Source organism: Mustela putorius, unplaced genomic scaffold (assembly GCF_011764305.1).
Source record: "Mustela putorius furo isolate JIRA1106 unplaced genomic scaffold, ASM1176430v1.1 tig00003834_pilon_pilon_pilon, whole genome shotgun sequence".
Taxonomy (NCBI): Eukaryota; Metazoa; Chordata; class Mammalia; order Carnivora; family Mustelidae; genus Mustela; species Mustela putorius.
The window spans coordinates 23,365,140-24,315,394 of record NW_025421987.1 but is presented as its reverse complement, the minus strand read 5'-3'; the positions used below and the strand labels follow the sequence as shown (position 1 = coordinate 24,315,394).

Sequence of the window (950,255 nt, the reverse complement as noted above, 5' to 3'; positions counted from 1 at the left end):
TCTCTCTCTCTCTCTATATATATATATAAAATATATATGTAATAATACCAGGTCATGATAAAGTGCAATAAGAAAAAATATAGCAAAATAGAATAGGGAAGAGGTATAGATTCACTAGTTTGAATACAATAGTCAGAGATGACATTTCTAAGGGTATGACGAGTGAAATTAGGGAGTGAGGCATGCAAGGATCCAAGGAAAGGCATTCCAGGTAGAGGAAAGAATATAATGGTCTTACAGAGGAAGAGTTTGCCTCATTCGAGAAACAGTAAGCTGGAGTGCAGTAAGTGAGGCCAACCAGTTATTAGGAAGGAGGCTAAAGACAGAGTTAGAACATGTTTGGTAGAAATGTCTATAGTTTTGGTAATATTTTGGATTTTATATGATGGAAGCTACTATTAAAAGGTTAAGGATAGAATGACAGGATTTATTTTTTAAAAACGAAAATGACACTGGTTGCTGTGTAAGGGAGAACATTGTTGGTAAGGTAGAAGGGAAGCAGAGGGACTAACGAGGAAATGAGTTTAGAGGTCCAGACAGCTTACCATAGTTTGGACCAGAACAGTACTAATGCGGGTGGTGGGAGATCAGAATCTGGATTTCTTTTTTAAAAACAGAATTTGCTGATGAATTGCAAAAGGGACATGACAGAAGAAATTATATCTCTTCTTCATATTTTAATTGTTATGATTATTGATTTTTTTGGCATAATGGATAATTTGCATTGTGTCATTTTTATTTCTTTGCTATCAATGAACCCATTTTTAGTCGCTGATATTTTAGTTGGCTAAATGGACTAATGCAAGTTGATACATCACATATAGGATATTACTACTTTCATTTGCAAATGAAATGGAATATTTATTATAATGGATAAATTCTGATTTTGACAAGCTTATATAACGTAATACTGTGATTATTCAACTCTCCCACTTGTTTATATACCTTAAATTTAGGACTGGATACATGATGCCATTTACCTTTACATAACAGCAGGAAATGAAATTGATTATCAGTACTATTGAAATACAGCCACGCCAGGTTTCTAAAATGTGCATAAGTGAAATTTAAAATTTTGTGGAAACCTCACTAACAGTTTTAAATATATTATCTTGGTATTTTCAGACAATGAATGTTCTATGAAACTTTAGGGTATCACTTGTATTAGTAAATTATGATTTCTAAGTAGAAATACAAAGAATATTCTTTAAAACTAATTTTATAAAAGATCATCTATTTTTTCAGTGTCCTAAATGTCTTGATTCAAACATATAAACAAATATGTGTTTATATTGGTATCTACACACACCCATGTAGTCAAAACAGTAGGAGAATAAGAAATAATACAATACTGTGATGCACCACCTGATTTATTTATTTGAATAAATACCCAGTAGTGCAATTGCTGGATTGTAGGGTAGTTCTGTTTTTAACTCTTTGAGGAAACTCCATATTGTTTTCCAAGTGACTGTACAAGTTTGCATTCCCTACCAACAATGTAAGAGTGATCCTATTTTTCTACATCCTCCCAACACCAATTGTTATGTTGCTGATTTTAGCTGTTCTGACAGGTGTGAGGTGATATCTCACTGTAATTTTTATTTGCATTTCCCTGATGGTAAGTGATGATAAGCATCTTATCATGTGTTTGTTGGTAATGAGTACGTCTTCTTTGGAGAAATATCCGTTCATGTCTTCTGCCCATTTTTAAACTGGATTATTTGTTTTTAGGTTGTTAGGTTATTTAAGTTCTTCATGTATTTTGGATACTAATGCTTTATTATGTCATTTGCAAATATTTCCCCCATTCCACAGGTTGCCTTTTAGGTTCACTGTGCAGAAGCTTTTCATTGTGGTATTGTCCAAACTGGTTACTTTTCCCTTTTGTTTCCCTTGCCTCTGGAGACATATGTAAAAAAAAAAAAAAATTGCTATGGCTGATGTCAAAGAAGTTACTGCCTGTGTTCTAGGATTTTAATGGTTTCAGGTCTCACCTTTAGGTCTTTAATCCATTTTGAATGTATTTTTGTATATGGTGTAAGAAAGTGGTCCAGTTTCTTTCTTCTGTTTATTGCTATCCAGTTTCCCCACCATTTATTGAAGAGACTTTTTCCTATTGTGTATTCTTTCTTCTTTGTTAAAGATTAATTGACCATACAGTTGTTGGTTTATTTCTGATTTTTCTATTCTGCTCCATTGATCAATGTGTCTACTTTTGTGCCCGTACCATATTATTCTGATTACTACAGTTTTGTAATATAACTTGAGGTCCAGAATTGTGACGCCTCCAACTTTGCTTTTCTTTTTTTCAAGATGGCTTTGGCTTTTCAGGGTCTTTTTTGGTTCAATACAAATTTTATTTTAATTTTTTAAAAGATTTTAATTAATTAATTAATTAATTAATTAGACAGAGAGAGAGATGACAAGTAGACAGAGATGCAGGCGGGGGATGGGGAAGCAGGCTCCCCACCGAACAGAAAGCCTGAAGTGGGGCTCAATCCCAGGACCCTGGGATCATGACCTGAGCTGAAGGCTGAGGCTTAACTCACTGAGCCACCCAAGTGCCCCTCCATACAAATTTCAGAATTGTTTTAGTTTTGTGAAAAATGCTGTTGGTATTTTGGTAGGAACTGAATTTAATGCATAGATTTCTTTGGGTAGTACAGACATTTTAATAATAATAATATTTGTTCCCTCAATACATGAGCATGGGATACCTTTCTACTTCTTTGTGTCATCTTCCATTTCTTCATCAGTGTTTTAAGCTCTCAGATTACAGGTCTTTTACCTCTTTGGCTAGGTATCTTACTATTTTTGGTACAACTATAAATTGGATTGTTTTGTTAATTTCTCTTTCTGCTACTTCATTATTGGTATACAGAAATGCAACAGATTTCTCTAGATTGATTTTGTATCCGCAACTTCACTGAATTTGGTTATTAGTTCCAACAGGTTTTTTTGGTGGACTCTCTGGGTTTTCTATATAGAGTATCATGTCATCTGCAAATAGTATAAGTTTTTCTTCTTTCTTACCTTTACTTCCTTTTCTTTACTTTTAAAACCCCACTTACATCAACGGACAGATCATCTAAATAGAAAATCAAGGAAACAATGGCTTTGAATGACACAGGAACAGATGAATTTAACAGATATATTCAGAATATTCCATCCTAAAACAGGAGAATATGCATTCAAGTGCATATGGAAATTCCCCCGAATAGATCAATAGATCACATATTATCCCACAAATTCAAAGCTCAACAAATTCAAGAAGATCAAAGTCATACCATGCATCTCTTCTGACCACATGCTATAAAACTAGAAGTCAACCCCAAGAAAAAATCTGGAAAGACCACAATATACAGAGGTTGAATAACATGTTACTAAACAATGAATGGGTCAACCAGGAAATAAAAAAAAGAAATAGAAACGTACATAGAAACAAATGAAAATGAAAACATAATGGTCCAAACTTCTGGGATGCAGTAAAAGCAGTTTTTTGTTTTGTTTTGTTTTGTTTTAAAGCCAGAGGGTGAGTGGGTGGGGTGGGGGTCCAGAGGAAGAGAGAGAGACTCTTAAGCAGTTCAACACCAGGCACAGAGCCTGATGCAGGGCTTGATCTCATTACCAAGATCATGACCTTAGCCAAAATCAAGAGTGGGATGTTTAACTGACTGAGCCACCCAGGGTACTCCACAAAAGCAATTCTAAGAGCGAAGTTTATAGCAATACAGGCCTATCTCAAGAAACCAGAAAAACATCAACTCAACAACCTAACCTTGCACCTAAAGGATCTAGAAAAGAACAAACAAAACCTAAAAGGAGCAGAAATAAAAGGATAACTGAGATTAGAGCAGAAATAAATAATGGTGAATCGTTTTTTTATTGTTGAATTCAGTTTACTAGTATTTTGAAGATTTTTCCGTTTGTGTTCACCAGGGATATGGGCCTATAGTTCTCTATAGAAACCCAAAAAACAATAGAACAGATCAATGAAACCAGGAGCTAGTTCTTTGAAAAAGGTCAGTAAAATTGATAAACCTCTAGCCAGACTTATCAAGAAAAAAAGAGAAAGCACTCAAATAAATCACAAAGGAGAGAGGAGAAGTAACAACTAACACCACAGAAATACAAACAATTAAAAGAGAGTATTATAAAAAACTATATGCTAACAAATTGGACAACCTACAAGAAATGAATAAATTCCTAGAAACATATAAACTACAAACTACCATAACTGATACAGGAAGAAACAGAAAATTTGAACAGACTGATAACCAGCAAAGAAGCTGAATCTATAATAAAAAAACTCCCGACAAAGAAAAGTCCAGGACCAGATGGCTTCCCAGGGGACTTCTACCAAACATTTAAAGAATTAATACTGATTCTTCTCAAAGTATTCCAAAAAAATGAAAAAAAAGGGAAAACATCCAAATTCATTGTATGAGGCTGGCATGATCCTGACACAACTGGATGAAGATACCGCTAAAAAAGAGAACTATAGGCCCATATCCCTGGTGAACGCAAATGGAAAAATCTTCAAAATACTAGCAAACTGAATTCAGCAAAAAAAAAAAAAACAAAAACTATTTACCATGATCAAGTGGGATTTGTTCCTAGGTTGCAAGGGTCTTCAATATTTACCTGTCAACAATGTGACATATCACATCAGTAAGATAAAGAGTAAGAAACATATGATCATTTTAATAGAAGCAGAAAAGGCATTTAACAAAGTATAACATCCATTCATGATAAAAATCCTCAACAAAGTAGTTTTAGAGGGAATATACCTCTATAATAAGGCCCATATATGAAAAACCCACAGCTAATATCATCTTCAATGGGGAAAAACTGAGAGCTTTTCCCCTAAGGCCAATAAGGCAAGGATGTGCACTCTCACATTTCACAGAATATTGAAAGACCGTGCTATAGTAGCCAGACAACAAAATGAAATCCATGTCATTTTTTTTTTTTTAATTTGACAGAAATCACAAGTAGGCAGAGAGGCAGACAGAGAGAGTAGGGAGGAAGCAGGCTCCCTGCCGAGCAGAAAGCCCAATGTGGGGCTTGATCCCAGAACCCTGGGATCATAATCTGGGCTGAAGGCAGAAGCTTTAACCCACTGAGCCACCCAGGCACCCCAAAATCCATGTCATTTTTATGTCTTAATTGAATCTATCCAGGGAGTTTTTATTCCAGCTACTGTATGTTTCAGTTTTTAAAATGTTCATTTATCTTTGTTGTTACATCTTCTGGTTCTATACTGAGACTTTATATTTCTCCATTTGTTTCAGGAATGTTCATCTCTACTTTGGGCATTTTTATAATAGTTATTTTAAAGTTAGATAAATATAGAGTGTCTGGGTGACTCAATGGGTTAAAGCCTCTGCCTTCGGCTCAGGTCATGATCTCAGGGTCCTGGGATGGAGCCCCACATCGGGCTCTCTGCTCAGCAGGGAGCCTGTTTCCTCCTCTCTCTCTGCCTGCCTCTCTGCCTACTTGTGATCTCTGTTAAATAAATAAATAAAAGTAAAAATAAAGTTAGATAAATATGTTAGATAACTCCAACATCTGTATTATATTGGCATTGGCATCAGCTGCTTTTTCTTTTCCCATGTGAATGTTTTCCTGGCTTTTGCACACTTAGTAATTTTGCATTGTGTCCTGGACATCTCAAATATTATGAGTCTGAGTATTCTTTAAATTCTGTGGAGACTGTTGACCATTTTGTTTTAGAAGGCATTCAACCTGGTTGAATTCAGGTCAAAAGTTCCAACCAGCGTCATAGCAATTATAGTTTCAATGTTATTTCTGTTTTCAAAAACCTTTGTGGTTTTATTCAGATCTAGTCCATGTATGTGCCACCTAAGTGGTCAATCTAGAATTTGGGTTGTCCATATCCTACAGTTCAGGTCTCAAAGTATACACATTTATGCTCAGACCATAGTGAAGTTAAGGCTGAAAGTCCACAAACAACTTTATGGAGTAGCTTTGTTGATCTTCTGCTTCTCCCAATCTCCCCTACACCTTCCAGTTCTCTGGGGCTCCCTTTTTGATCCACCATCTAGAAAGCTGATGCTTTACAAACCTTATTTTGCCATACTCTTTCCTTGAATGTGCTCTTGTCTGGGGCCAAGTGGTTGGAAAACAGAATAAAAGGAATGAGCATTTGCCACAACTTCTTAGGACCATAAGGACTCACTGTAGAGGATGGTTTCTCCTTTTCAGAATTTTAGCTATCAGTTACCCACTGCCACTGTTGCTACTGTTGAGTACTTGAGATTGGGGGGTTCATGCACAACAAGGGGTAGAAAACAATTAGTATTTCCTTAACTTTTGCTGATTGTTAGCAAACTCCTTTCCCACTCTGAGCTGGAATTTCCTCCTGGAGCTATGTCTGCACAGATGCTTAGTTCTGGGTTTTAAGCTGCTTTAAGCCAAAGTAGTGGGGACACCACAGGGGAAAAAAATGGGCATAGTCACTGTTGGATCATGGCACATTAAATTCCAGTCTTCTTCAGTCTTCCCACTACTATTTCCTTCTCAGTCCTCAAGTAGCTGCCCATGCATTCAAATAGCTGGTCTATGCAGGTTTTACCATTGCATTCAAAGGGTGGACATGGTGGAGTGTGCTTACTCCAAGTTACCCAGACCTAGAACTTCCAAGGTAGATTTCTTAGAAAAATAAAATAAAATAATTTATTTTAGAGAGGGAGAAACAAAGTGAGCACCCACGAACAGGGGTAGGGGCTGAGGGAAATTGAGAGTGAATCTCAAGCAGACTCCCTGCTGAGTACGGAGCCCCATTCAGGGCTTGACCTCATGACCTCAGCTGAAACAAGAGCTGGATGCTCAACTGACTGAGCCACCCAGGCGGTCCCTTCCAAGGTCACATTTGATCAACTGACTATCACTACGCTTACTTGAGGGTGGCTTTTATGTTCTTCAAAATCCTAGGGTTTTGGGATGTGTTCTTAAAAAATCTTGTCCTGCTATGCATAAATAAAATTATTCATAGTACAGGGGTTTTAAATGTAAAAAGGGTAAGTTATATTTTGTGAATGTATAAATTAAGCTTACTGAATTAGCAGATAGTATTTAAGACATCAATAATCTAGCATCTAAAAATATATTAAAACTCTATCAAATAAATAATAAGGTTTCCAGAAATGACAAGAGCAGATATATCACATTTAAGAGTTATAAAAACAAATAACAACATTTTTTTAAAAACCCTAAAAAATGGTAAGAATAACATTTGCAAGATAGATCTACGAATCTGCCCAAGAAAGCCCAAGGAAAAAAGTTAATGATCACTGGTGAGTGAAGTGTGAGCATACACACACACACACACACACACAGAGTACACTAAGGCTAAGAGAGAGCTTGAATGTACAATTGGCTTTAACTGCCAACATTAATGATTTCATTTAACTGGAAGACGCATAAACCCATTTCAGTTTACTACATTAAGGTATTCCATAAAATACCTGGAAGAATTTATATACTTTTCCAAAAGAGAATGAGAAAGAGAGAGAGAGAGAGACTAACTTAGGGCCTCATACTTTATGGATGGATATATGTTATATCACCAGTCACATGGCAAAAATTTAGAAGATGGAGGGATAACCACGAAGTTTATAATCAAGAACATATTTTTACCTATAGTTGTTACTCGTAATCACTTAACTTAAAATGCATATCCACGGGGTGCCTGGGTGGCTCAGTCGGTTAAGTTTCCAACTCTTGATTTCAGCTCAGGTCATAATTTCATGGGTCCAGATATCGAGCCCCACATGGAGCTCCCTGCTTGGTGGGGAGTCGGCTTGAGATTTTCTCCCTCCATCTGCCCCTCCCCCATCTTGTGCTCTCACTAAAAATACATAAATCTTTTTAAAAAAACACATATCTACAAACTGAATCATAAATGTTCCCAAATTTTACCATATGTATTTCAAGACTATCAATACTACTTATCATTTATGTCAAAATATACCGGTAAAAGTAATAGGGAAATCTGGAAAGTCAAAGCATGTGCTTAGGGATAACCTGTGTGTGTGATTATACTTTAAAATATTAATGTGTGCAGGGGTGCCTGGATGGCTCAGGGGGTTGTGTCCGACTCTTGGTTTTGGCTCAGGTCGTGATCTCAGCATGATAAGACTGAACTCCACATCAGCCTCCATGCTCAGCATGGAGTCCACTTAGGACTGTCTCTCCCTTTCCCTTCGCCCCTTCCCCACAATATATGCACTCTCTCTAATAAATAAATAATTCTTTAAAATTTAACATGTCTGATGTTTCAGAATCTGCCCAATGTGTTGCTACTCATTTAAAGAAAAGGAAGGAAAAACACTTCAGAAGGCGAGGACATCAGTTTTACCAGGGGAGAAAAAAAGATTTCAAAGAGCATTACTTTGTAGGCATCTGAATCTAATTTTTCATACTTAATATAATTATTTAAGAAAGAAGTGACTTAAAAATTGTTCTATTCCATTTTAGAAAATATTTAGCTTTTTGACAAACCTCATAGAGGTTAAGAACATACATTCTGGAGCCGGATTGTCTAGACTCAAAATCCAGAGTCCTGCTTATTTGCACTGTAACAGGGGTCAACCATTTTTATGTAAAGCCCCAGAGTATAAATAGTTTTATGCATTACAGACCACATTACAGTATCTATTGCTCTTTTTTTCTTAATTAATCCTTTAAAAATATAAAATTATTAGTTCGAGGGCTATACAGAACCAGATTGGTAGTTTGCTGACACCTGATCTATGTAACAGAGATGAGAACACCTATTTCATAAGGTTGTCAAGAGGATTAAATGAATTAATATATGTAAAGTTCTTAGAAAGCTCCTGGCACAACTAAAAGCTATAAAAATGCTTATTATTACTACTACATATCTAACCAAATTTTGTTTTCAAAATACCTACTATTCCTCTATGACTTGTATGTAGCATTACTTGGTGACTTCAAATTTGGAGAAAGATTTAATTTGTCCCTCTTGGTTTACTCTAAATCACCAGAAAAAGTTTAGCACTGTACATTGATGAAACTCCAAGTGTGGCATTAAAATTGAGTGATCAGAAGGAAGAGTCAGTAATGGTCCCGAGGAAGTCACTTGTAAATCCCAGCAGAAGCATCCTTAATGAGAAAGATTCACTATGAATATAATAACTAAGTTACCTAAAACATTCAATTAAACACAATAACCAATTTTCTATTACTGTAGTATTTCCCCCCAGCCACAGAAATGGACAAACCTATTTTAAATCCATTTAAGTGAACATTTAATCTGCTTTATTTATTTTTAATCTAAAAAGTAAGAGAATAATCAAAAAGCAGAAAATATTCATAGTTAAAATGCTACAGCATTTTAACACACCACAGTTACATGTAGGAGGTATCTGCCTTAAGTATTCCCAAGAGTAACTGCATATATTTATGGAAATCACAACGTGTTATGCCAAGAATTCTAAAGAAAAAAAAAAACTTAAGCAATCAAAAAATAATTCACAGTTTTTAGCAGACAACCTATAAATGAAAAACAAATTTATATAAAACTGAACTCTTTCGTGATTTACAAGGCATGGGCTGAATAGGGCCACATATAAATACTTAAGTACAATACATACAGTAAGTTTTGAATATTTTATGAAGTGTTTATATTGAAATATAGAACTTAATGAATTAAAATTGCAACAGAGTGATGTCTAAACATGAAAAAACACTTGCTTGAGTTTTAATGAAATAAATTTTAATTGTATACCATGTTAAATACAAATGTAATAACCTCAGCTTATCCACACTTTTATGGCATCCTATAGTCCAATGTGCTTCTACATAATCTTCACATGAAAATGTACAGTAGAATAGATGTTAATAGAGCATAAACTAGATTTGGAGATCATGGAAACTAAGGAAAAAGTACTTTTCTCTCTTCTAAATATTTGCACAGGTATGAGTTACAGCAGTTTGTGCAGTACTCATTAATTTAGTATCAGTGTAGTTTTAAAAAGTATTTTTATTACTCATTTATACCCAGAGTTGAAAATCTGAAGTATTCAGAGACTTAAAAGAAGAAACAATCAAAAACAAAATAGTAGTCACTTTTCTCTGACTTTCCCACCCCCATCCTGGTCTCCCACCCCAATGAGAGCCTTTTCAATCCTTTTCGCTATCCTTGTGGCAGATAGCTCTGTATTTCTATTATCTGTAATACTCTTGTCTCTTGAATTCATCTATCTTAAACAGATGGTTTGGTTCCAAATCATAGCACCAGCATTTACTAGTGCCATTTAGCAAGTAATTTTTTCAGGTCTCTGTTTCCTTGTCTATGAAATAATAAAACTTACCTACCACACAAGGTTATTGCGACAATTAAATAATGCAAAATCCAGTATGTGTAGTAATATCTAGCTCAAAATATAGTGTTCATATAGTGATAGCTATTATTATTATTGTGATAGCTATTATATATTGTTCATATGGTGATAGCTATTATTATTGAAGTATTACAATCGTTCTGGTGGATAAGGATTTGAACTCTAATATACTCATCCTCCTAAACTATTCTCCTATCCTCCAGAACAACAGAATATAAGTATTTTGTTAAACTACATTCAGTGTTTTCAGGTCCCTTTTATATTTGAGGCAACTCTAGATTAATGAGAATCTCACTTTGTATCCTCATCAAAACAGAGGCCTGTAAGCTGGCTAAAATGCTGGACTATTCAAATATTCTGGATAACTTTTAATTTATCAGATTCCAAACCACTGGGATTTTTGGCCTAAGAGAAACTGAATTACAGAACTTTACTTTTAAAACTATTTCAATTCAAATCTCTATGGCATATACAACCAGTACCACAGTTACAGTAATGTACCTAGTATTACTCACTTATCTTTTGCCTCCTTTTTAATTTTTATTTTCTTTAAATATTTTGTGTATTTGAGAGAAAAGGGCAGGAGCTGAAGGCAGTAGCTCAACTGACTGAGCCACCCAGGTGCCCCTTGCCTCCTGTTTTTATCATTTTCACAGCTAAGGACATGGTAAGATGTTTTCCACATGTATATTACAGTTGTTCTTTATATGTAGTGTTTTTCAGGATTGACACCCTTGCTCTATATACTGTTTTCTAGTGGTTAATTTAAAATGAAAGCTTCTACTCAGAGATCACAATTTTAAGTGGTCTCTAATTAAGTTTTGAGAACTAACACAATTTGCATAGAGAAGATACCTGAGATGTGTCTAAAATTCTAAACAACATTTTTTTTATCAGTTTATGCTCAGGAAAAATACAGTTTGGTGAGTCACAATTTATTTTAAGAAAGTGCCATAGTAATTGGAGGCATTTTAAAGAAATAAGAAGTCAGTTAAAGTAATTATTTAAGAATCATTAGTTCATTTGCATACCTCTTAATCTTAAAATCCAAGATAGTCATGTAGCCAAAAATAAAATGATACTATGTTTGAAAAGGTTCTCAAAATCACCCTCATTAATTTTAAGTTCTCTATGGATAAAGAATATGTCTTGATTTATTTACCTTGTATCACCATTGCCTGGGACAATATCGGACTAGTATAGGTACAGAGAGGTTCAATACACATTCATGGGATAAATAAATTCAGCTTAATTTGGTCTCAGAAAACTTACAAATGCTTGACAGTAAAACACTAAATATTACATTAACACAGCATTATTCTTTTCAGTGCAAACAAAGTACACTAGTTAGTACATTGTATATTGTTTATTGATAGTGACATATAGTAAAAATTTTATGTATATATTAATTACCCATAGTCCCTTATAAATATTTAAAGTTCTTTTTCCAAACACAATCATACTGCAAAGTCATACCATAAACTAAACTTTGTAAGACAATTTGAAAAAGATGCATTAAACATACTATAAATCATGATGAGATATTGAGGTGGCTTATAGCTCTCAGTTTAAACATTCTAATTACAATCAAATGTAGACTTTTACTAAGAAGTTGATAATTCTGGAGAAGGAGCCCTTCTGAGGAATGATTTAGTTTTAATAAAATTAATGGTCAGATTAGCATACCTGAAGTCCTATGTTCTTAAAAAGTTCATTCAGAGTCCATAAATGCAAGCAGAAGATTATGAAGTATTCCTAGATGCACAAACATCTTTTAAAAAATATGAAGTATTCAGTGTGCCTTAAGATACATTCCTTGAATTGAAAACTGTTGAGGTTTCCAAATGCTATCTTTTCATGTCTTCACAGCCTGGATCTGATCTGATAACAAAAACCAAACAAAAAATTATCAGTCTCCACAGGCAAAATCCATTTTCTAAAGTAATCCAAGAAAAATCTATAAAAACACTGTGGAAGCCTATGCACACAACTGTTTGTTTAAAGCACAAACACATTGTAGCTTTTGATTCTGTCATTGTACATGCACACAGTTAAGAGCCACCTAGTTCTCCAAGGCTTTTATGAAAAATAGCAATCCCTTGGCTCATCTCCTCTTTCTTAGGCAACCATTTCTAACACCTTTTCGGAGATTTACCTCTGTATCTCTAAGTAATACACTTTTTAAAAAAATTACTTTTTGAAATATCAGTTCCTTCAATGTAGTATGAGGCTTCAGTTCTCACTGTGCTGTCCTGCAACCACTATGCATCCAGCACTCCTATTCTTCTACCACAGTAATCTAGTCATGTGATGAATCTACATGCTACTCACAACTGAGACAGGTTGTATCTCCCTCCCTGTTATTCTTCCTTTCTTCTACATTTTGTTTTCCCTGTTTTAGTAAGTGTGCCTTATTCTCTAGTCTTGTCTTAGTTTTTCAAGATACTTGACACTAATTCATTGCCACTAGTCTCACACTGTTTAAACCTTTATTACTATGAAACACATTACATAGCCTATGAATTCCACTTTCTTGAAGAACTCTCCATTAGAGTTTCTTCCAAAACTCTCTAATGTGGACCAGTTGTTCTCTATGTTTGCCCAGCCATCTTCATAAGGGATCTCTCATTACCATTCTAGGATTTCATGATCTTTCATGATCATCCTGAGGATCCTTCACACAGGCTCTTATGCTGGTTTTCCTGTTTCGTGGTCTCTTATTTTCACCTCTTGGTTTATTCCCTTGTCTTTTAAGAGTATACCTCCCAATGGCTACTTTAGTAAAAGGTATAGAAAGTACATTCTTGAGACTGTGCATGGCTGAAGATGTTTAATTTCTACAGTCACAATAAACTGGCACTGCCTGCGCATATAATTCCATTATTTTCTTCTTGGACTTTTCCACGGCCCAATTATCTTACAGCTTCCAAATGTTGATTAGAAATATAATGCTATTTCTGCTCCCTTATCCTTAACATGAAACTATTTTCTTTCCAGGAAGCCTGTAAAATCTTCCATTGTCTTCAGTGTTGAAATTAAATAATGGTGAGCCCTGGTGTGGGAATGTTTTCATTCATTGCACTGGGCTCTCAAGAAGCCTTTCAACTAAATCCATCATTCAGTTCTGGAAAATACTGTTTGGTGATTTACTTGGTAAATTTTTTCCCTTCTATTTTCTCTTCGCTCATTCTAAAATTTGTATTATTTGGATATTGGGCCCCCTCTTTCTTTTCTTTCCAATTTTACCTTTTTGCTCTACTTTCTTGAGAGAATGCCTTTATCTTTTTATTGAGTTTTCAATTTCTTCTGTTCTATTATTTTCTAAGAACATCCCCCCCCCCATTTGTCCTTTCCAAGTAGTATCCCTGGTCATATTCATGAAAGTAATACCTTTTCTTATCTCTTTGAGAATACCCCAATAGTTTGTTTTGTTGTTGTTGTTTTTTTAATATTCTCCCTAAATAAATACTACTTCCTCTATAACCCACTTTTTTGGTATGTTGATGTTCCCTTATTTTTAATGTTTTGGTCTTCAAATACCTGATGATCCTTTGCCATCTTCTCATAAGTATGAATGAACACTATAAAGCTGACCAAAATTTCAATATGTATGTGAGGCCTATAAAATATGATCTTTATTCTAGTGTAGCTAGCTACACCATTTTCTCAGGAATCTTTGTTGTTAATAGCTTTAGATCTTTTCTCTCGCTGGTCTGATTCCTCAAAGATGATTTTCTATATCCTGCCTACTGACAGTGTCTTCTTGGAGACGTAGGAAAAGGTGGAAGATGATTACACTATGTGGTATAAAAACTTTCAGTTATTCTTCATTTTCAGATCAGCACTGCCACACACAGTTGTGCTTGGTATTCCCCAGACTGGAGATACTCTCTCTCCAAGAATGAATCTCCAATCTTTCTTGGGGGCAAGAAAGTTTAACTCTCTTATCTTTTCAGCCCCATCTCATCCTTCTTTCCACCTTTCATCAATATCTGAGACTTTGAGAGGATCTGCAATGTAAAGTAGGATGCTTTCCAGCTTTCCTCAGTGCTAGTTTAGAATTCACCGTCCTCAGGTCTCTTAAATCATCCAACATTCATCAGACATCCAGCTTTTAAAATTTGGTTGCCATTTTTGTCATTTTTTTTTTTTTGTCCCTGTAGGGTTATGTCTTTAAACCAAAGGCTCCCCCCTTTAAGTTAGATTTGAGAAGAGGATGAAACCAAGCGTGTGTTCAGTCCTTTATCTTCGATTGGAATGCCCATATGCATATAAAAGTCTTACTTTAAAATCTTGGAAACATTAACTTTTCCCCGATAAAGTGATAAAATTAGTATGTTTCACTAGTCATGTGGAAATATTTCTTTTCATAAATATCTCATTTGAGGGGTGCCTGGGTGGCTCAGTGGGTTAAAGCCTCTGCCTTCAGCTTAGGTCATGGTCCCAGGGTTCTGGGATCGAGCCCCGCATTGGGCTCTCTGCTTGGCAGGGAGTCTGCTTCCCCCACTCCTCTCTGTCTGCTTCTCTGCCTACTTGTGATCTCTGTCTGTCAAATAAATAAATAAAATCTTTAAAATAAATCTCATTTGAAAGTTTCAGAGCTAGAAAACAACTTATGCCTCTGCAATGGTTTCTGTGTAGTCCTTGGTAGTTTTAAAAGACATTTCATAGTCTACCCAGGAGTTCTTGTCTTTGGGTTATAAGATATAGGTAATTATTGAAAATCCTTTCAAAAGAGAAGGGGATCATGACATAATATATGTCATTTAATATTTTACTCAAAAATTTTCAACATTAAAATAGTAAGATTAAACTGGTCCAAAACGAACCAGAGACTTTCTTGTTTATCATACTAGGAAATTTCATAATTCTGGAAGCAAAATGAAGAGATACAAATTCAGAATATCTTTCATAGCTAAATTTACATAAAAATCAGTGGCTAATAAATTAAGTTACAGGCATGGATTAGTCTCCTATATTTACTGCTACCTAATTTGCAAAATGAGTTTTTACCTCTTTTTAAATCCAGAGAGACAGTCTGGAGAATCAAAATGTAAACTATTTATTACATAGGAAAGATGAACAAAGGATCTCCTATTCAAAACCAAGCTGATAACATCTATGTACTAAGTTTCCTCCTCTCCTAAATAGAGAGCACTTAGGTAGAAGGTGAATTTAACATTTACTGGTTTTTTTTCTTATCTGAGACACTTTAACACAGTGTTTTATTTAATCCATATAATTTCTGACTTCTTATTTTTTATTTGTATAGGTGATGAAGATTATCTTCAAAAGAAAATAACATACAATTGTTAATAGAAAGTAGTAGAATAAATCTGCTAGACTCAAAAGCTCAAATATTTTTTATTGCTATTCTATATTCCCTACATAAGATAGGGAAACAGTTCACGGAAAACTGCTCTAAAAGTTACATAAAATATGGTAACACAAAGGCTCAAAAATATTTCCAATAGTGTATCCTCCTTACAAAAGGGGAAGTAAGATACAAAGATAATAAATCAGACAAATCAAAGACACAAAAATTAGTAATAAGAACAGAGTTGGCAAGTGGAACTGTGATGTTAGATCGTTACTGACACCTAGTGGCCATGTTATTACAGACAAAATATACCAACAAAAAAAGGAAGCGAGAACTACAATTTATCAACCTATTTTCAGTAGGTACTATATTTTTATGAGCAACAGTAGGGTTTTATCCATGCTATATCTTCACTGTGAGCAACAGGGACTGGGAAAATAAATCAAGGCTGAACATATGCTTCTGATCTTCTGTAGAACATTGCTCCTTAACCTTTTTTATGGAGAATAAGTCCCATAAAAGCATCAGAAGTGTAAAACAGTTCTTTATCACCATTAAAGGTTCTCAATTATGTTTTACTTAATTGTAAAGTATGACTATAACATTCTTTATAGTTTAACGGTAAATGTCATGATGTCTACACAAAAACAACAAAAAAAACCAGTCTGTGCAGTTTATGAAAATACCACACATAACACATAAAAATATTTATCAGTTATACATTTAATACTCTGAACCAAAGAGATAGTATGTCTCTTTATGCATGGTCAAGCAGGCTATTCTTAGATTCACCAGGATATGCATAAGAGAACGCAAAATTACATATATAACTAGCATTAAAAGGTCAGTGTAGAAGAAATTAAACTTATAGCCACAAGACTACAAGTAGAATTAATAATATTTTGTTATTTATCCTTGTTCAGGGCTGGGAGATTCTTGATAGGAATGATCCCCAGTTCTGCTCACAAATGGACATTTTTCAGCCTGACTCATGTCCTGTAATAAAAGAACCCACAGGACTTGGTTTCTTTCACATCTATGGCTCTGTGTGGGTCACTGTTTGAATCCATTCCTATGGTTATAAACAATGTAATCTTAGAGGAAATGATACATCTTAATTTATTCCTTGATAATGGTAAAATACTATACCAATCAATGATAGCTATTTTAGATAACAAAACTGAAATATACAAAACATCAGTAGAACACTGGTATCTACAATACTAAATGAGTGTTAAAATTTGTGTAAACATGTATAAATGGAACTATACAGAGTTCAGCATGATTCTTAGGAGATATATGCCATTCAAACTTATTTTTAATTATTGACAGTTAAGGCCTGGAATTTGTCCCAAAATTCAAATGTGCTTCTGTCACTAGATCTGACAGAAATTTGTTGCCATAAATTTAAATTTTCTAGAGTTGCCATGTATATTGATTGTAAAGATGCAAATTATTTATTTAAATAAACCCTTCAGAAAAATGTAATAGAAGTAAATGTAGCCTGTTACAAGAAGAACAGAGTCTTACCAAACTTATGTAATTTACTATGATTGCCATGGAAGAAAGAATATTTACTGGGACCTTTTGAATTCTGGAGGATTCAGGTAGATAAAAAAGTTAAACGCTTTAATTTTTTTTATTATTATTTCTGTTCTTGTAACAGGACACCATTGGAAACATTGGTTATTTTATCAAGGCTTTGACTGGAATATCATATTTGAGAGACAGACCTAGACTCAGATATGACCAAACGGCTTTGAGGAACTAAGGCTGACTTCACAGAACATGGCGCATAAAGCCCTTTGGAAATACCTTGCTTTCAGAGTTCCCAGCAGCATCACCAGGTGAGCAAAGAATGTCACTTCTGGGAAGTACAGGAACCTCAGGATATATTGGGCACCTTGTGAAGAGGAATCCGCCTAAACCTACAGGAATTGCAGGCATGTCTGATGGCAAGTACTTGACTTGGCTTCTGGCCAGGAGAGGCTACTTATGTAAATAATTTGGCCAAGTTTATTAAAATTGGACTTGTTTTGCAGACAAATTCATCTTGATTTGGCTATCTCTGGAAATGAGGGTTATTTTAGAGAGAAAAATTATGTGTCAATAACCCACCTCTACAGATCTTAAATCCTAGTTTTGATTGTTCTTAAATGTTGTTTGCTTAAGCTAGACAACTTGAGGTAAATTGCAGAGATATAGTTTTTACATATTTACTATACAACAGCTCATATACAGATAATCTTATTGCTTGTTATGCTGTGGGAATAATATGAGGACCTCCATGTGCACATTATTATTTAAACAACTGGAAAATGGGATTAATCCCCGAACAACTGTATAACTCAAATGTTATCTTGACCAATTTCCTTATTTAAGGAAAATGAAAACTTTTTTAAAAGCTGGAGCCCACTCCATGAGGTTAATTACAGACTTGTGGAGATAATGGATGACCCCACTTTCTCTATGATTGGACTGGATGATGCACTCGGGGATGTACTTGCCCTAATCTCTTGAGACAAGTCTCTCACTTGACAGTGATTCCTTGTAATTAGGATACTGTTAAGGCTGGACCTCAAAGAAAGAGGGCTTCTTAATGGTTTTTTATTCCTTAGTAATATTTGTCTAGGAACTACCTCTATTAATGTAAAATTACAAGTAGAGACTTTAGCCAAGCATACAGTGACCATCTTTAAGCCTGACATGGCAGTCACCAACAAATTCAAAAGTTGGCCCTCTAAAACTGAATAGCTCTTGATATCTTAACACCAGTTAAAGGATGCCCAAAATTATATGACTAGGCCCTAACAAAACCCATTGACTATGTATTTCTAACTTGTGTCCCAGGCTGGATAGGTTGCCTTACTTTGGGTTTCCCCTGAATGCACAGACACATTATTAAAATTATTACCAACCCAGCGAATCTTCCAATTTTAAAACAACAGTGGACACATTTTGTGTTACATTGGTATGACCACCTAGCATCCATCTTTGTTCCCTCTTTGAGACTGGAGGATGTTTTGCACATGGAAGCTCTTAATTAGTACATGGTCAAAGCCCTAAAGGACACTCACAATAGCATTTCTCCATTAAATACTGAAGTAACACATATGCATGAACCAGTTTTACAATATAGAATGGCATTAGATGTTTTCACTGCTACATTAAGGTGAAACTTGTGCTAAAATAAAAAACAAAATGCTGTTTATATATTCCAGATTACCACAAAAATAAATCTGGGTTTCTAAATGAATGGATACTCAAATTAGCACTTTAAATGATCTCTCTTTCCTTTAGTGATTGCTTTACAGTCCTGAACTAGAGGAAAATTATCAAAGGTCAACTATCAAAGCTCTTTTATTCTGATTTTTCTTTCTCATTATAATATTAATCTTATTCTGCCATTTCTGGTGTCACCCTGCCTAGTGTCAACTTCGCTGCCTAACTTCCAGCTGACATGAACCTCCATGAGATGATCCTTTCTACTCATGGAGGTTCATATATGTTGACCACATTGGATTCAGCTGCCTCCCCCTTTTGTATCTCCTTTATCTGTTCCATAACTGACCAATACTGACCCATAGGTAGGGACATCTCCACACCCCATTCAGCAGGAAGAACTTAAAGAAGATGAGACCTTCCATCTTCAACATATTTAAGGATCAAAACTGTTCATGGGGAAAATGATGATAGAGCAGAAGGCTTGCTTAAGACAAAGCAGAAGCAGACACCCTGCCATCTGCCCTCCACCACACTCCTCCATAGGCTATGTGACACATTCTTCCAGGAAGCTCCTAACTATCTTAACTTTAAAGCCTTGCTAGAGGGAGAAACAACCTTAACAGGACAAAGGCAAGGCCTCCCTTATCTTGTAGGTCCTCTTTAGCATATAAAAGTTCTTTCTAAAACCTCCCATTTCCCCTATTTCTCCCCACCTCACAGTATATAATCAATTGCTTCTCACAACCCCAGTATAGGTCTTTTCTGCCCATTGGTCCTGTCCTGTCCAAAAAAACAAAACAAAACAAAAACCCCAAAAAACAAGAAAATAAACCAAAAACCAAGTAACAAAACAAACAACAACAACAAAATACATGTAGTAAGGTATTGGATACTTACTCGATTGTTTTTTCTGACAGCAGAAATAAACGGAAATAAGAAAGGCAATGATATAGTAAAAATGAAATGTAAAAAGGGAAAGAAAAATATGAATAGAATGGGAATAAAGGCTGAAGATGCACGGTATTTTGTGATGTACCTTGAAGCCAGTCTACACCTTCTTGCAATCCTTCTCCTTTTATGGCATCACTAGCACTGAAATAAAATCCGTAAGAAACATATCCATTTCATTACTTCATAAAACCATAATAATAATTACAATTTTGCTATATGGCAAATTATTATAGTCTAATAACCTATATTTGAGCAAAACTGGTAAGTGCTGAAACTGAATATAAACAGGAAAAAGTCTGAGTGCTCAGAAAAGACATGAGAAATTTATTCATGATTTATAATAGACATTTGGAAAAGTGTTATCACTAAAAAGTTATTATTCTACTTTGCCCAGCTCCAGTGGCTCAATAACATTTATCCATTAGAAATGCTTGACTTAGGTTGTAATTTAGGCACACGACGGAGTGACTTTATTTGAAATGGAATTTTATATCTATAAGGTATAAACCTGTAATTATAACTTTGGTAAACTGGGAGAATAAAAAAAAAAATCTCAGATTTCAATCATATCCTTATATCTAATGGCTTCAGGAGCCTGGACAGGCTATTCAACTGTCTGCCTTTATTTGTAGCATCTATAAAATGGTGTTGAATAAACTAAAATAATAAAATGCAGAGGATTTTTATACTATCAAATGTCTTTCAAAGACATAGACTGATAGCAATTAGTATAAATAATTGGATTTTCTCAATGATTAGGGCTCCTTTAAGTGTGTACATAGTTACCTGAATAATTAATTTGATTCTAATCAAAACAAATTACTCTCAAGGAATTAGATTATGAATATGACTTATCATAAAATTATTTTAAAATAGAAAGACAGAAATCAACAGCATGTGATATATAATTATTCAAAGTAAATTATAGATTATCCATATCAGCAGCAAAACATTAGTAACTGCAATGCTTAAATCAAGAAAGATCAATGTATTGATTTTTATCACACACTTATAGTCCCAAGCAAGACTAAGGTCTCAACCAAACAAGTAATAAAATGGAAAAACTTGTTCCCTTTACTGGTGGCATTAGTGCCATACTAAAAACCCTGCATCTTTTCCTAATTCCCAAATGTTTGAATTCTACTTTTCCCTTTGAATACATCATCAGACCTGTAACTAGTATAAATGCCAAAGTCTTTACCATGTCCTACTAGGACCTGTGTGATATGGCCTATGGCTATTTCTCAATGGCCTCATCTCCTACAACTTCCCCCTAGATCTCCCTCCTCAAGCCAGCCTGCACTGTTTGCTATTCCTGGAACACATAAGGTACATTCTCATCTAGGAGCCTTTTCACTTGTCTGGCCTCTCTGTCGGGCAAGCTATTCCTCCAAACTTTTGCATGAATTTCTCTCTGACTTCAGTTAGATTTCACAGAGGGAGCACCTCTCATTCTTTCTCTTATTGTCCTACTCTACTCTTCTTCATCCTTCCAGCTGATATTTTATGTATCTATTTATCTGATTTGTTACCTGTTGCCCTCATAAGAGAGTAAATAAGCAAATATGTATATACATATTGTGCCAGGGACTTTGTCAAAAACTTTTTTAAAAAAACTATTAACAAAATCAGAGCCTAAAAATCAGAGTTGGCTATATATTTAGTACAATGATTAAAAATAAAGCACAAAAGTATTCATTTCTCTATAATCTTTATTGTCCAGTAAATTTACTTGCACTTAAGGCAAGAGAGATAGAATATTTTATATGGGGGCACCTGCGTGGCTCAGTGGGTTGAAGCCTCCGCCTTCGGCTCAGGTCATGATCCCAGGGTCCTGGGATCAAGCCCCACATAGGGCTCTCTGCTCAGCAAGGAGCCTGCTTCCTCCTCTCTCTCTGCCTGCCTCTCCGCCTACTTGTGATCTCTGTCTATCAAATAAATAAAAATCTTAAAAAAAAGAGAATATTTTATATGCACACCGAGTGTTACCTTTATTCCTAAAACTGGAAAAGAAAAATAAGTGTATTTTCAATTTTATACATGCTTTAAAAAATAACAAAAAATTAAAAAAACAAGCTTAACAAATGAAACACTAGAAATTAGTGAGATACTATTTGAATAGTCAAAATTATAAACAACTTTCAAAGAAATACTTGGCATTCTTCTATAAGTTATACAGAAAACATAGGAACCTGGCAATGTAATACTACACATCCTTATAGCATGAGGACATTACCTTTTCTCTCACTGAGAAGTATTTAGATGTCACAACTGAATAAAGAAATCTGTTAAAATCCAACTGCTGATGATTTTAAGTAGAAAGAGATTTTTTTCCACTTGCAAAATTAATTTCTATTTCAAAATTAAAAATAGGACTGCATCTTTTACTATTAATTAGACCTATGGCTTTTAATGTACTTTCTATCAATTTAGTACAATGCAAAAATTAAAAACTAGTCTACTTTGAGCATTACTAATTTAGGTATGATTTAGAGAGAAATACAAAGGTTCACCTTAAGATACTTCTCTACCTAAAATCCCTCCTTTCTTTACCAACCAAGTATCACAGAACCACAATTCTAAATCAAAAGACATTTCATAAAACTGACTCTTCTGATTCCAAAGTAAGGAGGATTTTACTCAAGATAGGTATATAGGGTTTCACTCCTGGGTAAAGGAGCTGGTGGCCCTGAGTACTGAGGCTTTTCAAGGGCTTTCTAAGGCTCTCACCTAAAAGTTCTTTTTTGAGCTCTAGAATCTCCTTGTTCCGTATTCTGTTTCTCTTCTAGGGGTAGTATACTTTTCTGCCTCTTTGTTAGGGCTTTCTCCATAATTACCTTTTAAAAAAGGGAGAACTGGCAAGAGAAGGACATCTTGTAGCAGAGGGAGTAAGTGGGTGGATAGAAAGAAGTTTAAATTAATATAAGGTAGGCACTAAAATACTATCTAATATATAACTTCTGGTTATCCTTATTGGAATATTTTGGCAGAAAGGCACACCAGAGTTAAATATATCCATAAGACACTGCTTTCCAAATAAACATGTATAATAATTTCAGATGCTAAACACTGAAGAGTTCAACTGTATTAGTATATCCAAATGAAATTAATATTTACATTTCTATATAATCATATACACCAGTGTTTGTTGTGTACATGATAAGTACCCCGTACTATTATCATTCTAGAGGTTAAGGAGTGAACGAAACTGATAAAATGCCAGCTCTCATGGTACTAATGCAGTAGTATAGGAAGACAGACTATAAAGCAAGCAAAACCCAAAGAGGACATGGCAAGAGAAATATAAAGCAAAGCATATAAAAAAACGAGAGACAGGGGGGTAAGGTATAATATTTTGGAGGGTTATGAGGAGAGGTTTCCTGAAGGAAGTACAACAGCAAGCCAGGAAAATCACTTTGGAGACTGATTCAGACAAAGGGACTAACAAGTGCAAAAGTCCTGAGATGGGACTGTGGTTGCTGGATTCAATATGCAGAAGGAATTTAGTGGGCTTGAAACTGGGTAAGTTGGCTAGATCTTTTAAAGAGTTGTTTCTATTTCATATCCTCAGAAAGATTTGAATTTTTTTTTGTTCTTTTTTTTTAAGATTTATTTATTTAAGTAAACTTTACACCCACTGTGGGGCTGAAACTCGCAACTCTGGGGTCCATAGCTGCATGCTCTGACTGAGCCAGCCAAGCAGGCCAAGATTGGAAAAAATTTTAACAGTAATATATTCATGAATACCTGCACTGCTACAATTCTAATACAACTAAATCCTTGGCTTACATCCTATCATGTTAGGTGTCTTACACATAAGCTTAGCAAAGAACTGAAGCTCGGAGATTTTTTTTAGAATGCTGTAATGAAGAGTAAGTATAAAACATTACCAAATATGCCATGGTTTATCTTTGATGTTCTCTAAACACAGCAGCTGAGACACTTTTACAGACGTCACTGCATCTCTAAGATCCATTTTGTTTGCAAAAAATAAGATTGGTATTCGGCGGTGCTTAATATCTAAAAGACAAAGTAAGACTATCATCACCCTTTCAGCTTTTTGGTCATTTCCCTAAATTCTTCAAATTGAAATTCACTAAAACTATTTTCCAACCACTTCTTTCTGTACCACATATACACAAACATTTAAAGACATATACTGTTAAGAATGTATCTGAATGACAGGAGAATTAACAAAATACTTTTTCTTAAGACTATCCACCCCCTGGGATGCCTGGGTGGCTCAGTCTGTTAAGTGTCTGACTTTGGCTCAGGTCATGATCCCAGGGTCCTGGGACAAATTCCCTCATCTGGCTCCCTGTTCAGGGAGCAGCTCTGCTGTTTCACTCTGACAAAAAAAAAAAAAAAAAAAAAAAAAAAAAAAAAAAAAGACGACACCTGCCCTCTGGTTGGAGCTTTAAAACAAAGATGAGTGTGGTGGGAGTTGGGGCTCAGTAAGCAGTTACTGAGAAGTATCTACAAAGGGATCAAATATTTAGTTTTGTTTTTTCTGTCAAACTTCAAAATGAAAGGAGAAGGGAGACAAACTAGATCTTGATTTTAAATTTAGACACTTGTTAGAAGTGACAAACTAGATATTTTAACAAGATATTTTAGTTTGTTATAACTCTGGAAAAATTTTTCATTGTTTTGAAGAGTTAATTCATTTAAATAGTTCAAAATTCAGATGACACAAAATGGTATACAGTAAAAGAATTTCCCTCCTACCTGTTCCAGGCCATCTACTAGTTCTCTCTAAAAGTGTTAACGTATATCACCTATCACCTGGCATCTTTTTAGAAATATTTTCAAACACTTATTATATATTATTCTTTATACAAATAATAGCAGACTATTCAGTTTGATATCTCCTGCTTTTCACTTACTTTCATATTTTGGAGCTTGTCCCATACCAGTACATAAAGAGCAGTTTCTTCACTATTTTAACAGTTGTAGAATATTCTGCCTGTTAGTACTATGTACCATAATTTGTTTAATCAGTACCCAGTGAGATATACTTGTATTGTTGCCAATATTTAAAACTATAAAAAATGCTGAAATGAATAAAAGTGTACACCGTAAATTTTGTACATGGGCAGTATGTCTGGTAGGGTAAATTTGGGAAGTAGAGTTGCTAGTTAAAGGATATGTAAATTGCACCTAGGTGGCTCAGTGGGTTAAGCCCCTGTCTTCGGTTCAGGTCATGATCTCAGGGTCCTGGGATCAAGCCCCACATCGGGCTCTCTGCTCAGCAGGGAGCCTGCTTCCCTTCCTCTCTCTCTGCCTGCCTCTCTGCCTACTTGTGATATCAGTTAAATAAATAAATAAAAATCTTAAAAAAAAAAAAAGATACGTAAATTGCTATTTTGTAGTGATTACTGCAAGGCCTTCCTTTAAAAATGTATCAATTTATGTATCAACAATAATGTGTAAGAATGAACATTTCCAGTACCCTTGCCAAGAATGTTATCAAACCTATTGACCTTTTTATGATTGTGGATAGGTAAAAAGTATTATCAGAATGTTTACTTTGTTTTGAAAAAGGTCAAGAATTTTTGTATATATTCAAAAGATGGTTCTATTTCTTTTTTTAATGAACTATCTTACCCAAGCTTTTTCCCATTTTTTTTTTTTTTAAAGATTTTATTTTTTTGAGAGAGAATGAGAAGGAAAGCATGAATGGGGCTGAGAGGCAGAGAGAGAGAAGAGGACTTCCCTCTGAGCTGGGAACCTGACTCCAGGATCCATCCAAGGACCCTGGGATCAGGACCTACTTTTAACTGACTAAACCACTCAAGTGCCACTCTCCATTTTCCAATTAAGTCTCTCTCTCTCTCTCTCTTTAAAATTTTATTTATTTGACAAGAAAAGGAAACACAAGCAGGGGAAGTGACAAGCACAGGGAGAGGGAGAAGCAGGCTTCCTGCTGAGCAGAGAGCCTGATCCAGGACCCTGGGATCCTGAACAGAGCCAAGGGCAGCCGCTTAACTGACCGAGCCACCCAGGTACCCCTAAGTTTTTATTTTCTTAGGATTTGTAGGAACACCATAAGTAATAAGGAAAAAAGTCCTGTAGCTCTGATATGAACTGCAAATAACCCACTTGCTTGTCATTTGCCTTTGACTGCTCATGGTTTGTTTTGTAATTAAAAACTTTTTATGTAGTCAAATTCATCAATCTTTTAGGATTCTGGTTTCTGTGTTATAGTTGGAAAGGCCTCCTCTTGCCCCAGAATGATTTTAAACTTCTCCCATAGTTTCTTCTACTGCTGCATTGGTGTGATTTTTACATTTAAATATTTAGTCCAGCTAAAATTTACCCTGAAACAGAGAATGTCAGAATGGGTAAAAAAGCCATACATAATCATACAATGTTTATAAGAAACACACTTTAAACATAAGGACACAGACAAGCCAAGAGGAACTGGATAAAAACACATGCATACATTTAAATGTAAGAAAGCTTGCATGACTACATTATTATTAGACAAAGTAGTGTTCAAGATGAAGGGAAAAGACAGATACTTGTTGCTCTCTGTGCAGTTTATTATATGTCAGTGCTTTTTAAAAGTTTTTATTTAAATTCCAGCTAGTTAACATACAGTGTAATATTAGTTTCAGGTATACAATCTAGTGATTCAACACTTCTATACATCACCACTTGCTCATACAACACCCCCTGCTTATCACAAGTGCGCTCCTCAATCCCCATCACCTGTTTAGCCCATCTCCCACCCATCTCCCCACTGATAACCATCAGTTTCTTCTTTAAAGTTAAGAATCTGTTTCTTGGTTTGCCTCTTTCTCTTTGAAAAAGATAGGCATTTAAAAATTATGAAAGTGTCACTCACTCAAAACAACAAAATAATTTTAACTGTATATGCACCTAATAAATGAATACTATAGACCTTTCATCCAACAAAAGCAAAATACGTATTTTACTTAACTGCAGATGGAACATTCACCAAGCCAGACCAACATAAATACTGGCCCAATATTTCTAAGGATGAAATCTTACAGAATATGTTATTTCATCAAATGGGTTTAAGTTAGAAATCTGTAACAAAAAGAAACCTAGAAAATTCCCATAACATAAATACTGGCCCAATATTTCTAAGGATGAAATCTTACAGAATATGTTATTTCATCAAATGGATTTAAGTTAGAAATCTGTAACAAAAAGAAACCTAGAAAATTCCCATATATAGAAATTAAATAATACACTACTAAAAAATCTAAGGATCAAAAAAGAACTCACAAGGTAAGTTAGAAAATACTTCACACTAAATAAAAAAGGAAACAAACATCGAAATCTGTGACATGTAACTAAATCCTTAGAGAATATGTACTGCTTTAAATGCTCATATTAGAAAAGGTATAAAATCAATGATTTCTACTTCTATCTGAAAAAGGTAACAGACAATGAGAAACAATATATATAGAAAATTCATAATAAAACAAAGAAGAGAAATTAACAAAATTTTTTAAAAGCACCCAACAGAAGAAATTAACAAAGCCAGAGTTCTTAAAAAGTTAATAAAACCAATACACTCTTTAAAAAATTGAGCAAGAAAAAATGGGGGAAACAAATGATCAATATCAGAAATGAAGGAACATACACAGATCTTACAGACATTAAAAGGATAGTAAGAGGATAATACAAACAGTTTTATGTCAGTACACTTGATAACATAAATTAATTTTAAAATCTGGTCAAAAATTACCAAAAGTAACCTAAGGAGAAATGCAAAATTTTAATAGCCTTTTATCGTTTAATGAAATTTAACTCCTAATTCACAGTCCCTCTTACTCCCTTATATTCCCCGCCAACACACACAAAATCCCAACCCTGAAAGCTTCTATCAAACATTTAGGACAAAATAATACCAATTCTACCCAATCCAAAAAATAAAGTAAAAAGAGAAAGAATAAATATTTTCCAACTCATTTTATAAGACCTCTATCACCATGATGACTAAAGCATTTTAAGAAAGTTATAAGCCAAAAACCTTATGAGCACAAAACCAAAAATTTTTACCAAAATGTTAGCAAATCCAACTCAGTGATATATCGAAAGGTTAATACTCAAATGAGGTTTAACCCAGGAATATATATTTGGTTTAATAGATGTGAATACAGTGTAGTATTATTGCTGTAACAAATGTAGAAAAAGTATTTGGTAAATTATAACACAAGGATATAATGGAACCTTTTGAAAAATTAGGAATAACAGAAAGTTTCCTTGACCTAATAAAGATATAAGCAAACCCTAGTGAGCATCATAATTAGTGGTAAAATAAATGTAAAGAATGGGAATAAGGTATAGAAACAACTTAAGTGTCTATCAATGGATGAATGATAATGATAGTGAACAACAAGGGCTTGAATTATGCAAGTCCACTTACACGTGCCTTTTTTTTCAGTAAATATATTGAAGAATATTTGGGAGAAATGCAACAATTTGAAAAATCCTGTAAACAAATCATGAAGCTTAGAAACCCTGAAGGAAAATTAAGAAAAGGTTAGGCATTTCATGAATACATAAAATATATATAGAAATGAGATGATTTTACCACTAACTACCATAAAAGATAAACAAATTTATTATAAAAATTTAAAATTTATCAATACTTATGCACACATAAACCAAATATGGTAGCATTCACAGTTAAGAAAAATGCAAATGAGTAAAGGATGCAGTATTAAATCATAACTGCATAAATTGTAGTAATACTGTACCACTGTTAATTTCATAGCCATCTCCTGTAGCTACTATTGCAGTGAGCTCAAGTGTTGGAAGTATCTGCTTAAAATGCTATGTGATACTAATCATCCTATATAAACAGTTCCTTTCTCCAGGAAATCGTGTACCACAAAAAACTATCTCTCACAGTTCTCACATATTTTTTTATTTTGTGTAATACTGTATATCCTGAATTAAACCACGGGACCCATACAAAGTACCACCTGTCATGCTGGAAGTGCTCCCAAGAACCACAGAAAAGTCATGTCATTAGAGGAAAAAGTGGAATTATTTGATAAGTATCACAGATCGAGATCTGCAGTTATGGATGGCCACCATTTCAAGATAAATGAATGCAGTATAGGGGCCATTGTGAAAAAATAAAAGGCAGTTCATGAAGCCATTGTTGTAGTTACACCAGCATGCAAGAAAATCTTGTACTTTTCATGAAATATCTATTTACCTCGTACTGAAAATGTAGCTTCTGTGTGGGTGCAGAATTGCTATAAAAAGGCATTCCTATAGTATATATTCTAACATGATTCAAGAAAAGGTGAAGTTACTATATGAACATAAAGCAATGGGAAGGTAGAGAATTTGATAGTTTGGTAATTTCAGAAAGAGGTTTGCCTTAGAAAATGTCAAAATAACAGAAGAAGTAGCGTCTGCCAACCAAGAGATCCAGACAGAATTTCCATATGCCATTAAGAAAATCCCTGGGGAAAAAGGTCATCACCTGAACAGGTTTTTAAAGCGGGGGGAAAAGTGCCCTATTGCGGAACAACAACAACAAAATGCCACAAAGGACATTGATTAGAAAAGAAGAGAACCAAGCACCAGTATTTAGGACAGGAAGAAAGTGGGAATAAGACAAAACTTAGCATTTCTATTCAATATTGTACTGAAGGTCCTAGCCAGTGCAGTGAGATAGGAAAAAGAATAAAAGGCATAAAGGTTAAAAAAGAAGCAGTAGAATTTCTGTTGATGTTGGGCTTTAGACATAGAAAATTTGAAGAAATATACAGAAAAACTATGAGAGTAAATATATTTAAAAAACTCCCAGAATACAAAGTCAATATTTTCCCATACTAACAATGAACTATTAGAATATGAAATAAAATATACTATTTAGAGTAGCTTCAAAAATATAAAAAACTAATGGGTAAGCTGAATGAATGATGTGTAAGACCCCTACAGACAACCATAAAGGACAGGGAAATTAAGAAAAGCATAAACATATTAAGTGACATACCATGCTCATGAGGTGGAACATTCAGTGTTAAGTCCAATGTTAAGATGTCAACTATCCCCAAATATGATTAAAATAAAATCTCAACAAGTTTTTCAAAAAAATTAGTAAGTTGATCTAAAAACTTATTTGAAATATGGAACACCTAGAACTACCAAAATCATCTTGAAAAAGTAGATCAAGTTTGGAGGATTTATCCTATTTGACTTCAGGATTTATTATAAATCCACGGTAAAAGGCCAAATGTGAAAAGCCATAAAGAGATCAATCAAATGGAAAACAGAGTCCAGAAATTGGTGTGTGTGCATATATATATATATATGTTTTTTTTTCAAATTAAATTCAGTAAGTATGAAAGTCAGATGATTCTGACAAGTGATTCAGTGAAAAAAAAATTTTTTCAAACAAATATTTTGGGATAATTGGATAGCTGTATGAAGGAAGTACAAAAATTCAGGATGGATCTCAGATCTAAACATAAAAGCCAGAACTATGAAGCTTCTAGAAGAAACCATAGGAGAATATGTTAGAAAACTTAGGTTAGGCACAGATTTTTTTTAGCGAGTACACAGAAAGCTTGTATTTAAAAGAAAAATGGATAAATTATACCTCATCAAAATTAGATGTATCTATTCATTAAAAGATACTGTGAAGAAAATAAACAGGCAAGATACTGATGAGAAATCTTCAAAACACATATATTTAACAAAGGTCTTCTATCTAGAACTTATAAAGAAATGTTAAATTTCAATAATAAGAAGACAACCAAATTAATGAATGGGCAAAAGACTTAAAAAGGCATTTTATAAGAGAATGTACAAGACTGGCAAACAGAATATGCAAAAGTGATCAACATTAATAATCATCAGTAATAAACAAATTAAAAGCACAATGAGATCCTATTATATACTCAATCAAAAGGCTAAAATTAAAAAAAAATCAATCATTGGAAAGGAGATGCAGAAACTGGAACTCTCATTTATGTTACTAACTATAAAATAGTTTGACCACTTTGAAATTCTTTAAATATCCCCCATACATCTATCCTATGACCCAGCATTATCATTCCTAAGAATTTTTTGAAGAGAAATGAAAACATGTCTATAAAAAGCCTTTTACAAGAATGTTTATATCAGGTTTATTCATACTAGTCCTAAACTAGAAACAGTCTGGATGTCACTGAACAGGATACTGTACAAACAAACTATGGTATAAATACATAATAGAATGTTACATTGGAATAAAAAGGAGTAATCAAGTGATATATACAACAACATAGATGACTCCCCAAAACATTATGCCAAATAAAAAAAACCTATGCACGAAAATGTATGTGCTCTTACTCCCATTTATATGAAACTGTAGAAGAGGCAAAATTAATCTGGTGATAGAAATCAGATTAGTTCCCTGGTATGAGGTGTGAAGTATTGATTGCGAAGGGGTGTGGAAGAACATTCTGGGGTAGTGAAAATGTTTCTTGATAGGCAGTGTAGTTATATGAATGTATGCATTTGTCAAAACTACTGAACTATACCTTAAGACCTGAGCATCTGACTATGAACTGCTTATATTTCAATTAAAAATGTTCATATATAGGGTGACCGAATGGATTAAAAAAACAAGACCCAACTATATATTGCCTACAAGAGACTACTTCAGAACCTTAAGACACAGACACAGAAAATGAAAGCATGGAAAAAGATATTCCATGCAAAAAGAAGCAAAAGAAGGCTGGGGTAGCAGCACTCATGCCAGATAACATATATTTTAAAACAAAGATTATAACAAGAGACAAAGAAAAGCACTGCATAATGATAAAGAAATCAATTCAACAAGAGGATATAACAATTGTACATTGTAAATACCAAAGCACCCAACATAGAAACACCTGAATATATAAAGTGAGTATTAACAGACATAAAGGGAGAAATTGACCATAATACAAGAATAGTAGGGGGCTTTAAGACCCCATTTACATCAGTAGATAGATCATTTAGACAGAAAATCAATAAGGAACTTTGTTCAGTGGCTTTGCATGAACACCAGGTGGATTTAACAGATATACACAGAATATTCTATCCCCAAACAGCAGAATACATTCTTTTCAAGTACAAATGGAATATTCTCCAAGACAGATCACATGTTAGGCCACAAAACAAGTCTCAATAAATTTAAAGGGACTCAAATCATATTAAGCATCTTTTCTGACTACAACGGTATAAAACAAGAAATCAATTACAAAAAAATGAACAGAAAAAACACAAATACATAGAGACTAAACAACCAATGGGTCAATGATGAAATTAAAAAAAAAACTTAGAGACAAAAATGAAAACATGATAGTTCAAAATTTTACAGAAATAGCAAAAAGCAGTTCTTTTTTTTAATAAAGATTTTATTTATTAATTTTTATTTAAGAAAGATTGGCATAAGCAGCATAGGGAGAGGGCAAAGGGAGAGAGAGAATCTCAAGCAGACTCTACATTGAGTGCAGAGCCTGATGCAGGACTTGACCTCAGAAACCCAAGATCATGACCTGACCCAAAATAAAGTCGGACACTTCACCAACTGACCAATCCAGACGTTCTGCAAAAGCAGTTTTGTTTTTTTTCTAAGACTTCTTTTTCAAGATCTCTTTTTGAGAGAGAGAGAGAGAATACACAGAGGAGTAGAGGGGCAGAGGGAGAGGGAGAAAGAGAGAAGCAAATGCAGGGCTCACTTCCCACATCCCACGAGAGAATTACCTGAGCTGAAATCAAGAGTCCAACACTTAACCAACTGAGCCACCCAGGCATTCCTCACAAAAACAGTTCTAAGAGGGAAGTTTATAGCAATGCAGGCCTACATCAAGAAACGACAACAAAATCTCAAATAAACATTATGATTCTTTGCCTAAGAGAAATAGAAAAAGAACAACAAACAAAGCCCAAAGTTACTAGAAGGAGGAAATAAAGTTCCAGGAGAAAATAAATGATATAGAGACTAAAAAGCCAACTGAAAAGATCAATGAAACCAATATAAATAAAACTGATACACCTTTAGCCAACTCATCCAGGAAAAAAGACATAAAGAACTCAAATGAATACAATCAGAAATGAAAGAGGAGAAGACTGAAGACAAACCACAGAAATACCAAGAATTATAACAGACTGCTATGAAAAATTATATACCAACAAATTGGACAACCTGGAATAAATGGATAAATTCCTAGAAACATACAATCTTCCAAGACAGAATCGGAAGAAACAGAAAATCTGAACAGACTGACTGCTAGTAATAAAATTGAATCAAAAACAAAAGATTCCTAAAAAATAAAAGTCCAAGACCAGTGGGCTTCACAGGTGAATTCTACCAAACATTTAAAGAAGAGTTAATACTTACCCTTCTCAAACTATTCCAAAAAATAGAAGAAGAAAGGAACCTTCCAAATTCATTCTAAAAGGCCAGCATTATTCTGATACCAAAACCAGAAAAAACACTCTAAAAAAAGCATCTGACAAAATATAACATCAGTTTATGATAAACTCTCAACAAAGTGGGGTTAGAGAGAACATACCTCATCATAATAAGGCCACATATGAAAAACTCATAGCTAACATAATACTCAATGGTAGAAAACAGTGTTTTTCCTCTAATAGTAGGAACAAGACAATGATGTCTATTCTTGCCACTTTTATTGTGGTTACTGTTGTAGCCACAGTAATTAGACAAGAAAAAGAAATAAAAGGTATACAAACTGGCAGAGAAAAGTAAAACTGTCACTCACTGCTTACAAATAACATAGTATATACAGTAAAACCAAAAGTTCCACCATAAACTATTGAAACTAATAAATGAATTCAGTAAAGTTACAGGATACAAAATTAATAAACAGAAATTTGTTGTATACACCAATAATGAAGCAGCAAAAAGAGAAATTAAGAAAACAATCCCATTTACAACTACACCAAAAAGAATAAAATGCCTAGGAATAACCTTAATCAAGGAGGTAAAAGACTTGTACTCTGAAAACTATACGGCACTGATGAAAGAAACTGAACACAACACAAACAAATGGAAAGATACACTATGTTCATGGATTAGAAGAATACTGTTAAAATGTCCGTACTACCCAAAGGAACCTACAGATTTAATGCAATTCCCATCAAAATACCAGTAGTATTTTCCACTGAAATAGAACAAATAATTATAAAATTTGTATGGAACCACAAAAGACTCCAAATAGCCAAAGCAATCTTGAGAAGAACAAAGTTGAAGGTATCACAATCCCAGATATGAAACTATAGTACATAGCTACAGTAATCAAAATAGTATTGCACTGGTACAAAAATGGACACACAGATCAATGAAACAGAATAGAGAACCCAGAAATAAACCTATGCTTATATGTTCAGCCCATCTACGACAAAGGAGGCAAGGAAAATACAATGGGAAAAGACAGTCTTTTCAATACATGCTATTGGGATAACTGGATAGCTACACGCAGAAGAATTAAACTGAACCACTTTCTTAAACCATATATAAAAATAAACTCAAAATGGATTAAAGACCTAAATTTAAGACCCAAATCCATAAAACTCCAATAAGAAGACATAGTAATCTCTTGGATATCAGCTGTAGCAACATTTTTCCCTCAGGTAAGGGATATAAGAGAAAAATAAACTACTGGTACTACATTAACCTAAAAAGCTTTTACACAGTGAAGGAAACTATCAACAAAATGAAAAGGCAACCTACTGAATGGGAGGAAGTATTTCCAAATCATATATCTGATAGGAGATTAATTTCCAAAATATATAAAGATCTCATACAACTAAATACTGAAAAACACTAATAATCCAATTTGAAAATGGCAGAGGACCCGAAAAGATATTTTCTGAAGAAGACATACTGATGGCAAATAGAAAAGATGTTCAGTATCGTTAATCATCAGGAAAATACCAACAAAATCTACAATGAGGTATCACCTCATACCAGTCAGAATGGCTAGTATCAAAAAAACAAGAAAATCAAGTGTTGGTGAGAATGTAAAGAAAAGGGAACCCTAATGCACTATTGGTGGGAATGTAAATTGGTTCAGCCACTATGGAAAACAGTATGGAGGTTCCTCAAAAAATTAAAATTCTTAGATATACCATACAAGCCATTAACTCCAGTACTGGGTATTTATTCCAAGAAAACAAAAATGATTTTGAAAAGAAATATTCACCCCTATGTGTACTGCAGCATTATTTAGAGTAACAGCAAACAGAAGCAACCTAAATGTCCATCATTAGATGAATAGATAAGAAGATGTGGTAAACAATTAATAGAATATTACTCAGCTATAAGGGACAAGCTCTTGCCATTTGTGACAAGGTAGACAGACCTAGAGAGTGTTATGCTAAGTGAAATAAGTCACAGAAAAACAAGTACCATGATTTCACTTATATCCAGAATCTAAAAACCAAACAAATGAATAAAAACACAACAAAACAAAGACTCATAAATATAGAGAACAAACTGGTGGTTGCCAGAGGAGACAGGGTGGGAGGGATGGGTGAAATAGGTGAAGGGATTAAGAGGTACAGACTTCCAATTTTGAAATGAGTAAGTCTTTCCTATTCTCCAAGAATAGGTAGATGCAGAAGAGTGTAGAGAATATGACCCCAAATTATAAGTAATAACAAGAAAAAATACCAAATTGTTAATACTGGTATTTTGAAAAGAGGGTAGGGCTGGCAAGTATAGCATAAGGAATATAGTCAATAATATTGTAATAACTTTGTATGGTGACAGTAACTACACTAATCATGGTAAGCACCACATGATATATATAATTGTTAAATCACTATATTATATACCTGAAACTAATGTAACATTGTATGTCAACTATATTTCAGTAAGAAAGTAAAATTAAATTAAAAAATTTTTAAAGTTCATGTATACCTCAGCTGAGAAATCCTTCCTTGGGAATAATCTCCCCCAAAATAAATTCATCAGTACATAAAGATAACTCACTTGAACAAGTCTTCAGCTAAGGAAACCAAGTTTTCCATTGTATTTGAAGCTGATTTTGTAGGAGTCATTTCATCTTTTTGGCAACATTATAACAGTATTTGAAGAAAAGTGGAAAGATTAACACAAAGGGAATGCATGATCAAAAATGCATTCTCAATCCAGATAATCCAGTTAAAGACATAAGTTTTTAGAAGTGCAAGAATCACATAAAATGTACAGTCTAGATAATTATTACCCCAAATATATGAATAAGCTTAAGGTTGTTCAATAAAAATAACAGTTATTGTGGTTAAACAGGAAGAACTGTTAGAAAGCCTCACATTATTTCCATTCTATTCCTAACAAATACACACTTCTTTTAAACCATCACCTCTTCCTAAGTCATAGCACAAAGACCACTTAAATCTTCTCCCATGAATCAAACTAGAAATGCAGAGTTCCACAATACTTACTGGAGAAATGTATTGTAGAGAAAAAAAAGAATATCCAATAATAGGTAAAATAGAATAAATGGTCGCTATTCTCATAGTACAGCTTATTAGTCACTATTAAAAGAATAATTACATATATACATTGATTTAAAAGGATTTCCAGGGGCGCCTGGGTGGCTCAGTGGGTTAAAACCTCTGCCTTTGGCTCAGGTGACGTCACGATCCCAGGGTCCTGGGATTGAGCCCTGCATCTGGCTGTCTCTGCTCAGCAAGGAGCCTGCTTCCTTCTCTCTCTCTCTGCCTGCCTGCCTACTTGTGAGCTCTGTCTGTCAAGTAAATAATAAATAAAATCTTTTTTAAAAAAAAGGATTTCTGGCATTTAGTGTTCTCCAAGAATAGGTAGATGCAGAAGAGTGTAGAGAATATGACCCCAAATTATAAGTAATAACAAGAAAAAATACCAAATTGTTAATACTGGTATTTTGAAAAGAGGGTAGGGCTGGCAATTAGAGCTTAAAAACAGAAAGAGGGGCCCTGGGTGGCTCAGTTGGCTAAGCATATGCCTTTGGCTCCGGTCATGATCCCAGAGTCCTGGGATCGAGTCCAGCATCAGGCTTCTTGCTCAGCCGGGAGCCTGCTTCTCTCTCTGCCACTGCCTGCCACTCTGCCTGCTTGTGCTCTCTCTCTCTCTGACAAATAAATAAAATCTTTAATAAATAAATAAATACAGAAAATATCTGTTTTAGAAGAGTTCTCGAGTAAATATGTAATATTTATATGCATATATAAATATGCATATATATATATACACATGTCTGCAAACATAGTAACCAAAATAATTCTAATGACAGTTGAAATACATGGATATTTACTTCTTTCTTTTTTCCCTGTCTTCATTTTTTGCTACTGACACACATTATTTATGCAATCAGAACATAAAGGTTGGAGACCTGGAAAACACTGCTTTGAAATTTAAAAAATACAAGATGCTATCGGTAGATATGAATTCTGAATAATTACTGTATTTTAAAATTCAAAAAAAAAGGAAGTAATACATTCATTAATGTAGAGAGCTGTTGAATCATTATATTGTATACCTGAAACTAATAGAACACTGTATGTTAATTATGTTTCAATAAGAAAAATTTTAAAATTTTAAATAAGAGAGAACTACATAGAATACTTCTGCCAATACCAAAGAGCAAAAAAAAAAATCTTATATAAACAGACCCTAAAGCACAAATATCACAGACACACATACCTGGATGATTTAGCAGAGTATCAAGTTCTTCTTTGGCCACAACCATTCTTAATCTATCACTACTATCAATGACAAAAATAATGGCTTGTCCTTCTCTGTATAAAGAATGAGAAAAAGTAAAGGTAAACTTACACATTTTTCCATGTGTAGCATTCATTTGCATTTCCTACCCTCTGTATTATCTTTTCATTACGTATTAGTTTATATGAGTGACTAATATGTTACCATTAGTCATATTTCATATAAAATAATTTCTTTTAGGTTGGTTGATAATATGGTACATTTAATGCTTGTTTCATAATTTTTAAAAATTGTAAGTGAAACTATAATCCTATTACATAGATGCATTCATTATTAATATTCTCGGGTAAATCAATTTTGTTATTTTTTTTCTGTATATTCACATAGGAGTACCTACATTTGTACTTAAGTGGAATCTTGCTGTTTTATACCTTGCCTTTCTCACACACATTTCCTTGATCTTTTTTTGCAGTATAGTTTGAACTACTTTTTAATGAAACATTAAAGTTCTACACCACTGTTTCTAAAATATTTCTTACCATAACCATAGTGAAAAATACATTTTATATTGGGATGCAGTAAACATGTAAGTATATGTAACTACATTTGAAATAAGTTTCCAGAAATAATACTTACAAATAGCTTTTATTTTATTCTATTTCATTTTTTTTTAAGCTGATAACCAGCCACTGAAATGGCTTTAGCATTCATTTACAGATCACAGTGGCACTTAAAAAAAAAAAAAAATCACTGATTCCCTCTGCAACTTTCTTTTAATTATTATAAAATATCCCATTGCATGGATATGTCATCAAATACTGTGAACTTAGAGATTATTTTTAATTTTTATTACTGTGAAAAACTTTGGAATAAAAATCCTCCTAAATACATTTTTAAAATTTCTAGATATCTTAAGACTTGTAATTAGGAATTTCTAGGAATACATACCAAATTTAAAGTTTTAGGTAAACATTGACAAACTGTATTCCAGAAATACTTTAACAATATATACTACCAGTACTTCTCTCACCCCCTTTCCAGCACGGCTCTTAACATCCTTTTCCATTTTTGTCATTCTAACAACATAATATTTTATATTGTATTTCATTAATTGCTAGTAAAGTTCACTATCTTTGCATATATTTATTGGGCCTTTTACCTATTTCTGTGAATCACTTATTCCATTCACAAACTAAGAATTTAAAAGTTCAATATCATTAGCAATTACATGAATATAAAAATAAAACACTTTTGAGTACCACTTTCTCCTATCATTTAAAAAAAATGAACATAGGTTATCACCAGTCATACATTAACTGTAGCCACAGAAACAGAAATGATTGGAAATATCTGCCAACAGTTTTAAAAATGTTCAATCTCTTTGAGCCAATAATTACATTTCTGGAATTTATGCTAAGGACACATGAACTATGACAAAGATTTATGCAGCAAGGTGTGTTAACTGGAGGATTATTTATAATCTTCAACAACTGAGAACAGCTTTTATGTCCAAAACCAGAATGATTAAAAAATAGGCATAGGCATATGAAAAAATAATAAGCAGCCAGTCATTACTTATATTCTTTGTATGTTTTTATGTTTTTCCTGATTTATTCTGATCATTTAATGTTATCTAAAAAAGCAGGGTAAAAAACTATATGTGGTACATAACTTAGAAGACTCTTTTCTCAATTACGTAAAGTATATATTTTATATTTCAAAAGGAAAAACACAAAAAGATTAACAATGGTAAATTTATTATAAGTGAGATTTATAGAAAAAAATTTTATATTCTTTTCTACATTTTCTAAATATTAAAAAATGTGTACTCCTTATATTTTATACTTTATTTTTCATATTATAAAGATAATAGCAATAATTATATAATAAAGTTACAGTATCAAATAAATAACAAAGTAAACTTCCCTTCTAATCTTAGTGTTCCAAAAACAAATGTTATTAATGGTTTCGTGCACATGCCACTAAATTATTTTTCTTCTCTAAATATACCAAGTACATATTTTTGTTAAGAGTAGTAATATTCTTTTTATAATTGAGATATGTCATTATAAGCAGTGTTCAAAACATTTTCTTCTATCTATATCTTTGTCCACAAGTGCTAGTCATAGGATACTTCTTCAAGAAAAAAAAATATGGCTAGAGAGCAAGAAAATTTTTCATTTTATAAGATACTGATAAATTTCTCTGAAAAAGATGTTACATTCCTACCAGTGGCTTATTTTGCCATCGTAGACTTAATCTTTTTAACCTCTTTCAGTCTAATAGATTAAAATGCACTTGTTCTTTCATAATTAGAAAAAGATAGATATAGTCTATTATTGTAGATGTCTCCATAGTAACCATATTCACTATTCAACCTACAATTTAGCTACAGTGTTCCTAATTAACTTCTTCCAGTAAGGTTTTGAAGGAAAAGGAATTAAAATCTGAAACGTTTCCTTTTCTTGAAACTATTTTCTATGTATTTTTGTTATCTGTAATTAAAATAAATGTTATTTTTAAAATAGTAGCTAAAATAAATACATTTAAATAAAAAAGAATTATCAACTAACTGGAGGAAGAAAAAAATCCTAAACTAAAAACTCAGGTTTCCTAAAAAACAAAAAACAAAAAAAACCAACCCCCCCCCCCAAACAATTCACATTTCCCCCAGAGAATTTAATGTAAGGTACCATAAACATGCCACTTTTCTTTTACCAAACTGACTCTCAAATCTGAAGAACTCTTTTCTCTGTATCTCAGAGGTCCTCTAGATCTGTACAATTTAAACATGATTTCAATCTATTAAATCACTCATTGAAAAGAATATCTGTAAAAAATCTCCTTTGGCTGAGGAAACACAAAGTTTGTTCTCACATTAGCAGGAAAGAACTATTCAATAAAAATTAAATTATGACCTGGCAGTCATCTCATAACCATTCCAAGACAAGAATTCCTAATGACAGTTAGTCAAGGGATACTGGTTTTAAGTTTCAGACTCCAAAAGTAAGTTACATTGCTTTTACATGAAGAGTCCTTGCAATATGGACAGTTAACGTATTTGTTTTACTACCACACACAAATCCTGAGAGGGCAAAATAATCTGGGTACAAGGAACTTGACCATTCTTAATCTGAAGTAACTAGTGAGCACTTTATTAGCATATGCTGAAAAATATCTTGTTTAGAACTGCTTTTAGAACAAATGGATCAACTGTTAGTTACTACTGTTATTTTAACTAAATTTGTTTAATAAATACTTACTGATCTATATGCCTGGCATCATACTTGACCTTGAAGAAATAACCTGAATAAGAAATAATGCCTGCTCTTGAGCAGTTCACACCCTCCTTAGAGAGGTAGCTATGGTACACGACTTGAAGACATGTATGGTAAAATACTGTGTGGACACTGGGAACAGAGTAACCGGGCAAAATGGTGGAATTTCACAGAGGAGGTGACTTCTGAGTTAACCTTAAAGCATTACTATATTAACTTTAAACTGCAACAAAATAGAACAGGATATTAAAAACAGAGAGAAAAGTATATGCAAAGATGCAAGGTCATGAATGGCCTGAAAAATCTAAGAAACAATATGAACTATGATTATACTTTTTCATTAGAAAACATTTTCACTTTTTCTTTAGAAAATGTGCTTAAATTATATGAAAAATAAATAGTGCAACCTAGCCCATTTAATCCTTTGAATTTGTTGATCATTTTTATTAAAATGCATTCACCTAATTAACCAACACTTATAAACATACTTACTTATAATAGTGTTCCCAGAGATTTCTGTATCTTCCTTGACCTGACATGTCAAACACTGTAAAAGACAAACTACAGAAAAAAAACAAAAAACAAAACCAAACACCGAAACAAAACAAATCATGACTACATTATAAGATACTAAAATAAGGTATCACTTTTACTTAAAATTTTAAATTGTTTTCAAAGAAACCACCCTTGAATATACAATATTCAACTTGAGCCAATTTTCAAGTATGAGTCCCACAAAACAAATTTTGTAATATAAATATGATTTTGTAATGAATAACACATAAAAAAAGATGTTTTCCTTGCTAGTGAGATTATCAGAGTTTGTCTAAAGTCTAAATTCTAAAAAATAATCCGGAGGTAGTGGTACAAATAATTTACCATCTATGGACTTCTGAAAAAACAAATTACTTTTTCTAAGAGTAGAAAGAATGACTAGGTAGATCTAATATTATCACTTTTCACCCACAACTTCTTAGTCACAAGTATAATAAAGTGAATTACCTGGATGATTTGAATTTCTCTATGCTGAATCCTATGGTTGGAACTATATCTTGTGATTGAGCCTTCAAGAGAAAAGATAAATTGAGAAATCTGCAACTACAAAAGATGAATTTTTCCTTGGGCTAAAAAAAGCATCCAGGTTTCCAATTCTAAAATTTGTCACTGAGGAGATGACAATTAAACAAAACTATAATTTTTGCAGTGGGATCACTGTGTGTGAATTCTTTACAGAAGCTTAAGGTTTACTAATTATGAAATGTTTATATCTTAATTCACATTTTGTGGCTTGCTGCAAGTTCCCATAGCTGTACTGTGGATTCATGAGTCATTCTGAGTTCACATATATGTATAGTTTATACATATATACTGCGGACTGTTCTTATATCTAGATGGTGAATCTACATGGTCCCTGCTTTCATGGAGCTTATTATCTAGAGAAAGTAAATAACAGTAACCAAGTAAACTACAAGTGAACATGATTTCAGACAGTGCAGTGAAAGGTGAATTGGGGATGGGAGGCGGTGGGGGAGGAGCATTGGTATGGGGCATGGGCAAAGGATGCTGTGAGAAAAAGTCTCTCTGAGGAGGTCATATCTGACCCAAGAGTGAATATGAAAAAGGAGAAAAGTTATGACAAGATCTTGGTAAAGAACATTCCAGTCAAAGGAATTAGCCAGTACAATGACGCTAATGCAAGCAGGAACTTGCCACTCAGGCAAAGTATAAGGCCTGTATGTCTAAAATGTCCTGAGTAAGGCAGACAGCTATATGTAACAAAGAGCTGTGGAGCCTTGAAGGCCATGGTGGGGAATTCTGTATGGAGAAGAGATTACAAGGGGGCAAGAGTACACCAGGAGATCTGTTAGCAAGTCCCACAGGCAATTAAAACACCTTAAACTGACAAGACATCAAACCCCTCCTAACACTTCCACCATCAAAACTATTCCTCCTTTTGAATAAAAAACACCATCTACTTTCTGATAACCTATGAGTCACTCTTGACTCCTCCTTTTCTTACATTTTTTTTATATAAACATTCTCAAGTTGGTCCTATCTCACTAACTTAGTTCAGGCCCTTATCATTTCTTGCTTTGATTTACTATAAAAACCTACAAAAACCTTCTAATTACTCCTAATCGTTAATGTGCCTCCTTAGACTAGCTACTCAACTTCTCCAAACCTTGGTTTTCTCAAATGTGAAATCTATTATTATCTTTAACTTTTAAAGTTATCATGATAATTAAATGAGTTACTGAATGCAATATACTCAACACAGTGTCTGGTCCATTGGACATACTCAGCAAATACTAAACAAAATACCATAAATATACTGTCATTGACTTCAGTCTTTCCAATTTTCTCTATACAGCCACAGTACAACTTTAAAAGAAAAACAAAAAACAAAAAAACCTTTAATTCATTATGTTGCATTTGTGTGAAAACAGGAGTAGAGGGTAAATTGTTGCTCCAAACCATTATGTTCAACTTGGTAGTCCACTTCTGGAAATTTAAAATTCAAATAAAAAGACAGCAGCTGAAAAGTCACTGGAACTTAACCACCTTAGAAGTAATGTAGTAGTGAAAAGGCCTCTCTGGAGATGCCTGGTTTTGCCTTTCTAAAGCTTGTTTATTCAGCTTTTCTTTCCATCCTGTGAGCTGCCTTATTCTTCCAAAAATATCATTCTGTTTATGTTAGAATTTATTTCCTGCCATTCAGAGTCCTGCCTCAGTCCTTACGGTTTCTTCACTGCACAAAAACTTTGGAATAGTTTCCTAACTTTTGTTGTCCCAAAATACTCCACTGTTTTGACTTTTGATTTTGATCACAATTGTGAAAAAATCACCAGTTATTACTATTAGCAAAAAATACTAGTAATAAAAAAGTGAGGAAGTTAAATGTTTAAAGAAATCTCAGAAAATATACCTCAAAATAGTAGCCCTATCTTCACTGAACTGTAATTAGAACACTTGTCTAGCCTCCCCACAATCACCCAACTTCTTCACAGACTTTTTTTTGCTTCCCAGAGCTTCTCTTTTAACTTGCTGTTCTACTTAAGGATAAAATTAATCAACTTTCTTACCATCACTTTTTTTTTTTTCTTTTAAGGACAGAGAGAGTATACATCAGCAGGAAGATAGGGAGAGGGAGAGAACATAAATCTGGGTGATGTGGTAGTATGACAGGATTTATGCTGGCAAAGGGAGGTAATGCAAATTGGGGAAACAAGGTACTTATAGAGTACATTTCTAAGAAGATACACTTAAGACCGGATTCTTGAGTCATCAAGTTAAAATATCTCCCCACCCTCATTCATCAGTTTAGAAAACACCAGCAACCTCAATACATTGACAATAAATAAGCATTAAGATAGCCTAAAGCCAGTTTGGGTCCAGAAGTATCTAGTTATCTAGAAATTGATTTTAACCCACAAAAAATAAGAGACACAAAAAATAAGAGACACAACTATAAAATGAGTTATGTGATTTTTTTTGCATTGTAGATTTCTGTAATTAACTTAATTCATTAAAAATTATGTTTCTAATAGTGGACGTAAGTTCACAAGAGATTTCTTCAGTTCAGATACATGAGGAAACAAGTGTTTTATCTATACCTGTGTGATAGAAGTTTTGAGGTCTTTAAGAAATTCTATTTCAAGTGGTCTTTTGGCTATCAGCACCAAATTAAAAACAAAAACAAAACAGAAAAAAAACCGCAAAGCAACTTACTGTGCTCTCAGAATCTAAAGGATAATTAACTAAAGATTAAGTCTCAGGAAGTGGTATCAGAAAATAGGTGATCCCCTTAAAATAGCCCTATAGCAAGTCTAGGCTAGTTCCATAATTTACCAGAGATAACAGAGAAGCAGGGATGTTGGAAAGCACTGGAAGATTAATTTAAAAAGCCTTATTTATTGGCTGTGCACCCAGGTTTTCCTGCAGGCTCTCCCTAACTAACGTGGTGCATTAGACAGGGTTAAGAGGTCACAAGGCCAGTCTGAAATGGGGGTATTAGAGTATTTTAAGATCACAGAGTATATGGTATCTCCTCTTTCTGCCCCAAATCCCTAGAAATGACAAAAGAAATTATGAAAAAAAAATCAGAGCAAGTGTCTTTAAAAGTATATCCTTGTTCAGAGAAGAAAGGTATTCCCATTCATATCCAAGATTATTCCTATGGGAATAACCATGTCTTGGAAAATCACTATACTATCAGGGATGATGGTAAGAGACTGTAATTTCTATGCTGTTTTTTGAATGTTATTTCTGCCAATTTGAGTACAGCAGACATTGGGGAACTGGTCCATTTTGTGGCTATATATTATTTTTAAGAGAAGGAAAAGTGAGGGGGTGGGAGAGGGAGAGAGGAAATCCCAAGCAGGCTCCACGCTCAGCACACAGCCTGATGTGGAGCTCAACTCCACAACCCTGAGATCATGACCTGAGCCAAAAACAAACAAGAGTCAGATGCTTAACTGACTGAGCCACCACAGCACCATTTTGTGGCTATTAATGGTGGCTCCGGTTTCAGTTATATTCTACCTATTTGAGAGTAATTTTTTTTTAAGATTTTATTTATTTATTTGAGCAAGAGAGAGAGAGAGGAGGGGCAGAGGGAAAGGGAGAGAATCTGGAGCCAACTCTGTGTTGAGCTCAGATCCCGACAGAAGGCTCAATCCCAGGACCCTGAGATCATGACCTGAGCTGAAATCAAGCATCAAGACACTTAACCCATAGCCACCCAAGACTAGTTAAATTTTTTTTTTTTTTTAACTTTTGAGGCAATTCCTTAATGTAGAGAAAAATGCAAACCCCTCTGATAGAATAGGCCCTTAACCTAAAAATACTTCCTTATACTCTTGCTTACTGCTGATAGGTTCACCTACAGAAGTTCAGGTCATCAGTCACTGAGATTCTTAAGCATTAACCCAGCCTGATCTGCTCATAGCTGATCTACAGTACTGATTACGGACCAAAGCACAACTGGGTATGGTTCTACTTTCTTAAGTTCAATTCTGGACCCCATTCAACTGTGTAGGATGCTTTATCTCCCTCTTAAGAACTGATAAATTTCTTGTAATCACCTAAATCAGGAGACAGATTTCTAATGTATGTGGGCTTTTTTAACCTTTCCCCCCTATTTCACATATAGAAAAAACTTCATTAAATGATATTTCTCTAACTCACCTCCTTCAATTTATTCCTCTCCATGGGTAGAGAATTATTCCTTTGTTCAGTTTGTGGGATAGAACTGAGCATTCTTGGTTCTGCCTCTCTCTACTCTCTCATTTGAGTGCCATATGCCTATCACAAGCATGCACTCTCATCTGATCTTAGCCAAGAAATGGATCTTTCCCCAAGCAGTAGGATCTTTCCTACTGGGAAACCCCAAAGTTTTGGGAGGTCAATCTCAATACAATCGAGTGTTAGCAAGTCCTCTAAACAGACCTAACCTTTGCCCTCCAAAATTAAATAAAGGTGATATTTTTTATCTTTGCCTGACTTCAGCATGTATACCTCAGCTGACTCCCAATTCAGCTGAGGAACTCCTTAAAACACCTAAATTGCCTTCCAAATCCATTTTCAGTTTCTTATCCTGACCATCTCACACTAACTCCCACCTGAAAATACACCAGCAGTTAGCTATTCTTATGTGGTAAACTCCTCTATGTAGAAGGGAATAATGACCAAGGGAAAAAAAAAAAAGAAAGAAAGAAAGAATGGTGTTTTTGTATTTCAGAGCAATCTCCAAAGGTAAAACTGAAGCTACTGCAAAAGAAAATGGAGTAGTAAGGTTGCTTGTTCTGCCCAACCCAAAACACTGTTTGGAGGCAACTACCATATTTAGGAGCAATTATTTCCCATTCTATAGCCATTTACTCATTAATGGTATCAGCTTCTTAGTTTCTGCCCTATCTGTATGTAGTTTATATTATTTTTTTCCCTCTATATTTTTCATTAATTCACTAATGGCTTTTGCCTAAATAAGTGTATTTACAACTGTAAATGTTAGTTGTCTATCCAATAACCATACTCCTCTTCTTCCATAGTTATAAGACCTCTATTATTTTTGGAAGCAGCAGTATGACCTGCTTTTAAAAAAAAAAAAATCCAGCTTCATTTACAGATAAGGGTAGCCAATGAGACAGAAGTTAGGAATCATTACTTGGTGCTTCTGGGTAAGTTCTTTAAAGAAGGCTTATTTAGCAAGTGGGCCTCTTCTTTTGCCTTGGTTCTTTTTTCCTCCGTGTGACTTAGAATACAGGTAACCAAGGTGACCATGTGGAGATCTTGAAAACGGGCACTTAGAACAGCAGGAAAGGAAGATAGAAGATGCCTAGATGTCTCATGACTGACTACATAGATGCACTACCAGCCCTGGAAGACCTCCTCTGGACTTACTTAGATTAGAAAAAGAAGGTTCTATCTTATTTAGTCTATTGTTATAAGGGTTTTCTTTTTAGGTAGCAAAAATCCATCTTCTATGTACCATGTGTTGAATGTGCTAGCTTTATTTATTTTTCAATTATTAAAATTACATGTTCATATACTTATTACTTAAATGACTTCAAGTCATTCTGCATATTATCACTGATATGCATACCACACTCCTGGGAAGCTGCTAATTATCCACTGAACCCATAAAAATGATTCACCATTCCCTCTGCTTTGTTTCTCTTGTAAAGAGGGAGCCAAAAAGAAAGCAATGCTACCTAAAAGTGAATTTCACAAATTTGTTAGGATTTTTTAAGAAAAAAAAAAAGACATTTGGAAAATATTCCAGATTAAATAATCAAGACTCACCTATATATCTGCATAAAATACACTGTAAATTATGTCTGATTGACATTTATTACTTTAAGCTACTACAAGTTAATAGGATTTCAAAATATGACTATATGAATAATGATGGCAATAATTACTGCAATAACATGCAAAAATATTTCTGCATGTTAACTTTCTCTAACAGAAAATACATAAAGCATCTAACAAAGATACTTACATTTGAAGGTTTAAGTTTGTTAATGATTGTTGTTTTGCCACTATTATCCAGCCCAAGGCACAAAACATGAACCTCCTTCTTCTTTAGGCCAAGCAAGCCTGAAAGTCTGTCTAGCAATCCCATATTGTGATTCAAATATTTACAAACCAGCTACAAATTAGAAAGTAAAAAAGATATATCAATCACAAACTTAGGTCTGGAAAATATAAGCACGAGCATAAAAAAATTTAATAATTTAAAGACACAATCAGAAAAACCATGTCAATGTAGCATTGTATTTACTAAACAAAGTTTAAGCTGATTAGCACAAAGGACCTTATCTGAACTGCAGATTGGCAGCTTATATCCCTAGGCAACACAAAGAACAATGCCCTTGAAATAGATGTATATGTCTTCTGGTAAATTATAATATTTAGGATAAAAATATTGTTAAACTCAGTATAACATGGGAGTCTGGCACTTGTGATCTTGAAAGTATCTGCAGCCTTTCTAGAAATCCAGAACAATGTATGGGCAAAGGAGTCCACGTACAGCCTAATGCTAAAGTTCAGAAAATAGAAGGCAGATCAGAAATGAGAAAAACTAAGATTTTGGTTATACTATTTGAGTTAAATAAATCTTCTGAAGCCAACCCCACTGTTGTACTATGCAATAATCTAAAGCAATAACTATTAAATTCACTGTTTTTGTTTGTTTGCTTGATTATATCTGGTTTAAGTTGCATTTTCTATCAAGTGAAACAAATACTAACAGATATATTTACTTTAATATATACTATATTGCTACAAACATCACTTGCTCATAACCTGCTATGAACTTTCCAAATGAAACTTTCTAAAGGGGTTCCCCTTGGGTCCATCACTCCCCAAAACATTATCATGGGAGAAGAGAGATATCCCTGTTGCCAGCCCTCAACTGGTGCAGGGACTGCTACAGCAATGGCTACAATCTGCCTATATCCCAAATATTTCCCATTACTCTCCTAACCACCATTTTCAAAGTTCTCTAAATATTCATCTAATTTGATTGATTTATTCTCCTCTCCATCTAAAGTTCCAGAAGCCTGTCATCCCACAACTCTTTCATTATTTTTTACCTCACACTATCCTAAGCAAGGCCCATACCTTGAAGGATGTGAAGCTGCAGCAACTTAAATGATGAGGTTTCCAAGACAACGCATCAAAAGGAAGCTGCATCATGGATTTTTGCTAAGGCCCCTTGGGGGAGCATACTGATAGAAATTTCAAAACCAAATTTCAATGATGTGCAGAAAAGGGCAGGCACAGTGCCCCACAAGAGCATGGGGCCTATGAGAGATTCACAGTTGTCTTATCTAAGGGATGGGTTTGATTTCAGGTTCTCCATTTGTACCACTTTTCTCCTTGTGTTGGAGACTCAAATCTCACTCAATCCATTCCTTTAAATCTCAGCTTAAGGAACATTTGTAGAATCGGCAATACGTTAGCCTTCTAAACCAAGAAATAACTTCTTACACAGACTACTTTAGTTCAAAAGTAGATTTGCTATCCTCACTTTGCTATTTATTGTACTGAACATATTGATAAGAAGATAATATCTTACTCCTGAAGCAAATAATACATTATTCGTTAACTTTTTAAAAAAAATCTTGTTTTCCATTTTCCATACAATTTTGAACAAATTTTTTTAAAAAATGACCACTTCTCACATCATCATCCTCTGGGCATCCAGTAGAAAGCCCTGTCAAACACTTGATACTTGAATATTCACTTTACAAAGAACACTGGATTGTGATTTTCCAGCCCTTTTTCATGGATTATTAAAACTAATGCTTGTTAATGAAATATTTTGGGACATACACTTTAGAAGTCAATTGCTCTAAAAGATGTTAATTATAGCCTTATACATATATGTTTCTATTTCTTAGTAATCATACATTTCTGTAACTTTTTACTTTTCCCATGTACAAAAGGAGGAAAGATAACAATTTAAGCCACTCAACATTTGTTCACCATGCCCTACGCGCACAATGGGAGATAAAGTTTTATGTAGCTCCCTATGCCTAAAGCCATGATTCGCAACTTTGGCTGCACACTGGAATCAACTACTGAATTAGTATTTCTGGTGATGGCATTAGGGCATCAGTATTTTTAAAAAACTACAAGTATTTCTGATGTACAGTTAACTACGGAGAACTGCCTGCTTTCAGAACCAAGTCCACGTGCAGTTTTTAGGGTTCAATCTGGCTCTGCTCTATCCTTAATTTTTTCTTATCTTACTGTTTTACTGCGCACCAGCCAATCAAATTCTCCTGGTTGTTATCTGAGAAACTTTTTTTCTTTCTTTCTTTCTTTTTTTTTTTTTAAAGAAGAGAAACTGCTTTCTAAAGGATTACTTGTTACCAGAAAAGTCTTGAAGAATTAGGATGTTATCCACAGTAAAGAGCTTGGAAGGTAGTAAGCCGCAGACAGTGGCAGGGCAAAGAAACACACCATGAATGGTACTGCGTAAACTTAAAAAAAAAAAAAAAAAAAAAGTTCCTAGAGTGCATTATAGCACATTTTCAGTACTTCAAACATTTTTATTGTTTGTTCTTGATGAAATTTCAAACATTTCCCACACACTAAATAAAAACACGAATCTGGGCGGTGATAAAACCGAACAAATTCGCCCAAACCATGAGCCTTCTGAGATCCCTAGTACTAACCGCACAAATCCTCTGTCCTCTTCCACCTCTTTAGAAACAACGGTACGGAGTGAAAAACAGTAAAGAGCAAAGTGCAATTCCAAAACGCGACAGGCGCGGTGCCGGTGGCGGCGGCGCTGGCTACAAAACAAGGGCGGAGGGAGCGGGAAGATACCTGGTTTTTGAAGTCAACCCTGCGGACCCAGGGGCTGAAGAGAACAGGAAAGGACCACTCGCTCGTATCGGTTTGTGGGATAAATATCGGGCGTCTCTCAGCCTTCGTCTCTATGCCGCCTCTGTAAGAATTCCTGCTCCTGAGCAATGCCGCTTCTACAAGTTGGGTGAAGCGGCTGCCTGTGCCTCAGCCCGAGCATCAGTGGCTGGGCCGGCGCCTAGGCGCGTGGGGTTCCCTTGGCAACCGGACGTTCTTCCGGTCCCTAAGCCACGCCTCCTTGAACTTCTGGGCGTAGCCTTGGTGTTCTTGCTTACGGGATTGGAGAGCTCCGAGCTCCGGAGAACGTCAGAGGCACACAGAGGAGTATTAAAGGTGTGAAGACAAGTGGCGGGGTGAACGGCCGCCTTTTTGCGAAGAGAAGCGGCGTCCGAGTGGAGCATGATGGGAGTTGTAGGCGTGCGCATAGCCTGCTGGGAAATGCTTGGCGTCGCGTTTGCTGCGTGCGCTTCTTTCCGCCCACGTCTTTCTCAGACTCGCAGGAAAACATCTGCAATTCCAGCACGCTGGGGTGGGGGAGGAAGAACCTCTGCGTTTTTACCGGGCACGCGCAGAGCGTGGTGGCAACGGCCGGAGAACACAGCTGGAGACGCGTGCGCCAGTTTCCCCGCTGCCCCTCCCACGGAGGCTTTCGGGGTCTTACAGGCCACAGACCCTGGAGCCCTGAAAACTGTTACTGTGGGTAGGGAGTGGAGATGACACTGGTGTGAAAAGTCGGAAGCGTGACTTGGCAGAGGAAGTATGCCTGTAACCTGGCTTCTTAGCTGTGTGCTCGCCGAAAGAGATTTACACTAGCCATAATCGGTGATGAGATTACTGTCCCCAGAATCACATCTGTAGGTGGTCAGGAGGAGAATAGTCTGAATGCTCAACGTTAACTACCTTTTAAAATTGCCCTGGGATTTTACAGTAGCAGTGATACTCCAGTTGAAAATATTTAGATTTACTTATTTGTCCACATTTTTATAACCTCGTTTTCCAAGGGACAGACTACATTTGGAATAATCTTTCAACCTACCTAGCCTCACCCTTCCCACCACCCACACCAATGAGTGGTTTTCATGGATGAAACCCTTCCTCTTAGAAGTTTCCTTTACAGTTTCCTTTTTGGCCGGGAGTATGGGACACCACCCCCCACACACACCTCCACCAAACAGACACACACTAGCTAGGCTTATGTTTTTACCACCCTGCCTGATCTTTGGCCCATTAATTATACCTATTAAGCGGACTAGGACGGTGAAAAAAGACTACAAGAATTATATAAAATTAATGAGGGAAGTGTTTATGTGGATGATTATAGGGGGATGTTTTTGTTGTTATGTTTCCAAATTTGTAACAGCGGTTGTTTTACAATGAAAAACAGTATGGTTCTGGGTAAGTGACTCTTGAAAGGCTAAAACTAACAAAAACCCAATAGTTCTATATTCCAAAATGTTTACAATGTCCTTAAAAAAAAAATGGGAGTATGGATATATTCTTCCTAACTGTGTGGCCTTAGGCCATTTAACACTTCATGCTCATGCTTTAGCTTCCTCACTTTCAAAAATACACTATCTCATTTGGTAGTTTTGAGGATTGAATAGATTTAAAAAGTATGTTGTTTGGCACATAGTAGGTGTTCAGTAAACAAGTTCCTGTCTTCCTTTATCCTGAAATTTTTATTATATGGATAGGATTTGACCCAATTCCTAAATATTCTGGTTCATTAACTTCTGACTGTAAGTCCATTTTCAGGGAAGTACTGATTTATTTTCATTGTGTCGGGCATTTGTGATTCATTTTGATGAGAAATGGAAGCTAATTTCCTTGTAGCCTGAATATGACTTTTTTTTCTTCTTAGAGTTAAGTAGAAATCTTATGTTTCAGAAAGATTTATTTTTTCCTGTTTGGAGTTGGTATTTTCTGACCTTAGGTTTTCTATTATTGCTTAGTACAAAACATTTGGTGAAAACTGGAAATCTGATGGGGAGATTGGATATTCAACTTTTCAGTAAATTGAGGCATATACATAATTCTTTGACAAAAAAATAGCTAAGTAAATTGTTATCTTAGATAAGTGTAGTTGGTGTGATGGTTTATCATTAGAGATGAAATAGTGAAACCCACAGTGTACTCAATAACATAGAAAATGCTAGTTTTAAGAATACGTAAAAGTTTAAAAACAAATATTTCATATGGTTGAATCTGCGTTTTGGTACTTTGTGAACTGAAACTGCTTTTGAGTACTGAAAAGCTCAGCATAAAATTTTTTCTACTTGATTTAATAAGTTAGTTTGGCTGTCTTCATTTTATTATAAGGGTAAGAAGATTTTAAAATGGCATGTAATTTTCTGAGGCTACTTAAAATACCTGTATAAAAGAAGGAAACTTCAGGTATTTTATAACCAGCTTTAAGAAATGTAGTAGAAGAATTATAAAGCAGTTAAGTCTAAAATGATGACAACAACCCTATTCTGATTAACTGAGGAACTTTTTATGTGTTTTCTTACCAGCAGCTTTTAAAAGAATATAGAAAGTCCCTGATTCATAATTTATTGCACATTTTTGGAATGAGTGCTGAGGTGTAAAGCCATGAATAGTTGGACATTATGTATGTTTTTTGGTCATTTGCAATTTATGTACAGTATTACCTCTGCAATGAACAATTTAATTTATTTAGGATCACAAAATAGTTTGTCAGTATTAAATCACTACAAAAATGTGTATCCATTTATAGTGATTTATGTGATTTTATGCCTTGACACTAATGATGTTAATTATTTTGAAAAATTACAGCTATTATTTTGCATCCAGAATTATATATCTAAAGAGCGTCTAGATTTAAGAGATTAAAAAATGAATTATATTTAATATTCATTAATACAACAGTACAAAAGAGTCACAGATTTAACCACCAGAACTGTTACTTTTATTTGCTAATAGGTATTTTAATAAACAGGCTTACTCCATCTGTAGGACCCTGGTAATGCCTCTTAGGAAATCATAGAAAAATAAAATACAATAATTAGTAATTTGTACTTTGTACAAAAATCTTATTATGTTGCTCAGCAGGTAGTTTTGCTGAACACCATATTCTTTCAGCAAATAGATAGATGACGTATGTAATGCAATTAACCACAAACAATCCCTCATTGAGAGCTGAGCATTCTATAACACTATTACTTGTAAGCATGCCAGCACATGAAAATTTACATGGAACATTGTAATATTACAGTAGATTTTTATAAGATGAAAACAATGCCACCTTGAAGTAAGTCTGGGCTACTTCACTGCTATAGCAAAGTAGATAATAGGTAGGATTGCAGTTCAATTGTTAACACCCTTTTACTGTGTTTATCTCTCTATAATCTTGTTTTACAACCAGAAAAGAGAACATAGTCTGTGTAAGGAACCTGAGTGGAAGGCATATATTGAAGCTCTAAATAGATACCAAAGAGAAACAGTAATAACAAAGAGAAAAAAATACAGTGCTGTACTTCCTTATTCTCACAAATAGATCTTTTCCCCCTTTTATAAGAGGAGATGGGTACACTGCTAAATCCATAATTAGTGATAATTAACTTTATGACAGGTTACAGAGAGATACATTTTAAAAATCATATTCATACTTCTAGGAAGGAGAAACGTTTTCAGCTGCAGTTTTTCATTAGTCAAATATTGCTCTTTGAGGGATTAAATGCCTCAGCCTAGACAGATGTTATCTAGGTATTTTATTTAAATGTACTATTAAGTATTAAATTAAACTTTTTAGGATTTGTGCTACAAAGAGTTTTATAACTATTTTATTTTTAATTCACTGCAACTGTCGACATCTACCATTTAATATTTGACATGGCCATTTAAATATTAAGTGTTTAATCAAATACATATTCATATGTACATGTACATCTTTATATTTTTGTCTATGCTAAAACAGCAAAAGAATGGAGAGCAATCTTATTCCATTAATCACAATCTAATTTTACATCAAATCCATATGCACCTATACATTCAACACATTGAATTACATACATCCTATCCAGAAATAAAGATCCAAGCACAGTTAAAAGATCACATCCTTCCAATAGGATAGAGAGGGCACAATGAACAAAACAACCATATTGCCCATGTGTTTCTCCTAAATGACAGATGATCCTGATGATTTTCATATGAACACAAAACAAAATAAAAGTATTGTTTTACTAAATGGTTAGAGCCTGTTTGCCTCCTTTTTTTTTTTTTTTAAATTCAGATGGGAGCTCAAAACTCTCCCCAAAACGTATTTTAAGAAAACTGCCAGCTTGAGTATATAATACACATCTTTCAAGATTAAACTAATTTTAATTTTCATAGGTTTTGAATTAGAATAGCTACAAAATATTTCTGCCTTTTACTCCGTGATAGACAAAAATAAACAACAAAACATGAGACGTATGTATGGCATTGAGAAGTCCTCACTTAATTTCTACATTATGGAAAAGAGAACGCTAGAGTCCTCAGAAAGCACAGAATTATTTCGGGTCCTTCAAATAAGATGTCTCAAAAATATTCAGTAAGAATGGCTTTAAAATATTTTATACATCTTTTCCCCATGGTGTATTACATACACACAAATACCCACTCACTGTGTTTATGTATATATGCACGTGTGTGTGTGTATATATACGTACACATATATACATATACATACATATATACACATATATGTATATATAGTTCACTTTTCCCCTTTCCAACTACTTATACCTCTCTTCCAATCTATACTCTTCCCATTCTGCATATTGACTTTTATGTCAATGGTAAATAGAACTACTCACATAGTAACATTCTTACCTTTCTACCACACATCTACCAACCTATCTGCAATTTTGTCTTCCCTCCTACTGCAGTTCTGTCTCCTCCTATTGAAAACTAATCTCCCTACTTACAGTATGAATCCTAACCCTTCTACCTCTCAAGATATTTTCTATTATTATATTTTTTCTTGCATAATCATAATTAGTTTTCCCCTATCTACCAGATCATTCTCATTAGTATATAAATACACTCTAGCATCTTTTCTCTAAACACACACACACACACACACACACACACACACACACACACACCAAAAAACCTCTCGCGACTCTGTATCTCCCTCCAGCTACTGCCCCATTTCTTAGAGTAAAATTTCTTGATAAAGTTGTTTATAGATACTGACTCCACCAGCTTTCCTACAATCTCTTAATCCACCTCAATCAGATTTTGACTACACTATTTCATAGAGACTGTCCTTGTCAAGGTCACCAATGACTGCCATGTGCCAAATCTGTGGCTACTTATAAGCATTTAATCCAGATGACCAGTTGGATTTCTTTTTTCTCTACCTTACCTTATACTCCTTAGTGTCCCAAGGTTGACTTCCAATTCTTCGTCGAACTTCCACAAATGGGAATGCCTTAGACCTCAATTGCAGCCCACTTCTCTACCTTATAGACTTTTCCCAGGTAATTTCAAAATTTTAAACACCATTTATATGTTAATGACTTCCAGATCTTGATGTCTATCCCTGATCGCTCCTTGGAACTCTTATACACATGTTCTCTTCATTTGAATATCTAACAGGCATCTCAGGCATTATGTAGCTAAAACCTCACTTTTGATTTTTCCCCTTCAAACCTGATTCTCCCCAGTAGAGCTTAGTCTCTCACTCCCCAAATAATATAATTTATCTTTGATTTTTCTTTCTTTTTCAGACCTCAAACCCAATTCATTAGGAAGCCCAGGGTTCAAACATAGCCCAGTTTCCACTTCTCTCTATCTTTACTACTTCCACTTTAACAAAAGCCAACTTTTTTTTTTTTTTCCTGCTTAAACTATTGCCGTAGCCTCATAAATGTTCTTTCACAGCTGTCTTATTTTGCCTTTCCTTCAGTTCTTCTGCTATGTACCAAGCACACCATTCTCTCTACCTTCAAACACTCCAAACTCACACACATTAAATTGGTCTTTCTGCCTGGAATGTTCTTGCCTCCAATCTTCTCTTGACTGGTTCCTTCATACTTTTCAGACAACAGTTTAAATGTCACATTCTCGGAGAAAATTTCTTTTACCAATTTAATGTAAAAACCACAGTCATGCTATGTAACTTTATTGCTTTTAATTGTCAACATAACATTTCTTTTTTGAGTACCTCTACCACTGGAAGATCAGTTCCATGAGGCAGGGGCTTTTGCTTATCTTCGTCACTCTGTATTTTCACTGCTTAAAAATCAGGACACTGATAATGACAGTGTTTAATGAACATTAGTTAATGGAACAGACGAACTTATGGATAAATATACTTAAAGTAAATCAGTATGTGCTAATCTTAAAATTTAGGAATTGTATAATTTTGGACTAGCAAACAGATAGAACTTCCTTAATTTTTTTTTCTTTTGTTTCATTATATCTGTTTCTCCTAGTGTCAGACCTTTGACTGGAGAAATCATGCTCTGTTGTTATTTTTTATATTAAACTATAGTTACCTAATTTTTTATTTAATGGTAGAGAGAAATTGTAAGTTGGGTAAAAGGAATGTTTTGCTTCCTCAAAGGGATTTTTGGAGACTCTGAAAGCAGTTTGTACAAAAATTGAATGGCCTTTCACTTTTGTTTGTGGTATCCCATCGGTGAAATTTGAAAAACTGAATAAACAGTAAGTAGTGAAAATTAACTATAAAAATATATGTTCACTATTTTGAATACAAAAAGTCCAATATAAGATTTTCTTTTTGTATTTCTATTCATGAGAAACTAAGAGTTTGCCTTCTCCAGCAGACTTTATGAGATATCTGAACCACATTAGATAAAAAAAAATAAATAACTTCAGAAATAATAACTTCTAACCACTGTGTTTTGGCATTTGGTTTTAATTCTTTGAGAACTGGAAAGTTATAAGCATTACGAGACTGAATGGAAATATAATATATAAAGCAGCTCTTTTTTATAATACTAGTAACAACTGAAAAGAGAAGGCAATCTCCTTGAAAGAATATAAGCACTTGGACATCATATCATATAACGTAAAATTAATATGCAGATCCCACATTTTAAACATTTGAAACTATGTAAAATTTATATAATTGCATAAAAGCATAAATTGATTTAAAAGACTACTTTTCTTTTAACTCAGTTCTTTTTATCTGCATCTTATATAAACTTTTCACATTTAATAATATCAGAAGAAAAAACTCTTATTAATGAGAATGATTAATTGATATGTATAAAATGCTTTGACTGTCCAATATTCAATGTATTTTTTTACAAATTGTTTTATTATATATAGGTTTTAGAAATGAAAAGAATTAGTAATATGGAAATGTTAATAATTGTGATTATTTGGTTTATTAATAAATTTTTAAAAAATAAATTTTATTTTTGATATTTTGGCAAAATTTCTGATTTTATGTATCACTATATATTTTTAAAAAATTAATATATTTATTTAGAGATTCCCATCTTCAAAATGCATTTTAGTTCCAAAATTACCAAGATAGATGTATGACATAACTTTTGATCACTCTTTTCTGATAGTTTTTTTTAATGTGGTAATTAATAGTTTTGACAAAAAAAGAAAAGAACCCTTCTGTTTGTCTTAGCCTTTTGTCTTTTCCTCAGTTTTAATGGAAATTGGTTTGTTTCCAAGTTCTGCATTAATGCTCTGCCTCTGAGTTTTAAAAAATAAGGTTATTATAGAAGGTATTACATAACCAACATTTTAAGAAACATTAAGAAACTATTAAAATAAAAATTAAGCTGTCAAAATTTGTACTGAATATAAAATTAAACCCAAGTATGGTTTATGAAAAATGTCCATAGATATTTTTATCCTGTAGTTTTTCAGATTTTCAAAGAAACAATCTAAGATGGGATGTGATTAAGAAAGTGATTAATAATGTATCAGAAATAAAGCACATATAGTAATATTTAAAGTCAAATGTTACTCATTCATATTTGTTAGGACTGCCAAATATTATGCCTTACCAAAAAATATTTAAAAATGCTCCTATTTCACATTTTTTTTCTCTTAGAGGCCTAAAAAAACCCCAAATTATATGAAAACTCTATATTTGTACGATGATGAGGTTTTTGCATAGTATAGATATATTAATATAATTTTCTTTGAATGTGTATGATGTGGGAACATCACATTAAAGCAAATTAAGAGCTTCAACGATAAACATTTATGCACATTAAGCCTTATTTTTCAAGCAGTGCAGGAATTTTAAAAATCCCCAATCGTTGTTTATTGTCATATTGTCTATGAAATTCAGTACTATTTTAAAGATAGTTTTAAAGATATTGAAATAATAGCTTTAGATAAAATACCAATGAATATTCAAATAAGTTAGATTTAACAATGCTCACATCAATCACATGGACAGGAAAAAATAGCTCATTCAGTTATAAATGTTAGCAAATGAGTAGCCATTGATTTTGTCATAGAGCTTCTAAAGACCACAATTTTAAGCAGATTTATTTCTTAGATAAAAATATGTGGCAGTAAGTAAAGCATGTACAGTCAAAGAAAAATTTTATTACAACTTAAATGATGATACTACTGGGTAAATAATTCTAAAGAGAGCAAAAGTTACTACTTTGCATGAGAAATGAGCTAATAGAATGAATTATATTCTAGCTTCTGAGTGAAGATGTGTTTAAATAAAAATTTAACAAAAGCAATTTCTAGCTAATGCATACATTTTATTCTACAAATTACTAAATGTAGAAGAGAGATTTAGTTTATTATAAAGGCAATAGAAGAGGACATTTTAAATTAGGTAAAAATCTTGTAAGTGCATTGTTTACTCATCTTTATGATTTAGTACTATTCACTCCATCTATCATTATTTCAAAAAGTTAAATGATACTTGATTTTTCTAGAACACAGGCAAATGAAGACTGTTCTGAGGATGATGATCTATAAATGTGGCAAAACTCATAGAAATGTTTACATCGATATTGCTTGCATGTAAGCTCATATTTAAGTATGAAAACAAGGACATCTATCTTCAAAGTTAATAATGTCTAACTATAAATTTTGGATATATGAAAAATGAAGGCTCTTGTACCTTGAATTTTTCTTTATTATAATATATCATTTTGGAATAAAGACAGTTTTCCCTTCATTGAGGGCTAATGAGCTAGAGACTGGGCTAACTAAATAGGAATCCTGAAGTAGGTTGTTCTTCTTTTGTTATTTTGTAGAATACTCTAAAGTCATATCTCAGTTGCCTCATTTATTATTTGAGTGGATAACTTATCTTAACCAAAAGTGAGTTTCTTATAACAAAATAGATATCCAGAGGTTAAAAATAATGGAAAAATATAGGTAAGCAAAGAGCTTTACTTGAGAGAAGATTTTTCACTGAATTTGATACCTTTCTAATTTACAACTCCAGGAAATTGTGTTGTTAATCTGTACTTCATATTCTAATCGAAAGTAGGAACTGCTTCTTTATATCACATTTAAGAACTGTCTTTCATACTCATCTATCATGTAGTTTTCCTGTAATGCCTTTGTTATTCTTCAAGATGAATTAGGTATGTCTAAGGAGAGTGAAATTCTTCCTTGAGATTTTTCCTCTTCAATGAAACAAATCAAAAGTTCTCTTAATGATATAGAGATCTGGTGCTGAAGTTAACCAGCATGGCATGGAAACTCAAGTGAGAACCTTTCTTTGTTTTGAAAGAAACTTCTTTCAGTGGGAAAGTGCAAAAATATAATATAATGAAAGTGATTTGGTATCACTAAGAGATACATAAAACTTTGTATTTTCCAGAATTTTTTGAAAGATGAACTTTATATTCATTTGGTAGTGCTTTGCTACCCTTAGTAAATGAAAATTTTTCTTCCTATTATTTTTGTTTCATTTTTAAAATTCAGTAATTTTGAATCAACATTGATTCAAAGGTAGACTTTAAAATCTATTCTAAAATCCTAAAAAAGCAAATGCCAACCAACCAATTTTTGTTTTGAATTCAAAGCAAAGAACCCAAGTTTTTTTTTTTTTTTTTTAAGTAGGCTCCATGCCTAACATGGAGCCCAACATGGGATTTGAACTCACAACCCTGAGATCACGACTTGAGCTGAGATCAAGAGTCGGACACTTGACCTACTGAGCCACCCAGGTGCCCCCCAAATTTTTCAATTAAGATGTAAACATCCTTTTTTTATACATTTATATAAATCCATCATGAACTTGAAATTCAAAGCTAATTATTAGAAGAAAGAGGATTAGTGTTATATTTTGATGACCTGTATCTTCGGATCTGTTGACCTTTTTATCCTGGAAGTGTCACATCCCATATAACATACAAGATTCATTTTTATCCTGTGAAATCTTTGAAATACCTGACTAATATTTTGTTTTTTAAGGAAACAATAAGAGGAAGTGGGCTTATTTATGCCTCTGCAACTTAAGATTTTTCCTTTCCTTTATTTCATCTAGTAATATGTTAGATTTAGGCATGAGTAATCATCTCTTTCTCTTGTTATATGTATCATGTTTGAAAGAATTTTATGCAACTATTGCAGGTTCATAATTATTATTATGTTTACTAACCCCAGTGAATTGACCTGGGCAAGAAATGCTTCCAGAGTTGTTTTGAAAAAAGGCTAATATTTCCTAACTGGAGGCAAATTTGAGGTAGTGAATCTGTGCACAAACTGAAAAGTTTGCCCCTGGACAAGAAAAATCTGACTCCTAAGGAGAGAATGTCTTAAGAGAATTCTCCAAGTATGCTCCTCTATTCTGGAGGAAGTGGGGGGTGTTCTATGAGAATTTGAGGTACAAAATAAATTTCTTCCCATAAAGATTGCAAACCCAGGTCACACTGGACAAGACTTTATTAATTTTTTTTAATGTATTTTTATTCTATGGAAAGAGCTGGCCCTTAGTGACTTGGCAATCACAGGAAACACAACAGGCTCCAATCTCTAAGTTTTAAGCTTAAGAGTTATTTTGAAGATAAGGACAGTATAGCCGAACTCACCTTTGCCATAAAAATCTTATGTGTGTAGGAGACACTTCACAGGTATTTGTTAAATTGAACTAAATAAAGTTTATACTGTCTTTACTGACCATTATAAAGGTTGAAAGTTGCTGAAGTGTTAATCATAAAAACCAAAAGTTAAGTGATTCAGTGGCCGGTGTCCAAATGAGAGACTAATATCAGTTTGACTCAGTGTATTCCTCTACCTTTTGGAGTCTTCATATAAAAAGCATGAAAATATTTTTGGATTGAACATGAAGTGATATGAGTCTTTTCTACTAAATGGAATCTTAAAGCTTGGAAAAGCTAAGCTGATGATATTAAAAGAAGTGATATATTTCCTTCTAGTCTCTGTTATATGTACATGTACACCAACTGTGAACTGATAGTGGTTTTTGATTCTTAAAATACAAATTTTTTAAAATTAATAATAAACTTCCTTACCTAAAGCTATAGAAAAGGATCTTCATTATCCATTTTGAAATTACTTTCCAAAGCACTTAATTCCCAGTTAATAAAAAGCCAGAGTTCATTCCTTCTCTGTGAGTGCCAATGCTCCCATTTATGTGGTGGGGCCCCAAATACTAATGTCTGAGTTCTGCATCATTCCTTTCTTCCCTCCATCTTCGGCCTCTTCTAAAGGAGAGTGGTAAGATTTTTTTTTTTTTTTTAGATTTTCTATGCTCTTTTGTCAGTAGGGATCAGGGTAGAATGACAGAAGCTGAGAAGGGAAACGAGATGGGATGGAGGAATAAAGAGAGAAAAACAGAGAGGGTGAGGAAGGAAGTTTTAGAAAATTTAATGAAGGAACAGAAAAAAATAAACCTAATGTTGGTGAAAATTTTGGAATAAGAGAGTTAACTGAATGATTTATAAAGTAGAAATTCAGTAGGGAAAAGATATAAAAAACTGATTTTTTTAAGCAGTATGGTTAAGGTTAATTCTTCACCACCTCTTCAGAAGAATTTTTGTAAAGACTTTGCTTTTCAAGAATTGAATTTGGATTTTTTTTCCCTTTGAGGACCAATATAGGTCTTAGAACTGTGGTTAGAAGGCTGTTTTATTCAGGTGATAGCTGGATATATTTTAAAGAGTAATGCAGAGTATTCAGGTATACAATTTTTTTTTATTATGGCATGCATAACTTTTTATCAACAGCTATAAGATAACTCAGTGCAAAAGTGCTGTAATTTTTTTATTCTTGTTAATCCAAGAGCTTTGCAATTTCTGATTGCTTTTTAAATGATTTACATACCTAATCTCTCTTCTTGATTGTGCATTGTTTTTACATATTTTTCCCAAATATGCCTTATACTATGGGATAATGAGTTGATTATAGACTGTAAAATGACCACTCAGGAAATAAAATGAAAATGGTTTCTTCAACTGTTTGATTTACAAAATCCAAAAAGCTCCTCAGTAGTATAGATTAGAAAATTTAAAATAAAGTAGGTACATGAATGTATATGCATACTGAAGTTATCAAAAATCATTACTGAAGGCTGTGATTTATGTAAGTTACTAATTTTCTTTCTAGAATTAAGGTCTACGCTTAAGCATTTTAAACAGTGTTAATTACTAAATATGTGCACTAGTAAGTCTCAAAATATTTCACATAAAATTTCCAAATAAATTTAGCAATTTAACTGTTAGTATTCCTGGATCTTATAATATCCTTGGGATCAGGGGTCTGTGAATGGTAGGCAATTAAGAAATAGATACCTTTGTATTTTTTAATGTTTCTGCTTAATCGTGCACAAATATTTCAACCACGTGTACACACAACATCTCTGACCATGAGGAGGTTCAAAATTACACGTAGGATTATCATGTTTACAGTTCTGAAAAATATAAATGTAATTATAAAGAAATTTTAAAGAGCATTTGGGGTAAGGGACGAAGGGGAAAGGGAGTTTTATAATACTGTAGAAAGGTATTAGGGAAGAAAAAAAGAAATATAAATTAATCAGATATAGAAAAAGATCTCTGTATTTTTGAAGAAAAAAATTCTTAACTGTGAACTTTAATCTTGCAAGTAGTGAATGCCCATCTCATAGAAGTTTAAATACTTTATAGAATTTATTTCAACAAAGTATACAGATGTTGCTGACAGAGTCCTATGGAAGACCATAATTATTCTATTCCTTATTTTTCTAAATACTTTTTTGTTGTATTATAAAAATAAATATATATGATTAATAAATTTAATCTGTTTTATATTTGTTCTTATTTAATATATATTTGAAGATAGGTAAATGTGGAAGTTTTATATTTCCTCTACATGTAACCAGATCTGTGTAAATGTATCAAGCAAACTGCTGATAGTGTATGAGTGATGCATGACCATGCACATGGTGGCTAGAAAATGTTGCTAGCTATTTCGGACACACTTACTTAAAAAGTGATGCATTTCTCACTTTTTTTTCTTTTTTAGTATACTTTAAGGAATACTTTAAAGACTCTTCCTTCTAGCTCTATACACTTTTTTTTTTTTAAATGAGAAAAAATTAAGCTGTGGTAGACAAAAGTCAGGAGATAAATCAGCAAAAGAATGTGTGTGGAAGGCTCTAGTCTTATGGGATAATCAACAAACCTAAAAGAATAAAAGAAAGTGCGTCTCCTTTAATAGCAAGACAGCTGCTATTACCAAAAAATGTGATTTAGGTGGGAACTGGAGAAGTGGGTTGGGCACCTTTACATCTTAAATCAAAGAAAAACCGATTTATTAAATAAGCATCTTTAGACAGCCTGCTATTTTTAAAATCGCTCTCTCTCAACACATCTTGCCTACTCTTCCAAACTCACCACAGGAGCCATTCTGTATTTTCACAGTCAACAGCTGATTTTACAATTGAACTTACTCATAAAGCAACACTGTTTTGATAAAATGACTCAGCTTAGTTCCCTGAAAAATACATTTGCCTTTTTTTTTGCAGCCTCTGAGACAATTATGACAACATACCCTAGCTGTGTTCACATTTTTATGTTATTGTGTTATGGGTCCAGGTTGACACACAATTTATATATGCTCATGTGTTAGGTCTTTTCATATCCTCTTTGGAACATGCAGTGGCATACTTGTCTCTTGAAAGGTTTGGAAAACAGCTCAGCATATTCATGTAACTTATACTTTAGGAACAAAATACAAAAGTTCTTAAACTTGCAAAATGCACCAATAGCAGACATTCAGCTAGATATGTTTATTTTGGGGGGCCACCATATAGCTATCATAAAATTGTGTTTAAACTAAATTAATTACTCTTTTTACATTAAGTCTAAGATGATAATCTTAGATTTTTTATTCAAAGCAATTCTACTGAAAATAACTAATTTTCTCAGTGCTTTGATAAAACTGCTTTTGCAAACTTGTGAAGGTGAACCAAGGGAATAGACATGGTTTTATTTCATGCTTCACTCTATGAAATCCTTTCAAAAACTGGTCTCACTCTTACCCTTTTTGGGGTGATCTTCATAAGGTTGGAGAGAATATTTGGAGAGAAATATACTATAATTAGCAAAACGTAGAAGGGAAAAGCCTCTAAACTACCACTTACTACTAAATATGTAGGACACTATAAAGTCAATTAAAAAAAATAAACAAACCCAGCCTTAGAAGATTGAAAAGCACAGTATGTTTCTCCCTCTCCCTCCCTGATAACCTCCTCCTAAGTGCAGTTACACCTGACCAGAATTCACCAAATGACATCACTGGTTATTTCTGCAAATAATTCTAACAACATCAGGCAACAATAGTTAAATAAATATAATACAAATAAATACACATACAAATAAAACAAATAACAATATGATCCATAGAGTTGAATATAATTATCTAAAATATTCATGTCAGTTTGGAAGCTACTTGATCACAAAACATGAAAGAAATGTCAACTATTTCTTTTTCATCTACCATCAAACTCTAAATACATCATTAAGGAAGCCACACCTGGGCAAATTCCTTTGGGTTAAGTTCGTGAACACTTTCCAAATACTGTTGTACAAAGTTACACATCCATGCTGAGTAATTTACCATTGTGTAGTGATAATCTGAGGTGGGCCAGGGTTTTATTTGCAGATTATTCAGAGAGGAGCTATGAGGCATAATTTTAACATCCAGGTTGGAAGCATAAACAAAAGGTGCGTGCCCGTAGTCTGAACAGGAGACTGCAGTTTATGAAGTGATGTTTGGAGAATCAGAAGAGAGAGTAGTAGAGAGGGTATCTTTCATTTTAGAAATGCTGAGGCACAAAACACAAGTGCTTGTAGTACTTTCATACATGAAATCCTTTCTCCTGTATATGCATCATTTGTAAACGTAAGGTCTGTATACTGCTGACTATCCGTCTCTGGTGTCCAATGAGTAGGACTCCAATTCTTCTAATATCACTGTGAGAGAGAAAAAGATGTAGAGATGGGGGTGGGAGTGGAGGAGAGAGAATATGAATATTTAGATCTGGTAAGTACAAGGAGATAGGAAATGAAGATTTACATATGGTAAGTGTGTCCCATGTCAGATTTGCTTATGAATTTAACAAAAATTGTATAGCTGGTAAAATGAGAGTTTAAGCAGAGATACAGGTGAACAGTTACATTTTTCTTCTCCCTGGTGCCAGATAATGTATCAAGTCTACCTCAAATTTAAGGATACAAAGGAAAATTTCACATTCAGGTACCAACGTAATGTTCAGACATTCCATAGACCTAAAGGGAATACAATTTTTAAAAGATTTATGTATTTATTTTAGAGAGACAGAGAGGGAGAGAGGAGGGGCAGAGGGAGAGGAAGAGAATGTCAGGCAGACACCCTGCTGAGTGCGGAGCCCACCTAGGGGCTCAATCTTATGACCCTGAGATCATGATGTGAGCCGAAATCAAGAGCTGGATATTTAACCAACTGAGCACCCAGGTGCCCCAGTTAACACTGTTGAAAATTTTTATCATTATCTAAATTCTACAATTTAACTGTTGAAAATTTTTATCATTATCTAAATTCTACAATTTAGATAACTATATCTAAAGTGTTAGCAAAATAATATATAGGGTAGAAGATACAATGTAGACTGTATCTGAGCCCTATGGTCATTAAATAATCTGAAAAAAATATTCTTGTATTAAGTTGAACTATATAAAGTTGCCATTACTATTTCAAACTAATGGCAATCTCATATGATTCAACCAACTAGTTTTAGTATCTACCTTTTAAGCACATGTTTTACTGCACCCAGCCAAGGAATAAGAACTTTTTATAGCACCCAGGCAAGGAATAATTTTTGAGACAATGGAAAAATGTCCAACTTGTATAATATAGATAAGGAGCTCTGAAATTACATGATGATAATGTACTACTGCAATTACTCCATTTGATGAAGGTAATAGGAATTGATTATGCAAAATTAGTATATGTGAGTCATAAGTAATTTGCTTAGGTAAACTGTGCTGATGTAGTCTAGGATGTGAATGAGAGTAATATACATTTCAGAAAGCATTTACAAATTTTTAAAATAGCTATTCGAATTAAACATATTCTTCCAAAGGAAAATAGTTAAAAGTGTAATGTCCAATTACCACTAGAATGATAATCAGAAATGGTGAGGAAAGACGTGGAAATGCCATACTAGCATTAGGAAATGTAGTTGAATCATGGTGTTTTGATCCGGTATTTGAATTTGTAACAACTTGAGTGGACTGCTAAGCATAATAATAAACCTAGGACCACTTACTCAATGCTCATTCTTGAAATTAGGTCAAAAGTCGTAAACCCTGCTGCCATGAAGTTATTTTTATATTGCCCCATCTTTATAGAATCCAGCCATTCACCAACTGTGACAAACAAAGGATATTCCGGAACTTCACCAGGGGATTCTGGCATTCTACAAGAAAAGAAACAAACAAACAAACAAAACCCATGGTGACCATTTAAAAGTCAGAGACAGCAAAAAATATCCAAGTCCCTTTTTTTCCTTTTACAATATCCTTGCCTCTAATGTTTTCATACTCCATTAAAAAATAATCTCTAATTTTCCATTATATTCAAATCAGCCACTTTTATCTGGTCAGTTTCACTTATCACTTTGTCTGTTTCTGCTTTTTTGCTACTAACTGGGTTTTATACTAGATATAGCTTGAGAAAACCCACATCTTGTGAACTGCTATTTACTTTTTCCTCTTGCATAAAATTGTGTTTTCAAACCTGAGGAATAGCCCAGTCCTCATCCCCAAAGGACAGTTAGTAGCCATAGGCTGTTTACTCTTATACTTTCTAACCTGTCACCAAATCCTTGCCCTTTTGCCTTTTTTACATTTGATATGACAGTCCTTTCTCCTTTTCACAGTGAATTCATTGATCAAGCCTCCATTTATTTATTCTCAAACATTCAACAAGAATTTATTATTTATTAAAAAATAATCTCTGCTGTTACAGAGCTCAGTGGCATGAATAAGATTTACATACATTCAAGCCTAGAGTAAAACAGCCCAAAGCACAGATATAATATGGCATAAAACAAAGCAAAATCAATGCAAGTTTGGGTTAACAAGAAAAGGGAATCCAGCATTAATGGATCTTAATGTAAGTGAAACAGACATCTGTATTTTTGTTTCTAATATTTAATGAAAGGGCATTGCAGTTGGGGATATTTTTGTAGTTTTATTTTCTTTTTTTCTTTTTTGAGAGGCTGGGAGGTGGGGAAGGGGCAGAAGGGGAGAGAGAATCCTAAGCAGGCTCCACACCCAGCACAGAGCATGACGTGGGGCTCAATCTCACAACCCTGAGATCATGACCTAAGCCAAAAATCAAGAGGCGGACACTTAACAAACTGAGCTACAAACAGGAGTCCCATATTTTTGTACTTTTAATATAAAAATAATATAAAGGTATTATTTTGGAAAGGCTAGCAGATGTGTGTGTATTCATACATAAATATATACATTATATATGTATATATATACATATATATACAGAATAGTTTTATATATAAGCTAAAGATAGAATAAGCATGGAAGTAACCTTAGAAACTATAGTAAAATTAACTAAGAATTATATATTTAACTGATTCTGGCAATAAACTATATTATTCTGCTTTTACCTGGCACTAAAAAGTGCTTTTATAAGCATTTTATTAGTCTTCTAGGGTAATATATACATCATTAAAAGTTATTAGGTCTAGAGTTTATATTAAATAGTAGGGCAGTAACCTTTTTTGTGATGGTATTTGAGTCAAATCAGTATTTTATAAGTAATGAAAATATTCCCATTAAAAGTTAGAAGGTTAATCCAAATTTCATTTACTTTGCTTTTAATTTTTTATAAAATTAAAGAAGGAAAGAATCCATGGGGACTTAACTAGATCCATAATTTTAACATTCGTATTTGGAATATTTGATTATAATCATATTTACCATTCATATTTGAACTATTTCACTTTAACTAGAAACCGATAGTGTATGAACACTAGTATATGAATGACAGTATATGAACCACATGAAATAAGAAGAACTCCATTGTGAGACAGAATGGAGTATGCATGTTGTATAACTCTGGTATTGTTTTGTTAAAAATATATGAGAATGGGAGTTAGGCTATAAGGTTAGTGCACAAGGTAAAACATAAAAACCTCTAATAATCAAAATTACCCATAAAAATCCTTTAAATTACCCTTAAATCATCAGGCCCTGTACATTGTACAACTCTTGAAGACTCTGAAAGAGGTCACATGGAATTTTTTAGGACAAAGTCCCCACTAAAGGCCTCGAGTTCATTCTTTGGTTTTCCTTTGATTGTTATGTTGACTTCCCTTTTCCCAGACTGGGGTCTAGTTGAAGATGGGGATGAAGATGAAGAGAGAAAATGAGGAAAAAATAGGGGTTTTGCTTTTAATATATAATTCAAATGTGCATAAATTAAATGCATGTATCTTGTGACTACATAGTGGTTCATATTGAGTCCGGTAATTCTTAAGAGTGATTTGTATTTTTTTTTACTAGTAATCATTTCTGTTACTATATTTCCAATTTGGGAGGCTGATAAAAGCTACATGCTTTTTTCTTATACAATAAATTGCAATGCTATTTTGATTGTGGGCTGATTCATCCAAATTAATATTGGAGGGATTCATGATTTGACCCTAATGAAGATTAGTTATGTCCAAAGATTGAAAACCTATCATAAATACTTTATTATTGCCATATTTGTTGCTTCCTAGAGATGTTAATATCAATAAGTATTATAAAATAAGCAAAATTCATATAAAATAAAAACTAATAAAGGTATCCACTGCAAACAGAGTTAAATAGGATTTTTAAGAGCATTTCTCCAAGTCTTCACTGTTCTAATGTACAATGTGAACATACAAGAAAATTAGCAATGGCATCTACATTATTTTCCTAAATTATCTGACTAGTTTCTATAAAACGTAGTTTAAGAAATGCTGCTATAATTTACTAAGTTTAAATATCAAAATGATCAGGGTACCCTTTTGCTTACTAACATAAAGCCACACATGCTAGGAAACTGAATGTCCTATTTTAAAACAAGGTGGCTCCCATATCTTTTAATTACTTGTCAAAGAAGTTTGTTGACTGAACAAAATTAAAAGAATGTATTTAAGTGACTTTCCCTTCATAGTCCCATGCCAGACTTGATGCACAGACAGTGTCAGGTGACTTCTACTTCTCTCTCCTGAGATAACTCTGGAATAACTCTCGAGCGTTCACAATTTATAATCCGTGAGTGGAAATGTAATTTGCTAATTTTATGTCCTTAGTATAGAAAGGACATGGAAGGACATTCTGTATACCAAATGCCTTAAGTGGCCTATTTCTCTGTTGAAAAGCATGCACTATTTGCTCCCAGAATGTTTCAATACCATAATTCCCTTTCTCTCCACACATCTTTAGTAACCTAGTTACTCTTTGGCCTTTCTACCACTGCACTGGCAGGTGATTTAGTAAGGTCAGGATCCCCTCATTGTTCATAGCCACTGTGCAATAACTCTTCTTTCACCTTATCTTATAAAGAAGTTGAAAAATGCTGCTATTTTCCGGCTTTGAGGGCTGGGTACCATCACCCTCACATGAATTCTCTGGAATATTACCTAATAAACAATAAACGCCCTTTCTTATCAACCATGTACAATGATAAATTCAGTCTGCCATTTGCTGAGCACATAGAAATTTCTGCTCTTTGGTGATTAGTGGGAGCTGCCCACCTGAGAAATATCTTTACAGCAAAATCTGCAGCTCATGTTGAAAAAAAGTACATATTGTAGAACAGAAGGTCAGGGGTCTCTCACTTCCCTCAGAAAAATGAGGAAGGGGTAAAGTTAGGAAATTATAAATGTATAAATGATGGTCAATTTAGATTAGAGAGAGGGCTGGAACATAGGTAGAATAGGTAATGACACAGTTTAAGGTTCAATAAATATATACTTGTAATACATCTAAGTATGTAAAAATGAGTAGCACTGATAGAGCCAATAATTTTTTACTCTAATGAGCCCTTTGAGTTCATAATAGTACTATTCTTTTTAAGATTTATTTATTTATTTTAGAGAGAGAGGATGCCTGCAGGGGGTGTGGGGCAGAGAGAGAGAGAGAGAGAGAGAAAATCTCCAGCAAACTCTCCACTGAGTGCGGAGCCCCATGTGGGGCTTGATCCCAGGACCCTGAGATCATGACCTGAGTTGAAACCAAGAGTCAGATGCTTCACTGACAGAGCCACCTGGGTGACCCAGTACTAGTCTTTTAATTTAGAAAGTTCTTACATAGATAATCAATAGATATGGAAACTGCCAGTAAATAGCAAGAAGGTTTTTATTTCCAAAAGTTTTCCATGTTTTATATTTATCATGCAAATATAATAATAATAGATTTATTAAAAATGATTCAAGAAAAGTTATACTTTGAGAAATACTATTGCAAAGTAAGATCTTGTTTTAATATGAAACCATCACATGCTTAAAGGCTTTTCTCTCTTTATGACTCCAAGATAACTTTTTCCCCCTAGCTGTTATACATGGTTAGCGGAACTGCACAGATTAGGTCCATTCTATTTTACATTGCCTTTATTTCAGTTACTTATTAATAATTTGAATGTTTCAGTAGTATTCATAAATATTAATCAAATGAGTATATAATGATCTACATTTTGATACTTAATGATTTAATTCCCTGAAGTTAGGCTCCTACGGGGCTAGCAATATTCTTTTATTACAGATGACTACTCAATCTTATAGTATGTATCTTTTTGTTTCAGTTAAATTACTTCTTTGGGAAAAATCTATAAGACAGAAGAATTTTTTAAAAAGGTTAAGTTAAAATTCCCTGATGGCAGGGACCAGATTTCACATATATTTCTATTTTCTGTAGGCCTTAGCACAATGCTGAAAGTTTTATAGGAATTTTAAATAAGTGGTGATTTAGACTTGAGTATTCTGTATAGAAAAGTTTAGTCCATGACATAATGGCTGATTCATGATGAATGATCTATTTTGACTTAGTTCCCTTAAATTGAATAGTAAGTACATATTGATGGTGCTTGCTTATCCCTGCCTTTGTGGGTTTCAGAGTGGAGAGAGAGGCAGCTATAGGTGGAGTGAGGTAGCCCAGGGTGAAGTGATCTAGAACAATAGCAACAGTGTTCAACTTATTCAATATCACCACTTTCACGTGCATTTCTGATCTCATAACTCAGGGATTACACTTCACACTATTTAGTTAATCCATACATAATATACAAATTATCTACCTAAACTTTGAAGGAAGAATTTGTTTTATCAGATGAAAAAGAAAACCTTGTCCTCTCTATAGTCAGGTGGGATAGCAAACTTGAACATAATCTTGAACATGGCTGAACATTGTAGGAGGATGTTGAGGGGATATACTGACTAAGTGTTTGTTACTTATTCCCATGAACGAGGGCATATACTCTAACTCCTTGGATTTGCTTAGTAGAACATAAAATAACAGGCTGTGCTCCACTGCAAATTCTTTTTGGGATTTTAATATACCCCATCCAGGAAGTCTGATTAGTTCAGAGAAAATCTATGTGGAAATATAAAAAAAAGTACTTTTCTTATAATCATATTTCTAAAACAGTGCCATAATGGGAAGAACCTTGCCATTTTGCATGATTGTACACTGTGTGGTGGACATAACAAGGACTTTGCAGTTGGTGGACCTTGTTAAAATGTCTGATCCACTAATTACTTTCTTTACTCTTTGAGTTTCTCTTTCTTAATCTGAAGGATGGGGATAGTAATAGGGTGGATTAAATGATTTTATAGATAAAAGTACCTAGGTACAATGACTGAAACACAGTAGGCTTTCAACAAATGGCAATAAAAGTTATTATTGATGATATATATTGGAATTTTTATCAGTATTAATGTTGGTATTAACATCAGTATTATCATTAGCTTGTGCCAAGAGCTCATGTGAATTAAGTTTAGATTATCTAACAGGTAGAAGTTTCTTATTTCCTGATTAATATTTAATATTCTGTCTTCCTTCCACAGAGTTTTGATAATCAATCAATTACAACACCGATTTTGGCTAGCCATTCATTTCTCTCTCATGGGAAATACCATTAAAACTTCTAGTTATAGAAATTAGAACAAGTCGTCTATGACCTGGTAGAAACAACCAGGCAAGTGCTGATTATGTGTAGCCTAGACAGCAATGAACAAGATCTTCTTGAAATCAATGGAAAAATTCATATCCAATTGTTGAAAGTTCCTGTCCTCAGAAGACAGCATTAGAGGTGCTTTATGAATTGGATGGAGGAGGTAGTACCATTTAGTCTTAAAACATTTACTTGTGGTTTTCTAAAGCAGAGGTTCTTAATTATGATACTGGTTTGAACTTTTCCCTATCCTCATGATTCACACATTACTGATACCCAAGTAGTTGGAAGTTCAACAGAGATTTATGTGTACTAAGGAAAGTGGTGGTTCCAGTTCCTAAAAGCTGAAGTTTTAAGATCCTTAACTGTGGCCCCATGGGTAAAGAAACTATTCTTAAGTGTCTTGGCCTGGGCAGAGCATGATTTCTGAAGCAGGTGATTGCCATGGACTGTCCTTCTGGTCAACTGCTGCCCATCCCTGGATGCCCCTTTTTAAGCTGATCTCACCAAAGAGCCCATAATCTGTAAAAAAGTTTTTGTCAGTGCTGGGGATCTATGGCAGAGACTAGAGAAAAGTATTATTTTCCATTACATGGTCACATTGGTCAAAAAGGCACTGCCAGCTGACTTCAATGTAGTGCTTTGGTGTGTGAAGGAATCAGGGGTGAGAGTTGAAGAGGTTGGAGAATAAATGTGTAGAATAACGTGGGTGGGGTGTGGAAGGTCGGGCCGGGCGAAGGAACACTCATATAGTCATTAATCTATTACACTATTAAACCACTGGACCTCAGATGTGACCCTGGGAACCATGGGGATATGTTTGACTTGGGATTGAGAGTAGCTATAGCATTTATCATGAGGGCCAAAGGAAAGGGAGTGAGTGGTGTTTCAAAGGTCATGGCCAGGCCCTGCTCCTGATGTCATTCTCCACATAGACTTGGCTTCAAAGTTGGCCTTTTCGCCCAGGGGCTGTACACCATGTGATAGTTACAAATACTTTAAAAAGGAGGTTATAAGGTAACATTGTTGAATGAATAAAAGTGAAGGTAGTTCGAAATTCACTTTTATGAAAGGGTGATTACCTATATTAACAAGGTACTTCTGCAAATTATTTTTTAAATCAATTAGATTTAAAATGATACTTATAATATTGCTATGTTCCCTTATACATCCATATACTTTCTTGAGTAAGAGAGAAGAACTGAACAGAGCTCTGAATATTCCCACGGGAGTGTGCCAGGCCCAAGAACATCAGCATTATTCAGAACAGCTGCTCCAATGAAAGCTTTCCCTGACCAACAGTTTTTTTTTTTTTTTTAATCTATTGGGTGTTCTGTCTTTTGAGAAGAGAAATTACAGATACAAGATTTATAAAATTTCTAATATGCTAGTATAAAATTATTGAGCTGCGGGTTTCACAGCTTTCCTCATTTCCCCTTTGTTGCCTTAATTTTTTCCCTTCTTACTATTCTGTCAAGAGAAAGGATAAAAGCTTCTCAGGTGAATTGTTGAGAAAAAAGCAATTAGAGTGGAATAAAAGCCATGGGGACCTAGTGGATGAGAGAGTTATGTCAGTACAGAAGCGTGAGGGAATCCCAGGAGGCTGGGGAGACTCCAGAGTCTAATAAGAGTATAGGTGAGTTTAATCAGAGTTGCTGTGGATTACACCCTTAAACTCCTTTACCTGCTTGAGAGATAAATGGGCGGAGAGATTGAAATTCTACTCCCTGTCATGTTCCTTTAATCCAGCGCACTGAGACAGATGACTGGGCTTTGGGAGTTGGGGGATGGACAGTGCCACAGTTTTATAAGCACAAAACAAACCACAAATCCTTTAGCTAAATTGTTATCCTTCATACCATGTCTCTTCCCTTTATTTTTTTTTTAAATTTTATTTATTTGAGAGAGAGAATGAGAGAGAGAGAGAGAGAGCATGAAAAGAGAGAGGGTCAGAGGGCAACGCAGACTCCCTGCCAAGCAGGGAGCCTGATGCAGGGCTTGACCCCGGAACTCCAGGATCATGACCTGAGACAAAAGTAGCTGTTTAACCAACTGAGCCACCCAGGTGCCCTTTTTCCTTTAAACAGTCTCAGTTCTCTGGGATCAGGGACAGGGTGGGTGGACAGTACTGGAGGTGAAGGGGTTGGCAGGGATAACCTGCTCAGGCTGCTGTGAAAATAAGAGTGGTGATAGCAGTTCAGGCGTGTGTACCAGTAGAACTCTGTCTTTCTTTGTTTCTCCAAGAAAAGTGTATTAAAGGCAGAAAACACTAGTACATAGATCTTTGTCAGAAACAAGGATAGCAAATCAGTCACAGAAACTTCTATTTGGTTTCCCGGATATCAGACTTCAGAATCAAATCAAACTGCCAACTGTATGTAAAGTACCCAACTCTCGCCCGCGTGTGGCAGTACCATCACCGACTTGCCATCTGCTGGCCTGTCCACAGGATGGCTGCACATCCTGTTAAACCCTTTAAACCCTATATCTCTGGCCCCATGACACAAGTCCTCATACTGACTTTACCTCTGGATCATTTTGACTTTTGGCATTTTCTCATCTCAGAGTCTTCATCAGTGTTTTCCAGCTATGATAAACATTCATAGTCTCGAAAAAGCAGGGAAGAAATTGTTGTACTTGCTTTTCTTAAAAAAAAAAAAAAAAAAAAAAAAAAAAGGCTCTTACCTGCCTGCTTCTACTGCCATAGAACAGTTAGAGAGCTCTGTTGATGGGCACTGGCTGTGGGGTCCATTAACCCTATACCACAATGAGAGGCCTGGATTAAATGAGTTCAGGTTATAGAAAACCATTAACACACATTCACTGCATTAGCTCTTTCATTTCAATGTCAATGCATGCCCATCTCTTCAGTAAAACATAAAAACAAAATGAAGAAACATTTTAACTACTTCTCTTTCCCTTCAGAGACAGGCTTCTAGGTACTTTGTATTGCTTTTCTCTCTGATCTCATATTTACTCCTGCTCCATTGCCAGCTGTCTTATGCACTTTTATTCCAATGCTCTTGCTAAGGCTGCCCATAGATACCTGACCACTTTGCTGCTAAGTTCGAAGGACCCATTCCACTTTTTATCTTGCTGAAGCTCTTGTGAAGTCTTGGACGTTACACTCCTTGGAACTCTTCCCATTTTTTTGCTTCTATGTCACCACCCTTTCCCAGCTTTAGTTATTACCGGTCTGGCTCTCTTCTTTCTTGGTCTCCTTTGGGTCTTCTCCCTCACCTCATTTCTTAAATCTTGGTATTCCAGAGAACACCCTTCTTTACTTCCCTCTGTTAATTTTCATACCTGATAGTCTCCATGGGTCATCTCAACTATGCATGAATCTTTAGTTATCGTCTCTATGTTGATGATCTTCAAATCTTCAGCCCAGATCTTTCCCCCTGAGGTTCAACTACAAATATAACTGCCTATTGGACAACTCCACCTACCTGCCCCACAGGCATGTTCAATTCAGTTTACTTGAAATGGTTTCATTTCTATTGCAAAACCCTATCTTCCTTCTCTCTCTTAGTGGTAATATTATTGGCCGGCTTGTCTAAAAAGGTAACTTGATAGAATCTTTGACTCTTTTCTCTCCTCCCCCTCCCATATTCAATCAATGACCAAGACACATTGCTCTCCTTGCCTGAGAATAAATCCATCCTCTTATCTCCCAACCCCAAACTTACTCCCATTTCATGAATTAGACCCTAATCTTTTCTGGCTTGGGCTTCAAACACATAACTGTCTCTGTTTCTAGTCTTGTTCCTTCTTTTGCACTTAGTCTAAATCAGCTCTAGAGTGATCTTTTAGAAACGCAAATGTGATCATGCTATTCTCTTGCTTAAAATCCTTCACTAAGTGTCCTTAAAATCCTAGGTCACTCCCCCAACCCAAGCCCGTCCCACCCCAGCCCTTTACTGCTTCTTCTGTTGGACTGCTTTAGGGAAGATGAGCTAGAGTAATAGTTTAATCTCTAGCTATTTCATGCTTGGCTTCACTTTACTGAGGCTGCCAATTAGTGATTTAGAGGTGAACTCTTATGTGCTCTGCAGTGAACTGAGGCCTGCTTAAGTAGTCCTTGAAGAGCCTTTGGCCTTATTATCACAAAAAGCCTGCACTGACTTGAACCTATGACCTCAAGCTGAACATCTATATATTCCGTTGGCTGTCCCCTGAGTTAGGAGAGTGAGCTTTGGAAACGCTTTTGTTATTTCTAAGTCCAATTTGGCCTAAACACATATATTCTCAATTTGATAATATTTTAAATGTAATCTTTTCAGAAACAGATAAGTGTCTCTTTCCTTCTACTCTCCCCTTCTTATAATTGTTTTTTAGAGAGAGGTGAGAAGATCTTCTCAACTCTACTGACTTTTATAAAATGGCATAGGAGTGCCTTCATTTTCTTGTCTTGTCATCTGTCTTTTTCTGGTTTTAGAAATGGAAAGTAACAACAGCTGGGTGTGATCATGTCAGCAGGAAACATTCTCACTCCCGGCTGATTCACAAATTGCCCCTGTCTTGCTTGCTGTTTCAAACAGAGGGACAGAACATAGAATGGACAAGAAAATTAAAGAATCTGTAGATACAAATTCTACTTACAGAGGTAAATTCTATTTACAGGGTCAATAAATAAAGAAAGGATACACAAATACCAAAGACCCCCACAAGAAAAAAATATAACAAAAGTAACTCAGAAAAATTAGATACGGAGAGAACAAAAGGAGACACTGTTTTCTTAAGAACAACAAAAAAAAAATTTAGAAATTTTTTTTCACAGCTGGTAAATAAAATATGGTTTGTATAAAATATTCTAAAAGGTTGACAACTAGATAGTTATCATGGTAAACTTTCTCCTCTCTACCTGTTAGTCTTGTCTATAGCCTGAAAGAAATGACTGTCCAGGGGAAGAAAATCAACACTATGCATCTTACACAAGGATATCCTCCACCAGGGTGTGAAGGGCACTGGGATTGCGGATCAGTTTGTCTAGGAAGCTGACAATGTCAGTAAATTTCGGTCTGTGATTTCTCTCCTTCTGCCAACAATGGAGCATCAGCTGGTGTAGAGACGCTGGACAGCCCATGGGAGCTGGAAGTCTATAGCCTTCTTCAATGGACAGGATGACCTAAATGCAAACACACACAAGTTAGTCTCTTATTTTTTGGGACAAATAACACGACATATGCTAAGTTATCATTCTTTTTTATTCGGGAAGTAGAAACAAAAATATTGGTAAACATGAAAACTTGTGGGTACAAGCAGCCCAAACAAAGATAAATACAAAAGTTGTAAGTATCTACATTAATATCTGCTGACGTCTCTTTGAAGAAAATGTTTCTAAACATTTGGTATTCAGAGGGGAGGTTAAGCTTCATCACAATTTCAAGAAATAGTTCCTGTGTGATTTAACTGGAACGTCTCAAACCCAATTAGGGCATCAGAAAGTCAGTATAAGATTGATGTGTTTGGTGCAAACCACATGTGACAAATGTGTTAAGTAAAATCGTACCTCTGTTGAAGCACTGAACTCCTGAGTCATTTTTTATCCTTTTATAATAATGTCACTGTGTGTTCTTTTGCTGGCTATCATTCCTTCTTTCTTCTTTATTGCTTATTTAATTTCTCTTTGCTTACTTCTGCCTTTCCCTTAGTCTGACTCCAACATGATTATGAAGTCCTCTCTGAACTCCTAAGGTCATTCAATCCTTGAAATGCTCTCAGTGGCTAGCTTAAGACTACAGGGCAACAGGATCATTCAAGCCTGAGTATCCTCAGGGACAGTGCTCTCCAATAGAACTTTTTTTCTCTCTGTCCAACATGATAGAAACTAGTCACGTGTGGCTGTTGAGTGGTTGAAATGTGGCTAAAAAGACTGAGGAATTGAGCTTTGTGTTTTAGTTCATTTTAATTCATTAAAGTTTAAATTTAAATAGCCCCATGTGGCTAGCGGCTACTATATGGGAGAGGGAGGGTCTAGGGAAAGGAATCTCTATAAGAAGCCGAAGTTAAGAATAACAACGTGATGACAATAAGGTAGTTTTTTTTGTTTTGCTTTTTTGAACTCAGGAGATCAAATATAAAATAAGGCAGGATAGTTATCTATTTTTTATATGGCCCACCTGGGAATCTCCTAATAATATAACACAATTGACTTGGAATTTATATAGCTTATTTTTTTTTTTATGTGTTCAAAGTATTCATGTGGCCCTTTATCTTCTTTTTCTTTTAAGATTTTATTTATTTATTTTACAGAGAGAGCGAGAGAGAGAGAGAGACAGAGAGAGAGCAAGAGTGGGGAGGAAGCAGAGGGAGAGGGGGAGAGAATATGAAGAAGACTCCATGCTGAGTGTGGAGCCCAACATGAAGCTCGAACTCACAACCTCGATATCACGACCTGAAACCAAGAGTCAGGTGCTTAACCAATTGAGCCACCCAGGCGCCCCATTATGCAACCCTTTATTCTTATATCATCTCTGAAAGAGAGAAAGAAAAAGGAAAGGGTCCATCCCCCATTTTTGAGGTGGGAAGCTGAGGAACAGACTGATAGTTAAAGGCAGGCACACCTCAACCTCATCCCTGCCTTCATCAACAATAGATATAAAAATGCAAGTGTTGAGATTGTTAACCTGAGACCTATCTTTATGGTAGCATCAGCTACACACTTTTTGTAATTTGTAAAAACACATCTTAATATCTTTTTTAACTGACACTGTTGACAGGACTCGGAAATGTCCATAATTCATGCTAGAAGCAGTTCGCAAAAAGGAGCAATAATATGCCTGTAAGAACCTCTTAACTGCTAAGCTTTAGCTTTTTGGTACTAGGGAATTTCTTATAATCCCATCAGTGTCTTTGTGACCAGAATACTTTAACCTGTCATGACACTAGCATTTTTGTATTCATTTTATACCATTATTGAACAAGATTTTTTTCTTATCTGTTTTCTGATTATGTTTGTTATCAACTAAGCTTGGATTTTAAGACCTTTTGTGACACATTTTAGTAAAATAAGATATGTGTAAAATGCTTGTATAGCCTCAAAACTACTGTGGATAGTTCTGAAAAGTAGCTAAGAAAAATAGGACAGAATTCGATTATAAAAAGGCTTTAAAATCCCACTCTAGGAGAGCACTGTAGTTGATTTACCCCAGTTACCTAATTATAAGTACATAGAATGAAATAGATGATAAGTGAGGTTATATTTTGAGAAAAAAAATATTAGTTGCTTATTGAGTATCTATCAGGCGCTACATGATTTGCATCTTTTTCTTCACTGTGTAAAATAACTCAATTCAATAGTTGTTATTATTGCTATTATTTTTTTTAAAAATTGGAGCCTAATGTGGAACTTGAACTCATGACTCTGAGATCAAGATCAAGCTGAGATCAAGAGTTGGATGCTTAATGGACAGAGCTTCCAAGGTGCCCTTTATTGTCATACTCTTAAGTGAAAAAATTTAGACCTAGAGAGATTAGGAAAATTGCCCAAATTCACACAGCATAGGTGGCAGAGCTATCATTTAAACTGAGTTCCATTAGCTTCCAAACTTTTTTCTCTGACCACTCCCCAGAAATGCTTTTTAGTTCTCACTATAAATCTTCCTTTCCAATTTTATATCAATTAACAGGATCATAGGAATGATTTCCATGTTACATTTTGTCATAGCATTTGACTTCATTGTTTTTATTTGGATCTCAACTTTATATTCTGTGTAAATCAAACATGTATTTACTTCATAGTTTGTAAAATGTTATCTTAGCCTGAAGAGAGTGATTTCTGAATGCTTCTGAGTCTTGTACACATTTCTATTATTGCATCTATTACATTGCATTGTAACTATTCATCTGCTTTTCCACTAGGGCTATACATACTTGAAAGCAGGAATTATGCCTGTAGATTTTACATTCTTATCAATTAGTATGATGCCTAACACATTAATAAATATTAGGGAACAAAATAAAAGCTATTAGAAGAAATTTTTGAATGTATTTTGATAGAGCAGCAAATTCTTAGAAAACCTGAAGTTTTAAACTACCCCAGAGGCATTCAAAGTATGAGCATGGCAGCATTTGGAATCCCCTCCGAAGGAAGGACATGTTGATCAAAAATTGGAGCATGGCGCTGCATTCTCCAAGTGATCTCATGATCTCACTTTGGTTTTCTTGGACAATGAGCCAGTGAGACCAGGGTTTGCTGTTCCCCAGGAGAGAAGGACTGGACTCAAACTCAGCTTTCTGTGAGACTGGTGGCTTCTTCCTCCTGTCTAGAGGGGTTACTATTTCTCAGTGTCTTCATGGTCCTTTGCTGACTTTCCTAGACAACTGTGGTAAATAATTAATGTCCAGTGCAGACTGCTTAGTGCCAAGTGGGTTGCTCATAGTCTCTTTTGACAAATTGCTCTCATAATTGTCTGTAAAAGAAGAGTGTGGACCCTTGTCTGGAACCTTTACCCATAATGAGTTCAGCAATGTTGCTGGCCCCAGGATGCTTTTCTGTGGGGACAGTGGCCTTTTCTTCTGGTTGAACTCTGACTTTTACATTCCCTTAATTCTTTAACTTGTGACTTTGTAAAATTTGTGGAGCCCAGTATCATGTCAATTGTCATACATAAAGGGTCCTTGTAGGATAATAGTAACAACAATAACAACCCTGACAATAACAGCTGTTAATGAGAGCTTTCGGATACTTCCAGGTACCAGTTCTAAATGATTTACATGTATCAACTCTTTCAGTCCTCATAAAAACCTGTGAGGTAGGTACTATCACTTTCCCTACCTTACAGAAAAGGAATGTAAATAGAGAGAGGTTTAACTTGTCCAAGATTGTACCCTTAAAAGTCCTGGCTTCAAGGGAGCCAAAGGAAGAGATTTAAGCAATGTGATTCACAAAAAAGGTTAAAAGACAACTTCCTAAAGGATTTTTAAATTTATTCATCCAAAGAGATATATATTAACCATTTAACATCTACTATTGAGCATGCTATGTATAAGAGGTAACAAATGGGTAAGAAATATCTGTCTTTAGGAAACATATAATCTAGTGAAGACGACTGGGGAGTTTGAATACAGTAAGTGCCAAGTAGAACAGGGAGTTTATGGGAGCATGTGAAGAACTGCCTAACCTAGCCGTGGTTCTCAGAGGAGGTGAGCTGGATCTTACAGGAAGTATAGAAGGTAGCAGGGTCAACTGGATAGGTTGAAGGTAGACTATGGGACCTGCTCAGGGAATGAAAGCAGATTTGTGCAGCTAGAATAGAGACTTCAAAGAGAGGGATGGCATGATTTGAGGTTGGGAGGTTAAGTAAAAATAATAGTTCTTAGGGTCATGAATGGTTTTGTATGCTACGAGTGACTTTTTGCAAAGGGAAAAGGGTTTTAGCAAGTAAATTGACATTAGATTTGCCTTTGGGAAGCTCACGCTGGCTTCAGTGTGGAGAGCACACTGGGAGGAATGGGAGATCAGGAAGGAGGTTTGCAGTGATCCAGGCAAGAGATGGCCTTAGTGGAGGCCTTAGTGGAGGCAACGACTGTGGCATACAGGAAGCGGGCGATTGGACAGGAACACAGGATAGGGTTAAGGTTAGACGTGGCAGGACAGGTTTTTGGGTTGGTATCCTGATAAAGACAGAGACCACAGGAGAAGAAACAATTTTGGGGCCGGAGTGATGATGAGTTCAATTTCCTCTGAGCTTTCTGGTTTCAGATTCAAATAACATATTAACTTTGAGAGCTTATTATGTGCCACACTCTGGCTTAGCTCGCTTTATTTAGGTCTTGGATTACCTTATTATGTAAGTATGGTTATGCATATTTTATAGGTAAGAAAGCTGAAGCTCAAACTGATACATAGATTGGGTCAGTATTGCATAGCTAATAATTCCCTGAAAAAAGAACTGGTATTATCATCTTGATAGCCTCTGGATCATGGTAGTGGTAGAGAACATCTGTCCTGAGCCTTGAGCCAGATCCCTGACTTTGTGCCAGAATTAAATCCTGAGCCTCTTTCCCCATTCTGTGCACTCCATGCTGCCCCACCTACCTGCATGTGCTGGCACAGCCGCAGCTCATGCTCTGCCTTCTCTGTGGGTTTTTTAAATCTATCACTTTCAGTAGATCTTTATGACGTTGTCAAGCAGGCACCTTAGATTTATTTTGTTCAAAACTCATCCCAGGGGCGCCTGGGTGGCTCAGTGGGTTAAAGCCTCTGCCTTCGGCTCAGGTTATGATCCCAGAGTCCTGGGATCGAGCCCCACATCGGGCTCTCTGTTCCGCAGGGAGCCTGCTTCCTCCTCTCTCTCTGCCTGCCTCTCTGCCTACTTGTGATCTCTGTCTGTCAAATAAATAAATAAACAAAATCTTTAAAAACAAACAAACAAAAACTCATCCCATTCCTCCTTTGGGATTCCTGTCCTTTGCAAAGAGTACCACTGTTCTTCAGTGACTCAACACAGAGATCAAGGAGTCATTTGGGACTCTCTCTTCCCTGATGCTCAAAAGCACCTGAATTCGTGCTAATGCTACTACCTTCATATATTTTAAATCCGCTCCATTTTGAATTCTCCCTCCAAATGATTTCTTTCCTAGTTTGCTAACAGCCTCCTAACGAGTCCACTCCTCTTCCTTTCCCTTCTCCACTCATCTCCCACAGTGCAGCGGAAGCAATCCTGAGGTGGTACTGTGATCCCATTTCTCCCACGTCTGAAATTCTGTGGCTGCTTGCCTTGAGCCTGGCTCTTGGTCCTCACCTTTGTCTGTGTCCAGGCCTTTGCTCTGGCCATTCCAAAACACTTGTGCTCTTTCAGCTGGGAGAGCTGGGCCCCTCAAGGGCAGCAAATGTTTCTTTTGCCCATAGGTTCCCAGCATCTAGCACAATGCCTTGTCAAGTAAAAAAATAGAGCTTCAGTGGTCACATATGTGATCTATGAAAGCTGTATTTTATGGGAAGCTTGGGAAAACCTATATTAACCTTTATCTTCATAAACATGTCTTTGGTGAGCAGCTTTGTTTTATAGGTATTTTCTGATTCCTTAGTTAAGGGCTCATGAGGGGCTAGAAGCATATGGGATACTTTGTCTAAAAGACTAATTGAGGTTTGTTGTTTTAGGATATGAAGGAGTGATAATTAACTACAGAGAATTTTGTAACAGTTTGTGATAGGTGTAGGCTGTCATCCTTTGGAGAAAAGTTATACAAGGTTAAACCCTTATTTAAAAATGCAAGAAGAAAATTAAAATAAAGTGAAAAAAATATGAAAATGACTGCAGTAATAATTTCCATGCAGAGGTAGAAGGAATTAGATTCTGTCAGAATTTATTATCTAAAACCTGGCTGGTTGTTCCAAATAGACCATACTGGTTCCTTGTCATTGACACCGCAATTTTTAGCAGCCTAGAATCAACATAAGGCTCAGTTGGGGCACGTAGCAGACTGTTCTGCTCTTGCTGAATCTGATGAGTTTTCCAATTGTGTTGACAGTTTCTGAATCAAAGCAGGCAATGTGCACCTTTTATTAAGCCAGTCAAACAAGAAGTAGACAGTCAATATGAAGACGTTAAGACATCCCTGAACAATACCATTGAACAAGGACTGCTTGGGTTGTGCAGGGAATCACATTTTTATGTTATAAGGCTGCTAAGTATCTCCAAAAAGAAGCACATTGACTTTAGTTATTCATACTTTCTTTTAAAAGAAACTGTCTCAAAATTTTAGTCTACCGAAATGTACATTAGTAAATGGAATGTGAAATGATTTTATTCTTATCTTCCCTCTAAATATTCATCATGGCTTTGTGGAAAACCTATAGTCTTAGGTAGAAAGAAGATAGTGAGGCAAAGGGTACCAATATATACTTCCTTTTTGGGGTAATGATTACTTATATTTATTAGGATATTTGATATTTAATACAATAATGCTGAAAACACTGGTAATCTCTTTTCCTGATATGCAACATAAAGATTATGTCTACATGGGAGAGGGGAAAAGAAGGAAGGAAAGACGTAGTTATAAGTAAATAACATTTATAATCTTATACTGATTTTCTTACTCGATATTTTTCCACATCTAGGATTTAAAATTCAGTGAAAGGCAATCAAGACCCAAATGAAATTCAGTGTCTGATAAGAAAAAAGGATACAAGGGAGTGAAAAAAATAAGGTACAGACAGAAAACATTTTTTCAGAGGCTCATTTGTAATTTGTAGATCATTAGGGCATGGAAGCCTAAGATTTCCTTTTCAAGTTTAAGATAACAAATTCCTTGAAAGTCTACATTTAGGGCAGTTCCCAAACCTCACTTTTTGGAACTCACTATAGAATATCAAGGACCTTTTTAAAATGAAGAGTGGTTGTCTATAGGAGGTTACCACCTTTGAGACTGTTGAATGAGTGGACACAATGAGGAACAATATGAAGTGTAGGACTCTCAGAGGTTAAAGGTTCTTGGTAAGATTTGCCATTTGGAGAATTGTTTACCCCTAATGGTTGAAAGTCACACCTGTTGTGACAAATAACTAACATTATGTAATGATGTTTCAGTTTGTAAGTCATGCAAAGAGCATTAGCAAAGTAATCCCCTGAACTGCATCGAAGTGCTAAACTGTTGGGCAGGCCTCTATGTCCTCATTAATGAAGAAAAGACAACTGGATTCAATGCCTGCAATTGTACCGTTTAGCTCAAAAAGCTGGAGTCCCTGAAACTGAGGTCTTTATCTGTAGGGCCTTTGGTAACCTCTCTATAATCTGAGGTTCTGTAACCTCCAGGTCTAGATTTGGCCTTCACAGAATAGGACTTCCTTTCCCACAGAATTCCAAATGCAGGGAGACCAAACCCCAGACAGGGCTAGAGACTGTCCTGGCTAGATAAGACATATGGAAATCAACTTTATGAGTATAAAGAAAAGGGGGCTCTTAAAATGTCCTCTTTGTAAATGCTCCAAAGAGAGCAAAAGATGGAATAAAAATTTTAAGAGCTAAAGAATGTAAAAATATTTCAATATGTAAATATATCAAAGTTATAATTAATTTTTTATGAAAACATTACTGGCATGTATACATTTTCTAGCTTTGTGGTCACTTAGTTACAAAAAAGTTTCCCTTGAAAATTACCCTGTGGTAGTAGCATATTGGTTATTGGTTTCCTCTACTTGGAACTTTACCATCTGAATTATTTACAACGGTGATTGATTGCCTTTCATAATATTCTCTATCACTCTTGACTCTAGCAGACATGCATCATGCTAGTATAATTAGTATATATTTAATTAAAATGCTGCTATTGCCTACATACTGATAGTAGCAGTTCTTGAAAAATTGTGCAAAGGAAGGCCATTTTGGCAATTGCCTTGGTATAGTACATATTCAAATAAATGCAAAAATTCCCTCAGTAATATGGAAAGGTTGAAATAATGGGAATGGGCCTTTAGCAATTTCCTGTATCTTTCTTACACAGATCATTACACAAAGACCATTACATAATAAAGAAGAGTTTGGAAAATCTAATCAGAGACAAAAATTGGAAATGACTGGACTCTCTGAGTCATAAAATCATACTGCATTTCTAGGTAAGTGGATTCTACCCATCCACTATTCTTGGCTGAAATACTGACCTATAATTGTAAAGGTTATAGAATTATGAGGACAAACAAGAAATAGGGTAAAAGGTTATTTTCTTCCTTTATAAATTTTTGAAAAAAGAAATCAATTCCAATAAGGTCAAAAGGTTCTTTTCAACTGCATGACCTATAAAAAGAAAACCCTGAAGATAAACTCTATTTTTTTTCTTCATGTAAGCTTCAGAAAGCAATCTAAAACAAAACTTACTATTCTATAAAAGCTTTCGAAAACTAAGGAGCATAACCCCCTCAGAAAGACTGAGGCAGCATTATGTTTCCTAGTAAGTGTCAAACAAGATGTTCTCTAATACTGGCTCTTTTTTTGGAAAAATGAACTAACTTAGTAGCATATGCCTAAATGAAACCATACCCATGAGACATTTGGGTTTCAAATTGCTTCAAGTTTGTGTGTGTGTGTGTGTGTGTGTTTGTTTGTTTTTGTCTTTGTTGTTTCGTTTTGTTTTTAAACAGCATCATGTCAAGGAAAAAACAAAGCAAAACAAAACCCAAGACTCTGGTTTTGTGTTTAGATCATTAGATCAAGCCAAGTAGCCTTTCATTTATGTGGTATTAGTTTTTTTCCTACATATTAACTCTGTGGGGATTTGGTTATTTAATGTTGCCTACTGTTCATGTTTTGCTTCCATTTTCTTCTGTTAAGCACATTATACAGTGTAAGTGTTGGAAGAACCGCGGTGCCCTTGGTGTCATCTTTGGAACTTGCATAGTTCCTAGCATTACATTGTACTTCCATTGTATAATAAACAACAATTACTTGAACTTGGATGAAAATAACATAAAAAATAACCCAGCAATGCCTTTAAAAAAAAAAAGAAAGAAAGCTAGGAAACAGCAAGGAGCTGTACACCTTCAACATGTCTATGACATGTTTCTGGTAGTAGGCTTAATTTTTCCATCATTAGAATTTGATTTTAACTGACTGCTGTATATGCTTTTGAGAAATGTAATAAATTTGTTACATTTTATAAATTTTTAATATTCAGACACAGAACATTACAAAAAAGATTTGTCGCTCCAAACAACAGCAAGTCAATCTGCATTCTTTTGCTAATAGAAAACAAAAACACTTCTCTTGTGACAGATTGGCATACATAATTAAAGATGCTTTCATTTCATTATATAGAACCTCTGTAGTATAGAGATTCCTTTGAATATTAGACTTCTACAGTATAACTTAGAGGGTAAAAGCATGTACTTTGGAGTAACCAAGGGGCTTGACCTTTAGTTCTACTATTAACTAGCTAGTAACCTTGAGTAAGTTATTTAAATTTTCTGGAAAGCCTCAGTGCTCTTACCTAGAAATGGTAGTAATAATAGTATTTATTTTAGATAATTATTTTGAAGATTAAATGAGCTAATAATCTAAAATACTTGGCTCAGAAAATGGAAACTATGATTATTACACTTGATTAATTAAACACCTTCTAGGTACCAGGTGTTTTACATATACTATCTAGTCCTGCAGTTGAGTATTCTGAATCCTGTTATGGATAGCATCTCAGAAAGCTTAAACAACTTGCCTAAGATAACACAGCCAGTGAATTGTGGAGCTGGGATTTGAACCCAGCTCTTTCTAGCCTTAAAGCAGTGGCTTTTCACTGGCAGTGATTTTTGTACCCCATCTCTGACTGGCCAATGTCTGGGGCCATTTTTGGTTGTCATGTCTGGGAAGACGATACTGATATCTCAGGGGTAAAGTAAAGGCTGGGGATGCTTCAAAACACCCTACAATGTACAAGGCAGCTCCCCACAACCAAGAATTACTCAGCCCAACATGTGGTATGCCAATAGTTCTGAGGCTGAGAAACCTTGCTCCAAAGCTCTCATGATCTTGCCGATATACCAGAGGCCTCACTAGAATAAGGTGGTGCACGATGTTAATGTTTTGATACTGCAGTAAATAAAGTTGCTCTTGAAAAAAAAATTTATACCAAAAAAGGACACAATAGTATATCTCAGGCAACACAATTGCTTTCTTTTGGGGGACCTCCCCCCTCACTGCCTGTGGTTATGGCGAAACTGCCAATCACAGTGCTCATCTGCCTATGAAGGCACAGGCTGGTACATAAAGCTAGCTGGGTCAATCACAATGTCTACTTCCCTGGCCTGGTTTGGGTTCAGGGTTGGGCAGGACCCTGACAGAGCCAACTAGAGTCTTCTCTGGGATTCATATGTGAGTTTTCACAGAGGAAAAAAGTTTCATTCTGCCAAGGTTGCCAAGCTGGAATGCTGAGCCTTGGAGTATAAAGAGTATAACAAAGAGGACCTTTGCTGTAGGAGAAAATGAGGTCAACAGATCTAGGGAACCACTAAAAACCCTGCATGATTCCCTGTAGGAGAAAATTAGGTCAACAGATCTAGGGAACCACGAAAAACCCTGCATGATCCCTGGGATGCAGCACCACTAACCTTCTTAGTCTCATGAATGAAATGTTTAAAAATCTTTTTACTCAAGTTAGTTTGGGTTGAGTTTCTGTCATTTATAATCAAAGGAATGCTGAATAATAGAGTTTGCATGCTTTTTCTGACATATATTGGGAAAAAAAATAACTATGCTCCATTCACAGTGTTGTTTCTATCTTAAAAAAAATAAAAAGAAAAAAGAAAAAAGAAGGCATGAGGACTACCCTTGAGGAATGCACATTCTCTTGGGGGCAGGGCTAGGACTCAGGAATATCAGAAGTTCCCCTTCTCACCTACATAGTGGCCTCCTTGAGAGCAGGGACTGGGTTTCTATTTTTCCATCCCCGCCCCACAGGCATACCTGGCCCAGTGACTGGCACATGTTTAATAAGTAACTGCTGACTAGCTAAGCAGATGGCACCTGCTGTTATGTTTGTAAGTTCTTTTATGGTCTAATCTTGTCTACTCTTTTCTCATTTTCTTTCCCTAATGTACAATACTACTGACCTGTGGGAAACTCATTATATTATTCACTAAAACAGATTCTACAAACTCAGAATTGTTCACTGTAATAAAATATGCCATGGTCTACAGAATAGAGAGACTATTTCATAAAAACGTTCTGAAATTTCCTGAACTCATTTAAAATCATAAAACACGTTAGCATTCTGTATTTAACTAAGCCCACAGCTTAAACTCACAAAATGTAGTAAAAGTATAAAATATTCAAAAAGAACATAGTTGGATTTTTATTGTCCAAAATATTACTTTCCTTATTTAAAATGCACCTTGGCAAACAAAAGACAATACTTTGACCAAATAAATGAGAAATGTAGAACAAACAGGGAATAACTGGTATTTGGAGAGGAGCAGCTGGGAAAGTTTTGATTAAGCTATTTCTGCTTCCAAACAGAAATTCTGGTTACAGGATCCATCACAGATATGCTGACTTCCAATATGTTAAGCTACACAGAATTTCAACTCCTTACAGCAGCAGCAAAAAATAGTCACAAGATACATAAAAGATTTCAGCTCTTACCACTTTCCTCTGGTTTTGTATTGATCTGAGGACCTCAAGAGTTTGAATCCCTTTCCCACCCAGAAGCTTTTGTTCTCTTATTTTTAGATTCTTGCTTGGATACTTTTTGGTAACCACTCAGAGATGATGAAAATTTCCAGCTTAGTTTCTACCTGGTCCTCAAAAAACAGTCAAGCTCTGGGTGGAAGGAGCACTCAGGCTCAGCCCTGTGCTGCGGGCATTGGCAATCCTGAACAAATGAGAATAGCCTTAATGTTGGGAGTCAATTACTGGCTGCAACAGCTTCTTCTGGTTCCAGATATAGTCTCTGTGGCCAAATGAGGTCTAATAGACAGAATTATTCTCTAAATGATCATCTTGGCCACAGATAATCAATAACCATGGCCAGAATGGCTGGGTAAGCTGTTAGGCAAGATCCGAGAAGGGAAGGGTCGGCAACAGAGTTGGGAACCCTCTAGGCAACAATTAAGAACGATTTACATGGTCGTCTATGTTGGAAATTACACATTTGGACATTTTCCCCTCAGAGGCTGCTCTCCAAAAAATCTGGCTTGTGCTGTGGTATCTTAAACATGTACCCGCTCTGTTCTGTGGAAGTCCTGTCTCCTTCTTGTCACCTCCTCAGAGATTCTGGAATGTCCTGAACTTCAGAAAAGAACCACCTGGATCATTCCCTTGTCGACACAACTATGATAATTTCTCCAGAGATGTTAAAAATCATAGCTTATTATTGTTAAAAGGGATAGTAAAAATCACCTAACCCAGTCCTTTTATTATATTTATTGGTCATGAAGCTGAGGCACTTTGAAAATTAAGTGGGCTTTTATTGTTGAATTATAGTCCACATAATGATAGCCAGGGATACTTAATTGGCAGTACAGTGTACCCTAGCTGGTAAGATGGTAATTCAAGAGGCAGGAAAAATAATGGAATTTCTCTTTACATTTATTTATCTCATTCTACTATAAGAAAGATTATTTATAAATGTTTACAAAGAATAACTAATTATGACTTTATGACCACACAAAAATGACTTTGATGAACATATTTGGCACTGTACATAATGTATTCAAAATCAAACCCTTTGCATTTTTTATTCCCTTTTTATGTTCTTTTCCCCCAAAGCAGGGATTATCATGTTATGATACTACGTCTTTCACTTCTGACTTTGTTTACAGTCTATCTTCCTTCTGCTGGAGGGTGAGCTCCATGAAGACTAGACATCACTGGCTACATAGGGAGCTACATGGACTGTAAACCAAACCAAAAAAGAAGCAGTTATTTCCTCCTCTCTTTTTCTTGCCCATGTCTTGTTCTAGAAGGTTATTAGCATGTCCTCTAAGATCACCATCAAATTGTTAGCTATATGATTCTAGGGGAATCATGTCACATTTGTATACCTCAATTTCACAAGTATGTTGGACTTGGGCTGGACTAGATAATCTTTTGGTCCCTTCCAGATATAACATTTCTTATCTGTTCTATTTCTAGTTCCTAGAACAGAGAAGGCACCCAATAAATATTTTTAAATGAACAAATGAATATATTAGTATGGTAGTACTGTACATAATGCGCAAACAAATATATGTCAGCTGTGAATGCCTGAGAACTTTTTATCCGTAAGGGTATATTGTTTGTAGTGTTTGGAGCCTATGAATTGGGCATTTTTTATTTGAAGTCTGCTAGGGGAACTGGTTAAGGACTAAATGGGATACTAATGAAAGATGGCACTTGAAGTGAGGGCTCTTCTGTGCAGTGGAGACTTACTCACTGGGAAAAGGATTTTTTATTCTGGAGATTTGCTTGAGTGGCCTATTTTAGTCATGAGAAAGTAGGATAAGTAGGCAAGCATTATTTTGAGCTTAGAGCAGAGCAGGAACTATGGTGACTGAATGCAGGGCTTCCATTACCATGGATAATGGGTTTTTTAAAAAAAATTAGTTCCATTCAGGATTAAAGGGGCAAATTTCTGCTTCTGATATTCAGTTTTAAGAAGAACTGGACTGGCGATCACAAGTTGCTCCAAACAAGGCCCAGTGGCAGAAAAGAGCAATGAGGTCCTTCAAATAAAATTCCCTGAAGAATAGTAGACTCTTGGTAGATGACCTGCATCCAAAAGTCTTTAAGTTTTGGGAGTTGAGCCGAGGTCACGGGTTAGGGCACAGTCTATACTTAAGGGCAGATGCACTGCGGGACCTACCCACATGGGCTGTGTTTCGATGATGCTCATTGGAGAGCAATGATTGAACAGTGTGTGTGACCTCAAACTTGCTGCCATGTAGGTTTCTAGACCGGCATTCTCCAGAGTCAACAGGTCCCCATAGACTGAGTAGGACTCAGCTTCAAAAATCACACTGTCTGGCAGGGAGAAACAATCACCATGGTGAGCAAATCCAGTCTTCTCCATTCCTGGTATTAAAACTGTGTTTGTTACTCAGTAAGTCCTTTAGATCCTTGGACAACTTGAGGTTGGGATGGAATAATGAATGAGGTAGGAGGTATGGATGGAATGCCCAAGCAAATGACTGGGAAAAACAGAAACAACAACAGCAACAAAAAGAGATGTGAAAATAGATTTAGTCTGAGTATGTATAGGGGTTTTCTATGATTAAATTGCCTTTTTTTTTTTTTTAACTGTGAACATCCAGAAGCACATTAGAGGTGAGCTCCCATTAGCATTGAGGAAGGTAAATGAGTGGACAAAGTCCACAAATTCTGAGATGAGAAAGTGTGAAATTAAAATCTATTTTCAGTTCTAACAGTATACTTATTGGCATTGTCAGGTACTTATATTTCCTGACTACTGTTGTTATCTCTTCGGAGGTCATAGAGATCACATGTGTGTTGACTTTCTTGTTGTATAATATTATTAATCACCAAGGTAATTTTTACAGGTAAAACAGGAACAAAAGAAATTGCATAAAGGGTCATATATCTCAAAAGGATCATATCAAATTTCATACTGATAATACATTGCCTAAAAGTACTTGCTCTTTTTCTTCTAAGTATTATTTAGTTTAAATTAATTTGCTTTTTACAGTGGCAGATTACATTGCCCTCAGGAAGAAATGAAAGGTAAACATTATTTTGTAGGTCAAGACCGTTGCATTAGCACAGTCATGTGTGTAGGAGCAACGTGTGTAGGAGTCTCGAATGTAAGATGTGGATCAGGGATCATGCGACAAAGCCCATCAGCTGGCCCCTGTGACATGCAGTACAGCTCAGAGTGAAAGGTTACTTAGCTTCTTAAACTCAGCCACAGACCCTGAACAACTCTCAGGAAGAGAAGGGCTAATCTGAGTGAGGGCAAAAGACATATTTACTCCTCAGAGTTAACGTGTTTATACTCACAAAATGGCAGTTTAACTATTGATGGCACTTACGTCTTGGTTAGACATTTCCCAATAAGGTCTCTCTCCATAGGACATGACCTCCCACATGACAATGCCATAGCTCCACGCGTCACTTGCTGAGGAGAATTTTCTGTAGGCAATAGCTTCTGGGGCCGTCCACCTTATGGGAATTTTCCCACCCTGGAAAACAAATTGGAAATTTCTCAGCTGACTCACAAGTGTATTAAAAAATGAAATGGCAGTCCAATTAAATAACTTTTGTTAGAAAGATCTAAATACTGCGTGATAGCATTGGCATTTTAAATAAAAATAAGAGAATAAGAATAATGTTAAATGTCAGAAATATTTTTTCCTATAATAATTATTCAGTGCTAGCAACTTTAATGGGAAATAAGTCACACTTCAGAAATACTTTATTTCATTCATTGGGGAAATTTATTTTCACTTTAGATTCACACAATTAAACTCACTATCGTGCCATTTGAAGAAAGTTCTGGATTATAGAACATTAAAACTAAATATCATTCAACATTCATTAAACATTGTATTACATGTATAAATAATAATGAGAATAACTTCTAAGTTAATTGAAGATAAATGGTTAAATGCAGAACTGAGACATTCTCTGCGGTTCAATATTTATCAGGACTTTCCCTCTTTCCTTTTTATCTATGATTATATTTACTTTAAATTAAAAAATCCTTTAACATTATACAAGGGCACCTGAGAAGGGTAGTTCTTCTTTGGAACACTTTAGGCCAGATTATATTCTAGTTCTTCAGTGTTCCCTTTCACATTTGAACATATTAAAGAGATGAAATAGCATGAATTTAATCTATATTGGTCAGGTATTAAAGCCCGCTATTGTGTTATACTTATTTTTTTATCAGCATTTATTACACTTTATCTCTCAAAACACTCTATAAATCCTTTTTACTGTAATGACAAGAACAAAACAATTCATCCATTTGATGTACAATCTTTGAAATTTTTGTAGCTCTGAACAGCAAGTCGAGCGGGGAGAGAGCACCGCTGTCGCCACTAGATGGCGGAAGAGAACAACGAGCTGTGCCCGGACAGCATTTTCTGGCTTCGCGTTGTAAGCTTCTGCAGGCAGCGCAGATCTTTAACTGTCAGAAAGCTCCAGGATGGAATTGCCTCATCAATAGCCGCACTTCCACATCATCTCATTACCCACGTCTCCCAAAGTCCGGTGTCAGGGTGAGCGGGGGTGGGAGGCGATAGAGAGTGCATTCTCTGGCCCTTGAGGAAGTTGGGTCTGACACCTTTAAAAGGTGAAGCATTTTTTTTTTTTTTTAAAGTAATCTAAGCATTAGATTACTTACTTGAAGAGAAAAGCGATGCATCCGAAATGGGAATAATTGGGTTCACCAGGCAAATGAGTGCATTAATGGAATCCTCATCTTAAAGACTTTAGGCAAGGGACCTTGAGGATAATACTTTAAATTCATTCCCCTGATTTTACAGGTGAGTGACCGAATACAGGGTTTAGAGATTAGGAGATTCCTCTCCACATTATTAAATACATGTCTACTAACGTTATTATAATAGCATTATGGGGTATTGATATAAAGTTGTAAATACTTCATCGGGGAGGAAAAGCTGGGCCAAACGAACTTTAATGTTTTAACCCTGGGCATCTTATAATCATATTTCATCGTAATATAATGCGAGGAAACTAGAAGCCTGAAGTCTGGGGTGTTTACGCTTCGTGGCAGTACCACGTTAAGGCCGGGAAATTAAATTTACAAAGTCAGTGCTAGTAGTTTAAGAGGGTGATCGGTAGGGGAAGGGAGTTGCAAGAGGAGGATTCATTTCTAAACCCAGAGTAGAATTGCCAGGTCAAATGCAGGACCCACAGTTAGACTGAATTTCAGGTAAATAACTTCAGGTAAATACTTTTTTTGTTGTTGTTGTCGAAGTATGTCCCATAAAGGAATATATTTTTGTGTGTAAGGACGTCCCACATATTACATGAGACATTTACACTAAAAATCAAAATGCACTGTTTCTCTGAAATTCAAATTCAAATTCAAACTGGGCATCCTATATTTTTATTTACTAAACCAAGCAATCCAATCACAGAACACGAAAAAATAATCCAGAAATGGAAATATTGTAAATGGAAATATTGTAAATGATCCAACACAACGTTAGTGTTCTAAAAAAAACAAACCTGCGTGGTCTATACTTCTTGAGGAGACAAGGACACTCTGACTCGTGTTTGTGTACCAGCCCTCTAGCAGCCTTTGTTTTATGGCCTATTTGTGGCTAAAGCACCTTGGTCCTGTAGCTCTGCATTTTGAAGCCGCTTAAGTCAGGCTCAGGTTTGTTCTAATATGGAAGCCTCAGTTGCAGAGAATAAAGACCAAATTTGTAGTTGACTTCAGAACAGATGTAAGAGCAGCAGTCTTGTTTGACATTTCTGACTCTGGATCTTTCTTTGTCTCTCCAGCAAACAATGTGTAGAAGTGTGAATTGCTAATCTGCTGGGACTGTTCCTTTGCTAAATCTTTGTGAGTTCTATTAAGGCAGGCTAAAAAAATACAGTTAAGGGTTATTTTAGGTGCATTCTCTTATAAATGATACCTCATATAAGTGATTCACATATACATTTATACTTCATGTGGGTTGATATCACCTGTAAATAATAACCTTTCCCCTTTCCTAAGATTTTATTTTTTTCCTGTGAGGAGAAGATATTACAGAATATTTGATTAATAGCATTTCTATCTGTTATGGACTGAATTGTGTTTCCTCAAAATTCATATTTTGAAGCCCTAAACCTCAATGTGACTGTACTTGGTGGTAGGGTCTTTCAAGAGGTAATCAAAGTTAAATGAGGTCATAAGGGTGGGCCCTACACCAGTATGGCTACCGTCCTTCTAAGAAGATGAAGAGAGACACCAGAGGTGTGTAGGCGTAGGGAAAAGGCCATGTGAGGACCCAGCAAGAGGATGGCCATCTGCAAGCTAAGGAGAGAAATTTCAGGAGAAGCCAAACCTGCCCACATTTTGATTTTGGATATTGAGCCTCCAGAACTCTGAAAAGTAAATTTTTATTGCCTGAGCCAGCCAGCCTCTGATATTTTGTTAATGGTAGCCCTAGCCGACTGATAACACCACTCTTATAAAGGAAAAAAGAAAGAAAGAAAGAAAAAATAAAGAAAGAAAGAAAGAAAGATTTTTATCTAGGAGGAGCAACACTGCAAAATGGACAGTACATCTCTATTTCAAATTCTATGCCAAGAGCCATCTTGAAATGGGAAGTGAGAGCTAGAATAAATCTTTTTTTTTTTTTTTTTAAGATTTTATTTATTTATTTGACAGACAGAAATCACAAGTAGTCAGAGAGGCAGGCAGGGAGAGAGGGAGAAGCAGGCTCCCCACTGAGCAGAGAGCCTGATGCGGGGCTCCATCCCAGGACCCTGAGATCATGACCTGAGCTGAAGGTAGAGGCTGTAACCCACTAAGCCACCCAGGCACCCCTAGAATAAATCTTGAAGATGAAAAAATTATCACAGAAGTGCTAAGGTAGGGATATAATTCTAATTTATAAAAATGCATGGTAACATGAACCTGACAGTATGTACGGACTTCAGTAATTCTGAACATGTATGGAATAAAGATAAGGAAGCTTTCAAATCTTGTTTTTTTTTCTAGTGGGAGGGTATAGACAGAGTATATCTAAGCGCAAGATAAGCCTGAAAGGAAGAGGTCCTTGCAATTATGGCGCGGTCTCTATCCCCCTTCCTATTTTAGAGGAAACACGGAAGCTTAGCTTTTTTCCTTTTTTTTTTTTTAATTGAATGGACCAACAAACATGTGGCTTAATCTCAGCTACTTATTTTTGCCCATGATCTTGAATCATAGACAGAGGTAATGCACTAAATTACTTTTTTCTCAAAGCATTAACCACCAGATGTTTGTTTCAGGTTTCAGGAATGAACAAATAGTACTTTAGATTTGAAATCACAATCATTGGAACATTACATGTTGCTTTACCATATGTTTATGAAGGGAAAAAAAGTTACCAATGATGCTAATCAAAATGACTGAATGTAACTCTAAAGTTTTCTCCAGTTGCTGGCACTTCCCTTATGCCAAGAGCTTAATCACTGAGGGAACAAAGGAGAAACAGGAAGTAAGCAAACTGGGTCTGGATCTGGATGGCTACTGAGAAGATTTTTCCTGTTTTTTAAGTCCTATGCAGAGCTTGCTGTCTAAAATGGGGTCACAGCAGGAAAAGCGCTGAAGAAACAACTAGGAGCCTTGTATTATACCTGTACACCCTCTATCTTGTATTATGGTTGTATTTAACATCTGAGGTTTAGAACCTGATCCTCTAATCTTCAGCGGAGGAGACAATCAATGGAAATATAGTAAGGTTACAAAGGCTTAGTTCTGAAACCAAATAGAAACCCTCCACTAAGAAACAAGAACACTTAAATCTCTCTCCATTTCTCACGCATTGGGTTTGATGGTTATCTTAAAGGCAAATGGTTCGAATAGACAGCAATCTGCCTTTTTCTTTTTCTTTTTTCCTTGATCTGCCTCAGTGGTACCCAAACTTCAAGGAATATAAGAATTACACTACAGAAAACATATATACTATGCTTAAAGATTAATTTAAGAAATTTTTAATGGCAATTCTAACTAAATATTTTTCTTTATGAGATGAAAGTCTTCTACAATCTATTGTGTGACTTCAGGCAAATCTTAACTCTGAGTTATATTTCAGATCTGGAAAATGAAGGGATTTGAATTGATGATCATAGGGAAGTTCTATTTTTAATTTCTTGATCATCATAAAATAATAAACTCTAGTGGGTTTTAATATGTGCCTGCAGTTTCTTGGCTCCCATTAAACTGAGTAGATGGGCCATCTGAGTTTTTTCCTAGTCTATGTAGACAGATAGCCTGATGACAGACAGTAGTGGAGATAAGCACACTCATGTTTCACATCCCAGACAAGTCATTAATGGTCACAGGGATCATCCTGAGTAGTAAGGAAGGGTAAAAAATAACGTAATCACTTTTAGTTTAAGAAGGCAGGGGTATGAAAATACATATTAGAAAGGCACGAAACCTGGATATTGACTTTTCCCCCTTTTTGCTTTTTACTCTTAATGGGTTAAAATACACTTAATGAGCAACCACTGGTTATTTGGAAAACTCATTATACGGACACTTATTGAGGTCAGATGAAAGGCATTAATTTGTTTGCTGAAAGGTCATTTTACACGAAAAGTTCTTGTCAGTGGGGATTACCTGTGGCAGTGGTGGTCTGGTTTGGGAAGCTATGGTGGAGGAATTAGCATTCTGAGGACTTCCACCTTAATTCAGTATGGTGTCCTAGGAAGTCAGAGCAAATCACTCTCTCACATGCTAGTTATACAGACAACCCAACCCTCACAGGGGGGTTATTTTTTCTCTTGAGAATTACTCATCTTGAGAGGTAAGTCCATCTCTGAGCATCTCTTTCTAGTTTGTATTCCCAACTCAACCAATCATAATATCATTATGTACAACTACATTATATTGTGTAAGTCTTTTTAAAAATATATCCCCATTCCCTCTCTGAGGGATGTGTACTTCCCTCCTTCATTGAAGTTTCCTGATCTAGGACAACTTTGGTACTGTGTGAAGTTTTATCCTTTTCTGAAATAGGAGGATAATATCTGTCCTTTGAAGAAAGATGGAGGACTAGGATGGAACAAATTCATCTGTAGTCACAAAGGATAAATCTTCTTATAGATTTCTAGATAACATTTATTAAGTGGATTAAATGAGATAATATACATGAAGTCCCTCTTAGCTGCCAACATATGGTAGGCATTCTGGAAATGTTACTTGTCTCTTTAATTTATGCACTTAACATATCTCATATTTTTTGGACCTGCTTGGTGACTCCAGCCCATATCAGCATACCAGTTTTCTTATCTGGAGTCACTAGCCTACCCCTTAGAGTGTCAGGCTCAAGATAGTCTCCTCACACAAGAGCTTTTAGGAGCCAGAGGCAACAAATCAATCGTTGGTAGACAAGCTCTGACTCAGTTCTTATAATTTAGACTTGTCTTGTCCAGTTTGAGGAAATCTATTTTGGTTCAGTGCGTTCTGTTCTATGCCTAGCTTCCTGCCAGTGCACCACCAGCGCCCTTCTGAGACTGAAGATATATCTTATTCATCTCATTCTTTCATGGGTATAATTCTGTCATCAAAGAACATTATCTATGGCTAAATGTTGGCAGCCAGATTTCTGCCTACAGCTGGATCTGCCTGATAATGATTCTCAAAGGATTTCTTGCCTTTTCCCGAGTGTTTCTCTTCTCTTTGTGGGGTTTGATACAGGGGGTAAATTACAAACCTTCTCTCCTCATGAGTGCCCCTAGAAAAAAACACACACACACACACACCATGCTGCATCAGGAACATATGATTCTAGATGCCAGGTTGAGACACTCGTGCTGTAAGCAGAAGACCCTTCTTGCATAGTATTTTAAAAATATAAGTCATTGGTTCTTAATAACCAATTTTTTATAGGAAGATAAGTGCTTTAAAAATTTGTAGTAAATAGCGTTGTTTTAGGCCACAAATATGAAACAGCCATTTTAATACCTTTATCTAAGACAAAGATTTCCTAACAGTTGTTTCATGTTCGGGGCTTTCACTCCCTGTGCCAAGGACCTTTGTGTGGGTGTTCACTGAGGTCTTAGGGTCTTGGATTTTACTGAATCCAGAGCTAACCAACTGTTTAGCTTTGAGCTGAAATGGACATACAATTGGATTTTCCATGGCTAAGTTTTTTTTCTTCCCCCTAGAGTCTCTAAATGCCTTTAAACAGAGCCCCACCACTCCACCATCTCACTGAATCTTCTTCAGACACACTTGCCCTATTTCCATTATCTTCCTGGCCACTGTAGGCAGTGCTGTCTCACCTCCCCAACTCAAACTTCAATGCAACCTCCTTTTCTGATTATGAAATGAACAATGAACTACTTTTGAAATTTATTTAGACCACGTTTTTCATAAAGAATAGGACCAAATGAGAAACGATTTCAAATAAACAGGAATAGCTATGTCGCCAGTTTTGTTTTCTACTCTCTAAAAACATCCCTAACTACGGAAGGAAAGACTTTCTCATTCTCCTCTCCTCACATGATCTACCTGGAACTATACTACATTTTTATTCATTGTCTAAATGCATAAACAGCTCAGTGAATGCTAATTTTTTTTTGTTCCCGTAATAAAACAGTGCTTATCGTGCTATTCAAAGCCTCGAGAATTAGAATCCTTTTCACCTGCTTCCTCCTAAATTGCTCCTGAAAATAATTCATTGCCACCTATTTCTCAGTACTTACTCTCTTTCGATGAGAACATAGGTGCTACATCATTAAGTGAATAACACTGTTCTGGGGGACATCTGTTAAATTAGATTTTCTATGCCATCCTATAAGGCAGATAAAGTAGGACAAAATGTTACTGTAATGTGCTAGAATTAAACATATACATTATTATGAGGATTGCCATTGTGTCTGAGTATAGATGACTTAAATACCACTGACACTAGAGGTAGTTTTTTTTCAAGACAACCTATCATTCATTATGGTTTTGTGAATATACTGTATGGTAAGGTCTGAAGGGGATAGTGGATATTAATAGAGTGAAAAATCCTATTCCTCCCTTCCTGGACAGTAGCATGCTACCCTTCATCTTTTCTCGCCTATCCATCTCTCTTATTTTTTCTTTTGAATCCAGCTATACAGAAGACTGGCTACTACTCTGTTCCCTCTGCAGTGTATTTTAACAAAATTTTCTTAAGCTTCTCGTCTATACTACTTATGGCAAAGACGTATGGATATTAATGCAGAAGTACTAGTTCTAAAAAATGTACCACATAAATCATTAAGGAGAGTAAAAGATTATTTGGGCCATTAATACTGAGATACTTAATACATTAAATGCTAATTAATATGTAAAATAATACAGTTCTTCATGTATATAACACCAATATCTATAAAGAATTTTTATCTGAATGGCCTCAAATTGATGTATACCACTAAAGAGTCAATACTTTGCTTTCTTACCAAGTTGCCCTATAAGAATAATACTAATAACAGGCAGTGATTAATACTTATGCCACTGGGGCTCCTGGGTGGCTTAGTCATTAAGTCTCTGCCTTTGGCTCAGGTCATGATCCCAGGGTCCTAGGGTACAGCTCCACACTGGCCTCCTTGCTCCGCCAGAAGGCTGTTCTCCCTCTCCTACTCCCCTCTACTTGTGTTCCCTCTCTTGTGGTGTCCCTCTCTGTCAAAAAAAATAAGTAAAATTAAAAAAAAAAAACTTATGCTTTCTATCTACCTCCATAATCTGATACTATGCATTTGGGAAAAAATTCAGATCCCAAATTTTAGAAAAAGGGACTACATAAAATGAGGTATATCTATTTTTATACTAGCATTACTTACACTCTTGTTTGAAAACAAATATTCAAAGAGGATGGAGAAAGTGTAGAAGGCCCTAGGGCATACACAGTGGTGATTCTCATAAACTCCTTTAGAAGGAGAATGTACAATATAGTGAGAGAAAGTGACTTTGGAGCCAAATGTGTGTCTTCTAAACCCTCTCCCCGCCACCCACTAATTTGTTGTGTGGTGTTGGACAAGTTACAGAGTCTCTGAAGATTGAGGGTGTTGGACCATGTGATTTTGTAGCTCTTGTGAAGTTTTAATATCCCATGATTTGTTAATATGTGAATACCTTAGTGAGTTAAAACAGAAGGGACAACCTCCACTTCTGTCTAAGGAAACATAGACAAAAAGGGTTAGTTCTGTGCTCGGTGGCTTCCTGCATCATCTTTATGCCCACAAGCGGCTTATCCATTAAATCTGACTCTTGTGACAGGCCCACACTTTGAACAGATTTGAGAAACAGGTCTTCTCTTGCCACTGTCTCATCAAATGTTGTGATACATCAGTTCAGGGCAGCCCTGTGACCTCAAATTGCCCATTGTCAAAAAGGTTAGCTCTGAGCATAAACCAAAGAGGGGAGACAAGGTGACATAATGACATCTTTAGAGGCAGTCTATTTGGGACCAGATACTTAACAGAGGAGAGGGCACAATCTTCTGAATGACTGAGGAAGCTTTACTCCATGGAAAGGTTGGGGCTGAGGGGCTCACACCCAAAGATGGGTAAGAACTTGAGAAAAGGAAGTACCTGGACCTGGAAATACCAGAAATGTTTATACAGATAAATCTATTTAGAAACTAGACTTTGGCTGAAAGAATTATTAAAATGCTATTATTTTGAGTAAGTTTTAAATTTGTGATGAACTGATTACAATATGGAGGACAGTTGTCTTACGTCCTTAGCATCTTAGTTGATGAAATTTAAACAGTCAAACCTTCATCCATTATTCCAACATGGAATGATTCCATTGTTCCAACGTGGAATGCTGTCTTGTTAGTGTTTTCCTTAGCTTCTATTTTGTTCATCACTAAAGTGATTGTTCCTCTTATGCCTGCCTGTAACACCCACTGTCTGCCTCGCTCATTTGGTACTTAGCATCAGGTACCTTCTGTGTACTATGTATGATCTGGATTTTTAAATTGTACTGTCTTCCCAGAAAGGTTATAACAATCTTGGAGGGTCTTTTATTCTTCTTTATAATCTACTTTATGGTATTTAGCATGGTGCTATGATTATGATAGAATTTAATGAGTATTTGCTGAGGGGACAACAGGATGAGATGAATTAGGGAAATGATGTGACATGAAAAGCACAGTCTCAGAACCATACTGTATAAGGGGAATTCAAATTTCACTTTTTAGCTCCTTCTTAGTCATTATTATGAACTTGCTTAATGGTAAGGAAAAGATGAAAGGGCAATTTCCCAATCTGAATTTTCAGTTTATAAAGGGCCTCACTCAGAGAGGACTGAAGGTCAGTGGTGGCTTTCATTTACTCATTCATTCATTTTCTTGTTCTTTTTTTGGTCAAAAAAGTTTTTTTTTTTTTTAACAAATCTCACATGCCAGGCTTTTGAGTCACAGAGACATCCTCCTTGTCCTCAGTGAGATCATGTTACAGTAGGAGAGACTTCGATGTAAACAAATAATGGCAGCACAAAGGGTCAGGGCTCTAACAGAAGTCTATACTAGATTCATTTGACCAAAAAAAAAAAGGAGGATCAGCTGCTGGGACGACTATGGGAAGAAGCAAAAGGGTGAAATAACAGAGGTAAGTTTTGGGAAGAATTTAAAATAACTAGGAGTTTGACTAGTAAGACAAAGAGGCCAGGGCATCTCTTCAGAAGGAACAGAGTTGAAAGGCACAGGATTTTATGATTTCGGATGCATCCCTATTTCTCTATGCAAAATTATATACACTTTGATTTGATTGATTTTTGTTTTGTTTTCACTCTAATTTTGTTGTGGCTCAAAGCTCTGAATCACATGGTAAAAAGTGCAAATAAATTCTTTTAATTTTGTAAGTATAGGTGATGATGGGGGTCCTCAACCTCTATTTTGACTTGTATATTGAATGTCTAATAAAAAAATTAAATTACTTTTATTTCTTGCAGAATCACCTGCAGTAAGTATGTGCAATCATGCATCATACCAAGCAGATTGAAAGGTCTACTGTTTTATAGCAGATTTTCCCAGTGAATACATTTTGGAGAAGCAATACTTATAAAATAAGCTTTCAGCTTATTTTGTTCAGGCTTCAGTATATCACTTGGGTTTTGAAGCCTAATTCATTGTGGACAGCAGATGGCTCTGGAGGACATATCTGGAATGCTGAATGACAGAATCTGGAGGTACTTGGCTGCAAGTAGCATGAAAAAAGGCATGATCTCTATCATCTTCAAATATCACAAGCCAGTGGCAAAGTTTTAAATAACAGAGGGCCCATAGTCTCTCATGGTTCACCTCCCCTTCCAATTTCCCCCAACTCCCTTCTCCTAACTCCCCATGTCCTCCATGCTATTTGTTATGCTCCACAAATAAGTGAAACCATATGATAATTGACTCTCTCTGTTTGACTTCTTTCACTCAGCATAATCTCCTCCAGTCCCGTCCATGTTGCTACGAAGGTTGGGTATTCATCCTTTCTGATGGAGGCATAATACTCCATAGTGTATATGGACTCTGAAAAACAATCTGAGGGGTTTTAAGTGGTGGGGGGGTGGGAGGTTGGGGGAACCAGGTGATGGGTATTAGAGAAGGCACGGATTGCATGGAGCACTGGGTGTGGTACAAAAACAATGAATACTGATATGCTGAAAATAAATAAAAAATAAATTTAAAAAAATAACAGAGGGCCTATCTAGTTGTGGAGTGGGGCTTTTTAAGAGATCAACCTGCATTTCTATGAGTCCCATTTTTACCTTAAATGTCTCCTGGCCCTTTCTTACATCCTCTGTGCATTCTTCTCAACCTGTTCTCTTCCCTTTGTTCTCTACCGTCCTGTTTTCTTTTACTCTGTTCTTGCTAGTAAGTGTTTACTGTATGTGCAGAAGACAAGTTCCCTGAGGCAGGGATTTTGTGTGCTTGGCTATTTGCTGTTTTCTCAGGGCTTAGAAATGAGTCTGAGCATTATAGATACTCCATTAATATTAACTGTAGGAACGTTGGTGCTGTAGCATAAGATCATGATAGTACTTATCATCTAATGGATGATAATGACACATAATAAATGATGCTGTGAAATCTGATAGGTGCCAAGGTAGGGGAGAGTCAGGGAAGGCTCCCAACAGAAAATGATGTCTAGTCTTGGACCTTATGGAAGATGGGAGTTAAACAAATAAGAGGTGTGAGAAAGGAGGAGATAGGGTTGGGGGTAGGGAAGACTGACCTAGGTAGAGAGAACAGGTATGAAAGAGAGAACACAACAGATTTAGAAATATTGACAGAAGTTGTAACTGACTAGAATGGGAGACAGGGGAGTGGGGAGAGACAGAGGCTAGAGAAGCAAGCAGGGCATGCAATCATGAAGGGCTTCCTAATACACTTAAAGAATTTGGACCTTTTCTCATGGCAATGGAAAATCACTGAAGGGTTTCAAGCAATGGGGTAATAAAACCAGGGGTTTTGCTATCGTTTTAGATCATCTTGGCCGCATTGTGGATTGCTGTTGGGGCAAATAGAGGGAAGAAAAGAAGCAGCAAAATCTTGCCACATCTAGGGAGTTAGTAATATTATCTAATAATTCTGTAATAGTCACATATAGTACCACATTTTTTTTAAGTTTGGAGTAGTTTTATTTTCATATATACAAAAGGGCATATTAATTCATATTATTTATTTACCACATTTTTATACATTAAAAGCATTTATTTCAATTCCTCTGATTAGATATTTGCCATATTCCAGAGGAGAATGGGACGACATTTACTCTGCTTAACATATCTAAAATGGAAAGTTCAAATCAATCATGTAAACAAAGTTAAAGGAGGAATATTCAAAAACTAATTTTGGAAATTCTCTTCTCAAGGACTATCATCCACTATGGAAGCATCATTTACATATACTTTACACGAATGTATTAGAACAAATCCTCTAAGGATGGACTAATTAGACTATAAAGATTTCTTATATTTAAAATTAATAATGCAACATTTAAAAAACAATTTATCTTCTTCATTTAATCCACAATAATTTTGTGATTTGTTCCATATGAAATTTATAGCTTGAGTAGTTTACCTGAAGGGGAAGAAGGACAGTGTTCAACTCCCCCCGCCCCCTTTCTTGCTTTCTCATATCTATGTGTAGTGGGCTGAAGAAAGAACATTCACTCAGAAAGGTTGTTTTTCACTGTTGTCACTTATGAAATTCGATAGGATCAATTTTTAGTTGTTTTTTTCTCCCCTCTGAAAACAGATTTGCTCAGGGAAAAGGACTTCATATGGGCTCAATGTTATACTCCAGAGAATTCAACCCTGTTGAAGCAATTCAAGGCAACAATAACAACCGTTCTGCTTGCCATAGCTTCCTCCAGTATTTAAGCACACAAGAGGAGAATTAATTTAATTGTGTTTTGGACAGGGTGCTTTTCATCTATACCTTGAGCGTGGTATTTACATTTTATTTTGTTTTTTAGTTTTTTAGTTCACTGGTGATTTTAAAGCCAGCATTGGCTGGAAAGCTTTATGTGATGTGCAAGTTGCTACGTGTTCAGTTCTGCTTGTCATATTATTGCTCTAAGTAAAACGTCTTTCACAGCATTAAACTTGTACTCGTATCTTTCTGGTAAACAAAACTGAACTTAAAGCAGAGCTCAGAGAATTCAGGAAGAAAAAAAATATCTGCTTATAGAAAAATACCTGAGATCTTAAACCCCATAATACTACTTAACAAATAACATTCTAATTTGCAGGAAAGCGCCTTTCATTTGAGGATGGCTCTGCTCCTAGTTTTCATTTGAAACATGAGTTTGGTCCTCTCCAATTAGTTGTGGGTAGACCTTGGCTAGCAGTCCACAACCAGAACCACTGGGCCCAGTTTTACATTATTGACAGGCTCTTCCCAAACGGCTTTTTTCTGGAATCTGGAGGAAGTTTCATGTCAGCGTGGTAGTGCATTAGCGTGGCTGTCAGCAATGCTTCCCCAGGGCTCGCTACTTTCTGCCTGACTTCAGCCAGGGCTGTCAATCTTCCACTTTCATGAACCCTAATATGATCACACCCTCCCTCTCCTGTAGCTCTTATCAAGAAAAGATCAACTTTCCTAATTTAAGGAAAAAGAGACACATTGAGTAAGGTAGGTGCTCATGTGGTTGATGATAACTTTGTGATAATAGCCTAACTGTATTTAGCCTGGATTTCTGTATTTAGGATTTTTGTTTGTTTGAAGAGAAAATCCTAGACACTTCTGTTAAATGACGAAGTTCACTATGGAACCTGTAAAATAATGTAATTATTTTATATTATTTATATAATATTTATATATTGTAATTATTTTACATTATTTTAATCAACTCCATGGAGTTGAAGCCAGAATGACTTGCATGCTACCTCCTAAAAGTATCACCAGTGGGATGAAAATGATAAGGAAAATAGTGACTAACTTGAGGTCTCCATCCTAGGTTGGAAAAATGCTGAAAAATCCCTGATCATTATTAGGCCTATAATAAGAATTATATTGCATTTATATTAAATGCTAAAAGCCTACTTCCAAAAGTTTCTCTCTTTCCTTGCACTTATAAATCAGGATTCTTATGGTTTAAATTTTTGCTGAAACATGCTGCAAGTTGGAAGCATCATATTTCTAAGAAAATTCAAAACTCCACACTTTTATCCCTTTCCTAAATGCTCATCTATTTTGACCCGATGCTTAGTTTCCAAAAGTATTACGGAATTTCAACATTGCATCCATCTTCTTTCTAAAACTTTTTCATGTTGTCCAATGGGAACTTCTAGTAACTAATAAAAAAATTCTCATTAGTATTTCCCTTGTACCAAATCACTTCAGCAGTAAAGGAGAAAAAGTTCTTCCTCTATTCTAATGCATTGATCTTCACAAAGGTTGAAAGATAATAAAATATCTGATAAAAATGCATAGCTTTGACCCTTAAAAATCTGTGTAAGTGAAAGGGGAGTGAATATTTCTGAATGCTAAAATCTGTACTACAATCATATTTTCTTGGCAGCCTGATTTAAAGAGCTCTATGTGACAGTCAAGTTATACTAGCCTTGACAGTACAACTGGGTGAAAAAGATTCAGATCTGTTTTTATATTTAATTGGAGTGTCAGGGTCAGGCTGTCAGAGCAGGATACTTTTGCCAGTTGTCAGAGGGCTACCTTTGAGAGCACTAAATTAGAAATGCAGATACCTGACATTATTTTCAACTTGGCACCCAATTTATAAATTTGGGGAAATAGCTAGGTACCTCTGTACATTATTTCTATCACCAGTGGTTTAAGGAATTGATTGCATTAGCTGGATGGGGGATGGAAAGGAGGAATACAGGTGAATCCGAAAGCCAGATAAGTATGAATTATACTGCACAACAGTCTAGAAAGTAGGTAACCATTATTGGATAAATTCAAATAGTAATATTAAATGATAATGAACATTACACATATGTATACTTATATGTACATGTACAGATGTATTCCATGATCATGAGAAACATGTTCAGGTAGAGATATGTTAAAGCAGACTATTGAAATCAACAAATTGCCGAATGTTTGTATATGTTGCTAGTCTGAAATATGTATTAAATATCAGATGTAAGTGCTCAGTAAATGTTTGATGAAAGAATCTGGTTAACTGTTAGTGTACTCTAATTCTGGAAACTGGCCTGGGCATTTAATCTGACTCCCTACCCTCCACAGTCCTCTCATCTCCCTAAGAAGGAATACCCAGTCATCACTGGTGTACTAAGCTCTTTCTTAGGCCCAGGGCTGCTGTTACTCCTAGATGGGAAGCCCCTAACGCTGTAAGACTCAAAATTGAATGAGCTTTGTGGGTATCCTTGTCCATTAGCTCTTGCTTGGTTATTTGAGCTCAATCCCTGTCTACTTTGCATATGTAGATATTTGTCTTCCCGCATCTAGTTTATAGGTCTCAGCAGAATAAAGTGATACTGGTTTTCGATTCTAAAATTTATAAGCTATGCCTAGCACAGATTGTTTGTCTTCTTGGACTGCCACTCAGTATCCGCTGCCAGATGCTCCAGATACCATGTTTTGCCTACCAGCAGGGAAACCCTTCTTTAACCTCTGATACCACCCACCTGCTTCCTGGTCTTTGGCATGTGACTAGCCTGTGTAAGGTTTCCTAATATTCTGCTCTTCTTCCTGCTTTATTAGGCATGTCCTGGTCTACCACTGATAGAATGCTGGCTCTGAATACCCACATCTTTTCAGAATTATATTTCTAAAAATCCAGTGGTTGTGGTTGGATTATAATACACAGTATTGACTATTTTGTGATATCGAAGGAAATTATATATATGTTCAATATACATATGTATGTATATATGTGTATTATATGTGTGTATGTGTGTACTTCTTTTTCCTTGATAGCCTACACCCTAGGTGTTGCCATACCTTAAAAAATGAAATGGCTCTTTCTTAGTGGCCTTGACTTTCGATTCGGTTTGTCTAAGCTAAAGCTGATTTCCTAAAAGTCACACAAATGTTAAGGAACATGTCCGTTTCTATTAGTGTCCTCTGCCTCTTGGACCATGCTGCCATCCCTGAGGGCTGACTGGGCCCTTGCCTTGGGAATACCAAGTTTACCTCCACTCATTCAGGTCCATTAGCTATCAGCTCAGAATTTGTGACTTCCCTCACTTCTGGACTGGATATACCACGCTGATGAATGTGAAACTTGGCATATCATGAGGCCATGAAGGTGCCCCGCCACTCAACTTGGAAGCAAGGGGGAATTCACTCACAATTCAGCAGACACTGGCCATTGGGAAACAGGAGATGGGAATGAGTTGCATAGAGAAATCCCTTTTTTTTCTTTCTTCCCGTGAATGATTTCAAAGCATAGTTTCTCCACACGACCCATTTGGAGAAGTTCTACATAGTTAGGGGACCTATCTCTCAACTGCTGTGTTTTGTGGAAGTAGCAAGTACAATAACAGCCGGTGGTATTGCTTTACATTTTTCCGAGCCTCATTTCCATTTCCCCTCTGTCTAGGCGCCCTGCTTTTGTGCCTCCCAAATAAAGCTTCATCATTCTAACTTCTTTTCTGAGACCCTGTTTTCTAGGGAACCTGGGCTAAGACAGTTGCCACAGAATCAGTATTTCTGTCACCCTTGAAAATTCAGGGTATTTATTCAAGTCATATGCAAGTTTAGACAAACTATATTTAGTTAAAATGTTTATCTGAACACGTGTTATAGAAAATTGTTGCATAAGAGAAATAGAGGCAAAAAAGAATTAATTTCCATATGTTTTCTAGACTTTTTTTTGGTCTTTCTGTGAAGCACGGTTGTTTATTTTTTTCTTCTAGGCCTTGTGTTCTTGCTGAGTTAAGTTTTAACTTCTGTGTTGGACTTGGAAATTGCATATCAGATCTTTTCTGTGTGTCCTGTATTTCTCTGTTTACTACATGGGGCAGTGAAGTATAGAGGTTAAAAGCACAGGGCCTTCGGTCATCCTGCTTAAATCCAAATCCTGCCTCTGCTCTTCAGGAGCTCTGTGCCTTTTGGCAAATTTTCTCTCCTCCCCTACCTCAATTTTCTCACCTGTAGGGAGAAGATAATCTTAGTATCGCACCGGGCTGGTTTGTGGATTAAAGAAGAGAAGGCATTTGAAATACTTGCAACAGTGCTTAGCTCATCTGAGAGTAATTGTTAGTGTTATTTCTTTTTATGTTTAGTCTCTGTGCTAAATGTTATAGGATATATTCATCAGAAAAATTTCTGTCGTTTCAAAATGGGAAACAATGTGGTATCCCTGTTATACATTTATCTACACCAAGAGGGATGGCATCGCAGCCTTTGTTCCTGATTGTAAGAATCTGCTGGGAGGAGGGGGATGAACTTGTCCCCCAGTGGAATGCCCGGAAGTATATACGTTCCTGAAATCAACTTTTCAATATACATGTGGATGTTCTCTCTCATAGTGACTAACGCTTGTTTTGGACTCCACATACGGCAGAATTCCCAGAATATGATCCTCTTTTCCAACCTACCATGGGATTTTCCTTACTGGCCATGTAAAACGAGGCCATGGAAACTTTCTGAGGCTCACTCTGCGCACCTGTAAACAGAAGATGATAATCCATTGCAGACTTATTTACTTATTGTGAAGCATTGATTGCCAGCCACTGGACTAGGACCTGTGGCCACAAAGATGAATAAGGCACAGATCCTAAGCTCAGCTTACTAACTGCTAATAAAAACAGTTGCCACTATCTTCAGACAAAGAAAAGGGAGGTCAGCCAAGGAGTGGAAATTGTCTAGGGTGACATGGCCCACGAAAGCGTCCAATCTGAGACTTGGACACACATCTCTGCCTTCAGACCAGTGCTATGTGATACTGTTCTACTTTTGTCAAAATTCAGTAAAGTCTTATGGATATAATATTCTATAAATGTAAAGAGCTTTACCTATTAATCATATTGTGTTATTATCTTGCAATTTACTGTTTCACATTTTTAGGCACCAGATTTTCCTCTTTCAACTTCTTCCCTAAGGAAGAAGAGTTTTTAGGTGGCAAAACACAGTTTTATAAAAAACCCTGATGCCAAGAATTAGGCTGTGAAACAGCTTGCTTGTCACTAATTTCTGTTGCTGTCATTGCTGGTTTCTCCTTAAGACAATAACTCTTTCTTAGTAGATAGATGAATAAAACAAACATACCCTATCTTTAATGCTTTGTTTTTATCTTAAATATGCATTAATAATTTACTTCAATTAGCATGCCAATAAAACTAAGGCCAGGCACAGTATCTAGGAGGAGAGAAGAGTGATAGCACCCGTTCTGGGAGTGTTCTTGGGAAGTGTTGAAGGGAAGCCGTCTGGAGATGAGGGCTGGCAGCACCCTCATGTGTGGGAGAGACCGACACAATGATCCCTAGGGTGAGAGTGCCCCACACCCTGTCAGCTCCGGTGAGGATATTAGATACCTTGGAAATTGATAACAAAACCCCCAAACCAAATTGCACACTGATAGGTTGATACCAGCTTCATCATGGCATAACCAGCGGATCCCTGGAAGCACTCGAGAACAGGCCACCCTATTGAAATTGCACAAATAAATCAGCTAAAGTAAAAATCCCTTTCATGACCCTGAAACATTTCTTGAGGTCTGGAACGCATTCATCTTTTCAGGTTTTTACTACTGATACGGGAGACAGACCCACTCGTTCCTAGAAGCCATACTCTCTTGTATCCTTATCTTTTAGGTGACAGAAAATGGCCTTTATTTTCGTGAAAGAATGTTATAATTTCTGTCTCTTTCTGTTTCCGTTTTAGCCGAGGCCCAGAAAGGCCAAGGAGAAAAAAATGTACATAGTAAGTATTCTACGTTACAGATCTCTCCTACATTATTACAGGTTTGAAGAGGAAAGTAGGAGCAAAAAACCAAAAACAATGGTTTTATGACTTGTTGCTCAGTACCCAGATCACTGAGGTAGACGAGGCTGGTATGGAAATAATTATTTTTGGAGAATGTAGTTGGTATGTTGTGCCAACGTTCTTGTCAAATCTAGTAAGGGATCTTGATAGGAACACTGAGAGAATTTTTATTTACTATTGGAGTTCGGGGTAACTCAAGGCACTTGCTTTGAGTCCATGCCTGGAAAAGATTAAAGATGAGACACTGGTTGGTTGATGCCTAGTCTAATGAAAGGACACTGGTATGCAGTTCTAAAGCCAAGTTTAGTATTTGGTGTTAATACTAAATCTGTAATTTAATATCATAGTTAAAAGCATGCACAGTAAAGCTGTGACCACCAAATCTTGAGTCTTGGCTCTCATCTCTGGGTCTTGCGACATTCGGTAAATCAATGTCCCTATGTTTCAGTTTCTTCAACTGCAAACCAAGGATAAAAATACCACCATTTCCTCTTTGGGAAAGTTTAGTAAGTTAATATATGCAGCAATGCCTGACCATAGTATGCACTCAACAAAAGTCAGTTAATGTAATTGTTATTCCATTAGTATCCCGCTGTGCTTTCACTGACAACAAGCAGAGGAGTATATTTCCTGTGGATCAGATATGGGATCTTCTAAAATGGGGTCAGTTTGGTCTTTTTTTATTTTTAAGGAACTTTGTCCAAAAATGTAAGATGACATTGGACAGGTGAATAGCTGGAAAAGAGAGACTAATAAAATGACCATAAGCTCTAAAAGGCATAGATAATTAGGAAACCTTCAGGAAAGAGACATTTAGTAATCGAGAGGAGGTCTCCAAAGAACCGGTCAAAGTATTCCATGAGAAAAAAAGTCAGTTTCAATTACCCAGCAAGCTCAGATCATTAATATGAGATCAAGAACATTCCAATTAAGTGAGATCTACCCTGCTGCTCACCTTTTCTTATCCCCATTCCTGCTCTGACCATGAATGGGTTGGTGACCTCAGCATGAAAGCTGTGAGGAAAAAAGCACTAGCTTTCGCCATTGCAATAGAACGGGCAAGGCCAGGAAAAATGAAATGTTTTTTTTTTTTTTTTGATTTTTTTTTTTAAAATTTGCAACCCACAGTGTCTGGCTCTTTTAATCTAACAATTTGGTGTCAGATGTTGTTTGGTGGTTTTGAATATTGAAAGCTGTAAGAAATTCATCTGTTGAATTAAGCAAGTATGTGTGGAGCCTTTAAGGTTGCAAGGTTCTGTTGACAAGAAGATGCTGTAACAAAAGTGATCCACTTATGTCCTGAATAAACAGCCACTCAGCAAGAGTTTCATGATATGTTTGGTTGGTTCAGTGTCTGGAACATAATGCATACATATATCACTGTGAAGGGTCACTTGTAGACTGTAGAAAGCTAGGATAACTATGGTCTTACAACAGACAGCTTCTTATAAAACATTCTCCATTTTCTCAACGTAATTAAGTAGAACTAAATCTTTGTCACATGTTTGAATAAAGGACAGAGGATGACTTCTGGTTTATACTTAACTCTCCACTCTGTCTACAGTAATAGTATTTAAATTGACAGTGCTTTTATAACCTCACCTCATGGATTCATCTTTCTTTAGCTTGTTTTCTGTTTCAAAAGACATTTTAATATACCACTCTACATGAGTTCTGGCACTAGAATATCACCAACCCTATTAATCAACAGAATCTCCTTGTGGTTTTCCATGATGGTGTCATTTTTTGAGTAATATGGAATCAGATAATCTCTCACTGATGATGTATCTCACTGAATCACTCTCCGAGTGCTGATAACATAATGACAATAACATATTAGCATAATTCATCATCACATGTACCTTTGCTCTGGGGATGTTTTATTGTAATGTATAATACACTGGCTGTCACTCTGATGATGTATTGCAGCGAGACTTCCTCAGGAAAAAAACACATTTTGATGGAATACTATTCATATCAGATGGTACTGCCCAGGGATAAACAGTTGAAAAAAGTTTGACTTCATTTGCTATAGAATCCACATGAAGGTCAAAGGCACTACAAACGGTAAAAGATAGTTTGGAGACAACGGGTATCTGTCTCTCTGTTATAAAACAGTTTCTAAAAGTTCAATTTTTGGTTCTAAGTAGGTTATAGCAGGTTTTTTTTATCCCTAGTAAATATTTAATATCCACAGCACTGTGACACTGTGCAATGGAAGTTTCTGCCGCCTGCAGTACTACTCAGGGAAATGACACTCTTAAACAAGATGTGGAGCTTGCTTGGGGCAGAAGTGAAGTGACTTCCAAGGACAGATTAAAAGCGAATGCAATATATTATAATACTTTTTCTGCAATTGTGCCCCTTGAGCTACCCCACAGAATATTAGATATGAAAGGCATTCATAGGTAGCATCTATTCTGTGACCTAGAGAGAATAAGAGTTACTCTAGGTCACACGAAAGTGAATGGTAGAGTAAGACTAGAAACTAGATTTTTTGATAATTGTTTCAGTGCTTGATATAAGATAATCAAAGTTAATTGTGGACCATTTGCATTTAAATAGCTAAGTTAGGGTATAAGTCTGGGGCTAATGGGCTGAGCCCAAAGTTCTTTATTTCTTTTACATCTGATGAAGACCTTCTTCAAAACAATGTCTACGTGACCAAGCACAACTATAACCATCCACCAGAAGAAAAGAATGACGATGATGATGATGATGAGTGAGAATAGCTAACACTTACTGAACACTCTGATAGACATTTTGCAAATATTAACTTATTTTGCCTTTTCAGTTTATCTGAACACTTGCTCTGAAACACAGATTCCAGAAAACAATGGTCTCAAATCAGCATACACGATCTTAAATCTTATCAACATCATTTTTCTTCCATACAAAATCCCTGTTCAACAGTGAAAAACACAAGGCTCATTTGTCCTTGATGCAATCACTTTTGCTGATAATTACGTCTGTGAAATCATCCTAGTTATATTTGCTAAATAGTAGAAACAATTGTTCCTCAGAAGACAAGGCGTGATCCTGTTTTATGTATTTGAGAAAAATGGCTTTATTTAAACATACACTGGTGCTGCTGATCCCGACTTCTGAATCTCCCCGCCAACAATTTATGTGCCCCTCCTTGTATAGCTGATGCTGTTTAGCATCTTCCCAAGATGCCTGATTTAAATGATGAGGCACCCACATGGCAGGTACTCTGTATCTCCTTATGTTCTGTGTTGGGAAGAGCACTTCGTATGTGCTCAATCTTCTTTGCAAATGCCTATCTCACTGAACCAGATCGTATTTCCCTCATTTACCTTCTTTGCTATTACTGGCCATCATAGAGCCTTGACAAGGGCCACCTACCAACCATACCTGTCATTCTCTGAGTCATTGACATAGCAGCAATGTAAACATTCCAGCTGACCCTAAGGAACATTAGTAATATTATAGCTTTTAATATCTCAATAGATGCTCGTAATGATTTCCTTATTTCTAAAGGTCAGGTAACCACTGGTAATGGCAGAGTGCACACAGGATAATGATCTATTGGGTAAAAGCACTTTCATGTGTGATTTTATGAAGAGACTGCCTGCATGTATTTTTTAATTTGAAAAACAACAGGGCAGAAAATTGAGGTCACTGATAACTGAGCTCCAGTCATCTGGGTATGAATGGAAAAGCATAATGTTTCAGAAAAGTTTTTCAGCAACTTTGGACTAGTATGAAAGGATGTCACTGTAAATCAAAAGCAAACAAGTCACACACAGAGATGTTTCAGTACTTTTTACAAGGCATTGTAAATCATATAAATTATTCAGAAAATGGCAGTGAGGTCCAGTAGAACGCCTGAACTAACTGAGGATTCAGCACTGAAGGGTCAATCGGTTTAGGACAAGAATGACCTTTTTGAGATTTATGGCATTTCTGGCAACTCTACCATAAAAAGGCTTGAGTCAGAAAAAACAAAACAAAACAAACAAACAAAAAAAAACACAACACAAAACAGCACCAAAACCTTGTTTTTGAAATGTCCTCCAAGTATCTATTAAGAAATTCTGGGGGCGCCTGGGTGGCTCAGTGGGTTAAGCTGCTGCCTTTGGCTCGGGTCCTGATCTCAGGGTCCTGGGATCGAGTCCCGCATTGGGCTCTCTACTCAGCGGGGAGCCTGCTTTCCTCTCTCTCTCTCTGCCTGGCCTCTCCGACTACTTGTGATTTCTCTCTGTCAAATAAATAAATAAATAAAATCTTTTAAAAAAAAAGAAATTCTGATCAAATATTGATCATTTGCAAAAGGTTTACTACATATGCCAGAAGTACTCCTTAATCATTTATCATTGAATAAGACCTACATAAGGAATAAGGGAGTTAATTGTATTTGGCCAGAAAACTTTTGCATAACTATTAAGAACAAGAGGAAAAGAAACAGATGAAAATAATTTATTTTAACAAATTTGGCAGTAGGACACAATCTAAATAAAAAAGAAATTCCCGTGCAGGGAAAAATTTGCTGACAGAGAAGTCAATGTTTTATAGTATCAATTCTCTAACTTTGGGAATGAAGAAGTGAGTTTATTAAATTCTTTTTTTTTTAAAGATTTTATTTATTTCTTTGACAGACAGAGATCACAAGTAGGCAGAGAGGCAGACAGAGAGAGAGAAAGAGGAAGGGAAGCAGGCTCCCTGCTGAGCAGAGAGCCTGATGGCAGGGCTCAATCCCAGGACCCTGGGATCATGACCTGAGTCAAAGGCAGAAGCTTTAACCCACTGAGCCACCCAGGCACCCCATGTTTATTAAATTCTTAGGGCCATGCCCAGGTGGAAGTCTCTTTATAAGACCTTTGCCACCAAAATAAATTCAGATCCAAGCAAAGATCATGATTGTTGGGCAAAGCATGAAACCAACAATCATTTCCTCAGTTCTATGAATCATTTCTAAGGCTGCTCTTCTCTGGTTTTAAGGAAATGGTCACCTTTCTTTTTTTCTTGTTTATAAAACAAGTTTGCATAGTTAAAATTTCAAAGCGAGTACATCAGAAAGGGCTAGGAGTCAATTTTTTCTCTCTCTCTCTTTTTTTTTTTTTTTGCTCAAGATGTCATGTGTTTTGTGCCCTTCCAAACCTAATCATGTTCACATCGATGTTAATTTACAACTATTGCTTCAGTGGATATTTTAGTGCAAGAAGATAAATAAGATGCTCTGTGAACTGGGTGTTAGGGTTATTAGAGTATGAAATTCAAATATCTGCTTTTCCATAAGCAAGAATCTTATGAGAATATCTAAAGCTTGGAGATATTTTGGTATGTGAATATATGTATATGTATATGTATAAAAGTCAGCAAATCTTCCCTTAATCACACCCATATTATTTATTTTATGAGATAATTTACCAGGCTTCTTAAGTGTAATTCAGACAAAAACCAAATCAACAAAAAAATAAAATCAGCTAAAAGAGCTTCTGTTTTGACTCTAAAAATCAAATCAAGTTTCAAGGGACCCACAATAGCCAAAGCAACCTTGAAAAAGTACAAAGTTGGTGGACTGATAATACCAGATTTTAAAACTTAATATAAAGCTATAATAATCAAGAGAGTATGGTACTATCATAAAAATAAGGCACACAGGTCAGTGGAATAGAATCAAGAGACTAAAAATAAATTATCATGATTAAATATTTATGGTTAGTTGATTTTTAACAAAGGGTAAAGACAATTCAGTGGGGAAAAATAGTTTTTCAGTAAATGCTGTGGGACAACTAAATAACCCACATTCACAAGAATGAAGTTAGACATCTATCTTAAACCACACACAGAAAGTAATGCAAACTAGATCACAGAACTAAATGTAAAAGCCAAAACTATAAAAGTCTTAGAAGAAAACACAACAAGAGGGTGCCTGGGTGGCTCAGTGGGCTGAGCCTCTGCCTTCAGCTCAGGTCATGATCTCAGGGTCCTGGGATCGAGCCCCGCATCAGGCTCTCTGCTCAGCAGGGAGCCTGCTTCCCCCCCCTCTCTTTGACTGCCTCTCTGCCTACTTGTGATCTCTCTTTCTCTGTCAAATAAATAAATAAAATCTTTAAAAAAACAAATCATAACAGCAAATCTTTGTGACCTTGGGCTAGGCAATGATTACTTAAACACAATACCAAAAGTACAGATGCTCAAAGAAAGATAAGTTCATTTAACTTCATAACAGTTAAAACATTTTTTTTAAAAAAGATTTATTTATTTATTTATATGAGAGAGACCTAGAGAGTGTGAGTGGGGGGAGGGGCAGAGAAAGAGGGAGAGAATCTCAAGCAGATTCCCCACTGAGAGGGAAGCCCCACATGAGGCTTGATCAGGACCCCGAGATTGTGACCTGAGTCAGAGACAATCAATCAATCGAGCCATCCAGGGACCCCAAAGCTTTTGTGTTTCAAATAACATCACCAGGTTAGTGATAAGACCACTAACAGAATGTACAGTAATATTTGTATATTATGTATCTGTAAAGGAACTGTATGCAGAACATATAAAGAACTTTTATAACTCAATTATACAAAGACAACTTGATTTTAATAATAAGCAAAGGGTCTAAGTTCACATTGTTCTGAAGAAGATTTATGAATGGTTCTAAAGAAGCACATGAAAAGCTGCTCTACATCATCAGCAATTAGGGAAATGCAAGCCAAAGTCATAATGGGATGCCATTTCACACCCACTAGAATGGCTATAACCAAGAAGGCAATAATGGTGTTGCTGAGGGTGTATTGAAATCTGAATCCTCATTCACTGCTGGTGGAATTGTAAAATGGCACAGCCTTTTTGGAAAACAATTTTGTAGCTCCTCAAAAAGTTAAACATGGAGTTGCCATGTTTAAGTCGACCATGATCCAGCAATATATATATCCAAGAGAAATGAAAACATATATCTATGTATCTTGTATCTTAAACTAGTATACAAAAGTTCATAGCAACATTATTCATAACAGCTCCAAAGTGGAGACAACTCAGATGTCCACTACTGATGATTGGCTCCAAATAAGTTATATCTATATAATGGAATATTATTAGCAACAAGAAGTGAACTATTGATATATACTATGACATAGATGAAATTTGAAAACATTATGCTTAGTGAAGAAGCCAGTAAGAAAAGGCTACATACTTTCCATTAGAATGAAATGTCCAGAACTGGCAAATATATAGAGATAGAAAGTAGATTCATGGCTGCCTAGGGCTGTAGGTGAGTGTGAATGCTAATGGATAAGGGGAGTTTCTCTTGTTTAATGATGAAAATGTTCTAAAATTAGATTATGGTGATAGTTGCAAAGCTCTGCAAATATATGAAAAATTATTTACTTGTATATTTTAATGAGTGAGCTTTGTAGTATATAAATTGTGTCTCATTAAAGTCATTAAACAGAACACAGCAATATGAAGACTGGCTCACTCAGCTCCTGGAACGAGGTTGCAAGTTTCCAGCCACTCATTTGCAGCCCAGAGTGGAATGCCAGGAGGAAACATGAAAGCTTCACTTCCACCTGGAGTCATATCTGGGGAGATGCCTGCTCACCTTCCTCATAGATCTCACCTCTCAGAGCTGATATGCAAAAAACAAAATCAAAACAAACCCAGGACCAAAAAATTCCTAGCTTCCAGAAGAAAATTAATTTCTGTATATCTAGCCAAAATCAAACATGTTTTTCAGCCCATCATTGATTTTAATGGATTTGAACATACATCTTACTATGACCCTGGAAGGACCATATGTTGGCTGTGCCCTATTTCTGGGGGCTAATGAATAAGCCAAACATCACAGATGCTAGAATGAGCACAAACTATTTGGCCAATCTCTAATATAAATACCAAAGTTTACTTTATATTCTGTGAACTTTCATATGACTTCATAATGACTCATTATCTGCAGATGGCACTATTTGGCAAATTACATTTACTTCAAATGATATTCGTTGTTATAAGTTTAATGCAAGTAAACTAAACCAAAAGTTTTAAAATCTTTTGATTAGTTTAAGTTGTGAACTATTACAACAAATATATGGCATGTCAAGATTCACAGGGAGAGAGAACTTGGAAGAAAAAAGTAAAACTGTTTACAGCATTTAAAACCTGGTGTAATCTATGTATTTGGTTTACTCAATAAATTTAACAAATTTAAATAACAAATCTAAATATATTGGAAATATTTTAACATCTTCATTTATCATTCATCATTCACTTTATCCACTATTGTGGATAAAAGGAGGCAAATACCGTATGATTTCACTCATACATGGAATTTAAGAAACAAAACAGATGAACATAGGGAAAAGGAAAAAAAAAAAAGAAAAAAAAGAGGGAGAAAGACAAACCAGAAAACAGATTCTTAACTGCAGAGAACTAACTGAGGGTCCCTCAGGGGAGGTGGGGGAGGTAGGGGATGGGCTAGATGGGGGATGGGTATTAAGGAGAGCACTTGATGAGCACTAGGTGTTGCATATAAGTGATGAATCAATTCTAGTCCTGAAACTAATATTACACTATATGTTAACTAACTAGAATTTAAATAAAAATTCAGAACAACCATAAAAGGGAGCTTTACTCTTTTAATGAAATTATTATTTCTTTCTTATATTTAGAAGTAGGCCAAAGCACAAGTTAATTTTTAAAAAGTTATAATCTCATTTAGAAAATATGTAGGTAGAAGTACACTTTAACTTTTTCTTTTTAAAAAAGTGATAGCCATCTGGAAAAGAACCATATTATTGGTGGTTTATATCAATTAAAATAAATTATGGTAGAAACACATACTATTTTTTGACCTAACTTGAACTCATGAAAGACAAATAGAAAACCACATATCAAATAACAGAAGAAATATACTCCCCAAAAATAAAGGTGTTTTATCTTAAAGCACATTACAGTGCATGATTAGAAGTCACTGGCAAGGGATGCCTGGGTGGCTAAGTCGGTAAATATCCAACTCTTGATTTCTGCTCAGGTCATGATCTCAAGATCATGATCTCAGTCAGGGTCTTGAGATGAAGCCCGGTGTCAGTGGGAGCCAGTTCCAGAGTCTGTCTCCCTCTCATTCTGCCCCTTTGCCTGCTTACACTCTGTCTGTCTGTCTCTCTCAAATAAATTTTTTTAAAGATTTTATTTATTAGAGAGAGAGCAAGAATGAGAGAGAGATCGAGAAAGAGCGTGAGAAGGGGGAGGGTCAGAGGGAGAAGCAGACTCCCCGCTGAACAGGGAGCCAGATGAGGGATTCGATCCTGGTACACCAGGATCATGACCTGCACTGAAGGCAGTCGCTTAACCAACTAAGCCACCCAGGCGCCCTACAAAATAAATATATCTTAAAAAAAAAAATCTCCACTTGCAATTATCATATTCCATATGGGGAAGAAAGGGACTCACCATTGATACTTACAGTAGATGGTGTGATTTGGTCACAAGTCTTCTACTCCTTCCTGCCATGGCCACTCATCATTGTGAGGGAAAGCACAATTCTTTGCTCACTGACTTTGGTTTCAGCCTAAGACTTGCCTGGCCAATGCAACGTGTCACATCCAACCAGGGCTTTATATGATTGCAAGGTTTGGCCATCACCCTGGCGCTCCTGCCTACACCATGAGAAGGACATGACTTGGAGAACTGCTGCTCCTTCAACCAGGGTGCCAGAATGAGAAATGTGGAGCAAACTTGAACCTAACTAACATTTGAAGCAGAGCTGCCACAGCTGACCTGCAGCCTCATGAGTGAGAAATAAAGGCTTGTCTTTAGCCAGGGGGGCTGGGGGATTGCTTATTATGCAACATTATTATGAAACTAGCTCTCTTTTTTTGCTTTCCTAAGCTTTCCAGAATCCTAAAAACGTTAATAATTTCAACATAATTATACAGCCTCTGCTATAAAAGAAACTATGTGGAAAGGTGTACCTCAAGCCCAGAAAGGAAAACACTGTACAAAATAACTTAATTCAGGATCCTTCCTCAGCTGTCCTCAAAGTCTCATTCTGAAACAGGGAATAGGCTTATTATATTGCATTATATTATGATCTCTGACAACTTAAAATGAAACAAAATACTTGCTTCCGGTTTGAACTTCTTGAAAATGCTAGCATGTTTGCAAACTGGATTATGGCTACTGTATCCAATAATATTTTAACAACTACAGAACTGGTACTTCTACACAGAAAACTGAAGACACAGATTGAGATAAGACGGTTGTAACATAGCACAAATGTTATCTTTGCTCTTTATAGTGAAAGATCTATGGCAGGCTAAAATCATAAAGCACTTGAAAAAGATGTAATTGAAGAAGCAAGCAAAATAAGACCTCTGACATTAAAGAATGGAGACGGGATATCACGGCAGTAATTAAAGTTTGGAAAAATAACTTTTTATGAGCAGGAGAGAGATTGCAGGGGAAAGGACTTTCATTTGTCCTCTTCATGCACCATAAGAGACAAAAAGCCTGACACACAAATCATTGCAGGTGAAGTACAAGTAAGACTTTCTGCCAGATGGCTGTAAACAACTCTCAGAACCACAAGAGTCAGACACAGAATTCTCTCCACAATATATGGGAGGCATTTTTTGCTGTGCCACAGGTAAACAATGTATACCCTAAAGCCAGTGAAGGTAGGAAGATATTTACTAACAGATGCCAAAGAACATGGAATCCAAGATCCAGTGTTCCCTGGTGGTTATAAATGTGTCTCTTTACTATAATTCTCAGTGATTTCAGGGAAAACACTTGAAATCCTATCTAAGCATAAAGCTATAGGCACCATGTGTCAGTAAAAACAAATGTAGGTACAAAAGCCAGGAAAGATAGTGTGTATCAGTTGTAAACATAACAGTGAATGAAACCAAAAGGTCTTGTACATTAGAGAGGTGTTAATAAATCCAGAGGCTGAGAGCTGTAATAAACATATCCTGGCAAATTATAGTTTGGTCCTGCCCCTATAAAATCAGGCATATGTTTAGAGTTTGAATTTCAAAAGATTTTCAGTATGTCTCATTGAATCTTACATTGCATTTGTGCATCTCATTTTGGGCTGTGATTGTGAGTTCCTTGGAGACAGAGGATAGATCTTATTCCTATTTATCTCTCCAATTCCGAATACCTGCCACCTACCAGGACTGCAATACATTTTTGTGAAAGAGAATAGGGTGAAAGAGAATAGGGAAGTAATATGGAAAGAGGGAAAGTGGGGGAAGAAAGAAAGGGAAAAAAGAAGCAGGTTGGAAAGTCAGGGTATTGATCATTAGCAATGAGTTGTTACAGCTATTAGATGTCCAATAGATGACTCTTAATCTCCAGATAATTCCTTCCTCTAGTCAATGTTAGAGGAATTTCTTCCTCTTACCTTTCTCCATGAAACTGATGTGATGACACATCATAAATGAATAACTATATCCATTTATAACTTCTGAATGTGCTTTAGAACTGTTGAACAAATGTAATGATTGAGAATATAAGCTATATTGCTCATTAAACTAGGAAATGTGTGGCTCTTGCTTGTATTACTCGTCATAATTTTTTTAGCAAGAATATAAATCTTGGGGTAATACCATTTGCTATTCTAGAGCTTAAGGATTTACCAAAGCATGTACATCAAATGATATAGATGCATAGTGGTTAAGCTTGTGGACTCTGGAACCTGTATTTTAATCTTAACCTTATATTTCATTATTTGTATAATTTTTATCTATTTACTTAATTTTCCCCATGTTTTAGTTTTCCTATATGTCAATTAGTGATACTAATACCTGCAGTAATCATTATTAGCCGTTTATAAATACTTTTTCTTCTTCTAGGTAAATGGAGAGATCATTTTTGCCCACTTCTTTGAAGTTAGGCATGGCCATATGACTTGCTTCGGTCAACAAAATGCAAGTAGTAATGATGGGTGTCAATCCCAGTCAAAGCTTTTAAGAATCAATATACTATTTGTCATTTTCTTTCTCGTTGTTATAGTGACTGGATATATTCCAGTTGATGGAGGCACCGTCATACTAAGTCTCTATGCAACAACCAAATAGAGCACAATTTCTAATTATAGGATAGGAAAGAGTAAGCAAGAGATAAACCTTCATTGGGTTAAGCCACTGAGATTTAGAGGGTTATAATCCTTTGCTATATAATGTGGGGCATCCTGAACTTCAGCCATACCGAACTTCAGTGAGTTATGATAAATATATTTAAGGAAGTAAAAGTCTTTAGAGAGCATTCCATAGGAATTAGCTATTATTCTTATTTTAGGCTCTGCTGTTTTGGAATGGCATACCCATTAGCTACAGTTTTGGTTGTATAACTTTGCTCACCTCTTCATTTGGCAACAGTTTTGTAATTCTATAAAGAGAATACAAAGGAAATTTATCTCCCCTAGAATGGTTGGTTAAAATTAGGTTTTATTAGTAGTTTAGAAAAGCTTCCTTTCAGTTTCATAACTTTCTATGGGTGATATCAGGTACATTTCTGTGATGGCTGCTAAATATATGAAAACCTATCAAGTTTCTCTAATATATTTGCTATTAAGAATTAAGTATTAAGTATTAAACAAGTATTAAGAATACTTGTTCTTTGCCGTACTTCTAGAGAATTGCATCCTACAAACACATGAATTCTGATAAATTCTGTTTCATGAAATATACATTAAAAGTGAAAGAAATATATGTGCCACATTGTCAAATAAATACATATGGATATTTTAAGTAAGCTTTCCTCCCAGCATGGACCTCGAGCTCATGGCCCTGAGATCAAGAGTCCCATAGTCTACTGACTGAGCCAGCCAAGCACACCTCAAATATACATATATTTTTTATATGTATGACTTTATTTATATAAACTATAAAAAAAAAAAAAGGAAAACCCAAACTATGATACAAGAAATAGGATACTACAGGCAACTTCCTGGCTAACTCAGTCCATAGAGCAGGACACTCTTAGAAATAGGATACTATGTTACAAAGGGTGAATATCACTAATATATAAAGAACACATAAAATAGAGGAATAAAGGACCAAAAAACCCAAGGGAAAAATAGAGAAAACAAGTAAACATACAATTCACTAAAGCAGATATAAAAATGGCCCTTAAACATACGAAAAGATGTTCAAATTCACCTCAAATATATTTTTGACAGGACAGGACCTCTTCCAGTTGGACCTTGATAAGAACTGAATACTTAAAAATTTTACACATCTGGTGATTGAAAAAAATTTGTATAGATTAGTTTTTGGTTTCCTCCCTTTCAATCCCTATTTCTCTTTGACTATTAACATTCTTTCAGGGCTGATGTTATAAGGCATGTTTAATCCGGATAGTGTTTCTGGCTCTGTACCTTTATACCGTCTTGCAGTGATTCAGTATGGGGTGGGTGGAGGGGTATTTCTGGAAACCATTCCTATCCCAGGTGGCTAGCAATAACATCACCATATGTGGAAATGACTGTGAAATACATAAATATATCGCACTGAATTAAAAACAAATGTATCCCCAACTCAACCTTCCAGTAACTGAATTCCCCAAATGCTTATGGTCACTCCAACACCAGGAGAAATGTTACTGGAAGATAAGTCAGAGTTGAACCAACAGCAGTTAATATGTCTGTTTTTTGCAGATTTTATGATAGATGATCACAAGACTACATTTCTCTAGCTCTTCTTATGTTCTTATAAAGAACCTAAAGCTGAAGCTTTATTAACGTCTCATAAAAGCTTTTCTATCCTTATGGGTTAAATATTTACTTATTTATTTATTTTTATACTCATTCATCCATCTGTTCATTAATTGAAAGGTATTCACTGACTAACATGCACTGGACATACAAATATGAATACCATATTTGTTCCCAGGGGCCATACACTGTCATGGAGAGGTAGCCAAGATTCTAGTAAGCAGAAAATCCAGGGAGTAGTAGATCCTATTTAATGTCTATCCAATAAAAATTCACCAAACTATTTCTTCTTTCTCTGATGAGCAGCATTGTGTTGGGTAATCCAGTTTATTCCGAAATCATGTTCACAAAACCATTGGTGGTACTTCTATTCCGTGCCTGCGACTGATTTAGGAATGGATATTGGTCAGTATGACATGAGGGGCTTCTGGGAGTGCTTAGTGTACAATTCTTTTTCCTCTGGTTAGAACTGCAGGAGCTCCTTGCAACCAGGAAGAGAGCCATGCTGAATACGAGGGGGTATAGAGCAGTAATGTGGAAAGTAGTACATAAGGCATTTTGTGGGGTTGGTGAGCAGCCCAATTAATCAACCCTCAAGCTACCCTGTCCCTGGATGGACAATGCTTCAGGGAACTTAGAATTCAAAAAGAAAATTTTTAATAAGCTAGAAAGCGTCAAATTAAACTGTGACAAGCTATTTTTTGCCAGCTACTCTCCTCTCTGTAAAATGGTAAAGTTTCATTTTTCATTACTTTAATTCTGGTCCAAATATGAAAAGCAACTGAATGCCTCAGAGGGTGATTTGATTTTCCTTTTTATAGTTACTACATCTGCACTAATGTTTTGGGGGTTATTATGCTGTTTATTTTCTATAATTTTTCCCAATTAACAGTTATTACCAGGAGCTATCTTTGTTGAATGAATGTTACTGCATATATCAGAGAATGTGTAGTGATATAAGGCAGACAACTACAGAAAAGGTCTCTTTTTTATACAATGGACAGGAACTAAAATATCACCTGAACGCAATTAAACTTGTACATATTCACAGGAGCATAGTGTCAATAAAGGCTGAGTTGTCTCATATTAGGAGAATTTAGCTTAATTAAAAATTGTAATTTCAAAATATTCCAAGACCATTTTTTTTTCTTAAAGGGGAAACATTTTTCTACAGCGTTGTGACTGGAAAATGCAGATACAGCCAATAAAAAATGGTATCTGGGGAAGTGTTATAATAAGTTTATACAAATCTTATAAGAATGAACTCAGAATGGAAGGGAAGATTTTGCTCTCTGTTATTAAGATGTAGTCAGGTTGTAGTCCGTTACTGACATTTGTTACATTTTTTACTTGTAACTAGGTGGGTCATCTCTATGTTTATAAATCCTAACACTCCAATATGAGAGAATGCATTTTATTTTGAACAATTGAGTAGTGACAGGCTGTCCATAGAGTATACAGATGATAGACCAAGAGGAAAATGAGCTCTTAGATAGTTTTTCAGTGTCCTTCACTGGAAAAATAACCATGTGACATGTGTGGCGTGCACACTGGGCTTCCGAGTTAGTGTTCATGCTGCTGGAAAATGTATTGCTTGAACTAAATGCACCCTCTACTGAGCACAAATGATTCAACCACAATTTAATAGAGAGATCATTACTTCTGCAAAAGGATTTCAAGATAAGCAGTGAGGAGTCAGAGTCGACAGAGGAAATTGAGATGTAACTTGCTCAGCATTGTAAAATTGTATGGAAGTATAGATAGATATTGATCATTCTATATGTCAATAAGTAGAAAGTTCAGTTAAAAAAAAGGCATGCTTTAGGTGGGTTGTAAATACTAACATCCTAGATATCTTTATTAATCCCTGGGGATTATTTACTTCCCTTAAATCATTTAGTTTAGCTTCCAATGGTGCTCTGCAAAATGATTTATTGAAGGATCAGAGTTGAGACATTTCACCATCATCTCCACTCCTTTGACCTGTTTAAACCTATGATGGCTTTCACCACATCATTCACCTGCCTCTCCTAGATCAGAGCTGTATATGAGAGTTGGCTACCCACTCACAGCCTACCCGGTGATATGAGAAGTAGTCTATGTTAGAACGAAAGAAACAGTTAATTTAAATCATTGAATTAGATGTACCTACCATTATTAAGAAACAGTTTGGCCACTGTTTGCTCTTAAGAGTCAGTGTGTAATGCTGCTCACACCTGTGCAATTAGCTATTCTAAACTTTCAACTGCTCGGCATGGAAGTATTAAGCTGAGGAGGCTTTATACATTGGCTGTAACAAATCTTATGATTACTAGAGGCCAAATATATTTTTAAAATGACATATGTAATACATTTTTGGCACAAATGATTCAAATTTTACACAACTGTATAGAGTAAAACAGGTTAGCTCCTCTTCATCTTTTTCCCCATTAGTAACAACTGTTGGGGAAAAAAAGTAACAATTATTGAGCTTGGTGAGTATTACACAATTCTGTTTCAGGACATTTTGCTTCTTCATTTGTAATGTAGTATTTCATTCAAAGCAGATCAGTGCATCAGATATCTGAGTAGCTTAAAAAGCCTTTGCAAGTCACAGATTCATTCGTTCAATAAACATACAGAAATTCATATAAATAGTATTGTGCTCAAATTTTAAATTTTCAATATACTTCTGATTTTTTCTTTTAACGTTATGTTTTGGAGAACTTTCCAAGTCAATCCATTAAAATCTGCTTCATTATTCTTTATGTCTACATAGTATTTCATAGTATGAATGTATAATTATTGCCATTTGCAATGACATGGAGAGAGGTAGAGAGTATTACGCTAAGCAAAATAAGTCAGAAAAAGACAAATGCCATATGATTTCACACATATGTGGAATTTAAGAAATGAAATGAACAAAGGGAGAAAAGAGAGAGCAAGGCAAACCAAGAAACAGATTCTTAACTATAGAGAACAAACTGAGGGTTACTAGAGGGGCGGTGGAGGGGGTATGGGTGAAATAGGTGATGGGGATTAAGGAATGCACTTGTGTTGAGTACCAGTATTGTAATGGAAGTGTTGAATGTATAATTATTCATTTACAATTCCTGCATTGGAGGATATTCAATTTACTTTCAATTTCTCTCTATCACAAACAATGCTGTTATCAATACCCTATATGTAATTCTTTGTTCTCATGTGAAAGTATTTCTACAGAGAGTCCTTGTTAGCTAAGAGTTGCAAATTGAAATTTTGAGATACTGCCAAATGCTCTTCAAAACAGATTTATCAATTTATACTCCCACCAATAGTGTATGAAAGTGCCTATTTCCATTTATCACTGCCAGCTCTGAATATTATAAATCTTTTAAATTTCTGCCAGTACTATGGTTGAAGATACAATCTTGTTGTTTTAGTTTGCATTTTTCTGAATACTAGTGAGGTTGAACAAGTTTTCATATTTACTGTCATTTGTATTTTATCTTCCATGAATTGCTCTTTCTTTTCCATTTTTTTTTTTGTATTGGCTATTTGCTTTTTTCTCTTGATCCATGAACAAAATACCTTATCATTTTTGTCTTTACCTACTTACCTTTGCTTTTTGTTAATCCTGATGCTGATTCTGTATATTTTTCCATGCATGTGTGTGGTACATCAGTTATAAGAAATGCTTGATATGGCACGTGGGAGGCTCAATTGGTTAAATGTCTGCCTTTAGCTCAGGTCAGGATCCCAAGGTTTTGGGATCCAGCCCAGCCTTGGGATCCCTGTTCAATTGGGTGCCTGCCTCTCCCTCTCCACCAACCTACCTCCCCACCCCTGCTCTTTCTCTTTCTTGTTCTCGCTCTCAAATAAATAAAATCTTTTAAAAGAATGCTTAACAAATTTTCATTACAAAAGTAAAAATACAGAAACTTTTTACTTCTTCATTTTTGTAGAAAGTAGTTTTAATTTCATGTCTCCTTTCATTTAAAACACTTCAATGCACAATATTAAAAAACCACTTCAGTGTGCAAATATTTGGACACTGAAATTTAAACAAACCATGATGATATAGTTAAAGTCATGTCTTTTTAATTTTAGGTTCAATGCCTTTATCTGAAATTACTAAAATTAGAGAAGTTGGGGAACCCAACTATTTTTCACTTTCACATTTGTCATTCAACAATATTCAAGTATTTCTGTTGCATACAGTAGATATACAAAAACATGTATCTTTTTTTTAGATGTCTCCTTCAAAGAACTAGGAGTCTAACCAGAGAGACAGTCATGTACACACTTGTACAGAGATCCCAGAGAATACGGGCCATGGTTGGGTGAATCTACACTGTACACTTGTGGGCCCAGCCTGCCAGAAGTCTGTTTCAACAAGGGAACTCTCTCAGAGAAAGCACAACACAGGGTAATGGAGTGAGCATTACGAGACTGATGTGTTAGATGAATCCTTAGACATTAGAGAATGGAAGTGAGTCTGAGGATATGGCTGTAATTTCTTGGTCCATTCCCACCATTGGGTTTATAGTTGGGTCGTTTGTAGACTGGTGCAGGGAAAGAGGAAGGGGAAGCTCAAAGTCCAAATGACAGAGATATTTCATTAAAACTCTAAAAGATATCAAAGATACAAAGATACAAGTACTTTGGGAGCTCTATAATCAAGTGTAACTCTGAAGTAAAAGTAACTCCTCTAAGCATTTCACAGCAGAAAATCATGCAGCACCATTTCCCATAATAGGTGCCACTGAAAATAAATTGCTAGTGTAAAGCAAGCAAAAGATTGTATGGTCAAATAACTTCAGGTCACAAAGGGTTAGATGGACGTCTTAATGTTTCAGCCTTCTGAGGGCCTTTCATAAGTTAATGTGCCTTGGTGCATAGGCAACAGAGAAACAGAGAACTACAATAACTTAAAAACAGACCCTCTTTGGGGATCCTGGGAAACATTTCTCAAAGAAAGATGCTTTGGCACATTAAGGGCTCTGGCACCTCTATGTACACACCACAGATTCCCCTCTGCTCATGTTCAAGGCAAGATGAAGGCAAAAACCAAAATAGCTGAGGTTATTTACTCTTAGGTGTATTTAAAAGCAAATGATTGACTAGGGGCTGAATTAAACATCTAATTATGCTCCAGTTAATGATTCTTTCATTAAGCATGGGCCATATTATAGTACATTAATCAGGCATGAGATACTTGGTGTTACTTTTAAGCAGTTTCCTACAACCTTGTTTATCATGCCCACCAGTACCACAGACCGTATTCCACATATATCAAACAGTTTTTCCTCCCTCTGTAACTGCTCCTCTCTGCACTCTTCCTTTTTAGGTTGCCCAGAAAGCCCTGGAATTTTCCTTTCCACCTTTCTCTATTTTTTCCCTCACATCTGTGCTACAGTGAAGCTGTTGGCTCTACACTAACAATACCCTGAGAACTGCCTCACTTGTAGTTACCTCCATTTTTCTTTTTAACTCCTTCAAATGTTTTTAGAATTTGGAGAAGGCAGTCACTCTTTTACCTTTTAAGTTAAAAGACTACAGGCTGACATCTATCATAACAATATTCTATTTTGGGTGTAAGATTCAATATATCTATGTATCTACAGTCCGATAACAAGATTGGAGGAAATAAGTTACTTTTCATTTTCGTAAGGTATATAAATACATATTCAGAGATTATGGAGAACAAATGTTTCAGGTAGAGTTATCACCCTTTGTGACATAAAAGGAATTCCAAAGTTATGCTGATGAAGTTAGGTTTGATCTGGTAGGGTCCAAAGCAGGAGTCATGCTGTGTACATTTTTGGGGATGTCACGTTCTGTCGCTGTGTGGTTTTTCTTTAAACCTTCTATCCAAGGCTTACAGGTTTTGTTTAACCATAAAACCAGAACTGAAGCAGGGCTCTGATTGTTTTCTACTGTTTTTGTGTGAACTGAATGGATAACAATGTACTGCTATTTCTTCATTTGTCTCCTGCAAAGCAAGGGCCCAGAAATGTGATTTTCCTCCGGTTGGGAGCAGGACTCTCCATATGGCTGTATGTCTTGACATATTAGAATCCTGCCAAGTTCTAATTGCTCATGTGATTTCACCCCAAATTCTGACGCACACTCCTGCCTCCTGGCTGAGAAGTGAAGTAAGTAGGAAACAATTGTGCCATAGCCTTCAAATAGAGGGGACAGAAAAAGGAGGAGGCCCACTGGCTTACGAGGTTGTGGTTTCAGAGATGTGCTTTAGATGACGGCACTGAATAACAAACACAGTGGCTTGCTTCAGCAAATGGTTTCCTTGTCTTCTTTTAATTGAATCAGTCAGTTATTAGACTCAAATAACTGTTTCTTAAAGTGGCTGCAGTAAGCAGAAGCCATTGTACTGTACTTTTCAAGGACTTGATTCAAACTCTATAATTGGATTTTCCTGATTCCTCTAAGTCAGAAGCTGGTCCTGCCGAAAGAAAATTTTGTTTTCATCCTCTTTATTGAAGATGCAGAATATGGGTCCACTAATTAACAAGATGATTAAGTGAATTACTTATTGCCTAAAAAGGAAAATGGCTTCGTAGAGCAAAAGTCCCCAGATATTCTTAAAAACTGCATGCTTAAATGGATAAATCTGAATTGCTGAAAAGAAATACATTGTAACTGTTCTTGCATAAGCATGTTATGAAGCATTAATAACAGAGCCAATGTGGATCAATGTAGACTTATTAAAATCCTTAGGTGGGTCGTAGAGTTGAGACAATATGTGCACTTGGCTGGAATGCAGTTCCTGGTGCTTAGAAAGAAGCACAGCATTGTTAATATGCTCCCATTACCATTCACATAGACATTATTTCCTGGGCAATGAATCGCTACCTAATCATCTAGGTTTTTATTTTTCTTGGTATAGTGTTGTGCTTAGCTTGTAGGTTTCTTTCTGTTTTCTGCATACACACCATTTCAAGTATAGCTCTTTCTCAGAAAATGCTGCTTTTCCCATTGGAAAAAATATATATGTGTATATATATATATATATATACATATATTTCAAGTATAGCTCTTTCTTAGAAAATGATGCTTTTCCCATATATATATATATGCAGCATTTTACATATATATGTATGCATATATATATATCATATGTGTTTGTATATACATATGTATATACATATATATATATATATATATATATATGAAACTGAAGTGTAGTTGATATACAATACTATACTAGTTTCAGGTGCACAATATAGTACTTTAACACCTAAATACATTGTGAAGTGATCACCATGATAAATCTGCTACCATCTGTCACCACATAGTCATTATAATATTATTGATTATATTCTCATGTTGTACATTACATTCCTGTGTCTTAGCTCTTCTAAAACTGGAAATTTGTAACTTTTAATCCCTCTCCCCTATTTCACCCATCTCCCACCCCTACCTCTTTGGCAACTACCAGATTGTTCTCTGTATCTGTGAGTCTGTTTCTGTTTTGTTTTGTTTGTTGTTTTGTAGGTTCCAAGTATAAGTGAGATCACACTAAACTTGTCTTTCTCTGTGACTTATTTCACTTAGCATAATACCCTCTAAGTCCATCCATGTTGTCACTAGTGGCAAGATTTCATTCTTTGTTATAGCTGAGTGGTATTCTATTGTATAAATATATCTTCTTTATCATTTCATGTACTGATGGATGCTTTCATATCTTGGCACTTGAAAATAATGTTGCAATGAACATACGGGTGCATATATCTCTTCAAATTGGTGTTTTGTTTTCTTTGAATAAATACCCAGAAGTGGAATTGCTGGATTGTGTGGTATTTCTATTTTTAATTTTTGGAGGACTCTCTGTACTGTTTTCCACAGTGGCCGCACAAGTTTGCATTCCCATCAACAGCGCACAAGGGTTCCCTTTTCTCTACATCCTTGCCAACACTTGTCTTTTTGATACTAGCCATTTTAACAGGCATGAGAGAATAATTCATGGTGGTTTTGGTTTGTATTTCCCTGATGATTAGTGATGTTGAGCATCTTTTCATGTGTTTGTTGGCTATCTGTATGTCTACTTCGGAGAAATGTCTATTCCGGTCCTCTGCCTGTTTTTTAATTGGGTTGCTTGTTTTTTCGATGTTGAGTTGTGTGAATTATTTATGCATATGGGATATTAACCCTTTATCTGTTATATCCTTTGCAGGTACCTTCTCCCTTTCAGTAGGTTGCCTTTTCATTTTGTTGGTGGTTTCTTTCACTCTGCAAAAGCTTTTTAGTTTGATATAGTTCTACTTATTTCTTTTCCTTTAGAATGTTTTAAAAAAGAATTTTCTGGTAAAGCTTTTATACCCTACTCCTATATAAGTTATAACATTTAAATCAAAGGTAAAACATGTTTTTGTTAATAGTAGATAGAACTACAATTATAAATTATTGCAGGGGAAGCAAAAGACAGTTTTTCTTAGACGCGTCAGACATATTTCAAGTGAAAGTTGATTAAGATGGCCCTGACTTGCCACAAGGGGGTTATGAACCCTTTGCTCCCTTTGTACTCAGAAGTACATCGAGACCTGAGCAAACATTTCAAAAAAGATGGACTCCGTCAGTGGGCCCAGTATATAGATGCCCATGGAGCAAGGTTCACCCTGATTGGGGAGGCTTCTCTTGGGAAAGTTTGTTTTGAGGTCCTCAAATTATAGGAAACCTGTCCTTCCATAGGACCTAGAGTGGGACTAAAATCTTCAAACTGATTCTAACTTCTCTTCTACCAGATCATGAGAGGCTGCTGGCAAGGCTTCCTAGAACTCAGCTAGATAATCACAGACGAGACAATGTTCCAATAGAACTCAGCTAGATAATCACAGACGAGACAATGTTCCAATAACTGCTAATTCAGTTTGTTTTCCATCAGTGAAACGAGGATAGGGATGTTATCCATTTCAGACAAGAGTTTCATCTCCTCTCCTCCCCGGTCCTTTGCCTGGAATTTGCTGGAATATTCATGCTACTCCCTGTCCTGGGTAACACCAGTTGTTTCTTTCTCTTTTTGCTCTGTCTTCCTCTTCCTGTCTCTGTTTCCTTTCTTCCCTTAAACTTTTCCAAACTAAAGTTATTGAAATGATAGCTCAGAAATGTTTTTTTTTGCAAAGCAAATACATCCAACTCTGACTTTAGAGAAACAGAAACTGGTGGTAGAGAAGTTGTGGGAGCATAATTAATCTTTAAAGAGGTTTCTTCATTTAAAAAGAGAATTCTCCACCATACTTTGTTTAATAGTCAGTCTCCCTAGGGCCTTAACTTATGGCCAGTGTACAGGTTTTGAGCTTTACAGAGACTCAGTTCTGCATACTTCTGTGAGGCACAAAGAGGTGTTATCTGCTGAAGTTTCTATTTCTTTCTCACTACCCAGGTCATTTTCACTTTGGAATGCAAAGGCATCAAAGCTGACGTTGCAATATGAAAAATCCATTTTAGCAAAATCAATTTTAAGGAAAAATATACAGTTTAGATTTTAGAGTAAGGAATACGTTTCTGTTTACACATGATCCCGAGAGTGGTCACTTATGCAAAATGGTAGCAATAAACCAGTCTTAAATATAGTTTAAGGAGGAGTTATTCTGACATATTCAAAGGTATTTTTTTGTCCCTTCCTCCTTCCCTCTCTCCTTTCTCTTCTATCTTTTTCCTTCTTCCCTATCTCTTTTTCTTTCTTTCTTTTTTTTTCTTTGCTTCTTTCTTTTTTCCTTCCTTTCTTTCTTTTAAAACTAAAGAACAGTAGGTGGGAATACAGCAGGAAGCCTGTGTTCTCCACCAGTCATTTGGCTGTTTTGCCTCCATGTGACCTTCACAGGTGTTTTTATTGGTAGTGCAATTCTGGCTTTCTACCTAAACTGCCCCTAACTACCTCCCATCCCCCCAGCCATAACATGTAAGGATAATTATGGTAAATAAAAGTCTGATCTTGAAAGCCAACAAAACCCCCAAAACTTGCAGAAATAAGAATACTTTGGAAAGGATGGGTCATAGCAAAATAGTGTTCAGAGAGGAGATGCAGGGAGGAAAGTGTTCGGGTTTTCATTAGAAAGGCAGCAGAAAGAAGCATTCTTCAGAGTTGGAAGTTGGAATATTACTTGGTAGACCTGTAAAAGCGTTTTGGGTGATTTAATAGGAGAGAAGCAGAACTTGAAATTGGAATTGAAAAAGACTCATTATATAATTTAGTCTCTTTGGTCAAGAAAGGAATGATACAATTTTGGATCTAAATTTAATTGGGATTTAACGAGATTCTTTGAAACTTTTCCATATTTCATCTGAAAAGCACAAAGTGCTCATCCTTTCAGGAACAGTGATGGACTGCATAATCCAACAGTGTGTAGTGTATCCTAAATCAAGTTCTGAGTAGCCACAGTGGTGCAGGCAAAGGTGTTCCAACTGAAATGAGAATTTAAACAACTTTGCCATGTACATAGGCAAGAAGGTTAAACCTTTTGGGTAGAAAATGATCTGAATCAGAGTTTCTTTTTTTTTTTTTAATTTTTTATTTTTGATAAACATATATTTTTATCCCCAGGTGTACAGGTCTGTGAATCACCAGGTTTACACACTTCACAGCACTCACCAAATCACATACCCTCCCCAATGTCCATAATCCCACCCCCTTCTCCCAAACCCCCTCCCCCCGGCAGCCCTCAGTTTGTTTTGTGAGATTAAGAGTCACTTATGGTTTGTCTCCCTCCCAATCCCATCTTGTTTCATTCCTACTTTTTTTTGACATTGAAAATCTATGTTAGGATTCCATCTTTTGCCCTAAGACTCCTGAAGCAGTTTCTTAATAATTCCTGCTTACATAGGGTACTTAAAAAAAAAAAAAAAGGAGCATTAAATCATGTTGAACTGAGAGTATCCAAAGTAAAAGGTATTTTAATGTACCATCTTCCATGCAAACAATATCAAGTCTTCAGCAAGGAGACTTGATATTAAAGAATAATAAGGCAATGTGTGAATTAAGCATATTATATTTGACTTCTATCAAGGACTAGACCACTTGCATAATCCAATTGAATATGTGTTCATAAGCCCATACTTTCAAACACATAGAATTCACATGCTCATAGATCTCACATAGATCTGCAATCAAGCAACAAAAGACTGAAGCCAGCTTTTTTAGAAAGTATTAGAGTGACGGACAAGAATTTATCTCACTTGCTTCTTCTTAATGAACATACTCTAGAAGTCCATATGTCTTGTCATCTGTCATTATTCCCTTTTTCCTTCAATCCTACCTTGCCCAAATCTTCTAAGATAATAGAAATGAGAGAGAAGCAGGCAGCGATTGAAGAGAGTAGCTATTTGTAAACTTGTTAAACCCCACGTCTTCTGTTCTCGGCCAGCTTTCTGTTCTGAGGCCATTTGTGATCTAGACAGACCAAGCATAGAATGAGCCACATAAGTGGTATCATTTACATTTTTTTACAGATGGAAAAACAGACTCTGGGTGGTATACTAAAAAATGCATGGTTAGTAAATGGGCTGACACCACATATAGGCCACCGAGGACCCTGAAAGAAGCTAATATAGACCTTCTAGAAGGTCTTCTAGGATAATTTAAACTTAGATGTTTTTTAGAGGTTCTTTATCACCCCTTAGCTTCCAGCTCTGATAAGTGAAACTCTCACTGTAAAAGGCCTATGAGTTCAGAGAAGATAATAGCAGTAGCCTAGTGAAAAAAATTAGAGATGCCTTCACAAAACCTGTTCTGAAGAAACAGAAGTGCACATATGGTGGTGATGGTTTACAAAGGATCTCTGTGGAAAGGGTATATACTAGAATGCAATGAGTATGCCACATGCTAAAAATCCATTAAGGTGTTAGACACTGTTCAAATCAAAGAGAGTTTTTTTTTTCCCCTCCTGTTTAAAGGTATGATGAATACCCATATTCTGTTGTCTAAATTACTTGGAAGTGAGTGATCCATGCCATGTATGCTACAGGACCACACACTTGCTGATAAATAAGAAACTACCATTGAGTAGGAAAGTCCTAAAACATCATGTGCCTATAATCAACAGGTAGGTTTGGGTTTGGCAATAACATGTCAGGAGACCTGAGAAAACCTTATGGAAAGAAAGATGGCCTAAGAGATGAAAAAGTGTTGAAGTAGATATGTCTTTTTCTGCGAGGTACTAGAGATTCTGTTTTCTACTATATTTATGTGGATCTATCTAAGGAGAAAGGCTTACCCTTGTCTCTTTTTGTCTAATGGCTTCCCAATTTTTGCTAAAGATATCAGTCAGTGGCATTTTCAGACCCTTATGGGAAGCATTTTTTATCTTGTACTTAATTACTCTATAATCTAGCTGTATTTTTGGGTATTTATGGGTATTTATGGGTATTTATATGGGTAGTTAGGAATATGTATTTTAACTTATAAAGCTAATTATGAAGTATTTTATTTCCAGGAGATGTGTAAAGTTTTTTCTGCCTTTGTTTGATTGGTGTATATGCTAGTTCCTCATTATCTGTAGAAGAGACGGTCCTCTTAGGTAGGATGTTTATTGCACAGAAAATCCCCCAACTACATTTCAATATGCCTAGAAAGTGGGCTTTTCATCAAACTTGCTAACAAGTTGCAACAGATGAGTGATTGTTCCCCAGAGAAATAGCCAAAATGCATTAAGGAGAAGGCAGAAGAAGCTGAGAGCCGAGATAATCCATCAGTTATTTAATTCACACCTGAATAATTGAGAGTTTGCTTTCTGGTAATTGCATATTTATGAAGGTTCCACAATGTGCTGGAAAGATGTGCCAAATAAAATACCAAATAAAACCAACCTGCACACAGTTTGTGTTTAATACAGATCTTACTACTTGACTGGAACATGCAAATAAAGTGCAGTTTCAAACTTCAGTGTGTATAAGAATAATGAGCAGGAGTGTGTCTATTAAAATTGCAGATTTCTAGGTGAACCTCAGAGGTATTCCTCAGGAATCTTCATTTTTAACAATTTACACCAGATGATTCTGAAGTAGGTAGTCTAGAGACTTCTCTTGGAGATATTATCAATGTAGACAGTGACAAAAAAAAAGTTTATTTCCTAGAAGGCACAAGATAAGAAATCAGAGATAGACTGACCTATCAACTAAAGGAAGAGAAGAAGCTGGAGTGGGATGCTCATTTGCAAAAAGGAGAGCATGGGCATAAAGAAAATGAAAAAAAAAAAAGAGGGCTGTCAATTAAATAATGGTATTATAAAAGATCTTAGTTCTTAGAGATTTGTTATAATACTACAATCTCTCGAATTTACTATGAATTACTTACAATTCATGTAGGTTATACTTCAGCTGCCTTCTCACAGCTCAGTCATGGCTCACTAGCATTGTGAAAGGAAGCCCAGGCTCCAGAGGGGGCCCATACAACAGATGCAGCTATTTATACTGGATCTTACCACAAGCTTCAATAAATATTATAATGAATGTCAGAAAAAGAAATTTTATTGGTTAAATTGGTGGCTTTTTAACCAGCATAATGGGTGTTAGAAGTGTTGAAGTTAGTGGCACTCAAGATAATAGATTGGCTAAATTAATTTAGTGATTAACTATTTCTTCTTGCATAGTCAGGGTATAGAAGTCAGATAGACCTGTAGCTTGCCTATCACCTGAGGGATTGATTATAATCTCTCAATAATTTGTAAATGGTTCAGACAATGAATCTGAATCTGTCTGATTGCTGGGCCTATAAGGCTACAGAATCTTGGCCTTGGGATATTGTCTAGACTTCCTTAATTGATAGATTTACAGGCAAGATGTTTGGATATCACTTACAAGACTGGAGATTTAGAAATTCATTGATCTAACAGAACAAATGGTATTGAATTCTTGTACCAGTTTGTTAATAACTATTTGTATATTAAATGTTGATACATGAGGCAGAATTATTTTGACCTGTTCTAATTTTAACTTGAAGCAAGTTCATGAGGGTGGTTGCTCATTCTAAGTCATCTCAAATGTTTAGATGGGTAAAGTTATCTAATAAAAAGACTATGAGTTATTTGCCATGACCCGCTTGGCATAGACCAGTTCTCATACAAATGTGAAAAACTAAAACCTCAATTGTCAGAGAAATTTAGTGAACCATCTCTTGATGATCTTTCTTTTGTGAGAAAAACTGATAAAGCAACCTAGTTTTTGTGTTTTCTCTATTCATTGTCCTGCTCTTTTGGTCCCCAACAGATATGAAAGGGTCAATAGAGGCTTGGTAGAAATGGTGTCCAAAGGCATATAGCTTCCACTGGGTCACTCACTCCATGATGAAGAGCAGATGTGAGAAGCAAGGATAGAATTTTGCCTTTTCAAACCTTTGTCCACTCTGCTCTCTACGGGGCAGGATCTCCATGTTATTTTAGATATCGTCTAGGCTATTCTCTAAAAGAGATACTTTTCTTCACCTTCTTATTCCGAATGTCTCAATCTACATTCCTCTTTCCCCTCCCCCCAAGTAATTGCTGGTTTAAAAAAAAAAAAAAGAATTAAAGCTAATAAGGAAGCTCTAGTTGTATGTTCCTCAATTTTCCCTGGGTAATATTTTAAGGTAATCAGATGCTTTCAGTATATCTGCCTAGAAAAGTTTTATCAGCTCATACTGTTCCCATTTATTTATCTATAGACACTCAGATATAAAAATGTTAAAATGCATTACATGATAATTAAGTTTTCTACAGTAAAAGTGAAACTGTAAATAGGAAAAGAGAAATGTTATATCTGTATCTATATATCTATAGCAACATCTTTGCAGAGGTGATATTGCATGAAATAAACTCAGAACATGTAACCCAATACCCTTTCATGTTGTATGGTAACCACATCTTTGAGGTCCTTTCTACATATTAAGGAGTGAAATTATGGAGCACTAGATTAATTAAACTATAGACATAGTGAATGTTTAAGAATGTTACTCTAAAATGTCATACTTTCAATAAAAGTAGATTTATTCTGGGTATTCTCTCACTTCTACAGTTATATGATTCATTAGACAATGTTAACATGCAAGGAGAAATGGAGAGATACCTATAAATAACTTTGTGTATGTTTGCCACAACTTGCCAGCTAATTATCATTTTGAGATATGATATGATGGTTCTGATTAATAAACCAAAAGAGAAGCTCAATTACAAATGCATGCAATCAAACTTCATAAGTAAGCCAAAATAAACCCAACATTTGTAAGTCAGAATAACCCATTAGGGAAACTAATATGGTAGTGTTACAAGGCTACATTGGGTGGAAAATAATGCTCTCTTGTTTAATGGAAAGAGGTAGGTAGTATTTAAAAGACAAACTTGTTGGAATTTTGCATATTACAACAGAACACTGAAGTAAAAGTCTCACTTCAAAAGAGAAATGGCAATGCCTTCAGTACTTTTCAGTTGAGTTCAAGGAATAGTTCTTGGGTAACAAACTAAAGCCTTTTCTCCAGATGGCTGTTCTTAGTTCATGGAAAGACAGCCTCCCATTGCTTTGAATCTCAGAAATAGGGGATTTTATGGGTTGAAATGTCTCTCCTCCAAATTCCCGTGTTCAAGTTCTAATACCTAATACCTCAGGATATAAATTTACTTGGAAATAAGATTGTTGCAGACATAAATAGTTGAGATGAGGTCATACTGGGATTGTGTTGGTCCCTGATTCAATATATTTGGTACCCATGTAAAAAGAGGAAATTTGGACATAGAGAGTCACACTAGGAGAATGCTATGTGAGCATGAAGGAAGACATAGAGATAATGCTTCTGTAAGCTAAGGATATCAAAGATTGTCAGCAAACCACCAAAAGCTAGGAGAGAGGCATGGAACAGATTCTTTCTCTCATCCATCAGAAGGAACTAACCTGTATAGATCTTGGTCTCTGACTTCTAGTCTCCAGAACTATGAGAGAATAATTTTTTTAAAAATTTAGATTCTAGTTAGTTGATATATAGTTCAATTTTGGTCCAGGAGTAGATTTCAGTAGTTCATCCTTGACATAAAACACCTAGTGCTCATCATAACAAGTGTTCTCTTCAATAGCTATGACCCATCTATCCAATGCCCTACCCACATCCCCCAGTTTGTTCTCTATAGTTAAGAGTCTCTCATGATTTGTATCCCTCTCTCTCTTTTTCTCCCTCTTGAATGTTCACCTGTTTTGTTTCTTAAATTCCACATATGAATGAAATCCTATGGTTTGACTTTTCTGTTTGACTTATTTCATTTAGCATAATACACTCTAGCTCCATCTAGGTCATTGCAAATGGCAAGATTTTATTAGTTTTGATGACTGAGTAGTATTCCATTGTAAATATATACCACATCTTCTTTATTCATTCATCAGTCCATGGGCTTTTAAGCTCATTCCATAGTTTGACTATTGTTGATATGGCTGCTATAAACATTAGAGTTCATGTACGCCTGAGAGAATAAATTCTTAAGCCACATTGTTTGTGGTGCTTTATTCTGGCAGCTCCAGCTAATTAATACAAGGGTAGAAATAGCAATAAAAACATAATCTCTATCCTCAAAGTGCCTTGTCTGTCATTAAAGTAGAAAATCCCATTGGCAGAGTTTTGTCACTTAAATAGCAACATCAGGAGCCTGAAAGTAGAAATAGGTAAAAGGGAGATTGGATGTTACACAGGACTGAATACTGAAGAGGCTGAAGATGAAGGGGACAGGCATTAATGTCTTGAAATAACTGACCATGAGATCAAAGCAGGGGAGAAAAGTGAGGGAAAACAGTGTAGGAAAGGCGTGTATTGATGAGGTACATCAAGCACAGGAAAAGTGGGGTCAGTGGGAGAAGTGGAAGACTGGGTCGTTATAGAATTTTGCATTAAGGACTTCTCTTTTAACTCTGGATTTGGGTAGGTGTACTCTCTTTGGAGGACAAATGTGAGGACACTGGATTTTTTTTTTAACATTTTAAATATGTCAATATAGTTCTGAATGCTGATGAAAAGCAAGTAGTTGTTACATTGTCAATATCTCCAAAAATTCTTTAAAAATATTACAAAATATTTTAGACCCATAAGAGCCACATCAAGATCAGTGTAGGGATCATCCGTATATACACTGGTTGGATTTAAAAATAGGGTGCATAAACAATGAATCTTGGAGCACTGAAAAAAATTAAATTAAATTGAAAAAAATAATACAGCCCTTCTAATCCAATTTAAGCCCTAAGGTTTCCTCTTCCAGTTATCAGTTCTGCCCCTGACTCCCAGCCCTTGGCACCTCCTACTCTAAACTTGGGTGTTTATCATTCACATGCATTCTTTTTCACATTTCCCTTTTGAGTCATCAAGATCAGAAGCAAGAAGGCTCAAGTCTTTATACTAGTAAAGTTGCCCCTGTCAGTTATTGGTCCAAGGTGGTCCCTGAGGGGATGTTGATTCTCAATTGCTTTCCAACTCTTTTTGCCTGTAGGCAAAGTGGGTGTCAGCAGTCTTTAGAGCAGCCTTCCGACAAAGCCCCAGGTGCTGGCTGGTGTGGAGCAAAGGCATACTGGGAGATGATGTATACAAAGATGGTAAAGGGAGATGAGAAACAGAAGAAGCATGCTGTCAGTGTCAGCTATACGCCCCATCACATGGATATTTATTTTCTTGTTGGTGGCTGTTTAATGCAAGCAGATCTTTATTCCATTTTTTTAATATAATTTTTTATTTTTTATAAACATATATTTTTATCCCCGGGGTACAGGTCTGTGAATCACCAGGTTTAAGATTTTATTTTTAAGTAGTCTCTACACCCAGTGTGTGGCTCGAACTTACAAACCTGAGATCTGGAGTCACATGCACTACTGACTAAGCCAGCCAGGCACCCCATCTCAGTTTTTTTTTTTTTTTTTTTTTTTTAAGATTTTATTTCTTTATCTGACAGAGAGAGAGAAATCATGAGTAGGCAGACAGACAGACAGAGTTGGGGGATGGGAAGCAGGCTCCCTGCCCAGCAGAGAGCCTGATGCAGGACTCAATCCCAGGACGCTGGGATCATGAATTGAGCCGAAGGCAGAGGCTCAACCCACCGAGCCACCCAGGTGCTCCCCCATCTCAGTTTTTAATAGAAGATGCTAAGAGTATACCGTAAAACACAGGCATCTTCAAGCATTCCCTAAAGATTTATTTTATTTTTCAATTTAAGAAGTAGTATAAATCTCCCATAAAATTCTTCTGTGTGAAAAATCGGTTGAAGGAAGGGAGACTGTTTATTCTGGATTGTCGGAGATGAAGGGAACTGGAAGATGAGTTAGAATTTCTCACAGAGAGCAGCTTGCTTTGATGCCTTAGATCTGGGTGCTGCAGGCAAGCGATCCTTGCTGCAAGTGAGAACAGGGCCTGGGTCCCAGCCTCTTACCACCCTCATCCAAGAAGAATCCTCTGTTCTCCAGGGTGCTTCCAATCCCTTTTTAACTTCCCAGTTTATAGTTTGCTGAATCCTTGGCTATTTTGTTTGATGCTTTGAAACATATGTTTCACCTTTACTGTCTTTTCCCTCACTTGTTTAATTAATATTAATTTTTTAAGTTACTTTTTTTTAAGTGGGAATCAGGAGATAATTGCAAAAAGGAATAAGCTGCTTGCCCAAGCCCAGGGCAAAGTGACTTGGTATCTGTTCCTCCTTCCTCATCTTCTCTCCCCTCCTCAATCTTGTTTATTTTGAAATACTGAAAAGATTTCTATCTTCTATTTGAGGTCAGGGATGATGGACGGGACCTAAATGGAAGGCTAGGATGGCATCCTAAATCATACATAAACAATGCTTTTGACATTTCAACATATATGGAGGGAAGAAGTATACTTTAGTACCCGAAGAGCAAAGCACTTTTCACAAATTTACTGAGGAGTGGTCTTAGAGCAGTGCTGATTTTGTCCATGCAGCTCATGTGCTGTGTGTACAAAGATTACAGGGACACCCATGAGAGGAACTCTTACTGTGAAACCCTCCAACTTGTGCACATTTGAGAAATCCTGAAAGATGTGATGGGGTATTAATATTGAAGGAGAAACCCTGAAATGAAAAGCAAATCTCATTACAACTTGGCTTCTGAGATCCTTTTACTCAAGTATTAGAATTTCCCTTTTAATGGTTTGACCTGAAAATAATGAACTAACATCTAACAACCACCACAGAAAACACGAACTGATTATCTTTCAAGGGTGAATTTTACACGTCTCCTAGTTTTCAGCTCTTTAGGAGTTGATTAGTATGATGAACGGACTGTGTCCCTTCAAAAATCACACGTTGAAGTCCTTCCCGCCAATTTGATGGTATTTAGAGGGGGAGGTCTTTCAGAGGCAGTTAGGTTTAGGTGAGGTCATAAGGGTAGGGATTCGTGTGCCCAGGATGGGATTAGTGTCCTGATAAGAAGAAGAGAGATAGAGGACACCAGAGAGAAAACTGTCTGCAAGACTGGGCAAGTGCCCTCACCAGGGAAATGAATAGGCTGGCACCTGGAGGTTGAAATTCCAGCCTCCAGGAACTGTGAGAAAGAAACTCCTGCTGTTTAAGCTACCCATAGTCTATGGTTATAGACTGTGGCAGCCCAAGATGACTAAGAGAGTTAGGTCAAGAAAATTTCTAATAGGTCTTTTAGTCTGGATGTCTGCAAACCTGATTATACTACTTAAAGATTGCAGAATTTGCTGCTGGAATACCGGAGTTTTATGAACTATAAAGTCTCAGTAATAGTGCCCCATCCATCATAAACTCCAGTGTTCTAAAAAGTGTCTTGAATATTTGGAGCCAGTGGAGGAGCACTTACACTATGTTAATACCTTCCTTAAAATGAATGTAGGGGCTTGAGGCACCACCCGAGTGAGCTGACCAACATTAAGGAGCCCGATTTTAACTACAATTCTTTTCCTTCTGGACTTCTCCTGGTAATGGTACACACACATACACACACACACACACACACACACACACACACACACCCCCTCTTTATCAATATTTTCCATTCATATGAAAAATGCAGTGTATAGTATAAGGACTAGAATGGCAGGGCTATGGCACCACAAAAAGATGTTATTTTTGGTTTTATAAAGACAGCAGGGAGCTAGTATTTTCAACTTTATTATAGGAAGTAACTCGCCTCAGAAATGCAGTGAAAAGCCTGCACCTAAAGTAAACTCTCAACAAATGTACTGATAGAAATGACAAGATACAAAAAGGAGTTGTTGAAAACTGGAAGAATTCAGATTAGACCAATATAAAATCACTGTTTTACAAATATTTCTACTGAGAAAAACTTGGGGTTTAGTATTAGGATGTCATTTTCTTATATGCTGACTTGATCTATGGTTAATTTGATATATGGGAAAATGTTTCTTGTTTTATCTTCATCACCTGGGTTCAGGGTGTGTTAAGTAATCTTTTTGTCATCTAGAATTGAAGAATTGAATCCAGAATTGGAGAAGTCTCTCCAGATATTGTCAACTGTTAATACCTTTACTGGAAGACCCCCTCTGACTGTGACAGCTAAGGTTCTGGGACAGGGCAGGCAAAAGCACCTTGTTCTAATGGAGCACATTTCTGTCACATTGTGCCACACTCATATTTCATTTTTGTTTTTCTCATTCTTGTCTATCTCTTATAAATTGTGACCTACTTCACTTATCCTCTCTTCTGTTTTGTATTCCAGGCAAACTAGATTCTAGCTATGTACAGTGAGAGACAAGGGCCTTCACAGTCTGGTTCTAACACCCTTCAAATTCCAAAGTTGAGATTCACTCATGCTATGTTATCTGCCAAAGTGAATGGCAGGATGGTTATGATTTAGAGTGGAGGGATACAAAGAGTTTTTAAAAACTTTCATTAGAGGCTATATTGGAAATGTGACCTAGATTCACATTAAAAATTCAAAGTTAGAAAACTAGTAAAAAATGAATATATAGTGATATTTTTTAAAAATCCAAAGAACAGTGCAAAATACCAAAAGGAGTATAATAAGTGGTATTATATCTTAAGATGGTTACTATAATCCTCTTTCTGTCAATGTTTTATAAGTTTTCCAGCATAGGAAAAAAAAAGAAATATGTAGCCCCAAACATAATTCAAAATATCACAGGAAATGTACTATTTTGATCTTGAGACTTCCTTATATTCCCTCATTTCAGGATAAGAAAAATAACTGTTTACAAATACATTATCCTATGAGGTTATTAGGTGCTAAAATGCTTTATATTTTTCTGGGCTATTTCTAGTACTTGAATAAACTATAATAGTGTTGATAGGACAGAGAAATTCTTACTTGAATAAATGTGGTCTAACTTCTGTGTTTATATAACATAAAGTATAACTTGAAGTAAGGCAGGAACATAATTTAGAATTGTTTTATTAAAAATTAATTTATATATTACTATCCTCATATCCACAGTAGATTTGGGAAAACACATCCATAAAATCAGTACAATTTTTCAAAGTAGTGCTTGTCATGGATATTATTTCTGGTAGTTCCTGATACAATAGAAAATCCACTGGAGCATTTTATATTTTATTATTCTTTTAAAGTTTAACCCTTGGCTGTTTTCTCTCTTCATTAATAAGAGTTCGATCAGGTTGTTAGGTTTTTATCCACATTCTTCTCTTATATGTATCAGATATAAGCTACTGAGCCCAAATCTGTAGGATTTCTCATTGCTTTAAATCTCCTCCAAAAATCATCATTGCATTGCACTCTTGCCCTTAATTAAATGACCTCTTCATGGTTTCTTAAATATTCTCAAAATTATGAATTTCACTCATATGTGAGAAAACTTAGCAAAGGCATTTAAAAATGTTAAAGAAAAGTCTGCATGTCTTCCTTTCTTTTTCTTCAAGTTTTCTTCTACTCCTTTCTGTCTTCTGCCTGATTTGTTTTAAATATACATTGCTTTCATGTACCTTAACAACTTCTTTTTCTGATTTTTACATTTGATTTTTTCTTACTGTATGTTTCTACTTATACCTGAGATTTTGTAGAGGGGAACAATGATGAATCATTTTAAAGTTTACATTTTTGGAAAAGAAATAAAGTCTACATTTTTGTCTCAACTTAAATCTAAGAAATTTCTCAGTTAAATATTAGGATTCAATCAGTTTCCTCTGATCCTTCCTCTGTTCTTATAGATAAATAGTTCAGAGTTATTGAGCTTTAATCAACAACATATAAGTAAAATTGTTGTAGATCAGAGCTCATTAAAATGTATATCTTCTATCTCAGACCACATTAAACCACAAAAACAAAGTTGCTTTGCCTTGATTTCAAGAAAACTTTTCATATGTCCTGTGTCCCATTCATCACCACAAGGGGGCATGTTGATACAAATGTACCATTTCCCTGTGGTAATATCATTTGATGATGCCTTCACGAAGGTTTTGTTTTATTTTGTTTAGTTTTATTTTGTTTAGTTTTATTATGCCTTCATGTCTGTTTTTTTCTTAGCATGTGCAGTTTTTATAAAGTGACCTAAGAGTACTATAGTTTCTAATGTTAAGGTTGGAGAATGAATTTCACTTTAGAAACAGAAGAAATATTCTAGGTCAAAATCTAGGAACTGCAATTCCAGCAGTTTCTTCTATTTCCCATAAGGTAAACTGGAGTTAAGTAAAACCTAATCATTTCCAAGTACTTTTAAAACCCATCAACTTTAGATATATTAAGCAATCAATGGCATAAGTTGAAAAATACACAATTGTTTTAAGACTGAGATAAAATTCAGCAGCTGGTGCAACCAAATGACTTTGCTATTTGGACCCCCCCCCCCAAAACAAAACAAAGCTTTTCATGTTTTTGCCACAAGTTACTATATATCATAGTTTAAAGTATGTTCACAAAATGTTACAAGTCTTCAATAAATGCCCAGAGAGGGGCATACATTTCTACCTCAGTCAATATTGGAGAGAAATGACCCTTACAGATATCTTAAAGAGAAGAAACTACAACAAGGTAGCAAAAAGAGAATACTGACTCCATCAAAACCATCTTAACAACAGAAAGAAAAATTAACATCAGAGCTAACAATTCCACTTTTTATTAGTAAGCATGTTTTACACTGGAAACTATTTTCCATGAGAAACCATAAACAAAATCCTTGTTCTACATGGAATACGTATTCAAAGAATAAATGTCAGAGGAGCTATCAGTTTTGTTGTATGGTATATTCTCTTATTAGCGGAACCACAACAGCTCTAATTTCCCACCACCCACACCTCTTCCTTCCCTTACCTCCCATCCCCTTTCCCACTGTGTTGACAAATCTTTTACCCACCTGTGACTTCAGTAAGGCTGGTGGAAGAAATAATTAGATATGTGTCTAGACTGTATTACAGAACTTAATCAAAATGGAGTCTTTAAATAACCTGTTTCACAATTACCTGGTGTTTATTAACAATCCAGATTTGCAGATCATACCTTGCTATGCCTCTCCCACACCTACTGAATGAAAATTAATCTCTGAAGCTGGAAACTGGGAGTCTACATTTTTAAATAAATGCCTTAGGTGATTTTTATGCTGTTAATCCCAAAAGAGGCTATGATCCATGCTTTAGCATAATTATTTTTATTTCTAAAAGTTTTAATTAATTTATTTATTTTAAGATTTTACCTAGCTATTTTGAGAGAGAGTGAGCACCAGTGGGGCACGCAGGGTGGGGGTTGGGGTAGAGGAGAGGAGCCGAGGGAGAGGGAGACACAGATGGTCTGCGGAGCAGGGACCTGATCCCAGCATCTTTAAACCATGACCTGAATTAAATGCTTACCTGATTGAGCCACCCAGGCTCCCCACTTTACTTTGTTTATTATCTTGTTGGTTGCTACAACATTTCTATAAAGTGGAGAGTGCACAGTTTTATTAATTCTATTCAAGATGTAGAAATTGAGGCACAAGGATTTTAAATTAATGATCCATGTTTATTCACTGAATTATCACTCAACTGAGATTAAAATTACAGCTCCAAGGTGTTAGTTTCTACCATAGTATGTCTATAGAGTTTTCTCCATACATAATGATTCCATATACACTTTGGGGTATTGAAATGCCTTGATTATGGAACTCCATGGAGGGTGACATGAAGATGAGGGTACACAGCTGACCCCTTGACTTTGTTAGTTACTATTTTAGAGTACAATGTAGTTCTACTGAATCTGTGTCTTTAAGTAGCAATTATCTTTAAAGGCAAATGTATTTGCAACTTAAGTAAGAACCATAGTCAGAAGACTTTTCCAAAGAAAAAGAAGAAATCTCAGCTTTCATAAAAAAGAAAATTAAAAACATTAAAAATGTTGCCTTCCCTTAAGGAGATTTTACTTGTATGGCATATATGAAAAATAAACTTTTGAGCCACTAAAAATAACAAGGTAATGATTAGGTTTCTATAAAAAGAAGAGAATTAAGGACCAGAATGTGTTGGGACCTAAATTATGCAACATATACAGGCAAGAGTAATCTAGAAAACATTATCTTTATGTATAATTCATCTAGCTGCTGTCTATTTGTGACACATATTATACACTGATTAAGAACATGGTTAAACAACTGAATAATGTACATGCTTCATATAATAACACCCTGTTCTTATTGCAAGTTTAAAGAGGCAAAACTAGGTACAGTGAAACTTTGTGTTTATGTTAATTTGAACAAGTCATGATCTGAGTATATGAAAATATTGATGGATCGTGGATGCATCCAGAGCTATTCTTTGCAGAGAAAGCCCAAGGGAGAGTTTGGAGAAAACTTTTTGCAGTCACCTTTTCAATGGCCCTCTTTTGCTTTCCTATAACAAGCCATGGCTGCAATGTTTGTCCTATGAAAATCTAATTTGTAAGTAAGCTAGCATAATCCAAGCAAGGGATAACCAGGTGAGAAAAGTAATAAATAGGAGAAAAATATTTATTTCATTTCCTAACAAAGATACTAATACATTTTTGTAATGCTTAAAATTCAATTTTATGTCTTTTAAAAGCAGACTCCAGGATTCTGTAGTGCTTTCTCTAGCTTCTGATCTCTTAATGATTGTTTATCGGCTTAGGAGAAATTGATGACTAAGGGTCTTAATGGTAGGCCCTGGGGTAACAATGAGGGATAGGTATTAAAGTTGAAGTTCTGAGGCAGAATCTGAGGTTTCTTGGAATATTGCCCAGAATTCCATTTTAAAAATCAGTAATCATAATTTTCATTTCTTTAGTCTTATCTTTCTTTTTTTTTTTCATTTAAAAATAAATATAGCATAGTGAAATGACCTTCAGCCACTTTTTTGATTGGAGAAGTTGCATTCAAACAATTACACATATTGTTTGGTCACTGACTAATACCAAGGAGAAACTAAATATGCTGGTCAGAAAAATATCTTGGAACTCTGCCAGGAGCTATTTCTCTATTTTTATAACATATATTTTTTTAATCATAAAACTAAAATATTCATTGCAGAATAATTTTAAAAGTTCAATAAGCAAAAGATGGATCACCAAAGACTAAGAGATCAATCTATTTCTCAATCTTTAATGACTTTCAACTACTGCTATCTACTGCCTTTGGCATGGATCTCAGAGGTGAGAGATAGAGGGGAGTGTGCAAATGATAGAAGAGAAGGTGCAGTGGGAAGTATTGTAAGAGGAGGAGGAGGAAGATTCAATTGTGGGACAGACATTTTCCCTTACCACGTCATTACTGTCATGGTTGATTGACATCGTTTCCAATATTAAGAGCCATGTGACTAGTGTACACCACTTAATTTCTTTGGGCCTCAATTTCCTTCTCTGTTTAAAACACACACACACACACACACACACACACACACACACACATATCTAGGCAAAGGTATTGAAACAAGATGCCCCAAGTATCCCCATCACACTTTATTTTTTCTATTGCGAGTTTATATCACGCTGCCAGTATTTCCTGTCTAAGGTACTATAAATGAGTCTCCTTGCTCTCTCTGCCCTTGACCCTCTACAATTAATTCATTCTCCCATCCAAGTACTAACCAGGCCTGACCCTGCTTAGCTTCTGAGATCAGACGAGATTGGGCGTGTTCATGATAGTGTGGTAGTAGACTAATTCATTCTCAACATATAACTGAAGTGAGCTCTTAAAAACGCAAAATTATGTTATGTCATCACCTCCTTAGAATCTTCCAGTGAGTTCCCTTTGCAACTAGAATAAATGTCTATTTCTTTCCATGACTTTTGAATTTCTGTAGGATCTGGTTGCCCTGTCTTTATTTCTTACTTATCTCTCAACGTGTCAACCATCTTGGACTTAGTCCTACTCCTAAAATATGCCAAGCTTGTCCCCACGTTAAGATCTATATTTGCTTTCATCTTAGAACATTTGGCTTCAGATCTTCCCTCGGCTTGTACCCTTATAATTTTCAGGTCTCATTTCAAATACCATCTCATTAAAGAGGTATTTCCTGAACATGACTTCCAAGGTAGCTATACACATCTATCTATCTATCTATTTATTTATTTAAGATTTTATTTATTTATTTGACAGAGGGACACAGTGAGAGAAGGAACACAAGCAGGGGGAGTGGGAGAGGGAGAAGCAGGCTTTCCACCGAGCAGGGAGTCTGATGTACTCAATCCCAGGACCCTAGGACCATGATCTGAGCTGAAGGGAGACACTCAACTACTGAGCCACCCAGGCGCCCTTACTCACTTTTATTTTTTTAAAAAAATTATTAAAAAACGTATTATGTATCCAGTTTTATCACTCTCTAAAATGAGAGATTCTCTTTTTAAAGAACAACTTTATTATTTTTGTTCCCACCAGGCTCAAGACTGTAAACTCCATGCTTGTTTATTGCAGTATCCCCAATGCCCAGAACAGTATCCTCACAAGTAGACAGTACATGTGCTGTATAAATCTCAGATTTTAACTATATGTTCAATAGCATGAATACTTAATGTCTGTTCTCTTCCCAGATCCTAAGAAGCACTTTCAGCTCCATTATCCAACTTGTTATCTAATAATATTAAGAAATATGTTAGATGAATAAATTATGATAACTGCATCTTCATACTAACTGTATATTTACAGTTTGCTTAATCTATTAAGTTTGTTTGAAGTGATATTTTACTTAAATATTTTTCTATTTGTCATTTTTCTATTTATGTTCTTTATTAATGCAAAGGTTTTCTATCTATTGATTACTGTATCAGAATGTCTTGGATTACAAGTCATAGAGTTATAGAATGCCCACTTCTCAGGAACTCAAGCAAATAAAGCATTTAATTAAATTATAAGCAAATAACTGGAGTAAGTGGTTTCTGCTTGTACACTGCAAACGGCTGTAATGACAACAGAGGTGCAACAATTTCACCGGAGAACCAGGCTCTTTGTGGTCAAATGCCCTCCTACTGTACAATATCCCCACATCGTGAATCAGGTTCTATTGATTTTCCTTTTTGGCCATCCTCAGCTTTGGAGTTGTCTCCTGAGGCTTGTTGCTTCCTGTCTGAAAGATGGCTGTAGCAGCTCTATGCCCTTCCAAAACTATATTCAAGGAAATAAAGAAGAGCAAGGGCCAATACTAGACAGCTCTTTCTTCATTCAATCTTGTTTCTGGTAGACCTCAACTGGAAATTTTTCCCAAAGTTGTCATTTTCACTTTCCTTTCCCTTTAAGTGACCAAAGTGTAAAATTTATTTTTTATTTTTTTATTTTTTTTTAAAGATTTTATTTATTTATCAGAGAGAGAGAGAGTGAGCACAGGCAGACAGAGGCAGAGGGAGAAGAGGCTCCCTGCCGAGCAAGGAGCCCGATGTGGGACTCGATCCCAGGATGCTGGGATCATGACCTGAGCCGAAGGCAGCTGCTTAACCAACTGAGCCACCCAGGCGTCCCCAAAGTGTAAAATTTAAATGTCAAAGGAGAATGGTAAAAATATAACTGGCTTATATAAATCATGATTTATTTCTTAGGCCCAAGCTCATTATAAACATCCCAGTTTAGTAAAGATTTTATTAGCAAGCAAGGAAAAGTTGAGAAAAGAAGTTGAGTAGGCAGCTAAAAGGGTCGACTAGAAACAGTATAAGTAACTGATAACCTTTTTCAATTTATTTGCCTTTGATGTGAAGCTTTTTACACTGGGAATGTGTAAGCTTTTCCACAGAGCTTTCATGTGATTTATCCAGCATTTGTAACATCTCTCTTTCTAGTTTTTATTGTCAACAACAATAACAAAAAGCTTTCTTTCAACCTCAGGGATGAAACTCACAATTAGGCATTAGTAATGACTTCATTTCTTCAGGTGGTATCTTTGAAACTCTAGGTTTAAAGCCAGCAGCTTTGTGTTCACTGTCTTACTTTGTCTTTTTTCTGCACAAGCAAGATGGACCAGTGAGCACTGTACTTTCTGCTTGCTGAACATCTGCTGATTGATCTTTCTCAGTAAAACTATTTAGTCCTGGTTTGTTCTAAAATCACCGGGAGCAGGAAGACTAACTCTGAATTAGACAGCGTTGGATGTTGCTAACACAAAAACAAACTGCACCTGCTAATTTCCCGTGGTTCTTCAGGTTAATCATCAGGTGTATGTTGAATACTTTGAGAACTGTGACTGGCATTGATTATTCGTTGTTGATTAGCATTTAGGTTAGAAGGACTGGATGTATTTGAGGTATCAAAATTGTATGCATCATGTGATTTGATGAACCATTTGTCTTGTATCTTATCTATGCTGTAGGCATCCTTTTGTGCTCAAAGCTTTCCATGGGATGTGTTCAGAGACTTTAAAAACAGAATTTTCCCCTTTGTGAGTCTTTGTTGTAAGTGCTTCAATGTTTGTTACATTTGTTGCTTTCTATTGCATTTTTCCACCCCTTTCTGATGCATTAAGGGTTATTTTAGGTTCACTTATTTGATGGGTTGTGATTAATAGTGACCTCAGAGAAGAAATAAATGTAATTTCACTGAAAAATGTGTTCTTAGAGTTTGTCACTTTCTATCCTTTTCTTATTTTAATTATCAGTAATTAATGAAGTAGCCATTAAATAACATTATTTTAGGTATTGGAAATCCTTTGAAAAATGTAAATGATAACTCTCCTGTTCTTTAGGGTTTTATACAAACTTAAAGGAATTCATTACTTTTAATAAAACCAAACAGATTACTTGAAAGTCACACACCAAACCTTGAGAGCTAAACACAAAGTTTCTCAGTAGTCTCTTACCTTCAATAATGCATTTCCAGGTTAAAAAAAAATGCCTTTCCAGGTCTAAGACCTTAGGGTCTTGTCCTTAAAATGTATATTAGAAAGACAGAGTTCTTGTTTTCATAGATGCTTTGCACAAATGGCAAATGGAGATTTTTTCCAAAGCAAGGCATGGCTTCTTAAGGGGCTGCATGACTTAGCTAGATGGGTCTTCTCTGTCTTCCAGATTTCAGATAGGGCTCTCTGTTTGTTCAGTACTTTTCTCCTTTGTATCTGATAATCCTCAAATCTTTTTCTTTTTTTTTTTTCTTTCTTTTTTTTTTTTTACTACAGAGAACTCTGCAATGATCACAAACTGTTGTTTTCCAAGCTTCAGAGAGGAGGCTTTTTCAAGAAATGATTCTTTAAATATAAATTTCCTCTGGTATTGTTGATTCCCATTTCTGTATTATGCTCAAGATCTGCCATTGTCAATTCACTCAAGCAGTACAAGCAGAAGTTTTGTGTCCTTCTGATGACACAACTGCAGACCACTATCACTCAGATTTGGGTCTCTCAGCCTGTGATCCAAGCTGGAGTGTGTGGCATTCACCTCTTGAACAGTTATTGAAGAAGACTCTTGCTTTGCATTGAACACAGATTCTCTTTGGTTTAATATAAAGCTTTGCTGCCCTTTCGTCATCACAGTTGGGGATGTGCTATCCGGCATTTGGGCTCAAAGTGCAGAGATTCTCATTTCTGAGAATATAGTTTCTACACGTTAGATCATTAGAATTTCTTTTACAAAGAGCTTATATTGACAAAGGTAAATAAAAACGGTCAGATTTTATTCTTATGAATCTTTATTCTTATGATTTTATTCTTATGAATAAGAATTCATAAGAATAATAAGAAGTGTCTATCAAACACTTGCTGGTTCAAGGACACGTTTTTTTCCCTTTGAAATTGGGAAACACAATATTGGCACAGTGATTTCTCCCTCTTCAGCTAATTGTAATGGTCTCTGTATTAGACTGATTTTGACTGACTGCTATCATAGTGTCTGCCAAGTGAGAACTATTTTTTTTTGGTGAAAAGTCATTTAGTTGTTTTTCCCCAATGACACAATTCCTTTTTTAGTGTTGTATGTGGTTCTTCTCACCAGGATTTTATTGTTTTTCATTCTTCCAAGGTTTATTTGTTCATCATCTTTTTATTGAAAAAAATGTTATTTAGGGGCGCCTGGGTGGCTCAGTGGGTTAAGCCGCTGCCTTCGGCTCAGGTCATGATCTCAGGGTCCTGGGATCGAGTCCCGCATTGGGCTCTCTGCTCAGCAGGGAGCCTGCTTCCCTCTCTCACTGCCTGCCTCTCCATCTACTTGTGATTTCTCTCTGTCAAATAAATACATAAAATCTTTAAAAAAAAGTTATTTAAATCTCGATGTTACAGCATTCTGATAACATTGTTATTTTTCTTACTTTTTTCCTTTATACTCAGGCTACTGAATTTACACTTTCCTAGAAGAAACTACCATTTCCTTTACTTTAATTTTTCAGTGAATTCTGTGCAGGAGACTGTCCATATATTCTGTTTGTGCTTCCATATGTTGCTTTTTGGGGAACTAGTAGTAGGCTTCATAGTTGTCTACCTAAAGATCTGTCTTTGTGCCTGAAGCAGTCATACCCACTCCATTTTTAGCTTGGCTAAATCAGAAGGAACAATTGAAATAAAAATCATTCTTCAGGTTGGCTCTGGTTTGTCTAGGATAGACATAGAATATGCATTTTATCAAATGCTATATCTTAGTACAATGTCACCTCTACTATCCATGACTTGACAGAGTAGTAGGATTTCTAAAGAAAAGTTTTATTTTTTAAAATCTAAGAAATTAGAAACATTCTCCGTTCAAGTTCTTTTAGTCAGTGCATCAGATATTATATGATTTTTAATTAAAGGCATTCAATATTTTTTTACTGCCTAACTTTCTATAGTGACTTTTTAATTTAAAATATAAAAACATGAGTAAGAATTCTGAATATGTTTTATTAGCAGCTTAAGCATGATCTCTAGGTAAATTTTAATTACTCATATTAAAGCATTTAAAAGCAGAATAGTGAATGATCTAAAGTGATTTTTATCTCATCTTTATAAAAAATATTTATTCTTAAAGGTAGACATGTCTCAAGATTTAAAAATCCACTTCAGAAAGTCAAGCCAAAAAAAAAAAAAAAAAAAAAAAGAAAGAAAGTCAAGCCAATTTGTAAACCCTTGAGTTAGGTAAAGGAGGAAAGTGGTTTAGATTTCCCAAACTTTGGAATACACAGTAAAAGTCCCCCTCATGCTGCTCCATGATTCATTATAATTAGCTCCATGTTGGGTATAGACCATGACTTTTTAGATCAATATGAGATTTAACTTTTCTCATACCTTACATAGAATATGGGAGGTTAAGAGTTGGAGCTTGGGGGCGCCTGGGTGGCTCAGTGGGTTAAGCCTCTGCCTTCGGCTCAGGTCATGATCTCAGGGTCCTGGGATCGAGCCCCACATGGGGCTCTCTGCTCAGCGGGGAGCCTGCTTCCCCCTCCCCCTCTCCCACCCCCTCTGCCTGCCTCTCGGCCTACTTGTGATCTCTCTCCCTCTCTCTCTCTCTGTTAAATAAATAAATAAAATCTTAAAAAAAAAAAAGAGTTGGAGCTTGGAAGAGGTCTTATGAATGCAAAGTAATAGAATTAAGATGTTAACAGAATTGTGATTAGACAGATTATGTGTTGTCAGTTATGAGTTACCATATTGACACTAAGAAAGTAGTTATATGGAATTGTTGTTGTCAAAGAAAAAAAGCAAAATTTGCCTTGGATAACATAAAATGAACACAATTGAAAGAGTCAAAGAATCTTAGAAATTTTAGTAGATATTGTGAGACAATAATTCTTCCATTTTATTTTGATCTTTAAAATATAAGAAAGGGAGTTACTTGTTTTTTTAATTTTAAAAAAATCCATACAGTGACTGCCATTATATTTGAAATAAAATCTATCCCTAAAACAGATCAGTGTGAACCATAATATATCTTTTAATACTGTTTTTAGGTAAAAAGGACCTCATTTCCATAGTTCAGAGCAGAATGTTAGCATTTTCAAGGTAATTTTAAGACTTGTTGCTTAGTAATATTCAAATGAGAGAGTCCCTCCCTTGAACTGGATAGTAAACAGTTGTCCATGTGAATGTGCATCAAGGATTCAGAAAAGGGAGAGATTTTGCAACACATAAATTATAAACAGACAGAAGACCATGTAATCAAATGAGAATAATTCAAGCTCAGTAAGTACTGTATGATTAAGTTAGTCATATATCAATAATTGTATATGTATTGTCAGGTGTACTTCATAATTATTCACCAATCTTCCCTCACAAAATGCCTATAAGCTATTTTTAGAATTGGCATGTAAAACCAAGAACTCAGTCCTTGTCTAGATCCTACTTTTGTGCATTTTTTTCCTTCTTTCTTTAGCCTCCATTCACATTTCTTGGTTTTCATGCCATTACTAGTTCTTAAGATCCCTTTGCAAGGGCTTGGAGCCTAAGTTCATTTATATAAAGCCCTAAACATTTTAAACACAATTGCAACAGAATGCCAATGTTTAATCTACCATTATCTTGATGACTTTGAGACAGAGTGCCTGTGACCCTTTATTATAATTTTGTTTTGTAATCTAACGGCCATCTCTAATGGGGATCCTCTAAATTGATTAATGGCATCTCATTCAACAAGTTGTTCAATCCAAAAATATTGGTGTCATCTTTAAATTCTTCTTATAATTCATATCTAATTAGTTACTGAGTCTTATAAATTGTATAGTCATAATACATTTTCTAGTTCTCTACCTTCCTCTTTATTCCAAAATCCACTGCCCTAATTAAAGTCATATGGCTTTTCTCATCTATAGCAATAATGCCTTAACGGGTTTCCTATAACCATTCTTCCTATCCTTCAATACTTTTCTCTTTCACACTGTTGCCAATAATAGCTTCTAAGACATGCATGTGTTTGGTCATTCTCCCATTTAAGTAAATCAATGTCTGTCTCTTAATTGCCATAGGAAAACCTTCAAATTTCTTGATGTGCCACTCACTTCGCAATTATTCCTTAGAAACCTTGATTGTTCACTCCTTCTCTCCCCATTCCACATTTCCAACAACATGTCCATTCACTTCCCCAAATTTCCATGTCTTTTTCCTTTTTCTGTTTCCTTGATCTGAATTCCCCAACAACCTGTCTAAAGAAATTTTTTAATATTTGGATCACATTTTAGTTTTTTGTAAAGTCTTCTTCAGACCTCTGCTTTTTGATACTTCCATATTTCTTTTTCAGACCTGTATGTCAACATTTAATGCACTGAATAGATAGAAAGCACGAGTCCATTCTATAAAACCATAAGGTCTTTGAAGGGGAGAGTGGTGTTGTTTCAAATATTAAAAGTTCGTAATCATTATAAAGTCAAGTATGATAATTTGTACCCTAGGAGCCTTTTAACAGGTATTTCTGATGTATTTTTTTAAAAAGTTCTTAACTACAGTCTCTTCAACAGTGGTATTGGGAAAATTGGACTGGTACATGCAAAAGAGTGAAAATGGACCACCTTCTTATACCTCACACAAAATAAACTCAAAATGGATGAAACACTTAAATGTGAGACCTGAAACCATAAAAATCCTAGAAGAGAACACAAGTAATAATTCTTTTGGTCATAGCAATATTTTTCTAGATATGGCTTCCAAGGCAAGGTAAACAAAAGCAAAATTAAAATATCAGAATAAGCCTCCAACAAACTCATTTTAAGCCCGAAGACACCTCCAGATTTAAAGTGAGGGGGTGGAAAAGAATTTACCATGCTAATGGACATCAGAAGAAAGCAGGAGTGGCAATCCTTATATCGGACCAATTAGATTTTAAGCCAAAGACTATAATAAGAGACGAGGAAGGACACTATATCATACTCAAAGGGTCTGTCCAACAAGAAGATTTAACAATTTTAAATATCTATGCCCCCAACATGGGAGCAGCCAACTATATAAACCAATTAATAACAAAATCAAAGAAACACATCAACAATAATACAATAATAGTAGGGGACTTTAACACTCCCCTCACTGAAATGGACAGATCATCCAAGCAAAAGATCGGCAAGGAAATAAAGGCCTTAAACGACACACTGGACAAGATGGACATCACAGATATATTCAGAACATTTCATCCCAAAGCAACAGAATACACATTCTTCTCTAGTGCACACTGAACATTCTCCAGAATAGATCACATCCTCGGTCCTAAATCAGGATTCAACCGGTATCAAAAGATTGGGATCATTCCCTGCATATTTTCAGACCACAATGCTCTAAGCTAGAACTCAACCACAAAAGGAAGTTTGGAAAGAACCCAAATACATGGAGACTAAACAGCATCCTTCTAAAGAATGAATGGGTCAACAGGGAAATTAAAGAAGAATTGAAAAAAATAATGGAAACAAATGATAATGAAAATACAATGGTTCAAAAACTGTGGGACACAACAAAGGCAGTCCTGAGAGGAAAATATATAGCGGTACAAGCCTTTCTCGAGAAACAAGAAAGGTCTCAGGTACACAACCTAACCCTACACCTAAAGGAGCTGGAGAAAGAAGAAGAAAGAAACCCTAAGACCAGCAGGAGAAGAGAAATCATAAAGATCAGAGCAGAAATCAATGAAATAGAAACCAAAAAAACAATAGAACAAATCAACGAAACTAGGAGCTGGTTTTTTGAAAGAATTAATAAAATTGATAAACCCCTGGCCCGACTTATCAAAAAGAAAAGAGAAAGGGCCCAAATAAATAAAATCATGAATGAAAGAGGAGAGATCACAACTAACACCAAAGAAATACAAACTATTATAAGAACATACTATGAGCAACTCTACGCCAATAAATTTGACAATCTGGAAGAAATGGATGCATTCCTAGAAACATATAAACTACCACAACTGAACCAGGAAGAAATAGAAAGCCTGAACAGACCCATAACCAGTAAGGAGATTGAAACAGTTATTAAAAATCTCCAAACAAACAAAAGCCCAGGGCCAGACAGCTTCCCGGGGGAATTCTACCAAACATTTAAAGAAGAACTAATTCCTATTCTCCTGAAACTGTTCCAAAAAATAGAAATGGAAGGAAAACTTCCAAAATCATTTTATGAGGCCAGCATCACCTTGGTCCCCAAACCAGACAAGGATCCCATCAAAAAAGAGAGCTATAGACCAATATCCTTGATGAACACAGATGAGAAAATACTCAACAAAATACTAGCCAATAGGATTCAACAGTACATTAAAAGGATTATTCACCACGACCAAGTGGGATTTATTCCAGGGCTGCAAGGTTGGTTCAACATCCACAAATCAGTCAATGTGATACAACACATCAATAAAAGAAAGAACAAGAACCATATGATACTCTCAATAGATGCTGAAAAAGCATTTGGCAAAGTACAGCATCCCTTCCTGATCCAAACTCTTCAAAGTGTAGGGATAGAGGGGACATACCTCAATATCATCAAAGCCATCTATGAAAAACCCACCGCAAATATCATTCTCAATGGAGAAAAACTGAAAGCTTTTCCGCTAAGGTCAGGAACACGGCAGGGATGTCCATTATCACCACTGCTATTCAACATAGTACTAGAGGTCCTAGCCTCAGCAATCAGACAACAAAAGGAAATTAAAGGCATCCAAATCGGAAAAGAAGTCAAATTATCACTCTTCGCAGATGATATGATACTAGATGTGGAAAACCCAAAAGACTCCACTCCAAAACTGCTAGAACTTATACAGGAATTCAGTAAAGTGTCAGGATATAAAATCAATGCACAGAAATCAGTTGCATTTCTCTACACCAACAGCAAGACAGAAGAAAGAGAAATTAAGGAGTCAATCCCATTTACCTAGGAATAAACCTAACCAAAGAGGCACAGAATCTATACTCAGAAAACTAAAGTACTCATGAAAGAAATTGAGGAAGACACAAAGAAATGGAAAAATGTTCCATGTTCCTGGATTGGAAGAATAAATATTGTGAAAATGTCTATGCTACCTAAAGCAATCTACACATTTAATGCAATTCCTATCAAAGTACCATCCATCATGGAACTAGAGCATATCATGCTTAGCGAAGTAAGTCAAGCAGAGAAAGACAACTATCATATGATCTCCCTGATATGAGGAAGTGGTGATGCAACATGGGGGCTTAAGTGGGTAGGAGAAGAATAAGTGAAACAAGATGGGATTGGGAGGGAGACAAACCATAAGTGACTCTTAATCACACAAAACAAACTGAGGGTTGCTGGGGGGAGGGGGTTTGGGAGAAGGGGGTGGGATTATGGACATTGGGGAGGGTATGTGCTTTGGTGAGTGCTGTGAAGTGTGTAAACCTGGTGATTCACAGACCTGTACCCCTGGGGATAAAAATATATGTTTATAAAAAATAAAAAATTTAAAAAAAAGTACTATCCATCTTTTTCAAAGAAATGGAACAAATAATTCTAAAATTTATATGGAACCAGAAAAGACCTCGAATAGCCAAAGGGATATTGAAAAAGAAAGTCAACGTTGGTGGCATCACAATTCCGGACTTCAAGCTCTATTTCAAAGCTGTCATCATCAAGACAGCATGGCACTGGCACAAAAATAGACACATAGATCAATGGAACAGAATAGAGAGCCCAGAAATAGACCCTCAACTCAACAGTCAACTAATCTTCGACAAAGCAGGAAAGAATGTCCAATGGATAAAAGACAGCCTCTTCAATAAATGGTGCTGGGAAAATTGGACAGCCACATGCAGAAAAATGAAATTGGACCATTTCCTTACACCACACACAAAAATAGACTCAAAATGGATGAAGGACCTCAATGTGTGAAAGGAATCAATCAAAATCCTTGAGGAGAACACAGGCAGCAACCTCTTCGACCTCTGCCACAGCAACATCTTCCTAGGAACAATGCCAAAGGCAAAGGAAGCAAGGGCAAAAATGAACTATTGGGATTTCATCAAGATCAAAAGCTTTTGCACAGCAAAGGAAACAGTGAACAAAATCAAAAGACAACTGACAGAATGGGAGAAGATATTTGCAAATGACATATCAGATAAAGGACTAGTGTCCAGAATCTATAAAGAACTTAGCAAACTCAACACCCAAAGAACAAATAATCCAATCAAGAAATGGGCAGAGGACATGAACAGACATTTCTGCAAAGAAGACATCCAGATGGCCAACAGACACATGAAAAAGTGCTCCATATCACTCGGCATCAGGGAAATACAAATCAAAACCACAATGAGATATCACCTCACACCAGTCAGAATGGCTAAAATCAACAAGTCAGGAAATGACAGATGCTGGCAAGGATGCGGAGAAAGGGGAACCCTCCTACACTGTTGGTGGGAATGCAAGCTGGTGCAACCACTCTGGAAAACAGCATGGAGGTTCCTCAAAATGTTGAAAATAGAACTGCCCTATGACCCAGCAATTGCACTATTGGGTATTTACCCTAAAGATACAAACGTAGTGATCCAAAGGGGCACGTGCACCCGAATGTTTATAGCAGCAATGTCCACAATAGCCAAACTATGGAAAGAACCTAGATGTCCATCAACAGATGAATGGGTCAAGAAGATGTGGTATATATACACAATGGAATACTATGCAGCCATCAAAAGAAATGAAATCTTGCCATTTGTGACAACATGGATGGAACTAGAGCGTATCATGCTTAGCGAAATAAGTCAAGCAGAGAAAGACAACTATCATATGATCCCCCTGATAAGAGGAGGTGGTGATGCAACATGGGGGCTTAAGTGGGTAGGAGAAGAATCAATGAAACAAGATGGGATTGGGAGGGAGACAAACCATAAGTGACTCTTAATCTCACAAAACAAACTGAGAGTTGCTGGGGGGAGGGGGTTTGGGAGAAGGGGGTGTGATTATGGACATTGGGGAGGGTATGTGCCTTGGTGAGTGCTGTGAAGTGTGTAAACCTGGTGATTCACAGACCTGTACCCCTGGGGATAAAAATATATGTTTATAAAAAATAAAAAATTATTAAAAAAATAATAATAAATAATAATGACACTTTAAAAAATATCAGAATAATATCGAAATAAAAATCTTTTGCACAGTAAAGGAAATAATCAACAAACCAAAAAGACAACCTACTGATTGGGAGAAGATATTTGCAAATGACATATCTGATAAGGGTTTTATTTCCAAACCATAAAGTACTTAATATGACTCAACACCAAAAAAACATAAATTAGCAGAGGATATAAACATTTTTCCAAAGAAGACAAACAAATGGCCAGCAGACACATGAAAAGTTGCTCAACATTTCTCATCATTGGGTAAATGCAAATGAAAGCCACAAAAAGATATTATCTCATACTTTTCAGAATGGTTAAAATCAGAAACACAAGTAACAACAGGTGTTGGCGAGTATGTAGAGAAAAAGGAACCCTTGTGCACTGTTGGTGGGAATGCAAAGTGGTGTAACCACTTAAAAAGAAATAAAACATGATCCAGTAATTCCCCTACTAGGTATTTACCCAAAGAATGTGAAAACACTTATTTGAAAAGATACATGTACCCTTGTATTTATTGTAGGCTTAATTAAAATAACCAAGAAGCAGCCCAGATGTCCAAGGGTAAATCAAGGAATAAAGAAGGTGTGCTATAAACACACAATGGAATATTACTCAGCCATAAAAAAAAATAATGAAATCTTGCCATTTGCAACAACATGATGGATCTAGAAGGAAAATAGGTCAGTCTAAGAAAGACAAGTACCATGTGATTTCATTTACATGTGGAATTTAAGAAACGAAACAAACAAACAAAATGAATCAAACAAAAAAATGGACTTTTAAATATAGAGAGAAAACTGGTGGTTACCAGATGAAGGTGGTTGGGGGGATGGGTAAACAGGTGAAGGGGATTAAGAGTACACTTATTGTGATGATCACTGAGTACTGTATAGAATTGTTGAATCACTACATCATGTGCCTGAAACTAATACAACACTACATTAATGATAGTAGAATAAAAAATAAAAACAATTAAAATAATACTTACATTATTTACCATTCAACTGATGCCTCTTAAATTCAGAAACTTATTTCTTAATAGAGATAATCTATAGCTTTCAAGAGGCACTTTTGGGGCATTAATATTCTAGTTACCTGACTTGATTTTTAATACTGTAGTCAGATTTATATTAACATAGCACTGTTCTAGGCCTTTCAGTTTCTATAATCATATAAGATAGAAGAACATGCCTGGAATCTGGATTTCAAATCTGATACAATAAAACCTATATATTCTTCAAAATTTGGGTTACCCTGACAGTTTTATTAGTACTTTAAATTTAATGAGCTTCCCATTTGAAAATGCATTTAAAATATTATTTAATAGGAATCTCAAATACATCATACAGGCATACAAAGAATATCGTAGTTATTTCCTATTTTATGCTTTATTCTATATTATTTTGTTCTTTAAGTAGATGATATTTGTTGGAATTTTTATAAATATTGCACAAATTTTTATAATAATTTTAAACACTATTCTCCAATGTTGGAAATAATATGCATAATAGAAAAATCTTATCTACATTGTTCTGTAACTTGAAAAGTTGCTTTAAGTTACACATTTATAAAAAACAAAAAGAAAAGAAAGTCTCAAAAAATGAAAAAAATTATGACATTTTCCAATTAGAAAATGGAACTGGAAATACTGCTTTTCCTGAGATGAACAATTTATTTTCAGACATGATAGACTTTTACTTTTATGAAGGTGTTTGGTCAAATTAAAAGATCAATAGATACTGCTACCTTATATGTCAGGCTCTCAGAGATTAATTTATTTTCCTTAGCACTATATTTCTTTGATGGAGACATTAGTGGAAATATCAACAATAAAGTAATATAGAGCATTTCTATAGTACAAATATAGTCAGGGCAAAATATGTTTCACTCATAGTATTAAACTTGCATCTCTTCTGGAGTAATTGAATACAGTGAAGTTTCAAAACAATCTAACAGAAAATGAAATAAAAGGGAACTAAATAATGGATTTGCCTCTTCTATAATAATGTGTAAGGTTAGAGAAAGAGGAGAGGATAAAAACATCTTGAATAATTTTATTGACTGACTTTTCATTGAAGGTGACTGTCAAATGAGTCAATGGTGAAGGTTTTGTTTGAACAATAATAGAATAGTTCAGATAGCTGAAGAAAGACTCAGAGATTGAAATCCTTGGAACAATAACCAAAAAGCTCAGTGGAATGAACTGGTTTGGGGGCATTCAGAAATGCTTAAACTATTCATGAGTTAAGGTTAGATCATATATTCTACGGATGATAGTTTGCTTCTAAAGTTTTAGTCTTTTATTCCTGCTCATATTCTCCCCAAGTATCATTCAGAAAAAAGTTTAGAGTGTATTTATATATTTCCAGAAAAACTTATCTTGTTCATTTGTAAGTATAATCAGGTCATTCCATAACATTTGCTGTGAGGAAAAAAAAGTCATTTCATAACCATTGGTTGTTCACTAGCACGGACTTAATTGATTCACCATTGGCCTATACAGAACTCCATTTAAAGGAGATAATTATTAAGCACCAAGAATACCTCAGGCAAAGGCAGATTTGTTGTGAGGGCAATCAAAACTTGGACCTCAAGCATGATATTAAAGTCCCAGTACTATGGAAGAAAGAAAACAGTCAAATATAAGAAAGCTTTGTTGTTGTTGTTGTTGTTGTTTGGCCAGGCACTCAGATAAAGCAAATACTTCTTAGTTGAATGATAATGTTTGGGTGCCTCGGTGGCTTAGTCGTTAAGCATCTGCTTTTGGCTCAGGTCATGATCCCAGGACCCTGGGATTGAGGCCCACATTAGGCTCCCTGCTTGGCTGGATGCCTCTCCCTCTCCCACTCCCACTGCTTGTGTTCCCTCTCTCTCTGTGTCTCTCTCTGTCAAATAAATAAAATCTTAAAAAAAAAAAAAACTGATGATGTTAAATTTGGAAAATGACAGGTGTGAGCAGAAAATTAGGAAACCAAAAACACAATTATTCTTATAATATTAAAAACAATACAGGTAAGCCACTTATATTGGAAAAGGACATGTAAACTTACAGTTGTTGTATATGCAGCTTCGGGATCATCTTCTAGCACCCGGGAAAGACCAAAATCAGAAACTTTGCATACTAAGTTGCTGTTGACCAATATATTCCTAGCTGCTAGATCACGATGAACGTAACCCATATCAGAAAGATACTTCATTCCTGATGCAATGCCTCGGAGCATACCAACCAACTGGATGACTGTGAAATGGCCATCATGTTTCTGAAAGAGAATCACAATAGTTTACATTGATTTATTTTAATGTAGCATATGTGAGTGCAGGCATGCATGTGTGTGTAACCTTAAGGAAAACCTTTGAATTTATTTTACTGGATCCAATGAATACAAGCATCAAATCTGCTGAGCATGAAATATAAGAATTTGTTTGACATTTAAAGGAAAGGAAAACCTCGCTGGAAGTGATGAAGGAAAACAAAGGATAGAAGAGAACCAACCAAATTAACTGATTTCAAAAACTCTAAGTAATAAGAGGGACCTAAGTCTAATTACGTAGCAGCAATGACTACCAAAAGAAGAGAATTAACTTTCCATAATTGTGACCTATGTACAGGTGGGCAGGACAGCAGAACCTAAGACTGGATAAAAACTTCATAATAATTTGAAATGAGAAAAATGATTGCTTAGGAAAAAAGAGGACTTGTTTGCATAAATAAGAAATAAGTTTAGGGAATCTATAGGAAAGAGAGAAAAAATATATGCAAATAGAAAATAACTAGATTTTCCCATTCTTTTATTATATAGAGAGTGAATAAAAAGAAAGTTGCTGGCAACTGACTGAAAACAGGACTATTTTAGCTCCCTGTTGGGAAGAGTAAATGAAGTCATATGAATAACAAGGCATAGCACTGGTACGCAGCATTCAATCCCTTGATTGCTTATTCTTCCCATCTTGACTTAAAAATAACATTTTTGAAAGGAAAAAATTCAGTTGTCATCCATGTAAGACGTGTACACCAATAAGACCAGACACACACTACCCCAAAATTAGAGAAAAATTAAATAAAAATATATTTAGTTTGAAAAATAAAGAATATTGTTTTACATAGTTATTTGGGGACAGTTGTCCTCAAAGGAGTTATGGAGAAACGTGAAAGATTCTCAGGTTGGTTTTATACACTAGGTAACATTTATTTATGAATGCTATAAAAATGAATATCTAACAAACGACTATGGGGCTATATTACCTTATACAGTGTGGTAGATGAATAAATAAGAGTTGTCTTCAAATTTACAAAGTTATAGCAGTCTTCCTGGATATATGATTTAAAACTATAGTGTGGGTTAAATACACGGGTGATCTGACTGCATCACAGTGACACAACATTCTATACAAAGATGATTCACTGGTCAGTTAAATGAATAAGCTTATACTACAAATGAAATAAACTTTGTCTTTATATCAACTTATCTCCCTGATAGCTCTCTGATAATATCTCTCAACCAAAGTGCAGAGTAAGTAAAAGAACCCTCTTTTAAAAGAAACATTCTATAGCAAAAGTATCCATTTAAGCAGGCTCTTCTGTATAATTAATGTATAAAAGATAACCTAGCAAAGGAAATCTTTGGTGTTATTAGCTCTTTATGTTTCCAATCCATCTTCCTAGACAGTGCGCTATGAGATGAAATCTGCCTCTTCTATCATGTACCCTACCTACCTCTCCTCTATTAGGACTCTCAAAGCCTTTGAGTAGAATTCAAAGCATAAATTCTTTTGGCCTAGAAAGGATTACACTAAATTTAAAGAGGTGGCTCTTTTACCTATTAGAAATAGAGTTGCCTGGTATCACAGTTCTCATCAATGCAGAATTTCTGCGTGGTAGGAAATGTTAATGGACCATCTGAAAACTAAGGAATGCCTCAATTTTCTTATCTGTACAATGAGAATAGAATAATCTAACTCAGAGGTGCAGTGAGTATCACATAGAAAACACACAGCACATCCCCTGACTTATTTTAATAATAGTTATTATTTAATAAAACCTTATATTACAATTACATGTAGCTCATGTAATTTTTTTTAAAGATTATTTATTTATTTGCCAGAGAGAGGGATCACAAGTAGGCAGAGAGGCAGAAAGAGAGAGAGAGAGGGCCAAACAGGCTCCCCGCCTAGCAGAGAGCTCAATGCAGGCCTTGATCCCAGGACCCTGAGATCACAACCTGAGCTGAAGGCAGAGGCCCAACCCACTGAGCCACTCAGGTGCCCTGATACGAATCAGAGAATTGTCCTCCCACGTTCCTGAAAAATCAGTCGAGTAACATAAACTCCTACGTCATAAAAGAAAATTATTATTTAATTCCAGGTTGAAATTTAATTTCCTGTCTATTCTGAGAGTGACAAAAAGCACCAAGTTCTTCCTTTCCTTTTTTTTTTTTTAATATTTTATTTATTTATTTGACAGAGAGAGAGAGAGAGAGAGATCACAAGCAGGTAGAGAGACAGAGAGAAGGGGAAGCAGGGTCCCTGCTGAGCAGAGAGCCCGATGTGGGGCTTGATCCCAGGACCCTGGGATCATGACCCAAGCCGAAGGCAGAGGCGTTAACCCACTGAGCCACCCAGGTGCCCTTGTTTCCTTTGTTTTAAGAGACTACTTTTTTTTTTTTAATATAATTTTTTATTTTTTATAAACATATATTTTTATCCCCACGGGTACAGTTCTGTGAATCACCAGGTAAGAGACTACTTTTTTTTAGAGCATTTTTAGGTTTATAGCAAAAGTAAGAGAAAAGTATACCCTCTGCCCCCACACAGGCATAGCCTCCCCCATTATCATCCCCTCACCAGGGAATGATATTCTTGGTATTTTACATGCTATGGGTTTGGACAAATTTATAATGACATAAACCCATGTTAGTACCATGACGAGTATTTTCACTGTCTTAAAAATCCTCTGTGCTTCATCTACTCATCCGCCCTGACCAAACCTTGGCTATCACTGATCTTTTTACTTTTTTCATAGTTTTGCCTTTTCCAGAATGTTATATGGTGGAGACACACAGTAGGTAGCCTTTGCAGATTGATTTCTTTCCTTTCATAAAATACATTAAAGATTCCTCTATGTCTTTTCCATGGCTTGATGCCTCCATTCTTTTTAGTACTAAATAAAATCCCTTTATCTGCATGCACAACAGTTTTATTTATCCATTCACCCACTGAAGGACATCTTGGTTGTTTCCAATATTTGGCAATTAAAAATAAATAATTATAATGTTTATAGCATGTTTATAGCTGCAGGCTTTTATGTGTAATAGTATGTTTAGTTTTGTGAGAAATCCCAAACTATCTTCCAAAGTGGCTGTACCATTTTGCCTTCCTACAACAAACAACAGCAATGAAAGAGAAATCCTATTGCTTGACATCAACACTACCATTTAGTGTCCTCAGTGTTACCAATTTTGGCCATTCTAATAGGTGGTATCTCATTACTTCAATTTGCATTTTCCTGATGACATACAGTATGGGGCACCTTTTCATGTGCTTATTTGTCATCTGTATATCTTTTGTGGAGTGCCTGGTAAGGTCTTTTACCCATTTTTTTTTTTTAAAGATGCTTGTTTTCTTACTGTTGAATTTTAAGAGTTCTTTGTATATTTTAGGTTAAGTCCTTTATTAGATGTGTCTTTTGCAAACATTTTCTCCCAGTCTGTGGCTTGTCTTCTCACTTTTTCAACATTATCCTTTGCAGAGCAGAAGTTTTAAATTTTAATTAAGTCCAGCTTATTGGTTTTCTTTTTTTTCTTGGATTGTACCTTTGTAGTTGTACCAAAAAAATCTTTGCCATATCTAATGTCATCTAGCATTTCCCCCTATGTTACCTTCTAGGAATTTTATAATTTTGTGTTTTACATTTAGGCCTATAATCCATTTTGACTTAATTTTTGTAGGGGGAGTAATGTTCTCTGCCTAGTTTTTTGTTTGTTTTTAATTTTTGCTTGTGGATGTCCAGTTGTCCCAGCACCATTTTCTGAAAAGACAATTTTTGCTCCATGGTATTGCCTTTGCTCTTTTGTCAAAGACTAGTTGACCATGTTTATTACAGACTTTCTATTCTGTTCCATTGACCTGTTCATTCTTCCACCCACATCATACTGTCTTGATTCCTGTTTATGTCTTGAAGTCGAAGTCGGGTAGTATCGGTCCTCCAACTCTGTCCTTTTTCACTACCGTGTTCATCATTATAGGTCCTTTGCTTCTACATATAAGCTTTAGAATCAGTTTGTTGATACTCACAAAATATTTTACTGGAATTTTGATTGGGATTTCATGGAAAATATATATCAAGTTGGAATGAACTGACATTTTAATACATTTTAGTAATATTGCATGTCCTTATGAACATGGAAGATATCTCCTTTAATTTAGTTCCCTGCTTTTGTTTATTAGAGTTTAGTTTTCCTCATATGGATCTTGTACATATTTTGTTAGATTTATACCTGAGTATTTCATTTTTGGGGGGTGCTCATATAAATGGTATTGTGTTTTTAATTTCAAATTCCACTTGATCATTGCTGATATGTGGGAAAGCTGTTGACTTTTATACATTGTGTATTAACTTTGTATTCTGCAACCTTGCTATAATTGCTTATTAGTCTAATTGTTTTGGTCAATTCTTTCAGGTTTTCAACATGGATGCCATGTTATCTGTGAACAAGGACAGTTTTATTTTTTCCTTCCTAATCTGTGTATTTTCCCAGTATGATAGTGAAAAGGAGTAGTGAGAATGACGTCTTTGCCTTGTTCCTGATCTTGGTGAAACACCTTTAAGTTTCTTGCCATTAAATATAATAGCTGCAGGGTTTATAGATAGTCTTTATCAAGTTTAAGAACTTCCCTTCTATTTCTAGTTTTACTGAAAGTTTTTATCATAAATCAGCATTCAGTTTTGTCAAATATCTTTCTCTTCATCTATTTATATGATCATGTGATTTTTCTTTTTTAGTCGTTGGATATTATAGATGACATTGATACACTTTTGAAAGTTGAACTGTTCTTGCATACCAGGGTAAATCTCACTTGGTTGTAGGGTGTAATTCTTTTTATATAATGTTGGCTTGAATTTGCTAATATTTTGTTACAAGTTATTTTTTTTAACAGGATTATTAAGGTATGAGTCACATATCATACAATTTATACTTTTAAACTATACTAATTTATCATTTTTAGTGTATTCACAGAGTAGGTATAACCATCACCATAATCACCATTAAAATTTTTTCATGATTCCCTAAAGAAACTATATACTCACTGGCAGTCATTCCCCATTCCTGCAACTTCCTCTACCAGCCCTAGGCAACTACTAATTAACTTTCTATAGCTTTGTCTATTTTGGTTATTTCATTTAAATGTAACCATAAAGTATATGTTCTTTAGTGACTGTATTCTTTCACTTAATATAATGTTTCAAGGTTCATCAGGATTTTATATTATTTTTGCTGGTATATTATTCATTTTATTTTATTTAAAATTTTATTTTATTTATACATCATATTGTACATTTTATTTATTTATATATATTTATACATTTTATTTATACATCTATCAGCTGATAAACATTAGAGTTACTTCCACTTTTTGGCTATCATGCAATATATATATTTTGTTACACATATTCCCCTTCCCCCTTTTTAGATAAGAACATTTAAGTTCTACTCCTTTAGCAAATATCAATTCTACAATGCAGTTATTAATGATAGTCACCACTTATTCATCTTATAACAGAATGTTTGCATTCTTTTACAAACCCCTCTATCTCTCCTACTTCACCCCACCCTTGGCAACCACTTTTGTACTCTCTGTTTCGGAGTTCACTTTTTTTTTTTTTTTTTTGGCTTCCACATATAAGTGTACCATGCAATATCTGTCTTTCTCTGTCTAACTTATTTTTCTTTTTAAATTTCTTATTAACTTATAATATACTACTAGCCCCAAGGGTACAGGTCTGTGAATCACCAGGTTTACACACTTCACAGCACTCACCATAGCACAGATCTTTCCCAATGTCCATATGTCTGACTTGTTTTGTTTAGCGTAATGTCCTCTAGGTTTATCCATGTTGTGGTAAAGAGCAGGATTTCCTTTTATTTAAAGACTGATTAATATTCCATTATATATTTTCCAGATTTTCTTAACTTACTTAACCATTAACAGACACTTAGGTTATTTCTGTATCTTTCTTGTTATGAATAAAGCTGCAATGAACTTGGGAGTACAGATATCTCTTTGAGATAATGGTTTAATTTCCTCTGGATATATACCAAAAGTGAGATTGGTGTATCATATGATAGTTCTATTTCTAATTACTTGAGGACCCTCTGTACTGTTTTTCATATTTGCTATACCAATTTATATTCTTGCCAACAATGTAAAAGAATTCCTCTTTCTTCACATCCTTGTCAGTATTTTTATTTTTGTCTTCTTGTTAATAGCCATCCTCACAGGTGTGAGGTAATATCTCATTGTAGTTTTGATTTGCAGTTCCTTGATGATTAGTGATGTTAACCATCTTTTCTTCTACCGGTTGAATCATTTGTATGTTTTCTTTGGAAAAATGTCTATTCAGGCCTTTGGCCCATTTAAATTTTTTTTTTATATAATTATTGAGTTGCAGGAGTTCCTTGTAAAATTTGGATATTAACCCTTTATAGGAATACATGATTGACAAATGCTTTCTCCCATTCCATAGATTACCTTTTTGTTTTGTTGATGGTTTCCTTTGTTGCGCAGGAGCTTTTAAGTTTGCTGTAGTCCCATTTGTTTATTTTTACTTTTGTTGTCTTTGTTTTTGGTGTCAATTCAAAAAACCACTGCCAAGACCAAAGCCAAGGAATTTACCCTCTGTTTTCTTCTAGGAATTTTATGGTTTCAGGTCTTAGGTTCAAGGCTTTAATCCATTTTGAGTTAATTTTTGTGTATGGTATAAGATAGGGGTTCAGTTTCATTCTTTTGAATGTGGCTGTCCACTTTTCCTAGCACCATCTGTTGAAGAGACTATCATTTCCCATTGTATATTCTTGGCTCTTTTTGTCAAAAGTTAAATGACCATACACTCATTGGTTTATTTCTGTGTTCTCAATTCTATTCCATTGATCTATGTGTCTGTTTTTATGCCATTAGTGTACTGTTTTGAGTGCTATAGCTTTGTAATAGAGTTTGAAATTAGGAAATGATATGCTTCCAGTGTTGTTCATTTTTTCATGATTACTTTGGCTATTTGGGGTCTTTTATGGTTCCATACAAATTTTAGGATTATTTGTTCTAATTTTGTAAAAAGTGCTATTGGAATTTTGATAGAGATTGCACTGAATCTGTAGATTGTTTTGGGTAGCATGAACATTTTAATGATATTACTTCTTCTAATCCATGAATAAAGAATAATTTTCCATTATTTGTATTATTTTCCATTTCTTTTATCAGTGTTTTGTAGTTTTCAGTGTACAGATCTTTCACCTCTTTGGGTAAATTTATTCCTAAATGTTTTATTCTTCTTCAATAAAATTGTAAATGGGATTGTTTCCTTAATTTCTCCGACAGTATGTTGTTAGTGTATAGAAATGCAACTGATTTTTTGTATATTAATTTTGTATCCTGAAACTTTACTGAATTTATTTATTTCTAACTGGTTTTTGGTGGAATCTTTAGAGTTTTCTATATATAAGAGGTTATGTGCAAATAGAGACAGTTTTACTTCTTTTCTTATTTAGATGCCTTTTATTTCTTTTTCTTGACCAAATGCTCTAGCAACCCTCTAGCACCCAGTGCTCCATGCAATATGTGCCCTCCATAATACCCACCACCAGGCTCACCCAACTTCCTACCCTCTGCCCCTTCAAAACCCTCAGATTGTTTTTCAGAGTTCATAGTCTCTCATGGTTCATATCCCCCTCTAATTTCCCTCAACTCCCTTCTCCTCTCCATCTCCACGTGTCCTCCGTATTATTCCTTATGCTTCACAAATAAGTGAAACTATATGATAATTGACTCTTTCTGCTTGACTTATTTCACTCAACATAATCTCTTCCAGTCCCATCCATGTTGATACAAAATTTGGGTATTCATCCTTTCTGATGGAGGCATAATACTCCATAGTGTATATGGACCACATCTTCCTTATCCATTTGTCCATTGGAGGGCATCTTGGTTCTCTCCACAGTTTGGTGATTGCTGCTATGAACATTGGGTACAGATGGCCCTTCTTTTCACTACATCTATATCTTTGGGTTAAATACCCAGTAGTGCAATTGCAGGGTCATAAGGAAGCTCTATTTTTAATTTCTTAAGGAATCTCCACACTGTTTCCCATGTGACTGCACAAACTTGCATTCCCACCAACAATGTAATAGGGTTCCCGTTTCTCCACATCCTCTCCAACACACGTTGTTTACTGTCTTGTTAATTTTGGCCATTCTAACTGATGTAAGGTGGTATCTCAATGTGGTTTTGATTTGAATCTCCCTGATGGCTAGTGATGATGAACAATTTTTCATGTGTCTGTTGGCCATTTGTATGTCTTCATTGGAGAAGTCTCTGTTCATGTCTTTTGCCCATTTTATTTATTTTTTTAAAATTTTTAAAAGATTTTATTTATTTATTTGACAGAGAGATCACAAGTAGTCAGAGAGGCAGGCAGAGAGAGAGGAGGAAGCAGGCTCCCTGTTGAGCAGAGAGCACGATGTGGGGCTCGATCCCAGGACCCTGAGATCATGAACTGAGCCGAAGGCAGAGGCTTAACCCACTGAGCCACCCAGGTGCCCCTTCTGCCCATTTTTTGACATGATTATCTGTTTTGGGTGTGTTGAGTTTGAGAAGTTCTTTATAGATCCTGGATATCAGCCTTTTGTCTGTACTGTCATTTGCAAATATCTTCTCCCATTCCGTAGGTTGTCTCTTTGTTTTGTTGACTGTTTCCTTTGCTGTGTAGAAGCTTTAGATCTTGGTGAAATTCCAAAAATTCATTTTCGCTTTTGTTTCCATTGCCTTTGGAGACAAATCTTGGAAGAAGTTGCTGTGGCCGACATCGAAGAGGTTATTGCCTGTTATGATTCTGATGGATTCCTGCCTCACAATGAGGTCTTTTATCCATTTCGAGTTTATCTTTGTGTATGGTGTAAGAGAATGGTCGAGTTTCATTCTTCTACATATAGCTGTCCATTTTTCCCAGCACCATTTAGTGAAGAGACTGCCTTTTCTCCACTGTGTATTTTTTCCTGCTTTGTCGAAGATTATTTGACTTTTAGAGTTGAGGGTCCATATCTGGGCTCTCTACTCTATTCCACTAGTCTATGTGCCTGTTTTTATGCCAGTACCATACTGTCTTGGTGATCACAGCTTTGTAGTAAAGCTTGAAATCAGTCAACGTGATGCCCCAGTTTTGTTTTTCTTTTTCAACATTTCCTTAGCAATTTGGGGTCTCTTCTGATTCCATACAAATTTTAGGATTTTTTGCTCCACCTTTTTGAAAAATACCGGTGGAATTTTGATCGGAATGGCATTAAAAGTATAGATTGCTCTAGGCAGTATAGACTTTTTAACAATCTTTAATCTTCTGATCCATGAGCATGGAATGGCTTTTCATCTTTTTGTGTCTTCTTCGATTTTCTTTCATGAGTGTTATGTAGTTCCTCGAGTACAGATCTTTTACCTCTTGGTTAGGTTTATTCCCTGGTATCTTATGGTTCTTGGTGCTTTAGTAAATGGAATCAATTCTCTAATTTCCCTTTCTGTGTTTTTTCATTAGTGTATAAGAAAGCAACTGATATCTGTACATTGACTTTGTATCCTGTCACATTACTGAATTGCTGTATGAGTTCTAGTAGTTTGGGGGTGGAGTCTTTTGGATTTTCCATATAAAGTATCATGTCATCTGTGAAGAGCGAGAGTTTGACTTCTTCATTGCCAATTTGGGTACCTTTTATTTCTCTTTGTTGTCTGATTGCTGTTTCTAGGACTTTTTTTGTTTGTTTGTTTGTAGGACTTCTAATAGTATGTTGAACAAGAGTGGTGAGAGTGGGCATTCTTGTCACATAGCACATGTTCTTTATCCATGCATCAGTCAGTGGACACAATGGGTTACTTTCATAATTTGGCTATTGTAGATAGCGCAGCTTTAAAAATTGGGGTGCATGTATGCCTTTGAATTAGTATTTTTTAAATTAAATTAAATTAAAATTTTTGTATATGTGTTCCAAAATTCATTGTTTATGCACCTCACCCAGTGCTCCATGCAATATGTGCCCTCCTTAATACTCACCACCAGGCTCACCCAACCCCCATACACTCCCTTCCAAAACCCTCAGTTTATTGTATTTTGGGGGTAAATACTTAGTGGCATGATTGCTGGATTGTAGGATAGTTCTATTTTAACTTTCTGAGGAACTGTCACTGTCACACTGTTTTCCAGAGTAGCTGCACCAGTTTGCATTCCAACCAACAGTGCAAGAGAGTTCCCCTTTCTCTATGCTCTTGCCAACACCTGTTGTTTCTTGTGTTGTTGATTTTACATTCTTACAGGTGTGAAGTGATATCTCATGTAGTTTTCTTACAGCATCTTTGGCTTTGTTATCAGAGTAATACCGGTCTTATAAAATGAGTTTGGGAGTGTCCCATTTTTTTTGTATTCCATGCAAGTTATTTCAAAATTATTTCAGCTCTTCTTATTGCCAGTATTTAGAGAGACTTAAATTGCTTTAATTCAGTGTCATAGCAATCACAGTTCCAAGAACAGTAAGTGTAAGTGTCCTCATTAAAAATGAGAGTTTGGTATTTGAAAAGAAGATAAACCACTTTCTCCATGTTCTGTCATGGAACTACATAATGTAGAATATGTATTTCTAATTCCCATAGCCAAGACATTTCAGGGGTCCATGAGGTCAAAACTGTTTTTATGCTAGCACTAAGACATACATCTACCTTTTTTCCACTATGTTGATATTTGTACCAATGGTACAAAACTCTGGTGGGTAAAGTTACAGGAGCCTTAACACAAATTAAGGATCAAGGTAGTAGCACCAAACCAAACTGTACTAGTATCATCTATCCTCATATTCTCCACCACATGAACTAAACAAATGAATGAAAGGGGGACAATTTTGTATAAGAATGAGATTGTATTTGACAAAGCAAGTATTTGATGAAAATTTATTAATTTCACTAAACATTGATCCCCGGTTACACACTCTTAGGCCAACATCTTGGTGGGGGGTGGTGTAGAAAAAAGAAGGATTGGGCAGCAGGAGAACTTAAAATGCAGTGCATTCACAACAAAGTCCTTCATATACCCCATGGAATGTCTTGGGTCTGGGATAACTCTTCATAATTGGTTCAAATTGAGGAAAAGGAGCTGGGTCCTTATTCTTGCCACATCAATCAATCACTGGCTACAAGCTGCTCCTGTAAAGGCGCCATGATCTTGGGTATAATGGCTTTCTCTAGCCAAGGCCATTTCCCAGAGATGAACTCCAGCTAAGGATTATCAGGGCCCCAAACTCTAGAACCAATAGTAATAAGGGAGATGACCCCGATGCTTCTCCCCAGTGGAGTTTCTTTACGTGTATCTCCTTTTAGAATCTGCTTCCCTGGGTGCTCAACCTGTGATAATCTCTCTCTCTCTTTCTCTCAATTGTTTATAAAATGTGCGCTCAATGAAAGAGAGGTGCCAACCATAGTTTTATATTCTTTTAGGAAAACATACTGCCATTGTTGCCACATTATCATAGGAGGGGAAAATGCTAACATTCCTTAAACACCAGTTACAGTTATAAGCTTTTTATTATAGTCTTATTCAATGTTTGTAACAACTCTGTGATATTAAGTATAGTTATTATCTCCATCTTATAGATGGTCAAACTGAAGGACAAATATATTTAATAACCTACTGAGTAGCAATCAGGATTTGAATCCAGGCAGTCTAATTCCAGAGCCTGTATTCTTTTTAATTGGAGTTGTCTAGAAAAGAGCTGACCTAAACTTTGCCATAATGACCCAGTCTGGCCTAGTCTGGGAAGCATAATTTGGCTTAATAAAACAAGGTATATAAAAGAGGCCTGAGCCCAATAAACCAAAAACAAACAAACAAGAACACTCCAGATAAACCAACAAATGAGAATCTATTTATCTCTGTCGCTGAGTGAAATAGTCCCATTTATTTCCACATGAGGTATGGCACAAATCTCTTTCTCTACAAATGATGCGACTCTCTCCTTCACACAAAATCTATATTCCTTTTTCTAGTACTTGTCAACACAGCCTCCTCAAGTGTGGTTTAAGACATGCTGTTTATCTTGAATATGGTGGATGGTTAATAAATGGTATCTGACTCAAACAACCTTTGATACCATCTTGTAGGGCACTGGTTTTTGTTGCTATATTGTTCCTATTGTCATATATATATATATATATATATATATATATATATATATATTGTTTTCTTAAGATAGGACACCGGTTTTCTCTCTTTTATGTAGCAGTTCTATCACAGCAGCCACTATACTGCCATGCCTTGTGTCAGCACTCGATAAATATTAATTCAAACTGAATTGAATTGTTTATGAGGGGAGGAGAAAAATGTGAGAGCACTGAGATTTAATATCTTTGGGCTTCCTACTAGAGATTAATCAAAAAGAAACTATGAATTTTTTTTTATGACACATGTTTTTTTTTTTTCCCCCAGGGAGGCAGGTTCAAATGAAAGAGAGAGAATGTGGCATATTTACACACTGCATCTCAAAGCTTAGTGGCTAGAATTCAGTTTGTCTTCCTCCTTCTTTTTCCTTACTCTCTCAACCTGATTGCTGAGAAACATGGAGCTTAACCTCTTTGTGCCAGAGAGGATGGCCCCCCCTGGAAGATGGTTTCTGAAAGCTATACATACTCATGCCTGCTATTTCCAAAAACTGCAGCGGGCCACCAGACTCTTGGACCCTGGAACAAGACACCCACCAGGCCTCAGCAGTCATTGGCATGTCACACTGTCTTCATAATGCAAGTAATACAAACTCTGGATGATGTTTTTCAAGGCCTTGCCTCATAGGTGGTGCTGCATGAACACTTTAAGCCTCTCAGAGTCCAGTCATCTTAGGCTGAGCTCAAGTACTTAGTCTGTGTTGAGGACAAATGTAGGATGTGAGTGCTATGCTGTCCTGAATTCATCACACTATTAGTATTTTTTTAAAATAAATATATTCGAATTCTATGAAGACACAAGTATCAGCATATCACCCCTTTCCTTAAAACCTTTCGATGACTTTCAGTAAGAATAAAGTGTAGTACTCAATACAAGGACATGACCCTTGTTTCTATCCCTAGTCTCAACTTATTCTGATTCATTTTGTTGTGTGTGTGTTTAATTCACTCCTACAACATGTTATTTTATGTCTGATGTGCTGTGCTTATATAGTTCCCTCTTCCTGGAATGCCCTTCTGGTCTTGGTCACCTGAATTTTTCATGAGAAGTATTATGTCTTCTAGGAGGTCCTGGCTGAATCCCTAAGTTTATTCTTTCAAATAATACTCACTGAGCATCTACTATGGGTCAGTTGTTGCTCTGATTGCTGGAGTCAAAGTGGGAAGCAAATGAGAAAAGTGAACCAACATTTAACTGGAGGCACAGGGACAGAAAATAAATAGGTAAGAAATAAATTAGATTACTTTTAAATAATGAAGAACTATAAAATAAGTAAACTGGAGTGCTATGAAAGAAGAAAATAAGCTGGAGGCTGTGAGTCGTTCCTGGCAGTTACAAGTGGCTTAAGTCAAGAATGTTTGGCACACTTGAGGAATAAAAGCCAGTGAGACTGGAACTTGTTGAGGAAGAGGGAGAGGACAGGTAGGCACAGGCAAAATCAGGTAGGTTATTGTCATAAGCTCTGGCAAATAGTCTGAAATCTATTCTAAAAGTAATGACAAGTTAGAGAAGAATTTTAATTGGGGAGTGATATACTATGACTTCCATATGAAAATGGTAGCAGGGAGATTAATTTGGAAGCTCTTAGAGTAGCACAGGAGAAATAAACTGGTGGCTTGAATCACATTTGAGATCTATTTCATGGCACAGCCAGCAGTACCTTCAACAGATTGGAAGGAGATTGGGACTGGTCAGGAAATTGGAGGAATGAAGTTGGACCAAGTTTCTTTATCACTATCAAAGCATCCTGTCTACACCAACATTGACTAAAGCCTTATGTGTATGTGTCTGTCTCTCCCACTGGCTTGAACATACTGGTCATCTTTGAAGTCTCAGGACCTGGCATCATGCCTGGCAGATGACAGATATTCAAGAGGTATTCATGGGATTGGATACCTGAACTGAACTGAATTTATTTTTATCTTAATGGAGTGAAGTACTTTGGGCTTTTAGTCAGTAGGATATTTTCTTTTCTTTTTTTTTTTTTAAGACTTTATTTATTTATTTGACAGAGATCGCAAGTAGGCAGAGAGGCAGGCAGAGAGAGAGGAGGAAGCAGGCTCCCTGCTGAGCAGAGAGCCAGATGCGGGGGGTTTAATCCCAGGACCCTAGGATCATGACCTGAGCTGAAGGCAGAGGCTTTAACCCACTGAGCCACCCAGGTACCCCGGATATTTTCTTGAAGGAGTTTTCATGGAAAGTTAGAATACTATAAGAGATTCTCCGAAAAAATCAGGAGGAAATGAGAATATTGACTACACTTGCAACTGTCTTTACTTCTGAGGTTAAGACTCTGGTTTGACTCTGATTATGACCATCAGACTCTTAACATTTTCTCTGAGGAGTGAGGAAAAGGGGGATAAACTTGGTATGCAGATTTCTACTATATTTCTTTGTAGGTGTTCACTGGAGAATGGTGATGTTGATCCTATCAACAGAATAGGCTTATAAACTATCAAAGGTCTGTGGACCACAATATAAATCACTGTCCTAAAATTTTGTTGTTGAAAGTGCGCTATACTTTTTTGTATACAGAAAATAATTGCAGTGATTTAGTGTCCTGAAATACATATGAGTGATAAACAATATTACAACTGGTAGATGATAAGCTGCTATTATAGAGTAGAATTAATAAAAATTGCACATCATGATTTAGCAAACATTTACAGAGAATACAATTCACTATGCAGTGTCTTGGTTACCTTCAGCAAATAAATCAACTTCAAAGATTTCTCACAAATCTGGCATAAAAAACACTATTGGATAATGACAATTTATGCTCTAAAATGAAGTAATGAAACATTGATTCATATGCATGTCAAAAGACATTTTTGGTTCACTAACCATGAGTTATAAGGAATGGCACCAGCCTTTCAAAATGGAATGACACTAAGAGAAGGGTTAGCTGAAGCCTTGTAAAATGATTACTTCTAAAATGCTGACTTGAGCTATAAAATGGCGATGCAAAAAATGTACCTCACTAAGTGGTTTACAAAAGATTGAGGTATATAAACAGTGGACTTTGTAATCTCTAGTCCTCCTCCTGCAGTGTTTTCAGGGGCTGGGGCAGGGGGATGTGGGGAGCTACTAATCAACAGGCATAAAGTTTTTTTTAGTTGAGCAAGATGAATAAGCTCTCTAGGTCTGCTGCAACACTGTACCTGTAGTCAGTAATACTGTTTTGTGCACTTGACAGTTTGCTAAGAGAATATATATTGTGTTACTTCCAGAATAAAATTTTAAAAGAAAATTATATTTGGGCTTATAAATCCATGTAAAAGAGGAAAAATCATCTGGAGGAATTAAAATACGTGTGAATCACAGATAATAGTGAATCATAGATGATAGTTTCACCTTATATCCAGCTAAGATCTCTGGTGATGAGAGAATAAGAGCTTAGATTAGGGTGTGGTGGGGAGGGAGGGCAGTCCAAGACAGAGGTGATTCTATGAGATGGAAGAAGACCTAGCCTGTGGATAAGAGGAGGTGGGCAGTGTGTGCCACCACATGTGATTTAAAACAGTAACAGCTGAACCCAGGAAGAGGACATGAGAAAAGGGATGGATGCCCCAGGAGAAATGGCCTTTAAAAAAATTTTGCCCAAGGCAAGTCATGTAGAAGGGAGGAAAACACCCTTTTTTGTTTTTGAAGGAAAGTCCTGGCCCCTTCCTTATTGGAAGTTATAACCTTTAGCTGTGGTCTGAGTTAAAGAGGCATTTATGAATCTGCTTAGGGACTTAAGCAATATCTTTAAAAGAAATATTTACTGGAAAATGCATTTGAGTTTTCAACAATTGATTTGTAAGTGACTTGGCAGAAAACAGATCTTAGAGGGTTACTTCTATAACTTGTTTAAAGTTAACACTCAGTTTTTATGTTTCTAAATCAGAAAGTTGACCATGCTGTGACTTTTAAAAATTCTCCTGAATTCAAAAAAGAAATGTCTAAAGTTATTTATAGATTTGAAAAGACTAAGTCATTTTTGTTTTAAAATAACCATGGAACAAAGAAGAGTCAATATCTCCTTTTTACTGAATTCTCGGCTCTTATGGCCTCCCCTGTTGAAATCTTATTATGATTTCCTGTAGGATTTTTACTAAATCCTTCAAGACTTTTTCTTTTGTAGTCGTTGTAGATTTGCACTTAAGCTAGGCAGAGTTATATTTTTAGTTAAAGAAGGAGAGGCCCCCAATAACAGAATCAGAAATTTCAATCATGAGGAAACTAAAAATGTCATTTCTAATGTACATAAAAAATCTAGGAAGAAAAGTAGATATGGATTTGTGAAACATGGTCTTAAAATTTACATTTTAAGAGCTTAAAGTGAGTCTGAATATAATATAACTTTAATATAACTTTAGTTTACAAAGCTTACAAATGAATTTGATCTTTCCTTTCTTTTTTTTTTTTTTTTTGCTTAGGTTTATGAGAATGTAACCTGCACTAGCTATTGTGTGCTTCACTTAAGTGAAGCCAAGAAAATTTAAACTTTTTTGTTTGACATCTGGGGAAGGCTGTCACAGAGTGCCAAAGTCTTGACGAAGCATCAGTACAGAGCATCAGAATTACCCAAGGAAGTTTTTGTAAAATATCGCTGCTTGAGTCTGCATCTATATTTTATAAAATTTCTTTAGAATGGTGATTCTGATTTGCAGGCATGGTTGGGAACTGCAAGATTCGAGTCTAATATTTAGTTCTGTAAATCCGAAGTCTCCCGTATGGTCCAAATGGGGATATAGGATTGACCATAGAGGTGTTAAGTAAAATGTATGGAATATCTCTACACACCACTATAATTATGAATTACATACCAATTTAAAATCAGAATAAAAACCTGTATGCAAAAAAACCCCTGTATGCAAAAGAAGAATTAGTAAGGAAAGTCATAGTACAATTTCATGGTACCAGGTACTCCAAATGCCATAACGCATTTACAATATTATAATGTTAAAAGAGATAAATTCAGGCTTTTGGAAGTTGATACTCTAACTTCTAATTTAAAAATAAGAAGTTCAGCCAGTGACATGCATGGTTCCAAGTATTCCCTGCTTTCACATATTTGGATGTTTACTGTCACATTATTTTTAGAATAGTATTTGGCATTAAGCTGGCATAACATGATAAATAATAACATTCGTCTACATGAAGTTTTATATATTTTTTTGAAAAAAGTAATTAAGGGGATTAATTCAACTATAGCATTTATGGTTTAAAAAATAGTATTGGTAGGTTAATGTGACTTCATTTTTTTCACTGTTGAATATTAAATGAATGCAATGTAGATTAATTTTGCTCTCATATCCTAGCACAAATATAATTCCACACAACACAATTTACAAGGAAAATGTGCTAATAAAATACAGCTCTCATTATTAATATATAACCAGCATAAGGTAAAATGCCATCTTTACTAGATTTATAATTTGACTACATAAATATTTAAAAGATCCCTTTAATTTTTTAAATTAATATTTGTTTTACATTTGTTCAAGGAAACTCTTCAAATGACTCACATTGCCTTCGAAAGGCTGATATGCACTGATATGTATTATTTAAATACTCATATTCTTGACGTATATCTGGATTTTTTAAATGTGAAAAATATAACTATTTTTAGCTACTAGAAAAAGACAAAACAATTTTAAAACTCCTAGTGACATCTTCTGATATATATTATAATAGTACATTATATTATGGAGACTCTACTACGTGCCTAGACACATATTCTAGGAGTTTAGGTCTATTAACCATTTAATTTAATATTATATGAAACTCACAACAACTGTGGGAAGTAGTTACTGCCTATCCTTGGCCTTATTTTATGGATGACAGTTGTCCTTGAATCTTCCCTTGTGCCTGTACAATTCAGCCAATCTAATAGCAAAGTCTATAAGCTCTACCAATACAAATAATTTCTAAATACATCTCAGTTTCTAGTATTTTCCATTAGCTCAACTATAACAATCCTCATCTAAGCCACTGTCATCTCCTTACCTGGATTTTTGTTACAAAAGCCTCCAAATTTCTCTCCATCCATCTGTACTTCACTCAGAATATAGCCATAGCAATTTTTTAAAAACACAGTCAGATTATGTTGTATCTCTACCCCAACCCTACAATAACTTCACGTCTTACCCAGAGAAAACTCAAACACATTACAATGACCTAAAATGCCCCAATTCAGTGTTTTTACAACTTGGTTGCTTATTAAACTCAACTGGGGGAACTTTGAACAAATACGAATCCATGTGTTCCACCAAGAGATACCGATTTAATTTACTTGAGATGCAGACTAGAACTTGGGATTGTTACAAGCTTTCTAAATTAAATGATTATAATATGAAGCCAAGATTGAGAATCATTTTGCTCCAACATTTGAGCCCCTTTCTGCCTCCAAAAACTCTCTGACTTCATCTTCTACCACCTTCCCCTTAGATACTCTATTCTAGTCATAACCACAGGGTGACGACATATTTTATTAACCCAAGTGCAGGGTAAAAGGGTCAATATTAACAATTATGAAGAGGCAGTAAGCACGAATTACCACTGTTCTAGGCAAAACAGGCATTTGATCATAAAGCATAAAGGCTTAATTTGTAATTCTTTGGGTATAAAATACTCCAAACTTAGGGCGTTGGCCCCTGCTATTCTTACTCTGTGAAGTATTTCCTTCCAGGTATCCACTTGGCTTGTTCCTTCACCTTCTTCCACCTTTACTCATATGACACTTTTCGCTAAGACTTTACCTGTTTATTTAATTTAATACTGAAAGCTAATCTCACTTCCACCTTCAATTCTCCTACTTTTTCTCCCTGTCTGATATACCATATATTTTGCTGAATTCTTTATTTCTCTTCCCAATAGGTTTTTTATTTCTGTTTTGTTTACTTCTATATTCTGGCCTCCAGAATAGTGCCTGGTCTACTATAGTCTTTGAAAACATATTTGTGAAAAAACAAAAAAGATTTATCAGCTGTTTTTACATTGGGCAAGTTACTTATTATGCTTTGCCTCAGTTTCCTCATTGATAAAATGGGGATAATAGTAACACCCACCTCATAATGTTGCTGTAAGAACTTGGTGAATTAATGAATACTTGGGGTTGGAATAATTCCTGACTCATAGAAAGCACACATAAATGCTAACTATATTAGTTAATTAAAGATATTCACCTTCAATTTTGCTTTAGCCACCGATTCCTAGGTCCACACCAGGAAACCGTCACCCCGAAAACTGCCTTGTTTCAGAAATCTTAAGTATCAATATACTGTGTTGGTAAACTGGCCCTCTGGAGAAAAACAAACAAGCACTGATCTGTATATTCCCATAGTGTAAATAATTCCATCATGGCCAATCTCAAGCTACTAACAGCTTAACAACCAGCTCGCTAAATTCCTGGCCATTTAGTAATCATCTCTCACAAGCTGAAATAATCTGTCTCTAACAAACCACTGCTCGTATCCTACTTCTGACACACTCTTCTTTTCCTTCAGCTCTCCCACCCTCCCTCATCATACAACTATTTATCCTCTTTAACATAGCCACAGCTCCCAGCTAATGATGTTTCTATTCATTTCTAGCCAATCAGTCTCTTTATTTCCTTCTCTGTCTAGCCTGGATTCACCAGTAACTTACCTACAAGATTCATTTTCCACCACCCCAGTTCCCCTTTAATACCTGTGTGTCTTCTGTTGTACCTGCTCTACATACAGTGGCCTCTGTTATCTCCATTCTTATACCTGCGTTGAGTGTTCCTGCAGAAAGTCCTGGAAACATTCATGCCACTACCAAAACACATTCATGTATCCAGCATCAGCTGGATGTCAGTATTAGTTAATTATTTTACTTTCTCCAGGATGAAAGATGTGGTCTGGCAGAACTGGAGGAAGAATACAGGGATCTAATGACAATTACTGGACCAGTAGTCTAGAAGATCCACTACCAGCCACTGAGGGTTGCATTATCATTAAAAACGTTAGTAAACATTTTTAACTGGTTGCCCTTGCTGGGGCCCAGACAAAAGCTGTTCCTGGTGCCCAGCCTGCTCTTGATGCCCACCCATTTTATTTCCTTTGGTCTGAGCAGTGATTAGTTATTTTTCTTTTTAACTTCAGCAATTATTCTAAACATTCACTTTAAATGAAAGTTCGTTTTCAAACTCTCAAGTAAACTCTCCTCCTACTTCACATAGAAAAGCAACAACATCAGGTATCATTTCCTTCAATTTAATGCCTTTCATATATCTCTCTAGATCTATAACACATGGTCCCATGGGTCCTGGAAGATGTGGAGTCCTCTACTATTCAAAGTCAGTCCTCCACCAGGGTCCTTGATTTTGTATATTCCTATATCCTGAGATAGTTTGCCTTACCAGTGTATTTTCTTTAATTCCCTATATCCCAGTGTATAAATTATCAATTTTTTTCTATTAAAAAAATACCCTTCATGTTTCTTTTTGTCTCCTAGCATCTGATTTTTCTCTTACCTTGCTATCTCACCAACTTTCTACAAAAACAAAAAACAAAACAAAACAAAAAACAACAACAAAAAAAACCATCTCCATTATCAATTCCTGTTCATCTTTCATTCTCATTTTGCCCTACACGTTCTGACTTCTGGCTGGGATCAACCCATTAAACATGCTTTTGTGGAGATCCCATTGATGTTTTTCAGTCTTTATTTTTCTGAGCTTCTCTGCTGTATTTGATACAGCTGTATTGCTTATTTGCTCCTGCCTGGTGTGCAGGGTTCCATGTCCTTATTTCCCTCCTCCTTCCTCATTGACCACTTATTCTTAGTCACCTTTGGAAACTCCACTCTGCTGCCTCCCTAGGTTGGCACACCATAGAGTTCCAACCTAGTTCAACTCCTTGCCTTTCTCTAAAAGTTCTCAGAAAATATCCTGGTTTGGCTTTAAGAACCACTTTTATGCTACCGGCTACCAGATCTTTAATTTTAGTCATATATTTCACCTCAGCTTCAGATTTGTATTTCTTTGCTGTCTGGACATGTTCACTGCATGTTGCATAGGCATGGAATATAACTCAAATGAAACTCGGCATTTCCAAACAACCTGCCCATCCTATTCTTACTCTGTATCTTCAAATCAGTTGGTAACACCACCTTCTAAACATTCTTCTTAGTCCTAAGCATCCTTTCCTGATTATGTTTTATTTTGTTATTATTTTTTTTAAGATTATTTATTTATTTATTTGACAGACAGAGATTACAAGAAGGCAGAGAGGCAGGCAGAGAGACAGAGGAGGAAGCAGGCTTCCTGCTGAGCAGAGAGCCTGATGCGGGGCTCGATCCCAGGACTCTGGGATCATGACCTGAGCCGAAGGCAGAGGCTTTAACCCACTGAGCCACTCAGGCCCCCCTCCTGATTATGTTTTTTTTTTTTTTAATTTTTTATTTTTTATAAACATATATTTTTAGTCCCCAGGGGTACAGGTCTGTGAATAGCTAAAATCAACAAGTCAGGAAATGACAGATGCTGGCAAGGATGTGGAGAAAGGGGAACCCTCCTACACTGTTGGTGGGAATGCAAGCTGGTGCAGCCACTCTGGAAAACAGCATGGAGGTTCCTCAAAATGTTGAAAATAGAACTGCCCTATGACCCAGCAAGTGCACTATTGGGTATTTACCCTAAAGAAACATGCACCTGAATGTTTATAGCAGCAATGTCCACAATAGCCAAACTATGGAAAAAACCTAGATGTCCATCAACAGCTGATTATGTTTTAAAATATGGTTTCCTTACTCAATCTGATCTTGTTGGATCTTGTTTTTATCAATTCCCCCCAGCTTGACTCCCTGCTTGCTCAGGTGATTGTGCTTTGAAAATAATGTTTCTGTCTTTTCTCTCATATCAAAGGATTTGAGATGGCAGCAAGAGGTTGTAGCATGAACACACAATATAACATCTTATATAGAAACCAGTGGTATTAAATTTTTGCATACCTAAATTGTGTGAATTGATAAACAAATCCACAGTCAACAAATGTTATAAAATAAAGGAATATATTTTTGTGGTTGGCATATAGTATCTCAAAATTTTAACGTATTTTAAAACTGTTTTTATTTGCATTGTCTGTTAATACTGTTATAAAAATGGAAGTCCAAAGATCTCAGGGCAAGCAAATGCCAGGTAGATGCTACAAAAAGTGTTTATGAAATCCATTGAGAGAGACCATACAGGGATGATGGACAAGATGACACTTAATTCACACTACCGTATTTCTTTGGAAAAGTTAGGAATATTTGCACATGAGTGAAGTCATACATTCTGGGCAGCAGGACTGATGTTCTGCCTGCCAAGTCAGGACGCGTTTTATTTTAAAATGGAAAAGCGCGCATATAGTTACATACCCACCCACATCCCTTCTGCATGTGCTCACACATGCAAGCGTGCACACACACAAACACAGGCACTTAACCATACCACCTCTTGCCAACATATATCTGGAGGAATGTCCATAGGATCCTAAACAGTAGAAGATTTATGAATCCAGTGCAATATCACAGCCAGCCAGCCACCTCCACTGGCACAAGATTGTACTTTTGTACTTAGTTTTGCTACCACTCTTTCATATAAAACAGTAAACTGAAGTGATTTTCAAGTATGTGAGAGGCCAAGGGGAAATCTTTTTTCTTCTAGTAAGCACAGAATGCTATTAATGAGCCATGGATAGCTTCCCTACAACGCAATGCACTTAGCCACTTCCTCTGTGCTCATAGAAGCTGCGATTATCAAATTCTAAAGCAGTAGTTTGAAAAATGACTTCGTTTTTGAGAATTTGTGGGATATATATCTTTATAAATTTTATTTCTTCTTGCCATGGGGAGTTGAATATCTGCTATTGACATAAAGTTTATACAGCACTTTGAGCTTCGGGGATAAAAGAGATATGATTACAAAGAAAGGTAAGAATATTAAAAAAAAAAGAGTAAGAAGGGAGTATTTGGCCCTGTGAATTTTTTTCTCATGCATATGATTTTTATTTTAATAGAAATTTTACATGCAGACAGGATACAAGTTCACATGGAGAGATGGCAGTGAACTTATAAAAAGAAGTAATAAGCAGGTTTATTTGAAGAAGAAGAAGAAGAAGAAGAAGAAGAAGAAGAAGCAGGAGTGGTGTATGAGAACATGGCTTTTTGAGTCAGGGACCTGAGTTTGAATCTTCACTCTACCACTTACAATATGTCAAGTATTATTATATAAACTATAATAATACATGGACTCAATGAATCCTCACGACACTTGTATGCAGTAGATGTTGTTAATATACCCATTTTATAGATAAGTAAACAGAGGCGCACCACAAGTTAGTAGCTTGCCCAAGTCACAAGGTTGCACAGCTGGTAAATGACAGAGCCAAGATAAGCTAACATAATTAAGTGTCTCATAGCAGGAATAATGGTAGCGACCATCAACAGAACAGCTAATCTTTCCCAGACTGTATGATGTCTTACTGATACAGTGCGTGACAACTGAAAAATAGTTTCTAAATTTTAAATCATGAAATATACCACTTATAAACATGTTGTAGAATCTTTACAAATACATATTTTATTGATAACATATTATCATTTCTTTATAACATATTTTAATTAATTCAGGATTCGGCAGGATAAAAAGTATATCTGAAGCAAACAATTCTCTCCTAATTTGCTGTGGCAGTCATTTGATCCAATTTTCAGCAGCAATTTAGACTGAGTATGCGCTACATTATTTGCCATTATATTCAGCTCTAGGATAGAGTTGATAAAAAAAAACCCAAAACATATCCTAAACATCATTAAAGAATAAGTCATTTTGGAGTATGTCTGATAAAAATGAGCTTTGGAATAAAAATAATGGGAGAGCCTAACTATATATGCATTTCCAAGTACCATAGGTGGTCCTGATAAATTATTCTAAAATAATTTAGCACATTTACAGGAGAAATGAATACAAGCGTAAAATAACATTCCGAGAATGTCTACAGGAAAAAAACAACAACCAGAAACAAATAGTTCATGTCCCCAAACACTTACGAATTTCATTTTGCCTTAAAGAGCACACTTGGTTGAGAGTCTGCATTGTGCAAGGAGTATTGCTCTGTAATAACTGGCCAATTTTACTGAATTCAGCTTCTGGCATTGAATCTGGGCATCAAGTCCAGTTGCAGGGTAAATATATCATCACTGCTAATATTGAGAGAGGTTGGAAGAAGAGGGCATGAACTCAAGAAAAATAAATGAAAATGAGATCAAAAAAGAAAGGTGAAATGCAGAACCTGATCAAGTAATATAGTGCAAAAAATAAAGTGAAGAAAGAACACTTGAGACCATTTTTATCATATAAAAGGGATAATAAAAAACAGTGTAACACTGATGTACTATATACTAGCTAACTGAACATAATAAAAAAATTTTAAAAATAGTGTAATACATTCTAAATAACAAAAGTCCAGTGATGTTATAATTAAGAAAAGCAGCCATGTCTCTGTAGATAGATAAATATTTAAGAATACAGTGACATTCAAATATGTGACCTCTGTTGGGGATGAAACGTATTTACTGTAGCGATTATTTTTTATATCTCTGTTTTTTAAATTATCAATGAGCACGTTTGTTGCATATGATGGCTTTTTAAATAGTAAAGACATTATAAATATACTTGAAATATAACTTCATGGTGCCTTCTCAGCTCTGTTATTCTCTACTATTATATAAAACAAATGATTTTTTTAAAAGATTTTATTTATTTGAGAGAGAGAGAGAGAGAGAGCATGAAAGGGGCGAGAGGCAGAGGGAGAAGCCGGGTCCCCGATGAGCAGAGGGCCCGATGTGGGACTCGATCCTGGGACTCAGGATCATGATCTGAGCCGAAGGCAGTTGCTTAATGAACTGAGCCACCCAGGTGCCCCAAGACAAATGAGTTTTGTACACACCGTATTCTCAAGGATAAGTCAATTTAGTATATGTGCTGCTGAAGTGAGCACTAAGATAAGTCACTTTTTAAAGAGTGCTTTAAAATTTTTGTTCTGAACAGATCTCTGCTAGAGTTTTGCTGTATTTCCTTTGTTTTCTGAAAGTCAGGCAAATGAATTTAAGAGGGATAAAACCAGTTGTCTAATACGAACCTGAGTCATTATTGGTAGATACATATCAATTTAAGGGGTTCAGCCTTATAGATCGTGCATAAAACATCACACTGTATAGTTAAATGTGATAAAAGTAAAATGAATGCTTATGGGCGGCAACTGAGTTTCATTTAATCTCTTTATAACATCATTTGAAATATATATATTAATATGGCATATGAATTTATAGGCAAAATCAATTATATTATTATGTGTATATACTCCTCCCGTTAGTAACACGCTAATGTATCACAGTTTCAGAGAAATGCACCCTAGAGAAAATGTTGCTATTCTTCATGGAAAAAATCCATGAATAACATTATGCAAAAATTAATTTATGATAAATGATTTAAATCTAGAACTCAGAATAGCTTATTTAAATGCCATCAGAAAAGAACACCTCACCCGCAAAAAGGAGTCTAGGGATCCATTCTCCATATATTCCACCACAATCATTACTGGTCTGCCTGCAAAAAGAGCCAGAGAACACACAAGGATTAGAGCAATTACAGAAAGATGTGCTGCAGTTAGAGATCTCCAGCTGTGGCCGCTAAATTATTTGTGTTTTATTAATAGGAACTTCATTTTCCAACATGCTTCCACAGAAGTCTTAATATTATACATGGGCTTTTCTCCATTTTTTGTAGCATTATTTCCATTGAGTTCATAAAAGGAACACGAATTACAAAGGAATTAAACATTTCCTTTTCTAAAGCTCTGCCATCACTTGTGTAGGTTATGTTCTCTTTGTCCTAAGCTTTTCCTTGAAAGACCATCAACAAGCAAAAGTGAGGCTTTACACAGGGCAGCCTCAGTCCAACTTCTTGAAACATTAGACCGGGCATTTCTGTAATATTCCTAAGGCAAAGCAGAGGGGAGACATTTATAAATTCTCTTTAGGAAATTATAAACCATCAGTCATAGTCTGCTTATAAGGGCTTCTAAGTGGAAAACTGTCATCAGATTGATGGATGCTGGCTGCAAAGTGGGTGGGCTCTGCAATAGTTCTTGATCATGGCTCCATTGGACATAGATTAGATCAACATAACAATGGTGGCAGGACATGAAAAATAAGTAACTCTGATTTTGTAGTCTAGTAAGAAGCTAAAATCCGAAGCTGAACATCATTTATTTCTTCTTTATCATATCTATTTGCAACTGTTACAGTTCCCAATACCTCTATTAGGTAGAATATTTGGCATAAATAACTTAGATTTGTTTCAAAGAGAAGAATCTATTTGTTCTGCCAAATTGCTCAAGCTTAAAAGATAAACTCATTTCAGATGAAGGGGGAGTGATATTTACCTGAAATAAATATGTATGACACATTTACTTTTTACTCTGTATTTCTTGCTTCTCATTGAAATTTTTAGCAATTGAATCTGCACAGCGCACAGAGGTTTTCCCTCATGAGTACAAAAGAGATCTGGAAAGAAATTATGTGTACCAATGATGGAAATATTAGATCTCATATTGTAATTCATGTCCCTTTTATGAACTCAAAGCCTTATGGGTTAAAAGGGTGACTGTAACAAATTAGTACAATGTCTACAAATGCTAGATTTTACATTTGAATCTATATTTTAAAGAAAGATGTGCTAAAGGTTAAAAGTAGTAATAAAACTTCAAATATATCATGCATAGTATTAGAATCCAAAGAAATTTTCCATTTTGGTGGATTTCCATAATATTCCTCAAAGTCATTAATTTCACCCAAATACAGATACAGAACTTTATCAGAAAATACTGAGGTCAAATGAACTGTTGGCACAATTGTAGCAAGGATCTAGAAGATCCAGATTTTAAACCTGACAGGATGTCTTTTATTTGGCTATTGGATTTAGAGAGCTTGGAAACAGAAGCCTGAAACAAACACTTGGTTAGCAAGATAGGGACAATACAAGATCATTTTTTATGATTAAATATGAAAATTCTGAAACCCATATTCCAGTATCAATTATTATGGATCATGGAAGTTAAGAGGAAAAACTGGGTTGCTACAGTGACTGCCTGAGTTAGTTCACCTGCCCAGGGTCACATCTTTTTAATCTACCTCGACCATTGCTGCCAGAGAAACATATTTAGTTTAAAAAAATATATATATATGTTATATATACACATATATACACATATACATATGTATATATAATTAGTACACATATATATATAAAACATACACATACAAATACAAAAATATATATATAAAATGTATACATACACATACAAAAATCCTCTCCCTAAGAATGTCAGTCTTGATACAACAAAAAGAGCTTGCAAGCACTTCCCTTGTATTGATACAAATTATTATTAGACCTATTACACAAATAAGAAAAATTGGGGTTAGAAAATTAAAGTTCTTGTCCAGAGTCCAACAGCTGGTAAGTGGCAGCATCAGGCAGAGTGTTTCAGAGCTTAAGCTCTTAGCTTTTCTGCCACAGGGACCTCTCAGACACAATTTATAGATCAAAGCTGTAAGGTTCATCCTTCCGTGCTGGACCTCATCTCTCCTAACTAGCCCTACCATCTCCTGTTCCTAGCTTCATTATCATCTATACTGGTTCAGTTCCGTCTCCTCTGCTTTTCCTTTTGCTATCCCCTGCCAGGACTATCTACCGATTTGCTTCTCTTCCTAATCTCATTCCACATGTCCCTAGAACTTACATACTGTACCTCCTCCTTGAAAGTCCCCCATAGTGATATTTCCTATAGTGGCATTCTCGTCACATTTATTGTCTACATTATAAAATGTTGTGCCTGGCTCTAGGTTAGGTTGTTTTTCTCCCTTCACTTCCCACAGATGCTATGTATCCCCACTCACTAGGTTTCTCAAAGCCACATCCTGTAAAACTGAGCAGAGTAGGAGTTTTATTTATAGTAACAGGTAGATTTTTCTCAACAATTTTCTTAATTCCTCAGAGAGTAACACCAAAGTATTTGAGTAAGGTTCTAATCTATGTGAATACCAAGTACATTGAAATTAGTTCTAGCTGTAACTCCTTGGGAGATACTTTATGCAGCCTTGAAATTCATCAATGACAAGTTTCATCTTCTCATTAAAGATAATAAAGAGTCAAAAGAAGACTCCCCCAGTTTCGTGAATTAGAACTTTCACACCTGAGCTTGGCATCTTTTGTATTTTGTGCAGTAACATCGATTTAGAGCTGCTATTATTAAACTAAGGAGCTGTTTTATTAGAATACTGCTGGCATCTAACCTGTAATTTGTTTCCTAGTGGTTTTCTATAGGGAGGTTAGCTACACTGTGAAGATTACAAGAAACTATACAGTCTATGATCACATTTTATAATAAAAAAAAGATAAGTATGAGGGAAATTATGAAAGGATAGTATTCAAATATATGATTAGGTGACAGAAGTCTATTGGTAAACAGTAATTTGTTTTATTTTCAAATATGTAAAAATTATATAATACATTATTGCTATTGGAAAATATATTTGGAGGTGATTAATTCTCTTTTTATATTTTCAAAATATTTCAGCTTTTCTTCTCACTTTTTAAAAAAAATTTTACACAGTTTCCCAAAGACCTCATGTCACAGAATTAACTCAGTATTTGCACTGTATTGAAGTCAGTGGATAGACTCCAAGATTCTTGAATGTTAGTCAAGTGTCAAAATCCCTAGACCTTTTTTAGAAGCCTTATCAGTTTGCTTTAAGAGATTTTGAAAAGCACTTCTATAAGTCACACAAAAAGTAAATTCCTTTCATTTCCCTTCAAAAAATAGCCCAGAAATGTTTATGTATATCTTAAATTGCATTCCCATTCCCAATCAAACCCTTGGAAGAAATCTCTTACTTATATCCAGAACACAATGAATCACAAAATCTCAGATCATCTTTTTCTGTTACAGAGAAAAATTATTTTCTTTAATTGGGACTTCAGTGGACTATTGACTAATTTTTTTTTCTTCCATATTTACAGGTGCCCAATACTTGAGATGATTTTGAAACTTGGGGAGAATATTTTGCAAGTGAAATAGTATTTTTGTTTGTTTGTTTGCCTCAAGAACATTTGTGAAAGAAGAGGATTATAGGGGAAATTTAACATTTTCATAAAAGTAATGAGTTTTTGCTGGATGTAGTATTTTGTATCAGCTTAGCCATTTCTAAACAAATCTCAGTGACCTCCAAACTCTATTACAGATTTAAATAGATTCTAGTTTATTTAACATTATATCATGTCTATATTTTATCTACAATTTGTGGTGATAACTTGGCTTGATGGGTTGCTTGTATTTCCCCCCCACCCCCAGTTGCAATTCTGGATTTTTGGAGCCAGTTATTTTTAACCTATTTCTACCGCCCCCATTTCTGATGTAGGGATAGTGAATTATAGTTATAATCTCGAATGGATTTAAGAATAAATAATTTTCTTATCCCTCTAAGGCATTCATATGGATGACATAAATTTGAACAAAATTACAATATAGGAAATAACTATTTATTCACAAGATAAGTCCTAAAATTGGGGGATGATTTTCCCCTTATACTGTTGCCTGGTCATTATCAGATTGTGTCCCAAAGGAATCTTATGCTCAGGTGAATTCAAATCAAATCTTTTAACATTTCCTCTGAACTTTTTTCCCCTCCTATATTCCTGTCAGGGTTAAAACATCACCATCTATCTAGTTTGAAATCTTACTCTAATATTGGACTTCTCACTTTATCAAACCCTGTTAGTCCATAAATTATTAAATGATGCTGATTCTATATAAAATTATTGCTGCCTATATCCTGCTTTTGCTTTTACTTCCTTCACTTATTACAAAATCAGTTACTGGTTATACTTTCTAATGCTTATATAATCATTATTTCAAACATTTAGTGATGCATCAAACATTTGTTTAATGTCTACTATATATCAAGTACTCCTCTGGTTTCCAAAGACTCATCCTTAATTGGGGTGCCTTGGTGGCTCAGTTGGTTAAGTGTCTGATTCTTGATTTTGGCTCAGGTCATGATCTCAGGGTCATGAGACGGAACCCTGCATCATGCTCCTGCTCAGTGTGGAGTCTGCTTAAGATTCTCTCCCTCTCCTCCCTCTGCCTGTCCCCCCTCACATGTATGTGTGTGGTCTCTTTCTCTCTAAAACAAAACAAAACAAAACAAAACAAACAAAACAAAACAAAACAAATCCTCAATCAGTACAAGATCCTTGCTTCATGAAGTGTATAGTGGAAAGGGGAACAGAAATAGGTAAACAGTCAATTAACATAAATGGCTAAGCCCTCATCTCCTTCTTTAAAAACCCATTTTATTGGGGCACCTGGGTGGCTCAGTGGGTTAAGGCCTCTACCTTCAGCTTGGATCATGATCTCTGGATCCTGGGATCGAGCCCTGGGTTGGGCTCTCTGCTCAGCAGGGAGCCTGCTTCCTTCTCTCTCTCTCTGCCTGCCTCTCTGCCTACTTGTGATCTGTCAAATAAATAAATAAAATTAAAAAAAAAAACCATTTTACTTACTGTTTTCTTTGCTGTAGGATTAAAGTTTAAAGGGCGTGGCAATAAATTCCTTCACAGTTTCTCCTCTACCTTTGTTCTCGTGTCATTTTTACCTCCCTCTAGTCCTGTACTTCCTGTTTTTCAAATCCTCATAATTCATGAAGTATGACTTGACTTATACCTCCCTCTCTTCCCTGGAAGACTTCCTTCTCATTGTAAAATCATATACTTAAAAAGGAAAATGTAGAGCTTAAATACTGTCTCCATGGTCAATTCGATGAACACTTTCTCTTTTAGGAAGACCTGGCTGTTTGCTTTCTCCTCCCTTTACATCTTAATCAAACTACTATATGACACACTTACGGCATAGTATTGGTGTTTCTGTGGAGGTGTCTGCTGCCCCTTCTAAAATGCCCTGGACGTCAGGAATTGTGCATAGTTCTCAGCAAATTCACTGTTGAGCAGAGAACTAAGCACAGAATAGGTACTAAATTTCATTTTTTTAATGGAATTCCAGAAGGAATACACACATAAAGATATTCCCTGTGACGACCAAGAAAAGAGTTACTGAAATAACAGAACGGCAAATCAAGAAATCCTAAATTCTTTGCCTTGTATAATATATAGATTTGGAGACAAAGGAAACTTCAAATTTTAGTCTTGCTGCCTATTACATGATCTTGGGCAAGTTATTTTTGCTCTCTCAGTTTTTGCATTTATAAAATGAGGATAATATTATCTACTACATATGGTTTTCAAAGAGTTAGATGAAAAAAATGTATAGTTTTCACAGTGTCTGGCAATCGTTGGCACTTAAAAATGTTGGTATACACTTACTTTCCTTCCTTTTTGAGCACAATTATCTGTTTCTTCTTCCTTTAAAAAAAATTAACATATAATGTATTATTTGCCCTAGGGGGGGTCTGTAAATTCACAGGTCTGTGAATAATCAGACTTACACATTTCATAGCAATGTGTAGCCAAAAATAGTTTTATAAAAATGGATCATTTCCATATTTTATTGTAGCTTGGTACTGAGACAAAAAATTCTTTTATATCCTATGGCAAAGTAAAAATGACCACTAGTTACACATTTTATGTAATACAGTAAATTCCCAGTTTTAGCACTGAAATTCTCATATCTCAGGACAATTTGAATGTTTGGTTACCTTATCCTTTGTGTGCCTGAATCAGCACAGTGCAATTAGAAGTTGTATTAAAGTCAGATAATGTGACATTGAAGACTTTTCCACTTTGGTTAAGTGACCTTTCATAGCTCACTTATGTTACTGCCTATCTCCTTATTCATATGTATATGTATACATATGAATAATAATAACACTTCCTCCATTGTGTGATATGTGAGAGTAAAAGAGATGATGTGTTTAAAACAGAGAATAGTACTTTACACTAAATACCAAATCACCCAATAACAGCTTAAAGAATGAATGAATGAATAAATAGCAAATATCACATCTTACCTTACTGGCTAGATACTGAATTGTAATCTAAGAAGTGGCTTTCCTAGTTAAAAAGACTCATAACTGAAAATGACTATGATCAGTATATTTAGGAGCTTCTTTGATGGTCTCAAAGGTCTATTTAAATCCTATACACCTGATTCCACTCATATGTGAAACGTGTAAGAAATAGCACAGAAGACCACAGGGGAAGGAAGGGAAAACTGAATGGGAAGAAATCAGAAAGGGAGACAAACTCTGAGAGACTCTGGACTCCAGGAAACAAACTGAGGGCTATGGAGGGGAGATGAGTGGGGGAATGAGGTAACTGGGTGATGGATATTAAGAAGGGCACATGCTGCCATGAGTCTTGGGTGTTATATGCAAAAAATGAATCTTTGAACACTACATCCAAAACTAATGATGTACTATGTGTTGGCTAACTGAACATAATAAAAAAGAATCCTATACACCTGAAATTGACAGGTTTGAAGTTGCTTTATAGAGCAAGATGGTTTCTCCTAGAGTAGAGTAACATAATCAAAATAGGCATTTTCTTATTTTAAATGACAAGCTATCACATACAGTTTCTGGGGAATAGCTAGTATAGGAAATAGATTCTTACTCCTATCTAACAAGCTATGCTGCATCTTCTGTACTCTACATATTTATTTATATCTATAACAATATGTTTCATGGTTAATTTGCAATTTATTTTATTTTTTAATTTTTAAAAGATTTTATTTATTTATTTGACAGAGAGAGAGAGTGTATACAAGCAGGGATAATGGGAGAGGGAGAAGCAGGCTCCCCACTGAGCAGGGAGCCCAAATGGGGGGTCGCTCCCAGGGCCCTGAGATCATGACCTGAGCTGAAGGCAGATGCTTGACTGAGCCACCCAGGCACCCCTGGAATTGATTTTAACTTTAACACTATTTGAAATTTGTTCCATGCTTTGTCTTAATTTCTTTATTTTGTTTTTAAAACTTAGATGTGATCTAAATGCCCTGAGAGAAATGATGAAGAATAAATTACTTTATCCAATGACAAAACAGCTGAGCAGAAATTAGGAGGAAGGATTGCATTTATGAAAACTGTGGCATTTCTTAATCTAGATTTGTTTTAGAGTAAATGAAAGGTATGAGGCTAAAAAAATGAAATATAATTCTCCTGCCAGTTCCAGAGAGCAGTGGCATACCATCTGCATCAATTAACTTCAGTAATATTCAGTACTATCCTTTCTACAGAAAATTACCATATGGGCAAAAAGACTTCTTAATTAGAAGTGTCTTGTTGACAATAAAAGTTATTGCCAAAGATGTCTAATGTTAGATTTTGTTTCCACTATAAGACACTAACCATACTGCAAAATTTTAATAACATATGCATTTTTAAGAACGACTTTCTTGATTTTGTACTGTATCCATATTTACAAAAATATTATAATGACAATTATTAAATTAAAAGTATATGTTTTGAGATTATCTGATTTTTACTTTTTTTTGTTTTCAACCATTTTGAAAGAATTGGTTATACAATAATCAATTATTATGTGAACAATTATTTACCATTAGGTAGCAATGGACGAAATATATTAGACCATTCTTGTAACTTGAAATACTGTGTAATATACAAGTTCAAAACCAAATTAAACCAGGAGTGCCTGGGGGGCTCAGTCAGTTAAGCATCTGACTGTTGGTTTTGGCTCAGGTCATGATCTCATGGGTCATCAGATCCAGCTCTGAGTCGGGCTCCATGCTCAGTGGGGAGTCTTGTTGAAGATTCTCTCCCTCTCCCTCTGCACTTCCCTCTGTTCTCTCTTTCTCTAAAATAAATCTAAAAAAGTAAAATAAAATAAATCTATGAGTCATGCTGCCTTTGTTATTTTCTGTGAAAATCTTCTGTGTAGATGATTTAACAATAGATACTATTTCTAAATCAGCATATATGTAATAACTAATTTTTAAAAAATAAGTTTTTCAATCTGCCAGGTTCTGTTCTAAGAGTTTTACATGTGTTAACTCATTTAATCTTCATACTCTTATGGTGGATATAATTACTAGTTCAATTTAACAGCTTAAATTACAGATGCACAGAGAGTTTAACTTGTCCAAGAATGCACAGTGAGCAACTGGCAGAGCCAAGGTTTGAAGGCAGGAGATGTGGTTCCAGAATCTGAATGCTTAACCATCTTCTTATACCCCCAAATGATACTTGCATCTTCATTAGTAATTTGGAGACATAAAGTAATACCCTAAATTTCTGTGGCTCATCTTAACAATCCTGGAAAGTTATTATGGACTGGGCACTGTGCTGTTCCTAAAGATGTTTTATTCTTGAGAAGTTCTATGATTTTAAAGCCTTGTAAAGCAATATAATATTCTAAATAAAGAGGAAATACATGTTAGGAAACTTGCTGGCAAAATCTTTAGATTTTGCTTTCTCCATTCTCACACATCAATTTATGATAATGATTCTGAGGTTCCTTTACAAGAAATGTTTTAAGAGAGACTCTTGAAGCTTTTGAGAGAAAATATCATATTTTACAGCACTGTTTCAAATGCTATTCTTCATTTCTGGCTTCAGAAGTGTTTTATGGTTACATAACCAATCAAATATTCAGTTTTTTGGCCTTTTGTATCATTCACTAATCAAAATAAAACACAAAATTTAAAAATAAAGCAAATGTTTGGAGAGGATATATTTAATACTAACTATATAAGTTATTTATGGTGATATTTTAATTATAATGGAGAAAACATCTATGATATAAGTTAAACTACCAATTAGTTTCCTTTTTTCCCTCGTAGGAAAGTTACTAATTATTTTTGAGTCTTTTCTTCAATTTTTTAAAGGGGCTTAATAAAAAAAAAGAAAGAAAGAAAGTTCAGTTTTGCTAATTACACTTTCTTTAAGACCTCTGTGAACAAAACTAGGAAAAGCCAACATTGTGCCACTAGGCAACTTCTACCAAGCTTTGTCCTACAAGTCACAAGAATGAATGCTGAGATGTGATATGTTTTATAACAGGGTTTGGTCTATTCCCACTTATTTATGTTCTTAAGAGGCCCAGCAGCCCATGAGGGCATGCACGTGGCCCTGTGGGAAAGGAAAAGACATTTGAGCCACTCAATTGCTTATCATGTTTCCAATTAAGGTAAACACACACAGACACAACAATTCCCACCAACACAAAGATTAAATACTGGTTCAGCTGTATAAAGTTTTTAAAAAAATTTTCTTTTGTGAAAAGAAAATGATTCTGGGATAAATCTTTTGAAAGTGTTGACAGTTTCTTTGAATAGCATCAAAAATACACAATTTGTAATAAGAAAACATGAAGATCTCTGGAGAGTAGATATATATTCTCAACTGAGAATTTAAACAGCCATATAAAGAAGGTCCGGATTTTTAGTTGCAAACTTCTTCAAATGATATTAAGAAAAAGCAACCTTTATGCTATCAAGAATACATAGCTAAGGTCAAAAGCTAGAAGTATTTAAAGAATCTGAAAATAATGAAAAATACAAGTAATGAAGAAGTAAAAAAGAACTAGTAAAATATTTGGATATCACTTAAAGTTTCTTTTAATAATTTTCATGTCTTCTGGAAGAAAAAGAATAGAAATTCTCTTTGTAAATATTCAAGAATTTGATATCAAGTGCATCCTGCAGCTCTGTTTTTTAAAATTTTTCTTTTAAATGCACTCTCAATCCTTTATGTCAACTAAGCACAACCTTATGTAAAAAAAATTGAGTTTTTAAGAACCTGAGATCCTTCATTTATGGACTTCAAGAGGTCCAGAGGCCTCTTGAAATTGTATGTAAATATTTATATATGATCATATGTCAATTTTCTTGGTGAAGAGTCTGTTATTTTTGGCCAAGAAACAAAGTACAATCCATTAGGAATCTGAGTCCATGACCCATACTACAACATCAGGAATCCGTAAGAGTCCTTAAACTCATAAACTTCAATAGGTTAAAGTTTTTATAAACTGACTGTTTCTTGAAAGTTGGAATTATATCTTCAATTTTGTGTATGCTTCCATCCTGACTTTTCTTATTTCAAGTGGTATCTTCAAGTTGTCTTCCTTAAGCTTTAAATTATTTTCTGATCTTTTGCATATTTCTCCTCAGGTAAGCCAAAGAACCACACTCTTTAGAAACAATGACTTCAAGCAATAGAGGAAGCAGACTGAATGCAACTTTGCATTAACTGGCCAGCCCCTCTCACACAGGTTTTGGAAACTATCAGTATATTCCAAAAGGTGTTTTTAAATAATCCTCTAATATAGCAATAACAGTGTGAAAATATTTTAAAGGGGTTGTTTATTGGTGTATGACTAGAAATACAATCACTTACGTCACCTTCCTTGTGCTTCTGTTGGCTGGGTGTGGTCTCTCCTCTATCATTTTATCAGTGACCCTCTCTTCTCTATGCCACTTCTCAGTCCTGAACTAGAGTAATGTTGGTCTTCTGCCCACTCCTGCCCCAGATTCCCCATCCTAGTTTTTCTAATAGCTTAGTTCTAGTTCTGCAGAGTTTCCTTCTAAAGCATGCGGATACATAGACTTTCAAGGAGGAGAGTTCTCTAGGGAGAATTGAACAAATGAGTATTGATTAGGGCCTATTGGGTCCTATTTGGAATCACACAAATGGAAAGGAATAAAGTAAGCAGGACTTAGGAATCCAAATGAGAGGTTTTTCTTTTTTTAACAGTAATTCACTTTGAATCGTTTATTCAGGATTTTACTTTGCACATTTATTCCAGTTTTTCCTATACCTTTTATAATTAGTTTTTGGTTTAAGTAGGTGATTGCAAACACTCATTAACACACACCTCACTCAGGGTAATTGACAACATTCTCAACTGTAGAAATGTATAAAATATCAACCCTTTAATTAAAGAGATTATTTTTCCCCTTGAAGATCTCGTACTTAAAAAGTAAACCACCATCTCTTAACCTTTATGTACATTGACTGCAACAACATTTTGTTAAAGATAAAATAAGGCCAATTGTTGTTTATACTACATAAAAATATAAAAAGAATAATCATCCTCAGAAGAACTATAACCGAAAGTATAGAAATTATTTTGTTAGACATGATTAACTTTGAAATGTCAAATTATGGATCTCAAGCAAAGTTACTGACCTTTTTTAGAATGCCTAATCATATAAAAAAATGAAATGGTTTACTTTGATTTTACTGAACCATGGTTTGATTGTATTTAAAAGTTATATACTTTTCAACTATTCATTTCCCTTAGTACACTGAGTTAATGCCAATTTTCCTAAACTTATAGTCAAACTATGGCAAACTAAGTTTGCCACTTAGTCTTATATATTTGTGTTACTGCTTTTCCACAGTCCTCTATATGCATCAAAATCTGATAATATTATATTCTTAGATCTGAGATTCTCTGCAGCTTTAACCTTATCATTCCTAGCATTTCTACCTTTTAAACTATATGCCTTCTGAATAAGAAAAATTTTTGCCTGAATTATAGCGCATGTAATATTTGCCCTGACTCCATATCAGATAGGATTTCATATGAAATATGGAAAGGAAAATATTGATAATCATGGCTAATAGATTTTGAAGACATTTTAATATTGGCTCAGCTCTGTAAGTCCTTTGCTATAAAAATGGTCTAGTTGGATCTGTTATCAGTTTATAGAAAACTGGATTGTGTATTCATTTCCTGCTAATCAGGGGACACTCGTGAAGATATGAAAATGTCTGGCTATTTGAGGATAAGGCTCATCCAAATCTTTTTTTCAAATGTTAAAAAAAATCATTATTTATTAGCTTTATTAATTATATATTTGATTTCATTTAATTGCAATTTAATTGCAAATCTGGTGTTTGAGACCCAATGTTAAGACTTCTCTTGTTATCTGATTCAGTGTAAGTGGAAAGGAAGTCTCACGTGATTGATTTACTCCATCTTTGCCATTTAATTTGACCCCAACACATGGAATGCAATGGAGAGAAGCTCAGGTAAAGAAGTCAAAAGAGGTGTTTTATATATAGCATTGTATTTAAAGCACAGGTACACAAAACTATGATGGTGTTTCAGAAGAATAGTCCTTCCACAACTGAAGAGCTTCCAAGATTAACCACAAAGGAAGTATTAGGGAAATCTTGGACATTGATTTCTATCAGAATTTATCTGTTTCTAAATCCAACATGCTGCCTGTTTCCTTTGTTTTCTCTTTCACAGACTTTGATTATAATTGACAAATCATTTAGTTTGAAGTATATGTTTGAGTTTGGTCTTGATCATACAAATATATTATAATTATATATATATATATATATATATAAAATGTTTGCCTCTTTAGTGAAAAATATGTCTCCCATAACTGACAGAAAACTGCTAGAAAAATGTAACTTAGAATTTTGTTGATCTAATCGTACCCATCTAGGATGATATTTTCTGACTAATTACTAGGTAGTGAATATGCCTTTATATTTTTTATGCCTTTATATTTTACTAATAAGTCTAATTTTTAAGATACATTGTAATATTTGGATCTTAGTTTAAATTTAAGGTGCTACATGATGTTAGATACTTAATGCTGTGCAGTGACAGAAAAGACTGAATCAGTAAACTTCCATGTATTACCCCATCATTATAACTGCATAATTTTATCTCCCAATGACTTTATTATGCTGCTTTTATTTGTATATGGTATGTGAAATGAAATTGCCAAAAAGATAAAGGGTTTGGGTAGAAGCAGAATCTGTCATAAGATAAGCTACAAGTCTAAGACCCTATGTGTAATCAGTACTCTGTGGCATATAAAAATGTTCTATCCCACTTTCAGATACAGTGTGGCTACAGAATTAAGTCAAAGAAATAACTAGATGGAGCCAAGAAGAAAACTTATTACCATTTTAGAATATATGCCTGATTACATATTTAGAAGAAGGACATCGTTCTTTTCAGGGAGGTAGAATTTGATTTGAGCAGGGAAGAATACAGAAGGGAAGATTTTGATTTAAAAAATATAATAGCAGTTACATAATTCTATCTTCTCTTCTAGCTTCCCTCCTCTCTTATCTCCCCTACCCCTCCTCTCTTCTCTCCTGTGACTTTCCTTACTTTGTTGGGTAACTTCTATATGAAAGGCATTGCATTCAATGCATGACTATACTTGCTATTCAATTTTTAGCCAATTACTTTCTGGTATCCTTCTCTGTTTGGAACTAAGAATAAAAACTCTTTATTATGACCTTTCTAAAAAATAGTAAGGACATATAAACAGTATAAACAATTGACAATGGTTACATAATTTTACCAACTTCAGGCTTATCTGTTTTCTGGACCTCATGAGTCAATGATGCACTCATTATTGCAGTAAGTGTAAAATTTACTATAAAAACATTGCTTCTTGATAGCACAATATGACATGAATTTGAAGAAACTATTTTACACAAGATAGCATCACATATTTCATTTAAATTTGATTAAGATAAGTTACTGGGAATTAAATGAGCCCCGTCATTAGAATAGGTTTTTGTGATTCCTTGAACGACATAGCTAATGTCTTTTGACCCTTGAAGTACTGTGAAATATAGTCAATTGGGAGAAAGCAAATTAACTGGTGCCCCACGGACATCAACCTCTGGCTAACTATTTAAAATACCATGGTACAGGTCATGGGAGGAACTGCTTTTTTGATGATGTCCTAAACCTGAAGGGTTATGAATTCTTCTATTAGATAGCAAAGAAATACTTTTTAAAAATATAAAAGAATAAACACTTCTCGTGATTACAGATTCATGCCTCTTTACACAAAATCATAAAGGAAATTCTTGGGAAATAAGCTCTAGATAAATGGAAGAGGATAAAAATTACCTTTGAAATTGTAGCCGTCATTACTGAAAAGTGCCAGAGGAAGTGTACAGGGATCACTTATCAAAGTGATATAAGCTAGGAAAAGTGAGTTGAGTTAATTTCAGTTTGAGGGAACAGGAACAAGTTTAGATCTATAAATTTTTTATGAGGCAATTTTGTTACACCTGATTTGTATGTAAGTCATGGAAACTGAACTGAGTTTTCTCTCCTATGAAAGCTGGAGGCAAATTTGGCTTAAAGCCAAGAAGAATAGAGTGCTAGAGTATTCTTTCTGATCTCTCTCTAGAAAGTTGTTTTCTGTGTATGTGTTATAGAAACATCACCTTTCTTCTATCTTTCTCAGTGGCTAAATGACAAGGGTTATTTATTTATTTATTTACCAGTGATGCTGAATAATTCAAGTCACTCCTGAACTTCGTAATGTCATTTCTGCCAAACGTACCTAAATCCACCATGATTTGTCAGTAAGAGTTAAGAATTAAGCCATTAAACTACAAATCATCCAATCACTACAAAATTCCAATCACTGATATATTAATAATATATGTGAAAACTGCCTTTTTATATTTGCAGGTAACTCTGAGAGCTTAGCATATATGGATTTTATTTCTAGTCTTTTGTATCAACACCACCATCACCACCAACAGTAAGAATGCAACATTTCTGTGCAATTGATAGTTTCATTTCTAAAGAGGAAAAAAGTAGCACTCATTAGAATTAAAATTGCTAATTTTTAATTCACATAACTTTGGTTCCTACCTATCAGTGGCTTTGTTTGCCACAAAGCCTCAAACCATTATCAATCTGTAATTATTCAATGATAAAACCAAATTAAATCAAAGCGTATTTATAGTTTGTTATTTTGTATGTTGTAATTTAATAGACAAGGATAATTGAAAAACAACAGAAAAATGTAAGCATAATAATCTTAGGCTTTGTCAGTATAATTGTGTCAAGAAAAGCAAGAAATGTGCATGTTGGAATTTTGTTTTTATTGGATTTCCAAGTGTCTTCAATTGTTCCCAGTATTGGTTGGATGGGCCAGACCCTCCTGAATACATTGGTGTCATTACTATAATTTGTGGCATAATTATTAATTGTGATAAAAAACAAGAATTAAGATAGATAAAACTCCAAGAATCAATATCCTAATTCTATTTTGCTAAGACACATATGAAATACAAAGCAGGTTTGTGTCCTTTATACAGAAGAAGAAGGCAGCTGGATATCTTAAAAATGAGAGGAGAGAAACAATTTGTGACTCAAATACTACCATGGATAATCTGAAAGTGATTTAGTAAACTTTGAAATTGCACTTTAAAGTGCTCAATTTCTATATTTTGTTTCTCTGATTAATAAAATATAGCTTTGGTCAGATTGACATTTTCAGGGGAAACTGAGTATTAATTTTCTTTTTTCAAAAGGTTCTTCCAAATTTGCTACATTTTGGGCATTTCTTCCAATAATTTCTCTTTAGTGAAATGAAATTTTAATTAAATCTCTATAAGCTCATCCAAATATGGACTTACTCTTTCTATTAATAATGTTATTTTTAATTCTCTTTGCTAGCCAGTTCCAAGTGGCAAAATAGGTCAAATTTATCTTTATTTTTATTCCTGATTTATGAAATTTGGGATTTAAAGCTCTAGTTCTTATTCATGTAAAAATCATTCTAGAAGAAGTCCCAGCATTATGCTAGTTGGGTGTTCAGGTTACAGATTTTTCTTCCACTTCCTTTCACAACTTCTGAAGCATTAGGTATCATAAATGTGATCCCTGCAGTAGAGAAAAGTCACTCGCATTTACTTTCAACAATATAGAAATATTTATTTTTGTCTTATGGATCTTTCAATTGTGAGCACACTTCTATTGAGGTATATGGTGGCAGAAAACTTCACCTGAAATACCTACCAGCAGGAATCCTGGGGGGCAGAGATCCTCCCCCTGGCACTGGATGCGGGGCCTGGATGCTATTTAAAAACCCTGCCCTCAGGAAGCTGGGGCAAAACGTCTCCACCCCAATGGCCGGGAAGGATCCTTTCAAGAGATAAAAATGGACATTAATCAAAACCTTCTTTGTGGAGAAGCTGTTGATCATTTAAGTGGGGGAAAAAAACACCTATGATTAATAAAGACATCAAACTTTAAAAGAAGTGATAAAATGAAAAGGGATAGAATGCATTTTTATTCATAAACCTTAAAAAACCCACCTAGTTTCTGAAAAGAAAGCTACTCTAAACTACTTACAATCACACATGGTTTAAAAGAATGCTAAGATAAAATTTCCAAACCCCCATTTGACAAAGTGGATATAAATAAGTCATTGAAGTTGTCTATTTGCAGAATGCACACCCAGGGTTACAGAAGACAGCCACAGCAGGATGAGACATCGAAGGTGCATGGAAGGAACAGTGCCTTGTTTAGGTATGTCAGCAGTAGTGCGTTTTTGAAATAGTGGCAAGGAACTCAATATACACAATTCTTAATTTGTTATACTTTTCGGGAGAAGACAGAGTTTGCAAAGGTGGAACCAGATGCTTTTTCACTTTCAAGAGGGCTATTATAAAGCAAAACAAAACAAAAAACCCCAAAAAACAAAACGAAAAACAATCAAACAAAAAAAAACAACGATAACAACAAAAAACAAAAAGTAAACTACTTGGAAGTTTATCCATAAGATTATATCATGAATTGTAGAATAAAAGACTGTCAGAGCTGGAAAGGACATCAGAGATCATTCAGGTCCTCATTTTACAGAGCAGCAAACTGAGGCATGGGAAGGGAGAGGGCTGCCGGTGAGCTGGCGGACTCATAGCACAAAAATCTTTCCACTATAGATTAAAAATAAATAATGAGCCGCTTCACATTTGGAAGACTGCTATTCTCTGAATGTGAATTAGAAACCCCGCAGTTTGGAATAATAGCATTACAATTTGGTGTCTCAATGACCTGAAAGATACTAAAGTCATTCAGAAGAAAATTTAATACACAAGCACTGTCAGTGCATGGCCCGCACTGGTAATTGATATGGTATATCCAAGTTTAATCACAATAATACCCTACAAGCAAGTTACACTGATGGTGGTAAGGCACCCATATCCTTCGGGGCCTCTGAAACCCCAACCAGGACCAGCAGTTTCTGGATAAGTAGACTGGGGGAATCAATCCTCCCATGCTCAGTTTTAACAAGTCCTGAATTTTCGAAGAGACTTCATTCTGTTCCTTGACACAAATTTTGCTCCTACAATATGTTAAAATTGACAGCCTCTTTGGACTTGGGCTAGGATTAAACAGACCTGGTATACCTATCACTCTTTATACAAGTTGCTTCTCTGGAGAAACTCGTAGCTAAAGAAAAGCCAGCATTTCTCAGATCTTTAGAGATGTTTTATGAGTGAGGCCTGCCCATTGTACATTGAATTAAAGAAAGCATAGAAAGGAAATCATTTACTGTAAATAAATCCATTTTGTTGTTGATTTATGAGGCTTTAGTATAAAGGCCCAGAGGAGTTTGGGTCCCTTAAGCATTACGAGATGTGGCTATAGTGCCAAGTTGTAGGCCACAGAATGTTCTGAGGTAACTTTTGGTGAACAGTGACTCTAATTTCTACTACATGAGGGTATAGATCATTGAGCAAAAGTGTGCCCTCATTTACACATGTCCCACATTGCAATATTTCAACATTCTGGGAAAATGCCCATCGCCAAGAAGCATCACTGAATACCAGGTAGAGATAATTACATATTTATACTTCATTCTTAAAGTTATAAAGTGGGACACCTGGGTGGCTCAGTGGGTTAAGCCTCTGCCTTCGGCTCAGGTCATGATCTCAGGGTCCTGGGATCGAGCCCCACATCGGCTCTCTGCTCAGCAGGGAGCCTGCTTTGCCCTCTCTCTCTGCCTGCCTCTCTGCCTACTTGTGATCTCTCTTTGTCAAATACATACATAAAAATCTAAAAAAATAAAGTTACAAAAATAATGGTGATTTTGTTTCAGTGAAAAGAATTATATAAGAAATTCGTATTATATTATAGGCTGTTTCAAACAGAAATACTCCAATTCTAGCTGATTATGGATTTATTGAAGCCAAGTAACAGGAAGCTGGGTTAAAGAATCCTAGATTGTAAAGGAAAAGAATAACATAATCATGTACAGGAAAGACAAAGGAATATAAATATAATTATCATAAAAGAAATTGGAAGGAAAAAAGCATGTAGAGCAGACTTTAAATAATGTTAATATGCTTCACATTTAGAGATTTTTGTCTTTATATTTGCTATTTTAACCATATTACTTGAAACTGTTAACTAAGAAAAGATATCCATTATTTTAACTTCTTGAAACAAAATAAAAATATTATATTATTGCTATGATTACACTGATTGCTATTTTTGTGGTTGTGACAGCTTGTCATATTTAATAATAGCTTTCATTTTCTTAAACTTGCTGCATCATTCATTATAGCTGTGTTATGTTTCTTTACTGCAGGTTAAAAGATCTTTCATTTATTGTGGCATCTCTTCCTTAAGGAACTGTCATTTTTTATATACATATATGAAACAAACAACCAGAAAAGCAGGTGTACATGAATACATATTCAGTTGAAATATCATATTACGTGCTAATAACGTCTTATCATTTTTCTCCTTAGGGTCAGTCATGTCAGTAGAGATTGCATGAAACACTACAGCTCTGTTTTCACAATTCAATAATGAAGCTGAACTTATTCTTTGTTATAATTCTCTTATCTCGTAATCTACAAGAAATTAAGTTCAGGAACCTTTTGGGATTGGATATGAAATAATTTTAGTCTGGTTTGTTGTATTGCTTACACTGCTGTCTTTGGCTGTTTTTATTTTATTTTTTTAAATAAGTAATTGTAACACAGAAAAAAGAGAGACACACAAGCCAAGATACAGACTCTTTTTTAAAAAAAGATTTTATTTATTTATTTGACAGAGAAAGAGATCACAAGTAGGCAGAGAGGCAGCAGAGAGAGAGAGGAGGAAGCAGGCTCCCCAGCCTCAATGTGGGGCTAGCTCCCAGGATCCTGAGATTATGACCTGAGCCAAAGGCAGAGGCTTAACCCACTGAGCCACCCAGGCACCCCAAGAAACAGACTCTTAACTACAGCGAACAAACTGATGGCTATCAGACAGGAGGTGGGTGGGGGGATGGGAGAAATAGGTGATGGCAATTAAGGAGGGCACTTGCTCTGATGAGAACCTGGGTGTTGTATGGAAGCGCTGAATCACTATATTGTACATCTGAAACTAATATTACACTGTACTGGAATTAAACATGGAAACAACAAACTAAATAAGCAAGTATTGAACTTATTTATATTATAGCAAAAGAATAAACAACAGCTATTATCTGTAGCAGGATAAATGTAGATGTATTGTTTTTAGTTGCATTCAGTAGTCTGAGTTATGTGTCAGATAAAGTAGACTTTTGATGAGAATATTCCTCCCTTTCATTACAAGTTTGAAAATATAAGATGTGTCACTTCACATATGCTTTACTAATCTCAAATAAAGAGTTTCCAGTTTGTTAGTGGTCATGAGTAAGTGGGTTAAAGAAATACCGTAATAGTACCATGCTGTCTTGATGATGACAGCTTTGTAATAGAGCCTGAAGTCCGGAATTGTGATGCCACCAACGTTGGCTTTCTTTTTCAATATCCCTTTGGCAAAACAAACTGAGGGTTGCCGGGGGCAGGGGGTTTGGGAGAAGGGGGTGGGATTATGGACATTGGGGAGGGTATGTGATTTGGTGAGTGCTGTGAAGTGTGTAAACCTGGTGATTCACAGACCTGTACCCCTGGGGATAAAAATATATGTTTATCAAAAATAAAAAATTAAAAAAAAAAAAAAAGAAATACCGTAATAGGATATTAGCATTATATTGTCTCTAATATAGAGTTGCCAGATAATTGGGCATCCTATATTTTCATTTGCTAAATCTGAAACCCTACTCCAATATAATTTCAAACACTTTTGATTTTAAGACTCACTAAAGACACTATTAACTACTGGTATAAGGTAAATTAACATAAAGTCACTGGCTGCAGGTTATCTGTCCTTCCGTAGTTCAGTGGTCATTGATATCCCTTAGGTAGTACTGCAAATTATGACTAAGGGAAGACATATTTTTGGGGTGAGGGTTAGGATGTATGCTAAAGGCATTATAATAACTGGTATACATACCCCCTTCACAAAGGAGAATTTCTCTCAAAATGATAGCAGCACCACTGAGAAACACTGTATGAGAGCAAAGCATCAAAAAAAAAAAAAAATTGGTTGCTATTGACCGTGATGTAAAAAAAAGCATAGGTTGACATGATTGGCCTGAGTTTTGACATCTGATTTGATCAGTTAATAGAGGATTTTGATTATCTAGATTATTTGAAAGTAATCTGGTCTGTAGAGTTGCCAGTTTTCAGAGTTAAAATAAGATATTTAACACTTAAACTCGATGAAACAAAATCTCATTTTCATTGATTTGCAGGAATCTCTTTGAAATAACTTTACCTTGGAAATTAGATCTTTAGAATTTGTATAACAAAATGACTATGACTTTGGATTCTTCATGCCTTAATTTCCTCATATATAAAATGAAAATAACAATTCACCCTACCTAATAATACTAATGTAAGGATTAAATAAAGTAAATAATCATAAATATAAGACATTATTATCAGATGGTCCCAATTTTTTTTTTTTTTAATAGGGAGAGCAAGCAGGGCGGGGGGCAGAGTGAGAGAAAGAATCTTAAGAAAGCTCCATGCCCAGTATAGAATCTGATGTGGGGCTTGATCTCATCACCCTAATATCATAATCTGAATTGAAATCAAGACACTTAACAGACTAAGCCACCCACAGGGCCCCAAAGTCCTAATGCTTTAAGAAAAGAAACCTCCTTTTTTTTTTTTTTTTTTTTTTTTAAGGTTGTGTTTGAGAGAGAAAGAGAGCATGAAAGGTGAGAGGTCAGAGAGAGAAGCAGACTCCCTGCTGAGCAAGGAGCCCGATGTGGGACTTGATCCCGAGACTCCAGGATCATGATCTGAGCCAAAGGCAGTTGCTTAATCAACTGAGCCACCTAGGTGCCCAAAAGAAACCTCTTTGGGTGAGAAATTAAGGTAGACTGATTAAATTTTTCTAATGCAGAACTACCTGCCTCCCCCACATACATAGATTAAAAACCTAACAGAAGAAATCTCTTCTTTGAAGATTACATATCAATAATTTAACTTTGCTTGAAAAGTTTAATAAAGGCAATATCCCTATAATGGGAATTTTTTGAGACGTGATTCATTTAAATTGTCTCCATTTGGTTTTATTTTTGCAGATATCCAATTTGATCTATGTGTAGACAAAGAATATCTAGATTCAGTTAAAAGCAAAACATTTATAATTGTAAACTTAGTATTCTAAGTATTCACATGCACACATGTGACTCAAATAAATTATAAATAAAATATACTCATAATATTCCCTGTGGAGGATGCTCAAACATTTTCATTGTTAGAGGCGTGTAATCAGAGAATTTTGGACAATGCTCATTTAAGCAATAAAACAGTAAGAGAAATCCTACTAAAGACTTTATGAAGTAAAACAGTTACTTCAAGAGCTGAACAATTAGGGCAGGGCCTTGATTTCATCTGGCCCAGGGCAGTGAACCTAGAATTCATGCTGCTCCTTACACAGTGGTTCTCAACCTTGGATATACATCAGAAAATAGGTATTCAAGGTCCAAGCAAACACATAGGACACAAAATAGAAAATCTATGTCTTCTACTCTTAAAAAGAATTGTCAACTATAATGTGAAATGCCAGGATGATCTAATCTGACATGAAAAGAGATCACAAAATGTTCTAAATATATAGCATCTTATGTATATTTTGTGTGTATGGTATGATTATTATTTGAAATCAAGTATCAAAATAAGCTGAACTTGTAATCGGATACTAAATTGATACATCTTACACTGTTAGTATATAAAATGAATATTATTTCAAAATATTTAAATTTTATTCCTTTTATATTTTGTCTTAGAATAAATATAAAAGCATAACACAGTAAAACAGAAAATATATATGACTTATAAGTAAATTAATATTCAGAGTAGAGTTTGGATTCAAACATGATTACTGACAGGGGCATGACTACAATTTTGGAGAGCTAAGAATTGAGTATATATGCATTCAGAATAGAGATCCTTTCCTCAGTCTTAAGAATTCTGTATTCAGTTCTTAATGGGCACACAGTAGCTATTCCATGGCTGTGTGGTTAGGATTAATGATGGTACCTCTGAGTTATAGTAGGAATAACTTCAAAGTTTAATGATAACATAGTCTGTGAAACCAAATGCTATGTCAAGGTCTGTTTTCCCTGAGGAATGCTCACTTCAGAACCTTCCAAGATTCTCTGCTCTCTATTTATAGAAATGTCTCCCTATCTATCATCTATCTATCGATCTATCTATCAATCAATTTCACTTGTCCTTTGTCAGTGTGTTTCCCTCTACTCCGTGTGTATCTCGTGTTCTCTTTCCTGTGTGCTTCTCTTCTATTTCTGCTACAATAAATTACAGGTTACACATTCTTTCCTACACGGAGGGAAGTGAAAGAAAATAAGCCTGTTGTTTGAACACATGCTTCCGAATTTTTTGTGATATGGATGAAGCCTCAGACTCTGAGTTACATCACCACTGAAGGAAGACTAGCAACAGTAAGAAGAGCCATTGTCATGTAAGGTATTAAAAGAATGCATTCTTCTTCCATAGAAACCTTTGTTTAGGTCTCTTTATTTAATAACACATGGTCTAGGAAATACTAAGCTGCTGTGCCTAGTTTAGTAGAGAAAAGATTCCTGCTGTATCCTGATTCATGAGGTGAGCTGGCTGGGACCCCGGCATAGGCTGCTCTAACTTGATCAGAAGCTACACAGGGTAGGGTTTCAATAATGGCCAGTTGAATAAATGGTTTGAAAAAACGATCAAATGAGAAGTGACAAATTGCTCCTTAGGCAAATATCTTACTAGGATCTAAGGAAGTACTCAGACTACTCAATTGCTTCCTAGGCCTATAGTAACTTTCTAATGACTAGATGAGGGATAATTTTCAATTAGGCTTACCATGTGAAAGAGAACCATTACATTCATAAATAACTCATAGACTTAGTCATTTGTTCAGCAAGTATTTATTGAAGCACCTGTTGTTGTTGTTGTTGTTGTTTTAACTTGGCACTATAACACACGTTTCTGGTACAAAAGGAGGAAATCAATTTTTGAGAGGATACTATTATTTTCAGGAAATGATTCTTTCCCCTACCCCCCGGGAAATGATTCTAACTAAGTTAAACCAAAGTTATACCTACAGACTTTTTTTCAATTTCCTAAATGATTATAAATGGAAATATGCCTTCAATTATATTAGTATTTTCTTGTTTAGCTAACTACACAGCTAATCTCCATGAAGATTCTTCAGCACCAAATACAATTAAAGATCATGCAACCATTACTGTTTTGTTTTGACTTTTTTTTTTAATCCTTCAGGTCACTGCAATATGAATTTTACAGATTTCTCATCCTGCTGTTGTTCAATAGGTCACAATAAAAGTATTGAAGCAAAAAGGGCAGTTTCATGGCTAGATTTTTATGAGTTATTTCTGCAGTGTTTTTAAAAATAAATTTTCAGCTTTTCCTGAGTTATTTTTAAACTTGTAGGATATGTATGACGAAATTATGGTTGCTGTAATTTTATAAAACTATAGTATTAACAAAGAGAAGATATTTTGAAGCTGATCAAAATAAGACATTTATTAAAAATGCATTTTAATTTGTATTTAAAATAGACATTGACTTTTTATTTATTTACTGTTTTAAAGATTTTATTTACTTGACAGAGAGAAAGAGAGAAAGAGCACAAGCAAGTGGAGCAATAAGCAGAGGGAGAAGCAGACTCCCCACGGAGCAGGAAGCCTAATGATGCAAGGCTCAATCATAAGACCCTGGGATCATGAACTGAGCTGAAGGCAGATGATTAACTGACTGAGCCACCCAAGCACCCTGACTTTTTAAAAACAAATATTTTAAATGTCTGAGTTTTCTCATCTGTAAAATAATAAGCTTGGACCAGAACTTCCCTTAATTTCCTTTAGTTCTAAAAGTCTATTTATGTAATTTTTATTTCATTTGTTATATTGAATTAAGCTTGTATTTATCCCATATATGGATTATGTCCAGTGGTCTTACCTATGCTTTTATGTCGTAGGACTTGGAATCTTAATTACCAAAAATGTGTCCTGACTAAATCTGTAATATGCTGATATATCCATCAGGTTTTAATATCGAGACCAGAACTTTTATTCAACCATTCACTAGAAGATTCATCTTGGGTAAGTTATTTAGCTTTTCTGATACTCAATGTCTTCACTTGAAAAATGGAGCTAATAATAAATATATCACTTATATTGGTTTATTGCAGACCATATAGGAAGTGCCTATTAGTGGCTAACAGTAAGTGTGCAATAAATTAGGGATAAATATTACTTTCCATAATTCCCTAAACTTGACCTATCACTTCATGTCTCCATACCTCCATGATATCTCCTTCTCTTGGAAAGACCTTCTGTCCTTCTGGTCTCACATGCTTGACCTATCCAGAGAGAACTCATTATTCTTTCTACCATGACCCCCATAAAATCTTAGCTACTAGAATAGAGGTAGAACACTATTATAGATGCAGTATTTCTTTGTTTACAATTTTGCAATGCCAAATGCAAATACCTTTAGGGCCCATTAGTTACAATAAATTAGTATATCCAATCGATGACAAAAAATTGATTACAAAGGCACTGAGTCAAAGGTGAAAGTTCTGGCTAAGGGCAACAAATTCAGGTGTTGAAAGAACACTATAGAAATCAATAAAACACACCTCTTAGCTGACTTCAGCCTTTGGGCTGCCATCAGGTGACTTCTGTTTATATGTTTGTGTTCTCTATTAGGATTTGATCCCTTAAGAACAGGGACAATTCATGCATGTCTTATTCTTCTCTTTATGTCTAGTCCCAGAGCTTGCACATAGTGGGAGCTCAATGTCATATTTATTGAGTTGAATTAAAATCATAATTATATGAATATCAAAAGCAGTTAGACTTTATCTGCATACACATTAGACTGAGTTTTCTCGATGTCAGAGATTTAAAAATTTTTAAAAATATGTTTATTTTTAAAAATATTTTATTTATTTATTGACAGAGAGAGAGAGAGAGAGATCACAAGTAGGTAGAGAGACAGGCAGAGATAGGGGGAAGCAGGCTCGCTGCTGAGCAGAGAGCCCAATGCGGGACTCGATCCCAGAACCCTGAGATCATGACCTAAGCTGAAGGCAGAGGCTTAACCCACTGAGCCACCCAGGCACCCCAATGTCAAAGATTTTAAAATCAGCTATATTCTTTTTTTATTCTTTCTTTCTTTTCTTTTTTTTTCAAATTTTTTTATTGTTTATAAACATATATTTTTATCCCCAGGGGAACAGGTCTGTGAATCACCAGGTTTACACACTTCACAGCACTCACCAAAGCACATACCCTCCCCAATGTTCATAATCCCACCCCCTTCTCCTAAACCCCCTCCCCCCAGCAACCCTCAGTTTGTTTTGTGAGATTAAGATCAGCTATATTCTAATAATATAAATATCCTCAGAACCTGTATAATTATAAAAGTTCAATGAGTTTTGTGACTTTCCGCTTTAAATGTTTATGAAGAGCCAATATTTAGGAACCAGTAGCAACTAAAATTCTGAAAAAAATTTAAATTCTAGAGTTCCTTTCTCCAAGAAGTATTGAACGGGTGACTTGAAATTGAAAAGCATGTCTTCGTGACTGAGTCACCACATAAGGCCTTGGTCAGCAGATTGCTACTTACCCTTGTCTTTCTGGGCTCAGACTCTAAAATTGAATGTTCTTTTAAAAAATGCTTTTACACCTCAGGTGCCAAGGTGTCAGCTAAGGAGCTGCTAAGCAACATTTATCAATGTGTATGAGAGCTAGTCTATTTAGTTTCATAGGCAAAATATGCTACGTATTTAATATTTATGAACTATGGCTATATCTGTCACATTATTAAAGGGAAGTTTGTACCAGGAGTATACTTGATAAAGAGATCATGAGGCAGGCTACTTTTTATAATTTTTCATGGCTGCCTTTAGTTGGGACTAGACATTGATTGCCAGCATGTACCTGCTGTGTTGTTGTCTCTCATATACAAAGTATGAAAGAGAATGTTTTGGATTTAGTTTCACTTCCAGATATCGATAACATCGTTGCCGTCTCATCTACAAACAAACATGTTGAAACATACCAAACCTATCTTATTTAAGGCTAAGATATTTAAATTCCTATCAAAGATTTGTTAGCTTTTTAAGGCCAGAATGGTACTGATTTGGGAGAAAGATAAACTAAGAAACAGACCCTTAACTAGAGAGAAAAAACAGAGGGTTATCAGAAGGGAGGTGGATTAGGGGTTGGGTTAAATAGGTGATGGGGATTAAGGAGTGCACTTGTGATGAGCACCTGGGTGTTATATGGAAGTGTTGAATTACTATATTATACACCTAAGGCTAATATTACACTGTATGTTAATTAACTAGAATTTAAATAAAAACTTTGAAAATAAAAAGAATAGTACTTATTTGGCATCTATATGGCATAGATTAGATGGCAGGATAATTTGGTTTAGTAATTATCTTTTGAGAATTTGGTCTTGAAAATATCAAAAACACAGTAAGTCCTTAAAAAATAATTGAGAGTAGCTAATAGAGAACAAAGCTAATCAAGACCCTAATGACTTGACACCAATTCTGATACAACAAATGTATGATTGTAACAGCACCATAATGGTAGTGTTCGTGGCCAAGACATGTCTACTTTTCCAGGTAGCCACTTTGTGCTTGGAATACATGTGTGGGATTTCCTTCCATGCTGCCACCTGCATACTTTAAACACACCCCCACCCCATGCACGCTAGTGGCCCACCACCAAGGGGTCTTCATTTCCATGGAAAAGGGACTCCAAGAGGCAGTGGTGGCTGTGGCCCCCAACCTAGGTGCTCCAGGGTGGGCCGGCTGCTCATGGGGGTGGCTTGGGGGGGTCGAGGGACTTGACCACATCAACATATTTCTTTTACCCTTCTTCTGTGTGTTTTTTTTTCCCCTCCTGAAAGGAATATCATGGTTTTTGAAACACTCAGTGGGGGACATTTTGGTGAAGATGCAATATTTTTATGTCATGTGATGCTCTTTCCTCACTTGACCTTGGCCGCTTTGCCCCAACAGTCCACAGCCCCACCCTGACCCACCCCACCCCTCTTCTCTGGCACTGCAGCCCTAGGCCTTGGGCTGGGAAAGGTCTGGTGGTGGGGGAGGAGTGCCAGCAATAGTTCATAGTTGAAATCTGTGGGCTCTCAAAGCTAATTTTTTACTAAAATTTTTATACAGCCTCAAATTGTTTTATTAAAAAAAAGATTAAAAATGGTAAAAAAAAAAAAAAAAAGGACCCTGAGTCCTTCCAGTTTAGATCATGTTACTCCTCATTTAAAAAAGTCCACAATCTCTCTACTGCTGAATAAAAACCAAAGAATAAGTATAGTTTCAGAGATAGGTGGACCAGGTTTCATTGCCTCCAATCCAGGCCATGACTCTCTTCCTACTTTGCCATGGACTCATGATGCTGTTGGACCAGATGTGAGAGGAAGGAAATCAGTCTCGTGGCCAAGAAACCCTACTTTGTCAGTCCTATGAAGACACATGTGGTTCTCACTCTGATGGGAGTTTTATATATTAAATAACAAGTGGTTTAGTCTGTTTAGTGTATAGAAAAGACCAAGCTCAAGATGCAAAGAAAATTGAGAGTTCTATAGTCAACTAATGCGACTTATGGTAACCAAGGGATTTCCACAGTGTTGCCATGGGAACAGACCAACCGATTTGAAATGAAGATGGTTTGTCATATGCTTAGGCAGTAAATATCTTTTGAATTTGAGACTGTGTTGGGGCAGGAAATACTTTATGTAACTAAGTGGGCTATTCAGAAACTGAGAGATAATTTTTTGTGCTTTGTTTTCTTTAAAAAGCCAGTGTTTACTTTACTTTAGAAAGTAAAGTGTTTACTTTAGAAAGCCAGGAATGTAAATGCTTTCAGTTAAAAAGTATTTATTTAGTTTTGGAAATTGAACAGGAAATGCATCTATCCTGGAAGCTTTTTGCACATTATTTGATATTGGGCAAAATATATGACTATTCTCTGATAATTTTGTATCAGTAATTTGAAAATGGGATATCAATTCTTCCTTAAATTTGGTTAATCTGTCTTTAAAAGAAAATTAAATATAACCATTTTGTTGGTTTGATCTATTTCTTCTAAAGCATAAAATTTGTGCTGATGATGACTAACAAATATAAAGTAGAGTAGCTGGACTTAATTGCACAGCAGTATACCTATTTATGTAGCATAGTGTCCATTATATCTAAAAGTAATTGTAAAAACAAAAATGATTTATCTTAAAAGTTTATTTTAAACTTTCCAAACTTAAACTACATTTTTAAATATAAGGAAGTCATACTATCATTAGCTTGTTGAGCAAAGACTTCCTTTGAATCCAGTTTTCTGTGTTCAAACCAACTGCAGTTATTTTAAATGCATGATGATCACTATGCATGGACTGAAACCACATTACAGAAATATTTGCCACATAGACCCATTTATATTTTCTCAGAAGGGCTAAGGATTTTTGAACAGGTAAATCTTTGCATATCTCCATGACACCCCTGCCCATTTCTCTCTTAACCAATTTGTTAAGCATGAGTGTCATAACTGTTATTTCTATAGAAACTGTTGTTTCTATTAAGCTGAAAGTATGATATTATTTGATATTTATCTTATATTTGTCATCTGAATTTTACCACCTAAGTGTAATGTTCACATGTTAACTACATTAATATATTTTCTGTTTAAAAGTGGTTTAAAAAATTCTTGACTTTGGGGCACCTGGGTGGCTCAGTGGGTTAAGCCTCTGCCTTCGGCTCAGGTCATGGTCTCAGGATCCTGGGATCGAGCCCCGCATCGGGCTCTCTGCTCAGCTGGGAGGCCGCTTCCCCCTCTCTCTCTGCCTGCCTCTCTACTTGTGATCTCTGTCTGTCAAATAAATAAATAAAATCTTTTAAAAAAAATTCTTGACTTTTACTACAAATGCACTAGAATTTTCATTGTTATTTAAATGCGTTGCTCACTCCTTTCAGCACAAAGTAAGTAAGAATGCCCTATCTTGGCCTCACCCATTCTAAATGCCCTGCCTAAGTGCCACCTCTTTTAAGAGGCTTTTCATTTTTCATGGCTGGGATAACCTTGCCCTCATTTATGCTCCCTCAAGAGGCAGTAAAGCTGCCATGGAAATCATGTAGGTGCTGGAGTCAGAGGGACTCTATTTCAATATCTACCTTGTTGGATGACGTCATGCAACTCAATTCACTCCTTGAGCCTCAGTTCCCATTTTGGTAATAGGTGGTAAACACTCTTATGAGGACAATTATACAAGACAGTGTTTTTTTTTTATTTTAAAAAGTTTTATTTATTATCTGAGAGAGTGAGAGCAGAGGGAGTGGGAGAGGGAGAGAGAGCATCCTCAAGCAGATACACTGAGTGCAGAGCCTGACACCAGGCTTGATCCCAGGACACTGAGATCATGATTTGAGCTGAAATCAAGAGTTGGACGCTTAACCGACAAAGCCACCCAGATGCCCCTACAAGATAGTGTTTTAGAAAATGCCTGACGCAAAGCAGTCACTCACTTAAGTCTTCCCTACCTACCTTTCTCGACTCTTTTCCCTCTTTTGGTCATGTACTATTACATTTTTCCTTGTAGTATAATTCTTTATGTTCATGGCATAGCTTATGGTACGTTCCCTAAGGAGTTTCTCATTGTTATCCTTCTGACAGAACTTGGCATGGTGTGTTGCATAGAGGGGTCCACTGTGAAGGTAACGTACACACAGGAAGTGTAAGGTGTATCTGCGTCTCCCTAGCTCATGACAATGATATTGATGGTTCTAACAGCAGCTTCTACCAGTGGAATGACCAAATCCTTGTGATTGGTTTAACGAGTTAGTCAAAATCAGTCATAAGAATGTCATGACCTGCAAAGCCATTCTCTCTGGCTCATATGTTCTTTATTCTCAGACAGACAGCTGGACACATAATGAGACAAACAGCCAGACATGTGGCATCCATACATGCCCTTTCCTTCATTTCTTCCCGTTTTCCATATGTGCCCTCTCATTTATGTACTTAAGGGACAAAGAGAGAAGATCTCAAGGGCAGAGCAGTCTCGGGGCTTAAGCCCCAGAGAACAGTGCAGCACAGAACTTGAGATGATGTTCTCTGAGGGAGAGACTGACTCACCGTTAATTCTCTGTGGGCCTAATTCTCCCAGATTTAAGCCAGCAAATTTGACGGTGGCCTGAAGCAAACTAGTAACAGTGTGTTGGGATCTATCTCCAAATACAACCATATGTATGAAGCAGGCTTGAAAAGAGTCAGGCCTTACTCAGTTTCATGTATCTCTTAATTTTTATTGAGATGATTCCTATTTTTTAAGTGTGATACCTTTGGGAACAATATTAACTTTCAGATCTGATTTGAGGTAGCGCTCACTGCTGATAATAAGGGAGAAAAATAGAAACCAGCTCAAAGAAGCTTGATTTTTCTTCCTTTTCAGCCACATGACCTGGGCATGGCCAGATTGCCTAAAATCATATCTGCATTGACAATCTGCCAGGCCCTAGCTGTGCCACCATTTTCACTACTGCTTACTATTAGACTGGACCAGGCAGGCCATTAGACTGAGTTCAAAATGAGGGTCCAGGTACAGCCTGTTCTATGAGAATTGCTGAAGGAGATTCATGGGTTATATAAAGAGAGAAAGTGAGAAAAAGAGAACAAGCAGGTGTTGTTCACTGTTGAAAATACCCCCATTAATGTATTTTTCAGAGCCAATTCCAGAGCAATTTCAGACTCCTGTGTTATTAGATTGCTGGTTCACTTAACATACATGCTTTTTTATTACATTTTAAATATTGGCCTGGATATAAATTTGGGCAATTTGCTAAGATATTCTAGTGGTGGTGCATGATTATAGCTTCTTGGATATAGTGACAGTGTGAGAGGAATGGCAGCTTCTGACATGATGTATCTGGAGAGGAAAACATTTGGCAGCAGTTTGAGTGTGTTTTATTTCTGCATGGGCTCTTTGGGCACCCAGCCACTTTCAAAGCATTATTTAACAAATTATGGCACCACAAAAAGTATTTTATGCTCTGGATGTTAGTTTTCAAAAGAGGAACCAATAAATGTCTGGAATTAATATTTAAGAGTAGTACTGGAGTGAGTTAAAATTAAAAGGACATTTATATTTGTAAATGAAAAAGAAAAACTTCCTGCCTTCAAAGTATTACATTCCATTTTATTGCTATTTAGATAGACTCATTTTGTGTACATGTGTTAACAGTTAAAGAAAAAGATGTCTGCTTATTAATACTTTTAAGGGGCCAAATTATTATATGGTGGTGAATTTATCACAAAGTGTTACAGTTTCAGAGTTTAAGGAATGATGATGCACTTTGGTTTATATTTGATTTATAAGAAAAATCCAAACAAAATGGCTCTCATTTACCCTTTAAATACCGGCATGTGGGCTCTTAAATGGAGCAGATCATTGTGTAGGCTTATTGTCTGAGCTGTGGGGAAATACTGTGTCATATGAATCACCCTTTCTCGTCAATAAGGTTGGGCTGGTGCAGAAGTGGGGTGATGAAACTCTTCCCTGGAAGAATGCTGCTCACCCATGTGAGGGAAATTTAGTGCGCTGGCGGAGGTAATTTCCTAAATGGCACCCTGGTGCCCTGGAAGACTTAATTCACTTCAGCTGAATGAGCAGCCGGATCAAGCTCAATCATTGAGCGTTACCCATTCATACTCAAAGGCATATAGATCTCAAACAGAATGTTCTTTAATTGGGTGCATATAACTTTAGGGTAACCTGGATACAGGGTTGGGAAAACATAAATGAGTGTAGCCTAATTAGAAAGCTCCCTTTAAGCTTGCTTTTTCGGTCCCATTTTCACAACACCGAATAGCAGTGACCTAAGAAGATGAAGTACTTTCAGGAAAGGAAAAAGTAAGTGACAATATCATTGCTTAACTGAAATCACAAACTCAGTTTGGAGAGCATCCCAGAAAGTTCGTATTTAAGTATAATCCAGCAAGCTGTATTTATAGAAAAGAAGTGCTGGCAGAGATAAATAATGGAGAATGGACTAGGCTTGTCAAGAAATAAACAAGGAAGAGCAGATAGATTTTGGGGGGTAAATGACATATATATAAATCAAAGAAAAATGACTGCCTAAAGATAAAGTTGTATGTTTGTGTCCTTATGTGTGAGTGTGTTTGTAAAGTACTGATTTACCAAACTTTAAGCACAATCTCGTCCAATGAACGAATGTGAGACTTTTTCAAATATTCAGTGAGACATGAGACAAAAAAAACCTTCATTTTTCTGAGATTTTTTTTTCTTCAATTTATGTGTATCATGAAAAAAAAAAAAAGAAAGAAAAGAAAAATCTTCACTATGTGAAGAGATCCCAACTGAAACAACTTTAAAAAACTAAACCCCTTACATCCTATGCTGGGCACTCCACCAAAGGAACCACCTCAGTTCATTGTTGATGATGGAGGAAGGTGCTACATCCCTAGTCATTATCTGACCTCATCCTGGCAAAGATAGTGGCCCATAAAAATCTGCTTTTTTCTTTTTCCTACTTCAGAGCCCCTGATTTTTAGCTAGCACATGGCTGGCCAGAATAAGGACAATATTTTTCCAGCTTTCCTATGCATCCAGATGAGGCTATGTGATTAAGTTTATATGATTAAATAAGTGTAAGTGTACCTAAAAAGAGAAAATATACCAATGTTTACACTTTTCTCCTCCTCAAAGCATGGAACTTAAGCAACCATCCTTGGTAGCTGGGTGGTGTGCAGAAGCAGCCGTTCAGGAAGGAGCCTGTGTTTTTGAGAATCACGATATCCTCTTGTTAGCCATAGATTGCTTACTTCTGGAGGTTGGTTATGCATGAGAGAAATAATTTTTATTCTGTTATTTGGGATTTTCTGTTACTCCCAAAAGAATCTAACCTTAAACTGATTTTTGATTTGCCTCTTTTAAGATGCCTGGTCCCTGAATTAACTGCATTAAAATCCTATGATTATTTTATTTCATACTTTGAAACAGCCTTCATAACTATCATTTTGGCCGTTCTAGACTATTCTTGTACATCTACACCATTAGATAATTTCTATGAGGCTAATATCATGTGATCTTTTCATTGTATCCCTAGCATTTAAAAACTGACAAATGACTAAATGAATCTCTTTTCATATATTTTCTACCATTTTTAGATAGATGTTTTAATTTGACAAGAATGAATTCTGATTAATAAATGTAAGCATCCCATGGGTCATTTTAATCTAATTTTAATGTCACAGTTTTGTACATGAATGAGTTTCTATTTTTATCTTTCAACAGTAAAGCAAAGTATATAGATTAAACAAAGGTGGTATGCATTTAACTTAGAAAAGCGAGTAGTCTGCTGGAATTGAATTCTTCTTACACTTAACTTCTGTAACTTTGGGGATCAATCTGAGGGGAAAAAATATTACTGATCCAAAGAATCCATGTTTGTCAAGATTTATATGTCAATGTATACGCAGGCCATTCTGACAGAAGACATTCTTCACAATTTGTGCTCCCCCTGAACGTCAGCTGGTCAGGTTGGTGGTGAGTGGAATGGAGGGCATGTGGGAGGAGTCTACTCTAGTGAATGAGACAGATACACTTTTCTCACAATGCCACTATACACATCAAAGGTAGATGTGTCTGCTCCCTTGATCACTTAAGTGAAACATTTACTGAAAAACTCTTGTGGACTCTGGATATTTCTTGAAGATTTATAGGAATCTAGTGTATTTCAACAGAAATCATTTCCATTGACATCTTCTATGGAGGGTGGGTACTTTTTCTTGGACAAAAAGTTTTCACAGAAAATCTCTTTTGAGATAGTCTTCCTATTCCCCCACCCCAGTTCCTCAGATAGCAAAGATCAAAGGATCATATTTCTTATCATTCATCCCCCAACACACACACACACACACACACACACACACACACACACACCTCCTCTCTGTAACTCTTCACTTAGTGAATAGACTTGACCATTCAGCTAATTGCTAAGTTAGAAACTTGAGGATTGTTTAGACCTTTCTCATATTTGCCTTCTGATCCTCCTGGACATGTTCTATGGATTTCATGTAGAAAATACTTTTCTCAGTCATCTCCTTCTTGCATTTTCACTGCAACTGTACAGCTTATTTAAGTTCGCCATTACTTTTACTCTGTATTATTGCAATCCCTTTTTAAACCGCCTTCCCTAGATCAAGGTTAGCTTCCTTCTAGTCCCCCTTATATCAGCTGGCAGGAAGATATTATCAAAATGTAAATGTGTTTATGTGATTTCCCTGTTTAAACCTTTTGAAAGTTCCGCACAGATTTAAGAATAATACTTACAATTTAAATTATGTTGTAATATACAAAGATATTCTTATTAAAATTTAAGTGATTCAAAACAATGAAAATTCCCTTTTATCATTCATCTACTCTCAGCCTTCTACTGCTATCATTCTGATGTGTGCCCTCTCAGGTGTTTTTGCATGCTATGTATATTTGTGCACATAGAAATACAAATATACTTTTTTATGCTTAAACTCAATTACATGACATTGTAGACCCTGCACTGCATCGATCTACCACCTTCTTTTTAACTGCACTGTAATATTCACTAGTACAAATAGGCAATAACTTACCTAACCATCTTCTTCCTGGTGAGTACATAGGTTATTGTGCATATAGCTAGAATAGTTATATGGTTGTGGAATTTCCGAGTTGAACAATATGATCTTAAAATATGATAAATACTTTCAAACAGTCCACCAGAAATCTCTGTCAATTTATACTCTTATGACTAGTGAATGAAAAATATACTCTTATTTTCCTATACCCTTTCCTACCACTGATATTATCAATATTTTTTATTTTTTGCTAATTAGGTAAAAATCATTTACTTTGGGTTTTAATTTTCCTTTTTTGGCTAATAGTGAGATTGAATGTATTTCTTATTTTTATTGATCATTTTTGTTTTATGCAAATTGTTTATTCATATTTTTGCTCTTATATAATAGGGACTTTTAAAAATGATTCTTAGAAATTCATCATCTGATTTCCATATTAATAATCTGTTTAATAAATATTGCAGTTTTTTTCTTTATCAGTTACTTTTCACCTTGTCAATCTCTCTGGCCACATCTCCAAAATTGCTTTAATCTAATAACACTTTGCTCCCACAATAAGAAAATGCTTATGGGTTTGTAAACCTATTAACCTGTTTCACACTTCTGTAGCTTGTTCCTACTATGCTTTTTCTACTACTAATATATCCTTTCTTCACCTTTCTAACCAAGTTAATTCTTACTCATACTTCAAGACTCTGCTTAAGTGTTACTTCCTCTAAGAAAGTTTATTTTATTCTTACTTTTCTTTAGATGGATCTAATGTGCTGAGCTTGACCCTCATTCACTCGTCCATTACCTATTATTGCCCTCAACTATTAATCTTCCACATCTCTGTCACTTCTACTAGACTTATATACTCCTTGGGAGAATAGACTGAGCCTTATTTGTATTAGAATCCTATTAACTGCTCAATATATGTTTGTTGATTGAATGACTCTATAAATTCAGCCTTTAGGATAAATTATTAAAACCATTCCTCTGTTTGATAATGCAATTTGGATTTCTCTGAGAGAAGCCCACAATTCTTCTCAAAGCAATTAAGTTAGTACTTTCTTCTAAGTTGTTTAAATAAAAAGAGGGTAAAAGTGAGTTGGTGCACATTACATGATAGGTTGATAAATAAAATTAAATAATCATGTCTACTATTCATCCAAAGTATCTTAGAATTGAGAAAAGCCTGTATATTGTGGAAACCCTTTTACTGTTCTATTTGCACCTTTGTGACTATACTCTGTATCAGTCTGTTTCATTGTTGGGCTTTCTAAACTAATACAAAATCAATACAAAATTTGCCTTCATGCAACTTCTATCTACTGGTCTTAACTGTTGTATTTAACAACACATATTGTTTCTGTGGAGACCTGTTATTTTCCTTTCATTTTCTTCCTACGTTTTTGACTGTAGGATAAATATACCTTGATTTATTAGATACCTATTTTAAAATCTCACCATCTTAATCACCCTACTGTTAGAAAAAAATATACTTTGTCAATATTACCTCTGGAACTGATCATAGTACACCAGATACAGACTGTTAAAGGAGTCTTTCATTCCTTCAAAATATCCTTTTCTTATATCAGTGGAACCTAAAACATGATTATTTTTGGTAAAAGCCATGTCACACTGCAATCTATTATTGAACTTGTCACCAGCAAAAATCCACTGGGGTTTTCAGCTGACCAGCTTTAAGGCTTTTCTTATTTAATATAACGTGAAAGTACACTGACATTTATTCCTTAAGTTCTTGCTTATTTTGGCCCTTGTCAGGCATAGTGAATTCCTTGTACACAAATAAGAAGATTAAGAATCTCATCAACAGGGACGCCTGGGTGGCTCAGTTGGTTAAGCAGCTGCCTTCGCTCAGGTCATGATCCCAGTGTCCTGGGATCGAGTCCCACATTGGCTCCTTGCTCAGCAGGGAGCCTGCTTCTCCCTCTGCCTCTGCCTGCCATTCTGTCTGCCTGTGTTCGCTCTCCACACCCCCCCGATAAATAAATAAAATCTTTAAAAAAAAAAAAAAAGAATCTCATCAACACTTTCTACCCTTTAAATAGTTGAACAATTTCCAAACAATGTCATTGGGAGGCACAGTTATTCAATATAGGCACAGTTATTACTAAAAAGCTGTGAGTCTGGAATTATTCTTTACTAAGAAACTCAGCTATTTTCTTGCCTTATACTTAATTCAGCACTGTCCTACCTATAGGAGTGTAATATAACCTATATGGATTTTGTTATGAAGATGTGGGTAGAAAGTAGAGGATTTTACCTAACATAATTAAAGAGCATAAGCTTTGGAGTTAGACAGACACGAATCACAGCCTTACTTTGCCCCCAACAAGCTGTGTGATATTGCACAAGTTACTCAACATCCTTGAAGTAATCTGTTTATATGTGAAATGGGAAAAATAATAATAATTAGCTCTGCCATGTTTGTGAGGATTTATAAAACTGTGTATGAGGAATGCATAGTGTTGTATCTGGAACATAATGGGCAATCAACAGGCAAAGGAGAAGGAAATTCTATAGGGAAAATTGGTCGCTAATGAGTCAGCTATACAACAACACAATTAAAAAACATCTTACACATTCATACTGTCCTCAGATTTAAAATCTGGGAACCAGAAGGCCATGTATCATGTAGGGTATCATTTACTATGACTATGTTACCTGGCTAAGGGCTTCTATTACCACAAGTGCTTTATAACCCAACAAGCATGTTACAGTAACAGCATAAAACAAAACAGGAAAAAGGAGCAACTAAGAGATTAGTGTTTAAGGTCACTGAGGTATTAATCAGAACCATATAGATTTTTGGTCCAAGAAAGCTTCTACTTCAAATAAATTGCCAAGATTAAAAGGACAGCTTGCATATTTGGATAACATGCTGACTAAAGGAAAAAAGTAAAACTGGATTAAAATAACCTTACGGTTTTATGAACAGGAAGTGGCAGCAGAGGTATACTGGAAAGCTGCTAGTGTGTTATACATTGAAATGTTTGTTTTGAGACCAGAGCTCTTTTACACATAAGTTTCATTGACCTTCTACATTTCACTTTGACCTTGATGCTTATAAATGCTGCAGACCTTCGCAATTAGTCTTTTGTGAACTGAGAATCCACTTCTTTGTAGGTTCTTAATGTTCGATCTCAATTAAAAGCTATTTTAACAGCAAATTCATGGTAAGTCAGAGTAATAGAAAAATTGGGGTTGAGTGGGTGTCTATTTTGCAGTGTGAAATAGAGAAGAGAGTTTTGAGTTTCAGGGCAGATTCTCTTCTGGTCTTAGGAAAATAAGATTTATGACTTATAGGTAATTTTTGTCCTTTGAAGGTTATATAATAATGAGATAATAAGAAAAAATGGCATTTGAAATGATAATGCTGTAGCCAGGTCACTGAGAGAGCAACTTTTCCAAAAAGTATAAGAATTTAGCTTGCAACTCATCTTTAGAATCTATCAATTAGCACTTACATTTTAGAGAAATTACCTGACATAAGCAGTTGCTTGAAAAGATGATATTTTAACTTTAGAACTTTTTTGAAAAGGAGTATTTTTCTCTTGAATCTTCTTTTTGTCAAGTCTTATAATTCCATTTCTACCATTTTATGCCTGCCCCTTATTACCCTTAATTTTGACTACTGCAACAGGCTCCTAATTGGTCCCTTTACTTCTGCTCTTTCCCTGTTAGGGTCTATTAAATTCTTTGGGCTGCCCTGGCAGCAATATTTGAATGGAGACTGTTGCCCCAGATAACCACTCCCTACTGTGCACATGTGATATGTTTATATGTGGTAACATAATCTCACCTGGGCTCTGCCTACCGTGTGCCAATTCCATTCATCCCAGACTCTACCCCTGAATTTGGGTTTCCAGTTTCAAACCGTTTTTCCCTGACTCTGTGAACTATTTCATCTTGACCCTTCTCTTGCTGACCCTTTTTCAGTTCTTAACAGAATGTGAAGATGACTTCTTCGCTGCCACATTCTAGCTTCTTGACTCTATAACTGCTTGTGGAAGGATATTATTTCCTTGCAGTCTGGCTGGAATTTAACCTCTAGCTTATTCTGGCAATTTTGTACACCATCCCCTTCAGGAAGACCTGTCATCTTCTATTCTTCAAAACTTTCTAACCTTCAAAAACCATTCTTATTGTTAAAAACTTTCTATTACATTTTAGATAGGGTTAAAATATCATGATTTCACATTTAAGACTTTTCAGAATATGGTTTAATGCACCTTCTGGATTTTTATCTTAATTCCTCATCATGTAAACCTAAAACTATGGCATATTGAGGTGCTTCCTGTCTCCAAAACACAGAAATGTTCTTGTCTTTGTGCATTTGCTCATGTTGCTCTTCTCATTTGGAATTCCTGCCTTTCCATCTGTTTGCTTATTCAAATCCCAGACGCCTTTCTCTTCCCAATTCCTGGCCCTTTTCCTTCACAGAGTTTTCCTGACCACTCACTTCTTTGACTCCTTTACCTTTGTATTTGCATCACAAGTTCATTTTATTTTAATTTTTTTATTCTACTTATGTGGACTTCAACCACAAAATTGCTGGGGGCAGCTGGGTAAAATAAATAAAAGTAATACAATGCCAGTGCATTTTGCATACTATTTTTTTTTTTTTTGTATAGAATTCAACATGATTTGATTCAACAAAAGCCATGGAGACTTACATAACTCCCCTCTGGTTCTGCAACCCCATACAGAGAAAAATCATTAGGGAGTAATGGCTGATCACAGCAAGCATTTGCTCAACATGCAACAGGAAAGAAGGAACTTTGTTATTTTAAATAAGTGGGTATAGTGTTACATGCATATTGGAAAGTACCAGTAGTTACAGAAATACTGTTAATGGTAACATAACATTTAGTGTTTTCAATATATGCTGATTGCAAGAATAAGAATTCTTTCCAATTAAAGCAAAAGTCTCGCTCTAATCTAGTATCATGAAAAGTATTTTTAACCATGTATAACATTTACTATGTTCTTACTTAATCTTCATAAATATATTCTTAATAATATAAATATTCCATTAATTTCCTAACAATCCAATAAAGAACTATTATATACTTTTTGTTTTGTTTTGTTTTTATTTTGTTTTGTTTTTACAGAGAAGTAAAGTAACTTGCTCAAAGTTGCCTAAATAAATGACAGGACGGAGTTTCTAAATAACCTGACAACAGAGTCTATGCTTTTAATCATCAATGTATACAGAACCAAGCATTTATGCTCAAGGGAAATATTTCAACAGGGGACTGCTCTTCAATATTTACTCCTAACATTTGTCCATTCATTACTTTATTGTTTCTCTTTTTGTTCATTAATTTAGCAGATATTTATCAACACTACATGTCATATGTTGAGATATATCAAGAAGAATGCCTGTTTCATGAGGTGTTTGAAGAGATAACCGTACATAAAATAATAAGGGTAACACAGCATTTTAGATGTTATTTTGGATATTTGAGAAGGGTACAGTGGGGGGTGGGGAATAAAGTCATGATTCTATTTTAAGTGGTGAAGCCTTGGTTTGAACCTAAAAGGGAAAAGCAATACTGAGATAGAGGAGAAGAAAATTCTGTACAGATGGAGCTGCTGTAGGGAGCATGGCTCTCTCTGGGAGCTTTACGTGGTTGAATAGAGCTGGAACTTGCGCAGCAGTTAGCAAAATGATCCTAGAGAGGAGGCAAGAGCCAGATCAATGGGGGCCTTGAATACTTCACTAAAGAACTTAAAATTTCTCCATTAAACTGTGGGGAAACTTGAAAATTATAAAGTAGGGGACTAATTTTATCTGTTCTGCATTTTATAAAGATCACTCCTGCTACACTGGGTAGAAGGAGTTTAAGAGTGGCAAAAATGGAGGTAAGGGATACCAGTGATGTGATTCTCTTTAATTCAGAAAAGAGATGATGAGATATTTAATCAAGTTAGTAATAGAAATGAACAAGGGGAGAAAGACATGAGTGAACGCAGAAGCCAGGGAGTGTGGATCTGGATCAAATGTGAAGAGTAAGGGAAAGGGACATTCTATGATGGGTTTACAATGAGGGAGAAGTATATCTAAAGAAAGATCGTGACTCTTTTGTGGACATACTCTGAGCTGTGTGTTTGATATCTAGATAGAGAAGAAGAACCAGTCGTTGCATATTTGAAGCTCCAAGGATGGAGGCTGGCTCTACCTGAATTTGGTAATGCATGAATGGTCAGTGACAACCCCAGTAAAAAGAAGGTTGGGGGTCCAATAGTGGACTCCACAAAAAATGAAGGACAAAGGAAGAAGAGGACATGATAAATCCAGAAAACAGAGTAAGAAGAGAGCTGGGAGAGAAGGGTATCAAGTAGGACAAGGCAGGCTTTCTAGGAGGGAATAGGCAAAAGTGGAAAAAGTTATAGAGATATAAGTTCACCAATACTAACAAAACAGTTGCTAAATATTATTTTAAAATGTCAGTAGACTTAAAATATATATGAAACACTATCTTTCAAAAACATTAAAATACTTTCAAGTTTAAGTAACCATGACTGACTCCAATGTGACCGCATTAGCTTCCTACAAGATGCCATAAGGAGTACCATGAGCTGGGTGGTTTAAGACAAGAAAAGTTCATTTGCTCACAGTTCTGGAGGCTAGAAGTCTGAAAGCAGGTATTGGTCTTATTGATTCCTCCTGAGAGTTCTGAAGGAGAATTTCTTTCATTCCTCTGTCTTAGCTTCTAGAGACAGCTGTCAGTCCTTAGTGTTCCTTGGCTTGTAAAAATGTTACTCCAATCTCTACTTGTGTCTTCATATGGCTGTCTTCTCCCTATGTGTTTCTGTGTCCTTGCATGGCATTCTCCTCCCTGTTTATCTTTCTCTCCTCTTGTAAGGACACCAGTCATATTAGATTAAGGGTCCATTTTACTCCAATATGACCTCATCTTAAAAAATTACATCTATTACCATTCTTCTCCCAAATAAGGTCACATTCTGAAGTACTGGCAGAGAGGACATCAACATGTCTGTTTGGGGGACACAATTCAATCTGTAACAGTGGCTAGCATTAAGCTGGACACTTTCACACATTATAATATTAAATCTTCATAGCACTTTGTAAAGAAGGTATTATTAATCCCATTTGATAGACAACATTGCTACATTTCTTCTCTTGTATTCTGTGTGAATATTGTCCTTGGAAGTTGTATAATATAGCAGGCCTGAATTTATTTTTGGCACATGAGCTTTTTTTACCAGGCTTTTTTTTTTTCTTCATCAAATCATTCATAGAATTGCAATGATAAATGTATTTTTAACAATTTATGTATGAAGAAAGTAAATTCAGAAGGGCCTGGTGACCTACTCAAGGTCATACAATTAGATCTTGCTGCTTTCATTCTCAATGCTCTTTCCACAACACTGTAATATTAAGTGTGCCAGATGTGATGTCATCTTAAGAATAAAAAAATGAATCCAACTGAATATAGTAGACACCTGCTTTTGTGTGCCTGCAATCCATTTCCCTTTGGTTTTAGAAGAGCACACTGACATTCCTTAAAAACAACCTTTCCTTTGTCTCATTTCATATGGTTTCTATCCGGTAGTGGTGGAGTTTTAATCCACCTTTCTTTCCCCATTGAGCTCAAAATGAGCCCATCAGATGTCAGATCAATGAGACTCATTCCAGGACTTTGTTACAATGATTAGATAATAAAGGCAACCATTCATTGGAACTGGATGAGGTAGGGGATTAACTTCAAAGTACAGGGGGCTGCCATATAACAAGAGTTCACCCTGAGATTGAAGTCATTAGAGGATAAAGCATAGCCAAGAGATTGAAAACAATTTTTGTTTTTAGTCCTAGATTGAGCCATACCTGCAGCCTAAATTATCCTATATTTCTAGTTATAAAAGTCAACAAAATCTCTTTGGATTAATAAAATATGAGTTGGATTTCTGTGACTTCTTACAAAAACTGCCTTGATTTTGCAAATAAACTTGAATAATCAACATATAAAACTGACTTCAAGTCATTACTGTCCAAATAATCCTAAATTTAGTAATAATTAAATATGATTTTTAGCAGAATCATTCCTTAAGTTTTTGGTTTCTCACTGAAATGAAGGAGGTTTGGTTAATAGGTTTAGCACTGAAATTGCCTTCTAATATTTACTTGATAAATTCTATAAAGGCTCTTCCTATCTTTATGATGTCTTCCAGTGGCAAAAGCTTGAAAATAAAAATAAAAAAAACCCAAAAAACCTTAATAAGCATGTGGGTATTTGTATTCATAATTTATAAATTCTGATATCTTATTAAATATATCTAATACATTCAAGTTACATTCTGATATATAGCTACCATTAGAGCTTACGTGAGTTAAAGAAGTCAGAATTATTTAGAAAGCAGAATTTGAAAACTTTTCTTTAGAATTTATAAATCATACACATAGTTATTCTTTTATATATAGTCCTCTCTCTTTGAAAGCCATAATTATAGGTTATGATAATCATCTGTAAGAACAATATTGTTAATATTGCTACAATGCAGAATTACTTGACATTATTTTCTTTAAACTAATTTTCCCTGGATACCTCTAACAAACTTTATAAATCGTGGCATTTGATGAATGTAGTGGACTTCAAAGAGCTGTTCTTAACTGCTCAGACTCTTTTTGATATTCAGGTAATTTCTTTATGCACTTGTGATAATTGTCCTTTTTTAAAAAAAAAATTCATTTTGGCAGGAGCCTTCTTAGTCTTTCTTCTGGCTTTCATTACTGTCTGTAAACCATTTCTCTCTTGGTATATAGATTGGATATCATGGATATCATCCCAGGCTGAGCAAGTTGCCTCTATCCTTTTTTTACTCTCTTTTGTGACATTGAGAATGATATTTCCCCTGCCTCTAGGTACTGCATATGTCAGGCATTTACATGGACCATGCCCAAGCTTCCGTTCTAGCATGGCCTCTGATTATGCAGCACCTGGTCTTAAAGGGTGTAACAGTGCTGTCTTCTTCAGTTTTGACATTAGCTTCAGAGACCTTTGTACATTTAATAGTAATTCTTTATATTGATCAAATTCAACAAAATGTTACTGTTTTCTTCTTTTTTTTCTTTTACATGATCCAATATGTATGAATTATTTTCCTTTTGGGAAAAGAATATGTTGGTTGGCAATTTTTGTCACACTTATATATCATAGTTTTTAATAGTTAACATGAATTGAAACTTTTATCTATTGATTTTTTTTTAAATGTCAACCATGCACCATGTGGCAATATCCTGGACCTTGGAGGTACTAAGAAATTTGTAAAATTTGCCTTTATTTTAGCTGAACTGGCTTTATGGCCCATTATTGTGAATATGTTATTTTTAATGTTTGTTGTGGTTACTTACAGTAAACAAAATACCCACCAAAAAAAAAAATTGGTCCATATAGCCAGCATTTAAAATGTGTAATTTTGCCATTCAATTTAAATTTTACTGTGAAAAAAAGTAATGGTAATATTTTATATATAATCTAATATTTTAAGAGATAAAATAATTATATTTAATATATTTATTTCAATATTTAATACACTACTTTAAGTGAGTAATATAATATTTTATAATTATAAGGCCTATATAATAGAATTGTCATTATTGTTAGGAAGCATGACAAGTACTACAAATACTTCAAAATGGTATTAACAACAACAAAGTCTTCCAGACCTTATAATCCTTCTGCTCCTCAGAGGTAACTATGTTATACACTTTTTTTTTTTTAAAGATTTTATTTATTTATTTGACAGAGAGAGAGTGAGGGAGGGAACACAAGCAGGGAGAGCAGTTGAGGGAGAAGCAGGCTTCCATAGAGCAGGAAGCCGGATGCAGGGCTAGATCTCAGGACCCTGGGATCATGACCTGAGCCGAGGGCAGATGCTTAATGACTAAGCCACCCAGGTGTTCCTGCTTTATACATTTCTAATTAAAGGCTTAGATCTATTTTATCAAAGCCTTTTAAATATGATTTTACTTTCACTTTTCTTTTCTAAGTTACATTAATATTGCCTTATACAAGTATATGCAGGCAATATATACATACGTATGTAGAAGACAGAGTGTAGCAGAAAGCACAGGAAAACAGGAAAGAGGACAAAAGGCAAACAGCTATGGCACTGGGAGAGACAGGAAATAAACACATGAGGCGGAATAAGTCAGTAAAGTCTGAGATTTACTCATTAATTAAATCAAAGATAGCCAGTGGCCCAATAAAAGGCTCAGCTCTCTGCAGAACTGGAAGGTAATGACTCCCACTCCTGAGACCGACTGTGGGAGCCCGGAGCTAAGTGGATGCTCTTATCACAAGACAGGAAGTTATGTGGCAGTTAGCTGCCTGGGGGAAAAGCTGTGTGGAAATCTGGCCATTCTTGTCTGAGAAGCCTTCAGTCAACTGGAAAAAAGCCTCTCATCTCAGCTGCACAACCCTCTGATAAATCAAGTGGTCTCTCTTTTTCTGTCCGCTCCAGTTCAAGTAGATAAACTCTACACTGGAAAAGAAAGTCTGATTAATATCTTATTATTGCCCAATCTACTACTTCTTGCCCTGTACTTGTTGAGGGAACTGATCCTCTCACATGAATCAGTAAAGAAGAGGTAAATGGAGTTGAACAAAAGAGACCAAGTTGAACAACCAGAGCAGATGGCTTTTCTAAAGCAGCTACATTTGATGAAATTGAAGAGTAATTTAAAATGTATGCTAAGAATTCTTAATATAGTACAATAAGACCTTGTAAAGGAAAAGGAAAAATACACCTAAAGAAAAAAAAAGACACTAGTGAAAATTCAATACTCATTTTCAAAAATATGGAAGAACTACTTTTTAAAGGATTTATTTATTTATTTTAGAGATAGGGAAAGAACATGTGCATGGGGAGAGAGGCAGATGGACAGAATCTCAAGCAGACTCCCCTTCTAGCATGGAACCTTAGGTGGGGCTCATTCTCATCATCAGTGAGATCATTATAGAGCTGAAACCAAGAGTCAAGCCCCCCCCCCCTTTTTAAGATTTTATTTATTTATTTGACAGAGAGAGACCCAACATTGAGAGGAGACAGAAGCAGGGGGAGTCGGGGAGGTAGAAGCAGTCCTTCCCTGAGCAGGAAGCCTGATGGGATCATGACCTGAGCCAAAGGCAGATGATCAAGGACTGAGCCACCCAGGCACCCCCAAGAGTCAGACCCTTAAATGACTTAGCTACCCAGGTGCCCCAGGAAGAATTATCTTAAAATCACATGAGAATGGAAAATCTTGAGTAGTGAAACATATAAACTATCACAACTGAAACAGGAAGAAATAGAAAGCCTGAACAGACCCATAACCAGTAAGGAGATTGAAACAGTCATTAAAAATCTCCAAACAAACAAAAGCCCAGGGCCAGACGGCTTCCCGGGGGAATTCTACCAAACATTTAAAGAATTCCTATTCTCCTGAAACTGTTCCAAAAAATAGAAATGGAAGGAAAACTTCCAAAATCATTTTATGAGGCCAGCATCACCTTGATCCCCAACCAGACAAGGATCCCATAAAAAAAGAGAGCTATAGACCAATATCCTTGATGAACACAGATGCAAAAATACTCAACAAAATACTAGCCAATAGGATTCAACAGTACATTAAAAGGATTATTCACCACAACCAAGTGGGACTTATTCCAGGGCTGCAAGGTTGGTTCAACATCCGCAAATCAGTCAATGTGATACAACACATCAATAAAAGAAAGAACAAGAACCATATGATACTCTCAATAGATGCTGGAAAAGCATTTGACAAAGTACAGCATCCCTTCCTGATCAAAACTCTTCAAGTGTAGGGATAGAGGGCACATACCTCAATATCATCAAAGCCATCTATGAAAAACCCACTGCAAATATCATTCTCAATGGAGAAAAACTGAAAGCTTTTCCGCTAAGGTCAGGAACACGGCAGGGATGTCCATTATCACCACTGCTATTCAACATAGTACTAGAGGTCCTAGCCTCAGCAATCAGACAACAAAAGGAAATTAAAGGCATCCAAATCGGAAAAGAAGAAGTCAAATTATCACTCTTCGCAGATGATATGATACTAGATGTGGAAAACCCAAAAGACTCCACTCCAAAACTGCTAGAACTTATACAGGAATTCAGTAAAGTGTCAGGATATAAAATCAATGCACAGAAATCAGTTGCATTTCTCTACACCAACAGCAAGACAGAAGAAAGAGAAATTAAGGAGTCAATCCCATTTACAATTGCACCCAAAACCATAAGATACCTAGGAATAAACCTAACCAAAGAGGCACAGAATCTATACTCAGAAAACTATAAAGTACTCATGAAAGAAATTGAGGAAGACACAAAGAAATGGGAAAATGTTCCATGTTCCTGGATTGGAAGAATAAATATTGTGAAAATGTCTATGCTACCTAAAGCAATCTACACATTTAATGCAATTCCTATCAAAGTACCATCCATCTTTTTCAAAGAAATGGAACAAATAATTCTAAAATTTATATGGAACCAGAAAAGACCTAATAGCCAAAGGGATATTGAAAAAGAAAGCCAACGTTGGTGGCATCACAATTCTGGACTTCAAGCTCTATTACAAAGCTGTCATCATCAAGACAGCATGGTACTGGCACAAAAACAGACACATAGATCAATGGAACAGAATAGAGAGCCCAGAAATAGACCCTCAACTCAACAGTCAACTAATCTTCGACAAAGCAGGAAAGAATGTCCAATGGAAAAAAGACAGCCTCTTCAATAAATGGTGCTGGGAAAATTGGACAGCCACATGCAGAAAAGTGAAATTGGACCATTTCCTTACACCACACACAAAAATAGATTCAAAATGGATGAATGACCTTAATGTGCGAAAGGAATCCATCAAAATCCTTGAGGAGAACACAGGCAGCAACCTCTTCGACCTCAGCCGCAGCAACATCTTCCTAGGAACAACGCCAAAGGCAAAGAAAGCAAGGGCAAAAATGAACTATTGGGATTTCATCAAGATCAAAAGCTTTTGCACAGCAAAGGAAACAGTGAACAAAATCAAAAGACAACTGACAGAATGGGAGAAGATATTTGCAAACGACATATCAGATAAAGGACTAGTGTCCAGAATCTATAAAGAACTTAGCAAACTCAACACCCAAAGAACAAATAATCCAATCAAGAAATGGGCAGAGGACATGAACAGACATTTCTGCAAAGAAGACATCCAGATGGCCAACAGACATATGAAAAAGTGCTCCATATCACTCGGCTTCAGGGAAATACAAATCAAAACCACAATGAGATATCACCTCACACCAGTCAGAATGGCTAAAATCAACAAGTCAGGAAATGACAGATGCTGGCGAGGATGCGGAGAAAGGGGAACCCTCCTCCACTGTTGGTGGGAATGCAAGCTGGTGCAGCCACTCTGGAAAACAGCATGGAGGTTCCTCAAAATGTTGAAAATAGAACTGCCCTATGACCCAGCAAGTGCACTATTGGGTATTTACCCTAAAGATACAAACGTAGTGATCCAAAGGGGCACGTGCACCCGAATGTTTATAGCAGCAATGTCCACAATAGCCAAACTATGGAAAGAACCTAGATGTCCATCAACAGATGAATGGATCAAGAAGATGTGGTATATATACACAATGGAATACTATGCAGCCATCAAAAGAAATGAAATCTTGTCATTTGTGACAACATGGATGGAACTAGAGAGTATCATGCTTAGCGAAATAAGTCAAGCAGGAAAGACAACTATCCTATGATCTCTCTGATATGAGGAGGTGGTGATGCAACATGGGGGCTTAAGTGGGTAGGAGACGAATAAATGAAACAAGATGGGATTGGGAGGAAGACAAACCATAAATGACTCTTAATCTCACAAAACAAACTGAGGGTTGCTGGGGGGAGGGGGTTTGGGAGAAGGGGGTGTGATTATGGACACTGGGGAGGGTATGTGCTTTGGTGAGTGCTGTGAAGTGTGTAAACCTGGTGATTCACAGACCTGTACCCCTGGGGATAAAAATATATGTTTATAAAAAATAAAAAATTAATTAAAAAAAAATTAACTTTTGTTTCTCAAAGGCACATGAGAGCCAGTTAGGATTAACAGAAAGATGGCATTTTCTTAGACATATCTTGTGGTCATATAAGATGAAGAAACTATCTTATACATTTCTGAACAGAGTTTCTAGGTTAATACCAATGTCTGTGGTTAAAAACGAGTTTTATACTCCAGGTTACTAAAGAGTTAGGGACATGAATAGGCAATTGTCAGAGAAAGAGATGAAAATGGTAATGCTAGATTAACATATATAGTCAAAGATGTGCAAATTAAAATAATGTATTTTTATAGCCAATTGGATTGATAAAAATTATTTTAAAAAGATAGATAACAGGTAGAATTAAGTAAAAATCAATAAGCATTCTATCTTTTAAGGGGATCCTAAATCGATGTAATTTTTGGAAGGTAATTTGCAGTATCTATTTTAAAAGCTACCTTTTGACTTAAGAGTTTTACTTCTAGAATCTATCTTATGATAATAAAAGCATAATGTGGTATATAGCACAGTTTATAAGAAGAAAAAAAGGGAAGAATTTTATATGTGTACTGTTAAATGAAAAAATAAACTATAACCATGTAACTTAGGGCAGACATGTAAAAGAGAGATACTTACACATATTAATCTGGAACATAATATTGTAGCATGGCTATTGACCCCCAATACCTATTATTTCATTTTTCTACTGTAAAAAAAAAGCACACTTGAATTTTTTTTATTGAGATGCATTTCACATACTGTAAAATTCACTTTTTTCAAGGGTTTTAATATTTTGATTTTAGTGGTGTGCAACATTTGACACTATCTTGTAATGTTTTTAAATGTACCCAGGATTTGTTTTGATCAAGTGTGGTAAGACATAGACTGAAAATGACAGTCATGCAGAAATATGTTTTTAGTCTCAAAGACCCCTAGAAATAGGAGGCACAGCAACCTCCACAGGGCCACATGAAAAGCACCAGAATTGGTCAAGAGGGAACAAGAGTGAGGGGGAAAATGTGAACCACACCTTTGCTGGGGTTTTAGCAGGAAGGAGTGGGCAAGGCAAGGAATGGCCAAGCACGTTTATACTTGGCTAGTTGAGATGATTTCTGGGGACTTCAAGGTGTAAGGCCTGCCCCAGTTGTCTGATCCCTGGCTCTGGGGTGATTAGGACAGAGGGATAATAGTTTGGGATGGGAGAGCTCAATAAAGGAGGTATTGATGAGCTTGCATTTGAAAGGCCCAGTTGCAAGTGAGTCCTCTACCATCTCTGAGAATTAGTTGCCCTGGAGGAACAGTCTCTTTAGGATTAGCATATCCCAGATGTCAAAATATCAGAAAGTAAAAAGGCATAATTAATATAGATAACATGATCACTAAGATAAAGACTGCATTTCCTAGCCTCCCTTGCAGCTGTTCTCAGCACAACTTTTATGGAATGTTTTTTAAAGATTTTTAACAAATTTTTTTGACAGACAGAGACCACAAGTAGGCAGAGAGGCAGACAGAGAAAGAGGAGGAAGCAGGGAATGTTTTTAATGTGACCAGCCAGCAACAGCCTCCCTCCTGCTGGCTAGAGGTAGACAGAACATGGAGAACAAGGACGGCATCTTGGATTGTGAGACTGAAGGCCTATGACGAGGCGAGCGGAAAAATGAGAGAGAAAGAAACTGGCTCCTTAATAATCATGGAACTATTACAAAGCTCTGTACTGTCGCACCAGACTTTTATGTGAAGAATAAATAAATATATCTCTTAATTTAAGCCACCATGATTACAGTTGTTCTGTTACTTATCATCAGACCTAATATTAAATAATATAATGGCTAACTACAAGATATTAAAACTAACTTATATAGCATGATTCCAGTTCTGTGTGTAAAATAATATATACAGAGGCACCGATAGAAATGTGGGCATATACATAGAATATTTAGGAAGCCTATCTCTGGATTAATAGGGATTAACTCTAGGGGATGGAACTGGATGGCAGAAGAATAATCACATTTTATGTTTAACAATAATTTTTTAGAGGCAGGTTGATTTCTTTTCATTCTTCATATTTTTAATTTTTTTAAGTATAAATTTAAAAAGCAAAAAGATCCACTTATTTTCTTAGCTCCCTTTACAAGCAGCTATTGAAAGAAAACATAAAATTGTAGTTAATGAACAACATAGTCATAGTTACGCTAAACTGCTGCTGTTAACAATGTATTTGTTTTCCTAAAAGATCTGACTTTCTTCCCAGTCTGTTATTTTTTGAATTACCCTACAAATCTGATAGTGTCTACTATTGCTATATATAGTTTATACATACTAACATAGAGTTACGTTCATAACTATCAAAACCAAGCAAATTAATTGTCTAGAGGTTTTTTTTTTTAATCCATAAAGTAAACATCAATTACTTCTTTGTTGTCTTTCCTTTTGGAAAATATCCTTTACTGGTTCCAAGCTATTCTTGTCAGTCTCTCCTTCCAGAGGGGTGGTATGTGACACAGTAATGGATGGAGAACTCCAACCACCTGGACACAATTACACTAAAGATGGGCTTGGGGCCCAACTATGGACAACATAGTCAACAGATCTGCAGGGAGTCACCTTTCCAACAAGTAGAAAGAATCTGCTTAAAAAGGAAGCCAAAGGAGCATGCAGAGTAAAGTAAAGTCATCTATGCATTTATCTATCTATTGGCTGATCGATTGGTTGATTGTTCAGTGATTTCAATGTTGTTTGAGCTCCTGCATCTAGCAGTTTTGGGGTTACTATACTTTTCGGATATGAGACTCAACAAATATTTTTGATTTTCCTTAAATTAAGATGAGTTGGGTTTATGTCATAGATTAATTTACTATTTTATTTGGTGAGGTATTTCCCTCAATTGTTTCAAGGGTTCAATTATAAAAAACTTATGCATAAACATAACATTCCATTTATAGCTTGGACAAATTACTTGCAAACTGATGTTATTAGAAATGAAACCTAACATTTAGGTAGAACCATATGAAATTTCCTACATTCAACAATTTCTCACCTACAAAAGTGGCAATTTCACAAGATTGTTCAATTTAATATAAAGATTTTTTCATTACAGCCTAGAAACAAAATAATAACACAATATTTGTTTATTTTAGGAAGCACAGACAATATGCAAAATACAAAGATGAAAGCAAACAAAATTATTCTAAAACTGTAATCCAAAAATAAATCCTACTATATTTTCAGTCTGTTCTCTCTCCCATAATAAACTTGGTTTAGAAAATAATTTTATTGGACCAAAAAACCATTAAGTTAATGATAAGTTTGTTATTTGGGAAATGATTTAATTTAAAAAATTCACCTTGCTTTCCAATAAATATGCTTTATAAAATTAATTTACTTTTTAAAAATGTCCTGCCTTAAGCTTTTCTTTGAGGTTCATTTTTATTAACTAAACTGCAAACAGGCTAACCCATCTAAACTGAAAAGATGTCTCTATAAAATTCTCAACATATGCAGTGCTTGATAATTCCATTATTTGCTACATAATCCCAATGCCAGAGTATTTATATTAATTATATGCTTGGTTTATAAATAATTATAAATAGATAATCTTAGTACATCCAATTTGATGCATTATAAAAATATTTTACAGAATATGCTTTAGTTTACATTTTAAGTTTTAGACTGAATAATCTACTTGGTCTTAACAATCTGTATTTGGTAACATGCCAAAATAAAGGCATGAGTAAAAATGAGGATTCCAGAAATGCTAGTATGGTATTGTTTTAATGATATCATTGCTTAAAATGGTTCATTAATTTATAAAGCAACTCTCTGTTGAGTGTTTACTTCTGTATATGCCGGAACTTTCCTTGGTGTACAATACCTTAAGCACATCAGAATGAAGCCTACATGATTTTATATGATTATATGTAGAAGGGAAGAACATAGAGATATAGGACAATGAATATCTGGGGGACGGAGGTAGGGTTCTGCAGATGGCAGTCTAGTGAGGATATTGGGACTGTGATAGCTGTGAAGGAGAACATTTGGGGCCCTGAGGCAGCAGTGACCTTGGTGTGTTCAAGGCACACAGATGGTCTGGATGGTCCTAAGATGGCCAGGATGGTCTACACATGGACAATAGGAGGGGACGGAAGTAGAAGACAACATTTAAGAAGCAAGCAGGGTCTAGACAATTAAAGGCATTGCAGGCCAAAGTAAAGACTTTGGATTTTTTTTTCCTAAGTGCAGTTTACACATTTTTTTTTTCCTTTAAATCACTCTGGTGTGAAAAATAGGTTGTGGTAAGGCAACAAGCAAAAAGAGTAGGTCAAGGCGATTGCATTAAAGTTAGAAAAAACTGCTTTATTTAAAGTATGAGAGAGTCACAAAGTAGATATTAACATGTTCCCTAGTGTGTTCATTTAACTATAACTTCACTATTGGGAGTAATGTTTTTGCAGGATGAAGTTCAATTTTGGCCAATAAAAATGTTATGAGACATTAAAAAAAACCAAACAAACAAAAAGAAGTTAATGGCTTTTGAAAATCAGAATACAGATTTCCTTCAGTAACAGAAAATAGAGGCTTTCTGTGAAAATTTTTGAAAGCTGAAATGGTGTAAAGCAAAGAATACCTCTGCTTTCTAAACGATTGTAATAGATCACTTTGTTTTTATGAAAGATTTACATTATTATGATACCAGCATATGGTCTTTATAACTAGATACTCAGTGTTTTATTGTTTCTGTATCAATGAGAAGGTGCTTTCTGGACAATATTTGGAATCAACAAAACTAGAATTTATGGCCATACTCACCTCTAATTGTCCCCATTGAAGTTAATGTTTGATATAGGTTTGCTTTGTCTTTCCATGATTGACATCGAGATTCTAAATTGTAGTGTGTCATTTGTCATAATGTCTGTGAATAACATTATCTTTTTTTTTTTTTTTAAAGATTTTATTTATTTATTTGACAGAAAGAGACCACAAGTAGGCAGAGAGGCAGGCAGAGAGAGAGAGGAGGAAGCAGGCTCCCTGCTGAGCAGAGAGCCCGATGCGGGACTCGATCCCAGGACCCTGAGATCATGACCTGAGCCGAAGGCAGTGGTGTAACCCACTGAGCCACCCAGGCGCCCTAACATTATCTTTTAAAAAGAAAGTTTTTCTCCTATTATAAAGGAGATATTTTAACACCAGTAAAAAATACACCCTTCAGCCATTAAATTTACAACTGGGTTCCTCATAAGCTTTTGAAGGAATTCGAATTTGATTTAGAGAGAGGTTTGCTCCATTCACAGTAACTTCCCTACTAATCTTTTTTTCTTTCTGCTTTTCTGGCCAGTTCTCAATTTCTTAATTAGTAAGAAGGGTAGGCATCTATAGTTAGACTGAGGGTGGGTCTTGTTAGCTACTGAGCATTTCCCTGTAGCTAAAACCTCATGAATATAACACATGAGTGGTAATATTATTTTAACTAGAGGAACTGTTTCATTTGTTTCATCTTATAAGAAATAGTAATTGTAAGCTTTCCATGTTGTATAACTAAAGCTTTCATCATGTGATAAGCGTAGTCTTCCAAATGTTTTACTTGGAGGTAATATGAAATATTTTCTGAATCTGTTACCAGTCAACTCTATGACCAAGGTATATTGTTCCATTTAGGCAGACAAATTTGGAACATTGGAACTGACATAAGGGAACATTTTGTTTTTGTTTTATTGAATTTATTTAGCCAAAATGTAAGAAGTAGTTATATGAATTATAAATCCTCTTTTAGGGAAATGACAACTTTCTCCATTTTTTGGAACAAACTAGTAAACCCCCTAGGCTCACCCTTGATTCTTCCTTTCTTTAACTGGCCCCTCTATATGCTTGAGTTTCTGCAGCAACCTTATATTTTTCTCTAGACCTGTTTTCCCCCTGGGAATATCCTGGGATTTCTTATAATGATACATAACCTATATTAAAGAAATCATTAAATCACAGAAACTGTAGCTAATGGAAAGCCTTTTTGTATACTTTCATTTCAGTGTAATGGAATACTTCAGTGATTAGTTTCATGAAATGCTGATAGAGTCATGGAGGTGCTATTGTTTTTTGTATTTATGGACTGTTGTACCAAATACAGTGGCATGTCTCATATGATATATGGCTATGCCAAAATGAAAACTGAACTTACTTCAGGAAAATCATGTCACTAATGTTTAGGGGAAAGGTCAATGCATTACTTTCAGGGCTAAGAATCCTGAAATAGCCATTGCATCTGAATGAAAAGGAGAAAAAAAATCATTGATGTCTTTGGTTGACATTTGTGATGAGTGGAAAGTGAATAAATTCACTCGCAGTGACTGATGTAACCTAATAAAAATGTCAATAAATTCACATCATTGTTTCTGTATCTCAATCATGGGTGGACTAAGTCGTGCCTACTTTTATTTCTCAGGAAAAGGAAACATACTAGCATATTTCTTTATCCATTCCAAAGTTGGGACTGAGTGCTATGACATAGAAGACACCAACTAGGTAATGTATAAGTACATAAAGATGAATTAATCGTGGTCCTACTTTCAAGTTGATTCTGATCTATAGTAGAAAAAGACATGCACCTAAATAATTATAATGCAATGTAGTAAGTAGTAACATCTCCGAGGGTAAGAATAGCTAAAAAATATGATTGCTGTTCAGAGAAAGGAGAAACTACCAAAGAACAGAGAAGCACAATTATGACAAAAGCTGCCAATTTCATATAAATGTGACTGACATCAGAGTGTTCAAATTAAGAATTCAGCTTGATGTCTGAAAAATTAGGTTCCTTCTTTACCTTTTCTTTCTCTTCTTTTTCTTCTATCTTACCCTTTCCTTCCTTTCCTTCTTTTCTTACCATTTTCTTTCACCCACATGTACTTACAGTTTACTCTATGTTTAGCACCATGCTGGGCACCACAATAAGCAAGACAGACTGTCCTCAACAGATCATGGGTTCCTCCAAATGCCCATTCCAATATGAAGGATCTCCCCTTCTATTCAAAAGCAAATAAGTTTAAAATATATAGGAGGGGCTATATATTAGAAATTTGGGAGGAGGAGGGAGATCGAGGGAAGAGTTGAGTAGAGCTAGGATAGAAAATCAAGATTAAGTGGAGAAAACAAGGTAGCTGGTACATAGCTTAATCTTTTATTATCAGGAAATTTAGGGTTATCATAAACCAAGTGAAAATGGTCCACAGAGATTCTGGCTGCTTAGAGTACATGAGAGCAGCTTTGGTATCTAAATGAAAAACTGAGGGATCAGGGAGATAGAGAAAGTCCATTTCCTTGCTTTACTCAGCACAGGGTCCAGCAACATCAGGGATCTTGGAAGATCTCAGATAAGTGCATGAATGACAAGATTGTTTTGGTCTACTATTGGGCAATTGCTGGGCTGGGGAAAGCTATACAAGAGCTGTGGCAGGTAGCCTGTAGGTAAGAGTGAGCCCAACAGGTAACAGTTAACAAACAGGTGGGATTGTCCCAGAAAAACCCCAGGGGCATTGCAGAAGGGTGCTAGGGCCTAATATTATGGTGTAAGGGCTAAGAATATACCAGACTTCCGGGCCATGCATATAAATGGTGATTACAGTACATGTTAAGTGCAGTGCAGATGTCTAAACCACCTCAGAGATAAGAAATGATGTTTCATTTAAGTGGAATCATCCCCTTAGAAGTAGGGTTTGCTGGCTGAGTAAAGGGTGGTGGGGGTGAGGGGGGGGAATTTCTCATAAAGAAGGCCAACTATGATCAAATATGTGAAATAAGAAACAGCATGATCTGTTTGGAGGAATTACTAATGGCTCACTATTAACAGATTATACAGGAGTAGAAGAGAAGATATATTGTAATCAGGGGCCAATCATACAGAACCTTGAATTTCTGTATTCTAAATTTCTAATTTTGTTCTCGGGGTGAAGGAAAGCCATTGAAGGATTTTAGGAAAATCCTAAGGAAACAAACAAACAAAAAAAAGAGTAAAAGCAATTTCACATAACAAACAAACAAAAACCTAACTCAACAAGTGGTGATGATATGGTTAATATGAAAATTAAAAAAAGAACCTTGGCTCATACCTTACATTTAATACAAAAATAAACTCAAAATGGATCAGTGACTTACAGGTAAAGTGCAAAGCTATAAAACTTATAGAGGACAGAAGAGAAAATCCTTGTGACTTTGGGTTGGGTATAGTTTTTATTCATTTTTTTTAAAAGATTTTATTTATTTGGAGAGCAAACGCATGCGTGCTAGAGAGCAGGGAGAGGGGCAAAGGGAGAGGAACTACCAGATTCCCCACTGAGTGCTGGGCCCAACATGGGCTCATCCCAGGACCCTGAGATCATGGTCTGAGCTGAAGGCAGATACTTAACTGCTTAAAGGACTGAGCCACTGAGATGCGCCTAGGTAGTTTTTTAGATATCATACTAGGAAGCATAATCCATAAAAGAAAAAAAAAACATAAATGCATAAATTAGATATGACCAAACTCTTAAAAAGGTTACTCTGTTAAAGACACTATTCACAGAATTAAAAAAAAAGGAACAAACTACCAAGCTATGATCTCGAAAAATATCTACAAACCACATTTTTAAAAAATTATCTATTTATTTGAGGGAGAGAGAGTGTGTGTGAGAGAGAGCACAAGCAGGGGGAGCTATAGAGGAAGGGAGAAGCCGGTTCTCAGGGAGCCCAATGGGGGCTTGATCCTAGGATCCTGGGGTCATGACCTGAGCTGAAAGCAGATGCTTAACTGACTGAGCCATCCAGGTTCCCTACAAATCACATATCTGATAAAGAACTATACCTAGAAAATATTTTTTTTTTAAACTTCAAAAAATCGACATTGAGAAAAAACTAACCCAATGGAAAAAATGAGTAAAAATCCAAAGATACACTTCACCCAGAAGATATATATGGATAGCCAATAAACATATGAAAAGATGATCAAAATTAATAGTCATTAAGGAATGCAAGTTAAAATGACAGTAAGAGACCAATATTGGCTCACTAGAATCGCTCATTTTTTTTTTTTAAAGTTATAATACCCAGTATTGTCAGTAGCACAGAACAACTGAAACCTATAACTACTAGTGAGAATGTAAAATGGCATACTCAGTTTGGAAAATATTTTGGTAGTTTCTTACAAAACTGAACCCATATTTACCATCTGATCTAGTCATTTCATACTTATTCACCCAAGGGAAATGTAAAAGTGTGTTCACATAAAAACCTGTGCATTGATGTGCTGATTGATTGATTGATTGATTGTTTGATTTTTTAATATTTTATTTATTTATTTGAGAGAGAGAACAAGCAGGGGGAGAGCAGAGAGAGAAGGAGAAGCAGATTCCCCACTGAGCAGGGACCGCGATATGGGACTCTATCCCAGGACCCTGAGATCATGACCCGAGCCAAAGGCAGAGGCTTAACTGACTGAGCCATCCAAGCATCCCAAAGAAGTTTTACTAATAATCACCTAAACTAGAAGCCAACGAGATGTCCTTTAACCATTGAATACATACCCAAACTATGATACATCCATACAAAGAAAAACTGCTCAACAGTAACAACAATAAACATGAATGAATCTCAAGTGCCTTCTGTTACAAGAAAGGAGCCAGACTCAAAAGGCTTCATACTATATAATTCAATTAATAGAATATTCTGAAATATAACTCTTCCTGAAAGAAGTATTCTGATTTAAAAATGTAGAAAAAATAGAGAAACAGAATAATCACCATTAGAATACAAAGGTAATAATTTTTGTAGGCAAGATCTACTATGGATGATAAAAGTACTATGGAAAAGTTTGAGGCAAAACAGGATATTTGTATAGTGTAAATTATCTCTACCCACATATATACTAATTACAAAAAGGGAAAAGTAACTCTACAGTAGCTAATCTAGAAGACATCACCTTAACCAAGTGATCCATGCTAACACCCCAGGAAGGCATATGGACATCATGTTTCCTCCAATACAATGCACTCAGAAAGGTACATAGCTTACGTGATACTCCTGCCAAAAACACATAACTGCAAATCAAATTATGGAAAAACAATAGACACACCCAGACTGAGAGACGTTCTACAAAGCAACTGATTAGTGCTCTTGAAAAGCATCAGGGTCATGAGAAACAAGGGAAACCCGAAGAATTGTCACAGATTGGAAGATACTGAGGAGATGTGATAAGTGAGTGCAATGTGGGAGCTTGGATGGATTCTGGACAGATGAGGACAGTCGTGAAAATGCTGAGAGAATCTGAATAAAATTCTGTAGTTTAGTAAATAGTTCTCTACTGATATTTATTTCCTGGCTTTGATAATAGTCCTATGGTTATGTAAAACAGTAGCATCAGAGAAACTGAGTAAAGTTTTATGGGAACTGTATTATTTTCACAACTTTTTTTGTAAGTCTGAAATTATATCTAAATGAAAATTAGAGAAAAGTCAGAGTAATGTATCCCAACAACAATAAAATAAGCATTAAAATATTCATCATGAGATTAAATAAGGAGCTTGCTAGATTTCTATTCAATAACTTTATGAATAATTTTTTATTAGCAGTCACATATGCAAGGATAATCATTTTCAGTAATTAAGACTTATACTGGTCTAGGGGGTGCCTGGGTGGCTCAGTGGATGCAGCCTCTGCCTTCCATTCTGGTCATATCTCAGGGTCCTGAGATGGAGCCCTGCATCAGGCTCTCTGCTTGGCGGGGAGCCTGTTTCCCCATCTCTTCTCTCTGCCTACTTGTGATCTCTCTCTCTCTGTCAAATAAATAAATAAAATCTTTAAAAAGAAAAAAAGACTAGAGGCTGCTTCAGGATGAAGCTGAACATCTCTTTCCCAGCTACTGGCTGCCAGAAACTCATTGAAGTGGACGATGGACGCAAACTTCGAACCTTTTATGAGAAGCGTATGGCCACAGAAGTTGCTGCGGACGCCCTCGGTGAAGAATGGAAGGGTTATGTGGTCCGAATCCGTGGTGGCAATGACAAACAAGGCTTCCCCATGAAGCAGGGTGTCTTGACCCATGGCCGTGTCCGCCTGCTGCTGAGTAAGGGGCATTCCTGCTACAGACCAAGGAGGACGGGAGAGAGAAAGCGCAAATCTGTTCGGGGTTGCATCGTGGATACCAATCTCAGTGTTCTCAACTTGGTCATTGTAAAGAAAGGGGAGAAGGATACTCCTGGACTCACTGATACTACTGTGCCTCGACGCCTGGGACCCAAAAGAGCCAGCAGAATCCGCAAACTCTTCAATCTCTCTAAAGAAGATGATGTCCGCCAGTATGTTGTGAGAAAGCCCTTAAACAAAGAAGGTAAGAAACCTAGAACCAAAGCGCCCAAGATACGGCGTCTCGTTACTCCACGTGTCCTCCAACAGAAACGTCGGCGTGTTGCTCTGAAGAAGCGGCGCACTGAGGAAAACAAGGAAGAGGCTGCAGAATCTGCTAAACTTTTGGCCAAGAGAATGAAGGAGGCCAAAGAAAAACGCCAGGAACAGATTGCCAAGAGACGGAGGCCGTCCTCGCTGAGAGCTTCTACCTCTAAGTCTGAGTCCAGTCAAAAATGAAATTTTCTGAGTGACAAATAAATAAGATCAGATATTAAATCCAAAAAAAAAAAAAAAAAAAAAAGACTTTCACTGGTCTGTAGCTAAAAAGACCATCAGGAAGCCAGTGAAGTTTCCTGAGGAATGGCTGATTGCCTGAACTTTCAGTCTTGCAGAACAGTTCTTATTCAGTTCTATTAGATAGAATGAACCATAGCCCTTCTCCAATTTAGCATCATCAAACTTTTTGCCAGAAAAAAATTGCATCATGAATGATTTGGCAGGAATTTTTATTTTTGGAAATGAGTAAGGTTTCACCATCTAGATAATTCTATTTGATTTGATTTTGAGATATTAAAAGACAATATTATGTATGCATAAAGTTGTATTTATATTCCTTTTTCTCTCCTAGTTCTTACAGTTTACAGTGTTATCTTCACATTCTTGTTACTAGAATTTTTAACCTGTTCCATCTTATTACAGTCTACCCAATAATTAGGAGACTGGTTAGGGAGAGGAGAGAGCCGCAGGAAGGAAACATTTAAGTTAGAGACAGATCTAGGAAGGTCATTTTCTGCACGACCTTGAGAAAACCCAGATACTTAAACATGGAAAGAACAAGAATAAATTCCTCCTGAATACAGACGAAGTATATTCTCTGTTGTAAATAGGGAAGTATACTCTGGCAGAATATAAGCTGGTGATCCCAATTAGCCCCAGTGCTGCTTGAACACAGAGATTCACAGGGCTACCAGAGCATGTCATCTTGTTCCTATTTGTTACAGTCACACTTAGTTCTTTTTCTCTTATCAATATATATACATAATAATTCTGAATGGTAAATACTTTAGAGTAAATATCCTGAGAACCCACGGAGACTCCAGAAATTGCACAATAATAATTCATACTATTTTCAGTAACACCAAAGAGTAAATATTAAGGATGTTAAGAGAAGAGAGAAAATACAAAAACTCGAAATTTATTCTCTTTGTGCTGCCTCTCATGTTTCCTTTTCCCCTAGGTTGCACCGCTTTCCACTTTCATGCTATCAACGCCCCCCCCCCCCCCCCCGCCGACCCCAACCCTGCCGCCATTTGTTAACAGCATTTTTTGGGGCAGCAGCTCTGCCTTGAGCCTCAAGTTCTCTTGTGTCATGCTCACAGTCTTCCTCATTTTTCATGATCAGTTTCATTTCACACTTTTCTCAGGGGCTACTTCACCAATACCCCAAGGCCTCTCCTATCTCTTCAGCACATGATTGAAAAAAGGGAGACTGGTAACCTCAGAGGTGTCTGGGCCTTCCAGGTACCCATGTTCTTTTCATATCATAGTTCTCTATGTACCCATGTAGGGTGCACTTAGTACATTTCTTTCCATCTCCTCAGAGGTTTGGAAGAGGAAGAGGCACATGGAAGAAATGAGAGTAAGTTTTAAGATGTTTTGTCATTTAACCTGAATGTATTCTAGGAGTCAGGAGACTAGTAAAGAACCAGAGGAGCGAGGTGCATGGACCTGATCCAGGAGGACAGGAGTCTAATTATTCCCTTTCTTATTCCCTGCTAAATACCCATTGCTTATTAAAGTGCTTTCTTATTCCCTGCTAAATACTCATTGCTTATTAAAGTGCCTGGACAGAATGGTTAGGCACATAATAAATATTACTTGCATGAATGAAGACTAAACATTTGGAATGTAAGAAACCAGCATAATCTAATTTGCATTTTTAACCTACCATCTGACTACAGTGTGCACACACTTCACAGTCCACTACAGGCTGACCATCTTCAGATATGCTATAATGGGTTGTGCCCTCCTAATTGCCTCACCCAACAGAAGATTCTCAATTCTTATCTTTCTTGACTTCCCAGCTCATTTGATTCTATGGATCTCTCCCCCATTCTTAGGGGAAGAAACCTGTTTTCTCCTAGGTTGTTTCTTCCATCTCTTTCATTAGCTTTTCTTTTTCAGTCTGCCTGCTAAGGATCAGTTTCCTCAGTCTTCTAGGAAAGCTCACCCTCCCTCTAGCTTCAACTGCCAATCACTGCTCATCTGGGGACTACTTTTTAGATTTTAACCTATAGTCCAGATATCTACCCAGGTTCCAGAGGCTTTCTAGAAGTCTGTAAATGTCTTAGGCATGCCAAGCACAGCATATCCAAACTAGAATTCATTATTTTATCTCCAAATCTGTATTTCTCCAGAATTTTCTATTCCCTTACTTACATTAAACCAGAAACTTCTAAGGCATCTTGAAATTATCCCCATTCTGTTACTCTCCATGTATAATTTAGTCACTAAAGTATCCCAATTTAGCTTTGGAAACAGCTCTTGGAGCTATTCCCTTCTTCTTATATTTACTTATCTAATCTATTTTCTCATTATTTTTCACTAGGGTTACTACATGAGTCTCCATACTGTTTTGCCTGTCTATAATTTTTTTTCAATATGTAACCTGTACTGTTATCACTTTGCTCCAGATGCTTCGGATGCCTGCAATATCCTGATTTCTTATTTAGCCACAAGGGTTGAGAAGCTATTTCCTCTGCCTGGAAAATTTGCCTACCAAATCTTGGCATGGCTTGATCTTTCATTTATTCAGGTTTCTTTTCTCTTTACCTAAAATCATATTCATATATTTAATTGCTTTTGGTGTCTTCCAGTAGATAGAAGCTCTTTTTCAATAATGTATTACCAGTATCTAGAAGAGTGGGCATCCAATAAATATTTACTGAATAAGTAAATATGTACATTAATAATAACTGTATCCAAAATAACACACATCATACTGGGAAATATGGCTTACTGGTTTGTTGCTCCCAGTGGACTGATACCAACAAGTGGGCTTCTCAAGAGTATTGAGTGCTTCTTTTCTCTAGCTCTAGGTTTTAATCAGCAATAATGTCTAATACCTGGTGATACTCAGGAAATTTTCCTTGGAAAACAAAGCAAGAACAAAACTCTCAACCTACTTTAGCTAGCAGAGAAGTTGAACTCCAAAGGTAGGGGTAATAACCATCTTATTTATTTCATTAGAATCAGATAGGCAGAATACTTACCCCTTTAATGTATACTCCTTATTTCCAAACCTTGATTTTGCTTACAGGAACAATTTTACCCATACTTTTCCTCCTCACAGATGCTAAAATAAAAGTTTATTGAAGGTACTTTTTGTTTCTTCCTGAACCTCTCTATCTTCTCTTTGGATCACTGATACAAACCTGAAGTTATTAAAAAAAAAAACAGACAACAACTTGGAAGTGGGGTGATAAGTTATCATGGTACAAATTCTTTTCACCAACATCTTGTGACATTCCTCTTCCTTTGGCAAAGGAATGGAATCCAAAATATTAGGGCTAGATGTGACCTTCGCTGTTTTCTAGTCCAACCTTCATATCTTAATCTTTTTGTGTGGAGGGAAAAAATTGAGGCTTAAAGACATTGAGTGACTTGTCTGAGACTCTGTAACAGGCAGTAGGATACACACCATGGTGGAGAAACAGGTATCATAATAGTTAAAAACTTGGACAGTGTATTACTTGACAAGTAGAATTTACTTCTGGGACCAGGGAGACAATTCTTCGGTATTTACTGTACAATGTACTTGACTGGCTGGAATCTGCTCTCTGACTTAGAGTCTGTGCAAACTCACCAAAATTGTCTGGAAGGAACCCACAATATTCTGGATTATTTAAAGAGGGTTTGGGCAGATCCAGCACTTTCTGTTATAGTTGTGAGGGATATCCAACAATGAAATGAAGTTATGTTGGGGAATTTGTTTGCCATTCTGATTGGCTTCTATACTCCTTTCTAGATCTATGATTTGTTAGAGATGTAGTTGTTCTATCTAAATTTAATTATCAGCTACTAAGCTGGAAGAGGGGAACTTCATTAGTTCTCTTTTGTTTCTTCCTTCCATCATGGGTATTCAGACTGCTGGGCCTGATCTTCTGGAGTGTGGTTACAGAACTGTATTGCTTCATTATCTAACCATAGTTCTTATCTTTTTATAGAAGAGTAACTTTTTCTCTTTTGGACTATGTAATTAATGACACTGGTGTATACCTTACCAGTTACAAATTGCTACGATCCATGCTACTAATGGCTACAAGTCTGTTCTCTAGCTAATGGCTTCTATTTGCCTCTTGGAGGAAAAGTATGTGCTAAACACATGGTTTAGCTTGATTAATCCCTTTTTATACCCGTTTTATCTTAACAAGTTAATGTAATTGTGATGTGTATCAAATAAATAAGTTCAACTTTTATCACACATACTTTTTATATAATGCAGCTTTTCATCATTTAACTTTAAAGTTCAAAATAAAGATAGCTATAATACCAAATATGAAAGAGCAAAAGCATTCCCAAGAACATTATAATAGGTATCTCTCAGAGAAAAAAAGTATACATAAGATAAAAAGTATGCATATTAAGAATTTATAAAAGGATCTGATAATATTTTGATCTATAATTTTGCATTACTTTCAACTGAGAGTCTCTGTGTTTACTTCAGAGAACCCCAGGATACTCTACTAAAGTGACTGCATAAACCTATCCTGCATCTTTATCTTTGTCAATTTTATCTTTTATGCAATATGGTAGTCCTTAGGGAGCATTAATTGCTAGATATCTTTTAGCTACTTAAGGCCAATCTTGGAACAATTACCATGTATTTATGGGAATGAGGCATTCATTTATTTATTGCCTTCTCTTAAAAATCTCATAGCACTGGAGTCAAGAAGATAACAGTATAAATATGCCCACTTATCTTTGTGTGAATTACACCTTTTTCCATCTCCACCACCCACCTCAGCAGCAGCACAACAACCTTATATGGGGCTCACTTGTACAAGTTGAAACTGTAATGATGGTTGCCACTCAAAAGCATATTGAGCCTGTCCTTTCTTAATTATCTTTTTTTTTTTAATTTTTTCCTTCCTTCCCTGCTTCCCTCACTTCTTTATTTTTCTTGAAATAGAAAAAAGACCTTGAATTAGGGAGCATAAAAATCTGGCTTTGTAGAGGTCACTGTTCCCATTTTTAAGACAAGATTGTCAGAAATGTCAAACAGTCACTGTGTTAGTTGTTTGCATGTTTATGTGAAATAAATGGAGTATTTCAAACTGGCAGACAGGTGCCATAGACTATCTCATTAAACCCATTCAGCTGATTAAGATAACTAAATCTTACTACTTCATGGGACTATAATCTTTTTCCTTTTTATATACTTTTATGCATATATATGCATATAAAATATATGATAATATGTGAATAAAATACATAGGGCTATATAATAAAGTCATATAATATTATTTATAAAAAGGGAGAAAGAAAAGGTCTAATAATTTTCAATCCCTAAATATATTATTTGACACTTCTTTCCAGATATTACATGCAAAAATACACATAAGAGGACTTTAATATTATATTTAAATTGTTATTTTAAATGCTTTGCAGATATGCAAAGATGTAGAAGCCAACTTTAAAATTGTATTTTTCCTTCCAGAGAGATATAAGATGGAAGGAATGACTTGAAAAGTTCATGCTAAATTAATGACAAGGAAGTCAGAAAATAAAAACAAAATAATTAACATGCTATTTCTTCTCTCTCTTTCTGTCTCTTTTAGATTATAGTCTTTGCTAGCTATTGTGGTATAGCTGGATCTTTCCAAATTTTACATTTTAGAAGTAATTTATTTCACTAACCTAAATATTTGATTTTAAAAACTAGTACTATATCATTTTATTCAGATTGTCATTTACTTAATGCTATTTAATTCAGATAAGATAAAGATAATTAAAAGTATAAAACTGGTTCATTCACTGAATGATATAGAAAAAATATAGATATAGAAAAATATAGAAATATATTTATAGATATATATATAGATATAGGAAAAAAACCCAACACACACACACGTACACACACATAACACACACATACACAGACCCTATGGGTTTTAGAGTCAAAAAGACCTCAGCTTGAATACCTGCCATGTTACTAACTATGGGTTAGAGGTCTTTCTACAGGTTAATTAGTCAGAGCTTCAGTGGATGATAATCACAGTAGTTACTATGAAAATGAAATGGTAAACTATATGTGTAAAGTGCCTGGCACATAACACCAGTGACGGCTACCATTTAATGTTGTTTATTATAACACATCCTATGCTAAATGCTGTATACACTTACAAATTTATTTATTTATTTATTATTTATTTATTTTAAAGATTTTATTTATTTATTTGACACAGAGAGAGAGATCACAAGGCAGAGGCAGGCAGAGAGAGGGGGGAGCAGGCTCCCTGCTGAGCAGAGAACCCGATGCAGGGCTTGATCCCAGGACCCTGTGATCATGATCTGAGTTGAAGGCAGAGGCTTAACCCACTGAGCCACCCGGCACCCCTACATTTACAATTAGCAATAATCGCGCCTTGGATAAACCTAGAGTAGGAACTATTTTGGCCCTATTTTTATAGATGTGGAAGTAAAGGCTAAAGATGGCAAATAATTTAAAGCTGCACAAGTCTTGAGTGGCAAGAGTAGACTTCTAACTTTTCAAAACTTTGTGGCTTAAAACAACAGTCATTTTATCCTCTATCACAATTTTATGGGTTGACTGGATTGAGCTGGGCAGTTAGTTCCTTTGCTCTACAAGATCTCAACAGCAACTACAGCCATCTGTAGGTGGTGGTGGTGTTAGTGGGGAGAGGTTGCAATGTCTGAGATGGTTTATCTCAAGCCTGGCATTCAGGCTGTCTGCAGGGGGTGCAGATAGAGCTGTTGACTAGACAGTCTTGCTTTTCTCCTCTCTGCAGTACTGCTTGATGCCTCACCATATGGACTGGCTTTGCTCAGAACTGGAGGCTGGGTTACAAGAAGGAGTGTTGCAAGAGGACAGGCTCCAAAGTGCAGACATGTAAGATACTTCCACTTTCATCACATGTGTTAAATGTCCCATTAGCCAAGGCCAGTCACATGGACAAGCCCAGAATCGATGGAGAGAACAACAGAAGTACATAAATGCTGGCAGGCACCATTACAGTCACTAAAGTAACAGACCAGTCCAACAGCTGTCATCAAGAGAGAGGAAGGCAAACCGTAAGAGACTCTTAACTATAGAGAACAAACTGAGGGTTGCTGGAGAGAGGTGGGTGGGGGATGGGTTAGTGGGGGATGGGCATTAAGGAGGGCCCTTGTGATGAACACTCAGTGTTATACATAAGTGATGAATTACAAAATTCTACTTCTGAAACTAATATTACACTATATGTTAACGGGAATTTAAATAAAAACTTAAAAAAATGGAAAACCATAAAAAGGGAAAAAAAAGCGCTTTTGTGTCTTTCAGACTATGGAGGCTGTCGATACTCTTCTGTTCCCTTTGGTCCAAATGTTGGTCAGTGCCTTGTGAGAAAGACTTAGGAGGACATAGCCAATTAATGTTTTTCATAAGTTTTTATATTTTCCTGCTTTCAAATATGACATGAAATTTCAATTTTGTATAAATGGTTTTAAAAGAAATTTTGGTTTTCTGAAAAAATGTGTCTCAAAGATTATTTTTTATGAGTCTTTTCAATGCCATTCTCTGTTAGGTTTTATTTGTTATAGTTCATTAGTGAATAAAATAAGGAGAAATGTAGTTAAGGTTTGTGTGCTATCATTATTCAAATAAAAGTGATTATATAGCAATCTATTTCTTAGAGTGTAAGATTAATTTTGTATTTTGAAGAGACTTCAAAGGAATGGCTTTGATCCCACTATTTCTATAAAAACGGGATTTTTTCTCAAAGTTGCAATTCTTATATCCATTTTATATAAATTATAATAATTTAAATCTAATGGCATTTTGTAGATGGGTTCCATGTTTAAAAGTCTTACTTCAGATAAAACATCTATATTTGTATATGAGATTTTTTCTAAACAGAAATATTTTACTTTAATGACCCAAAATACTCAAAGTGTTTCTTCTACTCATATTAAAATTTTACAGCTTTAGAAGAAGTGAATAGCTTATGGAGATTAGGAAAAATATATAATACTTTATTTTTGATTCATTACTTCAAGTTAAAATAACAAATGATTTATAGGTAATAAATACCATTTCAAAGCTGTTTGGTGACCAGTGCAAACCCTGATAATGTCATAGCCAAATATCAAGGCTCTGAGGGATGATATCAGAAATTAAACTATCCCCTTAATGGCTGTGGTATTGCTCTTAAGTTTTTGTTTGTTTGTTTTTTAAGGAACCAAGATAGAAATACATAAAAGAAGTCATGAAGAAAATCAGTACTTACTTTTTGTCACAACACCTTCTAGTCGAATGATATTTGGGTGGTCAAACTGACCCATGATACTAGCTTCTCTTAGAAAATCTCTTCTTTGTCGATCCATGTGGCCACCTTTCAAAGTTTTAATGGCAACGGGGATCTCTCTTTTTCCTGGTGTCTTCAAACGTCCACTACAGACTTCTCCAAATTCTCCTTAAAATAAGAACAAAAGCAGTTGTTTGTTTAAACAGAATACCTACATCCGGAAGAAGTGCCTTTGTCATATGATAGCATCTTTTTGTTCTTTAACATAATGACTGTCAAGGGTGTCATTTCCACATGGAGATTTCTTTCTTATAAATTGAATTTGTAATGACAATATACTTGATCAGCATCATTTTTTTAAAGATTTTATTTATTTATTTGACAGAGATCACAAGTAGGCAGAGAGGCAGGCAGAGAGAGAGAGAGAGAGAGAGACAGAAAGGGAAGCAGGCTTCCTGCGGAGCAAGGAGCCCGATGCGGGGCTCGATCCCAGGACCCTGAGATCATGACCCGAGCCGAAGGCAGCAGCCCAAACCACTGAGCCACCCAGGCGCCCCTTGATCAGCATCATTTATAATGAATAATGGAATGCATTTTCCTATGGGGTAGGACAGGAACTATCATTGATAGTTCTCCCTGATCTCTAGAAAAATTATGACTAGCAGAATTGGTGATGTTAATTTAATTCCATAGAAAAACAATCGCTGCATAACATTTCCTGTTCCTATTCTTAGTACTGATATATGGGCCAAATGCCTCTCTATTCAGGGAATCCATCAGGCAAAGTAGTGGATTTGTCCCTGTTAGGCCATATGTCTGAGCTTCACTACCATCAGAAATCAATGCATGGGTCAATTGGTATATGAACATATTGAAATGACTACCCTGACCTCAACTATAATAGGTGATTATACAAACTAAATTACAAGTTACATGGCTGCAATGCAGATATAGTAGGATGATCTATGGCTCAACAATGATTTCATTGCATAGTAAGGAATAATAGCCAAATATTTATGATTAATTTACTACATGTATATCCAGTGATAGAGTGCTGTGAGTTTCAAAGAATACGAGTCGGTCTCTGTTCTTAGAAGCTTATAATCGAGTAGAAGAGTTTAGCTGAATATAAGTAAAGCACGTTAAGAACATAAGAACCAATCTCTGTAAAACGGTGGGTTCTGGAAGACTTCTTGTAGCAGGTCAAACTTTTGCTAGACCTTGAGTGATGGGTGCAATATTTGGATATTCAAGAAAAACAGTGACATTCCAGAGAGTGAGAAAAGTGAAGACAAAATTTCAAAGGTTGGAAGCCATAAAGACACAGGGATGACTAGAGGGATTATCGTGGGGAAGAAGGTTGGACGTTTTCTCAGTGAAATTCAGTAAGTTCAATAAAGTTTAAAATTCAAGACTTAAATTTTCTGAGACCAACTACCTTCATTTACTTAAAAGTATGATGCTTGATCACCAATTTATTAATCTGGAAAGTGAAGATACTAATAAAACCTTCCATAATTCTGTAATGTTGTAAGGATATTAGGAAGATCAAAAGTGATGACACATGTAAAAGTCCTTGTCAACTGTAAAGCGTTATTCATGTGCTTTAAGTTATATGATCTTTGGAATGGTCAAAAAAATGAAAATTAAACAATCCCCAATTGGTTTATTAGCTAGAGGTTCTGGCTAATAATTCAATGCAATGTAAATATGAGTGTAGAGGACCAAATTAAATTTTTGTAGTATCACAGATTTCAGTTATCTGTATTTTCTTTGGAGCAATTCATTATAGTTAAGCTAATATTGACTCCATATCAATATTAAGTACTTCTTGGTATAAATGCTAGGATATTGTTTAAATAAAAAACAGAAACAAAAACAATGTAAGAAGGAAACAAGCCAAAATGTTGCTTCTCAAATTATGTGCAACATGTCCATTAGAAATAGAAAGCAGTCTAACAAGAGGCTTTACTCTATACATGTTAAACCAACAAATAAGCAAACAGAAAACACAGACTACAGTGGGATCCCTAAGTTCAGAGCCTATGATATGGGAGTTTTACAAATCTTGTTTAATTTGACATCCAAACAAGAAATATCTTTTTTGCTTAATGATGCTCTCAACCTGTTCTTATGCTCACAGGGAAAAGAAGCAACAGTTTTTCAGTTTTGTTTGTAATATATATATATTTTTATTTTTCAAAAGATTTTCACTCAGACATAAAAAAATGGCAGTTGATAGAGACGTTCAACCTCGAAGGGCTCTGAACCTTGAAAGAAAAGGTATGTACATACATTTAAGTTAATGTCTGATATACCCAAGCCTACTAACTTGAAATTCCTTCTCAAATCACTGTGGTTTGTCATATGAATATCCAGAACAAGACAGGAATTTCTTCTTTTCTTTTACCTTGCCTTAGTAAGTCTGCTAGTAAATCTAAAAGCTTAGCAATATGTTAAAACTCCTCACCTGCCATGAACCAATAATCCAAGTGATTTTCTGTTAACATTTCATAATAATCCAAATAAACTTTTGAATATAGTGAAATGAACAGAAAAATCTGTTGTTATTTGATCAAGGCAGGCAGAGTGGTAATTTTCTTTGGTTTTCTGTTGTCTGAAATTCATGTATCCTATTATCACCAGGCAGGTGTTTTCTTCATGTCAAACTTTGCACGATCAAGCTGTTATCACACTTATTTCAGTGACACTAAATATGGTTGCCTCAATTAAAGATCTGAGACTCCTAGCACATTCTTTAGGAAAATCCAAAAAAATTCAGTCACAGAACCTATTAAAACCCTTATCTGTGGTAGGCCTGCCTGTATCAAACATATCAGACAGCAAGGAAAAAAATTTTTAAAATTAAATGCATAATTTAAGATATTACCAAAGATTGATCTATTATATTGTTGTCTTTGCAGCAAGAGTGGAGGCCCTGTATATAACCATAAATAAGATAAATCATTCCTCAATAAGATGTATAGACATTTATATATCCTGGTTAGTCCATCATAACTCATGACTATAGGAATATGGTGTTAACCTCAGATATTTTTCCTTTCCAATCATTTTCACCATCATTGTTACCCAGGTAGCTCTTATACAGTGCTTACTACCATGAGTCAGGTCTAAAAACTAAATATGTACTTTAACCTCGACAACAAACCTTTGAGGTGGGTACCATTATTTTCTTCATTTTACAGTTGAAGAAGCTGAGATACATGAGCTAAATGACTTATCTATGGTGACATAGCTAGAAAGTAATAAAACTATAATTTGAGCGCAGGAAGTCTGACTTCATGGTCCATGCTTATAACCACTCTTTTTTGCCAGCCGGGATGTTAATCACAGTTAACATTTTGTTATTATGCTATAACAATTAGTATTGGATTTTCCATATAAAGTCTATCTAACCAAATAAAACTGGGAGAATGGTAGAGGTAGTGAGGGACCATACATTTTGGATGATTGTCATCTCACAACTTCTTGGAGGCTTTCCAAACTTTTCTTCTCCATGTTCTGAGAGTCTGTTTCTCCCCTACCTCCAACCCCTTGAGCATCACTGAAGAAAAGAGCCACATTCCCAGTGGCTTTTTGGAACATATCTCTCAGGTCTAATGAGGTATTTTGCTCTTCACATTTTCTGTTTCTCTCTGACAGGAATGCTCTCCACAAACTGTCTCCCTTCCTCCCTGTCTCCATCCTCCTCAGTCTTTCTCTATGTGGATGGCTTAGTAGCAGTGAAGGCCAAGATCTGAGGTTCCTCCTTTAAAAAACTTCCTCTGATTGATCGATAGAACTTAATCCCTACTACCTTCCTTCCCAAATGAAAAAGAAAAAAAAATTAGCTGCTCTACAATCAGAATCTGGCCTCGCTTTCAGAGCTGGGCTATGTTATTCTCCTATCACACACTATACCAGACTTGACAAGGTCATCCTGAGAGCATGATAAAATGAGATAGGCAAAATTTTGCCTAAGCAATGACAAAGAAAGGCAACATCACGTGCCAAAATGCTAAATATGCCCACCTCTTTGCTAAAATGAGTAGCTGCTGCTTCTTTACCAGTTATAACCTTATTCTTGTTCTAGTCTCCCCTCCATGTAGATAAAATTCTTTAAGATACTGTAGTGTAAGTCCTAAAATTAAAGCCCAATATTATGTGTTGCTTTAATATCTGGTGGAAATTGGGAAGGATTCAAATAACCTTCCCAAAGTCTCTCCCTTCCACTCTGCTCCCATACATAAGGTCTTCCAGCCAAACATCCCTCTTTATCAAATGGATCAGATATTGTTTTTCCTTATCCCTGCATAGCAGGTTCCACTTTCCTATTAGTCTGTAGAATGATTCAAATAAGCCAATCACATCCTCCTAAGGGAACCAGGGGTGCCTCATTCTACATCCTGTTACAGCCCTCTGGTTATTTGTTAGGTTCTCAAGTATAACCACTAGGTGGCCCTGTATGGTGTCCCCTTCACCCCTGGGCTGAATACATACAGTTAATAAATATCAACCAATCTCATCTGCCTAATGAAAGGTGTTGTGTGTTTGGCATCCCATGGTCCTAGGGTGAGGATCTCAATCACATCAACAGAGTAAAGCACTCTATGTGGGAATGCAAATTAGCTCCGCCACTATGGAAATCAGTATGGAGACTCCTCAAAAATTTAAAATAATAGTTTGTCTCCCTCCCAATCCCATCTTGTTTCATTTATTCTTCTACCCACTTAAGCCTCCATGTTGCATCACCACTTCCTCATATCAGGGAGATCATATGATAGTTGTCTTTCTCTGCTTGACTTATTTCGCTAAGCATGATACGCTCTAGTTCCATCCATGTTGTCGCAAATGGCAAGATTTCATTTCTTTTGATGGCTGCATAGTATTCCATTGTGTATATATACCACATCTTCTTGATCCATTCATCTGTTGATGGACATCTAGGTTCTTTCCATAGTTTGGCTATTGTGGACATTGCTGCTATAAACATTCGGGTGCATGTGTCCCTTTGGATCACTACATTTGTATTTATGGACATTGGGGAGGGTATGTGATTTGGTGAGTGCTGTGAAGTGTGTAAACCTGGTGATTCACAGACCTGTACCCCTGGGGATAAAAATATATGTTTATAAAAAATAAAAAATTTAAAAAAAAATTAAAATAATAAAAATACCACATGATTCAATAATTCTAGCATTGGGTATTTACCCCCATCCCCAAATGAAAAAAGGGTACTGAAGATATACCTACACTCCCATGTTCATTGCAACATTATTCATAATAGCCAAGATATGGAAGCAACCTAAGTGTCCACTGATAGGCAAATGGATAAAGAAGAGGTGGTATATATACACAACAGGGTATTCCTCAGCTAACAAAAAGAATGAGATTTTGCCATTTGCAACAATATGGATGAACCTAGAGGGCATTATGCTAAGTGAAGTAAGTCAGACAAGTGCCATATCATTTCACCCATGTATGGAATCTAAAAAACAAAATGAATAAAGAAAAAAAGCAGAGATGGCCCTATAAATACAGAGAACTAGAGATAGCCAAAGGAGAACTGGTGGGGAGATGGGATTAAGGGAGGCTCAGGCTTCCAGTTATGGAATGAATAAGCCACAGGGATGAAAGATGCAGCATAAAGAATATAGTAAATGGTATTGTAACAGTGTTGTATGGTGACAGGTGGTAGTTACACTTGTAATGAATATAGCATAATATATACAATTATTGAATCACTATGTTGTACAACTGAAACTAATGTAACATTGTGTGTCAACTATATATGTCAGTAAAAATAAATACGATAAAAAATACTTAATATAAAAAAACCCAAGCACATACTCAATTACAGAATTGTTGCTGCTTTCTGACAGCACCTCATCTTAGAGCAAACTTCTGCTTCCTTAGATTTCCCACATCATCCAATCAAAGCCCAAATCCTATAATAGGTTTCATCTAACATTCCCTTACTGACACACACTATAGTTCTACATGCTGTGTGTTTTCCTTTGCTGAAATGAACAATAAACCCTAGTTTTCAACTATAGTGTGATTTTGCGATCTTTGCCTTGAGAGTATTAGTATAACATATTACTGTATAGCACTTTTGATTATTTGACATTCATTTTTAATAACCTTATACACTTGGTATGTATAGCTCCATTTCAAAAATATCGCCTTGACCAGGTTAACTATAAGTCAGAAAGGCATGGGCCTTGACATCTCTATCTTTTGTTGTATCCATAGTACCTAGAACATAACAAACAACTCCTTAATATTTGTTGAATGAACAGAATGAATAAATTGGGGGGGTAGATCTAGACCCATAGTTGGGATACTTTGAGTACAGGGATTTTTCTAATATAGTAACTTTTTAAAAAAAATTACATAGTCTCCTTTGCTTTCTTTTCATTGTGTACATTTGAGAGATGCCTCAATATTTTCTGCATTCAGTTTTTTTTTAAACTTAACTGTACATATTCCACTTTCCTTCCTGAGTTTGAAGGCAACAGGAAGAATATCTTTGTGTCATATTTAAAAAGACATTAAAAAAGAAGACCCATAAAGGAAAAACATATAGCTAATTTTTAATTTAATTCTAGAGGGATTTATTAGTCTCTTCAGGACCTAAGGTAAATTCCATTATTCTTAATGTTATCAGAGGGGTCAACTACCCAACTGTATTCAGGCACTTATGAAATTCTATTGGATTTCTTCCCAATACATACCTTCTACAGTGAAAGAGAACAACAATTTTCAGAAATTTTATAATTTCACACCAGTTGAAATCATATTTAATATTGAACGCTTCTGATTCAACTTCACAGAAAAATTCAACATGATGCAAGATTTCTCATGTTTAACAAGATTTCTCAGTAGGAAGAGTTGATTAAGACATGGGAGAGGAAAGGTTCTTAGAAAGTAGGGCTTCTATGTACACCTTCACCACTAATTTGTTTTGTGGTATTAGAGGAAGTCACATTATTTCTTCCTGCTTTAGTATCTTTGGGGAAAGGGGTTTTAAATATCTACCACCTAGTTACTTTTTGAGAGATAAAGATTAAGGTGTAAATACTTGCAAAGCTTTTTGAGTCCTAAAAAGTTTCCATGTAACCACTGAATCTTCTCAAATTATGCTGGATCCACAGTAGAAATGTTAAATATGTTATTCTAAGTATCCTTCATGGCGAGGCTCTTAAAATCTAGGTCAGGAAACAGGATTTCTTTAAGACCTGAGAAAGACTTTTTTAACTTCCTCATCAAACAGCAGGTAAGGATTTTTTCAGTGAATGAATTAAATAACACCTTATTCCATATTATCTATTTTTTCCCCCACACATGAGATAGCTTCTTTTTATTTGTTTTTTTTTTTAATGACATAATTCCTTCAAATTTTTGTGATGTGCATATAGTAAGAGGATGCAAGACAGCAATCCAGAAGCATTAAGAATGCAATCATTCCAGATGGCTGAAAAGTTGACTCTTGACTTCAGTGCACTCATCTCTGCCCCCTGCCCCAATATTTGGAAAGTTACATTGTATTTTCATGCTTTGTTTGTGCATGGAAGTGTTTCTCCACACTAACTTCCTAGATGATGGGCCCTTTTGTTCATAATCAGCATCCAATTTCACAGCCCAGTCAGTTGTCTGGAGTGGCCAACTTCTGTAATCACAGTCATGCCTACAGTGCTGCTTCTCAATGCACTTTCCAAACAGCATTTGATGTTGATGCATGTATGCTGTCTACTGGCAAACACATCTATTTCTGTCAAACAAAGCCCTGCATTTGATAAAAATTTGTCTTTGTTTATTTACTTGAGGCAAAAGGGGACTTTCATTGTGTTACAGGGCTTGCTTTTCAATAAAATTCTGCCTTTATTATTAGGACACATGAGAGTGAGTCAACATGCTGGCAACAGCTGACAAGAAAATATTATCTGATTGATTCATTAATAAGAATTTAAGGATGCTAGTACAATAAACATTCCTTTAAAAGTCTGAGTTGACTGCTCCTTGCTTCATGCTTCCCTGTTTTCCTGGATCAACTATGATTCTAGTGCTAGTGTCTCTTGGTTTCAACTATTAACTCATTATGTTTTTCCTTACTAACTTTAAACATCTTAAAAGCAGAGACCATATCCTTTTTTTATTTTTATATCTCATCTTTTACAATTTTCATTTTGTGTTTTAAAAATTTACATGATATATTAATATTACAGTATTAATTGTAATGATTGCGTTTGGGGAAAATGTTTAAACATTGCTGGGCATATCACAATAAAAACTAGTATTAAAAACAAATATTTACATGACAATAGGCTTCTTGTAGCATCATGATGCATCTGAAGTAAGGCAGGAGTAGCCAAATCTATGATATACTTCTACTCCAAATTCCAGTGTGTGGATTTTTTCCCATCACCACGAAGCAATTCTACACCAGCTTGGTGTCCTACAAGTCAACTCAATTCTCACACTCTTAACATGGAGATCCCACCGGGTAAGTGTTTAGTACTACAAGACTCCCCCTTTCTCTCCATTTTATTTTATTTTTTAATTTAAATTTAATTAACATGTAATGTATTATTAGTTTCAGAGGTAGAGGTCAGTGATTCATCAGTATTATATAATATCCAGTTTTCATTACATCATGTGCCCTCCTTAATGTCCACCACCCAGCTACCCCATCTGCCAAGGCCCCATCCCTTCTAGCAATCCTGTTTGTTTCTTATGATTAGGAGTCTCTTATGGTTTGTCTTCCTCTCTGATTTTGTCTTGTTTTACCTTTTTCCTCCTTCCCCCATGATCCTCTGTTTTGTTTCTTAAATTGCACATATGAATGAGATCATATGATAATTGTCTTTCTCAGCTTGACTTATCTCACTGAGCATAATATGCTTTAGCTACACCTAGGTCGTTGCAAATGGCAAGATGTCATTTTTCATTTTTTCGATGGTAGTATTCCACTGTGTAAGTGTGTGTGTGTGTGTATGTACATATAAGTATATATATATATACATACTATATATATATATATATATATATGCTTTACATCTTCTTTACTCCCAAAATATAAATGTGATCTGAAATGGCACCCCAATGTTTATAGCAGCAATGTCCACAATAGCCAAACTATGGAAAGAGCCCAGATGTCCATCAATAGATAAATGGACACAGACCATATCTTATTGGTCTTTATACTTCAGCACCTAGCAAGAGTCCTAGCATCAAATAGGTACTCAACAATTTGTTGAATGAATAAAACTGCCATATGCTTAAACTTTATGGGTACATCATCAAGGAGGGGTTGAGGATTTAATTTCATGATTCAAGCACAAGATTATTTATTATTGATTGAATTTAATTCTTTCTTTCTTTTAAGATTATTTATTTATTTGAGAGAGAGAGAGAGAGAACACAAACAGAGGGAATGGCAGGCAGAGGGAGAGGGAGAAGCAGGCTCTCTGTTGAGCAGGATGTTCTATGTGGGGCTCAATCCCAGGACTCTGGGACTGAGATGGAGGCAGACTCTTAACCAACTGAGCCACTCAGGCAACCTAAATTATTTCTTTTCAATTGAGGTATACTTGGCACACAATGTTATATCAGTTTCAGGTATACAACAGTGATTTGACAAATCTATATGTTATGCTGTGCTCACAAGTGTAGCCACCATCTGTCACCATACAACACTATTACAGTACCACAGACTTTATTCTCTATGCTGTGTACCTTTTATTCCTATGACTTACTCATTCTAAAAGTAGAAATCTGTACCTCCTACTTTTTATTCTATTCTGCTAAAACATGCTCCCAAATGCAATGCTGTCCTCAAGGAGATTAAAATTTTCTCTTCTTCTGACATCATAAGTTCAGTACATTATTTATCTACTGAATACTCTTATTCACAATATTTTGATTTTTCAAACACTGATCCTATTCCCCAGAGCACCTTTTTAATCCAGTGTATTAGTCTCTACCAGATTGTCTCTCACACCACTTCCTTTCTTGCCTGAAGAAATATTGAAAGCGTTCCTCTTTAGACCCCAAAATTTGCATTTCAAAACTCTGTGTGATGATCTATCAAAACTGATTCTCCATTTGGCATCATAAAAATAGCATGGGGGGGAGAGCAAGATGGCAGAGGAGTAGGAGTAGGAAACCAAGTATCACTTGGTCCCAGGAGTTCAGCAAGATAGCAATCAAACCATTCTGAACACCTACAAACTCATCAGGAGATTGACGAGAAGAGCAGCAATCCTACAAACAGAAAATCAACCACTTCCAGAAAGGTAGGACATGCAGATAAGTGAACATGAGGTGACAGATGGGACAAGAGACTGTGGGGGGAGGGGCTGGCCCCAGGAAAGCAGTAGAGCAATGGAACACAAAATTGGAACTTTAGAAGTCTGCTCCCCTGAGGTAGGTCACTCCAGAGACTAAGTGGGGGGTGGAGCCCTCGGGGGGGACAGTGTGGTCACAGGACCTGTAGGGTCACAGAAAGACCAGGGGTGCCTGAGTATGGCAGATTATCCATGGATCGGAGTGGGGAAACCAGTTGCAGAGACAGCTGAAGAGAGGTTTCTCTGCTCGGGCTTATCTTAAACCATGATCTAAGGCACAGTCAGGGCACTGCTCTTTGAGCAGGGACCTCACAAGTGGCAGATCTGAGGAGATGCCCTCCTTCCTCCTCTGGGAGGAGCAGCGTGGGAGTGCATGGGAGGAATCTGCTAGGTTTGGAGACTCCAAACAGGGATGTGCGCCAGAGATAGAAATGCTCGGTCACAGGGTGGGTGAGCTCAGAGTGCAGCCGCAGACCAGGGAGATAGGAGTGATTGTTTTTTCTGAGGGTGCCCTGAGGAGGGGGGCCCTGAGGTTTCAGCTTCTTTGGCCGGAGATTGGGAGGCTGCTATTTTCATTCCTGCCCTCCAAAGCTGTTCAGAAAGTGTTCAGGGAACAAAAGCTCCCTAGAGCGAACCTGAGCAGATTACTCAGCCTGGCCCCTAGGAAGGGTGATGCAATTCCGCCTTGGGCAGAGGCATTTGAGAATCACTGCAACAGGCCCCCTCCCCCAGAAGATCAACAAGAACATCCAGCCAAGACCAAATTCACCAGTCAATGAGTACTGCAAAATTCCAGAGCTACAGGAATATAGCACATAGAATTCATGGCTTTTCCCCCCACGATTCTTTAGTCTTTCAAAGTTAAGTTTTTAAAATTTTATTATTTTCTTATTCAATTTTTTAAAAAAAATTCTTTTCTATTTTAATGCTTTTTAACTATTTCATCTTATCAATAACTTCTTAAAAAATTTTAAATTTTCATTGTTATATTCTATCCCTTCATTGTATTTAATCTCACTTTGTATACATATAGGTTTTTCTTTCTTTAAAATTTTGGGATACAGTTTCTTCTAATAGATCAAAATATACCCTAAACCTAGTGCATGGCTTTGCTCTAGTCTCCAACCTGATCACATTCTTTCCTCCTTTTTTTTCCTTCAACCAACTTCTTATCAATTTCTTTTTTTAGAATCTTTTTACATTTTCATCTTTTCAGTCATATTCCATCCCTTCAACGTGTTTACCCTTACTCTTGTATATATATAAGTTTCTCTTTCTTTAGAATTTTGGAGGCAGTTTCTTGTAACAGTCCAAAATACACTCAAAATCAAGAGTGTGGCTCTCTTCTATTCAGCAGTCCAATCTGTAGATATAGATATAGATAGATTTATAGATATATATATTTATCCTCCATTCTTCTCTCCCTGGTTTCAGGTCTCTTCTGATTTTGTTAGTGTATATTTCCCTAGGGTCGTTGCTACCCTTTTAGTATTTTGTTCTCTCATTCATCTATTCTTATTAAGATAAAATGACAAGGTGACAAAACACCTCAAAAAAAAAAAAAAGAAAAGAAAAGAGAGAACAAGATGCAGTACTGACATAAACGGACTTAATCAATATGACATTAGTAACATGTCAGAACTAGAGTTCAGAATGACAATTATTAAGGTGCTAGCTGGGCTCAAGAAAAGCAGGAAGATACTAGATAATTTTGGGGGGAGAAATAAAATCTCTTTCTGGAGAAATAAAAGAATGAAAATCTAACCCAGATGAAAAAAAAAAAAACCTATCAATGAGTTACAATAAAAAATGGATGCTCTTACTTCTAGGATAAATGAGTCAAAAGAGAGAATTAGTGATATAGAAGACCAAATGATGGAGAATAAAGAAGTTGAGTGAAGGAGAGACAAAGAACTACTGGACCATGAGGGGAGAATTCTAGAGATAAGTGATACTGTAAGATGAAACAATATTAGAATAATTGGAACCTTAGAAGAAGAAGAAAGAGAGAGGAGGCAGAAGGTATATTGGGGCAAATTATAGCAGAGAATTTCCCTAATTTGGCAAAGGGAACAAGCATCAAAATCCAGGAGGCACAAAAAAAACCCTCTCAAAATCAATCAAAATAGGTCAACACCCCATCATCTAATAGTAAAATGTACAAGTTTTAGTGACAAAGAGAAAAATCCTGAATGCAGCTCAGGACAAGAGGTCTGTAACATACAATGGTAGAGACATTAGATTGGTAGAAGACTTATCTATAGAGATCTGGCAGGCTAGAAAGGACAAGCATGGTATATTCTGAACACTAAACAAGAAAAATATGCAGCCAAGAATACTATATCCAGCTAGGCTGTCACTGACAATAGAAGAAATTCTTCTATTGTCACTGACAATAGAAGAAATAAAAACAAAACAAACAACAACAAAATACCTAAAAGAATTTGCAAACACCAAACCAGCCCTACAAAAAAGATTGAAAGAGGTCCTCTAAGCAAAAAGAGAGCCTAAAAGTAACAGACCAGAAAGAAACAGAGACAATATACAATAACAGCCACCTTACAGGCAATACAATAGCACTAATTTCTTATCTTTCAGTAGTTACTCTGAATGTAAGTGGACTAAATGTCCCAATCAAAAGACACAGGGTATCAGAATGGATAAAAAAAACGAGACACAATGATACATTGTCTGCAAGAAATTAATTTTAGACCAAAAGACACCTCCAGAATTAAGTGAGGGGCGTAGAAAACAATTTACCATGCTAATCAAAAGAAAGCTGGAGTGGCAATCCTTATATAAGATAAGTTATATTTTAAGCCAAAGACTATAACAAGAGATGGGGAAGGATACTATACCATACTTAAAGGGTCTGTCCAACAAGAAGATCTAATAATTTTAAATATCTATGCCCCTAACATGGGAGCAGCCAACCATATAAACCAATTAATAACAAAATCAAGAAACACATTGACAATAATACAATAATAGTAGGGGATTTAAACACCCCTCCTCACTGAAATGGACAGATCATCTAGGCAAAAGACCAACAAGGGCTTTAAATGACACACTGGACCAGATGGACATCATGTATATATTTAGAACATTTCATTCCTAAGAATACACATTCTTCTCTAGAGCATATGGAACATTCTCCAGAATAGATCACATCCTGGGTCACAAATCAAGTCTCAACTGGTACCAAAAGATTGGGAGCATTCCCTGCATATTTTCATACCACATGCTTTAAAACTAGAATTCAACCATAAGAGGAAAGTTGGAAAGAACTCAAATGCATGGAGGCTAAAGAGCATCCTACTAAAGAATGAATGGGTCAACCAGGAAATCAAAGAAGGATTGAAAAACTTTGTGGAATCAAATGAAAATGAAAACACAACTGTTCAAAACTTTTGGGGCCCAGCTAAGGCAGTCTGGAGAGGAAAATATATAGTAATACAAGCCTTTCTCAAGAAATAAGAAAGGTCTCAAGTAGACAACCTAACCCTATACCCAAAAGAGCTGGAGAAACAACAGCAAAGAAAACCTAAATCCAGCAGGAGAAGAGAAGTCATAAAGCCCAGAACAGAAATCAATGAAATAGAAACCAAAAGAATAGCAGAACAAATCAATGAAACTAGGAGGTGGTTCTTTAAAGAATTAATAAGATTGATAAACCCCTCGCCAGACTTATTCAAAAGAAAAGAGAAAGGACCCAAATTAATAAAATCATGAATGAAAGAGGAAAGATCACAACCAACACCAAAGAAATTGAAACAATTATAAGAACATATTATGAGCAACTATACACAGGCAAATTTGACAATCTGGAAGAAATGGATGCATTCCTAGAGACACATAAACCTCCACAACTGAACCAGAAAGAAATAGAAAACCTGAACAGACCCATAACCAATACGGAGATTGAAGCATTCATCAAAACCTCCCTCAAATAAAGAGCCCAAAGTCAAAGACTTTCCAGGGGGAATTCTACCAAACATTTAAAGAAAATTAATACCTATTCTCTTGAAACTATTCCAAAAAATAGAAATGGAAGGAAAACTCTCCAAACTCATTTTATGAGGCCAACATTACCTTGACCCCCAAACCAGACAAAGATTCTGCCAAAAAGTAGAATTACAGACCAATATTCATGAGGAACACGGATGCAAAAATGCTCACCAAAATACTAGCCAATAGGATCCAACAGTACATTAAAAGGATTATTCACCACAACCAAGTGGGATTTATTCATGGGCTGCAAGGTTGGTTCAACATCCACAAATAAATTAATGTGAAACAATACATTAATAAAAGAAAGAACAAGAACCATATGAACCTCTCACTAGATGCTGAAAAAGCATTTGACAAAGTATAGCATCCTTTCTTGATCAAAACTCTTGATAGTGTAGGCATAGAGGATACATACTTCAATATCATCAAAGCCATCTATGAAAAACCTACAGTGAATATCATTCTCAGTGGAGAAAAACTGAGAGCGTTTCCCCTACGGTCGGGAACACAGCTGGGCTGTCCACTATCACCACTGCTATTCAACATAGTAGTAGAAGTCCTAGCCTCATCAATCAGACAACAAAGTGAAATAAAAGCCATCTGAATCAGCAAAGAAGTCAAACTCTCACTCTTTGCAGAAGATATGATACTTTATGCGGAAAACCCAAAAGACTCCATTCCAAAACTGCTAGGACTCATACAGGAATTCAGGAAAGTGTCAGGATATAAAATTAATGCACAGAAATCAGTTACATTTCTATACACCAGCAGCAAGACAGAAGAAAGAGAAATTAAGTAGTTTATTCCATTTATAATTGCACCCAAAGCCATAAGATACCTTGGAATAAACCTAACCAAAGAAGCAAATAATTTGTATTAGAAAACTGTAAAGTGCCTGTGAAAGAAATTGAGAAAGACACAAAGAAGTAGAAATCATTCCTGCTCATGGCTTAGAAGAACAAATATTGTGAAAATGTCCACGATACCTAAAACAATCTACACATTTTATGCAATCTCGATCAAAATACCATCAATTTTTTTCAAAGAAATGGAACAAATAATTCTAAAACTTATATGGAACCAGGAAAGGCCCTAATAGCTAGAGGAATGTTGAAAAAGAAAGCCAAAGTTGGGGGCATCACAATTCCAGAGTTTAAGATCTATTACAAAGCTATAATCATGAAGATATTATGGTACTGGCACAAAAACAGACACATAGATCAATGGAACATAATGGAGAGCCCAGAAATGGACCCTCAACTCTATGGTCAACTAATATTTGACAAAGCAAGAAAGAATGTCCGATGGAAAAAAGACCGTCTCTTCAACAAATGGTGCTGGGAAAATTGGATAGCCACATGCAAAAGAATGAAACTGGACCATTTCCTTACACCACACACAAACATAGATTCAAAATGGATGAAGGACCTCAATATGAGACAGGAATCCATCAAAATCCTTCAGGAGAACACAGGCAACAACGTCTTTGACCTCAGAAGCAGCAACTTCTTCTTAGAAACATTGTCAAAGGCAAGGGAAGCAAGGGCAAAAATGAACTACTTGTACTTCATCAAGATCAAAAGCTTTTGTTCAACATGACTCAGCATCAGGGAATTACAAATGAAAACCACAGTGAGATACCTCCTCACACCAGTCAGAGTGGCTAAAATTAACAAGCCAGGAAAGGACAGATGCTGGCGAGGCTATAGAGAAAAGGGAACTCTCCTACACTGCTGGTAGGAATGCAAGCTGGTGCAACCACTCTGGAAAACAGCAGCTATCGCACTACTGGGTATTTACCGTAAAGATACAAAGGTAGTGACCCGAAGGGAACGTGCACTCAAATGTTTATAGCAGCAATGTCCACAATAGCCAAACTATGGAAAGAACCTAGATATCCATCAACAGATAAATGGAAAAAGAAGATGTGGTATAACAACCATCATAAAACCCCAAGTCCTGCCACTTGCATGATGTGGATAGAACTAGAGGGTATTATGCCAAGCGAAATCTGTCCATCAGAGAAAGACAATTACCATATGATTTCTTTGATATGAGGAATTTGAGAGGTAGGGCAGGGGGTCATAGGGTAACGAGGGAAAGAAATGAAACAAGATGGGACCAAAGTGGGAGACAAACCATAGGAGGGTCTTAATCTCAGGAAACAAACTGAGTTTTGATGGGGGTGGGAGGAGAGGAATAAGGTGCCTGGGTTATGGTCATTAGGGAGGGGTATGTGCTATTGCTATTGGTGAGTGCTGTGAATTGTGTAAGCCTGATGATTCATAGACCTGTAACCCTGGGGAAATAATACATCATATGTTAATTAAAAAAAAAAAGAATGAAAGAAAATGTAATAAAGTTAATATACCACCAAAAAAAAAAAAAAAAAAAAAAAAGAGAGAGAGAGAGAGAGAATAACATTAGGGCACCTAGGTGGCTCAGTCAGTTAAACATCTACCTTTGGCTCAGGTCATGATCCCAGGGTCCTGGGATGGAGCCCTGCCTCTGGCTCCCTTTCCCTCTGATCCTCCTTCTCGCTTGTACTCTTACTTGCTCCTGCTCTCTTTCTCTCAAATGAATAAATAAAAAGTCTTAAAAAAAAAAAAAAGAATAGCATTAGAAATAAAATCTAATTTAAAAAATTCTCTGTGACTGAGAGAAAGTTACTCAATGTCTTCAAGTCATTGTTTCCTTGTCTGGAATCAAATCTCTGTTTCCTTATCTATAAAACATTATCTATGTGTTTTGCAGAATTATGGGGTGTAAATGTACCTGGCATTTCTACTTGTCCACCTGCCCAAGCACCCCCTACACTCCCCCCACCACCCCACATGACCAATTCAACCATCTGCCTATTCCTCCTACCACAATCAGACTGCTGAGCAGTCTGCCCTGGATAACAGTGTTACTAGAAACAAATGATTCTTTATTCATCTATATTTTCTTTTCAATATATACACCATCTATCACAGGTAATGTCTTTCACTGCCACCAACTACTGTCTCTTGGCTGTGAAGTTCCAAATCTAAACATGTAGCTCAGACTTCTTTCTTGAACATTACATTTTTGTAACCACCTGGAAGTTTCCCAGGGGCCATCTCATCATCATCCTCTGTACTAGTCGGTTTGGGCTGCTACAGAAAGTTATCAAAACCAGGGTGGCTTAAACAATGGAAATTTATTTCCTCACAGTTCTGGAAACTGGCAAGTCTAGGAGCATGGTGCCAGCTTATTCAGTTCCTTGTAATAGCTCTTTCCTTGGCTTATAGACAGCCATCTTTGCTCTATGTCTTTACATCGCTGTTCCTTGATGTGGCCAGAGAGCTCTCTGTTCTCTCTCTCTCTCTTCCTCTAAAACCACCAGTGCTATCAGATTAGGACTCCACCCTTGGGACCTTGTTTATCCTTAATTAAAACCATAAAACCTATTTTCAAATACAGTCAGGTCGGGAGTTAGGGCTTCAACATATGAATTTAGGGAGATGCTATTCAATCAACAGCATCACTTAAAACCCCTTTTCTCATCTTCAACCCTTAATTTGTTTAGTAGCCACAACTGGTTGAATTATGGCTCCCTACTTTCTAATGCACAGAACCTGTGAACATTATACCTTATATAGCAAAAGGGACTTGGTAGATGTATTATGTTAATGATTTAGATGTGATTATTCTGGGTGAGCCAGGTGGGGCCAACATAATCACAAAGGGTCTTTAGAAGAGGGAGGCAGGAGGGATGGTCAGGGAAGGAGATGTGATAATAAAAACAGAGGTGAGAGGATCAGAGAGCTATCTTGATACATGATGCTGGCTTTGAAGATAGAGAAGGGGATACAAGCCAAGGAATATAGGTAAACTTTAGAAGCTGGAAGTCAAAGGAAACAGATAAGTTCCCAGAATGAATCAGTACTGTCAACACCGTGACTTCAACCCAGTGATACTGATTTTAGACTTCTGACAGAAAAATGGTTTTTGTGTTTTTTAAGCCCCTAGTTTGTTATAATGGCTGGTTCTTAGCACAAGGCTTGTCATAGAGCAAGTTCTTAAATCTAAGCTTCTATTTAACCTGGATAAATATCCTCCTTTTAAGTGTAATTTTTTACTCTCTAATGCACCCTTTAACACTCTTCTATTAACATCACTTCTCTCAAACTCTCACAGGGGTTTTGTCTTCATTTCAATCTCCAGTGTCTATCTTAGAAAACACAATGGGTAACTAACGGTCATTGAATTCATGAGTCAACATCCTTACAATAGACACCTTTATCAGTATTTAACTGTCTATGAGAAAATATGCACTAAACATTTTCAAGTTTTATTTGAACAGCAACCATGAGAGAATATCATTTACCCCAGTTTGTGTGAATTCTTGCACTAGCACAAATAAGACATTTTGGAATGCAGTCAGGCAATAAAAGTGATCAGTATTCACAGTGGAGGGCTTGTGTTTAGACAAGCATGACTAAGAGAAGCTAGTGGATTGTCAACTGTAGTGGTCAAAATGTTTTCACAAATGAGAGAAAAAGCATCTTTCCAAATATTCATAGGTAATTATTTTGACTACAACAGCCAGTAAGTGTCCTGAATTATTAAAAATAGTATGTTTTTAATAACAATAGAAGCACAGCTTTAGTTTAGTAAACGTTTATAAATAAAATTATAATATTAGATCACTTTATTTTAAACTAAAGAAAATAGATATAATCACTTATACCTCTGTAAATTAAACCATGATTCAGAACTCTAGACATTTTAATGTGATCTTATTTACTCTCAAGGGATAATAAGAGGCAGATGTTTAATAAAACAATGAACATTTAGAAAGTTTATTTTCATGTTTTCACTACTGTAAACCTTTCTTTTTTAGGTAAAATTTTATTCAGTCATTTTTCTCTTTCAGAAGACATTCATCATATTTATCATTTTAAAAAGTTTATGCTTTTTTATTTTACTTATTCAAAAGATATTTTCACCCAGTCCTAGACTGCAGAATGTACTATATGTACAATCTAAGAAGGAAAAACTGCTGCTGATTAAACTATGGATGTTATCAAATGTAAGAAGCAACCCAAATTCAATGATATTAAAATGAGAAAATTTACTTGATCAAAAACTTGAAAGAAGAGAAGAAATCCATAGGACAAATAACTGGAATGCAATCTCATTTTGGTGTATATCTTTCTAATCTTATTTCCTAAGCATAAAGTTTAAATTTTCTTTTCATAAAGTTGTAGTCATAATATATAGTATTTTTCTGTGTATACTTAAGAATCATATTCACTGACCATCACAGTACAGTTGACCCTTGAGTAATGTGGGGCTTAGGGGTGCTTACCTCACACAGTCAAAAAGCTATATGCAACTTCTGACTCCCCAAAACTTAGCTACTGACTGAAAACCTAACCAACAACACAAATAGTCGATGAGCATGTATTTTGTATGCTATATGTGTTAGATATCATGCATTAACAATGAAGTATGCTACAGAATATAAAATATTTTAAGAAAATAGTAAGGAAGAGAGAATACATTTATAGTACTGTACTGTAAAAATATATGCTTATAAATAGAGTTGAGCAGTTCAAACTTGTGTTGTTCAAGGCTTTACTATACATGTAGTTTCCATGCTATTACATATCCTATAACTAATTTTAACAAGTCCCTTTTTAAAGAGCTTTGAAGTCCCAATTTTTTCTATTATTTTCTTTTCAATCAGCATTTACCATCAATTTTTTTATTATAAGCATTATAGAGCAATATTTTTGCAATTTGAAATTTGTTATAATTTCACTCCATCACATTAGCTGAGCAATAAGCACTTAAAAAATATTTATTTAGGGAGAGAGTGTGGTGAGGGGGGTAGAAGGAGAGAGAGATTCTGAAGCAGACTGCATGCCCAGCACACACTCAGGGCAGAGCCCAATGAAGGGCTTGAGCTCATCACCCTGAGATCATGACCTGAGCTAGAGTGAAGAGTAGGGTGCCAACAGACTAAGCCACCCAGGTGCCGTAGCACTTAAAATATTTTTACTTAAACAAAGTCAAAAGAAGTGAAAATACTTATTCAATGATACATTTAACCAAAGAAAAATGCCCAGCACATATTTCATTAATCCCAAAACACAAATCAACTTTTTTTTCAGCTCCGTTTTGTCTGAGGAATAAAATTTTAATATTCTACGAAAGAGTTTGTGTAAAACTGGATTTATCTGTTTTTTGAATTTATGTTTGGTAAAACATTCTAAACCCTCAGAGTTTGGATCTGAAATTTCCTTTGGGGGGGGGGAAGTTGCTAATGACTGATATGGTTTAAGTAATGAATATAGGGCAATGGAGGTTCCTATTCCTCCTATTCCTCATGTGTTTTTGCAATGTATAATTTTATAGAAACTTGTCCCTTTATCTAGTTTTTGCATTTACTGTCATGAAACTTATATTTTCCTACTGCTTCTAAATATTTGTTTTATCAGTAGTGGTTATCATTTTCTATCTGTAATATTGTTTACTTATACCTCATATTTATATCTGTTTTTTTCAGAGCTTAATAATATTGTTAATATTTTTAAGGAAACATTTTTATTTTGCTGCTGTTTTGCTTTTGATTTTATTGTTTTTGTCCTTTACTCTTTCCGTCTTCTACTTTCTTTGTGGTTATTGTATTTCTCTTTTTCTAAATTGCTAAGATGGATGCTTATTTGGCTCATTAATTTTTAGCATTCTTCATTTCTTTTTTTTTTTTAAAGATTTTATTTATTTATTTGACAGAGAGAGATAACAAGTAGGCAGAGAGGCAGGCAGAGAGAGAGAGGAGGGAAGCAGGCTCCCCGCTGAGCAGAGAGCCCGATGCGGGACTCGATCCCAGGACCCTGAGATCATGACCTGAGCCGAAGGCAGCGGCTTAACCCACTGAGCCACCCAGGCGCCCTAGCATTCTTCATTTCTAAACCAAGCATTTTAACGGTATATATCTACCTTTGAAGTAGATTAAAAGTGCTTTAGTTGCTCCCCATACATTTGAAGATGCAGTTTTTGTTTTTTTAATTTAAATTCAACTAACCAACACACAGTACATCATTAGTTCAGATGACTCAATGATGATTCATCAGCTGCATATAACAAGCAGTGCTCATCACATCACATACCCTCCTTGATGCCCATCACTCAGTTACCCCATTCCCCACCCACCTCCTTATCATTATTATTTAGTTCTAGAGATTTTCAAATGTGTATTAGAAGAACTCATGAAGTTTTTATATGTTATTTAATTATACTAAAATAATCTGAAATTTTAAAGGCGCATTCTAAGCTCTTTTATTTATAAAGTTACTTTTCTATTATTTATTTCTAACCTAATTGTATTTTGGTTACAAATATATTTCATAAAACCTGATTTGTTGCAAATTGCTTTGTGGCCTAGTACATAGTCAATTTTCATGAATATTTTGTGTACTTAAAGAGAATGGGATGCTGCAAATTTAGGTTTATTATTCTTCTCTATACTCATCAGACAGAATTTGTTAATTGTATTGCTCACATCCTCTAACCTCACTGATTTTTTTCTTGTTGATCTAGCAATTATTAAAGGAAGTATATTAAAACCTTCTACTACATTGGCAGATTTTTTTCAAGTTCTGATTGTATTACTACTGTTAAGTTTTGCTTTTTTTGTTTGGAATATGTTTCTATACATCTCATTGTTGAGAGATGTAAAAAGTTAAAGTCCAGAATTGTCATCCTTTATAGTGAATGCCACCTTAGAAATTATGAAAATATTGCTTACCATGTGTTAGAATAGGTAAAACTTCAGCTTCAGTCTGGCCATTTTAAAACTAGGAAAAACTTCTGTTTTTTAATATACTTTTGTTTCCTATTATGTGAAAATGATAATAACTAAATGGGTATTAGGCACAATTTTAATTATTTAATATAAATTAGTTCACACCTTACTAAATCATGAAACTTAAAAAAAAATTTAAAAATACTAGGACCTTCAAACTTCTTTAGATGATCCACTGATAATACTAGAATTAGTTAATTCAGAGATGTCCAGAAAACATCCATACATTTTGGAATATTAGTGAGAGACAAACACATGCTTCTCCATTACATCCACAAGGACCACTCTCATTGCTGGGATGGTTACTGCTTTCATCCCTTTGTCCTTAAGAATATAAATAGTACATGGAATACAGGCCCTGAATGTTCTTACCAATCTGGCATTCTTGAAACATATTTAAGCAGGTCCTTAGATTTTTAATCCATTTAAAATCTATACTTTTGGTATGGTACCTGCAACTCAAAATGTAAGGCTATATTATTTTCAATGTCTCCAAAGTAGTCATGAATATCAGGAGTCACCCAAGATTAGATGGCTCCTCTCATGTTGGAGAGGGAATATAATGGGTTCAACTCTACTACTTAAGCTCTGCAAGAGTATCTGCTAAAGCTACATGAACAACATCTAATCTTATTTATTAGATTAAAAGCTCAAGAAATGACTGATAGCTGCAATATTACCATGTTTCAAGTATTTCCTAAGTTTAACCACGTAGTATTTGGAAAAGATGTTAAGAGGTATTTTTGTTTGTTTGTTTGTTTGTTTACATTAAATTTAGGTCAATGGAAGAAAGAAGTGAAGAGAAATACATTTTTAATACAAAAATATATATCATATAACTCTTTGAAATTGAGATTAATAAACAGTAGAATTTTCAGAAACTTCCAGAAAGCATTTTTTGAAGGCATATAAGACTGCAAGCATAACAAAGAAAGATGCTAAGTATTTTTATTGTTTATTTTTCTTTGTTCTTTTTTTAAATAATGGAGGATCAAATGGTTGCTTAGGATTTTGTTGCATGGAAAACCATGAATGTGACAGTGTTCATGTTAGTGGAAAAAAAGGAAAGTTATATGTCACTTGTCATGGATGCCATGTTTCTTCTGATTAGAAAAGAGCAACAATCAGAAAAACTAAAGACTAAAATATATTCCCTTTGGTCTGCATATACAGAGAAGCCTTTATTTGATGTATTATGTAACTGGCATTTCTATACAGTAGCTACTCTCTTGAGATAAAAACAATTCATCACTTGCTTTTTATTAATTAAACATAAAGACAACATATTCTTTAAATATTTTGAATAATATAGATTATTGATTGATTTTTAATGTTTAAAGTTTATCTAGGAAGATACATAGGAAACAATTCTAATGGTCCCTTACTTCATGTTGTGAAAAACATGGAAGAGGTTTAAGGGTTAAAGATAAGGAAGAAACTCAGAAATAAATACATTAGAAATAAACATATTTATTTTTGAGGTATTTTCAGTGCTTATCTCATGACCATCAAAAATACAGTAGTCTTGGATTCTGGTTAAAGACAGTACTGTATTATATTCTTATCTCCTTTCCATCAGTGAGGCCTCTCTAATAACAGAAAAGGAAAGCACTAGGTATAAACCCTCAAGGACAAAGGACAGAAGAACATGGGACTCCAGTGGATGAGAGGTCCTCCAATTTTTAAAGATAGAAAGTGACCGAGGAGATTTAATGGGTACAGTAGGTCGTAGAAAGGGAGACAATGTTGTTCTGTTGAGAGAATTTCCCATGGTGGAAACATAGATGGACTCTTGGCTTAGATGCACTCCTTACAGCAAAGGGCAGGAGTGAGACATAGGACCCCAAATAGGCAAGGGTACAGCCTGGAAGTCCTTTAAGGAAGAGTTGACCACTATTTCCGGTGAACTATCAGAAGATTATTTTCTTTAAAAAATGATAAATACTCTGAATGAAAATACAAACCACATATTGGCATTTGAGTATCTCCGATAAAATAATCTCCCAACCACCTAAAATGACACCTACTGCAGACATGTTTACATTCTCACACAGAACCATCAAACAGTGCCTTATTTGTGAATATGAATGAAACGCCAGGAATCAAGGGACATGTGAAAAGAGTTTCTAATATGAAAGAGAGGCAAAAATAATAAAACAGAAACAAGGAAACTAAAAGAAGCAGTGACAATATGTTATATTTCATCCATCAAGAAACATCTGGATGTTGAAAGAAATAATGAAATAGAGAAATATCTGGAAATTCAATGGTAGAAAAAAAGGCTTAACAGAAGTCTTAGAAGATAGTATAATTGAAGAAGTCTGCTAGAAAATAGAACAAATCTGCCCCTACAGAGGACAAACACAAACACCAAATGAATGAGTTTAATGCTTAAGATGGCAAAAATTCAAACCAGGGGTTCCACAAATGACTAACAGACTAATAGAGCTCAGGTGAGAAAACAAAACAAAATAAAACAAAACAAAACACACAAGAGCACAGTGGGAGGTACAGGCTTCCAGCTATGGAATGAATAAGTCATGGGGATGAAAGGTAAAGCATAGGGAATGTAGTTAATGGTATTGTAATAGCATTGTATACTGACAGACGGTAGCTACACTTGTGATGAGTACAGCATAATACATAAGGTTGTTGAGTCATTATGTTGTAAACCTGAAATTAATATAACACTGTGTTTGACCATGATAATAAAAAAGAAATTCTGATGGAAATCTTTTTAAATGGAATTCACATTTTCCTGCCTTCTCAAATAGGAGAGATGGAACATAATTTATTCTAGGGAAAAAAAAAAGAAAAATAATACTAAACATTTTCAAAAAGCTAGCATCTCTGGATTGAGAGAGCCTGTATGTGTGTAGCACATTAATATGTAATTCCAAGGTGGAAACTTCCAGGCATGGAACTGGTCAGCTGCCCTGTTGTCAATTAAAAGATAGCTAAGAGAGCAGTACCTTTAAAATTCAGAGAGAAAATGTTTTAAAATTATAATTCTATGCCCAGACTAATTATTTACTGTGTTTACCTGAAAGACATTTTAAGATATAAAAGAATCCAGAAAATGTAATTCCCCTGCAAACTTTCCCCTATGAATTAGGAAGTCAGTAACAAGGTGAAGCTAGTAAATCAAAAGAAAGAAAGATCAGGGATACAGGAAATAATGGATCCAGCTTAGTTAAGTGACCAGAACAGAGGATGAGACTCAGGCGTCAGTCCAGATAGAGGTAGGAGAGCAGGCTTTATAGGAATGTTGTGGAAGAAATGCTTGTCCTGAATGATACTCAAGTTCACAGCAATCAGAGCAGGGGTTGGCAAGTTTGTGGTCAGGTAATAAACATTTTAGGCTTGTGGAAAATTCTGACTCTGTTGGAGCTACTTAATTCTATAGTGGTAGCCCCAGAAGACCTATAGACAATGAGTAAACAAATGGGTGTGGCCATGTTTCAGCAGAACAGGCGATTGGGCCTGCAAACCAGAGTTTGTGAAACCCTGCCCTGGAGAAGCTCAGCTGTGCATTTCCAGCAGCGTTAGGAATAGGATCTAGATCTACTGTGGAGAAGGCTGCATAATTTAAAAGGACCTGCACCATTCAGCAGTCAGGTCAAGAAAGGCTAAACCTTTCTCTCTTCCCACCTTAGCAAAAACTAGCATCTGAGTACCAGGAGCTCCCACAGCAGAAATCTTAGCAGAAAGGGCCAAAAAACATTTACATTAGTGTAGCACTTTGAACATAAGCTGTTTTTATATCTGCATTTTGATTACAGGTTAAAAAAAAAAGCTTTAAGTATAAAAATTACTTATATTTGTTGGAACAGTATATAAAGACTTAAAAACAATATTTAAAGTTATAAGGGAGAGGTAGGTGTTACAAGGAAGATAAATCTTTGTGATAAGAAGTCAATAGATAATTGTTATAATAAATATGGATATAACCATTAGAATTCAAAAAACCCCACAATAATCCATTAAAAAGTATTGTCATGAATGCACAGGACTTGAAACTGGATAGGCATGAAGGGAAGGGGTGGTACATTTGTGATTTTCATTACAAGTTGTTCTGTTTTAATTTTTTTAGATATAGGCAAGTCACTTGGGTTTTAAAAATTAAAATTGTTGACCACTGCTTTTGTGGCAAGTACTGTTAAGTTTCATGGAACAAAGCAACAGGTGTTATTGTGTAATATGTACTAAATGTACTATGGACATTTGTTCCATTAATCAGCAAGTGAGTCTTAATAGATTAACGCATCAAATGTAAAGACAACAAACCACATTTATTCTTTTTCATATTTAATATTTAAAAAATAAAATATAACTCTTTTCCTTTACCTCTTCATTTTTCTATCCTTAGCCAGGTATTAGCTTCTGCAATGCCTGGGCCCACTACCCAACAAGGAGCTGAGCAATGCATTCTGGACTTTGTTTACAACTTTGTCAAACAAGACATTCTGCCTGCTTTGGGAAGAACTTCATTTTTTCCTCTTCTCTCACTAGCCTGGTCATGGGTATTTAGAAAATGAGCATTGTATTTTAAGAGTTGCTTCCCATCAGGTAGGGTTCTACACTGTAATTAATCTCTTTATGATGTTCTGGTTATTTCTTATCTTCATAGGAAGTATAGATAATGGGGTAAAGAAATGTTATTTAATATGGTAAGAGCATAGCGACTTTCACATTTTTGTAGAAGTCATTTTCATAATGTCTAAACACAATTTCATACTTAGAACTGAAAATTCTAAAATAGAGCGTTCTGATTATATTCGCAAACAAAAAAAACAAACAAAACAACATCAAAAGAGCCCAGACTCATTCTTGGCTAGAAAATTACTGGAACCTTCTACATATATTTCAACATCTGAAATTTGGTAAATCTTCTAAATATCCCTGTGTTTGTTCCTGTGTTCTTATCTTAGACATTCTGGTCAGAAAACTGAGACTAACTCTGTGTGCCTTGTTCTCAGGAGTCCTTGCATTCTTACTGGTTACTCTCTTGACAATCACGGCTTATTGAAATTCTTCCTCCACAGGACATCTGAGGGGTGGTCTTAATTGTAAATCTGATTGTGTAACTCTAACATTCTTTGCTTGTTTTTCAATCTCTGCAGGATGAAGTCATCTCTTGGGTCAGCCTTCCTTGATCCTCCAATTTAGCTTGTATGCCTTTCCTCCGAGAGGCTGATATGTCCTTATCATACCTCCATCACAACACTTAACCCTGGGAATGTATAAGGTGAATTACTATCTCATTCCCCTCACTCCGATCCTATACCAGGCTATAGCCCTTCTGAGGATGAAAGTCATTTATGGATGAATAAATACTTTCATCATTTTGTACATTAGAAATTCTCTACCCATTCACTAAGGTTATGTAGCACCTACAACGTGCCAAGTATTATTTAAAGGGCTAAGGGAATAGCAGCAAATAAGAGACAGAAGAAGACATATGATAGGAAAAACAAAATGAATATATGGCACTTGGTGATAATTGCTATAGAGAAAAAGCAGGGTAAGGGGGAAAGAGTGTGGGAGGAAGGCTGCTACTTCATAAACATCCTTACAGGTCTGTCTGATTAAAATGACACTGTACCGGAAGCTGGAAGAAGTAGGGGAATGAGGAAAGAGCCATGGCTTTACTAGAGCTAGTGCTTTGGAGTCAGAAGAAACATAAGTACATAGGCCTTGAGATGGGCATACATCACCCATGTTTGAGGATGAACAAGGAATTCACTGTTTCCAAAGGGCCTTGAGTGAGGGAGGGGTTGTGGGAGATGAAGTTGGAGAGGTAGCTAGTAGATGGACCGGCTTCTACTCTAAATGAATCAAGTAACGGTTGGAAGTTGGTGAGCTAAAAGTGACACAATCTGATTTACATACGTATATGTTCCATGGCATGTGTGGAGAACACAGTACAGAGGGGCAAAGGTGGGAGGAGGGAGGCCAGGAGCGATGTTGGTGGGTTGGGGGAGGGTTGTAGCTGTGAAGTGGTAAACATGATGGGCTCTGGGATATATTTTGAAGGCAGAGCTGACAGTGTTAGCTGAGGATAGATAAAGCATATATGAACACGTGAACCATTCTTCCAATGAGGGAAATTTGTGATGTCACCCTAAAGAATAGTCTCATGATAACAGTGAGTATCCACATTAACACTGGCCCTGGTAAGCCAGGGGTTTTCAGTGGATCAGTGCACATGGGGTTAGACAGTGATGGCAGTGACAGTTCATACTGCCATTACAGGTCACCAGAACAGAGAGCAACGGTAGCACAGTCCTCATATCATGGAGTTGAGAAGTGACTACTGACACACAGATAGACAGATGGCTGGGATAAAAGCAGGGAACACAGCTAAATTCACTGAAGATATGCGGAGATTGTGGTAATGAATGCAATTTAAGGAAGAGCTATTGCACAAGTGTCAGAAGATGCTATCCTTCTGGAAAAAGTATAGATTCACAAACACAAAAGATTCTTTATAATAAAGTTAATAAGAACATGGGCTCTGAAATCAGACTACTCTGGAGCTGAATTTGATATTATTATTATTATATTAGCTGGGTCACTGTGACCATGTAATTCAATTTCTATAAGGTCATAGCCTCCTTGTCTGTAAAATGGACATATGTGACTCATGATTCTCAGCAGTGTGAGGACTTAGAGAGATGATAAATACATGTAAAGCTCGCTTCAATCATGTCAACAGTTAGTAAACTCTCGCCTACTATTAATATCAAAGAGAGACTATATTTCCTGATCAGATGTAGCAAGAAGGGGAACCACAGGAAAGATTCTGGCAGAGTATCGAATGTGTCCCTTTCAACAAAGAACTGCGATGGCCAACACATAAAGCCCACTGCTGCCAGCTCTAAACAGTCCTTACATAGCTCACGTTCTCATCCTGTGAGTATATTGACTTCACCAGGAGAGCAGTACAGGAGAGGTTACACAGATCGTAAATACCAGCCTTGTTGCTGTTTCCATCTTTCAAAAGGTCAATGAATTGTGATTTGGACCTACTTCTGAATAAAGACATATGAAATGTAAGGGCTGGAAACTTGGGAAAACTGACCATTTTCTTGTAAACTTTTTACAAAAGATTTATTTTTTATTTCAGTGAGAGAGAGAGCAAGCAGGGGAGGGGTAGAGGTAGAGAGACAAACTCAAACACACTTCTCACTGAGCAACCTAGAGCCTGAGTGGGGTTCAATCTCATAAACCTGATCTCATGACGTGAGCAGAAATCATGAGTTGGATGCTTAACCGTATGCACTACCGATGTGCCCCCAAACTGACTATTTTCATTTTATGAAACCTAAAAGAATAAGAAAAAAGCCCAAGCCAGAACTGTAGACACTGCAATTACACTTCATTAAACTTCAGGGTACAGTTTAAAAAAACTGTACATGGAATGGGTTGGATTCCAGAATCAGAGATTTTATAAAAAGGGAGTGTTAGGTGTCCATAGAATACAGAATTCCAATCATGCAAACACAGTTATCCTAACAAAGAAGAAAATTGAAGAGTGTATTAAAAAACTTGCCACAAAGGGAGTTCTGAGCTCAGTCATGAAAAAGACACATAGCTAACCTGCAAAGCAGAACAAATTCAGATGATATGGGAAAGGACCCTAATTATGCAGGCTGACCTCACTGAGATGAAAAAAGACCTGGAGAGTTTAGGAAAATCCACCTATACAAACAAGATAAGGTTTGATAGGAATATTTATTAAATGGGAATATGAGGAAAATATATGTCAGTTTGGATGGACAGAGAATATATATAATTTATATAGATATATAGTATAGGTATATAAATAAAAAATAGCCTTGCACTCACCATCCTAAAATCAGTTGGACACATATAAAAACAAGTCTGGCACAAGAGCAGCTCATCGGAGAAAGACCATTGGGGTCAAGCTGGCAACAAGCACTTCCTGTGCCAATAGTGATGGCAGCTGTTCAAAAAGCAAAATGCAAACTCAGGCTGCATTAATTGAGGCACAGCAGGAAAGGTACTAGCCCTGTGTTTTCTGCATTCATTAAAAAAAAAATGAGTATTGGGTTCAATTCTAAAAAGACTTAGAGAAAATCTCTAGTTCCCCAGAGAAGGCTTTCTGAATGATGAAGTATCTGGAAATCACATCAGATGGAAATGGTTGAAAGGTTTGGACAAACTGAGACTGGAAAAGAAAGATTTATGAGGTTCACACATTATCTTCAAACATCTGAAGGGTCATGGAGTAGAGGAGAAGGAATGGAGTTACTTTGAATAAATTCAGTTTTGCAGAAATTGTATCAGGGGGTAGTGCTCTAAGAATATACACAGTGTTATAAGGAAGCACATTTTTACTTACAGAGATTCTTGATTTATTAGAACTGTTCTCAAGGGAGTGTGCTGTCTGGTGGGGCAGTAAACACTTTCACTGGTCATGTTTTGATAAAGGTTTGATGGTCAGTTAAAATCAACTTTATTTCATCTGCTTCTCAAGGCAGGATGAAGCAAAGGCATTTTGTTTTCATTATTTGCCTAATAAAAGTAAAAATTCCTCTTATCTTTAATCATTTTAAACTTTATAGGTCATTAAAACTAAAAAGTCACTAAATCAAAAAGGTCATTGTAATTAAAAGCCAAGAAGCAGGCCTAGAGTTATATATATGTCAAGAAAAAGCAAAAGCCTAGGCTTTTAAGAGAAATTAGATATAGTAAAGAGTCAGTGACATCTAACTCTAAAATCTCTTGAAAGTTTCCAAAATTCCTCTTTATAATCTTCTTACCTCCTCTTCTACCACTGTCTATGCCGTGGTTCCCTCATCTTGGCATTTCTTATCTCTCAAAGGCCATCTTCCTAATGCAATCTAATTGCTAAGTCTGCAGTGATCTCTAGGTTCTTTGAATTTCAAAAGTGACTTATACTTATGTTTTGTTCACTTATGATGCTTCTTCTTTCTACTTCCTTTCTATATCTCTAGTCTACCTTATGTATTATACTTTCTTTCATGTCTTTTTTTTTTTTTTTTTTTAGACAGAGAGAGAGAATGGGTTGGGCAGGGGAAGAGGGAAAGTGAGAGAAAAATTCTTCAGCAGGCTCTACACCTAGCATGGAACCTAATGGAGCCCAATCTCATGACCCTGAGTTCATGACTTGAGCTGAAATCAAGAGTCAGATGATTAGCCAGTTGAGCCACCCAGGTGCCCCTCCTTCATGTCCTTCTTGGGCCAGAGCTCCTTTGCTATTCATTTCTGTAAATCTCATGGTACCTAACCCAAGTTGTATTATTACCTAGTAGTCACTAAATAAGGAAAACACGGATATCATTCATTAGGAATGCAAAGCAAAAATGGTCATAGAGAGAAAATAGGAAATAAACTCATAACCTGTTATCCATCCCAGGCTTCACAAATGATGATTCGTTTTTTTTCAAGTAATCATCTCTATAGTAGATTGTAAAACACAACTATAAATTCTTCCTGACTTTGTATGCATGTCTTTTGTGATGTGACTTTGCTCTTCCTCTCATCAAGAGGTAGAATCTATTTTTCTACCTTGTTATATCGACGGGTCTTGTGACTTGCTTTGACCAATATTAAGTATTAGCATTATGTTGTAGGAGTTCAGGGTCAAGGCCTAAAGGGACTTTACAACTCTTTTTCTTATCTGCTTAGGACACTTGCCTTGAGACTGTCACCCTAGCCTGTCCGGGAGGGAGAAGCCATATGGAACCAGATCCCCCTAGACCAACCATCTAATAGCGACTCTGTCCAGTTGAACTGTCATTCATAAGAGTGATCCCAGGTGAGACCAGAAGACAACCCCCATCTCTAGCAGACCCGATACCAAAATGCTATCACAGAGATTATGAGTAAATGAAATGACTATTATTTGAACCATTTAGTTTTGTGAAGGATTGTCACATAGCAAAAGATAACTTGGACAGGCTACAAAGACAGAAGTCATTAGTTAAACACATAGACTGAGAATATAAATATCACTATGCGAACAATGAACTAATTATCTCATGCTAAATGAACTACAGTATGAAATAAGCAAGTCATATAATAAGATTTATGATCTTAATTCACATCTCATTATTCACCAATGTAGTATGCTATCTTGCCAGCAGACTCTCTTACTGGCTTTAAGGAAATTAGCTAGCCTGTTGGAGAGACCCACATAGCTGTTCTCTAACCAACAGGCAGTGAGGAATTAAGGCCTTTGGTGCAACAATTCTCAAGGAACTGTATCCTGGAAGCAGTCATATAAATAAGCTTGCAAGTATATTTTTGCCCATCTGAACATCACATGAGACCTTCACATGTAACCCTAGCTGACACCCTCACAGCAACCTTGTGAGTTGTCCTATAGGAACTAAGCTGTGTCTGAATTCCTGACCCATAGGAACTTAAAGATAGTAAATGTTATTGTTTTAGGTTTTAGGGTGATTTGTTATGTAGCGAGAGATAAATAATGAAATATAAGGAACAAAAATTGTTGATGATGTATAGGTTTTCTTGTGGCCCTTTGCGTTAAAAGAATGTATCATTTTTTTTTCCTTTCTATAAAAGATGCACCCAAAGTTCCTCTATCTCTTTGGAGTACTTTTTTGAAAAGAAGATGTCAAGTTTTCTTCATTTTGCCAAATATTTTATCAATATTTATCAACGTGGAAAATTACTAAGTTCTTTGTAAGTAATAAAAAAATTCTTCAAAATTACCTCATCTGTTACACAAACAATAGAAAGTAAAATTACAATGTAATCTTTTCCTTAAGATTCTATTTTTCATTATGCAAATGCAAAGGCCTATAATAAGTTCTAAGAGTTTGGTTTATCAAGTCAGTTATTAACATGAAGTATTGCAACTACTATAATTCACAAGTGTTCTCTATAAGTTTGTTCTTCCTCCTTACTTTTACTTTATATATATTATGTGTTTGATCTTATATCATATTTATTGTGCTGTGCTTTAACTTACCCTCCATATTAGCATTTTTGCTGATTACCGGATAGACATAGTCATTTAAAGGAGTTACTTAGAAATTATTCTATATTCTTCTAGTCATTCACTTAATTACTCATTTATTTATTTATTTACAACCATTTCCCAAATTACTACTAACATGAGGCATCTTGCATGAGTAGGAAATGCATGTGCAAGATAGCAAATGTACATTAAATGGCTCCCCAAATAAAATATGGAGTGTTGAAATACAAGTAAATAAAATTAATTAAAGTCTATGAAATTGATATATATTCCTATCTTTAATAAATCAACCTATTAATTTTTTAGATGTTGCAGGAATAAATTGATAAGACTAGTTTACAATAGTTTTACATTAAGATATTGAAATAAATTTTCTTTTGTTGAAGTCATTTCATCATATGATTATTAAGCTTAAAGTAAAAATAAACACATAAACACACATATAATATAACTTCATGAGATACAGGGGGGATACTATGGGTTTGGCAATAGAGTTCTGTATGGGCAGATGTTTATATCAAAAATATTTTAAGAGTATAGAGTGCCATTACTCTTAGCCATTTCAACTGAATACAGAAACTATTTTTAACCCAATAGTCATGTTTCTGCCCTTTTACTGAGTGTCTATTGTATGACAGAGCCTCAGTATGTGTCATCTTTAAGTTTTACATTAATCCTACAAGATAGCTATTATTATTATTATTATTATTATTAATCCATTTTATAGGTGAACAGACCAAATTTCTGAGAAATTACTAAATTGCCGAAGGTTTTGGAGTGAATTAATAGTAAAATTGATTCAAGCCTGGGTCTGTTTGGCTCTTGTCTGTTTCTTTTATTCATATTATAATATCCAGGGAGAATGGATAAAGCCCATCTTTCATTACATCATTTGATTTAGAATGCTATGAAATTCTTAAGTAAAAGGCAACAAAAGTCTTGCCAGAATCTTGTTAATCTTATTTTCAGTCTAATTGGTTGGGCAAAGGGGTTTCTAGGAATGGAAAAGAAAATTAATCTGACCTCTACCATAAATCTTTGCAATGGATGGACAAGAACAACACTTTCATTTGAGAAGATCATCTCATCAAATACAGAAAAAAAAAAAAAAAAAACCCAAACAGGCCATAAACTCAAGCTTCTTCTCATAAAAAGTGAATTGTGAAACCGCATTTGGAACACTTTCTACACTCCTCTTGTAACATTGTGAAAAATACAATATAGTTGCAGAAGAGGAACAAAAATCATACAGGGGTTGAGATAATTCCTTTAAACTAACTAAAAAAAAAGAATAGATTTTAGAAAGGCTAGGTGGGGGATGGCAGCCGTGAATTAGAAGGGGCCCGGAAAGTAAGCACTCTGCCTTGCATATTATTAAGTCCAACCAGGACCTCAAAGGAAATGGCAAGAACAGAACCAAATATTAGGCTGAATAAATCACTGGTTTGTCATTCACTTTTTATATCCTTTTTGTTGTCCTTTTGACTTTCTTTTACCTGCAGATGATTGCTGAGAAACCAACAGTTAAAACTTCCTGAACTATTCTAGAAAGAGAAAAATGGTGACACTAAGCCAAGAAAAGAGAAGGCTGATAGTAGAGGCAATAATGAGTTCTGTACAGATAAAGAAACAGAATATGAATGACGGGGAGATACTATGCATTTCCGCTGAGCCTAGGGAAAGAGGGAAGGTCAAATATAAGAGGGTGCCCTATGGGCTTAGAGACACAAGAATGATTTTTTCAATGGAATAATGTTTCAAAATTACAGATATTCAGCAAGACAAGTTTTTCTTATAATGGTTTATGTTCAGTACTGCCCTGAAAAAGGGAGAGCCTTTTGATGACCTTTTCCAGCCCATGATTAAAATTCAATTTACCAGTTTTCTCATTATTACTCAAGATATGTGTAAAATAATGATTCTGTCCTAATCTGGCTTGGTTTTTTAGCCTGGGAATTTCTGTTTTACAGTTCTCTGGCCACAGTATTTCATTTTATGATGCAAAAAGTCAAAGAAGATAGATGATCTTGATAGTCTCCTACACAACAGAGCTGCTCACTTCATTTAAATGGAAATGTGCATTTTCATGGAAATTCAGGCCTGTATTGATGAACAAAGATAAGCTGCCACTTAAATAGGATAGTGATACACACACACACACACACACACACACACACACACACACACAAAGTGCCCTAGAAAACTCATTTAAGAAAAAAAAGTAAAATTTACAGTGAAACATAGGGAATTTTAAGTATGCATATAGATATGTATGTATGTGTGTGTGTGTGTGTGTGTGTGTATTCAGCCTAGATATTGAATAAGTTTTCTAAGGATTTGTCACATAATATTTGGGTAGTTATAAAGTTGAGAATCCCAGGACAAAGGTTGTAGAAGGCAGGTTGATTACATGTTTTTGTAAGCATAGTGACTTACTATGAAAAAGAATTAGCACCATGCCTTTTATAAGTAGATATTAGCCATCTAACAAACATTTCTCAGTGAACATGTTAAAAAACGTTAAAGATTAAAACATTTCCCATTTTTTTTTCTTTCTTAAAACTTTGATGTAGCTATTTTGGGTTTTTTTTTTTTAAACAACTAATTTTTTAACAACTAATTTAAGAAATATTTAATGATTATATACTATGTCTCCCAATTAGAAGCCTGGAAAGCATTTTTTTAAAAAAAAACCAAACAGATGCTATTTATTGCTATTTATTGCACCAACATGAGATTTGCTAATTTTTCTCTGAAACAGTTCATTTGAATTACATTGATAAGTCAGTTGCTCAAAGATGTTTTACTTATTCTGAATAATCTAATAATCTAATATTCTGAATAACTAATGAGTTAAATTAGGGCTTTTAATATTCTAGGAAGACATACCTTTATTTAAGAAGGTGAAGGCAAATTTTAGAAATGTAAATACAAGCAATAAAAGGCATTTGACAATATTGGCATTAGAAGGACATTTGTTCTTTAGAGCAAAACGCAAGGAAAATAATTCTAATAGGACCCATTGGCTGGCAGCATGTAACAGCCTTGCACAAAACAGTGTCTCTCCACCCCCACCGTAAAAACGTTTAATGATCTGCTTCTTTACTTATTTGAAGCATTATTTCTTTGGCCTCAGAAATAATTTTGGGGGTCCGTCAAAGTTGGGTTTAAACTCCAGGGCTTCCTTCTACTATGTAGTCTTATAATGTTGAGCAAGTCACTTACTCTTTCTTCACCTCATTCTATATTTATAAATGAGAATAATACTTCCTACTTCATGGAATTAGTTTGACAGTTTTACAAGGAAATATGTATAAAGCACTTAACCCAGGACCAGGCCTTGAGTAGGTGCTGAATAAGTGTTAATCATCATCATCATCATCACTGTCATCAGAATTAAAGAATCTCCAAAGGGAAGTAGTTAGGGTAAGCATTATTGTTACCAAGGGTTAAAATTCAATTTTTACAAAGGAGGTATCAATTTATATTAAGGCTTCAATGATAAAACACACTAAAGGAGACAGGTCAAGATGATTTGTTGCATCCCTTGAGCTAAATGCCAGGTGTTATGCATGTATATCTCAATTAAGTCTGGCAACAACCCCAGAAGTTAGGTAGTGTATGCCCATTCTACAGATGAGGAAATTGAAGCCCAGAATTTGGCCCAAATCATGCAGCTGTTAAATTGCAGAATCACTACTGAACTGGATTTTGTTTGACTCCAAAGCTCAGTTTCAACTTAACTTCTAAATTCAAGTCAACTTTGGGAACTATTCAAATTGGAACACTCACACTTATCTAGACCTAATCTGAATTAAGAGCATGAGCCTGTAGGGAGCATAGGCTTTACCAACCCTCATCTTTTTTTCTATTTCATCCACAATCTAATCCCACTAAAGGAACCGCAGAAGTCAGAGGCCTACCAACTCTAGCTGTTGCCTACCCACAGTCTGACTCTGTAGGCTCTTCTTTGCATAGAGTTGGAACATTTCACTACTCTGGACAGAGCCCAGAAAAGCATTTAAAAATTTTTTTCACCAAAAGCCACATATGTTTTACTGATTTTTCCTCAGTAATGAACTGTAAATTCCTCTTACACAAAGATATCCTTTGTGTGGATTACACAAAGGTATCCTCTCTATGGCTACTCTCTATGTGCAGTGCTTTAATGAGGCCTAAATATCTTTCTCCTGACAATTGCTAAGACTTGGTATCTTGCCTCTCCCATCTCACCCACTCCAACACACCTCTGTCCTGTGTCTACACTGCCACTTAAGTAATTTAATTTACATTTCCAAGGGGAATACCTAATGCACACAGATGATGAGAAAGTAAGAGTCTGAGAAGAAACAATTAAATAGGTGGGGAAAAACTAAAGTATATGAGACCATCTAAGGAAAGTATTACAGTAAAATATTGGGCAAGTAACCAGTTACATAATTATGTCATAGATGTTAACATAATTCTATTAATTTTTCTTTAGTTTGACCAAACAGTGCTTTTTTCACTCTGCTGCTGTGAGAAATGTCCACACATTCACTAGTTTTTTCCACATACAAATAGAGTTTGAGGAATATGACATAAAGGGGTTAATTAACAAAGTCCTACTAGCCAGGAATGCAAAGAGGAATGTTATGCTAAAACTTTGTCTCATAAAGCATTTTTATGATTTTTCTGAAGATGGACAGCATATTGCTTGAAAGTTGAAATAATCAAAGGTGAATAAATATAAAAAGGAGATATTGATGTATAGGATTGATTATATGGTTTAGATATTCTGTCTTTGCCGAATGAGAGGTATCCCAATAGAACATGTTAGAGGTTAGACAGGATAGGGGGAATATGATAGTAAAAGAGTCTTTTTAACAGTTAGTTTACTTTGGCAATATGTTTACTTTTTTAGGGCAAAATGTACATGTTGGCTGAAGAAAATCTAAAAACTAAAAATGAAAATAATTTATTTGTTAACACTTAGATATTTGAATTTATTTCTCAACACTATGATTTCAGACACTGACATTTAATTTGTGCACAAAGGGCTATAATGGAAAATGCTTCTACTGAATCTACATGAGGAGAGAACACTGAAGTACAAAAGGACATACCACTTTTTCTTGAGGACCAGAAGATGAAGGCCAAGTGCAGGATTATTTGGCTTCCTCTCTCCTCTATTTCTCTGCTGTCTTAAGTAAATGAATCCCCAAACTAAATGAATATAATGCAATTACTCTTTCAATTATAGCTTTAATGCCCATTGATGTGTTTTATGTTCAACAGAAGATAATAGAGAATCTGGTTTCATTCCAGGTTCTTCATCTTTCTGATAAGATAGCCTCTTCAGAAGTGAGCATTAGGATTAAGTGTATAGGCCCCTTGTGTCAGCTTTCAAAGGAAGATCTGGCCTTGCAGGAGATGAGATGATTCACTGTGCATAGGGAATAAAGTGATATAAGGAAGGGCTCTCTCCAAGTTTCTCTGGAATTTTTGTGCAGGGCTAGATTTCTATGTATTCAGGGGACAGATTCCATTTAACACAAACAGTCATACAGAGTCTTGAGTTTAGATGGACCCTATCATTTGCTCTGATGTCACTGTCTTGAAATTCTTAGTGACTTTTTAACAAGAGACTTGACATTTTCATTTTGCATTGGTCCCTGCAGACTGTGCAATGGGCCCTCTGATGAAGAAAACCTTTAGAAAGAGACAGAGGATAATCACCCGCTTTCTTTGGGCTTTGTGAAGACATGATACCTAGTTGGAATGGCCGTACTTTGGTATGTTCTGTTGTCTCCAAAGATTCCGCAGATAACCAGTATCTAGGGGAGACCAGTTCCCCTCTTCAGGATCCAGTCTCCCTTCTCTCCTTACACTTCTCTCTTTACTTCTTTGCTGCATGCATGGCTGCTCAGTCATAGATTATATTTCAAAACTCTCTCTCTTTGTGCCCAGGTAATTGCATTTGGACAATTGAGATGTGAAGACATATTTGCAATTGCCATGTTATTACCTTAAAGACAAAGCCTCCCAACCCCACCCCCCCAAAAAAATGACTGAACTCTTTCCTTCTCCTTCTAATAGGCTTGCTTTGGCCATTCAGAGGAGGATGATAGACTAAAGGAAACCAGAGCAAAGAGTGAAAGAACTTTGTCCTTTCAAGACTTCCTGAATAATAGCTCCTCTGCTAACATGGACTATACATCTAAGGTCAAAGATTTGAAAGAGGACTAAATATTCTGGGGTCTCTGTTACAATAGCTTAGTCTCTATCCTAAGTAATGTACAGCGTGAACTTCTGGGAGCCAATTCACAACAAATTTGTGTTTATCCAGAACAGCTGTATAAAATAGTGTTCTATTTGAACATTCTACATAAGGAAAATCACTAATTAGCATTGAAATGACATAAAACATTATATTGAAGCTAATTTTATCCTCAATGATTTTCAGAACACTTCTGGATCTTGCAGCACCTCAAGGTCCTCAATATAAATACTAATTATAGTATATGTCTATAGACGTTGGGACCTGAGTAAATCCATAGTAACTTATGAAAAACTCCTGAAGTTGCATCTCAAAACAAATTTCCGCATCACTTTGGTTTCATTGTAAGTTATCTCCATATTGAAAGACTACAGGAATTAAAAAAAAAAAATTGTGAATTCTCTCATTGCTTAGAAAATGAATTTACATGTTTATAATACTTAAAAAAATAACATATATAAGATAATTTTACTTTTCAGTTCTTTAAAGTTTTCAATGATTAAAACTACCAAGATTTAAAATATTATGTTGATAAACCAGCCACAAAACCTTCAAGGAATCTTATCTTCAAAAATACAGACTTTGTGTTTACCTGCCCCAATGACTCTCTCAATGCGAATTCTTGAGGGATCAATCTCCTTTGCAAATTCATGAACTGCTAGGGATGGGTCTTCATACGTATCTGGATCTATGTAAGTTTTAATTCCTGGGAAGCGCACTGCAACAGAATAAAAGATTGATTTAGTTTAAAATATTTTAGCGATTACACATATTGTGTATGTTTAAAACAAGGATTGACATACTAAAGTAGTCATTCTTGTTAATTATTTAAATTCACTTCTCTTCTCCTCACCCCCCATTAAGTCTTGAGTACTTAAAATTAAAAATTTATTTACCTGTTAATGTAAAACAACCTGGTACTATAACAGAGAAGTGAGATGATAGATTCCAGAAAATATATTTATTATATCTCTGTAAAATATTTAATCAGCTCACTTATTCAATAACAACTCATACATTGCATACCTGATCTAGCTCTGGACATGGGGGAGAAAGAAAAGAATTCCCCCCGCCCAAACAAGCAAACCTGTTAGTGTCCCTCTTGGACCTTTTGTACTAGCACTAAGCACTGGGTTTTCCAAACTCGTTCCTCAGTCCAGAAACTCTCAGGCAATGAAGAACAGACCCTATGGCACAGCAATGGACGATGACAATGGAGCCCCTCTTGTTCCTGGGTTTGCTTCCATAAGTTACATGATCCTGGAAAGAATTCACCCCTCCACCCCTGCCTATCCTGGAGTTAAGGGTGGGGATCTAAAGTCCAAATCTGGTCACTGGCAGTGTAGCCCCTACTCTCTTTGAAAGGTATGCAGTGCTCACAGTCCACTGGAAGTTAGGATGATGAATAGGGATGCCTGGAAATCTTAAATATGTGATGATATATTCATTCACAATTTCTTCTAATATCTAAAGAAGTCAGACTGCTTGTGGATACTCCTTGGTTTTGCTAATTGGTTTCAGTTTTCCAGGTTAGATTGCTAGTTTCTGAAGGACAGATCATCTCTTACACATATCTTTCCAAATGCCTGAAGTATGGTTTTATAGGCAATAATCACACAGCAAACCTTTAATAAATTTGAATTAGTAGGGATTAAAATATCAACACAAATTTGTGGCATAGTGGATGGATGATAGTAGTTTTGTTGCTTTTGATCTTGAAAACCATATAATACCCTTAGTTAAGTGTTGGCTAGGTTTCCTTAGAAACATGCTCTTGCAAGAAAACCTCAAAAACAAACAAAGAAAAAGTAATAAAGTGAGTTTAGAGGAGGTGATAAAATGCCCACTATAAGCAGAATTTCCTTCGTGAATTCTATGCTTGTTGCCTTCTTTCATTACTTTTTGCCTACTGTCTCCTGCTACCAGATATGCAACCATGAGGAGATTAGTACTTCCCAAAATAATGCCAATAAAGCATTCTAGGTATATTTAGACCTGACAATGATTCTGAAGTACTGTGCTTTTCTTGACTTCTCAAAGTTTAAATTGGAAGAAAAGAGAACAGATATTTTTATAACTTAATAGGAATTGTGGTTTTCAGATTGAAAAATCCAGTGGCTACTACTAGATGACTAGTGGTGTCTAATTGGATTTATGGCATTAATATCACTTTTTTTTGGTAAACATAGTATATGCAGTATAGGGGAAAAAACCACTTAGCTCCAGTTTTGACTATCTCGTTACTTATTTAACTTATCCATGTCTTCTTAAACATCTGTTTGTTATCTTTCTTTTACTTCTTTGGCTGCTTATGGTTATTTTCACTGCTTCTTGCTGGGCCCACCTGGTTTAGTTTAAGCTAAACTGCTAGTTGGGAAACAGATAACAAATACCTCGGGAGCATCTTTTCCTTCTGCATTTCAGTACTAAATGCCCTGCAGTGAATCTTAAGGTTTCTCAGCGTATGTCATCTGTCCAGGTGTTTGGATCCAGTTTTCCACAACTGTTCACAGTGTTTCCAGCTCATCTCGTGGTTGGTAGTGGCTGTCAGCATTCTGCTCTGTGCCAGGGCAGCAAGCCTCAAACGTATTACAAAAAAAAGAACAACTAGGGAGACCTTGCTAAAACTGTGTGTCTTGGCCCTACCATGGATCCTCTGTGTCAGAACATGGGTGAGGGAGGAGAGAACATTCTATGCAGATAGTCCGCAGACCCCTGAAAAATCTGTGAGCCTCTGAAATAGCCCTAAACCATCTCTTAAATCCTTTCTGCCCCCTTCAGCAAGTGGTATAGATTGAAAAGTCCCTTATTCCTTTTGCTCAACTTGAAGTAAAGATGAATTTAAATAGTTAAACAATGTGCCTCACACATTATCTCTATATTGCGGTTAATTAGAGAACATCCCTTTCTTGTTAATTCAGAGTGTCACGACAGAGAAACTGTCTTGACAAAGTAGTTTGCCATTTGGATGTGGAGGTATAGGTGGGCGTTGGGGAGGAGAGGGTGGCAATTATCAAACCAACTATAGTGGTAATTATAGCTTGCTTGGGAAGAGATTCTACAAATGAATATAACCTTGTAGTCAGCTCAAGGATTTCATACATATTCTAAAAGTTAAAGAGCTGATTTTCTTTTTTAGCGCTAATGAATTGTAAAATGATTTGTTATATGTTTAAAATGACAATCCCTACAAGAAGGAATAAAAATTCCTTAATATTTCTATGGCAAATGCTCTACTAAATAAAACCAACTCACATTCAGGAGCCATTGTGAGCGGAAAATGACTAGATATAAGCAGTCATCTTGTATTTTTAGCATATTCAGTCTTTGTGTTTTCCATCAAGCAGAATTAGTAAAAAAAAGTACTGTCATTTAATGAGAAGCAGGTGCAATTTCCACAAACAAACCTGGGAACCAGATGAAAACTCTTAAGGCTGGAAGTACACTTTTTCAGATTTTCTCAACTCCGTGGATGTAAGTCTAAAAGGAAGTCCCGAGGGCTGGAACAATGTAAAACAATGGAAGAGTCACTGTACTACTTACAATGCCCATTCTGCTGTAAGTGGTTTCTTCTCTTCTCTTCTGACTTCATTTTGGCCTTTATGTACCACTGGCACCTTTTAAAAAGGTAAATAGAATCTTATTTTTAGAACTGAATGAATGAGAATCAAAACCAACTAAAATACCTATCATCCATAGGCAAAGTTCTTATCATAAAGGCCATTTTTTAATGAAAATACTTATAACATGTAAAAATACTCCATACAAGGTTTTTTATATACATTGAAATTAACACTAAATGAGAATAAAATACTCCCAAGTGGATTGATTAATCCAAATGATAGGAATCTTAGAGAATATTCTATAATCAGAAATAACCAACATATTCTTCCTTATATAACTTCTAATAGCTAGAGCTGGCAAAAAGCATTAAAAGTCAAAGTGAGAACATGTTTTTTGAGTCAAAAATCTCAGGCATTTAGACAACTGTCTTCTAGTTTCATTGCTAAAGAGCATGATTTCTTTTTTTTGATGTCAGAAATTTGGTAGAGGTGTGTTCCATTCTCTCTTGGGATGATTGTGCTCTAAGAAAGGGGAGATGCTTATCTTGCATGATTTCTTCATCATGATTAAATTCATCAGCATCCATATGATTCGACAGTTCATCAAATTTCTAATTCCAAATGATTAAACAGAATACATCTGTGGTATACAATCCAATCTCTCAATGTGAATTTGTCCTCAGATCCTAAGGAAATTGAGTATTTATTCAGAAATGTTTTAGAGTTTTTACAGAATAATTTCCAATGAGTACTCCCCTTATCAAAGTGCTTAAGGGATACTCCAAAATGAAATTTTTTTTTTAATCTTGTGTAATTGAAATCGTCTTCCGCAGGATAGAAGAATAAAGTAGTTTCTAATGTCATATAAGCTGGCAAACATGGAAAGTAAAAGCTGAAAATAATTTAGTATAAATTTTTCTTTTATCATTGGATTATCTTTTTAAGTGATATTCAAATTCTGCTTCAGAAACCCCAAATAAAGATAACATTTGAGCCCAGCTCTCAAGTTTATTACGGCAAACTGAGTTAGCCTAAGGACTAAAGGTTAAACATATAGCAACACATTAAGTGTTGGTATGTTTATTTTTTTTCAACCTAATTATCATTGTGACTTTCCATGCACCAAAACTGTGTTTAATCCCTCTTCCTGCAAGACAGTCCTAGATAGGATCAGAAAAACTCTAACTTGTTATTTTTGGATTTTTGTTTTGTTTTTTGTGTTTGTGGGTTTTTGATTTGTTTTTTCTGGCAAACAAGTTTAGACCTCCACCAGGATGCATAGCGTTTTGTTTTCTTCTTTCTGTTGTTGCTGCTTTTTTTTTTTTTAATAAACATATATTTTTATCCCCAGGGGTACAAGTCTGTAAATTGCCAGGTTTACACACTTCACAGCACTCACCATAGCTGCTGTTGTTTTTATAACCAGTTCTCCCCTACTAATGACTAGGATTTTGTAGGTCCTGTTTAGTATTTGTAGGATATTATATTGAATATTCTGTTTTCAACCAAATGGTTAGTTGGTTTAAAGAATCCAAAATTTGTTTTTTGCCCACTAAAAGACAGTTGTAAAAACTGTGATGGTGGCAGGAGCTGTGAGAGGTTAGCATGAGGTATAAAGGGAGTGAGAAATAGGAGAGTGCTGGGCAATGGTGTCTGGTGATGTCACCAGGCCATGCCCAAACTAGTCCTTTCTATTACGATTAATTTATCAGTATTTCCTGCATTCTTTCATTAGATATTTTTCTTTTTTCTTATTACTATAGCTATGACTTTTCTATCATCTAATCAGTCTCCCAACACAAGAGACTCTGAGATAGTCTCTATTATAAGAGCAACACTAGGCCTATTAATTCAGAAAATATTTAAGTACACATGGGTAAATGTGTCCCTTTTACAATTAATGTCATAAAGAAGTCACCATTTCAATTCAACCACATTACAATATTCAGGTATTTCTCTTTTCCTTGATAAGTTCTATAAAAGTGGGTTTGTTACAACTAAATCTGATACCTCCAATGGGTACCAATTACAGTCAGGGAGGGACCCACCTTTGACAACTGCCTTCTAAATACTTGTGAATTTATTGATCTGCACCTTTAGCCTGCTCTAAAATTGTAGGTAATAAATTTTCCATGCATGCATATCCTCTATAATTTTAAAATTAATTTAAATAAAATATTGATACATAAGTCAAGTTTTAAAATGAACAAAACAAAAGGTGTTTATAGTTCACTGAACTATTGCCCCTGAAGGTAGCTCTTTGTCATTTCTGATTATTATCAAATATCAACATTTCCCAGTTGAGATGGCATGCTTTGGCTGGTGTCCTCATGGATGCACAGTTTTTGGCTGGCATTCTCATTGCACTTTTAGATCATGACATGGTTTTTTTAAATGTGTGTGTTTTTGAGATTATCAAGAAAACTCTTGAGGTATTCTTTTGTGCCCCTACTGATATTCTAGCAGGAATTATTGCTCCTGTTGTGGGAATAAAAATATGATGTAATCTACTGACAATATCTGACAAAGGCCTGTTGAGGCTTAATATCAAGGCTTACATAAGAAATACTACTTGTTCTTTTATGTGATTTCATACATACTATCTTTAGTCACATCTCTGTATTGTCAGTACTTGGCTCATGGTAATAATCCAATATATCAAAAAGCCAATAAATGGTTTTAATTCATTGTAATACCAAATATGTACAAAAACAGAAATAAAAGTTTTAGACGGGTGAAGCACTTTGACCAGCTAGTCAGGATTCCAATCTAGGTCTTTTGTTATGTTAAATTTATTGTTACTCTAAATTTTCATCCTTATTACACTAAAGTAGAGTAATACCAGGTTTAAAAAACCAATTAACATAATACTAATATAGATCCTTTCACTATTTAATGAATAAATATAATACATTCTGTAACACTGTTTATAAAAAGCTTTTATACAAATTCTCTGTTGAATTATTTTTCCCCCAAGAAAAATCCCTTTGATGGGATAATTTGAATGTAGCAAAGGAAAACCTCAGAAGTAACTTAATTGAGTAAGAATTTATCATTCATAGCTTTCAAAGTGTTTTAATCTAATCACTAGTTGCTTTCATATTCAGAAGTGTATTGATAACAGAGAACTAGCCAGGTGGTTCTGTTACTGTACAAACTTCATTTAGAGCAGAATCTCCCCTGATCCCTTATTGTCTCAGACCTGGTTTGTTATGTTGAAAAGCATATGAATACAAAGTATATAAGAGAACGGTTATTCACAAATCTTGGTAATCATCTGGTATGCTTTAGTTACCTCCCAGTGATTAAGAAGAACAAAGTAAGAATGACGAGGAGAGTAAATCCCCCAACAGCCGCAGTGGCTATCACGAGAATCTGTCCCTGTTCGGCCGCCATGTCAGAAGCTGAAACACAAATACAATATTAAAATTTCCCTGGATGACATTTCACTACTAAAATTATTTTACAACTTAGTATGTACTTGAAAATATAGTAATGGACACCAAAAATCCATACTGTATTTGCTTTTATTTGGCACACAGGATGCAAACTTAAAGTAAGGGCTGAAGGCTGAGGTCATAACCCACATCACATTTTCTTCTTTTTTCAGAAAAATACAAGTAAAGTAGATGGATTCTTAGTATCCCACATTTTAGGAATAAATATTTGTGGCAAATTTAAATCAGCAGATGGACTTAAAAGGATTTTATGTAATTGCTAATTTATTTCCTTAAACACTCTGATCAACAGACTAGGCTTTACCCACTGTTTGGTGTCTATTTCCACAAAGTGGAAAGACTACTGCATAATTCACTTAAGAATGAGCTTTTTCATATTTCATGGAGCTTAACTCAAACACGAAATTTAAGAACTCTCACTCTATAGCACAAGAGTGTACATGGTAAGTTCTTAGATGTCTAGCAGTAATTGGAAAAATGACATTTGAAAGCTTCCTTTTTTGAAGAGAAGACTAGATAACATATGGTATCAACATATTAACTCTTCATTGACAAAACTATCTAAAACTATATTGGATGCTTTTACTACTTCCCAGGAATCTTTTAAAATATATTAGTTCAATTAATTAATTGGCACTTCTTATTTTGTGTATTACTGAAGTTTTAATCAGATATATTTTTTATTGAATAGGATAGGAACTATTGCTTAGGAACAGAGGCAAGAAAACTGAAGCCCAGAGAAGGTACAGAACTTGCCCAACTCTACACATGATTGTCACCAGAATTCAACCTTCAGATTTTTGTTTCATTTCTCCTTATGCTATACCTTGAAGTCATAATTCAGTTAATTACCAATATTCTAAAATATTGAGTCAATCAGTCCCTTAATCTCCTTTAACTAGAATAAAGCTTGGTTTTTATTTTGATTACTGTAAAAATCTATTAATCAAATCATTTACACACAGAAAACTGAACCAAAGAAAGAATATAACTGAAAAACATTTAATTTTCTAACACAACAACTTATTAAACTTGGATACTTCAAGACTTTCACAGAAGTAGATCTTCTTCTGGGAATCAAGTATGCAGTATGCTATGTGCAAATTTATATCCAGAGTAGTAACTTCAATAAAAATGACATACCTACTAGAAAATATCTGAACATTAAAAGCTATTGTTGAGTAAGAAACTAGTCATAGCATTCAAAAGGCTTTTTGAGAAATCTAAATGTAAATAAAATTAAAAATCATTTATGCTTTGGTGAGTGCTGTGAAGTGTGTAAACCTGGTGATTCACAGACCTGTACCCCTGGGGATAAAAATATATGTTTATAAAAAAATTAAAAAAAAAATTAAAAAAAAAAGAGTGTGAAAAAAAAATCATTTATGTTCAGGTTTCAGTAAGAAACCTATTAAACCTTGGAATTAGATTTTCATCAGTATGATTTAATTAAGATATATTCAGGCATCTATTTCTTTTAGCTCATAATCTGCCCAGATAAAAGTTAAAGTGTTGCACCTTATCCAATAATGTGAAGATGTTTTATTAGATCCTCAATGAATTTCCTAATCTTCAAAATAGCACTGATATTATGGGAATTAATGTGTGCTCTAAAATGTCACATTTTCACACTGAAAATTATTGAATAACAAATTATAAAGAATAGATGTTACAGAAAACAACATTAACTCTTTGAAGATAAAGAAGATGGCATTTAAAAAGAAAACATTTACTTGGTAAAACTGTTGTATTTGTAAAATATATAATATAGTTCAAGAGTTTTAAAAACTGGAGCTTCTATTTTCACTATAGCCAGGTAGCAAATAATTTATTGGGGCCATATATTCAAAATTCAGATGGAGGAGAAGATTATGTAATTGGGCCTTTTGAAAATCAGATTACTTTATTATAGAACACTGTGTTGTTTAACTTAAATAATTACTTAGCAAATTGCCAGGTTTACTAATGTATCTTCTTTTTCACCCTTGTAATTACATATTTATGAACTTTGCTTCAATTAAAATTTTAATTGAATAACAGAATATTAAGTTATAACAATTTGAAAAATGCATATGCCTGTGTAATTGTTTTTTAAAATCTGCACCAGAAATCCTAGACACTCTTCTTTGAAGATTAGCATATTGTTGACCCTTGAACAATGCAAGTCTGAACTGCATGGGTCCACTTATATGCACATTAAAAAAAAATAATACAGCATGGTATTGTAAGTGTATTTTCTATTATGATTTTCTTAACATTTTATTTTCTCTAGCTTACTTTCCTGCAAGAATATAGTATATAATACATAACTTACAAAATATGTGTTAATTGACTATTTATGTTTTTGGTAAGGCTTCTGGTCAATAGTAGGCTATTAGAATAGTTAAGTTTTGGGGGAGTCAAAATGTGTATGTGGATTTTTGACTGCTAGGGCAATGGGGGTGGTTGCTGTCCCTAACCCTCATGTTGTTTAAATCTCAACTATATATAAATATATAAGTCATTTGAAAATAAGAGCCCATATGGTGATACATTATTATACTGGGAGTAAAATGCCATGGATTATGGGGCTGGGATGATTATGAAAATATTAGGAACATCATCGTCATCAACAGCAGGCACTATTTGCTTCATAATAAACTCTCCTCGAGCACTATGCTTAGTACTTCAAATTAAGCACTATTCTGCACAAATTCAGCATTATTCTGCACAATGATCTTAATAGGTAGGTACTACTATTATTCCTAGTTTAAGTGGTTATAGTATTAGTATAAGGTCACACTTCTTGTACACAGGGAAGCTGGCAATCTAACTCTGATTTGCCAGGCTCCAGGCCCATGCTGATGCCAATATTTTACATGACCATTTTCACTAACAGAACAAATGGCTAGATCCAGTGCTTTTGTGGGACCTCAATCCATTTTGCTTGACCATGGTGTCAGGTCTGTAGAATGAGAATGTTTAATTAAATGTCTGTCACAACCTCTCAGAGCAATTTTATTATGATACTGTGTTATCCATAAAGACTACAAATATTGGGAAGAACAAGATTTGCCTTTGAAAATAAGAGAGACACTCATGACCTGTGCTGCAGCTCTTGGTCCTTAATGGGGATAATTTCTGCCTTTTTATCATATTAGTGTTGGCCAGTCACCGAGCTCTATCTCAGGATGAAGGCTGTCTATAGTCCTTAACTTTGTTCACAAGGCTCTCTACAAATGGCTCTATATACATATTTCCAGATTAATATCATTCACTAACTATGCTGAATTTCTTCCAGTTGCTTGAAAAAGAGTGTCAAACTCTCTTTCATGGTCAAGTCCTAGTCAGTCCTCTTACTTGAACATCATATCATTTGGGAAGCTTTTCTCTGACTGTTTAGATTTGATTAGGTTCATAGACTTATGTTCCCACAGACCCTTAGACTACCTCTACCAATAAATTTCTATCATGTTTTATTGAAATCACTTCTTTTGTAATTTTTTTTAACGAATTCCATGAGGTCAGGGATTTTATTATTCACTATTATATCTATAGTAAGTTGAATGATGACATCTGCATTACCCCTCTCTCTGCCCCTACATAAAAAGAGAGAGAGAGAGAATTTGCAGGTGCAAATAAGTTAAGGATATCAGTCATCCTGTACTAGCTGGGTGGACCCAAATCCAATGACAAAGAGACAAAAGAGAAGACAAGAGAAGTCCATGTGAAGACAGAGGTAGAGACTGTGGAGATAAGCAGCCACAAGGCAAGGAATGTCTGGAGCTTCCAGGACTCAGAAGAGACTAGGAAGGTTTCTTTCCTAGAGCCTTAGGAGGGTGTATGCTTCTGGCCTCCATAACTGTGAGAGAATTTCTGTTGTGTGTGTCACTTATGACAACAGCTCTAGGAAACTTAATACAGTATTCAGCATATAAGGCCTAATACATAGTAGTAGCTCAATAAATATTTGAGGGAATGGATTGAATGATGGTTTGCATTGGGTGATTCTGTTTAAAAAAAAATCAGATTAACCTAGGGTAATCTATATCTTCACCTTCCCGTGAAGTAAGTCTACCCAACATAATTTTAATCAGAAGAATCAAATTATTCTGTATGCTTGGAGATAATACTTCCCAGAAAGCAGGAACTACTAGGAAGTACAGACTTCTACATTAAATCAAATTAATTAAGCTTAGAAATGTGACTCTAAGGTTAAGAACTCATCAGTTCATTCAACAAATGTTTATTGAGCACTTATTACATGGTGGACACTGAGATAAACACAGGAGATTCAGTGATGAAGAAAAAAGACCATCATTTCCTTCCTGGATTTACTGTTCATGGCAAAGATAGACAATAAACAAGTAATTACAAGTGTAAGAACTGTTACAAAAGGGATACATAGGGGTTGCTCTGGAAAAAGAATAAGCAGTCACTAGCAATGAGTCAGCAGAGTGGCAGTTAGGAAATAAGCTGATTCTTGGGCAGCGTGAGAATTACAGTGCCAACCCCTGCAGTTGAAAATCACTGCATAGCTTTTGACTCCCCCCAAACTTAACTACTGTTAAATAGTAATAGCCCATTATTGATTGGCAGCCTTTTCCAATAATACAAATAATTGGTTAGCACATACTGTGTGTATTATCAACAACATCCCTTCTTCCAGCCTCGGGCCACCCTCCTCTTTTCCAGTCACCACCTTTGAAATCATAATCTCAAGCCATCATTTGCCTCTGGGACTAGTCAATACCATTTTTTGAGCTTATTTCCTTCTTGCTGAGCAACCGTGAGCTCCCAGATTCATCAGAATTATTCCACCGAGGTGGAGGCTGCTGCCAACCACTTGGTCAACAAGCGTCAGCTGGCCTCCTGCACCTACCTCTCTTTGGGCTTTTATTTCAGCCTCATAATGTGGCTCTGGAGGGTGTGGGCCATTCTTCTGTGAGGTGCGGTAGGAGAAGCAGGAGGGCACTGAGGGGCTCTTGAAGATGCAAAACCAGCTGGGATGGTCACGCCCTATTCCAGGACATGCAGAAACCATCCCAAAATGAGTGGGTTAAAACCCTGGATGCTGTAAAAGCCACCATGGCCCTAGGAAGAGCCTGGACCAAACTGTTTGGGATCCACATGCCCCAGATTCTGCCTCACACACTTCCCTGTCTCTGTGACTTCCTGTAGAACCACTTCCTGGATGAGAAGGTGAAATTCATCAAGAAGATGGCAACCACCTGACTATGCTCCACAGGCTGGGTGGTTCCCAGGCTGGGCTGGGCCAGTATCTCTTTAAAAGCCTGGTGGTGAATATTAAGGAGGGCACGTATTGCATAAAGCACTGGATGTGGTGTATAAACAATGGATCTTGAAACACTGAAAAAATAAAATAAAATAAAATTACCAAAAAAAAAAAGGGCTCCAGTGCAGCTTTGAGCCTCTGGGGCTCAGAGGCCCTGATGTCAGGGCTTCTGCCTAATCCTTTCCCTGCAGCAACTATGCAGCATTTTAACCACTCTGGAATCTTATCCCAAGTCTTGGGCCAAGTGAAAACAATAAAACTTTTTGCAAGGACAAAAAAAAACCCTACTAAAATAAAATTAAATCTCTGTGTATGCAAAGTTCAAACCCGTGTTGTTCAAAGTCAACTACCTGTGTTAAGGAGGAGGAAGAGAAGGAGGGAAAAAAAAAAAGAGAAGGAGGTGTACTTTTTCCTTGGTTAGAGACCTCAAGGACCTGATTAATTTAAGTAGACATTTAGACAGAGAAACCTTAAAATCATCTACCAAATAGATTCCAGAAAAATACAGGATAGGTACAAATCCCCTGGCATGTGTGACAACCTGTTAGTATCATCTAGTCATTTTTTAATCCTAAAAAGATTATTTCTAATTAGTTTTATAGGAGAAAACGCATATCATTTACTAACGTAAATAACACCCTAAAGAGCAAATGTGTCCTTAAAAAGAAACAATGCCATCTGGGTAAGAAATGTTGATCGGAAATTTGTCCCTTTGCTTAATGGAATGAGGTCGTAGTCTTGGAAAAATACAAGTATACTAAAATAATTATTTCATTGTATGGTTTGGAAAGAGGCACACTTCCTTACGAGGAAGCAATTATCCAAAAAGAGATACAAAATTGTTCCTGACAAGAGCTTAGTACCTAGCCAATGCTTGGCATAAGTCAGGATGCCATTATAAGTGAGGTTTACTTTAGTTGTTTCTATTTAAAGAGAAAAAAAAGTGAGGTTCTTTACTTGGAATCCAAATACTTCTAAAAAATAGATTTAAGAAAATAAATTTCATGTCTTTAGGATATGAGAGAAAAGCAATTTGGCTATTTTTAACCAAAGAATTTTCTTCTACTGAGACATGATTTTTGTCTCTCTGTAATCAAGATTATTCTAGTTTATATTTACATTTCAAAGTAAAATCTGTTATTTGTATGCTGTGTCATTTTCTGTGGAATAGCTTTTAAAGTTAACTCTTTTCTGTTATGAACATCTTTTTAAAGTTATTGAAGACAGCAGTTACATAATTTTCTTTTTTTGAGTAAAGTTTTCTTAAAATGCTTGCCAGGGAAATAAATGGTGGTATATATTGTTTCGTATTTACATGTTTTATTTGTGACTCCCAGTTCTTGATGAAACATCAAAATTTCAAGTGATATTATCTCATTTCACCAAAATGATTTTTTTTTTTTTAAAGCACAGGAGAAATCTAAACATTGTAATGGAATGACAGTACCCAGTAAACTCATCTTAAGATTTATTGACAGACCATGCAGGAAATCTTTAGCTTTTTTTTTTTTTCTGGAAAAAAAAATTCTCCTTAGGTCATATACCATAATCAGGATTAGTTTAACCTTATGAAATGAGATACACATACAAAGATTTAGCAATATATAATGGAAACTAATCTATAAAACCTCAACACTATATGGTTATATAGACATATGTGTATGACATACAAATGTAAGCTGAGGATATATTTCTCCTAGACAAACAGAATTTTGTGATTTTGTAGATGATGCTGTTATTCTCTTGTCTACTTGGACTTGAAATGTGTGGTCATCTTTGATTCTACCTTTCCCTACAATTTCATGTCCAGAATCAAATCTTTATCATGTCTTACATTATTTTATGTTTATTACCACTGGCACAACCTCATTTCAGGCTTCAGCCTCCCATGATTAGACTACGTTTATATTTTTCTATTCAAATGGCTTTCTACAATATTCTTCCCAATCCATCTCACATTATGTGGTCACATGATTATTCTTCAAAATAAAATTTTAAAATATTCAGAGTCTTTCTCAGTGCCTAGAGGGTAAAATCATCCCACGGCAGTTGAAACACCATTCTTAGAGATATCCAGGCCTGAACCTGGACTCAGCCCTCCCGTAATTCTCTCCTTCGCCTTCAGGTTGATCAATTCTGCCATTCCTACATTTTTTTTTTTTTTTTTTTTTTTTTTTTTACAATGAAAGATTTTTTTAATTTATGTAATAAATATGCCTTTAGGAATTTTTTAGTATTTTCTTTTAAGCAATATAAACCTATGTCTACATTTTCCAAGATTTCATGCATGGGACAATCAACATTGATTTTAAGATATAAGTTTAATTCCATTGTTAGTGGAGTTGTACAGAAGACAGAAGTAAAGTTTCAGTACATTATTCCATTAAGGACATATTCTAACTTTTTTTTAACAGTTAAGATGTCTTTTCAAACAAACCTTCAGTCTAACATTTTTCCTTGTCAATATTCTTTTTTTTTTTTTTTTTTTTTTTTTTTTTTTTTAAATTTTTTTATTTTTATAAACATATATTTTTATCCCCAGGGGTACAGGTCTGTGAATCACCAGGTTTACACACTTCACAGCACTCACCAAATCACATACCCTCCCCAATGTCCATAATCCCACCCCCTTCTCCCAAACCCCCTCCCCCCGGCAACCCTCAGTTTGTTTTGTGAGATTAAGAGTCACTTATGGTTTGTCTCCCTCCCAATCCCATCTTGTTTCATTTATTCTTCTACCCACTTAAGCCTCCATGTTGCATCACCACTTCCTCATATCAGGGAGATCATATGATAGTTGTCTTTCTCTGCTTGACTTATTTCGCTAAGCATGATACGCTCTAGTTCCATCCATGTTGTTGCAAATGGCAAGATTTCATTTCTTTTGATGGCTGCATAGTATTCCATTGTGTATATATACCACATCTTCTTGATCCATTCATCTGTTGATGGACATCTAGGTTCTTTCCATAGTTTGGCTATTGTGGACATTGCTGCTATAAACATTCGGGTGCATGTGTCCCTTTGGATCACTACATTTGTATCTTTAGGGTAAATACCCAATAGTGCAATTGCTGGGTCATAGGGCAGTTCTATTTTCAACATTTTGAGGAACCTCCATGCTGTTTTCCAGAGTGGCTGCACCAGCTTGCATTCCCACCAACAGTGTAGGAGGGTTCCCCCTTTCTCCGCATCCTCGCCAGCATCTGTCATTTCCTGACTTGTTGATTTTAGCCATTCTGACTGGTGTGAGGTGATATATCTCATTGTGGTTTTGATTTGTATTTCCCTGATGCCGAGTGATATGGAGCACTTTTTTTCATGTGTCTGTTGGCCATCTGGATGTCTTCTTTGCAGAAATGTCTGTTCATGTCTTCTGCCCATTTCTTGATTGGATTATTTGTTCTTTGGGTGTTGAGTTTGCTAAGTTCTTTATAGATTCTGGACACTAGTCCTTTATCTGATATGTCGTTTGCAAATATCTTCTCCCATTCTGTCAGTTGTCTTTTGATTTTGTTAACTGTTTCCTTTGCTGTGCAAAAGCTTTTGATCTTGATGAAATCCCAGTAGTTCATTTTTTTCCCTTGCTTCCCTTGCCTTTTGCGTTGTTCCTAGGAGGATGTTTGCTGCGGCAGAGGTCGAAGAGGTTGCTGCCCGTGTTCTCAAGGATTTTGATGGATTCCTTTCGTACATTGAGGTCCTTCATCCATTTTGAGTCTATTTTTGTGTGTGGTGTAAGGAAATGGTCCAATTTCATTTTTTTCTGCATGTGGCTGTCCAATTTTCCCCAGCACCATTTATTGAAAAGGCTGTCTTTTTTCCATTGGACATTCTTTCCTGCTTTGTCGAAGATTAGTTGACCATAGATTTGAGGGTCTATTTCTGGGCTCTCTATTCTGTTCCATTGATCTATGTGTCTGTTTTTGTGCCAGTACCATGCTGTCTTGATGATGACAGCTTTGTAATAGAGCTTGAAGTCCGGAATTGTGATGCCACCAACGTTGGCTTTCTTTTTCAATATCCCTTTGGCTATTCGAGGTCTTTTCTGGTTCCATATAAATTTTAGAATTATTTGTTCCATTTCTTTGAAAAAGATGGATGGTACTTTGATAGGAATTGCATTAAATGTGTAGATTGCTTTAGGTAGCATAGACATTTTCACAATATTTATTCTTCCAATCCAGGAGCATGGAACATTTTTCCATTTCTTTGTGTCTTCCTCAATTTCTTTCATGAGTACTTTATAGTTTTCTGAGTATAGATTCTGTGTCTCTTTGGTTAGGTTTATTCCTAGGTATCTTATGGTTTTGGATGCAATTGTAAATGGGATTGACTCCTTAATATCTCTTTCTTCTGTCTTGCTGTTGGTGTAGAGAAATGCAACTGATTTCTGTGCATTGATTTTATATCCTGACACTTTACTGAATTCCTGTATAAGTTCTAGCAGTTTTGGAGTGCATTCTTTTGGGTTTTCCACATATAGTATCATATCATCTGCGAAGAGTGATAATTTGACTTCTTCTTTGCCGATTTGGATGCCTTTAATTTCCTTTTGTTGTCTGATTGCTGAGGCTAGGACCTCTAGTACAATGTTGAATAGCAGTGGTGATAATGGACATCCCTGCCGTGTTCCTGACCTTAGCGGAAAAGCTTTCAGTTTTTTCTCCATTGAGAATGATATTTGCGGTGGGTTTTTCATAGATGGCTTTGATGATATTGAGGTATGTGCCCTCTATCCCTACACTTTGAAGAGTTTTGATCAGGAAGGGATGTTGTACTTTGTCAAATGCTTTTTCAGCATCTATTGAGAGTATCATATGGTTCTTGTTCTTTCTTTTATTGATGTGTTGTATCACATTGACTGATTTGCGGATGTTGAACCAACCTTGCAGCCCTGGAATAAATCCCACTTGGTCGTGGTGAATAATCTTTTTAATGTACTGTTGAATCCTATTGGCTAGTATTTTGTTGAGTATTTTCGCATCTGTGTTTCATCAAGGATATCGGTCTATAGCTCTCTCTTTTTTGGTGGGATCCTTGTCTGGTTTTGGGATCAAGGTGATGCTGGCCTCATAAAATGAGTTTGGAAGTTTTCCTTCCATTTCTATTTTTTGGAACAGTTTCAGGAGAATAGGAATTAGTTTCTTCATTAAATGTTTGGTAGAATTCCCCCGGAAAGCCGTCTGGCCCTGGGCTTTTGTTTGTTTGGAGATTTTTAATGACTGTTTCAATCTCCTTACTGGTTATGGGTCTGTTCAGGCTTTCTATTTCTTCCTGGTTCAGTTGTGGTAGTTTATATGTTTCTAGGAATGCATCCATTTCTTCCAGATTGTCAAATTTATTGCCGTAGAGTTGCTCATAGTATGTTCTTATAATAGTTTGTATTTCTTTGGTGTTAGTTGTGATCTCTCCTCTTTCATTCATGATTTTATTTATTTGGGTCCTTTCTCTTTTCATTTTGATAAGTCGGGCCAGGGGTTTATCAATTTTATTAATTCTTTCAAAGAACCAGCTCCTAGTTTCGTTGATTTGTTCTATTGTTTTTTTGGTTTCTATTTCATTGATTTCTGCTCTGATCTTTATGATTTCTCTTCTCCTGCTGGGCTTAGGGTTTCTTTCTTGTTCTTTCTCCAGCTCCTTTAGGTGTAGGGTTAGGTTGTGTACCTGAGACCTTTCTTGTTTCTTGAGAAGGGCTTGTACCGCTATATATTTTCCTCTCAGGACTGCCTTTGTTGTGTCCCACAGATTTTGAACCGTTGTGTTTTCATTATCATTTGTTTCCATGATTTTTTTCAATTCTTCTTTAATTTCCCGGTTGACCCATTCATTCTTTAGAAGGATACTGTTTAGTCTCCATGTATTTGGGTTCTTTCCAAACTTCCTTTTGTGGTTGAGTTCTAGCTTTAGAGCATTGTGGTCTGAAAATATGCAGGGAATGATCCCAATCTTTTGATACCGGTTGAGTCCTGATTTAGGACCGAGGATGTGATCTATTCTGGAGAATGTTCCATGTGCACTAGAGAAGAATGTGTATTCTGTTGCTTTGGGATGAAATATTCTGAATATATCTGTGATGTCCATCTGGTCCAGTGTGTCATTTAAGGCCTTTATATCCTTGCTGATCTTTTGCTTGGATGACCTGTCCATTTCAGTGAGGGGAGTGTTAAAGTCCCCTACTATCATTGTATTATTGTTGATGTGTTTCTTTGATTTTGTTATTAATTGGTTTATATAGTTGGCTGCTCCCCACATTGGGGGCATAGATATTTAAAATTGTTAAATCTTCTTGTTGGACAGACCCTTTGAGTATGATATAGTGTCCTTCCTCATCTCTTATTATAGTCTTTGGCTTAAAATCTAATTGATCTGATATAAGGATTGCCACTCCTGCTTTCTTTCTGATGTCCATTAGCATGGTAAATTCTTTTCCACCCCCTCACTTTAAATCTGGAGGTGTCTTCGGGCTTAAAATGTGTTTCTTGGAGGCAACATATAGATGGGTTTTGTTTTTTTATCCATTCTGATACCCTGTGTCTTTTGACAGGGGCATTTAGCCCATTCACATTCAGGGTAACTATTGAGAGATATGAATTTAGTGCCATTGTATTGCCTGTAAGGTGACTGTTATTGTATATGGTCTCTGTTCCTTTCTGATCTACCACTTGTAGGCTCTCTCTTTGCTTAGAGGACCCCTTTCAAGATTTCCTGTAGAGCTGGTTTGGTATTTGCAAATTCTTTCAGTTGTTGTTTGTCCTGGAAGCTTTTAATCTCTCCTTCTATTTTCAATGATAGCCTAGCTGGATATAGTATTCTTGGCTGCATGTTTTTCTCATTTAGTGCTCTGAAAATATCATGCCAGCTCTTTCTGGCCTGCCAGGTCTCTGTGGATAAGTCAGCTGCCAATCTAATATTTTTACCATTGTATGTTACAGACTTCTTTTCCCGGGCTGCTTTCAGGATTTTCTCTTTGTCATTGAGACTTGTAAATTTTACTATTAGGTGACGAGGTGTGGGCCTATTCTTATTGATTTTGAGGGGCATTCTCTGAACCTCCTGAATTTTGATGCTCGTTCCCTTTGCCATATTGGGGAAATTCTCCCCAATAATTCTCTCCAGTATACCTTCTGCTCCCCTCTCACTTTCTTCTTCTTCTGGAATCCCAATTATTCTAATGTTGTTTCGTCTTATGGTGTCACTTATCTCTCGAATTCTCCCCTCGTGGTCCAGTAGCTGTTTGTCCCTCTTTTGATCAGCTTCTTTATTCTCTGTCATTTGGTCTTCTATATCACTAATTCTGTCTTCTGCCTCATTTATCCTAGCAGTGAGAGCCTCCATTTTTGATTGCACCTCATTAATAGCTTTTTTGATTTCAACTTGGTTAGATTTTAGTTCTTTTATTTCTCCAGAAAGGGCTTTTATATCTCTCGAGAGGGTTTCTCTAATATCTTCCATGCCTTTTTCGAGCCCGGCTAGAACCTTGAGAATTGTCATTCTGAACTCTAGATCTGACATATTACCGATGTCTGTATTGATTAGGTCCCTAGCCTTCGGTACTGCCTCTTGTTCTTTTTTTTTGTGTTGAATTTTTTCCGTCTTGTCATTTTGTCCAGATAAGAGTAAATGAAGGGGCAAGTAAAATACTAAAAGGGTGGCAACAACCCCAGGAAAATATGCTTTAACCAAATTAGAAGAGATCCAAAATCGTGAGTGGGGAGAAAGGGGATAAAAAGAGGTTCAAAAAGGAAGAGAGAAAAAAGAAAAGAAAAAAAAAAAAAAAAAAAAAAGAAAAAGAATTTTAAAAAAAGAAAACACCTAAGAAAAATGTAAAAATATATATATATATATATTAGATAAACTAGTAAAAAATCGTTAAAAAAGAAAAAGGTAACAGTTAAAAAAAAAAAAATTTTACCCGAAGGCGAGAAAAAAAAAAAAAAAAAAGAAAAAAGAAAAAATTAAATTAACTGCAAGACTAAAAAAAATCACAGGAAAAAAGCCATGAGTTCCGTGCTTGGCTTTCTCCTCCTCTGGAATTCTGCTGCTCTCCTTGGTATTGAAACCGCCCTCCTTGGTAGGTGAACTTGGTCTCGGCTGGATTTCTTGTTGTTCTTCTGGGGGAGGGGCCTGTTGTAGTGATTCTCAAGTGTCTTTGCCCCAGGCGGAATTACACCGCCCTTACCCGGGGCCGGGGTGAGTAATCCGCTCGGGTTTGCTTTCAGGAGCTTTTGTTCCCTGAGCGCTTTCCGTAGAGTTCCAGAGGACGGGAATACAAATGGCGGCCTCCTGGTCTCCGGCCCGGAGGAGCCGAGAGCCCAGGGCCCCACTCCTCAGTGCGCCCTCAGAGAACAGCGCCCAGTTACTCCCGTCTGCCTGACCTCCGGCCGCGCTCCGAGCTCACCGAGCCTGCGACCGGTTCAAGGTAACACGGAGCTGCGAGCTTACTGTCGGCTCTGTCTCTGTAGCCGGCTTTCCCGTTCCAATACCCGCAAGCTCTGCGACACTCAGACACCCCCGATCCTTCTGTGACCCTGCGGGACCTGAGGCCACGCTGACCCCGTGTGGGCTTCGCCCCGGTTTAGCCTCTGGAGCGATGTCCCTCAGCGGAACAGACTTTTAAAAGTCCTGATTTTGTGCGCGGTTGCTCCGCCGCTTGCCGGGAGCCGGCCCCTCCCCCCGGGGTCTATCTTCCCGTCGCTTTGGATTCACTTCTCCGCTGGTCCTACCTTTCAGAAAGTGGCTGATTTTCTGTTTCCAGAATTGCTGTTCTTCTTCTCTTCGATCTGCCGATGGATTTTCAGGTGTTTGCAATCTTTAGATAAGCTATCTAGCTGATCTCCGGCTAGCTGAAGCAGTCTCAGCTTGCTACTTCTCCGCCATCTTGACTCCTCCCCTGCCATTCCTACATTTTAAGTAATTCTTTGATCCGCGTTCTCTCCTGTTCCCGCAGCTGTTCAGATACTCATCACACGTATTTGAATTCAGCAAGATGGCAACTTCCATCTATGTGGAATGCAGTGGAATAATAACAACGTGGACACAAAGCCTCTGAAGAGACATTCGATAGATATTCACATACTAAAGAATGCAGGGTTTACTCCATAAAACAGCTTTGATGCCTCACACTCTTCTTCAGATGTATTTATTGATTTCCAAGTTCACAAAACAGTAGAGTAATAGTAAATTAAGTAAGTGGAGGCCAAAGGTAAGATATCTAAAGAGAAGGAATGGAGTAGAAGTGCGCGCTGCTAGGCTGACCACCAGAAGAACTGGGGAAACTGAAAATCTGACATATGATCCCAAAATATACTCTACTCAAGAGTCAGGAATTTAGGATCAAATATCCCTGTAAAATTCAGAGAGCACAGAAGGACTCACTATGTTATAACTCAAAACATCAACATGATCATATAAAGTCAATCACAGCATGCTGACTTATGTCCAAGGTATTTTGTTTAAAAAGGGCAAGAGTCTGTGGGAGAATGATTAGAAAAATATGTCTCTGAAAATACTTAAAAATAATAAAATAATACTTTTAAGGCCAAACCTTGGTCTGAAAACTTCAGTGGTCAAAAAAAGATTCACTTTCTGAGGATTTCAGGGGTTTTGGCTTACTTCAATTATACTGTAAGCTTTTTGAGGGCAGAAATAATATCTTTCAAATTTCTATATCACATGGGATTAGTACAGTGCCTTACACAATCTAAGAATTAATAAATATTCATGAGGAAGTGATAAAGAACACATTCTAGATATAAGGATTAAATGTCCCTGGCTAAAGAAGAGTTTTCATATATGAGGTATTTGGTAATGCTCCTGCTTAAAAATGTTCTAGTTATACAAACAGCCCCTTACACATTTGTTTTTTGGTATTAAATATGTTCAGAAATAAATTAATAGAAAATAGTGTGACTTAAGATTTTTTATTCAAATACCCCTGCTTAGGCTTTGAATGAAGTAAATATTTAGAGGAGAATATTTGCAATGGTATTATATTAACATGTTTCTTTTATGTTCAGTATTTGTTGCCATTTACCAACAGGAAAAATACTTCTAAGATGAGAGAGAGAGAGAGAAAGAGAAAGAGAAAGAGAGAGAGCAAAGACAAGGGATTCTGTGTTCCACTCAAGTAAACCAGTTAATATTCTCAACTGGATAGAAAAAAAAAGCCTCATGGATCATATCTATTGAAGTAGGGATCCTTAGCTGGGATTATACTTTTTCAGAAAGTGATTTCACTGCTGTGCTTTCCTCCTCAGGGCTGCAAGTTCTCCAGAAGTGATGCAATTCAGTACATCAATCTGTGGCTACATTGGGACAGAGAAGATTTCAAGATTTGCCCTTCTTGATGACCTTAGTTTATTTGTCAGATAAATATGCCAAATGACACAGGGATAATTGGAAAATGTGAGTTGGGTACATCTTGATGGAGAGGCAGAAGCAGAAGCAGGTAGTGCAGCATGAAACACATTTTGTTTTGTTTTAAAGATTCTTGAGTGCATTAATAGATGGTCAAGATGCCTTGACAGGCAGGCTTCATATGACAAAGAACAAAGAAAAGTGATTGAGGCATTTAAACATCTGGAACTCTGTTAACATTCTAAATGTCAAGGATTTAATTTGTAATTGTCTATATTTCATATTGTTATTTGCAGTTGAGATAGGTCTTTGATAACGTATTTTGCAATTGAAATACTTATGCCTTTATACATGCATATTTCATCTTTTTTTTTTTTTTAAGATCCAGTGTATAATAGAATTTCCTTACAAATTTCACAAATTCCCTGGAACAATCGATACTCAATTTCAAAAGACTATTTAATGTGCACCATAATATTAATAGTGAGTATTTGCATATTTGTAAATAGACATGCACTTGAGGCTATAGCTTCTCTATATAACAGTGTGGCTTGAGGTAAAAAGCTTTATAATTAAATGCATAGTCATTAAAGATCACAAATTTCATAAGGCTTACAAACTCAAAGGTTTCTTTAGAATCTATTTTTCATAGAAAAGTATGTGAAGAAAATAATCTTGATTTAAAGCACACATTAAACTGAGGGTTGCTGGAGGAGAGGTAGGTAGGTGGACGGGCTAACTGGCTGACCAGCATTGAGGAGGACACGGGATGTGAGCACTGGATGTTAAACGCAACTGATGAATTACTGAACTCTACATCTGAAACTAATGATGTATTATATGTTGGCTAATTGAATTTAAATTAAAAAACACTTAGAAAATAAACAAACACAAACAAAAGCACACATTGGTTATTTAGAAAAAGTTCTAGAAAATTTCTTGAGGGGCGCCTGGGTGGCTCAGTGGATTAAGCCGCTGCCTTCGGCTCAGGTCATGATCTCAGGGTCCTGGGATCGAGCCCCGCATCGGGCTCTCTGCTCAGCAGGGAGCCTGCTTCCTTCTCTCTCTCTGCCTGCCTCTCTGTCTACTTGTGATCTCTATCTGTCAAATAAATAAAATAAAATCTTTAAAAAAAAAAAGAAAAAATTTCTTGAGTGAATTCTCATTCATCAAAACAAACAAAAATATTAATCATTTAAAATGTGCTAAACACTGTGATATAGGGACTGGGGAGACAAAGAAAGCTTAATTAAGCCTGGTTTCCTATCCTCCTAGTAGTTTCTCTTCAACCAGGGTGATACTCAAACCTTAACTGTAATATGGTGAAACTGTTGCTAAAATGGAGGCATGTGTGAGGGTCTTGAGGGAAGAGTAGGAGCGTGATAATCTCAAAAAAAAAAAAAAAAAGGGAAGGAAGGCTTAAAAAGGAGTTGATTCTTTTTTTTTTTTTTAAGATTTTATTTATTTATTTGACAGAGAAATCACAAGTAGGCAGAGAGGCAGGCAGAGAGAGAGGAGGAAACAGGCTTCCCGCTGAGCAGAGAGCCAATGTGGGGCTAGATCCCAGGACCCTGGGATCATTACCTAAGCCGAACGCAGAGGCTTTAACCCACTGAGCCACCCAGGTACCCCAAAGGAGTTGATTCTTAAGCCAAATCTGAAAGGATCAGAAGAAATTTGCAAGTAACCAAGGTGATGAATAGATATTGGGACATTCTAGTGTGAAGAAATGACATTGCATATATATGGAGACAACACAGCACTTGGAGTTTTTTACATGCACTCTGAGACAGGATAGGAACAAGAGTAGGAAGGTGGAGAGAGTGGGTCATGAAAATTTAGTGACATCATCACTAAAAACATCAGCACGCTTATGTTTTTCTCAGGAGTGGAATAGAGGGAGATGGGAGTTTACTTAAAATTGCAATTCTTACTGGAGATAGAAACTCTTGCAAATGTATGGGAAGAAACTGCCAGAAGATAAATCCAATTGAGGAGATTAAAAAAAAAAAAAGAGAGAGCAGAAAGTATTGAGGCCATGTTTGGAGAGCTTGGATTTGGTCTGAATCTCACACTACTCCTTGAGTTTTTATTAATAAGGTAATAAGGTCCCACTTTTCATCAAATCAGTAGGGTTTTTATCACTTGAAAATGAGAGTCCTACTTAATGAAATGAAACAAAGAAGAGAAAATTTGGCTGTATTTGTCCATATGCATATCCTATAATGAGGGGAAGGGAAGATAAGTGGGTCTTCATATTTCTAAATTAGCTACTCATAATTCTTATTGTTTATTATGTTATTTGAGTTAGATGTTTTTAATCTCCATTTATTATTAAATTTTTATTCTATGCAGACCACAGCCTTTGCCTCAATAATTAGATGAACGAGATTGCAAGAGTAAAGGAAAATAGGGGAGGGTTACCTTTTTACTTTTATTTATTTATTTATTTATTTATTTAAAGATTTTATTTATTTATTTGACAGAGAGAGATCACGAGTAGGCAGAGAGGCAGGCAGAGAGAGAGAGGGAGGGAAGCAGGCTCCCCGCTGAGCAGAGAGCCCGATGCGGGACTCGATCCCAGGACCCTGAGATCATGACCTGAGCCGAAGGCAGCGGCTTAACCCACTGAGCCACCCAGGCGCCCCGGGGTTACCTTTTTAAAACAATCCTTTTTTTATACAAGGAATACCAAATCTTCTGCTTAGAAAAAAACCCATTTTCTTTATCTTTAATGGACTGATTGGTCCGAGGATAAAATTAGTCCTGCCTGTCCTATATTGAATGGACCTCATGCATTGACTTAATAAAATCTACATGGATGTAAAAACAAACACACCAAAAATACAAACAAATGAACAGACATTTCTGAAAATTTAGCTAGACAACATTGTTAAAATCAGATTGTGGAAGAATCTGCCCAGTTTAAACACATCTAATTATAAACCCACTGCTACCAAATCTGGAGCTGAACAAATTTCTGTAAAGATCTTTACTTAATCTTCACAGTTAATAATAAAGCAGATTTGAGGCGATGGCTGAGGTCTCTTATATGGCTTCAGTGGAAGCTTTACAAAAGCACCCACCAATGTTGGCAGTTGAGGGTAATTTCTCTTAGCTTTATGGACCCAAGCGCAGTGCTCCAACTAATTCAGATCACTGGCATCCAACAGGGACCTGCTATTCCCTATGCCAAAACTCATTTGATTATCCCCTGAAAATGAGTAACTTTTAAAGGAAATATTTTTAGATCATTGTTTGAAACTTCTCGAAGCCTGCACTGAATAACAGCAAACTGTTTACCTCAACTTCTAACTGATCACTGCAACGAAGTCTGGAGAGATTCTAACGGAGCCAACCTTGTCCCAAAAAACTATGGCTCCATCAATTTTCTTAATGTTCCCTCTATTGCTTGTGTTGTGCTTTCTCTTGAACCATGTGTGAAGTCTCCGAGTTAAATATTTTGTATTAGAAACAAGAGGGTTTGAGGCACAATATTGTACTACAACTTACAGCCATTGATTTCAAGAAAATAAGGTTCTTTGCTTTGCCTGTTGATCTTTCACTAAATTTTGGCTTCATTGCCCAGAAAATCAAGTTAACTCAAAAGTGAGGCTTAGTATTGTGATTCTGGAAATGTAGAGTAAATATCCTTGAAGAAATTAAAAAGAAAAAATTTCCTGACATATGCATTCACAATTTCATGTTCTATAAAACAGTATTGTGTCTCATTTATTTACCGTTTACACTAATATCTTCACGACATGATACTGATTATAGACAAAATGGGTGTGTGTTATCTTGTTAGAAAGATATGCCTTTACCTATATACTGATGATATGGGTTCAGCTTTCAACAACTAGAACTGATTTCTGGATACAAATAATTCTGTCATCCTACTGCTGCCAGAAGGGATTGCACATCATCAACTTTATCAAAACTAAAATCATTTTCTTCGGCACACAGAAGGTGATTGATCAAAACTCTACAAAACAAGACAACCTATTCCATTTTGTACAAGCGTATTTTTTCCACAGCTTATCCTAGAAAGCATGCTGCAAAACTATGCAGTTCAATATAACGTTTTCCATGGGAGCATTACTCCTCGGGTTTCTTTTTGATGACTTAGAACACCTGCTTTGAAAATTTTCCAGGCCAGAATCATCTTTTTTCACAGCATCCAGTGATGTGGAACTCTGGGCTTTTAATATAGAGTATTCCTAATTGCTGGAGCAGATTCAGCTCTGCTTCATGCAGACAATCTTTGCTTTGCTTCGCTTCCAGGCCATTTCAGTGCAAATAGAAGGATAGGCAAAATACTGGCTGGGTGTCTTTCCTTTAACAGTGGAAAGATTTCTTCTTTTTAAAGCATTTATACCTTCTTTTTAAAGCATTTATACCATCTATCAGTATGAAAATAGATAAATCACATTCTAAGCTCTCTTTAAAGACTAACCCCAAAATTCTTAGTAAGTTTCCTCTGAGGCAACTGTTCAGCCCTGTCTCTGAAAACTGCCTCTTCCTCCACAGCAGGGTCTTGCAAAATTGTTCTCTCTGTCCCTGGTCCTTACTCACATGAATTAGATTAGAGATGGAGACATGATTCATATTGGGCCCAAACATGATCTCTCTTCCAGAATTTTGGAATTAGGATTTATGGTCAGTTTGGTGATTTTGCTTGGAACAAACGGAAGATATATCACTGCAGACCACAAAGCAGATAGATATATTTTCCTAACTGAACATATACACGGGTAAAACTAGTCCTAGGAGAGAGAAACAGAAACGAGTAGCTGTATGGACCAAAAAAAAAAAAAAAAAAAAAAGACTAGTTGCCTTTCATTTCAAGAGCTTTCTAGTTTCTTGTTTCAGTCCTTTTTGAAGCCTAGCCATGTTTGGTCCCCATGTTTCCACTGTGGCCCTGTCAGGGACATTCTTAAATCTCTTTTTGCTTAACGCTCATGGCATACTTGATACCTGCAACCAAAGGGCCTTACGGTTTTCTGATTTTTTAGTTTCTGACCAAAGAATAAATATTTTGAAAATAAACTTAAAAAGTGATTCTTTTTCTTTCACTCCCCAGATATATGAGCTCTTTTGAAGACGGTATGCACGGAATCGTATTAAGGAAACTTTTTCACTCATCTCATTCCCAGCATGGAAATCTCCTTCCATCAGTGACACTTTACCTTGGGCCTTCTTCTATCAAAGGCTGTGGTCACAAAAGTCCACATTAAAATAAAAATAAAATAAACACACTGTTGCATGTGTTGAAAAAAAAAACTGCTTGAGGCCATTATCCCCAAATTCCTCATCTGTCTTTCCTACATTTGTGCTTCACATCATAAGAACATGAGGACATCTCTGTTCTCTAGCTGCTTCCAGAAATCTCAGAGGCAGTGATAATGTACATGTAGTGCACCTCTAGTAATAATCCTCAAAATGAGATTCTGTTCCCTCTTGGTTTTATGGATCAAATTTTCTACTTCTAGCTATAATTTAGTAAACGTTTTGTATATGTGTTTTAGACCTCCTCAACTGTTTTTAAGGAGAAGAGCAATAAAAGTCAAATAAAAGTCAACATTCCTCTGTTTAATCAGATTTTCTGAGAGGGTATCCCTATAAAAATTAAGGGGAATTTAGATAAGTTAGCATATATATGGATAAATCATGCTACTTACTGCTTAAAGCATTTAGCTTTCTTCCTAGAACATGAAATTTGACTATACTTGTAATTCTCTCTCATCTCTACTAATAAGTATTAATGACTTAGATTGGTTATATGTAAGCTTGGGCATGTTCTGTTAAACAAAATTCTTGATTAAATAATTCTGGATGATTAACAAAAAAATAGAGGTCATTCTATCTCTTTTTAAAACATGAGAAGAATTTTCAAATTCCATATACTTATTAGCTTGACTAATTCATGTGTTGCATCCCTTATTTTGGTGGGGGTGGGGGCAATGGAGGTGCATACTTTCTAGCTTCAGGTGAGGTTTTCCACATTGCTGCTTTTCTAAATATTACCAAAAGGTATTTTTCTAATTGTTTTTGTTTTCCAAACTGAGTTTTATTATTTTTCACCTGTTCTGATGCCCCAATTGCAAAAGTATAAGCTATTAGAAGTCTGAAGAGAAGGGTGCATATACGACTCCTTCAACTGTCTCCACCGTCATGGATGGAGCAGGAATGCCTCCATCTCTCCTCTGGTATGTAAGTCCTTGTGCCTTAGAGGCACAGGTCACTGGTCAGTGTAAAGGTACAATTTCCCCATCAATCTCTTATGGAATCACTTTTCACCTTCCTTTCCAGTAAAGTATCTCTCCCTCCATCTTAGGCAGTAAAAGCATTGTGAAAAATAACGACAGAGATACAGTCTCATGTGCAGAAGTTTGAGTGTGTGTGTGTGTGTGTGTGTGTTTTATGAAAATTCATTAAATTTATCTTACCTTAAGCGTAATGGTAGAGTATGATCATGAATGATATACTTTTACAATGCTTAAAAATATTGCTAAAATCAAGCAAACAGCCATTGTAAAGGTATATAACTTTTTAAAAAAATTCTCCATGGGGGCTTGGGGGGGATGTCTGGGTGGCTCAGTCAGTTGAGCATCTAACTCTTGATTTCATCTCCTGTCCTGATCTCAGGGTTATGGCACTGAGCTCTGTGCTGGGCTGGCTCTGTGCTCAGCTCAGAGTCTCTTGTCCCTCTCCCTCTGCTTCTTCCCCCACCCACAACTCAGCATGGGCTCTCTCACTATCTCTCAAGTGCATAAGTAAAATCTTAAAAAAACAAAAAACAAAAAGCTCCATGGGTATTAACTGGGTATCTTTACATTTTGTTTAACTCAATTTGATATCTATCTTCCCAGTGGGCATTTGAGCAGGATGAGAGGGAGAAAAATGACAAAAAGGTAGATTCTTTTAAAATGGTGCAGCTTCCACGATGTGGATGGAACTAGAGGGTATTATTCTAAGTGAAATAAGTCAATCAGTGAAAGACAAGTATCATATGATCTCACTAATATGAGGAAATTAAGAAAAAAAAACAGAGGATCATAGGGGAAGGGAGGGGAAAATGAAACAAGATGAAACCAGAGAGGGAGACAAACCTTAAGAGGCTCTTAATCTCAGCAAACAAACTGAGGGTTGCTGGAGGGAGCAGGGTCAGAGGGATGGGCTGGCTGTGGGATGGACATTGGGGAGGGGATGTGCTATGGTGAGTGCTGTGAATTGTGTAAGACTGATGAATCACAGACCTGTACCCCTGAAACAAATAATACATTATATGTTAATAAACAAATTAAAATTTAAAAATTTAAAAGTTTTAAAAATTTAAATTTTAATTAAATTTGTTAATGATAATAATAAATTTTAATTAAATTAATTTATGAATGAATGAATTAAAAATAAAATGGTGCAGCTTCTTTGATGGAGAAATACAAACAGGGAGAAGTGGTTTAGAAGGACTCAAAAGGCATTTGAATGCTGCTGTACAGACTAGGACAAAGCGAAGAAGAATATTGTGCTAAAGGCAATTAGATAACACTTGTCTGCTGGGGAATTTGGATTAATTTGGGAAAGAATGAAAGAATGGAAGAGCCCTCTTTCCTGTGATTATGCAAAGTAAAATGTGTCTTTATAAAAGTTCAAATGGGGGTGCCTGGGTGGCTCAGTCATTAAGTGTCTGCCTCTGGCTTAGTTCCTGATCCCAGGGTCCTGATCCCAAGGTTCTGGGGTAGAGCCCTGCATCTGCATCCCACTCCCTGCTCAGCGGGAACCTTGCTTCTCCCTCTCCCACTCCCTCTGCTTGTGTTCCCTCTTGCTCTCTCTCTCTCTCTCTCTCTCTTGGTCGAATAAATAAATAAATAAATAAATAAATAAATAAATAAAAAAATCTTTAAATAAAAAGTTCAAATATTCTCAAACCTGTATCTATTCCATAAACTGAACAAGTAAAATGCTTCCTCAAACAAGATATTCTGTGCTTATTACTTATAGAACTTACAGTATAACTAATAGTATTCTTTTTAAAAATTTTTTTATTTGTTTATAAACATATAATGTATTATTAGCCCCAGGGGTACAGATCTGTGAATCTCCAGGTTTTCACACTTCACAGAACTCACCATAGCACATACCCTCCCCAATGTCCATATAACTAATAGTATTCTGAGCCAAAATATAATTTTCAATATACAGCTAACATTTATTTTCTTTGGATTTCTTATTCCTGTGCAAGAAAATCAGTTAAATGGTTATTTATTTAATAAAAAAAATTATTGTGGGATAGGTGGCTGTACATCATTTCTACTTGAAGACTGAGAATTCCATAGAAAAGTCCCTAAGGAAGTTTTCTTTCTAAAATTACACTTTTTTTCATTAAAAAAAATTTTTTTTTTCTTTCTTCCTTAAGAAATGTAAGGCATTTATAGCACAGGCTCATACAAAATACCATTATGTACCCAAGACGTGATTGACTATTCCTCAGAATGAGGACAGTCATTATTCCAAAAAATACTTCCAGAGTGCTTATGTGTGCTATCTGCAGTTCTAACTACTTCACATATAATTTAGGATATACTTTATAGAAGGAGAAACTGAGGCACAGAAAGTTTAATTAATTTGCCATGGTTATACAGATAGAAGTGGTGGAACCAAAATTTAAGTGCAGATAACCTAGTTCAGAGTTACAGTTTCCAACCTTTATGCTATATTGTCTGTTTGTATGGAAATTTTTTATGATTTAAGTATTTAGAAGAAAAGTGGCCCAACCCATAAATAATCTGATTACCACAGACACAGGAGGGACAGTGGTTCTGGGTCCACAAGGTGATGCCTCTGGAATAGGACTGATGGAGACTCCCTGACTTGCAAACTGTGCTGGTTAAGGGCTGGTATCTCAGAAGTTCAAGTGTGGAGCTAGCTTGCCCACCACTCCAGTGCTTAGGCACCGGGAGGTCAACTCATCTGAGGAAGCCCACTAACCCTGACATGTCACCTGTAAAAATGAAACAAAAACTGACATCAAGACTAGCCAGCTGTCTCTAGGGTAAGCTAATGGGCATGAAAAATAAATGTCAAAGGAAGAATCAGAGAATGACTTGATTTCTATAGGGTGTCTAGATACAAGAAGATAAGAATATTGTTTCATTTTCTAAAGACCATTTTGAAATTGTCTGAATGGAATTTTAGGGCTGAAAATTAATACCAATAATGTCAATATTGATACTCAACATTGACTGAGCCTTAACCACACAAGTACGATATTCTGCTAAGTACTTCACATGCATTGAACCAATGCATACTCACAAGAACACTAGGAAGTAGGTGATATTCTTACCCATAGTTTTCCTTATGTGGAAACTGAGGCGAAGAGTGGTTAGCTAACTTGTACAAAGATAGTGATAGGGTCAAGATCTAAATCCAGGGTTAAGTCCAAAGGTTGAACTTTTAACTGAAATTCACTAGTTTTCTTTATCTATTTATCTGTGAAATATATATCAAGTTGAATTGCATGAATCAGATGCTATCATGAAAAATCTCCCCATTCTCTCTGCTTATTTATATCCTTCCTTTTCTTCAAGGCCAGGGTGAAGGCCCTCCTCCACAAAGTGTTTTCCAGCTGCCAGATCATAGAATTAATTCAAATTATAGTGAGAGTTAACATTTAATAATCACATTAGGAGACAGATACTCCCTATCCTCTTTCTCAGCTTTACTCTTCTCCAGAGCATCTCCCATCACCTGGCTTAGAGCGCGGACAGGTTAGGAAGTGAGGGTAGCAGAAAAGGAAAAAATGGAGCATTGAAACTGCCATCTGGTAGCTACAAAGACCTCTGCAAATCTCAAGTGCTGAGAGGACCCTTCACAACTGTCTCGAATTGAACAGTGGCACAAAGCTTTGTGCCCCACAATGACCAGACTTGGATTCTGCCCACCTCTGGGGAAAGGAAATGACTCTGGGGAACGTAGCTTCCCCAGAGCTACACTGGGACAGAGCCAACATCTGGAAAGGAATTCAGCCAGGAGCCTTTGGCAGGCAGCGCACCCACTAGCTAAGAGATTAAGTGCGTGCCTGGGTCCTGAAGGGGAGGTCTAGGCAACACACCAGAGCTCTGCATCACTTAACATTCTAAATATTTTACTCCTTGTTTGCTTATTGTCTCCCTCCTCTCTGGAACATAAGCTCTAGGACAGGACACTGAGGATCTTTGTCTATTTCTGCTATAGCCACAGCATGTAGAACAGCACTTAGTATAGAGTACAGAGTGTGTTTTCACAAATGTTTTTTGAATAAATCAGTGTACAAACAAATAAATAAATTTCCAGTTTTCTGATGAAGAAACCAAAGCTTATATAGACTAAATTGCCTTCCTTAGGTCCTAATATCTAGGTAGTGGCAGAGCTTGGTCTGGCCCAAATGCTTAACCGCTTCATTCAGAGTTTCTCTATTTTTAGAGCAAGCATAGCTCATTTAGCACATTCCCTTTATTTTACTGATGAGAAACTAATGTCTAGAGTAGAGAATGGTCATGAGCCAGGATACCAAGTGTTACATTGCCTTTACCAATTGGACCAACCAAGCAAGTAACCTAGCCTGAGACAGGTCCATCACAGCCTTGTGTGACATGTTAGTCTTGATGTCTAACTTTGCTTCACTAACATATCACCTTTATGATATCTAGATTCATGAAGTTTTCCAGATAGGTTAATTTCTAGAACATCTGCGACTGACCAACTTCTGTTGAAAGTTTGGCATGAGATGGCTCAGCTCCAGTTTTCTCAGGAGGCTCTGGTGAGCAGGTCATAATTCACTGTGTCTTGAAAGTCCAGAGACCAAATATGAACTGTCAAGGTGAAATATGCAGGCTCACATGCTGGCAGAGAGCAAGCATGTGTTAGAATTTAAATTGATAATCCCCAAGGTTCCAGCACCTTTGGTAGGAGAATTCTAAAGCTAAAATAGTCTCTAGGGAGTTTGGAAGTTACAATAGCTTTAGAGCAACAATGAAAAAGATATTTGGAAGGTTTTATTTTTAGTGTGGATAAAATGAAAGTGAGAAAATTAGATGTGTTAGCAGTGGTACCAGAGAAGTCAGTTATGGGAAGCTCATTCTGATTGGCTTGCTTGTCTCCAAACTACAGATAAAAGGAAGAAAAATAAAAACTCAGGAAGGTTTCCTGGCAAGATCAGAGACAGCATCATATGGCCCTTGCCTATCTATGACTCCAGTCACATGTCTTGTATTTTCTGTACCAAGATCATCACCCCCAACACTCCTTACCCCCACCTCTGTTGAAGCTGCTGGGTCTTCTTAGAATCACTAGGAGGGCTTGTTAAAACAGAATGTCGGATTCATCCCCAGAGTTTTTGATTCAGAAGTATATGGTTGAGTCCGAAAATCTGCATTTCTAACATTTTCTCTGGTATCGTTGCTACCGATTTTGGTGCAGGACCCACATTTTGAAAACTATGGTTCTAGCCATACTAAAATGCTTTCAGTTGCTAGAAGGTTCCATATTCACTTTCATCTGTACACCTGCACGCCTGCATACATGAAAGGGCAGAAGCTCCCTGACCCTCTTATCTTACCCCCCACATCACACTCCACCCCCCTCACTAGCATGGCCAAGTTTTATTTAACTTTAAAGTTGCTTTAAGATAGCACTTCTTCTTCAAAACTTTCCTTAACATAAGTTTGTTTGGGTTCTTCTCCTTGTGCTCCCCAAATGTCACATATAACCTCGTAAACTTGTTGAATTTTTTTAAACTTCTCACAAGCTTTTGTGAAAGCAAGGCACAAGTCTCTTCCTTTTATCTTTGGATCCACAGTGCCTCCTTCTATATCTGGCCCATGGGTTAGTACTTTTAAACCAAGTGAAAGAGTGAATGAATAAATCGAACAATTAAACATTCTGTTTGCTTTAGCTTTTGCTTCCTTTCACATGCCCTTCATTTTCTCCTTATGTCAAATTTAGAAACAAACATTGTATCAAATTTAGAAATAAACTCTCTTACTTCCCAGGATAACAACTTAAACAACAATTTTGAAGACACTGTCAATTTCATTTCTTCATTTCAAATGAGAATAGGAAGAGTGCATGAATGCAGAATATATGTATTACGTGCATGTATGTACGTATAAATATGTATGCTAAATTCAGTAAGCAATATTGCACTGATCATTGTTTACAGAAATGTTGAAAATGTTGAAAAATCATTTAGTCTGCTTTCTGGTTTTTTTTTTTTTTTTTTTTTTTTTTTTTTTTAAAGATTTTTTTTTTTATTTTTTATAAACATATATTTTTATCCCCAGGGGTACAGGTCTGTGAATCACCAGGTTTACACACTTCACAGCACTCACCAAATCACATACCCTCCCCAATGTCCATAATCCCACCCCCTTCTCCCAAACCCCTTCCCCCCGGCAACCCTCAGTTTGTTTTGTGAGATTAAGAGTCACTTATGGTTTGTCTCCCTCCCAATCCCATCTTGTTTCATTTATTCTTCTTCTACCCACTTAAGCCTCCATGTTGCATCACCACTTCCTCATATCAGGGAGATCATATGATAGTTGTCTTTCTCTGCTTGACTTATTTCGCTAAGCATGATACTCTCTAGTTCCATCCATGTTGTTGCAAATGGCAAGATTTCATTTCTTTTGATGGCTGCATAGTATTCCATTGTGTATATATACCACATCTTCTTGATCCATTCATCTGTTGATGGACATCTAGGTTCTTTCCATAGTTTGGCTATTGTGGACATTGCTGCTATAAACATTCGGGTGCATGTGTCCCTTTGGATCACTACATTTGTATCTTTAGGGTAAATACCCAATAGTGCAATTGCTGGGTCATAGGGCAGTTCTATTTTCAACATTTTGAGGAACCTCCATGCTGTTTTCCAGACTGGTTTTATATCTAGCAAATATAAGATATACTTATTTTAAAAATAACTATAGTGCAGGAGCATTTTTTAAAGGATGCTCAGTTTCCCCAAAGCATAAGAGAATATGAAATTCAATTGTTGTGAATCAGCTATTTTATATCTGGTGGTAAAGTTGCCATATTCTGCTACTTTGTCTATCTTTAAAGTGCCCTAATATGCTCATGCATGTCATGCTCCGGTTTGTGCACACACAGCTACATCCTTTAAAGGGCTCCAGCTATTCTGCCAAGAATTCTTGTTATTTAACTTAAATTCCACTGAACTACTGTTTACTTGAAAAACTAAAGTGTAATGCAAATACTTAAGCTGTCTCTTAATTCTTCAAACAAGGTTTGGTAGAGCTGGCTGGGTTTATTTTAAAAACATCTGTCCATTCAATATTGTGACTTCACAGTGAGGTACAGCAAAAACAGATGACTTGCACTGAGTGAATACAAATTTAAAAGATGTTACATTGGATAATTGAAACTTATTTTTTATTGTATCCTAGAATCATACAAATAGAAAAACTCAAATTATGCTTTCACATTTTTGACATAGGGAGATAATATTTAGTATTTGTATATTGTATATGAAATACTTTTCACCCACCTTGGATAGTTTGACAACTCTTTCATTCAACTCTCAAGTTTCTTAGCTCTAAAAATCATGGCTTACCATATGGATAGAATTCCATTGGGAAGTACTATAGCAAGCTGTGTCATCCTTGCAGCTTGGGATTTCCTAAAGGACAATTTCATCACAGCCTCAGGTGTTTCTGCCCTCTCCCCATAAGAACTAAAGCTATGTATCACCACTGGGCATCATTCCACAGCTAGCTAGAACTCCCCTCATGCTTTAGAATGCCATTCCAGAAGTAGCTACTGAATAACACAATACTCTTTATCTTGTCTTGGCCAGAGTACATAATCATGCAATCGATGGAAGTAGGAGGTCAGCCACAATTAAGAATCCCACCAGCAGTTCCAGATAGGCTGGCTATACACAGTTATATTAAGAGATTAAGTTTTCTTGACTTTGCCCTTAATGCTTTCCTAAGCACAAGAATATGACATTTTTATAAGCCACTTCAAGATTCAAATCAATAAAGCTGATTTGTCTAGTCCAAAGAATGGTTGTGATTCTTCATGTATTATATAGGGAATATATTTTTCACTAAATTTGGAGCAATTTGAAATGTCTATGGAATATTTTTGCTCTCTAGAAGAATTCAAGGTTGTAAAGTCAAGTAACTTGACAGAAAAATTCAGGCAATTTATATGATAGCTGATAGAAAAAATCCATCTCCTCTCAAATCAAGTCAAATTAAAATTAGACTTTGAGAATGGCATATATAGGAAATTCTGTTAGAAGAGTCTCTGGTGTGGCTTAGTCTAAGCTTCCTGAAGATAGAGAATGTTTATTATTTATATATTTTTTTTCCTTCTAGCTTTATTGAGGTATAACTGACAAAGAAAATTGCACATACTTATGGTGTACAGTGTAGTGTTTGGATATAAGTATACACTGTGAAATGATCACCACAATCACGCTAATAAATATATCCATCACCTTACATAGTTATTGTGCATGTATATGTGTGTGTGTGAGAATGTGTGTATGCGGTAAGAACATTTAAGATCTACTCTCCTAGAAAATTTCAAATACACAATGCAATACTATTATAGTCACATTATAGATCTACAGATCTGTAACTATTGTCTACATTATTAGATCTTCAGAACTTACTATCCTGCATAAATGACATTTTGCATCTTTTGACTAACATTCAGCATACTGTTTTTAATATACATGCACAAAAACACAAACAAGATACTGAAAATATATAAATAAAATAATAAAACACATGTGATTTCTTTGAAGTAACAGACGCATGCTAATTGAGTATTTACTGGATAACAAAAACTTATTTGATATTCACTGAAAGCCTTCTATGTGTCAGCAAAGCAATATAAAATACACAAAAATGAGTAAGAAATGGTTCCTGATCTCAAAAAAGCCTCACAAACTTCCGGTCAAAAGATGATGGCTGATATCCCAAAGAAATCATATTTTTGTATATGTTGCTGTAGGTTATTGGCTTAAAATAAACCTATATTCTATTTTTATAACTAGATCCCCCATTTTTTAATAGTTCCTTTTTTGATATGAGACCAATTGTAACACTGAATATTAATATGCACATTTTATAATTTCTAAGACCCTGTTAATGATTTTTTCCAGCTCATTTAGCAAAGTTGTGATCTTTAATATTTTTTGTTTTGGAACCCTCAGTCTGTCTTACAGTACATGAGCTTGGTTCCCATCATTTAAGGTCTTTATTTGATCCAGGCAAAATGGAAGCAAAATATCTTTTTTTAATCAAAGTCTTGTTAAGAGGAGACTTCCATTCTCCATGCAAATACTTACTCTTCATCAAGTCCCTGCTCATGTAAGGTAATCAAACTAAGTATATTATTTTGTCCCTTTAGAGTTATACTTAGTCTCCCATGTGTGCATTAGTCTAGAAATCTGTATTAAAATACACATAGCTCTTTGAACTTGATGCTTAGTGATTTATGTATAATTATAGTCTTCTGAAAATCTGTGTTTATATTCAAACACACATTATGTTAGGAAAGAATATAATTGTTTAAGGGAGGGTGAAGAATTGGAGGCAAGAATAAAAAATAATCATGTAGAAAATCAGAGCTAGGGATGCCTGGGTAGCTCAGTGGGTTGAGCCTCTGTCTTCAGCTCAGGTTATGATCTCAGTGTCCTGGGATTAAGCCCTGCATTAGGCTCTCTGCTCAGTGGGGAGCCTGCTTCCCCCCCTCTCTCTCTCTGCCTGCTTCTCTGCCTACTTGTGATCTCTATCTGTCAAATGGATAAATAAAATATTTTAAAAAATCACAGCTAATGACCAAGTTGAATAAGAAAAGTAAAAACACTGAATTGGATATAAAGGGAACTCAGTCCTAACTCTGAACATTAATATGAAAAATACTATCCCCATATAATATAATATGCCCATTCCAACACTTACTAGTAGAATGTGGTAAGTTACTAACCTTCTTTGTGTTTTGGTTTCCTGATCCATAAAATGGACATGGTAATAGTATGTACTTCAAAGGTTAGTAGCCACAAAGAATACATAAGTGCTTGGAAAATAATTATAATTCAATAAATATTATCTGTTGGAACCTCAATGTTAGAAGTTACCTTAAGATTGTATCACAACCTCCTAAACAAAGCAAGGATTTCCTTTATGATATGCTACAAATGTATCCAGCTAGTTGGCACAAATTCTTATCATGTGGGGCATTTATTACCTCATAAGGTGGGTTAGTTTATAGTTGGACAACTTAACTGCTAGAAAATTCTTCTTTCCTACTGCCGTTTGCATTTAGATAGCTATGGTTGCCAACACTGAAAGTGTGCTATTGATTAGGGGGAAAAAAGTGTTCTATTGATTGGAGATTATTTCAAATTAAAATCTTACATACTGGTATTTGTCCTCCTCTGGGTAGACTCATAAATATGAAATCTGCCTCTTGCTTGATTAATTAACTTTTTTATTACTCCACCAGGGTCAGCTGGTCCTCTTTCTGCTTCATGCTTCATCATTAATAACCATCCTCAAATTTCTGGCTGCTGTTAATAATGATGTAGCTAATTTCATCCTAAGTAATTGAAGCAGTACAGATTGGGCTTCAACCAACAGACCAGATCAAACATAATAGAGGTTTTGTTTGTTTGTTTGTTTGTTTTTTTAAGCATAATAGAGATTTTTTTCAAAAGGAAGTTTAATGAAAAAAAATATGTTTTACAACAACAAAAATATCATTTAGCTCTACCTAAAATGCCCTTAGTTTTAGAATTAAAAATTAATTTGTGATTAAAGTTCTACATACTATGTTTCTATACAACTCAAGCCAGTTACAGCCTGACTGCCCAAATAAAGCAAGCTAAAATGTTTATCTGTGGCAAATAAAAAATATTTGATTCTTTCTGTTTAGACTGGCAGGCAGCATGCTATTCTCCCAATTTCAGCCTTTAAAATTGTAAGTTATTCATTTATTTGATTAAATATACATTGGAAACTATAAGCAAGACATTTCACAAGACACAAAAATACACTAGCTATAGTTCTTAACCTTGAAGAGCTAACAACTTAGCAAATAAGATGACTTTTCACCAGACTGATCCAGAACATTTCAGGAGGGGTAGCAGATGAGCTGGACCAACCAGCTGTACTGTGATAGGTTTCTGAATCTTCCAGTTGGAAGTCATAGAAAAAGCTTAGAAATTATGCAGATTCAGAAAATTTCATGTATAAAGCATCCATACATTTTTTCAGAGTTTGTGTTAACTAGAGGGAGATGATACAAGAATGATGTTAGTTGATTAGGATTGGAGGGAGACTTGAATATTTGTTGAGAAATTCACATTTTATGTGGTAGAAAATACTCAATGATTTGGGAGCTTTTAAGTGGACAGGGTGAAGTATAGAAAAATTGGTCCAATTGAACCATAAAGAACAAATTAGGGAAGAAGGAATAAGAGACACAATATTGAACCTTAATTTCTAGAATCATTTCCCATTTATAAATTGTTAAACAATCAAATTGCTTAACTATGAAACCATACTAAAAACAGCTAAGTATTATGGATGTTTTAAAATAATTAATTGATTAAATTCATTCATTTATAACTACACTAACACTTTTTGTATACATGTGCAAGACACGACATACGATTTTATTTATTATTGGAAGGGAGAGACACATAGAAAGAGGGAACACAAGCAGGGGGGATGGGAGAGGGAGAAGCAGGCTTCCTACTGAGCAGAGAGCCCCATGTGGGACAGGATCTCAATACTCTGGGATCATGAGCTGAGCCCAAGGCAGAGGCTTAATGACTGAGCCACCCAGGTGCCCCAGGACATAAGATTCTATTTTGAAATAACTACTATGGTCGAGTAATTTATTGTTTGGTTGGTAAAGTTGATTATGATGATTTTTGTGCGGTTATGTTATGTGATATAAACTTAGTCCATTGTTACTACTTTTGGTAAATAATACATTTTAAAATGTTGACAGATGTGGCTTTTGTGCAACAAAAGTGCTTTATGTAGCTTACAGGTAAAAACCTAAGTTTGTATGTTGCTGAAGTTTAATGTATATGTATAATTAACCCTTCCAGGGGAAAAGAATGCAATGCTTCCATGTTGGCAATGTATACTTCTCCTGGGTCATTTGGATAACCATTAATGCAATGGGAGAGGTAAACTGCTAAATACTATGTGTAAATTTCCAGCTTTCTTTCAAAAATTGGCTTTAAGCTATGGATTCCGCACCCTTTTGACAGCTTCACAAGTTTTCTTCACAAATATTTAAGTAAAATGTTCAAGTTGGCTGCAATACAGCAGGATATATTTTATTTGAGTTTTAAAGGATGTGTACATGAAATTACTTTCTGCTACTCTAAAATACATTTGGATATTAGATAAGTCTTGGGGTTTTATGAGTCCTGGGTGGCTCAGTCTGTTAAGCTTCTACATCTCGACTTCAGCTCTGGTCAGGATCTCAGGGTCATGAGCTTGAGTCAGGCCTCTGGTTCTGTGCTCAGTGGGGAGTCTACTTGGAATTCTCCCCCCACCCCAGTTCTCTCTCTCTCTCTCTCAAATAAATAAATAAATCTTGTAAAAAAAAAAGTTTTGGTGATTTAAATAACCAAATGTTTAACTTCCTTATCTTTAAATTATTATTATTGCTTTTTCTAAAAAATAGTAGGTGTAATTTTAAGAAATTATTATTAAAAAATTAAATCAAAGATCTTTTTAAAGAAGTTTTCAAGGATATGGATACTACTGGCTATGTAGATAACTTTTTAATTGTTATCTTTTTTTCCATTTAAAAGAAGAACATTTTCTTCAGAAAATAAGAACAAAATTATAATAAATATAAGGTGTTTAACATTTCCTGTTGTTTCATTCATATAAGCCAAAAAGGTCTCTACTTAATCTGTGTGTGTGTGTGTGTGTGTGTGTGTGTGTTTGATAGTTTTGGGCCTAATGTAAATTCATTTTAATATGGAGAAAATTCTTATATTAGCATCTGACACCAATCTTTTACCTTTCTCAAGAAGATCCACATGTAATGTTTATATATTTTTACTTTCTTACTACTGATTATATAATTTATTGTAATTTTATTATATCCATTCTAAAAATGTGGGAGAATCAATTACAGTGCCTGATTAAAAAGACCAGTACACAATAGGTACTCAATAAATGCTGTAGGTGGACATAATATTTAGTTGTACATTCTTTATCAAAGAGAGATTAGCAGACATAATGGAATTACAGCAATAAAACAGAAAAGTCTTTTGTGGCTATATAGGAGTAAATAGGATTGATATATACATGAATAGGTATATTCATGTACATGTACATGTACATTCTTCAGACGAATGAGCCTCCTCACCTTCTAACTGATCCCTTCATGACCCATTCATGTACATGTACATGAATATACCTATTCATGTATATATCTATCGATCAATTAATTACTTATATCTACCCACCTATATGTTATCTATTTATCTCTCCATATACACATATGTAAAGAGGTTATTCTGTAGTCTTGGGGAGAGAGGAAACTAATAGGTCTAGGTCAAGTAGGCTCTTTTCATAGTGCTAGCCATCATCATTAGTGATTTTACATTTGTTTAGCTAGTTTCTACTACATAATCTGACTCTGGAAAAAAATCCAGTTTCTGGTCCAGAAGACAAGAGAGGTAACTGTGATTGTTATTCAGATGCCACTATATTTGGAGAACACTAGTGGGTTAAGACTACTATGATTTTGAAAAGGAGTTCTTTCATATTTTGTATTACTGTCTTATTTGCAAACTAAACAAGCAAAACAGATACGGCTAGAGAAAATGAAATTGCAAAGTATTTCACTCTGTTTACTTAAAAAAGAAATTGAACCAGACCATCAAATGAGAGAACCTCATCTCTCTTCCCCAATCCACCCCCACCCCTATGTTTGTACTGTAAAGTTAATTAATTAAATAGAATGCACAAGAGAGAACTTAGTTTAGGCACTACTCAGGAGACAAAAGCTACCAAAATTGAAAGATGAGCTAGGAGGGTATGAAGAGAAAAAGACTGATGCTATAGATAGGGATTCATATTATTATATACCCAAATTTATAGTAAACCTGCTCATATCCAACTATGACATTATTCACTGAAATTCTCTTCTGGATATAAACAGCATGCTTTGAAAATGCAATTTAAAACTAACCAGATAAAAAACGATCCTTTAAATGATTTTCCCCCTAGGCTGTAAAGTGACTTGGGAACCATTCTATTTTACCCAAATTCCAGATTTAGACAAACATATTTTTCAGATTCTTCTCAGAGATTCTGTCTTTTCAAGGATCTAATAAAAGTAACTTTCATGTCATTTACAAATCTGTGATTCAGAACATGTTTTTTGCTGTCTGCTGTGGCCATTGTCATATGGTTCTAGGGTTCTAGTCCTGAACCTCCACTCATTGATTATCAGGTTTTGGTAAAGCTACTTATTTTTCTAAAAGGAGAAATAATTTTGTCAGAATTAAAAAGATAATTTGTGTAAATTGCTCAGGATAGTGTCTTGCACCTGTTACTGGTCATGTTCCTTCCTAATTAAACCCCCCTCCTGGCTCCTCAGTATCTTCAGAAGGCTCAGCATCCTTCGTGGGGCAAAAGAGCACCTTTGTGTTGGCCCTTGTCTAACTCTCTGCCTTTTGTTCCCACTATTTCACCTTTATGACTCCTCACTGCAGCCACACCAAATTACTTGCTCTTCTTTAAATTTTTCATGCTATTTCAGGCCTCACTGTTTTTGCTATTCCTTTACTGCTCCTCTTTCAAGAATGAGCCTCCTCACCTTCCAACTGATCCCTTCATGACCCATTCATGCTAAATTAAAAATTTTCTTCCCTATGCTTTCAGAGCACCCTTTGCATATTTTTATGATAGTACATTCACTAACCTTGTATTTTTTATTTAAATTTTTATTTTCTTCCCACAAATCTAGACTATAAATTATGTGAAGGCTGTTGGTCTTATTATTACTTTTTTTTTTTTAAATCCCCAGAGCCTCACAGAGAATGTGGCACATATTAATGGTCCTATACATTTTTGTTGGGTGAATAAATATTATATTGAGTCATTGGTGAGCATGGGACCTTTTCTGATCAGGAATCTCAAAGTACTTGTCTTTTATATAATATCTGAAAGAATTCTAGTCCTGAAAGTACAATGAGTTGAAATTTAGAGTTAAACCAAATTAAAATTTTCATATTTAGAGTAGAACTATTTTTTAAATTAGACTAGATTGTTTTCTATAGAAGTCCCAGATAAACACAAATGACTTATCTAGATTTAGCCCTATAAATTTGTCTGAGAATATATTTTTGACTTAATGATGTAATACTCAAAAATGTCATACTTTTAAAAAGATAAATTTCTCATCAGTGAAAAACAGTAAGGAAACTTGAGATGCAGGGATGCTGTACACACAGCCTGAACAACACAATGACAGGACTCTTCCCAGGACCAAACTTTCCTCGAAACGCATCCTCTGGCTTTGCATCAAGGCAAAGTCTTGACATGAGAGCAGGGGAAAAAGAGTCAACAGGAGGGATGGCACTTTGAATATTTTTATATTGTTTTTAATTAGGGAACTATGTTTTGTGATAATTACATTCCACTCCCAACAATTTCATCTCTAGCTTGAGAAGTCAATAGTCTCCAGCAGGATTATAAATGACCATCACTGATATTACACATCCAGGTTATATGTGTTCTTTTTATTCATTAGTTTACTCTCTCTCCCTAAGCTGTGTTCCTCCTTAATTTATGCTGGTGTTTTCCCACCTTTTAGCGACAAATAGTTGCAACGAGGACGTTCTTGCAAACTGATATTGTTTGTCAATATAAAAACAACACTCCTTCCATCATAGAATTTGAAGTTCCAACAGCTTCATTTTGAGGAAGTGACATACTAGAGGAATTGTGGTCTGTTTCCTGATCTTACCATTAGCTCTTTTTAATAATTCCAATGAAAGAACTCCGTAGGATGGTGGAGTAGTTCAGAGTATAGGCCTTGGAAAAGGTAGCCCTCAGTTTCAAATTTCAGCTTAGTTTCTTTCTTTCTTTCTTTTTTTTTTTTTTTTAATATTTTACTTATTTATTTGACACAGAAGAGGGGAGAGAGAGAGAGAGAGAGAGAGAGAGAGAGAAACACAAGCAGAGGGAGTGGGAGAGGAAGAAGCTGACTTCCTCTTGAGCAGAGAGCCTGATGTGGGACCGGATTCCAGGACCCTGGGATCATGACCTGAGTCAAAGGCAGCTGCTTAATGGCTGAGCCACACAGGCACCCTATAGCCTAGCTTCTTACTAGTATCTGGACAAATTGCTCTATTTTTCTAGACTTCTGTTTTCTCATGAGTGAAATTAGAAAAATCATACTGGTGTTACTGGATGTTGAAAGGTTTAAATGGAATAATAGATATAAGGTATATAATTTCTGGTACTTATTAGGAGCTCAATAAATTGTAGCTCGATATAAGCTCAATAAATGGTAGCTATTATTGTTACTTATAAAAGAATTTTTAAAATTTTTTGCTATTCTTTAATTCTTATATAAATACGGGTATTTTAGCAATGATGGGGACAGATTATTATAATTAGATATTTGGACATTTTTCCATAAAGGAACATTACAAAAGCCACACATACTATCTTTACAAAGATAGCAGTAAGATACTTTTACGAAAGTAAAAATTGAATTCAATAGTAGAGCTGGATTTAGACTAAATAAGACATTTCAAAGCCTATGTTACATGACATTGGAATACCTCATTCCCTTTGTCTCCCATTTTGATTTTTCAACACATCAAGGCTATGGAACTAATTTGAGTTTCTAATTAAGCCCATGTGTCTATATTTAAACTTGTAATGTACATTTCAGTGGAGTTTTTCTCCTGACTACTGTTTTTTATTGATCTGAGATAACAAGCCAAAGCTGTACAATTTTGAACTAACTGCTAAATCATTTGCTCATGGCTTTGTTCCTTTCCAAGTTTTCATTAGTATCATATTATGATGCCAAAACTGGCAAACAATTAGGCTAACACCGCCCATTGAGACTCTATGCTATAGCATGAGTGATGAATTCTGCATAAAGAGATGTATTGGGGCCACGTTACAATTGTGGTAGAGTAAGGCATTTCATGGAGGTATTTAATGATATCACCGCAACATTGACCGAAATGACAATATGAGTATTTACGTGAACAGAATCCTGTTTGATGAAACTATTCACAACTGGGGACATCAGATTTTACCGATCAGGTCAGATTGAAGTAGTACTAAATTAACATCTTATTTTATATGTTTGTGTAAAACTTACTCTCATCTCCTGTTTCAAATTCAAACTTCTGACTGTAGCCACTGTATCCTGTTGCAGTCCTCACTCGGATATGAAATATGTACTTGGTGGCTGGCTTGAGACCTGTGATGATGACACTGGGTGCCTTGGACCTCGTGGAGGAATAGGTAAGCTGCTCATGCTCCTGGGAATAGAGAAGAGGAGAAAGGAAATGAAGCAGAGTTATTCCACTTTTTTCTAGAAACATTCCCAAGTTAAGCTGAGTAATTATGCTCTGAATATCAAAAATATTGATTAAAGAGAGGTGTAAGCATGGTTTTCCAAAATTTAGCACTTATTTATCATTATGATGCATATGATATGGTCTTGATTTGGTAATTTATTAAGAAAGATGATTATCTTATATAAACTTGCACTTGGATTTTTGGTGATTTGGATTTCTGATCCAACTCTAAGGAATGGTGGTGGCGTGAGAGCACGTTTACACAGAATGGCAGCTGCACTGGGAACAAAATGGGCACATCAGATCAGACCACACCAGCAGAGTGCAAGGAGCAAGGGTGGGAAAATTCAAGTACCCGCTACTCACTTCTACCCGCAGGTAGTGCCAAAATGCCGGCGCTATCCGTGGGTAGACCTGTGGGTGAAAGGAAAAATAAATTAATTGTTTTTTAAAATTTGAAGTAGTTTATCCTGAATCAATTGCTTTGTTCCAAAACTCAGTGATGCCACAGTAGTTAACAACTCAAGTTGAGTCCAACTTGAAACATAAAACTAAGAAAATTTTCCCTTAAGGGAGAACTGACTCCTCCCCCAGATATCACAGTTTATTTTTTGAAGATGCACAAGTGACACAGTCATTGTGAGGTAGATTTTAACCCACTGAGCCACCCAGGCATCCCTGTGAGGTAGATTTTAAAACAGTCTGCCCACGAAGGTGCATCAAAGTCCCAGAAAGGTACGAAAGACTACCACACCTGCAGAACTAGAGGCTAGGCTCCCAGTCACCTGCAGTTAACTGCCAGACTACTTCTCCTCACTAACTGGAAGGGTTTTCCACAGCTGACTGCATGATTTGGTCAGTCGGGGTCTTTCAAGGGGACTCTCTTGCCCATCAGCTTAGAAGAGGATAGTTCATTTAACCCGCACATAAAAGAGACTGTCCATAATATGCTGGTGGTGGAGACAAATTAAATTCAATACTGTTTTTGTACAGGGTTACTGTTCAGTAACTTTATAATGATATTTTAATAGAGTATCTAGGAAAAAAATAGTTATTTGTATGAGTAACTCTTCTAAATTCATAAGTCAAAGTAGGCCACCAGGTCCTTAAGCTAATTCTCCACTATTCTCATAAATCTAACAATAGAAATTCTCAGGGAGGGAAATGACTTTCAAGATCATTAACTGAACCACTCATTTGATGCCTAAATTCTATCTATAATATTCTCATCAAGATTTCACTTAGCCGTTCCCTGAAAATCTCTGTTGTTCAGATCTTCCAGATTTACAAACAAAGTTATAAAAATCTACACCTGTGTACAATGTGTCAAACTCCATTTATTTGCTGGGGATGTTTTAAGATTTAGAACTATGAAAATCATTTCCCTTAAGCTACTTTTGTGAAAAATATCCTATTCTTAAAGATCATTTTTAAATTTTATGGCCCTATTTGTCAGAACATTATATGCTACATGGTTCTTTTGAGTCTAGCTGAGGAATTGAATTTGCCATCTATACCCCTAATAGAACTAGTTATTGAACACAAAGTGCAAAGAAAAAAAAATGAGTTAACAATAGCAACATTTTAACTAAAAAAGACAAAACTGACAAACAGCAGTTTATATTTATCTCTAATTTTGAGTTTAGAAAGTAAGTATATACCTACCTAACATAAAATCCAAAGAAATAAAGTCTGTACAATCATTGAGGGTAGTAATCAATTAAGCGCTAAAAGGAGATAAATCAAGGACTTTACAGTTAGGGAGCTTAACAGCATATTGCATAGTGGAGGGAAAAAAAAATGCTTGGGCACTATTTCTGATGATGTTGTTTCTGGTTAGAAATTTGCCAAACTTTTTGGATTTTCAATCTCACATACAGGAGCATAGTCCACCTTTTACAGAATTTCTTGCAATGTAAGGGTGTCTTTTGATTGGTAGTTCACAATATGAAATGATGACTGAGAAAGAAGTTTTAAAGCCCTGAAAAAATAAACTTCATCTTATCCTAAAGGGAGAAGATACAGATTTGAAAAATCTACTCTTAGAATGGCAGCACGCCAATGGCACACTGTCTTTGTTCCTTCATCAAAATGTAGCTAACTAGTAATTTCTTACTTAGTAAAGTTACAGGGAAGCAAGGACACTTTTTGCAAACAACTTTTAGCATTTCTGCTGTTATATACAAAAGTATAGCTGTAGCTGCTCCATCTCTGGAATACAAATCCTCAAGCAGGAAATGTGCTTCCATGCTTCCTCAGCCTGAATCACAGCCGTGCTGTGGTGACTGTTGTCTCAACATCTTGCCACTTCTCAGCATACCAAAGAGAGGGACTCGGAAAACAGCACTCATGAAGGTTTCCTCTTTCCACTGTGCAGCAGTCCTCCTTGCTGGCGTTTCCAAGCTCTTGGGAAACTAAGTTAGCGCTATCCATTACAATCATAGCATCCTCTAGTCCCGAACTTTGGCTAATTGCTTCTGCTGATATATCAACTCCAATTCTAAGTAGCTGTCACCATCCTTTGCCACAGAGCCATCTAGACCACTGTATTCCTCCTCACAGGCTGGCTTCTGGACATGTTTGAATGGGATATGTGTGCAAGTTTTTCTGGAGTTTGTACCACAGTGGAATTGCTGGCTTTATGACATGCGTGTGTTCAATTTGCTAGGTAATCCATCCTGTTGTTCATAAAACACTTAAAGATGTTTTTCATCTTCACTAAATTTGTAGTGAAATCCTTTTTGTGTTCTTAATTTTATTTAATTTTGTATTTTTTTCCCCCTTGATCAAGCTTTCCAGAGGTTTGAAACAACTTCTGGTTTTGTTTATCTAACTGCATCTTTGTCTTCTATTACATTTAATATCTGCTCTTACTATAAATTTTCTATAAATTTTCTTACTTCTTTCTAGTTTCTTTGTGTTAATTATTCAGTCTTTTAACTTCCTGCATTTCATGCTTAATTCATTGATTGTCAGTATATCTTTTTCAAATATACAAAGTAAGTCTACGAGTTTCACTTTAAGTACGACACTGTAAGTTCCTATGGTGTATTATCAATCAGTTCTAAGTATTTGCAAAACTATATGATTTTTTAATTCTTTGTGGTAGACAAATCTAAGATTGTCACTTGTACAGTTTCATGGTTCAAGAAAAGTTTTCAGGCAGTAAATAAGTGGCACAAAGTGAAGCAAAACACCACTGGTTGCACTGAACTATGAATAAGATAGTGGATGCTGATGGCTGAGCACACAGGCAGCCTTTTGCATAATGTTTGCTGCTGAAAGTAAAACTGCTTGTTGCACTCTTTCTCCTTGGATGAGCATGAGTAATAGCACCAATTGTGAGGAAAAAAATTAGTAATAATGTATTTTAATGTATCATTATGCATATCATTTAAAAATTATATATATATATATAATTTCCATTTTATATATTTGTATCTATATATATTTTTTAAATAGTTCAGAACGAAATAGTGTGAACATGAGTCGTTGTCAAACATAATGTGTATGACCTGATCTCTAGAGATGTTGACCTCACCTCCTGTTCTTTTTCCATGATTAGGTCCTACAGGTTAGACTCAGACACTGCTCCTTCTGAGCTGCTGAGAATCAAGGCTTTGGGGGAGTCTAGTTTTACTGTCACATTCAACATTTTGTTTACCTAAACTACTGAATCTAGCTTTATCTCTGTAGATGTCAACTCTTCAAGGTAACTAAAAGGGATGTTCTTGCCAGATTCTGGATCCTATTAGCATTTAACCTAAAAACCATAACAGTGAAAAGAAATAGGCTAAGGTGCTCAGTTCATATGGCTCCATCTTTCTAAAATCAGTGGTAGGATGGCCTGTATCAACAAAAGGCAGCATGTAGAGAATTCTGGGTTGGAATTTTCTTGCCTTAGGCTTGGTCTTGGTTCTACTTACATTATATATCTTCTTAAGTCACCTTGAAGACTTTGACTTATTCATATTGCAAATTCATTCATTCCAGAGACCCTGAATGCCTACTATATTTAAGGAGGTTCTAGGGCACTCTAACAGATGTATGGTACATAATCACCAAAGCTCTAACTAAGCAATTAAATTCTATAATTATTTTTATGTCAGAAATACAAGGCCCCTCTCTTCTACTGTGACCCATTCTCATCACTCCTTATCTCACTGTTGGTTTACCACTCCCACCAGTGGAAGTAGAATCAATAGGTCCACAAAGTGGTCATCATTTAGCTGGTTTGCTTTCTCTTAAAATCTTTAGGTCCAGTGAGACTTGTGCCAGATATTTTATCTTTGTTTTACTATTTAATTTTAAATTAATTGATTATAGGTGTGATTAAAATTGTTGTAGACATTTTTTCTACAAATATTTATATATAAAGATAGATTAGCAATCATAAGAGAACCATGATTTATGTAATGTTTTGCTATACACATACTTTATATAATACTCTTAAGACTGCGTGAAGCAAAAGAACTGATATTTTTATTCTCACCTAACGTACAATGAAACTGGTCAAAAAAAGGATAAGTCACTTACCAAATAAAGTCACATAACTAGTTAAAAGTTCCCATTTAAGATGTGCTTTGTCACTATATCCAATTAAGACAGATGTGTCCAGGACAAATACACTAATAAATTAGACTTTGAGCCAAGGTCATGTCTTTACATTTTACATTTACATTTTTGATCATCCACTAGAAATAACTTCAAATTTAAAACAAACTGTGATCCAGATAGTAATGATTTGGTGGCATCAGAATATTTTATCTCCTCAATGAGAGAGACAATTCTCAACAATAAAGGTTTTAGCTAGTTTTTTCAAAGATAAAATTATTTTCTACTATGGTTAACACATCCATGCATCCTGTCTTTATTTTCATTCTCTTTTTCTTTTTTATAGTGGGTCCTATAGACAGATTCCAGGAAATACAGGGGGCTTATAACTCACCTAATCTTGCATGGAACATAAACTATTCTTGTTCAGGGCTGGGAATACAATTTATTTGATGAGGTCCAGGAGATCTTTCTAGAATTTTTGATGTATGAAGGTACCTGGATGGCTTTATTCATAGAACAGTACTAAGAGGACAGATTAAAGAACTGCTGGATTTTCTTTTATCCTTTCAAGTCATACCAAGTGTAAAATGATCAGAAATAGGCCAAAAAAATCAGCACTTTACTATCACAGCATTATTATTACTATTTACTGCTATCATTATTATTTTAGCAATGTTCTAATTAAGCCAATGGTAAAGTTCTTGTTCTATTGGCTAGCAGACTGAAGCTATGATTCCTGAGAAAATAAAACAGTACTGCAAGTGGATTTTTAACGCCTCTGTTAGGGATTACCTAAGTCATTTTTTAATCCTTTGTCTTTCTCCATATCTATGTTTGTCTTTCTTACCCTGCCTCTCATTCCCAGAGGCAAACACACATTCTTTAAACAATACGTGATAGAAGCCATTGCGACACATCTCCGCAATAATCCTCTCAAAACTAAACAGATTAAAACCACATTCGGAACATGACTTACTATCTGCGGAAAGATTTTTTTTTTTCCTGACAAATAAAGAATTGCGTGGCCTAAAAGCAAAGTTTGAATGGTTATCAAAGAATCTTTTTGCCTAAACAACGATATTAGAGAATACTTTACTTGATTAAAAGAAAGACACATGAAAAAGTGCTCCATATCACTCGGCATCAGGGAAATACAAATCAAAACCACAATGAGATATCCTCACACCAGTCAGAATGGCTAAAATCAACAAGTCAGGAAACGACAGATGCTGGCGAGGATGTGGAGAAAGGGGAACCCTCCTCCACTGTTGGTGGGAATGCAAGCTGGTGCAGCCACTCTGGAAAACAGCATGGAGGTTCCTCAAAATGTTGAAAATAGAACTGCCCTATGACCCAGCAAGTGCACTATTGGGTATTTACCCTAAAGATACAGACGTAGTGATCCAAAGGGGCATGTGCACCCGAATGTTTATAGCAGCAATGTCCATAATAGCCAAACTATGGAAAGAACCTAGATGTCCATCAACAGATGAATGGATCAAGAAGATGTGGTATATATACACAATGGAATACTATGCAGCCATCAAAAGAAATGAAATCTTGCCATTTGCGACAACATGGATGGAACTAGAGCGTATCATGCTTAGCGAAATAAGTCAAGCAGAGAAAGACAACTATCATATGATCTCCCTGATATGAAGAGGTGGTGATGCAACATGGGGGCTTAAGTGGGTAGGAGAAGAATAAATGAAACAAGATGAGATTGGGAGGGAGACAAACCATAAGTGACTCTTAATCTCACAAAACAAACTGAGGGTTGCTGTGGGGAGGGGGTTTAGGAGAAGGGGGTGGGATTATGGACATTGGGGAGGGTATGTGCTTTGGTGAGTGCTGTGAAGTGTGTAAACCTGGTGATTCACAGACCTGTACCCCTGGGGATAAAAATATATGTTTATAAAAAATAAAAAAATTAAAAAAAAAAAAAGAAAGTTCTTTCACATGACCTTAGAAGGAAAGCTTGAGTACTAGATCTGCTCAGGGTGTAATGCTTGTTTCACAAAGGAAAGAGCTACTGAATCTGGTGGATTTGATTTCACAGGTCCCTATATGAATGAGCACTACATGGAGGCAGGTACTTGTATATCAGACTCTGGCTGAAAGATTTCTTAAGATTCTTCATATCTTCACTTTGATGATGCAATCTGTTGATTGCTAATGTGGATTCCCAAGTGCTATAGAAGTAGGCATAAATATAGAAATTGAAGTATTAGCATGCCTGTAAAATAGACATTATCATAAAAGAGCTCATAGTACTAAAAAATTCATCCATCTCTATTCTTTTATTAGTTGCCTGAATTTATCTCACTGAAGTGCTGATCTAATCTTTTTAAAGATATCTTTCTTTTTAAATTTTTAAAAAAGACCTTATATATTTATTTGACAGAGAGAGAGAGCACAAGCAGGGGGGCAGTAGGCATAGGGAGGCGGAGAAGCAGACTCTCCACTGAGCAAGGAGCCAGGAGATCTGGGGCTCAATCCCACAGAACCCTGGGATCATGATATGAGCCCAAGGCAGATGTTTAACTGACTGAACCACCAGGTGCCCCTTAAGAAATATTTAAAGAGAAATAATCTTACTCGACTCTAACCAAACCTTAAGGTATACAGAAAGGTTCTTCCTAAAACATAACTTAATTATCTTATTGAAAACTGAAACCAGTATTTTTTTTTCCTTACTATGGGGAAACTGTCTTTTGTAATGATTTAACTAATAAACCTCATCTATCTGCCATGTATGATTTTCTACCCAGAACTCCCTAGAGAATTAACTGAAAAGATTCACAACTAATAAGCGAAGTCAGCTAGGTAGCCAACATACAATTATCAGTGGTTTTCCTATATACTAGCAGTGACCAATTAAAATTCTACTTTAAATATTCCAGTTACTATGTCAACAAAAACCTTATGATACTTGAGTATATGATAAAATTATGCAAAACCTGTATGAATAAATCCATAACATTTTATTGCAGAAACCAAAAGGAAAATTTCTTACGTTTCTTCTCTTATTGTAATGCTAAGATTTTAGCAGAATATTGCATAATAGAAGTAAAAGCAGGAACTTTATTTTCCTTTTTTCTTTGATGGAATGGCTATTAATGTGCAACTGTTAAGCATAATCACATCTGACTTAGGTTTCTGTTGATAACCAGTTAAGGACTTTTCTTCCTTTTTCTTATACTGTTATTGCATTTGTATTATGTTTTTAAAATGTGATATGGATTCTGAATGTTACAAAAAATTTATCTGTATTTTCCAAGTTTATTATATGTTTTTTCACCTTTCACTTATGAAGAACTATCTTTGCATTCCTAAGATAAATTCTACTAGTAAATTTTTGTTCACAAAATTTTTATTGCAATTTTGGTTGCAATTTGGTAATATTTCAGCTAGAATGTTTAAACCTATGTTTATAGGTGATCTTGGCCTAGAGTTTTCTTATATTTTCCCATTTTTATTATCAGTCTCTGGTTGTGATATTTGGATTAGATTATATTTAGAGAATGTTATGAAACTTTCCCCTTAGTAATATTCTGGAAAAATTTATATAACATGGGAATTATCTATTTCTTGAAAATTTAATTGAAATGGACCATCTTGGGAGTAGATATTAACCATTTTTTAAAACTTATTTTATCCTACATTCTGATTGTCTTCTAGTTTACTTTTGGTAATTAAGAGAAAATTATCTATTAAATTTGTTTTACATTTATTGTTGTAAATTTATATCTAGTCTTGTCTCATCATTAAAAATCTCTTTCATAAGTAACATTTTCCACCACGTTGGCAAGCTTGTTTATTTTGAGAACTTGGCTTTGAGTTTTAGAAAGATTTCATTTTTTAAAAGGAACTCAGCCTTTTAAGAACTTTGTTTTGATTTTTTTAAATTAAACACATTTTATTGAATCCATTTAATTACTGTTTAAAAATCTTAAACTTGTTAATGCCTTCTTTTTTTTTTTTCCTGTATTGGTCATATCACAAAGGTTTGAATGTATGTGTATCTCAATGTCTTTTATTTTAAAATAATTTATAATTTAAGTTTGTTACCCTTTAATAGGTGATATTTAATATTATATTTTAAATTTTCAAATGAATAAATTTTGGGGGTGAGTTGGGGAGGTTTTTAATTTTTTTTTATTTTGTTGCATGATTTTCAAAGAATGATTCAAAGAATCATGAAATAATTTTATACAACCTGGTCCCTTCTTCTAGTTATTTCAGTGTGTGTCCATACATATCTCCAAGCAGACAGCAATTTCTTCAGACATGTGGTCTGTATTTTCTTCAACAAACCAAAACCAAAAAAGCAGAGGGTTGGATGCATAGTTAGAGTTTAATATACATCTAGTGATTGATATCCACAGAATACCTAAATTGTTTAACACAGAGGGCATCTGATATAGTTCTGCTCACATATCATTGGGAACTGGATGCTGAAACTTTTGCTTCCAAGCAGGAGTGCAGCAAGGGATGGCTTCTAGCTCACACTGATTCTCCTGTGAGCAGATCAAAGCTAACCCCACCAGCTGGGGAGATGGGCCTGGTGCTCAACAAAGGTGATTGGCCCCAGAGACACAAAGAAGCTAGAATGATTATTCTTTTCTCACGTTTATTGAAGTATATAAGACAGAATTATAATTTGGAAGATGAAGGGGTTATCAAGCTTGTTGATAGGATGTTCTACACTAGTGGGTAGAGTGTTCTGACATGTTTTGTTAGGTAAAAACTGGCCACTGCTATAACAAAATTACTAATGATGCATATGTAAGAAAAATGTAGAAGCCAGTATTCTAAGCACACAACTACTTTCTGACAGCACTTTAGAAGTATCATTTAGCTTACCACAGCTATAATTTACAACAATCAACTCTTGATTAGCCCCAGTGGTCCAAAATAGGAGGTAACCCCAAATCACTTTGAAATGCATTCATGATTTTTTCTCATATTCTTACCAATATGTATCATGTTTCACCTCTAGTGAAAATTAAATGTATTCCTTGAACATTAAATGTTAAGCAATAGTAGGAGATGGCACAAATGGACACCTGATGATAGAATATTGATCTGGAATTAAACATTTAAAATTGATTATCAGAAAACTTATATGTAGATAATTAACTGCCTGAAAGAGTAGCTAAATATACTATTAGGAGAAATGGTTAAACAGTTATAGTGTGATGTTTAGAAAATACTGGTCCTAGGATGAGACCAGTGGGATTCTACTTATAGCCAGTTCATCTGTGAAACTTGGGAAGGTTATATCACCTCAAAGGGCCAAGCTTGTTGTAAGGATAAAGAAAATAATGTGTAAAACCTTTTTACAGGCTCCAGCAGATGTGTAGTATAGCACAATTTCTTTATTTTAGGACTATTATCGGGAGGTGGTACATTTAATTTGGGGCAATGATAGGTTTGTGCCTTAAGGTAATTCTGCAGATGCTGATGTGGGGTCTTTAAAGAAATTTTGTTTTTGTTTTGTTTTCCTTTTAGCCTTTATATTCCCATTGCTTAATATACCTAGAATATTATAGGCTCTCATATTAGCCAAATGATTGAATAGAGAAATTAATGAATTATTGCTCTGTAAGTTTAGATTTAAAATTTTATCTATTGGTGTAACAATTTATAAACAGCTTGCACAAGTTAATGACAATTCAAATGACAGATGAGAAAAATTGTTTTGCAGGCTTATAGTACTTCCACAATGGAAATGTAATAATATTACGTCAGTATAGCTGGCTTGGTTTTTTAAGGAACATTGTGGAGAACATCCAAGATTCTACTTACCAAAATATATTTTGCAAAAACTGTATGCTTATAAAAACCTAAGATTTTGTTGAAATATCTGTTTATACATATCTCTTAATATTTATTCAGTTTTAATGTTCCCATCTGTCTTCATGTAACCTACCTTCGTACAGATAAGATATAGGCTTTTCTTTTGTGCTCTATAACTCTATAAATATTTATAATGATATTCAAGCAAAAATTAAATGTTTAAGACTTGATAGCTGTCCCTGAACAAAGTCCTCCCACTCAAAAGTTCTTAATGATTTTTTTAAAAGTATATTATAGATATTTTTAAATTTGCAATTAATTCTTAATGCTTTTGATAATTTTGTATGAGTTTTAAAAGATGTAAATTTGGTTATAATAATGCATATACAGATAGAAAAAGGAGGAAATATATGTAATAAGACATTAAAAATCATATTTGTTAGAGTATTGAATAAATAAAATAAAAAAATAAAAGTAAAATAAGACTATTTTATCTAAAGGGAGGAAATGAGAAGGAAAAATCATAATCAGAAGAGTATTTAAGGATTATAGTTAAACTAACCATTTTTAGAAAAATTTCCAAATTCCTTAAGTCTGTAGTTTAGACCTAGTATTATGGACATTGGGGAGGGTATGTGATTTGGTGAGTGCTGTGAAGTGTGTAAACCTGGTGATTCACAGACCTGTACCCCTGGGGATAAAAATATATGTTTATAAAAATTAAAAAATTAAAAAAAAAATAAATAAAAACCAGAAGCTAAAAAAAAAAAAAAAAAAAAAAAAAAAAACAGCTACCTAAAAGCTGGTTAAAAACAACTTTGAAAATAAAATTAGGATAAGTTAGTAATAAATGACACCTAGAGAGAAAAAGAACACTAAATATCTTTGGAAACATTAATACACACATGTTGACCTCTTCAAATATAATTGGTGTTCTAAATCTCAAAGTGAATGTTTTCAAAGTTAAATTATTAGAACAATATGGATGAATGCAGTGGGATAAAACTAGAAAGGCAAGTCATGCATGGTGCCTTGATTAATTCTACCTAACTGCAATGTGAATTTAAAAAATAACAAAACTAGAAAAGAGAATCTGTTTTTTAAAAAGCAAAAATATAAAGCAGATTTTTCACAATAGTGCTAACTGAAATACATAATAGGTAAGAAAAATAAAGGATAGCAAAAGACAAATTTTTGAAAATGAGATAACTAGAGCAAATGAAGGTGACTAGTCTCTAAAACCAACTGATGGTTGCTAGATTTTCCAATAGAATGGAAGTAAACAAGAAAGTTAAAATGGGTAGAATTCACTAGAGGAGAATGCTTGTAAAATAAGGAAACAAAACAAAACAAAAATAGTTTGTACAAAATCCTCCACTGGAAACAGTATCATTTGTAAGTAGCAAGTAAAGTCTTGCATTTGTCCAAATTGGACACAAAACATGATATAAGGGCTGCTTCTCCCATTGAAAAGAAAGCAGAAAGTCATTTAAATATACAAGCATGAGAATTCCTTAACCTCACTTGGAATAAGAAAGAAGCACCTTCTGCAGATTTATTTTTCATTTTTATCTTTTCCATTTAAATAGCTTTTGTCACCATGATGAAAGTTTTAACTTTTTAAATATTTGTTTATGGTCTTAAATGTGATCTGGTGACAGATATATTTGTTTTGTTCAAAATTAAAACAAAGATATCTGTTAAGATTGATCTACGAAGCTACAAAGAGTAATTTAAGTTTCAAGGAACAGAGTCCCACCTCCCAAAAGATTTAAAACTTTCTTTAGAAGTGATATCATCTTGACTTGAAATGTATCACATTATGCTCTAAATAAGGCAATGTTCTCAGCTAATGATTTAACTCTGTCATTGATTTTGAATTTCCTCAGAGGACTGGTAATATTAAAATGTGCATCAAATGAATGCCTCAAGATTTATAGTGAAATGTAAGTTTATCTAGATACTGTGACTGAAAACTAAGTAGTATTTCATTCCTGAGAGAAAATAAGTAATATGATAGCAATAAATAGATTGCTGTCGTTGACACTTTCCCACAGAAAACATGCACACACTCACACACACACACACACACACAGATACACACACACACACATACACACTCTTCTTTTATTTCCAACATGGATATTTCAAACCAAAGGAACTTGTAAATATATCAATGACTGCAGACAGTGTTAAATAAATGTAGAGGAATTGAAGGCAAAGCAAACTCATTTCCCAGTAACATCATTTTAATCTTTATCTTTACCAAATGGTGGATATATATTATTTATTTACTCATATGCATAAACCAGTTTTGAAATCAAGTTAGAATGAAAGAAAACTACATATGATGAAGCAATAAGTTAAATTGAGGGTAAAAGGAAAAGTAATCCCAACATAGTGAAGCTGTCACTGTTCTGTGGCCACAGATGTTGCACGTTTTAAATATTTATGCAGTTTGTACTTGGGAGAGTTGGTGGTGCTAGTAATGGATGCTTTTTCCTTGGGCAAGCAGATATCTCCTTATTTCCAAGTTTGGATAATTTGATCTGTATAGCTATTTTATTTGTAATGAATACACTGACACAACACAATATATAGTCCAAATTCAAAGAACTGGAAAAACTTTGCAGAAGTTTTCTCTCTTTTTTCTTTACTTTTATGAATGGTTTTTTTTTTTTTTTTTTGCTCTGTAATATTTTTAGAGATAATTATTTAAATAGACTTTGAATTTTCAGCATTTCATACATATTCAAAATGAACAAATTTGCTTTGGCCCAGAACTGAAAAATATTTTTTTTTACATTAGTATAAATTAGAAGCAAAGCACATAATGTAATATTATGCAGGTTTAAAATCAAGTAGTATGGTGAATAAAAATGGTTACAAACTCTTTCACACTCCTCCTACTGAAAAGTCAGAACGCCCCCATCCACCTTGAATCTGGTCTAGCCTATGACTAGCCTATGACTGATTTGATCAGTAAAGTAGAAGTGATAAAACTGCCAGTTACTGGTTCAGCCTCTAACTGGCCATTTTCAACTTTGTTTTGGAACTCCATTGCAGTATAGGAAGTAGGGTTAGACTTCTGAACTTCATGAAATCCCAAGAAAACCGCATGGAGGGCCTTTGGAGAGAGAGGTCATGAGGTAAGGGGAGGAAGAGAAAGCAGGAGTGCGAGGGAAGAGAGAATGAGGGAAAGGAGATGATAAAGAGAAGATGACGCAAGGCCAGTCGCCAAGTGTTCCCAGGCCCTAGGCTATTTTCTATCCACTCAGCTGAGGTTCCAGAAACTGCAGCATTGATGGGCTGGCCCTGTTGTATTTGGTTCAAATTCCAGATCCACAGATGCATGAGATATAATATTTACAGATTGTTATTTTTAAAGTGACTGCATTTTGGGAGCAGTTTGTTATGCAGTAATGGGTAACTGGAACAAGTAGATTGAACATTAATCTGCGTTTCATAGTCCCCGATCTTATAGGAGTAGTTAATTGATCCTATTTTTTGCCACTAGATTTGCTGATGGCATTTTGAAGATTTTATCATAACATACAAAATTTACCCAACTGAAATATCTCAATTATCTGTTTCTTTGGAAGGATTTATGAATTTTTAGCTTGAAGTGACAGGTTAAATTAGTCAAAACAAATCAACTGAAAATATAAACAGAGCATAATGTAGATTTTTTTCTTAATGTTAACTCTTTGGTAGTACTTACTATGTGGCAGGCTCTGTAAGTACTCCCAGTACTCAGAAAATCCTCAGAGCTACTCTACGAAGTAAGTTTTACAAATGACAAAACCTACAGAGAGGTTTTTGCCCAGGGTCACTCAGGAATTTCGTGTTAGGGCTGGGATTTGAATCTCGAGTGTCTAGCTCTGGATTCTGTCTTACTTATTACCCTGTGTAGCTTCCAATATCAAGTATTATAATATAGCCACATATCACTAAGAATTTTATAAATTAAGTATGTTGGATATTATATTCCCTTTTTATTAATATATTGACAAACATAAATGTAAAGAAAACAGAAAACAGTTAGTTAATCTAGATTCTCTATATCATAAATAATCCACAGTCCTAACCATAGTATATGAACGTCTGAAATTCAAAGTACTTAGTCTGGCAAAAGTTGAGATAGATTACAATTTATTATTGTTTTATGGCATTTATTACTGCCAGTGGGCTCAAGACACATATTCAGTCTCTCTCTTTGCATAAGCCAAGAGGATCATTAGAAAGAACGAAAATGTTATTTCTTCTATTACAACAATGAAATTATGTATCTAAACTCACCTATGAAGGTAACCTAGAAAGAATTAGCCAAACTAAATTCTTTTATTTGTATTTTCATTTCAATTTCTTCATCATAGTAAGTTTAGGAGGACAGCTATGCTACAAATCAGAAGATAAAAGCTTTTCTAGGCTTTAAGTAGGGATTTCTAATTCTGTTACAGTTTTAACAGGATCTTCTATATATATACTGATAAACTGAGTGATCTTACAGTTTAAAGCACTGGATCAGAATGCAGAGACACAAGCCCATCTTTCTGTGACTCACAGGACAGATGACCTTCAGTGTGTCATAATACTTCTGAGCCACAGTATAATAAGATGAAAAAATGAACATAAAACCCTCAGCTCCACCCATTGCACAAATTCATTGTGATGGATCAAATAAGAATGTATATGAAAGCGATTTCTAAACTGGACCATCGTTTTCAAATGTAAGATAGAATGGTTATTATTGCTGTTGCTGTTACTAAAAAGATGTCCATGTAGTTTCTGGAAACATCTTTTTTTTATTTTTAGAGTAGGACATTTTTATTTTATTTTATTTTACTTAAGAGTTTTATTTGAGAGAGAGAGAGAGAGAGAAAGAGCATGAGAGAGAGAGGGAGAGATCACAAGCAGGGAAGAGGAGCAAAGGGAGAAGCAGACTCCTCACTGAGCAGGGAGCTCAATGTGGGACTCCATTTCAGGTCCCCAGGGACACGACCTGAACTGAAGGCAAACACTCTGACTGAGCCACCCAGGTGCCCAAGACGTAATTTTAATAATGAGCTCTATTATACGTTAGTGGATGAAAATTGCTTTTGTTAGTTAGCAAATTAATCACTCAGAACCACAGAAATTTTCGTTTTTTAGTTCAATGTCAAGTAAGTTAGTAGGATAAGTTGCCAAGTGCCCAGATGTCTGAGGCCTTAGACGATTAGGTATGTAGGTAAGACCTATATGTGAGAATAACGTTAATGTCTACAGATTTCTTCAACTGACAAATACTTTCTTTGAGTCAGTGACTTGGGCCTCAAGTCAGCTACTTGCTTCTATGAACATGATCAGTTGACTAGTTAATGTTACCTTTGCTGGGACAATGACACCAATCTGAGATTTAAAATAGTGACTTGCATGTAACAATCTTTGAATGTGACATGTTTCAGGAGCTGAGAGGGATTACACGTCTGCCAACTACCTCCATTTATTTGCCATGTTGTTGCTGGGCAGCAATAAAAGACCTTCATTATTATGCTAACCAAAAACTGAACTAAGTCTATACATGGTCATTTTGTTAAAATGTAAAGTTGCTAAACATGCTAAGATAAAAACTGTTATGATGCATAATTCACTAAATAGGAGGAAAATTACCAAGGAGTTGTTTATAACAGCAGTTGTAATAGCTAGACACATTCAGGCATAACTAAATTAGGACAGAAAGATTTCATCCATCTACCTGCTTTGATATACCCATGAAATCATAAGAATCAAGGGACATATGGAAATAATGATTGCACTGATTGTCTTCTTTAAATGTCCTTGTGTGAAATAGAAGGATTAAACATAGGTTCTGGGAGCAATTTGCCTTTGCCAACTGAAACTTGGCCAAAAACAATTAATTTATAGTGCATTCAACCATGAAGAACTGCAGAATATTTCCTCAGCTAAAACTTTACATTTTCTCATTATAGACTTACAATTTTCTATTACTAAAGGTTTAAGGGAGGATATAAATTGATTATAATACTTTTTTCAATCTGTGGAAATGTTGATATTTCTAATAGTATTTAAGTCACCCATTTCTAATTAAAATATATAGATATTTATAGGAATATAAACCTGTCTTTTTCAACATACATAAATTGAGACAACAAAATCTCAAGAATGAAAATCTAAACAAACTCAAATAGTATATAAAATTACCAAGAGAGCTAAAACCATTTAAGAAAAATAACTTCAGATATTGAAGCCCTTACAATGATCAAATTATTTTCTAATTTTCTGTTGGGATACCCAAGTAAATGGACAGATTTCTATTTTTGTTTGTTCCCCTAAAAAATAAGATTAGTATGGATTCTACAAGGTCACTGCAAATACATGATATTAAAACACAGCCAAATTCTGTAGCAACATAAATGTTTTTATGAGCAGCAGGTGTATTCTTTGAAAGACTGTAAAGCTATTAACAGCTCAGTAAGGAGTACATAATAATAGGCTGTTAACTCAGCCTCCCTTACAACAGTACCAGGGAAGGACATTTGAAACCATTAAGACAAATGCATTTTAAAAAGAATACAGAATGAATGCTTTATGAAGAGAGGTTCATTTAAACTTTATATCACTAAAGTAATGAATGTAGTCTTCTTGATTTCAATATGCCTATCCAAAAGAATTATTTAATTGCTCCAAATAAAAATACAATCATAATTGTGAAACCAAATATATTCTAGTCTTGATAAGTACTTGAAAAATGAATTCTAAATTAGATTATTTTTTTGCAAGTTTCAGAATTTGAAGTTTAATCCAACAAATATTTATAATACCTAATACAGGTGTCTGCCTCCTGAGAGTTTAATAAAACCCATTTTGATAAATGAATGAGTGATTTCCTAAGATATTTTATATATTGTTTACATTATAGTTGCTCACTTTGTAAAGTTTATTTGCGATTTAACTCCTATGAGGTCACCTCTAGGTATATGATTAATGTGTCATATCTTACAGAACTATAAATTATTTTATTTCTAAACTATTTCTATAAGTTTACTTATATCTCTACATACATTTACCTAATGCTCTGATAGTTTCCCACATTTGAATTCTAGAATTTCATCATATGGGATTCATAGTTTCTTTAGCTAATATAATATTCTTATTAGGTGTTTGAATTATTTCCATTAAAAAAAAACAGAATTGTGATGGTGATATAATCTTTATACAGAATGACCTTTCCAAATATTGATATATTTTATCTTAAGGATTTTTCTCCAAGTGGAAATACTGGGTCATAATGTATAAGAAGTTTTATACTTCTTTATGTATTTGTAGCTAGTGCTTTGGGAAAATTTAACTGTATTTTAGTGCTAAAAAAAAGTCAAAGGGATTTCGGTTTTATTAGTTTATTGGAACTATTTTCATCCGTAGAAACAAAAAAAATAAGGTTGTCAAAATGTTTCTGACTATAGGGTATTTGTGAGGTATAGAATATTTTGTGAGGCTCAATGAGTTATAACTACTTCGTTGGTTTGTCAGCAGTTTGAATAAGAGTTTTATAATAAATTATGTAATTTGATTTAGCTATAGAACTATGTAACATTTAAAATTTAATAAAAATGGAGAAAAAATATTTACTTTTAGTTTTTCTTCCTTAGAACTCTTGCTTTAAGTTCATGCTTCAGCAAAATAAATAAAACTATACATCAGAAGAACAGTTATTTATTAAAGATATTGGGAGTGATTTACTGTGGAAATGAGTATTATTTCTCCATAGCCCTCCTTCTGAAAATAAAGAAAAAAAAATTACAGGAAAGAGGGATACATATATCATTTAAAAATATTTTTTTACTATAAAAGTCTGAATGAGTTAAAGCAAGCATTTATGTTTTTATAATTTCTACACTTGGCAGCAATAAAGTTTGCCTTAAAATAGCATTTCCCAAAGGTTTTCCCATAAACAGTATTCCAAGGAATATATATTGTTAAGGTAAATTTTTTAAAAAAATTCTGTGATTGTGTAAGTTTGGGTCTTCTGGTGAACAGATTACAAATCACCCCATCATCATTTCAAAATGAAGCTGAAACTGAAGATATTTATGGACAGAAATATAAGTGTAGGTAAAATGGAAAAGAGATCAAGTAGACAAGGACAGCTTTCAGAACACCTCTGAAAAGAGAGGTGAGAAAACAGGACTGGGTAGAAACTGCCTCAGATGGCAGTGCAATTCTGAAAGTTTTAGGCAGGCATTCGGGATCCCCAGAGAGAACACTGTGTTAGAAGGGTTCCGCATTTGTCAAGAAAGGCCTGCCTGGCATATCTTTGCTTAAAAAGTAAGTATTATCGTATCTGTATGAGTGCATGAATGCCACGTTATTTAGTTTTGTAGGTCTTTGAAGTTTTCGTGAATATTGCTATACTATACCTAGTCTTCTGAGACTTGCATTTTGTTTCTAAGTTTAGCATATTGAAATTACACTGTTCATACCATTCATTTGTACATTACGTTCAAGCACATTTATACAGTGTCAATTCATTTTCACTACTATACATTACTCATGTCCCACTACACTATAATTTAGTCCCTTTCTTGATGAAATTGATTTCTTTAAAAATGCTTCCTAACAAAATCAAAAGACAACTGACAGAATGGGAGAAGATATTTGCAAACGATATATCAGATAAAGGACTAGTGTCCAAAATCTATAAAGAACTTAGCAAACTCAACACCCAAGAACAAATAATCCAATCAAGAAATGGGCAGAGGACATGAACAGACATTTCTGCAAAGAAGACATCCAGATGGCCAACAGACACATGAAAAAGTGCTCCATATCACTCGGCATCAGGAAAATACAAATCAAAACCACAATGAGATATCACCTCACACCAGTCAGAATGGCTAAAATCAACAAGTCAGGAAACGACAGATGCTGGCGAGGATGCGGAGAAAGGGGAACCCTCCTCCACTGTTGGTGGGAATGCAAGCTGGTGCAGCCACTCTGGAAAACAGCATGGAGGTTCCTCAAAATGTTGAAAATAGAACTGCCCTATGACCCAGCAAGTGCACTATTGGGTATTTACCCTAAAGATACAAACGTAGTGATCCAAAGGGGCACGTGCACCCGAATGTTTATAGCAGCAATGTCCACAATAGCCAAACTATGGAAAGAACCTAGATGTCCATCAACAGATGAATGGGTCAAGAAGATGTGGTATATATACACAATGGAATACTATGCAGCCATCAAAAGAAATGAAATCTTGCCATTTGCGACAACATGGATGGAACTAGAGCGTATCATGCTTAGCGAAATAAGTCAAGCAGAGAAAGACAACTATCATATGATCTCCCTGATATGAGGAAGTGGTGATGCAACATGGGGGGCTTAAGTGGGTAGGAAAAGAATAAATGAAACAAGATGGGATTGGGAGAGAGACAAACCATAAGTGACTCTTAATCTCACAAAACAAACTTAGGGTTGCTGGGGGGAGGGGGTTTGGGAGAAGGGGGTGGGATTATGGACATTGGGGAGGGTATGTGCTTTGGTGAGTGCTGTGAAGTGTGTAAACCTGGTGATTCACAGATCTGTACCCCTGGGGATAAAAATATATGTTTATAAAAAATAAAAAATTAAAAAAAAAAAAAGTAGAGATGAGTCAGTAAAGGAAAAAAAAAAAAATGCTTCCTAAAACAAGAAAGGGGAACCCTTTTCCACTGTTGGTGGGAATGCAAACTGGAGCAGCCACTCTGGAAAACAGTGTGGAGAATCCTCAAAAAGTTAAATATAGAACTATCCCACCATCCAGTAATTGCAGTACTAGTTATTTACTCCCAAAATACACAAATACTAATTTGAAGGGATACATGCATCCCAACAATATCATGTTTTATAGCAGAATCATGTAAAATAGTCAAATCATGGAAACAGCTCATGTCCTTCAACTGATGGATGGATAAAGAAGATGTGAGATTTATTTATCTATCTATCCATCTATCTTTGACTGATGGATGGATAAAGAAGATATGGATAAAGAAGATATATCTCTATATATCTCACATACATGCATACATGCACAACCTGGTGTTGTATGGGACTCTTGAATCACTGTATTGTACACCAGAAACTAATATTACACTGTATATTAACTGATTGGAATTTAAATAAAAACCTAAAAAAAAAAAAAAAAACCCACAACCAAAAAAAAAAAAAATGCTTCTTTAAACATCCTATGATATTGTCTTAATCACACATGTAAGATTTTTAAGGTATATACATAGCGGTGAAATTGCTGAGTCATTGGATGAAAATAAAGAGATTTATAAACTTATTATCCCAAATGATTTATCAATTTATACCCATTCTAACAACATAAGAGTTCCTATTGTTCCACATCATCTTCAATTCTTAAAAATATCAGATTTCTTAAATTTTTCTAATCTAGTGTGTATAAAATGTTAGCTCATTGTGGTTTCAATTCACATTTTCTTTATCATTAATGAAATCATGCATATTTTTAATATAGCTTGATTTTTTTTTTACTCATAATATCCATTTTATTTAGTTAGTCAATTTCAGGTTTTATAGGTTATTATTTTTATTAGGTTGTACTTTTTCTTATTGTTTTATAAGATCTCTTTAAGTTTTGTTTCTTTGTTTGTTTTTGTTTTTTAAAGTAGGTGCCACACACATTGTGATGGCCAGTACAGGGTCTGAACTTACAACCCTGAGATTAAGACCTGAGGTGAGATCAAGACTCCGATGCTTAACCAACTGAGCCACCCAGGTGCCCCTTTATGTATTTTGGATAACAATTCCTTTGCTAGCAAGATATATGGCACTTATCTTCTACTTTGGGCTTATCTTTTATAATCTTAGTTGGGTCTTTGAAAGAAAGAATTCTTAAAATAAATTAATTAAAATTATCAATTTGTCTTTTATGATAATGACTTGTATTTTATTTATGAAAACTTTTTCTTACTCAAAGTGATAAAAATATTATTCCATATTTTTCTTCTAAAATATTCTAAAAGTACTCAATTTTAAAAGTTTTTTCTTGGGGCATCTGGATGGCTCAGATGGTTAAGCACCTGACTCTTGATTTTGGCTCAGGTCGTGATCTCAGTGCTTGAATTTAAGCCCTGTGTCTGGCTCTGCTTTCAGTGGGGAGTCTGCTTGAGATTTTTTTCTCTCCTTCTCCCTCTGCCCCTCCCCCACTCACTCTCTCTCTTTTTTTCCTCTCTAAAATAAATAAATAAAATCTTTTTAAAAAGTATTTTCTTATCACATTTATGTCCTTAGAATATTTGGACTTAATTTTTGTAAGTGGTTTGATGTAGGAATCTAGTTTGTTTCTTTCTTTTTTTCTTCCAATATAGATTGCCTAGCATCATATAATAAATAAGCTATTCTTTCCCTAATGATATGCAGCGTCACCTGTGTCCTATGCTTAAGGTCTATACTATAGTAGTTCTGCTTCTGGGTTCTCTGTTAGGATACTTTGATCACGTTCTCTCACTCTATAGCAACATCACTTATCATTAATGACTGAACTTTGGAGTAACTCTACATATCTGTGAAGGAAGGTAGTCCTGACTTATTTTCATCAGCAATGTCTTGTTCAATCATTGTCCCTTCATGCCTAGCCGGGAGCCCAACCCAGGGCTCAGACTCACCACGTTGAGATCAAGACCTGAGCCAAAATTAAGAGTCATACGCTGACCTGACTGAGCTACCTAGGTGCCCCTCATTGTCCCTCTTTTATTTTCATTGCCATGTTAATTTTATAGTCAGTTTGTCAATTTCTACAAAAAGACGTGAGACTTTTTGTTAGAATTGAATTGAGTCTACATATCATTTGAGGGAAAAATGACCTCTTTCTAAGACAGTTTCACTGATCCATGAATGCAAACTCTCCATTTACTTGAGTGTTTTTAAATGTCTTGTTATAAAGTTTTATAATTGTTTTGCATTTGTTGAGATATGTTTTAGGTTTATTCCCCAATACTTCACAGATTATGTTGCTATTGCAAATGTAATTTCTTTAAAAATTACATTTGCTGTTTGTTGCTGGTAAGCAGAAATGCAACTAAACTTTTATAACCAGCTGCTTTGATACAAATTTTTTAAACATCTTGTATATAAATTTGGTGAAAATTTCTATGTAGAAAGTCGTATCTGAGATGTGAGTTTTTCCTTTTACAACTTATATGACTATGTTATATAATTTCTTTACATCTAATTGAAATAGATAGAAACTATAATATTTAGTAGAAACAATGATAATAGGCATTTTCATATAGTTCCTATTTTTAGATTTACTTTAATATTTCCTCCCTAAGAAGGATATTTTCTTGGTTTTAATTACCTTAAAGAAGTTATCTTATGTTCCTAGTTTTCTAAGAATTCCACTCAAGAATAGGTATTAGATATCAAATGCTTTTCTGTATCTATTGAGAACTTCCTCCTTTAATCTCCTAACAAAAATTATATTTATAAATTATTTTCTGCTAAAACTCTCATGCGTTATTGAAATAAACCTACTCATTTTTTTTTTGGTTTGCTTTTTTTTTTTAAATAATGTTTGATTTGTTGGCTGGTATTTAGTTTAGAATTTTGTAATTTTGTTTCTGAGATTTGCCTGTAATTATTTCTCCTATGGTTCCTTGAGCTAGGATTATTCTGGTCATATAGTGTGTGTTTCACAGAATTCCCTCTTTTTTCCTGTTCTTTGAAAGTGTTTGCATATGTTTGGAATGATGTGTTCCTTGAAAGTTTGGTAAAATGGCTTCTATTTAAAGCTGAATATCTGAATTTTTTTTCAAAGACTTTACTTATTTATGTGAGAGAGAAAGCAAGAGAGCACAAGCTGGGGGAGCAACAGAGCAAGAGGGAGAAGCAGGCTTCCCACTGAGAAAAGAGCCAATGTGGGGCTCCATCCCAGGACACTGAGATCATAACCTCCAGGTGCTTAATGACTTGAGCCACCCAGGCTTCTTATACTCTCCTTCTGGAATAATTTTCCTTCTTATTGAAGCCACCCTTTAGGCGTTCCTACATAGTAGACCTTATTTTTCTTTTTTTAAAAGATTTTATTTATTTATTTGACATCGGAGAGAGACACAGTAAGAGAGGGAACACAAGCAAGGGGAGTAGGAGAGGGAGAAGCAGGCTCCCTGCTGAGCATGGGATCATGACCTGATGATTGAAGGCAGTGGCTTAATGATTAAGCCAGTGGCTTAATGATTGAGCCACCCAGGCACTCCCATGGTAGGTCTTCTGATGGCAAACTCTGTTTATCTCTAAATGTCTTTATTTTATCCTTGTTCAATAGATGATTCTGGGTTGATGAATGGTCTTGATCAAAAATCTGAATGTAATATTCTTCGATCTTGTTTTCTGTTGTGCTAAGAAATGTGCTTTAATTCTGTCATCCTTTTGTCAACAGAATAACAGATAAGCCTCACTAATTTAAAAATTGTCCTCTTAGTTTATTTCTTTATAAGCTGCAGTTGTACTAAAAATTTCCTAACTCTAACATGAGTTATTTTTCCTATTTTAAATATGTTTGCCTTTGTGGATCCACCAGTTCTAGAAAATTCGTAGTTCTTATGAGTGTAAGTACTGCATGCTCTCCATTCCTTTTGTTTTTTCTTTCTTAGAATCCAGTTCAGTGTATATTTGATTTTGTTATTCTATTTTTCACATTTCTTTTTCTTTTATAAAATTTCCTTTAACTTGTCTCTTTGGGCTGAGTTCTGGACAACATTTTCAGATACATCTTCAAATTTCCTAAATGTCTCCTCTTATTATTGTTTATGTATATATATAAATTTTATATATGCTTACATATATATATATGCATCTTATATACATATATATATATAATTTATACATAAATGAATAAATGTTTAATCCATTGGTTGAGCATCTTTTTACTATAGTCACATTTTCATTTTCATTTCCCTTAATCTATTCTTCTCATCTCTCATTTTCATGATTGCTTTTGTTCTATATATAACTATTCTATGTATGATTCTTTATCATATTTAATCTGTGGGATTCTAAATCTGTTGCTGACTGTTTCTGATGACTCATTCATGTCTTCTTGCTTTCTCTTGTGCTTGGTGTTCTTTGATTATGATATTATTGCCTCATCATAGTCTGTGGTGTCATTGAGTCCTACATTTTCTCCAGAGAGGATTTTCTTGTATGTCTATGAGTCGCAGGGGGCTGCTGATGAAATGGTGCCACTTCAGTTTTCCTTGAGCATCTTGGCTCAGCACAGGAAACCCAGAATGAGTGCCCCCTCTTAGCTGTTGGCCTAATATTCTAATTTTTATAATGGTGCTTTCAGAATACTGAGAAATCTTCTCTCTGAGAAAGCCCATCATACCAGACTGACAGTGTGTTTCTCCTGCACTCTCAGACTATAATTATTGTTATTATTATTACTATTTTGGACAGGAAAAAACAAATACTTGAATTTTTCCTTTAGCTTTTGTGAGACCAAAATAAACATTGAGAGTACGCTTTATTATATACCTACTTATTTTGCCAAGAAGATCCTTTAGGAATACTTAGTCTGCCATCATTCTAGAAAATAGTAAGTCACTTTCTCCCGAGACTGATATAAAGCCTTTTTTCAATAGAATCCCCAAAAACATAGCAGAAAAGAAAGTAGGAGTTTATGAGTAACAAATCATTTCTTCATACAATCACTTACATCTAAACTTTTATTGAATCATTACATTATATTTGGCCAAGTACTAGATGCTGGAGATGCAAAGTTGCATCACACATGATTTCAAGATGACTCACAATCTAACACATGGAGACAAGCAGGGTCATAGAAAGGTCTACGGTAACTTGCAATTCCCTTTTGTCCCTGCAAAAATCTTCCTTACTTGGCTACTGACATATGTTTAAAATAAAATAAAATTGTAATGAAAAATATATGGGAATTATAATTGATTTTAAGATACACATCTGATCATAGATCTACATTTCTTGAAATGTTTTCTATTTTGAAATAATGCAATATTTTGCTCGGATTCATCCCAAACTGAATATTTTGGGAAATAAAATTTATGAATCAAAAGTACTATTGTAATTGCAAATGCTTAAAAGAAAGACATTTATAAACACCTTTTTTGATTTGGGCATTTAAAAAGGAAATTAAGTGGATGAGATGTATAAAATAATTAACTTCCTGAGTGATGGATTGGGTAAAAATAATGGAAAGTTTAAATGGTATTAATGAAAGACATAAAGATATTCTATAAATGTGAAAGACATGACATTTCTAATGACAGTTTATTATATCTTAAGCATATTTAACCAAATATAATGAAGCACCACTTAAAATATTTATTTATTTTATTTTAAAAAAAGATTTTATTTATTTATTTGACAGATAGAAATCACAAGTAGGCAGAGAGGCAGGCAGAGAGAGAGAGGAGGAAGCAGGCTCCCCGCCGAGCAAAGAGCTCGATGTGGGGCTTGATCCCAGGACCCTGGGATCATGATCTGAGCTGAAGGTAGAGGCTTTAACCCTTTGAGCCAACCAGGCACCCCACCACTTAAAATATTTAATATCATCCTTAACCTGAATCTGCGGTGCTAAACAGCACCACATGTCAATGTTTGATAGATATTTGTTGAATGAGGAAAGGAAGAGAGGAAGAAAGGAAGGAGAAGAGGGCCCGGGGGAGGGGCTTGCTTCTGCACTGCTGCAGTCCGACTCCTCTTCCCCCCTTTCTGTATTCAAGCTTAGTGAACTGTCTCTTCCTGGAGCGTGACAACTTCCTTGGGTTTCTTTTCTGTCTTGGGTTTTCACAAAAGTGTTCTTTTTTGCCTAGAAGGCTTTTGTCTTCCCATTTTGCCACAGTTGTTAATATTAAGTTGTGGGCTGGTACCCAAGCCAAAAACGAAAATGTTTTATCTCTTTAATTATTTAAAGTTGTATCCACAAAGGATTTTTATTACAGAAAATCACTTGACTCTAAATTCTAATGTAACTTTAGCTGCAAAAGATTCTTGGATTTAATGTTCAGGGTACAGCATGGCGTGAAAGAAGAAATTCTGGATTTGCTGTCAGACAGGTTGCAAAAATGTGTTAGCTCAGGGGCATACAATATATTTTAGTTCCTTTTTTCCATTTTCTATCTTTGCTTGTCACATTGTCCTTTATTGAAACAAAATATTGATACAGAGTAAAATGCTCATTTGTAAGAATAAAAAAGGAGTGGGTATTTTTGATTTCTGTATTCTGCAGATTACAATACTTGGACCAAAAATTGGATTCAAAAGTTGTGCAATTAAGTGAAATTGAGAAATAGATTTATTTTTTAACAATAAACAAGGTAACACTAAAGTTAGAAAATTAGATTTTTCCTCAAATATTACTCAAGTAAAAATATATGAGTGCTTTAAAAAATAAAGGCTATTGAATAAATCAGTAGAAAATAATGTCAACCAATGTTGTTTTGAAGGCAGAATATGGGCTTATATATTGCGTTGCAGACACTTTGTTTCCGATCATCTAATTTAACAAGGGATAGAGATCAGAGACTATACGTGAATGTCTTTTGAAATGTCTTTTTGTGGTCTGCTACAAATAAACACCTTAAATGAATTTCCTACAAGTCCCAGATCTTATTCAATCAAAAGACCACTTCCTTAATAAGTTCATCTAATAAAACAAACAAATAAAAAATACTTCCTGTCTATAGCCTTTGTCAAAAGGCTTTATCAAAAAACATGGTAGGATTTGTAATTGAAAGATGTATATATGATCAAATTGATGATCATTACAAAGGAAGGAGTTCAAGTTTCTTTGGCCCTTTCACAAAGTCATATCTTGATCTCAAATGTAGCATGACAAGGATGTATTTTATATCACTTTATACAGTTTGTCTTTGTTGCAAATTGTGCCTTAATTTTACAAACTTCAAGGTGGCAAAGGATAGGCAAAACAGAATTACAACCCACCAGTCACCCTGGGAGATGTGATGGAAATGGGACACTGAGCTGATGCTGAGACTGGTTCAGTGTGACCAGTTAAAAACAGAGTTGATAAATGCTGACACACAAAAACGCTGACACACATAGATTACAGGTAACTACTCCTAAAGACTATTTTAACCATTGTTCCTGTAACTTTTCAGTGACAGTAACATCATCATACATTGTTTGCTTCATTTTATGAGAACCAATGTTCGCACGACAAGCAGTGCTAATTGGAGAGGGTTCCGAGTCATCTTTTTTAGAACAAAACCATCTGGATTACTGCTTTCCCCAGAGTGACTTCTCTGTTCTGCAAAAAAGACAATCAGGAAATGCTCTTCAGGCCATTTTAATATGAAATACCAAAGCTTAGAAATCCCCTGTAAATAATTGAAGGCAACCATTAGGAGTAGAGCCAGCCATTCTCTTAATGGAGAGGTCATGAGGGACAATAGGCAGAGAACCTCTCTGAAAAGTCCAAGGAACATTTGGTGGTTTATAATTGATTTTCCTGGGCAGATTTCCTTTTTTCAAATAGTAATTATATCAGTGTCATTAATAATGGCTGTTGCAAAGGGCCTTGCTTTATTCTCCAAGGAAAAAATTATATCTGGTCAGAGAAGCCTCATAATTATTTCTACTTATTTGAAGCAGATAACAGACTTAGGTTTTTCCCCCTCATTTGAGAATCTAAGACACTTAAGCTTTCCCCTGAGGAATCAGGATAATAATAGCAGAGCCGGGAAATGAAGCAGCTTACTATACACCGCTTACTATGCGGGAATAAGCTGAAAGAGTTCTGTAATAGTTTAAGTCCCAGAGCACTTTTGTAGTAATTATATTTTTTTCTAAATTTTAGAGGTCTGATGCATTTCTTGAAGATGTTAAGTATCTTTCTAAATTAAGAAAGTAAGGCATTTTCTCAAACAAAATTTCTTTGTGAAGAGATGCACTGATTAATAATTAGAAAAGATGAGCCAAATATCAGTTTAGAGGATTGGCTGAAGCAAAGAAATGCTCAGTTTTTAGCCATGCCTTTATTAAGACATTTATTTGAATATATCAGGTAATACAAATCTAGATATAAATTTCTTGGGAAATGACCTTTCTTGATTTAATTTTACATTTACACACACACACACACACACACAAATACCCATATTCATGCAACATTTTTGCCCATTTTTTTCCATACTATAAGTTCATCTCCTAATCTTCCATGGTTCCTTATAAAACTATGTGGCACAACACTTGATACATTTTTTTATATTTTAATTAATACTTATTTGGGAAAAAGTTCAAATATTTTGTTTTTTTTAATGACGTGAAAAGGTACTGTTTTGGTTCATAAAATCAAGTTTAGAGCTCTCTTTCATAAATTAAAATTTTAAATTATTTACAAAACATTAACTACTTTCCTCTGTATCTTTATTATCCAGGAGTATTTATATAGTGAGAGAAGACTTCTGTTGTTTCTAAGGGGAATTTTATCCTTTTGTATGGCCAAGGGAATTGTGCTTTCATGGGATCTTGTCTACTTAAACTATCAGAAATCATTAAGTTTTTGCAAGAGTCAAAGCAACATATATCCTTAATTATAGCTGACTATAAGGCAAAAGGTATAAGTTTTTCTGTTTAAGCTTCATCATGAGGATTTTTTTTTAAAGATTTTATTTATTTATTTGACAGAGACAGAGATCACAAGTAGGCAGAGAGACAGGCAGAGAGGCAGGCAGAGAGAGGAAGGAAAGCAGGCCCCCGCTGAGCACAGAGTCCAACGCGGGGCTTTATCCCAGGACCCCGAGATCACAACCCGAGCCTAAGGCAGAGGCCTTAACCCACCGAGCCACCCAGGTGCCCCCATCATGAGGATTATGAATGGGTTAGTTTACTTGGAAATGTAGTTAAGTTTTTTATTTTACTTTTACTTTAGAGAAAGAAAAACAACTACATGGCTATTTTAATGACATGATTGAATTACTTGGGAAAAAAAGAGATCTGTTATATGTATGAAGTTGGGCTTTTATATTTTGAATTTTGAATAGCATAGTACAATCTTCTAATAAAATTCTGAAAAATGAAATGTCCATATCATTGAACCACCCAGAGTATGTTTTAAAAGCCATGGTATTTCAGAATAGCTACATAGTATTTCCTTGAGACAATATTTTGTTGAAGCCAAATTAAAGCACCACAGATCCTTCTGAGAAGATGGATAGAGTGGCCAACTTCTAAGATTGACCCTAACGATCCCCCTCTTCTAGTGTTTACACCATTATGCAGTCCCCTACCATGTTTTGCCAGGGTTGGTTTGTATGACCAATAGAATATGACAAAGGTGATAGTAACTGCTAAAATTAGATTATAAAAGATATTGCACTCTTTTTCACATGTGATCAAGCCCACCTGATGAGCAGGGGAAGTTTCTTCTCATATGAATGAGCTTGAAAAAAGATCCCCTAGCCTCAGTTTCAGCTGACTGCAGCCCAAAATAGCTTGACTACAATCTCTTGAGACAGAACTATGCAGCTGAGTTACTCTTGGATTTCTGATTCTTGGTTGGTATGTGAGATAATACATATCCATTACTATAAGGTGCTAAGCATTTAGGTAATTTGTTATAGAGTAACAGAAAACTAATAGTGTTGATCTTTAGATGAGGTTAGTGTTCAGTATCTTTCCCGAAAAGGTTAGCCTACTGAATAACATCTTCTAAGTGATGGTGCTTTCTGAAACAATATGGAATATTAGAGCAGATCTAGCCTTGCATTCAGGATACCCGTATTGTGATCTTGGCCAATGTTACAGAAGCCACAATTATTCTGGGTCTAGCGTGCTAATATATATCAGGTTAAATTTGCCGCAATGACCATATTTTTATTTTTTTATAAGATTTTATTTATTTATTTGACAGAGATCACAAGAAGGCAGAGAGGCAGGCAGAGAGAGAGAGAGGGAGACAGGCTCCCTGCTGAGCAGAGAGCCCCATGCAGGACTCGATCCAAGACCCTGAGATCATGACCTGAGCCGAAGGCAGAGGCTTTAACCCATTGAGCCGCCCAGGTGCCCCAATTACCATATTTTTAAATTCTGCAATGCTAAGAGTATTTTCATGTGTTCACTTTGGAAACCCCTTTGCAAAAATCTTTATTTACCACAATATTGCCTACTTTTTGATATCTGCCTATTTTCAAAAATGATTAATAAATAAAGAGAGAAGACTGCTATTTCAAGGATCATAGAAGAGGGAAAGAGAATGTTTAGTTGTCATGTATCTTCCGCATAATCTACTTTGGCCTTTATGGAATAAGAAGACAAAGAAGAAATGAGAACCAGGAGGGAAAATATGAAAAATGGACATGTTAGAGTAATGTATCCCAACTAGATAGCAATGAAATAATAAAATCTACCAAAATAAATAGAACATCATGCTTAAAGGATTGTTCTCATATATAAAAAACTTGTCTTAAATAGAAGAGCACAAATCCTGTATCAAAATATAGCCTAAGTTGTCATCAATATATTTAATATATATTTGGAAAGCATAATCATAATACAACTATTTTTCCATCTTTCTTGCTATACTACTATATTTTCTATTTAATTTTTAAGAAAAAAATTGTTTCTTATTTACAGTCCAAGATCTATGTAAATTCACATGTTAAGAAAGTGATTTTGTGATTTCCAAATTAAAATGTTATCACATTAAAATGCTTATACTAAAACTTCTGCAGTGAAAATACAATGATATTATGGGATGGTATCAACTGGTTAACATTAACGTGGATGGTTTTTTTTTAAAGAACTTTATATACCTCTTTGGCTTATTACCATATTACCTATAGAACTGAATAATTCTTTTGGTGCTGTTTAGATAAGATATCATTCTGTTTGGGTAACAAATATTTAAAGAATCTTAGTGCAGGGACTGAAACCATTTAAAGCCCAAACTGTTGCCAATATTTTATCTAATGCCAATTTTACTATGGTTAATGTATTGAATGCCTATTCTTTCTAAGTAGTAATATGGTTTATATTTAAAATTATTATTTAATCTATACTTCATAATAGCTTATTTGGTTGTTATCATTTCTCTCTTAACAGATGAGAAAATTCAAGTTTAGGGAAATAGTAATTGCTATGGTCATACAGTGAATTAGTGTCAAAGCCTGAATTCAAACACAGGTCTGCCAAAATCCACTATGATGATAGAGTATGATGTCCTTTGATTGCTAAACAGCTGAAAGGAAGTTTTAAAAGAATATCATAAGGCCACTTTGAAGTTGACCGAGGGAAATTAAGAAGTTTAAGGGCTTGTCCAAGGTCTACAACTACTTAGAGGCAGAGTTGGTAGTAGAACTACCCAGTTCAGTTTCATTTCAATTGCTTTATTTTTTTAAATTATAATACACTTTTGTTCTATGGGTCAAATATTTTATTTCATAATATCAGGGTGAATTGACCAAAGAGACACAAAAACTAAATAAGGAATAGAAGAAAAATGAACTAAATAATAGTCTAGTTGCTCTTAATGTTTTATCAATATCTAAATATATTTTTATTACAGTTTCTTATTAAGTGGCCAGGTGGAGGCTAAAATCTAAGTGGTACTCATGAAGTAGGTAGGTGTCTCTCTTTAGCTAGCAACTAATTAACGTGTCTTAAAATTAGTTAATATAGGGGCGCCTGGGTGGCTCAGTGGGTTAAGCCGCTGCCTTCGGCTCAGGTCATGATCTCAGGGTCCTGGGATCGAGTCCCGCATCTGGCTCTCTGCTCAGCAGGGAGCCTGCTTCCCTCTCTCTCTCTCTGCCTGCCTCTCCGACTACTTGTGATTTCTCTCTGTCAAATAAATAAATAAAATCTTTAAAAAAAATTAGTTAATATAGGTAGTGTATTCAATAAATGTCAGTATTTTTTTTTTCATAATCTAACTTCATTATTAACACCAAGATTTTGTTCTCTACCTTCAGTCAAGATTGAAAGTTTCAAGGGTCAGAAATGTGCACATTTTAGCTTCCAACTCTTTTTTATTTTTCTAATTTATCTGACAGGAATCAAATGTTGGTCTTGCAGTAAATAAGGACTGGTTTCCTAACTCTAAATACACTACAAATCTTGAATGTTAGACTTCCCCTCTGGCAGTAAAAAATCTGCAAATCAAGTGAAGCAGCAGAGGCACAGAGCAGCTCACATATTTCTTACAGAAAATTTTTATAAAAAGGTTAAATTTTCTTTATAATATGACAATATTTCAAAATCTACAGAGCTAATAAAAATGGTGCTTAAAATGTACAGTTTAAAAACATGTACAGATTCTTCACAAAAGTATTTATTGAAGTGAGCTATTTCTGGGAGGAAAGCCCACCAAATTCCTGATCGGCTACCAAGACAAGTTGCTATTCTGCCTTACCGTCTGTATGGTCCATATTTCCTCTGGGTGTATGCCCTGAATAAATCCCTCAAGGAAAATGAAACCAAACAATGCATTCTGTAAACTGCCCTCCATCTTTTAGGAAATAGCTCAAGATAACTCCACATGATCTTTCTTTCATATGATTACAGGTTTCTTATTAACTGCTGGATGAAAGTGAGTAGGAGTAGAATATCAGAAGAGAAAGGGTAAATTTATGAATTTGCAATTATGTTTGTACTTCTGGCCTCACACTGTAATTGTTTAAAGAACAAGCAAAAATATGGCTGTATTTTTAACTGCATTTAAAATAAGCAAATCTTGCATTCTCCCCCAGGGAATATGATTCAGTCAACTTTTTAATAAGGCCAGTGATCAAGGAAAAACTTGCTAAGGGTTAGATAACACAATATAATTGCAGCTCTTGAAATTTATATTAGAAAAGCTGGCAAGATTTAGCTACAGGCATTATATAGTAGTATTTACTCTTTCATCATTTTAGGATAGAAAGGTAGATGTCTGACTTATATATTTAATTTTCAAAAGTAGAAACATTTATTTGCATTTTCCACTAATGTAAGAGTAGTTCTTTGAAGGCTGAATACAATATGAATTCAAGGAGACACTGCATTGGAAAAACTGGTGTCTGTCAGTGAAATTTTTTGCCTGATTTTTACCAAACTAGATCAGAAATTTAGAGGAAGTTTGAATTTGTGTCCCAGAAGGGATTTTCTGAGGAATGAAAATATAAAAAAAAAATACTATTTTTGCATGCTCTAAGACTACACTGATTTTTGGTAGGCATCAGTCCAAATATTTTACCCAGAATAGTTTCTAGCATTCCTTCCCACCACCTTATCCCCACCTCCAACTCAAAGGGACATTTGTGATGCTCTGATAATTTGATATTGTAGCAGGTTTTATAACCTCTTTTCAAAGCTATATATTATACTGCATTATTTCTTCCCTCTTAACAATAACTTCTAAGAGAAGGTAGAAATTCATGTCAGTAATTAATCATTTTTAAATAATAATATTTTTCTAATATTATTTTTGTAATAAATGGATTGTTGAAGAGATTGGATGATTCTTTCATCCTTAAGGTTTTTACATACTTTCCTATAATTTTTCAAATATTTCATAGGAAACATTAAATTCCTCATTTTTTCATTACTCTTACTTGATTATCTACTATCTCCTTGCACAGCAAAGCAAGACACACTAAACATAATAAGCTTATATAATCATGGGACTTCAGAGTTGGAAAACACTTAGTTTACCCTAACCTCATCTAAAAAGAAAGACATGAAATTCAGGAAAAGTGATGAGGAAACAGTTTAAGAAGGGGAGGTACAGGAGTATTACTGTACCTAAAGCAACTGACTCTGACTTTAAAATGTGAAATGGAATTAAAACATGGACCTTAGAGCTGATCGAACTGTAACACATAAGTTTGGCAGAAGCGTGGTTAATGAATGTGCAACTTTACCTCGTACTACACAGAACATCAGGCTGTGACTGCTCTTCTCGTGACTGTATTTCACCGAAAGAAGCCCAGGCCCTTTGAGCATGATGGAAGGAGTATTGTTTTATTGTTCTCAGAAAAAGAACATACATTTTTGACACTTATTTTGTTTATGATCTTCATTTCAGTCTATAGATTGAGGTATATGCTAAAGCTTTGAATGAAGTCTATAGTTAGAATACTTTGTTCTCCCCACTTAATTTTTTACTTTTTTGGGGAGGTACCAAAACTTCCACATACTAAGCCCCAGCTTCTGTCATTTCAAATGAATCCATTTCTCAAAACAAACGAAAGATAAAGATAGTGGAACTCTTAGGAAGATGGAGATAATATAAAGCTAGAATAGTTAGTAGATACTTGGCAATTTTCATGTACTTGCAGACTCTGTGCTTGATGGAATAGTGTAAATATCTTTTAAATTTCTATTTTGATATGTGAGAACCATACAGATGCTGATTTTGATGTTGTACTGGCACCAGTCCCAGGTTTGCTTATCACGAGAATCTCTGCTCCAGGCACTGTGGGACTCCCTGGGCTCACTAAACTAGACAGGCTTCTGTGCAGTGCGGTGTTGCTGCACAACACGGAAATTGGCTATGAAATCTCCATAATAAGTGTTTGTATCTGTAAATTCCCTTGTTGTCCATTTTCTATCAGGTAATGTTGTTTTAATTAGTACCAAATGCTCGTATCCAATTTCTCTGTGGTGGACATTGCAACAAATAAGGATTACAAAAAAGAAAGGAAAAAAAAAACCCACAGAACTTTATTTAATAGCTCAGGAATTTCCTGATTTTCATTAGAAGTACTCGACTGTATCTGAAACTGACTTGGTCCTTTATTTACTGCATTTTGCTTCAAACTAATATTTTGGGTTCTAACATCATATGCATCATATAGCACCTAAAGAGGTCTTAGCTAGTTATAAAGATGAGGCATGTTTAAGTTCATGGTATGTTTAAAGGGTTGTGATTATTTTCCTTCTCTACACACTTGATAAAGTGAGGTAACAGAAAATCGGCCTCTGAAGACTTAAAATTCAAAGCTTGGTCCTTGGAGCAGCACTGCTAGCATTCCCTGGGAAACTGTTCCTGATGTAAATCTTCATTCTGTTCCACATGCTGTCAACCCACCTCCAGTCAACTGAGTCATCATCCACATTTCAAAAAGCTCCTCGTGTTCCAGGTGATCCTTGTGCTCTCCTCAATCCCATTTTCCTTAGTTCACGTGTAATAACCACACTTAGGTTTACATGCAAATTTACACTTGGATTGCAAAATGTGCAAGTTAGATATCCCTGGGTGGCTCAGTCAGTTAAGCACCTGCCTTCCACTCTGGTCATGATCCCAGTGTCCTGGGAATCAAGTCCCACGTAGGGCTCTCCACTCAGTGGGGAATCTGCTTCTCCCTCTGCCCCTCCTCCTGCTCGTGCTTCCTCTCTCTCTCACTCTGCACACACACTCTCTCTCAAATAAGTAAATAAAGTCTTTTTAAAAAAAAGTACAACTTTCAGATGACCACAGGGAAAAGAGGGTGCAAAAAATGGAGGAGGTATATTTCTATACCCAAAGAGTAGATGAAGGTAAGAGTAGCATTCATAGAAGTGAAGAGAAAGTTCTCTTCATTCCTTGGGCAAACACCAAAGTGAAGGAAATTCAACAAAAGGAAATGAGAGATGCACATTGAGCATTTTTTTTCTTAAAAAGGAAAATTCTTTTTCTTCCTTCAGTTGATTATTTCTTCAGTAATTTCTTCATATATTTTTAATCAAATAAAGATGCACATTTACTGATTTTATAACCATAGGAAAAAAGAGCAATATTTATTGAATTATTATCTGGGGAAAAACTATCTTGAAACTGTAGAATAAGACAGGAAGTGAGAAAGAAAGAGACTTGTATAAAGTTTGGTATTGAGAAGTATGTGACTTCATAAAGGACACCATGAATGCAAACTTCTCTCAAAAGAGGCTACCTAAAATCATCCCTGGGATATGAAAGTATTCCCATAATTAAAAATTTCCTACAAATCTCCTCTCCCCATTTTTTAAAAACAAACACTGTTCTCATGACGTGAAATTATAAAATTTTATACAAAACTAACAGATACTTTATTGGTACTAGGTGAAACAGTGGCAGATATGTTAATTATTTTATGTAGATAATATTGACCATGTAAACATAAGAAACGATTCCTTTCTCAAGATGAGTTCTCTTGAACAAAAATCTAAAAACTGCTGACTCTGGTAAAAATTAACAAGAGAACTTTTACGGAAAAGACTTTACCAGTCACAGTGTCTTTAAGTACTGGATGTAAGAATAATGAACTGTTATGGGGGTTCATGTTTGCAAAATGAGCTACCAGTTGGTAATTAGTGGAGTTGTACAGCACCCAGGTGAAATAGGTATGTTTTATGGCTGCCATTTTACAGATGCAAAATGGGCATTGGAGAGTAATGAAGTGTTTGGCCTCAGGGAACCCAGAAAATCAGAATCAGCAGAAAGCACTGACTTTTTGAGACCTCGAATTGTGATGCAAGTACCGAGGCCAGCATTAACAACTCCTTACTGGCTGTGTGATTTTGATAAAGTTATATACCTTTGTTGCCTTTAGTTCCTTCATCTGCAAAATGGGAAGAGGAATAGTATTTATTATCTCAAAGTGTTGTTATTTGGACTGAATTATTTGGTCCATGAAAAAACACTTTTTAAAGTACCTAGCAGTGTAACAAGCTAACTATTGTTGTCCTTGAATTATTAACTGTGCATTTCTCTGGATGCTGGGGATGTGAAAGTAGAGAGGAAATCGCTGGCCTCCTGGACTGACATTCTACTTACTAAAATAACATCTTTTTAGCTGATGGACACATGTATGGGTCTTTATTATGAAGAGGTAGAAATAGGGAGTTCTGGTGGCTTTCTCTTTTTTTTTTTTGCTTGTTTGTTTGTTTTGTTTTTGTTTTTGTTTTTCAATTGCTCAGGTAATTTCACAGTGGCTGGGTGACTTATCTCAATTTCCTATGAATGAGTTCTGAAGAAGGAGAAGATTTTTACTAATCTGTTTAGGATGACTGAAAGCAAATAGTATTTCAGTGTTAGGCACTGAGTGAGCATTGGGTGACAAAGACAAACAAGAAAAAAACAAACTTTCTTCAGACTCACACACTAGTGAGAGAGTTGGAAATATACATAAATGACTCTAATGAAGACTAGCTTTAAGGAGTGCCTAGATGGTGCATCTAGTTAAGCATCTGACTCTTGATTTTGGCCCCATGTCTGGCTCACCACAGAGTCTGCTTGAGACTCTCTGCCCCTCCTGCTTGTGCTCTCTCTCAAATACATCTTTAAAAGAAAAAGATTAACTTTGATAAATAAAATAAAAGAACAAAGAAGCAGGAGAAAGAAAAGTGCCTTGGGTAGAGAAAAAGAGAGGGAAAATATTAAGAATGAGAACAAAAAGAGTAAAGAGAGAGGGAAGAGTAGAGATAAGGAAAGGGCATGTTGGATACTCAATGGACTTTTCGGTATTTTGTGACTACAAGAAGGTTTGTAGATTTTAGAGGTGGAGACTGAGGTGGTGGAAGCAAATAATGTTTTAGTTTTACTGAAATAACATTCTAGGCCCAAGATAGAGTTGCTCCTACCTGGGGTGCCACGTCATCAAACTGAATACGATGTTTGCATCCTTAAAAATTCTGTTTGACCAAAACCGCAGTGTATCCAGTCAGCCAGTCCCCAAATGCCAAGCCTACTCGATACTTCTTTCCTCCTTCCTTATCATACCAAATAAGATTAAATATGTGGTCTCAGTCATCAGATATATTCAATTTTTCTTCTTTGTTCTTATTCTTTAACCTGTAAAAGTTTCCCGCCTTCTGCCGTTTTACAGTTCTCTGAGACTGTCCACTTCTCGAAGTGGTAAATAAATCATGTTTGTATCACCCCAATTGCCTTTTTTTTTTTTTTAACAGTTCCCTCATTATGAGTAAACTCTTCTTTGTTAGTAAGTAAATATGAAAGGATTTTTTTGGTAAATATCTGACTTTCTTCATTATTTGAAGTGTCTTTTCATGTTCAAAGTTTATTCACTTGAGTGAATAAAAATAAAACACTTTGAGTATGAAAAATGTAACTAAGAATTGGGGGGGTATAAAGAACTGAACAGATAATATCTAATTAGTTATAATCAACAAGCAATATGTTTTATTCTCCATACCCTTCTTATCACACAGAGACAGAAGACAATTTAAGTTCTTAATTTTTATGTATAATTATAATGTGAAGAATACTATTCCCTGTGGTAAAGTATTTTTTAAATGTGTATGTGTGTGCATTTAATTTCATAATTTCATGAATGCAAAACTATCGTTATTTGGGATAACATATCTATAAATTGTATGGATGTACATTCTGAAACAGCTAGAACCAAAGATTTTCTTTCTAGACACTTTTTTTTTTTTTTTTTTTTTTTTTACCGATGAAAAAACAGGACTAAGAAAGTTAAGATCTCAGCCAAAATCAAGTTTTTGAACACTCAGGCCAAGACTTTTTTCTAATACTACACATTCCCTGAGAAAAGGTCACTGATAACAATACTATGTTGTTTGACCTCAGATATTTGTAGACGTTCCACATTCTAAGCAGCTTAACTTCTTTCCTGATTTACAGAATAACGCTCTTAAGCAGAACATAAAAAACAGCATGAATTCCTGAAAGAGTGGTATAAATATTGATCATTTGTGGATTATGAGTCAGCAATACCGAGTAACTTTGATCAAAAGGAAATGAAAGGTTTAGAATACCTTAAAGACTGATGCACCAATACTAAAGACTGAAGAGAATAATATTACAATGAGCTGAGGCTTAAAATTCTTTCAAAGTTTGCTGAGCACACAAGTACCTTAGTTAATAGTTGGTCTGCCACCACACCCCCTTAGATTACATTTATGTGTTCCTGCTCCCACTCCCCCAGCGTTTGCTTTTCTGACTGTAAAGGTTTGTATCTGGCACCTTCTTTACAGACCTCCATATGCATTCCTAAAGCCACTACAGAGAACCAGAAGTGCCAAGATATATATATATACTTTTTTTCTGTATAGCCCATTAGCTCAGCTTCTTTCTCTTTACAGGATGAACTCTGAGATGTAATTTATACTCCAGAACTAACCTTGGTCACTCTGAGTTTGACTGGCATTTTCTTTGGAGTCTTGTTCCCCCTTCTCTACTGGTTTTCTCAGGAGCTTCTCTCCCTCTGCACCCCCCTTTTTTTTTTCTTTAAGATTTTATTTATTTATTTATTTTTGAGAGAGAAAGAGAGAGAGAGAGCACGAGAGGGGAAAGGGTCAGCGAGAGAAGGAGACTTCGTGCTGAGCAGGGAGTCCAGTGCAGGACTTGATCCTGGGACTCCAGGATCATTACCTGAACCTAAGGCAGTCACTTAATCAACTGAGCCACCCAGGCGCCCCTCCCGGGAGCCTTCTCAATTAATCACTTGCTTACAAAATCCTCTGTCATGATTTCTAGTTGCTTATAGGCAACTAGATACGAGAGAAAAAGCAAAGCTGTTTTAGACCCATCCATTCATCCATCCATCCATGTTTATCTATGCTTGTTACTTCCCTCTCTCTTCCTTGCTTCCATCCATGTATTTGCTTCCCCATCCCATTCCAACTCAACAAGCAATATTGGAGACAGCATTGTGTACACTCTATTCCTTTCCATATTTCTCTGTATTTATATAATTATATATATATATATATATATATATGCATACACACACAAATATAGCGGAATATTTGTATTCAAAAATTAGGATCATTTGTACATGTATTTCTTTGTATCTTGCTTTCTTAATGAACAGTATTTACATTCCTAATAAAGAAGGAAATTAGCACTTTAAGAGTTCTATTGTAGGGTGTTATAAATTTTACAAAAACATTTACTTGGAAGCAGAAATCATGTTATAGCTGTATATAGAAAAAATGCACATATCAGGGAGATCATATGATAGTTGTCTTTCTCCGCCTGACTTATTTCGCTAAGCATGATACGCTCTAGTTCCATCCATGTTGTCGCAAATGGCAAGATTTCATTTCTTTTGATGGCTGCATAGTATTCCATTGTGTATATATACCACATCTTCTTGATCCATTCATCTGTTGATGGACATCTAGGTTCTTTCCATAGTTTGGCTATTGTGGACATTGCTGTTATAAACACTCGGGTGCAATGCCCCTTTGGATCACTACGTTTGTATCTTTAGGGTAAATACCCAATAGTGCAATTGCTGGGTCATAGGGCAGTTCTATTTTCAACATTTTGAGGAACCTCCATGCTGTTTTCCAGAGAGGTTGCACCAGCTTGCATTCCCACCAACAGTGTAAGAGGGTTCCCCTTTCTCCGCATCCTCGCCAGCATCTGTCATTTCCTGACTTGTTGATTTTAGCCATTCTGACTGGTGTGAGGTGATATCTCATTGTGGTTTTGATTTGTATTTCCCTGATGCCGAGTGATATGGAGCACTTTTTCATGTGTCTGTTGGCCATCTGGATGTCTTCTTTGCAGAAATGTCTGTTCATGTCCTCTGCCCATTTCTTGATTGGATTATTTGTTCTTTGGGTGTTGAGTTTGCTAAGCTCTTTATAGATTCTGGACACTAGTCCTTTATCTGATATGTCGTTTGCAAATATCTTCTCCCATTCTGTCAGTTGTCTTTTGATTTTGTTCACTGTTTCCTTTGCTGTGCAAAAGCTTTTGATCTTGATGAGATCCCAATAGTTCATTTTTGCCCTTGCTTCCCTTGCCTTTGGCGTTGTTCCTAGGAAGATGTTGCTGCGGCTGAGGTCGAAGAGGTTGCTGCCTGTGTTCTCCTCAAGGATTTTGATGGATTCCTTTCGCCCATTGAGGTCCTTCATCCATTTTGAGTCTATTTTCGTGTGTGGTGTAAGGAAATGGTCCAATTTCATTTTTCTACATGTGGCTGTCCAATTTTCCCAGCACCATTTATTGAAGAGGCTGTCTTTTTTCCATTGGACATTCTTTCCTGCTTTGTCGAAGATTAGTTGACCATAGAGTTGAGAGTCTATTTCTGGGCTCTCTATTCTGTTCCATTGATCTATGGGTCTGTTTTTGTGCCAGTACCATGCTGTCTTGATGATGACAGCTTTGTAATAGAGCTTGAAGTCCGGGATTGTGATGCCACCAACGTTGGCTTTCTTTTTCAATATCCCTTTGGCTATTCGAGGTCTTTTCTGGTTCCATATAAATTTTAGAATTATTTGTTCCATTTCTTTGAAAAAGATGGATGGTACTTTGATAGGAATTGCATTAAATGTGTAGATTGCTTTAGGTAGCATAGACATTTTCACAATATTTATTCTTCCAATCCAGGAGCATGGAACATTTTTCCATTTCTTTGTGTCTTCCTCAATTTCTTTCATGAGTACTTTATAGTTTTCTGAGTATAGATTCTGTGTCTCTTTGGTTAGGTTTATTCCTAGGTATCTTATGGTTTTGGGTGCAATTGTAAATGGGATTGACTCCTTAATTTCCCTTTCTTCTGTCTTGCTGTTGGTGTAGAGAAATGCAAGTGATTTCTGTGCATTCATTTTATATCCTGACACTTTACTGAATTCCTGTATAAGTTCTAGCAGTTTTGGAGTGGAGTCTTTTGAGCATTGTGGTCTGAAAATATGCAGGGAATGATCCCAATCTTTTGATACCGGTTGAGTCCTGATTTAGGACCGAGGATGTGATCTATTCTGGAGAATGTTCCATGTGCACTAGAGAAGAATGTGTATTCTGTTGCTTTGGGATGAAGTGGTGTTGCAACATGGGGGCTTAAGTGGGTATGATACATATAGTATCATATCATCAGCGAAGAGTGATAATTTGATTTCTTCTTTGCCGATTTGGATGCCTTTAATTTCCTTTTGTTGTCTGATTGCTGAGGCTAGGACTTCTAGTACTATGTTGAATAGCAGTGGTGATAATGGACATCCCTGCCGTGTTCCTGACCTTAGCGGAAAAGCTTTCAGTTTTTCTCCATTGAGAATGATATTTGCGGTGGGTTTTTCATAGATGGCTTTGATGATATTGAGGTATGTGCCCTCTATCCCTACACTTTGAAGAGTTTTGATCAGGAAGGGATGTTGTACTTTGTCAAATGCTTTTTCAGCATCTATTGAGAGTATCATATGGTTCTTGTTCTTACTTTTATTGATGTGTTGTATCACATTGACTGATTTGCGGATGTTGAACCAACCTTGCAGCCCTGGAATAAATCCCACTTGGTCGTGGTGAATAATCTTTTTAATGTACTGTTGAATCCTATTGGCTAGTATTTTGTTGAGTATTTTCGCATCTGTGTTCATCAAGGATATTGGTCTATAGCTCTCTTTTTTGGTGGGATCCTTGTCTGGTTTTGGGATCAAGATGATGCTGGTCTCATAAAATGATGTTGGAAGTTTTCCTTCCATTTCTATTTTTTGGAACAGTTTTAGGAGAATAGGAATTAGTTCTTCTTTAAATGTTTGGTAGAATTCCCCCGGGAAGCCGTCTGGCCCTGGGCTTTTGTTTGTTTGGAGATTTTTAATGACTGTTTCAATCTCCTTACTGGTTATGGGTCTGTTCAGGCTTTCTATTTCTTCCTGGTTCAGTTGTGGTAGTTTATATGTTTCTAGGAATGCATCCATTTCTTCCAGATTGTCAAATTTATTGCCGTAGAGTTGCTCATAGTATGTTCTTATAATACTTTGTATTTCTTTGGTGTTAGTTGTGATCTCTCCTCTTTCATTCATGATTTTATTTATTTGGGCCCTTTCTCTTTTTTCTTTTTGATCAGTCGGGCCAGGGGTTTATCAATTTTATTAATTCTTTCAAAAAACCCAGCTCCTAGTTTCGTTGATTTGTTCAATTGTTTTTTTGGTTTCTATTTCATTGATTTCTGCTCTGATCTTTATGATTTCTCTTCTCCTGCTAGGCTTAGGGTTTCTTTCTTGTTCTTTCTCCAGCTCCTTTAGGTGTAGGGTTAGGTTGTGTACCTGAGACCTTTCTTGTTTCTTGAGAAAGGCTTGTACCGCTATATATTTTCCTCTCAGGACTGCCTTTGTTGTGTCCCACAGATTTTGAACCGTTGTATTTTCATTATCATTTGTTTCCATGATTTTTTTCAATTCTTCTTTAATTTCCCGGTTGACCCATTCATTCTTTAGAAGGATGCTGTTTAGTCTCCATGTATTTTGGTTCTTTTCAAACTTCTTTTTGTGGTTGAGTTCTAGCTTTAGAGCATTGTGGTCTGAAAATATGCAGGGAATGATCCCAATCTTTTGATACCGGTTGAGTCCTGATTTAGGACCGAGGATGTGATCTATTCTGGAGAATGTTCCATGTGCACTAGAGAAGAATGTGTATTCTGTTGCTTTGGGATGAAGTGGTGTTGCAACATGGGGGCTTAAGTGGGTACGAGAAGAATAAATGAAGGAAGATGGGATTGGGAGGGTGACAAACCATAAGTGACTCTTAATCTCACAAAACAAACTGAGGGTTGCTGGGGGGAGGGGGTTTGGGAGAAGGGGGTGGTATTATGGACATTGGGGAGGGTATGTGCTTTGGTGAGTGCTGTGAAGTGTGTAAACCTGGTGATTCACAGACCTGTACCACTGGGGATAAAAATACATGTTTAAAAAAAAATATAAAAAATTATATTAAAAAAAAAAAAAAAAAAAATGCACAGTTACAATATGAAGACATAGTTGGAAACAGTTTTAATCCTATCAATTATTTTATGCTCGCTCTGAAATGTTTGATATTCTAACGCTTTTGATTAGTTGCCTATACATTATGTTGAAAAGTTTTGATTTTTATTTAATTGGGATATAATTTCCATGCTATTGTATACTTGTTCTATGTTGTATTATATGTCAAATATTTCCTTAATTCTTTCTTAAATGATTTCTAATCCTGATTTAGTGTGCTTTTCATCTTTGGGTCTGTTTATAAAATTAATCTTTATAACCCATTAGAAGAGCTGATATCTTCATTTCCCTTTTGTAAATGTGAAGTGTGAAACATAGTTAGATTAATTGAATTTCTTGGCCACAAGCATCATGAAAGTCACAATCAGTTCATGAATTAAGAATCCCTGGCTTCCAACTCCATGTTTACTACATGTACAGTAACTCCATTAGCACTGGATCATTGCCATTTTCTTACAAAATAGACTCCTTCGTAACATTATCTATTCTATAATTAAAACAAGGAAATTATGTCAATTACCATCTTCCAGAATATTATTGATTTCTAAAATTTTGATTGAATGAATATGGTTCCCTTTTTACAGAGTCTGTATGATTTGTCCTTATTTGGAAATATTCAAGTTATCCTCATCTTCAAACATACTAAGCATCAATGACTATAAAATGAGAACAATTTTCTATGTGCAAAATATAGCCTTCATAAACCATAAAGGAGTATTCTCATTCTGAAAAGTTGCTTATATATGTGCCCATTGCCTTTTAAAATTATGATAATTTTTGCATACCTAAAGATCTATTTAATAAATAAGTAGACAGAAAATATGTATATTTTGTGACAGCATGCTAGAGGTTATAACATTTGAAAGGATAGCTCAACAGGATTTCTGGCACATCCTGGGCTGGCTAATGTGCAGAATCTGTAATCCAATTAAAACTCAATTTACCCTTTCTTAGACTGTGGAGTTATTCCCGTTGGTTCATGATAATGGCAGTTTTCATTGACTACATAATGCTGAAATTACCAGGGTGTCAAAATGGATACAGGCCGGCTACTGAGTTACCTCTCCTTTTCAAATTTATATTTGCTCAATAGCAATAGAATAGAAAAAGACAGACTTCTATTTCTGTTTTTGTACTTCTTCAGAAGAAATAAAAATTTATTTGTGATGTTCCTTTGCTTCTAGTAAGTTACGTAAGTGCAAGACTTCCTTCTTACTGTACTACACAACTAGAAATTATGTATGATTTTTACCTTATTTTTTAAATTAAGTGTTCCCTTTATCAGTATTCCAGAGCACCAGTAGCACAATGAGACATATCAGAATTGCTATGTGATCTACTATAATGCCTATAGCCACAATAACAGTGAGAAATCAGGGGAAAAAAAACATAAAGAAAAAAGTGGATACAACAAAGGTAAGGAAGTATATAATTTGGGAAAATAAAGAGCTGAGAACAATTTTAAATGACAAAAATGAAAATTAAGATTAAGTTGAATTATTAACCAGATTTATCTTGCTAGCTTCTTTAAAAAAAAAAAAAAAGAAAAAGAAAAACAGCTGACCTAAATGTAAAGAAAAATTTTAATACATCAGCTATTTCCATTTATCCCTTAAATCATCCTTCCCAAATATAGTGAACTGTAACTTTAAACTCATCAGCAAACAAAATGGGCTACAAAAACTCTCTCTTGAGGTTATAGCAATTCCATTTTACCATGTCTTCCAAGTGAATTGTAGAAAGCTGAAGGAGTTACTAACTCTTGCTATATTGGAAAAATCCCTATAGTAAGTCATGATGGAAATGAACATCTTGTGTCTTCTACTTTTATACTCTGATACAAAACAAAATGAATTAATTTAGAAAGTATAAGCATAATAGTAAATTAGAGAGTTTTCAAAGACATAGTAGGTATGAGGTTAGGTCAAAGAACAGGTTTTAAAGTAAAATAATGTAACAACATGCTTGATATATACATATATACATATATATGTATATGTAGTTTTTTAGGAAGCTTCAAATAAGACCTACTTTCTCATAGTACTTGATCTCGTAGTCCAGAATGGCTCCATTGGAAAAAGCAGGTGCTTGCCATGATAGGGCAATGCTATTTTGGGATGCCCAGTCCTTCCTTACCACACCTATCAGGGAAGGTGCTGAAAGGAAAGAAAATAACTAAGAATTAATTGGCAGGAATCATTCTCCATAATCCTTTCTTTACTATTTTGTCTTCCAAGGAAAATATAATTCTTGTTGAAGAGGATAGCAATGTTAATGTCAGATTAATAAGAAAGCCTTAGGATCTACTCTATTTAATCCAAATAAACTATTTAAATAGATTTAGAAACACTACTAGGGAACATGGGAAAAACTCAAATAGTCCAAGAATGAGAGCCAGAAGTCATCATCTTAGTCTTTGTTAGAGGAGGACATTTTTCTTTAAAATGGCTTTGGTTTTAGGCTACTGCATGAAGTACAATACATCTGGATCCTATATTTTAGCAAGTCTAAGTATGCTGTAGAAAAACACTCTGCAATTACAGGATCATTTATAGGCTTTTCTTTCTCCTCAAGACTTAGTACTTCATGAAGTCTTAGTGATTTATGAAAGTTTATAGCACAAACTTCTTAACTATAAATTATTGCATATCAACATGAGAATTATTTTTTGCATGGTTTCTGTGACATCTGAATAAAATTGAAACATTTAACTTCTGAAGTTTATTTTCAGAATCATGTCTTCTTTCCCTCAATATATCATTGTTTTAACAACCCAATCCTAACCTAATCTTGCATTAAACTTCCAGAATTTTCCTAGAATATGTATATCATAGACTCTTTTTTCATTTTCAATATTCTAATTTTTAAAAACAGGCTTTTACATAGAAGTTAAAATTCATTCATAAAAAGAGAAATATAAATGAAATATACTGAGATACCATTTCTTACCAATAAGATTGGCAAAAATCCAAATATTTGACAGCAGGCTCTGCTGACTAGGCTATGGGGAAAAGCACTTCAATACATTGTTAATGGGAATGCAAAATGGTACAACTTTTAAGAGAGGAAATTCAACAATTTAAGGCAAATTATATGTTCATTTACACTTGGGCTTTTGGAATCTATCCCAAAGACACACTGAACAAATACAAAGTGACATATTTACAAGACTACTCATTGAGATTTATTTGTAAAGATTGGAAACAATTTAACTGTCCATCAGAAAGGGACTGGTTGAAAAACTATGCTACATCCACCAGAGAATTATGGCTATCTATAAATACTATAATGGAGTTTTTTTTCAGGATATATTTTTAAATGAAAAAAGTAGGGTGGGAAAAATGTATAAAAAGCAGTGTAAGGATAATCCCAAGAATAGAAAAAGTGATAACAATGGATATCCTCAGGGGTGGGAGGCAATAGGATGGACAGTATAAGGTTGGTAGATAGAAGTCTCAGAATCTGCCTTAATAGTTAAATGGTTAGAAAGCAAATCAGTACTGAAAAAAGTATCAAAAATTAAAAAAAAGGAAAATAAAAGTAAAAGAAACTTGTGTATTGAGGCAAGACTCCAAGATTAACTACTTAAAAGTACTCTAAAAAATAGAAACTTAGCATGTATCCCAATGAGATAATTTTAAGGATTAAAAAAATCTATAAAAATTATTAAACTGTTTATAGTAATGATGTTGTAGGTAATATCAGTATAGTAATTCTGAATCTGTGTGTGTATGTTTAGGGTTAAAACAAGTGAGTAATTATTTTGGTGTTATTGGGGACTAGATGGGTTTGTTTTTCCTATGGGAAATAGGGATATAGATATCAAATCAATGGAGGTACATAAAAACTCTATTAATGATAAACTCAAATTAGAATTATCATTATGAACTCATAATGTATTCCCAACTCATTTCCAGAAATCTATTCAAATAAACCAATTGCAGGTGAGAACAGAATTTGAAAAAAATAATTCTCTACAATTAGAATGCATATGCTTTAAATTTCTAAGAAAGACTTGGGTATTAAGTTTGGTATTTTATTTCTAAGTGTTCACTTTGTATTGTAAGGATAAAGTTTTTCTTTCATTTATGAGAATGACAAGTTTGGTTCTCCTAAGAAAATAAGTACTTTAGAAATTATATTTAATACTCTTTCTAGTTGTTCAATGAAAGCATTTTTGTTGCACTAAAATATATTCCTAAGGATGAGTGATAATTACAGAAGTTGGTAAAAAAGAGAAGAGCTTGTTTTATAAGCTCAAATGGAAATAGATAGCATGGTAAAGACAAAAGATGCTCAAATAATTCACTATTTAAATTGATTCATATTAACTACTAATAACTACCAGTAATAAGTTTATTGCTGTTGGAATTTGCATCAATGTTTTTGAATTATAGTATAATAATGTATTAAATGGAGTTTTATGGAAAAATTAAAACTTTAAGGTCACTCATACAAATTACAAGTTGCCTTAAATGTATCAATTCATTACAATTTTTGAAAATATCCTTTTCATATATAAAATCTTATGCTTAAATTTCAGTTTAATGTGCAAGGTCATAAAGCAACAATATTACCAGTATACTACATTTTGCCACATAATTATTTAGCATTCAAGGTCAAGTGGCATAATCCTTGCAAAACTGATTATAAATTCAATCATGGCAGCATATTAGAATGACTATTTATTAACACATAGGTACTGTCTTTTCTATTACTAATAGCTCAATTACTAATTACTAAATTTGTAAAGGTACAGATTTTATGAGTGCTCTCCTATACTATACTATTCTATAAAATAGAAATAAAAAAAAAATCCATTCCCTAACTACCCTGGGAAGTATTACTAACTACACTATTCTCTAGCTAATCTAGTTATTGTTCCTTCACTTATACATGGACTTCAGGGTCCAACAACTATATAACCTCTAAAATCTTTTCACTTTGGACATCCCTTTCATATGTAAATATCCATATTTTACATAGTTGTAAAATATACATAATTTTTGATAATTCTATTTGTTAACCATATATTTGAAATCCTATTCCATATTTTGATATTGTCTTTATAATTATTACCTTAATGGATAAAATATTCCACTATGTTTATACTTTATCAGATCAATCCTCTAATATTGAAGTTTCCAATATTATCTTGGTAGAGTTCTCACACTTTATACACACATTTTTGATTTTGTTAAATTATTTTACAGAGAAAAGTGCTTTACATAATTTGGATTTTCTGAGCCATACTGTGTATTAATATATTGCTTTTGAAAAGAGATACACAATATATACCAGACACACATTTTAAACAATTAATGAGTTAAAGCAGATGATTTGGAAAACAATTTATAGGTCAATATACATCACAAATGCTGTATTTTCTATTTTCTGAGAAGGCTAACACCATATGGAATTTTATTTTAAAATATAGCTTCAATACATGAAACCTCAAGAATTTGTTCTGAATATATTTAATAAATCTTTTTTATTAATAACCTGAGTTTATGTAACATCTGAATTTAGCATATTGTGACCATACTGTAATAACAGACTTAAAGGGGAAAACACATTTATTCCTCCACATGAGAAAAACTAATTTTAGAACACAGAGGGCAACTATTGATTTTTACTTCTGATTCTAAAAAGTCAGAGAAGGAATTAATAGGGAAATAAGATCTGGAGTTTGTCAGATCAGAGACTGAGAGACCTGAAGGCTCAAGAAATGTTTCCGGAGTACAGAATTGTGTATTCAGTATAGTTTTCAGTAGAATTGTATTTCTGATATACATCCTTTCTTAAGCTTTCAAAATCTTAGCTTTGACCTTCAAAATAAATGATTATTGAATAGATTACCATGTTTTTAAAAATGTTTTAATACAAACCTTTCTGATTACTACATTTTCTGAATCTCAAGTAGTTTACCAAGAACTACACGGCAGAATAAGAAAAATACATAATGGAATTAGTGAACAAAGGAGTTTTTATTCACATTAGGATGAGCGTTATTTTCTAACGCTTATGTGGAAATACCCGAAATAATAGTAAATTATTCTCTTTAATTATTTTGCTCATAATTAAGACTTAATTGTGTGTGTGGTTAGGTGAAAGAGAGAGCAAGAGCACAGTCCTACGCACATGTGTTTGTGACAATGAAAATCTTGACAGTGAATGTTAAATAATAGAATCTTTAGTATGAGGATAGAACTTGTAAGTCATTTTATACACTTTTCAGCCATGCAGAGAATCTCTTAGCATATCCTTGTTCATTGATTATCCACTTTTTGTTTCAACGGTTGCTGTAGAGAGTACACCACTCCATAGGGCTACCAGTTTCTTTGTGAAAATCTCAAATTGCTAAAATATTCTTTCATGGAGTCTTTGTTTTTTTTCCTGGGACTTCAACCTCAGTCCTGGTTCTTACCTTTAGCATTAAGGCACACTTTTGCTCATCTATCAAATTCTTCTTCTCTCTTCTTCTCTCCTTTCTCTTTTCTCTTCTTCCCGTCCCTTTTCTTTCCCCTTTCCTTCCTTCCTCTCTTCTTTCTACATTTCCTTTTTTTAGTGCTTTTTTACTGTCTTTTTAAAATTCTTTTCCTTTCTTTTCTTCCCTGTGTTTCTTTTCAGAGAGATGTGTATGTTTGTGTGTGTGTGCACATGCGCATGTGTTATAGGAAATATAATCAATGACTTAATAAAATGTAAATAAAAAACAATAACATAATAAATAATATGCACTAGAGAGTGCAAATCAGAACAGACTCTTGAGACTATGAGTTTCCCTTTTTCATTGCTAATGAACCAATGGGTATAGTTGCAAAGCAAGAACAGGTAAGAGAGCTTCGTTCTGTAGATGCTCAAGAAAGGGATATGCGACAATCAATACTGTAATTAAACTTGTGAAATTCTGTAAATGTGATATTTATCATGTGAATTTAAATTTTTGAAACCTGAGAGCATACTTCAAACTATTTTTGTTCTATATCTTGTTTGGAAATTTGGTGCTTTATATACCATAATATATCCTATGAGTATCTGCCTCATGTGTTCTTCTTTTGATGTTCCCCCAGAAATCAGAGTTTAATCGTAATATATATTACCTACGTTCCCCATGTAGTTGAAGTGTGGTTATGAGTGAAATATGCATGTCATGCTTAAGGCACAACTGATGCTTTATTTTCTCTCTATAATTTCTGTCTTTTTTCCTATACCTAGAAATAACACTGTGGTATGCTAAGCCATATGACAGCTGTCATAGAATGAATAATGGCTCACAAATATGTTCACATTGAATCCCCAACCTGTGAATGCTCCTCTCTGGTAAAAGAGACTCGGCAGTTTTGATCAAGCTAAGGATTTTGAGATAGAAAGGCAATCCGGAATATTCCAGGTGGGCTGGATATAATCATAAGAAAGAGGCAGGAAGTACCTTTATAGAGAAGCAGGGCTGTGGTGAGCCAAAGAATACAGGCAACCCACAGAAACAAGGAGAGCAAAGGCACAAACTCTCCCTGGAGCTGCCCGAAGGAACCAGCCCTTCCTGATGCATTTGTTTTATCCCTGTCAGACTCATTTTGGACTTCTGATACCCAGAGTTGTAAGATAATAAATATCTGTTCTTGAGACAGTAAATTTGTGGTAATTTGTTCAAATAACAATAGGCCTCTCACAATGATTCAACTGATTTACTTTAAAGACCTTAATTTGGGATGCATTCATGGTTCTGTAGGGACCATAGTAGGTGGGTTTTAAAAAACAAGTTCCTAAGGAAAAAAAAAAAAAGTTTCTTAAACAGTGATAAAAAGACACCTATCAATTTAACTACCTAATTCATTTGATGTATTTACTACTCTAAAAAAGTATTCGATCTGTTTTTTTTTTTTTAAACATTTTGAAAAAAAATTGGATACTCTGGTTCTAAAGATTTTCTTTACTTAACTTACAATTTGTCAGGTTTCTCACTTCTCTGCTTTTCTTATTTAAAAAGGCAGAGGTGCTCCTCTTTCTGATTATACCACCTTAAGTTATTGGTGACATAGGTCTAATTTTTTTTTCCAGTTTTTCCTCAAAGTAAAGGTTGTTCTATATTTTCAAAGGCCCTTAGCTTTGAATTTCAAGTCTTTCCCAAAGAAATACTAACATCATGTAACACTAAGCTTGCTCACTCTACTTCTTCCTACCATGTCAATGTGATGCTTGTAGGGAGCTTGACAAGACAAGTAAACATTGTGGGAATATTTGCACTGTAAACTCTCATTACCTGTGGAGCCACAGTGAAAAATCACTTGATTAATAATAATTCAAAGTGGTACAGCACTGGCAGCACTTAATTGTATAGAGGAAGACCTAAAACATTATCTTTAAAGTTCTTTTCAGCATTATCTGTGCCTTTTAAATTTCTCTTTTATTAGTTTTATGAATGGCTGATTTAATATGCTCACTGTTAAGCACGTCTTTAGGCTGCTATTTAGCGTAATTTATATCATATACCTCTACTGACTATTATATCATTCCAGAGATGTTTGAGAGATAGTTTATATGACAGATGCTATAGAATGTAGTTTCTTTGAGCTATAAAGAAAAAAAAAAATCTCCAAATTAGACCAGTCTGAGATTCTGTCGAACTTATCATTACCTGTCAATTTTCACTAAAAAGATATATGTGTTGTACCCATATTTTCTAGGCATTTAGTATATGCTATTCATCAGAATCTCAGAAAGTTGGCCTGACCATAGAGAAGATTCTGGAATGTGTCCCTTTTCAGTTCAACTTCAAACAATTGCTTTATTCATAAAAATTTTATTATATTAAAATCAGGAATCCTGGTTTCTAGTGATTTTTCTAGCCAAAAGTACTATTATTTGAACTGTACAATTATGTATACTATGTATGAAAATTATATATAGTAGATTTAAAATATAATATTATAGTTATATTTGAATATGGTTTGTAACTTCTGAGCCTCAGATGATTCATCAAACAGTTTGTATTATGGGGCACCTGGGTAACTTACTCAGTTGAGTGGCCAGCTCTTAATTTGGGTCTAGTCATAGTCTCAGAGTCCGGAGATTAAGCCCTACGATTAGGCTCCACAATCAGCAGAAGCTGCCTGAGATTCTTTTTTTTCTGACCCTCTCCTCTCTTTCTCTCAAATAAATAAATAAATAAATAGAAATCTTTTTAAAAACGTTTATATCATGTTCCAGATATGGAGGAAAAAATTATCCCACTTAAATACCAACCCCCCCAAAAAGGGGGGGGGGAGTGACCAGGAGAGTCATTTATTCATAAACAACTAAAACAACTTAAACAACTAAAATAACTTTAACTAATATTGTGGAAACGACCACAAAAAGTACTAAAACTTGTAAAACATAGATCTTTAATAAATTGATAGAGCTCTACAGGTTTTATTGCTACATTTAAAAACAAAAAGTTTGGACACTTGAAAAAACTCTGTACAATACATTTTAATGGAGCTGTTTTAAAAATGACAGATCTAAGAGCATGGGAAAATAAGTTCAATATTTAAAGTGACAAAAATAAGTTGTAAATCAACATGCATGCTATGATTCAAAAAATAATTCTAAGTAGCAGATACCTCCAAATTGTATAACTAAACTGTGTAACTACTATATAACTAAATTATATAACTATCAAGACCATGTTGGAAGATTTGGGAATGAAGAAATGATGACCTGGTTTCCCTGCCATTAGGTCAGCAATACTAAAAAAAAAAAAAAAAGTGGTGCATCTGCCACAAAGATGACCCTCATTCTGAGCCTGATGTTGAGAACAAAGAAAAGCAAATAGTTGATATCCCTGTTTGAGACTAAGAATTTTTGGAAGTTAACCAAGGGGATTTTTTTGAACTTATTCTAGCTGCAAAATACTTAGACATGGAAGGGTTTTTTTGATGTTACATGTAACACTGTTACCAATATGATCAAGAGGAAAACAAATGAGGAGATCTGCAAGACGTTCAATATCAAAATTAACTATATTGAAGAAGAGGAAGTCTAGGTAGGCAAAGAGAAGCAGAATGCTGTGCCAGACACTAATACTAGAAAGACTCTTCTAAATACTAGTTGAACTGTTCTGTTTAAAACTGTTAACTTTAGACAAACAGTAGATAAATGCAGTGGCAAATCAATTATATTAGCAGAATACTGTTTCCATTGCATGCATAGTTTGAGTACAGATTCCAAACCTATGGCTGACTTTCTTCTAGATCAAAAGCTTTTTTTTCCCTTTGCTCTGAATAGAACTGAACCTTGGGCTATTAAAAATATAATGAATATATATGCATATAAAAGCATAATATCTGTACATATGCATATTATAGATTTTTAAATGAAATCATATCAAGCTATCAATAGTGGCTTTTCATGTTAGCCTAGAAAAATTAGATATAAGAGAAAAACAGAAACAAATCTAACAACTGACCAATAGTTACTGATTTCTAAATTACATTAACAAATTATATTATCCATAACTTTTGAAAGTACTTGAAAAGGAATATGATTTTATTTCAAAAACCTACTTAATCTTAGTGATAGCTAATGTGATAATCTGAAATTATTTTCAAAAATATAATTCAAAAGTTGGGGTGCCTGTGTGTCTCAGTCAGTTGAGCATCTATCTGCCTTCGATTCAGGTCATGATTCCAGGGCCCTGGGATCCAGCCCCAAGGGGGGCTCCCGCTCAAGGGGAGTCTTCTTTTCTCTCAGTCTGCCCTCCTGCCAATCATGTTCTCTCTCTCTCTCTCTCAAATAAAATTTTTTAAAAATATATAATTCAAATGTTAATAAATTTCAAAATGTTAAACCCAAATATGAATAGATTTATAAGCTATGATATAAAGTAATACATGTAGCTTATGGAAGAGTCATCAAATTTTAGTTGTTCCCTATATTTTTGTCATCCTTGAATTTATGATGATACAAAATTGGAGAGGAAGTAGTTGAAAGAACATTGACTTCCAAAGTATTTTAAACCAAGAAGCTTTATGAAAATTAGTTTTAAAAATGTTATAGATTTGCTTATTGGATGCCTCAAAAAAGGGAAAAAAATCATATTCTGTGCTGTTGGACACATAAGGTGCATAAACAGACATGAAAATTTCAGTCCCATTTTGGGGCTGTGAAACAACTCATGGATAACCTTGGGAATTTGAGAAGAAAGATTCACATTTAAGGAACTGTTCATAAGATAAGATAAAATTGTAGCAATTACCTTTTTTCCCCTTAAGATAGAACTATGGACTAGCTTAAGACTTTTTTAATCACTTCAGATAGAATTGATTTTGATGCCTGTGTCCTAAAAGATTTATTTTCTATTCCTCATTGACTACCTTTATCCTAACTTCTTGATATTCCTCTTTATAGAATATATAATATTATACTTCACTTTCACTTTTACATTATACTTCACTTCCCATGCTCTTTCACATATATCACCTAATACATATTGTGATTTTATAGGTACAGTTAATCTCATGTTAAAAGTGAGGACAGGGGCATCTGGGTGGCTCAGTCTGTTAAACGTCTGCCTTGAGATCAGGTCATGATCCAGGGGTCTTGGGATCTAGCCCCATGTCAGGCTCCCTGCTCTGTGGGGAGTCTGCTTCTCCCTCTCCCTCTGCCCCTGCCCCTGCTTGTGTTCTCTTTCTCGGTCTCAAATAAATAAATAAATAAATAAATAAATTAATTAATTAATTTTAGAAGTAAGGACATAGGTTCAAACAGGAAGCAACTCACAATTATGTAAAATATAAGGAACAGACTGTAGACTAAGTCTGGCACTATGGACTGTACCTCAGTGATTGTGGCATTCAGGCTCTGAATATCCCATAGACCTAGAATAGTGCCACACAAACACATTAGGTACCTTTTATGTGACCATCTTCCATTCAAAACTTGTTTAAATCTTGTTTCAAGGTTTATCAGACAATTGTCCTGCCTTCTGCGTTTTTGTTTTATAAATCCCCAATGGTACCATAGGAACACTGTCTAACTGATTCATATATTACATGCATATGACAATAATTTTATGAGTACATTAATGTAAAAGTAATATATAATAACATATAATATTACCAGAAAAGAAGTAAAGTTGCAAAGTGATAGAAGTTTGAACATATGGTGTTGACCAAATGGATATACTCTAATTTAATTGTATAATATTAAGATCTATCTTGCATTCGTTTCTTGAATTTTTGATATTTTCCATTATTTAGCTGTTTTATTTGAAAAAAAGTACTTAAATTGAGAAATTAAAGCCAAACCAAAATATTCTGAGTTATTTGATTATTGATTAAGAGTACTCCCAAGATCAATAGCTTTTTCACTAATTCTAAAGGCATCTTCCTCATCCCCATATCCTGCTCCACCCCATAAACTGTGCTCTCACAGAGTGCTCTAGTTACAGTTTAACACATCTTGATTGGTAAAATTCTGCTGGATTCCATAGATTTTGTAGGTTATAATCCTAAGATTCTATGTTTTCTATAAAATATAGATGTAAAATATTTAAAAAGCTGTGTTTGGGATTTTTTTTTCTCTTACTTTTTGAAAGTGAGAGCCCGTGTGTGTGTGTCCAGAAGCTATAAAAAGGGGGAAAGTACGCATACTGCTGGCCTCTTGAGGGAATGTTGAAAGATCCTGTCGCAACTGATTCAGGAGGATGTAGTTGTGTTCCTGCCAAGTCACCAGAAATGGAACAGTAAAACTGCTTTTGTTCTCTCATTAAAGAAATAATGCGATGCAACAGCAGATTCATTGGCATTGTTTCTGTTTGAAGCCAAGAGGAATAAATCTTGATTCTTCTTTGATGGAGGCAGTCTTTGTGTAGGACAAGTAGCCAGGTGCTCCCACAGCTGCTTTGAAACATTCATGACTTCCTAAGGATATGGGTGATTTTGTTCTCATCATTGATCAAATAGCAGAGTAAATCACTGACGTAAAATAACACCTGGCTGAGCTTTGTGTTTTCCTCTCATTTTCTCTAGTTAGTAATTCTTGTTTACAAATCACTGACTGCATGAGGAGGAAAAGGCTGTGTATCTTGTACTGGCTGCTAGCTCATAATTTCTACTTCACTTTCTTTCTCACAGTACCTGCAAAGGCATTCAATGCATTTTATACTTTTTCTCCTTGTTTTTTTTTTTTTTTATGATTACTTTCTTAACAAGCCAAATGGCATTGTTCTATATATACCAGAGATGTTAATAGTATTACAACGATTTTGTAAACTAAAAATGACTATTATTAATAATGAATAATGCAAATCTTTGCCACATTTTTGTACTTCATTTGAAATGTAATATGATATGCTAAATAATCTTTCTTTCTAAATTCTATTTATAGGGAAATAAGCATGTCAATAAAAATCAATTTCTTTTAGGCTCTACATTTGCAAGGTGAGCTTATGCAACCAGCTAGTGTTTGCTATCTTAGGACTAACTTACAATTGATGGTGCAGTATATATGAAACATATATAAAATGTAATATTAATTTTAAAAACTACTGAAATTCAGCAATATGTAATTTCTGAATATTTAAATTTTATTAGCTAAGTGTGGGCAAAATGATAAGATAACAAAAGAGGTAGACCTGCTGTTGAAATGCTGACATTCAGCAGGCACACATGTTGTGGCCGTATCAATGGTTTACAGCCAACAGTCTTCTATCTGGTTGATGCTTATAACACAATATTTTAAAGTATTTTGAGAATCACCCTGAATGTGTAAACTATTGTCCTTAACAATTTCAGAACTGTGTCACTTATTGTAATTTTTATCATTGTCTTCTGCTTTGACTTAGAAATCAATTTCAATTGATGGGCAGTTTTTTTTTTTTTTCTTTTTTAAATTTATATTTCCCTTTGTATTTGTAGACTTTGGTTGCATAATTTTGCCTGCTTCTTAGGGAAACTAAATCTTTGCTCAAGGTAGCCTATTGGGCAAAAATTGGCCCTTATCATAAAACCACTAAGAAATGACCCCTGTCTACTGGACAGTCTTCCCCAGATACCCACAATGATGTTTCCTTGCCCGAAGTTGTGTTTTAGAAAAACCTGAGAATAATTTGGTCAGACCAATTTCCTTACTTCAGTCACTATCTCCCCACATGTTAGGTTGTTGTTCTACCCTCAACACTTTATACACTAGTCCTCCCTTGTCCATGGTCTCACTTTCTGTGGCTTCAGTTATCTGTGGTCAGCTGTGGTCCAGAAACAAATGGTCCTCCTGACATATTTTCAGAAGGTCAGTAGTAGCCTAACTTGTGTCACAAACCTATCTCATGCTCCTTACTTTATTCATCTTGTCACATAGCCATTTTATCATCTCACATCATCACAGGAAGGGTAAACAGTACAATAAAATATTTTGAGAGAGAGCAAACATTCACATAACTCTCATTACAGTATATTGTTGTAACTCTTCTATTTTGTTGTCACTATTAATGTCTTACAGTGCCTAACTTATAAATTAAACTTTATCACAAGTATGTATGTATGTCCACCAACTGTGCACAAGGGCTCCCTTTTCTCCACATCCCTGTGAACACTTGTTATTTCTCATGTTTTTCATCTTAGCCATTCTGACAGGTGTGAGGTGATATCTCATTGTGATTTTGATTTGCATTTTCCTGCTGATGAGTGATGTTGAGCATCTTTTCATCTGTCTGTAGAAATATATCTATTCGGATCTTTTTTAGCAGGACAGTTTTTTTTTTCACTTTTTTTTTTTGTGTGTGTGTGTGTGTTGAGTTGCATAAGGTCTTTATATATTTGGAAGTTAGTCCTTTATAAGATTTATCATTTGTAAATATCTTCTCCCATTCCATAGGTTGCATTTTTGTTTTGTTGATGGTTTTCTTTGTTGTGCAAAGACTTTTATTTTGGTGTAGTCCCAATAGTTTAATTTTGGTTTTGTTTCCCTTGCCTGAGGAGATATATCTAGAAAATATTGCTATGGCTGATGTCAAAAAAATTATTGCCTATGTCTCTTCTAGGAGTTTTCTGGTTTCAGGTGTCACATTTATAAGACCACCAGAATCACCAGAGAGAAGAAGTTAACACCAAAATAAGACATCACCTAAAGACATTTTCACACAACTATCCTATCTCTCATGTATTCTGAGATCCCATTTATCTTTTCAAAAAATCATGTGTTTTCCCATAAGTACCTTTATATCGCTTCCCTTACCTTCAAGATGTGTTGGAAGTCTCAAATTCTAATCTCCTCCCTGAGACAAGTTTTTCTGTGAATTCCTATGTGCGTGCATGACTAAAATCTGTCTTTTCTCTTGGTAATCTGCCTTTTGTCAATTTGATGTTCTGGTCCCCAAACAATAAACAAAAGAGGGTAGAGAAAAAGATGATCCTCCCTGAGAGTTTCAATGCAATGGGCATGGCCCTCAAAGATAGCAGTATAATTGTGGATGGTATTTTTGGCTTAAAAGTTTCATGAGAGCCTGACTGAAATGCTTATACATATCAACATGCAACTTTATAGTAATGCATAAAGTAAGTTTAGATAAAGGGAAATTTGCAAGGAATTAGAGGGAACTCCACAGGGCACACAGTTCAGAGAGCAAAGATCTATAGTCAGTGGATTCTTAAGATAAACTTGGGCCTAAATTTCTCATTTCATTTTTTTATGGTTAGTCCCTTTAGAGTTTTCCCGCTTAGGTATGTATTATGTCTCTTTTATAATACCTTTTTGGGGTGGGAGTATATTTAAATAGGTATATGTAGAATTATTAGTATATATGTAATCTATATATGCATCTAAAGTAGGAATTTTGGAAGAAAGTCTATGGCTTCACAAGTATATTGGTAAAGAGTTAGTTCAAATGTAATTTTTTACATTCCTGTATTGAGTCCACACAAAATCATTCAAATAAGCCCCTTAGTTAAAAACCTTAAAAATCCCTCTTGGCTTCTTACGTGTAATTGCCTCCACACCAAGAGATGTCAATTTTTATGATGATGTCAGACATAATGCCAAATTTTGAGAAGATTGAGAAACATATGGTAAGCTAGAACCAGCTCTCATCTGTTTGCCAGAACCTACTGTACCCATCTTTTCATTATTCAACCTTCAAACACTTCAAACACGATAAATTAGTTCCTTTCTTCCTTCCCTCCTTCTTTTCTCTCCTTCCGTCCCTTCTTCCTTCCCTTCGTCCTTCCTTTCTTTCTCCCTCTACCTTCCCTCCCTACTTCCCTCCATTCCTCCCTTCCTTCCTTCTTGCTCTGGAGAGCCAGTTTTTAAACACTAGCATATTACTGGTCATAACTCAGTTTATCAAACTTAGGGTGGTTGTAACATTGCCCTTCAAGATGTTAATAGATGTGCCACAAAGAAGGTATCTCATGTATCTTCAAATAAATTTGGAATATGCTAGATTAAATAAAGTTACTGTAAATATCCAAAAAAAAAAAAAAAGAGGAGATAGTGTGATACTTCTCTTATTTCATATTATCTAAAATGAAAAACTTTCACTGGCACCATGTTCATAAAATATCAGAATGCTACAACACTACTTTTGGAAACAAAGTTAGCTTAACTTTGGAAAAATTTATTCTGTTGGCCATGGCTCAAGAATTTGTATTGATTACTGCCCTATTGCTGGCAAGTGTCAGAAAGATTATAAAGTGCCTTAAGCTTCTGAAGCGAAACTGGGTTTCTTCTTCACTGAGATACCTCTTCACTGAGAAAGCTAACGCTACAAATGAATAGGGATAGAGGGACAATCAGGAGAGCCTTAAGAGAGGCTCTCATTTTAAGTCCTAGCACAGTGCTCTGATCAAACACATGGGCTTTGGGGCCAGGCTGCATAACTTTGAATCTCCATTCTGCTACTCACTAGTTATGTGACTGATTAATTTACTTAACCACTCTGCTTCCTCATTTCTTTCTTCTAAAAATTGGAAATAATAATATCCATCACTGAGGGTTGCTGTAAGGATTACATATGTTATTTCATTTGAAGCATTTAAAATAATTCTTGACATATTGTAAGAACTCAAAATTGTCTATTATTATTGTTGTAGACAAAACAAAGAAGCAATTTCATTAATAAATCCTATAAAAGATTTTGTAATAGTTAATATCACAAATCTAGGAAAACCTTACATATCCCACATGCTGAAAAGCCATGAGGGAAACAACTTGTTTCTTCATGTATGAAAGATTTTTGGTAAATATCTTCCAAAGGATACTTATTAAATTTGAATGTCTTTGGTAAGTGTTACTTTGGAAATCTTTTTCCTGAAAATTTTATGTTTCAGATTTTAATAAATTGTTGCACAGTGAAAGGATTTTGTAATTAAGTACATTTTGGGGGAACATTAAATTTTAAAAATCCCTTAATAAAGATATTGTCAGAGATTTTAATGTGTTATTCTGTTTTGTAAGCAGTGAGGGTCATATTGTATGCACCTTTCCTTAATTCAACTGACCAAGGAAAAGATTTTTGAAAAGCATGTCAAGGACTAATTTTGTATAGAAACACATTTAGAAGATAAGTCCTGGAAATTTAAACATTTATCCAAACTAATATATCTTCTTGGAATTTTCCAAGATCTTACTGATTGCTATCTATGAACATACATAAATTTCATGTTCCCCATTGGTACTTCATGAACTGGAAACACCAGGTTAAAAATAATGACAGTATGCTAGAATCCTATTTTCCGGGCATTTTTTTTTTTTTCAGTGAATGATTTCAATAATATGAATTTGGCATTTTACTTGTTTTAGTTCTGCAAGTACATATTAACCAAATATGGGTAATATCCTTCTTCCAGTGTTTCTAGATGTGTCCAGTACATGTCAGAGATTTTTGGCATAAGATAAATATGATAAATATATCATATTTATAAATATAAGATAAATATTCTACAACAGAGACACATTACTTCTCATCCAGAGACATGTCATGTCAACATCTTTATTAAAATCAAATTTTCACATCCTTTATACAGAGAGATCAACATAAAAATGCTAATGAATCTACACTTTATTCCCTACATCTATATATTGAGGTCCTAATTAATGTTTTAATACCAGGAAATAAACTCCTACCTCTGGGTCTGGCCATTAAGTAAATTAGTAATTAAATGCAATACTGGTGTGGTGCCCGGGTGGCTCATTTGGTTAAGGGACTAACTCTTAGTTTCGCTCAGTTCATGATCTCAACATTGTCTAGCTCCCCTCTCAGGAGGGAGTCTGCTTCTCTCCCTCTCCCTTGTCCCCTCCCCTTGCTCACATGCTCATTATCTCTCTCTAAAACAAATAAATAAATCTTTTAAAAAATGCATCAACAGTGTCCTATGACCACAGAAATTAATGTGGTGCTTCCCTTTGAGTCAGATGATACCTTATTTCCTAAAAGGGTGTGGTGGAACAGATGGCTATTTTAGCAAACTTTTAAATCTTTAGGACATGAGTAGGTGACTTCTTGTTTACCTTAACTGCTGCTAGTTTCTGCATATGTATCAGTAGAAAACAATAGTCTATCTAGTCAAGGAGTACAAAAACTAAAGCTAGAAGCACAAATACTAAAATTGAAACTAGATTGAATCTATAGGACATCTTGTTGAAAATGATGCAATTCATGTTTTCCTGTTCATTTTCCTTTCATGATAATAAAAACTATAGTATATTTGACTGATTTAATCCTCATAAAGGTTGGGGTTTTTTGTTTGTTTGTTTGTTTGGTACATAACTCAGTTGTTGATCCATCTTTGTACAAACCATCAGGTGGTTGACTGTATGACTAGCACAGATCACTAAAGTTAAAAATGCTTTAGTTATTTGAAAGAGCACATCAATTGAGCACTACTGTGCTTGCCCAAGTCAGGGTGGATCCTAATTGCTTTGACAAATTTCCTGCTGGGAAATTGATCTTCAAAGATTTCTTAATGCCTTTTTTTTTTTTAACCCATTTACTTCATTTTAAAACTTCAAAGTCTCCCTTTCTATTAATTATCACATATACTAGAAAACACAAAGAACAAAATGCTATGTTTTATTCATCTAAGCAGAGCATCTAAACACTAAGTTACAGCAAAGATTGGAACTTATTGAAGCAAAGGTCATCTTCTGTCAAACAAAACCATAAGAGGCTTTTCTTTTAGTAGAGAATTCATGAATATTTTATCTGAACATTTCCATGAACTTGCTGTAAAAGCTATGTTTCTTGGCATTTACTGAAGATGTCAAAATCAGTTACTGTAATTTAAATATTTTACTAAGATGCTTATCAGACTCCCATTTAAAACATGCTTATTTTCCATACAATAGTTCATCTAAAACAAACATTTCTAGTTAACATTGTAGACTCTTATATTACATAAAATCAAATTCTGCTTTCTTATATTTGTACATAAATATTAGTTATGTTTAATATAACTTTGTGAGTCTACTAGAAAAAATAACACTAAAACAATGAGTGAAAGACTTTCTCTACAGATGCTTCTAGTTTTCAGCTAGTGTTAATCAGTCTCTTGGGTTCCAAATTGTGAAAGGATCTTAAATTGGTCAACCAAAAATTAACCATAGCTCATAACCTACTAAAAAGTTTTTAAATTCAATTAGGCATGATTATTTGATGCTCCAAAATACTTCTAACATGTCTAAGTCTTTTTTTAAATTTTCTTTATTTTAACATTTTATTTTTTTTTTAGATTTTATTTATTTATTTGATAGACAGAGATCACAAGTGGGCAGAGAAGCAGGCAGAGAGAGAGGAGGAAGCAGGCTCCCTGTTGAGCAGAGAGCCCGATGTGGGGCTCTATCCCAGGACCCTGGGATCATGACCTGAGCGGAAGGCAGAGGCTTTAACCCACTGAGCCACCCAGGCGCCCCTAACATGTCTAAGTCTTAACAAAATGTTTCATTTGCATATAATACATACATCAGCAAAACCTCTAAACCTGATAACATTCTCACTTGCTGAAAAATAGAAATTACTTTTGAGTACTCACACGATTGTTCTCATGAAGACATAGGAATTGAGTGAATGTAAGATGTCTGTCTCTTTAATTTGTCTGTCCTGTACGTGTGATGCAGCCTACTTAATAAGGGTGAATAATGTAAAATCCTTTAAAGTCAAATCTGGAGTTAGATTTTCTTAACTTTGAATTCTGGATCAGCAGCTTAACTCTTGACAATTCACGTATTTTCTCTGTACCTCACTTTCTCATCTATAAACTAATAGCATCTATCTAATGGAATTGGTGTAGGAAATTTAACAATATAATCTCTACAAAGTGAGTACTAGCTCAATACTTGGATATAATAGGCATCACTAGCAAATAAATAGGCTATTATTATTATTATGCTAACAAATCTTTTCAGAAAACTTTATATTAAATAGTTATTTTTTGAGAAAAAAATCTTATGTATTTTATTTATCTCAAAGGCTTTTGCATATATTTCCATTAGAAAAATCGTAGAGCAACCACTAAAAAAGGTAAAGAAAGAAGTATAATCAGTATGGAGCTCCTGGGTGGCTCAGTCCGTTGAACCTCTGATTCTTGATTTCAGCTCAGATCATGATATCAGGGTTGTGAGATCAATCCCTATATCAGTCCTTTTCATTAAAAACATTAAATAAATAAAAGAATTTTAAAAGTAGCTTAATCAATACTCTAAAAAAGTAGAGAAATATAATCACACAAAATGCTTAATTAAAAACAAAAACAAAAAAAGACTGAAGACAAAAATAAAAACAAAGAACAAGAACAACAAATAGAAAACAGTGACAAATATGGTTAATAGTAGTCCAACTATACCAGTATTCCCTTTGAATTACAAGTGTCCAACTGCATCAACTAAAAGACAGTGGTTCTCAGAGTCTATCAAACATAGTGCAAAAGGCTGAAAATTCTTTACTTCCAGAAAATAAAAACCAAATTCAATCCAATTCTTTCTGCTTTAGGGATTTAGAGAATCCTTTCAGATTCTGCCATTATGCTATTAATCCTAACTGACTGCATACCTGTGACTATTCTTTTTTTGTTTTTAAATGTACTTTATAGACATTTTAAAGAGGAACTGGAACACATGATCAACCAGTTCTATTAGCCAGATGATCTTTCAATCAGAAGCCTGCTTATTTTATTTTGAATACTTCCAGAGGTAGGTCAATCTACCTTTCTAAAATAGTTCCATACTTTTGTTTTACTGAAATTAGTACCTTTTTGGGGAAAAAAATCTGTATCATATATAAATATGATCTTGGTATCTCTCTCCAATATTTACATTTTTCTTCATTCTTGAAGTATACTGTATATATCTATATCTATATATTTATATATAATTTCATATATGTAATTAACAGTATATATTTAAGTTGTATAATTTGAGGAGTTTTGACATATGTATATACATGGGAAACCACAGCTATAATTGAGATATCAGATGTTTTTATTACCAGCAAAAGATACCTTCTACCATTTGTAATCAATTCCTCCTCCACAACTGTCCCAGACAACTACTGATCTGCTTTGTCTCACTATAGAATGTTAGCATTTTCTATAATTTTAGAAAATGAATCATACAGTATGTCATTTTTTTTTTGCATGGATTCTTTATTACAGCATAATAAATTGAGATCATCTACATTGGTACATGTGTTAGTGGTTTCTTCCTTTTAGCTACTAAGTAGTATTCCATTATTAACTTTTTCAAGTATTAATTTTATATCTGTAGTAAGAGTTCATATATTTAAAGACAATTTTGGGGGCACTTGCGTGGCTCAGTCAGTTAAGAGGCTGCCTTGGACTCGGGTCATGTTCCCAGGGTCCTGGGATTGAGTCCTAGAAGGGACTCCTTGCTTAGCGGGGAGCCTGCTTCTCCCTCTATCTCTGCCTGCCACTTTGCCTGCTTGTGCTCTCTTTCTGATAAATAAATAATCTTTTTTAAAAAAAAGACAATTTTTTTATTAACATGATAATTAAATTTTCTCAGTAAATTAAGCAGAGAAATAGTACCTAGGATATGATCATAAACTATGTCCTTAATTCTCTGTACTTAAAGTCAGAAAAAACTGATTAGTTTTCTTTATGGGTAAATAAAAGAGAGAAGAAAAGTTATATCTAGTACATCTTACTACAACAGCTTTTGTCACCTCAATTCTTCCCTCCACTCACACTGGCCCAGGAGTTGATCAGAATAGAATGTAGTAAAATTACCATTTAGCTACATAGTTTAATATACAAATAATAATAATGAAATTCCCGGATATGTTTCCAGTGATATGGAAGACACTAATCTTAAACCAGAAGCAACAGAAGTGGGTAGGGTAGATTAATGATTAGTTTTTATCCCCCCCTCCAAAATACCCTCCCTTTTATTATGCAAGAAGAAGAATAAAGATCTATGAAACAGGATGGCTAGTGTATGTACGAATCATACTATTTTCCAAACTTCATAAGTTAGCAGACTTTGTTCATTGGAGAATAAAAGGTAGTTTTACTTTGTAGAGGAAGAAGAAAAATATAGACTAAAGAGGGTGGTACATTAAGAATCATCTTTGCCTTGTTCATTGATGTGTATCTACTGCTTGCATGTAACACAGGTAACACATAGTAACTGCTCAAAAAATATCTGTCCCAGCATTAGGTCTAATCAGTATTGACAAAGACCATGCAAAGTTTCAAAAGCCAGAAAACAAGAACTTGTAAATATCATTAGAAAACAGATTATATATTTAAATCCAGTAATGAAGTATGGGAAAAAAAAAAAAAGTATGATGGGAGTAGATTGTCAAGATAAGGAGTGAATGGCATCAAGGAGAACATTTAGAAGACTGCTGCAGTAATCCAGGTTTGAGGCCATGTGGGCCTAGGGAAGACCGGTAATAAGAGGTACTAAAATGGATGGTTATTTTGGTAACTGATTCTTGGCTAGTAGGTAAGAGAGTGAGAATGTTAATGGTGAAAGAGATGAAAACAGGAGAGTACAGGATTTGAATCTGGAAGAATTAGGACAACCCCTGTGAACATAGGAATATTCTTATTTGTAAATAAGAATGGAAAGGTATATGTGGTTTAGAACGTTGCCTTAAAACTTTTACTTTAACCCTTTAAAATATAGAATGAGCCTAGAGTATAGGAAATGTTGAGAAAGAAGGAATTTTGGGAACATATCTTGTTCTCTGAAAAAGGTTTGAAAAGTTTTACTTCTAGTTAAAAATAAAAGCCATGGGTTTAACAATAGAACAACTTAATTTTTTTTCTTTTGGTTTTGAGAAATATATATCCAACAACTATTTAATATCAATTATTTTTCAATTATTTTACATAGCAAGCAACTGATTTAAAAAAAAAAACAGACAAAAGAATTTTTTTGTAGAGAAGAAAAAGTTTGTGTTGCCTAAGGGTATAGAATGAGATAGTTGTATGGCTTTTTAAATTGATAATATTATCTGAAGTTTTGAAGTTTTAGTGAATAAAGCAAGATAGTAAAAAAAAAGATCAGTTTAGAATCAAATGGCATTTTCTTTTAAAATGAACATCTTTATCTTTCAGATCACGTTATAATATCTCAAAAGCAGTATTTCTTATTACTGGTACTACTTCCTAAAAGCCTGAATAGTTACTGACTTCGTGGCTGATGAATTCAAATAACAAGCCATTCTTGGATCAATTTTCTGACTTCAAAACTAAATGGCTTGTGAAAAAATATTCTAATTTTACCTCATCTTTAAAACTGACTTACTTTCCTTATTAACAAAGAAATGGATACCATCACGGTAGCTGGGAACTTACAAATTTTTCAAGTACTTAATTCACTGGAAAAGAAGAGTCCACTAGTCTATTTCCACAGCCTGTTGTTGTGATTGATATTTTATTATTACACTGCCATTGTGAGGCTGAATGTGAGATCATAGGCAGGGTACATTTTTGAAACTGCAAAAAAGGATAAATAACTGTATGTCAGCCAAAATATTTGTCCTTAACTTTGTGATAGCCATTTAATATAAAAGCATACATTTCAATGAGGGATTAAAAATATACTTTTCACTCCAAAATTATACTTCATAAACAAGGAATTACAAAAAATGGAGACAAATCTCTTTATAATGTAAATAAAGGAAATTTTATAGTGTAAATATAATGTTCTTACAAAGAAAATTTCAAGGGCAAGCCTTCTGTTTATTTTCAAATTTCATACACTCAAACAAAAATATAATTCTATAATGGATATCCATATATCATGACTCCGTTTTAACAAATGGAAACATTTGAAGGATATGGTTTTCATCTGTTTTTGCGTAATTAAATAAAACAAAACAAAACAAAACAGAAATAACTTTCCAGATAAATGAGTCCCTTTTGTAACCTCTTTAATCAAATTTTATCCCCAAAGTATCCATCAACCTGAAGTCAGTATGCAACTTTTTCATCTAGGTTTTCATGTGTTTACTATAGACATGCATAAATGAAAAATTAATATGTTATATGTGATGCAACAACATAATATATATTATATGGTATAGTATGAAATGTAGCATTCTACCTAGGGTAATACAATATTTTTGAAGTATTTTTATTCTTTACTTAAAATGTATTATTTTATGTGTATTATTCCTTTAATTCAATTGTTCATTTTATAAATTTCTAAATTTATCTATACTAATGCATGTACATCTGGTCCATTCACTTTAACTACTGTATAATATCTCGTGGCATGACTATACCAAAAGTTATTTACTTATTCCTTGATAAAAATGCAAGTCCTTCTCAAATTACTGTTATTGAAGCCAATGTTGCATTGAACGAATCTGCTCACATGTCCCTGGGCACATATGAAGATATGTTCAAGTTTGAATCTGCAAGTAGAACTGTTAGAGAGTAGGAAGTATATATACATCTTCCATCACCTTGCTCTCCAAAGTGATTGTACCAGATGATATGTTCCCTCAGAATATATCAAAGTTTTGATTTCTCTGCATCTTGTCTATATGCTTACTTTTGAGAACCAAGTTTAAAAATAGAAAGTTTGAATTTATTGTTCTTTTAACATAAAAAACCTGAAACACTATGTTAAATTTGGTATTTGTAATAAAAAGATTTTAGGGGACCCTGGGTGGCTCAGTGGGTTAAAGCCTCTGCCTTCGGCTCGGGTCATGGTCTCAGGGTCCTGGGATGGAGCCCCACATCGGGCTCTCTGCTCGGCAGGAAGCCTGCTTCCTCCTCTCTCTCTCTCAGCCTGCCTCTCTGCCTACTTGTGATCTCTATCTCTCTGTCAAATAAATAAATAGATGTCTTTAAAAAAGAAAGATTTTAGGACCCAGGGCTCCCTCAAATAATTATGGGTCTTCTTGCATGTATTAACCATAGTTAGCTACAAAAAACTCAGCTGATAAACAATATTAGGCTGTTGATCTCTCATCCTTACTCATAATCCCAGAAATAGAAGGAATTAGAATTCTCTAGTACATAGGAGAGGAAATAAATCAGATCCATCTCTCATGAACTATATGATCTTGCACAACTTATTCACAGTCTCTAAACTTCAGCCTCCCCTTCAAAAATATGGTGATTATAATTGTAGTCTTGTGCTATTGCTTCAAAGACATAAATCAGATACTGTTTTTAACACACAAAACATAATGCTTAATGTAGAGTAATTACTAGAAAATGTTCATTCATCATCTTGCCTGGAGTGAGGCAAACTGTCGTGTTGAAGCCAATAAAATAAAATACCCTTTAATATATAATAAGAACTATGTACTTCCTCCTCTTTTTTAGAGTCTGTAGCATTTAAACTAATACTATGATATTAGCTAACACTTAATAAATATTCTTTAACAAGAACCCTGAAGTTCACTTTTGTATATACTTTGGCTTTACATGGTATCCAAATTACCAAGTACAGCTAACTTGTTGGATGCATCCATAATGTAGAACTGCTATTTGTAAGAGTGGCAGAGAGAAAAGTAGCAGACAGATGTCAGTACTACACTTTTCCCCTTTTATACTTTAAACTGTTTGGGGTCAAAACCTTCTCTTATTCATATTTATATTCCTAAAGTTGTCACATAGCCAGCATTCTTATATCATAGAGAATGATATAGAATGAAGGAATAAAGAAACAATTATCAGTTTTCTTCTTATGCTAATTTTCAGGAAAACAAAGTTGTGAAATGGAAAGAGTCCCTTGACAGAATCAAATTAACTTCTTCATTAATGAAAGCAATTTAGTCTTTATTCATGTACCAGTTAGTTATCACACATAGCAAATTATAAGCTCCAAACATCAGTCTGGTTTGAATTTGTTGCCATACCAGTCCCAAATGCCACATGGCTGAAAGTGGGGGTGGAGTGGGGTCCTGGGGTGGGGTGGAGAAAAGTAAAGGATATGGAAGGTGAAAGAATACTCCAACATATTCCAAATATGACAAATAGAAGGAGCTATAACTCTAGAAATTATTTATAACTTACAAAGTATAGGAAGGACACATATTATTAGTATATAAGTGTTACAAGGAAGGCACATAAATTAAATAACAGCCATGAAATGTATCACTGTATCCATCAGTAGGACTTGTGAATCACATAGGATGAGGAAGTCCAAGGGGCAAGGAATAGAAGCCAAGATAAGAATCATATCAGACTTAAGGCAAGAAGATGATGCTAGCCACCAATGTCAGACTGTTCATTTTCTGATAGCCCCCAGTCTTATAACTGGAACCCCCATTTACCCAGTCGCTAAAGCAGAAACTTGAGAGTCAACTAAGAGTCCTCCATTTTGCTTGATCGCACATTTCCAAACCATTGTCAGCAAGTCTTGTATGCTCTAATTTCAAGGTATATCTTGACTCCACTCACTTCTCCATCTCCATTACCACCACTACAGTCCAGGCCACCTTCATCTCTTGATGGAACTAATGAAATAGTCTTTCAACTGACTGTTTTCCTTTCACACTTGATCTCATCCAATCCCTTTCCTACATTGTAGCTAGACTCATCTTTTAAAGAGGTAATTCAAAATCTCTATTGAAAAACTTCCAATGTCTTCCAAAAAGATCATAAAACATGATTCACACTTCTCACATGCATGCTCTGGCTCCAAGGAGCCCCAAATTCCATCATTATGTCATGACACTTTGCTCCATTCACTGGAGTCCATTCACTGGAGTCCTCTGTCAAGGTATACAGAACTTTTTTTCTCAGCTCAGGGTCATATGCGTTTTCTTACTTCTAGAATGCAGTTCACATGGCTGGGTTACTCTCATCCTTCAGACATCACTTTAGATGTCAGCTCCTTAAAGAGACTCTGACCTCTGCATCCGAAATAGGTCAATCTATCTTTCATAGCAACCAGGTTATTTCCCTTACAGTAGTGATTACCATAAGTAAATACTTTTATTTGTTTATTTGCTTATCTCGTGATGAATAAGATGAAGAAAAATGTAGCAAGTATAAATCCAATAAATATACTTTGTTTGCTTTGACTAGTATGTATGGTTTACAAGGTAATAAAGGAAAGCATTAGTTATGCAATGTGGTTCATGAAAATGAAAATGCCACTTATTGTGTAGACATTTATATTTTCAAATTTAGCAAGTTTATACATGATGAAATATTGTTGACTTCTTTTGCCATATTGGTGTATATATATTTATAAAGTAAACACATTTCAAAATTATCCACACGCAATATTTTAGTAGAAGCAGAAATGTCATAGTTTCTTGTTTTCATCTGTCAATGTTGACTAGCTTACTTTTCTTTTTCAAATAATAAAATATAATGAAGACCACAGACAGAAAGTAAAATGTCTCCAGGTTGAGATTAACTGAAATTTGTCTCAGAAAAAAAGAGTAGTTTTCTGGCATTTGATTCTTTACAATATTATTAGGGAAAGGCTTAAAATATTCCAGATGGGTTCAGTGTTTACCAACATATGGTAATGTTTCCAAACAAAGAATATGTAAATTTTGAGTTTTGAAGTCAGCGCCATTGAACTTGTGAAAGTATGTATGAATTATTTAAGAAGTGTAAAAGTAATGCTACGTTAAGTAAGAGAGTAGGTTAGAAAAAAATCACAGTCAGGCTCTTGTTATGCATGGGCATGCTATATTGCTTTTTGGCTTTGGTTTTGTGTATTTTCAATGTACTAATTATTTTAAGAAATTGTATTTCTAAAGTAGTGATAGATTTTTGACTAGAGTATTATAATTGTTATTATTCTTTAACATTGATGTTTTAGTTAGTAGTTGTATTAACTTACCAGTAGTACCCGAAACACCCACTGCCCCAAATGTCTTCTAAGAGCAAATACCATACCAATTAGGTCATCAATAGGAATGGCACATTCAGATTGGGGGTAATTCTGGAAGGGTTTATAAAAGGGATTGTTTACAAAGATATGTGTAGACTGTAAGGAAAGCATAGGAATAATGCAGAGCAAGAAACAGAAAACAAAAACAAAAACAAAAAACAACAACCCTGAAACCAAAACACAACTGTTTCTGTTTTGGGATCTAATAGAAGGGAGCCAGCAGCTAACTGGGAAGGAGAGAAAAGCTGCTGGAAAAGGAGAGGTGACTTGCCATCCAGAGACATAACCAGTCAGAAGTAACCTGCAAGTAAGAGAGCCAGAAAATAAATACTGGGACCGCACTCTCTTTGCTGTTCCCATACAGTGTCTTACTGGGCTAAGTCTGAGCACATGACCTGCTTTTACCTGATTTGGGCAGTAAACTTACTTTCTGCTTACTTTAAAAATGAGTTCACACAGATAGATAAGTGTTCATCATTCACACTTTTATAATAATATTACTATGTTTTATTGACACAATAGATTGCAAAACTCTTTCATTTTTATTATCTCACATATAGCCTCATAAAAACACTCACAGGTTAAGAGCATGGGCTCTGGAGTAAGACTTCCTGGATTCAAATCTCATTTCCCACTCATAAGGTTTGTGATTTTGGACAATTTTCTAATTTATGTACCATCATTTCATCATGTGTAAGAAGGGAACAGTAATAATATCTCCTCCTGGGATGTTGTGAAGATTCAATGAATCAATACACTTAAAGTGCTGAAAATAGTTGCTAGCATGTGGGAAGTGCTTACAAATGCCAGCTCTGACTTTCATTTCACAGGGACAGAACTGAAGTTCAGTGAACTCAAGGGATTTAAGACCATATAGTTTTCAAAGAAGGGTGACAGGTAGCATTGTGATCCAAGTTCTGACTTAGGATACAAGTCTTTTTTTTTTTTTTTAATTTTTATTTTTTATAAACATATATTTTTATCCCCAGGGGTACAGGTCTGTGAATTACCAGGTTTATATTCTACATAATTACATCATCATGGCCGATATTTTGTTATTGTCTGGTTTTCCCAAACATACACTTTGTTGGCTTTGCTCATCATCACGTGCAGTTATTGCTTATCCTCACTCTGGTTTCAGTGGGCGATGAGAAATAATAGTACATTTGATGGTGGCATGCTATTCATTCAAGCCGAGATTATGCTATTAACAATCAGCCAACTTTGAAGTAACATTCGCACACATGTATATGATCACAGTGCCATTTCCCTTAATTACCTAAGTAACTCAATCTAATTATTAATTTTAAAAGAGGGGCCTACCACTGGAAAATTTTAAACTGTTGCTTCCTGGGTTTACTCAGTGCAATTATTTCAGAACTGTGAATATTGCGTGGTCCACAGTAGTCGCTGAATAAATATTTGCAGAATTAACAAATTAATGAAAGTATTACACCTAACATACTAATATTATTAATATACACAAGTTAAAAAATACATAAAGTTAAAATGCCTACAATATTAAAAGAACAAGAAAATAAGAATATCTAGATTTATTTAGATGGAGAAGGAATAGCAAGTCACAATGTGGAGTTTCTGCTGTTAGAAAGTCCTTTCAATATAAGCCAAAACTACAAAACCATACTGAATTTTCTCTGATGCAGAGACAGTCTCCCGAGTTTTCAGTTATCTTTCCATAACTGTTGCAAGAGAGAAATGCTGATGATGCAATGGTAGGTTTTAAATCCAGATTGTAGCAAATAAGAATTTTATTCCATTAGTGAGTGAATTTACTTCCCACAAAGAGTGAAATTGTTTTTTATCTTGAAAAATTCTGAAAAACAAAGTAAAACCCCTCACCTAAAGATAAGGTAGACAGAACAGATATAACTAAGAGAACCAAACCAAACCAAACCAAAACACACCAGAAACAAAACCAAGCAAACCTAAAACAATCTTTTATTTAAAATCATCCATGGATGCTTTACATGAAAACCACAAGAAAGTGAGCAGAAGCCTGTGTCTACTCCTCGATCTAGAGTGGAAAATACAATCTTTTGAAATGTTTCATTTTTTTCTATCATAATATTTAAAATGTTTTGCTATTGAAGGTTAGGATGGTATTTAGAAGAAATAAAATAGAACATGATAAAACCTGAGCTTCATCAACTGCTGACCTTCAATTGCTTTAGAATATCTCTATTCTGAAGAAAGGAATGTCTTTAAAATGTCTCTAAGTAAACTCAGTATCATGAATACATTTGCTATATCAGTTTTTAGGAAGGTTGATGTAGTTTTCAAGATCTTGATAATATCTTGCCTTGTTAACACAAAATTTTCCTTTTTTCTTTGTATTCAGTAGAGTTCTTTGAAATCTAAGTGTTAATTTTGCCTTCAGTTTAAAGCTGACAACAACCTGAAAAAAGGTATTTTCTTTAAATGGAGAAGTTAGTGATAGTTTAGTTTAAGATGGACATATAAATTCAAGTCTTCAATTTGTGCTTCACTGATCTTTTGAAGTGACTTTCAAGAAAATCAGGCCCATCTACTTTCAAAAGTAAATGCCAAACAAATTTCAAAAGAAATTATACATTACTTGAAGGGGATTCTTTCTTCTCTTCTTTTCTTTCTTTCTTTCTTTCTTTCTTTCTTTCTTTCTTTCTTTCTCTCTCTCACTCTCCCTTCCTTCCTTCCTTTCTTTCCTTTGAAAAAGTGCAATTTGATTGCACTAAGGGCAATAATGACAGTTTCTGGTGTAAATTACTAAATTAATATACATATAAATTCAAAGCATCAGAATAGTATAGAAATAAATTGTGTTTTTATATGTAACTGTTTTGTATATTCCCTTAACATACAATCTTAATCATGAATGTTAGTTTTTTTAAAATTTTTGTTAGTTGTTCCATAATTCTAAGGAACTCTAATCACATGAAAAAAAAAAAAATAGCCCTCCATCGCATGCTTTCTCACATCTCAAATTCACCCTGCCTTCTTAATGTCACTTGAAATACTTACAACAAAGTAGGGGAAAAACACTCATTAAATCAACTGAAAGAAAAAGACTAGGATGGTGGAGGGGTAGGAGGTTTGAATGTCATCATGTCCCAGGAGTTCAGCTAGATAGTTACCAAACCATTGTGAACACTACAAACTCAACAAGAGATCAAAGAGAAGAAGAACAACAAATCTAGGAACAGAAAATTGACCAATTCCTGGAAGGAAGGAAATGTGGAGAAGGGAATCTGAAGCAACGGGAAGATAGACTGTGAAGAGAGGGGGCTGGCTCCTGGAAAATGAGAGAGCAGCAGAGCACAAACTCAGAACTTTTAGAAGTCTGCTCCACTGAGAACCATTGCTCCAGAGGCTAAGTGAGGATGGAGCCCTTGCGGGAACAGTGTGATCTAAGGACTTGCAGGGTCACAGAAAGACTGGGTGTCTCTGAATGTTGCAGAGCTCCCAGATATCAGAGGAGGGAAGCTGGCTGCAGAGACAGAGCCAAGGAATGTGCTCTTAGCTCGGCATTACCTTAAACCATGATCCAGGGCACAGTCATATCTGGGGAGACTCACCTTCCTGCTCTGGGAGGAGTGGCACAAGAGTGTGAGGCAGGAATCTGCAGGGTTTGGAGACCCCAAAGGGGGCCATGTGCCAGAGATAGAAACACTTGGTAACAGGCTGAGTGAGCTCAGAGTGCAGCCAGAGACCAGGGAGATGGGAGGGATTGACTACTTTTCTCTGAGGGTGTACTGAGGAGTAGGGCTCTTGGTCCCTATGGGACCAGAGATTGGGAGGCTGCCATTTTCTTTTCTGTCCTCCAAAACTGTGGCATAAAGCATTCAGGGAACAAAAGCTAGAGAGGAAAATCTGAGAAGATTACTTAGTCTGGCTCCTGGCAAGGGCAGAGCAATTCTGCCTCAGGCAAAGACATTTGAGAATCACTGCAAGAGGCCCCTCCCCCAGAGATCAACAAGAACATCCAGCCAAGATCAAGTTCACCAATCAATGAGAACTATGGAATTCCAGAGCTGGGGAAAGCAACACATAGAATTCATGGCTTTTTTCTCATGATTCTTTAGTTTTCCAAAGTTAAATTTTAAAAATTTTTTTCTTATTCTATTTTTTCTCTTGTTCCTATGTTACTTTTTAAAAATTATTTCATCTTATTCTTACCTTTTAAAAAATTTTTCTTTAATTTTCAATGCTGATTTGGTTAGTGTAGATTTTTCTGGGGTCATTGCTACCCTTTTAGTATTTTCTTTTCTCATCTATTCTTATTTGGATAAAATGACAAGGTGGAAAAACTCACCACAAAACAAACAAACAAACAAACAAACAAAACTAAAGACAGTACTGATGACCAGGACCCTAATCAATATGGACATTAGTACTATGTCAGATCTAGAGTTCAGAAAGATGGTTATCAAGGCATTAGCTGGGCTTGAAAACAGCATGGAAGATACTAGAGAATCTCTTTCTGGAGAAATAAAATCCCTTTTTGGAGAAATAAAAGAAGTAATATCTAACTAAATTGAAATAAAAAAAAATCTATTAATGAGGTGCAACCAAAAATGGAGGCTCTTACAGCTAGGATCAATGAGGCAGAAGAGAGAATTAGTGATATATAAAACCAAATGTTGGAGAATAAAAAAGCCGAGAAAAAAAGAGGCAAACAACTACTGGACCATGAGGGGAGAATTTGAGAGATAAATGATATCATAAGATGAAACAGTATTAGAATAATTGGGATCCCAGAAGAAGAAGGGGGGGGCAGAAGTTATATTGGAGCAAATTATAGCAGAGAATTTCCCTAATTTGGCAAAAGGAACAAGCATCAACACCCAAGAGGCACACAGAACCTTCTCAAAATCAATAAAAATATGTCCACACCCTGTTATCTAATAGTAAAATTTATAAATCATAGTGGTAAAGAGAAAATCCTGAAAGCATCTAGGGACAAGGGGTCTATAATGTATAATAATAGAAATATTAGATTGGCAGCAGACCTATCCACAGAGACCTAGCAGGCCAGGAAGGCATGATATATTCAGAGCATGAAATGAGAAAAATATGCAGCCAAGAATACTATATCCAGCTAAGCTGTCACTGAAAATAGAAGGAGAGATAAAAAGCTTTCAGGACAAACAAAAACTAAAAGAATTTACAGACACCAAACAAGTGCTACAGAAAATATTGAGAGGGGTCCTCTAAGCCAAAAGAGAGCCTAAAAGTAACAGACCAGAAAGGAACAATGACAATATACAGCAACAGCCAACTTACAGGCAATACAATAGCACTACATTCATATATTTCAATAGTTACCCTGAATGTAAATAGGCTAAATGCCCCAATCAAAAGACACAGGGTATCAGAATGGATTTTAAAAAAAGAAAAAAGACCCTTTGGTATGCTTTCTGCAAGGAACTCATTTTAAACCCAAAGACACTTCTAGGATTAAAGTGAGGGTGGTGGAAAATATTTTACCATGCTAATGGACATCAAAACAAAGCTGTGGTGGCAATCCTTATATCAGATAAATTAGATTTTAAGCCAAAGACTATAATAAGAGATGACGAAAGTCACTATATCATACTTGAAGGTCTTGTCAAAGAAGAAGATCTAACAATTTTAAATATCTATGCCCCTAATGTGGGAGCAGCAGCCAACTATATAAACCAAATTAATAACAAAATAAAAGAAATGCATCAACAATAATACAATAATAGTAGGGGATTTAAACACCCCCTCACTGAAATGGGCAGATCATCTAAGCAGAAGATCAACAAGGGCTTTAAAAAACACACTGGACCAGATGGACATCATGTATATATTTAGAACATTTCATTCCAAAGTCACAGAATACACATTCTTCTCTAGTGCACATGAACACTCTCCAGAATAAATCATATCCTGGGTCACAAATCAGGTCTCAACTGGTACCAAAACATTGGGAACATTCCCTGCATATTTTCATACCACAATGCTTTAAAACTAGAACTCAACCATAAGAGGAAAGTTGGAAAGAACTCAAATACATGGAGGCTAAAGAGCATCTTACTAAAGAATGAATGGGTCAACCAGAAAATAAAAGAAGAATTGAAAAACTTTGTGGAAACAAATGAAAATGAAAACACAACTGTTCAAAACCTTTGGGACACAGCTAAGGCAGTCTGGAGAGGAAAATAATAATTTTCCTCTCCAGACTGGAGTAATACAAGTAATACAAGTCTTTCTCAAGAAATAAGAAAGGTCTCAAGTAGACAACCTAACCCTACACCTAAAAGAGCTGGACAAACAACAGCAAAGAAAACCTAAACCCAGCAGGAGAAGAGAAGTCACAAAGTCAGAACAGAAATCAATGAAATAGAAACCAAAAGAACAGCAGAACAAATCAATGAAACTAGAAGCTGGTGTTTTAAAGACTTAATAAGATCGATAAACCCCTGGCCAGACTTATTCAAAAGGACAGAGAAAGGACCTAAATTAATAAAATCATGAATGAAAGAGGAGAGATCACTACCAACACCAAAGAAATTCAAACAATTATAAGAACATATTATGAACAACTATACACCAGCAAATTTGACAATCTGGAAGAAATGGATGCATTCCTAGAGACATATAAACTACCAAAACTGAACCAGAAGGAAATAGAAAACCTGAACAGACATATAACAAGTAAGGAGATTGAAGCAGTCATCAAAAATCTCCCAACAAACAAGAGTCCAAGGCCAGACAACTTCCCAAGGGATTTCTATCAAACATTTAAAGAAGAATTAATACCTATTCTCCTGAAACTGTTCCAAAAAATAGAAATGGAAGGAAAACTTCCAAACTCATTTTATGAGGCCAACATTACCTTGATCCCAAAACCAGATAAAGACCCCATCACAAAGGAGAACTACAGACCAATATCCTTGAGGAACACAGATGTGAAAATTCTCAACAAAATACTACCTAATAGGATCCAACAGTATATTAAAAGGATTATTCACCACAGCCAGGTGGGATTTATTCCTGGGCTGCAAGGTTGGTTCAACATCCAAAAATCAATCAGTGTGATATAATACATTAATAAAAGAAAGAACCAGAACCATACAATCCTCTCACTAGATGCTGATAAAGCATTTGACAAAGTACATCATCCTTTTTCGATCAAAACTCTTCACAGTGTAGGCATAGGAGGTGCATACCTCAATATCATCAAAGCCATCTATGAAAATCCCACAGTGAATACCATTCTAAATGGATAAAAGCTGAGAGGTTTTTCCCTAATGTCAGGAACACAGCAGGAACGTCCACTATCACAACTGCTATTAAACATAGTAGTAGAAATCCTAGTCTCACCAATCAGACAACAAAATGAAATAAAAAGCATCTGAACCAGCAAAGAGAAGTCAAACTCTCACTCTTTGCAGATGAGATGATACCTAATGTGGAAAACCCAAAAGACTCCAGTCTGAAAATGCTAGAACTTATACAGGAATTTAGGAAAGTGTCAGAATATAAAGTCGATACACCAGCAGCAAGACAGAAGAAAGAGAAATGAAGGAGTCAATTCCATTCATAAGTGCACCCAAAGCCATAAGATACATAGGAGTAAACCTAATGAAAGAAACAAAGAATCTGTACTTAGAAAACTATAAAGTACTCATGAAAGAAATTGAGGAAGACACAAAGAAATAGAATTTTGTTCCATGCTCATGGATTGGAAGAACAAATATTGTGAAAATATCTATGTTGCCTAAAACAATCTACTCATTTACAATCCTGATCAAAGTACCACCAATTTTTTTTCAAAGAAAGGGAACAAATAATCCTAAAATTTGTATGGAACCAGAAAAGACCCCAAATAGCCAGAGGAATGTTGAAAAAGAAAACCAAAGTTTGCGGCATCACAATTCCAGTCTTTAAGATCTATTACAAAGCTATAATCATGAAGATATTATGGTACTGGCACAAAAACAGACACATAGATCAATGAAACAGAATAGAGAGCACAGAAATGGACCCTCAACTCTACGGTCAACTAATCTTCCACAAAGCAGGAAAGAACATCCAATGGAAAAAAAAAAAAAGTCTCTTCAACAAATGGTGTGGAAAAATCGGACAGCCACATGCAGAAGAATGAAATTGGACCACTTCCTTACACGACGCACAAACATAGACTCAAAAATGGATGAAGGACCTCAATGTGAGAAAGGAATCCATCAAAATCCTAGAGGAGAACATAGGCAGCAATCTCTTTAATCTCAGCCACAGCAAATTCTTCCTAGAAACATCCTCAAAAGCAAGGGAAGCAAGGGGAAAAAATGAACTATTAGGACTTCATCAAGATCAAAACTTTTGCACAGCGAAACAAACAGTTAACAAAACCAAAAGGCCACTGACAGAATGGGAAAAGATATTTGCAAGTGACATATCAGATAAAGGGCTAGTATCCAAAATCTATAATGAACTTCTCAAACTCAACACCCAAAGAACAAATAATCCACTCATGAAATGGGCTGAAGACATGAACAGACATTTCTGTAAAGAAGACATCCAGATGGGAGGAGTCAAGATGGCAGAGAAGTAGCAGGCTGAGACTACTTCAGCTAGCCAGAGATCAGCTAGATAGCTTATCTAAAGATTGCAAACACTTGAAAATCCACTGGCAGATCGAAGAGAGGAGGAACAGCAATTCTTGAAACAGAAAAACAATCACTTTCTGAAAGGTAGGACCGGCGGAGAAGTGAATCCAAAGCAACGGGAAGATAGACCCCGGGGGGAGGGGCAGGCTCCCGGCAAGCAGCGGAGCAACGGCGCACAAAATCAGGACTTTTAAAAGTCTGTTCCGTTGAGGGACATCGCTCCAGAGGCTAAACCAGAGTGAAGCCCACGCGGGGTCAGCGTGGCCTCAGGTCCCGCAGGGTCACGGAAAGATCGGGGGTGTCTGAGTGTCGCAGAGTTTGCGGGTATTGGAACGGGGAAGCCGGCTACAGAGACAGAGCGGACAGTAAGCTCACACCTCGGTGTTACCTTGAACTGGTCGCAGGCTCGGTGAGCTCGGAGCACGGCCAGAAGTCAGGCAGACAGGAGTAACTGGGCGCTGTTCTCTGGAGGCACACTGAGGAGTGGGGCCCTGGGCTCTCGGCTCCTCCGGGCCGGAGCCAGGAGGCCGCCATTTGTATTCCCGTCCTCCGGAACTCTAAGGAAAGCGCTCAGGGAACAAAAGCTCCTGAAAGCAAACCTGAGCAGATTACTCACCCCGGCCCCTGCTAAGGGCGGTGCAATTGCGCCTGGGGCAAAGACACTTGAGAATCACTACAACAGGCCCCTCCCCCAGAAGATCAACAAGAAATCCAGACGAGACCAAGTTCACCTACCAAGGAGTGCAGTTTCAATACCAAGGAGAGGAGCAGAATTCCAGAGGAGGAGAAAGCAAAGCATGGAACTCATGGCTTTTTCCCTGTGATTTTTTTTAGTCTTGCAGTTAATTTAATTTTTTTCTTTTCATTTTTTGTTTTTTTTCTCGCCTTCTGGTAAAATTTTTTTTTAACTTTTACCTTTTTCTTTTTTAAGGTTTTTTAACCAGTTTATCTAATATATATATTTTTTCTTTATTATATTTTTCTTATTTATTTTCATTTTTTTTAATTTTTTTCTTTTTTTTTTTTTTTTCCTTCTTCCTTTTTGAACCTCTTTTTATCCCTTTTCTCCCCCCTCACGATTTGGGATCTCTTCTAATTTGGTTAAAGAATATTTTCCTGGGGTTGTTGCTACCCTTTTAGTATTTTACTTGCTCCTTCATATACTCTTATCTGGACAAAATGACAAGAAGGAAAAATTCAACACAAAAAGAAGAACAAGAGGCAGTACCGAAGGCTAGAGAATAAAGAAGCTGAGCAAAAGAGGGACAAACAGCTACTGGACCACAAGGGGAGATTCAAGAGATAAGTGACACCATAAGACGAAACAACATTAGAATAATTGGGATTCCAGAAGAAGAAGAAAGAGAGAGGGGAGCAGAAGGTATACTAGAGAGAATTATTGGGGAGAATTTCCCCAATATGGCAAAGGGAATGAGCATCAAAATTCAGGGGGTTCAGAGAATGCCCCTCAAAATCAATAGGAATAGGCCCACACCCCGTCACCTAATAGTAAAATTTACAACTCTCAGTGACAAAGAGAAAATCCTAAAAGCAGCCCAGGAAAAGAAGTCTGTAATATACAATGGTAAAAATATTAGATTGGCAGCTGACTTATCCACAGAGACCTGGCAGGCCAGAAAGAGCTGGCATGAAATTTTCAGACACTAAACGAGAAAAACATGCAGCCAAGAATACTATATCCAGCTAGGCTATCATTGAAAATAGAAGGAGAGATTAAAAGCTTCCAGGACAAAACAAAAACTGAAAGAATTTGCAAACACCAAACCAGCTCTACAGGAAATATTGAAAGGGGTCCTCTAAGCAAAGAGAGAGCCTACAAGTGGTAGATCAGAAAGGAACAGAGACCATATACAGTAACAGTCACCTTACAGGCAATAAAATGGCACTAAATTCAAATCTCTCAATAGTTACCCTGTATGTGAATGGGCTAAATGCCCCTGTCAAAAGACACAGGGTATCAGAATGGATAAAAAAACAAAACCCATCTATATGTTGCCTCCAAGAAACTCATTTTAAGCCCGAAGACACCTCCAGATTTATAGTGAGGGGATGGAAAAGAACTTACCATGCTAATGGACATCAGAAGAAAGCAGGAGTGGCAATCCTTATATCAGATCAATTAGATTTTAAGCCAAAGAATATAATAAGAGATGAGGAAGGACACTATATCATACTCAAAGGGTCTGTCCAACAAGAAGATCTAACAATTTTAAATATCTATGCCCCCAACGTGGGAGCAGCCAACTATATAAACCAATTAATAACAAAATCAAAGAAACACATCAACAATAATACAATAATAGTAGGGGATTTTAACACTCCCCTCACTGAAATGGACAGGTCATCCAAGCAAAAGATCAGCAAGGAAATAAAGGCCTTAAATGACACACTGGACCAGATGGACATCACAGATATATTCAGAACATTTCATCCCAAAGCAAAAGAATACACATTCTTCTCTAGTGCACAAGGAACATTCTCCAGAATAGATCACATCCTCGGTCCTAAATCAGGACTCAACTGGTATCAAAAGATTGGGATCATTCCCTGCATATTTTCAGACGACAATGCTCTAAAGCTTGAACTCAACCACAAAAGGAAGTTTGAAAAGAACCCAAATACATGGAGACTAAACAGCATCCTTCTAAAGAATGAATGGGTCAACCGGGAAATTAACAAAGAATTGAAAAAAATCATGGAAACAAATGATAATGAAAATACAACGGTTCAAAATCTGTGGGACACAACAAAGGCAGTCCTGAGAGGAAAATATATAGCGGTACAAGCCTTTCTCAAGAAACAAGAAAGGTCTCAGGTAGACAACCTAACCCTACACCTAAAGGAGCTGGAGAACGAACAAGAAAGAAACCCTAAGCCCAGCAGGAGAAGAGAAATCATAAAGATCAGAGCAGAAATCAATGAAATAGAAACCAGAAAAACAATAGAACAAATCAACAAAACTAGGAGCTGGTTCTTTGAAAGAATTAATAAAATTGATAAACCCCTGGCCCGACTTATCAAAAAGAAAAGAGAAAGGACCCAAATAAATGAAATCATGAATAAAAGAGGAGAGATCACAACTAACACCAAAGAAATACAAACTATTAAAAGAACATACTATGAGCAACTCTATGCCAATAAATTTGAGAATCTGGAAGAAATGGATGCATTCCTAGAGATATATAAACTACCACAACTGAACCAGGAAGAAATAGAAAGCCTGAACAGACCCATAACCAGTAAGGAGATTGAGACAGTCATTAAAAATCTCAAAACAAACAAAAGCCCAGGGCCAGACGGCTTCCCGGGGGAATTCCACCAAACATTTAAAGAAGAACTAATACCTATTCTCCTGAAACTGTTCCAAAAAATAGAAATGGAAGGAAAACTTCCAAACTCATTTTATGAGGCCAGCATCACCTTGATCCCCAAACCAGACAAGGGTCCCATCAAAAAAGAGAGATATGGACCAATATCCTTGATGAACACAGATGCGAAAATACTCAATAAAATACTAGCCAATAGGATTCAACAGTACATTAAAAGGATTATTCACCACGACCAAGTGGGATTTATTCGAGGGCTGCAAGGTTGGTTCAACATCCGCAAATCAGTCAATGTGATACAACACATCAATAAAAGAAAGAACAAGAACCATATGATACTCTCAATAGATGCTGAAAAAGCATTTGACAAAGTACAGCATCCCTCCTGATCAAAACTCTTCAAAGTGTAGGGATAGAGGGCACATACCTCAATATCATCAAAGCCATCTATGAAAAACCCACCGCAAATATCATTCTCAATGGAGAAAAACTGAAAGCTTTTCCGCTAAGGTCAGGAACACGGCAGGGATGTCCATTATCACCACTGCTATTCAACATAGTACTAGAGGTCCTAGCCTCAGCAATCAGACAACAAAAGGAAATTAAAGGCATCCAAATCGTGAAGAAGAAGTCAAATTATCACTCTTCGCAGATGATATGATACTATATGTGGAAAACCCAAAAGACCACTCCAAAACTGCTAGAACTTATACAGGAATTCAGTAAAGTGTCAGGATATAAAATCAATGCACAGAAATCAGTTGCATTTCTCTACACCAACAGCAAGACAGAAGAAAGAGAAACTAAGGAGTCAATCCCATTTATAATTGCACCCAAAACCATAAGATACCTAGGAATAAACCTAACCAAAGAGACACAGAATCTATACTCAGAAAACTATAAAGTACTCATGAAAGATATTGAGGAAGACACAAAGAAATGGAAAAATGTTCCATGCTCCTGGACTGGAAGAATAAATATTGTGAAAATGTCTATGCTACCTAAAGCAATCTACACATTAAATGCAATTCCTATCAAAGTACCATCCATCTTTTTCGAAGAAATGGAACAAATAATTCTAAAATTTATATGGAACCAGAAAAGACCTCGAATAGCCAAAGGGATATTGAAAAAGAAAGCCAACGTTGGTGGCATCACAATTCCGGACTTCAAGCTCTATTACAAAGCTGTCATCATCAAGACAGCATGGTACTGGCACAAAAACAGACACATAGATCAATGGAACAGAATAGAGAGCCCAGAAATAGACCTTCAACTCTACAGTCAACTGATCTTCGACAAAGCAGGAAAGAATGTCCAATGGAAAAAAGACAGCCTCTTCAATAAATGGTGCTGGGAAAATTGGACAGCCACATGCAGAAAAATGAAATTGGACCATTTCCTTACACCACACACAAAAATAGACTCAAAATGGATGAAGGACCTCAATGTGCAAAAGGAATCCATCAAAATCCTTGAGGAGAACACAGGCAGCAACCTCTTCGACCTCAGCCGCAGCAACATCTTCCTAGGAACAACACCAAAGGCAAGGGAAGCAAGGGCAAAAATGAACTATTGGGATTTCATCAAGATCAAAAGCTTTTGCACAGCAAAGGAAACAGTTAACAAAATCAAAAGACAACTGACAGAATGGGAGAAGTTATTTGCAAACGACATATCAGATAAAGGACTAGTGTCCAGAATCTATAAAGAACTTAGCAAACTCAACACCCAAAGAACAAATAATCCAATCAAGAAATGGGCAGAGGACATGAACAGACATTTCTGCAAAAAGACATCCAGATGGCCAATAGACACATGAAAAAGTGCTCCATATCACTCGGCATCAGGGAAATACAGATCAAAACCACAATGAGATATCACCTCACACCAGTCAGAATGGCTAAAATAAACAAGTCAGGAAATGACTAGATGCTGGCGAGGATGTGGAGAAAGGGGTACCCTCCTACACTGTTGGTGGGAATGCAAGCTGGTGCAGCCACTCTGGAAAACAGCATGGAGGTTCCTCAAAATGTTGAAAATAGAACTGCCCTATGACCCAGCAATTGCACTATTGGGTATTTACCCTAAAGATACAAATGTAGTGATCCGAATGTTTATAGCAGCAATGTCCACAATAGCCAAACTATGGAAAGAACCTAGATGTCCATCAACAGATGAATGGATAAAGAAGAGGTGGTATATATACACAATGGAATACTATGCAGCCATCAAAAGAAATGAAATCTTGCCATTTGCGACAACATGGATGGAACTAGAGCGTATCATGCTTAGCGAAATAAGTCAAGCAGAGAAAAACAACTATCATATGATCTCCCTGATATGAGGAAGTGGTGATGCAACATGGGGGCTTAAGTGGGTAGGAGACGAATAAATGAAACAAGATGGGATTGGGAGGGAGACAAACCATAAGTGACTCTTAATCTCACAAAACAAACTGAGGGTTGCTGGGGGCAGGGGTTTTGGGAGAAAGGGGTGGGATTATGGACATTGGGGAGGGTATGTGCTTTGGTGAGTGCTGTAAAGTGTGTAAACCTGGTGATTCACAGACCTGTACCCTGGGGATAAAAATATATGTTTATAAAAAATAAAAAAAAAAAAAAAAAAAGAAGATATCCAGATGGCCAACAGACACATGAAAAAGTGCTCAACATCACTTGGCACCAGGGAAATACAAATCAAAACCACAGTGAGATACCACCTCACACCAGTGAGAATGGCTATAATGACAGGAAATGACAGATGTTGCCAAGGACACAGAGAAAGGGTTATCCTCCTACACTTTTGGGGAATGCAAGCTGGTGCAGCCACTCTGGAAAGCAATATGGAGGTTCCTCAAAAAGTTGAAAATAGATCTACCCTATGACCCTGCAATCACACTACTGGGTATTTACCCTAAAGATATAAATGTAGTGATCTGAAGGGGCACCTGCACCCAAATGTTTATAGCAGCAATATCCACAATAGCCAAACTAAAGATGGAACCTAGATGTCCATCAAAAGATGAATGGATAAAGCAGGTGTGTGATGTGTGTGTGTGTGTGTGTGTGTGTGTGTGTGTGTGTGTGTAATGGAGTACTATGCAGACATTAAAAACCTGAAATCTTGCCATTTGCAATGACGTGGATGGAACCAGAGGAATTATGGTAAGCGAAATAAGTCATTCAGAGAAACACAGTTATCATATGATAACTGTGATATGAGAGATCATAAGGGCATAAGGGCAGAGGGTCATGGAGAGTAGGGAGGGAAAAAATGAAACAAGATGGGATCAGGAGGGAAGTCAACAATAAGAGACTCAATATCAGGCAACAAACTGAATTTTGCTGGAGGTGTGGGGGGAGGAATAGGGTGGCTGGGTTATGGACATTGGGAAGTGTATGTGCTATGGTGAGAGTTATAATTGTGTAAGACTGAAGATTCAGAAACCTATAACCCTGATGGAAATAATACATTATATGTTAATTAAAAAAAAGAAAAAAAGACTAAGATTTCAAAAATTGGTTGAGGCAACACTAATCTTATCTACCATATTAAAATATAATCCCCCCAAAGAATAGTACTGGGTATTAGATTCTTTCATAATTGTCCTAATGATTTTTCTCAAAAATTTTCCACAGAGTCAAGACTTCTTTGTTATGGTAATATATAGACTTAAGATAAAATTTACTGTTTTATTTTTTAAACTTTTTTTTAAATTTTAAGATTTTTATTTATTGGAGAGAGAGAGAGAACCCAAGCAGGGGAGAGAGGGAGAAGTAGCCTCCCCAGTGAGCAGGGAGCCCCAGGCAGAGCTCAGTTCCAGGTTCCTGGGATCATGACTTGAGTCAAAGGCAGATGGTCAACCAACTGAGCCACCCAGGTGTCTCCAAATTTACTGTTTTAACTATTTTTAAATGTACAGTTCAGTGACATCAATACATTTACATTGCTGTGCAACCATTATCACTATCCATCTCTAGAACCTTTTCATCATCTCAGCCTGAAACTACATACTCATTAGGCAATAACTTCCCTTCCTCAGGCTCTAGCAACCACCATTCTACTTTTTGTCTTTATGAATGTGACTAATCTAGATACCTCAGATAAGTGAAAACATGAAGTGTTTGTCCTTTCGTGACGCTTGTTTCAGTTAGCATAATGTTCTCAAGGTTTGTCCATGTTGTAGCATATGTCAGAATTTCCTTCCCTGCAAGGTTGAGTATTCTATTGTATGTACATACCACAATTTGTTTTTCCCATTCATCTGTTGCTCATGGACATTTCCGTTGTTTCTACCTTTTGGCTATTATAAATAATGCTGTTATGAACACAAGTGAACAAGTATCTGTTTGAGTCCCTGCTTTCAATTCTTTTGGGTATATATTTACAAGTGAAATTGCTGGGTCATATGGTAATTCTATTTTTAGGTTTTTGAAAACTGCCATTCTGTTTTCTGTACCTAATTTGGGCTTAAAAAGTTTGAAATATATAAAAATCAAAAGAAGGAAAAAAGAAGTTTGTACATCCACTGTAGACTGTAGAAGTTCATACTAAAAGAGCCTTGAAATTAATCCTTTCTCTACCCCATTGTTTTATAAAAAATGCAAACTCTGCTGTCCTGATTCTAGGGAATTTGTGAGATGTGCAAACCCAGGTATCCTGATTCCCAAGCCAATGGTCTATACTTCAATTTGATGTTTAAAACTTTGTTACAATTTTAGAAAAATAAACTTAGATAACCCATAGAGGTAATTTATTTTTGCTTTGTAGCACTTGAGACTTTTCTTAAATATATTGCAGGAGCAATGTAGGTTATTTTGGCTTTTGGTATCTTCTACTGAAATATACCTGTCACCAGTTTAAGGACTGCTGTTGTCTGGAGCATTCTTAACCTTAGGATCAACACCTCCATATTAATTCCTATACTAAATAAATTACACTCACACAAAAAGCAAAGTCTACAAAGTATAGCCACAGTGAATTCTCCTGGGATACTATAAAAATGTAATTAAATTACCTCCATTTCAAACATAGATTTTGTTCTTTTTTTCAGAAGCATTATAGCAATATTAATGAACTTCCACACATCCCTCTACTAACTAGGACCATAAGCACCTTCACAGGTGCTTTTATCTGATTAAAACAAAAATGAAATTGACACCTTGACTTGGTAGTTTGCATACTTCAATAGACTTTCCTTCAAGTTAATTAATGTGTGAATACTCAACTGTGGATTCAATTAACCCATAGGGTTCTTGTTGCTGTATTTTTCATAAAACAGCATGAAACAAGGTACACAGATATTTAAAAAATGCCCAGATACATCTCCTTTCAATGAAATTAATACAATGTATTAAGGTTGTGAATTTAAATTAAAAAATCAGAAATGATAAAAATGAAATCTTATTAGCTCATAAATATATATGAATTATATTCTTAAATTACTATTTTGCCTAAGTATGTTTAAGTAAATAATAAATGCGAAATGATAATCAGATATAATGAAAATCTTAACTTTCTCATTTTATGAATTTTAATTATAAATATTGCATGAGATGGGTTTATTTATAATAAAGATTAGAGTTACAATGTATCATGGCTTTGTCATAGATACATGGTTTAAAGGAATTCTTTCCCAAATATATGTGGGCATATATTAGATATGTTGATTGGCAATACTGAATAACAAAATTATATGCATCAATCTTTACCAAACTCAGACATATTATTCAGATCCATTAGATTCTTTGAAAATGAGATATATCTAAATCTCTAAGTTATTTGCTCCTATTACACATTGAAATGTCTGTTGTATCACAGGATAATTAAATTTTAGTTAAAACTATTGTTTTTGCATATATTTATCTCTCTCCATTACCAAAATGTGCATTGTGCCAGCAGTGACCAAATCAACCTAATTTATTGCTTTATCATCAATGCATAGCACAGCCTAGCACATTTTAGATGCTTAAGCACTATTTTCTGAATGAATAAAAACATATTTTTAGATCAACTGTCTGATTTTCTTTAGACCCCCTGCCTCACTTCTTTCAGACATGGTGTAATGACTTAAAAAAAAAAAATCAGTTAGCAATGACCCATGCTAAATTGTATGACTCATATTAAATTTCTAGTGTTATTCATGGCAACTGTTCCTGCACCTGGCATTCTGCACAGCACTGAAGTTTACCTCTCAGTGTTAAAAGGAATTGATCACTCGATCGCTTTTGCAAAAGACTCAAGCTGTTAGACCAAGATTACTTTGGGGATGCTATTAGAGCCTAGCAGGTGAAAAAACAAAGCCATTTATTTAACACAGTTTCTTACTAATAGTTACAGCAACTCTAGATGCACACATTAATGAGGCAGGTTGCCTAGTCTGTGCCAAAAATGATGCATACCTATGAAATTTTTGTGCTGTTCACACACACAAAAAACCGAAATTCCTATGAGATGTGTAACAACAAAGTAATCCTTGCTCCCCATTGGGTGGAAGACTCACTACAGTGCATCACAATTATAGCATTGGGAAAACAACTCAAAAGGGCTCATCTTATTGATGAAAGGGAGCTGAGTAATGTCTCCTACAGAGATGTGTCACTCAGTGTGCTTCATTGAGCTAATAGGGCCAACATAAACATACATAGGTGCATTTCAGGGTAGACGCTAGCTAAGGTGTTAGAGCATGTATAAGGGGAGATAGTAAAGACTGACAAGCAACTTAAATATTATTGCTTGCTTACATAATTACATTTCTCCTTACATTATAAATTATACTATCTAAAATTATGTCCTTTATCACTGATTCCTCTGATCTCATTTAGAGTTTCAAACATTGTCTTAAATAAGTTTTATTTTCTCAAGTTACATTAACCAAATGCAGTTTGAGTTAATAATGCAGAGCAAAATTCATGTGGTTATAATTTTAGATTAGATGATGTGAAAGATTAGAAAGTTAGAGTCAAATGTGAAACAAAGACATGTGACTTCATTCTTTCTTCTAACCAATGTTAAAAGTGTTTTTATCAAATGGGTAAAAAATATTTAAAAATTATTAATATTTTCCAATAATATTATTTCATGGAAATAATAATTTCCAATAATTTAATTTTTCATGTGAATAAATTAAGTTGATTAGAGATTTCATACAAATCTGTAGAGCCCTTATATTTTAGAAATTTTTTTCTCATTTAAAAATTTTCCCACTTAAAATCTCTAAATTTGAAAGACAACTAGTCAATATGGGGAATTTTTACCAAACTTGTTTTAGTGTTTGAAAATGGCCTATTGTGATCTGAAAAAATCTAAAATTATCTCACACAAATATAACTGTATATTTCACCCTTAAAAGTATTAACCTTTACTATCTTAAACATTGCAATGACTAATATTTGAGAACTGATGATCAGAACTTTATAATGACTCCAGGGATTCATAGCCTCCTGTAATCCCCCCACCAGTTAGGTGTAGACAGAACCTGTGACTTGTCTCTAGTCAACAGAATGTGGCAATCATGATGAAATGTCACTCCCATGATCACATTGAGTTATATAAGACTCCTTGGCTGACTGGAAAAAAAGCGAGACTTCCTGTGGTTTCAAAGAAGTTGCCATGATGTATCTAGCTTTTTAACTTTAATTTACTGATTTCGACATTTCTTCCTTTATACTACGAGCATTTAAAACTCCACATTTTCCCCTAAGTGCCGATTTAGTTGTATTTCATAAATTTGGGGTTGATTTATTTTAATTATTCACTTTGAAATATTCTGTAATTCCCTTGATATTTTTTCTTTGGATTATTTAAAGTATATTGTATAATTTTCTTGAAATTTTTATTTTAATTAATTAATTAACTAATTGTTTTATTTATTTATTATTATTTTATTTATTTTATTTCATTTTATGAAATTTTATCTTATTGCTACTGGTTTGTAATTTAATCCCATTTCAGAGAATATCTGTAACATTTTAATCTACTTAAATATGTGCATACTTGTCTTATAGCCAAGTGTAAAAATTATTTTCTCTAATGATTCTAAGATTTTCTTTTTTTTTAAATAATGTACCAAGATTCATCTTTCTTGATAAATCCTGCTTGGGATTTGTAGATCATCTTGAATCTATAAATTTGTTTTTCACCAAATATAGGGAATTTTTGCCCCTATTTTTTCACTTACTTGTTGTTCCATTTTCTTTCTCCTATCCTCCTAAGACTCAAATATGTTTGATATTGACCCATGGACCCTTAGGCACCAGTTTTTTTTCCCTTTGTTCTTCAGATTGCAATACCATCTATTAGTCTGTTTATAAGTTCACCAATTCTCCTGTCATTTCCAGTCTACTATTAACACATTCCAGTGAATTTTTAAATTCATATATTTCATTTTTCTCTCCTATAATTTCTATTGGGATCTTTCTACACCCTTTATCACAGTTATAAGAATAGCTTTAAAATACTTAATGTGTTAATTTTAAAACCTGGGTCATTCTGGGACAAGTCTCCATTAATTATATTTCCTCTCGAGTTTAAGCTACATCAAACTATTCTTATGTCCACTTATTTTGGATTGTATTCTAGACATTATGATTAATTATAAGGCTGTGTATTTTGTTACAGTTCTCTGAACCTACTTTTTTTTTTTTTTTTAAGTCAATAACTTGGTTGAATTCAAACTGCAAACTTCCTCCTTTGTGGTGGGTATCATGTGAAATCTCAGTATTCTTCTCTCAGCCTTAGTATGGCTCTTGAAATCTGCCCCACACACATGCAGTTCAGGGATCAGCCAGAGATTAGGGTAGAGTTTACACACAGAATTTAGGGCTTCCCCTCTGTGACTCTCTCTTTTCTGCTATTTCTTATACCTCATTTTCCAGTTGTGCTTGTTCTAGTTCTGAATGTTGGTATGACTGAGGGTTTTCTCTTCCAATTTTGGTGCTCAGCATGGCACAGCTGAAGCAAAAACTGTAAAAATGGGAACTTGTCAAGTGTAGTTCACTTCCTTCCTCCAGGTCACCCCCCTAACCCCCTGGCCAGTATTTGCCTCATTTTAGATCTCCAGAACCTTCAGGTAGTATTTTATTTTTGTTGTTTTTAAAGTTTTTAAAAAATATTTTATCCAGAGTTTATAGTTGCTATTTGCAGAACAACTGGTCAATAGAAACTACTCACTTATTTATACATATAAATAATATATATGTGTGTATATGTGTATGTGTTTGTGTGTGTGTGTGTGTGTGTGTGTGTGTCTGTCTGTGTGTGTGTGTCTGTGTGTGTTTTAGAGGTGAGGGAGAGGGGCAGAGAGAATATCTTAAGCAGGCTCCACACCTAGGACAGAGCCTGATATAGGGCTTGATCTCATGACCCTGAACTGAAATAAAAAGTTGGATGCCCAGCTGACAGACCTACCCAGGCACCTCTATTCAGCTGTTACAAAAAAAGAAAAGTTCTTACTGATAACTTAAAATCTACAATGCTGATGTGCATTTTTTTCTCATTCATTCATTCATTCATTGATTCGTTCATTCATTCATTTCTTTCTCCATTCAATAAATACAGAATGCTCTTAGGGGAAATAACCATTCTGATAAATGTGTAAAATACTAAATAAGACAAACACTATATAGACAAACTTGTAGAGTATAGAAAATTTAAAGCAATTAAATTGACCTGCTCAATATCTGACCAATCGACTTCTCCTGAACATTTTCTTAATTAAGTCTAGTATAAAATTTTAGATCCTTATCTTGGTTTATGTGATTTTTTTTTCCCTTGTCAATCCTGTCTCCATGACCTATGCTATACATAGTTACAGTAATACTGGAAGTTATGTATATTACTAAATATTTCTTTCAAATATAATGATCTGTTTTTAATTGAATTATAAACCAATATAAGGTATGTTAGTTACACTATATTGTAATGGTTAATATTTACTCCCACTTTCCATTCTCCCACACCCCACAGTCCCAACTCACTCATCATAAACAACAACAAAAAAAGAGTTTCTACTTCTTACAGGTTGACATTCTTTCCAGGAAAAACAAAGCCAAATTGTATCATATATAATAATCTTCTAATGATTTTAAATTATTTTCTAATCCCAAAATAGCTACTTTAATTACTTCAAGCTAAAGATCCACCTCTGGTTTTAATTTTAAATTCATCAGAGTAAGTTGCCTCTATTTGTCATTGAAAACTATGAGTCATTTCAGGGACGGAACAAATGTTTTTAACAGATTTGTTTTCATCAATAATTTTCCTCAATGTACATTTTTCCAAAAATTTGAACATGATAAATCATAAGACCTCACTTTCTTTTTTTCCAAATTGGCAAGAGTTATAATATATTTCCCTGGGATTGCTAATAATTTTCTACTGTAAGAAATAAAAGCATAACAAAAACAATAGAATCCATTTTAGTTGAAAACCTCATGAATATTGCTCAGGATTTAGAATTTGTTTGATAATACATTTAGTCATTATTTTATAAGCATTAAATAACCTGATCCAGGTCACCTCTGAGTTGAAAGTTGGCCAGTCTATTTTTAAATTTGAAATCATTATATAAAAGCTACATTGGCATGCCAAATGAGTTTTTTTCCAGCCCATTCTCACTGTATCAACTAACATCTTTCAATCGACAAATTGCACTTTGGCATGAACAGAAGGATGGACTTCTGCCACTTTTTTGGTCCCTACTAAAATAGCTATGAACATATGCAGTGTGTTGTTCATTTTTAGAGCTTGAGGATGGCAGGTTTAATGGCACTAAAAGGCAATGAATGGATGGTGAGTTGAAGACCAAATATGCTTAGCAGGAGATGTACAAGGTCATTTAGCAAGGCCTGTCTGTATATGTGGGGCTGGAATTCTCTGACATGTCATATTTCAGTTTCATCCCACAGGTTATCATTGCCTTCCTTGTTAACCTTGCCTAATTAAAAATCTGTTAGCAAGAAAGGAGAGATTGTTTTTTTTTTTTTTTTTTTTTTTTTTCTCTAAGGCTTTAAGCATGGAACCAATATAGAGGAAGCAATAGGTACCCTGATTTGAAACGGGCTGGGGCTCATTTTCTAATGATGACAGCTGTCCAAAAATGCAATGGGATGCCTTGGAAGTGAAGTTCTATATTCATGGATGTGTATAGGCTGAGGCTGTACCATTTGAAAGAGTGGTTGTAATAAAAAGTTAGACAAATGATAGGGGTTATTTATTAGATGGGGTTGGTATTATTAGATGTGTGCTGAGGTGTCCTTCAAGGTGTCCTTTAAGTCATACTTGCACACAAAAATATGATTTTCGAAACATCTTAAAATAGTTTTAATTTATTTCCTTTTTCTTTGTGGTTTTTCTAAAATACTTTTCTTGGGGTCCCTATATTTGTAAACTAATCTAAAAATGAAATATGTGAGAAAAGATTGTAATGACAGATGTGTTGGATAGGTCTTTTAAATTGTTCTGCAGTAACTGATTACTTGGCTAATTAAGCCTTAAACAGTAAAAACCTTTATATATCTTCCTAGTGTGTTTCAGCTGTTTGATGATGTCTACAAAGCCTAGGGATTTTTAACTTTCAGTTCCACCATTCTCAGGGTGAGACTTTTTACAATGAGTCAGGCTTTTTTTGTTTCAGAGTAAGAAGACAGCTGCTAATATTCCAGAGAGCAGATCCTCACTCAGTAGTATCCAGACCTGGGAGGGTACAAGGGACAAGGCAAAACGCTTTCCCTAGTGCTTATGTCTTTTGTCATGAAGTAAAAAATTTCCCAGAAGCAAGCATAAGAATCATCTTGTACTACCATCAGTGAGAACTAGGTCACATGGCAGTTCCTAGATCAAAAATTGCAAAGGAGAACAGGGTCACCATGATTAATTTAAGACTATTGCTTCCCAGCTAGAAGTAGCACCACTCTCTAAGTGGGATTTGGAAACATTTGACAGCATTTTTTTTTTTTTTAATTGTTACTGTGCCTGGAACATATTTGAATTGTAGGGGCCAAGAACAGTAAACATGATCCTGGTAGCAGAAAGATGTGCTCAATGAAGACTTTGTGCTTCAAAAGTCTCATTGAAACCCCTAGCTTAGGAAAAAATACCTCCTCTTGGAGTTAGGCATGCTACTGCCTGAACAAAATTAAATTCATGGAGGTAAGTTAAAAAAAAAAAAAAGATTGCTTTTTGATGTGCAGCAATCGTGTCTGCCATGAAGGGGAGCAGAGTTGGTCATTGCAAAATATGCCTCTTTGGTATAATGATTTTTTCAGGCTGATTATTGTTAAGAAACAGCAGACATAGAGGGTGCCTGGGTGGCACAGTTGGTTAAGTGTCTGATTCTTGGTTTTGGCTCAGGACATGATCTCAGAGTCTTGGGATCAAGCCCCCCATCAGGCATGGATGCTCAACACAAAGTCTATTAAGGATTCTCTCCTCTTCTCCCTTTGCCCCTCCATTTGTGCTCACTCTCTCTCCCTCTCTCTAAAATAAATATATCTTAAAAAAAAAAAAAAGGAACAACAGACATAAGAAAAGCTCTGAAAACAGAGAAAAGTTACCCCTTTGTCAGAGGTTATTTACATTTATAATGGAAATCTCCATTTGTAAGGGTGTCTCCTCCTCCATACCAGGGAGAGGAAAAAGATCAGATAAACTTTCTTCAATGAAGAAAGCCTGGACTTAAGTCTGCATAACAACCATCCCCTTGTTTACTGTGCTTTGCCTGATAACTTCCATAACTGCTTCCTCCAAGCCAATATCTTTTGTCTTTATCTAGAGATGGGACTCAAGGTGATGGCTTGGGCCATTTTAGGGAGTTATTCAGTTTTCCTGGGTACCCCACATATACAAGATGTACACATGTTATTAAACTTCTGTTTGCTTTTTCTCCTGCTAATCTGTCTTTTATTATAAGGAGGATCTCAGCCAGGAACCTAGAAGGGTAGAGGAATAATTACTTTTCAGTCTCCTACAGCCACAATTTTTACACTTTCTCTCCATGACTCATTCCTTTATTTTTATAAAACTCTGAAACTACAAAGGGAATGCATATATAAAACTATAAATACCTTGTAGAAGATATTATATATCACTTTGTCTTGCTATTGTTTTGCATAGTGCTCTACATTTCTGCAATAAATATTGGTTGATGATGTGGCAATGGCATGTATGAGGGGTTATAGATTAGTCTGAAGAGAAAAGTAAGTATATCTGGTGATTATAAATGCCAAAAACATTATTCATATATTTGGAGTTAACTTTACCCAAAAGGTTTATCATGAGCCTGAACTTTGATTTGTTTCATTTCATATAATAGATGTTTGATGCTTTCCAAAACTAAAATCCTGATCAAAGATAAGTCTAAAAGTAATATTTCTCACTTTTATTAAAACCCTTTATAAGAGTGAAATGGAATTTTGATATAAAATAAATTGAAGGGGGATTTTAATAACGCATGGAAACTTAAACCAAGATCAATATTAAAGCTACATGAAGCAGTGATGGGAAATATGCTCCCATATTCAGATAAGTACTGAGTAAATGTTAGGATATAGAAACTATTTTTACAGTCAGTATAAAAGCACTATTGTGAGGAAAGTACCCAAAAGAGCTACTAAAATGTTGAACTTATTTGTTAAAGTGTTTTAATTATTTCTGATAATTTTCCATTTGGTAAATTTATATTACTGTAAGGACCTATTTAGCCAGAGTGCTTCCATCCAGTTAAACAATAACTTTGTTGTTTAAAACTTAAACTGTCCCTGCCCCCTTTCCCCCAGGGGACTTAACTTAAAAACAAGTCCCAGAAACCAATCCCAGGTAACAAAGCCCAAATACAAGGGTAGGTCAGGCCAGGTAGAGACATCTAATCAGTGGGGGGGGGGGTGCATACTGTCTCCCTAGTTACCAAGGAGTATTGGCCCCGCCCTTTGGGCACCTTTTGAGCGCCAATTCTGACCAAGATGATAGGCTAGGCTAGTTCAAATATCTACTAGGGTAAATTGTAATTCCATTGGTCACTTATGTGTGACCTAACATGACTGTGCAGCTTTCTCTATGTGTTACAATTTCATTGGCCACCTGTGGGTGGCCAAACCCAACCACATGGCCTTTGCCCTTAAAAACTAGTCTTTGAAGCAGAGAGAGGTCGCCCTCTCTGTAAGAAGCGCAGCCCCAGGCGGTTGGTTTGATTCTTGATGCTTGGTGCAGAATAAAGCTTTGCTTGACCTTCACTTTATATCAGTCTCGCTCCTTTAATCACGGACCCATTATTGGGGGACCTAACAATTACCATTGTAACTAGACCTGAAAAGGACTTCAGGTTCACTCCAATACTTCTATAAGTGCCACTCCTTTATCCATCAAAGAAAAATATCTATGACTACTCATCTGAGTTTCATCCAACTTGTGTATGCTTCCAGACTCTTCCCACTCTATTACCCACTATATCATAAACTTAATTTATCTTTGATTAGCACATGATGAAAAACTTCCTCATATTACTATATTTAATATTTTATCAAATACTTATTTTCCTGTATTTATGTAATTTCATAAATTATACTTATGTAACTATCTTTGTGTGCTCACCTATCCCAGTTATGCACAATTAGTTGCTTAATACATACTTTTTGAGTATGATAATGATAAATTAGCTTTTCAAGTAGAATAATGATTCTCAAATAACCAGAAAAAGCTACTACATAAGCAAAAAACAATCACTCTACTTCATATGTGGAAACAAGCTTATGTTTAAATAACTTGAAAGAAAATTAAATTAAATCTAGAAGGATCTGATATTTATTTTTGCCAAGTTTTAATATTCATTCCCATTCACTTGCTCTTAACCTTTGAAAGTAAACAAGAAAAAAATAATTTATAAAATCAAATAATTAGACCAGAGTCAGTATACAGATATCATAGTGATAAAAAAGAAACAACAAATTTAAAATAGAGTCATTTGCCTCCATAACAGTGAGACTTACAGTTTCAGTCTATCCCAGGAATGTGATCTTTTAATAATCTGAAGTTTTCTGGTCAGCACTAGTGAGGTAATCTGCATGATAAAAATTTTGCTGGTTCCATTCCTCCAGAAGAACAGGTCCTGGCTTGAAACAATCCTTTCTTTTGCTAATAATTCCTTGCCCCACCTTCTTCCTATAAAAACTTTCTATTTTGTATATTCCTCTTTGCATCTCTCTGCTTACTAGGTGGGCTACTATCCCATTTATAAATCCTGAATAAAGCTCATTAGATCTTCAAATTTTCTCAACTGAATTTTTGTTCTTGACAATAATCAATTAAATTTGCAATGCAATATCTGGGTGATCTTTATTATCAGATTTATTTTTTTTTCAAAAAAATAAATGTAGTATTTTAGAAATAATAATTGGCTTGTGGCACTCTGTTCTTTATAAGGAATCATATACTATCCTATGCTACTTTGTCATTTTATACTATTTTATTCATTAATATTAGCATAAAAACAATGTATATGAAATAATTTTCTTTCATATACAAACAAAAATAAAACTGTTCAAAAATTAAGTTTAAAATGTTTGTTGGTGCCTTTAACACAGGACAGTAATTTTGTTGTTACTATAAAATTTTAGAAAATTAGGTAAGACCTTAGGGTAATAAACTATACATTTGTAATTTGATGCGTCTTTTTTTTTAATTTAATTTTTTTATTAATTTTTTATTTTTTATAAACATATATTTTTATCCCCAGGGGTACAGGTCTGTGAATCACCAGGTTTACACACTTCACAGCACTCACCAAAGCACATACCCTCCCCAATGTCCATAATCCCACCCCCTTTCTCCCAAACCCCCTCCCCCCAGCAACCCTCAGTTTGTATTGTGAGATTAAGAGTCACTTATGGTTTGTCTCCCTCCCAATCCCATCTTGTTTCATTTATTCTTCTCCTACCCACTTAAGCCCCCATGTTGCATCACCACTTCCTCATATCAGGGAGATCATAGGATAGTTGTCTTTCTCTGCTTGACTTATTTCGCTAAGCATGATACGCTCTAGTTCCATCCATGTTGTCGCAAATGGCAAGATTTCATTTCTTTTGATGGCTGCATAGTATTCCATTGTGTATATATACCACATCTTCTTGATCCATTCATCTGTTGATGGACATCTAGGTTCTTTCCATAGTTTGGCTATTGTGGACATTGCTGCTAGAAACATTCGGGTGCACGTGCCCCTTTGGATCACTACGTTTGTATCTTTAGGGTAAATACCCAATAGTGCAATTGCTGGGTCACAGGGCAGTTCTATTTTCAACATTTTGAGGAACCTCCATGCTGTTTTCCAGAGTGGCTGCACCAGCTTGCATTCCCACCAACAGTGGAGGAGGGTTCCCCTTTCTCTGCATCCTCGCCAGCATCTGTCATTTCCTGACTTGTTGATTTTAGCCATTCTGACTGGTGTGAGGTGATATCTCATTGTGGTTTTGATTTGTATTTCCCTGATGCCGAGTGATATGGAGCACTTTTTCATGTGTCTGTTGGCCATCTGGATGTCTTCTTTGCAGAAATGTCTGTTCATGTCCTCTGCCCATTTCTTGATTGGATTATTTGTTCTTTGGGTGTTGAGTTTGCTAAGTTCTTTATAGATTCTGGATACTAGTCCTTTATCTGATATGTCGTTTGCAAATAACTTCTCCCATTCTGTCAGTTGTCTTTTGATTTTGTTCACTGTTTCCTTTGCTGTGCAAAAGCTTTTGATCTTGATGAAATCCCAATAGTTCATTTTTGCCCTTGCTTCCCTTGCCTTTTGCGTTGTTCCTAGGAAGATGTTGCTGCGGCTGAGGTCGAAGAGGTTGCTGCCTGTGTTCTCCTCAAGGATTTTGATGGATTCCTTTCGCACATTGAGGTCCTTCATCCATTTTGAATCTATTTTTGTGTGTGGTGTAAGGAAATGGTTCAATTTCATTTTTCTGCATTTGATGCTTCTTTAATTAAAAATATCTTATCTTGATATTTGGCTCTCAAAAAGATTCAATTTTTAATTCATTTATTAGGTGTGATAAATGCATTTACTATAGAAATTCATTCCTGAGACACTGAAGTTTATGGTAAGAGTTTTCAACTGATAAAATACTTAATAAAACCATGCAAAGTTTCAGTCAGGAAGCTCCATGCCACTGAAGCTTGTCAAAGGCAATGCCTAACAACTATGCTTTCTCTAAGTATTATTACTTTAATCTATAAACTTGACTCTAACCACAACTCTCTTCCCCTCCAAATATTTGCTTCTGGAGTGGGAATTTAGTAGAGCCAGCCTCAAATACACTTCCATTGGTTCCTCTGAGTCACTTTTATATACTGTATTACCCTTCCCAGAGCTATTTGCTCTTTCCTACACCCAAAGTAAAAAATCAAGATATTCATTCAATGATTTTATTTATCAAATTCATTTAGTTTTTTTTCCCCCCACATTTACTCTGTAATAGGCACTGTGGATGTAATAATGAGCTAAAACAGACACCTATACTAGTTTAATTTTCTCTTATCTAAGAAATGTCAATGTCCAAAACAGACCCATCCAAGTTAAAAAAGATAATTTCCCCTGGGGCACCTGGGTGGCTCAGTGGGTTAAGCCTCTGCCTTCAGCTCAGGTCGTGATCCCAGGGTCCTGGGATCCAGCCCTGCATCTGGCTCTCTGCTCAGCAGGGAGCCTGCTTACTCCCCTCTCTCTGGCTGCTTGTGATCTCTCTGTCAAATAAATAAATAAAATATTAAAAAAAAATAATTTAATTTCCCCTGAAAAATAGAGAACTGCTTACTGAGAGATCAGAGTAAATATAAGAAAATAAGTCAGGGGAAATTTTATGGATCTAGGCAGGGGTCATTGGTAAATTACACTAAATGGGTGTAAAAATGAAGAGATAAGAGCAGACATAAGTAAAGTTTAGGTGGTAAAACCTACAGGATTTTGTGATGGTGTGAATCTGCTAGGAAGGGAAATTGCATAAAGATAACTCTTAAAAATTTGGTTTGTGCAGGTGGATGGTACAGTGCAAGGACCATGGGTTAGCTCTTCAATTACCTTTCTTCTTTTCAACAGTAATTAAAATGCAAGATAGAAATTTAGTATCCCACATAAAGATATTTTCCAGCCTCCTTTGTGTAGGTTTTGGCCAAAGAAATTTAATTATGTATGCAAGTTGAGTCATATTTATAAAACAAAAGAGTATGTTCTATGGATTTCCCTTATCTTACTTATAGAATGGGCATGTGATGGTAGGAGTCGAAGCAGTCATTTTGTACCCACAGATGGAAGATATGAGGATGTGAAAGTGACCAATAAGGAGGGAAAAACACTCTCAATGGTACTATATTATAATCTAGGTTTTTAATAATTTTGTGTAATAATCTTCCTTTTTTTCTTTTGGTTTCCGAGATAAGTGCTTTAAAATATATCTTTTTATGTTTAATTGTTTTTTCAATGCTAATGAATGACTCCCTTCAAAGGAACTTCATTTTTCTCAGTTGGTTATGTAAAAACTGTGGATCTCAGCATTATAAATATGTGGTTGTAGACTCTGAGAGGGAAAACACAAAGACATTCCAGAGATTGTAATTGATCGGTTAATGAAATGGATTATGCAAGGTAAAAGAATGGAATAGGAAACCCCTATCTTCCCTGAAGGAAAAAAAAAAAGAAAAATATCAGAAGCTTCATTGGACTCTGTCTGTTAGATGGATTTGTAGTATAATGAGAGGAAGGAGCAGAATTGGGAAAATGTATTAATGTAATAAGGGGCAGGATTTAATTAATGCAATTTTTGTAAGTGTTTTCATGATGGTCTTGAGAAAGATTATGACCTGTTTTCCCAATGCCGGCAGGTATTTGACCATCAATAAAATCTACCAATACTTTCAAAATATATTCTCATTTTTTTTGCCTGATTATTCAAGATTCCAAGCAGCCATAGCTACTGTAGAAGGAGCCATCAAGATTAACAAGGCTTACATTTTTTAAAAATCTCATTGAGTTATAAATACTTTGTGGGTAAAGACTATGCCATGTGTTGTATATTTTGTGGAACTCAGGATTTATTGTTAAGCAGAAAATAGGTATCAAATATCTACTTTTAAAAATTATTAATATGATATATTTATTATTATAATTTTGGATATATTCAAATCCCCTAAATTTTGGATACTGAAATACCATCTAGTCAGTATCTTATCAGTCATCAATAACGTAGCTTGTTAGAAGTCAATACACTGTCCGTGAACTACTTGGAATCTGCTCACATTTCTAGACTGACTTCAACCAAACTAGAAGACTTGCCTTGTCATCAGTCTTCCTTTCATTTATAGAATCCTTACATGTGTCAAGCCTCGCATAAAGGCACAGGGGAAGAAAAGAGGCAAGAATAAGATATCTTAGAAAAGTATTTCACATCAGCATAGAGTTACTCTTGTTGTTTTCCTTCTCTGGCTTACATTTTAATTTCTCTGTGACTGGTCCTGACTGTATTCATGATGCCAATATCTAAGGAGATTTCTTTGGCCAGTTTCTTAGTGCCACAGTATCAAAATTTATGCTAATTACATTTAATGCATACCTCTATTTGCTTCACTATTTTGACATATCCTTGATAGTGTACAAGTGAAATATTTTACTAACAGTATTCATGTTCCAACATTTTTTTTCTTCATTGAGCATTCTTCCTTACTTTCTCTCCCTTTTCTACTTGACTTCCCTGAAGTAAACAGTGCCAAATTTATATTATTGGTTAAGCTTCAAACATTTACTTCAAACTTACTATTGGCTCGAGCACAAATATCAAATCATTTTCTTTCCCCTCTTCCACCCTTCCTCCTTTCCTCCATTCCTCCATCTTTTCCTCCCTCCCTTCCATCTTTCCTTCTTTTTCCTTCCCTAACCCTCAATCTTTCTCTACTATAGAATTCATAATATTCTTTCCAAGCTAAAAAAACAAAATCCATGTAACATCATTGGCCAACAAGTAATGTAAATTAAAACCATAAGGAGATTCCACTAGATACCTATAAGAATAACTAAAATTTTAAATACAGACAATACTAAGTGCTGACAATGACATGAAGAAACTTGAATTCTCAAAGATAATTGACGAGAATGCAAAATGATAAAGCCACTCTGTGAAACAATTTGACAGTTACTTATAAAGTTAAACACACACTTACCAAATGATCCAGCAGCTCCACTTCTAGGTATTTATGCAAGTGAATTGAGAACTTATATACAAACACTGTATTTCAGTGTTTTATTATTCATGTTATTTTTCACATTATGAATAATATTGTTAAAAATAACTAAATATTGAAGAGAAAAAAATCCAAATGTCCATTAACAATTGAACCGAGTGGATAAACTGTTGGAAATCCATTCAATAAAAGACTGATCAGCAATAAAAAGAAACAAACTACAGGTCATTGCAACAACATGAATGAATCTCAAAGGCATTATAACCACACGTAAGAGACTATACAATGTGTGACTCCATTTGTATAGCATTCTAGAGAAGGCAAACCCATAGACACAAAAATTAGAACACTGGGTGCCAAGGCAAGGGTTAGGGATAGGAGGTTAACGACAAAGGGGGCAATGAGGGAACTTGGCTAAGTTGACTACAGTGTTCTGTTTCTTGACTGCGGTAATGGCCACACAACTACATACATTTGTCAAGACTCAAAAAACAGTAGAATAAAAAAGAGATGAATTTTACTGTGTAAATTATGCCTCAACTTAAAAAAAAAAATGGGAATCAGAGGTAAGACTTATTTAAAAAAAAAACAAACATAATAAAAACATTTGCTTGGAGTTCTGATCCTGCGAATGTAGGACTATATGGATTAGGAAGCAGAAAGAAGAAAAAGAATTTCTCTTCTCTTTGCCTAAGATTAATTATAAGCAATTTTTTTGAAAGAGCCCCATTTATCTTTGAAGTCATTTCTTCTTTTCTTTATTTCTGTCTATATCCTGCTGTTTCTCACTCTAGCTTCCAGAACATATTGGAACATCTTGATGTCTTCTGTATCAAGTGTCCTCTGTGTTTTTGTCCTATAGAGTTATATTCTTCACAGTTGCCCACTGTCTCAAACTCTTCTCACACGAAAATCTCTTGTCTATGAATTTTTTTCTCAGTAATGTGTCTGGGGAAACTGATTTTGTTCAATTAACACAAATATATAAAAGCATAGAACACAAGAAGATACTTTGAGAAAGAGAATTTAGGTCTCTTAAAAATTAATCTTTTGGGGCACCTGGGTGGTTCAAAGGGTTAAAGCCTCTGCCTTCGGCTCAGGTCATGATCTCAGGGTCCTGGGATCCAGCCCCACATGGGGCTCTCTGCTCAGCGGGGAGCCTGCTTCCTCCTCCCTCTCTCTCTGCCTGCCTCTCTGCCTACTTGTGATCTCTGTCAAATAAATAAATAAAATCTCTTAAAAAATTAATCTTTTAAAAATTAATCTTTAATTGCCATATCATCAAGGAAAGTCAAAGAAATTAAAATATACTCTATAATTATAATATGTTTATAAATTTTAATATTACATAAATAAATTTAGTATATATTAAAAATCAATCAGTGAGAGAGAAAACACTAATATTTTAGTCTGAACAGAACACCACAGAATGACCAGCTGTTGAGCTAGTTCTTCTAAGCGTTTTATTTTCTCTCAGGCCTTTCATTGCCTTTAAGTTTAAATGTACAAAATCTCTTAAGTTCTAAATTGTTTTTATGTCAGCCACTATGCCCAACGTTGTTGGTTACCTTCACATTGGCATCTTCTCATTCGGACTTGCTAACACCCACTCCTTGGGTGTTCAGGTGTCTAAGGGGAGGCTGGCTCACTCTGGTTCTGGCAGGTAAACAACTACAGTGATTTTATTCCTCCTACCAGTGAATGACTTATTTGAGGAGAAGCTGCTTTTGCTTCTGGGAAAAATTTTCCTCACGTTTCAAAAAGAACAAGACTAAGATGTTATGGACTGAATTGTGTCCTCTAAAATTCATATATTGAAGCTCTGATACAAATGTGCCTGTGTTTGCAGCAAGGGCCTCTAAAGAGGTTATAAAGTTTAAGTGAGGTCATAGCATAGGGCCTTATTCCAATAGGCCCAGAGTCCTTTTAAGTCGAGTAAGAGACACCAGAGATCACTTTCTCCACAGGAGTTCAGAGGAAATCCCACATAAAAAGGCAGTGAGAAGATGGCTATCTATAATCTAGGAAGACAGCTCTTGCTGGAAACCAAATTTTCTAGCATTTTGATCATGGATCTAGCACTTGATCATTCTATTTTCTCCAAAACTGTGAGAAAATAAATGTCTGTTGTTTAAGCTACCCAGCCCACGGTACTTTGTTATGACAGCTCAAGCCGACTAATACTTAAAGGAAACACCCACTTTCTCTTTCCAGGTTTTGGACATTGCTGGGTACATATCTTAGAGCTCATGAAGAAAAAACCTAAGGGCAAAAACTGACAGGATGAGGGTAGCAGTTGGAGAGAAAGAACTTGAGTCCTTGATGACTGCACTGAACTCTTAATAAACCAAACCTGCCTCTCCCCACCTACCCAGATTGTCACTTAGCTGGATTCTGACCTTCTTATATCCCAAATGACAATGTTCCAGTGATGGTGACAGTGATGCCTCCCAACTGTGGATGGGTGTGGGAGTACAGGAGCCACAGGGACTGTCTACATAGACAAAAAGGCCTTCAGTTAGGAATAGCATGAAAACAATTTCTACCACTGGAAAACTACTAAATGTGTAACCAAAATCCTTCATGCTACATTGTTTGGAATAAGAGTTTTGTCTTTGGTAGCACTTGTCCTTAATAGACTATAAATATCCATCTCATAAATTCTTGATGTATTTTAAAATTTCATTTGGAAAAGACATTTAGACTATCACTGTTTTCACACAGACCCCAAGCCCTGTGATAAGCCAGCTGGCTCTAGCCCAGCCTATGACTTTTCTTGGCATAAAGTTTTGGTTCTTAAACAGCTCAATGGGAGCTAAGCTATCAGAATACATCCTGTTGTATGCCCTTCTGTGGCATTGATGAAGGCCACCTGTTTACCTCACAGACTTTGTCACTCAATTTAGGATGTGGGCTGCTTCTCCTAGGGCAGGTCATGAGCTCTGGGGTACTCGGGTGCTAGCTGTGAGCTGCTATTTGCCTCTGTAATATGTGTTGTTTTTCCTTCTGTTTTGTAGCTTGTGCAATAGTTGTACAAGTTTGATTTTGTCCTAGCATTCTCTGAAAAGCCCCTCTTATATCTTTTAATACTAAGAATTTCTTAGGGTAGGTATTGGTATCCCTGTTTTACAGAAATATGAAGTCACTTGTCTGAGGTCAAGAGAGTAAGCGGCAGAATCAGGATATAAACTCAGATCAGCCTGACCCCAAAGCCTGTATTGTTAAATACTTCAATCTATTGCCACTATGAAATATTACACAACAGAGGAGCTACCCAGACACTATTAATTCTTTTCTCTCCAGGATAAGATAAAAAGGACTTCAAAGGAAAGAAGAAGGAGTGAAGAAGAGATGGTGGCCTAAGGGGTCAAAGTCAACATTAAGCTAAGGAAATCTTTGATAATATAAGTACTGGATCTTGTAGGGATCCAGTCATGAAGTATGCTAGGCCATTAGAGAGATCTCTGTTTGTATCTTTCCAGTATACCTGTTCCCATTCCTCCAATAATGGCATCCTCTATCTTCTGCCACATCTGGTGATTCTGATAGGACTGCCCATCACATTTCTCCATCTCCAAAACACCAATTATTTATTTACTGAAGACAGTGAGATGTAGGCCATCTCTTTTCACTGAGATTATAAGCAGGGATGATTTAAGCCTGGATCCATAGACAATCATGTTTCCAAGTTCTTAAAAAGAACCTGTATACAGTAGTAAGAATAGGTAGAGAATGATGAGAAAGCCAGAGATTGAGAGATAACCAGAGTGGCAACTGAATTCCTTGTTCCAATCCCTGATATCTCTAGAATAGTCTTATTTACTATAGCAAAGTTTTTGATTATGTGAAATGTCCCAGTGTTCTTCCATTAAATCTCACCTACTCTTTTTTGCATTTTTCTCACTTACAATCAAAATACTACTTACTAAAGTGGACTGAATAATATAGTAATACAGTAATACCTCAAAGCAGTTTCCAAACTCATATGAAAAAGTTGCAAACTGGACAAGTGATAAAATCTCAGATATTTGATATGATGTGTGTTGTAAGGCTTCTGAAGTTTCCAGCTTGTGGCAATACTTGGGAGTCAGCTATAATGGATTTGGCAGCATTAGTTTCTGAGATTGAGAGAATGATTCACTTGAGTTGAAATAGAAATCTAGTGTCCTCAGGGCAAGGCCACAGCTGAACATGTTGAATGTTCAAATAAGGGCTGTAGGGGTACACAGCATAAAATAAAAATGTAGTCATGTGATCTGGGTAGATATTCTGGGTAGATATCTGGGCATTTCAGAGATGCCACAGGTGCCAAGCAGTTTACCTTTGGCATAATAGGTATCAAATTTGCAACAAAATGGACATAGTTCATGTCTTCATTAATTAAGTTTTAATTGCATGCCTACTATAATCAGATATTGTGACTATGACACAGGTTTGGTCTGACTGGCGTAAGATCCTGTCTGAGACAAACAAGTAGACTTGTATAACATGGGAGGGGTATGAGGGGAAAGGATCCTAGGGTATAGGCTTTCAAAGGCTAATAGGTTTTACTTGTTTGTGGAGCAAAAAAATCCAATTATCTGAGCTTTCCTTATACTTTCCCAGTTTTGGTCTCTCCATTGAGCTCCAAACTCATATGTCCATCTTCACTTGGAAATTTGAGTTATCTCAAATTTAACATGGCCAAAATAAATCTAATCCCGTTAGTCTTCCTTGTCTCAAAAAATGGCTACACTATCCATCCATTGAGTTGCTCAAGTCAAATATCTGTGAGTCATCCTTGATTCCTCTTTTCATTTCCCCCCTTCCACTCATCCAATCCATCCAGTCCTCTTAGTTCTTAGATGATTAAATTATCCCAAGCAGAGGCATACATTCATACCCACTGCTAAGAGTGAGCTAATATATTCTCACAGTATAAACTTGATTATTGTGATACTTACTGGTTTATTGACTAAAAATTTCAATTTTATTTTATTTTAATAAAACATCTTTTTGAATATTGTATTTCTCATGCTTATTAGAGTGAAAATGGTACAGATTTCTGGGCTGATAAGACTCATTTCCCCCGTAATAGTTCAAGAGTAGTAAATACGTGGCATTCCTGAAAGTAAGCTTCACACTTTCTACCATAATGGGGAAAAGTTTATAGCACAAATGTTGCACAAACACCAATAAAGTGTGTGTGGCAATAAATGTTGCTTTGTCATATATCCTCTGGGTTGTATTTTTTGAAAATATGTCCTAGATAAACCCTAGCATGGAAAAAGTAGAGTTAACGTTATTTATTTTTATTCTTTTGGTCTACTAAAATGGGGAGAAAGGGAAAATAATGATAAAGAAGAGAAATAGAGTGACTTAGTAAAATGGGTCAGACCAATTAAAGTTTAGGACTCCTCAAAATAATGAGTGTCTGGGATTAATGAAGAGAATTTTAAGGTCACTTAGGTTTTTAAACATGTAATTTACTATTTAAAACTTTTTCTTTGAAATGAGCAGTAATTTCAAAAAAGTTGCAAATTGGCTTTATAATAAAGTCAGAGATCAGGTTCATCATCTGCAGGTAAAAGTAGAGCATTACAATTTGCCTATTTCATCCTCTGCAATGCCAATAAAATCCATCAATCTGTGATTCAAAAACTCATGCCATCATCACAATATGGGTGTCTCTCTTTGTGTTTTATAAAAGTTTTTAAAATGTTGAGATATTCTGGAATTTTTAAAGTATTAATGGATGCTAAGAGAACACTATGTAATGAGAACTCGTGTGTGTGTGTGTGTGTGTGTGTGTTACCAATAAAGGTTTTATTTTGCTTGCAGTAGCTTTTTGTTAATTGCACAAAATCATGTTTTTGCCATTTAAACATTATCACACAATCCTATTCTTTTGTTAAATATCTATTTTTAACATTTCCATTCATCCTATAGTCATGGTGACCTATTACAATCACTATTGAACTTTGTCCCATCCTTGACAATCTGGACAAAAAAGCACCAAACTATTTCCTAGACCTGAGTTAAATATATGGTCCTTTCCTCTTGAATATGTAACAATGAAGAATGTGATTATCTTTTGTTTATTAATTTCTCTGTCTTTAAATAGCTATTTTTCATATAGGTCATATAGAAAGAGATCTCTAAGACACTGAACTCTCTTTGACAAGAGTTGTAAAATGCAATTGACTAATTCCTGGATCTCTTTCTTCCTCTTGAAAAATGAAAAACAAAACTTTTGTAAGCACTTTGGGAAGACTAGGCAGGAGAAATAAAATTAAACCCTCTAAAAGAGTTAATACCCTGGCCTGTCTGATATCTGTTAGAATGAAACAATCCATAAAGGCATACATTAGTCTTGTGTTAAATATAGGACTAAAGTCCAACAAGGATAAAATGTAAGACAGAATTCTTGGTTAGTTCTGCTATTTTCCTTTAGAAGTCAATGATTAAAAACATATCTAGACCATTTCACCTAACAACAGCAGAACACTCTTTTTTTTTTTTTTAAAGATTTCATTTATTTATTTACTTGAGAGAGAGAGAGAGAGAGAGAGAGTACATGTACCAGCAGAGGAAGTAGCAAAAGGAGAGGGGGGAGTGGGCTCCCTGCTGAGCAAGGAGCCTGATGTGTACTTGCTTCCAGGACTCCTGCATTATCATGACCTAAGCCAAAGTCAGATTCTTAACTGACTGAGTCACCCAGATGCCCCTGCAGAATACTCTTTATTCAAGTGCTCTGCAAATGGCTGAAATGTGTTCCTCACAAATTTACATGTTGAAGGCCTAACCCTCAACATGATGGTCTTGGAAATAGGGTCTTAGGAAAGTAGGTTTAGATAAGGTCGTGAGGGTAAGATCCTCATGATAAACATGATTAACAACTTTATAAGAAGAGATTAGGGAATGTTCTCTCTCTGTCTTTCTGTCTCTCTCTCTTTTGTCATATGAGAATATGGTAAAGAGGCAGCTATCTGCAGTACAGAAAGAGGACTCTACCTTTATCCTATAACCATTAAAGGGTTGATTTCATAATTTAAATTTTTATTAAAATAATTGTTCAGGCTGATATAGTTTCACTGGGGAATTCTACCAAAATTTTAAAGACTAACAACAATTTTATACAATCTTTTTCAGAATACCTCTTCACAACTAATTTTGTAATGTCCATATTACCCTAAGACCAATGAATTAAACACAATATCAAATAAACAAACATTCACTCTCTCTTATGAACCTTAAATGCAAAAATCCTCAATATAGCCTTAGCAAAAATAATTCAGCAGTGTATAGAATTATACACCATGACCACGTGGGATTTATTTTATGCATGTAAGACTGATTTGATGATTCAAAACCAATCAATGTAATATACTACATCAACAAGCTAAAGAATTAAAATCATATGATCAATCAACACAGAAAAAGTAACACAAATCCAACATCCACATGATAAAAACACTCAGTATAATGGAGGGAGATTACCTCAATTTACTAAAAAGCATCTATAAAAACATATAGATAACATCATATTTAATAGTGAAAACTGAATGTGTTCCCCCCACTATCAAGAATAAGGCAAGGATGTCTACCCCCAGCACTACTATGCAATATAGTACTGAAAGTTCTAGTCTCTTCAGTAACACAACAAAGAGGGAAAAATCACGCAGAATGGAAAGAAAGAAATAACAACTATCTCTGGTTGCAGAAAGCATGATGGTCTATGTAAAAAAATCTTAATATACAACCCCCCCCCACAAAACCCTCCTATAACTAATAAGTGAGTTCATTAAGATGGCAATATACAAGACCAACACATAAAAATCAACTACATATCTATATACTACCAATGAAAATGTGGAAACTGAAGTTAAAACCCCATGCTATTTCTATTTGCTCCAAATAGAATGCAATACGTATACATTTAACAATACATCTACAGGATCCTCATGTTGAAAATTACATAATGTTGGAAAAAGAAATCAAAGACCTAAATAAAGGGAGAGATATGCTTTTTTTCATGAACAGAAAGACTCAGTATGGTAAAAATGTCAATTATTCCCCAAATTGACTTGTAGGATTAATACAATTCCAATCAAAATCTCAACGAACCATTTTGAAGACACAGACAAGCTTGTTGGAAATAAGGAAAAGGTACAGACACTAGTATATGTGAAACAGTTTTGATGAAGAATCAAGAGGGAGGAAATATTCTACCTACTAAAGATTTACTTTGTAGCTATAGTAATCAAAACAGTGTGGTATTAGAGGAAATCAGACATACAAATCAATGAAGCAGAACAAAGAATCCAGAAATAAACCCACGCAACCTGGTCAAGTGATTTTTGACAAAGATTCAAAAACAATTCAATAAAAGAAGTAGTATATAGACTTTTCAGCAAATGACACTGGAACAAGTAGACATCCACAGGCAGAAGGGAAAAAAAAAAGAATCACAGCATAAACCTAATACTAACTCAAACTGAATTACATATAATATCTATGTAAATTGACTTAAATATAAGGCATAAAACTTTTAGGACAAAAACATAAGGGAAAATATTTAGGATCAAGGGCTTAGCAATGAATTCTAAGACTTGACACCAAGACATGATCCAGAAAAAGAAAAAAAGATAAATTATACCTTAACAAAATTAAAAACTTTAGCTCTGTGAAGACCATGTCCTGAGGATGAAGAGAGAAACTACAGACTGGGAGAAAATATTTGCTAACTACATACCTGACAGAAGAATAGCATTTAGACTATATAAAGAACTAAAAATTCAACAGTAAAAAAAAAAACAATCAAATCAGAAAATGGGAAAAGGACATCAAAAGACATTTCACCAAAGAGGATATACAGATGGCAAATAGGCACATGAAATGATATCCAACATCATTAGCTATGCAAATTAAAACTACAGTGAGATGTAGCTACACCTATTATACTGATCAAAGTCAAAAAATAGTGTGACATCAAATGCAAGGATGTAGAGAAACCAGGTCACTCATATTTTGCTTGTGGGAACATATAATGGCATATACACTCTGGAAATCAGTTTGGCAGTTTTTGTATTCCTAAACATGCAATTACCATAGCGCTCAGTAATTCTATTCTTAGCATTTATCCCACAGAAGTGAAAAATCATGTTCACAAAAACCCTGTAAATAAATTTACTTTGTCGTTTTATGTGTAATATCAAAAAAATGGAATCAGCCAAGGTGTTCTTCAACAGAAAAGTGATTAAACAGACTGAGATATATCTATATCTATAGATATAGATATATATAAAATACCATGAAATACTACTCAGTGATAAAAAAATTATAATATTGAGACAACTAGGATTAATCTCTAGCAGAAATTACGCCAAGTGAACAAAGCCATTCCCAAAAGGTTACATACTGTATAATTCCATTTACATAATATTTTTAAAAAATAGAATTTCAGAAATGAAAGAGATATTAGTATTTGCTGTAGGGAAGGGGATAAAGAGGTGTGATTACAAAAAGGCAATACCAGGGATGATTGTGGTGTTAGTACTATTTGGTACCTTGTTACACAAGGCTACAGAAGAGATAAAATTTTATGGAACTCAACATACACACACACACACACACACACACACACACACACACATTCCCAAATGAAGACAAGTAAAAGTGGGGAAGGCTAAAGAAAATTGGTATATCAATACCAATATCCTAGTTGTGATATTATACTATAGTTTTGCAAAACATTTCCATTGAGAAAGAAATTGGACAAAGTACATAAGCAGTATACAAAGATCTCTTTGTTATTTCTTATAGCTCCATGTGAATCTATAAATATTTCAATAAAAATGTCAATTAAAAATATAAGATTACCCTTGTCAGTAAATGCTTTTTTGTTGTTTTGGAAAGTATAATTATGTATTTATAAAGATGTTATTTAAGTTAGGATATAGTGAATTTTCTGTTATTACTAAATGGGCTCCTAAGTGAGTATTAAAAAAATAAACTTGAAAATCCTCTTAGCCATCTTTACTTCCTTCTCTGTTTATAGTAAGGAATAGTACATGTAAATTTGTAAAGTAATTCATATGCATTTTCATTTTCACTTCATCTTTACAAATAAGAGGAAAATGTCTTTTATTACAAGCATTCTGTGAAGATGTACAAAGTGGACCTTGAAATGGTGATGCATTTCAAAGAAGAAAACTAATGAATTATTTTTCTAGGAAAGTATAGAAGAATTGTACTTACGAAAACAATATACAGGGGCACTTGGGTGGCTCAGTTGGTTAAGCACCTGACTTTTGCTCAGGTCATGACCTTGGGGACCTGGGATCAAGCCTTGTGTCAGGGCGCTGCTCAGTGGGAAGTCTACTTCTCCCTCACCCTCTGATCCTCCTCCCAGCTTGTGCGTGCTCTTTTTTTTTCTCGCAAATAAAAAATAAATTCTTAAAAAAAAATAAATAAAAAGAAAGCAATTTACAGACTTAGAGTTAGTATATATATAAAATAGAGGAGGGTTGGTTGCACCACACAGTATTCTTATGTTTTATAATGTAATTTATTGCTTATTACTTTTAGCAGTGAACTTTCCTGGTTCAATCAAAAGTACCTGAATTTAAAAGTGACAGAGGAGTCCTAGGCTCAAATGTCCTCCTAAAACAAAGTCTGATAACCTCAACGGTGAGAGTGTTATTCATGGCATTTGGTGACTGAATCTACTTGCCACTGAGAAGCTACTCCATAACACTGAAATTAATGATATAAGTTCTTGTTAGAATTCATGAAACTTTGATACACAACATTGTGCTAAAGAGCATCTGTGGACTGGTTAGGCAGTTTTAATGCAAATTAAGACATTTCTCAAATTTAATTTCAGAGGCTCTGCAATGAGGCAAATCGTATTTCTTAGAAATCCCATCAGATTTCCAGTGCTTTCTTCTACAATTACAACAGTTCAACAGTTTGTTTAAAATTATTTTGTCCTTTGCTGTGGGAGAGATTTTTGCGGTTTCATGATGTGTGCTTTCAATTTCTGCCAATATCATTTGCTTGACTGAAGACTAAAAAACTGAAGCTTCTGTAAAAAGCACTCATTTCTGCCTCAAGTTATATAAATTTAAGATTCTTAAGTTCTAAGTGGTTTCTAAGGGAGTATCCTTAATTCATTTTTGCTTAGAAATGGGCTGTGGGCAGTTAAATCTCTGCACTGGGGGTAATTCCACATCTTGGTCAGATTATTTTCCTGACTATTTTTTCCTCCTTTCTGATCACTACTAAGCTAGCTAGAACCATTTATTCAAAATAAAATGTAAGATATATATTGGTTAATGTAATATTCCAAAAATAAGAAAAAAGGATGGCTGATTTATGGTGTCAAGGCCAAAGTACTCTAAATATTGTATAAAATTCTACAAAAAGCTACTAGAAGCAATTGCCTTCCTTATCTGTATGTGACATAAAGCTCAGTCATGGCACACAGTTATAACTGAAGGAATTTCCATGCAAATATTTCTAGATTATAGTATGTCTATGAATTGACTTATTTCAATTTCTGTGCCATATGGATTCTCCAATGTGACAAATTATTCTGTATATAGTGACTCTTGGGTAACTAACTTCTATATTTCACTATTAGCTCTGATCACTATCTTTCTCATACAGTATAATATACATGTAATATATGTGATATTTTATGTCCATTTCTATCAAACTGCTTGAATCTCTTTTATTTCAGTTATTCTTATCTCTTCAATTATTCTATGGTAATGAAAAAATCCTTTACGCCTTAAAACAACTTACACTAAAGTTTTTAATAAGCACAGTTGAGAACATAGATTCTTAGAAGTCTATAATTTCAGTTAAATATGATGGAATAATGAAATATTTAGTAATTAGTAAACAACAGTTTGCTTTCAAGATAAATAGGCATAGGGGAGGTAGCCACGGGATCCAGATTTGAAGGTATCTTTAAATTAAAAGGAAAAGAAAATATCCATTGGTAGAATAAGACAAAGATGCCCCAAATGATCAGAAGACACAGAGAGTAAGGCTAAAGTGAGAGAAATAGCAACACCACCACTACCAAGCTACCTACCAAGTATTATGGTGAGAGGTACTGTATTATGTGATTTACCTGAATATTACAGGCAGAATATACCTTACCCCCTCATGTTCTATGTTGAAGCCCTAAGTCCCAGGACTTCAGAATGTGACTACCAAGAAATTGGGCCTTTATAGGATTAAGATTAGGATTAAGTTAAATGGATTAAATTAAAATGAGGTGTTTAGGTTGGGCGCTAATCTAATCTGACTGGTGTCCTTGTAAGAAGACAAAATTGGGCCACCAAGAGACACTAGGGATAGGTGGGCATGCACAGAGGAAAAACTGTATGAAGATACAGGGAGAAAGGGTCTCTGCAAGCCAAAGACTTGTAATGACAGCACAAGCAAACTAATATAATGGATTAACCTCTTTATCCCTCAAATTATTCCTGTATTACCATGCTCATTTAAAAGGCAAAGACGTTGAAACAGAGAGGTGTTAAGTGACTTGCCCCAAATCATACATCAATGAATATAATAAAAGCCCAGAATTCCAGGCAGCCAGTGTGCCTCCAGAGCAACATCGCTAATCCTGATTAATACCATTCAGAATGTGGTGGCTCAGTTTAGAGACTAACGGAATGTTAAAACTCAATGATTCATCATTTATTTATGTACCAAACATTTATTAAATGTGTATGTGCAAATAACATATTTAGACACGAGTGTAATACTTATCTTTTTCCTTAAAAAAACTTAGAATCTGATAATAGAAGAAGGAAAACATGCATGAAGAAATGTTAGAAGAAAGAATGAAATATGTTACCAAACTGTGAAAAATGACTATAAAAATTCAGAGGACAGAGTATGCCTTGGCTCTGGTAGATTCAGGAAAGCTTTGGAAATGAGGGTGGCATCTAAATGGTCCCTCAGAATACCTGAGGTGTCAGCCTGTGAAGATGGGAGAAACAGGATCCGCAGGTGCACAGAGGGAGGAGGCAGTGGAAGATAAAAGGAGAGGTCTTTAGGGAGACAAACTGGAAAATGAGGGTGAGATAGGCAATGGAAAAGGATTAAAAATTCTTGGGAACTCCTGAAGCTTTCTGCTTAGTATGGAGGATCACCCAATCAACAGAGCCTCCTGCATTTTCTTTCTTTCTTTTTTAATCCACAGAGAAAAACTGCTTTAGTTCATAGACTAAGTAACTGAGAAGTGACTTCAGATTTACACTTCCATCGGAATCCTTCTCAATCTAATAATTTTAAGACATAATTTTAAAGTTGCAACACTGCTTCTAAATTCTATTCTGGCTCTTTAGAGTTCCACTAAAATACTGCTATCTTTAACTTCTCTTGTGCTTTGAAACTGTGTTTCTTTCTCCCTGTGGTACTACTGGGAGAAAGAGTTTATTTTCTTTCTGATTTTATTCTGCTTAAAGTCAATAGATCCATATACATTTTGCAATTTTATCAAACCTCCTAACATATTTTTTAGGTGGGGATTTGAATATAGAATAAAATAACATGCTTTGGAAGAGAAATTTCACAAGCTTTTAAAAAGATTTTAAATATCTTGCAAGTTTCATGGGCATAATGTTTTTGTTTAAGTCCCATGATTTAGAAACAGATCAGAGAACTGACTGATATAAACATGACCATTTCTCAACAAAGATAAGCTTATTAAAATGTTTTCCTTATAACTTTATACTCAAAATTACCTTTCAGAATTTTTGTGGAATTTCTTTTTATAAGCCCATTTTTATTATTTAATCTCTTTTTGTCAGATATCTTGCAAGGGACATTCTCAGCTGCATGATCAAATGCTTAGAAAATCTGAAGTGGCATGTGGAGTTGAGTATTTTGTTCAATTTTATACATGCAGTTCTTGAAAGCTTTTTTTTTTTTTTTTTTTTAAACTGCAAGGGAATTTGACACCCTGAGGGGTCTAATTTTCTTTGTCATCCACCTGAATAACTTCAATTAACATTAATACACATGCTAGCATGTCTGCTCTGAATATGTAAAATAAAGTAGTAAATGCTGGGATTGAAGGAAAAATCTGATTAGTTAAATAATACACTGAGCAATGTCATTAAGTAGGCCAGCTCTCATTAGGAGAATTGTTCTTCACTGAATCAAATGCCATAATTAAAACATTAACGACTCAAAAAAAAAATCTTAGTTTTTCCTTCAATTAAAGAGAGAAAAAAAAATGTGCCACTAAAAATGTAATTGGATTTTAGTAGAGTGACTTGGTTTTAAATCATTGTAAAAACTTAGGATTCAAAAATCATATGGAATAAATTTCCTAATGTATTTTATGCATAATATTTTTCTTGGTAACAATTTTTCCTAGCTGATAGAAAAACATTTCATTAATAAATGAGATATAGTCATATTATAATGTTTTCTTTCCTTTTAAATCAATCATTACCTCTTCCATAAAAAGTGGTTGAGAAAATGCAACTCAGATAATAGTTTCTTATCTGCAGTTGGAAAACAGTGTCATTTTGAGAATAGTGGGTAACTTATAAAGGTCACCTTGTGTATACTGTCATTTTCATTAACAGTTCTTTTCTCTGTAAATCTGACAACAGATGGAGAGATACTTAAACCTTTTGGAATTACCTTCCATAAAAAGGGAACGTTAGCATGAGATTGATTAAGTGGAATTTACTTTTATTTTTACTTTGCTTTTTAACTTTAGTCAGTTATACAAAATTGAAACCATATCTCTAATACAGAGACTTTAAGAAAAATATAGTCAAACAAGATGGTATTTTGTATACTTTAACATTATCTTTTTTTAAAATTTTAGTAAGTTAATGGTATTTTAGTAAATCTGTATATAGATCATCTCAGTTTGAGGTTTTCTTTCTTTAGGAAGGAAAACTGTAGTGTAAAAAGGTTAAGTTCTTCATCAGCAAATGGAATCAAAAAGTTAAATTTTCATGGATAGGAACTGGAAACAGGGCTAGTTTCAGAGGCATAAAACCTGTGCAGCTACACAGGCTCCTAGGCTTAGAAGGGTCTTGGACTTAGTTTAATGTTTGCTGTTGAAATTCTTAATAATTTTGAACAAAGTGTACTACATTTTCATTTTGCATTGAGCCTTGCAAATTATGCAGCTGGTTCTGCCTGAAAATATGATTTTTCACATGCTGCTGGCTGGTTTAAAACTAGTCTATAGTAACATAAATAATGTGTTGACTCTTCTTCCAGTTTTTATACTTAATAAAAGTCAGGCTATTTACACATAAATTATTCACTGTTGATTTGAAGTCCTCAGTTTATTTTGTAACGTGCTGCAAATGTCAGTTTGAAAAAGCTAGCTAGGCAAAAGGAAGACATATTTTCAGATGACATTTTGGTCACAGACCCCATTCAGGGTCTTTAAAACTTTATTTATCTCCCATTGGGGTGGGGGGAAGACAACATGAAGAATCTAGTTTGAAAATCTGGATACGACAAAAAATTTTTATGATGAAATTGCATTAAAATATTGGTTTCTGACCATGTTCTGAATAATGTGGCATTTGGAAATGTATTAGAGCCCCCATCACCTTCCCAAAAAATAGAAACTGTATTAACAACTGTATCATTCAAACCAGGAAGCCCTTAAATTAAGAATGTTTTAAAGCCCTGTTAGGAATTATTGACATCTAATACCCAAAGTGATAACCCAATTCACTTCTCAGGAGGGGAAAAAGAGCAATCTGGAAACCTCTGGAAAAATAAGTGTGATAACTTGATGCTGAATCATTTCAACGTTGATGAATCCAGCCTACTGCTTCTAATAGATAAGTAGTAAACCATTTCTAAGATGGCTCTTCCCAAACAATAAAAGTAAACCCTTAAACCTGACATTTCCACAGTGATGAATCTTAGATGAAATCATATGAAATGTCAAAATAAAGGCAGAAAAAAAATCAATATTTGTGTAGATGAAGCTATATAAGGTCAATAGTTTCATAATGTTTGTGACAGGCCATCCATGTGTTTTGTGTGACAATATTTTTTAATGTGCAATAACTCCAAAGCACTGAAAATTAATTTTTGAGATGGAATTATCTCTTGACAAGGATATAATTAAATTCATACTTTTTCCCCCTGAGAACACAGAATGATGTGGTAAATAAGCTGCCCCTTCAAGGTCAGAATTATGTTAGGTTTATAAACCCAGGTAAAAAGAACCATCCCTTGGGTCCAAATAAGTGTCACTTGTCTCTTTCCTTAATTCTCAGCCATGGGTCAGCAAAATCACAAACTATGCTGGATGCTCTTCCATACCTCCCACAAACATAAGTACTTGAAGGGGTTAGGTACTGTGCAGTTGAACAAGAATACAGGTTTTGGACAAGTTTTGGGTGAGTTTCCCTCTCTGAGTTTTTGAAAGAGGAAGGATGATAACATGTTTCTCTCTACAATAATTTCACTCATTGCCTCTCTAATGGAAAAGATTCACACCTTTACTCTACTCTAGAGAATACCAAATAGATTGGCCAGCAGAAGATTAGTAATTTAGTATATTTCAGAGGCCATATTCTATTTCTTCTTGATTTGCCTTCATTTTGTAACTTCTATTAAGTTTGATAGAGAAAGGAAAGAAAATTACAAGTATAACTCTTCTTTATTGTTTAAAATGCATCCATTTATGTGTAAATATTTCATACATAAATGATTTTTTCTACTCTCTAAAGTTAAAAATAAAATTATTGTTCACAAAAAAAAAAAAACCAAAATAAATGGGGAATAGAAATTATTAAGAATGGGACATTCTTAGTTAATCTGAGATTTAGTTTTCTAATGAAATTTATTGTTTGCTAAATATTTCTGTGTTTCCTGTTCTGAAATTAGACATTTTATTTTCTGAGAGTGTGTGATTAAGACTATTGTAAACCAATATCGGTCTTTAAAGAAAATGACAATGGTAGAGAAAAAGAAAAGGAAAGGATGTGAATCTGTGTGTGTGGGGGAGGGACTTAACAAATCTATTTTTGATTTTAAAGAAAGTTTTTAAATTGAAATTTTGTGAAAATGGATTGATATCCCATAGTTATCAAAAGTTTTCAAATAATTAACTGCTTGTTTAAATATCAAAACAACCCCTAAAATCATGACAGAACTAGTGGTGTCACATTTTGTATTTTATCTAAAAGTTTTAATTGTCTCATTACTTTTTACCTAATAAAATGTAGTTTGTCTTTAGTCCAGCTCAGGATATAAAAATACTTTAAATAATATATTTTTAAAAATTATAGCCTTTACATATAAAATATTTTCCTGTTTTAAAAAAAGTAAAAACAGTATGAGGGCAGTTGGAAGATGGCAGTGGAGTAGGAAGACTTTAGGCTTGTCTCATCCCATGGATACAACTGGATAACTATCAAATCATCTTAAATACCTCAGAAATCAATCTGAGGATTGACAGAACAATCCACATAACTAAAGGTAGAGAAGAGACCACACTGAAGAAGGTAGGAAATGTAGAGACACAGTTTGGAGGGAAATGGATCAGGGCCACTGTTGCAGGAGGAAGCCATGGCCACTGAGAAGTGCAAGAGATAGAGTAGTAAAGAAGGGAGCACACATGGAAGATGAATCCCCATAGCAATTGGCTTAGAAAACAAGAGGGGTTGAATTTCTTTATTAACAGATAATGTATTATTTGCTTTAGTTGTATAGGTCTGTGAATCATCAATCGGACAGAATTCATAGCACTCACCATAGCACATATCTTCCCCAATGTCCATAACCCAGCCACCCTATTCCTCCTTCCCTCCACCACCACCTCCCCACCCCCAGAAACCCTCAGTTTGTTTCCTGAGATTAAGAGACTTTTATGGTTTGTCTTCTTTCCTGGTCCCATTTTGTTTCATTTTTTCAAGAGGGGCTGAATTTTGAGAGTTCTCGCAACCAGTGTGGCTGAAAGACTGGAGTTTTGAAGGTTAGTAGGCCTGGATGGGATAGAGCCCAGAGGGCACTGGAGCTTAGAAAAAAAGTAAGGCAACAGTCTGGGGACCTATAGTGTGGAAACAGCAATCTGAAGAGTGCCTGGGGCACACGGTGGCACACTCATCTTGGAGTGTGTCCCAGAGAGGCACCATTCACCACAGAGACCCCTATGTAAACAAAAGAACTGTCAGGTGCCTTCCCCATTCAGCATAAGCATAGGAATACTGCAGGAACCACTGCAGTGTTGACACTCCCTACCAAACTTGCTTATACCAAGCCCTATATTCCCTACCATTCACCATTCACCAGAAGCACCATTCCCAGAGAGACCCCTATGTAAACAAAGGAACTGGCAGGTGCCATTTTCCTCTCCCCCACCCTTCAGCAAAAGCACAGGATCACCTGCAGGAACCAGTGCAGTGTTGACACTCCCTACCAAACTTGCTTATACCAAGCCCACCCTGTCATGTTCTGGTGGAATTTTCCTTCCTAGTCACACTTTCCCAGTGAGACCCCTATGTAAACAAAGGAACTGGCAGGTGCCATTTTCCTCTCCCCCACCCTTCAGCATAAGCACAGGATCACCTGCAGGAACCAGTGCAGTGTTGACACTCCCTACCAAACTTGCTTATACCAAGCCCACCCTGTCATGTTCTGGTGGAATTTTCCTTCCTAGTCACACTTTCCCAGAGAGACCCCTATGTAAACAAAGGAACTGGCAGGTGCCATTTTCCTCTCCCCCACCCTTCAGCAAAAGCACAGGATCACCTGCAGGAACCAGTGCAGTGTTGACACTCCCTACCAAACTTGCTTATACCAAGCCCACCCTGTCATGTTCTGGTGGAATTTTCCTTCCTAGTCACACTTTCCTGAATCTCAGGTTGATGGGATCCCTCCACAATAAGACTGGCCCAAGCCCCTGCTAACACCATGTCTCATAACCTGAGAGTTTTGCAGAGCCTTGGTTCTGGTAGTGTTGGCAACAGGTCTCATTTCATAAGCAGACCAGAGAATATCTAGTTAAAACTCATCACATTCAGGCCAGGGATAAAACACTGCCCACAACAAGCAAAGAGAACCTCTGCAGATGACTGGCCTAAAGGATAAAGTGGACATGACAAAACAGCAGAGCACATGAAGCACACATTGGAGTACTTCTTAAAGCAGGCCCTGGGAAACAGGGGATGGTACACAGTAGGGCACTTTAGGATGTCTTCTTCATAAGACGATTACCCTCAAGAATGAAAGATGTAGCTGACTTTCCTAACACAGAGAATCAGGCACACTTACACAAAATGAGAAGACAGGAATTTGTTCTAAATGAGAGGCCACAGCCAGAGCCCTATGTGAAACAGATATAATTAATATACTTGATAGAGAATTTAAAGTAATGATCATAAAGATACTCACTGGATTTGAGAAAAGAATGGAAGGCATTAGTGAGACTCTTAACACAAGCTAAGGAATAGCAAGTAGAGATAAAGGGTTCAATAAATGAAATAAGAAATATGCTTGATGGAATGAACAGCAGGCTGGAAGAAGCAGAGGAATGAATTAATGACCTAGAAGACAGAGTAATGGAAAGTAATCAAGCTGAACAAAAGAGATAAAAAAGAATTATGGAAAATGTGAATAGAGTTAGAGAACTCAGTGACTCCATCAGATGTAATAACATTAATATTATAAAAGTCCCAGATGAAGAAGAGAGCAAAAGGGGGAAGAAATAATAACTGAAATTTCCTTAATCTGGAGAAGGAAATAGATATCCACATCTAGGAGGAAAAGATAATCCCCCAATAAATCAACAAAAGCAGATCCATACCAAGCCATATTATAATTAAATCAGTGAAATACAGTGATAAAGCAAGAATTTTAAAGGCAGAAAGAAAAAGAAGAAAAAAAGAAGAAGAAGAAGAGGAGGAGGAGGAGGAGGAGGAGGAGGAGGAGGAGGAGGAGGAGGAGGAGGAGGAGAAGGAGAAGGAGAAGGAGAAGGAGAAGGAGAAGGAGAAGGAGAAGGAGAAGGAGAAGAAGAAGGCGGCAGTAACATACAGGAGAAACTCCATGAGGCTATCAGTAAAGTTTCAGCAGAAACTTTCCAAGCCAGAAGGGAGTAGCATGGTATATTCATAGTGCTGAATGGGAAAAATCTGCAGCCAAGAATACTCTAGCCAACAAGGCTACCAGTCAGAAGAGGAAGAATGATAAAAGTTTCCCAGAAAAACAAAAACTAAAGGAGTTCATAACTACTAAACTAGCCCTGTGAGAAATATTAAAGGGAACTCCTTGAGTGGCAAAAGAAGACCAAAAGTGACTCTATGAAGTCAGGGAACACAAAAGCAGTAAAAATGAATATTTCTGTAAAAAATTTTAGTCAAGGTATTTGTACAATAAAAGGATGTAAAATATGACACCACATACCTAAAATGTGGGGAGGAGAGGAATAAAGAATGGGTTCAAGCTTAAATGGCCATCAATTTAATATATACTGCTACATGCAGAACACATTATATACAAACTTAATGGTAACTACAAATTAAAACCGCTAATAAATATGTAGAGAATACAGAGAAAGAATTCCAAACATACCACTAAAAGAGACCAGCAAACCAAGAAAGAAAGAAAGACAAGGAAAGATCAGAGGAAATCTTCAGAAACAACTAAAAAACAAGGAATAAAATGGCAATAAATACAAAATTAACAAAATTTACTTTTAATATATACAATGTAATATTATTCATCCATAAAAAAGGATGAAATTTTCCCATTATCAATTACATGGGTAGAGCTGGAGTATCATCCTAAAGTGAAATAAGTCAGAGAAAGACAAATATTATACAATTTCACTCATATGTAGAATTTAAGAAACAAAATAAATGAGCAAAGGGGAGAAAGCAAGAAACAAACTCTTAATTACAGAAAAAAAACCTGATGGTTACCAGAGGGGAGGAGATAGAAGGATGAGGGGAATAGGTGATGGAGATAAAGGAGTGTACTTGTGATGAGTACTGGTGATATATGTAGTTCCTTAATCATTATATCATAAATCTGAAACTAGTATACTACTGTGTGTTAACTAACTAGAATTAAAATAAAAACTCAAAAAATAATAAAAATAAAATAAAGCAGTATGTACATTTTTTGATTCTACATTTCAAAGTAATGGTAAGAGTTTTAGAAATGCTGAAAGTGATTATATAATGAAAATTAGAAGTTAAATATACATATTGAAATAAAAAAATTTGAAATCATAATGTAGATAATGGCTTGGAAAATAAGAAGGAACAGTCATATAAAATACAAAACACTTTGAAAATAAAGAGAAACAATGTCACTCTGTACCATATCAAATCATGTTTTTAAAAAGTACATTATAGATATTCCATTATATCTATATCAGTTAGATATAAAAAGTCATGAAAGACCATCATTCTTACCATAATAATAAGAAAACACAAGTTAAACAAAACAAGTAACAGTTTTAATTTTAATATGTACAGTTAAGATTATAGAAAATATTTAGAACTGAGTAGTAATGGAAATTTATAAAATGTAATGAAACCAATAGGTAGAATAAAATTTAACTTTAGGTATTTACAGTAGAAAAGAGAGTATTAAAAGAAATGATTTAAGCTTCAGTGCAAGACCGGTCAACAAAAAATAAAAGCACATTATGCTCAAGGAAAGAAAAAGGATTACAGATATAAACAGATATAAATGACATTAAAAAATAATAATTGATTTTTACTAAGCCCAAACTACTATAGCATCTAAAAAAAGAAAAAAAAAAAAAAAACCACACACACACACAGCTATTCCCCTAGCAATAGTAAGATAATCCACCCCCACACAAATTACTAATTGCTAAATTACAGATCCTTCAAGCACAATAGATATTTTGAACAACCCTCTGCCAATAATTTGATAATTTATGAGGAATGAAGAAATCTCTTGAAAAAACATCACAGTTGAAATAGTCACAAGGAGATATAGAATGGTTGACTAATTCTATACATTTTATATAAATAAATTGTCATTTAAAGATTTCCACAAGGAAATCTCTAGGATCACATGGTGTCACTGCAGATTTCTATCAAATATAAATGACAACAACAAGAACAAAAAGAAAACTCTTTCAGAATAGAAAGAGTGATGAAACACTTCTCAAATGGCTTTATGTGACCAGTACAATCTTTTTATCATAATCTGACAAAGATGTTATAAGAAAAGAAAATTTATAGACCAGAATTCTGCCTGAATATAAATGTAAAAATCTTCAACAAAATTTTGGCCAATACAAACAATAATATATCACAATTAACTAGGGTTTATCCCTGAAATGAAAGGTTTGTTTAGCAGCCAAAATTCAGTAATGCAAGGTAAGGTTCAAAATCAGTCAAAATGGCAACAGAATAAAGAAGGAAAAAACTCACACCTCACAGATGCAGAAAAAGAAAGTGGTAAAATTCAATGCCATTTATTTAAAAAAGCAAACTTTTCAGAAAACCAATCATAGGAATAAACTTCTTTAATCTAATAGAAGTAAGTAAAAATTTATAAAGCTAATATCATACCCAACAGTGATGTTTCCCCACCTCCCCCAAATCAGGACCATAACATGGATGTCTATTATTACCATCTGTTCTGTATTTTATTGAGGTACTAGTCCATGTGATATAGCATGAAAAAAAAAGATATAACCATTAGAAAGAAAGATGTAAATCTATCTTTATTTGCAGATGATATGATTGCTTATATGAGGGGAGAAATGGTTTCATATAAATTTTAAAACTTATAAGTGAATTTAGCAAAGTTGTGGATCCAAGGTCCATGTATAAAAAAAATTGTATTTCTATATAAGGGTCAAAAGAATTGGAAAATAAAATTAGAAAACATTAGATAGGGATACATTAAATGAAAAATGTATAAGACCTCAACACTGAATTTACAAAATACTGCTAAGATAAATTCAAGTCAAAATATATGGAGAGAGACCAGAGTCACTGGAATTCTCTGATAATGGTTAATTCTACACGTCAACTTTACTGTTCTAAAGGATGTGCATATACTGGGCAAAATGTTTGTTGTGTATGTGTCAGTGAAGGTTTTTTCTGGAAGAAATTAGCATTTGATTCAGTAGACCAAGTAGAGATCAGTCCTCACCATTGTGATGGACACCATCTAATCCATTGAGAGCATTAATAGAGCAAAAAGGGGAAAGAAGAACAAATGTTCTCTCTTTAACTGCGAGCTCATCTTTTCCTGCTGTCAAACATTGGATTTACTGGTTCTCAGGACTTCTGACTCTGGAATGAACACTAATGCCTCCCTAAACTCATGTCTTTGGTCTTGGACTGAATTGTATCACTGGCTTTCTTGGTGTTCCAGCTTACAGGCAGAAGGTTGTGAGATTTCTTAATGAGGTGAGCCAACTCCTATAACAAATCTCCTCTTCATGTATCTCTCTATATATCCTATGGGTTTCAGTTTCTCTGAAGAATCTTAATACAGCTCAATATTATTAAGTGTTTATTCTCTCCAAATTGATTTGTAGGCCCAATGTATCCCCATTCATAACTTAAGTATCTTTTATTTTTGTAGAAATTGATAAACTTATTTTTAAAAGAGATATAAAAATGCAAAGTACATAGATTAGCCAAGCTAATCTTGAAAAATAATATAGATTTTAGAAACATTCCATCAAATTTCTTAACTTATAATAAAGCTACAGCAATACGTCAGTGTGGTATTGGCATAAGGAAAGACAAACAAATGAAACAGTTCAAATACAATTTAGTCATTTGGATTTTTAAATATCTTGGAAGTTGTCAATGCAATCAAAGAGAGGAAGGAAACTCTTTTCACTAAATGGTATGGGAGCAACTTGATACCTGTATGAAACACACACACACACACACACAGAGCATTGATCCAAAACAAACTATCAATTTAATTTGATGAAAGCATCATCTAAATGACAATTGAGTATAATGGAGCTGTGTATTACTAAGTCTTCGGAGAAATCAGAGCAGACAGAGACAATTATGAGAACTTGAGGAAGACACAATTATTACAAGATAGGAGAGGGAACTTATAGTGAGTGTGTTTCAAAAGTATATTTGAAAATTTGTTCAGAGTCATCCATTTTTAACCATTTTATCCCAGACAAAAGTGATTCGTGTGGCTAGAGTTCTCATCATTAAGATATGGAAACCATTTGTTCTCAACACTTCCATGTTTCAGTATGGAGAAGAAGAATAGAAGAAATATTTTCCCAGTTTTGGTACTTCAGCAACTGAGCTTGAAAAAGCATCCAGTTCACCAGAATTGAGAGGAGAGCTTGTGCCATTGCACTGGTTACACCACTCTTTTCTGCTAGATTGCTCAGCATGTTATAAAAGCAGGATATAAAAATATCAAGGGTAGCTTTCCATGGAATATATATTTCTGTAATGGTGATGGGTCTGTTCAGATGGATCTCAAAGAAAGATTGTCACTACTTTGGCCATAGCAAAGAGAAACAATAAATAATTATGGAAGATTTCTATGTTTAAAATACTTCTTGGACACTTTATAGGACCAAAAAGAATACAGCAAATTAAGCTGTAATCTAGCCTGGAGAAAATACATAAAAAATAATCAGTTGAGGACAAGTATTTGTTGAGGACTTCAAGCTTGACGACCATTTCAATGCTCTGCCTTTCCTTTAAGATACTGACTTCAAATTTACAAACAGTAGCAATAAGAACCAAGGTATTGTAAGCAGGGTTATATTCTTAATAGAGTATTAATTTTTGGAGCAACATTGATTATCAAATTGTACATGCTATTCTCAAATTCCCACAGGAAGAAATCATATTGAGCTTTCAAGTTATCCAAGACTTGGATGTTTAATGTTTAATGAAGCTTGTTTTATCTCAGCTTCCTTTTTCTCAAACTTTCCAATGGTTCTCTTAGAGATTTTAATACATTTGAGATTAGGTGGTCTGTTCTGGCTTGCTTTTTCCAGACTGAGAGTTCATCTTTTCCAAGTTTGATATATAAGCTTTCATGACGTCCACTGCCTCCTAACAACTCTGAGAAAGTAAAGTAACTCTTTATTGAATAAACATGGAGTTGAGTTTTCTGACATTTACAGTATGAGCTCTTCTGATATGGTACTGAAAATGTAGGGAGGGATAGTTTTTTTTAGAGTCCTCAGAGGAACACAGGGTGGGTTTAAGAAGTTTGGCTTATCCTAAAAGAAAGAGTCACCAAAGTCTTCTGACCAGAAAAATTACATGACTAATCTGTTCTTTGAAAATTTATTAGTGTCTTTTGGAATAAATAATGGTTTTCAAAAGTAAAATTTGAAGTTATTATTTGATAGTGCAGTGACTTATGGTGGTTACTGTAAACAGTTAAACCAATGACTTTTAAAAATGCTCATCTTTTTATTTTTTGTATTGTTTTTAAATTACAAAGGTGGTTACTAGAAGCATTTTGTTTGTTCATCTTAAATTTTATAAGACATTTTCCCCAAGGGTTTCTTTCTGTCAAAATATGTTTGCTGATTCTACCTCTTTCTCAGAACTTACTTACACTGTGTATTATTGAAATTATACTAAAACTTATCATCTAATTAGTGCAGTAGTTCTGGGAATAAAGAAATAAAAAGAGATAATTAAATACATAAGAAGTACTTGAATATGTTTCCAACAAACTAGCAGTTCTTAAATTACTTCAGCACCTAATTTTAGTGTATAGATGACAGATATTTGATTTTTATTACAAAAGTATTTTCTATGTAAAATAAGAAATTTTCACATTAGAGTTTTACACTCTTCATTAGAGTTTTGTGCTCTAATTTAGATGTAAACACTTACTACTTACTACTAAATATTTTGTATTTAAAGATATTAAATTATTTTGAATAATTTAAATTAATAATTTAATTATTTTAATGACAGTACATCTAAATCATTGAAAAGTCTCTTGTACAATACTGTACTAAATATACAGATTGGAAAAGTAATAGTGCTTTGCCTAACTTCTTATGGACAAGTAAACAAGAATATTACTAAGTTGTCCAGTATTCCTTCCAATAAATTACGCTACTACTGGGTGAAAATAAATCTTTAAATATTTTTATGTTTTTATAAAACATAGTCAGACTGTGTTTTTGATAGAAATATTAAGAGTATTTTTGTAATACATTTTATGTATTCAATTAAAGTTTCCTCTACCTTTCCTCATAATTTCTGAACTGAATATCCAAAAATTATATACAAAATAAAAATCACCTACAAATCAACTACCCAAGGACTGTATGTTATTACAATTTTGTTTTTAATTTTGCCCATATAAAATAATGAAAGCAAAATGTCAAAAAAGCAAATATAATTTTGCATACTGAAGATTATTTATTTGAGAGAGAGAGAAAGCAAATGCAATTGGGGGGTGCAGAGGAGGAGAAAGATAATCCCAAGCAGACTCCCTGCTGAGTGTGAAGCCTGACTCAGAACTGATCCCACAACTCATGAGATCATGATCTGAGCTGAAATCCCAAGTTGGGACATTTAACCTCCTGAGCTACCGAGGCAACCCTAATTTTGCATACTGATTTAAACTCACATATTCTGAAACAAATCACAAAGTTAATTTCTGTTTCACTGTAAATTCTTTCTGAATTCATGAAGTAGTCAAACTACATGTTTCATAGTTCAGAATCATTCACTGGGTACACATAAACCAGGGTGTAGAGTTCAAATAATGAATAATTGCTATTTATAAATTATTAATAATACAGTAAGTGAGTTACACATTCAAACTAACAACTATAAAACAGTGAAATAAATTCTGGACCAGAGGTTTGTTTATGATAACAGCAGAGTTCATAGAAGGATATTCATTTTATTTTTCCACGTTGATCAATAAAGATGACATAAAAGTCAAGCTTGAGCTGGGTTTTGAAAGACGCAAAGAAGTTAACAGAGGGATAAGATGGTGAAAGGCATTCTGGGGAAAAAGAATAGATATGTAAAATAATAAAATCGTATTTGAAGTAACATTAAATTTCTTCTGTGTTACTAGTTTGTAAAATACAAGAGATGGAAGAGCAGTCAGATTTGAGCAGAAGTGCAGTCAGATTTGACCAGAAGTAGAAAGGTAATAGATTTTGGTGAACCTGCTTTCTTTTATAGGTGATAAGATTCATTGAAAGGTTTTATTTGAAGGCTAGACTTTCATAGTAGCAGTTTTGAAAGGGATACATTTTGAGGGACAGGAATGGAAAAGGAATTATAGCTTATTTTTATAATCATAGAAATGAGAATTGAACTAATGAGTAGTTTTAGCAAGGGAGAAAAACAGGACATATACGAAGAACACAATTTATAAAATTATAATGAGGTGGAAATTCACATGTTGGTAGCAAAAATAAACACAAGGAGTTAAAGATGAATCCCAAGTTTCTGGTTTTGGTGTATGGTGGTAAAAGCAACAAAGAAAAGGGTATTTATTTGGAAATTGTCTTATTTTGTATTTGAGTTCAAATGACAAAACTACCAGAAGATGTACATTCCCCAGATAATTTTATTTTTATGCTAGTATTTTACATAAAGTAGTATTACATTTTTATGTAGTTACCTCTATTTCTACTTTTTTTTGAAACATAGAAATTTCACCTACCTCACGAAGTTTTGACAAGTGTTTAATTATATTAACCAAGTGTTTAATTCTATTCTATATATATACATAATTATTTTAGTCAGGGTTCTCCAGAAAAGAGAACCAATAAGATACATATCAGTTTTCTCTTCAATAGAAGAAAGATTTATTTTAAGAAGTTGTCTCACATGAGTTTGTGTCTAGAAAGTCTGAAAAGGGCAGCCAGGTAGGTTGGACATTCAGCAAAGAGTTGACGTTGTAGGGGCTCTGGGAGGCTCAGTGGGTTAAACCTCTGACTTCAGCTCAGGTCATGATCTCAGGATCCTGGGATTGAGTCCTGCCCTGGGCTTTCTGCTCAGCAGGGAGCCTGCTTCCCCCTCTCTCTCTGCCTGCCCCTCTGCCTACTTGTGATCGCTCTCTCTGTGTCAAATAAATAAATAAATAAATAAATAAAATCTTTAAAAAAAAAGAGGAGTTGATGTTGTAGTGTTGAAGAGATTGTTTGGACACTTCGGTCTCTGCTCTTAAGTCTCTCAGCTGATTGGATGACACCCATCCTTGTTATGGAGGGAAATGTGTTCTATTCAAAGTCTACTGACTTAAATGTTCATTATATTTAATATACAACTTCGTAGCAACATCTAGACTGATGTTTGACCAAACAACTGAACATCACCGCCTAGTCAAGTTGACACATAAAATTAACCATCACAGTTATATAGTTGTATTTTGTTTAAGCACAAATTATGAGGTGAGAATCTGGCATGATTATTTCCAGAACTGTTAATTGTTACAACAGCATATTCTGACTAATATTAATTTTCCTGGTCATTTGCACTACTTTTTTTTTGTTTAATCATGAATTATCTTATAATTTTCTTTTTTTTTTTTTTGGAGAGAGAGAGTGTGTGTATGTGTGCATGCGCGCGCGCACACACACACACACACACACACACATACACACAGTAGGAGGGGGCAGAGGGAGAGGGATATATACCAATCAATAGAACTTGCTGACTGAGTCTTTAATTTTCCAGGCAGAGATCAAATTGCTTGCCAAACAGAAATATTGTGGAGGTAAGCAATGTGATGTCATTTATGACATTTTATTTTTAAAATGTTAGTACCTATAATTAATGTCATAAGCCATTAGATATGATGCTTTCCTATGCTGAGACAATATGTACTACTTAAAGGTAGTTGTCATTTTTGACAGTGACTAAAAAGAATTGCCTGTGGTTAAAAATATCATTACTTAAGAAAATCTCTGTGTAAAAATATGAATGCTTAGGAAAATCTCTGTAGACAAAATAACACATAGCAGTTTAGAAACAATTTCTTTTAATTTTTAATATTGTATTATGACAGGAGCTGTTATTTTTTTTTTCTACTTCCTGACAGGTTTTGCGGAATAAACCAAAATTCAAAAATAAAAGTGTAGCATCATACTAACTTCCCTTTTGCAAAGAGAATCATTAAATTGTACATGTCATTGACAAAAATGGCCCCAACTTATAAATAGTTCCTATTCTGAAATGCTGTAAGAAAAGGAAACAGGCTCATTAACTAGCAGATGTTGAATTGGTTGAACATACCAAATTCAACATGAAGTGAAAGCAAGGAAAGTAGTCATTAATTCTCTTTAAAATGACTTAATCGGCAAATGGTAAAATTTGGTAGTAAAAGTATACTATGAATACGTAAGTTACTAGTTATTTATTTCTACCATAAGCATTTGTTATAACTTCTCTGTTCATTCTCTAATAGGTGACATGATTAAAATATAAGTCAAATAAGCAACTGTGTTGCTCAATATATATGTGAGTGATCTATAAGTATTATCAGACAAATATCAGGTTCATAGTATAATTATAAGTTAAACTTTAATCAATTTGTAGGATGATTTTTTTCCCACTGTTTTAAAGTATACTATGAGGTCATCTAAACAAAGATATGAATGTCAGAGCTTTAATTTATTTAATAAATATTGATTGGTCATGTCAATATTAATAGGGAGGAAGATGTGAGGATATTGTCAAAGCACAGTGTGATTAGAGCAACAGATCAAAATGGCTAGGCAATAGAGACTCTGGAACCAGATTGCCTGAGTTTGAAACCTGGCTCCAACACTTATGAGCTATTTGACCATGATGGACAAGGTATTTATTCTTTCTCTGCCCCAGTTCCCTTATTTATTATATGAGAAAAAATAAGTGTTTCATATTGATATAAGAAATACATGAATTTATATCTGTAAAGCAATTTGCACAGTCTGACACATAGTGAGGGTTATGTGTTTGTTAAATTGATAAATATGAGACAATCAATAATCAAGGGGATAATAGTAAAGTTTGGCTGTTTATCGTGCTGAATTCAATAAGCTAAGTTTGTAGAAGACAAGTAGCAGGGAAATAGCAGGGAAGAATTTTTTAGGTTATAGGATAAATAGGGAAAACAGAAAATAATTAAAGTTAAAACATGCTTCTTACCTAGCATTTGTTATGCTTTTTTAAATACTCTGCCAAGATTGTATTTATCTGAAAGTCATAGGAGAGTATAGGCATGAGGTCATTGCCAAAACTGGAGGCTGTTTCTAGGACTGCTATTTGGATCAATAAAAGGTGGAAATTAGAATCTCAAAGGCTGGGCAGGATGGTTTAACTTACAGTTATTGATTCAACATGGCTAGGGGTCACATGCTGCAAGTAACATTGTGTTTTCAGTGGGGCTTGATAAAAGGGAACACATCATTTCAGGACTCTCATAGGATGTAATCTCGGTAAAAATCTTACTGAGGCAAATCCTAAAAGCCATGATAACTTTACAGAGATATCACTACTCTTTTTTTCATGTTGGCATTTCTCAAATGTGCAAAGTCCTGCTTCAAGCCTATTGTCATGTAGCTCTCAATGCAAAACCATTTCCAAGAGTATACTGGCCTTCTTGCCCTAAACTTTGTCCCTCCAATAGCCCAAGCTCATCTCAATTCACTGTAGAGGGCACCTCTGACTCAGGGACATCTCCTGGTATTCAGAACTGCAAAGTAAGGTATCCAAAGCTCTTGTCACATCCCCATTACTTGCTTGACATATATCTTAAAGATGTTCCTGAGTTACCAAGTTTGACCTGCTGTCTACTATGTGTGTGTGTGTGTGTGTAAGTACATTCAAGTTTTGTGTGGGGGAAGTGAAAGTGATCATCTGTGTGGTGGGTACATATTGAGAGATTAGAGGAGGGCATGAGCACTGTCTTATGTGAAAGTCAAGTGTAATGTCTGATGGTTACTGTCCTTAATCCAGGACACCCACAAACTTTCTGTCTTCATTCAAATTATAATTATTTTCAAAATTCACAGTGGCTTTTAATACAGGCAGATGTAATAAAGCTTCAAGTACTGCAGTAACTCTTTGTATTGGTGTTAACCCAACCCAGGATCTGAAGAATTCTTGGTGTAATTTTTCTCCATTTATTTTAGATTTTTGCAGTGAAAGGCAATTACGATAAAGAGAATAATAAAGAAAAATGTTAAAGATTGAATTTATATCTAATCTTCTCTAAAGTTATGTATGTTAGTCATCCTTAATTTCAACTCTTGAGGTTTTATCTCATTTGAAATATTCCTCTGAATACTCAGTGAATAAAATGTTGTATATGTAGTGATGGAATCCTAATTTTTCTATCATACTATAAGAATGAAACAGTTGGTTAATAAATTAACCAAGGTCATACAATCAATTATTTACTAGGTTCAGTTCCCTAAAGGACATGTGTTCCTTATGAAATACGTTGAATAGAAGAATTCTTTTCTAACCTAGGCATAACTTAAAAGTCAAATGAAAATTGCTATTCTGGGTTCCTAGGAACCTATGTGTGATTTGACAATTTATTAAGAGAAATAGTTCCCTGAGATAAATTTTCCATTTAAGTAGAAAAAAAAATAAAACCATACACAAGTGACCGTTGAGCAACACAGGTTTGAACAGTAGGTTTACGTACACATTGATTTTTGATAAATATAATATAGCATTGTAAAAGTATTTTCCTTATGATTTTCTTAATAACATTTTCTTCTCTTTGGTTTTTTTTAACATAAAAATACAGTATACAATAGATATAACACAAAATATGTGTTAATTGACTATTTATGTTACAGATAATGCTTCCGGTCAGCAGTAGGTTGTTAATAGTTAAATTTTTTGGTGGGTGGAGTCAAAAGTTATATGTGGATTTTCAACCATATAGGGGTTCAGGACCCTTAACCCCTTGATTATTCAAGGATCAACTTTACATAGTTTTTTAAGTCAGACAAATATATTCTACGTCATGGGCTTTGTGTCCTCTGATCTCCCTATGATATCTTTAATGTCAATGGACTCTCAGTGCTCTTAAAACTTCCTTTCTGATAAAAATAAACAAGAAAAATACTCATGTACTCTTTTCAAAGGGCTGCTTCAGGTCTCCTCTGAAGCTCTGTAATATGAAAAGACCCTTCACCTTAAACATAAACAAAATCTTGTTTATTTCCTTTTTGTGCTGATTCTAGATAAAGCATGTTTTTCAATCCTGAGGCACCAGGCTGAAACCCAAATAGGTTTTGTTGTTGTTGTTTTTCTTTCATGAGTTTTGAAAGAGATAGTTTACCTAAATAATAAAAGGATATGTTTTCATATGGCCAGATATTCCTCGAATAAGAAAACAGTGGGATCTAAAATGAACATACATACTCACACATCAACAATAGAAATTTATCCAGTCAAAGGATAATTGTAAAGATTTTAAAAGATATTAAAGTTTGGTAGATATACAATTAAGTTTCTGTGTTAATAATAATAAGCCCCAAATCTGTAAAATTTTGTTTCAGGAAATATTATATTCTCAAGCATTGAGAAAAATTTTATAAGATCATCAGCTGGCAATGTTTTAAAATGCATATTAAATAAATGCATATAACTACTTCAAAATCAGACTGAGTAGAAAAAAATGCAATACTTTTCCCAAGTTAATCAGGAAGCCTAAAATGAAGGAAGAATTTAAATTTTAGATTCCTAATCAGATTCTATCTTTTTATTAGGAGTTCATGTGTGATTTTTTTTTCTTTCTGAACATTGAGAAAAAAATGTTTTAGTGGCTACATTGTATTTATTGAGCTTTGGTGGAAAATAGGGTTTAGAAGCAGATCAATCCCAAAATATTTTAATATATATGAGTGCATTACTGTGAGTAATGGTCACATTTATTACTAAATAGCAAATACTAACTAATACTAATACTGACTAATAATTTTTATTTTATTTTTGAAGAACAGAAAATCTGTTTGTTTTATATATTTAGTAACTGGGATTAAAACATGCATTCCAAGCACATTGTAGACAATTTAGATGTGTGTAAAGGATAAGAAAGCTATTTAAGAAGAAACCAAGAGTATAGTTCATTTTTAAAAGAAATTGTCAAGTGAGGTAGTAGCTTTCACAGTGTAATTAATAATTTACTAGGTTCTTCCTCTATGCTAGAAACAAGCAACTAAGAGCGAAACAAAATGCCATGATTCCTTCAGCACAGTGATAATTGTTATCTAACACTTGATTGTGCTCACAGGAAGTGCAGTCATAGCCATACTAAGATGGATTTGTGGAAGTCTTAACCTTGTCATTCCTTATAGAAATTAGCCATAAAACTTCATCACAATGCATCCCTAGGTTTGAAATTCTCATTGCTAGGACAAATTCAGGAGACAATGACAGGAATGGAAATTAAATGCTCTGGTAAACTCTGCACTATCAGATAGGGCAGATCTGGCATTATCTTTGAAACAAAATCTTTCAAGGGATTTGGGAAAGAAAACAAAATAGAAAATAGTTGTGTTTAAAACTGTCTTAAAATAATTATGCAAGTCATTTATTAAGATGTTAAAAGGAGACAAAAATGCTAAAATATAAATAGGTCAAGATGTTGTTCTCATGGCAAGATACAGTATGCTACCTTACTGTAATCCATCTCAAGATACAGACATGGAAAGCAAACTACTACTATTTGCTATATTTTCTTGCTGCCTTCACATTAGTATTATGCAATCTGTTGCTTCTAAACCCATTTATTTTATATAATTACAGTATGAAAAATAGTATTTGCACTTTCAAATCTAGAACTAGACAAAATATTCACTTATAAATTGATATCAAATCTAAAAATCAACTTAAGTAGAAAGAAAAAGTAGTCATTAATACTGACTGCTGTACTGGGTTCCTGGGTGGCTCAGTTGGTTAAGCGACTGCCTTCAGCTCAGGTCATGATTCTGGAGTCCCAGGATTGAGTCCTGCATTGGGCTCCCAGCTCCATGGGGAGTCTGCTTCTCTTTCTGATCTTCTCCCCTCTCATGGACTATCTTACTCTCTCTCTCTCATATAAATAAATAAAATCTTTAAAAAAATACTGCTGTTGATTGAAGAATGATCACAAATATTAGGTAGAAATGTGACTCTTTCAAGCGTTTTAATCACCATTTTAATATGCATGTATTTTTGGAATACATTTTATCCCATATATATGTATATGAATGTATAGGAATATGTTTTTGGAATATTTTTAGAATGTCTAACAATTGGAATATATTGTTTGATGGTAATATTTTAGAAGATGAATGAAACAGGCTCACTTAGGTGAGTAAATTGTTGACCTATGAGAAAGAATTTTGTACTTTTATTTGGACAAGTTTATCTCATACTCTTGTAGAATTTTCCTAATAATTTTCTTAAGTTTTATAATTTATTAATAAAATTTAAATTTTAAAAATAATGCTACAACTAACCATATGACTTAATGCTATGTTGATTTATTGTACATGTTAGATTCTTCTTAAAGGGTGTTCCTAAATATTTGGTTGAATATTTTAGAATTATTATATTGAAGTATGCTGATTGTAGAAATCTAGGCATATTTAGTTTTCTACTCTACCTGGTCCTATAAGCACATTAGAAATTTTACAAATATAAAATGAAGTTACATTTCTCATTTTACTGCTATAAATAATGACAAATAAACAAGAAAAACCCTAAACAAAATATTCTATGTACCCAATATCTTACACTCATTTAATTATAGTCATACTTTTGTGTAATTAAATAATTGACAACATTGAGATATTCAACCTTCACTGATGTCTTTGAGGTTTATATTTAAAAGATCAATAGTGGTGTTTTAAATTTCAACTATATGGACAAATTAGTGACTACCCACAGTGCTTTACTAGATGGCAGTAACCCATAGGTCAGACAAAGTTTTTGATAGGTACATAGTCAAAAATCAGGGAAAATACTCTCTTCAACAAATGGTGCTGGGAAAATTGGACAGCTACATGTAAAAGAATGAAATTGGACCACATTCTTATACCATACACAAAAATAAACTCAAAGTGGATTAAAGACTTGACTGTGAGCTGTGAATCCATAAAACTCCAAGAAGGAAACATAGGCAATAATTTCTTTGACATTGACCATAGAAACATTTCTCTAGATATATCTCCTCAGTTAAGGAAAAAAAAAAGTAAAATTAAACTACTTGAAGAACACAAAAATAAAAAGCTTTTGCATGGTGAAGGAAATCAACAAGAAAACAAAAATGCAAACTATTTTTTAAAAAAAGATTTTTAAAATTTATTTGACAGAGAGAGACACAGCGAGAGGGAACTTGAGAAGGGGGAGTGGGAGAGAGAGAAGAAGCAGGCTTCCTGCCAAGAAGCAAGAAGCCTGATGCAGGGCTCGATCTCAGGACCCTGGGATCATGACATGACCCAAAGGCAGACACTTACCGACTGAGCCACGCAGGTGCCCCCCAAATGCAAACTATTGATATTTATTTGCAAGTGATATATCTAATAAGGGTTTAATACCAAAAATAAATAAAGAACTTACACAATTCAACACCAAAAAACATGCCAAATAATCCATTTAAAAAGTGGCCAGAGGCAGGAATAGACACTTTTCCAAAGAAGACATACTGATGACCAACACACATGAAAAGTTGATCAACATTACTAATCATCTGGTAAATGCAAATCAAAATCACAAGGAGTTATCACCTCACACCTGTCAGAATGGATAAAATAAAAAAGGACAAGAAATAATAAATGTTAATGAAGATGTGGAGAAAAAAAGGAACCCTCATGTACTGTTAGTAGGAATGCAAATTGGTGCAGTCACTGTGGAAAACAGTATGGAAGTTCCTCAAAAATTTAAAAATAGAATCACCATATGACTTAGTAATTCCACAACTGGGTATTTACCCAAAGAATATGAAAACGCTAATTCAAAAAGTGTTTTCATACCCCTATGTTTGCTGTGGCATTATTTAAAATAGCCAAGATATGGAAGCAACCCAAGTGTCCTTCCATAGATGAATGGATGAAGAAGTGGTATTAAATGGATTATTACTCAGCTATAAAAAAGAATGAAGTCTTGCCATTTGCAACAACATGGATAGACCTGGAGGGTATAATGCTAAGTGAAATAAGTCAGTCAGAGAAAGACCCATATGATTCCACTCATATACAGAATTTAAGAAATGTAATAAGCTAACAAAGAAAAAAAAGATAAACAGACTCTTAAATACAGAGAATAAATTGGTGGTTGCCAGAGGAAAGAGAAGTAGGGAAAAGAATAAAATAGTTAAAGGTGATGAAGAATATACACTTCTTGAGGAGCACTGAGTAATGTATAGAATTGTTTAATAACAGTGTACACTTGAAAGTAATATAAAACTACATTAATTACACATCAATTAAAAAAATTAAAAAGGCAAAAAAAGATTCTCCTAAACTATTACACATAATATCATTTAAATGAAACTATAAAAATGTTAAAATAAAATACACTAATTATATAATTATTGTATACCTACCACTCAATTGTTGTGATAGTATGCAAATTAAGGATTTGAAAGATCTATATTTATTGGTAAATGCCTTAAGGGATTTGTTTCTCCCAAATTAATAGCAACTGTCATGAATTATTATTATAACAATAGGGTGCAACCTGGAATAGTCCACTGCTTCTCATGTCATGCTATTCCTCTTCTACTTCTCATGTCATGTTACTCCACTTCCACTTCTACTCCATACTGCTGAACAGGCATTTCAGCAGTGAGTGCCTTCTTAGTGTAGGAGTCAGCAGTCACATATTTGGAAGATGCTGTTTTTAGAAAAGCTGATTTAGCAGAGGAGTAGAGGTACTAACTGGAGCATGCAATTAAAATGTATAAACAAAAGATGAGAGAGGAAATGCAAAATAGGACTGGCTCATAGGTTAAGATAAAAAAGTAAATGTAAAGATTTAAAGGGAGAAGATGTTCTCAAAATAAGATTAAAGGTTACAAGAAAAATGGGAGTTCTTAAACTAACAGCCTTTTCTCCCAGAGAAAAATGGAGAAAAATCAATTTTAAAGTGAAACTTGCAGAGATTTTTTTAATTCAAAAGTAATAAAAGTGGACAGATTTTAAAAGTTAGTTAAACTATAAAGATTAAATATGCATTTGGGAAGAAGCATTCATTCTACTTAATGCAAAATAGGTGTACAATGTCATGAAGAGTAAATATTAAATAGTTTTATTTAAAAAATTATTAGGGCTAAACATTTCTGATTTAGGGATTTATTATTGATTTATTATTTCAATATGAATTGTCTACTAAATGCTATACTTTGAGTTAAGTAATGGGTAATAGAAACATAAAAAGAATTCTTGAAATAACTTCTTTAGCATTAGAAGAGTAGGATTATGACATCATAGAATTTATTACATTTCTAAGTAAAGATTATGGTTTGAAATATAGTCTTAAATTATATTCAACTAAATTCAACTAAATTCAATTAGTTTGTGTCTCTAGTTGATTGTTTGGATTGAAACTTGATGTTTAAAAAAAAAATAAAAGAAACCTGATGCTTTGACATATAGTCTTAAAAGATAAAAGTTTATTTATAACAAATATATATATATATATACACCAAATATCCTTTGGTATTCATCTAAATCTGACCCTGCTCAGGCCTCTGATAAAATTTTCAGTTTCATCCAAGTTTGTCTATTTTTAGTTTCTTTCTCTCTTGTAAAGGATATTTGGTTTTCCTAGAAAATCACAGTTTTCATCCAGGTTTTCAAATTTCATACATGTATTATGATGCACTCTGTTAGTGATAATTTACAAAACCTCTTTTTCTGTGCTAACTTCCTTAATTTAATTTTTAACTTTCAATTTAATCTCCAGTATTGAGAAGAAAATTCACTTGCAAGTTACTGGTCTGTATTTTATCCTTCAAAAATCAGGTATTGAATTGATTCATGCATATCAGGGCTTCTTCTGTTTTCAAATGTATCATTTGACCTTTGTCTTTCTGAATTATTTCCTTGTATATTTTTCTTTCTTTTTTTTTTTTCCTAGTTTCTTTAGTTTAATGCTCTCAATTTTTACTTGATTATTCCCTCTGGTTATGCATCTAGGTAATGCATTGCTATCTGAAATAATACAAACATGGTGTTGAAACCTCAACATCAAGAGTGATGTCAAGTTCTCACATTCCAAGGCACATAGTATCCATTTACCCCTGATCGGAGATGGCAAATTTCATCACTCTGTTGAGGTATTGTCTGTTTTATCCAGTTAATGGTTATAATTTTTCATTTTTTAATTAAGAATTTGGGAGAATATTCTTTGAAAATTTATAAATATCTCATTCCTCATCAAATCACTCCTATCCTCCAGATTCAATATTCATTGATAATTCAAGCCTGAATATATTTTTGCTATGATGATTGGAAAATGGTGATTTTTAAGTCCTTCATATCTTCTATTAGAAGACATTCTACTATGTAAGTTTCCCTTTCCTTTTATTTATTTATCTTTTTACTCATTTATTTTACTTATGTGCCTGTTTGTTTACTTTTATGTTCAGTATAACTTCATAAATTATTTTATTCAATAGGTGATCATCTGTTACTGACCTATTTTGATTTTCAGATTTATCCCAATATGGCCAGTGGAGTATATACCCATACCTTTGCTCTAATTAAGTTATTAGTTCTGTAGCAGCAGTATTCTAGAGAAATAATAAAATATTATAGTTACGAATTGTCAAAGATAAAACTAAATTGGATATACAATTAACAAAGGCTATTTATTAATAAATTTTTATTAAGTGAACCTATTTGCTGTATTTCAGCAAGGCTTCAAAAGCGTTAGAAGAGAATACTGCTATAGAATAAAAAGAGAAAATTCCAACGGCACCTGGGTGGCACAGTGGGTTAAGCCACTGCCTTCGGCTCAGGTCACGATTTCAGGGTCCTGGGATCAAGTCCTGCATCGGACTCTCCGCTCAGCAGGGAGCCTGCTTCCTCCTCTCTCTCTCTGCCTGCCTCTCTGCCTACTTATGATCTCTCTCTGTCAAATAAATAAATAAAATCTTAAAAAAAAAGAGAGAGAGAGAGAGAGAAAATTCCGAGACAGTCTCTGACTGGGCAAGCATTCTATTAAAATGAGATTTTTGTAAGTGTTCCTTGGTCTTCAGGAACATTTGGTAGTCTTTGGCTGCAAGGGTATAAATAAGCAAGTTTTAGCACATTTCTGAAGAGGAAGGATTGTACTAATTTAGAAGTGAGGGTTTTCTGTGGCTGGTCATATCTTAGAACAAGTATGAATTGATAGGGGTGCTTTTGTTTTGAGCAAACTGTCCCAATAGTCCTGATGTGGGTGGCTACCATGGCAGACTAATTTATCAGAACACCAACTTAATCCCTCCATCCACACTCACAAGCTTCATGACTCGGGTCAAGTAATTAAGATGTGCTGGTTAGGCTGATTTCACCATATGCTTTCTTCACTCATCTATGCCCTGTTAGATGCTCCAGAAAGCCAATCCATATGAACTACAACATCTGAGCTACCAGTCAGTTTGGAATATTTGTTCCCATTTGCTCCTCTCCCCCCAACCATTTTATTTTATTTCTTTTCAGTGTTCCAAAATTCATTGTTTATTCATCACACCCAGTGCTCCATGCAGTACATGTCCTCCATAATACCCACCACCAGGCTTACCCAACCCCCACCTCCCTCCCCTCTGAAACCCTCAGTTTGTTTCTCAGAGTCCACAGTCTCTCATGGTTTGTCTCCCCCTCCGATTTCCTCCATCTTACTTCTCCTCTCCATCTCCCAGTGTCTTCTGTGTTATTCCTTATTCACCACAAGTAAGTGAAACTAGATGATACTTGCTCCTTTCTTGACCCTCCACTGACTTTTGGTGGCTGCATTTCCCTACAGTTACACGGTTACAGGAACATAGGTTCCTTCCTCTTTCTCCTTCAGGCTCCCAAAGGCAATAGTTCCCTTCTGTGTTAGTGCTCCAGACTTTACCAACCCCATCCATTCTCTTAAACTTTTCTACCCTTCTATAAACTGTTCCTTCATTAAATCGTTTTTAGCTGACTCCCTTTGAGTGTGCCACCTAGTTCTTGTCAGACGCTGAGGACTCCCTTGTGCCTTAATTTGTTCAGCTATAAAATTAGGGTAATAACTATTACCACACTAAGGCAGGTTATAAAGTTCATATGTATTAATGTATGTAAAGCCTTTAGAATAGTATCTGGCCCATGGAAAGCACTGGGTAAATCTAACTCACAATCATAATGATGTTAATAATGTTATTATTACAACCTCAGATTATTTCATTTGGCTTACAAATTGAGTCTCTTTGAACTTCTTTTTGGGTATTCTACGCAATTTTCTATAGTATAGGGTGAAAATCCTTGAAATCAGAGTAAGAGATTGATTGCAATAGGCATATTTAATTAAGGAGATTAAAAATTTCTTCTCCCTTAACAGAATGAAAAATGTCTACATTTATTTAAGAGAAATGCAAATAAAAATAAAAATTTATGTAAAATAAAATATAAATTAAAATGTGATCCATCCTTTTCTTTGGCAGATACACTTTTTTGATCCAAGAGAAGTTGTAGATAATTGTATTTAAATACATAATTCAAATAAAGCAGCAACCTTACAACACACACACCTATACACAACACAGAGATCTTATCTTTACAAGTTGAAAATAAAATTCTTCTTCCTTTTTTATAAGTCATGTCCCAAACCCCCATCATGTGATGATATCTAACTTCTCTGGTCTAGCTCTCATCTTCCCTCAGGATACCTGTTCCCATCACTGTGTGTGGAGTTGTTGGGGTAGTATGCCAAATGCCTCTGTTTATGCCCCATGCACATTCTAGGAATATCAGTGTCTTCATTTTATTTATTTGAACCTGATAGGGGTGATGAAGAATAAATGTGGTTGGAGCTTATTGGTCTTAATAATGCTCTGAGGAATGCCTAAGTTTCCTAGATCCCAGACTGCTTTATTTTTTAATCCTTTCCTAGATCCATATTTCTATCATTTTTCTTAATTTCTGTGAGATCCCTATGTAGCTTAAGTAAATCAAAGCCACTTTTGTTTCTTTACAAACAGCCCTGATAAGAAAGTTTGCTTAATTTTAAAATGGTGCAGAAATTGCCAAGTAACTGAGTTATGTAGATAAAAATTCACTAATAACCAACAAAATTTCTTTAGTATTTAGAGGAATAACTGGACTATAGATCTGTACTACATCATCTGTTAGGTTTATTGTTTGTATTATTTGAGAGGGGAAGTGCATTCATATTTCTTGTCTTGTGGGACATGTTCAATATGCTCAAAAATTATGTATCAAAGAGTGACAGAGAACTAACTCAAGACTTGCTTTGAGAGTGACAGAAAATTTTGGTATTGGAACTTGCTCTCATGTTTGTACAACGTATGAAATTCACAATCTTAAGAAGAAATACATAATCAAAATATCAATACTTAAATAGTTTAGTAATATAACTCTATAAAAATGTTAAGATTATTGATGTGTAAGGTCCTAACAATTATAAATTTGCTATAAGGGACCAAAGAGATATTCTAGTTAAATCTCTTAATTTTATAAATAAACAAAACAAGTGCAGAAAAAATAAGGTGCCTTGAGAAAGGGTCATGAAGATTGGAAAGGCTGTGACCCACATATTGTGACTCTTCTCATGTTTATTGTGTTTCACCTCTTATTTTCTTAATAATCCCTTATATACTTGAATATTTTTTTGGTTTGCTAACTAACAAAAATAATAATGTTATTTAAACACTTAAAACATGCCAGGGACTCTTCTGAGAGTTTTACTTATGTCATTGTATGTAATCTTCACAACAATCCTTCAAGGGGGACACAATTTTCAACCCTTAATTTACAGGTAAGGAAATCCATCAATTAAGCTACTTTCCTAATATTTAGGCCAACACTTTCACAATTTCATCTTTAAATTTACTTCAAAATGCTTGGGAGCATATAATTTATTCATTACTCTTTAAAAGGATTAACAACACCTATGAATTGGATAGTGTTTGATCTAATATCTCTGACCTTTCTTCTAAAGAAAATTTGGAAGTGAAAATGTCATTCATGTCCTCAGTAAAAATCAACGTCAAACATTTACTCTTTGCTATCTTCTTCCATCCTTGAATCCACCTTGATCATAACCAGTTTTCATTGATTCTCTGCTTGGCTTCCTGCCTGTGATGTATTGTGTAACTAGATTTGGACTTTCTTGTAAAGTTCTCTTTCATTTTGCTTAAGCCTTACCTGATTTTAATTTGCACTTTCCCTGCTCTGACCCGCTTTACTTTATAGGTTTCCTATTCTCCTCACTTGAGCAATCTGACAGCACTCAAAAGATGTTTATGATGGCTCATTTTTTTCCCACTGAGTCACACTTGTTAGAGTGACTTTTTCTCTTTAGAAAATAGTACACTTAGAGAGTTCTAATAAGATGCCGTTTAAAAAATAATTTTTTCTAACATTCACAGTGAGAACATTGCTAATAAATCATAAATAATATCAATAGATTAAAAATACCTTTTTCCTCTTTTCAAACATTTTTTTAAGAATACATTGAAGGTCATAGCAAAACTAGAATTTTTTTTTTTTTTTTACTCTGTGATTTTTGTGTTCTCATTTTTTGAGTTGACTCTGTAACAGACATTTTAAAATGTCTAAAAAAGATCCACTGAGAAATTATGTAGATGTAATATAGATTATTATAGTGCTTTAAAACTCAGTCACTTTAGAATCATTCATATTTCCTTATCAAAGAACAAAAATGGCTTATTGTTAATCTGTTCATGAAGAATTAACAACAAACTTGCAACTTGTGCTTATTTTAATATTTCTGTACTACACTGTTTAATTAGTGATTGTAATCTTTTCTAAGGTTAGAATAAAACAAATTTAACCTGGAGGTCACTCATATTTTCCATTTGTTAGGATATCTAATTAGCATTGGGAATAAAACTTTGTTGAATTAAATTTGTTTTTCTCTGGTTATCTGATATGTAATTCTTATGGATGGGTGCTAGGACCAAAGACTGGGTGGTCACCAAGGTAGAGGAAAAGAATACTTTTAGATTTTACTGTACAAAATAGTAGTTTTCTGAGAGTGTCTAGTAAAACACCATATCCTTGACTCCAACCAAGCTGAGGATTCTCTGTTGCTTTTCCCAGTTCCATGACTCAACACACATTTTCTCCCATCAGGAACCTTTGCCAGTCAGGCCTTGGAAAATCCATGATTGCATGACCTTAGTGGGTGACCACTCTACCAATCCTTTTCCCTCTGCTCAACTGTCCATCCTCATTCAGCACATTATTAAAAAGATTTTATTTATTTGAGAGTCAGAGAAAGAGAAAGAGAGAGAGAGAACAAGTGAGTATGAGCAGGGGGAAGAGCAGAGGGGCAGGACAATGGGCAGGTGGAAAGAATTCAAGCAGATTCCAAGCTGAGCACAGAGCCTGATGCTGGCTTGATTTCAAGACCCTGATGTGACCTGAGCCAAAAACCAAGAGTCCAACGCTTAACCAACTGAGCCACCCAGGCGCCGATTCATTCAGGATTTAGAGGATAACCAAGTACTCTTATCTGCTGATAGACTCGTAATTGGGAGTACTCAAAAAATCACATGGAGGCCCTTCCCATGGCAAAAAGAATATAGACTTTCTCTACCCATACCTCATGAGCTGAGTGAGTACTAGAGCCCTCCATTTAGTGATTAGGATCTGGGCTGCCTGACAATGTGTTTGGCCATTTTGATAGGCCACTGAAAAGTAGAGGTACCTGAACTGAAAGGCATTAGAGAAGTTCTTGGGATTTTCTCCTGTCATCTTCTGGTAACCTGTGAATATTTTTCATTTATTTCTTTGGATTTGACTGGACTCATGGAAACCATGTCTTTAGACAGTTCAATATTTTATAATATATGTAGCTCTCCAGGAATCCCTTTATTCACTTGGAAGGCACTGTTCAATTTATGAACTTTAAAACATATTTGTAGGCATCCCTTTTGTAAAAATTAAAGAACTGCCTATATATGCTAAATTACCAATTGATAGGTACCCTTTATCCTGGACATACCTTTATGTCTAATGTTGCAGAATAAAATTACTAATCCTAAATTCAATGCAGTGTTATTCTTTCATATAAAATGATTTGTAACATTAAATAGGATAAAGGAAAGTAGCAGCCATTGGGTCTAAACTCTGATTTTACTTTTCACTATATTTGCTTTAAAAAATGTATGAGAAATCAAAATAAGAAAAAGAATGAAATGAGTACTTAATGAACATCCTTTAAGAAGTAGCCATTGGTTTCCTGCTATTGATGAAAACTTATGAACATATCTATGACATTAATTGGTTTAATTTAAATATTACCAAAACAAATATTGTATAAATTTTAAGAGAAATTTTGGAGGACTTTTTATATCTTTAAAACTATTAAGGATTTGAAAAGGAGAAGTCACACAAAAAACACAGTAAAATATCTAGTACATAATAAATTCAGGAGAGGAACTATAGGTTTGGTATGGTTGTACATTCAGAAATATGTCAATCTAGAAGATCACTCATTTCATCGATATATCTGTTTATAGCTAGGCTTGCCTGAAACAATTCAAGGTAATGCCTGGTGAATGATATGATTATAAAGAGCTTCCTCTATCACTTCAGACATGTCCCAGTTTGGATGTAAAGTGTATTAGTCAATTTAGTCCTTGATGACCCATCATCTGGCCTTTATTCTCTGTCACAGTTGAGAGGATTAATGAGTGCCCGGATTCCCAAACATGAGTTATACTTTGGAAGGGCTATACACACCCTTGGAATCCTCAATGGCTCCTGCTCTTAGACAACCATAGGGTTTGGGAAAATTAAAGCATTAGCTATAGATTACTTTTTGACTTTGAGAATTTAAGGAATGGTCTATAGGCTTTCTGTCATGCAATTATATTTACTGCATGTGTTTGTACTATTACATACTTGTCCATGAGTAAAGAAGTTAGAAAATTAGAAGAAAAAACATTCTGAGTCTACACTGGAGACCTTCTTCATAGTCACTGCACTGGAGAGTATCATGAAGATTCTCTAACTTGGCAATTCTGCTACTGAGTTTAAATGTTTAGGAAGAAAAAAAGTGGTTGGGAAGACTGAACAAAACAGTCAGTCTTGAAGCATTTCTGCCTTGTTTTGGCTATAGAAAGACGACCTAATTCAGTTATGCTATGAAGCTTTAAAAGCATATCTGTCATTAAGGTAAATGGAGTTGCTTATAATTTTGTCATCTAAGGCAAATCTGACTTGCTTTATAAGTATATTCTTTTGTAGCATGAAAAAATACAAATGCAATAATATACCCTATAGCAAGCCAAGATTACATGTATCATTAATTTTTTGGCGAGACTGCTAATATGCTTTAAGCAAAGAAAGAGATCTCAGGAATGTAAAAAGATTTTTAAACCTGCAAGTGAAAAAAATGATAAAAGTAATCCCTTGGGAGAGTTTCTCAACATATTCTTGGGTCCCCCCTTTTATATTCTAGAACTAGAGAACTAGAAACAAAGTTGGCAGCATTTGTAGAAGAATCAATATGAATAATTATTTTTATTCAAATTATTTTTGAGTAATTATGTTTTTTCTAATTGCAAAGTCAATCTAAATATTTATGCTTTTTAATTCAATCACTATTTTTAGACTTTCCTAAAAGTTACACTCCTATTGAAAATGCCTAGGCAACCAATATTCAAATTAAGGTCCATGTAATATTGGATTATGAAATTAGCAGTGAATTTAATGATATGCAAATTTCAGGAGGGAAGTGTTTTAATAAAAGATAATTAAAATAATAGAAGTCAAAAATTATATTATAAAAATAGCTAAATTTATGACTTAAAACCCTTAGTTTACTTAGTTTTCTGTTATTTGAACAACATGAATAACTACCATTTCTTTCTTATATACTTTGTTTCATTTAGCCAAGGGGACATGGGAGGGAGACAATGATACAAAATACAGTGCTTCTACCTCTTGGTAAACTTGGGACTTTGGTATGAAAGGGAAAAGAGTGACACCCCAAAACAGGTAATTTTGGTATATTGTTTATTTTGAAGTAAAGGTACTTGAGAAATAGCTGGTGCAAGAAGGCTATTCCGAGCCTCCTTTGTCCCTGTTGAAAGCAGAAGATGAATCCCCCACGTGAAATGTACCCTCCCTGTATTGGGAGGGTGGAATCCATTCTTATCACCAGAGAGGGAGTTCAGGGCCTGGAAGGATCTATGGACCAAACTTGTTACTTGTCCACCATTTACTATCCCAAGTCCAAACCCCTTTCTCTTGCCAAGTCTTCACAAATTCATTTTTTCTTTATCTAAAAGGTATAATAGATCTTCTGGCTTTGGTCACTTCATTGAGTCTCACATTTTTAAAGGGCTTCCATACATACAGAATAAAATTTATCATGTTTCTTTGCTGTTAATCTGTGTTGTGTCAATTTAGTTATTACACCAGCCAAAGAACCTAGAAAGGGAAGAAGGGAAATTTTTTCTTCCTCTACAGCACATAATAATTTATTTTAAAAGTGTTCATAATTTATTAAATCATTCTTCTTGTTAAATATTTATGTCTTTAATTTATTTTTTCTATTTTTTTTGTAATTTTTAATATGTTTTTTAAACAGTTTAACACACTTAACTTCCATCAACAGTATATGAGAGTTTCATCTTGCAACACCCTCATCAGTTAAATTTGTATTTTTTAATCATACTAATTTCGCAGGTAAAAGTTCCCATTTAGGGGCACCTGGGTGGCTCAGTGGGTTAAAGCCTCTGCCTTCAGCTCAGGTCATGTTCCCAGGTTCCTGGGATCGAGCCCCACATCAGACTCTCTGCTCAAAAGGGAGCCTGCTTCCTCCTCTCTCTCTTTGCCTGCCTCTCCATCTACTTGTGATCTCTATCTGTCAAATAAATAAATAAAATTAAAAAAAAAAAAGTTCCCATTTATAATGTTTGTATTTATTTTCTTACTAATGAGAGCAATTGTTTAATAACTTATAAGTAACTTTAATTTTTTCTTTTAAAATTATTTGTGTTTGGACCATTAAAACCATGATTTTAGTGTTTCTTTTTTTTTTTAAATTAATTAATTTATTTATTGTATTTTTTTTTAATTTTTTATTTTTTATAAATATATATTTTTATCCCCAGGGGTACAGGTCTTAATTGGTTTATATCTGTAGCTTAGGAAAGATTCACCCATTTTCATGCTCATTACAAAAACTGTGCCTTTTAAAGCCACTTATGTTATTTTAGATATATTGAGAATTTATTTATTTATTTTGTTTATTTTTTTAAAAAATTTTTTTTAATATAATTTTTTATTTTTTATAAACATATATTTTTATCCCCAGGGGTACAGGTCTGTGAATCACCAGGTTTACACACTTCACAGCACTCACCAAAACACATACCCTCCCCAATGTCCATAATACCACCCCCTTCTCCCAAACCCCCTCCCCCCAGCAACCCTCAGTTTGTTTTGTGAGATTAAGAGTCACTTATGGTTTGTCTCCCTCCCAATCCCATCTTCTTTCATTTATTCTGTGTGTGTGCATGTGTAACATTTGATCCTAGCTTTTGAAATTTTCCTATTGTGTTTCTTCCTTCCTAAAACTTTATGTCCTCTAGATTAGATAAAACTTGTCTATGTGTTCTTCAAAATTACTTGATGGATTCTTGTGAACATTTAAGTATGTTGTGTGTGTGTATGAGTATATATATATATATATATATATATATATATATATATATATATGGAGAGAGAGATATATATATATGGAGAGAGAGCGCTTTTATCTTTTAATCCCATGAAATTTAAAATAAGATTTTAAAACACGATTATGAAGTTGAAATCATGATATGAAGAGGAAATGATTAACCACAAGAAAAAGTACAATAAAAATAAGAATGATTGGCTAATGTGATGGACTATATCTGTCTAAAAACAATCAAGTAGTTATTCCTGTCTTTTGTGAATTTAAAAAAAATTTCTTATCATCAGCCCAACAATATATGGATTTAACTCAACTGTGTTTTGTAGATTAAATAAATGTAAAGATATCCTAAATGAGAGTAGTGATATGTTCAAGATAGGCTACCATAACTTATTATTTTCCTACCTATACTAACTAGTTGATGGTAAGTAGTATTAATCATGCAGTGGTTTAATTTCCAATATTTTATAAAGTAGAATCATTAACTATTAAGTATAATCAACATTAAAGTATATAAAACCTCTAACTTCTCTCTATAATGATTTTCTTAGAAAATCTATTCTTTATTCTTTTAATAAAATATCTCAATGTAAAGTATTTTTAAAATGCAATAGCAAAAAGAAAAAAGGTATCATTCCATTTCCCAAAATACCACTTCCAGTGGTTCTAGTATTTAGCCTCACAGTTGTTTTTTCCAAACCTAGAAATAAAATTATGATCTAAATGTTATTTATAATTCATTTACATAGTCATACTGGTTAATTTTCTCAGAATCTATAGTTCAATTAATGAACTTGCTAAAGATTATTGGGGCACACACTATAGGTTAGTATACTTAATGTCCATTTTCAGGTGTGTTCTTTGATGTTCTTTTTTCTTTGTAAGGATTGGGATGTACCAAACTTGGGGTGCCTGGGTGGCTCAGTAGTTAAGTGTCTGCCTTTGGCTCAGGTCATGATCCCAGGGTGGTGGCGGGGGGAAATCTCTGCTTAGCGGGGATCCTTCTTCTCCCTCTTCCTCTGCCTGCCCCTTGCTGTGTGTGTGTGTGTGTGTGTGTGTGTGTGTGTGTGTGTGTGTAATAAATAATTAAAATAATAAGAATAAAAAAGAAATATACCAACCATGATTTTACAGCCTATCTTGAAGGTGGGGATAGCTATATGGCCACCTTCTGACTAATGGAATCTAAACAGAAGTTTGATAGTTATGGTTTGTTAAAAATGCTTTTTCTTTTCAAATTAAAAGGGACAGAGCTATTATGTTATTTTTCTGTACATTCTTTTTTTCTGCCTTTTCTCTTGAAAAGAGATAAGCTGCCTGCATGTGCAGCTAGCATCTTTGCAGGAGGAAAGAAGCCAACACTCTGTGTGATAGAGCAGGAATATAGAAAATCCTAAAGCCATGAATTATCACTGAATAGTTTTACCACCTCCACCAAAATTCTACCTCTGTTCCTGTTACATGAGAAAACAAAAACAAATAAAGCACCCCCCTTTTTTGTTTAAGAAACTCAGTTTTTCTGTTACTTTTAGCCAAATGCATTCTTAACTGATAGAATTATTTACTCATCTTCACTTTCTCCATTTTCAGGCATGATTTCCTGGAAACCTCTCTATTGCTCAGAAAACAAAAACAGCTCTAGAGTATTTTCCTAATTATAAGAGTGAAGAGGAACACTTCCACAACTCTTTCTTGGACCTAGAAGACCCCATTTAACCTTACTCCACTGTAATCATGTTTGGTAATTTTTAGGTTTAAATACCTTTATTTTCTTCCATTTGGATCAAGAGAAGGAAATAAACAAAACAAAACAAAACAAACAAAGCAACACTTCATAAACCAAAGCAAGTAAGCTTCAAATTTAAAATATGAATAGTAAATATAAACACAAATTATTTTTCTCCTTTACTCATTCACTCATTTAGTCAGTCAACCAACATTTACTTAAAGGTCTATTATATGACACATACTGTATGTATCTCAGGGAAGATGTGGTGAATAGTATTTTTTGTGTTATTTCCTTCCTTCCTTTCTATTGATCTTAAACTATTATTCTAATAGGGGCTGACTTTGACAAGCATTATGAAAGTGAATCTAAATAGGATTATATTTCTCTCTTTTAGCGGGCAGAAAAAGGTATCTCAGACCACAGAGGACCAACCATTGTGTTGAGAAAAAAAGGACATTAAGTGATTTCCTACAAATATAGAGCTTATAGGAAGAAAAAAAGTAGTAAGAGGAAAAAGAGGGCAAATATATTACATTTGTTTAAACTGACTTGTGGGATCATTTGTGATTTAATTACTTCTTTAAATCAACACAATGCTCACAGGTATAGGCACCCATACTCAAAATTTGAATAAGCAAATAAACACAACAAAAAATGTAACCAGCTAATTTTCTCTCAACAGCAGATTAAACTCATATTTCAACATTAAAATAACAAATTACTGTGGTTACAAAACATTAGCTACAGATCTCAATAGATCTGCCTCTGGTTCTATTTTATGACAACCCTCTTTATTCCTGTTTATTTCTAATGGAGAGTGGAGTATAAACTGACCTTACACATAAATGACTTTATCTATATGCAAATAATCTCATGGAAATCTCTGATGAAATAGTTATGTACAGGCTTATCTTAAAAAAAAATTCAGATGTCAGATTTTTAAATTCTAATCTTTCTTTGTATTGTATTTGTACCACACTTTTAGCTCATTCTTACTAGTTTCCTGGAGGTTTTGTGCAGTTTGTCAAGGTAAGAAAAATGTTAGATGGAGAAAGGTTATTCTTATCTTGGCACAAATCAGTTCAATATTATAGTCCTCTCATACTACACCAGTACACCTAGGTTTTTGCCAATGGCTCTTGAATTAGATTTACTAAATTTGTAAGCAATAATCAAATAAAGTAAAAGCTAAATAGCTGGAATATGTTGTTTTTGTTAGTGGTAATAAAATCTCCACAGAAGTCCAGTTTTGTTTTGCTTTTAACGTAAAACCTCTGTAAATAATATTCATGTGATAATAATTCCTGTTAACTTGGAAATCAGCATTTTATTTTTCTCCATTAAATTTAATTTAGTTTTGTATTGCTCATCCTTAAATGAAATCTGGAATTGGAGGAACCAGGGAATTATAAAATTTTATTACTAGCCATGCTTACTGAAGGGATTATGTTTAATATTAAAATTTCTTTAAATTTCACTACTTTATGAGTACACATTTATTATATGAAAATTGATCATAATTTCATTTTCTTATGTTAAGATTAATAATGCCTCACATTGTTTTCTGAAGACTTAAAGTCACAAATACCCTTTTTCATGTGCCTTTAATTTTTTAAATAAAATTATCAGCTACTTAGACTTCAAAATGTCTTTTTTTTTTTTTTTTTTTTTAATGCTGGGGCTTGAATTCACAGCTCTAAGATTGAGACCTGAGCTGGGATCAAGAGTTGAACCTAGCCATCCAAGTAACCCCATAATGTTTATTTCTAAATAAGAAAAACAACCTAGATTTTTGGAGAATCGTTCCTATTAGATAGTAAGTTATGAGCACATTTTTTCCAGTTGTCCTTTTAAACTACTTTTTTAAAAAAAAAGTTACGAACATATTAATCAAAAGCATCCAATTACTTTATCTAAGAACATAAAAGCTTTATCATCTAGGTATGGGTTTATAAACTAACTATGCTTGTTTTTATAAAGTTTTATTAGCACACAGCCATGCTCTTTCATTTATGTATTATCTATGGTTGTTTTCCTTTACAAGGGTAGAGCTGAGTAGTCTGACAGAGAATATATGACACACACAATTGAAAATATTTACTATCTAGCCCTTGACAGAAAAAAAGTTACATTATAGGGGAATGCATGAACAGATCTAGAATCTACCTATATAGAGTCCTGTTTTTTATTTGGAATAATTATTATAAACTATCCTGTTTATGTCATAAAAAAAAGATTTGGTATAGAAAACTACAGTGATGTTTCAATTTGACTCAAATTTGTGGCCAGAATCAGAATAAGAACCAGGAACTGTGGGCCCTCAATTTCATATCTACCACATTATATTTTCTTCTTTAGCAACATACACCTTGTCTTATATTTTTTCTTATTTTGACTTTGTAAACTTTGTGTGTCAAAATTATACCAAAAGAAGGTATAACTTAGAAAACAGCTTTGAGTGAAAATGTGAAAATGTCTATGCTACCTAAAGCTATCTACACATTTAATGCAATCCCTATCAAAGTACCATCCATTTTTTTCAAAGAAATGGAACAAATAATCCTAAAATTTATATGGAGCCAGAAAAGACTGCAAATGGCCAAAGGAATATTGAAAAAGAAAGCCAAAGTTGGTGGCATCACAATTCTGGAATTCAGGCTGTATTACAAAGCTGTCATCATCAAGACAGCATGGTACTGGCACAAAAACAGACACATAGATCAATGGAACAGAATAGAGAGCCCAGAAATAGACCCTCAAATCTATGGTCAACTAATCTTCGACAAAGCAGGAAAGAATGTCCAATGGAAAAAAGACAGCCTTTTCAATAAATGGTGCTGGGAAAATTGGACAGCCACATGCAGAAAAATGAAATTGGACCATTTCCTTACACCACACACAAAAATAGACTCAAAATGGATGAAGGACCTCAATGTACGAAAGGAATCCATCAAAATCCTTGAGGAGAACACGGGCAGCAACCTCTTCGACCTCTGCCGCAGCAACATCTTCCTAGGAACAACGCCAAAGGCAAGGGAAGCAAGGGAAAAAATGAACTACTGGGATTTCATCAAGATCAAAAGCTTTTGCACAGCAAAGGAAACAGTAAACAAAATCAAAAGACAACTGACAGAATGGGAGAAGATATTTGCAAACGACATATCAGATAAAGGACTAGTGTCCAGAATCTATAAAGAACTTAGCAAACTCAACACCCAAAGAACAAAGAATCCAATCAAGAAATGGGCAGAGGACATGAACAGACATTTCTGCAAAGAAGACATCCAGATGGCGAACAGACACATGAAAAAGTGCTCCATATCACTCGGCATCAGGGAAATACAAATCAAAACCACAATGAGATATCACCTCACACCAGTCAGAATGGCTAAAATCAACAAGTCAGGAAATGACAGATGCTGGCGAGGATGCGGAGAAAGGGGAACCCTCCTACGCTGTTGGTGGGAATGCAAGCTGGTGCAGCCACTCCGGAAAACAGCATGGAGGTTCCTCAAAATGTTGAAAATATAACTGCCCTATGACCCAGCAATTGCACTATTGGGTATTTACCCTAAAGATACAAACGTAGTGATCCAAAGGGGCACGTGCACCCGAATGTTTATAGCAGCAATGTCCACAATAGCCAAACTATGGAAAGAACCTAGATGTCCATCAACAGATGAATGGATCAAGAAGATGTGGTATATATACACAATGGAATACTATGCAGCCATCAAAAGAAATGAAATCTTGCCATTTGCGACAACATGGATGGAACTAGAGAGTATCATGCTTAGCGAAATAAGTCAAGCAGAGAAAGACAACTATCATATGATCTCCCTGATATGAGGAAGTGGTGTTGCAACATGGGGGCTTAAGTGGGTACGAAGAAGAATCAATGAAACAAGATGGGATTGGGAGGGAGACAAACCATAAGTGACTCTTAATCTCACAAAACAAACTGAGGGTTGCTGGGGGGAGGGGGTTTGGGAGAAGGGGGTGGGATTATGGACATTGGGGAGGGTATGTGCTTTGGTGAGTGCTGTGAAGTGTGTAAACCTGGTGATTCACAGACCTGTACCACTGGGGATAAAAATACATGTTTATAAAAAATAAAAAATTATATTAAAAAAAATTCATTTGAACTCCAAAGAACATATATTTTTTTAAGAAACATTGCTTCTATTCCTTCTAACAATAATAAAAATCATTAAGTCAAGGGGTGCCTAGGTGGCTCAGTTGTTTAAGCCTGTGCCTCTTGATTTCAGCTCAGGTAATGATCTCACAGGGTTGAGAGATCGAGCCACATGTCAGGGCTCCACGCTGGATGTGCAGCCTGCTTAATTTTTTTTTCTCTCTCTCTCCCTTTGCCCCTCCCAGACCTCCACTCCTGCTTGTGTGCACTTACTCTCTCTCTCTCAAAAAATATTTTAAAAAACATTAAGTAGAAAGTCACTTACAGAAGAAATAGTTGTCCAGCAAATGTTTAAATACAAGAAGAACCATGGAGTGCAGGCCCAGAAAAATAAATGAGGTAGTAGAGAGTTGACGGGTCTTCTCTTTGGTCAGTAGGAGTACAGATATACATACCTAAGCCTCCTCTTCCCACATTCACTATGTAGGTACCAAGATTCTGATGCATCTGCAAAATCACTTCCTGTTTCAAACTAATGAAACTATTCTCAGAGGATGTCCCCTTTTCAAATACCTGGATTTACCCAGCCAGATGCATAATAATCATCTCCCCCCCCCTTTTTTTTACTTGAACTAATTGTTATTTGTACATCTCTATTTTCTAATATTTCCTCTGGGTATTCTGTTAAGGTAAAACACAGCTTTATGATACCCTTTCCAATCAACATCAGACTATTTGTTTCAAGATAGTAATTAACTTCCTGCTTAATTTGTCACACTTAATTTGAAATTAGGCGTGCAAAGCTATTAAAAACCGTGGTTGTGGTGTTTGCATCTGGTTGAGGCAGTAGCCACTGGCAGCCTTGATTTATCACTCTTCATTTAAATTCCTGTGCCAATGATTTTAGTTCCTAAATGCTATGACTAGCATTTATGGATTTCAAAATCAAAGTGAAAATAAGCTACAGTTAAGAACTCAACAGCTCAGATCGATGAAAAATGGTTTTATAACTGAACGCCCTGCAGTTAAATCCTAGGGGCTTGACCAAAAAGTGCTTAGTGCTCAGAGATGTTGCTATGGGAAGACAACGAGTATCCCACTCTAATGGCTGTTTATAAATCACTATCAAAACTGAGCATCTTATAACAGTGCCATGTAAATTTACTCCTAGATGGAAAATATTTTTTGCTAAGCCTATTTCCTTAAAAGAACAAATCCCACCCCCAAAAGTAAGCTTCCCTGTCTCATAAATCTCACCTTTGATATTCAAATCTTTTTATCTGGCATTGCAGAGGAAGCAGAATATAATATTGCTACTAAGACCTAATCCATAATACCACATACAAAACTGTTTCCTAAATTGAATGAGCATGATTCTATAATTTTCTTATCAAAGACTGACTGTGGTGTGAATCTTGATTCAGTGAAGCCTTCCTCAGAAATGTGTGAGAAGAATTAGGCTTTCCCACAACCCCGCGAGAAACAAATAGTGAAAACTTGTTCTTCCTGCATGCCTTCATCATCAAAAGGCTCAACCCCTCCTGGACGGCCACTCCAAACGCTGTTCTTCCTTTAAGGTAAAGCTCTCCAGGAAGTATTCCACCTCAATTAATCTTTACTCTTCTGAACTAAAGCATTCATAATCTGTATCTTACTACTGAAGCACTTAACTTAAAAAAATATATATATTATCTCTTTTCTTCTTTGTGAGCCTTTTTTAGTCTGCTAACATTGCTTCCCCAATTAAAGTAAGGTGTTTGAGGAAGCCACACTAGCTTCGTCCTTTCTTACTTATCCTGTATGATGGACTGTAGAGTACTGATCATATATTGTGGCTTAATAAATGTTTGTTCACAGCTCAGTACACTATAAATGTACTGTTTGAGACTCCAGGGATAAAATGAACCAACCAATAAAATAGTGAAAAAGTCCATCCTCGTGGAGCATAAATTCCATTGCCAAAAGACCAAATCATATTTGGAATTTATTACATATGGAATTAAGTGATGGAATAAAGAAGACATACAAACCACTTTGAAGAAATTGACTTAGGTACTGTCTTAGGAAATTGACATATGATCAAAACAAGTGGAAACCAAAAACCAAAAAGGTTGAAAGTGACAGAGAACAAAACATGAAATAAAACTAAAACAAAAGAGGAAGAGACATTTTTCCTCTTATGCTTAAATCATAACTGTTTCTACTTACATACTCAGGTTTCTTTCTTTCTTTCTTTTTTTTTTTTTAATTTATTTATTTGACAGACAGAGATCACAAGTAGGCAGAGAGGCAGGCAGAGAGAGAGGAAGGGAAGCACGCTCTCTGCTGAGCAGAGTCCATTGCAGAGCTCCATCCCAGGACCCTGAAATTATGACCTGAGCCGAAGGCAGAGGCTTTAACCCACTGAGCCACCGAGGTCCCCATATTCAGGTTTCCAATGTGACATATTTTTTTACTTTCCAGTAACCATAAAAAATTTGTCTTCTCACTGAGTGTAAAGTGATACGGACTTGAACATGGGAGGAACTATTGTTGAGATATCTTTTTTTTTAACCTTCTAAAAATAACTATAACCTGAAAACACCATGGTGAACTTTCAAGAATACTGCAAAGTATTAGTATAAAGAACTATAGCAGGAGCTGTTTGCCTGAAAAGCTACAGTAAGACTTTAGGGAAGAGGTATCTTCTTAGAGGAGGTATTAAAAACAAAAAACAAAAAACAAACAAACAAAAACCCCAAACTTTTGCATCTTTATCAACTACATTTTTTTTAAATTTTTAATTTTTTATAAACATATATTTTTATCCCCAGGGGTACAGGTCTGTGAATCACCAGGTTTACACACTTCACAGCACTCACCAAAGCACATACCCTTCCCAATGTCCATAATCCCACCCCCTTCTCCCAAACCCCCTCCCCCCAGCAACCCTCAGTTTGTTTTGTGAGATTAAGAGTCACTTATGGTTTGTCTCCCTCCCAATCCCATCTTGTTTCATTTATTCTTCTCCTACCCACTTAAACCCCCATGTTGCATCAACTACATTTTTTAATTTTATTATATCAAGTCTTTGGAATTAAGAAAAACTGATTTTAAATATAAAAAGACTGTGTGCATAGAATGTTCAACACATTATTCAATGTAATATTCTCATTTTGCAGATGAAAAATCTGAGGTCCAGAAAGATGAAATAACTGGCTTAAATTTACACAGCTGGATAGTAGCAGTTTAGGGACTAGAACTTAGGGTTGATCAGATTCTGACCAGCTGTTTCCTGTCTCTCTGTATGACTAACTACTGGACATTTCAAGAGAAAAAAAAATGGCATTATGAGCTATACATTCATGAGTATGCAGATGGCAAATAGAAGACAAAACTATGTACACAGGACATGAAATTTCAAGCCCTAGGGACCCATAAAACCAAATGGACAATAATATCTTCTGCATATATTCAGGGCATTCCTGATTAGGTTTACACAACTAAACACTCTGTCTTCTGAATATCTGTTCGGGGACAGCGAGCCTATGAATAGAATACTTACTATTGATGTCCTTAGTGAGAACTTTAAGCCTAAGGGACAAAAGTATCATGATATTAAAGCTTTAAAAGATTCACTTTGAGTATTGTAGAATTTCATGTGTTTGTGTGTGCATGTGAATATATATGTATACATATCCCCATACTTAATTCACTAATTTACGTAGTAAATATTTAGTGCATAGATTTTATTATTTTTTTTCTAAGATTTTATTTATTTGACAGAGAGATCACAAGTAAGCAGAGAGAGAGAGAGAGGGGGAAGCAGACTCCCTGCTGAGCAGAGAGCCTGATGTGGGGCTCAATCCCAGGACCCTGAGACCATAACCTGAGCCAAAGGCAGATGCTCAACCCACTGAGCCACCCAGGTGCCCCTAGTGCATAGATTTTAGATGAAAGGAACTATGTCAAGCCTTTGGGATCCAAATATTTATCAACAATCTAATAGAAAAAACTGACGTGCAACTGAAATGCAGAGCATGGTAATAAGTACTATGGCAGGATAAATATAATGACTTATAAAAGGACAATCAGGTCAGCATCAGCATCATGAAGGACATTACAAGTCACTTTAGAGAAATCATGAACCATAATCCATCACACAGAAAGAAACAGTACCAACATCTGAAAATTTTGTTACTCATTTTCTTATGACTAATGTGTACATTAATTATTTACATAATTATCTGATAACATACAGAAAGCCTCTATTGTGGCACTTAGGATATTGTGAGCATTATTCTTTTTCATTAAACTTAACATTCCCATCTTATAGACGTAATACATTTTATTTATTGTTTTTGTTGGTCATTTAGGATATTTATACATTTCCTTATTATGCATCCATAATGCATGTTTACACACATATATAGTTTTCTATATGTCTTATCTTTCCTAGATACTAATATACAAGAGGAAATTTAAAGAGTATAATAATTTTAGGGTGTTAGAAACATACTGCCATACACTTTTATAGTTACTCCTATAGTCCTGTAAAAGTATCAGAGTTTTGACCAAATCATGCCATTCACAAACATGACCATTACCATTTACCAAAGAAAACCACAAAACACAAAAAGCAAGTCCAATCTGAGTAGAAGAAAATTATCTATCAGTTTTAATTTTCATTTCTTTGATTTTTAGCAAGAATGAACTTTTTTTTAAATACACATTAGACAATTGCATTTCTTCTGAGAATTGAAAGCTCATGTCCTTTGCCCATGTTTACCATAGTCCATTCATCACAAGTATTTCCCCAGCTTATTTTCATTTTATTTATAAGGACTTTGATGTATAAAGTTCCTGAGGCACCTGGGTGGCTCAGTGGGTTAAAGCATCCGCCTTTGGCTCAGGTCATGATCCCAAGATCCTGGGATCAATTGAATCTGGCTCTCTGCTCAGCAGGGAGCCTGCTTCCCCTCTCTCTTTCTGCCTACTTGTGATCTCTACCTGTCAAATAAATAAACAAAATCCTCTATAAAAATAAAATTGCTATTAAATTCATCTATCTTTTGCTTTGTAATTATTTTTTTTTTTTCTTCATTTACTATTAGTCAATATTTACCCACATTTACATTTTCTTAAAATTTTGTATTTAATGCTTATCTGCTTAATCCTTTGTAATTGGTTTAAGGGTATTTTCTTAGTTAAAGATTAATTGGGAATGTTTTATTTTTATTTTATTTTATTAAAAGATTTATTTATTTATTTGACAGACAGAGATCACAAGTAGGCAGAGAGAGAGGAGGAAGCAGGCACCATGCTGAGCAGAGAGCCCGATGGGGGGCTGGATCCCAGGACCCTGTGATCATGACCTGAGTGGAAGGCAGAAGCTTTAACCCACTGAGCACCCAGGTGTCCCTGTTAATGTTTTAAATAATTATTTTCCTTTGAAAAATTTTATTCAATAACATATACTTCCCCCATTAATTTCAGATGTTTTTTCACCCTATGTTAAATCTTTTTTTTTATATTAAGAACTTCTTTTTTCAAGGCTATGTCTTCTTTTCCTTTGATCAGAAACTGTTTTTATCTTCTCCTTAGGAAAACAAATTAATTCCTGAAATGTAAGCTAATTATTCATTAGTTGATTTTGATTAAATATACTTTTCAAGTTTTAAGGGGGATATTCCTGGATGAGAATCCATTTAAAAAAAATGACATATCCTCATGGAGCAGCACTACATTCTGCATTTATGTAACACGTTCATTATCTTAGCAACAGATGACATTTTTAATACTGAAATGCAATGCACCAATTTTTGGAAAATATTATGAAAATATGATGGATGTTCCTTAAGAGAACTTTTACATGGAAAATTAGGCAAAATTTCAGTAACAAAATAGAATCATGAGAAAACTACCTAGTTCTTAGAAAGCAAGAATCTGAAAATAAAGGGGTTTTTATGCAAAATCTTACATAGCAAAACCATGTGTTTGTCATGTTTATAAATTAAGTTTAGACAGTGTGGAATCTGAGGGTTTGTCTGGTTATTATAAATCCCAAACATTTAGTCCTCTCATCTGTCTATTAACTAATAAATAAGTAGGCAATAATTTCCTCATCTTTTGACTCTAAAATTATAGTTTTCCCTTATAAATCAAATCCTTATTGGCCAAATGTATGTCAGATAATGGGTAATTTTCACATATTATGTTTATGATGCTTCTCACACCTTGACAAACTGTTAATGGGTTTAAAAGTCAAATGAAAGGCAGGTGTATCACCTCATTCCCTCCTCTGAGACTGTGCAGCACCACAGGGAGGAAAATGAAAATTTATGGAAGTAGATTATGAAATTTAAGCAAAAAATAAATTAATATTAATAAGAGAAATTTTCAAAAATGGAACATTTGTAGGATAGAGAAAAATACCTAGTTCTAGATCATAGTATAAGAATGAGGACTTCTACCTTGACAGCTCATTAAAACTTTGTCTAATCAGGGATGCCTGGGTGGCTCAGTCATTGAGTCTACCTTTGGTTCAGGGCAGATTCCTGAGTCCTAGGACTGAGCCACCTTTTGGGAATCTCTGCTCAGCGGGAAGCCATCTTTTCTCTCTCCCACTCCCCCTGCTTGTGTTCCCTCTCTCACTGTTTCTCTCCCCCTCTCTGTCAAATAAGTAAATAAAATCTTTAAAAAAAAATTGGTGACTTTTTGCTCTACATTTATCATCATAGCTTTTATAAATTGTGAAAATTAGGAAAAATATATTAACCATTTATTTTAAAAATTTATTTCTAACAAATAAGCCATTTTTTCATATTAGTTAGATCTAATATTTACTTTAAAAATATCAAGTTAAATGGCATGATATTTACAAGAAATTAGTCTTATAGTTTTATTAAATCAATAATCTAAGGCAAAACTGTTTAATAAGATTTGAACATGAAACTTTAAGATTTTTTCCCCATATTTTAAAATTTGGCATAAACAAATAATCCTTTTATTTTAATATATGCTACATTTAAAGTTCTAATTACTTGACTATGTCAAATGTGTTATGTGTTTTTAGCATGACCATGTTAGTTTCAGCTTAGTAATATAAAAGAAGATTCAAGCACTCTGCAATATTTTAACATGAAATTTCATATTGTGGGTTGTACAATATGAATATCCATTTTTAAAAAATGGATGATTTTTCCAGAACAAACACTTCCCTGTCTGAATGTTCTGAGTTGAAAATGTTAAGATTTTAAGCTATAAGAGTGAATTTAAACTCACTGCTCATCATGGTAACTACACGCTATTTAGAGTATTTTTTGGTTTTTTGTTGTTGTTTTTTTCATTTGTACAAATGTTCCTTGGAGCCACCATTACTGTGCCAGAATGACAGTCTTCTCTGGAGCTTAACATTGCCTAGCAGTCATATAAGAGAATGACTCTTGAGTCTCTTAGATTACCTCGAAAATGTATCTAAGGGGACACTTTCTCCTGTGGCTCCTTTAAGATTTGTGACCATGAATACATAGTACTTCTCTAGTCTACTAGACTTATAGAATTAGAGAATAGTAGAAGCAGTTGGGTTGGGGTTGATAAATTTACAAATGAAATAAGTAAGGATGACCCAACTAGAATGTGTACTGATGGTCTTCCATCTATAGACAATGATGATGCAGAGAATGGTGACCTTCCATCTTCTGAAGCACAATTTATTTTTTATATTTTCTTCTTAAATAGGTTAACAGAGAGAAAGATTTTAATGACATACATGGAAAACCATGTTAAAGGAGTCAGTTAAATGATACAAGAGGTTGGAAATCTTTCTTAGGAGATCTTTGAAATAAGAGAAAAGAACACTTATTGATAATATAAAATATATATATATATACATATATATATATAGTATAAGGTTTATATGTACATCCTGCCTGATAGCTTATAGTTGAAGTCTATAGTCTCATGAGATTCTTTAAGGCACATGAAAATTGTCATCTTGTAAAATAAGTGTAAAACTAATATGAGATGGCAGCAGTTAATAAAATTCAAATGTTGAAAAATAGTTTATTTTAGGAAATAATTTTGCATGTCAGTTATAGTTTAAATTTAAATATATAATTAAGTTGCATTTGAAATAGGGTTTAATTGTTCTGCTCTTAATACAAGTAACTCACATTTTCTAAAACAGCTAAATAAAAACAGCAGTTGAATCTTTTAAATATTCAAAACTATTCAGCACATTAAGTGTTTCTTCTTGTAAAAATAAGTACGAGGAAACTATTCCCAATTTTTAGGAATCTGAATGTGCGGTTCATATCTATAACTGACCAACACACTTATCTTTAAGAAAAGTGATTGAAAAACTTAAAAATATAAAATTGTGACATAAGACATAACTATCAAATAAACATATCAAAATATAATCTAAACTCAGAGATAGAAACAAGTCAATCATTCACTATTTATACAAAGAAGCTGTTAAAGAGGAAGTATAAAAAAGAGGTCATCAATTCTATGAACATTATAAAGTAAAAGGTAATACTCATCTTAGAACAGAGGTGTTAAATAAGTTTTTAAAGACAAAATGAAATGGAATGAAAAGTACACTTCTATCCACATATATGTATATATATTTATCATCCTTGCCATTTTATTTACTAGCTTTAATGAAAGATGACTTAAGAAATGTATAAGCTGGATTACAATTTAAAAAGATGAATATACATAATTCAAATTAATTCATAATTGTTTTAAGAAAAAAAACTTTTCTATCTTAGGGTATACTTTGAAAATGACTCAGTAAAACAATATATAGTAGAGCATAAAGGTACCATAGTCCTGGAGTCTCACCTTAGGTCTATTAGGATGTCAAAATAATTAGAATTGCATTAGGTACAATATGGAACTAACTTTCAATTATTTTGTTTTTGATCTTTCATAACTGAAAGCTTTGCTCAGTGCCTAACAAAGCAAATGTGTGGTCAAACAACTAGGCTCTCTTTCATGAAACTAGACAAGTGAAATGTCAACATTCACTCCTTCTCATATCACTATTTAATCATTTATTACTTTATACATATTTTAAGGACTTGTCTCCTGAGTAATATTTCAGACACTCAGTTCTTGAAAATGTATATTGAATCAGATATCATATAATCTTCTTTTTACTTAGGCAAACTCTCACTTCTAAATCAGAGAATGAAAGACTGAGTGTTGGCTGCTCCTCAGTGGGCATAATGTCTCAAACCCTCAAAAGCGCATCTTGTTTTCACTACCTGGCATATAGCGCAGTCCTGGGCACAACACTGTCACCAAGTATATTTTGTTTGCTGACTAACACGTAGAAGTAAATGGGAAAAACAGTGACATTATTATTTTGTAAAATGTTTGCCGGGCTTGCTTCATAAATGTGTGACTTACCAACCTGCACAGTTCCTTCACTCCACTTAGGGTTTTAATGCTCAGCTACTTCCATCTTGAAATTCTTAATAATTTTATCTTTGAACTCATGTTTTGTAAGTGAGTGTGGCAGGATAATGAGCATCCCTGAGAGCTTGGGGCCCTGAGTTTAGGCAAAGTCCAGCCTCTGGTCACCTTCTCACATATCCAAGATGTGTTTTCCTTGGCAGACTCCCCTGTTCTCTTCTATGCAGTCTTCCAATTCCTGCCTCACCCCTTCATTGTTGCTACCCTCCTCCAGTGTTGACCACTGAGGAGGCTGGATCACATTTTTGGGGCATCTCCTATGTCCAGTGGGGGTCTGGACATGTGCACAGGCAGGATCTAGGTTAGGTCCACTAGCCCTGGGGAGTGCAAAGCTGTGTGTGTGTGTGTGTGTGTGTGTGTGTGTGTGTGTGTGTTGGCCATCTGTGTTCTAAAGAGGCCACGTCTTACTGGGGCAAGTTTCTCACCCACCCTGTGCAGGTAGATTTCTAGAAAGACGGTTTAAAGACCTTAACAGTTCTTCCTTCCACTGTGGGTTGAGAAGGTCTTGGGAATCTGGGGGTGTCTTCGTTCTTCCTAAAAGAATCCCATGCAGGGGGAGTGCCCACTCACCGGGTTGGATCAGTTCCTGGTGAAACCTCTCTCTCTCCTCCCAACCTTTCTGAGTGTGACTTACATTCGTCTGCTCTGGTCTACTTGAAAAATATTTAGGGACTGTGACAGAAGAGGAGGGACTATAGGAAAAGAATTTCATGATTTTGATGATTTTGCAGATGAGTTAAATATATTTATATTTGAATTTAAAAGTGGCATTGAGCAATATAAAGATGAATGGTAAAGTTTATGCTAATGATTTGAAATTGTATTTTTTTGTTGTTGTTACTTATAAGGACATCAAATGGCAATTAAAAAGCACCATGACAAGTTGAGAGAGAAATTGCAGAAGGAAAAGCCTTTATATTTTAGTACCTTTAATGACCCCTTTTTCCTGCTTTTTGAACAAAGGGTCCTGCAGTTTCACTTTTCACCAGGCATCACAAATTATGTAGCTGGAACTGACTGTTTAGAATCCAAACCAAATAGAAAAGTGCTGAGGAACACATGGAAGAAAAAAAAAAAGCTATTTAATCTGAAGATTCTATATGGAATTTCAGTCTGATTAAGAGGTCAGCAATTATTTTTAATCTTTATAAATTAAAGTATTTAAGTATGAAGACATTTCACATTTTTAGTAATGATCAGGATAATCTGTCAACCTTGAAAATCTTTTAGTTTAAATATTACACATTAATGCTTTTCAATCCTTTATAATATTTAAAACAAGGAGGGTTTGGAAAATATATTTTTAAAGACCTTGTAGACATCAGTTATCTAAATCAGCTACTTTATTTTGTAGGGAGAGTTTAGTTATGAAATTAAATTGGCTTCTGTCTCCAAACAAAGAACTGTATTGGAAATGAGCAAATAACTGGCTAGACATATGCCTACCATAAAGTAGAACCTTATATCCTTTGGCAGATACAGATAATGCATGATATAATCATATACGTTTATCTTCACTGATAATCAAGTTTATTTTTCAGGATTTAAAATATTTTATTAACAATCTTCTACCACTAATTTTCAGTTTGTATGAACAAATGATGTTAATATTGTTAATAGAGTAGTAGAGGCGTTATAATAGCAATAAGATCTTATTAGTTTATACTGAAGAAAATAGTCATCTTTCCTGCAAAATGTACAAATGAATTCCTCAGAGAAACAGCTGCTAACTCTTAAGAGCCAACTGCTTAAAATGAGGCTTAGGATTAAACACATTTTTTCCAGCAAGTATGATCACTAAGAAAAACCATGATTGCCATTAAAGAATAGGTTAGTGTTGATTAAAACCTTTTGTTGAAAATTCTGTAAGCACAGCACCAGAGGATTTAGTGAGCACGAAATTTAGTATGTGCTAAAGAAACTATATGCAATAATATTTTCTTGTTACTTTCTAGACAAGTGTCTGCTTAAATTTAAGGCTTTGCCCTTTTTATTCCCACTGTCTGGAATAGCCTTTTATGTATTCACAGGTTTTCTCTTCAACTTGTAACCTGCTCAAGTGTTACGTTATCAAGAGAGGTAGTTTTGGATTTCCCCAAGTAAAATACCTCCTTCTTTTTCTTCCAAATCTCTTACTCTGCTTAGTTCTTCTTCATGGGATATATCACTACTTGCCTTTAGAATACATAGTAACCAGAAAAGCAGGGGAATATAACTGGTTTTTGTTTGTTTTTCTCCTTTATTTGCTATACCTCTAGTATGTAGAATAGTTCCTGCCACACAGTAAATATTCAATAAATATTTTTGAATGAATGAATTAATAAATGAATGAATGAAAGATAACTCAAACCATCTCCAATTTCTGTTAATGCAAGTCCATGGATATTTACGAAGTTATAGACAATGGAAGTTGAGAATATTCTTAGTCAAAAACACATAATCTTTGCTCTCAAAAAGTTCATATATTGGTTGGAAAAGCAAAATATGAAAAAAAATATGGTTATGTTTCAGTGAGATAGGAACATGTGAACTATTGAACATAACTGACTGGGAGCAGTTCAATTTCTGCACGTGTTGACTGAGAGCTGAGCCACTGACTAACATCAGCAAATTAACTGCTAAAGTCTAAGGGACTTTTCCAGATCATTCATTTACCCAAAAGATACATGCCACAAAAGACACTAGACTTGGAAGTAATTTGACATTTCTCAGGAGTAAAAAGTTTGCAATCATCCAGGCTCTATTATAATTTAATATTTGGCTGGACCACAAAATCATTTAGTTATGATTAACTAGACCAACATTTCAATTATCTTCCATAAAGAAAATATTCAGTGCACTTCTTAGAGCAGAAACACTTCTTGAGTAGATAGGAACATTTTATACTCAGATATAAGTAGTTTGTAGTTTTTGATATGTAATTTTCTTGTGTTTAAAAAATATGAAAAATACAAATAATACAGCATCTCATAAATTATCATTATTGGCTTTTAAAAAAAGTCATTGGCTTATAATCAGTGTATATTTAGTAAGCATTTAAAACTTTTATACTGATTTTTTGCTCACTTTGAAGAGATTTGTGCAGATTTTGGAAAAAATAATTATTAGCTGTCAAGATTCTTACAGGACTGTGAGAGATATTCAGAGATAAACTACTTTAAAATACAGATATAAAAATAAATGAACATTTATAACATCCCTAATTACCTTCTCCAGCAATGTATAAAAGGTTGGCTTTTGAAATAGACATCTCGAGTTTGTAAGTATATACAAATTCTATTTAAATCTATTTTCAATGTTAGTTCAATTAATTATTGCTGCCTGAGCAAATATATGAAATCTCCAATCAAAATGTGAGCCTAAGGCAAGACCTATACCAAATAGTCACCCAAGGGCAGAGATAGAAGTGTTATTTTAAGGATGTAGACAGCTTGGTTCTGACAATAATTGCTTTAAGGTCCTGTTAGCAAATATCAGCAGAATTGGTTTGTAATTTAGCATTTCTTTCACTTTGAACATTGTCCCTAAAGGTTTTTGCACATGTCAGGGTATCTACAAACACAATTTGTTTCAGGTTGACTATCCACGATTAACATTTTCCTTTACTGTCTATGACCTGAATAATTTCTTTTACGAACTACACACCTTAGTTTTCCTATCATGCATTGAAGATTAAAATAAAATGTTTTCTAGGTGTTGCTTTCTAAATGAAACACCTTTAAAAACCATTTAAATAAACTATGAAAATAGAAGATTGCAAAAATAGCTCTTAGGGATTGTAGAAGTCAGTTAATTAAGGTTTACTGCAAAGATTCCTAATTATGAGAGTCATAGTTTTAAATCTATAATCTTATTTATCCAACCGGAATCAGAATAATCAAGGAATGTTTCTCCTAACTACAGCTAAGTGGTTGTAAGTGATTTGGAATTTTTTATATTTGTTTAATTGTAAACAGATAGCAAACAATTAAGTCAGGGTTATTTAATATGCTCTCCTTAATGTTTCCTAAATATGAGAAAAGATATATACATATTAGCCAACTACATGAAGGAAAAGGCTATTTTATGCAGATGTCCTCATTATCTCCATGTTCTGCACTGTGCACACAAAAAGCAGTAAAAACATAATTCAGTTGTCTATACTTTTTGGTCTCTAATATTTTATTTCCTTACTTACACAAGTGTCACCTCATGAACAATGTTATTACTCTGCTGATTTTTTTCCCCTATTTGTGGCCCTAATAATATAGCAGTATCTTCTGCTAAATGGGTGATTCTCTAACTTGTCTTGATTATTTTATAGATACTCACTCCTTTATCCAAATTTTAAGTTAAATCTTCAGCTCAAATTCTGATGTACCTCTGCAATATGTCAACTTTTTAGATGCTTTTGTTATACTGGTCATCATTACCTAAACTGTCAATTGCTTAACTTTTGCTCAGAATCCTTTCCCTTGACACAGTCTTGTTTTACCTACTCATCTCACAGAGAAAAACTTAATTTAATTGCCAGTTCCTCAGGAAAACCTTATTCCTAGATTTAGAGAATACATGCTTTCAGAGCACTCTGCTCTTCTCTTTAGTGGGGCTTACTGCCTACTAATTATGTATTTCCCAAATTCTTTTTTTAATTATCTGCCTCCCCACCAGAGTGTAAGGTTCATACGGGCTCACTCAGCAATATATATATATATATGTTGAATAAATTAAAGGTCTGTGAAGAGCAAGTATCAGTTTTCCATTTTAGCTTAAAAACAGTGATCTATAACCTAAAGATAATGAGAGAAATCTTTAACTGTGGTCCTCTCAGTCCAACAAAATTGCAATGTGTTACCTACTAAATAACTTTGAAAAGTGACTTTCAAGTTGCTTCAAAGAGATCTTCCAAGGATACCCAACTGAGATGATAGAAAATGCCTTCTCAATTTGCAACAGTAAATCTATTATCTTATTAAGGCTGCCACACACTGTAACAGCTGAAGCTGGCTTCTGGGAGACTCCAGTTACTATAAGGTCCTTTTTTAATCCAACAGTAGGATATGATATTAAAAGCATAGGGGTGCTTGGGTGGCTCAGTGGGTTAGGGACTCTGCTTTCGGCTAGGGTCGTGATCCTAGGGTCCTGGGATTGAGCCCCGTGTTGGGCTCTCTGCTCGGCAGGGAGCCTGCTTCCCCCCCAACTCCCCTCTGCCTGCCTCTCTGCCTCTTTGTGATCTCTGTCAAGTAAATGGATAAAGTCTTAAAAAAAAAAAGCATAACTGATAACATGCACTGATTGAGCTATTTTATACTGTTACCCTTGCTTAAATCATCTGCCTTTTTAAAGATGTGATATTCTAATGTCAGAATTTCAGCACAGAGCGACAAGGCTTTCTTGGTGTTTCTCAAAATTGTGACATGGGGAGAGTCACTCATACTTGTGAGGCTGATCATAATACCTTTTTTTTTGGTTAGGGCCAGGTAAATGTGTTTTAATATTCAATGGCTCACTACCATCCTGTATACAGGACTATTTTTGGTGTTTTTTTTAAAGTTTTTACTTGAATTCCAGTTAGTTAACATACAATGTTATATTAGTTTCAGGTATACAATGTACTGATTCAATAATTCCATACATCAGCTCATGCTCACCATGAAAAGTGCTCTCCTTAAACAAATCACCTATTTAATCCATCCCGCCCATTTCCCTTCCCTCTGATAATCATCAGTCTTTTCTCTATAGTTTTAAGAGTCTGTTTCTTGGTTAATCTCACTTTCTCCCTCTCTTTTCCCCTTTGCTCATTTGTTTTTTGTTTTAATATTCAATGGCTCACTACCATCCTGTATATAGGACTATTTTTGGTGTTTTTTTTTAAAGTTTTTACTTGAATTCCAGTTAGTTAACATACAATGTTATATTAGTTTCAGGTATACAATGTACTGATTCAATAATTCCATACATCAGCTCATGCTCACCATGAAAAGTGCTCTCCTTAAACAAATCACCTATTTAATCCATCCCGCCCATTTCCCTTCCCTCTGATAATCATCAGTCTTTTCTCTATAGTTTTAAGAGTCTGTTTCTTGGTTAATCTCACTTTCTCCCTCTCTTTTCCCCTTTGCTCATTTGTTTTTTGTTTCTTAAATTCCACATATGCATGAAGCCATATGGCATTTGTCTTTCTCTGAATGACTTAATTTGCTTAGCATTATACTGTCTAGTTCTATCCATGTCATTGCAAATGGCAATTTCATTCTTCTTTATCATTGAATCATATTCCATGGTATGTATACTACATCTTCTTTATCCATTCATCTTGTATGGACATTTGGGCTGCTTCCATAATTTGGCAATTGTAAATAATGCTGCTATGATCATAGGGATGCATGTATCCCTTTAAATTAGTGTTTTGTATTCTTTGGTAAATACTCAGTAATGTCATTCTGGATCATAGGGTAGTTCTACTTTTAACTTTTTAAGAAATATCCATACTGTTTTCCAGAATGATTGTGCTAGTTTGCATTCCCACCAATAGTTAAAGAGGAATCTTTTTTTTCTCCACATTCTCACCAACATTGTTGGTTTTTGTCTTGTTGGTTTTAGCTATTCTGACAGGTGTAAGGTGATATCTCATAGTTTTGATTTGCATTTCCCTGATGGTAAGTGATGATGAGCATCTTTTCAGGTATCTGTTTGCCATCTGGATGTCTTTGGAGAAAAGGCTGGTCATATCTTCTGCCCATTTTTAAATGGATTATTTGTTTTAGGTGTTAAGAGTTTTATATGTTCTTTATATATTTTGGATCTTAACCCTTTATTCTATGTATCATATGCAAATATCTTCTCTCATTTCTTAGGCTGCCTTTTAGATTTGTTGATTGTTTCCTTTGCTGTACAGAAAGTTTTTTTGTTTTGTTTTGTTTTGTTTTGTTTTTGGTGCAGAAACTTTTTATTTTGATGTGGTCCCAGTAGTTTTATTTTTGCTTTCATTTCCCTTGCTTTAGGAGATGTATCTATAAAAAAGTTCTATGGCTAATGTGAAAGAGAATACTGTATATGTTTTTTTTTCTAGAATTTTTATGGTTTCAAGTCTCACATTTAGGTCTTTAATTCATTTTGAATTTATTTTTGTGTATGGTGTAAGAAAGTGGTCTAGTTTCCTTCTTTTGCATGTTGCTGTCCAGGTTTCCTAATACCATTTGTTGAAGAGACTGCTTTTTTCCTATTGGGTATTCTTTCTTGCATGCTTGTTGAAGATTAATTGACCATACAGTTGTGGGCTCATTTCTGGGTTTTCTATTTTATTCTTTTGATCTATGTATCTATTTTTGTGCAAATACCATACTATCTTGATCACTACAGCTTTGTGATATAGTTTGAAGTATGGAATTGTGATGCCTCCAGCTTTGTTTTCTTTTTCAAAACTGCTTTGGCTATATGGGGTCTCTGCTGGTTCGATACAAATTTTAGGATTATTTATTCTAGTTTTGTGAAAAATGCTAGTGGTTTTTGATAAGGATTGCTTTAAATGTGCAAATTGCTTTGAGTAGTATAGACATTTTAATAGTATTTGTTCTTTCAATCCATGAGCATGTAATGTCTTTCCATTTCTTTTTGTTGTCTTCAATTTCTTTCCTCAGTGTTTTTACAGTTTGCAGAGTACAGGTCTTTCATCTCTTTTGTTAGATTTATTCGTAGCTATATTATAGTTTTTGGTGCAATTGTAAATGGGTTTGATTCCTTGATTTCTCTTTCCACTGCTTCATTATTGGTGTATAAAAATGCAACAAATTTCTGTACATTGACTTTGTATACTACAGCTTTACTGAATTTGTTTATCAGTTCTAGTATATATATATATTTTTTGTAGAATCTTTAAGGTCTTCTATTTAGAGTATCATGTCAACTGCAATTCTTTCTTACCAATTTGGATGTTTTTTATTTCTTTTTGTTGTCTGATTGTTATGGGTAGATTTTCTAGAAATATGTTGAATAAAAGTGGTAAGAGTGGACATCCTTGTCTTTTTTCTGATGGTCATAATATTTCATTAATTTTTTGGCAATATTTTAGCTCAGTTAGGTCCTTTATGTACTTTTCAAATAAAATTTAAATATGTTTAGATTTTTCTTACTATTTACATCTAAAATACAGTTAAATTAAATTAACAATGATTATTTCTTAATATTCTTCAACAAAATGAAATTTATTGGGGAGGCCTGCTTAGTAATAGTATCCTTCCAGAATGTATAGTCTCAATAGATGGATACTATATTTTATTTTGTGCCTAATTAAACTTCTGTCTTCAAAGCAATACAGTTTTACTGAATTCTCTCATTTTAAAAATGAGAAACAGTTTATATTCTGTCTTCTGCTAAGTGAGAAAGTAGAGTAAATGAATTCTTTTTTAATCCTCGAATGAAAGACTGCTGAATGCAATATGTATGAAATTATGTAAAGAAAGGTATATATATATTTTATTTAAAGTGAAATACTGCTTTTATCACCCAAATTAATTATTTATACCCTATGGTTAAGAATGGTTGTTCTGAGTTGTATTTTTTTGACCCAGTGGGAGCCAAAATGCTTTAGATATCATCTGCTAATGTAGAGAGGAACAGAAGATGCTAATCTCTTATATCCTGAAGATATATTTGATCAGACTTTGTTGATACTATGGGAAAGAAGGAAAAAAAGAGGAAATAGGAATTCCTTTTTAAAAGCCACAAAGCAAATTCTATGATGTGTAGTTATTTGCTAAATGAAGGGTAAAACTGCATGGTATATACAAGGTGATGATTGCACAGTACTATGTGACTTTGCTTTATTTATCAGATCTATTTCTGAAAATTATCAGCAAAGTGAATTTACGTGTAACCATTTAAATAAAAGCCACATTCATTTAAAGTTTTTTAATAGAATATTAAAGTTTCTTTGTACACATCTTACAGGTTTAGCAACTTTCTAAAATTCTGCAATTATTATAGATTCAAAAAATATGTATAGTGAGATCCCATACACCATCTACTCAGCCTCCACAGTGTTAACCATCTGCGTAACTATGGTACAAAATAAAAATCAGGAAATTGACATTAGTAAAATCCACTGTGTGTGTGTGTGTGTGTGTGTAGCTCTATGCAATTTATCACATACGCAGCTTCATGTAACTGTCACAACAATCAAGATATGTATTATCACCAAAAGTCTCTCTCCTGCCCTTCATGGCCATATCCCTCTCCCCCACTTCCCAACTTTGGCCACCACTTATCTATTCTTCATGTCTATAAGTATGTCATTTCAAGAATGTTATATAAGTGAATCACACAGGATACATCCCTTTGAAATTGTCTTTTTCACTCAGCAAAGGAGCTCTTAAAGTTCATCTAAGTTGTGTGCATTGATAATTTGTTCCCTTTTATTGCTGAGTAATGAAATCAAACTTGCTGATACACTATTCTTGAATTCTAGCCTCTAGAACTGTGAGAAAATAAATTCCTGTTGTTTAAACCACATAGTTTATGGCATTTGTTACAGCATAAGAATAGTTTTATCTTTATAAATTTGTCTCACATATATATGCTCATATACAACAACACTCTCTGCTATAAGTAAACCATTTGTGTGCCCACATAATTTATGAATGCTTCTCGAAGGGAGTTTTTAAAATCTCTGATGCTTTTCCTGTATCGTGTACTGCAATAAATCATGTTATGAGGGAACTAAAGAGAATATATTCTTACAAGAATCATAGGGGTATTTGTGCCTATGTTATAGTAAAAATCTATACTGTTATGAAGGGAACATTTAACTAAAAGCAATTGGATTTTTTAAAAAGACTATTCACCAACATTTTGCAAATGATACTTAACAACAGCATTTGGATACATTTCTGGATATTTTTTGCTTTTTTTTTTTCAGAGTAGATCACAATTAAGCATGTTGGCGGCAGTTTTTACAACATAGATACGAATTATACTTAACATAAATTCTTACTATTTGCTTTATTTGATATGGAAAAGGAATGACAGCATAAGTGGAGTAACTGAGTTTCAATTCCTTTAGCAACATTTTTTTTTTTTTAGCAACATTTTTTTTTTTATCTGACATTTGTTGGTAAGTAATATGGACTTGCTCATTAAGATGTATTTGTATAGGATTATATCAAAAGCAGTGCATAAACATTGCTGAGAAGTATTATATCTAATTAACCTCACTAATAAGAAGTAATATAAAAATCTTCTGGACCTTAGAAACCAGTAAGAACAACAACCAGAAGATCACCTCTTTAGTGTATAGAGTATACAACTGCACCTCAGTGAGTAAGGCCCACCAGGGATATTATGCATGAGAAGGGATTATGGGTTTATTTAGAGAGAATACCAATGGAACTTACCATCTTGATCCGTAGTCACTGTTATAGCTGTGAATGGCTTGGGAGAAAAGCTCAACTCAGAAACTCCATTCATGGCTTCTATTTCAAAGGTGTAATTCACGTGAGACACAAAGTCAAGTACTATCACAGAATTGTTGATCAAGCCAGAATGTCTTGGGATGAAGCGGAGTCCTCCACCACAGTCCTCACACTGGCTGGTGTCTAAGCCACATTTCTTACAGATTACACTGTATGTGAGATCTTTCCTCCCTCCTGTGTCACTTGGTGGACTCCATTCCAAAATAAGGGCCGTTTCATTGATGTTAAAAGCCACATTCCTAGGAGCTGAAGGCGGCCCTAGAGAAAAGCAATTAAAAAACAAATGTACATGTGTAGGACAATGAATTAGAAGGATGCTAACTTGAAAACTTCATCAATAAACATTTGTCTTGTATATTAGTTTGAGCTTTTCTGATGGGAACCATAAAGAAATATGGTTAAAAACATCTGATTAAGCCTGGAAGTCTTGGGTGGGGGGGGAAAGTCTCTTAACTTTGGTATATGAATATGAAAATATCAAAAGCCAAAAATATCCAAAAGATATGGTAATTATACTTTGAAAATTTGTTTACTGGAATATATCATAAGCAAAAATGACTTTAAATTATGTGATGGTATTAATTACATTTTAATAATTATATCACCATTTTCAAAATTTGAAAATAATACATACATATACAAAAACACAATATTTCTTAATATTTTTCCATGTGGATCACACTGCATAGAGTACTTAATAAACTTTAACTACTCCAGTCTTTTCTTAAAATTGTGCCAATAATCTTTTACACTTATGTGAGTACTTTAAATCCCAGTTTAAAAAAACAAACAAACAAATAAACCTCATTTTGTATCATTCCTTGGATAAACATTAACTAAAGGTCTACTGGGAGTCAGCACTACACTATGTGTGAAATAATACAGAATCCTATCTGTAAGAGAATATGCTTTTGATAGATTCATTGTATAAATATAATAAAATAACAATCCTGTCATATTTTAGAATGATTAGTTTAAAGAAATCTAAAACAATTCTTTAAATTTCTGCTATCAAGAAAGAAGAAGGTGGTATAGAATTAGCTGCAACCTTCTTTTCATAGAAAAGAAATTCAAGTTTTGGTATAGGGTTCTTTTGGATCTAGAGATACAGTCATTCACTCATGAAATAAATTTTTCTTAAGTGACTGACTACTATGTGTGCCAGATAACCTGTTAGATTTGGGACTTACAGTGTGAATGTAATAAATTCCTACTTTGTTATATATATTTAAGGTGAATGGCAGGCAAACATTAAAAGAAGAATAAAATTCAAATTGTAATAAGTACAATTGCAAACATCAAAAGGAAAGGAAGTGAACTAAACATTAACAGGAGGACCATGGGTGCCTGGGTGGCTGTCAGGAGGACCACGAGTGCCTGGGTGGCTGTCAGTTGAGTGTCTGACTCTCCATTTTGGCTCAGGTCATGGTCTCAGGGTCATGGGATCAAGCTCCACATCCGGCTCCATGTTCAGTGTGAAATCTGCCTGTTCCTCTCCCTCCTGCTCTTTTTCCCCCGTTCCCCTGATCTTTCCCTCGCTCTCTCTCTCAAAATAAGTAAGTAAATAAATGAATAAATAAATAAATAATAAATAAATAAATAAATAAATGTTTTAAAAGCCCAAACATTATCAGGAAGACTAATCTGAGAATCATTATGAGAAAGCTTCATGGAGATGGTGAGGAAGAGGATGTCAGAGGAGTGAGAAGTATTAAGGGTAGAAGGTTCTTTAGTCAAGAAAGATCTGAAAATAGCCAAGGAACTGGCAGATAACCACTATGGCTAGAATGAAAAAGGAAAAAGAAAGAAGTGAGCTTTAAGGAAGAGGAAGGGGTTGGAAAGTGTAAGACCCCTAGGCTCATTGTAATGAGTCTGGATATTTTTCTATGCAAAACAGCTACAGGCTTAGAGATTTTATATATGGAAGTAAAGTGTTTAAAAAAGAACATTCGGGTTTTCTGGCTGCCATGTAGGGAATAGTTTGAAGAAGTACAGGGGACTCGTTAGTGAGATTTGTTATACAGTGTTAGAGTAGTATAACATTACTCATAAATTTACATGATTATGTGTTAGGTTTAAAATATTAGGAGTTGTTATTTTATATTTTCCTTTTTCTTTTTGCTGGATCCTGATAACAGCAGCCTGATGGGTAAGGGCCTCAGTCATCTGTACATATATTACCTAAAGCCTGACCTAGAAATGGAATGGTTAGCTTTTCTAACAGGTTTCTGCATACTTTGCTTTATGCCATTTCATGTTTCAGAGAGTTACAGAAGTATCTTTCTTCAGAAGGGAAAATATGGAAGGTATTATAAGCTAGAGGATGAGGACATGTGTAGCTTACCTCCAACCTAGACTTATGCCTGGAAGATAAAGATACATTATCATTATCATAATAAGGCCTTCCTACAGAATGACATATTCATATTGTTGCTCTTTTCTGTTATTTATAAAGGAAAACATGAAGTATTATTCACATATATATTTTCATGAATAGGAAGAATGTTATCAATTATGTTATGGGTGTCTGCAAGTGTATAACTGTCCGCCTGGAGATACTTTAAAAAAAAAAAAGCAGACACCCTTCTTACTCAAGGGCCCTTATACCAATTTGCATGACGATTAAATAGCTTTTTAATTGCTGTTAAATTATGCCAGCTAAACTGTGATTTCATGCAAATATTAAGCTGTAATGACATGCAGTGAATCATTTACTAAGATTTAGAACTTGGAACAAAGAGAGACAATTAATTCTAATCCTCAGATTCAACTAAATTATGTGTCACTGGGCTTTTATGAATGTGGCCTGATTGCTTTGTTATCATTTATAAATTATACAAATATTATGTGATATTGGGAAAAAAATTTGGCAGCAATAACCCTTTTGGAGATATCTATATTGAAAACTCTTAGGGATTGCCTTATGTTGATTTTTTTTTTTTTAGAGAAACAAGTAATTCACATAGAAGAAAGCAATCTCCACACTTCACCCTCCAAACTGACTTCAAAAGAGAAGGGCAATTAGTCTGATTTGCAACTGGACATTTTTCAAGTCCAACACATAATAAATCTTACATTAAAATCACAATTTTATTTCTACTAGTTTGTATCCAGAAAATACATCTTTAATCTTCTTTTTATTTTTTGCTTCAATTTGGGTCCCCCTTTACACTTTTAAAGAATAAAGGAATAATACTCTAATAGCAAACTTCTGAGAAGCCTAGGACAGTGCTGACTTTTCTTTTACCAGAAAAGCATTTGAGTCTGTAGCTCCCATCTTCCTTTGAGTAGCAGAGGCCAGGTGGGTTACAATTTTTATTTTGTTTTAATTCATCTTATGTAAAATGTTTTTAAACAGAATTGCATTTCCCAAAATATATCCTGTGCAGTATCTCTAATCCCATGAACTATCACACAAAAATCTAGTTAGTATTCCAATTAAGACTCCTCTGGTGGGGGGAGGAGTCAAGATGGCGGAGAAGTAGCAGGCTGAGACTACTTCAGGTAGCAGGAGATCAGCTAGATAGCTTATCTAAAGATTGCAAACACTTACAAATCCAACGGGAGATGGAAGAGAAGAAGAACAGCAATTCTAGAAACAGAAAATCAACCACTTTCTGAAAGGTAGGACTGGCGGAGAAGTGAATCCAAAGCGATGGGGAGATAGACCGCAGGGGGAGGGGCTGGCTCCCGGCAAGCGGCGGAGCAACGGAGCACTAAATCAGGACTTTTAAAAGTCTGTTCCGCTGAGGGATATCGCTCCAGAGGCTAAACCAGGGTGAAACCCATGCGGGGTCAGCTTGGCCTCAAGTCCTACAGGGGATGTCTGAATGTCGCAGAGCTTACAGGTATTAGAAAGAGGAAGCCGGTTACAGAGACAGAGCCCAGGAGTGAGCTCTTAGCTTGGGGTTAACTTGAACCGGTCGCAGGCTCAGTGAGCTCAGAGCGCAGCCAGAGGCCAGGGAAATGGGAGTAAATGGATGCTATTCTCGGAGGGCACACTGAGGAGTGGGGCCCTGGGCTCTCGGCTCCTCCGGGCCAGAGACAGGGAGGGCGCCATTTTCATTCCTGTCCTCCGGAACTCTACGGAAAGCGTTCAGAGAACAAAAGCTCCCAAAAGCAAACCCGAGCGGATTACTCAGCCCAGCCCCTGCTAAGGGCAGTGCAATTCCGCCTGGGACAAAGACACTTGTGAATCACTACAACAGCCCCCACCCCCCAGAAGAACAACAAGAAATCCAGCCAGGACCAAGTGCAGTTTCAATACCAAGGAGAGCAGCAGAATTCCAGAGGAGGAGAAAGCAAAGCACGAAACTCTTGGCTTTCTCCCCATGATTCTTTAGTCTTGTCCTTAATTTAATTTTTTTTCTTTTTCAATTCTTTTTTCTCTTCTGCTAATTTTGTTTTAACTTTTACCCTTTGCTTTTTTAACGTTTTTTAAACTAGTTTATCAAATATATATATATATATATATTTTTTACTTTTTTATATTTTTTCTTTATTCGTTTTCTTTTTTTAATTGTTTCTTTTCTTTTTTTTTTCTTTCTTTCTGAACCTCTTTTTATCCCCTTTCTCCCCCCTCATGATTTGGGATCTCTTCTGATTTGGTTAAAGCATATTTTCTTGGGGTTGTTGCCACTCTTTTAGTATTTTACTTGCTCCTTCATATACTCTTATCTGGACAAAATGACAAGGCGGGAAAATTCACCACAAAAAAAAAAAAAAAAAAGAAACAAGAGACAGTACCGAAAGCTAGGGACCTAATCAATACAGCATGGGTAATATGTCAGATCTAGAGTTCAGAATGACGATTCTCAAGGTTCTAGCCTGGCTTAAAAAAGGCATGGAAGATATTAGGGAAACACTCTCGGGAGATATAAAAGCCCTTTCTGGAGAAATAAAAGAACTAAAATCTAAACAAGTTGAAATAAAAAAAGCTATTAATGAGATGCAATAAAAAATGGAGGATCTCAATGCTAGGATAAATGAGGCAGAAGAAAGAATTAGTGATATAGAAGACCAAATGACAGAGAATAAAGAAGCTGAGCAAAAGAGGGACAAACAGCTACTGGACCACGAGGGGAGAATTCAAGAGATAAGTGACACCATAAGATGAAACATCATTAGAATAATTGGGATTTCAGAAGAAGAAAGAGAGAGGGGAGCAGAAGGTATATTGGAGAGAATTATTGTAGAGAATTTTCCCAATATGGCAAAGGGAACAAGCATCAAAATCCAGGAGGTGCAGAGAACCCCCCTCAAGATCAACAAGAATAGGCCCACACACTGTCACCTAATAGTAAAATTTAAAAGTCTTAGTGACAAAGAGAAAATCCTGAAAGCAGCCCGGGAAAAGAAGTCTGTAACATACAATGGTAAAACTATTAGATTGGCAGCAGACTTATCCACAGAGACCTGGCAGGCCAGAAAGAGCTGACATGATATATTCAGAGCACTAAACGAGAAAAACATGCAGCCAAGAATACTATATCCAGCTAGGCTATCACTGAAAACAGAAGGAGAGATTAAAAGCTTCCAGGACAAACAAAAAATGAAAGAATTTGCAAACACCAAACCAGCTCTACAGGAAATATTGAAAGGGGTCCTCTAAGCAAAGAGAGAGCCTACAAGTGGTAGATCAGAAAGGAATAGAGACAATATACAGTAACAGTCACCTTACAGGCAATACAATGGCACTAAATTCATATCTCTCAATAGTTACCCTGAATGTTAATGGGCTAAATGCCCCAATCAAAAGACACAGGGTATCAAAATCGATAAAAAAACAAAACCCATCTATATGTTGTCTACAAGAAACTCATTTTAAACCCGAAGACACCTCCAGATTTAAAGTGAGGGGGTGGAAAAGAATTTACCATGTTAATGGACATCAGAAGAAAGTGGGAGTGGCAATCCTTATATCAGATCAATTAGATTTTAAGCCAAACACTATAATAAGAGATGAGGAAGGACACTATATCATACTCAAAGGATCTGTCCAACAAGATGATCTAACAATTTTAAATATCTATGCCCCCAACATGTGAGCAGCCAACTATATAAACCAATTATAACAAAATCAAAGAAACACATCAACAATAATACAATAATAGTAGGGGACTTTAACACCCCCCTCACTGAAATGAACAGGTCATCCCAGCAAAAAATCAACAAGGAAATAAAGGCCTTAAGTGACACACTGGACCAGATGGACATCACAGATATATTCAGAACATTTCATCCCAAAGCAACAGAATACATATTCTTCTCTAGTGCACAATGAACATTCTCCAGAATAGATCACATCCTTGGTCCTAAATTAGGCCTCAACCTGTATCAAAAGATTGGGATCATTCCCTGCATATTTTCAGACCACAATGCTCTGAAGCTAGAACTCAATCACAAGAGGAAATTTGGAAAGAGCACAAATACATGGAGACTAAACAGCATCCTCTGAAAGAATGGATGGGTCAACCAGGAAATTAAGAAGAATTGAAAAAATTCGTGAAAACAAATGATAATGAAAACACAACGGTTCAAAATCTGTGGGACACAACAAAGGCAGTCCTGAGAGGAAAATATATAGCGGTACAAGCCTTTCTCAAGAAACAAGAAAGGTCTCAGGTACACAACCTAACCCTAAACCTAAAGGAGCTGGAGAAAGAACAAGAAAGAAACCCTAAACCCAGCAGGAGAAGAGAAATCATAAAGATCAGAGCAGAAATCAATGAAATAGAAACAACAACAACAACAACAAAAAACCAATAGAACAAATCAACAAAACTAGGAGCTGGTTTTTGAAAGAATTAGTAAGATTGATAAACCCCTGGCCAGACTTATCAAAGAGAAAAGAGAAAGCACTGAAATAAATAAAATCATGAATGAAAGAGGAGAGATCACAACTAACACCAAAGAAATACAGACAATTATAAGAACATACTATGAACAACTCTATGCCAACAAATTTGACAATCTGGAAAAAATGGATGCATTCCTAGAAACATATAAACTACCACAACTGAACCAGGAAGAAATAGAAAGCCTGAACAGACCCATAACCAGCAAGGAGATTGAAACCGTCATTAAAAATCTCCAGACAAACAAAAGCCCAGGGCCAGATGGCTTCCTGGGGGGAATTCTACCAAACATTTAAAGAAGAACTAATTCCTATTCTCCTGAAACTGTTCCAAAAAATAGAAATGGAAGGAAATCTTCCAAACTCATTTTATGAGGCCAGCATCACCTTGATCCCAAAACCAGACAAGGATCCCATCAAAAAAGAGAATTACTGACCAATATCCTTGATGAACACAGATGCAAAAATTCTCACTAAAATACTAGCCAATAGGATCCAACAGTACATTAAAAGGATTATTCACCAGGACCAAGTGGGATTTATTCCAGGGCTGCAAGGTTGGTTCAACATCTGCAAATCAATCAATGTGATACAACACATTAATAAAAGAAAGAACAAGAACAATATGATACTCTCAATAGATGCTGAAAAGCATTTGACAAAGTACAGCATCCCTTCGGGCTCAAAACTTTTCAAAGTGCAGGGATAGAGGGCACATCAAAGCCATTTATGAAAAACCCACCACAAATATCATTCTCAATAGAGAAAAGCTAAAAGCATTTCTGCTAAGGTCAGGAACATGGCAGGGATATCCATTATCACCACTGCTATTCAACATAGTACTAGAAGTCCTAGCCTCAGCAATCAGACAAAAAAAGGAAATTAAAGGCATCCAAATCGGCAAAGAAGTCAAACTATCTCTCTTCGCAGATGATATGATACTATATGTGGAAAACCCAAAAGACTCCACTCCAAAACTGCAATAACTTGTACAGGAATTCAGTGAAGTGTCATTATATAAAATCAATGCACAGAAATCAGTTGCATTTCTCTACACCGACAACAAGAAAGAAGAAAGAGAAATTAAGGAGTCAATCCCAATTACAATTGCACCCAAAACTAGAAGATACCTAGGAATAAACCTAACCAACGAGGCAAAGAATCTCTACTCAGAAAACTATAAAGTACTCATGAAAGAAATTGAGGAAGACACAAAGAAATGGAAAAATGTTCCATGCTCCTGGATTGGAAGAATAAACATTGTGAAAATGTCTATGCTACCTAAAGCAATCTACACATTTAATGCAATTCCTATCAAAGTACCATCCATTTTCTTCAAAGAAATGGAACAAATAATCCTAAAATTTATATGGAACCAGAAAAGACCTCGGATAGCTAAAGGAATATTGAAAAAGAAAGCCAAATTTGGTTGCATCACAATTCTGGTCTTCAAGCTCTATTACAAAGCTGTCATCATCAAGACAATATGGTTCTGGCACAAAAACAGACACATAGATCAATGGAACATAATAGAGAGCCAGAAATAGACCCTCAACTCTATGGTCAACTAATCTTTGACAAAGCAGGAGAGAATGTCCAATAGAATAAGGACAACCTCGTCAATAAATGATGTTGGGAAAATTGGACAGCCACATGCAGAAAAATGAAATTGGACCATTTCCTTACACCAGATAGGAACATAGACTCAAAATGGATGAAAGACCTCAATGTGCGAAAGGAATCCATCAAAATCCTTGAGGAGAACACAGGCAGCAACCTCTTCAACCTCAGCCGCAGCAACATCTTCCTAGGAACATCGCCAAAGGCAATGGAAGCAAGGGCAAAAATGAACTATTGGGATTTTATCAAGATCAAAAGCTTTTGTACAGCAAAGGAAACAGTTAACAAAACCAAAAGACAACTGGCAGAATGGGAGAAGATATTTGCAAATGACATATCAGATAAAGGGCTAGTGTCCAAAATTTATAAAGAACTTAGCAAACTGAACACCCAAAGAACAAATAATCCAATCAAGAAATGGGCAGAATTCGGCTCAGGTCATGGGATCGAGCCCCGCATCAGGCTCTCTGCTCGGCAGGGAGTCTGCTTCCCTCCCTTTCTCTCTCTGCATGCCTCTCTGCCTACTTGTCTATCAAATTTAAAAAAAGAAAAAAAGAAAAGAAATGGGTAGAAGACATGAACAGGCATTTCTGCAAAGAAGACATCCAGATGGGCAACAGACACATGAAAAAGTGCTCCACATCACTCGGCATCAGGGAATTACAAATCAAACCACAATGAGATATCACCTCACACCACTCAGAATGGCTAAAATTAACAAGTCAGGAAATGACAGATGCTGGCGAGGATGCGGAGATAAGGGAACCCTCCTACACCGTTGGTGGGAATGCAAGCTGGTGCGAATGCAAGCTGGTGAGAATGCAAGCTGGTGCAGCCACTCTAGAAAACAGCATGGAGTTTCCTCAAAATGTTGAAAATAGAAGTACCCTATGACCCAGCAATTGCACTACTAGGTATTTACCCTAAAGATACAAATGTAGTGATCCAAAGGGGTACGTGCACCCGAATGCTTATAGCAGCAATGTCTACAATAGCCAAACTATGGAAAGAACCTAGATGCCCATCAACAGATGAATGGAATACTATGCAGCCATCAAAAGTAATGAAATCTTGCCATTTGCCACCATGTGGATGGAACTAGTTATCAGGCTTAGCGAAATAAGTCAATCGGAGAAAGACAACTATCATATGATCTCCCTGATATGAGGAAGTGGAGATGCAACATGGGGGTTTAAGGGGGTAGGAGAAGAATAAATGAAACAAGATGGGATTGGGAGGGAGACAAACCATAAGTGACTCTTAATCTCACAAAACAAACTGAGGGTTTCTGGGGGGAGGGGGGTTGGGAGAAGGGGATGAGGTTATGGACACTGGGGTGGGTATGTGCTATGGTGAGTGCTGTGAAGTGTGTAAACCTGTACACAGACATGTACCCCTGGGGATAAAAATATATGATATGTTCATTAAAAAATTAAAAAAAAAAAAGACTCCTCTGGCCGACTTGGCAGTGAAACAAAAGTAAAACAACTTGTTTCTCTTCCTTGAATCCAAAATTCCCAAACATTTGTTTATAGAACCTTATTTTCCAAGAAGCATCTATAGCAATATTATCATTCTGCAGAACACTCTTACAGGCTAACACAGAAGGAGAGCAAACGTAAGGATCATATTTCAGTTACTACATCATAGTTGCAGATTTATATTTCATGATTATAATTGTAGAAATATGCTAACTCACAAATAAATAGGCCCTTATTGCTGACTGGAGATTGAGTACTCATGAACTGTATAGCTAATTGTTTTTGTAGATGCATTTTCTAACCTTAAAAACCATGAAAATTTGATCCAAATAACTGAGGAAATCAAGTCATAGAAGGCTACTGTTTACTAAACTATATTTTATTAGGTTACTATTTGGCAAAGAATTTTAATATGTTTGTTAATTTAATGGCTATCATAAATATAGTAGCATTTCCTAATAAAAAAGAAATTTCTTCTTATATATGAGCTTACAAATGAGAGAAAAATAGTCCTATGTTGATCTATGTCAAAGAGAACATTTAAAAAATATATTGAACCATCTAGAGATATTTAGGTAAATACTTTTGCAATGAGTAAATTATAAACTTTTCTAAAGAAAGATAAACACATAGCAATAAATGAAAAAGTATATCTCTAGATTTTAGTAATGTACTGAATATATAGGTTGTCAGATTTGCATATGGGCTTAATTTAAAACTCTAAAAGTCACCTCATTTTTTGAATTATCACTATTAACTTTAACTTTTAACTATAGGTATATTGTTAATATAATGTCCTTCCCAAATGATTTTTGAAAAATATGTTAATAGGTGTAAGTGTAAGCAGAATTTTATATTTTCCTTCTCTAAGCCATTTGTGCTCTAAGTTCTATTCATACAATAATACAATATTTTACATTTGGAAATAAATGGATGATGAGTAATCACAAAAGAGGGGCTTCATCCTCACCAGAGGGAAGATAAATCAGTTTAGTCAGATAAAGAAATGAGGTCCAGGAAAGTATTATAGTTATGTAAAGTTCACACACTGTGTTCATGATGGGATGATACCTATGTCTTCTCAGGTTTAAAAAAAATTTTTTTAACACTGCTATGTGTATTCTTCCTATAGATAAAAAAATCCTGATAAATAAATATTTAAAAAAATTCTGATAAATAAATATTTAAAGTATTTTATAGTGCTTTGCTTAGAGAGTATTGTCAAATACAAATTTTCAGAACATACAAATTAATGAGAAATTTATTGCCTTCCGACGACAGATTCTTTTTTTAATAATGTTATCTTGGAGCACTTTATAATAATGATGTACACAGAAGAGCAATTGAAAATTAAATCTTGCTATTAAATTAAGTATTGCTCAAAATACAACAGAATGCACATGTCAAATCCTTTAGTCAACATATTTTCATTTTCTTCAATATTTTTACACCAACTTCAGTAACTAAATTGATGCCAAAATTGACTTACTATTCATTAAGTGTTTTCATAGTACTGTGAATGATGACTTAGATAATTCTTTTCAGATTCTTCATTATTTCTAAAATTCACAGTTAAAGAAAACAAACATCTAATAGACCAGATACAATTCACTTCCAAAATAAAACCTAAACCTCTCAACCTTTTTACCATGTTTCTTTATAACCAGGCCTCTTGCTTCCTTTTGCTGCATCTCAATGCCTTTGTGCATGCTGTTCCTTTATGTCCCTTTGCTCTGTGGAAGATTCCTACTCATCCCTCGTGTTCCAGTTTAGGCATTACTCCCTTTGTGACACTTCCTTATTGGTCCTCAGGCAGAAAGGAACACTTTTATACCTTACAGGTATGATTTTTAAAAATAAAGCCAACATTTTTGAGCACTGATTTTGTTCTAAGATGTGTACTTAATATTCCATGTGATTTACTTAATTCAGTTATCATGATAAACCCAAAGGTAGTTAGTAATAACCATTTTATAGATGTAACTAACAATAAATGTATAAATTACACTGAAATATGTGTATCACTGTATACAAGTCTAATATGGTCCAGCTTGATCCAGAGATAATATGTACTTTAACAAAGGGAAAAAATAGAATGCATGGTTTTGTGTAATCCTCCATGAATTTTTTTTCAAATAGTGCTAATTTCCAAATATATTGGAAAACAGGAGGTTTGAGATTAAAATCTTTCCAAGAGCCTGGTGTTACTGGTTACAGATAGATTCACATGACTTGAAAATCACTTAAGAAGCAAAAGGGAATGCTTATATTATGGTAAGGGTAGTCACCCATCTCTCTATCTGTTGGGAAGGAATTTAAAACTTCTCAAAAAATAAACACAAAACTTCTCAAAATATAGTTCTGTGGACACTTAAAAACTTGAAAAGTAAACATCTGTGGCCGCAAATTTCTATGCTGTAGAACACAGATACAACTTTACCTTGGAAAAATTCCAAGAAATAGTTATAGACTACACTCATCAATTCAGAAAAAAATCTATAAACTCACAGAATAGCTAAATATATGAATCATAGAAATGTATTATAGCTGTACAGGTCAAGAGTTAAATGGCAAAATCACATATATTGATAAAAGCTCACTAAAATACAAATGAAATAATGAGAAGGCTGACTTTGGGTCTTCTGAGTCAAATATCATCCAGTTCCTTAATACCATGAAAAAAAAATTATGTATACCTACATACAGCCCTTTCTGTGTCTGAGTCAATTATTTTTAATTAAAGTCTCATTAGAAATAGAAAAGAGAAATATGAAAAGACTAAGCACAGCCATATTTGGGGAGCGAAAACAAAACAATAAATGAATAGATTAAAACAAATTAATAATCTTTCTCAAAATGTATAACACTGTGGGGATAATAATGAATGCTATCTTTCCAATTATGGATGCTTCTTGGTAATTGGTTTGTTGTGTATAAGTAATTGATATTGAATGGGACAATACTCTCTGAATTCCAATTGTGGAGTCCTGGTAGCAAGTGGTAATTCAATTCTCCAGCATCAGCAGTATGACCATTTAATATCTCTTCCTATAGAGGAAACTCAGGTGATTTCATACAAGAACCTGCTCTGCTGAAGTAAAAATTAAAGTATTTACATTCAGGAAACCCCTTGAAGCTCAAATGAGATCCTACATCAGTGACCAATATTGGGGAAACTGGGATTCATCTCCTATAGGTATTTATTCCATAAGGTAAAGGGTCATTTTAATTTTAAAAAATATACCACTGCAATAGACAGAGTGAATATTTAAAGTTATCTTCTACAGTAAGACAAGATACAATACAGTGTTCCAGAGGTAACACAATCCATCTTTGCAACTTCTCCCATCTTGCCATCTGCAAAACTGTGGTTCCTACATTGTGTTTATAATGAGCCACCTACCCAATCAGCTGCACTTTGTATTTCAATTGTGAAATGGAAAGGAAAGGAACCAGAATGAGTTCTTCATGCAAAACATGCATAGGAAAGAAAGAAGAAAAAAGAAACTTAAAGATATGAGGGAAAAAAGAAAAAGAAGAATAACAAGCAGAGCAGGGGTACCTGGGTGTGAACATTCTATATCCAACTAGAAGTGGGGGACTTGAGTAGGGAAATTGAAATGAAGATCACCTCTCCTGGGGCATCTCAACACACCACTTATTCTATACTCTAAGAATGAGAGAATCATGGCCTTTTTTTAAGTTGCCAATTATTCCATCAATAAAAAAAGTCATTTTAAAATATTAGCCTTAAATCAAAAGTAAATCAAACTTTTATACATTCATGTCAATCCTGGTCACTGTAGTTCAAATACAAAGATATAAAAACATGGTATTTGCCTTTTTGTAAGACTGATGTTTGAGGGGCCCCTGGGTGGCCCATTGGTTGAGCATCTGCCTTCCGCACAAGTCATGATCCCAGCTTCCTGGGATCAAGCCCTGCACTGGGCTTTCTGTTCAATAGGGAGTCTGCTTCTCCCTCCGCCCGTTCCCCTGCTTTTTCTTTCTTGCTCTTTCTTTCTGCTTTCTTGCTCTGTGCTCTCTTTCAAATAAATAAACAAATAAATGAAATCTTTAAAAAAAGAATGAAGTTTGAACAAACTGGTTTTACTCACAAGATACTTGATTCATATTTAGATGACAAAAATAAAGAGAGAGAGAGAGAGAGAGAGAAAAATCTTAATGATGTCCATGAGAATTATACATATAGATAGATAGAGATATGATTTACATCTTATGTTTTGAACTTTTCTAAGTGGGTAACACAAATGTTTGTTGAATGTGTTAATCTTCCAGCACCTGTTCAGCAGCTAAAAGATCCTATTGATTTAAACACATGAGAAACATCAAAGTAAAAATCATGACAGTGTAATTATATTTTGTCTAACTTTTCATGCACCCATATGTTAGACTGTCACTTCATGTCTTTTGATCCTTTCATGCTCTCTGCCTTTCCTGCTGGATAAGTACTTTTTTAAGTAATTTTTATTTTCCTTTGTTTCTTTAACCTCAGTGAGTATTTTTGCCTTTGGGTCTGGAAAAGCCTTAGGTAGTTATTTTGATAACAGATTTCTTGGCAGCAGTGGGGTCTCCTGTGCTCTCAAATGCTCTCAGAGGCATCCCTAATTGACTAAGACCTGATATTAAGGAGTGCCCTCCACAGCTCACCCTTTAAAGAGCAGAATATACATTAATTAGTCACCTGAGAAACAGAGTTTATGAAGTACATTAAAAATCTAGAGAAAATATTCAGTATTTCATTTTAAATTTCTTATTCATAATTCTGTTTCTATATTTTGCAGTTCAAGCAAAAATGACACAAGGAATTTTTTTAAAAATTGAGGTCTAAATTTAAGTATGTTGTTGATATAACTGGTTAGTGGGGCTGTTTGAGAGATCCTATTACGCTTAAAATTCAAGGGAGAGAAATAGGTCGGGTAGGACTTTGAATGTCCTTGGATTGGTTCTAATGGGTCTGGAAAATAGGGGTTGGGCTTTGAAAGACATTAGGCAGAGTGGTGATATGATCAATATGATATGATTTTGTGTCTAACAGTTTGGAATATTTTGGAGGTGTGGAAGACTAAAGAAAGGATACGTGCCAGGATATTATTAAATTAGCCTAAGGAAGAGTCAAAGACATCAACTAGAAGGATGGGACCAGGAAATGACAGGAAGGAATGGACAGAAGAAATGCTAATAGGTAGATCTGATAGGACATGTGACTACTACATGTCAAGGTCAGGGCAGGAATTATGATTCCAATCTTTCTGGCTTAGAAGTATGGGTAGATGAGGATTCACCAGCATAAAAAAAATAAAGCTGTGGTGAATAAGCAGGCTGAGAGAGAAAACAATAAATTATCTTTTACTGGTTGGATTTGAAATTATTAGTTTACTCATTCATCAAATATTTATTTAGACCCTAGTGTCTAGTATCTAGGTATTATTATTAGCGCTGGAGATACAGGAGGGAAAGAACACCCATGATCTCATGAGTCTTATACTCCAGTATGGCTAGGATGATGATAAACAAAGAAGCAAGAGTACAACTAAATCAGAAATTTCAAAGACTGATACAATACATTAAAAAATGAAATGTGACATAAAAAAGAGTATGGGGAGAAATTCTATTTTTGAATGATTGGTCAGGAAGTGCCTGTCCAAAGAGCTGACATTTGAGCCTAAAGGGCAAAAAGAAAATAGCCATAAGACCTTGAGGAAGAGTATTTTAAGTAGAAGAAATGGCTGGCACCAAGGATGACAACAAGCTCAGTACCTTGGAAGTCCATGAGTTTAATAACTAAAGGAAGTAGTGTATGAGGTAAGGTCAGACATTTGGGCAGGTTTCCACAAGACCTTTAGGTTGCCAAATCATACAATTATTTGGCTAGATAACTCTGGACTTTGGGAGAAAAGCCCAGGATCTGAATAAAAATATGGGCATCATCTATTTACAGGTGATGTTTGAAGCCATGAGAATGAGGACGTATGGAAAAATAAGAAAGCAAAGAAAGGAATGTAAGGAAAACTAACATTTAATGGGTAAGGAAAAGAAGAGAAACCATTAATGGCAATAAATACAATGGTGAGAAAATTAAGAGGATGAAAGGGAGATTACAATGTCCTACAATAAAAAGAAACAAAAGAAAGAGGGGAGGATCAACAGAGATATCATAAATAACTGAACAAAAATATTTCCAACACAAAATGGCAAAGATCAATGGTGAATTTTTCTGACAGTTTACTTTGGTAGGGGAAAAATCTGATGACTCTCTTAGAGTGAAGAGCAAAAATCTGAATATAGTAGAGTAAAAAGTTAAAAAAGTAAAAGTTAAAAAAAAAAAAGAAGTAAGCATAGCCAATAAAGATTGCTTTTCCAAGATTATTTGGGGGAAGCGGGAGAGAAAAAAATATTGGACTTGGAGTATTCTTTTAACAATAGAAGTTTGGGTATACCTATAGGTTGTGAGGAAGAGGTTAGTAGAAACAAAAATGTAAGGAAAGTAAACTAACAAGAGCCAGGCCCAATAGAAGGTTGAAGATCAGGTTCCCTCTCACCTGCCACTACTAGAGAGAATAGCTTTGAATATGAGGCATTTTTTTTTTTTAATTGTAGCTATCTTAGAAGCGTAAAAATGTTTATGTGGACACCTCTCCAAAGAAGATAGACAGATGGCAATAAGCATGTGAAAAGACACTCATCACATGTCATCAGGGAAATACAAATTAAAACAATGAGATTCTACTATATACCTATTAGAAAGGACCAAAGTCCAGAACACTGACAACACCAAATGATGGTGAGGATGTGGAGTAATAGGAACTTTCATTCTTTATTGGTGGGAATGCAAAATGGTAGTTTCTTAACAAAACTAAACATACTTTTATTGTATGATCCAGTCATCATCCTCCTTGGTACTTACCCTAAAAGAATTGAAAACTTATGTCCATATGAAACCTGCACATGCATGTTTACAGCAGCTTATTCCTGTCAAAACTGGAAAGCAATCAAGTTGTCCTTCAAAAGGTAAATAGATAAGTAAACTGCGGTACATACAGACAATAGAATATTATTCAGCATGAAAAAGAAATGAGCTATCCAGCCATGAAAAGACATGGAATAATCTTAAATGCATATTGCTAAGTGAAAGAAGCCAATCTGAAAGTCTGTATACTTTAGGATTCCAACTATATGACATTCTGTAAAAGGCAAGAGTATGGAGACAATAAAAAGATAAGTGGTTGGCAGAGATTAGTAGTGCACAGAGGAGTTCCAGGGGAGTGAAAATACTCTGTATGATGCTATAATGATGGATACATGCCCTATACAAACCCACAGAATGGGATGTGAACCATTCTAATTAGAGTGAACCTCAATGTAAACTGTGGAATTTAGGTGATTGTTACATGCAAATGCAGATTCATCAGTTGTACCAAAGTATCACTCCAATGGGGAATGTTAATAATGGGGGAGCTGTGCATATCAGGGAGCAAGGAGGTATATGGGACTTCTCTGTATTTTCTCTTGATTTTGTTTGTGAATCTCAAACTGCTCTAAAAGAATAAAATCTTAATAAAGATTTTTATGAGAATAAATCTTATATTTCAAGATTATAAAATAAAAAGATACCTATCTCTACAGTGAAAACCCAAAGAAATCATAAAACTCCTAATAGTAAAATTATATTTTTAAGGGTGTTTATTATTATTTTGATGATGGCACTAAGAAGCAGGGGAAGATTCTTGGGGTCCTTAAAATCATATCAACTATATGATCACATGCTATCCCTATATATAAAATCTTTCCCTACTAGGCCATTGACTAGTCAAATGTCCTGGTTTGTCATTTCTGATATTTTAGTCCTTCACTTTCTTTTAAACTCATACATTCAAAATCTCTTTGTCCCTGATATTAAGGAAAGAAACTGCCTCTTTTTAAATTCCTGGAAGATTCTCTGAAAGCAGTTTCAAATGTTAAGACTGATAAAAACACCAGGAAGTGGTAGCACTGACTGCTAACTGACCCAGATTCTGAGCTTTAGATAACACACTATTGGAACAAAGGTGATAAAGAATGGCTAATTCATAGATACTTCTCTAGAAGTTAAGAGAGCATATTATCAAAATTTGACACTTACTTGTGGTTAATGAAAGACGGAAAAGACTGACTGCTTGTTTGATTCTTGACCTCAAAATTTCTATTATCTCAGTGAACTTACCCTGAACTTACCCTGGTCCTCTTATCGTTCATCCTCACCTGTAACTTTTCTGATTTTTCTCTCCCAACCATCTCATTTTCCAATTTTTAGGGGCAATGATACTTTGGAGTTTATGGTCCTTACTTTTTCTGCATTTTATAATAACTGCTAGGGTCCCTCACCCTAGTCAAAATATAATTTGGAAAACCTCATCTCAGGCAATAGAGGTGCAGGACTTAAAATACTTTGTGAAAATGTAAACAATTCAGTATATTATTTTTTTCAGTTTATAAGAATGCAGATGATGGGAGCCATGAGCTCAGTATAGAAATATCTGCCATAAAGTGGGGGTGCCTGGGGGAGGGGTCATTCAGTTAAGTGTCTCCCTTAGATTCAGGACATGATCCCAGGGTCCTCTCCTCTCCGCTTGTGCTCTGTTGCATGTGTGCTCTCTCTCGCTATCTCTTTTCTCTCTCTCAAATCAATCAATCAATCAATCAAAAATTCAATTTAACCCCCTCCAAAAGTTATAACAATTTGAATACCTGCTGATCAAAAACAATTTCAAAATGAATCACAGGAGAATAGCTTTCTGTGTTAAATAAACATTTATGTAGCACCTACTATGTGATAGGTATTGTTCTTAGAACTTTTCAAAAATTAATTTATTTAATCATAATAGCTACAGAATGAGATATATGCTGTTATTATCACTATGTATGGGTTAACTGAGGCTGAGAGAGGTCAAGAAATTTGCCCAAAGTTACATAGCTATTAAGCACTAACACCAAAACTCGTACTCAAATAATTTGACTCTAAAAGATGGTTAACTTACAATACAGTATGGTAAGTTTTGTTAAAACACAACAGAAGTTCTTAAGAAAGTAGCACAGAAAAACCTTGAGAGGGGGACCTCCTGAGGCTGGACTAGCGAGATCTCACTAAAGTTTTCACTTTTTTTTTAAGGAGGGTTTTATCTTTCAGTGTTTGATGGCAATACAATATGCTATTTTCTGCCTAAAACTGCCCAATAATGATCAGAATCAAAACTTTCTCTGCCTCTGTTTAGTACAACTGCAGGCTAGTGATGAGCATGGGATGATGTGTGGAATTGTTGAGTCAACATATTTTGCACCTGCAACTAATATAACACTGTATGTGAACTGTACTGGAATTAAATGAAATAAAAATCAGCCATGAGGGGCGCCTGGGTGGCTCAGTGGGTTAAGCCTCTGCCTTCAGCTCAGGTCATGATCCCAGGGGCCTGGGATCGAGTCCCGCATTGGACTCTCTGCTCAGCAGGGAGCCTGCTTCTCCTCATCTCTCTCTCTGTCTGTCTCTCTGCCTATTTGTGATCTCTCTCTCTGTCAAATAAATAAATAAAATCTTAAAAAAAAATCAGCCATGAATGAGAGATTAATAAAGATGGCAAAAGGCCAGAGAGAAAATTAGAGTTCCCTGGTAAATTATATATATTGATTAAAATAAAATTAAAACAGAAAAGGATAAAAAAAACATAATTTATAATACAAAGTATTAGAGGAAAGAAAAATCCAAAAAACATAAAACATTAAGCTAATAAATACACATATCTGATTCAATGACTGACTAGTTTATCAGGTTTGTGGACTTTGTTGCATTCACTATTTATTTCCTTAACCAGACCCTCACTCCAAAGAACTGCATGCCTACCCTGCTACGTCACTGAAGGGTTAGATTGATGGGAACCAATTTATTCCTTCAATTTGTCAATTGTCTATTTATGGCCACCTAAGAAAATAAAAAGAAAAATTCCTGATCACTTACTTCAGAAGTTGCAGTTTCTGATACAGATTTTGAGAAATACCTTCCTAGCAGTACTGTAGCCATTTGAAATCCACCATTTACCTAAACTGGAGTAAGCTGTTCACAATGTAATGTAATAATATATAGTAACCGTTGAAGAAGGATTACATATATGTGTTAACAGCAAGGTTTTCCTATTAAAAACTCTACATAATTAGGTGAGAAATTATATTTCAAAATTTCCTTTTCTATTTATTAACTTAAAATATGTTCCCAATGAAAAAAATGCCAGGTAGTAATTTCCCAGGCTGGAACTTTCTGAAGAAAATGGTCACTCAGCATTTACAATCAGAAAGCAGAAGTTACATCTACTAATGAACGTGTTGCATTTTAATTAATTATATTCTATAAAAATATTTTATATTAAAGTCTGTAGTAATGCAGATAAATCTATAGGCTGCATCATTTACAAGAAATGGGACATCACCATCATCTCTAAGGAATATGCAACATTACATAACTCTCAATCTGTTTTTGCCTTTATGGAATTACAGAAGATAAGCAATAGTTTGGTACTAATTCATCAAACAGAAGGGCAAATTTTCACTGCAGTATATTATTTATGTATTAACAAAGGCTTTTATAGCTACCTAAAAGGTGACATTTTACTTTTGCATAGCTTAGCAATGCATTAATAAATTCACTTTTACTTTTTAATTTTTTATTTTATTTTTAAATGTACAGATAATTCATGGTATTTTACAATAAAAGAGTACAAATAACTTATAATTCTTGATGCATGCAGTTAAATGACCTTCACATTTAAATTTAATATCTACTGATTCCAACCCAAAAATTGGAAAGTGAAAGGTGAAATGCAGACAAATTCAAAAACACTTTCCTTTAAAGACAAATGTCAAGGAAAACTAGAACTTTTTCTGCAAAACGACAGCACAATGACTTTTAAAGTTCCATCTGGAAGTTCCCCCACACTAAACTTGGTGTTCCTAAATTGATGTGCCTTAAAATGGACAAGGGTGAAGCAAAGAACAAGTTTTATTTATAAATTCTTAGGTAGCCTTAAACTGCTTTAACTTCCTAAGGACAGATTATGGTTTGGAAAAATTTCCAGGGCCTCACACCAGTGCTGAGATTTTAATCTCCTGGATAAAGGTGAATTTTGAAGAATAGGCACTTCCTTTGCAAGCAGATGAAAGGTAACTATGTTGAGAGAAAGAGAAACTTTTTTCTTCACTGTTTTCAAAGTCAAATACATGGTTGCCACAGAATTTTGCACATTTACTTTTTAAAGCAATTTAGAATAAAGAGATCAAAGGGTTGAAAACAGGATTTACAAATGCAAAAATGCAGAGACTTACTGGTACATGCCATGGAAGGTGGGTCTTTTTCAGCTCGGAAGTAACCCTTTTCACACTGACAGACAGAAGTTGCTTCCTTATAGGTTAAACTGTGGGGAGGGCATTTAGAACATTTTGTGTTCCCAGCAAATGCTTTATAGAATCCTGGTCTGCAAGCTGTAAAAACAGGAAAAAATACTTTTATTGCTATTATTGCTTGCGCTATTTTACTTGTACACATACACCATATTTTAATTGATATACATTTTGATCTCAGAGTTCAGTGTCACACATATACAGAAAAGTCAATATATGTTAATATTAATGAAGTTAGTTATTCAAAATCAGTAACATAATGGTGACATCATATTTAGGCTCAGGTTGCTAATTTTGGATAGCATACCGGAAATATGCATACACAAAATAGCTGATTACCAGAGTGTGGAGATGCCCCTCCCAGGAAGTAAGGGAAATAATTTTGTGTAGTTCTAGGAGATAGAATTAAATAACATTGAATCACACTGTGTAAAATATATTTGCTTTCCATTTTTCCCTCAGTCCTTCTAAGAACTAAAAGAGAAAGTCCCAGTGTGGTGCTGGTATACCTTAACATCTGTCCTATTGGTGAATATATATATATTTTAACAAAATGAAAGTTGGCCTTAGGTTCAGAGATTTTAGCAAGATCTACCTATAGTTTCATTAACATTGTTTTTTAAATCAGTTTATTTTTATTTTTATGGCAATTTTTTCTATTATATTGAAACACATTCATTTAAAATTTTGAATTAATTTCAAAAGTAGATAAACAAAATATTAAGTCAATAAGATATATATATATGCTTATTGACAAGAACCATGAAAATTGTATATGGCAAGAACCATGAAAATTGTAAACAACAGAATTTTCACAAAAAATCATGAAAATAAAATGTAAATAATAAAAGTTACATGATGATATATTTTATTAGGCTGCATTTTCTCTTTGCTTAAACCCATGTTGTCATTCTTAGGAAACTTTTTCACAGGAATGGAAGATCTAGAAAAAAAGATCCTATGCTAAATATGCATTCAAGGTCTTAAATGTTGAGGGGGTAGTTGTTTCTAGTCTCAAAAACCACTACTGACCACTTTCTAAATTAACACATATACAAAATAAAAGTAGAATAAATTTCCAGTAACATACATTATGTTAAAAATGTTTTAACAAACTACTTCTTTTAATCTAACACATTTTCACAAAATGCTCCATTTTTTAAAAGATTTTATTTATTATTTATCTGAGAGAGAGAGACACACACAGATAGTGAGAGAGAGCACGAGCAGGGAAAAGAGAGAGAAGCAGGTCCCCAGTGAGCAGGAAGACTGATACGGGGCTTGATCTCTGGACCCAGGGATCATGACCTGAGCCAAAGGTAGACACTTAACTGAGCCACCCAGGTGCCCCCTCAAAATGCTCGATTTAAAAATATAAAATAACTAACAATAATAAACAATAATCTCCTGATAAGTCTCCTGATTATATATTCAGGAAAGAAAGAAATTTTAAGGGAAATTGGAATCTTAATTAAATGAGTCCCAATAAAATAACTATTTGTCTTTTCCTAGATACATATTTTAATATATATTTCTACAGCTCTAAAGGACTGCATTATGATTGATGTCAGTAGTATACTGTGTACCACTGACTCAGCGTCTAGGAGGCGTAAACTATAAGAGGTGTGTGCACATATATGCACACATGCACAAACACTTACGCATGTGCATCTAGACACATGCAATGACTGGGTTATTTTTGACCATTTGCTTTTATAATAATGCTTTATATGAATACCCAGCTTTTGTACCAACATAAATGGGACTGGAAGAGATTATGCTGAGTGAAATAAGTCAAGCAGAAAGAGTCAATTATCATATGGTTTCACTTACTTGTGGAGCATAAGGAATAACATAGAAGACATTGGGAGTTGGAGAGGAGAGGTAAGTGGGAGTATTCAGAGGGGGAGGCAAACCATGAGAGACTGTGGACTCTGAGAAACAAACTGAGGGTTTTGGAGGGAGGGGTGTGAGGGGTTGGGTGAGCCTGGTGGTGGGTATTATGGAGGGCATGTATTATATGGAGTGCTGGGTGTGGTGCATAAACAATGAATTTTGGATCACTGAAAAAAAATTAAGTTAAATTACACTGAAAAAATAATGCTTTATACAAATGACCTAGTAATTCAAGAGAAGTTATAATCAATTCTGTACAGTAAAATTACTTTTAAAAATCTGGTTATTTACTATCAATGAAGCTATTAGTGTTGATACATAAATATCAACCAGTCTCTTTAACATGCTGATAAATTAATTAATATTATATGACTAATTAGTAAAAACACTGTATCATCAAATAGCTCTCTAATCCTGTAAAAATTCAGAGTACATAAATAATATATATACTCAACCCCTAAAATTTTCACAAATAAAATATCTTTTAAAAAATACATAAATTTCTAAATTTAATATGCTATAGTAGTTAAAAGACAATGTGTTATAAAATATTTACCAAATCTAACATATATATTTTGTCAATTAAGTAATTATCATCTACTTAATTATGAAGTTTAAAATAACTAATTATATTCCATAGAATACATTTATAATACTTTGGCAAGTAATTCTAAATGTTGAACTCAACTAGAAATTTAATCATGTCTTGAGCTCATCTATTACAATATTTATAAATCTAATAAGCCACACAGTTTATAGAGAATGTGCAAATTTAAATGGGGAGCTTGCATTCTGCATATTCCAATATTAGTTAAAATATAATTTAAATATTATTATAACAGCCTTTTGAAATAAATTAATTAGGAATGTGAACACTATAGGACTATATTAAAGTTTATCATATGTGAAGATACAAAACCTATAAGAACCATAAACAAGAGCTGTAAATATTGACTCCTTTCTGTTATCGGTCATTCAAATCTCAGTCATAAACATTGTTTAGCATATAAAGTAGCCTGCCAATAACTTCATTTTGTGCAGCGAAACACTGTCAACTTTTATTTTCTCTGATGACTAAAAAACAAAAATTTAAATATTTTTTTATCTGAAGTGTTTTCAGCTAATATTTCACCTTCTTTTAGAATTTTAGAGTGCTTAAAGCAGCTCTTAAAATACTTAGAATAGGTTAGTGATATTCAAACCATTCTAGAGACCAGGCTGTTAAATGGTCTCAGCACCCTATCTTGCCTACTTTATTCTGTAAACAGGAGGATCTTCTAAACCAGCTCTGTCCAATAGTACTAAAAACTAATATATATATATATATATATATATATATATATAATATCTATATATCTATATATCAATATGTATCTATACATCTCTATATCTATCTATATATACATATATATGTGTATATATAGAGAGAGAAGTATATATGTACTATATATAGGATAGTACTAAAACTAATATATATGTAAGTATATATATATATATATATATATATGTCATTTCACTTTTTGTAGGAGCCATATTAAAAAACTAAAAAGAGGTAATTATATATATATTTTATTTATTTGACAGAGAGATCACAAGTAGGCAGAAAGGCAGGCAGAGAGAGAGAGAGAGAAGCAGGCACTCTGCTGAACAGAGAGCCAGATGCAGGGCTCAATCCCAAGACCCTGATATCATGACCTAGGCCAAAGGCAGAGGCTTAACCCACTGAGCCACCCAGGGGCCCCTTTAAAAAAATATTTTATTTAACATAATATAACCAAAATATTATCATTTCAACATATAAACTAGCTCTTGAAATATTTTACATTATTTGGTTTTTTTTGTATTAAATATTTTGTACTATTTAATTTGATATGTATCTTACATTCACTGGACATCTCAATTCAAACTAGCTGTATTTCAAGTGCCTACTCACTTTATATGCGGCTATGAGCTACCACACTGAATAGTGCAGTTTTGAACACAGAAATCTCTTCATTATATCTCCCTGCTGAAAAAACTTTGATGACTTCCCACCATCTCTATGTTCAAGTTTAAAACCAATTGCATTACAAGTTCCCCTGTGGTTTGACCCAGCCTGAAGCTCTAACCACATCACATGAAGCTGCTTCCCTCTCACACTCCCTTGATTAAGGCTTTGCCCCTCTACAGTCTATTCTCAACCCAGTTCTGATCCTCTCAGAACTTACATGAGATCACATTATCACTGGGCTCCAGGCTTCTGGTGGCTTTCCATCTCTCCTAGAGCAAAGCCATTGCCCTATTAATTGTCTACTAGACATCGCATGATTTTGCTCCCTTTCCCTTCCTTGTGACTCTGCTTTTCATCAACTCTTTTTCCATCAGGTCCTCTGCTCCAGCCACACTGGCCTCCCTCAGAGTCTTGCATGAAATCATGCTCCTGTTACTGAGCCTTTATCACTTGCTCTTACTCATCTCTCTGTATGATTTGCTCCCTCCCTTAGATCAGATCTTTGTAACAATGATATCGTATTAATGAAGCCTGATTCCCTTTTTAAAACTGTACCCCCTGCTACGTCCTACCACAGTGTTTTATATTGCCCTCCACTCTTTTTCCTATCTGCAAAGAACTTAACATCTGACACATGATATGTTTAACTTTTTAAGCTACTTCCTTTTAAAATGTATGCTCTGTTAGGCCAGAGATTTTTGTTTCTTTTGTATAGTGAGGTGTATTTCCAGTGCCTAGACCAGCACCAGGCATTATTTGGTCCTTCCCCAGTATTCAGTGAATGAACGAATGACTTGCTAACAGTCTCCTTTAATTTCTATGAATCTATCGTGATCTTTCTTCTTCTTGAGCCTTTTCTATTGAAAATCTCTCTTCTCCATCCCACCCCATGACCCAATCACCTTGCTAACTCCTAACCCTCTTTCAGGTCCCACTTCTTCCTGACTTTCTAGAATAGGTTCTTTAAGCACCTGTGACTTCTCAACAATAGCATACTTGTTGGTTTGCAAACTAGTGCTGTGCATGAAATGCGGGGGGAGACGGAAGAGGCAGGCCACTCCAGATTGGTAGGTGACAAGTTTCATAAGCAGGGGAACTGACATAGGAGGCTCGTTCTGGGCAGTTGTAAGATAAACAGCTCTCTGCACCTACCCTCCAGAATCTTAAAAGTTTACATAGAGGCCTTAAATGGGATGAGTCATGTATACTGTCCAGATGGTCTCAATAGCATCTTACTCTCTCTAGGTTCTGTCCTTGAAAAGAGCTCCCATTATGGGGATGATAGGCAGATCATAGAGTCCAAGGACAGGAAAGGGGTTGAGGAGCCTTCAGTTCCCTGGGTCCGGCTAGAGGGTTAATCTGTGGTGGTTGCATCCTTTTTGTTACTTTTTCAGCAATACCTTGGCCATTACTTGTTTAATGACTGTAAGGTCCTCAAGGGCGGGCTGGTAACAGTGATTACCATAGAGTAGGTGTTCGATACATTTTTTTTTTCACTGAATAGGACAGAGTGTGAGTACTTTGCTAATTAAATTCCTGCAGAAGATTATGCATTTCTACTGAAGATAGAGCATAGCATAGTTCTGAGCATAGCATAATTCATCTTACTATAAATTTATGGGTTTTGTTTTTGGCTTGCTGAATTACTCTTAAGGGATGGAAACCCTGAATAAAGATTTTGAAAGCAATTCAGTTGCAACTCAATAGTAATTATTCTAATATCTCAAGGTGAGCTGGCTATTAGAAAAAAAAAAATCTTTTCCAGTTGAAATTATCATGAATTTGAATATTTTGGCTACCACAAAAAATACAAATATTAATTGGATATTGGTACTGCAGCTCTCTCTCAGCCTTATCTCTGATTTGAAATGTCTATGTACACATCAAAATTGCTTTCAAAAATCTTAAAGTGTTGAACTTATAAAATACATTTAGATTGTTAAAATATTACCTTATTTTAATATTAAAGTTAAGTATAATATTTCATTTCAAAACATAGGATTATGCTGTTAAAAATGTTAGAAAGCCAATGTTCTAGGTACTCACATTCTCTTTATGTAGCACACATTAATGGTCTACCCCATACACCTCTCTTTTAGCTTGAATCGTATGAGATAATAATGATCTTGTCACATTTATCACCTCAGTTTCTTGGAACTGCCATAAGTCAGATGTGGGTATATATCTTTAATACTTAGCATATCTTTCACCTTTACACATGCTTAGAAATTTAATGAGTGAATGAGTAAATAGTTCAACCAAGAAGAAGACATAAATGAATAAATATCTCATGCTCATGCTCGTGCATCAGAAGAATTAATTGTTAAAATGTCCATACTGCCTAAATCCATCACAATCCCTATCAAAATTCCAGTGAGATTTTTTCACAAAAATAAAAAAAAAATCCCAAAATGTGTATGGAACTACAAAAAACCCTGAATAGTCAAAGCAATTCTGAAAAAGAAAAAGCTGGAAGCATTACACTCCCTGATTTCAAACTATCCTAAAATTCACAGTCATCAAAGCAGTACTGGCACAAGAAAAGACAGACTCACAGACCAATGGAACAGAACAGAGAGACCAGAAATAAACTCTTTCACATATGGTCAACTAATATTTGATAAGGGAGCCAATAATAAGCTATAGGGATAGGGTAGTCCTTTCAATAAATGTTACTGGGAAAACTAGAGAGCTGCAAGCAGAAGAATGAAATTGGATCCCTATTTTGCACCACCCACAAAATTTAACTTGAAATAGCTTAAAGACTTAAATATAAGACCTGACACTATAAAACTCCTAGAAGAAATCATATGAAAAAGCTCCTTGACATCGGTTTTGGCAAAGTTTTTGTTGTTGTTGTTGTTGTTTTAGTTTTTTTTTTTTTTGATATGACAATAAAAGCAGAAGCAACAAAAACAAAAATCAACAAATAGGACTACATTAAACTTAAATGATTCTGCACAGCAAAAGAAACAATCAACAAAATGAAAAGGCAAACCATGAAATGGAAGAACATATTTGCAAACCATCTATCTGATAAGATGTTAATATTTGAAATTTATAAAGAATTAATCCAAATCAACAAGAAAAGAATTAGATTAAGTAATTAGGTATAATTTAAGTAATTAAATTAAGTAATTAGGTATAGGAACTGAATAGACATTTTTCAGAAAAAAAAAAGACATCCAAATGGCCAACAGACACATGAAAATATGCTCAGCCTTACTAATCATCAGCAAAATGCACATCAAAACCATGATGTATTACCTCATACTTATTAAAATGTCTATTATCAAAGAGACAGAAAGTAAGTGTCAGAGGGGTTTTAGAGAAAAAGGAACTCCTCTGCATTGTTGATGGGACGATAACTTGTTTAAGCTGCTATGGAAAACAGTTTAGTTCCTTAAAAGATTAATAGAACTACCACATGACCAGCAATTCCATTTCTAAAAATTTATCCAAAGGAATGAAAGCAAGATATCAAAAAGAGATCTGAACTCTTGTGTTTACTGCAGGGTTATTCACAATAGCCAAGATACAGAAACATCCTAAGTATTTGTCAGTGGATGAATGGATAAAGAAGATCTATAATGAATCAATTTTTTTAGTTTCCACCATAATACTAGGACATTATGTTAAACCACCATTTCTTATACTATTGCATTTAACTCATCTGTTTGCCTCTGCTTTCTGCCTGTTCAAATCTACACCATAGTTACTGTCAGTTATATTTCTAAATGGTAGAGATGACCATGCTACTGTCTATTGTCTAGGGTAGTAGTTGGCAAACTGTTGTACTTTTACCAAATTTGGTCCACGGCCTGGTTTTGTACAGCTTGTGAGCTAAGAATAGTCTTTGGATTTTTAAAGGATTATATAGGTACATGGTAACACTGACTTTGACTCTTGGCCTGCAAAGCCCAAAACGTATACTGTCTGGCCCTTTATAGAAAATGTTTGCTAACACCTGGTCTCTAGCACAAAGTCCAAACTCAGTTGAGCATTTAAACTGCTTCACAGTTGAGCTCACACCTATTTTTTCAAACTTACCTCCCACTACTACATAAATTTTAGACTTCTTTCTATTCTCCATACCACACACACCATACTATTTTTTAACAGCTTTAGTAAGATATGAGATCTAATTTGCATGAATAAACTGCATGTAAAGTATACAATTGGTTAAATTTTGGCATATGTGTACAACTATGAATATTTAACCACAAACAAGATAGTGCATGATCCATCAACCCTAAAAGTTTCCTTGTGTCCCTTTATTTTCACCTGTTTGGATCTTTATATTTATTTTAATTTTTCTTAAAGATATTAGAAATCTCTATACCCAACATGGGACTCGAACTTACAATCTTGAGATCAAGATTCAGATGCTCTACTGAGTCAGCCAGGTGCCCCTGCATTTTTATATTTAAAGTACATTTCTAGGGCAGCTGGGTGGCTCAGTCAGGTAAGCATCTGACTCTTGACTTCAGCTCAGGTCGTGAATTAATCAGGGTCTTGAGACTGAACCCCCATGTCCAGTTCCATCCCCACCATGAGCCTGCTTAAGAGTGTCTCTCTGCACTTCTTTCTTTCTCTCTCTAAAAAAATTCAATTAAATTAAAAGTAAAGTACATTTCCTGCAGGTAGAGCATACCAGGGTCTTGCATTTATTTTTCAAAGTCCAATCTGACAACTTCTTTCTTTTAATTGGGGTGTTTAGTCTATTTACATTTAATGTGATTACTGATATGGTTAGGCTTAAGTCTATCTTGATGTTTCTTCCCCCGCTTTTCCCATTTGTTTATTGCCATTTTCTGCCTTTTTTCTTTTCTTTTTAAATAATTGCATCCTTTTCATGATCTCATTTGAATCTCCTTTGTTGGTTTATTTGCTCATGGGCAAACTCAGGTGAATACGCTGGAGAACTTTGACAGCTCTCTGGAGTTCTCTATCAGAGAGGCCCTCTCCTCTTTCATACTCTGTTTTGGTGTATCTGAATATCTGAGTCTACATGGACTTTCAGATCTGTCTTCTCAATCCACAGAAGGAGTCTGCTCACTTCTGTAAGAATCCCTCCTTCCTGCACCATGGCCTTGAAACTCTCTCAAGTGGGAACAGTTGTAGGGCTCTCCTCCTTTATTTACCATCTAGCAGGGATCACAGTCTTTCATTATCTGATGTTTTGTCTTAAAATGTATTTTTTCATATATTTTGTGTATATATTTCATACATATTTCCATATATATTTGTGATTTATTTCATATATTTTAAAATGTTTTTTTCATATATTTACTATATCATGGTTGCAAGTAAAAATCAGACTATTTTAATCATCTTAAATTCTTACTTTCCCAATTGTATTCATATTTCACTGTTTTGTTTTTTTAATTTTATTTGAGAGAGAGATTGAGAGTAAGCACAGTCAGGGAGAGCGGTAGAGGGAGAGGGAGAAGCAGACTCCTGATAAGCAGAGAGCCCAATGTGTGACTCCATCCCAGGACCCTGGGATCATGACCTGAGCCAAAGGCAGACGCTTAAGGGACTGAGCCACCCAGGCACCCCTATTTCACTGTTGTATAATGTCCTTTTCCTATCTAAGTTCACCTGCTAGTTTCTCAAAGACATATTTTAAAAAACTTACTTCACAGTACTGCAATACAACTGCCATCTACCAGAATACCTAAGGTGAAAAAGACACAATAGTAAGTGTTGGTGAGGAGATAGAGCAATACGAGCTCTCATATCGCAGGAGAAGTTTTAACTGTTGGTACCACTTTGTAGAACTGTTTGGCAGTATTTACTGGACATCCCTCCTGCCTTCCCTAATACTTGGAGCCTGGACTGAACGGCCTGAACACTTGGAAGTGGATACCAGGTCACAGACAGAGCTCTAGGGCAAGACTGCTCATCTTCATTCTGGAAGTGAGAAACAGAACTCCTAATGTTCAGGAGAGAATGTGAAAATCCCTTCCCCCTTTGGTTCTCTTTCTTTTCTCCATTTTCTTCTGCCTGTCCCTCAAGCAATCATCCAGTAGTGGTGGGGCTGGTGGTGGTCGTAGTGAAAGCCCACAGGAGTCAAAATTCTTAAGAAGGGAAAACTTCCTCTCCATTCACTCAAGCTGAGGTTCTGAGAGGGTGGAGTCAACTCCCACCAACTGCATTTCTTTTCTCTCTGTCCTTATCTCACTTGGCCCTGGATGCTTAGCCATTTGAAGAAGTGCACAGCTGAGTGGAGTAAATATTCAGCCAGGCTTCCTGCCAAGAAATTTTAAAAAGAGGAGCCACAGTAAACCAGAGAGTACTGGGAAGAACATGGAGAGAGAGAAGCTGGAGAAATCAACCCTGTAGGTTTGTTTATGAACTCCTGGTTTTACTCCCAAACTACACATATGTAGTTTTGATAGATTTGATTCTATTTAACATACCAAAGACTTTGAAGATTGAACCAAAAGACCATTACTCAGGTCTCAGACTAGCAGTGAGCTTTTGAATTTTAGGTTAGATAAAGAAGAACCTAGAAACTAAATACAATTTTTTTTTTTTTTTTTACTATGTGACATGGTAACTTATAAAAAAGAGATATATTCAGAAATCCACATAAGTTGCCATTAACAAGCATAAACTAGATATGTTAGACCTTATTTTATCTTCCACCATTTTTCTCATTCATAGACTCATAATTTATGTTAAAGATGAGTTGAAAAAGGCACATTACTTCAAGAGGTGGCTAATTGTCAAGGACAGGGCATTACTTGGATAGTGAAGTCAGAAATTCTTCAGTAGTCTGAGATTGTGACATGCAAATTTAAAATTCTAAGGATGTTTTTAGTGTGAGAGTAAGTCAGTGGAGGTAATGGAAACCAAGAGGTTTATATAAGCAGTTTTTATGATTAGATACTTTTTATTTTTATTACCACTTATTATCATTTTGAAAGCAATCTGGTAATAATACTGGTACAATATTAAAAGTTAACCAATTTTTTCCCTATAAATAACAGATCATCTTTTCAGTGTTCTAACATTCATCTTCTAATGTTATTCTTAATTAATTTATTATGTCCAGGTATATTTTAATTTTTTTTAAAGATTTTATTTATTTATTTGACAGGCAGAGATCACAAGTAGGCAGAGAGGCAGGCAGAGAGAGAGGAGGAAGCAGGCTCCCCGACGAGCAGAGAGCCTGATGCAGGGCTCGATCCCAGGACACTGGGATGATGACCTGAGCTGAAGGCAGAGGCTTTAACCTATTGAGCCACCCAGGTGCCCTGGTATATTTTAATCTTAAGCCTACACTGTTAATACTTACTTCCTTCATACTTATCACTACTTTTATAAAAAATGTGTTTATTGCATCTGTCACCATATTTCCAGATACTTTGAAATGAGATGCCACTTAACATTTTTTCCCTAATCAGAGTCTTATTCTTATTTCATGATTGTTTTTTCTAGACACCCAACTGTAATGTCAGTTTCTTTTTTTTTTTTTTTTTAAGATTTTATGTATTTATTTCACAGACAGAGATCACAAGTAAGTAGGCCGAGAGGCAAGCAAGAGAGAGAAAGAGGAGGAAGCAGGCTCCCTCTGAGCAGAAAGTGGGATGTGAGGCTCCATCCCAGGACCCTGGGATCATGACCTGGGCCGAAGGCAGAGGCTTTAACCCACTGAGCCACCCAGATGCTCCTGTAATGTCAGTTTCTAACTTTCTCTTCAATATTCTTTTCTTTTATACTCCTTAAGTCAGCCTAAATTTACTTTAGTGAATAAGAAAAACTATCCCAAAGAGAAAACATTCAGTGATTAACTGTAAGATATAGTATAATAGCTATAGCATAATCATTTGTAGTTATCGAGCATTCAGAATGAGCCAGATATTTGTGCAAAATACTTCATATATATATTTTTAGTTTTTCTTATAAAAATCAATTACAAAGGATAATAAAGAGTGTGGCCTTTGGAACTAGATTACTTGGCTCAAGTTCTGTTCCTGTATTTTACCAACTCTGTCATTTCAGTCAACTTATTTTTCTATGCATCATTTTCCTTGTCTGAAAAATGGGGATAAGTAATAGCACCTAACTCAGGGGGTGTTGTGAGAATTTAATTAATTATTATGTGTAAAGTGATCAGAAGGGTGCCCAACATATTACTACTTAGATAAGGAAACTGAAGTTGAGCGATATTAAGCAACTTGTTACAGCAGACTGTGTTTTCCAAAAATGGCCTCAACAATATCTCCCACTCTCCACCCTTCCGACAATATCTCACGGACACTCTTTCCATAAAGAGTTCAGGTCCATGTTCCCCATCTCCTGAATCTGGGTGTGCTTGTGACTACAGGGAGTCTATATGACTTCCTAGGCTAGCTAGGTCATCAATGGTGATAGAGCTGTTGCTTTTGGAATGCTTATGTTTAGAAACTAGCCACCATGTCAGGAGGAAGGCCAAGCAGCCATGGAGAGGCCCAGGTAAAGAACTCGGGACCTTAGCCTACAGCACTGACTGAGCTCCCAGCTGGCAATCAGTACCATCTTGCCAGCCAGGTGAGTGAGCTATCTAGAATGTAGATTCTCCAGGCTCCTGTATCACCACCTCAGCTGATGCTGCATGAAGCAGAGATGAGCTGTCTTTGCTGAACTCTGTCAAAATTTCACATTTATAAACAAAATAAATGAGTTGTTATTTTAAGGCATTAAATTTTGGGGATATTTTCTTATGACACACTGAGTAACTGAAAGACTTGCTTAAAGTCAAATGGTAGGAGAGCCAAAGTTATGACCCAAGTCCTTTTTAGTCTGTAGTATGAGTTCTCATCATAGAGTACACTGGTTGGCTCATTATCTGGAATGTACCTATTCTGTAACTCAGAGCAGTGAAGGAATGAACCATAACTTTTAGAGAATAATTGGTGATGGTATTTGGATTATAAATAAATGTCAAAATAAAAAATACTCTTGGGGCGCCTGGGTGGCTCAATGGATTAAGCCGCTGCCTTCCGCTCAGGTCATGATCTCAGTGTCCTGGGATCAAGCCCCACGTCGGGCTCTCTGCTCAGCGGGGAGCCTGCTTCTCTCTCTCTCTGCCTGACTCTCTGCCTACTTGTGATCTCTCTCTCTGTCAAATAAGTAAATAAAATCTTTAAAAAAAATACTCTTTTGTAGAATTTAGTCAATAGGAACAATTCTAACTAATGGTTTTATGTCTTCTTAGACACTTATCTTTTTTCCTAAGAAGCAAAACAAGTATATCTTTATTTAGGCCATTAGAAATATAAATGTATTTCACAACTTTTATTTCATAAAAGACACGTTTGTGACAACCCCATTTTATAGAAAAAAATAAGCAAGACATTTTATCTTTCAACCTAGAATTAAAGAACAGATGCATCATAAAATGGCTTGCATCATGCATGATTTGAACACTGAGCAAACTAACTCATCATTGCTCTAAGTCTCAAGTACTCTGACACCTCAGTAAAGTTTGACAACCATATCTTCTGCTGGCTTAGCAGCGAACTTATAATCCATTCTTCAATCTGACAATTGTGAATGTCCCGCTGTCATGTATTTGTGGTATTTCTGTAGCTGAATGGTGCAGAAAACTATGTAAAAATTGCTGAGTTATACACTATAAAAATTTTACTAACAAGAAAAGTGTACATGTTCTTTTTATAGAGTTATCAAGCATATCGATAATTAATATAATAATCACAATTTCTTGTCCACAATGAATTGGTGCTTAAAAACATTATTCTATTTAAGTCTTTCAAAAATCCAATGATGGGGGTGCCTGGGTGGCTCAGTGGGTTAAAGCCTCCTTCGGCTCAGGTCATGATCCCAGGGTCCTAGGATCGAGCCCCGCATCGGGCTCTATGCTCAACAGGGAGCCTGCTTCCTCCTCTCTCTCTCTCCCTGCCTCTCTGCCTACTTGTGATCTCTGTCAAATAAAATAAATAAAATCTTTAAAAAAAATCCAATGATGTAGGTATCAACATTTTCATTTTACAAATAAGGAGATGGAAGGCTTTAAGAGTTGCTCAAGGTTATATGAGCAAGCTAGGATTTCAAACAAGGTCTCTCTGATTCTTTAGCCCAAATTTTGTTTGGGACACTACCTTGTTATTATGTGAATGTAAATGTATATAAACAAACATCCACATCCACATACATATGAATATATAAATATGTTAGAAGATATTCCTGGCACACAAATTCATCTCTTCTTAAGTAATCTGTCATTGCAATTATCATCTGTATTCCACATTTTGATACCTGTTATTTATATCATTTAAGAACTATATTGTAAATTACTTAAAAGTAAGGTTCTTATATATGCTATTGCACTGGGACAATACTGCAGACATAGCAGAAGCTCAAACATCAGCTATATGGATTAGCTTTATACATAATTAATATGCTAATTAGTCAAAATTATTTGAGATATTATAGAATAAAGTTAAGAAGAGCAGATACCCAAAATATTCACCACCTTCTTTGCTTAAAAACTATAAAGATAAAATACTATAATATCATTTAACATTTTTAAACCTTTTCATTGAATCCATTTTTTCCATTAGTAAATATTCAGATAATATCTCTTCCTATTTTCTGTAGATGTTCAAAATGATTACTTATATCATTAGCTGAAATATTAATGGGTGTTTCCAATGTATTTCCACTATAAGTAGCCCTCTATAATAAAACCCAAGTGCTTGAATTTCATACTTATAGTTTGTTTTACTTTGCATTCAATATCACAGTTAATATTCTTATGTTGAATAACAACTAATGATGTTACTAAACAGTATTTGCTTTATCACATTTCTATTAAAATTTTATTTTATTTTTTTAAGACTTACTTATTTAGAGACAGAGCATGGTGGAAAGGGGCAGAGGGAGAGGGAAAGAGAGAATCTTAAGTAGATTCCACTTTAAGCTCAGAGCCCAATGCAGGAATCAATCTCATAAATGTGAGATTACAACCATAAGATTAGGACCTGAGCCAAAGTGAGAGCCAGATGCTTACCCAGCTGCCTCACCTCTGTTACCATTTTAAAACAGGGTATTGAAACCTTGGTTCACATTTCATTAGAATGTTCTGTAAATACTAAATTGAAGTAAATTAGAACAGCATCTTCTATCCAGTACAAGCAGAGTACCTACACTGATCCAGCATGGTTTAGGTATAACAGAGTCTCATGGATCATAAAGGCACGTTCAACATGCGGCAACAGCAGACACTCAAGATTCACTACCTTCAATGCATTGCTTGCAATAGCTCTATATGGCTGTGTAATCAGCAGAGACTATGATGTGCGGGTTGTACAGATGTGATGTTTCTGACCAGAATATGGTCTCTTAACTTGGTTCATACCTAGTTCCAACAGGTAGATCCATTCCATGTATTAATGCCATTGGCCTGAGACTGAATTTCCGGACTCTTTTGCACACAGGCAGATCATCTGTAAGCTAGTGCTTGGATAATATAATTTTTCACAACAAGCATGAGCTTTTCTGAAAAACCAGTTATAGCATTTCATGAACCATTTCATGAACCATCATGAGCATTTCATAATAAGTGTTGCCATTGGAAAACCTGGAACCATAAGGACAGTTTTCAATTTTAGCTATAAGTCTCATTAATCAGAAGCTATATACTCATCAAATTTTGTGTAAGTCTTTTATATCCATGCATGTATAAATATTTTAAACACAGTAGTGTAATTCTTAGCAGACTTTCCTTTATGCAGCTCCGAACTCTCTAATTAATCTATCTTATGCATTTGTGTATCACATTTCCTTAAATTGGGACATACTCATACTCTAGATACCTAGGTAAATAGTTATTGAGCCCCCAAATTTCATTATCAACATGAACAATTCGTCTTTCATGTTTGTTGCAAGTGTATATTACATGGGCTTCCATTTAAGCAGATATTTGTTTTTGCAGTGTTATGATTCTAGGGTCCTCAATGCCAATGTGTGAGCACTTGTAAGAGTAAACTATCTTTGTGTTAAAATTCTCATTTTTTTACTACAGTGGTTAGTATATATTAGGTGTTCAACAAATATTTGTTAAATGAATAACCAAAAACATTTTGGTTTTTGATATTCTTTGACTTACAAAACTAATTTTTAAATATACAGCAAATATTAATAAATTATAAATATTCTGATACAGCTTCAAGGAGGCAGAAACACTTTCAAAAGTTACCAGGAATTAACATAAAATTTTACTATGTCTGTTATGAAAGAAATATTATATTCAAGCACTGACAATTTAGAAAATTAATCCCAAATTGTAATACATACTTTTATTTTGAGGTCTACAATTTTAGAACTTTTGTCTCAAATTGCTGTATTGACAAATATATTCAGCTTCCATGTTTGACTGCATATTTTAATTTGAATGCATGTGTAATTTTCCTTTTTTGCACCTTTACAAACAGGAAAATTAATATAAAAATAACAGTGCTATTGCAAAAACCATTTAGCTGATACTGCATTTTCAAGTACAATCACCTTTGATTATTCTCAAGTGGAACAACTTTGGTAAATGCATAATTAACTGCAGTTACTATTCACTCAGCATATAATAGAGAAGTCATGGGTAGAGATTGTGTAAGATGCAGTGAAGAGGTAATGAGTATACACCTCGAGTTATATGATAATATTAGACACTATATGATTAAACCCCTCATGAATGGTAGGGATAATAAATGCCTAGACTTTCAAGAAGAAACATGTTAATAAGCAGTGCAGTAGCTAAAATCAGCCTAGAGATGTGGCATTTTTTTTTTTTTTAAGATTTTTATTTTATTTTAATTTAAAATAGAGAAAAGCGCGAGAGCAAGCACAGGCAAAAAAGAGGCAGAAGAAGATCCCTGCAAAAAGGAAAATGAGTCGATCCCAGGACGCTGGGACAACCTGAGCCGAAGGCACAGAGAAACTGAGCCACCCGGCGTGAATGTGAATAAAGGTCTTGACCATGGGAAGGTAAAATAGATATAAAGTATGTGAAAAAAAAAAAGATGGGGAAAATGAGTGACCACAAGAAACACTTAGAAAAAACCCGCTTAAGTGGAAAGGGAGATTAATAGTTTACATTAAAGAACACAGAAAAATAGCTTGAATTCATATTTACATTAAAGAACACAGAAGTGTTTGAATGAAGAAACGCAAGTGTAATTTAAATGGGAATCAGTTGACAGTGTACCAAATCTATTAAAGTAGTCTGAGGTAAGAAGCAAGGAGACCGAGTAGAAGACCAAGGAATTGATCCTGAGAAGAAATATTTAACATCAAGGTTGGTGGTGGTGAAAAGAGGAAAAAGTGACATTATGAAAAAAAAATCATTTTTAAAATATGAGGACAAAGAACAAGGTAGAGATTAAGTGTGGTTTTAAAAATAACCATTAAGTCGCGCCTGGGTGGCTCAGTTGTTAGGCGTCTACCTTTGGCTCAGGTCATGATCCTAGGGTCCTGATATTGAGCCCAGCTTGGGTTCCCTGTTCCACAGGAAGCCTGCTTCTCCCTCTCCCACTCCCCCTTCTTGTGTTCCCTCTCTTGCTGTGTCTCTCTCTGCCAAATAAATAAATAAAATCTTTAAAAATAATATCTATTAAATATATTTAATATACTTAATGATGGCAACCCTATCACTGTGGATAGGGTTTGGGGCTTTTGACACAGAAATCTTTGTTTGTTTATTTGTTTTCTTATTCAATCAATTCTGCTGAAGTGCACTAGAGTGTTTGATTAAGAAGTCTCTTCTTCATTTCTTCACAATTCCTTTTGTGGGATTTGAGTGTCTTGTTCTTTTCCTCATGATGATGGAGAATAATTTATCATAGAAATCCAGGAACTTTTTCTCTATGTTAAATTTTCAAGAATACAAGCCTTCCTTTATCAACCTCAGATATAATGTAATATTTAGAGGCAGAGACCCTAGTGCCAGATATGCTGGATTAAAATCTTGACCCATCCACTTATTAACTATGTGACCTTAGGAACATCAGTGAATGTTTCTATGTCTCATTTTCTCATCTATGAAGTAGTTGTAAAAACAGCAAAAGCTAGGGTAACTGAGGCAGAAGACAGAATTAGTGACCTAGAGGACAAACCGATAGAGAAAAAGGATCTGGAGGAGGCCTGGAACAAACAACTTAGAGACCATGAAAACAGAATTAGGGAAATAAATAACACCATGAAACGTTCCAATGTCAGAATTATTGGAATCCCTGAGGGGGAGGAAAAAGAAAGAAGACTAGAGGATATAGTTGAACAAGTTCTCCATGAAAATATTCCTCCCAATCTGGTGAATGGAAGCAGCATTCGTGTCCTAGAGGCAGAAAGTTTTCCCCCCAAAATCACAGAATCTATAAAGACCTCGAGAAACCTCACTGTGAAAATAATGAATTGCAATTTAGACAGGAGCTCTTGAAAGCAACTAGGGGGAAGAGATTCCTTATGTACAGAGGAAGGCCCCTCAGAATAACACCAGACCTATCCACAGAAACCTGGCAAGCCAGAAAGAGCTTGATGTATTCAGGGCACTAAAGGAGAAGAACGTGCAGCCAAGAATACTTTGTCCAGCAAGACTGACATTCAAAATGGATGAAGGGATAAAGAGCTTTCAAGACCGACAAAGTTTAAAAGAATATGTGACCATTAAGCCATCACTACAAGAAATATTAAGGGGGGTTTCTATAAAAGAGGAAAAAAAACCAAAGAATATCATTGAACAGAAATTTATGGAGACAATCTATAGAAACAAAGACTTCACAGGTAACACGATGTTAATAAAATCGTATCTCTCAATAATCATTCTCCACATGGATGGCCTAAGTGCGTCCATAAAATGGCACAGTGTTGCAGATTGGATAAAATGACAGGGCACATCCATATCGTGTCTACAAGAGACCCATTTTGAACCTAAGGATACATCCAGACTGAAAGTGAAGCATTTTTCATGCCAATGGGCCTCAATGGGGTAGCGATTCTCATATCAGATAAAGTACATTTTATTTTTATTTTTATTTATTTATTTTTTTTACATTTTAAACTAAATACTGTAGGCAGAGGTACAGAAGGACACTACATCATTCTTAAAGGGTCTATCCACCAAAAAGATCTAACAATTGTAAATATTTATGTCCCTAATACAGGAGCAGCCAACTACACAAGACAACTGTTAATCAAGATAAAGAATCATATTGATATGAATACATTAATAGTAGGGGACCTAACACACAACTCTCAGTAACAGACAGATCATCCAAGCAGAAAATCAATAAAGAAGCAAGACCATTGAATGACACTTCAGATCAGATGGACCTCATAGATATATACAGAACATTCCACCCTAAAACAACAGAATACTCATTCTTCTCAAGTGCACATGGAACCTTCTCCAGAATAGACTGCATACTGGATCACAAATCAGGGTTCAACCGATACCAAAAGACTGAGATTATTCCCTGCATATTCTCAGATCACAATGCTTTGAAACTGGAGCTCAACCACAAGAAAAAGTTCAGAAGGTATTCAAACACCTGGAAGCTAAAGATTACCGTGCTTAAGAATGCTTGAATCAACCAGGAAATCAAAGAAGAACTTAAACAATTCATGGAAACCAATGAGAATGAAGACACTTCAATCCAAAACCTATGGGATATAGCAAAGATGGTCCTAAGGGAGAAATACATAGCCATCCAAGCCTCTCTCAAAAAAATTGAAAAATCCAGAGTAAACCAGCTCTCTTTACACCTTAAAGAACTAGAGAATCAACAACAAATTAAGCCAACTCCACATACAAGAAGGGAAATAATCAGGAGTAGAGCAGAAATCAATGAGGTAGAAACTAGAGATACAGTAGAATGCATCAATGAAACTAGAAGCTGTTTTTTTGAAAGAATCAATAAGATCAATAAACCACTGGCCAAACTAATCCAAAAGAAAAGAAGACCCAAATTAATTAAATTATGAATGAAAAGGGAGAGATCACAACTAACACCAAAGAAATAGAAACAATCATCAGAAATTATTGTCAACAGTTATATGCCACTAAGTTAAGCAAACTAGATGAAATGGATGCATTCCTGGAAAACTATAAACTTCCAAAACTGAATCAGGAAGAAATTGACAATCTGAATAGACCAATATCTAGTAACAAAATTAGGCAGTGATCAAAAGCCTCCCAAAAAACAAGAGCCCAGGACCTGATGGATTCCCTGAGGAATTCTATGAAACTTTCGAAGAAATAATACCTATTCTACTGAAACTGTTTCAAAGAAGTAAGAGTCTGGGAGTTTTTCTTCTGCTTCAATTTTATTGAATCATTTTATTGAAATTTATCAATTTTATTGAATTTATTGAATTGAATATTCAATTTTATTTAATCAGCATTATCTTGATTCCCAAACTAGGCAAAGACCCCACCAAAAAGGAGAATTTCAGACCAATATCCCTGATGAATATGGATGCTAAGATTCTCAACAAGATCCTGGGTAATAGGACTCAACAGTACTTTAAAAAGATTATCCTCCATGAACAAGTGGTTTTATCCCTGGGTTGCAAGGGTGGTTCAACATTCACAAATCAATCAATTTGATAGAACAAATCAATAAGAGAAGAGAGAAGAACCACATGGTCCTCTCAATTGATGCAGAAAAAGCATTTGACAAAATCCAGCATCCGTTCCTGATTAAAACACTTCAAAGCACAGGGATAGAGGGAACATTCCTCAACTTCATATAATCTATCTATGAAAAACCCAAGCAAATATCATCCTCAATGGTAAAAAGCTGAGAGCCTTCCCTTTGAGATCAGGAACATGAGGATGCCCATTCTCACCACTCTTGTTCAACATGATATTAGAAGTCCTAGAAATACCAATCAGACAACAAAGAGAAATAAAACGTATTCTAATTGGCAATGAAGATGTCAAACACTCTCTTTGCAGATGACATGATACTTTCTATGGAAAACCCAAAAGACTCCACCCCTAAACTACCAGAACTCATTCAGCAATTCAGTAATGTGGCAGGATATAAAATCAATGTACAGAAGTCAATTGCTTTCTTATACACCAACAATGAAAATACAGAAAGGGAAATTAGAGAATCAACTCCATTTACTATAGTACCAAGAACCATAAGATACCTTGGAATAAACCTAACCAAAGAGGCAAATGATCTCTATTTGAGGAACTATAGAAGACTCATGAAAGAAACTGAAGAAGACACAAAAAGATGGAAGACCATTCCATTCTCATGGATAGGAAGAATAAACATTGTTTTTATTTGATCTTATTTTAAAAGATTTTATTTATTTATTTGACAGAGAGAGAGATCACAAGTAGACAGAGAGACAGGCGGAGAGAGAGGGGAAGCAGGCTCCCCACTGAGCAGAGAGCCCGATGAGGGACTCCATCACAGAACCCTGAGATCACGACCCGAGACGAAGGCAGAGGCTTAACCCACTGAACCACCCAAGCTTCCAAAGAATAAACTTTGTTAAAATGTCTATTCTGCCTAGAGCAATCTATACTTTCAATGCCATTCCGATCAAAACTCCACTGGCATTTTTCAAAGAGCTGGAGCAAACAATCCTAAAATTTGTATGGAATCAGAAGAGATCCTGAATTGCTAAGGATATATTGAAAAAGAAAAACAAAACTAGGAGCATCACATTGCCTGATTTCAAACCTTACTACAAAGCTGTGATCACCAAGACAGCATGGTACTGGCATAAAAATAGACTCAAAAACCAGTGGAACAGAGTAGGGAACCCAGAGATTGACCCTCAACTCTATGTTCAAATTATCTTTGACAAAGCAGGAAAAAATGTACAGTGAAGAAAAACAGTCTCTTCAATAAATGGTGCTGGGGAGATTGGACAGCTATGCATAGAAGAATGAAACTTGACCGTTCTCCATACACAAAGATAAACTCAAAATGGATAAAAGACCTCGGATAAAAGACCTCAACATGAGGCAGGGATCCATCAGAATCCTAGAGGAGAAGATAAGCAGTAACCTCTTCGACATTGGCCACAGCAACTTCTTTCAAGATATGTCTCCAAAGGCAAAGGAAACAAAAGCAAAAATGAATTTTTGGAACTTCATCAAGATCAAAAGCTTCTGCACAGCAAAGGAAACAGTCAACAAAACAAGGAACCACAGAAAATGGGAGAAGATATTCGCAAATGACAATATAGACAAAGGACTGATATCCAGGATCTATAAAGAACTCCTCAAACACAACACACACACAATGAATAATCATGTCAAAAAATGGGCAGAAGACATGAACAGACACTTTTCCAATGAAGACATACAAATGGCTAACAGACACATGAAAAAATGTTCAACATCACAAGCCATCAGGGAGATTCAAATCAAAACCACATTGAGATACCACCTTACACCAGTTAGACTGGCCAGTTAACAAGACAGTAAACAATGTGTGTTGGAGAGGATGTGGAGAAAGGGGAACCCTAGTCTACTGTAAGTGAGAATGAAAGTTAGTGCAGCCAGTTTGGAAAACAGTGTGGAGATTCCTTAATAAATTAAAAATAGGGGCGCCTGGGTGGCTCAGTGGGTTAAAGCCTCTGCCTTCAGCTTGGGTCATGAATTCAGGGTCCTGGGATCCAGCCCCGCATCAGGCTCTCTGCTTGGTGGGGAGCCTGCTTCCCCCCACCCCTGCCTGCCTCTCTGCCTACTTGTGATCTCTGTCAAAAAAAAAAAAAAAAAAAAGAAAGAAAGAAATTAAAAATAGAGCTTTCTTATGACCCTGCAATTTCACTACTGGGTATTTACCCCAAAGAAACAGATGTAGTGAAAAGAAGGGTCATCTGTACCCCAATGCTCATAGCAGCAATTGCCAAACTGTGGAAAGAACAAAGATGCCCTTCCATGGATGAATGGATAAGAAAGATGTGGTCCAAATACTACGGAGTATTATGTCTCCATCAGAAAGGATGAGTACCCAACTTTTACATCAACATAGACGGGACTGGAAAGGATTATGCTGAGTGAAATAAGTCAAGAAGAGAGAATCAGTTATCATATGGTTTTGCTTATTTGTGGAGCATAAAGAATAACAAGGTGGACATGGGGAGATGGAGAGGAGAAGGGAGTTGGGGGAAATTAGAGGGGGACATGAACCATGAGAGACTGTGGACTCTGAAAAACAATCTGAGAGTTTTGGAGGGGTGGTGGGTGGGTGGTTGGGTAAGCCTGGAGGTGGTTATTATGGAGGGCACATATTGCATGGAGCACTGGATGTGGTGCATAAACAATGAATTCTGGAACACTGAAAAGAAATTTAAAATATAAATAAAAATTTTAAAAAAACAGCATTTATCTTATAAGGGTAGCTTGATAATTAATTGAGTTGATATTTCTAAAGTACTTAGTATCTCTTACACAGTAAGTGCTGTGTAATGATTCCCTTATATATGATTTTATCTAATCATGTAAGGGATCTTTATATTTTGGGAGCTTAACACGTGAGAAGTGAAGTGCTATTGGGGCCCCTGGGTGGCTCAGTCAGTTAAGTGTCTGACTCTTGATTTTGGCTCATGTCATGATCCCATGGCTTATGGGGTTGAGTCCCACCCCCCCCTTTTTAAGATTTTATTTATTTACCTGCAAAGACAGAGATCACAAGTAGGCAGAGAGGCAGGCAGAGAGAGAGAGGGAGGCAGGCTCCCCACTGAGCAGAGAGCCCGATGTGGGGCTCGATCTAGGATCCTGGGATCATGACCTGAGCCGAAGGCAGAGGCTTTAACCCACCGAGCCACCCAGGCGCCCCTGGGGTTGAGCCCCTTGTCGCTGTGCTTGGCAAGGAGTCTGCTTGAAGATTTTCTCCCTCTGCCCCTCCTCCAACTTGCGTGCCTCTCCTCTCTCTCTCTCTCTCAAATAAATAACTCTTAAAAAAAATGAAATTGCTATTTGGAAAGTGGATAGTTACTCAATACATAAGGCAAATATTTTATAATTTCATCATTTCTTAAACAGTATTGCCTTTCATATGAATAAAATTTACTCTTTTCAAAGTTCTGGACTATTTTCAAGGTTTAAAATAGTTAATAATTTGATGAAAAAATTATTTAAAAAACACAATTATATAACTTTTATCATACATGTCTCACACATTTTTCTTTTTTTAAGGTTTTTTAAAATATTTTATTTATTTATTTGAGAGAGACAGCAGAGAGAGAGAGAGCACATGAGTGCAGGGGAAGGGCAAAAGGAGAGGGAAGCAAGATCCCTGCTGAGCTAGATCCCATAACCCCAGGACCAGTACCTAAGCTGAAGGCAGATGCTTAACTGAATTAGCCACCCAGGGGCCACTCACCTGTCCTTTTGTGAAGTAAAAAACTAATACAATAGGGACGATGAAATATTTAAGTTATTAGTAACTATAAGATAATACTCCACAGCCCTCTTGTTTTACAAAGGACACAAAAATTTAGAAAGATACACTCATTCCTCAGAATTTCAATTGGAACAGTACCAGGGGTGGATTTAGAACTCCTGCCTTCTGACGGCTTGGATTTCCTGGAGGAAAGATTTCCTCCACACTATAATCGGGCCTCAGAACTCTACACCTTAAATATTTCATCAGCTTTCTCTTATCTCTTTCCTTCTTCTTGAAGCATCATAATCCATGCCACCTGTAGTATTTTTGGTGTAAAAACACTATGGTTTGGTTGATGACTTGTTTTGTGGCAACTTCCCCACTTATGAACAATCTGTATAAATGTCAAACGTCTTATTTTGGCCCAACTTTGCCTTCAGCTGGCAAATCTCTACATCATTCTTGTGTCTTTAACTCCCAAATGGATGCTATATCTATCCCTTTATCTCCAAGTCCACATTGCCATCATCTTTTGCCTAAATGATTCCAATGATTCTACTTTTCACCCAGGACCTTACAATAAATTTTACATTATGGTCAGGGCAATTTCTTAAAAATGTAAGTCAGCATGTACAGGCAGAGACTTTAGAGTAAAATATTTTCACCTCACTGTTTAAACCCTTTGATTGTTAGAATTACATTTTGAATAAAATCTATATTGCTTACATAGCTTAAAATGCACTTCTGTAAAATCTGGACCCTGCCTACCTCTCCAATCCCCTCCTCTACCCTCATTTTGTCCCAGTCATACTGTCCCTCTTTCTCCTCTGGAATACAGCAGATATTTGTGCTTTAGAATTGATCTTCTAAGTAGATTCTATCACATCATGTGTTCTTATTCTCTGCATAATATTACTAGAAGATTAAATTTTGGTTTTTTTATTAGTTTTTATTGCTATTCTTGAGACCAGAAAACATCATTTTTGTTTATGACTTATCCCTTGTGCCTAGAACAGAACTTGGCAACACGAGTTTACTCAGTAAGTATTTGTTGAATGGGTGATTATGACTCTGATGGTCAATATAGGGTCAATTATCTTCCAGGTCAATTATCAGTAAATTGTTATCACTTTTTTCTGGAGAAGATAAATTCTTTAATATTCTTTCTTTAACATACCCTCAGGATGCCCCTACCAGAGCTTGGACCTTGGACTTCTTCAGAATGTTCTCAATCAATTTCAACAGTTCTCTCTTAGTTCTACAATAAACATGATCTTTGTTCTCAGAAAGAGGGACTATTTTGAGTATCATAAAAGAGTTTCTTGCATGAAGAGTATATATAAGAGTTCTATCTGAGGGGCAATATTCATTTATGTCTCTAGCCTTTTAGTAATTTTCCTTACTTCATAAAATGCAGTTTTCCCCATTACTCTCATCTCCTTGAGGCTTCTTTTGCCTTCGTGGAACCCTCAGATGTAAAAGCAATGGTGTCAGCATGTTTGGTGATGTGTGTACCCATTAGAGTGCCTAGTTAGAGTAACCTGCCAACGATGAGCAATCAAAAATTATGAGCTAGTGATGAAGATTCTGGTCCTTATGTGCCTGTGTGCCAGTATTAACTCAGGCAGTGAGGAATTTATGTCTTCACTGGGTATTGGGTATTGGGAAATGTAAGGGCTATGTGTTGCTGCATATAACAGCACTTTCTTAATTAAGATTGGAAGCCAGAATTAGCTTTATTCAATATGTATTATTGCCTTACAGATGAGAACACTGAGGCAGAGCTGCAAGATGAAAGATGCCAGCAGTTTAATTACGATATCTTAGTGTTATATAAAAAAGACAATTCTGTTCCTTTAACTTGAAAAAAAAGAGGTTATTAAATTATTGAAAAGAACTCAATATTTGCTTTCTGCAAAGTATCCTTCCTAATTAGATAATATTTTTAAACATGTTTACTTTAGACATGTTTTTTAGACATGTTTACTTTAACAATAAATAAAGCCCCAATGGTTGTATATTTTTATTTTTAATAGAAGGTAAGCTAATGTGAATCAGATGCCATGCACAGTGGATAGAGAATAAAAGTACCTGAATTAAGAATTCAAGTTTTTGTAAATATGATTAATAGATTATAGGTTTCAAGTAAATTTCAGTTTGGTTATATTGACTGTAACTATAAAAAATAATTTAAATGATTTATAAGATATTTAAGATTAAAGAAGCAAAACTAATGCAAATCAAAAGACTCCCCAAGACAATTTTCTATGTTGTCACATTTTTTATAGATGTGTTTCATGAGTAAAGTACTTCAATGATTTGAAGAGACTTTAGAGAAACTAACAAGGGTCACTTCTTGATAATTTATTGGAGGAAATGAAATTCTCATTTACTGAATTCTATAAAATATATCTTGATATCTTGAACACACTCATTTTGATATGCAGTACCAATGTCTAACTGATAAATTAGTTTTTGTTTCTTGGTTATTGAAAAATAGATAAAATTCACAAACTGAGCAATTAGACATGTTTTCTTCTATTTCCTAAGATGCAATTTGATTATAAATCATGTATAATTTTTGAACCACAGTACCTTAGGCTTTTTGCCAAATGTTTCCAACCAACCTAAAGCAGCCATTATGCTTGGGCCTAATTAAAAAATTAAACTGCACAGAACTCTCAGATTTTTACAACTTCCTTATCTCTGCCTTCAGCAGGCAATCAAAGCTACGTCCACACTGGCTTTTTATTAAGTGTTTATGAATATATCTATTTCACCCATTAGACTGCAGGCTCCTGGCGTGCAGAGACTATGTCATATTCATCTTTGTGTCCTCTTATATCCAACTGCAGGCCTCCTAAATGGTCTGCTGTGCACTAGTAAGCTCTTAGCAAACACCTATTGAATTAAATTGGATGAGAGAACTGAGAAACTATACTAAGAATCTGGGTAATGGAGACTGTCAGTCATTGTGTAACTAAGCAGCACAAGGGAAAATGCTGAGTGTGCATGCTTGCATTGCTGGAGAGAACACAGACACAGAGGCTGCCAGATTGAAAGCATCACAGGACAGAAATACATAATTTACTGAGCACTTAATATGTATCAGGTAGGCAGTGAAACACCATACATGCAGCATCTCATTCAATCAGTCACAGCCACTTTATCAGGTAGGAAGGATTTATCTCACTGCAATATACATAGAACCTAGAGACAATATGGAGTGATGATTAAAACTTAATGCATTCTGCTTTCAAACTTGAGTATGATTCCTGGTTTTTGTCAATTAAAACCACTCTGTAGCATTGACACAGGTAGGAGTCTAGATGGTAATTGGGAACTATTTCTCAGAACGTAAACAAAATTTTTTGACATTGCTATCACATTTCTATTAGTTGTCATGTGTGAATTAGAGCCTGGTATTTAAGACCCTTCACAATTTGGTCCTGGGAAGCCTTCATAACTTCTTGCCTATTGTGTCAATTAGTGTGGCCACCCTATGCTACTTTTGCTTCCCAAACATACTCTACATCCTCCAGAGCCTTTGGAAATACTGCTCTTTAACCTAGAATACTGTTGTTCAAAGTTGGCCTCGAATCTGAGTTTCTTCATGAGCTTGAGATTTTTCTATCTAACAAGACAGCTGTTGCTGCCATTGTTCTCCATGATTTATCTGCATCAGTTAAGGTCCATATTTAAGTTAACTTGTGGTCATCCCCAACCCCGTACAGTAGCTCATGAATTCCTTGAGGTCAGAGACAATTTCCAGATTCATATTTGTATCTTTTACATTGTAAATACATGTCAATATCTGGAATTAAACATTGGTTGTTTACAGAACTAATATGATTCCACACAAGTTAAGACTGACAAAGATGGCAAAACCAGGCAAAGACAGAATGCATACTGTCTTGCTCTAAATTCAATCCTCCAACACTCAACCCAAGGGGCAGATTAAAATCACCTAAGGACATTACATGTTAATAAAATAAATCACCTGAGGAACTCTGGAAGTTATTGGTGGCCTAGTCATGCCTCAGGCCAATTAAGTCAGTATCTCTGGGAAGTGAAGGTGAGGGCATTCTCCAAAGTTTCCAAGGTTATTCTAATTATTCTAATGTGCAGCCAGGGTTGACAAGTACCATGACAGGACAGGTGTGTTCCCTGTAACCCATTTCTACAATTTTGAATGAAATTAGGAAAAAAATAATACCCAGATAATTACCTTGCTTTCACCCCCAGATCATGTCCCCTTTCTATGAAAAAAGTCATAGTTCCTAGCCATCTCTCATTAATGGTTTAATAATAACAAAAAACAAATTCATTATTATATTACTCTTTTCAAGCAAGATGCTTGCCACTAGCTAAGGTGGAAGGAGACCTAAGGAGCCAGGAGAACTCTCTTCCAACTTTCTCTTTGTCTCATATTTGCTATACCAACAACCCTAATGCCTCAGGACTCTGATGTTCTGCTTGGCCAGTAAACTCAGCTCAACTGTAGGTAAGCAAACTCTTAAAGGAAACAAGAGTACTAGCCTTTTTTTTTTTTTTTAGATTTTATTTGTTTGAGAGAGACAGTGTGTGTGTGTGTGTGTGTGTGTGTGTGTGTGTGATAGAGAGAGCATAAGAGGGGGCGGGTCAGAGGGAGAAGCAGGCTGAATAAATGCCAGACCCTTCTGTGTCGCCGTTGCCATCCAAGTTGGAGGAGGAAATTATACAGACAGAAATATCGACTTTCAAACCAGTGAAAACGATTTTGTTTCTCTAATTTTGAGTTCATTCTTAAACATGAAATGTATTCAGACACTGGCACTTTCAATATTAAATCTTTGGTTTAATGATTTTTCATTAAAAGTGGCTTTATTATTTCAAGAACATGAAGCAAAGGAAAGAATAGTAAGAAAATCTCCCTTCTGTTAAGTTTGGTTTTTATCCCTATGTAAACTTAGTTTTGGTTCCTTCAGCCAATTGAAAATCTTAGGAATTAAAAGGGCCAAAGCAAAGTACTCACTCGTTTTACCTTATCCCCTTAGGTCTTCTTAAGATGCAGCTGAACAATCCTGAGTGCTATTTATATCATAGCCTATGCAGACTTAGTAAAGTGAAGCCAGGGATAGGGAGCTCTGTAGTTATTGGGTTAGAATTTAGAAGCTGGAAGTTGGAACAGCAAGCAGAGGAGAGCTCACAATTATGCTGAATCTAGAATCAAAGTTATTCCAGATATAGATGACCGCACCAGGGGAATTTAAACAGTCACAGACAGTTTGTTTGTTTGTTTGTTTGTTTTTCCCTCCTGTAATGGATCCTTACAGCTCCATCAATGTTTTCAGATCTGAGGACACCTTAAAGATGTCTTCTAACTAAAGAGTCTCCTTATTTCTCTTTGAAATATAATACCTCCTTTAAAACTGTGCTAAGAAGCTGAGTTAGGATATAGAAGGCAACACTCTTACCTTAATTGGGGTTCCTTCAGATGTTGACTCTGAAATAAACATCCAGTCTAAGTCATTTATCTGGAAAGTAAAGTAGGCCAGATCGGGTTGGGGATTGGGTGGGTAATGAAATAAGGAAGGAAGGCAGTACCTTAAAAAGTTGTTTTTAAGCCAGCTACCAGAATGGATGATTACAGAGTTTAACCCAGCTGGGAAACTTTGGGAGACAAGAGTAGAACAGGCACCTGAGAATTATCCCACCAAAGAATTGAGGAAGTTGGGATGTTTGTTCACAACAGTCATTCACTGACGGCTGCTCCTAGAGCACATTAATTCTTCAAAGAATAAAATCTAGCCTCAACAAGCCAGTGAATTCTGAAGTGGTAAGAGTGAAAGGATGAAACATGATAGTACCTATTACTAGTGTAGATTTGGTCATTGTGTAGTGTTCTTTCAGAATTGTAGCGTGTCCTCACTTAGGCCTTACAGATATTCAAATTACACAAACTCTCATAAGCGGTTTCTACTGACCCTGCCCACCACTAGTGCTTGGGTCAATTTATGAAAGAATTTATGAAAGATTCTGGTATTTCCATTCAGGTGTAATTGGATCCTTATTCATCACCCATATTATATACTGTCACCCACAGTGAGGGAAGTTCTACCAAATTATAAAGCCCTGAACTCTCTCTCTCTTTTCCCCCCCCCACCCCCAGGAAATCTATAAGCATCTTGGAAATATTACGTGGTTTGTTTGTTTTTTTGTTTGTTTGTTTGTTTTTTTGTATTGTAAAAGTAGAAATGGTTTATTTCGTAGAAGCTAAAATTTCTGAACTAAGTAGAGACCATACAATGACTTAAAATTTGAAAAGCAAACAGTAAACCTATGATTATTATAAGCATCTCTTGGAGCAAACTCTAATAATTTCCCATCTCTAAAGTCAAAAGGTTAAAAGTAAAAGGACTTTGTGGTGAAAAGTGGAGGTAGGGATACAGGATATTTTTGAGGCTACATTCATCTTTCTAAAGAGATATAATCAGAATTCCATTCTACTTTACCCATTTCTTGCCTAAATAATAACATGGAAATGCCCATACATTTAAAAAGCATTATAATTTTGTTTGGAGAAAATAACAACAAAAAATTATATGATTGTTTTTAATTTCACTATTCATTGTCCCTGCTTAGAAACAATAATAATTTAGGCAACTAACCTTACCTGACCTAGCTTCCATAGCATCTGAATGATTCTGTGCTCTGAAAGCAAGCTTGTGTTTTTCAAGGTATATTTCTTAAACAATTTAAGACATTTTAAAAACATTGTTATGGTGATAATCTTCACTCATACTTTTTGCCAGATCTCATACTATAGTGTCCATAAAGTCTGAAAACATAGATAATATTATTTAGTTTTTACAGATAGAAGTTGTCCTTCATGGTGTTATATTTTCACCTGTCCAGAATTTACAGACATCCTGTAGAAAAGTTTCTAGTATCCTCAGCAAAATAGAATGTAATAATGTCACAGTGGCAGACAACTTACAACACTGAAATTTGTTTTTTTCCCCAACAATAATATTTGTAAAAGTTATTCATGTTAAAATATATAGATGTAGTTGATTCACTGTAAATGATGTCTAACATCCAATTATATGAAAATATTATAATTTATTTCTATATTGCTGATCACTTATGTTACTTAAAACTATTGTGTTTTGGGGAACCTAGTGGGCTCAATTAGTTAAGCATCTGCCTTCAGCTAGGTCATGATCCTGGGGTCCTGGGATTGAGCCCTGTACTCGGCTCCCTGCTCAGGATGAGAAGCTCCTTGCTTCTCTCTCTGCATCTCCCCACTATGTGCTCTCTCTCTCTCTCTCTCTCAAATACAAAAATAAAAGTCTAAAAAAAAATAAAATATTTATTCTTCTCCTAATTAAAAAATAAAACAATTTGTTTTTTAAACAAGATGGGATTGGGAGGGAGACAAACCATAAGTGACTCTTAATCTCACAAAACAAACTGAGGGTTGCTGGGGGGAGGGGGTTTGGGAGAAGGGGGTGGGATTATGGACATTGGGGAGGGTATGTGCTTGGGTGAGTGCTGTGAAGTGTGTAAACCTGGTGATTCACAGACCTGTACCCCTGGGGATAAAAATATATGTTTATAAAAAAATAAAAAATTAAAAAAATAATAGTGCTGTGATAAACCTCCTTGCACATGTTATCAGGTAGGCATGTAGGAAAATATACCGGAAAACATGCAATTTCTGGATCATAGACTACATAATCTTCAGCTTTACTACATGTTACCAAATTTTTCTCTACAGTGATTAAGCCAGCTTATAGTTTCAATGGCAATGAATGAGAGTTTCTATTTCCCCACATCTTCAAAGATGGATGGTAAAATCAACATTTTGGATTTTTACCAATCAGGGATGTGTGAAATGATATTTCATACATTTTAATTTGCATTCTCTTAATTTCAAAGGAAGGTGTCAATTATTGTATAATTATTTCTAATCATTTACTATCCTAACTGCTCCTCCCTACCCTATCTACCCACTGACATTAGGTTGATCCTGTGTCTTGCCAATATAATAGGGACACAAATGATATACGTCATTTGTAAGTAGAAGCCTCAAGAGTCATTGCTTCATTCTACCATTTCTCCTTTCCTTCTGACTCCCAACAACAAATCTCAGAAAAGGGGTGGTCCTCAAACTGTATTACAGAATGAAGAAGAGCCATAGGGCTAAGCCCCATAGCAAACATATAAAGTAAACAAGAGGTGAGATAATTATTGAAGCCACAATTGATATTTTGGGCCATTTGTTTTCATAACATAAACTATCTAATGTAGAAGACTTATTACATGAATTAGTGCTAAAAATGTGGTGTTTATATTAAAGAAAAACCCAAACTCTAAAATATGTGGTGTCATCTCCTAGGTCAGGCTACAGAATAGTTACTGAGCTGGGAAGATGATAACCAATATTATATGGTGGTGAAACACTGGGTAAATTGATAACACGCCAAATGGCATTTAGTTTTAGATGAAAAGACTGGGGAATTAAATGTTACTAATGTGTTTTAAATGCTATTGGCTATATTTGACAATGTCATAAGAAGAGATGAGCTCACAAACACACACATGAAATTGGATGTTTTGCAAAGAGCAGTGGAAGTAAATAGCTACTCAAGATTCATGTCTTGAAGGGTTGAAAGAATTGGTTGTTTCTCATCTCTATCCATTGAGAAATGTTTTCAGTGGCAAACGCTGAGAAATTAACTCAAGGGCTAGACTACCACATACTTTATTAGAACTTTTGAACTGATTAATTTGGTCCCCAATAAGTCCTTTAAGACAAAATGGTTATGGGAAAAGATACTACAGCCAAGATACTTTGGCTCTCCCAAGGTCTAGGTACTGACAGTTAAATTGAGAGAGAGGCATTAGAACAAGATTTATGAGTTTAACACATGGAACAGGTTAGATTTAATGGATGAAAATATAACCAAGTTCTTAAGAGTTGTGAGCTGTACTGCCATAAAACCTACAAGTCTGTATTAGAAAAATTAAAAACTTAAAAACAACTATTGGGCCCCAAATTCTACCAACAGAAAGCAGACTGTGAGGTCAGCTTAGTTCCCGAGAAAGGCATATTTTTTTTTTTTTGAAAGATTTTATTTATTTATCAGAGAGGGGGGGCGGAGAGCAAGCACAGGCAGACAGAATGGCAGGCAGAGGCAGAGGGAGAAGCAGGCTCCCTGCTGAGCAAGGAGCCTGATGTGGGACTCGATCCCAGGACGCTGGGATCATGACCTGAGCCGAAGGCAGCTGCTTAACCAACTGAGCCACCCAGGCATCCCGAAAGGCATAGTTTTTTAATATTTACTTCAGATATGGCAAAGGAACATCTTGGTAAAGGAAGCACAATCCAGATAGTGAAACCATAGGCCATGGAAACAGTAGACTGGGAGTTATGTCCAGGGTGTAGAACTTAAAATGCAAGAACAATTCCCTACTTTTGAAAACACAACACACTATATTAATTTCTACTGCTTTAAAAAAAACCTTGAAGACGCCTCTCTCTTTTTTTTTTTATTTCTAAGAATGATAGTCAATCTCAAGATTAAAAAAAGAAAAGGAAAAGCGTAAGGGGTCTTTTGTAAAATAAAATACCTCGGCAAAGGTAGATCACTACTGTTCTAAAATAATGGTACAGAAAATTATTTCAGGTGTATACTTTTATAATTCTATCTATAAAACTATATAAAACATATTATTTTTTATTGGTACTTTAAAAGTTTTTTCAAGTAGTGAGTTCACTATATTATCTTGTGAAAAAAGACTATAACTATACCATAGAACTGAACTAATCCTACTACTGGGCTGCTGCTGAATGTATGTCAGCTGCTGCAGAATCCATTGATTGCCTCAGACATTGATTGGTTAATTTAATGGAAAAGGAAGGTCTGGAGTCCGAACAAATTTACCATGCTGACTGACGGGATCTAATCTGAAGCTATGTTCAGGAAACATACATGTATATGTGTGTGCACACATGTACACCACACACAGCCAACCAACACAGCCAAGAATAGCTAACATGTTTAATATTATAAAATGAGGTCATCACTTTCAATGAAAGAAGATAAAAGATATTGACAAAGGAAAATCCTATCTAGAATAACATACCTGTTCTTACATGAATTTGTAAAGAATATGAATAATGTATGAAATATTCCTTTGCTTTCCCTCAAAATGCATGTCTGAGAAACTTTGAACTAGGGTGATGACACTTCCAATTCATAAAATATAGTGAGGACATAAAATACAGCTGGACAATAGCGTAATTGAGTGTAGCCTCATTTTTATCTAATCTATCACAATGTTCTAATTATAAATAAAGCTATACTAATTGCTGATGTTAAAACTTTTACTCGCATTCTAGGTATTCAGAAATGACCTGTAGTTATTAAGTCATCACTCTTCACAGCATTCAAATGAAATGATATAAAAAATCTATATTTATACATAAGTGAAATAATTAAATTCTATGGGAGTAATAACAAAGGAGATTCATGTTCACTGCAAAAAATTGCAGAGTACATATAAGCAAAATTTTTTCTTCAATTAAACTAACAAAAATATCAACTAATATTATATATATCTGAAATATTTGTATATGTACACACAACATTTAATTTTATTTATGAACACATATATACATTCTATCTCAAACCATTATTTTCATTTAATAAAATGTGAACATCTTTCTGTGTTTTTTTAAAATTAATTAATTTATTTATTTATTAAGATATTTATTTATTTATTTGACAGAGAGAGATCACAAGTAGGCAGAGAGGCAGACGACAGAGAGATAGAGAGGAGGAAGCAGGTTCCCTGCTGAGCAGAGAGCCCGATGCGGGACTCAATCCCAGAACCCTGGGATCATGACCTGAGCCGAAGGCAGAGGTTTTAACCCACTGAGCCACCCAGGCGCCCCTTTTTTTCTGTGTTCTTAAGTTGATTTCTACACAATCATTTTGACAGCTGGATAGTACTTTAAATATATGATATATAGTAATTTAATTAGTCAATTTCCTCTTATTACACTTTACATTGTTTCTATTTTCTTATAGTTTTAACAAAAATATAACTAATTTTGTTGTAAAATAGCTAATGCTCATTCACGATTATTTTCTTGGGATAAACTCTTGACGGAATTGTTGGTAATCAATTATATTGTTTTTCAATATATCATTAAATTGCCAGCAGAAAGGTGTTGTTGATTCTAACAGTTTTATATGAAAGGAATAATTTTTTCTGCTGCTTACTATCCCTATTTTTATCTTAATTAATAATTTTAAGTTGTATATCATTGTTTTAATTTGATTTATTTTTATTTCTTGTGATAATCAACATTTTTCCAAAGTTATGGGATTGTATCTAATTTTTACTTAAAACTTAAGTCAATGGGATGATATTTGGAAAATTACATGGACTCTACTTGGTCACATCTCATTTGAAAATGGGTTACTATGATTACTTCTCAGATCACACATGAAAGTTAGAGATATATATGAAAATCCTTTATGAATTTCAAATGCAAAGCATTAGCAAGTGAAATTAGGAGTGCATGGGTGGTGCAGTCAGTTAAGCTCAGACTAGGTTTTGGCTCAGGTGCTGATCTCAGGATCCTGGGCTCAAGCCCAGGGTGAGGGCTCTGTGCTCAGAGCTGGAATCTGCTTGTCCCTCTTCCTCCCCTTTAGCTACTCCCCAACTCTACCCATTTTACTGGCAGATGAAAACTCTCTCAAAGTGGATAAATAAAATCTTTTAAGAAATAAAATAAATAAAACATTTTACCCTTCCTCCACAAAAACAAAAGGAAAAACTGCCATAGTTGAACATTTCTATTATAATTTTTTGTCTTTATTTCCTCTGGCTATTGGGACCTAGGCACTTTAGGTCCCACTTTGAAGCAAAACAAAGGCTGTGTCCTTAGCTTCATTACTTGCAAAATTCAAGCTTTCTCATTTAAGACATTGAATTATATAGTCTTTTCTGATATGAAGCCATATGGGAAGTAACATTGCTTTCAAATATCAACGAAGAAAACTGCCAACTCTCTTAAAGGTACTTTCTCCTAGAATAGACTTCCTGGAGCTACTTTTTCCTGCACAAAATCATCAGGACTGGTTGAAACTAGACCCATTTCTTGATTTCTTTTTGTTTCTGACAAGATTAAGATATAGTTATCTTGACTTCATTAATTTTCCATAAGGGCAAATGCTGCTTATGTCCCAGGAGAGAAACCACAATATACTAACAATAAAGAATAATAAAACATAGCTTTGAACAGCCAATTGATAATAACCAATCTATAAAAAATGTCAATGTGAAATTGACAATTCTGTGTATTTCTTAAATACATATTCAATATTGTTCCCTGTTAGGGAACAAGTCTGTAATATGGAATTAAATGACAAATTTGGGGAGAAAGTCAGTATTCTTAAGGAATTTCAGTAGGAAACAATTATTTATCTCAGGAAAATCTCAAATTATTGTTTTATGAAACTATATTAGAGAGATATTTTAATGTTATTTGAGTTGTGGACAGTATAAGCCAAACTAGCAAACAGAAAGAAAGAAACACAAGGTGCAATTTTTTGAAAAACAACTGGGACCTTCAGAAGGTCAGAGAGAGGGCCAGGTACCTCCTGAGGATCTTTTGTAGCAGAGGGAAGTGGGCCTTTACTCTGAAGTATGCCCACCAGCATGACTCATCTTCCTCAACTCTTGGCTGTTATATTTCTCCCTTTCCAAGAAGAGGGATTCTAATTGGTCCAGCTGTGCCTGCTCCTGGATAAATCACTATGTTAGAGGTCAGAGTCAAAAGCACATGCCCAGTGTCTGGGGTAGCCTCTGTGCCCTGGAGCTATTTGAATAGAGGTGATACTCAAGAGATAAAGCTTTAGGTTGCTTAAATTACATTTGGTATCCCTGACATAAATCTAGTTTTCCTATTTGCCTTTTTAAGATGAGTCATCAACCATTGTTTGTCTACTATTACTAAATCAGTTTGCCAAATATTCTAATGATTATAAATAGACTGTTTCAGATAACTTCAATTTATTAAATAGAATTTTAAAAAGTAATTATTGGGCATAAATCATTGCATGATTTATTTTGCAATCTAGAAAGTGTCTACAAACACAGAAAAGTAAAAAGCCTGGTGCATACTTGTATTTAAATGCATCATATGTGTCTTTGGCAGGAATTAATAATTTCCAAGATTATGCATTTAAATTAAATGAACTTTTATTTTCACCTCCTGTTTGAATTATGGACTATATTTGCCTGAATAAGTATTAGACTAATAATTTTATAATGATAAGTGGAAAGTTTCTGGGAGTACTTGTAGAATTGAGACTCTAGCCAATGTTATGTTTCCTGATACTATAGTAATACAACTTAATTTTCCAAAAATCTTCTGACTCTGATATCCTGGCATATTTGGGACTAGAATCTAAATAATCTAATTACAAATCTAATTCTTTAATCACTAAAATGCAGTGGCCTCTTTGTCCACACCGGGTTTACTAGATGTGTATTTCATAATATTTTTCTACATTTTTGTATGAACCTTGGGAAATGTTTTGGATGAACAGAAATTTCCACCAATAGCTCATTTTTCTGGACTGAATTGTGTTCCCCTAAAATTCTTACGGTGTAAGAATGTAACTCGGAATGTAACTGTATTTGGGATTGGGCTATAAAGAGATGATTAGGTTAAAATAAAACCCTAAGAGTGGGCCCTAATCCAATCTGATTGAGGTCTTTATAAGAAAAGGAGATGAAGACATACAAGGAGACACCAGGGATGCATAGAGAAGCAAGGCCAAGCAAGGACACAGGGAGAAGAAGCCCATCTGCAAGTGGAACAGAGAGGTCACGGGAGAAACCAAACCTGCAGACATCTTGATCTTAAACTTCTAGCATCCAAAACCCTGATTAAACCAATTTCTGTCATTTAAACTACCTAGTCTCTGGTACTTTGTTATGGCAGCCTGACCAAACTAACATGCTTACATCTTGAAAATAAAATTTTAAGACATTTAATATAAATCTTATTTCTAGAATATGCTAACATGTCACCTTTGACATCTGAATTTTAATACATTTCAAAAGTAGTTTATGGCATTTTACATTGATGTTTATTACTACTAGTAGTTTATTTAACTTCTCAAAATTTAAGTCTAGGTCTAATCAGAACCTCTGAGATAGTTCAAAACATGGTCAATATATTTATATAGCATGCAGTATGTGAAGTAATAGAAAATGTCAAAATCAAGCATGTTAGAGTAAAATATCAAATCATATTCAATAGAAATCTGTATGAAATAATTTTGTTGTTGCTGGGTATGAATAATTTTTCAAATCATCAGTTACCCAAAATCACTGTCTGCTCAGTAAAAATGTAAATACTCTTGACTCCTTGAAAATACAACAATTTGGTTGTGTTATATAACTGGTCATTTGGACAACAGGGCAGTAGACTGATGATGCTATTATTCAAAGAAAGCTAGTTAAGGTATTGATGGAGAGTAAAACCTTTATTTGTAATGCCTTTATTTTAGAGCAATTCCTTTATTTTAGAGCAATTTTAGAGCAACTCATTTAAGACATGACACTTGGAATGTTCTGATCAAAGCGGATGTACACAACCCTACAGTGATAAATATTCATGGGTCAGAAGCAACACTTAAAAATGAATCTAATTCACCGCTCCCCCCCACTGTGTTTAACTATATGACTTATTTTTATTTGTTTAAAGTTGCATCAGAGCATAAATTCATGTTTTCTCTATGTGTATATACTAGTCAAGGATTTTAGAAGGAATAAGAATCACAGTGTAATTAGATAGTTCTGATTAAGCTATCCATTCCCAAAATAGTTGCAAAGACAAGGTTTCAGGATTCTGCATAGGAAAGCAAGTAGCTTTCCAGCTGGCTTTGCTCACTATTTGTTAATTCAACACTTATTTATTAAGAGACTCTCTGTGCCAAGAACTTCAAAGCTCCACAGGAGATATACAATAGCTAAGATATAATTCCTATTCCTACATATTTCACATTTCTTGAGCAGTATATTCCAGGCAGCTCACTGCGTACTCTGTCAAACCATTGTCTCACAGAAAACTTTCACAAGAGCAGTCTATACACACCTCATTCACGACAGCACCTACCACCTCCTCAGCCCATTGCAACCTGACTTGACTCCTACCATTTCACAAAACCTGCATTATGGGTAAACAAGTTACATATTGCCTTTCTTAATTCTCCACATAAATATTGGTGTGCACGATGTTGAAAAGCTTCCTTCTTGATTCACTGCTTTGACTTGTATGATGGTATAGTCTTCTTCTGTAATTACTCCATAATTTTAATCCCTAGTTTCCCTAGTCTTCCTTGGCATCCCTTCAGAATTGATTCTTGGTGATTTTCATGGTTTTTGGCCTCTCAAAGATCACACAGCCTTATGACAAATTATTTTCTGGACATCTTCCTAGGTGGTTATTTAGCTCATTATGTCCTAAACTGAACTGACCATTTTCCCTCTCCTCACTAACAATATGATGGTCTAGTTAAATCTGCTTCTCCTCTACTTTGCTGTGATTCTGGTAGCAGAGCCACCATTCTCATAATCAATAACACTTAGATGTTGGATTTTGTCTATGCTTCCAAATTCACCCAGATACCACATCAAACCAATTCAAATGCCTACTGGCTCTATCCTTGCAATATATTTTGCATGTCTCCCTTCCTTTCCATGCCTGTTTTCTATCTTCATTATCTCTTACTTCTTCTTCTTCTTTTTCTTCTTCTTCTTTTAAAATATTTTCTTTATTTGACAGAGAGAGAGAGAGAGAGAGTGAACACAAGCAGGCAGAATAGCAGGAAGAGGGAGAGAGAGAAGCAGGTTCCCTGCCAAATAAGGAGCCCAATGCAGGACTCAATGCCAAGACCCCAGGACCATGACCTGAGCCAAAGGCAGCTGCTTAACTGACTGAGCCACCCAGGTGTCCCTATCTCTTACTTCTTATAAACATAGCTGACTGGATTCCTGGGCACCTTTTTCTCTCTCAGATTCTACCCACTGATATCACTCTCCTATACATTAATCTTACTACTTTTTTCCTCCATAACTGAAACAAAATGCAAGCTTTATCTGCATATCACCTTTAAATTCATTAGATGGTAGATAATTTATTTCTATGCCTTTGGAATAAATGTTTGTACTTAATTTTTGACATCATTCATTCATTCAACAAACACTGATTACAATTTTTTTTTTTTTTTTTTTTTTTTGGTCTCCATACCATACCAGGTAAAATCAATGCTTTCTGTTTCTTATAAATCTGAAGCTGGTATTAAACTCCTGTGGTCCAGTATCTTTTCCTCTAGCTAAGACAGAATTCTGTCCTAGTTAGTTTCTAAGCCTAATAGTGAGCTTATCACTCATTTTTGCATTATTCTCAAGAAAATAAAAGGGCTTTCAGATCCTCCAATCAGCAATATGCAGAGTGCCTATGTGTCACGCCTTTGAATTTATTTCTCTCACCTTCTTTTGGACCTGGTCCCATTTCTCCTACTCTCTTCCAAGGATAAACTTTATATTTGCAACTTTATCCATGATTATATGGCTTCATCAAGGGTTCATTCATGCAGATTATACCCAAGGTGTTAAAATAAGTTTCTTAAGAGTGGCCTCTCAGTCTATATAACGTGGATTTCTTGACTCAGTTGTGAGTACAAAAGAAGTTGGCTTTAATGGTAACAACTTTTATTTGCTTATTACCTTCAGCAATAAAACTGTCCCTCTTCCCAACTCCATCCAATATAGGGCTCTCTTACTTAATTCTTGAAGTCTCTGAGGGTATTTAGCAAGGTGCTTATAAATAACATCTACATTTTTCTTCTTGGGTCATTTCCAGCCTCTTTGTACATGTCTGTATTCCAAATCACATAAGAAATCTATTGTAGGTAAGTACATATAAGGTTAAAATCTCTACAAACTTTATTTTGAGTTGGGGAAAGTTAATTCATTTATTCGAGTGAGAGGTCTAAGATGAGGTTGAATGAGGAAAGAGGAAAGATAAGCAAGTAATTAATATATAACTGACTGTATTTTATGAAGGACTAGTGTCTACATATGTATCTGTACACTTACACTAATGTGACAGTGATTCTATACGCCTGTAAGTGAAATGGGAAGATATGTCAAAGAGTGAATCTATGATGTGGCCATAATAACCACCTAAATATGTATTCAGTGAAATCACATTAAAAATACAAGATACTGATGATATTTAAACCAGATGGAAAGAGAAAGAGTGGCAGGGGGTGAATGGGTAAAGGAAGAGAAGAAGGCAAATTAATTAATTTATTTTTTAAAGGATTTTATTTATTTATTTAACAAACAGAGATCACAAGTAGACAGAAACGTAGGCAGAGAGAGAGAGGAGGAAGCTGGCTCCCTGGTGAGCAGAGAGCCTGATGTGGGGCTCATGACCTGAGCCGAAGGGAGAGGCTTTAACCCGCTGAGCCACCCAGGCACCCCAGAAGAAGGCAGATTTAAACACAGAAGAGAATTCTACTGGCCATTTCCCTGAATAAATGTGTATTCTAGATTGAAAATGAAATAGAAGAGAATGTGTTATTGCCTCCATGTGTCTTACTGGCTAAGCTATCACATGTCTTTCATATACCTAGCCTCAGCAGATGTAATTCCACACTAAGTGTGACTTGAAACCTTGAAGATATGCATGTTTCACCCCCCAAGAGCCCCTAAACCCCAGCAAACAACTTTATCTGGAGCTCAAATAACAAAGTATCAACTGTTTCAGTGCTGGAGGAAAACCTGGCTGTGTTGGATTTTTTTTAAAGATTTTATTTATTTATTTATCAGAGAGAGAGAGAGAGAGAGAGAGAGAGAGAGCGCGCACAGGCAGACAGAGTGGCAGGCAGAGGCAGAGGGAGAAGCTCCTGAGCAAGGAGCCCGATATGGGACTCGATCCCAGGACACTGGGATCATGACCTGAGCCAAAGGAAGCTGCTTAACCAGCTGAGCCACCCAGGCGTCCCTGTGTTGGATATTTTTAGAGAAGAAGAAGGCAGTGTCCAATTTAGCACTTAAATGTGACTATATATAATAAGCTGACACCAAATGTGATCCCACTCCATGTATACTACAAAAAAAGTGCTTTGGAATTAAGAACAGAGGTGTTAGAATCTTTGATGAAATGAAAAAGGAGACATCAGAATTTACAAACATGGTATTTTGAATGCCATAAAAAGAATATGATAACTATTTTAATGGCTTTATACCAAATAACATTTCTAATTCTGCAGCAACACTATAAACAGAATTAATTGTTTTAAGGGTATATGCCATGATATAAAAAAAGACAGAATCAATAGATCTTATTTGCCTTATAAATGAAATCTAGAGTGTATGTTAATGAATAAATTCATCCAAAATGGAGTTCTTTTATAACCTACAACTACTATTTAAATATTGCTGTTTCTGAAACCAAGGGGAGAGATAAAGTCTAAAATCTTAATTAATATAGTAATAAAATAAGTAAATAAAGCTTCACAAGACTGATGCTGTGAAACTAGTAATGGGAGTTGTGAAAGATCTTCTTTTAAGAGAGCTTCTAGCCTCAATATATATTTCAAAACTTATTATCTGTTAGAATCAATTATTAATAAATAATAATGTTGACTTTAAACAGATTATATACTAAATGACTTGGATAAATTAGGCTCTTGTTCATGAAAAATATTCTAATGAATACTATTATTTAAAGTCTGATAACATAAAAAAGGACAAAAGTAATTATTTATGACACCTTAAAACTTAAAGCAAAAGGAGTTATCAGCTGGCTAGCTTCATTATTAATACTCAAAATTTTGAAGTTCAAAATTAATGACATGTCCAAGTCAATTCTCTAGTTCATTTAGATAGAGATATTTTTAAATAAAATATTAAAATATGAATATCCATTCCTCAAGATATAGTAAGGTTTTTAAAGAAATTAAACTAAAATCGATGTATAGGGAGAATTCAAACATAGTTCAGAATCTAAGTTAAACAGAAAACATATAGGGGTGCCTGGTTGGCTCAGTGGGTTAAGCTGCTGCCTTCGGCTCAGGTCATAGTCTCTAGGTCCTGGGATCGAGTCCCACATCGGGCTCTCTGCTCAGCAGGGAGCCTGCTTCCCTCTCTCTCTCTCTCTCTTTCTCTCTCTGCCAGCCTCTGGCTGTGATCTCTCTCTGTCAAATAAATAAATAAAATATTAAAAAGGGGGTTTGGGAGAAGGGGGTGGGATTATGGACATTGGGGAGGGTATGTGATTTGGTGAGTGCTGTGAAGTGTGTAAACCTGGTGATTCACAGACCTGTACCCCTGGGGATAAAAATATATGTTTATAAAAATAAAAAAATTAAAAAAAAAAAAAAAAAAAAAAAAAAAAAAAAAAAAAAAACAGAAAACATTGAGACCTCAACATTCATTCATATGAAAAAGCCTCTGGTACATTTTATTATTGTTCTCTAAAGTTCCCCACCTTATCTTGAGAGATTATACCTTTCTATGCCTTGGTGAATTGTGGTCACTTGAATTACTTTGTCCAAAAAAATATACACAGAAGTTTCTCTATTATTTCTGGGTAGAAGCTTTAGGAGCCTACGTGTGCTTTCCTATGCTTCCTTCCCCTCTGCTTCCCTGCCCCTGCTGCCACATTCATCGTGACCAGAAATTCATAATAAAATATATATCTCCAACCTAAGACCTGCATGAAAGTGACATACAGCAGAGGAACTGCTGATTAGCACTGGTCATATAGCATGATCAACAGAAAAAAACTTTGTTACGATAACCCACTCTGATTTAGGGACCGATTGTTACTGCAAAATTACGTAGCTGTTCTAAGATATATGGAGCCCTTAGAGTTATGCAGTCTGTAGCCTGAACAACTGTTTACAGCAGCCCTCAAGCTGCATTTTAATTCAATATTTTTATCAAAGATTCTTTAAAGCCAGTGATTCTAAAACATCTGCCAAATCTGAATAACTATGAGATTTTTAAACATGAGAAAAGACTTCCAACTTCTTTTCCAATTTAATTTTCCAAACTAATTTGATAATCCATGCACTTAGGATATATATGATCTCAGGCAGGGTTTCTTCTTTGTACAGAGACCAATATCCACAAGTTTGTTGCTTTTATTAAAAAAAAAAAATACATACTTTCAGCTTTTCTACCCTAGCTACAAAGGGTGAAAACATAAATGTTTGGCTAATTATTATACTTTTTTTTTCTAACTTGTAAAGGTTTAAGATAAAACTAATTGTTTACAGCATGTAAGTATTCAGGACTAAGAGCCACATCTTGTGTCCTTCATAGCAGCACTTACATATTTGCACATAATAACAACAGATGGTATTACCAAATGCTTGTTGCATTAAATGTAAAACTTCCTTTGGGAGAGTACTTGCTTTCTGCAATAAATCACCCAAATTTAATATTAAAGAAACACAGAAGTCCCTTGGAAGGCAAGACTAATCTTATAAGGAAGAGACAGATACATTTTCACAGGTATAAAGAAATCTAGTCATGTCTTTTAAATGGAAACCAAAAGTGTCTATATTTGTCAGACTGTATTGCAAACTTGCTTTGTATAGACAAAAGACACATTGTAATTTCTACTGAATACTTAAAAATCCACTTTCAAAGAAATCATTAATCATTGAAAGATAATTCCATTTCAACTTCTAGTATGAAGCTCTTTACCTACTACTTTCTAGATTATTTGTTCTACTCAATGGTGTTCACTGATGCTAGTGAAAGCTTCATTCCCTTCTGCAGAAAACTTAACTGGCAGAGTTATAATGATCCCAGGCAATAACAATCACTTCTAGCCTTTTTCACTTCAGTCCACACGCCTTGACTTCTCTGCTCATTACCAGCCTCAGACATTTTCTATTCCTCCTTAGAGCCAACATTATAAATTTATTTGCTCTGATTTCCATTTCCCATGATTATTATGCAACCTGAAACTTACCAAACACTTACATCAATGAATAAAATTTAAGAAATGTTTATTAAGGGGCGCCTGGGTGGCTCAGTGGGTTAAAGTGGGTTAAAGCCTCTGCTTTCGGCTCAGGTCATGATCCCAGGGTCCTGGGATCGAGCCCCACATCGGGCTCTCTGCTCAGCAGGGAGCCTGCTTCCCCCCCCCCCCGCCTGCCTCTCTGCCTACTTGTGATCTCTCTCTGTCAAATAAATAAATAAAATCTTTAAAAAATATTTATTAAGTATCTTGTAGCTTCACACAGTATGTATATGCAGAAGATACACTATTGGGAATAATTTATTAAACTGTTTGCAATCTCGGGCATTTGGGTGGCTCAGTCAGTTAAGCATCTGCCTTGGGCTCAGGTCATAATCTCAGTGTCCTGGGATGGAACCTATCATTGGGCTCCCTGTTCTGTGGGAAGTCTGCTTCTCCCTCTACCCCTCCCTCCACTGTACACACATGCTCTTTCTCTCCCAACATCCCTCATTCTCTCTCTCTCTCTCAAATAAACAAATACAATCTTTCAAAAAGATGTGTGCAATCTGATGTTGGAAATATAATCCATTATAAATCCCTGAAGTAGATTTTAGGCAAACTCATGTGACATTTTAGAGAATAGGAAGGTTGTATTTTGTTGGAGAGTCAAGAAACATTTGAGGAGGTCTTGGTGTACAGATAGTTATCTCCAAGGAAGAGACTATATAGGTCAGGTACAAGGAAGTAACAGCCAATGATAACAGCACAAGCAAAATGATCCAAATACAAAGATAAAGACACCATTTAATTAATAGTAAATTTACCAGTTTTGATCTAGCTTTATATATGCCAGAGGGCAGTAGCAAATACATTTGAGAAGGTGAACTGAGGCCGTAGTGTTTTATCTGTTAACCTGCGGATTTCATATTGAAGTTAGCTGGCAGTGGTGAGAAATAAAGGTTATTGCTAAGAGTTGTGTTCTTGCACGATTAAGTCAGCCTCACAGAAGTTTGAACAGAATTGATTGAAGAAATAAAGAGTCATTAACATTCCAGAAAGAGTTAATACGGCCCTCAAATAGGATTGTGGTAGTGGGAGTAAGGATACATGAATGGCATCATGAAAGAGCCAATAGGATCTGACAACTAATTGCGAGAGAAACTAAGAGTAGATTTAATTACTTCCTTATGAAGAGAAGATTGTCTCCCAAATTAGCAATATATGCCATATGAATACAATATATCCTCAACACCAAATACTCAATGTTTCCAGTTCTCAATTTTAAATAGTATTTAAACCAAGCCTGTACTTCTTTTGTAACTTTAAAGGAAACAATAAGACTAACAAGTAACAGAGGAGAAAAAAAATAAGCAAGGTAAGTAGTTAAACTTATAACAATCTAATAGTCTGTGCAAAATACATAAAAAAATCATCCAAAATAATGGCCAACGATAATATTTATATAGGTCATTTTACACAATTTTTATTAATGTGTGTGTATTAGGCTTAGTGCAGAATGTGACAGAATGTAGCTGATACAAGTGGAACAGTACTTTAACAAAAGAATATTGGGTAGACCCCAGAATTTTTGGGATACAGTACTGGATTCAGGGGCCACAATCCAACACCATGGCAAAGTACGTCTTCCAACCTTCTAACTAGATCTGGACATGAGATGTCATAGTGTGAACCACAAGCACCACCAACATGTGTCCCTAGATACTGCCAATAGAATTGCTGCTTCTGCTTTCTTTGGTAATCAGGTGTAGCTGCCTATGAAACTCATTTGCAGAAGTTACATCATGCCATGCTCCAGGAAAAGGGAGCTCTTCTCAGAGCTCTGAAAGGGAGCTCTGAAAAGTCAAAACCTGGCATTTTAATGTCTCTACAGATGTAGGCTCTACCATTTAAAAAGAGGCCTCAGATACTGGCAGACTCAAAACAATGCTAGATAAAGCACTGTTAAGAGACACGTATTCAATGTTTAAAAAGAAGTTTATGAAGTTATGTTATTCTTATTACTGTTCTAAGCAGCAAAATTCATAGCAAATGCTAAATACTTAACTAGTGTATGCATATTAGTATAAAAAATAACCACATGGGAATTTCAGTGATGTTTGGTCAAAAAAATTTTTTTTACTTGATATGTTATGTACGTGTTAGTCTAAGAGCTGTCATGAAAACAAGCCATATGTAATGGATAATGCATTTTAACAGAAATGTTAAATTCAGAAATAGGGTAAGTATCTCCTGTAACATTACTTTCAAAACTTCGGTTAAATTGTATGACTTACTGTTTATAAAGAAAAATAATAAGATGGTAAGTCTGGATGACCAAAAAAATGTATAGTTCCTGAAATTATATCTATATAGGTCTGGTTACCTGAACCACTTACTAATGCCTGAATTTATGTCCAAAATAGTTTTCTGTGTGAACATAGAGACACAGGAAATGATTTGGTTCTATTTTAAAAACTACTATTTCTAGTAATAAAGAGAGCATTGATTATCTATGGCATGATCTGACCATGGAGATGTGCAAACACATTTTCACTGGACACTCCTAAGCAGCCACTTATAAGAAGCAAGGATCTGAGTTGTTGTGTGTATGATACTTTGAATATTTTTGGCAAACAAATACAATGGCTAGTTGCCCCTAATGTCATTAAACAAAATGGGGAGAGAAAAGGATGAGCTCAGAAATTTAAATTCCCAGCTCCAGTTCTACATAAATGACCTGAAAGCTTCTATGTGATCTTTCAGAGTCATAACTCCTTTACCTGAAATGCTGAGATTACTGAAAATTAAATGCAGAATTTTATCCTGTGACTGCCTACATTGCAATGCAGCTTGAACTTCTGGCCATAATGAGAATCTTCTGTTCAAGGGAGGGCACTGATTGGGAAAAAAATGGGATACTGTAAGTTGGAACAGGGATGTGTAGAAAGACCCTGCAAAGCTGGGGACACTGAACCTCAAAATTCTGGTGTCTTTTTTGCTGGTGAAAGAGGCCTCCCCACTTCCTTGGGGAGTATCCTCCTTACCTGCCTCTGAAGACATTAACCCTGAACTGCCTGAGGAAACTCTATCAGCTCACCCCAATCAGTTGCTGTGCAAGATATAATGCAGAGTCTCCTCAGGACCCACCCTCACCATCCTTCTTTGCTTCTAGACCTGTAACTATAAACAAAACTCAGTAGGACCCTAGAGATGAGGGGAAAGTGTAACCCATGAGGAAGGTATACTATACTTCAAAGGAACTATCTGAGCTTTCTGATTTATACAAACAGAAATCTGGGGAACACTGTAAGAATAAATGTTAAGAATTTGGGTTAATCATGGAACATAATGTTGTATTAGGCTAACTTTGAGTAACAGGCTTACTCAAAAATTCTGAATTTATAGCTCAGGAAGTTTCAAAGGCCTCTGTTTGGTTGGCTAAGACTGCCTTGGTTTAATGCACAGGAAGGAATTCAAAGGCAAAGGGAGACTGGAGTGGTAAAGTGAATTTGTCATTTAAGACCCACATGCCCATAATGGGAAGGTCTAGAAAACATACCTTTCACCATGACTATGAGAAATAAATTTGTGAAAGGAACCTCACTATCCTTTGAAATGACCTCTGATTACTCTTCTCTGTAGGCCAAACCTTACAGTAAGAACTACAATCACTGAATTGGGAAATATAAATGCAATGGAAGAAGTTGGATCCTTTGGTGGCAGAGGCTGAATGGCATCACTCAACTGCTAAGTCAAGGTAGGAGTGGTTAGTATAGTGGACAGCAAAGTCAAAGCAGCAATAAGAAAAGCCTCAACTCACATACTTTTTGACTAGTTGAACATATGTTCCTAGAAGGGAAACAGATAGGAAGCCTACTAAATTCTTATTGATCTGTATAAACAGAAAAATTCTAGGTCAAATGAACAAAAGTCTAGCCTGAATCATAAAAAAAAAAAAAAAAAAAAAAAAAAAAAAAAAAAGTCATAGTTCCTCAATCAATTCCCACTCTTTTTTTTTTTTTTTAAGATTTTTATTTATTTATTTGACAGACAGAGATCACAAGTACGCAGAGAGGCAAGCAGAGAGAGAGGAGGAAGGAGGCTCCCTGGTGAGCAGAGAGCCTGATGTGGGGCTCCATGCCAGGACCGTGGGATCATGATCTGAGGCTAAGGCAGAGGCTTTAACTCACTGAGCCACGCAAGCGCCCCTCAGTTCCACTCTTGAGCCTTTACAGACCTAGAATCTTTAGAATGAAGGGGATGCTAGGTCCCCTAGAGGAAAGACCCTGACACACTTCAAAGATTTGTATTATTAATCTTTCTCCCAGACTTTCTTAAAGTGATCTGTGGACTTTTACCAGGATAAATGTGATTTGGGGAATGGAAATTATCAGACTTTTGGGGAACTACTGGACAATGCTATGAACGGACATTAATACCAAGAGACCAAACACCACTGTTGTCCATCCATCAGAGTAGGGGCTTATATAGGTCAAGGGATCAATGGATATTTAGCTAAGGTTTATCTTACAGTGGACCCAGGGGCACCCCAAACCTATCCTGTGATTATTTCCTCAATTCCAAAATGCATGATTAAAATAAATATATTTACCAACTGGTGGAATTCCCACTTTAGGTCCCTTACCTCTGAAGCTAGGGTCATTACTGTGGGAAAGGTCAGCTGGATGCCATAAGAACTGTCCCCATATAGGAAAACAGTAAACTAAAACCAATACCTCATTCTTGGAAGAATTGCAGAGATTACTGATACCATCAAGGACTTGAAAGATACAGGGATGGTGATTCTCACAACACCCTCCCTCAAATTTTCCCAGTTAGCCTATGCAGAATACAGAGAATGACAACGGATTAGGCTAAGCTTAACCAGGTGATGTCTCCAATTGCAGTTACTATACCAGATATGGTTTTAATGCTTCAGCAAAATGATAAATCCCCAGTACCTGATATGCAGCTATTGATCTACTAAAACCTTCTTCTCCATCCTGCAACAAGGTCCACCTTGTTACTTTCATCTGGAAAGACCAGCAGTACATAGTCACAATATAGTTTGAAGGAATCTTGATAAATTTTCTCCCATAAGATATTATACTGGCCATTACATTGATGATATTGTGCTGACAGGACCTAGTGAGCCAAACGTTGCAACTACTCCAGACTTACTGGTAAGTCTTACTGGTAAGGGATTTTGAAGGGTAAAAAATAAAACTGACTAAAGTCCAGGGGCTTTCTATCTCAGTCAAATGGCACCACAAGGGGCAGTCAGAGAGCTTTCAAGCATAAGAAGGATTTGACATGTTATACGTGGCTTTAAGATGCAGGCTCCAATATGTAAGCAGTCAAGTCTGACAGGAACTAAGGGCAGTCCCAACTTTGTAGACAGGTTAATCAAATATCAGTCCTACAACTACAAGGAACTGGATTCTGCTCTCAATCTGAATGAGCAAGTATTCCAGCTCCTCCTAGAGCTTTTCAATAACACCCAAGCCAGCCAGCACCCTGGTTTCAACTTTATACAGTACAAAGCCAAGAAACCAGTCCAATCAACCTGGACTTCTGATGTGAAAGAACCACAGGATTAAGAATTTGTGTTCCTTAAAGATTCTAAGTTTGTGAATATTTTTTATGGGAGCAGTATTACAATGTTTTTGTATTGAGCAATTTTCATATTTATTATGAAGTTTATTTCTAATTCTATACTGCTTATTCAATGAGCAAGATTGGTCTCAAAAAACCTGAATGACTTCTGGAAGATTCTGTTAGGCATACTGCCAAGGGACAGAGCCCACTCAGGTCAGTTAGGTTTGGGTTTAAGTTCCTTACTCTAACAAAAAAGAGAAACTGACAGTATTGTAAATTCAATGCAACATTAGAAGTTTGAATTTTCTTTCTTAATACTATATTTTTGACCCCTTAAAAGAATCTTTACTTAATGTTTATCTATTTTTATTTTAAGATTTCTAATTTCTCTCTGCTACTTAGAAAAGTTAATCATAATATTAAAAACTCAAAGTATTGAAATTCCTGAGAAAACCTATAGAACAGTGCAATGCAGTAGAACCTCTATTTCAATTACATCTTATATAGAACTAGGTTGATTTCCTTATAAAGTTATCTATTTTACATATTCAAAGGTGGTTTAATAATGTGAATGAATTATATTTTAGTTCAATTGCCTAATTCAGATGGCTATAGCATCATTCATCCCACATGATGTAAGGATTGTCTCTTGAACTTCCAATCTAGAGGTACCCAATAAAGATTGTGAAGGTGTGTTTTATTTATTTTGGTCCTTTCTCTTTTCTTTTTGGTAAGTCTGACTAGAGGTTTATTATTTAATTAATTCTCTCAAAGAACCAGCTCCTGTATTCATTGTTCTGTTCTACCGTGGTTTTTTTTGTTTGTTTGTTTTGTTTATATATCATTTATTTCCGCTTTCACAGATAAGACAGAAGAAATAATAGCCAACATCATAAAAATAAATTCAAAATGGATGAAAGACCTAAATGTAAGAAGAAACCTCAAAATCCTATAGAACACAGGCAGCAAGTTCTATGACATGAGCCATGGCAACTTCTTCCTAGACATGTCTCTGGCGGCAAAGCAAAAATAAACTATGGGGACTTGTATCAAGATAAAAACCTTCTGCATAGCAAAGAAAACAATCAACAAAATTAAAAGGCAACCTTCACAATAGGAAATGATATTTGCAAATGACATATCTGAGATAAAGTGTTATTACTCAAAACTATAAAGAGTTTATCAAACCCTACACCCAAAGACAATGAAGCTAAGTAATGGGAAAAAGACACGAACAGACATTTCTCCTAAGAAGATACACAGATTGCTAACAGACACATGAAAAGATGCTCAACATCACTCATCATCAGAGAAATACAAACCTGGTGATTCACAGACCTGTACCCCTGGGGATAAAAATATATGTTTATAAAAAATAAAAAATTAAAAGTAAAAAAAAAAAGAAATGCAAATCAATCAAATCAGATATCACTTCATACCTGTCAGGATGGCTTAAATTAACAGGAAACAACAGATTGGTAAGGATGTGGAGAAAAGGGAAAACTTTTACATTGATGGTAGGAATGCAAACTGGTGCAGCCATACTGGAAAAGAGCATAGAGGTTCCTCAAAAAGTTAAAAATAGAACTACCCTATGCCTATGTAGTAGTGCATATGCACTACTAACTACTTACCCAAAGGATAAAAAAATACTAATTGGATGGGTTTGTGTGGGATACACAAACCCATTGTTCATAGCAGCATTATCAACAGTAGCCAAATTATGGAAAGAATTCAAATGTCCACCAACTGATGAATTGATAAAGAAGAAGTGAGTGCACCAACTTGCACTCCCACCGACAGTGCATGAAGGCTCACTTTTCACCACAACCTCTCCACACTTGCTGGTTACTGTCTTGTTAATGTGGGCCATTCTAACTGGTGTAAGGTGGTATCTCAATGTGGTTTTGATTTGAATATCCCTGATGGCTAATGATGATGAACATTTTTTCATGTGTCTGTTAGCCATTTGTATGTCTTCTTTGGAGAAGTGTCTGTTCATGTCTTCTGCCCATTTTTTTGACATGATTATCTGTTTTGTGTGTGTTGAGTTTGAGGAGTTCTTTATAGATCTTGGATATCAGCCCTTTGTAGTGTCATTTGCGATCTTCTTCCATTCTGTGGGTTGCCTCCTTGTTTTGTTGACTGTTTCCTTTGCTGTGCAGAAGCTTCTGATCTTGATTAAGTCCCAAAAGTTCATTTTCACTTTTGTTTCCTTTGTCTTTGGGGACATGTCTTAAAAGAACTTGCTGTGGCCGATGTTGAAGAGGTTATTGCCTATGTTCTCTTCTAGGATTTTGATAGATTTCTGCCTCACACTGAAGTCTTTTATCCATTTCGAGTTTATCTTGTGTATGGTGTAAGAGAATGGTGGAGTTTCATTCTCTTATACATATCTTTCCACCTTCCTAGCACCATTTATTGAAGAGATTGTCTTTTTTCCATTGTATATTTTCCCCTGCTTTGTCAAAGATTAGTTGATCATAGAGTTGAGGTCCGTATCTGGGCTCTCTACTCTGTTCCACTGGTCTATCTGTCTGTTTTTGTGCCAGTACCATGCTGTCTTGGTGATCACAGCTTTGTAGTAAAGCTTGAAATCAGGCAATGTGTAAAACAGTGTGGAGATTCCCTAAGAAATTAAAAATTGAGCTTCCCTGCAATTGCACTACTGGGTACTTACTGGAAAGATATAGATGTAGTGAAAAGAAGGGCCATCTATACCCCAATTTTCATTGCAGCAATGGCCACAGTTACCAGACTGTGGAAAGAACCAAGATGCCCTTCAACAGATAAATGGATAAAGAAGATATGGCCCATATACACAATGGATCCATTAGAAAAGATGAATACCCAACTTTTGTACCAACATGGATGGGACTGGAAGAGAGTATGCTGAGTGAAATAAGTCAAGCAGAGAGAGTCAATTATCATATGGTTTCACTTACTTGTGGAGCATAAGGAATAACATGGAGGATATTGGGAGATGGAGAGAAGTGCTCAATGTCACTCATCATCACTGGGGGAAATTGGAGGGGGAGATAAGCCATGAGAGACTATAGACTCTGAGAAACAAACTGAGGGTTTTGGAGGTGAGGGAGGTAGGGGGTTGGCTGAGCCTGGTGGTGGGTATTAAGGAGGGTATGTGTTGCATGGAGCACTGGGTGTGGTGCATAAAAAATAAATTTTAGATCACTAAAAAAATTAAATTAAATTAAATTTTAAAAAAGAAAATGCTAATAGAAAAGCATGGACAAAGAAGATATTTGACTTCTTCGTGTTCTGTGGCACTGATAAATTTATAAATCAATAAATTAATTCAAGTAGTCATGTTGTAATTCACTTCTGAAATATTTACTTTGCTTTTCTTGTGTCATATATTATCTTAAGAATTAAAAATTCAAAACTGAACTACATTAAAAAATAGTGGTGTGTGTGTGTGTGTGTGTGTGTGTATGCGTACATACATACAGTAGAATATTTGCCATAAAAAAGAATGAAATCTTGCCATTTACACAATGACATGGATGGAGTTAGAGTATTATGCTAAGTGGGAAGACTGAGTCAAGAGAAAGACAAAAGACATAATACCATACGATTATGAGAGAAAGACAAATACCATACAATTTCACTGATAATGTGGAACTTAAGAAATAAATGAACCAAGGGGGAAAAAGGCAGGGGTGGGGGCAACTAAGAATCAGACTCTTAACTATAGACAACAAACTAATGGTTACCAAAATGGAAAGGGATGGGGATGGGTTAAATAGGTGATGGGGATTAAGGAAGGTACTTGTTGTGATGAGCACTGGGTGATATGTGGAAGGGTTGAATCGCTATATTGTACACCTGAGACTAATATTATACTATATGGTAACTAATTGAAATTTAAATAAAAACTTTAAAAATTGGTAAAGAGTTGGGGCTGTTGCAGTAGTGAATTTTATCAATAAAAACTCTGCTAATGCAAACAATTATTTTCCCTCCCTAATTTAAAAACACTTGTGATAAACAACCTTAAACAATCTGTTAATATCTCTCTTCTCTGCTTCTCTTGTCAAAGATTATACTTCATGAAACACAGCCCTTGCAAAGGAGCATACTCCCCAAATAAAGCTGGATTTTTGATGTCTTATTTCTCAATATTTATGGCCATTAATTTTCAAAGGTTACTTGTGTCCCCAGGCAAGCTACTTAATGTCTCTAGATTTTAATTTCTCTTTCTACATTACATATGGAAATACTAACAGAATCTACCTCTTAAAGATACTGTGAGTATATAAAGCATTTAATAATGTTTGGCACACAATAAGCAATAAGTTCTTTTTGTTATTAATAAACATACTAAATATAATTGTTTTATGTTATAAAAATTCATGAAAATTAACCATAATATAAATTATAGAATATTTTCAATATGAATCATAATAATTTTAATAATGAGGTCACAGAGTTATGTTTATTATATTGATTAAAATGGAAATAAATTATTTCACTTTTTGGCATGGAACTTCTCATGCAATGATTGGCTAGATTTATCTTTCAGTTTATTTATTACTTTTCAGGAGCTCTGAAGCTTCTCAGTAAGGCACAAAATCTAATTATAATCTTTATCTAGTTCTTAAAAATGATGTAAATAAGGCACAGACAGTACTAAACTCAGAACAGCAGACCTATGCTTTGTGTTGCTTGTGCTCCAATGGCCAAGTCTAAAGGAAGAAAATATATCAATAAGTTGCATTTGGTTGGCAGATGATGATAGTTAAAGAAAATTCTGGGGGGCACCTGTGTCGCTTAATGAGTTAATCCTCTGCCTTCAGCTCAGGTCATGGGATTGAGCCCTGCATTGAGCTCTCTGCTCAGCAGGGAGCCTGCTTCCCCCACACACACCCACTCTCTGCCTGCTGTTCTGCCTACTTGTGATCTCTCTCTCTCTGTCAAATATATAAATAAATAAAAGAAAGTTTTTGGCTTGGCTTATGGGGCTTTGGGTATTTCTCATATCTGTATTTAGTCTCTTATTCCAATTTTATTGAGCACCTACTAAGTAGGAAGCAATGTAAGGCATAAAAGATACACAGGATATTTTATGTTTCCTCAAGGGGACAAGGTCCAGTACAAGAATAAGGAATGGATTTAATGATCACAATATAAATGAGTAACAAATAAATACAGACAAAAGCAAAAATCACTTCTAAGTAAAGTTAAAAGGGAAACATTAAAAAAATTGTTATTAAAAGGATATGTAGAACATAGACTGGTTTTTAATAGGTGCAGATCCAGAAGAACAGCACTTAAGGTGCAGAAACGGACAAAAGCATGGGGTTGGAACTTAGGGGATCTATTTTGGGATTCTATCCAGGTTGCCGGAACATAGGTTCTTTGACAAGAAAAGTATAAAATAACACAAGGAAGGCTGGATACTGGAGAGTTCCAGCTTAATGCACTACAATTACCCTCAAGCTTATGGGGACCAGTTGCATAATTAACTTGCTCATAATTTTATCTTGGGTGCCTAAAATTTGAGTCATAAATGCTTTGAGATTTTTTTTTTATCAATGAATTAGTGAATTAATTAAAGTTTATACTTTAATCAATAAGCAATGGGTAGCCGTGAGATCTGAGTCAAAAAGTGGACATTAGAAACAATGATCAGTGTTATATTATGATGAATTAAAGAAGTCAGAAATTAAGATTAAAAGGAAACACTTTTTATGACTAAGGAAAGGATTTGAGTGTCAGAAACTGTGATGGGGCTGAGATTTATCCTACTTACATATTTGTCTGCCACAGTTTTCTGAACACTTGCAAAAGATAAGAGAATCCTGGATCAGAGACAAAGGACTTTATTGCTAACAGCTACAGAGGTAATCCAATACCCCCAGTATTTGTGTTGTTTTGTTAAGCCCAATTCCCACAGAGATAGGTGGTATATACATACTCAGTGGGCTGCATTATAGGAGAGGAAACTAAATCTTTTATATAAAGCGGTAAGGCTGACAAAATTTTGTTGCAGAGTTAGATGAACTTTATTATACTGGAAAGTAAACAAAGCTACTCTTTGCTCCAGAGAGACACACTCTTTTTCATCCAAGGCTGTTAACTATACAAATGTCCTTGAAATGGTAGTCCAAAACAAAGACAGCTTAAAAGATGTACAGAAACATGAGAGACCCACAGAGAATTGTCTCTCAGTAGTGAAGGCCTGATTTAGGACATGGTAGTGAAAATTACATTCAAATAATCACCATATTCATGAAGGCTTCTGTGCTTTTATTTAGCCTGCAGATCAAATTTATAACTAGAGAAAAGAGACTGCTTCTTGTTATATTGTTTTTTTTTTTTAAAGACTAGTAGAAAAGATAATTACTTTATTGCTTCTATGCCAAAGTTCATCATAACTCAGGACAGAAATGTTGTCTTCTTATAAGAATAAATTATAAGTCAGAATTGAACACTTCTGAACTTTGAAGTTGGAAGTTAAATTCACAGAATTTGGTAAGGTTATTCAAAACCTTTCTAAGGAGAGTTTCTATAATCTTTGACACACTCTGATATATATATATATGAATTATAATTAAAAACACTTATGTAGTAAAAAAAGGATGAATAAATTCTGTTATCACATAAACTAAGAAATCAAAGCCAATATTTCTTATTTTGAACTAAGAATACAGTAGCAATTTTTAAAAAAGTAAGACAGAAGTAATATGAACATACACGTATTAAGTCCTGTGGCAAAGAATTTTGCCTTATACAAAATGAGATCTGGCCCTTGCACTTGGTCTCTAAGAGGTTATCTTTAAGTCTTTATAATGCCCTTTGTGACGGGAGTATCTTTATGTGGGGGCCTTGGGCCAGCCAGACAGTTACACTGTGATTTAGGGTGGGCTTTGGGTCACATGGTATTAGCTGAGATTCAGAGGGAGTGAAGACTGAGATCAGTCACACTAAAAATCAATCATGCCTATGTGATGGAGCCCCAGTTAAAACTCTAGACATCAAAATTGGGTGAGCATCCTTTATTGGCAATACCCTGCATGTGCTGTAACCCAGTGATAACAGGAAGGTAATGATGTCTTGATGCCTTGAAGACAGAACAAGTGGAATCTCCATGTTTGGAACTTTCCTGGACTCTATTATGCCCTTTTTCTCTTGTCTGATTTTAATCTGTATCCGTTAGGTGTAATAAACTCTGACCATGAGTATAGCAGCTTTCAGTGATTTCTGTGAATCTCTCTAGTGATTTTTAAGGTGATGGTGGTTTGGGGAACCTTTGAACTTATAAGGCAGTCTTGTGTAGACTGTATTGTCTCTAACTTTGCAGAGCTCTCAACTCTAAAAAATTTATATTCAGGAGATAATATTTCAATTTTTTGTGGAACATATTTTACACTTTTGCAATTTCAACATTTTTGATTTACATATTTTAATATGTAAAGGACAACATTCCATTTTGCTTTTTACAATATACATTTAAATATATATGTGAATGTATATATGTAATTTCATGAAATTCTAGAATCTGTTTTATAAATACATTTTTAAACTTCCCCCCCAAATTAACAAGATTGACTACATTTCAGTTGAAAGAAAGCATATTAATCTTTCTATCAAAGATAAATATATATCATCCTTATGGACCAAATACTTTAGAAATTAATCACATTTTTGACTACATTTCAGTTGAAAGAAAGCATATTAATCTTTCTATCAAAGATAAATATATATCATCCTTATGGACCAAATACTTTAGAAATTAATCACATTTTACCTAAAAATATGTGTTTAAAATGATAAATTTGATCACTTTATATCATTTTACTTAAAAAGATAAATTTGATCATTTTATAATCCATCAGAGGCTAATTCTATTTCTCAAGATTTATTATAAGCTTAAAGAATTTCACATTTTGAAATCTTCATAGACAATTCTTGAATTTCCTAATTAGAAATATTATTAGTTATTGCATGGCCCTAAGGATCCTCATTAATGGAAATGTAATCCCTTGCTGGTTAACAAAGAGTTGGAAATGCCTTTCTACGGAAAAATAAGAAGGTCAAATCGACCACACTAATTTCATCATTTCTTTTTAAGAATACTCTAGCTATAATAGGGATAGACAAACTGACTGATTACAGACTCTTGCTGATGCAGTGGTGTGAAAGGAAAATTTACATGCCATTATCATGAATGAATGTTTATTATATGCCTACTGCGTGGAAGCTATACATAGAGAATTGTCAAGCCTTTTCCCCAGTAATATGGTTCTGGATCCAGTCTCAGCGGTTTTTAGCCTCAGGGCTTCATATTGACTTGGGTGGGCCATGAGCATCAAAGTCTTCTAGGTAGCCTGCATGAGAAAATATGTTCTCATTACTTCCCCTTAGCACTGTAACCTGGTGACAGTTCTTCTTTTAGTCATGGGCCAGAGGAAGCAAGCCAAAAAACCCTGTCATCTTCTAAATTCACAGCATGAGGCTATAACATTTCTTTAAGGCTTCTTCTTTTATTTCTGTCTCCTACTGCCAGTCTGACTGTCAAAGTCACAGCAGGAGATAAAAATGAAAAGAACCATCAAAGAAACCCATGTGCAGAATTTCCCTACAGGAGCTTTCAACAAGAGGGGTAAAAAAATGAAAGTGGCTACATTGACATTTGCCCTCCAGCAAAACATTAATAAAAGAGAAAAACAAATGTATGCTTGCCCACCCCTCAAAATGTCCCCGGATATCAGAAAATGGATGTTTTATTTTTGTAATAGATGAAAAGACCAATTGCTCAAACATATTTTGCTGTGAGGGATTTTAAAAGTATAAAGATTGAACATGGTCCATAATATTCAGGTAGACAAAAGTCAATATGAATTTCCATTGATTTCAAGGTCAGAGTTTTACATAAAAATTTTGACAAAAACAGGTGAAAAATAATGTCTTCAAATTTTGATATAAAAGAGATCATTAACAGTGCAGTGTGTGATAATAAAAGCATTTAGATCACCTCAATTTAAAATCAATCTTACAGCAAGTAGCTTATAAAAAAAGAAAAATTGCATTTTAACAATTATAACTTCCCACTAAAATTTTGAAAAAGATTGCATTTTTAAAAATTAAATGTTTCTTTATTGCAAGTCTTCTCTGAGTGCGCATATAATTTAGAAAATCTGTTTATTGTACTACACTAACAAGCCACTTGTTTGCATTTTTTTATTTTGGAATAATTTTAGATTTATATCTGTATATTTTACTACACTAACAAGCCATTTGTTTGCATTTTTTTATTTTGGAATAATTTTAGATTTATACAAAATTTGCAAATATAGTATGGAGAGTTAGTTTTCATATACCTTCACCTAGTATCCTGTGTCAATACCTTATATCACCACAGTAAACTATGAAATGGATGTTAGTACATTACTATTTACTATCAGACTCTATTTGAATTCTACTAGTTTTTCAGTTTCTTTCTATGATTCAATCTTGGTTGCCATATTGCATTTGGTTGTCATGTCTCTCATGGTCTGTGATAGTTTGTCAGACTTTCCTTGACAGTCTCAGGGAGTTACTGGTCAGATATTCTGTAGAATGTCCCCAATATGGGCTTTCACAGTGGCTTTTTAATCCTATCAATGTGATGCATGTTTGTATAGTTTTGCTGAAGTATAATTGTTACATAACTAATCACTTACATGAATGAATGAACAAACAACTAAGTATTTTATTTTGTTAATAAAATGGAGGCAGTTGTACTTCCAGAAAGACTTAATATTATTTTCTCTACTAGTCAAATAGCTTTGTAGTAAGAAATTTAATCAGGATGAGATCATTTCATTAAGTCATCAATTATTTATTGAATGCCTATTTTGTGCCTGGACTTGTGCTCTGCAGAGAGAACATAAAAATAAAACTTGCAATCTCTTTCCTCAGGGAAGACATAGTCAAGAAAGGGGAAAAGCCAAATAAATAAAAAAATTATTATAGAATGTGGAGCCTGGGTGGGAGTTAATGTCGAAGACACACAGAGACTGTAAATATAAAATAATCAAATGTGTTCAAATATATCTCAACACTTTAATAAATATCTGCATTTCACTCTATTTTAAAAAGATATAAAAAAAATCTGTTCAGTCATAAGAGGTAACATCCAAGATAAGTTTTATAGAAAGAACTGGGTTTCACAGGGAAAGAAGAAGACAAAAAGAGTTCTAGGAAGGGAAAAGAGAAGGGTGTGGAATTGGAGTGGGAGACAAACCATGAAAGACTGGACTCTGAGAAACAAACTGAGGGTTTTAGAGGGGAGGAGGTTGGGGAGATGGGTGAGACTGGTGGTGAGTATTAAGGAGGGCACGTATTGCGTAGAGCACTGGGTGTTATACATAAACAATGAATCTCGGAACACTATACCGAAAACTAATGATGTACTATATGGTGACTAACATAACATAATTTAAAAATTTAAAGGATAAAAAAGAGGTTTAGGTAAGGAAGCAAATATTTTAGTGTATCTGGAACCCATGATGCTACTACTAGCATGTTTTGGGAATGTCTTTAATTTTATTGCAATGAAGATGGAAGGTTAAGAAAGGATTATTTTCCCTACTGAATGAAAGTAAGAGCTTAACAAATAAGATTTGCATTTTTCAATTTATTAAAAGAACAACTTATATCATTTCACATATTGCAATTTTTTTTTTTTATTTCCTTTTAAACTTCTTTGCATTTCAGAAAGAATATTTGGGCAGCAATGTGGAAAGCAAACTGGAGGTAGAAGGAACTAGGAGTGGGGAATTATCAGAAAACTGTTAGTGATCAAGAAATAATATTGAGATTATGAACTAAGGATGAAGATATTTCAAAAGAAGCAGTATCTGCTAGATATGCATAAAATCAAATATGAAAAATAAGAATAATAGGGATAGGAAGAACCACTTTTGAATGTATACTCAGCTGATAAGGTGACTTACTGCTGTGAGTTGTCTAAGATAAGGAATATAGTACGCAAAGAGTTTGGGGGTAGGGAAATGGGAGAATATTTCGGTTTTGAACAGATTGGGTATAAAATGCCTGAGTTTGAGGACATAATGTAGGGATGCCCAAAAGGCTGGTGATTATTAGAAATGGCGCTAAGGAGAGAGACAGGCTGGGAATACAGTTTGGGAGACATTACCATATAGATGGTACTGAAAATAATAAAACTAGATTATATTCTCCAGCAGCATACAGAACGAGAAATGAAGGTTGTTGTTTGAACTGTCAGAAAACACCCACATTTAATGCATGGGTGGAAGTAGACCTACTAGCAATGGACACTAGGAAAGCATGGCAAGGAAGAGTAGAGTAAAACCAAGAAAATTTTTTCACAGAAACTGGAAAGGAAGTTCAATGTTCAAGGACAGAGATTTGAAAAGCAGAAAAAGGTGAACAGTGCTAAAGCTAAAAATAATTTCAGTCAGTGTAGATATAGTATTCTAAAGTAACTTTTCACAGGATGTTTATACTGGCTAATTTTAAATGAACAATAAAAGAGTACATGGGACATTATATTTTAAGCTAAATATTTTGGAACAAATTTGCCAATATACAAGAATAAACTAATTCAAAAATCTTTAAGAGTAATAAACTTATGGAAAAATTTGTATTTAATAATTTTTGCACACTTCACCATTTTACCACTATGTTTTATTAGGTTCTCCACAGCAATGCTTCAAATAACCAAAGAGAGTTTCCATTGAAGACAGATCATAATGCCAGAAAATTCACCAAAGCACACTAGAAATCTTCTGACTTGGTAAAAAGCAGATAACAACAATTTTACAACCAACACATTCCTGGAATTGTTGGAAAATGCTCAAGTCTTTATATGTTGCATTTTGCTACTCTCTTTTAAGCTACAGTTTGTACCCAAAATACTGTTTTGTAAAAACAAAAATCACTGCTGGATTTATTTCACCTAACAGAAAACAATCTTCACATTTAAAAAATAAATCCTTCAGTAAATGTGGTTTGAAACAAAATAAGAGACCTACACAGTAGAGTTCCAGGACTGATTAGAAATTGCCAAATTCTTCCAATTAAACCTTATTTAAAAAAGAAATGCTCTTTGTAGAAATGAGAACAAGTGGTAATTTAACCACAAAATAGGACATTAGAATAGAACACAAAAATGTCTTATTTATTGTTGTCATTTCCCAAAGCTAAAGACATTATCTTAAAGTTAAAAGTAGGAAAATCAAAAGAAATAAAAACAGATAAGAAAAATTCATATGCAGGGAAAATAGGCAACCAAAGTCTAAAATATTCCTATTTAAAAAGTTGAAAAATAAAACCCCTTTGGATTAAGGAGAAAATTAAATGTAAAAAGCACAGAATATCCAGAAAGTACTAACCAATTTAATTTTGAGTGAGACTTTCTGGACAATGGCTTAGTATGAAGATACATTAGAATGAGGGTTATATTCTAAATACAAATAAAGACCTGTAAGATACAATTGGGAAAACAAATGCAGAAAAATTAGAGTAAGCTCCTTCATGCATTAAAAATTCAGAGTGGGAGAGTTACATTTCATTCATATCGGTCTCTCTTGTTTAATTCTATTTACCATGTACAGTGAATACATTTTCAAAGTAAAATAAAATTTAAGGAAAAAATAAACTTAACATTAAGTTAAAGGGATGTTTTTTATTCCCTATTCAATACAGAATTCTGTGCATAAACAAAGATATACAAAGACTAAACATTTATGTTTCTCAACTTTATTTCTCAGCAATTCAAAAAGCTTTCTGAATATACAGACCATAAAAATAGAAGAACAGTAACAGAAAAATGTTCTACATAGCATTTCAAAACCGAGATTCAGAAGGGAAACAAGGCAAAGTAAATCCAAGAATGAGGAAAAGGTAGTCTTTTTTTAAAATTAATTAATTTTTTAAATAAACATATAATGTATTTTTATTCCCAGGGGTACAGGTCTGTGAATCGCCAGGTTTACACACTTCACAGCACTCATAGCACATACCCTCCCCAATGTCCATAATCCCACCCTCTTCTCCCATCCCACATCCCCCCAGCAACTCTCAGTCTGTTTGAGCAAAATGTAGTCTTAAGACAATCACTCTGCAGCAGACTTTAAAACAAAAGCAAAAACAAAATGGGATCCACAAAAGAAAAGTTTACAGGGTGGAAAAAAAATATATATATATGAACTATTTATGAAAAATTGTATTGAAATATAGCATATAGGATATGAAGGTAAATTACTTTCATGTTTTAAAAATAGATACACTAAAAAAAATGAAGAGATTATTAATTCCAGGTTAAAAATATTTGAAGAAAATTTTCTTTCCTTGTATGTTAATTACATGGTCCAACAGTGAACTGTAATACTTGGAGCATTGTAGCAATAGAAATAGTGAGTATGGATTTAGCAACATTTGAGGAAGGGAAAGGAAAGTTAACTGCAAGTATTAATCTACAATAATAGATAAATAAGGTCTAAAATGGAGATAGTGGCATATTCATTTTATTTAAATATATGCAGATAAAAATTACAAAAAAAATGCTTAGAAAGAGAAAAATGATTGCTTCTGGATAGCGAGATAAGAAATGAGGTGAGGGTGTATAGGGGCTGGTTTCTTTCTGCTATAAACCTATCTACCTATATGATTTTAAAGTTTCTGCATATAATTTTATTTTTTAATTTTTTTTTGTAATTTTATTTTACTTTTTTTTCAGTGTTCCAAGATTCATTGTTTATGCACCACACCCAGTGCTCCATGCAATACATGCCCTCCTTAATACCCACCACCAGGCTCACCCAACCACCCACTTCCCTCTCCTCCAAAACCCTCAGTTTGTTTCTCAGAGTCCATAGTCTCTCGCGGTTTGCCTCCCCCTCTGAATACTCCCAACTTATCTCTCCTCTCCAACTCCCAATGTCCTCTGTGTTATTCCTTATGCTCCACGAGTAAGTGAAACCATATGATAATTGACTCTCTCTGCTTGACTTACTTCACTCAGCATAATCTCTTCTAGTCCCATCCAAGTTGATAGAAAAGTTGGGTATTCATCCTTTCTGATGGAGGCATAATACTCCATTGCATACATGGACCTTATCTTCTTTATCCATTCATCTATTGAAGGGCATCTGGGCTCTTTCCACAGTTTGGCAACTGTGGTCATTGCTGCTATGAACATTGAGGTACAGATGGCCCTTCTTTTCACTACATCTGTATCTTTGGGGTAAATACCCAGTAGTGCAATTGCAGGGTCATAGGGTAGCTCAGTTTTTAATTTCTTAAGGAATCTCCACACTGTTCTCCAAAGTATCTGCACCAATTTGCATTCCCATCAACAGTGTAAGAGGGTTCCTCTTTTTCCACATCCTCTCCAACACACATTGCTTACTGTCTTGTTAATTTTGGCCATTCTAAGTGGATATAATTTTAAATGTGTAAAGTGTATTAAATGAAAATACAGAAAAACAATTCCAAAAAAGAGAAGATCTTTAAACTCACTGTTGATTACAGAAATTTAAAGTAAAGTAAGCATGAGACCACCTATACCCACTCTGCTGACAAAATTAGGAAGTTCTCTAACACTTATTATTGGTGGGGACACTAGAAGAGTATTTTCTGATATCACACAAAGCAAACTATTGACTAAACCATGGAGAATAACAAAACTGCATTTATAAGATTATAATATTTCTATATCATACTAGTTTTTGGTGAATATTTAAAAAAAATAACTTTGCTGTCTAGTATATGGCAAGCTTATGAGGTAGTTGTATGAGCAGCTGCTCTTAGTACTTTCTCCAAGGGCCTAACAGAATTGGACCACACACAGTGAAAACCTCTTCCCTGTGATACGGCACCATGAAGTAATGTGGTTGTGGTACAATCTGTAACCTACTTTATACAATATTTTTAAATTGATTTTGTAACTATTTTATATTTTAAGCAAGTTATTATTTGATTATTAATAAATGCTGAAACATAAGAATGGAGGTAGTTTTTCTTACTCATAAAAGTAGTAGACAGTAAGTAAAACATATTTCTAGACCTAGTCTACGAATGGCATTTGGCAAATGGTTTAATTTCTTTTTCACAATAAAATATCAATACAGTTTTATAAAAATTTTGCTAAATAAATTTCTATGTTAAAGGCATTGAAATATCATATGATGACTTAAAGAAAACAATATTGAGCACTTGTCATATTTCAGGGACTGAAAATCCTTAAAACAACTTTGTAGATTCAATTACTATCTACATTTTACAGATGTGTAAACTGAAAAAGGGAGAATAAATTGTCCAAGTTCAAAGGTTAGATTTAGAGTTTAATCCAAGCAATGACTCTAGCCTACATTTTTGGCAAGTAAAGGCCAATTCTACAAAATCTACAATAAGCAACCACAGGACGGAGAGAATGTAAGAAATAGAAAATCTAAGACCCAAAAGACAACAGGATGCAGGAACTGTCTGAACTCATACAAAAGGCAGGAGAATATTTTAAATTGCAGAACTCCAAGTAATCTCAAAAGTGGGTAAGTTTTTGCTACCTGTCTCCACACTGAATTCATAAATTTTGATTTATATAACATAAAATTTTAAATTACTTTCATGTATTGATATTTTTATATTTAATTTTTTTAAATTTTGAAGAATATTTAAATTTCAGATATAATTCTTTTCATGTACTACATGAATTCTTTTAATGATATTTTATTATATATAATCATGACTAAGATTGAGATTTGGATACTTTTTTATTTTTTTAGGGTGTCTTTGTCAACTTCTTGAAGAATACCATCACAGATTCCATAAATGACAAAATGCTGGTGTCGCAATTTATATACTTTTTATACGAAAGTATTGTTATTTAATCCTACCATCTTAAAGATAGTTTTGCTGCATAATTAATAATGGACTGATTGTTATTTTCTCTTAATACTTTGACTATACAATTCTGTGCATGTCTGGCTTACATTAAAACTTTTAGAAGTTTCCTATCCATCCTTTGTCCTTCTTTTGTAGGTGATATGCCCTTTTCCTCTCTGGATGTTTTGAAGATCTTCTCTCTTTGGTATGAAATTTCTTCTCAGTGTGTCTATGTGTATACTTATTTTGCTTTTTATATATGGAGCTTCCTGAATCTGTTGATTATTATCTTTAATCAATTATGGAAAATACTCGGTCATTATGCCTTTAAGCACTTTTAATTACTACAATCTGTAATTTCTGGGACACTACATAGATAGTATAACTTCTCATTCTGCTTTATATGTATCTGTATTTTTCATATACTTCTCTGTGTTGCATTCTGAGAAATTTATTCAAATCTATCTCCCATTCATTTCTCTATTTATCTTATTCTGCTATTTAACCTATTTATTGACCTTTTATTTTAATCTTGTTTTTTTTTAAAAGATTTATTTATTTATTTGAGAGAGAGAGAGAGGAGTAGACTCCCCTCTGAGCAGGGAGCCCAATGCAGGGTTCAATCCCAGGACCCTGAGATTATGACCTGAGCCAAAGGCAGGAACTTAACTGGATGCCACCCAGGTGTCCCTGTTTTTGTTTGTGTGTTTTGTTTTTTAAATTTTTTTATGTTGTCTCACTTGATGGTTTCTTTACCTTGCTTTTAAAAAATACATGTTTAAGTTCTTTAGATTTTATATAATATCTAGGCCATTGTCCATGCAGGTCTGTTTGATTTTTGTTTCTGCTGATTCATAATAGCTTGGTTTTATGAATGTTGAATACTTTTAGTTTAGGAGTCCACATTTCATTGAGTGTCATCTGTGGGAATCCTAAAGGCATAATTGGGAATGCTTTCCTAAGTAGAAAATGCATAAATGATTCTACAGCGGGTCTCTGAGTACTAATAATTGAGATCACTTAAATCCCTTCTGAGAGTTCTTGTTTCAGTGCAAAAACTTCAGGTCTAGACCTGCTACATTGCTAGGAATTGCAGGCTTTACTTATGTGAGGCAGCAGGGATATCAGCTTTGGCCTCAGAATAATCCCATATAAGATCCTTATACTTATTAGGTATCTTAAATATCTTAAGAATGAATGAATAAAAATTGAAGTTTAGGTGAATGATCTCCAACTTTCACTTAATAATCAGTGTTTACTTTCAATACCTGCTACTGGTGTGTCAACAAAAATTTTGAAATGATTTTTCAGATTTTCTGATGGAGATAATTCCAAAGAGAAATGCCAGGGGGTGGGTTCTGAGATACAATCAATAAAGTTTTAGGCTCAAGGAGTAGAAATTTCAACTGGATCTGAAATTTATAGACTTGCATAGGTTAAGTGATTTTTCTCAACTTCATGCAGCTTGTTATTGAAAAAGCCACATTCTGAATGCAGGAGTTCTTTAAAGTCAGCATGTTATATCCTCCTGGGTGCTGGGCACAGGCTGAATAAACACAAATATGTGTTTTTTCAAGTTTTTGAGTGTCATGCAAGTTTTGCACTTTTCTGATTGCACTCTCTCCTGACTTTAGGGAAATAACAGTACTTATTTTACCCCCAATTTCTTATGAAATGCAAAAGACAAAGTCAACATTCCCCATTTTCCCCAATTCTTTTTATGTTGTTATATAGTTGTTATATAGTTCAAAAATGTATTTTTGGACAAACTAAACTTAATCCATAAATGAGTAAAATGAATTAGTCATTTGTATTTTGGTAACATAAATTATAAAGACTGATGTGTTTTCATCTCAAATGTAATACTAAGCTCTGGGAAACATCAGTAGACGTGTTATTCATTTTTTTTTTTCTCCTTAAATGTCTGGTTAAACATTTAAAGTTGGCATTTTAAAAAATAATAAACCAAAATATTTAAAATTATGATTCATGTGCTCAGTTAAGCTGAAAACTCTTTTAACATATACATTTCTAAATTCAAGTGAGTGGGTCATCATTACTTATTCAGTACTATTATTTCAAATTTCTTTATTTTGGTTGTAGTCTAGTTCTTGATTTCTTTTTATTTGATTCAATACACTAAAACATCAGTAAATTTGAAATTTTATTTTCCTTTTTTTCATTATATTAATATATTTTCTTATAATGCAGTGATTTTTTTCCTAATTCAGGAAGTATTTTTTGGTTTGTCAGTTTTTACTGATACAAATATGCATAAAAGTAGTATTAAGGGAAATCATTTTAATAAGAGATAATTTTACTTTACAAACCAGGTAAGAAGCAATTCTCTTTATTTCAAATATAATATTACTTTTCTAAAATCACCTCTTAGCAGCTAATAGAATTTTACATATCATACTCAGTTTCATTTATCTACTATAGAATTAACATCTTCAGTTATACTAATACACTTAAAAGGATAAAGTTTCTAATTCCCTCTTGGAAAAAAAAATTAAACTCATTATTAGAGAAGATACTTTTGACCACTTCGATCTCCTAGATGGTACAGGCATTCCTATAGCATTCTCATCACTTTCATACTGTTAAAAGTCTCAATTATTAATATTAAAATTTTACTACAAGTTCCAAAAGGGAGCACCATTATGCCATTCCAAAACTTGGTATATTAAGAGATATTTTACAAAATACATTATGATTTATGTTTGCAAATGAGCATTTGACATAATATTTCCTGGTAATTGTAACTCTATCTTCTAACCCTTGAATGTAAACACTTACAGTCTTCAGAGTCATTCTGAACACTTTTGTCAATTGCATTTTTTTTCTACATATTTAATAAGGGTTCTACATGTACTTTTTTGTACATATCTAATAATGATTCTGATAATTTTTTTTTGTAGGAAAAAGAAGACAAAGCAGATAAGAAAGATCATTTGAAAAGTTTACTCATAATTACCTTATACCAATTTACTCAATTTGAAAATGCTTTAAAATTTGTTACTTAAGATTTGAGCAACTTTGTCAAAAGTTGACTTGACCAAATACATATGACTTATTCCAATATTCTAGGCCCAACATAAATTACTCTTCCTACTTTATCCACCTCTATTTCAGTCACAGGAAGGGGATTGCTCTCTTCCACTGGATGTCATGCCTCTACAATATAGGTCTACTACCTTTTTTTAAAATTTTTTTATAAACATACATTTTTATCCCCAGGGGTAAAGGTCTGTGAATCGCCAGGTTTACACACTTCACAGTACTCACCATAGCACATACCATCCCCAATGTCCATAACCCCACCACCCTCTTCCAACCCCCCTTATGTCTACTACCTTTTAATACAAGTTTCAACTTTTACCAATCACTGGAAAGCTTAAGAACACCAGTAATTTTTTCTCCATGCTGTCAGTGTTAATGGGCTGATTATCTAATATTCTACTTTAAAATTCTCTGTGTGTGTGCATGTGTGTGTGTGTGATTTTATAATGTTACTGTCCTATAAGCAGGAAAACTTGCCTTGAGTGGCTATAATATTCCCAAGAACAGATAATATTTTCTCTATTTTGTTATTTTTATATCAATTGAACTCAGCAGCAAGTTTAGCCCTGGGAGAAAGTATACATTGATTACTCTCTGTAAATTTACTTTGAGTATCCATTTACCTACTTTTTTTCTACATGACAATGTTCCACTCAGACCCACACCCTTCAGGTGACGCCCCATTTTGTGTAATTGCGCCTTTACTCAGCTCTGTATTCTCAACTGGCTAAGAGTAAAGTAAGCTGATAAACTCACAATTTAAGGATTGTAGAATAAAAGTTGTGAGATTGATGTGTCAAGCCCTGCAAAGTGCATTATGATTTTAGAGAATATTTATTCACTGCACCATTTAAGGCAGGGAAATAAGCAGGTGAAAAGATCATTTTGAGCAAGAGAACATGTCACTATATCCTTAAATATCATCATGAAAGGAATCAACTACCTAGCCAAATAAAGGGCTTTTCAATACAAGAGCAGAGTAAGAAATTATCAAAGAAAATAGGTTGAGTGAATGATTTAACAGTTTTCCACCTCCTATACTTTGGAAAGTACCTCTCTTGAAAAGTACTGCCATGCATTTTAAGGTCCTGAAATAGTCTCTGACACATGGTAAGTGCTTATCAATTATTTGTTTTGTGGATTAATAAGCATATGAATTGATTACAAAATGGATGGCAATTCTGTAAAGCAAAGGCTCTGATTAATTTGTTAACTCTTTAACTAATTAAATACATATTTATATATAACTTTTGCTTTCACTATTATTGAACTGTTTTGATGGCTGGCTTCTTTGAATAGTACAATGGCATTCACAGATTTTTGACACATGGGCTGGTACCATGTAATGTATAATTTTTATACACTTTTTTATACACTTTAAATTTGCCTAATCTTTTTTTTTTAATCTCTGGTGGAAAACATATCAGTTTAGTTTTAACATGGCAGGTCATTTATATTATAATTGAAACCACTATGGGCTGTTTACCTCCAGAGACTGATCTGCTGACACACAGCCTATATACTAATGTATAAGCAGACAGCCACACACCTTGATAAGAAAGCATCTCTTTTAGTATTTTTAGCAATAAGAGTACAATAACAAGAGAATATTCATTACCCCACATGCCTTGATTGAAATGAAAAATTTTCTGATCCGTTACCTGTTTGCTGCCAGTATCTTGGCAGGTGTCCTAGATAATACACCAGGCATCTAGTTGGGTCATTTTTAGCTTTCCATTTGCAAATAAGGTCATCTGTACATGATTGTCCTCTCTCAGAGGAAGAAAAGAACTATACTTCTGTGATAATATTTTGAAAAAAATAAATATTATAGAAACCCACAGATTTTTCCTATTTCATCTTTAACTTACCATTTTACAATGGAATCTGGGACCAAAAATTCAGTATTATAATTATTTTATTGCTGTAGTTTAATTTGATCATTATTATGACTAAGAAATATTCTAAGTAGGCTTGATCTATTTTCATTTTTATACAGTTCTTTGGGGATATTGACAAGGATGTATTACCTCGTTATCTATTTCCCCACACTCATCTATCCATCCATATTTATATAAACTTACATATATATTACTACTTTCATTTGTATTTCTTAAATTCCTACATATAGGATGCTACTATTGCATTCATGTAATGGAGACTTCTGTATATTTTCTTTCATATGTGTCTAAAAATTAAGCAAAACACACATTTGGGTTTTAATCTACATAACACTACTTCTCTAAATACTAGTTCTTTTCCTCCTCTGTCATTTTTAATCTGCCATTCCAGTATCAGAGCTTCACAGGTGTAAATAAACTGCACTATTGATTTTTCCCCATGGAAACATAAAAGAATTAACTACCAAATGATTTAAGACCACTTTTTGTAAATTAAGTGGCATATGAATGGTTGTAATAAAATAATCACGGTAACAATAAACTTCTGCAGCAATATATCTTCTCAGAAACAAATTTAGCCCTTCTCAGCAGAAAAAAAAAAGATAGTTTGGCTATAATCAGGGCAAATCACAGGGAGGATATCTGAAATACTTTTACTGTATATACAGATCTCAGTATATACACACTGCTTAGAATAGACAGTTTTATTAAAAGCTGTATATAGTCTTAGTATTGTTCCTATGTTCCTTAATGTTCCCCTAATGTTAGATGAATTAATTAATGTGCATATTGCCATGAGAATAGCTAGAGAATTTGTCAAGCTGGGATGATACATGAATACATAAGGAAACTGATAAATTGGGATATATTTGAGAGAAAATTCTGAAATTCATGTTGTAAAGCCTAAGATAATGGGTCTGCTTTAACTGGAATAGAAAGATGACAAAAATAGCATTCAAGACAGGGTCAGAAAATTTGACTCAATTAGAAATACCTGTATAATCAAATATGGCACAGATGTTAACAAAACAAAAAAGTTAATAGGATACTATAAAATCATATTATATCTGAATTATGGCCAAATCAATTTACAATAAAGGCAAATTATATATAACTATCCATATGCAGAGAAACTATAAATTCAGCTTGACAGATGGCAAATAAAGAACAAGTAAAAAAAAAACCTTGACATGTTAATAAAATGTAGGGAGGGTAAACAGAATACTTGCAGACATGAATAACCTGACAAGAAAATAACAAATGTTGGTTCATGAAATTAGTGATAGTTTCCATGTACTACCACTCAAGGAAAAGAAATAATTTCACTAACAAAATCCACTTTGACAGACACCAAATAATATTCATTTTGATCAAATGACAGACCTTGAAGTTCCATTATAGTTTCACTGCACACTGTGAACACATAATTTGCCACTGTACCTTTGCACACAATAGACACTTAGGAAATTATCTCTGAATAATTTTAGTTTGGTGTTTCCAATGGGAACATAATAATTCATGAAGTAGAATAAAGGAAAGTGTAAAAATATCTAAATAAATGTCTAATTTTTAGTGTCTGGAGTTTTTTCTATATCTATGTCAAGCTAATTATCAAGTAGTATAATCCAACAGAGGCAAAGTAAATTATAGAATGTCATATCCTTTTATCAAGGTTATTATGGAATGGTACTTTTCTCTATTATTATTTTATGCTTGTCATTGTTTTATTTTTTCTCAACTACATCTTTAGCTTTTTGTTGTTTTTTTTATGCTTCCTCCTTTCACTCATCCTCATCCTTATGCTCTTAATGAACTGATTTTCAATAAACTAATATTGATCATCTGAACATCAGAACTGCATGTATATACTAGTTTTAGTTCTGATATATTTAATTTTGTTCTCCCGTCTTACTTGAAATGTAGAATTCTGCATTTCCACCTTTCCTTAGTACAGAACACAAAGCAAAAACAGATGTAACATTTATAAAAACCTAGTAGCAGTGATTTGGGTGTCATGGGAAGTAATCTGCCATCTTTTGGTGTAGCATAGCAACAAAGTTTCTCTATGTCACCAAGCTCTACACAGGCTGCTCTGAATCCTTTTCTCAACTATTCCATAAATTTTGGGCCTCTATTGTCCAATTTTAGCAAGAATGCTGCTAAGTTAATTTAACTGGAACTCCCCATCCTTCATATCTGGTTGTCTTCAATGTCTGATCATATTCCTGATTCTCCACCATCCCCCAGGTGACAATGATCACCTTGACCCAGCCTTCATCAGAATCCTGTTAGGCCACTTCAGCCAAATCCTTCTGGGATGTTTCCCCTTAGTAAATTCCCATATACTAAATTCTTGACCCTCTCGTGGTTATGAATTCCCACTTTCTTTTGTGCTATTTGGAATTGAACCCGATTTTTATCTCCTATTACAAAACCCCATTGTAGTAACCCCAGCATTCTTATCACAATGATGCTCCTTGAACAGTTTGTCTTCCCATCTTTAACAAGTGTCATAATTTTTTCCTTCTTAAGAATATTTTTTAACAGTATCTCTTTCTTAACAGTATCTTAATTCCCAGGAGAAAGCTATTTAGTAGTGAGGTGTTAATAAATTATTTCTTACTATGTTTCTTTATGTAATTATTTGGAGGTAGTTTTGTGAAATTGTATTTTCATTTTGCTAAATCCCAAAAATAAAACTATCATAATTTTTTTTTTGCTTGTTTTTGGACTGAGATAGCTGTTCAGAAAAGCAAGAAAACTATGGTTTTTCTTCAGTATTCAGGGAATGCCAGATGAAGTCTCACACCTGGAGTTACCATTCTTGGATTCCTAGCTGTCTCTGTGGTAGACTCAGAGACAACAGAAGTGCAATCCCCTAGCTATTAGACGAATCAGATGGGGGTAAGAGCATGTTAACATGGTCACCAAATCTAAATCAATGAATCTCAAGCCTGGGTCAAGGAAAGAAACCGCAGTGTCTTTTCAAAAGTTTAAGAGACTAGCAATACAGTGAAGGCTAAAAAAAAAGTTGTCTTCTAAAGTAGTAGGAAATCCCATGCCTGCACTGAGATAGGTTTTTGTCATATAATCACAGCCTTGGGATGCAAGCCTGGCTTGCCATTTGATCTTGAATAAGTCTCATTTTGTAACCCATTCACTAAACCAAAGCGCAGTGGGAAATATGACTCTGATTGAAGCCGTTTCTCAGTCTCTACAAAGATGAACTACATCAATAGCCTTTACTTATGTCCTTATTACAACTGGAGTGAATACTGTAAAACAATCTGAAAGCATTTATAACTGGGCTTGGAATTCAGTGCAAGAGGGGTGTAGGCAGAAGTGTGTGTGTGTGTGTGTGTGTGTGTGTGTGTGTGTGTGTGTGTGTGTCTATTTTCTGGACTAACTGGTCAGCAGCCTTTGAGTAGACTAATAATTAAAAACTTAACCACTTTTGTGTTTAAGTAATACTGTCTGAAAATACTTTTTTCACTTTAATCATTTATTTATCAACACACCTATAAGAGCTTTCATTTTTCTATTTCTTTTAGAAGAAGGAAAGAATAACCTGATACCTACCTTTAAAATTTAGAATATTTACAATACCAAAAAGTAACATGCCTTACATTCTTACAAGCCCAAAGACAAATTATACTGTTTCATGTTGCCTTCCAATGAATACCTGCCCATATTATTGCATTAATGGAAAAAAGTAACTCAATAACAGATGTGACCTTAAATTTCTAGAGACATTTATACTTATTTATATCGTACTAGGGAATTACAATTTCACACTAATATAACCGAAAAAAACACACAACCCCCCCCCCAAAAAAAACAGCCTTGTCAAACTGGGTCAACTTCTATAGGAATCCTTCCACGTTCTGTACTTTATGCATTTTGCCAGAAACTATCACTAGAAGCATGTTTCAATAAATAACCAAACTAAATATTTTCTCAGCTAAAGGTTAACATTTGCCCTAAAACATCATTTGACTTTAAGTTCAAAGAGGAAAATAATAGTCTCTTCTGGTGGCATTTAAAGCAAAACAAAACAAATCAAAACACAAAACAAGGCAGAACAATGGTTTCTTTTTATTTTTCTTTCTTTTTTTTTTTTTAAGATTTTTATTTATTTGACAGACAGAGATCACAAGTAGGCAGAGGGGCAGGCAGAGAGAGGGAGAGGGAAGCAGGCTCCCTGCAGAGCAGAGAGCCCGATGCGGGGCTCCATCCCAGGACCCTGGGATCATGACCTAAGCCGAAGGCAGAGGCTTTAACCCACTCTATCTTTAAATCTGATAGCCCAAAGGCCTGTCATTTCGAAGAGTCCTTTATGACACCCCCCCCATTTTTCTAAGGATACAGTTGGACTTCTTCTAATGAGGTAAAATTCTTCCTTTGGCACTTGGCGGGGTCAACCTGCTCCCAATTAAGATTTGTAAAACCTTTAAAAAGTGGGTCAGTCACTTTATTTTAGTAAAGATGCTTCCAGCAAGTCAAAAGATAGATCTGGAACTGCTAATATCCCTTGCTGATATTTGACCCCTTAACTTTAAAATTTCTGAGGTCAATAAAGACAGGAACTGCCATGACTACTGGGCTTCAGTAACTCCTAGGATCAAGCACATAAGTTTGCATATGTCTTGCCAAGATCAATAGTATTATCTTAGTATGACTGAATTATATATATTATATATATATATAATATATATTATATATATATATATTACAGCAGCTAAGCCTTGGGAAGTCCTGACCTCTTCAAAGTAATGTCCAAATATGAGTCTTTTAAAGGTAATTTGTGACAGAATATTTACAAACCTTAATCTAAAAGACATTAGAGGAAGTGGCATGAAAGCAAGACTTGGAAAAATCTAGAAAGGCAAAAAAAGTTAGCATCATTCCTTTTCCCTTTAAAAAAAAAAAAAAATCAGGCTGACTCTCCAACCTATCCAATCCAACTTCTCATTATGCCTCTGACAGTAGAAATTGGCTATAGCAAGAACAAAGTCCTTAATAAAATACTCTATTATCTTTTAGGATACTACATTCATCCTCTTTATTCCTCCCTCCTTAAATTTTCTCTTGGTGATGATCATATTAACAATAAAACACACATGAAGAAATGCTTCACCATGATACCAAAAGAGCTGCCCTTCGGTGTTAGTTGGGGCTAAATCTAAATTATAAGACATCAATAAAGAAGCATAGAGACTTAAACATGTGTATGTATAAGACATTTCACATGAATATGATAAATTTCCATCCTCAGGTTCTTTATCCTTCACTTACATTGAATAGAATTGTGGCAATTAGTTGATTATTTGGGATGCTCCTTTTTGAAGGCATCTTTGGTCAAACTGTGTGTGTGTGTGTGTGTGTGTACATACTATGTAAAATGAAGATAACATAGAGAATGCCTGGGTGGCTCAGTCGGTTAAGCGTTGCCTTCAGATATGGTCATGATTCTGGGGTCCTGGGATCCAGTCCCTGAGCAGGGAAATTGCTTCTCCCTCTGCCTGCCCTTCCCCCTGCTTGTGGACTCTCTGCATAAGATAAGATAAGATAAGATAAGATAAGATAAGATAAGATAAGATAAATGCGGGGGTTTCTTGGAAGGTTATAAAAGCATTTCACAAAAATAAAGCAAGGATTTAGAACTGGGACCTAAGAACCTGTCAGTCATGTGGGGAACTACTCTCCTGCTTTCTCTCTGTCTGCGTCTGTTAGTGCCTATGGCATTGCCAGTGTTGGCTAAATGTATAATCACCAGCTCTCAGGGACAGGGAAGCTCTGATTTGGAGGGTTTGCCAGGTTCCATGGTGTAAATATACCACCATGGCAGATTTTGAACTATCAACTGAAGTCAACCTGACTGCAAAGATACCTTAAAATTAAGCAATTGGTTCTTGCAAAATGGAGTAAGCTGACTTCTGTACACTATTGCTGTAGGCCACAATGGTCTATTGACCCTTTCTGTCTATATGTTTGATCTACTCTGGTTCTCCTTGAAGACTGCTTTCTGATTTACCCTAATGCACATGCCTGAAAATGGCTAGCCCAGCCCCATCTCTATATTGGTTAACATTTCAAAGATTTTGTTCTTAATTTCAATATTTGAAGGAGTTATCTCATTGGATTAGCCTATGCCTTACGGGTTGCTATATTTAAGGAAAGGAGAGGTGTTGATGGTAATGTAATAAAGTTGGACAAAATGGTAATAAAGTTGGATAGCCAAAACCTGAGTGCTATTTAAGGCAGACTAAACTCCTTTCTTGGAATACCATTATACAAGGAGAAAAAAGAAGATGAGAAGCTAGGACATTGTACACGTGAAGAATTAGCTATAAAAGTATATTATGGCAGCATATGTGAATTTTTAAATATATTACTGAATTTTTAAAGAGAAGAATCTTCTGTTGCAATCCAAGTATAAACATAAATAGTAGTATTAGCTACATGTGCTATTATTTTACATGTTTAAACTATCAAAAATGTGAATTTATACTATTTATAATAGTATAATATTTATAATACTATTTATAATAGTATAAATTATACTATTTATACTATAAATGTGAATTTATAAATGTGAAGTTATAACTAATCTGTGATTTTCATTTGCTATTGGATAAATGATTAAATAATAACACAAATATTAATACTCCTTTGGATATCAAACTTAAAAGCAGCATAGCTTATAGTTATTTCTAAATCAGATAAAAGAAAAATATTCTGGGACAAATCTACATATACATAAGAACAATGGTTTGTAGTCAAAGAAATATAAATAAGATAGCTATAAACATTTTTTTCAAATACAACATCAAATAATATCATACCTTTTATTTTTACAAATGGTAGGAATTAACAATATATAACATATATACTGTATACATATATATTTTTATTTAACTATATAATTTTATTATGTGCTTTCCACTTTTACAGGTTTTTATATAAATAATTTTAAACAAATAACACTGTTCCTAAGTGGCTTTTAAGGTTACTGGTGACATAAACATGTATCTTCAATCTGGATGAAACAATCTCTTACAATTGGGCTTTCAGCCTTTAATCATTGTTAAGTATCCATCAGTGAAATGTTGTATGCAAGCTAATAATGAATCACTCAATTTATCTGATGCTAGGAAAATTTCATCAGCCTAAAGATATTTGCACTGCTTTCTTTCTTCCCACTGAAATACATTTTGTTTTATAAAAGGATTAACCACTCAGTAGAAAATTGGAACACATAAAATCAATAGATTTCCATGCTTACCAAATCAACATGATGTATAACAGCAAGTAATTCTGAAATCCATTAAAACAGTATGATTTTTTTTTAAAAATGTGTAAATTCAATTGAAAGCCATAAGTATTTCATTTTATGATTACATGTCAGAGAGATGATACTGTTAAGTACAGAGACACACACAAAATTCAAGCTGATTCTTCCTATAAGAACAAAGCTTGGCGACATCAGAGAACCAATTGAGAAAAGCTCAAAATGAGAGAGGACCAAATAAATTTCTACTCACTGTTTCTTGTTGTTGTTGTTGTTGTTGTTTTCTCTTTTCTTTTCAATGATACATTCATGTGAATTTTTTATTTTTTATTGATTTATTTTTTAAAGATTTTATTTATTTATTTGACAGAGAGAAAGATCACAAGTAGGCAGAGAGAGAGGGGGGAAGCAGGCTCCCTGCTGAGCAGAGAGCTTGATGCGGGACTCGATCCCAGAACTGAGATCATGACCTGAGCCGAAGGCAGAGGCTTAACCCACTGAGCCACCCAGGCGCCCCACATTCATGTGAATTTTACAATAATTTTTACATTATAAACTTAAGTCTAATATTACCAAGTATGTTAATTATTACACTTGTTATTGAAGACATATCTGGAAACAGGTTTAATTCACGGCACATAATATATGTTTTCACTGAATAAATAATTAGTGAAGAAAGACATAGCGACATCTGTAAGCATCAATTGGTTGTAAACTCCCTGAAAATGTATAGAAAATATTTAATAAATGTGCAGGTCAGACCAATACACCTAAACATTCCTGAGAGTATGAAGTGTAGAGTAGGCTGATGATTTGGTGTCCTTCAATTTATTCTCAATATATCTGTCCAGCATTATTGTGGAGCTGAAACAGATTTCTCTGCTTCAGGGAAAGTAAAGAAATGAAGCAGTGGCAGCAACAGTCATCCTTTATTCTCCGTCCTGGATTGCCGCCCTACCCTGGTATAATCCTTTCAGTAAATATTGAATCTTGCTGTTAACTGAATCCAACCTCTTGAGAGGGCAGTTATAAAGCCGTCTGTTGCTACCAGAGCTTCTGCCTGTGGGCAAGGTCTCTAGATCTGGTCACAATGGCATCCAGCCAAGAGGACAAATAAATGTGGAAAACCAATTTATATTTAGATACCTGAAGCTTCCCACCCTGTCCAACTAGGTCCACTTAAAAGGCAGGAGTATGCACCAACATGCCACGTAGTCTAGAGGTGGCCCAAATCTTTGACATCACCTCTCCTTTCCTAAGAGAATTATGAAAATAATTCTTCCAGCTATATAAAGGATAGTCCCTAAGAAGAATTCTCTCAGAGCAGTTCTTCTCTACCTCAACATAATCCTAGTGCCACATTAGTGTTACTTTTAGATTAGCACTCTGATAATTGCTCAGCGGGCCATTACTAAATCCAGCTCATGAATGGGCATTTGTGAATTTTCTGGAGCAAGGGTACATAGCTCTTTATCAGATTTGCTAAGGAGTTTATATCTCAAAATAATTGGAAACCACTCTCTTAGGATATTGTGAAATTGGGTGATACCATCAGGACTCACTCTTTAAACTGGTAACAAGGGAAATGACTACATCTTCTATTTGTAGCAGTTTATTATATTGAAAAGAATATGGACTTTGGTTTAACTCCCTTTTCTCTCAATAGTTACATGATCTTGGCTGGATATTATACTTCTGAATCTATTTTGTCATTTATAGAATTAGTAACTAATAAGCATTTAAGTATTTATCATCTCAATTTAGAATAATTGTATCTTTTGCATGTTAAATATTATTTAGAAGCCAGTGCTTTTGAAATTTATACTATAAAATCATTTAGGGCCAATATACTGTGGTATGTTTATACTTACTAATTAATATACCACGAATGCTGAAAACTCTATTTGGTTAATGGTAGTAAAATCTAATAATTATATTCACAAATCCCACGGACCATAGAGTCATGGTATTATGATACAGAAAATAACATTCTTTTAAACATATTAGTTTTTAGGTTAGCTTAAAGGTAAGTTATAAGACAAAACTCATGACCTATGAATTGTCTGTTAATAGAAACATGGCAATGAATAATAGTCTTTTAGTAAACAATCATGGTTTTTAACCAAGATGTTTCACTTTTTAAACCCATTCTACATGTCAGCTGTTTGTCTAGCAGGTTTGAGTCAGTTCATTATCTTTTTATCTGTCTAAATTGCTTGGGCAATTACTAATTTTCATGCTTCTGCACTTTCATAATCATGCAGAGTTGAGTGACTAAACAGTACAAGTAACATCCACACAAGGTTTTATAACCTTTTTTTTTAAATAAAAACATACATTTGCACATCAAGTTTTATAAAACTCAACTGTACCCAGTTTCTAAGAAGAATTAGTTTCTAAGAAAACAAGAACCATGCTATGATTTATTTTAAAATTATACAAATTATAAATGAAAAACAGGATGTCTACTTCATCAAAGCACTAAATTTTATGAGATGCAAAATAAGTATCTAAATTCATATTTTGCTTCATACAGCAAGAACATTTTTTGAACCCAGAAAAAATATCTGACATACTGACAAAAAAGGAATTTGAACTCCAAACGGGTAAGGGATTTTAAGCAGGTATCTAACTACTCTAATTTTCTTTCTGGAGTTTCTTTCTGGAGTTTTCTTATACAGACTCATTATATCACAGTGGTACATGGAGACGTTTGTGTGAGTCAATGATTTCATCAATGACCCCTGGGAAACAGTGAGACTGGGTTAAGTCTGCAACACTGGCAGTGAGCAAATGAGTCTCAGCCTTCATCTGGATTTATGTTGATCCTGAATGAAATTACCTACTATAAAAGGAATGCTTAACAGTTTCTGCAAAGGAAAGGTAGCAAACAAAGAACCAACCTGGTCTTACCCCAAACCATTTGACAGCTAAACATTTTCCCTGAATCAAAGTAGAATTAATAACTGAAATACTCCAAAAATATGGGAACTTATGTATGCATGTTCATTCTGCTTCTTCCCTTTTCACAAATTCAGATAATTCAAATTACATAGGCAAAGCAAAAATACTTCCTTTTGTCCATCAATAATAATCACTTAGAATTCTCCTGTTTTCCTCTCCCAATCTTTTTTCATTTCTTCATTTCTTTGCATTTCATTTCATTTCATTTCTTTGCAGTTACTTGATTTTTCTATGGATTTGGTACAGTAGTTGGTACAGTGCTTTTGAAACCTCAGAAGGATTGTGATTCTGGGGTCAGCTTTTTAATGTGCCTGCTCCTGGTCTTCTCAGAGACATTGGCCCACGAGCTGATGGTCCTTACTGACCTGCGCCCAGAGGGATGAACAGGTATAATCATTCTGTTTTTCAGCAATGCACTTGTTTTTTTCCTCATAGTAATTTTGTAGAAGATATGCAGCTAAAGAAATATGTTAGATTCTGCAAAGGTAAGATGAATTAGAAGTAGGTGCAAGAATGAAAGGTGCAGAATAATGGGTCAGTGCATAGTTCCCTGGTAGCCTGGCTTGCATGTGTTCCCCACCCTCGTTTCAGTGTTTCATCACTGATTCAGGAGGAAAAATCATCAAGTCCACAGAAGACAAATTTGGGAACCTAGCCAATAGATACATGGGCTAACTGAATGAGATTCTAAAAGACTGTTTAACAACTTGGAGCCACAGGCAGACTCTACCAAAAAGCATTATACCAAATACAAAAAAAAAAAAAAAAAAAAATGTGTACATGAGGGTGATATGAAAGCTAGCAGCTCTTATACAAAAGGGATTTATAATTTTCTATGACAGCTCCTTGTGAATAAATAGCATAATGACACTGCCAAGAAGCTAATGCAATCTTTGTATAACTTAGCCATATCTAGATTGCTTGAAGTGATAGTATTGATCAACCAGTGACCATAAGAAGTTAGAAAAGGAAATGAATATGCATGACACAGCAAAGGTATTGTATGGAAATATTTTAGATACTTTCATGTTTAACTCTCACAACCTCTCCGAGGTATTTGTTGCTATTGCCATTTTACAGATGAGAAAACTGAGTATTAGAGAACTTAACTTCCCAAGATTATAAGTACTAACGTTTGGAAATAGTGCTTTAAGCCACATGTGCATGAATATAAAATGTAAGGGTTTTACACCATAAAAATGGATCTGGGTTTTCAAACTGAGAGACTAGAAGCCACTGCCCCACCAAAACATGTTAAGATGAGGCAAGAGAGGATTTATGTTAGGCAAGATCTTTATATTTACTAGTCTCTGAGAGATTTAGCACAAGTTGAATGAACATTTGTGAAATGGACTATACATGTTAGGCAGGTGTTTGGACTAGGTAGTTTTAAGGTAATTTTTGACTGAAAGAATCTCTGATTCTAGAATATATATGACTGACAGGGTTCCAAAACTGAAGCAGAACACTTAAGTATGAGAAAAGAAGATAAATGATATTCCAGTGCACATCTTAATAATATGCATACTTAGTCTACACAGAATCTGAATCAGAAGTTGACAGGTACCCTGAAATGGGTTTGAAAGAAACAGAAGACTATGAAATAATCTCTTGCATATAAAGTTGCTCTGGACCACTAACTCAAAATTAGACCTTAATACAGTATAATCTCTTGATGATTTTATTCAAATTAATGAATTTGAACTCTTGGCATCCTGTTTATTTGATACAGTATTTGGAGATCAAAATAGAGCTTATAATACATAATACATTTTTCATAGAAATAGAAACTCATTGCTTTCTAACAATGTACCCAACACTAAAGAAGATGAACATAATATTAAATAATACATGGTTCTTTGTATATGAATTGACTACCAAATGTAAGAAATATATTTTAATGTCTTTTAAAAATAATTATGCTGTGCCATTCATCTAACTCTTGGCTTCTTATGACCAATTAATTTCTAAATCTTATGAGATATACATGTGTAGTTGATTGCAAATGAATGTAGTCAGGCTTGAAGCCTTGATTCAAAGAGCATGGTCCTCTAATCTAAAATAAAATATTTAAAATTAGCTAGCATTTTATAATTGGATACATGCAAATAATAGGTTTCCTAGTTTTTCCCCTTTCACTCTATATGTTCTCACTGCAGAAGAAAATCTTACAAATGAAAGGAAATTAATAAAAAAAAGTTCCATTGCTGACTCACCTCCTGTTTGCCTTTGGGCCAAAACTCAAAAACTTTTTATATAAGTGATCATCTTTTGAAACTAGGCCATTAGATACTGTGATTCTTTTTAAGGGAGTTTGGTAATAGGGTGATTCTGTTTAAAAGTGCCTATTATAGTAGTTATTTGATATATTTAGATAAAATATAGTGGTAGTGCCCCTATAATATAGTTAACTCCAGCATCCTAAAAGGCCTTTCATTCTATAACAAAATGAGAAAGTACTTAGGGCATAATGTTAAATGAGTTCACACAATGACTGTAACTACACAAAGGACATATGTCCCCAAAGAATATGACAGGAGTCCTCACTCTTTTTTTAATCTCTATTCTCATTCCCATCAATTTAATCTCAATTTTCATTTAATCTATATTCTCATAATATTCTGAGAGTATATACTCTATTCTCATTCTCTTTATTTCCCTCCTCCTTCAACCTCTTAGCATTCCCATTGATTTCAATGATACCAGTTCCTGCACACGTAGTAATGATGCTGAGTTACACACGCAAATTTGCAGCTGCCTATAGAATAAATACATCTGGTTGTGCCAAAGTCCCATGGAAGATGACAACATTTCCTTTTTTTTTTTTTAAAGATTTATTTATTTGACAGAGAGAGAGAGTAAGAGATAGGGAAAATAAGCAGTGGGAGTGGGAGAGGGAGAAGCAGGCTTCCTGCTGAGCAGGAACCCCAATGTGTGACTTGATCCCAGGACCCTGGGATCATGACTTGAGCTGACTGAGCCACCCAGGCGCCCCAAGATGACAACATTTCAAAGGTGAATTAATATTACCTTGCATTCTCAGCTTCTTCTCCTGCATACCTTACATTAGTTACTCTATCACCATGCAATCAGTCATTCAAGCTAGAAACTCCAGTCAATGTCCCACTTCTCCTCTCCTGTATTTTCTTCATCTAGCTGGCAATAAATATCTGACAGTTTTCCTTGCCTTCATTCATAGTGCAACAATTTCATCCTTGGATTATTTAAATTGCCTCTCATTTAGGCTTCCATTCATAATCTATCCTATACATACAATCAAAGCTTCCTTTCCGAAATGAAGATGCGATCAAGTAATTCTCTTTCTCAAAAACAAAACAATACAAAACAAAACAAAACAAAAAAACACAAAACAAAACAAAAAATCCTTAAATAGCTATCCATTAAATATAGGTAAAATTATTTTAAGGCTGTTTAATACCTGACCTTAATTTGGCCTCTGTCATGTTCTACTACTCACCATATAGTCCATTTTCCAGCTACTGGAAATATGTTTCATGCATACTCTATGCAGATCAGAAATCAGGCTTAGCTGACAAGGATCAGCTCAAACACAACCTCTTTCATTCACTTTTCTAGTAAATCTGTCAAGAATTAGTTTGATTTTCAATGCTCCCAATAGCATTTTTCACAGTGCCAGAGCGCTTTGATCCAATTGCATTAGATCCGCTTGTATAGAAACATCTTCCACCACACTTGTGAGAATTTGGGAAAAAAAAGCATCCTATTTATTTTTCAATCCCATATATACACAAGACAATTCCAGAATGGTTTTTAAATAAGTAAGTCCATTCATAATTAGAAAATGTGTTTTTGTCTTATGATCTTAATCAATGAAGAAAATAATAAGCTATAGAGTTAAAAGAATATTGAACATATCTTAAATCAGAAGACATAGGACCCTAGTGATTATCATTTGTTAATATTTACTGAGAAGAGACAATTTGAAAATAAAATTACACTAGACCTAGAATCATCAAAGTACATTTCCGAAATTATAAAATAATAAAAGAACAGAGCATACACAGATGCCCTTAATATATAAAATTTTGTGGTGATGAAGCTATGAGAAGACATATCTGAAATTAATCCAGTAATTTTAATGTATATTAAATTCAGTTGTGTTGGTAGTAAAAGTAAAATCCTTAATTTTAAGGAATTGTCCATACCAATTTATAACATAGCCATTTGTTATTATTTGAAAATCTATAGCAAAGTTTTTAGATTCTTTTTGATGTGAATTAAGCTTAATCATTATTAAAAAGTGGTTGGTGTGACAAGCTCTTCTAAATATGGTTCAAGGTTATAAAATGTAATTGAAGGTAGGGAGGGTAAGGGCCCTTGTTGATCAAGGAGCTCCTCTGTGATAAAACTGCTTTTGCTACATCCAATTTTCACTTTTATATTCTGAATGAACAGCATAATAGCAGCAGATGTTATGATAGAAGTAGTAATCACCTCCTCATGGTGCTCAGGAACTGGCCATCTGTCCCGAGATACCACACACAAAACCAATAATATTTCTGCAGAATTCTAGTGTAGAGAATACCTAGACTTGATCTATAAATGAAATAAAAAGTGATTAAATCTCTTACATCTCTCATGACTCTAGATATACACAAACTTTTATTTTCTTCATAGCTAAATTATAAAGAACAAGTCTATGGGACATTTTTCCACTAGATATGTATTATTAAAGATCTTACTTATTTATTTGACAGAGAGTGAGAGAGTATACGCAGGTGGAACAGCAGAGGGAGAGAGAGAAGTCCCTGAGCAGGGAGTCCCTAGATCCTGGAATCATGACTTGAGCCAAAAGTTCAACCAACTGAGCCATCCAGGCAGACCTCCACTAGATATTTTTTTAAAAAAAGATTTAACTCTGTGTACATGTCAGTAAGAAATACAGTTAGAACAGTTTCTACGTTAAAAGTACCCCTGGGGATAAAAATATATGTTTATAAAAAATAAAAAATTAATTAAAAAAAAAGTACCCTACCTTATAGTGATGAATTTAACTCATACACACTAGAAAAAGCATAATAAAATGTAAAATGCAATAAATGTTACAACAGAAATACAGATGAAATGCTATGAGGGTTAGGGGAGAGGAATACAAAAACAGAGAGAGGGGAGGGGAAGGGAGAGGAAGGGATGGGAGAGGAAGGGAGGGACTGACCTTGATCGGTATTACTTCCAGATGGAATAAAGAGAAAAGCCAGGGAAGATGTTTTCTGTAGGTACTATAGTATGCCACCCAGATCCCCTTCTATGGACTAAGTCCTTCATTACATCAGCTGCAAAGAGTGCTGCTGATGGAACACAGCTGAGTACCTCTTTGGGAACTTACCTTGAGAAAAGGAGAAGCTGCTCATATAAAGTGTGGTGTGCAGCTCATATCAATGGCTTGTTCATGAGGGGGAACAAAGATGATCCTCTTGCTTCAATTAGGGACAATTCTGAATGGCCATTTTAGTTCCAGAGCAATCTGTTAGAAGCCATTTTTGCAAATGCATCTCAATTCAACTTCTGCATCCACCCAGTCATAGGTCCCTCATTCCCTCACAGGTGTTGTTCCTTGGAGGACTCCCCAGTAAATGTCTTGAATGCAAATGCATCTTCTAGGTCTATTTCCAGGAAATCTGACCTCAATAGGATCACTAAAATTAAAAGCAGCCAGTTTATACAGGTAATTTTCAGAACAAATAATGTAGAACTATAACCATTCTGGATAACCATTATCTATAGGATATTGCTGAGCCTAAGTGAAGCAAAAGTAGGCAAGACAAGGACTTGACACATAGTGGAGACTCCAACTGATAGTTGTTTTGGAATGAGTAACTCAAAACAAGTGAAGTATGTTAGAGGTTCAAGGACAGTAAGCTACGATGTTGAACGAGGTTCACAAATATGACTGGATATAGAGAAAAATAATGACTTTCATGTGACTTATTAGGGGAATATGGAGGCTGTTCTGTCAGTTATTTGTAATGATGGTTTGAGCAGACAGAAGTATTACCTTTATGGTGGAAACTTTAAGACAAGGGGGATAAAACCTGAAAGGAACATGCATTAAGAAGTCCATACAAAGAGACATAGATCCATTCCTGAACCTTCGGAAAAAACACCTATGAAATATTTCTTTTTTTTATTATTTCTTTATTTTTATTTTTTTTTAAGATTTTATTTATTTATTTGACAGATATCGCAAGTAGGCAGAGAGGCAGGGAGACAGAGAGAGGAGGAAGCAGGCTCCCTGGTGAGCAGAGAGCCCAGTGCAGGGCTCGATCCCAGGACCCTGGGATCATGCCTGAGCTGAAGGCAGAGACTTTAACCCACTGAGCCACCCAGGCACCCCTATGAAATATTTCTTAAGCAAAGAAATTTCTCAAATGTTAGTAAAGCATCAGACTACGCTAGAAGAAACTTCCCTATGGTGTATTGTTTCAGCCGGAAAGACTATGTTGATTAAGCTTCACATACAAAGTTACCTTCTTTATGCACTTAGAGGTCGACAGAAACTATTATCAACTTTGAACCAATAAAATTCTCAAATCTTAAATAAGCTGGAGGAAAAGCACTTAGCTTTTCTCCTCCTTTCTAAAGTTTCCAATCTGATTAGTGTCCCCAAATAGGTCTAAATACTGTAGAAATGATCACCAAAGATAACGGACTTATTTCTCTAATACTCTTAACTGTAAATGACACCATTCAAGTCCAAAGTGGAATTAAATTTACTTAGAATATCAAAGGACTCATGAATAGTTGTGCTGTTTCTGTAAGCAATAACTTTCAGATAAGTTATTGCCCCAAGCTGACCTTTTAGAAGTTTTAAAATAAAGATATGCCAACACATAAAATAACAACAAAAAATCATTTATACACAAGAGTGTGAAAAGATAGAGATTAAAATTTTCTCATTGTTTGCTATTTGTGCAAATCATCAAATGAATACCTTATTTTTACAAATCACATATTGTAAAGTGATATATTGGACAGGGAATTTTTAAAACATGATGTGGAAATATAGTTATGGCAGTCTCATGCCTGCTTGGAGACAGGCAAGAGTATTACAATTAGTGATACAATATAAAATTACAAAATGGAAACAAAGAATAAATAAATGATATTTCTTATTTTACTTTGAAACTAAGTTAAAATATAGCATATTTAAAATACTGAATCTAGGGCTGCGACCTTTCTTCAGTCAAGATGAGCATTAGAACCTGGGTTAAGTGGCAGTCTAGTTAAGAGCTAAAATTCCCTTGCTTTCCAATCTGATGAATGTGGAAGAACAAAGTCTCGCTTACAGTCCTATGTACTGAGCAATTCTATCCTTCAAGGATAAATTTTAGCAAATATCATGGAGCTTTACTGAAAAATAAGTGCATACTCCTTGAACAAAAAAGAGTGACAAAAACAAAAACAAAAAAATCCAAAAGATCTTGGAAAAGTTGTAAATTGCAAGAAAATATGTTACAATAATATAAATAAGGTCTTTCAGTGTGCATCTAACCAGAAAAGCAATTACATTTTTGTTTCTAGGGAAAAATATAATTTTAACGATTCATTTAAATGATGGTGACCTGCCCACCCAGAAGCTGTTTTTCCTTCCTTCCAATTTATCTGTAGATGAAAATATGTATTACATATTGCCACACAGCTGTCACTCTCTACTTGGCAGGAAAATTGAAGCTATGATAGCACATATTGCTTATTATGCTAAAAGCTGAAAACAAGTACTTAACTAGGTACATGTCAAATACAATTTTTAAAAAATTCACTCACAACAAATGAACACTGCAATAATAGATCCTAAAAACTTAATTCAAAGGATATATTTTATAACATGCAAAGAAGAAATTCATGAATAAAAATTAAATTTTCTCACATGAAAATTCCACATTGATAAGTAGATTATCATTGCTGCTGTTCATAACCTCTATGATTGTACATGATGAAAATCTCCAGGTGTATAACTCAGAGCCTTTAATCCCTGCCTGAGTTTGGGGGAGTTTCCACTAGCAGTTGCAGATGTACACTAGATGGTATCATTTTTCTATGTAAAGCTCTCTCCAAACCTTTCTTTAAAGATCTCCAATAATAAAATTTCCAGGAAAAATGTTGCCTTCTTACTATCATACAAACCATTTAAATATAAATATACATAGTAATCATATATTCCTACAAATTATGACAACTCTGGTCTAATCTTAGTAAGATTCAGAGCAAGTCACATTATCTCTCTGAATTCCAATTTCCTCTTCTGTAAAATGAAGGACTTACATCGGTGATCTAATATTTCTGGGTTTCTAATTTAAATCAACAACAGTAATGAGTGAAATCTGGAACAATGTGGTTTAACATCGGAAAAAATTTTTAAAAAAGAAAGTGAATCAGACGCAACAATCACATAGAGTTGAGTCTGATTTCCAGTTGCCATTTAGCTGTGTAACTGCAAGCAGTTATCTGACATTTCTCCTAAGAGAGAGTTGTGTAAGAGGCAAATTGCTATCATGGAGGTAGTACCATTACCGTGTCTAAGTAATTTGTGCCCATCATCCACCCATGCCTACAAATATTTTATTAACTTTAATCCCTATGTATGAAGGTAATTCCACCTTCTCACTGAATAGTGTTAACTGAAAATGTAATAAACATGTAAAGTATCTATCTCATATAGGTAAAGATTAAAATGTTAGTTTACCTTTTCATTTCCTCAAGAAGTAAGAAATATAATGAAGAATATTTAAATGTTCCTTAATGTCTTAAAATTTCACTTTCTATTAGATCTAAAATGTGTTTCTCAACATGATGCCTCCCATATACACCAGCTCTTCCAGTGCCAATGATTGTTTTGGTTAAAACTGTTAGGTTAGCATATGATCATGTCTGTACTTATTGCAACTGTCATTAAATGATTTGAAATAATTATAACTTCTGTCTGCCCTCCATTAGACCATCTGCTTCATAAGGTCAGGAGCATTTGCCCATTCAGTTTACTGCTGTTGGCATCTGTCACAGTGCCTTGCCTATGTTCAATAAATATTCTGCAATTAATGAATAAATGAATGCTGCACATCTTCTTGACATCCCCATCTTCGAGGTCTTTCCTTCTCATTTGCTCCTAGCCGCCTTTTTGAGTATACACAAAAAAATCTCTGTACCTTACAAAAGCTGAAAACGTATTAGCTCCTACCATCTTCACTTTTTTCACTACAAATAATAGCATTATTGAAAATGATTTTTCCAAGTCTTAAAATTTAACTTGAAAATGCTAATGAAGCTATATATTTGAGACCCTAATACCACTATTCTTTCCTTGCAAGAGTGAAAGTTTCATTCTGTTTAGCTCCACTGGATGAAACTAGGTCCATGGTTAATGGTCTTATTTAATACCAAAACTAACTTTCTAAATCTACCTTTCACCTTAAGCCTAAACAGCCTTCACCCTAAATTTGAGCCATGCATGTCTAAAAAATGCTAGACTCCAAGGGCTCCATTTATAGACAGACTTCTCTGGAGAAAGAACTCATCCAAAGAAAAGTGAGTATTGACTAATTTTGGCTGAGGACAGAAACTTAGAAATATTCATTCATTCAACAAATATTTGTGAACTAAATCAGATAAATCGTATTTTTTTAAATCTCAGTCATCTCATACTTCAATAGGAAAAGCTTGACAATAAATCAATAGTTACACTTCCTTATAATTATTGTACCAAGTGCCATAGGATAAAGAGGTGGTTATGAGTATTGACCTGTCATCTGCCATCCTGGTTGCCCTATGCTCAGCCCTAGGAATGTTATAATTGCCATGGAATGGTTCTTATATTTGGTCATCATCAGAGCCTTGGACATCAACACTGGAAGCCAGAGCAACAAAGGAAATTGTTGACTACAATATCGCTGATATGAAAAAGAGTCCTCAGAGCACATTCATGTGAAGCCTTAGAAAGTTCCAGAAATAACCAAGAGTATTTGGGGAAGTCAAATCCCAAATGGAATAAGAGCAGTACCAGAAATTCATTAGCTTGTTAAGGTTTACATTGTCCACCCATTCTTGAGATAGCTTGTGGAAGAAAACTATTTAGAAATGGTATAGGCTACATTATAAGATGATAAATTCTCTGTATCCTCTCAAGCAGCGATTTTGTCAGAGTTATATGGAGTGAGAAGGTAAGCTTACTGAAAGACTCCTTTTAACTCTTATATCTTATGAGTCTACAATGTCATATGATGCAGCGTCACACATGTATTTTGGTCCCAGCATTGTGTTTTTTTCCTATGTACTGACTTTCTTTCTTGGCAGTATGGCCATGTCTTGAAGAAACAGATATATAGGGTCTATCAATGCAACGAAGTTGTGCCATTTCCAGAAGCTCCTTTGTTGTTGTTTCCTGTCCAGTCCTATACTAGAGTTAGAATAAACCAAATCTGCAAATATCAATGGTTCATGCTGACTAAGCTTATTTTGCCATTCACTGATTGATCTTAAATGGAACATTTGCTATCTAGTTGGTTTTAACTATTGATAGTAACAAGCATATTGTTTTCATGTGTTCCATTTTCTACAGAGCTCACTACTGACTTTCTCTTAATAGTCCTTTCCTACTACTTCCTGTTGTGGATAACACCATGGCAGCTTTTACCTAGCACGCAGTTTACCTAGGTTTGCACCACATGATATGGGAAGTACCAGCTAGAATTATAAAGGTTTCAGAGACAAGAAAAGGTATCCTGCTGTTTTCAATGAGGCCAAACTTAGTGAGGGAAGCTTAGGTCTCTTATGTACAATAACAGTTCTGGCACTTGAAAAGTATCATGTAGTTTTATTTGAAAACCTGAGAACACAAGCCTTAAAATTAAAAAAAGAAGTTTAAAGTATACAATACATAATTCACTTTAAAAGGAATGACCTGCTAACAAGTAAAAGAAAATCTCTAGGCTGAAAGAGCTTACAATCTACTTGAGGGAATAAAATGGAGAAAAATAATGAGGAATACCAAAAGAGAACATTCATTAAATGAATTAAGTGATAAATAATGTACAGACTCTGTTTACTGTCTATAGAAAATCAGCCTTCATAATCTGTCAGAATCACGGAAATCTGCATGGAACAAATGCACATGAAATAAGATTGGATAAGATTAGTGATGAGCATTCCTGAGCAAAAATGGCATAACCAAAAGCATGCAAATAGGATTAGGACAACTAGTACAGGAAATAGACATGAGGTTCAGCCAATTATAAAGAATTAACCTTATGGGATCTAGAGAGAAAATAGGCTCAGTTTATGAAAGGACTTTCAGTAAAGATAGAGATGTATGGACTCGATCCAGTGGACAACAGGAAAACAACATACTGTCTTGAACAAAGGAGTCAAATGAGGAGTATTATAAAACAAACATGGATAGACAATGTTATTCAAGATCACTTGAGTATGGAAGAAAATAGGAATGGATGCAGGGGCCCCAGGTAGAAAACAAGTTTGAGAAAGCCAGATGAAATTGTGAAAGCAGCTCTTCTCATTATTATTAACTTTTGGCTCTTCAGTCAGTTTCCATGCCCACCACCACCTACACATATATAAAATACATCTCAATGAAACTGTCATATAGTTGTCAATATTCCCTTATATAAAATATAGCATTAATATATCAGATCCATAAAAAGTAGTGTGGTATGAGACTAGTGCTTTAATTCATTCATCCATTCATTCAATCTTTGAGTACCTAGAATGAGCAAGACAGTTTGCTAAATCTTAAGTTAATAAGGATGGTGAATTTTGTTTAAGTTATTTCTTATGCTAATTTCTTTGGTAAGCCCAAAGGTTTATTTCTCAGTCACTTCACAGTTCAGTGTAGTTGGTAGAAGGCCTCTGTTCCCTATGACCATTCAAGGATCTAAGCTATTTTCACTTTGTGCTTCTTCATAGTCTTGATAATATGGAATGTTCCACTGGATTTTATCATAGGATATAAAATGAAAATGGGAGAAAGCCTTACAGATAATATGGGAAGACACCTAATGGGCCAGGCCTGGAAGTATATTTACTGCTTTAATCTTCTTAGTGGCCAGAAAAATTACATGACCTCACCCAGCTATAAGGAATGCTGGACAATTTCATCTAGATAGGTGGCAAAAAGAAAAAAAAAGAAAATTACATGAACACATGGTATTATTTCTGACATACACTATCTGACTGGTAAGAGATACTTCTTGGAAAATATCTAATGTTTCAATAAATTAACATCCTTAAAGAAAAAAATGTACAAATATTTGTGAATACTGAAACACAAATTATATGCGATATTAAACAGATTTCTTACAAAAATCGGTTCTTAATTTTAAAGACAAACAAGTGTTTAACATTTTAAATGATCAAAAAAGCATATCCTAGTTAGAAATTATAAAGTTGACAGGAAAGAATGTTTAAATTTTATGGTTGGCAAAGCATGATGGGAAAGTTGTGGATCAGTTTGCTGAAAATAGATTACCCAACTGTGATTAACAATAAGGAAGATTAAACTAAATTAATGAATATACATGTTGACTTTCAGCTTCAATTCACTGGAATAATTACTTCACATTAACATATCAACAAGCCTGCAATCAACAGTCTAAAGTCTCAGGTCACTGACTACTTCTACAAATATATATTTTTGATTTGTATTATTATATAGTCTTCTGCAAATTTTCTGTCCATATTGTTACATGCTTAATTGCACAGAATCTCATAAATTCTTACTGAAAGTGTTTTCTTAATGTTAATTTTATCATTATGTTAATGAGAATATAATAGAACTGCACTCTGATAGTAATGCTGACAGCAGAAGCCACCAATTTGTTAGCAATCATCAAAGAGCAGCAAACACATTTATCAATGGTGGACAGAAAAACATAACAATTATATCTCTATTTTCTGGATAAATATAGTAAATTATACTATTATAAATTATTATGTAGTCTCCAAGGTGTTCCAGATAACCAATTCCTTTTGTAGATCTATAATAAAAGTATTATCTTTTCCCACCTTACTGACTTCTTTATCATAAGAGAACCTAGAAACAATCTTAAGAGACCAAACTACTTTTTCATCATAACTTACGCAAAGATATTTCACATAATATATCCTAACCATAGGACATTAACTGATACATGTTTAAAATCTACTCAGATCCCTGTTTTAATTTATCTTGCCCTACTTTGCCTGAAATTGTTTTGTTTCTTCCATAAATTGTGTTGCCTAACCAGGTATAATGCTTAAGAAATGTAATGTAAAAAAAGCAAGAAGAGGAGTGCCTGGGTGGCTAAGTGGGTTAAGCCTCTGTGTTCGGCTCAGGTCATGGTCCCAGGGTCTTGGGATGGAGCCCCACATCAGGCTCTCTGCTCAGTGGGGAGACTGCTTCCCCATCTCCCTCTGCCTCTCTGCCTACTTGTGATCTCTCTCTCTCTCTCTCTGTCAAATAAATAAATAAATAAATATTAAAAAGAAAAAAAAAACAAGAAGATTTAAGTAATCCTACAAATCAAAAACTAAGTCAGCAATTTATGTTTATAACTTCCAACAGTCCTAGAAATTGAATAGCATCCAAATAATTTGAAATACATACAAAAACAATGTGAATTATTTAGAGGCTTTAGAGATCTGGAATACAGGCCTCTCACAGCATACACCATGGAATCTGACTCTATTCAATCTTTGGCTCTACCACTTGCTAGCTATGTAAACTTGATATTTCTGCACATCAGTGACTATATCCACCAAATGAGGACAGTTATGATGCTATCTCAAAAGATTTTTGTGAAAAGTTTGCTAGTTTCTATATATGAAGCACTTGGAAAATTCCTTAACACAATTGTTTTGTTTTATTTTTGTTTTTGTTTATTTTAAAGATTTTTAAAAATTTATTCATTTGACAGACAGAGATCACAAGTAGGCAGAGAGGCAAGCAGAGAGAGAGGGGGAAGCATGCTCCCTTCTGAGCAGAGAGCCTGATGTGGGGCTTGATCCCAGGACCCTGAGACCATGACCTGAGCCAAAGGCAGAGGCTTTAACCCATTGAGCCACCCAGGCACCTCCTAAATACATTATTAACATTATGTGTGAGTTATCCAAATTCAAATTCTTAATCTTAAGACTTATTTTACACGTTATTGAAAAATTTTAATTTGACAGGATGGGAAATGTGGCATTTTTAATGATATCATTCACATCCACAAATCTAATTTAATCACCACTGCCTACACTGAATTTCCATTTTAGATATATTAGCTGTATGCATTCTTGTTTATCTGATATGTGATTAAAATATTTTTAGCATAAACTTTGATAATTCATCCAGTTACTAAAAAACATCTGCCTATTATAAACACACATTTGACATTTGACATGTGTGTCACTAAATATGAGACATATTTCAGAATTTAAAATCTTCTGGTCTGGCAGTAAAGACATAAATTTTAGTCAAATAACTATTTTATAAAGTAATATATTAAAAGTGTCACCTGGTAATTTCATTACAAAAAAAGAGCCAATGTGATTTTATATATATTGAAATGGTAACATTTTAACATCCACAATCTTTTTTCTGGTTTTGAAATTCAGTGCTTTTAATTCAGAACTTTTCTTCTTCTTAATTCAGAGCTTTGCCCCTCTTCTTCTTCTTCCTCCTCCTCCTCTTCTTCTTTTTTAAGATTTTATTTCTTAATATTTGAGAGACAGAATGAGAGGAGAGAGCATGAGAGGGGCCAGGGGAGAGGTCAGAGGGAGAAGCAGACCCCCTGCTGAGCAGGAGCCCGACGACGTGGGACTAGATCCTGGGACTCTAGGATCATGACCTGAGCCAAAGGCAGTTGCTTAACCAACTGAGCCACCCAGGCACCCCCCACTTTTTTTTTTTTTTTTTTAAAGTTCTGGTATATCTCCTTCTTCCAGAAGGAAAGGAGTGACATTTATGTAACTGGCTATGAGTTGTTCGCTTTGACTACCAAGGAACAAAATATAGCAATGTCATCAAACTTGATGGTTCAGTCATTAAATTATTCTTTATATCATTTTTTAAAAGCTTATATTTTTCTTGGTATTTTTCCTTTTATATATTTTTATTTCCTTTTATTACTGATTTATTTATATGTTATTCTTTTACAATATTTATTTCTTAATTTGAGAGAGGGAGAGCATGTGCACATGAGTCGGGGGGGAGGGACAAAGGGAGAAGGAGAGAGAGAAAAATCTCAAGGAGACTCCCCTCTGCACATGGAGCCTGCTTCAAGGGGCTTGATCTGACCCTGAGATCATGACCTGAGCTAAAATCGAGAGTCCTATGCTTAAGGGACTGAGCCAGCCAGGTGTCTCTATTTATATGTTAATTTTATAAACCACCTAATTCTTCAAAAAACATATATAAAACTTTGAATATGCAATATGTATCTTATAAAGAATTCTTACAGGTTCTTAAACTGTATTTTCTCTCATTATAGCAAAATATAACTGCTTTAATGAGAAACATTAGTGAAATGTCTGAAAGTTGGATTTTTCTCTGTTGGAATGTGAATTTTCATTTAAGTGATTATTTATGACTGTACATATTTTCAGGAAACTACACCGAAGAAAAAACTGGAAGATGTGGGAATTTAATCTTGAGTTACTTATAATTTAAAAAGTTGGTTAACGGAGGCGCCTGGGTAGCTCAGTGGGTTAAGCCTCTGCCTGAGGCTCAGGTCATGATCCCAGGGTCCTGGGATCGAACCCCACATCGGGCTCTATGCTCAGCAGGGAGCCTGCTTCCCCCTCTCTCTGTCTGCCTCTCTGCCTACTTGTGGTCTCTGTCAAATGAATTAAAAAAAAAAAGTTGGTTAGCAGATGATAAAGGTTTTGTTTGACTTGTTTCTTTTTATCAATATAGGTCTAAATTTGTGTACAAAGTAGGAGCTTACTCTATATCCCTTATATTTAATTAAGTACTAGTTTCTGACTTTCAATTTTCAGTTAAAATAGATATTTTTATCATTTAAACCACTCCTGACTATTCAAAGCTTAAGAAATGTAAAATTGTGTAAAAAAGACCAGAGTTTACCAATGATTTTAGCATTTAAAAATACCTGAATATTTTGTCTATTCTTACATATTTCACTGAGAATTTAAATGTCTTGGTTAGTATAACTTATGACAGGTTATAGTCTTCTTTTGAGTTATATTCAGTGGTTTAGAAAATCATAAGGCATGATGTAAAAGGTCAAGCACTCTCTACACTTATGGAGTCAGTAAACCTCACTCTTAATTATTACTCTTGAACAAGTTTATGTACTGCTCTGAAATGCTCATAGGTTTAAAATATATGTATATAATAACATACTTTTAAACTACTCTAAATATAGCTTTGCTACAAAAATTCAATACTCAAGTACAAGGATATATTTGTATCTCCTTAGGGTAAAGATGCACACCAAAATACACATTTTACAAATACATTTTCCTCCATATAGTCAGATATATATAAAATCATTTTATTAAGTCAAAATTAGAAATAACAGAAATTCAATCAAAACCCATTACACTAGCTCAAAGATGTCTTAATCATTATATAATGACTTTTATATGGGTTCTCAGTCCTCAGTTTTGGAATAGGTGTTAGGCTTAAAATTCCCTGATGTATATAAGTGTTTGGGTGAAAGACTAACACTGAAACTTAAGTATAGTAAAGGGGGAGAGTGATGATCCAACGTTATTTAATACACTTACTTATTTTATATATATATATATATATATATATATAATACATTATATATTATATATTATATATATTATAATTACTTAGGATTAGGTTTGGCTAAATTTAACAAAAAATGCAAGTAAACAATTAAGAAAGTTATTTCTCTCTCACAGAAAAATATACATGTAGACAATTCATAGTTGATAGAGTAGTTCTACAGTAGTTCTCCAGCTTTCTTAACTGTATTACCATGATGAGACCCTCAAGTTTTTGGATCCAGATGCAGCACCAGCCATCATATTCATGTTCCAAGCATCACAGTACATGAAAAAACATGAAGGCAGAGGTTCCCAAAGTGTAGCTTAGCTCTTGAGCTAGCAGCACCAGGATGACCTAGCAACTTGTTAGAAATGCAAATTCTTGGTTTTGCTAAATTGGTGCTCGATTTGCTAACTTGGAGCTAAACTGGTGGCATAGTAGGAGGACCCTAGGCTTGTCTCATCCCTCAAACACAACTAGGTAACAATCAAACCACTGTGAATACCCAAAAAATGGACCTGTGGACTGAGAATGAACTCAGAATGAACTGAGGAAGACAGAGAAGTATAGAGACATGGTTTGGGGGAGAAAGGGATCATCTGTGCTGGAGAGAGGAGGGAGCCCCAATCTAGAAATACAAATTCTCAAGCTCCTCTCCAGACTTACTCAATCTGTAACTCTGAGATAGAGCCCAGCATAAAGCCCAGCTGTTTTTGTTTTGCTTTGTTTTAAGATTTATTTGAGAGAGAGAGAATGAGAGAGAGTATGTGAGCAGGTGGAGGAACAGAGAGAGAGGAAGAGGGAGAGGATCTCAAGCAGACTCTCTGCTGAGCATGGAGACTGAGTGGGGTTCAATCTCAGGACCTTGAGATCATGACCTGAGCCAAAATCAAGAGTTGAAGGCTTAACTGACTGAGCCATTCAATTACCCCACAGCTGTTTTTTTTTTTTTTTTTTAAACAAGCCCATATAATTGATGATTATACACATTAAAGTTAGAAGCAAGCTCTAAGAATGTATCCAAGAATTTATGCATAGCACTTCCTCTCACATTTTGTTAGTCAAAACTTAGTCACATGGCCACAGGTAGCTATAGAAGCAAGGGAGTGTAGTTATTGTTTTAGGTTTTTGATTAACTGTGTATTTATTGATTTCAATGACAGCCTTTTCTCTTATTCAATTTTTAAATCAAATACTATTCATAAAGAATGGGGATCATTTTTGTCCCCATTTGGAAGATAAAAAAACTGATTATAAATTATAAATTTTATACTCAGGAATTCACATACCTTCATTGGTATGTGAATTATAAATTATAAATTATAAATTTATAATTATAAATTATAAATTATAAATGTATAAAATTATATTATAAATTATAAATTTTTTACTCAGGAATTCACATACCTTCATTGGTAGGAAAAGTCAGACCTAGAAATTAGGTTTCTTTACTCAAAGTCCTTCACATTTTGCATTATATCACATTTATTTACTGAAGGTCACCCTCTTTACCTATAATGTTTATAATACCTCAGCTTTCTACTTTCTTTTCCTGTCCCCCAAATATTTTCTTCTTGCCAATCTTGCCCATAAAAATGTTGAAGCCGTTTAAAATGTAAAATCTAAAATAATAGTTTATGTAGCAAGACAAAAAGATCTTTACAATTATACTACTAATCAGAATGAGATACACTTGACATTTTCTTTTATTTCTTATTTATATTTCAATCATTGAAACATAAAATAAGTTACTGGATTTTAATAACTGAGAAATGTTAATAACTCAAGATAAATAGCTGCCTAGCACTAATATTTCTAAACTTTGATTGGAAGTTAAGCTAATAATGTGACAATGCAGTCTTTAAGAGACTAGGACAACTGACATTAAATTGTTGCTTGCTTGTTCGTCCATTAAAAAAAGAGAGAAAATATTGTTATGATGGGAACTATGAGAGTGGAAAGTGATTAAAAGTTACTGTTTACTTTTGATATTGTGATCAGAATATTCAACTCTATTCAAGTCACTGACTATATTGCCTAACGTTTTAGAAATATTTATTGGTAGAGTTGTAATAACAGAAACTGTCTGATGATTTGCTCCAGCATTTTAAAACTTCCGTATGAAAACAAAAAAGATGCTATGTAGTTTACAGATATGAAGATAAATCCGACATAATCAATGCAGCACAGTGTTAACAGCAGGCATATATTTTAGAACCCAGAATAAAAGAAACTTTACTGAAAGGCTAAATCAATTTGATGCTACAGAACACTTCTTATATTCTAACTGGCATAGGTTTTCCAATGCAGCAAGAGTCATCAGCATCAAGGGTGGTCTGCCCATGACCTATGCAAGCCCAGAGGGAACTCCTTTGAATATCACATATTCTATCTAAAGCTGCATAATTATTGACCAAAAAGGGCCGTTTCCTTAGCCATAAAAAGAATGCATTTGGTATTACTAAGCCTGTGGGAAAGAATGCTCATAAAATAAGGACACAAATAGTTGTAACTTTATAAAATTATAAGATGTACCCACTATTTATAATATTTGGAATAGAAATATTATATCACTGTACAGAAGAGAAGGAGGAGTAAGTGATCATCTTATGTATATGGAGCACAGAGCACATGATGATGAAAATGATTTTGCATATACCATATATTAAGAATTCATACTATATCTGATTATATATCAAATACTTTATGTACTTTATCTCATTTAATCTTCATTACTGATCTTTCAGGGGTATTATTCTCCTTTTCCTGTGAGGAATCATAATTATAAAAATTCATTTTTTTTGTGGGATTAAGAGTCACTTATGGTTTGTCTCCCTCCCAATCCCATCTTGTTTTATTTATTCTTCTCCTACCCACTTAAGCCCCCATGTTGCATCACCACTTCCTCATATCAGGGAGATCATATGATAGTTGTCTTTCTCTGCTTGACTTATTTCGCTAAGCATGATATGCTCTAGTTCCATCCATGTTGTCGCAAATGGCAAGCTGGGGGGAGGGGGTTTGGGAGAAGGGGGTGGGATTATGGACATTGGGGAGGGTATGTGCTTTGGTGAGTGCTGTGAAGTGTGTAAACCTGGTGATTCACAGACCTGTACCCCTGGGGATAAAAATATATGTTTATAAAAGTCTGAAAAAAAAAAAGAAAAGGTGCTAAAGAAAAATTGATAGTTGACATTTCAAAAAAAAAATTCATTTTTTTAAAGTCATACAGTTAGCTTGGTGAGATGCCTGGATATGCACAAAAAATTTGTACTCCCCTTTTCAAATGTATCACTGAAGATAGGAAGTAGCTTTACAACTAGGGATTTCATTTCTTAGCTTCCCTTTTTATGAAGGTAGGTATGTTGACTTATGTTTGCCAATGAATGAGGGTGATTGTATCACTTCTAGGTCAAGATATTTAATAAATGGTTCCAGTTGGAAGATGGTGGCAGAGTAGAAGAACTCTGGGTTCACCTTTTCCCATGGGTCAAATCATCCTAAAAACCCCAGAAACTGACTTGAATTTTGGCAGAACAACTCCACAACTAAAGGTAGAGAAGAGCTATGTAAGAAGTTTAAGAAGGTAGATAGTGTAGAGATAGGTTTTGGGAAAGAAATGAATCATGGCTTCTGTGGTAGAGAAGTAGCTGCAGTCGTGGAGAAGAGCAAGAGACAGACCAGCATACAGGAGAGTGCACAGGAGAAAGTGAAAGCCCATAGCAAGTGACAAGGTAGGTGAGAGTGGCTGAATTTCATGACTTCTGGCAACTAGCAAGGCTCAGCCTGGAGTTTTAAAGGTCAACAGTTATGGCAGGGATAGAGGCTGGAGGGCATTGTGCTGCTTTTTGAGAAAGGGTAGGTAAACAACTTGCAGCCATACAGCCTGGAAAGACTGATCTGAGGAGCTCTTGGGGGACACAGAGGAAGTTAGTTGCATATTTTATAGTGTATCCCAGAGACACAAACATTCACAGAGAGTTGGCTCCAGGAACAAAGGAACTGGCAGGTACCATTTCCCTCCCCTATCCCTCAGCATAACCATAGGGCCTATACTCACTACCAAGCTTCACTCCCAATGCTCTGGTGGAACCACTCTTCCCAGTCTCCCTTGCCTCAGTTCCAGCACAGCAGACCTCCCTCAGAAGACTTGCCCAAGCCCCTACTCGCACTACAGCTCCAAACTGGGGAGTTTTACAGAGCCTCAGTTCCAGCAGTGGTGATGACAAGTTTCATTTTACAAGCAGACCAGAGCGTACCTAGTTAAATTGGGCCTCATTCATGCCAGGAACCAAAACATGCACACAACAGGAAAAAGAGCCTCTGCAGATGACTGGCGGCCCAGCCCTGGGGAATGGGGGGTACTATATGGCAGAACACTATGAGATCTCTTCTTCATAAAGCCATTACTATCAAGAACTAGAGATGCAGCTGACTTTACTGACACACAGAAACAGGCAAAGAGACTTTGACAGAATGGAAGACAGAGAAAATTATCTCATATGAATGAACAGGACAAGGCCATGGCCAGAGAACTAAGTGAAACAAAGAAAAGTAAAATGTCTGATGGAGTATTGAAAACAGTTATCATAAGGATACTCACTGGACTTGAAAAAAGAATGGAAGTCATCAGTGAAACCCTTATCACAGAGATAAAAAATAACAAAAGATAGATAAAGGGCTCTATAAACAAAATAAGAAGCACACTTGATGGAATGAACAGTAGGCTGTAAGGAGTGGAGTAATGAATTAGTGACCTACACAAGGTAGTAATGGAAAGTAATCAAGCTGAACAAAAAAGAAAAAAAATAATTATGCAAAATGAAAACATAGGGAACTTGGTGACTCCATCAAATGTAATAATGTTTGTTTATAGGAATTCCAGAAGAAGAAGAGAGAAAGGTGAGCAGAAAATTTATGTGAAGAAATAATGGCTCAAAACTTCCCTAATCTGGAAAAGGAAACAGACATCTAAATCCAGGAGGCACAGAGAACCCCCCCACCAAAATCAACAAAAACAGATGCAGACCAAAACATACTGTAACTAAAATCACAATATACAGTGATAAAGGAAAAAATTTAAAAACAGCAAGACAAAAGAAGATACTAACATACAAGAGCAATTCCATAAGGCTATCAACAGATTTTTCAGTAGAAACTTTCCAAAACATGAGAGAATGGCATGATATAATCAAAGAGCTGAGTGAGAAGAATCTGTAGCCAAGAATACTCTATCCATCAAGGCTATCATCATAACACAAAGATAAAGAGTCTTCAAGCCAAACAAAAACTAAGGGAGTTCATGACCACTAAACCAGCCCTGCAAGAATTATTAAAAGGGACTCTTTAAGTGGAAAGGAGAGAGCAGAAGTGACAGTAAGAAGTCAGGAAACAAAAAAGCAGTAAAAATGAATATTTCTGTAAAAAGCAATCAAGGAGTTTACTAAATAATAGGATGTAAAATATAAAAGCATACATCTAAACTTTGGATAGAAGAGGAGTAAAGGATGGTTCAAAGTTAAGCAACCATCCACTTAATATACACTGCTATATGCAGAAGAGGTTATATACAAACCTAATGGTAGCCATATAACAAAAATCACTAATAAATATAAAAAGAATAAAGAGAAAGAAATCCAAATATATCACTAAAGAAAATACCAAAACCATGAAAGAGAAAAAGACAACAAAGGACCAGAGAAAATTTTCAGTAACAACCACAAAACAAGAAATAAAATGGCAATAAATAAATATCTATCAATAACTACTTTGAATGTAAATGGACTAAATGCTTCAAAGACACAAGGATACAGAATGGATTAAAAAAATAAGACCCACCTGGGGCGCCTGGGTGGCTCAGTGGGTTAAAGCCTCTGCCTTCCACTCGGGTCATGATCCCAGAGTCTTGGGATCGAGCCCTGCATTGGACTTTCTGCTCAGCAGAGAGCCTGCTTCCCTTCCTCTCTCTCTGCCTGTCTCTCTGCCTACTTGTGATCTCTGTCTGTCAAAGAAATAAATAAAAAAATCTTAAAAAAAAAAAAAGACTCATCTATCTGCTGCCTGCAAGAAACTCATTTTAGTCCTAAAGACACACTGAGAGTAAGGGGATGACGAAAGATCTATCATGCATCTATCATGTTGTTAATAGAAAGCTAGTGTAGTAATAGTTATATTGAACAAATAAGTTTAGAGCAAAGACTCTAACAAGAGACAAAGTAGAACACTATATAATAATAAATGAATAATCCAACAAGAAGATATAACAGTTGTAAATATTTATACACCCAACATGGAAACAACCAAGTATATAAAACAGTTTACAACAAAAAAAGGAGGAGCATCTTGGTGGCTCAGTCCTAAAGTGCCTTCCTTCAGCTCAGGACATGATTCCAGGGTCCTAGGATCAAGCCCCATTTGGGGTTCCCTGCTCGATGGGGTGCCTGCTTCTCCCTCTCCAACTCCCCCTGTTTGTGTTCCCTTTCTCACTGTGTCTTTGTCTGTCAAATAAATAAATAATCTTTAGGGAATAAACAAGGAAATAATTGATAATAATACAATAATAGTAGGGGATTTTAACACTCCACTTGCATCAATAGATTTAAAGAAAAAATCAACAAGGAAACAATGACTTTGAACAACAGATTGTAATAGATGGATTTGACAGCTATATTCAGAAAATTTCATCCTAAAAAAGAACAGACATTCTTTTTAAATGCACATGGAACATATTCCAAAATAGATCACATATTAGCCCGCAAAACAAGCCTCAATAAATTTAAAAAGACTAAAGTCATACCATGCAATTTTTCTGACCACAATGTTATGAAACTAGAAGTCAACCACAAGAAAAAATCTGGAAAGACCACATATATATGGAGGTTAAATAACATGCTACTAAACAATGAATGGATCAATAAGAAAATAAAATTAAAAAGAAATAGAAAGTGTGTAAACCTGGTGATTCACAGACCTGTACCCCTGGGGATAAAAATATATGTTTATAAAAAATAAAAAATTAAAAAAAAAAAGAAATAGAAAAGTACATGGGAAACACAATGGTCTAAAACCTTTGGGATGTAGCAAAAGTGGTTCTAAGAAGGATGTTAACAGCAATACAGTCTACCTCAAGAAGCAAGAAAAATCTCACATAAACAACCTAACCTTACATCTAAAGGAGCTAAAGAAGAATAACAAACAAAACCCAAACCAGCAGATTCAAGGAAATAACAAAAATTAGAGCAGAAATAAATGATACTGAAACTAAAAAATCAACAGAACATTCAATAAAACCAGGAGCTGGTTCTTTGAAAAGATCAATAAAATTGATAAGCCTCTAGCCAGACATGTCAAGAAAAAAAGAAAGGACTCAAATAAATAAAATCAACAAACGAGAGGGGAAAAATAACAACCAACACAACAGAAATAAAAATATAAGAGAATATTATGAAAAACTATATGCCAACAAATTAACAATCTAAAAGAAACGGATGAATTCCTAGAAACATAGAAACTGTCTAAAATGAAACAGGACGAAACAGCAAATATGAACAGACTAATAACCAGCAAGAAGACTGAATCAGTTATCCAAAACCCAAAAAACAAAAGTCCAGGAAAGAAGGCTTCATGGAAGAATTCTACCAAACATTTAAAGAAGAGTAAATATTATTCCAAAAAAATAGAAAAGGAAGAAAAGCTTCTGAATTCATTCTATGAGGCTAGCATTACCTTGATATCAAAACCAGATAAAGGGACCACTAAAAAAAGAGAATTACTGGCCAATATCTCTGATGAACAAAGAGGCAAAAATCCTCAGTAAAATACTAGCGAATTGAATCCAAAAATACAATAAGAAATCATTCACCATGATCAAGTGGAATTTATTCCTGGGTTTTAAGGGTGAGTATTTGCAAATCAATCAATGTGATACATCAAATCAATAAGAGGTAATATAAAGACCATATATGGTCATTTCAATAGACACAGAAAAAGAATTTCACAAAGTACAACACCTATTCATGATAAAAACCCTCAATGAAGTAGGTTTTGAGGGAACATACCTCACCATAATAAAAGTCATATATGAAAAACCTACTGCTAACATCAGATTTAATAGGAAGAACTTGAAAGCTTTTCTTCTACAGTAAGGAATAAGATCAGAATGTCTACTCTCATTACTTTTATTCAGCTTAGTACTGGAAGTCCTAACCAAGCAATCAGACAACAAAAAGAAGTGAAAGACATCCAAGTTGGCAAGGAAAAAAGTTGAACTTTCACCATTTGCACATGACATGATACTACAAAAAGAAAACCTGAAAGACTCCATCATAAAACTGCTAGAACTGACAAACAAATTCAGTAAAATTACAGATTACAAAATTAACATACAGAAATCTTTTGCATTTCCATACACCAACAATGAAGCAGGAGAAAAAGATATTAACAAAATAATCCTACTTATAATTTCACCAAAAATGGTAAGATACCTAGGAATAAACCTAACCAAAGAGGTAAAAGAACTGTACTCTGAAAATTATAAAACACTGATGAAAGAAACTGAACTAGATAAAAAGTAACAGAAAGACATTCCATGCTCATGGACTGGAAGCATAAATTCTGTTAAAATGTCTATACTATCCAAAGCAAGGTACACATTTAATAAAATCTCTATCAACCAACAGCATTTTTTCACAGAACTAGAACAAACAATTCTAAAATCTGTGTGGAACATCAAAAGACCCTAAACAACCAAAACCATCTTGAAAAAGAAAAGCAAAGCTGAAGGCATCACAACTCCAGACTTCAAATTATATTATAAAGCTGTAGTAATCAAAATATATGATATTACCACAGAAATAGACACATAGATCAATAGAACAAAATAGAAAACCCAGAAATAAACCCAAAAGTCTATGGTCAACTAATCTTTGACAAAGTAGGAAAGAATTACAATGGAATAATAATAGTCTCTTCATCAAATATTGCTGGAAAAACTGGGCAACTACATGCAAAAGAATGAAACTTCACCATTTTCTTACACCATACACAAAAATAAATTCAAAATGGATTGAAAACCTAAATTCAAGACCTGAAACCATAAAAAGCCTAGAAGAAAGCACAGGCAGTAGTCTTTTTTTGACATTGGGTGTAGCAACTATTTTCTAAATAGGTCTCCTGAGTCAAGGGAGACAAAAGCAAAAATAAACTATTGAGACGATATCAAAATAAAATCTTCTGCATGGCAAAGGAAATAGTTAATGAAACTAAAGCACCTTAAGGAATGGGAGAATATATTTGCAAATGACATATCTGATAAAGGGTTAGGATCCAAGATCTATTAAAAAATTATAAAGCTAGGGGCGCCTGGGTGGCTCAATGGGTTAAAGTCTCTGCCTTCGGCTCAGGTCATCGTTTCAGGGTCCTGGGATGGAGCCCCACATCTGGCTCTCTGTTCAACAGGGAGCCTGCTTTCCCCCACCCCCAACCCCCACCCCATTGCTTGCCTCTCTGCCTACTTGTGATGTCTATCAAATAAATAATCTTAAAAAAAAAAAGAAGTATATGAAAATTTGAAAAAAAAATTATAAAGCTCAACACCAGGGGCACCTGGGTAGCTCAGTGGGTTAAAGCCTCTGACTTCGGCTCAGGTCATGATCCCAGTGTCCTGGGATCGAGCCTCACATCCGGCTGTCTGCTCCGCGGAGAGCCTGCTTCCTCCTCTCTCTCTCTCTGCCTGCCTCTCTGCCTACTTGTTATCTCTGTATGTCAAATAAATAAAATATTAAAAAAAATGAAAATGAAAATTATTTAAAAAAAATAAAGCTCAACACCAAAAAAAGTATAATTAAAAAATGGACAGAAGACAGGAAAAGACATCCAGGTAGCCAAGACACATGAAAAGATATTCATCATCCCTTACCATAAGGGAAATCAAAACTACAATGAGGTATTACCTCACACCTGTCAGAATGGCTAAAATCAATAACACAGGAAACAACAGGTGTTGATAAGGATGTGGAGAAAAAGGAACACACTTGTACTACTGGAGAGAATGCAAACCGGTACAACCACTGTGAGAAACATTATGGAAGTTCCTCAAAAATTTAAAAATAGAACTATCCTACAATCTAGCAATTGTACTCTTGGTTATTTACCCAAAAATACAAAAACAGTAATTCTCAAAGGGATACATGGCCCCCTATGTTACAGCAATATTATTTACAATTGCCAAATTATGGAAGCATTCCAAATATCTATCAGTTGATGAATAGATAAAGAAGAGGTGGTGTGTGTGTATATATATGATGGAATATTATTTAGCCATAAAAAGAAGGAAAATGTGCCATTTGCCATTTGCCATTTGCAATGACATGGATGGACCCAGAGAATATAATGCTAAGCAAAATAAGTCAGAGAAAGACAAATGCCAGCTTACTTCACTATGTATGTAACTTAAAAAACAAATGAGTAGAGACAAAAAATGAGAGAGAGAGATCAAGAAACAGACTCTTAATTATAAAGAACTTATGGTTACCAGAGGGGTGGTAGGTGGGAAGGATGGGTTAAGTAGGTGATAGGGATTAAGAAATGCACCTGTTGTTATGAGCACTGGGTGATGTATGGAATTGTTGAATCACTATTTTGTATACCTGAAACTAATAAATCAGTGTATGCAAAAAAAAAAAGATTTTTAATAAGCTCATGGGCCTTCTTCATGTTCAACTGGATGGGGAATATCTTGAGGCGCTACAATGAGTGTAGAGTTATGAGATGGTAGGGCCTTAAATCATTTTGTGCAGTGTAGCTGCAGTATATTTCTACAGTGTTAAGTTACAGACATTTAGGATTTTTAAATTTGATTAATTAATTAATTAATTGTTTTGGCCACAGTATGACTCTAACTAGTATAGCCAGTTATTTGTGAAACAGGAAAAGAACCTGTTTGTGTGATTCCAAGATCTGTGTTGGCCCTTATATGTCCCCCTGATGTTCCCAGAAAGATCTGAATGAACTGCTTAATATAATAATGTTTTCTTTCACAAAGGAGTCACACTGAAAACTGAACAAAGCACCAATAACATTAGTAACAAACTTTTTATATATCTCAGGAAGAGTTAGTACCTCATCAAAGCAATATGATGATGATGACAATAATAGATATGTTGAAAAAATTGATTCAGACAGTTTTTGTAGACATGCTTTTGCCTACTAAATTTGTTTAATAAAACAGACCTCAAAATGTGTAATTAAGGAGAAGTATCAGGTCTCTTTTTGCTTAGGTCTAAGCCTTATCATCTAAGAAAATTTTATAGAAGCTATCTGGTCTCTATATGAACATTAATATATTTTGTCTCTAAACTTACTTGCGGTCATCACTCCCATTCCAGCAATTACATCCCCATTGCTTGTCATAAGAACAAGATGTGGATTTATACACACATTGTGAAACTAAAGAAAGAGTAATGTGGTAAGGGCTTGCAAAATCAAAGCTCTGCCTTTCTGGGTAAGTTTTATTTATTATTCATTGCGTTAAGTATGGTGGGGATGATTAAAACACACACACACAAAACCTTGCTAACCAAATAATACATGAGAGAGAAAAAAATTTTTTTTCCAGAATATTCTGTCATACCAGATTTGATTTCCCATGATAGTGGTTCTTCCATCAGAATGAACGGGTCCTTTTTTTTTTGTCCCTCCCCCAACTGCCCTCCCTCCCAACCCCAGCACATCACAGCACTGACTTGGAAGCTGAAGAGAATGGACCTAGGCAGTTCTCTTTTTTTAAAGGTTTACATTTAAAAATATATATATATATATATATATATATATATATATATTGTTTATTGATTTGAGAGAGAGAGCATGAATGCATTCATTCAGGCACACAAGTGTGAGGAAGGGGAGGGACAGAAGGAGAGGGAGAAGCAGACTCCCCTGACCAGGGATCCCGATGGGGGTTCTATCCCAGGGCCCTAGGATCATGACCTGAGCCACAGACACTTTACTAAGTCATCCAGGCACCCAGCGTTTCTTCTTTTTCTTAAAGTACTACAAGTGATGCTAAGACAACCAGACTGAAAGCCGTCCTGAAATAACAATTTATCGCCCATACCAGTAAAATATTGAAATACTAAAAAGTAGCTAAAGTTCCATGTGTGATAGGTCCATAATAAGCAGAATATGGCCATTTTTCCCTTTAATCTTCACATTATTTCTTTAACATAGATACTAGCCTAATCTTACAGAATGAAAAGCTGATGGTTAGAGACAATATATTTCCCAACGCCACAGAGTCATTATGCAATAGAACACAAATAGTTGTACTCTTGTTTTGCATAGTTTAACAGGCTTAGTTCTGGGGGCAACACTAGCTCTGATTGTGCTCATCTGAAAAACATGATCCAGTGTAGTTTTCCATAGATTTTTGTCTATTTTCAAGGTTCTGAACTCTGATCCATAGTAGAAAAGGTCTTAATGTTGTTGATTTCCATTAGTTTGGGGAGCTTTCTTTGGAAATCATGTGTCGAGTGAAAAAATGCCAAGACTATTTTCACATTCTGAGGGAAAGATCAAGGGACAATTTGTTTTGCAAATAATTCCACTGTCTGAAAATTGGTCAGGATAGGAAACTATAGAGCTCAGTTTTCTTAGGACAGTGTTATTTGTGTCTGTTATCCCAGTAAAATGGAAAAAAAGTAACGTTTTAATCACAGGGCTGTTTTGAGGATTGAATATAATAATACACATGAAGTTTTTGGTAAATGGCTGTACCTGCTAAGTACGCTATAAATGTTAGAGATGATTATAATTATTTGTGGCCATTGCCAGGTGTTATAAACATGTAGCTCTTTTATTCTCTATAACATATAATTTTGTATTTTTCTTGGTTCTAGAAGTATAATATTTATGATTTCCCCAGGTTCTATTCCCCATACTATCTAAGAAAACAATTTTAAAAAGTAAGTCTCATGTCCTTAAGTTTTTAGATATTGTGTTTACTTGTGGTAATTTTGTTTAGCCAAAGAGTCCATCGTGAATCCCAATTTCAGGTACAGAATGGTTAAAATTGAGATAATGACTCCATTATCCAAGCTGAAACACAATATTTCAGCTTTATATGTGCTATATCAAAGAAAACATGGTACATAGGTGTTTCCCTTGTGAAATATAAACAAATTAAACTTAGGTCATATGAAACAATAAATCAGAATTTGTTTTTTAGTTATTGTAAATTGCTTTTTCCCTTCCATTTCTTGAATTTTCAAATCTTGTATATGCTATAATTTACATACTTACTGAAGTGAATATATTGCTGCACATTATAAATTGAGAGTAAAAAAGAAATTCATAATGTCTAACCATCCCTTTCTTTATAATGTAATGACTGACAGGAGAAAAAAAAAGTGTGAATTTATAGTGTGATCTACAAGTAAATGTATACAATGTTCAAAGCCATGATTCACATACAAAGAATCCACACTATTTCTTTATTTTCTTTTATTGCAAAGGTTTCACAGCACTTGTTATAAAATGTCCTCCTCAAATAATCTAACCAAAACGGCAATAGAATTAGTAACTTATTTCATTTTGAAATAAATGAAGTAGCAAATAGCTTGTTTCAACCAAACTAAGACAAATTCCCTATTCTGCTTTCTAGCATGAGGAGGACATAATAATTTTGTGAAAAAGGCCCTTGATGTCTCTTTATTAGGACATAAGATATGAATAGCAATTACAATAATTAAATATAATTACATTAAAATAATTAGTACTTAAACTATCAATTGCCATGCTCTACTCAGCAATTAAACACACAGACAAAATTTCAATATAATTTATATTGCTCTGTTCCTTACTCAGGAAGTGGTGAAAATAATCTCCCTGTGTGTTTTCTTTTTTTTTTTTTTAAAGATTTTATTTATCAGAGAGAGAGAGGGGCAGAGAGCGAGCACAGGCAGGCAGAATGGCAGGCAGAGGCAGAGGGAGAAGCAGGCTCTCTGCTGAGCAAGGAGCCTGATGTGGGACTCGATCCCAGGACGCTGGGATCATGACCTGAGCCGAAGGCAGCTGCTTAACCAACTGAGCCACCCAGGTGTCCCTCCCTGTGTGTTTTCAATTAAACCAGCATCACATCAGTTTTTGAAGTTAGGGAGGTCATAAAACTTATGAATCACTGAATTTTTTAAGTGGTTGTAGTTTGATGGGTTTACCAAATGCTCTAGAAAAGTCATTTTTCTACTTCTAGAAATTCCTAAGAGGAGACTGTGACAGATTTTCTTATCATTTGCATATCACAGGGTTCAAAGCTGATACTCAGATAGGACTGATATTAGGATCCATACAATAGGCCTGAATAGTTCTGATCTCCATTTGTTTGGGTATCCTCCTTTGAAAAGAGTGTACAGAAGTAGAAAATGATAGATTTCCAAGATTCTAAAATGCTCCTCATTTTGTAGGGAAGTTAAGGGAAACCTATTTTGCAAGAGTTTCAGATCATTGACATTTTAGCATTATAAACATCACTGGATAATGTTACTACATAAAAATAAGTCCATAGACCAATGACTCAAGTACTATTTAAATTTGTAAAAATTAAATTATGTCATCAATACTTAGAAAAGTGGACTGTGAAAAGATCATATACTACTCAGCCTCTCATTAGCAAGTTTGATATTTATTGTTTTTAATAATAATTTTTAAATTGTTTTTCCGACGATTAAGAGTCAGAGCTTATATTCGGCCAGCATTCACAAGTACAACATTACAGGTTGGTAAAGTGTGAAGTATTCTCTACTGATTAGTAAATGCCTGGTAACCAAACTTAACAAGTTACCACTTTGCTACACTAGTGATTATCCTGGTTTCCCTTTTTCTAAGTTCTCCAAGATTCAGTAAATAACCCTGGCACAGAAGAAGGTATCAAGGATGCTACTACTCCCCATAACCAGCATCTATTCAATATCTTTTTTTTTTTTAAAGATTTTATTTATTTATTTGACAGAGACAGATCACAAGTAGGCAGAGAGGAAGGCAGAGAGAGAGGGAAAGCAGGCTCCCCGCTGAGCAGAGAGCCCGATGCGGGACTCGATCCCAGGACCCTGAGATCATGACCTGAGCCGAAGGCAGCGGCCTAACCCACTGAGCCACCCAGGCGCCCTCTATTCAATATCTTATTGGCTATAAACCACATACAACCTTGGAAAGATGCTGTGCTAAATCATCAGTAATTCACTCTCCAAACTTTCTTAGTGTCTGGCATGTCACAGATAGATACTGCTTTTAGCTGAAACCATTTCCATATGTAATGTTGAATAAACCAATGTTGATGGCATGAGCTGGTGTTTAGCATTTGCGGGAATCCTCAGATTGGGAAGAGATGTTAGGGACTGACAAAGCAAAAAGAGAAGGAGAAAACCCAGTGCTCTCCCAAGCAGACACTGAGATCTAAGGTGCAGAATAATCCTGAAGAGCACAAGGAACAGAGAAGCTAAAAGTAAAGGCACAGAGAACAAAACCACAACGTGTGTTCCAGGAAATCTGTGTCCATCAGATGAAGAGATGTGAGGAACAAGACTGGCAGAAATGAAGGGGGAAAGTGTATGCTAGTGCTTCAGGAGTGTTTCTCCAGAGCTCCTGACAGACCTGGCCAGTTGAACAGCTCCAGGTATCAAAGAATAAAGATAGAGTGAGTCCCAGAAAGGCTGAATGACTTTCTCATATGCATGATCCTTGCTTAGTATTTGCCAAAAAAGGCTAATGAGATCAACTGTCCAGCAAGAGGGTGTCTGGGTGCCTCAGTGGGTTAAGCGTCTGTCTTCAGCTCAGGTCATGATCCCAGGGTCCTGGGATCGAGCCCCATATCCAGCTTTCTGCTCAGGAATTCTGCTTCTCCCACTCCCTCTACTATTCCCCTTGCTTGTGCTCTCTATCTCTCTGTCAAACAAATAAACAAATATAATCTATAAAAAAATCATCCAACAAGTCATAGTGACTGAAATTCTAATATGAATTTAAAAGTCATGTAAGCTTCAACACAAATCCTAGGGCTTCCACTTACAAATTCTTGGACCTCAGAAGTGACTTAACAATAACAACAACAACAAAAAAAAAATAAAAATAAAAAAGAAGTGACTTAACATCTCTGAACATGTTTCCTCAACTGAAAAATCTTTTAATGAGAAATAAGGAAACAGGTATTTTTAAATTGCTTTGGATTGATCAGTTTCAATCAATAAAAACTATGCCGACAATGTTTGCATTGAATAGTAAGGAAATTTCATCAGCAGAACCTCTGGTATCTTGCTAGTTAAAGCTCCATTTTGGTCTGGAGAAAATGAGTATGTGTGAGTGACTACTCATTACTATTATCTGAGATGAGGCTCTGATGAAACAATCAACACATTCCACTTTAATAGGCAGACCCTTGCAATAAGTATCAATTTGCACCATAGTACTCAGATGAAAAATAACTTCAAACTTTTAGTGTTCCTTTTTCTCAATCAATTAAATCAGGCTCAGAATACCCCACCTGACTACCCGGCAGGTTCTTTCCCCTTTGTTATGGTCATAAAGTGTCTGTAGTTTCTTACACAGTCCAGAAACCTTGGGAAAAGAGATGAGTTTTCAGTTCAACTGAGAATTTCATTTTCCATGTCTCTTTAGTCTGATCATCTTGCCCATTGGCCTAAGGTAAATTTAGTCAGTGGAACATTTGCTGTTATTTCCAAGCCCCTGAAATTTGAGGCTCAGTCTTCAGAAATACACCTCTATCAGAAATATCTCCATGAAGCTCCTCCAGTACCTGCTGCCGAGACTCCCAAGCACAGGTGCTTCTGCCCCACTGTCCTCAATTTACAAAAATCCACCAACCTCATGTGTGGCCAGCACAATTCTTACTCTCTTAAGCCATCTAGGTCTTTCTCTTCCCAAAGGTTAGACCTCCCTAAAAGGAGCCATTAAATTTTTGCCCTTGAGCAAGGGCAGGACCTAGACAGAAGGAAGGCTCCTTCGTGACATGTCCATAGGAAAACAAACATAAGTCTGTTTTTTCTTTTTTTTTCCTTAAAGATTTTATTTATTTATTTGACAGAGAGAGTTCACAAGTAGTCAGAGGGGCAGGCAGAGGGAGAGGGGAAAGCAGGTTCCCCGCTGAGCAGAGAGCCTGATTCGAGGCTTGATCCCAGGACCCTGAGATTATGACCTGAGATGAAGCAGAGGCCTTCACTGAGCCACCCAGGTGCCCCAATGTTTTTTTTCTATTGGACTGTACTCAACATGCTTTGCAGTGATCTCAAAAACCATTTCTATTTTTCCACTACTAATTCCACAGTATTTAATTGCTTAAAATAATTTTATAAATATGCAATTTGATGACAGACTAAAGTTAAAACTTTTTAAAAAGTTATAAATTATAGATAAGTATACTCTTCAGATATGAAAATTAATAATTCATTAAAATTTATTCATCAGAATAATAAAAAAAATTCCTCGTGTATAAAATCTTTTGCTTTTTCTCTATGGTAAAAATATATTGAATGGCTGTTATTTAAATAGATATTTAGATCTTTAGGACATTCAAAATACTAATATAACCAATGAATGTTAAAAAATAACTGCCAATGTAGGTATTTATATATGTATATATTTCTATGTGTTTGTGCATATATTTATATTCCCTAGTAAGCCTATGTATCTTAATACCCTTTCTATTTTCTAAATGTATCACTAAGGAGAGTAGGACAATAAATTTAATATTGTACAACTAAATCAATAACTTGATAAATTAAAAATGAAAAAATATAAAGTTTAATATTTGTGCTACTATTAAATTCAATATTGTTCAAAAACAGTGAATTTAAAATTTTTTTATAGTAAGTTCAGTATAGATTAACTATAATTTGAGGAATGCTTGTTTGGCACATAAGTAAATTAGAGTTGAATATAAATACTGAAAGAGATGAGAATTTTGTTACACACAGAAGTATTAAGCTTCAGTATGAAGACAATATTATAGCTCAAGATTTTAAGAGAGTTATTATACATAATTATGCATTCATGCAATAATTTCTAAAGAATGTTAAAATAATTTTAGTTTATAATGTCATAAATAGCTGTCAAATGAAAATTTCACCTTATCAATTTCAAAGAAAGGACTTGATTTATTTTATTGATATGAAAGAAATATGTCCAGTCTGGCTAACTAAAAAGAGATGAAAAGCATTTTAAGAAATAAAAATTAAAATCAAATAAAATCTCAATTGTGTTTCTGAGGCCTACAATAAATAATAAAATATAAATGTAACAGAAACAACAAATTCAATCATAATATTTAACTCATATATCATTTCATTTTATCTGAATTTGTATAGCATATTTGTTTTGATAACACTCAGATCGTCTATAAATGAAATGTAAATCTGTGAAATATATTACGCTATCAACAAGCAACTGTGATATCCGACTCAGAGAAAGCATGTGTCACAGAATATTACCTACTCTTTAGTACACTCAAAGTAACTTGGGTAAGGTCATATGCAGCCATTTTATAAAAGACTCACTCTTCATGAACATGCTGGCCGTGTGCTATGTCACTTTATGTTTAGGGCATCATTATTTCAAGTTTGGTACAAATTTTATGACTCAGTTTGTCAAAGTTCTTCAACTCCAGAACTCAAACTATCACTTTCTGAGAGTAAAAGAAAGTATGCAAGTAGAGGACATATATTTCCAAAGACTAAGTCTATGAAATTATGATTAAAGTAGAATTATACTTTCATATTCTGACATATAACATGAGCAAATTATTGTCTGGTAAAAGAAACATTTCTTTATATAGAATTTTGACTTCTTTGGTCATGTTATGATAAGTGACAGAGTGAGTTATAAAGTGTTCTTTGAACTCATTTCAAAAACAGAATATTTTGAAGCAATTGTGTGTCTTGTGATCTTAAAATATTTTAACAGTAAACTAGTACTATTCATAAAACTTTGAAGTGCTAAAACTATTTCTATGGAATTACTCAAATCATGAAATATATTTTGCTAATGATTTTAAGAGCTCTCTTAACTACCTTTAAATATACAAGTGGTCTTTGTGATATGTAGATAAGGAAGGTTTTAAGAATAAGGATAGTTGGGGCACCTGGGTGGCTCAGTGGGTTAAAGTCTCTGCCTTCGGCTCAGATCATGATCCCAGGGTCGTGGGATGGAGCCCCACATCGGGCTGTCTGCTTCTCAGGGAGACTGCTTCCTCTTCTCTCTCTCTCTGCCTGCCTCTCTGCATACTTGTTATCTCTGTCAAATAAATAAATAAAATCTTTACAAAATAAAAAATAAATAAAAATAAGGATAGCCAAGGGCGCCTGGGTGGCTCCGTGGGTTAAAGCCTCTGCCTTCAGCTCAGGTCATGATCCCAGGGTCCCGGGATGGAGCCCCATCGGGCTCTCTGCTCAGCAGACTCTGCCCTCCCCCCACCACCCCCGCCCCGCCATCTCTCTCTGCCTGCCTCTCTGCCTACTTGTGATCTCTGTCTGTCAAATAAACAAATAAAATCTTAAAAAAAAAAAAAAAAAGGATAGCCAAGAAATGTGGTATATGCATTATTCTCACATTTATTCTATCATTTTCACATACTTCTCCTGTGGTTATGAGCAAACAAAACTGTGTCAGACACTATGGCGTTACTATTTCAGAAAGTTTATGCTCCAGAGAGTCTTATGATCGAACAAAATATTTTTTAAAAATCCTATAATCAACATTGTCTATAAATAGAGCAGCAAACATTAGATTAAGAAATGCAATTTTAAATTAGAATGGAAGACTTTACAATCAAAAAAGAAAACAGGACAAGATCTTCTGGAAAACTGATTTAATATAAGATAGAACACTCTCCAAATATACATAAATAAAGACAAAAAAAAACAAATCACATAATTGGAGCTAATGGGGAGTAGTTAGGAAAGTTATTTGATGAAATGAGTATTGTCAGTAAAAGGAAACTGTTGGCAAACAGACACTGAGAAGAATTTCGGACAGTAAGAATGATAACCACAAAGAATGAAGGATGTCTAGACAAATTTAAAGTACAGCCAGCAGCTGCATTAGACTCAGTGACAAAAGAATCTTGTGCAGAATGCAAAAGGCAGAGAACTCTCCACAGAAAAGCATTTCTAGTATAATAATGGAAAGCTGGAAGAGTTTGCATTATTTCAGGGCAACAGAAGTGTGTGTGTGTGAGAGAGGGTATGTATACACTGTGTAAGAACCATACGTAGAATGCGAACTTTAAAAGAGTCAGATATTTGGCTCTATCATTTTTGTTTTGAATGATGCAATTAAATTTACCAACTGATGTTTTGTAATGGATGAAAAGTAGGATAAAATTTCTTCCATAGAGATACTATGGACAAAAAAAGAAAAAGAGTTTACTATAATTTTAAAATTAATTTTTTCTCCATACTGTAAATACAATAGGGTCTCTTTATGTTAATATATCTATGGTAAAAACATATATATATATATGTATATATATATATATATATGGATATGTGTACATATATCGATATATATTTTTAAGAACTTTAATAAAAACACCATTCCTCTCTAAACCCTGAAGAAGCATTTTAAAGTTTGACATGCCTCTGCCAGACATTTTTATATGCATTTATATCCATTTCAAACACATAACAGACACATATAATTTCTATTTTTTTTTAAAGATTTTATTTATTTACTTGACAGACAGAAATCACAAGTAGGCAGAGAGGCAGGCAGAGAGAGAGGAGGAAGCAGGCTCCCTGCTGAGCAGAGAGCCCGATGTGGGGCTCGATCCCAGGACCCTGGGATCATGACCTGAGCCGAAAGCAGAGGCTTTAACCACTGAGCCACCCAGGCGCCCCATAATTTCTATTTTAAACAAAGGTGGATTCATACTAGTTATACTACTAAGTTACTTGTTTTTTCACTTTGCTCCCTATCATGGGCAGCTTTCAACTTTAGATTTACCTTGGTCTTTGTTATTTGATTTTTGGTGATGATGTTTTTTGTTTGTTTGTTTGTTTTGTTTTGTTTGTTTTTACTTACTGACTGAATAGAATTCAGTGTATATATATACAATAATTCTCTTATTTTTCTTTAAAGAAATTGTTAGATTTTTTCATTTAGCAATCACAAATCTTGATTCTATGATTATCTTTGTGTATTTATATTAGAAAGTTTGCATGAACATGATTTTTTAATAAATTTGAAAGTAGAAAGGATGGAAATTTATATTTGAAAGAAAGATTTTAAATGGTGGTAAACATTCATTTGTGGATAGTACTGAACATAAGTATAGATTTTGGTTGAAGGAATATATTTAGGAATAGAAAAAAGACCCGAGAAATGAACATAATTACAACTGAATAAAAACATTACACAGAAAAGTGGCAGGCAGAAGCACAAAGGTAAGAAATTAAGGATAAATCTTGTTATGCCTTGTTTCTTAAGTTTTGTAGAGAAATATAGATGATAAACATAATAAGCTTGTGATTTGAAAAAGATAAGTGCCTGGAAGTAAATTCTAAAGAGAGCCAAAACTAATAATTAGATAATGGGAGGCTGTTACTGAGATCAGCCATGAGATCACTGTCATATTAAGAAATAGTTTTAGTGAAAGACTCATAATGAAGTTATAAATTAGGAATGGTCAAGCAGAGATAGATAAGTGGAAGTAGAAACATGTTTCCTAAAAAGTATGGTAATGGTAGGAAAAGTAGATTTGAGACAGCATCAATCTTCATAAAAGACACTTGTTGAAATAAATTTAAGGAGGTTGAACACAAAATAATTGTTAATTCTCATGACATGAATTAGTTGGGCTAGAAATGATTTGCTCTCATGTGGTAGATATGAATTATAGAATGGAATATTAAATTAGAATGGACAAAAAGGGATTTGGAGATATTTTATTATAGATCATAAAGCTAAAGCATCTTCAAATTCAATATTTGTAACACGAGAAAAAAGGTGAGGCAGTGAGAACCTTTAAATTTTACCAGACTGCTCTCAACACACAGTTAAAGATGACTATAACCTTTAACACTTACCACATTTTTAAAAAAATGAAAAAAGTTGTCTGTCAATACTGAATAAATTTAATGGCATGTACTGGCAATTTTGAGAGAAGATAAAAAATAAAGATGCTTACTGATCATGCCACATGCTAAAGATTAGAGTAAGTTTTCACGGGTATTTTTATTTTACAGGTGTTACATGCATGGTCACCAGTTCTTATAAATAACAGATCCTGAATAAAACCAATAAGCATAAATAGAATTTTATACTAATGTGAAAAGCTGTAAATTTATTGTGTTGAAATTGAATACAAGTTTCCTAAATTAAAGTTTTAAAAGGACTGTATGCATGGCCAATGCCCCAACAATGTATGATACTGATAAATGAAAGCAGGGTAAAAATTGAATATAGCTAATGAACTGACACAGCAAACAGTTAATATGGTAAAAAGTACCAGAAATCAGACTCTTAACCAAGAGAACAAACTGAGGGTTATTGGAGAAGAGGTAGGCCGGAAATGGGGGTGGATGGATTAAATGGGTGATGGAGATTAAGGAGGGCACTGGGTGATATAAGTGACGAGTCAGTAAATTCTACACCTGAAATTAATATTATCTTGTATGTAAACTAACTGGAATTTAAATAAAAACTTGAACAAGAAAAATAAATAATAGCTAAATATAAAAAAATGGTAAAAAGTAATTTATATTTAGTGAATATTTTTATTTTAGTAGTTTATATTGATAAAAAAGTATTATATGATTATACACATTATAATTATTAGAGACATAGTTATGTATATGTCATTATACATAAATGATATTAAAATCAAATGAAATAATGTAAACTATTTTCTGCTTTCTACATATGTGGATCCCATGTTTAATACATGAAGTTTTTATAATAATATTTTTGTATTTTTCAAATATTAAAAGCAATATGTGCTTATTTTGAAAGCCAGAAATAAATAATGTGGAATAATTACATAACATCCCAAAACAAGACAGGTTTACAAAGGTAAACAGTTAATATGTTGTTTTTTTTTCAGAATTTTTGATGCAAATTATAAAATAGGTTTTTAAATAGGTTGACATATAAATTTTCTTCCCTAAAATTTTCTTTTATCAATATGTAGGTGGTATTTTCTCATACTATTATTTTAAAAATATGATTTTAATTTCTTGAGGAATCTCCACACTGTTTTCCAAAAAGTCTGCACCAACTTGCATTCCCACCAACAGTGTAAGAGGGTTCCCCTTTCTCCACATCCTCTCCAACACATGTTGTTTCCTGTTTTGTTAATTTTGGCCATTCTAACTGGTGTAAGGTGATATCTCAATGTGGTTTTAATTTTAATCTCCCTGAGGGCTAGTGATGATGAACATTTTTTCATGTGTCTGATAGCCATTTTTATGTCTTGATTGGAGAAGTGTCTGTTCATATCTTCTGCCCATTTTTTGATATGTTTGCCTGTTTCGTGTGTGTTGAGTTTGAGGAGGTCATTATAGATGCTGGATATCAACCTTTTGTCTGTACTGTCATTTGCAAATATCTTCTCCCATTCTGTGGGTTGCCTCTTTGTTTTTTTGACTGTTTCCTTTGCTGTGCAGAAGCTTTTGATTTTGATGAAGTCCCAAAAGTTTAATTTCGCTTTTGTTTCCTTTGTTTTTGGAGACATATCTCAAAAGAAGTTGCTGTGGCTGATATCGAAGAGATTACTGCTTATGTTCTCCTCTAGGATTCTGATGGATTCCTGTCTCACGTTGAGGTCTTTTATCCATTTTGAGTTTATCTTTGTGGACGGTGTAAGAGAATGGTCGAGTTTCATTCTTCTACATGTAGTTGCCCAGTTTTCCCAGCACCATTTATTGAAGAGACTGTCTTTTTTCCAATGTATATTTTTTCCTGTTTTGTCGAAGATTATTTGACCATAGAACTTCCCTATGACCCTGCAATTGCACTCCAGGGTATTTACCCCAAAGATACAGATGTTGTGAAAAGAAGGGCCATCTGTACCCCAATGTTTATAGCAGCAATGGCCATGGTCGCCAAACTATGGAAAGAACCAAGATGCCCTTCAACGGACGAATGGATAAGGAAGATGTGGTCCATATACACTATGGAGTATTATGCCTCCATCAGAAAGGACGAATACCCAACTTTTGTAGCAACATGGATGGGACTGGAAGAGATTATGCTGAGTGAAATAAGTTAAGCAGAGAGAGTCAATTATCATATGGTCCCACTTATTTGTGGAGCATAACAAATAGCATGGAGGACAAGGGGTGTTAGAGAAGAGAATGGAGTTGGGAGAAATTGGAAGGGGAGGTGAACCATGAGAGACTATGGACTCCAAAAAACAATCTGAGGGGTTTGAAGTGGCGGGGGGGTGGGAGGTTGGGGTACTGGGTGGTGGGTATCATGGAGGGCACGGATTGCATGGAGCACTGGGTGTGGTGAAAAAATAATGAATACTGTTTTTCTGAAAAGAAATAAATTAATTTATAAAAAAAAAAGATACGACTTAATTAAAAAAAAAAAAAGTAAACATGTCATACAACAGGTGTTATGAAGGGTCCAGGGCAGAAGCAGGAAGACTGACTTTATCCTCATAATCATTTCCTCTATACTGCAAGTTCCTTGTGTCCTGAGATCATCTCATTCTCCTTTTCTGCTTCTCATCACACCACTGTTTGCTGTTGTGTACAATAAATGTTTAATGGTTGAACTTGACTTTGTAATAAAAACATTTTAAGCAAATAAAAAAAAAAGATTTTAATGGATGCATGCAAATTTCACAACCTTGAAAATTTCTTATTTTGGACAGCTAGATAATTTCTTTTTTCTTTAAAAATAATATTATAGTAAACATAAGTTCTAAACTCTATGTATGCATATATCCTTAGAGTAGAATTAGAATCATATGATTAAAGTATTTGAGTTCTTGAAGATCTCTTGTTATCCTGGCACAGAACTATACTGTACTGAAACCATTGTTGTAATGCTTATTCACATTAGAAGTACAGAGGTGTGTTAGTTTCAATATACTCTACCCAGAAATAAAAATAAAATCATTTAGAAAATATGCATTAGCTTAAAAGGAAAAATACTTAATTCAATGGGTATTAATTTATATCTGATTATAGTGAATTTGAGCATTTTTATTATACATATTGGCTGTTTTTATTTTTTAAACTTCTCTGAACTACTTCTTTTTGTCCTTCATCTGATTTTCTATTGAGAAAGTAATGTTTTAAAATAGTCTATAAAAGCCCTTTACATATTAAAATTGTTACCGCTTCATCTGTAAAGTTATGATTTATTTTTAAGTTTTCTTATAATTTTAGAAGGTATTTCAAAATTCTTTATACATTTGTGCTTTACTTCAATAGATCCAATAATTAACATAATAGATAATAATGTAGATACTAATTCTACATTAATATTTGCTGAAATGCTGATTAATTAGATCAAGAATTCTGAATTCTGCTTCTTAGGCTTTCTTTTTAGTGCCAATTTCACAGAAATGTTTTCTTCTATATATGATGTGACATTTTATGGAGGAAAACAAAACAAAGCTGTAGCAAAACCCCTGTATTTTTAAGTAAAAATAGTGGTGCAAAACTATAATTAAAAAAAAATCTCTAGTTCTTAAAAAAAGAGGTCATTATTTTTTTAAGTCTGTTTCTCACCATATACTGTAAATATAACTATAAACATATATAAGCATGTCTACGTATTTTTGTCACCAATGGTTAAATTAAGTCTATAAATATATATGTGTATGCCTTATACATAAGCACTACATATTCTTAAATTGATGGGAGAATGTTCATTTCTCAGTGTGAGCTGATTTTTTTGTTGTTCAATTTATGAAATGCCTAGAAGTCATCAGTATTTCTGTAGGCCCTGTAATTTCTATTCTTATCATTATTACACATTTTTATGCAACCTGAGTTTAGATTCATTGTATACCTTCTTGGAATATTCTCTTCTCGATGCCTCTTGCAAAAATAGTTAATAGAGGCAATTTTAGAGAAATTTTTGGTTTTAAATTAAAAAAAAAAACTTTCTGAGGTAAGTTTTGTTTGGAAAATTAAGTTATTAAAAAGAAAATAACAATATGAATCGCTTCTGTATCCTGCCATTGATCTGCCTCCTGACCTAACCCCCTCCACATAAGCACACAGATTAAGCTGTCACAGCTTCAGGTACAAACTGATCACTTCTAATACCACCGAGTTTTGCAATCCATTTTACGACCATGTCTCAGAAGGTCACATTATTTCATTAACTGTAATACTACGAATATATATAGAAGACTATATTATCTTTAAAATGTGGCAAATAGATGCACTGGTCAATTAATTTACCCTTTGTAATAAAAGTAAAAGGGGAGAAATACTGTTTGCTATGCACTATACATGTTATTTTTTTATAATAAATGTAAAACTGAAAACCTTTAGTATTCATTCAGGATAGAAAGATATAAGATAAAGTGCTACAGATTTTCTAAAAGCTAGACACATTATTATTGCCTTTAAAAGTGTGCCACATAAACCTAGAAACCCCATAAAAATTCAGATTACTGCAGGAGTAAAAATATGACCTACAAAAATCAAAGACCAAGTGAAAAACTGGAAAAAAATTTGGAACATGTGACATGTAATTATTCAGTTTTCCTAACATACATATCAATATTTCCTTTAATTTTTAAATGAGCAACAAATTCAAACAGACAAGAACAACATAGATGTAAAACATCGAAGATGGCGGAGAAGTAGCAGCATCATGTTTCATGCTCCATATGTTAAAATTCTCTTTTGCTCTTCTTTATTATGTATAATTTAAGCCTCCCAGAATTGTTTTCATTTCCCCCCTTACCATATTAATATAATTCTGGTATTTTGCCTAATTTTCTAAAAATTAAGAAAAAAAGCTTCCTTTTCCCCCAAAGCTGCAGAAAAGACATTATTTTACATCATGAAATATGTCCTGACAATGTGACATATTGAGAACATCCCTGAAGCGTCTCTTTAGTCCATTATGTGCTCTCCAGTCCATTATGGAGATGTGTATGAAAATGTGTAACCCTGTTCTGTTACCAGTCATTACACAGGACTTGGAAGTTTTATATGAACTGAGAATCATTTTTATTTTTTTTATTTTTTTTTATTTATTTTTTTTTAAAGATTTTATTTATTTATTTGACAGAGAGAAATCACAAGTAGGCAGAGAGGCAGGCAGAGAGAGAGAGAGAGAGGAGGAAGCAGGCTCCCTGCTGAGCAGAGAGCCCGATGCGGGACTTGATCCCAGGACCCTGAGATCATGACCTGAGCCGAAGGCAGCGGCTTAACCACTGAGCCACTCAGGCGCCCGAGAATCATTTTTAGATAGAATTCAGAGAATGATGCTGTGAGTTTGTGTAATGTAAATTTCTAAAAGTTTTCAACTCTGCTTTATTGTTTTCCATTATTTATTGATCCCAGTAATCATATTTATCTCTGTTTCTTTGAAGGTGTAAGAAAGATAAGTTTTGAGATTTTCCTTCTTTTTTGCATAAAATTAAAATAAATCTTGTGACTCTACTGTACTCATTATTCAAATGAGGAGTTTGAGAGTCTGTTTTATTTAAATTAACAGAAAAAAAACTCAAGATCTATCATACTCCTGCTTTTAAAAATGACAATATTGCTAAACCATCATTTTAAATTAGCAAATTATTCAAGAATAAGATACATCATAGTATCTAGAGGTTGCTTAAAGTATGGGAAAACAAGCACTCTCTAATACCGCTTTTGGGGTGTAAATTGCTATCAATTTCTGGAAGAACAAACTGGAAATATCTACCAAAATCTGAAATGCATGTACTCACTGACATACCAATTAAAATTTCACTAATATTCTACATATGTAATCAAATAAGTACACAAAGGCAAGTGTGTTGATTCTTTTTATATCTGCCATAAGAAAGGGAAAAAAGGAAACAATCTAAAAGCCCATCAAGAGGGAAACTGGCAAAAAACACGATGGCACCCTCATAAAATGCAAGATGGAATATATTGTACATTTATGGAAAGGGAAACAAGTTTAAAATATATGTATTTATAGTATGTTTCAATTTACATAAGGTAGTATATATTTTTCACATATCAATAGAAAATTAATTAATCATAGGCAAAGGAATAAAGTCCATGAATAGGCACTAATAAAAGAAAAATCTTAATTGCAAATAAACCTGTTGAAAACACAATTTTGCTAGGAGTCATATAAATGTCAATTGATCTAATAGTGAGATACTGATCTTTCCTTTTCTGAATCTGGCATACCTGTTGCTTTAAAATCATAATTTATACATTTAGCAAAGGGGAGGCAAGTACCCTTATTTATAAATGAATTATTAATAGCAATAATCTTTAACATATACACTTACATGTGCACAGAGTATTTTCCAAAGGATATTCCAAAAAATCTCAGCAGTTTTTATCTCTATGAGAGAGATATAGGTCATATGAAGATGAAAGAGTAATGTTTTATTTAACATACACCTTTCTGAATTATTTGGATTTTGTTTTATAAAAAGAAGGTAGTAGTAACATTAAAAAAATTGTTTCTAGAAAGTTTAACCAGAAATATTAACAGAAATAATTAGATGTAGCTCTCCCTGTGCAAAGTAAAGTAGCATCTTTCTAACACAGTAAGATCAGTTGTGTATACGTTCCTAAAGCAGAATCCACTGTGTGGCAAAATCTCTGAAGTTTCTTTTCAGGAATAAGAAGAGGACACACTGTCTTTCTTGGTTCCTTTGGTATCTTGATAAGTTTAGGCTGCTATACAGAATACGATAAACTTGATGGCTTTTTATTTCTTATAGTTCTGGAGGCTGAAAGTATGAAATCAAGATGCCAGCATTGTCAGTCTCTTAGATGTAAACCCTCTCCTGGTTTACAGTCACGTTCTTGCTAGATTCTCACAGAAAAAAGAGGATAAGGTCATCTCTCCTCCCCCCCCCTTTTTAAAATATTTTATTTATTTATTTGACATAGAGAGAGAGATCACAAGTGGGCAGAGAGGCAGGCAGAGAGAGCGGGGGAAGCAGGCTCCCTGATGAGCTGGGAGCCCGATGTAGGACTCGATGCCAGGACCCTGAGATCATGACCCAAGCTGAAGTCAGAGGCTTACCCAATGAGCCACCCAGGCACCCCTCTCCCCTATCTTTTTATAAGAGCACCAATCCCGTTCATAAGGGATCCACCTTCATGACATAACTACCTATCTCCCAAAGTCTCTACTTCCACATGCCATCACATTGGAGATTAGAACTTCAACATATGAATTCTGAGGAGTGACAACGATTCAGTCCACAGCAATTACTTTAGACTGCATTTATTCCTGACTTTGATCTAAATATATGGTAATCCTAGGAAACTGAATAATAGAACTAAGTAAGTTAAATTTCTCCTTCCTGATACCACCTGTTCGTGAGTCTCCTTCAAGCAGCATTTGCCTTTAGCTAAAGGAATCATTCTAATGGTTAGAAATTCCAATTTGAGTGTAAGAGATGTTTGGGTTAGCCTTGACTTCAGGAAATAATTCTATATTATTTTCTTTAAATCTCTTGTTTGATAGTCATTTTAAATGTTCAGAAATAAAAGAGACAATAATCAAAAGAAACCAAATTATATAGAAATTAAGGGAGAGGTTACAACATTTTCAATATTAAAATTCTTTTCAGTTCATATGACATTTGTCAAAAAGAAACAAGGAGTTGAGTGAATGGATGTGCTTGATGAAAGATACACAATTCAGCTGCCAATGATTGCCTGTACTGATTGAGGGAAAAAAAGGTAATCTCATACTGCAGATGTAATATCAGACATTCATAGTTTCTTACTCTGGCTGTAAATCTAAGCCACATGTGACATGGAGTGCCCTATGTAAAAGAGAAAACAGTCTCTCCTCATAAAAATGTAACAGAAGATAGGATAATAGAAGAGGGCACATTGCTTTACTATTTTGCAAGAAGTTTTGGCTTCTGATGTCCAAGTTAATCTGAAGCCTGGAGTTGAAGACCCATATGCTGTGAGAAAAACACACATCACATTAGGTTCCTAAACCCAAGAAAAAACTCGTGGCTAATTTAAGTGCAGACTGGCCCTCTGCCTGATAGGAAAATCTAAGGTTAGATTAATTAGTGTTTGGTAACAGTTGACATTCAGGCAACAAGCTGCCCCTTGTGGGCAAATTATATTTCCTGACATTCTCTCCGTACTGTCTATGGTAACTTATTCAAAAATAAAGTATTTACAAGTTACTTTAATCATTAATAAACTTTTCTATCTATAGCTCTACTATTTTTAAATTATTCCAATCAGTTATTATATGACCTAACCAATGATTCTCAATTAATATCTGTCCCTTCACTAGTTAGTCTTAGGACTCCTATAGCAAAGTACCAAAAACTGGGTGGCTTAAACAACAAAAATATATTGTCTCACAGTTCTAGAGACTAGAAGTCCAAAATCAAGAAGTTTGAAGGGTTGATATCTTTGAAGGGACAATCTGTTCTATGCCCCCCTCTTGGATACTTGGCTTAAAGACAGTGTTCTCCTTGTGTCTTCACACTGTCTTCCTGTCTTTGTCCAAATCCTTTTTCTATAACAACATGGGTCATGATAGGTTAAGGCCCATTCTAATGATCTCATTATAACTTAATCATTTGCAGAGATCCTATTTGCAAATTAGGTCATATTCACATATAGTAAGTGTTAGGACGTCACAATTCAACTCATAACAGTCCTTAAAGGCCAGAGGGGAAAGAAACTCCTATAAATAATATCACTTAACTTCAATTACTTTTACTATAAGAGTAGAGAATGGTACGGAGTGAAATAATAGCTAAAGAAAGAAGTGGTGTATATGTGAAGTTTGGAAAGAATTGTTTAGGTTATTATAAACCACAATATCTACTCAGGAAAGTCTCTCCACTTTGGAATCATTAACAAGAATAGATCTAATCCCATTTTTCTAGTGGGAGATGCCTAAATTAGTGATGGGGTATTTGGGGGTAAATAATCACCATAAGCACTTTTTAAAAGTCTAGACTACCAAAATTAACGCTATCAATTTATGACAAATGTCTCATAGGGTCTTGTTATGCAGTTAAATCATATCACTTATCTGTTTTATGAATCATTTCTATTATCTGACATGATTTTGAGCTCATATTCAGTGTATCAGACATTGATAAGGCACTGTGGACACAAAGACACATTGATCATCTTCTCTCCTCTCAGCAAAATTATAGCTTAAGTTATTGAGCCTGCCCAGAACACTTGTTTCCCTACAAAGGTAACTTTGAGCAGTGGCTCTCAAAACTGTTTTCTAGTCTGACACACATGCAAGATACTCCTACTTTGCACAAAACATTCCCAGAAACATATAAAAATTATTTTTAAAATGTCAAAAAAATTCTAAGTTAAAAACACTACAGTAATTCAAAATCATCATCATATTAATGTCCTGAGAAATAGCCACTGGTGCTTTACTAATTCTTGTAATACCTCTTCTTCCCCCACACAGGAATATGTGAGGGACATTACAGAGATAATATTGTTAGCTCTAAAATATTTTGTAAGAAAAAAAAACATTCACAAATGTCAATCATTTATTACTCACATTACATTGATTTTAATATGCCTTACAAACCAGTATACCAAGAGGTCAAGGTTGGTTTCCTCTGTTTCAGAGAACACAAGTGCTTTGGTAACCCCCATGACCTCCCCCATCCCCAATTCCCCCAATTACAAGTCCTCTTCTCTGACACAGCAGCCCTATTTTAGGAAAATGATGCACATTATGTATTCATTTAGTCAAGCACATTGCAAATTATAAAATACCGAATATACATTATTTAATTTTTTCTCATTTATTACGTGATATTTATTTAGTGTGATATTCCAAGCCCTCAGTACCCACCCTCCTAGAATTATATGGCAGTCCAGAGATATACATAATAAACAAATAGGAACTATGAAAAAGGTAACCCTGGTTAATGATAAAAGCTCTGAAGAAAAACAAGAGATGCAATGGAATGAGTACGGGGGCAAGAGGAAAACTCTTTTAGATCAGACAGTCAAGGAAAGTTTTCTTGACCTGTGGTCTGAGATAAGAATGACTGTCAGTCATGACACATCCATAGAAGAGGACAGCAGGAAGAGGAAAGAGGAAGAACAAGACCAAATGTCCTGAAAGGGCTAGGGATGTTAGAGAAACAGAAGTAGGCCATGCTCCTTGGAAACATTGTTATTATACATATAGAGAAAAAAATACATTATTAGCACACAGTTTTTTTTTTTCTTTCTTTTTATTTTGCAATTGAAATGTGTAAGATGGAAGACATTAGCTTCCCCTCCTAAATCTGAAGCTCCATAGACCATGAATTATATCTTGTTCATATTTGTATTTCTGATGCAACACGTTATTACCTAGTGCATGGCAAACACTGAACAAATATTTGAACAAATTTAGCATTCAAGAGATTATGTGATGTATATTTATGATGTAGAGTTTTCCTACTTAGGGTTTTGCTAAATCAGATGGACATTGGTAGTCGGCATAAATTAAATGCACACTTTTGAAATTTATCATTATTTACTGAAAGTGAGAAAAAAAGGGAAGAATTCCAAAAGGAAGATGTACTATAAAGAAGAAATAGTCTTCAGTATAGAGAACTCTATCGTGTTAAATGCCATTCTGAGATACCCTGATGCAAAAAACAAGGCAAACTTTCCCTCTTGGCCTATTAATTTGCTAAACTAGGTCTCTATTCCATATTTTGTCTGTCTTTTCAGATTAATTTGCATTATCTGGTGTTGATTCTTTTCTTTCAATCCCTGTATGAGTCTTCCTACTATACTGATTTGGGTATACTTCAAAAAACATTTATAGCTCAGACATATAAAAACTTGATTTTTGAATTAGTTTCTTTAAAACTAATGAAAATGAAAACACCTACTTCTAAATAATCTATACCCTAAAATCTTTACAGTCCCTACATAGCTGACTGGATAAGCTGAGAAGGCCCCAATGAGTCAGCTTAGTGCAAAATGTATGAAGAGGCAGGAGCCACAGACATCTGTTTTGATAAGGTAAGCCTACCTATATCTCTTTCTCTCGTGTCTTATCAACAGAAACTTATACCAGTTGGAACACTAGCATGATTCACCCGGAAATACTTTATAAAATCCTTAGTTTCCTAAGATTCCTAAAACCGAGAAATCCCAGGACAATCTGTTTTATAACTGAAGTCAACATGTAAATGACCTTTTGATATTCTAATATATTTAAAAGTACCTTTAACTCACATAGTAAGCAATTCCCATGTCTAGTTTTCATTAAATACAATTTCACTTTTGAATTTATTTTGTAGATGTTATGTTTTCTTAATTCTTAGTTCTATAAGAGAGATACCACTGGCAGATGAACCTAGAAAATGAGGTTTGTTTCTCTTTCTCCTAGAAAATGAGACATTTTGACAAGTGTGGTAGAGAAAAATTCCTAATTAGGAATAAATTATAAAGAATTAACTAGGAAAATAAATACACTAAATTTACTTCTTCCTTGATTGTATTTATTAGAACTATAAATTTCTAAAATGACACATTGCTTATTAATTTATTGATACATTCAACAAATATTTATTGAACATCTACCATGAGAATTTTTAGTAGTTTCTCAAACATTAGTCTTAGGGGATCACTTATGGTTGTGAACATCTGTGTTCTATATGTATTCTTACTATATGTGATTTTTTAAAATGTTGCTTTAACAAACTTATATTTATATAAAAAGTAAACTTAAATGGTTACTAAAACATAAACAACTAGTATATTCTCTGAATAGAGTGAAAAAGCAGCATATAAAATTAATAATGGAATGAAATTATAAAAAGTTCATCCATGTACCACATAAACTTACTTAATACCACACTTAAAGAAATCTGGTCTTGGGAAATAGTAGTGATATGTAACAATGCCTTTAGACAGTGTATTTTCCCCAGTTTTAACCATCAGAGTCTAATTATCTCGATATTAGAAAACACGTTTCTCACAAGGAGTGGATACACAGTAAATTAGCTATAGAATAAAAACTGCATAAATCCCTTGAGTTCTACACAAGAGAATTTTTTTTAAAGAGTAAGCCTATTTTACTCTTAAGGGATTATTTTATTTCTAAATAAAAAGCATCTAACATTTTATCTAAATAAAAATCATGTATTCAGAAGAAAGCCCCCTGGGGCATTCTTAAGTGTGGCTCAGTCCTTAAGTCTTGGGGTCCTGGGATCCAGCCCCACATCGGGCTCCCTGCTTGGCAGGGAGCCTGCTTCTTCCTCTCCTACTCTCCCTGCTTGTGTTCCCCCTCTCACTGTGTCTCTCTCTTCGTCAAGTAAATAAATAAAATCTTTTAAAAAAAGAAAAAGAAAAAAGAAAGCCCTTTTGCCTTGATTTGGTAACATGCATATTTCATGGGCTCTACTTTGAACATTTAACCAAGAGATTCTATTCGATTATTTCAGTAACAATTCAATTTGAAATGTCAACTATGTTCAGCATTTAAAAATTAATAGCTAAATCCCTTTAAAGATCAGGGAAATTTTGTTCTGGCTTAGAATAATTTTATAGCTTTATGAATCTCCTTATGCATTGTTTGCATATTTTAAACTATTCTGAATAATGCACTCCCTGTAAAGGCCCATTAGTTCAAAGAATTTTGACAGTCACAGCTCAAGGTATTAATTTTTATACCAGATATATATTTTCGATTGGCAGTATATTTTTCAAACTCAAATATACTTTACCTAAATTGCCACTGTATATACTTTGAATAGTTATAGCAGTAAACAACCATGAAAAAATGGAGAATTTAATCAAACCTTTTCTCTTTCTATTTCTTTGCTTTCTGGGAAGAGAACAGCCATTAAAGGAGGAAGTCTGATGCAGCAATCACCATGGAACCATTGTGGCTGGAGGAAGGGGAGCTGTGCAGTGCTGGAGTGGAGGTGAGAGCAACGAGGAGAATAAGAGGAGGAAATAAAAATGTTTGATAATGGGATACCTGGGTGGCTTAGTTGGTTAAACATCTGACTTTTGTGTCCAGGGATGGAGCCCTGTGGTTTTATCCCGAGGCTCCTGGCTCAGTGGGGAACCTGCTTCTCCCTTTTCCTCTGCCACCCCATGCTGATGAACCTTCTCTCAAATAACAAATAAAATCTTAAAAACAAAACAAAACAAAACAAAAACGACCCAAAAAACTGAATAGCAAAACCCCCGACCAGTATCACTTTTTGGTATCAGAAGCACTCTAGATTTAAATGACACTAATGAAGATACTCCTATTTGAATGGCACTGAGAAGAAGGGACCGAATATTTTCTAGGTTATCCAGACCATTACAGCAAAATCTAAAATGATTTGTTCAACTACCCACTCAAGAAGCATTTATTATTTACACTGTACGATGTGCCAAGCATTCCACAGTTTACTCAGAGAGCAAAAATAGTCTCTTTTCTCTTGAGGCTCACAGGATAGTGGGGAATACAGGTTCCATCAAATACTATGCATTGATCGATAATCACAAATTAAGATAAATGCCAGGAAGGAAGGGGAGTTGGATTTTGGGGAGTACTTTGTTAGAAAGGAATCTGTTTAGAATTGTTGACTGGAAGTGAGCTTCTCTGAAAACTTGACAGGACCACAACTTTAATCATTGCTCATTTTATTTATACTATTTGGCCCAAGTCATGGTAAAATGTGATATTTGTGTTATGCCACACATGGTTCTAAGAAACTGAGGATTCTATATGAACTGACAAAGAAAAAAAGAACTAATTCCATGACAAATTTCATGTATGAGTTTTCTTCTTTGGATTACACTCTACAATCTCAAGATTTATGCAGAAATTTAACATTTGGATACCTATTTTTATAAGGTGCTGGAACCAGAGCCAAGATTCTTTTACACATTATAGAATATGGATTATACTATTCCCTAAGCACTTGCTCCTTTCACGTGTCCATGATTATCTGACCTTGGCTTCCTTCTCCAACACCATTCACAATTCCTCCAAGCATTGTGTAATCCATTGTGCCATTATCGATTTATTGCCCTTCAGCTCCAAATTTCATTCTTCATTGCTTGCTTTATGAAAATGAAGCTGGGTCATTTAAATAAGTTTTCCTTACCAACGGTGATGAAGTTAATCTTTGTCAGTACAGGGTGATGCAGAGGCATTAGAGGAAGAAGCGGTTTTCATTCCTGGTTCTGGTATATGCTCTGGACTGTTCCCAGTTGGTGTGCAACTTATTCAGCACCTGCTACTGCCTCAGGCTCTTACAGTGTCAGAAGTTTCCTTGTCCACCATCAGCTTTTTCCAGCAGACAGTTTTTCCAGCACTTGGCCCTATAGTAAACAGAGGCCAGCTGCAGCCAGCATTTCCCCTGTTCACCCCTAGGTAGTCTGGTAGTTCAGTGAGATACCTCTTTGTGAACACCTTTCTTTTACCTCAGAGGACCAATTTGTGGTAAAGTTGCAGAGGACAAATTTAAAACAAATTCTATCAACTCAGTATTCCAGCAACTTCTCTGTCATGCAGCAATTTATCCACAGCCATGCCTCTCTAGCAAGTTCTGGACTCAGTGCTGGGGTACCAGGTTCAGGGAAGGGGAGGAATTTTATGAGGAGCTCTTTCTCAGCTCTAGGAGTGGCAGCTACTCCCCACATCAGCTATTCCTTCACAGTTCTCTTACTTACTAGAGAATTCAAATCCTTACTACTTATTCAAATCCTATCATCGTTAAAAATTCTTCATATTAAATTTTTCCTGTCCAAATTCTTGTGTGTGTGTGTGTGTGTGTGTGCGCGCGCGTGCATGCGTATGTGTGTTTGTCTCCTGGTGGGATCTTGGACCCTAACTAACACATGCATCGATGCCATCTTTTCAATGCCTAACTATACCAGGCTACATCACAACTATAGGATGTTTTGTCATTATGTTGGAATACTGATGCTTCATTATGCACCTGTGTAATTTATATTCAATTTTTTAAAAATATTTTATTTATTTACTTATTTGACAGACAGAGATCACAAGTAGGCAGAGAGGCAGGCAGAGAGGGAGAGGAAGAGAAGCAGGCTTCCTGATGAGCAGAGAGCCTGATGCAGGGCTCAATCCCAGGCCCCCAAGACTATGACCTGAGCTGAAGGGAGAGGCTCAACCCACTGAGCCACCCAGGTGCCCCATTTTCAATTTTCAAGACACAACCCGAATATATTCTCTGTGAGTCTTGACCTCTTTTCTCCTCTCTGCTCTGCAAGGACTAAGGCTGAACTAATGTCCTTTTTCTTACCCCTTCATCCTATGACCACCTCTACATGATTCCTAAAGCACCTCCTATATGATTACTTCTCTACCTCCTCAAACAGATCAGGAGCATTATAAAAAGGCAGACAATGTGGCTTTTCATATCTGTATTTCTACTACCCAGCAGAGTACATACTACATACTGGAGGCATTTAAAAAGGTGTTAAATGAATTACTTTTTTCTTTCCTATTTCCTTTCTAATCTGGTGTCCTTCCCAGGCAGTACTGACTTCCAGAGATAGGGGTATCCAAAACTCAGGTTTCTTTCTTTTCACCTTCTCATCTCCTCGTACTTTCCCCACCTCCCCTCACCATAAACACAGAATGGTAAAGTTATTTCCATTTTTAAATAATCATACATTGTCCTTTTGGAATGCTTTCCAATTTTCTTAGCATCCAGAAACACAGGAATGAGCATTCCTTGCAACTTGTTGAGATTATTGGGGTTTCTTTGAGGTAAAGAACAAGAGGAGGAAGACAGTCTTTTGCACATGTGGATAAGATCATTTACTGTGGCAGTGTCACCATTTGGCTGTCCATTTCACTGCTGTTCCTTTTCCCCACTCTGAAATTCTTTCTCAACTGCATTCTGATCTTCCAGCAGACAGTTTTTCCAGCACTTGGCCCTATAGTGCTGATCTTAGTCCTACTGTTGAGAAGGGAACTTACATAGTTCCCATTCTTGACCCCCATCCAATTCCTGCCTATGCCTATCAGTTCTGAAATCCACATTCCACATCTAATTCCTCTTAACTCATTTCTTGGTGTTTGGGTCCTAGACAAAAACCTTTAGTTAGTTCTTCATATAGTATTCCACAACTCTTCATTTCTTTTGGAATCTACAATCTACTCAAGCCACCATTATCTGCTTCTCTATTCTAGGGTAGCTTTTCCTTTTAGAAGGCCTGCAAAACTGTGGTTAACTACATGTAGGTTCTTATAATGATATGCATGCTTATTTGGTGAAATGATGAAAATATTTTATGTTCTGTATATATACTCTGTAATACATTAGTTCTCCTAAATTGTAAGCCACAGAGTATAACAAGGGGCTTAAGATCATTAATTCAGGTATTCCTATCAACTCCATATTGGTTACTTAACTTCCAGTTTTCTCCTCTATAATAAGAGGATAACATCTAATAGAAGATTCAATGATAAATAAAAGTATTGTACGTAATGTTCTGAACACAGGAAATGTTTAATCAATATGAGCTCTTACTTTACCATGGATATATTCAACACATTTGTCTATGTTATGATACTCGAGAAAAGTATTTCAATAATTATAAATATTTATTATAATCTAAAAATTCTATCAATTATTTTTAGTAACATCTGGTGCCAAATTCTGGATCATGAATAAAATTTCCAACAATCAAATTGTTAAGGTGAAAATATGAGCCAATTTCTGATGATGTAATAATTTGTTTTACAGTTTTCAGAAATGCATATAGGTAAAAAGTGAGATCTTCCTGTGCCCTCAACATAATAACACTCTTAATGAGAATAAACCAGAAATAACGTATTCATTTTAATGATGAAAAAATAAAACCCTGTATTAGTGAAACATCTGGCAGGAATTGCAGTGGATGTTACACTTTTATCAAATCCTAAAACGATTATCTTCCTCCAGAAACAGGATGGTCCTAAAGTATCTGAGGTTTGCTTTTAAAAGAAAGTATTTGGAATGCAAAAGAAAGAAATGTGTTTTCCTCTGAGACAGCTAGGTTTACCTTGCATAGGCTATTATTATAAAGAAAAGCCATTTGAGAGGAAAAATTTGAATTCTCAGATATCAGATCAACAACTCTGAAAATCAGATATTTAGGGGTATTTATTTGCTTGTCTCTCTTCTGGGGTCCCTTCTTTTTGCCACTACAATCATGAAAACAATAGTTTTCTTATTCTCCATTTGCTTCACTTTTGCATATTTTACTTAAGGCTTATCTTCTTATCTCCTGTTCCTTGTGTTTGATCTAAAGACTTCACTGTTCAGACAGAGGTAATTCTTCCTCCCTACCAACTCCCTACCCCATTATAAAATGAAAAACCCAAGCTCTTGAGGTTACATTTCAGTTAAGATCAGACATTTTCTCTCCAGCATTATTCTGAGGCTTTGTGTTTTGAAGAAATCATTTCAAATATCAAAATATAAAAACAATCTTATTGATACAAGCCACTAAGAAACCTTATCCAGGCTACCTCTATTTGTTCATTCTTTAAACCAGCAGAATTGATTCACAGATCTTTAAAGGATTTTTAAAAGTTCAGTTTCAGGCTAAAAATGATTTTGAGAAAGTCAGTATATGACTTATTTGGTCTTTTATATAAGAAAAGGTAAGCTATTGATTTAATTAAGGACTTCAAAAATTATTTCTTGTTCATTTGAATACCTGTATTAAAAGCAATGACATACATACCTATGTACATGTAGAGGTATATAGCAATGTTTTTTTAAATTTTTTATTTTTTTATAAACATGTATTTTTATTCCCAGGGGTACAGATCTGTGAATCGCCAGGTTTACACACTTCACAGCACTCACCAAAGCACACACCCTCCCCAATGTCCATAATCCCACCCCCCTTCTCCCAACCCCCCTCCCCCCAGCAACCCTCAGTTTGTTTTGTGAGATTAAGAGTCACTTATGGTTTGTCTCCCTCCCAATCCCATCTTGTTTCATTGATTCTTCTCCTACCCCCTTAACCCCCCATGTTGCGAAAAATTTTAACAAAAACAGTACTTGTTGATAACAATGAAGTTGTATTACTAGGAAGAAATTTCATACCAGGATAATGTGAGGTGTAATGTTTTTCTCTACAACCAATCTAGAGATTACCACCCAGCTCCTGGCAACCACCATTCTACTCTGTCTCTAGGAATCTGACTCTTCCAGGTGCCTCACGTAAGTGGAATCATGCAGTTTTTGGCCTTCTGCGTCCGGCTTATTTCATTTAGCATGATGTCCTCTGGGTTCACCTATGCAGGATTGTCTTCTTGTTTAGGGATGAATAATATTCCACTGTGTGTGTGTGTGTTTGTGTGTATAAGTGTGTGTGTATATGTTTATTGTATGTGTGCATATAAGTGTGCATACCTATGTATTATGTGTGTATACATGTGTGTTGTGTTATATGCGTATAAATGTGCATGCATGTGTATTGTGTGTATTATGTGTGTAAGTGCATATACATGTGTATTGTGTGTGTATCATGTGTGTATGCATGTGTAGTATATGTGTGTGAGTGTGTATATGTGTGTATATGTATATGTGTATATGTGTGTGTACGTGTGGCTGTGTACACCGATCTTCATTATCCATTCATCTGCTGACGAACACTTGGGTTGTTTCTGTGTCTTTACTATTGCAATGAACACGGAAGCGCAGACAGTCTTTTCAAGACCCTGAGGTCATCGCCTTCACATATACACCAGAGTGGGATTGCGGGGTCAGACAGTAGTTCTTTTACTTTTTGAGAATACTGTTTTCTACAGAGGCTGCACCAATTCGCATTCCCACCAACAGTGCACAAGGACTCCTTTTTCTCCGTGACCTCACCCACACTTAGTTTGCCTTTTTAAGAGCAGACATCGTGGCAGGAGGAGGTGGTATTTCATTACGGTTCTGATCTGCATCTCCCTGATGATGAGGGATGTTGGGCATCTTTCCATGTGTCTGTTGACAATCTGTAGGTCTTCTTCCGAAAAAGTGTCAACTCATGTCCTCTACCCATTTTTTTTAATTACATTTATTTATTTTCAGCATAACAGTATTCATTATTTTTGCACCACACCCAGTGCTCCATGCAATCTGTGCCCTCTATAATACCCACCACCTGGTACCCCAACCTCCCACCCTATAGCAATGTTTTTAAGAACAATTCAGATCATCAAACTTTAGAATGACAGTTAAAATCATTACCAATATTTCTGCTGCAATGCATTTTAATACTACAAATTATTCTAATTTCCTTACAACTAAGATATGTGATTCAAATTTTTTTAAATTAAAATAGGAAATCCATAGAAAAGTCAATATCATTATTCAGGAAAAAGTGAGAGTGCCACACATAATAAGCACAAGAAGAGAATAAAACTAGATAATTCTTCTTGCTTTTTGTACAGAAATAGGAACATTAGTGCTTACCAATGAAAAAGGCTTGGGGCCTAAATTTAAGGCTGCATCACAAGAATGCTCAATTCTCCCTTCCATTCTAAGAAATCAGACAAGAAGTTCTTTCATGCCTGAAGTAGATGAAAGAATTAATCTCTAGATCAGCTATAATAGTAATTGAAAATATCTTATTTTATATACTTATTGGGGTATTTCCATTCTGTCAAAAAAAATTACTATGTGATCATTGAGGAAGGTGCTTATATTAATGACTCTGAATGATGCTTCTACTTTTTGTATTTTTCTCACACAAAGACTCTGGGCTTGGTCATCTGATTTGCTTTGAAAAATTTGACATCATCAAACATGACCTAAGCAGAGGCTTAAAATATTCTTTCACATTGGGGTTTTTGTCCTTCTGGAACACTGCTGTTGCCATATAATGCTTTCTTGGGAAGAAAGGCCACATGAAAAGACCCAACTAGCCCAACCTCCGCAGCTGAGCCCAGCTCCTAGGTTATCCCTCTGCTCTATACAACCACCTGAGTGAGCTCTGATGAGGCTACCAATATAAAATAGATACGAGAGACTGTTCTTAACATCTCCTCCCTTAGGCAGGATGAGTTAAGATATAGTTATTAAAGTTAACTATTTTAAATATTAATATATAGGGATAGAAAAAGAAAAAGGTGGGTGGATTAAAAATAATTGTGATGAAGTATCCTGGACAACCCATTGAAAAGAAGTTTGATTAAAGTAACATCATATTCTGGCCACTATTATTTTCCTTTTTATTGTTTTTAGCTCATTGCAGTACTTGTTGATTAAATATATGAATGGGTTTAGTAACTTCCTACATTTTTTTAATCTTTGAGCAAGACAATAGATAGGGATAGTGATCATGTATATCCCTTTTGACTTTAGAATATTTCCTCACATTTTCCTATTAGAAGTACATAATTTACCTGGAGGAAGCAAGAGTATTGAGAGCAGTAGTTGTGGTAGTGGTAATATCAGTCAAAATGATAGGTACTATGTGTGCTGCACTCTGATAAATATCTTAACTCAATCATACCTCAAAACAGACCTGTGAGGAAAGGAATAAAGGACTGTTAGTATCCTCATTTGCAGAGAAAACTAAGTTTAAAGAGGTGAATGAGTTGTACAAGATCACACAGCAAGTAAATGAGGATGCTGGGTTGCAAATTCAGATCTGTTTAGCCTCGGAGGCTAAATTTTCCACCATGGGGCTAAAACACTTTCTCTCTTTTATATTTAGCTGCAGTATTGGTACAGGGCTCTGTGAACACTGGATCTAGGTCCAAAAAATTCTCCTTTTACTAAAATAGCAGTAGCATACTTCTTCTTAGATATTTTTTTCCCCAATTCTAGGAAGGTGCTATACAACATAAGAGGCTAGGACCCAACAAGTAATGAGACTTTTGAGCACAAACATCTCCAAATTGAAGGAGAAGGTCAAGCCAGGAGAACCATCCTCTCATCTCTTGTGGCAGTGCTTCTGCTACCTATCATAAGACAGTGACAAAAAAAAGAGTTTGTGAAAATGTTTAAATAGGAGAAAGGGCTTTTACCTACCAGTACATAAACATGTCAAATTCAGAATCAGCATACAACTTGTTACCTAAATCAGGTTAACTGGGAGTGAAGGGGGTATTACTATTAAGTAGACTGGGAAAACAAAATAGTAAATTTTCACTATTCCAGGCATATTGGACTACACAATAACTAATACGGGTTTAAGGTAGTTTTAAGTACCCAAAGTTTTGGGATCATCTACTCTGCTGATGATATTAGCCCTCAGGAGATGAACAACATTTCAAAATATTTGTAAGAAGTACTGATCCCAATTTTCTCTAAGTGACTGAGGTGCTAGAAGAGTGGCATTGTGGTTCCAGTAATATCGAATGTCTTTTGCAAAAGGAAGTGTTAATAATACTGTAATCATACTGTATGCATGATTATGAAATCATACTGTAAGTACAGAATATGCCTTATGTTGCATAGGAAATTAAATAAATTTTTAAATTAAAATAGCATATTTTATTATGTCATATCAAAACTTTCCCAAGTTAAAAACATAAAACTGACTTTTCTGGAGTGCTCTATTCTTAACCTTTGCTGTATTTTTAAGTACTACAAATTTTCATTATTGTCATCCCTTAGGAAATACATTATTTTTATTTAAAAATAGAGAACACTAAAGGAAAAAATATGAAAATGCCATTTAATATAATTATAGCCTTGAAAAAACTGTATATATGATTTGTTATTAAGAAAAATCACTTCCAAGCATTTTATAAAGAAATAGATGCCTGGAGGACAGTTTTTCCCCAACATTACATTTTATCTAACAACTCATTCTGTTTCCTTAATGTTTCTTAGCATACTCAAGCACTCAGCTGTTCATTTTAGTGTCAGTATGCAAACCCGTGTGTATTTCCAGATGAATCTAATTCCTGAAAGATTATAAACCTTTCTAAAAATTAATGACCCAAGCAAAAGTCTTTCTATAAACAAATCATTTCTAGTCATGAATCTTAATTAGCTAGAGGTTTTAAAAACAAGATTTCCCAAGTTCCCTCTATGGATGAAGAATATCCTTTTATTAGATTGGGATCATTCCCTGCATATTTTCAGACCACAATGCTCTAAAGCTAGAACTCAACCACAAAGGGAAGTTTGGAAAGAACCCAAATACATGGAGACTAAACAGTATCCTTCTAAAGAATGAATGGGTCAACCGGGAAATTAAAGAAGAATTGAAAAAAATCATGGAAACAAATGATAATGAAAATACAACGGTTCAAAATCTGTGGGACACAACAAAGGCAGTCCTGAGAGGAAAATATATAGCGGTACAAGCCTTTCTCAAGAAACAAGAAAGGTCTCAGGTACACAACCTAACCCTACACCTAAAGGAGCTGGAGAAAGAACAAGAAAGAAACCCTAAGCCCAGCAGGAGAAGAGAAATCATAAAGATCAGAGCAGAAATCAATGAAATAGAAACCAAAAAAACAATAGAACAAATCAACGAAAGTAGGAGCTGGTTCTTTGAAAGAATTAATAAAATTGATAAACCCCTGGCCCGACTTATCAAAAAGAAAAGAGAAAGGACCCAAATAAATAAAATCATGAATGAAAGAGGAGAGATCACAACTAACACCAAAGAAATACAAAACTATTATAAGAACATACTATGAGCAACTCTACGGCAATAAATTTGATAATCTGGAAGAAATGGATGCATTCCTAGAAACATATAAACTACCACAACTGAACCAGGAAGAAATAGAAAGCCTGAACAGACCCATAACCAGTAAGGAGATTGAAACAGTCATTAAAAATCTCCAAACAAACAAAAGCCCAGGGCCAGACGGCTTCCCGGGGGAATTCTACCAAACATTTAAAGAAGAACTAATTCCTATTCTCCTGAAACTGTTCCAAAAAATAGAAATGGAAGGAAAACTTCCAAACTCATTTTATGAGGCCAGCATCACCTTGATCCCAAAACCAGACAAGGATCCCACCAAAAAAGAGAGCTATAGACCGATATCCTTGATGAACACAGATGCGAAAATACTCAACAAAATACTAGCCAATAGGATCCAACAGTACATTAAAAAGATTATTCACCACGACCAAGTGGGATTTATTCCAGGGCTGCAAGGTTGGTTCAACATCCGCAAATCAGTCAATGTGATACAACACATCAATAAAAGAAAGAACAAGAACCATATGATACTCTCAATAGATGCTGAAAAAGCATTTGACAAAGTACAGCATCCCTTCCTGATCAAAACTCTTCAAAGTGTAGGGATAGAGGGCACATACCTCAATATCATCAAAGCCATCTATGAAAAACCCCACCGCAAATATCATTCTCAATGGAGAAAAAACTGAAAGCTTTTCCGCTAAGGTCAGGAACACGGCAGGGATGTCCATTATCACCACTGCTATTCAACATCGTACTAGAGGTCCTAGCCTCAGCAATCAGACAACAAAAGGAAATTAAAGGCATCCAAATCGGCAAAGAAGAAGTCAAATTATCACTCTTCGCAGATGATATGATACTATATGTGGAAAACCCAAAAGACTCCACTCCAAAACTGCTAGAACTTATACAGGAATTCAGTAAAGTGTCAGGATATAAAATCAATGCACAGAAATCAGTTGCATTTCTCTACACCAACAGCAAGACAGAAGAAAGAGATATTAAGGAGTCAATCCCATTTACAATTGCATCCAAAACCATAAGATACCTAGGAATAAACCTAACCAAAGAGACACAGAATCTATACTCAGAAAACTATAAAGTACTCATGAAAGAAATTGAGGAAGACACAAAGAAATGGAAAAATGTTCCATGCTCCTGGATTGGAAGAATAAATATTGTGAAAATGTCTATGCTACCTAAAGCAATCTACACATTTAATGCAATTCCTATCAAAGTACCATCCATCTTTTTCAAAGAAATGGAACAAATAATTCTAAAATTTATATGGAACCAGAAAAGACCTCGAATAGCCAAAGGGATATTGAAAAAGAAAGCCAACGTTGGTGGCATCACAATTCCGGACTTCAAGCTCTATTACAAAGCTGTCATCATCAAGACAGCATGGTACTGGCACAAAAACAGACACATAGATCAATGGAACAGAATAGAGAGCCCAGAAATAGACCCTCAAATCTATGGTCATCTAATCTTCGACAAAGCAGGAAAGAATGTCCAATGGAAAAAAGATAGCCTTTTCAATAAATGGTGCTGGGAAAATTGGACAGCCACATGCAGAAAAATGAAATTGGACCATTTCCTTACACCACACACAAAAATAGACTCAAAATGGATGAAGGACCTCAATGTACGAAAGGAATCCATCAAAATCCTTGAGGAGAACACGGGCAGCAACAACCTCTTCGACCTCTGCCGCAGCAACATCTTCCTAGGAACAACGCAAAAGGCAAGGGAAGCAAGGGAAAAAAATGAACTACTGGGATTTCATCAAGATCAAAAGCTTTTGCACAGCAAAGGAAACAGTTAACAAAATCAAAAGACAACTGACAGAATGGGAGAAGATATTTGCAAACGACATATCAGATAAAGGACTAGTGTCCAGAATCTATAAAGAACTTAGCAAACTCAACATCCAAAGAACAAATAATCCAATCAAGAAATGGGCAGAGGACATGAACAGACATTTCTGCAAAGAAGACATCCAGATGGCCAACAGACACATGAAAAAGTGCTCCATATCACTCGGCATCAGGGAAATACAAATCAAAACCACAATGAGATATCACCTCACACCAGTCAGAATGGCTAAAATCAACAAGTCAGGAAATGACAGATGCTGGCGAGGATGCGGAGAAAGGGGAACCCTCCTACACTGTTGGTGGGAATGCAAGCTGGTGCAGCCACTCTGGAAAACAGCATGGAGGTTCCTCAAAATGTTGAAAATAGAACTGCCCTATGACCCAGCAATTGCACTATTGGGTATTACCCTAAAGATACAAATGTAGTGATCCAAAGGGACACATGCACCCGAATGTTTATAGCAGCAATGTCCACAATAGCCAAACTATGGAAAGAACCTAGATGTCCATCAACAGATGAATGGATCAAGAAGATGTGGTATATATATACAATGGAATACTATGCAGCCATCAAAAGAAATGAAATCTTGCCATTTGCAACAACATGGATGGAACTAGAGCGTATCATGCTTAGCGAAATAAGTCAAGCAGAGAAAGACAACTATCATATGATCTCCCTGATATGAGGAAGTGGTGATGCAACATGGAGGCTTAAGTGGGTAGAAGAAGAATAAATGAAACAAGATGGGATTGGGAGGGAGACAAACCATAAGTGACTCTTAATCTCACAAAACAAACTGAGGGTTGCCGGGGGGAGGGGGTTTGGGAGAAGGGGGAGGGATTATGGACATTGGGGAGGGTATGTGATTTGGTGTGTGCTGTGAAGTGTGTAAACCTGGTGATTCACAGACCTGTACCCCTGGGGATAAAAATATATGTTTATAAAAAAAAAAAAAAAAAAAAAAAAAAAAAAAAAAGAATATCCTTTTATTGTTGGAAACTGCATCATAATCCATTTGCAACACTCCTTAGATAAGACTTAAATAAGGTAGGGCTATATATAAGCCCATATTCTCAAACTTTAATGTGAGTAAGAATCACTTGAAAAGTCTGTTAAAAATGCCTACCCCTGGTTTACAACCTCAGATGTTCAGGTTTAGGAGGTTTTGGTTTTTAACAAGCAACCCAAATCATTCTGATGAAGGTCACCCTAAAGTATCTCTCTGATTTGGTGCTTTTTAAGAGTTATTCTGCAGCATTTTGTAAAAGGAAAGTAAATTAAATGTGTCAGCCAGTTCCTGTTCACTACTTAGAAACATGTAAGTATATATGTAATTTATATTCAGTTTTTCAGAAACACAGTTAAGCAGAATCATCCTCATTATATCCCAGGGTGGGAGGAAAAAGGGTAACACAAATGGAAAAGGGTGCACAGAGCAACAGGAAGAGGTGGTAAAGGTCTCATTATCCTTCAAAGATTTATGAAAAAAAGAAAAAGAAAATAGTCACAATAGCTACTCAGTTACAGTGAGAGCTGGAAACTTTTTTTTTTTTTTTTTTTTTGAGAGAGAGTGCACACTGTGTACATCTGCACAGGGAGAGGGGAGGATGACAGAGTGAGAGAGAAATAGAGAGTACCAAACAGGCTCCACACCCAGCACAGAGCCCAAAGCAGGGCTCAATCCCAGGACCCTGAGATCATGATCTGAGTTGAAATAAAGAGTCAGATGCTTAATCGACTAAGCCACCCAGGTGCCCTGGAATCTGAAAAGTTTTAATATGCACACAAACACACACATAGACAAAAGATACACATGCAGGCGCATGTGAATGGATTTTTATGGACACTAAAATATCTTTCTTGAATAAATCACAAAGAAACTAGAATCAAATCTGTCATATAAATAAAATGATGAATATTAGGTAAGAATCAGAAAAGGATTTTGTTTTTCTGAGAATACTACCTTTCTGAATTGCTAATTAGAAGATATATTTCTTTCATATTATTAATAGTTGTTACATACAAAAATTTCTTCAAAATGAAATACAAACATTTTATGCTTATTTTGGTACATAAAGAAAAACTACTTGTAAAGTGAAATTTTATGCCTCCCTTATTTAAGCAGTTGCTTAAATAAGTTCAGTGACTATTCTGTCATATTCTATACCATTCCATAATGGTGCAGTTATTAAATTGTTTTAAAGGGAAAATAAATTGAAGTGGAATAGAAATGCTTTTTTGTAAGCTAGCTTAAACATTTTTTTTCTCTATGCTAATTTTTATGTTAAGTAGCCTCAAAATAATTATGTGTTTGTGAATAACAGAGGGCATCTGGAAACCTAGTTTTAGCCATTCATATAACAAATCATTCTAAAGGAATATTAAATTTGCAGGCCTTTGTGCAATGTTTATTTTTAGGGATCCAGGCAGTTTTCTTCATCTGTTTTTAGTTGTCAAATATTATGTCAGAAACTGCTGCTTTCCCTGTCTACATGCTTTTTTCCATCTGCTGATTGTTTAGAATTTTGTCATTTCATCTGTAGTATGAGCCCCACAGGAATTGGTTATCTCCTAGCCATGAAAGATACAAAAGATAGCCAGTGGGCAGCAAGGTGTAACGGAAAAAACACTGGATTTGAAGTTTCAGCCCCAACCAATTATATTCAGGTTAGGTAAAACACAAGGGCAGATTAAGGTTATTAATCCTGAAATTAGATAATTTGAGATTTCTTTTTAGATGAAGACACTAGGGCCTGTGATGGGGCCCATGAAAATGAGATACTCTAAAGCTTAAGCTTTGTTAGCTACGTGATAAATCTGTGTCTTGAAAGATACTCAATGAATTTCCATTACGATAAGTGTAAAATGGAAAAGAAAATGTCTAGGGAACCTACATTACCAGATGAGTTGTAAGGGGTTTAAATAAAGTAACATATGTGGAAGTGCATTGAGTGTCTTGCAAATGCAAGTTGTATAGGATATGGTAGCTCATTATTAAGGTTGACTGCTCCTAGACCCCAAATTTAGGCTCCTTGGGATGTGTTCACTTTTGCATTGTCTTTCTTGGTTCTTAGTGCTTTACTCTCCATTGTTTGACTGCCCTATCAGATCTAGTTTAGTCAATTTAGTAACTGAATGCCTACTGTGATCAAGAAACTAATCCTTATCATCCTCTCCTTTAAGTCCACTTCTGGCTTACTCATGGTTCTACCTTCACACTAACAAAATATTCTCATTCCAAAGCATTCTATACTTCCTGAACCTGCAGCACTGCTCAAATTCAGCTTCCTAGTCCTTCTCTAGACCAGATTTACCCATGTGTCTACTCCATACAAAACCCCTGCCCTTGTCATAACAATCCACTCTGAACTATTCTCTTATGCACCACACCCTTCCAATTTATTCCCTGAGATGATGTTACTTTCAACACATTCAGCTTTAAAAAGCTACATGACAAAATATCTTTATTATTTCGTTCATAGGCTATTGTAATACCCTAATAAGACTCCTATTGATTTCACATTTAACTTGATGGTCCCATCAAATGTTTTCTGCAAAGGGCAAGATAATGTTTGATGCTTTGTGGGCCATGTGTGTCTCAGGTATAACTCTCATTTCTGCCACTCTAGTGTAATCAAAAGAGCCATAAATAATGCTTAAATGAATGATCATGGTTGTATCCCAATACAATTGTACTTAAGTTAACCCAAATTAGAATATCTCATAATTTTCACATGTCATGAATACTCTTTTTAAAGTTTTTGTGGGGGATGCCTGGGTGGCTCAGTCGATTAAACATCTGACTCTTGGTTTTGCCTTAGGGTCATGATCTCAGGGTCATGAGATCAAGCCCTGTGTTGGGCTTTACACTCAGCGGGGAGTCTGCTTGAGATTTTTTCTTTCCCTCTCTCTCTGCCCCCAGTAAATAAATAAATAAATAAACAAACAAACAAACAAACAAATAAATAAAATCTTACAATTTTTTTTCATACATTTAAAACTGTAAAAATCATTCTTAGCTCTCCAGATTGCCCATCCTTGCTCTAGACTATCTTGCACACTCTTCTGGGTCTAGAAAATACTTCTTTCAATGTTACTAGTAATTCTCAGTTTCTAAAGCCTCCAGGCTCTCCTCTTTACTACTCACCTAGCATCAGCTAAATGTACACCTTTTTCCTGGAAAGTTTTCCTGACTTCTGTTCTGAGTTACTCACATTTCTCTTGCAATGCATGCCCTACCTTCCTAACCACTAGACTACAACTCCTTTTACACTTTATGGCTTTATCCCACCTCTTGGATATGGGCTTAGCACCATTCCTTCATTCCTCACACTTTCCTCACTTCCATCCCCTATGAGAGGTCATTGTCTGTTTGACTTTGGTTAGATAGAAGTAGGCCTCCCTGGATAGAGATAAAATTGTATCCAGGATGATGTAGAATGATAAGATTAGCTTACAGGATTTCCCAGTTGGTCTCTGTGAGTTCTCTTAAGGACCCTGGGTGGAAATAAGATGTATCACATGACTTCCTTCCTTAAAATCCTCAAAAATCCCCCACTATCTTCAAAAGAAGTCCAAACACCTCATTCAGACATCTTAGCAGCTTTAGAATGGCTTCTGACACACTTTTGGCTTTGCCTCTTAATCAATTCAATTAACTTAATTTACTTATGAGACTAAAACGCACTTTTGTTATCCCATGCATTCGTGATGCATTCCTCCATTTAATTATTCACTTAGTCAATATGTATTAAATGGTTATTATATTCTAGACATTGTTAAGGGAGCAATAAAAATATAGCACACTCCCTTCCCTCAAGGAGCTCACACCAATGTGACAGACCAAATAAAGAAGTAAATAAAAGACTCTGCAACAGCTACAATAGGAATATCAGTTCTCAGATAAGAAGGTAGGGAAAATATCTTGTAGGAGGTGACATTTGAGCTGCAAACTGAAAATGGTGAAAAATCACCATATTAGAGGCTGGAGGAAGGTATTTCAAGGCAATGTAAATGGATCTGACATCCTTCAGCAATTTAGGAGTGCCATGGGGTGTGGCATATAACACATGCTCAGGTGACCTAGTATTAAAAGCGAGAACTCTATTTTCAGACTACTTGGGTTTAAAAGGAAATTTTGTCATTTACTAACTGTGTGGCTTTAGCTCTGTTTCTCATCTGTAAAACAGGCATTAAAACAGCATTTTACCTCATGGTATTTTTATAGAGATTAAACAAATTAATATTTGGCACCCAATAACAACAAAGTAAATGTTGACTGTCACTATTATATTGATTATTAACATCATCATCATTTCGAAGTCTGCATGCATTCACTGTGGCTAGAAGATAGACTGCAAGATGTATATCATGAACGGCCTTATAAAGAGGTTAGAATATTTGAAATACATCATCTGTTATGTGTGGCTGTGTGTAATCCCACTGCCCAGGATGCATACTGGAATAACACCAGAATCTCTGTGGGTGTGACCTCAGCATCAGCAAAGCTTTCCAACTCACCCCATGCAAAGCAGAGATGGAGACTTAGTGAACTTAACTGAATTGAGAAACACTGGAGGTGGATCTTCCTGTAGGGAACTACCAAATATTGTTAGTTAATACCCAATGAGTTTTAAAAATATACATTCCTAAATCTCACACAGAAATTTTGGTTTTATGGCTTTGGATTAGATAGGACCAAGGATCTTTGTTTTAAAAAGTATTGTAGTTTATTCTGATATAAGTAACATGCATAACAGATTTCCCATAACATTGTATGTCACTCATAGGGCACCCAACACATAGTATACATTGTGTTATAATCCCTACATACATTTTTACCTCTTCTACAAAATAGCAACTCCTAGAAAGCAGGGTCCAGACCTTCAGTATCAGAAACCCTGGTCCACACATAAACATGCATACTTTATGCTTTAAAGAGTAGATTTAATAAGCATTTCTTTTTTCAATTTATTAGAGGAAAAAAGGCTGCTCTCTAGACACTGTTCAAACTCCACATGCCCTCGTGGTCATTTTTAAGACATTTTGTCAGCAGAAATAAAATGTTTCAGGCTATTTAGTGATAAACGAATGAGTGATACATAGCTTATTAATTGTTTAACAGATTGCCTCCAGTAGGGTATTGCTATTCTCAATTTCCACAATTCTCTGAGGGTCCTGACAAGCCTGTCTAAAAATAGTGTCATAGGACATGTTTCCTGGATAAACTTATTCTTTCTGACAAGATCCATATTCCCAATCAATAAAAGCCTCATTCAAAAGGATTCTTTATACCAGGCCTAAGTAAATTCAAGTTCTATATTAGTACATAAATTTATTGAGTGAATTCCAAGGTTATGCTGAGGATCACATTTTTAAGTCTACTTTATTCCTAAAAAGTCAGGCTGAAATATAGAATGCTGATGCCTTCATGGTAAAGTTTTCCACATATGTAGTACCCAACACATGAGCAGCAATCTTTTACTTTCTTCTGTCTAAAGCTGTGAGAAGTTATAAATAGACAAATAAAGGAAGAACCATAAAAAGTAGCTGCTATCACAGGAAATCTCTGGGCTCCAAATAAGTATCAGTACCATAATCATATATTTTTAGATTTGGAGGATATTACAGGTATCATTAGCACTATTACCTTACCTTGGCCCGATTTCCCACTTAAAAAAAAAAAATAACTTCTCCAATGTGGGGCTCCCTATTTTAGCTTAACAGTAATTTTTAATGCATCTCAAAGCAACACACTCCCTTTTGGGGAAACATGTCCTTCCTGGTATGCAAGTGAAATTTTCTAATAACCTACATATTTCAGCTTTTACACTCTCCTCTAGCCTTACGACTGGCTGTGCCTCTTACCATTCTGACACACATCCCAGCCCAAGTCTCACATAGCCCAAGAGCAGATAAAAGACAGGAGTCTATCTACTAATTGATAAATGAATTACTTCCGGCATATCTGTTTCTCACATTTTGCTTCAAATCTCCCTAATCAAGATCTCTTTGACATGGTATTTGCTTTCATATTCAGAGTCTCTCTCTTCCTGATGTCATTTTTATTTAACAGTCACCCCAATCTCTCAGTGATGTTGTGACTCATACCTGACCTAAGCTGAGCCCAGTGCCCTAGACCATTTGTTGAGGAGTGGGAGATTCGCAGAAGAAAACATCTGAAGTGACCTCCGTCTGACAGTTTTCAAATGACTTAAAGATATTTATCCTTACCCTTAATGATTCTCCTTTAATTCCTTTGAAATGTCAATTTTTTTTGACTAAAGCATGTTTTCCAAAAATTTCTGTCCTGACCAATAATCCCTGGCCACAGATGACTTCTAAATCTAGATTAATAAATCCATTTGAAAGAATTATCAGCCCTTAAAATTCAACCTGACCCAACACCAGCATTATCTTTACCAAAAATCTGTTTTTATTTCTCTGTGTTTCTCTGTATATAATTATACAGAGAAACATATTATATATTATATATATAATACATATATATATATATATAACATTATATATTACATTTATGTTTTTTGTTCATTACCTATCTGTCCCCACTAGGAATAAGCTCTTTGAGAGTATAGATTTTTGCCTGATTTTGTTCACTGTTTAATTTTCAGTACCTGCCAATCAATAAGTATTTGCCAAATAAATGAATTCTCCATGCACAAATATTAGAATTCTAATGAACTGACCCCTACAGGTTTTCTTCCATCAGTCCCATCTAGCACGGATGTCACAGCTTGGAATGACATTACATTTTATTGGAATTTCTGTTTTCTTCACACGATCTCTCACTGATTCAATAAATCCTATATCCATCCAACAGTAAGAATAATCTTTGTGTTCAGTTACCTTCACTGCCACTGTTTAACAAGTAAAGTACCAACTCCAAAATATGGCATTCAAGATTCTTTTAATTTGATCCCTAGATGTCATATTCAAGCCATTTGTCACAATGTCTCATACTTTCTCACCTCTATGCCTTCGCTCACAATTTCCTTGATTTGCAACAGTTCTCACTCTAGTCCCTGCTTATGAAGCCCTACATTTCCATTAAGACACCTCAGTTACTATACTCTTAGTATTTTATTCACCCAGCCAAAAATAATAATCTCCTTTCAACAAATTAAGCCATAGCACAACTAAAGCCATTTGTCTTAGCTTTCCTATTAATTTATAAGCTCTTTACCTAAAGTGTCAAAGTAAAACAAAGTTTGTTTTATTGGATTATTTATATGTTCCATATTTTTATTCTTTTTGATTTTAATAAAAACATGTTTTATATCTTTATCAACTGTATTGATCAAGCTAAAACATGATATTTCTATAAGTAGAGCTTAGTAACATCCATTAGAGAATTCCATTAAAGTAGACATTGATCCATAATTCAGCAGTCCTAAAACTTGATTATTTCTTCATTTGTCTATAAGGCTATTGTGAATGACTGCCAAGCATCTTGCTGAAATTGATATCAGCCACAGCATTTCTCCAGTAACTCCTTCAGTAGGAAATTAACTTACATTGACAATCCTTGCTTTTAGTGAATTTATATTTTCAGTGACTACTGCTTCTTTCCTTACAACTGACATGACACAGCCAATTATTTAATAACCCATCTTACTATATTACAATATGAGATTCAAGTACGTTGCACTGCAGATTGAAAAAAAAATTTTTTTTTAGTAATGTATACAAAGTTTTCCTTATCTCTAGACTTTAGGCATGTGATATGAGCTGTAGATCTCTTCAATTAGAATGTGGATTGTATTTTTACTTTTTTTAATGCTTTCTTATATTCTTAAAGAACTTCAGATAATGATTAAATCATTGTGTTCATAATACTCCATAATGTATATGGATCACATCTTCCTTATCAGAAAGGATGAATACCCAACTTTTGTAGCAACATGGACGGGACTGGAAGAGATTATGCTGAGTGAAATAAGTCAAGCAGAGAGAGTCAAGTATCATATGGTTTCACTTATTTGTGGAACATAACAAATAGCATGGAGGACATGGGGAGATGGAGAGGAGAAGGGAGTTGAGGAAAATTGGAAGGGGAAGTGAGCCGTGAGACACTATGGACTCTGAAAAACAACCTGAGGGTTTTGAAGGGACACGGGGTGGGAGGTGGGGGGAACCAGGTGGTGGGTATTAGAGAAGGCATGGACTGCATGGAGCACTGGGTGTGGTACAAAAATAATGAATACTGTTATACTGAAAATAAATAAAAAGTAAATAAAAAATCATTATGTTCAATAGTTTTCTTTAATTTTTTGTTTTGTTTTTTAGAGAAAGAGAGAGAGTACATGAATGGGAGTTAGTAGGGGGAGACAGAAAGGAAGAGAGAGAGAGAGAATCTTAAGCAGGAGTCTGGCATGAGGCTGGATCTCACAACTCTTGAGATCATAACCTGAGCTGAAATCAATAGTCTGACACAAAACTGATTGAGCCACCCAGGTGTCTCTTTTATAGTTTGTTTTGATGGATCTTGTTTAAGAAATCTTTTTATATCCTTTCATCATACCATACCCAAATTCGAATGCAGCTTGATAGAAACTTAATATGAAAATCAAATATGTCAAAACATTTAAAAGAATATATGAAGTGTCTATGATGATAGAGTATAAATGGATTTCTTAAACAAGACTGAGCAAGACAAATTTTAAATAAAAAATTTGAACTGAATTACTCATTGAAACAAATTATATATCTGTTTGTCAACATTCACGATATGTATTTATATATTTTGAATACTGGAAGTTCTCATCAATGGCTTTACTTTTTGATCTTCAACAAAGTTTTATTGTTTTACTTCAAAGAAGTTAAAAAAAATTTTTTTAAAGATCTTATTTATTTGTCAGAAAGAGAGAGAGAACAAGCAGGGGGAGTGGCAGGCAGAGGGAGAAGCAGGCTCCCCAATGAGCAAGGAGTCTGATCCAGAACTTGATTCCAGGACCCTGGAATTATGATCTGAGCTGAAGGCAGATACTTAACCTACTGAGCTACCCAGGAATCCCCGAAAAGTTGTCTTTCTTTAAAAAGATTTTATTTATTTATTTTAGAGAGAGGAGGAGAGAGAGCATGCACATGTGTTTGAGCAGGAAGAGATGGAGGGAGAGAGCAGGAGAAAGGGTTAAGCAGATTCTGCCTTCATTGTGGACCCCAGTGTGGGGCTAGAGCTTATTACTGTGAGATCGTAACCTGAATCCAAACCAAGAGCTGGATGCTTAACCAAATGGGCCACCCAGACACCCTTTAAATAAAGTTTTATAATTATTTTCTAAAATTTTTACAAGACTTTTTGTTAATCTTCTCCTATTATTTACAAAGTTTTTGATGATATTAAAAATGGAATCTTCCTTTCAATTATAATTTCTAATTGTTTCTTGTTGGCAGGTAGAAACACTACTTGTTTCTGCAAACTGATCATGTTCAGTGGTGTTGCTGTGCTTCTATGGATTTGTGTAGATTATTGCTGTATTATTTTGGATTTCCTTTGTGGGTAACAATACCACTGAATCATAGCAATCTGTATTTCTTCTTTCCACTCATAAATATTTTCTATCCTTAGAACGAGTGGATATAGAAAAGTTCAGGACAAAATAAAGACAACAGGTATCTTGTACAGTCTTTGACTTCATCAAGAGTTTCACAATAAAGCATGTTTTTGATTCAAAAATTCTTTTTGTGTTAATATTCCATTCTATTCCTCCTATGCCACCAGTTTTTATCATGAATAGGTGTTGAATCTTATCAAAGGATTTTTTGCATCTATTGAGATGATCATTTATCTCCTTTAACCTGCTAAGGCAAAGGATTACATTAAAAGATTTTATGTTACAATATCCTCGAACACCTCAGATAAAACCAAGTAGATCATGCTGTATTACTTTTTACTTTTATTGTACTCAGTTTCCAGTTTTCTTTAGGACTGTGAATGTCTTTGTTCAAATATGGAAATGGCTTGATTTCTCTTTTTTTAATACTACCTGTGTGTAGATTTAGTATTAAGGTTATATCTGCTTTAGGAAGGGTCCCTGTTTTCAATCAATGGAAGTATTTGCATAAAATGCAATTTTACCTTCTTAAGGATTTTAATACTTTCCAGAAATCACATTGTGCTCCCTTAGTCCATTCACTTCCAGATTCCTGGATATCTATTTCACACTGTCTATGTTTCCAAATCTTCAAAAATTCCACCTCCTATCACTTTCAGATAGTTACCTTCTTTTTTATTTTATTATGGAAATTAACTCAATCAAAAGAGATTATCCACAAACCTCCATCATTCCAGGTACTCATATATAAATATATCTGTACCTTTCTTTTTTTTAAAAGATTTTATTTATTTATTTGACAGACAGAGATCAGAAGTAGGCAGAGCAGCAGGCAGAGACAGAGGAGAAGCAGGCTCCCTGCTGAGCAGAGAGGGGCTTGATCCCAGGACCCTGAGATCATGACCTGAGCCAAAGGCAGAGGCTTTAACCCACTGAGCCACCCAGGTGCCCCATCTTCTTTCAAGAAAAGGACTAAGTCAAATACTGCTGGCAAACACATGGTCATTCTACATTACAACTATTCAAGAAATATATGGACAAAATATATTATCTTTGTGCAACTGGACTACAGGTAATGTGGTTTTTTAATATTCCTCATGTGTAAAAGTTCTAAAAGAGCATCTGTGTTCTTTTTTAATCAGAAGACAATGAAAGTGAGCATCTTGGAATTTTATGAACGATTTATCTCTATTTTTGTGTTACTTATTATACTATTGAGTATTTGATTCCCCATCTTTTTATTGAGAAGAAAACTCAAAGAAGTCGAAGAAAACTCAAAGAAGTCAAAGAAAAATAAAATAAAGAAAACTAGTGCTTCATACCCTTCACAAAAATGTTGACTATGTGATTTTTTCCTCTATTCTATTTATGGTAATCTATCATTTTGTGACATTCCAACCCTTCTTAAAAATATTGTAATTAGTCTTGCATGTAGCCATCTGCCAGGAAAATAATCTTGATTGAACTCTGTAAGGGTGTGAAATATCAGTATTAGATATTTTCTTTAAAATGGTATATTTGAGAGAGAATCTACATTTTTTTAATTATACATTACTGAATTTAATCATTACTACATATTTTAGATATCACATTAAATCTTAAATATAGCATAATTTATTTTATTTAAATGTTTGCATCCAAATTTAGCCATGAAATAAATTATATGCAATTCATACAATATTAGATATTGAAATATATCCATAACTACATATTAAACTTCAACATATTCAGATTAGATAAATTTCTTAACAACAAATGACTCATTTATAAGTTTATCCACATGAGAAAAGTTCTTTTTAAAAGAATTTCTAGGATGAAATGTTCTGAATATATCTGTTATGTCCATCTGGTCCAGTGTGTCATTCAAAGCCATTGTTTCCCTGTGGGTTTTCTTCTTAGATGATCTGTCCATTGCTATGAGTGGGGTGTTAAAGTCCCCTACTATTACTGTCTTATTATCAGTGAGGTTTTTTTTTGTTTGTTTGTTTGTTTGTCTTTTTAAGTTTGCTATTAATTAATTTATATATTTGGTTGCTCCCAAGTTGGGGACATAAATATTTACAATTATTAGAATTTCTTGTTGGATAGACCCCTTTATTATGATACAGTGACCTTCCTCAACTCTTATTATAGTCTTTGGTTTAAAATATAGTTGTTTATATGATATAAGTATGGCTACTCCACCTTTCTTTTGATGCCCAATAGCATGATAGATGGTTCTCCACCCCCTCATTTTCAATCTACAGATATCTATGGGTCTAAAATAAGTCTCTTGTAAACAGCATATAGATGGGTCTTATTTTTTTATCCATTCTGATATCCTATGTCTTTTGATTAGAGCATTGAGTCCATTTACTTTCAGAGTAATTATTGATAAATATAAATTTAGTAACATTGTATTACCTATAAAGTCGCTGTTCATGTAGATTGCCTCTATTCCTTTCTAGTCTTTGCTGCCTTTGGTCTTTCCTTCCCATTCAATGGGTCTCCTTTAATATTTCTTGGTTGGTTTAGTGTTCACGAACTCCCTTAATCTTTGCTTGTCTTGGAAACTCTATCTCTCCTTCTACTCTGAATGACAGCATTGCTGGATATAGAATTCTTGGCTGCATATTTTTCCCATTTAGCATGTTGAATATATCATGCCACCTTTTTCTGGTCTGCCAAGTTTCTGTGGACAGGTTTGTTAGCCTTACTTGTCTACACTTGTAGTTTAAGGACATTCTGTCCCTAGTTGCTTTCAGAATTCTCTATCTTTGTCTATACTACTCAAAAAAATCTATACACTCAATGGACTCCCAATCAAAATTACACCAGCATTTTTCACAGAACTAAAACAATCCCAAAATTTGTATGGAACCAGAAAAGACCCCAAATAGTTTAAGTAATGTTGAAAAGGAAAAACAGAGCAGGAGGAATCACAATCCCAGACTTCAAGCTGTATTACAACATGTAATCATCTCAAGACAGTATGGTACTGGCACAAAAACAGATGCATAGATCAATGAAACAGAATAGAGAACCCAGAAATGGACCCACAATTATATGGTCAAGTGATCTTTGACAATGCAGCAAAAATATTGGACAAAATCCAATGGAAACTCTTCAACAAATGGTGTGAAAACTGGACAGCAACATGCAGAAGAATGAAAATGGACCACTTTATTATTCCGTACACAAAAATAAATTCAAAATGGGTGGCAGACCTAAATGTAAGATAGGAAACCATCAAAATCCTAGAGGAGAAAACAGGCAGCAACATTTTTGACCTCAGCTGCAGTAACTTTTTACTAGACATTTCTCCAGAGGCAAGGGAAACAAAGCAAAAATGAAGTAATGGGACCTCATCAAGATAAAGTGCTTCTTCCTTCTTTCTTTCTTTTAAAGATTTTATTTATTTGTTTGACAGCGAGCAAGACAGTGAAAGCAGAAACACGAGCAGGGGCAGTGGGAGGGGGAAGGAGGCTTCCTCCTGAGAAGGGAACCTGATGTGGGGACCCAGGAATCATTACCTGAGCTGAAAGCAGACATTTACCAACTGAGCCACCCAGGCACCCCAAGATAAAGGGTTGTCTGCACTGCAAAGGAAACTAAGGCAACTGACAGAATGGGAGAAGATATTTGCAAATGACCTATCAGATAAAGGGTTAGTATCCAGAATCTATAAAGAACTCACCAAAATTAACACCCCAAAATAATAATCCATTTAAGAAATGGGCAGAAGTCATGAATAGACATTTCTCAAACAAAGACATACAAATGGCTAAGAGACACATGAAAAAGTGCTCAACATCATTCATCATCACGGAAAAGAAATCAAAAGCACAATGAGATATCATCTCACACCTGTCAGAATGGCTAAAATTAACAACTCAAGAAAATAAATTGGTGAGGATGAGGAGAAAGGGGAACCCTCTGTACTGTTGGTGGGAAGGCAAACTGGTGCAGCCACTCTGGAAAACAGTTATGGAGCTTCCTCAAAAAGTTAAAAATAGAACTACTCTGTGACCCAGCAATTATACTTCTAGGTATTTATTTGAAGGATACAAAAATGCTGATTCAAAGGGGCACATGCACCCCAATATTTATAGCAGGAAAACCAAACTATGGAAAAAGCCCAGAAGTCCACTCTTAACTATAGGAAACAAACTTGAGAGTTGCTAAAAGGGAGGTGGATGGGGCAATGGGCTAAACAGATGGGCATTAAGAAGGGTGCTTGTGATGAGCACTGGGTGTTACATGTAAATTCTAATTTCTACTCTTGAAACCAACATAATATATATTTTAATTTAGAAAAAAAAAAAGGTGAGCGACCAAACATTTTGTTGTTTACTCCACTTTTTCATTATATTTACTGTATCCCTAAAGTATAGTCCAACAATTATTTGAAACTCAAAAGCTGATTAAGTCTAGGTATTACATACAGGCCTAGAGGTTTTTGATGGGTAGTTTTTAATGTAATGTAATCCTTTTCTTCTCTCCTTTATTCTTTACTCCCTTGCTTCCGGGGTTCTTTCTGTCCTTCTTTTATTCATTAAGCATTTTAACTGGGATCTTCATGTTAGGTTGGGTTTTAGAGAATTGTTCTGGTAAGATGGCATTGCCAGTGAAGTCTCGGAACACCCAAAGAAATCCCTTCTTCTTCACTTATCAGACATATCACCTTAAGAAAACTGTAGACTGATTTTAACTATCTGTTTTGAGACAAAACAGTTTTGAGAAAACACAATTTACATAATTTAGAGGATTAAATTCACTCATATATATAAAAGCACAATGCACCAGACTTGGCATCTAGAAGTTGATAAATTCAAAGTTAATTTCATTTTCTTGCTCAGGATGTTTGAGTAACAAAGAAATAATTATATTCAATGTGAAACATTTTAAGATGCTGGTATGAGCAAAATGCTAAGGAAACAAAGAAAGAATGGCTAAATATTTCTGTAAAAGATAGGTTATAAATATTTGGTTGCATCCTAAAAGTTAGGTACACTCTTGCCAGATGAAGGAAGACTGGGCAGGTATATTCCATGTGCAGAAAGCAAATGTATGGAGCTTAAAATACCTGCAAATACATGAAACTTAAAACTATTAAAAATGCATGGAGACTATATGTGGCTGGAGAGTAAGGTTACTTGGGGAGGTGGTGAGAGATGATGTAATGAAACAGTCTGTGAAGAAGTATAAATGTCATTCTAAGGAAGTGAGTATTGTGTACATAAACCAGGAATTTCCAACCAGTGTTGATACTGATCCCTTCAGCCATCAAGGCTTTTGGCAGGCTCTGGAGGCATCTTTTGGGATCAATCACCTCTAGCAACAAACAGAGGTATATTGACTCCAGAGTGCCAAACAGATATATTTTTCATGTTCCAGAATACTAAAAAAGCTTAGAAATATTTATATAGACCTTATGATAAAGATTTGGATTTCTGTACTTGTTAAATTTTAGATGATTCTAATCTTGACTGGACACTGGCAAAAGCAATGGACTTCAGGACAAATGAAAGAGTCACAACCAGAGTATTGAACTCGCTCAGGGTGTGGGGTTAGAAGTGAAGTGATGCAGCTGAAGAGTCTGCTTTAGAATGGGGCATTTCCCTATAGCTCCTACAGTTTGGCACCAGGTCAATTAGGGCTCTCCAAGGGTTTGTTGAAGAGTACCAGCATGGAAAATACCTCTATTCTTGGAAAGGTATTTCCAGTTCTTGACACAAAATGACTCACTTATATTTTACAAATGTCTATTATATTCTTGCTCAGAGGATTAGAGTATCCCTCTAGGACATGTGGCTATACAAAGTTCCTAACGGGGAGAGCAGGCAGCTCTGATCTGGGAATACGCAGCTGACTGGTTACCTCTGCCAAGGGAGAGTTGCCCTGTGTGTGGAACTGCTGCTGAGGTAGTACAACCTCCCTCTGATTCTAAGATGAGACTGAGGCCTGAGGTATCTCGGCTTTGGCCCATGATTTTCTAGAAGATGAGACTCTTGTGTTAATTCCACATACTAAGGAATTTCAAAAACAATGAATAAAAGTCCAGCCTATTACAAAAAAACAAAAACAAAACAAAAAAAAAAGTTTCAGGATTAGACCAAAAAGGATGAAATACAAGATCAAAGCAGTATTCATGGGAGTCAGTGGTTCCAGCAGGGAGTTGCTTCAGTTTGCCAGTCTGCTATTACAGCTACCTTTCTGCTACCTACTGTCTGCTTTGAGGACTCACCTGCTGAGATCAAGCTGGCAGAGAGAGCTGCACTGCTAGGCCAAGTCATCACACCAGGTCCTAGACTGCCTGCTGCAGAGAATGTGAGCAGTAAAGGAGTTGTCAAGATTGTAGTTTGATATGATTGTACACAGGGCAGTACATCTGATCTTACTGATCATATTTGGATATAGGTAAGTGTACACTTTTCTGCTGAGCCTAGTCTGAGATTCAAAAAGTTCACAGTCCCTCCTGCTGAGTAACCTTGCCTCCTTGAAAGAAGGGGAGTTCTCTAATAGTTGGACCCAAGGATGGATCTACAGGAAGACAAACACTTAGCATTGATTTTCTAGTCCTACGGTGAGTTTAGATATGGAGATGTGTAACAAATGTTATCAACAGGCATACTCCTCTTCAGTGGTGAGAGTGAAGTGGTGTGTGAAATATCAAGAATTCAAGTAAAGTGAGAGGAGAGGTAAATGCACTCAGGATAGAGACCTAGAATCTATGATGTTATACCCTGAATGAATCTGACTATATATATATATATATATATATATATATATATATATGTCCAGGGCTATTAAAGTTTGTGCTCCTTAAAATGCAACTACCAACTCATTCAGTAAATGAAAAGCAAATATCAGGACTGAAATGAAGTCAGATAATTGGGAAGAAGTGGTCATGGAAAAGGGCATCCTTTCCTAGAAGGTCTAATTCTGGCTTTTAACAGGACAAAGTTCTCCCAAATGATATAATGTATATCACACCACTACACATCCATCATCACAAGGGAGCATCCTGGGCTTCCAGGAGTAATGTCTAATCCACTCAAAATTCGCAGTTCCGTTTGCAATCCTCAAGCATTAAATCAGAGGGACAAGAACTGGCAAGAGCAGGGAGCATATCTGATTTCAAGGATTAATAGGTAGCAATTAACAACAAAAAAACATGGAACAGTTATCCTAAAGGGGGTGTGAATGTAATACTGTAGGAATGCAGAGGAGCAGAGAGAGAGTCAGCCCAACAGTGATGGGTCCCTCTATTTGGATGCACTTGCCTAAGAATTCTTGGTACAGAGAAAAGAAACTAAAGATAGTGCGTTAATTCCTCTCCACTTTTTATGAACAAGCAAAAGTAGAAATAAGATGCAATTAGAGAAGGAGGAAAAGAAAATAAAGTTATCTGAAAAAAGGTTATTTGAATTCTTGAGTCAGCAGTCCTTTGGTGTTATATCATTTCCAAAACTGTCAGCACTAAGTTCTAAATATCATAAGCAACAATATATTTATCAATGAAATTTTGAATCCATAGTCATACATAAAATAAAAGACATAGATAACAAACGGTTAATTTAATTTCCCCATTCCATGGTAAACAACTATATCACTTCTTTGTTGTTACTGATTATTAAATAAGTTATCTCCAAGGGATTTGACATAACCAAAGAATTAAATTATTTTATTTCAGGAATCATCTCCAGGGAGGATGAGAATCCTTGGATTTTTATAAGTATGTTAAAAATCAATCAGGACTAATCAGAGAAAGAGAGTTGAAATAATAATACAGAAAACACTCCAAGGAGTTCCAGTTCCCATAACATGAAGAATTCATAATAAGCTTTTTTTTTTTTTTAAGATTTTATTTATTTATTTGACAGACAGAGATCACAAGTAGGCAGAGAGGCAGGCAGAGAGAGGAGGAAGCAGGCTCCCTGCGGAGCAGAGAGCCCAAGGCTGGGCTGGATCCCAGGACTGTAAGATCTCAGACAAAACAAAGCTGTTTTGTTATGAAATATGATCAACATTTAGAATATCATTTAAAGTCCTTAACAGAATTCCTATAGTATAATATTAGTTCATTTATATGATAAATATTTTTAGTATCTCCACATACTTGAGACTTGAGACCCAATTAGATAGTATCTGAAAATTATTAATAATAAAGAAAATATAAATTGAGAATGCCTAGATCCACTTTTCCAAATGGACGTCAAGAATTCAGTGCTGACAAATGTATATATTTGTAATAAGGGATCATTATTATCATTATCATTAACTGCTATGGTTCTCTTTTTGATTACTATCCTTTCCCACTGGAATATATAGCATCAAACAACAGGCTAATAGATCAAATTTTAGGCTGTTCTGTTCTCTTTCTCTTTTCTGAGTCATGTTTCCTCTTCATTGTCTTCTGCAGTTTTATTGAACTTAGTAGTATAAAGGTTACAAGGGCACAATCAGAGGCTGCAATTTGCTCAGTAACCAGTTATATTACAATGACTTACTGCCTCACAGCTTACTTCAAAATGTCCCCTGGCTGCAACAAAACAGCCAGGATCAAAAGCTGTAAACTTCTAGCAAAGAGCTGCCACTTTTCCTCTTAACTCTTCACTCTCTGCTACATGTGAGTTGTATAGAAACACCTCATTTCTTCAGAATATGAAAGTAAAAATTAAAAAAATGCTCAAAATTGTGATATACTTGAAATCAAACAAAACTACCTAAACTCGGGGCACCTGGGTGGCTCAGTGGGTTAAGCCTCTGCCTTTGGCTCAGGTCATGATCCCAGGGTCCTGGGATCAAGCTCCACATTGGGCTCTCTGCTCTGCAGGGAGCCTGCTTCCTCCTCTCTCTCTGCCTGCCTCTCTGCCTACTTGTGATCTCTGTCAGATAAATAAAGAAAAAATCTTATTAAAAAAAAAAAAAACCTACCTAAACTTATTATAATATTCTACTACCTCCTAGTTTTTCTCTAATTCTTGGTTTTATATTTCATAGAAAATTTCACCATAGGGTGATTTTCACATCGCGTGTATGTGTTTGTGTGCCTGTATGTAACTCTCTCACAGAAATACAGGGTCCTTGAAGGCAGGGACCGTACCTGCTCTTATTTATCTTTTTCCCCCTTTAATAACTAGCACAAATATGGCACATTGCAGGTACTTCTTGGTTAAGAAAACTACTATTTAGTTTGTTTAAATAATTTTTATTCTGCTACAGTTTTAATTTTTTTAAACAAATTTAAATATTTTGCCTATTTAAGAAATCTCAATATTGGAGGTAGTCTGTAAAAACCTCCTGACAGTCTATTGTGTTATCTTCAAAAAGTTTACCAAGACAGTATGGCAAAGCATTTCACATATATTTGATTGAGTCTACTCTCCAGAAGCAAATTCTAAGACAAAGATTTAGACACATGTAATGTATTGTGAATGTGTTTTCAAAGAAAGTGGAAGAATCTGGGTAGGACAGGGAAAGGAGCTATGCAAGGATGTGGTCTCGCAATCTTGCTTTAGTTGAATCCTTTAAGTATGCGGATTATATCCCAGAGTTTTCCTTACTTTAAGGGAAGAGGTATGGCCTTTTGAAATGTCCTGCCAATCCATGAATTGCTATGGTTTTCTCCAGAAGTCTGCAGGGGATATAACTTCCCTGGTCAAGCAGCTAGCAGCCAAGGGCAATTCTTGGAGAAGGGACAGCTGTGAGCCATTAGTGGCCAATATTCAGCAGTTAAAGGACAGCTGCACTCACTCAGGAAATGGGTTCTGGACAAAGTTTCTAGAGTCCCATCACATACTTTTTTTTTTCTTCATTTTAACACTCATCTTACAAGATTATTATCCCTATTTTATGATGACAAAATGTAATGCAAAAGATTAAATGATTAGTTCAAGAGAAAACTCCAGTACAACATTCTGTCCAGAATGAAATCTAGGACTTTCACTCTAAAACCAATACTTTACCCATTGAATCCTGCTTTACATATGCAAAGGAGATCCCTATAGGAGTGAAGACCCTCCAAGCTAGAGGACAGAAACAATGATTTACTTATCAACGACATTTTTTCAAATTAGGTAAGGAAATTACACACATACACACACACAAAGATTAAAAGGTAAGAACAATTTAAGGCTCAATTTTTAATAATGATTTTGTTCTGCTCACCATTAGGAGAATTACCACAATAAGAATGGGTATAGTATTAGTTAACATCTATACGGTGTTTGCTACATGCTTATAATCAAGTTGATACCTTTGAAGTTATTTTCATAATACCTCCCTTAATACTCCCTAGCCTGATGAGATGGTTACTATTGTTATTTCTACCAAATAAGTGAAAAAGTAAGCTGTAAAATTTTCCTCCTGCTCAAAGTCATAAACCAGGAAATTACATATTTGGATTTAAACCTAAGTCAGCCTGATACTAGATTCTATGTAGTGACTATATTCTGTGACGAATGCACATCACTGGCAAAATGAAGTGATGTATTTAATTCTGTACATAACAACATGATTTTATTTCTAGGACAAAAGTCTTATGAGAGAAATAGAACAAAAATCTCTCTTAAAGCGATAAAAAACTTAATGACAGGGACGCCTGGGTGGCTCAGTTTGTTAAGCGGCTGCCTTCGGCTCAGGTCATGATCCCAGTATCCTGGGATCAAGTCCCACATCGGGCTCCTTGCTTGGCAGGGAGCCTGCTTCTCCCTCTGCCTCTGCCTGCCACTCTGTCTGCCTGTGCTTGCTCTCGCTTCTCTATGACAAATAAATAAATAAAATCTTAAAAAAAAAAAAACTTAATGACATAATTCACACTTTATTTTTAAAATCACTCCAATTACTGATATACAATAAGGAGTAAATCAAGGCAATATCATATATTTTGTCATGACAAGTGATGAAAAACTCAGACACACAGCAAGTGACTACAAGAGAGAAAAATAGATATAACTCTAAAAGTGGAAACCTCAGTTGACAAATGAAGAAACACCCATCTTTATACATAAGAAGATGATATAAAAATTATTTTTTAAAGATTTTAATTATTTATTTGAGAGAGAGAGGGAGAGAGCACAATTGGGATAGGAGGGGCAGAGAGAGAAGTAGGCTCCCAGATGAGCAGGGACCCTGCCATGTGCAGGGGCTTGCAGGACCCTGAGATCATGAACTGAACTGAAATCAAGAGTTGGACTCTTAACGAGCTACCCAGGCACCCTTAAAATATAAAGAAAGTTATTTTGGAATATGGATTATGCTACAAAAATCATGTAATTTTGATGGCTAAATTGCCAATAGGACTAAAAATACAGAAGATTTTTATTAAGGCATAATCTCTTCCCTTAAATAAATGCATTCCTTTTTCTTAAAAATGGAATCTTGAGGGCTGTTATCACAAGATTTCTTAATACATGAATCAAATATTAAATACTAAAGAACTAGTAATACTTACAATACTAGAAAAGGCATATCACTGTTTCAAAATATGCTTGGGAAGATATTAAGAAAGAGAAGGATGATAAAAGGGCATCATGTAAAAAGTGCTAGTGGCTATAAAAGTTATGTACCACTAGAGCTTACCTCTTCACTGTGTATTCTATACAAAAGAGAAATTTTATCAGCAAAGCATCCCACTTGAATTGCTGAAAAGGTAAAGTGCTTGCTCTAGCATCAGAAAAAGGGAGGAGGAAGGTAGGGGAAAAGTAATCTGGGGGAGGTAAGCCAAAACAACAGTGAGAAGTGTTGAAATGCTTGTGCTCTTCTTCAGGGGAAAAACTAGAATGCTCTTGACTTATAGCAATTAGCTACATAAAGAATTATTTCACTTGTTCTAAGGGATTTTGCAGACACTCTAAATCTTAATTGAAAGCAAAACAAGAAACAGGGTTGTTAAAGAATGGGAGTTTACATTTACTCGTAAATTCTTAGAAATCTGGCATTATACTCTGAAAATATAACTACATGTAAAAGTATGGCTGTAATTCTATTTCTTATAAAAGGATTTTTAATAGTCATACCATTCAACAATGGTCAATGAAGTTTCCAAACTCTATTTTGAGGAACCTTAGTTGCTGATGTTCCGGAAAAGTTTAAAATGAAGAGCAAGAGAACCTCTGCATGTAACTTTATATTGTAGTTCCATCAACAATTCAATTTGGTACTAGAAATCAGCACTCTGTGTGTGTGCATGTTATTTTTAGTAGACTGCTAATGTCACTTTGAAAACAATGGATGTAAGTAATCTACTAAAATTAATAGCTAAATCTGAAAAATTTAAAGCAATCAAGTAAATGAAAAGTAAAAAGAAAACCCATCTGCTCAGACACAGTTGACTTCTAAATGTTTTTGAAGGTGACTTCAAGCAAGGGGTAATGCCTTTAAAATAACACACTTGCTGCATGCAGAAATTAAAAGAGATTCTAACAGAAAGAGGAACTTCTATTTAGAAAATCAAATGAACCATTCACATTATACTAAATGGTGTTTTCATGGACAACAAATAACTTCATATGTTAAGTTTGTAAAAAATGAAAATACTGAGGTGATAATGTACAGTTATGGCACTGATCATTATGAACAGAAGCAGAGTTTAGTTTGCTCTATCGGTTCACATTAACATCTCATTGGGGGTCAAGAAGTGCAAAACTCAATACTAGGATCAGATGCTTTTTTTCATGTAAATATGAAAATATAATTCAGAAATAGATTATATTTTCATTTTAACAGCTGGAGCAACTTGATTACGTTAAGAAAAAAATTGCTCAAATTAAAACTTGTCAAGAAAGTGTTCTTTGTTTTTAAAGTGCCAATGTAGAAGGATTAGACTGTAGACTTAGGAAACAATATCCTTTATTGTATGATATAAAGGAACAGAATTGTGGTCAATAAGAAGTTTAAAATGATATAAGACAACTAAAGTAAACCCCTTGAAACTCAAAGTCAGAGTTTTAAAAAACTGTTTTGGTACATAATAATTTTTAGAAAGAATTATTTGATTTATAAAGCCACCATAGACAGTTGTGTATTTTTTTAATCATTAAACTCTCATTACTACAAAAATATGTATTATAATTTTGGGGGGTAATTAAGTATAATAGTAGGTTGTGTGTTTTTAGAACTATCCAGCTTTGACTTGGGGTTCTTTTCTAGTCTAGTTTCATTGAACTTCAATGTTATTTCCATAATGAACTTGGATTTTTCACTTGTCTTCCATTTTTTTTTTTATAAATTAAGAGTTTTGTCTTGTTTTGACTTGACTGTCCTCACCAGCTTATATTTAAGTTATTAAGTGAAGAATATGTTAAATTTTTCTAAAATATATGTTCAGCCTTATCATACTCTACTTAGCCAAGCACCTTCATATAATTACTACTTTTTACGGTTAAAATCAGAATGTTTTTATTTGTTTGCTCACTAGTGATTCTTTTTTTTTTTAAAGTCTATATTCTTTTTTAATATTTACTTAGCCAGCATATAGTGATTCTTGAATAATTTATTTTGAATATCACTTCTAGAATTGAAGTGAAAAACTCATGATATATGTGGTGATTAATTAAAGATGTTATTACATTGTTTATTTGTGGTGACATACTGACCACCTTTTTACACAGGCATTATAATTAACTGTTGTAATTTTTCCTAGGTTAAATTTTATAATTATCTACAAGTTTTCTTCAATTTAGATTGTATTAACTATAAGTGCACACTTAGAACACTTTAACTACAAGCATGGTGATTAAATATGCAATCTGAAACTTAAATTGTTGTTTCCTAAGGCCAGTTCATGGTGTCCTTGGTAAAAACAAGCCCTGGGCAGTCTCCTCACATAACTCCTAGTTTAAGAATTTCCATGTTCCTTCGTGGAAGGAGCTGTCACATTCCTAAGAACTCCTTACCTTTTCTTTCAGGTTTCTCAGTCCCTCCTTCTACTATGTACAACTTTCATAATATGGATAATCTAGTCATTATAGTTCATCAGTATTTTCTAGCTCTTTGGATTTAAATTGGCCACATCATACTTTTTTATGTTAAATAATGTACTTATGTTAATGTTAAATAAAAGTACACATGTACTTTTCCTAATACATTGCACACACCTACACACAAATAATTTCATAATTTAAAAAGATGGGAAATTTCCCATAATACTCTCATCATAATAAATATACATGATTCTTATGAAATCATATTTATAGTTGTATTAGAGATTTTGCATTTGGCTCCTATTCCTAAAATTTTAACAAAACCGTAATACTTTATCTAATGGATACTTTTCTAATTCATTCCTTGACTATTAGATATTTAGTTTGCTTATAATTTTTCAGTAAAGTGAATTTGTAATGGTATTTTATAAGGTAATAATTAGGCACTACACACATCTCAATACTCAAGTTCTAAGAAGTAGCCAAACTCATTGAAAAGACTATACTAGAAGCTCTGGAAGAGGAAGGGAAGTTAGGAGAACTTTTAGGGATAAGAAGGGAGATGAAAACATGTTAAAAGACTGAAAGGGGTTGCAGAGTTAGTGGGGATATAAGCTTTGCTCCATGGCTCTCTTGATGATGATAAGACATCAAAGAGATGGCTATCTGGGTGCCAAAGAAGCTAGCTTCTAGGCAGAGGGTGTCTAATTCCCTCCAAAGACAGCCTTGCACAGAGAGTGTCAAGAAAGTAGTAGTCCCTTGAATGGTACAGTCCAGGATATAGTCCAGTGCAGAACAATGGCAGATAATTTGAGAGGTGTCCAAGATTCATAGGTATTAAGTTAGGTTTCAGCAACTTGGTACAACTGGGCGAAGTCAGTAATAACAACTCAGGTTGAATTCCTACCTCTTCAGTAGAAAGGTGATTCAAAAATAGAATTAGATTGACTTGAGGAAAAGAAAAGAAGAGATATTTATTACACAGCTAAATATTTGGACTAAGATTAAAAACTACTAAATAACCTACTCTAAAAAGAAAGTCTTTTTGTATATCACTTTATCTTTCCGGATTTTCCCATTGACAATTCATGGTAGTGGAATTGATATGTCAGTGGAGAGAGTAATGAACCATTCACTGTTTATTTTTCATGAACCTGGAAATGTATTGCCAAGTTGCTTATTCATAAGTATGACCAATTAACATTGCCATGGTCATCACATCCTTGCCAGATTTAAATGATACCATTATTGTTGCTGTTTTGTTTATCTTTTATGTTTTAGCCCACTGGCAGCAAAAAAAAAAAAAAAAAAAAAAAAAAAGCCTTATATTTCTTATATTTATTTATTTCAAACTAGTGAAGTGAAGCTATTGTCCTTGTATTTCTCTTATATAAATTATTTTCAGTCTTTTTCTCATTTATCTTTGAATCTTTTTCAATATATGCCATTATTAAATTTTCATTAAAGGTACTGGATGGAATTTTAGTATTTTTGAAAGAACAAGATGTTACTACTTTTCCCCTCTTACAGCAACTAAATCCTAAGTTAGAAGACATAGAATGAAATTTGGAAAACACTTAAAAAATGATACAATCATATTTACATCTAGATAATTCAGTATTTTAAGGGAAGTAAATATTTACTCATTGTTCTGCTACATTCAGTCAAAAAATGAAGTAGGATGCTCCATGCATACTGGAGTTTTATTGTTACTTTTCAAGAACTGTAATAGAGCTGCAATTGTAACATATGGGAATCAATTCTCTAGTTTTTATTTTTGTATTTACTTTGTAAACCTGCAACATTTCATTTACTTATTTTTAAATGTTTGACTCTATAACACTCAATTTAAGGGGAATAAAAATACATAGATCTGAGGCAAATGCTCAGACTTAAGGAAAAAGCTTTTATTAGTGCAAGAATTAAACAAAATTTTTAGATAACATAAGTTTATGTTTAATTATGATCTATTAGAATGCAAATACTTTATTAATTGGTTGTGTTTGCTTACATGAGAAATTATATTCAACTTATATTTTCGGAACATGAAATCAAATAACATCTATAAATACCACAATTTTAATAAAACGGAAAATTGTCATTGTTACTCTTAGGCTTAAAACTTTTAGAAGTAGCTGAATTGTAAAGAACATTGTAATTGTTTCAGAAAAAAATTTTTTCATTTTTTTCCTTTGGAGAATAAGAGTGAGAGAGAGAGAGAGAGAGAGAATACTCCACAAGTAACCATTATAGCACAGAAAACCCTGAAGTTTTGTGTAATCACAACTATGATTTCCCTATTTTGATATTCACGGTGATCACATTACCTATAAAAAGACCAATGAAAGACATTTTTGCTGAGCTCCCTTTATTACCAGATACTATATTCCACGTTTAATCTATATTGTCTCATTTAAGCCTTCCAACAGTCTTAAGGGAGAAGTATTATCTTCATCTTGCAACCTAGGAAATTGCTGTTTAAAGTGGTTAAGTAAGTTCCACAAATTCAGCCAGGGACTGAAAGCTGCAATTTAGTTCTGCCCTTTATATAGTCACTAAATCACTTCTTCAGCTTTTTCTCCTCTATGTAAAATAAACCAGTTCCAACCAGTTCCTTCAAACATTTCTTGATGGATAGAACAATCAAACATTATTAATCCTACTCTCCATATCCTCTTTAAATTCTTTTTTCTTTCTTTCTTTTTATTTTTTTTTTCCTTGACTAGGCTCCATGCTCAGTGAGATCAAAACCTGAGCTGAGATCAATAGTTGAATGCTTAACTGGCTAAGCCACCCTGGTACCCCATGATCTTTTTTTTATTTTCCATTTTGGAATACCAAAATAAACTTTTCAAAACTCTAAAATGCTTAACATGATTAAAATGCTAGAGAGTAACAGAAAATTTGATCACTTACAGCTTTAACAAGAATTCTAGATAATTATTCCACTTTGGGGACTAGGATATGGGAATTAAGAGTAAGTACGGAGGAAAGAAGTTTGTGTCTATATTACATATCATTCTTGATTAAGAACTGTTAGAAACAGAAATGGGTCAGTAGCAAGATATTTTACCCTAACCACATAATAGTAGTTATGGCCACAGTGGGATGTTAATAAAAATAGACTTTCTTTAAAGGCAGTATACCTCTGGGACAGAAGCTATTTTCTCACACTTTTAACAGACACTGAGACCATTATAAAGCATTAGAATTTGGGTTTTGGTACATTAAACAAACAACTGGATTCACTTATTTTCAGACAGAGGTTTCATTAACCTGTTAATGTTTATTCATGCCAATTCTTAACAGACCAAAAATAGCAAAAATTCTCCTGAGACCAATATTCTTCAAGCAGCATCAACACCTTCACTTGTTAGAAGTAGATATAAAGTTTCTCTGCCCAGTTTGAAACCACCAATGTCATTTTTTTCCCAATCATTCCTCTCTTTAATCCCAACATACTCACTTATTTAATCTCTCTCCCTTTCTTTCCCTCTTCCCTAGTTTTAAATTAATTTTTTATTAAAACTGCTTTTTGAAAACTTGCATAACAATAATAGCTAACATAGTGAATACTTATAATGTCAAAGGGACAATGCTAAATCCTGTACGTACATCATCTTTTTCATACTCACAAAACCACATGACACAGTTACTGCTTTCTCTGCTAGCTTGTAATGGTTGGACAGCATCTTTACTCTGAAAGTGGCAGAACTGAGCTTTGAACTCATTCACTCCAGAGCCTGTATACCTCATCACGAAACTACACTGCCTTGCCTTAGAATTATACCTTTGGAAGCAACATTTCCAATGAAGTCATAACCAATTTCTTACAAAGGATTATGTTTTTTAAAAAATCCATTTTGCAGTGAATTCAGAGACCAGAAAATTTGTCACTAAACACTGGTGTGGTTTTGGGTTTTAGGTTTTTTTAGACAGTTTTTCAAATAAAACAAGTCAGTATCAAGTCACTGAGAAAATAATCTAAAGCTAAAATTGGAAGAAAAGATAGGAAGCAATTAGTGAGCAGCTTTGCAAATGTTCTCTTTGCGGGCAAAGACTGTGCCTTATTTGGTGTGGTATCTTTGAATGTAACACTTGGATCACAGAAGATGTGAGTTAAACGAATCATATAAACAATAACTTGAACTTTGAAGGTTTAGACTAGATTTTCTTATAGTTTAGACTCTAAGTTTTAGATCCTCAAAGGAAAAAAAAACACATAAACAACAAACAATCCTCTGTTCATTTCATACTTTGTTCAAACTCTTCATGTTTGAAAATTTAAGATGTTTTAATTTTAGAATTTCTTTCAGATCAGTGAGAAATAAAATGTCAGAATGTGTGCTAATTCTAATGACTAAAAATGGATTTATTTATAATGCTTACATTTTATAGTAATAAAAATGATAATGTTCTTTATATGAAATCATTGCAAACGGTACTGGAGACCCTGCTAATTACATCTTACTATTCTCTAACCATGACTGAGATCAATATTTTGGCTCTAACAGTTTCAAAGAAGTAAAATTTTAAACATACGGACAATGTTTGTATATTTTTGTGATTTGAAAGAAATTGTCATGTAGTTGAAAAACGTTCTATCTTCTACCATCTACTGCCTTTTTCCCAGGCTAGGTCTCAGTAGAATGAGAAAACCAGTTGGGATGATGATAGAGTATGTTTATTTGTGTCCCGACTTTGATATGTAAATTTCTGTTCTAAAGGAATGAGAAATGACTGACCACCAGATATTCTCATAAGAGAATTCCTCTAACTATGAGAGAGAGAGCAGAGACTGAGAAATCGGAGGAGGATAAGCTTTGACATTTTACTTTCCGATGTAATGTACTCAAATGCAAAATACTGCCTACATTAAAATGCATAAAAAATCAATTTCAGGGTATAAGGTGTAAATGTTGCAATAGATTCATTCTGCTAGTCTTACAGATGATTCTTTACTCAGGCTGATATTTGTCTTTATGAATAATTGAATTTTATAACTCCTTAGCAGAGAAAATGAAATATTTCTCTATTTGAGGATTTTTCTCTAAATGATTATAAGTAGAATATAACTTTAAGAGAAACACTATTAAAAAAAGTTCTTAAAAACCCTAGGAATTGGGGCGACTGGATGGTTCAGTCTTTAAGCATCTGTCTTTGCTCAGGTCATGATTCCAGGGTCCTGGGTTCAAGTCCTACATCAGGCTCCCTGCTCAACGGGAAGCCTGCTTCTCCCTCTCCCACTCCCCCTGCTTGTGTTTCCTCTCTTGCTGTGTCTCTCTCTGTCAAATAAATAAAATCTTAAAACACACACACGTGCTCGCTTCGGCAGCACATATATTAAAACACGCATACACACACACACACACAAACACACTCACAAACTAGGAATTTACTTCTAAAGGTTATATAACACAAAATTGGAAAGTGTATTTTCTCTGATAATAGTTTTTAATTCTGCTTACTTATATCTAATGTTTCACCAAATTAATACATAGTAATGATATCGGAACATGAAAAACAGGTTCTAGAAGACAAATTATAAAAATAAAAATAAGTAATATAAAAATGAAGTCCTTGAAATCTAAATAGGGTTCTGATTATGAGGAATTCCTTGTAGGAAAGAAATTCAACTTTGAAAAAAAATAGATGTAAAGGGAAAATAAATTATAATGTAAATTAAAACATAAAATATTGAATACATAAATTGGAAATTAAAAAAGAAAAATAAAGAAATTTATATAACTTACAAAATCTGACAGTATGAATAACTACAAGTGAAATAAAAATAGAAAATGAGAATAAGTAGAGAACTTTTTCATATATTCATTTTAGGTAAGATATATACTATAAACCCTATTAGGCTGTAAAATGCTACTGTAATGTATATAAATGGGAATTTTCCCACAGCCAGAAAGTCTAACAAAGAGCCAACTGGAATCTCATCATTGCTAGGTATATACTCTTGACTCACAAACTATAACATTTGGGGCCAGCTATCTCAAAAACTAGATTATCAGGATTCACCAGTTTCAATGCCCTAGTCATCACAGCAATAATGAGTGATGAAAGAGAATGATCTTTGGGGGTAATGTGAAATGAGGCAGTCAAAAGAATCCATCATAAATGTAACATTAAATACAATATAGTTATTCCACCTAACAAGCAGTCTTTTGAGGGTTTGTGAAGAACAAAAGAGATAAAAAATGAGGGGCACCTGGGTGGCTCAGCTGGTGAAGCCTCTGTCTTCAACTTAGGTCATGAACTCGGGATCCTGGGATGATGTCAGATTCCCTGCTCAGTGGGGAGTCTGCTTCTCCCTCTCTGTCTACCCCTCCCCCTGCGTGCATGCTCTCTCTCTTTCTCAAATAAATAAAATCTTAAAAAAAAAAAATGAAGCTGAATGTTGATCTGCCTCTTTAGTGATCCAAGAAATGGGACACCAATGACATAACTCTCAGAGGAAAGCACACAGCACATAGGACAAGCACTAGCCCTGAGAGGCCAGCTACCCAAAGGATGTCGAGGGTGAGTATCAGCCTAAGAATTAGGAACAACCAACAAAAAGAAGACTGCAATCTCATTGAGTCCTGTAAAAACACATTTGTCTGCTCCTAATATGTCACAGATGGAGCTGATATCTACAAGTGAGAGAGAAAAGGGATGTCTGGAAGCCAACCCACACCCCAGTGCTCTCAAAGCATAAAAGTTGTCAGTACAGATGGTATGTGCAGAAAAGATTTGATTGGAACTTGAGATTGACATTTTAAAATGAATAAGTAATAGAGTAAACTAATAACCCAAGTATCTGAAAAGTTATGGTATCTGTCCAAAAAAGAGTCAAGGAAGAGCCCCAGGTGAGGAAAAAAGGAGAGAAGTTCCATTATAACACAGCTGGGAGCAATTACTGGAAAAGAGTAAAATAATATCACATTTAAGTTGTAACAGATTAAAACTGCTCAATAAACTAGTTACCCTATTCAATGGCATACTTAGAATGACATTATTGTGTTCTATCTTGCTGGATAACTGTATGGATCCAGAAGCTCATGTGTATATCTCTGAGAAATGGCACAATAAATATGTTGTTCAAGTAAGTAGCACACCCAGAAATAATTATGCTGCCCCATAAATGGGAGCATTGTAAAAATGCATTCATTCTGCAAATATTTTTCTGATACCCCATATGTGCCAAGCAAAATTCCAGTTGTAGTGATCTTAGTGATGAGTGAACAGAGTCTGACATATCCCTGTTCTTGTACTATTATATTACCCTGGGGATAAACCATAGTCAAGAAGGAAGTCTCTGAAGAAGGGATATTGGCAATAAGATCCGACTAAAAAGTCATCAGCCATATTATGATCTAAGTGGTATGGGAAGGAGAGAATGTGTTATGGTCTGAGTTGTGTCCCCCGATATTCATAACTTGGAAGCCCCGACCCACAATATGACTGTATTTGTAAATAGAGCCTTCAAGAAGGTTACTAAGAGGAAGTGAAGTCATAAGGGCAGATTCCTAATAAAATAATACTGATGTACCTGTAGGAAGAGGAAGAGACAGGAGTGTACATGCACAGAGGAAAGGCTATGTGAGAATACAGCAAGAAAATAGCCATCTGCAAACCAGGAAGAGATATTTTACCAGAAACCAGTTCTTTTGGTAACCGGACTTTGCATCTTGGATTTTGCATCCTCTAAAACAATGAGAAAATAAATTCTTGTTGTGCAAGCCACCTATTCTATGGTATTTTATCATGGAAGCCCTAGAAGAATAATATAGAAAGGGACATACTTAAGACAGAGAAAACAAATAATGCAAAGACCCTAAGGAAAGAAGGAGCTGGGGTGGTTCTACAAATCAAGTGATGTGTGTAGGAATGAACTCACATGAAGTATGGCAAATGTAGGAGATGAAGCTGCAGAGGCAGGCAGGCAAGGGGCTAGATCATGGAGGCAGGGAAGGACTACCAGACCAGATCATGAACTTGAATTTTATTTTAAAGATTCCATAAAGATAATGAAAGATAACAGACAAGATCTGCTATTCTTAGGAGAATGGATATTGGAGTTCAAACATGGAACTGTTAGGCTATTTCAGTCCAGATTTGACCTATGAAGTTTATAGTGATCAAGAGGAGGGAAGAGATTTGGGGTAAATTTTGAAGGTAGGAACCATGAAACTTGCTGATGAATTAACAGGAAAAAAAAAAAAAAGTCAGTTTCCTGGTTTTGTCCACTGTGCCTGCAGATTTACTCATTCTAAGTATCAAACAAGAACCACAAGATTTAGATATCTGTACTGAAGGTTATTTATAGCTTGCGATTCATTAAAATAAAGAAATATTTTGTTAGCAATGACTTAACCACAAACTTGTATAACGATTATATTCAGATTCACAAAGACAATCAAAAAAAAAAAACATAAAGCTGAGCCTTAATACTTTCTCTTTCAGAAAGTAACTTCTTATCCACATGACTAGAAATTACTACCTTAGTGTTATCTCTCTTTGTTAATCTCTCCTTGTGAGACCTCTCCTATAGATTGCACACAGCTTTTATTCCATACATATTTTGCTCCATACATATTTCTCACTTAAGGACCCAAAGGCTGATCACAACAATATAATTCTTTTGTTTCTATCCTTGTTAACATTGATTGTTACAGTTTTGTCTTTCCATCCTGCATTTCCTTGACCCTTTATCCATGTTCCAACAAACTGAGATACTGTGCAGACCCATTTCAGGTTATTGTAAACTAGACTGCTCTAGAATAATATATTTTTCTAATTTGGCCAGGGTTATATGATGTGTTGTCTTGTCATTTTGATAAAGTAAACAGATCTATTAGCTTTTTGTATGCCTTACTCATATCTCATTATTGCCAATAGATATGGCTATATCTGTATTATTCATCTCCTGATATTTACTCTGGGAGTTTGTGGAGATCATTTAATCTAACCAAACTGGATTTAGCAGGGTGACTCTGCTTCAATCTACAGACCAGTAGTCTACTCCAGCAAATACTAGCTTTTCATGGTATTGGCAGAGGTGCAAAAAAACAAACAAAACCAAGCTAGGCTTTGTAGACTCAGAACTGGCAAATTTACCTTAGGTTCTTATTCTGTTACGAGGGACTGAGCTTGAATAGAAGGAGTTAAGAATTGAGAACAATAATTCCATTTACCATACCAATATTCATATATTACACTGGTATTCAGCCTTCTCTAATTACACAGATTTTTAAAAAGAGTATAACTAATTGAGGCCCAGGCATGGCTCAGTCAGTTAAGCATCTCTCTTTTTTTTTAATTAATTTTTTAAATTTTTTTAATAAACATATAATGTATTTTTAGTCCCAAGGGTACAGGTCTGTGAATCACCAGGTTTACACACTTCACGGCACTCACCATAGCACATACCCTCCCCAATGTCCATAACCCCATCACCCTCTCCCGACGCCCCTCCAACCAGCAACCCTCAGTTTGTTTTGTGAGATTAAGAGTGTCTGATGGTTTGTCTCCCTCTTGACCCCATCTTGTTTCATTTATTCTTTTCCTATACCCCAAACCCCCCAAGTTACATCTCCACTTCCGCATATCTGTGAGATCATATGATAGTTGTCTTTCTCTGATTAACTTATTTCGCTAAGCATAATACTCTCTAGTTCCATCCATGTTGTTGTGAATGGCAAGATGTCATTTCTTTTGATGGCCACATAGTATTCCATTGTATATATATACCACATATTCTTTATCCATTCATCTGTTGATGGGCATCTAGGTTCTTTCCATAGTTTGGCTATTGTAGACATTGCTGTTATAAACATTCGGGTGCACGTGCCCCTTTGGATCACTACGTTTGTATCTTTAGGGTAAATACTCAGTAGTGCAATTGCTGGGTCACAGGGTAGTTCTATTTTCAACATTTTGAGGAACCTCCATGCTGTTTTCCAGAGTGGTTGCACCAACTTGCATTCCCACCAACAGTGTAGGAGGGTTCCCCTTTCTCCGCATCCTCGCCAGCGTCTGTCATTTCCTGACTTGTTAATTTTAGCCATTCTGACTGGTGTGAGGAAGTGTCTCATTGTGGTTTTGATTTGTATTTCCCTGATGCCAAGTGATGTGGAGCACTTTTTCATGTGTCTGCTGGCCATCTTAATGTCTTCTTTATAGAAATGTCTGTTCATGTCCTCTGCCCATTTTTTGATTGTCTTATTTGTTCTTTGGGTGTTGAGTTTGCTAAACTCTTCATAGATTTTGGATACTAGCCCTTTATCTGATATGTCATTTGCAAATATCTTCTCCCACTCTGTCAGTTGTCTTTTGGTTTTGTTAACTATTTCCTTTGCTGTGCAAAAGCTTTTGATCTTGATGAAATCTCAATAGTTCATTTTTGCCCTTGCTTTCCTTGCCTCTGGCAATGTTCCTAGGAAGAAGTTGCTGTGGCTGAGGTCGAAGAGGTTGCTGCCTGTGTCTTCCTCAAGTATTTTGATGGATTCCTTTCTCACACTGGGGTCCTTCATCCATTTTGAGAAGCATCTAACTCTTGATTTCAGTTCAGCTCATGATCTCAGAATTGTGTAATCAAGCCCTATGGTGGGCTCTGTGCTCAGTGGGGAGTCAGCTGGAGATATCTTCCTGCCCCTCCCCCCATTCCCATGTGTGTGCGCACTCTTTCTCTCTCAAATAAATCTTAAAAATGTGTATAACTAATAATGATAGACTTATTACAAAAATGAAAATGCAATAAACATATGTAATACATATATAATATACACATATATGTATTTATATACATATATGTGCATATATAGATTTACATATACACACATATATATATAACTGGAGAGGAGACTGATAAATAAAGACAAAACTAAGATTTGCAGAGGGACCCCTCTGAGTATTTAGTTGAGTGACGATCAACACACGTGTAATAGGAAATAACATCCATACGCAAATGGCTTCACTAGTCTACCAAATATTTTAAAAATAAATAATACCTAATCTGAACAAAAATTTCGAAAATACTGAAAAGTAGGAAATGCCAACCAATGCATTCTATAAATTCAGTATTACTATGATACCCAAACCAGACAGAAATAGTAAAAGAAAAGACAATTTTAAGTGAGTAACACTAAGATACATGGATGTAAATACTCTAAAATTTTTTAGGAAATGAAACATAACCATATTTACAAAATATATTGAATAATAACAGAGGGATTTTATCCTAGGTATTTTATCCTGGGAACATATTTAACATCTTTTTTTTTAAGATGGTAAATCTTTATTTATTTATTTTAAGATTTTATTTATTTATTTGACAGATATCACAAGTAGGCAGAGAGGCAAGCAGAGAGAGAGAGGAGGAAGCAGGCTCCCCGCAGAGCAGAGAGCCGGATGCGGGGCTCGATCCCAGGACTCTGGGATCAGAACCTGAGCCAAAGGCAGAGGCTTTAACCCACTGAGCCACCCAGGCGCCCCAGTAAATCTTTATTTTTGATTGAAGTACCATCAACATATAACATTCATTTCAGGTGTATAGCATAATGATTCAACACTTGTATACAAAGGGAAATGATCACTACATTAAGACAGTTACCATCTGTCACCATACAAAGTTAAAAATTCTTTTTCTTGTGATGGTAATATTTATGATTTATTTTCTTAGAATTTTTCAAGGTTGCAATACAATATCATTGACTATACTCACCATGCTGTGCACCATATCCCTGTGACTTATTTATAACTTGAAGATTGTACCTCTTAATCCCCTTCACCCATTTCACCCACTAAATTACCTCTCTCTCATCTAGTAACCACTAATCTGATCTTTGTATCTATGTTTGGGTTTGTTCATTTGTTTTTTAGATTCCAAATGTAAGAGAATCTATAGTATCTTTCTTTGTCTGACTTATTTCACATAGCATAATACCCTCATGGTCCATTCATGTCATCACAAAAAGCAAGGTTTTGTTTTTTTAATGGTTGGGTATTATTCCACTGGATACATGTACTACATCTCCTTTTAATGGACATTTAGTTTTTTTCTATATCATGGCCACTATAAATAATGCTGCAATGAACACAGGGGTAAATATTTATTTTCAAATTAGTGTTTTCATTTTCTTTGGTAAACACCTAGAAATGGAACTGCTGGGTCAAAAGTAGTTGTATTTTCAGTTTTTTGAAGAACTTTCACACTGTTGTCCATACTGGACACACCAACTGACATTTCCACAAACAGTACACAAGAGTTCCCCATCCTCCACATTCTCAACAACGCTTTTCACTTGTCCTTTTCATAAAAGCCATTCTGACAGATATGAGGTAGTACCTCATTATGATTTTTAATTTGCATTTCCCTAATGATTAGTGACGTTGAGCATCTTTTCATATGAATGTTGGTCATATGTATGTCTTCTTTGAAAAATGTCCATTTTCGGGGCACCTGGGTGGCTCAGTGGGTTAAAGCCTCTGCCTTCGGCTCAGGTCATGATCTCAGGGTCCTGGGATTAAGACCTGCATCAGGCTCTCTGCTCAACGGGGAGCCTGCTTCCTCCTCTCTCTCTGCCTGCCTCTCCGTCTACTTGTGATCTCTGTCTGTCAAATAAATAAATAAAATCTTAAAAAAAAATGTCCATTTTCAGATCATCTGCCCATTTTTTAAACAAGATTGTTTTGTATTATTGAGTTCATGATTTCCTTATTTATTGGATATTAACCCTTTACCAGATGTATGGTTTGCATGTATCTCCTCCCATTTAGTAGGCTGCCTTTTCATTTTGTTGATAGTTTCCTTCACTGTGCAGCTTTTTAGTTTAATGTAGTTCTAATTGTTCATTTTTGCTTATGTTGTCATTGCCTTTGGAGGAAGATCCAAATAAATATCACTAAGACCAATATCAAGGAGCCTACTGCATATGCTTTCTTCTAGTTTTATGGTTTCAGGTCTTACATTCAAGTCTTTAATTCATGTTAAGCTAATTTTTGTGTATGGTGGAGGTTAGCGATCCAGTTTCATTCTTTTGTATGTGGTTGTACAGTTTCCCTAACATCATTTATTGAAGATACTATCCTTTTCCCATTATTTATTCTTAACAACTCTGTCAAAAATTAATTGACCATATATGGATAGGCATATTTCTGAGCTCTCTGCTCTGTCCCATTCGTCTATGTGTCTGCTTTTATGCCAATAACATACTGTTTCAACAGTATGATAGCTTAGTATAGTTTACTATAGCTTAACTATATTAGTATAGCTTACTAATATAGTTTGAAATCATACAATATATTTCCAGATTTGTTCTTTCTCAAATTGTTTTGGTTCTCTGAGATCAGGCATAAAAGAATTCCATACCAATTTTAAGGTTGTTTGCTCTCATTTCATAAAAAAGGCCTTTAAAATTTTGATACTGCATTATCAAAGAGATTGTATTGAATCTGTAGGTTGCTCTGGGTAATATGGATATATAAACAATATTATTTCTTCTCCATGAGCATGGAATATTTTTCCATTTATTTGAGTCTTCCTCAATTTCTTTCAACAATGTCTTATACTTTTCAGTGTACAGATCTTTCACCTCTTTAGAGAAATTTATTCTTATGTATTTTTTTTACATAATTGTAAACTAAATTATTTTACTAATTACTAATTTCTCTTTCTGATAGTTCATTGTTAGGGTATAAAAATGCAATGGATTTTTGTATATTGATTTTGTATCCTGCAGCTTCACTTAATTCATTGGTTTGTTTTTAACAGTTTTTGGTGGTCTTTTGGGTTTTTGATATATAAAATAACATCATCTCCAAAAGTGAGTTTTACTTTTTCCTTTCCAATTTAGATGTCTTTTACTTCTTTTTTATGCTTAATTGCTCTGGCTAGAACTTCCATTACTATGTTGAATAAATGTGGAAAGAATCATCCATTTCTTATTCCTAATCTGAAATTGAAAACGTTTCAATTTCTCACTGTTGAGTATGGTGTTAGCTATGGGCTTGTCATATTTGGTCTTTCTTATATTGAGGTTCATTCTGTCTATGCCTATTTTGTTGAGAGTTTTATCATAAATGGCTGTTGAATTTTGTCAAATGATTTTCTGAATCTATTGAGAAAACCATGACTTTTATCCCTCATTTTGTTGATGTGGTTTATCATGTTGACTGATTTGCATATGTTGAACCATTCTTACAACTCCAGAATAAATCCCACTTAATCATGTTGTATGATCCTTTTAATATATTTCCGAATTCATTTTGCTAATTTTTAAAGATATTTTTAATTTATGTTCACCAGGGATATTATTTTCCTTTCTTGTGTGATGTCCTTATCTAGTTTTATTACCAAGGAAATGCTCACCTGGTAAAATAAGTTTGGGAATGTTCCCATCTCTTCAATTTTGGGAGACTTTGAGACCAACAGGTATTAAATCTTTGAATATTTGATAGAATTCACCAGTGAAGCTGTCTTGTCCTGGACTTTTGTTTGTTGCAATGTTCTGATTATTGATTCAATTGCCTTACCTAGTAATTATTCTATTCAGATTTACTGTTTCTTCTCAATTCAGTCTTGGAAGATTCTATGTTTCTAGGAATTTATTTATCTACTTCTTCAGGTTGTTGAAGTTGCTGGCAAATAATTTTTCATGCTAGTTTCTTATAGTCCTTTGTATTCCTGTGTTATCAGTTATAACTTTTCCTTCATTTCTGGTTTTGTTTATTTGGCTGGCCTGCCTGCCTTCCTTCCTTCCTTACCTTTCTTTCTTTTCCTCCTTTCCTTCCCTTTCTTTCCTTCCTCTCTCTCTCTCCTTCTTTTCCCTCCCCTTTCCTCTCCTCTCCCCCCCCCCTTTTTTTCCTTCCTTCTTTTCCTTCCTGGCTAAAGGTCTGTCAAATTTGTTTATCTTTTCCAAGAACCAGCTCTTCAGTTCATTGATACTTCCTACTTTTTATTTCAGTCTCTATTTCATTTATTTCCACTCTTATCTTTATTATTTCCTTCCTTCTACCAACTTCGAACTTCATTTCTCCTTTTTCTAGATTTCCTTAGGTGCAAGTTTTTTATTGTTTTTAATTAAGACTTTATTTATTTGAGAGTCTGAGAATGAGAGCGAGGGAAAGCATGAGAGGAGGAAAGGACAGAGGGAACAGCAGGCTCCTTCCTGAGCAGGGAACTCCCTTACTATTTTATTGCTGTCAATTTCAACCCTTAGGTCTGTTAATATTTGCTTTCTATATCTAGGTGCTCTTATGTTGGTATATAAATATTTACAATTGCCATGATTTCTTGTTAAATTAACTCCCTTTATTATTAGGTAATTCCCATCTTTGTCTTTCATTATAATCTTTGTTTTTAAAGTCTATTTTTTTCTGATATAAATTTAGATACCTTAGTTTTCTTTCGGTTTCTATTTGCTTGAAATTTTTTTTCCCATCACTTCACTAATAGTTTGTATGTCCTTATATCCAAAATCTTTTGTAGACAGCATAGAGATGGGTCTTATTTTTTAATCCATTCAGCTTACCCTGTGTCTTTTGATTGAAAATTTAGTACATTTACATTTAATCACTGACAGATATATATATTTATTGCTATTTTGTTGTCTTTATAGTATCTCTCTGTTCCTTTCTTCTTATCTTGCAGTCCTGTGGGACTGCAATTACATTCCATGCTGTGCTCAAGACAGGCATGGAGCCTGCTTAAAATTCTTTCTCTCCCTCTACCCCTGTCTGCTCACTATCTTCCCTGATAAAACAAACAAACAAACAAAAAATCCAGAAAAAGAGTGCCTATTGTATGATCCCTGTGATATAAAATTCTGGACAATATGAACTAAAGTATGGAGACAAAAATAGAACCATAATGACTGGTTATAGGCAGGATGGATGACAGAAGAATTATGAAAGTGCAGAAGAAAATACCTGAGAATGATGAATATATTCCTTATTTTAATTATGTTAATGGTTTTATGGCCATATACATGTCAAAACTTAGTAAATAGCACATTTTAAAGTATAGTTTATTGTATGTCATTATACCTCATAAAGTTGTTATTCATGAGTCTTATAATTATCTCTTCATTTTTAACTGAATTTTACAGATTTTAAAGTACACAAATCTTTCAGAAAGTACATAGTTCTTCATTGTGACATCTTTTTAAAACTAGCTTACTTCTTTTTTTGAAATTGGAATATTTATATTAAGTAGTTAATAATCTCTTTAAAGCAAAGAGTGTATTTCTGAAAACTCAAGTACAGTTGACCTTTGAAAAACTAGGGTCTGGTTCAGTCAAAAAAATCTGCAAGTAATTTCTGACTTTCCAAAACTTAACTACTAATGACCTGCTGCTATTGATCAGAAGTCTTACTGAGAACATAGTCAATTAACACATCTTGTATGTTATAGGTATTATATACTGTATTCTTACAATAAAGTAAAATATAGAAAATAAAATATTAAAAGAATATAAGAAAAAGATAATACATATACAGTACTCTTTTGTATTCATAAAAAATTTGCTTACAGGTGTACCCACAAAGTTCAAACCAATGTTTTTCATGGGTCAACTGCAATTCTTGAGAGCAGTGTGATTTTATGCAACTAAAAAGAATGAAAGGCCAAAAGGGGAAAAACACTTCAACTGATCAAATAAAAAAATCGGAAAAATAATAAATTTAATAGTTTAGGAGGAAAGATTAAAGTACAGATTCTGTTCAAAGTACTGATATTCAGAGAAATGGCTTTAGAACAGATTTATAAAAAAAATATATTTTTTCAACTAATTAAAATCAGAAGTGTTTTGTTTTGGAAGATGTATTGTTTAAAATCATAATGTGCAGCTTGCATATTTTAATTTCTATATAAATGACTATTGAATATAAAAAGTATATAAACAGTAATGTAGCAAGAAAATAAATGGCAAAAATTTTCAACCATTAGTGATTAAGACCATTAGTCAGAAGACTTTGTCCAGAGAAGAACAGATGAATGAGAGAACAAAATGTTAAAAGGGGTAACAACAACCCCAGAAAAATATACACTAACTAAATCAGAAAAGACCCAAAACTGGGGGGAGAAGAAAGGAGAGAAAAGAAAAAAAAAATACACACACATACATACACACACACACACACACACACATACACATACACATACATACATACATACACACATGAATAGACTGGTGAATAGAACAGAACCACACACTTGATTTTGAGTGTATTTTGATTTGTTAGAAGAACCTGCCTCCCAAGATTTTAAAGAAAAAAAAACATATATATATATATATATATACACACACACACACAATGAAGGGATGGATTATGACTATAAAGATGAAAATTAAAAAAGGCTTTAAAAAGGAACTTATAAGATAAACTGGTTGAAAAAGAAAAAAAAAAATGGAGAGAATTTGGTTAGGTCAGAGACTAGAACAAAGCCATATGCTAGATTTTGGGCTATTTTGGTCTGTTAGAAGAAACCGTATCCCAAAACTTTAAAGAAAGAAAAATCTATATGTATACAAAAAAATAAGGTTAAATACAATGAAGGGATAAATATAACTAAAAAAAGGAAAATTTAAAAAGATTTTTAAAAAGGCATTGATAAGATAAAATAGTTAAAATTATAAGGCAGAAAAACTCACCTCAAAAAAAAAAAAAAAAGAAAAGGACAAAGGGGCACCTGGGTGGTTCAGTGGGTTAAGCCTCTGCCGTCGGCTCAGGTCATGATTTCAGGGTCCTGGGATCAAGCCCTGCATCCGGCTTTCTGCTCAGTGAAGAGCCTGCTTCCCTTTCCCACTCTCTGCCTACCAGTGATCTCTGTCTGTCAAATAAATTAAAAAAATTTTAAAAACAAAACAAAACCAACCAACCAAACAAACAAAAAAACAAAACAAAACAACAACAACAACAACAAAAAACAAGAGGCAGTACTGACTGCTAGGGACCTAATCAATATGAACATCAGTATGAGTTCAGAACTAGAATTCAGAATGACAATTATAAAGATGCTTACAGGGCTTGAAAAGTACATAGGAGATACTAAAGAGTCTTTTCCTGGAGAAGTAAATTCCCTTTCTAAAGAAATAAAAGAACTAAAGTCAAACCAAGTTGAAATAAAAAAGGTATTAATGAGGTGCAATAAAAAATGGAGGCTTTTACCACTAGGATGAATGAAGCAGAAGAGAGAATTAGTGATACAGAAGACCAAATGATGGAGAATAAAGAAGCTGAGAAAAAAAGATAAACAACTATTTGATCACAAGGGGAAAATTCAAGAGATAAGTGATTCCACATGTTGAAACAATATTAGAATAATTGGGATCCCAGAAGAAGAAAGAGAGAGGGGCAGACGATATATTGAGGCAACTTATAGCAGAGAACTTCCCTAATTTGTGGAAGGAAACAAGCATCAAAATTCATGAGGCAGAGAACCTCCCTCAAAATCAATAAAAATAGGTCACCAGCCCGCTATCTATGAATAAAACTTACAAATCTCAGAGTCACAGAGAAAATCCTGAAAGCAGCTCGGGACAAGAGGTCTGTAACCTACAACAGCAGAAATATTAGATTGGCAGCAAACCTATCCACAGAAACCTGGCAGACCAGAGGACTAGCATGATATACTCAGAGAACTAAATGAGAAAAATATGCAACCAAGAATACTATATCCAACTAGGCTGTCACTGAAAATAGAAGGATAATAAGCTTCCAGGACAAACAAAACTAAAAGAATTTGCAAACATCAAACCAGCCCTACAGGAAATATTGAAAGGGTCCTTTAAGCAAAAAGAAAGCCTAAAAGTAACAGACCAGAAAGGAACAGAGACAATATACAGTAACAGTCACCTTACAGGCAATACAATGGCACTAAATTCATATCCTTCAATAGTTACCCTAAACACAAATGGGCTAAATGCTCCAATCAAAAGACAGAGGGTACCAGAATGGATAAAAAGAACAAGACCCATCGATATGCTGTCTGCAAGAAACTCATTTTAGACTCAAAGACACTTCTAGATTTAAAGTGAGGGGGTGGAAAACAATTTACCATGCTAATGGACATCAAAAGAAAGCTGGGGTATCAATCCTTATATCAGATAAATTAGATTTTAAGCTAAAGACTATAATAAGAGATGAAAAAGGACACTATATCATACTTAAAGGTTCTGTCCAACAAGAAGGTCTAACAATTTTTTTAAAATATTTTATTTATTTATTTGACAGAGGGAGAGAGAGAACACAAGCAGATAGAGAGGCAGGCAGAAAGGGGGTTGGAAGGAGGCAGGCTCCCTGCTGAGCACAGAGCCCGATGCAGGGCTCCATCCCAGGACCCTGGGATCATGACCTGAGCCGAAGGCAGAGGCTTAACCCACTGAGCCACCCAGGTGCCCCAGGTCTAACAATTTTAAATACCTATACCCCTAACATGGGAGCAGCCAACCACATAAACCAATTAATAGCAAAATCAAAGAAACACATCAACAATAACACAATAGTAGCAGGGGACTTTAACACCTCCCTGAAATGGACAGATTATGTAAGCAAAAGATCAATAAGGAAATAAAGGCTTTATTTTTTTTTTTTTTTTAAAGATTTTTTTATTTATTTGACAGACAGAGATCACAAGCAGGCAGAGAGGCAGGGAGAGAGAGAGAGGAGCAAGCAGGCTCCCTGATGATCAGAGAGCCCGATGCGGGGCTCGATCCCAGGACCCTGAGATCACGACCTGAGCCGAAGGCAGAGGCTTTAACCCACTGAGCCACCCAGGCGCCCAAATAAAGGCTTTAAATGACACACTGGACCAGAGAGACATCACAGATATATTCAGAATATTCTATCCCAAAAAACAAAATACACATTCTTCTCTAGTGCCCATGGAACATTCTCCAGGTTAGATCACATCCTCGGTTACAAATCAGGTCTCAACTGGTATCACAAGATTGGAATCATTCCCTGAATGTTTTCAGACCACAATGCTTTAAAACCAGAACTCAACACAAGAAGAAAATTGGAAAGAACTCAAATACATGGAGGCTAAAGAGCACTCTATTAAAGAATAAATAGGTCAACCAGGAAATTAAAGAAGAATTAAAAAAACTTCTTGGAAACAAATGAAAATGAACACAGAACTGTTCATAATCTTTAGGATGCAGCAAAGGTGGTCCTGAGAGTAAAGTATACAGCAATACAAGCCTTTCTCAAGAAACAAGAAAGGTCTCAAATACACAACCTAACCCCACACCTAAAGGAGCTGGGGGAAGAATAGCAAAGAATGCCTAAATCCAGCAGCAGAAGAGAAAAAAAATAAGATCACAGCAGATATCAATGAAATAGAAACCAAAAACAATAGTAGAACAGATCAATGAAACTAGGAGCTGGTTCTTTGAAGGAATTAATAAGATTGATAAACTCCCGGCCAGACTTAACCAAAAGTAAAGAGAAAGGACCCAAATTAATAAAATCATGAATCATGAAGATCACAATAAAATCATGAAGATCACAACCAACACCAAAGAAATACAAACAATTATAAGAACACATTACAAGCAACTATACACCAGCAAATTTGACAATCTGGAAGAAATGGATGCATTCCTAGAGACATAGAAACTACCAAAACTGAACCAGGAAGAAATAGAAAACCCGAGCAGACTCTAACCAGTAAGGAGATTGAAACAATCATCAAGAATCTCCTAGGGGTGCCTGGGTGACTCAGTGGGTTGAGCCTCTGCCATCCGCTCTGGTCATGGTCTCGGGATCCTGGGATCAGGTCCTACAATGGGCTCTCTGCTCGGTGGGGAGCCTGCTTCCCCTCTCTTTCACCTGTCTCTCTGCCTACTTATGATCTCTCTGTCAAATAAATAAATAAAAATCTTAAAAAAAAATATCCCAAACAAGAGCCCAGTACAGATGGCTTCCCAGGGGAATTCTACCAAACACTTAAAGAAGAATTAATATCTATTCTCCTGAAACTGTTCCAAAATATAATAGAAATAGAAGGAAAACTTCCAAACTCATCCTATGAGGCCAGCATTACCTTGATCCCAAAACCAGACCAAGACCCCATCAAAAAGAAAAATTACAGACCAATGTCCCTAATGAACATGGATGCAAAAATTCTCACCAAAATACTAGCCAATAGGATCCAACAGTACATTAAAAGGATTATTCACCATGACCAAGTGGGATCTATTCCTAGGCTGCAAGGTTGCCTCAACATCCTCAACATCCAGAAATCAATCAATGTGATACAATACATTAATAAAAGAACAAGAACCATACGATACTCTCAGTAGATGCTGAAAAGGCATTTGAGAAAGTGATCGAAACTCTTCACAGTGTAAGGACAGAGGGTACACACTTCAAATCATAAAAGCCATCTATTAAAAACCCACAGCGTATATCATTCTCAATGAGGAAAAACTGAGAGCTTTCTCCCTAAGGTCAGGAACGTGGCAAGGCTGTCCACATAGTACTAGAAGTCCCAGTCTCAGCAACCAGACAACAAAATGAAATAAAAGGCATTGGAACCAGCAAAGAAGTCATCAAACTCTCACTCTGCAGATGATATGATACTATATGTGGGAAACCCAAAAGACTCCAATCCAAAACTGCTAGAACTCATACAGGAATTAAGTAAAGTGTCAGGATATAAAATCAATACACAGAAATCAGTTACATTTCTATACATCAACAACAAGACAGAAGAAAGAGAAATTAAGGAGTCAATCCCATTTACAATTGCACCCAAAACTATAAGATACCTAGGAATAAATTTAACCAAAGATACAAAGAATCTTTACTCAGAAAACTATAGAGTACTCTTGAAAGAAATTGAGGAAGACACAAAGAAGGGGAAAACATCTCATGCTCACAGACTGGAAGAATTAATACTGTGAAAATGTCTACCTATAGCAATCTACACATTTAATCCAATCTCTATCAAAATACCATCAACTTTTTTCAAAGAAATGAAACAAATAATCCTAAAATTTGTATGGAATCAGAAAAGACCCCGGGAATGTTGAAGAAGAAAAACAAAGTTGGTGGCATCACAATTCCAGACTTTAAGTTCTCTACAAAGCTGTTATCATCAAGACAGTATGGTACTGGCACAAAAACAGCCACACAGATAAATGGAACAGAAGAGAGAGCCCAGAAATGGACCCTCAACTCTATGGTCAACTAATTTTTGACAAAGTAGGAAAGAATGTCTAATGGAAAATTGGACAACCACATGCAGAAGAATGAAACTGGACCATTTCCTTACACCAAACACAAACATAGGCTCAAAGTAAATTAAAGACCTCAACGTGAGACAAGGATCCATCAAAATCCTTGAGGAGAACACAGGCAACCTCTTCAACCTCAGCTACAGCAACTTCTTCCTAGGAACATTGCCAAATAAATAAGTAATACATTATATGTTATTAAAAAAAAGATTTTCTGCACATAAAGAACGAGAGAATACTATTGTAAAATTTTAAAACACCGAAATTGAATTTACTCTTAATTTGTTACAATTACCCTTCTTTTTTCTTCAGTATTAGTGGATCTACAGTATTTCTTCTCAATTCATTGTATTTGTTATGTGAACTTACATGCAGGGAACTTCTTAGAAAACCAAACTTACAATAAGCTACTTAATAAGACACAATTGCCAGTGTTGTATTTGATTCACCACTTCGGGATTTTTCTTCTGTATTTCAAGATTAATCAAGATTGTTTTTATTTTCACAAGAATAGACAAACTGCAAGATAGCCAAGTATTGCAAATACACTAAAAAAAAAAAAAAGAGAAAAAAAGAGCAATAATCGAAGCCATTCTGAAATTTAATGTAAAAAGACTGATTTAAAAAAAATTCTCTTAACTCAAAAATGCCACTTCTGATAAATCCAATAGTAAAATTTTTCAGTTCTAATTTAAAAAAATCACATGTTTCTTCGAGCCAAGTGAGCCCAGTACTGCTTTCAGTGACTTAGACCCACTAAAGTACTTATGGAGTTGTACCTTTTGGGTATGAGACCATGTTCTCCAGCACCATACTTATTAGCAGTGTCTACTACTCTCCCTGGCCCCTTCCATTCTACATGTGGGTGTTTTAACTTATACCTTTTGATTATCCTCATGAGCTCATAGCCTTTCACAAACACCACTTACTTTAATTAACTATAATACATATATGTATATATATATATATAATTACATATAGGTATTTCTTTTTAATATTATAATTGTTACAACTTGGAGACTGGAAAAACTTGAATGACATTTTTGTCCTCAAAACACTTAAACTTTTATTCTAAAAGCATCTTTATTTTGGTATTAGGATAATCCAGACAGAGCCTGATGGTTCTCCTGTATTAAGAAATAAAATTAGCTCTAGTCCAAGCCCTCCAGATATTTTGGGAAAGGATACAGATATATGTAATGTTTCTCAGAAGTAGTTCCACTGATATTTTTCAGAACTTCTCTAGTGACAGAGCTGGAAAAAATTATTTTGAGTTTTATCTTTGCACTAATTTTTCCCATTTAATAAGCATCACCCTTGCTTTTCTTACAACGTGAGACTTCATAATTAGTAAGCCTTTCTCCTGCAATGCTTTTGATGTTTTATGATATTTTCTTTTTTATCTCCTAACTTTAACTAAAATTTTCCATTAAAAGGAGTGAATGTAAATAACAATGCCAATGATTTGGTAATTACTTTTTTCTGCAATAATAAAACTTCTGTCAATAATCTTCTATTTTGATTTACTTATCCTTGGAGGCTTCATTAGACCTACTAATGAACTAGGCATCATTTTAATTAAAATTAATAATTTAATCATATTTATAAATATATATGTAAGACAGACTTTGAAACTCTGGCCATGTGGACCAGACAATTTGACAATTTCAGTCAAATTTGACAATGTCAGTCAAATTGTCATGGCAAAATTAAGACATTTTCCATGAAATACTACTACCCCATGGCCACCAAACAGTAAATAAATAAACATTCATTGTTATCACATTGAGAGGAATTTTCTCAAAAATGCATTTCCTTTAGGAATCCTTACATACTTTGATCATGCCTTTGAAGTAATGTTCACTTAAAGATACATTTTAGATGCAATGCTAGATTCTCTTCAGTGTTTCATTAATAGGCATAAGAATTGCACGGTATGTTTTCCATTTAGCAGTCAGACCATTAAATTGTGTAAGTAGCACTAATACTATAGTTCAAAGATCACAGTCCCTTTTTAAGAAGGCCAGGTATACGTACAAAAAAAAAAAAAAAGAAAAGAGGAAGTGATGTATTAAACAATTGTTTCTCCATTTCTTTTTTTTTTTTTTAAAGATTTTATTTATTTATTTGACAGAGAGAAATCACAAGTAGATGGAGAGGCAGGAAGAGAGAGAGAGAGAGGGAAGCAGGCTCCCTGCCGAGCAGAGAGCCCGATGCGGGACTCGATCCCAGGACTCTGAGATCATGACCTGAGCCGAAGGCAGCGGCTTAACCCACTGAGCCACCCAGGCGCCCTGTTTCTCCATTTCTTCCAACCAAGTTTTCATGTATTTATTCAATGACATTATTAAAAGAAGGGAGATAGGTGGGGGAGAGCAGAAGGAAGGAAGGGAGAAAGAAAGGAAGGGAAGAGCTCTTCTATTTGAAGAGCAAGACTCTATTCAAACAGTGAATAGCACGAGGTAGAGATTCCTCAGAAATGAGAGGATAATGCTCAACATGAAATACAGAAAATATATTTTAAGATTAAATGCCAAATGATTTTTCCAAACCCTTAGTCGTGATGAATTATAATGAATGACTAGAATATCTATATCTAACTATATTAAAAGACAAGAATAAGAATGACATAAATGTAATCAAAATTCTATAGAAAAGTTTAATTAGGTACACAGTATAAAAAATTTCAAATATAAATGAACATAATAATAAATTATTCATTATGCAGCTGATGTTGATTTCTTCAAAGACATAAATAAAAGAGATGGGTAGGGAGTAGACAGCAAGAAAGAGAAACATAAAAATAAATGAATGACAAAATACAGTAATAATAAATTTGCAAAGGGGCACTATTAAAGATATATATTCCAAAAAACTCATATGCATACATAAAGCATTGCACAACCTTCTTTGTAATTGCAAACTATTATTTCAGATGAAAACAAAGGTTTTTATTACACCTTTAGCTGGTGTAATTAATTGTATATCTTAGTATTATTGCATATATTAGTATTTTTATTTTATCTTTGTAAAGAGACACTTCAGAATTATCAAAAACTGGGGAAGATTTTTAAAATACTCATTCTAAATATATTATATAACATAACAAGCACATATATAAAATTGTGGGCTCTAGGTAAGTGTGAAAGCAACAGCTCAATTATTTAAACAGTGTTGTATGGCAAGGTCTGCATGTATTGAGCGGCAGAGATCTCAGTAATTCACAGCAATTCACAGCTCCCAGGATGTAATAGGTATGCAATAAATGTTAAGGTTATGGCCTACATTAATAAACACATATCCAACATTGCTGAAAGTTCAATAAAACCTGAAAGTAGGGAGAAAAAAATGGGAATCTACTGGAAATTGAGTCTTATGGCTCACATAAAATTTGTTTTCTTATAATTTCTAAATAAAAGACAATCTGAATTTTATTTTTCATTTTTAAAAAGATTTTATTTATTTATTTGACAGAAAGAGAGAGATCACAAGTAGGCAGAGAGGCAGGCAGAGAGAGGGGGAAACAGGCTCTCTGCTGAGCTGGCAGCCCATTGCAGGGCTCAATCCCAGGACCTGGGATTATGACCTGAACCAAAGGCAGACACTTAACCGATTAAGCCACCCAGGTGCCCCAAATATTATTTTACACGGAGCATATAAACTACCAACTCACTAATTTTTAACAAATGTTATTTGAGTGTCTAGTATGGCATCTAGTCAAGATATTGCTGAGTGAGATTAACAAGCTAGTATCAAATAGAGTTCTTGAGAAAGGGCTTAATAACAATACTCTTCTAATGAACACACACACACACACACACATACTACATTTTTTACTAGCTGATCTTATCTCTCAGCTATTTCTGGATTTTAATAAAAATCTAACTCTGTTTCCTAAAATAGGTCAATATGAAATCCCCTATGAATGTTTTTGAAATTATATTCCTTGGTATAAATGCTACAATAAATGACTCTGAATAAAAAGATGGCTAGCGTTGGAGGAAAACGGTTCCACTAGAGGTTTTAGTCTATGTTTAATTGTAAAAATATTGTATCCTAATAATTGGCTCAAAATGAAGCAGCCTCTACTGCTCCGCCCAACCTAGTCATCTTTAGCTTTAGCAAGGACCCTTAGCCTGAGTGATTGATAAACTAACCGTTTTTGTGTGTGTATCTACAGATCATGCATTCTTTCTTAGAAAGAGCAGAGCACCTCTGCACAACCCCCAGACACTAAGGAACCAGACCCCCTTGCAAACCTCCAAGCAAGTCTGTAGTTGGCACAACTGAGTCAGTACATAATCAAGAGATGTTATAGACTGCTGTACTCCCTTCACTGATTAACTACTCTAAACTCCTTTAAAACACCCCTAGGCCAGGAAGAAACCTCTGTTGGCCTTTGGCCCTCTCCCCAGGTGGCCAGCCTCCTGAATAAAACTCATATTCCTTTTCAGTCAAAATCCTTTTCCTAAGAATTGGCCTTTCAAATGAAGGGAAGATGAACTTGGGTTTTTGTAACAAGTTCAAAAACAAGTACAACAAGTACAAAAACTTGGGTTTTTGTAACAAAAAGAACAAGTTTGATAAATTTATTTATATTTCTCAGGGATACACTAATCTGCCTATAGGAAAGAGTTTTGCAAACGTTATCTGTAAAACAAAAATATTTTAGGTTTATGGGCCATATGGTATCTGAAGCAACTACTTAACTCTGTTCTTACAACTTAAAAGCAGTGATACACAATATAAATGAACAGTCTTGGCTGTTCTCCAAAAAACTTTATTTACAAAAATGGGTTGAGATGGCAAGCAGGCTATAGTTTGCCAACTCCTGCTACAGGGTATTGCATGATACTGACAAGAGTCTCAGTTGACCAGACTTTTAGTCAGGCTCCTTTAAGACCTCTGCTTAATTAGACCCAACTATGGGCTTTCTTTCTGTTCACACAGTCTAGTTTTAGCAAGAAGTCTTAAGTTTAGAGAGAATTCTTTAACTTCAATATTTGGCCATTTCCTTATCCCCATATGATACCTCATCACACTAGTCTGCATTAGCAAGAATCCTACATATTAGTTCAGCTGGATATTTCCTCCTAGTAATTTTCCATCCACTGACCCCCAACACTATTCCTTGGCTATAAATTTCCACATTTCTTTGTTTAATTCGTAGTTGAGCTCAATTCCTCTCCTCTACTGCAAAGCTCCTTTGTAGTAGTCCCCCTTAATAAAGTCTGCCTTATAGTTACTTAATAAGTGTCTGATATTTTTTCTTTAACAATATCAAAATAATCTAATATTTTCCTTTGATTGACCAAATTTCATGTTTAATACCTAGATGATCCTTCCTAAAAAACAAATGAAAAAAACAATTTTGGCTGTAAAGTCTCATCCTTTCATACTTTAGTAATGTCTCTCTTTGCCTTTTTAAAAGTCCTTCAAAAATCACTGTTTCATCATAATTGTGAATTTCTATGAAAATCCTAATTTGTATGTTACAAATTAGCATCTTCTAGTTGTAACTTTGCCTTAGGTTTCATTTTATTGCAACAAGAAATTCTCTGTGGGACTGCTATTCCTATAGATTTCCTAAACTAAGGCACAGTGGAGATTAATTATGCACATTCTAAAGATAGATTGCCTCAACAGTTAAGGTAACTATTCCAGGAATTAGTAAGAAGTAGTAGTGTGTGCCCTACACCTAAATCATTATTGCTCTACACTCCCCAATCTCAACCCCTATAAGTAAGAACCATTGTATTAAATAACCCATCTATTTTCCCCATTAATAAATTCTATTTTACCACAGATTGAACTATTTCATGCAATTTAGTCTATTTTTTCCCTTTCTACTTGGTACCACTGACAAATATTTTTCTTTGGGAGTTAATACTACATATTTTAAATGCTTTCGCTTGAATAGATTTTAATATCTGCCAGAGTTCTTGCTCACCTTTACTGTTCTTTTCAAATAAACCATGTGTCATTCCATTTATTATTTCATATAAAATTTATAACTCTTTCTATGAGTTCAAAGTGACTAAAACAATAAGAGTTCTGAGTGTGGTTTGTTAGTAATTCTAAATTAACATTTATATCTTCCAAATATTTAAGTTTCTCATCCAGGAACACAGTTTCTCATCCAAGAATTGTTCTGTTCTTTATCTCAGTCAAAACACATTTGTACTTCATTGCATTAGACAGAATATCCTTTTGCCAATGTTTTAAAAATTTAAGAAGAATGTACAACTCAACATTAAAGTAATAAGCATCAAGACTATATAACATTATTGAATCAAAGGTGGGTCTTCTAAGGAGCTATATTATTATATCTCATAAATAGGTTTATAAAGAAATTTTACAGTTACCTCAATAGAAGCCAAAGAACTTTTAAAAAATTTAGCAACCATCATGAATAAAAATATTACCTAATTAATGTATGCTATTTACAGAATACTTTTGGAAAGTACACAATTTAATACAGTATTTCATATGCATAGCAAATTTGTTCACATTAAGCAATCTGTAATTACTTATAAATATAGCCACATATAATTAAACTTCAAGAAGAGTATGGTCTCTTGGTCATAACGCAATTAGTAAATTAACAAAAAAATCTCTAGGAAAGCTCTCACATAATCCAAAGTCATTGCCATTTCAAAGTTTTACTGATTAAAATATTTATAATTAATTTTACTAAAAATATTTAATTGGTTAACATAGAGCTAAATACTATAAACTTTTTCACTGTGGTATGATTAAAAATAACCCAACCTCAATTGTAGCTAACCTTTAAAACAGGAATAGAAATAAAAAAAAGAAATTAGGGTATTAGTCATCTTAATAAAAAGACAAAAAAAAATACAGTGATTCTATTTAAAGAATTCTATCCAAAACAATGTTTATCTCTGTCCAAAGAAACAGAGTTTGAATCTTTCAAGAGGTTTTCATGACTTTTTATAGCAGTCACTTTTGATGCTGTCAGATAATAGGAATAAATCTTGCTTTCTCCTTGTCCACTGTTGAAGATAAAGCAGAGCTTGTTTTTATACTCCCAGAGTTCCCATCAATTTTGGTACTGCATGCTTCTTTATACGGTGATAGTCCTTGTATATAGCAACTGGCAACTGGAAATCTTCATCCTTTTAAATTTATCACCACTCTACAGTTCCCTGTAAAACTGAGACTAAATACTATATTCCTTATTTATTGGAACTCATTCTGAAAACAGATAGTTTGTCTCAAGCTCAGACTGAAAATAATAACTGGTTATCAAAGTTTATTGTTCATACCGAATCATAATGGGAAGCTATATCTATTACTTTATTTTTCTACTATAGAGTATTATATGTAAAAAAGGAAAAAAAAAGTAAAATAAAAGAATTACTTCTTCAAGGCTATGTACATAATTGAGAACACCAGTTCTAAGACATTATTTCCATCAGAAATAATTATTTCCACTTAGAACACCAATTCTAAGACATTATTTCAAAGGACTCAAAAATATTAAGGATGTCCCCTAATGTCATCACAGTGTGTATTTGAATTTATAACTAACTCCCAGATAACTTTAGTAACTATAATTATAAATGAAATCAAGAATGCTTTTCTCACAAAGGATCACAAGTTATCTTAAACCAAAGTAAACATATTAGATGTATTTATATCAGATAACTTTTTTTTTTAATTTTTTATTTTTTATAAACATATATTTTTATCCCCTGGGGTACAGGTCTGTGAATCACCAGGCTTACACACTTCACAGCACTCACCAAATCACATACCCTCCCCAATGTCCATAATCCCACCCCCTTCTCCCAAACCCCCTCCCCCCGGCAACCTCAGTTTGTTTTGTGAGATTAAGAGTCACTTATGGTTTGTCTCCCTCCCAATCCCATCTTGTTTCATTTATTCTTCTTCTACCCACTTAAGCCTCCATGTTGCATCACCACTTCCTCATATCAGGGAGATCATATGATAGTTGTCTTTCTCTGCTTGACTTATTTCGCTAAGCATGATACGCTCTAGTTCCATCCATGTTGTCGCAAATGGCAAGATTTCATTTCTTTTGATGGCTGCATAGTATTCCATTGTGTATATATACCACATCTTCTTGATCCATTCATCTGTTGATGGACATCTAGTTTCTTTCCATAGTTTGGCTATTGTGGACATTGCTGCTATAAACATTCGGGTGCATGTGTCCCTTTGGATCACTACATTTGTATCTTTAGGGTAAATACCCAATAGTGCAATAACTTTTTATTCTACTTTGTTTCACCCATTCTTTTTTTCTGTATCAGGTTTTTCCTTTGATGCTTGTTTTTCTTAGAATTATGTTGTCCTTTGAAATATACTTCCCTAGAGCTTAAATATGTAAATATCTGAAAATGCAAATTACTACACTTTTGTTCATATGGAGAATACAGTCAATCATACCTCTATAGTTCTAATGCCAGCTATGAATATATAATGAAAAAATTTATAACAAAATTATTCTCAAATTTTAAGATGTATGGCATTATAATTTTACTATTTATAGTTCTTATGATGCTTGGAATATGATTTAATATGAATTATATACAGATTTAATAAATACAATATTTTGTTATTATATTGTATTTGTATAAAAAGAAAAGTGAACTCTTTCTCTTCTCTGGTAAAATTCTGTCATTATGTCTTCAATGTACTACTACATAAATTTCACTGGGAGGTTTATCCTGAATGTTCTCTGCTGCTATTTGTGGATGCTATGTAGAAATAATCACCCTTCTTTAAAATAGTTGAATCCTATTTTTTTTCCATGAAAAAAAAAGGGGGGGTTGGATGTATGCAAGTAATTTTTCTGTTTTCTTTTTCTTCTTTTAAGATTTTATTTATTTATTTGAGAGAGAGTGTGCAGGAGCACAAGCAGGAGGGAGGGGCAGAGGGAGAGGGAGAAGTAGGCTCCTTGGTGAGCAGGAAGCCAATGAGGACTTGATCCAAGGACCTGAGATCAAGACCTGAGCCCAAGGCAGATGCTTAACCAACTGAGCCACCCCAGAGTAACTTCTCTTATAATGTTTAATTTCATATGATTAGCTTATTTTTTATTTGGTTTGATGTAACCCTGTTACATAGCTTACATACTGCTTATCTGTTGATAAAAAATTCTTGATTACATGTACTAGACATTATAGCTTAATAGTAAATCTCACACAAAAAAGCTTTTACTCTATAGAATATATAATTTTTACAAGTGTGGCAAATGTGGGTAAAATTATGTCACTTCTATGCCAAAGCTTTTAAGAAAAAGGTATGCACTCTATATGTTCTCCTTCTTCCACTCATCAGGTACAGATAACTATAAAGTCATTTGTAATAACGAAGCAACAAGTGGAAACCATAGAATTCTACAAAGCAGTCAACAACCAGGAACACAGATTCTAATATAAATGAAAAATAAGCTACATGTTAAGGTTCCATAATTTGGAATTTTGTCTTTTCAGCTTTTAAATATATATATATATATTCTCTTAAAAATATGTATCTTCTTCAATTGGGATATACCCAAAACAAAAACCTAAAACATGTAGTATTAGCTTAACAATCAGAAGGCAAATGATATGTAAAACTGTAATATAAAATTAGCCTGATAGAAACCTACATTATACAGTCCTAACTTTCTTGGTAAAATTATATCCACAATAACTTGGAAAGCAGGTCAAGTGCTAATTTCTTTGTGTTGACTGAAACTTGATGCATCTAACAAGCTATTTCCAGGAACAGATGAGCTCAAGGACTACTAGCTGGGCTCAAAACAAAACCAAAAAAGAAAGGAATAGAAGAGTATAGAACATTGTGTTTTCGGGATTATAAAAGATGATTCTTGCCTCTTAGAATTGAGACAAAACTAAGAAAAGAACATCTTGAGTACCAAAAATAGATTAAGACATCCTAGTTAAACCAAGAGACTCAGCTCTGTGTCTAAGATCTATCCACCCCTATTTTATAATGACTTCAATTTAGTTGCCATTAAGTTGAGAGAAGCGCATGAATAAAGTAGCAAATAGATACATTAATAGATAAGACACACTTGAAAACTAACTCAAAGAAAGGACTTTGGGTGTAGACTTCTGTGTGTAGTTTTGGCACATGGAATTGACAAATAGATTAAAAAGCTACTTTGTGCTTTAGGAAATTTTATTGCAACCAAATCATGAGTCAGGTTTAAATCGGAGCCTATAGCTATAAAAATGGTCCTCAAGCTCTCAAAACAGATTATCATAAAAGTATGAGAGCTGTTCAGCCACCCATAACTACTTCAGGAGTTTTCAGGATGATAAAGAAGCTCACAGATAGTGGAGTCAATGGTCATCCAGAACAATGGGTAAGTGTCTCAGTGAATTTAGTGTCATATCTGTTCCGAGGTTGTGCACAATGCCTGCCCATTATTGCTATGTCTATGTTTATTCTCCTTTCTTAAGGGGACTTTTCTATTTATTTCAAATACTGTATATTTTAGATTAGGGTAGGTAGATTTTCATTCAATCTGTGCCTCACCAGTCAACAAGAACACCTATTTGAACCTGATGGAGAAAAATCTGTATCACCAGATATATGAGGATGAGCACACATGTTTTATGGGTGCAATGGCAGACTATTACAGAGATCACTAAGTATCTACAAAAATTGGGGCTTCCTCTTCGATGACAGAGAATCATTGTTGGAAAGTGACTACTACTGAGCCAGGGACAGCATTTAACATCTTACCCCTATTTGCAGCTGATTGTGACCATATAACTAGTTCTTACTATTGGTATGTGGGAAAAAAAATGATGTGTCTCTTCATATATGAGCTGGTTAAAAAGCACATGTGCCTTCTCTAATCTCCCTTTACAATTTCTGAGCTGGATGCAAGTAACACAGATAACATAGATAACAACTCTGAAGAGATGGTTGGTCTACTAAATGCAAGAAGCCTGGATCCCTGAATCATTGTCAACAAAGAATAACAACATGAATTCTTTGGTAAATTTATTAGTGCTCTTAAGATTGCTCTATAATAAGGCCTCAGGGAGCAGAATTAATGCAACTACAAAACTTTCAAATTAAAAAATAAAAGATACAGAAACAGAAAACAAGTCAGACTGCAACAACTCCAAAGTACATACACAATTGACCCTAATGCTTAAAAACACAGCCAATGCATAAGATCAGGAAACTAATTTAGACCAGATTGATTTAAAAATTGATTTTATATCCTGACACTTTACTGAATTCCTGTATAATTTCTAGCAGTTTTGGAGTGGAGTCTTTTGGGTTTTCCACATATAGTATCATATCATCTGCAAAGAGTGATAATTTGACTTCTTCTTTGCCGATTTGGATGCCTTTAATTTCCTTTTGTTTTCTGATTGCTGAGGCTAGGACCTCTAGTACTATGTTGAATAGCAGTGGTGATAATGGACATCCCTGCCGTGTTCCTGACCTTAGCGGAAAAGCTTTCAGTTTTTCTCCATTGAGAATATTTGCAGTGGGTTTTTCATAGATGGCTTTGATGATATTGAGGTATGTGCCCTCTATCCCTACACTTTGAAGAGTTTTGATCAGGAAGGGATGCTGTACTTTGTCAAATGCTTTTTCAGCATCTATTGAGAGTATTATATGCAATTGCACTACTGGGTATTTACCCTAAAGATACAAACGTAGTGATCCAAAGGGGCACGTGCACCTGAATGTTTATAGCAGCAATGTCCACAATAGCCAAACTATGGAAAGAAACTAGATGTCCATCAACAGATGAATGGATCAAGAAGATGTGGTATATATACACAATGGAATACTATGCAGCCATCAAAAGAAATGAAATCTTGCCATTTGCGACAACATGGATGGAACTAGAGCGTATCATGCTTAGCGAAATAAGTCAAGCAGAGAAAGACAACTATCATATGATCTCCCTGATATGAGGAAGTGGTGATGCAACATGGGGGCTTAAGTGGGTAGAAGAAGAATAAATGAAACAAGATGGGATTGGGAGGGAGACAAACCATAAGTGACTCTTGATCTCACAAAACAAATTGAGGGTTGCTGGGGGGAGGGGGTTTGGGAGAAGGGGGTGGGATTATGGACATTGGGGAGGGTATGTGCTTTGGTGAGTGCTGTGAAGTGTATAAACCTGGTGATTCACAGACCTGTACCCCTGGGGATAAAAATATATGTTTATAAAAAATTAAAATAAATAAATAAATGAAAATGAAAAAAAAATTAACTATAGTGTGATTAAGAGCCATAGAGAATAAAATAACATCTATAAAAGAGAAAAATCATAAAATACACCAGGCAGAATTCTTTTTTTAAAAGCAGGAAATGAAAAAAATAGCAAAAAACAGTTAAGATAAAAGTAATTCAATAGATGAGGTAAACTTAACTAAATGTAGTCAGAGTGAAAATTCATAAGCTGGACATTAGCGCTAATGTTAAAGAATTTAAAAAAATCAGAGACAAAGAGGATAATATTTCAAGTCTCTAACAAATATATAATAGGTATTCTAGAAATAGAGAAAAATGTAACACATACGCAGGCTTTCTTAGTTTAAAAAAATGCAAAATAAATAAATAAATAAAGGCATACCAGTTACATCATAAAGTAACTGAAGACCAAACATATGAAACCTATAATCTCACAAGTAATGAAAATTAGAAGAACATTAGAAACTATAGTTTTAGTAGATTCTCATGGATGGGGAAATAATATTTTCAGAATGTTGAGGGAAAAATAACAACTACCTAGTCTTCCATACCCAAATAAACAATCTTTGAAAAAGGAGGTTTAAATAAAGATATTTTTAGATATCCACTAAATAAAGAGTTTAAATACTTAGAGTACCTTATCAAAAGATCTATCAACAAATATACTTCAGGAAATAGCATGGCAAACCCAGGTAACAAGAGATAACACAGAAAAAATAGTAAGCATAAAAACTTAATATACCTTGATGTATCTAAGTGTTGACTTTATAAATCTCTTAATTTTGTTTCTGTAAAAGGTAGAACTAAGTTTCAAAATTGGTAGCAATTTCAATGGGTGGCATGGCATACCACATTTAAAAAGTGAAAAGAGATGCTAAATAATTTTATCTTCTTTTTGAAATATTTGTGTTAAGAAAGTATTTTTCTTAATTAAGGACAGCCTCTATAGAAATACAAGTTGTAGCATTCAAGACAGGAGAGAGTAAAATAGATACTAAAATTGAAGTTAAAATTTGGTTAAAATAAGGTAGCAAAAAAGATCGTTTCAAGCCGGTTGATGTTTTAACCTATTTTTAAAATTGTGATGAAGAACAAAATATAATTATTTAACTTTACTCTTTCTTGGAAATAATACCTTCTATTTTTAGACTCCTTGGAACCTCTTGATTTCATATTCTTCTCAACCTGGATGAAAGTCGGGAATTGCTTCACGAAAAAGCAGCTTTATTTGGAATTGAAGGTTACATTGTAAGAGTTTATATTTAGTTTTGAGAACCTTTAGAAAGTGAAAATACTATTTGAGCCAGTAAGTATGCCCTTTTATTCTGATCCCAATCTCACCTTTTAGCTTTCCATCATATCCTCAAACCCCTTTATTTAATGCCAGCAAATCTTGGTGTCTCAAAATTTCTTTATGCTCTCTGCTTCCACAATCATCTCTGATAACATGATTAGACAGAAGACCATAAACACAGAGCACAAATGTTTCTGAACTGCAGCAGAGGACAGAGCCATGAAGCCTTAATAACAACACTCTTCAGGAGCTCAAATCAATAGCTATGTCACCAAAGGCCCTGTGCATCTCATTCACCTCTGTGAACAATAATGCAACGGTTTGAGAACTGCCACCATCCTTTCCTCCTGAATTTAAAGCAGCATTAGAGAAAAATAAATAAATAAAAGCATATATCTAAGAAAGAGGAAGAGTTTTTAAAAATCCTCAATATTTTAAAACTTTTATTTTTCCACAGTCAAGTGTTATTTTGTTAAATTATATCATGTGATCCTTAAAGGCTTGAAGAATATATCCTTGCAGTACATATGTATATATGTGTGTATATATATTCCCAGCAGGTATAAAAACCCAAACTCTGTTACCTCTGAGTACAAGTGCCACTTTGTCTTAATGAGATTTATTTTAACTTAATATCCAAGAGGAATTTATTAGAAGTTCACATCAGTTCAAAATTCACAACTAAAAAAAATTGCATTCAATTTATCATGTTGTTTCCAATTTTTTCTTCCATAGTGTTAAAGTATTCTTAGATATATACAGTAAAATACTATTTGATGTAAGTTAATGCTTTATGAATCAACATTTTTTTAATTCAAACCCTTCATGGAATAAATTAAGACAATTAAAACAATAAAATCTGTAACATCAATATGCCTAAATAAGATAATTTTAATTATAAACCTATGAGATAAAATAAAAATAGTTATGAGAAATAAATTGAGATTTGAGCCAATAATAAAAAAATACTTTGGTGAGTGCTGTGAAGTGTGTAAACCTGGTGATTCACAGACCTGTACCCCTGGGGATAAAAATATATGTTTATAAAAAATAAAAAATTCTATTAAAAAAATGCTTATTATATATAACAGAATAAACTAAATTAGTGTTTGGTTTTAAATTTTAGCATATCTGCTTAATGTACTATTCATGTCTATTTAAAGCTGACTGATAGCAAGAATAAGAGAACCTCACCCTTTAGGTTTCTAGAATTTGTATTTAGATATGCCTTTACAATATTATAGAGAAATGAATCACATGTTCTAAGACTCAGTAGTACAACTTTTAGAATAAAATATAATGATAAATTATTGATATACAAAGAAATACAAATTACTCATAACAAATTGATAGTATGAGTAAATATAGATAAATTCTATTTAAACCAGCTTATTTTGTTTTCCTTACATAGCACATCAAGAGTTCTCAAATCCATTTAAAGTAAATTATCAAAATTCCTAAAGCCTCATATTTTTCATATTCTACATCAAAGTTCCAGGTAAGTCCATATATTATTCCATTATTCTCAGTAGCCTGAATTTCAGAATAGATGTGCAGATACTGTTCTAATTGTGTTCACATCAAATTCCAAAAAAAAAAAACCAACCATGGACAAAAGGACCTAATGAATGATTAATAACTTAGGGCTCCGCTAAACTGGTGAATAGGCAGGAAAAGTTAAATGTTCAAGATAGGAGAATGGATGCCTGGAATGAGGAAATGAAAGAGAAACAAAAAGAGAAAATTGAGGAACAGGGGAAAAAATGGAAATAGGGAGAGAAAACACAAAGAAAAAATATTTAGGCTTTAGTTCTTGGTCTAATATCAATTACTGAGTGGCTCTGAGTAATAAAATTCTGTTCTCAGTAATTTAGCATCCTGATTTATAAAATGTGGATAAAGATATCTTTTTAAAGATTTTGTTTATTCATTTGAGAGAGAAAGAACAAGTAAGAGAGCATAAGCAGGAGCAGTGACAGAGAGGGAAGGAGAAACAGGCTTCCTGCTGAGCAGGGAGCCCAATGCAGGGCTCCATCCCAGAACCTTGGGATTATGACCTAAGCAGAAGGCAGAGGTCTAACCAACTGAGCCACCCAAGTGTGCAGGATAAAGACATTTCTTAGGGCTTTCCAGATCTAAAGCAACCAGATCTACTGCAAGCCTCCTGAAGAAAACAATCCTATTTCACAGAAATGAGAATAAAAAGAGCACTCTGTAGGTATACCAATAGTGTCTGCCTTTAAGTACTAAGTAGCTCTTGGTTCTCAGTGCCTTATGATCATTCCTATCAATAAATTTCTTACTCTTAATTACACATGTTTTAAAAATACTCCTCCTTTATCTGACAGCCCTGGTGAAACACACATACAAACAGTTCCTATAAATAAGGAGGATGAAAATAAATAAATAGAAGGGATGGAAGAGTGGGAGGAAGGAAGGAATGGGATGACTCAGAATGCCAAATCCAAGAACCACAGAAGGAAACGAAGAACCACAGAGAACCAATCCCAGGGAGTAGAAGTGGGATCCAATTACAGAACATTCCCTGCCTTCATGATAAGAGATCCAGACAACTTTCAGCTGGATTTCAGAATCACAGTGGACCAGTGATTGCTGTGTTCCCAGCTCTTAGGAATGGGAGAATCTTTCACAATTATCCTGTCCCTATTCCATGTACACTGTGTGTGTGGAACAATAACTTATCTTTTTAGTTCTTAGTTGTCCAGGTCAAGAGGAACTTGAACTATGAAGCTTCATTTACATCTGGACCTGATTTCTAATGATGCTCTTCTGTTGAAACATGATCCCATAATGGAATAAATGTTTGGGAGGACGTTGGGTTTTGTGCATAAAGGAGGGGCATTAATTAAGAGAATCCAGAGTGGACTGTGGTATACTGTCACACTGGCACCTCTCTATAAACATACTTCCTAGTATTCACCCACTTGTAGAGTATCCCCCCTCATATAGTCACTATTTATTTGGCCATGTGAAAAACTCCCTCTTAAGGCATGGTACTGTAAAAGCCATGGTACTGTAAAATATCTTAGACTAGATTCTTAAATGATGAGACACCATAGACAATGAAACTCTGGAAGAGGAGTGGTCATCATAGACATTCTAGCTCTGATCAACCTCACAGGTGGATTTAGCTACATTAGTGATCTTTGCTTACCCTAAAACAAAAGAACTACCTAGTTGAGTCCTGAAAAATAATAAAATAGGGTTATTTTAAGCTAGTAAATTTTGGGTTCTTTTATCTCAGTAACAATAGAAAACTAAAACATACCACTTACCAAAATGCTTAACAGATAAGTAGTTACTCAGAAATATAAATAGCTCAAATAAATTAGGTGTTCTAACAAAACAGACCACAGGAATGATACAGAGGTGCTGTTTTTCCTTCTCCAATTACACATACACATACACATATCTCACATTACATATGTGACCATATACTATATGAGCTATGATTTTATTCATGTAAGTTCTAATTAATTGGCCATTGAGCTTACATGTAATTCAAATGTTTTGTTGTGAAATAAATTGTTGACAGATGGCAATAGAATCTGACAAAAATTATCAAAAGGAAATAAAGAAGCAGTGCAAAACATCAAAAACAGACAAATAAGTATTCTCAAATGGAGACTGGTAGGGCAAGTAGTGGTAGTGCAAGATACCTCTTTCTAAAAATGAGGTCTCTACATCCACTCCAGCTTCCCCTGCATTTGTAAATAGCAACTTGTTGTATTAAATTGGAACCAAGCAGATGCGAGTGTTTTTATTAGTTCTCCATATACTTTATCATGAGTTGATTAGAACCACTACTTTATTTATGGATAAGGAAACTGTGATTTCAAAGCTAATAAGCCATGGATTTAGAATTCAAGCTTAATTCTTTCAATTTCTGCCATCCACTATAAGGAGATGATGAACATTTATACTGTACCCACTCTTTCATGTTTCTATAATCAAATAAATTTTAAAATGATAACAAGCCATGAAGACAGATGACTCTACCAGTAGCTCAACACAGTCTGATAATGATTTTCATTTGTCCAAAATCCTCTTTACCCAACAAATGAAAGAATTTTAAGGCATATAAATAAGAATGAAATTCACAGAGTAAACATATTAAAAAAATCCTCTAACCATCAGTAATTGTCACTACCTCTTATTCTATGATTAATGACATAAAAATACAAATATTTAATAAAATCTAATCACACAAGTCCTAAGAATTATTCTTTGCTTATTTGAAATTCTTTAGCCATACTTTTATCAATGATTGTCCAGTATCGACCTAATTTCAAATGTGGCGAAACTACATGTTAGCATCGTGTAATGTTTTATCCTCAGCTCTTGTTATCCTCTTTATCCTACTGATTATGCTAATATTTCTTTAGTTTATTTTCCAGTGTATAGAAACATTTTAGAAAGCCCCGTCAAAGAATAATTTCTGACTATTCCATTCTAAATCCTTGTTATGGGTGAATAAAAATTTTAATTTAATCTGTATTGGTAAACGTCAATGAAAGATCTTTTAACAATTAAATAGTGGAGGAAAGCTGGTTCATGCTTTATAAAAATTATACTACAGATTCTATGCAAATATTAGTATTTTTAAACAACCAAACATAACCATCATTGGAAACTCAAGTGAGCTTCCACATTCAAGAGCCCAAGGGTTTTATAAATAGATAAAACCTTTAAAAATTCACATGTATTTTTTCATGATCTTTACATGCATATATTTTTTCTTATTTTTCTTATTTATTATTTATCCTTTTTAAAGAACATGAATATAGCAGCAACAAAGAAGTCAGTAAATTCAATATGGCACTACAGAAAACAAACTTATAAACCATCTACCATTAAAAGGAAATATCTGTATTGTGTTACTATTTCTCAAGCCATAATTTTATTTCTATATGTATACATTTATTAGATTAATAAGTCCCACAAAATTATTCACATTAAAGAAACAAATCTTCCATCTTGAAAATTATAGGTATTTTATTATCATAACAATGTGAAAGGTATGGTTCTAAACCCAATTAGCATTGTGTTGTGTTAATATTTCCTGACAGATATTACACAATTACTATTATAACAACTAAAAAGTAATTTGTTATATGGCAGGAAATTGTACTTACTAGTAGCAAAAGATAGGGGCACCTGGATGGCACAGTCTATTAAGTGTCCAACTCTTAGTTTCCACTCAGGTAGTGATCTCAGGATCCAGGATGGTAACTGTCTCTCCCTCTTCCTTTGCCCTTCCCTGACACACATGTGTGTATGAGTGTGTGTGTGTGTGTGTGTGTGTGCATGTGCATGCATGCATGTGTTCTCACTCTCTCAAATAAATAAGTCTTTAAAAAATAGTAGCAAAAGATAAATTAAGATCTGACACAGTCAGTATTCAATTACCAAACACATAACATCTGCATAAACTATCCTGTATGTTTTTGAAACATATATGTGTATTCCTCACTTATTTAAATATAACTTCATCTTATCTAGGTACTATTCAATTAGACAATTAAACATGAAAGAAATCATTGTTTTCAAACTATCTTTAAATGACACATTCTCTGTAGGTCATCAAACATGAAAGCTGAGCAAATGTCCATTTTGAATCCCTTTTGTTTTTTGTTCCTGCTATTGATGTTGTTTTACTTTAAAAAATTAGGTGGTTATAGCCATTCATAATCACCTGTACATTCTATACACTGTAATGTAAAATAATGGCTTAACCATTTCCTCAATATGGAGGAATATTTGTCATGGTATACAATTTATTATACATTTTCATATACCCTTTCTAGGAGGAAAAATAATAAGAAACTATGTAATAGTTCATAATTTCTTCCACAATCAATTCTGCCAATAATAGCATTTGAAAATGTATTATTTGAAAATAAATGTAAAACAAATTTACCTGTTTAAAATGTCACTTAAATGCATGAGAAATTGAGTGTTTCATTCTTACCGTGACAAGAACCTTCGATTTCTTCATATCCTGTACTGCAGATACACCTTCCAAGGGGAACCAGCCAATCTCCATCAGCTCCACAATATAGTTTAGGAGTATCACGCTCTTCTGCACTCTTCACACAAGAGCCCCTTACTTCAACCAAAGAAGAAGAATCGACCCTTGGGATGGTGTCAGGAAACATAGCCAAGTTTCGAACAGTGAAGGGGCACTTTTTGTAGAATACACGGACTGAGACCAGGGCAATGCATGCCCCAATGTCTTGAAAAGCCAGATAGAATCCTTTCCTTTCTATAGGCCCCACCTCACGAATTTCCGTGTTTAGTTTCAGGATACGATCACCCAAATCCATCTGGGTAAAACTTTCATCAGCAGCAATTGTGTCAATCTTTGTATACTGGCTTGGCTTGAATTTAATTCCATGGGACTCATCTGATTCCACATAATACAGATTAAATGTTTCTTTGCAAGTCCCCAAAACCCATGGGATGCTGTTACAATCCCTCAATGTAAACTTCATTTCCACATAAATTTTCTGAGCTGCATCACGGGAGATCCAATTTGTACGAAGCCAGTTGTTTTGGTTTGGTTCCATTACATTGCACACCTGGTAGGTATGAATGGGCCTATTGTGTTCATCCATTTCAGTGATAGCATCCCACTGCAAAAAGAAAAAAAATTGAAATGATTATAAAACCACAGTGGGTTAAACAGATATGATTACCTCCAAAATTTTGTTTGAGCAAAGAAACCTAAATAAAAAGGATAGAAATGAAAGTATCCAAAGCAACAGTACAGAAGGATTTTAGCCATGAACCTCTGGTTAAGAGTGTATGTTCTGGACATACCATCTGCCTTGGTGTGAACCTTGCTTTCCTAAATATTAGTTGTATGATCAAGGGCTACTTACTTTTTACCTCTTGTTTCCTTAATTGTAAAATGGAGCTGATAATAGTACATGTTTCATAGGGTTGTTGTAAGGCATAATTTACTTAATATATGTAAAGCAAATAAATAGTTCTTGGTACACTGTATAAAATAAAATAACATCCACTATATGATTAAAGAAATAGACTGATGACACACATACGGTGGTTACCCACCTGCCTCAATATCCAATTTGCCATAAAGTGACTTATATTTAGCAGTATTCAATTAAATATTTGCATGTCTATCTGACATGCCATAGATTTATTCAAGAAATACTTATGAGACACTATTCTGGACACCAGGAATATAGCAGCAAACCAGCCAAACCCTGCTTTTTTGGAGCTTATTTTAAGTTAGGAGACATGATAAAACCTGTAAATGAGTCAGCTTAAAAAAATGCTTGAAAGTACAATGGGGAAAATTAAGTCAAGGAGATGGAGAAGAGGGTTGACATTTTAAATCAGGTGGCCAGAAAATGCCTTACTGAGGTGGTGACGTTCAAGTGATGTCTTGGAGGTGAGAGAGAACCTTGCCAAGAGGAAATAGTAAGTACAAATACCCTTAGTCAGGAGTATAGGAACAGTATGAATGGGCACTGGACACACACTACCTAACAGGACAGAAAAGAGAAAGGAAAAAAATAGAGCCTTTATAAGCTTTTTGAGCACTTTAGCTTTCACTCTGAAGGCATCACTGCATTATCTTCACTTCTACAAGGGTACTTTGAGCATTCTGCCATTTATTTGCATAGAAAAACTGTTTATCCTTTTTTAAAAAATTTAATAAAAATCCCAAGTATCTTGATATAAACTGGCATTGTTGGTATTTACACATCTAAATATTAATTACAAATTACAAATTGAGACTGTTATTGTATTTTATTTGTTTAGTAACAGTGATAATTTTCAATAGATTAAAAAAAAAGTCTGATAATTTTATAACCTTTTTGGGAAAACATGCCAGTCATCATAGTTTCTCATTTCTATTAAAGTATCCTGGAAACAATAAACTGTTTTCTATAGTGATTAAGTACTTTATTTCTTAATATCATACTTCAGTGATTTATAATAAGATTATTTAACACACCCTGTTTGCAGTTTCTTACCTTAATTGGCTATTGAGAGTCACTTAATTATAAAAAGAAAAAAGTTCAACCTAAAAGCCTTTGTAAAAAGCTCCATCAAAGCAGAAAAGAAAGAAAGAGAGAAAGAAAGAAAGAAAAAAAAAAAAAAAAAAAAAAAAAAAAAAGTAAATAAAATGCATTTCTAAGTACTGTAAAAAAAAAAAAAAAAAAAAAAAAAAAAAAAAAAGACTAGTTGAATTTCAATTAGCAGTTTCCAATAGAATAGCTACTTTCTTCAGTCTATAGGACAGTAACGATGCTAACCACTTTCAGTATCTACTGTACATTTCTACAAAGAAATAATTTATCTTATCATGCAATCTTAAAAACCATCTGCATCTAAAAATTTTGTTTATAAGCTTCTAACTTGAACTTCGTAGTATATTTTCCAAAAGAAACAGTAAGTTCCTTTGGAACTGTGGATATAGTTTTGCAAAACACCCTTGATAAACATGAGTTAGCCAATAATCTCATAAAGATACATGCAATTACCCATCTAAATGTTTTTCATCCTAGTGATCATAGGTCTTATCTGACTCTTACATTTAAGTTTAAGGCAAACCAACACTATCATAGTTCATTTATTTATTTATTTATTTATTATTTATTTAAAGATTTTATTATTTATTTGACACAGAGAGATCACAAGTAGGCAGAGAGGCAAGCAGAGAGAAAGAGAGAGAGAGAGGAGGAAGCAGGCTCCCTGCTGAGCAGAGAGCCCGATGCGGGACTCGATCCCAGGACCCTAAGATCATGACCTGAGCGGAAGGCAGCGGCTTAACCCACTGAGCCACCCAGGCGCCCTCATAGTTCATTTTAAAGGCACACTAACCATTCAGAATATAAGCAGTGAAACAAAATGCAAATAATAGAATCTATAAGCTAATGAAATCAGTACCCAAAATTATAAGGATTTCACCCATTGGAGAAACTCCAAGATACTTAACCAAGGATTATTCTAATTTTGGAAAATTTTCTAATCAGAAGTGATTTTGTTTCTCAGGAAATGCATATAATTATTATGGTCTACTTTGCATTCTATACTCTCCCACATAGAAGTATGGAACTATATTCTCAATAAATTTTATTTGAATAATTATATTTTGACACCTTCACAGTACACCCTTTCATATTAATAAAAAGTATTAACCATGCTCATTACAACCAATTCTCCCAAAATAAGAGATTTAACTAAAATGTCAAAAATTGCCTCTTGTGAAAAAAAATTCTGCTCATTAGTATCTTTATTTAAAAATGTGTGGGTTTGGGGGAAAATGTTTTGATGGAAAGAAAGGTCAGAAAGGTGAATAATATAACATACATTCACTGAATAAAAAGTTATCTGAACCAAGGGATGAAGAAATGACAAAATATACACAGAGAATGAGAAATGTGGTTCTTCTCAAAGACACTCCATAAAGATTCTTAATAAAATGGTGCATCATTTTCTTGGTTAAATTTGTGATACTCAATGGTCAGTAGCATTTCTTCTCCCTTTAATTTTTAAAGAAGAAGTCAGAATTAGATTTGGTTACCAAAATAGATAAAAGAGATCAAATGTTAAAGTTCATCTTATCCCAAAATATGGAAAGAAACTAAAATTAGATTTTTAAAATTGAATCTGACTAATCAAAAAAGAATATCAATTCAATATTGGTATAAGATCTAAAAGACTATGAATTTTACTAAAAATATTAAAATAAGCAGATGCAGAGATAGTATTATATTATAATCATAATATAGCCTTCAGAAATATTGCATATACACAGTTATATTTTCACTTACACAGTTCCATAAACTTTTTGCTATAATTTTCAAGTACTAAAATAAATAAAGCCTCTTAAATTGTGGCGTACTCCATAAGAATGGGAATATGAGGGCTCACAGATCAGATGTCTAAATATGCTAAAATGATAAGACATTCTTTAAATCAGATTGAATTCTAAGCATGTTCTCTTTGTCTATATTGCAAAGATACCTTCATAAAACCATGGAAGGTCAGGTTCAAATTTAAAACACTTGGCCTTTAGGGGCCCCTGGGTGGCTCAGTGGGTTAAAGACTCTGCCTTCAACTCAGGTCATGATCTCAGGTCCTGGGATCAAGCCCTGCATCGAGCATGCTTCCCCCTCTCTCTCTGCCTGCCTCTCTGCCTACTTGTGATCTCTGTCAAATAAATAAAATCTTAAAAACAAAACAAAACAAAAACACTTGGTCTTTGAAAAAAACTAACTTTTGGTACTGCATCAAAATAAAAAGCTTCTGCACAGAAACAACCAACAAAAATAAAAGACAACCTACTGAACAGGAGAAATCATTTGCAAATGACATATCTGATAAAGGGTTAGTATCCAAAATATATTTTAAAAAATATATGCATCTCAACACCAAAAAAACCCCAAATAATCCAAATGAGCAGAAGACTTGACCAGACATAGTCTTGTATGTCTTCCAAAGAAGACATACAAATGACTAACAGACACATGAAAAGATGTTCAACATCACTTGTCATTGGAGAGATACAAATCAGAACCACAATGAAATATCATCTCACACCTGTCAGAATGGCTAAAATGAAAAACACAAAAAACAAGTGTTGATGAGGATGAAGAGAAAGGGGAACACTTTTGTATTGTTGGTGGGAATGCAAACTGGTGCAGCCACTGTGGAAAACAGTATGGAGGTTCCTCAAAAAATTAAAGAGAACTACTGTACGATCCAGTAATTTCACTCCTGGGTATTCACCCAAAGAACATGCAAACACTAATTTGAAGATATATATATATACCCCCTATGTTTATTGCAACATTATTTACAATAGACTAAAGAAGCAGCCCGTGTCTCTCAATAGCTAAATGGATATAGATATGGTATATATATACAATGCAATATTATTAAGCCTTAAGAAAGAATGAAATCTTTCCATTTGCAACAACATGAGTGGAGTTAGAGAGTATAATGCTAAATGAAACAAGCCAGTCGGAGAAAGACGAATACCGTATGATTCTACTCATATGTGGAATCTAAGAAACAAAACAAATAAACAAAGAGCAGGGGAAAGGGGAAGAGAGCCAAGTTAAAAACAGTCTCTTCACTATAGAGAACAAACTGATGGTTACTAGAAGGGAGGTGAGTAGGGGGATGGGTGAAATAAGTGAAGGAAAGTAAGAGTATTCAATCTGATGAGCACTGAGTAATGTATGGAACTGTGGAATTACTTTATTGAATACCTAAAATTAACGTAATACTATATGTTATCTATACTGGAATTAAAATTTAAAAATTTTACATGTAAGATTTAAAAAATCAAATAGATTACTTGTCCTTTGAGTTTTATGTTAGCATGTGTAGCTCATAAACAGACAGCCCTTAACCTTAGTCCCACTTCTATTTCCTTCCCTGATTCTAACTCTATCCCATGTCATGAAAGGCTTCACATATGCACATATATGAGCATCCCAGCCCTAATGTCAAGCTGTGCCCTTCTCTGCCACAAAAAGCTGCCAATTTTGGCCCTTCCATCAACCTAGGTTGAACATACCAGGGGCACAGTACAACCACTGGAGGATGGAGCCAAATAAGTGATGGAATTCTTTAAAGAGCTTAGATCCTACACTTTCCTTCTGTGCAACACTGTGGGTCAGACCCCAGAATTTCTTGGTCAGATGGACTCAAGTTTTCTTTTAAGGAGAAGAACGAATACCAATTAATATGTAAGACTAGTCTATATGCACACACTTTTTAGCAACTATAACCCTGCACCTATGTTCAATGGGTAGAAGTTTTTGCCCCTATGTAAAACAAACACATAATTATACTATAACTGTGAAGTACTTAGATGTACATATTCCCCAGCTATTGCAGAAACAAAATGAAAATCTGTATCAAACCTGTTATTAATTCTGTTATTAAGTCAGTCAACTCTGTCAGCTGCTTGCTTTTACATAATGGGTACTGAACCCAAAATACTCTGACTCCTTAATTTCATGCTTTTTAAAAATACTTTTATACAGGACTTGAAATACCAACATAAAACAGTTTACTAATACATTATGTATAAAAGAGCTCCGTATTGCCAAAATCAAACCACATATCCTTCTGCAGAGTAGAATATCTTGCAAATTGTATCCGTTCTTCTGGCCTGGATGAGTAGAATGGAGAGTTTCTTCTGTCACATGGTAGTTTTATAAGTCCTTTCTTTGGATCAAGGAGTGGACAGATAAATTACAAAATGATAATTGGAAAAGTTTTGTAACTTGGAGTATTCTGCTCAGTGAGAAGTTTTGGTTAAGCAAGAATCAGTTGTACACCAAAGGGTTGGTTCTCTCTTTTCTAAACTTCAAGTGTATCTTGGATTCACGGTCTCCTGAGGGTAACTATTTTGTATACTAAGTTTATACTTGTCAAAGCTTTTTCACAAATGTTAATTGTTTCTCATCAATCTAATAAAGCAAAATAAATATTTTCATTTTTGTATTACTGAAAAGGAACTCAATATTTAGGAATTACTCATTGCCCAATGTTGCATGGACCAAGGGCTGAAACCAGCCCTTTTACTTTTGTTTTCTGCAATTTATGATGTTTTGCTGGCATACTTACTGGCCTGAGAGAGAGTGCCCCTCCCAAGGCTAGCCAATTAGAGGTAGCAAAGAGGCCTGAGCCTAGTGCATGTCTTTCATATGCAAACCAAACAAATCTGAGTCAATGACTCCAGCTACTTCCTTATTTAACTCTCTAGTATACTAAAATAATATTTTCCCTGCCCTTAATTATCCCAGAGCTCTGGGATAATTGTTCCTAGATGCCAGGTAACTGGAGACCACCTCTACAATCTAAAACCTGTAGGAGTTATTCCAAATACCTAATCCTAAACTCTACTCTGCCCTACCTTGCCTTTCCCACAGAAAACCCAATAAAGACACTGGCTCAGGCTTTTTCCTCATCCTATCTTCTGCCACTTGATGAAAACCTATCATTTCCCCTGTGGCCCTGTGTGGCATGTGTTTACTCCTTTATTGAATCCTGTGAATATAATAAATTTTGTTTTTCCAAGTCTAGTTCTGGCTTCCTCCAGGGGCCTCACTGGACTTTACCATACCATATCCAACATTAACATTCTTAGAACAAACAGCTTATGGGTCATGAGAGTCTTCCTGACAACCCTTTAGAGGGCAACTGATTTTTGTTTAACCAAAATTTTTCACTGAGCAAGACACTACAAGTGGTGAAGCTTTCTCTATTCATCACATATAATTCATATATCTACTCTTTGATCTAAAAAAAAAAAAGAACTCATAAAATTACCATATGACAAGCTCTCTCTCTTCTATTCATCCAGGCCTTAAGAGTAAATACATTTTGCAAGATATTCTACCCTGCAGACGTATGTATTAAAGTAATTAAACAAGGATGCCATTAGACTGAGGTGGCTCTAATGCCTTTGCAGACTACTTAAGCAAACTGAAAACTAAGCTATACTAAATTCCTATAAATGCCCCAAGGTTAAAAAAAAAAAAAAAAAAACTATGAACAACCAATAACAATTGTGAAGCCAACCAGGCTTTCCCAAATAAGGTACCCACTTAAGCTACAGACAATCAAATAATTTTCTTGCTTTGCTTCCCCATCTGCTCTATAAAAGCCTTTTCCCAGCTCTGTTAGCAGAGTGACCCTTAACCACATTTGGTTTGGTTCGGTTCAAACTGATGCTTATTCAAATACACCCTCAGAAAGTTTAATATGCTTCAATTTATCTTTTAATCCACAGCATAATTTGAGTTTTGCTCTAATGATCTCTTTTCTACAATATTTATCAGTGAGTTGTTTTATAATATTAGTAGTTTGTCTTATATAAAGAATATTAAAAAACAATATAAGATGGAGGAGCTATAATATTCTGAGTTCAGTTCCTATTATGTAAAAGTAAGTAGCTGGCAAAATTGACCAACTTAATTGCTTTTTATTTTTGAGATTTTATGTAATTATTTGAGAGAAAAAGAGAGCATGCACATGAGTGGCAGAAGGGGTAGGGGAAGAAGGAGAAATAGGCTTCCCACTGAGTAGGAAGCCCCACATGGGGTTGGATCCCAGGACCCTGGGGATGGTGACCTGAGCTGAGGGCAGACACTTAACCCACTGAGTCACCTAGGCGCCCAGAATTGACCAATTTAATTTCAACTGCAGAACGAATGACAAGTTTGATTATTTCATAGTGTAATATCTTCAGTTACAAGGATCATGTACATCTAAATATTTTACACTAGAGAATGTTACGTGTGTGCTTGTTTCAAACAGAAGCAGGAACTTTTATACCCTGGAAACACTTAGTACAGGGTTAAAGTTATCAAAAGTTTGTGCATATGACTTACTGCTTTACAGCACCTAAGCATATTTCTTCACTAATGGATCTCTTGGGCAGCCTCATTTAAAATAAATATTTCTTAGAAGTGACAGAAAGTCTAAAGAGCTATGAACAGTACTTAACCCATTTATGCCTGAGGTTCTCTAAAAACCCATCCCTATCCACACAATGTGAATTTTTGTTTCCATAGCAAGCTAAATAAACTGGGCCAAAAAGCTGGATTCCTTTTGGGCATAGAAAATTAGAACAGGGAAATTAATTCTTAAAGCAATTAGCAGTCCTTGTAGAATCAGACTTCTTTCTTTTCTCAGAGAACAAAATAAGGAAATCAAATAGCCTTTCTAGGCAAGAATAGACAATTTGTTGGTAAATTGACCCACGCTTCTAAACTGCAAAGGTAAATCTTTCAAATTTTTAATTTCTTCACTCTGAAAATCTTTGGACTTATCAGGAATATAAATATTTATTTCAAAAATAAAGGTTAAAAATTTAAAATAAAAGCAGATAGTCTGTTTCTCAGCATAGAAAGGGCTCTTGGTAAGGTAATCATAATTTCAAATAGTAGTATAAGTCCTGATTACTTACTTAAAAAGCATGGTTCAAGAAAACTTGTAGAAAAGGAGAGAATTACCCTCATACTAAGATTTTCCCCTCTATATCTCCAGAGAGAAAAAGGAGGGAGGGGGGAGACCATATCCTAGAAATCTTAGGGCTCTAAACAGCTTTAGGGCTGGTCTGCTTTATGTAAAGAAAGAAAGAAAGAAAAAAAATCAGTAAAAAACAAAGTTCAATATGCTGATTGTAGGGATCTGGGAAGTTAGCACTCTAATAACACTGAAGAGTGAGAGGCTATTTTAAAAAAAATACTTTGAATTTCACGTTTACCCTGTACCTTCCAAGTGAATAAGTACTTATTTATATGCATATGAAATTGTTTTTCTCTCTTCTCTTTTCTCCCTACCTTAAAAAAAAATCACATACCTCAATACTACCAGACAGTCTAACATTAAAATGACTAAGTCTTAAATATATTTCTGTTTCCATTTGCAAAAGATCCCAACTATAAGCTAGGAGATAAATATGTGGTGAAAAATATTTTTTTATTTACTTCTTTAAATTGTGGTTTTGATAAATATAGAATGCAAAGATATACAAAGAAAATAGAATATAACAAAAGATCATTTCAAAGATACAGAATCTGAAAGAGCAAAGGCTTTTTTGTTACCGACCATTACATTGGCAGTTGATTAATTAATAAAGCACTGAGATAGCCTATTATTCAGACTTTTTCCAAAGGTAAAAGATAATCTAAAGATAGATTAAAGGAAAATGAAAACAACAAAAAAATCATGATAATCCTATAATATTCTATGTATATCTTGTTACCAAGTGTTTTTTATTATGTGACTGTAACTAATTAGTCCTTAAGATTGAACTAAATTTAAATGAGAAGTGAAGACAGGGGAAGAAAAGCTTCAGCATTGTTCTAAGAATGATAAAAATAGAAGATCTGAGAATGAAGACCAGCCTTCATTTGGCAAAATGGTACATATTTGATTTGTTCCAAACACTCTACCTTTTACCATGTACAATCCAAATAAACTAAAGCTGTTGAATGCACTTAGCATCTCTTTACGTAATGTTGTAGTGGCTTAACTTTTAAATCATAAACATCTAATATTCTCAATCAAAGAAGAGCTTGTTAAAGGGGCCTTCTTATTCTAATGTGGTATTTTCCTCAGAAACACTTAAATATTCACTTTGAGTCAATATACTGACATAAACTTAGAAAATTAGTGTCCTGAATTCTGCTGCTAGGCATGTAGTTAATAACATAAATCTGTTTTTGCAGCAGAAAAATGAAGGCTCTGCATTTAAATGATAACTACTTTCAGAGAATAAAACAAGAAACAAAATGTATCATGTGCAGATACATTTCTATATCACTTTGGGCAAACATAAAACTTTTTTATTAGTACTACAAAGATACTTAATAAAAAAGAAAAGAATGAATCAATGGCATGTTTAGAAGACAACTGCCGAGACTAAGTAAGTTTTATCATTAAATTTATTATTTTTGGTGCATTTGTCCTATTAACAGGACCAAAATATTATAGGAAAAAAGATAGTTTCCATTAAGAAGAAATGATTCTTCCCATAAAAATTAGCATATGAAGATTAAAAATTCCTTTTTTAAAAAGATTTTATTTATTTGACAGAGAGATAAATACATAAATAAAATCTAATAAATAAATAAATAAAAAATAAATAAAATAGATTTTATTTATTTGACATAAGTAGGCAGATAGGCAGAGAGAGAGAGGGGGAAGCAGGCTCCCTGCTGAGCAGAGTCCAACATGGGGCTTGATCTCAGGACCCTGGGATCATGAACTGAGCTGAAGGCAGAGGCTTTAACCCACTGAGCCACTCAGGTGTCCCGAAGATTAAAAATTCTTAGAGTCTATCTCCTGCATGTCTGAAAGCTTAATTGCTTATAAAAATTTGAGATTTTTCCCTTGAACAATGAAGAAGCTGTAAATATCATCTTTAAATAAGGATTTCTGTCATCTTTAAATAAGGATTTCTGCAATAAAGATATGGTAAATATTCATCCTAATTAATCTGTCTTTATATTCAACAATATATGAATACCTTGCTAGTTTCCAGAGGACTTTGCAAATACAGAAAACATAAAAATCCTGGTTTTATATATGAGGACACAGGCTTAAAGGAGGGAGTTGACTTCTTTAGTTTACAAAGAAAGGAAGAGTCAATACCACAAGTATCTGAAAAGACCTATTGGTCCCTATGGAGTCTTTGAACTAAAATAAATTTAGATAGCTTATAATTTTTGTGAGGGCAGGCACTTTGTTTTGTTCATTACTCTATCCTACTACCAGGGAGATACAACTCCAGGATTAGAGTAGGGTCTATGTATTTGCTGAATGTACACACGAATAAAAGAAGGCTTGAATACTAAACCAATTCTGAATGCTTCTACTAATGGGAGACCCATTACTTCTTAAATCAGGATTCTAAATGTCACACATTGTTGAGAGAGATATACACTTTGGGCAATCTCCTAAATTAATCATCTTATTTTAGAGCTTTCATTGATGACTTGGCTGAACATAAAAATATCAGGTGACTTAACTGAAGCCTACAAACATCAGATGAGTCAGCCAGCATTATGCTAGTAAACAAGAGTTTATGTTAGGATGAAGACTCAAGTTTAGAATGGAGATGTGCTCTGTCTCTATGTGTGTGTATATGTTTTCAAGAGAGAAGGAGGAAAAGGAAAGGAAAATGGTATCAGGAATATGTGTTTACACCAGTTTACAGAGAGTAAACGGAGCAGCTGAAACAATACCCAGGCTACTTGGGAGGTATCCTTCAATGGAGAATGACTTTCATATAATAGGGATAATTCACTGATCTAGTCGTCTATCACTGATCTAATTACTAATAAAGTCTATAGCCCTGATTCTGATTTTCTACTTTCACTAAAGATACAATATTTAAGTATATTAAATTAGGAATTGTTAAGTCTTATAAACAAAAAGTATGAAATAAATGAATATTCAAACTGTGCATGTTAATGTAAGTTAATGTAAATCTCTAAGAGATTTCTTCTTCATTACAGAAGAAGATGATTAGTGAAAGAGAAAGTATTTAAGCATATCAAATGTTGCTGAAAAGTTCAGTATAATAAAGATATCACAATATCTACCAGATTTGTTAACAGAGAAGTTATGGCAGCTATGACAAGAAAGGTTTGGTCCAGTGCCAGTTGGGCAGAAATCTGGAGAAGAGTGCTTTCTTATTATAGACATGCAACATGTAAAATAAACTTGTAGATTATTCCAAAGTAAGAAGATGATTCTGTACATATCTTCTTAGTATGTTCTGATCCATATTTTGTTTAACACTTTACAAAAATATCAATTTTCACTTGTTTTTTCAAATATATTAGACCTCCACAATTCAATCAAAACTATAACTCTACCCAAGACTACATTTCCATGGGAATGGTTCCTGATAGGTCAAAACTTGACATCAAAGTCCTATCTGTAAAACTATGCCTAAAGATCATTGGCCACGCCAGTGGCTCCAAACATACTTGTCTGCATTAATTAACTGATATAAAGATATGAATTACATGTGCCATAAATGTATGTCTGACTTGAATAAAACTATAATAAGTTAAACTCACTGACTTTTCATATTTATACTCAATGATTCTTAAAGCATAAAAGGGTGTAAATAGTGGGAAAAGTATAAAAGCATAGGCATGATTCTTTTCAAATAACTCTGTGGGACTGATTTCTAGTTATTAAAAGATTATTTTAGAATAACAAGTTAGTAGTAATTAGAAGGAAAGTTTTATACTGCTGAGCCAAATTGGGAATTTTCCTCTCTACCTTAATCTCTCAAATTAGTAATGACCTACAGTATAGTTTAGATGTATTACAGTCTTTCTGTAAAACTATTTAAAAGAACTGCATGCCTTTATATAGCATCTGACACAACCATTACTGTGCAATAAGCCAGACAGTGTAATAAACTTACCCTGTTATTTCAAACAACCTTTAGAAAAAGTTCCATTAATCTTTTCTTAGGAAAAAGAAAAAAGCAAAATAATATTTGAAGCTAACTAAATAACAATGCTTAACAACCGTTCACCCTGCAAACTTCAAGGAAAAAAATTATCCCTGAATATTACATATTATATTCTACAGAATAGTAAACTAAAATTGCTGTTAGCATAGTAATAAAACTTATGATGCATCACACAGAATTTTAAGGTCATGTTGGGAACATAAATCTTTCAGCTCTGAAATATATTATATGGACCCAATGAACTTAGGCATTTCTGTATTAAGGGCTTTATAAAAGACAAAAATGATTGGATAGTAATTATCATGTATACTTCTGATTGATCCAATATTTTTAAGAAATAGAAGAACATGAGGTATTCTCAGTAACTATTTATGAAATATTTTATGTGGATACACACTTGAAATACACAAAAATATTTACATGTCTCTGTGTGTTTGCTTACATCACATTTTTTTCTATGCAAATACATAATTCATAAGCCCAGTAAGCAAAACATTGCATAATTCCTAAGTAGATAAAAATCAAAAGGACATAAATTAAGCTAGGTACTACATATAGTTAAATAGATATGATTCCCATAGTTAAAAACTTACATACAAGCTAGCATCATGTCTAACATTTACTTACAAGATCTAACACAACTAAAAATAGGCAGTATTTAGACACAGAAATATAGTAAAGTAGAAGACAGAAGAAATTACAGATGAAAGAGTCATAAGGGGGAGTGAAAAGAAAAAAATTGTAAACCAGCATATAAATGGAAAGTACAGAAGACAAAATATACATATCAGTAATTGCTAAATATCTACTTTAAAAAAATAAAGCCTCACAAATTTTACAGTAAACAAAATCTAACTGCAACCCACAGTACCTCTTTCAAGTTTTCTTCACGCACATTAATTTATTTCACTATTTAGAGTGTTCAGCCCTACTCTGTCACCTGTTCTCAAATTTAAATACAAAAATATATAAAAGTGCTTGGCAAAAAAAAAAAAAATCTTCTAATAACTAAAAACAAACACCCACATGAAATAGCAACTGTGACACAACTGCTTGTTGCTAATAAGAATAACCATACAAAATAACACCAAAAATTTAGGAGCAAAAGGACTTCATAGAAAAAATATTGGCGGGGTGCCTGGGTTGCTCAGTGGGTTAAGCCTCTGCCTTCAGCTCTGGTCATGATCTCAGGGTCCTAGGATCCAGTGGGCATTAGGTTCTCTGCTCAGTAGGGAGCCTGCTTTCCCATCTCTCTCTGCCTGCTGCTCTGCCTACTTGTGATCTCTGTCTGTCAAATAAATAAATAAAATCTTAAAAAAAAATTGGCATGACAGGTACCAATCATGAAAAATTTGATAATATATTTAAGAATTCTAAGAAGGTATTTAAGCCATGGATCTAGCAACTCACTTCTAGAATTTTATCAGAGTAATGTTTAAAAAATAACTGTGGAGTGGTGAAATGAAAGAATGCCATTTAGTCATTAAAATTCATGTTGCAAAGAACATTTAATGGCTTAGAAAAATATCCATGATATGTTAAGTGGAAAAACTGAATTAAAAAGAAAGTTAACTAGGCTGGAAGATGATGGCAGAGCACAAGGTCTGTCGACTAACCCTGACCCATGAATATAACTAGATAAATATCAAATCTTTCTAAGAAACTAGAAATTGACCTCAAGATTGACAGAACAAATTCCACAACTAAAGGCAGAGAAGAGGGCATATCAGAGAAAGTAATAAGTGTGGAGGCAGTTTGGGAGAGAAAGCCTCTGTGGTGGAGAGGGAACTGTTGTATCAGAGAAGGGAAAGAAACACACAGGCAAGCACAGGGAAAATGAATCTCCATAACAACTAGCTTGCAAAATGGGAAGGACCCAATTTTGTCACCTCTGGCAACCAGTAGGGCTTAAAGCCTAGAGTTTTAAAGGTCAGTGAGTTGGCTGAGATTCAGCCCCCTGAGCATTGTGCTACTCTTGCAGAGAAGACACACAAACAATCCATGAACACAGAGCATGGAAACAGCTATCTGAAGAGCTCCTGGGCCTAAGATGGGGGAGGTTATTCACCCTTTTCAGACAGCATCCCAGAAGGATAGGGTTCACTGAGATACCCCTCTAGGAACAAAGAAACTGGTTTCTGCCATTTGCCTCCTTGACTCCACTACATAAGCAAAGAGCCACCTGCTGGAACCAGCACAGCAATGACACTTCCTATATAATTTGCGTACACCAAACAACCTCCACCCCCCACCCCCACACACACCCCTGCCAACCCTGCACTCTGGGAGAACTGTCCCTCCCAGTCATGCTTACCACAGTCCCAGCATGGCAAATGTCTTTCCCCAGAAGACCTGCCCAAACTCCTGCTCACACTTTGTCTTCTCCACTGGGGAATATTGCAGTGCCTCCCTTCCAGTGGTGATGCTGATAAGTCTTATTTCACAGACCAGAGCACACCTAGTTAAAACATGCCACATTCAGATGCACCCAAGTGCCTCAGTTGGTTAAGTCTCTGACTCTTGGTTTTGGCTCAATTCATGATCTCATGGTCATGGGATTGAGCCCAACATCAGGCTCACGCTCAGCACTGAGTCCACCTGAATTTTCCCTCCTTCTCCCTCTGCCGTCTCACTCATGCTCAATCTCTCTCTCTCTCTCTCTCAAATAAATAAATAAATCTTTAAAAACAAAAACATGTCACCTTCAGCCAGGGACCAGCACTCCACATAACAGGCAAAGACAGCCTCTGCAGAGGACGGCTTGAAGGATAAAGCATCTAGGACAAAACAGCAGTGCACAAGCTGTACACACTGGAGACACACCTAGAAGTGGCAGGCCCTAGGGAACAGGGAAAACTACACAGCAGAGCACTATAGGCCTTCTTCATAAGGCCATAACCTCAAGAACAGGAGATGTAGCTGAATTTCCTAGTGCACAGAAATAGGCAGAGTGACTCTGAAAAAATGAGAAGGCAGAGAAATTTACCCCAAATGAATGAAAAGGACAAGGTCAGAGATCTAAGTGAAGCAGCTATAAGTAACATGCCTGATGGAGTATTAAAGCAATGAACATAAGGCACTCTCTGGACTTGCGAAAACAATAGACTGCATCAGTGAGACCCTTAACAGAGAAAAAGAAATAACACAGCATAGATAAAGGGCTTAATAAATGAAATGAAAAACATGCTTGATGTGATGAACAACAGTCTAGAAGAACCAGAGGAATGAATTAGTGACCTAGAGGACAGAGTAATGGAAAGGAATCAAACTGAACAAAAAAGAGAAAAAAAGAATTATGCAAAAGGAGAACAGACTTAGGAAACTCAGTGATTCCACAAATCTAATAACATTCATATTATAGGGTTCCCAAAAGAGGAGGAGAAAAGGAAGCAGAAAATTTATTTGAAGAAGGCTAAAAACTTCCCTAATCTTGGAAAGGAAACAGATATCCTGATCTAGGAGGCACAGATAACTCTCATCAAAATCAACAAAAGCAGATTTACACCAAGACATACTGTTATAATGAAATTGGTACAATACAGTGCTAAAAATTTTTAAAAGCACCAAGACAAAAGAAGACAATAACTTTCAAGAGAAAACTCATGAGACTAGCAGAAGATTTTTCAGCAGAAACTTTCCAAGCCAGAAGGGAGTGGCATGATATATTCAAAGTGCTGAATGGGAAAAATATGCAGCCAACAATATTCTATCCAGCAAAACTATCATTCAGATTAGAAGGAAAAACAGTTTTCCAAACAAAAATTGAGTTCATGACCACTAAACATGCCCTACAAGAAACATTAAAAGGGACTCTTTAAGTGGAGAGGAGAGACCAAAAGTAACAAGATAAAGGTAGGAAACACAAAGGGAGTAAAAATGAGTATTCCTGTAAAAAATTAGTAAAGGAATTCCACAAAATAAAAGGATATAAAATATAACTATACATACCTAAAATGTAGAGAGGAGATAAGTAAAGAACAGGTTCAAACTTAAATGACCATCAACTTAATACAGACTGCTATATGTAGAACAGGTTATATACAAACCTAATGGTAACTATACATCCAAAACCACTAATAAATATGCAAAGAATAAAGAGAAAGAAATTCAAATATATAACTAAAGAAAATCAGCAACCTATGAAAGAAAGACAACAAGAGATCAGAGAAAATCTTCAGGAATGATCACTAAACAAGTAATAAAATGGCAATAAATACATATCTACCAATAATTACTTTGAATGTATATGGACCAAATGCTCCAAACAAAAGACACAGGGTTATATAATGGGTTAAAAAACATGACCCATCTATATGCTGCATGTAGGAGAGTCATTTTAGACCTAAAGACACTTATAGACTGAAAGTGAAAAGATGGAGAAAGACTTATCATGCAAGTGTCTGTTAAAAGAAAGCCAAGTAGCAATATTTATATCACTAAAAACAGAATTTAAGGGGTGCCTGTGGGCTAAGCCTCTGCCTTTGGCTCAGGTCATGATTTCAGGGACCTGGGATCAAGCCCCACATCAGGCTCTCTGCTCAGCTGGGAGCCTGCTTTCCCCTCTCTCTCTCTGCCTGCCACTCTGCCTACTTGTGATCTCTCATTCTATCAAATAAATAAATAACATTTAAAAAAAATAGAATTTAAAACAAAGACTATAATAAGAGATAAAGATGGACACTTATCTTTAGCCCTAACCTTAACCCAGACAAAGACACCACTCATAAATAAACAAATAAATAAATCAAAACTTAAAATTAGCAGAAGGAAGAGGAAGTAATAAAGATTAGAACAGAGATAAATGATATAGGAACTATTTTCAACATTTTGAGGAACCTCCATGCTGTTTTCCGGAGTGGCTGCACCAGCTTGCATTCCCACCAACAGTGTAGGAGGGTTCCCCTTTCTCCGCATCCTCGCCAGCATCTGTCATTTCCTGACTTGTTGATTTTAGACATTCTGACTGGTGTGAGGTGATATCTCATTGTGGTTTTGATTTGTATTTCCCTGATGCCGAGTGATATGGAGCACTTTTTCATGTGTCTGTTGGCCATCTGGATGTCTTCTTTGCAGAAATGTCTGTTCATGTCCTCTGCCCACCATAAGTGACTCTTGATCTCACAAAACAAATTGAGGGTTGCTGGGGGGAGGGGGTTTGGGAGAAGGGGGTGGGATTATGGACATTGGGGAGGGTATGTGCTTTGGTGAGTGCTGTGAAGTGTGTAAACCTGGTGAATCACAGACCTGTACCCCTGGGGATAAAAATATATGTTTATAAAAAATAAAAAAATTTTAAAAAAATGATATAGGAACTAAAAAAAGAAAGAAAGAGTCCAATAGAACAGATCAATAAAAACCAGGAGATGGTTCTTTGAAAAAAATCCATAAAATTGATAATCTCTGGCCATGACTTATAAAGAAAAAAGAGAGAGAGAGAGAGAGAGAGGTGAAATAACAAACAACACCACAAAAATAAAATCATAAACAAATATTACAAAACACTATGCCAACAAACTGGACAACCTAGAAGAAACTGATAAATCCCTAGAAGCATATACACTACCAAAACTGAAACAGGATGAAACAGAAAATTTGAATGAGTCAATAACTAACAAGGAGATTGAATCAGTTATCAAAAAACTCCCAAAAATAAAAGTCCAAGACCAGATGGCTTCTGGGATTCACTTAAAAAGAGTTAATATGTATTCTTCTCAAGTCCAAAAAATAGAAAAAGGAAGGAAAATTGGTAAATTCATTCAATGAAATCACCATTACCCTGATGTGAAGAAAGAGGAACCCTCTTGCACTATTGGTGGAAATGAAAACTGATGCAGCCACTCTGAAAAACAGTATGAGGTTCCTCCAGAAGTTAAAAAATAGAACTATCCTATGATCCAGTAATCACACTACTGAGTATTTACCCAAAGAATATGAAATATCAATTCAAAGAGATATATGCACCCCTGTTTATAGCAGCATTATATACAATTAGCCAGATTATAGAAGCAGTCCAAATGTCCTTCGATTGATGAATGGATAAAAATATGTGATATTTACTAAATAATATACAATGAAATATTATTCAGCCATAAAAAGGAATGAAAATCTTGGCATTTGCTACAACACAGATGAGGCTAGAAAGTCTAATCCTAAGTGAAATAAGTCAGTCAGAGATATGGTTTCACTTAAGAAACAAAACAAATGAGCAAATTGAAAAAAGAAAGAGACAAATCAAGAAACAGACTTAATTATGGAGAACAAACTGATGGTTACAAGAGGGGGAGTAGGGGAGGTTAAATAGATGGTAATTATGGAGTGCACTAGTAATTGCAGGTGATATATGGAATTGTTCAATCACTATATGTACATCTGAAACTAATATAACACTGTATGTTAACAGGAATTAAAATAAAAACTTAAAAGAAACATGCTAATAAAAGTAAAATAAAAAATGAGTTAACTATAGATTCTATTTTTAAAATATATATGCATATTTACATAAGTTATATACAATTTATTATATATTATATAACCTAGGTTTCATAAAAATATTATATAATAATAATGTGTATATTTACATATATATCCACATATTCACAGAGAAAGTACAAATACCGACACAAAGCTGGCAAAAGATCTCTTAAAAAACTGGAATAACAGTGCAGGTGTTATTTCTCAAAGAAAGAATTATCAGCTGATTTTACTTCCTTTTTCATGACATTAATTTTTAAATTTTCCATAACTTTATGCTTACATATAGAATGGAATCTATATTCCATGTGTCAATACCAAATTATTATTAAAAATAGTTTCCAAGCCTAGTTCCAAAAGTCTTCCTATTTAATTCTAGTTAACTCATATATTTCTGATAATAAAAATATAACAATTTTATTTACTAAAAAACATCAACAAATTACTCTCCTAAAAAAAAGTAACAGCAATGGCAACAAAAAAAATATGGCTTAAACTTGAGAGCAGAAATGTAAATGTCTCAAATTCCTACTCTAATGGACTTAAATATATTCAACCAAATTTGAAGAACAGTCCATTCTTATCTGAGACATTATTAAGTATTGTCTCTCAGCTTCAGAGGTAACTTTCTGTACTTTGCTTTGTGGTGCTGAACCCCTGGAATCACATTTTTCTTTGCCAGGTGGCTCCCTGTGAAGCTCTTAAAAGAAGTTCTGAATAAATAAATAGAAAGCATCTAATATTCTTGGATGGGACACTACAATCTGTGATAGTCATGGAATGATTCAATAGGGTAAAGATATCCATTTTCCTCACTTTTATCTGTAATTAAATTGAGTTCTAATATAAAGACTATCTCATTATCTTTTGGAAACTCAGTAACATTCTGAAGTGTATAGGAAAGGATAACATTTCAAGAATAATTAAGTTATTTTTTAGAAAAGGTCTTTCACTGGTATGACCTGCCCTATTGATATTAAAATACACTCTAATTCCAGTCATAAAATTTTGTATATTAGCACATCAACAGGCAAATGGGTCATGAAACAATATAAAGTTCAAAGATCATGTTCATATGGTAAGTAAATATCAAACGATGGGTGTATACACAATCAGTGCAATTGATGGGCTGTTCAGTAGAAAAACCACTCAATATATGAAGAAAAATAAAATTGGATTTCTGTATAATCCCGCATAAAAATGTTGATCCCCAAAGGCAACTGATCTAAATATAAAAGGTAAAACTTCAAAGTTAATATACAGTGTAAACAAATATCTTTGTGTTAGGGAAAGACTTCTTAAACAATAACCTAAATTACAAAATGTAAAGTGAAAAACTGGTGAATTTGATATATAAAAAAAAAGGATTTTTACTGAACAAAGGACACCATGGTCATTATTGGCAGGTGAAAGAGTTGGATACTTTTTTGGCAGTGATAATACTTAGAATATCCAGACTACATAAAAAATTCTTGCAAATCAATAATAGAAATCCAGCATTCCCAATTAAAAAAAAAATAACTGAGGACATAGAATAATGCCAAGTATAGGAAAAGATTCACAAACTCATTAAAGCTTAAACTGAAACAGCAGTGAAATAACATTTTAGATTCATTAAGATAGACAAAAATGAAAAAGCATTATCTTGTTGAGTACTGTCAGGAGGCAGGCAAGGAAGAAACTTCATACATTGTTGGTGAGGAAACAGATTCTTGCAGCTACTACAAAGGACAATCTTCTGACACTTTACGTATGTATATACCCTAATACATATAAATTCATACACACATTCACAAATACATAAATTGCACTGAAATATTCAGGTCTATAACTGGAAATATAGATGTATGTTCATCATAGTGTGATTTATGGTCATTGGAATTTAGAGGTAATCACTGGAGATAAGTAAAATGTAGTGGAAGCAAACACTGACATAGTACATTTACAGCAGTTCGTATTGAAAAGAGTAAATGTACACTGAGCAAAAAAGACAGATCTTAAAACATAGGGCTGATAAAAAATAGAATCAAAATGAGATCTGCAATCTATACAAAAATAATATATTCATGTGATAATTTACATGTCTAAGAATGTACACTAATTAAAGGTTTTCAACTCAAATACAACAGAGTAGTTGTCTATGGTAAAAGAATAAGAATATGAATGGGAAGGAGGATTAAATAAATAAAAAAAGAGAGGACTTACATAGAATAATGATGATAATATGAGATTTAACTAAGTAGGTAAAATGTAGAGGAAATCATAATTTGGTTCTTCTAAGAGACTCTTCTCTTCCAGGAGGTAAAAAGATTTAACTAGATCTCATTTCTATTTTTTCAAAATTTTATTTCAATTCAATTAGCCAACATATAAGTACATCATTAGTTTCAGATGTAGTGCTCCATAATTCATCATCTGTGTATAACACCCAAAGCTCATCACATCACATGCCCTCCTTAAAGCCTATTACCCAAATGCCCCAAACCCCCACCCAATTCCCCTTCCACAACCCCTCAGTTTGCTTCCCAAAATCAAGAGTCTCTCATTTCTTATATAAGAATAAACCGTGGGACGCCTGCGTGGCTCAGTTGGTTAAGCAGCTGCCTTCAGCTCGGGTCATGATCCCAGCGTCCTGGGATCGAGTCCCACATCGGGCTCCTTGCTCCGCAAGGAGCCTGCTTCTCCCTCTGACTCTGCCTGCCACTCTGTCTGCCTGTGCTTGCGCTCTCTCTCTCTCTCTGACAAATAAATAAATAAAATCTTTAAAAGCTGTAAAGAGCTATGCAAATTTAAGTTATTAATTCCCCCAAAGACACATTATCTGAAGGTGTCACCTCTCCCTATCCACTTCACCCACATTTGGCAGCAGCACTTTTAAAGAAAGAATAAATTAAAAAAAAAAAAAAAAGAATAAACCGTGTGAAAAGCTAGGAGATCTGGGAGAGAAACATGGGAAAAAGCCATGTGAAAAGAATGATTCTTTCCAGTTTTGGCAAATTGGGCAACAGGGTTACAATTCGTTGGAAATATGACAGTATTCTCTTACCCGCAGCTAGAGGCTTATATATACTAATTTCCACAGATGTTGTTTTTCACTTTACATAAACCTGGGTAGGCCAGATCACTGTTTAAAATACACTATATCCCCCTGCTATTTGATGTTTTTGCACATCTCTTCACTTTTGTTTAACAGGGAGGAAACACCGGAAATCTGTTATGTGACAGACCATGAGTTTTCTGGACATGAACTTCAATCGTCACCGTTGTAGACACAGAAATGCCCAAACACGCCCGGTGATCTGCTGCACTCTACAGAATTCTTTTCATTGAATTTGTTGCAATAACCTGTGAACAACAGTAGGATATTCCTCCAAAAGAAAAAGAAAGCCGACCTAGAGTAGACTCAGTAACAAAATCTTCTACCTTAGCTGTAGGAAGAGTTTGTGAGAAAAAGTTTCAGAAATAACTGAAGAGGCCAAGGATTTGCAGGACTTTTTATGAGTGGGTGGAGACCTGAATTAGCCTACTTTGACTCTGCCTATTGGTTTTCTCTGTGGAGATGACAAATCAATGCAACATTATAGCTTAGTGATTAAGGTACACAAACTACAGAGAGTAGTTTTCACTCTCTGTTTCTAAGTGGGTTTCAGTCAGAATATTCCAAAAAGTGCTCCTCAGTGTTTTCTTCTTTTTCATTTGTTTTGTCTTATGCATATAATTTCTGTCCCTTGTCTTTGGCAGAAAGTGCAACAGACTACGGAACACAGTTATTGACTATGTTGGCTCTCTCCACATGAAGATGATTCTGCTGGAATTAGGCCAATTTGCTTTACCTAAAATAAGATATTTAAATTTTAAAGTGAGGGTAACATATTTAAATAAAAGGGACCATATATATATATATATATATATATATATATATATATATATAAATATAAAAGTTAAGGTAAAATTTTCTGTGACTATGCACAATGGAATACAGAAAAGTAACCTTGGAAATACTTCCATTCTAAGCTCCTAATTTTTTTTAGGAATGGCATCTCATTTTATCTAGAAATATAATGCTGAAATACACTAAGAATGTTATTCTATCTAGTGAAGACTTCTAAATATTACTTAAGTATTAGAGATGAGTGTAAGTCCTGATCATAACTGAAAATAGGAAGAATATCATCATGTCACATTCCTCTTCCATTGCACGACCTGATTAAATCTGTTCCCCAATCTACATGCAACTTTTTTCATTCAAGAGATAATAAGACTAAATACTTCTTTAAAAGGCATTTGATGCTATTTTGGTCTGACCTTAACTTTATTTCTATTTAACTATTTTCCTATTATTTTCTTCTTTTTTAAAAAACATATATTTTTATCCCCAGGGGTAGAGGTCTGTGAATCACCAGGTTTACACACTTCACAGCACTCACCAAAGCACATACCCTCCCCAATGTCCATAATCCCACCCCCTTCTCCCAAACCCCAACCCCCCAGCAACCCTCAGTTTGTTTTGTGAGATCAAGAGTCACTTATACTTTGTCTCCCTCCCAATACCATCTTGTTTCATTGATTCTTCTTGTACCCACTTAAGCCCCCATGTTGCATCACCACTTCCTCATATCAGGGAGATCATATGATAGTTGTCTTTCTCTGCTTGACTTATTTCGCTAAGCATGATACGCTCTAGTTCCATCCATGTTGTCGCAAATGGCAAGATTTCATTTCTTTTGATGGCTGCATAGTATTCCATTGTGTATATATACCACATCTTCTTGACCCATTCATCTGTTGATGGACATCTAGGTTCTTTCCATAGTTTGGCTATTGTGGACATTGCTGCTATAAACATTCAGGTGCACGTGCCCCTTTGGATCACTACGTTTGTATCATTAGGGTAAATACCCAATAGTGCAATTGCTGGGTCATAGGGCAGTTCTATTTTCAACATTTTGAGGAACCTCCAAGCTGTTTTCCAGAGTGGCTGCACCAGCTTGCATTCCCACCAACAGTGTAGGAGGGTTCCCCTTTCTCTGCATCCTCACCAGCATCTGTCATTTCCTGACTTGTTGATTTTAGCCATTCTGACTGGTGTGAGGTGATATCTCATTGTGGTTTTGATTTGTATTTCCCTGATGCCGAGTGATATGGAGCACTTTTTCATGTGTCTGTTGGCCATCTGGATGTCTTCTTTGCAGAAATGTCTGTTCATGTCCTCTGCCCATTTCTTGATTGGATTATTTGTTCTCTGGGTGTTGAGTTTGCTAAGTTCTTTATAGATTCTGGACACTAGTCCTTTATCTGATATGTCGTTTGCAAATATCTTCTCCCATTCTGTCAGTTGTCTTTCAGTTTTGTTCACTGTTTCCTTTGCTGTGCAAAAGCTTTTGATCTTGATGAAATCCCAATAGTTCATTTTTGCCCTTGCTTCCCTTGCCTTTGGCGATGTTCCTAGGAAGATTTTGCTGCGGCTGAGGTCGAAGAGGTTGCTGTCTGTGTTCTCCTCAAGGATTTTGATGGATTCCTTTCGCACATTGAGGTCCTTCATCCATTTTGAGTCTATTTTTGTGTGTGGTGTAAGGAAATGGTCCACCTTCATTTTTCTGCATGTGGCTGTCCAATTTTCCCAGCACCATTTATTGAAGAGGCTGTCTTTTTTCCATTGGACATTCTTTCCTGCTTTGTCGAAGATTGGTTGACCATAGAGTTGAGGGTCTATTTCTGGGCTCTCTATCCTGTTCCATTGATCTATGTGTCTGTTTTTGTGCCAGGACCATGCTGTCTTGATGATGACAGCTTTGTAATAGAGCTTGAAGTCCGGAATTGTGATGCCACCAACGTTGGCTTTCTTTTTCAATATCCCTTTGGCTATTCGAGGTCTTTTCTGGTTCCATATAAATTTTAGAATTATTTGTTCCATTTCTTTGAAAAAGATGGATGGTACTTTGATAGGAATTGCATTAAATGTGTAGATTGCTTTAGGTAGCATAGACATTTTCACAATATTTATTCTTCCAGTCCAGGAGCATGGAACATTTTTCCATTTCTTTGTGTCTTCCTCAATTTCTTTCATGAGTACTTTATAGTTTTCTGAGTATAGATTCTGTGTCTCTTTGGTTAGGTTTATTCCTAGGTATCTTATGGTTTGGGGTGCAATTGTAAATGGGATTGACTCCTTAATTTCTCTTTCTTCTGTCTTGCTGTTGGTGTAAAGAAATGCAACTGATTTCTGTGCATTGATTTTATATCCTGACACTTTACTGAATTCCTGTACAAGTTCTAGCAGTTTTGGAGTGGAGTCTTTTGGGTTTTCCACATATAGTATCATATCATCTGCGAAGAGTGATAATTTGACTTCTTCTTTGCCGATTTGGATGCCTTTAATTTCCTTTTGTTGTCTGATTGCTGAAGCTAGGACCTCTAGTACTATGTTGAATAGCAGTGGTGATAATGGACATCCCTGCCGTGTTCCTGACCTGAAAGCTTTCAGTTTTCCTCCATTGAGAATGATATTTGCGGTGGGTTTTTCATAGATGGCTTTGATGATATTGAGGTATGTGCCCTTATCCCTACACTTTGAAGAGTTTTGATCAGGAAGGGATGCTGTACTTTGTCAAATGCTTTTTCAGCATCTATTGAGAGTATCATATGGTTCTTGTTCTTTCTTTTATTGATGTGTTGTATCACATTGACTGATTTGCGGATGTTGAACCAATCTTGCAGCCCTGGAATAAATCCCACTTGGTCGTGGTGAATAATCCTTTTAATGTACTGTTGAATCCTATTGGCTAGTATTTTGTTGAGTATTTTTGCATCTGTGTTCATCAAGGATATTGGTCTATAGCTCTCTTTTTTGATGGGATCCTTGTCTGGTTTTGGGATCAAGGTGATGCTGGCCTCATAAAATGAGTTTGGAAGTTTTCCTTCCATTTCTATTTTTTGGAACAGTTTCAGGAGAATAGGAATTAGTTCTTCTTTAAATGTTTGGTAGAATTCCCCTGGGAAGCCGTCTGACCCTGGGCTTTTGTTTGTTTGGAGATTTTTAATGACTGTTTCAATCTCCTTACTGGTTATGGGTCTGTTCAGGCTTTCTATTTCTTCCTGGTTCAGTGGTGGTAGTTTATATGTTTCTAGGAATGCATCCATTTCTTCCAGATTGTCAAATTTATTGGCGTAGAGTTGCTCATAGTACGTTCTTATAATTGTCTGTATTTCTTTGGTGTTAGTTGTAATCTCTCCTCTTTCATTCATGATTTTATTTATTTGGGTCCTGTCTCTTTTCTTTTTGATAAGTCGGGCCAGGGTTTTATCAATTTTATTAATTCTTTCAAAGAACCAGCTCCTAGTTTTGTTGATTTGTTCTATTGTTTTTTTGGTTTCTATTTCATTGATTTCTGCTCTGATCTTTATGATTTTTCTTCTCCTGCTGGGCTTAGGGTTTCTTTCTTGTTCTTTCTCCAGCTCCATTAGGTGTAGGGTTAGGTTGTCTACCTGAGACCTTTCTTGTTTCTTGAGAAAGGCTTGCACCGCTATATATTTTCCTTTCAGGACTGCCTTTGTTGTGTCCTACAGATTTTGAACTGTTGTATTTTCATTATCATTTGTTTCCATGATTTTTTTCAATTCTTCTTTAATTTCCCGGTTGACCCATTCATTCTTTAGAAGGATGCTGTTTAGTCTCCATGTATTTGGGTTCTTTCCAAACTTCTTTTGTGGTTGAGTTCTAGCTTTAGAGCATTGTGGTCTGAAAATATGCAGGGAATGATCCCAATCTTTTGTTATCGGTTGAGTCCTGATTTAGGACCGAGGATGTGATCTATTCTGGAGAATGTTCCATGTGCACTAGAGAAGAATGTGTATTCTGTTGCTTTGGGATGAAATGTTCTGAATATATCTGTGATGTCCATCTGGTCCAGTGTGTCGTTTAAGGCCTTTATTTCCTTGCTGATCTTTTGCTTGGATGATCTGTCCATTTCAGTGAGGGGAGTGTTAAAGTCCCCTACTATTATTGTATTACTGTTGATGTGTTTGTTTGATTTTGTTATTAATTGGTTTATATAGTTGGCTGCTCCCACGTTGGGGGCATAGATATTTAAAATTGTTAAATCTTCTTGTTGGACAGACCCTTTGAGTATGATATAGTGTCCTTCCTCATCTCTTATTATAGTCTTTGGCTTAAAATCTAATTGATATGATATAAGGATTGCCACTCCTGCTTTCTTCTGATGTCCATTAGCATGGTAAATTCTTTTCCACCCCCTCACTTTAAATCTGGAGGTGTCTTCGGGCTTAAAATGAGTTTCTTGGAGGCAACACATAGATGGGTTTTGTTTTTTTATCCATTCTGATACCCTGTGTCTTTTGACAGGGGCATTTAGCCCATTAACATTCAGGGTAACTATTGAGAGATATGAATTTAGTGCCATTATATTGCCTGTAAGGTGACTGTTACTGTATATGGTCTCATTTTTCTATTATTTTCTAATTAACTTTTATTTCTACTTCTTTTTTCCTATTTCTATTTCTATTTTATTTCTAACTTTTTCTTCTACATACATTACTATGTTGGTTTCAGGTGTATAACATAGTAATTCAACATTTATATACATTTTAAAATGATCACAAGTCTATTTATCACCTGTCAACATACAAAGTTAACAGGATTATTGTCCATATTCCCATGCTATACATTCCCCATGACTTATTTATCTTATAACTATAAATTTGTACCTCAATTACCTTTACCCATAGTGCCTGCCTCTACCCCTGATATCCTCTGGCAACTGTCATCTGTTCTCTATGAGTCTGGTTTTGTTTTGCTTTGCTTATTCTTTTGTTGTTTTTGTTGCTGTTTTTTAGATGCTACATATAAGTGAAATCAAGCATTATTTGTTTTCCATGTATGATTTATTTCACCTAATACAATACCTTCAAAGTCCATCCATTTTGCTGCAAATAGAAAATGGCAAGATTTGTTCTTTTTATGACTAATATCCAAATTACATACACAGACACATATAAGGAGAGCTTGTGTGGATGCTTGTGTGCACATCTTTATCTATTCATCTGTATGACACTTAGGTTGCTTCTGCATCTCAGCTATGTAAATATGCTATAATAGACATATGAGTGCATATGTGTCTTTTCAAATTTGTGTGTTCATTTTCTTTGAATGAATACTTGGGAGTGGAATTGCTGGATCACATTATAGCTTTATTTTTAATTTTTTGAGCAACTTCCATACTGTTTTCCATGGTGCTTACATCAATTTACATTCCCACCAACAGTGCACAAGGGTTCTTACGTCTTCATCTGTTCCCACTTCTTCAATAACACCTTATTATTTCCTCTTGGGGATTTACGTTTGTTTACTTTAATACAAGCCATTCTGACAGGTATGAAGGGATATCTGACTGTGGTTCTGATCGGCATTTCCCCAATGATTAGTGATGTTGAGCATCTTCTCACATGCCTGTTCTTTATCTGTCTTCCCTGGAAAAATGTCTATTCAATATTCTGCTCATTTTTTACATCAGATTTTTTTTGCTATTGAATTGTATGAGTTCTTTATATATTTTGGATATTTTAATAGATAGGTGATAAGTCAGATATATGAATTACAAATATTTTCTCCCATTCAGGTGCCTGCCTTTTAGTTTTGTTGTTAGTTTCCTTCATGCAAAAGGTTTTCCCATTTGGTGTAGCCGCATTTGTTCACTTTACTTGTCATGACCTTGCCTGTGAGAGTACAGTCCAGAAAATATCACTAACATGTCAAGGAGCTTACTGCTTTTGTTTTTTCCTATAAGTTTTATAAACTTTTAGGTCTTAATTTTAAATCTTTAATCCATTTTGAGTTAATTTTTGCATAGCAGTTTATAAATTTTCATTTTTTGGCCACCGCTTTCCCAATACCATGTACTGAAGGGATTGTCTTTTCTTATATATTATTTTATATATATATCATATATTTTTGTCTTCTCCCTTGTAATTGATCATATACATGTGGATTTATTTCTGAGCTCTGCATTCTGTTCCATTGATCTATAGGTCTGCTTTTGTTGCAGTATTGTGTTTTCATTACTATTGCTTTATAGTACAGTTTGAAATCAGTGAGCATGACACCTCTAGCTTTGTTCCTCTTTCTCAAACTGCTTTGATTATCTGTGGTCTTTTGTTGTTCCATAGACATTTTAGGATTATTTGTTTTAGCTCTGTAAAAAATACTACTGGTATTTTCATAGAGATTACATTGAATATGTAGACTGCTTTATGTAATATAAACATTTTAACAATATTAATTATTTCAATCCATGAGCACTGTTTATCTTTCCCCTTATTTGTGTCATCATTTTATTTAATTAATGTCCTACAGTTTTCAAGTATAGGTCTTTTACCTCTTTGATTAACTTTATTCCAAAGTATTTTATCCTTTTTGTTGTTGTAAATGGCATTGTTTCCTTAATTTCTCTTCCTAATAGTTCATTGTTAGTTTACAGAAACATGATAGATTTCTGTATATTAATTGTATATTGCTGCAACTTTATTGAATTCATTTATTATTTCTAAGTTTTCTAGTGGAGTCGTTAGGGTTTTCTATATTTACTATCAAATCATATGCACTTGGTGATTTTTATTTCTTCCTTCCTGATTTGGATGCTGTTTATTCATTTTCTCTTGATTAACTGTTGTGGACAGAATTTCCAAGATTATGCTAAATAAAAGTGGTAAGAGTTGTCTTGTTCCTGATCCTTGAGAAAAAACTTTCAGCTTTCATGTTTGATCTGATGTTATTAGCTATGGGTATGTCATATACGGCCTTTATTATGTTGTGGTATATTCTGTCCATATCCACTTGATTGAGAGTTTTTATCATAAATGGTTATCAAATCTTGTCAAATACTTTTTCTGCATCTATTTAGATAATCATATGATTTTTACCCTTCATCTGTTTATGTGGTGTACCATGTTGGTTGATTTGCAGATATTGAACCATTCTTATACCCTGGAATAAATACTACTTGATCATGGTATATGATCCTTTAAATGTATTGAATTTGGTTTTAAATATCTTAGGATTTTCTGCATCTATGTTCATTCATCTGGGATATTGGCCTATAAGTTCCTTTTTTTTTTTTTTTTTTAAGCACGATGTTGGCATTAAAAAATGAGTCTTTAATTTTTTTACACCAATTTAAGAAAGAAGGGTCTTTCATAATCTCTGAATTTTTGGCAGACTTCACCTGTGAAGCCATCTGGTCCTAGACTTTCATTTGTTAGAAGATTTTTTTTAGTACTGATTCAATTTCATTATTAGTACTTGGTCTATTCATATATTCTATTTCTTTTTTTTTTTTTAAAGATTTTATTTATTTATTTGACAGAGCGAAATCACAAGTAGGCAGAGAGGCAGGCAGAGAGAGAGGAGGAAGCAGGCTCCCTGCTGAGCAGAGAGCCCGATGCGGGACTCGATCCCAGGACCCTGAGATCATGACCTGAGCCGAAGGCAGCAGCTTAACCACTGAGCCACCCAGGCGCCCCAGATATTCTATTTCTTTATGATTCAGTTTTAGAAGACTGTGTTTCCAGGAATTTTTTTTTTTTTTTTAGGCTTTCCAATTTGTTGGTGTATAACTGTTCACAGTAGTCTCTTATTATCCATTGTATTCCTTTATCAGTTTTAACTCTTTTTCATCTCTGATTTTATTTATTTGGGCCCTCTCTTTTTTTCCTTGATGAGTCTGCCTAAATCTTTGTCAATTTTGTTTATCTTTTCAAAGAACCAGCTATTAGTTTGATTGACCTTTTCTATTGTTTTTTGAGTCTCTATTTCATTGATTTCCATTCTGGCATTTATTGTATCCTTCCTTCTAGTAACTCTGGACTTCATTTGTTTCCTTTTCTAGTTCTTTAAGGTGTATTAGATTGTGTATTTGAGATCTTTCTTATTTCTTGAAGAAGAACTATATGGCTATGAAATTTCCTCTTAGACCTTTCTTTGCTGCATCCATAGAGTTTGGAATGTTGTGTTTCTATTTACATTTCTCAAGGTACTTGTTGATCTCCTCTTTGGTATCTTTATTAACCCACTGGTCATTTAGCAGCATACTGTTTAGTTTCCAGGTATATGATTTTTTTTTTCCAATTCTCTTCTTTGTAACTGATTTCTAGTTTCATAACATTGTCATCAGAAAAGATGCTTAATATAATTTTAATCTTCTAAAATTTATTGAGAGTTATTCTGTGGCCTAACATGTAATCTATCCTAGAGAACATTCTGAAAATAATATGCATTCTACTGCCTTTGACAAGAATGTTCTGTATATATCTATTAAATCTGTCTGGTCTAAGGTATTGTTTAAGGCTGATATTTCCTTACTGATTTTCTGTATAGATGATTTATCCATTGATATCAGTGGGGTATTAAAATCACCTACTATCATTGTAATGCTGTCAGTTTCTTCCTGAAGTTCTGTTAATAATTGTTTTATATATTTAGGTGTTCCTATGTTGTGTGCATTAATACCTACAAGTGTCATATTCTCTTGTTGAATTGATGCCTTTATCATTATGCAATGTTCTTTTTTGTCTTGAGTTATAGTCTTTGTTTCAAAACCTATTTTGTCTGATATAATTATTGCTACCCCATTCTTTTTGTTTCCATTTGCAATGAATATAATTTTCCATCTCTACTTTCAGTCTGTGTGTGCCTTTAAGATCTAAAATAAGTCTCCTGTAGGAAACATATGGATGGGTCTTGTTTTCTCATCCATTCAGCTACCCTATGTCTTTTTATTAGAGTATTTAGTCCATTTATATTTAAGATAATTATTAATAGACATGTACTTACTGCCATTGTGTTGTTTTCTGGTTGTATTTTTAGTTTTTCTCTGTTCCTTTCTTCTTCTTTTGTCTTTTTGTGATTTAATGACTTTCTTTAATATGTTTAGATTCCTCTCATTTTTTGTGTGTTCTCTATTAAAGGTTTTTGGTTTGTAGTTACCATGAGATTCTTATATAATAATTTACATACAGTAGTCTATTTTAATAGTCACTTAAGTTCAACTGAATTCTTAAAGCATTACAGTTTTATTCCATGCCCCTTCATGTTTTTTGTTTTTGATGTCATCTTTTACATCTTTTTATTTTGTGTATCCCATACTAAATTACTATAGTTACAGTTGATTTTACTAGTTTTGTCTTTTATTCTTCTTACTAGGTTTTTAAGTGGTTAGTCTACTACCCTCACTGTTTTTTGTTTTTGTTTTTTACTTTTGCAGTGAGGTTTTTATTTTTTTTCTGTCATAAATTTCTTATTTCTCCTTAGGGACTTTTCTTTCTAGCTTAAGAAAGTCCCTTTAACAATTCCTGTAATGCTGGTTCAGTGGTGATAAATTCCCTTAGCTTTTACTTCTCTAAGGAACTCTTTCATTTCTGAATGATAATCTTCCCAGGTAGAGTATTTTGGTTGGAATTTTTTTTCCTTTCATCACTTTGCATGCATCATCCCATTTTATTCTGGTCTTTGAAGTTTCTACTGAAAAATCAAGTCATGATCTTAAGAGGTTTTCCTTGTATACAAGCAGTTGTTATCCTTTGCTGCTTTTAAGATATTGATAACTTTTGGCATTTTAATTATAACTTGGTTAGATCTCTTTGGGTTCACGTTGTTTGGAACTATCTTTGGTTCCTGGACTGGATGTCTGTTTCCAGGTTGGGGAAGTTTTCAGCCATTAGTTCTTCTAGTAAGTTTTTTGCCCTTTCACCTCGCTCTCTTTTTCTTTTGTGACCCTTATAATGCAAATACTAGTACACCTGTTTTAGTCCCACAGATCCCTAAACTATCCTCATTTTCTTAAATGCCTTTTTTGTTTTCTTTTCTATTTGAGTTATTTCTACAATCCTGTCTTCCAAGTCACTGGTCTGCTGTTCTGCATCATCCAATCTGCTGTTGAAACTCTTCTGTGTATCTTTCAGTTATTGTACTTTTCAACTTTGTGAGTTCTTTGGTACTTTCTGCTTATTTTCTATCCCTCTGCTGAAGTGTCCAGCATGTTCATCCATTCTTCTCCCAACTTCAGTGAGCACCTTGTTAAGTATTATTACGAACTCTTTACTAGGTAAATTGCTTATCTTTGTTTAATTGTGTGTGTATGTCTTTGTGTGTATAGTTTTATCTTCTTCCTTCATCTGCAACATGTTTGTTTGTTTTCTTATTTTGCTTGATTCTCTATGCTTCCATTTATTATGTACAACAGCTATCTCTTTCCCTTCTTGATGGATAGCTCTGAGTAAGATAAACACATTGTCATTTAACCTCGCTTTAGCTCTTCATTGTCTCTTGAGCTGTCTCCCCCATTATTTCAGAGCCATGGAGTCCAAAATCACAGTCCTCCTTGGTAATCCAAGGCTAGCACTCAAAGAACATTTCCTATGTGGCTTGGGCAGGACTGTAAGTATGGTGGTGGGGGGCAGGGCTGCTCACCTGCTATATCTGTCAGGGCTGTGCAAGTGGTGTGGAGAGGTTAGGGGCAAGCCTGTGTGTCTATCAGGGCAGCACAAGTGGGGAGGGGATAGGGGTCGGGCTGTTCATGCTGGTGCCAGCAAGGTAGAGGGAGACTATAAAGAGAGCATCTATCCTTGTTCCACCCTCAGAGATAGTTCCAACAGACTTGTGCTCCTCTGGCAGATGCTTTAAGTTTAGCAAGTAAATCTCCTTCACCCACGGTCTAGGCTCTTGCAAAACTGCTGCTTTTTGTGCTGTGTCTGAGGATGAGCAGGTCTGCATGTGAGCCTTTTAAAAGCAAAATCATTGTTCCCTACTACATTACATTTTCCTTGAACATAATCCTCATTGGTTTTCAAAATGAGACATTTCAACAGCTCATTTCTTTGGTGCAGGACTCAAGGGTTGGAATGCCTGGAATGGGGCATAAATATTTCTCTCCTTAGGGAGAAGCTCCATTTATATTTGTTTTTGTTTTCTGTGGTCCCTCTATGTTGTGGGTAGCCACACTGAGCATGGGGTTTCTGGCAAGAGCAAGTCTCTGACTCTCCTACCCACCTTGGTGTGGTCCATTTTATTTTGTGTTATGGAGAAGGTGCTCAGCAAGTTCTCAGGTACTTGTCAGAAGGAATTAGTCCACATGTAGCTATATATTAATTGTATCTGTGGGAGGAAGTAAGTTCAGAATCTTCCTAAGCCAGCATCTTGAACCCTGACATTAATTAACCTTAGTTTTTCTTCCCTGTAGCAGATGTTGTCAGTGCTCTGCCCATTTCCTCTGACCTTTCAGAATATTCGTACATCAACTCTGGGCATGAGGGTTGTTTTTCTGTCCCCCCCACCCTCCCAAAACTAAAGAAGTTCTTTCAATGTACAGACCAGGTCAGAAGTGCTGACAAATTAACATCCCTAGGGGGAAGCCTTCAGCAAATAACTCCGCGAATTCAGGCTTTGAGATGTGTTTTATACTGTTTCCTTCAATGTCCCAGTGGCATTAAGCTCCAGTTATACATGGTATTAACTAGCTAAATGAAGTTTATTATTCCTTTATTCCTACCATCATTTTTCTATATCACTTACACTTTCCCAAGAAAACTACTTATAAGCCTTAGCTTATCAAGGAACTGCAACTAAGTTAGTTGGTACAAAAAAAAAAAAAAAGATTCAGTAAGTGGATTACTCACTTGGCAACAAGGTGAGTCAAATGGTCAAATGGCAACAAAGATTCCACTATTAGCAGTAAAGGTAACAGTGACAATCCCTGGAATTCCAGAGTATCTAAATTGCTAGAATTCTTACTGTGCAGTGAACTGGGATATTATAAAGTGAAGGGGTTGTATTAACTTATGTAATATCTCCAGGATTTAAGTGATAATCATAAAAAGAGTGGTAGTAAAGATAATTATAAAAAGAGTGGTTATTACTAAATGCTATCAATGCACTGAAAAAAATGATATATACAATTTAGCCAACATCTTATTCAGAGCATGGAGTGAAATGAAAGGATTTTTTAAAATAGCATTTATAGATACACTAGTCTCCTACAGCAGAACAGCAGTTAGGGATACAAACCAAGCTTAGGATTTCACTGAGCAAGAAATCAAACTGCAGAGATAAGAATAAATTCACAGTCTCATTGTGTCTCTTGCATAAAGCCAGGCAAGAACATGGAAAGATCTAAGACTCAGAAATAAAGAGGAATGAAAATATTTGAAAATTGAATCTCCAGATTTCCCTAAATGTGTGGGTTCATTCGCCTTTGCCTAAGGATGCCAGCCTCCCTTTGCCTTGTCTCAGGCGGATATCTGGCCAGCCTTCTTCAAGATCTCTTTCTCGGTCTTCCTCCCTCACTGCTGGTCAGCCTCCTTTGGAAAGTGGACAGGTCACTGCCTCCAGCACTTTGAAGGCTTCAAGGCTTCTAGGTCAACACGTACAGTTAATTCTCAGTGTGACTCAGCTTTAGAAGTACTCTCCCTTCATTGGGAGGGAAGGCATTATTGATCAAAAGAACTACAAGGGCTAATATATATAAGCAGGAACTGTGAAATGATGGTTGGGAATGGATCTCAAGACTATTGGACAAGGGAGGGCAGAACACAAGGCCAGATAAAAGAGAGTTGACATGGGACCATTCACTGATAGCCCAGAATTTAATTTAGAGCAATCATTACATGCTGTCAGGATGTTAGGATGTTTCTTTGAAGTAGAAATTGGTGGAGGGGATGATAATAATCTAAAGTAAAAAAAGGTAAAAATACCTGTGCCACGTCTTGATGAGGGGATCAAAACTTCAGAGAGATAAGCATACCACACTAGCTATGCTAAAACAACACTAAAGAATCCACCAGTTGACTATATTCCTGGGATGGCCCTAAAGGGAATGTACTAATGAGAACAGCCCTGTCTTGGGAAACTCAGGTTGTGATTTATAGACCAGATTTGAAAGTGTAGTTGGAATTCTGCTTCTTTGGAATAGCAGAGGACAAATGGCAACACTTAAATATAAGATGAAAAGTGGGCATAATGGTCATAAGTGTCAAAATGGGGGGCCAATCTAGAATGGCAACCAGAGGAAATGGACACACAAGGGTGTGTGGCATTGGCTAGAAGATCATGATGTTCCAAGACGTGAGATAGCTAAGACAGCAATGATAGCACTGCTGGACCTCAAAACTAAGGAATTTCAAGATGCATCAAAACTAATATCAGTGTTGACAGTGAAGTTACTATCCCAGACCCAAATTCTGCACTACAGTGTTTCTCATACCCCAGGCCCATCAACTAAACAGCAGGCCAAGTCCCTTGAGAAAAGTATCTATAATACCAAAGTGGGAGCCAAAAGCTCTGGGGAATTAACACACACTCCAAACATTCCTTAACCAAAGGTTTCTAGAAAATTGGTTTACAAATACATTTCGCTTGCCTCCAGTGGTAGATAAAGCCAAAGTACCTCCCAAAGACATGTCTTGTACTTGATTGTCTCAGGGACTGTTGATGTTTGTGTTTTAAGATCTCTGCAAACCTTGTCAAAATGAAATAGTTATTTTAAATTTTTGCTCCTTTCTCTTTTCCATAGAAGCCTGTCATTTTCTCCCCTTCTACATATTTACCCATCCAAATTCTACTCATACTTCAAGAAATTCACAAATGCTATATATTAAATAAAGGTTCTCTAATCAGCCCCAGTAGAGTTTTGCTCCCTGTTTCATAAGAAACATATTTGTTACTGAAAAAACACAATTTTCAGGCCAACTGTGTACCTACACATATAAAAGAATGAAGTTGGATTCCTTTCTTACACTGTACACAAAAATTAATGCAAAATGATCCATAGACCTAAATATAAGAACTGAAGCTATAAGAATCTTAAAAGAAAACACAGGAATAAATCTCTGTCTTTGGATTAATCAGTAGTTTCTTAGATACAAAAGAACAAGCTACAAAAGAAAAGCTAGATAACTTGGATTTCAAAATTAAAACTTGTGTGCTGCAAGTAACATATGAAGAAAGTAACAAACCACCGAGTGGAAAACAGTATTTGTAAATCGTATAAATGATAAGGGTCTTGTATACAGTATTAAACAAACAAACAAACAAACACAAAACTCTTCCAATTGGACAATTAAAAGACAACTCAAATAAAAAAATAGGCAAAGGGTTTGGATAGAAATTTCTCAAAGGAAACATATAATAAGCACACAAAAACTCTCAAATCACTAATCATTAGAGAACACAAATCAAAACCAAAACGTGAAACCATTTCACACCCACTAGGATTGGCTACAAGCAAAAGGACAGACAATAATTAATGCCAGTGAAAATGTGGAGAAATTGAAAGGCTCATATATTGCTGGTGGGAATACAGAGTGGCACGGACACTTTAGAAAAGAGTTTTGCAGTTTTTCAAATGTTAAACAGAGTTATCTTGTGACCCAGCTAGTCCATTCCTAGATATATACCTAAGAGAAATAAAAACATGGTTCCACACAAAAACTTACAAATGAATGTTCACAGCATTATCATATAAGCCCAAAGTGGAGGAAACAAATTACCTACCAAAAGGAGAATGAATAAAAAAATGGAATATATCTGTATAATTGAATAGTATCTGACAATTCAAAGGAATAAATAAATCCTAAGTGAATTTTAAAAAAACATGCTGTAACATGGATGAATCTTGAAAACATTATGTTAAGAAAAACAAACTAGTCACAAAAATCACATATATTGTATGATTCCATTTATATGAACTATCCAGAATAAGCAGATCTCTAGAAAAAGAAAGTAGATTAATGTTTGCCTAGTGATGGAGGTTGAAGTGAGATGAGCTGAGAAGGGCATGAGGGCATGAAAAGGAATTACTGTTGAGTAGAGGGCTTCCTCTGGGGTGATGAATGTGTTCCAATCTTTGTAGCAATGGTTGCACAGCTCCATGAGTATACCAAAGTCATTGAGTCGTACACTCAAAATGGATGAGGTTTACAATGCATTAATTATATCTTTATTAATTACATTTATTGATAAATATCTTTAATAATAATATTTATCCCTTTCTCTATTGTACATCATGTCTATATTATTTAACACAGTATAGTTGAACAATCTTGAATAAAAAGGTCGAAATTACTGGTTTCTATAAGCACCACAGAAAAGACAGGGATGTCATATCTGACACACAATTTGACAACTAGTCACATTAGCTTTACTTTCCAAACATATTCCACATATAGCAATTTTTCTCCATCTGTGTTACCAACAACCTAGTTCAAAGCATCCTCATTTTTTACTGGTGCCTTTGCAATTGTCATCCAACTAGTTTCCCTAATTTCACTTTTGCTCCTTCATGATCTACTTAATAATCATAGTGGAGCAAGAATGACCCTTTAAAAGTATAAAACAATTATTGGAGGAGACTCACCAATATGAAAATGAAGAATATGAATTTTAACAAGAGAAGTAACAATGTATATTTCACGTTAATACTCCATTATCATCCATCTCTCCCTCCAAAATATATATAGTAAGAATGTCATGTGAAATGCTAGTATAAGAAAATCTAAATCACTCGATAAATATCATTACCAATATTATTAAAGTATTGGTCAATATTATTACTGGTATTTACTGAATGAGTACAACCATTGTGTTAAGACTTTACATGCAATATCATCTTTAGTCCTCACAAAAATCTTACAAGGTGGGTAATATTGTTACCTACATTTTACATATAACGAGATAAAGTTTTATAGAAGTTGTGTCACATATTCTAAAGTCCGTGCTAGCAAATAGCCAAACTTAAGAAGAAATCAGAATCTTAAAGGAAGCATAATAGTAAAGAATGGAAAAATCTAATATTCAGTGAGTAGATGAGTCACATTATTGGAGAACAATAGAATACAGAGTTATAAAGCCCCATTGCTGAGATTTCAAACTGTCTTAAACTAGTTGCTATGAGGCATAGGTTTATTATGTTTTCTCTACTTTTTTGTGATACAGTAGCACAGTTTTGGGGGGGATCCCATTCATGTGCATCACTAAAGTTTTCTTCAAGTAAAAATTAATGAAATAAATTGTTAGTTTTTCCAACGCCTTTGTTTTATTTAACTAGTGAAAATGCCAATGTAACTTAGTTATTTATTGCCAAAGATTCTATTATTTTTGCAACACTTTTTACTGTTATATTGACAGGAATTTAACAAGGGATTAAAATTTAATAACCTCTGGGGCACCTGGGTGGCTGAGTCATTGGCTGGCTGCCTTCAGCTTGGGTCGCAATCCCAGGGTCCTGGTATGGAGCCCCACATGGGACTGCCTGCTCAGTGGGAGACCTGCTTATCTCACTCCCCCTCACCCCTACTTGTTTGTGTTCCCTCTCTAGCTGTGTCTCTCTGTCAAATAAATAAAATATTTTAAAAAGTTAATAACTTCTATTATTCTTTGTAGTTATGAGGTTCTCAAGCCCATGATGCCTTTCCAATGACAGACTCTTTACATTGTGAAATAGGAGTTTCATTAAAATTAAGTAAAACATAATTCTGCATATATGAAAAGATCCAAAAGTCATAGGCCCCATTTGTATCTTTATTTGGTTCAAATTTTCAAAATTAAATTGAGAACCTCTGTGTAATGGTATGTATGTGTTTGGTAATGTCCTTAGTCATTCAACATTGCCAACATTTATTTTTTCTCCTTTTTATACTCTCCAAATACTCTATAACTTCACAGATTTCTCTCCCTTTTGGGTTTTAAGTTTTGATCCCTTGATGCCATTCTATTGCTGTTATCCAAAATCCTTTTAATGACTCCTTGTTATTTTCCAAATCACACTGCACATTATTCCTGCTCTGTTCAGCACACTAACCGTTAAGTCTGTAAGAATTTTATTTCATTCAGGTTTTACTTTTCTCATCACTGCGATTCAAATTTTCTACAGCTTTTATTTTCTCTCTTATACTGGGTAAGTGGAATTATCTGGACAACTTTTTCTTCCTTTGTATTAAATTTTATTATTATTTTTCTTTTTTTAAATTTTTTATTATTAAATTTTATTTTAATGCCCTCTTGATCACAGGGAAAAATTCTCCTGCCAAATTAATTCATTCAAATCTTTGCAAAATGTTAGTCTAGCTTGCCAAGAACCCCTCTGTATAGAATCCTAATCTCTGTAACCTGCTGTTTACTTAACATATTTTTTTCATTCCAAAGTCATAGCACTTAGCTAGAAGGAATTTAAAAAAAAAAAAAAGGAAACAGGGTCCATCAGATTTCTTCCCAGAACCTCAAAAACCTGAGAGTCATTTTCCAGTTCTGGGCTAAGTACATTATTTGTATTCATTTTAGTCATGCTGGGTTAGAAGCTATCTAGTCAGTTCAATGGGTCATAGCTATCTGGTATGCTTAAACTTTCTGATTCACTCATCAGAATTAGTTACTGTCACCTATATAACCTCTTATTAGCAGTTTCTTAATAACCTTTGAGGAGAGAAATTTTACTTCTAATTACCAATCTCTAAGCCATTTCTGTGTGTATGAGTTGTTATTTCTTTAGAAGGTTTAGGAAGACACTTGTAAAGAAATGTATATGTATTGAATAATGCTCTAAAATTTATTTTCATGTTCTTTTTACAGCATGGAATATTTTCCCATTTAGCAACCTTTGACACTAATCTGCTAAAACATTTACTCAGAAATGTAAAGGGCATGTTTACCGCATTTCCTACTGAATACTGATTCATGTAACTATGAGAAAAGCATGTGTTTTAAATATTTTTACCCCTTAGGGTTATCAGCAAATTATTCTTCAGCTGATTTCTTCAAAGCATTTTTCATATCACACAAGCAGTTTATATCTGCTCTTAATTGTAATACTTTTCTAGTGACTCCTATATTTTAGCTGAAGTGTATCCATCGGAAAAGTCATTAGCATAATGTGTAAGAAGATGGGAAATGCTAGATTTACTAATATGGATAATAAGATGATTGTTGTTCATTATATATCCTTTTAAATCATTGAATTCTGTCTGCAATGGTTATAATAAAGATAATTCAATAAAAACAACAAAACTTGACCCTTATTTCTTAAAAGTTCTGCCTGCTTCTATAAATGCACATCATAATATCTTTTTTTAGGACACATATTCCTTTTGCCATTAATCTTGAAGTTTACCAAAAATGAGTTAAAAAGGGGGGATGCTGGGAATACTGATAACAAGTATTAAACAGAACCAATCCTAACTTCCAAGACTTAAGTGGAAATTCTTCACATACAAAAACTGCTTCTCTTCTGCCTCCTTGGAAAAATGCAGTACTAAATGCCTTAAATACTTCCTGTATGGACATTGAAAAACCATGAAAAGTATGAATAAATAGCGAGTCTTTTCACATGTATGAATGAAACTCAATATATACAAGGAAACCTGAATAAATGTAACAGATACAGCAGGTCCATGGATAAAAACAGTATTGTAAAGATACAGATAATCCATCTTTTTGAAGGTCACCTTGTCAGCACATATCAAATTTAAATTTTTATACCCTTTGATATAGTATGTCTAGCTTTAAAAATATGCTATAGAAATACAAGAATGTTCACTGAAAATTACTGCTATTAGTGAAAAATTAGAGACTAATGAAATATCTACAATAGGTCAATGGGTAAATTATGGTTGATCTATACTTTACATAGAGTTGTTAATATAGTTCATTAATCATTCAAATCATTCAATAATTCATTCAATAAATATCTATTAAGAACCTTCTATGTGACAGTATTCTATTTAGGACACACACCAGTGAAAATGTGAGACAAACTCTCTGCTTTCACAGAATATTTATTAGGTGATAGCTTGTTTTAAAGAAAATTAAGAAGAAACATGAAATATCACTGGTAAAAAGTGCTTTAGAGAAAAATAAGGTGAAGTAAGGTAAAAAAGCTGTGAGTGAACAAGACAGGTATTCTTTTATAGAGATAATCAAGTGATATTTGAAACTTAACTGAGGGGGCAAGACTAGAAGAAAAATGGGGGAAGAGCATTAAAGGAAGAGGAAATAGATCAAAGGGCACAAGTTGGGAACAAGTATAACTTATTTGAGAAACAGCAAGGGGCCAGTGGTGACTAGAACTCAGTGTGTAAGTTAAGAGGTAAGAAATGAGTTCAAAGAGACAGCTGAAAAGAAAGATCACTAAGACTCAAGCAGGCTATAGTGAGGATTTTGACTTTTGCTCTTAATAAGATTTCAGATGACTGGAAGGTTTTGTCACAAGGAATGATGAGATCTGGCTTATATTTTAAGTGGGTCATTCTTGTTGCTATCTGGGTAATAGGCTGCAGAAGGCAAGTGAGAGAGGGACATCAGTTAATACTCTATTAAAATAGTTCAAGTGAGAGGGGATAGTGTCTAGACTAAAATAGCAGCAGTAAATGTAATGATACTAGATATATTTTAAGGCTGACCTGATAAGACTTGCTAATGATTTGGATATGGGGTGGGGTATAAGAGAAAGAGGAAATAGCAAGTATGAGATAGGTCAGCACATGCTAATATACAAGGTTGTCTATGCTGTATTATCAAGTGAGATCAAAGAAATCTTCATAAAATTTGTAGAACTAGACCATTTTTATTTTGTAATGACCTGGAAAGATAGATATTAATAGGGCAAATTTTCAACTTTTTAATTGTGGGCCTGCTCCTGGGTTCCCAGGAAAGCTATACTTTAAAATTTAGCAAGGTCAAAATGACTGCATGAAACCTCAAACCATGGGCTCTATTTCTGCCCCAAGTAGACACTGTAAATCTGCTTAAAGAAAGTAATCAAAAGGAGCATTCTGAACAGAAAAGATAAGAAAAAGTATAACTTTCCTGGCTCCCATAAGATTAAAGTCATAGAGCCCTTCATATACTTAGAAATTTAAGATAAGGTCTCAACTTTCTGAAAATATTTTTGTCTAATAATATGTAAATTTTTATATAAAAAATGTATACGGCCTTTCACAAAATGTTCCCTTACTGGAGCACTCTCTTATTTGTGAAAACCGTGTATCATGGGCAGCTGTCCTAACTTGGGCTGGAATAAATCTCTCTCTCTCTCTAATTCTTTTAATTCTGAAAGGTTTGTTCATTTTGTGTCAACAATACCAAGTTTTAATTAGTAGTTAACTCTAAGGAAGTAGTAAACTTCCTTTAAGAGAGGAAGTAGGAGCTAAACACTTCACATTTTACTCCAGGACTTTGTTGGCTTATATATTAAGCCATGTATAACTTCTGTATAATTTCTGTAAGAAATACAAATACAGGGGTGCCTGGGTGGTTCAGTTGCTTAAGCATCTGCCTTTGGCTCAGGCCATGGTCCCAGGTCCCAGGATGGAGCTCCCCATCCAGCTTCTTGCTCAGTGGGGAGTCTGCTTCTCTTTTTGTTTCTCTCTCTTCCTCTGCTCCTCCTACCAGCTCATGTTCTCTCTCTCAAATAAATAAATAAAATTTAAAAAAATACAAATACAAAATTGGAAAAATACATATATGATTACATTTAAATATAAAGCTTCTGTATTTTGAAGATACCACAAGGTGACAAGACAAATTATAAACTTTAAATACTGCAAGTAATAAATATGTATGGAATACATATTCAAAACATATATAATGAACTCTCAAAAATCAACAAGAAAAAGAAAACAAAATGAAAAAAGGAGCAAAATACTTGAACAAGAAAGGAAAAAGGAATGGCTAATAAATATAAAAAGAAGCTCACTTTCACAAATGAACAGGAAATGCAAGTTAAAAACAACCTGAAATTAATTTTTTATATCCACTGGCCTGGTAAAAGTTAAATACTCTAGAATTAATTATTATCGTATGTGATATGAAAATATAAATTTGTGTATAAAAATATGAACAGGAACTCCATTGCTGGTAAAATGTAAATTAATAGAGACACTTTATGAAATACTGCATTATAAAATAAAGTTGTAAATATGTAAATAAAAATAAAGCAATTTAAAAATCGTTTCTGTAGTGAAAGAAAGGAGAGATGATAACACGAGTCTTTAAATTACAGGTGACTATAGCTTTGATAGTTCACTTGTAATGTTCCATAACATAAAACTAAATGATTTATAAATCAACTTTTCAACACATAGTGGATCAAAACATTTGAAATGTAAATCTTGTACTTTATTTTTCAATGATATAAATACTAAATTGAGTTTCCAAATGAAATTTCTCATTTAAAAAAAATCTGGTTGGTGGCAAACTTAAGTTACAAGGGATGGTGAAAAATACAGGCTATGGAAAAATGCAGAATATCCCAAATTTAAATACTTACCCTGATACGAAATAGAAAATAAGTTTAGAAAACATATGTTTCTTATTAGAGTAAGTTGGTAACCTATCCTAACTCCAGAATCTGGATTATATAACTTTCATTAGCCTTGGTCATATATGAGTTAGCTACTCGTTCAATTTGTCCAGATATGCAATTCAGAAAATACAGGGTAAGTGAAGACTATTTCATTTCAGGGAATCCATCAGCCTTGGGGTTCCCTACTGGACAACGCAAGTCTGTACTCTTGGGGCGGATGGTAAATATGGAATCACAGAATCTATTTAGGGCTATTCTAGTAATCCAAGGGAATGATGATGGTATCATAGACTAAAGTGGTTACAGTAACGGTTTTAAAAGGAAATGAAGCGGGGCGCCTGGGTGGCTCCTTGGTTTAAAGCCTCTACCTTTGGCTCAGGTCATGATCCCAGGCTCCTGAGATCGAGCCCCGCATCCTGCTCTCTGCTCAGCGGAGAGCCTGCTTCCTCCTCTCTCTCTGCCTGCCTCTCTGCCTACTTGTAATCTCTGCCTGTCAAATAAATAGATAAAAAAATCTTAAAAAAAAAATAAAAGGAAATGAAGCAACAGATTCTTAATAGCAGAAAACAAATTGATGGTTACCAGAAGGGAGGTAGGTTGGGGGATGGGTTAGATAGGTGATGTGGATAAACAAGTGTACTTGTTATGATGAATATCAGGTACTATAAGGAAGTGCTGAGTCCCTAAATTATACACCTGAAAGTAGTATTACACTGTATGTTAATTAGAATTTAAACAAAAAACTTAAATAAAAAGTTTATTTTATTTTTTATTTATTTTTAAAATTTATTTATTTATTTATTTGACAGTGAGAGATCACAAGTAGGCAGAGAGGCAGGCAGAGAGGAGAGGGAAGCAGGCTCACTGAGCAGAGAGCCTGACGTGGGGCTCTATCCCAGGACTCTAGGATCATGACCTGAGCCGAAGGCAGAAGGTTAACCCACTGAGCCACTCAGGTGCCCCAAAAAGTTTATTTTAAAAGAAAAAAATTCTGTACATATTTTTAAAGGAAAGCCACAGAAATTTGCTGTTGAGCCCATTATAAAGTTTGAGGAAAGAGTGAAAAAAAAAAAAAACTCCAAGTTTTTGTTTAGAGTTACTAGAATACTGGGATCTCACTTTTGTGAAACAGTGATTACTGTGGAAGGAACAGGTTGAGGTGGGATAATAAGGAGTTTCAGATTTGGATATGTTATATAAGATGCCCGAGAGACATTCAAGTTGAGAAGGTAGAATTCTGGATGTACAAGTCTGAGTTCACAGCAGAAATCTAGGCTGGAATATATATTCAGGATTCAGTTAATATAAAATACTGAGGTTGAATAAAACCATAGAGAGTAAATGGCAATATAAGAATCAAATTACTGATCCTTGGAGGAGAAATCAACCAAGAAAACAGAAAAGGTTAAGAAAAGAACCAAATCTGAGTGATTTTATGGCAACCAACTGATATAATTGTTTCAAAAAAGAGGTAGCTATTACATATAATTAATGCTGTTGATAACTCAAATAAGAGGAAGGTTGAAAACTAACTTCTAAATTTGTGACCATATGATCTTGAGTTGGGTTGTTTTGGCAGAACAGCTGGACAAAATTGGAATTGTTCTGTGAATAAAGATGGGGAATACAGACAGTTCTTGCATGGAGAAGTAATGAAGACAAGATACAGATAATTTTTCAAGGAAATTTTTTTAGAGAAATGTGTAGTACCTGAAGAAGGATGAACATATGGCAGCATATTTATATGCTGTTGTATATAATACAATTGATGATGCATTAGATTAACACTATTAATATTAGAGAATATGTATCATTAATTGTATAATTTACCTTTCTTACATTTCAATGATAATTTACAAAATCTTCACTTTTGTTATCACTTTTATTTTCATTTAATAGTTAATTTTTACAGTTTATTCCTCAGGAAAATATAGGCTGCTAGTCCATCTTTCCTCTACAATTTTTAATATGATGTGTGTATGCATATATACAAGTTTGTATCTATATCTATAGACACACATATATGTATAGTCACATAAAGATCTACTATGAGACAAATGAGAGGTTTGAACTAAATTATCTCTTACTCCCTAGACCCTTTTTAAAAGACTATACCACTTTCCTACAGTTTCTTCAGAGTTTGCTTCATTTATTGGGAGCAGTTATTTATAGAACTATTGCTCAACTTCACCTGTCATTGTGAACTCCTAAATCTGATCTATTTACGACCCTTTCTTCTTGACTGAAAAAAATATGTTTGCCACTTTAATTAAAATTATTTATTAACAGGATTAATGACATTGCTTTTTCTCTATCTCATTCTGTGAAAAAACTTTGTTCTTGGTCCATTTTTATCTTAACAATTGTTGCCTCTCTTCAGTTTTGCTGATCCATACTGTATAGAATTTAGAGTAGCTAAATTTGTCAACAGTGCTCTCATTTATAAAATATAAAGAACCCCATGTTATTCCTTACTATAGGGTTGTGTTTATTATTGCTTAGTTTATTTAGACTGGTAACTAATCTCATTGAGTGTTTACTCAGTGCAATGTGAAAAAGTTACAATTTTTTAAAATGGGATTTGGACCACCATTCTAGTCTGTCTAAATTAGCAATGTGTTAGGCTATTAAGAAAAGACAGTAGCCACATATGTTTCCAGGCTTTGGATTTGTAAATGCTTCTGAAATTAATAAATACAAAGTGTTAGGAACCACTAGCCTATTTCATCTATAAAGCATATTTTTGGCCAAGTTTTTGTTTTATTTTGTTTTGTTGTTGTTGTTTTAGTGAGGCAAGGAGAGGGGGAGAGAGAGAATCTTAAGCAGGCTCCATGCCTAGCCCAATGTGGAGCCTGGTATGGAGCTTGATCTCACACCCCTGAGATCATGACCTGAGCCAAATCAAGTCAGACAACTTAACCAACTGATCCATCTAGATGTCCCACAAAATATATTTCTTTAATGTCTAACTTTATGCCTTTAGTTCTATCAACAGATTTCCTATGTAATTAATATTTTAAAATTGATTTATCAAACTATATCGGAGACAGAAACAATGATACATTGAGATACCATCAATTCTATCAAGGAGTTTACAACTGAATAATATGGAAAGAAGAATAAGAGCAACAAAACACTCTTCCTGAAATAATAATTATAATACAAGGCAAATGTGATAAAGGGTATAAACTGAATATAGATTTTCCTATGAAAAAGGTGGTGAGAGAACTATAAACAATTATAAAGATGTCTTAAACTTTTGAAGTGCCATGCTTGAATTAAGCAGACCTGTGAATATATAACCTTATAACATTAGTTCTGATACACATGCAAGTATAATTCCTACTTTTTGTGCCTTATCATTTCAGAATTAAACTGTCAGTGGTAACTATTGCTTTTCTTATATCTTTTATTTAACAATTAACTTCATTTATTATGTGCCCACAGTTAAATTATGTTTTTCATTCTCCATTTACACAACTTTTGATTACTGCTGAGTGACTTTGCCTTTTAAAAGCATCATTCCTGGAGAGACTCACCAGTTTGATGGGTGGGAGTGGATGGAGCAAGCTACTATTCCACCTCCTTGCTCCAAAAATCGATTTACATATTATCATTAGATAAAGGACCTATCAGATATTAAGCTGATAAGAACAGAGACTACATCTGATTTAGCCAAAAGGCCAAGAAGCAATTGACTATGTTTAAAAAAAATACATCAGTTACAATTATAATGTGCAACCTCTATTCATGGAATTACTATCATCCTTCTTTATGGCAATGCATTTCAGTAATCTGAGTGAAGATTCATTATATTTCAAAATATGAAAAATCTAAAATTTAGATTTTGAGGTAGTCTTTAAAAAATTCCCTTTTAAGGTTGTTTTGCCAACTCACTGACCTGTCTCTCCAGAGTCCTCCCAGCTATGAAGAATTAACACTATATGGATATTTAATTACCTTTAAATTTTCACTTAGAATCAAGAGCAATAACAAAGGTAGAGTTTGAGGTATAGAAAAAAAAGCATATAGAGACTACCTACTTCCATTTATGTAGTATATACAGAAGGGCTTGAAAAATTTGATACACATCTTTATAATCATTTAACTTCAAATTCTAGTATAATGGATTAAGCTTGATATTTTTATAGTATGTACAAAATAGTACCATGATGTTTTTAATTAGTGAATTTTGCATGCTTTAAAACAATCAAATTTCAAAAATATTTTTGAGAAGCCAGATGTTTGTTACAGATTTTTTTTTTTCCCCAAATAACAATTAAGAGATAAATGTTAAGTTCAAACTAAAAGTATAGACTTTTTCATGTACTTAACTCTGGGGTCTAAAAAGACAAAGTGCCATAGAAAAAAAATCTTTCTACTTAAAAATATATGTAATTAAGGAATATGTTGTTTTCCTAGAAACTTTTCCAACCTGGCTCCTATGGAGCTGCAGCATGTACATCCAGAGGAGAAGTAACATCAGGGTCTGGTGAGGTGGTCTCTTCAGTGCCTTCTTGAATTTTCCCCCCTTTTAGCAGTGTTGAAAATAGGTCTGGAAAAGCATAGGAAAGCTATATCAAATTTTCCTTAGGAGGTTTTTTCCATACTGTTTTAGCAACTTTGCATAGTGAAGGTGTTATATGGTATGACATACGTATTCATTTTCACTAATGAGTCCTCCCATGTAAAATTAACAGTATTCTCAAGAAAAATATAATTACCCTGTATTAATTCAAATCAGGCTATATTTGAAAATATTCTTGTGTGAGTCAGATCAGAAGCATCCTTAGAACTACACAAACATGAAAAACCTTTCTAATGAAAAGAACTATTTAGGATGGTATCCTTTCTACAAAATGAAATATGATGATTTAGGACAATATGTTTTTTAATAGGCTATCCTTATAAGCTAGATTTAAAAAAATATTTAAATATTATATGCTCATATACAGTCCAGAAAATTGAAATGCATTGTTTAATGAGTATAAGAATTATTTCCATGTGTACTAATAAACATTCTAACATATGTATGTCACATATATATGAAATAGTTATACATTTGTTTTTACCAAAAATAAAAATATCACTACATTTCTAATCTTGAATGAAAAATAAAAGACTGTATGTTGGCAGATATACATCATCTTTAATATGTTGAAATGATCAGTGTCATTAGTTACAACATGAGAAAAAAAAAAAGAGAGAAATATATTTTGATTTGATTTTCCCCAGTATTGACTAGTTGACATGTAGTAAAAATATTGATGATTTAATTATAGTTGTTTTCTAAAATCCATAAGAATGTTGTTTATGTATTATCTTCTGGTTTAGTGAAAACGAATGTAGTAATAAATATTTCAAGAAGAAAGGTTGCTAAAACAGTAACCATTAATCTAAATACTCAGTGTTGCTGGATTAATCTTTACAAGGCTTGGATGGATATTAGAGAACCAATACCAGAATTTCTGTAGTACAACTGAATTTATGGTTATACTCTACAATTGAATTACAATTGAATTTATAGTGCTAGAATATTAAAAAAAAAACAAAAAAAAAAACTAATGAAGAATTTTATAGTGCTAGGAGCTAAGTTAATATATAAAGTAATCATATTTAAAAGACCTTTCTTCTATCCCATGTTTTCATATTTAAGCTAGATAGTCCTTTAGGAAAAAGACATTTGAATTATCTGATTGCTTTATGGTCTTTAATTTCTTAACATTTATTTCAATATCATTTGCCTTCCCAATTGCACATTCTTAAATTTACAACTTTATCTAAACCTCACTAATACTTGAAAGCACTGTAAAATAAGGAAATGCTATAAATTAATTTTTATAAATATTCTTATACCCACTTACCATATAATTATGACACATACATACAGTGAAATTATAGTTACACAATATGTATTTTGCTTAATGAAACAAAAAATCAGTAGAAATGTCCATTTCTGCTTGATATATTTTGTCAGATTTTTTTTAGAAATCTGTATTTGGTTATTTCAAAACCACAGTTAAAAACTGATTCTCAAAAAATGATAATTTACAGCTAAGATAAAAAAGTTATTAATTTCTTTAATAATAATGGCAAAATAAAATTAGAATTGGTATTTAAGAATAAGCTCTAAAAACAAAAATGAAGACCAAAGATTGAAGGAAGGAAAATCTGGTGGAAATTAATCCTGACCTCTGTGATTTAAATTTAAGTTAAAAATCAAAATAGTCTAGTTAGTCAGATAGAGATACTCTATTTACAAACAACTGTCTTTGTGGCTTAAATATATGCAAATTTATTTCTCCCTGCGGGGGAGAAAAAGACTCATAAACCTGTGAAACTAAGGGGCGCCTGGGTGGCTCAGTGGTTAAAGCCTCTGCCTTTGGCTCAGGTCATGATCCCAGGTCCTGGGATCAAGACACCCCCCATCCCCCCATCCCCGCATCTCGGGCTTTCTGCTCAGCAGGGAGCCTGCTTCCCTCTCTCTTTCTCTGCCTGCCTCTCTACCTACTTGTGATCTTTGTCTGTCAAATAAACAAATAAAATCTTTTTTTTAAAGATTTTTATTTATTTATTTGACAGAGAGAGAGAGTTCACAAGTAGGCAGAGAGGCAGGCAGAGAGAGAGGAGGAAGCAGGCTCCCTGCAGAGCAGAGAGCCCGACTGGGGGCTCAACTCAATCCCAGGACCCTGGGATCATGACCTGAGCCAAAGCAGAGGCTTTAACCCACTGAGCCACCCAGGCGCCCCTAAATAAATAAAATCTGAAAAAAAAAAAAAAAAAAAAAACCTGTGAAACTGAAAAGTGTGTTCAATGACAGCTTGCTGCAACCAAAGACCAAAACCCTAATAAATAGAAGGTGCATTTCTTCAAGATCAGCTGAAACATAAACCAAATGAAATCCTCACAAGATAGCTAGAAAAATGAGTTCACCATAGTTCCCAAGAGTTCATGAAGTATTCAATATTAAATATATCTTTTAAAGATAAAGGTATAAAAGTTAAAACATACAATAATAGTAAAATCACTTTCATTTTCACAAATTTCTGGCCAACAGGTTGTCATTTTATGTAAGCAAGCAGAATTCTAAATTGAAAAGAGCAAACTATGAAAGAAAAAATTATGAATCAGGGAAAATTTGCTGCTAAACAAAATCACAGCCTAAAAGAAACCTTTTCAATGGTATAAGAGATAAGCTAGACATATTATAGATGGTAAGCTAGTAAAAATCTCATTTTCCATAACTTAGTAATGAAATATGAGTTCACAAGCCACAGGTGCTGTAACAGGAGAAAAATGGCAAATTCTGTTTGTATCCTTGGAATATTATTATAGCAAATAATTAGACAGACATCACACACACACACACATAAACACACTAGTTGATAATACCTAAATTTTAAATATTAAATATCAAATTATTTGGGAGATGTAAGTTAGTACCTTATAAAAGAGGGAGTATAAACTGAAACTTAAAGGAAAAAGATGAAATTTTCTAAGTATAGGGGTCCTCAAAGTATGAAGAGTAAGCAAATAAAGCAAAAGTAAGGTAGCAAGCATTCATTATAAACACCGTTATTTACAATCTCCATTATAGGATCAACAAAGATTAATATCACTATTTAGTTATTAAATAAAAGGTTTTAAAGTTCCCCGTCAGTGTCTAATTAGCTTACAGAGCAATAAGGAATAAATAGAAGACAACTGGTAAGTTTACGTATGGACTGAGGCCAACCTGAATTTATTTATTTTTTATTTTATTTTTTTAAATATTTTTATTTCTTCATTTGAGAGTGGGGAGAGAGAGAGAGAGAGAGAGAGAGAACAAGTGCACAAGCAGGAGAGGCAGCAGAGGAAGAATCAGACTCCCCACTAAGCTGGGAGCCTGACAAGCGGCTCAAGGCCAGGACCCTGAGATTATGACCTGAGCCGAAGGATGACACTTAACCATCTGAGCCACCCAGGCACCCCCAAACTGAATTTAATAAAGACACACAAAATAATTTTGCACAGCAGCAGGTAGAAATGAGAAAACTGTAATAACAAAACAATCCCTCGGTAAAATGAATTTTGGAAAGCCCAAGAATCAAATTTTAATGTTATGTGCATGCTTGCATTGGATTATTTTTTTATTTTTTATTTCTTATTTTTTTTAAATTTTTTATTTTTTATAAACATATATTTTTATCCCCAGGGGTACAGGTCTGTGAATCACCAGGTTTACACACTTCACAGCACTCACCAAAGCACATACCCTCCCCAATGTCCATAATCCCACCCCCTTCTCCCAAACCCCCTCCCCCCAGCAACCCTCAGTTTGTTTTGTGAGATCAAGAGTCACTTATGGTTTGTCTCCCTCCCAATCCCATCTTGTTTCATTGATTCTTCTCCTACCCAGTTAAGCCCCCATGTTGCATCACCACTTCCTCATATCAGGGAGATCATATGATAGTTGTCTTTCTCTGCTTGACTTATTTCGCTAAGCATGATACACTCTAGTTCCATCCATGTTATCGCAAATGGCAAGATTTCATTTCTTTTGATGGCTGCATAGTATTCCATTGTGTATATATACCACCTCTTCTTGATCCATTCATCTGTTGATGGACATCTAGGTTCTTTCCATAGTTTGGCTATTGTGGACATTGCTGCTATAAACATTCGGGTGCACGTGCCCCTTTGGATCACTACGTTTGTATCTTTAGGGTAAATACCCAGTAGTGCAATTGCTGGGTCATAGGGAAGTTCTATTTTCAACATTTTGAGGAACCTCCATGCTGTTTTCCAGAGTGGCTGCACCAGCTTGCATTCCCACCTACAGTGTAGGAGGGTTCCCCTTTCTCCGCAAACTCACCAGCATCTGTCATTTCCTGACTTGTTGATTTTAGCCATTCTGACCGGTGTGAGGTGATATCGCATTGTGGTTTTGATTTGTATTTCCCTGATGCCGAGTGATATGGAGCACTTTTTCATGTGTCTGTTGGCCATCTGGTTGTCTTCTTTGCAGAAATCTCTGTTCATGTCCTCTGCCCATTTCTTGATTGGATTATTTGTTCTCTGGGTGTTGAGTTTGCTAAGTTCTTTATAGATTTTGTACACTAGTCCTTTATCCGATATGTTGTTTGCAAATATCTTCTCCCATTCTGTCAGTTGTCTTTCAGTTTTGTTAACTGTTTCCTTTGCTGTGCAAAAGCTTTTGATCTTGATGAAATCCCAATAGTTCATTTTTGCCCTTGCTTCCCTTGCCTTTGGCGATGTTCCTAGGAAGATGTTGCTGCGGCTGAGGTCGAAGAGGTTGCTGCCTGTGTTCTCTTCAAGGATTTTGATGGATTCCTTTCGCACATTGAGGACCTTCATCCATTTTGAGTCTATTTTCATGTGTGGTGTAAGGAAATGGTCCAATTTCATTTTTCTGCATGTGGCTGTCCAATTTTCCCAGTATGATTTATTGAAGAGGCTGTCTTTTTTCCATTGGACATTCTTTCATGCTTTGTCGAAGATTAGTTGACCATAGAGTTGAGAGTCTATTTCTGGGCTCTCTATTCTGTTCCATTGATCTATGTGTCTGTTTTTGTGCCAGTACTATGCTGTCTTGATGATGACAGCTTTGTAATAGAGCTTGAAGTCCGGAATTGTGATGCCACCAACGTTGGCTTTCTTTTTCAATATCCCTTTGGCTATTCGAGGTCTTTTCTGGTTCCATATAAATTTTAGAATTATTTGTTCCATTTCTTTGAAAAAGATGGATGGTACTTTGATAGGAATTGCATTAAATGTGTAGATTGCTTTAGACATTTTCACAATATTTATTCTTCCAATCCAGGAGCATGGAACATTTTTCCATTTCTTTGTGTCTTCCTCAATTTCTTTCATGAGTACTTTATAGTTTTCTGAGTATAGATTCTGTGTCTCTTTGGTTAGGTTTATTCCTAGGTATCTTATGGTTTGGGGTGCAATTGTAAATGGGATTGACTCCTTAATTTCTCTTTGTTCTGTCTTGTTGTTGGTGTAAAGAAATGCAACTGATTTCTGTGCATTGATTTTATATCCTGACACTTTACTGAATTCCTGTACAAGTTCTAGCAGTTTTGGAGTGGAGTCTTTTGGGTTTTCCACATATAGTATCATATCATCTGCGAAGAGTGATAATTTGACTTCTTCTTTGCTGATTTGGATGCCTTTAATTTCCTTTTGTTGTCTGATTGCTGAGGCTAGGACCTCTAGTACTATGTTGAATAGCAGTGGTGATAATGGACATCCCTGCCGTGTTCCTGACCTTAGCAGAAAAGCTTTCAGTTTTTCTCCATTGAGAATGATATTTGCGGTGGGTTTTTCATAGATGGCTTTGATGATATTGAGGTATATGCCCTCTATCCCTACACTTTGAAGGGTTTTGATCAGGAAGGAATGCTATACTTTGTCAAATGCTTTTTCAGCATCTATTGAAAGTATCATATGGTTCTTGTTCTTTCTTTTATTGATGTGTTGTATCACATTGAGTGATTTGCGGATGTTGAACCAACCTTGCAGCCCTGGAATAAATCCCACTTGGTCGTGGTGAATAATCCTTTTAATGTACTGTTGAATCCTATTGGCTAGTATTTTGGTGAGAATTTTCGCATCTGTGTTCATCAAGGATATTGGTCTATAGCTCTCTTTTTTGATGGGATCCTTGTCTGCTTTTGGGATCAAGGTGATGCTGGCCTCATAAAATGAGTTTCGAAGTTTTCCTTCCTTTTCTATTTTTTGGAACAGTTTCAGGAGAATAGGAATTAGTTCTTCTTTAAATGTTTGGTAGAATTCCCCTGGGAAGCCGTCTGGCCTTTGGCTTTTGTTTGTTTGGAGATTTTTAATGACCTTTTCAATCTCCTTACTGGTTATGGGTCTGTTCAGGCTTTCTATTTCTTCCTGGTTCAGTTGTGGTTGTTTATATGTTTCTAGGAATGCATCCATTTCTTCCAGATTGTCAAATTTGTTGGCGTAGATTTGCTCATAGTATGTTCTTATAATAGTTTGTATTTCTTTGGTGTTAGTTGTGATCTCTCCTCTTTCATTCATGATTTTATTTATTTGGGTCCTTTCTCTTTTCTTTTTGATAAGTTGGGCCAGGGTTTTATCAATTTTATTAATTCTTTCAAAGAACCAGCTCCTAGTTTTGTTGATTTGTTCTATTGTTTTTTTGGTTTCTATTTCATTGATTTCTGCTCTGATCTTTATGATTTTTCTTCTCCTGCTGGGCTTAGGGTTTCTTTCTTGTTCTTTCTCCAGCTCCATTAGGTGTAGGGTTAGGTTGTCTACCTGAGACCTTTCTTGTTTCTTGAGAAAGGCTTGCACCGCTATATATTTTCCTCTCAGGACTGCCTTTGTTGTGTCCCACAGATTTTGAACCGTTGTATTTTCATTATCATTTGTTTCCATGATTTTTTTCAATTCTTCTTTAATTTCCCGGTTGACCCATTCATTCTTTAGAAGGATGCTGTTTAGTCTCCATGTATTTGGGTTCTTTCCAAACTTCCTTTTGTGGTTGAGTTCTAGCTTTAGAGCATTGTGGTCTGAAAACATGCAGGGAATGATCCCAATCTTTTGATACCGGTTGAGTCCTGATTTAAGACCGAGGATGTGATCTACTCTGGAGAATGTTCCATGTGCACTAGAGAAGAACGTGTATTCTGTTGCTTTGGGATGAAATGTTCTGAATATATCTGTGATGTCCATCTGGTCCAGTGTGTCGTTTAAGGCCTTTATTTCCTTGCTGATCTTTTGCTTGGATGATCTGTCCATTTCAGTGAGGGGAGTGTTAAAGTCCCCTACTATTATTGTATTATTGTTGATGTGTTTCTTTGATTTTGTTATTAATTGGTTTATATAGTTGGCTGCTCCCACGTTGGGGGCATAGATATTTAAAATTGTTAAATTTTCTTGTTGGACAGACCCTTTGAGTATGATATAGTGTCCTTCCTCATCTCTTATTATAGTCTTTGGCTTAAAATCTAATTGATCTGATATAAGGATTGCCACTCCTGCTTTCTTCTGCTGTCCATTAGCATGGTAAATTCTTTTCCACCCCCTCACTTTAAATCTGGAGGTGTCTTCGGGCTTAAAATGATTTTCTTGGAGGCAACATATAGATGGGTTTTGTTTTTTTATCCATTCTGATACCCTGTGTCTTTTGACAGGGGCATTTAGCCCATTAACATTCAGGGTAACTATTGAGAGATATGAATTTAGTGCCATTGTATTGCCTGTAAGGTGACTGTTACTGTATATGGTCTCTGTTCTTTTCTAATCTACCACTTGTAGGCTCTCTCTTTGCTTAGAGGACCCCTTTCAATATTTCCTGTAGAGCTGGTTTGGTGTTTGCAAATTCTTTCAGTTTTTGTTTGTCTTGGAAGCTTTTAATCTCTCCTTCTATTTTCAATGATAGCCTAGCTGGATATAGTACTATTGGCTGCATGTTTTTCTCGTTTAGTGCTCTGAAAATATCATGCCAGCTCTTTCTGGCCTGCCAGGTCTCTGTGGATAAGTCAGCTGCCAATTTAATATTTTTACCATTGTATGTTACAGACTTCTTTTCCCGGGCTTCTTTCAGTATTTTCTCTTTGTCACTGAGACTTGTAAATTTTACTATTAGGTGACGGGGTGTGGGCCTAGTCTTATTGATTTTGAGGGGCATTCTCTGAACCTCCTGAATTTTGATGCTCGTTTCCTTTGCCATATTGGGAAAATTCTCCCCAATAATTCTCTCCAGTATACCTTCTGCTCCCCTCTCTCTTTCTTCTTCAGAATCCCAATTATTCTAATGTTGTTTCGTCTTATTGTGTCACTTATCTCTCGAATTCTCCCCTCGTGGTCCAGTAGCTGTTTGTCCCTTTTGCTCAGCTTCTTTATTCTCTGTCATTTGTTCTTCTATATCACTAATTCTTTCTTCTGCCTCATTTATCCTAGCAGTGAGAGCCTCCATTTTTGATTGCACCTCATTAATAGCTTTTTTGATTTCAACTTGGTTAGATTTTAGTTCTTTTATTTCTCCAGAAAGGGCTTTTATATCTCCCGAGAGGGTTTCTCTAATATCTTCCATGCCTTTTTTGAGCCCAGCTAGAACCTTGAGAATTGTCATTTTGAACTCTAGATCTGACATATTACCAATGTCTGTATTGATTAGGTCCCTAGCCTTCGGTACTGCCTCTTGCTCTTTTTTTTGTGGTGAGTTTTTCCGTCTTGTCATTTTGTCCAGATAAGAGTATATGAAGGAGCAAGTAAAATACTAAAAGGGTGGCACAACCCCAGGAAAATATGCTTTAACCAAATCAGAAGAGATCCCAAATCGTGAGGGGGGAGAAAGGGGATAAAAACAGGTTCAAAAAGGAAGAAAGAAAAAAAAAGGAAAAGAGAAGAATTTAAAAAAAAAGAAAATGAATAAAGAAAAATATAAAAAAGAAAATATATATATATTAGATAAACTAGTTAAAAAACGTTAAAAAAGAAAAGGGTAAAAGTTACAAAAAAATTTTACCAGAAGGCGAAAAAAAAAACAAAAAATGAAAAAGAAAAAATTAAATTAACTGCAAGACTAAAAAAAATCACAGGGAGAAAGCCATGAGTTCCGTGCTTTGCTTTCTCCTCTTCTGGAATTCTGCTGCTCTCCTTGGTATTGAAGCCACACTCCTTGGTAATTGAACTTGGTCTCGGCTGGATTTCTTGTTCATCTTCTGGGGGAGGGGCCTGGTGTAGTGATTCTCAAGTGTCTTTGCCCCAGGCGGAATTGAACCGCCCTTACCACGGGCTGGACTGAGTAATCCGCTGGGGTTTGCTTTCAGGAGCTTTTGTTCCCCGAGCGCTTTCCATAGAGTCCATAGGACGGAAATACAAATGGTGGCCTCCTGGTCTCCAGCCCGGAGGAGCCGAGAGCCCAGGGCCCACTCCTCAGTGCGTCCCTGGAGAACAGCGCCCAGTTACTCCCATCTGCCCGACCTCCGGCCGCACTCTGAGCTCACCGAGCCTTGGCTGGCTCAAGGTAACACCGAGCTGTGATCTTACTGTCGGCTCTGTCTCTGCAGCCGGTTTTCCTGTTCCAATACCCACAAGCTTTGCGACTCAGACACCCCCGATCCTTCTGTGACCCTGCGGGTCCTGAGGCCATGCTGACCCCGTGTGGGCTTCACCCCAGTTTAGCCTCTGGAGTGATGTCCCTCAGTGGAACAGACTTTTAAAAGTCCTGATTTTGTTCTCTGTTGTTCCACATCCCGCCGGGGGCCAGCCCCTCCCCCCGGGGTCTATCTTCCCGTCGCTTTGGATTCATGTCTCTGCCAGTCCTACCTTTCAGAAAGTGGTTGTTTTTCTGTTTCCAGAATTGCTGTTCTTCTTCTCTTCGATCTGCCGATGGATTCGCAGGTGTTTGCAATCTTCAGACAAGCTATCTATCTGATCTCCTGCTAGGCGAAGTAGTCTCAGCCTGCTACTTCTCCGCCATCTTGACTCCTCCCTCGGATTATTTATTTTTATATTTAAAAATATTTCAGTCTTTAAAATGCTGTTTTAACTTCAGAGTGCCTACCAGGAATTGTATGTTTTTTGAGAAACGTGTCATGTGACATTTCTTTCCAGTGTACACTTTAGATAATATTGGCCTGCAGTGAAAAATATAATATATGGCAGTGGAAGAGACTTATGATAAAAAAAAGTTTTCTATTGAGTTGTCATTGCAAATACTGGGAGTGCCTCAGTAAATATCTAAATCTAACTCAATGGATACATTATAAGTTTAGTAAAGGGTAAGGGTAAGAGATTATAAAAGTGCTTGTTGGTTTTGAGATGCTTTCAGGTGTACACATAGTTAAGTACTTAAGTCTAAGGTATGAAAGGTTATTAATCCATCCCCACCTTTTGTCCTCATGAAGGTACTGCTGATAGGGTACAGCAATATCCCTGGAACCCTGGAAACTTCTATTCTAAATATACCATCCTAGAATGATAACTCCAGTGAACTCTGGGTAAACTCATTTTCTGGCCTAAAAATAAAGCAAAAAATGTTCTAAGATTAAAAAATTCTAAGATTAAATCTTGTTTACTTGTGTAGCATGATATTAAAGATACCTAAAACTGTACAGAAAAGAAGAAATTAAAGATATATACGTTAATTCATATATATGAATATATATGAATATCTACATATAATATTGGTGGAAGGTAAAATATTTACTGTATTTCCTATGCTGTGCTTTTTTATCTCTGTGTGACTTTTGTTTACTGAAAGTTTGTACCCCTTAATCTCCTTCATCTAAATTCCACCTACCACTCCACCCTTCCCCTCTAGCAACCAGGAGTTTGTATTCTGTATTTAAGAGTCTGGAGTTTTTGTCTGTTTATCCTTTTATTTGTTTTGTTTTTTATATTCCACATATAAATGAAATCATGTGGCATTTGTCTTTCTCTGACTTATTTCTCTTAGCACAGTACCCTCTAAATCCACCCATGTTATAACAAATGGCAAGATCCCATTCGTTTTACTGGCTGAGTAATATTCCATTGTTTGTATGTATATATGTCATATATGTATGTGTATATATACACATATACATATATATGTATATATGCACACACACACACACCCCACATTTTTGTACATTAATCTATCTATTCTATCAATCTATCACGGACACTTCTTATGCTTCCATATATTGGCTGCTATAAATAATGCTGCAGTAAACATAAGTGTGTATGTATCTTTTCAAGTTAGTGTTTTTGTTTTCTTTGGGTAAATACCCAGCAGTGGAATTACTGGACCATATGGTAAGACAAGATGGCAAGCAGGGGGATGGGGATCTCAAAAATAAGCCTCATAAGAGTCACAAAATAAACTTTCAAAGACAGATAAAATGTCATGGGCCCATGGTTTTAAATATTACTATCAGATATGAGGTTAGAAGGACTTGAAAAAAATTACAAGTGGGTATTTTCAGCCTCTGATATTAGGTAGTCTAGCTTATAATGAACTGTCTTCTGCTAAAAAAAGAATAAACTCTGGGGAGAGAAGTGGATGAGACTTAAAGGAGGCAGAAACTAAAGAAGATGAGATCCTTGAAAGAAAAGGATTAGACCAGCACTGTGTCAGATTTTAGGCACCCCATCTATACTGAGGCTATCCTCCATATCTAAGGAGTGGAACAGGTAGAGGAGTTAGAAAGAACTCAAGTAGAAAGATGCAGTTATTGAAGCCCTTTGGAGGAATCAGAAGTTGGACTTCTGGTTTTCAGAGCAGCTGGAATTTAGGGCTTGTGACTGTGGAGAGTCAAAGAAGGGGGAGTCCAAAAGCTGCACATATACACCACTCTAACTGTCCCTGTTCCAAGCAAGGCTAAAAACAGCCCAGAGGAAAACAACAGAAAGCCTTGAAAGAGCTTAGTAGAGATTTTAGCAGTTGTCTACCCCAAGAGAGGTGAATTCACAGTTGTCTCAACAAATTTAGACTTTGAAAATATTCTGGCTTTCCTTGTTGACTAAGGGACTGTCTCTATAACAATGTGCAAAACCATTAATAGATTGAAGTAGCCCTAACAAAGCCTAAAACCATGCCTCTGAAAAAACAATGTGATCTGTGAGTAATTTAAACTGTATGCTAGAAGAAAATTCAAAAGTTTTCAGAAGAAAATTGTAATACCCAGAGTCCCTAAAACATATCATCCATAATGTCCAGTGAGTGTACAAGAAGACTTATTAAATATGTGAAAAACAAGGAAATGAGGCCCAGTATCAAGGGGAAAATCTGTCAATTGAAATAAACAGAATAACTAGACAGCAACTAAGAAATAATTCTGGAATTGAACAAATGCAGTATCAGAAACAAAAAATTCATTAGTTGAGATTAAAAACATACTGGACAAAATAAAAAAAAAAAGAATCAGTGAAATGTCTGTTAATAGATATAATCCACACTGAAGTAGACAGAGAAAAGAAAGATTGAAAAGAAGAAAAGGGACTACAGCCTCAATAATCTGAGAGCCAGTTTTGGACTCCCAGACAGAGAAGACAGAGAGACTGGGGCAGAAATATTTGAAAAATTATGACAAAATTTTGTAAGTGTCATCACAAAGAAACTCATACATTCAGGAATCTCAGCAAACTTCAAGCAGGATAAATAAAAATTATTGCTTATTTTTTAAATTATGAACTTGGAAGGTTTTAATTATAGGTATCATTTGTTTGCTAGAAATCCAAACTGAAAACAGATACATAAATCATTTTATAAGTGGTTACAAAAGTGCTAAACTTGTTGGAAGAGTAGCTTGTTGCTAAATTAACGAGAAAATTAAATTCCAGAAAATATACAAAATGCAGTAAAGACTTGAGTATAAAATCTGAAACCATAAAACTCCCTGAAGAAAACATAGGCAGTAAGTTGACATCAGCTTTAGCAATATTTTTTTGAACTTGTCTCCTCAGGCAAGGATAACAAAAGATAAAATAAACAAATGGGATTATATCAAACTAAAAACCTTTTGCACAGCAAAAGAAACTACCAACAAAATGAAAAAGCAGTCTACTGAATGGGAGAAGATATCTGCAAATTTTATATCCAGTAAGAGGTTAAGTTATATAATGAACTAATACAATAAGGGGTTAAAATATATAAAATATATAAAGAACTTATACAATTCAACACCAAAACACAACAAAAAACCCAAAAAAACAAAAAACAAATAAGCCGATTAAAAAATGGGCAGAGGACTTGAATACATATTTTTCCAAAGAAGATATACAGATGGCCAACAGGCACATGAAAAGATGCTCAACATCACTAATCATCAGAGAAATGAAAATCAAAGCAACAATGAGATATCACTTCACACCTGTTCATCAAAAAGACAAAAAACTAAGAATGCTGGCAATACTGTGGAAAAAAGGGAACCCCTGTACATTGCGTGGCAATGTAAGTCAGTGCAGTCATTTTGGAAAACAGTGTGGAGGTTCGTCAAAAAATTAAAAATAGATCTACCATATGATAAATTCCACTTCTGAGTATTTATCTGAAGAAAGTTAAATACTAATTTGAAGAAATATATGCACTCCTATGTTCACTGAAACATGATTGACAATAGCCGAGATATAGAAACAACCGAAGTGTCTATCGATGGCTGAGTGGACAAAGAAGTTATGGCATATATGTACAATGGAATATTAGTCATAAATAGCAATGAAATTTGCCATTTGCAATAACATTAATGGATGGAGAGAGCTTAGCCCTATGCAAAATAAGTCAGAGAAAGACAACTATCATATGAGCTCACATATATGTAGTATCTAAAAAAAAAAAACAAAAAAAAACAAAACAAAACAGAAACAAATAGCATAGAAAATATAGTCAATTATATTGTAGTAATTTTGTATGGTGATGGGTGGTTAACTAGAATTACCATGGGGATCAGTCTGTGATATGAAAAAATATCCTATCACTATATTGTACCCCTGAAACTAATGTAATACTGCACGCCAGTTAAACTTCAATTTAAAAAAATTCTAGAAAATATTAGAGGTTTGAGTTACTTAGAAATGTAGGTCTCTGAATTAAAAATTATAACCTTAAAAGTACTTCTTGTAAAGTCAAATATTATAATTGACCAAGTAATGTTAATGAGGTGGCTTTTGTTTTTCTATTCAAACTTTTTTTTAAGTAAATGTTTTATATATCATTGTTGGCATTGTGCTACTATTCTTTCAGAACTAGTTGTAGATAATCATTTTTTTTTCTTGATGTGGCAGAGTAAGATGAAGTAGGAATCTTCTCATTATAATGAAATATTTAGCTATTGATCATTAAAATTCTATGAATTTTGCATTGTATTGTATGAAGTACTAAAGTTCAAAGTTCAGTTTGAACTAAAGTTCAAAGACACACATGAGAAACATCTAAAAAAGTAAGGACCATGGAGAAGTTCTGAAAGGTAGTAAAAGTTATGATCAGTTTACAATTTACAAATTATAAATTACAAATTTGCAATTCACACAAAAAATAAATGATCAATTTCAATGACCAACTAGCAAGCAAAACTGTTGCAGATCAAAATATCTTTAGCCTATTAAATAGGCTTATAAAATAATACTCAATGCTATATGTTAAGTTCCCAAAAAACCAACCAAGTAAGGTGTTAGGTCGTATCACTGACAAGTTTATAAAATGATAAAGGTGAACTTACTGTATAAATGGCATTTTCAAATGTAGACTATCCATATTTGCATTACTGAAGAAAGGTTATAGCAGGATTTCTTACTATTTTTTTTTAATTACTAGCTTTGGTGAAGCAGACTCATATGGTGTTACAGAAATATAATTATTTATTTCATGCTCATTCTATGCCAAATGATTTGGGGGCATTTGGTATAGTTGTGAGCAAAACAAAAAAATCTCTGCACTTGTACAAGTTAATTCTAGCAGTTATTGGTATCAAAACCCGTATAATTTCAAAGATTATTTGGATGTAACAAAAGGTGTTTTTAAGGCTTACTGAGGAAGATATTTTAAATCATTATTGATCCTTATGGAATTCAAGCAGTTAATTCCAGACCCTTATTTTGCAAAAGTTCTTTCCTTGAAAAAAATCAGTTGCATAAATTCTGCTGCTTCAAGAAAACCAAACTACTGGACAAGGTCTGTTTCTGAGAGAGAGAGAGAGACTGTATGTGTGTGTGTGTGTGTGATGTATAAAGTAAAACGCCATAATATTCAAGTATTTGTAAAAATATTAACAAGTCTTAAACTTGTTTAATTAAACTTAAACTTGTTTCCTACATTAAAGTATTACTTCAGATCCTATTTAATTGTTATAAAAAATTTGCCACAAAACATTAGTAAAAAAGGCATTTCTTACAAAGAATGCCAACTGGGGACACCTGGGTGGTTCAGTTGGTTAAGCATTCAACTCCTCATTTTGTCTTGGGGTCTTGAGGTTCCACAAATACGCCTAGTGGACACCTAGCATGGAGCTTGCTTGGAATTTTCTCTCTCCCTCTCTCTCTGCCCCTCCCTGCTCCTCATTCTCTCTCTTAAAAAAACAAACAAACAAACAAACTGTTTTTTGGTAATTTCCCTTTGTACAACAAGATGATCATCACAGTATTATTTATGATTTCCCAAAATAGAAACAAATATCTATACTCCCTTTCTTGTCTGACTGAGCAATCCACAATTAGTTGTTTCACATATTTAACTTTCCTCCAATTTCAATTTAAAATTTATAGTCATAAACTCTTTATCCCTATAATATCACATTAAATTCTACTGTCCCAAAAAACTTCCATGTCCTAAATATACTTGTACTGTCATAATGCTCAGTGTCTTGATCCTGAATCTTTTCTGTTTTCCCTCTTTTTGCAAGGTGCTAATAAAACTGTAGAATTACAAGCAAATTACATTTTAACATAACTAATTTCAATTGGAAAAATTTCAAAAAGAAAGTAAAGCTGGTGGAATTCTAAGAAGCTATACTATTTGATATCTAGGTATCTGCGGCAGAGAGTGGATTCTAAAAGTACAAAAATATTTAAATTAGGATTTTTGATGTCTGTAGCTAAAGAAATTTAATAATAGGTGAATAACAAAGGAATGTCTTCAACTTTTGAAACCTGAAGATCCAATAATTAAATATATCATTAGTAGAAGGAGATATACTAAGGCAATTTAATTTCCTTCTAAATACAGCAGATTAAACCTATTAAATATTCATCATTTTTTCATTATTTCTCATTCATGTGATTTAAGTAATATGAAATATGTTAAATACTAGGAAAAAGGCTTTCTTTTTATAGACTTCTGATACAGTAATAAAATGCAAAATGTAGGTTAGATCATTAATGTACATAATATAATAGTTTAAAAATATTTTATTTGAAAAATTTTTCCCCAAAATGCAAAAGCTACAAGAGGATATAAAGTAGGATGAGGTTCATTACTTAGATTTAATTACAGATAGCATTTTTTTATCATTTTAAGTTTTTGAAAATTTCAGACATCATAACATTTAAATTATAAATACTTTAGCCAGCCTCTTTTAAAGATATATTTTCCTACATAACCATCATACCATTGTGCTTAATAAAAGTCACATTGAGTCTTTAATGTTATCTACAGAGATAGTCTATTTTCAAATTTACTGACATACCCAATACATGTCTATATCTTGCACTTAATTATGACTCTGGTTTTTTTTTTTTTTTTTTTTTTTTTTTTTTTTTTTTTTTTTTTTTTTTTTTATAAACATATATTTTTATCCCCAGGGGTACAGGTCTGTGAATCACCAGGTTTACACACTTCACAGCACTCACCAAATCACATACCCTCCCCAATGTCCATAATCCCACCCCCTTCTCCCAAACCCCCTCCCCCCGGCAAGGAAGTGGTGATGCAATATGACTCTGGTTTTTAATCTGAAAAATTTGCCACCCCAAATATTTTATGTAGTAGTTTTAATATCCTTTGACATTATATGATGAGTTAAATATTCCATTAAGTTTTGAAAAATTGACATTTTTCTAATACTGTCATTCCCTTTTTATTTAGTTGGATTCAATTTTTTTTTTAAGATTTTATTTATTTCTTTGACAGAGAGAGATCACAAGTAGGCAGAGAGGCAGGCAGAGAGAGAGAGAGGAGGAAGCAGGCTCCCTGCTGAGCAGAGAGCCCGATGCGGGACTCGATCCCAGGACCCCGAGATCATGACCCGAGGCGAAGGCAGCGGCTTAACCCACTGAGCCACTCAGGCGCCCGGATTCAATTTTCTGTAATGAAAAGCTGTCCCTCATAAACTGAGACTATTTGGTTATCCAAAAATACAGTTGTTACAAGAAAATGAGCATAAATGCCTAATTCTTTTTTTTAATCACATATTTTCAGAGTAAGGATTTGGTATAATAGTTATCAAATAAGAAGACTTTTTTTCCTGTTTTCTTTCTCACATCAAAGTAGACTGATGGATTTCAATACACTTAATATGTTTCAAATAACTTCTGTCATTATTCCTTTTCATGCTTAAATATTCATAATCTTGACCAACAGAAGCTCCATTAACCTGATTTCTCTGTTATCACAAATATACACACAGTGCATTAACAGTTATGACTTTCCAATAAATTTCAAAATCACCTCTGTAAATTAATTTATTTAGTTCTTTAGTTATCATAATTACAGGGCTTTATGAAGGCATTGAGAGAATAGTCAGGGCCAGCTCATTAAAATCATGAATATTTTACATAGGATAAAAGTGCTATGAAGTGTGTAAACCTGGTGATTCACAGACCTGTACCCTGGGGATAAAAATATATGTTTATAAAAAATAAAAAATTAAAAAAAAGTAATATTCATAAAAATATATGATTTTAGAAATAATACATTAAATTTCTCTGGATACTTTTGAAGCTTAAAAAATTTAACCAAATATTTATGTACTTGAAAAAATGTTTTTACATGAAAAAAGCATGTAAAATGATTTTATATAGTTATCTAATATGTTCTTCTGTTTATGTATGATCTGGAAAAAGAAAAATAAGTGTTTACTGAGTTTCAATTATCACATAATTTTAATCACTTTTATAGAGTAACATTCTCACTATAGTGCTAATCACAAAGAAAATTACAGTCACATATAACACTGTCACCAGTGAGTTTTTACTATGTATATTTTTCTGTTTCTCTAAAGTTATATGTATAATCGTTAACTTTAAAGTAAAACATAATTAATCTGAACAAATTACAGTGTTGTTGGATATTGTGTCAGAATTGACTTCTTTTTCTTATAAAGAATTCTGGACAAAAGATGGCTAAAGTTAAAGCTGTTTTATAATCCCTAAAATCTTGAATTAAGTAAAACTTTCTTTCTCTTAAGTTCACATAAATTAGTACTTCAAATTCTGATCAAAATTGAAGCAAACAATTTTTTTAAATTTTATTTATTTAACAAGCAGTGATCACAAGCAAGCAGAGAGGCAGGCAGAGAGAGAGAGAGGAAGGGAAGCAGGCTCCCTGCTGAGTAGAGAGCTGGATGTGGGGCTTGATCCCAGGGACCCTAGGACCATGACCTGAGCCAAAGGCAGAGGCTTTAACCCACTGAGCCACCCAGGTGCCCCTGAAGCAAGCAATTTTTATACAATTTAAGTTTTAACTATTTCAGTTTCCATTACATGGCACAAAAATTTTATTTAAGTTGAAGCCATTTTATGGAGCTATTTTTATTTTTTTTTAAAAGAGAGGTCTTCCTGAAAGCACATATATATGCATTTTTTATATTTTAAAATTGATGTGCATATTAAATTTATATGCATACTAAAATATAATATAACATATACACATGCAATAATAAGGAAACCCATGCAGAAAGTCTTCCTCAAAGATCTCTGGAGTTGGGGCACGTGGGTGGCTCAGTGGGTTAAGACACTGCCTTCAGCTCGGGTCATGATCTCAGGGTCCTGGGATCGAACCCTGCATTGGGCTCTCCACTCAGTGGGCAGCCTGCTTCCCTCTCTGCCTGCCTGCCTCTCTGCCTACTTGTGATCTTTGTCAAATAAATGAATAAAATCTTAAAAAGAAAATCTCTGGAATAATTAAATTGCAAAAAAAATGTCCACATATCAACACAAGGATAGTTTATCTAGATGGAATTGTGTTTGCTGGTTTGTCTTTGTGAATATAACTTAGCTGATCAAGAGAAACTGAAAAACTCCTGAAGAACAGGACTTTGGCACCAAACAGACATTTACTAAGTATATTGTGAACTGAATGAATGAATAAATGGAAGTGTGTTTTCATTTTGTTTAATATTTTCTGCTACTTTCTCTATAGTGTAGTGTAATGAAAGGGAATCTTTTGAATTTATGACAGGCAGATGAAAATTATACCCTTAAGTCCTGTGCATTTTTCCATCACTTAATCACTTTTTCCACCAATTAATTTGATCTTAATTTAAATTTAAGTTTAAATGTCTTTTGTCAGAGGAAAACATGCCTCTTATTGATAAAGAACATTCATGCAATACAAAACTATTATGGCAATATTTTTTTTTTTACTATTTTCTTCCACCAACCATTTATTATGATGAGAAGCAAAAGATAAAATCAACTTCTGTTGCCTTTTCCCTTGTCTCCTTATCTTAATTTGTAATGCAAGTATTTTGAGTAGTCTTTAAGAAAGCTGTGATTACTTCTAGGTCATGTATTCTCCTGTTGTTTTTGTTTCCTAGCAGCTTTACGGTTTTAGCTGTTACACAGGCTACTAGTTAAAAATTTATTTTTTAATGAATATTTAAATCAAATAAGTGGGTAATTACCAAGGGAGAGCTTTACAAATTACAGATTTAGACTCAGAGACATACTATGATTTGTATGCATGCTTTCTCCTCTTCTATAAAGTAGGATAATATTAAGACAACACAGAATAAAGGGGAAAAATCCACCATGTACTTATTAACACAAAAAGCTTGCAGCAAAGTGATTTGTCAAATGAAGAAAAATTAAGAAAAGTATTATTAGAGATGGTCACATAGTTCTATTTTGGCCAAAGGCATAGGCTTTTACATCTATGAGACTTTAAATAGTATCCAATACCTAAAGGTTATTATAGGCAATTAAAAACCCTACCTCGGTAGACTGAAAAAAGATAGTTTCTCTTATTGAAACAGACATAAATACAAAAAATTCCCTAAAGCTAAATTAAATGAAGTGCCTAAATGAATCATTTTTAAGAGACAACATAACATCCCTTTGTAGATAATATTAATGTACTTTTATGAATTTGTATGAAATCTATTATCCTGTCACAAACCTTAATTGGATTCTTCTTAAATTTTCTTTTATTATGTATTTTACATATAGATGTGTAAATTTAATCCTTGTTCTCAAGCCTGACTCTGTGAGCTTTTCTTATTCCCAAAAAGAGTCTCCAAGTTTGAAATTCATAATCCTTCATATTTCTCCTGGTTTGCACAGTAGTATTTTAATGGATTACCTAATTATTTGCTGTTGATATTAATGCAAGAAATAAAACATGTCCTTAAACTCTGCAAAGAATAGACATTTTTCAAATACATTTATTAAAATTGGCCATATTCTATTATTGTCCATATCTTATTTATGAATAATGTGGCAGAATGAAGAGGGATAAGATAGATTTTGTTTTATGCTAACGATTAAATTTTCTGTCTGATATTAAGAAATTGTGACAAAGAAGTTTTATTAAAGTAATATTTCCCTATTTATGTATTTGATTTATTTAAAAATAGTTTAAGAACCCTTTAAATTCATTATGTAGTATCATAACTAAAGAAACTCTCTCCCCCAATAGAAATTTATTAGTCAGAAACTTAATTATATAAGAATATGACATAAAATAATGTATCAAAAATAATATACTATGTTTTCCAATCACTACAATTGCTTTTGGCCATCCCTCACATATAAGTTAGAATCTAAACATTTTAAAAAAATCAAATAAGAAATATTACTGATTAACTTGCTATATAATTTGAATAAAACTGTAAAACAGATTGAAATAAACTATCTCTAAAAATGCTATTTTTTTCTGAAAGTTCCATTTCATAATATCAAGACAACTTATGCCTAACTCTATAAATTTTTCAATTATTTTTTAAGATTTCAAAGTAGTTAACTAGTTTTCCACCTTTCCTACTGCAAATTCCACAGTTTCAGTGATAGAATAATAAGTAATTTAAAAGTTTTACAGTCATAAATATTTTTTCCTAGTAGAGTAGAAATGACATCCCATGATAGATCCTGTTCATTTGCTTTATAAGCTCAAACATTAACCTTCTTAATGGGAACCTGTACAAAATACTATTTCAAAATTTCTTTGAAAAGAGTTCCAAGAACATGTTTTGACTGACTTATTTCTAGATTCCATAAATAGACCCCAAGCATCTGATATCTAATTTTTATAAATTAGGGTAATATGTTCCTTTATGTTTTATACACATTTCAATCCATTTTTGTTAACATGAAATGTCTATTTATTTTTACTAAAAGGACATGAAATCCAAATATGGATAATTTAAAATATGATTAAAACACAATTTCAAAAAAGCCTTATAAAGTAAGCTCCCAAAATATAAACCCATACTTTATATGACTTTTGACACATTTCCTACTCATATCTTTTTGCTATCTTGCACTTTGCCTTTCATCACTGAATGAGCAAAGAAATTTTAGCCATTAGGCGATGCTTTTATATATTAACTATCCATTAAATATGTATATATTTTTGTATATTAACTATCTGTTTTATATATGATATAGTTGTGCCTTGAAACCTTAAAGGTAATGAGTTTTAACTGAAATCCTTGAAAGAATACTTTTCAATATTTTAATAACATTAGACTATAAATATTTAATATTTAAATTTAAAATGCAATTTTATCCATTTAGAAAAGTATACCATTTGTTATTTTTCCCTTAAACCTATTTTAACCTCTAGTATATATGCAAATTTAGAAATAATTATCTATAACTTATAATCTTTTTTGTGCTCCAATCTCTATGCACTGCAAATCTCAATTATGACTGGATCATCAAAATAATTTAGTGGGTCACGACTACCAAGAAGTGGGGGAAAGAAAAGAGGGCAGTAGATGGAGACGGGGGGAGGGATAGGAGGAGAGACAAGAAAAAGTAAAATAGGAAGTAGTATGAATAAGTATTATTTCTATGACTTTCTAAAATACTGGGTTTCAATGTAAAAATTACACTGTCTATGGCAAGAAGCTTTGAAAAATACCATATAGGAGATGATCAAAGGAGTCCCATTGGAAATAATTCTTTAGCTATAATTATAAAACTGAAGACTTAATAGCACTATAGATATTCACAAATACTAAATCTTCCACACTTTTGGAGATTACAAAGTATGAGGTTGCACAAGTTAATCAATAAAACATACTGATTTCTCACTTTGCAAATTTTATTTCATTATTGGGTTTTTGCAATTTGAAGGGGGTGTTCTTACATCTTCTGATTGCCCAACTCACTGACCCCCTGGAGACCTATAATAGTAATGGTCTCCTCAGATAATAATAAGTCTTTTAATCAAAAGACAGTCTTTTATGCATTCTGCCATGTTAGACACAACTTAATTTCTACCATTCTATTTTTCTATGGCCCCTTCAAGACTACTTCATACTTTTTTCCCCCCTCAGAGCTTTAGTAAGCACAGCAGGATATTTATTAACCTATCAAGTAATACCAATAATACTACTATGCTACTATTACCAAATGTGGTAGAGATGATACAAGGAAAAGCCTACAAGAGGATTTCAGCTACTCTCTGCACTTCAATTAAGAGAATCATCAATAATGGTTTTTATTCCATTCACCTCTACAGAGATCAAAATCAACATTTCTATCTCCAGTTAGACACCTTTTTAAGAAGACCAATGTAGACTGGCTCCTTAAAGTTGTGTTCTCAAATTCCCAAATCAAAAGGCAAATTTAACTATACATTTTAGGCAACCCTAGGACTAAGAAGTTCAATATACCCACATCATTCTTTTACCTAGTCACAAACATGAATAGGTCTATTCTGCATTTCTCTTTCTATAGGACTTGAATACTTTATAACCTTTTCAAGGACTCAATTATCAGCATTTTTAAAACATACATTATTAAAAGGATGACACATATTTAAAACCACACTGAAATACAAAATATTATAAAACTTTAATTTATTAAAGACCTGCATTTCACTACCTGCATCTCTAGGATCACATAAACCTACACATATCCATACAAAGGTGGTTTCTCCTATTTCCTAATTACTTCTCACTTGTAAAACTAGGACAAAACAGTACAAATTTCATAGAGTCCTTTTTTTCTTTTAAAGATTTATTCATTTATTTTAGAGAGAGAGAGAGCGCACGCACAAGCATGCACTGGGTTTCAGGGGCAGAGGGAAGGAGAGAATCTCAGACTGCCCGCTGAGTGCAGAGCCCAACACAGGGTTTGATTTCACAAACCTAAGATCATTACTTGAGCTATAATCAAGAGTTGGAAGCTCAACTGACTGAGACACCCTGGCACCCCTCATAGAGTTCTTTTTCAAATTAAATGGAATTAATGTATACAATGTGCTGGGGACATGTGTGGAAAACAGTCAGTCCAGTAAATGTATGTTATTACTAATATTATTACTACTGCTGCTGCTATTGCTTCCACTATCAACATCATGTGGGAGGGTTACTGTAGTGGTATTAGAGACATATTTGTATTTAAATCTTGACTTCTTGAAAAAAATGCTGATACTATGTAAGAAATTTTCTTATACTTGGGTGCCTGGGTGGGGGTCAGTCGATTAAGGGTCTGCCTTCGGCTCAGGTCTTGATCCCAGGATTGGGCTCCCTGCTCGATGCAGAGTCTACCTCTCCCCAGGCTGGCTCCTGCTCTTCACCAACCCCCACCCTCACCCCTGTTTGTGTTCTTCCCCGCTCTTGCTCTCTCTCGCTAATAAAATCTTTTAAAAAAGAGAAATTTTCTTATACCATATAATCTTTAGTTTCCTTATCTATAAAATGAGAATAACAACTAATGAAAGAATTTTTGTGACAATTAATTTCAAAATAAATGTAAAGTATTAGGGACATATTAGGTAGAATTTATTCCCCTCATGATTTCCCATTCTAGCCAAACATAACAATTTAACCATTCCTATACATGAAGTCAGTAATTCCATAGCTTTCATTAGGGAACAATGGTTTTCTTCAGGTATAGTTACAATGTATTTGCCTAAATTACTATGTACTACTTACAGAAAAAAAAAAAATAAAAGCTTCTTACTGACACTAAAATATAAATAATTAAAACACACAAATAAAGGAATACTCATTTTTTTTGTTTTTTAATATAATTTTTTTCTTTAAATTCAATTAGCCAACATACAGTACATCATTAGTTTTTGATGGTGTTCGATTCAGTATTTGCAAATGCTCAGTTTTAAAACAATGTAAAGAAACACATACATGAATATATGTAACATTTTCCTTCATTAAAATATAATTGGTAGCTACTATGCTTACTTTTACTTCCTTTTCCCTTATTGTCCTTTAAAGAAGACATATTTATTCACAGTTCTGTAGTTTTTTAAAACTTGGTGGTTTAACGTGCCCATAATTTTATAAACGTTCAGATTCAATCCATAGTACCCATATTTAATGTTTACATACTAATGACAAAAATTATTTGAATTACCTATCTAAAGATTTTTCTTTTTTTTTGTTAATAATTTTTTATTTTTTATAAACATATATTTTTATCCCCAGGGGTACAGGTCTGTGAATCACCAGGTTTACACACTTCACAGCACTCACCAAAGCACATACCCTCCCCAATGTCCATAATCCCACCCCCTTCTCCCAAACCCCCTCCCCTCAGCAACCCTCAGTTTGTTTTGTGAGATCAAGAGTAACTTATGGTTTGTTAAAGATTTTGTTTCTTTTTTTTTTTAAAGATTTTATTTATTTATTTGAGAGAGAGCATGAGAGGGGAGAAGATCAGAGGGAGAAGCAGACTCCCCATGGAGCTGGGAGCCCGATGCGGGACTCGATCCCGGGACTCCGGGACCGTGACCTGAGCCGAAGGCAGTTGCTCAACCAACTGAGCCACCCAGGCGCCCAAAGATTTTGTTTCTTAACACTGTTTTTCACTAATTTGTATATGTAATTTTGGTCAATTGAAATTTGATTTTCTTTTTTTACCTTACGGCTTTCTTACAATCTCACAAAAAAAATTCAGACAATCTTTTTCAACATACTTTTAATTTCTATTTCAATATCAGAAAGAGTTCAGGCAAGGGAATAAAACAGAGAATTTTATTCCAGATTATGTATAAATCTTATTTCCCTAGCAAACAAGATTCTCCCAACTTTCTTTTCTTTCTGATTAATACCTATAACCTTTGCTAGGAGTTTCTCTACTAACCTGTCTTGTTGCCATTCAACTCTGCCAAAAATTATGGAGTAGTTTCTTTATAAACTGCATACATTTCACTGAGTTGAGTTCTCTAGAATTCCTGTTCTTTTTAAATCACAAATAACTCTAAGAGCTGTAATTAATTTTGCCAGAAATTTTTCAATTTAATATTTGCTTTGGAAGCCAAAATTTTACATAAGTCCTTTTGAGTTTAAGTGCTTTTATCAGAACATTTGTGGCTGTTTTTACTACTAGAATGGCTTTTTGAAAAATATAATTACAAATAGTGTCTCAAAATCACATTTACTTTTGCAGCTCAAAAACACTTTATTTTCACATAATTTAAAACTTTCCTGAACAGACATGCACTTATCATTGATCAAAAACACAAGGAGATTGTTAAGAATAGCAAAAAGGTAGCTATTTCCAATCTATCAATATCTCCTTACCTTTTTGACTACTGTTTCATCTTTGTTAACAAATTACTAACAGCAAGTCTGTAATTATACTTTAAAAGCTCTATTCAGGCAATTCTATTTTGATATTGAAAAAAAATCTGAAAGTCAACATACCATATTTCAGGAATATAAGAGATTTATAAAAGACAAAACTTAATTTTTAAGTTGTAATAAGAGGAAGAAATCTATACCTTTAGTCGTTTATTTAATACTGCTGATTGTACCTCTACAATATACCTTGCTTGAATCGTAGACATTAATTTTAAAAATGTTTATTATTCACATTCCACATCACTTATCTTCCTTAGTTTCTATCACAGTACTTGGCACAGAAAGGTCCTTAACAAATGTTTGTCTTATCAGGGAGATAAGAATGAGAAAGAAAAGAGATTAAGATCATCACTGATTTTTAGTTCTCTTTAACTAAATTATTATTTTTTTAAGATTTTATTTATTTATTTGACAGAGAGAGAGATCACAAATAGGCAGAGAGAAAGACAGAGAGAGAGATGAGGAGAAGCAGGCTCCCTGCTGAGCAGAGAGCCCAATTCGGGACTCGATCCCAGGCCCCTGGGATCATGACCTGAGCCGAAGGCAGAGGCTTAACCCACTGAACCACCCAGGCAACCCTAACTAAATTATTCTTATTCATGATACTTAAATTCCTATAGCTCATTCATTCAAATACTTACTGAACACGTACTAAAAAGGTACTGAGACATGCTGATGGTACAGCAATATACTGGAAAGTTTTGTCTTTATTATCTCTGAACACGTACTAAAAAGGTACTGAGACATGCTGATGGTACAGCAATATACTGGAAAGTTTTGTCTTTATTATCTCAGAGATTTTGACCCAGAAATTATAAACATGAACATCTAATCTCACAATTTATTATTCTATTGTAATTATAACATGTACTCTGCAGGTCAAGTGCAAAGTGCTAAAGGGAAGAAGCAAGGGGCATATGATCAGGTTTGGGAACTTAGGATATTCTCTCCTACTGAAAGTTTTAAAGTGTGTAATGCACAGTAAGACAGAGCAGGGTCTGTAGCTACAGTGACCTTCATTGTATAAACTGGACTGTATCACTCCCTTAGGATGAAACCATATTCTTTAATGTAACATACATAATGCCTTTCAAAACACAATCCTGGATTTCAAGATGTACTACAAAGCTGTAATAAAACACTGTGGTATTGGCACAAAAATAGACACATAATTCAGGGGATCAAGAGAGAGCCCAGAAATAAACCCACACTTAAATATGCTCAATTACTCCATAACAAAGGAGGCAAGAATACACAGGTGAACAAGAGACACATGAAAAATGCTCAACATCACTAATCATCACAAAAATGCAGATCAAAACCATAATGAGATATCACTTTATAATTGTCAGAATGGCTAGAATAAAAAAGATAAGAAATAGTAAGTGTTGGTGAGAATGTGGGAAAAAAGGAGCCCTAGTGCACCACTGGTGGCAATATAAGTTAGTGCAGCCACTGTGAGAAGCAGTATGAAGGTTCCTCAAAAATTTAAAAACATATTAAATATATTAAAATACATATTATATCATATACCTGAAACTAATATAACACTATGTAAATTATACTTGAACAAAAAAATTACAGAATGAAATACCATATGGTCCACTAATTCTACTACTGAGTATTTACCCAAAAAACACTAACTTGAAAAGATACATACACACTTATGTTTACTGCAGCATTATTTATAGCAGCCAATATATGGAAGCATAAGAAGTGTCTGTGATAGATTGATAGAATAGATAGATTAATGTACAAAGATGTGGTGTGTGTGTGTGTGTGCATATATACATATATATGTATATGTGTATATATACACATACATATATGACATATATACATACAAACAGTGGAATATTACTCAGCCAGTAAAACGAATGGGATCTTGCCATTTGTTATAACATGGGTGGACTTAGAGGGTACTGTGCTAAGAGAAATAAGTCAGAGAAAGACAAATGCCACATGATTTCATTTATATGTGGAATATAAAAAACAAAACAAATAAAAGGATAAACAGACAAAAACTCCAGAGTCTTAAATACAGAAAACAAACTCCTGGTTGCTAGAGGGGAAGGGTGGAGTGGTAGGTGGAATTTAGATGAAGGAGATTAAGGGGTACAAACTTTCAGTTACAAAACAAAAGTCACACAGATAAAAAAGCACAGCATAGGAAATACAGTAAATAATATTTTTATGTTGCATGGCAATAGATGGTGACTATACTTATTATGATGAGTACAAGTAACATGTAATTGTTGAATTGATATGTTGTACACCTCTAACTAATATAATGTGGTATGTTAATTAGACTTCAATAAAAAATAAAAAAAAAAAACTCTTGGATATTCTCTAGTTCCATCTTATACTGCTTTTCCCTCTCAAAATCCATGCTGCTAGAATATTTAACCATGTTTCCTTTCTTTAAGTCACTGTGCTCTCTCTTGCTTAAGGACTTATGATTATTTCTAAAAAAACTTTTACCTTTCCACTTTTTGCCAGATTAAATCCCACCCAAACTTCAGGTCTCCAATTAGATGCTACTTTTCCTAAGAAGCTTTGCTTAACCTCTATGACTGGGGTTAGATGGTCCCTCTATTATTTCATATTACTCACTCTTTTTTACATCAACACATTTATCTCACAATATTGGAATTTCCTGTTTACTTTTCTCTATCTCTTGCTAGCCTATAAATTTCATGAAGTTGTATCTGTTGCTTCCACTATTGACTGGCAATTGTGTCATGACTTATACATGGAGAAACTGAACATGTAGAGGGAACCATATTTGCGAAACAAAATTCTTGCATATAAAGAACCCTATGGGGACTCCTGGGGTGGCTCAGTCCATTTACCGCCTGCCTTTGGCTAAGGTCATGATCCCAGGGTCCTGGGGTGGAACCCTGTGTCTGGCTCCCTGAGTTTGCTTCTCCCTCTCCTTGTGCTACTTCCCCTGCTCATGTGCTCTCTCTGTCTCTCTGTCTCTCTCTCAAATAAATAGATAAAATCTTTATTTATTTTTTATTTTTTTAAAGATTTTATTTATTTATTTGACAGAAAGAGATCACAAGTAGGCAGAGAGGCAGGTGGGGTGGGGGGAGAGCAAGCTCCCCGCTGAGCAGAGAGCCCAATGAGGCTATCAATCCCAGGACCCTGGGATCATGACCTGAGCCAAAGGCAGAGGCTTTAACCCTCTGAGCCACCCAGGCACCCCAGATAAAATATTAAAAAAAAAAAAAGAACCCTATGGATTTTCTAATAGCAAGTCTTATCTATGTAAATGAATTCCTTCTTTCCTTCCTCTCTTCTGCCTTATCTCTCTCCCTCCCTCCTTTCTTACTTACTTCCTTCCTTAGAAAACACAGCCATCAAAATGGATTAGGACTCTGAGGACATCTGTCAAGTTTCTGTGATGTCCCTCTGTGCACAATGGAAAAGTGTTGGTGGAACCACAAGGACAATTATTTTTTTGTTTGTTTGTTTTTGTTTTTAAGTGGTTCTTTTTTTTAATTTTTAATTTTTTTATAAACATATAATATATTTTTATCCCCCGGGGTACAGGTCTGTGAATCGCCAGGTTTACACACTTCACAGCACTCATCATAGCACATACCCTCCCCAATGTCCATAATCCCACCCCCTTCTCCCAAACCCCCTCCCCCCAGCAACCCTCAGTTTGTTTTGTGAGATTAAGAGTCACTTATGGTTTGTCTCCCTCCCAATCCCATCTTTTTTCATTTATTCTTCTCCTACCCCCTTAACCCCCCATGTTGCATCACCACTTCCTCATATCAGGGAGATCATATGATAGTTGTCTTTCTCCAATGGAACTAGAATGTATCATGCTTAGCGAAATAAGTTAAAAGGAAAATTATTTAATTACTACTAACTGAATGGCCATGTCAAAAAGGTACTGATTAAAAATGAACTGACAAATTTTTGTTATTGTTGTTAAAAAAAAAAGTAACCATAACACAAGGGCCTGCCCAGTCCTGTAAACCATTTTCATTGATAATTTTTATGAATATATTAAAGGCACACTCAGCACTTATAAACAATACAAAACTTAGGACGACAGATGTTAGCTCAGTATAAGAAAAGTTTTACTGGCCTTTAGAATTGTGTAGATATGAGTTGGGCATACTCATTAATAATAAGCAAACTAGTTATGAGAGAGTATAAGCCCAAATGGGCTATTCACAGACACCAGATGGAAGGGTGGAAGCTTAGATTATGTCTAGACCAATTCCCACATTGTATAGTTGAAGAAATATATGCCCAGAAACACACAAGAGCTTGCTCAAGATCAAGCATAAACTTCAGCAAAATCAACATTTATAACTCCTATTCACAATTTCCTGTTAAAGAAAGTTGAGATTTTAGGCCATGATATTCCAGTTATATAACAGTTGAGGTATATACAATTCAATATATACAATGTATACAATACAATATTGTATACAATATATACAATTCACTGGATATCTATTATGTCTTCCCACTTCATTCCATTCATTTACATAAAAAACATATATTGAGTACCCTCAACATAATAGTTACTGTGAAGGCTTCTTAAGATGTAATACTTAGAATACATTAAAGTTTATCTGATATTTATTTTCAAAGTTATAAATTAATTTACACGGGAAGCACAGTGTTATGATCAGTTGCTTCATATCTTTTCTGGAAAGAGGTAAAATATAAATAAATCTAGTAAGTGAAAGGCAAATATGTGTATTACAAACATATACACATTGTACATTTGTTTAAGATCTTGCATGTAGATATTAGCCATTCCCAAATGTCAGTGGGAGAAAAAGAATTAATATTAGTCAAACAAGTAAAGATATTTGTGAAACTTCATATTATGTTTTTCTTTATGCCTGAGTTTTTCACTTGTACTTATTTTTAAAAACAAACTCAAAGATTATGAATCTACTGGGTCAGACTAAAAAATTTTAAAATAATGGTGGTTTTTTTTTAAATAACCTGAGAGATGTACCCAAATAATTCTCATCTACAGTAACTATATTAGTTTAAGAACTAATTATTTAGGAAGTTAACATATCATTTTTCTCTGTCCTAAAAAATCTCTCCAAACTATTTAATTTAAGGACAGAACAAAAGAAAAAAATCAGTTAAAGGAACATGAAAAAAAAAAAAAAAACTATCTTCCATCAAAAGTCTGTCTACACCTTTCTACATCTATTGTTGAAATCATGAAGACTGCTTACTAACTGTATCACTTGCTCACTAACTGAATGGATACAAAGTAAAAGAAACCTTTGGCTCCTGTTTTTCATCTTTCCCAGCCTTTCAATTACTTTACAAATCTCTGAAAACTTTATTTCTGGTTCATAGTAGATTAATGTCAACAAAGCCATCCCCTTAAGACTGGATTAAGAGGATCCCTTCATCTTAGTGTCTCCAAATAAACTTAAATTGCTTTTGTTTTCAAAGTCATCAACAGTTTATAACAATAGGAATATAGAAAAAATGCCTTTATTGTAAAATTTTAAAAACAAAACAAATGCTTACTTTTCTGTCTCTACAAAAATCTTCTCATATCCAACCAACTCTCTCACCCAGCTACCCCTAGACTGCATTGTACTTCATTGACTCACTCAGTCAATAATATATATATTGTCATCTCAGAATATGAAGTGAAATTGTTTAAATTGAATAAGAAAGAATGAAGAAATATAATTTTTACTTTATCTACTGATCTCTGCCAACTACAGATAAGTTATCCCACTACACAAAGTATGAGAAACATGCAAAAGAAAAATAAGTCTTATAAAAAAGCTATGCAAGTCAGTATTTCTTATCACCACACTCTACCATTGGTGATTGGATATGGAAAACCTCTGGTGAAATATCTGAAAGATTTTGAAAAATTCTGTGGCTATTCAATTTTATTCCTGCATCTGTAGAAGAAAATAGAAAGTATTAAATAAATAAGACTAAATTGGCCTTTGGAGTGAAATTATATATTAACATGTAATATAGACCAATAGAAGAGAAAGCTTAAAAAAACAAACTTATTTGTTTGAATGTATAATTTTGACATTTTTCTCAAGATTTTGTATTTCAGAATATACTGTAAATTATTTTGTTAAATTTACCAAATATATGACTTTAGGGAGGCACTACTGGATATCTTTAAATCAGTAATAAAATAATCAATTACAGAAAGTCAAAAACATGAAATATCCCTGTGTAGTCTCTTGAACATGACATCTTTTACTGAATATAAAAGACACTAAAATTGAGAGTATCAAGGCAAACAAAAAAATGAAAAAAAAAGGCAATTATAAAACAACAGAAGGAAAACATCAAAATATTTTCTCTTATTATCAAAAATAGACAAAAGTCTAGAAATAGCTGTAAGACATTAGAAGCTAATATGTCTTATTTGCAATTATTCCATATTCATAATAAACAAATAATTGGGTTAATAAAAAGAAATAAAAGTAAACATTCTTTCAGTGGAGTATATAATAAATAACATCTGCAACAGTCCCCTGACAGGTGCACAATTAATATTATAAGGAGATAAGGTGAATTATTCAAGTGGTCAACCCTAAAATATTTGCATTCAAGGTATCTATAGTAAAATTCTCAAGAAAGGGCTAAAGGGCTAAACATATTTTAATGAATGATACATAATAGAAATCAGAGGCACATAAATCATTTATAATTTTATTACTATTTTTATTTTACTGCCACAGATCTTATAATTATCACCTTCCCTCATACTCCATCAAGGGTAAGACAAGTGGCAAGAAGTCATACTTATAAACCCAACTGAGGGGTCTACTTCAGTGAACCCAGTTTCCTCAGTATCCAATTCTTTCCTCTTCCGCTATCTACCACTACTTCCAGGATTCTAGGGGTCATTTATCTGGTATCTCAGCATCCTACAAACCCAGGGCTCATAATTTATCCTTGCAGAAACTCTGTGTCCTTTCTCTTATTGTTATACTTCCTCTGTCCTGGTTTCTCTGTTTCCAGTGATTCAAATTCTGCACTATCTTCTGTACTCTAGTCTAAACTTTCTTGAGAAAAATATACCTTGAAGTCTCCTTACCTCCTAATTCAATGTTACTCTAAGCCAGGTACTACAGAATTTTGCTGCCACTATGTAGTCTTGGAGTCCACAAGAAATAACATAGAAAATTAAGACAAAGAACAAATGTTGTAACTAGAAATCACAGACAAAGGTGCAAAGACACAAAGATATTTAAAAAAAAAAAAAAAGATATGACAGGGCACAAGGTTATATGGCATATCGGGATAGGTGAACTAGTTCCCTGGTTCTCCGTTACTTTATTCCTGGACTCCTACTCCTCATGCTCTAACACCTGTTTTCACAGTGCATCAAGACCCTTTTGTCTCACTTCTTTACCCACTGAGTTTTTTTTTTTTTTTTTTTTTTTTTTTTTTTTTTTTTTTTTTACCCACTGAGCATCTTAAAGATCCTGATTCTGATAACAAGGGAAGACAAAAGCTTGGGCTTAGTGAAACTTACCAAAGATGGCTGACACTTGACCCACTTCACATAGAGTGTTGGTCAGAACAGAGTGGAAATCTGAGACTGCAGGATCTGCAGAAATAAAAGTAAAAACAAAAACAGAGAGAGAGAGAAAGTAGGGGGAATGGAAGCTGTATTGCCTGCCACCTCTCTCTCTTGCAGCTATGCTTAGCAATCACTTGGTAAATGAATCTGGACAATTTGGCTTTTTTTAAAAACGGAAAAAAAGAAAAAAAAATATTTTGGAGTGGATTAATTCCTGAGATTTCTCAATGATTTGTCAGTATGATTTGTACTCAGATGACCTACGATACTCAGATTTCACAAGTTATAATTTTGAGTTTTGAATTACCACCTACAAGTGTGTATGCATGTGCACACATGTGAGCATGAAGACATACATTCCTACATAGGTTAACTATGTGTTTACAAAATTATTGTAATTGTAACATTTTAAGTATGAGATTCTACAAAGTGTAAATAATCTATTGTAAGTCACAACTCTGATAGACTAAACATTTACTATATTTAAAAGATTCATATGGTAAAAAACCAATTTTGCTCCTCTAGCTTCTGTAGGGACTGCCATGCATGGTGATTCCTATAATGGTAAGTAAAACTTGATGAGAATAATTAATAGTCTTCTTTCCTATTTTCTATAAGCTTTCCTATGAACTACAAGTTTTTCTACATGTGACAAAACACATGAGGTATTTCATCTTAAGTGCATTTACCATTCTAGAATCCAGTGTTTACAGAACCACAGAATACTTAGTTTAGTTTAGATAACACTAATAACTTTTAAATTAATTTTGTATTTATTTTCTTTTGACAAAGATATACCATTCCATATGGACTTTTTAAAAATCTATATTTTCACACTTAAATTCGGTAAAATCAGGGCTCTATGCTCAGACTAATAATTCTGAACATTAAAATTGCAGTTAAAAATTTAAACACAGGATGAATACTCTATATCCTATTTAAATAATTTTCAAAGAATTTTAAAACTAAATATCTCTATAAAATTACTCACAGAATAGGAAAGATCTTAAGACCCAAGTCACAATAAAACATCTATGATTTAATGAAACTATTTGTACTATAATAAATATTAATGTACTTTGAATTACAGGGCCATTTTTCTTTGTTCTTTTATACATGTTAAATAACTAGGTAATTAACATCTTCAAGCATGTGTCACATGTACTTTGTACATTTCCTGGTCGAGATTCTTATAAATGGTAATACTAGGTAAGAATGTTACTGAACTGAGGTGCCTGGGTGCTCAGTGGGTTAAAGCCTTTGCCTTCAGCTCAGGTCATGATCCCAGGGTCCTGGGATCTGAGCCGAAAGGGTCAAGCCCCACATCAGCCTCTCTGCTCAGCGGGGAGCCTGCTTCCTCCTCTCTGCCTGCCTCTCTGCCTACTTGTGATCTCTATCAAATAAATAAATTAAACCTTTTAAAAAAAAGAATGTTATTGGATTTACAGTTCATGGTATGTATCTGATTTCTAGTATATGCAGTGCTCCTAGCATGAACAAGAACACTAGCTTTAATGCTCTTTTGTCAGTATTATTGTCTGTTTACAATTTTAATTTGACAAGTAAAATATTATGGTTTTCATTTTTTTTTTTGAGAGCTATTTGGCAGGAACTTCATGAATATCATCATCTTGTATGTCAAATTTAGAAGTACTACCAGTGCTGGAATCCTGACAAATATCCACAAATTTTTGCCATACCTCTGAAAAGAGCCTTTCAAAGAGAGTTTCATAGAACATGAGTCAAATGAGTTACTTGTTATTAATGCAGGAAAAGGGAATGATACCTCTTTGTCCTCAACTCCTATAACTCTTGCCCCTTCACACTAGCTACACAAACTCCCATGAGTTTTCCTTATACTTGTGAATCATTCGGACTTGAAAGCCTTTGCGTTAGATGATACCTCTTCCAAGAAGAGTCTTTCTTTTGGTATGTATATGGCTCACCATCCTTCTTTTTTCAGAGTTTTTCTCACATGTTATCAATGAGATCATCTCTAACTCCAGCACCATCTTGCCATCGGTCTGCCACTCTTCTCTCATTACTGGATTTCCTCTTAGCACTAATCACCTTTACATCATAGTAACTTTATATCATAGTAACTTACATATGCAATGATTTCCTTTCTCTCTCTGCTTAAATGGAAGCACCACAGAGGCAGAGGTTTTGCCTGTTTTGTTCATTTTTGAGTTTTCAGGGTTTAAAATATATCTGACACACAGCAAATATTTGATATATATTTGTTAAATTAATAATATTAAGTTATTTAATGTAATTAGCACAAATAGTGGCAAGTTCCAGAATCAGCGGCTGCCTAACTTCCAGCTGGATCCTGTCAGTGAGAGACACTGGCAGGAGAAAAAGCATTGTTGCTCTCCTAGTCTGCTTCTGGCCCTCGCAGCAGAAGAGAGAAGTCCACCAGTCCCCAGCAGCCCAGCCTCACTGGTTCTGGCAACAGGCAGTGCAGTAGCAGCAGCAACTGAGATGTGGACACCACCGTGTAATAGATGAAACCAAGATCTTCAGCCAGACTATGCTCACCAAAATTCCAGCAATATCAGTAAATGTGTGACTCCTGGCTTGCTGAAAAATGGAGAGTCAGTAGTTTCAACAACAGAAGTGCCACAGCAGCATTCCATCATGGGACTTGGGATAATCACTTTTTTTTTTTCCCCTCCAGTCCTAGAAGTAATAGTTTCCTGCAATAACTGATCTTTAAGCATATTTACTTCCACCTTTTACTCCTCCAGTCCTTCTAACATGTTTGTAAACAATTTCCTATTTTAGTTTCTGTGTTGAAATTAGAGAGGTTTTTGTGTTCCTACGAGATAAGACTAATCCATTGTTTTAAAAATAACTTTCTGCCAAATATCTGCTTAATGTAATAGCAAATATAGTCATTCTTCCAATGTAGCAATCTCACAAGGTGCTAAAAATATGCCAAGATGTTTCCACTGTCCTAGCCCTTTCCATGGTTTTTTCCCATCTTTTGTCTTATTGGTAATATGATACTCTGACTTATTAAATTAGCAATATATTTTGTGATGTCAGCATAATTATCCTGCTCTCCTTCGGAAGTAACAGTGATGTCTTTAAGTCTTCATACATATTTACTTGTAAGTGCAATAAATAAAAAATACCTTCTAGGAAACCTACCTTATACCTAAAGCAACTAAAAAAAGAACAACAAATGAAACCTAAAATCAGCAGAAAGAAGGAAATAATAAAGATTATAGCAGCAATAAATGATATAGAAACAATAAAAAATAGAACAGATCAATGAAACTGGGGGCTGGTTCTTTGAAGAAATCAATAACATTATCATAAACTTCTACCCTGAATCCCAAATAAATAAAAGCACAAATGAGAGAGGAAAGATAACAACCAACAGCACAGAAATACAATCATAAGAGAATATTATGAAAAAATATATCCCAGTGAATTAGATGATCATGGAAAAATGGATAAATTCCTAGAAACATATAACCAACCAAATTGGAAATAGGAAGAAATAGAAAATTTTAACAGACCAATAATCAAAAAAGAAATTGAATTGGTAATCAAAAAACTCCCAGCAAACAAAAAGTCCAGTACCAGATGTCTTCACAAGTGAATTCTATGAAACATTTAAAGAAGAGTTAGAACCCATTCTTCTCAAACTATTCAAAAAAAAAAAAATAGAAAAGGAAAACCTTCAATTTCATTCTATGAGGCCAGCATTACCATGATACCAAAACCAAGTAAAGACACCACTAAAAAAGAGAACTACAGCCCAATATCTCTGATGAACACAGATGTAAAAATCCTCAACAAAATACCAGCAGACCAGATCCAATAATACATTAAAAAAAAAAAAAATCATTCACCAATATGAAGTGAGGATTTACCATAAGAGACTCTGAATGTCAGGAAACAAACAGGGTTGCTGGAGGGGAGGGGGATGGGAGAGATGGGGCAGCTGGGTGGTGGACACTGGGGAGTATTTGTGCTATGGTGAGTGCTGTGAGTTGTGTAAGACTGATGACTCACAAACATATAACTCTGAAACAAATAATACATTATATGTTAATTTAAAAAGATGAAGTGGGATTTATTTGCAAATCAACGTGACACATCACATCAATAACACAAAGGATAATAACCATATGATCATTTCAACAGGCACAGAAAAAGCACTTGACAAAGTACAATATCCATTCAGGATAAAAAAAAAAAAACCTTCAACAAAGTAAGTTTAGAGGGAACATAGCTCAACATAATAAAGGTCATATATGAAAAACCCACAACTAAAACCGATCATCCTTAATGGAGAAAAACAGCGCTATCCTTTAAGATCAGAAACAAGAAAAGGATGTCTATCTACTCTTATCACTTCTATTCAACACAGTACTGAAAATCCTAGACACAGCAATCAGACAACCAAAAGAAACAGAAGACATTCAAATCAGCAAGAAAGAAATAAATCTTTCACTCTTTGCAGATGACATGATACTATATATAGAAAACCCAAAGACTCCACCAAAACTGCTAGAACTGATAAATTCAGTAAAGTTGCAGGATACAAAATCAACATACAGAAATCTGTTGCCTTTTTATACACCAATAATGAAGCAGCAGAAAGAAATTAACAAAACAAACCCATTTAAAATTGCACCAAAAATAATAAGATGCCTAGGAATAAACCTAACCAAAGAGCTGAAAGATTTGTACTGAAAACTATAAAACACTGATGAGAGAAACTGAAGACGCAAAGAAATGGAAAGACACTCTCCATGCACAAGAATTGGGGTAACACTGTTAAAATGTCTATACTCTCCAAAGCAATCTACCCATTTAATGCAATCCCTATCAGAATACCAACAGTATTCTTCAAAGAACTCGAACAATCTTAAATTTTTATGGAACCACAAAAGTTACAAAATGACAAAAGCAATCTTGAAACAGAGAAGCAAACCTGGAGGCATCACAATTCTGGGCTTCAAGTTATATTACAAAGATGTAGTAATCAAAAGAGTATGGTACTGGACAAAAACAGACACACAGATAAATAGAACAGAACAGAAAACCCAGAAACAAACCTGCAATTATATGGTCAATTAATCTTCAACAAAGCAAGAAAGAAGATCCAATGGGAAAAAGTATCTTCAACAAATGGTATTGGGAAAACTGCAACATGCAGAAGAATGAAACTGGACCACTTTTTTACACCATACACAAAACAAAGTCAAAATTGATTAAAGATCTGAAACCACAAAAATCTTAGAAAAAAGTACAAGAATTTACTAATTCTCTGTCATCAGCTGTAGCAACATTTTTTTCTAGTTAAGTCCCTTGAGGCAAGGGAAAGAAAATTAAAAAAATAAATAAACTAGTAGGACTATATCAAAATAAAAATATCCTGTACCATGAAGGAAATAATAAAACTATAAGACAACCTACAGAATGGGAGAAGGTATATGCTAATGACATATCTGATAAAAGGTTAGATGACTCCACACAACCCCACAAAATAATCCAATTTAAAACGGGGAGAAGACATGAACAGAGACTTTTCCGAAGACATCCAGATGGCCAACAGACACATGAAAAGATAGATGTTCAACATCAATCATCATCAGAGAAATACAAATCAAAACTACAATGCCATATCATGTCACACTTGTCACAATGGCTAAAATCAACAACACAAGAAACAATAGGTATTGGTAAAGATGTGAAGAAAGGAGAACCCTCTTGTGCTGTTGGTAGGAAACCAAACTGGTGCAGTCACTGTGAAAAACCACATGGAGTTTCCTCAAAAAGCTTAAAATAGGACTACCCTATAATCCAGCAATTACACTACAGGGTGTTTACCCAAAGAATACAAAAAGAAGAATTCAAAGGGATACATGCATCCCTACATTTATATCAGTTTTATCTACAATAACCAAGATATGAAAGCAGCCCAAGAGTCATTTGAATGATAAATGGGTAAAGAAGATACAATATATATGTAGAATGGAGTATTATTCGGCCATTAAAAAAAGAAATCTTGCCATGTGCAACAACATAGATGGAGCTAGAGAGTATTATGCTGAGTGAAAAAAATCAATCAGAGAAAGAGAAATACCATATAATTTTACTCAAATACAGAATTTAAGAAACAAATGATCAAAGGGTAAAAAAGTGAGAGTAACAGACAAACCAAGAAACAGACTTTTAATTATAGAGAATAAACTGATGGTTACCAGAGGAGAGGTGGGTGGAGAGACTGGTTAAATACGTGACAAGGTTATGGGGGTGCACTTGTGATAAGGATTGAGTGATGTATGAAATTCTTGAATCAGTAAATCATACACATGAAACTAATATTATCTGCATGTTAACTAAATGGAATTAAAATAAAAATTTAAAAATACCCTCCAGAACAATGTTCCACTTTTCTTTTGGTAGTTTTTAAACTTCATATTTAATATATGTTTGGCAAAATAGACACACTAGTGAATAATTAGTAGATAGGACTGCATATACAAATAGTTTACAATACCATTTCTTTGACTTGTTGGTAGGTGACTAACGGTTACTTGGAAACTCTTAAAAATCACATTTATACTTGTAGACTCTTAGTAAAAAACTGAAGCATGATCTATCCTCTTGCTCTCTTTGGGAACAGGAATTTTGTAATACATCCTCCTCTCCATTTTGCCCCTAAAGAAAGGACACCATTCTCATCCATTGGCAACACATGAAGGCTGTTGTGGCTCCCTCAATGAGAGTTTAAGTTACAAATCACATTATTATATTGTTGTTCTATCTGTTATGACAATCACAATTTTAGCAATTGTTCCATTTTATTTATTTATTTATTTGAGAGAGAGAGTTGGGGGTAGAGGGGCAGAAGGAGAGGGAGAGAATATTAAGCAGACTTTGCTGAGCATCGAGCCCAATGTGGGGCTCGATCTCAAGAACCTGTTATCAGGACGTGAGCCAGAATCGAGTCAAATGTTTAACTGACTGAGCCACCCAGGTACCTCAATAATTGCACCTTTTTAGAAACTCATTTTCCTTGCTTTATATAAAAGCACAAAAATGAATGTGATATTAAAGGAATAAAAATAAAAATGTATGTGAATATCGTGTATAATTCTACTTTTTTTCACAAAAGGATATAAAGTAAAAACATAAAAGTCATCTTTTCCCAAAGTCCTTTCAATCCAATTCTGAATTTGGGAGATAACTGGGATTACCACAATATAATTAATTGGAAGTCACTTGTCAAATATTTTTCTATGATTTCATGTGTATTGTCCGTGTGTGTGTGTGTGTATACACACACACATATATATAGTGTACATGTCAATAGTTTTTTAGGTTTTTTTTAAAGATATTATTTATTTACTTGAGAGAGTGTATGTGTACAAGCAGCAGGAAGGGGCAGAGGGAGAAAGATGAGCTGACTCTCTGCTAAGCAGAGAGACCAACACAGAGCTCCATCCCAGGACACTGAGATCATGACCTGAGCTGAAGTAAGAGGCTTATCCTAATGAGCCACCCAGGTGCCCCTTGTAGGCACCAGTTTAAGATTAAAAATAAGGTAGCATTATACACATACTCCCGAAAAAGCATTTTTCATTCAATCATATATACATCATGGCTATGCTCATAAGTCTGCAAATACCTATCTGTTTTCTTCTTTGACAGCTAATGTATGTGGTGCTCCCTCATCTGCATACTCAAATATTTAGGCCTGCTGCAAACCACATGAGTATGGCTGAGTTAACCTCTCGTGTCCATGGCAGAGAGCTTTAGAATCTCTTGGCTGATGAGTCTCATGAATTGATAAGGTTTAGCCTCCCCTAATATGCTGCCTCTAGCCAACAAATGTCATAATTCATGCAACAAAAATAACATTAGTTCTTTTTTATTCCCTGTCAAATGTGTAGTTAGGATCAACTTTGATCACCACTTCCTATTTAGCCAGGCAATCAAGTTTATCTTCAACCCATGCCCTGCTATATTAATGCATTTTGGGTCAAAGATTCAGAATGCGGAAATCCAAGGATATTCCAGTTTTTCCATTTTGCTCTCAGAAACACTGTAGGTTTTGCATAATAGCTACAGGACTCAGTAATGATGCCATTAATCACTTGTTCTTTCAGATGTTTCCTCATGTCCTCCCTCTCATAACAGGCAATTCTTTGAAAAATCAGTTTTTGAAGGGCCACGACTGACAGAGATGAATAGGATGCTTAATCGCACTGGCACATGCCAGAGCCTACTGCTGCAGCAAAAGCACACCATGTAAAGCTTTTTAGTCAGTAACGTTCTGGAGATAATAAACAACTCCAAAAACCAAACCTCTCCTTCCATGCTTGGTACTACAGCCATATACTCTATTCCTCAGTGGTACTGCCTATTTCCACCCCCAATTCCTATATTCTTATGTTCACTGTAATCACTACCTTCTTCCTTCTTCCTGTTTTTTTTCCTTATAACTGAACACCAAAACACATATCCTTGAAGTTTCTATCTTTCTATATATGTACATTATAAATATAACTCAACAGATCAATTTTCATAACTGAATCTGAAGTTATTTAAAGTTGACAATCCTAAAATGAAAATTCTGATCCTTCTCCCTCAAAAAAGTGTCACTAAGATTAGGGGGCTTTAAAAAACTTGAAATCTCCTTCAGAATATTTACAATGATAATCTAATGATATTCGATGTAATTTAATTTCATTTGCAGTAATCCAAACACCTGATATAAAAATTGCATTCATACAAGAATAATATGTAATATGTTGTTACATGTGAAATTTTAAATTAAACAGGCAGTAGTTTTACATTTTCTTCCAAATTACATATGTAGTCTTTCCCCTCTGTGGAGTTATGCGAAACAGGTAACACCAAATTGTACAGTCTTACTAAATTAATACCTTCTTCCTCCTTAGTTCAAGGAGTATGAAATATTAACTATGACTGAGAGAAGCTATGTTTGATCATTCTTTTTTTCTCTGCTGAAACATGTGAGAGACAAAATTATTATAATTACTAATAAAGAGATAAGTAAGTTGTGAAATAGCTATCAGGAGTGAATGCACTGTTTGTAACTATTGTCCTAGAGTAATTATTAACACTGCTCACTTCATTTCCAAAAGCAAAACAATTTGGATAATAATATACTTTCATTGCCATTGATTCACAGTATAGAGCAGAACAAAGTCTGATGATGGGAAACACCTATAAGACCACTACAAGTTAATACAAAATGATCATTTATTTCTATAATTTCAGAAACTTTTACAAGATCTATATAGGGGCTCTTGGAAGCCATATCTAAATTGTGAATTAAGATTATTTCCTGAAATTACAAAATTTTGTAAATTTCTCAAATCCCTTTGTTCTTTTATTGTCTGTTAATAGTGTTTCTTCAGATTTCACTCAAGACAGAATCCTCCATGGCAACAGGACTCTGCTTATAAAAAGACAGAAGACACAGGACAATTATTCTATCAGTACATAACTATCAAATATTTTTAGCATTCCAAATACTCCTCAATGAGAATGAGCTTATTCATAATGTCAGATGTTAACCTCGAAGAAAGAGACAGACCCTGAACAACTGTACTGACTTCATATTAAATCAGTCTCTGTATTTGTCACATTGCTCTTCTTTAAATCATGAGTATCACTTTTACACCACTATGAAAATTAATATGCTGACATGTAATGGGTTGAACAGTGCCTTCCCCTCACCGTACTTCATGTCTCTCTAGAATCAGTGAATATAACCTCATTTTGAAACAGAGATGAATTTTGTAGGTATAATCAAGTTAATCCAAATATTTTGTAATCCAATGACTGGTGTCCTTGTAAGGAGACACAGACACACACACACAGAGAAGGCAGCCATGCAAAGACAGAAGCAGACAAGTGGAGAAATGTAGCTACAAGCCCAGGGATGCCAAAGACTACTTGGCAAACACCAGGAGCTTGGAAGACACAATGAAGAATTCTTTCTGAGAATCTTCAGAAAGAATATGGCTTTGTCACAACCTTGATTTTAGATTTCTGGTCTTATCACCATGAGAAAACAAAATAAATTCCTGTGTTTTAAGGCACCACTTGGTGGAAATTTGTCATGGAAACCCTAGGAAACTAATATATGACATAATGTATGTTATGATATATAGTAATAATTCCTGATTAGGCTGTATTTTTAACTTGTCATAAATGGGTACTGAAATTGTCTAATAAATTATATTTCTTACATATAAAAACAAAGATTAATTGGTCATACTTATTATTGAGGAATTTCTTAATGGGGAAATCCTGGGAATAGAAGAATCCTTTGAAACTCTGATTACTCTGTATCCCCAGGTAGTAAGAGGTGGTAAATCAGGGCTAGGACATGAAGAAAGGAAGGTATTACTGAGGCTGGGAAGCTATCCTTCTCTACTTATTATGCAATGAAAGATTTCTTCTGTCAGCTATGTTTTTCCTATTTTAGTATAAATTCTATGTCAGCTATGTTTTTTCCCATTTCAATATAAATCTACGTCTTATCCTTACCATGGCTCCCAATAATAATATTTAAGTCCCATTACAAATATTAAATAATTATGTAGGCACAATTCATTGTTTTAATACTAAAAATAGTTTGGATAATGAATACAAAACAATAACATATGCAAAGGCAGCACTTCATTTCTAGGCATTGCTCTAATAAAGTTAAATATCAATTATGTACCATTAGTTTCAACAGATGTTTTCCTTCTTTGGCAATATTTACTTCCAAACAAGTAACCACAACAACACCGATTTGTTAAAACCCAAGTAATGCTAAAGTTTATAAAACTAATAGTTTTCCTTTTCATTCATTTTAGATGTGGAAGTCAAAGTTTTAGGGTTAAAAAATTATGGATTGAGGAAAAAATGTTTTGCCTTTAGAGCTGCCTAGCACTAAGTGGAAGCACCAAGGAAGACCAATTCATTCCCCCATGCCATACCTTCCATGGACAAAGGGAGAAATTACCAAATTGTATATCCTGAGATGCCAAAAGTTGTTGTGAAGGTTTCTATTACATCATTCATAATGTTGACCAGCATATTAACAAAAATTTTGAAAATTTTGGAACCCATCTGGAAAAAGTCTTACATAAAGAAAATCACTGAACTACGCTTTAATTTTAATTGGCATCCCTCCCCCTTCACTTTGCTGTTCTTTATAAATATGTAGCTGTATTAGAATTTGTGATTATATTCATTAACATCTGGTCAGGGACAAATGATACATTTAGTTTTACATAGAAGGACAAGCCCGAAAAAGAGCATATTTTGAAGATGCTGAGTAAAGATTGCTTTTCTATACAGAGTGAGTCTGTGAACAGAAGAGACAGTCCAGGATGGAGAATAGAGAAAGATGCCCTTCTGGCTGAATAACATCCTCTCTGCTTCCTAGCTATAAACCCAAAGAAACAGAAGTATAGCATTCACCTACTAAGATCCACCTGAAAGTGAATTACATAATGGGTGAACAGCTGAATAAGAAGAAATCTGGTCTGCTAACAAACACATAGCAAAATCACTACTCAGCATCAACAATGCTGATAAACAGAGAGAGAAGTCACCTGAAGTTTGGTACAAAACACATAAAATTAAGGTAATTGGCATTGGATGGAATTGGTGTTTGCACAAAAACTCTGCTTTGGTATTTATAGAAACCTTTTAAGGAAATGACAGTAAAATGTATTTCTAAAAATCACACTATTTTGTTATTCAGACAAAACTGTAACAACTATTTCTATATGAATTTTCCTCCTGAAAGCCTATGAATGATATTGGGGGAAATAGCTATTTCGATTTTGTGGGAGCTTTTTTTTTTTAAAAGATTTTATTTATTTTTCTTGACAAAGATCACAAGTAGGCAGAGAGGCAGAGAAAGCGAGAGAGGGAGAGAGAGAGGGAAGCAGGCTCACCGCCGAGCAGAGAGCCCTATGTGGGGCTCGATCCCAGGACCCTGAGATCATGACCTGAGCCGAAGGCAGAGGCTTAACCCACTGAGCCACCCAGGCGCCCCTTGTGGGAGCTTTTTAATGACTAACAAGACAAAGGACAGAATCATTGTTTATACTTTTTAAAAAATATAATTTTGCATGCCTTTTGGAAAAAGGACTGGTTCTAAAATTTTAAATTGATGATTTATGCTTAAAAGCTATTCAATCTTAATAGATAAAGAAAACTTTGCAAAATACTATGAAGGATATAAAAGGTCCTCTATTCAATAGTTCAGTAATGAGTTTTAACTTTTGTTATGGTGAATTTCTAGTCAAGATGATATCACAATCCCTTGCTTTGATGACCCATCTCTGTTCAACACAGAGAAATCATAAATAAAATATAAAACCAGACAATCAAAATTACATAGCCCAGGCAAACAAAAAAACAAACAAACAAAAACAAGTTAAGAATTCCTTGGAAGAAAAAGTAAACAAAGGGTAAAAATACATTAAGGAGACCTGATTTCATAGAGCTGCTGAGACCCTAGTTTGAAAGCAAGTGCTGGTGGTTGGTTGTTTTAACTCCAGGCCTGGCAAAGAACTGAAAATCATTCACATGAGGCTGAAGAGAGGGGCCAGGCTTACTGCTGGAAGCCTGACTTTTCACACTATGTCAGTGCCCACTTCAACACAGAAAGGAAGCTAAAAACAGACACGGTTGCTGAGCAATATGCTGGCCCAGTCTGGCCGCAAAGAACTGAACCAGACTGAAGAAACCAAATGCTAGGGATGAGCCAATAAAACCACAATGACACAAAGTTAACATGGATGAAAACAGATTCACAATGTAGTCCGAAAAGATTTATAAATATATTTAAGATGTCAGTAATATAAATGATGGAATAACTTTCATTTTAAGAAAAATAAAAATAAATGTGGGAGGAGGCAAAAACAGAGTGAAATGAAATAAAAGGTAAGGATTACAAAAAGAATCATAAATATGCACAGACTCACACATAGACTAATTGATATGAAATCAGAGGACAGGCTACCCACTAGACTGGACAAAAATGATTAACATATTGGCATATACATTGAAACACAGTACTAGTAACTTATCCTGATTTACCTAAAAGAATTTAAAATTATGAAGGATGTGATAATATAGAGAATAGAGTGAAAGGTTCTAGTATTTGACCCATGACAAGAAAATAGAATACCTGAGAAGATAATAGTTGTGAATTTTCCTCAAGAGGATAAAAAACAACTTAAAAAAATCCCATGAGTTCTCAAATTAAATGTAAATTCTTAGAATGAGAGGATATTACTGAGAAGCAATACTCAACAATCATTCCATGAGCTTCCCTACATATCTGACTCCCACTGAAATTAGGGCATGTGGCTAGTTCTGGTGAATACATTATAAGAAGGGATATGTCACATTTAGGCCAAAGCTATGACAAAGGAGTGTGTGGGTGGGAATTCTCCCACTACTATGACATACATCTATTTGAGATCACTGGCTATAGCTATTCAAACAAGAAACTGACCAAAGCCTAAGAGTTTAAAAGAAAATATTGTTTTCAAATAAATGATATGTCTTCAATGAGAAAGTCTTCACATCTCTAAAACCATCTGTGAGACTCTGACACTACACCAGTAGACTATGAAACCTGTGTCCCTCACAAGACACCTCTGTTACAGTTATGAATGAGAAAAAAAGAGCTTGCTCAAGGGCAGAACTTGGGGTCACAGAACACTATAAACCAGGGAATTTCTCCCAAGGAACAGAACCAAGTATACGTCTAAATGTACAGTTCAAAGGATTTTCACCTAGTGAACAGACCCATGTGGCCATCATCGAAATCAAAAATAGATTAGCATCATCTTAAAAACCATTATTTTACCTTCTTTGAGTCACCACTATCTTGACTTTTCATATTATGGATTCACTTTTCCTGTTGTGAATCTTATATGCATGGAATCACATGGTTTCCAGTTTCTTTCATTCAACATATTTACGAGATTCATCCATTCTACTGCTAGTTTTTGTTGCTTTGTAGTATTGCCTTTTGGGCCTAGAGCACTATTTATTTATTTTACTCTTGACTGACATTTGTGTTCATTCATATCTCCTGGTGAACATGTTACACAGTTCTGTTCCATTTATAACTAGAGGTAGGGTGGTACGAAATGGATGTTAAGATTTAGTAGAGGGACGCCTGGGTGGCTCAGTTGGTTGGACGACTGCCTTCGGCTCAGGTCATGATCCTGGAGTCCCGGGATCGAGTCCCGCATTGGACTCCCAGCTCCATGGGGAGTCTGCTTCTCTCTCTGACCTTCTCCTCATTCATGCTCTCTCTCACTCTCTCTCTCTCAAGTAAATTAAAAAAAAAAAAAAAAAAAAATTTAGTAGAAATTACCAAACATATCTCCAAAGTAGTTATAATAATTTTCATACTAGTAGTACATGAACCCAAATCCTTTCTAGAAACAATGAACATATAAAAAAGTTCAAAGACCTTTAAAATGAACATCCATATAGCCACCTATTTGATACTTTAACATTCCACTACACCTTTTTAAAAATCACTTATCAATCCCTTTATCTATCTTATTTCATTTTCTGGTACATTTTGAAGAAATTGAACTCCTTTTCATATGTCTATTGATTTTTTGGCTACTTTGTTTCTCCAATACCCATTCCAGTCTTTGGCATTATTTTTCTTTCCTGTCAGCTGTCTTCTCATTGGCTTGCAGGAAGTCTTTTAAAATATATATTCTGTAGATAAGTCCTTTGCTAGGTGGCTGTATTACAGATACCTTCTTCCAATCTGTAAGTTGACTTTTCCCATTTCTTTTTTTTTTTCCTTTTATTTTCCCCCCTTTTTTTGTCCAAAGATTTATTTGAGATTGATGGAGAGAGATAGAGCATGCATGGTGGGTAAGAGGCAAAGGGAGAGGGAGAAAGAGAGAATCTCAAGCAGACTCTCTGTTGAGCAAGGAGCCCAATGTAGGGCTCTGTTTCACAACCCTGAGATCATGACCTTAGCTGAAATCAAGAGTTGGACACTTAACTGACTAAGCCACCCAGGCTCCCAAATTTTTCTCATTTTTAATGGTTTCTTTCAATAATGGAAATGCTTAGTGTAGTTCAATTTAGATTTTTATGCTTGTTCATCAAATTTGGTGTCATATTTAATAAATATTTGCCTACTTGAAGCTCATAAAGATTTCCTTTTAAAATCTTTATAATTCTATCTTTCATGTCTAGAGCTCAAGCCCATTTCTATGAATGGTGTGAAGGATCAAGATGTATTTTTCCCATATGGATATTCAATTGACCCCAGAATATAAATTGACCCCAGATTATAAATCAGGTAATCTAATACATGGTTGATCTATTTCTAAATTTTCTAGTCTATTAGTCCAATTTGTCTATACTTGCACCAATATCATACCATATTAATTACTACACATTATAATTAGTTTTGATGTTTTCCACTATAAATGTCTCAATATTTTATTATCCAGATTTTCTTGGCTATTCTTTGATTTTGTAAAAAATTTTAGAATTGGCTTATCAATTTCCTCACCTACACAAAAAAGAAAACTAAATGGAAAATAACAAGTGTTGATAAGGATATGGAAGAACTAGAACCCTTATAACATCACAGATGAGAATGTAAAATGGTTCAGCCACTGTGGGAAACAGTTTGGCAGTTCCACAAAAAGACATAAAACTACCATATGACCTAACAATTCCACTGCTAAGGACATACTCCACAGAACTGAAAACAGATATTTAAATATATGTATATGCACAGCAGAACTACTAACAACAATGAAAAAGTAGAAATAGTATAAATGCTCATCAATGGATGAATGAAAAAACAATTGTGATATACACATATAACAAAATATTATTCAGCCATAATAAGGAATGATATACAGATACATGCTACACAGATGAAGCTCATGAATAAAACTCAGAAACATTAGTTAAAGAAGCTAAACACAAAGGGTCACATATGGTATAATACAATTTATATGAAGTATCCAAAATAGGTAAATCCATAGAGACAGAAAGCAGATTGCTTATTGCCAGGTGCTGGGGGAAAGGAAGAGTAAGGAGGAACTGCTTAATGGATACAGGGCTTCCTTTTGGAGTCATAAAATGTTTTGTAAGTAATCGTTTTGAAGTGATCGTTGCATAATATTGTGGTGGATGCACTGAATAATTCACTCTAAGATGGTTAATTTTGTGTCGATTTCATCTTATTTTTTAAAGGGGAAAAATAAAAACAGTATGAAGTATTTATTTGGATTGAATTCATTAAATATACAGTGTATTTTGAGAGAATTAACTAACATATAATAGTGAGTATTTCAACCCATGAATATATATATACTTTGCATTTCTGTAAGTTTGTATGTTCTCTAAAGACCATTTGTGGTTACCAATATAAACTATTCTTGCATATATTTTTCATGGTTTTATTTCTAAATATTTGTATTTTTTGATGTTATTAAAATGATACTTTAAAATTTTTTGTCATTAGTATATAGAAATAAAATTGATTTTGCATATTGACCATGTATCCATTATTATATTCATCGATTTTTAACCCCATTTCTTTTACAAAGGAAGAATGCTGAAAATGCATCTCTAATGAAATAAGGAATTATGAACAACACAGTTTTAAGTGTAATATGTATAGTTTTCATCTAAGAAAAGTTTTATCTGCTTTTTAGATTTTTACTAAAATAATAAAAAAACAGTCTTAAAAGGCCTTAAATGCAAGGATAGATAATACTTCAGTATAAAGAAAAAGCAAAATGCTAAAACATATTAAGTGCTCTACAAGTGAAAATTTATGAAGTATGTTTTTCTATAGTAGTACTAATACATACTCAAAAATAATCTATCACGTTTATTCTGTTTTTCTCTTAAACTAATATTTACTGTTACTTTATACCAGAAATTAATGTTAGATACTGAGGATCAACTAGTAACAGGTTAGATAATATTTGTGAAGGTTTACTTTATGTGTTTTTCACCATTCAAATTTTATTCTGACTCCTTGGTAAAGGATAATAATCTATTGGATGTTCAGAGATTTCAAATCTTAAAAAGCTATTGGAAACCATACTGTATTAATATTATGTAAGAGAGAAACCATTTATTGGAATGATATAAACTTTTCTATATCTAGACAGACAAATCACAGCCAGCAGACGTGTGATAATATTTAATAGTATTAGATAAGGATAGCTTCCTAGCCATATGCACAATATTACTACACTAAAACTAGCCTGTTAAGTCCCTATCCCTGGTTTGAAACTTTCTAACTACTCACCCTACATTCAACAAGAGTGATCTTGTCAAAATGTAAGTCTACTTACTAAGCTCTATAAATTTATTTTGAAGTTAGGATAATGATAACATGCCTCACCATGGCCTACAAGGCCTTGTTTGTAAATGATACTCACAGCCTCTTTCACCTCTTTGCTTGACCTATCTTTTGCTTCTATATTTCTGCTTAACCTGTTTCCTTCCCTCCCCCCACTCTCTCTCTTTCTCTCTGATCTCTACTCACAAAGACCTCCACTCATTTAGTCTCATGTGACTTGCAAATTCTGTTCCCTACTTCCTGAGAAGTGTTTCTTTCCTTCTTTTTTCCTGCCAGCATACTTACTGTTTTACCTCCACTGTCACTTAGTGAAGCCCTTTTCTGATTTTCCTGACCAGATTATACAGATTATACCAGATTATACACAAACTTCAATGGCATCTCTCCTTCATAACATTTATACTTGATTTAAAATTTTATATCTATCATATTTTGTGATTATTTGAATAATGTCTACCTCCCATCACTGGTTTTAAGTACAAGGACCATATCTTTGCTTATTATTTTAGTCTTGTAGCCAAGAACAGAGCTTATAATAAATAGTTGCTAAATGGATGGATAGATATAAAAATTAATGACTTGGTTGAATAAATGTTAGCAATTATTTTCTCTCTGAATCAATTTTTTTGAACAACTTCTATCATTTGTATTAATAGTCTTTCTTATTTTTTGTATTTTTTAATATCAATAATGGGTAACACCTCTTAGATATCTAACAAAACCAGATTCTTCTTATTCTTCCTCTTTCTAATCTCATGAAGCATACAGTAAATTTTAAAGATACTTTTCTACATACATATAATATATATTAATTTTATATATAAACTCTGGATTTCAGAGGTAACCTGAAGTCATTTCCTGCTAACATTTGTGTTTATTGGGAAAACATCAATACTAAATCACACTGAATACTTTTAAAATTACACGGTGATTACAAACTCATAAAATATACCTTAGAACATAAATACATATTTAATAAATATTTTCTTTTTTAATAATAAAAGAAACATATACCTATTATGGAGAATTTTGGGAAAAAAATATGAACAAAAAATCAAATGACTCATATTCTCATGACCTAGAGGGAAACGTTCTTAATAAGTGGTTTTATATCTTTTCATGTTTTTTTTTTGCTCTAGCACAGTTTAAAAATTAAAAAAGTTTTGATTTTTATTTCACTCAGTATTATATAAGAAATACTTCAATGTTATTTATGTCTACAACATAAATATAAATTTTAATGGTTGTATAATATGCAACTCCATCACCCTGGCATATGATCTCATCCTCAAGTTAACCTTGTGGTTCAAGATGGCTGTGAAGCTCTAGACATCACATCTGTGTTCTAGATAGCAAAAGGGGATGCATCAGTCCAAAAGGTTTGACCTCAAATTGACAGAGCTCATTTTAAGCAGCCTAGAAATACCACAAAACACCTTCATTTACAACTCCACTTACATCTCATTTGCTAGAACATAATGTTTGGTCATAGCTAGCTGCAAAATATGTTAGAAACATTAGGCCTTTTTAGTTGGATGTACTGCTCTCTCAAAATAAAGTTCTGTTAATGAGAGTAAAAGGAGAATGGATATTACATGACAACCAGTAGTTTACTCCATTCAACTAAAATCCATTTTCTCTTCTTCCCGGGCTAACTTACATTTTCTGATTCCCCTGTAATTGGGTATAATAATGTGAATGGGATGTACCCAATGAAATATGTGCCACTTCTGAAATTTTAAGAAGGCGGATTATCCTCTCCACAGAGAAGAGGAGGAGGAACTCCTGACAACTGGAAATACTGACTTTAGACTATTAAGACAGTGAGAATAATAATATTCTTTTGTGTTTAAATTACACATTGGGGTTTATTTGTAATACAGTTGACATTACCAGAATATTAGCTATATAATTTATCATTCAAACAAGGAAACTATTAAAAATGAATGGGGTGCAATTAATAATTAGTCTAGGACAATAACACCACCACCACCAACAACAACAAACAGAACATTCCAGGCAAACCAGGACTGGTCATCCAAGCAATTAATATACTGTTTTTAAATAGAAAAAAAATAACTATTATATATTTTCTGTACCTATTTCTTTATTGTAAGATCTATAATGTGGGTTTCTTTTTATTTTTTTTTAAGATTTTATTTATTTATTTGAAAGAGTGAGAGGGAGTGGGGAGAGGCAGAGAGAGAAGCAGACTCACCACTGAGCTCTTTAATAACAAAGAACCCAACACAGGGCTCAAGGCTTGATCCCAGGATATGGGGCTGAATCCCAGGACCCCAGGATCATGATGTAAGCTGAAGGAATATGTTTAATTGACTGAGCCACTGAGGTGTCCCTAATGTGGTATTTCTTAGAGCACTTCTCAATAGCAACCATGAAGAAATCCCATCTAATGTGCATCAGAAAGCACTGCTTTTAAGGAAAGCATATAATTTGATTAAATGAATAAAATTATTAAATTGAGCAAACTAAATCAACAATAAGATTAATATTACATCTCCAAATGTGGTCTATAGAATAAGCAAACATTCAAAGGAAAAAATGTGTGTGCGTGTGTCTGTGTATATATATTTAAATCCTACTTTCATGCTTTTATTTAAAAGACTTTTTAAATTACACTGATATTATGCTATACATTGCTACCTAATTATAGGTGAGCTGAAGACTAAGTTAATTATTACATTTATGGTCATAAGAGATTTTGCTTTGCTAAAATAAAACAAAGTCAAACCATTTTAAGCAACTATTTTGCTTACTATGGTACATTAGTTCAAAATACTAATTGCATGGAATACAAATTACAAAAACCTATTTAATATTTAATGCTGACCTATGCTTTTTGAAGCTTGACTGGTTAACATAAATTTTCTAAAATTTGCAGTCTACCTATCAACCATTAAAAATCCATATGTTCTATTTTTTATCTTCATCTTTAATAACAAAGTGCAGGATTAATAACCATCTGGAGTTAATACTTCACAGATGTGATTCAGATCATCAACTGTTCTAAACCAGTCATTAATTCTTTGAAAGTATATTAAGTCTTGATTGGGGTTGCTTAAATAGCTTATATGCTATTTTATAAGCCTTTATTTCATAGGTAAGTATCTTTCCCACCCACCTTTCAACTTTAATTTTAGTGGAAAAAATTGGTAATGAGAAAATGGATTGGATTGTCTAAAATACAAAAATAGGAGTAAATGTATAAACTTCTCTTCCTGTATTCAAGCTGACAATGCTGAATAAGAATTCAGTTCAATTTTCACAACCATTTAGTCTTATATTCACAGATGATTTGGCCCAAAGATTATATCAAACTGTTCCAGGACGAATGACAGTTGCAAAATATAGCCTTTAACCAATATCTTCTCTGAAATAATTTGCTACTTATTTATATATTCAGTTATCCAAACAAATTTTATTGAACATCTGTCATATGACAATCACTATATTGCCTAATTCAAATACAGATGACACACCCAATCCATCTGAGAGTTCACAATCTGGTAGGAGACAGATATTCAAATATTGCGAGAGAAATGCTATGATACGCACCGAGTTCTAGGTATCCCCAAAAAGAAGCCTCCTAATTCAACTTTCTGCAGTATAACTCTCCCCAGAAAAGATGGAAAATCGTCTTTGCTTTTAAAGACCAATAAAAAAAAGCCAGAGAGGGCGCCTGGGTGGCTCAGTGGGTTAAAGCCTCTTCTGCCTTCAGCTCAGGTCATGATCCCAGGGTCCTGGGATGGAGCCCCGCATTGGGCTCTCTGCTCAGCAGGGAGCCTGCTTCCCTTCCTCTCTCTCTCTGGCTGCCTCTCTGCCTACCTGTGATCTCTGTCTGTCAAATAAATAAATAAAAATTAAAAAAAAAAAGCCAGAGAAAATAAGATTGGTTGGCAAGAGAACTTTCTAGATAAACTCAATCACGTGGTCTTATATCCAGAAACAGAATAAGTTACATAGAAGAAATTACAAATGTCTCTGTAGAAAAAGCTGGAGGCAAGAATGGTTGAAGGGCAGAGAATATCAGAAGGTAGAAACGAAAGAGCAGCTGTGGGCTGCAGGTAAAGGGGAATCAGGATGAAATAAAAATTAGATCTTTAGTTTTCAGATCAGTTCTGGCCATAGGATGAGGGTGTGCTGGAAAAGCTGGTGGGAAGCCCTGGAGAAAAACGTAAAGCAAGTGGATAATTTAAAAAACATCCATGGTGATTTGGAGAAGAAATGAGGAGCAAAGTGATGCTGTAATGATAGAGAATGATTTTAAAGAGCTTTAAGGAGGTAGAATCAATAGGATTTGGTGACTGGCTGTGGGGTTTAAGGATAAGTCAGTTACTTAAAACATGAAGAATTAAATTTATAAGAATGTCTGGCCTATTATATTTCATCTACTTGTTAAGTAGTTTACTAAAAATCCCTTAGAGTTCATTAAAGAATTTAGCATTTGCATTGTGCCTGCTTTGGATTTAGATGTAGACTTTGTTAACAAATGAAATGGTTTATAAATATCTTGAATGATTCTGGTTAAAATAATTACAACTTTTTGATAAAACCAGAAACTGAATTTAGATTATGCAATATGGGAATTCATGTTTAAAGAACAACTGTAAACTCCTCTTGGAAGTAGGAGACTAGAAGATAAAACTTTATAAATAATAATGTAAAAAAAAAAACAAAGAAAATAAAGGAAAGACTACATTATGTCATTCAATGGTAATTGGGTAAATGAGACTCAGACCTTTAAAAACAAATACACTTGGGGAAAACACCATTATGAATATACAGAAAAAGAGGTGCCTGTGTGACTCAGTGGGTTAAAGCCTCTGCCTTTGGCCTAGGTCATGATCTCAGGGTCCTGGGACTGAGCTCTGCATCGGGCTCTCTGTTAAGTAGGGAGCCTGCCTCCCCCCCACTCTGCCTACCTCTCTGCCTACTTGTGATCTCTGTCTGTCAAATAAATAAATAAAAAGTCTTTTAAAAAGAAAAGAATATACAGGAAAAAATAGCAGAAGTACTGGAAAAATGAATTGCATACATACTTATTTTTCAGCTGCCCAGAGAATACGGGCTAATGACATAGCCACATCAGTAAATACTTCACATCTGACTTCCTAAATCATCCTTATTGCTTTTCTCTTACTTCTCTTCTTCACCATAGAATCAATCTCTTCATTATCTAATACAAGTTCTTTCAACTGGTGAAAGACAAAGAAGCAACTTATTTATTTGTTCTTTTGTTTGTTTGTTTGTTTTGCAGAGGATGCTATACAGGAAGGAATATTCTGAGATAGAGAAAAGTACCACAAATCACAGTTTCTCAGCATTATCAACAATAGACAAGCTATGGAAAGAGCCCAAATGTCCAACTGATAAATGGATAAGGAAAATGTGGTATACACACACATACATATCTATATGATGGAATATAACTCAGCCATAAAAAAGAAAAGTCTTGCTATTTGCAGTAATGTGGATGGAGCTAGAGAGTATAATGTTAAGCAAAAGAAGTGAGAGAAAGAAAAAATAGTGTAAGACTCCACTCATATGTGAAATTTAAGAAATAAAACAAATGAACATGGCGGGGAAAAAAGAGCCAAACCAAGATAGGCTCTTAACTATAGAGAATAAACTAAGTTTTGATGATGGGGAGATGGGCAGGAGATGGGCTAAATGGGTGATGGAGATTAAGGAGTGCACTTGTGATGAGCTCTGGGTATTGTATGTAAGTGATGAACCACTAAATTCTATGCCTGAAACTAATATTACACTGTATGTTAACTAACTGGAATTTAAATAAAAACTTGGAAGGAAAAAAAAAGAAATCACAGTTGCCCAGATATTAAATATTTTAAAATTTATGCACTCTAATAAATTTCATTCATATTCATTCATCTGCTTCCTCTCATTGGCAGTGTTTCACCGCCTTCTTCTTCCTGTCACTGTTGCTGCCACCACCACCGCCGTGATCATCATCCTCAGGTTTACAATGTGCCTTTACAATTTGATGGCTCAAGTAAGGGAATTCATTTTAAGAATACCCAAGGACTGAATCTGGAAATGTAGCAGCAACCTGGTCAGCTCCAGAAGTGTTGACGACTCCCATCTTTTTCTCATGGTCTTTTCACTGCATGTGCTATGCTCTCCTCTTCTGCTCCTTTAACTGCTGCCATTTTCTGCTCTCAGAATTTCTACTTGCACATGACTTCAATTCATTATTCTTCTTTTCTGTATTTTTTTTCTGTATCATTATTCTCCTTTTCTGTATTTTTCAGTGTATGTATCTTTACGGAACAAGTTTCAGATTGTTCTTATCCTGTGTGGAAATCCCTAAATTCCTAAAAAGGAATCTGATTAGTTTAATAATTTAAGGAAATCATATGTAAGAGGTGAGAGGTAGCTAGTTAGCTAATGAACTGCATGACTTTTGAGGAGGTTTCCACCTGTGTCCCAATAAGATGTGGTTGAGGGAGTAGGACATCTTAGCACTAACCATAATGGATAACCTTTAATAAAGACTCTAGGTCAATTTACTTAGAAGATGGTGTGAAATGACAAATTATAACATTTCACTTATTTTTTTCTCTAATTTTACTAACATTTATAATAAATTTATTTCTATGATGTGATTTATTTTTTATTTTTGGATGAGATTACTCCATATCTTACCCTAATTAGCTTATACTCAATAACAGACATGTATAAAGATATGAGACACAAAGAAATAAACACAAAAGAGATACACTAAAGGAATCTTTCTCTAGTTCTTTTCCAAGAAAAAAAATATCAAAACAATCTAAACATGCACCAAATATTCTTATGCCACTAAGTAAAGAACTGTCTTTAAAAATTAACCATCTTGGGCGCCTGGGTGGCTCAGTGGGTTAAGCTGCTGCCTTCGGCTCAGGTCATGATCTCAGGGTCCTGGGATCGAGTCCCACGTCGGGCTCTCTGCTCAGCAGGGAGCCTGCTTCCTTCTCTCTCTCTCTCTGCCTGCCTCTCAGTGTACTTGTAATTTCTCTCTGTCAAATAAATAAATAAAATCTTTAAAAAAAAAAAATTAACCATCTTTTCGTACCCACTTAAGCCCCCATGTTGCATCACCACTTCCTCATATCAGGGAGATCATATGATAGTTGTCTTTCTCTGCTTGACTTATTTCGCTAAGCATGATACGCTCTAGTTCCATCCATGTTGTCGCAAATGGCAAGATTTCATTTCTTTTGATGGCTGCACAGTATTCCATTGTGTTTATAAAAATAAAAAAAAAATTAACCATCTTTTGCTTTGAGACATCCTTTGGTTTTCAAAGATGAATATCTTTTTCTCAGCACTTTTTAATAACTACATATCTTTTTATAAAACATCTGTGTCATTCTAACAAGACTGTAACTAGATTAAGACTGCATTTGAACCACCTTATAGCCTCCACAGTATCAGTCACAATGTTGAAACCAATGCATGGTTGTAGGTACACTGAATGACTAATAATCCTGGCTTTGGGATTAAGATGACCCTGGCCTTAACACCAGTTCCTTCAGTCAATATCACCATAAACTTAAGCAGGTTATAGGACTTTTCTCAGGTTTATTTTTCTCATGCATAAAATGATACTAGTAATATTTACTTCACATAGATATTATTAGGACTAAATTTTAGAAGTTTATAAAATGTATAAACTTTTATACATGTCATGGTTCTTACTGCAGAACTGTGACATTAGTAATTTGAACATTCTGAGACAAAAATTTGCATTGGGTCTCCTGTGAAGCCAAGATACATGGAACTAAATTTCTAAGAGCTCCCAGGAATATCATGGTCTACTACTCAACCTGTACATCACAGAAAAGTTTTGAAGTCTTCCTTTATTGATTTTTAAAGAATAATAGCAATAATGCCAGATAAACAAAGGCATAAGAACTTGATTTACTTTTTTTTAATTAAATGAACTTAAAAATAAAGCCAAATACAACTGACAATAAAGATCAAGTGAAAAATTTAGACCATTCACTGCATAAAAACAGAAGGTGGGGAAAATTAAAATCTTAATTTGCAAAACTATTTAAGCAAATGTTTCAGCCAATTATATAATGTCTATGACAGTTGAAAATGCAAGGAACCACTTCAAAATATGCCAGAGCATTCAGTTCTTCTTAACAAGGCCTGCCTCAGGAGAAACTATTTTATCAAAGCCTAACCTACTTGAAGGATGGAAAATGGGTCCAGCAGGTTCTAGCCTTCCATGTAGAAAGAGGAAAATAGCCAACTCCAACTCCCTCTGGCCCTGCTATCCCACCTAATGGTGAAATTCAGAGTCCAGGGGCACAGGCTCATCAAAGAAAGAAGTCCAATTATGGAACTAGAGAAGATTTTCCCAACCCCACCACCTCACTACTATATTACAGAGGTCTGCTGACCTCAGTTTCTTTTACTCAGACATCATGTCCACCTTTTAATAACAAATTACAAGATGTGCTAAAAGGCAAAAATAAAACTACTGGTTGAAGAGACTAAAGAAGCATTAGAACCAGTCAGATAAAGCAAGAATGTTAGAATTATCAGACCAGCAATTGTTAAAAGTTATGCTAAGTGTTTAATAGATAAAGAAGACAATGTGCAAGAAAAAATGGGTAATGTAGAGAAATAAATGAATCAAAAGAAATGGAAAAGGTCAAGAACAATGTAGCAAAAGTACTCTTGATATTCACCTGGATCATGATCCTAGGCAGGGTCATGAGATTGAGCCCTGCAAAGGACTCCACACTGGGCAGGGGGCCTACTTAACATTCTCTCTCTCTTCCTCTGTCTCCTTCTGCCCCTCCCTACTGCTCTTATGTGTTCTCGCACTTAAAAAAAAAAGAAAAAAAAAGTCTCTGAGTTTGGGAATATGGCAATAGAAACTTCTAAAACTGAAGAACAATTTCTTTCAAATGTGAACCATAGATTGAAATTAATATGATGGATATTTAGAAACTACTACATATGCTGAGAAGTTTCTCAGAATAAAAACTAGGTACCAGTTTTGAAAGCAGTAACTGAAACAATCCATTTTTTAAAATGTTATAATCAAAGCTTATGTTTTCAGAATTCAAACACATACATATAAGTTTTCAGTAATTTCAATGTATTATAAAATGCATAAAAATGCAACACGGAAGTCTGCTATAATAAATTAGTTCCTATGATATGAAATATAGAAATTATAAACAAAAATAGAAATTAATTATTAGTAGTTAATCCATTCCCTATCACTAATACATTCTATCTTTGGTTTCTCAAACTTTGGAACAATGATATTAGGAAATGCCTGTCTCTAAAATATGGAATATAGTACCTTTTCACACAGTTTAATTGAATGTAAGACTCTTTTATTATAAAAATCTTTCATTTTTGTTCACTATAAAGATCATTAGCAACTGAATTATATGCTCACTTACAGTTTTATTTAGACATGAATGACCTATACCCTAGTCTCCTAACCACTTCAGGGTAAATTTCCTAACACCAATTTACTATGTTTAACATATAAGATCATATATCTTGTATCATCTTGCATTTTACAAACCCTAAAAGTTATCTAAGCCACAACCTGCCAAAATGCCTATATATTTGAGTTCAATATTTTCCATCTGAGTTTTCTAATCTTTAATTATCATAATTAATAGAAAATTCAACTTAATATATACAACAGCACTTTTTTTTTTCTATTAGTATTCAATTTTCTCTTAATCTTTTTGTTAAGGTGTACTTAACTGTTGAAAAGGAAGCTTGATTTCGAGTATTGGAGTGCCTATAACCATGTCCACTACAACTCTGTATAAAAGATCTGATGTACTATATATACAAGCAGTCAAAACAGAAGAGGGGGGAAAAAATCTGGGATAAGCAAACCTTTCATTTTCTTGCCAACAATATTACTAAGAATAAAAATAAATAGTGAAAAATCTTTCAGGTGGTTGACTAAATGCTTAAAAATCAAGTTCCTGCATCAACATTAAGTATTTGTAATACTTAATCAAATAATACCTTATGGAATTATTATTATTATTATTATTATTATGAAATGTTATCTTTTAACTCTCAGATTTTATTAGGTGTAAGTACTGTTAATAATTGGTATGCAGTTACCCAAACAAGTCATTTATCTTTTTGATTACAGTATCAAAACTAAAAAGTCACAGTGCTATTAAATCTTAAGTAGTATCAAACATAATTTTAAAAGCTCAAAGAAAACAATGTAAGTCTTTAAGCATCAAGTTTCTTTTTTATGTTATGAAGTCTTTCATTTTTCTAGTGGGTACCAGTTACTTTTTATTTGTCAGAATTAATATTAAGCCAGGGTGCCCCAATGTGACATACCCCACTGTTATATGGCATTGCATGGGAACACATCTGTAATGTGTATTAAGGATTCTGAATGTCACATTCAACTACAGATCTTATGGTATCATTCTCTTTCATCTACAATGTTACATATTGACTAAAACGAAATCAGAAGAAAAATATCAAAGGAAAGGAGTAAACATGAATAAATGTTTCAAGAAAATTTATATAATTTTTCTTTAACACCTTTTCAGTTTATGAGAACAAATTCAAGAGATACATTTTTTCAAGTTCTTCTTTAGTACAAAGGTATTGTATGAACAGTATCTTTCATGTTTCTTTTTTCTCATTAGCATTAAAATGGTATGTTTTCTTAAAGACTATCTTCTTCCCAGGAGATTTTTAAAATTAAACAGGTCTTTCAGTTTTGCAAGGAGTAAGATTTAGTATTAACCAGGTATTAGTTATAGCAAATGAAAAATCCAGAACATATGCCTGTGCTTAATATTTATGAAACCATTTCTTTAGTATTCATTAACAACTTCTGTAGTGCTATGCAAAAATTTTTATTCATGTAGCATTCTTTCATTGATTATCATGGCACTATTAGCTACTCTGCTATATTATCATAATTTTATTATGTTAGTGTAGTACACTGACAGATCAAGGATGAAAGGGACATTAACAGGATAAAGTTCTTAAGAGCTTTAAATTATGTAGACATGAAATTCTTTTTTTTTTTTAAAGATTTTATTTATTCATTTGACAGACAGAGATCTCAAGTAGGCAGAGAAGCAGGCAGAGACAGGAGGAAGCAGGGAGGGAGAGAGGAGGAAGCAGGCTCCCTGCTGAGCAGAGAACCAGATGTGGGGCTAGGATCCCAGGACCCTGGGATCATGACCTGAGCAGAAGGCAGAGGCTTTAACCCACTGAGCCACCCAGGGGCCCTAGTAGACATAAAATTATTGACATAAGACCATGAGAGTACAGTGTTAAGAATTATAACAAGTGGTTACCAAAATCTTTGATATATTCATTCTTTTCTAACACCAAGCCTCATTCTATATACAAGTATAATTATTCTATTTCACTTCATTCTCAATACATTAATAATGTCCTATTACCTATATTTTGAACATCCTTTCCTAACAATTTTCTAAGGAGCCTTTCATTTCCACAGGTATACATTATTATCCAAAAAAAAAAAAAAAAAGCGTTAATACTTTCTGTTTGTTTAACTGAATCCAGAAAGTTTTTACATTTACTTGCATGTACTGGTACTGAGCTATATACTAAGTCAATTAAGACACTGAAATTCTAGGTCTTCCACAATATGGTTAGCCTACAGTCACTGTCTTATTTCCCACAAAACCTTCACTCCAAGCACACAAATTATTTTCAACATTCCCAAAACTTAATGCGCACATTAAAGAATGTTGTGCCTTTCTTCAAGTTACTCTCTTTGCCTAACAGAAGCTTTCCAGCCTCTTGTCCAACCCATATGGGATTCTTTCACAGTTTAGCAGAAAGAGTTAATGTCATCCATATACCACAAACCAAAATTGCTGACCAGAATTAATCCCTCCCTTTATTATCCTTTCACAAACCATCATGCAAAACTGCTTGAAGACAGTCTTTGACCTTATGATTGTGCAGCACGATCTCTATACTCTGAGGCTTCTGGAGCACCCTAACAAGGTACTTGGCACAAAGAGCATAAAATGGAAGTTTGTCAAACTGAATTATGGACATAATGTATTTTAAATATTGGCGCATATGACAAGCAAGCATTTCAGTAAATATAAACATATATATATATATATATATGCACACATATATATATACACATATATATATTTCTTTTTCATTTTTGCAACCTAAGAATTCATTTGTTCAAGACTACTCACTTATCTATGTTCCACATTCTCTAACCAAAGGTGCTTACCTCCTACTCAAATAACCTGTAATGCTTTTATTCACAAACATTGTAAATGTCTACTCCATTTAGAAACACGATACTAGGTAGGATGGCTATTTTAAGTTAATAAAAAAACTATAAAGCCATTTACTAAATCACATATTTTATATGGTATATAATTTCAAAAATGTCTCTTAGTTCAAGTCTTTATAGAAAATTTATCAGTTGAAAAGTTATTCCTAGGAAATACTTCATTCAGAGAAATACCAATTACTTGATATAAAGTTGCCAAATTTATCTAGTTGTCTTTTTTACCCATGACATACTTGTGAAACCAACTCAAGTAGTGTCTCTGAAAAAAAGTCAACTTTAGTTAAAATGGCCATTCATATTAGCGTGCCTCGATAAACCTGACAACCTGAAAAAAGTCATACAATTTCAAATAGATATAATTAAAATTTTAACATAGATATAAATGGTAGTTTAAATGTTACAAACTGAAACATAAAAAATTCTTTTTTAAAAAGATTTATTTATCTGAGAGTGTGAGAAAGAGAGAGAGAGAGAGGAAGAATGGGGGACAGAGGGACAGAGGGAGAGGGAAAAAGGAGGCTCAAGCAGACTCTATGCTGAGTGTGGAGCCCAGTGGAGGGGCTTGATCTCACAACCCTGAGATCATAACCTGAATCGAAACCAGGAGTTGGACACTTAACTGGATGTATCACTCAGGTACCCCTTCAAAAAATATTTCTAAGGTACCTAAATACTGCTGTTTATTGGACTATAAGTGTTCTTATACAGATCATAAAGACATGAAAATTCCATTTTACTTGGTTACCAGGAACATTACACACATTAAGCATTGAATAATTTCTGAGAAATTGGTGACAAGCAACACTATAGTTTGTTCTAACAGAAAATACTACTAAAGCAAAGGCTTAAGTGGAAGAAACCAAAACAGTGATAGCCTTGCCCTTTTTTTTTTTTTTGCACATGTGAAGAATTTTATGAATACTGCAGCATTTCTCAGATATAGGTGGAACCAAGTTTAACCCTCAATTCTTTCATTTAATAGCTATATAAATGTGGATGCATTACTTAAAACACTCTGAATCCCTGCTTCATCATTGGTAAACTGGGAATAATGATTCCCAGAGTTTCTGTAAGATTTGAAAGTGCTCAATAATTATTCTCTTAAAATGTCATAAACTGATTTTAAATAGATTTTAAATTATTTAACTAATATTCATGATTTCTCATTCTCACTATTTTTAAAGCCTTTTTCAAAGTTCTTCATCCTTATTATTTCCTTGTTTTAACCTATAAAGAGCTTTAAGTAAACTTCATTCTCATCAGTAATATACCCACTTCACTAAAAGAGGAATTGAAACTGAATGTATTCTTTAAAACTTAAGTAAATTACCTGTACATTTTACTGTTTTCCTGGATTTACCTTGGGTTTCACCTAATTCATGTAGCTTCATCTGTATCTATTATAAAGTATGTCCATACGCTCTCATTTTCCTACTGCTTTTCTTGTTTTTCTGTTTCTTTTTTTCTCAGTTTTCCTACTGCTTTCACTTGCTATGTGTGCACTACTATTTGAGGGATAATCTAAAAGTAAGATAGCTCATTACAAAAGTGACATTCCAAGGTAATTGAGTATTTAATTTACATCTTAATATCTGAATCCCTGTGTGATTTTTCCCTCTGTAGTTTATACATGTTGACCACTGGCCTTTATATTTACAAAGTAGAATCTTACAGGAAATAAAAAGCATATATGTGTGTTAACAGTAAGAATCTGCTTGGCTTAGAATTTCTGCTGCACTAATTCTTAGCTCTGTAATCTTGTATAGGTTATTTAATGTATCTGAGTCTCAATTTCCATATCTTTCAATGGGGTAAAATTATTCTTGATTTCTAGGACTCATGTGAGTAAACTGCTTTGAACAAAGCCTAGCATATGGTAAATGCTTGATAAGTATTAACCATCTCTTCCTTTTCCAGCTTATTCTATCCTACTTATTTTCTCCTATATTCTCCTTCCTTTCTTCTTTCTCCCTCTCCTCCCGCAAATCCATGGCTGGTGTCCAGAATGTTCATCTCAGTCAAGTACTATGTGTATCAAGGGAAGAAAAGAAATCTGAATCAATTATACAAATGTCAGCATAAATAATTGGCCTTTCATAAACTTTCCAAAGCTCCACTCTGTTACCAGTGCCATGATGAAGATGCAAGCTTTAGTCAAAAATAACTTAGTTCAGATTAAATCCCATCACTCACTACTTAGCCTAAAACTTGTTGGTACTTTGCATTCCTTACCCTCTTTAAGGCAAGGTTTCTCTGACTGGGAAACAGAACTAAGATATACATCATCAGGCAATTGTGAAAATAAAACGTAAAATTCTTAATTCAGTGTCTGCAAATAGAGAACTTTGGGGTAAGCATTACTTTTCAAACAGTTCTGCCCCTTCCCTAAGTAATAAACCAGTAATAGTAGGGGGAAAAAATCTCCCTTCCACAACACCTATGACAAGATCAGCAAGAGAACAGCAGTAAGTTTATTTGTAACGTTTTAAGTCCTTGTCTCCTCCTCACCAGTTCCTTTGAAATGCAGCCTGGTCAAGACAAATACAATCACTGCAGCATGGATGTAACTCCTTTTGTCCCTCACACAATTCTTTGGTTATGACAAAGTATTTTTTGTCATTTAAAAAAAAAATGGAAAAGTAGCACTTATAAACTTTATAAGTTCTTACAATGACAGAAGAAACATATATATGTATATATATCTCTTGGAAGATAATTTTTTTAAAAAATGTTTCATTCACTTCTTGAAATTAACTGTAATAAATTAAACATGCTTAGTAAAGTCAATAAATATTGATGTTTAATGAAAATAAGATGATGAAAGTATATAGTTTCAAAGATATATTTTCAGAAATGGTTTGATGAGACCTTTTTGAGAATAAGATGAAAATTTCAGAAAAAATAAAATTAGCCTATTAAAACAAACCAATCTAAAGAGACAAATAGCCTGTTGAAAAAAGAGAGGAAGCTTTAACTCTTCATAGAAAATTATAGTTGAAAATACACATATTAAGTGAGTAACTATTGCTATAAAAGGTCAAATTCAAACAATATTTGAATGATTTTAAAAAATAAAACATTTTCAGTCAACTTCTTTTAGGGTTAAATTTGCAGATGTAATGGAAAAAGCAATGCAAAAATATCAACTAAGAATCTGGTGATTCAGAAATACAATTTCTGAAAAAAGGAAGAAAAGCTAACCCAAGTATAACTGAATAACAGCTAACTACCTCCATTATTGAAAATTTTGCTAAATTAGACAAAATCTAATAAAAAATTCACAAACCACACTTTTACTTTAACTTGAAATTTATAAAAAAAAGGAATGGAAATACATTGTAATGTCAAAATGATATGAAATACATTAAACCATATTAAAAAGCAATTCTTTATTTTTATTTTTTAATTTTTTATAAACATATAATACATTTTTATCCCCAGGGGTACAGGTCTGTGAATCACCAGGTTTACACAGCAATTCTAACCACAGCTAAAATTATATCAGTACTTGAAAAATTGTGGTTTGTAAATTACACACCCTTAAATTACACATGCCTTTCAAAAGCAAGAACTCAGCTAACAAAAACCCAATCATAATATTCCTTTTTGTCAAGTTCAAAAAACACATACTACTTTAGTACACTCATATTTTCTAATAAAAAACAAATTGTTAATATGTGTAAAATCCACTTATGATAAAAGTTTGTTTATGGACAAATACCCACTGAGGTTATCAAGTTTAATAAACCTGTATATAAAAAACTCTCTTGAACTTATACACAGAATTTTTTTCTGAGAAAACATTTATATGGGAAACAGTCTAATTTACTGTATGTATATATGTAAAAAGGCTATATTAAAAAATGACTAATTTAAAAGAAGCAAAGATTTTATACAACATTCTCATTGGTTACAAGTTCTAACTGCATTTTAATCTTATCTTTGGAATTTTAGTTATATGCTAAAATTAATACTAACTGAAGCCCAAATCCACTATCTTTTAACTATTATAACAGACCCTAAAAACCTAGTAAGGATGAAAAATTTAAAAACATAGTTAAACTTACCCCATTTAATGGATATGTTTTCCATCCTAGCTCTCCCAGCACAGTTGTTGTATCAAGTAACACAACTGGAATTTAAAAAAAAAAAGTACATGAATTTCTCAATTGATGTAAAAATGTTATTTAAAATATTAATGCCAACTATATTTACTATTACTCATTGCATTAGTTTTAATATGCTGCATTACTTACTATAAAATTAACTGTATACTAAATACTAATGTAATAATAATACTAAGTAATGATAAAATATATGAGGTAGTTATAACTTATTTTCAAAATATGTAACTTGTGTTTAACAATGCTAAATAAAACAGATAACTGAGAAAAAGACCCAAAAGTCATTTTTAATAGTTGGCTTTTAAAACTGATAAATGTTGATGGAGGTAATCCAGATGATGTGACTGCCAGGTGACCCTTGAGCTGGACCCAGACAATAGAGGTCTCCTCACTCCCCTCCCCCATCCTCAGAATGTAAGCTCTGCCTGCTGTTTCCCTAGAGGAAGCTGGTTCCAAGGACATAGCCTTGGGAGAGTAACATGTTGCTGAGACCACGTGGATGAATGAACCCAGTTATGACTTCTATGAAAACTTAAAGATTCTGGTGGAAATCTTGCAGCTGCCTAAGACAAGTAAGTTCCCTTGCTTATTAACCCTCCCACCTACCAATCTGGAGTGGTCTGTTTCTTTCTGCACTCTCTCTTGGCCTGTGTGAACAGGGGGACCAGTTTGAGGACAAATAATGAAATAATCACCTTTGTCTTCCCTACCACTCCACTTTCATATATAGTCTTTTTATACCACATTAAAGCAAGAAAAACTGTGTTAAAGAGGCTTCTGTAGTTTTTTCATGTTATTAAATGCCCTTATATTTGATTTGCAAAGTATGAAAACAAGTAATTTTTTAATAAACCTATCTTTAAAGCATAGATTACATTATTATTGTACATGCAGGTATACTGACAGCTGAGGCAAAAGCAAAAACAAAATCCATGCATATTTTTCTCTGACCAAAAGTTACTCACAATCTGATCAAAACGCAGACATAAAAACAAATGATTAGAATATAATCTGTTAAATTTTAAAATGGAAGATTATATAAAAGCCTAGCAATTAAGTTACATTAGGGCTAGTATGGAGGTCTGGGAGAATTTCACAAAGGAGATGCAATTTGAGCTGACCTAGGACAGAGGGACTTTCAATTAGATGTGATAAGAAACAAATGGTTTACTTTTAGAATAAAGTAACAGAGCTATAACTAAATCATTTTTCAGTTGCTGGAGTCAGGACTAGGAATGGGCATTATTTGGGGAACTAGCAGGATAAAAATGAGGTTGGAAAGATAGAGATCAAATGGGGAGGATTTTTGTGGTGTTTCCAGCAGATAAATGTGTAGGGTCCATGACTCAGACCTTTATTTTTAACTACTACCTCCAAGTCCCCTAGATGCCAGTAGGCCATGGATTATAGTCTGAGAAACAATGCTTTGATATTCCATCATGAGTTTTATATCTTCACATAGTTAAGAAGCAGGGTTTTCTATTTGTAATTTTAAAAAGTTCCACTGAAAGTATGCTATTTGGTGTCTATTGTAAGGATTCTGTGGTTTTTCTTATTTGAATCACTACGTTTTATTCATTTTTTGAAAGATTTTACTTATTTATTTGACAGAATGAGGGAGATCACAAGTAGGCAGAGAGACAGGCAGAGAGAGACGGGAAGCAGGTTCCCCGCTGAGCAGAGAGCACAATGTGGGATAAGTATAAAACCACACAGCAATTCCTGAGATGAACGCTAATTACTTACTGTAGAATATTCTTTCAGTAATGTTAAAATGAGTTTACTAAATATAAATTTGTAAAACTGAGCTGTAATTCTTTAAATTTTATTGTGGAAAATTCTCAAACATATTTTAGAATGTAGATGAAAAACAGTAAAATGAACCCTCATGGACTCATCACCCAGATTCAATAATTATCAACATTCAGTCAATCTTCATCTATATATCTTTATACTCTCTCTCACTGCAGAACTTCTTTGAAACAAATTCCAGTAATAATCATCTATAAGAATGTAGTGTATATTTATGATAAAGACTCCTTTTAATTATAGCAACAGTATCTTAGTTTATTTCTATACATAGTAATTCCTTAATATCATCAAATATCCAGTGTTTAATATCCCTATAGTCTCAACTTAACTTGAACAGAAGAATCAGGGTCCAATTAAGTGGTATCCATTGTAGTGAGTTGATATTGTTCTTTGTTTTTTTAAACCATAATCCCTCATTAACTTTTTTAAAGTTAGATTTATTGAGGTTATGATTTACTTACAATTTAATAATTCACCCTTTTAAAATGTACGTTTCTATAAATTGTGACAAACTCCCACATCCATGTAACCACTGCTACAATCAAGCTATGGAATATTTCCATCACCCCTAAAAGTTCCCTTGTGACCTTTATGGTGAATCCCTTCCACATTCCACCCCCTGGCAACCACTGATTTAATTTCTGTCCCTATGACTTTTGCCTTTCCCAAAATGTCAAACCAACAAAATCATATAGCATGAAACCTTGAGCCTGCTTCTTTCATGTAGCACAATGCATTTGAGATTCATCCATGCTGTTGCATGTTAGTTGGCTTTTTACTGTTGAAAGTATTCTATTGTAATGGAATTCCCTACTTGATGCAAATGTGAGCTATTTCCAGTTGGGAATGTTATAAATTAAGCCAGTATAAAATTTCATGTATAGATTTTTATATAACCTTAGGCTTTTACTTCTCCATGGTAATAGGGAATTCCTGGCTTATAGGGAGAACTTTTTTATTTATTTGTCAGAGAGAGAGAGAGAACATGCAAAAGCAGGTGGAGTGGCAGGGAGAGAGAGAAACAGATGCCCTACTGAGCAAGGAGCCTTATGTGGGATTTGATCCCAGGATCTTACAGTCATGACCTGAACCAAAAGCAAATGCTTAACCAACTGAACCACCCAGGTGTCCTAAGAATGCTTATTTTTAAGAAACTGCCCAATTGTACTTCAAAATGGCATTAGCAGAATATGGTTTTCCAGTTGCTTCATATCCTCAGCAGGATTTGGTATTGTCCAGCTTTTTTAAATTATTTTTTTAAAGATTTTATTTATTTATTTGACAGAGAGAGACACAGCAAGAGAGAGAACACAAGCAGCGGGAGTGGATAAGGGAGAAGCAGGCTTCCTGCTGAGCAGGGATCCCTATGTGGGGCTCAATCCCAGGACGCTGGGATCATGACCTGAGCCAAAGGCAGAGCCTTAATGACTGAGCCACCAGGTGCCCCAAGGTGTTGTCCAGTTTTTTTAAGTCATTCCAAGAGATGTATGATAATATTTCATTTTTTTAAATATATTTCTTCAATTACTAGCCAGTTATCTTTTTTACTACTTGAAAGCAAATTTACTGAAAAAAAAACAAAAGGTTATTTTGTCCCACATTTAGCTTTTTCTAGTTGTGAGATACCATTCAACATGTCCCCTATTCCCTTTATTTTCTTTAAATTGGTAGATTTAGTACCTTATCAGATTCAAGTTCCATTTATTTAATTTTTTATATACCATTACAAGAAACATACCAATGTCGACTAGGGCCATGTCAAAAAGACTTGGGAACCAAATTTCATAGGCTTCCACTGGCCAAAAATGGATAATGTAATCATACACACAAGGCTAATGCATTAATAATGATCCATAATGATAAAATATGCCTAATGATAACTTTTGCAGAATACTAAGAAAGCATTATATTTTAAAAACTGGTAAGTAATCGGAAAACAATAAAACATATATTTTGCTTTTGCTAAATAAACTACTTATGAACAAAGAAATAGTTAATGAAGGAACATTTCTCTTTGAAGTAGTTCAGGTAATAAAGGAGAAGGAATGACTGAATTAGGCTATCCCATTTTCTACTCCTAATGAATTAATATATTTAGCTAATGGTTTTCAATGGCTGCTTGCATCACCTAAAGAGTAAAAAGGACACATAAAAGGCTAGAGCTTTTTAAAAAGTTTCCTTTGTAGTTTCACTTATTTCCTATTAACATACAATTCTAACAAGCCTGGAAGTAAAAGAAAGTACAATAAAGATGATATATACATATATATGTATATGTCATATATACAAACACACACACACATATATATACACATTCATTCTCACACACACAAATTATACAAAAATATTTGATGGGATTTGGGTTCACTCAGTATAACAATCTCACATGTTAGATAAAAAAACTAAAGATATCATTATAATAAATACTCAAAGCTAAAAGTTTGTCTCATTATCAAATGAAAGTTATTTTCATTTTTGGCATATGCTACTAAAAGTAATTCAGAAGTATTAAAGACCAGCATGCAGTTCTGGATACTTAAAAGTTCATGTAACTCATTTAGCAGATTTACACTTTTGAAATACATCATTATTTCCCTGCAGGCTGGCAAAATAATGACACTAATTCAGTCACCATAGGAAGAATTTTCTATGTTATTTTCTTCTTGATGTAATCACCACATTGTCCTAAAAATTCTTTCGTTTTTAAAATACCCAACCAACAGATGAGAAAACTGACCTTCAGAAGGTTAAGTAGTTTTCCTTGATATCAGAAACAGATTTGGATTCCAACCGAGGAGACTGATGCTAGACTGTCCTTTGTATGTCCTTTAATGTTATAAAACATTTAAAACCTGTAAATTTCTTAAGTGTTTTTCTTCTTACCCTTTATAGAAGTTTTTAATTTAAATTCCACTTCATTAACATAGAGTGTAATATTAGTGTCGGGTGTACAGTACAGTGATTCAACATTTCCATACAACACCTGGTACTCATCACAAGTGCACACTTCACTCCCCCATCACCTATCTCACTCATGTCCCACCCCCATCCCCTCTGGCAACCATGAGTTTGTTCGATATAGTTAAGAGTCTGTTTCTTGATTTCCCTCCCTCACTTTTACTTTTGTAGATACAGAGAAACATCACTATTTCTTTCGCTGATCCAAAATCTTTTATCCTAGTTTTTCATCGATGGCTTCTACAGAAATTTATGGGTATTACATATAAATCATACCATTTAAATCAATGCGTTTATTAGAGAAAAGCATTAAAAAATCTCTAATACTGAAGTCTGCCAACAAAGATTCATTTTTCGTAGACTGGAAAAATAATTAATTGCTTAGTTGATATATTTTTTTTTTCTAAAACACTGTTAGGTTGCTTGGTTCTCGATATTTAACATTTATAAACTGTGAGGTATAAGCATTTCAAAACAAAAAAGGAAAATATGTATATATCTACAAAAGTGTAGAACCTTAGAATTTTCTTATTAGCTTCAAGAAGCAAGATTTATATAATTACTTTATTTTCTTCTTTAAACTGCAATCATACCTTTTCAAAATTCATAGGAACAGTAAAATTTCAAAGTTGCCTTCCTGAAAAATGAATGAGAAACTGATATTAAAATAAAACTAAGGAGTTTGAGATTTTTCATACCTTTACATGTGATAAATGTTTAAATTTTACTATTTGTTTCATATATAAAACCCCCACAAATTCAGGATTTTCAGGCACACTAATTGTATTAACCCAGCAAGGTGAGAGCTCCTCCTGCTGGCTTCAAATAAGAGTTATCTAGTCCTTACCAGTGCAAAAATACTGTAAACTTAAAGATGAAAAAAACACTATGTTGACATAAACTTCAATAAAAAGTCAACACTTTTTTATTTTTAATTTAATGTAATGCTTTTAAACATGGCACAATTAATACCTATTATTTATGTAAGGAGTACATATGAAAATATAGTTATTCATATTATCAATAAGAAATTGGATAAATCAAAAATAAGTGCAAGGAGTAGTAGGTTAGTGGTATCAAAATAAAGTGAAAATATGTTTGTTTAATAAACAACATAATTCATAGAATATGTATGCTAAACTATACACAATTTTCCCATTAGCTTTTAGAAATAAATTTCCGGCATATGGTATTTCTCTCTGAAAGTATCTTTTAATTTTTTAGTACTCCCTTTACTCATTCTTTTGGAAATTACAAGAAAATTTCATTGTGTTCTAAAAGAAGATAGCAAATGATAAAGACAAGACTGATAGTACTGGATTAAATGAGACTACTGTGTACTAAAATTAAAAAGCTTAATGCTAATTTCTTGCCCTTGAATAATTTATCAAGTCTTTATTTACATCCCTTTTAATAAGCTTAAGATATATTTATTTTAAAAACAATTAACATATAGGTTTATAGTATATAATGGGTCACCTCTACTCCAACTGCACAATAAAAAGGACAGGATTTTATTTGTAATTATTTTGTCAAACTAAGCAAAACAGATCAATTAATCCACTAAGAAAGTAGTTATGTTTTTAGGATAATATCATTGTAAAAAATTGAGTTAATGGCACGTGAATTGAATCCAAAGATTTACCAGTATTCTCCAACAGACTTGATGTGAAAAAGAACAAGGTATTTCTTCTTATAATCATTCAATTTAGAGCCTTTATTTCACAAATAAATCCCAGAAGGTAAAGTTACCTAGTTACTTAGTAACAACATAGTAGTAGAGGCTTTTGATAGTTAATTCCAGTCATGTTCCACTGACTGTAACACACCCTACTAAACCCCATAGTTCCAAACAAACTAGTTAATAGAAAAAAGGGACTGTTTCTGACATAATGACCAGATACAACATAGTCAGAGAATACTTTTGATTATAGATAGACATGCATATATATGTATGCATATGTATATGTATATATTTTTTATTTCTAACTTTTCTATTTTAATGTTATCCTGTTTATATTCTGCTTTAAACTGACACTCACATTACAACATTAAACGATTTAGTTTTAGTTTTGACATAATCACATATTTTTGATTGACAAAAATCACAGCTGCAATTTCCAGATCTGTATAACTATGGGTATCTACCCTTACATAAAGTCAGAATCAATATTTAATTCCTAAAAAATCGAACACAGATTGCTTTAAATAAACATAGGATTATTATGTTTACCCCTGGTATGCCCCTATGTGTACTGGTATTATTTTAAGCCAACATTTTCTGAAAAGAATCATTTCTTCTTAAAAAGTGAAACTACTTTTATCTAGAAACTGAGATCAATATTTGCTCATTAGGTGAATTTACAGCATTTTGTTTTTTCATGCCTTTCTTAATTCTGTGGTTGCTTGCCTAATTTTAATATAGGTGGTGTTCATGATTAATTTTCCTACCCCATGTCAAAGTTTGAAAATCCTATTTGAAAGGTAAAGTAACATGAACACAGTGACATTAAACAGCTTTCTCAAATTTAGATAATAAAATCAAGGCTAGAACTTTTGAACTCATACCGTTCAGCTTTCTACTCTATTAGAAAATGGTATCTTTTTCAGAAAGCATGTTCAAACCTCTCTGCCTATGTCCTTTCTGGAAAACAGATCACTCTTTTTTTAGTTCTGATGGAAAGAATAAGATATAATAATCAGAAATTGTTTTCCTTCATTATCACCTTAAATAGAGAAAAAAAATCAAGCTAGTTTGTTATTTGTAAGGCAAATTATACTTAGAGTTAAAAACTGCTACCGAAAACCAGTTGATTAAAAATATAACTAGTATTGTTCATCTCACTTCCACACCTTATTTTGTCCAAAAGAACCTCCATATTGTTATCCTGCTTGACACAGCTTTATTTGATTCAGTCCTAAATCATTTTTTAAGCCTACCATTAAGACAGGTAAGCTTACCCGATAGACCCAAGGAGAACCCAGATGCGGATCTGATCCATGGTAAAGTCACCAAATGACAGGTGCACCCCAGGCTCCTGAGAAATATCAGTAAGACTTACAAATGAGTTAGCTCACAAGTCATGCTTTCCCCATCAAACTGTTCAGTTATATCTATAGATTTTTTAAAAAAAGGAAATTTGGCATGTTCCTAATTGATAGTAAATACAAGTCTTTCATTTTAGCATCTTCAGCACTTTGATCTATAAAAAAAACTAAGTAGTTTTGTGTATGACCTGTATTATTTCAATTTGTTTCAGTTACACGGAGATTAAATAGGTAAGAAAGACTGTCTTTGGTTTTAGATTTACTAGTCATACATTTAATAAATGTGATTTTTTCCATCTGTCACAGAAACTCACAACACTTCTACATATTCCCCAATATGCCCAAACCATTGTCCCCTTCTCCCCATCACTTACACAGTACCAGAAATGCTTCTTGCCTTTCTAGTGCTTTCTTTTCTTATATTTCTCACTTCTCTTCCATGGCTTTGGACACTATTTTTTTTTTAAATATTATGAAGCTCAAGGTTTGAAATGCATTTAAATATTTTTTATAGTTCTGGTAAAAACAGATTATGACTACTTATTTGAAAGTCTTATCTAGTCTTGTTAAAACATAATGGCCATCTCAATATAAAACCATTTCTACATACTGGAAGAACAGTCTAAAAAAATTATTGAAACCGTTACTCTAGGGCGCCTGGGTGGCTCAGTGGTTTAAGCCGCTGCCTTCGGCTCAGGTCATGATCTCAGGGTCCTGGGATCGGGTCCCGCATCGGGCTCTCTCCTCGGCAGAGAGCCTGCTTCCCTCTCTCTCTCTCTGCCTGTTTCTCCATCTACTTGTGATTTCTCTCTGTCAAATAAATAAATAAAATCTTTAGAAACCGTTACTCTAAAAAGAAGCAATAATTACTTTGTACTGAGAAAGAAATAATGAGTTTTACTAAAATCTAAGAAAAAAGTATATGAGTAAAGGAAAGATTTCATTTTTACCCTTGGAAAATGGAAGTGAATTTTTGTTTGTTGGTTTTTTTTTTTCCCTTTGAAATGTGTTTTTTTTTTTCTCCATTACACTTACATGGTTATGTCCATAATGGAAATCATTTTTAACTCCCTTCATTAATATATATGTAGTCACAAAAGCATTACTTGATTTTACTTTAAGACATTTTGATGTTATTTCAACATTTATTAAATCTGTTATATTTAAGATGCTATTATTAGCTATTGCAGGGTATAGAAAGTTTATAAGATACTATGTGTAGCCTGAAGGAGTACTTGATGTTATGTTTTCACTTCCACTTTAAGGATTTTTGTGTCAACATAAACATGCCATAGTTTATTCAAACATGTATATAGCAAAGAAGCTTAAAATGCCCTATTCAGAAGGTATTGAAGAGAAAAGGCTACAGCTATTTTGCACAATGTATAGAATTAAACTGCTATTTCAAAAGGGCAAACAGCCAATAGCATATCAACATCTCCATAAAACTGTCAGTAATTGGACCTATAGTAATGTCAAAAATGAACAGATTTTAGAAATGTATCTCAGTAGTCAACAGTAAGTAAAATAATAACTTTATACCTGAAAAATAATTTTCAATATAATTCCCAATACAAGAAATATCTGCCAATTTGTAAGAAAAGATCATGTATTACTTAAAGTAAGAAATTAAAAAACTGAAGTGCATATTACTAGAAGTAAACATTAATTCAAGCTTTAGTCATCAGCTATAAAAAATTATCAGGTAAAAATGTCATACTTGTATTCTTAAAATTTTGGAAAACATATATATAAAACAACTCTGATAGGGCAATAGTCTCCTTCTGTCCATTGAAATTGTGGCCAAATCAAGATTTAACTATCAGGGCACCTGGGTGGCTCAGTCAGTTGAGTCTCTGACTCTTGGTTTCAGCTCAGGTCATGATCTCAGGATCCTGGAACTGAGCCCCACATCAGGCTCTGTGCTCAGTGAGGAGACTGCTGGAGATTCTCTCTCCCTCTCCTCTGTCCCTTCCCCCCCAATCACATGCTTTCTTTCTTTAAATTAATAATTAAAATATTTTTTTAAATATATAATTATCAATATGTAATTTAAAAATTACTTCTGCTAATATAGTACGAGCTCCTCAAGGAAAGGGGCTGTGTGTGTACATTTATTGAATAAAATGAATGAATGAATAATGAATGAATGAACAGATAAATGGAAGGGAGCCTAGGCAAAATCTCATGTCTTGAGAAAAAATATTCTTAACCAACTAGTGAAAAAGCAATGCAGGATTAGAGGAAAGGCAGGCACTGGACAAAATTTAAGTGGCCATTGTGCTTACTTTTTAAGGGAGAAGGTCAAAGGCTACTCAGAGATGACCTCTCTAAGAGGTGGTTAAGGGACAAAGTGGTCTTTGGAAAAATTAAAGTAGGGATTTGTTTCGAGCACAGAATGGACTGTTAGAAGACAAACACCTTTTGCAACTTTTGAGGTTCTTTTCTCTGCTCCATCTGCCCCAACGCTTTCATCAAAGAGTGCCCTTAGACTCCTTGCTCTCAGTCCAAACTCTGTGCATCTATAGCCCTGGTCTCTCACAGTGCATAGTGTTCAAATGATCCCTTCTTACCTGCTGCCCCACTGAACACTCACCATATCAAGAAAACATTTTCACTAAAACAGCACACAAATGTGCTTATGAATACTCATTTCCCTTATTCTTCCTACTTTAGTTATCCAACTTAAATTTGAATTGATTACAGCACTCTCTGGGTGAAAGTGAACTTGAGACTCTTTAATGGCATAGAGAAAACTGTACCACATAAGCAATTCTTCATAGAACTGTATTGAACAAGAACTCCTGGGGCACCTGGGTGGCTCAGTGGGTTAAAGCCTCTGCCTTCAGCTCAGGTCATGATCTCAGGGTCTTGGGATCGAACCCCACATCAGGCTCTCTGCTCAGCAGGGAATCTGCTTCCTCCTCTCTCTCTGCCTGCCTCTCTGCCTACTTGTCATCTCTGTCTGTCAAATAAATAAATAAAATCTTAAAAAAAAAGAAGAAAAAGAACTCCTAATACCACAATTTTTATCATATCCAAAGATATTACCCTCTGTTTAGATTATATTGTCTGCCTGTGTAAACTTAGCCAATTCGTAATTCTTGTTCGACCAACTGTTGGGAATTGCTCTGTCATTAACCCAGTAATTCACTTAAGTTTTAGTATCTATCCCAACCTGGCTCTCCACAGAGTCTGATCTTCTTAGTCACTCTTCCAGGATAACATGCATGACTTAGTATGTAAAAACAAGAGTAAAAAATAAGTTTGTATGTGTCATGGATAAAAATTGTCTCTTCTTTGTCCTTTGAATCTCTCGTGTTAATTGATCTATTCCAAGAGTCAACAAAACAAAACAAAAAACGAGAGTCTTCTAAGAGAAAGCTGAGAACAGTGTTTTTTTCCCTTACATTTCCCCATCCACTCTCTCCAGCTATTTCCAGAAATATAATCCATACTCTAGCTTTAGTGTCCAAAAAAGATAGAGCCAAATTTCCAATTGAAGACGCTTTCCTACAGCAGCTAACTAAACTGTCCACAAACACTTAGATTTAACAGTCAGCTGCTTACAAAACATGATTGTCATATCATAAAACTTGATAATCTGTTCATACAATAATTATATTTCAGGAGAGATACTGCAGAAGAATAATTTAAATAAAATGTAATTTTTAACCCTTTTACCATAATTTCACCATCCTTGGCTGTCTAAGAAATGTATGTTGTCTCCTGAATCACTAAATCGAATTATACTGAGGATTTTAGTAAGTAATACTGCCTATGGAAGAGAATTCTCTCTGTAATGAGAGAAATGGGGAGGAAAAATATGACGACAAAATATAAAGAAAACTAGTTGTCATATTATTTACACATAAAACAGCTTTTAGCATAATTATTTGATAAATAAAGTTATGAGGATTATGTAGGACAACTTCCTACTGAAACTACTGAGGAAATGACAGAGCAAATGTGATGCCAGATTTAGAGGCACATGAACTGATCTTTTGTGGCATATTTCTGCACTGCAAATGAGTCAGGAGAAGGAATGGTTCATAAATGAAAAATTTACAAATGTGATCCATGCCAAGATCAGCACAACTTCAGTATATAGAAAAGAATGACAGATGGATGCTTTATTGTTGGCAGAAAAAATAAAAGAAACAAAACAAAACAACAACAAAAAATAGGCATTATCATCATTATTCTGAAGGGAAGGCAAGTCATTAAGTACTATTGTGAAAGTGTTCATCATCAGGATCTTGTGCAATAAAATAAATGCAATAAAGATGATAATGGCATTTTAACATTTAGGCAAATGGAGACCATTTTATCTAACACAGGTTTACCAAGCATAATTAAACATAAGAAAGCAGATACAGGCTTTTATGACATTGATTCATTTCAGGGGCACCTGGGTACCTCAGTTGGTTAAGCCTCTGCCTTCAGCTCAGGTCATGATCTCAGGGTCCTGGGATCGAGCTCCACATCGGGCTCTCTGCTCAGCGGGAAGCCTGGTTCCCCACCCCCTCCCGCTTGCCTCTCTGCCTACTTGTGATATCTCTCTCTCTGTCAAATAAATAAAATAAAATCTTTAGAAAAAAATAATACATTGATTAATTTTAAGTTGATTACTCAAGACACGGATTATGGTAAGAAATATAAAATGTTGAGAAATTCTTTTGGTAAGGTCATCAGGATCCAAACTCCACCCTAAGCTACCATGACTGGGAACCTCAATTCTTATCCTTCCAAGGAGCAATGATCATATTTTAGGAGATTGATTCCTGCTAATCAGACATACATGAGTCTAATTTATAAATAAGAATAATTTATTCACTGATGATTTGTCCCCTCAAGGAATCTCTTTCCTTGCAGGTAAACACATTCAAGAGACTAAATAATGGATCAAAGATTTCTAGGAAAGTTCTAAATTACTGGAAAGGATTAACCCTGTTTCACTTTTCAACCCTCTACGTCTATTTCGATGTAAGGAATTAACAATTTACTTTAAAGCTCCTAACTTTGAATAGTGCCAAAGAGAAAAAAGAAGTTTTCTACTTCTAAAAAGTGTTTTTCAAATACATATATTGTCAACTTACTGTAACTTTGGCATTTCATTAGCCTAAAGAGATCCATGTCCCATTTCTAACTTATAAAAAGAAGATGTGGTATATATACACAATGGAATACTATGCAGCCATCAAATGAAACGAATATTTTTTAAGCCACTATTTCAAACACTATTTACAAGTCATATTAGAGTCTCCATAGTTATATCCTATTATTGGCTAAACTTTGGAAGGACTAATTTTTATTTTTTGGAAAGAAAACTGGTTCTATGCATAGATTCCCATCAATTACAAAGTAGTATGTGTTGTTCCCCCCCCCCCCCCCCCAAGGAAGATCCTTCTATGTGAATAAAACAAATCCCAGTTACTGAATTTCATATGGCTTCAAATAAGGACATAGAATAACATCTGTGGCCATCTGCACAATTTTGGAAAGAATCTAAACTTTCAGGCGTAGAGTCCACAATTGGTTGGACAGATTGATTTGGTCTAAGACAGTTCTTGCAGAGAGAGAGCGGAAGCAGGCTTCCTACGGAGCAGAGCCCGATACCGGGCTCGATTCAGGGATCCCGAGATCATGACCTGTGCCGAAGGCAGTGGCTTAACACACTGAGCCACCCAGGCCCCCAGGTCTACGACAGGTCTTTACTGCAGTCCTTATTTTTATCAATCAAGAATGTGAAGAGTTTTAAAAACTTAAATCCATTGATTTGTCAATACGGTTTCTGAGAAACTTATTCGTTTACTTCTCAATATTATTTGATCATATAATCTAAAACCACCACATTCTGAGTAATGCACAATTTTACATTCTTTGGCAATCTGTTACTTCTTATTTTCTGTCTTCAAGATTTTCAGGAAAAAAATTAACAGTTTGGGGATTTGAACTATTATTTCAATGTTATCAATCTTCAAAACAGTATCTCTTAGCAAAAATCACTTTTATGCTTTAGACACAACACAAACTGTCCCCTGTATATGAGGGGGCAAGGAGAGATTTGTGATCTCTCTCTCTGTGTCAAATAAGTAAATAAAATCTTAAAAAAAAAAAAAGAAAATTCTCCCAAAATACTTGCTATAAATGGGCACTTATTTCTTTATAATATATCTATTAACATTATACCAGTTCTGAGCATTAATGTGAATCAAAATAAACATTGCCCATGTCTTCAGGGTTATTATAATCTAATGCAAAAACAAAACAAAAAAAAACAGAAAAATAAATAAAATATAGAAAAATATATAACTATGTTATGAGAAGTGCTATGAATCGAATTTAGATTTTAGGCTCACAGAAAGCCTCTAGAAAGAGTCATAATTATAGAGTGGAACTATTTTCTGTATTCCATTTAGATTCATGATGTGAAGTATGTAACAATGAATTGAAGAAGACATGAAATAAGGTGTTGCTGAATTATTTTTTACTCAGTATTTTTTTCACTTTTTTAGTGCTAGAACCTCTTTGTCACTGAATATGCTTTAACATTCTATGGTAAAATGTTCAAGAAAACACAGTAAAGTAACTGCTGCCTTTCAAGATATCCTTTTCACTGCATGCAAGACACTTCTTGTTTTGATCTCATCTGTCTGTCCTTCTTCTGCAGTATCCCATCCCTCCCCTACATTACTCTGATACACTGGTAATGCTCAAACTCACTTCATCCTCTCACCTCTCTACATTTCATTCTATTCCTTTCTTACTGAATTTTTTTCACATTTTTGGTTCTAGAAAAAGACTCAGTCATCACTTATAGCTTAGCTTAAATGTGATTTCTTATAGAACCTTTCTAAACTCATCACCAAAAGATGTAGATGCTCTTATTGTCATGTGGCATTGAAATCTGCTCGTACTTCACAAACAGTAATTATCTTACTTTATTTTACTTCAGTGCAAGATTTTCTTTGTGTAACGGTACTTCCATATAATCTAAAATCCTTGAAGACCAAAACCATATATATATTTTTAAAGATTTTATTTATTTATTTGACAGACAGAGATCACAAGTAGGCAGAGGCAGGCAGAGAGAGAGAGAAGGAAGCAGGCTCCCTGCTGAGCAGAGAGCCCGATGTGGGACTCGATCCCAGGACCCTGAGATCATGACCTGAGCCGAAGGCAGTGGCTTAACCCACTGAGCCACCCAGGCGCCCCAAAACCATATATTTTAACATCCACAATCTTCCTGAATTTTGATTATCTTAAAAATAGTTAATTAAATGGATTAGCAAAATGAGAATAAATACGAATTTGAGAATAGTTAGTAATATTATTATTCCACAGTTAGTAAATGGCTCCGAATGCCGATAAAAATGGACAACTCAGAGTAGAGAAACAAAAAACAGTACCTACAAAGTATATTAGAATACATTGGAGAGGAATAAATAATTAAAAAAGAAGAGTTTGTGCTTTTCTATCAGATTGTTACAAATGAAACTACTAGTGCAGAGCTAAAGCACTAGCAAAGTCACAACAATAATCCTGAAATCCTGATCTTATGGGAAAGAATGAAAATTACTACTGAAATGAAATCATAATGATTCAAGAGCCTAAAGAATTTAAGCAAAACAAACAAACAAACAAACAAAAAACCAATGGAAACCAAGTAGGACAGATTTTAAATATAAAATAATAAAGTATATTTGAAGTAGTCAAGCATACTCTTTTATTTATTTATTTATTTTAAATCTTAGCAAATTTTATTTAAATCTTGGCTCCAACCCTTATCAGGCAAGTAGGGATTCTGATTCTGGGGTCAGTGGCATTTATCTCCTATACCCTGTATTATAAGAGCCATAATACACTAGTCATCTTGTTTTTGGAGAAATAGATGATGTACTCAAAGAAATTCCATAAAACAACTATAAGAGAAACCTATCAAATGAATAGTTTGCTTAAGGTCCCAATCCCAGATAAGTAAGTTACTGATGTGAGAAACACTAGACATAGTCACTCACCTCCTCATCATCTCTTTTATCAACCATCTATTGAGTACTTAATAAACCCAAGAATTATGCAAGGGACTCACATATATATGAAATGGAGCTGAATAGGTCAGAGGAACATAAACCATTTTGCATTAGGAAATGTTTTGTGAAATGAAGAAAATTCTTCAAAAACTAAGTAATATACTGTACCACATAAAATTCTTAAAAAATAGAGAGAAAGACAACTATCATATGATCTCCCTGATATGAGGAAGTGGTGATGCAACATGGGGGCTTAAGTGGGTAGGAGAAAAATCAATGAAACAAGATGGGATTGGGAGGGAGACAAACCATAAGTGAATCTTAATCTTACAAAACAAACTGAGGGTTGCTGGGGGGAGGGGGATTGGGAGAAGGGGAGTGGGGTTATGGACATTGGGGAGGGTATGTGCTTTGGTGAGTGCTGATTCACAGACCTGTACCCCTGAGGATAAAAATACATGTTTATAAAAAATAAAAAATTAAAAAAAATAGAGTGCCTGAGAACATTTTGTAAACTGACCCAAACTCATGAAACTTAGTGACAAAGAAATTATTTTGAATTAATCCTATCCAAAAGTTTAAACTTTGATGAACATTCTCTTGACATAGTATTGGACCCATGTTAATAAGAACTGGAATTTCTAGTTTTTCTAGAAGATTAATACTCTAGTTACTCCAGACCTACTCCAAAATGTCACACATTACAAGGAAATGTTCTCACCATACCATCCTAAATAATGGGATTAAGCTAAAACATTTGGATAATTTAAAGAACAAAAAAACAATTTGCAAGTATGTATTTCTTCACTTATCTTCCTCTTTCTTTCTTATCTTCCTCTTTAAGATGACATTTCCTCCAATATTCCCTAAATTCAACAAAAATTCTGAGCAAATCTCAAGTTACGAACATGTCCTACAGGATCTTGACATTCATCTTTTTTCTTAGCAACTGATCTCTCAAATCCAGTGTTCCAGGCCTTACTGAATTTATATCATGTTTTCAAAAACCTCAAATTCTTTGTGCCTTCTCACAAACTAATATCATCTCACCTTGGTGACAACCTACTCACCCGTGGTCTCAGTTTAAATGGCAGTTCTTGTTGGAGACTCTCCTGATCTCTTTTTACCTAATGATGGAGAAATGTCATGTTTAATGGGCCTCCTAAGACTAATGCATATTTTATAGTTGAAAACCATGTAACTATTTACTGTAAGTATTCAATCATTTATTTCCCAGAAGAGAAAAAGTTTCATAAGTTTAGAGACCAGAGTCACCTTTATCAGCAACCTTTTTTAGAACCTAGTAGAATGACCTATCAGAAGGCTATCATTAAGAGTCCAAATGAGAAATAATGATAGCCTTAGCATTAAAAATTCTCACAACTGATCAATGCCATGGTGAACTCTAATCCTTCTAAGTATACTTAGTATGCCCAGTTAATTTTTGCTTCTCATTCGAAACTGACCATGTCAGTTTATATTATTTACATATAGCTTCATATCATGGATGAGAAATATAGGAGCCAGAAATATGATATGACTTACTAAAGGTCACTCAGGTAGTTAGTGTTACCACCAGATTAAAATCGGTATCTGAGCTGAAGATCAAGATGTCAAAGTAGGAAGATCCTGAGCTCTTTCCATAGACACACCAAAACAACAATTGCATATAGAAAAACTCAGATGAACCTGAAGACTAGAAGAGCTTTTTCACAACTAAAGATATAAAGGAAAAGCCACATTGAGATGAGTAGAAAGGGCAGAGATATGATCTAGTTAGGACCCACAATCCTAGCCTAGCAATCCAAAAATGAGAGGCATATCAAATTGGAGGTCCCCCTTGGGAAGCAAGAGGTTTAAGTCTTACATTGGGCAACTCAATCCTGGGGATCTGCACTGGGAAGACAAGATGCTATCACACCTGGCTCTGAAAATTAGCAGGACTTAACTGCAGGCAAGGCAGAGGGCTACAGTAAATTGAAGTTCCTCTCTTAAATGGCCTACATACAAACTCACTCACTCCAAGACACAGCACAGAGGCAGCAGTTTGAAAAGGTCCTAGGCCATTTATAAAGGAGATTTATTGACAAATTTTAGGGCATGTATCAGAGAAGCAAGGATCTGTAGGAACTTCCTCCAGAAATGGAAGTGCTGGCATGCTCTATTTTTCTTACTCTCCTTCTCCTTAGCCGGCCCCACACTGGTAAGTGTCATTTCTAATACTCTCCATCTTGCCAGCTCCACTCATTTTTTCCCTATTGTTCTCCTACAGACCTGTCCCTCCTAACACACCCACCCAACAGACGCCTCTCCAAAATATCTCCAATCTTACCATAATCAGTGGATGACCTCAGCAAGGACTACAACCCTTCCCCTGGCCCTTCCCACCACACTCAGTAGGCAGCCTCATCTAGATCTAGCACCTTCCCCATACAACTTGCTCCTCAACCATCAACCACCTGGTAGGCAGTTTTATCTAGATCTGGTGCTACCCCAAGTGACTCCCATCCTGCCAAACCCCCAGAGCATGGCCACAATTGGAACGAGCATGCCCCACCAAAGCAAATTCTACCCTGATGTACACAGTAGGCAACTCAGTTTGGACTAACACCTCCCCAAAGATACTCTACATGAGGAGGACCAGCCCCACTTACCAGTGCACATGGAACAGCTACAGCCTAACCACAACAAGAGGGCTTACAGTACCAACCTAGGGGATACACCTGGAGCACATGGCTCTGGTGACCGGAAGGGGGAATTGTGCTTCTGGGTTCCAAAGGACACCTTCTCCAGAAAGCTACTCCTTTGGAATCAGGAGATGAAACTGATACACTTCACATACAGAAACAGATATTCTGGCAAAACGAGGCATTAGAAAAATACGTTCCAAAACAATGAATGAGACAAAACCTCAGAAAAATACTAAATAAAATACAGATAAGCAATTTACCTGATAAAGAGTTCAGAGCATTGGTCATAAAGATGCTCATCAAACTTGGAAGAAGAATAGATGAACACAGTCAGTATGTCAACAAAGAGATAGAAAATACAAAAAAGAAACAATAAGAGCTAAAGAATATAGTAATTGAAACAAAAGTACACTAGAGGAAATCAACCACATATTAGAGGATGAAGAATAATGATCACTGATCTGAAAGATAGGGTAGCCAAAAAGAAAAAGAAAAAGACTAACAAAAAGAAAAAAAAATAAATGAGAAGAGTTTAAGGGAAATCTAGAGTAACATCAAGCAAACATTCACATTACAAGGGTTCCAGAAGAAAAAAAGGAGAGAAATTGAGCAGAAAACCCGTTTGGAAAAAAAAAAAATAGCTGAAAACTTCCCTAACCTGCTGAAATGAAACAGAGTCCCAAACAAGATGAACCCAAAGAAGTCCACATAAAGCAATTAAAATGTTGAAGATTAAAGAGACTCTTAAAAGCAGCAAAAAAAAAAAAAAAAAGTTATTTATAAGAAAATCCACATAAGAATATCTGGCTGATTTTTTAGCAGAAATTTTGCAGGCCAGAAAGGAATGGCACAATACCTTCAAAGTTCTGATAGAAAAATAAATAAATAAGAAACCCTAAAACCAAGAATACTTCATTTGGCAAGACAAACAAAAGTTAAAGTAATTCAGCACCACTAAACCAGTCTTACAAGAAATGTTGAAGTGTTTTCTTTAAACCAAAATTAAAGGGTTAACAATAATAAAATATTTAGGAATAAATTTAAACAAGAAGGTAAAAACCCATAAACACTGATGGAAAAAATTGAACATGACACAAAAGGAAAGATATTCCATGCTTATAGATTGGAAAAATCAATACTGGTAAAATATCCATACTGCCCAAAGCAATCTACAGATCTAATACAATTCCTATCAAAACAACATTTTACACAGAAGAAAAACAAATAATACTAAAATTTGTGAAGAACCACAAAAGCCAAAGCAATCTTTAGAAAGAATACCAAAGCCAGAGTTATCACAATTTCATATTTCGAAATATACTGCAAAGCTGTAATAAGCAAACAGTATGATATTGACCCAAAAATAGATACATATATCAATGGAACACAATAGAGAGAACAGAAATAAATCCATGTGTATATGATCAATTAATCTATGACAAAAGAGGCAAGAATATACAGTGGGAGAAAAGACAGTCTCTTCAACAAATGGTGCTAGAAAAACTGGATCGCTACATGCAAAAGAATGAAACAGAACCACTTTCTTTTACCATATATAAAAATAAATCCCAAATAGACTAAGGACCTGAATGTGAGACCTGAAACCATAAAATTAATTGAAGAAAACATAAGCAGTAATCCCTTTGACAACAGCTGTAAAAACATTTTTCTACATATGTCTCCTCAGGCAAAAGAAATAAATAAACTACTGAGACTAAACCAAAATAAAAAGTTTGCACAGCAAAGGAAATCATAAACAAAATGAAAAGGCAACCTACTGAATGGGAGAAGATATTTGTAAATGATATATCCAACAAGGATTTACTGTGCAAAACAAACAATTTATACAACTCAACACCAAAAACAAACAAAAAACACCAAAATGATTTAAAAAAAAAAAAAAAAGGCAGAGGAGGGGCCCCAGGGTGGCTCAGTTGGTTAAGTGGCCAACTCTTGATTTCACATCAGGTGAGGATATCAGAGTCCTGGAATCGGGCTCTCAAGCTCTGTGCTCAGTCTGGAGTCTGCTTGGAGATTCTGTCCCTCTGCCTTTCCCCATACTCACACACACTCTTGCTCTCTTTTTATCAAATAAATGTTTAAAAAAATTGGCAGAGGACCTGAACAGACATTTTTCCAAAGACATACAATGGCCAACAGACACATGAAAAGACTTTCCACATCACTCATCATCAGGGAAATGCAAATTAAAACTACAATAAAATACCACCCCACATCTGTAAGAATGGTGAAAATTAAAATCACAAGAAATAATAAGCATTGGCAAGGATGTGGATAAAAAGGAACCGCCATGCTCTATTGGTAGGAATGCAAATTGGTGCAGCCACTGGGGAAAACAGAATGTAGGCTTCTCAAATTAAATGGAGGTTTTAACTGGGGAAAATAAAATGGAGGTTTCAAAAATAAAAACAGAATTACCATATGACCTAGTAATTCTATTACTAGGTAACTACTTCCCAAAAATGAAAACAATCATTTGAAAAGATATATCCACTCTTATGTTTATTGCAGGATTATTTACAATAGCCAAAATATGGAAGCAACCCAAGTGTCCATAATAAATGATAGATAAAGAAGATATATATGTATGTGTACATATATCAAATAAAAGGGATCCAGAGTACACATCTTGATGAGCACTTGGCAATGTACAGAATTGTTGAATCACTGTATGTTGAATCACTGTACACCTAAAAATAATATGACACAGTATATTATTCATACTTTAATTAAATACATAAATAAATGGCCATAACAAAAATAAAGAAAATTAAGAAAAAAAATAAATCTTGCTGGTAAAAGCAAACATACAGTAAAAGTAGTGGATCAACCATTTACAAAGTTAGTATGAAAGTTGAAGTACAAAACTAATAAAGTCAAGCATATCTACAGGGGCACCTCAGTGGCTCAGTCAGGTAAGTATATCTACAATAACTACATAAGGAATACATAAAAAATGATGTCAAAATGACATCAAAAACATAGTATGTGGTGTAAAGGTAAAAATGTTGTGCTTTTAGAAGGTGTTTAAATATAAGTTACCTTCAACTTAAAATGTATACATATATAGATACGGTGTTATACATAAACTCATGGTGACCACAAAGCAAAAACCTATAGCATATACACTAAAAATAATGAAAGGAAGCCAAATATAACACCAAAGAAGTCATCAAATCACAAGAGATAAAAAGAAGATAGGAACAGAGAAGAACTGCAAAATAGCTAGAAAAGAATAAAATGCAGTTAAGTGTCTACCTGTGAGTAATTACTTTGAATGTAAATTGACTAAGTACTACAATTAAAAGACACAGGCTGGCTGGCTGAATGGATAAAAAATTTAAAAGATAATAAAACCTAGACCCCATGCAGCCAACAAGAGTCCCACTTCAAACCTAAAGACATTTACAGACTGAAAATGAGATAGAAAAAGATATCCCATCAAATAAAAACCAAAAAAAAAAAAAGCTGCTGTAGCAATATTTATATCAGAAGAAATAGACTTTAAAACAAAGACTGTAAAAGAGATGATCCCATAACATAATGGAGTCAACACAGCAAGAAGATAGTTATATCTTTGTAAATATGTATCCAACATACATACACCTAAATATGTCAAGCAAATATTAACAGATTTAAAAGGAGAAACTGACAGTAATGTAATAACAGTAGAAGACGATAACATTCCACTTACATCATAGATCAACTGGACAGAAAATCATTATGGAAACAGTGGCCTAAATAACACATTACACTACTTGGACTTAATAGATATATACAGAATATTCCATACAAAACCAGAAGAATACATAGTCTTTTCAAGCACACAGGGAACATTCTCTAGGATAGATCACATGTTAGACCACAAAACAACTCAAAACAATACATTTAAAAAGACTGAAATCACAAGACCATTTTCTGACTCCAACAATATGAAGCTAGAAATCAATTTTAAAAAAGGAAATACACAAAGATATGAAGTCTAAACAACATGCTACTAAACAGCCAATGGGTCAACAAAGAAATAAGAGAAAATCAAAAATACCTTGAGGCAAATGAAAACAGAAATACAGTGTCCTAAAATTGATGGGATGCAGCAAAAGTAGTTCTGAGAGAGAAAGTTTATAGTGATACGGGCCCACTTTAAATCTCAAGTAAACAACCCAATCTTATACCAAAAAGAATTAAAAACAGAAGAATAACAACAACAAAAAAGCCCAAGGTTAGTAGAAGAAAGGAAATAATAAAGATCACAGTGGAAATAAATAGAGAATGAGAACATAGAAATAATCAGTGAAACGAAGAGCTGATTCTTTACAAAGATAAAGAATATTGATAAACCTTGAGCCAGACTCTTCAAGGGGAAAAAAAAAAAAAAAAGAGAGAGAAAGAACCCAAATAAGTAAAATCAGAAAGTATTTCTGATACCACATAAATACAAATATATTGTGAGACTACTATGAACAATTATAAGCCAAAAAATTGGATGCTCTAGAATAAGTAGATAAATTCCTATAAACATACAATCTTCCAAGATAAGCCAGGAACAAATAGAAAACCTAAACAGACTAACTACTAATAAGGTAGTTAAATCAGTAATCAAAAAACTCCCCACAAACCAAATACTGTCACAGGTAAATTCTACCAAAATTTAAAAAAGAGTTAACACCTATCCTTTTCAAACTATTCCAAAAAGTTGAAGACAAAGGAATGCTTCCAAATATGTTCTATGAGGCCAACCAACATTACTCTCATACCAAAACCAAACAAGGACATCACAAAAAAAGCAAATTATAGGCCAGGATTCCTGATGAACATAAACGAAAAAATTCTCAACAAAATATTAGCACACTGAGTTCAACAATACAGTAAAAGAATCATACACCATGATCACGTGGGATTTATTCCAAGATGCAAGGATGGTTCAATATCTACAAATCAATCCATATAATGCACCATATTGACAAGATTAAGGATAAAATTATATGATGTACAAGAGATGTAGAAAAAGTATTTGACAAAATTCAACATCCATTTATGATAAAAATTTCTCAACAGAGAGATTTCTGGCTACAGAAGGGAACATACCTCAACATAACAAAGGCCATTTGTGACACACCCACAACCAAAATCACGTCACTAATAAAAAGCTGAAAACTTGGCCTCTAAGATTAGGGACAGAACAACGATGCTCATTCTTACCACATTTATTCAACAGGTGGAATCAGCAATCAGACCAAAACAAAACAAAAAAATAAAAAAAATAAAAAGGAGGAGGAGGAAAGGAAAGAACCAAAAGAATGGAAAGGAAGGAAGGGACAGAAAGGATGGAAGGGAAGCAAGGAAGGAAGTGCATCCGCATTGGTAAGGAAGAATTAAAACTGTCACTATTTGCAGATGACATAATACTTTTTTTTTTTTAATAACCATAGAGACACTAATAAAAACCATTCAAACTAATAAAATGATTCAGTAATATTGCAGAACACAAAATTAATACACAGAAATCAGCTGCATTTCCACAGTAAAAATGAGCTATCTAAAAGAGAAATTAAGGGGTGCCTGAGTGGCTTGGCTCAGTCAGTTAAGTGTCTGCCTTTGGCTCAGGTCCTGGATGGAGCCCTGCATCAGGCTCCCTGCTCAGCAGGGAGTCTGCTTTTCCCTCTCCCTCTGCCCCTCCCCCCATAGTGTGTGTTGCTCTCTCTCCCACTCTCTTTCTCAAGTTAATAAAATCGTTAAAAAAATAGAGAAATTAAGAAAATAATCCCAATCACAATTGCATCAAAAAGAATAAAATACCTTGAAATAAATATAACCAAGGAGGTAAAAGACTCATATTCTGAAAACTATAAAGCACTGAATGAATTGAGGAAGAAATAAATAAATGGAAAGATATACCATGTTCATGAGTTGGAATAATTAATATTGTTAAAATGTCCATACTAACCCCAAAAATCTGTAGACTGCATGCAATTTCTATCAAAACACCAATGGCATTTTTCACAAAGCTAGAATTCTAAATCTTGTGTGGAACCACAAAAGACCCCAAAGAGCCAAAGCAATCTTAAGAAAGAAGAGCAAAGCTGGAAGTATCACGCTCCCTGATTTTGAACTATACTACCAACCTGTAGTAATCAAAATGGTATGGTACTGGCACAAAGCAGGCACATAGATAAAAGGAACAGAATAGAAAGCCCAGAAAAACTCTCACACGTATATGTCAATTAATCTATGGCAAAGGCTATATACACAATGAGGAAAAGACAGTCTCCTCAATAAATGGTACTGAGAAAACTGAACGCCTATATGCAAAACAATGAAACTGGACCACTTTCTTACACCATGCACAAAAATAAACTCAAAATTATTTAAAAACCTAAATGGAAGACCTGAAGCTATAACCCTCCTTTTAAAAAAAGACAGGACTATTGTTACTCTTGTTATTATTCACTTGTTTGCTTACTGCATGTTTTATATTTAATAAAATATGATAGAATACCATTAGAGGGCATATTATTGCAATAAATAGCAGTATATGTTATATAATGTTATAAATAATGACTATACAATATATTAATTGATTAATAAATACTTCTACAATGCCAAAAAAAAGCCAAGAAACTCTTAGATATGAGACTTACCAAATTTTTAAATTTTTATCTTTTTTATTTTTTTTAAAGATTTCATTTATTTATTTGAGACAGAGAGCGAGCAAGTACGAATGGGGACAGGGGCAGAGTGAGAGGGTAAACCAGACTCCTCAATGATTTAGGGAGCTAGATGCAGGGTTCAATCCCAGGACCCTGGGATCATGACCTGTGCTGAAGGCAGATGCTTATTCGACTGAGCCACCCAGGTACAACCCTGAGATATTTTTTTTAATATCTCTCTCCTCAGGCAAAGGAAACAAAAGCAAAAATAAACAACAAATTATATATCAAACTAAAACCTTTTGCATGGTGAAGAAAATCATCAACAAAATGAAAAGGAAGCTACTAAGTGGGAGAAGATATTTGCAAATGATGTAAGGGGTTAATATCCCCTGATAAGAGATTAATACCCAAAATATATAAGAACTCTTACAACTCAACACCAAAACAAGTCAATTAAAAAATAGGCTGAGTACACATTTTCCCAAATAATACATATAGATGTATATGTATTATAATAATAAAACAAACACATGAAAAGATGCTCTACATCACTAATCATGATGAAATGAAATATCACATAACATATATATATATATATATAATATAAATAACCCAATGATATATCACTTCCCACTTGTCCTAATAGCTAATATCAAAAAGACAAGCGATAACAAGTGTTGGTGAGAATACAGAGAAAAGGAAACCATTATGCACTTATGTTGGGAATGTTAATTTATGTAGCCACTATGGAAAATAGTACAGAGATTCATCAAAAAAATTTTAAAAACCTGTCATAAATACAGCAAATCCGAGGTATTTACTGAAAGGAAAAAAAATACTAATTTGAAAAGATATATGCACGCTTATGTTCACTGTAGCATTATTTACAATAGCCAATATATGAAAGCAACCTAGGTGTCTATCAATAAATGAACGGATAGAGAAACCATGATATATATATATGTATATATATATATATACCACATAGTACAACACATCCATAAGACTGAAATCTAGTCATTTGTGTAAACTAGGATTGACCTTGAAAGGGTAGTAAGCTAAGTGAAATAAGTCAAACAGAGAAAGACATTTATGATTTCACTTACATGTGGAATCTAAAAAAACAAAATAAACAAAACAAAATACATACAGACTCATAAATGCAGAGGACTGGAGGTTGCCAAAGGGGTGGGTTGTACAGAGAATGGGTGAAGTAAGTGAGATAGATTAAGAAGCACAAACTTCCAGTTATAAAATAAATAGGTCACAGGAATGTAAAGTACAGCCTAGGGAATATACTCAATAATATTTTAATAACTTTGTATGGTGACAGATGGTAGCTACACTTAGTGGTGGAATCATTTTGCAATGTATAATAAATGCTGGCCATTATGCTGTACAACTGAAACTAATATAATATTGTATGCCAACTTTACATCAATAAGAAAATCTGTATCTCTCACTGCATATACAGTTTTTCCTACTACACCATAAAATTACATTCCCAAAACTAGCATTTGTTCTTCCAGAGAGCAGCAAAATATGTATCTCATGTAACTACATGTAGTTATGGGCATACTTACTTATATTTAGAGATGATTTCATTGAAAGAATAGAATTTTATTTATATTATTTATTTTAGTTTATGTATTTACTCATTATATTTATTTTATGCATAATTTGATTCTAATTTTCTGCTACCCATCCTTCCAAAACATTTGTGTGAGCTAGTTTTATCCCATGCTCCAGTTAAATCTCAGCCAGGTAACATTTCTTTGCCATGCCTTTTTAGTCATAATATGTTGTATTTCAAAAATGTTAAATATGTAGTTCAAGAAAATAGTCAAATTCAAAATCCAGACAACTTTGCATTTCTCCAACAATTTGATTTTGCATAAGGTCTGGAACCTTGCAGTATAGAAAGAATATGTGTTTAGATTCCTTTCATAATCTGCCACTCAAGGGCTGCTATTTTGGACTCACCCAGATCAAGTCAAGTGATTAAGTAAAAAGGATGTAGTTTTTCATGACTCATTCAGTTCAGTCTTGATCTGGCTTTGGTGCTCTCTGGGACTAAAAGATGGTCAAAAGTGACTTTACCTTAGAAAACCATTTTATGGAAATTCTCCTGCTAGGAAATTCCAATTCTGAAGAAAACATTGCCTCTTCCAGTTAATTATTTTCAAGTTCCTCCTAGCTTTTATCATCAGCCTACGCAGAAACCACCAGACAAAAGCCTTTCTAAAAGGGTGCAGAACAGTTCTTTGCTTAATTGTCCATAGATTTGACCCCTATCCACTAGTTTATGTTGTTCTCTCCTGGTGCAGTCCTCTCTGTTGCTGCTTCTGTTCTCCTGTCTCAGGCCACCTAGTCATGGTCTCTTCTACCATCTTAAAACGCCCCTCCAGATGATACGGAACATATACTAACCTTTAGATTGTCCCTTTAAAGTCCCCTACATCCTAAAGGATCCCCTCTATAACCCCCAAATGCAATTCCTTCCAATCTTTTCCAAACTTAATCACTTATAGTACTTGAAAGTGGTCAACTCTATTGCTGGAAAATTAGTTTCTTAAGTTATTTTAGCCATGAAGTACAAAGGGGATAGTCTAATATTTCATTTTCATGTATGTAGGTATTGGTACTTACATATTGCTCTTGGCTTTGGAATTTCAGATGAGTTTATGAGTCTCATTTTAAAATCTTGTAATATAATAATTTTAGCTAACATTTGTTTAAAGATTCCTATGAGTCAAACACTTGGATAATCATGTTCTACATACATTACCCTATTTGCTATTTATTTCAAACTTCTTTTTTTCATGTTCCTATGACTACCTCCACCTTACTAGTTAAGAAAGAAAAGTTCTAAAGAGGTAAAGAAACAAATGTACTCCAGGAAGCAAAGCCAGTAAGAGGCAAAAGCATTTCAATTTAATGCCAGTTCGTCTTACTTTAAAGCTCAAGGACCCAATCACTACCTAAGACCTGTGAGATCTTATCAAGGACAAGAGAATAGGAAGTTTAAGAGAAAGGGAAACAGAGGAGGTTGTTGCAAGAAGAGTGAAAGGAAGAACCCTGATGGATTTAAGAATGAAATTTTAGAGGGATCCTGCACTCTTGGTTTTCTGATTTAAGGACTCTAATAAGCAGCTATAAAAAATTAACCCAGCAAAATGTAAAAGTTTACATTATTTTATATGTGTCTTTCTTGGCATAAAACCAACAAAATAATTATCTTTATATTTATTTACACTTTTAGAAATAAATATCATGAAACTTGATTTTAAATTTAATTGATTTTATAAGGAGTCCTTTACTGCTCAATCTCTCATAGTGTGGAATGAATACTCAGCCAGAGTTATTCACATTTCTATTGAACAATAAAATACTTTAACTGGCAATTTTTAAGGAATTTACCTTTGATTTTTATAATACATCACAACTAGTCTAAGCAACTAGACCGAGGTACTGAACAAATCTTATGACAGTAGTCTATTAGTATTTGGTCAGCAATTTCTAAATTAAAGCCTGCTGGGAAGCTAAACTTCATGTCTTATTTAGGTGGTCAGAAGTTAGGGCAGGCAAAACAAATAGGGAAATAAGACAAAAGATATCTTAGTAATACACTGACAGCACTTACCGAAACATCTGAACCAACATCGGCAGAGTCATCATTAACATTACAGACATGAGTTTATTTTCCTTTTCAGCCAGATACTAAGGCTTGTGTATTATAGCACAAGAACTACACTGCTAAAAGTTAATTGGGCACAGCATGCGACTAATCCTAACACAAATGCTTACCAAATGAATAAATCTCTTTTACACCCCCACCTTGAATTCTTACAGATTGATTATATTTGGATAAATATAACATTTTTTATGCTGCCATTTAATCATACTATCTAATGAGGAGAAATCCATTAAGAATGTCTATGCTACCTAAGCAATCTACACATTTAACGCAATTCCTATCAAAGTACCATCCATCTTTTTCAAAGAAATGGAACAAATAATGCTAAAATTTATATGGAACCAGAAAAGACCTCGAATAGCCAAAGGGATATTGAAAAAGAAAGCCAACGTTGGTGGCATCACAATTCCGGACTTCAAGCTCTATTACAAAGCTGTCATCATCAAGACAGCATGGTATTGGCACAAAAACAGACACACATATCAATGGAACAGAATAGAGAGCCCAGAAATAGACCCTCAACTCTACAGTCAACTAATCTTCGACAAAGCAGGAAAGAATGTCCAATGGAAAAAAGACAGCCTCTTCAATAAATGGTGCTGGGAAAATTGGACAGCCACATGCAGAAAAATGAAATTGGACCATTTCCTTACACCACACACAAAAATAGACTCAAAATGGATGAAGGACCTCAATGGGCGAAAGGAATCCATCAAAATCCTTGAGGAGAACACAGGCAGCAACCTCTTCGACCTCTGCTGCAGCAACATCTTCCTTGGAACAACGCAAAAGGGAAGGGAAGCAAGGGCAAAAATGAACTATTGGGATTTCATCAAGATCAAAAGCTTTTGCACAGCAAAGGAAACAGTTAACAAAATCAAAAGACAACTGACAGAATGGGAGAAGATATTTGCAAACGACATATCAGATAAAGGACTAGTGTCCAGAATCTATAAAGAACTTAGCAAACTCAACACCCAGAGAACAAATAATCCAATCAAGAAATGGGCAGAGGACATGAGCAGACATTTCTGCAAAGAAGACATCCAGATGGCAAACAGACACATGAAAAAGTGCTCCATATCACTCGGCATCAGGGAAATACAAATCAAAACCACAATGCAATATCACCTCACACCGGTCAGAATGGCTAAAATCAACAAGTCAGGAAATGACAGATGCTGGCGAGGATGCGGAGAAAGGGGAACCCTCCTACACTGTTGGTGGGAATGCAAGCTGGTGCAGCCACTCTGGAAAACAGCATGGAGGTTCCTCAAAATGTTGAAAATAGAACTGCCCTATGACCCAGCAAGTGCACTATTGGGTATTTACCCTAAAGATACAGACGTAGTGATCCAAAGGGGCACGTGCACCCGAATGTTTATAGCAGCAATGTCCACAATAGCCAAACTATGGAAAGAACCTAGATGTCCATCAACAGATGAATGGATCAAGAAGATGTGGTATATATACACAATGGAATACTATGCAGCCATCAAAAGAAATGAAATCTTGCCATTTGCGACAACATGGATGGAACTAGAGCGTATCATGCTTAGCGAAATAAGTCAAGCAGAGAAAGACAACTATCATATGATATCCCTGATATGAGGAAGTGGTGATGCAACATGGGGGCTTAAGTGGGTACGAGAAGAATCAATGAAACAAGATGGGATTGGGAGGGAGACAAACCATAAGTGACTCTTAATCTCACAAAACAAACTGAGGGTTGCTGGGGGGAGGGGTTTTGGGAGAAGGGGGTGGGATTATGGACATTGGGGAGGGTATGTGCTTGGGTGAGTGCTGTGAAGTGTGTAAACCTGGTGATTCACAGACCTGTACCCCTGGGGATAAAAATATATGTTTATAAAAAATAAAAAATTAATAAAAAAAAAGAAGTGGAAATAAATCTTTTTTTTTATCATAAAAGCTACTTTCTTAAAGTCAGGCTTTCCTCATTTAAAAAATTTCACTCATTAATTCAAAATTATTTGCCTCATCTTTGTAATAGTTTTTGTGTTAAGTGCTAGGGAGACAGTAGAGAATATAACAAATAAATGCACTTTCACTGCATGTACAACATATTTCACTTCTTTTAATTACCCTATGATTTATATCTCTAATTATTTATTCTCACTCACATAGACTGGATGAACTGAAGATAAGCTTGTCAACTTGTTGATTTTATTTTAACTGGTGTTCCTCCTTTCTTACTACTTGTCTCGATCTCTTTCATGCTCTATACCTTTTCCCCCTATGTTCTATTTAATATTTGCCTCTCACTTTTTCACAGGTCAAGTTCTGTTGGAATTATCATCAAATGTATCCCACAGTTGCTTACAGAAATTACTCAACTGTATTTCAACTCAACTATTCCTCATGGGTTGATCAGAAGCACATTTCATCACAATTTTATTATTTTTTTATAAAAATTGTGCCACAACTCTGAACTGGCTAATCATAACCCCAATAGTCAATAAACTTTCCCCTAAAAAAGTAAACAAACTGGGGTACCTGGGTTGCTCAGTTGGTTAGGGGGTTAAGTGTCTTTTTTTTTTTTTTTTAAGATTTTATTTACTTATTTGAGAGAGAGACAGTGAGAGAGAGCATGAGCGAGAAGAAGGTGAGAGGGAGAAGCAGACTCCGCATGGAGCTGGGAGCTGGACGCGGGACTTGATCCTGGGACTCAGGGATCATGACCTGAGCTGCAGGTAGTTGCTTAACCAACTGAGCCACCCAGGCACCCTGACTCATTTTTTAAAATTATTACTATGTTCTGTTAGTCACCATAAACCACATCATTAGTTTTTGATGTACTGTTCCATGATTTATTGTTTTTGTGTAACACCCACAACTCCATACAATCCATGCCCGCCTTAATACCCATCACCAGGCTCACCCATGTTCCCCTCTTCTAAAACCCAGAGTCCATAGTCTCTCATGGTTCGTTTGTTTCCCAGAGTCCATAGTCTCTCATGGTTCGTCTCCCATCACAATTTCCTCCCCTTCATTTTTCCCTTCCCTCTCCTAATGTCCTCCATACTATTCCTTATGTTCCACAAATAAGTGAAATCATATTATAATTGACTTTCACTGTTTGACTTATTTCACTTAGCATAATGTCCATAGCAATGATGTCTACAATAGCCAAACTGTGGAAAGAGCCAAGATGCCAACCTTACACCAGTTAGAATGGCAAAAATCGACAAGGCAAGAAACAACAAATGTTGGAGAAGTTGCAGAGAAAGGGGAACCCTCTTACACTGTTTGTAGAGATGCAAGTTGGTGTAGCCATTTTGGAAAACAGTGTGGAGTTTCCTCAAAAAATTAAAAATGGAACTACCCTATGACTCAGCAATTGCACTACTGGTTATTCACCCAATGGCATTTTTAAAAAATGCTGGAGGGGGTAACTGGGTGGCTCAGTCAGTTAAGTGTCTGCCTTTGGCACAGGTCATGATCCTGGGGTCCTGGGATTGAATCCTGCATGGCACTCCCTGCCCAGCAGGGAGTCTGCTTGTCCTTCTTCCTCTGCCTGCTGCTCCCCCGACTCGTTCTAAATCTCTCCCTCCCTCTCTCTCTCTATATATATATATACCAAATAAATAAATAAAATCTTAGGAAAAAAAAGAAAGGATAAAAATGCTTGAACAAATAATCCTAAGTGTCTGACTCTTGATTTCAGCTCAGGTCATGCTCTCTGAGTCCAGGGGCTCCCTGCTCAGTAGGCAATCTGCTTGAGGATTACTCTCCTTTTCCCTCAGATCCTCTCCCCACTAGTGTTCTCTCTTTCTCTCCCTCTAAAATAAATAAATGTTGTTAAAAAGTAAACAAACCAATAATAGCAAAATGGCTTTTGGGGTAGTAATAACTCTGGCCTCATATATAAAGATACTTTAGGATCACTCAGAATCAGATTTTTTAAAATTGAATCCTTTAAGTAAAAATTATTTTCCAATTATCCCAATCTTCTATATTTTAGAAGATTTTACCTATATAACTAGATTTTGTAACTTCTACTATAGGCTTCATCATATTTGAGGTCTCTGTATGCTAAACCAGATAAAGCAAGACCTATATCTTTAGGAAGTAAAAACAGTGAATGTCAAAGCATAATTACACAGCATAATATATGCTGTCTCAATTTAAATTTGGCTAGTCTCAATTTAAATATGAATTAAATGAGAAGGTCAGAAGAATAATGTATGACATACATTTTTGTGTCTAGTCACAGGGTCAGTCATGGTAAGTTTAACTATAGGTAGTCACCACAGACCACAAACACTAGTTGAAGGTCAAGCTTATAGATAGACGTAAGAAGTCAAGCACAGAGCAAAATCAAAATCATCACTAGTCCAAAATCTGACCTTAGGGTAGAACAGAGAATCCTAGAGATTAGTATGGATATACAAGATTAACCAAATACAGTAATCTTTGCTGCACTGTTAAAGATTTCTAAAACTTACTATTAGTCAAGACTACTCCTACCCTCCACCTGGGAAGTACAGTGACATGTGGGACTCAAATGGGTCCAGGTTCAAGCAAAGAAGGACCTAGTGGGTAAGAATATGATTCCAATACACATTGTGCATTTTATATAAATATAAATATGTTCACTTGATAACACATCTATTGAGCAAAACTGGTTTCTTCTTTAAAAAGCAATGAAAAGTTCAATTTAGAGAAGTGGGCAATAAATCAAAATTTCTCATTATTTTTAAGTATTGTTATAATTAAAATACACATTTTTATCAAGGTGTCATAGAAACAAATGTAACAGCCAGGCAAGGTTCAAAGTAGTAATTCATATGCCTCAAGAGGGCATATTTTGGCTAACTGTCAATCCAAGTGATAATTGTACTCGTACACATCCCTTGTTCCTCACCCCGATATAATCCCTTTATTCTGAACACTCACAGCTGAATTCCTCTTGCTAGAAAAAGTTCATGATTTCTAAAGGTTAAAACCCAACTTCATTACTACACTTTCTACTTGCTCACTGCCACCTCACTGATAGAACTGCCTCATAAAATTGACAAACATCCTTCTCTTCCTAACCATAACTAAATCTGACTTTATTAAAGCAAGAGTTCTATAAATATCCCCAATCTATAATTTAAGAGTATTATTTAAATGAACATGTGTTTCAAACAACATACATCATACAGACATTCATACATCTTTGCATATGCTCTCAGCTCTCCTATCCCTAAATATTTTCATTAGTGTGTGTGTGTGTGTGTGTGTGTGTGTGTTTAAGATTTTATTCATTTATTTGACAGAGAAAGAGAGCACAAGCAGCGGGAGCTGCAGAGGGAGAAGAGTGGGAGAAGCAGTCTCCTCACTGATCAGGGAGCTTGATGCAGGGTTCAATTCTAGGACCCTGAAATCATGACCTGAGACAAAGGCAATCGCTTAACCAACTGAGCCATCCAGATGGCCCAAGTGTTAATTTGTAGCTGAAAAGGTAACTATTGAATCCTCATCCTTACAAGATTAAACAAACAAAAACACCTCAGATTAATAGGTAATGGTAAGAGCTTGGTCAAAAATATTTTGTTCAATTCAACCTCTCCACATTATATTCTCATTAACCAAAATACAAGATTAGTAACAATCCTAGGTTCTGACAGCTCTTCCTTGATAAATTGAAAATGACAGGGAATGTGTATTGAAAGGAAATACTACACATGGACAGAGATGCTTAGTAGAAGCTAAGTATGAATTCTACTATGATGAAAGCACTTTTATCTATTTTTTTTTAATTAGGGATTTAAGAGAGAACAACACTTTACATTTTATGATTACACCAAATTTTAAAGATAACTGAGTTGAGAGCTCGCTGACATAAATATTTAAAAATGTATATCAAGAGTAAACAGCTGGGGCTTCTGGGTGGCTCAGTGGGTTAAACCTCTGCCTTTGGCTCAGGTCATGATCTCAGGGTTCTGGAATTGAGCTCTGCATCAGACTCTCTGCTCAGCAGGGAGCCTGCTCCCCCCCACCCTCTCTGTCTGCCTCCTCTTTGCCTACTTGTGATTTCTCTCTCTGTCAAATAAATAAGTAAAATCTTAAAAAAAAAAAAAGAGTAAACAACTATACCATGCAAACCAAACCACCCTCAACTCCAAATGCTAAATAAATAAAAATGTGGGGGCTATAACATTCCAACCTGAACAAAGTTATGTTGCTGATTTTATTTTGGGGGGAATTCCTTCCAATGATATTGAAAAATAGTAAGGCATTAGGAAAGTACAACTTGAATAAAATGAAAGATTTTCCAAAAGGGAAAGTAAAACCAATTAAGGTACAATAAACCCTTAAAGGTCTGAATACTACCATCATATAATGGATTAATTACTGAGAGAATGTTAGCATAAAGTAGAAATCTACAATTTATTTTAAAGGAATAAGATAATAATCTAAGTCTGTTTATAAGATTACAGTCACAATGTAGTGCCAAAGAAACAATTAGAGGTTAGGGCAGGGAGCAACACTTTGCAGAAAGTGTAACCTCCCAGATATAATCATCTGGAGAGTAGCTATATCACCTTTTATTTATTTTTTCTCTATCTCTGTCTTTCCACATAGATTACACGAATAAAACACAACCAGGAAAGGTCAGCTAACACTTATTCTTGGTTTAGTAGACATAATCTTACTTCTCGCTGGTGTGAACATTAATTCATGCTGAGGCCTGGGATAAGGTTCCCCATTTTCCTGTGTGACACTGATAGCACTTCTGGTTCCTTCATGCTTTCAGATTTCCTGAGCTGACATTTTCATGCCTATGCTTTCAGAACTGTGGAGTAGTGCCTTTGCCCAAACCTTATCCTCCTTTTGGGGACAAATCTCAGGCTAGATGGGAGACTGCCCCTCACCAAAGACTCTGAAGGAGGGCAGATATATGGCTTCTTGGCAGTGGTATCAAAGGCACTGTGACATAAGAACACTCAGTGGAATGTTCCAGCCCAAGACTTTAACCTGGTGTGAGTGACAGCAAGAAGCATAGGCAGAATTAATTTCAGTAGTGGTGGCAAAAGCAGCAGGTTCAGTGTTCTAATGGCACAGCTGCCAGCATCTGATGTTAAATAATCCTCATAAATACAAATAAAACTGTGGTGCTAAGTTTTACACATTAGAATAATCAAAAAGTATGCCAATATATACTATTGTTAGGTATATTTAAAATAGGCTAAAAGAGGCTATATTGTAGGGAAAAAAACTCCAGAAGTTCAATAAGCTCCATAGCTATCTTGGAGGGAGGCTCTGCTTATGGTAGTTGGAATCCTAGGATGAATGAGAAGACACCAATGTGATCACTGACGTGGAAGAGGGAAAATGAGCCTCTAGAGAGTGCTACATTGGCACTTAAGGTAACATACATATCACTTCTGATCTAAACTCATTCGACAGAACTAGCCGCCTGGCCTCGCCCAACCTAGAGGTGGCTAGGAAATGCACTCCTACTGCAATCCTGAAAAACAAAGGCCCAGAAAGAGTTTATAAATGACATTAATTACTACCATAATTTTTTTTTTACTTTTATAGTTTTCTCTGAAACCTGGAAATAAAAGTTGATTTTTTTTTTTAAATTCAGTATTGTTGAATACTGAATATATTGTTGAATACTGAATATATTGTTCAGTATTTTTCAGTACTGCCACAGGAGGCCAAAAGAAGTGCATTTCCTTCTTTCTCCTCTAAACAGTCATTCTAATGACTCAACTTGAAAAAAAATTCTTGTTTATCCAACCTCAAAATACTATCTAGTAATCAGGGTTCCATTCTCCTTTCTTTTGAACTGTTACTTTTCCTGCCTTCCTCAATATTCTACCTTCACCCATAAGAATGGGTCAAAGCTGAGTTAGGGTGAGAAATCATTAGCACCATCCTATACAAAGGCAGCGGTTAGCCCAGAGGCAATTCATGCCCCTACTCACCCCTCTACCACCAATTCTATGATCTTCACTTTTCACTCAGATCTGTAAAACAATGTTGCTATCACTATTGCTCACAACAATGGATCCAATGTCTAGAATAACAAAGGCACCTTAAAATTTCTGCAAGAGTAGTTTGGACCACTGACACACATTAATAAAGATGAAAATAATAGTACCTTTGGGGACTCCTCCTTGACAGTACAGGTCAAGAGAAAGGAATAATTGTGAACAGATTAGAAGTGGAAAAATAATAGATTTCCCGAACACTACAAGGTGAGTGTATATTTTGTTGACAAGAGGCAGAATGAATCAGGTATTCAGTGACCAGAAGAACAAATGAAGGAAATCATCGCTGCTCACAAAATAGATATTGATCTCTACTTCCAGACACATGGTACAGTTTGTGTTTCTTACCCCTTTATGGTTGGGCCCTGACAATGTGATTAGATCTGCCCAATCGTTTGTGAGCTAAGTCACATATTACTTCCAAACTGTATGATTCACTGGCTGGTGTAAGATCATCTCACATCCATATCCACTCTCAACACTCACCATTTCAAATCATCATCATTTTTCCCTGAATAACAACAGTAGTGTCCTAACTAGTGTCCCCATTATCAATACTTGGCCCCTCCAAACACTTTTCATCCAGGGACCAGAATAATTATTATTATTTTTTTAAAGAAGCTGGATTATTTCACCCTTATCTTCCTTAACATCTGCCATACATTTCACTGCTGGGCCAAACACTGCTTAGCAAATGCCTACAAGATCAACAACCCAATCCAATCCAACCATTAGGACCAAGATATCAAATCTTAAGATTACAAGGTTCTTAGAAACCTATTTTATCACAACTATTTTTTAACTGACATCACTGGCTCTAGTCTTCACAACATTTAAATCACTTCCAGAAAGAGCATTCTAAAATATTAATTACTTTACAGACTCCTTATTTCTTGAAATCTAGTAATGGTTTCTAATAAATTACAATGTTTTCTAACTAAAACCCCTGGGTCTCTGATACTGAGTATTAAATGTATAAATGAAACTTTTAATTTTGCCTTTTCAGTTGCTTTTTTAAAAAAGTTAATACACTTATGGTTTATCTCCCTCCCAATCCCATCTTGTTTCATTTATTCTTCTCCTACCCACTTAAGCCCCCATGTTGCATCACCACTTCCTCATATCAGGGAGATCATATGATAGTTGTCTTTCTCTGCTTGACTTATTTCGCTAAGCATGATACGCTCTAGTTCCATGAGGGTTGCTGGGGGGAGGGGGTTTGGGAGAAGGGAGTGGGATTATGGACATTGGGGAGGGTATGTGCTTTGGTGAGTGCTGTGAAGTGTATAAACCTGGTGATTCACAGACCTGTACCCCTGGGGATAAAAATATATGTTTATAAAAAATAAAAAATTAATTAAAAAAAAAGTTAATACATAAAATTATTCAAAATTTTCCCTTTAAAATTAAAACCACAGGGATTGTAGCAGTTTATAGAGATAGTGGCAGTTTGTAGAGATAAAGCAAACGCTCAATCAACCTTCCCTTAGACTTCACTAGTTATATGAAATTGGTAATTTTCAGTAACATCTATTAAATATCACACATATCAAATATTAAATACCCCATAGGGGATGACCAGCTAAAGTAGGAACTATGAAGAGTACTGATATAATGGCATTAAAAAGATAAAATGTGGGAGGGCTTGGGTGGCTCAGTCGGTTAGGCATCTATCTTTGGCTCAGGTCATGAACCCAGGATCTTGGGATCAAGCTCCGCATCAGGCTGCCTGCTCAGAGGGGAGTCTGCTTCTGACTCTCCCTCTGCCCCTCGCAATATGCCACCATGCTCCTGTTCTCTATCTCACACACTCTCTCAAATAAATAAAATCTTTTAAAAAATGATAAAATGTGGTAAAGACTGTATATGATTAACTATTTATTTGAGGGAGGCTTTTAACACACAAAATGTGTTATTTGTAGATAAGTACGTACAAATACAATTTCACCACTTATTCATTTCATCATATAGAACTAGAATGTGAACACCATAAAAATGAACCACTGAGAATTTTAGCAAAAATTTGATTAATTTTAAATATCAAAATATTAAGAGATTTTTATACCATATCAAGTAAATTCATTTTTAACTGACATATTAAAATACACTTTTGAATTATATAATTATTCCTTAATCAATTTTAAAGTATATATTAACTATCAAACAAAAAGATGAAATATAGTTAACAATATTGCAATAATGTTATATGTGACAGATGGTAACTATACTTATTGTGATGAGCACAGCATAAAGTAGAGAACTGTCAAATCATTGTCATAAACTTGGAACTAACAGATTATATGTCAAATACACCACTTTTTTTTAAAAGTGAAATTCTTCCTTGTATTTTATTTAATTATAAGTTAATTTTACCATAATTTTAAAATAAAAATTAAATGTCTTGAGGCACCTGGGTGACTCAGTGGGTTAAAGCCTCTGCCTTTGGCTCAGGTCATGATCCCAGGGTCCTGGGATAGAGCCCCACATTGGGCTCTCTGCTCAGCAGGAAACCTGCTTCCCTTCCTCTCTCTCTGTCTGCCTCTCTGCCTACTGTGATCTCTGTCTGTCAAATAAATAAATAAAATCTTTAAAAAAAGTCTTTATCTGAAGTTGTCATATTATATAAAACATTGTTAAATGGACTATTATTTAAAGGTATTAAATATACCATAACATAATGAAAAAGATACAAAACTAGAATATTATTGAAGCATACTGTCCTAAAAAAAACTTCAGGCTCATCTCATTTTTCAATTTGTCCCCTATTTCTAATACTTTTGCCCCCTCCCAAAGTCAACTACAGCAAATTAGTTGCTTTATCACAGAAATGCCAAGCTCTTTAGCTCTCTCTGTCTTGGAATGGTCTCTTCAACCTTTTGGAAAAGCTCTTTTCTGCTCTCACTCATCATAAACAATGTAATTCAAGACTGCACATAAAAACAGACACATAAATCAATGGAAGAGTAGAAGAGTATACAAAAAACCTACACATATATAGTCAACTGATTTTCAAAAAAGGTGCCAAGAATACACAAGAGAAAGGATGGTCTCTTCAGTAAATGGTGTGGGAAAACTGGATATCCACATGCAAAAGACTAAACTTGGACCCCTATCTTAACCATACATAAAAATCAACTCAAAGATTGAAGTCTTAAACATAATACCTGAAACTGAAAACTAAAACAAAACAGAAGAAAAGCTCCTTGAAAAAAATCATGGCAATGCTTTTTTGAATAAAACACCTAGAGCAGAAGCAACAAAAACAAAAATAAACAAGTGGGGACTACATCAAACAAAAGTTTCTGTACAGCAAAGGAAACCACCAACAAAATGAAAGGCAACCTATGGAATGGGAGAAAAAATCTGCAAACCGCATATGAGAATTTAATATCCAAAATATATAAGGAAGTCCTAGAACTCCATAATGAAGAAAAACCAAATTATGCAATGAAAAAACAGGCAAAGGAGTTGGAAAGAATTTTTCTAAAGAAGACATACAAACGGCAGCAGGTATTTGAAAAGATGCTCAACATCACTAGTCACTACGAAATGCAAATCAAAACTGCAATAAGATCACCTTGTATCTATTAAGATGGCTATAATCAAAAAGTAAAAAGATGTGTTGGAAAAGATGTGGAGAAAAGGGAACCTCTGTACACTGTTGGTGGGATTATAAACTGGTACAGCCATTATGGAAAGTGGCATAAAGTTTCCTTAAAAAATTAAAAACAGAATTACTATATGATCCAGCAATTACTCTCCTGGGTGTATATCCCAAGAAAATAAAATCACTATCTTGAAGTGATATTGGCAGTCCCTTGTTCATTACAACATCATTTACAATGGTCAAGATATGGAAAGAGCTTAAATGGCCCATCAATGGGTGAGTGGATAAAGAAGATGTTGGTTATATATTGTCTCATTTTTTCCTTCCTTCCCCTATGACCCTCTAAAAAAAAAATGCGGAATATTATTCAGCTTTAAAATAGGAGATCCGCCAGTTCAATGACATGCATGAATTTGGAGGAGATTATGCTAAGTGAAATAAGTCAGTCAGAGAAAGGCAAATAAATGTGTAATCCCATTTATATGTGGGGGGGGGAGCTGAACACACAATAACAGTAAAGTAAAACAGTGGTTGCCAAAGACTGGGGCATAGGGCAAAAGGGGAAATTAATAAAAAGAAAAATAGCAGAATGATGGTTTTTATCCTCTCTGTACCTCAGTTTCCTCATTTATAAAAAAGGACACAGTAATAGTACCTATCTTCCAGGATTGAAAGGACATTAAGTGTGTATAATCTATGCAGAAGCTTAGACTTCCTTTCTCCTCTTTGCAATATATCAATTTGATAATCTAGGACCAGCCGATTATCTTGGCAACACAGACTAATGCACACTGTCATGTGCTGCAGCTAGGCTGAAGTCACCTGTACTCAGTGATAATATCTGTACTCAGCTGGCTCACCGGCCCTTCCCTCACCCATCATTCCTCTTCTTGACTTGAAACGGAGGCAAGATGGCTCATCTATCTAATGCCAACATGAATCACGGGTTTCTGGAATTCAATTAGTGTTTGTTCAGTAAATGTGGAATGAATGATTCAATGACTTGATCAACACTGCTTAAAGGTGTTCCAACACTGCTGATAAACAGTAATAATACAATTGTGTAGCACTTCATAATTTTAAAAACACTTTGAAAAACAGTATTCTATTACAACAACATGGTAAAATGAAACTTCAAGGATTATCAGCACTTTACCAAGGAGAAAACTGTGGCTCAAAGAGATGGAAATAGTTGCCTATGGCCACAAAAAGGCCAACATCAGCTGCCCAACCTAATTAGTCTGTGTGGTGCCTGAGAAAAGGGTTTTTACTTCCACAGGTTTTCCCATGATTTCAATAAATTAGCAAAATCTGGGTTAAATATTAATTGCCTAACTGGTTTTTCCTGATCGTTGTTCATGCACCACCATAACTAAGAAAAGTGATTGTGTAACTTTAGGGAATAAGAGAGGGAATATATGACTACTCTGTTTATGGAAATCTTTTTCAAAGCTGTTTGTCAATGGCTGGGTCCACTTAAATTCTCTTGCATGTGATTGTCAATTTTTCCCAGCATTCCCAGTTTGGAAAAGAAAAAAAAACTATTCTTTCCTCACTGTATATTCTTGGCTCCTATGTCATAAATTGACCACATATACATAGATTAATTTCTGGGCTCTTGATTCTGTATCATTGATCTGTGTGTCTGTTTTTATGCCAAAACTATTCTGTTTGGATTACTAAGGCTTTGTAATATAGTCTGAAATCCGGAAAGGTGAAGCCTCCATATTAGATCTTCTTTCTCAAGATTACTTTCGATATTCAGTCTTTTGTTTTATGGGACTGTTTCTCTATTTCAATGAAAATGACATTGATATTTTGATAGGGATTACACTAAACCTGGGTGATATGGATATTTTAAGAATATTAATTTTTCCAATCCTTGACCACAGAATGTCCTTCCATTTATTTGTGTCTTCTTAAATTCCTTCTCCAATACTTACAGTGTTCAGTATATAGATCTTTTACCTCCTTGGTTAAATTTGTTCCTAGGTATTTTACTCTTCTGATGCAATTGTAAATGGGATTGTTTTCTTAGTTTCTCTGACAATTTGTTGTCAATGTATAAAAATGCACCTGATTTTTGTATATTGGTTTTGTATTTTGCAATTTTACTGTATTTGTTTAGCAGTCCTAATAGTTTTTGGTGGGGTCTTTAGAGTTTTCTATATATAGTAATATGTCATCTGCAAATAAAGATAACTTTATGTCTTCCTTTAAGATTTCGGTGTCTTTTATTTTTTTTCTCAACTAATTGCTCTGACTAGGATTTTCACTACTATGTTGAATACAATGGTGAGTTGGCATCCTTCTCTTGCTTCTGATCTTAAAGAATAGCTTTCAGCTTTTCACCACTGAGTATAATTAGTTGTGGGCTTATCATATACAGTATTTACTATGTTGAGGTATCTCCCTCTATACCCAATTTGTTGAGAGTTTTTATCATGGATGGATGTTGACTTTTTGTCAGGTACTTTTTTTGCATCTATTGAGATGATCAATATGATTTTACCCTTCATTTTGTTAATGCAGTGTATCGTATTCATTGATTTCTAAATGTTGAACCATCTCTATATCCCTGAAATAAATCCCACTTGATCATAGTGTATGATCCTTTTAATGTACTGCTGAAAATTCTGTTAAGAATTTTTGTATCTATGTTCACCTGAAATACTGGTTTGTAATTTTCCTTCCTTGTAGTGTCTTTGTCTCATTTTGGCATCAGAGTAATACTGGCCTCATAAATTGAGTTTGGAAGTGTCCCCCCCTATTTTTCAGAGGAATTTGAGGATTGGTATTATTATTCTTTAAATATTTGGTAGAATCCATCAATGAGGCCATCTGGTCCTGGACATTTTTTGTTGTTGTTGGGAGACTGATTACTGATTCAATTTCCTTAATATCAACTGCTCTGTTCAGATTTTCTATTTATGATTCACTCTTTGTTAGTGTGTTTATAGCATGAATTTTGGGATTTTCCAGTTATATTTCTTTTATTAATCTCTAGTTTGATTCCATTGTCTAAACAGAGATTGTATGACTTCTATTCTTTTAAATTTGTTAAAATGTGCTATGGACACTTGCTGAATGCTCAGTGTGAGCCTGAGAAGAATACATACTCCATTATTATTGGGTGAAGTAGTCTGATGATGTCACTTATACCTAGTTAATTGATAGTTTTTTTGAGTTCAACTATGTCCTTACTGATTTTATGACTGCTCGACCTGTTTGTTTCTGATAGAGGGATACTGAAGACTCCAGCTATGGCAGTGTACTTATCTATTCTCAGCTATGGTAGCATACTCATCTATTTCTCCCAGCAGTTCCATCGATTTTTGTCTTACAAAGTTTGATGCTCTCTTAGGCACATACATATTCAGGATTTGTTGGAGAGAGTTTTTTGGAGAACTGATTCCTTTACCATTATGTAATGTTCTTCTTTATTCCTAACTTCCCTTGCTGTGAAGTCTGTTCTGTTTGAAATTTGTAGAGCTATTCATATTTTTTAAACGATTTTATTTACTTATTTGACAGAGAGAGAGACCAGAAGCAGGGAGAGCAGCAGGCAGAGGGAGAGGGAGAAGCAGGCTCCCTGCTGAGCAGGGAGCCCCATGCAGTATTCAATCCTAGGACCCTGGGATCCTGACCTGAGCCGAAGGCAGACGCTTAACTGACTGAGCCACCCAGGCACCCCCTTCATATATTTATTAAAGTTAGAATGATATATTTTTCTTCATCCATTTACTTTTAATCCATTGTTTCTTTATATTTAAAGTGGTTTTCTTAAAAAGGACAAATATTTGTGTCTTACTTTTTGATCCACTGCAGCAATCTCTTAGCAGCTCCATTCAGATCAATATTCAATGTGATGTTCAATGTGATAATTGATATAATCAGATTAATGTCAAATGCTCATTACTGTCTTCTATTTGTTGCTCTTATTCTTTGTTTCTATTTTTGATTTTACTCTTTTTCTGTCTTTTGTGATTCTATTTAAGCTGTTTTATCATTCCATTTTCTCTCCTTTATTAGTATATCAGCTAACTTTTTTTTACATTTTTTAATGGTTACCCTTCATGTGAAATATACACTTAAAACTAATACAAGCTCACTTTCAAATTAAACTATACCTCTTTGTAGGTAGAGTACCTTATAATAACAAAGTAATCCTACATCCTCCCTGTTCCATGTACTGCTGTTATTTATTTCACTTATATATGCAAACATGAATATACAATTACATATATAGTAGTATATAATGCATAAATATATGCATTATATGTGTGCATAAATATAATAGAACACATTATTTTCATAATTGTTTTGAACAACTGTTTTCTGTTAGATCAAGTATAAGAAAAATAAAAGCTTTTATTTTACCTTCATTTATACCTTCTTTAGTGCTATACCTTATTTTATGTAAATCCAAGTTTCTGATGTATAGTATTTTCCTTCTCTTTAAGGAATTTTAAAATTTATTGTAAGGCAGGTTTACTGGCAACAAATTCTCTCAATTTTTGTCTGAGAATGTCTCTTTCCCTTTTAAAGAATAATTTAATAAAAAAGAAAGGATAATTTCAGAAAGTACAAGATTATCGGTTGGTGGTATTTTCCTTTAATACTTTAAATACTTCATCGTGTTCTCTTACTTGTTCTAAGAAGAAGAAGACAGATCTAATTCTAATCTTTGTTCCATTATGGATGAGTTATTTTTTGCCTTTGCCTTCTTTCAGATATTTTCGTTCTCTCTGAATTTCTGCAGTTTGAAAATAATATATCTTAGTGTTGTTGTTGTTATTATTATTATCATCATTATCATCATCGTTTTGACATTTATCCTACGTGATATTCTTTGAGCTTCCTGGATCTATGGTTTGGTATCTGACATTAATTTGGAAGAAATTCTTAAACATTATTCTTTCAAATATTCCATCTGTTCCTTTCTCTCTTTTCTTTTTTGGCATTCCCATTATGTATATGTTGTACCTTTTATAGTTTTTCCATAGTTCTTAAATATTCTGTTTTTTTTTTCCCAGAATCCTATTGGTAGATCCTCTCGTTCAGAGATTTCTTCTGTGTCCAGTCTAACAATAAGCTCTTTAAAGAGATTCTTTATTTCTGTGTTTTTTATTTTTTTTATTGTTATTATTTCTTTTTTTTTTTCCCCTCATTCTTGGGATTTCCATCTCCACTTACACTGCCCATCTGTTCTTGCATGCTGTATAATTAATCCATTAGAACCTTTAGCATATTAATCATTGTTTTTTTAAATTCTTCATTTGAATTTAAAAAAAAGATGAACATAGGGAAGAAAAAGAGAAGAGCAAACCATAAAACAGAGTCTTAACTACAGACAACAAACTGAGGGTTGCTGGTTGGGGAGGAGAGTAGGGGAATGGGTTAAATGGGTAATGGTTATTAAGGAGGGCACTTGTGATGAGCAATGGGTGTTATATGCATGTCAGTGATGAATCACTAAATTCTACTCCTGAAACTAATATTATGCTATATGCTAAATAACTAGATTTTAAATAAAAACACGAAAGAAAAAAAGTCCTGATTTGATCATTCCAACCATGTCTGCTTCTGACGTTTGCTATGTCTCTTCAGATTGTGTTTTTTGCCTTTTGGTATACCTTGTAATTTTTTTTTTTTTCTCAACAGCCAATCATGATGTACCTAACATTGGTTCCTGTGGTTGTTTCTGTTTTTGAGTCTCTGCTCTGAGAAGCCTATTCCTCCAGTCTTAGGGGCAACAACTTGCTCTGTATCTCACTCTTTTCTTACAGAAGCAAGAGGAATTTATTTTTTAGTCTGTTCAGCTTTTTATATTTATTGTTAGGACTTAGTGCCTGATTATCATCTCCTTTATGTGACACTGGATGGTTTTTCTTTTTAATCCCAGATAACGTTTAGTAGATTAGTTTCATTTTTTTTTCTGTTTGGAGCACTAATGATGAAATAAATCTTCACATAGCATTATTAAAACAACCACCACCACCACAACAACCCATAGCTAATACACTCATTCTACATCAGAAGTTAAAACAGGGAAATAACTAGATTGTCAGGTTTAAGATCATAGGGAAAAAAGCAGTCAGTGTACCTTATATCATGCTAACACAGTATAAGTAATGTAAGAATACGTGAAGGTGCTGCTCACAAAATAATGTTCCCTTTGGCTATTTATCAGCAAATCATCAATAAATATATCAACATATCACATGATAATACTGGGTCATAATTAGCTTAATATCTTATTTTTTTCCTTGAACATACCTATAAAAAGGCAACTTTTTAATAATGAAGAAAAATTCTCTCTACATCACTCACTGAAATAACTAAAAATATTTAAGTGGTTATAATAGCTAATAAAAGCTAACTACTAAGATCAATCAACCAATATTTATTAAGAGCCCACTACAGGCTTAATGAGTCTTAAAAACAGTAGGAAGAAATACGTTAAAAATTCATTACATTTGAGATACTTTTTTTTTTTTTTTCCAAAAGCCTCCAGTGTAATTTTAATGCACAGCCAAAGTTAAGAACTTCTGGGTTCTCATGATAAAGTACAAACACTTAGCACAGCATTCAAGGCCCTTCATGTCTAGTCTCCTATCTCTTTTTCTTCCTCAGTTTCCTGCCTCACTCTTCTTCATTGTCTCTATCTATTCCTAACTGTTTACTGGTTCCCCACAAAATACTATTATATGTGTTCTCCATGCCCTTGTACTTGTAAATTCCTCTGCCTGGAATGATTTGTAGTCACTAATCACTTGATGAATAGAAACTGGTATTTCGACACTCGCTCCAGCTTCACTGCTTGTATAAAGTCCTTCAAAATGTCTGAAGGTAGATGTGACCATCTATTCCTTTGAAGCGACTGTAACCTGCACATATTTACATCACAATATCTATGGCAAGTTATCTCCATCCATTCGACTGTCTCTTCCTATGAGTAAATACACAAAGAACAAAGTTTACTCATAATATTCTTGATACAGAGGCACTAGTAATAGATTTAATAAACACTGTGTGTGTTAGTTCAAAGGTAGTGATCTAGGTTTGATTCCAAAATCTTTGGATAATTTACTTGCTTGTGACCTTGAGCAAATTCCGCAAACTCTGACTTAGCTTCTTCAGATGCTGAATGTGAAAATGGCCTACTTTCTAATTCAGATGAGATGATGGTACAAAATAATGCACTGAAGTTCTTAAAACCTACCAATAATTTGATTAATATTAGCTATTATATAATTGTCATTGTGTAGTTAGGCACATCTATAAATCCTGATTAGGTAGGTGTTCTTTTTGCTATTTGATAAATGGTTAAAGCAAGGCCAAATGATTGAGCCAGTTTCCAAAAAACTTCTTATTTTTTAAAGAGGGTTTTTTGGGGGGATGGGGTGCAAAAGGAGAAGGAGAGAATCTTAAGCAGGTTCCATACCCAATGCAGGGCTCAGTCTCACAACCCTGAGATCATGACCTGAGCTGAATCACAAATAAGACACTTATCTGACAGCCACCCAGGTACCCCCCAAGAAATTATTCTTAATTAAACAGAGGATGGGGATTCAGTCTCAGGCTTACTTAATTATATAGCTCTAAACAAAGTAAAAAATAAAGAAATATAAGGAGATACAAATAAAGCACCTTACTGACCAAATTTTAATAATAAGCTACTCTACTCTATAAATTAACATTTCCTCCACTGGATACAGCAGAAAATTCCCCTAACTCGTCTTTAATCTGTTAGAGTTGTAAGGGAAAAAAAAATCAGGTTTTCTAGACCTTTACCTTTCTTTTTTTGGCAGATCAGAGCATTCTGACATCTCAAGCTTTTCATTACTGCTTCTACTATTTCAGAGTTAAGGTATCATTACACCTTCTAAGTACTTCCTAATTCTCTCATTTTGTCTTTCATTGCATTTATTTCTGAACAGAAGAAACATAGGTTATGCATGACTTTTCCTTTATTCCACAGCTGTCAGTTTTAATTTAAAAAAGTTATGAGCAGAAGGCCATGTATATTCTCCATTATGGTTTGTAGAATAAAAATCATATTTTTCTTCTACATTTTTCCCTGTTTAATTCACTAGTAATCAAGGCCTGGGTTTATGCAAAAGTAATACTCTATGAAACCTCAGATATTAAATAATTATGAGTCAAACTGCAACAACGGAGATCTTCCTGAAGATTTTCCATCTTTTCCTAGACATTAAGGATTTTTATATATTTAAATAAATTTTATTCACATAAATTTATAATTTATAATTATATTAACAGATCATGTTTTTTCCCAACCTTATCTAGTTAGTTACTGTGTTTCTTTTTTGTTATCAATTTTGAAGGAAAATATCATCAATGCCCTTACAAAGAGGCATTTTAAACTGTGAAGAAATACTACCAGTTCTCTTAGTCTAGATTAGCTTTCCTAGTCTAGATCTCTTTGGCATGCTAAGAGATGATGTATTTATTCAATTCTCATACCCTTAACAAGACAATATAGTTTGTTGGTGAAGAAGATAAACTTTGGAGCCATGATGTCCAAATTTAAATTCTTTACTCTGTTAGTTTCCTGGGGCTGCCATAAAAAAGTACCACAAACTTAGAATAACATAAATGTATTGTGTTACTTCAGGGGCTAGAATTCTGAGATGGAGATGACAGCAAGGTTGGTTCCTTGGGCAAGCTGACAGAGAGTATGTCTCATGGCCCTTTCCTAGCTTCTGGTAATTTGCTGGTAATCTGTGCTGTTCTTTGCCTTGTAGATGCATAATTCTAATATCTGCCTTCATTTTTACATATCTTCTCCCTATGTACATGTCTACGTCCAAATTTCCTCTTTTTATTAGAACACAGTTACAGTGGATTAGGGGCCCACCCTAAACCAGTCTAACCTCATCTTAAATGATTATGTCTGAAAGAATCTTATTTAAAAAAAAAAAAAAGGTCATATTCCAAGGCACTAGTGGTTAAGACTTAAACATATGAATTTGGGGGGAACACAAATGAAGCCTTAGCACTCTGTAACTAGTACCCACTAACACTGTGGCAAGTTACTTAACCTATTCTTTGTCCTGATTTTCTCACCTATAAAATGGGGATGATAATGATAATGTTTATTTTATGGATTGTTGTAAGGATTACATAATTGAATATATCAAAGTACTTAGTATGGTTCCCAGCAAGGAGTGAGCACTCAAAAACTCAGTGTATACCACTGAGCACCTATTTCTGAGAAAATGGTCCATAGAAAAGTAATTATTTTAAAACCAAACACTGAAAATTTTAAAATCCAAGTTCCTTAAAGGCCTGTTACGGGATATTTTAAAAATACAAGTCATAGAAACATATCAATTTTGTTCTATAGTTTAGAAATCAGTTTACTTTTTAAAGTACAATAGTCATATATGGAGGTTGGATCAATCTCAGGCACAATACTTTGTGTTACAAATATTCTCATGTTAATCAGGCAAATTGCAATGACCAAAATATTGTATAATATTTTAATACAAGGAACGTTTGGACATAGCACTAAACCATTCACCAAAAATCATATTTATCCCAAAGTAAGGGTTGGTTCAGGCCACCTATACATTTCCTTGTTTTCTATACTGCAGAATGAAAGCTTTCATATCATGGGATATTTCATATTGTACTTAGATAAAAGCAAATATATACTATCCTTTGAAAGACTAGCTTGCTAAGTCTATTAAAATATATCCCCTAAATTAATATTACTCTATTGAGGGTAGTAAAAAAAAATGATGCCTAATTCTCCTGGTCCAAACCTGGAAACTCTGAAGGTTCTAATTATACAAACTTGTACTTACTATTTACTTCAGAATTAAGTTTTAGTAAAAAGGCTTATTTTTTTAATTATTTTTATTATGTCAGTTAGCCAGCATATACTACATTTTAAGTTTTTGGGTAATGTTCAATGTTTCATTAGTTGCATATAACACCCAGTGCTCATCACAACAGGTACCCCCCTTAATACCCCTCACCAAGTTACCCCATGCCCCCACCACCCTCCCTACAGTCAAGTAATCTTCAAAAAAGCTTCTTTTGGACTTCAAAAGTCCAATGGAAAAGACAGTCTCTTCAATAAATGGTGATGGGAAAACTAAACAACCACATGCAAAAGAATGAAACTACACCATTCTCTTGCACCATACACAAAGATAAACAAAATGGATGAAAGACCTCAATGTGAGATAGGAATCCATCAAAATCCTAAAGAATGTAGGCAGTAACCTCCTTGGCATCAGCCACAGCAACTTCTTTCAAGACATGATTCCAAAGACAAGGAAAACAAAAGCAAAAATGAACTTTTGGGACTCCATCAAGATAAAAAGCTTCTGCACAGCAAAGGAAACAGTCAACGAAACTAAGAGGCAATCCATGGAATGGAAGAATATATTTGCAAATGACATTTGGGATAAAGGGCTGGTATCCAAGATCTATAAACAATTTACCAAACTCAACATTCCCCAAACAAATAATCCGGTCAAAAAATGGACAGAAGACATGAACAGACACTTTTCTAAAGAAGACATACAAACAGCTAATAGACACATAAAAAAATTTTTCAACATCACTAGTCATTAGGGAAATATAAGCACAATGAGATACCACCTTACACCAGTTAGAATGGCCAAAACTAACAAGACAGGAAATAGCAAGTGTTGGCGGGGATATAGAGAAAAGGGAACCCTCTTACACTCTTGATGGGAATGCAAGCTGGTACAGCCACTCTGGAAAACAGTATAGAGTTTTCTCAAGATATTAAAAATAGAGCTACCCTATGACCCAGTAATTGCACTACTAGATATTTGCTCCAAAGATACAGATAGAGTAAAAAGAAAATGGGGAGGGGGCACATGCACCACAATCTTCATAGAAACAATGTCCACAATAGCCAAACTGTGGAAGGAACCAAGATGCCCTTCAACAGATGAATGGATAAAGAAGATGTGGTACACATATACAATGGAGTATTACTCAACCTTCAGAAAGGATGAATACATACCATTTGCATCGATGTGGATGGAATAAGGGGATTATGCTAAGTGAAATAAGTCAAGCAGAGAAACACAATTATCATATAGTTTGATGTTCCACTCATATGTGGAATATAAGGAATAGAGCAGAAGACCACTGGGAAAGGGAAGGAAAATGGAATGGGGAGAATTTCTCTCTCTTCTAAATGTTAGTGTATAGAAATGCAAATGATTTCTGTGCATTGATTTTATATTACGCCACTTTGCTGAATTCCTGTATAAGTTCTAAAAATTTGGGGGTGGAATCTTTGGGTTTTTCTAAATAAAGTATCATGTCATTAATGAAGCGTGAGAGTCTGACTTCCTTGTCAATTTGGATGTCTTTTACTTATTTTTAAAGTCATACTATTGTAATAAACAAAGAAAAGACTGTATAATCCGGGACTTTTTTTTTTTTTTTTTTTTTTTTTTTTTTAAGTAGGCTCCATGTCCAACATAGGGCTTAAATTCAGGATCCTGAAATTAAGAGTCACATGAGCCAGCCAGGCAACCCATCCAGGGATTCTTTATAAAGATTTTTTTTCCAAATAATTCTTCTATTCTTTTAAAACAGAGTATCATTATCTTATAAGTGATACAGGTTCAGTGATTATAAACATTTTCAAGACATTAGTATTAAGAAACAATATTTAAATTTAATATCTTTGCATTTTTAATACTCTAGATATTGCTTGAAATTCTCCTTCCCATTTAGAAAGTACAGTGATCTAACAGGTTTAAGATCTGCTTTCTTTCTCCTTTGTGGTTACTAATTTGGTCTATCAGCTTTGCCAAGTAGCTTAACGTCCACATAAATTCCATTAGTAAAATAAGTGCAGTAATTTATGCTGCTTATTCACCTTAGAAAGGTGGAATAAAAAAGATAAAGTGGTAGAATTAAATTAATATTGAAAAGCATTTGGTCTTTTTCTTTATTTTTCCTAGTATGACAAATCCTCCATCAACAGGAAATACATTTTTATACGTGCATTAATGGGAGAGACTGCAGAATATAAAACATGTTTAAGTTTTTCAGAGAAATATCCTCTTTAAGTGCAAAGATGTTATCCATTTATTTTAAACTTAAAATAGAACAGATTTTCCTAATAACTACAGGCTCAAACAGGTTATATTTGGAATACCTAACTTAATATGACCTGAAATATAGTCAAAAAGATAAAAATGTACATGCACTTTAAATTTATAGTTCTTTTCATTATAGCACTAAAATGAGATACTTGGAATTATGTGAACCATTGCACGCAAGTGAAAAAAAGTTTATAGAGCAAGTAGCATAGGGTTTCAGGCTGTGTGTGTGTGTGTGTGTGTAGACAGAGTGGAAATAACTGCTGACAGGTTTTAAGAGCTACAGTAATAGCTAAGTAAGCGATTTTTAAGCTTTTACATAAAACATACTAACTCAAGCTTAACATGTATTTATTTCAAATATATTCCATTTCCTATGTATGATACTCATAAGCACTTAATACAGATTTCTTTCTTTTTTTTAAGATTTATTTATTTTTGAGAGAGAAAGTGTGGGTAGGAGCAGAGGGAGAGAATCTTTACACAGACTCCCTGCTGAGTGAAGAGCTCCAGGTGAGGCTTGATCTCATGACCCATGAGAAGTTGAAACCAAGAGTTCGATGCTCAACCAGCTGAGCCACTCAGGCAGTGCTTAATACAGGATATCTTTCTTTCTTTTTTTTTTTTAAGATTTTATTTATTTATTTGACAGAGAGAAATCACAAGTAGGCAGAGAGGCAGGCAGAGAGAGAGTGGGGGAAGCAGGCTCTCCACTGAGCAGAGAGCCCGATGTGGGGCTTGATCCCAGGACCCTGAGATCATGAGCTGAACTAAAGGCAGAGGCTTAATGCACTGAGCCACCCAGGCACCCCTTAATACAGGATTTCAAACATCAAATCACCATGTCAAAAAGAATAAGGTGATAGGAAGCGGACTTGATCTCTATTTCCCCACAAGATTAGAAGGATAGCTGTCACCCTGTTATGGATTGTCATATACTTAGTTTTAAGAAGAAATACACATTAATTGCAAAAATCCTTAAAAATTATCAGTAGTTTTCCAAGAACAAGAGAAAAAGCAAACGGCCACACCTCTCTTCTTTTGAGTATTTCTGAAGAACACAGACCCCAATGCAGTTATTTCTAGTAGGTTTTTTTTTTAATTGTTATGTTAGTCACCATAGACTACATCATTAGTTTTTGATGTAGTGTTCCATGATTCATTGTTTTTATTGGAAAAGAAGCATCACAGAGTTTAAGAACGCAGATTACTGACAGGAATTAAACAGCTTGGTGTAAAAAGGAATAACTGTAATTAATTGTATTCCATTCTTTTTGTACCATGTGGACTCTCTCTGCCAAAACTGAAAGCAATGATGCCCCCGTCATCAGATATCTGATGGGATATTTATAACCAATACTATTCTTGATAAACACAGGACACTTACTATCCTAAGAGAAAGTGGTCTGCATGCCACAGTGTGCTCCCTTTTACAACCATTATAAAACTGGGCTATGATAGCTTGCAACCTCCAAAACATAGCCAAAAATAAAATCTTAATCTGAAGCTTCGTCTATGAGATGACCCTGGTTATCCCAACCAGTTTGTATGAATCACTATTATTTTAACATTTTCTCCAAATCTGGAAATGTTGTCATTCAAAATATACCCTTGCTAGAGAGGCATTTGTCAGTGTAGCATGTGATCAAATTAATCCTCGGGTTGCTAAAAATCGAGAGGATGTAAAGTCAGCTCCTGGCTGGATATCAGGCAGCAAGGAGAGAACAGGATTGGTAGCTGCCACTGCAAAATGTGTTTGAAAACTAAGCATGATGGAGCTATAGGGGTGTTAGGAAATGATATAGCGTTTATCATCCAGGAAAAAGGGGATGTTCTTCATTTTGGCTAAGCTATTCCCCCATTTTCACTTTGGCTGGAAACTATAGCCAAATCCCTGACTTCAGGGATCATTTTCATGAGCAAAGAACAGGTGGCCAATCTATTGTATGCATTCATAAAAGTGAAAGTGAAGCTAGTGTGGTCAAAGCACATGAAACAAGATTCCATATTGTTAAAGCACCACTTTCCCTTTTATTTCTCTAAAATCCACTTCTTATATATTTGATCTGTATTTCCTGAGAAGAGAAATGGCACACATAGCAAACACAGGAAGTGTTGTTTCTTTTCTTTTTAAAATTCTCTGTCCTCTATAGATTTTCTGTGGGAATGCTATCATGTTAGATGGATCCATGCTGCCTCCTCTGAAGGGATTAGAGACTCATTTTAGGACTAGGTGAGAAAAAAATTCCTGACCCAGCCGCTGTTCTTAACCACATACTAGGATAGGGCCAAGTTCCTGAGGAACCTCATTTAGCTGAATAGCTAAACCTTCTATCTTCAGGAATTTATTTTGGGGGGTGGTAGTGACCTAACTGTTCTTCTCTCCTTGGAGAAGTTTTACTTCTATTTTCTATTCTCATTTTCTGGAATGTAACAGATTTTTTATAAATTTGTGCAGGTGAAGATGGAGGGATCCATTAACATCTCAGTCATGCAAACAACTTCAGATAGAAGAGCTGTTACTATCAATTTTAAACTGTCCTCTTGATTAAACTGACTCTAGAATTTGCGTCAGGCTGTTTCTCTTACAAGGTTTCTTTTCTGGTTCTACCATCTCTCCCATGTTCCCTTTAATAGCTTTTCCACTCTTCCCCAAACAGGAATTTATTACTCCTATTGATTCACATGCACTCATTCAAGAAGTTTTTCCAAATAAAAGAAGTTATGACTCTATGAAGATTGTCCTATTTGGGGACATTTACTCTTTCCAATTTTTCAGTTTTATAAATAAGACTGAGAAAAAAATCCTCATATATAAATATTAGCCTGTCTTTATGCATTTTCCAAGAATTTAAATTCATGAAAATAGAATTAATGGATCCAAGTGTATGAATAGGTTTCAATATTCTACTTAATTGCTTTCTAGAACAGTTTATATCTTCAAAAGAAATGTTTGATATCATAGCATCCTGGGAGGCATGATATACCAACCTAAAGCTATAACATATCTAGAAAATACAGTTAAATAGGATGTGCAAAGATTCTCCACACATTAAAAAAAAAATTAACTGAGAAAAAGATCGATAGACATAGTACCATAAAACTATAAAGTTCTTCAAAAATATTAACCATTGAGGGGTGTCTGGTTGGCTCAGTGGGTTAAGCCACTGCCTTCGGCTCAGGTCATGATCTCGGGGTCCTGGGATCAAGTCCCACATCGGGCTCTCTGCTCGGCAGGGAGCCTGCTTCTTTCTCTCTCTCTCTGCCTGCCTCTCTGCCTGCTTGTGATCTCTATCTGTCAAATAAATAAATAAAATTGTTAAAAAAAATATTAACCGTTGAGAAATGAGAGCTGGGGAAGGAAACTTCTTTGCTTTTAGTTAAACATTTAGCCTCAGATCTTGTTCAGATTCTTAGACCCGTTTTAACTGTTTTCTAGCCTTTTCCACCTGAGAAGTTTTTCAGAGCTAGACAATATTAGAAGATTGTACATGAATGTGTGGATTCGAGATAAAGTGACACTTGCAATAAAGCCACATGAACCTGTTTTGTCAGCCTTGCTCTGTGCAATAAATATTCCTTCACTTGAGCCTTTCTCTTGCCCTCTTTTCCATCTGTAAGTAGGTATCAGCCATTCTCGTGCATGCATGTAACATTGATCAATGTGTGCATGAATCCTCAGAGGCAAATCTTGGAGGGAAAGGAATGGTGAGTGGGGAAATTTGGGAGGCTGAACTCAATCTTGGTATCCAAACAGTAATAAACTTATTTTTTTTTTATTTTTTTTAAAGATTTTATTTATTTATTTGACAGAGAGAGATCACAGTAGACAGAGAGGCAGGCAGAGAGAGAGAAAGAGGGAAGCAGGCTCCCTGCTGAGCAGTGAGCCCGATGCGGGACTCGATCCCAGGACCCTGGGATCATGACCTGAGCCGAAGGCAGCGGCTTAACTCACTGAGCCACCCAGGTGCCCCAGTAATAAACTTATTTAAAGACAACTTGAGAGAAATACTTGGGAATTAACATGACATATGTAAACAGCATGTAAAGAACTTAGACGTAATAAAAAATCATAATCGTTCCAATTTAATAGCTTTGGCTATTTTAGAGATAAATTAAAAATAGCCAATTCACATGGAACAGTCCCTCCTTTTACACTGAAATAGAATTAAGTAAAACTTTTAAATTGGAAGTTGAGAGCAACTGCATTGAACAGAATAATCTTGGACTTAGGGAATTAATATATCAGTGACAAATACAATAAAGAGGAAATTTATGGGTTTTTCCCTTAGTTTTATGGGCACCATATAAGCTTTGTAAATTCTGATGTCACGTCAGGAATAGAACTTTCCACTAAGCTAGTGGTGCATTTGGAGAATGGGATTCATGTTACAAGCATTATGTGTGTACAGTGTGGTATATATAAAGTTATAATCTTTTACAATTAAGATATTAAGCCTCAAAAAATATTATCAATCTAACAAGAGTCTGGCAAAAAGTCAGATTCCAACAGTCTAGGTTAATCATCTCCTGTGGGAGAAAATATTTCTGGCATAAAATTAAAATAATTTTTATGACATAGCAGTAACCATATTCCAGGTTCACATAATGATTAAAAGAGAAGAAATATATTAAACCAACTATAATATCCCTTATAATGATATTTATTTTTACAGGATAGAAATAATACCTGCACCAGCATATCATAATATAACAACAATAAAGATAGACGCATACAAAGATAGAAGTAATCCACTATGTTTATTGGCAGATTCCTAATTTTTTTTCTATTTTTTGTAACAGATTTCATTGTTTATGCACCACAGCCAGTGCTCCATACAATACATGCCCTTCATAATACCCACCACCAAGCTCCCCTAACCTCTCACCCCCCTCCCTTTCAAAACCCTCAGATTGTTTTTCAGAGTCCATAGTCTCTCATAGTTCATCCCCCCTCCAATTTCCCTCAACTCCTTTCTCCTCTCAGATTTCTAATTTTTTAACTAGTCATCTAAAATCCAATTTGTAAAGAGATCTATAATTATTTTAATTGTTTTTTTTTTCTTGAGAGTACACCTTTATATTGGAGGGAGGAGAAGAACCATAAAATGTTAGATTTGAAAATATGAATATTATTGTAATTTAGGAACCAAATTGATAGTTTTAAGAGATTTTGACATTCTAAATGTACAAATCTAAATGTCAACAGCTAATCACAGATAATCCGCTATTGATTTTTCCTTGTTTAAAAACACCAAGTTCTGGCAGCAATTTCTATCTCTATGTTTTATAGGTACATTTTTCAAATATAAAATGCAGGATTGATCAGACCGCAGTTTTCTTAATTTCCCAAGATAGATATTAGGGAATACCAGCAATTTCCAAGTTTTGAAACACTGCTAAAAATATTTAAAGGACTTAGGAAAGAGAATTAAAATAAAACAAGAAATTAACATAGTAGGAGATAGCAAGAACCTATAGAAGGATTTTAATCTTTAAATTAAATATAATATAAACAATATGGGTATTGCCAATTGTACCTTCATCTAAAGGTAAAATATTCAGTAGAAAAAAACACATATAATCCTCTAAAAGATTTTGTGGGGTTTTTTGGTAAAAGCAGCTACAATCATTAAATATATTTCTTAAAGAACCTGATAAAACCTTGAAAGAAAAAGCCAAGTTGTACCACTTACTTGAAAGTTTTTTGTTCAATGTAAGACATTACTTACTTGGATATTTACTTTGCATTTACATGCAGAATAAATTTTAATCTTTAAGTGCAGAGGAATGTAACTTTAAAATTTAAAATTCAATGTAACTTTAAAATTGAGGTCTCTGAAGGAGTTATTCATTTTAATTCTCTTATTAGTTTCATATATTCATGATGATGAATCCTGATAAAGGAGAGACTCATTTTCATTTCCCATGGGTAACTCAAGCTTATTTGTTTGTAAAGTTTTATGTTATTTCTCTTCATTTCATCTTTGCAATAATATATTGTTGATATTTAACTGTCAGGTATAGCTCTTCCATTCCACAACACTGCCCTAAAGGTCAGGAGTAGATCTTACTTATCTCATTTCTAGCAGTCACTCAAATTAATGGCCAATATATTAAATGAATATTTATTCTCAGTGTATCTATATATTAATTCATAGAACAGTAGTTTTATCTTTTCATCTCTGTAAAAAACGGTTCATAGATGTGAAGTTATCACAACTAATCCATATTAATTTGATATATAAATTAACATTTTAATTATTCACTGACACAGAAATAGCCTAATTAGTTAATCCTTAGGCTCTCGGAGCTTCCTAAAAATGGCTTGCCTTTGTATTTCCTGGGCCCAGCACAGTGGAAAAAAAGTAGCAAGTACCAATATATTTCATTTAAAAATTAGATGAAGGTACCCTTACTATGGGGTAGTTTGAGAATGTTAGAAAAAAAATTTATAAACAAGCCATGCAGTTTAAGAAATGAAGTGTTTAGGGCGCCTGTGTGGCTCAGTGGGTTAAGCCGCTGCCTTCGGCTCAGGTCATGATCCCAGGGTCCTGGGATTGAGTCCTGCATTGGGCTCTCTGCTCAGCAGGGAGCCTGCTTCCTCCTCTCTCTCTGCCTGCCTCTCTGCCTACTTGTGATCTCTCTCTGTCAAATGAATAAATAAAAATCTTTAATAAAAAAAAAGAAATGAAGTGTTTATACTTATGTAATAAAAACAAAAATGAATAAAAAGTCCAAAGGTAACTATAGCTATACTGCAATGAAAAAGTATTTGAACACTTTATTATAGAAACAAGCTTACAATTTTAACTGAATATAAGGCTTGGTTACATTTTTAGGAAAAAAAAAGAAACTTCATTTAGTTTTAATAGCATACTAAATCTTCCAAAATCTAACCTTTAAAATAAATTCTTAAATTTTAATTCTGCTTTACTAGGTAATAGGGCTCTTGAAAAAAACAATGCATACACAGATTTCTGATCATAAACTAGAGAATATTATAAAGATTCTTACATATTTAATTTTTATTAAACAAAGAACCAAACTGATATCTTTAATAACTTGGCTGAACTACAGTTTTTCTAAACTATAAAGTGAAGTTACTATACTATACAATGTAAGACAGTAAAAGTTATTGTACCTACCATAAGTATACTTTTGCTCTAATATAGTGTCATAAATATAACAGTAAAGTTGAAGCATGTTAATTTTAAGCAATATATTATAAAAACAGTATGTACTTCTGAAATTTGGGGTTTCTTTCCCAGATAAAATTGAGACCTCTTTCTGACTGCTCCCTCCCTCAATTATGCATATAAAACAGCCAAGCTAAGAGTGAATGTTCTAGTATCCTAAAATTGTCCTATTACACTCTTAGTTTTTTGTTGAGATATACTAATTGTAAACAAGGACACCAATGTATAGATTTTATTTAATTTTGGAAACTGACAAAACTCTTACAATTTTTTAAAATGTTATCTACTAGTTTGCTCAGCTATTTCCTATTACATTTAATATAATTAATTATATTCATATTATATTCATTTGCAGTCACAAAATAAACATTATCTAAGTATTCTTTAAATCCAGAGGGAGTTTGGAAGAAAAATTGCAGTTTGGGGTTTAAGTTTTAGCTAGGATTCTCATCAACAGACACTTCCATACTTGCAGAAATTAAGGAATCTAAATTCTCATTTATATCCAAGTACAGGTCATCAAGCAGGCCAAAAGCTAGAGGACTCATCAGTATCCCAGAAAAGCAGCTGAATGTATTTTTCATAACATGGACTGAAAGTACACACTTTAACCTCAATTCTTACTACAAAGGTCAATTAAAAGGTATGCTTGCTGCTATTTCATACTGGAATAAATCAGAATTTTATCCAAGATACCTAATGAGAGACCCCTTTGCCAAACGGGTTCAATTTTTAAGTAATACCATAATCCAGCTCTCTCTATCTCTATTTTTCTTTCATTTTGGTATCTGTATAATAACTTAGCTACTGCTTCATATTTAAAAGTAAATTTCAGTTACCTAAACTATCAATTTTTTATCAATTTTCAGTTATCTAAACTATCAGTTGGTCTCTGCACATTTTAATTCTCTATACACTTCATTTCTATTATCGTCAGTTATATTAAAGTATCATCTGTCAGCAACACAAGGAACAAATTTCTGCCTTTTAAAGTAAAAATTAAAATATATTAAGATATAATTCAACTCAAATTTAGGACAATCATTTATTAGTTTTTGATAATTCCTATCTGGAATACATAAAGGTATTTCTTAGTATACAAAAGAGTTATCCTTATTAACTTGCTTAAACATACCTATTAATAAACACCATAGGTAGGAAAATTTTGGTTTGTTGATTTTTTTTAATTGTGGGCAAATGTTTTCCTTATTCTAGATATTGCCCTTTATGTACTATCTAATAATGTGTTTCTCATTGCAAATTCATGTACTACAAAATATAAGTATCATAATACAGTATAACCAACCTGAAAGAATACATAATGATCCTACTGTTATTTTAAATTTAACATAATAAATGAATAATGTATATATTTTCATATATACCTACTTTTTATCAGCTCCAGATATTCACAAACGTAACATTATAAGACAAAAATAACATTAATTATTTCCACCTCCTGAACATCAAGTAAAGGAGTATACTTCCTATGATCAGAAAGTAAGAATGACTTTTGCACCTGAAGTTATGAAATGAAATAGAAGGAAGAGCAATGAATTCTCATTTATATCCAAGTACAGGTCATCAAGCAGGCCAAAAGCTAGAGGACTCATCAGTATCGCAGAAAAGCAACTGAATGTATTTTTCATAACATGGACTGAAAGTACACACTTTAACCTCAATTCTTACTACAAAGGTCAATTAAAAGGTATGCTTGCTGCTATTTCATACTGGAAACTTGCATTTTCGTTTTCAACATAAGTTACAGTTTTTAATAATTAAACCACCTTAAATAAACACATCAAAATATGCCGGTCTAATATCCTTTGAATAAAAGCTCACTCCACATGTCAGTCCATGGAAAGCCATTACATATGTGAAATATATTTTTTACCAAGAATATATTTTTAAGATGCACATTTGTTTTATCTTCAAATAATTAAATATATACCCATCATAAAACATTGGAAGATTCTTGTGAATCACTTTCATAAGTAAAATGCATAAAAGTTTGGTAGTATTTCTTTTCTCCCTTTCATTTCTTCCTAATAATCTCACTTATTATAAAATTCTTCATCTTATAAAAATTATCAAGTAACTAAAGATGATTCAACATCAACAGAGCAGACTGAGTTCCTAAAGAACAGAGACTATATGATAATCATCATTTTAGCCTCAGAACCCAACATAATTCCGGAGATGCTTAATATGTGATTGTTGAGTGACTTAACTTTGAAATAAAATGTAATATTAGATATTACTTTGAAGTAAGCGGTACAAAAATGTTCTATATGATGAGGTCTTATCATCAGGACTGCTATATATTATCACATAAAAATGTGTTTTTAAAGCATTTCTAATTGACTTTGTATCTGGTTTTAAGGAAACAAATTTTTCTTGCCAGATCTGAAAAGAGACTGGAAACTTGTCATTGAATTATACCTTCTTGGAGGGAAATTTCTCCTTGAACCCTTACATATGGTAAGTACACTACCTAGCAAATAGTAGACCTTCAATAAATACCTGTCTAAAGAGTGGATGTTTACATTTGGTTTTAAAATATCTGTGTGCTTTGGTGAGTGCTGTGAAGTGTGAAAACCTGGTGATTCACAGACCTGTACCCCTGGGGATAAAAATATATGTTTATAAAAAATAAAAAATTAAAAAAATTAAAATAAAATATCTACTATTGACAAATGAAGTTGTATATCCCATAAGAAGTTAAATGTTTATTGAATGAAAATAAATATAAAAATAGCATTTTTCAGAACATTCTAAGCACTCAAGTAAAATGTGAGATTTATCATTTTGAATGTATATTTAAGAATATTTGAAAATGTTTAAATAAAATCTCTTTAGAGTATGAATTTTCCAAATATACCCTAAGTATGTATGCCTATTAAGTTAGGACTATTTAGTTTCCTTATATTTAATAATGGCACTCATATAATATTAATAAAAGACAACTCAAAGTAATGGATAATTAACTAGTCAGGGAAATCTTTTAAATGACATGCAGTTTACTATTGTTTAGTGGAAAACCTGTTTCTTCCTTCACCCTGACCCAAGAATACCATATAAACTAAAATCTCATTTACTGTATCTCTTAGAAACTTTCTGAATATTGGTTTCCCTTCATTTTAGCAAAATGCAGAGAAAAAACAAAGACTAATGGAAAATATCTGAAACACATCCATTTTATATCTAGTATCACTTAGATTTTTTTTTGTTTTCAATAATGATAATCTGATCCTAACAGAAATGAATAAAACTGGTGCATAAGCCAAACTGCTCTTTTTAGCTAAAATCTAGATTCTGTTGGGATTACTATACTACTTTGTAAGGATGGACCCATTCACTTGTACCATTATCCTCTCTGATAAAAATATAGCTGTATATGGAAAATTATGTTAGAAATGCATTAACAAATGGCATTTGATCCAATATGAATACACGTTATGTATAACCACTTGAAATAGCAAAACTGTACTATTAAATTACATTTCAAAGCACAGTTTGAGCTGAATAAAATAGAAAATGAGAATTTCACCCCATCCCTCATATCTCATGTCAATTATCAGTACTTATATATAGCAAGGTAATTTTTATGGGAAGTAATTAAAAATTTGTTTGGATCCCATGGGGGAAAAATGATATAAATGTTGAATATCTACATTTATTTCTCTGTAAAGATAAGATTGTCCCATAAATTCTACTTCCCAAATGCACCTCAAATCCATCTTTTTTTCTCCATCTCTGTTACCACCACACTAGGTCAGGCCACTATAGCCACTCTCTTCAACAAACTGCAGCAAACTCCTAATTCTACTCTTGCCATCTGCCAATTATCTCTTTGCTCACTAGCCATAATGCTCTTAAAGTGAAAATTTGTTGAACTTTCTCAACAGTTTCCCATTTTACCTCGAATCATATTAAAACACTACTTCTTACCATGACTCCTTTTCTTCTCTATAGGATCTAGTTCCTAACCATCTTTAAAACCTTACACTGTGCTATTCTGTTCCGTGTTCAGTAAGCTCCAGTCACACTGAACACACATTTCTTCAAATGTGTCAAGCTTCATTTCCCTTCAAGATCACTGCCCAGGCAGTTCCCTATACCTAGAATGCAATTCTCTCTACTCTATGATCAGCTTTCTCCTCCCTAGAATGTGGCTCAAATGTCACGTCCCACTCTAATGAAATTACAAATTGATCAAAATTCTATAGACCCAGTATCTCAAATATGTTGCACACATTAAATATGCATTATTTAAAAAATTTTAAATTATTTTTTGAAAAAGAACATGATAGGTGTAGAAAAAATTTACTCCGTGTAAGTTTAGTTTGATTATAATTGACTGTACTTTGGGGAAAGTCAACCCATTTTGATTACTTAACTATATGTGTATTGATTTCCATGGTATTTACACTCCCCAAAAAGTGCTGAGTCAAAGACAAGGAAGAAACTTCTATTACTGCTGGAGTTTGACTGATGTACAGTATAAAATACTATCTATCCTCTCACCATTTTGGACAAAGGCAGTATGTAGTGAAAAGTACTCAGGTGTGTGAAGAAAAAGACTGAAACACGGTGCCTGCAATGGGGAAAAAAAATTGGGAGAAGGAAATACAAGAAATCTATAATGCCTTTTGAGCTAGTTTATACTGGCAATGATGAGAGAAGAAAGAAAAGGATTTCTACTCTAATATTTTTTCTTAAATATTTTATTTTTTTTTAAATATTTTATTTATTTATTTGACAGGCAGAGATCACAAGTAGGCAGAGAGGCAGGCAGAGAGAGAGGAGGAAGCAGGGTCCCTGCCAAGCAGAGAGCCTGATGCGGGGCTCTATCCAGGGATCCTGGGATCATGACCCAAGCCGAAGGCAGAGGCTTTAACCCACTGAGCCACCCATGCGCCCCTCTAATATTTTTCTTAACATTTAATTTTGTAACAGAAAAGTAATGCAAATCTATATAGAAAAGTTTGAAAGGATAAAAAAGTTAAAAAATAAACACTAAGTTGGTCTTATACCTTAGATATATATTTTTCCTCTTAAGAAGATCCATATAAAACCACTTTATTCATGGTACTTCTGGTTTGAAGAAGAGATTCTTAAAGAACACTATAATATTTACACATGAAAAAGTTTTTAGATATGGTCTCATACCAAACCCAGAGCAAACAATACTTATATGATCAATACATATAAAAGATTTTATCTTTCTACTTTGAATACTAATCATAGTGAATAATAATACAATGATTTATTCTATTTGTAAATATACGATAAATCTACATTATAGGTTGTTTTTGTACTTATAGTTAATTAGGAAGGCATGTGATTACAATCTCCTGCACCTTTACAACTATGAATAGTTTATCCATCATTTTTTTTTTATTTTTTTTTTTTATTTTTTTTATTTATCCATAAAAATTTAATCTAGGTGAAAGTTCTTTTAGAAAAATACTTTTTAAATCATCCAGTTTCTCCCATTTAACAAAATTTTCAATATTTTCAGTAAAGTTGACTCAAACTTTCTGAAAAATTTTCGATTCATCCCTTTCCATAAATATAAGAACAGTATTTAGCTTTACAGTTCGTGAACTGTACTTATGGAAGTTCAACTAATTTAAGGCTATAAATTTCATTAAGCAGATATTTTTCTGCTCAAGTATGCTCACCTGTATTTAAAAACAAATCAGTAGATTTTACATTCAATTTAATGAATTCAATGAAACTAACAAATCAGACTATTGTTTTGCTTGTTTACTTAATTTGTCCTGAGTTCTCTGGGAAAAAAAAACAAAAGATCAACTCACACAATGCTGGTAGTAAAATGAGTTCACTAGACCCTTGCATGCAAGCCATATTTTGCTTAAACAAATTATTTCAATATCTGATTATTTTTGGAAACATGACCTGAAGAAATAACTGAACTCTTTTTGGCTATACAGTACTATTTGCTAAAGCAGAGTAATCTTTGAATAAATGGATCCCTGGTGGCTATTAACCACTGTAATTGATAAACTTGGTTACTTACACATGAAACAAGATAATGCTTTATATTTACCTAAATTTCCAGAACAGAAATAAAAGCTTATGTAGAGAGAAAGTAGAATCTGTTATTTTTAAATAAAAATTGGCAACACCTAATAAATACTGTGGTTTTAAATAGAGGGAAAAGTAATGGAATAAGAGAAATTTGAACACAAATCATGTTTTCACTAACTTGATCAGATGAAGTGATCTAGGAAGCAACTCTACTTTCTGATCGATTCAAGGAGGTTTAGGTAATAGGAAGAGAGAGTCAAATTGATTTATTTTGTCTTTATAGTGCAGAGCTTCAGAGCCAGTTAAAGGGCAAGAGATGCTTCCCATAGTTAACTTACTCTCAGTACCTTGTTAAGCACCATGTTAAAAATTAGGTAGTTCACTTTTTTGTCATTTTCATTTTACCTTGCCTAAGTATGGAAAAATAGGAGAGGGGAAGAAGGTGAATCTATTCATTTCAACCATGATAGATTTTCATATAATTTGGTAAAAACAGATAAGTAACATTAAAAAACTTACTTTGTGAATATCCTTAATAAGAAAACAAGTTATATAAAAATGAAATTTTGCCCTCTAACAAATTTAAAAAATAAAACAAATTCCATTAACTCTTAGAAAAAGTTACTAGGAAAACAAATGCTATCTCCTTAAAATTAAGAAATAATCATATTACTAATATTTACTAACATGTGTATAACAAATCTAATTTACATTTTATATTATTTTTTATTGTATACACACTGTAATGGCCTGTTTTCAATGTTTAAAAACTGATATTTTTAATTCATGTTATTTATGAAACTGCAAGTTAAAAAAATTTCCAGAATGTTAATAATAATGTTCTAAAGTTTGACATTTTTAAACATTTATATGATGATTTCAGTATTCAAAAGTTATTTCAAAATAACACAAGGCGTAATTTCTAATCACTGAGTTTAGACTGTATAAAGCATTTTATAAGCTATCATTTGTGTATGATAAAAATGCCTGAGCATAGTTTCTCTATAATTTTGTATTGAAGAATTCCTAAATTTTACCCAGCTTAGACTTTAGGTAAAATATTAGTCAACTATAATCTTATGCATAGCCTGTGTTTCTATTGTAACAGTGAAAATTCAGAGCTTTAGTAGTTTACCTTTAATGATCCTACTTAATGGATGGGTAAACTGAGTATTATTCATTTACAGACACTGTTTAAGCAAATTGATGAAAACACATAAATTATATACATGGTAAATATTTTAGGTAAGATGTCTTTAAAAACTATGGGAAAGTCATGACAATAAACAAATAAAAATTATTGCAAAAGGATAACAAATAACTCCTCCATGCCCTTAAATTTAATATGAATGTGAAAGGTTATACTTTAACACTTGATGCATTTTGGTAGAATGGCACTTTAGTTGTTCGGAGATTCTTATATGTGTTTTATTTATGTTAGTTTCCTCAGGGCCTACAATGGTAACTAGTACATCACAGACACTTAATGAGAAACTAAATGCTGATTTAGGGAAATTATTGCATTGAAATAACTGTTAAAGATTTCTGGTAAATGACTCTTTTTTTAGTGAGGCTACTAAAGAGAGGTATATTAACATACTAAATACTAGCATATAGTACAATATAAATGTCTGAATTTCTGATTATTAAAAATTGTTTTTCTCTCCCTACAAAAAAAAGTTCAAGTAAATAATTTTATGTTATTTTTTACAATGTTCTATTTTCACAGAGATATATTAAGTAACTACCCCTTCAATATGTAAAGCCAATGGAAACAAATGAGGAATGTGTGTGTGGAGATATGCACCACCACAGACAAGTATGGCACTATAGGTGGCACTTATTTTCTTTATCTTCAAAGGCATGACAGTTATGTATGATTTCCAAATTTACATATGCATTTGTGATTGCAATCTAGCAGGTAAAAATAAAAAAAGAAAGAAAGAAAGAAAGAATGAATGAATGAATGAATGAATTAGGAAAATATGTCAAAGGTACCAGCCATATAAATAAGAATGATACTTATCCTGCATGATTATCTTTCCAAGTAAAATAAAATAGTCTTATGTTGACAACAAAAAAGGCTGTGTTGTTTTACTTGCCTTCTCATTCAATCTTCCCATCCTCACAAAGCAAGTGCACACTTTCATGTCATCTGACCTCCATTTTTATATCTGTAAGTTATTTCGAGACCTTACATGTTAATTGGTAACTAGAACTTAAGTTTTATATTTGAGATCTTTAGAAAAGTGTGACATAACAGGTGACATATTGATGGTCATCACAGTGCCAACGAAAGCATCCAGCCAGGTACATGCTGGAAAACTTTTATGGTGGTTCGCAGCGTGCTTCAAGGGATTTAGATTATGCAGGTGATATTTTTATAGATCCTTAAATATTCATTGCAGAAATCCACTGAGATATTTCTCATAAAGACTGTTGAACAGAAGAAAAGAAAATCTTCAAAATTCCCAGTGTTTTCTACTTGGTAAACCTGACTTCCACTTTTCACAGACTATTCAGTTTCACTTTAAACTTTACCTACTGAAACAAAGTCTTCTTGCTAAAAAATCTGCCCGTGACTCGACTTTATGAATAGGAGAGTCACAACTTGGAAATTCACACTTAATGTTTGTCTCCCCGCGCCCCACCCCCACCCCCACCCCTGCCATCTCAAGGAAGAAACCACAAAGAGAAATCTGGGCATCTGGTTCAGGAATGATTTCGAACAAGTCTACCTTCGGTCTGGATGGGGTAAGGGGGCTGCGGCAGGGCGAGGGCAGGATAGCTACCACACGCAGAAGGCTGGTCTCCGGTCCTAGAGTACAGCGGGAGCTATCTGCTTTCATGAAGGCAAGTGAGAGGCAGCTACATGTTACCGTGCTGCGAGCAACCGCGAAGGGCCGTAAGTCCGTTAAACGTGTGCCACAGAGCCTGACCTCCTGTGGAGACAGCACTGCCGGGAGAGGTCCCGCGGCCGCCCGCGGTGGGACCCAACTGCTGCTGGTGCCCACACATCCGTTTAAAGACATTAGGGAGCAAAAGGGACAGCAACTCCTGAGGTCGCCGGTCCCGGCGCTCTGGTGAGCGGACAACCTTTGACCTCTCCTGTGGCGAGCCCAGAGAAGCCTACCCGGGGACGAAGTTACCTGCAGGAGGCTACCAACGCACCGGTCCACAAAGCACCCGCCTCCTCCTGCCCCCTCCCCCTTCTTCTCCCAATCCCTTACCTTGGTTGTTGGAGACGTGACTGCAGTCGCCTGGCCAAGCTGTCAGCAGCGGCAAGAAGAACCCAAATTGCAAAAGAAATTCCCGGACTTCACAGCCCCCCATGACTCTCCCCAGCTCTCTTCTTCTCCCACTTAAAGAGAAGTGACAGCAGCGAGGCCAGGTGTTTTGCGTAGGGTAGGGGTCCGGGTCCACGTCTTCTTCCTCTTCCTCTTCCTCCTCCACCCGGCCCGCAGGAGGTGTCCCGGGGGGCCCCCCGCGCGAGGCCCCGGGGGCAGGGCACGAAGGTCCAGGCTGCCCAGGTGCAGGCGCAGCTGCTTCGGAGGAGGACGCTGCCTGCGGCGCCAGGGAGCTCCTGGCGGCTGTAAGCGAGCGGAATTGCATCCACCACCGTGTCCCGCTCGCGCGAGGACTATTCACTTGGGCCCGGGAGAGCGCGCGCGCAGGAGCGAGCTCGGGCTGTGGTTTGGGGGAGGGGAGGGAGGTGGCGGGGGAGGGCGCTCACGGGGGGAATCAGGGGAGGGACGGCCAGGTGCGGCGAGCAGTTCAGGCGGCCCGAGCGCCTCTCCGGACTGACGTGGGCACTTGCGGACCCCAAAGACGGAGAGACAGAGCAAGCGGCACGGGGATCGCGGGCACTCCTCGGGCCGGTGTGGCCAGAGCCCAGCAACCCAGGTGGCTCCGCGGGGCCGCGAGTAGTCCAAACGAGCTACGCACGGGCTGCGCCCCCAGCACCTCGCCTAGGTGGCGACGGCAGCGCTTGAACAGCGGACACCTCCAACTCCGCCGCGTGCGCGAAGAGCCTCGGCCTTGGCAGCCGCTTTCTAAGCATCTCTGAGGCCGGACTTAGTCCCCCAAGCACTTTGCTTCCCATTTCCCGGCAGCAGCGCCGGGCGCTTTAGGACTCGTCAGCCCCTGACACCGCTTCCCCCTGACTTCATATTTCCGCCGCTGGAGGGGGTAAGTGCTGTGGGCCAGTGCTCCTGCTCTGGAGCGAGCCTGGTGGCGGCCGCCAGCCTAACCCCTGCTCAGCTCGGATCGCCCGAACTTGCCCACTATGGCGAGCGCCTCAACTTTGTGGCCGCCTCCGCGGCTTCGAGTCCTAGTAAACCAAAAAGAGAGAGCAAGCCGCTGAGGAGAGTCACATCAGGCTGGATACCGGCGGGTGCCAGGCGCCGCGGCTCACTGAGGTCTTCGCGTCGCGTGTGGAGGTGACTTCGCGGTGGAGGTCACGAGCACTGTCGCAGTCATGGGTGCCGTGATTCCCGGGGCCCGGAGCGCCCCTGGGGTGCCCCCGGCGTGGCGGGGTAGGACCGTGCGCCCCGTACAGCCCGAAGGCTGAGAGGCGCGCGGCAACATCCGCGGCGTCGCCGAGTGCGCGGCGAGCGGACGGCTCTCTCCACGCAAGCCGCCCCCTCGCGGCACCTACTCCCTCCCAGCGCTCGGGTTGGTGGGAAGCAGCCGACTCACTGGCTACTTGCTGGGATCACGCGGCTCTCAGCGCAGGGCCGGGGCAGCACGCAGTGCTAGCAGAGAGAGGTCCCGCGGCCGTAGCCCTCACGCCCTCGCCCCGCGGCCGAGGCGGACGCAGAGGGCAGGGCCGAAACCGCCAGCTCTCGAGCTCCGCCAAACCTTGCGCTCGGCCTTCCTGGCAGCCGGGGCTCAGATGCTGCCAGTTCGGCGCTAGAGGGGGTTAGTCGACAACAAAAATGCCTCCACGGTTCGCAGGTAGAGGCGATTCCTCACGCAAGGAAGGAAAAAGGAAGGAGGAATGCTCTCAGACTAAACTTAATGCGGTTTGGTTTGGTTTGTATTGGTTTGTTTTGTTTTGTTTTTAGGGCGGCGCCGAGCAACCCATATCGTAGTGAGGGGTTCTGTAATAGTTCCGTAGTAGTTTATTCGCTGTTATAGTTATTAGCGTCATCATTTTCTTTCAGTCACAGTCTAGTGAGATTGAAAAGCCCCCCCTCAAAACTCAGGATATTTTGAAGACATATTTATGGCAACAGAGAAAGCTGAACCGAGAAGAGAAAAGAGCGGTATTATAAAGGGTAGAATGATACATTAAAGTGGGCAGAGGGCTATGGCCGTGGCAAGTGTCGGGGAAATGGTAGATCAAGGAGCAAAGGGTCAGCGTTCCACGCTTACAGAATTCTGGAAGAGAAAGGAGCCTCCCCTTGGATGTGTTTGCTGTCGTGTTTGTGTCATAGATGGTAGATGAAGTTCCGTTATTGGCTTCAATTCAACTGGAAGCGGAGAGACGAGGGCCCCGAGAAAGAGGTCGTCCGTCTAATTCAGCGGCGTGGAAAGAAATGTGAAATGCAAGCGGTTTGGGGAATGTAAGGAAGGTTTCTGATTGGTGACTGTACTTTCACTCTCCTTAGAAATTCGAACACTGCCTCTCTTTAAAGGTGTCCACGCCAATTTAAATATATGCAAATCGCTTATGAAAAGACAACCAAGTATGGAGTTTATCTATTCATACTTAAAGGAGTAAAATTTGATTTTACTACTGATTTTACCACCCTTTCTGATGTTGACTGACCATATGGGTATTTGCAGACTCAGCTTATAATTTGCAAACTGTAAAATTAAAAGACTGCTTTATACTGTAAATTGTTAAATCTAAATAAATGTTCTTAGAAGTGTTAAGGATTCATTATACTGATGACCAATCAATATTTTTTCCAACAATTTTTTACTTACTGTCAAAGAATGTATTTCCATGACCTTTCTAAAGTTAGATTTCAGTTTTTAAACTGGATTTCTATATTTACCCCGACCTACAGTTCACTTATACAACTTTTGTTTGTTTAAATAAGTCATAGTGAAGCATGACATAATATATTACTTACCTGGTCAAGTAATTGATAGTCATATTCTGTTTTTGGTTTTTAAGAAAAAAAATTACAAGATTTTCATCAATATTAAAATAAAAATACACTTTCTATATTCAGATGTTGTCAATTGTGTTTCTAGAAGAGAATGACCTTTTAAGTAAAAACTCATCTTGCCTGCCTCTCCGACTACTTGTGATTTCTCTCTGTCAAATAAATAAATAAAATCTTAAAAAAAAAAAAAAACTCATCTTAAAGAACATGAATGAAAATATAATTATCATGACCTTTGACTATATTGAGATTCCAAAAGAATAACTGTAACTATTTGACCACTGTTATACATTGTATGTACATATAAATATACATATTTATATATACACATACACACGTGTATAGGTATTCATTCTCAAATATTTGTTGAGCTCTTTTATGTGCTCAGTTCTCTTCACTTAGAGACAAATTGAAAATATAAGTAAAAGTAATTTTTTAAAAGCTAACTTTTTATTTAAAATATAGTCATGGTTATCTTATGTGAGGTAGAAGCAATTTCACTTAACAGAAATGTACTTGCTTTTTTATTTTCTAGCAGTGTTGATATATTTGCTGACATGTGACAGTTTCAAAATTATAAGCCACTCAGTGAACCAGATGCAATATTCATGTAGATTTATCTGCACTTGTCTGTTTGAATCATACCCATATTCAGAAAAGCATTCATGTCTCATTCTTCAGTACTATATTCAGAATTCTTTTGTATTCTTTCAGACTGCTGTTCTTCATGATATATGGTACATACACCAGGTCTGGATTTGGGTAAGATGATTAAATTTTCATTAAATAAGGAATATATGAGGTAAAAGGGATTAAGAGGTACAAACTTCCACTTATAAAATAAATAAATCACAGGGATGAAAACTACAGTATAGGGAATATAATCAATAATATTGTAATAACTTTGTATAGTGATGGATGGTAACTACACTCATCATGGTGAGCATTTCGTAATGTAAAATGTTGACTCACTTTGCTGTGCACTTAAAACTAATATGATATTGTATATCAGCCACTGTTCATTTAAATATATATATAAAACACTGAAACTAGTTTAAGCTTCCATTTATAGTAGAAATAATAGTGTTCACAAATACTATTTGCTTTTTAAAATGATGAAAGAAAAGACTCAACCTGCAATTAATCCCTTTGAGGAAAAAAAGGATTATAATGTTTAATACTCAGCATGTTTCAAGGCTTGAGAAAGTCCTAAGTATTTTATTCTAGTAGAAGAGTAAATTAATCCATTTATATCTGTAATTTGCATTTTCTAAGGTCAGAGTAGAAGCAACATAAATAAAAAGTGTTGATTCTCAGGTATGTCAAAACATCAGGTCTTAAAATATTAGTTTAGTA

The 950,255-nt window shown here is 34.8% G+C and overlaps 3 protein-coding genes and 1 non-coding gene across 12 annotated transcripts; 1 reads left to right on the top strand and 3 right to left on the bottom strand.

Moving 5' to 3' along the window:
* Positions 1–8,926: 8,926 nt before the first annotated feature.
* On the bottom strand, positions 8,927–51,153 carry ARL6 (ADP ribosylation factor like GTPase 6). 6 transcript variants are annotated; one of them, XR_200865.3, is made up of 9 exons: positions 50,713–51,151; positions 47,873–48,022; positions 41,872–41,933; positions 41,362–41,430; positions 37,571–37,665; positions 23,778–23,907; positions 19,973–20,028; positions 12,078–12,272; positions 8,927–9,150 (listed from the first exon to the last, which is right to left on the bottom strand). XR_200865.3 is itself a non-coding variant. In XM_045088246.1 (9 exons), exons 2-9 carry the CDS (start codon positions 47,993–47,995, stop codon positions 16,122–16,124), a joined length of 630 nt encoding a protein of 209 aa, XP_044944181.1. In that variant the 5' UTR covers positions 47,996–48,022; positions 50,713–51,152; the 3' UTR covers positions 14,904–16,121. The 6 variants fall into 6 exon arrangements, 5 of the variants coding, with proteins under 5 accessions (XP_004773064.1, XP_012901579.1, XP_044944182.1 ...); XM_045088246.1 differs by lacking the exons at positions 8,927–9,150; positions 12,078–12,272 and adding exons at positions 14,904–16,203; positions 19,834–19,846 and having other exon boundaries at positions 50,713–51,152; XM_004773007.3 differs by lacking the exon at positions 8,927–9,150 and having other exon boundaries at positions 9,284–12,272.
* A 9,690-nt stretch (positions 51,154–60,843) lies between these two features.
* Positions 60,844–947,989, bottom strand: EPHA6 (EPH receptor A6). 4 transcript variants are annotated; one of them, XM_004773009.2, is made up of 20 exons: positions 946,011–947,989; positions 876,809–876,873; positions 760,097–760,760; positions 548,306–548,461; positions 526,907–527,242; positions 394,900–395,024; positions 349,186–349,233; positions 348,618–348,780; positions 309,415–309,523; positions 306,100–306,173; positions 303,149–303,274; positions 263,087–263,272; positions 210,111–210,236; positions 193,816–193,877; positions 167,871–168,080; positions 93,845–93,994; positions 78,321–78,514; positions 76,072–76,143; positions 67,487–67,636; positions 60,844–66,152 (listed from the first exon to the last, which is right to left on the bottom strand). In XM_004773009.2, exons 1-20 carry the CDS (start codon positions 946,390–946,392, stop codon positions 66,038–66,040), a joined length of 3,513 nt encoding a protein of 1,170 aa, XP_004773066.1. In that variant the 5' UTR covers positions 946,393–947,989; the 3' UTR covers positions 60,844–66,037. The 4 variants fall into 4 exon arrangements, with proteins under 4 accessions (XP_004773066.1, XP_044944178.1, XP_004773067.1 ...); XM_045088243.1 differs by lacking the exon at positions 349,186–349,233 and adding an exon at positions 809,396–809,515 and having other exon boundaries at positions 946,011–946,072; XM_004773010.2 differs by lacking the exon at positions 349,186–349,233 and having other exon boundaries at positions 946,011–947,988.
* LOC101682566 (40S ribosomal protein S6-like) lies at positions 254,056–254,813 on the top strand. Its single transcript, XM_045088245.1, has one exon. It carries the CDS (start codon positions 254,064–254,066, stop codon positions 254,811–254,813), a length of 750 nt encoding a protein of 249 aa, XP_044944180.1. The 5' UTR covers positions 254,056–254,063.
* On the bottom strand, positions 808,470–808,655 carry LOC123394661. Its single transcript, XR_006609411.1, has one exon. It is a non-coding gene; the product is annotated as a U2 spliceosomal RNA (small nuclear RNA).
* Positions 947,990–950,255: the final 2,266 nt, after the last annotated feature.

What these genes read in the sequence shown, in the direction of transcription:
- ARL6 (XM_045088246.1), bottom strand. Translation starts at nt 47,995, where the DNA reads ATGGGATTGCTAGACAGACTTTCAGGCTTGCTTGGCCTAAAGAAGAAG. An exon ending in ACAAACTTAAACCTTCAAAT is followed by an intron (nt 41,934 to 47,872) that starts GTAAGTATCTTT and finishes TTTCTCTTGAAG; the next exon opens with GCTCAATCACAAGATATAGT. An exon ending in GATAAACCATGGCATATTTG is followed by an intron (nt 20,029 to 23,777) that starts GTAATGTTTTAT and finishes ATTTTATTTCAG; the next exon opens with TGCTAGTGATGCCATAAAAG.
- EPHA6 (XM_004773009.2), bottom strand. Translation starts at nt 946,392, where the DNA reads ATGCAATTCCGCTCGCTTACAGCCGCCAGGAGCTCCCTGGCGCCGCAG. An exon ending in AGATCAAGTACTATGAGAAA is followed by an intron (nt 349,234 to 394,899) that starts GTAGGTCTTATT and finishes TTTCACCCACAG; the next exon opens with GTCTACCCACGGATAGCGCC. An exon ending in GGCACTACCTGCGGGTAGAA is followed by an intron (nt 348,781 to 349,185) that starts GTGAGTAGCGGG and finishes CTCTATTCCCAG; the next exon opens with GAGCATGAGCAGCTTACCTA.
- LOC101682566 (XM_045088245.1), top strand. Translation starts at nt 254,064, where the DNA reads ATGAAGCTGAACATCTCTTTCCCAGCTACTGGCTGCCAGAAACTCATT.